The 1,153,433-nt window shown below is 46.8% G+C and overlaps 2 protein-coding genes, 1 long non-coding RNA gene, 2 other non-coding genes and 1 pseudogene across 6 annotated transcripts; 4 read left to right on the plus strand and 2 right to left on the minus strand.

The window, feature by feature from the left end:
* Positions 1-47,267: 47,267 nt before the first annotated feature.
* Positions 47,268-49,734, plus strand: LOC119979254. Its single transcript, XR_005463688.1, has 2 exons — positions 47,268-48,619; positions 48,891-49,734. It is a non-coding gene; the product is annotated as an uncharacterized LOC119979254 (long non-coding RNA).
* Positions 49,735-199,898: 150,164 nt separating this feature from the next.
* Positions 199,899-859,283, plus strand: LOC119950798 (inositol polyphosphate-5-phosphatase A). Of its 2 annotated transcripts, none has more exons than XM_038773583.1 (16): positions 199,899-200,525; positions 416,112-416,153; positions 513,103-513,203; positions 516,308-516,395; positions 611,265-611,328; positions 613,915-614,018; positions 634,880-634,932; positions 650,153-650,272; positions 702,569-702,653; positions 739,305-739,400; positions 739,492-739,566; positions 780,767-780,840; positions 814,071-814,182; positions 825,651-825,719; positions 857,444-857,480; positions 857,696-859,283. In XM_038773583.1, the coding sequence occupies exons 1-16, from the start codon at positions 200,448-200,450 to the stop codon at positions 857,743-857,745; spliced, it is 1,248 nt and encodes a 415-aa protein (XP_038629511.1). In that variant the 5' UTR covers positions 199,899-200,447; the 3' UTR covers positions 857,746-859,283. The 2 variants fall into 2 exon arrangements, with proteins under 2 accessions (XP_038629511.1, XP_038629512.1); XM_038773584.1 differs by having other exon boundaries at positions 199,900-200,525; positions 857,444-857,531.
* On the minus strand, positions 670,998-671,079 carry trnas-gcu. The gene has a single exon. It is a non-coding gene; the product is annotated as a tRNA-Ser (tRNA).
* Positions 859,284-862,176: 2,893 nt separating the features above from the next.
* nkx6.2 (NK6 homeobox 2) lies at positions 862,177-865,249 on the minus strand. Its single transcript, XM_038773770.1, has 3 exons — positions 864,637-865,249; positions 863,931-864,103; positions 862,177-863,075 (listed from the first exon to the last, which is right to left on the minus strand). The coding sequence occupies exons 1-3, from the start codon at positions 865,052-865,054 to the stop codon at positions 862,821-862,823; spliced, it is 846 nt and encodes a 281-aa protein (XP_038629698.1). The 5' UTR covers positions 865,055-865,249; the 3' UTR covers positions 862,177-862,820.
* Positions 865,250-1,028,006: 162,757 nt separating this feature from the next.
* trnat-ugu lies at positions 1,028,007-1,028,079 on the plus strand. Its single transcript has one exon. It is a non-coding gene; the product is annotated as a tRNA-Thr (tRNA).
* A 70,068-nt stretch (positions 1,028,080-1,098,147) lies between these two features.
* Positions 1,098,148-1,137,750, plus strand: LOC119950983 (annotated as a pseudogene).
* The last annotated feature ends 15,683 nt before the right edge of the window (positions 1,137,751-1,153,433 follow it).

The following is a 1,153,433-nucleotide window of genomic DNA, read 5'->3' on the forward strand; positions in this document are numbered from 1 at the left end:
AATGTTGACTGGTGCATTCAGTCCCCATACTTTCTCACACTTATTCTGGTATCAGCATCCCCCGGGGGCAGGGGAATGGCGGTGGTGGGAATTGTGTTGCGCCAGTCGGGGGCCGTTGGCAGGGCCCTCTCACCACCCTCTCCCCCCAGCGCTTCTCCGCGAAGGGCCGGGCGGCCGGCTGTTTTAGGCCTGTCCCGCCAGCGTAAATTGCACAAGGTTCTTACTGACGGGACCTGGCTCTGCAGGTGGCCTGAGGAGTCCTCGGGGGGGGGGGGGGGGGGGGGGCACAGGGGGATCTGGCCCGGGGGGGGGGGCCTACGGTGGCCTGGCCCACGATTGGGGCCCACCGATCTGCGGATGGGCCTGTGCCATGGGGGCACTCTTTCCCTCCGCGCCGGCCTCTTTTAGTCTGGATTCCGCAACTTCCGGGTGGCCCGATGCCGGAGTGGCGCCGGTACGTCCCGCCCGCCGGATACCGGAGAATCCCGTGGTATCCCAGGCAGGCTGAGCAGACAGTCACGGTGAAAAATTATCACAAAGAGCAAACCAGGACTCTGATCCTGCTTTTATTTACTAAAGTATGGAATCACACCATTATTTTAAAAAAAAACAGGTGCAATTCAATCCAATCTTGCAGAACCAGCATTAGAAGTAAAACAAAATATACGCTACTTCAGGGTTCTGAGTGATTACTGGTGAGGATCTTGCTGAAAACATCGAAGCCACCAATGTTGTGTTTCAGTGAGACTTCTGCCTTCTTTCCCATTTGCCACTACCAATCGTGTCTTGAAGGTTCAGATCATCCATTGATTCCTATCAAATGCCCATAGATCAAGCTCCTCTTAAGTAACTATGACATTTCTGTGACTTGGCTCTATTGGATAGTGAGCAGGGATTGTGGATTAGTTGTGGCATATTAAATCTGCTTGAAGTTGAATAACTTCTGCATGTACTGCGAAGGGTGCAGCAATAAATGACCTGAAAACATCGATCAGGATGAACATTCAGCATCTCACATCAATGCTCACTCCGAAAAAATTGTAAACCTCACTGCTTGGGCTGTGCTTTTGGAACTAGCTTTAAAATTATTTGAAATTTAGTATCCTTTTAATCGTCATGACTGTTCATCCTGCTCAATACAACATTGAAAAGGATTGCAACCGAACAAAAAGTTTAATTGTGATAAAAATGCCAAGGGACTATTGAGTGACCGGCTATGCATTCTGCAACTGTGCACGGCACCAGATAACATCAGCTCAGCTCGTCCTCTGCCTCTTCTGGGTCATGCAGATGCCAGGCCGGGCCCTGGGGCTGACACCTACTTGATCGGGGCACTTGGAAAGCTGGTCCTCCTGCTGCCTGCAGGTACACCTGGACTGGCTTTGACACAATGCATACGGACTGGAATTACCTGCAATCGAGTACGGGGACATTGCACGTCCTGGCAGTCGGCTTTACGCCCAGAGGCAGGAGTCGCAGTGGGAGCCTGTCCGGGCTGTGGGGGTACCATGTGAGGGGCGACTCCCCAAGACGTTCACCTCCATCCCTTGTTCTCTTGGATGCCATGTTCTGCACTTTCCTGACAACAGGAAGGTCTGTAGCACCTGCTGAAAAGTTAGAGAGACTTCGCCCGAAAGCTTTTTCTGAGTGTCCATATTATTATTATTTTTTTCCTAAATTTAGAGTACCCAATTCAGGGGAAATTTAGCGTGGCCAATCCACCTAGCCTGCATATCTTTGGGTTGTGGATGCAAAACCCACGCAAACACGGGAGAATGTGCAAACTCCACACGGACAGTGACCCAAAGCCGGGATCGAACCTGGGAACTCGGCGCTGTGGGGCTGCAGGGCTAACCCACTGCCCCACCGTGCTGAGTCTCCATATTATTAGTACTGCCGACCAAATGATCGTGGGTTATATCGGCCACACTAGTTTCATACTCACAAAACCAGGCTATCTTCCGAAGCTGAGATACGAACTCGGTGACAGACTCCTGGTGGACCTCTCCACTGTATTAAACCGATATCTTAGAACGATTATCGCCGGGATTGGGTTAAAGTGTTATGCCACCAGTGTTACGAGCTGGTCGAATGATTGTGTATGCGGTCGCCGGGTACGTGAGACTCTGGATCACCCTGAACGTATGCGGTCCACAGGCCGTCAACAGTATGAGCGTCTGCCGCTCGTTCTCTGTGATATTGTTGGCCTGAAAGAAATAACATATTGGTCCAGTCCTCAACATCGGCATCAAATGCATCTAACCGGCCAAACAGAGGCACGGCGAATCAAAGAAATCCAAACAAGGTCCAGAAAATCAGGGAGGTGGCTCAGCTGAGTCGGTCACAGCGTCGACAGCAAACCAGTGTACTCCTCATCGCCAGTTTAATAAGGACAGGGGGAGTAAAATAAGAAACAAAAGGACGCAATCTAACGGAAAATTCTAAGTGTAATTTGTGACGGGTTTTGCTTGGATTTTCACCCAGCTCTGTCGGTGAGTTCCCCACCACTATCTAATCATACTTAGTCACTTTTAAGGGCCCTGAAGGAGTTTATCCACGCCAAGCCCACACTTAGAATTATTTTGTTTACTGGGGAGCTGAACCCGCCCGCCTGATCGGCTCCTCTGGGATCGAGCTACCATTTTGAAAGGGTGCCATGATCTCCAAGTGTGCTTGTAGGTCCCCCACACCTTTCACCCCTGGGCCATGTCAACCCCCACACACTTGATCATCACTCCCCGCCCCCAATATGATGACATCTGCTATAGGGCCGCTGAGGGCCCCCCATTTTCATGCCTTCCCAAGCCCCATTTCAGGTCCCTCCCACTTCCAGACCCCCACCCTTCATTCCCCCAATATTCTAGAGGGCCCTTCATGCCCACCCTGCAGTCCCCCTCACCATAACCCTCCCACTCTCCTTCATGGGTTTGGCCCCCTTCAGCCCTGATCCTTGGAAGGGCCACCCTGGCACCCGGGCACCTTGGCACTACCGCCCCAGCAGTGCTTCTGCTGGTTTTGCAGTAAAGTACTAGGGTGGCAGTGGCAAGGTGCCATCTTCCAGGGAAAGGGCCAGGGAGCCATCCTGCTCTGTCCCTAACCATCCGGGGCCACCGATAGCCCGGAAGACCTCTGGGTGCTGTTCCGCCTGGCCCACGCTTGTGTAGACCAGCAGTGATGTACTGTTCTATGTTCTATGTTCCATGAATGGGGGCTGGGAGACGCCAGCAGTCCAGCTGGCGTATCCCTATGGTGGCCAGTAGAAGCTGGGAACCCCATAGATCATGGGTCAGCTCGCCTTAGCAGGTTTTAAACCGACTGAGGCAAGTGAGGCTTGGTCCCGCCCATTGTGGCTGGGATCCTGATCGCAGCATCGTGCGAGATCTGGGTAGATCTCACGAGACATACTGACCATCAGGAAGCCCAAGGGAGGCCCCTGCTGGCATTTACCCGCCACATTGCAGTCCCATTCGGGCCAGATGATCACACCCAAAGTTTTATTTACACAAATGATATATACACTACTGGGGTTTCTGTCGAGGTCGGTGTCTTCCTATCTTATATACATGGGTTAATTGAGATATCCCGCCCCTAGCTCATACTCTGCTGGAATCGGGACGTGATGTGGCCAGGAGATCCTGTGAGTGGCTGCTTCCAGGATTCTGATGGTCGTTAAGCCTCAGAAGATCTAACAAGATCTCTTGGGATGTTGCGATCTGGATCCTGCCCACAATGGACGGGACCCAGACTTGCAGAGTTTTTTTTTCACAGTTTAAAAAAATTAGAGTACCTAATTATATATATATTTTTCCAATTAAGGGGCAAAATAGCATGACCAATCCGCCTAACCTGCACATCTTTGGGTTGTGGGGGTGAAACCCACGCAGACATGGGAAAAATGTGAAAGCTCCACACAGAGCGAACCCGGGCCCTCAGCGTTATCGACAGCAATGCCAACCACTGCACCACCGTGCCACCCTCCAGACTTGCAGAGTTAAGGGAGTTTAAATCTCATTTAACTCTGCCTTCGCCAGATTAAACCACCTTACTGCTTACTGGCCTCGCCGAGGAGACCCCAGCTGGGTGGCGTTTACCACTGATCCCCACCCTGGCAGTGCCACTCACATGCCAGCCTGGCACTGCCATGGTGCCCAGTTGACACTGCCAGGGCACAAGACTGGCAATGCCAAGGTGCCCAGGTAGCATTTTTCCCATGCCGGGGTGCCCTGCCCTTATGAAGTAGTGTGTGGGGGGCTCTAGGAATTCCCAACAGGTGAGTTGGGGTGTTGATGGGTCCACGGGTCACGTCGGGGGGAGGGGGGGTAAGGAGATCGAGGCATCATTTACCCGTCAGTGCCGGAAATTCAACTGAGCGCAGGCTCGGCGGGGCATTCCTCGCTGAGGCCCCAAAAAACTCCAGGGTGCCGTTAGATTGTGGAGTTACTCCCGTTCTACAAGGATTGGGAATGAGCCCTCCAATCCCACCCAGAAAGGAATCTGTTTTTTCGTTAGATTGCGCCCGTTCAATGACTGGCCAATAGATCTTTCAAATCTATTTGGTACGTCTCTGTTTCTCATGTTCTGAAGTGATTGGATTGAATAATTTCATCACTTGCTCATTATTTGGCTTGGCATAAACCTCAGATTTCACGTTGCAGCGGGTGGCCAAGAAAAACATGAGAAAACAGTTGTGGACACCAAAAGGAAAGGGGCCTTCATTGTCTGATTGTGAATCACAGTGAAATATTATCACCAATGCCCAACTTTTTTTTATTGGCTTTGGTCCTTCGGAAAATCTCGGGCCAAAGTGTTCTCTTCCCTTAATCTCCAGGGAGCTGTTAACCGAGCTGAGCCACTTGGAAACTCGGTCAGTTCTTTGTTTATCTGAATCCTGCCACTACATGTATGTGTGCAATCGATAGTGGGAACTTCAGTCTGCTTCCTTTCCTCACTCATTCCCGGACTGCAGAGGCCAATTGCTCCAAGCTGACATTAGCTGGTTGAATAGAATCCAATTGAACCTGGAGCCATAACCGCATCACTCAGAGTTGCAGCATTTAGCCAATGGGGAGAGGCCTGTTTCTAATATCTGTAATGAATAAACATTTAAAAAATATTTTGACAAGTTCCTATTTTGACTGTAGTATAAGGACATTCTTTGGGCTGGTCAGAATGCTAATGTCATTCAACAATTGGGATCATTTTGAAATATAGTATAAACCACAGGGAAGATTTATCTCTGTGTAAAGTTGATGGAGGGAAGTGATCCATTTTTGATGATTAATTGTTTTGCTTTGGAAGCACTCCAGGTTCCACATTATAATTTATCTCCGCCCACCTAATCAGTAAATGTTGGCTGATACAATTTCCTGGAAAATGGTTTGAGTTATATTATTAAAGCATAGGATGTGCTGTTGATTCTCATTTGCCTTCAGGTCTTTATGTGACCTTTTAAAATTCCTGTTCAGCAAGACACACATACACACAAGTGCAGGGTTCATGACTTAACATTCGACAATTATATATTTTCAGTTCCAGTGTCCCTGAGAAAATTGTGGGTACAATAGCTTTAAACCTGAATGTTGTAGTATACGGGCAGAAGGATTGATCACCCGCTCAATGTAATGTGTGTGCCTCTCACTGCATTATTCCCATTCTTGCTTCATTAAGGTTTGGCCTTGGTGAGTTAGCAGTCCAGTTTTCAGTGATATGGATAGTTTGCACACCGCTATTTAGCAATCATAGAATCCCTGCAGTGCAGAAGAAGGCATTCGGCCCATCGAGTGTGCACTGGCACTTGGAAAGACCACTCTACTTAAGCCCATGCCTCCTCCCTATCTCCATAACCCAGTAACCCCCACCTAACCTTTTGGACACTGAGGGGCAATTTAGGATGTCCAATCCACCTAAGTGAAATCTCCAAGCAGACAGTCACCCGAGGCTGGAATTGAACCCGGGTCCCTGGAGCTGTGAGGCAGTAGTGCTAACCGCCATGCCACCATGCCGCCCTGAAAATGACAGATTTGCTGGTGCAAGCCATCGGAGAGAATGTCATTTGTCGACAGTTGTTCCAAATGGAGTCGAGTTAGACTGTCGGGATTGTCACTTAATCTGCAAGTTGTCGTCATTTTATTCAGTGACGGAATAATTCTGAGCCATTCAGGGATAAACACAAAGTGCTTTTCCAGCTGGACCGTGTTTTGTTCTGTCACTCCATTTTGGCAGCAAAGTCCAGTACTTTGGAACGGCAACAAATGTAGGAAGTTACAATGTTCGTGACTGGAATGAATTGACCAGGTGGTTTTTCTAATATGGGTGGTTCATCTCTGTGGCTTTGTGAATGTGGGGGGGGGGGGGAGAGTGTCTATTTCAAAGTTGACCCTTACTGTAAGTGTTCGAGGAAGGTCTCGGTTTATAGTATGGCCTGTGGGGCATTGAACTTTCCCCCCCCCCCCCCCCCCCCGGTAGTTTGAAGTGCTGTGCAAGGTTTCCATGGTGAGGCGGATGGTTCTGGGAAGTAGGTTTCAGCCTCAGGAATGCTTTCTCTGTCGGCCTTTTATTTATCAAGCTTCGTCCCTGAATCAGACCGTTCAAACTCCACTTGATTTGTAATCCAGGCTGACACTTCAAGGCAGAACCGAGGAAATGTTGCATTTCCCTACATTACAACACTTCAAAAAGATTTAATTGGCAGTGAAGTGCTTTAAATATTCTGGAAGTTTTCTGTTCTCCTCTTCTTCATGTTGGAACTGGAACAGTATCCAAAGCCTGGGATTTATTTATTTACCAAAAATGCCCTGTCGACTCTTTATTTTAATGTATGAAATGACTCATCCATCAATTGCAGCATAATGTCCTTGTGGTGAATGTATTCACCATAATATAAGTTGTCTGTATAGTACTGTGGCCTATGGCCAGGGAATGGTAATATGATCTCCTTCCATGCATTGTACTGGAACCCTGGTGGGCTCCGCCTCTGGCTTCGCCCCCCCCCCCCCCTCCCCCCGGGCGGTATATAGACCTGCGCCCATTGTTACAGCAGTCACAGGCAGGCAAGTTCTTGGATAATAAAGCCTATGTTCCCTCGTTCTCATCGTCTTGTAGTGAATTGATGGTACAACAATTTATTATCCAAAGACATCACTATTGAAGCCGCTTTGAAGCCTGATAAACTGGAACTCGACGCACGAGCAGCAGAAGCTAAGGAAATCTTCTCCTACTGGCTCCGCTGTTTTGAGGCCTACCTCGACCCCTTTGAAATGTCTACCTCCGACGCCCTCAAGCTGCACCTCCTCTATGTCCGGGTGAGCCACAGAATCTTGGGTATGATTGAGGATGCAGTCACGTATGAAGCGGCGGTCGCGATTCTAAAGAGACAGTTCGTGAAGCCCGTGAACGAAGTGTTCGCGTGGCACCTCCTCACTACCCGCCGTCAACATACCGGGCGGGGAATTGCTGGACGAGTATCTGGAGAACCTGACACTACTCGCCCGCAACTGCAACTACAGGGATGTGAAGGCCGATGAGCACAAGAAGCTGATGATCCAGGACACCTACGTGGCTGGGGTCTGGTCTAACTATGTCCGGCAGCGACTGCTGGAAAACGGGGCCACTGATCTACAGGACACGGAAAACTAGCCACCTTGTGAGAGGTGGCCTACCAGAGCCTCAGCGTGTTGCCGGCAGACCCAGTGAACCCCTCGTGGGCACCACAGACGCGGCCTTCACCAGACCCGATTACGTCCCAGGCCTGTGCCGCATGGCTGCCCATTCAGCCCGGAGGACCGTCTTGCTACTTCTGCGGTGAGGGCCAACACCCCCGGCAGCGTTGCCCAGCCCGCACCGCGACATGGAGCGATTGCAGCAAAAAGGGACATTTTGTCAGAGTCTGTCTGGCCCGATCCAAAGCCCCGAAGTCAAAAGTGTTTTTGTTTTTGTTTATAAATTTAGAGTACCCAATTACTTTTTCCAATTAAGGGGCAATTTAGCGTGGCCAATCCACCTAACCTGCACATCTTTGGGTTGTGGGGGTGAAACCCACGCAGACACGGGGAGAATGTGCAAACTCCTCACAGACAGTGACCCAGGGCCAGGATTCGAACCCGGGTCCTCAGCGCCGTAGGCGGCAATGCTAACCACTGTGCCACCGTGCTGCCCCCCGAAGTCAAAAGTTAACAGGCCTGTTCCATTGGACTCACAGGCCCACAGACCCTACAATGTGGCTGCGTGCCTACCGGTACTGCCCCTTCAGACACGTCATCCGCGGCGTGCAGCTTGTGGGGGGGCGCCATCTTTAATTCAGACCAACACGTGCGACCCACGGGGGCGGCCATATTGGCAGCCATCTTTAACACCAACCGACATGTGCGACCGATGGGGGTAGCCATCTTGTGACCCCGAAACCTCCGACCACGCAGAGTACCCGTAGCTCGGCACAGTCACCCTCGACCAGTCGCGGCCAAAACATCTGAAGGATTCAATGATGGCCGTCCGAGTCAATGGACGCGAGACACCCTGTCTTTTTGACTCTGGGAGCACAGAGAGCTTCGTCCATCCCGACACATCAAGGCGCAGCTCCCTCTACATCTACCCCGCGTCCAGACAATCTCCCTTGCCTCCGGATCCCATTCGGTGCAGATCCGGGGGTACTGTGTCGCGAAACTCGCGATACAGGGCGCTGAGTAGGCCCATTTTAAACTATATGTCCTCCCTCACCTCTGCGCCCCCCTACTGCTTGGACTCGACTTCCAATGCAGTCACCGAAGCCTGACTATAAAGTTCGGCGGACCCCTACCCCCTCTCACGGTATGTCGCCTCGCGACCCTTAAGGTCGTCCCCCCCTTCGCTCTTTGTGAACCTCACCCCCGACTGTAAGCCCGTCGACACCAGGAGCAGATGGTACAGTGCACAAGACATGATTTTTATCAAGTCAGATGTCCAGCGACTCTTGAGGGCGGGGATCATCGAGGTCATCAACAGCCCCTGGAGAGCACAAGTGGTGGTTATCAGGACCGGGGAAAAGAATCGGATAATTGTGGACTACAGCCAGACCATAAACAGGTTCACGCAACCTGATGCGTACCCCCTTCCCCGCATAGCGGAGATGGTCAACCAGATCGCATAGTACCAGGTGTTCTCCATGGTAGATCTGAAGCCTGCCTGCCACCAGCTCCCAATCCGTCCAGAAGATCGCCACTACAGTGCTTTTGAAACAGCCAGCCGACTTTTCCACTTCCTCAGGGTCCCTTTAGGCGTCACTAATGGGATCTCGGTCTTCCAGAGAACAATGGACCGAATGGTGGACCAGTACGGGCTGCGGGCCACATACCCGTACTTGGACAATGTTACCATCTGCGGCCATGATCAGCAGGACCACGATGCTAACCTTCAGAGGTTCCTCCTGACTGCCCAATCCCTCAGCCACACATATAACAAGGAGAAGTGCGTTTTCCGCACAATCCGGCTAGCCATCCTCGGCTATGTCGTGGAAAATGGGATCCTAGGGCCCGACTTCGACTGCATGCTCCCCCTCATGGAACTTCCCCTTCCCCACTGCCTCAAGGCTCTCAAACGCTGCTTGGAGCTATTCTCCTATTATGCCCAATGGGTCCCCAACTATACGGACAAAGACCGCCCACTTATCAAAGCCACTATATTCCCCCTGACGGCTGAGGCCCGCTCGGCCTTCAGCCGCATCAAGGCCGATATCACTAAGGCCGTGATGCATGCATTGGATGAGTCCGTCCCCTTTCAGGTAGAGAGCGATGCTTCAGACGTCGCCCTGGCCGCCACCCTCAACCAGGCGGGCAGGCCAGTAGCCTTCTTTTCTAGAACCCTCCACGCCTCCGAGATTCGACACTCCTCTGTCGAGAAAGAAGCGCAAGCCATTGTGGAAGCTGTGTGGCATTGGAGGCACTATCTAGCCGGTAGGAGGTTCACCCTCGTCACCTACCAACGGTTGGTAGCCTTTATATTCAACAACGCACAACGGACAAAATTAAAAGCAACAAAACCTTGAGGTGGAGGATCAAACTCTCCACGTATACTTACGATATCAAGTATCATCCTGGGGAGCTCAACGAGCCCTCAGATGCACTGTCCCGTGGCATATGCGCCAGCGCACAAGATGACCGACTTCGGGCTATCCACAATGACCTCTGTCACCCAGGGGTCACTCGGCTTATCCACTTTATTACGGCCCACAATCTGCCATACTCCATCGAGGAGGTCAGGGCCATGAACGAGGATTGCCAAGTCTGTGCAGAGTGCAAACTGCACTTCTACCGGCCAGACAAAGCCCACCTGGTAAAGGCCTCCCGGCCCTTTGAGCGCCTCAGTATCGACTTCAAAGGGCCCCTCCCTTCCACCAACCGCAATTTCTACACCTGACCGTCATTGATGAGTACTCCCGCTTCCCCTATACCATGTCCCAACATGACCTCGGCCACTGTTATAAAGGCATTGCACAGCATTTTCACCCTGTTCGGTTTCCCAGCATACATCCACAGTGACCAGGGCACCTCTTTCATGAGCAATGAGCTGCGTCAGTACCTGCTCAGTAAGGGCTCAGCAGTACTACGAGCTACAACCCACAGGGAAACGGTAGGTGGAGAGGGAGAACGCAATGGTATGGAAGGCCGTCCTTCTGGCCCTTCGGTCTAGAGGTCTCCTGGCAGGAGGTCCTCCCTGACGCGCTCTACTCCATTAGATCGTTCCTCTGCACAGCCATGAACGAGACCCCTTACAACCATTTGTTTGTCTTCCCCAGGAAGCCTATCTCCGGGGTCTCGCTTCCATCCTGGCTGACAACTCCGGGACCTGTCCTTCTCTGGAAGCATACGAGGAGCCATAAGACTGACCCCCGGTCGTGAGGGTCCAGCTGCTGCATGCCAACCCTCAATATGCCTACGTCGCGTACCAAGACGGACGGCAAGATACGGCTCCCTCCGGGACCTAGCGCCCGCTGGTTCCCATGTCAGCGTGCCCCCCTCCCCACCGCTTACCGCCTCTCCCCGAATCCCTAACGCCCCTCCTGGGGCTCCTGTACTGTCCCGCGCCTACACTGCCGCCATCCACCACCCCCTGCCTACACCCATCCCTCAACTGTCGTCGACACGCCGGACCGAAGCTCCAGACATGTTCTCGGAGTCAACAACTGCAACACCGGTACCCACCGCACCACCAGAGCTGAGGAGGTCCAAAAGAACAATCCGGCCTCCAGACAGACTGAACGTATGATGACCCCACTTCACCCCCGCTGGACTCCATTTTTAACAGAGGGTGAATGTGGGGAATGTATTCCCCATAATATAAGTTGTCTTATAAGTTGTATAGTACCGTGGCCTATGGCCAGGGAATGGTAATATGATCTCCTTCCATGTATTGTACTGAAACCCTAGTGGGCTCCGCCTCCGGCTTCGCGCCCCCCCTCCCCCCCCCAGGGCGGTATATAGACCTGCCGCCTGTGGGCGGCGCTCATTGTTACAGCAGTCACAGGCAGGCAAGTTCTTGGATATTAAAGCCTATGTTCACTCGTTCTCATCGTCTTGTCGTGAATTAATGGTACACCAGTCCTCCAACAAAGTCCCCAGAAAATGTAATGAAATGGGGGAGCACGTTGGAAAAGCTGATTTCCTGTCCTTTCCCATCCCTTGAAAAGTTGACAAGAACACCCTGGGCAGAATTCTTCCATCCCACCTGCAGCGTGTTTGGTGGGGTGGGCGGGGGCAGAGTGTTCAGCACGAGCTGAAAAGTCGGAAACCCACCGGCGTAAGATCACGTTGCAGTCCTTCCAATGGCAGGTTGGTCTTTCTGCTGGCTGACGGCACAAATGCCATTCGCATCCCATGAATGCTCTCAGCTGCCCACCGCCATCCCATCAGGCCTTTCAATCTTGCGTCACGCCAATGTGAAATTCAAACCCGATTGATAAAGAATGGCGTGCACAAGGCAGTCCTCAGTTAGCAAGAGACTTTGAGAGGTGAGTTCCAGAACCTTTCTGCCTCGGTGGCCGTTGGCCTGCTTTGTTCTAGTCTCCTCTGGTGCCGGGGTGTCTGCTTTAGTATCGTTTACTTAAATGTTACTCTTTTGTCCCCAGAGATGGCTTATTAGTATGGTAATGGCTTTGCAGTATCGGTCTTGTCTGCTTGCTTTCTCGGTATTGTCCATTTTCCCTGCATTCTTTGCAAAGTGTCCATTTTATAATCGGGACGTGGCCATCCCAGATGGCTACACCATCCCCATAAACATTAGAAAGAACAAATAGTTGCAAGTGTGTTTAATTTAATGTTTCAGCTCCTGGAAGGGCATGAATCATGCTGACAAAGGTGTTTATATGTGTGGGGTTTGGTTAAGTTCCAGCTGTATTGATATTGTGCTTAGAGTGGGCTCAGCATGAAGAATAAATAAACCAGAAGTTGTTGCTGAGCAACAGGAGACCACTTTCCAGAGGCAAGGGCTTTCCTTTGTTCTTAGTTTTAACTAGAAGTCAGCGATGTTGAAGACAGGATCTTGGGGAGTTAACATCTCTCAACTATACTAGATGAAAGACTGGACAGGACAGGAGCTGCAAGGAGGCAGGTTTCCTCAAGCACAAGTTACAGTCCAGATAACCAGGAAATTGGACAGAAAGAATGTTTAAGACACCAAAAGTTAAGAGAACAAGAGACCAAGGTGTTGTTCAGAAGAATTAAAGAGTGAACAAAGTTTTCTGGGTAAAGAGACAATTGCATTACCTAAATTTAAAGTGAAACACCAGACTTCAGAGGTAGATGATACGTTTTATGTCATTTTAATACAGTCTTAGAATCGAGAGTTAAAGCAACTGTGAACAGCTTGTGCAGCAATCAAGACAAAAAAATTATACAGGGGTTGGTGTGAAATCTGGACTGGAATCACTGTCAGAAGTGGAGAAGAAGCTTTGTTTAAAATGTAATTTGGAAAACCTGGTCTGGATTTTGGAATGTGAACTGCTGAGAGAAAGCATGCGTTTGAGAGAAGATTTTAAAGTGTGTTTTTGTGAGTGGAGTTTAGAAACTCACATGTGACAATCATCTGGTGAGGATTCCAAGGAGAAATCCACAAACATTCACTTTTCCCACAGTCATCTTGTGTGCTTAAAAGGGTCTTTGTGTTAATGAGACAGTTGCAGATTAAGATACTTTGTAATTGTAAGGAGTATTGTATTATAATCCAATTCTTTCATGTTCAATCAATGCTTTTGCTCTGTTGTTAAAACTAATTAGTGGTCCCGTGATGGTGCTCCTCCAAGTTTTATTTAAAACAAAGTAAAAGTTACTGTCTTTTGAGCCAGGGTTCCATTCTGGGATCTTTTATCTCATTATATTATCAGCTGCGATCATAATAGTCTTAAGACACAAGTGTACTTTTCAATGAAAGAATTCTCTCGCTACCTAATTGTATGAACTTTTGGAACAAAACATAACATTAATATACCATCAAACCTAAAACCAAATCATGTATCTTGTTCAACAAAGGTTGTAATGATAAACCCAGCAATTACAGGCCAGTCAGTTTAATGACGGTGGTCAGCAAGCTTCTGGAAACAATTACTCGGGATAAAATTAGTCACATGGAAAAATGTACATTGATTGGGAAGAGCCAGCATGGATTTCTAAAGGGGAAATCAAGTTTAACTAACCTGCTGGAGTTTATTGAGGAGATACCAGAAAAGCTTGATGAGGATATTGCTGCTGATGTGGTATACATTTCAGAATGCATTTGGTACAGTGCCACACAACAGACTTAAAAAATATATATATCGCTCATAGTCACCATTAACACGCAAAGTCCCCCTCCCCTCAACCCTCCCAACCACCCCCAACTAATGTTCGATGTTATCCAGTTCTTGAACGTGCATAATGAATAATGCCCATGAATTGTGGAACCCCTCCATCCTTCCCCTCAGTTGAAACTTAACCTTCTCAAGAGTAAAGAATTCCAACAGATCCCCCCGCCATGCCAGGGCACAGGTTGGAGAGATTGCTCTCCACCCCATCAGGATCCATCTTCGGACGATCAACGAGGCGAAGGCTACAACATCTGCCTCTGCACCCGTTTCCAACCCCGGCTAGTCCGACACCCCGATTATGGCCTCCCGAGGGCCCGGAACCAGTTTCACTTGCACCACTTTACAGATTAACCTATAAACCTCCTACCAGTAATCCTCCAGCTTCGGACAGGACCAAAACATATGAACGTGATTAGCGGGTATATTCCCCCCACAACATTCACACACATCTTCTACCCCTTTAAAGAATGGGCTCATCCTCGCCCTTGTGAGGTGTGCTCTATATATCACCTTCAGCTGTATCAGCCCCAACCTTGCGCACGAGGTGGAGGCGTTTACTCTCCCGAGCAATGCACACCAGAACCCCTCCTCCATACCCTCTCCCAACTATTCCTCCCACTTTGCTTTGATCCCTTCCAGTGGTGCCTTCTCCTCTTCCAAAATGGCTCCGTGAACCGCCGACACTACCCCCTTCTCCAGTCCCCTTGTCGTCAGCACCTCCTCCAGCAATGTGGAGGCCGGCTCCACCGGGAAGCTCTGTATCTCCTTTCTGGCAAAATCTCGAACCTACATGTATCTAAACATTTCCCCCTGCTCCAGCCCATATTTCGCTTCCAGCTCCTTCAATCCTGCAAACCGACCCCCAAGAAACAAATCTTTTAGTGTCTTAATCCCCTTCTCTTCCCATTTCCAAAAATTTCCATCCCACCTCCCTGGCTCAAATCTGTGGTTCCCCCAAATCGACATTTCCCTTAACCCTGCCCCCAACCCAAAGTGTTAGCGAAACTGCCTCCAAATTCTCAATGAAGCTATTATTACCGGACTCCCTTAGTATTTCCCTGGGGCCATCGGGAGCGGCGCTGTTGCTAGCGCCTTCAATCCTGACCCCCTGTACAAACTCTCCTCCATTCTGACCCACTGGGAATCAACCCCTCTGACCCAGCTCTGCACCTTCTCCACATTCGCCGCCCAGTATTAATACATCAGGTTCGGGAGACCCAAACACCCTGCCTGCCTTCCCCTCTGTAGCAGCACCTTTCTAACTCTGGCCACCTTCCCTCCCCATATGAACGATGTAATCCTTCCCTCAATCTCTCTGAAAAAAACCTTTGGCAGGAAAATCGGCAGGCATTGAAAAATAAACAGAAACGGCGGCAACACGTTCATTTTAACCGCCTGTACCCAACCTGCCAGTGACAGAGGGAGACCATCCCACCTTGCCAGATCAGCTTTCACTCTCCCCACCAAACGAGAAATGTTGTATCTGCGGAGCACCCCCCCCCCCCCCCCCCCCAATCCCGAGCAACCTGCACCCCCGGGTATCTGAAGTGAGTCCCTGCCTTATGGAATGGCAGCACCCCCACCCCTGCCCCCACCCCCGGCAGAGATACCACAAAATACTCACTCTTGTCTAGATTTAATTTGTACCCCGAGAAAGACCCAAACACCTGAAGCAGCTCCAATATTTTCACACAACAGACTTAAGAAAAGTTATAGCTTATGGAATACTTCGGGCTGGACGAAGGCTTGTAGTCGTGTTCCCCAAGGGTTGGCATTGGGACCCTTGCTGTTCCTGATATATATTAATGATCTAGATTTTGGTGCGCAAGGGACAATTTTTTTTTATAAATGTTTTTTATAAAGTTTTCATATTTTATATATGACAAGTTACTAGAGAGAGAGAAAAAAAAGGAAAACACAAAAATTTAACATGAATATTTACAGGTAAGCATCTTCATAACAACAATTGTGGCCGCCCCCTTTAGCCAGCATACATATTTTACATTCCCCAATATGGCCGAGGCACATGTTTATAGGCATTTATTTATAGTTTGGTTTTGGGCCTTAGCTTGCCATCAAACCCCCATAACGAGCCCGTAACCCCCCCCCCCCCCCCCCCCCCCCGGCTACCTTCCCCCGATTCCCGTCCATTTTCCCCTGGTTCTTGGCCACCCGACTATTGGGGCCTCACGGTAGCATGGTGGTTAGCATCAATGCTTCACAGCTCCAGGGTCCCAGGTTCAATTCCCGGCTGGGTCACTGTCTGTGTGGAGTCTGCACGTCCTCCCCGTGTGCGCGTGGGTTTCCTCCGGGTGCTCTGGTTTCCTCCCACAGTCCAAAGATGTGCGGGTTAGGTGGATTGGCCATGCTAAATTGCCCGTAGTGTAAGGTTAATGGGGGGATTGTTGGGTTATGGGTATACGGGTTACGTGGGTTTAAGTGGGGTGATCATTGTTCGGCACAACATCGAGGGCCGAAGGGCCTGTTCTGTGCTGTACTGTTCTATGTTCTATTCTTCCTCATGTACGTTGGCCACAAACAGATCCCGGAACAGTTGCATGAATGGCTCCCACGTTCTGTGGAAGCCGTCGTCCGACCCTCGGATGGCGAATTTGATTTTCTCCATTTGGAGAGATTCCGAGAGGTCGGACAGCCAGTCTGCAGCTCTGGGTGGTGCTGCTGACCGCCAGCCAAACAGGATTCTACGGCGGGCAATCAGGGAGGCAAAGGCAAGGGCGTCCGCCCTCCTCCCCAGGAATAGATCTGGCTGGTCTGAAACCCCAAAGACCGCCACTATCGGGCATGGCTCCACCCTCACCCCCACCACTTTGGACATAGCCTCGAAGAAGGCTGTCCAGTGCTCCACAAGTCTGGGGCAAGACCAGAACATGTGGGCGTGGTTGGCCGGGCCTCTTTGGCACCGCTCACACCTGTCCTCCACCTCCGGGAAGAACCTACTCATACGGTTTCTTGTTAAGTGGGCTCTATGTACCACTTTTAGTTGCGTCAGGCTGAGCCTTGCGCACGTGGAGGTGGAGTTGACCCTATGCAGTGCCTCGCTCCAGAGTCCCCACCCTATCTCCATCCCCAGGTCGTCCTCCCATTTCCTTCTTGTTGCGTCCAGTACGGTGTCGTCCCTATCTACCAGTCGGTCATACATGTCACTACAGTTCCCTTTCTCTAGGATACTTGCGTCCAGTAGGTCTTCCAGTAGTGTCTGTCGTGGCGGTTGTGGGTACGTCCTTGTCTCCTTTCGTAGGAAGTTTTTGAGCTGCAGGTACCGTAGCTCGTTCCCCCCAGCTAGCTGAAATTTCTCTGTCAGTTCGTCCAGTGTTGCGATCCTGTCGTCCGTGTATAGGTCCCTGACTGTCAGTGTCCCCCCGTCCTGCCTCCACCTTTTGAAGGTGGCGTCAGTCAGTGCTGGTTTGAACCTATGGTTGTTGCAGATGGGAGCCTTGTCCGACATTTTGTACAGGCCAAATTGCTGCCGCAGTTGGTTCCAGGATTGGAGGGTGGCTGTCACCACTGGGCTGGTGGAGTGTTTTTTGGGTGGGGATGGGAGTGCTGCTGTGGCGAGGGCCCGGAGGGAGGTTCCCATGCAGGAGGCCTCCTCCGCACGCACCCACTCGGCTTCTGGCTCCTGGATCCACCCCTTACTCGCTCGGCTGTTGCCGCCCAGTGGTAGAATTGTAGATTCGGGAGGGCTAGCCCCCCCCCTGGATTTTGTTTTTTGTATGACCTTCTTTGGGATCCTAGCATTTTTACCCCCCCCCCCATACGAACGCCATGATATGTTTGTCCAGCGCTTTGAAAAAGGCCTTGGGGATGTAGATCGGAATGGATCTAAACAGGAAGAGGAACCTGGGCAGTACGTTCATTTTGATCGTCTGGACTCTCCCCGCGAGGGAGAGCGGGAGTGTGTTCCATCTTTGCAGGTCCTTTTTAACTTCCTCCGTCAGGCTGGTGAGGTTCCATTTGTGGATCCTTTTCCAGTCATGGGCTATTTGGATCCCCAGGTAGCGGAATTTATTTCGGGCTTGTTTGAACGGCAGCCCCTTTAGTGCTGCCCCCCCCCCCCCCCCCCCCCCTTGCGGGTGTACTGGGAAGATCTCACTTTTGCTCATGTTGAGTTTGTAGCCCGAGAAGGCTCCAAACTCTTTCAGGAGCGCGATGATTCCGTCCATGCTGCTTTGTGGGTCCGAGATATAGAGGAGCAGATCATCTGCATAGAGTGAGACTCTGTGCTCTCTACCTCCCCTTCGGATCCCCCTCCAATTTTTTGCTGCCCTGAGCGCGATTGCTAGCGGTTCGATTGCTAGTGCGAACAGCAGCGGGGACAGCGGGCATCCTTGTCTGGTGCCCCTGTGCAGCTGGAAGTATTGGGAGTTGGTATTGTTGGTCCGTAGCAAGGGACAATTTCAAAGTTTGCGGATGACACAAACCTGGAAGTATTGCAAATTGTGAAGAGGGAAGTAGAACTGCAAAAGGACATAGACAGGCTGGTGGAGTGGGCAAACAGGTCTGAGATGAAGTTCAATGTGGAGAAGTGGGAGGTGATGTACCAGGGTCAAATGGCCTCCTTTTGTGCTGTCACGTTCTGTGATCTTATAAAGAAAATTTAAAGAAAAATAAACATTAGAATACACCTTTTAATGTTTGGACTAGATTTCAATTACATTACTTGAACAGTTCAGTGTATTACAGTTCACACATGGAGTCCACATTTCTGGTAACATTCAATTTTTAAAAATAAATTCAGAGTACCCAATTATTTCTTTTCCAATTAAGGGGCAATTTAGCGTGACACATCCATATAACCTGCACATCTTTGGGTTGTGGGGTAGAAACCCATGCAGAAATGTGGAGAATGTGCAAACTCCACACAGACAGTGACCCAGGGCCAGGATTCGAACCCAGGTCCTCAGTGCTGCAGTCCCAGTGCTAACCAGTGTGCCACATGCCGCCTCCACTTATTATATTTGTGTTGTCGTCTGGATCTATGGATAGTGATGGCAGAATCTCCAATGTTCTTTCCATCACATGGTTGACCAGGAATTTCTCTCACGTTTACTGGCTGCCATTGGTGTGTGATGAAAGGATTTGCAGATTGATACTCAACCTGTTTGGCCGCATTATGAATGTACATTTCTTAAGAACCCGAGAATTCCTAAACCGACACTGCATCGAGGAAAAGTCAAAGGGGGCTTGGCTTTACTGAACCTACAATACTACCACTGGGCAGCAACGGCAGAAAGAGTGAGAGGATGGGGAAAAGAACCCGACACAGATTGGGTACAAATGGAGGAGTCATCCTCTAAAGGAACGACCCTCGGGGCCCTGGCTACAGCAGCACTCCCGACCCCTCAACAAGATAGACAACAAGCCCAGTGGTAGCGGCCACGCTGAGAACGTGGACCCAGTTGAGACAGCACTTCGGGATAACCAAAATGTCACCCATGGCCCCATTTGCGGCAATCACAGATTTCCCCCCAGCCATGCTAGATACCACCTTAAAAAAATGGAGGCGGGACGGGGGCACATTGACGGTCGGGGACTTTTACTTAGGCGCAGACTGGCGACACTGGACGATCTGACGAGGAAGTGCAAACTAGCAAGGGGACAGGAATTGAGACACCTTCAAATACAACACTTCCTCCGCAAAGAGACAGTAGGGTACCCTGGGGCCCCAGAAAACACACCACTAGAGGACCTGATAGGCACAAGCAGCGAGAAGGGGGGGGCTATGCGGAAAAATATATGGACAGCTACTGGATAGAGCCCGAACACCACTTGACGAGACCAGACAAAAATGAGAGGACAAACTGGGGACAGAGGTGGGATGGGGACTCTGGAGCGAAGCTCTGAGCAGGGCGAACTCCACTTCCTCCTGCGTAAGGCTAAGCCTAATGCAGCTCAAAGTGGTGCACAGAGCATACCTGACCAGAACCCGAATGAGCAGGTTCTTCCCTGAGGTGGAGGACGAACGTGACGGTGCCAGAGGGGCCCGGCCAACCACACCCACATGTTTTGGGCTTGCCACAAGCTTGCTGGGTTCTGGACAGCCTTCTCCGAAGCAATGTCCAAGGTTGTGGGGGTGAGGATGAAGCCATGCCCAATAGTGGCAATCTTTGGGGTATCAGAGCAGCCAGAGTTACAACTGGGGAAGGGGGCCAACGTCCTTGCTTTCGCTTCCCTAATCACACGCCGGAGAATCCTGCTCAGCTGGCAATCGGCAGCACCACCCAAAGCTGCAGACTGGCTCGCTGACCTCTCGGAATTTCTCCACCTGGAGAAGATTAAGTACGCCATCCGAAGGTCAGCGGAAGGCTTCCTGGATACTCAGGGGCAGTTTGTCGGCCTGTTCCGAAACCTGTTCGAGGCCAGCACCGAGGAGTAAGATAGATGGGGAACCAAAGGACGACGCAACCCGAGGGAGGAGGGGGTGCAGGAGGAGGGGGTGAAAACCACAAGAGAAGTGGAAGGGTGCTGAAGCCAATGGTGGGGGGGGGGGGGGGGGGGGGGGGGGGAGAGAGGGAGGGGGGGGGGGGGGAGAGGAGGAAGGGTGGGGGGATTCATAGACCGATCCAGCGGGCAACTACATGTACATAGAATTAGTTAAATGAAGGACAAAACAAACCTCTGTAAAATAAAGTAAATTAGCATGGGCAAGAAAAATGTAAATGTATATACACAGCAACTGTTTATAAATATGAGAAAAGCCAATAAAAAGAATTTAAACAAAAACGAATGTACATTTCTTAGCCATCAAGTCCACAGGTGGGATTTGAACCTGGACTTGTTGGCTCAAGAGACAGGGATGCCCTGCACTGCGCCACAAGACTTCCTTAACATAGCAGCGAACATAGTAAATTGGGCGGAATTTTCCATTCCAGATACTCGGGTGCGGTGGAAGGCGGGATTAGCAGCGAGTTTCCCACTAATTGATGGGTTGAGTTCTCGCACCCAATCTTCCTCCTGAAACCTCATTAATTTTGCATAGGCTCACTGCTCGCAGAATTAGGTGGCGAGGCAGACACTGATTCGTCCACCCGCCGTAACCTCATAGGGGTCAAAGTTCCAAACGCACACATTAATGTCTGAAGCCAGCTGTGTGGTTGAAAATTCCAGAGACGGCCCCAGAGAACAAGAAGAGTCTGCCAGGGTTTTGCCATGGCTCCCAAGAGACTTTTACCAGAGGTGTCCACCACCAACAGATTTGTTTTCCCAGGGATGGATCCAGGAGAATCTCTTCTCCTTGCAGTTAGAGACGGAATGATCTCATCAACCCTCAGCTCTCCCAAACTCACATGCTCATCATAGCATCATGCACAGTGTTTGTGGGAGAGATATCGACATTGGAAGCATATCTAATTTATCAACCTTCCCAAGGAGCACCTTCAGCCCTGATTGAGGGGAATTCAGCACACACGCAGTAGGCATGCATGTTTCCCAACCCCTGCTTAATCTCTTCTCATCTTATCTTCCTGCAGGCCAAGCTTCCGCAGAACAAAGAAGATCCCGGACTAGAGGAAGGGCGGACGGCATCCAGGAGCTCTACAAATACGAGGAGGATGCTGCCAAGTCACCAGGGGAGGACAGGGATCATTGATATGGTGCTATGATCCCAGCAAGCCAGTACAGACGAGTCCTCCATCAGTTGATTACATCCTGACATTCACAGCTTGTTCATGAACTAAGTCTATCTGCTCTCTCTGACAGTATCTAGCAGGCCCAGACAAATCAGAACATCCAACTTAAGGCCCAGTCCCCAGACCACCTCGGACGAGGATGGTGGTCAATTTGAAGAAGATTCATCACTGTATCCACCTGCAGCCTCCACCAGCGCACTACTTTAGATGGATCCTGGTCCTAGGATTAGGCTCGGGGTCACATAGAATTATCATAGAATTTACAGTGCAGAAGGAGGCCATTCGGCCCATCGAGTCTGCACCGGCTCCTGGAAAGAGCACCCTACCCAAGGTTAACACCTCCACCCTATCCCCATAACCCAGTAACCCCACCCAACACTAAGGGCAATTTATCATGGCCAATCCACCTAACCCTGCACATCTTTGGACTGTGGGAGGAAACCGGAGCACCCGGAGGAAACCCACGCACACACGGGGAGGATGTGCAGGCTCCGCACAGACAGTGACCCAAGCCAGAATCGAACCTGGGACCCTGGAGCTGTGAAACGATTGTGCTATCCACAATGCTACCGTGCTGCCCTTCTGGGGAATACTTCACTGACACGTCCCCACAGCAACTGTAATCAGTGACAACCAAAGTCTTTAACACTGAGGGGATTCCTAGAGATTAGGCACCCGCTGAATTCGATTCCAGTGATGAGCCTCTTGAAATGGCCATCGCAAATATAGTAGAGATTCAAAGACAGGTGGTGGGACAGCAGGCAGAGATGTGAAAGGCCGTCAACAAACTAGAGTGAAGGATGGAGGAATCCGCCTGTGTTCTGTCTGAAGTTGCGGATCCGACATGCAAATGCCTTGAGGTCTGAATGAGAAGGGTGGCAGCTGCCTTGTTGACCCTGGTCCAGCAGGTTGTGTCAGCTTTGCACTTGGACCAACACACCATCACTCTAGGTATAGGTGAGATTCATCAGTGACTAGGGGAGAGGAGAGCAGGGCACCTTAAACTCATTCTAGGCGTGTCCTCTCCTCAAGGAGGCAGACAGTGGCCCACAGGCACACACAGGGAGGAGGACAAAAGCTGGACACCTCAGATCTATCCACCCAGGTGACTTTGATCAGTACCCAGCAGATCCCTCTGCCTGTTACCTCATCAACACCAGATACACAGGCTGAGGAAGATGCATCTGTCCAGCAGCAGGAGGCCCAAAGCAAGTTGTGGCCCTCTAGGTCATGGCTCTCCAGTAGACACCTGCCAAGTTAATCACAGACAAAAGGATGCCAAAGTCAGAAGGCTTCCTCCATCTCTGCTTTCATGTTGTGGTGCACATGGATGTAGCAGTAGGGTTGGAAAATTCAGGAACGTTGATCTCATTATATGGGCACAGCGGTTCACTCACTGTATGTATAATGCATCTTTGTAAATATGTTTGCTGCTTACGCCAATGGTCTCATCATCTGAATGCGTTGTGCATATCCCCCTATGTGTCCTCTTAATGTGAGCATTATGCAAAATGGCTACATGTGTCTCAGATTCATGTAGTGCATAATGGGCTAGCGTTAGTTACTTGCCCCTTGTGTAATATCAGTGAGACGTGTCCAGCTAATGGAAAGTGTCTGATCTTTGAAAGTGTAACTTTTATTCCTTACAAGATACCACAGGGTTATGCATACATGTGATTGGAAGGTTAATAATAGTATATCATCGACCATGAGCTTTCATAATTGTTTCTGCCAAAGCACAAGACCTCCAGCCATGATAGCATCTCCAACCATGTGTGCATCTCTATCACCACAATTCAGGTGACCATGAAGTCCAGTAGATGCAGGGTTTGTGCCACAGAACTGGCTTCCACTTCCCAGAATGATTACATGCAACTTTGTCTGCTGATATTTCTAAAGAGTAGGACTTGGCGGTACAAGAGGGTTGCAAGCCCAAGGCCCCATGCAGACCTTGCCCTTGACGCCATTGCGTGTAAAATCCTTTCTGTGCACTGGTATTTATTTATTTATTTATTTTTAAAAATAAATTTAGAGTACCCAATTAATTTTTTCCAATTAAGGGGTAATTTAGCGTGGCCAATCCACCTAGCCTGCACAACTTTGGGTTGTGGGGGCGAAACCCACGCAAACATGGGGAGAACGTGCAAACTCCACACCGACACTGACCCAGAGCCGGGATCGAACCTGGGACCTCGGCACCGTGAGGCAGCAGGGCTAACCCACTGCCCCACCATGCTGCCCACCTGGCATGGTATTTACTTCTTCTGGAAGCTTGTGGCTATCAGTAGTCATGGGTATGTCTTCCATGCCATGCCAATTTAAGGGCAATATCGCATGGAAGGTGATCCTCATTGGCTTCTTCAGGTTCCTGTTCTTCCAGGTCCTCATCATCTGAGGAGCTCTCAATTTCTTCCATGTCTCTGTTTGGCAAGTGATCTCCTGTTTGAAGCACCGTTGTGCAGGGTGCAACATACCACCAATGATGTGTGACACCCTCTGTACTGCAGAGTCCCATCTGAGAAGTCCAAACATTGGAAGTTATATTAGGATGCTGATGGTCTGTTCTACAATAGACCTTCTCGCACAGTGCGCTGATCTGTACCTTTCCTCCAAGGTACTTTGAGGGAAATGTACAGTTGTCACGAGCTATCTTTTCAGCAGGTACCGTCTATTACCCAGCAGCCAACCCTATATACGTGCTGCGACTAATCGAATATCTGAGGCACCTGGAAGTAATTCAAGATACAGGAGTCACTGGAACTCCCAGGATATCTGGTACATATGTGCACAATGTGTGTCTGAACGTTCACACCAGCTGAACGTTGAGGGAGTTTCTTCCTGTTAATGAACATGTTGGCCACTGCCAGTAAGCTCACCAAGCCACAGTTGTTCAATTGATTGCACCCTGCACTCTAGGGAAGCCTGAAATAGCCACAAATCCCAAGAAATCTAGCAGCCTGGTTAGCGTCATCCATTGTGAGCTTGACAGAATGATGAGCTTTACTGTCGGGGGCATCTGTCTCCTCCTTGATATGTTTATGTGTTTAGGGCTGAGATGTCACCTAGGTCCCTGTGGAACCCTAGGACGAGCCATTTGCAAAGAAAATTGAGCGCAATTTTCAGGGCACTGACGAGGATGGCCTCCCACTCCATGCGGCATCAGATCAACCCATAGAACATAGCAGATATAAGCCACCGAATCTCTTGCCAGGCGTAGAAATGTGCAGCACTGTCTCTCGATCATCTCCCTATAGAAAAGGTATCTTTGGTAGACCCTTAGTCGTGTGTGTCTCCTTTGTAGCGTGCATCTGAACTCTTCATCCTTAGGTTCACCTTGGAGCTTTATGGGCCCGAGGATATCAGGCCGGGCCTCCTTACAAAGATGAGCCAGACCGCGCCAGGCCCTTCTCCTCCTCCTAAATCAGAGCACTGCCATTAGGAATGCAGCATTGCCTGCAGCCTCTCCATCTTGTAATCCTCCGTCCTCTGTATAGACATCCAACTGATTAATGAAGAATGCCCAACCATGGTAGGTTTCCCACTTTCAACCAGAGAGCTGCTGTGATGCCTGAATGGTGAGTCTGCGCCCTTCGCCTTTCCCTGTTCCAGCCTTGTAGCTGAGGCCTCACCCCACAGAGCTAGGCGTTTAAGAAGTCACTCCAGCAACTACACATCTCAATGCCAGTGAGGGAAATGTTTGAGCACAGCCATGCTCTGTTCACCCTCGCTGAAAGCACTCACATGATCGGTGGAATGTTGATGCCAAACTTGCACTTTTGGAATGAGTTGTCGTTGCGGATAATCCCACCCTTCCCACTGAACCTATTACTGTGAATGCCCCCTTGGCCAATGAGTACTTTACCCCTCCCCATCTTGAGGTTGTGTGCATGGTAACATACAGAGGCAACCCTCGCAGCAGCATTCCCCAACCCATCAGAGCTTCGAGGACCCCTTCCCCTTTATTTCCTTTTCCCCATTTTACAGGCTACAGATGTGACTGCTGACCATGACCATCCCTCCTGCACAGCAAGCTGTGCCTGATCCCTGTTGAGAACACTCGTCTTATCCCTCCTTGGATCAGGACTAGAATGTGCATGCCATGCATAGCCCTGTGGCATGGCCTGCAAAGCTCCAGGACTACTGCTACACTCTCAACCCCACTGTGTGGTGCAGAGAGCCCTGGACTTGCCTTTAAACTCGCGACCTGACCTCTGTTGCTGGATTATAACTGTCTGTCACTCAGCTCCACGGTTCCTTCAAGACTGACAACACCGTCTCCCTCCCCGCTCATTGTGGAGTGGGGGAGGTGGAGGGCAGGGGGGAGGGGAGGATTTTTTGCTCGTGTTAGCCATCAGCGAGAACAGCTACGCGGGTGGAAAATTCAGCAAGAAACTAAAAAGTGATTCTCTCCGGTGTGACCATCCAAGCCCCTTGCCGGTGGCATAATGAAAAATGCCACAGATGGCCTGTACCCTAGTTTTAATACATTATAAACTCAGTGATGCACAATCAATGACTACTGGCGGGTGAAAGCAGAACTAGGGGGCATAGCTTCAAAATAAGGGGAAGTAGATTTCGGACTGAGTTTAGGAGGAACTTCTTCACCCAAAGGGTTGTGAATCTATGGAATTCCTTGCCCAGTGAAGCAGTTGAGGCTCTTTCATTAAATGTTTCTAAGGTAAAGATAGATAGTTTTTTGAAGAATAAAGGGATTAAGGGTTATGTTGTTCAGGCCGGAAAGTGGAGCTGAGTCCACAAAAGATCAGCCATGATCTCATTCAATGGTGGAGCAGGCTCGAGGGGCCAGGTGGCCTACTCCTGCTCCTAGTTCTTATGTTCTTATGTTTACTAAAGCGAGGTTGTAGTACAACTGAAGGTTTTTGTAAGCTAGATGTTTCCCCCAGCAGCTCAGGTACAAAATGGAAGCTGCTGGGGCAGCACGGGCTCTTCTACCCCGCCTTGCAGGGCGGAGCTACCATACAGGCTCGACCAATGGAAAGCATACATTATCTACCAATGGTGTTTCAGCATTACTAGGTACCGTAATACCTCTACACAGACTACCACACTCAGTAACTAACCCTACCACCGGGACCTCATCCTCAATGAATATTCATCAGTCACCGATGTGACATCACACCGGCTTGATTTACAACCGCTGTATAACAACGAGAACATGGCGACCACACCTCTGAAGAGGATATTGGAGGTGAGCACTCAGGTCGCCAGGGTGTCAGTCGCAGAGGGTGCAGCTAGAGAGAACGCGGAGGGACTCAGATAAGGGCAACTGGGGTGGGAGTGTGTGATTCAGTCTCAACAACTGAGGGGTGGAGTGTGTGATTCAGTCTCAACAACTGAGGGGGTGGGGTCGATCTTTCATGGCTGTGAGACTCCAGGTTTAAAGTGTTCTGGGGGCTGGTTTGCCGATATCGCTTCCAGTGCCCTCCTTGCTGGGCATGTGGTGATATCACTGCTGAGGGATTGCCTTTCCAGAGTGGCAGCTGGAAAGTGGGAGGGAGCAGGTGAATTGACAGTGTGAGCACAGAGGGTGGCTGTGGTCACTGGGTAATGTCCCATGAGAACCAGGCTGCATGGGCAGAGTGGGGGACTCTAGATAGGGGTGATTTCCAGCCTCATCAGGCCAGAAGACCCTCACATGAGGAGGGGCGAGTGCAGTCAGAATTAACCTCCACACTCAGACTTTGAAGCCAGACGGCATGAGATGTTTCGAAGTTCAAGTCCACTGGTTCTGGAGGCCAGGCTTTTCGGGATTAGTGTGTGGGTGGCTGGATGTTCAGGTTGGAAGGTTCATTTAATCCCCAGGTCATAAGAGCTGGGGGGAATGAGGGTGCCCCAATTTCAAACCTTTGGAAGCCAAGCCCCAAGCACTGAACTCCAAGGATAATACTCACCTCTCCATAACAGAGAGGTGACATATATGTGACCCCCAAAGCAAGGCGTTGGGATGCAGTTGTTCATCAGTCACCCCATTCAGGGGATGACGGGTAGCAGCGTCTCGTTCCCCCGTGAGGTCAGAACGTAGGTTCATTGAATGCATTCAACCACCCTCACTCATCACCCTTAAGTGAGTCACATGGTCCACTGAGGCTCTCGAGTCAGAGGTTCATTCAAATGGAGCTGAGAGAGACAACAATGGTGAAGAGAAAATTGTATGACGGGGAGGGAACGAGGCTCAATGGAAAGGCGCTCGCTTAGAGGGATGCACATGGGTGCATGCCTCAGATCTTGAGAGGCTGTGGGTCAGGACATTGTCAGGACTTGGCATCGCTGACTTTGATATTCTCTTCCTTTCAGTTTTCAAATCACGAAAATCATGGAACCAGTCGAGCTGGCAATTATTTTGATAGCGAATGAGCAGCAGCAGCGACATCGATGTGCCGCTGACGTGGCCAGGGCCAGCATCCTGCAAAGAAGGGGCAGGCTGGGCCCGCTGATCTACTGAGTGCAGCGTGACAGATGGCAGAGCTGAGGAGGAGACACTGCCGACCATGGGTATTCCACCTTAGAACCTCCTGCCTCTGAATGTCAGAGGTCCACTGCCAGGGAATGCAAGAGTTTGTACCACATGGACTGGGAGTTCACCCATTGCCTGTGACTCTGAGAATTACTGCTGCTCTGAAACTCTCTTCAGCAGCTCATTTCAGACCTGCACTGAGGACCTGTGTGCTGCACACAAGTACATAAGGGAGGTCACAGATGTGCTATTTCCGAGGGCACACATGTACAGCAACTTGGGAAGGGAACAGAGGCAGCAGGGTGGTGCAGTGGTTAGCAATTCCTCTGTGAAATGTCTGACTCCTGCATGACAGGAAGCGGTCCGTGACCTGCCACTGAATGAGCTTATCTGGGGTCCAGAGAGGCTGAAAGACATAGCTCAGCTGCTACTGCCTCCCTCGAGGTCAGAGTTCCTGGTGTTTTTCTCCACCTACTGATGTAGTGTATGTAATCTGATGTGGGTAGAACCCATTCCGTTCTGCGCTCGAGTGAGGGCCACGTACTGGCACTTTAACAACTTGCTGCTGGAGGACGAGGTTCCCGGACTTGTTTCTTTGCTTCTGGGCTGGCTGGAGAAGGAAGGCAGGAGGGTTAGCAATGAGGATACCATCATCTTTGATAATTTCAGTCTGTTCACTGGCAATGGCCTCAGCAATGAATAATGGCTGGCATCCTGCAAGCCACTTACCATCCTGACTTGAAAATACATCACCGTTCCTTCACTGTCGCTGGGTCAAAACCCTGGAACTCCCTCCCTCCCCTGACAGTACTGTTGAGGCAAAAGAAGGCAGCTCAGCACTACCCTCTCGAAGGAAATTAGGTATAGGCAATAAATGCTGGTCTGGCTGGCAATGTCCATGTCCCAGGAACAAATAAATTAAAGAATCAACAGTCTGCTCCATGGCAGTTAGGAAATGCAGATGGTTCTCTTCCTCACCTGCTGGCGCCTGCTGCCTCTGGATGCTGCACCAACTCCCCCAGTAAGAGAGAGACATCTGTGTGTCAGTGAGTGTCATGCATTCTGCTTAGGAGGTGTGGCTATCATTTTGAAAGGACTGAGACGTTGGCATTGAGGCTTGCAGGAGTGTTAAGTGTTTATAGACGCAGTGCATCATACGAATGTCAGCTATGAATCTTGATCGTTAGAGATTGTTGGTAGGTGATTGGTGGGGTGTAGTGATTGGTGCGATATAGATGGTGATGTTGAGCACATGCATGAAGTCAACAAACTCCGTGCCACTACATCTAGATCATTGGGGCTTGACTCCTGACATTGACTTCCTCTGCTTTCTGCTCTTACTGTCTTTGGAGCATGTCTCTGGAAGGCACAAAAGGCCCCATACAGACACAGGACCTCTCTCCTTCTTTCCGCCTCTTCCAGCAAGGCTTCCAGTGAAGCATCTGAAAATCTTAACCAATCTTTACCACGCTGTGCTTCACTGGTCAGATTTATCTATGCCTTTCAGCACTTGCTCCAGCCACAAAGACCCCTCTTTTTAAAACTTTAACTGGTGCTAGCCACTCACAATATTGTCCCACCTCTCCACCCACCCCAACCCCACCCGTGCAGATATCTAGCCAATCAAAGACGCTGTTCGTGGTGTTTCAACTTTTTCAAAATTCCTTTCTCAAGAGTTAATAAATCAATGTGTGGAGTGGGTGGGGCAAGTCCCTAATCCATCTCCTTGTGTGCTCCAATTCAATTCATGGTCGCCAGACAAGAGACATACACATCTCACACTTGACCTGAGCCAAAAGGTCGAGTTTCAGTCATTGAATCACTGAGATCTGCAAAGAACGAAGTTAGCGTGCTGCAATCAACAGGCGCTGGTTAACCACACATCACAGTCCCAAGCCTTTTGGGGTCTGGCGGAGGTTATTGAATTTAGCTCCAATCAATGGTTCAGGGAACTGGGTATTTTAAAATATCATTAATAGCTTTGGAGGATTACTGTAGATTGGATGGTCACCTGGATCCTGGGATGACCCTGGGTACAAAAAGGTTCACTGTTGCTGGGTCAGACTCCTGGAACTCCCTCTCTAACAGCATTGTGGTGTACCTACACCACATGGACTGTAACGATTCAAGGATGCTGCTCGCCACCATCTCCTCAAGGGCAATTAGGGATGGGCAACAAATGCTGACCTAGGCAGCAAAGCCCTCGTGCGGTAAAAATGAATCTTTTTTAACAGTGTCAGAACGTGGGAGTTCTCCCCAGCAGGCATACAGCATGTAAGAGCTGCTCAGTATTATCAATAAACCGCTATTGTTCTCACTCACTGATGGCCAGTTGTTTCAGCCCAACACTTCTACAATATTACCAGCAATATTCGTATACTATTTCTGTGTTCCTTTTTGAAGATTTAAAGCGGTAAATCTCCAATCTTCCTCTAAACTGCACTTTTTCCTGGAACAACATGGGAGCAGTCTGTAATCAGGATCATGAAAGGGGCAGCAGAACGATGTTAGAAGAATTCAGACATATCACCAATTTATTAGAACAAAGCCTATACCATTCCTGAAGTGAGCCCGGCAGATTAACATTGTTGCGGTGTGTGTGTGTGTGTGGGGAGGAGGGGGGGGGGGGGGGGGGGGGGGGGGGGTGGAATAAAGCGACAATGCACATTTGCAGAACACCATCATTTTTGGTGACACTAATAGAGATTATTATTACAGTGCCGTACCATTTTGAAAAAGAATTCAAATGATCCAAAATGAGTTTGGGTTTTAACACTTTTTTACACTCTGGCTAAAGACACCAACTGAACAAAGTGGGTTTGATATCTTTGTTTTAAGAGTTGTGTGTGCTCAGGAATTGGAGGTATTGGGGCCTTTAATCTTCAGGACTGCTTGCAGCCGTGTCCTTGAAAGTTCCCACAGTTAATGGCAAGCAGTAAACTGCTAGATATTTGAATATTCAGATGGAGGTGTATAATTCCACAGTGCTCCACAATACAAAATATTTTTCTCGCACTGCGATGGTAGAAACTGTGCTAAGTGGAATTAACATTGAAGCATCAGTAAAATCTGGCACTTGATCTGAGGCCCATGCTGTTATGCGAAAGAACATTTCTGATCCGTTTTTTTTTTTGATGCCCATCAGAAATGTTTTGGAATCAGAGGTTGTTTCATCAACTGTGGTGACGTCAATGCTGATGTCAAGCGAATGCTGCATTACTTTTTTTGGAAGAAAAGTGGATGACCTTGGATTGTCAGCACTAAGTATTGACATAAATCCCTCCTCTCTGGGAGACAGGCCGTTCTTATTATTTACTCGGGTATCATTTCTGCATTAGTGTGGCGATTTCTCCAGTGCAATTCTCCCAACACCAGCCAAACCAGTTCAAAAAGGAATTGCAGACCCAAAAACGCACCCAGCTCTCCTTGAGTTTTGTGTTCCCACAGAACTGGCCACACTTCCTCCTGGATCAAATTAATCAGCAGGCGGGTTTCTGTTAATTGCAGCAATTTGCAGACTGTTGAAGAGTCTCTTTAAACTAAGCTTTTCTCTGAAGGACCAGGGGTATTATAGGAACATTTTAAAATCTTAAATATATTTGTTTCCCTTAATTAATTAAGACATTGACTACGGTAAACAAAATAAACTAGCAAATGCTTCAATATAGATTTTAAAGTAATTTTTAGTCATCTAAAATCAGGTGATGGACTAGGTGCTCACTAAAATACATACAAACACAGGGAGTAAGCGTAGGCCACTCGGCCAATCCTGCCTGCTCTGCTATTCAATAAAACCATGACTGATCCGATTTTGTGACAGGCCTGTTTTGAACTGAATTAGTCAAACTACATGAGGCTACCATTCTTAATTATACTGGGTGAGCTTCTCCGTTCCTGCGGCTCCACACTGGAGGATAATCTATGATTAGAACATAGAACATGGGGGCAGCATGATGGGGCAGTGCGTTAGCCCTGTTGCCTCACGGCGCCGAGGTCCCAGGTTTGCTCCCGGCTCTGGGTCACTGTCTGTGTGGAGTTTGCACATTCTCCCCGCGTTCACGTGGGTTTCGCCCCCACAACCCAAAGATGTGCAGGGTAGGTGGATTGGCCACGCTAAATTGCCCCTTAATTGGAAAAAAATGAATTGGGTACTCTAAAATTAAAAAAAAGAACATGGAACATACAGTGCAGAAGGAGGCCATTCGGCCCATCGAGTCTGCACCGATCCACTTAAGCCCTCAATTCCACTCTATCCCCGTAACCCAATAACCCCATCTAACCTTTTTGGTAACTAAGGGCAATTTATCATGGCCAATCCACCTAGCCTGCACGTTTTTGGACTGTGGGAGGAAACCAGAGCACCCGGAGGAAACCCACGCACACACGGGGAGAATGTGCAGACTCCGCACAGACAGTGACCCAGCGGGGAATCAAACCTGGGACCCTGGCGCTGTGAAGCCACAGTGCTATCCATTTGTGCTACCGTGCTGCCCTAGTTAAGTATTAACTAATGAAGTACAGGTGCTAATTCTCTCCAACCTAACTACTCCTTGAGTTGTGATCTATCTCTCTCCTCTGCTAACACTACCCAAGATTCCCTGAGTGTTGATATTTATACTGGTACTGGTGGTGACCTCCAGAGTTTACATTTCACTGAGATGTAATAATCAACCCTTTAGTGTTGTGCCTATATACATATCATTACAGACGCGTTGTTCACTTGGTGGCGGGAATCTCTCTTCCTGCCGCTGGTCAATGAGATTTCCCATTGAAGCAGCCCCACACTGCCCGGAAACCTCGACAGGGGTGCGCTGCCAGTGGGAAAAGAGAATGTTCATAGAACATAGAACATTACAGCACAGAACAGGCCCTTCGGCCCTCGATGTTGTGCCGAGCATTGTCCGAAACCAAGATCAAGCTATCCCACTCCCTGTCATTCTGGTGTGCTCCATGTGCCTATCCAATAACCGCTTGAAAGTTCCTAAAGTGTCCGACTCCACTATCACAGCAGGCAGTCCATTCCACACCCGAACCACTCTCTGTGTAAAGAACGTACCCCGGACATCCCTCATGTGCCTGCTTCCAAGAGAGGGTGTGACTTGGGTGCATCTGTTGTGACTTTTCAGGAGTCAAGGTGGCCCTCGGGGTCCCGGCAGCCTCCTGAGGATGGCACATCTGAGGGAGGAAGATGATACATCAGTGTTATCAATCATCACATAGTCAATATGCGTGCAAGGTGGCTGGTGAGCCAATGGACAACTGCATCATGCTGGCATCATGATTGGAGGATCACTGAGGACTCTTGCTAAGGACTTCTCTTTTGGGAAGAGATTTTATGACTTTCTGGTTCACAGGAGTCAAGGGCTCAGCACCTGGTGAACACACTGGTAAGGTCGGTGCGCACGTTGCCACTCGTTTTCTGATGAGTGCTTTGGCATTCTGATGGAGGCAGTAAGTGCTGGATGGGATATTTTCATGCTGCAGGATGGGAAGAGGAGGTCACCACATGTCACCAAGACGACTTGGTCAAAGGTGGCAGCCCAGGTCAGTGGGCATGACGTGGTGCGCTGCATATGGGTTCATAGTTCAACGAAAGATTTAACAAACTTCTGAACTCAGCAAGGGTGAGTACCGAGTTGTCAAGATACTTCATGGAGATGTGCTAGCAAGGAATTGTGTGGAGATGTGTTGTATGGTACTGTGTGGAGATGTATTTGCATGGAACTGTGGTGAGATGTCTTGGCATAGTACTGCATGGAGATGTGTTAGCATGGTATGCATGGAGATGTGTAAGCATTATACTGTGTGGCAATGTGTTGGTATGGTACTGTGTGGAGATGTGTTTGCATGGTATGCATGGAGATGTGTAAGCATTATACTGTGTGGCAATGTGTTGGTATGGTACTGCGTGGAGATGTGTTTGCATGGTATGCATGGAGATGTGTAAGCATTATACTGTGTGGCAATGTGTTGGTATGGTACTGCGTGGAGATGTGTTTGCATGATACTGCATGTAGATGTGTAAACATTATATTGTGTGGCGATGTGTTGGTATGGTATTGTGTGGAGACATGTTGGCATGGTACTGCATGGCAATGTGTTAGCATGGCACTGCACGAAGATGTGTTGGCAAGATACAGTGTGGAGATGTCTTGGCATGGTACTGTGTGGAGATGCATTGGCATGGTACTGTGTGGTGATGTAGTGGCATGGTACTGTGTGGAGATGTATTGGCATGGTACTGTGTGGAGATGCATTGGCATGGTACTGTGTGGTGATGTATTGGCATGGTACTGTGTGGAGATGCATTGGCATGGTACTGTGTGGTGATGTAGTGGCATGGTACTGTGTGGAGATGTGTTGGCATGGTACTGTGTGGAGATGTGTTGACATGGTACTGGGAGATGTGTTAGCATGGTACCGCATGGAGATGTCTCGGCATGGTACTGCACGGAGATGTATAGGGATGATACTGTGTGAAGATGTGTTGGCATGGTACTGTGCGGAGATGTATTGGCATGGTAATGTGTGGAGATGTGTTGGCATGGTACTGTGTGGAGATGTATTGGCATGGTACTGTGTGGAGATGCATTGGCATGGTACTGTGTGGTGATGTAGTGGCATGGTACTGTGTGGAGATGTGTTGGCGTGGTACTGCGTGGTGATGTAGTGGCATGGTACTGTGTGGAGATGTGTTGGCATGGTACTGCGTGGAGATGTATTGGCATGGTACTGCATGGAAATGTGTTGGCATGGTACTGCGCGGAGATGTGTTGGCATGGTACTGCGTGGAGATGTGTCGGCATGGTACTGTGTGGAGATGTCTTGGGATGATTCTGCATGGAGATGCATTCGCATGGTACTGTGTGGAGCTGTGTTGGCATGGTACTGCGTGGAGATGTGTTGGCATGGTACTGCGTAGATATGTCTTGGTATGGTGCTGTGGAAATATGTAAGCATTATACTGTATGGAAATGTCTTGATATGGTACTGTGTGGAGATGTCTTGGTATTGTACTGTGTGGAGAAGTGTTAGTAAGGTATAGTATGGAGGTGTCTTGGCATGGTCCCATGTGGAGATGTCTTGGTATGGTACTGTGGAAATATGTAAGCATTATACTGTGTGGAGATGTCTTGATATGGTACTGTGTGGAGATGTCTTGGCATGGTACTATGTGGAGATGTGTTGGTAAGGTATAGTATGGAGATGTCTTGGAATGGTACCGTGTGGAGATGTGCTGGCATGGTACTGTGTGGAGATGTGTTGGCATGGCACCATGTGGAGATATGTTGAGGGGGGCCCTTCCTCATGATGCTCAGTGGTGTGAGAGGCTGTGTTTGAACTGGCACTGAAACATGTCCTGGCCAAGGCTAGGAGACAGGCCCGCTTGTTATGAATGCATTGAAGGGTGAGGTTTGCAGTGAAATCAAACACTTGTGTGAATGGAATGCACTTAGTGCTTGGAATGCACTTACCTCTCTTTGCTGTGGTCAGTATATACGAACATTGTGGTTAGCACTGCTGCCTCACGGTGCCGAGGTCCCAGATTCGATCCCGGCTGTGGGTCACTGTCCATGAAGAGTTTGCATATTCTCCCCCGTGTTTGCGTGGGTTTCGCCCCCACAACCCGCAGGTGTGCAGGGTCGGTGGATTGGCCACGCTAAATTGCCCCTTAATTGGAAAAATGAATTAGGTGTAAACTTTTTTAAAGCATATACGAACATTAGGGTTTCATCACTTAGGCCACTGATCCGTGAAGGGAGATGAATGAATCTTAGCTGCAGATGATTTGTAGAAGCTGTCAATCGCAGACCATTACGAGAAAGCTATGAATGGCTTGCAGCTAATGGATCTATGGAAGACAAAGGTCACAGCTGCTCTCCATCCAGGAATGGTCACATGGAGCTTCAAGTAAGTGTTAGATCTGTAATTCTTCTCACGGCCCCTGTCTGGACTGTTCTCTAGCTTCCAGACAGGCTTGTCTTTTCTGGGGGAGGGCCTGTGTTTCAAGGGTGAGTCAGTGGGGAAGGGGAATCCTGTACCTGGGGTCTCTGTGGGGGGTACCTTTGGTCAAGGGATCCATGGCGGGGTTCCACCTAATAAAGGGGTCGCTGTGGCAGGTCTTCCTGTTACAGGGGTCCCTGTGGGGGAGTCTCCCTATTACCAGGGCCCCTGTGGGGGGTCTCCCTATTACTGGGGTACCTGGGGGCATATCCCCAATACAGGAATCCCTGGGGGGGTCTCACTATTATAAGGATCCCTGGGAGTCTCCCTATTACAGGGGGTTCCTGTGGGGATCTCCCTATTGCCGGCGGAGCTGTGGGGATCTCCCTATTACCAGGGTCCCTGTGGGGGTCTCCCTATTGCCGGGACAGCGGAATTCCCTTGGTAATCCCTCATATTCCGCGGCTTGCATAAATTTGAGGAATACTGAATGGCTTCCCACTTTACGACCCCAACGGGATCATAAAACTGGTGCAATCCAGCTCTGGCGGGAGGAAAATCTCTCAAGCGGGGAATCCTGCCAAAGTTTCAAAGTGGAATATGGCTCCTCTTTGGAACTACTTTCCTAGTTATTCCAAGTTTCCTGGTCAATATTTATTCTTCAAACAACATCACAGTAACACATGATTTGGTCATTGTCGCAGTATTGTTAATGGGAGTACTGAGCACAACTTGACACCTCTCTTTCTACATTACAGCAGTGACTAGAATTCAAAAGTGTACCATTGGCTGTGAAGCACTTTAGGATGTCTTCACATTGTGAAAGGCACTATATAACTCTAAGTCTATTTTCATATCAAGCTTTGGTTGCCAGGAATCTGTTCCTTTTTTCTGAGAACTCCACATAGATTTCGACCCTTTCATGCCTTTCCTTTGCATCTCATGCCAGCTCTCTCAGCATTTTCCTTCTTATTTAGTTTTACCATAATGTTGATAAAGGTTGTACTTTAGTACAAATATTATGTCTTCAATTGTTATTGTTACTAGGTAGGAGACATCTGCTTGACTGCACAATTGCTGGAGGTGGTCTTACCCATTGAACATACAAAAAACAGAAGCAGAAATTTATGCTTGGACAATATTCCTCTCCTGGAATCTTTCTCCTGGTTTTCAAACTCTAAGCTACAATCAGTTAATATAATCTAAGGTCACCATGTCCAGGGTGAACTGTAGTAGCAAGGGTTTGAAATGGAACGACTCCGAGGTTTGATTTTCATGTATTCATTTTTTCCAAGAATTTGAAACGAATATTACCTCGCAATGTTACTGGTGCCAATTGTTTCTGTTGTTTGTTTAACTTTTGTTAAATGTTTTGTTCAAAAAGAGGTGACAAGCCAGTTGAAGTAAACAAAATAATACCCAACTCAAAGAGAAAGAATAAAGAATTCAACCTGAGCAGTTGTATGTCAACATTCCCACAGCATAATTTATCGACAGCTCGAGAACAGTGAAATTGCTTGAGCCTTACATAATAAGCCAGAATTTATGAATTTAGCACTTCACAAGCTTTGTGCCCTGGGAATCTACAATGAGGATTTTGGTACAAGAGGTCATGAGCCCCAATGCAATTTTTCATCCGAAATTTAATAATTTGTAAAAATTAAAATTAAACTCCATCTTTTGTATTTGAACTTTCCATTCGAATTTGTGTCTTCTGCCGACTAAACATTAAAACTACACTAGAGGGCTGATTTAAATGTTCCTCGTGCAAAGCCCTGGCTTGCACCTGCACACAAATGAGCTGGCCTAGGCCATCACCAGTTTGTGGCAGTCCCAGGCATGTCATTCATATTTGCACCATGAGTGCCAGGTCTGTGGTCTCCCAACACCAGCCGGTACTGAGAGGCAAGGGTGCTGGAACACCAGGAAATCTGACGTAGGAAATGCCTTTGGTCCCAGGTACAATTTCTCCTCTAGCTCCTGTTCAAATGTATGCCCATTGCCTGGAGAATGACACAGCTTGTGTACAGTCTATCTGTTCCCTCTGTGCTTGCTGCCCACATTGGACTAAACTGGATGCAGTGCCTGCTTTCCAAAAGTGTCAGCACCTGATTTGATTGAGCTTCAGCATGTTTTATAGCTGTCACATTACCAACATTGATTTCATTAATGAGAATGTTATATGCATCAATTTTAGCCAATCTAATAAATTACTTTTGCTCACCTCATTAACTTGATCAAATAACAGGAGCACAGTATGAGGGAATTTCGCAATTGATTTGATCAATTTGCTAACATAGAGTCTCACACTGAAATATACAACAAGATTGCCCCCCCCCCCCCCCCCCCCCCTAACTGTTGCTCATTGGTTTGAGTGCAGTTATCATCCAGGAAGAAAAGAATGGGTGCAAACTCGTTTTGGGGCCGATGCATTCTTGGCAGCACTTGCTCCATGTGTCAGAAGCCACAATTAAGGCTTTGGGCCTGCACCACAATTACACAGAATAGCTAAAACCCAACTGCATAACCATCACGTCCTTTCTGTTTTTCTAGCCTCTGCTTACTTATATATGATCAACTACTCCTTATCGTAGCAAGTTCCACACTCTAAACATTCTCTATTAGAGAACTATGTCCTCTAGTTTTGATCTCCCCAAAAAATCTTCCCAACAAATGCTTTTATAATCTTAAATGTAATTATTCCGCCAATCTTCTCTTTTGTAGGCTATAAAATCTCTGTCCATTTCATTTTTCCTGCTAACATCTTCTGCAGTTTGATCTTTTTCATAATATGGATGCCAGAACTGTGTGCAGACTTCCAAATGTGATCTAATCAAGGTTCAATACAAGATTAGCAGAACTTCTCTGCCTTCCATGCCTGTCCCATTAGAAATGAATTTTGACACTTAGTTCACTTTTAAGGCCTTAATTCACCTGCATTGTTACTTTTGGTGATTTGTGTACTTGTAATGCCAGATCCCTTTGCTCCTTCACCTTATTTAAGAGTCTTATTTTCAGAGGGTAGGTTTGGTGGGCTGTTGACTGCAGCCATTTTAACGTTTGGATGTGGGGCTGCTTGCCTCACTGGAGCAGGCTCAAAAGTGAGGCCCAATGGTGGTACGGAGGCATCCGATCATCATATTGTGGAGTGTGGACGGAGGGGGGTGGTGGGGTCATGGGGAAGCTCTCCTCCTCCTAGCTCTACAGGAACAAGTTCTAACATTTTCATTATTTAAATGAAAGCCACCTTTTTTTCCCAATCTGCAATGGCTGCTGGAGAATCTTTAAGAATCCCGGTCTGCACATGAATCACAGAATGTACAGCACAGAAGGAGCCAAACGGCCCATCGAGTCTGCACCGGCCCTTGGAAAGAGCACCCAATTTAAGCCCAGGCTTCCACCCTATCCCTGTAACCCAACCTAACCTTTTTGGACACTAAGGGGCAATTTAGCATGGCAAATCCACCTACACATCTTTGCACTGTGGGAAGAAACCAGAGCACCCAAAGGAAACCCACGCAGACACGGGGAGAAAGTGCAAACTCCACACAGTCACCAAGGCCAGAATTGAACCTGGGACCCTGGAATTGTGAGGCAGCAGTGATAACCACTGTGCCACCATGCCGCCCCTCAATATTTACTGCCGACAAGGCTAAAATAGGTATTAGGCCCTTTGTTCACTTTTGTGAGGGCACTTGGCCTGTAAATTGTTCAATCCAACATTGGGCTGCATGTCCCAGCAAACTGCGGGCGTGGGAGTTTGGTCCTCAAAATTGGAAATGATGGCCCATTGTACTCCTGTAAGCAAGCATAATAAGGTGTAAATTTCCACTCCCCAAGTTATATTTTTCTTTTCAATTCTCTATCATTTTCCCCACAGTTTGAACCTCCAAAATGGTGCATGTTCACACTGGTTATTTGTAATAACTTGGTGGTTTACTTGTGTGTTTTAGTGCCAGCCTAACTGTTGACCACTGTGGCCTTTGTACAGCAGTTTTACAAATCCACGCAGGGAACTGTTTGTGGAGGCTGGCACGGCTTAAAAGAGATGGCACCGATTTGCCTTAATTCAATTTAGAAGCCCCGCCCAGCTAATTCATCAAACAACAAAATGGTCCTTTCAGTTCTACTTCTTGCTGTTTGTTTATACAACATGATGGATGTCGGCCTATGGAATCAGTGAGGCGACAATTCCACCAAAAAAACAGCTTTGAGAATGATGAGACCATCAATTCACGCGACACGTGGTTAGAAGCGAACAGTGGTTTTAATCGTCTTACAACAGAGCCTGCCTGTGACGAGATGAACTCTAGATGAACTGGCAGGCAGGCTCACAACAGCAACCTTTATACTTCCAGTTAGGGGGAGGAGCCATGCGCGGAGTCATTGGCAGAGCCAAGGGTGGAGCCCAGTACAAGCTCCTCATCTCCCCCTATGGGTAGAGCCGCGCAACTACACATGATCTAGTACAAGGTACAGGCTCAACACATGTTGTACAATATAGTGTGGATTATTAGTATTTATAATTCACCACAGAGAAGTTAGTCTATTTACAGTCCACACCTTCCAACTGTAATCAGCTAGCCAAAAAAAAAATCACAGTTGTTTATCAGTAGCAAAGCTGCTCCAGCTTGTTTCCTGACCCAGTGCAGGCAGACAATGCTAAACTTTTGTCATTGAAATCTTGGACAATCTTTGTAGAAGCATTTAATATTGACAGAAAATAGAAGTTAGACATTGCCTAAATTGTGGAATTATTGATTCAGAATCTGCAGATATTGGGAATGCCATTGACCAGTCACCAGATGGGGTGTTGCTGATTGATTGACCAGAGAAGAAGCAGCTGTGACTTTGGGCCTTGGCCCCATTTGAATGAGCTAAGGAGGGCCAAGCAGAAGTCTCTGGTCAGCCCTCCTATCTTCAGCCTCAGAAACATCGGGTGGAATTTTATGATCTGTGACTAAGTCCTGCAGCGGGGGCAGGAATGGTGAGTGTCGCCCGCTACGGAGGCTAGTGGGAAACCACATCATATCTTCCGGCCCTGACCTAGTTAATTATTCACCTGGAGGTTTAGCGCTATATTACGTAGCGGGGCAGCCTTGATAGTGTGTCTGCCATCATATATGGGTGCCATAGGGGCTGGTTTAGCACAGTGGGCTAAATAGCTAGCTTGTCGCAGAGCAAGGCCAGCAGCGAGGGTTCAGTTCCCAAACCAGCCTCCCCGAACAGTTGCCGGAATGTGGTGACTAGGGGCTTTTCACAGTAACTTCATTGAAGCCTACTTCTGACAATAAGCGATTATTATTATTATTATTATTATTATTATTATTATTATTATCATATTGAAAAGGCTGCTATTGTATATTTTGGACCCACTAGAGGGGTTGGGGGAGGTCATGCGGATCCTGGGGGACTTTGGGAGCTTCTCGGGTACAAGTTGAACGTGGGAAAAAGTGAGCTGTTTGTAATCCATGCTAGGCATCAGGAGGAGAGACTGGGGGAGCTCCCGCTCAAGATAGTGGAGAGGAGCTTTCGATATTTAGGTATACAGGTGGCTAGGAACTGGGATGCCCTACACAGGCTCAACTTATCTCGGCTTGTAGAGCAGATGGAGACTTTAAAGGGTGGGACATGCTCCCGCTTTCCCTGGCGGGAAGAGTGCAGACTGTGAAGATTTAAAAAATTTTTATTTTTATAAATTTAGATTACCCAATTATATTTCCAATTTAAGGGGCAATTTAGCGTGGCCAATCCACCTAACCTGCACATTTTTGGGTTGTGGGGGCGAAACCCACGCAGACACGGGGAGAATGTTCAAACTCCACACGGACAGTGACCCAGAGCCGGGATCGAACCTGGGACCTCAGCGCCGTGAGGCGGTTGTGCTAACCACTAGGCCACCGTGCTGCCCCAGACTGTGAAGATGACGGTTCTTCCCAGATTCCTGTTCGTCTTTCAGTGCCTCCCCATTTTCATCCCCGAATCCTTTTTCAAGCGGGTGAACAGGATTATCAGGGTTTGTGTGGGCAAATAAAACCCCGCGAGTCAAAAGACTATTCTTGGAGCGTAGCCGGGGGATGGGGGGCTTGGGGGGGGGGGGGGGGGGCAGGGTTGGCACTGCCTAACTTCTGTAGCTACTACTGGGCGGCTAATGTAGCCATGATTAGGAAATGGGTAATGGAGGAGGGGGCGGCGTGGGGTCGGCTAGAGGCGGCGTCATGCAAAGGCACCAGTCTAAGGGCACTTGTTACGGCACCATTGCCGTTCTCGCCAGCACGATACACCACAAACCTGGTGGTGACGGCGGCACTGAGGGTCTGGGGTCAGTAGAGAAGACACAGGAAGGAGGAGGGGGCCTCAGCTTGGACCCCGATACGGAACAACCATAGATTTGCCCCGGGCACGATAGACGGGGGGTTTCAAGGCTGGTATAGGGCAGGCATTAGAAGGATGGGGACCTGTTTATAGATGAGACTTTCCCCAGCGTGCAGGCGCTGGAGGCAAAGTTCGGCCTGCCCCCGGGAAATGCTTTCAGATACCTCCAGGTTCGGGACTTTCTCAAAAAACAGGTGGGGACATTTCCGCGGCTACCCCTCGAAGGATACAGGACAGGATTGTGTCTGGCATCTGGGGAGGAGAGGGGAAGGTGTCGGACATATATCAGGAGCTGCAGGAGGCGGAGGAAGCCTCAGTGGAGGAGCTGAAGGGCAGCTGGGAGGAGGAGCAAGGCGAGGTGCTAGAAGAGGGCCTGTGGGCTGATGCCCTGGGCAGGGTGAATTCGTCTGCATCATGTGCCAGGCTCAGTTTAATTCAGTTTAAGGTGGTGCAGTGGGCTCACATGACGACGGCGAGAATGAGCAAGTTTTTTTGGGTAGAGGACAGGTGCGTGAGATGTGCAGGGAGGCCAACGAACCATGTCCATATGTTTTGGGCATGCCCAGAGCTGAAAGAATTCTGGCAGGGCTGTGCGAGGGCTATGTCCAGGATTTTGGACATGCGGGTGAAGCCGTGTCCAACAATAGCGATCTTTGGGGTGTCAGAAAATCCAGGAGTGCAGGAAACGAAAGGGGCCGAAGTGTTGGCCTTTGCCTCCCTGGTAGCCCGGAGACAGATCTTGTTCATGTGGAGGGACTCGAAACCCCCGAGTGTGGAGACCTGGGGTAGTGATATGGCTGGGTTCCTCAGCCTGGAGCGGATAAAGTTCGCCTTGAGAGGGTCCTTGATGGGGTTCTCTCGGTGGTGGCAACCTTTCCTTGACTTTCTAGGGGAGCAGTAAAGTGTCAGCAGCAGCAGCAACGAGAGGGGAGAGCGGAGGGGGGGTAGGGGGGGTTGTGGGGGGGGAAGGGGGGCTCAGGTGAGGGGAACTGTTGATATAATATGTATTTTTGTTTTGTATAATGAATGCAGCCACCTTTTATTGTTCAATATTTTTTGTTTATTTTCTTTGTTATGTAAAACTACTGGTTGAAAAAAGCTTTAATACAAACAATTAAAAAAAAAGAAATACTTGCTGTATAGAGATGTCTTTTGAGACTATCTGAAAAGACAGACCTGAACCCTCTCATAACAATGCAGAATCTCTGGCTGAATTCCTTCAGAAACTGCTTCTCAGCTTATCTTCCACTCACAAACCAACGCTGAACTTCAATACCTGACTGCTTCAAACCCTGGCTCCTCCCATTAACTACATCATCTTAGGAAACTGAACACAATGGGCAGGATTCTCCGTTCTGGAGACTAAGTGCTGACGCCAGCATAGAATGTGTGTCGACTTTCACAGCTGGAAATTCGATGCCGACCCCTCAATGATTCCAGAATCGTGAAGGGCTAGCACCAGTGTCGACTGAAACCACCACTGCCCATGCCGAAAATAGCTGGAGAATGGCTGGCTCCCGGGCCGCGCATGCGCACGGCTGACGACCTGCAACGTTCGTGCCGTACAACACTGCCCGGCCATGTGTGTAATCTAACCCGCAAACTGTGACACCACAGCCTGCCCCTTGGCCACCCCCTGGCCACCAGTCCCCCCCCCCCCCCAACCAGCCCTAGCAGACCCTCCCCCCCTCACCCCCAGCCAGCATCACGGATCCCAGCCAAGTGTGGCGATGCTGGACACGTCGGCTCAGACTACACGTGTCCCACGGGAACTTGGTCCATCGGAGGCAGAGCATCGCAGGTGGGCTGACCGATGATGCGCCAACGGTGCTGAAATGGCGCGCGCCACGTGTCACGATGATGCCATTTTGGAGGGGGCGGAGCATGGCGGAACAGCATCAAACCGGCTCCAGCCCCGATTTCGGCATCGGAGCCCATTCTCTGCCCGATCGGCGAGCAAGATTTCGGTGTCAGGCTATGGATAATCCCGCCCAATGTCTCGAATTAATGATTCCGCAGGGAATCCTCATAATCTCAATAAAAGTCCATGAACCCAAACTTTTATGATACTTTAATTGTACCACTGGCTCCAAACCTGGTCTTGCAAACCAGGATTTTTAAAAACACTACTGCAGCAGTCATACATACACCAACCCAAATTTTAACCCTTACTACACCAAATACGTATTGATCACAATATGCCACAGATACTTATCATATTGGACTCCCAATCACAAAATGGGAAATATGTAAATTATGTAATTGTGGGCAGCATGGTAGCACTAGTGGCTAGCACTGTGGTTTCACAGTGCCAGGACTCAGTTTCGATCCCCCGCTGGGTCACTGTCTGTGCGGAGTCTGCACGTTCCCCACATGTCTGCGTGGGTTTCCTCCGGGTGCTCCGGTTACCTCCCACAGTCCAAAGACATGCAGGTTAGGTGGATTGGCCATGCTAAATTGCTCTTAGTGGCCAAAAATGTTAGGAGGGATTATTGGGTTATGGAGATAGCGTGGAAGTGAGGGCTTAAGTGGTGCAGACTTGATGGGCCGAATGACTTTCTTCGGCACTGTATGTTCTATGTTCTATGTGGGATATGATTGCCCCCAGGTTCTGAGGTCCATGCTGCAGTGCTGGAAGTAAGCAACACGAAAACAGCTGATGGACAGCACAGAGCATCGGTGACCCTGCCCAAATTACGGGGGTGAAGCCAGGTGAGCGGGTGACTTATTTTACCCTGAATTTGGGGGTGGATTTTACATAAGTGGCAATACTGCAGGCCTTTTTTCTGATGGGAGCGTGTTGGTTATAGATAGTAAGTAGTAAATAAGTCTCCATAGTCTTCTGTTTATTATCTACTAGAACTATTTATGCATGTACAGTAAAGAGTACAAGCTAGGGGCTGTTTCCATGCTTAGGTCTATGCATATCTGACCCTGACGCTGGATCATGTGCTGCCTTCCAGCACTGTGTGGGCGGAATTGGATTCCGTCCCACATGTGCCAGACCCTTTTACTTCAGATTCCACCCCAAAATCTTTCCCATATTTCAGTTATCTGCTTGCGTTATTTATGCCCTCTCTGTTCCCAGCACTTCGGCATATTTGTATATAAGAGAAATCACGGAAGAAGCACTCCATCAGAATTAAGACAAACTGTGGAAAATACTTGATTCTTATTTCTTCATTATCTTGCTCATGTGGTTGTTTTGTATGTAATGCTTTGGAATTTGAACCCAGGTGCATTGCACTATGTACATGTGACCTGCCTTCCCACAAAAGGTCTACTTAATTGGCTGCTTTAGTTTGAAAAGATATCTTATAGAAATGTTAAAACTGATAGTTTTGGACCACAGTAAGAGACAATGCAGCTTGAGATATTATTGGATAATCTCACGATATATTTAGAATTGCTGCTTGGTTGCAACATTCTTTCCATTGAAAGTGATTTACAGCTTTAAAATTACATGGCCTCCTAAATTGGATTAAAAATGATAAAGCTCAGATTTATGTCAGCTGACGGATTGATTTACTTTACAGCCATTGTGTGAGATTGCTGGGCCTTCCTTGTTCATGGGTGTATGTTTACCCAGAGAATATAAATGGCATTCTATGAAGTGATCATTGGCAAGCAGTGCTTCCGAAAGAAGGCTTTTGGCATTACAGCAAATCTAGCAACAAGCTCTTTCTTTGTGTTTCTGAAACATTTTAAAAGATGAGTACTTCCTTGTGTTTTCCACCACGATTCTCAGCGAAGGAAGCAAACATGGACAAACTTTTGGTGATGTATTGTGCATTACAACGTTTCTCTCTGAGAGAAGACAGTCCTGTGTACTTGCTGCTGTTTATCTTGAACTGTATCAGCTTCCTACTCTTACCTGGTGTTATACTTTACCTGTTACTCACGAGCAGATCCTTTGTTTCAATGCTTAACATTTTGATGGGATTTGGTCGCAAGACTTGAGGGTTGCTAAATGCACCAGTCCCCAAAATGAGACGTGGCTAACCTGCGCCCAGCCAACAGCAATGCAGGCAGCATGCCAACTTTGTGCTGCCAGATGCTTTAAGCTATTGCTGCATTCGGCCTGCATTGTTGTTGGCTAAACGTTATTTCAGGGGGCAATATAATGAGTTGATTGCACCAGTGTAAGCTAACCTGTATTGCTTGAAGCTAGCCTGCAGCCCTTAAAGGTGAAAGTGCTGAGAGGCCTTTGTAAAATAAATCTCACCTGAGTAACATTGAAGAGTGGTACAACTTGGGAGAGAGACCATTTCAAAATTCTTGGATGCTGTGTTGGAGGCCTTGGCGGAGGGAGTGGAAGGAATAAGGCTGTCCAGTATCTGCAGGGGGCCAGTCACACAGTTGGAAGCTCAGGGGAGCAGGTAACTGTGGAAGTCGAAGTGCAGCTTCATGGATCTTGATGCAGTGCTGCAAGTTCAATGATCTCACTTGAGTGGCAAATTTGAGTGAATGCAACCTCAAATACCATTTCCTGCTGACGTCAGCCTCGAACACTGCTCGTGGGCAAAAGCTTAGGTAGGATGCTCTTTCTAAGGGCCGGTGCAGACTCAATAGGCCAAATGGCCTCCTTCTGCACTGTAAATTCCCTGATTCCATAATTCATCACGCCCCCATCATTCAGATGCCAACAAACTCGATCAACTGCGCCCAACACCTGTCATTCATATGTTCCGCTGCGCCCTCACCTGCTTAGCACTGCAGCAAATCTCACCGCTACATCTCACAGCTTGCGCACTCGGCCAGCTATTGAAATGGGGCAGCCACATCATCCAACCAGGATGCACCACACTTACTGACACGCTGCCGCCCCTCCGGCAGGACAGGATGACATGCAGCTGGAGGGAGCACGAGCTAACCAGAGAGGAAGAGGGGCAACGTGACGTCAACATTGACAGATGACAGCTTCCTCATTTGCAATTTTCATTCGCACACGCTTCCTCCCACCGTTCCACCCCCCCCCCCCCCCCCCCCCCCCCCCCCCCCCCCCCCCCCCGTCACTGTGCACTCTCTTCTGATTTACAAGCTGCAGGTGTAAGTATGCAACTCTTACTTTGCCCCATCCCCACAGCACAACTCTACCCTTCAGATATGTACTGTGTGGTATGACACAGAGCAGCATTAGGACAGACAAAGGCAGGGTAACGACATGTACTAAGGGAATACACAAGGTTCATTCATTGACTTTTGTATGAAATAGAACATCGTTTCATTAATTTGGGTTGAAATGTTTGTTTTTGCTGGCTTTCATTATTGTGTCATTGTGACAAGTAGTGACAGAGGGAGGGGAAGGTTGGTCATCTGAGGTTAGAGTTCCTGGTATCACACTCAGATCTTCAAGAACAGGCTGAGCAGACAGGGCCTGTACGAAGAAAAAGCCATATTCTGCGGATGCTGGAAATCTGACATACAGAAAAGCCCAGCTGGTCTAGCAGCATCTTCCAGTCCCACCGGTGGTGACTCCCTGGCATGGATTCCCCGATGGTGGTGGGTGCGAACAACGGCAAACCCCATTGACAGCAGTGGGACCGATGGCGGGCACCCCCGCCACCTCAAACATGCTGCGGGGGTTGTGGACTCAAATCATTAACTCCCTCTCTTTCTCTCTCTCTCTTTCTCTCTCTCTCTCGCCACAGATACTTCCAGGACTGCTGACTTTTTCATACACTTTGTTTTTATCGAAGGTTCTGTCTAGGTTGCCTCTTCCTTTCTCCTCCTACACGTGACCCAAGTTGGGTCAAAATCCTGGAATTCCCTCCCTAACTGCACTTTGGGTGTGCCTACACCTTAGGGACAGCAGTGGTTCAAGAAGGCGGCTCAGCACCGCCGTACGCTGGGCAACTAGGGATGTGCAATAAATGCTGGCCTAGCATGCGACACCCACATCCTGTAGAAAAGAACTTTAAAAAGTCAACATGGTGTGAAAGAGGATTAAGTATAAATGTGACCTGAATATGTAGTAGAAATTAAAGTGTTTGAATGTTACGGTACCAAACTTCAACCTGAGATTTCTTTCTGAAAATCCAAACTTAAAATTTTTGATGAGAAAAAAAAAATTCTTGACGAGGTGGGAAAGGCGGTAACTCTTACAAAACATTTCAAAATGAGGAGAATGGCAAAAGATATTTGGAGTAATCTCCTGAATGAAGTGAAAGTGATGTTTGGAGCTTCCAGGCTTGAATGAAATTTTGTTTTGCATTTTCCTCTCCACCCTTGTTTTGGTAGCCATGATGTGGAGATGCCAGCGTTGGACTGGGGTGGGCACAATAAGAAGTTTTACAACACCAGGTGAAGGAAGGAGTTGCGCTCCGAAAGCTAGTGATTTGAAACAAACCTGTTGGACTTTAACCTGGTGTAAGTCTTCTTACTTGTTTGGTAGTGAGTGATTCAAGTGTGAAACACAAACCAATTTATATTTCTCCTCTATGCCAGGATCCAAGCTTCTTTGGCGCCTGTGTGTAAATGGGATATTGAGCTGAAACCACAATTTTGGATTCATTGAGAAATTGTTTGCAATAATTTTGTGTTTATTTTATATTGGCCAATTTAGTCCGCTCAGAGCCCCTGAGGAAAGCTACCATTTCTTTGAAGTTGCTGGACATAATTACAGTGATTTTCTTTTCAGCCAGCAACAAATCGTGGGCGTCCCAGTTGAATCTGGGCCCATCCACAGGCAGCGTCTCATTGCTGTGGCAGACATTTGAAACCCAATTGCATGGCGCTGGTTGCGCAATACCTCAACCCATGCCAGGAGTGGGAGGCACAGTGGTGGCCCTGACATTTGCTGCTACACTGCTACACATTGAAGTATGGAGTCTGCCAGCATCTACACTCACTTGAATTCTGCCAAGTTTAAGATTGCTGTGTTTATAGTAGCAATTGGAAACTTGAATTCTTACCACCCGCAATGTTTTGATTCTGGTTTGCTATCCTAAACAGGATCATCTGTGACAAGGATGTTGTTGCCCAAACACTGAAAATTATCTTGGCCGCCATTGAAAACAAACAACATTGGGAAATGTATCTTCTCATTTATATTATATACTTTAGTTACTTATTGTGTTTGTGGCTCTTTCTTACTAAAGTCATGAATCGGATGAGGGAAAACAGATGTCAAAATTATAGACAATCCATTCAGCAGTTGTTCCCGCTGACCAGTGCACTGGTTGTAGAAATGTTGTACTGCTTTAGGCAAATTGACCTTAAGCATACTCAAGGGTCCATTATGATCAGATTGTTCAGCTAATAATCAAATTGCTTATATACAAGCGGGTACACTGGGGAAAAAGTAAGGACACTGGTATTTGTTCCCTCTTGGTTGTATGTTTGCAACACTCTGTCCATGATCATTATATTTTACTTCAGTAATTCATGCTTCTTCTTTTGTGTGTTTTATTTCCCTATGTGGAAGAATGATGTTAGTTATTGGGACAAAAATGGTGATCATTATCATCTTGTAACAAAGAAAAGGGAGAAATCTAATAAACGTTTTTTTGGATATTTGACCTGCGAGGTGGGGAGGAAAAGAGGAAGCTTTTTTACATTAGTTTGATTCCTGAATTACATTTTCCACAAAACGTACACCATCTTAAATTTATCTGAACCAAATTGTTCGCAACTTTGGTGAACCATTTGTCTGGCATGAGCTTCCAACCACATATTCTTTCTATCCCAAAGGCCACCTGCTTCCAGCTCAGAAGAATTGCCCATCACTGCCACTGCCTCAGCTCATCTACTGCTGTAACCCTCATTCTTGTTTTTATCTCCAGACTAGACTATTCCAATGAGTTAATGCCAGCCTTCTCCCATTTTATATTCGCCTTAAACCTGAGTACGTGCAAAATTCCGCTACCAGTATACTAATCCATAGGGTGAATTTAAAATTCAAATCCTAGTGCTCAACATCCCCCTCCTTCCACCCCCGCCACCTCTGTAAATGATCCCCAACCTCTATAAATCACAGAATTGTTAAGGCACAGAAGGAGGCCAATTGATCCATCATGCAAGCATCAGCTGTCTAAACGAGCAGTATGGCTTAGTGCCAATTCCCTGCCTATTCCCCCTATCCCTGGATATTGATTCTATTCAAATAATCATCTAATGCCCTCTTGAATGCCTTCATTGAACCTGCCTCCACCACCACTTCCAGGCTGTGCATTCCAGACATATCGTAATTATAGGTGAAGAGTTCGATCCTCCACCTCAAGATCTTATCGTTCTTGATTTTGCCCCGCTGCATATTATCGATCATTAGTCGGTGACGAGGGTAAACTTCCTACCAGCGAGGTAGTGCCTCCAGTGCCGCACGGCTTCCATGATGGCTTGGACTCTTATTTCGACCGAGGAGTGTCGAATTTCACAGGCGGTGAGGGTGCGTGAAAAAAATGCTACTGGCCTGCCTGTCTGATTGAGGGTAGTGGCGAGGGTGACCTCTGGCGCATCCCTCTCCACCTGGAAGGGGACGGACTCGTCCACTGCGCGCATTGCGGCTTTGGCGATGTCCGCCTTGATGCAGCTGAAGGCCTGGTGGGCCTCGGCCGCCAGTGGGAAGGTGGTGGCCTTGATGCGGGCTTTGTCCGCATAGTTGGGCATAATAGGAAAAGAACCCGAGGCACCTTTTCAGAGCTTTAGGGCAGTGGGGAAGGGGTAGTTGCAGGAGGGGGCGCATACGGTCAGGGTCGGGTCCTAGAACCCCGTTTTCCACGACGTAGCCGAGGATGGCTAGCCTGGTTGTGCGGAAAATGCATTTCTCCTTGTTGTCAGTGAAGTTAAGGGTTTGGGCAGTCTTGAGAAATTTCTGGAGGTTGGCATTGTGGTCCTGCTGATCATGGCTGCAGATGGTGACGTTGTCCAAGTACGGAAACATGGCCCGCAGCCCGTACTTGTCCATCATTCGGTCCATGGTTCTTTGAAAGACCGAGACCCCATTTGTGACGCTGAAGGGGACCCGGAGGAAGTGGAAGAGGCGGCCGTCTGCCTCAAAGGTAACACCTGGTAGTGTGTGATCTGGTTAACCATGTCTGCGATCTGGGGAAGGGGGTACGCATCAAGGTGCGTGTAGCAGTTTATGGTTAGGCTGTAATTTACAACCATCTGGTTCTTTTTCCCGGTCCCGACGAGCTCTCCAGGAGCTATTGCTGGCCTCGATGATCCCCTCCCGCAAGTCGCTGGACCTCGGACCTGATAAAAGTCCTGTCCTGAATGCTATACCACCGGCGGTGAGATTTGCGAAGAGCGGGGGAGGGTCGGCTTCTAGTGTCGCGAGGCTACATACGGTGAGTGGGGGTAGGGGCCCGCCGAATTTCAGAGTTAGGCTCTTGAGGTTACACTGGAAATCCAGTCCCAACAGGAGAGGAGCGCTGAGGTCGGGGTGAACATATAGCTTAAAATTGGCTTACGCGGCGCCCTATATTGCTAGGGTTGCGGTAGTGCATCCCCAGATCTGCACTGAGTGCGACCCAGAAGTGAGGTAGATGGTTTGGTGCCCCGGGAAAATTGGGAGCAAGCAGCGTCTTACCGTGTCTGGATGAATGAAGCTCTCTGTGCTCCCAGAGTTGAAGAGGCAAGGTGTTTCGTGTCCATTTACCCGGACGGTCATCATGGAGCTCCAGATGTGTTTGGGTCGTGACTGGTCCAGGGTGACTGCGCTGAGTTGCAGGTAGCCGGCGTGGACGGAGGTGCTGGGGTGGTCCCAAGATGGCTTCCCCCATCGGTCGCACATGGTGGTCCGTGTGGGCGAGGATAGCCAAGATGGTGGCTCCCGTGAGTCGCATCTGTTGTGCGGGCTTGGAGATGGCTGCCCCCTGGACAGCACGAGGCCGATGACGCGTCCGGGGGCGGAGCCGGCAGGCAAGCTGCTACACTGCAGGATCTGTGGGCCTGTGAGTCTGAGGGTCGGGCCTGAAATTTTGAGGGTTTGGACCTGGCCAGGCAAACCTTAGCAAAATGTCCTTCTTTTCCCGCAGTCGCTGCTGTTTATGTTCCAGGCCGGGCAGCGCTGCCTGGGGTGCTGATGCTGGCCGCAGAAAGAGCAGTGTAGCCCCCCGTGTTAGGCGGACAACCGCGCGGCACAGGCCTGGGGTACTCTTTGGTCGGGGGTCCACGAAGGGGTCGCGTGATCCGCCGGGAACGCGTTGAGGCTTTGGAACGCTACTTATAGGGAGGAGCCTAGCTTTATCGTCTCTTCCAGGTTCAGGGCACCCTTCTCGAGTAGGCGCTGTCTCACGTAGTTGGACCTGACTCCAGCCACGTAGGCTTCCCGGACTGCGAGGTCCATATGTTGAGTGGCCGTAACGGCCTGCTAGTTGCAACTTTGCGCAAGGGCTTTGAGGTCGCGTAGGTACTCCTCCAGCGATTCCCCAGGGCGTTGGCAATGAGTAGTGAGGAGATGCCGCGCATACACCTCATTCATGGGCCTTACATATAGGCGCTTCAGCATCGCGAGGGCGCCTACGTAGGTGGAAGCTTCCTCGAGTCGTACATAGATTTGATGGCTCAACCGGGCGTGGAGGAGACTCAGCTTCTGATTGTCGGAGACGGAAGGCGAGGAGGAGGTGGCGAGGTAGGCCTCAAAACAGTGGAGCCAATGTGAAAAAATCCCTTTGGCCTCCGTGGCCTGTGGGTCGAGTTCCAGTTGGTCAGGTTTGAGGGCAGATTCCATAGTGGTATTGTAGTCGATTAAATTGATGCGACCATCAATTCACGCGAAACAGAGTGCAGATGTAAAATGTGGCTTTAATTGACTAGAACAGTGCCTGCCTAAGACTGCTCTGCTACTGAGAGCCGCCTACAGGGCAGCTGCTCTTTATACCTCCCCTCAAGGGGAGGAGCCAGGGGCGGAGCCCACAAAGGCACCAATATGATACATCACAGGTAATACCTTACAATGGTCCGTAGGTGGAGCCCTCATGGGCAACTGCGTGGTACAGTTATATATATGGTGAATGGTTACTGCAGTACGTTCACCACACACATCACATCCGCTTCTTTTGTAAATCACTTTAAATCTGTGCCCTCTCGTTCTTGATCCTTTTACAAGGGGAAACGGTTTCTCCCTATCTAATCTGTCCAGCCGTTTCATGATTTTGAACATCTCTATCAAATCTCCTCTTGAGCATCTTCTCTCCAACAACTCCAATCTATCCTTAGAACTGAAGTTGCTCATGCATCAAACTATTCTTATAAACCTCTTCGGAACTATCTCCAAAGTGTTCACATCCTTCCAATAATGCAGTGCCCAGAACTGTACACAATATTCCAGTTACAACCTGTGCTTTCTCCAGCTCAGGCCTCTTGTGTTCCTTTGCTCCACAATAGGTGGCTTTGTTGTCGCAAAGAGAAAAGGAATAGGAGTTCCCATACTCTGGATTCTTGTAATGAGAGGTTTATTAAGTGTGTTGCTCATACAATCAAGGTGGTGATCTGCTCAAAGCCTGTGCAGACATTCTGCCAATGTCACTACACATTACATGACACAGAACCAGCATGACTGTATTCCCAGATTCATAACACAATGCCTTCAACTGTATGGGCTTGAAAGTCCAGAATGATGGGCGGAATTCTCCGACCCCCCGCAGGGTTGGGGAATCGCCCGGGGCCGGCGTAAATTCCGCCCCCGCCGTGGCCGGAATTCTCCGCCCCCCCGAGAATCTCCAGGAGCGGGAATCACGCCCCGCCAATCGGCGTGCTCCCTGCGGAGATTCTCCGGCCCGCGATGGGCCGAAGTCATGCCGCTGACAGGCCTCTCCCGCCGGCGGGAATTGGAGCACCTCTGGTGCCGGCGGGATTGGCGGTGTGAGCGGGCCCCCGGGGTCCTGGGGGGGCGTCGTGGGCCGATCGGACCCCGGGGGGGGGGGGGGGGGTGCCCCCACGGTGGCCTGGCCCGTGATCGGGGCCCACCAATCGGCAGGCGGGCCTGTGCCGTGGGGAAACTCTTTTTCTTCCGCCGCCGCCACGGCCTCCACCATGGCGGAGGCGGAAGAGACACCTTCCCACTGTGCATGCGCCGGTGGTGACGTCAGCGGCCGCTGACGCACCGGCGCATGCGCGGACCGGCGAAGGCCTTTCGGCCAGCCCCGATGCCGGGCGGCAGGCGCCAAAGGCCGTTGCCGCCGGTTTTGGCACCACTCCGCGTGGCGGAAACCACTCCGGCGCGGGCCTAGCCCCTAAAGGTGCGGAGAATTCAGGTCCGGGAAGTTGACGATGAGTGGAGTGGATGTGACTGGCGTAGAGCATGTTAGTCCGCTGAGCGTAGTTTTACTTCAGTAGCGCCATGGCGTCAGCGTAGGTCGGCGCATCCTGGATAAGTGGAAAGACGTTGGAGCTCAGCTGTGTGTAGAGAATCTGAATCTTCTGAGCTTCAGGAATTGGGTCTGGCGCAGGCCCGATGTATGCTTCGAAACAGGCTAGCCAATGTTGAAAGTCCTTTTTGGCGTTGTCTGATTGCGGATCCAGCTGGAGGCGATCCGGCTTGATGTGGAGGTCCATCTTCTGAAAACTTAGTGTAATAAATTGATGCACGATCAATTACACAAAGACGAGAATTGGATACAATCGAGGCTTTATTACATTAAGATGTGTGGCCTCCTACAGCAGCTGGGAAATGGCTGCTATACGGGGAGTACACATATTTATACTCCGCCTACTGGGCGGAGCCAGCAGGCAGGGAACTACCTCCGTACCTGTAGTACAGAGCCTTAACACAAAACACCTACACCGACATCCTCTACATACAATATATACATCAGTGGTGACGGCCACAACTGGATCTAAATGTTCTGCTCCAGATTGGGAAGCACTATGCCAATGAAGGATTTGCTGCAGAGGGGTGCCTTCCTCGCCCCACCCACTAACCTCAGCCCTCCAATTATAGCACAACCTCCGTCCCCCACTCACTGATCTCCCAATCACTGTGGGGTGGATTTGAACCTGGGGTGAATGGTCGGCGAAACAATCCAGTTTATACAAAAGCACATCTCCTCTGTGTTGCACTTGGCAAATATTTAGTTAATGTGAAGGTGCAGATCAAGCAATAGGAGAGGCCCCATTATTTTTTATGCTGCTGGTCTTTCAAAGTCTTCTTTAAGGCAGCACCAATTATGGCATAAAGCCAACATTACAATGCCACTCATCCATGCTAATGTGGTAACTTCTTGCTTGTGTACTGTTCCTGCCATAGTATCCTTACATTTGCCTGATTTACAACCAGATATGCCATTATGCTATTTTTTCTCATGTTTTAACTATCGATTTGCATAAATCAGAAGTAAATAGAGTGACTGGCAGCATCCATTGAAAACTCTAGTCTGCAAGGATTTTGGCAGGTCTTGAATGCGGTGATTGGTACAAATATAGCCCACCTCAGTACACCTTTAGATGTAATGATGAGGATCAGTGCTGAGCCAGTGCCTCAATATTATGGATAAGGTTCAGGGTCAGGCCCATTGATAGTTCAAGTTTAAAGTAAAATATATAAAAAGATAGGAAGATTAAGTCAATGGCCCAGAATTCTGTCCCTGTAGTATCTATTTACTGGCCACTAGGTAGCTTCCTAATGCCAAACCTGCTGGGCTGATGTGCGCACATTGCAAGCCAGCTATATACTGATTGCCACTTTGGATAAGGTAGATAGATGTGTGGTGGCAGAAGCACACCTTTGACAACATTTAAAATCAAGAATAATTTATTCAAGTCAGGATTCTGTGTTTTGCGCAGGACCACTTCCCATTTTCAAATGTCTCAGAGCTTCACTCACTGTGCTGAACTCATACAGCAGGAGGGGCTGTGCGCTAACTGGCAGCAAGGTTTTAAACAAAATGCATTTACGGGATGTGGATGCCGCTGGGTCAACCAGCGTTTATTACCCATCCCTAGTTTCCCTTCAGAAGGTGGTGGTGAGTTGCCTTCTTGAACCACTGCAGTCCTTGAGGTGTAGGTCCACCCACTGTGCTGTCAGGGAGCGCGTTCCAGGATTTAGCCCCAGCGACAGCGAAGGAGCGGCGATTTACTTCCACGTCAGAGTAGTGAGTGACTTGGAGGGGAACCTCCAGGTGGTGGGGTTCCCAGGTATTTGCTGCTCTTGTCCTTCTAGGTGGTAGCGGTTGTGGGTTTGGAAGGTGCTGTCTCAGGAACCTTGGTGAGTTACTGCAGTGCATCCTGTTGATGGTACACAAGGCTGCCACTGTTCATTGGTGCTGGGGGGGTTTGAATGTAGGTGGAAGGGGAAGCAATCACGCGGGCTGCTTTGTTCTGGCAATTTAGTATGGCCAATCCACCCAACCTGCACATCTTTGGACTGTGGGAGGAAGCCAGAGCACCCGGAGGAAACCCACGCACACACGGGGAGAATGTGCAGACTCCAAACAGGCAGTGACCCAAGCCGGGAATCAAACCTGGGACCCTGGAGCTGTGAAGCAATTGTGCGAACCACTATGCTACCGTGCTGCCCTAACATTAGTTCCGCCTCCTTTTTCTAACTTAAGCAGAAGACTTGGCCACTACTGCCAGACAAGACAAGGAAAATATTGGGCAGAATCTTGTGGAGGTTTTGGGGCTCATCAGGTAGCTGGTGAGAGACTTGTGAGAAGGACACCCAGACCACATGCCAATCAGAAAGTGGCGTGGGCAGCAACGGGCCTTCCCTTTGAATCATGAACCTTGGGGCCAAAATCTCCCGATTAAGAGCTACTGGCCAATCAGAGGCAGCAGCTCTTTTGTTCAGCAGTACCACTGGGGAGGCCATAATTGCTGCTAGAAGGACAGGCATTGGATAGCGGAGATATCCAAGCCACGTGTAAGGAATTCCTGGGGGGGGGGGGGGTGGATTTGTTGGCTGGGGATTATGGGGAGGGGGTGCAGGGGATTGGCAGCAAGGGCAGTGTGGTGGCTCTTAACAGGCCCCCACCTTTGCAATGTCTCATCACTCGATCAGACCAGTGACTTTGCCGGTCACCCCAACTACCCATGGTCCTTTAATGGCCACTTAAGGGGCAACAGTGCTGTCTCACTGGGTTTTGCCAGAGACTAGTAGAGAAATCTCTACTGGGACAGCACGGTAGCACATGTGGCTAGCACAGTTGCTTCACAGCTCCAGGGTCCCAGGTTCGATCCCCCGCTGGGTCACTGACTGTGCGGAGTCTGCACATTCTCCCCGTGTGTGCGTAGGTTTGCTCCGGGTTCCTTCCACAGTCCAAAGACGTGCAGGTTAGGTGGATTGGCCATGCTAAATTGCCCTTAGTGTCCACAAAAGGTTAGGAGGTGTTATTAGGTTAGGGGGATAGGGTGGAAGTGAGGGCTTAAATGGTTTGGTGCAGACTCGATGGGCTGAATGGCCTCTTTCTGCACTGTACGTTCTATGTATCTATGTAAATCAGTATGCTGTTAGACGTGAGTTATTTAGAGAGGATAGCACTGTGGTTTAGCTACCACTGTCTTTTCTCATATTGGCAGAAGACTGATATTAGCCTGTGACACCAACATAACTAAAACAGGAGCAGAAAGCATTCATGGGAACGAGTGAGCAGGAGGTAGTGGAGATGGCAAGACCAAGCTAATCAAAGGAACAGCTGAAAGATTCACTCTATTGAAGAGGATCAGGAAGCAGAGTTCAAGAATCTCACAAAAAGATTTTTCCTGTGATTCAACAATTGCTGAAGCCGTGTGCCTGGAAGCTCCACAACATGTCACCTCATACAGGTGGAGTCCACTACCCACCAGTGAGAGACTCTCACGCATGGAATTAACAATGCCATTAATTCTGGAGCATTACACTTTTATGAATGTTCCAATAGAGCATCTTCTATAGGGGTGTGCATGACACCATTAATAGTGTCTTGGGCGTCCACGTTCAGGGACAACGCAGGCTCTCGAACCATTGATCCTTCGGGGTCTGCCTTACCCCCCCAAAAATCAGTAGGAATGTTGAATCACGGTCTCAGAGCAAGGGCTGTTCGTGCAATGGGAATGCTCATGATTTCATTTTTCAGAGTGACTACACTGCTGGATCCCCCTTGGCCCTTGAACCAATGCCTGCCTTGGCGACAGAAAGTGAACTGGGGTCAGAAATCCCCAACACACCCTCAGCTGCTGCAGTCGACATCTGGGTCACCTCGGACCAAAGGTCACTGACCATATAGCTGCTCATGAACACGTGAATGAGCTTGTCTCCGGCCATGTTTCAGGGGGTGGGGCAGGAGGGGGTTGGTGGTCTTGGAAGGTAAATGAGCAGGATGAAAAATAATTGCTGGGTCTTCCTGTAAGCCAATAAATCCTTGGGCCTCAGAGAGAGATTAGTGTGGCTATTGCCTCCAGCTTCAGGCTGACTGACTCATTTAAATCTCTGGGATGAATGGGTGAGACAGGATGAGACTTGGATTAAGCAGCGTCAGCCCTGATGCATGCTCAGGACAAACAAATTAATTTCTGGGCTGTGTCCTAACAGAGGAGCAAGGCTCCTTATTAATGTATTCAAGGGGCCAAACATCCATGAGGACGGCTGTCAGGCATGCCTCCAAGCCTCACCCTATACTAATCTGACGCTGTACGGGTGCAGGATGTTGGGATGCCCCTGTTTTTTACTCTGACAATAGCCAGAGACTAGTGGTTCCCTGTAGTGGCTGTTAGACTTTGACATCTGCAATGCTGCTAAAAGCTACTTCAATACGTTCAGATGCTGCTGATAGTTGATTGAAAGAAGGGACACCTGACGGTTCACATTGGTGAATGTGGATCATTCAGCTGAACTTCTCTTCAGTGAACTATTGCTGAATAGCTTGGGCTGCAGGCAGCAGTCAGACCCCAGAGCCCCACTCTGTTGCTTCTGGATGCTGATCGAGGAAGTGGCGAATGTGTTTGTTCCAGTGAACTAGGCATCGGTCATCAGTTTAAAACCTAGATGGGCTGCAGGCTGACTAATGTTGCTGATACGTGCCGTGGCAGCCAGGAAGGAGCCAGAGACAAAGATGTTTTGGAATACAGTGACCTTGATTGCAGCAAGGGCCGTGCTAATGGTCGCAGTTAGCTGAGGTTCCTATGCAGAACGTGACGTAACATTGTCATTGTTTTCTTTGAGAACGGAAGCTGTCTTTTTCACTGGCCTTCAGAGAACAACAGCATGTTGTTCCAGGCTAATAAACATGGTTGGATGCAGGGGGTGGGAGAGGTAGTGGGGGGGGGGGGGGGGGGGGTGAGCTGTGGTACAGGTTCCACAAACTCACAGCTCTTCCTATTTGCTTTCTCTCCTGTTCCGACCTACTGCTCCACGTCTCCCTCCCATTCCCAAGGTGGAATTCTGAGAAGGCTCAACTTCATGGAAAAACTGCAATGTCCATTAACAGTTGAGGTCAATAATGACTACAAGCACTCACAAGTCATTCACAGTTAAAAACACATCACTGTTGCTCCAAGAAAAATGTGTCCATCTGAGAGTCATTTGGCTCTTTGAGTCTTGATTCGAAGAGATATCCAATTCGTCCCACTCCTGTGCTCTTTCCCCAAACCCCTGTAATTGTTCCTCCTTCAAGGAATTTACCCCTTTCTTTTCTAAGGCTACAATTGAATGTGCATCCACTCTCCATCAGGCAGCGCACCCAAATCCTCATCTCAGAGATTCTCCCAAAAACTATAGTTTGAGTGTCAAGCGATGTTCCCTCTAAGCAGGCCCCCCACACAGGACTTGTATCGTCGGCCTTGATTGTCGTGTCAGAGCAGGACAGATTAGGTAGGCTGCAAGGGCAATGAAATGAATGATGTAATAGCAATATAACAGAGTTGATAATTGGGTCTGAGGAACAGCCGGTTTATTTCGTGCCCACTGCTGCCACTTATATTCTGAGCAGGACTTTAAGGAACTGGAATTTGCCTCATCCTGTTTCCTTTGTTTAAAGATATCCACTGCCCTTAAGTTAAAATTAAATGTATATGATAGAAAAATATTCCATGATATGTAAGTGCTTTGGAGCTGAAAACAACAATATTCTTGAAGGCCTGGTGGGAATACTATACGGCAGAGTTGAAGCTCAGGGTTTCGTTTGGACGCAGCTAACAATCTGAACACCAGATGGCACCAGAATGACAGGAACGTCCCTGAAGTGTAAACCGAGAAGAATGTCCTCAAAAGCTCAGACTTCTATCTCTGTGAACAGTGAAGTGAGAGAACAAGTGGTCTGCTATCCATGTACTTCACTTACTGTGCCATTGTCTGCATTATATTTGTGTATTGCGCAGCTAGCCACAGTTTACTTATGTGGTAGTAATCACTGCTGCATATATTAGGGTATGTATGGTAAGGCCCTGTACTACAGGTATGGGGGTAGTCCCTGCCTGCTGGCTCCGCCCAGTGGACAGAGTATAAATATGTGTGCTCCCCGTACAGCAGCCATTTCGCCAGCTGCTGTAGGAGGCCACACAACTTAGTGTAATAAAGCCTCAGTTGTATTCAACTCTCGTCTTTGTGCAATTGATCGTGCATCAGCTTATCACAAATTATTAGAGAGAAATGGAAATAAATAACTTGTATGAGAAGTTTTACAGTGGCTTTTGTGCAGTGCGTCCAAAATGCTTCAGAGTCCACAAAGCACTTTTCAAGCAGAGGGCAGGACCCAGACTTTGAGGTGAAATGCGGGTCAGAAGCTTGCACTGTGTGGAACAGGCACCCGGTGCTGATCTTTCCCAAATTGGTCAATGAGCAAAGGGGGCGGACCCGGTCAAAGACCATGGACGGGCCTTCGAGGTTGGAGGGCCAAGGGGAGGCCTTCCAGCACCGAAGGAGCAGCAGGCTGCATATTCAGGTAAGTAAGTGAGAGGGCACCACCATTTTCAGGTGCCCTCATTTCAACATTTTATAAAATTTTAAAAATAAAAAGTGGAATCAGCAACCGGGCCACCACTGTGAAGGGGAATGCTCCCCCCCCCCACATCAACCCCTTGGGGTCTGTCACAGGGAGACTGCACCGTTCCCCAACACATTTTAAATGCCTGGAGGATAACAGGAAAGTTAGTCAGCCTCTGACAATAGGCCGTAAGCTGGCCTTTAAACATTTGCTGCACTGCTAGAGGATGGGTAACCCTACCACTCCCTATCCTGACTCCGGGAAAATGGCTCAGGTTGGGATGGACTGGGGAACCGGCTCACTCTCACTGGTGCAAAAATCCCTAGCTTTCCTGAAGCAGGGTTTCTTCAGTAACTTGAGGAAGCCAGCGGTAGTGGAACAAGGATTTATTGAGCTATGTACAATACTCTGTCTATGGCAGTGACTCTGTCCCAATCCAGTCCTTGTTTGGACAACCAACAATTCCGGGTCGGCTTTTATGTGTAGGTCTTTAACAAGCTCCAGCTGGGTGGCCTCCGTCCCCTATCTGGGAAACTCGTACTCCACGAGTTCTGGGAAACTCGTACTCCACGAGTTCCGGGGGGGGGGGGCGCTCAATGGAAGTCGTTGCTATTTTTCAATTTTGTGAATTCTTAAGAGTTTAATTGTAAAGCCACCAATATTTTCAGATATTGGAATTAAAGATGCAATTGGACTCAACATGGACCCTGACACCCAATTTAGGTTCTCCAACATGGTTCTTGGTGCCTCCAAGTGAGTGTTTTGCTTATTCAGTATCCTTTTCAAAGCAGGAACCCAGAGATCAGAATAGCTACATTTCCCCAGCCCAGCACCCCCCCCCCCCCCCCCCCCCCCCCCCGGCCACTCACCCACCCCACCCAATCAGAAAGACCATCAAAGTAGTCAGTGAATGCTTTGACTGCTGGCCTTAAGGCCTTCAAGGATCATTTGGTCAGGAGGAAGGGACTGAGTCTTATTATTTATTTAATGTACTTTTGGGACAAGGAACATATTTTCATGTTCCTCAGTGTGAGGCCTATCGGTGGTATGGGAGAGCACACTTTTTTACTTTCGCCTGAGTGTGAATATTGAGCCCTCTCAGGTCAGGTAAAGTAAGATCAGAAGTGGGATGAAGTGCACATTAATACCCCCATCTAATTAGCATTGGGGCCACTTGGCACCTGTCAGCACTTGCTGATTCAGCTCCTGGTCAGGTCTGGCCGGTGATGTAGCATTGCCAGAGGACTCAACCTCAGAAAATCCTTAAAGCTGGTCAGATTCAGCGTCTTGTGTGCCAATCAGGAACCTTTTACACCCCTATTAAGGGGTGACACGGTGGCACAGTGGTTAGCACTGCTGCCTCACAGCTTCAGGAACATAGGATCAATTCCGGCCGCGGGTTACTGTCTATGTGGAGTCTGCGTGGGTTTCCTCCGAGTGCTCCGGTTTCCTCCCACTGGTTAGGTGGATTAGCCATGCTAAATTGCCCCTTAGTGTCCAAAAGGTTGGGTGGGGTTACTGGGTTACGGGGATTGGGTGGAGGTGTGGCCTTAAGTAGAGTGCTCTTTCCAAAGACAGGTGCACACCCAATGGGCCAAATGGCCTCCTTCTGCTCAGCACATTCTATGATTACATCAATGACTGGAACTTTCCATTCATTCAAGCAGGCCGGATCTTCCGGCCCCACTAATGGTGCACTCCCGCCGCGGGTTTCCCAGCAGTGAGGGTTGCATTCAATGGGAAACCCCATTGACAAAGGCGGGAGAAAAAGGTCCCGTCCCAATGGCAGGTCACTGCCACCATTAATATGCCGCGCGCAGGTTGCGCGGAAAATCCCACCTGTATTCTCAGATAGGGAATAGCTTCCTCTTTGGGCATTATGTACCATTTGACCTGCTCCTATTGTCTATTTCATGGGTGGAATTTTCCTAATATCTGGTGGAGTGTCAGATTCAGACTGAAAACTGGCGTATGTCACACCAGGTTCTCTGGTATTCAGTACACTGAGAATCTGGGGCCATGGTTTGTGCCGTCACTCTGGCAGGGCCGGAACCTGATAGAACCAGCAAGGCACAGAGATCGGGCTATCATCTTTAAACTCCGCCCTGAACTTGGCTAAAAATAAACTTCCCCTCACCATCCCCCACGGACAAGGAGGAACCCCCGCCCCCCATAAGCATGATGATATCCCTCAATTTCCCCAACCCCCTCCACCAAGCACTCGGGACATTCACCTCAAACCACCCCCCCACCTCACTACCAGTATCTCCCACCTCAAAGGTATCATCCACCCCACCCAAACCGGGCTCAGACGCATTGGCTCATGCCTTCACAGACATCAGCCTCCCCATCACATACATTGACCCTTCATCTGCCTCCAGGCATCGCGCCCAACCCCCATACCACATATCCCCCCATTGGGGATCGCCAGGGGTCCCACCCCGGCAGTGCCAACCTGGCACAGCCAAGGTGGCTCCATCAGGTTGGCACTACCAGGGGCAAAGTCAGAGTGGCGGGACAGTGCGTGGGCGCTGCCCGGCCATTTCCCTCATCAGATGGGGGCTATACTTAAAAGTGCGTCCCTGGCATCGTCACCACAACCCGGTAGTGAATCATGCCGACATGACGACTTGCCAGCTGGGTGGACAATATGGTACGGATGGAAGTGGTAGCGTCAAGCCCTATAATTAGATGCAAATTTATTTTAAAATATCCTAATCAGACTCATGCCCTTCCTGGCTGTGACCTGATCTCGTCATCAGAGGGGGGCGGAAATGATATTAAACCTAGACCATTATGGGATTTGCGGCAGTACTATGTCTGTCTTAGAGCTATGCAGAGGTCCTATTCCAGTGCTGTAAAATTTCTGCACCGTGCTTATGGCGCTTTGCTCCCAACAACTTCTATCTTTCCTCAAATTGTGAGGATCTGAGGACTATGCCAGATCCTCACAATTTGAGGTGTGCTTCGATGTGGTGAAGGAGCAAAATCACAGTTGCTCATCAGAAATGTACCCTCATAATCACTGGCCTTGAAGTATTGTGGGTCCCTATCCTATGCGGTTTCCTCCCACAAGTCCCAAAAGACGTGCTGTTCGGTAATTTAGACATTCTGAATTCTCCCTCCATGTACCCGAACAGACGCCGGAATGTGGCGACTAGGGGCTTTTCACGGTAACTTCATTGCAGTGTTAATGTAAGCCTACTTGCGACAATAAAGATTATTATTATTATCTCTACATACTTCAGAGCAAATTTGTGATGAATGGTGGTAGTACTGAGGAACGGTGCTAATTTTTTCACATTTGATGGGATCAGAAGCATAAGAATTGCTTTGACATTGTTGTCTGTAAGATTTATCCCAGTTTGTACCCTATAAAGACAACCTTGGCTGCTGCAAATGTATATTTGTACTTTTTGAAAGCAACATGTTGTGGACTGTCTGGGTGGATGGCTTTCTCCAAGGTTAAATCATCATCTTCCATGAGGTACCATTTGCTAATTTGTGGAATTGAAGTCTTTTCAATTAATTGGCCACTAATTAGTTAATTGGTTAGTAGGCAAAGTTAATTGTCGTGATGCTGCCATGCATTTTGTTTATGGGCTCACTATTTCCGTGGCATCCCTGGTGGAATGTATATCATTTGATCATCATATTCTTCTTTGGCCCAAGTATTTTTATGGACTGCTGACCTCCGAATCAAATGCAGGTATGTCTTTTGTGAGCTACTTGACTATTTGCTGCTCTTCTGCTCCAGGACAGCGGATGAATATTTAGGACTTTCTGGAGGATTGCTGCTACGTCCAGCAAGCAAGGAAGTCCTGAAATCCCCAATCCATTGAAGAAAGAAATGGGGTGGGATTCTCCCTTCTGGGGACTAAGTCCCCACGCCGGCGGGAAAACCGGCGCCAACCGATCCGGCGTCACAGCCCCCAAAAGTGAGGCATTCTCCAAATTTTTGGGGGCTAGTTTGACGGTGGAGTAGTTGGCGCTGCTCCAGCCAGTGCCGAAGGGCCGGCACGTGTTTGCTCACGCGCGGACTGGCCGGCATATTTCTGCGCATGCGCAGACCAGCAGGCGTATTTCCGCGCATGCGCGGGGGTTCTCTTCTCTGTGTCAGCCCCTAAGCAATATGGTGGAGCCCTACAGGGTCCTGGAGCGGAGGAAAGGAGGCCCCCACAGAAACAACCCGCCCGCAGGATCGGTAGGCCCCGATCGTTGGCCAGGCCACTGTGGGGGCCCCCTGGGGTCAGATCACCCCGCGCCATCTCCCCCCCAGGACCGCCCCCGCACACTTACCTGCCAGGTCCCGCCGTGCATGAGGTGAGTAATTCACGTCAGTAGGTTTGTCCAAAACTCGTCGCCCACTCGGCCCATTGAGTCGGGGGGGGGGAGCCGCTGTCAACGGCCCCCGCCTGGCATGGCGGGATCCCGCCACCACCCGAGAAACAGCACCAGAGAATAGGGCAGCTGGTGTTGGGGCGGCGGGGTGGCGGGGTGGGATTCACGCCCCCCCCCCCCCCCCTCCGGGGTTTCTCTGACCCAGGGGGGCTCGGAGAATCCGGCCATTGTGCTGGAGATGGTAAAGTTTAACTTTCTCCATTGTTTTGTTCTTATTTTATGTCTGCGTGCTTTGCAGAGATGACATGAGTTTATATGGCCCGTAAATTCTTATCTCCCAGATGTTGTACCTGGGAGGTACCCTGGAGATGTGCTGGGAGACAATCACCACTAGTCCCCACCAACCGCTGCCCAAGAGGTCCCTTTGTAGAGATTGCACCCCTGGAAGTTCAAACTTCTGTTGGGCAATTACTTGCACTGGGAACCATCTGATTGTCCAATTTAAATCTTACAGGAATAGGTACCCAGGAAAAGTTAGAATTAAAACCATTTCTAACCCTTGGGTTATATAGAATGGATGCCGACCACAACACCCATCCTCCCACTGGACACTCCCAACTCCTTCACCACTCCTCCCCTACATACCCTCCGTCTGGACCCCCATGATCCCCAACAATTCCCCCCCCACCTCCAATTGATTACCCAAACCCCCTTTACTGACCACCTGAAGGACTGCCCATTGACCACCCAACTCCCGACTGAATGATCACACCCACGCTGATCATCTGACCCCCCTCCTGACTGACCGTCCAAACAAACCCTCCTCCCCACCACACTGACCACTCGACTCCACCCCGCCTCCACTTCCATACTACCAACTTACCTTACATACCTTCTTCCTGGCTTCTCAAAGTGGCTGGACCTTAAAGCAGGTGTCTAATGGCAGCTATTGCCTTAAAAAAGTGGGCATAACTTCACCTAACCGCTGATGCTGCTGCATTCGACAGAAGGACCCGAGAACCCACTGAGCTGCATTATTCTCACCTGGCCCAAGTCGAAAAGTCGGTGAGAAAGCTACGGCTCCATTTCAGTATAAGTAAATACGAGCAGACTAGCAATCCAACTATGGTGACACTCAATGGAAGTTCTGGTCCAATGTGTGTAACTGTTTTGGTTGCAGTGCTTTAAAATATCTGCTACATGCTTACAGCTTGCGCTTCCAGTAACTTGTACAGTTTGCTTACTTTTCTCTGAGTCCACATCAAGGCTCAACCAATCAAGCACAGTGAGCATCAATAGTAAACACACTCACATAATCAAACACAGAACAATTGAGCAAGTAAACACTATACCTGCAACCCTGTTGCATATCTTTCCTTTGTTATACCAACTTTCAGTGATTTGGACTTCAGCATTTATTTAGCACACGTCTTCGGAATGATTATTCCTTAAGTGGCAGAAGAGAGCACCAGTAAATTTCCTCAGAGTGGATCAGTAATTAAATAAATGGCACTGAGGAAAGGCAGTGTTGGTAGGGGAGGAAGTCTGTTTGACACTTCAATCATTCCTGAGGAAGGATATAATTTTTTGCAGCAATAAATATTCTGCTTTGCAAAGGCCTCTCACTGTCACTGTTTCTCTCTTTTCACATGTACAAAAATAAACATTTGTCTTCGCAAACTAGATCTGGAAATGTGTTGGCACTGTTTTATAAAAAGCCTGAAATCTAAACATGTGAATAACACCACAAGCTCTGCTCTCTAAAAAGAAAAATAAAGCTAAAATCTTTCTTAAGTTCTTGAAACAAAACAAGTGCCTACAGTCAGGGAAATAATAAAAACGCCTTTGACTAAAGCTCCATTGTCCTCAGAATATTAAAATGCACAATTAAGAATAGACACTGAAGTAAAATCTCAAGCCTCTTGAACAAACAGAACAGAGAGAGTGGGAAAGGCACAAGGACTGGATTTTCATGTTGGGCTCGGAAGCGGTGAGTTGGGCCAATTCCCCAGTCTGCGAAGAACAACCTCTGCTCATACCTCCATATTTTTATCTTCTGGACATGCAGGCGGGCAAAGTTTGGGTTTCCCAAGTCTCACGGCAGCACTGTTGGAGTAGGGTGGGTGCCAGGCAGTCTGGTTTGAACGCCCACCTTGATTCACTGGGTCTTCGGCCCAGTTCTCCAACATATTTCTTAGCTCCCTAATCCTCACCCTGTCACCTCCGCACCCACCTCCATGCCCCCTTCACACCCAGAGAATGATAGAATTCCTACAGTGTAGAAGGAGGCCATTTGGCCCAGCGGCTGTACTGACCCTCTGAAAGAGGGTCCCACTCCCCTGCCCTATCTCCGTAACCCCGTAAGCCCACCTAACCTGCACATCTTTGGACACTAAGGGGCAATTTAGCATGGCCAATCCACCTAATCTGCATACCTTTGGACTGTGGGAGGAAACCGGAGCACCCGGAGGAAACCCACGCACACACGGGGAGAATGTGCAAACACTGTCATCCGAATCTGGAATTGAACCCAGGTCCCTGGCACTGTGAGGCAGCAGTGTTAACCACTGTGCCACCTTGCCCTCACAACTGCCCACAGCCCCAGAACTGCAGCAAACTATTGTACTCACACCAAGGAGATAAAAGTTTGAAAAGCCAAAGGAAAAAGCGAATAAATTTGAAAAACTACCAACCTTTCTGACTGCCCAATGTTTATTCACAAATATTCCTGAGTGAGCACAACATGTTCCTTTAGGCCTAATTCTATTTTCCCTCATCCTATTTCCTGATTCTCCCATAGAAAATAAATTTATGGGAATAAATATTAAGCTTAGAAAAAAGTGACCCTTTGTACTGCAGCTCTGACATACGGTAGCATCATACTTGGCTGCACTTATCTTTGCTTCCCTCCTCTTTACAATCTCAATAAGCCAACGATAGGAGACACCATGGTCAAACTATCACACTTCAAACATGTTTCAAAATACACCAGGAACATTGAATTGCTTTGAACTTTAAAGGCTGTGAAGGTAAACACAGGGGCCATTGTATGCACAGTCAGTTAATCTGTTTTTAGTTGCGGGAATAATATTGGCTGGCAGAACTCCTTGTGGTTCTTCAAATAGCATCATGTCTCTTTAGTGTCCAGTTGAATAATTAGAACAGGCACATGTAGCCACAGGCCCTCTTGAGATAAGTCACTCAGTGCTGCTTTGGTGTTAGCCTAAATGACAGACTTAAGCCTGAGAGTGTGACTTGACTGTGCAATACTTTGACTTGGGAAATGAAAGCTTCCAGCTGAGCTTATGTAACTCCCAAAGGGAAGGAAGGAAAATTTGTCAATTGTAAAAATGGGATTTTTAAAAAATCTGTATTCTCTTCCCAAAGCTTTTCCTGCTGCACACTCATCCATTTATGTCTCCCCATGGTTAACTCACTGGACTTCTGTCGACTCATAGACAGGACTATAGTAGGATACTGTAAGGACAAAAATAGCAGCGACTTGGGAACATAATCAACTGCAATACCCCACTCCAAGTCACACACCATCCTGACTTGAAAATATATCGTCAACCCTTCATCGTTTTGGGGTCAAAATCCTTGAAATCCCTCCCCAACAGCACTATGAAAGCACCTTTCCCAGGGGGGACTGAAGTGGCTCAAGAGGGTAGCTCATGAATGTTACTTGCCATTTGTCAGCCCGAGCCTAGATGTTGTCTTCCCAAGGGCAACTGTTAACGGGCATCACACGTTGACTTGCTAATGATGCCCATATCAGTAGAATTATTATTATTTTTAAATCAGAACTCTTCCTGTGGTTCAATACTACGCCACTGAGAGAATGTTTCCACCGAGGAAGCTGGATAATCTCATTTTTAAACAGAAGGAGAGGAATAACAACAGGTATGTAACACTGTTTACAATTAAGAAGGTAAAAAATATACAACGGGAACTGAAAGCCATTCTGCAATGCCCACTTCTGGCTTTTGCTGTTGGCATGATCCAACTCCCTGTATAAATGGCCATGTCCAAATGTAGCAAGACCTGAACAATATCCAGGCTTGGGCTGACAGGTGGCTAACATACGTGCTGCACAAGTGAAAAATGAAATGAAATGAAAATCGCTTATTGTCACAAGTATGCTTCAAATGAAGTTACTGTGAAAAGCCCCTAGTCGCCACATTCCGGCGCCTGTTCGGGGAGGCTGGTACGGGAGTGCCAGGCAATTACCATCTCCAACATGAGAGAATATCACCATTGACATTCAATGGCATTACCATCGTTGAACCCCCTCCATTGTTGACACCCTGTAGGTTACCATTGCCCAGAAGCTGAACTGGACTTGCCATGTTAATACTGTAGCTACAAGAGGAGGTCAGAGACTAAGAATCTTGTGGCTAACAATTAGTCTCCTGACTCCCCAAAACCTGTCCACCATTTACAAGGCACAAGTCAGAAGTGTAATGGAATACTCTCCACTTGGCTGGATGAGTGCAGCTCCAACAACACTCAAGACGCTCGACACCATCCAGGACAGATCAGTATGCTTGATTGGCACCCCATCAATAACCATTCATCCCCTCCCACCTCCAACAAACAGTAGCAGCCATGTGTACCATCTGCAAGATGCACAGCAAGAACCCACCAAGCCTTCTGAGACAGACCTTCGAAACACATGATCATTACCATCTATAAGGACAAGGGCAGCAGACACATGGGAAAACCACCATCGTGACTTGGAAATATATCTCTGTCCTTCACTGTCACTGGACCAAAATTCTGGAACAACACCCCTAATAGGATGTACCTATACCCCATGGATTGCAGCAGTTCAAGAAGGCAGCTCACCACAGCCTTCTCAAGGACAGTTAGGGAAGGGCAATACATGCTGGCCTAGGCAAAGACCCCCACATCCTATGAATAGATTAAAAAAAAAGACTTTTACACACTTATTCGAGACCAAGCTTTTTGGTCCAAGAGTATTGTGATAAATTTTTACACGGGTAATGTTTTCAAGTTGTTGACTTGCATATTTGATTTGGACCCAAAAAAAGACCACGGCAGAGGAATGAAAATCCGTAGTAAAGAATTCATATCAGTTATTGTTCATAATTTGATCTCTATGATAATTTGAATAAATAAAATTGAAACTTAAACATAGAAATGTTTAAGCATTTTTTTCACGGCATTCATTTTCATTAATGTCATTATCCAATTACAATTAAATCAAATCATTAATAGCTGCAGGATTGCACAATTCTGAAATTTCTAGGCTTTCACTAAGATTCGCTCTGGACAGTTAAGTTTACCATACAACAGCTAATGCTGTAGAAAGTATGCATATATTGTCTTCCCACTGACCCCAACCATCCAGCCAGCCATCCCTTGCCTTCCAGACCTTACTCTGCTGCAATGGAGTTCTCCAATTGATTCTGCGTTCTGCATTTTTGGAGAAGCCGGGCCCCAAAGGTCTGGCAAGAAATGGGGAGCAAGATTCAGATGTCAAATAGCTTGACAATCCAATGGTGATGGTTGCTCCATGGAAGACTGGTGATAACATAAATAGGTTGAGCTCTGCTGTGCAAAATAAAAGGTGCATTTCTCTTAACTTCTGAAACCATGGACTGAATTTCTGGGCTGCACCGACGTCAGGAAGAAATTGGCGGACAGGACCCCAAATAAAATTTCCAGCCACCATGTTGGTCTCCCTGATGCCATTGCCAGCTTGAGCATTTAGGCGATGGTGGGTTCAGGGCCAGAAGATCTACCCATTGCCACACGAGGCGAGCAACCAAATATGCTCTTTAAGAGCCTGGTTAAACACAATCAAAGGAGGCCAACTGGGATTTTCCACTTTGCTTCAGTTTTCCAAAGCGATTGGAGGCAGTGTAGCTGCCCGGCAGTCCAGTGCTCAAAGTCGGCCTAGAGGCCCTCACAGCCTGCCTAGGTGTGCGGTGCAGCAAAAGGCTACCATGTAGTGGGATTCCCCCAACTCTGACACAAAGTGGTAGTTCATCTATATTTTCCATTTTATATTTAAACATTTTAAAATGTGGCGAGATGGGCGTCCAGCTTGAAGCACCTTCTCAGTTACTTGCCATCCATTGCAGCCTTCCACTCCTTTCGAGCTGAAAGGTCCCTGATTGACCTCCGAGCTTTGAAAGACTGCCTGTCACCTTTAATTGGACAGGAAGTCTGCCTCCACGTCAATTAAACAAAACTCCCAAATAAGTGGCTGCTTCCCTGGGACAGTTTGGGGACCTGAAACAGCCCTAACTCCTGTTTCCCCGGTCCCAATGAGAAAATCCAGCCTCATATGTTGTTTTATTACAGTCCAAAAGTTAGCGTTCATTTGCCCATCTACCAGTATAAAATGAGAGGCAAATTAGAGCTGATAAAGCTAGGTAAAAAATGACACCTGGGACAGTAATGTCTTATCACTCCAGTCCACAAAGAGCATAACTTCTTCATTTTCTCTAGGGGCTTTTTCTGTAGAATTGCAGTACCTAGGCAGGAAATTATGCTTCATGTAGTCAGAGGCGAAATTCTTATGAAATATCACAGGATGTTCGCACCAAGTGTATTACTGTAACAATAGCTCAAACTGCAGCGTTTACCGGGCAATTGGAGGAGCATCATAGAAGTCTTGAAAATCAGGCCAGACTCTTTGAACTCTGAAGGCTGGCAGAAGCTGAGTGAGGATCCATTGGCCTGATGAATTTCATTTCACAGTTCACGGGCTGTATTCTCCAATTCTCAGGCTGTGTCCTGATGCTAGTGTGGGAACGGTGGCCTTTTTACAATCGAAATTTCAGCGTAAAATGGCCACCGATCCTCAGTTTGGCTCTGGGATAGCAAGAAGGCAGCATAGAGCACCCGGCTCCAGCTGTTGATATGGCCCGGAGAATTGCCGGGTCCGTGGTCGTGCATGCGCACGGTGGCGGCGTGCAGTGGCCAGGCCATGCAACATGGTGTCGGTCACGCCTGGACCCAGCGTGCAAAATAGAGCCCTCCCTTTGGCCGGCTCACGAGCCCCAGACCACCCCCCAACAGTGACCCCAGCCCCTGCCAAAGTGCCGCTGCCTGTGAATCGGCCCTCGCCTGACTGTGACGGTGCCGGACACAGTGCTGAGCCGCCATGCCGTGTTCCCGACAGGTAAGACCATGAGAGACCCACGCCGTCGGGAACTCGGGCAGTCGGGGGCGGAGCATCGGGGGGGGGGGGGGGGGGGGGCAGGCCTCAGGCAACGTTCTCAGGCTGTCGATACGGCATGCGGTGCTTTGGAGGGCGCGGAGCATCGCGAAAGTGGCATCGCACTCGATTTGGTCGGAAACGGGAATTCTACAGCCGACCGCCGAACGCGATTTCAGCGACCGGAGAATCCCGCCCACATCTCTATTTGCAGCACGTTGATGTTATGTCGATGTGTTTTATCCCTCATTCTGGCTTTCCCTTTTCTTAAGGTGGTCTCACCTCTTTTCACAATTAGCAAAAATATTGGGAGGCTATGGGTTTGATTCAGTGACCTTGTCGCGCCCAACCTGGTGCTGGGACTAGTCCAATTAATCCAAGGCCGCTTGCGAAGTTCATGGCGTTCAAAATGTCTCGCTCGAATCAGTGGAATCTTGCGAGAGGTCACGACCTTGATCTCGCTCTCGCAGGGCGAGATCCAGATATGCATATTTAAATGATCCATTAGGCTAATTTAAATATGTGTTTGATGGATTCACCCAGGACCCGGAATTCACCGGCCGGTCCTGGGAGAACTCGCCAGGGCACTGTTTATTACAGGTCCACACAAATGTGGAGAATCGTAACGGCACCTGGGAGGGTCTCCCAGGCCATTGGACACCCCTGGATGTTTGGGCATTGGGCAAGATGGCACCCTGATACTCCTGCTGGCACCTGGGCACCTTGGTACTGCAAGCCTGGCATCTTGGCACCACGATCATGACACCCTGAAATTGCCACTATAGCAGTGCCAGGGTGCCTGTGTGACACTGTTAGGGTGCCAGGCTGGCAGTACCACGGTGTTTGTGTCAGGGGTTGGGCCCGGGAGTACCTTGCCGATAGGAGCTGGGATGAGGGGCGGTCCTCGAGGATCCCTGTAGAGGTAAGTTGGGTGAAGTGGGGGAGTTCCTGAGGGGGCAGTGGGTTTGCTGAGGCTGGCCGAAAGATTGGGTCTGCCTATAAAAATGGCACCCATCCACGAGTGGTCTCCACTGCAGGAAATGTCTGAAGTGCCGCCTCAACGGGGAATTCTTAGCTGAGGCAAAAAAAAAATGGTAAAGTGCCGTTGAATAGCAGGGTCTTTCTCAGCACTGCAGGTGCTGAGCAACATCTCGCAAAACTGTACATAGAAATGTTTTGGTAGAATCATGCCCTATGTTCTCCATCCGGAACTGAATCGCCACTGGTTTGTGCTGGCATTAGATGCAAAGCCCAGAGGCGATTCCCTCTGCCTTGCCCTGCAAATATTTGCGTGGCGGGGTCTCAAGGAATTCCATTCAGAATCCCACTAATGGGCTGGCATTTTGAATGCTCTGTCGTAGAACGAGGTCTGGTGGTTGACCCCCTCCCCCCACAATGCAAATCCTGCCCCCTCCTTCCTGACAGGTAGGGCATCCTCCCCCTCACCACAGGAATTGCTGGGTCCCCCCCCCCCTGCACCCCCCAACGGCACGTATGCATAAGTGTGACCCAACTGCCCCCAACACCGACTCCACCACCAGATTCCTATCAGGGACCCCCATCAGAATCTCCCACCAGACCCCACCCCCATCACAGCCCTCATCAGAGATCCCCATCACAGGCTCCCATCAGATCACTGCATCAGTCCACCCCATCAGAGATCTACACCAGAGACCGTCATCATACACATTTAACTTCCGCCTCATCCAACAAGATGGCACTGGCTGGAGTGTGCCCATACAGCTGATGGGTCGGCTAGAGCCAGAGGGCTGTTAGCGGTGTGCACTGCTGCATGGCTGTCTTGCCAGCTGTAGAAATGTTGTTCTGTGCCCATCCACCCCAACCCCACAGCCTACTCCTAGCCACCCCCACTACTCCCGTCGGCCCTGGCAGAAGCCCCCCGGCCAGTGGCAAAACTGTCAGCAAACCATGGCAATGTTGGACACTTTCTGTACGCCCTCTCTCTCCCTCAGCAGCCGCCAAGCCTGGTTCACGATTTTTAAAAGCAGAAGTGAACCACCCCGTCGTGAAGTCGGCCCATCGGAGGCGGAGAATCATGGAGGCCCCAGAGAATACCGGGTCAGGCCCGCTAATGATATGCAAATGGTGTCTATTGTACGTGCGTCCAGAATGCATTGATGGCTCTGTCGAGGTGCTCGAGCATTGTGATTTGGCATCAAATCGGTGCCTGCCACGATTTTGGCGTCGGAACCCATTCTTCGCTCAATCGCTTTTCCCAATTTCAGCGTCGGCTAACGGAGAATCCCGCACAATATATTTACAGTAATTATCCTGTACTATACTCCCCAAAATTTCAATTCAACAAAGGTGTTTCCCCCATGCTAATCTTCACCATGATGTGGAGATGCCGGCGTTGGACTGGGGTGAGCACAGTAAGAAGTCTTACAACACCAGGTTAAAGTCCAACAGGTTTGTTTCAAACACGAGCTTTCGGAGCACGGCTCCTTCACCTGAAGAAGGAGCCGTGCTCCGAAAGCTCGTGTTTGAAACAAACCTGTTGGACTTTAACCTGGTGTTGTAAGACTTCTTACAATCTTCACCATAACATTGATCCTTGAAACACGAATGCCGCAACTCTGCCTCTGTTTATCCTTGTTCCTATGCTGGATGCCGATTGCCTGGGAAGATTCCAACTTCTTCGAAGACGGAGCAAAGGATATTCAAAACTGAATTCATCTTACCCACATGAAATGGACACTATTTCACAGGTTGGCAATTACATAGAATAGAAAAGAATCATTGACACATTGATTTACATCAATCACCTTGAATGACGATCCCCATCGGAGTATGATGACAGCAATTATACCATGTGACCTTACAGGAATTGTGGGGATTGTGATGTTGCAATTTGCAGGATCAGCTCTCATTAATTGACTTAAACCTCATGTGTAATGTGATGAGCAAGGAAAGAACTCGAGAAATATTCCTTGTAGACATATTCTTTATCAGGTATAGGTCTAGTTGGAGGAGGTCTTGTGCCACAGCAGTATCATTCCTATCTGTGTACCTCAAGTCCCACTCTGAGACTAGATAGCCAAGGAAGGTGCATTCATCACATGGCCATGCAAGTAGATTACCAACCTGTAAATCCTTCCAACATGTCTGATGGCAGGAGAGGACAGCAGGAGAATTTCCTGGCCAACCCTACTGCAGAAGGCAACAGCAAACCACCACAGTACTTTGCCAAGCATAATCATGGAGTAATTAAATGGAATTCCATGGTCACCAATTCCCACCTAGGGAGTCGTACCTGAAGGAGGAGCTCTAGTTGTAATAAGAGAGAACTGAATAGGAACACTGAAAATCCCTACTGCATTCAACCATGAGACAAACAAGGGGAAAATGTCACAACTCCATTTTTTTCCCACACGACTTATATTTTTGGACAAAATACTAGAGTCTATCCCATTATGGAAACACTCACCCTAGAAAATAAACTTCAGCAAATAACTAAATGTATCGTCACGTTGCACAAAATGTAGCAGCCCGTTTAAGGCAGGTAAAATTTTCTAGGTCATTTTGATCATAAAGTATTCAGGCTCTGCTTTGATGAGTTATAATGTTCTTCAAATTCATTGAGGGTTGCTACTCTGTAATTTACTTTCAGATATCTTACACTATGAACTGCCTCTGGTAAATACCAAAAATAAACCATTTGCAAATGCTTAGTGCATCTTTTCTAATCCTACAAGGCATAATATCTTCCGCAGCGTAATTACATATCAAGCAGGAACATGACTCACTGGAACCAAAACCCTACACATGTAACTTGCCTTTTAATTAAACTGCAGTCGGATGAGTTTAAGGCTGCATTTAAATAATGGTTTAACTGGAATTTATAAACCACGGATACTTTGCTCTTAATGCTTGTGATACTATATGAGTCCACAAAATGTTCAAAAACACTTCCATTTATACAGCATTTTAACATGAAAAATAATGTCCCAGTGTGCTTCACAGATTGTCATTGAGAGAACTGGAATTGAGGCCAGAAAGGTAAGATTGGGCTGCATCACAGCCTGATATGGCAACTGATCGGCCCAGGACCGCAAGAAACTTCAGAGAATCGTGAACACCGCCCAGTCCATCACACGAACCTGCCTCCCATCCATTGACTCCATCTATACCTCCCGCTGCCTGGGGAAAGCGGGCAGCATAATCAAAGATCCCTCCCACCCGGCTTACTCACTCTTCCAACTTCTTCCATCGGGCAGGAGATACAGAAGTCTGAGAACACGCACAAACAGACTCAAAAAAAGCTTCTTCCCCACTGTCACCAGACTCCTAAATGACCCTCTTATGGACTGACCTCATTAACACTACACCCTGTATGCTTCATCTGATGCCAGTGCTTATGCAGTTACATTGTATATGTTGTGTTGCCCTATTATGTATTTTCTTTTATTCCCTTTTCTTCCCATGTACTTAATGATCTACTGAGCTGCTCGCAGAAAAATACTTTTCACTGTACCTCGGTACACGTGACAATAAACAAATCCATCCAAATCCAAAATCCGAAACATTAAGTGGGGGGACCAATAGCTTGGGTTAAGAGAAGAATTTTGCACAGGTTTATATCAAGGACTGAGAGAGAGAGATGGAAAGCTTAATAGAAGGGATTCTCAAAAGTGGAACCCAGGCAGCTGAAGGAACTCTTGGGCAAAGTGAAGGAATGTACAAGAGACTAAAATCAGAGGATTGGAATGTACTTTAAGGCGATGAAAGGAGGATTATAGACTTGAAATTTGCAGAAATAGATTGCAGCGAGAACACAAAGGAATTCAAATAATAGAATGAGGATTAAGTTTCGAGAATGGCGTGATAGGCAGACAGATTTTATGGGAAACAGGATGCATCCATATTTTGGAACCCAGGAATGTCGGACATAGGACCATGAGTAGGCCATACAGCTCTTGGAGCCTACTCCATCATTTGAAAAGATCATGGCAGATCTGGTTGTGGTCCCATTTGCACTTTCCTGCCTGCCCCCCAGAACTCTTGATTCCCTTGTCAATCTGAAAGCTGGCTAACTCAGCCTTGAACAAATTCAATGGCTGAGGCACCCTCCACTGTTTTCTGAGGAAGAGAATTCCATCGACCTCCATCTTAAAAGGGAGAGCTCAGGGCGGCATGGCAGTGCAGTGGTTAGCACTGCTGCCTCACGTTGCCGAAGACCCGACTTCGATCCCGGCCCTGGGTCACTGTCCGTATGGAGTTTGCAAATAAAGAGAACTGGGTTCGATTCCGATCTCGGGCGACTGTTTGTGTGAAGCTCTCTCCGTGTCTGCGCGGGTTTCCTCCGGGTGCTCCGGTTTCGTCCCGCAGTCCAAAGATGTGCAGGTTAGGTGGATTGGCCATGCTAAATTGCCCTTAGTGTCCAAAAAGGTGGGATTGGGTTACGAGGATAGGGTGGAGGTGTGGGCTTGGGAAGAGTGCTCTTTCCAAGGGCTGGGGCAGACTTGATGGGCTGAATGGGCCTCTTTCTGCACTGTAAATTCTACGATTCTATTTGTAAATAGTTGAGGCCACAGCACTGATCCCTGTGGCACTCCACTAGTAACAACTTGCCAACCTGGAAATGCCCCATTTATTCCTACTCTCTGCTTCCTGTTAACTAACCTTTATCTGTGCTACTCCATGAGTTCTTAATTTTTAGTAACTTTGGATGTGGCACCTCATCAAAAGCCTTTTGGAAATCCAAATATACCACACCTACAGGTTCCTCTTCACCCACCTTGCTTGTTGCTCCCTATTTAAACATGATTTCCCTTTCACAAAGCCCTGTTGACTTTGCCAGATTTAATTATGATTTACTAAGTATCATGCTGTAACCTCCTTAATAATGGTCTCTAGCAATTTCAGTATGACAGAGATTAGGCTAACATTTCCAAACTGTTTGGACTCTTCCAGATTCTAAGGAATTTTGTTAGATTTATAACCAATGCCTCGTGTACCTGAAGAGGTGCTGGAATGTGGCGACTAGGGGATTTTCACAGTAACTTCATTGCAGTGTTAATGTAGGCCTACCTGTGACAATAAAGATTATTATTACTATTATTACAATCTCTGCAGCCACGACTTTTCAGACCCTAGGATATGCATCATCAGGTCCGAGGGATGTATCAGCCTTTAGGTCTAATGATTTTCTCAGCGAGTTTTCTCTGATGATGGTTGTTATTTTAAATTTCTCCCTCCCTTTCAGCTCTTGATTTTCAAGTATCTGTGGGAAGTTTACTAAGTCATTTACAGAAATCACAGACACAAAATACTTGTTTAGAGCTTCTGCCAGTTCCTTGTCCATTATCAATTCCCAAGATGCGCTTTATAGAGCATCAACACTCACTTTAGTTACTCCCTTCCTTTCTCAATACTTGTAGAAACTCTCCTACAACCTGTTTTTGTGTTTCTAGTTTGCTTTCCCTCATACTCTAATTTCTCCCTCTTTAGTACTTTTAAATCATTCTTTGCTGATTTTAAAAATCTGTCCAAACATCCATCTACAGTGACCTTCGCAGAAATGTACATTGTTTCTTTCAATTCGGTACTATCCTTAACTTCCTTATGTAGCTGTGGATGATGCTTTCTCATCGAGTCTTTCTTTCTCACTGGGGTAAATCTTTGCTGAGTTCATTAAAAGCCTTCCACTCCATCTTGCCTAGTTTCCTACTTCACTTTAGCCAACTCTGCCTTATGCCGTTAGAATTACATTTGTTTTGCTTTGAAACACTAGTCTTAATGCTACACTTCTTGGGCGCGATTCTCACCCCCACGCCAGGTGGGAGAATCGCGGGAGTGCCGGGCCATTCACGCTACGCCGCCCTGGCACCCGCACGCGATTCTCCCAGCCCCTCCCCCCCCCAAAACGGCGTGTCGCGTTTTACGACAGGCCGCTCGGAGAATCGCCGCTCGACCGTTAGAAACGCCGAATGGGCCGAGCGGCCTGCCCAATCTGACTGGTTCACGCCGGCACCAACCACACCTGGTCACTGCCGGCGTGAACAGCGCGCGACCGCTGCGTGTGGGGCTTGTGGGGGGGGGGGGGAGGGAGGATCGAGCACCACAGGGGTGCTCAGGAGGGGTCTGGCCCGCGATCGGTGCCCACTGATCGTCGGGCCGGCGTCTCTGAAAGACGCACTCTTTTCCCTCCGCCGCCCCGCAAGATCAATCCTCCATGTCTTGCGGGGCAGCGGAGGGGAGGCCGGCAACCGCGCATACCCTTTGTCATGCACTGAAAGTTCCATTTGCTCAGTTTTATCTTGGTTGCCCGGAAGAGCAAGTTAGCACAGCGGTTAGCACCGTTGCTTCACAGCTCCAGGGTCCCAGGTTCCCTTCCTGGCTTGGTTCATTGTCTGTGCGGAATCTGCATGTTCTCCCCGTGTCCGGGTGCTCTGGTTTCCTCCCACAGTCCAAAGATGTGCAGGTTAGGTGGATTGGCCTTACTAAATTGCCCTTAGTATCCCAAAATCTTAGATGGGGTTACTGGGTTACGGGGATAGGGTAGTGGTGTGGGCTTAGGTAAGGTGCTCTTTCCAAGGGCCGGCGCATGATGGGCCAAATGGCCTCCTTCTGCACTGTAAATTCTATGATTCTATGAATGGGGAATTTGAGAAAAAACATTATTATATTGGCTATTTCTTCATAGACCATGCTTTGAAACTTACTAGCTTTTAGACAAAAGATCCATAATTTCTTCTAGGTCAAAGTTTCTCCTCCGAATCCTAGATGTATGGTAAGTAATGTGACTGCAAAATGATTTGGTTGATGAGCCACCAGATTATCTAACAATTTGATTTTTTTTTGCCAAGATGATGTTCTCTGTTTCTTCACAAGGTGCCCATTGAGCACTGAGATTTGCTTGCTGTGATAAATGCTGCTTAAAAAACACAAAATGTGATTGCCTGGAACACAAAAATAGCAATTGCTGTTGAAATCAACCTGAAGTGCATCTTCACTCCAGGGGATTGTTTATCCGTGATGGTCATTTAACCTAGGATAGTTTCGGAGAACAACAAGGAGAAATGCATTTCCATGGTAACTGATGTAACATAACACTGCTGTTAACATGCGCTGTCAACATGCCAGGTGCCTGGATTTCCCTCCTGCTGTTGAACGTGTGGTGGAACAAGCAACTATCCATTCATGTGACCTTTCTATAACCCCCATCCAAATTTCGCCGCCATGCGGCTAATCTGTGATACGTGGCAGATTTGGGCCTGCATCCCCATTCTTGACTGGCTCACTGAAAGCTGGAGGGAGCAAAATGGCCAGGGTTTTACAGCCCTGCTACAGCATGTCACCCCCTGGTGGATGTAGTGGGCATTTAAATTACCATGTACTTTGGCCAGACCGTAACATTCCACCGGATGGGAGGGACCATAAATCCTGGCCAATCTATTGGAAGAAGGAGGAACTTTGGATGCTTCAGCTCTCGTTAGATTGCTATTTGCAGAAATTTGAGCAAGAATGGAGGGTAGAGGTCAGAAAGCCATAGGTGAAGATAATGCAGGCATTATTATGTAATAGCCGAGGTAGACAGGGCCTTCTTCACTGTCTCGCGCAGTGCTGGAAAAGATTTAATGACATTACAAACGTGGATGACATAAGGGCCCAGACGTATTCTGAAACAATTTTTTGAGGTGGCTCACTTCCATAGCCGCTAGGTCCATATTGCGTAAATGACAGAATTGAAAAAGATTACTGTTAACATTCACATAACACCACAGGACTTACACCATTCCTTTCCTATCATTGTGCCTTCCCCCAGTGTCTGAAATGTAGAACATTAAAATGACTGGTGATTGTGGCTGGCCATCACCTGAAAATATTCTCATTACAGAATGGATTCTTGACACCTCAGTGAATGGCAATCATTTGCCAATCAGTCATCTTTTGGAATTCACTTTCTGAAGGTAAAGGTTGTCCATAATCAACAGTAAAGAACAGACATGGCTTAATGCATGATGCACTTAAGACAATAAGACCACAGGACATAGGAGCAGAATTAGATGATTCGGCCCATCGAGTCTGCTCCGCCATTCAATCATGGCTTATATGTTTCTCATCCCCATTCTCCTGCCACTCCCTCCCCCTATAACCCCGATCCCCTTATTAATCAAGAACCTATCTATCTCTGCCTTAAAGACACTCATTGATTTGGCCTCCACAGCCTTCTGCGGCAAAAGGTTACACAGATTCATCACCCTCTGGCTGAAGAAATTCCTCCACAACTCTGTTTTAAAGGATCAGTCTGAGGTTGTGCCCTCTGGTTCTAGTTTTTCCTGCTAGCGGAAACATCCTCTCCACGTCTATTCTATCCAGACCTCACAGTATCCTGTAAGTTTCAATAAGATTACCCCCTCTTCCTTCTAAACTCCAACGAGTACGGACCCAGGGTCCTCAACCACTCCTCATTTGAGAAACTCTTCATTCGGGGATCATTCTCGTGAACCTCTTCTGGACCCTTTTCAAGGCCAGCACATCTTTCCTTCGAGACAGGCCTAAAACTGTTCACAATATTCCAAATTGGGTCTGACCAGAACCATATACAGCCTCAGAAGTACTTCGATGGTCTTGTATTCTAGCCCTCTTGACATGAATGCTAACATTTCATTTGCCTTCCTAACTGCCGGCTGAATCTGCACGTTAACTTTAAGAGAATCTTGAACAAGGACTCCTTTTGTGCTTCTGATTTCCTGAGCATTCCATCCAAAGTTTACAACCTCACACTTTTCCACATTGTATTCCATCTGCCACATCTCGGCCTACTCTCCTAGCCTGCCCAAGTCCTTCTTGCAGTTCGCCTGCTTCTTCAATACTACCTGTCCCTATGCATATGTTTGTATCACCTGCAAACTTAGCAACAGTGCCCTCAGTTACTTCTTGCAGATCGTTAATGTATGTTGTGAAAAGTTGTGGTGCCAGCACATGTGCCCTGAGGCACATCACTAGTCACCGGCTGCCATCCTGAAAAAGACCCCTTTATCCCCACTCTGCCTTCTGCCAGCCAATCCTCTATCTATGCCAGTATCCTACTCTTAAACCATGGATTCTTAATGTAATTAACAGCTCTTATTTGGTACCTTGTCGAAGGACTTCTGGAAATCTAAATAAATCTTATTTTATCATGCACTTCCAAGTAGTCTGTAATCTCATCTTTAATAATGGACCCCAGTCAAGCTAACCGACCTATAATTTTCCGTTTTCTGCCACCCTCCCTTCTTAAACAGGGGTGTTAAATTCACCATTTTCCAGTCCTCTGGGACCTTCCCTGCCTCTGGGACCCTGCCACCCAAGATCACCACCAATGTCTCTACATTCTCATCAGCTGTCTCTTTTAGAACATTGGGGTGTAGTCCATCCAGTCCAGTTGATTTAGCCACCTTCAGACCTTTCAGTTTCCCCAGACCCTTCTCTTTAGTGATGGCCACGACACTGACCTCTGCCTCCTGATTCTCCTGGAGTTCTGGTTTCCAACTGGTGTCTTCCACCATGAAGACTGATGCAAAATAACTATTCAGTTCATCTGCAATTTATTTGTTTCCTATTACTACTTCTCCAGTCTCATTTTAATGTAAGCTTTGCGTTCAATGATCAAATTAAAAAGCAATTTCAAATGTCCTTGTCAGCCAAATAATCATCTTGCCATATTTTGGCCACCAGAATTTGTCCATTAAAGCTTGACAACTGGATCAGTGGAATATTCAGTCTTTTACACATTGTATTGTGATATGTCAGATCTGTTATCCTTATGGTCATTCTAATGATGACATCTCTGCCATTATATCAATGGTATTTTAATTCTACTCTTCTACTAATGGAGTTCTGAACCTAAGAGGGGACGTTCAAATTAGTCACCCATTTTGTGCCAGAGAAATAAGTTCCAGCAGGCTAAAATCATTCAATGGCATTTTCCATTGCTGAATCCCTGACTATCAACATCCTGGCGGTTACTATTGACCAAAATCTGAACTGGACTAGCCATTTAAATACTGGGGTTACCAGAGCAGGTCAAAGGCTAGGAATCCTGCGGCAAGTAACGCACCTCTTGACTCCCTAAAGCCTGTCCATCATCTAAAAGGAACAGGTCAGGAGTGTGATGGAATACTCCCCACTTGCTTGGATCAATGCAGCACATGAATGCTGCTGCTTTTATGCCATTATAACACATATGGTGTTCAGTGATAGTTCCTTCTAGATTAAATAGTCTTCAGTCTGGCAGCAAGATTAGATACAGGTGCATCGTTTTAGATCATGCTACATGGCAGGAAATGACCTTCGACATCCTGGTCAGACCGCAACAGAGTCGCAGCCAGATGGACGTCTAGGTCACCTGATATTGGACTGTCCGGAGTTAGTGAGCTGTTTGTTTGGAACCTGCAGTTAGCTGGCATCACGGTAATATGGCCAGAATCTAAATTTGGCTTGGGTCTCACGCCAAAACAAATGGATACAGGGAGCAGCTGCAACACCAAATTGGGCTCACTTGTTTTGGAGGTCCAATTTCTCCCACGATACTGGTGTTTGTCACCTGTCAATGCCAAGGTAAATAGATCTTATATTGATGTCATTGACGAATCAATTTTCCTTCCACAAACTGCGCAACCCAAGTAGATGAGATATAGAAAGGACAAGACAATTGTTCTGTCAGGAAATAAAAGCAAAAAACACTCAAAGCACTCAGCAGCTCATTACAATTAACATTTCAGGTTGATAACCTTCAATAAGAACAGCCGGAAAACTGGGACAGTTTTTTTTCCATTTTCTCTATACTAAATGCAACTGCATATCAATAGGATGGAAGCATTTCTTGACAATGAAATCCTTGCAATTTCCGAAGTTAGATTTATGTATAAATGTGCAAATATCTATTGTTACGAATGTAAGACGTATATACAACGTTTATGTTTTAAACAATCTCTTATAACTTAAGGCAAAACAGAATGTCCAGGAATGGGGCTGGTGATCATTCTGAATTCTGCCTGGAGATAGGCCCATGTGATTTGGTTGTCAGACCCAGGTTGAATCCATGGAAGGTCAAGTGGCAGTTTTTGCACCTTGATATTAAAGAGAGGCAGCTGGTCTTGTTGGACACAGATGCTCAAACTCAGAGATCCGGTGAAGGAGATAAACAGCTGCTGCTGTGCTGAGCAGAAGAAGTTCACCAAGCCGAACGCTGGTGGGAATGGATTCTTTGTTTGAAGAGATAGGGCCAAGTGGTCACCAGAGGGTGAAAATGAAAAAAATGAAAATCGCTTATTGTCACACGTAGGCTTCAAATGAAGTTACTGTGACAAGCCCCTAGGCGCTACATTCCGGCGCCTGTCCGGGGAGGCTGGTACGGGAATTGAACCATTTTTGAAGACTTGAAGTTAAGGGTCTTTTCCCACCCGGCCTCATTTTTAGCCTGACGGGTGCCCGGTAACTGAGGGTGTGAAACTGAAAACTTTCTCAACTTTAATCTTAGATCAGTAAGTGGGGGGAGAGGGATCGCATTGGAAGGCTCCTTCAGACTGGGGCAACCTCCCGTCAGGGGGCTCTGGTCCTCCCTCCCCTCATCAGCCTACCCCCAAGATCAAGATTGCCCTACCTGACCTCCCCAGGGCATCCCACCCCCCTTCCATGTACCACCCCCACCCTACCCCCAAAAACCCCAAGTAATATAATAATAATCTTTATTAGTGTCACAAGTAGGCTTACATTAACACCGCAATGAAGTAACTGTGAAAATCCCCTAGTCGCCACACTCCAGTGCCTGTTTGGGTACACAGAGGGAGAATTCAGAATGTCCAATTCACCTACAAGCATGGGCGGGATTCTCCGAGGCCCGCTCCGGGCCGGAGAATCGCCACAACCGCGCCACGCTGCCCCGATGCCGGCACGCGGTACTCTGAGGAGTGGAGAATCGGCGCCATTTGCGCCGGCACGTTTGGCGTGGCACCAGTCGCGGGCCGCTGTCTGGAAATGGCAGAGTCCCGCTGGCGCCGTTCACACCTGCTCGCAGCCGGTGGGAACTCTGCGCGTAGGGTCAGGGGGCAGCCTGTGGGGGGGGGGGTGCTCCTTCTCCGGTGGGGGGCTTCCGATGGGGTCTGGCCGCGATTGGGGCCCACCAATCAGCGGGCTGGCCTCTCCAGCCCCAGCCCTATTTTATTACGCGGCCGGCCCCTGAACCCCCACGCCATGTTGCGTTGAGGAAGTCCCCCCCCCGCATTTGCGGGTTGGCGCAGCGCCAGTTGCCATCGGGAAGTGAGGCTGGGGTGGCGTGAACTGCTGCAGAGCCGTGCTGGCCCCCTGTGGGGGCCAGAATCGGTAGTGCCCGTGCCCGTGCCCGTTTCGCGCCGTCCATTTCGGAGAATCCTACCCCATATCTTTCGGGACTTGTGGGAGGAAACCGGAGCACCCAGAAGAATCTCACGGAGTCATAGGGAGAACATGCAGACTCTGCACAGACAATGACTCAAACCAGGAATCAAACCCAGGTCTCTGCCGCTGTAAAGAAACAGTGATAACCACTGTGCTACTGTGCCAGCCGATGTTTACCTGGAGTGTGGTCTGAGGACTTAGGCTCAAGAATGGCACCACAATACCTCCTCAGGTCACTTCATTACTATGCCTGGAGGAGCTGGAGAGCTGTCAGTCAATCAGATTGGCCAACAGCTCTCCAAGGTAGGACATCCATCCAACTGCGGACAAAAGTCCCACCTGCATGCCCAATTGAGCATGAAATGGCAGCAGGCCTGTCAGACTCAACGTGATGTAGGGGGCAGCACAGTGGTTAGCACTATTGCTTCGCAGTGCCAGGGTCCCAGGTTCGATTCCTGGCTTGGGTCAATGTCTGTACAGAGTCTGCACGTTCTCCCCATGTCTGCGCGGGTTTCCTCCGGGAGCTCCGGTTTCCTCCCACAAGTCCCGAAAGACGTGCTGGTAGGTAATTTGGACATTCTGAATTCTCCCTTCGTGTACCCGAAAAGGTGCTGGTATGTGGCGACTAGGGTCTTTTCACAGTAACTTCATTGCAGTGTTAGTATAAGCCTACTTGTGACAATAAAGATTATTATTATATATTCCCCGCCAACTCGCAGCATGATGTGGGCCGAGTACATGCCATCCTGAAAATTCAGTCCTTATAAACGTGGCGTGGGGTTTCCAGCTTGTGTTAACGAGTTCATGGGGTAAGTACCTTTTCTGCAATTTATTGTATTGGTTGCCTTAAAGTAATGTTGAGCCAATGTTGACTGATGTTTAGGACGTTAAAAATCCTAAAAAGTGAAATCTTGTGTGATTCATTCCATCGGTCACTGGGATATGCATATCTCTTCTGAAAATTGTCGGCCTCTACCGGGGTTGTTACGGTATATGTGCAGATATATATATTGATATGACCACAGCAGAAGTTAATCGCTGAACAAACCCAATCTCAGTGAGAAACTAGGTGTCTGGGCCAACCCCCTTTTTTTCTTGTAGTCTGAAAATGGGAAGGAAACATGTTGATTTCAGCAGCAGGGTGGCATGGTGGCGCAGTGGTTAGCACTGCTGCCACACAGCGCTGAGGACCTGGATTCTATCAGCCCTGGGTCACTGTCCGCGTGGAGTTTGCACGTTCCCCCCACAACCCAAAGGTGTGCAGGTTGGGTGAATTGGCCACGCTAAATTGCCCCTTAATTGGGAAAAATAATAATTGGGTACTCGAAATTTAATTTAAAAAATTGATTTCAGCAGTAACAAATTCAGCAATAAATTTTGGGGATTTAAAAAATCAGGATGAAAAGGTTTATTAACAAGAAGAATAGAAAACTTAAGCACACAAGATTAAAGTTACACAGTTAAAATTAGTCTTCCAAAACATTCCCCCCTAAGGACTTGCTAATTGATCAGACCCACAAGTAAATCCTTCCCAGGCAGCATTCACTTATAGATATCTAACTATAGAAATCCAGTAATATTATCCAGGTTAAAGCTACTATCATTTTAATAAAGTCTCTCAATCTCTCAAATTAACTTTTAGTCTGCGGTGCAAATCCAAAAAAACCTTCAGACACAAAGCTGTTTTTCACAGCTCAAGAGATTCTCTTAGCCCAGAGATGTTCCGAGGAGATCTTCCTCACATAGCCAATCCCTAAGCTCCCCACAGTAACTACAGAATTCATTCCCCCTCCCCACCGCCCCCACTCTTTCATCTCAGGTTTCATTGTTCTCACACCTCTTTGAAACTCAAATGTTTCCAAATATAAAATCTTTCATTGCCTCTGCTTTTGGATGAGTAAAATATAATATGCCTTCCTCGATTTACTCATGGAACTTGTTCAAAATGCAAAATGTTTCTTGTTGGCCTCTGACTTTCCTTTGATATTCAAACTGTCAACTTTTCTAAAAATGTAAATGTTAAATCCAACCTTTTCACTTGTAATTCAAACCTATCTTAATATCTCATTACAAATGCACAACCTTACTATCTCATTACAAATGCACATACCTAACACCTGTAGCCTTTTGGAGAGTTGGTGCAAACTCAATGGGCCGAATGGTCTCCTTCTGCACTGTCGGCATTCTATGATTCGTATCTTAAACCTCCCAATCTGTCTCTGGTAACCTTTCCCCAGCTTACTTAAATTGTTCACACACAGACACACATGAATAACATAATATTCCCCAAGAATATTTTTAAAAATAACATCCAGTCTCATAATCTGTGTAAAAACAGGGCTAATGATCTTTAGCATATGTCTTTGCAGCCTACGCACTGCCAATTCTGACTCAATTGTATTACTAAGTTTGAATGCAGTTTTTGGCAAAGCTGGATAATTAATAAAAGTTTACAGAGACATTGGACAACAGCAAAGTGTGCCAGCAGTCTTCTCCACTTGGCTGAAGGCTGACTTTTAAATGCATGTAAATCAAAGCAATCTTATCAGCCTCCACTTTCTGTACAATTGGGCAGTGTAATGTGTATGTAATTAGAATTTGAATGGAATTGAACCCAAATAACAGAAGAATTACACTTGATGACATTCTCAATTGCAGACAACCGGTCATGTGAGCACTGAATATGCAAGGTTTTATTCTCAGCAGGTTTGGACACAACCCCTTCCCTCTTTGTCACATTTTGATGGATTTTCCAATATTTGGCCATTCTCGTTCAGCCATTTCAAGCTAAACAAATGTGTTCTGGAAGGATTGGATAGTTTTAATTTTAAAGGTGTTCCAGTTTATATTTTGTTTTTTGCACCATCGGAATACCATTCACAATAATACCCTGGGAGTGCTGGTAAAGGTGATTATCCCACAGTGACAGTTCCAAAATTTTCAACTGATTCCCCAAATCAGTGGCTCTTGTGGGGAAGAGGGAATTCCTGAATTCTGTCTGAAGAAGTGCTTCCTCCCATCACCCTTAAACAGTCCAGCTCTAATTTTAACCTTATGCTTCCTTGTTTTGGGCTTCCCTCACTAGAGTTTTGCTCCATCTGCCCGAGCAAACCTCTTATTCACAGGGCCTGCGCCACAGGGAGGGCCGACATATTGGCCTTGATGGGGGTCATCTCAATCAGATCACTTCAATACTCACAGGAAGACAAGCTGAGGCTATGTAACCAGTCCTCATAGTTGCCACTTTAAATTCTCTGTCATTCTGGCGAGTCTGCACCACACCCCCATCAAGGCCAATATGTCGGCCCTCCCTGAGGCGCAGGCCCTGGATTGAATGCAATGCCCCAGGCGTGATCTAAGTTTCTTGGAATGGAATTGGCTTCACGAGTCGAGGTTGAAGGTCCTGCCCGTTGATGGGATCCTCCTGTCCCGTGTAAATCATGGGCTTTCAAACGGCCTTGCCCCCGCCACGATGTAACCGTAACATTCCACCACGCATTGCATAAGATGAAACGCAGTGTGGAAAAATTAAAAGGTATTTTCACCCATTTTGCAGGTGGGGGAGTTTTTTTCCCCTTTTTACCATGAACACCAGTAGATTCAAAAGGCAGGATTGGCTCATAATGTTTGTTTGCTTCAGGCGGTTTTATAATTTCCATGAAGTTTTTGTGATAACCCCCACAAGGAGTACGGGGATCAAAAGTAGATCTCCCTATCGGACTCGTGGAGGCCCACCCGACTCTGACTCAGCATTTTTCTACTGGACCTGCGACATACCAAAGCCAGGTGGCCACATACACAAGGGAGCCATCGTAGGAACCACTGTAACACCAGTCACCCATGGGCAGCTGATGGTCCAACTCCCCTGAAAAGTAAAACAAGGCCCAGGACCCAGCTTCCGGAATGAGACTGGCTGCAAAACAACTGGCTGGATTGGCAACAGATTTTTAAGACGGGCACTGACAATTTATATGAAATAATTGGGAAATATCCTGAGGTATTCCAGGAAAGCCTCGGAAAAATCAGAGGCGCTAGGGCGAAAACTTATGTAGACCCGGAGACCCTACCTAAATACTTCATGACTGGTCCCCTGCAAACTACAGGCGACTGGAGAACCATGGCATCATACGCCCGGTACAATACGCAGAATGGGCTGCGCCAGTGGTCCCAGGATTGAGCAATCCGCCTTTATGGTGAATTTAAGATGAATGTCAAAGAGTCTCCCGCCTAGACTGATACTTCATACTTCACATTGAAGCCCTGTATGTGAAACTGGCTGAAGGCCACACATTTACAAAATTGGGTATGAGCCATACATACCTCCAACTAGAGGTTGATGACCATCTAGAAAATACTTTACCATTAATACCCACAAAGGGGTAATACGAATATACTTGCCTATCTTTTGGAGTATCATCGGAATGTACTATTTTCCAGAGGGCAATGGAATACATCCTTCAAGGATTTTTCAGAATGGCAGATTACCTGGACTACGTATTAATCTCAGGAGCCACCGAGAAGGAACACCTGGATAAATTGGAGGCCGACGGTGATTTTCCAACACAGGTGTCCACCTTAAAAAGAGGGAAATGTGCGTTTTACGCAAGTGAGGTAATGTACCTCAGGTACCGTGTCGACAAGGATGGCCTACATCCTGTAGAAGACAAGGTAAAGGCCATAAAAGGAGCCCGGATACCATGAAACAAAACAGAACTAAACCCATTCCTAAGGCTCATAAGTTATTAAGGAAAATTTATACTAAACTAGCCACCTTGCGGGCACCCCTGTATGCACTGTTAAAAAAAGTCAGAAATGGTCGTGGCCTGCACGACAAGATGAAGCTTTTGTGACGGGGAAGAAACAACTGCTTTCATCAAACATATTGGCACATTGTGGCCCCACAAGACCATTCATATTAACATGTGACAACGCTGCTTAGGGTGTAGGAGCGGTACGATCTCACTGATGGGATAATGGTACCACGTGGCCAATTGTGTATGCATCCAGGGCTCTGGCAGATGCAGAGAGGGGATACACACAGATTGAAAAAGAGGGGGGCTGTGATATTTGCAGTAAGGAAGTTTCACCAATACATCTACGGATGATGCTTCACCTTCATCAAGGACCACAAAACTCTTTAATGAGGACAAGGTGATTCCTCCCATCGCCTCGGCCCGGATCCAAAGCTGGGCATTATACTTGGTGGAATACGGGTACACTTTTTGAGCATCGCCCAGGAATGTCAATAGCAAAGGCTATAGGCCTGAGTCGCCCACCAGGGGCATCACAGTAGCGCAGTGGTTAGCATTATGGCTTCACAGCGCCAGGGTCCCATGTTCGAACCCCGGCTTGGGTCACTGTCTGTGTGGAGTCCGCACGTTCTCCCCATGTCTGCATGGGTTTTCTCCGGGTGCTTCGGTTTCCTCCCAAAATCCCGAAAGACATGCTTGTTAGGTAACTTGGACATTCTGAATTCTGAATTTTCACTGTCCCCCTCCCAATGGATGAAGCCATTATGAGTCTAAATTTCATGGATACCGGCGGCACGGTGGCACAGTTGTTAGCACTGCTGCCTCACGGTACCGACGACCCGGGTCACTGCCCATCTGGAGTTTGCACATTCTGCCCGTATCTGCGTGGGTCTCGCCCCCACAACCCAAAGATATGCAGGGGAGGTGGATTGGCCATGCTAACTTGCCCCTTAATTGGCAAAAAATTAATTGGGTACTCTAAATTTTTTTTACATTTATGGATGCCCTGCCTGTAACTGCCAAACAGATCTAGACATGGCTTCAAAAGGACCCATAGCTGTCAAAGCTATGCCACATCATCCTAATTGGCAGAGTATGAGAACATCTCACAGAGGAGTTCAGCCATTCCTCACAAAACACCAGGAACTAAATGTAGAAGACAGCGTTACTGTGAAAAACCCCAAGTTGCCACATTCTGGCGCCTGTTCGGGTACACAGAGGGAGAATGTAGAATGCCCAAGTTACCTAACAGCACATCTTTCGAGACTTGTGGAGAGAAACCGGAGCACCCGGAGGAAACCCACGCAGACATAGGGAGAGCGTGCAGACTCCACTCAGACAGTGACCCAAGCTGGGAATCGAACCTAGGACCCTGTAGCTGTGAAACAACAGTGCTACACACTGTACTACCATCCTGCCCCTGTCTATAGGGATATTTCAATTGATGATAAAACCAGCTGCCACCTGAGTCAGTAGAATCTTAGAATCCCTACAATGCAGAAGGAGGCCATTCAGCCATTAAGTCTGTACCAGCCCTCCAAAAGAGCACTCTACCTAGGCCCACGCCCCCACCCCACAACCCCACCTAACCTTTTGGATTCTAAGGGGCAATTTAGCATGGCTAATCCACCTAACCTGCAGATTTTTGGACTGTGGGTGGAAAACGGAGCACCCGGAGGAAACCCACGCAGTCACGGGGAGAAAGTGCGAACTCCACACAGTCACCCAAGGCTGAAATTGAACCCGGGGCCCTGGTGCTGTGTGGAAGGAGTGCTAACCAGTGTGCCACCCCTAAAGTAGGTAAATAATTAATTTTTTTATTATAGTAATTCATAAAATAATACAATGAAAGTGTTGTTAAGAAAGACACAATCAGCACTCAAGCTAGGTTGCTGCACAATGCTTCTTCTGAAATACTTTGAACAAGATGAGACTTGCCTTTCCGGAAGGACAGGTTGGGCAACAATAAGATATACCCAAATCATAGTCTAACCGTCAGATTTGATCAATAGATAAATCAATTTATGGGCCACAAACCATTCCTAATTATCCATTTCATGAAATAATAAGAATTTCTTTTCAACGCCCCTAAATAATAAATGACATGAAAGAGCAAAATGTAATTAAAGTTTGAAATATATAGGATTGAGAATTAAGCACAGCCTGCAGTGATAATGGACGTAGTCCATGGTTTTAGCATTCTCAGCATAGACGGTTACTTGACAGGAGTCCACTCCGGGAATTGGGATGTCAGGGTCAGGAGACGCACACAATCTTCTCTCCCATAACATTCGTGGGTGGAAGACATTATGGGACAAGCTGGGGCGGGATTCTCCGACCCCCCGCCGGGTTGGAGAATTGCTGGGGGTTGGCGTGAATCCTGCTCCCGCCAGCCTCCGAATTCTCCCACCCCGCAAAAGTCACCGCAGCGTGAATCGCACTGCCTGCCTCGGAGAATGGCAGGCACCGGCGTGACTCAATGGGTCCTGGGGTCGCCCGAATTCTCTGGCCCGCGACGGGCCGAGTTCCTGCCTGTTTTTGCCAGATCCCGCCGGCGTAAATCAAGGTAGGTCCCTACCGGCAGGACCCAGCTCTGTGGGCGGCCTCTGGGCCCCTGGGGGGGGGGGGGGGGGGTTGCAGGGCGATCTGGCCCCAGAGGGTGCCCCCACGGTGGCCTGGCCCGTGGTCGGTGCCCACCGATCTGTGCCGTGGGGGCACTCTATTCCTACGTGCTGGCCGTGCAGGCCTCCGGAATGGCCGGCGCGAAGGTGAACACCCCTACGCATGCATGGGGATGACGTCAACAGCCGCTGACGCTCCCGTGCATGCACAGACCCGCGCCGGCCAGCGGTGTCCCTACGGCCCCGGCTGGCGCGGCGCCAAAGGCCTTCCACGCCAGCTGGCAGGGCGCAATCCACTTCAGCGCTGTCCTAGCCCATGAAGGTGCGGAGGATTCCGCACCTTTGGGGTGGCCCGATGCCAGAGAGGTTCCCGCCACTCCACTGCACCGTTTCTGCCTGCCCCGCCAATTCCCAGAGAATCCCACCCCTGATCTCAACACCCCAAATCCTAAATGATTTCCTGCTGTGTGGAGCTCCCTGCATGGAACATTAAATTGTGTAATCTACTTATAGTATACACACAACATTTAATTGAACACAAAATAAAACTAGTACCTGGCACTAGGATGCATTTATATGTGTATCTACTAATTAGAATTGAAGAGAGCACTCAACAAATTAATTAAAGCCTGTTTATAATTGTCTTTTGATAATCTATTTTGGAACTTTATGAGGCTCTAAAAACTTATTCTAAGCAAACCACTTTGAGTATTCTTTCATTAAACCAGTTTGGCAAAGGCAGTCACAACACCACAATTATATGTTTTAAAATTAGCTCTCTATATTGTGGAACTATAATTGCATTAATTGCAAAGCACACTGGTTTTAGCTTCCTATTCATGTGCCAAGCATAAAGGTTAGCCTGCTCACAGGGAAAAAGAGACTTTTGAAGTGGAGTAGACATTCATATTGTTTCATCAATCACTTTTAAAATGAAAGACTGAAATCAGACTAGCAAACTTCTCAATATTAATTAATACTTTTGTCCGTTCAGATGACATGTTCTGCTTCATCCCCTAGCCAAGCCAAGATTTAATGCACTGCTTCCGCACTCTTACTTTTTCCTGTTCCTCACACAATTACAATTAAAATTTAGGGTGCCGGTGACATTCACGGGAGACACATGCAATTCCGAGCCGAGAATGCTTTTCCGTGGTGAAGCCCGTCATCAGCTGACAATGTTGCAGCTACCTGTCTTTGTCACCAGCTAGGTTAAAGCTCTGCTGGGGTGCTCTTCAGCAGATTGTTTGGAAACGCATTAAAGATGACCCACTGATGAAACTTGTGAATGAGACTGTCCTCTGTCTCCACAGGAAGATTCTACAGCCTCTGCTGCCATCTCCTGCTTATGACAGCTCACAACCAATGTCAACTGGGACAGGTGACTGAATGTGTTGCCTCCCATTCTTTAGTGGTGCACATTAGTGACTCAACAGGGCAGCTATTGTTATTGCAGTGCACAGTTATCAAACTGCACCGATTTATTTTCAAAGAGATGAGACACAAACTCTTTCCACATTTTGTGAATAGCGCAACTGGGTGAACTGGCTGTTGCAGATTAGATTAGAAAAGCTAGTCGCAACACAGCTCTACATCTGTGTGCTCCGGGATGAGGTACATTTTGAAGATTTCAGAAACTCAGTGGAACTTTATCAGTGGCACATTATTCCCGATGGGGGAACTGGAAGTGTGTGCTACTGTGCGCATGGGAGACATGTGGAGGGCAAAGATTTTCATTTTTGAAAATGCGACAGCTACAGGGGGGCAATAAAAGAGCCTCCTGGTCAAACAGCCAAACATCCCCGCCCAACTCCCTTTCATTAACATAAGACTAATTGAGAGCACAAAGGAAACAGCATGTTTCACAATCTCCAATTTCACTTGGACGTATTTCACATTACATTGGTGTTGCTTTATTCATTTGTCATCATAGTTATTTGAGACGAGCTTAGCCAGAGAGCTAATTGTGTTGGCACGCCTCATGGTTGACCGGCATTGATAGTTACAGGAAAGTCAGGGATATTTCCTTTATTAAGGAAGAAACAATGTTTTGTTTTTTGTTCACTCTTTAACAAATGTTCATGGCCATGTCCAGTGTTGCACTCACCGCTCTATAGGACATGACTGAGCTTGCAGGTTCAGCTGGCCCTCCCTTTCATGCATTGTAAAGGACATTGTTTGAGAGCAGAAATTATTGAAGTGTTGTAGGTGAACTCAAAGCCCTGTAAGGACTCTGCCAGTCAGCACCCTGAAATGGACACACATTGCAAAGTATTGGCACTGGCCTGAAGGTCTTGATTTTATTACCTTGACCACTGTTTCCATCAGACCCCCTCTCCACCACCCCTTCCCCCATAGTCTGGATGCCAGGCCCCGTCCTACATCACTCCTTTATGCCCCTGACTCTACTCTCTGTCTACCTTGGATCACTCCTCCATTCGCCGACCTCACTCGATGTCACCACCACCCACACCATTGAGTCACCATTGCTGCTCCTGGAATCTCTAAGCAAGCTGCCATTCTCCTTCTCTCCACCCTTGGACTTCAGAGTTAAATGAGGAAATCCACTGACCTTACACACAACTGCACAAAGCTCTCCGGTGTGCTTAAAACAAAATGTGAAGTGGGTGCCAACAGATTTCTGCACGCTGTTGATTTTACCTTGAAAGTCAGACGTAGTTACAAAAACATTTTGTGCTAATGAGTATACAGATTGTGGTAGCACGCCCCCTTTACGTGGGTGGGCTTTACAGTCCGTGTGATCGGCTTCGGTCTAATCATGTGGGAGCACACAATCCTCGACCAATAGAGAGAAAGTGCGGGGTTCTGGTAGCAGAGGCTTGGGGAGGTGTGGACCCCAGAACTGGTGAGTCAAGACTTAATTATTTCTCTTTGCCTATTGTTGATAAGCCTCCTTTGTTATCACTGGGAGCCTCCAGTGCATTGTCCCAAGCCACCACATTGGCGACGAGGCCAATGGTTTGATAATTAAACTTTAGCGATTTTGGGATTTCAGGGGGAAAAGAAGAAGCTTCCAAAGACAGATGATAGCACGCAATGAGTGAGTGAAAATACCAATGATTGGAAAGTTAGATGTTCACCCATGGGGCCAAAGTCTATAGCCAGTGCTCCACCATTTCTTCATAGTGAATGAAATAGCAGAGGAAGACAAGCAGAAGCTGACACTTTTGACATTTTGTGGGCCCCAAACATACAACCTGATAAGAAATCTTACGTCCCCAGAGGCTTCCAACTCAAAACCTTCGACAATTTAGTCACGTTGGCCAAGGAACATTTTAACCCCACGCTTTTGATCATCCTACAGAGGTACAAATTCAATTCTGTCGTTGGAGTCCCAGAAAAGTCCATTTTCGTCTTCATTATCAGGCTCCGCCAAATGGCCGAGCATTGCAAGTTCGGTGCAGCACTCAACGATATGCTGCACGACTGCCTAGTGTGCAGAATTAACAACTTTAGCATCCAGAAAAAACTCCTCGATGAAACTAAAATTATGTTTGACAAAGCGATTAAGATAGCGCAGGCGACGGACTGCGCAGAAATGCGCATCTGAGCTCCAAATCAAGTCGGAAACGGAGGTGAATCAGTTGTGTGGTGATGTGGGGGCGAGGCGAGATCAACAGGTACAATACAGAACCAGACTAGGCCCTCAGCACTGGATCAAAGTCAGAGAACCGGGAAAAGAATGGGTCATCAGTCTGAGACAGAGGTGAAGTGTTATCGATGTGGAGGAGACCACCCCCATGAAGCTTGCCATTGTTGCGGGTTTGACTGTTTTTGTTGCAATTGAAGAGGCCATGTCCAGGCCTATTGCCGCATGAGGCAGAGCATGCCAATGCAAAAAAAAGCAGCAGCAGCAGTCTACGATACCACTGAACAATTGGAGAAGAGCTCTGAGGAGGAGCATGGAATATACCATCTGAATGTCATCATAAGACAGCCCCAATCAAAATAATTCTGCAAGTAAATGGAAGACCTTGAAGATGGAGGTCAATACCGGGACATTGGTTACGGTTATGGAAGAGCAGACATTAGATTACATTGGAGAAGAAAGGCTCAGACACTGCATTTTGGTAGCTCGATGGCCAAGCTGTAGACCTACAGGGGAGAAACCCTGAAAATTTGTGGAACCACCAGTGCGCTAGTAGCTTACAAAGAACAAGAGGCCCAGCTGCCTTTGATTATCGTAGAGCGGCACAGACCAAGCCTCATGGGACAGGATTGGTAACATCGAATTAAACTAAATTGGCTGGAAATCTTTAAAAACAACGTTTTCGAAGCTGTCCTGAGGAGATATGAGGGTATGCTCCACAATGAGTTAGGCTGGATCAAGCGCATGAAGGTCAAAATTTATGTAAATCCAGACTCAACAACTATTTGTGGTGATACGCATGTACACATTAATGTATATAGTTGTCCATCAGTGCACACAGTTGTCCATCAGCGCACACAGTGCACATGTCCATCAGTCCACATCCATGCCCTCCAGCAGCCCCATGATTTGTAGGTTTTGCCGGCGTGATCTATCCTCCTGGTCGTTGACCTCTTCTCTCAGACCTTCCTGAGTCCTGACCAACCTCGTTACCTTGGCTTTGAGTGCCGCAATCCGGTCCTCCAAACCTCCAAAATTCGGAAGTGTGTTATTTGCATGTGTACCAACAGGGATATAAGGTAAACCGGAGAGATTTTGTTGCGTCAAACTGTCGGGAGTTTTGTAGGCTGGAAAATAGCGTAAGCCGTACCCGTGTTTACATTACCACTTTATTCCCCCCCTGTTCTAAATTCGGTAGAAACCCCGGAGATAGAGATGGAAATGGCAATGAAGGCAATTAGACGCCTTATGAACCCCCAGGAATTTGAGACCGCAGCGACCAGTAGAATAGGACAGTGTCCCGTATGGGAAGAGGAAATTACAAAATATCTCAAAGGGAAAGGATGGCCCCTTTGGAGTGAATTTTGTGCGAATGGTGAAACAGGTCCCGGACGTATAGGACATCCTTGGTGGGTGAACCTGACAGAGATCCATAAGAAGAGCTGAGGGAGAGCTCGTAAGCCGATGGCAATCGTGTCCTGCTTGGCATAATTGCGAGGCACAGAGAAGGTCGTGAGGACGCTCCGCAGAGAGATTGAAGAGAGAGATAAGAATTGCGAAGGAGACGTGATTTAGTATGAGAAAGAAAACAGGGAACTGAGAGAGCGGTGAAGGACAAGGAGATGGAAGATGTCAAACGGGCACACCAATCTTGTCTTTCAGTCTTTCAGTCGCAATATGACAAGGCCTACCAAGACATGCAACGCGCGGTGTTGGTAAGAGAGGAAACGGAACACCAAGTTGAGCAGTTACAGAAACAATGTAACGATTTAAAAGCAGCCCTACGCGCACTCCACAGTTCCACGATGGAACAAAGGCAGAGTTCTACGCTAAATGCCGAAAGCAAATTGCAGACCTGCAATCTCTGCTTTCTGTGCAAAATGGATTCCAGAACACGTTTGGATCCCATTTAGACCAAGAAAACGGCCCCGATTGGCAGGGGTTAAATGAGACTGCCCATAGATATGGACATGACACATGTACACAGGACAACCCACAGAAAAGAAAAGCACCCCACCCCCGACTGCACAGGCAGAACACAATCTGGTGAACCCTGTCACCACACAGTGCAGGGCCACAACAGACGGAGACCCCGATCTTCTGTACACCACCCCATCACTCAATTAAGGGACACGTGTGATAAGATAACACAGTTCCTACCCACAGCAGACTCACACCATTATTTCGCAAGAGTCAAACAGCAGGCGACCATACACGGCCTGGATGAAAAAGAGCAAGTGAAGCTCACAGTTTTGAGCCTCGACCCCTCAGTCGTGGCAGCCCTTCCTGACCCACAAAATGTAGGAGGCACCCTCCAAGAAATGCATGCAGCGATCCTAGACGCGATCGGCTACAACAAAGGAGACCCCATAGAAGGCCTAAACAAATGTAGGCAGAAAACGACAGAGCACCCCACAGCGTTTGCTGGACGCTTGTGAATTAATTTCACAGCGGTGTTCGGAGAGTTAGCCCGCGCCCATTTGACCCCAGACAATATGGCCAAATAGACTCGAATCCTAGTCTCTCACGCGACTGAAGCAGCACAGGGGTCTTGCACAAATTACCACCCCTCAGACGAGACCCACAATGAGAAATAGGTACTAAAAAGATTGTCCCGAGCTTGAGAACAGTCCATGCAGGGAAAATCAGCTTACAGTAAAGCAGAGGAACAGCAAGCAGATGCTAACATGCATCCAGTTAGGGCGCACCAGAACCCCGCATGGGTAAATGAGGGAAGAAACGTCCCACAGCAGCCTAAATCCCACGAATGTTACAATTGCGGACAATTAGGACACTACGCACGAGAGTGCAATGGCCCCCAGAAACAGCAACGAAACCAGCAGGCAAATATCCTGAATAAGAATACAGCCAAGCCAATCCATAATTCTGATAACGAAGACATGAACGGCACCGATTGACGGTGTTCAGACTCCCCAACTTGGGTCTACGGCACGCTTTGGGACAAATCTGGCAGATCTGTAGTGGCAGGCACAGTCCGAGGACACCCCGTAGAATTTCTTTGGGACACAGGAGGATCCCGCACCACGCTCAACTCCTCCACAATGTTTCAGTGAGACACATGGCCCACCACAGACACCATTAGTCTCAACAGTTTTACAGGGCACTTACAGCAGGGACATATCACAGCTCCTGTAGCAATTCAGATAGGGAACATTAAAACCAAACACCGTGTAGTTCTAGTCGATCTACCCCAGTCAGCCGAACACAGTTTAGGTATAGACTTTATGAGCTCCCACAGTCTATCATTCGACCCTGTGAACAAATGTGTGTGGAGAATGGCAAAGGCAGCATGAGCCCCCACCACGCTTGGATGGTACACTCACTGCATCGATCACACAGGCTGTGAGACTGCTCGCGCTGTGACAGCATTTTCTTCTCGGATGTCTTGTCCCCAAAATATTTGGTTAAAAAAAAATGAGGGAATCACATATGGTGACCAATTATAATGGGTAATTGGTAATAAAAGGACAGACAGACAGACATACGAGATCTTAAACAAGATAATAACAGAAATTATGCTTGTGTCCACAGGAAATTCAGAACCACAGAAGCCACAGGAAGACCACGGAAGGAAGAAGAGAACATGAAGACAGACATCATGGTCTACATTTGGATCCTTGCGGGATCCCTACAGTTGCGCACGGACGCAACCCCTCTGACCCCTACCCCAAAGGCCGTGAATGTTTCCCATCCCTGCCACACACCACACCCAGAGACAGCAACTGATACACCAACCTGGTGTGACAAGTTCATCACCTGGTATTCCCTGTCCGACATTGTAGAAGCACTGCTAGTCATTGCGATACTCTGCAGTGTCATTTAGACACTGAGACTTAGGAAATGGCAGAGGTAAGCCTCCCGCATTCCGGTATATACCTTCAGACCCCCTATTTCCGGACTTCAGCAAACCCCCCACTCTCTTTAAGTGAATTAAAGTGCATCAACTTTTTTTTTGTTTGTTCTAATAAAAAAATGTAAAACTCTGTGCTTGTCTGCCAAGCCAAAGAAACATGTATTGCTGCTACTGTATAGTTTATAATGTTGTACATGCTTTTCATTGATTAAGGATAGTTTAGATAAGAATAGTTAGAGGCTCCCGTGTTTTTATTTGTAATGCATGAATGTCATAGCGCCCCGTAGAATTTTATAATAATGTGTGTATATAAAACAATTTAGGTAAAAGTTCCAATCCATAGGACAGAGTAGAGTAGAGCCTGTCCTTGATTGCAGGTGCTCGACTTAGGCAGAGAACAAAGAAGATGCAGTAATATGATCCTTCACGCTTCGCGTTGAGGATCACAAAGTGGGAGAGTAGCCATCTGGGATGGCCACTTTCAGAACACAAAATGGACGCTCACAGAGAATGTAGGGAAATGTGGACAATGCTAGACAGCAAGCAGGCACAGAGCCTGAATGTATATTTGGGAAACAGCTCCCAGATGGAATTGAAACTATGGGTCGATTAGCATATTGATGGCCCATCTCCAAGGAACAAAGGACTAACACTCAGGTAGTTGATACTGTGACAGACATCCCGGCACCAGAAAGACACAAACAAAGCAAGGCCAATGGCCACCTAAGACACGCCCAGCCATCAGGGCACCCACCCCTTTATTGGTTAAGATCGATAACAATGATCGAGAAGGTGCCCAATTACTTGGGACCAAGCTTAAGGCCTGCCTAAAAGCACGCAAAACCCCTCCAAGTATAAGAAGGAACCCCCCACGAGAGATTCGCTCTCTTTGGACTTGGCTCTCAGGCGGAGACCAGTCTACCAGCAGCACCAGAAGCAAGTAAGTTCAAGGTCAACGCTCGCTACCAGACGGACCACCTTAGCTGTTCTCCTGTTACCTCTTCGAACCCCACAGCCTCAGATCCGAACAACGGCCATTGTTCCTCTGACTAAGAGGGCACCCAAAGTTAAGTATAGGCGTTAGCGTTAGAGATAGTTTAGTTTGTAGTACTGTTGTGCATGAGTAGATTTTACTGTGTGTATAAATAAATAGTATTGACTTTGAACTAACTAAGTGGTGTATTGGCTCTTTGATCAGTATTCGGGTTGAACCTTGTGGCGCTATCGAGAGATACCTGGCGACTCTGAAAGTAAACATAATTAGGATTAAGGAAGACGACCATATTGGCCTCCATATTTATAACCAAATAAACAGAGCAACAGGCCTCAAGCCTCTGCTCCATTTGTCCATAGCCTCCTTCATGGGGGCCACAGCTGCCTTGGCTGTTGCTCCCACAGCCGCCATGAGGTCCTCCTTCATTGCCTTCCTGTGTTTCTGGAGCTCGGAGGTGATGAAACCCATCCCTTGGGTGACTGTCTGTGTGAAGTTTGCACATTCTGCCCGCATCTGCGTGGGTTTTCTCTGGATGCTCCGGTTTCGTCCCACAGTCCAAAGATGTGCAGTTAGGTGGATTGGCCAGGCTAAATTTCCCCTAGGTGATGTTACGGGGATAGAGTAGGCGATTGAGCCAAGGTAGGGTGCTCTTTCGGAGGACTGGCATAGGCTCGATGGGCTGAATGGCCTCCTGCTACACTGTAGGTATTTAAGTCTATTCCATTCTATGAATCACTTTCTCCATCAGCGCCTGGGTCTGCGCTGGGGTTTCTGTGGCTGTTCCAGACTGGAGAAAGCCAGGAATTGCAGTCAGCCCAGGCAGCAGTCCACATGGGAGCTGGCGAGGGAGCAGACCTACAGAAGAGGTGGAGTCTCCTGAACCAACATCTTCTGCATAAAACAAGACTACCCTGGAGATGGTGGAGCTGGCTGGGGGACTAAGGAGGTACCTGAGGACTCGAAGGCCCCTGGACAGACTGACACTGTGATGAACTTTTCTCCTTTATGTCTCTTGACCTTGCATATAGCACTTGTATATAGCTTTCGTTGTGAAATGTAATGAGGGTGTGTGTGTGTGTGGTAGCGCGGTCCCTTTAAGGGGAATGGCTTTGCAATCCACATGGCCAGCTGGGGACCAATCATACGAGAGCGTACGAACCCCGACCAATAGAGAGAAAGCATGGGGCCCTGGGAGCATGGTCCTGGGGAGTTTGGACGCTGGAACTGGAGAGCCAAGGCCTAAACAGTGTTGCTCTGTGTCTGTATATAATTGCCTTTGCCTATTGTTAATAAATCCTTTTTTTGTTACTGGAAGTCTCCGGTGTATTGTCTCGAGCACCATGCGGATATATTACAAGTGTAAATCTGCCACAGGGTGGTGTGAGCCCTGACATGCTACAAACAAGCCACGGACTATCTTTGCATATCAATCCACTGTCCGAAAATCGAGATTTTGCATTCCACCGAGTTCTATTATCTTACAGTCGCATTGTTCACTCTTGCAGGCTTCATAATATTCCTCCCTCCATGTGCAATTATCTATAAAAGGAGTTCTGGTGGGGTAAAGTAATGAAGTTAACATTTCCTGGTGCCCATACGCAGAGGTGCACAAAGGTTGATCCAATTGTCACCATTGTTCTTCTCCAAGTTAAGGTGCTGGAAAATGGTGTCACATGGTATTACGTCACTACTGTGTCTCTGCTTCACCTCACTTATTCTTTGCTTTATTACCTTCATTACATAAAGGCCAGCTTACACTGTATTAACAAATCAATATTTAATACTTGGAGTCATGACAATTCAACATATATTCTACATCATATTCGATCATTGGAATCAATTGAAAGGGAATTTGAGAAAGTATTTGAAACAAAAACAAAGAAAAACCTTACAATGATAACGTGGCTTTCATGTCCCAAAGCATTTTGAATCCAATTAAGTCATTGTAAAGTGTAGTCACTTTTGTGATGAATAGAGGCACTACAGCCTATTTTCACATGACCTCCATGCTAAATGGGATAGATCTCAAACAAAACCAGCAGCTCAAGACTGGGCATTCATGAGGCACTGTGGGCCAGCAGCAGCGGCAAAATTGTATTCAACCATAATTTGTAACCTGGCATATCCCCCACTCTACCATTACCACCAATCCGGGGGATCAGCCCTGGTTCAATAAAGAGCGCAGGAGAACATTCCAAAAACAACAACCAACGGATCAGATCTAAACTCTGCAATCCAGCCAAGTATTGTGGTGGATAACTTAAAGACTCATTGGAGGAGGAGGTTCCACAAATATCCCCATCTTCATTGATGGAGGAGCCTGCACACCAGTGAAAAAGATATTGTTGAAGCATTCGCAACAATCTTCAGCCAGAGGGGATGAGTGGATAACCCATCTCAGCCTCCTCTGGTGGTCCCCAGCATCACAGATGCCAGTCTTCAGCCAATTCAATTAACTCCATGTGACATGAAGAAACAGCTGAAGGCACTGGATACATGGCTATGGGCCATGACAATATTACGGCAATAGTCCTGAAGTCTTGTGCTCCAGAATTTGCTGCGCCCCTAGCTAAGCTGCTCCAATACAGCTACAACACTGGCATCTATGCAGCAATGTAAAACTTTCTCAGGTATGTTTGTATGCAAAAAGCAGAACAAATCGAATCAGGCTGATTATTGCCCCATCAGTCTACTTTTGATCACCAATAAAGTGATAGAAGAGGTAATCAATAGCGCTATCAAGTGGCAGTTGCTTAGCAATAACCTGCTCACTGATTTTCAGTTTGAGTTCTGCCAAGATCATTCAGCTCCTGACCTCATTACAGCCTTGGTTCATGTTGGAACCAACAATTCTACGGACACGTGCTTGTAGGATTAGAATAGCGGTTTTAATATACTCACAACAGAGCCAGCCTATTAGCCATTGAACTTTCGGTGAACTGGCCGGATGACCATGTGGCCTGATCTTTATACAGCAGCTCCCGGGGGAGGAGTTCTGGGCAGAGCCAAGGGAGAAGCCCCGTACAACTCGAGCATTCCCAGAGCTACTCCCCCTGGAGGACAGGTAGTGCAACTGCACTTACAATATAGGCAGCACGGTAGCATGGTGGTTAGCATAAATGCTTCACAGCTCCAGGGTCCCAGGTTCGATTCCCGGCTGGGTCACTGTCTGTGTGGAGTCTGCACGTCCTCCCCCTGTGTGCGTGGGTTTCCTCCGGGTGCTCCGGTTTCCTCCCACAGTCCAAAGATGTGCGGGTTAGGTGGATTGGCCATGCTAAATTGCCCGTAGTGTCCTAAAAAGTAAGGTTAAGGGGGGGGTTGTTGGGGGTATAGGGTGGATACGTGGGTTTGAGTCGGGTGATCATGGCTCGGCACAACATCGAGGGCCGAAGGGCCTGTTCTGTGCTGTACTGTTCTATGTTCTAAGTTCTATGTATATACAGATTATAATCCGGTGTGAATCACATTCACCACAGTTCAAACATGGACAAAACAGCTGAACGTCAGGGGTGAAGCGAGAGTGACTGCCCTTGGCATCAAGACAGCATTTGACTGAGAAGGCCATCAAGGAGACCTAGCAAAATTGGAGTCAATGTGAATCAGAGGGAAACCATTCAACTGGTTGAAATCATACTTAGCTCAAAGGAAGATAATTTTTGTGATTGTAGTTCAATCATCTCAGCTCCAGGACACCACTGCAGGAGTTTCTCAGAGTACTGCACGAGGCCCAACCATCATCAGCTGCTTCAGCAATGACCTTCCAGCCATCAAAAAGTCAGCAGTGCGGATGGTCGCAGATGGCTTCACAATGTTGAGCATCATTCACGACTCATCATATACTGCAGTCCGTGTCCAAATGCAGCAAGATCTGGACAATATCCAGGCTTGGGCTGACAGGTGACAATTAACATTCACGCCACACAAGTATCAGGCAATGACCATCTACAACAAGAGAGAGTTTAACCATTGCCCCTTGACATTTAATGGCATGATCCTCACTGAATCCCCCACAATCAAAATCCTGGCAGCTGCCATTCAACTGGAACTGAACTGGACCAGCCATATAAATGCTGTGGCTACAAGAGCAGGTCAGAGGTTTGGAATCCTTCAGCGAGTAACACTTCCCGACTTCCCCAAAGCCTGCCCACCATCTCTAAGTTACAAGTCAGGAGTGTGAGAGAATACCATCCCATTGCCTGAATGAGTACCACTCCATCAATACTTAAGAAGCTCGGCACTATCCAGGATAAAGCAACCCTATTAATTGGCACACCTACCACTACAAGGTGCACTGCAGGATCTCACCAAGGCTCCAGAGACAGCACCTTCCAAACCCACAGCCACTACCATCTAAAGGATAAGGGTGGCAGACACATGGGACACCACCACCTGGAAGTTCCTCTCCAAGTCACCAAGGAAATATATTCCTTCCCTGTTGCTGAGTCACAATCTTAGAACTCCCTCCTTAATAGCTCAGTGAGTGTACTTACACCCTGGGACTGCAGTGGTTCAAGAAGGCAGTTCACCACCACATTCTCAAGGGCAATTAGTGATGGACAACAAATGCTGGCCTAGCCAGCGACGCCGCAACCTATAAATGAATTAACAAACAGCAAGATCCCACGAACCAGATATTCTATTTTTGTGGTGTTAGTTGAGGAGTAAAGATTGTTTTGTGCAACAGGAGAATACTCCTACTCTTTATCGAACAGTTAAATGGGATTTTTTAATGCATATCTGAGAGGGCAGTCTGGTCTTTATTTTAATACCTTGTCTAAAAATGACACCTCCGACAGTGCCAGCATCTCCTCAGCACAGCAATGGAGAACCAGTCTAGATAATATGCTCAATCCCTCTGGAGTGGGACTTGATTCCAATGAACGTCTGACTCAGATGTGAGTGTTACTGCTGAGCCAAGGCTGACACAGAGGAAGACAAAAAAGGATGCAGGGAAAGGACAAGGAAATGAGGAAGTAAGCATTTTCAGTGGAAGAGCTAGCAACAAGAATCCTGATTCTGTTACGATCCCACTTGATGTTACAACTGGATGGGAAGATCCCAGATTGGAACTTTGGCTCAAAAGACTTTGGGTGCAATTCAGCAACCGCATGGATCGCCTGTGAAATCAACCTCTGATAGTCAACTGTGGAAGCCAGCACAGCTGAGGAGACAATGCTACAATTTGAAAACTTTAACTTCAGACAACACAACATCTTGACTTCAAAAACAATAGCCCTGTGCCGAAACAACAGACACTGAGCTTAATTCAATTTTTGAAGTATTGTTTTACCTACACCGGTCTTTGTGCATGTAAGTGGTATCATTTTCTGGACAATTGCAGATTTGAATCGCTAGGTTTGGATGGTTCTGATGGTTACTCTCAAAGAGTTGGAGGGAAAAAAATCACTACTAACTGCAGAGTAACTAATTAAAAAGCCCAGTCCCAACCTTGCGCAGGGCCCCTTCCCCCCTTCCCCCCCCCCCCCAACGCAGCACACCCCCCCACCCCCCCACACACACACACACGATCCCCAAGGGGCCACACTGCATCACCTTTCCCCACCCCACCACCCCGCCACCGGCTCTGCCCCCTTCCATCCCCCCCCCCTCCCCGGCCACTGGTGCAACCCCTTCTCCTGGTGCAGTCTGGTACGAACCTGCCACCCGCGTCCCCCAATCTAAACCCCCTCCTGCTGCGATCTGGACTGATGCCTCCCTCCTGGACTGATCCCTGACCTCCCTGGCTGGACCCCCCCCCACCCTCAGGAATGATCCACTTCTCCTGGACTGAACCCTCCTTCCCCCACTTTCCTCCTGGAACAACCCCTCTTTTCCTGGATTGACCCCCCTCTTCCCAGACTGACCCCCGCACCATCTCTGTCTTACCACACCACCTCCCCTCAGTTCCAACCCCCGCACCCCCCCCCCCCCCCCCCCACCCCCGGCCAGTCTGACCTCCAGCACCCAATTTTTCCCCAAATGTCTAAACTTTGAAACTTAACTGCTCTCTTTATATTGTCCCTTTAAACTCCCCTTCACAGCTTTGACCAGTTTCACCCCCAGTGGCCTCTGGTCAGCGATGACATCGCCATTAACCTCGGTGAAAGCTTTGCTGAGAGATCAAGACATCTGTGTGACAAGAATTATTAATCTCTCACTGTGTAGTTGACTGTCACCTTTCTAGTGATGATTACAAGTGGTGAGCAGCCAATCACATCAAAGAAGTCTCACAGACACTCGGGATATGGAAAGGCCTAAAATCAAATCACTTTAGAAACATTTTACAGGACGTGGGACATACTCTTGTGATAAGGGGAGAAGCTTAAAGATTATTAAATAATTTTTAAAAAATGTAATTATTGGAAGAAATGTATCAAAAACAAACTTGATATCAAGAAGATGCCAATACACCAGCTGGAAAACCCGAAATTAACCTTTAAAGCAGACTTAGAGATGGACTTAAACTTTTAGGGGCCCTGCGCCCTCCATCCTTGCAGGGGCCTCACAGTAGCACAGTGGTTAGCGCTGTTGCTTCATAGCGCCAGGCACATGGGTTCAATTCCCGGCTTGGGTCACTGTATGCTCTGACTCTGCATGTTCTCCCCGTGTCGGTGTGGGTTTCCTCCATGCTCCGGTTTCCTCCCACAAGTCCCGAAAGACGTGGGGCGGGATTCTCTGATCCTGAGGCTAGGTGTTGACACCATCGTAAACGGCCGCTCCAGTTGACGATACTGGCGTCAAATAGGTGCCGCGGGTCCGCGCATGCGCACTGTGACCACCTCGATTTAAATTTCTCGGGATATTCTCGGGAGCTATTCAACCCTTGGGTTAAATTTTCACCAGGAGGCGGGAATTGGGAATCGAGTCTATATTTGGGTCAGAAACTCTCCCCTGGAGGAAACCTGACTAAAGTTGAGATTTGGGCCTTTAATTGATATGGAGACAGTTTCCTGTCCACTTAGAGCCAATGGGAGGAATGTAGGTGGGTCAGATGACGTGTGGGATTCATTTAGTCTCCACACAGCAGTAATCTCTGAGGCTGGTGATTGTCTTGAAAGGGAGATCTACACCTTGTGTTAAATCCATCTTACTGCCCCAGAAGGGAGAGAGATGTTGCAGGAAATCTGGAGGCCTAGTACCCAAAGCAAGGCAGAGTCTTACTTCATTGATGCTGACCCAAACCTAATTCTGGAGGCCGTGAGGGAGGGAGGTTCTCTTCCCGAAGGGTGGCAGACGGAGGCCATAGGGGCACCACTCTGTCGAGTGTAATCTTCTTCTCCCTCCAATTCACCCTCCTGCTCCTGTTCCTCCCTGATGAGCTGTCTTAGTCCAGGGCCTCACCATTCTCAAGATCCACATCTCTCTGGAGAGCCATGTTATAGAGAGCTGAGGAGATTACCATAATTACTGAGACCCTTGCAGGTGGATATTGGAGGGCACCAATTGATTGGTCTAGGAACTGGAGTTGCATCCTGTGCTGTAACCATTCTGAGTTTTCACGGAATTTTCCTGACAATTAATGTCAGGATAACTATCCTTTGGTTCCCGGTTCAGTCTCTTCCTTCTTTCTCAAACAGAAGCGTTACGCCAGCTAACTATCAATCTGCTATGACGGTTCAATAACCTCGGGAAATTTGGAAAATCATAACACATGCAACCAATACCTCTGCAGCTATCTGTTTTATAACTTAGGATGTAGGCCATCAGGCCACAGAGAATTTGCCAGCTTTTAGTCTCTTAAGTTTCTCCAACACGTTTTCTTTGCTGATATTAGGCACGTTAATGTATTGGCCTCTGATTAGGTTTTGGGTAGCCACTATTTCTGGTATGTAATTTGAATCTTCTTCTCTGAAGGCAACCACAAAATATTTGTTCAATGCCTCTGCCATTGCCTCTGTAATGAACTCCAATTGGCTTTATTGGTTGGCCAATTGGAGTATGAGCTCCCTCAATGATAGCTCATTGAGGGGGCCCATATAATCACCTGTGTAGGCTTTGTGAGTCAGTCTTAAGTTGACTGGACTGCTAGCAGCACTGTCTGTAGCTGCTCCTGTAATATCGTTATTGTAAATAAATATTGGTGTGGTGACGGAACTCCTGCTCCCGTGGATTACTACAGCCTCATTCCCCATGATAATTTCTCCTGTCTCTGCCTCTAAGAGGCCAATGTTTAGATTAAGCACTCTCCTCCTTTTTATATACATGTGAAAGCTCTTAAAATCTGTTAACATTCTTGGTTATTTTACATGTTTTTTTTTTCACCTTTCAATCAAATTTTTGGTGACCCTTTTTGGTATTGTCTAAAACATCTCCCAATCCTCAAGTTGACTGCTATTCGTAGCAACATTATAAGCCTTTTCTTTTCGCCCAATCCTTTCCTCAACCTCTGTGGTAAGCCACGGATATATCTTTCTTGCCCTCCTTTTCTTGGGATTTGCTCTTGACTTTTATTTTCCCCTCCAATCTTCCTCTTAAAAATATCTCACCGTTGTCGATACTTCCCCTGTGTAATAGGGCAGGTAGATAACCTGTCACAGGAACATGGCTTGCCGCTTTGTAATTAGGTATAGGAAGATGGATGAGATTGTCCTGAACTGATTTGCCCAACAGATTTCCTGCTTACTCTATGGGTATTTCCTCATCTCCACAGGTGCTCACTTACTTACTTTGAGTCACCGGAACAATTAATTCTTTAGTAAATGCTTTACACGCTCTTTTTAACTCTATTCCCCACAGACCACATCTCGCCACCAAACCTCTGCCTATTGAGAGAACTGAATTGGACAGGCTGGAGGTGAGGGTTTTACAAGTCTCCACAACAACAGACTTACACAGTTTGAACCCTTGTCAGCATTATTTCCATGCCAGTTATGGAAAGCACAAATTAAATATACAATTTTTGCTTTGATCAGAAAACCCATCTGCTAAGATGGAAGTATTTATTTCCATGAATGGTTTGACTGATGTTTATTAAAATTTGCAGAGCCAAAGTGGTTTAAAAAAAAAATAAAGGCAGATGTCACTGGGTGTTGAATATATGGCTCAATAATTGGGACTTCCAATAATATATATTTTTTAAAATTTAGAATATCCAATTCATTTTTTCCAATTAAGGGGCAATTTAATGTGGCCAATCCACCTAACCTACACATCTTTAGGTTGTGGGGGTGAAACCCACGCAGACACGGGGGGAATGTGCAAACTCCTCACAGACAGTGACCCAGGGCCAGGATTCGAACCCGGGTCCTCAGCGCCGTAGGCAGCAATGAAAACCACTGTGCCATCGTGCCGCCCGACTTCCAATAATATTTAAGAGCAAATTTCCGTCATGCTCTCTTTCCCTTAAACACTGCCCGCCAATTATTTTTCCCTGTCGCACATTACTTTCCCGGATGGAACTAATATGGAGGTGCAGGCTGTATCTTTTCATAAGTAATGACTGACTAGAGGTGTAAAAGGTTTGACAATATCTTGGGGTTATGAAATGAAAATTGCTTATTGTCGCAAGTAGGCTTCAAATGAAGTTACTGTGAAAAGCCCCTAGTCGCCACATTCCGGCGCCTGTTCGGGGAGGCCGGTGCGGGAATTGAACCGTGCTGCTGGCCTGCCTTGGTCTGCTTCCAAGGCCAGCGATTTAGCCCTGTGCTTAGCCTTGTATTTAGGTGATATAGATTGGGTAAAATAAGATCATCTGCCCCAGGCTGCAAATGCCAAAGGAAAAACAGGATTGTCCTGCCGGCAATCGTCATTGGCGGGACAGAAATCTGGCGGACCAGCAGGGGTCTGTTGACTTTGGGCAGGATATATCTGATTGATTATTTGCAAAAAGACATTTTGACAGTCCCCAAAATATGTTTTTCCCCACAAAGTCTGTGCTAATGATTATTCTGCAAGTGGACTTTTGTATCTGAATAAATTGGGCTCTTCCATTATATGATTATATACCATGAGTAATTATATTGTTGTCCAGTATAATAATAATAATCTTTTTATTGTCACAAGTAGGCTTACATTAACACTGCAATTAAGCTACTGTGAAAAGCCCCTAGTCGCCACATTCCGGCGCCTGTTCGAGTACACAGAGAGAGGGTGTCCATGGATTTACGTTGCTGTGAATTTCCATAGCAGCATTGCAAGAATGTGGAGCTAGGACCAGCTGTGGTGGTATATTTGAAGAATATCCATAAATTGTAATTGGCTTCATTTCCGGATCCTGCTCAACAAATACCATGACCAAAGAATTGGAATTGCACAATAGATGTAAGGAAGGGACTGTCAAAATGCGTTGCTGCTTGTGCTACCAGGTTTGGCCAAGTCCTGACCATTAGCTGCCACTGCACTTTGTCCTGTTGGGTAGTGCATCTATCACAGCTGAAATGCTGGCTGCTTTTTGTCTAGTTATTAATTGGACTTTGGGAACAGATCAGATAAAATTCACAAATTTTAATCAACTGTGAGCACTCCTGCTTTTGTTACTGGTGACGCTGGCCACAGAAACCAGTGAAGAAAAATGAAACATTCACTGCAATCTCTCCAAAGTATAGACAGTGGTTGGACACAAATCCCATTCCAGGTACTACAATAATGGGGGAATTTCCGTTTGCCAAATCCTGCAGAGTGAAAGCTCTTTGCCGAAACATGCCCAGTTCAGTAATGACATGTGGAGGTCATGCTGGACAAAGTGAAGTTGTGCATGATCTGAAAGGAGCCTTTCATAGAAAAATCAGTGAAACAAACTTGGCTAGGGATAGCTGACAAATCACATCACTGACCCAGGTAGATTTGTCATTGAGAAAGAGAAGCTGGTGGCTATTCTGGATAGGGTACCCCTCCATTCAGTTCTGCAATTATGCAGCAAGCTTAGAAACGTCAACCACAATCTCAAGTTCCAAAGGTGCAAGAAGAAAGGAGACTTGAGCAAAGCTGCGATGGAAGTGTAGTATTTTGCCACATGCGATGGTTGCCTCAAGGTCGCATGCCACAAAGTTTTCTTCAGAACCTGTTATTATTTCAGTACTTCCCAATTTAAAGGACTCAGACACTTTACCGCCTGTTTAATGCTGTCCATGTGTGGCTGCATGCTGCAACAATAGCATAGCATAGCATAGGGCAGCACGGTAGCATAGTGGTTAGCATAAATGCTTCACAGCTCCAGGGTCCCAGGTTCGATTCCCGGCTGGGTCACTGTCTGTGCGGAGTCTGCACGTCCTCCCCGTGTGTGCGTGGGTTTCCTCCGGGTGCTCCGGTTTCCTCCCACAGTCCAAAGATGTACGGGTTAGGTGGATTGGCCATGCTAAATTGCCCGTAGTGTCCTAAAAAGTAAGGTTAAGGGGGGGTTGTTGGGTTACGGGTATAGGGTGGATACGTCGGTTTGAGTAGGGTGATCATTGCTCGGCACAACATCGAGGGCCGGAGGGCCTGTTCTGTGCTGTACTGTTCTATGTTCTATGTTCTAATCCAATATACAAGCTGCAACTTACAACTGAAACAGATCTCAATCTCCAACCTTAAACTCCGCTCTGGATAGTCAAGTAGACTGTAGCCTGGGAAGGATGGAGCGATGATACTGCATCGTCAGGGGTATCTGAGATGTCTTCTTCCACAGAAACCTGCTGCTGCTATGAAGGATTGAGAAGAAAGTGGGAAAGAGGCAAATTCGAATGGAAAATAGAAGCTGGACTTGGGCAGGTGATGATCTTGAGATTGTGGTTGACGTTTCTAAGGTTGCTGCATAATTGCAGAACTGAATAAAGGGGTACCCTATCCAGAATAGCCACCAGCCTCTCTTTCCCAATAACAACTCTACCTGAGTCAGTGATGCATAGGGCTTCTTGCACTGCCTAAAAGAAGGCAATAATGTTGGGGGCTCCGCCACCTATTTTTAGTTAATTCCCAGGAATTGCCTTGTGAACATGAACAATTGGGGCAGCACAGTAGCATTGTGGATAGCACAATCGCTTAACAGCTCCAGGGTCCCAGGTTCGATTCCGGCTTGGGTCACTGTCTGTGCGGAGTCTGCACATCCTCCCCGTGTGTGCGTGGGTTTCCTCCGGGTGCTCCGGTTTCCTCCCACAGTCCAAAGATGTGCAGGTTAGGTGGATTGGCCATGATAAATTGCCCTTAGTGTCCGAAATTGCTCTTAGTGTTGGGTGGGGTTACTGGGTTATGGGGATAGGGTGGAGGTGTTAACCTTGGGTAGGGTGCTCTTTCCAAGAGCCGGTGCAGACTCAATGGGCCGAAGGCCTCTTTCTGCACTGTAAATTCTATAAAATTGGTGGATACTCCCATTCGAGGGTCAGGATGTGACCAGATCTGAGGGCGGAGATTTGTTCAGGAACAGGGTTTAATGCATGATGTAATAGATAAATGGGGTGGGTTTCTCCGTCCTGCCGTACCAGACCTTTGGTGCGGCACGCCGTTGGGATTCTCCGTTTCGCCAGCTGGTACATGGGGTTTCCCATTGTGGGGCAGCCCCGCGCCTTCAAGAAACTCCTGGGCTGTCGGCAAAAAGGAGAATCCCGACGGCGGAAATTTTGAGCCCCATCTTTCGGCGAATTACAATGACATGTTTAAATCTGCTTATAGTGTCCCAATCCTTTAAGGCATGTCGCTGGGTTAAGCTTGTATTATCCCAGTCTCTGAGTATCAATGCAAAGGAAACTGCTGATCCATCTGTGGAATGTGAAACTAGGACAATTACACAGAACAACTATTTTGCACTAGACAGAAATGTGCAATGCAACCCTTGAACATTCTGTGTGAGACAGGGATTCCAGTCACAGATGTGATTCAGAGCAAGTGGAAGGGAAGTGTGTGGATGAACTGGTTTCTATATGCACTATTCTGGTTACCAAAAACACATTCAGTCACAGGAATATCCAGAGTATAATCTCAATAATGCAGAGTATGCAGTAATCTGACTCCAGCGGCATTGGTTTAGACGTATTTGGATTTTGCCCTTCTGCCTTACAACCGGCATAACAATAAGTTAAAGGCGGTTTACTCGATTGATACCTGGAATGAGCGGGTTGTCTGATGAGGATACGGTGGACAGGCTGGGTTTGTTTCCACTGGAGTTTAGAGAGTGAGGGTGACTTCATTGAAGTATACAAGGTCCTGACGGTCTTGAAAAGGAGGACGTGGAACAGATGTTCCCTCTTGTGGGGTGAGTGCAACAAGAGTTTTAGAATTAGGGCTTTCCCTAAGAGGACAGAAAAGAGGAATTATTTTTTCTCACAGACATTATGTGGCTTTGGGTCACTGAATATTTTTAAGGGGAGGGAGATAGATACTTGTCAGGCAAGGAAATCAAAGGCTATCAGGCGGGGGGGAGGGCGGGGTAGATGGGAATGTGGAATTCAAACACAAACAGACGAGTCATGATCTTGTTGAATGGCGGCACATCAGGCTCGAGGGGCCGAATGGCCTATTTCTCTTCCTGTTTGTAGGTTTTGTCATTTAGATAATTCAGAAATGCAGATGACCAAGAAACCTTGCTCTCAAACTTAAAATAGACTTAACTCTCCCCAAAATGCTTTTGTTTTCTGTATGGTTATAGCTGTCACCAGGCAGTTTGAAAGTTTGAGCTAGTGACCTGTTCCTGCATCAAACAGTCTGGTTACTTCAACCTCGAGAATAAATCGAGATGAATTTAAAATCAAAGAGCAGAAACAATACAAAAGCCAGCCATTTTTTGAAATCAATTAACTTGTAGAGGGAAAAATCAACAGTTGTCTCAGAGGACGATTATTTTGATCGTACAATAATTCACAATTGTTTGATAACCCAAAGAAAGCAACTTAAATCTAGGCATTACTCATTGTATTTACAGAGCTCCCAGCAATTCCATCAGGAACATAGGGAGCGGGATTCTCTGATCCTGAGGCTAAGTGTTGGCGCCGTCGGTCGCGTTTTACGGCGGCGTCAACAGGTCCCCAGGAGCAGCGATCCTGAGACCTACAGGACACTGGAACGTCTCACGCAGCTCCAACTGCCGATACTGGCATCAAACAGGTGGCACGGGTCTGCGCATGCGTGCTGCGGCTGGCGCAAATTCGGGCGTGTGTGCTGCAACTGGCGCAAACTCGCACAAGCGCGCTAGTTTCCTTTTCCGTGCTGGCCCCGGCGCAACATGGCATAAAGCTACAGGGGCCCGCCGGGGAGTAAAAGAGGCCCCCACCAGGAGAAGCCAACCCACCGAAGGCCACGATTGTGGGCCAGGCCACGGTGGAGCCCCCCCCCCCCCCCCCCCTCCCCGGGATTGGACCCTCCCTCTCGCCCACCAGGCCGCCTCCCGCAGGATGGACGCCGAGGTCCTGCCGGGTAAGACCACATGTGAACGCTGTGGAATACTGATCATCAGCGTGAAAGGCCTGCCAATTGATATGTGCGCTTTATAAATCCTGGGCAGGATTCTCTGACCCCAGGCTGGAGAATAGCCAAACCGGCAGCAATTCACGCGACGCTGCCCCGACGCCGATCCACCGATTCTCCGGTGACCGGGACGCTGGCGGGACTCAGTCTATCGTGGCTCATCCCATATGGAGAATAGCCGAGGGGGCTGCATAGAGCGGCCCCCGACTGACGCCGCGCCTACCGCGCCGGCCCCAATGGTGCCGATTCTCTGGTCACCGGAGAATCGGTGGACCGGCTTCGAGGCGGCGTCGCGTCAATCGCTGCCAGTCTGGCTATTCTCCGGCCTGGGGTCAGAGAATCCTGCCCAGGATTTATAAAGCGCACATATCAATTGGCAGGCCTTTCACGCTGATGATCAGTATTCCACAGACTGTGACTGCACATCAGCATTTGCTGCCATAAATTAGCACTGGATTTTCAATTCCCACATTGCCACACCACTTCCCTGAGACGGCCAGAGAATGCTCCAGGGTAAAATACCGTCCATATATGCTTAGAATGCAAGCACCTGTGTGACTGTGTGATTAAGTGGCCCGCACTGACCCATGATGAAATGGCATCTGGCAGGACCTCTGTCAAATTTTCGGAGGCATTCTGCAGAGATTAATATGTAACTTGTATTAGAGACTCCAGGCAACCTAAAAATATTTGGTTGCAGTAGAAATTGACATAAAATGTATGTATGTAGAGTGCCTGCCATCAGGGAAGCACTAATTTGTGAGCCAGCTGTCAGCATTTGCTCGAAGTAAAGGAAAAAGGTGTGTTGAACAAGTGCTCCTGACTCATCCTGGAACGAAGGCTGGTGAATACCTTTTGCTTCAGGTAGCGTATCATACTCTGGAGTACCATAGTGGTTTTCAGCTTACTGGACTGTCATAACCCACAGGACAGAACTGATTGTCTTCCCCGTGTCCTTTGCGGAGTACAGGCATTAGGGGACTGGGGAAACTCTGGACACAATCCAAAGGCCTCGCTGAGCCCAATAAGCAGCTCGCCACGGCGCAACTTGGCCGATAATAGCCGGGAGACCCCGTTACGAGGATCTACCTGGCTCGCAATGCCTCATGAAATCTAACGCGATCTCGTGGAATGGAATGAAATGAAATGAAAATCGCTTATTGTCACAGGTAGGCTTTAAATGAAGTTATAGTGAAAAGCCCCTAGTCGCCACATTCCGGCGCCTGTTTGGGGTGGCTAGTACGGGAATTGAACCGTGTTGCTGGCCTGTGAGATGTTGTGATGTAGATCCTGCCTATTGTGGGCGGGATCACTTTTGAGCAAATCTGCATATTGGGGCGAGACAGCTAGTCTCACTTTAATATGCAGATTCCCAAGTTACCCGAAACATTGGTATCCAATCCCTTCTCCTCAGAGACCTTGGGAGAGCTCTGTTTAGTATTGGTTCCTACAAATAGGGATCAGGTGGAACGGCACTCATGTGGGGGTCTCCCACCTACCATCTATGTTGAAAATAATGTTGGCCATTTTCGGACCGACCTGTTAAGACCCGGTTGGGAAATATTGGGAGCTGTGTATGATAGCCTTGTGAATAAACCTACGTTTTTTTCGGTACAACTCAGTGTGGACTCTCCGTACCTTAGTAAAACTGGACAATGCACCAAAAAGGTGCAAACCCTGCACCCTGACATCTCCTGAGGGAACATATCTCCACACCCACAAATAAATCCCGTGTCTTCAGTGCCCTCCCTCAGAAATAAATGCTTTAGAAAACACGTTGGTTGCATGATTCAGTTATTTTCTGCAAATTGGATTTCAAATTGTAGATTATTTGGAGTAACAAGCACAAGTCATCTCTTCCACAGGAGTGTGTATTGAAAACGTGGGTACGTGATGTTTAATTTTCAGATTAATGGTTGGAAATTTTCATTATATTCCACCTTGAAGCTAGGATGGGTCTGGGAGTATAACGGAATTTTTCCAATGCAGAAAGGGGCCATTTGGCCCATCATTTCTGCACCAGTTCCCCGTATGACCAATTCACTTAGTGCTATTCTCCCACCTTCTCCCCCAGATCCCTGCACATCCTTCCTTTTCAAGTCAAATTCCCTTTTGAATGGATAGAAGGAGATGTTTTAATTAAGCAAACACTCCAAGAATTGTGGAGGGTTGTGGGGTGAGGGTGCTGCAGGTTCATAGAGGTTGGGAAGGGATGGGAACAGAGGTAACCAGTTTTCTTGGTGCGCTTGCTGTTAGGGAAGGTATCAGAAAGACAGCTGTCCCACCTGGTGGGAACACAGAGGGAATGGAACATCAGATATGGTGAGTCAGCCAAATAAATCTGGGAAAGCAGCCTGGTTTAGCAAGGGAATCCTTGCTCTTTTCAAGTTTGAAGCTATTCAGGGTCAGAAGGCTGGCAGGAAGAGTTAAATGAGCCAGCTAATAAGAAAAACATGGTACATGTTTATTAGTTATTTTGTTGTGTTATGTATTGCGGCACACTTCTGCCGTTGTTGGGTTACGGGTATAGGGTGGATACGTGGGTTTGAGTAGGGTGATCATTGCTCTGCACAACATCGAGGGCCAAAGGGCCTGTTCTGTGCTGTACTGTTCTATGTTCTAAATCAATATTTGATTATTAAAGAAAAGCAAAATACCACAGATGCTGGAATCTAAAGCAAAAACGAGAATGCTCGAAAATCACAGCAGGTCTGACAGCATCTATAGGGAGAAAAAACAGAGTTACTGTTTCGACACCGTCTGACTGTTCAGAGCTGAAGAGAGGGAGAAATGTGTTGGATTCTATTCTGTGCAAAAGGGGATGCAACAGCTGGAACAGTACAGAAAGTCAGTGATCAGTGGTAACTAGGAGAGATTGTGACAAAGGTGCAGCAAAACGTAAGAACAAGTGACAGATGGCCCGGGGGGGGGGGGGGATTTTTGCATTGGGACAAGAAATGTTTGGGTTATATTTTTAAAAAATGATTACACCTGTTATTCTATAGGTTAGCAATAACTTTAAAATTATGTTTATTAAACATTTTGTCACAATAAACAAAACCATACAAAACAATTAATCAAAATTACACATTAGGAGAAAGAAACTAACAATTAAAAGCATGTATTAATTTTAACACCCAAAACTAAACCCCTTAACAGCTCACGATGGCTAGTTCCTGAAAAAATGAAATGAATGGCTGCCATCTTTGGTAGAACCCTTCTACCGACCCTCTAATGGTGTACTTGACCTTCTCCAAATGTAACAATGACATGAGGTCATCCAACCAAGCCGAGGTACTAGGCGGTGTAGGAGACCTCCACCCAAATATAACTCATTTCCGGGTTATCAATGAGGCGAAGGTGAGGACATCCACCTTCACCTTTGACTGAATCACTGGTGAGTCTGATACCCAAAATATGGCCACCAGCGGACATGGGTCCAAATCAACATTGAGTTTCTCCGACATGGTGTTGAAGAAAGAGGCCCAGAAGCTTACCAACTTGGGACAAGACCAGAACATATGAATGTGGTGAACTGGCCCCTGAGAGCGGCACTCTCACTTGTCCCCAGAGAAAAACCAACTCATCCTCACTTTAGTCAGAAGCGCCCTATGTAACATCTTGAATTGAATCAAATTTAAACAAGCACATGAAGACATGTGATTGACTCTGCAAAGGGCCTCACTTCACACCTCACCATCCAGAATGGGACTCAATTTACCCTCACATTTCATCCTCACCTCACTCACCTGAGAGGATCTGGCCATATATGCCCGAAATAATCCCCCCACCAAACCTGGCCAAAGCCAAAATCCTCATCAACAGGGAAGAGAGTGGTGCCAAGGGAAAGGCGGGAAAGCCTTGTGTGAAAAATCACAAATCTGAAAGCACCTGAAACCTGGAACCAGGCTGTTGGAATTTCTCTGCCAGCTCCTGAAAACTGACAAACCTCCCCTCCGCAAACAGGTCTCCAAATCCTTCCCCTCCCTTGAATTGAATGCCAAGTCCAAACACGCTGGCAGAAAAAGGTGGTTGTTGCAAATGGGGGCTAGCGAAGACAGGGCACAGAACTTAAAATGCTGCCTGAACTGCTTCCAAATTCTCAGGGGTGGACACCACCACTGGATTCAGGGAAAGTTTTATGGAGAGAAAGGCAAGAGTGCAGTAACCACTACTCTAAGAGTTGAAACAGTGCAGGAACTCGCTTCCAATTGTCCCCAATTGAACCGGGATCACTGAACCACAGCTATATCTTCTGAATATTGGCTGCCCAATAGTAAAACAACAAATTGGGTAGAGCCAAGCCCCCTGACTGTCTGTCTCTTTGGAGCAAAGCCCTAAGGATCCTTAGAGTCTTGCCCGCTGAAATAAAGCATGACATTAATTTGTTGATTTTAACAAAACAGGTTTTGGGGAGAAAAATGGAGCGACATTGAAAAGGAAATAAAAATCTCAGGCGTACACTCATCACTGTAGTCTGAACACTGCCCGCCAAGGACAGTGGGAGGTTATACCACCTCTGTAAATCTGACTTGATACTATCCACCAGATTAGTATAATTTAATTCATGAAGTGAGGACCAATTGCGGGCCACCAGATAATGAAAACTAGTCTTGGCAAGTCAAAAAGGTAGTGTCCCCAGTTAGGCTCTCCTTCCCGAGGGTTGGCTGGGACACATTCACTCTTGTCCAAGTTCAACCTGCACCCAGAGAGGGAGCCAAAACTCCTAACCAGCTTCATTATCTCGTCAGTAGAAGGTACTGGGTGCGGAATATAGAGAAGTAGGTCATTTGTTTCATTATGACTTAAAGGCACCAACTTATGCGCAGTCTACGTGGCATGTCTGAGTGCAGTTAATGGAGGTGAAAACAGGCACTGTATATCACCCATTGTGCAGCAGCATCCGAAACAAGTTTCTATTCCCTGATTTTGTCTCACTGAAGTAAATCAGTCTGCCTTTGGAAGGATTAGAGAAATGCACGTAAGAAAACCAATTCAGATTTCCAAGGGCCCCAGTTCTTCGAAGTCAGCTACCGAGCAGGTGAACATAAAATGCCAGACCACTAACTGTACCTGAAAGAACAAATCTTAAGAACTGTTGCCTTGGGGTAATGAGCTAACGAGACTTTATAAATTAATGTTTACCAGTGTTGGTCCATGGAGGCCCTATGAAGGGTGAGCAAATGGCACCCATTTTCAAACTTAGCTATTAGAGCCATCCATCTCAGATAGAACAAATAGATCACAAAACTTAGAACCTGTATCCTGTAAGTCACATAATGAAACAGGTTTCCCACTGCTTGCTGCAAGCTCATGCTTGATACCACAAAAAAACTGTACATGTGATTTGGAGAACTATTAATGGTCTTATGAAACCAGCAGAGATTGAGAGAAGCCCCAAGGCAGTGGGCGAAAATTTAGAAGAACTTAGATTGAACATTAAACTCCATTGCTTGAGCACAATCAGAACATTGCAAAACTTGTCAAATAAAAAAAATCTACTGACACAATTGAAGCAAACCCCAATTTATTTCTGCCTTGTTACTATTATAGAGGTATTCCAACTCATATGTCTCCTTTACTCCAACTTACAGGACTGAAGCAATTTGAAATGTTTATTATCCTAGAAACATTTGTGTGTTTATATTTTAGAATCCAGGTTGCATTATTTTTCTATTTGCATTCCCATTTGTATCGAATAAACTTCAGGTTTCTTCAAATAATGTATCAACAATGCCCGACTCCGGGTGCTTTGAAAATCAGGGCTGCAGTCCTCAAACATTGTATGGCAAAAAGCATTTCTGCATTTTGAAAGTTGCAAGGGGCGCACGGGGTGGAATATTCCTTTCAGAGTGTCAGTCCTGACGAGAAAACCGGGGAAAGTCCCATCGACACCTGGGAGGAAACTGACCGAATATTCACTATAACGCATCATTGGGGGCTACGTCTGTGTTACCTCACTGTTATGGGGACATGAGTAATTGCCTTGGAGCTCAATACTTGGGGGCAAGGCTTCCAATGGGTTACAAATTGGGTGCCATTCAGCAGCACACTCATGCATTACAATCCTGAATAAATTGGCACAATTGACTTGTCAAGGAAGGGTCAGTGACTTGATTAGGCAACAGGCTTCCCCTTGCGGCAAGCTAGGCACACCTGGGGCATGTGAAGACTGACATTAGCATGTCAACTTCACCCTTAGTGGGCACTCTTATTACCTAGGCTCTCAGGGCTTCGGATTAAATTGGCCTTCCAAGTTGAACAGCCAGCCATCCATACATTGACAGCCTGGCCTCCATTAAGGACGTAAACCTCCATACACCTCATGCCCTTGGGCTTCAAAGTGCTGCCTAAGTGTGGGGGTTCATTATCATTGCACTTGTCCTCCCCACTGTGTGAGCACCCTCTGGCCTCATGAGGCTGGAAAACACCACTTTTCTATGCCGCCCCGCACGCCGCTCTGCCTGTGTAGCCTGGCATCTAATGAGATCCCATCCAGGGACTTCACAGTCACCCCCTGTGGTTTCACCTACTGCCACCCACTTTCCAGCTGTCACTCTGGAAGGACAATCCTTAAGCAGTGATATATCCACATGCCTGAAAACGAGCTGCCCAACCCCTTTAAATCTAGAGGCTCAGAGCCATGAAAGGCCGCTAAGGACTCCCAGAGACCCCACCTCCCAAGATGCTGAAATTGTACCCCTCCCCCCCCCCCACCCCCCGCATCCCACCAACTACCTCAAGTTGTACTTATTAGGTCCCCATGTCCTCTTCAATGCCCACTCTGCAACTGTCACCTTGGAAGGTGATGCTGACCTGAGCGTTCATCTCAGATATCCCCTTCAGCAATGATGTCACCAGGTTCCCGTTTTTATACAGCTGTTGTAGCGTGGCACAGTGGCGCAGTGGTTAGCACTGCTGCCTATGGCGCTGAGGCCCCGGGTCACTGTTTGTGTGGAGTTTGCACATCCTCCCTGTGCCTTTATGGGTTTCGCCCCCACAACCCAAAGATGTGCTGGTTTGGTGGATTGGTCACGCTAAATTGTCCCTTAATTGGAAAAAAATAATTGGGTACTCTAAATTTTAAAAAAATTATTCAGCTGTTGTAAACACTGCCGGTGTAACTTCACCCTGGATATTCAGTGAGGAGGGGAGGTCTCACGAATGAATTAAAGTCAGGTTCCTCACCTCCTGTTGTGGATTTCTCATTCCGCCACCTTCGAGGGGCCTGGAAAATCGGAAAACGTGATCTTGTGTTTCTTGGTCCTCGCCATTATTCCCGCCCCTGTCGGCTTTCTCTCTGAGCTAAAACTTCTGCCCACAGTTTTTACAGGGTTAATTTAGCTGATAATTCACTATTCCTGCGGTGGAAAACATTAGCTCAATGGCAAATAGCCAAACTCTGGTATGCTTATAAACTCTTGACATTTTAAGAGAAAGCAAAATGGTGTTAATCATTCCTGATAAGAGCTTTGTTTTTTTTTAAAAAGCTATCTGGTCATGTATTAACCGAGGTGGCAAACCTAACACAGAAGGATCCAAAGGCATGCTGTCAAAATATTATTTACCTTTCCCATTATCAAAAGTAGTCCAATTTAAGCGTGAAATCATTTCAATTTGCATTAATTAGCTGGAGCTTATTAAAGGAGGGTTCCCATGTCATTTATTTTTGTTAATTCCTCCAGGGACTGTTCCATGGATCTCAGCTGGGATCAGGAGGATCCAGGATTAGATTTTGTGGGTCAGTAATTTCCACAGGAGAGAAGTGGCCTAATTTATAAAAATAAATAAATCAGGAACATCTTCTGGCTCCACATTAGCAAAATGATTCAACTATAATCTGGTGGACATTTGCTGAAGTCCAAATAACTTGCACACACACAGCTCCTCTAAAGCCTGGCCCCGACTTGAATTCAGTGATGTAAATCTGGCTGCCTACTATAATTAGGACAACTGTGAGAAAATCGAAAACATATGTCGTCAATGGAAGCACTCTTTCCATCATCATTCAGCTCGGAAATGTTCCACAGAATTTAACAATGATCGGTTTATAGCTCAGTTTACTTTTGATAGCAAAAGTATAATGCGTAAATACAGAGCACATAACTTTTAGGTCTTAACATTTGAGTGAGTTTGGAAACAAAAGAACAGAGGTCACATAGTGCATATTTGCTGACATACTGAAATTCCTACATCACTTTTTCCATTACCCACTGTGGAGGGAGGGACTTCCATCAGTTACTACTTTTATCAACCAATGGGAAGTTCCTCTAAGCCTGGCAAATAAGTTTCCCAATGTGATTTCTGCAGAAAATTGGACTCAAGATATCACTGCTTCTGAAGTGTCACGGACAGCTTGTTCATCTGTAATGTAGAGCTGAGTGAAGAGGCTTTTCAGTGCAACTTCCCATTTTCACATCAAGTGATTTTAAAAAATCATTCTCTGCTTTCTGAATGCCACAATGATTGAGTGTTTCTGTCCAGGATATTTATGATATGATATAATAAGGACACTTTCAAATGTTAGAAGGAGTATTTATTTTACTGACATACATTTCTTCACAAAAATCAAACGACCATCAGAAAGAATCTGCTTAGATATTGCAATGTTTTAGCGTTCTGATTCAGTTCTATTTCAGAGTAGCGGCAATCACTGCAGTTTCTTGGGGATGTTTGGCACGTATCTATTAAAATGTCCTCACCCTACACCTGCAATGGTAAACATGCACTTTTGCCTCCCGGTCAGGAGGTTGTGGCTTTAAGCCCCCCTCAGAGGTCTGAGCACAAAACCTCAGCTTGGCCAGGATTTTCCACGTTTGCCCCGACATGGGAGTTCTGCCGATGCCCTGGCCAACCTTTATCGTTCACCCAATATCATTGAAAAAAAACAGATTATTTTATTGTTAATATAATTGCTGTTGTGGGATCTTACTATGCAGGGCTTGGGTCACTGTCTGTGTGGAGTCTGCATGTTCTTCCCGAGTCTGTACGGGTTTCCTCCGGATTTTTCAGTTTCCTCCCACAAGTCCCGAAAGTCTTTGGATGAATTGGACATTCTGAATTCTCTCTCCGTGTGCCAAAATGGGTGCCGGAATGTGACGACTAGGGGCTTTTCACAGTAACTTCATTGCAGTGTTAATATAAGCCTACTTGTGACAATAATAAAGATTATTATTATCATAAAATTAGTCAATGCGTTTGCCCAGATTACAACAGTAGATGTACTTTGAAAGTATTCCGTTTTCTGTGAAAGGCTGTATACAAATTGACGTAATTTCTCTTTACAAATTGTTCTTTGCAGGAGAAAAATAAACATTTTAGTAATCCTTCAACCTGTTGAGTGCTGTGAAGAAGTTATAACACCTTCAATCCAATGTTGTTAATGTTATGGTCTAAACCAAGGCCTTTCAAACTCAGGGTCGCGACCTGCGGGTGTGTCACCGACGGGTGTCGGGAGGGTCATGGAGCAATCGGTTGTGCCGTTCCCAATCGCGGGAAGAAATCCCCAATGGCCATGAATAGTTGTTAAGATTGCCGACCGTTGGTGTGGCATTTGAGGGGCGGGTGGCGTGAGTCTGGGCTGTGCGCTGGTCACTGCGCATGGGCATCCATGTGGACGCGCAATGCTAATGGTGATGGCCCCAGCTTGGAGCGCCACTGTGGTGCTCGTCCCCTACTATCAATCAGCAGTATGCATCCTGCGGCTCATTGGTCAAGCTGTTCAATGGCTGGCACAACGTCTGCTTGCACTCCCACAATGTGAAGTACTGGTCAGGAAGTGGTCAGCAGTCTGTGACTGGGGTGAATGCAGCTACTGGACAGTGAGAGGGAAGCCAGGCCAGGTTTGTCTGCCAGGAATGATGCCAGATGATACTGGAAGAAGCCTTCACAGTCATCACTTTGTTTAGCTACTCTCTGGAAACCAGGTAGTAAGTGTTTTTGGTTAGAATGGAGAAGAAGATGACTTGGATCTTTGAATAGTGCAATGCAGTGGAACCAATAAGAAATACTGTGACATTGTGTGTGTTTGACAATACTTCATCTCGTCTGAAGTCATATTTGTAAAGTAAAAACAAGTTGGACTTTTTACTATACTTGTTTAAATTTCTAAAGAAATGAGTATATGTTTAAAACAAAATTTGTGTTTTAATGTGAGGTTGCACATGCTCAACTGAAATTGTTTAATTTTCAGTAGTAAAAAGCCATGAACTTGGAAAAATCAGATATTGTGAATAAAGTTTCAAAGTAAAAAAAAAAGAATGCCGCCCATGACCGGCCATTAAATATGAACGATGGAGTCACCAAGGCAGCGGCAGAGAGACGGTGTACGCGCCCGGCACATACACTGATCCCACGTGCCCTGTATGTCCGTGATGTGAGTGCAAACCCGTGGAGGAAAGATTCCTCCATTTTGTAGCTGCCAGCAAGCAAGCAACAGGACTGTGTGATGAAATCAAGGTGGATTATTTTGTAATGAAGAAGAGACACAAACAGGCCAGGATCTCACAACTGAATCTGCTTGAGAGAGCTTCTTAGGAGAGTCTAAGGCAAGACAAAGCAATGCTGGTGTGAACTGTGTCCTGAGCTCCAGGGCATCTGGTGAACAACTCATTAAGAAGAAACTGAAATCGGGGACAAAGTTGTATAATTTCTTGAAGTATGGGTTTATTGTGCCAATGCAAATCAGGATGCAAAACCCATGTGTGTTATGTGCTGGGAACTACTGGAAAATGAAAGTTTAAAACCCTCAAATCGTCAAAGGAGTTTTCAGACTAAGTATGGCAACTTCAAAGACAAACCTCTTGATTTTTTTTCAAAGGATGCAGTGAGAGTTTAAGTCGTCAGCTTGTGGTAGTCACCACTGTTGTATTATATTGTATATAGGTGCTTTACGGTAAGGTCCCTGTACTACAGGTACGGGGGTAGATCCCTGCCTGCTGGCTCCGCCCAGGAGGCGGAGTATAAATGTGTGTGCTCTCTGAACAGCAGCCATTTCGTCAGCTGCTGTAGGAGGCCACACATCTCTGTGTAATAAAGCCTCGATTACTCTCTACTCTCGTCTTGTCGGAATTGATAGTGCATCAATTTATTACACAGAGATATTTCAGAGATTGACCTCCGCATTCAGCCGGATCGCCTGCAGCTGCATCCTCAAGCAGACAAACCAAAAAGGACTTCGCACATTGGCTAGCTTGCTTTGAAGCGTACATCGGGTCTGCGTCAGACCCAATCCCAGAAGCACAGAAGCTCCAGATTCTGTACACGCGGCTGAGCTCCAACGTCTTTCCCCTCGTCCAGGATGCGCCTACTACCTACGCAGAGGCCATGGCGCTACTGAAGGAGAATTACGCTCAGCAGATCAACAAGATCTACGCCAGGCACATCCTGTCCACGCAGCACCAACTTCCCGGTGAGTCTGTGGAAGATTTCTGGCGTGCCCTGCTCGCCCGAGTTAGAGACTGTGACTGCCAGGCCATTTCGGCCACTGAACATTCGAACCTGCTGATGAGAGACACGTTCATTACGGGCAAAGGGTCTGACTACATCTGCCAGCGCCTCTTAGAAAGGGCCACGCTTGACCTTGCGGCGACCAAAAAACTAGCGCTCTCACTTACGGTCGCCTCACGCAACGTACAGACTTATGCCCCCCGACGCACGGCCCACCCCCCTGTGCATCATGGACTCCACCAGCAGCCACCCTATCGTGGACCCCATCAGCGACCGTCCCCAGCCAACTCCACACCAGTGCCGCGCGGCAGCCAACCAACCCCGGGGGACCCAAATGCTACTTCTGCGGACAGACAAATCACCCCCGACAGTGCTGCCCGGCACGGAGTGCGCTCTGCAAGGCCTGTGGCAAGAAGGGATATTTCGCTGCAGTGTACCAGGCCTGCTCAATCGCCGCTATTGTCCCTACACCCCCCACGTGCGGCTAGTGGGCACCGCCATCTTCCTCTCCTCAGACCACGTGCGGCCCATAGGTGCCGCCATCTTGCTCCGCCCATGACACGTGTGGCCTGTGGGCACCGCCATCTTGCTTGCCTCAGAACCAATGGTCGCCGCCATCTTGCCTGTCCCAGGACATGTGTGGCCCCTGGGCGGCGCCATCTTACCCACCTCAGGACCCCTGTTCGTCGGCCACCTCATTGGGCCGCTCATCGCCAACCGGCGATGACCAGCCACATCTCGCCTCAGTCACGATCAACCAGTCTCGACCGCACAACCTCGCGACTGCGTCGACAAAGGTGAAGATCGATGGGCGCGAGATAGCCTGCCTTCTGGACTCCGGGAGCACTGAGAGCTTCATCAACCCTGATACGGTAAGACACTGCTCCCTTGCGGTACACCCCACTAACCAAAGAATTTCCCTGGCCTCTGGATCCCACTCCGTGGAGATCGGGGGTTCTGCATCACCACCCTCACAATCCAGGGCGTCTAGTTCAGCGGCTTCCAGCTCTACATCCTCCCCAACCTCTGCGCTGCCTTGCTACTCGGCCTGGACTTCCAGTGCAACCTCCAGAGCCTAACCCTGAAATTTGGCGGGCCCCTACCACCCCTTACTGTTTGCGGCCTCACGCCCCCTAAGATCGACCCGTCTTCCCTGTTTGCAAACCTCACCCCGGATTGCAAACCCGTCGCCACCAGGAGCAGACGGTACAAAGCCCAGAACAGAACCATCATCAGGTCTGAGGTCCAGCAGCTGCTGCGGGAAGGTATTATCGAGGCCAGCAACAGCCCCTGGAGAGCCCAAGTGGTAGTGGTGAAAGCCGGGGAGAAAAACAGGATGGTTGTTGACTACAGCCAGACCATCAACAGGTACACGCAGCTCAACGCGTAACCCCACCCACGCATATCTGATATGGTCAATCAGATTGCACAGTACCGGGTCTTCTCGACAGTGGACCTGAAATCTGCCTACCACCAGCTCCCCATCCATAAGGCGGACCGCCCATACACTGCGTTCGAAGCAGACGGTCGCCTTTACCATTCCCTTAGTGTTCCCTTTGGCGTCACCAACTAGGGCTTCCAACGGGAGATGGACCGAATGGTTGACCGGTACGGGCTACGGGCCACTTTCCCATACCTAGACAACGTCACCATCTGCAGGAGCACAACGCTAACCTTTCCAAATTTCTCCACACCGCCAAACTCCTCAACCTAACTTACAGCACAGTGTTCAGCACGAACCGATTAGTCATCCTCGGCTATGTGGTTCAGAACGGAGTTCTGGGGCCCGATCCCGACCGTATGCGCCCCCTCATGGAACTCCCCCTCCCTCACTGCCCCGAGGCCCTCAAACGATGCTTGGAGTTCTTTTCGTACTATGCCCAGTGAGTCCCAAACTATGCGGACAAGTCCCGCCCACTCATTCAATCGACCGCTTTCCCACTGACGGCTGAAGCTCACCAGGCATTCAACCGTATCAAGGCCGACATCGCCAAGGCCACGATGCACGCGGTCGATGAGACACTCCCCTTCCAAGTCGAGAGCAATGCATAAGACGTCGCACTGGCCGCCACCCTCAACCAGGCAGGCAGGCCCGTGGCATTCTTCTCCCGCATCCTCCATGCCTCAAAACTTCCGCACTCCTCCGTTGAAAAGGAGGGCCAAGCAATCATTGAAGCTGTGCGACATTGGAGTCATTACCTCCAATGGCAGGAGATTCACTCTCCTCACTGTCCAACAGTCAGTTGCCTTCATGTTTAACAACACACAGCTGGGTAAGATCAAAAATGATAAAATCTTGAGGTGGAGGATCGAGCTCTCCACCTACAATTACAAGATTTTGTATCGCTCCGGTAAGCTCAACAAGCCCCCCAATTCCCATGTGCCAGCGCACAAGTGGACCGACTCCGGACCCTGCACGACGATCTCTGTCACCCAGGAGTCACCCGCTTTTTCCACTTCATCAAGGCCCGCACTCTGCCCTACTCCATCGAGAAAGTCAGGGCTATCACCAGAGACTGCAAGGTCTGCGCGGAGTGTAAACCGCACTTCTACCAGCCAGACCGTGTGCGCCTGGTGAAGGCCTCCCACCCCTTTGAATGCCTCAGCATGAACTTCAAAGGGCCCCTCTCCTTCACCGACCGCAACACGTACTTTCTTAACGCGGTCGACGAATACTCCAGATTCCCCTTCGTTGTCCCATGCCCTGATATGACATCTGCCACCATCACCAAAGCCCTCAACACCATCTTCGCTCTGTTCGGTTTCCCCACCTACGTCCACAGCGACCGGGGATCCTCATTCATGAGCGATGAGCTGCGCCAGTACCTGCTCAACAGGGGCATTGCCTCGAGCTGGACGACCAGATGCAACCCCCAGGGAAACAGGCAGGTGGAGCGGGAGAATGGGGCGGTCTGGAGGGCTGTCCAGCTGGCCCTATGGTCCAGAAATCTCCCAGCCTCCCGCTGGCAGGAGGTCCTCCCCAATGCACTTCACTCCATTCGGCCGCTCCTGTGCACCGCGACTAACAAAACCCCCCATGAACATCTCTTTGCCTTCCCCAGGAAGTCCACCTCCGGGGTTTCGCTCCCAACGTGGCTGGCAGCTCCAGGACCCATTCTCCTCCGCAAACACGTGTGGCTCCACAGGGCGGACCATTGGTTGAGGGGGTACAGCTACTTCACACCAACCTGCAGTACGTCTACGTAGCGTAGCCCAACGGCCACCAAGACACAGTCTCCCTCAGGGACCTGGCACCAGCTGGGTCCCCACACACCTCCCCTTCTGCCCCAGCGCCACCCTCCCTCCCCCGAGCACACCCCACCGCAGCCCCCGCTGCAGGACAATCCGTCCTCCCCTTGCTACCACTCGGGGATGAAGAGGATTTCGACACGCTCCCGGAGTCACTGAAGATCAAGCCGACGCCTGAGTCACCACCAGCACTGCGGCGCTCTCAACGACAGATCAAGGCGCCTGATCATCTAAATTTGTAACCTTCTCTGTAATTTAAAAACCAATCTGTATGTCTATAGTTTTCCACCACCCCTGCTGGACTCATTTTTAACAGCGGGTGATGTGGTAGTCACCACTGATGTATTATATTGTATATATGGGTATTATGGTAAGGTACAGGGGTAGATCCCTGTCTGCTGGCTCCACCCAGTAGGCGGAGTATAAATGTGTGGGCTCTCCAAACAGCAGCCATTTCGCCAACTGCTGTAGGAGGCCACACATCTCTGTGTAATAAAGCCTCGATTACTCTCTACTCTCGTCTTGTCATAATTGATAGTGCATCACAGCTGAAGGCCTGAGCAGAAATGTAGCATTGAATGACAAAGTGAGTTCATGAGGACCAAGCAAGTGAGAGTGTAAGGACCAAGCAGGCTCACCTGTCGCATTAAAGGTAAGTGGTGTGTCGCGAAGGTTGGCTGACGTGGGTCACTAACGTCAGCCAGCATAGGTCGCGAACGTCGGCTGGCATGGGTCCTGAAGTTCCGCTGGTTGGTAAAAGTGGGTCACGGAAAACAAAGTTTGAAAATCACATATTCTAGCTAGTAAGTGTATTTATTTTTATTCGCTCATGGAATGTGGGCGTCGCTGACTACTGATCCCTAATTGCTCTTGAGGGGCAGTTAAGAGTCATAGAATCATAGAATTTACAGTGCAGAAGGAGGCCGTTCAGCCCATCGAGTCTGCACCGGCCCTTGGCACCCACCCTATCCCCGTAACCAAGTACCCTTACCTAGCATTTTTTGGTCAATCCACCTAACCTACATATCTTTGGACTGTGGAAGGAAATCGGAGCACCTGGAGGAAACCACGCACACGGATTACTAGTCCAGTGACAATACCACCACGCCACTGCCTCTCCCTTAATGCTGTAAATCTGAAATAAAGAGAGAGAATGCGGAAAGTACTCAGCAGGTGAGTGAGCATGTGTAAAGAGGGAAACAAAGTCATCATTTCAGGTCAATGGTCTTTCAGCAGAGCTGGTCTCACAAACAAATTCATTATTTATTTAAACTCGGTGGAGTCTGAATAGTTACAACCCCAATTCGCACATAATGTTGCTCTTTATTATAACAAGCCTGTAAAATGTATTTTCTTGCCTTTTCCTGCAGGACAGATCCTCCTATTGGTATCGGGCTGTCCGCTTAAGATGGTGGCCTGATAGTGACATTTCCTAGGAATCTCTCGTATTCCATTCCATGCATAAATTTGAATGGCGTGGAACACTTAATTGCATCCTGCTTTATGACTGCAAGGGGATCAGAAAACTGGTGAAATTTGCTCCGGTGGCAAAAGTCTCCCGAATGGAGAATCCAGTCCAATGGTAGGTAGAACTTGCACACTTTAACACCTCAGTGTTGAATTGCTGTAAAGATGTATATTTTGAACTTAACTGAACAGCAATTCCCTTTAGGGAAATCCTACGATCTATTAGAAAATAATTGTTTCTCGAGCAAAATCCTAGCTCTTCCTGCAGTCAGAAATAGCAATGTGGCCCGGTGGTGGTGTGGCCCGGTGGTGGCGGCTACCCTCAAAATTTGGGGGCAATGGAGACGGTATAGGGGAGAAATGGGGGGCTCGATGGAGGCCCCGATACGGGGGAACCATCGGTTTGTCCCAGGGAGCATTGATGGCGGATTTCTGGGCTGGCACAGGGCAGGGGTAAGGAGGTTGAGGGACCTGTTTGTGGAGGGGAGGTTCGCGAGCTTGGGGGAGTTAGAGGGGAAGTTTGGGCTCCCCCCGGGGAACATGTTTCGGTACATGCAGGTTAGGGCGTTTGCCAGGCGGCAGATGGAGGGGTTCCCCTTGTTGCCCCCACGTGGGGTACGGGACAGGGTGCTCTCGGGGGTGTGGGTTGGAGGAGGGAGGATTTCGGACATATACCGGGTAATGCAGGAGGTAGACGAGGCCTTGGTGGAGGAACTGAAGGGTAAATGGGAAGAGGAGCTGGGTGAGGAGATTGAGGAGGGGACGTGGGCGGATGCCCTGGAGAGAGTGAATTCCTCCTCTTCCTGTGCGAAGCTTAGCCTCATACAGTTCAAGGTGCTGCATAGGACCCACATGACTGGGTCGAGGATGAGTAGGTTTTTCGGGGGCGAGGACAGGTGTGCTAGGTGCTCGGGGAGCCCAGCGAACCACGGCCATATGTTTTGGGCGTGCCCAGCGTTGGGGGAGTTTTGGAAGGAGGTAGCAAGGACGGTGTCGAGGGTGGTGTGATCCAGGGTCACGCCAGGCTAGGGACTCGCAATTTTTGGGGTGGCAGTGGAGCCGGGAGTGCAGGAGGCGATAGAGGCCGGTGTTCTGGCCTTTGCGTCCCTAGTAGTCCGGCGGAGGATCTTGCTTCAATGGAAAGGTGCGAGGCCCCCAAGCATGGAGGCCTGGATCAATGATATGGCGGGGTTCATTAAATTGGAGAGGGTGAAATTTGCCCTGAGGGGATCAGTACAGGGGTTTTTCAGGCGGTGGCAGCCTTTCCTGGACTTCCTGGTGGAACGGTAGGGAAATAGGCCGACAGCAGCAGCAACCCGGGGGGGTTTGGATTGGGGGAAGGGAGAACTATGTACATGGGTCTGTGGGGTGTGGCGGGTGCTATCTCTTTCCCTTTTGTTGTTTGGGTGATCTTTTGTTTTGTTTTTCTTTTTCCTTTTGTTTGAAGCTGCTCCTGAAGCTGGGGGGGGGGGGGGGGGGGGTGTTGTTCTTGGGGTGTTATCGCGGTTGTTTGTTAATAGAGTTAAGATATTTATATTTTGTAAAAATTTCAATAAAAATTATTTTTAAAAAAAAGAAATAGCAATGTGAAATGGTCTCTTTTAGAAGATTATTTTGCAGGCACAACAATGCGTGGCCCACTGAATTGTGTCATTTGACATGTGATGGACTCAAAACTTCAGTATATGTATATGGAGAAGCAGCTGGCCATTGCTTGGCACTTCAACATGCTCGGAAACAAATTATATGAACTGAAGGCATTTTATGGTATAATGCATTGGAGCTCCAAGGCTGCAAAGCACTACCTTGTACTGAAAAACTATTGAAAACATACTTTTAATTGCACCAGTGATCTTCTAAAACCCCGTCTGAAAGCCTTTCTCCCCCTCCTCCTCCATCTGTGATCAGCTTGTTTTCTGTGCAGCCGATTCTCAATCTCTCTGTCATGCCGCAGGCCGGGGTGGGGGGGTGGGGGGGTGGGGAGGGGTTGATAACTGCAGCATCCATGACTGGGAGAAAGTGGGCTGATCAGAACCCCTGTGTTTAAAACCAATGCCTTCTTCATATACAACACTAGTCCTTGTTGACCTCACCAGCATTGACCAACTCTGCAAATCTCCAGGCATTCTGAAAACTGAAACAGCTCATGAAAATTAATCAACAAGTAACCTAATTGTGGCTTATGGTCCATTTAAATAGTGCTGGTGGAAGGCCCTTCCTGCTGCCGAACACACGTTCAGCTGGTGGCTTTGAGGTAGGGAGTTACCTGAGGTAGCAAAGTCAAAAATAACAGTGCTGGCTTCAAATCAGAGTTATGCACTAACTGATGTCATGATCAGCATACTTCTAATGGCTGTGCGAACACCCTCTCCACGGTGGTATCTTGCATGGGCTGTGCCAGAAGCGTGTATCGTGGCGTGGACACCATTTTGGCACTAAAATGGCATCCATAGTGAAGACGTTAATGGCCCAATTTAGCCCCACCTTGTTTATGTGCAATGATATTGTCAAATTTCCATTTTACCAACATTTTTTTGAAAGAAAAAGCTGAGATACTAACATGACCATTTGAAGAGTGTTTTAAGGCTGGGGAATAGGATAGGATTCCATTGGTCTTGCATCATCTGTATTTGCAAACTCTTAAATAAATTATTATCAATTAATTCAGCTCAAACTAATTGAATATTTATTAGTGTTAAAATGTTCTGACAGGACGTCACTACACAAGAGGGGGCAGCACGGTAGCATGGTGGTTAGCATAAATGCTTCACAGCTCCAGGGTCCCAGGTTCGATTACCGGCTGGGTCACTGTCTGTGTGGAGTCTGCACGTCCTCCCCGTGTGTGCGTGGGTTTCCTCCGGGTGCTCCGGTTTCCTCCCACAGTCCAAAGATGTGCGGGTTAGGTGGATTGGCCGTGCTAAATTGCCCGTAGTGTCCTTAAAAAGTAAGGTTAAGGGGAGGGGGGGGGGGGTTGTTGGGTTATGGGTATAGGGTGGATACGTGGGTTTGAGTAGGGTGATCATTTCTCGGCACAACATCGAGGGCCGAAGGGCCTGTTCTGTGCTGTACTGTTCTATGTTCTATGTCTATGTCTAAGAACTGTGCATTGTTCAGGTTTCACTGTACTGTTGCAGCCCACAATAACTCTTGAATCTATGTCATTTTGAATTCCCTTATCAAACGCTCTCATGAAACTTGATAGAAATTCCAAGATAGAAACTGTGACCATGGATTTCCAGACTACTTAATCAATGGAATTTCTACCCTATTGCTATATTTGTGTTCGTTGGAAGTCAATGGATGAAAGATATGAAAATGCACGATAAGATAATTGCTGGAATAAAAATAAAGTTACAATGCAATCAGCAGTTACGTGGGGTTTCCCACATTGTATACAGAGTGTGTGTCACAAACATGTTGGCAGAAGCTCCTGTGACACTTTGACCTACCTCTGTGTGATTCCTGTTAATTTAACTCTCAGTACAATGGCTTATCAGGCAATCAGATTCTAAGTTCTCCCCATCAAGATGTTCACAACACAAAATGATGATTTACATGGTGGCTGGGACATTACACCATCAGTCAGGGTCTCCCAGATTTTTATTGATCGCACCAACGGCTGAGTTGGTTGCTCATGTACTGTTGCTGCACTTTAATTAAATTTGAATCATAGAATCATAGAATTTATAGTGCAGAAGGAGGCCATTCGACCCATCGAGTCTGCACCAGCCCTTGGAAAGAACACCCTACTTAAGCCCACCTCACCCTATCCCAGTAACCCAGTGACCCACCTAACCTTTTTAAGACACTAAGGACAATTTAGCACGGCCAATCCACCTAACCTGCACATCTTTGGAGTGTGGGAGGAAACCGGAGCACCAGGAGGAAACCCACGCAGACACGGGGAGAACATACAGACTCCGCACAAACAGTGATCCAAGCCGAGAATCGAACCTGGGATGCTGGCGCTGTGGAGCAACAGTGCTAACCCCTGTGCTACCGTGCCGCCCATAGCGCTACCGTGCTGCCCATTTGGACCCATGGGTTTTAAGTGGCTGTGACAGAATGGCCATTTTGAAATATTAAACCACCTGGTGATCACGTATTTCAAGGACTCTGGAGTTATTAGGAAAAAGGTTCCAAGGCTCAGTGCCCGTTATGTGGAATTTTAGTAATAATAATAATCGCTTATTGTCACAAGGAGGCTTCAATAAAGTTATTGTGAAAAGCCCTAGTCACCACATTCCGGCGCCTGTTCGGGGAGGCAGGTACAGGAATTGAACCGGCGCTGCTAGCCTTGTTCTGCATTATAAGCCAGCTGTTTAGAATGGTGTTCATGCGTTAAGTGCACAATTCTGATTTGAGTGCTGCTGGGCGTCTTATTGGAATATGTGTTAGCGCCCAGTGAGCACCCAACAGAAAGAAGGACACAGAGATGGAACGGGGAAGATCATGAGGTAATATAGCCTCCCATGCTGCTTAGATGCCAGTGCTGCATCAAAGTTTGGAACTCAATTCTCTCGTCGATGATATATTTTAAGCACACACAACAGAACATGTGTTAAGCAGCAGGGAGGACACCATCCCCCACCAATGCTGTTCAACATAATCATCAACCACTTAATTAGGTTAGTTGCTGGCTATTTCTACTGGCTATTGCTCCAATTATACAAATAATTGGTGCTTTCTTCTTTTCAGTTGCTGAATTTTACGGGGAGTTTTGTCAAAGCTACCATTTGACTTGCTCATGACTTCTATTCTTTTTCACAAACCAGTTGCTCCTGTACATGTACTGCTCAGAATACAGCGTGACAGAGAGCACGGGGAGAGCACATGGAGAGCAAGACAAGCTGCTGGAACATGGAAAAGCAGCAGAGCCAAGAGAGCTCTCAGAAACAGGAAATGTCCGTTCAAGGTGCGCAGAGAGAAATTCTCCCATCTGAACCTTGGTGTCGGACAACGTTTGAAATGCCCATGCTTCAATAAATCATAGAATCATAGAATTTACAATGCAGAAGGAGGCCATTCGGCCCATCAAGTCTGCACCAGCCCTTGGAAAGAGCACCCTATCAAAGCCCACACCCCCACCCCATCCCTGTAACCCCACCCTTTTGGACACTAAGGGCAATTTAGCATGGACAATCCACCTAACCTGCATATTTTCTGGACTGTGTGAGGAAACCGGAGCACCCGGAGGAAACCTACGCAGACACGGGGAGAAAGTGCAAACTCCGCACAGACAGTGACCCAAGCCGGGAATTGAACCTGGGGCCCTGGAGCTGTGAAACAACTGTGCTAACCACTATGCTACCGTGCGCCCCCGGATGATCTACCTGAAATCTGCCATCTTCCACTGTCACTACTCTAGTCTCAGAGCAGGGCAAGATGTCTGTGAAGGTGTGTGTGGCCATGAACACTTACACATTTGGCTCTCCAGGCTGAAACAGGCAGCACTTGCAAAATTTTGCAGTTTATCATCCACTGTTACATAACGGAGGTCACCTGAGACTCTGTCATCAAGAGCGATGATTATATTTAATTCTCTCTTGCTAGAGAGCAGATGGAAGATCGAGCACAGAACTGCAGGTTTCCCTTTGGTCCAGAGTACCACTGATTACATCAGTGTTTTTCAAACTTTTTGTCAGGGGACCCACTTTTGCCAACTGGCTGACCTTCGGAACCCACTTGATGGCCGGCACAGACATGATTGTCCGGAGGGCATATTTCTGTGTTGTAAAACTATATGGGCGGGATTCTCTGACCCCCGCTGGGTCGGAGAATCAACGGGGGGTGGCGGCGTGAGTCCCGCCCCTGCCGGCTGCCGAATTCTCCGGCACCCGGGATTTGGCGGGGGTGGGAATCGCGGTCGGCAGCCGTTGGCAGCGGCCCCCGGCGATTCTCCAGCCCACAATGGGCCGAGTGGCCGCCTGTTATCGGCCGGTCCCGCCGGTGTAAATTAGAGTTGGTGCTTACCGGCGGGACCTGGCTCTGCGGGCAGCCTCCAGGGTCCTCGGGGGCTGTGGGGGGATCTGGCTCCGGTGGGTGCCCCCACGGTGGCCTGGCCCGCGGTCGGGGCCCACCGATCCTCGGGCGGGCCTATGCCATGGGGGCACTCCATTCCTCTGCGTCGGCTGCTGTGGACCTCCGCGATAGCCAACGCGGAGATGAAATCTCCCTGCGCATGCGCTGGGATGACACCAGCATCCACTGGCGCTCCCGTGCATGCACCAACTTGCGCTGGCCGGCGGAAGCCCTTCCGCGCCGGCCGACGCGGCGCAAATCACTCTGGCGCTGGCCTAGCCCCTGAAAGTCCGCACCTTTGGGGCGGCCCGACGCCGGAGTGGTTCACGCCACTCCTTCGTGCCAGAGTTGCCTGCCCCCCCCCCCCCCTCCCCCTGGTTCACGGTGAATCCCGCCCATTGACTATGAAAGTAAAGATATATTCAAAGTGCAGAGGAGAGCCACAAGGTTGATGTCAATGTTTGAATTATGGGAAAAAAGCAAGATTACATTTACATTTTTCTAGCTTCACAACTACATGAGTATAAAGTAGTTTGCAACCAATGAAGTACAGTCACTGCTCAATGCCATTTTATGCACAGCAGGATCCCACAAACAGCAATGTGAAAAAGATCAGATAATCTGTTTTTGTGATGTTGATTGAGGCCTAAATGTTCGTTAGGACATCAGGAATAAATCCCTGCATCTATTCAATGTAGTCCCATGGAATATTTTCCATCCACAGGAGAGGCAGAACCTCCATGTAATATGGTACATGGAAAATAGCATTTCTAGCAGGAGAGCATCCCTGCAGGACTGCACTGTGGTGTTAGCCTAGATATGGAGGTGACCCCACAACCATCTGATGTAGATACAAAAGCATTACCCACTGAGCTACGACTAACACTACAGAAATTTAGGCTTAATAGCTCTTAATCTTCAAGATAATCTTGCAGGGGAAGATGCAGTATACTAATGAATGGTTGGGGAAGATGAATCCAGAACATTACTGTAAATTAAACTGTGAGAGTAAGACAAAAGGATACAGGTTTAAACTCGGAAACGCTGCTTTTGGAATCGATATCAGTATTATTTTCACTTACGTTGAAAAATAATTTTTGGGTGGGGTGGAGGGTGGGGTGCAGACAAAGGCAGCAAGTTTCTATAACATTCTGAGGAGTTTTCTTCAGTAGCTGTTGTGAAAGAATCTGAGTGTGATTGTTCTGTGCCAAGTTTAATCTGATAAATGCAGTGAGTTTTGCTGCAGGTGAGGATCGACACCCAGACCTAGAAAGAAAGGAGTATTCTCCAAACTTATTGTCCCTCACACATTTTGAATGGATGTGTAAACACTCCAACCCAGGTGTTCGGCTTCCCAAAAGCTCCTTCCAATGAGGGAATGGAGAGAGAGAGAGCGTGTGTAAGCGGAGGGCTTGCAGGGTGGGGGGTCTGTGCTAGCTTCTCTACAGAAATAGGGACTGTCTCTTGGTGGGTGAACCTGAAAAGCTACTCAATTTAACTTTAGTTGATTGAAAGACTTCAGTTCAATGAACAGTCGGATTGATTGGTGACAACCCGATGTCCCGTTACGAGGCATCAGTCTTGTCCGTGTGATTACAGCTAACCATCTGGCTTGCTGTTGGGATGTCTGTCAGCCTGCAAGTCTACTCTGCTTCTCACTCCTGGGCCATGAAATCTCTCATATCTCCCCTCACAAAAGCCATTTTGGTGGAGCTTTTTCTGTTTGTCATCCTGCTGATCTTACCCAGTAATTGGGATGCCTATGTTAATTTCAGGGTATGCCGCGACCCTTTTTACATCTGCCCGTGATGTACCCCACTGAAAAAGCCTGGAGTACACACATCACTTCATTGTTTTTTATATAGAATTTACAGTGCAGAAGGAGGCCATTCGGCCCATCGAGTCTGCACCGGCTCTTGGAGAGAGCACCATACCCAAGGTCAACACCTCCACCCTATTCCCATAACCCAATAACCCCACCCAATACTAAAGGCAATTTTGGACACTAAGGGCAATTTATCATGGCCAATCCACCTAACCTGCACATCTTTGGACTGTGGGAGGAAACCGGAGGACCCGGAGGAAACCCACGCACACACGGGGAGGATGTGCAGACTCCGCACAGACAGTGACCCAAGCCGGAATCGAACCTGGGACCCTGGAGCTGTGAAGCATTTGTGCTATCCACAAGGCTACCGTGTTGCCACATGCCAACTCTGATCTTTACAGCATGGGGCGGCACAGTGGCACAACGGTTAGCACTGCTGCCTCACAGTGCCAAGGACCCAGGTTCGATTCCCACCTTGGGTGACTGTGTGTGGAGTTTGCATTTCTCCTTGTGTTTGCGTGTGGTTCTTCCGGGAGCTCCGGTTTCCTCCCACAGTCCAAAGATGTGTAGGTTAGGTAGATTGGACATGCTAAATTGCCCCTCAGGGTGAGGTTACAGGGCAGGTGATGGGGCCTAGGTAGGGAGTTCTTTCAAAGGGTTGGTGCAGGCTTGATTGGCCGAATGCCCTCTTTCTGTACTGTAGGGATTCTATGATTCTATGGTACTACATTCAAGAAGAATTACTCTGCTAATCTGGTATGAGACCATAAGCAAAAATATCAAGCAGGTCAATGCTCAATATCCTGGCCATGATGCCTTTATTCTGCAACAGTCCACTCTGCCAGCTATATCTGAGCCACCACAGCAAACCCAAATGTGACTACTGAGTGACAAAAGATATCTGCTGATGACATGGCCCATAATGCACACACAAACACACACTTGGGCAATATGCATAATAGGAAAACCACGCTACTTTATATGATGGAGCAGATACTTGCTGTACTGAAAGAACATTTCCACTGCTTGGACCTCCCTGATTTATTTCAGTACTCAGCAGCGCAAGTATCAAAACTCTGTGGTGCTTGTGTCATGTGAGAGTACCTTTAAGAAATGGGTGTTTATAAATGGGTGTGTATATAAATATCTGTAGTGAGAGTACCTTTAAGAAATGGGTGTTTATTACTGCAGTGATGTCAGATAGTGGGTGGAGCTGGGCTGTCTGTCAGCTTTTTACTTTTGTTTTAGGCTGTTTGCTGCAGGGTGTGTTTTAGTTTCGTTTTCAGAGCTGGATAGCTGCAGTCACAGCCAGAAGGTGTATGAGTCTCTCTTTCTGTAATCTATAAACTGTAAATCACTCCTTTGGTGATTTAAAACTAATAACTGGTCTCAGTAGTGACTTTAACCTGATGTGCTTCTGTTAAAAGTTCTTTTTTTAAGTCTTATGGATGTTAAAAGGAAAGCTTAAAGGATTACTTAGTGTTGTAGTCGTTGGGGGCTGTATTTGAATTAATGGTTGCTAACATGTTCACTGTATGTTTTAAAAAGGTTAACTTGAGTTCATCGAATAAACGTTGTTTTGCTTTAATAAATACTTTTCCATTTCTGCTGTACCACACCTGTAGCGTGGGTCGTGTGCTCCCCATACCACAATCTACTAAAAGTTGTGGGACAGGTGAACTCCATGATACACTCTAAACCCTGGCCCATAACAGTTGGCTGCACAATCAAACCCTTATCACCAGCTGTACAGCAAGCAACTGAGGAGCAGGAGGAGGAGGAAAAGGAATGGTTGAGGCAACCTGGAAAGCCCCTTACTGGCGAGGTTGTCTGTGAACAACTCATCCAACCATGATACCAATGAATTTCTGGCCCTTCCCGCTAATGGGTGACACCATGTGGCTCGTTCCCTGGCGGCAGGACAGGTAAGCCACGCAAAATGCCATTGACATCAGCAGGTCCAGCAGATCCTGCCAGCAACCAATGGCAAGCTGCCTCCACCTTCAGAAAATACACTGCAGGGGGAGTGGAGAATCCCATGGGATAATACCCTGCCCACCTACAGTTCAAAAAAATAAAATTCCAAACCAATGTACAAATGCCATATTCCTTAAGAAATTTAAACTAATCACTGCTGGGTATTTCCTTAGCTCCCATCTTCTGTGCCGTTGCTTGCCCTCATGATCCCACGCTTTTCTACCCCAGTGGCTGTGGTATGGCAGGTGAAAGGCTGCTGATTTTCATTGTAGGAGATCACGGGTGGCTTTGGAGGACGAGTTCGAGCAGCTCCGGGTCTCGAAGGTCTGGCTTCCGAATGCACCATCTGGGCCTGGGAGCCAGAAGTCTGGACTGGTTGACTGACAGGGTAGCTGCAGGGGCACTAACAGAGGGTTTTGGTGTTCCGAAGATGAATGCATTCATGCTGTGAGATAACAATGGGCTTATTCTCCATGGATCCACTGTCACCCCTTCAGGCCACCACCTGAGCAATTTTCATAATCTGTTGGAGGACCGTTGTGATTTCCTGCAAAACTCTTTGAAAACTGGTGCCTGCAGCTATGATGACATAAGCATGAGCCTGCATGGCAGCAGTCTGAGCTTCCACAACAGCACCCAGGCATTGAGTACTTTCTGCTTATGCTGCAATGGAAGCTGAGACACTTTCCATTGGAAGCTACATAATGGTTAGGTCCACAAGCACACTTACCGAGTTGGCCACCACCTCTGAGCCGAAAATGTTGGGCTCCAAACTCTGCAAATTCTTGTCCCGCTTTGGTGCCAGACTCCTCCATGCTCCTTGATGTTGCATTCTGGCAGATTTCCCAAAGCACGAAGCATTTCATTATGTACACTTGTCGGCCCACTTTTGTGTCCTATCCCATCAAAGTCTTCATCCCAAATCCTCTGCAGCAGAACTCTTGTGCAACCTTGCCCATCAGGAAGCTGGTGCTACCACTGTCCTCTGGTCTGGCTGCAGGCCATTTTTGGCTGCAAGTATGAGAGCAAATGACGGTGTCTCTTCAACACCATTGTCTATTTCACCACTACCTGGCCTAGTTGCACTCTTTTGGTTATTAGAAGAGAGAGAAAGACACATACTAAGGTTGTGGTGAGGGGATGGGATGAAAACAAGATTTGCATATTTTCTGCATCTGCAACTTGTAAATCAGAAGCGAATGAGGTGAAAGTGGGCTGTGCAAAGAGGATTAGGAACAAGGATATCATCAGGAGGGCCACCTGACTCTCTGCAGATGGAGCACTACTCTCCTCCTCTGCAGCCGCTTGACAATGTCTCTTGTGCAGCATCAGAAATCTTGGTGCCTGCTTTCTCTAACGTTGTGCCATTCCTCTGTCCATCCCAGGTCAGGATTAGTTTACAATAACTTTCAATAGCTGCTCCAACCACAATGCACTCACCCTTCCGAAGTGCAGGCTAACAGAAAAAAAGTTATTCACTATCATATTAATAGATTTAGTTGCAAGATCATTCCACACATCATTTGAAAGGTTTGGGATATATCACAATATCAATCGTCCATAACTTCTATTGAATCTTCTGGCACATGAAAATCGTACGTTGGGTCTATGCAGAAGTCCTGACGCATGCTGAAATGCCAATTCCAACTACTAATCCTGTGTTTTTTAAATCCTTTGCTGCAAGCTAAAGCAGCTGAACATGAAATCCTGGAACAGTGCTAACTTGGCCTGCTTGCCCCATCGTTTGGTAAGTATTTTTGCTTATTTATTTGCACTTTTTTTTACTGCTCCACAATCTGTGAGCAGAGGCAGGAGATATCAGAGAGGATTTTTATAATAGTGTTTATAAAGATGTTTAAAATAAACATAAACTGAAAGAAAGATATATATATTTTTAACTTTGAATTGGCATAAGGCTGTCGATTGCATTAAAGAACACTTTAATATGAAGCAAGTCTGGAGTTACAGAAATTTTACAGAAAGAGATTTTTTTCAAACTTTGGTTTATCATGAGGATATTAATTCAATTAAAGGAATTATGATGGATAAAATGGGCCTGGGTGTATGCAATCTTCAATGATGACTTGCTAACGTGTATGATTGCCCACCTAATAAACTCCATGTCACTGGTCATGGATGTCTCTGTTGCATTTCTTAAGGTAAGTCTTCAGAGTGTCTTTGAAGCATTTCCTCCTCTTGTTCAGGAGCCTTCCTTGAGTTGGGCGAAGAGGACTTGTTTTGGCAGTCGGGACTCTGGCATTCTAAGCACATGGCTAGCCCAGCGGAGTTTGGTTCAGATGATCATGGCCTCAATGCTGGTGCTCTTGGCTCCTTCAAGGATGCTGTCCTCCCAGCTGATGCGGAGCTAAAGTACATTTGGATTTTGCAATGCATTTTAACTTGTGTTGTTTGAGATGATGTAATGTTGATCCTTACAAACCTCAGTGATTACTTCAAATGCTTTAGCAAATTTTAATGCCTTAGTTGACGTATGCAAACCTCCTGTAAACTAATGTGAACTATCTCTCTGACAGGTATTGCAGAATCCAGTGCAGATTCAAAATCTGCAGTAAGGCTACATGATTACTTGCCACCATTAATGGAGGAACTGGAGGAGGGCAACATGTAACTTCATGCAGAGATACCTCCTGGTGCAGGTGAGGAAGCCTCGGCTCCAGGTGACATAGGGCAATTTGAGATTGCCTGGCAGCTGCTGCTTTCAGTCATAAAACCCTCCCTTCCCCCTCCCTCCCTGCCCTCCCTTGTTTCCCTTCCCTGCCCTATTTACAAAAAAGACAAGGAAGTGTTGTGCTAAAGTGAAAAAATATATTTTATTGTAAGAAATTTGGAAAAGTTGAAATAGTTATAAAACTAAATGTCATTCTGCACCTGAAATGTTAATCTGGTAACCTGGTATCAATGTTTTGTATTTATAACATTATATTTGTTAATAAATGCCCTGCTGCCTCACATGCTGAGGACCCGGGTTCGATCCCGGCCCCGGGTCACTCTTCATGTGAAGTTTGCACATTCTCCACATGTCTGTGTGTGTCTCATCCCCACAACCCAAATAAGCGCAGTAGGTGAATTGGTCACGGTAAATTTTCCCTTAATTGGAAAAAAGAATTGGGTACCCTAAATTTTTTTAAAAATTGTTCATAAATATTTTTCAATAACCTTTAAAACCGTCTGGAAATGCCTTATTCAAACATAAAACACAACATTTAAATATGAGATAATAATAATCGAATAACATATTGAAGTAAACAAGGCAGAAAATTATTAATGATAAACACAAAAAGGTCACAGATGTTGGTTAAGAGTATTCCTGATGGAACGTTGATCCTGCACAGTACAATTAAAAAAGGAGTATGCACAAGAAACGGAGGTGATACGCCAGTCCCTCTCCAGTGAGTGAATGCTCTTGGACATTTTAGGCCTCTTTTGCCTGCAGAAATAAATGGAAATGTCAATCACAGAGACAGATGAAAGTTTGTGCCCAAGCAGACTTTTTATTTGTTCATGGGTTGTGGGCATCGCTGGGTGGGCTAGCATTTATTGCCTATCCCTGAGGGTACTTAATAGTCAACCACATTGCTGTTGTTCTGGAATCACATGTAGGCCAGACTAGGTAAGAGTGACAGTTTCCTTCCCTAAAGTACACGAGTCAACCAGATGGGTTTTTAGGACACTCGACAATGGTTTCATGGTCACCTTTTAGACTTTTAATTCCAGAATTTATTGAATTTAAATTTATGCCATGGCGGATTCAAAGACGCGTCCCCAGAGCATGACCCTGGGCCTCTGGCTTGCTAGTCCAGTGATAATATCACTATGCCATTGCCTCCCCATATCTCTACGGTAACAGCAGGTGAAATTCTCCATTTGGGAAACTAAGTTTTCTCACCGGAGCTGAATTGCATCTGATTTGTTGTATGGATCACACGCCCAACAACCCAAAGATGTGCAGGGTAGGTGGATTGGCCATGCTAAATTGCCCCTTAATTGGAAAATAAAAAGAATTGGGTACTCTAAATTTATTTGAAAATAATGGACTGCATGTGATTTGCACTCCCGCTGGGAGCTGAATCACTGAGGATTCAGTATTCCTCGCCAAATTTATGCGTGGTTAGGAATATGAGGAATTCTCAGGGGAATCCTGCTATCTGGCCGCCATTTTGAGCGGGTGGCCTATTAGCGAAGTCCTGCAGCCAACCACGCCCCCATTCAATTTCCAGCTCCGCACCTCAATATCACTCAAACATGAAGGGGTGTGATTGGAATGCGCTTAACTCCCTTTGATGTGGCGGACGGGTATAAACATTATGGTTTCAGCACTTACTCATCCATGAAGATGATGAATGGAAAAAGCCTCACATCTGTTTTGTGGAAGCTGTCATACCTAGCCCACTACCAGAAATGACTGAATAGCTTGCAGCTAATGGATCTGAGGGGTTTAAACACAGGTCACAGCTTTTCTCTTTCCAGGAATGGACACATGGTGCTTCCAGGTAAGTGTTATAACTGTAATTATTTTCACTGCCCCTGTCTGGACTGCTCTCTAGCTTCCAGTCAGGGGTCCCTCTATTCAGGGGGTTCCTGTGGAGGTTCCTTTATTTACGGGGTCTCTGTGGGGGCTCAATCTAGTTAGTGGGGTGGGTTAGGTGGGTCTCTGTGGGGTGTCCATCCGGTTAAGAGGTCTCTCGGGGGGGGGGGTTCCTTTTGGTTACGAGGTCTCTATGGGGGTTCCTCTAGTTAGGGAGTCTCTACAAGGGGTTACTTTAGTTAGGGGCTACCTGCACGGGGCCCCTTTAATTAGGGGGTCCCTGTGGAGCTCTCCCTATTAAGGGGGTCCCTTTGGCAGTCTCCCTATTAAAGGGATCCTGGGGGGAGGGGGGGGGGGGGGGGGGGTGTTCCCTAGTTTGGGGTCTCTAGGAGTCTCCCTATTAAGGTGTTCCCTGAGAGACTTCTTCCATTTTAGGGGGTATCTGGTGGGTGGGGAGGAGGGGGTGGGGGGTGGGGGGTCTGTTAGCAGAGGCGTAAACAGGGTGTGCATTGTGGGGAGGAAGGTGGCCCTCAGGTGGACTTTTGTAGCAACCTCCTTCAGGAGTTATCCCTCTGGTACACTGTGAGGTCTATCACGGCAGGCTCATGTTTGGTGAGACCTATTGTAAATCCCGCTCACGTGGTTCCGGTCTTTGCAGGGCTGGAGAATATGCTGCGCGGCCCGGCCTGCCAACTGGGCACCCTTCCGCTGGCACACGGGCACGTCCCCGATTTTGGCCGGATGCCCGATTCTCCGCCCGATCATGATTCGCGGTCCTGCCACTGAGGGCTGGAGAATTTAGCCCTTAGCAAGGAGTCAGTCTTATTTTTTTTTTTTTTTTTTTAAATTTAGATTACCCAATTATTTTTTCTATTAAGGGGCAATTTAGCGTGGCCAATCCACCTACTCTGCACATTTTTGGGTTGTGGGGGCGAAACCCACGCAGACACGGGGAGAATGTGCAAACTCCACACAGACAGTGACCCAGAGCCGGGATCGAACCTGGGACCTCAGCGCCGTGAGGCGGTTATGCTAACCACTAGGCCACCGTGCTGCCCCAGTCAGTCTTATTTATACTGCATGGGCTCATTCATAGCATAACCAATATCATTGTATTTCTGGCACCCTCAGAAAGTTAGCAAACATACATCATTGTGTGTTATCAAGATTGTATTTGATATATCAAAAGCTGAGTCAGCAGAACAACCATCATTCCCTTTCTTAATGTTTGCAGGAAGGAATTCCAAGGTTTTGGGTGTGTAAGCCTGTGACAGCCATTGTTTCATTATCTAGTAGCTTGCATTTTTAATGTCTCTTCCTTAAACAGTTCTGAATTTCAATGGGTGCCTAGGTTATAGGAATTGCCTCACTCTGCACACTCTGCTGGGAGTGATCAATTCATTTTTCACCTCCACCTTGGATGTGGCCTTGCATTTTTAAGCACCTATCTCTGTTTCAGTTCAAATTTCTAAATTTCTAGTCAGCTGAGAGTCCGAAAATCATATTTTAAATAAAACAAAGGTGTGACAAACCGTGCTAGATGTTAACAGGATTGGTTGAGGCATCTGCATTGCTTTTTCTGTAGTCTTTGCGGAAACAATCAAAAGCTTGTCTGAGGTTATGAAACCAAAGGTAGTTTCTTTAAACATACTGCTCACTAGAACAAACAATTAACATTCCAACAACTGAAGAAATCCATTTGTCCAAACTCAGAACTTAATATAAACATTATTTCTAGTGAACAAAAACAACAGCTGACCTTCATCCAATCTATGAGGCAATGGATTTGGCCAGTTACATGAGGGGAGTTGGATTCTGAAGATTTTATTCTGTACTTGGAACCAAAGATGAATAAATGAACTGATCTGAGGGAGTCAATAAAGAAAACAAACTCTAAAGAAGCAATTAAAATATAAATAGAGAAATCACAGACACTCTAGACCAGTGAGATGTTTATTATGAATACAGTATTAGCTGCAAAAACTAAAAATCGAATGCACTTTGATGAAGCTTCATTGCAACACCACAGGCCATGCTCCCTTAAGTGTTTTCTGTTCCAGTGGTTTTCTGGATGTTTGGATTCCTTCATGGTAACAAAGCAGTGACCTGAATTTTTACCTCGTTGGACAATCAGCAGGACTGGAAGCTGATGTGAACTCCGCTCCCTTCCTCCACCGACTCCTGACAGCGATTTCATGCTGGCTGGCCAATTAACTGGCAGCCAGTGTTAAATATGCACTGAGAGAGGCTCAGCACTGTCGGGGAGGGAGTGGGGTCATGACAAGGCAAGGGCGGGCATGAAGTTTCACATGAGTTCCCTGAAGGCTGACAACTGATGTGGAGAAGCCTCAGGAAGCTGCAGTATTGTTACCAGATATTTGCACATGAAGAATGCCACAAACTATCTCTAATTCAGCAGCAAACAACGGGCAGTAGTACTGCTGATGCCCTGACCTTCAAACATCGGTCCTTTCTTCTGCCCTGGATCAAAAATGGTGCAAAAACGTGAATGCTGCCTGGCCAATCAACTCGTACACTAAGCATAAAAGTGCACGGGCCACTAAAAATTCCAGTCACTTGGGGCCTTAACTGGTTTAGTTGAAACTTAAACTGTCAGCTGGGCCATTTCCAACCCCAGAGTGTGCCCACCGACCATGACATGGCGCAATGATGTCGGGACACCTGCCCGATGCTTTCTTGCACAATTTCACGCTAGGTTTGGTCAGCCGTGTATCCAATTATGACACGTAAAATTTTGGCCATGTTACTTATATCCCAAAAGCATTCCAAAATATATTATTGAAATCTCGCTTTCAAATGAGCCAGGAAATAAGAAAACCAGTAAAGAGTGTCATGTGACCTCAGGGGCTGGATGCTCAGAAAATAAATAGGATGAAGTCCACTTTGCTCAGTGGAGGTCCTCTAGATCTCAGTCTTGTGCTTCAAATATTCTTCCTCACCTTATAGCCAGGCTCTCCAGATACATATTTGTGAGACCTGTATTCACTGATTGGATGCCATTTATTACCAACTATCTGTGCGGTTCTACTTCTAGAGCTGTCCTTTTATTCAATTAACATGCTACCATTCGTTTCCCTTCTTTCTCGCTCTTCACTTTATTTTTCCCTTCAACTCCTTCTCACTTTAGCTTCTTCCATTAGTTTCCTCTTCTATTATTTTCCCTTCGTTTAACTTTCCTTTTCTTTGTTAATTATTGTCTTTTCTCGCTAATTCATTGGACCACCTGAAAATTGCATCAGGCAGGCCTTGGTAATTAATGTGGTAGCCGCGTGGAGTCCCGGAATCTGAACTGCTGACCGCTTGTTTCTCAGCTGAAAAATGGGATGCCAGCCCAGACACAGAGAAGCAGCACATTGTAATCTGTGCAATTCGGCAAGAAAATTGGAATCATGACTTCCAGTGATCCTCGTCATTACCTGGATAACTGGTGTACGTTACAGCCTGAGACACAGTAAGGGTATTGAATGCTGCTTACTGTGCTACGGTGCTGTTATAAAATTCCCCTCTCTATGATTTCAACTGAGGTGCAACCGACTCAAAATAAATGGGTTATCAAAGCAGCTAAAATAGTCGAGAAATGATTTATTCGCGCAATATCGGCAACAGTAATTTCTACTTTACTGATCGAAAAGAAAGCGGAAAGAATTAAGTTCAGTATCTAGGTTTCATGTCCTCTAGTTCTCTTTGATACTAATACTTCCGACCCCAATTATGTTTTATAAATACGTTTTCTGGTTAAGTAATAAGTCAAGTTCATACTAATGAAGATAGAGAATTCCCCCATGACCTGTACATCGCTTTCCTTCAGTCTGCAATTGTAAAGGAAGACCTGGGTGAAATTTAAAAAAACAGACCTAGAAGATAAGCCTCTGAATTAAACTGTGACACTGTGAATAAAGCATCATTGTAACTTTATAGGTTATGTGCAAAGTTTGGAAGCTTTCTTTTTCTTGCATTAACTCAAATCACAACTAAAATGCAAAAACGAACTGCACACAGGGGGCCTATTGAATGATGCTGCCAGGTACTTTGACTTATATCATCGATGCTGGTGTGTCCCACTTTTGTTTTCAGCATTTTCTCTCAAGTATCACAAATTGCTTGCACAACCCCAAATTTACCGAAGCTCATTTGTTAAATATTGCGAAGGAAAAGCCTATTTAAATACACAACGCTGAGGAAACAAACAAAAACTCACATTTTAAATTATGCTTGTGATGCTTTCTGGAGCAGACATAATGTGCTGTACAAGTTCCATTAGTCCACACAGCAAGCAATCATCTCAGATACACGGAGAACTGGGTTGCATTGTAGCTGGTACTGGAAGGAAAAGGGCCAAAGTGCGGCTCGCATTTGAAACAGGACCAAAATTGAAAGGATTGCTTTTTAACGAGATTTTTGAAAATGACACCTGAGAAAAAACCTTGAGATGGATATCAAATTAAAAGGACTTGCATTTTAATGATAAAAAAATAGTAAATAATCATATAATAAAGGAGAATAGGAAAAATGTGTCTATTACTGATTCATTCCTCATTCCATGTAATTATTAATATATTTCAACATCTTCTTCCTGACACCTTCTATATAATTACATTATTTGATTATTAATGTTTCAATTGTAAACCACTTTGTCCTGCATAAGAGTGAAAATTATCAGTGAATGTGCTGCAATGCGGTTGGATGATGTGCCTGTCAAAATCAAATAGGGGACAATGTGTGCAAACTGAGTGGGTGTGAGGTTTGCAGCCGTGCTAAAAATAGAGGTATAGAAAATAGGAACAGACGGAGGCCATTCGGCCATTTGAACCTGTTCCGCCATTCATCATGATCATGGTTGATCATCCAATTCAATAGCCTGTTTCTGCCTTCCCCCCATATCCTTTGATGCCTTTTGCCTCAACAGCATTATCTAACTCCTTTTTGAAAACATACAGGGCGGAATTCTCCGTCCCGCCAGACCCAATTTCTGGTGCCCCCCCCACCCCGCCAGCAGGGAGATCCTCCGTCCCAGCAGCCGTCCAATGGGGTTTCCCATCGTGGCCACTTCTACGCTGTTGGGAAATCCGAGGGCACGAGTGCCCGGCTGGTGAAGCGGAGGATCCCACTGACGGAGAATCCTGCAACCAATGTTTTAGTCTCAACTACTCCCTGTGGTAGCAATTTCCACAGGTTCACCACTCTCTGTGAAGAAATTTCTCCCCATCACAGTCCTAAATGGCCTACTCAGACTGGGACCCATGATGCTGGACTCCTTCACTATCAGGAACATCCCTGTCCGGCCCTGTTAGAATTTATAGATTTCCAGGAGATTCCCCTTCAGTCTTCTGAACTCCAGGGAATATAATCCCAACCAACTCAATCTCAACAAATATGTCAGTCCCGCCATCCCAGGAATCAGTCTGAAAAACCTTTGCTGCCCTCTCTCTGTAGCAATAATATCCTTACTCAGATAAGGAGACCAAAATTGCACACAATATTCCAGGTATGGCCTTACCAAGGCTCTGTATAATTGTATCAAGATGTCCCGGCTCCTGTATTTGAATCCTCTCAGCATGAAGGCCAACATAGCATTTGCCTTCTTTACAACCTGCATGCTTACATTCAGCGACTGGTGTACGAAGACACCTAGATCACGTTGCACATGACCCTTTCTTAATTCATAGCCATTCAGATTATATATATGTCTTTCTGTTTTTGCTACCAAAGTGGATAATCTCACATTTATCCAGATTATACTGAATCTGCCATGCATTTTCCCAGTCACTAAGCTTGTCCAAATCACACTGAAGCATCTCTGCATCTTTCTCACAGCTCACCCTCCCACCGACTTTCATGTCATCTACAAATTTAAAGATATTACATTTAGTCCCCTCAACTAAATCATGAATATATAGTGTGAATATCTGGAGTCCCAGCACCAGTCCCTGCTGTACCCCACTAGTCATTGCCTGCCATTCAGAAAAAGACCCGTTTATTCCTACTCTTTGTTTCCTCTCTGCCAACCAGTTTTCAATCAATCTCAGTACACTACCCCCAATCCCACACACTTTAATTTTACATGCTAATCTCTTAGGTGTGTGAGTGAGGTGAATCTATGAATCTGTGACTCTATGAAGGTGAGGTAGGAATCATGGTTGATGGAATCAAACGTGGATAAAAGAACTGCATTCCAGAGATGAATTGAGAGTGATTGTCCTTGATATCAAGGCAGCATTTGACCAAGTGTGACATCAAGGAGCCCTAGTGAAACTGGAGTCGATGGAAATCGGGGGGGGGGTAAAACTATCCGCAGGTTGGAGCCACAAAAGAAGATGGGTGTGGCGATTGGAGGTCAATCATCTCAGCTCAAGGCCATCGCTTCAGGAGTTCCTCAAGGTAGTGTCCTAGACCCAACCATCTTCAGCTGCGTCCTCAACCATCTTGAGACTGAACTGGACTAGCCATATTAATACTGTGGCTACATGAGCAGTGCAAAGGCTAGGAATCCTGTTGTGAGTAACTCACCTCCTGACTCCCCAAAGCCTGTCCATCACCAACAAGGCACAAGTCAGGAATGTGAAGGAATAATCTCCACTTGCCTGGATGAATGCAGCTTCAGTAACATCAAGAAGTTTGGCGCTGATGACCCGGGTTCGATCCTGGCCCTGGGTCACTGTCCATGAGGGGTTTGCACATAATCTGAGTGAGTTTCACCCCCAAAGCCCAAAGGTGTGCAGGTTAGGTAGATTGGCCACGCTAAATTGTCCTTTAATTAGAAAAAAATAATTGGGTACTCTAATTTTATTTTTAAAAACTCAAGGCACCCATCCACAAACATTCACTCCCTCCACCACCGATGTATAGTGGCAGCCTTGTTTACCATCTACAAGATGCACTGCTGAAATTCACCAAGGCTCCTTAGACAGCATCTTCCAAACCCGTGACTACTACCATCTGGAAGGACAAGAGGAGCAGGCACATGGGAACACCACCACCTGGAAGTTCCTCTCCAAGCCACTCACCATCCTGATTTGGAAATATATCATTGCTCCTTCACTGTCGCTGGGTCAAAATCTGGACAGCATTGTTGTTACCTCTACCACATGGACTGCAGTGATTCAAGAAGGCTGCTCACCACCACCCTCCGAGGGGCAATTATGGATGGGCAATAAATCCTGGCCTAGCCCATGAATGAATAAAAAAGGAAGTATAATAATCAGACAGAGACCCCTGATAAGAAGCCTTTTCTCAATCTGGACTTTCTTGTGCAGTCATCATTGGTATATACAGGGAAAGCTTCCAATCTCACACTGCCAGCAGGAACCTGACCTGCTTGGACGCACCTATCAGAAATTAGGATGCACAAATCGTAAGTATAGTCTTCCAATTAATGTAAACAAAGCCTTGTTTTCTAATATGGACAACAGGTGAGTCAAGCTCCCTTTCAGCACGGAGTTGGAAAATAACTACAATTGTTTGAAGTGTTATTGAAATAATGGAAACAAATGGATGGGACTGAGCTCACTAAAAGTGTGCATGGAAATAATTTTGCTGTTTAATTCTAGTTTATGTTCATAAACAATGCTGCCTCAACTTTACTTTGTGTGTGTTTGAATTTGTTCCTCCATTATGCACAGCAATTTACTTTTACTTACAAACCCTGACTTGAAATCACCTTTTCAAGAACACTTACACAGTATCATTAACATATCATCACAAACACATGTTGAGATGACTGCAAACCCACCTGGTAATGCTATCATTAGTTTTTTCAGTACGGAACTGGCACCTTTTCAGCTGTGTCTTGTTTTAGCCCCACATAGTTTAACCATCTGCTTGATTTAAATATTCCTGTGCCAGCTCATCGACACTAATCAGGATAATTACTTGTATTTCACTCGAATTCTCAACTGTGGTGGCAAAAAATGCAGATTGTCATCAGTTTTGGAAAGGAAAGGAGATGGACTTAAGCAAACAAAAACTTGCATTCCTAATGGCACATTCTTCAGAAATGTGGCAGAACGCAACCACTTTGAAATATTGTCATAGGTTCATTGGCCTGAGGTAGAACGGACTTTGTTATATCTGTACGTCAGTCCAAGTCGTATGTTGTTTTAATAACCATATGTGAGACAGGATTAACAAGAATTAACTATACTAAAAATGGTGAGTTTTCCTTCCATCGCATTTCCTCGCTAATTTAATGAGGTAATTTAACCAGGTAGAATGATGAAAGCTGCTGAACACAACGGACGAACATTTTAAAATATGAAAAATTAATGGATCTAAAATGGTAAGATTCTCACTGGGCTTCCTCCCCATCCTTTCTCTTCAGATGTTCTGACTGTTGCAGTTTCTAGGTCAGTCGCTCTCCAGAGTCTTGCCTGTGAGACACCCTGATTTAATATTGATAGGTTATATAACTTCAGGGGCTTTACTGCTGCGCATAATCCTAGCCTTATGCAATGTTCACATTGGACTTCTCAGCTGGGTTGACTAACAGGTGGGTACTGGAAACCAGGGCAATTCAATGTACTCGCTGCTCCGCTCCCCACTTACTAAATCAGGAGCACTAGGATAGACGGAGCAGAATGGACTCCGAGCAGGCTTCAAGGCAGAAGGTAGAGAGTGGGAGGAAAGGGTAGTTATTCAGAGTGGCGGGGCAGCACAGTAGTTAGCACTGCTGCCTCACAGCGACGAGGACCTGGGTTCGATCCCGGCCCTGGGTCACTTGTGTGTGGAGTTCGCACATTCTCCCCATGTCTGCGTGGGTGGGTCTCAACCCGCAACCCAAAGATGTGCAGGGTAGGTGAATTGCCCACACTAAGTTGCCCCTTAATTGGGAAAAAAAAAATCGGGCACTTTAAATTTGTGAAAAAAATAAAGAAATATTCGGAGTGACAGAAACTGGGAGCTGGCCATAAGGATCTGTGCTGGGACAGCGGCTGTGTCACAATGACATTAGTGAGTTTGGATTTTGGGATCAAAACACAATTTCAAAATTTGCATCCGACACCAAATTGTGCGACGTGGATAAGCAATGCTCAGGAGGACTGCAACAAGTTACAAGAGGCTATTACGAAACCTACAGAATGGGTAGATAATTGGCAAATGAAGTTCAACACATACAAATGTGAGAATTTGGATGGAATTTTCCCACATTTTGTCAGAGTGTCAGTCTGTGACTGAAACCCAGTATATACCTAGCCAACTGCACAGCTGACTTTTTAGTCCAGATCGTGAGTCTCTCTGAAAGAAAAACTCAGTGGGTGTGGAATGGCAGGTTATGATGGTAGATTTACATGAGGAAATATGTGAGGAGGCTCAAGTGGAGCATAAACGCATGGCCTAGATTGGATGAGACAAATGGCCTCTTCCTGTGCCTTTTTTTTATTCTTCAAAGGGATGTGGGCATTGCTGGCAAGACCAGTATTTGATTCAGTGATGGCAATATATAGTTACATATATCCTATGTAACTCCTATGCAAACTGTAGCATTCCTTTAGAGTTCAGCTAACTCAGCAAGGATACAAGTTTAAACACAGGACTCTCCCATTCTATGCAAATTGGCTATTTCATTGGAAAAATTCATTATCTTGAACCACTGGGGAACCCATGCCTTTATTTCCAAATGTCAGGTACTCTTGTCCCACCTTTGATAATCTCCTGGGCTGGCACATGGCCATGCTCTTCATATTATCTCCTCACCTCCTCACATTGCCCGTGTTACTTTTATGAGAAGCTGCATTTTAATGTAGTTCGCAAACTGTCTTTAGAATTGAAAAGCAAATCACATTTTCAAATGACTGTTTTCAGACATAATTGCTGAATATCACATTTTTTGTATTTACTGCAGAAAAAATAAAGTTCCAAACCAAACTAATAAAGGCGGGGTGACAGTTTAAGAGCGATGTTTAATTGTCAGGGGGAATAGAAATATTCATTAAATTTGGTCTATGTCTGTCAAAAAACACACAGCAGAAAAACAAGTGATGTCTCAGGCTGGAATTCTAGAGCCCGGTGAGGTGGATGTGGAAGTCGTGGCCCTAAAAAGTAGCACCATCTCGAGCAAGCTTGTTTCCTGGCTCCCTGCTGTCCTGAGCCATTTTATTTTCCTGAAGGCAGCATGGGGGTTGTAGACAGTAAAGCCACATACTCACAAGTGGCAGGTGGCCAATTGAGCCGCTGAAGGATCTATTAAGGCTGGTGTCAGAGGCTGACTGGGATTTTCCAGTCAATCTCTAGGGGCTGAATTTTACAAGGGAATCAAGGCCCTGACAGTGGGGTCATGAGACTACACTTACTGGCAGCGGGACCTGCTCAGTAATCATTCCACTGGCAGTCTCCTAAATGGCCACCTGTGGGGGCATTGTACAATTCAGGACAGCAAGAAGACTTCAAATGCTGCAAACGCCAATCACAGGACAGACAGTTTGGAATCCTTAGCAACCCCCCTGGATAAGTGGTCAGCGCCAAGATACATAGAAAACCTCAGGTTCTGGACCAGGTTAGTGAAAAATTATTTTTTTAAATTACTGTGCCAAGTGGCAGAGGGTAAGCCCACCGGGGAGGTCTTTCTGGTTACAGGTGCTGCCTTCCCTTCCAGGAACCTATCCATTGTTCCATCAAATCATCTTCCCTGATCTGTCACTGCCTCCATTTAGCTGACAGCATCCCAAGGTGCACAACTATAATCCCGATGAATACTGTGGTGGTCAATGTACTGTTAAGGGAAAATAAACTATAGACAGGATTTTCCTCCCCCTCCACGGCATGTTCTGCTGCTGTGGAGACTAGGTGGTTAGAGGCCAGTGGCGGGACCTTCCGGTCCTGAGATTGTCAACAGGGTTTCCCGTTGAATGCATCCTTCACCGCTGTGAAACCCACGACGGGACCATAAGATCAGGCAAGCATGAACAGTCAGAAAATCCAGTCCAATGTTTAATTTTGGGATGATGGTTCTGTCATAATATACACACAAGTATATGATGGTGCACAGACAGGCATTGATTGACACACAGGATGACCAATGAACACACAGAACACAGCAGCCAATCACCAGACAGTACACGGCCACTATAAAGCCAGAGGGCACTAGCTTTCCCGCTCTCTTGGGATGCAGCCTCTGAGATAGTCAGAGCCCGTGAGCGACAACTAGAACATACACCATGTGGTAGTAAGATAGTCTGGTCAGGTTAGCCTCAGGTGTCCAGTCAACTCAGCATAGTGTCAACCCACAGTTAAAGTATGTATGATAGTTAAGAGTTCAATAAAATAGAGTTGCATTTCTTCAAGTGTTGGAAGCCTGTCTCTCTCACTGCTGCAGTAAACGTAGTCCTCGCAGACCCAGCTTACCCAACACATCAGGTTCCTTTCCGGACTAGGTTTCTCTGAGAGATCATTTCTGACAATGCACCTGGCTTCCAAGAAATGATCATATGACCAAGCTGCCTGGGCAACAAATGATCGGGGAAAAAAGGACAACCACAAGTTAATTATAGGGGTAAGTGGGTCCTTGGCTGTGATTCTGCATTCAAATTGTTTTGGCTTTAGTTTAGAGCAATTCAACTGCTGATAAGGAACATCTCTTTCCAGTAGAGTTCACTTGAAAATCAATGTGCTGGCTAAAAGTGTTTAAAACCTTTGTTAATTGAATGTCTCATAAAAGTGAGTTGAACCACTAAAGATAGTCAAGCTGTGAAGAGAGATAGGGAGAGTTTTAGATGCAAGACAACAGAATGAAGGACACTAGAACCAGAAGAGTTCTGACCAGAGGCGGCTAGCAACACATGTGTTGAATGGCGAATCTACATCCATTATTGTAGGTTGGAGGAGATTTGAAATGGTAACCTTGCCAAAAGTAAACAGAAGGCCCAAGAAATTGCAGACCCGATAAAAATCTTTGAAACAGTGCCCAGGCTAAATGGTAAATCTTCCAATTTCAGATGGGTATCTGATATGACGTTTTTGAGAGTCTAAGGCAAATGAGTGCAGAAAGCAAGTTGAGTTAAGAACTTCATTTAAAGTGCAAGTAACTGTGTTCACTTTGTTGTTAAATAGTCAGTTACATTATACATGTTAAAATCAGGGCAGCACGGTGGCCTAGTGGTTAGCACAACCGCCTCACGGCGCCGAGGTCCCAGGTTCGATCCCGGCCCTGTGTCACTGTCCGTGTGGAGTTTGCACGTTCTCCCCGTGTCTGCGTGGGTTTCGCCCCCACAACCCAAAAATGTGCAGAGTAGGTGGATTGGCCACGCTAAATTGCCCCTTAATTGGAAAAAATAATTGGCTAATCTAAATTTTAAAAAAAATACATGTTAAAATAGATTGTACATAGAATATAGAACATACAGTGCAGAAGGAGGCCATTCGGCCCATCAAGTCTGCACCGACCCATTTAAGCCCTCACTTCCACCCTATCCCCGTAACCCAATGACCCTTCCTAACCTTTATTGGTTGCAATTTATCATGGCCAATCCACCTAACCTGCACGTCTTTGGACTGTGGGAGGAAACCGGAGCACCCGGAGGAAACCCACTATGGTGAATGTACATCGTGTAATTCACACTGTATAGTATTGTGTCCTTGTGGGCTCTGTCTGTGAGCCATTGCGCGGCTCTGCCCACAGGGGGAGATGAGGAGCTTGTACAGGGCTCCACCCTTGGCTCCACCCATGGCTCTGCCCATGGCCCCTCCCACTACCGGAAGTATAAAATGCTGCAGCCTTGTGAGTCTGCCCTCAGTTCTTCTGGTCGCAGGCAGGCTCAGTTGTAAGTCTATTAAAGCCACAGTTTACTTCCGATCGTGTCTCGAGTGAATTGATGGTCACATCACCCATGCAGACTCCGCACAGACAGTAACCCAGCAGGGAATCGAACCTGGGACCCTGGCGCTGTGACACCACAGTGCTAGTCACTTGTGCTGCCGTGCTGTCCACCAATAAAGTATTAATATTAATAATGTAGTTATGAGTATTCATGTACTTTGATTTTTGTGTAGTCAATGTTTTTGATTTAAGCTGTAAACCTGTGGTGTCATGTTTTAAGTGAGTACCTGCGCCTTTATATTCTAAAATATTTTTTAAAAACTTTACTGGTTTCTACTGAGGTCACAGTCAGATCAATAGCTTGAAAGGAATCCAGAAACAACTTGGACGAAATAAATTAATGACAACATTTCATTGTTTTAAACTTTTACTTTAACAGTCAAACCCCAAATCAACATAGTTAAACATGCAATGAGGCACAAATGGTATTTCACTTGAAAATATAAATTTCACTTTAAATAGGGGATATAACAAAGCTAAGTCCTATGAAACTGCAAGCACTCACATCATTCCCCATGCAACTGTAATCACTTGCAATCTCAAAGTTCTTTAATTCAGCTTCCGGTATGTTGGATCTCTCATACTTTTCACACTCACTGGGTTTCCCTCTCGGGTTGATTTCACCTCTCCGTGTACATGTCTAACAAGGTACATGTCTAAATACACTCTCATCGTCTTGCTATCCTTTTGCTTTTAAATTTCAGAGTACCCAATTCATTTTTCTAATTAAGTGGCAATTTAGTATGGCCAATCCACTGAGTCTGCACATTTTTGGGTTGTGGGGAGAAACGGACGCAAATACGTGGATCTTGCCATCCTGATGGTGTAGCTTTAAGAGCCCCTTCTCAATGGATCAACGAGCAACATTCAGTTCACAATATGCTTCTCTGATGCAGACACTGAGCTCTTTAGCATGTCTGAGCTAGTCACATTGCTTTTAACATTCAATCCCATTTAGCTCGCTTGCACACTGCTTTACCAAGAGCTTCTATCTTCTAGCTGTCAAAGAGAAAATTAACATTTTTGTAACGAGCTTTGCTTGCTTCTCCTCACATGAATTCTGTGTTCCACTGCAGCACAACAGGTTGAAACATAATACTGACCATGTTGCTTTAATTATTCTTTTATTTTAGCTCTCATCCCCATTGTTACCTCCACCAGACTCTAACTTTTCGGAAGTCTCATGAACTCTTAATTGAGGTTTCTACTTACACTCCCTTCCATAATTCTCTCGAGTTTCACTTTGGATTTAAAGGGCTATCTCACCCACACAATCTTTTTCAAAATGTTGATGGCAATGTAAAAGGACCTCTAACTGGGTCTTTATTATGGCAATTGGCAGTCTATATCCTTGGAACAGCTTGGAGAGAAACTTGGAATGGGAGAGGAAGGAGCCATTGTCATGGTGCATGTGGTTACAAACACCATAGGTAGGACTAAGATAGAGATTCTTCTGAGGAAGTATGAGCAGATGGGAGCTCATACATGTGGTCTGGCCCGCGATCGGGGCCCACCGATCTGCGGGCCGGCCTGTTTGGCTGGGGGCCTCGTTTCTTCCACTCTGGCCCCTTTCGCCCTACGCCATGTTGCATCGAGGCTGGTGCATTGAAGGAATCCACTGCGCGTGCGCATGTTGGCGCCGGTGCTACTGCGCATGTGCGCTTTGGCGCCAGCGCCGCTGCGCATGCGCGGATCTCGCGGTGCCCAGTTCGCGCCGGGATCAGCAGCTGGAGCGGCGTGAATCACTCCAGTGCCGTGCTGGCTCCTTTTGCGGGCCAGAATTAGTCGTTGGGTTGGCCCGTTCACGCTGTTGTAAAACGCGATGGCGTTTACGACAGCGTGGACACTCTGCCACAGGATTAGAGAATCCCGCCCTCAATCGCTGGATTACTAAAGTGCACCAGCAAATATGATCAGAGTAGCAAAAGTGGATTTAAACTCACAGAGGAGAATGAGGATTCAGATGAAGGGAGATTTAGAAATCCAGCGATAAAATGTTGAGGCAATAGAAATATATATCAATGTGAGTAAAGACAAGGGGCAGGATTCTCCCTTTTGAAGACTAAGTCAAAACGCCCGCCGGAAAATGGGCGAGACTCACTCGGGACTTTTGCCTTGAAAGTTCGGGGTGATTCCCCATTTTCCAGGGGGCTAACTGGGCCCTGGCGTGCGTCCCACAGCACTGGCTGCCAGCAGGGCCCTGCTGTCCAGACCGTGTGGTCGCGCAAACGCATGGCGGCCCACTTCAGCGTGGGTGCCGCTGACATGGCGGAGCCACACAGCGGGCCCGTGTGGAGTAAGGTAGGTCCCCCCCAGATCGCGATGGCCCGCCGATCAGTGGCCCCCGATCACAGGCCTTGCCCCCGCTGAGGGCCCCCCTGAGTCAGATTCCCCCCGCCCCCCACCAGGACAGCCACCATGGCCACGGATCCGAGCTCCTGCCGGGTGGTACCAGATGTGAACCACGCTGGCGGGAACTCGGCCCATCGACCACGGAGGATCGCCACGGGCGCCTGTTCGAACGGCATCTGACTGGCGGGTCCGCGGAGAATCGCGGAAGCGCCGTCGCGCCGGATTTCCAGCGTGAACGGCTATTCTCCGCCCACACAGTGGGCGCAATTCTGGTGCGGAGGGTTGGAGAATCCCGCCCCATCTTAATGGAACAGGAAGGGACAAAGAATTCAAAGGCTATAGTGCATCACTGACTATGATCCATACAGCAATAGTAGTGAAAAATAAATTTGAAGTCACTATCTGAATCCATCTGCATTAACATAGACGAACTAATGACACATATAGAGATCAATGATAAGTGCCATTACAGAGAAATGGTTGCAAGTTGACCAAGGTTGGGAAATAAACATTCCAGGGTACGCAACATTTAAAAAAATAGGCAAAATAAGAAATTAAAAAATTGCATAAAGGCATTAGTGAGAAAGGATCTTGGCTCAGAAACTCAGGAAATAGAATCAATATTTGCAGAGATTAGCAATAGAAAGGGTCAGAAAACATTGGTGGGAACATGTTATAGGCCCCGAAGAGTAGTTGTACATTTGGGCAGAGCACTAAATAAGAAAGTATAGGAGTTTGTAATCAAGGCAATATAATAGTTGTGGAGGGTTTTACCTTCATCGAGAAAGGACCAATCAAGTTAGCAAAGGTGGTGTGGAAGATGAGATGGTTGACATTTTTCTGGATCAATATGTTGTGGAACCAATCAGGTTTCAGATTTAAAATTGTGCAACGAGGCAGGGTGAATTAGATGTCACAATAAAAGATCCACTGATAAATGGTGATTGAATTGAATAGAATAGAATTCTACTTGAAGTTTACAAGGAGATTGGAGTACATGAATAAAGAGGACTTACTACAATTGTACGGTACCTTAATGAGACCCCATCTGGAATATTGAGTGAATTTTATCGGCCCCAGTGCATTTGAAGGTGTGGGGAGGGGGATGGGGGACATGGAAAATAAAACACGTACCCATCACCTGCCTTCCCACCCATCCCTGAGCCATCCCCATATTATGGTGGCTAGCTAAAGCATCAGACAGCCTGCCCACCCCTAGGCCTATTGGGGCCCTTAACTAGCCAATTAGTGGCCAGTTAGGGGCTTCATTCTGCCTGCATTGCAGGAATACACATGGTTGGACAAGGCAGAATAAAAGGCCAACTATCTACCTTCACAGCATGGGATAAAAGTTGGGAAGGAATGGAGTTACCTCCTTTAATGGGTACCCTGCACCCATCGGGGGCACTCTGTTAAAATAACACTCCCTCGGACATCTGGTGGCGGTCAGTGGCTGCGCGGGCGCACGAACGGTCACTTCCACCTGGAAACTTCTTTTTGGACCTTTTTGACCTGAGGAACAGGCCCCAAACCTGTAAAAAACCAAACCAATCAGACACCCATCAACAACTGTCCCATAAGTACTCTTTCAGGGGGTCGGTGCAGACTCAAAGGGCCGAATGGCCTCCTTCTGCACTGTAGGGATTCTATGATTTAGGATGCCGGCGAACCACCAGACAGGTTGCAAGGGGAGCAAAAGCAGGTAGACAAAGACTACAACATTGGACCCAGATGGCCACGCAAATGCAGCATGGCGGACCCAGCAGAGTCAACAAAGCCATCCCAGTCATTGACGGAGAGGCTGATGGAGTTCATCTCGAGAGAACTCCAAAAGCAGAGGGGTGCAGTCAAGGAGGACCTAATGATGGTGATGAAGACGGCAATCAAGACCTCACTGGCCTCCATGCCTGGGTCGATGGACAGGGTGGAGCGACAATCTGGGAAGTGGAGAAGGCGGTCACCGAGCAAGATGAATGAATCGCTTTTTCTTGAGGTCGAATAACGGGGTTGGCAGCAGCCCAAACAACACTAAAGGCCAAGATAGACGAACCTCTGGATCGCTGGGCTAACAAGGGGCACAGAAGGTAGGAGCCTAACCATGTTCATTTCAAGGAAGTTTGGGAAGCTGGTCGGGAAGGAGGGCCCAGAGGTAGTCCGGGCCTACAGGTCACTCTGATAGAATTCACGACCGGGATACCACCACAGTGGAACAAAAACCATGGTAGAATGTTCATCTTAGTCGACTGGACCCTGCCCGCCAGGAACAGGGGAATGTTAGCTCACCTTTGCAGGCGGGTCTTGACTTTACTGACCAGACTAATATAATTCAGTTTACGAAGTATGATCCAATCCCAAGCCAGCCCGCAGTCCCAAATACCTGAGGCTAGATCTGGCTAGGCCAAAAGGAAGCACTCCCAGTTTGGCTCCCCTCCCTGGGGCACTTACTGGAAAATACTCACTCTTTTCCAGATTTAATTTATATCTTGGAAAAGAGCCAAGGCTCTTCAGTAGCTCCATTATATCGCCTGTAGTGGGGATCGGGTCCGTCACGTAAAGCAAAAGATTGTCAGCATACAGGGACAACTTATGCTCCAGCAACCCCCCGCCCCCCCAATCATCTCCTTTCACTTACCTGAAACCCTCAATGCGATGGTCAAAGGCTCAAGCACCAATGCAAACAGGAGGGGGACATCGGACAACCCTGTCTCCTTCCCCTGTTTAACTAAAAGTACTTTGAGCTCATGGTGATGGTACAAACATGAGCAGAAGGAGCCTTATATAACAAATGTACCCACGACGCAAGCTTTGATCCCAACCTGAATCTCTCCAAAACCATAAAGAAGTACCTCCATTCTGCTTTGACAAATGTCGTTTCGGCGTCTAAGGGTACGATCATCTCTGGATTGGGCCAGGAAGGGGGGTAAGAACTATATATAATAATCGCCGCACATTAGAGCACCCTTAACAAATCCTGTCTGATCTTCGCCTATCACCTCAGCGCCAACACCTTAGCCAATAACTTCGCTCCAACTTAAAGCAATGAGATAGGATTGTGTTGGAGCCAACAATTCTACGGACACGTGCTTGTAGGATTAGAATAGCGGTTTTAATATACTTACAACAGAGCCAGCCTGTTAGCCGTTGAACTTTCGGTGAACTGGCCGGCTGACCCTGTGGCACTGATCTTTATACAGCAGCTCCCGGGGGAGGAGTCCTGGGCGGAGCCAAGGGAGAAGCCCCGTACAACTCTCAAGCATTCCCAGAGCTACTCCCCCTGGAGCTCAGATAGTGCAACTGCATTTACAATATAGACACATGTATATACAGGTTATAATCCGGTGTGAATCACATTCGCCACAGATGGTATAACAAACACTCCACAGGATCCTTATCCTTTTTCAGTAGAAGGGAAATCAATGCTTGCCCAAGCATTGCGGGAAGGGAGCCCTGGACCAGAGTCCTTATACATCTCTACTAGTAACAGAATCAACTGCCCAGCAAAGCTCTTTTAAAACTCCACCTGGAAACAATCAGGCCCAGGGGCCTTAATTTTTTGCATCCACTCTATCACTACAAGGACCTCCTCAGGAACCAAGGGCGCCTCCACTCTTTGCGCCTTTCCTCCCCCACCATGGGGAACTCTAAACCCTCTAAGGACTCCAACATATCTGACCCCCATTCGGTGGCTCCAACCTATAAAGCTTCTTATAGAAAGTTTCAACTGCATTGCCATCTTTCTCGGGCGTGGGTACCAGCCCATCACTCGAGTCCCTAACCCGGATAATCTGCCGAGAGACCGCTCGCCGTCTCAGCTGGGTAGCTAAAAGACTGCTGGCTTTCTCCCCACGTTCGTAAATAACCCTCCTCGAATGTTGCAGCTGGCGCACTGCCTTTCCCATTGACACGAGATCAAACTGCAATGGCAGCTTCTTCCTACTTGCCAGAAGCTCCGGGATTGAGTCTTTCGAGTACCTACAGTCCACCTCCATAATTCTGTCCACTAGCTTCTGGTACTCCTCTCGAGACTCACTATCCACATATGCTTTTTGCAATATAATCTCTCCTCTAATCACCGCCTTCAGGGCCTTCCACACAATGGAGGGCGAGACCGACCCATTCCCATTAAATCCTATGTCCTCATCTATAGTTTTCACCCACAGACCCCCATATCCGCCAATAATCCCACATCCAGCCTCTACACTGGGCGCTGAACCGGGCCTACCTCCAATACCAAGTCCACCGAATGTGGGGCATTTCTGAAATGACAATGGCCAAGTGCTCTACTTTCCTCACCCTGGGAAGAAGGGACCTTCCCACCACAAAAAGTCTATCCAAGAATGTACCTATGGTCTGTGGAAAAGAATGAGAATTCTGTACCCCAGGGTGTGTGAACTGCCACGGATCTGCCTCCTGTCTACTCCATAAACACCAACCGCACCTTCGCCCTGCCCAAAGGGGCCAACGACTTTGGTTTAGACTGGTCAAGTTTTGGGTCTGACTCAAAATTTTAATCTCCCCCAAAATCAGCTGTTGAGTGTCCAAGTCCGGTATTGAAGCCAACAGCTTCCTTACAAATGCTGTATCATCCCAATTCGGGTCATATACATTTACCAGTATCACTAGTTTACCTGCTAGTGACACAATGACTATCACATACCTACCACCCTGATCCGCTGCTACCTTGTCTGCCAGAAAACTGACCTTTTCGTTAACTAAAATCGCCACCCCTCCCAGCCCTTCTATTGAAGCCTGAATGAAATACTTGGCTCACCGACCCGTTCCGGAGCCTGATCTAGTCTCTCATTCGCAAGTGAATCTCCTGCAAAAGTACCTCATCAGCCCAGAAATTCTTCAGATGAGAGAAAACTCTCAATATTTTCACTGGACCACCCAACCCCTCGCGTTCTAAGTGACAAGTCTAATTAAAGGCTTTCAGCAACCCCCCCCCCCCCTCCCCCGCCACCAACCCCAAGTGAGCCATTTTCACTGTGAAGGAATATCCAGTTCTTATGCCAAATACCTAGGCCCAAGGCCCAACCAAGATGGCCACCAGCCCCACGCATAATGCAAGACCAAGTTAACCCCTGGTCACTGTCAGATCTCTACCCATTCCCCCTTCCCCTGCCCCTTCCCCTGCCCCCTCCCCGCACCCCCCCCCCCCCCCCCAGCACAAACCTGAAAATTGCCTACCAGAGCACAATATTCTCTCCTCCCCAACCCCCTTCCCCCACTAAACTAACAAACTAGACACATGAACCCTGTCCAAACAGGTCCAACAGGTTGCAACCCCTTCCCTCCCTCACTCCTGTTCACTAACTGAACCTTTGCTCCTTGTGAGGCAACCCTCAGCCAGGGTATATGCTCCCTAGCCCACCCCCGTTGCAAGTGAATAACAAAATTCAACACTCTTGCAATGCTTAACTTCCCTTCGGGGGCCATGTATTCTCCATACTGTTACCTTAACCACTAGCCGCAACAATATTAACCCCCTCATCTCCCTCCATACTATATATACAAAATACAAAAGATCTGCAACAAACCCTTTCCATCCACCCCCATTAAAGTTCCAATCAAACCTTTTTAATAAATCCAGGTCCTGCTCCTTGACGAAAGCCTCCGCCTCCTCCGATGTATTGAAAAATGGTCTTTTGACCCAAAAGTAAACCACTCCAAATCTTACTTCACTCTTATATAGCGCTGACTTCACCTTATTAAAGGCAGCTCGCTGCCTCGTCTACATAGCTCTGACATACGAACAAAGATTGTGGGGGAGGAGGTTGGGCCCTATGGTGGTGATCTTTGGGATATCGGAGAAGCCGGAGCTAATGAAAAGGAGGAAGGCCGATGTCGTGGCCTTCACCTCTCTGATTGCCCGGTGGAAAATGTTATTAGAAGGGAGGTCCACAATGGAATCTGTATGATTTCCTCCGGTTGGTGAAAATCAAGTATGAACTCAGGGGCTCAGCGGAGGGCTTTGAGATATGGTGGATATGCTCGTGGCCATGTTTGAGGAGCTGTTCATCACAGAAGGGAGAGGGATGTGGTGGGGGGGGGGGGGGGGGGGGGGGGGGGGGGGGGAGGGGGGCGAGGGGTGAAAAAGGGTGAAAATCTTGTCAAGACTGTAAAACTGTGAATTGGGGAGCATGTTCCCCGCATTATTTATGTGTTGTAACTGTTTGAATAACTTTAGAAAAAAATACATTAAAAAAGATTCTGCTCCGACATCCTGGTATATCCGGATGGTGCTTCCTTCCCACCCCGAGTCCCGATTCACTTTGGTCCATTGCAGAACCCGTTCCTTCTCCTGGAAGCTGTGGAATCTAAGAATCACTTCCCGCAGAGGCTCCTTTGCCCGAGGCAACTGCTGGTGTATTCAGTGGGCCGATCCAACTCTGGAGGGGACATTAACCCCCCCCGACGACCAACTTGGTGTACATCTGAAAAAAGTCCTCAGTCTGCCTTGGGCCCTCCACCCCCTCCGGCAAGCCCACAATTCTGAGGTTCTGTCTCCGCGACCTGTTCTCCAGGTCATCTACCGTTGCCTTCAGGTTCTTGTTCCTCTCCTCCACAAGCAGTATCTCAGCTTCCAATGAGGTGATTTGACCGCTATGCTGTGACAAGGCCGCCTCTACATCTTTCAGCACCTCTCCATGTTCCTTCACAGCCTCCATGGTTTCTCCCAGCTTCCCGCAAATCAGGCCAAGTGCCTCCTCGATTTACTTTTTGGAGGTTTCCATTATCACGTTTCCTTGCTTATCAAAATTTTTCTTGAATTGCTTTTCAAACTCTTGCGCCAGCACTCTGTCAGTGTTCCCACCGTAATAGGAGTGGTCACACCCGCCGAGTCTGTCTCCGTGAGGCTGACTCCTCCATCTTCGCTTCAAATGAACCTCGTGAACCTTCTGGTTCTGTCAAAGGATTGCCAACCGTACTTGTTTTTGAAAGGATTTTATTCCAAACACATGTAACATCAGCAAAATCAAAATACGCAGTCCATAAAATTACAGCCCACAATCTGTACAATTTCCCCCCTTTTATCCCCCACCCAACTCCCCGTGATGAGCAACTCCTGAAATAGCATCATGACAGCCCCCACCGCAGCTCAAAGCCCTCTTCTGACCCCTCAACTCAGATTTAATCTTCTCCAACCGGAGAAAGTCGGACAAATCCCCCAGTGAATCGGTTGCCCCCCCGCCTCGTGATGTGTCTGACCTCGAAATTAACATGATCCTCCACCGGGCAATTAGAGAGACAAAGGCCACAACATCGGCCCTTTCCCCTCTACAAACTCTAGCACCTCAGGTGCCCCAAAAATCACCACAATAGGGCCTGGCTTGCCCTCCACCCCCACTATCTTGGAATAGCGTTCCAAACATCGCCCCCCCCCCCCCCCCCCCCCCCCCCCCAGTAGCTCTCCAGCTTCTTGCAGCCGGAAATATTTCTTTTTTTTTAAAGAAAATATTTTATCGAGGCATTTATAATTTAAAAACTTTTCAACAATAACATCCAACAGAACCCACAACAAAATAACCACCATTCCCCCCAAACACAAACCCCAACTAACATGGCGGATAAAACCACACCGCTGGCACTTCCCGACCCTCCCGTCATTGGTTTTCCTACCCTTATTCGTCACTTCCAAGTCTCCCCTTTCTCCCCCCCACCTCATCCGCCCCCCCCCCCCAACCCCCCCCCCCCCCCGCCCTGCTGACAGTCTAATTTTTCTTGAAGAAGTTGATGAAAGGCTTCCACCTCAGAGCGAACCCCTGTATCGAACCCCTCATGGCGAATTTTATTTTCTCCAGCCTGAGAAACCCCGCCATGTCGCTAACCCAAACCCCTGACTTTGGGCGCTCCATCCTTCCATCCCAGGGAAGCAAAGGCCAAATCATTGGCCTCACTCCCCTGCCTCGGCTCCCGGGTCTTCCGACATTCCAAAGATCGTCTTCACTGGATTGGAAGCCAACCTCATTTGTCGGACCTCCGGCATGACGTCCACAAATCCCTGCCAAAAGCCCCTCAGCCTCGGACATGCCCAGAACATGTGCACATAATTTGCAGGATTTCCCCCACATCGCCCGCACCTGTCCTCAACCTCCTCAAAGAACCTGCTCTTCCAGGCCACAGTCATATGAGCCCTGTGGATCACCTTGAATTGGATAAGGCTGAGCCTGACACACGACGAGGAGGCGTTAACTCTCCGCAGGGCCTCCTCCCATAACCCAGCCTCCAACTCCCCCACCCCCCCAACTCTTCTTCCCACTTTCTCTTCACCTCCCTTATTGGGCTCCCTCCCACTCCATCAGCTCCTTATAGATCTCCGAGATCTTCCCCACCCCAACTCCTGTTCTCGACATCACTTTATCCTGTAATCCCCTTTGCGGGATATGTGCATAATTTGACAGCATTCAACAGTCCTTGTGCACACTTCTCACAAACATCAGCCACTCCCTAGAAGAACCCCCTCATCTTCCTCCATGTCATGCACTACCTTGAACTCAATCAAGCTCATCCTTGTGCAGGAGGAGGTTGAACTCACCTACCGCATTGCCTCACACCTTAGCTCACAACCGACTTCTCTCCCCAACTCCTCCTCCTATTTAATTTTGATCCTCTCCACTGCTCCCCCAACCACCCATATATGTCTCAATACTGCCCTCCCCCAAGTCATCAGAAAGCAGCAGTTGCTCCAACAGTGTGCTCTCTGGAGGCTTGGGGAACACCCTCCGCTCCTTTCGCACAAAGTCCCACTCCTGTATATCCCTAAACTCACTGCCCCTCGACAGCTCAAACTTCTCCCTCAGCTCATCCAGTCATGTAACCTTCGCTTCCGAGAAAGTTGCTAACTTACTCCAGCCCCGCCTCCCTCAACTTCACATACAGTGCATCCATCTCCCCTGCCTTGAACCTATGGTTCCCACACAATGGCATGAACACCGACATTCTTTCCAACTTAAAAATTCCTCCTCAACTGGTTCCATATCCTGACTGTCGATTGCACCACCGGGCTCCGCGTATTCTTCCCTGGAGCTAACAGCAGCGGGGCCATTACCATGGCCCTCAGACTGCATCCCATGCAGGACTCCTCTTCGAACATGACCCACTCCACCCCCCTCCCACCCCACCATCGCCTCACCTTCACCACATTCACCGGCAATTGGTAATGCAGCAGCTTTGAGAGCGCCAATCCCTCTTTCTGTCTCTGCCTATGCAACAGAGCCCTCCTCACCCTCGGTACCTTCCCCACCCCCACATGAACTCTGAGATCAATGCCTCCACCCTCCGGAAGAAGGCCTCAGGGAGAAAGATCGGGAGGATCTGAAAGATAAACAGGACCCTTGGATGCAGGGCCGGCCCAAGGTACCGGCAACTCGGGCAGTCGCCCGGGGCGCCATGTGCTCGGGGGCGCAGAGAGACTCGGGTCCCGCGCATGCGCAGTTGGGCCGGTGCCAACCAGCGCATGCGCGGTGGCCGCCCTCTCCGCGCGGTGGCCGCCCTCCCATTGGGCGGCCCCCCCCCCTCCGGCCGCCCCCTCCCCCCCCCGGCTCCCCCGCCCCCCCCCGCCCCCCCTCGGCCCAGCCCCGCCCCCCCCGCCCCCCTCCTCGGCCCCCCCCTCGGCCCAGCCCCGCCCCCACCCCTCGGCCCAGCCCCCCCCCCTCAGCCCCGCCACCCCCCCTCGGCCCCCCCCTCGGCCCCGCCCCCCGGTCCCGGCCCCCCGAAGGGCGCTGAAGTTCAGCTTGCCCGGGGCGCCAGCAACCCTAGGGCCGGCGCTGCTTGGATGCACATTCATCTTTACCTCCTGTGCCCTCTCTACCAGTGGCAGCCGCACACTGGAGGGCTTCCGCTTGGGAATTGACATTTGGGGGGTTTTAATGCCCGGTCCCGGGGGCAACGGAGGCTGAAAAAGCTGTAAGAAGGGACAGGGAGGAGAAATGTCCAAGTTTGGGGAAAAAACGGTCGTGAAAAAGGGGGTGAATGAAAGTCCGCCAGTGAGTGGAACTGTAACGGAAAGCGGAGGCTGGAGCACCAGGGGAGGCCACATTGCTCATAGCAGAAGAAATGACCAAGGTGATGGCTGTGGAACTTGAGAAACAGTTCACAAAACATATGGAAGCGATGAAGAAATGAAATGAAAATAAAATGAAAATCGCTTATTATCATGAGTAGGCTTCAATGAAGTTACTGTGAAAAGCCCCTAGTCGCCACATTCCGGCGCCTGTCCGGGGAGGCTGGTGCGGGAATCGAACCGTGCTGCTGGCCTGCTTGGTCTGCTTTAAAAGCCAGCGATTTAGCCCAGTGAGCTAAACCAGCCCCTGGTTGAGATGGGGGCGGTATTGAAAGAGCCCCGGTGAGGGCGGCCCAGGCGGCGGAATCTGAGGATTGTGGGTCTGCCCGAAGAGGTGCAAAGCCCGTGGCCGACGGAGTATTTTGCCACAATGTTGGGGAAGCTATTGGGGGAGGGGGATGATCCCTCTTGATATGAACTGGATCGGGCTCATCGGTCGTGGGGGTCTATACCAAAGGCGAGTGAGCCACCAAGAGTAGTAACTGTGTGTTCGATTCTGAAATACACCTAATATATGGGCAGGAAGAAGGAGTACTCCCTCCCTGCCAGCTTCCTGAGCCCCCATAGATCCACCATCCCCATATGCTCCATAAACCCTACCAGATCATTCGCCATCTTGACCTTTCCATCGACTTGGGGCTTTGCCTGTCCACATTCGGCTCTATTACACAATGAAAATTTCCATCCATAATCAGTTGGTGCATGTCCAAGTCCGGGATATCTCCCAATAACCCCTGTACAAACCCAGCATCATCCCAGTTAGGTGCAGCCACCAAATGTTTTTGCAACTTTCAACATACCTTCGTTGACAGATCCCTAATATAATTAGATGGGCTGAGTTTGATCACCGAAATCCCCTGGGAATTTCGACATGCTCCTACATGCTGCCACCAGAAGTCCTTCGTAGTCTGACACAGGTTCACAGTATGTATTTATTAACTACAAGAACCATATTCAGGTATAAAAAGTTCAAGCTATGAGTTGTCTCCATGCTTACTTCTGCACACAGCTCAGTCCAACATTAGACTAAACCAGGAGTGGGCAAACTTTTCCGTGCAAGGGCCACATTCAGAAATTCACAATTTTAAAGGGCCGCATAGTATATTAAGTAACATAATTACTTCACCCGGTTATGATTCTGGGCGCCTCATATAGAACATAGAACAGTACAGCACAGAACAGGCCCTTCGGCCCTTGACGTTGTGCCGAGCAATGATCACCCTACTCAAGTCAACGTATCCACCCTATACCAGTAAGTAACCCAACAGCCCCCCCCCCCCATTAACCTTAAAAAAAAATAAAAAATTGAAAAAAAAATAATTTTCTTTTTAAAAACAATTTTTTTTTTTTTTTAATGACTTGGTGGGCCGCATAAAGACCTTTGGCGGGCCGCATGCGGCCTGCGGGCCGTAGTTTGCCCACCCCTGGACTAAACCCTCGGTGTGGGACACATGTTCTCCTCCAGCATTGGGCGCGCAATGCAGTTCTCAGCTCCACATTAACCCTATATATGCCAGCCAGATCTTATATTACAGTATTAATATGATTCACAGGAACTTGGGCCTTACTACTCATAGTGGCCAGTTAATAGCGATGTAATAGCATGCCACATTATGTACGTGATATGGGGATATCAGGAGATGTGTTTCTACAAAGGCTGGGATTCTCCAGCCGTTGACCGGCGGTGGAGATCTCAGTTGGCCCCAGCAGTGAATCCGCACCTGTGGGTTTCCCGGCAGTTTGGAGTGGCATCAATAGGGAATCCCACTGACAGCGATGGGAACAGAGAATCCCGCTGACAGCGAATGGCACGCCACTTCCCGCCACATCTGGGGGGCTGGAAACTCCCGCCCAGAGGGTTTTTCCAGTTTATGAATGAAAGGATGGCCTGGATTTTGCAGACTTTTTTGACAATGAACACTGAGAATGTTTGCTGTCGTTGCCCTGCTGTAACTGACAGCAAGTAGAGAATTTAATGCATGAGCAGATTAACACAGGCATCCTGAGGTTGTGGTCTGTTAGTTACGGCTCTGCCACAGGTTGTGCTGTGGATCCGCTGACCACCCCCCAACTCTCCAACCCCACTCCACTCCCAATAATCCTTCATGATATATCAGTTTTTACCTTCAGCCCATGTGTATTTCCCAAACTATCCTCAATGTAATTCATTTAAAAGTGAATTGCTTTTAGTGCTTTTCATTTCCTGTTTGACGGCCTGTGAGAATTCTTTCATGTGATTGGCTGCTGGGATAGCTTGATGGTATCACTGGAGCTCGACATTAAAAATGCAATAATCCACTGGAGAGCGCGGGTGTTCAAGTTAACACTTGATCTCTCGGTGGAGCTTTCTTCAAAACCAGCATTGCTTCACAACTGACTGCAAAATCCAAGCCTTTTCTTGAGCATTATGACACGAGTCCTGGGGTCATGACACAACGGAATGAAAAAAAGGAAATGTGTTTACATGGACGCCTACAGGATCCACAAAATAACATAATTTTACCCTTTCCAGTAAAAGTTCTAAACTTTATTTATTAACCAACTATAATATATATAAACTGATGAACCCTGGCCTAATATTTCCCCAAGTAAATCTTGAAATAAATTCTGTGTAAGTATTCATCACTCCCAGCTAACCACTCAATGCAATTCCTGAAACTTTAAGTGGATTTAAATTACATTTGCTTGTCCTTACACAACAGATCCTTTAGATTTAAATGGAAATCCTACCTGTTTCAAACACAATTTTGTAAGAGTGGATATGGCATGACCCAGGCGGGATTCTCCGACCCCCAGCCGGGTCGGAGAATGTCCGGGGGGCAGTGTGAATCCCACCCCGCCGTTCCGACGCTCGCCGCCATATTCTCCGGCAGTCAAAAAATCGCGCCGACGGGAATCATTCTCCGCGCCTCGCAGAATGGCAAGGATCAGCGCGACGCCATGGGCCCCGGGGCTGCTCCAAATCTCCAGGGAGGGGGAGGGCATGCCAGGGATGGGAGTGCCGGGGGTGGGAGTGCCGGGGGGGCGGGTGCGCCGGGGTGGGGGGATGCCGGAGAGGGGGGGCCGCAGAGGGGGCTGCCGGGGATGGGAATGCCAGGGATGGGAGTACTGGGGATGGGAGTGCCGGGGAGGGGGGTGCCGGGGATGAGGTGCCGGGAATGGGGGGGAGGGTTTTCCTGGCTAGGTGCCAGCTGGCAATAAGTGGCGACTTTGCAGCCTATGGCACCAGGCTGCAGAGGGGGCTCTGGGCAATGATGACATGTCGTCTATCCCACCCTCACCCTCTGCAGACCGTTATGTTTGGGCATCACCCAGCGATGTTGGCCGCTCTGGCTGGAGCTGCTCTTCCACATCTTTCCCAGTGGGAGCTGGAGCAGGAGCTTGCCAGGGATGTGGCTGAGGCTGCCGCAGAGGAGCGTGCCGCAGAGAGGCTGGTGGTAGCCACCCAGGAAGAGGAGGAGGAGATGATGGAGCCACGGTGACGGAGGCGTCCGATGAGGCCCCATGTGTACCGGTGCCGCTCAACGTAACAGGACCTCACGGACCGGGCATGCAGGAGGAGACTCAGGATGAGCCGGGAAACCGTTGCCATATCTGCCACCTGATGGCACATCTAGCACCGTGTGGGACTGGGGGTGGACACCCTTTCCCAGTGGCCGTCAAGGTTATGGTGGCCCTGAACCTCTATGCCACGGGGTCGTTCCAGTTCCCAGGGGGGTTGTATGCCTGACGCTCAGGAACTATCCCTGGCTCATGGGTGCCCTGGCACTGGGTGGGGGCGTCATATGTCTGACGGTCCGGGTCTATTCCTGGCTTGTGGACGCCCTGGCACTGGGTGCGGGCATCGTATGCCTGATGGGCCGGGTCTATCCCTGTCTTGTGGGTGCCCTGGCACGTCCTGGGGGCAGTCGGCATCCGCAAGGACGGGTGGGTCAACGTTTGGTCCTGCAATACACAATACAACATGCATGGTTAGACACGCAGATGGGGATGGGGGATGGGGGAGGGGGGAAGGGGGGATGGGGGAAGGGGGATGGGGGAAGGGGGATGTGGAATAGGGTAAGGGGGAAGGGGGATGGGGAAAGGGGGAAGGGGAGGGAGAAGGGGAGGGGGTAAGGAGGAGGGGGGATGGGGGACGGTGGGATGGGGATTGGGGGGAAGGAGGGAAGGGGGACAAGCAGTGGGGATTCTCACTTGGTGCTGCGCCCCCGTACTCTGCATCCACAACCACCCTGTCCTCTGGTCCGCCTGCAAGGTCCAGGGCCCTCTCTTCATTAACGGTGAGGGGGCTCAATTCAGGTAGACCCCCTCCGGTCCTCTCAAGCTCCCAGTTGTTATGAGCGTGCTTCTCCTGTGGTGGGGGGGGGAGGGTGACAGAGAAAAAGGGCAACAGTGTTAGGCAGACATGTACGTCATATACTTGCGGACCAGCGGTTGTGTGTATGTTGGCAGAGGTTCACACCCCATCCTGCCAATGCAGCCTGCATGGGTGGGTGCAGCCATATCTGTTGCAGCTAGGGCTGTGCGGCCCATCCTGGGGCCCGGGGGGTGGGGGGGGGGGGGGAATGGCGGGAGGGAATTGGGGGGGGGGGGATAGGGGGTACCCACCCTGGCTGCCCAGCCTAGGTCATTGACCTTCTTGTGGCACTGGATGCCTGTCCTGGCTGTTACGGCCATGGCGCTGACGGCCTCTGCCACCTCCCTCCACAGGCGCGGGCTGAGGCATGGAGTGACTCTGCAGCCATGTCCGGGGTACAGGGCCTCCCTCCTCTGCTCCACTGCGTCCGGGGCGCCTCAATGTCGTGCTCCTGGAATCTTGGCGCTGCGCGGCGGGCGTCCATTTTGCCGGGTCTCCGGCGGTGGCGTCTTTTGTGCTGTGACGCCACGCGCGTCTGTAACAGGTGACGCCGTTGCGATTGGCGTCACGCCGCTGCGAGCCCCTTCTGGGTCGTTGGTTTCCTGACGTTCTGGGTGGTCCAACGCAAAGTGGTTCGTGCTGTTCTTGGCGCCGGCGTCGGGCCATCCTGCCGAATGCGGGAGAATCCCGTCCGAGAATCTTGCACTATTAGTTCTTGCTGACTGCTTATATCATTCTTCTTTGCTCATAGCTGAACAGAAACAACACCAACAACAATTTGTGTTTATACAACATATTTAATCGAATAAAAGTTTACAGAACATTGATTGCTATTTAATCCAAGTGACAGAGGCCTTACTCATTAGCTAGATAGGTGGTGAGAGACCTGCTAGGCCTCCTTTTGGAAAGGCCCAGCATGTTTAGTGCTACACAGGCAGTTAAGTGGGCAGCAGCAAACCTTTCCTAGGCAATAACCCCAGGGGTGGAGGTCCCACGCCTTGAGAGTTGCTGGCCAATCAAAGGTCTTCAGCAGTCCATTGCAGGCAGCAGCAGTGGGAGCAGTGGCTGCTACAACCAATGTACCCACCAGAGGCACAGGATGAGGGACCCCCACCACAGGTGAGTGAGGACAGGATGGGAGTCACCGGGTGGGCGTTGCAGGAAGGGGAGGGGGGTTGGTTGGTAGCAAGGGCAGGAGGTTGTGGCACTACCAGGCCCTCCCTTCCCAATGCGAAATCCCTCAATCAGGCACTGAGAGCTTTTGAAAGAGTGGTTTTTGGGCTCCCTGTTTGGAGAGCCCACGGCTGGACTAAATACGAACGGCAGTGAATGAGGCCCTTAAGTGGCATAGAACTGCCAACTTAAAGGCCTCAATTGGCAGGGAGGAAGAAGGCTGCCCACAAGCCTTCTGATCTACCATCAATTGGACTCGAGTCGTGAAGAAGTTCCAAATATCAGGCTTTAATCAACTAGTTATGTGCCCAGCAGTCGACTTACAGAGAAAGGCCAACTGCCGGGTCTACGGGTTCTTGTACCTCGCCTCGTAGGCGGGACTACTTGCCTCTCGGCCAATGGGTGAGCAATCACATGACTAGTCTCAACCAATCAGCAGAGAGGCACATGACCGACCTGAGCCAATGGGCAGCGAGTGCTCTGAACCAATGGCAGATAGGTACCATAAACCTCCTAGTCATACCACCACACCTTCTTTCCCCAGACTTATTCAGGGTAGTGGTACAGGATCCCCACCCGGCATCCTCCGCCCAATTCAATGTCACCCTTCCTCCAATTTCACCTCAGGGGAGGGCATTAAAATCCACCCATCATCAAACAAAATATGACACTGAGTAACACGAGGAGATATTTGAACAGATGACCAAAACATGGTCAAGGTGGTAGATTCTTAAACAGTCTTAAAGGGGGAAAAGTGAAATCATGAGGCAAAGAGGTTTAGGGAGTTAAGAGCTGCCTTTTGACCTGGATTTTTGACAGCACCAGTGGAAGTGAGAGTAAATCTGCGGATGTTCAAGAGGCCAAAATTAGAGGAGTGTAGATATCTCGGAGGTTTGTAGGGCTACAAGAGATTACAGAGGCAGGGAAAGGTGAGACCATGGTAGGATTTGAAAATAAGAACGACAACTTTAAAATCGAGGCATTGAGGTTTAATTTCATTTTTAACACATCCACATAAATCAACTAAAGCTTTCCCATTTGTATTATCTGCACTGGCACAGCCAGAATTGAATTATCGAACATTATCCCATGAATGAAATGAACCTATTACTTAAAACAGAATGTGTGTGCTCTGGGATGTTGAAAATCCATTTTAATCGAGGCCATTGGAGCAAATGCTAAAAATGTGGCTTTGCCATTGAGATGTTCTGCAGTGTCAATGTGGCATTGAAGTAATGAATTTCCAGCATTGGAATATACAGGATTTATTTGCTCTTGATCTATGTTGAATGTTTTTACTGTTTTCAAAGCACCACAGATATTCACAGAGAAAAATAAATGGTATTTCAACACTCTTACAGCACATCATCGACACATCAAAAAAGTATTATAACAGTGAGTCACTGGCGGCAAAAATATCCCAAACCTCTGCCACCCATCTGTTGTCTTATTTATGACATGAAAATGAGCTTAATTGTCTTATCGATTTAAATGAATTGATGTTATCACTTCAGTGCAGGCAAAATGGCACCTGATGTGATGAGTCATATTTGTCTGTTGCTTGGTCCCACTTGACATCCCACCTGTCATTTGTTGCGTTAAGATTGTTCACGAAAGAGAAGAATTATGAATAGTCTATATTATTCACACCTTCCCCATTATTCATTTCCCATACTTTCTTTGAATCGCTCCTTCAGATTACATCCGACCGGTTTAATCATTTAATTACAGCCTTCAACAAAGTAACTCCTGGTCAGCTTTGCAGATGCTTAAGGGAAGCTGGGTGAAATCACATGGTGTAATGCAGAAGGGAGGGTTTCCCCACTGGAAAGCCAACCTTATCCAGGTCTTTGAACAGGTGGTCATTTCTATTTGCTGGAACTGGGTGACTGCTAACTACAGTCATGTCCTGGAAATTGTCCCCACTGTGCCCATTTACCAGGCTTTAGTTGGACAACCAAAGCCGCAGTATGGCAGGCTGGAAGTGACTGCACATTTCTGGATGCAAGTGCAACACCCGCTATATTGGATAAAGGCAAACAAGAGGTGTCATCTCCCACACTTGAATCATGCATTAGGTTCTTTATATAATTGAAGTAGGTAGAAATGATACTCAGGTGGTGTATAAAGCAGGCTGTCAGTGCACTCAATTTGTGCTAACATCTTCGTCCTCTTAACATCTTAAGGATTGGTTGAATTTTTCCAGTATTTTGTATTTGTATAATTTGTTTCTTGTATTATTCTACCTTCAATTAAATAAAATGATCTGAACACATGGTGCGTGCCTCTTGGAGTGAACAGAAGATCAGGGTGGACAATCCTTACAATCTACAGTGAAAGGTAGTTGCTAATCACATAGCTCATTCGTTCCTATTCACACCACAGATGAAGGTTCCAGGTAAAAACGGGGGCAGTGAGGGCTCTTTATGGGAACGGTGTTGCTGTGAATGTCCAGTTAATTTCACTAACAAATACTGGTGTCTATGTCACTTCCTTCCACTAACAACAATTAAAAATAAGCGTCAAGTACAGAAAGTATAAAAAGGTAATAATTCCTCACTTCCACTGTGTGGTTTGGGTTTTATGTCCAGCCTAAGATTATAACCTGTATAGGTTCTGGCAGAGATATTCAACCAGGAAACCATGAATTTGAGTCTCAGGACCCCCTGTCTACTCAAATTTCTTCGTCTCCGTGGAAAGCTTAGTTCAGTTATTCGGCACTCCTCTCAGATATAGTGCCATATGGGAGTGACACAAGCCGTAAGGGGAACATAGAAACTGTCAGCATCTGACCTCCCAAACTTTGATCATTTCAATTTCAAAAGTGGCATTGGCAGCGTTCATGGCACCAGACTGACTCTCTTCTCTCTCCCTGGCAGGTCTGCAAAGGAAGAAAATTAACAGAATCTCACAGTTGGACATAGAAATATAAAATAAGTTTTGTTAACTCAGCATTATGTACTGTCAGGGAGAAGGGCAAAAAATTTAAATATAAATGAAATTGAATTGCCATTGTATTCCTGAACTCTTCACTAAGGGTATGTTGAGGAAAGTTTACAAACCTGAAAGATGTGCAGATTGGGTCACTGGATAAATTAAAATGTGATTTTCTTAGTTCTGGAATCCAATTTTGATTCCAAGTGGACAGGAAAACAAAAATCAGCTTTCTCTAATGGTTTCAGTAAAATTAATTTGGGCAGTTTTGACCTCTCCACAATTCAGCACTAATTAGTTTATCCCCCCATAGAATTGCTCAAATAATCAGAGGCCACCTCCCTAGAAAAGGGGAACGAAAGTCAATGGTTGACGATCTCTGATTGCTATCAAATGCGTACCAGAGACCAACTCAACTGAATAGTTTTTTTTTGCACAGCCAGGGGTCTAAGATTCAAAGAAATCTAGAAGAGTGCCTCAGAATCCTGAGAAATCCGCAGGTAGAATTTCTGCCCATTGAAAATATAGAGAACATACTCTCCCTCCCAAGAGGGACAGCCCATTTATCCAAGGACAGGAAGTGCCAGAATTTGCAGGGAACCAGATTTAGAAACATGAAAGAATGCTCACTGGTACAATTAGAGTCTAATCAATGGAGCCAGAGACCTGGAAAGTGGTCGGCAGTCCATCCGCTTTGCTGCAATTTGGTCCTTGGTGTGTTAGGAGAAAACCAACTTTAAATGGAAAGGTAAAATAAAACGAAAACAGGAAAAGAACCATTTTACAAGAGTGAATTTTATGTTTACTTTTAAAATATTCAAGAGTCGATATTGTGCAACGTTGTTCCGCAGTCATAGTTGTTAAAGTATCTCATTAAAATGGTGATAACGTGGCATTTTCTTTTCTTTTTTTAACAATTTCAGTAACATCCAAGATAATTAAAAACACAGCACATTTTCCTGGGGGCTTCATCCAGGGACTGATCTGCTGGATTCGGAGCCGTGTCCATAAAGTAATTTCTGCACAGAACGAGGCCATTCAATCCATTTGGAACAGCAGTGTTTGGAAAGAACTAATCAAGGATAGTGCTTAGGTTATGTTGTAAAAGGTTTATGAACCTGAAAGATGAGCACCGTTTTTGCAACAGCATCCTGAACACAATCGCCATTCCATTTTGTAGCATTTCTCTTTGTTTTAGTTAATTTCCTTCCCTCATGTATACTGGTTCCCCTTTGCTTATAGACAAGGATCCGACTTGGTTTCTTCTGCAATAATACTCACCCAAAAGCATTAGTACGTTAAAAATGCTGTTCATTTATTGATTTTAGTCAAAAAGCTGATAATGGATTGAATCTAGGTGGGAAGGCCAGCTTTGCTAAAGGTGCATTGAAAATGAACATTAGTAGATTAATGAACAAGGAATGATGTTCGATAACATATTTCGGGGCATATTTTACTGTCTTGATGTCAAAGTTACTTTGCACTCAGCCAAATCACACATAACTGACCTTGCATTATTTCCCGATAGTTTAATTACATATTCATAAGAAATCCCCATTTAGACTGCAGGTCTCCTGGTGGGTGGCCACTCTTGGATGAAAAATTATTGCAACCACAGCTGTTATTCAAAGCAAGAGTATTTTTATTGTAGGCCAATGAGGGGATGAATTTTCAGAGAATTTGGCTGCAGATTGGCTGCTCAAAACAGGTGAAGTTCTGAAACTATGGAACGGAAAACTTTTCTGAAGGGCTGCTCTGTGCAGATTGTGGCATGTCTTGAAAGCCAAAGAACTATGCTTGGAATTAAAGGTGTTACTTAATTTTTCTTTGGCATGTCACCATTAGCGACTATTAATATTCTGGTTTGGACGCATTGCTGAATTTCTTACAACAGTTGGTTTTCATTTGATTACAAATCTTGTTATAAGATCCCACAAGGCTTTTATAACATTTATAAAGCAATGCATTTTCACTGCCTGACATCATTTTGACAGAGCCAGTAATTCTATATAACGTTTCTTGTAATATCAACAAATATAAGATTTCAGTTGGCAGTCAAATAAACAGAACTTCTCACATACTTGCCAACACATTGCTTGGTTTGCAAGTCAAAGATGTTAACACTTACAGCTATTGGACACTGTTAGTGCTTCAGATTTTTAATCTTGTATCCAATTGCAGTTAATTGTTTTTGAAAAAGTATTTCCCCAACCCTTCTTTTTTTGCTGTCTTTTCCTCAACTGTTTTTATCTCTTCACTTCCTCCTCATGCGATACATCAGTTCCGGTCAACTGAGACAGTAGTCGATATTATGCAAGCCTTGAGCTCTTGAAACCAGACACAATGAGATATGCTATGCTGATCCAGAATGAATGGTCCATGGATTATCATCTAGTGGGAATCTATTCCGGACTCAGCTCTACAACTCTGCGCAGATGAGATTCAGAGCACACAACATAGTTTGTTCACCTATCACTCCCAGAGCAAAGGGTGTCAGAGCGACAAGTCATTTTGCCATCATGTTACTACTTTTAGAAAAAAAGTTTGTAGCTCAAACATACTCAGTGTTCTCAGAGAGGACCTGTTGTAATTGTAGGAGGGAAACGTATTATTGAGAATGTAGAGGTTCTATTCAAAGTAAGCGATTTGTGTGTTAATCCTTCATCTCCCACCAACAAGTTGATCAGAATCACAAATTAACTGTCACAGTAAAGCCGTGTCAATTTTATAATATATTGCCCCGACATGGAATTATCAAATTTACTCCAGAGATTAATATGCTTGTGTGTTTTGTGCATTTTAACTGGAATAGTTTGGAACCCTTTTCATTATTCCATTATCCCACGCTCTCTTCTAATTTTCGAGTCTACATGTGATGCAAGCATTCACCTTTAACCTGTCCTACTTCCCTCCCCACAGCTTTACCCTTATGTCCTTTAAGGTATCCAAGAAGTGCAACCTGGCCAGGCAGTGGGGGAACAACAAGAAGTCACACTGTCACTCGACACCAGCTCAGATATGACTCAGTGCATATCTGATGACAAAGATGTGGGATCTGTACCTGGTGAGACTTGAGGAAGGGGAAGGGTGGCCCAAGTGCCAGCTCATCAGATATGCACTTCCAATACGGTATCCATCGGACGAACACTGAAGGGTAAGCACATCAAAATGCTTGGTATAATGGCTGGCCTGCCACAGAGCCGCCTGTCATTGTCAAGGAATATAGAGGAGTCTGGCACCAACTTGATACAGGACTTTATATAGAAATTGGAATATATCCTTTTCAGCACGGCGGAACTCTAGTACGGCAGCATTTGGAGTATTGCGTACAGTTCTGGTCGCCTCATTATAGGAAGGACGTGGAAGCTTTGGAACGGGTGCAGAGGAGATTTACCAGGATGTTGCCTGGTATGGAGGGAAAATCTTATGAGGAAAGGCTGATGGACTTGAGGTTGTTTTCGTTAGAGAGAAGAAGGTTAAGAGGTGACTTAATAGAGGCATACAAAATGATCAGAGGGTTAGATAGGGTGGACAGCGAGAGCCTTCTCCCGCGGATGGAGGTGGCTAGCATGAGGGGACATAGCCTTAAATTGAGGGGTAATAGATATAGGACAGAGGTCAGAGGTGGGTTTTTTACGCAAAGAGTGGTGAGGCCGTGGAATGCCCTACCTGCAACAGTAGTGAACTCGCCAACATTGAGGGCATTTAAAAGTTTATTGGATAAGCATATGGATGACAAGGGCACAGTGTAGGTTAGATGGCCTTTAGTTTTTTTCCATGTCGGTGCAACATCAAGGGCCGAAGGGCCTGTACTGCGCTGTATCATTCTATGTTCTAAGTGGTGGCCAACTCTGTTTACACACTTGCAAACCCAAGTCACGCGCAATGTTTGATGAACAATGTCGGAGCTTCCATTGCAACACAGGCAGGAACCACCCATTGCGGACTGAGTGCTGCAGTTCAAGCTCAGAGCGTTGAAATCATGGCTGTAGGATGCAGTGTGCAAAGGGACTTGCAGGCTCACACAGCATGTGTGGAGTTTGCACATTCTCCCCATGCATACGTGGGGTTCCTCCAGGTGCTCCAGTTTCCTCCCACAGTCTAAAGATGTGGAGGCTAGGTGGATTGACCATGCTAAATTGTCCCTTAATTGCGAGGATAAGGTGGGGTCACGAGGATAGGATGGGTGGCGAGGGGGAATACATTCAGCACTGTCGGGGTTCTTTGAAAGCATTCCAGTAATCTTTCACCCAAAAGATTACGAGGTCAGTTGAGACACCATCCCTGATAAGTGGCAGTGGTCCTGTTGGACCTGCTGTCCCCCAGCAGAATGACAGCATTCATCCTCCCTTCACTGCCCCTCCCCCTCCTTTTTAGAGTGCCCAATTCTTTTTTCCAGTTGAGGCGCAATTTATCGTGGCCAATCCACCTAACCTGCATATCTTTGGGTTGTGGGGGTGAAACCCACGCAGACATGGGGAGAACGTGCAAACTCCACACGGACAGTGACCCAGAGCCGGGATCGAACCCGGGACCTCGGCGTTGTGCGGCAGCAGTGCTAATCACTACGCCCATGTGCTGTCCCGCCGCACTCCTTCCTATTGCCTGTTATCCATCCAGATTGTTTGTATGATGGAAATGAGCTCCATCCTGTGTCACTAAAGTGCCACCCATGCCAAAATGTAGTCTATGGCCGATTACTCTAGGCCGAGAGCTGCTCAAGGGCATCCTCCAAGGTCACCTTCAATCTAACCTACTGAAAGTCAGCAGCCTTTCACCAGTTATGCTGCAACCATTCAGGCAGAACTGCATCGAAACACCAGGACAGATTATAGACTAGGAAAACAGGCACTAAGGTAATGCACAAATTGATTTTTCTGAGCAATATGACATGATTTCATATGTGAATTTGGTTTAAAATGTTTCTTTTGTGGTGACTTTTATTTTTGCATTGTGCTCAAAGAGACCCAAAATAAGTCAGTAACACAAGGAATGTAAGGTGGGCATTTACGTTGAACAAGGTATTGGATTTGTGGTTGCTGGGATTACATTTTGAATGAGTTCTTCAGGCACAGCCTGGCTGGAAAGGGTTGCCCAGGCTACTTCCTCCCTTCCTGCTCCTCAGGTTTCTTCTCATCATTTTCATCATGTTCCCATTCCTCAGCCAGTCACTACATAGTTGGTGTCAAAAGCTATGCCCTTAAAACGGCATGAATCAGACCATGATGAATCTTGTCATCTGATAGTATGCAGAACTATTTCAGTTCACATAGCAGGACTATTGTTTTATGCTCTATCAAATTTTGCGTGGGAGTTTGGTTTTTACCATATGCCTAATGCTCTGGTATGTTGGGTTAGACACCGGAGTCATGACTATGTCATCAGCGGATAGCTCTTGTTGCCCGACAGCCATTGTTTGTTTTGCCGGGGTAGATCAACTGAAGTTGGCACAGCAGGCTGCCACAAAATGAAGGCAGAATGACTGCTGCTAGGATACTGGGTGTTGACCTGTATGATTCATTGTCAATGGTCACACACAAGCTGGATGCTGGGGGAGTAGAGTCCCTGTCGGTTGTGTAATATGGGAAAGTTGATATGTTTGTGGTCAATGGCATCGTGCATTATGAGGAAACCTGTGTTTCCAATGAACCTGTGTGTTCTCTCTACCTGCTGAACTCTGGCAAGAGAGAATGTAAGTCATGCCTTGCAGAATATAGAGCCTTCCTAAACACCCAGGTTAAAAATGGCCTCTTCTCAGGTATTCTCCCTCCTGCTCTTTCAGCATCATTTCCTGCTTTGCAGCCATCCACACATCTTCTAAGTTACTCTGTATTCCAGGCGTAATACCTACCAGTTGGTCCGTGTCTGGCTGAAGCCAGCAAAAAGCCTTCAACCCTTGCTACAGCACTCCCGCTACACTCTTGTGTTGGTTGTTTCAAAGTCGCTAGTTATAGTGTGACTATCATTTTGTAGCTCGAATTAATAAGTTCTGAAGCACTTTCTGCCAAAATTGATGGAAGCCATTTTAATAAAAACTGAACTAGTTTTATTGGAAAGCAGTCAAATTAGTTAAGTAGATATCCTTAATTGTGAGACAATTTAAGGGAAAGTAATTTATTAATAGATACGTTAAAAAGGCTGGAACCAATGGCTGATGGCAAGCTGCCTCTGCCGTAGGAAATGGAGCCATGGGAGAGGGAATGGGGGGCTGGAAAACTCCAGCATGTGTCTTTAGCTGTTGCTGAGGGGCAGCATGTAGATGGGAAATATGAGGTGGCTCAGGGATCACCAGAGTAATGGTCCAGGTGATGAAGAGAAGCCATTGTAAGTGATTCTCTAATGAGAGAGATAAGAATAGTGAGAGTATCCCACCCAACTGGTTAACAGCGAGAAAACGTCAATTGGAGGAGTATGGTAAAGGCTGCCGACAGGTTGAGAGGTTGAGGAAGGAAAGTTTACCTTCCTATGTCTTGGTCGCATTGGATGTTTTTCTTGACTTTTTAAAGAGCTGTTTCTGGACTATGTCATGGGTGGAAACGTGAGAGCAGAGTCAAACATGGAGTTGCGGGAAAGAGGGGAACAGATTTGGGATGCGACAACATATTCATGCACATTACAGGGAAAAGGATAGGATAGTAGTTTGCAAGGGCAGTGGGTTTAAGGGTTTTTTTGGGGGGAAAGAGCAGATTTTTTTTTGTAAATCTTTCTATTGGCTTTTCTCATATTTATAAACAGTTATTGTGTATATACATTGCATTTTTATTGCCTGCGCTAATTTACTTTATTTTACAGAGAGGTTTGTTTTGTCCTTCATTTAACTAATTCTATGTACATTTTGTTGCCCTCTTGGATCGGTCTATGATTCCCCCACCCCACCCCCTATTGGCTTCCCCACCTTCTCCCCCCCGGCAGTCCTTTGGTTCCTCTTTTTTTGTTCCTGGCTTACTCCTCGCTGCTGGCCTCGAACAGGTTTTGGAACAGGCCGACGAACTGCCCCCAAAAGGTCAGCGAGCCATCTGCAGCTTTGGGTGGTGCTGCCGATTGCCAGCCGAGCAGGATTCTCCGGCGTGCGATTAGGGAAGCGAAAGCAAGGGCGTTGGCCCCCTTCCCCATGTATAACTCTGGCTACTCCGATACCCCAAAGATTGCCACTATTGGGCATGGCTTCACCCTCACCCCCACAACCTTGGACATTGCCTCGGAGAAGGCTGTCCAGAACCCAGTAAGCTTGGGATAAGCCCAAAACATATGGGTGTGGTTGGCTGGGCCCCTCTGGCACCGCTCACATTCATCCTCCACCTCAGGGTAGAACCTGCTCATTCGGGTTCTGGTCAGGTGCGATCTGTGCACCATTTTGAGCTGCATTAGGCTTAGCCTTGAGCAGGAGGAGGTGGAGTTCGCTCTGCTCAGTGCTCATCCATTGGTGTTCGGACTCTATCCAGTAGCTGTTCATATATTTTCCCTCATAGCCCCCCCCCCCCCTTCTCGCTGCTTGTGCCTACCAGGTCCTCTAGTACCTACTGTCTCTTTGCGGAAGAAGTGTTTTATTTAGAGGTGTCTCAATTCCCGTCCTTTTGCTAGTTTCCACTTCCTCGTCAGTTCGTCCAGTGTCACCAATCTGCGCCCTACATAGAAGTCCCCGACCGTCAATGTGCCCCCGTCCCGCCTCCAACGTTTGAAGGTGGTATCCAGCATGGCTGGGGGGGGGAATCTGTGATTGCCGCTGGTGGGAGCAATGGGTGACATTTTGGTTACCCCGAAGTGTTGTCTCAACTGGGTCCACATTCTCAGCGTGGCCGCTACCACTGGGCCTGTTGTGTACCTTGTTGAGGAGGATGGGAGTGCTGCTGTAGCCAGGGCCCGGAGGGTTGTTCCTTTACAGGATGCCTCCTCCATTTGTACCCAATCTGTGTCATGCTCTTGTACCCATCCCCTCACTTTTGGAAATGGCAGATTTAAAGGAGAGAGGGCAACACCTGAAGAGTGAGAATCATTTGCAAATATTGGCCAACATAGAGGGCAGGACAGGAAATCAAGTGACCAGCAGTTTAATGCGAATAGGATCAAGGGAATAGGTGGTCCTGTCTCATGCACAGGATGAGCTTGGAGAAGGCACGAGGGGAGATAGGAGAGAAACTAGCGAAAGGTTCGACTTCAGAACTAGCGCAGCATTAAAGGAAGTTCAGCCAGCTGGGCTAGGAAGGGAAGCAGCCAAATGGGGCGGCTGATCAAATTGTCCCAATCTTAGTGACAAAGAGATTCATGAGGATAGAGGTGAGGGTGGAGGACAGGGGGGAAAGGGGATTGCAAAAACTGTTTGCAAGAGAGAAAATAAGCCAAGGGTAATCTTTACATCCCAGGATCATCCTGGACAGTGAACTGTTATTGCAGTTTTAGCAGATGAGACCAAAAACTGATCATGTTGTAAGTGATCAAGTCAGATTTGGCAGTGGATGACGAAACCACTTCTCTGCCATATCCCTGGGACTTAAGGGAGTGGAGGTGAGGGCTGTACCACGAGGAATGGTCAGGGTAAGAGAGAGTAATAGCTTTATCAGGGGGCTAGGACAGTGATTTTCAAACTTTTTTTCCAGGGTCTCATTTGTACCAGTCGGCAAACCTTTGGGACCCACGCCGGCCGACCTTCACGGCCCACGCCGGCCAACATTCACAACCCACTATTTTCTCTTACCTTTAATGCGAGTGGTGAGCCTGCTTGGTCCTCACAATCTCACTGAAATCAGGTTCACATGAGGAGAGGGCTGTGCGCGTATCAGCAGGTACCTTTGTGCCGTCTTCATCTATGCGAGGCTGGAAAATCTAACCTTGCACATGTAGGTCGTTGTGAAGGGCAAAAGCAACAAAATGCTTGTTTTACTCAGCTCCAGATACTCCTCAGAGACACTACTCCAGAATGCTGATAGCCTCTTTGACTTGTGCCGTGTTTTTAATATGCTGTCACAGCTGAGGCGCAGAAGCTCAGTTTCTTCATTTGGAATCAGCTATAAGTTAAGAACTGATTCTGGGTCTCAAACTCTAAGGGATCTTTCACCCACCAATTCTCACTCAAAATCTTAAAATTCTCCTCTGGAAAGTAGCAACCAAAATTGTTGATCAACCAGATATAACTGAATGAGGCTTACCAGTCTATTTACAGTTTCCTAATGCTGTTTTCTTTGATGTGTCGAAGCAGTGGGAAACATGTAGTCATTTTGGCTTTGCACTCGCAATTGGGAAACTTTCAATGTCTTTTGGAAAGCTTCAATTTCTTCACAGTGCCGAAAGCAATCATCATCCTTCCTTCCAATTTGAGGTTCAGTTCATTTAGAATTGAAAAGGTGTCTGCAAGGTAAGACATTGTTAGCATCCAAGTTTCATCAGCAAACGAATCAGCCAGAGGGAATGATTTCTCGAGGAGGAAAGTGTGGATTTCGTACCTCAGTTCGTAAAATCTGAATAGCCCCCGACGTACTTCCAACGTACTTCTGTGTGGAACAACAAATGGGTGTGCTCAGCCCCCATATCGGAACACAGTGTCAAAATCTCTGGTATTGAGTGGGCTGCGTTTAATGAAATTCACAACATTCACAATTCCTTTCAATACCACTTCAAGATCGGATGGAATTCCTTTCGATGCCAGTGCCTCACAGTGAATAAAACAATGATTCAAAACAATGTCCTGACCAGCTGCCTCCTTAATCCTTACTATAATTCCGCTGTTTTTCCCAGTCATGTTGGCTGCTCTATCACTTGTGATTTCTCTGCAACGAACCCAGTCGAGTCCGCACTTTCCAACCACAAAACCATTCAATGTTTCAAAAATCTCTGCGCCAGTCATGTGGGTTGGTAAAGTCAGGTAGAACTGCAAATCTTCAACAAATGCATTGCGCCAAACATACCGAACAAGGTTGCACAATCTGAAACATCTGTACTTTCATGCAGTTGTATTGAGAACTTCTGCGCTGATTTTAAACGAGAAATAGGCTGGGCGTCTAAATTCTCAGCAATGTCACAAATTCGGCGAGCCACTGTGTTATCACTGAGTGAAATGCTTTTCACTTTTTCAACGAACCTCTCATCTATGACTGTATGAAGTATATTTAATGCTGCAGGGAGAATTAATCTCTCTGCTACAGTGTGGGGCATTTTCTCTTTAGGTACACAGTAAGCTCCCATGTAAGAGGCTAATTGTATTTTGTGGTTCATTGTAACATTTCTGCTGAGGACTTCAGCTGACTTCAACTTAAGTTCTCGTTGCATCCTTGAAAAAAACCCAGAGGTTTGTCCTCAAAATCTCAATGCTTAGTCTTCAAATGCCTTTGAATTTTTGAGGGTCTTAAACTTTCATTTGCCAGCACTTCCCTGCAGATAACACACATGGGCTTGGTATCCTGATTTGCATTGGCACAATTAATAAATCCACACCTTAAAAAAATTGTCTTTATACTGCTTTGTGCCTGATTTCAGCTTCTTCTTTAAGGGATGTTCAGCAGAGGCCCTGGAGCTCACACCAGCACTGCTTTGTCCTGCTGTGGATTCTCCTGAGCCACTCTCTCCAGCAGGTTTATTGTGAGAATCTGGCCTGTTTATGCGTCTGGCCCTCTCTCTCTTATAACAAAATGATCCATTTTAAATTTTACTTGTTTGCTGCTGACAAAATGGAGGAATCGTAATCGCGCCCAAAGCATGTGATGTCAGCGTTCGGGGCTTGTGACCTGCTCTCTGCCTCGCTTCAGGCAGGAAGATTACAATGAATTTAAAACTAAATCTTCTCCTGCGCGCTGACATCAGCAGGAGGCGGTGCTTCTCGTTGGATTCTGCACATGTGCCGTGTGCCCGCATTTGTTTATCTGATCGCGGCCGCCATTTTTAAAGCTGTTAGCAGCTGGCATTGTTAAAAGCTGGCTCCTGTGGCTGTTGTGCATGAATTCGAACAATCGGGAAGGCCACGATGGATGGCTCCGTGACCCTCCCAACACCCACCCGTGACCTAACCGCGGGTTGCGACCCCCACTTTGAAAATGCCTGGGCTAGGACATCAAAAGTAGCGGTGAGGGTGTTGTCAGATAAATCAGTGACTGCAGTTGTAGCAAATGTAGGGCCAAAGGCTAGACAGATGGGATTTTGAAAGTGCAGTTGTAAATGGGGGGGTGTTTTTTTCCAGGAACAGATAAAGAAGGAGGTAAGGTTGAGATGTGGAAAGGCCAGGGATGTGGGTGGTGAACGCTACAAGGAAGCGATCAGAGATAGCCTTATCTGTGATTGAACTATGGGGATAGCAAGACCATGAGGTCAAAGGGTGGGATGTGAATATTTGTTGGGGAGTTTACATGGAGGAGAGACGTAGGGAGGGTAAGAGAGCAGTGAACTCAAGAGGAGAGAGAACATAATGAGTTGAAATGAAGGTTGGAATCACCGAAGATGAACAGTTGTTTGGTGCAGGGGGTGAGAGAAGAAGGCCGTGAAGGAAAATATATCGCTCTGGTGTCCACACTGCCTGGGCCCCTGCTTACAGGGCCCCGAGCATTCGCTCTATTCGTCGGGGTTTGCGCGCTCTTGCTCGGTTGGTACCAAGTTGTTGACGTGAAACACAGCCAGCGCATTAAAGGGTCCATCCTACCACATCCCTCCCCACTTAAGTCCATCATTGTATTTTACAACATAAGCTATATACAAGGTTAAGAGACATAAGAGTTACGAGTTCATCACTGATAGAGTCAGTCTGTCAGGGAATCTTCGAGTCCTAGCAGACCTCCTTAGTTCTCCAAACAGTTTACCATCTCCAGTGTAGTCTTATTGTCGGCAGAAGATGACGGTTCAGGAGACTCCACCTCTTCTGAAAGGCTGCGCACCTTGCCAGCTCCCACCAGGACTGCTGGCAGGACGGACTCTGAAATTCCTGGCTTTGGAACAGCCTCAGGACTGCTGGTGGCATTAATTGGGCCCATCTGTATTAGAAGGGGGGTTACCGTCCCCCGGCTCCTCAAATGGATCGATATGCTTCCACACAATCCTCCCATTGACATTTAGCTCATATAATACAGGTCCAGATTGAGACACAATCCGACCGGCTAACCAGAGTGGACCCGAGGTGAAATTTCAAACTAGACCCAGGTCACTCACTGAAATTATCTGTCATCCTTTTGTGAAGTATGTTGCTTTTTCTGGAAGGCCTGATGTGTCTCCACCCTCCCTGCAAAGTTTGAGAAAATAAAGTCCAAACTAGTTCTGAGGTGATGACCCATTAGCAATTCAGTCGGTTTGATCCCTGTGATGGAATGGAGGGTCGTGTTGTAGGACAACAGAAAATTGGCCAGCCGATGGCACAATAACTGGTCTGATTGTTTTCTCAAAACATTTTTAAAAATCTGTATGGCCCTTTCCACCAACCCGTTAGATCCAGGGAACGTCCTGCCAAATTCCGTTTGTCTGAACAAAGTATTGGAAATCAGCCCCAGTAAAACGGATGCAATTATTGGACACAATGGTTTCTGACAGGCTGTTTGTGGTGAAAGCCTTGCGTTAGGCATCCACAGTAACCGTCAAGGTTGTAGTTCTCATCTCTTGTATGGATCGCCATTTAGAGTGAGTGTCCACCAAGAAAAGAAACATCCTGCCCAAGAAAGGGCCTGTAGTGGCCGTGCAGTCTGGTCCATGGGCGACCCAGTGACTCGCAGGGGTGGAGATTGACCGAAGGAGGTAATGATTGTTGATTCTGATGCATTGGCGTATCACTTCCCAGCCACCAGATATAACTGAGAGCCAGTGTCTTCATTTTTGATTGGCCCGGATAGGCTCTGTTTACTTCTTGTAAGAAAGGTTCCCTCGCTGGGGGTGGAATGATGACTTGAGAGCCCCACAGTATTATTCCATCCTTGCAGGTTGAGTTGGGCCTCAACTATTGAGACCTCTTGTAGTGCTAAACTGTTTGTGTCATCTGTTTTGCATTGGATAATACTGGATTTTGCTGAGTCAAATTTTATATGTGCCTGGAAGACATCGGCAAGGTGTCCATAAAGTTCAGCGGCAAGATAATTTCCGTCTTGGCTGAAGACACCGGGGCCCGTCCTACTCCGCAAAGACGTATGGTCGAGAGGGTCCAGCTCCTTCACACCAACCCCCAGTACGCATACATAAAACACCCCGACAGCCAACAGGATACGTTTTCCCTCCTGGACCTGGCATACGCAGGCTCCCCTACCACCACCCCAACTTACTCCCCCCCCACCTACACCGACCAGCGCCCCCGCCCCTACATGGCCTCCACACCCCCTCCTAGACTCCCTCCCCCCTTCGCCGACCCACAGGAATGAAGCTCCTGAAGACACGCTGCCGGAGTCCATGCCTGTGCCTGCATTGATGAGTTCACCACCCATGCCCGCACCGATGGGTCCGCTGCGGTACCAGAGCTCTGGCGATCACAGCGCACGATCAGGGCGCCGGACAGACTGAACCTGTGAGCCCTTCACCCTGCTGGACTTCAATTTTTTAACAGGGGGTGAATGTGGTGAACGTAATGTACCAACCATTCACCACTGTATCACATTGTATCACGCTGTTGCCCAAATGGGCTCCACCTATTGACCATTGTACTGTACTACACGGAATCACGCTGTTGTCCATATGGGCTCCACCTATTGACCATTGTACTGTACTGCACGGTTTGTATCATGTTGGTGTCCTTGTGGGCTCTGCCCATGGCTCCTCCCCTTGAGGGGAGGTATAAAGAGCAGCGGCTCTCACTAGCAGAACAGTCGCAGGCAGGCACTTTTCTAGTCGATTAAAGCCACTGTTCACTTCAACTCCCTGTCTCGCATGAATTGATGGTCGCATCACCGAGAGGATGTGACTGTGATCCATTACTGAGAGGAAGTGACTGTGATCCATTACTGAGAGGATGTGACTGTTATCCATTACTGAGACAATGTGACTGTGATCCATTACTGAGACAATGTGACTGTGATCCATTACTGAGAGGATGTGACTGTGATCCATTACTGAGACAATGTGACTGTGATCCATTACTGAGAGGATGTGACTGTGATCCATTACTGAGACAATGTGACTGTGATCCATTACTGAGACAATGTGACTGTGATCCATTACTGAGAGGAAGTGACTGTGATCCGTTACCGAGACAATGTGACTGTGATCCATTACTGAGAAGATGTGACTGTGATCCACTACTGACAGAATGTGGCTGTGATCCATTACTGAGAGGAAGTGACTGTGATCCGTTACCGAGACAATGTGACTGTGATCCATTACTGAGAAGATGTGACTGTGATCCATTACTGAGAAGATGTGACTGTGATCCACTACTGACAGAATGTGGCTGTGATCCATTACTGAGAGGATGTGACTGTGATCCATTACTGAGAAGATGTGACTGTGATCCACTACTGACAGAATGTGGCTGTGATCCATTACTGAGAAGATGTGACTGTGATCCATTACTGAGACAATGTGACTGTTATCCATTACTGAGAGGATGTGACTGTGATCCATTACTGAGAGGATGTGACTGTGATCCATTACTGAGAGGATGTGACTGTGATCCATTACTGAGACAATGTGACTGTGATCCATTACTGAGACAATGTGACTGTGATCCACTACTGAGAGGATGTGACTGTGATCCATTACTGAGAGGAAGTGACTGTGATCCGTTACCGAGACAATGTGACTGTGATCCATTACTGAGACAATGTGACTGTGATCCATTACTGAGACAATGTGACTGTGATCCATTACTGAGAAGATGTGACTGTGATCCATTACTGAGAGGATGTGACTGTGATCCATTACTGAGAGGAAGTGACTGTGATCCGTTACCGAGACAATGTGACTGTTATCCATTACTGAGAGGACGTGACTGTGATCCATTACTGAGACAATGTGACTGTGATCCATTACTGAGAGGATGTGACTGTGATCCATTACTGAGAGGATGTGACTGTGATCCATTACTGAGAGAATGTGACTGTGATCCATTACTGAGAGGATGTGACTGTGATCCATTACTGAGACAATGTGACTGTGATCCATTACTGAGAGGATGTGACTGTGATCCATTACTGAGACAATGTGACTGTGATCCATTACTGAGACAATGTGACTGTGATCCATTACTGAGAGGATGTGACTGTGATCCATTACTGAGACAATGTGACTGTGATCCATTACTGAGAGGAAGTGACTGTGATCCATTACTGAGACAATGTGACTGTGATCCATTACTGAGACAATGTGACTGTTATCCATTACTGAGAGGATGTGACTGTGATCCACTACTGACAGAATGTGGCTGTGATCCATTACTGAGAGGATGTGACTGTGATCTATTACTGAGAGGATGTGACTGTGATCCATTACTGAGACAATGTGACTGTTATCCATTACTGAGAAGATGTGACTGTGATCCACTACTGAGAGGATGTGACTGTGATCCATTACTGAGAGGATGTGACTGTGATCCATTACTGAGAGGATGTGACTGTGATCCACTACTGAGAGGATGTGACTGTGATCCATTACTGAGAGGATGTGACTGTGATCCATTACTGAGAGGATGTGACTGTGATCCATTACTGAGAGGATGTGACTGCGATCCATTACTGAGAGGATGTGACTGTGATCCAATACTGAGACAATGTGACTGTTATCCATTACTGAGGGGATGTGACTGTGATCTATCACGAGCAGGCAGGGACTGTGATCCAGTATTGAAAATATGTGACTGTGATCGCTTACGAGGAGGAAGTGACTGTGATCTCTTATGAGCAGGAAGGGACTGTGATCTATTACTGTGAGGAAATGTCTATGATCTAATATGGAGATGAAACAACTCTGATCTCTTACTAGCAGGTAGGGACTGTGATCTATTATTCGGAAGCAGTGACTGTCATCCATTATTCGGAAGTAGTGACTGTGATCCAATATAAGGAAGATGTGACTGTGATCCATTATTAGGAGGAAGTGACTGTGATCTATTGACTGTGATCTATTACTCGCAGGAAGGGACTGTGATCTAGTACTAGCAGGCAGGGACTGTGATCGCTTACTAGGAAGTGACTCTGATTTGTCACTGGGTAGACGTGCCTCTGATCTATGACTGGGAGGAATTGACTGTTATCTGTTTTTGGGAGGAAGTGATGATTCCTGTACACCCATTTGAACCCAGCCGTATATGATTTAATCGGTGATCCTTTACAGGATTGTTGGAGCATGTCTAAAAAAAAACAACCAGTGAAATGTAAATTTTTTATTTTTGTGGCTTTGGGTGATGCAGGAGTGCTGAAACCACAATAAAACTCTCTGACCTACAGTTCGGTACAAACTCCCACTCCTGGAATAATATCCCTGTCTCCAGATTCAGCTTATCACCTGGTTCAATATGTAAACCGTCTGCTTTGCCACCGTCCCGTAATCAGTAAGCTGCAGTGTTCAGCATCCATCGATCGTCAGGAGCATTTAAACGTCCCCCAAACCAGAAGGTGATCGGTCCCTCTTACCTTGGCTTACATTTGGACTTTGCCAACTTCTCATCTGTTGCAGGTGGAAGATGAAGATCATCCCCATGCCCCTTCAAAGTAAAATCCGGAGTGGGAAATAGTGCAGCTTCACTAGTAACTTTGAAAAGGGAACTGGACACATACCTAAAGGTGAAAAGCATTATTGGACTCTGCCAAAAAAGCAGTGGAGTGGGTTGAATTGGATAACTCTTTCTAAGAACTGGTACAGTCATGCTGAGGCAAAAGAGTTGCTTCTGTATTGTATCATTCTTTCTAACACACACTTATTCTCATCCTATTGCCCTCCTGTACCTTCCACAATTACTGTCCTTCTCTCCTCTCTGCACAAGCTATTTTTTTCTTTTTTCAAAAATAAATTTTAGAGTAGCCAATTCATTTTTTCCAATTAAGGGGCAATTTAGCGCGGGCAATATACCTACCCTGCACATCTTTAGGTTGTGGGGGCCAAACTCATGCAAACATGGGGAGAATGTGCAAACTCCACACCTCCAGGGCCGGGATCGAACTTGGGAACTCAGCGTCGTGAGGCAGAAGTGCTAACCACTGTGCCACCGTGCTGCCCTGCACAAGCCGTTTCTAACTCTTTTATATCCATTACTTTATTTTATACAACATCAGGGAGAGACAAAGATTCAGAAGTGGGAGTGCATTGATGGACGTGCTCCTCCAGTGACCTTAACGGATATTAGCAATGTGTAGCCACTAGGAAGAAGGTTTGTTCCAGGTAGCTGCAGATGTCAGTGATAAGCTGCCATGACAGTCCGAGCCACCTGAGGCACTGGTATTCAGACTTGCGGAAAGAGCTGATCCTCTCTGCCTGTGGACCCTGCATGGGGAACCTCTGTATCCTTCCTATCAGCCCTGTAGCGATGCATGTGGCTGAGGTGAAGGTAATTGCTGCTGGCGGTATTGCTCTTGGTGTTGCTGCTCCACTTGTGCCTCATCAGAGGTACAAACTAGAGCTGCGTAAACTGCTCCCATGCCCCGGTGAAGGCTGACAGCGGAGAGGAGCAGCTGAAGGTGGGTGGTGAAAGGCAGGTGAAGCGACTTCTGAGAGGTTAGCAATCACCTGTTAAGCAGTGCCAGCACAATCTGAGAAGGAATGCTGTAAGCAGCAGCCGGAGTTCTTCAGGGTCACTGATCAGAACCTTCCAAGCTTGCCAGTTTCACTGAAGAAGCTCGTCCACTGTGTGCTCATTGGCTGACCTCATGAGTTACTGACAGCTCTGGAAATAGATATCACTGCTTTTTAAAGCCAGGATCATTGGTTATGTTAATACTTACTTACTTTCAGAATAACATATTTTAATAGGTAATTCAGTTTTAATTTAGCCAATGATTCTGGCTTTAGCAGGGCATTGGTTAACCCAGTTGGCTGGGTGCTAGTTGGCGATGCCAACAGCATGGGTTCAATTCCCAGACTGGATGAGGTTATTCATGAAGGCCCTGTCTTCCCATCCTTGCCCCTCACCTGTGGTGTGGTGACCCTCAGGTTAATTAACCACCAGTCAGCTCTCAAAGGAGAGAGTGGCCTGTGAGACTGTGGTGACATTTACATATAGAATATTTGATTGCCTTTCCAACAGCTAAATGGGGTTCCCCTCTTGCTTTTGAACATGCCTGGGTAAGACCCACAAGAGAGCAGGACGATAGTGGCATGTCAACCCGATACCACTTTTAGGGGATTAAATTCCCCCAACACACGCAAACCCCTTCCTCCCCTCGCCTACCAAAATGCCCCTAAGTGTGTTCAGCTTGATGGGCACAGTAAGAAGTCTTACAACACCAGGTTAATGTCCAACAGGTTTGTTTTGAATCACTAGCTTTCAGAGCGCAGCTCCTGCCTCAGGTGAATGAGGAGGTGGGTTCCAGAAACACACATATGAACAAAGTCAAAGATGCAAGACGATACTTTGAATGCGAGTCTTTGCAGGTAATTAAGTCTTTACAGGTCCAGATGGAGCGTCTGGGGAGAGGGATAATCACAGGGTAAAGAGATGGGAATTATCTCAAGCCAGGACAGTTGGTTGGATTTTGCAAGGTTGATGGCTTTTCGTTAGAACCTTTGGCTAAGAAGTTAAGGTTGGTCCAGTTGCTGAGGTGTTTTAATGTTACACCTACAAAATGCTTCACCTGATAACAAGGGTTGTGTGTTCCAAGAAAGGATGGTTTGAAACTGAACGAAAGTATGTTGATATCGTGCCTGTCACAGCCTCAGAGCATTCCAAAGCATTTCACAGATAGTGAGGTGCGTTTCGAAGCGTGGTGGCTTTTGCGATGCAGGGAATTGCTACGTCCATGTCAGTTGCACAGCGATTTAATTTCACCTTCCAAAAGTTTGGAGAAACTCGCAATCGCTTTGTCATTATGTGAAGCACAGCTACTTAAAAATAAATTGGCGTTGACATAACACAAAGGATTCAGCTCACGGGGCTTCATTTGACAGCTGAAGCCCCCTCGGCCCCCTGAATGCATAGAGGGTTCAGACCTGGCTGAAAGCTGGGGGTGGCGGGGGGGGGGGGGGGGGGGGGGGGGGGGGAAGAGGGAATCCCTGTTTTCCTCGGTAGCTTGTGTTGCATTCACAAACTTATCCAGCAAGTCAAGCGTTCAGACTTCCCGCTTTGCTGCATGTAGCAGTAAATGTTTCCTTGTCGGAAGGAACGCCTTCAATACTGCAGGGGAGGGAGGGGGTGGGGGAAGGGGAAGAGAACTTGGAATAGAATAACCCAATTGCTCAACGATACAAGGCAGCGGACAAACATCTGTTGCTGCGATGCTTTCATTTTCTCTTCTGTGTCGATTGTAAATCCCTCCCCAGTTCAGCTGGCTGGAGGCGGACCCCACTCCCAGCAGAGGCATTGCCCTTTTAAAAGGCGCCAGATCTTTTTCGTCTGGTGGCTGACGTCAAGACAGTTTTGTGGAGAGAGAGAGAAAAAAATTCATGCCGTACCAAGTCAATTTCACGCAATGTTTCCTGGGCGACAGATTGCCCGAGAGAGAGAGAAAAAGCCGAGGCAAAGCTTGCAAGGAAGAGTGAGTGAAATGTTCGGGGGCAGAGCGATCGCCTTGTGTTAAGAGTAGACGAGAAGGGGGGAGGCCCCCCCGCTGCTAAAGGGAAGGGAGAAAGTTTTCTTGTTGTTGGTGAGGCTGTGGAGGGGAGAAGCTGATAATGAAGCGAGTGCAGAGGCAGAGGCAGCCTGAGTGAAGACTCACAGCCAGACAGACAGAGAGAGAGAGAGAGAGGAGTGGGGAAGCTGTGAATGAATGAAGGAGAGATCGCAGTGTGCAGAGCCACGGGATAGAGAGAGAGAGAGAGAGAGTGCAGAGGCACAGAGAACAGCAGCAGCAGTTTGTGAGAGTGTCTCTCTCTCTCTGACACACTGAGCCCCTCGCTCCTTTGCTCAGAAACAAAAGGTGTGCTCAGAAATCTGCAGATGATGGCGGTGAAGACGCCTGCACAGGGCACCGGAGTGCTGCTGACAACAGCGAATGTCGGATCCCTCTTTGAAGATGTAAGTCTGCCTCTTGTTTTGCTTTTTAAAATTATTTCCTCCCCTCCGCTCCGCAGTTTAGGTCGGGGCATGTTTTATGCCCCCCCTCCCCCCCCCCCCCCCCCCCCCGCTTCTCACCCACAGGCTGTGTTCCCTGGTTGTGTTCACTACAAACTAAACAGGCCTATGGAGGTTTTGTTTTCTTTTTGTTTGGGGATCGCAAGCTGGCTTGTCTTGTGTCCCGGAATCAGGAGCTGGGGGTCGGTCACCCCTGTCCCCTCTTCTGTCCCTCTTTATTCCTGTGTCTGTCCCTCTCTACCACCCTCTCTGTCTCTCTCTACCCTCCTCTCTCCCTCTCTATCCTTCTCTCTCCCTCTCTATCATTCTCTCCCCCTCTCTATTCTTCTCTCTCCCTCTCTATCCTCCTCTGTCTCTCTCTGTCCCTCTCTATCCTCCTCTCTGTCCCACTCTCTGTGCCTCTCTACCCTCCTCGCTGTCCCTCTCTCCGTCCCTCTCTACCCTCCTCTCTGTTCCTCTTTATCCCTACCCCTGTCCCTCTCTATCCTCCTCTCTGTCCCTCTCTATCCTCCTCTCTGTCCCTCTCTATCCTCTCTGTCCCTCTCTGTCCTCCTCTCTGTCCCTCTCTATCCCCCTCTCTGTCCCTCTCTATCTCCTTCGCTGTCCGTCTTTCTGTCTCTGTGTCCCCTTCTTTCTCTCCCCCTCCTCCTCTCTGTCTCTCCCCATCCGGAGGCTTTCAGTAAGACACAGTGAACTCATTGCCCGCCCTTTTCACCAGCACCGGCCTGTTTGTGAAGTCCAGGGGCTGCCAGTCAGACGCAGACTTTAGTTTAAAGCTGCACTGAACGCAAAAGAGATGGAGCGTTTTCACCGTGCCCCAACTTTAGACATGGCACTTGTTCAGTTCTTGGTCAGAGATCTCCACACAGGTCAGGTCAGAGCTGGAAGCGGGAGAGTCTCCCACTCCAACTCCTCCTGATGGCTGTCACATCAGCTGAGTGCAAACCCTTGGCTGACAGTCTGAGACTCTTCTGGATTCTCGCCGGGGGCAAGAGTCATTGACCAACTCTCATCGCTCAGAAACAGTGCAGAGAGAGCAGCAAGCAGTTTGAGAGTCTGTCGATCTCTCTCCCCCCCCCCCCCCCCCCCCCCGCAAAGCACTGTGAGCGTATGAATATTGTAGGGAGATTTAATGCAGTCAGCAAAATCTCCTTGAAACCCTCTGAAAGTTACAGCCAAATCTGAAGTGCAATGTTTATTTGGGTGAAAAACTAGAATGTGTCTGTATCTTTCTGTCGTTCTGTCTTGTATTGATAACATGCACATTGCGTGATCTGTGGAAACTCTTGTATGAGGCAAAAGTGTAGTTTGAGAAATTCCCAGCACACAATAGGATTTTTCCAAAATCAAAACTACCAGATTCTGGAAAATTAAAGTTAAATTAAAATACTGGAAACACTCAGCAAGTCAGTCAGCAGCTGTGGAGAGAGGAATGTGGGGTTAAACTGGTCAGCTCAATGAACTTCGGGGTTCTGATAAAAGGTCTCGACAGAAGCTGCCTTTCTGGCTGAGAATTTACAGAATTTACGTTTTAAAAAAAATTAATCCTATTTATCCAGAGTTAGAAGATCCCCACATGAAATGTGCCTGCTAATTGGGCCCAAACTATGTGTTTTTCGAGTAATATGATGCTCACCCTCTGGAGGAGCGAATGCTTCACCTTGTCCTGATAATCTGCATTCAGAGCTGAGAAGCGGGACCAAATCAGCTATATAATTGCTGGTTAACTTTGGGTTGCTGTGTCTACTTCTGTGCTCTTCCTCTGAGCTTCCAGATGGTTTGTTTGAAGCCCTTACATAATCAGGGTTGACATTCCACTGCAGCTGAGAGAGCGAGAGAAAGAGAGTGTGTGCCCCAGAGGTACTTTTCCTGTTACTGTTTCTTTTACCCTGAGGTCCTATCAGTCTGTTCAAGTGAAGGATGAAATCTTTGGTGAAGAACAAGTAATTCTGGTGGGCAACATTCTTGTCTTAACCAACAGCACTACAAATAGGTTAATTGGTCTTTGCTACCAGTGTGGAATCCTGATGTGTGCAAGAATGGCTGCTTGCTGATGCTACCAAGAGGAATTAATTGTGTGTGGAACCTGTTAAAGATTCTATAAAACTGCAAATCTTCTTTCTGGTGGCATGATCCAGAATTCTATACCCTTTTAAATGCAAGATTACCCAGCGAGGAACTGTTTTAACTTTAAGTAATATTCAATCTTTGCACAAACATTATTAATGTTGATTGTTTATCAATTATGTGCCTTATTAATTGGGTACTGATAAACTCTCTTAATAGTTGGCTGAATTAGACCTGAAAAAAAGAGGCAGACGTTTGTACACTCACACCTTATTATCATAGATAATGTCATAAAAACCTCAGGAAATGTTCCAGGGACCGAAACAAACTCTGAGCTGCCCAAATTGCTGAATTTTGGAGGATTTAGATCATCGAGCCCTTACTAAATGTAATAATGGAAGCGAGGTCTTCAGAACAGTTTACTGCTCTTCAAGCTCATCCAATCGGATCCCCTCCAGGTTCCCTATGTTATATTTTCTGTTATCCAGAATAAATCTTTAGACTTCTGGTGCTCTGTACATGCCCTGTGAAAACACCATACTATTTTATAATATCAAAACCTGACAATGTTGTCAATTAATGCACCCAGGTAATGGAATAGAATTAAAATGGTATGAAATGGTATTAAAATACTACCCTTAGTAATATCTGAAGTAATCCCACAGTTAGTAAACTATTTCCTTCATGTTATAGTGACCTGAATATTCAAAATAAAGAATGGGCATTCTGATGCTTTACCCTGTGAGACTGTTACAGTTCTGAGTGAGATTGGTCCGAGAGCAATGATTTTGAAGTAGATTATCCACGGCATTTGTGACAAATGACACATGATTTAGTTTCCTTATCCAACTGCAAGGTTGTCACTGAATCTATCTGAGTGTAAATGCCAGTAAGATGAAATAACTCTGCCAAGTTGCAGATGTCCAAATCGCAAATGGACCTGATGCTTGTCTTCGCCCTAAAATGTAGAACGTAGCTAGAAAACCTTTGGTAAATAAATCAATTACCTAAATACCTAAAGCAGAGCATAGGAGCTAAGTCAAAGGGACAATATGTGTTAAGTCTGACTATTTGAACATAACAAAATAATTTGAAAGATTTTATAAAAATAATTTTTGAAAGGATCTGTAAAAATGTTAGGGCGATAATTTTCCTTGCTACATTTTTTTTAAATTTAGAGTACCCAATTAATTTTTTCCAATTGAGAGGCAATGTAGCTTGGCCAATCCACCTAGCCTGCACATCTTTGGGTTGTGGGGGCGAGACCCATGCAAACACGGGGAGAATGTGCAAATTCTATATGAACAGTGACCCAAAGCCGGGATCGAACATGGGACCTCGGCGTCGTGAGGCAGCAGGGCTAACCCACTGCACCACCGTGCTGCCCCTCCTTGCTACACTTGTGATATGAACCTCGTCTGCTTGAGATGACTAATTCATTTTGGTCTTTAACTGTACGGTGGAGGAGAGAATTTCTTTGATACACTGTAATAAGAAAGCATCATTGCATACCATTCTAATCAAGTTGTGGTGTATCAGAGAGCTACAGTTCACTGCTGATTATTTCAAAACTTTGAAAAGTTTTTGTTACGATCCAGTCACATCTGCGTCAGTGATGCTCTGTGCTTGATACAAATATCCTGCAGTATAATTGGGATTAACTATTACATCAAGACAATTAATGCCTTTGTTTTTTTGAGGTTAGTCAAGACATGTTTGACCGTGACGCAGCAGGATACCAATTTCGTAAATCAGATTTCACTTTTTTTTGTCTGTTTCTAAATATGTATTCATTAACCTGGGTTCAGTGGTAGCACTGTTGTCTCTGTTTCAGAAGCTTTGTGGTTGACGTCCCACTGCAGATACTTGAGCACATATTCTAGGCCCACACTTAAGTGTAGCACTGTTGGAGGTGGTGTCTTTTGGGTGTGCTGTTAAACTTTGGCCTCCCTCTACCTTCTCTGGTAGAAATAAAAATTCCCAAGCACTATATTCAAGGAAGAGTAAGGAATTCTGGCTAACACTTAACCCTCAATCGACCTCACCAAGACAGATAATTTGATAATGTTCTCATTGCTGTCCGTGGAATCTTGTTGTGTGCAAATTTTCTACCAGGTTATCGCTGTTACAACAGTGACTATGTTTCATAAAATATTGAATTGGATGGAAAACATTTTGGAATGCCCTGTGGTCATGAACGGTGTTATATAAAAGAAAGTTCTACCACACTGTCTTTCTTCATTGCGTCTGTTATTCACGGCTCAATTCAAATCCTGAGGCCTCTGCTCCAGTTTGCCTCTGGGACCTGAACCTATCAGGTGAAACCCCTGTCTTTTTGTGGAAGCACTGTTGAGAATACAATTCATGTTTTTGTTTTTGCGGCCAAACGTGACTTCATTGAGCAACGGTTGGATTTGAGTCATGGGCTGGACCTGTAACTCTGGCCTGATTTTTTAAAACCTGCGATCTAGTGATGAGCACAGCAAGAAAAGACATTTGAAATTCTTCTGAATGAATGCGCAACATTAAAACGCTTTTGAAAGTAAAACAAAACGCTGCTCTACATCTGAACTATACCTAGAAAAATCTAATGACAATTACATTGCTATGTTTCCATTGTATGAACAAAATACCACTTGTTGCTCTTTTGCGCCTATTCATTTCCAAAGCACCGATCCCTCCTACTGCACACTTTTGTAATATGCAATAATCCGTTATGTGCAACATGTGGCTTATTTCTTCTTTTTTAAAAATAGAAAAACCATACAAACTTACTTTCAATATTCTTCTCCACTCCATAGAAACTGCTACTGAAGAGATCTAGAATTAGATTACTTAGATCCTGCTGTATTTGTAATGGCTTCTTGCACTGCTATATACAGCTCATCAATGTAAATACAACCACTGAACATCGGATCAGTATTGAAACATTGCACACATATCGAGAACGTTGCAACATCTTGATTCCCAACAGTGATATTGGTCAAATATGCCGACTGGAGCATAGGTTGCAGTATGAGTTGTACTCAGTTGTGTAATATCTGAGTTGAAATATACTCAAATTTTTAAAGAAAATCCTCTGGATATGACTGTGTACTTGTTGGATATAGCATTGGACCATACCTACATAATTACATACAGGAAAAATGTCAATACATTGCACATTACTGGATGCGCAGCAAGAAAATAAAGTTTGTTAGTTATTCATGAAGTTTTCTATCCGGATGCTACATATCAGATCAGGATAATTGCTGGGTCCTAAAACGGTAACAAATGTAATGTGGCAAACTGGTGGAGACAATGATGTTTCAACGTTATAATAATAATCTTTATTGTCACAAGTAGGCTCACATTAACATTGCAATGAAGTTACTGTGAAAATCCCCTAGTCGCCTCACTCCGGCGCCTGTTCAGGTACACTGAGGGAGAATTCAGAATGTCCAATTCACCTAGCAGCACGTCTTGAGGAACTTGTATTATAGTATGACGAGCATTATGAAAGGAAATCGGTTACTGCAGTAATGGTCTCTCTTTGGAAGGACTAGCACCAAGTGCAGTTTCAATATTCCCTTTGTTTTCTAAGTAGCCTTAAGACAATCATATAAGTCTTATTGTGTTAATGCAGTTGTGCTGAACAGAGTTGGGATGTATGTTTATAAAAAAAAAATGTACCAATCGAAAACTTCCAAAGATGAAAGAGATTGATTTTCCAAATGTGTTAGTGACTTTAAACATATTTGGTCAATTGAGTGTAATAATGGGCAGCACGGTGGCGAAGTGGTTAGCATTGCGCCGAGGTCCCAGGTTCGATTCTGACTCTGGGTCACTGTCCGTGTGGAGTTTGCACATCCTCCCTGTTTTTGTGTGTGTTTTGCCTCCACAACCCAAAGATGTGCAGGGTAGGTGGATTGGCCACGCTAAATTGTCCCTTAATTGGAAAAAATGAATTGGGTATTCTAAATTTTTTTCAAAATGAGATGTATTAATTATGCTGCTACCTGAATGGACTCAGCAATAGGTTCAGTGCAGTCGTCTAAATGCACCATTTTAAATGATTATTGCAGTGGACCAGAGTAACCCAAGTTATGATATAGTTAGCCGTGGCTCCAATGTAACAATGATGCATCTAAGTTGAAGTTCCAAACCTCACTCCAGGCACTTGTGAACACAAAATAAGAAAATACTGGAAACACACAACAGGCTTGGCAGCATCTATGGAGATGCTGCAGGAGTTACTGCGCTGAATTTACCGGCTGTTCACGTTGGTGGGGTATTCTGGTTCCACCGAAGGTGCACAGGATTCCTTGCCATGAGGGGTGCAGTCAATGGGAAATCCCCATGACAATGACGGGACTAGAAAATCCCGCTGGTGGGTCGCATCCGCCACTGAAAAACCAGACGGTGGCTTGGTCGGTAAATCCTGCCCATTGTTTCAGGTTAATGACCCAGCATCACAGTTGGCGAAAGTTAGAATTGTCACAGGTTCTAACTAAGTAAGGGGGCAGCATGGGGGAAAGAACAAAAGGGAAGGTCTGTGATATGGTGGGAGGCAGGAAAGATTAAATAACAAAGGGGCTGATAGAGTAAGGCTAAAGAGAGTGACAAAGGGGCACGGAAAGAAACAGATGTGTCTAAAGATGTGACTGGGAGAATCGTGAACGGCTGCCACCTGAAAGCCGAAAAAGGGAGCGAAAAACCAAAACCAGCAAAGAAAAAGGAAACAAAATCCTTTTGGTCTGATGAAAGGTCAGTAACTTGAAACTTTGTTTCTCTCTGCACAGGTGCAGTCAGAGCTGCTGACTATTTCCAGCATCCGTGATACTTTTGCACTAAGAACATGATCTGAGCTCATTCTTTGATGCAGTACTGAGGGAGCCCTGCAATGTCAAAGGTGCTGTGTTTTGGTTGAGATATTGAAGAACAGCGCTGTCTGTACTATTGGGTGGATGTAAATATGTCACAATTTGTGAAAGAGCAGGGTCGTTCTCTTGGTGTCTTGGCGAAGGTTAAATTACACCACTAAATCAGATGATTTGGTTAAATATTTCATTGTTGTTTGCGGGGGATGTTGCTGTGCACAAATGGGCTGCTTTGTTTATCTACATTGCAAAAATAACTACGCTTCAATGGTGTGGGATAACCTGCGGGCATGAACGGCAATGTAAATGCAAGTTCTGCCATTCCTCCCTAGTTCAGTCAGAAGGTGGCACAGTACATTGGCACTTCGGCATGCACATATAGGGTCATGATTCATGGCTGTGCCTGCACAGCAAGCTCGCATTCTGAACCCTACTGTCATTGGTAGTGCAGAGCTCAGGACAAGTGATTCCCATGGTGGGGGAAGGAAATTAGAGGACACATTACATTTCATAATAGTCAGATTGTAATAGGAGTGCCCTAGAAGCCTTCTCACTCAGGGAATGGTGTAGGAAGAGCTAAGGAAAGATCAGTCAATTCCTAAGGACAGGGCAAAAGACATTAAAATGATAGAAGATGTGGATGTCACCTCCTGTACCAGCCTCCCTGAACAGGCGCCGGAATATGGTGACTAGGGGCTTTTCACAGTAACTTCATTTGAAGCCTACTTGTGACGATAAGCGATTTTCATTTTTCATTTCATCCACCAGCATCTGCAACAAGAAGTGGTAGGCCAGCAAACCTTCATCAGAACTGGCCAAAAAAATGAGCTATATTTCAACTATATGATAGATTCAGAGATATATCGTTGTCAAAACATTAAACAGAGTTGTACATGACAAGTTGGAATGTAAAATCGCTGAAAGAATGCACTGATCATTACACCATATGCTGCTGCATGAGCTCACCCTGGCACTATGGAAGTGAATTGAGGAAATGCTGTCTGCTCCTGTGGATTGATGTTCAAAAAAAATCTTCCTGTATTGATGATTGTATGCAGTGATCCTCAGAGGCCTATTCAAATCTCTATATGGTAGAGCAGGAAGTGACAATAAGTGCCAAGTGACACCAACAACAGTCTGACTTCGATCAGACAGTGGTTCATTGGAAATATGTTCGATATGAGACTTTTCATGCCAAGTGGAAAAGTATGACACTTTCTACCGTAACCAATACAATAGCAGTTTGTATTAAACATGGGTCAGTTGGTAGCAGCCTTGCCTCTGTGTCAGAAGTTTGAGGGGTCCAGGGACTTGAGCACGAAACCTAGACTGCTGGTGACTTTGATCCTCTGTTCCTTCACGCCAGCGGGATTCTCCGTTCCTGCTGCGGTGAATGGAGATTTGGCTGTGTGCCAAATTCTCTGTCTTCGTTGGCAACGGTAGCGAGGTAGCAACGGAGAATCCCGCCCACTATCAAGGGAGTGCTGCACTGCTGGAGGTACCATCTTTTAGATATGATATTAAACCAAGCCCCATCTGCCATTACAGGTAGCACGAGAAGAACATAAGGAATTTTCCCTCGTATCCTGGCCAATATTTAATCTATCAAACAACATCTAAAAAGCAGATGATTTGGTCACTTATTTTGAAGGCATTTGCGGGATCTTACTTGCTCCAGTTGAGTTCATGTTTCCTACAATATAACAGGGACTACAATTTAAAATTACTTAATTGGCTGGAACATACTTTGGGATGACCTTATGTCATGGAAGGCCCTTTCTACATATAAGTCAACCTTCCTTTGTTGGGTTGCATTTTCACAAATGCCCTGAGCAGAAAGGGGGCGCAAGGGCAGGGTCGATAGTGGGTGGGATTGAAAAAGGGAAACCAAAAAAATGGTGCATGATAGTATGGGGTAATGTCTAATGCTGCTGATATGGGTCAGGCATCACCAACGACTTACTCTGAAATCATGCCTTTAAAATTGAACATTGCGTTGAACAAGGTAATGATGGGAGAGTAGCCGAAAGCTTAGGCAAAGAGGTGATTTTAAAGAGGAGCTTAGAGAAGGGTAAGCTGGAGAGACAAAGAACTTTAGGGAAGAAATTGCCCAACATATGGCTTCTGAAGTCATGGCTACCTATGGTGGGATGAAGGAAGGGGGGAACACACAAGACAGGAGTCAGAAGAGTTTAATGGGAGGGATAGTAGTGCTGGAGAAGTTAACAGAGAGAGGGAGGCAAGAGACAATGAGTTGGTTGAATCACAAGGATAAGAATTTACATTTTTTGGTGTTGGGGGACCTGGTGACAGTATAGATCAGCAAAATTAAATTAAACTTGTTGTGGGATATAGCATACAGTCAGCAGAGTTTCTGAAGGTTAGTGGATCAGCTGGAAAATTGGAAATATTAAATCCCAGGTGATTTAAGGTATGGATAATTTTCATGATATATGGCCTCAGGTAGGTGTGTAGGGGGCGATGCTAAGGAGGTAGGTGTGGTTTTTAAAAAGATCCATTTACGGGTTGTGGCCATTGCTGGTTCGCGTTTACTGTCCATCCCCAGCTGCCCTTCAGAAGGAGGTGGTGAGCTACCTTCTTGAACCGCTGCAGGTTTAAAGGTGGTATCTGAGGTGACACTAATAGAAACATTCTTCAAAGACCTTGAGAAAGATAAATGACGGTTACAAAGCACAGAGCAGAAACTTTTTCCAATAAACTGTACTCTTCACCTGCAGTCAGCAGAAAGAAATAACGTCCCTTCATTACAACATTGCATACGTAACAAACTAATCTTGACTGAGCTTCTAGTATGGTCAAGGCAGGAAATCATGAGGTGAACCCCTGATGAGAACCACATTACTGCTCCTGCTGACCTCTAATACCAAAGCTGAGTTGTATATGGAATCTGATGCACATGTTTCATGAAGAGTAACGCAGAGCAATGAATCTCAGCAGGTTTTTTAAGGGATTTGAATGCTGTGTGCTCATATGGTGCATCTTTAGTGAAGATGTGGAATGTGTGATTAATTTAAGTCATAACATTTGGCTGAGGGAACCCATTTTTGCGCATGTGTTGGTTAAATCTAACAACCTAACATGAGGGCGAGAGAGCAGTGCCAAATGTGCTAGAGAGAGGCTGTTAACATCTAAGGATGTAAGCGATTGTGTGACTGATTTTTGGAACGTATGAAATGATATTAAATTAAAGCTGTGAAAGTGCCTTATTTGTGCACGGAGCATGGCAGTGACAACTGGCGGAACATTTCTCCATACGAAAATAAACTAAGGAGGCAGAAATGCAAAATTGGGTTTGTCTGAATTGATCATGGCTGATCATCCAACTCAAGAGCCGATCCCGCCTTCCCTCCCATATCCTTTGATCCCCTTTGCACTAAATGCCATATTTAACTGCTTCATGCCTCAACTGCTTTCTGCTGTGGCTAATTTCACAGACTCAGCACTCTCTGCGTGAAGAAATTTCTCCTCATCTTAGTCCTCAGACTGCGACCCCTGGGTCTGGCCACCCCTACCATCAGGAGTATCCTTCTTCCATCTGCCCTGTCTAGTCCTGTTTGGATTTTATAAATCTCTATAAGACCCCTTTCTCAGTCTTCTGAACTCCAGCTAATACAATCCTAACTGACTCAACGTTCCTCATATGCCAGCTCTGCTATCCCAGGAATCAGTCTAGTAAGCCTTCACTGCACTCCCTCTAGAGCATGAACATCCTCCCTCAGATAAGGCGAACAAAGCTGCACACATTATTCCAGGTATGACCTCACCAAGGCCCTGTATAATTGCAGAAAGATATCCCTGCCCCTGTGCTCGAATTCTCTCCTATGAAGGCATACTTACCATTTGCCTTCTTTGCTGCCTGCTGCACCTGCATGCTTACCTTCAGCGCCTGGTGTATGAGGACATGCAGGTCTCATTGTACATTCCCCTCTTTTAATTTATGGCCATTCAGATAATAATCTGCCTTCCTATTTTTGCTGCCGGAGTGGATAACCTCAATTTATCCAAATTATACTGCACCTGCAATTCATTTGCCCACTCACTCAACTTGTAAAAATCAAACTGAAGGATCTCTGTATCCTCCTCACAGCTCATCCTCCCACCCAGCTGTGTCTTATTTTACCTTGCATGTAAACAACTGTATTGTTTAAACTGAAGTAGTAAGTTAGCGAACCAAGTAGCCTGGTGGACGCACAAGTCAGTATTCACATCTGTCCTGCATGCAAAAAGTGACCTGTTTTTATTTTAAGCCCTTAGAATGGAGTCTCTGGTTCCAATTCTTAATTGGGGTTAGAGTTTGAGACAAAGTCCTGCCGCTTTGGTCTCTTTTTAAGATGAACCTAATGATATTCGCTGTTACTTATCCACAAATTAGACAGTGACTTCTGGTGGGTGGACGTGGGCTGTTCAGTGTGAAAATCCAGGTGATGCACAGTTCCTCCTTTAAATTAACAAAACCAGCATCCCGTCATCTGCTTCATAGTGAAATGCACTGAACACCATGAAGTTCCTGTACTGAGGACCTAAATACAAACTAAAAACGTTGGGGTTTGCCTATTCCGGTCAAAGTACCTATTAATTGTGTAAAAAGCCTTAATTATTACCGAAGAATCTCTCTGAAAACTGACTTACAATTGTGGGGTGTCATTGTTTCAACTTTCAATTGTTGTTGGAGATTTGAAAAATTAAATACACTTTCCCTTTCTGCCTCTTTTTTATCTTCTGTCTCTCTTAATCCGATCTGGTTTACTGTTTAATTTGCTTTCTGTATCTGTTTTACATCACTATTCTAACTGATACATCCTAGTCCAGCCTCTGTGCTTCTCACAAACCATTTTCCGATCTGATTTGTTAAGGAGGTGCACAGTTGCTTGCCTTGTTCATACCAGTCCTGGATGCTCTGTAGTGTTTCGATGTGCTGACAGCAAATGTGCCTCGTAATGCGACATCCACTCCATTGTTTCAAATGAGTTATGTGAGCTTGTTTTTTCAGACACAATTAAGGTACTCATTTTGTTGAAGATTTGTTCAACATGCTGTCAAAGTTAATGAATGGGCAGTTAGTATATTCCAATAAGGTACCCTTGCTTGCAAGCGTGAACTTGTTTGATTGAAATGGGTTAAAGCCTCTGTGAAAATAGTAGACAAAGGGATGATCATCCACGGCTATCACTAACAGTCGTTTCTGGATAATTTCCAAATTCTGTCCATGGAGTAAAAATAGGTACATTTCATGTTCAGTGTAATTACATTTTACTCGCATTTACTTGGCATGACAAGACATTTCCTCCCAACAGAAATAACATCCCTGTGTGAAAAATATAATATCGATCTCTCATAATAGCTGAACGTTCCTTGTCCCAACCCCCCTGCTTTTCTCCAATCAAGTAAGTTGGGGTCAATTTGTGAGTATTTAGCATGTTTAATTTAGTTGATACTTTTCCATTATTGATGGACAGCGATTTTCTTAATGTGTACTGTCCATATTTCTGTCAGAAAACATCTGAAGCACAGAGGTATGGACGGAATCATAGCAAAAGAGTGATTCCAACCTGGGTAGAATGTCTGTTTATGCTGCGCCATGCCACAAAGCTGGTGTGGCGTTGGTATAAGGCAACACTGTTACAATCTCGCATATATCTTCGCATTTTCCTCTTATTTAATTAGAAGCAGGATCTCACACTCACAGCCAGGGATCCTGTAATGAACCTAATGGGGACCTACGCAGCCATCTACAACTGCACATTGCTGAGTACCTGAAGTTTGATTTCATTACATGGCCAGTTGTACAGCAGTGACAGGCCTGGCCCTTATAAGGTTGTTTACTGTGGGCATATATATGTATATAGATATGTAACATATATGTTTGCGTATCGTGCTTGTATAAAGCATATGTAGCTTTTGTTTACTGATTTCACAGTTTAGAAGATGACGTATTTGTAACACTTGTGTAAAAATAAAATTCTATCAGCAATGCCTCTCCTCGTAACAGACTGAAAAAAAGGGCAGATTAAGTTACAAAATAATAAATATATTGTTTTCCTTCCTGTATGCATGATGGAAAGAATGGGATGGGAGGAAAGATAAGTCTAATTCCACGAAAGAGCTGACTGCACTGTCAAAGGGCTAGAGCTTAATAAAATGTTATCTCCGTTGATTAGGATAATTGTGCCCTGGCGGTTCCCAATGAGTCAGTCTGGATCTATGAATGGAAATATTCTGGACATTCTCCTATTTAGAACTCCAGGGTGTATTGTAATATAGTGACAGGAATTGGATGCTGCCCCACCTCCATACCTCACCAATGTGTGTCTCAATGTTACAGAACATGCTTCTCAAACTGATATTCCTGATCTCAGCCCCCCCCCCCCCCCCCCCCCCCCCCCTCATGGTTCTATGAAATAAAGTGGAAATGCTCAGTAAGCAGGGCTGGCCTTCCGGGTGGACAATGTGGGCTAGTAGCCGGCGTGCCATGGTCTGTGCTTGGATTTCATTTTCTAATGAGTAGTCACTCAGAAGTGTCTGCTGCTGCTTAAGACACAAAGTCTTTTGGTTCAAAAACCCTGGATGTTCTCATGCACCCTACCCTGTGACAAATGTGGTGACAGGGTGCATTTGATCAGGCAAGAGGGGACCCCACCACCTTCTTGCCTCCAGTCTGATCAATTCCATGGTGGGAAGGCCCAAGGATGACCTTCCCATCCCACTGTTCAGGTCCTTAAGTGAGCGATTAATACGCACTTAAGGGTCTCATGTCGATTCCGTTGCGTTTAATCCAGTGGTGGGCAAGGGGACTGCACCACAACATGCAAACCCTGACATGTTTATTTGGACTCTCCCAGGGAGTTGTGTGGGTCCCAAGTTCAAAGCCACTCAGTGCCTGATCAAGGGACCTGGCAGTAGGAAGAGATGGACCAGCTGAAAACCACTCCATTCCCTTGCTGTCGCCCTCGGCAGACGGCTCCCCCACGTCCTTGACCCTGGAAGAAGGCCCACTGCTGGCATCTTAAATGCCCGTGTACTACAAGCAGTGTGGGCCTTCTTGAAAAGAGGAGATGCCAGCCTCTGGCTGGCACTCCAGATGGTGGCTGGGATCCCCGTCACCTCCGCCAGAATTTACCCACCCTGTGGTGATACGCCGAAAAACAGCAGAGACTACAGCCTTTTGCCTTTGTGCACTGTCTCTCAAGGAGATATACAAAGCTGCCAAACTAATCTCAGACCATCATTCTTCAGCCCATCTGCCAATGCTCTGAAAGGCTACTGCTTTATCAGACTGAGTAAATTAAATTCTAATTTTAAATGCAATGGTTTTTTATGTGTGTGTTGAGGATCACATTCTACAATTCCATCCACCTTTCACTGAAAATCCAGACATGTTGGTTTTTATACAGAATGATTTATGAGTATCATTGTCAAATATCACACCGGGTAGACCGATTCGCTAGTCAGAAGCAGCAATATCCGTCTCCCTGAGACCTATAGGTAAATATGTTTTTTCTTAAAACATTATTAAAGCACTCTTTATATGCAGAACTTGCATATGATGATTGTCGTATGCTATTATCATTCAAATAGGAGCTCATGATAGCTAATCGATTTGAAGAAATGGTTCTTCAACCAAGAAAATTTAAGAATCACTGTTATAGATGATGCTCTGTTTTGGAAAAATGGATATTCATTAAGAGTAAAGTAGCAGAAATTCTTCAGAGTCATTGCTACTTTCAGAGGTTGTGGATAATGACAGGCGTTCGTCTGCTATAGTTACATAGAACATAGAACAGTGCAGCACAGGGCTGTCGTTCTCTATAGTTCTACTATTAACAGCATAATCTGATATAAAGGAAGCAGCCTGGAGAATTCCAACATTATCAACCTTAAAAGATTTTCTCGAATGTTACCATTGGATGAAGGACTTTCAATTTATGCACAACTATTACTGTGGATTGATGTCCTTGTGCAGAACAAAATAACACAGTAACAGAGAACTGACGCCTTGTTCACTCCCAGGTCCCACTGCAACACTTAAAATCCTCATGTATCATTTTGCAAACGCATCATATTCAGTTTGATTTTTTAAAATTTGATTTATTATTGTCACATGTATTAGTATACAGTGAAAAGTATTGTTTCTTGCCTGCTGTACAAATAATGCAAACCGTACATAGGGAAGGAAGGAGAGACTGCAGAATATAATGTAAAAGAGTTAGAATGAAGTTTTAGAAGCATAGAACGAGAGTAAAAGATAGAATTAGAGGGTATACTGGGCACAGCTTGCAAGAAATCGCCTTGCTCCGACGCCATCTTCGAAAAAAAAAGTTTCCTCTTCATTGAGAAGATTAAATGCATATTAGGTGACTGCCTTGCCCAAATATGAGCAGGAATTTTCAGTCTCCATCGAGGTCTGAAACAGAGACGAGCAGGCCCTGGAAATCCTGGCACTGGACAGCATGCCAGTTTCTTGACACCTTCCCTGTGGGTTCGAGGCTCAGAAAGGCTAATTAAAAACCTTGTTAAGGGCACCGATAGGAAGCTGACGGGGGTTTTCCAGATGGCTTCTGGTTTCGCCATGCAAGGGAGCAGTTCGGCTGTCTGGAGTTGGGTATTGGGTGACAGGCCTGGTGCCAACATTCCTGGCAGGTTGTTAGCCCTTCCCCATGCCTGCCTGAGTGTGGGTGCAGCCAAAAACCTCCCAAAGGGCGCCCCTCCCTTCCCCCCATCATGCCTCACATGGGTCACCTGCTTTCTTTTTCTGTCTTTATTTACGTTTTTTGAAGAAGTTACTAACTTCATGAAGATACCGTCATGTTGAAGCGCCCATTTAGTTTCTTACCCTTTCCTGCGGCCTGTTGCTGCTCTCAAACTGATTGAGCCCTCCAGCCTTCAGAGGTGCTTGGCATTCTTAATTGGACTGGGTATCTGTCTTCATGCCAGTTAAGGGAGCAGGACCTTCAGATACGTCCCAGGTCAGTGACTGTTTCAACCCCCCATCCTCACCCCCACCAGATCCCAAAACAATTCCAGCTCCTGTTTCCCACCCAAATGAAATTTCACTCCATGGCTGTGTCTACAGGTACAAACCAATTTCTAATCTGCCCTCTGTGTCATTGGCCCCATACACTATCAGGCCTTAGAAATAACACTCCATCTGCAACTTGCCGCTATGGGGCATTTAGTTCAGTTACCTCAGTATTTTTGCTCATTTTCAGACCGATTTCGATGACACATCTGCTTATTTTTAATGATATGACATAAATGCCTTCCCCTTTTCCCGATTCTTTCAACGTGCCTGCCCAGTGCCCATCAGTCATTTTTCAGCTTTGAAGAAAGTGTCCACACCTGAAATGTTAACTTGTCTCCACACTGACTGACATGCCGTGTGTTTTCTGCACTTTTTACGCTTCTTTGACCAACCTCAATCAGGGTTTGTCTCTCCTGGTTACGTGTAAAGTGTATAAAGGCGTGAGGAGGAGGGTGCCATTGTCCATGGGTTTTCTCCACTGGGCTGTAGCAGAACGATGGAAACCCCAAGACAAACAGCGAGTGGCGTTCATGGACGTTTTTCATGCTTCCTGAAACATTTGCACTGAAGTTATTGGGGCCAAGGGGGAGAATTCTTTCTACCTCCTCCCTGAATGATGGTTCCGAGATTACTTTAACCACTTGACAAATAACAACAAGGACCATGGAAATTTCCGATACAGAAGGAGGTCATTCAGCCAGCCCGTGTCTGTGTCAGCTGAATGTCACTTTCTAGTATTTGGTCCAAAGTTCTGTAGGTTCCTGCACCTCAAATGCATATCCAAGTAATGTTTAATGAACAAGTTCTGGATTCTGGCAGGAGGTTTGTAAATTGCCAGTGAAATTGGTGGGTAGTTTGTAAATTGCCAGAGAATCTGGCCTGCAGTGTGTAAATTGCCAGTGAATCTGGTGTGTAGTTTGTAAATTGATAGAGAAATTGGTGGGCAGTTTGTAAATTGCCAGTGAAATTGGTGGGCAGTTTGTAAATTGCCAGTGAAATTGGTGGGCAATGTGTCATGATGTTAGATTTTATTTTATTGCAGATTACAGGGGGAAAATGGAACATTTGCTGTTAGATACATCTTTCCAATTTAGGATTGCATTTAAAGGAGATCCTTGAAGCAGCCAGTGTAGCAGCCTGGTATATATTCTCTGTAATGATGAGTCCCACTAGGGAAGAAAATATAAAAAGATCCAAAAACAATGCATTTATTACAGTATTCTAGGAGCAAAACATGGCACTGCATTGTCTGGCTGAAAGCAGAGCTAATATCTGGAAGCATTTTCTCTGTGGTTTGCAGCAATATTCAACCTGTTTGAAAAATCTTTTCAGTTTCCAAGCAGTAAGAAGGTTGAGGGGTTGGAATCTTATCTGTGCTACTTATTGAATTGACCCCTATACTTTATGCCCGTATTTGTTCTTTGAAAACTTTTCTCCCCAACCATGCTCAAATTCGTATTTTCCAGACATTAGACAGAGACAGGCAAGGCAAGCATTCCAAGCTACTAGTACTCCAGCTTCCAGGGGCTTCCCCAAGTGCTTGCTTGCACTGCAGCCTCGGCAGGAGCATTAAAATAGTGATGCAACTAAAATTGTCGGGACGTCTCAGTGTCTCCTGCTTCATTTTCCGAGGACTCTCTTGGACAAGGCCCAAAACAGAGAGGTGCCAACCGTCAGGGTGACTTGTCACTTGCGAGAGCCTTGCTCTGACTCCAGCGTCTGACAAGGGATGGCAGGGAAGAAAATGTAAGGTGGAACTGGAACAATTAGTACCTTTATTCCAGGCGCGCAGGATGATCGTGGGGCTGAAAGCCCCTAGGCTGCTGTTCTTGGCCCCACAGGCCCACAACAGTCATTTACTTTGGGCGGATTCTCCGGTGTCCCAACAGCGTGTTTCTCGGCAACGCACCGTTCGCTGGCGGCCAGATTCTATCCTCTTGCCGCTTGTCACTGCGATTTCTCATTGAAACCACCCCACGCTGCCGCAAAACCTACTGGCGGGGTTGCGTTGCCAGCAGGAAAAGAAAATCCCGACGAACGGAGAATTTCGGCCTCCAGCATTACTCCTCCACTTTGGAGTTCAAATCCTGTCAGTGCTGTGACCTCGATCCAGAAATCGAGATCGGCTCAGGTTAGATGGGGTGCAGATCGGACGTGCTCCACTTTACTTGCGCTTAGACTCGGTGGGGGTGGGGGAATGTGTTGAGGGTGGCAGGGGGAGGCTATATGGGAGAAACAATTGGCCCAAAGGCTTGGGCACTTTTCTGTGCGTTGCTTTTTTCTTGTGACTGGTAAGAGGCAAACAGACTGGCTTACTGTGTGTTAGAACAGCCAGTGCAAGGTGAGAAATATGGCACAGCTTCACAAATCCCAGCAGTAAAGAAAACCCCATTTTGTCCAAGTGAAATTGAAAGTAACTGCAAGTAACCACGGAAACTCTGAGAGTGACGAACAGTGGCAAATCTTTGGCTTGTTGTTCAGCCCTGTCAGCTTCAGTGCACTGCACCATGTGTAAACGTTCTGCAGATCCCAACACTTGCTCATTCATAATTTTTAAAACCATGTTAATTCAAACCAAGCTGCTGTGAATGTTGTTCAGTTCTGGAGTATTGTCCCACAAAATACGTAGCAAACATTCTAACAGCCTTGCGACTCTGGGTTGTGTCAAAAGTTGAAGGCAGTACTTGAAAGCCAATGGTAGTCAGACACATCCCCAATCATTGGAATTATGAAATGTCCCTGTGTGCTTTTCAACTTCCAAATTTTCCCTTTGCCTTTCCTGATCATTTTTTTATTCTCATGGGCATTGGCAATCTTTGACTGTCGTGCTCGATGATCATCCTTTGACAAGTCAGCAGTTACCAGTGCAAACCGAACAATGGATTTGCGTCCCACACCTGCATTATTATTCCAGAAACTTCCAAGGATCTAAGCTGGGTCTTCTTCATCCTTATCTACACGCTGCTTCTTCATCACATCATCCTCAGGCATAGATCACCTTCGAATTGTCTGCTTGTGTGACCTCCTATATCTCTCTTCTACCTCTGTTGACCGCTCCACTGTCTCCGTATTGTTCAGCATCCAGTCTTGAATTAACTGCAATTTCCTCTTGTTAAATATTGGGAACACCGAACCCATTACTTTGGCCTCTGTGACAATCTCTGTATCTTGTCATTGATTCCATTTTGCCCCAGTTGCCATCTCGGATGGAACCGGGCATTTTGAAATCTCAAAATCCTATTTAAGCCTTGTCAACGGCTCTCCAAATTTTTCCGTACCGTCCATGACGATACCCGCTGTTGTAAGGGCAGGAAAATACTATCCAGAGAGTTTTTATCTTTATTTTGTTTTGTCACAAGTAGGCTTACATTAACAGTCCCCTAGTTGCCATACTATGGCTCCTGTTCGGGTACACTGAGAGTGAATTCAGAATGTCCAAATTATTAGATAAATGGGTCATTTTAAGTTATCAAACTGTAACTATTGGGGTGCTACAGAGGTCAGTGTTGAGGCCTGAACTATTTATGGTCTATATTAATAGGTGGATGAAGACACCAACTGTATTGTGCCAAATTTGCTGATGATGCAAAGATAGGGAGGAAAGCAAATTGTGGAAATTGTGCAAATTCTGGAAACAAAGGCTGGAATCTTCCTTTTTTTGTATAAGTGTGGTGGTGGGTGGTTCAGATGGTGGCGGGCAGTCCTGGTGGTGGCAGGGGTATTCTGATGGTGCCGTTCCTGCTGGTGGGAATGGCAGGAACCTTGCTCAATTCTCTGCTTGGAACCTCATTAATTATGTGCAGGTGAGTATCTCGCTGGATGGCCTGGTGGGTTGGGAGCTGGTTCATCTATCCGTTGTCAGCTGTCAGGATTGATGGTCATAGCACCATATATACATGCCAGTACAACACAGTCCTCCCACTCTCTTCAGCCCACCTGTTTTCAAGAGACTGTTAAAGATGTCATCCAGCCTGAAGCAGAAGGCCGGTAGCCTGAAGAAGGAAACAGCAGCCTGCTTCAGCGGGATAACCGACCCGCCATTAACCCGCCATTGTGAGAATTGCAACCTGATTTTACACCAGGAGATTTCCCATTTTTTTGTGGCTCCCACTAGATTCTCTGCTCCCCACCTGCCACAAAACCTGCTGTAGCTGGGATGTGAGAATTCCGCCCAAAGAGTCTGCAAAGAGATAGCAATAGGTTAAATAAGTGAGCAAATATTTGGCAGATGGTGGGAAAATGGAAAGTTGTACATTTTGGTAGGAAGAATAGAAAAATGTAATTTGAATGGTGAGATAGTGTTGAATGCTACGGTAGAGAAGGATCTGGGCGTCCTTGTACATAAATCACAAAGAGTAAAGCACGGAATTAGGAAGGCAAATGGAGTGTTGAGTTTTATTGCAAGGAGGATGGGAGTATAAAAATAAAGAGGCTTTTCTACAGGGCGTTGGTGAGACCACATAAAGAATACTGTGTACTCTTTTTGATATCCTATTTAAGCAAGACATATTTACATTGGACGCAGTCCAGAGAAGGTTCACTAGACTGATTCCTTGGGTGAAAGGGTTGTTTGTGTGGAAAAGTTGAGCAGGTTGGGCCATACTGATTGCAAAGAATGTAGAAAAACCTGTAGAAAAACCTCTCTATTATTATATTCCACCTTGCAATAAAACTTGTCAATCCATTTGCCTTCCTGATTACATCAAATCGGCCTTCCTGAAAGTGAACCCACGGAAGGCGACGGCCCCGATCGGGATCCCTAATTGTGCACTCAGAGCCTGCCTGGAGCAGCTGGCAGAGGTGTTTGCGGACATCTTTAACCTGCCCCTACTCCATTCCGACGTCCCCACCTGCTTCAAGAAGACCACTATCATACCGGTGCCAAAGAAGAACCAGGCAACGTGCCTCAATGACTACCGTCCGGTGGCCCTGACTTCAGTCGTAATGAAGTGCTTTGAGAGGTTGGTCATGAAGCGCATCACCTCCATACTCCCAGAACGCCTTGATCCCCTGCATTTCGCATACTGCCGCAACCGGTCCACATCAGACGGCATTTCCCTGGCCCTACACTCATCCCGAGAGCATCTCAACAACAAGGACTCTTATATCAGACTCCTATTTATTGACTTCAGCTCCGCCTTCAACACCATAATCCCAGCCAAGCTCATATTAAAGCTCCAAAACCTAGGACTTGGCTCCCCACTCTGCAACAGGATCCTTGACTTTCTGACCCACAAACCACAATCAGTAAGAATGAACACCAACACCTCCTCCACAATAGTCCTCAATACCGGTGCCCCGCAAGGCTGCGTACTTAGCCCCCTACACTACTCCCTGTACACACACGACTACGTGGCAAAATTTGGTTCCAACTCCATTTACAAGTTTGCTGACGATGGGACCATAGTGGGCCGTATCTCGAATAACGACGAGTGCGAATACAGGAGGGAGATAGAGAACCTAGTGGAGTGGTGCAGCGACAACAATCTCTCCCTCAATGCCAGCAAAACTAAAGTGCTCGTCATTGACTTCAGGAAGCAAAGTACTGTACACACCCCTGTCAGCATCAATGGGGCCGAGGTGGAGATGGTTAGCAGTTTCAAATTCTTAGGGGAGGACATCGCCAAAAATCTGTCCTGGTCCACCCATGTCAACGCTATCACCAAGAAAGCACAACAGCACCTATATTTCCTGAGGAAACTAAGGAAATTTGGCATGTCCACGTTAACTCTTACCAACTTTTACAGATGCACCATAGAAAGCATCCTTTCTAGCTCATCACAGCCTGGTATGGCAACTACTCGGCCCAGGACAGCAAGAAACTTCAGAGAGTCGTGAGCACAGCCCAGTTCGTCACACAAACCTGCCTCCCATCCATTGATTCCATCTACACCTCCTGCTGCCTAGGGAAAGCGGGCAGCATAATCAAAGACCCCTCCCACCCGGCTTACTCACTCTTCCAACTTCTTCCATTGGGCAGGAGATACAGAAGTCTGAGAACATGCACCAACAGATTCAAAAACAGCTTCTTCCCCACTGTCACCGGACTCCTAAATGACCCTCTTATGGACTGACCTCATTAACACTACACCCCTATCTGCTTCATCTGATGCCGGTGCTAATGTAGTGACATTGTATACCATGTGCTGCCCTATCATGTATTTTCTTTTATTCCCCTTTCTTCCCATATACTTAATGATCTGTTGAGATGCTCGCAGAAAAATACTTTTCACTGTACCTCTGTACACGTGACAATAAACAAATCCAATCCAATCCAATCCAACCCAATCCAAGAATGAGAGGTGATTGTATGGGAACATCTAGGATTCTGAGGGCGATTGACAGGGTAGAACCAGAGAGGGTGCTTCACCTTGTAGGGGAATTCAGAACTAGGGCGAATAGTTGAAAAAATAAGGGATCTGCCAATTAAGATGGAGAGGGTCATTAATCATTTTTAAAAAAAAATTTAGAATACACAATTATGTTTTCCCAATTTTGGGGCAATATTTGCGTGGCCAATCCACCTACCCTGCACATATTTTGGGCTGTGGGGGGTGAGATCCATGCAGACACAGGGAGAATGTGCAAACTCCACAGGGACAGTGAGCCGGGGCCGGAATCGAACCCGGTCTACGCCGCCATGAGGCAGCAGTGTTGACCACTGCGCCACTGTGCCGCCTGAGGGTCATTGGTCATTAGAATGATTAATCATTAGAATTCTCTATTCCAGAGGGCAGTGGAGGCTGGGGAATTGAAGACTAAGTTAGATTTTTGATTAAGAAGGGAAACAGGGGTGATGAGGATTAGGTGGGAGCTGCCGGTGGGAAAATGGAGTGAAGGCCACAATCAGACCAGCCGCAATCGTATGATGGAGCAGGCTCAAAGGGCTGAATGGTCTATTCCTGCTCTTTCTTCTAGTGTTCATATGAAGCAAGTAGGATGTTTTACCACATCAAAGGTGCTAAGTGCAATAGTTGTTGATAATGGGAAGGAAATGGATGATAAAATATTGATAAAAATTTAAGTCACTGGATGAGTTTATTCTCCATCATTCTTTTCCCATGGAATCCAGTTATAGTACATCATTCATTAGTCTAGACCAGTTAAAAAGATTTCCTGTCACTCCATTCTCCTCCATTTGTGGTGTTTTACCTCAGGCATGCTTCATAATTCAATTTTTCGTGTGTAGCAGAAATTAAAACAACAACTGTGAAACATTTATGTTCATCACTTGATCCATGTAGAAGACATTCAACTTATGCAGTGGGAACTGAAGTTTCAATTTGCAGTCACTGCACTTGCACTGTTGACCTCGGTTATTCATCCCACTACCTGGCTATGCGATAAACTAGAATCATGGTTAAAGAGGCGAGGCAGGCATCATAATTCCATAAACCATGGGTTACGAACATCAAATCAACTCCAAAAATAGCTTCAAATCGTAAGGGATTGGACTGCAGAAGTAATGGTTCCCTGGTTAATTCCAGCTTCTGTGATTTTAAAAGCAGCAATGGTTTACTTGAAATAGTAAGTAGTGTTTCCTCCAAGGTGGGCAGCTACGCAGCTATATGGAACAGGGGTTGGCAACCTTGTATATCTGAAGAGCCTTTTAACAATCGATAGCTTAAAACCTATTAGGAGCCGCAAGTTGAAAATTGAGCATTTCCAAATCAGGAAATGCCCTTTGGGCAGGGTGGTACCCTAGCACTACTGGTGCTAGCCTGGCACCAGGGCAGTGCCAGCCAGGAACCCTGGCAGTGCCACCAAGGTGGCTAGGTTGTACTGGCAGGGGCACAGCCCGGTTATCACTGCCAAGAGGGCATTTTCTATGCTGTTGTGATTGGGCCAGGGTGCCCTGTGTGGGAGACCGTCCCATAGTGCTTTGGGGGAATTGGGGGTCACTTCGGGGACCTCAGAGATCGGGAGGCCATTTAAAAATGGCGTCCCTATCTCTCGCTCTACTGAGGAGATTCAGCGAGCAGAGATCCTCAGTGTATAAAACAGGGCTGTGTGCGGCCTCGGCCACATGTTCCTCGGTGAGGCCTCCTATCAAATGCGAGTCGTGTTTTATAGCCTTGTGTTTCTCGGTGCTGCAAGCGCCGGGAAATATGCGACTAAACGCGCTTGCTATGGGACTTTATTCCCATTTAGTAAAATTGTGCCCCTCATGATTAGAAACAAAAGAAACCACTGAATTGTTGCATTTAAAAAATAAATTTTAACTATCATTTTGTCATTCAGGTTATGTTCACACTAAACTCTAACTTTTGATGAGTGGAATGAAGATAATTTTCTTGGCTATTGATTGTTAAGATTAAAAAGAAACTTCTAATAGCACATTCAAAATATTTATCAGCTGTATTAAAAATTATAATGGTCACAACCCCATCCACCACCTTGAACATTCATCCCCTCCACCACCAATGCACAGTGGCAGCAGTGTCTACCATCTACAAGATACACGGCAGCAGCTCACCAAGGCTCCTTCGAGGGCACCTTCAAAACTCACGATCTCTACCAGCTAAAAGGACGAGGACAGCAGATGCATGGAATTGCCACCACCTGTAGGTTCCCCTCCAAATCACTCACTATCCTGACTTGGAACTACATTGCCGTCCCTTCATTGTCGCTGGATCATAGTCCTGGAACTCCACCCCTTTTCTAAAAGCGCAGTGGGTGTACCTGCACCTCAGGGACTGTAGCGGTTCAAGAAGGCAGCTCACCACTAGCTTCTCAAGGGCAATTAGAAATAGGTAATAAATGGTGCCCTAGCCAACAATACCCACATTCCATGAATGAATAAAAAAATCTCATTAAACCTGTTCCTCAACCAAAGGCATTATCCATAACCCAATGTGTATCTGTACCACTCAACCATGCTTATTTAGAACACAATGATGTTTTTTGTTAAAATGACTGAAACCATGAGCGGGATTCCCCCGTACCCAGCGGGGCAGGGGATCCCAGTGGAACGGAGTGGTGTGAACCACTCCGGCATCGGCCCGCCCCAAAGGTGAGGAATCCTCTGCACCTTCAGGGGCTAGGCTGCCGTCGGAGTGGTTTGCGCCGCGCCGGCTGGCGTGGAAGGCTTTTGGCGCCACGCCAGCCGGGGCCGAAGGGACTCCGCCGGCCGGCGCAAGTCCGCGCATCCGCGGGGGCGCCAGCGGCTGCTGACGTCATCCCCGCACATGCGCCGGCCATTGCGGAGGCTGACACGGTCGACGCGTAGGAAAAGAGTGCCACTATGGCACAGGCCCGCCTGCTGATCGGTGGGCCCCGATCGCGGGCCAGGCCACCATGGGGGCACCCCCCGGGGTCAGATCGCCCCACACCACCCCCCAGGAACCTGGATCCTGCCAGTAAGGGACCTAGTCTGATCCACGCCAGGAGGACCGGCAAAAAACCAGAGGGACTTCGGCCAGCCCCGGGGCCCATTGAGTCGCGCCGGTCCCCGTCATTCTCCAAGGCGGGCGGCGCGACACACGCATCGCCGACTTTTGGAGGGCCGCAGAAATTCGGCGGCCGGCGGGGGCGGGATTCACGCTGACCCCAGGCGATTCTTCGACCCATGAGCTCCAACTGAAAAAGATTTGAAGATCCAAATCAGATGTTGAAGAGCCACATGCAGCTCTGGAATTCAAGGCCCCCTAATAAGAGCGTCTCCTGCATTTTAATTAATGGGGGGCGGGGGGGTGGGGGTGCGGTTGACAGGCTGGAAGAGGAGCTCAATTTCAAATGTGTGAGTGGCTGGAGAAAGTGTGGGGAAAACTGAATCTGTGATTGGAGGAGCTTCCATCATGCAAGAGAGGGAATTTGTGATTGGAGGAGAAGTACGAGTGCAAAAAGGTGCAGCTTTGATTGGAGGAGCAGTGAGTACAAACAGACGGGAGGCCCTGAAGTGCACAGTATGCCAGGGCCGTGACTGAAACTGGTGCCAACCAGTGTCAAAAGGCACACAGCAACTATAGGAAACAAACATTGTGGACATGCCCCATTGTTACCAGATAAACATACAGAGCCTGGGATGAATGTGATCAATTGATTTAGTCTCAATGAGGGCCTTATGCTTTTTGCTGGACATCTATATGATGCACATTGAGTTATTAATCATGTCCAAGGAATGGCAGCATGGTGGTGCAGTGATTAGCGCTGGGACTACCGCGCTGAGGACGAGGGTTCGAATCCCGGCCACGGGTCATTGTTCGTGTGGAGTTTGCACATTCTCCCCGTGTCTGTGTTGGTTTCACCCCCACAACCCAAAGATGTGCAGGTTACATGAATTGACCACGCTAAATTGTCCCTGAATTGGAAAGAAAATAATTAGGTACTCTAAATTTAAAAAAAAAATCATGTCCAAGGAACATGGCCAATTGGCTGAGCCACATATACACCAGCTTGGAAAACACAGGTTAATTCAAGCTGTGGAGGTTAATGGATTATTAATAGGAGAACAGATTATGAGTGTTAGTTCACTGTTTGGCATGCTGAATAGACTTTTATGGTTCTTTATAATCTAAGCCCAAACTTCAAAGCTGCATCCTTCCCACACCTTTTCCATTTCATCTGCTCTCCTGAGAGTGCAAGCTTTTGTGTTGGGAAATGTGTGAGATGAGCGAAGGATGGTAAGGATAAGGTGAGGGGGTAAAATGCGATGTATGAGGAGAGGGAGAATGCGACCAGTGAGCGCAGAGTGAGAATGGGAGATGTGAGAATTGAGATGGAATGGGATGCGAGAGGTAAAATAGGGTGCACGAGAGAAAAGAGAGAGAGTAGGATGTTTGAGGGGAGAGGAGAAATGAGGCCAGTGGGAGGATAGACACAGAATAAGAATATGTGGGAATGAGGTAGAATGTGAGGAGAGGTGGAATTGAACGTTTGAGGACAGAGAGATAATGGGACCAGTGGGAAGAGAGTAACGTTTCCTCAAATATGCACAGGCTGTGCAGCAATCTACAATGTAACTTGTAGTGAAATAAACTGGCTGCTCCTAACTTGGTCAAAATCCAAAGGCATTTCCTCACCACTGACAGTATAGTAATGCTCAGAGCAGTTTATAGCTAGCGTGATCCAAAATAAAATTGGAGGGAATATCGGGTGGAATTTTCCGGCCCATCCACCATGGGACCTTCTGGTCCTGCCAAAGTGAATCAACTTTTGAATGGCTTGCTGCATTTTCCGGCCCTTCTCCTGCTACACTGGGAAAGGATAATTCCGCCCATTGTCCATAGGCATCACCAGTGAACCATGGGTGTGCAGCATACAGCGATTCAGAAATGACACACACAAACCAGGCTGACAATACAGAGCAATTGAGTGCATATACGCCAAATTTTAAAATATTGTTTTTGGATTTGGATTTGAAGAGGAACATGGATGTGCTAATGGTGTTTTGGCCTGGGTGTCTGCTTCAATAAGTCACTGAAGGCTAACATTGAGGTGCAGCAATCAATTAGGAAGGCTAATGGCATATTGACCTTTATTGCAAGAGGGTTTGGGTACAGGAGAAGTGATGTCTTGCGTCAATTGTACAGAACCTTGCTTACTTTACACCTGGGTAGAATTTTAAGGATGGCGAGTGATTGGTGCTCACCATCCTGAGAGTTGGCGTTGAACACGCAGCCTCCAACTCTCTAAGTCCCACTACTATTTAACACTGACCTGGGTGTTGATTGGCAGTGGGCAGGACTTCCATCCACCTTTGGAAGAAAGTCCCTCCATGAGAGCTATCGCCAATCTGATTGGCTAACAGCTCTCCAACCCGGCCAGGCACAAATCTGTAGTGACCAGAAGTGATACAGCAGTGCTCTGCATGGGACTAATTAAAAGGTCTCAGGTTTGATTCCCGGCTTGGGCCACTGTCTATGCAGAATCTGCACTTTCTCCCTCCCTGCGTGGTTTCCTCCGGGTGCTCCAGTTTCCTCCCACAAGTCATAAAGATGTGCTGTTAGGTAATTTGGACATTTTGAATTCTCCCTCCATGTACCCGAATAGGCGCCGGAATGTGACGAAGAGGAGCTTTTCACAGTAACCTCATTGCAGTGTTAATGTAAGCCTACTTGTGACAATAAAGATTATTGTTATAATTATCAGTCCCGGGAACTTTGAAATGGTGAGCCCTGTGGGTCCCAGGAACAGGAGGATAGGGGGACACATGGTTGGGAGGGGTGGGGCGTGAGGTGATATTGGGGGGTGGGGAATGTAGGCCAGGGGGGAGGGGGTCCCAAAACTGAAGGGAACTTCAGAGTGAGGTGCCCATCCCCCACCCCGTTCCTGCCCGAGATGGGGAAATGTGCAAATGTCATCCACCAGCATGAAGCTGAGCAGGATAATGCCCTTAAGTGGCCATTAAGTTAAATGAAGTGGAATTCTCTACCCCAGAGACATGTGGAAGCTCAGTTATCGAGTATATTTAAAGTAGAGATTGACAGATTTCTAAATACCAATGACATAAAGGATTGTGGGGATACTGTGACGAGAAAAAGCATTGAAGCCATGGTTGTATTGATTGGTGGATAAGGCTTGATGGACTGAATGGCCTACATCTGTTCCTATGTCCCTCACACTGGTGTCTTATCCAATGTCAGCAAAGTAAGTTATCTAATTGCTTCTTGTGGGGTAATATGTTATGCAGATTGATTGTCAACAAACTGTGACGATGCTCCAAAATTCATTAATTTAACTGCAAAGTACTTTGGGTTGTTCTGAGACAGTGGAAGGAGTTGTATAGATAAAAGTTTTGGTCCAATTCCTTGAGACCAGCACTGTGTAAATTTCTTCCTTGGAACTAATGGGAATATAATATTTAGCAATAAAGTTAGCGACCTTGAAAGTTTGGGGCTGTAATAATTCTGCTTTGTGCTGAGAGACACTCCGGGCTGCAGTTGTTCCGACTAATTGATACAGAGAAATATTTATTGCATGGGTTATCACCTTAGTGCTGACATTGCCTGGGGCATTTTGAAGTTAACAGCAATTGGGGTTGTATATCCTGCACTGTTTGTCTCGATGGATCGCTGCAAATTATTCTGAATCAAAAATGTATCTGCTGCAAGACCTCATTGAAGTCTGTTGGGAGAAGAGACTTTGTTTGACGTGTGTTCGGGTAAGAGTACGTCAGTATTCACATAGCTCTCTGAATGTATATCTGTGTTTGTAAGGAATCCTTGGGAGTATGTCAGTATTTGTAGGGAGTCCCTGGGAATATATGAAGGCTTGCACGAGGTTCTTGGGAATGTGCCAGTATTTGGAGGCAATACTTAGAAATATGCCAGTATGTTGCAGGGGTTCCCCGTAAGTGTGGTGCATGGAAATGTGTCAGTGGTTTGCAAGGAACCCTGGGGCATGTATCAATATTTGCATAAGGTCGGCCACACCAAAAACATTTAAAAGCACGGATATCTTGGATGACACTTTCTGGGAGTCCCACGTTTATTACTATGGGTTGGAATTTCCTTTGATCCAACTCATACTGAAATTATATTGATATTGCTCATGGCAACTGACATTGATATTTCCTGACAATCTTATTGGCATCTGCTGGAAAGTAAAAATGATTGGAAAAACAAGATGCAATTAACATAGATAATCTAGGCCAAAGAAATTGTGGAGCATATGACATAGAACATAGAAAAATACAGCACAGAACAGGCCCTTCGGCCCACGATGTTGTGCCGAATTTTTGTCCTAGATTAAGAACAAATCAACCCCAGCATTCTACCGTAATCCATGTACTTATCCAATAGCCGCTTGAAGATTCCTAATGTTTCCAACTCAACTACTTCCACAGGCAGTGCATTCCATGCCCCCACGACACTCTGGGTAAAGAACCTGCCTCTGACATCCCCCCTATATCTTCCACCATTCACCTTAAATTTATGTCCCCTTGTAATGGTTTGTTCCACCTGGGGAAAAAGTCTCTGACTGTCTACTCTATCTATTCCCCTGATCATCTTATAAACCAGTATCAAGTCGCCCCTCATCCTTCTCCGTTCTAATGAGAAAAGGCCGAGCACCTTCAACCTTGACATCTTCATGGGCAGCACGGTGGCACAGTGGTTAGCATTGCTGCCTACGGCGCTGAGGACCCGGGTTCGAATCCCGGCCCTAGGTCACTGTCCGTGTGGAGTTTGTACATTTTCCCCGTGTCTGCGTGGGTTTCGCCCCCACAACCCAAAAGATGTGCAGGATAGGTGGATTGGCCATGCTAAATTGCCCCTTAATTGGAAAAGGTAATTGGGTACCCTAAATTTATAAAAAAAAACCTTGACATCTTCATTCTTTAAGCCTCCCCATAAAACATGTGTTAAAATACAGAAGAAAATGCGCTGCGGGTCTCAGTGAGGAGAAATAAAGAATAAGTGGGCCTTTGGGACGTGTAACTTGGTAGTGGTGCAGATGATTGAGGAAATTTGTCTGAAGTTCGGTTCTAGTGCAATGGTTCTCAAAGTGTGATGTGTGGTTTGCAAGGGTACTCTCAGTGGTCGGTGCCAAAGTGCAAGGCACTGATGCGAACTGACCCCTCATCGTCAACACTCATGTGATGTCAGAAAGCAGGCCTTGTACGCAGTTTGAGTTGTCATAAGCAAGGGCCAATGTTGTTTTACCTGCAAGATTATCGTGAATATTACAAATGACACAAGTGATTTTTGACTTCCAACAGCTGCTGGGTTGAAAGTGGAGAAGAAGAACCAGCTGGATGTGAACACCATGCTTCCTAACACTGAGATTTTTTTACCGTGGGTAGCAAAATAACAATAATCTTTATTGTCACAAGTAGGCTTACATTAACACTGCAATGAAGTTACTGTGAAAATCCCATAGTCGCCATATTCCGGCGCCTGTTTGGTACACAGAGGGAGAATTCAGAATGTCTAATTCACCAAAGAAGCACGTCTTTCGGGACTTGTGGGAGGAAACCGGAGCACCCGGAGGAAACCCATGCAGACACAGGGAGAGCGTGCAGACTCCCACAGACAGTGACCCAAGCAGGATTCCAACCTGGGACCCAGCGCTGTGCAGCAACAGTGCTAACCACCGTGACATCGAAAAGCAGGTGGGGTGGGAGCAGTAAACAGGCATCCTGTGAGTCTTTAGTCCTGCCGAAGTGGCCCAAGGACGCAAATGTTTGCAAATCATTGCTCTCATGTAAAACCAGCTTAAATCAATGACGTGCTAGCTTCCTCGGAAAGAATCCAATACACCACTGCTCTTACATCACTGCCGCACTGAAAATTACAAAGACATTCTAGAATATCGTTCCCACTGTCATTTCAATTTTAAATATTAGGAACATTGGGAACATGGGGAGGCCACTGAGTTTCTTCAGCTTGTTACACCATTCAGTTAGATCATGGGTAATCTGTACCCCCACTCCTTTGACACTTACTAAATAGAAATCTGTGCATCTCGGAAATAATCTTTTGGCGACTGCAAATAACTTTCTAATTTTGTCACACTTAATTAGTGAAGTCAAAAAGGTTAAATTAATTCTCACTACCAATTGCTTGAGCTACATACATACACATCTGGTCTAATTTTCCTCTAGTGAAGTGAGCTTGCCCCCACTCTGAGCTTTTGTATCTAAACATGATAAGCTCATATATATTGGTTAAACTGCACCTGTAGTTCTTTCATTCCAAAGACTACAGGGCAATATTTACCTAAAGCCTCCAGGCCATGAGCTAGCATGAGAAAGTCAGGGAAAGAATCATTCTCGCTGCGTTTCCTTGGCTGTTTATACAGCTTAAGTACTGTCTTTCTCAATTAATTTCAGATTGCATCTTGCAGGACATATTGAAATTTAACAGAAAATCTCTCAATATCTCATGATCTCCACTGTGGCCTAATTGCAGACATTTATCCATCAATCCATGTGCCTTCATGTGGGATGTGTTGGATGCATAGTGTAAGTTGTCAACTCGATCATTGGCGTCACTTTGCCAGCCAAATGGAGTGACTGTGCCAAGACTGTTCAACTTTGATCAATTGAATCAGTATTATTGTGCGTGGAACACCAACATGTAAATTCTTTCCTTAGTAAGAAGTCTTACAACACCAGGTTAAAGTCCAACAGGTTTGACGCCGGCATCTCCACATCATGGCTATCATTTTCCTTAGGAAGAGAAATAAAAAAACACCCTGGGTACATTTCAGTCAATTAAATGGTAGGGAACATTTAACTGTACACCTAAAAGCAATTCAATGTGTTCATTAAATAGGAATCTATTAAAACAGGAAAAAACTTCCATTGCTAACTATGTCCAGAGTCTCATTATCCTAAGTTACCTTTGGATTGAATCTGGTTGTACTCGCCTCCCATTTGTGGTGAATCAAGCCACATCTGTTCTATCACGTCCGCACTGTAGCAAAGCTCTGAAACAGCTTTCCCTCTACCCAACCTGTGCCTGGTACTAATTACAATCGTCCTTTTGGTACTGAAACCCATTGGAGCCTTTACTCTGCAATCAGTTTATATACCTGTTAAAATAGCAAAGCAGAAACAATGTATTCCTTTTAACATGAACTCTGTTTGTAAACTAGTCTGTTTTAAAATCTAAACATTAAAAGCAATTATGATCTGAGCGAATCTCTGTTAATAAAGCATATTATTATTACCTGGCTTTATTAGTAGGGACATAGAGTACAAGAACAAGGAGGTTATGCTGAACTTATACAAGAGACTTGCTAGAACTCAGTCGGAATAATGTGTACAGTTCTGGACTAGGTATATATATTGGGCGGCACAGTAACACAGTGGTTAGCACTGTTACTTCACAGCGCCAGGGTCCCAGGTTCGATTCCCATTTGGGTCACTGCCTGTGAGGAGTCTGTACATTCTCTCGGTGTCTGTGTGGGTTTCCTCCGGGTGCTCTAGTTTCCTCCCACAAGTCCCGAAAGACGTGTTTGATAGGTGAATTGGACACTCTGAATTCTCCCTCTGTGTACTCGAAAAGGAGTGTGGCGACTAAGAGATTTTCACAGTAACTTCATTACGGTATTAATATAAGCCTACTTGTGACAATAAAGATTGTAAAGGTTATTAAAGGATGTGAATGTATTGGAGGGAGTGCAGAAGAGGTTTACAAGAATGGTTCCAGGGTTGAGAACCTTCTGTTGTGACAATAGATTGGAGAGGTTAGGGGCGGGATTCTCCAACTCCTCCCCACCGGGTTGGAGAATCGCTGGGGGGCAGCGTTAATCCCGCCCCCGCCGGCTGCCGAATTCTCCAGCGCGGAGATTTGGCGGGGGCGGGAATCGCGCCGCGCTGGTTGGCGGCTGCTTGCAGCGGATCCCCCCCGGCAATTCTCCGGCATGCGATGGGCCGAAGTCCCGCCCGTTCTATGCAGGTCCCGCCGGCGTAGATTGGAATAGGTCCCTTACCAGCGGGACCTGGCGGCGCGGGTGAGCTCCGGGGTCCTTTGGGGGGGGGGGGGGGGGGGGGGGGTGCCCCCATGGTGGCCTAGCCGATCGGGGCCCACCGATCCGTGGGCAGGCCTGTCCCGTGGGGGCACTCTATTCTTCCGCGCCGGCCGTGTAAGCCTCCGCGATGGCCAGCATGAAGGTGAACCCCCCCTGTGCAAGAGCGGGCATGACGTCAGCAGCCGCTGACCCTCCCACGCATGCGCGGACCCACGCCGGCCGGCGGAGTCCCTTCGTCCCCGGCTGGCGCAGCGCCGAGGCCTTCCATGCCAGCCGGTGGGGCGAAAAACCACTCTGGCGCCGGCCTAGCCCCTGAAAGTGCAAAGGGTTCCGCACCTTTGGGGCGGACCGACGCCGGAGGGGTTCCCGCCACTCCACTGTGCCGTTTCTGCCCGCCCCGCTGATTCCCGGAGAATCCCGCCCCACGACTTTTCTCCTTGGAGTGAAGATAGTTAAAAGGAGATTTGATAGAGATGTTCAAAATCATGAGGCGACTGGACAGAGCAGATAGGGAGAAACTGCCCCTGCTCGTAAAAGGATCAAGAACAAGAAAGCACAGATTTAAAGTGATTTGCAACAGAAGCAAGTGTGATGTTGGAAGTGTGGTGGAGGCAGATTTGATCGAGGCATTCAAGAGGGCATTAGATGATTGTTTGAATAGGGGAATGGGGAAAACGGGAGGGGATTGGTGCTAAGCCATGATGCTCGTTTGGAGACTCGGTGCAGACACGATGGGACATTCGGCCTCCTTCTGCACCGTGAAAATTCTGTAATTCTGTCAGGACTTGTGTCCCTATCTTTTAGAAGAAGGGATGAGGAAAATATATCTGTGGCCAAAAGAATATTAATATTTCTCAGATGCCACAAATATGCTGCACCGTCTGGATACTCACCACTTGAAATACATTGCATATAGAATAAGAACAAAATAATATTTAAGTTATTAACTGTCTTTGTTCTGCATAATGAATCAAATAATGTTGTAATGATATTGAAATAATACATAAATAGCTGTATTGCAAAGCAATGAGTATCAGGAACAAACAAAACATAAGCAAAAAATAATTTTCCATCTGGCTTCCGGAGATTGCTCTCAGGCACACCTGAGGGCTGAGAAGTCCACACTGTGTGGGGCACAGTTACTCACCTGTTATTTTACTGTGCAGCACAGTGGCACAGTGGGTAGCACTGTTGCTTCACAGCTCCAGGGTCATAGATACATAGAATTTACAGTGCAGAAGGAGGCCATTCGGCCCATCGAGCCTGCACCGGCTCTTGGAAAGAGCATCCTACCCAAGGTCAACAACTCCACCCTATCTCCATAACCCAGTAACCCCACCCAACACTAAGGGCAATTTTGGACACTAAGGGCAATTTAGCATGGCCAATCCACCTAACCTGCACATCTTTGGACTGTGGGAGGAAACCGGAGCACCCGGATGAAACCCACGCACACACGGGGAGGATGTGCAGACTCCACACAGACAGTGACCCAAGCCGGAATCGAACCTGGGACCCTGGAGCTGTGAAGTGATTGTGCTATCCACAATGCTACCGTGCTGCCCTTAATGCATAGGTTCGATTCCGGCTTGGGTCACTGTCTGTGTGGAGTCTGCATGTTCTTCCCGTGTCTGTGTGGGTTCCCTCCGGAAGCTCCGGTTTCCTCCCACATGTCCCGAAAGGCGAGCTGTTAGGTAAATTGGACATTCTGAATTCTCCCTCTGTGCACCTGAACAGGTGGCGACGAGGGGCTTTTCACAGTAACTGCATTGTAAGCCTACTAGTGACAATAAAGATTATTATTATTATTAGTGCTGAATTGATTAAAGAAGTCTTTAATCTCTGCAAGACATGCCAGATCATCGACATGGACACCACCATTACACGTGGAAACACCACCCACCAGGTACGCGACGCATACTCGTGCGACTCGACCAATGTAGTCTACCTCATACGCTGCAGGAAAGGATGTCCCGAAGCGTGGTACATTGGCGAGACCATGCAGACACTGCGACAACGAATAAACGGGCATCGTGCGACTATCAACAGGCAGGACTGTTCCCTTCCAGTTGGGGAACACTTCAGCAGTCAAGGACATTCAGCCTCTGATCTCCGGGTCAGTATTCTACAAGGAGGCCTTCAGGAGACGCGACAACGCAAAATTGCTGAGCAAAAACTTATAGCTAAGTTCCGCACGCATGAATGCGGACTCAACCGGGATCTGGGATTCATGTCGCATTACATTCGGCCCCCACCAACAAGCCTGGACTTGCAGAGGCCTACCGACTGAACTGGCTTGGGACAATTCACACCTCTTTAACCTGGAGTTACCTCTCTCTCTGCATCTTTGATGATTTGATTGCCTGCAGGTGCTCGCATTCCGGGGCATCTCTGACTGTGTCTATATAAACATTTCTGGAACAAGCCTTTCCATTCACCTGAAGAAGGAGCCGTGCTCCGAAAGCTCGTGTTTGAAACAAACCTGTTGGACTTTAACCTGGTGTTGTAAGACTTCTTACTGAATTGATTAAATTAATGGCCAGAAGGCAGGCTTGTTGTGCATTTTGGAATGATAGGTCCAAAGCTGGAGGATGCTATGGCCCTCCAGCTTTCTCAAACATAAAATTTTTAAAAAGCCTTTGCAATTGGTCCACCAGAGTGGTAGAGATTGGGGGAGAGCAACCCCTCTACAGGAGGGCCTCTAAGCTTGCCAGGGGCGCAGGCCATGTAATTTGCTGCTGGGAGGCTGGTTACAGACAGCTAAACCCTCTCACGCCACTTGCAAAAACATGGAGGCTGACTGGGAAATCTCAGTTAACCTTTGACAAGAGACTTCAATGGTCTTTAATTTGTTAAATTGGCGGTGTGCTGTTTGCAGGCAGATGTCTCTGTGGTTAACTACCAACCCCCCCCCCCCCCCCCCCCCCCCCCACCCCCCCCCCCCCCCCCCCCTTCGTCCTTTTTCACCTCCATGTCTCACTCACTGCGTGGCCCAGAGAAAAATCCTGCCTGCAGTTATTAGCTCCTACACAACTAGATATATAATTTTAAGACACACCTGTTTCAGGGTTTTAACAGTGACCAAGTTGGTATTTAATGGAGGTGATGGGAGTTTCACCCCCTAGCTTAAGAGCTATGGAGACCTCTATGTGTCCTCTTCCATCAGGAAGGCCTGCTGAATTCAGTGCCATTCAAGCTCTTTCCCAGACTCGAGACTGCGGGGTGGAAGTCTCGACCTGTGAAAGCTGTCAACCAATTAGAGGCTTTGCTACACCACCAAGGGTAATGCCTGCTGCTGGTACTGCTCAGCAGTTTGAGAAGGCCGTCCATGGTCTTAATTGGGTCAATGACTTGAAGACAGCAGGGGTCCCATGTACCACCCCATGCACCAGCTAATTGAATGCCCCCTCCACATGACAAAATGTACCAAGAGAGAGGGCATTAAATTCTGACCATTAAATGTAATCTTGTAGTTATGAAACTTTCAGACTCAGTGGTTCATTCATTGATTTTGCTATGGAACTTGGATGATTTTTCTTCTTATATTGAATGCAAATGCATGTTGCATTCCTCTTATCCAATTGGTAATGCTATTTATTTTGACAATACTTAACCATAACAATGAAAGTCACTTATAGTTGCTGGCTTTGGGTTTCAAGTCCACTCAGGTGGCACGGTTTCATTTTGAGGATTTTATCAGCAACTCTTGAGAATAAATACCATTGTCTGTGCAAGGTAATCCTAAAATAACATATGCAAAATATATATATCGTCATAATATATTTTTTATAAAATGTGAAGTCACCTGTGAAACCAGTGTGTGGGTCTCCACTGGGATTGGAACATGTACAAGTGTTATACAATAATCAGCCGGATGTACATAACAACCAGTTAATTCACCGATAAACAACCTTTTAGCTTTCATGGAACCTACTCACAATGTGACGTACAAAGCTGGTGACACACCATACAATCTTACGCGTTTTACCAGTATGGAAACTTTATGCCCCACCTACTTGGCAACTTGCATAGTTGTTCAAACAAAGCCAACAGCCTGGAAAGCATGTACTATCTTGTGCATGTACAGTCATTACGCAGCCTGGCTGAGGACCAATGTAAGGAGTGGATGTGCACAGACCAGTGACAGGATAGTTACTGCAGCAAGTGACATCGGCAGCAGGGAAATGAAATAGCCTTCTGATGTGATGTTCCGCCTCTGGAGAGTGTATGCTGCCTTGCGTGCATCACCAACCCTCTGCTAGGACGGGGTATTGCATTGAACCACTAAATGTAAAAACAAGATATAACCTTACAGCAAAAGGGAGGCCGCTATCCCCAATGCACTGCAAATATTACTCTTTTCAAGTATTTACCCAACTCCCTTTAGGAATCAGCTGTTCAATCTTTCAGGCAACGCTTATAGCAAGTCCCCTTATCACCTCCCTGGTTTTCTTTGCTTATTTAAAAATCTGTGCCCTGTAGTTGTCAACCTTTCTGTCAGTGATTTATTAAAGAATACGCTACCTGTTAAGATTTGAATTCAAATCATTTGTGTTATTATAGTGGAAAGTGAAATAGGCTTTTGTATGATATATTGATGTTTTTAAGTACGGATCTTTGTTTTATATTATATTGAATAGCGCTGAACACAAGAATCTCCCAAACTCAGTCACGTATTTTGCTCACTGTGCACTGTATGGCAGGTTGGTTTAGTATTTTATTGAACACATTTTCAGTGTCACATAATGCAGTTCTGTGCCTGAGAAGAATTGCTTTGCTCCATGTTAATAGTGCAGAAACACGTACTTCAGAATCTCGTAGCTGGAGTTGATTACCACCTTCCCTCCAGCTCCCACTATATGCATGCTTCCCGATGACAAGTGGGAGAGAAAACATTGGTGGGGGAAGGTGGGACATTTGTGAGCTCAGAATAGCAGCAACAAAAGTTGTGTCATGTTTCCCACATTTGGCGAATTCATTAAAATTATATGCAAACAGATGAAGCTGAGACTCTGGGCACTTGGAACCTTGCCAAAGCATGTAGAGCTCTCCAACATCGCCATATTTGTACATTTTAATTTAAGTGGGGCATTGTAGCCTCACTAGCACTGGAGCATTTTTAACTTTTGAAGTATATGGGGAATCATCAGGTTAAATAAGCTTTCTTGACAAGGACCTTTGACGCATCCTATTAGAAAACTAATTGGCATTTAACATTTGAAATAAATTAGGAGTAGCTGGGTTCTGAATGTAAGGCCGTTTTTGGATTTCGCTGTTTGTAATATCCTGCACATTGTCTTGCACTGCATTCTACCGAATCAACCCTTTTACCTTCGCTTTCAGGATAAAATTGTTAAAAATTAGTTCTCGGGATGTCGGCATTGATGGGAAGGTCAATATTTATTGCTCACTCTTGGTTCTCCTGAAAAGGCAGCAGTGGGTCTTTTCTTTGACTTGCTATGGCAGTTTGATAGTGCTGTTAGGATAGGATTTCCAGGATTGGGACTCAAGGATGATGAAGGAACAGCATTTTATGTCCAAATCAGGATGCTGTGCGATTGTAAGGGAATTTTGATCTATGGTGTTCTTACGTACCTGCTGCATTTGTCCTTTTAGGTGCTGGAGCTCATGGGCATGGAAAGTGCTATTGATAAAGGCTGAACATATTGCTGCAGTGCATTCTTTGGATGAGTCAAACTGCAGCTAGTGTGCGCCAGTGGCGGAGAAAGTGAACGTTTACGTCAGGGAATGGAGTGCTGATCAAGCAGACTGCTGTGCCTTGGCCAAATTCTGATCAGGATACACACCTCAACCACTAGTATGTAAATGATGCAGATCCCACACAAAATCTCACCATTCAGGAACTGGCAATGAATTGCCTTTGCAGAATGTTCCAAAAATATCCTCTGGATTATCTAAAGCAAAATCCGCGAGTGATAGAGAGTTGCTAGATTGTAATGTAGCAATGGATGTTAAGCCATCAGTCACAGAAATGAAGATTGAGCGGCTTTAGGGTTATCAGGATTTCAAGATTATGATGAATCATTTGGATCATTTTTACAGAGGCATGGTTTGAAGATGACCAAGGTTGGGAAATAAACATTTCAGGGCACAAAACATTTCAAACGGCCAGGCAGAATTGAAAAGGAGGAGGGGGATCCATGATAATAAAGGATGATGCAAGGACATTGCTGAGAAAGGACCTTGGCTCAGAAGAACAGGAAGCAGAATCCATGTGGGTGGGGATTAGGAATAGTAAGGGTCAGAAAATGCTGGTGGGGGTAGTTTACAGCCCCATTAACAGTAGTTATGCAATTGGATAGAGCATTAATTGGCTATGTATTTCAAAAGCTCCATGGATTCTAGAAAATTATAAGTAAATTGGAAGTTAGAAAATGTAACACCAGTATTCAGGGGAGGAGGGAGAGAAAAACAGGGAATTGCAGATCAGCTAGTCAGACATCAGTCATTGGGAAAATCATAGAATCATGGAATCCCGACAATGCAGAAGGAGGCCATTTGTCTCATCGAGTCTACACAAACGCTCTGCAAAATCACCCTACCTAGGCCCACTCCCCCGTCCTCTCCTTGCCCTCTCCCCGTAACCCCATAACCCCACTTAAACCTTCGGACACTAAGGGGCAATTCAGCATGGCAAATCTCCCTAACCTGGAAGCTATTATTTACGAAGTAGAAATTCTGATTCACACACTTATTAGAGACTTTTGAGGATGTAACTAGCAGGGTAGATTAAGGGGAACCAGTAAATGTAGTGTACTTGGATTTGCAAAAATTATTCAATAATGTGCCACACAAAATTTTAATACACAAGATAAGGGCTCATGGAGTTGGGGGTGACATGCATAAGCAAATGGCACAAAAACATAAGAAATAGGAGAAAGATTGAGCCACTTGGTCCCTCGAGCTTGCCCTGTCAGTCAATAAGATCATGGCTGATCTGATATGGCCTTAAATCACTTTCCTGGCAGTCCCCCATTACCCTTAACTCTCTTGTAAACCAAAAGACCTGTTGGTCTTTATTGCAAGGGAATTAGAGAACAAGAATAAATAAGTCTCGTGACAACTGTATGGGGCTTTGTTGAGACTACATTTGAAATACTAAGCATTGTTTTGCTCTCCATATTGAAGGAAGGATATACTTGGATTGAAGGCAGTCCAGTGAATGTTCACAGATTGGTCCCAGGAATGGGAGGGCTCAGTTGTGATGAGAGGCTGAGTAAATTAGGCCTATATACCAGGGGCTAGTTTAGCTCACTGAGCTAAATCGCTGGCTTTTAAAGCATACCAAGCAGGCCAGCAGCACGGTTCGATTCCCGTACCAAGCCTCCCCGGACAGGTGGTGGAATGTGGCGACTAGGGGCTTTTCACAGTAGCTTCATTGAAGCCTACTCGTGACAATAAGCGAATTTCATATATTTCCTGGAGTTTAGAAGAAGTGATGCCATTGCAACATTCAAGATTATGAAGGGGGTTGACAGGGCAGACTCTGAGAAATTGTTTCCCCTGGCTGGGCAATCCTTTTTTAAAATAAATTTGGAGTACCCAATTAATTTTTTCCAATTAAGGGGCAATTTAGAAAGGCCAATTCACCTTCCCTGCACATCTTTCGGGTTGTGGGGGCGAAACCCATGCAAACACGGGGAGAATGTGCAAGCTCCACACGGACAGTGACCCAGGGCTGGAATCGAACCTGGGACCTCGGCGCCCTCAGGCAGGAATGCTATCCACTGCATCACCGTGTTCTCCCAATCCTGAGCAAGAAGGCACCATTTCAGGATATGAGGCTGATCATGAAGGACTGAGATGAGGAGAAATTTCTTCAATCAAAGCATTGTGAATCTTTTCAAGTTCTTTAGCCAGAGGTTTGTGGATGCGCCATCATTGAAGACATTTAAGATTAAAACTGACAGATGTTTGAGTCTCTTAGGGAATCATGGGATATGGGGAGTGGTGGGAAAATGGAATTAAAATCCAAGAACAACCGTGGTCATATTGAATGGCACAGCAGGCTTGGTGGGCTGTATGGTGCTCTCCTGCTCCGGTCTCTTATGTTCTAATGTAACATTCCTATTTTTTGATATACTTGGTGATGTTTTGCTGCAAGATCCATTCATTGAGATGTTTGCCAGGAGGCATGTGGCATTGAGCAGCACACTGATTGAATTATCTGCCTGTTTCCGGTGCATTCAGCCTGTAGAAAGCTGTCGATCTAAGCTTGCATTTTAGTGTACTGTCATCCAGCAATGTCCCATACGGAAGACGTTTGATAAGGTACTGCACAGAAGGTTAATATACAAGGTCAGATCACATGGCGTTTGGGGTAATTTCTTAGCTTGGATAGAAGACTGGCTGACGGACAGAAGTCAGAGAGTTGAGATAAATGGGTCTTTTTCTGGATGGCAAGATGTCACTAGTCGGGTGCCACAAGGTTCGAAGATTGGCACTATTTACAATCTAAATTGATGACTTGGATACAGGGATATTAGGTTCTACAGCCAAATTTGCAGATGACTCAAAAATAGGTTGGACGGTAAGTTGCAATGAGGCGTTAGACAGATTATTATTAGTAAAGGGTTGAAGCCTATGGAGAATGGGCAGAACGGTGGAGCTGAGCCCATGATGAGATCAGCTATGAACGGTGGAGCAGGCTCGAGAGGCTAAATTTCCTGCTCTTGCTCCTAGTTCTTATGTTCTAAGAAAGAACTATTCTGCCTAATTCCACCTTCCAGCTCTTGGTCTGTAGCCCTGTAGGTAACTGCACCTCAAGCACAAATCTGGTGTTCTTGATTAATAAGGGGATTTCTTGATTAATAAGGAGATCAGGGGTTATGCGGATGAGGCAGTAGAATGGGTATGAGGAATATATCAGCCGTGATCGAATGACAGAGCAGGCTGGGCCGAATGGCCTAATTCTGCTCCTATATCTTTTGGTCTTATACAATGTCAAAAATCCATGTATGAACCAGAGGCAACAGGTGCATAACCAGCAAATTCCCTCCAAGCCACATACCATTCTGACTTGGAACTATATCAGCATTTCTTCACTGTCAAAGGTCAAAGTTCTGGAACTACCTCTTAACACCCCCAACACCACCACGACTGCAGTGGTTCAAGAAGGGGGAGCAGAACAACCTTCTAAAGGACAATTAGGAAAGAGCAATAAATGTTGACCTAGCCAGCAATGGCCTTATCCTATGAATGAATTTTTTAAAATGGGGAAGTACACTTTTTTACAGGAAAATATCATGTCGGCATGTATTTATATTTCAATGGCAACATTATAATGTGTTAAACGATACTTTCCTTGGCTGCTAATGTGTATTGAGCATGATACTGGATTGGACAATATTTGCTTTGAGCACACAATATCACAAAGGTTGTCCTAAAATGATTGCAGAAATATCCATAATCATTATGAGGTCAGTTGGAAAGGTCTGCTGCCACATATTGACATAAAACGGCAAATAATCAAGATCTTGATATCATTAGGGCAGCACGGTAGCATTGTGGATAGCACAATTGCTTCACTGCTCCAGGGTCCCAGGTTCGATTCCGGCTTTGGTCACTGTCTGTGCGGAGTCTGCACATCCTCCCCTTTTGTGCGTGGGTTTCCTCTGGGTGCTCCGGTTTCCTCCCACAGTCCAAAGATGTGCAGGTTAGGTGGATTGGCCATGATAAATTGCCCGTAGTGTCCAAAATTGCCCTCAGTGTTGGGTGGGATTACTGGGTTATGGGGATAGGGTGGAGGTGTGGACCTTGGTTAGGGTGCTCTTTCCAAGAGCCGGTGCAGACTCGATGGGCCGAATGGCCTCCTTCTGCACTGTATAATTCTATGATAAGTAGGCTTGCATTATGGGGCAATCCCTCTGAAATCAATCTGAGGAAGATCTGAATACTCTGAAATTCACCAGTCTGCTGATTTTTGGTTCATGAGTGATGTTTTGTATCATGAATAGGTTATGGGATGGATGGTGAAGTGCCTTGTACTGTTGTGGATTGGACCATTGTAAATTCAAACACTCTCCTATCTATCAATCAGAAGAAGTTCTATTTGACATCATTTTGGTCATGCTTTTAAATTGAATGGTATCCTCAAAAGCTGCCCGTCAGAAAGCATTAGAACCTAACTCTCAGTGACATTTTGCACTTTAATTATTGAGACGGTATTTTACAACTTTACTTTTGTTTTTTATTCAAGGCTCTGTTTTCCTAAGTAATACTATCAATATTAAGAACAGTTTATGTTTACATATGGGTTATGGACACAGGTTCACATTCATGTCTTTATATACTTTGTATTCTTTATCTCAGTTATGCTCCTGTGGAAAGTTATTGATCAGTGAGACAAAAATTCAGAGGCAGACACTGTATTAATGGAAGACTATAGATGACACATGGTGCAAGGAGGCAATTAGAAAGGGGAGAAAATGTGCCTTGTAGTCTGACCCTCATTGTGACTGTGTACATATTAAACAGTAATGAATCTTGTGTTTCAGTCTTAAAACTTAATTGATGTGACCCAGTGCAGCCCAGAAAAATTGGCATACTGGCTAAGGTTGAAGGAAACTAAAAATGTCGTCATGGAAATGAGATTGAAATAAATCAAAAGTAGCCTGGATCAAATTTATTAACATTATTTAAAGCTGAATTTTCACCTCTGAGGCTAAGTAGAACGAGGTGCAGGAATATGCCTTTATTGGTTGTATTTAAGGAGAAAAGAGAAGGAAATTGTGGCACAGAAACCTGCCTCATTTTGATCAGTGCTTTATTTTCATTTTGACAATTTTCTCAGGTATAACATAGGTGTTAAAGTAGCTAGGCTCAATCTGACATCTGCAATTCACACCCAATAACAAGTGGCAGTGACTACAATACCTTACCCATCTTTGGCCGCATGAACCTCCCTGCAGCGTTCAGCAGCTTTGACCACACTATCCTCTTCCACTATCTCTAATATAATTATGTCCTCATGTGCATCTGTTCCTGTGTGTCCCAATACCGCCCAGTGCATCTTCTGCAGTGGCATCATCTCCCATACACTTCTATCCACATCTAGTCCTATTTTGGGCTATTCCCTATTTCTGAGTGCTGTACTGCTGGGCATGTCAGTATAACTGAGGTACTTGCCTTCTCAGATCCCATGACACCATAGAGAACAGAGGATTTCTGGCTAATATTTATCCCTCAATTAATGCCACTAAACCAAATCAGGGTCTAAATTCAACTTTGCCTTGGCCATTTTGTGGATGTTAGAATGAGTAAAACAATGACATATTTAACAGAAGTTAGACCTGCAGCTAGTTTGTATAAATTTGTCAGCACCTTTTCATGGTGGGTGTCTAAAATAAGCTCCGATCTAATTTTTCAATCAAGCTCCTGTACTCATATTTAGGTACATTTAAGAAATTTGTTGAAAGTAGTTCACACCTAAACCACTTGCAAGTAGTTGAAACTACGACTCCAATTAGTAGATGTTTTTCTCTTCACCTTAATGTCAAGCTAGAAGTTGCAGGAATTCTGTCTGTATTCGGCCCCCGCCAATGACTTCCTGCTCCCCTGTACGTTCTGGTGTACCTTTGCCTCCCGACCACTACTGAATGGCCATTGATTTAATTATCATTTACCCAAATGAGAAAACAGACGTGTGGGAGTTGAATGGCCTGCTCTTATGTTCCATGTATAATTAGACAGTTGTTCAGATCAGTTTGGCCAGTGTATTAATATGATACTAACACTTTCCAAATTTAATTTAAATCGCTTGAAAGAAGCCGAGGAAAATGTGTTTTGGTGCAAAATGTTAGGTACCACAGAGCAGCAGTTGTAAAAGTGCAGCCTCAATCTGATTTGGTGTACAGGTAGGTGGATTGGTCTTGCTAAACAATTGGCCCTTGGTGTCCAAAGATATGAGGGTTAGGTGAAGTTATGGTGAAAGGGCGGTGGAGTGGACCTAGGTGGGGTGCTCTTTCAGAGGGTCAGTGCAGACTCAATGGGCTGAGTTACCTCCTTTTGCACTCTAGAGGTTCTGTGGATAAATATCAACAAATATTTAGTCTGGCTAAAGAAACTGCCAGTTTGAATGAGTGAAAATGGCACAAAACTGTGAGAAGAAAATATTGAAGCACTTGCAAAATTTAAGACATTTTGAATACTTTGCTTTGTCTTTACTCTATTTGCGTACATACAAAACTATAACTGTTATCATGGTACTTTTATCAGCCTGAAGACTGTGTTGCACTGTGACTTGCATCGAAAAATTCATATATAGACTAAGTATTCAGGTTAAAAACATGCAAACGTAACAATCATGTATCAACAAAAATGTACAAAAAATTCAGCAGGTAACAGGAAAGTGGTGGATGAGATAACAAATGGAGACCTGTTAGATTAAAATTAAATGAAAATTACAAGCCAGTACATCATTCCTATATTACACCAAAGTGCATATGAATTTCATAATTTAAGTACCTCATTGAGAACCCGAACCATGTGAGGAATCTGCAGCCTTCTTTTTTTGGTTCACATTGAGTGAACTATTTTTATTCTGTATTTCATCCATTACCTTAGTCAGAGAGTGTAAAAGCTTTCCAAATAAACCATCTTCGTTCTTCATTCAACTCCTCCAGAGGGGTGCAGATTATTAGCTTTATCAGTGCTGGAGAGTCTTTGTTCAGATGCTTGCATCTTTTCTCTTGACTTTACATATGGACCAGACCATACATGGTTACCCACAACTGTATTGTATAAAGTCCCAGGATCCGTCAGTGTATCTGATCATTTTTGCCAGTTAAAGGTTTGCTGCTGTGTTTGCTGAGCTCTTGCTATCAGAAGTTTAAGCCAAAATCTCTACCTTCCAACAAAAGGAGATTTCTGTTAACTAATCATTCAGTGTGCTTTCTTCCTCTTGTGTTTCTCATTCCTGTTTTACCAGAAGCCTGAGTTGCTTACTCTGATGAGCATCTCATAACACCTATCATCTCTATACTCTTCCCCATGTCAGGGAGGCACCTCAGAACAATTTACATTGAGGGGCACAGCAGTGGCCACATCTTAGGAAAGTGAAACAGTTACATTAAGAGGATCAAAGACATTGTTTAAGTGAAATATTTTGTGGAGGTTTCTAAAAATGGAGGGAAATGCTAAGATGGAAGTAGTGTTAAAAGAGAGTTACAGAGAGCAGGAACATAAAGGCTAAATGAGGAGGTAGGAAGCCAGGGAGGGCCTGCTGTGGCGAGAAGCATAGTTAAGCCATTGAGCTAGGAGGGTTGACTGGGAAGAACGGAGTTGTTTGGTTGGGTGGGGAAAGGGAGTACGTGCATCTTGAAGAAGACAGGCTGAGGGTAATCAAGACTCAGTATATGTGATGACATCAGAGGTTGAAATTGATCAATTCGGTAGTGCATAATGGACAGATAAAGCATCAGCAGCCTATTATTCATAATACTTGATTCTCTAACCCATTGACCAATTCACAGACAGACTATTTGGTGCTACTATCATTAATCAGTTACACTTCCAGGACATGGCAATTTGGATGAGTTGGAGCTTGTAGAGTGCTGAGGTTAAACATCAGTTAGAAGAGCACTGAAGAACTTGAACCTTGAGATGGTGAAAGCAGGGACTAGAAAGTTAAATGACAAACCTCCGGAAAGTGTTAGACCAGGTGGTCCTTCTCAGGACAAGAATACAAAAGAAAAGAAAACCTGCAAAGCCTCTATGGTAACAGCAGCAACCAATCCTATTCATTCCTGCTTGGCTACATAGAGAATAAATAAAGCAGGAAAGAACAAACAAACAAGGCCTACAGAATCGAAAAGGCTCAGGTCCAAATTGGAATTTTACAGTTAGCATAGAGAACATGCTCGAGCTAGATTACAATTGTACAGTATAGCCTTTGGCACTAACCCATAGCATGCATTTCTTGCATTGAAACTGTTGTGCGTTTTCTCTACTACTTGATCTTTTCTGTGGCTCTGTTCCAATCGGGGCAATCAGTGGATTTGCCTTCTTTCTATATTGTTAATGTCCGAATGCTTAGAGTCGCCAGGTATCGAATGATATCACCACAAGTTTCAACCGGCTATCGATCAAAGAGCCAAACACCAGTTAGTTAGTTCAAGGTCAAGGGTACTTTATTACACACAATAAATCATGCAACATAAACACTACTAGTTAACTACATCTATTACTAAGACAACCTGTACTTAACTTTGGGCACCCGGTTTAGGTCAGGGAACAGTGGCCGCTGTTCAATTCTGGATCTCTTGGGTTTGAAGTGGTAACTGCTGCTCAGCTGGGCTCAGACGTCTGGTAGTGGGCGTTGAACTCGAACTTGCTTCTGGTGTTGCTGCAGTTGGCGATGGCCGTGACCGGGGTACCAAGGCCAAAAGAGAGCAAACATATGGTGAACTCTTCCTTTATACTCGGGGGGGGGGGGGGGGGGGGGGGGGGGGGGGCTTTTGCACTCTTTTAGGCAGTCCTTCGATTTGGGCCTTACTAATTGGGTGATCCCTGATCACTCCATTCGATTCCTTAACCAATAATTGGGTGGGGATATGGATGGCTGGGCGTGTCCCAAGCGGTCATTGACCCCATTGTTTGCATTTCCCTCGGACAGGGAGTGGTGCCGAAATATTTGGGACTGCCCCGCTTGCTGGAGTACCTGTCCTTTGTGTTGGGGGAGATGGGCCATCACCTGCTAATCGGCCTGATTAACATGCTAATGGGACGGGGTTTCGATGCCGTCTGGACTTTGCTGACAAATATGCATTTCAGGCCCTGAGCCTGTCTGAATCTTGGCTTGTCCATTTTACGCATCAGTGTTTGCGAGTTGCTCTGTACCTAGTTCGAAGTGGCCATCCCAGATGGCTACAAAACAAACTTAGGTTAGTTTGTCTGAATGAACTTCTATTTTAGAAGTGCAAGTATAAGAACAAGCTGAACTTCATACTCCCTGTCTCCACGCCCTGTCAAATGCAAACACAGACTCCTCCCTACATTGGAGGATTTCAGAGAGTGAAGAATCCTGTTGTGTTCCCCAGCCATGCGGCGAAACTGGAGATGACATTGTGAGGCAGAATATCAACAACTGGATGGATTCATGATTCAACCACAGTGGAGCAGATCATAGCCCCAGAAGTAGTGGAGACCCGAGGGCACTTGCGGTTCAGGGACGTTAGTCTCTGGCACACAAATCAAAAGGGATAATTTCAGATATGGGTAGCATTGGAACATTTTCAGACCAAAGAATGGGGCAAATTGGTATGTACAAGGTTGGACAACACTTGAAGTTGGCTCATTTGTGCTACCTTTGCTGGGTTGCAATTCTGCAAGTGTATTAATGTTGGGTTCTCAAACTTCCTCTCTTGACATAGCGTAACCCATGTGCAGATTGTACCATGAGTGGGAAATCCACTCAGAGGTTGTTCAGGGATGACTTGGAGATAGATGTGTATTAGTTAGAGACAGAAGTCATGCTGCACTGGAGCTTGGAACCGTGCTTCTTTCTGGATGTGAGCAAGCCTGATGTTTCTAGGAATTAGAAATCAAAGACAGAAAGGCAGCTGGCACGGCCCAAACGACTCTGCTTTGGTTCTTATCCCACAACGAAGGTAAATGAGCGGTCCTTTTGTTATGATCTCAGTTGATGTTATAACTGGACAGGAAGATTCGAGAATAGAACCCTGGCTCAAAAGACCACACAACTTTTACTTGTTTTTCTAAAACACAGAGGAACAAAGTCACAGGACCGCTAATTTGTTTTAACAAGGGGGAAAGTAAATTAAACATAGAAAAATTGGATTATGATACAATATTTCTTTACTCACCCATAGTTTAATCACTACACATAAATGTTAAGATTAACACAGATTAGTAAGCATATTTTAAGCTACAATATAGAATATAGAACAGTACAGCACAGAACAGGCCCTTCAGCCCTCGATGTTGTGCCGAGCAATGATCACCCTACTTAAACCCACGTAACCCGTATACCCGTAACCCAACAATCCCCCATTAACCTTACACTACGGGCAATTTAGCATGGCCAATCCACCTAACCCGCACATCTTTGGACTGTGGGAGGGAACCGGAGCACCCGGAGGAAACCCACGCACACACGGGGAGGACGTGCAGACTCCACACAGACAGTGACCCAGCCGGGAATCGAACCTGGGACCCTGGAGCTGTGAAGCATTGATGCTAACCACCATGCTACCGTGAGGCCCTAATGGTCTCAATAACACAACATACTTTTAAACATACAAGATGGCTGTGGTCAAATACACTCTCCACTCTGAACCTCAGGTGGATGTCTGTGTATTTCTCAGAATCCCCCCCAGATAATTGTTTTATGAGATTTTCCAAACACCATTCCCAAAAATAAACACCCGTTAAAATCTTCTTTCCGAATAATGCTTTCCTTTAGCAGTTTGCATTCCGTACTCCAGTCCAGGTTTTCTACATGACACTTTTACACAAAGCTTCCACTCCACTTTCACAATAAATCCGGTAGCCAGATTTTGCTGGAATTTATGTCTTGATTGTTGTACAAAATGTTCACACTTGTTTTAACTATCGATTCCCAGACTGTATTAAGATGGAATAAAACTTTTGATTTACCTCTAAAGTCTGCTTTCCCACTTTAACTCTGATTACTGTGACTGTCTCTTTAACTCGGAACACTTTGTTTACTCTTCCTTGAATTTTTCTGGACAATATCTTGGTCTCTGTTCTCTTAACTTCAGTCTCTTAAGACATTCTTTCTGTCCCAATTCCCTGGTTATCTGGACATTAACTGGTTCTTTTGGAAGCCTGCCTCTTTACAGCTCCCGTCCTGTACAGTCTTTCTCCTGGCATAATTGAGTGATGTTCACTCCTTGGTGTCTTTCTTCAACTTCCCACAAATTCAGCTTAAACTAAGGACAAAAAAGCTCTTTTCCCTTCAAAGGGCTTCCAGTTGCTAAGCAATGCCCATATACTTCTGCTGGATGATTTACTCTTCACCCCATAGCCCTCTCTAATCACAATGAAAGATTCGTTTGACCTTAACCAACTCCTACACATACAAACCTTTGTCTAGCTTGAATTTAACAATAAGCTTTGTCCTTCTTTCCATTGAAATAATAATAATAATCTTCATTGTCACAAGTAGGCTTACATTAACACTGCAATGAAGTTACTGTGAAAATCCTCCAGTTGCCAGACTTCAGCACCTGCTCGGGTACACTGAGGGTGAATTCAAAATGTCCAGTTCACCTAATAGCGTTCTGTCAGGTCTTGTGGGAGGAAACTGGCGCACCCAGAAGAAACCCACGTAGACACGGGGAGATCGTGCAGACTCCCCACAGACAGTGACCCAGGCCGAGAATCGAACCTGGGACCCTGGCGCTGTGGAGAAAATTAAATTAAATCCACTTAAACTATACTTTTTTTCTAATGTTTACCAATACAAATATAAATCCCTTAAAACTGCCTTTATTTTCCTACCAATACAGCTAGTGAGGGAGACTTGCTTTAAGAACTGCTGGAAGAGGTTTTCTAGAAATGCGTATATGCAGGCTTTGCAACTGTCATTATTGAGGTGTATGCAGAAAGGCCGGAGCTCCACATTACCTGGAAATGGATGGGAAATGATAAATATGCATTCTGTGGTTGGGAGAATTCTGGCACTAAGACGCACATTTGATGATACATTGGGCTGCATGGCTGGGAGTTCTCACCACCTGGAAAGAGTTTAAATCGTCCCTTTCAACTGTATAATGACCAATTTCTGACTTGCTTCATGTGGAAAATTGAGTGGAATTTCTGTCATGCCTCGTGATGGAAGATGGAGAACTGTCAAAGCCTCACAGGCAGATTTGATAATCTTGGACGCATCTGCCTCGAATTGGTCATCTCTTATTGTCCCCACAAGCGCCTGAGCTTGGAACTCACTGACTTGAGGCAGGAATTTCTTTTCGGATCTGGAGCATCAAATATTACATCCAAACCCCGGGTGATGTTTGTGGCTTAGTTCTGTATTTGCCAATCAGGCCCTGGCACGTAGATACTTTCGGGTAAAACATCTTTTGACTTTCCTGGTCTCCCACTGGAACTTTGTCAAGGGCAGAAACCCTGGCATGACATTGGTCCAGAAATTTCTATTGGCTATCAGCACCAGGCAAGCTGTATTGCATTACTGTTAGTCGGTCAACAGTCACAAACTCAGTTCAATTGACTCCCATGGACCTGAATATGGGACAAGTTATAGCGCAGACCACTGACACCCTACTGCTTGTTTTATGCTACCATCCATGGTGAATTTTGACTCCAGTGTAATGACAGGTTACACAATTTCTTCAGCATTTCTGCAGATGTGATCAGATACTCTTGTGAAAATTCACCCTCCTGATTACTTCCGACCATGTATCCAATAAAGGAGCTTACGTTATAAGATAGAAAATGTCTTGGTGCAGTGCTGTTCTACTATGCTGGTTCATCCTATTATCTCATGATTCACAAATATTCTGGAGCTCAGTGTTAGTTTCAAATCTATTTGGGTTTGTGGTATGAATATTTTAGCCTTTCGTGATCCATTTGTTTGGTTTGTGAGGTAATCTGCTCCATTCAAGCTCTTTGGAAATTATGCCCCATTAGGCTTTCAGGAGGTAGCAAAAGGGTATTTTAATTTTGTTCATCAAAAGTTCATCTAGCCACCAGTCCAACATCTTTGAATCTGTGACTTTAAGCTTCCTCACCATTGTTCACATAATTCTGACTGGCAAAAACAAATGAAACTTGAAGCCCTTTCTTTACATTCAGCATTCTGACAGGAAGAACCTCAAGATTCACCCAAGACTTATCTGGTTCAAGGAATTGCTGTCTTCTGATTTTAATTGCCCCAGGGCAGCCAGAAGTAGGGCACCATTTTAACAATATAGACCCTTGCAGAGCTCCAATTTATTATGGTACTCACGCAACAGTTTAGATGTCTTGAGACCAGGGTAACCTGGTAATTGAGCAGCAGACAGCAAAGTGGATGGCCGAGATTCCCTTCCAGGCTATCAGGCTACTGGGGATCTCTCAGTGAGGTGAAGCCATCCTCACACGCTCACAAAACATCATTACTGTCTAAATTTAACTGCTGTTGGCAGGTTGGTACCGACAATTGTTTTATAGTTCCCATACAGAGTACCACACTGCTTACATTTCTGCCACTTTGTTAGCAGCATGTAGTGCTTATTCTTGGCCGGAATAGGAGCGATGGGCTATTTTTCCCCATCAGCCATCAGAAGTGACCGGAATTAATTTTACATGCACAATTTGGGTTATGCAACTATCTTCTGTTCACTGTATTTTTCTGGGGAAAGAACTGTGCTTTTACCAGGAAGATTTGCTGCATTTTCGGTCATGGGTTCTATTTGCTGCAGCTCGTAGAGAATCTAGTCTCTGAAAATAGTTGCTCCTTTAAGTGTTTGCGTCGCTGGTTGGAGTTGCTTGCTGCAAATAAATTGCTGCAAATTCTGGCGTCAGACCCTTTTACGTCTCCAACACATTGGTTGACACAGTGGCATCAACAGCATTCTAGAAGGGGGCTGAAGGGTGAAAAGAAAGATGAACTCAGTTTATTTGGGGGTATTCTTTATTATTTAGAATTAAACATACTCTAATCAACTTTATCCACCCTGGCTCACTGGTTCCATGCAGAGATTTAGTTGGAGTAGTTTGTGTTAAGTGATCAGTAAGAATTTAGCTTCAGTTCAAGATAAAATTGTGCAGTTGCACAAATCACAGGCCTCAGTGTGAGTGAAGAAGAGACCCTGGGGCAGGTTCTGTGAGGTTAATAGCAAGTCAACAGCCCATCTTCAATGGAAATTAAAATGGGAAGATTTATAAAATTGGTCACTAACACATTACCATTTATTTTACATTTTGCACAAAGAAAAAGGGCACGATTCACCCGAACACCTTCTATGTCTGGGTTAAGACACATTTAGCAGGGTGTTTCTTGGTAGCTGCCATGCCAAGAAACATCTTGCTATTCAACGGCACTTTGATGTTTGTTTTGGCCTTGGGGTGTTTATCTTCGCTGAGGCTGCACTCAGAGGGATTTTCTGCTGGCAAGCTACAGCCCTCCAGCAGGAGAGGCTTCCTCACAGATCGGGGCAACATTTTGTCCAGCTGCCCTGATCTCCCCTCCCCCTCTTTCAATCCTTCACCCCATTTTTGGAACCCCCCCCCCCCCCCCCCCCAACCTTGCCCCCGGGAAGCCCTCCGCCCCTCCCTCCAGCTGGTAAGGCTGCCCCCCTCACCCTGGGCCTGATCCCTGGCAGTGCCAGCATGGTACCCGGACACCCTGGAACTGCCAGCCTGGAACCCTGGCAGTGCGACCTTGGCACCCTGGCAACGAGGCTGCTGTATCGTGCCCAAGATCTATCCCCATGTGTGTCACTGTATATCTGCATTGCTACAATGACATTTTAGGGGCATGCTCAACATGTAGATTCCTCTCCCACTCTCTCCATCCCAATCAAGTACAACCTAGCAAGCTAGGCTATAATCCTATGGTGTACGAGGATACATACACATTTGAAAGACAAAGAAAATTCTGCCAGGCAGGCAATCGATCATTCTTCGAACTGCTATTACTGCCTCACCGTTTCTGATTTATTTGATACTAATTGGAGTTAAACAAAACCTTGGCAGAGTACAATGCTGTCTTCGCCTTTTGACTTGTTGTTTTTCATGGCACAGTGTCTGGAACCAGATTAATGTAAGGGCCTATATTTTGGACTGCAGGATGTAGAAGAGAACTACAGATATTTTTCAGTGACAGAGGGGGCGGCGCAATGGTTAGCACTACTGCCTCATGGCGCAGGGGACCTGGGTTAGAACCCGGGCCCGGGTCACTGTCCGTGTGGAGTTTGCACATTCTGCCCGTGTCTGCGTGGGTCTCACCCCCATAACCCAAAAGCTGTGCAGGTTAGGTGGATTGGCCACGCTAAATTGCCTCTTAATTGGAAAAAAAAGAATTGGGTACTCTAAATTAATTTTTTGAAAACCCAACCACAATGCTAAGGAAGTTGAATTATCAAGTTATTAAGAAGGAAAACTAAGTGGTATTAGAGAAAATCTTGTTCATATGTACTTGCGTGCATGACATAAATGCATGATTTATTCATCAACTTGTAGCATTGGGGACTAAAAACATTCATATGGAGGAATTATTGGCAGCTACGTAAAAAAACTGTTAATCCAAACTTCATGTCAGAAGCTCAAATGTATGATCAAATAGGTAATAGTGTAGATGAATAAAATATATGCAAAGCTCTGATTATTAAATATGCTCCTTTCCCTTTTTTCGTTTTTTTCTTCTATAACAATAACTTGACTATATTTTTAAATATACATTGATGCAGATTTTGTGGTCGCAATGACAAATGTGTCAGTGTACACCATCATTAAAACTGACACAGCTTCTGTAATCTGTACTTGCGCAAAATAATGTGGAAACCCAGAGGTTGCTGTCAGTGATTTTACATTTCCCATTGGATGCACCCATCCACCTATTCCCTACCCCCCAACCTCTCTGCCTCACTCATGTCCTTGCTTTGCTGCTGCCTGGAAAATCCAGAATGATGCATATATGGGTGTGTACATGTGTATGCGCATTTGTACAGAGAGTGGTGTGTGTGAAGTTTATATATGCTATGGTGACAGAGCATTAGGTAAACACTTGGCTTGGCTGCTTCATATCTTTCCTTTGTGGTTGTAGCTTGAATTTCTGATCCAGATCCCAGAACATAAATTACTTTGTAAGGTAATGGATAAGATCTCCCGTTTCTGTGACTGTCACAAGATTGTAACTGCCATCCACCATTGCAAACAGGAGCTGTTCGTCAAATGATCTAGTTATTGATCTGAAAATCCAATGCATAAAATGTTACAGAAGCAGATTGTAGGCAGCCACAGGGCCAGGTGAGAGTCGAGGTGGGCAGGTTAGAAGGATCCTCTTGATTCTCTGGGTCTTTGTCCCAGTTATATCAAAAGAAGTTAGGCCCTCTGAACCTCGCCCCATACACACTCTCACTGCAACCCCACCCCAACCCCCACAAACTCCCTATGCCCCTTCCATGCTCCTTCCATGCCCCCCGTGACCACCTCTCTGCTCTCCCCATTATCTCCCTGCCTGGCCAATACCCCCTCCAAGCCTCCTTTCCTCCTCTATTCCCATTCAACCCGGTATGAACTATGGACAGAACCAATAAGCCATGTAATAACAATGGAAAGCACAGAATTGTTGATGGAAAAACACCCGCTAAGAAATCTGCTTTGAAGAAACTGCCAAAAAGTGTCAATTAGACAGAGCCGTTGTAGTGTCAGGAACAGAACCTGAGCCATTTCACACCTCTTAACCTTGTCCAAATAAATGTACAGGTGGAGGAGAGAGGGGGGGGGGGTGATTAGAGTAGAGTAGGAGGGATAAATAGGCGGGTAGTGTCTATGGGAGTGGAGCGGGTATGTGCATTATGGTTTGACTGAAGTATTGGTTTTCCGTTGATGTTTGCATATTTCTGTTATCTGTAACTGTTTACAATGCCAAAAAATACCTCAATAAAATTGTTTATTAAAAAATAACTCATACACATACTCACTCACTCACACACGCACACTCAAAATCATTCATGCTCACCCATACACTCACTCACACACGCTAAAGCATACACACTCACACTCACGCATATACTCACACACACATACTCGCACGGAAACACATGCATACTCACGCACTTGTGGTATTATCATAACTGCAAGCACTGCAAGGGTGAATGAAATATCTAAACTAGCCACTAGAGGGAGCTACAGATACAAGTATATAAGGTATTGATGCTGAGCCTAGTGGGTGAGGGTGGTCAGGAGTTCACTAGAGACAGTCAGAGTGAGAGCAGATCATAGTTTATGCCTGTATTAAGATTAGTTGTAGATGAGTGTAGTTTATATGTTAACAATCAACTGTGTATTATTTAGAAGTATGTGTCGAAACCAAATTTGGAGTGTGAATAAATTTATAGCTTTGTTTGAGTTCAAAAAAAAAAAAATAAATAAATGTACAGGCATTGACACAACAGATCGCTGAAATAATAACTTATAACCTCAGACAAATGTCAATCAAGTAAAGAAAATACAACTTCAGTTTCTCCAAAAGACCTCTGCTGAGCTAATACATTTGAGCCTTGAAGCTCAGCCAAGAATTCCTAACAAACCCAGGTGGAGAACGAGGGGCGGGTTTCTCCAATAATGGGGCTATGTCCCCACGCTGGCGTGAAAAGCGGCGCCAACCACTCCGGCGTCAATGGTCCCGATAATGGGGAATGCTCCCCTTCCTAGGGGGCTAGGGTGACGCTTTAGTGGTTCCCGTAGCTCCAGCCGGCGCAGAATGGCCCGCGCGAGTTCGCGCATGCGTGGAACGACTGGCGTGATTCCGTGCATGCGCGGGGATTCCCTTCTCCGTGCCGGTCCCCGGGCCATATGGTGGAGCCCTACAGGGGCCCGGCGCGGAGGAACATAGGCCCCCACAGAATCAGCCCGCGTGGCGATCGGTAGGCTCCGATCGTGGGCCAGGCCACCGTTGGGGCCCCGCCCCTCCTTCCAGGACGGCCCCAGCAGACTCACCTTCCAGGTCCCGCCGTGTGGGACCTGAGTAACCCACACCGGCGGGACTCGGCCAAACTCGTCGGCCACTCAGCCCATTGGGGCCTGGAGAATCGCCGGGGGGCCGCTGTCAACGGCCCCGGGGATTCTCCGACCCGGCGCCGGAACGGAGAATCACGGCCCAGGTGTCTGCCCATCTGTCTCTGCTGATACAGTTCCCAGATGCATTCATTATGAATACTTAGCCGAGTTACAAGACTTTCTACATTACAACAATGCCAAATCTTCAAAAGTACTTCATTAGTACTCAGCTACTTTGGTATATCATGAGCTCATGAAAGGCAATATATAAATGCAAATTTTTCTTTTCTCAGCTGTTCTAACAGTAGATGGGTTTCAGATTTTCCGAGCAGTCCAGAGGCCACCCGAGCAATTATACTTTGCAGCAAGCCTAAGAAGTCTCTGCCGCTCAATCTGGCCCTCGTTTTAGTCAGGTTTCCCAGTGGGGATCAGACAGCTCACCAAAGGTATGTTAATGGCCCAGAGGCCAGGAGATAGGCTGAGGTCTATTATTGGCCCCAGCTCCCTGAAGATGCACTCAGTCCTGCAAAAGCTGAAAACTTGGCCAAACCTCGAGAATATTTTTAAAGGCGGAGAGAAATTGGAGAGATGGGCAGTGGGAAGGATTAGAGGGGGCATCCTTGAAAGTGGGAACATGGCAGCTGAAGTGAGAGCTATTAGTAATCGAGCAAGATGAAACAAAATGTGGCGGGGATCTTTTGCAGGGAAAACTGAGAATGTTACCAAGGGAATTTGGAATATATGTCATTCTGCTTTAAAAAAGTAAGAAGTAAAATGTGAAGAGACTTAGGGACTAAGCAGAAGAGCACTGGAGGGATCACAACATTCAGCCCTCATTTGTGTGCAGACCCTCGGTAAAGGCAGGAACCAGTTCCCATGTGACCAATATGGAAGCAAATAGAACAGAGTTATTCAAAGGCATAGAATCAATCATAGAATAATAAAATCTCTACATTGCAGAATGAGGCCATTCAGCCCATTGAGTCTGCACCGACCCTCTGAAGGACCACCCCATCCAAGTCCACTCCCCCACCCCATCCCTGTAAGCCTGTGAAACTAAGGGCCAATTTAACATGGCCAATTCCACCTAACCTGCACATCTTTGGGCTGTGAAAGGAAACAAAAGGAAACCCACGTAGACACAGGAGAAAAAGTCAGCCAAGGTTGGATTTGAACCCTGGTGCTGTGAGACACTGTGCTACCTTTCCATTAGCAATCTCTGAGCATGGCGACTCTCAGAGTTGACTACTCTACACATCTGAGGGAAAAACAATGGGCTTGATTCAGTGGACTCAAGTTAAACTCCACTTACGGCTGCAATGCCAAGAACACCCCACTATCCAATGACACTTTGCCATTTTGTTTGGTTGTTGTAAGGCTCGTATCAATATGTTGATCTAGATCATGCTCAGCAAGGGCAAGATCCAGATTGTGGTGGGTGGAGTGAGTCGGGTGATTCGCACAAAGCTTTGTGCTTGGGGCAGGGCCCGATTTAGGGCTTGCATGTGATTCACCCATTGCACCCGGATCTGCGGCCAACAAAATATTATAGGTCCAACAGGTTTATATCTATTCCAATAACTCCCCAATTGTTTCCTGGATTTGAAAGATTATTGGTTAATATTAGTTAACATTTTAAGAATTACTGCATCTTGTGTACTGAATTCATTAAAAAAAAAATTTCCCTTGTATTTTCAGATTCTGACTCTCCTCCGCCCCTACTTCCCCAGAGCAAAGGTTGTGCGTAACGGAGGCCCTTTAAGCTGAGACAGCTCAGTCGAGTAGGGCTGACAGTGGCCTTTTGTTATTATCACATTTGGACTGTGCCACAGCTTATAGTAACAAGTGAGGCTAAAGCCATGTCAGATGGCACTGTATTTTCAAATCCACGAAAAGGACGGAATCCATTAGTTGTTTTTTTTTCACAATTGCTAGCTTTTTATTAGAGAGTGAGAATGAAATCCATGCATTTTTTTACTCCTGCTTGCTGTTGCGAACAGTCTTCCAGAGAGTTAAATTTAGTCAGGCATTAAATAGGTTTTCCTTCCTGTCCCTGCTAAAAATACACAGAAAATAAATAAATGTAGTGAGAGAGGTTCCTCACTTATCAGACTCTGCGAATGGCCTTGAATGGAGAGCTACATTTCTTGAAAGTTAAACGATAACTAGCACACAATGGCAGGATGTACTAATGACAGATCCTGCTGTTGACAATTTAATGAAAAGGTCACCGGACCACATGATAACTTGTAGGTATGGAGTGGGTGTATCTGGTGCGGTGCCCAAAATGGGCTTTCCACAGGCCCTGTCATGTTTAATCTGGCAGGGGCAGGGCACCATTTTGTTTCTCTTTTTCCTGGCTGCAGGCAGCCGGATTGAGCAGCTGGATGATGGGGCAAAATATCCAAGTCCAGAGCAGTGGAAATCAAGGAGGCTGAGGGCGGGGATGTGGGGAGGACAATTGTTGTCCGTCACTGAGCAGATCAGGGAAGCTGATGGCAGGGAGACTGGCATGAAGATTAGCCTGCAATGCTGTGGTGCAATGGGGAAGCCGGGGTGAGGTGAGTCAGGAGAAAGAGCCAGGAGTGGAGAGAATGATTGGAGCAATGATCCGGGGAAGATCAGATAGGGAGGAAGATCGGAATCTGTACCTGGGGAAGAATCTTGGATCAGGGAGGATCAGAGGCCTCTTGGAGAGGATTGGAAGTGTTTGGGTGGAGGAGGGGTGATGGGAGGGGGGGCATTCAATTGTGGGAATTGTAAGGGTCCTCCCTGTTTGTCTCTATTGATTTCTTTTTTAGTAAGGATACGGGGTGTCTATGAGTAAAATAAAGAAACATAGTTTTACTTACAGCAGAGCCCGGTAGATCCCTTCCAGGTTCCTGTTCTGGTTTTTGCCTTATTGGCCGAACCTTTATACAAAGGTTAATAGAGATCCCCAACATCGAGCAGGGCAGCTCGTACATGGCAAGGACCATGGGGAAGATAATCATTCCCACCCTGTGACCTATAACTTTAAGGCAAAGCAGCCTGGAAGCAGCTTGTACTTTTAGTGAAACAGAAGGATCCAAAAGGATCAGCACGGTAGCATTGTGGATAGCACAATCGCTTTACAGCTCCAGGGTCCCAGGTTCGATTCTGGTTTGGGTCACTGTCTGTGCGGAGTCTGCACATCCTCCCCGTGTGTGCGTGGGTTTACTCTGGGTGCTCCGGTTTCCTCCCACAGTCCAAAGATGTGCAGGTTAGGTGGATTGGCCATGATAAATTGCCCTTAGTGTTCAAGATTGCCCTTAGTGTTGGGTGGGGATACTGGGTTATGGGGATAGGGTGGAGGTGTTGACCTTGGGTAGGGTGCTCGTTCCAAGAGCCAGTGCAGACTTGATGGGCCGAATGGCCTCCTTCTGCACTGTAAATTCTATGATAAAAAAGGCTGTGCTGTTTCAGACTGGCTGACATCGGTGATGAATTGGTTTCATTTATTTGGCTGGTGGCCAATGAATGGGCCCAAAGGGCTGCGCTCTGCCTGGTAACGAGTGATGATTGAATCATATCCCACCGAAATGGTTCCAAGACCAAAGGAGCTTTCAGCTTTTATTTGGCAACGGGGAGGTGAGCGATCCAGCAAAATCCTCTCCAGAAAACTGTTGCTAATTCCCTCCCAAACGATCCAGCTAAACTTTCACAGAAGGCCAGTGTGAGGGCTGATTCTCTTATTGAAAGTTAGGTCCATGTTGTCTGAAGGCTACAGAGGCCTGGGGCGGGATTCTTCGGAAACCGGCGGGGCGGGCAACTCCGGCGCAAAGAAGTGGCGTGAACCACTCCGGCATCGGGCCGCCCCGAAGGTGCGGAATCCTCCACACCTTCAGGGGCTAGGCCGGTGCTGGAGTGGTTTGCGCCACGCCGGCTGCCGCTGAAGGGGATTGGTGCCATGCCAACCGGCGCCGAAGGGCCTCCGCTGGCCGGTGCGTGTTGGCGCATGCGTGGGTGTGCCAGCGTGTGCTGGCATCATCCCAGTGAATGCGCGGGGGTGTGGTTAATCTCCACACCGGCCATCGCGGACCGATACACCAGCCGGCATGGAGGAATAGAGTGCCCCCATGGCACAGGCCCGCCCGCGGATCGGTGGGCTCTGATCGCAGGCCAGGCCACCAGGGGGGAACCCCCGGGGCCAGAATCCCCTGCGCCCCCCGGAGGTCGCCCCTGGAGCCAGGTCCCACCGGTAAGCACCTGTCGAAACATACGCCGGCAGGACCCGAAGAATACGGGGCCCATTGCAGGCCGGAGAATAGCCGGCCGGGGGAGGGGGAGGGGGGGGGGGGGGGGGGGGGGGGGGGGGCTGCCAGCTGCTGTAGACCGGCAGGCACGTTCCACCAAATCCCTGGCACTGGAGAATTCGGCAGCCTGCGGGGGCGGGATTCGCGCCCCCCCCCCCCCCCCCCCCCCCCCGGGCGTTTCTCCGACCCAGCAGAGGATCGGAGAATCCCAACCCTGAAGTCAAAGGCGCCTGCAAAACGGTGCCGGAGAATAGGGCAGCCGGCAGCGGGATTCGGGGATTCCTGCTCGCACGCTCTCCTCCAACTGAGAATGTCATAGGCTCCCGGAGGAGCGAGAAAGTGCTAGAATGTTGGAGTTGCTGTCAGTTGGATGGGACATTAAACTCAGACCCCTTCATCATGTTCAGTTGGCTGAAAATGATCCCGTGACAGCATTCAAAGAAGAGAAGTGTTCTCCTCACTTGACTGATATTTATCTCATGACCACCTCCACCAAAACTAACTGGTTGTTTATCCCAATATTGGCCAGTATTATCCCAATATTTATCTCATGACCACCTCCACCAAAGCAGGCTATCTGGTTGTTTATCCCAATTTATATTTGTTGGAATCTTGCTATGCATACATTGGATGTTGCATTTGTCTCAATAAAAGTAACAAATTTACGATGCAGCTGTTGGCTCGTGGATACCTTTAAGGTGGCTGGACAATGTGTAGGTTCTACTGAATTGTAAGTTTGATTTTTTTAAATTCACTTTTGAATATTCTTTATTGTTTCAGTTGACTGGTTGAATGGGCTGTGGACCAGTGGCATTGCAAATTTGCCAATTCTCCAGTAATTGTGATCCTCAGAGTACAGGACATGCTCGACCAGTTTTACGGCTAGCGGAACTGAACTCTAAACAAAATTACTTGACAAAATGAGTACGTTGTCTTTGGCATGAGCCAGTGAAAGGGAGATGCTGCTAAGCTGTTCCTTCACACAAACCAACCTGTCAAATTACACTCCTCGCTTGGCAAGAAATTCTGCTGTGTGACACTGTCAGAGTTTAATGAGTAATTCAGCAGATTTGGTACAGAAATTAGGGACTTTAATTAGTTTAAGGCCATAAATCGCGGCATCTCCTGGAATATTTAGAATAACCATCAATACTTGTCTTCAGATGAACCTTTTCTGTTCTGCTTTTGCCGATTGCCCGTTAAAGATTTGCAGTGATTTTTTGTGGTGGTAGCTTTTCTCTTCTTGTGACTGTGGATTCCTTGGGCTCCATTTGCATGGTCTACTTTAATTTGAATTTTACTTTATGTGCGGTTTAAAAAAGCCTCTCTCTATATTGTTTATATAGCATGCGTTTGGTGCAGATGGACCTCTCACTTGTGTTCCTTTCTGACCTCTCCACACTATTTGCATAGCCTTTTGTCCTTTCTCTATCGCAGCAATGATCTTTTGTAACTTATTTTTCTATTTAGGAAGTTTGCAGGTCATTTAACCCAATCACTCTCTGGTTGTGGTTGGTGTGCCTGTTGGTTTCTCTCCACCTCTCCTTTCCCACACGTTCTCTCCAGTTTTCCATCTTTACCAAAGCATCTCTTTATCTCAGCCTTCAGTCGAATAATGGATTCACATCAAAAGTGATGGTTCTAGGGCAGCACGGTGGCGCAATGGGTCCCAGGTTTGATCCCAGCTCTGGATCACTGACCATGTGGAGTTTGCACATTCTCCCTGTGTGTTTGCGTGGGTTTCGACCCCACAACCCAAAAGATGTGCAGACGAGGTGGATTGGCCACGCTAAATTGCCCCTTAATTGGAAAAAATGAATTGGGTACTCTAAATTTAAAAAAAAAGTGATGGTTCTATTGTGAGATGATTGACGAGACAGTGCTGAAGCATGAACGAGGTTTACTGAATTAAGGTGGGCTAAATACACTGGACAGCACAACTAATACACAGGCCATGCTCCCATGACTCCCGGGCTAACTCGAGCCGAGCTCCAATGACCAGAACCACACTTAAACCTCTGATAGGTTTATGTTTGCATGCTGTGCCCCCATAGGCTCTAGACCTGTCACATGGCCTTTGAAGTATCAGCCCTTAAAGGGGTCACGCTACCACATTCCTCCACCAGATCCCTGTCGTACAGAAGTAGGAACATTCTTCCATACAATTATATACATACAAAAGAGTTACAGTAAAGGAGCTTTAAACAAAGTTCATAAGGTAAGTCTATCTTCCTAACCTTGCCGAACGCCTCACCTTGACCACTAACTCTTCCAGATTAGGAGCATCTGAGTCTCCAGCAAAGGCAGGCGGATCTGTAGAGTTCAATGGAGGGGTTGTGCTGACTCCCTCAGGGCCCCTTGAGGACTTCCCTTGAGAAAGTCGTGGTTCTAATACCACCGTCTCGGCAAGTGGTATATTGGTAACTGGGATTGGGTGCACTTGCCCCTTTTCGGAGATGTCAGATTCTCTCCTCCTCAGATGGTCAACATGCTGTATGACATAGGATACCGGCTCAGTCATTTTAACAACTCTTCCAGGCAGCCATTCCTGTCTCCACCAAGGTTTAGCCCATAGACTAAATTGTTTACTTGAAACAACCTGTCCTTCTTGTCTGTATCGTGGTGTCTTTTCTGTGAGGCTTGCTTAGCCTCCACCTGACAAATCTGGACAAATAAGGTCGAGCCAGGTCTTGAGACGCAGTCCCATTAACTACTCAGTCGAGGTGACCCACTGGTGGTATACGGGGTGGAATTGTACAAGAGCGAGAGGTCCACCAAGTGAAACAGAGTGAGCTTGTTCCTTCAGCGATGCTTTGAAAGTTTGGACAGCTCTTTCAGCCAGCCCCTTTATGTGAGGTGATAGGGGGCTGTCCTTATGCGTTGTTAAACATTGGACTTCAAGAAGAGTTCAAACTCTGTGGCTGTCAAGGAGGTACCGTTGTCTGAGACAATCATCACAGGCAGGCCATAAATGGCAAAACTTTGGCATAACCGGTCCACTGTGGCTGCTGCGGTTGTCAAACACACGGGCTGGACATCTAGCCACTTCAAATGTGTATTAAAAATGTTAGCATGAACACTCCTGGTTTATGCTGAAAATGAGATCAAGGATCAGGGGCGAAATTCTCCAACCCCACGCAGGGTCGGAGAATCGGCCGGCGGCGCCGATATTGCCGCTCACGCCATGTTAAAGATTCACCCACCCGCCATAAAACGGCGTTCTTCAAATCCCGCCGGCCGCCTCGGAAAACGGCTGGCGCCGGCTGGGTGCCATTGTTTTTTTAAGCTTTTTTATTCACCGGCCCAGATGGCCACGTCGGCGAAAATCAAAGTAGGTTTATAACGGCGTCAACCATTGATGATGGTTGACGCCGTTCAGTTACCTACATCGAGTGTGGGGAGGGGGGTAGAGGGGTGGGTGGGGGGGGGGGGTAGAGGGGGGTGGGGGGGTAGAGGGGTGGGTGGGGGGGGGTAGAGGGGGGTGGGGGGGTAGAGGGGGGGGTGAGGGGGGTAGGGGGTAGAGTAGTGGTGGGGGGTAGGGGTGGGGGGGTGGGGTAGGGGTAGAGGTTGGGGGGGGTAGGGGTAGGGGTGGGGGGTAGGGGTGGGGGGGTAGGGGTGGGGGGGTGGGGGTAGTGGTGGGGGTAGAGGTGGGGGGTGGGGTAGGGGTAGGGGGTAGGGGTCGGGGTAGGGGTAGAGGTAGGGGGGTAGGGGTAGGGGGGTAGGGGTAGGGGGCAGCGACATGCAGGGGGGGCGACGGTGCGTTGGCCCCGGGCATCCATTGGATGGGGGCATCAACAGATCTTCCTCAAGGCTCCCCTTCCCCCCAGCTGCCTTGTCTTTGTTTGAGAGAGAGAGAGGGAGATTGTGGGGACAGACAGAGAGAGAGAGACAGAGAGAGGGAGTCCCGTCCGTCCTCTGGCTGAGAGCAGGGCTTTGGTGAGTATGTTGCAATCTGCCTAAACCCAGGAATATTGCCTGGTTAGAATGCAGAGGGAAATGCTGGGATCCCGGGGTGGGAGATGTGTCTGGATTTGTCTATTTCTGCTTCAGCCTCTGCGATTTCAGGTTACAACAACAGGAAAAACTCGCGGAGAGAGAGGGAAAAACTTTTGGCAAAGTTTCTGGGTTCTGCCTTTATAATTCACAGCGCAGAATCCTTTGGCATTTGTATGTCCAGTTATACATTTATTGAGTTATTTGTTGCTCGCATTATGCATGGATGGATACGGCTATCATGTCATATTAATTAGCCTATTCGAAACACAACGACAAATCACCCTCATGTAGTTTGTAAGAGCAGAATTATTAATAGCCAACAATAAATTAATGAAATAAAATGAGTAGAATAGTACCAACAAGCAGACCCCGCTTGGTGACTTGACTGCTTTGCAATGTGGAAAATACTGGAGGGATTATGTTTGGAAACTGTGTCTCAAGATTTAGTGTGTCAAATTTAACACCACTCCTTTCTGTTCATGACACCAAGGAGCTGAGCAATCACCCTCAACTGAAGCAAGGTAAATTTGATTTAAAGAGATCGTCTGTGCAAAACGAATCTAATCCCGTGAATAAGTTCAGAGGAACTGAAGAGGGAGAATGGTAAAATATTTCTAATAAGAGGGAGCCAATCAAAGAGTAATGGTACAATTTGTCAGTTTGAGCTCATTATGATAAAATAGCTCCTTCCAATATTGCCATCGTGACTCAATTTCCCACTTTATTGTTGCTGATTTATTTTTAAAATACATTCGCCCCTTTGATATTTTATTTGAGATGAGTGTTTAATGTAGGTTATTCAATTTGGGTGGAGAGAGTAACCCGGGAGAGCCTTGCGTTATTTTGGGGCGGTATTTTTTACATCCCTTATATCCCACGGCATATTTTCCACAGCAGATTGGCGAAGCGACATTGGCTGGCAGTGGGATCTTCCGGAGCCGACAGTGTCTATGGGGACTTGTATGCCCTGCATTCTCCACTGCCGGGGAACACACTGTGGGGGAGGGGGGTCACCATTGGCGAGACCGGAAGATCCCACCAGCGAGAACTTCCGGAAAACTTGTTCTCGATGAAGCCACAGGCGACGATGCATTTTAATGTTTTAATCATACCACTGTTATAAGTTTGGAACCCAAAACCCCAAAGCACTTTCACAAAGACAACATCACTTCAAGCAATTGATTTACGATATAATTAGCTTGTGGTTTTTTTCACTTATTTGACCATTAGTTTCTTATTTTGTACATTCTGTGCAGAAATAGCACCGATAACCCTGTTCTTATCGGGAAGATGGTGGTGGTAGTGGCACTGGCGAGTAATCCAGAGGCCCAAGCTTTGGTCTGGGGACATGGGTTCAAATCCTAGTACAGCAGCTGGTGGAATTTAAAATCAGTTAACTTATTAATCTGAAATTTAAAGCTAGCCTCATTAATGGTGACCATGAAACCTGTAACCTGTAGTCCTCAATTCTTGATAGCCATGTGGGTTGAAAAATAGAGGGAAGTATTTTAAAATTTCGAACACGAGGAACTCTGAACTAAAACCAGAAACAATTGCAATTCCTGCCGGCAGCCAACAGGAAAAGGAAATCGATGCAGAACCCATATGGTTCACTAAGTTCCTCTGGGGAAGGAAATCTGCCATGTTTACCCGATCTGGCCCCACAAGTGACACCAGACACACAGCAATGTGGTTGACCCTTAACTGCCCTTCGAAATGGCCCAGAGAGCCACTCAGTTCAAGGGCAATTAAGAATGGGCAACAGATGTTGGGCTTGCATGCCATGAAAGAATTCAGGAACAAAAAATAATTTTCGTGCTATTTGAAGAGGAAGAAATATTTTGGAATGTGGTGCCACCGGCAAAAGTGCCAGCTATCAATCCGATGTGTCTTTCAGTCAAATTTTTAAAAATAAAGACATTTGACATGTCCTCCCTTCCAACTTTGTTGGAGTGAAACCTAGTGCTATCTGTACAATAGTTAGAAATAATGTGAGGTATGCATTCTGAGTGGAAGTCCACTCTGTTGTCGATCATCCAGCCTGACTAGCTGAGGCGCACTCGGATGCTGGTGCCACACCAACCTTCAGTTGCATCTGTGATGTTTGAAAAAAAATCGCCTTGTGCCAGTCCAATGAAAATTGGCATGTTTTCTTTCAGTACCAGTGGGCCCAATGTCTGTTTACCTGAGGAAATCTTAATATTTATTTTGACTGGCAGGACTATGATTTGAAATAACAGGCCAGCCTTTTCCATCAATCTTCTTTTTCCATTTGAAGTTCACAAAACATTTATGTCAAATGCTGACATGATTATTTTGGAAATCAGCCTGACTGGTTTCGGGCCATTTCCACTGCCTTTAATGGAAATTGCTGAAATTAAGACAAATTAAAAGAGCTGTGTTTATTTTCCCAGATAGTTTGTAAATGGTCGGTAATACCTTTGATGCTCCTCTGTGATTGCTACTCAAACCACATTGTGGAATTATATAGGAACAGAGTTCAAAGAATCATCATACTTTAATGTGAAACAAACCAAAGTGAAACAAATGATGGTACAGCATAAACAAATGCTTATATTTCTTAAAATGGATTGAAACTCCTTTGAATCCAGAAAATAACTACACATAAAAGAATCTCACAGTTTTCTATTATCATTGCTCAAAGTGTTTCAGTCTCTTACACTGTAATCTTTATTCCAGAGTCCTGTTAATTTACCACATTTGACGTTCCACCTCTCTGTTTGCTCATTTCCTTCAAGTTGATGCTATTTTTGTCCTTCCGTTCTTTGGCAGTGTAGCTTGCTCCATGTTAATACATGAGACTGACCCAGTCCAACCAGTTCTGTGCTTAGCCCCCCCCCCCCACCCCCCCTCCCCGAGAACTGTAAGTGGTGGAACACTTACAGAAAATGTTTCCATCTCTTCAGAGTACAATGTCACATAAATTTTAGTAGTTTCAGTATCGCTGGAATAAGAAGCACAATGAAATGAAATGAAAATCGCTTATTGTCACGAGTAGGCTTCAATGAAGTTACTGTGAAAAGCCCCTAGTCGCCACATTCCGGCGCCTGTTCGGGGAGGCTGGTATAGGAATTGAACGGTGCTGCTGGCCTGCTTTAAAAGCCAGTGATTTAGCCCAGTGTGCTAAACCAGCCCATGAAGGGAATGAAGGGAATGAACTTAGATGGAGGATGTTTTGTTATGCTCTTGATGTAGCATAAGCTGCTTCCTTGATGTATACTCTGACAAAGGAAGGTTCAGACTTGGAAATAGCTTTAACACATTTATTAAACTGTTAACAATTCTCCTACTTGGATTCGACTCTCCTGTTAATCCTGCTGCAGCTACTCAGACTGATGAACCAGTCTGCTACAATCCACGTGGTGGGTGTGATGTGTTCAATCAACCCTGTGTACTCACTAAGTGTCTCCACTGGAAAGAGGAAGATCATGTGTGCTGTGTCCTTATATATGGGTTGGTGTAATACCCTCCTGTGGTAGTGTCACCTCTGTGTGTGTCCTGAATGCCCATTGGTCGTGTCCTATCTTACTGACCTATTGGTTGACTGTCTATGTGTCATGATGTTTCTGGTGCTCCCTCTAGTGTCTAGCTAGGTGTAGTGTGTTCACATTAACCCCTTGTGTATTTACAGTGATGCATATCACCACAGAGGAACATAAATCTGTCTTTTTTTTTATTTAAGAACACATGGCGTTAGAAATGTGCACAGAAGGTAATCATTATGGACAGTGGGTTAACAGGGGCTGGTTTAGCTCACAAGGCTAAATCGCTGGCTTTTAAAGCCGACCAAGCAGGCCAGCAGCACGGTTCGATTCCCGTACCAGCCTCCCCGGACAGGTGCCGGAATGTGGCGACTAGGGGCTTTTCACAGTAACTTCATTGAAGCCTACTCGTGACAATAAGCGATTTTCATTTCATTTTCATTCATATTGCCTGGAGATTCTGCTGTGCAGCATCTATTTTGCGGCTGTGGAAGAGCCTCTTCAACCTTGCATATGATGGGCAGGAAGCGCAGTCTCATTCTGAGCCATCCATCATGTTGGTAAAGGCTGTAAAATTCAGCGTGCAGTACCCAATGCTTAAAGTGGACATTAATCCTTTTAAGTTCAGAAATAAAGAGCATAATTTCTGTTTTAGGTCCCCTTTTTATTATCCTGGGGCTGCTCGTACCAATTGGGTCTATCACTTTTCCAAAGACAAGCTTCTATTCCAATATTCCTCACCTGTCCAACTCTAACCCTAAAAGTCAGTGAATCAATTTGTGGAATTTGAATGATGCTAAGTTCTCAACGTGAAAATATTTACTCTGATTTTCTGCTCCAGTTGCTTTGTCTTCCTTTGGGATTTCCTTCTGGCTGCAATTAGCGGCATACAATACAATCTATCTGTATAGTTTATATGGATTCTCGAGAGTAGATCATTTGAGACAAGGCTTAGGTAAGCAGGCAATGGCGTCTGAGTGGGATAGAGATGATGTAATTAATGGGAGGAGCCATGACTGTAGCAAGCAAATCTGGCTGTAGGATATTTTAGTCTGACAAAGACAGAAGAATCTACAGGCTGCTCCTCAAAGGGTTTCCCTCTCTCTCTCTCCAAGGAGATTTTTTTTAGAGAATCTCCAACAATCATGATAAAGTTCCATTCGGCATCTCTTTGCAAATAAGTAAATGTTTGAAATTAATCAAGATCTCACCATTTACGCCCTCTTAATTGCAGCTTTAGCAGACACAGTATGGACACCTTAATCTAGATTCTTTATATAAACATACATTTATGGATGACACATTATGGACACCTCATTTCATCCAAAAAGATTCTGATCGACCTCTATCTCTCCGGCATTGGAATGTAATATTTATTCCTTTCTGCAACCCCGCACCCCCCGAAACCTTTCCTTCCTTTCTTTTCTTTCCTAGCAGCCAGACCATGTCTATTCTGAGAGAGGTCTCTATTACAGCCACATGGCACCTGCACCCAGCTGATCTTCTGTATCACATTCTGCACATTCACAATCCCCCAAATTTAGACTTTATTACTTATTCACGAACACTCCGAACCTAGCTTACCATTTCATCTTTCTCTAGTCCTATTTATTATGGAACTACTACTTTCTCAAACACTGCCAGGCTTTCTAACTTGTACACTGTACACTGATGTGGATCTTTTTCCCCCAAACCTTTCCTGTCTGACTGCCTCAGAGTGTGCGAAAGTCTTCAAGTAGCGAGAACATGTGCCTTACACCTCGCTTTCAATAGGTTTTGACCTGAGCCCCTGACCCCATGGCAACTGGACCACATGGGTTTGTCTCCAGGTAAACTGTGTATGATGTCACATGACCCTCACCATTTCTCCATTTTATCTTGAATTCAAAGAGGCAGTTTAAAACATAACTATTTTATAACATCCAGGGCTCATAGCAGTGGTGCGAAAAGCATTGATAAAAAAAATTAATATAAAGCAAACTTCTCATTTATTCCATCAGCATCAAGTAGCTTCCATCAACTCTTTATAGCTGTAACATGTCACAGTTTATTGGCCTTGTTGCTGATACTTTATGCATTCACAATATCTTGCATAATTCAGGGACTTCTCCCACAATTATTTTGAGACAACATGAATGACAATTACTCATAGCAATTTGTTTGTTGAACACATTCCAGAAATGAAGCTTCCCCATGATTTTGCATACGATGAAGCTTACCCATGCAATTGACTGTTGAATGATTGTTTGCATAGGATTGGCATTGAATTTTTAAAAAATTATTGCTGATGATACACTTTGGAGACCTATCTTGTCGAAGCCATTCTCCAGTCCTGTTGCAAGTGGAGATTTAGGGGTTGGCACCCCCAGATTCCTGAGGCTCGATAGCCATTTAAGACCATGGCATACTTTTGTGAAATGCATATTTTATATGCACATCTTCTATATTGTATTATGCATTTGAGCAATGTAGGAAAACTGTCCTAACGAAGTTGCAGTTCCAGTAACACGGCAAATCTTGATTACATTCCATGTCTGCCAAGACATATCGATGCTAACTGCCTTTAAATCTCCAATATTGATGTTTTCCTTCCTTTCGGGTGAATGGACATTGATATGTGTTGTCTGTCAAAATGTGATCATCTGATGTGTAGTCCATGTGACACAATGCGGTTTGGCTTAGGTTGTTTCTATAGTGTAAAAAGCTGTTGGGGGGATGCAAGATTTTCAGCATGCCGGGAGTAGTTTTTCCATCAGCTCAACATATATCTTCGACTGTCACAAAGCCTTGAGGGTTGGGAGCATTGTTTACTTTAGTAATTTGAATCTGCATGGAAAATTACAATGTCGTCATCTTCAAATGAAACTTAGCCTATTTTCAATATATTCCAGCACATGACAGCAGACAGTCAACAAGTCAGGACTTGTTTGGGTTGGAAGTGGCAGGATTCGGTGGCAGAACCAAAAATCGTTTTACACCGGCGCCAGTTTCCAGCAGGGTCTTCTGCTGGTGCGCGCCATGGAGGATCAGGAACCCTCCTGGAGGTCGGCATGAAACTGATTTTTATCTTGCTAATGGGATGCAGATGAGGGCTCAACCACCCACAACGCGGTGCCAGGGAGAAAACATGCCACTGCAAAACATGTTTGGAGCAACATTCTGTGTAGATCCCGGAACTCACCTGGACAATACTTGGGGCTGTCTCCGGAGTTCAGGATGGATGCTGCCAGCAACCCTGGGATGCTACTGCTGAGGGTGGGGAGTGGGTGGACTTTCCATATTCAATGCCCATAGAATCCATTGAGTCCCTACAGTGCGGAAGGACGCCATTTGACCCATCAAGTCTGTACTGACCCCCTGAAAGAGTACCCCACCTAGGTCCACCCCCCTGTCCACCCATCCCTATCCCCTTAACTTAACCTGCACATCCTGGACACTAAGGAGCAATTTAGCATGGCCAATCTACTTAATCTGCACATCTTTGGACTGGAGAAGTTCCATCTTCCAGCTTCAGAATGTTCCTGTAGACCCATCCTCTTTTTCAGGAGGTTCAGCTTCCAGTCTCAGAGTGTTCCTGGAGATCCATCTTAATTTTCAGGAGGCGCCGTTCGCTGGCGCTGGGATCCTCTGTTCCTGCCGCTGTCAATGGGAATTCGCATTGAAGTTACCCCATGCCAATGGGAAACCCGCTGCCAGCGGGAACAGGGAATCCTGCCACCAGCCATTGGCTGGAGAATTCTGACCCATATCTAATTTCCAACCTATTATCGTTTGAATTTGTTCAATGATTGTCAAATGTTTTGTTTTGGTCTGTTACATTTAATGTAAGCTCTTGTGTGGTTCTATTGAAGAGAAATACATCTAGTCCTAGATTTTCACCGAGTTTCAAAAAACATTTCGAGTACCCAATTCTTTTTTTCCAATTAAGGGGCAATTTAGCATGGTCAATCCACCTACCCTGCACATCTTTGGGTTGTGGGGGTGAGACCCACGCACACAGGAAGAATATGCAAACTCCACATGGACAGATACCCAGGGCTGGGATCGAACCCGGGTTCTCGGTGCTGTGAGGCACCGAGTTCGACTGACTCAGAAGTTTAAAAAAAAATTGTTGATGGGTTACATTCCTGGGAATCCACTCCCCCCAATAACTGTTTCCACTGTTTTTTCTGGCGCACTCCCACCCTTGGTAGCTCCATTGTAGGGATAGGTCTTCCAACTCCCTTCCGCCTTGCTTTTGTGTTGTTCATGGATGTGATCACTGCAGCTTAAGAGGATGCAGGGAGCGAGGGGCCACTAGGCAGTCAAAAAGAAAGAGGCAGATAATGTAGGCGAACCTGAGTGCATCTCACTCCCTAAGAAATTTAAAATTCTGAATACTGATTGAAATGGCAGTTCTCCTGGGGAATGCAGCCAGAGCCGTTTCTTTGGCACCATAGCTGGCTACGCAGGGAGCGGGGGAGGGAGTGGCTCTAGATGAATTGTTCTTCAGAGGGCTAGCATAGACAGGATGGCTGAAAGGCCTCCTTCTGTGCGGTAACCATTCTTTACCTGCTTTTGTGATAAGAGCATAACTAGCAAAGCCAGCATTTGTTGCCGATCCTCAGTTATCTTTGAGAAGGTGGAGATGCTAGGACAGCCAGTGGGGAGGTAATAATGGATGGAGTTGCACTTCCATACTTAACACCTCTCAAATCCATTACCATGGTTGTATGTTTGTTTTTGACACCTTGGCTCCTTTCAGTCATTTCTAATTTGTACAGAGACAGTTCCCCATAGTATTACTTCAGCATTCTGTTGTATGACATGCGCTGGGTAATTCAATTACATACTTTTTTTGTTCTGTTCCATTTTATTTCTGTTTCTATACCCAAGGGATCATGGAATTAACTGACATTTTAGGCTGTCCTATTTTTGTTTTCAAATGTATTATCAGCTGGGCCCCCGAGTGATTTTTTTTTTCCTTTGACCTATTCCAGATGCAGCGCAATAAATGAAATGGAATTGTTCTGTCGAAAAAGGAATATATCTGTTAAAATAACAACCATTCCATGACCCTATCTGAATTAAAATTCATCAGACCCCAGGAATTTTCAAACCAATTGTGTCAAACAGTTGAACCTTTGCAATATTGTGATTAGGTCACTCCTGGAAAAAAAATGCTTCTTTGGAGGTAAGCCAAGTCATTTGAAATTAAATTATCAATGGCGAACACGAAAACAAGGGCAAGCCTCTTCCAGAATTTCAGAAGCTGTGATAGATTAGTGGTTTCTGGCATTCGGGCTCAAAAGCTATTTAAGCTCACAGGCTCCTTGTGTACCAGGCCCTGGACAACCTGTAGAATGCACAAGCCTTGTTTTCGAACAAAACAAAACAGGTTTTGATTGGTCTAAAATAAATGTTTTCTCACAAAACCTGTCCCTTTAATAAAAAAAGGATCAAATTCCCTGGGTGCGATTCAGCGGACTCAAGTTAAAGACTGCCGAGTGGCATGTTTAGCGGGGTGTTTCTTGGCACTGTAGCACTGATAAAGACCCCGCTATTTTTTGGCCACTGGGCGGAACTCCCCATTGAGGCAACTCTTTAAGTCATTTCCTGCACTGACGAGCTCAGCTTGCCAGTGCAAGAAGACGACTTGTGATCGTGGCGCCATTTTTAAAGGAACCTCTGAGGTGGAATTGTCCATCGGCGGGATCCTTCTCTCTGCCGGCAGTACACCCAATTCTGCGGGTTTCCCGATGGCGTGAGGTGGCCACAATGGGAAACCCCATTGGCCGGCTGCAGGAATGGAGAATCCCGCTGCCGGTGGGGGCATGCTGGCCGGAAAATGCAGCCAGCGGACCGCAGAATCCCACCCTTGATCTTTCGATCCAAGACCACTCCCCACTTCACACAACTTGCCTCTTCTGGGGTCCTCAACCCCCACCCCCGCTCCCCCATCCATCTCTTATGGGCAAGCTCCCCCCGGCCCGACTCCTGGCACCATGTCCCGCTGAAAAATGTAATTGGTTTGAAAAATCACAGCCCTTCCAAATGCTTTCCGTTACCCAACAGAAAAAGGACCTTGCAACAGATTTTCTTCATGAAAGCAATGCCCCTTTAAACCCGATTTCAGATTGGGATGGTAAGAAAAGAGAATGTACTTTTGATTTGAATGAGGTTTACTCTGTCCCATGCAATTTTGCATTTCGGTCTCTCACTAAAAATGATGAAGGTGGACTGGGACATTGATTAAAACTGAGGATTTCATACTAAAGAGCGTGTGGTTTTGCTTGGATTTTAGTAGGTTCTTCGGTGTAATAATGGGGAGTTAGCTGATTGATAAAACAAGTCACAACTGAACTCTTTAATCAGCTTGTGGTTCTTGTTTCAGATTGCGCTGTGTTCCCTCATTAATTTGGATTGTTTGTTTGCATTTCATTTACATTCTGTGAAAGGCTGGTTTAAAGACCGCTTGGATCACTGGTTCATTCTAATTCTCGTTGAATTGGAAGAGTTCCCTGAAGTAAGACAAGGAGTTGAGGACCTGCTTTCAGAAGGCAGAGCACACATGACGTTACTGACCTAGAGAACGATTTGATGAAAGGGTGGGGTTTGACTGAGTTCACATTCTGACAATGACCTGTTCCGTATGAACTCTCTCTGCCTTCACACATTGCTGCTATTTCATACCCTTTGTCATATTTTTAAACTTATCATGAAGTTGCCCTTTTTATATAAAGGTTTCAGCTAATGGGATTTGGGAATAAAAGGAGATGTATTTTGGTCTGTAATTTTATGTAAATGGAAGGCTTTTTGTATTTATATAGTTTGAATTTATTCTCTGGTGTACCGGCAAGGATTACTTTAATGGAAAGCAGGGAGTAAAACTCTGCAGAATTTGCTTGTAACCTTCACCAGTGGATGTTTTCTGTCCTTGCAATTGAAACACTACTTTGTATTTTATTTATTGCTGGCAGTTCAGGGGTGATATGTTTGCTGGAGACTTCAAGGTCCTGCTTTGTCATGACACATGGGAAAAATGATCAGGTTAGTTGGAGGAAAATATATCACAACCTGACTGTTCACTGGGGAAAGATTGTTCCATGTATTGTGCGCAGCACTCTCTATATACGTTAAAGTCTATTCTGTCACACCTGCCAATGGTACTGCACTGGAACTGTGACTGTTAAGGTATTGCAGTTCCAATGTTGCACACCTCAGGGCATTGGCATACATATTAAAAGTCTACAGCGGGATCTTTTGGCCACGCCCTCCTAGCGACTGGAAATTCCCTCCCGAGGTCAGCGGGCCTTTACATGGTCCCCATTATGCCCGTGGCGATCTTGCGGCGGGCTCGGCCGAAGAATCCAGCCCAGGTTTCACATGGGCAGTTAATGTTCGGAAAAAGGTAAAGTCACCATAGTCCCAGATGACAAGGCTGCTCTCCCCTCTGAGGGGGGAGAGCTGACTGGTGGTGATTTAACCTGATGATCACCACACCTCAGGCAGGGGGCAAGGTTGAGAAGGCGAGGCCTTCATGAATAACTTCAGCTGGTACGGGGATTGAACCGGCGCTGTTGGCTTCGCTCTGCATCATGAACTCGCTGTCCAGCCAACTGTCCAAACCCATGGACAAAAATCAGCACCATCTCTTGTTCTGCATCACCCCCTGTCTGGTGCAGGAGGGCAGTAAGGGCAAGAGGCAGTTCCTGATCTTGAAATTGATTGCAGCAGTGTTTCAATCCCCAGAATTACACCTTCTGGTAGGAGTGTAGGGGAAATGAGTAAAGAACAGGGCCCGTGTTAGTTGGTGGACAGAGAAATCAGGGAAGTGGCACGGTGGTACAGTGGTTAGCAGTGCTGCCTCATAGTGCCAGGGGCCCGGGTTCAATTCCGGCCTCGGATTATTGTTTGTGTGCGGTTTGCACTTTCTCCCTGTGTCTGCGTGGGTTTCCTCCAGGTGCTCCCGTTTCCTCCCACTGTCCAAAGAAGTGCAGGTTAGGTGGATTGGCCATGATCAATTGCTCCTTAGTGTCTAAAGGTTAGGTGGGATTATGGGGATAGGGTGGTGGTGTAGCCTTAAATAGGGTGCTCTTTCCAAGGGCTGGTACAGACTTGATGGGCCGAAAGGCCTCCTACTTCACCGTCAATTCTATGATTCTATGAAGTGTGCCAACATAAACTGGCATGGGAGGTGAAGGGTGGCCCTGGTTTGAATGAGTGGGGGAGGGAGTGGAATATTTCCATGCCACTGTGATGATCTTAAAAACAATTGGAAAAAAAAAGTCAGATTTATCAAGAGTAAGCACATTTTCACAATGGCGCACAGTTTCTCTGCAGGAAATGAGGAAATATCCTCAAGCCATTCACAACAATTTTCCACTACACAAGTGATGGAATGCTACAAAACAAAACAGCTTATGTCTGTGTCTGACTTCACTTTCAATGGAACTACATTCTGAGCTGCTATTGGGCTGTCAACTTCCCTGAACCTGTGAGCATTTTGAGGCCTGTGCCAATCTTGCTGTTGGGCAATTTTTCTCAGTTTTGCAAGTCAACGCTACACATCTCTATTGTAAAACATTGATAACTCAAACAAATATCTCTCAGAATTGCCCTAAAGTGCTTTAATAATTAATTACACTGAAATGCAGGACCATATGTATGCAAATTTGGCAGGCGATGCAAGTCAAGTGAATAATCAGTTAATCTCTTTTTGATGATGCTAATGGAGTGAGAAATATTAGTCAAGGCACCAGGAAAATGCCCTGTTTGATTTGAATTGCAGTAAAGCATCTTTAACGTCAGTTTTGAAAAGCAGAGTGAGCGTGAGATCTCAGGTTAAAGCATGAACCGGAGGATGACACCTATGACATGGGACTTCCTCACTACCAAACTGGCGAGTCAAACTGCATTATGTGCTGAGTAAGACTTTGACCATATGACTCCGGGGTCTTTGGAATTCGAATACCCAGTTAGCACCATGACAGCCTGCATCACAAGCTAACCAGGTTGTAAGCTACAAAAACATACAGGCCCCTCACTCCATCCAGAGAGAGTGAGGCGTCAAAGGATTTGTTCTCACCATGTTCCCATCGAATTCCAATACCCTGAATGTACTTTGGCAACAAAGCGAAGTGTGCTGGCATCGAGAGAAATCAAAAGCAACATTTCATTTTACACAACAGGTTAAGTCATGAACTAAAATTTGTTGTTTAGGGTGAGGTATTTTTTGTATTACTGAGGAGAAGTTATATTTATGCTGGAGTCAGAAAGGGTGACAGTGCTCTAGAGCTTGGCCCAGTCACTAAGGGTCATGGCTGAGGGCATCAAGAGCATTGGCTGGGCACTTACTGATCTGAGCCAGAGGGACATGACCAAGGTGTAGAGGGTCATGACCTAGGTGCAGAGGGACATGACTCACTCGCTGAGTGACATGGCCCAGTCTCTGTGCTCCATGGTTAAGGTCATCAAGACCCAGGTTGAGACGAGAGTGGGCCTCCAGGATTGGTGGTGCCAGGTGATGGTGGAACCTCCGGAGCTCACTCCTGCCTCACCTCCATCCCATGGAGTGGCCCGGGGCCATCAAGCACCCCCAGGGAGGAGGAAGTGATGGGGCCCACGCTGGTGCCTCCTGCAGGGCAGGTGCTGGAACACCTCAGCGCTTCTGAATCCCCTCCCCACCTGACACTGCTGCACCTGATGGGCAGTGGGCAATACAGGGTGGCACCTCATCACCTGTGACACGTGAAAGTCGACAGCGCTTATCAAGGTCTAGACACCCCCAGAGGACAGTTACCAAAGGCATCTCAGGTCAGAGGGCATGATATGCAGCAGGCTGCCTCCATGTCTGATGTGCTATCTGGGGTCACACCTAGAAGGAGTGGTAGGCCACATAAAATCAGTAATGTTGGCATGGGTGCAGCACATAGGTTAGAGGTAAGGGTCAGGGCCCAATAATGTATATAGATACTATTAAGCACCATTACACCAAAATTCCGACCTGCCTCAATCCTCTGTTTGAAGGGTATGAGGGATGGGATGGACTGGGTGTAGACGGTGTTCCTGGTTGGGGTGTGTCAGAGGTTCCTGGTGTGGGGTAGGATGGAACGGGGCAGGGAACCCAGGACAATTGAACGTTCCACCTGGGGCACCCTCAAAGATAACAGGAAATGGGGCCAGAAGTGTAAGGCCACCTTGGAGGTCAGCATACCTAGTGAGTATCAGATCACCACTCACCATCTCCAAAAGATGGAATAGCCAGCATACATGCAGGGATCACCCGGGCAGACGGTGCAAGGTGATCCTGAAGGCAGGAGTCGGACTTTGTTAAATGATGAGGAGCACCAGAGCTCATCTCACAGTGAGTCATCATCATCCTCCATTCCCCTGAAGAAGACCCACTGATCTTGCCAACCCAAGGCCAACATCCTGTAGTGATGTTGGTATGACCCTCGGAGAGAGTGGGGGAGGGGAGCGAAGGTGGTGGAATAGAGTGAAGAGAGAAGGGACAGAGGAGGATGTGAGCAGCTGTGGGGATGGGAGCACAACTTGGAAAGAGCTGGGGGAGGAGAGCATGGAGAGGTGGGACAGGTTGGCGAAGCTGCTGGTGGCCAGGCATCTTAGTTGGCAAATCTGGAGATGTTGAGGTTGTCCCATGTGCGGCAGCCAGGGAGCACAAGTTGGGTGGCCTGCCATGGCAGCCCGGGCTCCATGCCTGGTTCATCCTGTCCATCCTCCTCGTCAGATGAGGCATGGCGTTCTTCCTCCTCCTCCAGTATGTCCTTCCTCCCCTGAGTGATGTGCAGGATGCAGTAGGCTAGCATGATGATTGAGACCCTCCTGGAGCTATATTGGAGGACCCCACCAGAGCAGTCCAGGCATCAGATGTGCATCGTTTGGACATTGATGCACTGCTTAATGACATTCCTGGTTGTTGCATGGGCGTCATTTTAGTGATTCCCTGTGTCGGTCTGGGGCCTCCGGCAGGCATCATTAGCCATGACCCCAGTGGGTAACCATTGTCACCCAAGAGCCAACGCCTCGCCTGAGGTAATGCCTCAAAGTGCACGACGTCTGGATGTTGGGCGCAGATGTGCATGATATGCAGCTGGCGCTCACAGACCATCTGCACACTCAGGGACTGGAAGCCCTTCCTATTGATGAAGGGCACCGCCTGATGAGCAGTGCTCGTTGGGAGACATGTGTTCCATCGATCACCCTCGATTTTGTCCAGAATCCTGATTCTCCGCTTGATCGTGGTGTGCAGCGTCGCGAGGCGGAGAATTTCCCCCATTGTCTCACCATATCTTTGGATGCTGCCCTATTGAAACTTAACAATATGAAGAATGTCCTCAGCAATGAAGTATTTCAGTAATGGATAAACTGCAGCCACATATAGTGAGACTATAGGAAAGATCAAAGAACATACTCCCAGTCAACCTGGAAACAACACAAATCTGCTCTTCAAAACTACTTGAAAAGACAGTTTCTTCAGGCTGTAAATTCATGTATTTTTGATTCTGGTGTAGTTGATTCAATCAATATAAATTTATGCCAAACACATTGAAGTCCCAAAATGTTCAGTACCTCTGATGATCATTTACCTAATTTCCTTATCTGGTCATTTTAAACTTCATGACATTTACCAAGTTATATAATTCATTTGCTGTTCAAACAGCACTTTTTGAGCTGAATTTTCTTCCACAATCCTGCCTAAAATTAAGTAGGATAACAGTGAGCAACAAGGCAAAATGATGTGACCATCCGACAGTCATATTCGCAATCTCATCCTTGGCCCAGGACTATCCTATCCAATGATATAAATCCTGGCAGGGAGGCAGAGCTACAAGTCATCACATTTCCCTGTCTACTGCTTATTCTGTCTGGAGAGGGCTGATGTTCGTCTGTGGTACAGAGGTGGAAGGTTTCCGGTTCCACTTTTGAGGGAGGGGACCCACTATTGTGCAGACTTCTTATCAAACCTCAGCCCTATGCATTATTTAGGGCTTTGGCCTAATTCATGGGTTGAAAGAAAAAACTGCAAGCTTCTCCTCGATCTTCGGACTGCCCCATCCCTTTTAAATACTCCCCACCTCCTGGTTTGAGGTGAGACTGTGAATCGACATTGGAGCAATGCCAACATTTCTGTGGACTCCATCCTGATGGAAGGCATGTTGCCGGATGCTCACTTTCCAGAGCTACTGACGTCTGGCCCAGGAAGGCAGACCAGGATCACAATGACGGTGAGTGGAAATCCTGCCCTGACCACCAAGGGGCACTAAGGAAAATCCAGCCCTCAATATCTTCTCATGTTCAGCAAATTAAAATTTCAGCAGCATGAAGTTTGCAATTTTAGCTAAATATCCTATTACAGTTAGGCATACAAAAATGACTGATATTTATGCTAGATTTCTGGTCAGATAAAAAACACGGGGGACAAGTTGAAAAGTCCTATCAGTGACTATCAGCATATCCCTGATGCCATTTTTAACCTGCGCATTTAGCTGCTCTTCGGGTTTCTCTTTGTGTCACCAGATAATGGAGGATTCAGGCTGAGACTTGTGCATGATTCTTAACTCCCAAAAACAGATCGGCTCAGGTCATGTCAAAATGTGACAAATACGAAAAAACAAACCGCCCACTTCCAGTTTTAATATTGGGAGGTGGGGGGGGGGGGGGGGGGGGGGGGGGGGGATGGGCATGTGGGGATGAAAGATGCAGAGCAAATCTGCCTGCAGGAAATGGATGGTTGTTCAAATATTATGATGAGGCTGCCAATCTTCATTTAATAATAATTGGGAAAGCCTATTGACCGCTTGCTGGGGCAGAAAGTCCTGCTGCTGGTGGAGGGGGGGGGGGGGCGTGCCGCACCAGTAAACGGGTGCTGCGGGACAGAGAATCCCACCCGAGGCCTTTGGTGGCTTACATTTTGAAAAGTGAAAGCAGGCAAGCAACTGACCATCCCAAAGTTGTGACTCACTGCTCGTTCATTTTCCAGTAAACACTCCACCTTCAGCAGTAGTGAGGGTTGATTCGTGGGATTGTGTAGGCTATGGAAAAATACAATCGCTTGAAGCAGTGCTCTCCGAACAAGCGCAGAATGTCCCGGCGTGATCGACAGGGAATGAGTGTCCGTGGGTGGGCAGGGGAAGGGAGCTGCGTAGCGAGAATCCAGGAAGCAGAGTTTTGGGAGCAATAAGCGTCAGGCAGGATGAAAGAGATGACAAATGCAGAGGAAGAGAAATTACTAACTGAACAAGGTGGTTACAAAGGGGTGGAGGTTACTTAAATTCAACACTCAGAAGTATTTTTAATTGGGAAGATATTAATGCTCTTTATTTGACTGTGATCAGGGAAATTATAGGGATTGCCGGTTGTTCTCTGGTAACTGTTTCACATTAATTACTGTTAACACAGCTTCTGTCACTCACTGGCTATCTTTGATCCCCACACTTAAAGCAGCTGTTCAGGGCTGACTTTGGGCCCTGTCCTCTCATCCTGCCAGCTCTATTTGTCTAAACCTCCGCCTGCATGCCACTGCTGGCCTTCATGTTGCTACTAGTTCAGCATTAACTCCCAACATCCTGAACTGGTCATATCTCTCAGGGTATCAAATGCAGAATTGACCTCTGCCATCCCGCATAGATAATCATAGAATTTACAGTGCAGAAGGAGGCCATTGGGCCCATCAAGTCTGCACCAGCTCTTGGAAAGAGGACCCTACCCAAGGTCCACACCACCCTGTCCCCATAACCCAGTAACCCAACCCAACAATAAGGGCAATTTTGGACACTAAGGGCAATTTAGCATGGCCAATTCACCTACCCATCTTTGGACTGTGGGAGGAAAATGGAGCACCCGGAGGAAACCCACGCACACATGGGGAGAATGTGCAGACTCCGCACAGACAGTGACCCAAGCCGGGAATCGAACCTGGGACCCTGGAACTGTGAAACAATTGTGCTAACCACAATGCTACCGTGCTGCCCATGCATCCCAGCGCCTTCGCTGCTGCAACCTGTTCACAATATCAACAACTAGCATTCAAAACTGAATTCATTCATTTTCTCCCACGTGAAAAAAACGATTCGTCACTGCACGGAAAAGTAGAGTTGTGTGGAGTGGAGCAGCTGTATCATCACTTGTCCCTCTAATAGAGAGAGATGCCTGTGGGCCCTCCACAGCTCCAAACAAAATCTCACAGCAACCTTGCTCTCAGCAAAATCTCACAGCAATCTTGCTCCAAACAAAATCTCACAGCACTTACTACATTCAGTTCAAAACTCTAAAGCTTTAGTGCAGCTGTTTTATTTGAGCAGCTGGTCACTTTATCTTAACGCTTTAAAAAATAACATTTGAAAAGGAATCAATGCTTTTATCAGCATGATGAGCTTTTGAGTGTAGGGAACAAGGGCTATGCTTATACCAGAAAGTAACACTATTCTTGGCTGGTTGTGTGTGAGGTTTCTATTCTCTGCCAACACTGCCAGTCGTGATGATTCATGTCTGTACCATAAATATTTGGAACTTGGGTATAAAGTTACACTCCAAAATCTTCCTGCGATTTTATTCCACTTGTTCCTCACCCCTCATTGGCAGATGAAAAGGTGCTCTACTTTGCTGTGTTAGACTGGATTGAGGATTCATCCTCCACAAAGTTGAAGATATTTTGTTCCCCAGAGACTGTTGGTCAGAAATGTAGAAAGAAATGTATTTCAGCAAAGGCCCTGCACCGCACAAAAAAATAAAATAATTTCACTTTATCCCGTGAGTGCCTTCACTGTGCCAAGCACGTTACAGTCTTCTTGCATTGTGTGTTGGGCCCTTTCTATACCTGTGAAGCCTGCTAATGGAATAAGGCTAAAATCCATTTCATTATTCCATCAATGCTCGTCTCCATGAAGTTTTTCTTAAACAGTGGTAAACCTTGCCTGACTTCAGCCTTTCAGATTTGTCACCAATTAGGAATCTTCACTGAAGTACTATGTTGGAGCAAATCTGGAGAAAAAAAATTGAAATTTTAATTGTTTGTTGTTACATTTTGTTCCCCAGAATGCATTATGTATCACAGTAGAGTTATCACTGAAGCACTATCCACAGCGTGGCATTCCAACACTTTGAGTCTTCTCGGAGTCTTTAGGAATGAATGACTTTCAAACAACTCTGGACCTAAGTCATAAGCTTTTCAAAAAATGTTCTACAAACACTTCCGGAAATTAGTTACTAAATTATTGAAGATGGGGGGGGGAAATAGGTTGTTTTGAGTAAGAATTGGCCTGGGTAGGTGGTGCGTTGAGGATGAACGTGTTGGGTGGCCAACGGCAGGACTGTGGTGAGGCAGTTGCAGGCAGGAGGGCCTGCGAAGAAACCGCCAGGAAAACATACAACCCAAGTTGGCAACACAGTGCTGGTATTGACCGCAACTCTGACTCCGGTGACAAATCTGTCAAATAAACGAGGAGCTGCTGTTATATGGGTTAAGACTCCCTTTCAGAAAAATTTCTCATGGCTCCTCAGATAGAAGAGGCTGTCTGGCTATTGGTGACCCGCGTGCTCGGGCAGTTTACCTAAGTTTCTAACATGCTGCCATCTGTGGACCATCTCTTTCTACATCTCATGTGTGTGGAGTGGGATGCTCCTGTACATTTGACATTGGAAACACAAACAGAGTAATGGGTGGCAGTTATTCTTGCGTCACAACTATGGTTTAATTGTGATGCTTTCCTTTCACTTTTATCATGGAGCTAGCACTAAAACAATTGATTGTAGCTTAACCAGATTTTCCTGTTGATGCTCAAACTCAAACTATTCTCACACATCTTCGCCAGGATGGTCATGAGGGGTTTGGCTGGGGGGTGGGGGGGGGGGGGGGGGGGGGGTGGAGAGCTGAACCTCCTCAGGCTTTCTGCTGCTGTGCCACAGTAATTTAGTCAGAAGTGTGGTGAAAGTCCTATTTATATGGGGTTGTGGCACTTCAGACAAAATTAGGCTGTACCAGGAGACAGTCAAAGGAAACTTGAGAGAGGGGGATTCTCCGGACTGCCTACTGGGAGCGGAATTCCCGATCGGCTATCGAGGCAATATCAAACTGGCCACGAGTCGCCGCGCCTGCCCGAGGCCATAGCCAGTTTCCCCACATCCCAGACTGGCTTTCCACCCCGACTCGGCAGGACCGTGCAAATTGCATACTAATGGTGGGCAGGACACGCCATTCATTAGCCAGGTGGGATGCTCCATACCCTCCCAGGAATTGCTGCCAGGGTGCGGGGAGGGGTGGGGTGTGGGTCCATCATGAGAGGTGGGGGTCAGGGGGCTTTTGCTGGGCTGGAGAGGCTCAGATCAGGGGTTTTCCCTGGGATGGGCGAAAGTGACCCCATCTGTACCCCTGAATCCATTAAAAAGTCTGTCAGTTGGCCATGTTTAAAGGTCTGCCCTTTTGTTCTCATGTGCTTCCTAGAAAGTGACGGGGCAGCCTCCGTGGCTGTTTTTTCCAGGAAGCCTGAGGAAAAGAGGTGCAGGATCTGTCCGAGAGATTAGGTCCTGCCCCCCACAAAGACTTGTGATTGCCAGTGCAACAAAATTCCAGCAGATGCACATATTTTTTTTGTGATAAGAAACAGTTCTATTTTTGTGGTGTTGTTTTGACCAGATGCTCGTTTTAATATCAGCCCGGCGCTCTTGCTGAAATAGGTGATGTAATCACTGCACTGTGAGATCCAAGTTGCAGTAAAATACCAAATTGGTACAATTACTATGTGTCGCCAGTTTTCAGCAAACAGATTAATAACACGTTGGTATATTGTGGAGGAGGCTTGCAAAATGTAAATGCTTATTACAGCCGTCTCACCCCTTTGCAAGGCCCATTTTTACAGTCTGGTTTTCATTTCGGATATTCCTGGCAGCCCAGTTGGAATTAAAAATTGTGACAGTTGTTCAATCTCCACATTGTTTTGCCAGTTTGAAGATATAAGTGCGCCCTTTTAAGGGATTTCCTACACCAGGCCTCAAAGACAAACGGAAGTTTTAACGGAGTCGTATTTTGATATGTTTGTAATGGCATAGGACTCGGACTAGTATGGCAAATGGCGGGACAAGAAACAAGCAGTGAATCTGGACAGCTCAATTACAGGGGGATTGTCATTCTGTCAGAGTGGTGCTAAGGCAGTGTAATTATGGCAATGGCGTACAGATGTTACCATGGTAATGGGTTGGCTGCGCATTATCCAAAGTGGTCGTGGATTGTGATTCTACTCCAATCTTTATATTAGTTGGCATTTTTGAAGTGTTTCAGGTATGGTGTGATCTTCCTGAAAACACTAGCTTATGCAGACTCCACCTTGGGATCTCTTCCAAAACAAAGTTCTTGCTAAGATTGTAAATGTGTAATCTACTGCTTCCCCATAGAAATAGCACTGGGCAACTTTGGAAAGATGCAGGAATTTCTGCCTTGCAAGCCTGAAATTTAGTGTTAATAGAATGTAAGAGATGCACTCAAATAGGTGCAGAGTAAAAATACACTGTTCCTCTCTAGTCATGTTCCCACTTAGCCTGGGGTGGTCTTCTTTCTCGATTTAAATCCAAGGAACATTTGAAATGAAAAATGAAATGAAAATCGCTTATTGTCACGAGTAGGCTTCAATGAAGTTACTGTGAAAAGCCCCTTGTATTCCAACAGGATAAGTCTGGTTTAACAATCCATTCTAAAGCTGCTGCTTCTACTGCTTTTACATCACTGCCTTCTCCCCACAGAACTTTGCAGAGATGCACAAAGGAAATTTGTCTTGCGACTTTAAAGTAATTCCTGTGGTCTTGCAGATAGTGTAGACAAGATTGAGCCAAACATCACAGTGGTGTGAACTACTGTGTGACCTGGAACGCAAGCTCTTGAAACGCGGAGAGGCTAAAGTCATATTCATGTCGATATTTGTAGATTACATTCCAGTGGTTTTAATGTCCGACAGCACATGGATAAGCACCACTGTAATATGATGCAGTGACTTGTATTACGGGAGAATAAAGGAGTTTTAGTTCTTATCCTGGCAGTTGGACATGGGGGAAAGCAATGTCTGAGCCTTAGTGTTCTGATTTAAAGGAATTTAAAAACTGATTCCAAAGTATAATTCCGTTTTAACATTATTTTGAATAATCTGCAGGAAAATCCTCACACACATTCTCCTGAATTGCCTACTTCCTGTGGCTGAGGAAATCCTCCCAGACACACAGTGTGGCTTTAGACCTTCCAGAGGAACCTCTGATATAGGTCTTTGCTGCCAGACAAATCCACGAAAAATGCCAAGCACAGCACCTGGAATCTTCATTGCATTCACCAACTTGACTATAGGATTTGATACAGTAAATTCCGAAGACTTGTAGATTGCGTTCCGAAGGTTTGGATGTCCAAGAAATGTTATCACAATCCTGCAATTGCTTCATGATGATATGACTGCAGTAGTCTTGAGTGGGAGATCTGAAACAGATACCCTCAAAATCAAGACCATGTGATAGCTCCCATATGAATTACAATCTACCTGACAATGGCTATTCACCTCATCAAAGATCAACTGTCCTCTATTGTCAGTACTAAATATTACTTAGATACAAATCTCTTTAACTTCACATGGGCAGCCTGATAGCATAGTGGGTAGCACTGTTGCTTCACAGCTTCAGGGTCCCTGGTTTGATTCCCGACTTGGGAATCTGTGTGGAGTCTGCACGTTCTCCCTGTGTCTGTGTGGGTGTCCTCCAATTTCCTCCGACAAGTCTCGAAAGACGTGCGTTAGGTAATTTGGACATTAATTCTCCCTCTGTGTACCTGAACAGGTACTGGAATGTGGTGACTAGGGGCTTTTCACAGTAACTTCATTGCAGTGCTAATGTAAGCCTAATTGTGACAATAAAGATTATTGTTATTAACATCAGTAATCTCTGTATCTATGGTAAACTGAGAACCAGAGACGTGAATGATCTACAGTTTGTGGATGGCTGCAATGTCATTGCCCAATCTGCACCAGATTTTAAAGTCATTCTCGATCCCTTCAATTCTACATACAAGGAACTTGGCCTGTCCTTGAATAAGGTTCATATATCAACCCACACCTGGTCAGTCAGATATGTTGAAGGAGAATCTCTGGGATATATTGAGCACTTCCCATATCTGGCAGCCACCTCTCTCAAAAGGCCAAAAACGATGAGGAGATCCAAGACCGCATCAGCTACAACAACCCAGCCTTCTACAAACTACAGCAGTGTGTTTGACAACTAAGACCTTCGCAAGTCAACTAAAGTCCTAAAGTACTGAGCAGCTATTGGCGTCAGAATCTCATATTGCAGGGAGACCTGGATTGTGTATAAGGAACACAAAGAGTGTAGAAAAATTCCATCAGCAATTCTTCCTCCACTACTTCCAGATTCAGTGGGAGGTGTGTTGAATACACACTAGTGTTCTTTTTGAAGCCTGCTCCTCAGACATTCAAATAAATTGCAATGGACTGGTCAGTACTCAGATGGCCGGAAAGCATCCGTCAGGTTATGTTTTGTCAAACCTCAAATGGCCAAGGGTAGGACAAAGAAAACTCTTCAAAGTTTCTCTGGAGCACCCCTTAAAGCACACAGACTTTAATGACTGGGAGGAGCTTGCCAGAATCATTTAAAATGGTGTCAACTTGTCCATTAAGCTCTATCTAGCCCAGTATTTATCAAACTTATTTTCCCGGGATCCACTTTTGCCAACCGGCTGACCTTTGGGACCTAAGCCAGCCATCTTTCGCAACCCACACCAGACGGCCGTCGCTAAACATCACGTTCGCTTACTTTAATACAGAAGAGGAGCCTGCTTGGTCCTCACGATCTCACTTGAATGAGGCGCTGGAGCTCTGAACAGAGCTAACACTAGCACTGCTCTGTCCTGCACTGGACTCTCCTGAGCCTTCAGCAGATTCTGTTATGCGATCCTGTCCAGTTGGTACACTGCCTAGTTCTGTCTCTGGCCGTCTCTTACTTGTAAGACAGTGATTCATCTTCACAGTTCACTTGCTTTTCTAGCCAGCAGCTGGAAAATGCAAGCAGCTCTCCTCCGTGATATGGTGCCAAAAGCACGTACATAGAGGGTGCTTGACATCAAGTGTACATGCAGGCCGTGTGACCTGATCACTGCTGCCATTTCTGTCTGGAAGACTGCACACAGCCTCACTTCTTTTCATTTAAAAGGCGGCGGCAGCCACCATTTTCAGTGTGAGAGCCGGTAGCGGCCATTGGATGCTTCTCCAGCGATCGGGACCACTGTGGGATGGTGCGACCGATCGCTCCGTGACCCTCCCGACACCTATCTGCGACCCACCTGCGGGTCACGACCAGCACTTTGAAAAACCCAGCTCTAGTCAACAGGGAGGTGGGAGAGAATGTGGAGACTTGCACAGTCCAATAAATCAGTTGCCCTGCTGGCTAGCAGATGTTCTACTACAATGCTTAATCATATGTTATTTTTTCAGTGCTCTCTTCTTCCAATTCTGAAGGCACTCTTGCTTGAGTCCACTGGCTGTCCTCTAGTACACTGCTTTTATTGTCATTTTTTGTATATCGGACTGGATTAGTCCATCCAACTGCCCGATTTGCCGCTACAACAACTGCATCACATTGGCTATCCAATGTGACAGTAAAAATGTTGTATAAGTCACTGGCAAGTTGAATTCTATAGTATGGTGAACAGCTGTGGGCTGCCAATATCACAAAAGGATATCGATCCATTACCAACCGCTCCAGGAAGAGTGACTAGGATGATTCCAGATCTTGGGAAACTGGGCTCAGAAAAGACTCAAGCATTGGAATTATTTTCATTGAAGCAAAGTAGACTAAAATTAGATAGGGTGCCGACCTTTAGAATAATGAAAGATATAGGGCTGGATTTTCTGTCGGCTGATGCCGGAATGGGTAAATGCGATTGGGTAGAGAATCGGTTCTGATGCCGCAATCTCAACGGGTGCTGATTTCCCACAAAATCGCAATTCTCCATCGCCTCAATAGCAGCACCAATGCGTTCCAGAACGCACGTACAGTAAACACCTTGGCATCTCATTAGCGAGCCTGACTCGGTATCCTCCAGGGCCTCCTCGATTCTCCGCCTTCAATGGGCCGAGTTCCCGAAGACAAGGTTCACTTGTGCGTTTAAAAATTGTGAAAAAGGCACCGTGGCTGCTGAGGGAGAGAGAGGGGGGGAACGGAAAGTGCCCAACATCGCCGTTGTGCTGCTGGCTGGAGAGCTTCTGCCAGAGCTAAGGGGGAGTAGCATGGGGTGGCCAGGAGGTGGGCTGTGGGGTTGGGATGAGTGGGCACGGAACGCCCTTGCCACAGCCTGCAAGGCAGCCATGCAGCTGCGCACGCCGTTGACTGACCATTGTGAACTTTAGGCCACAGGTCATATGGGTACCCACAGGGCACAGACTCATCAGCCTTATGGTCGTGCTCCAGCATAATGAGTGCCATTTTGTTAGCTGCGATGGCATGTGTGGGGAGTGAAATGTGTATGTGCGGCTGCAGCTTGTGAGCCTGTTGAGCGTCATTGCAAATTGGAGAATCCGGCATCCTTTTATCATTGGAATCGATTGTGTTCCATGTGCAGCTGGTGCTGGTCCCTGAACAGTAACAGAATCAGTCCAGGTGCAGCGCCAATTTTGCTGTCGTGGAAGTCCACGAATTCTGCCCCAGCATCAACACTTAGGGCGGGATTCTCCCCTACCCAGCAAGGCGGGCCATACCAGCGCCAAGGAGTGGTGTGAACCACTCTGGCGTCAGGCCGCCCGGAAGGTGCGGAATCCTCTGCACATTCAGGGGCTAGGCCAGCGCCGGTGTGGTTGGCCCCGCGCCAACCAGCACCGAAAGGCCTCCGCTGGCCGGCGCGAGTTGGCGCATGCACGGGAGCACCAGCGTGTGCTGGCATCATCCCAGCGCATGCGCAGGGGAGTTCTTCTCTGCACCGACCTTGGCATAGGTTGATAGCAGCCGCCGCGGAGGGAAAGAGTGCCCCATGGCACAGGCTCGCCCGTGGATTGGTGGGCTCCGATCATGGGCCAGACCACTGTGGGGGCACCCCACGAGGCCCAGATCCCCCTGCGTCCCTCTGAGGACTCTGCAGGCCGCCCATCGAGCCAGATCCTGCCAGTACGGACCTGGCTTGATTTACGCCGGCGGGACTGGCCGAAAACAGGCGGCCACTCGGCCCATCGCGGGCCGGAGAATCGCCGGGGGGGGGGGGGGGCGCTACCCGCGGTCGCCGACCGGTGAGGCGCGATTCCCGCCCCCGTCAAAACCCCGGCGCCGGAGGATTCGGCAGCCGGTGTTGAGGCGGCAGGGCGGGATTCACGACGCCCCCCGGCGAATCTCCGGCCCGGCGGGGGGTCGGAGAATCCCGCCCTTAGTCTCAGGAACGGAGAATCCGGCCAATAAAGTTGAAGGACGTGGATGCAGAGTTTAATGATATGTTTAGAAATTTTGCCAAATTTGAATGGAGGAAACCAGCCAGCATTGGAGTACTTGGATCCAGAGGTAGCAAAGACATGAATGAGGGTTTTCTGAAGCAGACGAGCTGAGACGGGGTAATGTTGGCAAAAGCTTATCCGTAAATAATGTCAAAAGAATACAAGAGAACTATACTTAAAGTTAAGCTGCAGTCCCTGGAATGAGATCAGGGCCTAGTAAAGAGTGGAAAAATTAGTTTGTAAAGATGTGTCACCTACCCAGAAAAATACTGGTTAGTTTATTGCAGGCTCCAGGGGAGCTAATACTGGCAACTGTCCATTGATTGTTTCCAAATAGCTAATAAAATGAGTTTTGCTGATCACCTACTTATTTATTTGTAGTCTCTTCATGTTCTTTGTCTTACTGGAGCATCTAAAATCCTTTAATGATCGGGGAGTGATGGCTTTGGCCCTCATTCATGTGACTGTGAGAATATACTAAAGAACGAACTGAAATTTGCAAAAGGGCTAAAGAATGTGCATTTGAACGAAAAGATTTTGCAGATTATGACTGTGAAGCTTCTGATGTGCAGCATGTAGTGACAAGCAAAATGGATCTGTCTCCTTTAATGAATAGTATGTGTCATCTTGTGGTTACTGAAAGGGAATAATAAAACTGTGGCTGGAAAGTGGGGCAGTGCCAATTTTGGTCTCAGCCTCTAAAGCAGTCTTACAGTTGATGACAGTTAAAGAGGAAATAGCGTCTATTCAGTTTGCAAAATCATAAATGTTATAACAGGAGTCACTTTCACTGCATTATTGTATGCTTCAAAATTATAAGTGGAGGGTAACCTATAAGCAGACAATTTGGGTGACTGGTGCACTGCACGTAGCTCACTGATTTCCTGTTTCGGGAAAATTGCCCACCCTGAGGCTTTAGTGTTGAACTAATTACTAGGGGGCATAGGTTTAAGGTGTGAGGGTCAGGGTTTAGAGGGGATGTACAAGGCAAGTTTTTTTACGCAGAGGGTAGTCGGTGCCTGGAACTCGCTGCCGGAGGAGGTGGTGAAAGCAGGGGCGATAGTGACATTTAAGGGGCAGCTTGACAAGTATATGGGATGGGAATAGAGGGATACGGACCCAGGAAGTGCAGAAGATTGTACTTTACTCAGGCAGCATGGTCGGCACGGGCATGGAAGGCCGAAGGGCCTGTTCTTGTGCTGTACTTTTCTTTGTTCTTTGTGTGTTATTGTCGAGTCTGCAGCTCATCTAGAGGCAGTGCATTGTGACAAAGACTCTATCTTCCTAACATCATTTTGCGGGGACTTCATATCGGATAATGGGGCGTCCCACGGCTAATTCTAACCAGCGGTTACAAGTCATAAAATACTGCAACAATGATTGACAAGGAAACAATGGGAAGTGGTCAGGCATCTCCCTAATAACAATTTACAACAGGAAGACAGTTCAGTGGTATACACTTCCCTTTTTTGTGGCATGCATTATTACCAAGACGGTTCCTTTATCAGAAATCTCTTATGTGAGGGCAGCACGGTGGCACAATGGTTAGCATTGCTGCCTACGGCGCTGAGGACCCGGGTTCGAATCCCGGCCCTGGGTCACTGTACGTGTGGAGTTTGCACATTCTCCCCGTGTCTGCGTGGGTTTCACCCCCACAACTGAAAGATGTGTAGGATAGGTGGATTGGCCACACTAAATTGCCCCTTAATTGGAAAAAATAATTGAGTACTCTAAGTTTATAAATTTAAGAAAAAGAAATCTCTTATGTGCCTGTTGAATGCTTTAAGATACCCCTTTCATTTCATAAGTTACTTTTCTCCCCTTTGTTATACATCACCATGACTTTGCACCAGCGACAAACTGAAAAGGCACCAAACTATCTCCCAGTGCATTTCACTTTGTAGCCAACTGCTTCGAGGGGCATCGGAGAATCTTGAGACCATATTGATTTCCAAACCCCCTTTCCCTATGTCGACAGCAGCTGGACTCAACTCACCACCCCCATGTTACCGGTACCTGTAGCAGCTTTAAGGATACGTTTAGTGGCCAGAGAGGAGTCCAAACGAGAGGTGTAAAGAAAAATGGTTTATTGCAAAGTAAACTATCTACACATTGCACTTCAGGTCCCAGCTGGAACTGCCTATACTCGGCTCTCATCTGGGATGGCTTTTATGTAAGAGCCCATTAACTCCACTGATACAGGGAAGCTCGCATTCCACAAGGCTCACAGTAAGGCTAACTGGTTAGTCCCATAGGCATCGTGCGAGTTGTTACAGTCAGGTATTGTCAGTGAACTTGTTCTTTGAAATCAGTGTTGCGAATCATTTTAGTGTATACAGCTTTTCACTTGAGAAATGTGCTCCAAAGTGAAAGGTCTGCTATAAGACACAGAGGCCCCAAGTTTTCAGAGGCAGCACTGTTGGCCCAAGTACGATGGAGAAGAGGGATGCCACCTGGGTTGGAGAGGAAGAAGTTCCGATGGGCTGAGGTCTAAGGCAGAGTCTTGCTGCCTGTTGTCCCTCATGGGTCTGGGGCAACTAAGTCTAAGTCCGAGTAAGTGTTGAGGGAGTGTGGAACTCTTGGAGGTGAGGCCTTTCAGATGCAACATCAAATTGAGGTTTCATCTGACCTGACAGCTGTATGTAAAAGATCTCATTGCACCTTTTGAAGAAAAGTGAGGTAGTTCTCCCGAGCCAACATTTATCCCTCAACCAATATAAAAAGAACAGTGGAATGCCAGCAATATTCTTGGAGATCACTAGGCCTTGACTCTTGACAATGCATGTTGTTTTCTAGGCTTAGGGCTGTTGCTCGATCAACTTTGACCTTGATCAACCACAAGCCTTTCCCTTATATCGATCAAATGACCACACAACCAGTTAGTTAGTTCAAAAGATGGTTTATTTACATACACAAGAGTTATCTCAACATGCAAACACAATATCTACTACGAGTTAAACTACACCTATCAGCTACAATAACCTATACTTAACTTCAGGGCGACTGGCACTGTGCAAATGTATAAAGGCCTTTATCTGGATTTCACTTGGCTGGTTCGAAGAAAGTGGCTCTGTCTCTGCTGGGCTCATCCGTCAGGCAGCGATCGTTGGTCTTGAACTTAACTGGCTGAGTTCCTGCTGCAATTGGGTTGGCACAGGCCGGATCCAAGAGGGACAGAATACATGACTCTGCTCTCTTTTATCCCTCTAGGATTTCGCGCTCTTTGGGGCGGTCCTTAACCTTGGACCCAATAGTTCGACAGGGCTCTTATCACTCTCTTCGCTTTTGGCCAATAAAGGGACGGGTGCCTTGGTAACTGGGTGGGTCCTTAGCGGTCATTGACCTTGGCAGTTGTGCTTTCTGAGTAAGGGGAGTGGCGCCGATCAGTCTGTGGCTGTTCCGGTTGCTTGATTGGAGTTCTATTGTCCTCGGAAAATGGGCCATTAAAATGTAAATGAGCGGGGGTTTTGGTCAGGTATGGTTACGTGTGTTTTTGATCCACATAGGCTATGTATCTGTCTGAGTCCTGGGTTGGCCATAATTCCCGTGGCCCTTTGCAGGTAGCCATCTTAGATGGATACAGGGCTCACATGTGGCCATACAGAGAGTGAACTTGCAATCCATTGCAGCAAACAAATTTCATTTATAGAACAGCAGTTGGCCATTCAGCACTTTGAGTCTATTCTGCCACTCAATGTGAACACCTCTGTTTATCCATCCTTGCCTTAATCCTTAATATCTTCTGTTAACATACATTTTAAATCAATCTTTGATTTTAAAATTAATAATTGATCAAGCAAGGAATTTAATGTAAGCAAGTGTAAGGTTATCCATTTTGGACCAAAAAAGGATAGAGCGGAGTACTTTCGAAATGGAAAGGGGTTAAGTTCAGTGGATGCCCAAAGAGACTTGGGGTTCAGATGCATAGATCCTTAAAATGCCAGGAGCAAGTGCAGAAAATAATCAAAATGGCTAATGGAATGCTACCCTTGCTACCTAGAGGATTGGAATATAAAGAAACACACGTCATGCTGCAGCTATACAAAACCCTGGTTCGACCCCAGTTGGAGTAGTGTGAGGAGTTCATAGAATCATAGAATTTACAGTGCAGAAGGAGGCCATTCGGCCCATCGAGTCTGCACCAGCTCTTGGAAAGAACACCCTACCCAAGTTCAACACCTCCACCCTATCCCAATAACCCAGTAACCCCACCCAACACTAAGGGCAATTTTGGACACTAAGGGCAATTTATCATGGCCAATCCACCTAACCTGCACTTCTTTGGACTGTGGGAGGAAACCGGAGCACCCGGAGGAAACCCACGCACACACGGGGAGGATGTGCAGACTCCGCACAGACAGTGACCCAAGCCGGAATCGAACCTGGGACCCTGGAGCTGTGAAGCCATTGTGCTATCCACAATGCTACTGTGCTTCCCCACACCGTTCTGGGCACCACACCTTAGGAAGGATATTTTGGCCTTGGAGGGAGTGCAGTGTAGGTTTGCAAAAATGATACCTGGATTACAGGGATTGAGTTACAAGGTAAGATTACTCGAATGAAACATGATTTTGCAAGAGTTTAGAAGGTTAAGGGGCGATCTGATCGAAGTATTCAAGATATTGTCAGGGAAATACAGGGTAGATAAAGATAAACTATTTCCACTGGTTGAAGATTCTAAAACCAGGGGCTTAGTCTAAAAATTAGGGTTCCACCTTTCAGGAGAGATGTTAGGAAGCAGTTCTTCGCTCAAAGGGTGGTAGAGATTTGGAATTCTCTCCCACAAACAGCAGTTGAAGCTAGATCAGTTGTTAATTTTAAATCTGAGATAGATAGATTTGTATTAAGCAAAGATATGAAGCAAAAATATTAAGGGCTATGGCCCAAAGGCAGGTATATGGAGAAGTATATCACCCATGATCCCGCTGAATGGTAGGACAGTCTTGAGGGGCTGAATGGTCTACTCCTGTTCCTATGTTCCCAGCATCAACTGCTCTATGTTGAAAGGGGTTCCAAACTCCTATCACCCTTTGTGTGTCGAAGTGTTTCGTAATTTCACTCTGAAATGCTTGGTTCTGATTTTTAGGCTGTGTCCCTAGTCATAGATTCCCCACCCAGTGGATGTCTCATCCCCGAAATATCTTGAAAACTTTGATCAAATCACTGATTAATTGTTTGAATTCTTGGAATGAAACCCCAGTTTGTAAAATATCTCATCGTAATTTAACCCTTGAGTTGAGATTGTCTGGCCCCATCCACACCGGCTTTTCAATCGGTGGAGGCGGCCCGATACTGGCCCAAGATGTTTCGGTCCCGTTGAGGTCAATGGTCATATGTGTTCCTTGCCAGCCTTGCCACCAGGAAACCCGCTGCGGTGTGTTGGGGGGTGGGGCTGCCACCTATGGCAGGACCAGAAGATCCCGTAGAACCGGAAGATACTGCTGGCGGGAAGGACTGAAAAAGTCAGCCTGGAGTCCAGTTATCATGGTAATTCCCCCCATTATCACTCAGCATTTCCTTCCCAAGGCGCCTTGAACAGAACAGAGTTCTCTTGGTGTGGTCTCAGTAGGCTTTATAATAGAACTCATCATACTATGTTCTTATAACTTTTAACCCCTTGTATTCCTGGTCCTCTAGAAATGAGGGTCATTACTCCATCACCTTTTTGATTTTTTTGTTGTGTCACTACGTACATGGACCACTTAGTGGGGGGGAAGCAAAGTAATGCACTGAAGATACTGGAAATCTCAAATGAAAGCAGAAGGTTCTGAAAGCATTCAAACAGGTCTGGCAACAGTTTGGGGGAGTGCTTCAGATTAAGAACCTTTTGTCAAAACTTGATCATTCACCTGAACTATTCACCTTGTGGGCAGACGTTAAAGTCCTTCGGTCAGAGGTGAGTTTGGAGATGAGTGGGAGCAATGGGGACCGATGCTGCTGCCTTCCCACCTCCACCTGATTCCATTGTGGAAAGGCCTGTGGACGGCCTTCCCATCCGGAATCCAACTGAGATCCTTAATGATAATTAATGCCTATTTAAGGGCCTCATCCCATCTCCACTGGTATTAGTCCAGCAGTGGGCAGAAGGCTCACCGTGGAAGGAGAATGGCAAGCAATCACATGGGTGGATGTTTGTGGCCTCTCGGGGGTAGGGAGGGAAGGAATAAGATGGGGGTAGGGGACAGGGGCTGCTGGGTGGTGGTGAGGAGGTGGCTCCCTTATTCAAAGGCGTTTCATGAATAATCAAAGGATGCAGCATTGCAAAGAGGGGGTGGGGATGTGTGGCCCTACTGTGACCCCCATCCCTATGACCCCCCCATTCCACCCTCACTAACCTTTGGCCTGGGATCCCTTATTGGTATTCGCCCTGTCGGCAGTTGCCACCACTCTCAGCGGCACAGATGGCAATAATGTGTTGCCGGCCTCTGATTGGTTGGCAGCTCAGGGTGGAGGGCTTTTTGTCTCCGGGGTCCTCAATCCCAGGGAAGGCTCGCACTGGCCACTGAAGGACCTGATTTGGGTTCTCCAGCTGGTAGGTGAGACCCATGTTACAAACATTAAATGTTGCCCTATGTTTCTCTTTCAACTGACACTGGCTGATCTACTTATAGGGGTGCATTAGTAGTTTTATTTGGAGGCTTGTTTTCCACGTAAGTTGGACACTGAACTGACTAAAAGGCAAAAATAAATTATTGGAGCATCAGTTCTATATCAATCCAGCTGGGAGACTTCAGTTGGTTTTGTGATGGATTTCCTCAATGCCAATTGACTAACCTTATTCGGTTTACTTATATGCTTTGTTGGTGAACCATGTGTTGTGTTTTATTGTCTGATTAGGATTGCCTGACCTTCCATAACGGGATTATAGCTAAAAGACTGATAAGAGCTGAGTCCTTTATCACAAGTTTGAATTATTGAGTTTTCCTTATCACAACTCTCTATCACATCGGCAGAAATCCTATTAACTCCTCTCTTGAAACAAAGGAACCTCCTGCACACAAAAAATGTGACCATGTTTGCAACTTATGTCTCAACAGTGACTACAGATATCTTTTGTGTATCAGGCATATCTCTGATATACATTCTAGATTCAGCAGAAGTCATTAGTGCGATTACCGGTATTCAGGTACTTTGCTGCAGACCCTAGGAGAAATGCCAGAGTGGCATTGTACGTGTGTGTGTGTTTTTTTCATTTTTTTGAACACTTGTATTCGTTAGTTCGAACATTGTTGGCAATGGGGGAAAGGCTGTTTGAGACAGGGTGGTTGGGTGTGAGAAGTCATGTGATAAAACCAGGATTACGTCCAATCACAGTTGCCGACTAAATATGACCCACAGTTTTCTGACAGCAGTGGTTGTTTTTGTTTTCTAAGCAGATGAGTGCCTTGGTTTGAGTTATCACTTAGTTATATTGGCGGGTGTGACAACATTCATAATTTCTGCGGTGCGCTAAAACCATCATTCAAACATTTATTGTGTTCTGTATCAATTTAGTTTGGTTTGGCTTGTTTCCCTTACTTGTGTTGTCTTCTAGCTGGATGAGGTTTCTCTTACTACGAGTGAATTGGGCATAGTCTGTATGAGGTTTTTCTTAAAGTATTTAATTACAACTATCTACATGCAAGTGTGGTAAGTACATTATTCTCTGGGCACAGAGTGTTCTATACCTTGACCCACATGGTCACCTGACCCTGATGTTATGCTTACCTCATCATTGTCTAACCGGGGGCCTGTTTGGCTCAGTTGGCTGCATGGCTGATTCGTGATGCGGAGCAAGGCCATCAGCGTAAGTTCAATTCCCGTCCTGGCTGAGGTTATTCATGAAGGCGCAACCTTCTCAACCTTGCCTCTCGCCTGAGGCTTGGTGATCCTCAGGTTAATTCACCCCCTCTGGGGGCGGCGTTGTGCACAGTGGTTAGCACTGCTGCCTCATGGTGCCAAGGACCTGGGTTCGGTCCCGGTTCACTGTCTGTGTGGAATTTGCACATTCTCCCCATGTCTGCGTGGGTCTCACCCCAACAACCCAAAGATGTGCAGGTTGGGTGAATTGGCCACGCTAAATTGGCCCTCAATTGAAAAAAAGAATTGGGTACTCTAAATTTGTAAAACTAAAAGGTTAATTCACCCCCTCAAAGGGGAAAGCAGCCTATTGTCATCTGGGACATGGTGACTTTTGCTTTACTAATTAATATAACTCGACATAATGTACATGCAGATTCTCAATTGGTTTAGTTGCATAACCTTTTCTGATACGGAGAGTAAGCATTTTACCTGGTTTTTGCTTATTAGGTGGTTTACACAGCCCTGTTGAAGTTCATTGATTTTGTTTTTCTCTCCATTACAACCAAAAGCCTCCCTGGTGGCGCTGCTGACACCAAAAGAGCTGCTGTCCCCAATTAACTGGCAGCTCTCTGTGGGTAAGCTTTCCAACCCAAGGTCCTTGATCCTGCCACTGGCATGTTAAATGCCTGACTGGCACAAGATGCGACAGGTCTTCCTGGAGAGGTGAGGTGTGGGTCTCCCTGGCTCTCCAGCTAGTGGCCGAGTTCCCAATCGCCCCCACAAGATCTCACCCATAATCTCCTGAAACTCGGTGTAAATTCAGAGAACGTGACAGAATACTTCTTACTTTGCTTTGTTCATGATGAAAATCGATTGTTGAGCCTTAATACCCAGTGATGCCACGTCATAAGACACAGGAATAAATGGAACAATAAACTCTTATAGAAGCTGGACTTTTTTCAGGTAGCATTAACATTAATGAGTGGGTGAGAATTGGTTTGGAGGGAAAATCTGAACTAAAAACAGAAAATGTTGGAAATTCCAAGCAGGCCAGGCAGCAACTGTGGAAAGAGAAACAGATTTAACAGATCTTCTTGACTCTGGATTGTAGGAAACTGGATGCGCGTTGGGACCCTGCGGACGCCCTAACACATTGATGCTTGCCGGATTTACCCGGAGGATTGTACTTTGGTGGGAAATGCCCTGCTTCATGGGACACTCTGCAATGCTCAGTTAGATTCAATGACATTGGGGGACTTCCTTGGAAAGTTACCTGACTAGCCCCCATCCTGATTACCCTTCACAAACCAACTAACCCTCGACCAGACCTGACGACCGAACCCCCTACTACCTGAGTACCTCTCTCTGATCGACCTAACAGGCCCCTGACCGGGCTACCCCTCCCAACCTGACCTGACTACCCCTGACCCACCTGCCCAGTCCCCCACCTACACACCTCACATAGCAGGTGCGCTGTCCATTTACCAACTGACCTCGCTCATCTATCCGCCCTACCGCCCTGCCCATTCACTCATTCATTCCCTCATCTATTCACCTTAAATGTCTAGTGTGACTGTTACTCACCCTTCCGCAGTGAGTGCCATATAACATGGGTGTGGCTTGTGGTATTCACTACCCCTCACAACGCGATGCGATGGAGTTCTTCATGGGACTGTGCGTCCTGCATTTCTGACGAAGGCAGGCTCAGAAGGCCTGGCTAGGAACGCATTGAAAGGTTTGAGCGATGTGGCAATTTGACGATTACATCCCCTTCATGGAAGATCAGGGCCAATGTTTTGGGTTGATTACTTTTCTTCAGAACAGGGAAATTTAGAAATGTAATCAGTTTGATGCAAAAGAAAGAAGGGAGTCTGGTCAAAGAGCAAAATGGAAGATCAGTGATAGGATGGAAGAGAGGGGCGATTCAATTACAAAAGAGTTGGTGGTGCTGGGCCTCTACGTTCTGAAGAAATATTATATTTGACTCAAAATGTTAACTATGTGTCTCTTTCCCGAAATGCTGCCAGACATGGTGCATATTTCCAGCACTTTCTGTTATTATTTCACATAACCAGCATCTGCTTTTGTACTTTGCTTTTACTGAAACACAACCAGTTGTGCAGGTTTAACAGGAAACTCAACAGTTCCCAGCAGTTCCATCGAGGCGAGAGCAGCCCTTGGGGGGAAAGGAAGTGTCTCAAAAAGCGCTCCTTTCAGCCAGGAAGAGCAAGAGCTCTTTCTTCTGAACCTGCTGAGCTCTTAACACCATCAGGAACCTTCCACCACCACCCCTTCAACCTGGCCCCAGCCCATTAGGCTTCAGATCAGAGCGGCATTGCAGGACTTGTTCACCAACTGAGATGAGGGATCAGATTTGCCTTGCGATCAAGCATTTGACGCCCTTTCACCTCCTGTTCCCGAGCCCCCCACTCAATGTAGTGCCAAGCCCATCAATCAGATCGACACCTTGGCAGAGAAATTGTCAATCTCAGAGGACTTTTGGGGCAACGCCAACTTTCACATTTCCCTGCGCACTTCCAGACTTCCCTGCTCCCAGTGTGCCGGTATGTAAATTTTCCGCCTTCAACTCCAGTTTAATTTGAGAAATTTCCACAAACCTCACGCACAATACAGTGGTTTAAAAATGGACAACTGACAATACTAAAATGGACCATACTGCAGAATCTTTGTTTCAGAATGAATTCTACTAAAGAAAGATCAAGTAAGATAACAATACACCTTTTGCCCGACTTATTCACTTGAATTAACAGGAATTACATCTGACTCATGTGATCACTGGCACTTGAAGGGTTAGTTGGCAGAACAGGCAGAGAAAATGTTTCCACTTATGGGGAAGGTCAAAGCTAGTCATAAATATAAATAGTCACTAATAAATCCAATAAGCAATTCAGGACTTTTTCCTCGGGGAGTGGTTAGAATATAGAGCTGGTTACCATACAGAGTAGTTGAAGTGAATAGCATGGATTCATTTAGGGGGAATCTTAATAAATATGAGAGAGAAAGGGATGGAATGATATACTGATAAGGTTCGATGAAATAGAGTGTGAGGGGGCTTGCATAGAGTATAAACACCGGGCCAAATGGCCTGTTTCTTTACTGTTATTTGTCTGCAGCATTCTTGCCATTGTGATTGATATGACAAAATTTGCATCCCTCAGAGATAATTTCAAGTACTTAGTATATTACCCTGAAGTGTTTCCTCAGAAGCTCTTCCTGTTCATTGTAACTGGTGGAATAGTAAGGAATACAGTGTGTGGAAATGAAACTTTCACCGATCTCCCACAAAAGTAATGTGAGATGATCAGGGGAACTCCAAGAAAGTTTCATGGCAAATGAAGTGTATTGATTGCTGTTGGATTTGATACTGAAAATTTTCCATTACTTATGGCACCCATCCATGCCTCTGCAGGCATCAAGATAGGCAGGACTGGCAGAATAACGTCCTCTGTCCAAATTCTCAGCAAGCAGGACATAGTATACACCGACTGCGTATTCATTTACTGGAACCTAAGTGTGGCCAAAATGGGCCTCACAACAGTTTTGAAAGGCTGCAAAAGAATGGTTTTATGTGGAAACACTCCAATTTGTTTAATTTTTATGGAGTCTTTAACACTGTGAAAGGACTTTGCAGCCTGTCTCCTCCCCAATTCTCATAGGCAACCACCTTCGCTGCAAATCAAAGTGCATAGGGCCCATCCAATGTGACCAATCTTGGATAACACCAGGGTACAATTTGCCAGCTACCAGAATTCATGCTCTGCCACTATTTGGATAATGTATAGAGACATGCGAATGCATCATCAGAACAGCACAATAATGCAACACTCCTCTAATGGTGCAGTATGAGGTTCAGCCAGATTATGTACCTGAGTTCTGAGTGAGTACCTGAAGTTTCATAAACCTTCTCTGCAGAGGTAAGAGCTGTCTGGAGTGAGTCAAACTGACTGAGTGCCAATTGTCAACCACTGAAAGGGTAATTGGGGTTACAATTTCCATTCTTGCACTCTGTGATAAACATTGATTACCAGTAGGGAAAGCAATTATACTCAGATGTACTTCCTGAAATGTTGAACCCCACTCCTGGTGCTGTGAGAAACCACATCGTTTATATTGTGGTACAGTTTGTACGGCTGCCTTTTAAGCTTTGGACAGTTGTTTCTGTCAGTTATTGGCAGAACTGTGGAATGCCCCCATGACCCTTCACTTTGGCATTGCATTGTTGTTGATTCACATCTACTGAGCATCTGATACGAGTCTTCAAGTGGGAGGACAGTCCTATTCAAGCAAGACACTGTTGACTGCAGTCAGGCCACCATAGGTTGTCATTTGCTGATGCAGGAGCTATTGCTGCTTCCTCCAATGGCAATTTTCTGTGGCAAACTGAAGATGTGGCATATCAAATTTCAGTGCTACAGTGTGGACACTTTTGTGCCAAGTGATTTGGTCATGCGTCAACTGTTCCTGGTTAGTGAAGTCAATCTGACATGAAATTATGTTTCACGTGCATGAATCGTACTGCCTTAGTTTCGTCCACCTGACAAGTCTACTGGCACCATCAAGCTCTCCATTCGGTACATCTTTTGGTAGGTGACCATCATTCATTTTAAAGGCCTGGCCTAGCCATCGTAATTGATGTTGCTTGAGCATTGTCATAATACTTACTGCTGCAACTACTTTAATAGAAACAGGAAGCGCTTGAAAAACTGAGCAGGTCTGTTAGCATCTGAGGAGAGAGGAACAGAGTTAACGTTTCGGGTCTGTGTGATGTAGACTTCCCCTCCATCTCCCCTTTTCAGCAGCATGAAACCTGTCACATTTCTACCTCTCCAGCTCTGAAGGTGATGAGTTTTTCCAGCATTTTCTGATTTTATTTCAGATTTCCAGCATCCACGGTATTTTGCTTTTATTTTGTGCAGTATTGCTACGTTGGGCACTCCACTCAATGCTGGCAATGGATCCCAAGGGATCTTTCTTAAGCAACACATATGAAGTGAGTTCAATCTGCATTCCTACTTCTCATATGCAGTTCAAATTTCAGCACCATACAATAGTCTACTTAATACACCGACATAATAGATTTGTAGTCCATTTGGAGGAGCTGGTTCGCTCAGATGGCTGAGGTAGAGTTGGGACTGGAGTCCTCGACCTGCTTTGAGAGTGGAAACCAAACCGCCACTGACAAAAACTGCGAAGAAAGCAACTCAGGATGAAGCATCGGCAGACGGTGAGCCAAGGAGCTGCATGGGGCAGAACATTCCTGTAGTGTAATGGAGTCCATTTGAGTCAACGATTCTATAACTACTACACTGACCTGCACAGCCAAACATGTAAGCCGTTCAAGAGACACAGTCACCGTTAATGTTGCTTTACATGGGTGTGCCTTCTGTCCTGGCTCTGTAAGCTAGGAATTTGGGAAGTATTTTTTCCACAAACGTGTCTGAAGAAAACTGCTCGGTACCGGCAGACCTTAGGTTTCTATAAACTTCCTCTCTGACTGGACAGATGAACAAAGTGTTTTCGAGCATCACTTTCCCTCCAGCTTTAAAGTGGCTCATGCTTCTTTCATCTAAATGTTTCCGTTCTATTTTGCAGTGCGCCAGCCGACAAAGTTGCTGTGATTTGCTGCTTTTTGAACTTTGTCTCAGTTCTTTCACTGCGCTGACAGAGCACATTGAGAAAGAACGCACTGACCAACTCAGACAGACAATGTATTTGCTGTTGATCGTTCAAAATGTTGCACTCTCCAGAGGAGTGGAATCCCATCTCTCTGCATTTGCTCAGTGCTTTCCTTTTTCTTTTTATTCCTTGAGCCAGTTTGGAGTGATGTTATTTATACTTTATAATCACCACAGTCAATAATCACGGTGCCTATTTTTGTAAGAGTTCTGTTGTGAAGACCATTCATGTCTGTAAAGGAAATTTGACGTTTCCCCTATCCCAGCAAGGCACATGCTTCAGATCATATTTTAATTGCTCTTTTGAAGGACAAAATGAGCGCTAATCGCAAAACGTTGAACTGAAGTAGTTATTGTTCTGAGCAAAGAAAAGTTGCTCCGGCCATGGATATTTGTTAATGGAAAAGGCAGCAGTGAAAAGCAGGATTTCCTGTGGATACGGCTTTGATAAGCTGCCAAGCAGTGGGTTCAGCAGAGGTCTGACCAATGCAGGCAATTCTGAAGGGGCTCACTGTGCTGCTTGAAATATTTCATTGGTCCGCAAGAGAAATTGTCACAACATTCCGCTGGCTGCTGTGAAATTTGTGCCGATTTTTTTTGTACCCTCTCCTGTTACACGGTTTAACATTGCTCTTGTGCTATCATTTTTTTTTAATGCCCATTCATTTTCTCCCAAGTTATTTTCTTCATTAAAGCTGGGTTCCCCTGAGTCAGGCGATATCCCTCGAGGTTGAGGGAACCAATGGCCTCTCCCCTGGCACGTACTGATGTTTCCAGTATTGATGGCAAAGAGATCCATGATAATTGAGCTGAGGAAAATTAACCCAAATAATTCTTACTTTGACTTAACTTTCATTTATTATTTTCAGCAATGCCCTGGGACTTTTTTCTATGCTAAATACATGACATAAATGAAGGATGTTGTTGCTGTCACATCCCTTATTACAGGCAGTATGCTCTCTGTCTTTTTGTTCCTGGCTCTAGGTGATCCCTAAACACAAGCAGGCAGCGGTATTCATCTCAAATTCTTGATCAACATAGATTTTATGATTAGCCGTTCCATTGGTAGATGTTTGGAATACTGATCTTGCAAGAGAAAATAGAGATGTACTGGGGAAGGGAGGAGCTGTATCACTGGAGCGGCTTTCACCTGAACTGCACAGGGACCAGTGTCCTGTCGAATTGCGTAACCAGGGCTGTAGAGAGGCCTTTAAACTAAATGGTTGCAGGGTCGGTGGGAGGGTGGGTGGCTGGGGAGTATGGTGTGTGGGGTCCACAGGAGGGGGGACTTGGAAAGTTAAAGAGAAAGGAGAAGGCCATAGTACAGGGTAGCGATAGTTAATAATAGCCAGAGTGTGACAGGAAGGGACAAAGCATACAAACATAACAGTGCACCAGTGAATAAGGTCAGAGTAAGGAAATGCAGTAACAAGACAGAATTAAAGGTTCTTTATCTGAATGCACACAACAGTCGCAGCAAAATAAATGGATTGATTGCAGGAATAATCATTTAGTAGAAATAAATGAGTGTGATATGAAAGCCACTACAAAGACATGCAGGTTGCAAAGGGACCTTAATTTGACCTGAATGTTAAAATGTGTTTTTGACATTACACAAGGACAGGCAGAAATGAAAAGGAGGTGGGGGTAACTCTGTTCATAAATGATGAGATCAATACACAGTAATGAGAAATAGTCTTGTTTCGGAGGAGCCAATGAAATAGCCAAGGAAATAACTCATTGTGGGAGGAGCCAATGAAATAGCCAAGGAAATAACTCATTGTGGGAGTGGTTTGTAGGCCCCTGACAGTAGCTGCACTTTAGGACAGAGTATAAATCAAGAAATAATAGGAGCGTGTAAGAAAAGTACAGCAATAATCATGGGAGATTTGAATATCCATGTAGATTGGATGAATCAAATTGTTAAAGGTAGCTTGGAGCATGAATTAATAGAGGGTATTCAGGACAGAATATGTTCTGGAACCAGGGAATAAGTTGCTTTAGATCTGGTAATGTGTAATAATACCAGATACATTAAAGACCTCATAGTAAAGGATCCTCGAGGTAAGAAGGTAAGAATGATCATAACGTGATAGAATTTTACATTCAGTTTGAGGGTGAGGAAACTGGGTCAGAAATTAATATCATAAACTGAAACGGAGGCAATTTCATGTGTATGAAGAAAGAGTTGGATAAAATGGAGTGGGAAAATAGGTTAAAACGGAAGACCATCGAGAAGCAGTGGCAGACAATTAAGGAAATAGTTCATAACTCTCAACCAAGATATATTCCATTGAGACAGAAAGATTCTGTGGCCAAGTGTTTATGGCCCCTCCTTCCCTGGTGGGATATTGCTGTCCCGCTGACGTAAACGGCCATTCAAGTAGACTGCTGCATCTGCCGGGGGCTGGGGGGCAACGCACCCTGGTGGGGATGTAAAATCCTGGCCAACGAGAAGGATGGTCCTACATCCGTGGTTACTAAGGAAGCTGAGGATTGTATCAACTTAAAAGAAAATACGTTCAATGCTGCAAAGGTTAATGGCAGGCCAGAAGGTTGGGCAAATTTTAGAAACCAGCAAAGGGTGATGAAAAGGGAAAGAGGGAGAAATTGGAGTATGAGTGAAAACTAGCCAAAAAAAAATAAAATCATAGAGCAAAAACTTCTACACGTGAAAAAAAGAAAAGCATTACTAAAACGAGCACTGGTCCATTAGAGGGAGAGACTGGGGAATTAATAACGGGAGACAAGTCAGTGGCAGAAACGTTGAACACATATTTTGTATCTGTTTTCAAGGTAGAAGACACAAAAAGCATTCTGGGAAAATCAAGATGACAAAGAGAGGGAGCAATAATCACTAGAGAAACTAATGGAATTAAAGGCTAACAAGTCACCTGGACCTGATGGCCTGTATCCTAGGATCGACAAGAGATGGTTGCAGAGATAGTGGATACATTAAATGTAGCCTTTTGCAGAGGTCCCCGTAGATTGGAAAACTGCAAATGTAACACCACTATTCAAGAAAGGAGGGAGATAGAAAGTAGGAACTGCCAGTTAGCCTAAGATCTGTCATTGGGAAAATGCTCAAATCCATTATTGAGGAGACAGTAGAAGGATGCTTTGAGCATTGTAATACTATCAGACAGAGCTATGGTTTTGTGAAAGGGAGATGGTGTTTTTCAGGTTTATTAGAGCTCTTTGGAGATGTAACAAGCAGGGTGGATGAAAGGCAACAAGCATCATAGTGTGTTTGGATTTCCAAAAGGCATTCAAGAAGGTGCCGCATAGGATGACACTGCTCGCGATGAGAGCTCATGTTGGGGATTGATATTAGCATAGATAGGGGATTGGCTAACCAACAGGAAGCAGAGGGGAGGATTTTCTGCTCCTGTCTTCGGTGGGCAGGAGCATCAGCGGGAGCGGCAAAATCCTGTGAGAGGCCCAAAACATAATGTGCACCATTATGATTTCCCGTAGCGATTGTCCCCAGCCTGCACCAGTGACATAACTGGAATCCTGATATTCAAAAGTCAGTAAGTCCATTACACAATAAAGTTATATCTCATTATCAAGCCTCAACGCCTGATAGTTCTCCCACCCCTCCCCCCCCCCACTGTTGCATAATCCATTTGCGTCAGCTTGCTGGCCTGCCTTTAAAAAAGGTGTCCCGATCTTTCAAAATGTAAGTTGCTGGTGGGACGGGCTCAATCAGAGCACGCCTGCCAGCATTATGTTGTGGGACCCACCACTTCGCATTTTTTCAACTATCAGCTGAACAATATGGTAGAGAAAGCCGTCGTTGGGGCCGGCCGTTCTCACGCCGTTTTTCCCGCCCACAGCACCACTGCCAAAAAATTGGGAAAATTCTGCTGACACAGTTGGAATAAATGGGTAATTTTCAGGTTAGCAATTTGTAACTAGAGGGGATCCACAGGGATCAGTGCTGGAGTCTCTACGATCTACATTAATGATTTAGCTGAAGGGAACTACTATATTGGAGCCAAATTTGCTGATGATGCGAAGATAGGTGGGAAAGGTTGCCAGGAAGATACAGAGTCTGCAGAGGGCTGGTAGTACGTTAAGCAAATAGGGAAAAGGTTGGCAGATGGAGTATAATGTGGGAAAATGTGAGGTTGTCCACTTTGGCAGGAAGAATAGAAAAGCAGAACATTATTTAAATGTGGAGAGATGAAGATGCTCTTTGGTCCGATTGTTGCAGATTGGCATATTCCAAAGACCAGGACTAAGTGTTGAGGGAAGCACTAAAGCTTGGGTCAGCCACCGCAGAGGCACAATGGGGGTAGGTTGCTGTCTAAGATCTCTCAGCCATAGTGCACTGAGGAGCTGGGAATTGTGCAGAACCCCCTCGGGCTGTATGACTTACGTTGAATGTGAACAGTGAATATTACATGTGTCACATTGTATTAAAGCAACTCAGAGTGCAACCTGATCTAAATACCTTTGCACCATTTATAATGACCATTTTAAAGTATCTATAATGTTTCTTTGACTACTGAAGCACCACTGCGTGAAATATGATGTGTGCAGCAAACCTGAATATTATTGCGCTTTGAGTGATGGTCATTTTGAAATGTTTGTAATGTTCTTTCAGATGCTTTGCGAATAAAGTACATTTTTGCAAAAGTAAAACAGATACCCTTCTTTATTTCCTGAGTACTTGCACATTAGTTCACGCTACAAGTATTGTGCTGTATTCCACTGATAAATGGAACTATTTGCTAATCAGCAGTTTTGGTTAACCCATTCCCCGCGCATGCTGGATATTGAAGATTTTAATGTAATTGGAAAGCCAGTGGAATAATAGTAAGGAGGTATAGGGCATTGCACCTGGAGTACACTGTACAGTTCTAATCTCCTGACTTAAGGAAGGATATACTTGCATTGGAGCCAGTTCAGAGGTTCTCCAGGCTGATTCCTGTGATGGAGGGGTTGTCTTATGTGGAAAGGTTGAGCAGATTGGGCCTCTACTGATTGAAGTTTAGAAGAATGAGAGGTGATCTTGTTGAAAGATGTACGATTCTGTGGGCACTTGACATGGTGACGGAGAGGATGTTTCCTCTCAAGCGGGTATCTAGAATGAGGAATCACAGTTTTAAAATAGGGGGCTTGCCATTTAAGACTGAGATGAGTTGAAAGTTCTTCAATCTGAGTTGTTCGTCTTTGGAATACTCTTCCACAGTGAGCAGTGGGTGCTGAGATATAAATTCAAGGCTGAGCCAGATTTTTATCAACAAGGGATTTGAGGGTTATGGTGTGTAGGAAGGAAAGTAGCAGTGAGGCTACAATCAGATCAGCTACTAACTTATTGAATGATGGAGCAGACTCAATGGGCCACATGGCTTACTCCAGCTCTTATTTTCTTATTTCTTATGATCGTATGAGTGTTTAAACAGCTGTGTTCTTGATGCAGGATTTGATAAGAGGGCGACCATAATTGCACACTATTATAGTTCTGAGCAGCTTAGAGTATGATTTCATTGCCATTTATCTCCGCCCCTGTGAGAGATTTGCTGTATTTTCCTTTCCTAATGAGCCCCTTGACAAATTCTTATGGCAATTTGACAACTGTAGTGCCCTCTTGAATGAACTGCGGAGCAAGGGAATGTCAGCTGTCACCAGATTCCTCAGCACTCAGGGCTGGTGCATGATTTTTGTGCTGTTGGGAAGAACATGAAGCTCAGGCTTGAACGCTCCCTGACCACTAAACGGTTGAAGACACTGTAGCCGCTAAGCTCAGCCCTGGGTGTAATAATGCTACTGTTGCAAATGCAGTGTGAACTGTTCACGAAAAATGCGGTGTACTCGTGACCCGGCTTAGCTCTTGTTTCAGGAAAAAATAGCGCCATGTCACTGATCACTCTGCGATTGTTGTGCTTGGAGTCCGGGACTCCTCCATGTTTAAATTCTTTGTTTTATATTGGTAGCTAATCTGTTTATATCATCAGGGAATAGGACTGCAGTTTTATCTACTTGTTTATCAAACTAAATGTCCCTGCTAATGGAAGCTGCACGATGCTGCAAAGTACAATGTCTCCTTCAGAGAGCTGTCTGTTGAGTTTGAGGGCACGTGCTGGGCTAGTGGCTAACTGACACAGACCCCAGCCTGAGGTCTGTAGAACCACCGGGTCTATTGGATGTGGCAGCTCAAACGACCATTTATAATCTCAAGATTTTTCAAAACGAGTATAAAGATCACAGTATGGCGAAAGAGATTTCTTGTGTCAACGGTTTATAGCCTTGTGTGTGACACGGATGTGCCTGTAGCACAAAGGGAGTGGTGCTCCAAATGCAGTGATTCAAGTCTCTGTCGCTATTCCTAATCAGCTACAGTTACAGTGCAAACTAACCCCCAGAGATTGATGATTAAATCCAGATTGCACTTTGTCATTAAAAAGGGAAACAGTGGTGTTGGCAGAAAGTTGTCTGTTCATTACAACATAGCAGATACATGTAGGTTGAACTCTGCTTTGACGTCAAAGGTTTCATAGCCCTTTTGCAGGAAATGCAGCAGAGAAGGGCAGCCCTAAATACGGCCTCAAACAGTCTTTAATAAAAGCACAGATGCCACCTGTATAGGAGGAGATTATCGGCTGAACTAATCCTTCACCTTTGTACCTGGCTTCAAATAAGTTTTTATCAGGATAAAGATAAAAGCAAATGTGCCACTGTGCTGGGAACTCCTGATCCCTTTGGAAGGTATCATTTCAAAGATAGGGTGGGATTCTTCCATTGTCCCACTGATGGGCTTAATGGTGGGTGGGGAAGTATTTGGTGGGAGTCCAAAAATTGTTTCTATGCTGGTGAGATTTCCTGCGGGGTTTTCTGCTCGTGCCTGCCTTGACAGATCGGGAAACCCACTAGAGGCCGGCACGAAACTCATTGGCATCCCGCCAATGGAAGGCAGATGAAGGCCTGACTGGATTCTTCCACAACCCCCATTCTGATTCTCCGCGATGCCAACAGAAAAACGTGCCAGTCCAGAACATGTGGAGTGCAGAAGTCAGGTCTCACCAGAACAATGCCTGGGGCTGCCTCCGGAGTTCGGGATGGAGGTCACCAGCAACCCTGAATCTCGGAATACAACATCAGTGGGTGGCGGGAGCATCCACTGGTGGATCTTCCAGATTCAGTGTCATCGAGGAGGTCCATCTTCCAACCACACTGTGTTCCAGGAGCCCCATCTTTTCTCTTCAATGGTGAGTGAGTGATGTTGGGCGCCTTTCAATGTGGCACCCAGGTATGCGTGCGCCATCAAGCCCTCCCCACCAGGGAATATGACGCTAAATCCCCGGGTGCGTTATTAATGAGATCGGAGCCAGAGATCTGCTATGTTTTTCCGCCAGCCTCTGCAGAGGGAAACACTCCCTGTTCCTACCCCATGCCGCACAACTCAGTCGCAGTTGGGAGAATTCCGTCCATTACTCCTGAACCATGGCATTCTTTTCTTGAGTTTTGCGGTTCCAGATTTGGGCATGCATTGTCTGCAGGTAATAATCCACCTCTGTCCTATCAAGTCAGGCACAGAATCAGAGGTTGCATGCTCGGAATTCCTGAAAACTGCACACCGTTCAGTTGTAAATTTTGATTGTAAATTTGGAAATTCCACAAACTACCTTTATGAATGTATACAGTTGGAAACGCTCTCAAATGTTTGTTATATAAAATTACCCAGCCAAAACCTACATTTTATTCAAGTAAAAGCTTAAGGAAGACATTAAATGACAACCATTGGGGAAATTTAATCATGCAATTGGAAATAAGTGTTCATTGAAGGAAAAACAAATTAAACCTGAATTAGAACATTACTGACAGAAACATTTTGAGTGGTATTACTGATTAATCCACAAAACATGATTGTATTAAATACGGTATCTCTGTGATAAACATACCTTCATTATCAATGTTTCAATGTAGATTTTTTTTGCTGTTAAATGCTGACTCAGAATGTAACCCTAAAATATGGTACAGTAAATAATGTGAGTGAACAAGTGTGCCCATCTGACAAGTTTGAAAAGAATAATTTAGTGTCCATACAGCTGCTTGGTAGTGCATAATTTAGTTATTGCTGAAATGGGAGATGTGTTGTCGAAGCTTTATATCTTGCAGTCATCAGGACAAAACCAAGAATGCCAAATTTCAAATGATCACAATGATTTATATCACAGGAGAAAAGGGCCGGGTGCCTATTGGTTAGCAAATTGACTCTGATTGGCTGAGACATTGCGATGGAGAAAGCAATAGGGAGTCAACTGGCCAATCAGAGTCAACTTGCCAACCAATCAGCAAGCTTTTCTCCTGTGGTACAAATTGTCACAGTCATTTAAAATTTGGCATTCTTTCATCTTTCCCGACGAGTGCAAGATGAAAAGCTTCAGCAACATGTCTCCCATTTCAGCAAACCTCAAATGGATCCTTAAACCGTGTGTTATTTTAAAATTAATTTTAAACTAAATTAAGTTAAATTATTGGTCATTGCAGCTTTCTTAATTCTCTTTTAAGAGATCAGTTTTTCATCATTTAACTCCTAAGATGAGGTCTCAGCCCTCTTTAATTTTATTTTTCATGTAATTTTGTTACTGTAGTGTATGTGAGTTTACAATTTTTTAAAGGGTGTGACAGAATATCGAACAAATACCTCAGCTCAGAATACCTAACAAATACCGCAAGGGTCAATTACTAGGGGGCATAGGTTTAAGATGCGAGGGACAAGGTTTAGAGGTGATGTATAAGGCAAGTGTTTACACAGAGGGTAGTGGGTACCTGGAACTCGCTGCCGGAGGAGGTGGTGGAAGCAGGGACGATAGTGATGTTTAAGGGGCATCTTGACAAATACATGAATAGGATGGGACTAGAGGGATATGGACCCGGAAGTGCAGAAGATTTTAGTTTAGACGGGCAGCATGGTCGGCACAGGCTTGGAGAGCCGAAGGGCCTGTTCCTGTGCTGTACTTTTCTTTTGTTCTTTATTCTTTGTTCTCTTGTTACTTTGCAGCTTGATATATTGAGAGTCCTCTGTATCAGTACAATCATTCACATGTGTGGGGTTATTGGTTAACAAGGTGAGAGACTAAATGGCCACTGTGTTAACATGTCAGGGTGCTGCTGTTTCTCTAGCCCCAGTTGCAATTCGTGGTGGCCTCAATGTCCCGGGGGTTACCATTGACCCGAAACTGAACTGGACTAACTATATAAATACTGTGGCTACGATAGCAGGTCTGAGGCTGGAATCTTGTAGTGAGTAACTTATCTCCTGACCCCCCAAAGTCTGTCCACCATCTACAAGGAAAGAGTAAGGAATGTAATGAAATATTCTGCACTTGCCTGGATGAGTGCAGCTCCAAGGACCTCAACACCATCCAGAACAAAGCAGCCCACTTGATTGGTACCACTCCCACAGCATTCACTCTCTCCACCATGGCTGCACAGTGGCAGCTTAGTGTACCATCTACAAGATGCTCTGCAGGAATTAACCAAGGCTCCTTAGGCAACACCATCACCATAACCATCTGGAAGGACAAGGGCAGCAGACACATGGAAACAGCACCACCTAGACGTTCCCACCAAACCACTCACTATCCCGACTTGGAAATATATCATTGTTCTTTATTGTTGCTGCGTCAATATGGAAACCCCCCCAACAGCACTGTGGGTGTACCTACACCACATGGACTGCCGCAGTTCAAGAAGGCAACTCTCTACCACCTTCTCAATTAGGATGGGCAATAAATGGGCGATTAGGATGGGCAATAAATGTTGAACTAGTGAGACCCATATCCCGTGAACAAATTTTAAAAAGCACAACCACAAACCAACTTATCCTAATTCACTCCAGGCGTGAAATCTTCTGATATCTACTGCTGGCTCTGGCAAGAAACTCGGCATGCAGCTCTCCAACTACACAGCTGGCTTGTCTTGCTAGATAAAGTAGCACTTAGAGTTTAAAATGCTGCAGGCATCTCAGACACTGTAACGCTGGTTGGCCAAGACCTTGGAGAGCCGTCAATGCCCGCACCACAGAGATCGGGGCGCAAAAGAAAAATATCCTCTCCCCCACAAGCACTGGGGCAACCCCTACCCCCCACACAAAAGGGGAACCCCAACCCCCCCCCAATGGAGCTCCTCAGAGGGGACTATTGATTGATGCATTCCTAATGAGGAGGCAGTGGCATAGTGGTAAGGGTTAGTGCCAGAAAGGGTTAGTAACAAAACAATATTAACAAAACAACCATGGTAAAAACCCAAGAACAACACCCACCCAACTACAAAAACAACTACAAAAACAAAAAAAAAGCAAACAACAAAAGGAAAGAGATCACACCCGCCACATCCAACAAACCCATGTACACAGTTCTCCCTCCCACCGAACCAAACCCCCCCCGGGGTTGCTGCTGCTGCCGGCCTATTTCCCTACCGTTCCGCCAGGAACTCCAGGAAAGGCTGCCACCGCCTAAAGAACCCTTGTAATGATCCCCTCAGGGCAAATTTCACTTTCTCCAATTTGATGAACCCCGCCGTATCACTGATCCAGGCCTCCACGCTTGGGGGCCTCGCATCCTTCCACTGAAGAAGAATCCTCCGCTGGGCTACTAGGGACGCAAAGGCCAGGACACCGGCCTCTTTTGCCTCCTGCACTCCCGGCTCCACTGCAACCCCAAAAATTGCGAGTCCCCAGCCTGGCTTGACCCTGGATCCCACCACCCTCGACACCATCCTTGCTACCCCCTATCAAAACTCCCCCAGCGCTGGGCACGCCCAAAACATATGGGCCTGGTTCGCTGGGCTCCCCGAGCACCTAGCACACCTGTCTTCGCCCCCGAAAAACCTACTCATCCTCGTCCCAGTCATGTGGGCCCTATGCAGCACCTTGAACTGTATGAGGCTAAGCCTCGCACAGGAAGAGGAGGAATTCACTCTCTCCAGGGCATCCGCCCAAGTCCCCTCCTCAATCACCTCACCCATCTCCTCTTCCCATTTACCCTTCAGTTCCTCCACCGAGGCCTCGTCTACCTCCTACATTACCCTGTATATGTCCGAAATCCTCCCTCCTCCAACCCACACCCCCGAGAGCACCCTGTCCCGTACCCCACGTGGGGGCAACAAGGGGAACCCCTCCACCTGCCGCCTGGGAAACGCCCTAACCTGCATGTACCGAAACATGTTCCCCGGGGGGGGGCCCAAACTTCCCCTCTAACTCCCCAAGCTCGCGACCCTCCCCTCCACAAACAGGTCCCTCAACCTCCAAACCCCTACCCTGTGCCAGCCCAGAAACCCGCCATCAATGCTCCCTGGAACAAACCGATGGTTCCCCCGTATCGGGGCCTCCATCGAGCCCCCCACTTCTCCCCTATGCCGTCTCCATTGCCCCCAAATTTTGGGGGTAGCCGCCACCACCGGGCTCGTGGTACACCTCGTTGGAGGGAGCGGCAACGGCGCCGTTACCAGCGCCTCCAGACTCGTGCCCACACAGGACGCCACCTCCATCCTCTTCCATGCTGCCCATTCCCCGTCCATTACCCACTTACGCACCATCGCTGCGTTGGCAGCCCAATAGTACCCACATAGGTTGGGCAGCGCCAGCCCCCCCCATCCCTGCCCCATTCCAAGAACACTCTTCTCACCCTCGGAGTCCCATGCGCCCACACAAATCCCGTAATACTCCTGTTGACCCTCCTAAAAATGGCCTTCGGGATAAGGATGGGGAGGCACTGGAACAGGAACACCGTCATCTTAACGGACTGCACCCTCCCCGCCAGTGACAGCGGTAACATATCCCACCTTTTGAACTCCTCCATCTGCTCCACCAACCTTGTGAGGTTGAGCTTGTGCAGGGCCCCCCAGCTCCCAGCCACCTGGATCCTAGGTACCTTAGCTCTTCCCTGCCTGCTTTAGTGGGAGCCTACCAATCCCCTCCTCCTGATCCCCCGGGTGCACCACGAACAACTCGCTCTTGCCCAGGTTCAGCTTATACCCAGAGAAGCCCCCAAATTCACTAAGAATCCTCATCACCTCCGGCATCCCCCCCCACCGGGTCCGCCACATACAGCAACAGGTCGTCCGCATAAAGCGACACTCGATGCTCCTCCCCACCCCGCACCAGGCCCCTCCAGTTCCCTGACTCCCTCAACACCATGGCCAGGGGCTCAATTGCCAACGCAAAGAGCAAGGGGGACAGGGGACATCCCTGTCTCGTCCCCCGGTACAACCAAAAGTACTCCGACCTCCTCCTATTCATGGCTACACTCGCCATCGGGGCCTCATAGAGCAACCTCACCCAACGGACAAACCCCTCCCCAAACCCAAACCTTTCCAACACCTCCCACAGATACCCCCACTCAATCCTATCAAAGGCCTTCTCCGCATCTAATTCCACCACTATCTCTGCCTCCCCTTCCACAGCCGGCATCATAATAATGTTGAGGAGCCTTTGTACGTTTGTATTCAACTGCCTTCCCTTCACAAACCCCGTCTGGTCCTCGTGAATGACCCCCGGCACACAATCCTCTATTCTTGTGGCTAAGATCTTTGCCAGCAGCTTGGCGTCTACATTTAGCAGCGAGATCGGCCTATATGACCCACACTGCAGAGGGTCCTTGTCCCGCTTCAGGATCAAGGAAATCAGCGCCCGTGACATAGTTGGGGGCAAAGCCCCCCCTCCCTTGCCTCGTTAAAGGTCAGGACCAACAGGGGGCCCAACAGGTCCGCATACCTTTTATAAAATTCGGCCGGAAACCCGTCCGGTCCCGGCGCCTTCCCCGACTGCATGCTCCCTATCCCTTTAACCAACTCCTCCAGCTCAATCGGCGCCCCCAGTCCCTCCACCTGCCCCTCCTCCACCCTCGGAAATCGCAGCTTGTCCAAGAAGCACCCCATTCCACCCCACTCCACCGGGGGTTCAGACCGGTACAGATCCCCATAAAAGTCCCTAAAGACCCCATTAACGTCTACCCTCCTCCGCACCACCTTCCCACCTCTACCCGTCACTCTCCCAATCTCCCTTGCCGCGTCCCGCTTTCGGAGCTGGTGTGTCAGCATCCTGCTTGCCTTCTCCCCACCCCCTGCACCTTTCATTGCACTCACTAAAATTGCATCCTTTAATAAAAAATTCTATTTCATGATGCTTATTGAATTTGTTTTCTCAACATTGCTGCTACCTACCTCAGTCATACTATAAGCTGAGCATTCACCCACAACTCTGTGCAAAATCAGTTTTTGATATTATGCACTAAACAGTTTTGGGAAATGAGTTTGTCTGATTCCCTGCTCAATCTGTCAGACACATTCCTCTTCCAGACAGAATTCTCATTTGCTACAATTCAGACAATGTCAGCTGGTGTCTGACCATGGGCTGGAAAATAACTAATGTAATCAGCTCTGTGAATGCACCGTTAAATGAGTTTAAATCATTGTTTGAACTGTTAAAATACAATAATGTGCAATAAAAATTAAAAATAAAACCTGTATCTTTGAGCATGTTCTGTTGTCCATGATAACAAGGAGGCACAAGGTCTATTCTTGTGTCTCTGTTTTTGCCTCAATGGTGATATGCGACATGTTTAAATGCAAGAAATACAATTATGATATTTTTCAGCTCTATAATTTGCCTGAAGCAAAAACGAGTTCCAGCAATGGTCTCATAATAATTGTCAACAGCAGCAAACCGCACCAAAGTGAAAAAAAAAACCTTTTTCTTTCTGAATGTGGATTTATTTTTTTAGTTCATGAATGGGATGTGGCCAGCTTTTATTACCCATCCCCAAGTGCCAATTAACCTAGTGGCTTGTTAGGCCATTTTAGAGGGCATTTGAGAGTTAACTACATTGCTGCGGATCTGGAGTCACATGTAGGCCAGACCAGGCAAGGATGAGTTTCTACGACAATGGTTTTATGGTCATCATTGAACCCTTAATTCCAGATTTTTTATTGAATTCAAATTTCACCATCGAGTGATCATGGGTCCCCAGAGCATTTTCCTGGCTCTCTGGATTACTCCTCCAGTGACAATACCACTAGGCCACTGTCTCTCCATAAGGAATTTATCAACCAATTGTCAAACACACTTTTCCTTTTGGAATACACATACATTTCCCTAAGAAAAATTAGGAGTGAGAGGACATTTTCCACTGAGGGCTTTCCACCCAACCTTAGTTTTTAAATGCAGATCATCGGAGACATCTTCAATGTGGAAAGCATCTTGCAGCAAACCAGTCTATTAAATGCAAACAGTGACGGTCTAAAAGACTAATTTGGTGAGGCAGATCATTCCATACAGTGTTACTTTGTGACTTGTATATTCCAAGGTGAACTTGCTGGGCATTACAGGTGACAAGACGTCTTTCTCATGAATACAATTGGGCCCACGTCCTCAAAACGACTATAGGAAAACATAAAAGCAAAATACTGTGGGTGGTGCAAACCTGAAACTAAAAATGCAAGAAATGTCAGAAGGCCTGGCGGTATCTGTGAAGAGAGAAAGAGAGCTAATGCTTCAGGTCAGATGAATAGCAGGAGAGAACGAGGCTGAGGTGATGTCGGGCAGGGTTTGTGCCGAAGATTCGTGTGGAGTATAGAAACTGGCATTGACAAGTTGGACTGAATGGCCTATTCTGTGCTGTGTATTCCATATGACCCTCAAGTCCTAATGTCTACTCTTTGGCTCATGCCACTCCTATGAAATGCTTGGGAAGGTTCTAGTTTGTTAAAGGTACTATTTAAATGCAAGGTGGTTTTGTTGGTTCTGACAATTGGTGCAACTTAACCATCTGGTTCTAATCTGTACCCTTATGCGAACAAAACCTACAGAAATTTAGGAGTTCTCTGCCATTCGCTCTTGTTCAGATATTTTAAATTATGCGGACAGGAATTTGGCAGATTAATTGCAGGAATGGCCGGATCATAGAGTACATAGAATTTACAGAGCAGAAGGAGGCCATTCGGCCCATCGAGTCTGCACCAGCTCTTGGAAAGAGCATCCTACCCAAGGTCAACACCTCCACCCTATCCCCACAACCTAGTAACCGTACCCAACACTAAGGGCAATTTTGGACACTAAGGGCAATTTATCATGGCCAATCCACCTAACCTGCACATCTTTGGACTGTGGGAGGAAACCGGAGCACCCGGAGGAAACCCACGCACACACAGGGAGGATGTGCAGACTCCGCACAGACAGTGACCCAAGCCAGAATCGAACCTGGGACCCTGGAGCTGTGAAGCGATTGTGCTATCTACAGTGCTACCGTGCTGCCCACCATGTGGGACATGTGGATCATGTGGGACATCAACATGGTTCAGAACATCAACGTTTGGATAATAAACTCATGTCAAATGGTTCCTCACCTCACTTGAGGGCAGGCGAAAAAAAATAGAAACCCTCCATTTTGGCCACAGAAGCATCAAAAAGACCACACGATATGGGAGCCAGTATTGCTCAATCACATTGCGGTAAAAACTATTTTCAAGGTATGCATTTATTTTGCTTCACTTACTCTTCACATTTTCTTTTTCAATTTGCCCATAATTTGCTTTGTGCAAACAGCCTCGAGAACACACGGAACAAGTGTCTGCTCTCACCCGGACTTCTTCCCGGAGATGTTTGAGATCACAAAGCCAATTGCAACACCATTCAAAACTCAATTTGTAAATGTAATGCTCGGGATATTATCCTGAAAGCCATATATTTTCTGATATGGTGCAAAATGTAGATATTTTTGGGGAATTCTCCTCGAAATGGTGAACTTCAGATGGGCATTCATATTTGCCCTAAATAACTTGTTCTCTCAGGTTCAGGGTCATTAAGGGTGCACAGCAAGTTCCTTATGGGATCCCGACCACCAAATCCACAGACAGCAGTGTTCCAGCACCAGAAGATCTGGAGAAGGAACATTAAAGGACAGATGTGACATCGACCTAAAATGGAGATCCACTGAAGGCCTTAGCAGAAACAAATTGGAGGGAGAGTAGACCACTGCAAGGCCTTCTTCCTCCACTTAATGAGCTGAAGATTATTCTGCCCAGATGGCTCAATTACAGATGGGAAGCATAGAGATTTGTGGCCCCATCTCACTACAATGATTGTAGGAGGGAGGTCCTCACTTTGAGCTGCTGGCTGCCTCTGCATTCACCAGGAGGGTGATTAACTTAGTGCTATCAGCATGTGATGCAGCTAGCCTACTCTTTCAAGTCAGTCTGTTCCCCTTAAAGGAAAACTGCACTGAATAAAGCTGCTGGAATTTCACAAATGAAAAATGGAACACAAGAGTAGAGACAGAGTTCCAAGTTGATGGATGCAGTGCCGGAGGAATAAATGATGGAGATCGAGAGTAGGAGAGAGGCCATGGTTCCACTTGGAGCCAGGAGTTCCTCATGGACCACCCTTGAAAGGGAGTGGGAGCAGACAATCCATGAGGTGAACTCTTGGGATCTGGACCTGAAAACCAGGCAGCTGTGTCAAAATGTCGAATGACTTCACATGGCGTGGTCAAGTTCAGTGAACGTTGTTGCACCCTTTCAATAAAGCTGATCTAATATAGGGTGAAGAACTCAAAAAATATTTTTCAGAACATTGAGAAACATTTTGCAAAATTTACATTATTTTTGAGGGTTACAAACTGTATTATTCATCTGCCAAGAACATTATTTTGCAATATGATGTAATCTGACAAAATACCGTGTTGTGGTTTTGCTAAAGGCCAGCAACTGGACAACTTGATGAACAGTCATGTAGTTCATCTGCATCACTGGCATCTATCATAAAATTGATTTATCGAATCTGAGAAGTTATTGTCTTAAGAGAGGCACTTTGCCTGATTGTGATATATTTATATAGCCTGGAGTTTCCAATCCTTACTGTCCATTCGACGAACATAATTTAAATGGTCTGGAACATGCACGGTTAGCTTATGGTTTGCAGGAACTCTGCTCACTTTGTATCAAGTGTTGGCTCTAGAATGTGGGATTGGGATGGCATGGTAGCACAGGGGTTAGCACTTATGCTTCACAGCACCAGAGACCCAGGTTTGATTCCCAGCTTGGGTTACTCTATGCGGAGTCTGCGCATTCTTCCCATGTCTGCATGGGTTTCCTCCAGGTACTCCGGTTTCCTCCCACAAGTGCCGAAAGACCTGCTTGTTAGGTGAATTGGACATTCTGAATTCTCCCAGTGTACCCGAACAGGCTCCGGAGTGTGGCAACTCAGAGATTTTAGAACATAGAACATAGATCATAGAAGATACAGTGCAGAAGGAGGCCATTTGGCCCATCGAGTCTGCACCAACCCACTTAAGCCCTCACTTCCAGTGACACAATAACCCTTCCTAACCTCTTTGGTCACTAAGGGCAATTTATCATGGCCAATCCACTTAACCTACACGTCTTTGGACTGTGGGAGGAAACTGGAGCACCTGGAGGAAACCGTCGTGAATGCCGTCGCGATTTTGGCCACCATAGGGGGCTAGCATGGCACTGGAGTGGTTCACGCCACTCTAGCCTCACTTCCTGGCATGCACGGGGGGCGGCGCCAACCCGCGCATGCGCAGTGGTGACGCGCCAACCCGCGCATGCGCGTAGCTTTACGGAATGCTCCGGCCCCGACGCAACATGGCGTGGGGGTTCTGGGGCCGGACGTGCAATAAAGTAGGCCTGGGGGGGAGTGGGGGGAGGCCGGCCTGCCGATCGGTGGGCTCCGATCGTGGGCCAGACCCCATCGGAGACCCCCTGGGACGGAGCCCCCCTCCACCCTCCAGCCCCCACAGGCCGCCCCCTCCTACCCTTCGCGCAGATTCCCACCGGCAGTGACCAGGTGTGGATGGCGCCGGTGGGACTCTGCTTCATCCGCGTGGCCGCTCGCCCCATTCGGACTGGAAAATCAGTGGCCCAGCCTCGTACAGCGGCCTGGTACAGATGGGAGAATCGCGCCCTCTATTTCCTGCCATTATGTGGTGCAGGACACTAGATATAAATTGGATCATGTGAAAGCTGGAGTAAGTGTATGGAAGGCCACGGAATCGGATAATGTTAAGGTAAGTGCACACTAGTAATTTCTTAACAGTATTTCTTTATGTTTTCCCATTTTGCAGAGGCTTTAGCCTCTGTGTCAATTGTTGCAGTAGATCTATTTTCTCCCGGGGCCATTACTGGCACTAATGCATCTCTCAGTGGGAAACTTGCAGGCTGAGGTGTTTGAAAGAAAGAAGAAATACAAAGAGATACCAGAAACCTTGTGTCAAAAACATGGTGCATTTGCAGTCCAAAGTGAGATGCACATCACCAAAATCTCGAACACACAATTTGTGTAATTCCTATATTCGACACTTGGCACTGTCGAGAAGGAAACAAAAATCGCTGGAAAAAAAGTTACTTCCTGGCAGATTTTAGCATTTGCTTTCTCTTCTACCTAGTTAGCTTGGCTAAGGTTAAGCCAATTTACGCTGGCTCTTTAAATGGCAGAATACATGGGTGATTGATCAGCATTTCACTTGCCACGTGGCTCTTCGCAATGCAGCCCTCTTCCCCCTTTTCATTGTGTTTGGCTAAAGTGTGGTTCTTCGTTTTAGGTCTTCAGTCATTGGCTGGCTGTGGCAGAACATTAGTCACATGTTCTACTCAGAGGCTGGTGTCCAGACCAAAGCTGAAAATATAGAGAGAGGAATAATAATCAGACCGATGAGCCCAACATAATTGAAGTTTAGGTTGAAGGTTTAATTGGTCGACATTTCCAAATGACCAGTTCAGTTGCTGCCATATGTTTTCATTTGAAGAGGCCATTCTCTGTTTCAATAAAAGTGCCCTTATTCATGGAGAGTAGTCATGTTTGTAATTGCTCCAATTTTAACTTATTTAGTTGGAACAAGAGTGAATATTTTGAGTAATACCTACATATATCACTCAAATGTTTTATGTCTTGCCAATTCAGACTCAAGGCTTGATGATTTGATCTCGCAGACTGTTGATATTTGCTACCAGTGCGAGAATAACTTTGTTCCTGAACTTGCTGCAATGTTAGTGATTTCCAGACTCTTGTTCCTCTCAAGTGTTTGTTGAGTTCCTCACCCAGTCTCGAGGTTATAAAGCTTTGGTCTCTCAATCTCATTATTCCCATCCTAAATCTTTGTGAGATCAAGTGGCATGATGGCACAGAGGCTAGCACTGCTGCCTCACAGCTCGAGGGACCTGGGTTTGATTCTGACCTTGGGTGACTGTGTGGAGTTTGTACTTTCTCCCTGTGTTTGCATGGGTTTCTTTCCAATGGGTTTTCTCACCCAGTCCAAAGATGTGTAGGTTAGGTGGGGTTGCGGGGATAGGGTGGGCAGATTGGGTGCTTTTTCAGAGCTTTGGTGCAGATTCAACGGGCTGAATGGCTTCCTTCTGCACTGTGGGAATTCTATAGTTCTAAGTATCATATGATCAAACACCACGTGATCAAACTTCCAGGGCTGGGCCCAACCGAAGTTGGTATTCCTAGCGTGAGGGCAGCATTTCCTCTTTTACTGTGCTATGAAAATCCACATTCATCAAGTGCAGTGAAAAATGGCTGGGACTCATTTTATCAGGTCTCTGTCTTTGATTGCCTGGGGCTTTTCCTCATGACCTAAGTGGTCATGGGTTATGCGCAGTGTGGTCCCAGCATTCCCAATAAATTAAAGGCCATTTCCATTGTGCACCGGCACCTAAAGGAACTACAGCTAGAGGCTTCAATATCGGGTGTACACAGACAATGTAAATAGTCCAGGACAGGAAAATTCCACATTCCTCTGTAGTAACAGATTCCCAGTGGACATCCATCCTATACACAGTAAAATTACTCTGTAATCTTTTAGTTCGGATGTTCAACCATGGCTTTGTTTTCCTGGATATTCAGCTGGATATAAACTGTATCCCCTGCAGCGAGTAACTCACCCCCTGACTCAGTGGTGGCATGGTGGCTCGGTGGTTAACACTGCTACCTCATGGCCCTCAACGACCCAGGTTCGATGCTGGCCCCGGGTCACTGTCCGTGTGGAGTTTGGACATTCCCTCCGTGTCTGCGTGGGCCTCAGCCCTACAACACAAAAAGATATGCTGGGTAGATGGATTGGCCACACTAAATTGCCCCTTAATTGGAAAATAAAATAATTGGGTTCTCTAAATTTATTGAAAAAGCACCCTCTGACTCCCCAAAGCCCGTCCACCACCTACAGGGTACAAGTCAGGAGTGTAATGGAATACTCACCACTTGGCTGGATGAGTGCAGTTCCAAGAACACTTAAGAAGCTTGACGCGATCTCAAGAACAATTAGGGATGGGCAACAAATTCTGGCCTAGCCAGCGATACCCACATCCCGTGAAAGCTAATTTTTAAAAAGTTGGGCGGAAGGCATTTGTTAAGTGTCCAACTGCAGTTTATACACCCACCTCCCGCTTCCCTATCCCCTGCTCTTCCCACGGACATTCCCTTCCCTCCTTAACTGTTCTCTTGTGAAAGTGACCATTCATGATGAATAGTGGGGTTCCCCAGATATCTAACATCTAATGATTGGGAATATAAGGGTTGTTGAATCATGAGTGTTTGCAGCTGTGCCTTATTTTGCCTCCTACTGGCTATATAAATGCATAAGACAAGTAGGACAAAGATTCAGAACTCTGATTGAATTTTGTTTCCCCCCCTTCAGCCGACACATGATGAGTCCAACAGTTACTTTCTTATCTAGGATTGCTGAGCTGAACAGTGTCCATGAAATTAACCTAGATCTTCATGAACTACATTCAGAATGGCATTTGTTCACTGAGATTTGAGAAGATAGATTTTTGCAGATTGTAGATGTTCATGAATATTTCTGTGTTTTAAATATCTATTGCACCATATTTGTGACATATTTCATACTTTGAAATGTCTCTGCACAACTCTCCTCCCATTAGTTCAAGGACGTATGGACCCTGAAGGTCAAACTGCTTCAGAGCTTTAATTTCTACTTTAGATCCTTGGTTGACTTCCCTTTGCTTGATTGGCTGTGTTGAAATGAGTTTTGAATGCTCATCTTTTAGCCTCTGGGAGTTTTCATCGCAAGTGAATTCCTGGCAGTCTGTATGATTACATACAGAGATCAAAATAGAAGCAAGGATGCAATTTAAAAAGGGAAGTTGGAGAGTTCATTCTTCAAGACTTGGAGAGGATTCTAGAGAATTGTTTTAATCTCTAAGTACTGGTATTTCCAACTCTTTTTAGGGCCTGTGGAATTCTAGTCCTTCGCTATTCTGTGTAGATGTGGGAGCAGTAACCATGTCATATACAGACAGACTGAACATCAGGAGCTTAGAGCAAGACACAAAATAATCTGGATTCCTGAAATTTAAATAGACGTTTTGAAATGGCTGATTGGGGTGTTGGGGGGCGAGGGGGGGGGGGGGGGGGGGATTTCAGTGGGAGGCCCAAAAATTGGTTTCATGCCAGTGTGAAATTACAATGGATCTTCCAATGTCTCCTGCAATGGCAAGTTGGGAATCCCATTGGAGGCCGGCTAATGGGGAGATATAGGCCCGAATGGAATCTTTCCCACACACCCACCCATCAGATGAGCGTTTCACACTCCTGTCCGACCAAACTTCCATCTCAGTGGAGGGAGCTGATGATAGAAATGGCCGGCTGCCTCTGTAAAGCACCCGAATCACAGCCCGACTCCATTCCTGCCCCTGAAAAGATTGGAAATCCCCCGTTCCTTGGCGGGATTTCCGATTTCCAGGCTTATCCACTATTTTCACCTTGTTGGATAGACTCCCTGGAACTCCAGGCCTGGGTGTTCTTTCCCCTACCTTTGACTTATCAAGGCAATTACATGACTATGGAAGAGAGTAGAGGAGGGATGGTGGGTTGGAATTGGGATTGTCACAATTCTCAAGGCATGATGACTGTACGGCAGGTTTGATGGGCGAGCTGGTCTTTTGCTGCCCACCATTTTTGTTTTTTCTGGATTTTTTTGTCACATTGACATGAACATCATAATCTTCAAACAGCAATTTATCACAACTAAAGGGGTAAGAACAGCAAACCATGGATATCAATGAAAACTACCCAACAAAGCTAGAAATCAGAAATGGGCAATCATCAAGAAGAAAAGGTGCGAATCAACCACATTGCTCAAAAAATGTTTTGACAGACTTTACAGCCACCTTTGGACAGCTTTGAGAATTTATTCCTGAAAAGAAAGTTTGTGAATAGTAAAAGCAGATGAAATTGCAACATTTCTAGTATGAATCCTGCACACTTTTGAGGCACCTTATTGTAGAAACAAAGGGGGCTAGTTATTTGCTGGTTTAAAGATAAATCGTTTTGATGTGAAGCCAGAAATTTACCAACATTTATAATTGCCCGATGATATTATCAGCAGCTACAATCGCTTGGATTTTCCAATCTCTAACAATTTCCCATGGGAGGTGCCGGTGTAGCCATTATCTTTTTTTACATAATGCAATTTAATAAGACAGTCTCTCAGGTGGCTATCTATTTCTTTTGGGTTGTACTCGCTGTTCTAGAAGTTGGCTATCCAAGACCTTTCAAGTGTCTTCTTTATCTTTGTGGCTAATATCCCCGTGAACTTACTTCAGTGTCTGTCTCGATTGGTGTTGAGGATTCTTCAGAAAGAGAATCTAAATTTGTCTGCATTTGGTCTCTGTTCAGAAGTATCACTGCTTAGATTTTCCGATGGAAATACTTCCTGGGACGTGTCAGTGAATTCACTTCATGAAGCTAGTAGTTGATCAGTATGAGGCCACCAAACTCTCTCATCATTCGTCTGTATAATGCATGATATTGGACTTGTTTTTGTAAAGATAACTGTAGGTATCCATTTATCATTTGTAGTGTAACTTCTTCCTGGCACTCACTGCTGGTGAACTGTATGTTGTTGCATGTGCGATGATTCGGTATAACATCAAGAAGTTATTTATTCGTTTTGACAATAGAGAACCTAGTGGTGTGGTGTAACAAAAGCAATCCTCTCCCTCAAAGTCAACAACTAAGGAGCTGATCTTGACTTCAGGAAGCAAAATATCGTACACACCCCTGTCAGCATCAATGATGCTGAGGTGGAGATGGTTGACAGCTTCAGATTTCTAGGTGTACACATCACCTGGTCCTGGTCCACGTCAACAACAACAAACAAGAAAACACAAGTGCCTATACTTCCTCAGGAAACTAAGGAATTTGGCAGGTCCACAATGACTCTTACCAATTTTTACAGATGCACCATTGAAAGCACCCTATACAATAATAATAATAATAATCGCTTATTGTCACAAGTAGGCTTCAATGAAGTTACTGTGAAAAGCCCCTAGTCGACACATTTCGGCACCTTTTCGGGGAGGCCGGTACTGGAATTGAATCCACGCTGCTGGCCTTGTTCCGCATTACAAGCCAGCTATTTAGCCCATGGCTGCATCACAGCCTGGTATGGCAACTGCTTGGCCCAACACTGTAAGAAACTACAGAGAGTCATGAACACAGCCCAGTCGATCACGCAAAAATGCCTCCCATCCATTGACTCTGTCTACATCTCTCGCTGCCTTGGAGAACTAAAGCCCGCCTAAACACTCTGCTGACATCACTACAGATCATGTGAAGTTCCACCAGCAGGGATGCGTTGCTTAAATACATAATACTTTGAAAGATAGTGCAAAGTATAACTGTAAATGGATGCTAATGTTCGGGACTAGCATAAAACTCAACTAAATAAACTACAATTCATAACATGAATATATTTTGATGTGGTCCATGTTATTTGAGCTACAGTTCATCATTGTTAATAGCTTTCAATCATGAAAGAAGGATATTTTAATATTGATATCCATTTGTAATAAAAAAAAAGTTAGTGTTTTCAGTTTCAACATCTTTTTAGTTTGGTCTTCCTGGGTTCTTTTTACTGAGACTATTTTTGTTTGATTTGTAAACACTGATGTCCTCGCAACATAAGTGACTTGGAAAGATTACAAAGTCTCAAATTAACAATCAATTAAAATGGAAAGAACCTGGTTTAATAGTAAAATGTCCGACCAGGTTGACTGTATTTGTCACAAAGCCTTGGCGTTGCACCGTCTCTTTTGCTGCTAATCAATTCAACTGCTTGATTTCACAGTTGCATTCAGCTCATCACGTATACATTCCTACCAACTCAACTTTGACCTTCCACACAATGTTCCCACTGCTGTGATCTATTCTCAGAATGTTGGTCATCTGCGTTTCTGACTGATCGGCAGTAGGTTTTAGATGTGCTCAGCTTTTGCTTTACTGCCTCCATTACTTGTGACAATAAGCGATTATTATATATTATTATTAGGATAAACGTCTGAATCGTTAATGATTTTATGTCAGCTCCCACCTTTCCTGGTGACCTCACAACCGGTTATCCTGCAAAAGAAATGTTTTTGCACAAGTAAAAGGCAAACCCTGGTTCCTTGTGATCCATACTCTTTCAGAACAAGTTATGTTTCACAATGATTGCTTTTAACATGAATCCCCATTTGTATAACTTGCAAAGTGTAGAACAGCAAATTCCCAGCCATAAGGATCAAAGACAATGGTAAATGTGGAATCCTGAAGACAAGGAGAAGTATTCTTAGAGGAAGTGAGTGTGAGAGAAAGAGACCTTTACCTTATTAATAGTGTCTAATATTTTACTGACAGTTGGCATTGCTCATGTGTGTCGAGAGTGTGGCTCTAGATCCGTCCTTTTTGAAGTTCTGGGGTCTGGTTGGTCCCTGTTATGCATGTGACGATTAATACTATGTGCTGAGCAAGGAGCAATTAGAAATCTCAACAGCAATTCATTCATCAGTCAGAAAACATTTTGTTCGGGTGATATTGGCCTGGTGCTCATGGACAAACGTAAAACTCTTCTTTCGAGAGATTAACTTCCTCTCTAAATTTTGGGCCCACCTTAGCCGTCCGTGGGATCGCCGACATGGGCGAAAAATCCAGAGAGAATCGCGTATCCCGATTTTCCATGTCCCTTGCTGGTGATGTCATGAGTTTCACACCCACAAAAGGCGAGAACCTGATTTTAATGCTTATGACTACATTTGAATGTAAATACCCAGCCCGCCCCCTCCCCCGCCACATGAGGCACGGTGGCACCTGGGTTCGATTCCGACCTCGGGCGACTGTCTGTGTGGAGATTGCACTTTCTCCCCATATCTGCGTGGGTTTCCTCCCGGTGCTCCAGTTTCCTCCCACAGTCCAAAGATATGCAAATAAGGTGGATTGGAGATGCAACATTATCCCTAGGTGGGGTTTCAAGGAGGGGGGGGGGGTGCTTTGGGCCTAAGTTGGGGTGCCCTTTCAGAGGGATGGTGCAGACTCAATGGGCCGAATGGCCTCCTTCTGCACTGTAGGGATTCTAATTCTCAAAAATGACCCCCCGTCATTGAACATTCCAAACCCGCCGATGTGACGTCACATCGGTGAGGTATACAACAGCTGTTTGAAATCAATCCAGGGGATTCCCCTGGGGGCTCAAAGGTAAGTATAGGCCCCGGGAGAAGAAGTACATGCCTGGACAGTTATATTGTGCAAGATTGCTTTGGGCATGATTTCCCTTTTGTAAAACTTGCATTGTTTCAAAGTGTAGAACGGTAAATTCCCAGCCATGAGGATCAAAGACAATGGTAAATGTGGAGTGTTGGTGACAAGGAGAAGTATCAGAGAAACTGCCCCCTGGCACTGCCGTTTGGCACAGTTTGGCACTGTCAGGCTGGCAGTGGCAATGCAAACTGGCAGTGTCAACCTGTGCCAAGGGGCAGTGCTGGGTAGGTGCCGGGGGTAGACCCTCTGGGGAACCTCGTGGGGAGGGTTTCCCATTGTGTGGTGGGGGGAGAGCGCTGAGGCCATTGATGGCATGAGGGGAGGGAGCGAGCAGTGAGGGGAAGGAATGCTGGCAATACTTCCACAGTAGGGGGTGGGAGAGCCTCCGATGATTGTGGGGGGATGGGGAAAGCTGGTGATACTTCCACATGCGGTAGGTTGGGGGGAAAGCCCTCGATGATTGTTCAAGGGGTAGAGCAGAGAACACCATCGATATCTCCACGGTGGTTGTTGGGATAGTTGATCTTCAGTTCTGATTGCAGTGCCCTTTAAAGATGGTGCCCCGATCTGTGTTGAGCCGGGCATCTTTGTGTTACCTCTCTGCACTTTACATTCTGAGGTCCCCAAATTGCTCGCAGGAACTGCCTCCAGCATTGTGATTTGTATGTCTTACTTTCAGTTTCCCTTTCTCTGTAACCACAGCCTCAGGCTTGACTAACAGTAGATGGCAGAGAGAGCAGTCAACAAACACATGTAAGTAAACACTGAACAATCGAACACAACATCCAGAATTGGAAAATCAGGCCTCCGAATCCTGAGGCGATCTAAACATGGGGATGCATTCTCCGTTTCTGCGTCTAAGTGCCGAATCGAATGGAGAATCCGCAGGAGGTTTACGTGAAACAAATCGGTGCAAACCCCTCACCAATTCAGGAACCGGTGATGGGGCGAGCACAGGCGCAGGCCAAAAATGGCTGGAGAATGGCTGGGTCCCGGGCCGCGCATGCGCATGGCTGATGACCTGCAGCAGTCGTGCCGCACAACATGGCGCCGACCGTGCGCGGACCCAACCTGCCATCCGCGACTCCATACCTCACCCCTGGCTACCCCCCACCAGCCCCCCAGTCCTCGCAGAACCCCCCCCCCCCCCCCCCCCCCCCCCCCCCCCTGGCCAGTGGCATGGATCCTAGCCGAATGTGGCAGTGCTGGGCACAGTCCGCAGCCACCAGGCCAGGTTTACAATTTGTGCGAGCACACTTATCCCGCGCAGTCGGGAACTCGGACCACTGGGGGCGGAGCATCGCGAGTGGGCTGGCCGATGAGGTGCCAACAGCACTGCAGCTGCGCGCGTCACAATGACGCCATTTTGGAGGGGCGGAGCACGGTTGACTATCTCAAACCGGCGCCGCCCCCCCCCCATTTTGGCGTGGGAGCCCGTTCTCCACCTGATGGCTGAAGACAATTTCGGGTAACGGAGGATTGCACTCAAGTTTTCCTGAGCGACTTTTAAGACAATTTAAAGCAATTTTATTTTAATTAGATTATTATACTCACAGGAGGAGGAATTTACAATGGTGAATAAAGTGATCTGCCATGCCCCTAAAAAGTGGGCCTCGTATAGATGATTAGGCCACAACTTAATTTAACAAAAATCAAAGTCTGTGGGCGGGATTAGTGGGGTTGTTCCTGGCTCCTGTAGATGTAACCAGATATCGTGAGGGGTAATGACCGTCGGGAATTCAGGAAGAGGCCTCTCTGGGGATATACCGACCCAATTCTGATGGGAAGCGGCTGGTAAATCGCTCCTGAAGTATCCTTTTCAATTTTTGCTTTTTTTTTTACATTTTAATGTTCCTTCATCCAGGGTTTATTTTGTGCCTTTAGGATTTTGATTTTCTTTCCCTTCGAATACTTTTTATTTTTGAATTCTATCTGCATTGATGTAGTGTGGTGTGAAGAAAGAGGATGGGTATAGCTTGGGAGGAGGGGGATGCATGTTCTGGAATGTGCTATACAATCATAAGAAGAGTTACTGAGGGCAAACAATTCCAGGATAATGATCCCTGAGGAATTCCAAGAATACTCGTCGTTATTCTGGGACCTGCTCTTGGGAAGTCAGTGTAGTTCTGTTTTTCTTCTCCCCCCTCCACTTTGTAATACGGGATACCACAGGATGCCACATGCTGCCCATATGATTGGCATAAAGCATTTGGATTCGTTCTGTAAAAGTCACTGTCGGCCAATCCAGGATTCAGATAGTGTGCTGCGCACATCTGTGTCAAGAAAGTGAACACTACCATGTCTGCATGTTTTACATAGTTTTTTCCACGGGATCAGGAGTTTGCAAACTGGGCCAGCACTATTTGTCCATGAATCTGCTGGGCCATTACCGGCCTTTTCTTTTTAAGTGAACATTTCTTTTTAAAGAGTCAACCACATTGCTGCGGGTCTGGAGTCACATGTAGGCCAGACAGGGTAAGGACAGCAAGTTTCCTTCCCAAAAGGACATTAGTTTTTATGACAATCGACAGTGGTTCCATGCTCACCATTGGACTTTTAATTCCAGATTTTTATTTAATTCAAATTTCACCATGATGAGATTTGAACTCGAGTCTCCAGAGACCCTGGATCTCTGGATTATTGGTCCAGTGACAATACCACTCTGCCACTGCCTCCCCCGTCATCAGTTTTCCAGACGTAGGAAGCATCAGTCAGAGTAGGTATTCAACTTTCACTGGATGGCAAGGTCCATGGAAAAGAAATCTCACACAGAACCCATGGAGGACACTTCATCAGAGAATGGCTTCCTGCTCTGGTAACGTCAGCTGGCACCAGACCGTAGAACATCATTGTGTGCTAATGGCCATTAATCAGGAAATGGCACCCTAGAGACCAATCAGTATAAAATGTCGGGAAACTAGCCTCTGTGTCCTTGGTTGCTAACTCCACTGGGACTGAAGCTGCACGTATGGATTGGGTGGGATAGGATTAGCTGGAAAGCAGGCTGCTGCTTTCAGTGTTAAATAGGCAAAAAGTGGTCTTTTTCATACAAGGCTGAGCCCTACAGGGGATTAACATCAATCCAGACAGTAAGATAAACCGATTGAGCTTGAAGCTGGCTGCAGCTGTCAGCTAGCATCACAGTGTCAGCTGGCTGCTATACTCTGAACTGAGTCAGGGAGCAAGCTGACTGCTGCATTCAGGTCAGATAAGGCAGGAAGTTGGTTGACTGCTGGGCTGGATGCTGAATTCAGGGTGTTGGTCTTTGGCTTGTGTCTGGAGGGAATCTGACAGCAGTGTGGGATAAGGCTGGAGGAGGGGTGGGGGAGGGCGGGGTGGGGGGGGGTGGCATTGCAGTAAGCTAAGTGGGAGGGAGGGTGTGCAAACTTGAAGTATTCGGTTAGAATTGTTTTTCCAATGATCTAAGCCATCTATGGTATCATGTGGTTGAAATGGTCTGATAAGCAATGCTAATGGCTCATTCCACCTTTGAGAAATAAGGGCCTAGAATCTTTGCTGCATGGTCCTCCGACTGACGGGTGAAAATTGGTGGAGATCCTGGACAAAGGGTGCAAATATGAAAATTATTGATGAAGGTGTTCAGAAAGGTAAATAGACACACAAGACGGACAGATTTTGATGAGTCACTTGCATTCATCATCAGTGTATTTGGTGTTTGTGAGGTGCGACTTCTGCAACAGGAAAAAGGCATCAGAAATTGAGACGGTTATTGTAATAAGAAGGCTTTGCATTTTAAGGATTACGCTGGAGGCTGACAGACTCCTTTGTTCTTTGGCTGGTCTCATACTAAAAATTAATCTGTCTTGGGCAAGGTGAGAGTGGAGAACTTTGGATTTGGTACATTAACGCAGCTTCCATTTCGAATCAGGCCCAGATTTTGTGGTATGAGAAACAGTGAGGCGATCAGTGCTCGGTATTATTAAAGAGTAAATTGGACAACAATCTCTGGTGTCCACACATGCATAGTGAAATACAGAAATCAGGAATTTTCTGTCCTCGTTCTCTGCTATTCCACGTGCTTTGCTATACAGTTTGAGTATCCTTTATCCAAAATCCCTGGGGCCAATTGCTTTTCAGTATTCAGATGTTTTTGGTTTTCGGATGTGATACAGCTATCTTATATATAGGCCCAGGCCCATTTATGTTACAATACCCTCAGCCTAGGTCAGCTACAGTCTACAAATATTAGTTTGTTACTCCATTTGCTGACTCTCACGCAGTCTACTTCTTACCTGGTAACACTTATAATATTGCATTGCTGCATTAACATACAAGTAGTGCTTGGGGCGCGATTCTCCGGTTTGTTGGTGGCAGGATTCGCCAGCAGTGCACCCCCGCCCACGGATTTCCTGACGCGTGGGGTGTCTTCAATGGGAAATCCCATTGACAAACAATGGGAGTTGAGAATCCCGCCACCAGAGAATGGCGCATCAAAATTCTCCATCCTCCCTAGCAGCAGTAGCGGGGGGGACTCTCAATGGAGAATCTCGGCCCTGGTTTTTGGATATGTTCGGTTTTCAGATGTATGGATAAAGGATATTCAATTGTACCATCATCGTTCTATTCAAACACATTCACCAGTGCAAAGTTGTGGTATTTACCAAATAGGCTAAACAAATGAGGAAAATGTCAAGCTTGCCCATTTAAGTCCAAGCATTCCTATATTTGTAGGTGAAATTATAATTCCATGGTAAGTTTTAATTACTTTTCATTTTAATTGAACCACTACTTTGGCACTGCAAATTTAAGTTTTGAACTGCAAAGTCTCATTCCTAAAGGTTTTATTATGAATCACATGGGTCCCAAGTACTCTGTAGAGAGCAACCCTCTGATTCTGACAAGTTGCAGTCCAAAAACCCATAGAAAACCTGTGGGCAAGTGTATTTTAATGAGTGACACTGAGCCAAGGAAAGAAACATTACAATAGGGCGAGTGTCTGTGTGGAGTTTGCACTTTCTCCCCGTGTATGCGGGGGTTTCCTCCGGGTGCTCCGGTTTCCTCCCGCAGTCCAAAGGTGTGCAGGTTAGGTGGATTGGCCATACTAAAATTTCTCCTTAGTGTCCAGGGACATACAGGTTAGGCTGGGGGGGGGGGTTGGTGAGGTGGAATGCTCTTTCAGAGGTCAATGCAGACTCGACATGCCAAATGGCCTACTGAAATGTCAGAATTCTCTGATTCTATATGACCAAAAGCTTGATCAAGGTGTTTAGTCTTTAGGGGTGTGTTAAAGGAGCGCGGAGAGGTGGAACGGCAGGGATGTTTAGGGAAGGAGTTCAAAAGCTTACCCCGTACATGACCAATTGTGAGAAAAGGTATGAGAGATGCACAAAAGATTTGAATTGGCACAACACATATACCTCAGACAGTTGTAAGGCTGGGGGAGGATACAGAAATAGGGAGGGGCAAGGACATGGCAAATTGCCTTTGTGGCAATTTAAAAAAATGATAGCCGGAATGTTCTGTTCCCGCCCATGGAAAATTTGGAGATGCAGCCAAAAGTCCATTGACTTGCGCGGAACCAGAAAAATCCCGGCCAATATATTCATTTAGGATATGGAAGTAGTGATAATTCCTATTCCCACATCATCTCCATTTAGTTGTTTGTGTGTTTTTGACCCATGTTTCACTGCTGCAGAAAGAAACAACTTAAAAAAAAATGTGATGTTGTGGGAACCAGCAAAAATTATGAGCACTTAGCAATTTTTTTTAAAAGTCAGAACTGTTGCTTGAGAAAATATTGACCTTTCTCTTTGGGAGTGTATTTGTTTTTTGGCTTGTTTCAACTGTCTGGATCATCAGAACTCTCCGAAGCATTTTATCCTTAACCTTTCAAATTCAAATTTTAGTTTTCTTTATTTAGCAATTGTACTCGTTCTGAAATACAACTGTTGCTTAACTTGACCAGTGTGATGGACCCCAAATGGATGACTCCTGACCTTCGCTAAAAATAGCTTGTGCTCAGCCTATGACCGTAATAAGGACTGAAAGGTTTTCCCAGTGTGCCAATAGATTGATAGGATTAGACAAATGTTTCATGTCTTTATTTTACATGAAAACTCATGTCTGCGCTGGAGTCATGGGTTTAAATTGTAATGCTAAGGAAAATAAATGAACAAGGGCAAGTGACATCATGTTTTTATTTGGAAAAAAGGCAAGGTTATTTTCATTACTGCTGTCCTGTCTATAAATCTCTGTATTCTTTTTAATGGAAACCTGTTGATAAGCACAGGTCGCTAGGAGGAGAGATAACTACGGGGCTGCAAGAAGAGAGAGCAGCACAGGGATGAAAGAGTAAAGAGTAACAGGGCTGTCAGAGGAGAGAGGAACACAGAGCTGTAAGAGGAGAGAGTAACACAGAGCTGTAAGAGGAGAGAGTAACACAGGGCTGTAAGAGGAGAGAGTTACACAGAGATGTAAGAGGAGAGAGTAACACAGGGCTGTAAGAGGAGAGAGTAACACATGGCTGTAAGAGGAGAGAGTAACACTTGGCTGTAAGAGGAGAGAGTAACACAGAGCTGTAAGAGAGGAGAGTAACACAGGGCTGTAAGAGGAGAGAGTAACACAGGGCTGTAAGAGGAGAGAGTTACACAGAGCTGTAAGAGGAGAGAGTAACACATGGCTGTCAGAGGAGAGAGGAACACAGAGCTGTAAGAGGAGAGAGTAACACAGGGCTGTAAGAGGAGAGAGTAACACTTGGCTGTAAGAGGAGAGAGTAACACAGGGCTGTAAGAGGAGAGAGTAACACATGGCTGTAAGAGGAGAGGGTAACACAGAGTTGTAAGAGGAGAGAGTAACACAGGGCTGTAAGAGGAAAGAGTAACAGCTGTAAGAGGAGAGAGTAACGCAGGGCTGTAAGAGGAGAGAGTAACACAGGGCTGTAAGAGGAGAGAGTTACACAGAGCTGTAAGAGGAGAGAGTAACATAGGGCTGTAAGAGGAGAGAGTAACACATGGCTGTAAGAGGAGAGATTACACAGGGCTGTAAGAGGAGAAAGTAACACAGGGCTGTAAGAGGAGAGAGCAACACAGCTGTAAGAGGAGAGAGAAACACAGAGCAGTAAGAGGAGAGAGTAACACAGAGCTGGGAGGAGAGAGTAACACATGGCTGTAAGAGGAGAGAGTAACACAGAGCTGGAAGAGGAGAGAGTAACACATGGCTGTAAGAGGAGAGAGTAACACAGGGCTGTAAGAGGAGAGAGTAACACATGGCTGTAAGAGGAGAGAGGAACACAGAGCTGTAAGAGGAGAGAATTACACAAGGCTGTAAGAGGAGAAAGTAACACAGAGCTGTAAGAGGAGTGATTACCCAGGGCTGTAAGAGGAGAAAGTAACACAGGGCTGTAAGAGGAGAGAGCAACACAGAGCTGTAAGGGAGAGAGTAACACAGGGCTGTAAGAGGAGAGAGTAACACATGGCTGTAAGAGGAGAGAGTAACACAGAGCTGGAAGAGGAGAGAGCAACACAGGGCTGTAAGAGGAGAGAGTAACACAGGGCTGTAAGAGGAGAGAGTAACACAGGGCTGTAAGGGGAGAGAGTAACACATGGCTGTAAGAGGAGAGAGTAACACAGAGCTGTAAGAGGAGAGAGTAACACAGAGCTGTAAGAGGAGAGAGTTACACAGAGCTGTAAGAGGAGAGAGTAACACAGGGCTGTAAGAGGAGAGAGTAACACATGGCTGTAAGAGGAGAGAGTAACACAGGGCTGTAAGAGGAGAGAGGAACACAGAGCTGTAAGAGGAGAGAATTACACAAGGCTGTAAGAGGAGAAAGTAACACAGGGCTGTAAGAGGAGTGATTACACAGGGCTGTAAGAGGAGAGAGTTACACAGAGCTGTAAGAGGAGAGAGTTACACAGAGCTGTAAGATAAGATAGTAACACAGGGCTGTAAGAGGAGAGAGTAACACATGGCTAAGAGGAGAGGGTAACACAGAGTTGTAAGAGGAGAGAGTAACACAGAGCTGTAAGAGGAGAGAGTTACACAGAGCTGTAAGAGGAGAGAATTACACAAGGCTGTAAGAGGAGAAAGTAACACAGAGCTGTAAGAGGAGAGATTACACAGGGCTGTAAGAGGAGAAAGTATCACAGGGCTGTAAGAGGAGAGAGCAACACAGCTGTAAGAGGAGAGAGAAACACAGAGCAGTAAGAGGAGAGAGTAACACAGAGCTGGAAGAGGAGAGAGTAACACATGGCTGTAAGAGGAGAGAGTAACACAGAGCTGGAAGAGGAGAGAGTAACACATGGCTGTAAGAGGAGAGAGTAACACAGGGCTGTAAGAGGAGAGAGTAACACATGGCTGTAAGAGGAGAGAGGAACACAGAGCTGTAAGAGGAGAGAATTACACAAGGCTGTAAGAGGAGAAAGTAACACAGAGCTGTTAAAGGAGTGATTACCCAGGGCTGTAAGAGGAGAAAGTAACACAGGGCTGTAAGAGGAGAGAGCAACACAGAGCTGTAAGGGAGAGAGTAACACAGGGCTGTAAGAGGAGAGAGTAACACAGAGCTGGAAGAGGAGAGAGTAACACAGGGCTGTAAGAGGAGAGAGTAACACAGGGCTGTAAGGGGAGAGAGTAACACATGGCTGTAAGAGGAGAGAGTAACACAGAGCTGTAAGAGGAGAGAGTAACACAGAGCTGGAAGAGGAGAGAGTAACACATGGCTGTAAGAGGAGAGAGTAACACAGAGCTGGAAGAGGAGAGAGTAACACATGGCTGTAAGAGGAGAGAGTTACACAGAGCTGTAAGAGGAGAGAGTAACACAGGGCTGTAAGAGGAGAGAGTAACACATGGCTGTAAGAGGAGAGAGTAACACAGGGCTGTAAGAGGAGAGAGTAACACAGGGCTGTAAGAGGAGAGAGGAACACAGAGCTGTAAGAGGAGAGAATTACACAAGGCTGTAAGAGGAGAAAGTAACACAGGGCTGTAAGAGGAGTGATTACACAGGGCTGTAAGAGGAGAGAGTTACACAGAGCTGTAAGAGGAGAGAGTTACACAGAGCTGTAAGATAAGATAGTAACACAGGGCTGTAAGAGGAGAGAGTAACACATGGCTAAGAGGAGAGGGTAACACAGAGTTGTAAGAGGAGAGAGTAACACGGGGCTGTAAGAGGAGAGAATTACACAGGGCTGTAAGAGGAGAAAGTAACACAGAGCTGTAAGAGGAGAGATTACACAGGGCTGTAAGAGGAGAAAGTAACACAGGGCTGTAAGAGGAGATGCAACACAGAGCTGTAAGAGGAGAGATTACACAGGGCTGTAAGAGGAGAGAGTAACACAGGGCTGTAAGAGGAGAGAGTAACACAGGGCTGTAAGAGGAGAGAGTAACACAGGGCTGTAAGAGGAGAGAGTAACACAGAGCTGTAAGAGGAGAGAGTAACACATAGCTGTCAGAGGAGAGAGTAACACGTGGCTGTAAGAGGAGAGAGTAACACAGGGCTGTAAGAGGAGAGAGCAACACAGAGCTGTAAGAGGAGAGAGTAACGCAGGGCTGTAAGAGGAGAGAGAAACACAGGGCTGTAAGAGGAGAGAGGAACACAGAGCTGTAAGAGGAGAGAGTAACACATGGCTGTAAGAGGAGAGAGTAACACAGGGCTGTAAGAGGAGAGAGTTACACAGGGCTGTAAGATAAGATAGTAACACAGGGCTGTAAGAGGAGAGAGTAACACATGGCTGTAAGAGGAGAGAGTAACACGGGGCTGTAAGAGGAGAGAGTTACACAGAGCTGTAAGAGGAGAGATTACACAGGGCTGTAAGAGGAAAAAGTAACACAGGGCTGTAAGAGGAGATGCAACACAGAGCTGTAAGAGGAGAGATTACACAGGGCTGTAAGAGGAGAGAGTAACACAGGGCTGTAAGAGGAGAGAGTAACACAGGGCTGTAAGAGGAGAGAGTAACACAGGGCAGTAAGAGAAGAGAGTAACACAGAGCTGTAAGAGGAGAGAGTAACACATAGCTGTCAGAGGAGAGAGTAACACGTGGCTGTAAGAGGAGAGAGTAACACAGGGCTGTAAGAGGAGAGAGCAACACAGAGCTGTAAGAGGAGAGAGTAACGCAGGGCTGTAAGAGGAGAGAGAAACACAGGGCTGTAAGAGGAGAGAGGAACACAGAGCTGTAAGAGGAGAGAGTAACACATGGCTGTAAGAGGAGAGAGTAACACAGGGCTGTAAGAGGAGAGAGTTACACAGGGCTGTAAGATAAGATAGTAACACAGGGCTGTAAGAGGAGAGAGTAACACATGGCTGTAAGAGGAGAGAGTAACACGGGGCTGTAAGAGGAGAGAGTTACACAGAGCTGTAAGAGGAGAGAGTAACACAGGGTTGTAAGAGGAGTGAGTAACACATGGCTGTAAGAGGAGAGAGTAACACAGGGCTGTAAGAGGAGAGAGGAACACAGAGCTGTAAGAGGAGAGAATTACACAAGGCTGTAAGAGGAGAAAGTAACACAGAGCTGTTAGAGGAGAGATTACACAGGGCTGTAAGAGGAGAGAGCAACACAGAGCTGTAAGAGGAGAGAGTAACACAGGGCTGTAAGAGGAGAGAGTAACACAGAGCTGGAAGAGGAGAGAGTAACACATGGCTGTAAGAGGAGAGAGAAACACATGGCTGTAAGAGGAGAGAGTAACACATGGCTGTAAGAGGAGAGAGTAACACAGGGCTGTAAGAGGAGAGAGTAACACATGGCTGTAAGAGGAGAGAGGAACACAGAGCTGTAAGAGGAGAGAATTACACAAGGCTGTAAGAGGAGAAAGTAACACAGAGCTGTTAAAGGAGTGATTACCCAGGGCTGTAAGAGGAGAAAGTAACACAGGGCTGTAAGAGGAGAGAGCAACACAGAGCTGTAAGGGAGAGAGTAACACAGGGCTGTAAGAGGAGAGAGTAACACAGAGCTGGAAGAGGAGAGAGTAACACAGGGCTGTAAGAGGAGAGAGTAACACAGGGCTGTAAGGGGAGAGAGTAACACATGGCTGTAAGAGGAGAGAGTAACACAGAGCTGTAAGAGGAGAGAGTAACACAGAGCTGGAAGAGGAGAGAGTAACACATGGCTGTAAGAGGAGAGAGTAACACAGAGCTGGAAGAGGAGAGAGTAACACATGGCTGTAAGAGGAGAGAGTTACACAGAGCTGTAAGAGGAGAGAGTAACACAGGGCTGTAAGAGGAGAGAGTAACACATGGCTGTAAGAGGAGAGAGTAACACAGGGCTGTAAGAGGAGAGAGTAACACAGGGCTGTAAGAGGAGAGAGGAACACAGAGCTGTAAGAGGAGAGAATTACACAAGGCTGTAAGAGGAGAAAGTAACACAGGGCTGTAAGAGGAGTGATTACACAGGGCTGTAAGAGGAGAGAGTTACACAGAGCTGTAAGAGGAGAGAGTTACACAGCGCTGTAAGATAAGATAGTAACACAGGGCTGTAAGAGGAGAGAGTAACACATGGCTAAGAGGAGAGGGTAACACAGAGTTGTAAGAGGAGAGAGTAACACGGGGCTGTAAGAGGAGAGAATTACACAGGGCTGTAAGAGGAGAAAGTAACACAGAGCTGTAAGAGGAGAGATTACACAGGGCTGTAAGAGGAGAAAGTAACACAGGGCTGTAAGAGGAGATGCAACACAGAGCTGTAAGAGGAGAGATTACACAGGGCTGTAAGAGGAGAGAGTAACACAGGGCTGTAAGAGGAGAGAGTAACACAGGGCTGTAAGAGGAGAGAGTAACACAGGGCTGTAAGAGGAGAGAGTAACACAGAGCTGTAAGAGGAGAGAGTAACACATAGCTGTCAGAGGAGAGAGTAACACGTGGCTGTAAGAGGAGAGAGTAACACAGGGCTGTAAGAGGAGAGAGCAACACAGAGCTGTAAGAGGAGAGAGTAACGCAGGGCTGTAAGAGGAGAGAGAAACACAGGGCTGTAAGAGGAGAGAGGAACACAGAGCTGTAAGAGGAGAGAGTAACACATGGCTGTAAGAGGAGAGAGTAACACAGGGCTGTAAGAGGAGAGAGTTACACAGGGCTGTAAGATAAGATAGTAACACAGGGCTGTAAGAGGAGAGAGTAACACATGGCTGTAAGAGGAGAGAGTAACACGGGGCTGTAAGAGGAGAGAGTTACACAGAGCTGTAAGAGGAGAGATTACACAGGGCTGTAAGAGGAGAAAGTAACACAGGGCTGTAAGAGGAGATGCAACACAGAGCTGTAAGAGGAGAGATTACACAGGGCTGTAAGAGGAGAGGGTAACACAGGGCTGTAAGAGGAGAGAGTAACACAGGGCTGTAAGAGGAGAGAGTAACACAGGGCTGTAAGAGGAGAGAGTAACACAGAGCTGTAAGAGGAGAGAGTAACACATAGCTGTCAGAGGAGAGAGTAACACGTGGCTGTAAGAGGAGAGAGTAACACAGGGCTGTAAGAGGAGAGAGCAACACAGAGCTGTAAGAGGAGAGAGTAACGCAGGGCTGTAAGAGGAGAGAGAAACACAGGGCTGTAAGAGGAGAGAGGAACACAGAGCTGTAAGAGGAGAGAGTAACACATGGCTGTAAGAGGAGAGAGTAACACAGGGCTGTAAGAGGAGAGAGTTACACAGGGCTGTAAGATAAGATAGTAACACAGGGCTGTAAGAGGAGAGAGTAACACATGGCTGTAAGAGGAGAGAGTAACACGGGGCTGTAAGAGGAGAGAGTTACACAGAGCTGTAAGAGGAGAGAGTAACACAGGGTTGTAAGAGGAGTGAGTAACACATGGCTGTAAGAGGAGAGAGTAACACAGGGCTGTAAGAGGAGAGAGGAACACAGAGCTGTAAGAGGAGAGAATTACACAAGGCTGTAAGAGGAGAAAGTAACACAGAGCTGTTAGAGGAGAGATTACACAGGGCTGTAAGAGGAGAGAGCAACACAGAGCTGTAAGAGGAGAGAGTAACACAGGGCTGTAAGAGGAGAGAGTAACACAGAGCTGGAAGAGGAGAGAGTAACACATGGCTGTAAGAGGAGAGAGAAACACATGGCTGTAAGAGGAGAGAGTAACACAGAGCTGTAAGAGGAGAGAGTAACACAGGGCTGTAAGAGGAGAGAGTTACACAGAGCTGTAAGAGGAGAGAGTTACACAGAGCTGTAAGATAAGATAGTAACACAGGGCTGTAAGAGGAGAGAGTAACACAGGGCTGTAAGAGGAGAGAGTAACACATGGCTGTAAGAGGAGAGAGAACACAGGGCTGTAAGAGGAGAGAGGAACACAGAGCTGTAAGAGGAGAGAATTACACAAGGCTGTAAGAGGAGAAAGTAACACAGAGCTGTAAGAGGAGAGATTACACAGGGCTGTAAGAGGAGAAAGTAACACAGAGCTGTAAGAGGAGAGAGTAACACATGGCTGTAAGAGGAGAGAGTAACACAGGGCTGTAAGAGGAGAGAGTAACACAGGGCTGTAAGAGGAGAGAGTAACACAGGGCTGTAAGAGGAGAGAGTAACACAGGGCTGTAAGAGGAGAGAGCAACACAGAGCTGTAAGAGGAGAGAGTAACACATGGCTGTAAGAGGAGAGAGTAACACAGGGCTGTAAGAGGAGAAAGTAATACAGGGCTGTAAGAGGAGAGAGTAACACATGGCTGTAAGAGGAGAGAGTGACACAGAGCTGTAAGAGGAGAGAGTAACGCAGGGCTGTAAGAGGAGAGAGAAACACAGGGCTGTAAGAGGAGAGAGGAACACAGAGCTGTAAGAGGAGAGAGTAACACATGGCTGTAAGAGGAGAGAGTAACACAGGGCTGTAAGAGGAGAGAGTAACACAGAGCTATAAGAGGAGAGAGTTACACAGAGCTGGAAGAGGAGAGAGTAACAGAGCTGTAAGAGGAGTGATTACACAGGGCTGTAAGAGGAGAGAATAACACATGGCTGTAAGAGGAGAAAGTAACACAGGGCTGTAAGAGGAGAGAGCAACACAGAGCTGTAAGAGGAGAGAGTAACACAGGGCTGTAAGAGGAGAGAGAAACACAGGGCTGTAAGAGGAGAGAGTAACACATGGCTGTAAGAGGAGAGAGTAACACAGAGCTGGAAGAGGAGAGAGTAACACATGGCTGTAAGAGGAGAGAGTAACACATGGCTGTAAGAGGAGAGAGTAACACAGGGCTGTAAGAGGAGAGAGGAACACAGAGCTGTAAGAGGAGAGAGTAACACAGCTGTAAGAGGAGTGATTACACAGGGCTGTAAGGGGAGAGAGTAACACAGGGCTGTAAGAGGAGAGAGTAACACAGGGCTGTAAGAGGAGAGAGTAACACATGACTGTAAGAGGAGAGAGTAACACAGAGCTGGAAGAGGAGAGAGTAACACAGGGCTGTAAGAGGAGAGAGTAACACAGGGCTGTAAGAGGAGAGAGTAACACAGGGCTGTAAGAGGAGAGAGGAACACAGAGCTGTAAGAGGAGAGAATTACACAGAGCTGTAAGATAAGATAGTAACACAGGGCTGTAAAAGGAGTGATTACACAGGGCTGTAAGAGGAGAGAGTAACACAGGGCTGTAAGAGGAGATAGTTACACAGAACTGTAAGAGGAGAGAGTTACACAGAGCTGTAAGATAAGATAGTAACACAGGGCTGTAAGAGGAGAGAGTAACACATGGCTAAGAGGAGAGGGTAACACAGAGTTGTAAGAGGAGAGAGTAACACGGGGCTGTAAGAGGAGAGAGTTACACAGAGCTGTAAGAGGAGAGAATTACACAAGGCTGTAAGAGGAGAAAGTAACACAGAGCTGTAAGAGGAGAGATTACACAGGGCTGTGAGGAGAAAGTAACACAGGGCTGTAAGAGGAGATGCAACACAGAGCTGTAAGAGGAGAGATTACACAGGGCTGTAAGAGGAGAGAGTAACACAGGGCTGTAAGAGGAGAGAGTAACACAGGGCTGTAAGAGGAGAGAGTAACACAGGGCTGTAAGAGGAGAGAGTAACACAGAGCTGTAAGAGGAGAGAGTAACACATAGCTGTCAGAGGAGAGAGTAACACGTGGCTGTAAGAGGAGAGAGTAACACAGGGCTGTAAGAGGAGAGAGCAACACAGAGCTGTAAGAGGAGAGAGTAACGCAGGGCTGTAAGAGGAGAGAGAAACACAGGGCTGTAAGAGGAGAGAGGAACACAGAACTGTAAGAGGAGAGAGTAACACATGGCTGTAAGAGGAGAGAGTAACACAGGGCTGTAAGAGGAGAGAGTTACACAGGGCTGTAAGATAAGATAGTAACACAGGGCTGTAAGAGGAGAGAGTAACACATGGCTGTAAGAGGAGAGAGTAACACGGGGCTGTAAGAGGAGAGAGTTACACAGAGCTGTAAGAGGAGAGAGTAACACAGGGTTGTAAGAGGAGTGAGTAACACATGGCTGTAAGAGGAGAGAGTAACACAGAGCTGTAAGAGGAGAGAATTACACAAGGCTGTAAGAGGAGAAAGTAACACAGAGCTGTTAGAGGAGAGATTACACAGGGCTGTAAGAGGAGAGAGCAACACAGAGCTGTAAGAGGACAGAGTAACACAGGGCTGTAAGAGGAGAGAGTAACACAGAGCTGGAAGAGGAGAGAGTAACACATGGCTGTAAGAGGAGAGAGAAACACATGGCTGTAAGAGGAGAGAGTAACACAGAGCTGTAAGAGGAGAGAGTAACACAGGGCTGTAAGAGGAGAGAGAAACACATGGCTGTAAGAGGAGAGAGTAACACAGAGCTGTAAGAGGAGAGAGTAACACAGGGCTGTAAGAGGAGAGAGTTACACAGAGCTGTAAGAGGAGAGAGTTACACAGAGCTGTAAGATAAGATAGTAACACAGGGCTGTAAGAGGAGAGAGTAACACAGGGCTGTAAGAGGAGAGAGTAACACATGGCTGTAAGAGGAGAGAGAACACAGGGCTGTAAGAGGAGAGAGGAACACAGAGCTGTAAGAGGAGAGAATTACACAAGGCTGTAAGAGGAGAAAGTAACACAGAGCTGTAAGAGGAGAGATTACACAGGGCTGTAAGAGGAGAAAGTAACACAGAGCTGTAAGAGGAGAGAGTAACACATGGCTGTAAGAGGAGAGAGTAACACAGGGCTGTAAGAGGAGAGAGTAACACAGGGCTGTAAGAGGAGAGAGTAACACAGGGCTGTAAGAGGAGAGAGTAACACAGGGCTGTAAGAGGAGAGAGCAACACAGAGCTGTAAGAGGAGAGAGTAACACATGGCTGTAAGAGGAGAGAGTAACACAGGGCTGTAAGAGGAGAAAGTAATACAGGGCTGTAAGAGGAGAGAGTAACACATGGCTGTAAGAGGAGAGAGTGACACAGAGCTGTAAGAGGAGAGAGTAACGCAGGGCTGTAAGAGGAGAGAGAAACACAGGGCTGTAAGAGGAGAGAGGAACACAGAGCTGTAAGAGGAGAGAGTAACACATGGCTGTAAGAGGAGAGAGTAACACAGGGCTGTAAGAGGAGAGAGTAACACAGAGCTATAAGAGGAGAGAGTTACACAGAGCTGGAAGAGGAGAGAGTAACAGAGCTGTAAGAGGGGTGATTACACAGGGCTGTAAGAGGAGAGAATAACACATGGCTGTAAGAGGAGAAAGTAACACAGGGCTGTAAGAGGAGAGAGCAACACAGAGCTGTAAGAGGAGAGAGTAACACAGGGCTGTAAGAGGAGAGAGAAACACAGGGCTGTAAGAGGAGAGAGTAACACATGGCTGTAAGCGGAGAGTGTAACACAGAGCTGGAAGAGGAGAGAGTAACACATGGCTGTAAGAGGACAGAGTAACACAGGGCTGTAAGAGGAGAGAGGAACACATTGCTGTAAGAGGAGAGAGTAACACAGAGCTGTAAGAGGAGTGATTACACAGGGCTGTAAGGGGAGAAAGTAACACAGGGCTGTAAGAGGAGAGAGCAACACAGAGCTGTAAGAGGAGAGAGTAACACAGGGCTGTAAGAGGAGAGAGTAACACAGGGCTGTAAGAGGAGAGAGTAACACATGACTGTAAGAGGAGAGAGTAACACAGAGCTGGAAGAGGAGAGAGTAACACAGGGCTGTAAGAGGAGAGAGTAACACATGGCTGTAAGAGGAGAGAGTAACACATGGCTGTAAGAGGAGAGAGCAACACAGGGCTGTAAGAGGAGAGAGTAACACAGAGCTGGAAGAGGAGAGAGTAATACATGGCTGTAAGAGGAAAGAGTAACACAGGGCTGTAAGAGGAGAGAGTAACACAGGGCTGTAAGAGGAGAGAGTAACACATGGCTGTAAGAGGAAAGAGTAACAGAGCTGTAAGAGGAGAGAGTAACGCAGGGCTGTAAGAGGAGAGAATAACACAGGGCTGTAAGAGGAGAGAGTAACACAGAGCTGTAAGAGAAAGAGTAACACAGGGCTGTAAGAGGAGAGAGTAACACAGGGCTGCAAAAGGAGAGAGTAACACATGGCTGAAGCGGAAAGAGTAACACAGGGCTGTAAGAGGGACCAACACACCAGATGGCTGCGCTATCTTTACAAATGACCATCTCACTTCAGCCAAAGCTTTTTAAAGCAATATTCCCAACACTTCCGATGATAACACCAGAACGGTCAAGGAGAATAACATCTATTTCTACATTAGGGACTGGAGTCAGCCATTTGACTCTTTTAGCCTCTCTTGCCATTCAATTAAATCATGGCTGACCTATATCTTAATGCCATCCAACCACCTTGGTTTCATAACCTTTATTACCCTTACCGATCAAAAAATCTAAATCTCAGTTTGGAGATTTTCAATTAGCATCAACAGTTTTTTTTGGGGAGAGAATTCCACCCTTTTTCTGAGGAAATATTTTTCTGACTTAACTCCTGATTGATGTAACCCTAATTTTAAAGCCATGATCCCTTGTTCTAAACTTCCACACCATGATGTTCATAATGTAACCCTAATAGCTGCCTTTCCGATCTGAAACCCAAGGACGGGTTGTTTTCTATTTTCTTTGTGATGTTCCTCCCTCTTTGTTGTAAAAAGAGCGACTGTTGCATTTAGCAGCATAGTCATTTTATCCTGGTTATGTCCCATCAGGCCCCTGTGTGCATGGTGTGGGGTCAGGGAGCCAGGTTCGGCTGCTTGGTTGATGCTGCCTCATTTATCTATCTGCTCTCATTCACACCAGCCTCCTTTGACTGAACTCACTACTCCAGGCCTATCCTTCTCCTTCATTTTGATATTGTTTCTTTCTTCAGATTCTCATCTTGAATCTCACTTTGATGCACTGAAGATTACAGAATATTGTTTGTGACTTCAGTACCTGCCACTCAGTGATTGCTCCAATCTGCACACAGGTCGAAGTGCTTGGTTTTGCCCAGTACATTAGCGTGCTGCCCTATCACCTCTGTCGAAATTGACAGGTTGAAAGTCTCCTCTCTTTTACTGACACTCTCCCTGGCTTTCCATTTACCATTATAGTACCTGGCCTGACAGCATTGGACAAATTTAAAGTCTGAGATTATCAATCATAAATTGTACACCTGAGGCATCAATTCACAACAAAAATCTAATCAAAATTAAGTGCATCAAATTGCATCCCTCAGAAGATGAAAATGGTCAAGTGAAAGCAGTAGATCTTTCTGGCCTGTTTTATCTTCTTTCTCTTGTGGCTTTCTTCTTCCCCTCGCTTTCTTTCCCTCTGTCTCTCTATTCTGCATTTCTCTTTTTCTCTTCACGGTCTGTTGGCTGTAAGATGTAAAGGTTCTTGCCCTGTGTCGCCTCACTGGACAGGGTGGGAGACTGAAAAACCTAATGACAACAAATCTAGCTCAACATCCACAGCAGTAATGGAAGCCCTTTATTACACTTGAAGGCTCCAAGGTTTTCTTATGGGGCTCTTGGCAATATTATGTTTTCTTCGATAGGCCTACCTTCCAAGCTGTCTCTTGTGCTCTCCTCTTCTCCAGTGCAAATCAGCAAGAGAAATGCCAAAACATATTGGTACCATCCTCCGAGTAAATCTCCAAAGGTAGTTCTATACACTTACCATCATATACACGGCACCTCATAATCTAGAGTATAAGGACAGGAGGCTGGGAGAAGGAGGTGGGGTAGCTCTGTTAATTTAGGATGGCATTAGTACGATACTGAGAGAGGACCTTGGTTCTAAAGATCATTATGTAGGCCCCCGAGAAGTAGGATCAGAGGTAGGCCCAACTTGTCTGTTTTACAGGACAAATAGAAAAGCAGAATCTTATTTAAATGGAGACCTCAGAACTCTACACTACAGAAGGATCTGGGTGTCCTGGTACATGAATCACAAAAAGTTAGCATGTACGTCGAACGAGTGATTGGGAAACAAATGAGAATGTTATCATTTCTTGTAAGCAACAAGGAATATGAAAGTAATGACGTTTTGCTACAGTTCTAAGGGAGTTGGTGAGACCTCATCTGGTTTTAGTCTCCTTATTTAAGTGAATATAATTGCATTGGAAGCTACAGAAAAGATTCACTCACTTGATTCCTGGGATGAAGGGGTTGTTTTGTGAGGAAAGGTTGCACAGGCTGGGCCTGTATCCAGTTGAGTTTAGAAGGATGAGGGGCGGTCTCACTGAAAGATCCTGAGGGCACTTGACAAGGTAGATGCTGAAAGTCTTGTGGAAGAGACTAGGGCAAGGGGACACAGTTTAAAAATAATGTGCCTCCCATTTAATATGGAGATGAGGATATTTTGTTCTCTCAGAGGGTTATTAGTCCATGGAATTCACTTCTGGGAATAGTGGAGGTAGGGTCATTGAATATTTTTAAGGCTGAGTTAGATAGATTCTTGACTGACAAAGGGGTAGACAGGAAAGTGAGGGCCACAATCAGACCAGGCATGATCTTATCAAAGGGCTGAACAGGCTCGAGGGCTGGAATACTCCTGCTCATAATTCTTATGTTCCTGTGTTCTTAATATGTTGCAAAACAAGAGCCATTGCAAAACAAAGACATGCATGAGCGCAGTCATGTGGCACATAAGTGATTGATAAAGGGACAACAAGAAAAAGGGGAAGGAAATTCTACTTCCACCAAAATAGGCACAAAGTTGGCAGAGCAACCACATCACCTGGCCAAAAGCAGCATGGTAATCCCGAGCCATTGCCAGCTTCAGGCCTTATTTAAATGTTGCCAGAGTGCTGTAAGCCCCCAAAAGCTGGGTGGTCAGGAGGGCAAGAAATCTTCCAGCTCCCATGCAGTGCTGCTCAATGGGTGGCATTCAGATGGGCTGGCAGTAGACCTCTCTTGCCTGTACAAAAGTAAAAGTTAACGATTGCAATGGCAGTCCTTTTAAGAACTATTGGGGATAAGCTGCTCACTGCCGGATAAAAATGGGCAGGACATGCCCTTTGTGTCTGAGAATCACAATCCAACAGTGTATGATCAGATTTACTTTTCAGCAGTCAAACATTTTACAGGTGGGTGAGCTGCTTGTTCATCTTCAGGTCCACCTGAAAATTGCATCAGGTGAGTCTTACGCATCAATAGGGTGGGATAGATGCCTCTCCACTTGATCTTTGATTGACAGTTGCCTATTTACTAGGTGAAAAATGGGTGACTCAATAGTGGAAAATAATCTGAGAAACACACAAGTGAGGTAAATTAATTGAAAGAAAATGGCACATAAAGGCTGCGATCTACCAGCCTCTTCGGTGCCAATTTTAGATGCGAAGAGACGGTTTAATCTCGTGAGAGGCCCCTCACAAGGTTCAACGGCCTTGTGAGGCCTCGCGAGATCTCATTAGGACCTTTCAGTGAGACCACCCCTCATCTGGATCACAATCTGGATCCCGCCCATTGAGCTCGGGACTCAGATTTGCATATTCAAGTGCGCAGTTAGACTCACTTGTATATGCTGGAATTAACCCTGTGCCTTGGAGACCCTAAGTGAGCACTGTTTAGCACTGGTCTCCACCAATGGGGTTGCTCCTAGGCGATTGGGGGCCCTTGGGTGGTCTTGCTCTGGGCAGGGTGGTACCCTGGCAGCCCCGATGCCACCTGGACACTCTGGCAGTGCCACCTGGGGACTTCCAGGCGGCAGTGCCAGGATGCCAGGTTGGCAGTGCCAAGGTGCTTGGGTGGCATCTTGCCCACACTGGGGATTGGTCCTGGGTGCCCTGCCCTTATAGGTTTGGATGCAGGGTGCTCAAGGACCCCTCATTAGTAAGTTGGGGCATTGGAGGGGTCCAAGGCCATGGTGAGAGGATCGAGAGCGTTCAGAGATCAGGATGCCATTTAAAAATGGGACTAAGTGTGGCAACGGCAGGGTGACTTTTCCTGAGGCTCTGAAATGAAGCAGAGTCCCATTTAATAGCAAGGTCGTTCAAGGCACTGTCAGCGCCAGGAAACACCTGGCTAAACACGCCCATCATGACAATTAAATGACTGTCAACAATCAGTCTTAAGGCCGAGTAAATTGAAAGATTTTATAATAGCAAAGAAAATCCCCATATCTATAACATCATTAACTTGTGGATAATTCTTTTCCCAATTATTTCATCTGTGGGTTCTTAATCGCACCCTCAAAATCTTCAGAAAATCCAGAGGTCTTGCATCATAAGTAGTTCCACACACCCATCCGTTCCAATCCCGCTTATTCCTTGCACTACACTTAATCAATGTCTGGACCCCCCCCCCCCCCCCCCCATGTTTGAATCCCTTGAGTGTATGGTGACCAATCATTTAGTCATTATGCAAAGCCCAGGAGGGAGAAAACAGAAGGAAATGTGAGGAATTACTGGAACAGCACAACGCTTTGGGAGAGCATGATCACGAAACAAGGGGGCTGAGGATTGTGATCCTGATAAATGTGGGATAGAAAGGAGATCCTTACTAATCCCGTTATTGATGGACATCTTCACATCATGTTGATGAAGCGATGAGTAGATCATTGCTGCCAAGAAGTTTGAGTGAAAGGTCAGATTACTAAACTATCCCAAAAACCATTACTGTCACCTTGTTTGTGGTATTTAGTTGGAGCCATATGTGATCTACTGGTATCTGCCAATATGTATGGGTGTGTGTAATTTTTTAATTGCTGGCATATATTAATTACATTAAGGTATCACAGTTCAATTAATCAAAAGCACTTAAAAACAAAATGCAGTAACTTCGGACGTGTTTCTTCCGACTTGAAGACTGGAATTTACAATCTTCAGACCTCCCTCACGAATAACAACACAACTCAAATAGGCCTCAGGCAGCTCCTTCCTTCTCCAGAAAGTAGACTTTGTGCTCTTAGAAGGATTTGGGGCAATGCTCGTGTCATGATAAAACTCTGCATCACCTGACTGAACAAGAAGAATTCCATGGGACATCTCTTGGAATACTGAATGAAAGTTTGTTCCCAAGGGGCTGGGATGTTATTCTCAATTCTGCCAGCTGTAGTTTCCTGAAATTCCAGCAGATTGAATTACGCCAGTTTCCAAAGGCTGAAGAAGGATATGGCCCAAACAGTTATTACTTTAATATTGACAACAGCTCTTCTTTCACAAACGAAGCCTTTCAACTGGTTGTGAAGAATCCGTTGCTTCTTGGACATTTGTGGTAGTTCTTTCCACTTCAGGTTGTGTGAGGTAGTTGAACTCATTCAGTGAGGCTGGCACAGTTGATCCCAGCGCTGTCACTACCGATACAATGGATCTGCTTTCACTTTTCAGGCACCTTTGCTGCCTAAAATTTTAACCTTGTCACTTTTCGGTGGTCTGAACTGAGATGTGTTATTTTAGGAGTTGAATATTGAATAAATGTTGGCTGATCCATTTCCTGCACTTCTCATCTTCAGGTTATTGTCAGAGTGAAACATTGTGGTTGACTGTGAAGCGTGTGACATTTTATACAAAAGTGTGGTTAGAGTGGTTTGCTGAACATGTCAGATGCATGGATAGTCTCACTTTAATCTCCTTCACATATGCAGACACAGACACACACAGCATTGGAACTTGAGAGGCCACAAAGGGCAGCAATACTCGAGGTTTAATGACAATCTGTGGTGATGTTTTTTTTTTGGTATTGCTGTTTCGGGAAAGTGGGAATGTCTGGGTGTGGATGAAGGTAGGAGGGGAATGACGCTACATTTGCAGTGTAATGTTCGAAGGAGAGGTGTACGGAGAAGCGAGAGTGGGCAGTCATTCTGCAGTGAACTCAGCACTTTAGATAAAGTAGAGTCACCATAGTTATAGATGGCCAGAGGCTGCTTTCCTCTTCGAGGGGGCAGAGCAGACTGGTGGTGATTTAACCTGAGGATCACCACACCTCAGGCGAGGGGCAATTTTGAGAAGGCAGGGCCTTCATGAGCAACCTCAGACAGTACAGGAATTGAACCCACGCTATTGGCCTTGCTCTGTATCACAAACCAGCTGTCCAGCCAATAATAATAATAATAATAATTGGTTATTGTCACATGTAGGCTTCAATTAAGTTACTGTGAAAAGGCAACTGAGCGAAACAGGAATGTCACCCTATTTTCCTTTCTACAATAATGCAGCATCCTTACCACTATACCCATCCTTACAGGTGTACCCTGATCTTGCACAAATTGGGAATCAAACAGGACCCACTTTCCTTTTTATTTGGGTTTTCGGAGATGCTTGCAAGACAGCTATTATTACTCATCCCTCTTTGCCCTCTGCAGTATCTCTAATTTCCGCCCCGACTTCACAATCAACATCCAATGTAAGCTTCATGTACAGTGGGCTAAACAGCTGGCTTGTAATGAAGAACAAGGTCAGCAGTGCGGGTTCAATTCTCGTATCGGCCTCCCCGAACTGGCGCTGGAATGTGGTGACTAGGGGCTTTTCACAGTAACTTCATTGAAGCCTACTCCTGACAATAAGTGATCATTATTATGTCCAAATCTCTGATTTCTCTGATCTATGATTTCCGATTCACAAGTTGCAATTGTCTATCGCACTGTCATTGTTGACCACCATTGACTCCCATTCCCCCAGTTGTTCAAATTCAAAATTCTCATCCTAGCGTTTAGATACTTTCAGGGTCAATGAAGTACAAAGTGGATGTAGTGCAAAGCATGCCGATGATTCATTATCACTCCTTTTCCACTACCATCAGAGGACTAGCTCTCTATTGTGTTTCATGCCTTGGAACTAAGGAGCGATAACACTCTCACCAGGTTCTCTATGTGAACAGGAGTCTTATGAAAAATGCTTTTAAGATGTCTGTAACTGCAAGCTTACTGCTTGTTTCACTGTCTTTGTAACCACACCCACATGCTTGATTCACAGCATACAGGACAGAAAGCAGTCAACTGAAACGCACAAACAATAAACAATTGAACACTTTTTAAAATTAGTATTCTTTTATGGGATTTGGGCATCACTAGCTAGGCCAGCATTCCTTGCTCACTTTTGGGAAGGTGGCGGTGAGCAGCCTTTTCCAACTGCTGCAGGTCCGTGTGGCGCAGGTACATCACAGTGCAGTTAGGGAAGGAGTTCCAGGATTTTGATACAGCAAGTGAAGGAATGCAGATATTTTTCTAAGACAGGACGTTGCGTGGTTTGGAAGGGAACGTGCAGGTGGTGGTGTTCATATGTGTCTGCTGCCCTTGTCCTTCCAAATGAGAGGAAGAGGCTGCAGGTTTGGGATTGAACACAACACTCACTCTCACTGTGTTCAAGTGTAATCTCAGCACTGAAGGCGGTATGTAATGGTGGTAAAATAGATTTAGTATACCTGTTGAAAACTAGTCCAAGTTTAGACCATTGATCTATGAAGAGAAGAATAGGAAGCTAAATCAAATATCATCAGGAAAAGGATTAAGGGTGATGGTTGAAACTTCAAAAATAATGAAGGAATTGTACGAAGGCGCCAAAGTAGAACAAAAGAACTTCATTGTAAAGCTAAATTCAACAAAATAAATAACTTTGTGCTTGGCTAGTGACTTATGGAATAGACTGGGCACAAAACGCAGCCCACAGATGAGAGTTAGACCTTTTTACAATTCTGCAATCAATGCAGTAATATGGATTTTGAGTAAGGAATTATTTTTGCAGAACATTTGTCAGACTATAAAACTGAATGATGGAGTGAGCTGGTTCAGCTGAATGCTCTTTCCTCTTTGACATAGTAATTTATTTTCTGGCCACGGGTGCCGTGAATTGTAGTTGGAAATTCTCCTGATTGATCAGAGTAACGTTGGTAGAAGAGACGTGGAAACTGTAGAGAACGTACATCAATGCTGCTCATGCCATTTCTCCTGGGATTCCGCGGTTTTCCACTGAAGTTGTGGCAGACATTAGGGAGAGCTCCTGCAGACGATTAACTCTTGGGCCAATCAATAGGTTCCCTCATTAAAGCTGTAAATTTAAATCCCTCAATAGCCACAATTGAGGATAACGCTCCCAAACACTTAGAGAAATGAATTAATCAGAAGTCAGCATGGGTTTCTAAAAGGTTCGACCAACTTTATTGCATTCTTTCAAGGAATAATGGAATAGATAAAGGAAATGGAAAGGTTGTGAGTTTAGATATTTAGAAATCATAGTATCCCTACAGTGTAGAAGGAGGCCATTTGGCCCATCGAGTCTTCACCGATTCTCTAAAAGAGAAAAGTACCTGGGCCCACTCCCCACCCCTGTAACCACACCTATCCTAAGGGGCTGGTTTAGCACAGTAGGCTAAACAGCTGGCTTGTAATGCATGCAGCGCGGGTTCAATTCCTGTACCTTCCTCCCTGAACAGGAGCCGGAAAGTGGCAACTAGGGGCTTTTCACAGTAACTTCATTTGACGCCTACTTGTGACAATAAGCGATTTTCATTCATTTCATTTCAAATATACCAAAGGGTTTAGCGGGACCAGAAATGAGGATTCTTAATTTGGGAAGCAGCTTCAATTATAAAGAGACATAGAAATTAAGAAATTAAAGATGCAGGAAAAAGCGAGGAAGAGAGCGTTTCAACAGGAACGAACAGAGAGTTGATTTAAAAGGGATATGCAGAAACTCACACGACAGAAAGAGAGAGAGAGACTTCCAACTTTGCACACAGGCAACAGCCACCAAAAAGTTAGAGCAGACAAAGGAGGAAGGTAATTATAGATGGGAACTGAGTGGGGCGATTTACTGATATTTACAAGCTCTACAAAATCCAATGAGAGAGATGGCAAAACTATTTTTTGTGCTTTTGAGAAAATAGCTAAACAGCTAAGATTGCCACAAGATTGTTGGGCTCGACTCTTACTGGCTAAACTTGTTGGTAGGGCTAGTGAAGTCTACACATCCTTTTCAGAGGAAACGTATGAAGACTATGAGACCGTGAAGTAAGCTATATTCGTGGCATATGAATTAGTACTGGCAGCGTACAGACAGAAGTTCAGAGTTGTAAGAAAACAGGCTGAACAGACTTACCTTGAATTTGACACGGTTAAGCAGTCATTTTGATAGGTTGGTCAGGGCTTTGAAGCCCTTAGAGAGATCATTCTGCTGATGAAATTTAAAGATTCTTTGCCTACCATGATTAAAACTCATACAGCACAGAACAGGCCCTTCGGCCCTCAATGTTGTGCCGAGCCATGATCACCCTACTCAAACCCACATATCCACCCTACTCAAACCCACGTAACCCAACAACCCCCCCATTAACCTTACTTTTTTGGGACACTACGGGCAATTTAGCATGGCCAATCCACCTAACCCGCACATCTTTGGACTGTGGGAGGAAACCGGAGCACCCGGAGGAAACCCACGCACACAGGGGGAGGACGTGCAGACTCCACACAGACAGTGACCCAGCCGGGAATCGAACCTGGGACCCTGAAGCTGTGAAGCATTTATGCTAACCACCATGCTACCCTGCTGCCCCAGCATGCTGAGGAGCAGAACATTAGAACTGCTGGCCAAGCTGCAGAGCTTGCGGCCGATTATGAGCTGGTTCATAGACTAATTAAGGATCCTTTATGCTGCATAAAATAAACTTTTGGGAACAGTGCAAATTTTTCTGGGGCTTTTTCCAAGTTAATACATGCTTTTGAATTTTGTAATATTTGATGAGATGGAACCAGAAAGAAAAGGGTTGAGAAAGTAAATGTCATTCAAATCGAGACCGTTCAGTTTTAAAAAGGGGAATGAAATCTCCGTCACAAAGCACACTGATGTTATCTGTGTGGGTATCCCAACTTTGAACACCGGTTCGTGAGGGTGTATAATTTTGTTTCAGTATGAGGAGACAAGTGAAAGCCCCACAGTGAGAGTAACCAGCCCAGTCATCATGTGACAATTATTCAAGACTATTTATTACAGTAAAGAAATGACAAATACACACCAACAGGACTACTATACGCTCAGGCAATTAAGATGTATGAATTACTAAACACCCACGGTTTATATCAAACATACCCCTTGTTACACAATATCTACGATACCTGAACTCAGTAGGAGTTCCCCTATTCTCCAAAAAATATCCAAATTGAATAACCAGCTATAGTTACCACACAATACATGGATGATACTCAGCTGGGAATTGCGTTTGTCCCGGTCCAGTGAAGATATTTTAAAACTGCTGTTACAAAGGTTTTCTGCACTGCCTTGGCTCTAAGACCTAGAAGCTTGTTTGCTGTAAACTTGGCCTTCAAGCTTCGTGGCTAGGAAGTGGCCTGTCCGCTTTCTAAAACAGCTAGATGGTAACTTCTTCCTTTCCGTCTGAGGGTCTGGTCAATTATACCATTGTTGTTCTTTGATTATGCCTTCTGTCTATTAGGCTGTCTGTCCCCATCACCCTCCATGACTAGACATTAACATATGTATATCTCGGGGACCTTCCCGATCACCGATAGTCTGTTTCTCGTCTGTAAGCTAGTCACACTTGATTATTATCTAAACTACCATTCTAAACTCTTTATCGGGAGAGACGCATACCAATTGAGGCCCTTTGAATACTGTCTAGCGGTGTCTCCCGGCAAATTTATGGCAAAGGCCATTAAAAAACTAGTTGAATTCTTTGATCTTTATCTCAAGGAATAGAAAACAAAAGCAGGGAGATAATGTTTTTTTTTAATAAACATTTTATTGAGTTATTTTTGGTATTATAGCAACAACAAAATAAACAATGTACATGAAACTATAAACATCGTGCAAAAGCCGTCTCCCTCCCTTACAGGTCCCACCTTTATTAACCCCCTACTCTAAGCTAAACTAACCCACCCCCCTTCTGCTGACGATTACATTTCCGCGAAGAAGTCGACGAATGGTTGCCACCTCCGAGTGAACCCTAACATGACCCTCTCAAGGCAAACTTGATTTTCTCCAAACAGAAAGCTAGCCATGTCCGACGTCTCTGACTTTGGGGTCCGACTTTGAGTCTCCACAAGCTAATAGTATCCGTCTCTGGGCTATCAGGGAAGCAAAGGCCAGAACGTCTGCCCCTTTCTCCTCCTGGATTCCCGGGTCTTCCGACACCCTGAAAATCTCCACCTCTGGACTCAGTGCCACCCTTGTTTTTAACACCGTGGACATAATATCTGCAAACCCCTCCCAAAATCCCCGAAGCTTTGGACATGCCCAGAACATGTGGACATGGTTCGCTGGTCCTCCCGCACATTTTGCAGACCTGTCTTCCACCCCAAAGAGTTTGCTCATCTGGGCCACTGTCATGTGAGCCTGGTGAACGACCTTGAATTGTATCAGGCTGAGCCTGGCACATGTTGCGGACGCGTTGACTCTACTCAACGCATCCGCCTATAGACCATCCTCTATCTCTCCTCCCAGCTCCACCTCCCACTTGCGCTTCAGCTCCTCGGTCTGCATCTCCTCTGACCCCATAAGTTCCTTGTAAAGGTCAGAGATGTTCTCTTCTCCTACCCACCCTCTGGAAACTATGCTGTCCTGAATCCCCCTTAGTGGTAGGAGCGGGAAGGTTGACTCCTGTTTATGTAGGATGTCCCGCACCTGCAGATACCTGAATTTTTTTCCTCTCGCCAACTCAAACTTCTCCTCCATACTCGGAAAGCTTCCCTCTATAAACATATCCCCCATCCTCTCAATCCCTGCTCTCTGCCATATCCGGAACCCCCCCATCCATATTTCCTGGGGCAAACCATGGGGACCAGACCGATGCTCCCTCTGCTCCCACATGTCTCCACCATTGCCCCCAGACTCTCAGGAACGCCACCACCATGGGGCTGGTGGAGTACCGTGCCGGTGGGAACGGCAGAGGCGCAGTTACCAACACCCCCAGACTGGTGCCTTTGCATGAAGCCGTCTCCATACGCTCCCATGTCGACCCCTCCCCCACCACCCACTTTCTGATCATGGCTATATTCGCCGCCCAGAAATAGTTACTAAAATTTGGCAGCGCCACTCCGCCCTCTCCCCGACTCTGCTCAAGCATTACCTTCCTTACTCGCGGGGTCTTGCTCGCCCAAACGAAGCCAGTGATCATTTTATTGACTCGTTTATAAAAGGACCACGGAATAAAGATGGGGAGACATTGAAACACGAACAGGAATCTCGGGAGGACCGTCATCTTCACCGTCTGCACCCTCCCAGCCAGTGACAATAGAAGCGAAAATCGTCCTTCAGTTGGTCCACTAGTCGGGCCAGATTTAATTTATGCAGCCGGTCCCATTCCCGCGCCACTTGAATGCCTAGGTACCTAATGCTTCCCCCTACTAATCTAAATGGCAGCTCCCCCAATCACCTCCTGTCCCCTTGCCTGGACTGCCAACATCTCACTTTTCCCCATATTTAGCTTATACCCTGAAAACTAGCCAAATTCCCCTAGAATCCTCATGATTTCTTCCATCCCCTCTATTGGGTCCAATACATACAAAAGCAGGTCATCTGCACAGAGCAAGACTCTGTGCTCCACCCCCCTCAGACCAGCCCCTTCCAGCCCTTGGGGCTCTCAGAGCAATTGCCAGCGGCTCTACAGCTAGCTCGAACAACAATGGGGAGAGGGGCATCCCTGTCTCGTCCCCCGGTGCAGCCTAAAATAGTCCGATGTTGTCCTATTCATCCGTACACTTGCCACAGGAGCCTGATACAGCAACATGACCCAGTCAATAAAGCCCCACCCAAATCCGAACCGTCCCAGCACTTTCCACAGATAATTCCATTCTACCCGATCAAAAGCCTTTTCTGTATCCATTGCGATCACTACCTCCACCTCCCTACCTTCCGGGGGCATCATGATCACGTTTAACAACCTTCTTATATTGGCCACCAACTGCCTACCCTTAACAAACCCCGTCTGGTCCTCCCCAATAACGTCTGGAACACAATCCTCAATCCTGGAGGACAACATTTTGGCCAGCAATTTGGCATCCACATTCAACAGGGATATCGGTCTTTAGGACCCACATAGCTCTGGGTTCTTGTCCCGCTTCAAAATCAGCAAAATTGTGGCCTGTGACATCGTCGGGGCAGCACCCCTCTTTCCCTTGCCTCATAAAACTCCACTGGGTACCCATCCCTTCCCGGGGCTTTACCCGACTGCATGGCCTTCAGACCCTCCACTATCTCTTCCAACCCGATCGGGGCCCCCAGCCCTTCTACTAACTCCCCGTCCACCTTTTGGAAATTCAGCCCCTCCAAGAAGTGCCTCACCCCTCCGGCCCCGTTGGGGGTTCCGACCTATACAGCCTACTGTAGAAATCCCTAAACGACTTATTCACTCCTGCTGAATCTCCAACCAGGTTCCCATCTCCGCCATTTGCTTTCCCTATCTCCCCGGCTGCCTCCCTCTTTCTAAGCTGCTGAGCAAGCATTCTGCTGGCCTTCTCTCCATACTCATAGATCGCCGCCTCGCCTTTCTCAGCTGCTCCACCGCCCTCCCTGTGGTTGACAAGCCGAACACCGCCTGTAGCCTCCGCCGTTCCCCCGAGTCGTTGACCTGCAGGTAGTTCTGAATACATTTCCTCAACCGCTCGCACACCCCTTTGACAGCCAAAAGTCCCACATCTAACCTCCATTGCGGGCACTGGTTACTGTCTTTACTAACCTGCAGGTCAACCCAGTGCAATCTCATGGTCTGAGATTGTGATCGCCAAGTACCCCGTGTCCACCACCCCTGCCAGTAAGGCCCTGCTCAAAATAAAGAAATCAATCTGAGAGTACACTTTATGCATGTGAGAGTAGAAGGAGAACTCCTTCACCTTCGGCTGCCCAAGTCTCCATGGATCCAAACCCCCCATCTGCTCCATGAACCCTTTTAGTTCCTTTACCATTGCTGGCACCCTGCCTGTTTTCGAGCTTGACCGGTCCAAGCCAGGGTCAATAACTTGTGTTGAAGTCCCCTCCCATGACCAACCTGTGCGAATCCAGGTCCAGTATCTTCCCCACATCAACTCCACATCATCCCAATCTTGCGCATACACAATTACTAATACCACCTGCACCCCCTCCAGTTTCCCACTGACCATAATGTATCGACCTCCCACACCCGAGACTATTCTACCCGCCTCAAACACCACCCGCTTATTGATCAGGATCGCGACCCTTCTAGTCTTTGAATCCAGTCCTGAGTGAAAGACCTGACTGACCCAGCCTTTCCTCAAACTAATCTGGTCAGTTACTCTAAGGTGTGTCTCCTGCAACATTACCACGTCCGCCTTCAGTCCCCTGAGATGCGTGAACTCACGTGCCCTCTTGACCGGCCCATTTAACCCTCGAACATTCCAGGTGATCAACCGAGTTGGGAGGCTCATTGCCCCCCCCCCCTTCACCGATCAGCCATCCCCTTTATTGGGCCCGCCTCCAGCCCATGCTCGATGCCTCCACCGGCCCGCCCCTGGGCAGCCTCCGCCCCCAACCTCCTCTCAGTCGCTTAACCTAAGCCCCTCCCTCGTCAGCAGAACATTTACCTCCTTCCCTCCTCGTAACAACACTCTGTAATCCAACCCCTTTACTAAGCCATGCAAATGCACCCCCCCCCCCCCCACTGCGCTTCCGTGAGCTAGCCCGCCCAGCTAGCTTGGTGGCCCCCATCCCTGGCGCCGGATAGTCTCCCACCTATTGTTCCCCCCCCCCACCCCGCTCATACAAATATACTCCAACACCAAACAATCCCCACACAATTGCCCGACAGAAAAACACCAAGATCTAAACAAGCACACTTCCATCCCCCAACAGTACAAATTAAAACCTTAACTCACGCAGCTCTACCGCTGGTTCAAAATCAATGCAAAAGGCATTACAAACAGCTTCCACAAAACGAAAAACAAGAAACTTTTTTTAAAAGAACAGAAAAACAAAAAAAAAGCATGAACGTTGCAGCAAAGTTCAAAAGTTCTCAGTCCACCACCAGTTCTTTCCTTTTCGCGAAGTCCAGCGCGTCCTCAGGCGTCTCAAAATAAAAGTGCTGTTCCTCGTGCATGCGCTAGAGACGGGCCGGATACAACAGTCCGAACTTCACCTTTTTCTGAAAAAAGATCGACCTAATCTGTTTGAAGCCTGCTCTTCTCCTGGCCACTTCCACACTCAGGTCTTGGTAAAACCCGCAGGATACTGTTGTCCCATTTACAGCTCCGTGTCTGCTTGGCCCACTGTAGAATGTGCCCCTTTTTCCAAGTACCTGTGGAATCTTCACCATTGCCCTCGGGTGGGGGGGGGGGGGGGGGGGAGGGGTCTCCCATTCGCGGCTTCCTCGCATGTGCTCTGTGAGCTCTGTCCACCTCCAAGGGTCGGGAGAATGCCCCATCCCCCAGCAGCTTCTCAAACATGTCTGCGATGTATGCCCTAGCGTCCGCTCCTTCGGACCCTACTGGGAACCCAACGATTCTCAAGTTCTGCCTGAGGGACCTATTCTCTAGGTCCTCCACCTTCTCCATGAGCTTCTTCTGCTGGTCTCTCAGCATCCCCACCTCCAACTGCACCACAGTTTGATGTTCCTCCTGCTCAGCCAGCGCCTTCTCCACCTTCTGGATCGCCCGATCTTGGGCGTCCAATCTAAGCTCCAGCCGTTCAATTGACTCTTTTATTGGGTCCAAGCAGTTCCATTTCTGCTCATCAAAGCTTTCCTGAATAACTTGCATCAGCTGCTTCATTGACCGCTGGGTCGACAAAACAGAGATCTGGTCCTCCGCAATGCTGTCTCCCGCTGCAGCTTCAGCCCAAGTCTTCTCTGTCTTTCTGTTTCTGCCTTTACGACCACTTTTAGTCCTTCTCTCCATGCACCGATGTGGGAATTCAGTACACAATTGATCTGTCTTCAGTTTTACAGTTCAAGTCCGGTAGAAAATCGGGGAAAAGGTCCAAAAGTTCGACCCGAGCGGGAGCCACCAAATGTGCGACTTACTCCTTCATAGCTGCCACCGGAAGACCAGGGAGACAATGTTGAGCTTGTACAGAACTCCAGTTAGTCTTGGGGTATGATGCACAGATTTGCACAGCTCCATATAAAAGCAACAATAAGTCATTGCATTGTTGGACTAGGATGTTAACAAGAATAAAGAATAAATCGTGAGATATAGATATAGAGAAATACAGCACAGAACAGGCCCTTCGGCCCACGATGTTGTGCCGAACTTTTGTCCTAGGTTAATCATAGAATTTTAGACACTAAGGGCTATTTATCATGGCCAATCCACCCAACCTGCACATCTTTGGACTGTGGGAGGAAACCGGAGCACCCGGAGGAAACCCACGTACACACGGGGAGGATGTGCAGACTCCACACAGCCAGTGACCCAAGTCGAAATCGAACTTGGGACCCTGGAGCTGTGAAGCAATTGTGCTATCCACAATGCTACTGTGCTGCCCTTAAGAAGAAATTAATCTACACTCCATTATTCTACCCTAATCCATGTACCTATCCAATAGCCGCTTGAAGGTCCCTAACGTTTCCGACTCAACTACTTCCACAGGCAATGCATTCCATGTCCCCACTACTCTCTGGGTAAAGAACCTACCTCTGACATCCCCCCTATATCTTCCACCATTTACCTTAAATTTATGTCCCCTTGTATTGGTTTGTTCCACCCGGGGAAAAAGTCTCTGACTGTCTATTCTATCTATTCCCCTGATCATCTTATAAACCTCTATCAAGTCGCCCCTCATCCTTCTCCGTTCTAATGAGAAAAGACCTAGCACCCTCAACCTTTCCTCGTAAGACCTACTCTCCATTCCAGGTAACATCTTGGTAAATCTCCTTTGCACCTTTTCCAAAGCTTCCACATCCTTCCTAAAATGAGGTGACCAGAACTGTACACAGTACTCCAAATGTGGCCTGACCAAGGTTTTGTACAGCTGCATCATCACCTCACGGCTCTTAAATTCAATCCCTCTGCTAATGAACGCTCGCACACCATAGGCCTTCTTCACAGCTCTATCCACTTTCAAAGATCTATGAACATAGACCCTAAGATCTCTCTGCTCCTCAACATTGCCAAGTACCCTACCGTTAACCCTGTATTCCGCATTCATATTTGTCCTTCCAAAATGGACAACCTCACATTTGTCAGGGTTAAACTCCATCTGCCACTTCTCAGCCCAGCTCTGTATCCTATCTATGTCTCTTTGAAGCCGACAACAGCCCTCCTCACTATCCACAACTCCACCAATCTTCGTATCATCTGCAAATTTACTGACCCACCCTTCAACTCCCTCATCCAAGTCGTTAATGAAAATCACAAACGGCAGAGGACCCAGAACTGATCCCTGCGGTACGCCACTGGTAACTGGGCTCCAGGCTGAATATTTGCCATCCACCACCACTCTCTGTCTTCTATCGGTTAGCTAGTTCGTTATCCAACTGGCCAAATTTCCCACTATCCCATGCCTCCTTACTTTCTGCATACGCCTACCATGGGAACCTTATCAAATGCCTTACTAAAATCCATGTACACTACATCTACTGCTTTACCTTCATCCACATGCTTGGTCACCTCCTCAAAGAAGTCAATAAGACTTGTAAGGCAAGACCTACCCCTCACAAATCCGAGCTGACTATCCCTAATCAAGCAGTGTCTTTCCAGATGCTCAGAAATCCTATCCCTCAGTACCCTTTCCATTACTTTGCCTACCACCAAAGTAAGACTAACTGGCCTGTAATTCACAGGGTTGTCCTTTTTTGAACAGGGGCTAGGACATTTTGCATTAAACTTGAGATGGTTCAGGTGTGATCTGATAAAACCTTCAGTATTATTAAAGGCTATGCAAAATGACTTGTAGTTGTTTCCATTGATAGCTGAGATACTAGATAGGACACAAAGGGACGGCTTTGTGGCACAGTGGTTAGCACTGCCGCCGCACAGCGCCAGGGACCCGGGCTCGATTCCGACCTCATGTGACCTGTGTGGTTTGAACATTCTTCCCATGAGTTTCCTCCGAGTGCTCCGGTTTCCTCTCACAGTCCACAGATGTGCAGGTTTGCTGGATTGGCTATGCTAAATTGCCCCATCGGTGGGGTGCTCTTTCGGAGGGTCAGTGCAGACCTGATGGGCCAAATGGCCTCCTTTTGCACTGTAGGGATTCTATGAAAAAAGACACAGTTTTAAGATGATCGCCAAAATGATAAAAGGGTACAGAGTCCCCAGGGAAATTTTGTTGCTGCCCCTTGGGTTGCCAACTCTGATTCGACATATTCCTAAAATTGCCATAAAATGATACGCAACCACCCCATCTCCTCCTACCATTGATCATGATATGCATGGTACACTACAACAATTGGAAAGCAATTTGTTACCTGATTGGATGTTTTGTGGCTTTTAGTTAGGCAGCCTTTTCCCCTCATGCCCAATGCAAATATTACTGAGAAGCAAAAGTGTTCAAAGAAAAGGTAAACAAAAAACAATTTTTTCATGCTCATGATTTTTCTCCTGGGTTGCTTGCAGCTCCTGGAGATCAGTCTTTAATTCATGGAGACTGCAGGGGAATCCAGGAAGATTGTCAACTCTACTGGCCTCTTCCACTGCCACCCCCAACTTGAAGTACATTCCCCCTGCCCAAGGCAGTAAGCACTGGGATTTTATTTCCCCAGCCCTGTTAATGACCTGGCAGGTACTCTGGCATAGGCCTGGCTCCTAGTGGTGCCTACCATCGGCAGGAAGAGGAGGAAATGTAAACACCTACATCGGCTTCAGGACCTCAACTGTGTGCTGAGCCTTTAAAATTAGATCAAAACCTTTTGGCTTCCAGTAGAGAACCATAGCATCATGTTTCACTGGTTGTGTTAGAATACCCAGAGCATGCCTGCAGGAAAATGCTCCCTCATCAGTATAGCTGCAATAGCCTGTGCTTGCTTACTTGGGGAAACCCCAGAAATCATGGAATAATATAAAAGGGGCGAAGGCTCAGAGAAATTGTTGCTCATTTTGTTGGTGGCTCATTTTGTTGACCCTATGCACAGCAAATAGGCACTCTCTATGGGTAAAGATCAGAAAATGACCCTCATTAATTGTTTTAACAGTGAATTTGTTGCTTGAAAAAGATAAATGACTTCCGGTTGCGGCTATGACTAGCTAAGCCGCACATTTGGAAGCTCCTGCAACAAAGGTGTTTTTGGGCCAATTGGAGGGCCCCAACGGCGCTGAAAAAACGAATCCCGGTGGGGGAAGGTCCCCTGAGGAGAACTAGACCGATTTTATGGTCGGTACCCGGAGTGGAGCGGCAAGAAAAACGGCAGCAGCTCCCCAAAAAAAGCGGGGGAAGAAAATCAAAATGGCGGCCGGCGGTGCACCGGAGGAGTGGAAGAAATGGGCGGAGGAGCAGCAGGCCGCTCTCCTCCGTTTTTTCACGGAGATGAAAGTGGAACTCTTAGAGTCCATGAACGCGACGGCCACCAGGTTGGTGGGAGCCCAGGCGATCCAAGAGGCGTCGATTAAAGATCTGCAGCAGGAGATGGCCGCGAGGGAGGAGGAGGCCACAGTCATCGGGGCAAAGGTGGAGGCGCACGAGGCACTCCACATGAAGTGGCAGAGCCGCTTCGAGGAGCTGGACACTCGGATGAGGAGGAAAAATTTGAGGATCCTGGGCCTGGAAGAAGGCCTGGAGGGGTCGGATCTCCCGGGATATGTGGCGGAGATGTTGAGCTCCCTGATGGGGGAAGGGGCCGGTCCGGCGCCCCTGGAATTGGAAGAGGCATACCGGGTCATGGCCAGGAGGCCTAGGGCAAACGAGCCCCCGAGGGTGGTGCTGGTGCGGTTCCAGCGGCTAAGTGATCGAGAGAAAGTCCTGAGGTGGGCTAAAAGGGAGAAAAGCAGCAAGTGGCAGAACTCGACGGTAAGGGTGTACCAGGACTGGAGTGCGGAGGTGGCAAAGCGGCGGGCCCGGTACAACCGGACAAAGGCGGTGCTGCACGCGAAAAAGATCAAATTTGGAATGTTGCAACCGGCGCGCTTGTGGGTCACCTACAAGGACCAACATCATTATTTCGAGTCCCCAGAGGAGGCCTGGACCTTTGTACAAGAGGAAAAGTTGGACACGAACTAAAACCTGGGAGCACCGGCGGTCGTAGCCGCCGGGGGACTCTTGATTGTGCAAGTGGCCCTTTTCTTTTTCAGGCCAGGTCGGAACTGGGTAACAGTTTCGTGGAGTGTTTGGGGTGTTTTTTCTCGAACGGTTGACTTTTCTGAATATTTTGAAGGTTTCGAGTTGTTGGGTGTTTCTGTATATTTGTACTGTTGAAATCTCTATTGTGGGTCGTTGGCTTCTTATGGGGTGTTTTTTCCCGTTTCCAATTTCCCTTAGTTATTTACCTCTCTTACCCTTTTTCTTTGGGTGCTTGGGGGGGTTTTTTGGTTCTTTTTTTTTCTTTTCGGGTTATGGTTATCTGCGGTTATGTATACTGTTTGATGGAGGGTGATGGTTGGGCACGCGGTTAGTTGATAGTTAGTTAATTATTTTGTTATTTAAGTATGTAGTTAAGTATTTATGTATTTAGTTGCCATTGGGTATTTGTATTTATATCGTTAAGTTGGGGAGACGGGACGGGGGGGAGCGGGTTGATTATGCGGGTCTTTCTCGGGGGTTTTAAGGGGATCTTTCACGGGCGCAGATGGGGTGAACCGGGAGGAGTCGGAATGTGGCAGGAGCAGCCGGGTCAGCGGAGACCAGCTGACTCTCGGGAGTACGATGTGGGGTACATCGCGGCTAGGAGGGGTCCTAGCCAGGGGGGGGGGGGGGGGGGGGGGAAGGGGGGGGGGACTGGGGGGGGACACCGGGTTGCTGCTAGAAAGACCAGGGACGAGAAGGGGAGAGCCGGGGGGGGGGTGGGGGGGGGGGGCCATCGCTATGGGAAGCGGGTCAGAAAAGAAGGGATGACCCGGGGCGAGCAAGGGACAAGACATGGCTAATCGACAGGGAGTAGGGACGGGTCGCTCTGCGACCCGATTGATCACGTGGAACGTAAGGGGGCTGAATGGGCCGGTCAAAAGATCAAGGGTCTTCTCACACCTGAAGGGACTGAAGGCTGATGTAGCAATGCTGCAGGAGACTCATTTGAGGGTAGCAGATCAGGTCCGCCTGAGAAGGGGGTGGGTGGGACAGGTGTTCCACTCAGGCTTGGATATCAAGAACCGGGGGGTGGCGATTTTGGTGGGAAAGAGAGTGTCGTTTGTGGCGGCAGAGGTGGTGGCAGACAAGGAGGGCAGGTACGTGATGGTGAGGGGTAGGCTGCAGGGAGAGAGTGTGGTACTGGTAAATGTGTATGCCCCGAACTGGGACGACGCGGGTTTTATGAGGCGCCTGCTGGGCCTCATCCCGGGACTGGAGGCAGGGGGCCTGATCATGGGAGGGGACTTTAATACGGTGTTAGACCCTGGGCTGGATAGATCGAGTTCCAGGACGAATAGGAGGCCGGCAGCGGCAGAGGTGTTAAGGGGGTTCATGGAGCAGATGGGAGGGGTAGACCCATGGAGATTTGGTAGGCCTAGGGCGAGGGAGTATTCTTTTTTCTCCCACGTCCACAGAGTGTACTCTAGGATCGATTTTTTCGTATTGAACAGGGGGCTGATACCGAGAGTGCAGGACACGGAGTACTCGGCCATTGCGATATCGGACCATGCACCACATTGGGTGGACGTGGACATGGGGGAGGCGCGGGACCAACGCCCGTTGTGGCGCCTGGATGTAGGGCTGTTGGCGGACGAAGAGGTGTGCAGAAGGGTGAGAACGGGCATTGAGAACTATCTGGGTACGAATGACACAGGTGAGGTGCAGGTGGGGACGGTCTGGGAGGCCTTGAAAGCAGTGATTAGAGGAGAGCTGATCTCCATAAGGGCGCACAGAGAGAGGAAGGAGAGGCAGGAAAGGGAGAGGCTGGTGGGGGAGCTCCTAGAAGTAGATAGGAAATATGCGGCGGCGCCAGAGGAGGGGCTATTAAGGGAGCGGCGTAGCTTGCAGGCCAGGTTCGACCTACTGACCACTAGGAAGGCGGAAATGCAGTGGAGAAGGGCGCAGGGTGCGGCGTATGAGTACGGGGAAAAGGCGAGCAGGATGCTGGCACACCAGCTTCGTAAGCGAGATGCAGCCAGAGAGATTGGGGGAGTGAGAGAGAGGGGTGGGGATGTAGTGCAGAAGGGGCAAGAGGTGAATAGGGTCTTTAGGGACTTCTATAGGGAATTGTATAGGTCTGAACCGCCGAAGAGGAGAGGGGGAATGAAGAACTTTCTCGACAAATTGGGGTTCCCAAAGGTACAGGAGGAGCTGGTGGAAGGGTTGGGGGCGCCGATAGAGCTGCAGGAGCTAATTAAAGGGATAGGCCAGATGCAGGCGGGGAAGGCGCCGGGGCCGGATGGGTTCCCGGTGGAGTTTTACAGGAAATTTGTGGACTTGGTGGGTCCAGTGCTGGTGCGAGCCTTCAATGAGGCGCGCGAGGGGGGGGCTCTGCCTCCAACAATGTCGCAGGCCCTGATCTCCTTGATTTTGAAGCGGGACAAGGACCCGGTCCAGTGCGGGTCCTACAGGCCTATCTCCCTCTTAAATGTAGATGCCAAGCTGTTAGCAAAGGTCCTGGCAACCAGGATAGAGGACTGTGTGCCAGGGGTAGTCCATGAAGACCAGACGGGGTTCGTGAAGGGACGCCAACTTAACACAAATGTTCGGAGATTGTTAAATGTGATTATGATGCCAGCAGTGGAAGGGGAGGCGGAGATAGTGGTAGCGCTGGACGCGGAGAAGGCATTTGACAGGGTGGAGTGGGAATACTTGTGGGAGACGTTGGAAAGGTTTGGGTTTGGGGAGGGATTTATCAAGTGGGTAAAACTGCTCTATTCAGCTCCGATGGCAAGTGTGGTAACAAACGGGAGGAGGTCAGAATATTTTGGGCTGCATCGAGGTACTAGGCAGGGATGTCCCCTATCTCCCTTACTCTTTGCATTAGCGATTGAGCCATTGGCGATGGCACTGAGGGGTTCAGGGGGGTGGAGAGGACTGACAAGGGGAGGGGAGGAACATCGGGTCTCGCTCTATGCGGATGATTTGTTGTTGTATGTGGCAGACCCGGAGGGGGGAATGCCGGAGGTAATGGGGATACTAGCGGAGTTCGGGGACTTTTCGGGATATAAATTAAATCTGGGGAAAAGTGAGGTCTTTGTAATACACCCGGGAGACCAAGGGGAGGGAATTGGGAGGCTCCCCTTCAAAAGAGCAGTTAAAAGTTTTAGGTATTTGGGGGTGCAGGTGGCAAAGAACTGGGGGACCCTACACAAGTTGAACTTTTCCAGACTGGTGGAGCAGATGGAGGAGGAGTTTAAGAGGTGGGACATGGTGCCGCTGTCGCTAGCAGGGAGGGTGCAGTCAGTTAAAATGACGGTCCTCCCGAGGTTCTTGTTTTTGTTCCAGTGTCTGCCCATCTTCCTCCCCAGGGCCTTTTTCAAGAAGGTAACGAGTAGTATCATGGGGTATGTGTGGGCACATGGCACCCCGAGAGTTAGAAGGGTCTTTTTGGAGCGGAGTAGGGATAGTGGAGGGCTGGCGTTACCCAACCTTTCCGGATATTACTGGGCGGCAAATGCATCGATGGTACGAAAGTGGATGATGGAAGGGGAGGGGGCAGCCTGGAAGCGCATGGAGAGGGCGTCCTGCGGCAACATAAGCTTAGGGGCACTGGTAACGGCACCATGGCCGCTCCCTCCCACGAGGTATACCACGAGCCCGGTGGTGGCGGCCACCCTCAAGATCTGGGGGCAGTGGAGGCGACACAGGGGGGAAGTGGGAGGTCTGATAGGGGCACCACTAAGAGGGAACCACAGATTTGCGCCGGGAAACACAGGAGGGGGATTCCAGAGCTGGCAGAGGGCGGGTATTAGACAACTGAGGGACTTGTTTATAGAGGGGAGGTTTGCGAGCCTGGGAGAGCTGGAGGAGAAATTTGGGCTCCCCCCGGGGAACACGTTCAGGTACCTCCAAGTGAAGGCATTTGCCAGACGACAGGTAGCGGGGTTCCCCGCGCTCCCCGACAGGGGGGTGAGTGATAGGGTGCTATCAGGGGTCTGGGTCGGGGAGGGGAAGATCTCGGACATCTATAAGATTATGCAGGAGGTGGAGGAGGTACCAGTAGAGGAGCTGAAAGATAAGTGGGAGTTAGAGCTGGGGGAACAGATAGAGGACGGGACATGGGCAGACGCCCTAGAGAGGGTCAACTCGTCGTCGTCATGTGCGAGACTGAGTCTCATTCAATTTAAGGTACTGCATAGAGCCCACATGACGGGGACAAGGATGAGTCGGTTTTTCGGGGGTGAAGACAGGTGTATTAGATGTTCGGGAAGCCCTGCGAATCATGCACATATGTTTTGGGCATGTCCGGCACTGGAGGAGTTCTGGAAGGGGGTGGCAGGGACGGTGTCGAGAGTGGTGGGGTCCAGGGTCAAGCCAGGATGGGGACTTGCGATCTTCGGGGTTGGGGTGGAACCGGGGGTACAGGAGGCGAGGGAGGCTGGAATATTAGCCTTTGCGTCCTTGGTGGCTCGGAGGAGGATCCTGATTCAGTGGAGGGACGAAAGGCCTCCGAGTGTTAACACCTGGTTAAACGACATGGCAAACTTCATCCAATTGGAAAGGATCAAATTCGCCCTGAGAGGGTCGGTGCAGGGGTTTTCCAGGCGATGGCAACCCTTCCTAGACCTCTTGGATCAGAGATAGAAACTGAGGCCATGACAGCAGCAACCCGGGAGGGGAGGGGAGGGCGGGAGGGAGGGAGGGGGGGGGGAGGGGGGAAAACGACGAAGGAAGTACGGTAGCGGCGGTGGCACGGGCAAGGCCTGCCCGAGGACGCTGCTAGAAATGATAAGTTGGTCTGACTGTCGGTTCGCCGGCGGGGGGGGGGGGGGGGATGCGCGGGTAGGGGGGGGGGGGGGGATTCTTTTTCTTTTTCTTGTTAAGTAGGGGGTTTGACTTTGTTTTGTTATAATTTAAATGTAAATGTAGGGGGGGTTAAAATGTTTGTATTTTGAAAAATTCAATAAAAATTATTTAAAAAAAAAAAAAAAAGAAAAAGATAAATATTACTAAGTATGGACAGTGAGCAGGATAGCAGGGTTAGACTGGGTACCCCTGCCAGAAAGACCGTGGCACGGTCTTTTCTTTTATGAATTTAGAATGCCCAATTCCTATTTTCTAATTAAGGGGCAATTTAGCGGGACCAATCCACCTACCCAGCGCATCTAAATAAAAGCAAATTGCTGCGGATGCTGGAATCTGAAACCAAAAAGAAAATGCTGGAAAATCTCAGCAGGGTCATCTGGACTCAAACGTTAGCTCTTTTCTCTCCCTACAGATGCTGCCAGACATGCTGAGATTTTCCAGCTTTTTCTTTTTGGTTATCCTACATGATCTTTTTCGGTTGTGCGGGGTGAGACCCATGAAGACAGGGGGAGAATGTGCACACGCCACATGGACAGTGACCTGGGGCCCAGATCGCACCCGGGACCTTGGCACCATGTGGTAGCAATGCTAACCACTGCGCCACCATGCTGCCCAATGTGGCACTGCCTTAGTTTCTTTCTATGTTGCAACATTCCATGGGAATTGATAATATCAATTTATTTGCCAACTTGTTGAATTTAGTTGACTGAACATTGATGTTATCTGTTTGCACCTAGACAATGTTTTGTTAAGATTTGGCAAATAGGGAGTAGTCTGGAATTTTTCAAGAGCTGGTGTGTACATGAAAGGAGGAAATGCTAATGATCATGGAGTCCCACAGAAGAAATCGATGATTACTTTAAAACTATAGTTTTGTTGATCTTATGATACCTTGTAAAACACAAGCAGGTATTTTTACTCAACCAATGCAAACACATGTGGATTGACAAATATTGATCTGGTGTAAGTGATGAATAAGTCACCTATTGCTATGGTCTAATAGCCACTAAAACGGCAAACTAAATTTTCGATTGCCCAAAGCTAATCAGCAGCACATTTGTCACTCAACAATGGCTCCCAAGTAAATACGGCAGATTTTTGAACATAATTGTACATGACTCTATTTGAGAGTATGATTCAGTAAATGAACAGCAATGAATCAGAGTTTAGTCATAGAGTGCAGCTCTTATCATCAGGAAGAATAAAGCTGCAGCAATAATCCCCACTTGTGGCTCACACTCTTGTTCAACAGAGTATAAATGTGCAGTTGAATGTTTCCAGGGCTCTGTCGATGTAGTCCTCAGTCTACCTTTGCTCCTGAGCTGAGCGCTCTGGAAATAAAGGCTCTGTTCAACTTTGTAATTCACGACCTATTAATATGTATGACAGCTATACCACTTGCCAGGATAATAGTGTCATCTCTCACCCTGTTACTTGTGCAAGTAACAGCTCAGCAGGTGCCTTGGCTGCATGTTCGCGCGTCAGTGCTCAAAATTACACTTATCCCAGCAAGAAGCACAATTTCAACATGGGTAAAATTGGTAACAGAGGATGCAAATAATTTAGTTGTTTGCTTTGTGCATCAGCAAACCGAGCAGTGCGAATACACAGGAGGGTGGGAGACAACTCTATAATCAATGTGACGTTTAAACTTTCACGTGTAACGTTCCAATAATTCTTTTCCCCCTTTTGATTATCGCTGTGGCTGGGTCCATAAAAATAATCACACTGAGTCCTGAATGTGGACGGTGGAGACTCACTGACATTATAAACTAATTCTCCAACCTGCCTGTTTGTATTTTTTAAACTCATTCTGATACCTGCAATAAAATATTTTTCATTTCCATTTTGCACTTGTTTGAACTGTATCCGCTATATCCATCCAGCAGTGCACATTTCAGTGAATAATTAATTTTGTTTTTTTTATTTAAAGCAATAGAATTGTCAGGCAGTGAAATGGGCGGGAGATGTAGGAGATATCAGCAGAATGGCACAAATGAAGCAAACCACATGTTTTGTGGGTATTGGATGAGTTATTCTCTAGTTTGATCCTGGCCTGATAACCGTTTTAGGGATGGGTTTTGGTAAAGATAAAATAGATATTGAGCAAAGATTTAACAGTGGTTGTTTGAGTTGAGATTTTACCTCTGTTCGATCCTGATTGAAACACCAAATGTGAATGGATGTTGCTCCTGTGTCGTGGGTGGTTTGAATATCTGTGTTTTAGCAAAGAAACAAAAATACTTTTAGAAATAAACCAAAACCACAACAGACAATTTTTAGAAATTACCAACTCTACAGAAACTGTGGTAAATGATTCTATTTCACAAACAGTATCAAGTTTCACTTGGCTTTTAAATGCAGTTAAATTGGATGGAGACCTATGATCATCAGTAAAGATTTAGAGATAATGTCTAGTGCTGGAAACCATCGATGGTACAATAGGCAGGCAGGACTGCAGGGCTGCTTGAAGCTAATGACCACTTATTCATGAGGGGAAGCTAAAATGCAAATGCTTGGTGTTCAATGAGCTTTACAAATTTCAATGTTTTATTCACCATTTCTCAGTCCATCTGAACTCTTGCTGAGAATTCTGGCGTATAAGCATTTCAAGTTGGCTGTAATGCTTTGTGGAATGGCAAAACTTCAAAGTTGGCAGGCAAAATTATCCTGGCTGTGAAGTGTTAGTGAGAGATTTATATGATCAAAGAGACTCGGTTCTGATGGCAAACTCACTTAAACATGGAGCCAATCTCATTTGGGAAAGTAAGGTGCCGAAAACCGGTCACATTTTAAAATAAAACGAGCAAGTCTTACTCTGAATCAGTGTTTTTCAAACGTTTTTTTTCCCAGGCTCCACTTGTGCCAACAGGCCAACCTTTGAGACCCACGCCGGCCGACCTTCGAAATCCACGTCCCGTTCGCTTCCGCAGTCTTCCCCGAGTCGAGGCAATAGTTGGGACAATAAAGCTTCCTTGCCCAGACAAGGGAGAGAAAGAAAATCATCTAGTTTTCCTGTTCTTAATCACTATCTAGTAGCCCCTGGTGCGTTGAACTTATGTCAACATTGAGTGAGGACAGGCTAATTGAGCTAACCGACCCCCAGAATTTAAAACAGACAATATTGGAAATACTCAGCAGATCAGGCAACACTTGATGGGCTGTGATCGAAGGCCATAAATCTGAAAAATGTTGCTATTTATTTTTTATTCCTGAAGTTTGAAACGCTGCTCATAGCTAAAATAAAGAGTAAGAGAAATTAAAGGCATATCCTTATTCAGCCATCCTGTCTCCCCTTTCTCAGTCACATGGTGTCTTCCATATTCAAAGTGTTGAAACCGCTGAGAGTTATGTGAGCTGGCTGAGTTTGTGATTGAATACATCCGCCATCACAGATACGTGATATTAGCACAAGTGGGCAGGTATTTAATTAAAGTAGAGAGAGAAGGGACTGACAGATTTTGTGGTCAGTGGTGTGAAGGGGTTTAAAATATGTGCAGAGTCACAAAACAGTCTGAATCCCATTCACAGATCGTTCTAAACAGTTCCAATGCTCAATTGTATTCAGCAATTTGAACAGAATTTCAGATAGGACCATATAAATGTGCCTCCACGCCAATGTGGAATTTCACCTAGATCATTTAATGAGAGTTGGTGACTCCCCCCTTTGTCAATAGACAAATAAATCCATTAAATACGATATTTATGATCTTGCTAATCCTGCTCTTCAACACAGAAGTTGCCTCCCGTGCTTTAACCAGGTTAATCAAATGCCACCTTAAACACCCTTCACTCATCCGCGCCTGGCTTTATCACATTTCCTGACAGAAATGCTGAGCACAAATCAGGAACGGATTTGAAGATATGAAACTCCGTTCTGTTCTGACCTACAGTGGTTGACACACGGTCACTTCCCTTGAGTTGCATTCACTCGAGCGTAATCTTGATTGATTGATTGATCTGATTTATTGTCACATGTACCGAAGTACAGTGAAAAGTATTTTTCGCTGATAAATATTCGCTGATAAATGTACGTCCATCACCTTCTATGTCCCCAAAACCAATTACAGGGCACTGAAATTACTTTTTCAAAATTATTAAAGGAGCAAAATTGATCAACATGAATCTGGTGCAATAAGCCAGAATTCCTAACTGTCGAATCTGTCCTCATTGTCATTGTTTAAGGAGATGACTGAATTGACATTTTAGGATTTTCCCTGCAGGCTTCTGAATGCTGCTGTTGGGAAACTCTGCGATAGCAGCTGATAGGCGTAACGAGCAGCAATTTGATCATGCCTCCGCCACCCTTCTGACACTCACCCACGACCCAGCGTGGGTCGCGACCCCCCACTTCGAAAACTCCCGCTGTAAATGAGTAAAGTGCAGCTGATCTGCATTATATCTGTTCATTCACTGATACTTCATAGAATCCCTACAGTACAGAAGGATTCCCTTCGGCCCATCGAGTCTTCACTTGTCCGAGGAAAGAGTACCTTATATAGGCCCACATCCTTTCCCCATAACCCAATAACCCCACCTAATCTTTTGGGCACTAAGGAGAAATTTAGCATGGCTAATCCACCTAACCTGCGCATCTTTGGTCTGTGGTTGGAACCCGGAGACCCAGAGGAAACCTATGCAGACACCGGAAGAATGTGCAAATTCCACAGTCACCTGAGGCCGGAATTGAACTCGGGTCCCAGGCGCTGTGAGGCAGCAGTACTAACCACTGTGCCACTGTGCCGCCTGATACTTGATAGGAGTCAGGTTGTTTGAAATCTAGCTCTCCCTTGTTAGCCAAGACCTGGTTGTCTCCCTCTGAAGTACAAAAAGCAGAGTTTACTACCAGGTTCTGCATTCTTTGTCCATCAGTGATGTTTTGGCACAGATTTCCTGGATCTATTCTTGGAAATATTACCGCCATTGAAACCTGGAAAATCTCTGAATGTTTGAAAAGTCTAGTTGTGAAGCACACTTCCCTGAAGATAAATATGTTGGAGCTCTGCAAAGAATAATCTGTGAAACACAATCTCTGTCACTGGGAGATTATTGGACAACTAGTGCATAATGGAATTATGAGCGCCTCTATTCTAGCAAACCATCTATTTACATTTAACACCTTTTCTTCTTACAGTATTTGATCCAAGAGAATCTGGATTAAGAAGGATGCATCTGTATGCTACCGAAGATTTTGTAATGGTGTTTTGATTTGCTCGTTTATACTGAGTTACGAGCAGTTTTATTCCAACGATTGCCCAGATGGTGTTGATATTGTGCAAAAGAGTCACGCCTGTAGCTGCACTGAACTTGAACTAATCCATAAAGACTGTGAAAATAACCATTTGAAAAAAAAATCTTACATGCTAGAATTATCTTACTGCAGAATTTGCTCTATGAGTAAATTCCACCATCCAAATAGTCTGCTATATTTTTAAAAGCAAATTTCTCTCGTTGCATAGAAATTTAGGAAAAGAGGAACTCAGTTGAAATAATTGCTTTGGAGAATGGGCATATTGCTTGATCATTCAAGACGAACAGGAGGAGTTGGTGATTTACTTCTCCGGTTCCCAGGACAGAATACCAGGCCCTGCAGTGCCTCTTCAGGCCTACAGTACTGTGCATGGAGGGACTGGAGAGTTGCCAACCAAACGATTGGGCAGTGAGTCATTTGTACCAATCAACCTCATTAGAGCGTACTATGGCATCAGGGCTGCTGGAGTCAGTGGGAATGTGCTGTATCCAAGCTCCCCCGCCACCCGAAGAATTCAGGCCTATGCTTGTGAAGTAGATTTGTTTGAATGCAATCATAGAACATACAGTACATTCGGCTCATCACGTCTGCACCGACCCACTTAAGCCCTCACTTCCACCCTATCCCCGTAATCCAATAACCCTTCCAAACCGTTTTGGACATGAAGGGCAATTTAGCATGGCCAATCCACCTGACCTGCACGTCTTTGGATTGTGGGAGGAAACCGGAGCACCCGGAGGAAACCCACGCAGACACGGGGAGAATGTGCAGACTCCGCACAGACAGTGGCTCAGCGGGGAATCGAACCTGGGAAGCCACAGTGCTAACCACTGTGACACCGTGCTGCCCCCAAAATACAGGAAAATCTGGTCAATATTTGGAATTCTTAATCCCAAACCAAGAAAGTGCTTGCGTCAAGTGGAGCAAAATGGTCACTGTAGCTGATCAGTAGACGCAAACTAGCTTCAAAAGGTAAAATACAAACTGGATAATTATGCTGATTGTTTATTCACACCATTTTCCTGATGTAAGTATACCAGAATGTGGAATGGATTGTTTGACCATTTAGAAATTTGTGATGAGCGAGTGAACCTTTAATGTTTGACATTTTCACTTTAAAATAGCACGTGGGATGGTGGATGACCCCCACTGTGCCTCTTCCAGCAGCTCGAGTGTTTGAGAAGAAATGCTTGTTAATATTCCTATGATGGTGTTAAGGTCAGCCATATCCCAAATATATTTGGAAATGTGAGCACTCTGTGGAAGACAAGCGCATATTAAAAATAGCACAACCCAAATAGAGTGTTTAATTTGCTCTCTTTTCTCACCTGAATTTGTAACCCAAATCAGCAATTGAAAAGGAGCTTGATCACACCAGCCACTGTGCTCTCACGTGGTGCCTGTACAGTGGATCTGCCGCTGCTCCAGATATTAGTGACCCAGCGCACAGCATAGTTTGGCAGATGCTTCACCTGCGCCGGCAAATTCAAAGAACAAGCAATTGATGCAATACTTGAGCTGGTAGGGAATAGCCATTTCATTAAAAAAAAACATTTTGGTACAATAGATGAACACTGTAATAAGGTCTACTTGGAATGTGACCAGTCTCTGGTGGTTACTGAAATTGTTTAACCGTGGAATAGATCACTGAACAGAGCTGAAATTAAGTAGGTATTTATAGATGAATGATTAGATGGTTCTGTTAATTGCAATTTGAGTAGCAGTGCAGGAGTTGACAAATAGAGCATAGAAGATGAAAGGTGAGATGGTTGGTGTTGGAGTTTCTATTATATTTATGCTGTTATCCTCCAGCTAAATTTGTTTCAATCAATATAAAGGCAATGCTTTGATCTCTGAAAGAGAATTATTCTCAGCAACACAATCGTCTACACAGCTGTAAGCAGTGCACATCTTTCTGTCACCATCTGCGTACTTACTGCCACTTTGGCATTCTTCAGAAAAGCTTTCTTCAATGGGGTGACTGTGGACCAACTGCAGCACCTTATGTTAGCAGGATAGGAAACCTCTTGCATTATGTTCAAGTCCAAAGATTTGCAGGTTAGGTGGATGAGTCGTGCTAGACATTGCCCCTCGGTGATCAAAGATGTGCGGGTTAGGTAGGGTTACAGGGATAGGGCGGGGGAGTGGCCTAGGTATGGTGCTCTTTCAGAGGGTAGGTCTAGATTTGATGGACTGAATGGCCTCCTTCTGCACTGTAGGGATTCTATGGATACAGGACGGAACTTCCCGCCTCAGAGATTTTAAAAATAAATTTAGAGTACCCAATTCTTTTTTTTTTCCAATTAAGGGGCAATTTATCGTGGCCAATCCACCTACCCTGCACATCTATGGGTTGTGGAGGTGAGACCCATGCAGGGGAGAAGGTGCAAATTCCGCACGGTTTTCACCTCAGAGTTTTCTCTCTCTTAGGTCGGTGGCAGAGAAGATGATTGGAGGGTTTCTGTCTACCCGCAACCCCCATCCTCCCACCACCCTCACACAGCTTCCTGCTCAGTTAGATGGTTAAATCGACCCTCCCAAAGATCCGAGACCCAACCACCCTCAATTTTCATTTAGGCTTCTGGATGGGCAACTAAGATAGATGGTCAAACTTTAAATGCACAATGAGTATAAATCCATCATTGGGCCTTAGCTGTAGCTCTTCTTCTGGGCTGAGCAAGGACTTTGCTGTGGATTTTCTGCCAGGTGAGGGTCAGTCAGCATGAAGAAGACCCCATAAAAGATAAGTTTGACACTTTCCTTTATGGAGCCAGAAGAAGCAGGAATGCTCAATGTCACTACAGTGGCAATGGATGGAGTTTTACAGCCCCCTCCCTCAGAGCCAGTTGGCACATGGCCAGAGGGATAGTAGAATCAGGTGCAATGGTGTTGGTGCCATGCCTGTTGTCTGCCTGGCTCTGGTGGTATCTTACCCACCCTCCCTTGGATAATTGAGGCTTTTCTACAAAAGGGCCTCCTCCCACCACTGCCGGAATTTTACCAGCAGTGGGAGGTGACCACCTGGCTTCCTTCTTGTGGGCTGAGGGCATAGGAGCGATCGCTCCTGTAGGGTCAGCCTGTGTCTAACGATATTCCCATCCCCGTTGTGTGCGTGAGTGTGTGTCCCAAACTGGTTCCCACAAACCCCTTGCCAGTCATTCCAGACTAGCCCAGGCAGAAAATCCAAGTTACTTTTTAATCCAGTTCCATCAGTAATTATTGTCGGGGACTGCCTGCAGTCCCAACAGTGGCCACCGCTCCCGGTGGCACGAGTAGGATAGAGAGCTGCCAGCTAACCTATTGGTCATCAACTTTCAGGCGCGGGCTTTCTTCCCAGATGTGGGGGCCTTGTCCTGAGTCAATTAGTGGCCTGACGGACATTAAATAATTGTGGTGTGGCCTGATTGAGTGGAGGTGGGCTTGTCCCTCCTTTTCAGCCAGGTGATGGGGCCCCGATACACAAGATTTCAGCCCAAATTTCAATTTTTAAAATTGATTCTAAAATGTCTTGAGATTGTGAAAATAAAGTCTTTACTTTTCCTTTAAGTTTTGCTCTGAGATCCACAAAGGATGGTTAGGCTTCCCCTGCCCACAGACTCACCTCCCTTACCAAGGGAATCATCCCCTCAGAACCCCACACTTCACCAAACAGCCAACAGGCAGCCTGGTGACCCAATTTACTAAAGGCTAGCCGATGCTTGCAAAGAATGGTTGGGAAAGGGAGCCCAAGAATACAATGACAGAAGACCGTGGGAAAACTAATGCATAAAGTGAAAGGCAATCATAGAATCCCTACATTGCAGATGGAGGCCGTTCAACCTATTGAGTCTAACCTGATCTTCTGAAGGAGCACCCCACCCTTGCCCTATCCCAGAACCCCACCTAACCTTTTTTCTTTTGGACACTAAGGGTCAATTTATCATGGCTCAATCCACCTAACCTGTGCATCTCTGTACTGTGGAAGGAATCCGGAGCACCCAGAGGAAATCCATGCAGACACGGGGAGAAAATGCAAACTCCACACAGTCATCCGAGGTTGGAATTGAACCCTGGTCCCATGCGCTGTGAGGCATCAGTGCTAACCACTGTGCCACCGTGCAATGCATGATGCATGATTCCATCATCAAAAAAACTAACCCAAAGAAATATAAGTATATTTCATCTTCCTAGCTTTTAATTGGTGGACTTTTGGCCGGAAAACATTCTTGAGGACCCTTCTCAGTAACATTTTAAATATTACGATGAGGCTGCATGTGCTGGTAATATAATTTCATTATTTGCCCTCAAGTTGCTTATTGGAAAATCAAAGTAATTACAAACATAGGGCGCGATTCTCCGATCGCGGGACAGGGTGTCCGCGCCATCGTGAACAATGGCTTCCTCACTCTCACTGGGGGCGGCGGTGACCTGTGCATGCGCAGTGGTGATGAGCCAACCCGCGCATGCGCGGTGGCCTTACTGAACGCCCCGGCCCCGATGCAACATGGCCCGGGGAGGAGAGGCCGGCCCGCCGATTGGTGGGCCCCGATCGTGGGCCAGACCCCATCGGAGGACCCCCTGGGGATGGAGCCCCCCTCACCCCCCCACAGGCTGCTCCCCGACCCTTCGCGCAGAGTTCCCGCTGGCAGCGACCAGGTGTGGACGGTGCCGGCGGGACTCTGCTTTTTCTGCGTGGCCGCTCGGCCCATCTGGGCCGGAGAATTGGCATCCCCACCGCGTACAGCGGCCTGTGACCGCCACCACGCCAAATGGCGCCGATTCTCCGCACCTCGGAGAATCGCGTGCCGGCGTCGGGGCGGCATGGCGCAGTTGCGGCGATTCTCCGGTCCGGTGCGGGCCTGGGAGAATCGCGCCCACAGTATTCATGCTCTGCTTTCTGTAAATTGTCACAGAATCAGCGCGATCTCTTGTACATTTCACATTACAGGAGAAGAAATGGCATTTTAATCCGCTGAGACATTTTCTTTGGTCCATATCTGTATGTTGAGTTAGAACAAAGAACAAAGAAAAGTACAGCACAGGAACAGGCCCTTCGACCCTCCAAGCCTGTGCCAACCATGTTGCTAATCTAAACTAAAATCTTCTGCACTTCCGGGGTCCGTATCCCTCTATTTTTATCCTATTCATGTATTTGTCAAGATGCCCCTTAAACGTCACTATCGTCCCTGCTTCCACCACCTCCTCCAGCAGTGAGTTCCAGGCACCCGCTACCCTTTGTGTAAAAAATTGCCTCGTACATCTCCTCTAAACCTGGCCCCTCGCACCTTAAACCTATGCCCCCTAGTAATTGACCCCTCTACCCTGGGAAAAAGTCTCTGACTATCCACCCTGTCTATGCCCCTTATAATTTTGGAGACCTCTATCAAGTCGCCCCTCAACCTCTGTCATTCCAGTGAGAACAAACCAAGTTTATTCAATCTCTCCTCATAGCTAATGCCCTCCATACAGGCAACATCCTGGTAAATCTCTTCTGCACCCTCTCTAAAGCCTCCACATCCTTCTGGTAGTGTGGTAACCAGAATTGAGCACTATACTCCAAGTCTGGCCTAACTAAGGTTCTATACAGCTGCAACATGACTTGCCAATTTTTATACTCAATGCCCATGCCAATGAAGGCAAGCATGCCGTATGCCTTCTTGACTACCTTCTCCACCTGTGTTGCCCCTTTTCAGTGACCTGTGGACCTGTACACCTAGATCATTCTGACTGTCAATACTCTTGAGGGTTATACCATTAATTGTATATTCCCGACCTGCATTAGATCTTCCAAAATGCATTACCTCACATTTGTCAGGATTAAACTCCATCTGCCATCTCTCTGCTCAAGTCTTCAAACAATCGAAATCCTGCTGTATCCTCTGACAGTCCTCATCGCTATCCACAATTTCGCCAACCTATGTGTCGTCTGCAAACTTACTAATCACGTTATCCTCACGTAGCTTGCCCAGCATTGCTGGAAATATATTTTCTATTGGATGCTAAGCCTCTGCTAAGGTTGTCGCACAGTCACCTCGCAACAATACCTTGTTGCACGTTAGCAATTACAACTGATTTGATAACTTGACAGGTGACTGGAAAATGCATTTCTGTGTCACATGAAAATGGAAATAATTACTGCATTTAATTGCAGATTTCACTTTGAGAAAAACTACCAGAAAATTACAGTGGAAATGTTCTTCCATCATCTGTTTATAATTGCATCCATCATGAATAGGCACTTGAAACTTTAGCTATGATTGTTGACACAAACTGACTCATCTAATTTAGTAGTTCAAACATGCTATTCCATAGATTCTCAATATTACAGACTTTGAGGAGTTCTAATGTTCATTTTTGCTCGTTTCACTAGAATAACCTTTATTGTCACAAGTAGGCTTACATTAACATTGCAATGAAGTTACTGTGAAAAGCCCCCGGTCGCCACATTCCGGCGCCTCTTCTGGTACACAGAGGGAGAATTCAGAATGTCCAAATTACCTAACAGCACGTCTTTCGGGACTTGTGGGAGGAAACCGGAGCAAGCGGAGGAAACCCACGCAGACACAGGGAGAACGTACTGACTCCTCACAGACAGTGACGCAAGCTGGGAATCGAACCTGGGACCCTGGAGCTGTGAAGCAACAGTGCCACCCACTGTGCTACTGTGCCGCAATAAGGCAAATTCAACACTCCTGGTCGTCTCCGAGACGTGATTTTCTTGCCTCTAAAGCCTGCCATTGGAAGTATAGCAAAGCTAGGTCTCTACCTTTTTTCCTCCAGTGGAAGCCTAATGGAGACCAGTAACGTGCAGCGAAAGACAAATGAATGGAGGCGAGTTTGCAGTTTTCAGCCGAGCAAATCTCTTCCAGCATTAGTCAGAAGCAGAAGCATTGTCCATAATGGCAGTTTGTTGTGACAAAACTTTGTTATAAGTAATAATTATGCCAAGATACTGTATTCCTTCATGTTTCAGTATATCAGTGACTGGGGATAGAAAGAATATTTCACAAGATGCAGTAAAAACTATAATTTTAGTTGCATGACTAGTATTTTAATTATTGAAATGATGAGTGTTATGTCACTGTAATGTTAAATACCTCATTTAAATTGAGAGCTATATGGAATGTGGAGTAACAGAAGGCAGGAAAGGATTTGGATTTTATATCGTGGACGGAATTCTCTGTTTCTGAGCCTAAGTGTTAACTCCAACGCAGATCCGTGGACCTTTACGACAGAAAAACCAGCGCCGCGCCTGGACCGATTCTGCTACCCTTGCCGTTGAGGGGCTAGCACCGGTGCCGCATGGAACACAATCGATTCCAATGAAAAACGGTGCGGGATTCGGCGGGTCCGTGATCGACATTCGGGAGGCTGACAAGCTGCAGCCGCACATACACATTACACTCTCTCCCCCCCCCCCCCCCCCCCCCCCCCCCCCCCCACACCCCAGCCAGAGAGATGGCACTAGTTGTGCTGGAGCGTGCCCATACAGCTGATGGGTCGGCTGGGGCCAGAGGGCAACCAAAGGTGTGCCCTGGGGGGGACACCCATATGACCCGTGGCACTAGATTCAAAATGGGCTATTAGCGGTGTGTGCAGCTGCATGAATGCCTTGCCAGCTGCGGCAATGGTGTTCAGTGCCCGCCCACCCTGACCCCACAGCCCACCTCCTGACCAACCCCCGCTACTTCCCCCGGCCCTGGCCAGCCTCCAGCCAGCGGCATAACTGTCAGCAAACTATGGCGATGTTAGAGCACCTTTGGTACCCCACCCCCCCTCTCCCTCAGCAACCGTCACGCCGGTTTCACGATTTAAAAGCACAATTGAACCATGCCTTTGGTAATTCGGCCCATCAGAGGGAGAGAATCGCAGAGTGAATACCAGGTTGGGCCGCTAATGATATGCAAACGGTGTCTACTTTAAGTAAGAGTGAAATGCATTGATGCTGTTTTCGAGGGGACGGAGAATAGCGATTTGGCTTCAAATCGGCGCCTTCCGCAATTTTGGCATCGGAAGCTATTCTCTGCCCAATTACATTTCACGATTTTGGCATCGGCTTACGGAGAATCCCGCCCAGTGTCTTTCAGGACCTCAGGATGTCCCAATGCACCTTCGAGCCAATGATGTACTTTGGAAGTTGTAATATGTAGGGACATATAGTAGAAAACTTTTACACAGCAAGGCTGCAAGAACAGCAATGAAACTGTTGACCGGATAATCTGCTTTAGCTTTGTTGGTTGAGGGATCAATAGTGGCTGGACGCCCACGTGAACTCTCTTGCCCTACTTCAGTTAGTGCTGTGGAAACTGTCACATTAACCTGAGAGAACAGGCAGGGTCTCACTTTAACGTCTCTTTCAAAAGAAGTGTCAAACTGGTGTATGTTATCGAGTCTCTATACTTGAATCCACAACCTTCTGACACCGAGGCAAGAGAGTTACCATTGAGCAAGTTTCTCACCTAATGAATGAATAGTTTGTAACGACAGAAAGCTTTGTGAAAGTCAATAAAACATAATGTAAGGACTGGCCTTGTATTCAAGAGGTAAACTTTCACCAGGTGCTGAAATGGACACATGAATATGTTTCTGATGAAGAATGAGATTCTGTGATCATGTGCAAACTGTTTCTCAGAGAGGAAAGTTTGTAATGTATTAAGTGCTGTTTTTGAAATACTTTTGGAGCTCAGTAACTGTCACTGTTGCGTAAGTATGAAGTTATCTGACATGTTCCATGGTAAGCACATTTTAAAAGATGATAAAGCTATCCGTCACTCAGTCATCGCTTCATCTGTGCTCCTCTACCACTAGATGGAGCTTCATAAGCTCTGGAAACTGTGGATCCTCAAACCGATACCTACATTATTTCAAGTATTGTGACCTGGCTCAACGCCTTCAGCAATAACTTTTCCTCTGTCCCTTGCAGTTTCACATGCTCTATTCCAAGGCATCATCCTTTACCCTGTCCTCTTCTTTATCCACATTCTACCTCTCAGTATACATAGAAATCAGCTTCCACATACGTTCTGATGATACCTCGCTCTGCCGCCACACCAGTTCTCTCGACTCCTTGACCAGCTTTGTGTTCATCCTATTGTCTTGCCTCACATGAAGCCATGGATAGGCGAGAATTCCCTCGAGTTGAGCAAGAGGAAAACCCAAGACATCATATTCAATTTCTGGCAAGAAATTGGCAGGGGGAAGAAGACAATCGAGGTAAGCATTCACGGTGACGTAAAGCATGAGTTTCCACTTCTCGTGATAATTTCTGCTCCTATCGCGAATGGGAGCGGAAATCATAGCCTCTGCCTTGGCAGTGAATGCGGTACCTGTGTACCGAAACACTCCAAACACAATTACAGAGCAATTGCAACTCATTGTGTTTGAAATAAAATGGTCTTCGGACCTGACGATTCATGATTTCTGTTTTCAAGAGAAGTGTATGTAAAACTGCTTTGGAAAGAACAAACATCTGCACATTTCACACCTTGGAATGGATAGAAATATTCAATTGAGACTTTAGTCCCAGGTCAGTTACAATCGGGGAGAAACATGCAGGAGAGATTGTTGGGCAAACAAGGTTCGGCGGAACCAAGTTTATTGTGATCAGATAGAAAGTGATGCTTGAAAACCTAATGAGCTGTGAATCATGTGCCTTGCACAAACAGACGTTTCCATGGTTTTGGAAGCAGCCACAAAATCACATAGATTACAGCATGCGCAAAAGATTATGAATGTGTAGAAGTGTTAGTATTTTCTATTAGTGAGCACTATTCTATGGTTAAATACTGAACATGTTTCTATGCTGTCAAATGTAGGGGGTAATTTTGTCCCTTAGTGCTTACTGTTCTCAGAATGCAAATAGAAACTGTGTTTAATGTGCTAATAGAAGGAACATGCCCCAGCATAAGTGCTTTCATGTGAGCTTGTCTTTGTGTACTGTGCATCTGATGTACCATCATTATTGGACCATCTGGAGTTCTCAAACCTTGAGCACATTTTGCCGGGCAACCCTCTAGTTTTCAACATGACATGTGTGAAAGATTTATTTGCAAACATATTTTAAATATAAATTAGTTAAATAAAGTAATCTTTGTGATGGACAAAGTCTGCCAAAAATAAACAGAAGCTTTCACTTAGCAAGTAATATTTTTGTCTAATAGCTGGAAGTATTTGTCCTGATAGTTGCGGTCAGTTCATTATTATTCTTTGTTTCTTTCTGCAATTTTTTGTGGGTTTTTCTGCCCACAACAGCTTTCCCCTGTCCACCTCCATACTTTTGGTTCCCGAATCCCAGTTGAGAAGTTAGCCTGCTGCCCCTTCCTGGGCCTCAACGTAGACCTAGAGTCTACTTCTCGATTTATGCCATCCTCAAGCTGTCTCCTGCAACTCCATGACATGCTTCTTTGAGCTCCAACATTATAATTCCTGTCATCAGCCCTTGTTGAAACACTTCCCATAGCCGCAGGCCTCACTTAGATGTCCAAATGTCAGTCGCTCAAAGCTTCACAGTGTGGCATCTTAGTTGGGGTGGTGGGTAGTCAATGGGGTGACGGGGTGCTGGGTAGTTAGGGGAGGATGTGGGTGGTCAGGGGTGAGTTGGGGAGGCGCATTTGGATTAAGGACTAGTTAGGTCAGGGCAGGAGATGAGTAGAGTGTGTGGGTGCATAGGAGGGTGGGGATTGAGCTAGGTTGGGGGTGGGGTTTGGAGTGGGTTGGGCTCCTCAGTTAATCAATAACTACTCCAGAAATGAACAGAGGGACAATTTTCAGGTGAGTAAGTGTATCATGTCCAAGTTTCCAACACTGAGAGGGTCCAGGCTGGGTACATCTGCCCATTCGAAGTTTAAAATTCCTACACAATTACCACATAAGTACGTGGTTAGGACTTCCAAAAGCTCGCAATTTGCAACAGCATCAAACATCTCCATGTTCACCGCGATTGGCCCAGTATATCAATATAAATGTTTCCTCTCATTTCTTAGTTGCATAGGAAGTAATGTTGCTCGTTCTGGGTGAGTGTGCTTAACACTCGATTTGGCTCTGTTTCGTTACTTAGCTCTGGAGTCGCCAGGTATCGTTAAGATACCGCCACAAGTTTCAAGGTCAAGTTCAAAGAAATAAAACCATACACCAATTAGTAAGTTCAAACAAATGAGTTTATTATAATACAATTATAAACTACTCATGCACACGCTAAGATGATTAAACTATTCCTACCACTAGATAAACCAATACTTATCTTAAAGGAACTGCCGGATCAGGGGACAAGGCCTCTTGCTCTGCACTGGTCCGCAGACCTCAGGTTGGTACTGGTTAAAAAGGGGTCAGGAGTGTCTATCTCTGGTAGCGATTGTTGTGAGACACTTACTTGCTGGCGGCTGCTGTCCTAAACCTCTCCTCCCTCTCGGTCAAGGTCTTCTTCGGTAAAAGGTTGGTCGAGAGGGCTGGTCCAGAGAGGAGGGCTGGTCAAGAAGAACAAACTAAGTGTGGGACCTGTCTTTTATAGGTCCTAGAGCTTTGCGCCCTTTTGGGTGGTCCCTCTACCTGCTGGGAATCGATTGGGTCTCTTCCCAATCGATTTGTTTGAATCCACCCAATATTGAGGCTATCTCTCGGCTACTGGGCGGGCCTTCAGGTGCTTTGTTTTCGAACCCCGCTGGTGCCGGGGTGTCTGGTTTCCCATACACTGTTGCAATCACTTCTCTATTTGTGTCCATTGTCCCTGGGATCGTTCCATTGCTATGTTAACTATCCCGGAGATTGCCTCATTAGTATGCGGAATGTTCGTTTCGGTGCTGCCTGCTCTCTTAGCAGACAGAATACACATTGGCTTGGTGCAGCCTGCTTGTGCTGCAAACTTTGTCCATTTTAACCTGCAAGCTTTGCGTTCCTCCATTTTGTATTGAGGGAATGGCCAACTTCGGTGGCTGCAGTAAATAAACCACAGTGAACTACAGATAGGATATTAGTTCCCAATATCTGCAGATTGGTGCTTTGATGAGATTTTTGAGTATCTGTTGTTATAATGAACGACTCTCTTTATGCCTCAGGCAACGATTATATTCCACTTCTGTCTGTTTTATTAACATCTCTCACGATAGCTTTCTCCTGTATACCCTAATTATGCCTCCCTTACTATTATTTGCTGTATCACTGGGAGTATTTTGATCACTTTTTATCTTATATCTTGTGGGGGAGTTGAAACGTTGTCTTTACAATCAGAACAAGGTATAAATTACCTGTATTTTATTGGGGGAGGGGGGCAGGGGGTGGGATTGGGAGGGGAAGGAGGTGAGTGAGCATGTGAAATATGTCAGGCAGCTAACCCTTTCCATCCAACCCCAATCCAGTTCCCATAATACAGGGAGAGGGTAAGGCGTCCCGAGTCCGCCAGCCCTTAGGCCTATTGAGGCCAATAATTGGCCACCTAAGGCCATCAATCTGCCTCTGCTGTAATATTCTGCTGATTTTCACCGGCTTTAATGAAAGAGTGGGAGGACGGGCACAGGGTTACCTCTTTCGGGTGGGGTGGGAGGGGGCTGCCCTGTCTGTAGCCGGGACAGCCCACTTGCGATCTTACTCCCTCTTTGTACCTTCAAAAGCCACGCAACCAATAGCCCTTGAAACGCTTCCTAGGCTCCCTGATCCCTTCTCACGTAAACCCTGTACTTTTCTGTGTCTCTGGTCGTGTCCTGCTCTTCCCTCATCCTCCTTGCAGTTCCAGCAGTGCCCACCACTGAGCTCTGGTGCTACTGGAACTGCTCGAGTTGCCAGCCAATCAAATTGGCCTGCAATACTTGAGGGCGGGTCTTCCTCCGAATGTAAAGGTGGACTTAGAGCAGAAATCTTCATTTCAAGCATTTTCGTATTCCAGTACTAAAACTTCTAGCTGCTGGTGTCATAATGCCATGACGTGAATTGATGTCCCACCATGTTCTGCAGCTTTTTCTTTCTTCTTCTGCAAAGGTCACATAACCGGAGTAAATCTTCCTGGTCTGTGTGGAAGGGGTGATATGCGGACTGAAATTAAATTAATTCACCGGTGTCATTTATCGACTGTGGACCTTTTGCGTTTGCTCTGAGATTGTGGGTGTTGGGGAGAGGGGGGGGGGGTGTAACCAGTGAATTCTGTTGGCAAAGTGGCTAGCCTGCAGGCCAAGAGCATGGGGTTCAATCTCTCTTCTGGGGCCTGCCTCTGTCTGCTACCTGCAGTAAAAATTCACAGCCTTCTGTCACGATTGAGCAAATAATCACTAAGGAATTGTCTTCAGGCAGACAACTCAAGAAGACTGAGCTGCCACCTATCTTTTAGACTTAAAAATTTGACCCTTGATATGTTTTTAATGCTTCCTTGATTCCCATTGAGTGTACATCAACAATACGGGCTCTGCTGGGAGTGTTGGCTGTCATAGTGGGTATTGTACACGTGCACGCTTTGGGGGTATTGGACATGTGGCACATTCCCACAATGCAGTTGGGGTTCACACTACTGAGGTTCCAGCCCATAACATTTTAAAAAAGACCTTCAAAAAGACATTAGAGTGGAATCCAGAGAGCATGAAGTTGGGTTGCATGCCTCAAAACTGTGTACCTTTAAGATGCTTTTGGGATGTCTGACTGCAGGATCTCCATCCCAGAATGGCTTATTCTGTTTTCTTATTGATTCTTTTTCGGACCACTGGAGCAGATCCTTAAACAATATTGTTTTTATTTACTGGCCTCATTGTTTTCTCAGGAGAGCGACGGTCAATGGAAACCTTTAAAGTTTGCTGAAATATTATTTGTTTTCAATATAAAGTGATAACTTGATTCCACATTGTGATAGCGCGTCATTGAATAAATTCTGATGAATTCTGTTGGCTTTTCGAAGAACTCTGGCAACAATCATAGTCAACACCAAGGCTTCAGAGTCATGCTGGAAAAATTAATTCCAAAAACAAGGCTTTTTATGACACCAGTAGTTCAGTGCAAGGCTCAACTTGTTTTTAACTTCAGGCCAAGCGATTGGTACAGATGAGAAAATGATTGAAAATGCAAAGTGCAATGAAGGGTATCTGTTCATGCAAGACAAAACATAATTTGTTGTGGTTGGAACTTATTAAAGATAAAATTGTAACATGAAACAAAGCAAGGATAGAATAGTTATTGGTAGTGGTGGAATTTAGACTCGCCAGTGTGTGAGAGGTCAGAATCCCCATTAATAAGGTACTCGTTCATAATAGTGTTCTAGATCTCCTGTAAATTATAGTTTTGAGATAGCCCAAGATGTAATCTGGGATAGATGCGTGGCTTGGCCAAGCAGGCCAATTGCCAACCTGTAAGGATAGGCAACAGCACATCCTCCACGATCATCCTCAACACCGGTGCCCCACAAGACTCTGTCCTCAGCCCCCTACTATACTCCTTGTACACCTATGACTGTGTGGCCAAATTCCCCTCCAACTCGATTTTCAAATTTGCTCATGACACCACAGTAGTGGGTCGGATTTCAAACAATGACGATACAGAGTACATGAATGAGATAGAGAATCTGGTGAACTGGTGCGACGACAATAATCTCTCCCTCAATGTCAACAAAACGAAGGAGATTGTCATCGACTTCAGGAAGCGTAGTGGAGAACATGCCCCTGTCTACATCAATGGGAACGAATAGAAAGAGTCAAGAGCTTCAAGTTTTTAGGTGTTCAGATCACCAACAACCTGTCCTGGTCCCCCCCATGCCAACCCTATAGTTAAGAAAGCCCACCAACGACTCTACTTTCTCAGAAGACTAAGGAAATTTGGCACGTCACCTATGACTCCGGTTGTATCACAGCTTGGTATGGATCCTGCTCTGCCCAAGACCGCAGGAAATTACAAAAGGCCATGAATGTAGCCCAATTCATCATGCAAACCAGCCTCCCATCCATCGACTCTGTCTACAATTCTCGCTGCCTCAGAAAAACAGCATGCATAATTAAGGATCCCACGCACCCCGGACATACTCACTTCCACCTTCTTCCGTCAGGAAAAAGATATCAAAGTTTGAGGTCACGTACCAACCGACTCAAGAACAGCTTCTTCCCGACTGCCATCAGACTTTTGAATGGACCTACCTCGTATTAAGTTGATCTTTTCTCTACACCTTGCTATAACTGTAACATTATATATCAGCAGTCTCTCCTTCCTTCCTTATGTACGGTATGCATTGTTTGTACAGCATGCAAGAAACAATAATTTTGACTGTCTACTAATACGTGTGACAATAATAAATCAAATTAAATTAAATTAAGACCTGTAAATCCTTCTGACACACCTAGCTCAGGTGGTTTGAGTGGGAGAAGGTTCACCAGTTTGATTACTGGGATGAAAGGGTTGTCTTATGTGGAGAGATTGAATAGGTTGGGCCTATACACATTAGAATTTATAAGAATAAGAGGTGATCTTATTGAAACATGTACAATTCTGAGGGGGCTCCACAAGGTAGGTGTTCAACCAAAGGTTCCTTTCATGGGGAAATCTAGAACTAGGAGTCACAGTTTAGACATAAAGGGATCTTCCATTGAAGACTGAGATGAGCAGAAAATTCTTCTCTCTGTGAATTATAGGCCTTTGGAATTCTCTTCCACAGAGAGCAGTGGAGGCTGGAAGATTAAATATGTTGAAGGCTGAGTTAGATTTTTATTGACAAGGGGGGTCAGGGGCTGGTGGGGGGAGGCACTCAGTAAAGTGGAGGAAAGGCCACAATCAGATCAGCCATGATATTATTGAATGGTGGTCATCCAGAATAGGCCCCGTTGCAAGCATCCTCCGCACTTCGAGGAATTGCCAGAGACGGAGAATCCGGGACAAAACAATAACATTTTACAGTAAAATACATTTGTGGACTTCCGTGGATGATTCCTCAAGTGCTTGGCCGAGAAATGGCTAAACAAGCACAGGTATCCTGTTCAGTTCAATGTTGTTACAATGACAATTAGACTGCTTTAAGCCTTTTTTTTTGTGTGTCTGTTATATTTTACCTACCTTTATTTTGAATTAATTCATGGGATGTGTGCACCGCCGGTCAGGTCAGCATTTACTGCCCACTCCTAATAGCCTTTGAGAAGGTGGTGATGAGCTGTCTTCCTGAACCGCTGCTGACAATGTGGTGTAGGTGCACCCACAGTGCTGTTAGGGAGGGAGTTCCAGAATTTTGACCCAACAGCAGCTGAGGAGCAGCAATACATTTGAAAGTCCGGATGGTGTGTAGCTTGCAGGGGAACTTCGAGGTGTCGTGTTCCCCTTCTTCTGCTGTCCTTGTTCTTCTAGATGGTAGCAGTTGTGGGTTTAGAAGGTGCTGCCTATGGAGCCTTGATGTGCATTTTAAGCCTGCAGTGCATTTTGTAGATAGTACACACTGCTGCCAGTGTATGTAATTGGTGGAGGGTGTGAATGTTTGTGGATGGGGTGTTAATCAAGCAGACTGCTTTGTCCTTGATGGTGTCAAGCTTCTTGGGTGTTGTTGGAGATGCACTCATCCAGGCAAGTGAAGAGTATTCCATACACTGCCTTGTGGACAGACTTTGAGGAGTCAGGAGGTGAGTTATTTACTACAGGATTTATAGCCTCTGAGCTGCAGTATAGCCACAGTATTTATACGGTTAGTCTATTGAATGCCAAGGGGTGACAGTTAGATTCTTTCATGTTGGAGATGGTCATTGCCTGGCATTTGTGTGGCACAAATGTAACTTGCCACTTGTCAGCCCAAGCCTGGCTATTTCCCATGTCTTGCTGCATTTGGACATGGACTGCTTCAGTACCTGAAGAGTCACGAATGGCGCTGAACATCGTGCAGTCATCAACGAACATCCCCATTTCTGACCTTACGATGGAAGGAAGGTCATTGTTGAGGCAGCTGAAGGTGCCTCGGACACAGCCCTGAGGAGCTCCTGCAGTGACGTCCTGGGACTGAGATGATTAACATCCAACAACCACAACCAATTGTAATTGAGAAATATAGATAGCCTTCTCACAGTCCAACAGCATTGTTGTTATGAGCTGGTTGGTTTCTTGGTGATCTGGTGAAGGCTGTAATGTCCCCAAACGATCTAGAATTAGTAAGTGGCTACTGCCGCATGTCTCCCCAGAATAGCAATGCTGAAACTGGGAAGTTGGAAGCATTTGGAATTTGACACTTGAGTATCATCTGTTTTGCAGTCCAATAAGCTGTGCTTCCATTTTAACATAGGAACACTGTTGGGCCTGAACCCAGCAGAAGTCACTTATGCTTTTACAGAAGTCATGGATAAACATTTCTGTTTGCTCTCCATGAAGAACTTAAAACACCTGTTAAACTCAACCATGCCAATAAAACACGTCACCTTTCATGGAGGTTTTATTCACATAAAAAACACATGTAATGACACCAATAAACTGAAGTACGTTTATGGTTTGGCTGAACAATCCCTTCAGCTGAATACACTACCGCTTAATGAAATGCACAGGAATGTTGAGACCAGTTTGTATCCTATCTCTACGAGATGTTGTCTGGACAGTGACAGGAATCAGTTCATATCATTTAAAGGCCCTCACAAAAATTGTTCAGCCTACGAATGGAGTCAGGAATTTTGGGGGTGGAGAACTCCACCCCCCTCATTTCTAAAAGGCTCCTGAGTCAACCCAACTCAGTGAAAATCCAGTCACAAGCAGGGCATGGTGGCACAGTGGGTAGCACAGTTGCCTTACGGCAGCAGGGACCCGGGTTCAATTCCAGCCTTGGGTCGCTGTCTGTGTGGAGTTTGAACTTTCTCCCCGTGCCTGCGTGAGTTTCCTCTTGGTGCTCGGGTTTCCTTCCACAGTTCAAAGAGGTGCAGGTTAGGTGGATTAGCCATGCTAATTTCCCCTTAGTGTCCAAAGATCTGCAAGTTCGGAGGGGTTATGGGGATAGGGTGGGAGAGTGGGTCTAGATGGGTGCTCTTTCAGAGGGTCGGGGCAGACCCGATGGGATGAATGGCCTCCTGCTGCACTATAGGAATTCTATGGTTCTAGGAGTGGCACTTGAACCCCAAACCCTTCTGACTCTGCTGCTAATGTGACGAACTGAGACAACAATAACTTGCCTTGAGAGAGTACCTTTAACAGAGTGAAACATTCCAAGAGCATTATCAAATAAATTTTGATACTGAGCCATAAAACAAGATAATGCAGGTGACCAAAAGTGATGAAACACGTGAATTTTAAAGACTAGCTTAGAGGGGGATAGAGGAGGACAGAGAGACAAAGAGTTGAGGGAGGGAATTACAGAGCTTCAGGAGTCTCCCGTGTCTGCGTGGGTTTCCCCCTTGCAGTTTCCTCCCACAGTCCAAAAATGTGCAGGTTAGGTGGGGTTAAGGGGATAGGGTGGGGGCGTGGGCTTAGGTAGGGTGCTCTTTCAGAGGGTCAGTGCAGACTCGATGGGCTGAATGGCCACCTCCTGCACTGTAGAGTTTCTACGGGTTCTGATAACTGCAGGCAAACAAAACAGAACAAAGTAAATTGAGGATATATTAGCAGCCGTTATTGTAGGAGTGCAGGGATTGAGGGATGCGGGTTTTTCATTGAATTTATGTTTTTCGTGATCATTGCAAACCAAGTACTTGCTGGCCATTAAAGCTGACCTGAATCTGACAGTTGCTGCTGTTGTTTGTTGTTGCTGTTTGCACAAAGCAGGCTTTCATCTGTTCCCATAGTAAGGTTTTTCCTGGAACATGTCGCTCCCCTGTCAACAGAATCTTATAGCTTGGGGGGCATCTAGCATCAAGGGTGGCTAACCAGGTGACTCTCCTGTTCTTACCATCTTCCATTGGTTTGTGTTGCAAAATACTCAACCTGTTGGCCACATTATGAATGCAGCTTCTTTAGCCATCAAGCCCTGGGGTGAGACTTGAACCTGGAGTTTCTGGGTCAGAGGCAGGGAGGTTACCCACTGAGATATATGACCTCATCTTTTTGATGATGTTAGCGGATGAAATGTATGGGAAATATTCTTTCTCTTAGTTCCCATCTCTATGGAATTGTGACCTGCCGAAGGATAAGCCTCTGCTAATTTTTCCACAGCTTGCAGTCTTCAGCTTATCTCCTCAGTTGCATGTAAGAGTCTCCCATTTTGAATTTTCCGAAGTAATAGGTAATATAACAAGGGAAAAGTGTAAGTTCCCTTCCTTCTGTGGCCTTATGTGGATCCATCTGTAAGCACTCATTCTTCCTTAAGGTTTAAGCTCTTAACCATTATCCGTGAAAGTTCACTGGGTCTGCCGTTGGCCATGGCTGGCCATGGGATCCTTACCTTGGCCTGCAGGGATAAGAGGGCAGGGATGACCACTCCCAGTGGTCTCAAATGACCCTGCAACCCGACCCACATCTCTGTCGGCACAATAATTCACCTGAAACACTTAAACAGAAAACTGAAAGGGAATTGTACTGCCATTCAAGAATCTTGGCGAGCTTTTGTTGTGCTCCAATTTTATCGAATAAAGGAGAAGTCTTGCAGTGCAGTGGGTAATGCCCCTGCATCTGAGCCAGAAGCTCTGGGTTCAAGTCCTGCTCCAGGACTCGATGGGCCTGGAAGGTGAGTTCATAATGTGGCCAAACAGGTTGAGCATTAACTTGTAAAATTCCTAACATGTCACACAAGAAAAGAGTGGGAGATATTCTTGAACAGCCATGTGAGGGAAAGGAGTTGGAGCCCTCACCATAGTTCCAAGCTACAACATCTAAAAGTGTATGTTGCCATAGCAACTTAGACTCCTTTTGCAGGGGAGGGAGGGGGGAATGTTTGCCTCAGTTGAAGAAGGCAAATTTTATCCAGTCATACAGATAGAATACAAAGCTGCCCAAAGGGAGACAGTGGGTGTTCCCCGTTCATGTTCTAGATCCAATTTTAAATAACAATGGCGAGATGAGCTGGTCGTTTTTATTTATTATTAAGAATTTTTCAATTCAGCCTTAGTAATCAGGAAACCCAGTTGGAAATAGTAGCGACCTAAAGCCTCGCCATTTCTTTTTGTCTGATCCGATAAAGTCTCCATGCAGCTACCCGACTCCTGCTGGAAGAAAGTTATTTCACAATCTCCGAAGGATCATTTGATAATGTATAAAATTGTTTTGGAGCTTGACGCCAGTCCACATATTTTTTCTATAGAGCAATGGTTGCTGCAGGCTTTTGTGAGCTCCACTACAATTATCCCTCCAAGATAAATCAGACCCTTACTATTCAAGGTGAAGGCTCAGTCACTTTACAATTGGTAGCCCTGATTAATCAGTCACATATAGTGATCCGAGACCTGATGCCTCATAGAACATAGAACATAGAACAGTACAGCACAGGCCCTTCGGCCCTCAATGTTGTGCCGAGCCATGATCACCCTACTCAAACCCACGTATCCACCCTATACCCGTAACCCAACAACCCCCCCTTAACCTTACTTTTATTAGGACACTATGGGCAATTTAGCATGGCCAATCCACCTAACCCGCACATCTTTGGACTGTGGGAGGAAACCGGAGCACCCGGAGGAAACCCACGCACACAGGGGGAGGACGTGCAGACTCCACACAGACAGTGACCCAGCCGGGAATCGAACCTGGGACCCTGGAGCTGTGAAGCATTTATGCTAACCACCATGCTACCCTGCTGCCCCTTAAGGATAACGGCAGTTGTTCTAAACCCAATACCTGTAAATCAGTATTCAATGTATTTGAACTCACATGTAGTCATTAGTCCAATATTATCTCTATTTTAATAAGGACACAGGAAGTCCACACACAGTAAGAATAACAAACTTTGGTTTATCTACAATTATGTTATATACAACTCCCAGTCTCGCCTCAGTCGGTGCCTTACCGGCCAACCTTTTATACATAGTTGAATGGAGTTCCCCTGCCCCTCAGTAGTGGAGCTGGTACTCTATGAGAACCACGGGGAAGATAATCGTTCTGACCCTGGAAGTCCGGTGAGGGATATTATACATTTATTAACCACAAGCCATCCATTGATAATTGTAAATCCAAAAGGAGCTAATAATCGTTGAATCAATGAATAAACCACATATAATTGATGTAATTACATTCACATGAAAGAGGCCCTCTATATTTTTTTTAATTGTTGTATGTGCTATACTTCCTTTGTTACTGTCTCTTAGTTATCGGCTAAAAGTGTGGAGGACAAGCGAAACATTAAACTTCAGCACCATGGAAATAAAGCGACATTATTACGTTAACATGAAAAGTAGGAGCAGGCTTACACTGACAGCTCCGTGAAACTGCTCTGCCCTTCCTTAAGATCGTGGGGGAACTTCTAAATTAACTCCACTTTCTTGTCCTGATCGATATCCCTTAATTAACTCAGTGCCTCAGAATCTATCAGTCTCTGTTTTGAATATGCTCATCAACTGTGAGCATCCGCAGCCCTCTGGAGTGGAGTGTTCCAAAGTTTCACAGCCTTCTGATTGAAGATCTTTTCCTTCTTCTCAGCCCTCAGTGGCAAACTCCTCCTAATACTATAATCGCTAGTTTTAGAATCTCCACCGAGGGGAACCAACCTGTCAGAATCTGTTGAGTCCCATTAGAATGTTATATTTCAACAAAATCACCTCATTCTTCCAACCTCGAGAGAATATACTAGTCAATATAGCCTGATACAACAACCTTCTCATCCCAGGAATTCATCTAGAGAACTTCCATTGCAGCCTTTTCACAGTAACTAATTTCTTCTGTAGGTGAGGAGACCAAAACTGTACATTGTACACACGTGTGGCCTGAGCAAAGGCTTATTTAATTATATAACTGCTGCAAGAATTCCTTACTCTTGAACTCCATTCACTTTGCAATAAAGTTTAATATAACATTTGCCTTCATAATAACTTGCTGTACATTTTTTATTCACTCAAGAGATGTGGGCTTCATTGGTTAGGCAAGAATCTATTGTCCATCTCTAATACTGTGAGCAGTGTTTCAGGACCCCTAAATCCCTCTGAACACCAACATTTAATAATTTCTCAATATTTTATGTAATTTCTACTTTTCCATTCTTCCGATCAAAATGGATAAATCCACCCCCCCCCCCCCACACACACACACACACCATTACACTACTTCATTTAACCTACCTGTATTCCACTGCAACCTCTTTGCACCCTCCCCATTGCTTACTTTCTTACCTAACTTTGTATCATGAACAGACTTAGATATATTGGATAGAAGCTGCGTCGTTAGATAGTTTATGGCTGAGATAGACAGATTTTTAATCAAGAATCAAGGGTTATGGGGGAAAGGCAGGAAAGTGGAGTTAAGGATTATCATTTCAGATCAGTCACAATCTCATTCAATGGCGGCGAATACTCGATGGACCGAATGGCCTCCTTCTGCTCGTTGGTCTTATGGTCCTATGGTCTTGTTACACTTAATCCCTTGATTGAAGTTGCTGATATAATTTGTAAATAGCTGAGGCAGAAGCAGAGGTACTTGTCCACTCGTTATAGTCTGCAATCCCCAAAATGACCCATTTATTATTATTCTCGCCTTTCTATTTGCTAAGTAATCCATAATATTAAAAGATCTGCGCAGTTTTTATTTGGAAAGTAGTTTTGCAGTTTAATTCCATGAGTCTATTAAACCAAGTAATTATATGTGTCTGAACAGGCATTGTCATAACTTGCCTGCCTCTTGAAGGAAATTAACCTAAGGGTGACAGGGGGCCCAGCATCTTCCTTCATCAGAATGCTGAGCTACATTCTGCCAGACCTATTAGGGAAATTTCTTTCAGAAAAACAAAGCTTACATTTTGTTTCAAAGTTCAGTAACTTTTAATCATTTTTAAACCTCAGGATAACAATGTTATTCTAACATTTGTATGTGTGCCAGTATAGTTTCACAGAAGGATATCCGTTTTGCGACTTGTTTTAATTGAACCATTATGGCAATTTGCCATTGTAGCACATCATCAAAATGAAGAGAAGAAAAATCTGCTCCAAACAGATGTCACAATTGGGGGGTGGTATCCTGTGATTTCCAAAATTTAAAGCTTGTAGGTGGAGGGAAAGATTGAGAGAGGTCAAGATGGCCACATTTTGAGGTCATGGGCTAACTTGTGCCATTAGTGTCAGCTGTTGCTCAGTTGGCAGCACTTTCACCTCTGTCTTGCAACTTTCTGGATTAAAACTCACTCCAGGACTTGAGCACAAAAATCAAGGCTACAACCCCAGTGTTGGTAGCAAAGAAGTGCTGCACTGTCAGAGGTACTGGCCGAGATGGTTCTCCGTTATGCCGGTACCCGGGGGCTTCCCGACGGTGTGGGGCTGCCCCACAATGGGAAACTCCATTGACCGGCCGGCGTAATGGAGAATCCCGTCAGCCGGTCGGGGCAGAAATGTGGCGTGATGGGGCGGAGAATCCCGCCCACCGTCTTCAAATGAGACCTTAAACTGCGACCTCGTCTGCCCTCTTCGCTGACATAAAAGATTCAAATGGTATTATTTTAATTGAAGAGCAGGGGCGTTATGCTCAGTGTCTGGCCCAATATTTAATATCTAAACCAACATCACAACAGATTATCTGTCATTACCACATTGTTGTTCATGGGAGTTTGCTGTGTTTCCAACATTACAACAGCATTTGGTGAGGGCCACAAAGAATCCAACATGAGTTTGTAGAGTCAAACAGAAAGTAACCTTATTTACAACCATATGTACAAAGTACCAACAGTTCACAACTGGTTCCCTCTCTAGCCGGTACCACACAGGCCAGCTTTATTTAGACAACTGCACTGCTAATGATTGTCCCCCCCTCATTGGGGGAGGTCATATTCCTAAAATACAACATCATGGGGTAACCAATTGTTCCCAGCCAATAGGATCCGGGAAGGTTATAACACACTATAATGTGCTTTATGATGTCCAGTGTTCATAAAAAGGGCTATACACATACAGATCTTTCTGGAAATTGTGGGTAAAATGGTGGCACAGTGGTTAGCACTACTGCTTCACAGCGCCAGGGACCTAGGTTCGATTCCAGTCTTGGGTGTTTGTCTGACTAGAGTTTGCACTTTCTTCCCATGTCTGTGTGGGCTTCCTCCAGGTGCTCTGGTTTCCTCCCACACTCCAAAGATGTACAAATTAGGCCGATTGGCCACTCTTTTGAGGTCCACCAACAAAACAGAAGAACGGAAACAAACTGAGGGAAAAAGCAAAAAAGGACTGCTCCTGTTAGGGGCACTTCCCGAACATAACAAAGGTCAACAGAAACTTAAAAACAACAAATAAGAGTGCAATTAAAGGGGTCAATAAAGAACCCCAACCCCTGCGGTGCCCACTGGGCATGGAAGGGAGGATTGGCCATGCTAAATTGCCCCGTAGTGTCCAAAACGTTAAGTGGGATTACGGTGGGGGCGTGGGCCTAGGCATGGAGCTCTCTCAGAGAATGGTGCAGGCTCATTGGGCTGAATGGCCTCTTTCTGCACTGCCGGGGTTGTATGAAATAGACCGTGCAGTGATCTGTACAGAATGGTGATACAGGGAGGAACAAAGGGATAAAGGAGATTGAAATTGGAATTCACAATAAAGGGCTTATATTTCTACAATGCCTTTAATGTAAGAACATTCCAAATGGCTGTATTTTATAGAAATTTGGAAAAGGAAATCCGAGGCTAGAGATGGAGAAATTAAAGGATGTTGAAAAGTTGCTGGAGCAGATGTTCAAGTCTACTTGTCTTTGTATGTGGCAACCAGTACAATGTGGGTGCATTGATAAAATTAGCAATCAATTGTTAATATAAAAAATATTTGCCCAGTATATTCCCTCTTGGATTGATAGGATTCTGATATTGTGTTGTACTGTGTTTCTCAATGGCAATTCTTAACCTGCCTTCGACATGCCATTGACCACAAGAAAGCCAATTGCTATTTTCCAGGGCTTTAGCAGTGAGATTTCTGCAGAAGGTGCTTAAACTGCATTTCATTCAAACCGTATCTTTACGTAAATGCATTCAAAGAAAGAAGATTTGCCACTGCATTTATAGGGCGCTTTGTCATATTATCAGAATGTCTCAAAGTATTTCATGCAGTGCATTTGCTTAAGTATGGATTCAGATCCAGACTATTTCAGAAGACATGGAAGCCGAATGGAAGTGAATTCGGCCCCTATGCGTCTAAATGCAGTGGGAACCAATGAGTAAACACAGCAGTATCTGCCAGAAATGCAGTAACTGACAGCTTTGAAGCTGTTGGACTGGAAATTGATCATTGTCAGCACTATTTGGCTAATATAAACAATGTTCCATTTTATATGTGGACAAATAAAGAGGTGGGGACTGTCATGTAGGTGCATCAGGAAAGAATGTGTAGATCTACCCTTTTCTGCCACTAATTTTACTGCCGTGCAAAGTGGAGCACCTTTTCTAGCCTAGCCTTTAAATATGAACATATAAAGATTTAATATTTTGTCGGAGGACTCAGCACGTTTCAAATCCAGCTTCAAGCTGGGTTAATGTTCAATTGCAGCCTGTATGAGCTCTAACTGTGGTAAGGTGCCACAGCTACTCCCACTTACCTCGAGGTCACCTCACATTGTACAACCTTAGTTTGTCTGAGCAACAGGCATCGATATGCAGCTGACTTTGATAAAAATTTCACAGCTGGAACTGCTTTGTACTTGTGTGAAAGTGACAATCTAAATGCTTTTGAAGCATACTGGAAGTGAGGGAGCTCCCTTAGAATTGCCAGATGTAATTAAATGTATTCCTGGAGGTTTCATCCCATGAATTGTCCCCACGCTCGAGCCATTAGTCAGTGAACAGATCCACCTTTGCGATGCACTCTCTTCCCACCCCAACTGGAAAGCAAAATGATTCATTACCCAATTGAGTGATATTTGATTGTTGGTCAACCAGCCTATTTCCCCCCCCCTCTATTTTCAATAGTTTTAGACCTGGTAAGTGTTCAAAGAAAATGCCAAAAAAGGACAATCCTTTCTCATGCCCTGATAATTGTTCTCCAGGGTTGCGCACAACAGTCTCCTGGAGATTGTCCTTCAAATCCTGGAAACGCTAGTCCAATCCTGGAGGGTTACACCTGTGAACATACAAAAAACACAAATTAGGAGCAGAGTTGATCACTCAGACCCTCGAGCCAGCTGTGCCATTCAATAAGATCATGGCTGATCTGATTAAAACCTCAACGTCACATTCCTGCCTACCCCAATAACCTTTCTCCATCCCCATCCCCCTTCGTCATATTCAAAGAATCTGCTCCGATCAGCTTTTGAGGAAGACAATTCCAAAGTCTCACAACGCTTCTGAGAGAAAGAAATCCCCATGTCTGGATGCGATTCAGCCGATCGAGTTTAAGTCTGCTGAATTGTGCATGTAGCGCCAAGAAACACCCCGTTATTCAACGCCACTGCCATTTTTGTTGACCTCAGTGAGGAACTCCTCGTCAAGGCCACTCTTTAAGTCATTTCCTGGGAGATGAGATCCAGATCATGACGCCTCGCGAGAGTTTGTTGAATCCCATGTGACACAGTGGATATCACTGCTGCCTCACAGCCCCAAGAACCCGGGTTCAATTCCAACTTTGGGTAACTGTGCGGAGTTTGGACATTTTCCCCGTGTCTGTGTGGGGTTTCCTCTGAGTGCTCCAGTTTTCTCCTGCAGTCCAAACATGTGCAGGCTAGGTGGATTGGTCATGCTAAATGGTCCCTTAGGGTGGGTTTGCAGGAATAGGACGGGGGAATTAGGCCTAGGTAGTGTGGTCGTTCGAAGGGACGGTGCAGACTCGGTGGGTCAAATGCCTCCTTCTGCACTGTAGGGATTGTATTTTATGAAATTTCACACGTGCGATTCCTGATGGAGGCGTCTCTTGAGATTCAATGGCCTCGTCGCATCACCGAGTCGGGATCGACGAGGCTGCTGAATTGTGCCTAGTTTGAATGGGTGACTCTTTTACTTTTAAACAGTGACCCCTAGTTGTAGTTTCCCCCATAGAAGGAAACATCCTCTCCACATCCACCCTGTCTCGTCCCCTCAGGCTCATATGTTTGAATCAAGGCAGCTCCTACTCGTCTAAAGTCCAGTGTATCCAAGCCTCGCTTGCCCAGCCTTTCCTCATAAAACAACCTGCCCATTCCAGGTATTAATGCAGTAAACCTCCTCTGAACTGCTTCCAACTCATTTACAGCTTTCCTTAAATCAGGAGACCTGAGATCCTTCGATCTCTCCCATCTAAACTAATTTGAGTATTCTGCTATTTTTAAACACACAAGATTCTTCACATCAGTCTCCACCTGTTACTGTACTGCCTAATGATACCATGTGGCTTTGTCACTATAGCAGTAACATAAACATCATCTTTTATGTAAGTACATTTGGTCAAAGCAGCTGCCTACCTTAATATTATTTGGTTACTACTGACAACAAAAACAGACCACACATCTGGCAAATTTTGTAGAAATAATGATGCGACTGCTCAATTGTAGTTTTTGTCCAAAATAAAGTAGAATATTATTTAGATTATGTACAAATTATAAATGAAATAACCTCGTGCATTTCATGCCATTGTAACAATCCAGTTGGAGGGTAAAATATGCTCTGAATCAGTTTTTCCATGTACACAAGGATTAATGTAGACAGTCAGTGAACCCACTAGGTAAGCCAGAGCGTGATTGACGTGAAAATTGTCACATCTCATTGTAGAGCTGGCACTGGTTTTAATGTGCTTCCTGTGAGCCAGAATTGAATCCTTCTGATAACTGCATTAAGCTGTAAACTACAATTCATAGTTGAGGATATTCATTCTGAGGCATGGGTATGTGTGAGTGTGTACAGACAGCGGGAATCTGATAGAAGTATTTTATGCCATTTGCAATGGAAAACAATAATAACCTAGCTTGTCATTGAACTTTATGAGTTGGTTAATGACAAAAAATATGATTGTTTGGAGCTTTGTAAGTTTGACATGACTTTGAGGCATGGCGTGCAACTTTGTAATTCTCCTCACACACCCACCCCTCCACCACTCCAGCCCTGTCAAGCGAACAAAAACAACTTGCATTTTCTGGCACCTTTAATGTGGTAAAGTGTTCCAAGGTGCTTCACAGGCATTTATCAAACAACATTTGACACTGAACCTTGAAAGGAATTATTCAGGCAGGTGACCAAATGTTCAGCCAGAGATAGGTTTTAAAAGGTATCGCAAAGGAGGAAAGGGAGGTTTGAGAAGGACATTCCCAAGCCAAAGGCCCAGGCTTCTGAAGGAACAGGTGCTGAAGGAGCAGGTGCCAATGGTGGAATGAGTAAAGTCAGAGCAGTGCAAACGATCCTAATTGGAAGAGCGAAGATGCCTCTGAATGTAGGACTGGGAGGAGGTTACAGAGATGGAGGGGAGTGATGCCATGGAGGGATTGGTGAATGAAGCTTGGTTTGATTTAGGATACAGGCAGCACAGTTTTGAGGAAGGTGCAAGATTGGAGGCCAGCCAGGAGAGCATTAGAATAATTGTCTGGAGGTGACAAAGAGGTGAATGAGCGATTCAGCGCCACGTGAGATGAGGGACGGCTGGAGGCTGGTGATGCTGGGGAGGTTGGAAGGAGGCTATCTTGCTAATGGAGTGGATACGGATCAGAAGGTCAGCTGAGAGTAATAAGACAGCAAGGTTCGAAAAGGTTTGATTCAATCTCAGACGGTGACCAAGGAGACGGATGGAGCAAGTGCCGAGGGAATGGAGTCTGTTGCTGGATCAAAGACGTAAGTCCCAATGTCGGCCGAAGTTCCAGGTTGGGAGCCTGGAAGTGGCTGTGGCTATGGCAAAACATCACCTGCGTTATTCTTTGAGAAGGCCAAGTGAGAAGCCACTTTTGGGAGCCCATCCAATTAACAAAAATGGTCAGACCATGGAGGTCCTTTCAGAGGGCCCATTGCGATGTCCAGCCAGCAGCCCCAAATGAGGGAGGGGCACTGCTAAGGCAGGCTGGAGACTGTGAAGGCACTTCAAGGTGGAGACACTAAGAAAAATTTTAAAATAGACATGGCCACAACTGTCAGGCCATCATTGTAGGGAGGGAGACCCCTTCAAAGGCTGGTTTGTGGCTGAGGTTGTTGTATCCCAATAGGTGTGTGCTTGGATGGTGAGGAAGCATCAGTGGCCCACTGGCAAGCTGCCACAAGGCCCCCTCCAGTTCAAATCCAAGATTTTACCTCGGGGAGGGCCCTGTCCACCAACGGCAAAATCAGCAACACTTTCTCCAATGGGCCTAATGGGCTACGTACCACTGTGGGGCAGGTAGCCTCTGCCACGTCGACTTCACTTCCTGAAATAATGCTCAGAGATCATGTTGGATAGGTAACCAAATGATCTAGACTTGGTCTGATTGCATGCTGGTCTATTACCATGCTCCGAATCATCCTTAACTCCACCCCATCAGGCCAGTCCAAACTGCCCTTGGCTGACCCGAATTCTGGCAGGATCTGAAATCTGGCATGGCCTTCATCCCTGGATTGCTGGTTTTGAGACGCTGGTCAGGATTTTTAGGAAGGCGGGGATTCGCCTCCCACCACCTTAAACGTCATCAGATAACAGATCCCCACCAATACTGCCGTCCTGTAGCCTTTTCACGCTCCAATAAATATTATTTTTAGAAAATATTTAAAAATTTTTTTAGAGTATCTAATTAATTTTTTCAAATTAAGGGCAATTTAGCTTGGCCAATCCACCTTTCCTGCACATCTTTGGGTTGTGGGGGTGAAACCCATGCAAACACGGGGAGAATGTGCAAACTCCACACGGACAGTGACCCAGAGCCGGGATCGAACCTGGGACCTCGGCGCCGTGAGGCAACCGTGCTAACCACTTGCACCACCGTGCTGCCCTAGAAAATATTTTATTGAGGCATTTATAATTTTAACACTTTTCAACAATAACATCCAACAGAACACACGATGAAATAACTATCATACCCCCCAAACACAAACCACAACTAACATGGCTTATAAAAACACACCGCCAGCCCTTCGTGGCCCTCCTGCCATTGGTTTTTTTCTACCTTTATTCGTTACTTCCGTGCCTCCCCTTTTTCCCCCATCCCCTGCTGACAGTCTAATTTTCCTTGAAGAAGTCAATGAACGACTGCCACCACCGAGCGAACTCCTATAATGAACCCCTCAAGGCAAATTTAATTTTCTCCAGCCTAAGCAACCCCGCCATGTCACTAACCCAAACCCCCGATTTCCAGGGCTCCGAGTCCCTCCATCCCAGTAAAATCCATCTCCGGGCCACCAGGGAAGCAAAGGCCAAAACGTCGGCCTCTCTTCCCCCCCCCCCCCCCCCCCCCCCCACTGGGCTCCCGGGTCTTTCGACACTCCAAAGATCGCCACCTCTGAATTCGGAGCCACCCTCCCTTACAGGACATCTGACATGACGTCCGCAAATCACCGCCAAAAGCCGCTCAGCCGTGGACATGCCCAGAACATGTGTACATGATTCACAGGACTTCCCCTACATTGCCTAAACCTGTCCCCCACCACCTCAAAGTACCTGCTCATCCGGGCCACAGTCATATGAGACCTGTGGATCACCTTGATTGGATCAGGCTGAGCCTGGCACACGATGAGGATGCGTTAACTCTCCGAGAGCCTCCTCCCTTAACCCAGCCTCCAACTCCCCCCCCCCCCCCCCAAACTCGTCTTCCCACTTTCTCCTCACCTCCCTTATTGGGGCTCCCTCCCACTCTATCAGCTCCTTATTAACCTCTGAGACCTTCCCCTCCCCAACTCCTGTTCTCGACATCATCTTATCCCGTAGCCCCCTTTGCATGTGGCGTGGAAAGCTCGAGACCTGTCTCTGTACAAAATCCCTCACTTGCAGGTACTGGAACCCGTTCCCACCTGGCAACTCAAACTCCTCCTCCAGCTCCTCCAAACTCGGAAAACCCTCATCATTAAATAGATCCCCAAATCTCTCGATCCCTGCCCGCTGCCAGCTCTGAAACTCTCCTTCCATCCTCCTCAGAGCGAACCGATGGTTATCGCATATCGGTGGCCATACTGACACCCCCTCCAAACCTCTGTGCTGCCGCAACTGTCCCCACACCCTCAGGGCTGCCACTACTACCGGGCTTGTGGAGTACGGAGCCAGTGATAATGGCAGAGGTGCCGTTACCCATACCCTCAAACTTGTGCCCTTCCAAGATGCCGCCTCCACTCGCTCCCACACCAACCCCTCCCCCACTACCCACTTCCTGACCATCGGTATATACGCCGCCCAGTAATAGTTAATAAAGTTCAGAAGAGCCAGCCCTCCTCCCCTTGCTCTCACTCCAGCAGCACCTTCCTCCCCCGCAGGGTTTTACCCGCCCAAATAAATCGCAAAATTACCCCATTCATCCTCCTAAAAATCACCTTGGGGATAAAAATTAGGAGACACTGAAAAACAAACAGCACCCTCGGGAGGACTGTCCTTTTCGCAGTCTGTACCCTCTCCGCCAGAGACAGTGGGAGCGCATCCCACTTCCGGAAATCCCCTTCATCTGCTCTACTTTCCTACCCAGATTAAATTTGTGGACTGTCCCCATTCCCGTGCCACCTGGATCTAAGTATCGAAAGCTCTCTCCCACCACCTTGAATGGCATCTCCCCCAATCTCCTCTCCTGCCCCCCTTGCCTGGATCGCAAAAATCTCACTTTTGCCCATGTTCAGTTTATACTCCGAGAACCGGCCAAATTCCTCTAAAAACCTCACTTTTGCCCATGTTCAGTTTATACTCCGAGAACCGGCCAAATTCCTCTAGTATCCCCATGATCCCTCCAATCCCCCCCAAAGGGTCTGATATATATAAGAGCAAATCGTCCGCATAAAGCAAGACCCAATGCTCCACCTCCCTCGTATTATCCTCTGCCAGACCTTCGAAGCTCGCAGTGTCATTGCCAAAGGCTCTATGGCCAGAGCAAACAGCAGTGGGGAGAGTGGACATCCCTGCCTCGTCCCCCGGTGCAGCCTAAAATACTCTGACCCCACCCGACTCGTGCACACGTTTGCCACCGGCGCCTGATAAAGCAACTTGACCCAACCCACAAATCCCTGCCCAAACCTGAACGGTCCCAGGACCTCCCAGTACCCCCCCCACTCCACCCAATCAAAGGCCTTCTCTGCGTCCATAGCCACCACCACCTCAACCTTGTGCCCCTCTGTCGGCACCATGATAACGTTCAAGAGCCTCCTCCGAATATTGGTCGCCAAGTGCTGCCCCTTAACAAACCTCGTCTGATCATCCCCTATTAGCCCTTGGACACAGTCCTTGACCGTGTGGCCAGGATCTTTGCCAGTAGTTTGGCATCCACATTCACTTGAGAGATTGGTCTATATGACCTGCAATTTTCCAGGTCTTTGTCCTGCTTCAAAATGAGAGAGATGGACGCCTGCGACAACGTCGGGGGGAGCACTCCCAACTCCTTTGCTTTGTTGAAGGCCCTTACCAACAATGGTCCCAATACCCCTGAAAACTGCTTATAAAATGCCACCGTGTATCCATCCGGTCCCGGTGTCCAAATTGATTCCACCGCCTCCAGCCCCTCTATTACCTCCCCACGCCCAGTTACCAGCTCCCCATCCACCTTTCGGAACTCCAGCCCTCATCCCCTCTTCTCCGGCTGGGGGTTCCGATATATACAGCTTGCTGTAGAAATCTCGAAACGTTCCATTCACCCCCGCTGGATCCAAGGCCACCTTCCTTCCTGTGTCTCTTACTTTCCCGATCTCTCTCGCCGCCTCCTGCTTCCTCAACTGATGTGCCAGCATCCTGCTCGCTTTTTCCCCATACTCATACACCGTCCCTCTCACCCTCCTCAGCTGTCCCACCGCCTTGCCGATGGATAGGAGACCAAATTCCAATTTTAGCCTCTGGCATTCCTTCAAAAGCCCTTCCTCTGGGGTCTCTATGTACCTCCTGTCCACTTGTAGGATTTCTCCCACCAGCCTCTCTATCTCCACCCGCTCCATCTTCTCCTTGTGTGCCCAAAAAGAAATAAATCCCCCCCCAAAACTGCCTTTGGTGCCTCCCAGAACTTACCTGGCGACACCTCCCCCTTATTATTGATCTCTATGTACCCCACGATGGCTTCGCTCACCCGCTCACACACCTCCTCTTCCACTAACAGCCCCACATCCAGCCTCCATTGTGGGTGCTGGGCCCATCCTTTGCTCACTCGCAGGTCCAGCCAATGCGGGGCGTGGTTCAACACCACTGTTGCTGGATATTCAGCATCTATCACCTCTGCCAGAAGCATTTTATCCAGCACAAAGAAATCTATTCAGGAGTACACCTTGTGTACATGGGAGTAGAACGAAAATTCTTTCCCCCCGGCCTCCCACATCACCACGGATTGATCCCCCCACCCCATGTGCTCCATGAACCCCCGAAGTTCCTTGGCAGATACCTTCCCCGACCTAGGACTCGACCGGTCCAGTCTTGGATCCACGGAGCTGGTAATAAAGACGGCAAATGGAATGCTGTCCTTTATTTTAAAGGGAATGGCATACAAAAATAGGGAAGTCTCGCTAAAACTATACAAGGCACTAGTTAGACGACACCTGGAATATTGCGAAAGGTTTTGATTCCCTGATCGAAGACGTCACGGTGGCGTGGGCCCTGGTAGGGTGTGCTTTCGGAGGATTGGTGCAGACTCCATGGTCCGATTGGCCTCCTTCTGCACTGTAAGGATTCTATGATTCTATGAAAGATATACAGGCATAGGAGGCTGTCTAGTGAAGATTCACTCGGTTGATCCCAGGTCTGGAGGGATTTTCTTATGAGGTGAAGTTGAGTAGGTTGGGCCTGTACTCTTTGGCGCTGAGAAAAATGAGATGCGACCTAATTGAGACATTTAGAGTCTCAGGGGCGTGATAGGGTAGATTCTGAGAGGCTGTTTCCTCTTTGGGCAGGTCTAGGACCAGAGGGAATAATCATAGGGATCGAGGAGGAATTTCTTCTCTCAGAGGGTAGTGAATCTGTGGAATTCTTTACTACAGAGGCTGTAGAGGCCGGGATGTTAAGTATGTTTAAGGCTGAGATAAACATATTTTTAATCAGTAAGGGAATCAATGGGTATGAGGATAATATAGAAAAGTGGAGCTGAGGATTATCTGGCGTGATTTAATGGCTACGCTGCGCCCAAAAAGCAGCTCGACATGGCGCAGTGTGGCTGATAAAAGCCGGGAGGCCCTGCTCCCGTGATTGACCCGGCTTGCAACACCTCACGAGATCCAATGCAATCTCGCAAGAGGTTGCGATGTGAATCCCACTCATTGTGGGCGGGATTACAGTTCAGAAAAGGTGCATAATAAAGCGAGACAGCTGGCCTCATTATAATGAGTTGCCCGAGGCGTCAAAGCAATCGGGGACCAGAAACGGGGACCAGACGGAACGGCACTTATGGGGGTCAGAGGCCCTTTGGGTAGGGTGGTAGTCTGGCATGGCTGGTGCCACATTGGCACTGCCAGCCTGGCCCTCTGGCATTGCCACCTGTCTGCCAGTCTGGCACTGCCAAGGTGCCCATGGGACACAGCCAGTGTGTCGAACCGGTGGTGTCCTGTCAGGTGTTCGGCGGTGCAGGAGGGCTAAGGATCCTCCCATAGTGCGTTGAGTCTTGGGGGTTGGGCGTCCCGATCTCTTGCTACACTGAGGGGTTCCAGCGAGCAGTGCACAAAAAGGGGCCAAATGCGGCCTCGGCCACACATTCCCCGTTGAGACCCCCTATCAAATGCGAGTCACGTTATATATAGCTTTGTGTTTCTTAGCACTGTGAGTGCCAGAAAACATGCGGCTAAACGTGTTTACTATGGGACCTTGTTCCCATTTAGCTAAATTGCGCCCATCATATCAGATCAATCACGATCTTATTGAATGGCGGAGCAGGCCGATGGTCCGAATGTCCCATGTCTTCTGGTGTTAAAGTGACTGGATCATTGTTTGGTCTCCACTGGAACCCTGTCAATAAGATCAGTCAGTTTGCCACATGCATACTCTGTGTGGGGATTAAGAAGATGCAATATGCAAGTACTTTCCAAAATATACTATTATTGCAAGGCTTGGCTGGTGTATTGATGACAAGCAGAGCAAGTTTATACTCTCCAGAGTATTTGGAGAGACAACGTTAGGCAGTGATGGGAGTCGAACCAAGAACAAGCGAATTCCCAAATCACATCGCTTAACTGTTTGCTGGCAATTACTGTTTAGAATGACCTAATTAAATATACAATGATTTTAATGTGGATAAACTGCATGTTCTGCACGTTCTCAATGACTCCAGTCATGTTCATTCCAACTTACATGACTGACTTAAAGCTAGCATATAAAGTGACATTGATGAAACTTATGTGTTCAGAACACTATTCTTCTCTGCAGAATATAGATTGATAACATTCATTTTCATGAGACAAATGCTAAAAGTGATAGCAAGAACAATGAGTTAATGACAGTTACTCAGATGGCTGCCAAAAGCAGCTTACGCTTTAATCAGCAAAAAAACGACACCTTGGGTGGGTGTTTTCAAAAGGAGACATTCAAAACCTCATAGCCTGACTCTTTCGAATCCTGACTAAATTCTGCATACTTCCAACATTTCATGTTTTATTTTTGGATATCCAGTACTTGCAGGACTCCCCTGCTATTTCTTGACTCCAGAGGCACTGATAGTCCTCTAGCTGATGCTATTACACAGCTAATCCAGTCACACTTCTGCAGCACATATATCATTCTGAAGATGCAAATTTTACATTACTTTAGTTTCCAGAATATTAGTTACGGCACTAATACAGAAAAGCTTTCGCAAAGTAACTTGCCATTTATATATTTTAATTTTCTGACTGCCACCCCTAACTCTCCTGTACGGAATAACACAGACGACACTCAGAATCTATGTGAAAAGTGGATCAACTCTGTAATGTCTGTGGATCTCAGCGTGAGCCACTGCCTTCAGCAGAAATTAAGCTAATGATAAACTGAAATGCGAACAGAAAGTTTTTATATTACACAACAAACCCATAGCCTCTGAAAAGAAAGGGGACAGGTTTTGGGCGCAATTCTCCGCAAATGCGGCGAGTCGTAAAGGCTGCCGTGAAACTGGCCGTGTTTCACGGCAGCCTCCCGCCCCCTCCCGGGACCCAATTCTCCCCCCTGGGCGGGGCTAGCAACGGGGCCCCGTGAAGCACGGCATCGCGGGCTTAGCGACCGTCGCTAAGTCCGCGCGCCAAGCGTCACGCCGGCTGACGCGCACGATGACGTCAACCGCGCATGCGTGGGTTGGAAGGCTCCAACCCGCGCATGCACGGATGACGTCATCACGCAGACGCGTCAAACCCGTGCATGCGCGGGCCGTCATGCCCCTCAGCCGCCCCGCGGACTGATCCTGCGGGGCGGTGGAAGAACAAATAGTGCGCGGGTATCGGACCCGCTGCCCGCGATCGGTGGCCACCGATCGCAGGCCCATGCCACCCTTGACATGGCCGTGGTAGCGGCCGTGCCAATCGGTGCCATGGTTGTCCGGGACGGCACTTTGCGGCCGTTTTCACGAACGGTGAGAGCAGGTGTGATTGCATTCGTGAAAACGGCCGTAAAGGCCTAGGAACTCGGCCCATCGGCCTGGGGAGAATCGCTGTTCGCCGTAAAAAACGGCGAGCAGCGATTCGTGTCGTGAGGTGGCCGTTTGGGGAGGGGGGGGCAGAGAATAGTGGGAGGGAGTGAAAATTGTCGGGAAGACCCTCCCGCTATTCTCCGACCCATCGTGGGCAGCGGAGAATCGCGCCCATGTTTCAGACAAACAAATATTTTCTGATAGAATATCTAAACTTGAAATGTTATCCTACCTTTTCCTCTTTTCCGAAATTGGTGGGACTGCTGCCTATTTTTGGTATTTTCAGTTCTTATTTCAGATTTCCAATGTTTAGAAACATGGGAATTGCTCGACAGGAAAAGCCCAAGCTCCATCTTGTTCACCATCCACCACCTTGGTAGGCACATGATGCAATCATACTGGAGTTGTTAATTAATTGTGTCAGTCAATCTTTTACAATTTGTCTTTGACAGACCTATTTTTGTTTTATTTTTAATCTCTCAAGAAAAATTAAGAGGTCAGAAGAAAGATGAAATTATTTCAATAGGGCACTCTCACCCTCAACCTAGAATCACTAGAAGGAGGCCATTCGGCCCATCAAGTATGCACTGACCCTCCGAAAGAGCTCTCTACCCAGGTCCATTCCCCCAATCACCGTGCACTATCCCCAAAACCCCATAACCTGCACATCCCAGGACACTAAAGGGCAATTTAGCATGACCAATCCACCTGATGCACACATCTTTGGATTGTGGGGGGGAGATGGGGGAGGGGACTGGAGCTCCAGGAGGAAGCCCATGTAGAGACGGGGAGAACGTGCAAACAGACAGTCACCCAAAGCCGCAATTGAACCTGGGTCCCTGGCACTGTGAGGCAATAGCGCTAACCACTGTGCAATCGTTCCAACCCTGAAATTCCAGAGGTAAGTTGAAGCAAAATGGTTTTGGGTACAGGACCTAATGATGTATTTGTTCCATTTGGTTTAAGTAATCGCCATTTCTGTTTCAGTTACTGTGCCCAAAAATTAAATAAACTGCTTCATAGGAAGAGGAATAATTCCGTTGTACAACAGGTGAATGTTCCAAACAGCATATTTACTTAATTCTACCTTGTGTTTTGCAGCCTGAAAGTCTACAAAAGAACTGGCTTCGAGAGTTTTATCAGGTAGGAATGTTTGCAAAGGGTATTGAAGTGTCCTCCTGTGTGGTGTTGCAGCAGTCACTGAAAGCACATAGGATGAAATTAGAATTCACAACTGAAAAATGTTCGATACATTGAGGGAAAATGTAGTCTTTTGGCAACATATTTGAAAGTGATACTTTTTCAGTGGAGGATAGTTAAGTGCAGATTAATTGATAACATAATGCTCTATTATTCTGTAGCCTGCTAATGTTATTTTCTTTTGACAGTATTAGAGTCCAAAATTAGAACTGATCAACAGCTTATCCTGTTGGAGCAGGCTCCTAAAGAGGAGTGTTATTGCTCACATTGGAAATGTTGCTCTGAAGATGACCTCTTCCTAATTGGACTTTTTCCATTCTTTCTCTAAAAATGCACTGACTCAGCTAAGCTTACTCTGTTTTGCAACTGAGCTCAGCACTATTGCTGTGTTTATGAAATCTTACTGGTGGGGATTGACGTGCTTGAAAAGACCTTCCCACTGTTATCGAGGCCTATATTAGGTTTGATTTTTAAAAAGGCTTGCTTCACAATGCACTAGCCAGCGTCAGTATTCGTTTTCTAGTCATCTGTGGCATGTGTTGAATGTATCATTTCCTGTCACCCCACATTTGTGATGCAGTTTAATGATGAATGGATGTTGTGTATCAATACATTTTGCGGGGGGGGGGGGGGGGGGGGTGTCCTGGTGGTTACTGCATTTTCCATGCAGGAATGTCCTAAACCTGATCAGAGCATCCGGGTAAAACTGGAATAGTCACAAATTTGAAACACTGAATTCACACGAACAGTCAGATTATATTTACAATCTCTTAGAGTTTTAAACATGGATTGGGACACTGCCTGAACCTCTCAGACAGCGCATCTGTGACTCTTGAGAGATCTATTATTTTCGTTTGATACCACTTGCTCTCCCATTTTATTTTGTTCCACCCTATTAGATTGAGTGCAGGAGTGGTGTGGAATTTAGAGACAGATCTCTACCACTTCTACTGCTGACAGCGCTGCACTTAGCTGTAATGGTCTCAGAAAACCAAATGTAATTTGAATTAACATATTATTGTTAGAACTTGACAACTTTGAAGCATTTGTGTGAGTGTGTGGTTGTAATCGGGAAGTGCAGATTATGTCAATAGATGAGGCACATTAAACAACTGCGGTTTACCTGATGTGTCCAACAGGCAAAGCTGACTCATTGCACTCCCATTATGCGCAGACAGTAGAAGATTTAATTTACCCCACAAAAGGCAGAATATATTAAATATGACAAACTTACTAATGATCTAAAACAATGTATTATGGGCCAGAGTTTCGAGAACACCAAAGTATATCGTGGAGTTCACCTGACCCACAACTTTTAATAGATTTTGGTTATGGGGAGCACAAGGGCCCACTTTACAGGTGTGAAGCAACAGAGATCTAAAGTATGTTTAAACAAAAACAATGTTTATTCTATGAATCCAGTTAACATTTTATAAACCCACAGTAAACATCTTACCAACTACCAACACTGATAACCCCACAAAAAGATAAGGTACTCTATAGGTAACCCTTAGTAACTTTCCTCACAACATCCATGGATTTTTTCACCTCCTCATACGTCCCAGATACCTCCTCCGGTAGTGATGCAAACACTTCACTAGCCCTACCTACCAGCATTGTTTGAATCAGTAAACCCACATGTCCTGTGCCCATTTCATTTGTTTAGCCACCTTCTGAAATGAAATGGAAAACACTTCTACCTCCTTCTCATCAAACCTTGGCAATGCTTGGACATATTTAAATAGGTCCTCACCAAGCCTTTGACTATGATGCTCTTTCTCTTTATCCTCATCACTATCCTCAAACTGTACCTTTCCCTTAACCTCTGCCAATTTTAACTGACTGCCATGTTTCATGGCCATTTTCTGAAGTTCAAACTATCTCTCTTTTTCCCTTTCCTCTCTCTTTTTTTCCCTATCCTCTCTCTTTTTCCCTCATTTCATATTCAAGCTGCTTTAATTCTTTTTCATGTTCAAATTGTTTAATCTGTAACTCAATTTTTGCCATTTCTAATGAGTCAGACTGTATCTCAGGCAGTTTTAAATGCTTAGCTACTGCCGTAATTACCTCTTCTTTTCGTATGCTGTCAGGTAATGTTAACTGCAATGTTTTTCGCCAAATCCGAAGGCTTTTCTTTAGTCTCTGTTTGCAAGATACTTTGTGTGACCTTCTCCACTCCCAAAAACTTCCGAGCCTCTAAAAGAGCCATTGTCCACAACACACTCCCTACTTAAACTGGAATACCACATCTCAAAAGCAAACACAAATATGCTCATCGCTCACTGTCTTTAAGTTCACGAAGCCAACCCAATCACGAAAGATAGACTTTTATCCCACGAGCCCTCAATCTATTATGGGCCAGGGTTTAGAGAACACCAAAATATCTCGTGGAGTTCACCTGACCCACAATTTTGAATAGATTTTGGTTATGGGGAGCACAAGGGCCCATTTTACAATTGTGATGAAACAGAGATCTAAAGTTTTTTTGCACAAAAACAATGTTTATTATATGAATTCAGTTAACATTTTATAAACCCACAGTAAACATCTTACCAACTACCAGCATTGATAACCCCCCAAAAAGATAAAGTACTCTATAGGTAACCCTTAGTAACTTTCCTGACAACATCCATGAGCCAAAACATTTTTAAACACAGACAGTAGGCTTGAATTCTCTACAGAGAACCATTATCACTTTTAAATGATCAAGTGATCCGAACACCTTTTTTTTACCATACAGAGAGACACCAGTATACATCTGCTTGGTTTGAATGCACCTCGCCAACTGAAAGCAAAACTAAAACACAGAGCCAAAGAGATTTCAGCTCAAAACGAAAGTAAAAAGCAGAATAACATTCCAGCTGCACCCACACAATGACATCAGTGCAGCCATTTGATAAAACACACTTTTCTTAAAGGGACTCTCACATGACACAGTGCAAGGTTAAATGGCATCTTGGAGGACGGGACACCATTACATTAATCCATGAAAATCCTTCTGTGGTTGTGGGTCTGTCCTGTGCTTTGTTTTTTCTGTTGCCCTTGGCAGCAATATCAACACGAGTTAGAGTTCAAATCACGAGCACGATCTGTCATGCTCCATTCTTGGTATTAAAGTCATTGCCTGCATAATTCTGTATGATGAATGTTATCTCTTGGACTGGTAAATGTGTCCAACAATGTTTGGAAGCCTCTGATACCGTATAGCTGATGTACTAGTGGATCGGTTCGGCCTGACACTGTTTCAATGATAAATGGCTTGCCCTGCATGTTTTAAATCAATTGTCTTTAAAAAAGCATGGTGTGAAAATAGATACTTTATTGTAAAATTTAAAATGTGTTGTTAAAGAAGTTAAAAAGTGCAGTCAGATTAGGGCATCCTTTGAATTACCCTTAGCGCTATCTACTGCCTGTATCCTCCAGCAAAATCATCCCATGATGCCAGGCTCTTTGCTGGCATTTCAAATGTTAGCTGTGGCTAACTAACTGGAGAAGAGACTACAGGTTTGGACATAATTGTGAAACGTTATGGGTGACAGACCAAGTTAGAGAGCCTCCAGGTATTTAAAGGTGCAGAGCGACTGGTGGCTGATTCCAGTCAGAGGCACAAAGACACTGGGAGGTCAGGAACTTGCAGGTTCAATAAATAATGCCTCAGCAAAATAAAATTGCAGACAGGCCTGATATACTGGAATAGATACGCAGTAAGACCACAGAGCTATATATTTGTATTGCCACCTCACAAGATCATGTTATCCAATATGACGGATCCCGCAGTTTCAGCTATGATTGGAGGACTGAATAGCAGGCGTTATTGCCTACTATTACTTATTAAAATAAACCCAGATTTTTCCTCTAGAAGACGATATAGAGAACTTGGACTTATCTGGAGGCTTTAAGATATTAAAATATCCCGAGCAGGTGCCACAGAAACAGCATCAAATAAAATTCAAGCTTCTTGAAGAGATATTAAGACTGATAAACAAAGGCTTGTTCAAAAGATAGGTTTTAAAGAGGGTCATCAAGGAGGAAAGAGCACTGGGACCATACAACTGGGGGTTGACAATAATGGAGTGATTAAAATTGAGAATTCTTAAGAGTCCAGATATCTCTGAGGGTTTTACTGTTGGAGGCAATTACAGAGTTAGGGAGGGACAAGACCACAAAGAGATTTAAAAATAAAGCTGAGAATTTAAAAATCGAAACTTTGCATAACTGGAACCAATGAAGGCCAATGAGCAAAACGGTCTGTGATAGATCAATGGAACTTAGAGTAAGCCAGTACACAGGCAGGAGTTTTGGATGAGCGCACATTTACAGAGGGGAGAACATGGGGCTCGCGAGGGGTAAATTTGAATCGTCAAGCCTAGAGGTTACAGTGACATGCATGAGGGTTTCAGCAGCAAATATGCCGAGACAGGGGCAGAGTTGGGTGATGTTGTAGAGGTGAAAATAAGTTTTTTAGGAATGGCGCAGATATCTTTAATCTTTATTTATTAGTGCCACAAGAAGGCTTTCATTAACACTGCAATGAAGTTACTGTGAAAATCCCACACTAAGGCGCCTGTTCGGGTACACGGAGGGAGAATTCAGAATATCCAATCCACCTAACAAGCACATCTTTTGGGACTTGTGGGAGGTAACCGGAGTACCCGGAGGAAATTTTCTCAGGGAGAATATGTGCAGACTCCGCACAGACAGTGACCCAAACCGGGAATCGAACCCGGGTCCCTAATACGTGTTTGCATGTCTGGCAATTGCATGATTCTCGAAGGAGGAGGACCGTCACAGTACAACCTTTTGCTCTGGGAAAGATACAGTGACAAATGTGTTTAAATAAAATGTTTTAAATTGTGGTAGCTTGGTTCGGCTGGCAGTTCTCTAATCTCTGTGGAAAAGGTTATGGTTTTTGAACACTCTTTCATGTCTTGAGCATGTAATGTGGGCTGAAAGTTTAGTGTGGTGCAGAGGGAGGTCTGCTGGCTATGTTTTCCTGCAGATTAAAGATATGAAATTTAGGCTTGTCACCCTGCTTTGGTGAATGCACGTTAACCTTGTGGCACTATACGAAGGAGAGAGAACATGTCTTCCAGTGTGCTACCAATGTTTCTTTTTCAAGCAACAGCAGCAAAGGGGAAGGATGAGCTGGCCATTCTTTTTGTTGCTGTTTATGGGATGAGCTGTTTGAAAACTGGCTGTTGGCTTGTCTGGCTATAAGTAGTCACAGTACACTGCAAAATTAGCATATTCGAGGAGAAGCAGTTTGTGACATGTGTGAGAATTTGCTGTCAAAATCATGTTGAGACAAACATCACGGCAAATTCAGCAAAGGGCAGATGTGCTTTTAATGCAAAAATCCAACAAACGCAGTTTCAAAGTTACCTTTGTAAACGTATCGCACTTGCGCACAATTCTGGGTTGCCACTCTACCAGAAAGATGAGGAGGCTTTGGAAAGGGTGCAGAGGAAGTTTACCAGGATGTTGCCTGGTCTGGAGGGTGTTAGCTATGAGGAGAGGCTGAATAGACCCGGACTGTTTTCGTCAGAAAGACGGAGGTTGAGGGGTGATCTGAAAGACAAGATTATGAGGGGCATGGATAGAGTGGATGGGCAGGCATTCTTTCCCAGGGTGGAGGGGGTCAGTCACCAGGGGGCATAGGTTTAAGGTCCGTGGGACAAAGGTTAGAGGAGATATGCGAGGCAGGTATATTTACACAGAGGGTGGTGAGTGCCTGGAATGCATTGCCAGGGAGGTTGTGGAAACTGATACATTAACGGCATTCAAAAGGCAGCTTGACAAACACATGGATAGGATGGGTATAGAGGTATACGGCACAAGGAAATGCTGAGGGTTTTGGCAAAGGTTGGTATCATGACCGGTACAGGCTTGGAGGGCCGAAGGGCCTATTCCTGTGCTGTATTGTTCTTTGTTCTTTACTTTGAATGGTGTGAAGTTGCTGTAATTACATGATGATCCAACTTTACCTCAGCAAATTAGAGTTGGTGTGAAATGACACAGGGTGGTTGTTTGAAGTCATTATAAAGTCTGTGCACATCAACTGCCCTGGGATTAGCTGCCAGAGATTCTTTGACATAGAATCATAAAATCCCTACAGTGTAGAAGAAGGCCATTCGGCCCATCGGGTCTGAAATGACCCTCAGAAAGAACACCCTACCTCGGCCCAATCCCCCACCCTATCCCTATAACTCCACCTAGGGGCAATTTAGCATGGACAGTCCACCTAACCTGCACATCTTTGGACTGTGGGAGGAAATCGGAGCACCCAGAGGAAACGGAGAGAAGGTGCAAACTCCACACAGACAGTCACCCGAGGTTGGAATTAAACCTGGGCCCCTGGCTCCGTGAGGCTGCTAACCACAGTCAGAGACTGGTTTAGCATGGGGCTAAATTTCTGGCTTTGAAAGCAGACCAAGGCAGGCCAGCAGCACGGTTCAATTCCCGTACTAGCCTCCCCGAACAGGCGCCACAATGTGAAGACGAGGGGCTTTTCACAGTAACTTCATTTGAAGCCTACTTGTGACAATAAGCAATTTTCATTTCATTTCACTGTGCCACCGTGCCGTCCATCATGCTCATCGTTATTAAATTGTTCACTCAATTGTTCTGACACAGAAAATTAGCCATTGCAAATGTGGAGTCTCATTCCTTTAATTGTTGCTGATATTTAAATTAAATTTTAATAAGGCTTTTCTGCCTCTAACTTACACTTCCTGCTCAGTGCTTGCACTGTTAATTTCACTGACCTTCAGTCTGATTAGTAAAGGGGACACACTGTTGCTCGCCTTGTTTATTTAAGTTTTAAATGTTCTGTTCCTCTCACTGTGACAGTGTCAGTTCGTACTCTGAGCAATGGGTGATGTTTTCTGGCAGTTCCCGCCCTGGGTGTGAACAACGGGAAATCCTGTTGACAGCAGCAGGCTGGAAGATTCTGCTACAGTGATGGGCTACCCCCACCACTGCAAAACATGCAGCGGGGGCGGGGGGGGGGGGGGGGGGGGGGGGGGGCGGGAACCCTGCTCAATAGGATTAAACAGGCATGGGAAAGAGGCTGTTTGTTGCTCTATTACAGTAAATTATGGCCCATTGTCATGGAAAATCTTCTCTTCCTTTGACACACAAGCAAGAATTTGTGTAAACATTGAAAGAATGTTTAAGTGGAATACTAGTTGGTGTACAAATACGACCAGAGGCTGTAACATGAACTAATCATCAGATGCGGTATTCATGGCAGTTCCACGTTGTCACAACTTCTTCCTGAGGGTTAATTGCTTGTTTCATATTGCCTGTAACATTGGCTTTCCCTTCCCTTCTTTGTTCTGTGTTAAGGCTACCCAGCTCTGGTTGGACCTATTCCTGCCTTTCAAATTGAACTTCCTCAACCAGTCACAGAGACGTCCCCCCCCAACCCCCCTACCCCTCACCCCACCCCCATCTCCAATATTATTGTTACCTAGAATTATCTGAGGTGGCACAGCGGTTAGCACTGCTGCCTCAGAGCATCAGGGACCCGAGTTCAATTCCAGCCTTGAGTGACTGACTGTGTGGAGTTTATACGTTCTCCCTGTGTCTTTGTGGGTTTCCTGTGGGTGCTCCAGTTTCCTCCCACAGTCCAAAGACATGCAGGTTAGATGGGGTTACAGGGAGTGGGTCTAGGTGAGGGTGCTACTTCGGAGGGCTGGTGCAGAATTGTTGGACCAAATGGCCTCCGTCTGCACTGTAGGGGTTTCCATTATTTTATACGTCATCCATCAGCATCCCATCTATTCCCTTCTCCTCACCGTACCTCCTCTTAAACATTAAGCTAATCACCTCTCGCCACTACAATCACTCTTGGATTAAAGAAACATCTTGGAGGGCAGCACGGTGGCCTAGTGGTTAGCACAACCGCCTCATGGCGCTGAGGTCCCAGGTTCGATCCCGGCTCTGGGTCACTGTCCGTGTGGAGTTTGCACGTTCTCCCTGTGTCTGCGTGGGTTTCGCCCCCACAACCCAAAAATGTGCAGAGTAGGTGGATTGGCCACGCTAAATTGCCCCTTAATTGGAAAAAATAATTGGCTAATCTAAATTTAAAAAAAAAAAAAAGAAACATCTTGTGAATTGCCTATCTGGTTCACTGGTAATTATTTCATATCAAAGGCCTCTATATTCCCTTTCCCATAAGTGAAAATTAGTAAAGAAAAACAATTGAATGAAGGGAGAAAATAAATCCCACTTGTTTTGTTAACTTTCTTATGATTTTTATCCTTGGGCTGCTCAAGGAAACATCCGGCCGATTAATCTTAATTCCTGGATGCTCCAGGACAACCCTGGAAAGTTGGCAACCCTATCCAGTGAGCTCACTCATTGACCCACCTGAAAAGGCAGAATCCCTCCAATTTTAATCTATTATTCCACATAACTTTTCTGTTTGTTTTGTTGATAACTGCATTGTTGATTTTGTGGTAATTTCTGTATTTGGGGTTTTGATATTTTAATTGTCTCAGTTTACCGTTACCTGACATAAAAGTTTAAAGAATTAATGTAAATTCTATCAGGCTGGCTGGTTGGCAATTTCTCCACCCCCTGGTTGAAAGCTGGCAATGGTGGCCATTTAGTGGACATTGACTGCTCATTTAAGGACATAATTTGTGCCAGAGTGAGAAGGCTGGTGATGAGCCTTCCCTCCCCAGATTGAACCGGGTGGAGACAGCAAGGTGATGGGTTTCCTACCCCACACTCCCCTGCCTGATTAAATGGCCCACCCACTTCCAAACACTCCTTAGGCGGTCATTAAATTCCCCTAGAGTGAGGAGAATATATTAATGCGCCCCTGGCCCTCTGCAGCCCTTATAATGGACGAAACATGTTCACATTAACCACGTTCATATTTGTGATGCGAGTTCATGGGCAAGGTGATCCATTCCCGAGATGAAGTGTTGACGCCGGGGCAGAATTCGTGGAGTTTCATGACAGCAAAACTGGTGCGGAACCTGGACCGATTCAGCAACTGTGGAGGGGCTAGCACCGGCACAATGTGGAACACAATCGATTCCAATGAAAAACGGTGCAGAATTTGACACTTGGGAGTCTGCCAAGCTGTAGCCGCATATAAACTTCACTCCCTGCACACAGCGTCCCAGCCAACAAGATGGCACTGGTTGTGCTGGAGTGCGCCGATACAGCTGATGGGTCGTCTGAGGCTAGAGGGCACCTATGGGGTGGTATCGGGAGATACCTATACGATCTGTGGCCCTAAGATCACAGTGGGTTGTCAGCGGCGTGCGCTGCTGCATGGCTGCCTTTCTGGCAGCGGCAATGGTGTTCCATGCCCATCCACCCTGACCCCACTGCCCACCTCCTAGCCACCCCCCAATACTCCCCCGATCCGGATTTGATTTATTATTGTCACATGCATTAGTATAGAGTGAAAAATATTGTTTCTTGTATGCTATGCAGACAACGCATACCGTATATAGGGAAGGAAGGATAGGCTGCAGAATGTAATGTTACAGTCATAGCTAGGGTGTAGAGAAAAGATCAACTTAACATGAGGTAGGTCCATTCAAATGTCCGATGGCAGCAGGAAAGAAGCTGTTCTTGAATTGGTTGGTACGTGACCTCAAATTTTTGTATCTTTTTCCTGATGGAAGAAGGTGGAAGAGAGTACGTCCGAGGTGCGTGGGGTCCTTCATTATGCTGGTTGCCTTTCTGAGGCAGCAGGAATTATTGACAGAGTCAATGGATGGGAATCTGGTCTGCGTGATGACTGGGCTACATTCATGACCTTTTGTAGTTTCCTGCGGTCTTGGGCAGAGTAGGCTCCATACCAAGCTGTGATACAACTAGAAAGAATGCTTTCTACGGTGCATCTGTAAAAGTTGGTGAGAGTCGTAGCTGACATGCCAAATTTGGTTAGACCAGGGGACCAGGACAGGTTGTTGGTAATCTGGACAACTAAAAACCTGAAGCTCTCGGCCCTTTCTTCTTCGTTCCCATTGATGTAGACAGGGGCATGTCTCCTCTACGCTTCCTGAAGTCGATCACAATCTCCTTCATTTTGTTGACATTGAGGGAGAGATTATTGTCATCGCACCAGATTCTTTGCGTTTCACAACGGCGCGAACAGGGCCCGGGTACAACCGATTCTGGCCAGGGGGCCAGCATGGCGCTGGAGCGGTCCATGCCGCTCCAGCCTCCTTTCGCGGCACGAAATGGGCGCCACGCCAACCCACGGGTGCGCAGTTGGACCGCGCCATCCTGCGCATGCGCAGTTGGGCCATGCCATCCTGCGCATGTGCGGGGTCTTCTTTAGCGCGCCGGCCCTGACTCAAAATGAAGTCGGTGTTCAGGGACGGCCGCGCCAGAAAGTAGGCCCGGGGGGGGGAGAGGCTGGCCTGCCGACCGGTGGGCTCCAATCGCGGGCCAGACCCCCATCAGAGGCCCCTCCCCCGGTGAAGGAGCCCCCCTCCCCCCCCCCCCACACACAGGCCGCCCTCCGACCGTTTGCGCAAAGTTCCCGCCGGCAGTCACCAGGGGTGAACAGCGCCGGCAGGACTCTGTCGTATCGGCGCGGCCGCTCGGCCCATCCGGCCGCGGAATCAGTGGCCCCACCGATTCCAGCAGTCCGCGGCCGTGCCGCACCAAACGCGCCACCGCAAATGGCACCTATTCTCCGCACCTCGGAGAATTGCGCGCCGGCGTCGTGGCGCGGTCGCGGCGATTCTCCAGCCCAGCTCGGGGAATCGTCCCCCTCATTCCTGTACTCCTGTCTCGTCATTGTTTGAAATCCAACCCACTACGGTGGTGTCATCAGCAAATTTGAAAATTGAGTTGGAGGGGAATTTAGCCACACATTCTGGGGCCAGCGGAAGCACCCCATCCAGCAACACAACTCTCAGCAAACTATGGCGATGATCCCCTCTCTCTCCCTCAGCAGCCACAATGTCGTTTTCAAAATTTTTATAAGCAGAAGTGAACCAATCCGTTGGGAACACGGCTCATCCAAGGTGGTGCATCGTGGAGACCATGAAGCATACCAGATTGGGCCCGCTAATGACATGCAAACAGTGTTTACAATACATGCGTTCCGGACTGCATTGACGCCGCTGTCGAGGTGACAAGAATTGCGATTTGATAATAATAATCGCTTATTGTCACGCGTAGGCTTCAATGAAGTTACTGTGAAAAGCCCCTAGTCACCAAATTCCAGCGCCTGTTCGGGGAGGCTGGTACGGGAATTGAACCCGCGCCACTGCATTGTTCTATATTACAAGACAGCAATTTAGCCCACTGTGCTAAACCAGCTTCACATCAAATCGGTGCCCACCACGATTTTTGGCATCGTACCCTATTATCTACCCAATCATGTTTCGCGATTTCAGCGTGAGCCAACGGAGAATCCCGCCCCCACGTGTATGGGTTATGCCTGAAATCTTCACAGCTGGATTTATTCTAGAATTACACCTAATTGTTACTAAATTAGTTGAGTTTGGTGAACAAAATTGGGAGGGGGTAAATTACTTTTGTGGAGTATTCTGTGGAATGTCTTTTACCCATTTGTTTGGAGCGGTTTTGAATGTGTAATTTTTGACAGATTTAGAAGTTATGAAGAGTCCTACAAAAGGACGTGTTATTGCAATGGGACAAGGTGCAGGATAGAGCACTGACAGTTGAAATGGCTGATGGAAATTGAAGTGAATTGAAAACGTTACCCATCAGACACAGGATGGTGATTTGGTTCAATCATTAGCTGGGCTGAATCCAATACTCTTCATCAACTCCTGAAAGAGTGGTGATGGAAAATGTGTTTTGACATTTGCCACAACCTGTCCATCATCCCTTCCAACTCCACTTAGAAATCCAGGTTATTCATTTGGATATTATTGTAGAAAAGGGAACACTCATCCATTTTAAACAGGAATTACAAAATTGGAGATGTAATATCATCCTGCAAGAATAGAATCCAAGAATGTGTGTCTATCAGAAAACTGCCACAGGTCAATGATCCTGATGGAAAACAAGCTTATATAAACACATTACCTTTGTTTATGCAACGTTGACATTGGCCAAATTCAAAGTGTGAGATTTTCAGGTCTGAGCTCTATGCCCAAGGCATCGGCTAATGGCAAAAGCAAACATGGTTAAAGCACTAAACCTATGTCATATGGGCTACAGGAAGCAGCTAAATTGGACCAATGTTTCCCCCCTCATCTACTCTCAGTTTATCGCTTTCGCAGCCATTATTTTCTGCTTTTTGAATCATGATACACCTCCACGTGTTTTATTAGTTTTCTCCAATTGGAATATGAAAGAGAAAGTTACCGAAGTAGAGCTATCGGGAAAGGTCTTTATCAAAACTGTTGTCCCTAGCTACATGGTGTCCTAGGTGTTGCTATTGATTCTAAGATAACAACATGTTCTTGCTTTTACCCAGTTACTGCAGTGCATATTGTGGATAGTACACATGGCTGCCACTGATTATTGGTGGTGGAGGGTTTCAATATTTGTGTAAGGAGGAGCAATCAAGCGGGCTGCTTTGTCCTGGATGGCGTCAAGCTTCTTGAGTGTTGTTGGAGGTGTACTCATCCAGGCAAGATTCCATTACACTCCTTACTTGTGCCTTGTAGATAATGGACAGACTTTGGGGGGTCAGGAGGTGAGTTTCTTGGTGTAGGATTCCTAACCTTTGACCTGCCCTGGTAGCCACAGCATTAATGTAGCTAGTCCAGTTCAGTTGGTGATCAATGGTAACCCCCAGATGTTGATTGTGGGGGGATTCAGTGGCGGTAATGCCATTGAATGTTATGGGGCGATAGTTAGATCCTCTCTTGTAGGAGATGGACATTGCCTGGCATGAATGTAACTTAGCACTTGTCAGTCCAAACCTGGATATTGTCCAGGTCTTGCTGCATTTTGACATGGACTGCTTCATTATCTGAGGAGTCATGAATTGTGCTGAACATTGTGCAGTCATACACGAACATCCCCACTTCTGACCTGATGATGGAAGGGAGGTCATTGATGAAGCAGCTGAAGATGGCTGGGCCGAGGACACTACCCTGAGAAACTCCGGCAGTGATGCCTTGGAGCTAAGATGATTGACCTCCAATCACCACAACCATCTTCCTTTGTGCCAGATATGACTCCAACCAGCGGAGATTTATCCCCCGATTCGAATTAACTCCAGTTTAGCTAGGGCTCCTTGATGCCATACTCAGTCAACTGCTGCCTTGATGTCAAGGGCAGCCACTCTCATCTCACCTCTGGCATTCAGCTCTTTTGCCCATGTATGAACCAAGGCTGTAGTGAGTTTAGGAGGTGAGTGACCCTGGCGTAACCCAAACTGAGCGTCCGTGAGCATGTTATTGGTGTGTAAGTGCCGCTTGATAGCACTGTTGATGACTCCTTCCGTCACTTTGCTGATGATAGGACGATAATTGACTGGGTTGGATTTGTCCTGTTTCTTGTGTACAGGTCACACCTGGGCAATTTTCCACATTGCCGGGTAGATACCAGTGTTGTAGCTGTACTGGAACAGCTTGGCTAGGGAATCAGCAAGTTCTGGAGCACAAGTCTTCAGTACTATTACCAGAACATTACCAGGGTTAGACTAGCTGGTGATGCTTTCCAAAGTCTACTAACACTGCATATCCATGCCACATAGATGTAGCACAAAAGTCCACCGACAGCTGCGAAATTGTACTGACAACACCTTTAAGAAAAAATGGGAGAACGATGTACATGTTTTAAAAAATTAGTCATAGCTTGCTGAGTAGATACGTCAAAGTTTATAGGTGGTTTCAGAGAGGGGAACTGACAATATTGAAACTTTTAATGTCACTAACTAGTAGGAATAGTACGGCAGGACTTTTTCACAAAAAACACATGAGACAATGTAGATAAATCCTAAACTTGTTGGTGAAAGAAACCGGGGTGAAGCATGAGTCAAGAAGGAATTGTTGAAATGAAGGATAGTAATAAAGTTAACCACAGAATTATCTACGCAGAATAAAGTATTTAGTAGGAATCGCAGAGCCACTTGTTTTTGATAGGATTGCTCTGCAGTCTAAATGTTCAAATGATCTTACCTCTGACACTTCTCCAGTGTATTTGAAAGATCCAAAGCCACAGAAAAGAAACCTGGATCAAGCTCTCCATTTACCTTTAACCAACTGCAGTATATATTTTTGAGAACTTTAGGATTTACTTATTTACCCGCATCTGACATTTCTTTGCAACTTTCCACTGAACAAAATGCCTGGAAACATTCAAATAAAATGCATGCTTATAGAGAATGAGGGAGAAACTTGAATCTTGGAAGGAAATGGATTTGTGCAAAGTTTATTTTTTGTATCATGTCCACGTCCTTAGGCTTTCAGCTTTTGGGCATCAATTACTGCATGTTAGGTGTTCTTCAGATGCAAGTAGAGCAGCAGGCAGACTTGTTGAGAAGGCTTGTACTGTCGCCTCACGACATGAAAACAACTGCATTATATCAAACAGGCAGGCAGCCAAGTCTATGGCCTTTCTTGTGACGTAATGGAAAGTTGTGGCGTTCTGATTGTTTTATTATGTGTTCTGACAGAATCTCTTGCCCACAAATATGGTCAAGGCTTCTAACATGTAGCACAGAGACGAGAGCAGTGGGTGAAAATCCAGGTGCTATAAGCAAAGGCACAAAAGAATGGGGAGAACATCCACTTGATCGTATAATTGCTTGTTAGCACAGTGATCAGCGTTTGATTTTTGAATGAATTTATTTAAACTAATATAGGCTTCTATGGACTTGCTCTTCTTTCATCCATATTTACAAGTTAATGCTCACCACTGGTTTGTTTAAGAATATTTTGAGACAAAGGGCAGGATTTACCGACCACCCCACCGCATATTTTTCAGCGACAGAAACAGCCCCCCAGCGGGGACATACCGGAATTTCCCACTGGCATGAACTGCCGGTAAATCCTGCTCGAAGTAAATTTGAAGTTCTATTTTTTATTTGCCGATTCTCAAGAAATGTCTATAGATGTTTCTCCTTCCAAATGACTGATCTCGTCATTAGGTGTTTTGCCTTTTGCAAGTCACTGTCCAGATAATTCCGCAAGATTCTTTCCTCATCCTGGTAAGTGGGCGAAGATGTAATAAATTGTAAGATAGGTTAAAAATATTTTGTCATTTGATGGCTGCCATATAAAAGCTGCGTAAAAGTTGGTAACATTGTTTTAAATGAAAGAACAACGTTAAATAGTTGGTCTGAACACTTTGCTTTTGCATCAACTTGAAATCCTTTTTAAAAAAAATAATTTTTATTCAAGTTTTTTTAATAACAATAACAAATTTTCTCCCCGCAATTTAAAACAAACAAGGCGTGTTTCCACACCAAAACAAGAAAAGAACTCTCCCCCCCCAAAATAAATAATAACAAATAGCAATACAAGAAAGAAGAAAATAACATAACAAACCCACCGCCGCAAAAACACCCCCCAACCATCACCAACCCCCTCCCCCCCCCACCCACCCACCCCCCGGTTGCTGCGGAGACCGACCACTCTCTACCCCTTCGCCAGGAAATCGAGAAAGGGCTGCCACCGCCGAAAGAACCCCTGTACCGACCCCCTCAGGGCAAATTTCATTCTCTCCAACTTGATGAACCCAGCCATGTCGTTGACTCAGGTCTCCGAACTCAGGGGCCGCGTATCCCTCCACAGAATCCTGCGCTGGGCTACTAGAGACACAAAGGCCAGAATGCCGGCCTCTCTCGCCTCCTGCACGCCCGGCTCCGAAGCTACCCCAAAGATCGCGAGCCCCCAGCCCGGCCTGACCCTAGACCCAACCACTTCCGACAAAATCCCTGCCACCCCCTTCCAAAACCCCTCCAGAGTCGGACATGCCCAAAACATATGGGTGTAGTTTGCCGGGCCACCTGAACACCTCCCACACCTGTCTTCCCCTCCGAAAAACCGACTCATCCTTGCCCCCGTCATGTGAGCCGTGTGCAGCACCTTCAGCTGAATTATGCTGAGCCGTGCGCAAGAGGAGGAAGAATTCACCCTCTCCAGGGCGTCCGACCACGTCCTATCCTCAATCTCTTTCCCTAGCTCTTCCTCCCATTTCGCTTTGAGCCCATCTACTGAGGCCTCCTCCTCCTCCTGCATCAGTTGGTAAATAGCCGAGATCTTCCCCTCCCCGACCCACATCCCCGAAAGCACCCTGTCCTGCACCCCCCTTGGCGGCAGCCGCGGAAACTCCTCCACCTGCCTCTTAACAAAGTCCCTGACCTGCATATACCTAAAAGCGTTCCCGGGGGGTGGTTCCACTTCCCCACCAGCTCCTCCAGAGTCGCGAACTTCCCATCCACGAAGAGGTCCCCCAAACTGTCTGATGCCTGCCTTGTGCCAGCTCCCAAATCCCCCACCCGTTCTCCCTGGCGCAAAATGGTGATTGCCCCGTATCGGGGCCCAAACTGAGGCCTTCACTTCCCACCTATGATGCCTCCACTGTCCCCAGATTTTGAGAGGCGCAACCACCACCGGACCCGTGGAATACTTTGCCGGGGGGAGTGGAAGTGGGGCCTTCACCAAGGCCTCCAGACTCATACCCGCACAGGACGCTACCTCCAGTCTCTTCCATGCGTCACCCTCCCCTTTCGTCACCCACCTGCGAATCATCTCCACGTTCGCCGCCCAATAATATCCACACAGGTTGGGCAGCGCCAGGCTCCCTACCTCCCTTCTTCGCTCCAAAAATACCCTCCTTACTCTCGGGGCCTTCCTAGCCCACACAAACCCCAGAATCGACTTATTCACCCTTCTGAAAAAAGCCTTCGTGATCAACATGGGGAGGCACTGGAAAAGAAACAAAAACCTCGGGAGCCCGTCATTTTAACCGACTGGACCCTGCCCGCCAACGAGAGCGGCAGCGCATCCCACCTCCTGAACTCCTCCTCCATCTGCCCCACCAGCCTCGAAAAGTTAAGCCTATGCATTGCCCACCAGGTCCTAGCCATGTGGACCCCAAGATACCTAAAGCTCCCCTCAGTCCTCCTCAACGGGAGTTCCCCTATCTCCCTCTCCTGGTGCAGGACAAACAGCTCGCTTTTCCCCACATTCAGCTTATATCCCGAAAAGTCCCCAAACTCCTCAAGTATCCTCAGCACCTCTGGCATCCCCTCAGCCGGGTCCGCGACATACAGCAGCAGATCATCGGCATACAGCGACAAGCGGTGCTCCCCCCCCCGCCCCCCAACCCGCACAATCCCCCTCCAACCCTTTGAGTCCCTCAGCGCCATGGCCAGGGGCTCAATTGCTAATGTGAAGAGCAGGGGAGACAAGGGGCACCCCTGCCTCGTCCCTCTGGAAAGCCGAAAGTCCTCTGACCTCCCCCCATTCGTCACCACACTCGCCACCGGGGAGCTGTACAGCAACCTCACCCAGCTAATGAACCCTTCACCAAACCCAAACCTCCGCAACACCTCCCACAGTTAACTCCACTCCACCCTATCAAAAGCTTTCTCCGCATCCATGGACGCCACTATTTCTGACTCCCCAGCCACCGGCGCCATCATCATAACATTCAGGAGCCTCCGCACGTTGGCATTCAATTGTCTCCCCTTTACAAACCCCATTTGGTCCTCATGAATCACCGTCGGGACCACATCCTCCACCCTCCTGGACAGCACCTTTGCCAACAACTTGACATCTACGTTAAGGAGCGAGATCGGCCTATAAGACCCACACTGAAGGGGGTCCTTGTCCCGCTTCAGGAGCAAAGAGATAATTGCCCTGGACATCGTCGGGGGCAGAGCCCCCCCCCCCCCCCCCCCCCCCCCCCCAAGCCTCATTCAGGGTTCTCACCAGCAGCGGGCCCAGCAAATCTGAAAATTTCTTATAAAATTCCACTGGGAACCCGTCAGGCCCCGGCGCTTTCCCTGTCTGCATGCTTCCCAGCGCCTCCACCAGCTCCTCCAACTCAATTGGGGCCCCCAAACCCTCCACCTGCTCGTCCCCTACTCTTGGGAACTCCAGCTTATCCAAAAAGCGGTCCATCCTGCCTGGTTCTCCGGGGGGTACCGCCCGGTACAGCCCCTCATAAAAGGATCTGAACACCCCATTGATGTCCTTTCCACCCTGCACTAAGTTCCCACCTGCATCCGTGGCTCCCCCAATTTCTCTAGCTGCCACCCGCTTCCGGAGCTGGTGAGCCAACATCCGACTTGCCTTCTCCCCGTACTCATACACCGCCCCCTGTGCCCTCCTCCACTGCGCCTCCGCCTTACGGGTGGTTAAAATGTCAAACTCCGCCTGGAGACTGCGCCGCTCCCTCAGAAGCCCCTCCTCTGGGGTGTCTGCATATCTCCTATCCACCCTGACCATCTCCTCCACCAGCCTCTCCCTCTCGACCCTCTCCCCCCTCTCCCTGTGCGCCCGAGTAGATATCAGCTCCCCTCTAACTACTGCCTTTAGTGCTTCCCAAACCATCCCAACCTGCACCTCCCCGTTGTCATTGGTTTCCAGATACCCCTCTATACCCCTACGGATCCGCCCGCACACTCCCTCCTCTGCCAAAAGCCCCACATCCAACCTCCACAGCGGGCGTTGATCCTTCCCATCCCCCAGCTCCAGGTCCACCAAATGTGGAGCATGATCAGAAATGGCTATCGCCGAATACTCCGCCCCCACCACTCTCGGGATCAGCGCCCTGCTAAGCACGAAAAAGTCAATCTGGGAGTACGCCTTATGAACATGAGAGAAAAAGGAGAACCCCCTACCCGCCGGCTTCAAAAACCTCCAAGGGTCCACCCCTTCTGCTGAATTCTGCTGACCCTGGCTACTCCCGCCATAACTACGACCCACCCCCCCGGATGCAACACAGCCGGCAATCCCTCCCTCCCAGCGCCGGCCCCGCCCCCCCCATTCCTCCGGCGCGGGAAGAAAGCCCGTGCTTCCAACCCGAGCCCCGCCCCTCGACCCAACACACGGGAAAAAGATGGACACATGACCCATCGGGACCCCAAACTACTCCCCAACCCGCCAGTGGAAAAAACAAAGAAAAAACCCACCACAATAAATAACCAACAGCCCCAAAGAAACCCCGAAAGAACCCAAATAACCATAACTAAAATAGCGAAAATGGCGAAAACAAATGGGAAACAACCATCAGCAAACACAGCCACTATGGGCGAAAGGATACCTAAGAGGGCAAAGCCTCCAAGCAAAGTACATTTCCCCCCCAGCCCCCAGTCCTCAGTCCGAATCCAAGTTCTCAGCCTGGACAAAAGCCCAGGCCTCCTCCGGAGAGTCAAAGTAGAGCTGGTGGTCCTTGTACGTGACCCAGAGGCGAGCCGGCTGTAGAAGGCCAAACTTCACCCCTTTCCTGTGGAGCACTCCCTTCGCTCGATTGAAGCCAGCCCTTCTCCTCACCACCTCCGCGCTCCAGTCCTGAAAAATCCGAACGTCCATGTTCTCCCATCTGCTGCTCCTTTCCTTCTTCGCCCACCTCAACACGCACTCCAGGTCAACCAAGCGGTGAAAACGGACCAGCACCACCCTAGGCGGTTCGTTCGGCCTGGGCTTCCGCTGCAGCACTCGATGGGCGCCTTACAGCTCCAGGGGACCACGAAACGACCCCGCACCCATCAGCGAGTTTAACATTAGGACCACAGGGGCTGCCAAATCCGAACCTACCAGCCCCTCCGAGAGGCCCAAAATCCGCAGATTCTTCCGGCGGTAGCGGTTCTCCAGCTCCTCCATCCTCACCTGCCATTTCTTGTGCAGTACCTCGTGCGACTCCACTTTCACTGCCAGGCCCAAAAGCTCATCCTCGTTCTCCGAAGCCTTGTGCCACAGCTCCCGAATCTCCCCAGCCTGAGCCGTCTGAGTCGCCACCAGTTTGTCCAGCGAGGCTTTAAACGGCTCCAAAATCTCGGCTTTGAGCTCCTTGAAGGAGCGCTGAAGCAGCTCCTGCGCCCACAGCTGCCACGCCGCAGCTGCTTCCCCACCGCCTGCCGCCATCTTGTATTTTCTGCCTCTCGCCTTTCTCTGTGGTAATACCGACTTCTGGATCGCTCCACTGCGAGTCCAGTCCATCCACCGACTGCTGGGCACACTGGCTGTGTTTCCCCCGGGGGAAAAGTCGAAACAGCGCCGTTGCGGGCTCTTAAAAGAGCCCGAATGTCCGGAAAAAGCGGGAGCTGCCGAACGTGCGGCTTAGCTCCGCATTGCCGCCACCAGAAGTCTTGAAGTCCCTTTTTGACTGACAATGTTAAAGCTGAGTTCAATTGGACATCAGTGTGTGCTGCTTCCCTGATTCCTTACAAACTGAGAAATACCATTTGCTCTGGCGATCGATTTTATTGTTGATGCAACAGTATCTTTGGAATCATCTTCAGGGCCATAATCTGATTTAAATGGGTTGTGCATTGTCTTCAAATAATTGTCTTCACATTATTTTCCGACTTCCTCTGGCTTATTCTTCAGCATTGCTCAACAGTCAGCCAATCCACTACAGATAGCTCAGCTCAAAGTCATCCTGAATTAGTTCAGTTTCATTTCCAATTCGTTCGTTCTACGCTTTCCCTGTAGGTAACCGCTCCTAAAGTGGTGGAAGGTTTTTGCTTGCTTTTCACTCTTGCATTCGTTTTCATCAGTTGCACAGCAAAAGTGTTTCTTTACATCGGCATTTGCAGTGACATTCTTTGATTTGCCGAACAAGAAAACCGCTAACAATTGGAGCTGGATTTTCCGCTCCCCGATGATGACAGCTGGAATCACAATCAGGCAGACAATGTCGACTAATCCAAAAATCGCGAATTGTGCCTGCCGCCGATTGTGATGCTCCGGTCTCCACTGACGGCATGAGTGAGGTTCCCGCGCCGGTGGGCACAGGCAAAACCATCACCCAGTGAGGGTGAGATCCAGATTGCACCGGCCAATGCAAGTCGGGTGACCCGTGATTGGCATGGCCCCCGGCGCGGAGACTGATTTGGGGTTCTTGCGCAATTCACCTATTGCGTCCAGATCTGGCGGGCACAACATGTCGATAAATCGTGCCCTTCGTCTCCCAAATGGCAAATCCAGTCCCTATAGCATGGGAATTTCCGGCTCTTCCCGCCGAAGGGATCTTCCGATCTCATTAATGTGACCTCACGCCGCGGATTCCTCAGTGGCAGAAGGTCTGAGTTATAGAGAACGTCGTTGACAGCGGTTTGACAGGAAGGTCTCACCACCAATCAATGAAGGGTAGCCTCCGCCGCCCCAAAACATGCTGCCTGGGGCTTGGGACATCCCATCCATTATATATGTATCACATTTAATGTAATGATATACCCAAGGCGCTTCACAGGGCATTATAAAACAAACACCGAGTTAGATAAGGAGACCTGGATGTGAGATTTCGGCCCCACCGCCAGGAGGTCCGGTCCCGCTGAAAGCCAGCGGACCTTTGTCTGGCTGCCAAATAACCAGCTGTGGGTCCTGCCATGACAGGGCCGGAGATTCCTGACCACTAGGCAGATGACCAAAAGCTTGGTCAAATAAAAAGAAGAAAGAGAGACTGGGATAGTAAAGAGTTGATTGAAATTGTAAATCATTCCCAGCAGTTAGATAATTGCTGTGGCGAGAATGTCAACATGGTCTAGTGCTGGCACTTTGGAGTTGAGTCAGAAGTTGTGAATTCAAACACCATTCTAGAGCTTAAACACATAGGCTTGTTATTTTTTATAGTATTGGAGGAGTTGTTGTTCATCCAGAATTGAAGTAGATGCTGTCATTTGAATACAGTGTTAAACTGAGTGTCCTGTAATTTTTAAATTGAATATAAAATCTCCCAATGTCCTTAACATTCATCCCTCAACAAACACCATTAAATCTGATTAATTTGGTACTTATTTCATCTGAATGTGGGACATTGCTGTGTGTAAATTCAGTGCTGTGCTTTTCTGCATAAGGACAGGTGGATACCCTTTTTAAAAATAGATTTAGAGTATTTAATTCTTTTTTTCAATTAAGGGGCAGTTTAGCAAAGCCAAGCCACCTACCCTGCACATCGTTGGGTGGTGGAGGGTGAAACCCACGCAGACACAGGGAGAATGTGCAAACTCCACACAGACAGTGACCCGGGGCCAGGATCAAACCCTGGTCCTCGGTGCCGTGGTGCTAACCATCGCGCCACTGTGCCGCCCCTTAGTCAATACACTTGAAACAAAAATTGGTTGTGACCAGTTGAAGCATTCCTTCTTTCCTTCCTGCCTCCATACTTTTCTTCATACTTTGTGACAGAGACATCAGCTGTAGATAGAAACCCTCATCCTTTCAAAGAGAAACAGAAATATGACCAACATGCAGAGCAAAAATTATCCCGGTATTTTATTAAACCGTCCAGTAAACATGTTCTCCGTCATCAAAGGTAGCATAGCCGTTAGCACTATTACTTCACAGCACCAGGGTCCCAGGTTCCAGTCCCGCTTGGGTCACTGTCTGTGTGGAGTCTGCATGTTCTCCCCGTGTCTGCGTGGGTTTCCTCCAGGTGGTCCGGTTTCCTCCCACAGTCCAATGACGTGCAGGTTAGGTGGATTGGCCATGCTAAATTGCCCTTAGGTTAGATGGGTTTGCTGGGTTACAGGGATCGGGTCGAGGTGTGGGCTTAAGTAGAGTGCTCTTTCCAACAGCCAGTGCAGACCCGATGGGCCGAATGACCTCCTTCTGCACTGTAAATTCTATGAATCTATGAAAGGTGACCCATGGTTGTTGCAACTAACAGGGAATGTGTAATTGCATGGAAATGCCAAACTGCAATTTAAAACATTTTATGTTCTCTTTTGCACATTATGGTAGTCTAAAAAATATGTTTTTTTTGCCTTTTTAACAGTTTGGCTTCTAAAAGAGGATGATGGAGGGTATCTTGTTGATTCGGACTGGTTTATCTGAAAGTGTTGAAAAGCTGTCCAGCACTGATTCTTGCCCTGCCAATTCAATTCAGTGCTGAATTTAGTGTTGGTTTTAAAATATTTGAACGTATTATTTATTGGATGGAATGGCTTGAAGCTGATGAGCTGTAATCCTGTAATGGAAAGTTCTGCAGCCGTTAATTTGCTCAACTACTCCCTCCTTTCCTTGTGCTCCCTTATCCCCACAAAGGCCACTTATGCTCCTGTCATTCTCCTGGCTGATACATCGACCAATGCCGTATTGAGGCGGTGCTGTGCTATTGGATGTGCCATCTGTCCATAACCCATAGCATTCCTACAGTTCAGAAGGAGACCATTCGGCTCATTGAGTTTGCACCCTCTGAAAGAACAGCCTTCCTAGGCCCACTCCACCACCCTAACCCCATAACCTCACCTAATCTGCACATCTTTGGACACTAAGGGGCAAATGTAGCACGGCCAAGCCACCTGACCTGCACTTCTTTGGACTGTGGGAGCACCCGGAGGAAACCCACGGGGACACAGGAAGAATGTGCAAACTCCGCACCCTGTCGCCGTAATCCCACCTAACCTGCATATTTTTGGACATTATGGGTCATTTTAGCATGGTCAATCCACCTTCTGCAATTCTTGAGCGATTACTATCTATAGTTGTAAAACTCCTTTTTCTACTCCGTGTGTGTGTGTGTGTGTGTGTGCGCGTGTGTGTTGGAGTGGGACGTTGCAACCACTCCTCCCCTCCAGCTTTTGAATATGAAATAATCTAACCTTCTGAATTGATCATAGTAAATTGGATCATACATACCAAGAAAAACATGCTACTTTATCTTTATACTTTAAAAGTAACTCAAAATACCTCTCGCTTACAGTGGTGAGAGGCAATAGGCACAGGTTGACTGTCTCTCTCCCATCTGTAACAGTTGAGAGCATGCTTGCCTTTGCAAGAATGCTGCGAACTATATAAAAACAAATCTTTGTGAAGAATGGGAAAAATCTCAGGCTGATTTTGATGTTTTTTTCTGCCTGGACCATGGTCTCCAATATCAAAATTTTTCAATGTTGTCACAAGATTTTAAGCATTGTCATCTAAAAAAATCCTTGTTTTGTCTTCACCGCTAATAGTTCAGATCAGGGTGACGTTGTGCACGAGCCATTTTAATCTCCCTGACTAGTTGCAGTACTGGTTACATGTTCTTCTTGCATTGAACTGTTGGACATTTTTTCCATGGTATATTCAATTAGTTATTCTACTTGTTTTTTTTCCTTCAAGTTAAAAAAGTTAATGTTCTGAATAGTTCAATAAAATAATTTTTGGGCTGGAGACAAAAAAATAGCATCAAAGATTGAAACATCACAGAATTTTGAAGCATGAAGGAAGATTGGAATGGGAGTGATTTTTAGAGCAAGAAAAAATTGAGCAAAAATAAAAACTATCAAATTCGAGACTAAAAGTTGGCGAAATAGAAACCACCAATTTAAGTTTCAGGGGAGAGCTGCAAATCGCCTCTTAATAAAAAAGAACAATTAATAAAATGAAATGAACATAAAATGGAACAACAATTCTACTCAGTGTATTTTAAACATGTTTTTATGACGCTACATGCTGAGGATCATTGAGCCAAAATACAAACACTTCAATTAAACTGAAGTGTTGTAAAACAATTGACAGACATACTGCTTGCTATTGGATCTGAAGTGCTTTTTCAACACTTGTACCATCCGAGTCTGGAAAAATATAGTGAGCAACACATAAAGTGGCAAGTTACTTATTGACAATATTGATGAACCCAGTGTACATCCTGAATGTGCGGTTGCAGTAAACCCTCCAGACAATATTTACTATGTACAGCCCAAGATTTTGCAAACTGTTAAGCCATGCTCTGGTAATTCTTTCACACCCTTTCTCCGCATTGATATTAATTTTCATTCATCGTTATTAGAAAGGTCGCCATTTTAGGGGAAAAAAGTGTACATTAACTGTGAGCGCATATTTTCAAGCCAGCAAAAGAGCAAAATGAGTACTCGATTAGTTGAGACGGATCAAAAACCGTTGCAGGAAGAGTGAGATCCAAAATCAAAACCTTCCTGGCTCAATATTCAGCAGAGAATGTGTTAAGTGACCAATGTTTCGCTTCTATTATTGGTCAGCGACATATTGATACCAATGCTGCATTAACTTGGTGTTAATGCTACGGAAATCACCTCACTTTATGTGCGACGGTAGATTATCTGTGACAAGTAAACGTAAAAACATTGAAATAATTTGTTAAATACCAGAGCTTTTAATTTCCACCTATCAGGCCTTTCTCAATGGCTGGGACAGCCAGCCTGTGTGATTTAGCAATGGAGAGAGCCCTTTCCTGACTTGTATGGACCCAAGTAACAATGTACTCACCAGTAAAATAGAAACTAGGAGCAGAAGTAGGCCTTCGGCTCTTGGAGCCTAAATATTCTTATTTCCACTGCTGGTTTCCATTTCAATTTCATCTCTATATCGTTGTTGCTTCAAGAGCTGCCAGACGAAAATCTCGGTGTATCTAGGCCCTGATATCGGGTGGATAGCAACAAGGGCCGAGATTCTCCCCTACCCGGCGGGGCGGGGGGGTCCCGGCGTGTTGGAGTGGCGTGAACCACTCCGGCGTCGGGCCGCCCCAAAGCCCTCACATTGAGGGGCTAGGCCCGCGCCGGAGTAGTTACCGCTCCGTCGGCTGGCATGAATGGCCTTTGGCTCCATGCCAGCCGGGGCCGAAAGGACTTTGTCTGCCGGCGCAAGTCCGCGCATGCGCCGGAGTGTCAGCATCAGAGGTGAAGACCATGGCGAAGGCAGAAGAAAAAGAGTGCCCCCACGGCACAGGCCCGCCGGCCGATCGGTGGGCCCCGATCGTGGGCCAGGCCAACATGGGGGCAACCCCTGGGGTCAGATCGTCCCGGGCTCCCCCCCCCCCCCCCCTCCCCCCCCCCCAGGACCCCGGCGCCCACCCGCGCCGCCAATCCTGCCGGTAAGAGAGGTGGTTTAATCCACGGCGGCGGGAGAGGCTGGTCAGCGGCGGGACTTGGGCACATTGCGGGCCGGAGAATCGCCGTGGGGGCCCCGCCGACCGGTGCGGCGCGATTCCCGCCCCCGCCGAATCTCGGGTGGCGGAGAATTTGGGACACGGTGGGGGCGGAATTGACGCCGGCCACGGAAGAGTCTCCGACCCGGCGGGGATCGGAGAATCCCGCCCAGGCTTTTTCCATGAGTGGGGGTGTCAATTACAACGGGTCACGATTTCAAGATGAGAGGGGGAAAGTTTAAGGGAGATGTGCATGGAAAGTTTTTTACGCAGAGGGTGGTGGGTGCCTGGAACGCTTTGCCAGCGGAGGTGGTAGAGGCGGGCACGATAGCATCATTTAAGATGCATCTAGACAGATATATGAACGGGCAGGGAACAGGGAAGTAGATCCTTGGAAAATAGGCAACAGGTTTAGATAAAGGATCTGGATCGGCGGAGGCTGGGAGGGCCGAAGGGCCTGTTCCTGTGCTGTAATTTTCTCTGTTTGTTCTTTGTTTGATTGATTTACATTACATTTCTGTTGCCAGTGTTGGGGCTGCAGGCAGCAACGATGCAGGAAGGTAAATGCGGCACTCACTGGAAATGGACAGCATTTGCAGGCCGAATGGGATCTCAATATGATCATGTCCTCTTCCAGCTTTCTCCAGGGTAGCATTGAAAACTAGCAGAAAACTCCTTTGGATCTGGCAGGTAATAGTTAATAGATTGCTTGGAGGTGTTATATGGCCAGTTATGAGCTGTTTTAGCCTCGAGTACTGGATTTCTCAGCCATGGAAACTGTTTCTTATCTGTCAACAACTTGTCAGGGCCCGGGAGGTGATTGCAGAGCGGGAAGAACTTTACAATGAAATTGACAGACTGGGATATCTTTGATCAGTTACACTGAAGAGCACTAACCTTAGCCATTGAGAGATTGATGGTCAAAACAATTCTTCTCTGAGTGTGCTTGACATGTGATTGCCAACTCCTTGGACGGCACTTCAGTTAACTCAACTCCAGCTGCATTTCCTGCTGTCAGCCTTCGCCGTGGCGTGGGAACAGTTTACACAGCTCCACCTTGCACCTCTGCTGAGGGCCAAGAGAAGAGGCAACACCAGTGTCAACTGCTCCAGTAGCAGAGGGAACAACACCAGCAGCCGCACCAACAACCTTCTCTTCTTAAGGGATGGATGGAGAGATCTGGCTGGAAGGAGATACGATCCCCATCACCGAGTCCCAAGGCTGAGGATCAGGAGGCTCAGCTTTGTCATGGCAGCTCACTGCTGCTATCTGTAGCAGCCTAATACAAGATCTCCTACCCAGTGGAGCCTTTGAGCAAGAATTGATTGTCAATGAAGGACCATATTCTCTGCCTCTTGCCAGGTGGTGAACATGAAGAGAAAGTGGAGAGGTGTGAGAAATCGTAATGGCTTATTTGCAAAGGAGGAACAGCATTTGTGGAGGGTAACTGTGCAGCATGGTTGTGAAAGGGCAGTGAGCTGAGGTTGAGTGTGTATGTTGGCTGTTCAGATGGACATGTGAGATGCCAGGTGTGTAAGGACAGAGTCAAGTGTGTGCTGTGCAGATGAATGTCAGAGTATGGAGCTTGACACCTGAAAGTATTTCACCACTGTTATGTATTGTAACCGATAATCCTCTGTACAGTATGTCTCATGATACGTGGTGACATCACCAGAGGCACTTGGGAGATTTCCCTCTCTTTCACCTTGGGCAACACCTCTGCAATAAAGTCTGACAGCTGGTTAAGGAACCGATAGCGTGGCAACCTCGTTATCCTTTATCTCGACTGAGGTGAAAGCAAAACCTCTTAAAACAGAACAGTAAAAGATAAAGCTGGTGACGAGGATGTTTTACAGTAAAACAGGCAGAAGAGGCTACTCAGACTTGGAACTCAAGTCAAGGATTGATTTTGAGGAGACCACTCTACCTTTGGTTGAAGTGCGGTAAATCTGGCTGTTGGAAATAAGCCAGGAAGGCCTTCAATCTCGGCCACTTCTTTTAGGACGAGGCTTTGTCCATCTGGTCACCCTTTCCTCCCCAGCCCCTAACTCCCCAAGTTACCCCCTTCCCTCATTGAGCATCCTTCACTCCCATCCCCCCTTCCCGACTACCCTGTTCCACCCTCCCAGGGTCTGTGTGGCATTACCCCAGGAAAATGGGCCTGTGTTGGCACTGTCAGGGGTCAACATACAAGGCAGGACACTGATGATACCGCACTGTGAGATAAGCTCTGGTGCTCCTCAGTTTATGCCAAAGTCTGACTCCTGCCTTTCTGCTAACATCACGCTCACAGTCACCACCTGCACGGGGTCTGCAATGGAGGCTTGTGCTGTAGGATCACTGTGCCTGGAATGGGGCAGGGCTGCTGTGGAGAATAACATGACAGAGGCTTCACATGTATCAGGTGTAACATGTTTTAATAGTGATCACTCAAAACCTCCATTGTCCCTAGGTACAGATGGTGCCCCCACCCCACCCCAGAGATGGTCGCTGACAGAAAGATCTCCAACACTCAAACCTGCTGTTGAAATAGCAGTGTCTATTGCATTGGCAGCAAAACAAAATTGCCAAATTGGAGCTGGCGCTAAAATAAACAAGATAAATTCTTGCCCGTTCTGGTGGGGGTGCAGGGGGATCAGACTCCGGTGGGGGGGGGGGGGGGGGGTCCTCCCTTCTTCCACGCTGGCCCGTTGTGTGGCTCTGCCATGTTGCGGGGGCCCGGCACGGAAGCGGCTGTCGCACACATGTGTGGACACAAGGCCAGCACCGCGCTCCCTCCGAGTGGAACCATGTTAGAACCATGATGGCAGGAACTCAGCCGATCGACCACGGAGAATCACCGCGGGGGCCTCTTTCAATGGCCCCCGACCAGCGCCCCATCGACTGGGCGCACGCGGCTGACAGCGATTCTCCGGTCACCGGAGAATCGCGCCCCGGTGTTGGACCAGCGTCGTGGGTCGTCTCGCCATCAACTCCGAATCTCCGAGCCGGCGCGGGCTCGGAGAATCCCAGCCCAGATTCCTTAATTAATGTATGTTGTAGATTTATGGATTATTACATTTAGAAATTCCACTTAAAATGCAAACAATTCTTAATAGCGTGGATTTACTTAATTAACTTTGACTGCAACTTTGGCAAGTTTCCATTTTCTAGTATTCGTGCGACAAAAATAATTTGCAAAAGCTTTTGTTGAACTTGACTGCTTTCTCCACACAAAACCTGACAGATGTGACAATGTAATTACCGTGAAAGAAAGGTATCAGTGCAGGTCCCTGGCAGAGGCTGTCACCACCCTGGAAGTGTTTTGTTCCAAGCTCTGTTGTCCAGTTAAGAGATTAATTTCCTGCAATTTTCTATTTCATTTTATTTTGTGACCGAGTTCCTTTTTACCTGTTTATTTTTCCGATTGTAATTTTACTCCATCTCAAGCTCCCCCTACTTTCCCATCCTGAAGAACAGATTTATTATTCATACCTAATTTATTTCTTGTCCGTAACAGTGAAAGTTGGTAAGTTTAGTGCATTGATCTGTCAAAAATCTGCACCATTTCAGCACTACCTGAAGCAGGTGTTTTGGCCAAGCCCTCAACACTCCTATTCTAACAGCACTGTGGGCGTACCTGCACCAGATGGACTGCACCAGTTCACCACCACTTTCTCAAGTGCAATTCGGCCACATCCCCTGAAAAAATCAAATAGAAACACTGCGCAGCTTTAGCTAAACAACCGATATCCTTTTTACTCACCCGGAGGCCAGCCTGGTTGGCAGGCTTGGCTCTCTTTTTGGACAGGGAACACTTGGGAGTTGACCAAAGACCAAGAGCAAGTAGAAAGTTTGCAGCTGGGTTAATGGTATTGCAAAATGGGATGGTGCAGCTCTTGAAGGCAAGAGTCCTCTGGATGTGAGTCCCATTTTGGGATTTGAAGGGTGGTGATTATCAATGAGGGGGCTGATGAGGTCCTAATTGCTTGAGGATTGCAAGGAGTTGGGTTGATGAAGAGGTGGAGAAGCAGCTAACCTTGGGAGGTCTGGGGGAAGCACTCTTGCACTGCCTGGCCCATAAGCAGTGCTTCAAAGCCACGTATTTGACTGTTCCCTTCCTTTAGCTGTCTGGCTTCCTGAAGCACGGGTAGCCAGGACACTTAGGGCTAAATCTGAGACACATTGCCTCCTGTTATTGGTCTGTTTAAATTGGAAGTGGGTGAGTTGGTGGGTGATTGGGTTGCTTTTGAAAATGTTAACATTTCAATAACTCACCCAGTTCCACCTATTTCTATTGAGGTTAAAATTACCCCCAGTGTCTCAGATCTGTCCTGATCATCACAGACCTCTGATGCCTATTATGTTTATAAGTTCAATAATACCTTGTCTGTACCACATATTCACTGGAGTATTAAATATACAACACAACATGAAAATAAATTGCCGACATTTAAATCTACCCCTTCCTCTGAAGTGTGGCATCCTACTTCAATGGTTGTGGGTTTGGTGGAGGTATAAGTAATGAGGAGGCAGAAATCCAGCCTTGGTTGGAAGAAGCTCATTGATTTTCGCAGCTTTGTAACTCAGACAATGAAGCGATGCCGTTGAAGTTATTGTGTCAGTGTTCCCCAAACATGGCGAATCTGAAGTGAAGAATCCATGAGGCCAGTTTAACTCTGCCAACAATAAATTTACCTGGAATGAAGTCACCAAAATTATCTGGGTACCATTATAAAACAGACTGATATTAGCTTAGGCAACCTGAAGGCCAGCCTGATTGACTGACGCAATGGAAGCTAGAATTCAGTTGTTGTGTATTTATTATGGATGCTACACATTAGCTGCAGCTGTGTGAATATGACAACTTGATCTTACTGAAACCTTACAGACCAGCAGTTACTGTGAGTGCCATCCTGTCCTGTTGTAGTTCCCCCGCCTCTGTGTTGTGGGTTCAAGCCACACTCCCGCAGAGCATATATAATTTAGTCACCTTCCCTTCAGGACAATGCCGATGGATTGCTGCAAAGTTGGAATTGGCTTCATCTGATTCAGTGTTAAACTGAAGTCCTCCTATCCTGTTCAGGTGCATGTAAAATATCCCATTATACTGAAGATCAAAAGAGTTTTTCCAGCATCCTCATGAACACACTAACAGTTGTGTCGTAAACAACACCATTAAATGTAGCGCGTCTGATTCAGCAAATTTGCGGATGATACTAAGATTGCAGGAGTTGTGGATAGTGATGAAGATTGTCAGAGAGTACAACAGGATTATAGATAGGCTGCAAAATTGGGCAGAGAAATGGCAGATGGAATTTAATCCGGACAAATGCGAGGTGATACATTTGGTCTATCCAATTCAGATGGGAGCTATAAAATAAATGGCAGAACCATCAGGAGCATAGAGACACAGAGAGATCTGGGCGTGCAGGTCCACAGATCCTTAAAAATGCCAGCACAGGTGGAAATGGTGGTGAAGAAAGCATATGGCATGCTTGCTTTCATAGGACAGGGTATCGAGTATAAAATCTCGAGAATTATGTTACAGTTGTATAGAATGTTGGTTAGGTTACATTTAGAATACTGTGTCCAATTCTGGTCACTGCACTACCAGAAGGACGTGGAGGCTTTGGCGAGAGTACAGAAAAGGTTTACCAGCATGTTCCCTGGTATGGAGGCTATTAGCTATGAGGAGAGATTGAATAAGCTGTGATTGTTCTCCCTAGAGAGACAGAGGCTGAGGGGCGACCTGATAGAAGTTTATAAAATTATTCAGGGTATAGATAAGGTGAACAGTTGGAGGCTTTTTCCCAGGGTGGAAATAACAATTACAAAAGGGCATAAGTTCAAGTTGCGGGAGGAAAGGTTCAGTGGAGATGTGCGGGGAACGTGTTTTACACAGAGGGCGGTGATGTCCTGGAATGCACTGCCAAGTGAGGTGGTTGACCAGGTACGTTCGCGACCTTTAAGACTTTTCTGGATAGGCACATGAACAGACGGGGTATAGAAGGATACAGGCGGTTGGTCTAGATAGGACTCGTGATCGGCGCAGGCTTGGAGGGCCGAAGGGCATATTCTGTGCTGTATTGTTCTTTGTACTTGTTGTTCTTTGTTCTTGTTCTAAATTCCGGTTATTTTATTCGTCTCTTGCTGTTTGAGTGAGGCTGCTGGTGCACATCAGTTGACTGGAGCATTTCCTTGCAATGCGACAATGGCAACACTTCGAAGATCATTCATTGATGGTGAGGCACATTGGAACATGCTAAGGATGTGAAAGGAATGGTGTAGATGTATAATCCTTCCGATCCGATTTAGTGCGATGATGGGGCCACTGGGTCTTTCCAATTGCCAGGCAAAATGATTCTGGCCACTTTGCACTTGGCAGCCAATGGTTTGTTGAGAAGATTGCACGAGGAGCTGGGAACAGCACTTCAACTAATGCAGAATTAAAGCAACGGGGGTACCTCTGTTCAGGCAGCCTGTTCAAAATTAATCTCCGAAGAGCTGAATCAGATCAGAACTGAAGTTCCAATGGTGTAGAATGTTTCGGTATTCTTTCCGTCCATATAGAACATCTGCTATATAGTTATGTGACGAAGGCTTCCAAATTAAATAATAAGATTATTTACAATCCATTAAATGTAGAGCTACTTGCCTTGGAATTACATTATCCAATTTTAGAAGCAAACTTCTACCATATTCATGTAAACTCTCTTCATTTAACAGACATTAGCCCATTCAAAATAAAATAAATGAGTCGATGGGTCTTTGTTAAAATAACAAAATGGGGATTTCAGATGGAGACATGAACATGTTCATTGTCTTTCCTGTGCAGCACAGTTTCTTTTAAATTAAGAGGCAATTTAATGTTGCCAATTCACCCACCCTGCACATCTTTGGGTTGTGGGGGTGAGACCCACGCAGACATGGGGAGAATGTGCAAACTCCACATGGAAGTGACTCGGGGCCGGGATCGAACCGTTGTCATCGGTGCCTATGAGGCAGCAGTGCTAACCACTGGGCCACTGTGCCGCCCGTGTGCAGCACATTTTTAACCTAACTATGTGTTACTTACTGAATATCTTTGTGCAAAGTTCTGCCACTTCAGCACATGGGGCTGGATTCTCCGGAATCGGGAAACACGATTGGGCGGAGAATCGCGCATCAGCTGAAAATCGCGGCCGGCGCCAGGCGCCTGTCAGATTGCCATCCTCTGGTGTCACACTGCTCGCCGCCGTGCGCATGCAAATTATACAGTAAATGCCATTGGCATATCATTAACGGGCCCGACTCAGCAATCCCCAGGTTCCCCGCCATGCTCCATCTCCACCAGGAGGAATTACGAACGTCAAGGTTCACTTGTGGTATTTAAAATTGGGAAACAGGTTCGGTGGCGGCTGAGGAACAGAGATGGGGTACGAAAAGTGTCCAACATCGCAGGCTGGCAATTGTGCTGCTGGCCAGTGGGCCGGGGGGAGAAGTGGGGTGCGGCCAGGAGGTGTGTCGTGGGGTTGGGACGGATGGGCATGAACCATAATTTCCGCAGCCTGCAAGGCAGCCGTGCGGCTGCGCATGCCGCTGACTGACCACTGTGAAGTTAGTACCACGGGCCGTATGTATGCCTCCTCCCTCCCCCTAGTACTCTCTCATCCCAGGCCACCCATCAGCAGGATGGGCATGCTCCAGCGCAACCAGTGGCATCTTCTTGGCTGGGATGAGGGTGTGTGGGGTCCTATACGCAACTCCTGTTTCTCAGGCTCTCGAGTGCCAATCGAACCCCAGTGAGTCATTGGAGTTGCATTCGTTCCACCTGGCGCCGGTGCAAGCCCACGAGGATGTCCTGAATTGCTCCGGGACCGGCGGCACTTTCGGGCCATAGATCTCACATGATTCAGTTCTGGCGTCAACACTTGGTACATGTATAAGTAATGAGGAGGCAGAAATATGGCCTTGGTTGGAAGAAGCTCATTGATTTTTGCAGCTTTGTAACTGTGATGATCGGAATACCTTGCCCCTTTAAGAGGCTTGTGATGATCGGAATACATTGCCCCTAAGAGGCTTGGAACCCTGGGGGACTCCGCCTCTGGCTACGCCCCCCTGGGAAACAGTACTTAAGATGAGACTCCATTTTGCGAGCACACTTCTCATGGAGGCTGCCATTGTTCACTGCTTATTAAAGCCTTTGATTACTGACCTAACTTTCGTGTCGTAATTGAGAGTGCCTCAGTAACTCAGACAAAGAAGCGATGCCGTTGAAGTCGATGTGTCGGTGTTCCCCAAACCTGGATTATCTGAAGTGGAGAATCCAGCCCATGAAGTTTTCTTTAAGTGAGTTTCCTGACGGGTTTTCTTTGACTGACCTGGAAAGCTGATTCTTCTGCTGATTTTGTTCTGTGTGTTAGTACCAAACGTTAGAACAATTCACAATTTCCATCCAGTCGTTCTTTCGCACCTGATCGCATTGTAACTCGCAGCAGGAGAGAATCAATGGGCGGGTTTTCTGGCTGTTCAGACTGGTATGATCCTACAGTCCCACTGATAGCGCACCCCCACTGCGCCGTGTCAGTGGTAAATCCCATTGACAGCAGGGAGACCAGAAGAACCTGCCGCGGCCAACTGTGGGCCGTCTCCGCTGCCGGGAAATGCGCAGCGGGAGGCCAGATTATCTATCCCTACATTTCATAAACTCAAGCACACAAACACCAGACAGAAATCAGCAAGTGTAGAGTTCATCCTAAACTTTCATGGAATATGGATCTGTGGCAATGTAATTAGCTATTGGGTGTCAATAGCCACCACATTATAAAGTACAAAGAACATACAGTGCAGAAGGAGGCCATTCGGCCCATCGAGTCTGCACTGACCCACTGAAGCCCTCACTTCCTCCCTACCCCTGTAACCCAATAACCCCTCCTAACCTTTTTGGTCACTACGGACAATTTATCATGGCCAATCCACCTAACCTGCAGGTCTTTGGACTGTGGGACGAAACCAAAGTACATGGAGGAAACCCACACAGATGCAGGGAAAATGTGCAGACTCCGCATACACAGTGACCCAGTGGGGAATCGAACCTGGGACCCTAGCGCTGTGAAGCCACAGTGTGAGCCACTTGTGCTACAGTGCTGCCTGGTAGTTAGCTTTATTTGAATCTGAGGGTGCCACTTATTCAAAGAAATGCAGACTACAAATATAGCAAGAAATTTAACAGTTTGTGCTGGGACTTTCAGGGTAAATTTTGTTTATTATTGCAGTAGAGCTGTGATTCATATGTTTTGCAAGTTCAAGACTAAACTATTTTAAGCCTGTGAATGACAATCACATTTTAACCCTTAATAAAAACTGAAAATGCTGCAAACATTTTTTATATTCATTCAAGGGATGTGGGCCAGACCAGCATTTATTGCCCATCCCTAATTGCCCCTGAGAAGGTGGTGTTGAGCTGCCTTCTTAAACCGTTGCAGTCTCTGCGGAGTTGATACACCCACAGTGCTGTTAGGGAGAGAGTGCCAGGATTTTGACCCAGCGACAGTGAAGGAATGGCGATATATTTCCAAGTCAGGATGGCGAGTGATTTGGGGAGGAACATCCAGGCAGTGGTGTTCCTGTGTGTCTGGATGGTAATGTTCTGCAATAGGGACTCTGTGAACTGCCTGATGTTGTGATGAGCTGCTGACTGTGAGCTGTCATCCAGATGTGTGACTGATCCTTGGAACAAACTGAAAGCATAAATATTTAGCGCTACAATGACCTGGACGGCTGCGGATTGTGTGTCTGCCATAGAAGTAAATCTCCCTCCCGAGCAGCACTATGGGTGCACCTATATCACATGGACCAGGGATTCTTGAAGGCACCTCAGTACCTCCTACTCAAGGGCGATTAGGGAAGGGCAATAAATGCTGGCCTAGCCAGCGATGCCCACATCCCATGAATAATTTAAAAAAGGTTTTGGAGATCTATGGGCACTCAATCTGCTTAGATTGTCTTCATGTTGCTGCGTACATTTTTTTTTTTTTTTTTTTTTAAATAATTTTTATTGAATTTTTCAAAATACAAACATTTTAACCCCCCCTACATTTACATTTAAATTATAACAAAACAAAGTCAAACCCCCCTACTTAACAAGAAAAAGAAAAAGAATCCCCCCCCCCCCTACCCGCGCATCCCCCCCCCCCCCCCCCCCCCCCGCCGGCGAACCGACAGTCAGACCAACTTATCATTTCTAGCAGCGTCCTCGGGCAGGCCTTGCCCGTGCCACCGCCGCTACCGTACTTCCTTCGTCGTTTTCCCCCCTCCCCCCCCCCCCCCCCCTCCCCCCCCTCCCGCCCTCCCCTCCCCTCCCGGGTTGCTGCTGTCATGGCCTCAGTTTCTATCTCTGATCCAAGAGGTCTAGGAAGGGTTGCCATCGCCTGGAAAACCCCTGCACCGACCCTCTCAGGGCGAATTTGATCCTTTCCAATTGGATAAAGTTTGCCATGTCGTTTAACCAGGTGTTAACACTCGGAGGCCTTTCGTCCCTCCACTGAATCAGGATCCTCCTCCGAGCCACCAAGGACGCAAAGGCTAATATTCCAGCCTCCCTCGCCTCCTGTACCCCCGGTTCCACCCCAACCCCGAAGATCGCAAGTCCCCATCCTGGCTTGACCCTGGACCCCACCACTCTCGACACCGTCCCTGCCACCCCCTTCCAGAACTCCTCCAGTGCCGGACATGCCCAAAACATATGTGCATGATTCGCAGGGCTTCCCGAACATCTAATACACCTGTCTTCACCCCCGAAAAACCGACTCATCCTTGTCCCCGTCATGTGGGCTCTATGCAGTACCTTAAATTGAATGAGACTTAGTCGCGCACATGACGACGACGAGTTAACCCTCTCCAGGGCGTCTGCCCATGTCCCGTCCTCTATCTGTTCCCCCAGCTCTAACTCCCACTTATCTTTCAGCTCCTCTACTGGTACCTCCTCCACCTCCTGCATAATCTTATAGATGTCCGAGATCTTCCCCTCCCCGACCCAGACCCCTGATAGCACCCTATCACTCACCCCCCTGTCGGGGAGCGCGGGGAACCCCGCTACCTGTCGTCTGGCAAATGCCTTCACTTGGAGGTACCTGAACGTGTTCCCCGGGGGGAGCCCAAATTTCTCCTCCAGCTCTCCCAGGCTCGCAAACCTCCCCTCTATAAACAAGTCCCTCAGTTGTCTAATACCCGCCCTCTGCCAGCTCTGGAATCCCCCTCCTGTGTTTCCCGGCGCAAATCTGTGGTTCCCTCTTAGTGGTGCCCCTATCAGACCTCCCACTTCCCCCCTGTGTCGCCTCCACTGCCCCCAGATCTTGAGGGTGGCCGCCACCACCGGGCTCGTGGTATACCTCGTGGGAGGGAGCGGCCATGGTGCCGTTACCAGTGCCCCTAAGCTTATGTTGCCGCAGGACGCCCTCTCCATGCGCTTCCAGGCTGCCCCCTCCCCTTCCATCATCCACTTTCGTACCATCGATGTATTTGCCGCCCAGTAATATCCGGAAAGGTTGGGTAACGCCAGCCCTCCACTATCCCTACTCCGCTCCAAAAAGACCCTTCTAACTCTCGGGGTGCCATGTGCCCACACATACCCCATGATACTACTCGTTACCTTCTTGAAAAAGGCCCTGGGGAGGAAGATGGGCAGACACTGGAACAAAAACAAGAACCTCGGGAGGACCGTCATTTTAACTGACTGCACCCTCCCTGCTAGCGACAGCGGCACCATGTCCCACCTCTTAAACTCCTCCTCCATCTGCTCCACCAGTCTGGAAAAGTTCAACTTGTGTAGGGTCCCCCAGTTCTTTGCCACCTGCACCCCCAAATACCTAAAACTTTTAACTGCTCTTTTGAAGGGGAGCCTCCCAATTCCCTCCCCTTGGTCTCCCGGGTGTATTACAAAGACCTCACTTTTCCCCAGATTTAATTTATATCCCGAAAAGTCCCCGAACTCCGCTAGTATCCCCATTACCTCCGGCATTCCCCCCTCCGGGTCTGCCACATACAACAACAAATCATCCGCATAGAGCGAGACCCGATGTTCCTCCCCTCCCCTTGTCAGTCCTCTCCACCCCCCTGAACCCCTCAGTGCCATCGCCAACGGCTCAATCGCTAATGCAAAGAGTAAGGGAGATAGGGGACATCCCTGCCTAGTACCTCGATGGAGCCCAAAATATTCTGACCCTCCTCCCGTTTGTTACCACACTTGCCATCGGAGCTGAATAGAGCAGTTTTACCCACTTGATAAATCCCTCCCCAAACCCAAACCTTTCCAACGTCTCCCACAAGTATTCCCACTCCACCCTGTCAAATGCCTTCTCCGCGTCCAGCGCTACCACTATCTCCGCCTCCCCTTCCACTGCTGGCATCATAATCACATTTAACAATCTCCGAACATTTGTGTTAAGTTGGCGTCCCTTCACGAACCCCGTCTGGTCTTCATGGACTACCCCTGGCACACAGTCCTCTATCCTGGTTGCCAGGACCTTTGCTAACAGCTTGGCATCTACATTTAAGAGGGAGATAGGCCTGTAGGACCCGCACTGGACCGGGTCCTTGTCCCGCTTCAAAATCAAGGAGATCAGGGCCTGCGACATTGTTGGAGGCAGAACCCCCCCCTCGCGCGCCTCATTGAAGGCTCGCACCAGCACTGGACCCACCAAGTCCACAAATTTCCTGTAAAACTCCACCGGGAACCCATCCGGCCCCGGCGCCTTCCCCGCCTGCATCTGGCCTATCCCTTTAATTAGCTCCTGCAGCTCTATCGGCGCCCCCAACCCTTCCACCAGCTCCTCCTGTACCTTGGGAACCCCAATTTGTCGAGAAAGTTCTTCATTCCCCCTCTCCTCTTCGGCGGTTCAGACCTATACAATTCCCTATAGAAGTCCCTAAAGACCCTATTCACCTCTTGCCCCTTCTGCACTACATCCCCACCCCTCTCTCTCACTCCCCCAATCTCTCTGGCTGCATCTCGCTTACGAAGCTGGTGTGCCAGCATCCTGCTCGCCTTTTCCCCGTACTCATACGCCGCACCCTGCGCCCTTCTCCACTGCATTTCCGCCTTCCTAGTGGTCAGTAGGTCGAACCTGGCCTGCAAGCTACGCCGCTCCCTTAATAGCCCCTCCTCTGGCGCCGCCGCATATTTCCTATCTACTTCTAGGAGCTCCCCCACCAGCCTCTCCCTTTCCTGCCTCTCCTTCCTCTCTCTGTGTGCCCTTATGGAGATCAGCTCTCCTCTAATCACTGCTTTCAAGGCCTCCCAGACCGTCCCCACCTGCACCTCACCTGTGTCATTCGTACCCAGATAGTTCTCAATGCCCGTTCTCACCCTTCTGCACACCTCTTCGTCCGCCAACAGCCCTACATCCAGGCGCCACAACGGGCGTTGGTCCCGCGCCTCCCCCATGTCCACGTCCACCCAATGTGGTGCATGGTCCGATATCGCAATGGCCGAGTACTCCGTGTCCTGCACTCTCGGTATCAGCCCCCTGTTCAATACGAAAAAATCGATCCTAGAGTACACTCTGTGGACGTGGGAGAAAAAAGAATACTCCCTCGCCCTAGGCCTACCAAATCTCCATGGGTCTACCCCTCCCATCTGCTCCATGAACCCCCTTAACACCTCTGCCGCTGCCGGCCTCCTATTCGTCCTGGAACTCGATCTATCCAGCCCAGGGTCTAACACCGTATTAAAGTCCCCTCCCATGATCAGGCCCCCTGCCTCCAGTCCCGGGATGAGGCCCAGCAGGCGCCTCATAAAACCCGCGTCGTCCCAGTTCGGGGCATACACATTTACCAGTACCACACTCTCTCCCTGCAGCCTACCCCTCACCATCACGTACCTGCCCTCCTTGTCTGCCACCACCTCTGCCGCCACAAACGACACTCTCTTTCCCACCAAAATCGCCACCCCCCGGTTCTTGATATCCAAGCCTGAGTGGAACACCTGTCCCACCCACCCCCTTCTCAGGCGGACCTGATCTGCTACCCTCAAATGAGTCTCCTGCAGCATTGCTACATCAGCCTTCAGTCCCTTCAGGTGTGAGAAGACCCTTGATCTTTTGACCGGCCCATTCAGCCCCCTTACGTTCCACGTGATCAATCGGGTCGCAGAGCGACCCGTCCCTACTCCCTGTCGATTAGCCATGTCTTGTCCCTTGCTCGCCCCGGGTCATCCCTTCTTTTCTGACCCGCTTCCCATAGCGATGGCCCCCCCCCCCCCCCCCCCCCCCCCCCCGGCCCTCCCCTTCTCGTCCCTGGCCTTTCTAGCCGCAACCCGGTGTCCCCCCCCAGTCCCCCCCCCTTCCCCCCCCCCCCCCCCCCCCCCCCCCTGGCTAGGACCCCTCCTAGCCGCGATGTACCCCACATCGTACTCCCGAGAGTCAGCTGGTCTCCGCTGACCCGGCTGCTCCTGCCACATTCCGACTCCTCCCGGTTCACCCCATCTGCGCCCGTGAAAGATCCCCTTAAAACCCCCGAGAAAGACCCGCATAATCAACCCGCTCCCCCCCGTCCCGTCTCCCCAACTTAACGATATAAATACAAATACCCAATGGCAACTAAATACATAAATACTTAACTACATACTTAAATAACAAAATAATTAACTAACTATCAACTAACCGCGTGCCCAACCATCACCCTCCATCAAACAGTATAAATAACCGCAGATAACCATAACCCGAAAAGAAAAAAAAGAACCAAAAAACCCCCCCAAGCACCCAAAGAAAAAGGGTAAGAGGGGTAAATAACTAAGGGAAATTGGAAACGGGAAAAAAACACCCCATAAGAAGCCAACGACCCACAATAGAGATTTCAACAGTACAAATATACAGAAACACCCAACAACTCGAAACCTTCAAAATATTCAGAAAAGTCAACCGTTCGAGAAAAAACACCCCAAACACTCCACGAAACTGTTACCCAGTTCCGACCTGGCCTGAAAAAGAAAAGGGCCACTTGCACAATCAAGAGTCCCCCGGCGGCTACGACCGCCGGTGCTCCCAGGTTTTAGTTCGTGTCCAACTTTTCCTCTTGTACAAAGGTCCAGGCCTCCTCTGGGGACTCGAAATAATGATGTTGGTCCTTGTAGGTGACCCACAAGCGCGCCGGTTGCAACATTCCAAATTTGATCTTTTTCGCGTGTAGCACCGCCTTTGTCCGGTTGTACCGGGCCCGCCGCTTTGCCACCTCCGCACTCCAGTCCTGGTACACCCTTACCGTCGAGTTCTGCCACTTGCTGCTTTTCTCCCTTTTAGCCCACCTCAGGACTTTCTCTCGATCACTTAGCCGCTGGAACCGCACCAGCACCGCCCTCGGGGGCTCGTTTGCCCTAGGCCTCCTGGCCATGACCCGGTATGCCTCTTCCAATTCCAGGGGCGCCGGACCGGCCCCTTCCCCCATCAGGGAGCTCAACATCCCCGCCACATATCCGGGAGATCCGACCCCTCCAGGCCTTCTTCCAGGCCCAGGATCCTCAAATTTTTCCTCCTCATCCGAGTGTCCAGCTCCTCGAAGCGGCTCTGCCACTTCGTGTGGAGTGCCTCGTGCACCTCCACCTTTGCCCCGATGACTGTGGCCTCCTCCTCCCTCGCGGCCATCTCCTGCTGCAGATCTTTAATCGACGCCTCTTGGATCGCCTGGGCTCCCACCAACCTGGTGGCCGTCGCGTTCATGGACTCTAAGAGTTCCACTTTCATCTCCGTGAAAAAACGGAGGAGAGCGGCCTGCTGCTCCTCCGCCCATTTCTTCCACTCCTCCGGTGCACCGCCGGCCGCCATTTTGATTTTCTTCCCCCGCTTTTTTTGGGGAGCTGCTGCCGTTTTTCTTGCCGCTCCACTCCGGGTACCGACCATAAAATCGGTCTAGTTCTCCTCAGGGGACCTTCCCCCACCGGGATTCGTTTTTTCAGCGCCGTTGGGGCCCTCCAATTGGCCCAAAAACACCTTTGTTGCAGGAGCTTCCAAATGTGCGGCTTAGCTAGTCATAGCCGCAACCGGAAGTCTGCTGCGTACATTTTAACAGGTGTCTGTGTCACTCAGTTTTCCAGACCCTCATTAAATTTTTTATGACATTGGATCCTCATCCTTCTGGTCCCTCCCTGGCTGCTGAGCTCCTCACCATCTCCATCTGGGACATCTTTATGTCTCTGGGCACAAAGTACACCGCCTTGTTGAAAGCCTCGGGTGAAGCATCTGGGAATCTGGTGCCACCCGTGGATGCCTACTCATAAAGACTCTGCTGCTCCATCTCCTCAGTGAGTGACACGGCCAGTCAAAGCTGTTGTTCCCCCTTTCAAAGCTGGGCCCTGGATTACTGTGTGCTGCCTGCAGGCCACTCTTTGCTTTGCTTCACCCAGCCAATTCTTCACCTCTGTACGATGTTTATTCAAGATATTGAGAACAGCCTCTTGGATTTGGATTTTGTTTATTGTCACGTGTACCGAGGTACAGTGAAAAGTATTTTTCTGCGAGCAGCTTAACAGATCACCAAGTACATGAAAAAAAAGGAAATGAAAGAAAATACATAATAGGGCAACACAAGGTACACAATGCAACTATATAACACCGGCATTGGGTGAAGCATACAGTGTTAATGAGGTCAGTCCCTAAGGTCTGGTATGTTATAGGAGAGGTGTTTTCAGAAATCGAAAATGTATCATGGAGTTCAACCAACCCCCACCTTTAATGGATTGTTGCTTTTGAAGCACACAGCTTGTTCCCCAGGTGTAGTATTACAATTATGGACACGTGGTTTTTAAAACAAAATAATGTTTATTCCATGAACTCAAATTAACCTTTTAAATAAACATTGGATCTCTTAACATCCCTTACTTCAAAGATAACCCCGAAAATAATACACCACCCAATCCTGCAAACTGTTCCTTTACACATCCAAAAGACTTAACAAATCCTTCAAACAGAAGCACATTAGATTTATATTCAATACTGAGACCTTTTTACAATTCCGATTTCACCAAAGGATTAAGAGATAGTCCTTCATGGCAGAGATCACCAGCAATGCAGCTCACAGCCACACCCAAGCTTTCTTCAAACTGAAACTAAAAAGTCCCAAAAAGCAGAGGTGAGCTCAGCTCCACCCACTCTCTGACATCACTATTTTCTTAAAGGTACATTGCTTAAACATCCATTTCTTAAAGATACGCTCACATCACAGATAACAGCGGTGAAGAAGCTGTTTTTGAGTCTGTTTGTGCGTGTTCCCAGACTTCTGTATCTCCTGCCCAATGGAAGAAGTTGGAAGAGTGAGTAAGCCGGGTGGGAGGGGTCCTTGATTATGCTGACCATTTTCCCCAAGTGGGTAGTGTAGATGGAGGTGTAGATGGAGCGGTGGGTTTAGATGGAGTCAATGGATGGGTGGCAGGTTAGTGATGGACTGGGCTGTGTTCACGACTCTCTGAAGTTTCTTGCCGTCTTGGCATATCCTGTCAACAGAACAAAAGCAACATGGGGAAACACACAGCTCAAAAAAACCTGTGCGCAGTGATGGAAAATCTGACGACATTAATGAATTGAGCAGTTACACCACTTGCATTTAACAAGTCCACATTAGCGATGCTCGACTAATCATTTTTAAATGATTGTAACTTTTAGCTACAAATCAGCACTCTCTTCTCATACAGTATAAATTGTTGTTTTACCCTTATATTAGGATTCTTGCAAATATACTGATGAGTGCAAAAAGAAAAGCATCGACATGTCTCTTTTTTTGAGCAACACTCAACTCCTGTACGACCAAATGACTATCTATTACATAATCTTCAATTCTACCTTACCGGTCAATTATTATTTGGTTTATCTCTCTCTCTCCCTTCATGAACAGCCTGAGTGATTATTTACAAGCCCTCACTCCCCCTCACATCATAAAGATGACGTACTTTGTTCTATGCTTGAGCGGGTAGCTATTTTTAATATTTGTTTAACAAAAACATTTTACTTGCCAAATATGTAAGCGAATTCACCTCTAATCTAAACAATACAAGCTTGAAGAAAGATTAAGCAGATGGCTGTATTTGCGGAATAGAAAGACTCATGAAGCACTTAAAGTTTAATTCAGGGATGTTGCTCTTGTCATCAAGGCACATCAATCCAAAACCAAGTTGTATGGATTGAATAATATTTCTCTCTATTTCTCCAGTGCTTTGAGGTGCCTGTTGTAGGTTGTCCAAGTCTGCAAAGCATATAAGAGTGCAGGGATATGTACAAATGAACATGAATGATGTTGCATCCGTCTGCCTGCATCAAGAATAGTTGGAAATTACATGGAAAACGGTCCATATTTCCATTATCTTGCCATTCATTTTCATTGATGGGACGGCAGATGTTGTGCTGTGGATGTGGTTGGAAGAGGACCTTAGCTTTCTGGGTGTTTCATGAACAGTCTTAGTGAAAGGTCTTTGCAAGACTGTCCAATTCTGGTGGCAGGCATGGCACTCTAACAGCAGCCCCCTCTCTCAAACCAACCACTCTGCTGGGCAGGAGGTGTCATTCGTATGCATGTCACCAGCCTCTCGGAGCAACTGCTCTGCTCGGAACTCAGTCACGGCAGGAGACTGCCTGGAGGACATCGGAAACATTTTAGGGGTGTCCTCAAATCCCTGAAGAGATCAAACACCCTCCACTGACACATGACCCTGGCTTGTGACCAATCAAATATGGTGTAGGTTCATTTGAGTAGACGCCAAATATGTCTAGGGAATACATCGGGAATGTGCAGAGACAAAGTAGGAGTGTCAGAGAGAGAAAGAGAGAGAGCACAAACCTTCAAACAACTAATCTACCTGAACCTTTAAGCACCAGCTTCACAGGTGGAGAGTCTGTAGATTGCACACTGGAACTGTCTCAGAACCTATCAAATTGGAGTGGAAGCAAGTAATTCATGATTCCAAGGGACTGCCTCAGAGCGAGGAAACAGGGGCGGAATTCTCCGACCCCCCAGGGGTCCCCAGGGGGTCGGAGAATCGCCCGGGGCCAGCGTCAATCCCACCCCCGCCGTGTCCCAAATTCTCCGCCCACCGAGATTCAGCGGGGGCGGCAATCGCGCCTCGCCGGTCGGCGGGCCCCCCGCGGCGATTCTCCGGCCCGCGATGGGCCGAAGTCCCGCCGCTGACAGGCCTTTCCCTCCGGCGTGGTTTAAACCACCTCTGGTACCGGCGGGATTGGCGGCGCGGGCGGGCTCCGGGGGGTGCCCCCACGGTGGCCTGGCCCGCGATCGGGGCCCACCGATCGGTGGTTGGGCCTGTGCCATGGGGCACTCTTTTTCTTCCGCACCTTTTGGGAGGCCCGATGACGGAATGGTTCATGCCACTCCATCCCGCCAGGACCCCTTGCCCCGCCGGGTAGGGGAGAATCCCGGCCCAGATTTCTCATTAACATTAAGGGCACCTTTATAATCAGGAGACACACAGAGGAGTGAAAAGGTTGCACATTTTCTGAACTTCAAGGCCAGCCCACAGTAAAGATGGAGTTGAAAATTCTTGTTATTATAGTACATTCTATAAGGAACTTTCAAATATAAAAGATGCGTGGATCATGCATAGCACAAAGGTCTGTCACAGCTTTTATGGCAGTTGGCAGTGTTAGGATTGTCTTGGTGCAAAGGTTGAATTGCAAATGTACTGGTAGTAAAACCCTGCCTGGTAGTGTGACATGTACAATGAATACTGTTTGCACTTTTAAGCAAGGGTTTAAGTGGGCAGCGGGTAGGCAGACTCATTGAAAGTAACATTTTTTTTTCAGAAAATATATGTGGAAAGCCTAATTAAGTTTGTTTATTTTGACCTTAGCATTGTGGGAAACATCATTTCAAAATGTATTGTCAACTCTCTTGTCTGTGATTTAATCATGAGGAGGTTAAGGTCAGACAAATGAAACACACTTTTCATAAGGATGAAGGGAATCAAAATTGGCTTTCGCACATCTGAGGTTCCAGAGTGTTTGTGCAACTGAAATACGCTTTGAAGCCCATAGTAATTCTACACAACTTTTCAAATTGCCTCCCACTAAGATCAATAATCTTCCAGCAAGTTAGTTTGGACTATGAGTGAAAATTTGACTTATTCTTTCAAGCACTAATCGCTCAGAAAGCTCTGGTGATAGGTTTCGGTGCGTAATAAAGATCACCGCAAAATAAAGGCACGAACTGAAAAATAAAACATCCCATTGTTTGAATTCTTCTGCTCTGAAATTTAAATGAGGATGAATTTATTCGTAACAACTGGTGGATGCGCTTCATTTGAAGTAACTGACTGGTGAACTGTCATTTACTTTGTGGGACTGGAAGATCCCGCTGGCGCAAAGGTCCAGAAAATTCGGCCTGACGTTTTTTAAATTTTCTCCGTCAGGGTTTAACAAACACTGCCAGTTAACGTGGACTTTAAAAAAGATGGGCCAGGTTCAACACCACTCCATTTTAACAATACTGGGATACCGGATGAGAATCCAAACAGTTTTTTTTAGCTTGTAAAACTGTGAGGAAAGGATACTTCACCACAGGAGTGATGACTGGCCAGTAGCATCTTTTATGTTTCAACAAACTTTGATTGAAGCACAGAAGTAACCGCATTAACATTAAATAAAAAGCAATTATTAGTTAAGCAGTTATTAAATAAAAGGAAAAAACGTGATCTTCCTATCTACACCTGCCATTAATTCCAATTAAACAACCCGATACAGTTCAAATGCCACTTCGTTAACGAAACAGGCTACTTTCTTAGCTCTGTAGAGATTTTAGAGAGAGCTCCTTTCATTAGCAGATCCAGTACATATCTGCTCAACCTAACAACATTTGGCAAAGCTGCTGTTCAACTTAAAATATTCTAGTAGATTGCAAAACTACAGACAGACCTGGCTCCTTCCATTAATTACATAATCCACTGCTATTACATGACCCGCTTAGCTAGGACTAAATGGAACTCCCCCATAAATAACCTGCACTTCAGGGAATCTCCAGCAATCAAAACACAATTCTGTTAGCACTTTATCTGTAACCAAGTAAGTGGTTGGAATGAATTATTGTCTCACTATTTACAATGTCTTAATTACAGCTTTCGTAGACACACTGCCTGTATGTTTTTTAGAGCAGGGATTTGAATAACGTGGCTGCCACAAATATGAAATATAACATAAAACAATTGCTACATTCATCTTAAAGCTAAACATCACACTAGGCTCCAGGCTGAAGACTCCCCAAGGGAGATCAGTTTTTGGTTTGTTTTTCGATGGGTGTTGCTACTTTACTCCTGTAGTAAAGATAGCGACTAATGATGCGGCACCATTCCATAGGCATCACCCACCCTCCCCTCACGGCCTTAATATGTGAATCTTCATTATAATTCTTGACTGATTCATTTCAGAAACCTGATTTCATCATCTCCAAAATGTTCGCATTTGTGCAGCCTCAGCAAGAACCAGTCATGGTTGGTAAGCCTGTGCTGACACCAGGGTCAGTAGTAGCACTCTGGCTTTACCTAGGTCAATCAACTCAGCACTATTTAGAACGGAAAAGGTTCCTTTTCATAAAACCAATCACTCAGTTGTGTTACAGTTAAGAAACATTAAATCTCATGCATCCTCAATGACTACTGAATATCAGCACTGGAAAGAGGACAACTGATTTTATATGGATCACAGCCTGGCATGGCAACTGCTCGACTCAGGACCGCTAGAAACTTCAGAGAGTCGTGAACACAGCCCAGTCCATCACACAAAACTGCCTCCCATCCATTGACTCCATCTACACCTACAGCTGCCTGGGGAAAGTGGGCAACATAATCAAAGACCCCTCCCACCCGGCTTACTCACTTTTCCAACTTCTCCCATCGGGCAGGAGATACAGAAGTCTGAGAGCATGCACAATCAGACTCAAAAACAGCTTCTTCCCCTCTGTTACCAGACAGCGAAACAAACTTCTTATGGACTGACCTCATTAACACTACACCCCTATCTGCTTCATCCGGTGCCGGTGCTTACGTAGTTACTTTGTATTCCTTGTGTTCCCCTATTATGTATTTTCTTTTATTTCCTTTCTTTTCATGTACAATAATCTGTTGAGCTGCTCGCAGAAAAATACTTTTTACTGTACCTCGGTACACGGGACAATAAACAAATCCAATCCAATCCAATCCATAAATGTAATCACTTATGGACATAAGTAAGCTTCAATGAAGTTACTGTGAAAAGCCCCTTGTCGCCACATTCTGGCACCTGTTCGGGGAGGCCAGTACTGGAATTGAACCCACACTGCTGGTGTTGTTTTGCATTACAAGCCAGCTGTTTAGCCCACTGTGCTAAAGCAGCTGGGTGGAAGCTGCCTTTTTCAGGACCTAATTTCAAACAGTGTGAGTCCCGTACCAGCCTCCCCGGACAGGCGCCGTAATGTGGCAACTAGGGGCTTTTCACAGTAACTTCATTGAAGCCTACTCGTGACAATAAGCGATTTTCATTTCATTTCATTTTTCATTTAGGAGGCTGCTGCATGCTGCACTCTTGTGATCTGATCAAAAACAAGAAGCAGTGGGCGAGTTTCTTCACATAAAGTAGAATCTTAATTAAAGGGTGCATGTGGGATGTTCTTTGGGGACTAGTCAGATCCTATTAGCTTGTGTTTTGTCCCAATTTAGGCATTGGGAAAATGGAGTCCTATTATGATGCAACACCTTGCATCTACCTGGAGAGTGCAATTAAACAGAGCAGTTTTGCTGCTTCCGTGTATTATTAAAAAAACAGTGGCTGTAAACCTGGTAAATAATTTGAATTAGAGCAACTGGGCATTACAGATTCAGCAACCAGAGTTCTGATAACTCCTTTTAAGGTGCTAAAGTGCCCAATGTGTGCTAGCACAACAGTGTTATAAGAGCCCTTCGAGAAATTCATACATCGCTAGAAGTATTATAGACAGTCCTTCAACATCCTGCCTGCAATGGTGTTAAAGTGCAGTGTTGTTAGTCTGAAGTGTTTATCCATATCGTTTCCGTCACTTCCCGATGATGGAACATCTGCTCAGTTAAATCAATGACTGCCTTCTAAAAACAAGCAACAGCTGTTCATTTCAAGATGGAAATATTTTAGAGCTTAGTAAATGATGCAGATAATTGATTTTTACCAGTTGAAGATACTGGACAGTGCATTTTACGTGTCTGATATTTTTAAAAAGTGATTCTATAAATTCAGATTACTTTCCCACTGGTGGAGGATGGATGGATTTATTAGTCTCTCACAAAGCACAGAGATTTTGCAACAACAGGCAGCAGAGGATTATTCTGAATTGCTTTGTGAGAAATATGACTATTTGAAAATACAATCCGTGGTGTAACACAGTTGATATCAATAAACAGATGCTGTTATACCACGTTGGCAAAGGTCACTGGCCTAATTTGTCAGAAATGACCTTGTTCCTTTCCAACCCCCTTCGTTCCAAAGAGATGAAAGGGTTCAGCTGAAGCAAGCCACTTCTATCTATTTCAATCTACATCTAGTTGACCTGCGCTATTACATGGTTCACAGAAGCCAGCTGTTTGCCGTGCAGTGTGCAGGCTGTGGATGGAGTGCAAAGGAGTTTGGATAATGAGGGCTGGTGTTTAGGAACCAAAAAGGCAGGAGAGTCAAAACTTGCATTGAGGAGATGGTGGTTCAAGAAGTTGATTGACGCAGGAAGAAACGTTTGGCGGGCCAGTCCATTTGGACAGGGACAGGTAGAACAGATTTCAACAAGGCAGAGCCGAAGTCCGACGTCAGGCCGTCAGGGTGTTCGAGGTGCAGCAAAGAGGTTGAACAGCCAAGAGTGGCAGCTGCTATCCTGCCTGCTGGCAGCATGTGGGATAGCTGCAGTGACAATCGTGCTCATCCTAATCTAGATGTGTCGATGACATTGAAAATCAAGCTGAGGTATGGTCCCAGGTTTGTGAAAGAGGAAACATTGGCTGGAGAGAAAAGGACAGAGCCAGAAAATTGGATTGGACATGAGAGGGTCACATTTAAAGAGCCCTGCAGAAGAGTGAAGTCAGAAACCAAGGGAGATAACTGAGATAAGACTGATGCTTGATGGAGGGAGGGGAGGGGGGGGGATGTCAAATGTATATTAAATATAGCTTTTTATGTTTTGTTACTCAGGTTCGTGCTATTTATTCTCATAATCGGAGAGAGACAGTGGCCAGCTCCAACCTGTTCACAATTTTACACCAAGGTGGACAGGGCCTTTGATGGGAAGCCCTTCTTTGCCCCAATAAAGGCCCTTAATAGCCGGAAACTCTCCAAGGCAGGACTTCCTCTCTGTCAGTGGGCCAAAATCCCACTGTCTGCTAATCTACACTTGTTTGAGCGGGAAATGGCATAAAGCCTGTTGGAGTTGGAGAGTTTTGTTCCCTGCCGATTCTTAGGATAGAATGCGCCATCTTGAAAATTCAGGCCGTGAAATTTAAATTCAACTTTTGAATTTGCAATTAAAATCTAGTCTCAGGAATGATGACCGTGAAATCATTGGCGATTGATGTAGAAATATCATGGTTCACATGCCCTTTAGGGAAGTAAATCTGCTCACCTGATCTGGGCTACATGTGACTCTAGCCACACAACAATTTAATGGCCTGTTAAATAATGGCCCAGTAAGCTACTTAGTTGTGTTAAAAAGGTGTGAAACTGAACGGACCATCCGGCATTGTCCTCGGGACCAGAAACAACAATGGCACATCGAGCTCTGCCCTGCAAAGTCATAGCCATCTCTTGAGGTTCCCAGCATCACAGATGCCAGTCTTCAGCCAATCCATTCATTCCACCACGGAGGTCAATCAGCTCAGTCCCAGGACATGACTTAAGGGGTTCCTCCGGGTAGTGTTCTAGACCCAACCATCTTCAGCTGCTTCATGAATGACCTTCCTTCCATCATATTGTCAAAAGTGGGATTTTCACTGAATGTTGCACAATGTTTAGCACCATTCAGTATCACAGATACTGAAGCAGTCCGATATATAGCAAGATTTGGAAACATTCAGGTATGAGCTAATAGGTATCAATTAACACTTGTGCCACACAAAAGCCAGGCAATGACCACTAGAAATAAGAGATAATCTAACCATCTCTCCTTAACATACAGTGGCATTACATTAGCTGAATTCCCCTCTATTAACATCCTGGGGTTACCATTGACTAGAGGCTGTACTGGACCAGCCATATGAATACTGTGACTACAAAAGCAGGTCAGGGGCTGGAAATCTGATGGAGGGTAACTCACCTCCTGACTCCCCAAAGCCTGTGCATCATCTCCAAGGCACAAGTCAGGAGTGTGGTGGAATATTCACGACTTGCCTGGACGAGTGCAGCTTCAACAACACTCAAGAATCTCAACAACATCCAGGGCATAGCAGCCCACCTGATTGGCAACCCATCCACCACAATAACATTCACTCCTACAACCACTGACGCACAGTTGAGCAGTGTGTACCATCTCCAAGACGCACTTGAGCAACTTAACAAGGCTCCTTTTACAGCACCTTCCAAATCCACAACCTCTACCGCCTACAAGGAGAAGGGAAACAGATATGTGGCACAGCACACCTGCAGGTCCCCCTCCAAACCACACACTGTCCTGACTTGGAACTACATCTTCACTGTTGATGGATCAAATCCTGACAATATCGTCCTAACACCACTGTGGGTGTACCTGTACCACATGGACTGCCGTGGTTCAAGAAGGCAGCTTACCATCACCTTCAAGAAAGTTAGGGATAGGCAATAAATGTTGGCCTGGCCAGCAATGCCCATATCCTGTGAAAGAAGAAAATAATAATTACAATTGTTCTCCTTAATTTACCTTAAATTTTCTCTTTCTTCGTAGGTTTCTGCTGCCTGACTCTTGACTGTGGTTTGCTTCCAGACCTTTGTTGATAATCCATCAGGCGGTAGCACAAAATAGGCAATGACAAATCAGCCCCAATCCGGTTTTAGCGGATGGTTTGTGTAAAAGCTCGACAGAGAGTGAGATGGCCATGAGTATACTGCAGGCAATTCAGTTGAACACTGTGATAGGGAAGCATACAGGAGAAGAATGATGAGGCTGCACCCTGAGGTACTGAGTGCATTGACTGGCCTGCTAAACAACCTCCAGTCAAGGAACATGGAGTAGCCTGGCTCCAACTTGACAGAGGGCACCCCACAAAACTTATCCACTCTGCAGTCTCTCCACATTACCTGGTCGAGCTGCAGACCTCGGCACTTTTTCACTGCAGCTCCCATTACTGTTGAAACCATAGTGGGCTGGGGTCACCAAATCCTCTGCCTTCCCTGTGAGGATGTCTACTCTCTGGCAAATCCAGCAACTCGCTGCAAGCCTGTAAGAACCCTCCACACTGCTTCCAGAACCTTTGGGTCACTGACAAATGTTTATGTTTTCTGCCTGTATGTGATCAATATGTTTTGGTGTTTGAGGTATGTGTATTTTCTTACCCTCAGAGTGATTACCACAATTTTTAAAAATCCAGCAGCAAGCTTTTTGGTGAGATTAAAAATTAAGAAGGTTATTTATTATCCCATATTTTCCCCCAAAGATTTGAAATACAACATCTAAATAATTCACCTCACAGACAAAGATTAGAAACAGAAGAAGAAAAAGGACATATAATTATGAAGTATTTTTGTCTCAGTTTCTCTTTCATTGCAGGCCTGTAGTTTCTTGGATAATTTGATGCTTTTAGTTAAAATGGAAGTCTTGTGAGCAGAACATTCTCAGTATGTTGTAAGACTTTGCGTTGCTGAATTTGCAGGAGGTTGGATCTTAGTTGAACCGGAAGTTGGAACAGGAATCAGGGAGAGCCATTCTTCCCCTTTCAAGAACTGTTGTTTGGCGGCTTAGTTGACTTTCGGCTGGTTCTCTGCAAGATATGGATGGAATTCTGTCTCCGTAAGCAGCTTTTGCTGTTTTAAAAGCAGACAGAAGAATGGGCCTGCTCTTATCATATAACTTGAGCAAGTTCAAAATGACCTTTGTTCAAAGAAAGGTGTGTTAATTCCACATCTGTATTGTCATTTGATACTTTGAAATTAATCCTGCCTCGTTTGGATGAGAAACCATTATAATCCCATGCAAAGTCGATGGGATCCCTTGCACATTTGTCTAACACACATTGAGTTTCGCTGTTTCCTTTTGTCCATGGTGAAAGACAAAGATGTGCTAGCTGCGATGCTGTTATTTTGTTGTTGATCCATCCTTAAACAAAGAGATGTGTACATTTACCAGCTGGCTGTGAATGGCTATACTTAATTAGGTATTTGCTTGAAACTCAGGACTGTCTGGCGCCCAAAATGCCAAAGGTGAAAGGATTTTCAATTTCAATTTTAATGGACTGTGTCCAAGGTATTGTCTCATAATTTGTATTATACTGGAGCACGACATTTGCAATTGCATAAGTTAGTCTAAATCAATTCACCAGTAAGTTGGTGCCTGGCTCGTTAAATAATGCTAGTGTTGGGTCCCTCATGCAGCTCCATAGGTGTTCTTTGTTAAGTAAGTGAACACATCGATGGACCCGTGTGGTCCAAGTTTATAAATCATGCATCTAATCAGCCAGAACAGCTGTTTGACATTGGAATCTGGTCATGTGGGAAGCTTCTGGTGCACAAACACGGCACGTTCACATGAACACCCTTCCCTGCCTGTGGTACCATACCAATCCCACTCAACCTGACACTGTGGGGCCAAATCTCTTTGCCTCTGTCTTTCAATTTTATCTTAGATTACTTACATTTCTCAATTTCATACACTGCAGATGAATTGCAACACAAGCACTATCCCAGTGATAGACATTGGAATTCCATTAACAATCCTCAAATTCTACAACTGCTCTTGTGAATTCCGTAGAATTCCATTGAATTTTACAGACCATGATGTCAGCATTTATGGTCCAAACAAACCTCCTCCAAATTTACAATATCGGAAACTACCAGCATATTCTTCACACGTTTCCATGTTAATTGCTTCAAACACTCCATGTGGGCATGGATTCCACATTGTTTCGATTCTTTAGGTAAAGAACTTGGATTAGATAGTACTCAGTATGCAGATGCTGAGTAGATCCATGCGGAATGGTTGTTGTTCCCACTTAGTTAGGCCTAGGAGTTCTGGTTTTGTTCTACCTTTATAACGGGGCTTGTTCAGGGAGCTTAAGGAAATATTCAACCCAACGAGGAGTTGAATACAGTAAAGCACTGATGAGTGATCCAGTGGAAACATTGCCCTATTTGTGGTACATGTTTAACAGTCTAGATGAATGTTTGAAATGATGTGTCAGTGGCACTTGTTTATTAGCAATGAAACACTGTGGTTCTGTACATTACGTGTAAACATCTGTCAGCAGTCACTGCAGAAGAAGCTGGGATTGCTTTCAGCAATTCCATTCTGTATTGACTGGTTTAGTATTGCACAAATGTGTTCAATAGACTCAGCAAAAATATCTGTGTTTTCAAACATAATTCTGTTTTAAAGATTGTAAATGTGTGTAACATCGTCAAAATTGTTATATTTTAGAAAACCAGCTGATGAATGATAGAACTGGAGCCAATATTTACAGAAACATACATTACAAGAATGCATCTACTAACCTAACCACCAAAGTTTTAATCTCTTCCTATTTATAGAAGATGTGGAGATGCCGACGTTGGACTGGGGTGAGCACAGTAAGAAGTCTTACAACACCAGGTTAAAGTCCAACAGGTTTGTTTCAAACACTAGCTTTCGGAGCATTGCTCCTTCCTCAGGTGAATGAAGAGGAAGCAGTGCTCCGATAGCTAGTGTTTGAAACAAACATGTTGGACTTTAACCTGTGTTGTAAGACTTCTTACTGTGTTTATAGAAGCATAGTGAATCCCCATTAAATGCCCACTAGCTGTACAGACTGAAAAACAATTAATATCCAATTAACAGTAATGTGAAACGTACAATTTGTGCTGGTTTAGCACAGGGCTAAATCGCTGGCTTTGAAAGCAGACCAAGGCAGGCCAGCAGCACGGTTCAATTCTCGTACCAGCCTCCCCGAACAGGCGCCGGATTGTGGCGACGAGGGGCTTTTCATAGTAACTTCATTTGAAGCCTACTTGTGACAATAAGCGATTTCATTTCATTTCATTTCATTTCATTTCAATACAAATGATTTAACTCATCTTCGTTGGGGTTAATCTTTATAATGGTACATGCTGCAGATGTAGGATTGCCTTGTAAACTAAACACATTGTGGAATCTGTGTATAATGATCGTTTGGGCAGGTGTCCAACGGATCACAAGGATTGGGAGACACTAAGTCCAGGGCTAACAATCTTAAGATCGCCTGCAGGGCAGCTATTGAATGAATTTTCAATGCTTGGAGCAGAAAATTGTATAGCTTCTCCTCCAAGTATTTCGGAATTTTGACCAGAAATGTGTGCGTATACTTGAAGGAAAGGGGAAGCTTATTGCCGCATCAGAGATGGGTTGTTTAAGTTCCCAACTGGTTCAGAGAGTTTTACAAAAGAACCATCATATTTAATGTTCATGAGTGTGACAAGTACAGCAGGAGATACAGGTCCTGCAAGAGCAACGGAGATGTGGGCAGAAGATCTTGTCGGTGTGGTTGTGTTTTCTAAATATCTCCCCACCCCCCTACCTCCCCCCGAGGGAACCCGCTGGGGTGCACTGATACGTATATGCCCCGAGGGGAGAGGAACAAGCCAGGACCCTGGCACCGCCCCCTGCCACTTCCCCAGCCCCGCCCCTTCCACCCTGGAACTTTCCCTGGCAGTGTCGGCGGGGGGGGGGGGTCCCAGAGGACAATGCCAGGACGCCCTCTGGGGAACTCCATGATGGGGGATTCCCCTTATTGTGTTGACGGTGTGGTGGGGTTCCCCGTGTCCATGGGGGAGGTCTCTGTGTGCGTGTGGAGCTCCATACCCATCTGGTTCGACTGGGGACTGAGGGCGCTGGGGGTTAGCCGGTGCGGGCGCGTGGAACAGGTGGAGCGAACTAGTGGGCTCTGTGGGCTCGGGAGCGCGAGGGGGCGGCCGGATGGGGTGTAGGGTGAGGGGTGCATCTGTAGTGATACAGGGGATGCTGGACCCGGCGGGTGCAAGGTCCCGGAGGGATACGGTGTCCTGACGGCCGTCGGGGAACTCGACGAAGGCGTACTGGGGGTTGGAGTGAAGCAGGCGCACCTTCTCAACAAGGGAGTCGGTTTTGTGCGCCCTGACGTGCTTCCTCAGGAGTACAGGGCCCGGTATCTTCAGCCATGCCGGGAGTGACACCCCCATGGTAGTGCCCCTGTAAAAAATGAAGAGCCTCTCGTGAGGGGTCTGATTGGTCGCTGTGCATAAGAGGGACCTAATAGCGTGGAGCGCGTCTGGGAGGACATCCTGCCAATGGGAGACTTGGAGATTCCTGGACCGGAGGGTCAGTAGGACGGTCTTCCAGACCGTCGCATTCTCCCTCTCCACCTCCCCGTTCCCCCTGGGGTTGTAGCTGGTAGTCCTGCTCGAGGCGATGCCCTTGTCGAGCAGGTACTGACGCAGCTTGTCGCTCATGAAGAACGAACCCCGGTTGCTGTGCACGTAGCTGGGGAAACCAAACAGGGCGAAGATACTATGCAGGGCCCTAATGACTGTGTGGGAGGTCATATCGGGGCACGGGATAGCAAATGGGAAGCGGGAGAACTCATCTATGACGTTTAAGAAGTAAACGTTCCTGTTAGTTGAGGGGAGTGGCCCTTTGAAATCGATTGCGAGGTGTTCAAAGGGGCTAGAAGCCTTGACCAGGTGGGCCCTGTCTGGTCTATAGAAGTGCGGTTTGCACTCTGCACAGATCGGGCAATCTCTGGTGACTGCTTTTACCTCCTCAGTGGAGAAAGGCAGATTTCGGGCTTTGATGTAGTGTGCGAGCCGGGTGACCCCCAGGTGGCAGAGGTCGTTGTGGATGACTTTGAGGCGGTCGATCTGCACGCTGGCGCATGTCCCGTGGGATAGGGCATCTGGGGGCTCGTTGAGCTTCCCCGGTCGATACTTAATATCGTAGCTATAGGTGGAGAGTTTGATCCTCCACCGCAGGATTTTATCGTTTTTAATTTTGCCCCTTTGCGAGTTGTCAAACATAAAGGCAACCGATCGTTGGTCGGTGATGAGGGTGAACCTCCTACCTGCGAGGTAGTGCCTCCAGTGACGAATAGCCTCCACAATGGCTTGTGCTTCTTTTTCGACTGCTGAGTGTCGGAGTTCCAAAACGGAGAGGGTACGGGAGAAAAATGCAACTGGTCTTCCTGCCTGATTTAAGGTGGCTGCTAGAGCTACCTCTGAGGCGTCGCTCTCAACCTGAAATGGAGTGGATTCATCCACCGCCCGCATGGCCGCCTTGGCGATGTCCTCCTAGATGCAGTTGAAGGTCTGGCGCGCCTCAGCAGACAGGGGAAATCGTGTGGCCTTAAAGAGTGGGTGGGCTTTGTCTGCACATTGAGGGACCCACTGGGCGTAGTAGGAAAAGAAACCCAAGCACCGTTTGAGGGCCTTGGGACAATGAGGGAGGGGGAGTTCTAAGAGGGGGCGCATACGGTCCGGGTCTGGGCCCAGGACTCCGTTTTCCACGACATAGCCGAGGATGGCTAGTCTGGTTGTGCGGAAAACGCATTTCTCCTTGTTATATGTGAGGTTTCATTTCTGAGCCGTCTGGAGGAAACGGTAGAGGTTGGCGTTGTGGTCCTGCTGGTCATAGCCGCAGATGGTGACATTGTCCAAGTGCGGAAACGTGGCCCGCAGCCCGTACTGGTCCACCATTCGGTCCATTGCTCGTTGGAACACCGAAACCCCGTTAGTGACGCCGAAGGGGACCCGGAGGAAATGAAAGAGCGGACATCGGCCTCGAATGCCGTGTAGTGGCGGTCCTCCAGGCGGATTGGGAGCTGGTGGTATGCAGACTTCAGATCCACCATGGAAAAGAGCCGATACTGGGCGATCTGGTTTACCATGTCTGCAATCCTGGGGAGGGGATACGCATCAAGGAGTGTAAATCTATTTATGGTCTGACTATAGTCGACAACCATACGGAATTTTTCCACGGTCTTCACGACCACCACCTGAGCTCTCCAGGGACTGTTGCTGGCCTCAATGATCCCCTCACTGAGAAGCCTTCGGACCTCCGATCTGATGAACACCCTATCCTGCAGGCTATACCGCCTGCTGCGAGTGGCTACAGGTCTACAGCCCTGTGTGAGATTGGCAAAGAGGGGAGGGGGGGAGATTATCAGCGTGGTGAGGCTGCAGATAGTGAGTGGGGACAGGGGCCTGCCGAAGCTGAGGGTGAGGCTCTTAAGGTTACATTGAAAATCTAGGCCTAATAAGAGTGGCGCGCAGAGTTCGGGCAAGACGTAGAGTTGAAATTTTGCTTAGCTAGCGCCTTGGATTGTGAGTGTTGCGGTGGTGCGCCCCTGGATCTGGACAGATTGGGAGCCTGAAGCGAGAGAGATAGTTTGCTGCACGGGGAAAACGGGGAGCGAACAGCGTCTTACCAGATCTGGGTGTGTGAAGCACTCAGTACTCCTGGAGTCGAAAAGGCATGGCGTGCTGTACCCGTTATTTTGGACCTCTGTCATCGAGTTTCGCAGATGCTTCGGGCACGATTGGTCCAGAGTGACTGCGCTGAGTTGTGGGTAGTCAGCGGCTCGATCAGCTGTGCTGGAGTGACCCCGTGATGACTGCCCTCTGAGTTCGTAGTCGTCGAGGTGAGTTTCAGAGTTTGAAGTGGATGGATCCCAAGATGGCCGCCCCCATGAGTCGCACATGGCCGGCCGCATGGAGGAGGATTGCCAAGATGGCCGCCCCCATGAGTCGCACATGTCGGGTGGGGGCGGAGTCGGTATACAGGCTGCAGTATTTCGGAGCCTGCGGGCCTGTGAATTCAGGGAACGAGTGCTTTGAGCCGTGGGATGGTTAGAGGCTGGGGCTTTCTTCGCCAGACACACTCTGGCATAGTGTCCTTTTCGCCCGCAGCTGCTGCAGGTCGCGTTGCGGGCCGGGCAGGGCTGCCGCGAGTGCTGTTTCTGGCCGCAAAAGTAGCAGGCTGGGGCAGCATTGTGGCTGGGCAGCCGTACGGCGCAGGCCTGGGGGAGTCGCTGGTTGGGGGCCCATGACAGGGTCGCGGGGTCCGCGGGGAACGAGGTGAGGCTGCGGAAGGAGACCTCCATAGTGGTAGCAAGTTCAACAGTCGCTTCAATATTTAGGGCCCCCTTTTCCAGCAGTCGCTGGCGCACGTAATTTGACCTAAGGCCTGCAACAAAGGCATCGCGTACAGCAAGTTCTCTATGTTCTGCCGCGGTAACCGCCTGGTAATTACAGTCACTAGATAAAGTTTTAAGCTCTCTCAGGAATTCTGCGAGCGATTCCGTAGGCCGCTGGCAGCGAGTAGTGAACACGTGTCGTGCATAGACTTCATTAACAGGCCTCACATACATTTTGTCGAGTAGCGCTAGGGCTTCAGTATACGAACCGGCACAGTTTAGTTGAGTAGAGATTCTGTGGCTCACCCTCGCATGCAGTAGGCTCATTTTCTGCTCCTCCGTTGTTTCGGCTGTGCTTGCTGCCGCCAGGTAGGCTTTAAAACATCGCAGCCAATAAGAAAACATTTATGCGGGTCGTGTTCCAGTCACTCAGCCTTGAGGCCTGATTCCATGATTGATCCTGACTGTTTCTTAAGTAGATTAAATTGATGGAACCATCAATTCACTAGATACGTGCTTTAAGATATGAACAGTGGTTTTAATCTACTTACAACAGAGCCAGCCTGTTCCGCGTTGAACTCTTGATGAACTGAACGACTGGCTCTGAGCATTGGTATTTATACAGCAGTCCAGGGGGAGGAGTTGTGGGCGGAGCCAAGGGTGGAGCCCTGTACAAACTCCTAAGCATTCCCAGCACTACTCCCCCTAGTGGTCGGGCAACACAACTGCGCTTACAAATGCATGGTCTCATTTTTATACAATACAGTGTGAATTACAGAGTTACATTCCCCACAGACAGTTTTTTTTCCTCAGCCAGCACTCTGCAGAGAATGGAAAATTCTGCCCAGCATCTTCTTGGGTGCTGATGACACGTTGAACTCTAAATATGAATGGCACTTTAACATAAGTGACTGCACAGCAGCAAATTCAAAGTCAGGCAGTTCTCTCATCAAAGTAATGGATTTTGGCTTGACACTTGTCCCACAATGTTATCTTAAAACTACAGTATAGGATTCTCTGTTTGAGACGCGGGGACTGAATGGGGGGGGTGTTCCATGGTCCCGATGGCTGCTCCAGTTCCGGAGCAATTCAGGATATGCAAATGAGCCAGCACTGCACAGGTGGTGTCTGCGGTGGAGGACTTGGGTGCGAAGGTTTCGGCCATGGTCAGAATGTCCAAGGCCTGTGGCACTCTGTGCGTCGGTGACTGAGCCACAGAATAGGGTGGCCATGTCACAGGCAGCCATGTACCATGGCCACAAGGACATTGCTGCAGCGCTCCAGAAGGTGGTCCAATCACAACGGGCACTGGCTGACCTAAGCCAGTCCTAGAGGGACTTGGTGTAGTCCCTGAGAGACGTGGCACAGCCCCAGAGTGACGTGGCACAGTCCCAGAGTCACCCCGAGCGAGGACGAGTGATGGGGCCCATACCGGTGACACCTGCAAGGGGGGTGCCGGAATACCACGCAGCATCTCGGAAACCATCCCGCCCCCAACAGTCCTTGGCGTATCCGATGAGCAGCGAACAGAACAGGGTGGCACCATGCCACTTGTGACACCTGGAAGGCAAGGTCACTGCGGAGTTCGATAGCGAAAGGGGATCCAGGTCACAGGGTGGGATTTGCAGCAGGCTGCCTCCACTTCTGATGTAACGCCTGGGGGACCACCTAGAAATAGCCTTCGGACACGTAATGTTACAGCATTAGAGTTCAGATACGTTGGCAAGGGTGCAGCACATAGGATAGCATTAGGGACTAGGGCACAGTTGTTGTACATAGCACTGGCACAAATAAACACCCATTCCGACCTACCTAGGCCCTCTGTCCCTGTGTGAGGAATGAGTTGGGCTGGGTGCAGAGGGTGTGCCAGTTGTGTGTGGGTATGGGGGTGCGGGACATGTGGGGGGAGTGTTGGGGGATGGGGGAATGTGAGTGCCGAATGATAGGGCTTACCTGCTGCGTGACCGATCACCGCTTGCCACCCCCCACACCTGGCCACGAAAACCAGCCCCTGGTCTCACCATGCATGGTGGCATGATTATGGGCAGGGACCGTGAACAAGGTTGGGCACCCATTGGAACAATAGCTGTAGTGTGCCATCAGTAATCTGTGTGATGCATGGGTTGTGCCTACCTCTCCGGGGCAGGATGGATGGGTTCTGGGGTGCAGTGGGCAGGTGGTGTTTGGTGCCGGTCGGAGTTTCTGAGGGGTAGGCTGGCTGATGGTGTTACTGGTGGGGCATCCGCGCTGGGGGGGTGGGCTGGTAGTGTGCCAGGGAAGGTGGCAACGGCCACAGTACATGCGTCCACTGTTTGGGGTGCGCTCTGCACCTCTCCCCGTACAGTGGGGCAGCGCCTCGGGTGGGTGCACTGAGGGGTGCCAACACCTGGTGGGTCAGTGGCTGGGCTGGGCCATGCACATCCTGTTGATGGATCGGCTGGGGTCTGGGGGTTCCTGGGGGATGATAGGGACCCCCGTATGGCTGATGGTGCTCTGCACATTTATAGGTCACAGTGGGGGGGACAGCAGAGTGCACAGCCAGATCTTTGCCTCTCGGGCAGTGGCAGTGGCGGCCTGTGCCACCCCGGTCCCGAGGGGGATATCACAAACCCACGGCCCCCCACCCTCCGCTCCCACCCTCCGCCCCCAGCCTGCAGCACTGGCAGCCCACAGTTATGCTTTTGGAAGCATGCCTCACCTCACCTCTCTCTCCCTCAACAGCCACCGAGCCTGGTTCCTATTTTGAAATGCCAGAATTGAATTGCGCCAGCATACTACCATGCCGGGCCCATTAATGATATGCTAACGGCCGTTACTATACAATTTGCATGCCCACGCCGGAGAGGGACGTGGAACGCCTGCTTCTCCGCCGGATCGCAGTTCACGATTCTGCCGCAGCTGGATGGAGAATCCCACCCACTCTTTCTTTTTCCTGAGATGGTAAATGCTGATTTGGATTTCAAAAGCTTATAATAATCAGACCAAGACAGCTGCACAGGATAGTACAGCTAATGGTTTATTTTAAATAGCAGTAACGCTACATTTGTTAAAGATATTGGTTTGGTGACAGACGCACTGTGTACAATGGCACAGAAAACAAACATACTGGAACTCCTCAGCAGTAAGTCGCTGTAAATGAGTTTGGTATCTTTTTATATTTCAAAGGAAAGCCTATGCCATGTAGGTCATCTAAATATCTCTGGCAATGCCTAATTGATCACACTTTGCTTTGTGCTCCAATTTTCCTCCTTGCTCTCACAAGGCACCATCTCATGTGTGATATGTGATGGCACAGTTATTAGCCAGGCCCCGCCCCCAGTGACCAACTGTTCTAGATATTCTGGGAAGATATTTAAACACTTGGGACTACTGTATATGCACTGATTGGGCTGGTTGCTTTTCATTTAAACATTCTTATGCTCAATAAATTTGTCTGGTGGTTGCCTAGCCTGAGCAGCAGTCCTGAGAGAATGTATTTTTCTGCCTTCCAAGGTCAAGGACAATATGTGGTCGTACGTGATTTATTCCAGTGAACTAAAATACATTGACAAGTGTCCTCTGCTCGACCACAGGATCTCAAATCACTTAGCTTAATGTTGTGTCGGCAAACACTCTCCAGTTCACAGGTCATGCAGATTCCGCTTATGGGAATGACACCAAATGCAAGGAGAATATCTGGCATAAGCTCCACTGGGCAGGAAATATCAGCATAGAATCGTTATGGTGCAGAAGTGGGCCATTTGGACCATCATGTCCGCACCAGCTCTCCAAATGAGCATCTGCTTGACACCACGTTCCCGCAGCAACTGCTTTACTCAGTTTTGGCAGCAGACTCCCAGGAGGACAATGGAAACGCTTAATGCTGCCCTCAAAGCATCCCTGAAGAGCTCAGACACCCCCATCAACACATGGAAGTCCCCTGCTTATGACCGACCAAAATGGAGAATGTTCATTCAGGACTTTGTCAGCACATGTTTAGAGTTGGAGAACACACACGTACCTCCCAACAGCTCATATACCCGACCATTCAAGCACCATCTCCCTGGCCTGTGGCAAAGTCTACAGATCGCGCATTGATCACCCTCCATCTCAGAACCCATCGCACTGAAGTGGAAGTAAGTCATCTTTGACCCTGAGGGGCTACCGAGGAAGAAGGTTATGAGAATGGCACAAAATGTAAGGAAAATAGCTCGCATTAAAACCCAAAATCATAACAAACAGTTAACATTCATTTCAGGTCATCTGAGCAAGCCTGTTGAAAGCAGCCAGCATACATGTCAGCATCTTGAAGTTATTGCCTAATTAAAAAAAAATGTTCATATGACTTCTGTTTAATATTCAACATAAAATATTACATTTAGTTTATACAAAAGTTATTTAGAGCCTTCTTTTTACTCATGATGGATATTGTTAGAACATATACAAATGTGGTCCACGTCAGATGGAATGTAACGCTTACACTTGTATTTCACAATTGCCTTCATTAGACCTGAGGAAGTACTGATTTTTCTGTAGACTCAGGCTGAGGGAAAGACTCTGAAAGGTGGTACTGAACCACCACAGGACATCCTTTGTCGTTTTCTTTTCCACACACGATTCATTGCTAATAAAATTCAAAGGCTTGGAGGCGATGAAATTGTCGAGCGATGCAAACATGTTTTTTCATCCAAATCTAACGCTTGTTAATTTTAAAGGGGATTTACGCAAAGAGAGGTCCTGTGGTTTTTAAAAATAATCTTTTTAAAGACATCACCAATGTGAAGCATTTACCACTGACAATCAATTTAAAATAGTAATTTCTGGAGCATATTTTGACGAGCATAGGTGTACAAACACAAGCAGTATTTCCTGTCTATCACAGGTCAGATCTAAGTAAGTCGCAGTTTCCCGGAATCACACATCAGCGTGTATCAGTAGCATTGTGACTTATGCTATGATAAGAAAACTGGCAATGTCTGATTTAGTCCTGCTGGTCAATTTTGCTGTGCAATTGAATCCTTTTATGGTGAGCGCCGTTACGAAGTGTTGCCCTGTCAGAGATGTTCCTGATCAGCAGCTTGCTGGAGACTGAAGCAAGCTAGGGTTCAATTACTGAATTAATTGTGTCTTCGCTGTACCCTTGCCTTGGTTTGAAATGGTTCCACGCTCAGCGCTGTATTCACTGACTCTTCAGGTTATGAGCACGATCTAAAACTTAATGTATACAGTAAAAAGATTATTTGTGAACCTGCGATTAGGGTCTTCATACATGAACTTAAATGAACCTGAATTTATGCCAATTAGGAAAATGTGCCCTAATTTTAACCACTACCCATGCAGCAGGAATGATTGAGGTGTGTGAGAGGGGATGTTTGAAGTAGCATTCGGCTTTTTCTCACTGCATTCCTGCATCTTGTAAAGTTATAATGTATAGGCTTGACATTACATCAGCTGAACCCTGCTTCTATTTTAACTCTGAAATGTGTGAATCACAGAGTCCCAGGGCTACCAGGGATCCTTGCAAAAGCAGGCTCAGGGCAAGAAGGCCAAGAAAATCTTTTTTTAGGTTAGCTTGTGGACCACAGGAAGGGGAGCAGGGGTGTGCCAGGCAAAGTGGTCCCTGGGAGGAGAGGATGCATCCTAATGAGGAGTGGGGGTGCAGCAGAAGGGGCAAGGAGTGCCCAAGGAAGAGCACAGTCAACCTGCAAGCAAGGCAGAGACCTGGCAGAAGCAGGGCTAAGGTAGGAACAACCTAGGTAGAGCAGGGAGAGACTCGGAGGGAGCAGGGAAGTGCAGGAGAGATCATAACGTGCCACGAAGAGCCGGGGAAATCCAGGAGAAACAGAGCATGCTGGGATGATCTGGGATGGGGCTACCCAGGAGCAGCAGAGGGCACAGTGAGAGGAGCCATGTGTGATACGGCCGGAGCTGGGGGTGTCCTGGGAAGAGAAAGGAGTGTTTCTCCTGACTCCGCAAGGAAACATGAGCTCTCAGTGTCCCAGGCTTCATCCCCTCACCCTGACTGCAGTCACCACAAACTCCTTTTACTCACCACACAGAAGACCTTTTCCCAGCATTAGTGTCCAACCTGTTGCTTACCCACCCACCCCCACAGCACCCTCACTGCTTTCAGACGTGAGTTCCATCAGGACATTTCATTAAGGCTTAATAATTGACCAGGCTTAATGTTGGCTCCATTATGGCCCTTTCCCACTTGTGCTCTATTGTCCTGCCCCAGGGTATATCCAGGCTTAAATACTTTGTTACTGGCTGTACCAGCTTCTATCCAAAGTAAGGCACGTTCCATCCGCCTTTACGGACCAAATGGAGACCAATTCGCACTCAGATTTTTACTCTAAAACAGTGCAATATAAAATTAAAAGGGAAAGTTTTGATTCTTTAGGAATATTTCAGGAAGTGCTAGTTCCTGTACTGCTTGTAATCCAAGCTCAGCGAGCTGTTAGCTGCAGAGGTTAAGTCTGTACCACAATGGACATATTGCCAACCAGAGTAGAAATCTATTTAACACGTCCTTTAAATCATACACAACAACAACTTGCATTTATGTAGCGGCTCTAATATGATAATATGTCCCAAAGTCCTTGTGACAGAATATGTTAATGATACAACAGTTTTTCCAGATGAAGTGCAATGCATCCCTTTGTTTAAATATAGTAAAGTGCACTGTGCTAACCTTCACATTTCTCATTCCATAAGTTTGAATACGAGGCTGCTGTTGTACAAGAAAGATATTTTGAAAGTATGTATATTCCTCGGTGCTCTTTGTCTTTTCAAATCTCCAAATACAGCAAGGTAACTCTGCCATCATTTGGGAGAAAATTAACTTGCCAAATTAGTTTCATCTAGGCAACTAGCCTTTTATAAAAGGGCTTTGTCCTGAACCGCACCGAGGATTGAGGATCGTCGGAAACATCCGGCCGTAGAAATTTATCTACCTTCAATTTTGACATGTATGCAGTTTGAACAATTTGATTAAGTTATAAATAAAACAACCCTTACAAGTACAATGAGGAACAGGGCAGCTATAATATTACCAGAGATTACGCACCATAGTCATATTTTATAATATGGCACCGACTTTTAACAATATATTGTGCAAGCTGAGAAGATTATCATAGATTATCATAGAATTTACAGTGCAGAAGGAGGCCATTCGGCCCATCGAGTCTGCACCGGCTCTTGGAAAGAGCACCCTACCCAAGGTCAACACCTCCACCCTATCCCCATAACCCCACCCAACACTAAGGGCAATTTTGGACACTTAGGGCAATTTACATGGCCAATCCACCTAACCTGCACATCTTTGGACTGTGGGAGGAAACCGGAGCACCCGGAGGAAACCCACGCACACACGGGGAGGATGTGCAGACTCCGCACAGACAGTGACCTAAGCTGGAATTGAACCTGGGACCCTGGAGCTGTGAAGCAATTATGCTATCCACAGTGCTACCATGCTGCCCTCTAGATGTGTGTTATAACTCCCACGGACCCATGGCGACGGCCCAATTGATCTCCCCATGGGACTCGTGGAGCATGCGCTCCCCTGCTGAAGGACAGAGGCCCAACTGTGGGCTTGTTACTTCCCTAAGATAAAAGCCGGCTCAGGAAGGAGCTGACATCTCCCGGGACGGTCCCGGCTGGGACACGGACAGTTGCTTAGTAGCTGCATTTCTCAGCTGTGAGTAGGAAATAAACTACTTTTGACTCATCTTTACAGGAATCCTCATTGCCTAGAATAATATCCAGTTGTATCCAATTGATTTTTGTTGTGTACATCCACTGCCATTCAATCCTTTTGTGTTGCTCAGTGTCACTGATGTGGGTAGATAATGCATTTCAGATTCAGCGAATATTAGGCTGACAGCCACAGGGTTTGAATTAGGCCGTGAAAGATGGGAATCCTACATTTCTAATTTCATCGGCCAGTTTTTGTTTGGCTTGCCTTCAAAAATCAATCAGCATTGCACTCTCATAGGACTCGCTAGATGGACAATGACCATCTAGCCAGTTTGCTTTCTGCAATGCTGGTATTGACAAGATACAATGATAGTGGAATTGTTGAACGATCAAAGTACTCAATCTCTATTAATGAACCTACAAAAGATCCAGACATGAGGTGACAATATCCGGTGATGGGAAGCTTTTAGAACCTTAAATCAAAAGACACCTGTTCTGCCCAAGCAGGATATAGGTAACAATACATTAGATTGGTAAGACCTCCACGAGTCCCATGGGGAGGTCAATTGGGCCATCCCCATGGGTCCGTGGGAGTTATAACAGACATCTTCTCGGCTTGCACAATATATTAAGTCGGTGCCATATTATAAAATATGACTCCGCGTAATCTCTGGTAATATTATAGCTGCCCTGTTCCTCATTGTACCTGTAAGGGTTGTTTTATTTATAAATTGTTTAAACTGCATACATGCCTCATCGGACTTTATGAACCCATACTGGAGGGCAGCACGGTGGCCTAGTGGTTAGCACAACCGCCTCACGGCGCTGAGTCCCAGGTTCGATCCCGGCTCTGGGTCACTGTCCGTGTGGAGTTTGCATATTCTCCCCGTGTCTGCGTGGGCTTCGCCCCCACAATCCAAAAATGTGTAGAGTAGGTGGATTGGCCATGCTAAATTGCCCCTTAATTGGAAAAAATAATTGGGTAATCTAAATTTAAAAAAAAAAATGAACCCATACTGGCAATCTTTTATGATTTTGTTTCTATTCAGCTGTTCCGATATCTTTAAGAAGGGTGTTATAGTAACTGTACCCACAATGGACATCAAACTCTCTGGCCTGTAGTTTCCTGAATCTGTTTTGCTCCCTTTTAAAAACAGGAGTGACATTTACCTGTCTGCAGTCCTGTTTTCTTTTCTGGAAGATTTGTGCCAGAGTTTCTGCACATTCCTCCTTTTTTTAACAGACAATTTTATTGAGGTATTTTTGGCTTATAAACAGTAACAATATACATTAGTGTGCAGATACCAATTACAAAAACATAGTACAAATAACAGTACCACTCTCGCAGATAGACCTGCCTATTCTTCCCCCCTACTCTATACTATTCTACCCGCCTCCCCGCTGACGATTAGTTCCCCGCAAAGAAGTCGATGAATGGTTGCCACCTCCGGGCGAACCCCGATAATGATCCTCGTAAGGCGAACTTGATTCTTTCCAAGCCAAGAAAGCTTGCCATGTCCGACAGCCATACTTTGGTCCTTAGGGGCTTTGAGTCCTTCCAGGCCAACAGTATTCGTCGCCGGGCTATCAGGGAAGCAAAGGCCACAACGTTGGCCTCTGTCCCCTCCTGTACTCCCGGGTCTTCCAACACCCCAAAAATCGCCACCTCTGGACTCATCGCCACCCTTGTTTTCAGTACCCGGGACATGACGTCCGCAAATCCCTGCCAGCAACCCCTGAGTTTTGGACACGCCCAGAACATGTGGACATGGTTCGCTGGTCCTCCCCCATATCTAGCACACTTATCCTCCAGCCCAAAGAATTTGCTCATCAGGGCCACCGTCATGCGGGCCCGGTGAACTACCTTGAACTGAATCAGGCCGAGCCTGGCACATGTTGCGGTTGCATTCACCCTCCTCAGAGCGTCTGCCCATACTTCTCCCTCGAACTTCCCACCAAGCTCCTCCTCCCACTTAAGTTTCAGTTCCTCGGTCCCTGTGTCCTCCACTCCCATAAGCTCTTTGTAAATATCCGAGACTCTCCCCTCTCCTACCTCACCCCTGGAAACTACCCTGTCCTGGATCCCCCTTGGTGGAAGGCGTGGAAAGGACGGGACCTGTCTACGTACAAAATCCCGCACCTGCAAGTACCGAAAGTCATTTCCCCTCGCCAGCCCGAACTTCCCCTCCAGCGCCCTCATGTTCGCGAAGCTCCCTTCCAGGAACATGTCGCCCATCCTTCCCACCCCCGCCCTCAGCCACGCTCGAAACCCGCCATCCATCTTCCCCTGGACAAATCGTTGGTTGTCACATATTTGGAACCAGACCTACGCTCCCACTTCCCCCGCATGCTTACTCCATTGGCCCCAAGTCCGCAGAGCCGCCCCCACTATCGGGCTGGTGGAGTACCTGGACGGCGGGAGCAGCAGAGGAGCCGTGACCAGGGCTGCCAAGCTGGTGCCAAGCATGAAGCAGCCTCCACCCGCTCCCAAACCAACTCCGTACCCACCATCCATTTCCTTATCATGGCTATGTTAGCCGCCCAGTAGTAGTTGCTGAGGTTCGGCAACGCCAGTCCCCCCTCGCTATGGTTCCGTTCCAGCATCCCCCTCTTTACCCGCGGGGACTTCCCCGCCCAAACAAATCCCAGGATGATTTTATTGATTCTTTTAAAGAAGGACCGCGGAATGAAAATAGGGAGATACTGAAAAATAAACAGGAATCTTGGGAGGATCGTCATCTTCACCGTCTGTACTCCCCCAGCTAGTGACAGCGGGAGTGCATCCCACCTCCGAAACTCGCTCCTCATTTGCTCCACCAGCCTAGACAAGTTCAACTTATGCATCTTACCCTAGTCGCGTGCCACTTGTATCCCTAGATACCTAAACCTCTCCCCAACCAGCCTAAATGGTAGCTCCCTCAGCCTATTCTCCTGACCCCTCGCCTGTACCACAAACATCTCACTTTTTGCCATGTTCAACTTGTAGCTCGAAAAACGGCCAAACTCCCCTAGGATTTCCATAATCCCGTCCATCCCTGCCGCTGGATCTGACACATACAAAAGCAGGTCTTCCGCATAGAGCGAGACCTTGTGTTCTATCCCCCCCCCGACCATTCCCTTCCATCCTCTCAGAGCAATTGCCAGCGGTTCTATGGCCAACGCAAACAGCAGTGGAGAGAGGGGACATCCCTGTCTTGTCCCGCAGCGTAGTCTAAAATACTCAGATGTCGTCCTGTTCGTCCTTACACTAGCCTCCGGGGCCTGATATAGCACTGCACATTCCTCCTTAACTGAATTAAGGAACCCCGGAAGCATCTTATCTGGCTGCTGATATTTATCTACCTTATGTTCCCACTGTATTTGGCAGTCAAGCTGGCAGTAATGCAAATAACTTACCTCTGGTTCCTTTACTGGATCAAATATCTCACCTTCTTGGTAAAAAGGAGGCAAAACAAGTTACTGCGCACCCTTGCCGTCTGCATAATGTCAGTTGACATGCCCTTACCTGATCCTATTTCAATGGCCCCACTCCAACCCTTTTTCTCCTTTCATCATATTCAATTTGATATTTTTCTTCAGCATTCTGAAGCTTTTCTACACTTTTGGCAGATCTTTTGGTATTACATTCGCCCATTCTCTGAGTTGCTGTAGTACTGTTCCAGGTTTGAGTGTGCTCAAGCTTGGTATCTTTAATATATATTGATCCTTTATATTCAAAATTGCCTCTGTGTTGGCCGTGGCTCAGTTGGGTAAATTCTTGCTTCTAAGTCAGAAGTTTATCGGGCCGAGTCCTGTTCCAGAGACTTGAGAACCAAACACAGCATGCCAATCCAGTGCAGGAAGTGCCACATTGTCTGTCCCGTCTGCCTCCTCTGGTGGATAGGAGAGAGCTCATGGCATGGTTTTCAAGAAGGGTGGAACAGTTGCTCCCCATTGTCCTGCCAATATTAATCCCTCAACCACCACAACTAAAGCAGAGTATCTGGTCATCACATTGTTGTTTATGGGATCCTCCTGTGCACAAATTAGCCCCCACTTCTCCTAAATAACAACAGCGACCACACTTCAAATAAATTCTTCATGGCCTGCAAAGCTTTGGGATGTCCTCATTTTGTGGAAGGGGCTAAATAAATGGACATCTGTCTGCCTTTCTTTGAAAGAACGCCTCCACTTCCCAAGCCAAATATATTTAAACTTGCCAAGTCCACGTTGACAAGACTTCTCAAGCACATAGTTTGCTCCTCTTAAAATTTGACATTTTTATTTGTGTCTTTGTAATGTTTCCAATCCTTGTAATGTCAATTGTGACTAACCTATGAATGCAGCTTTAGTGATTTTTCAGATAATGAAGCACTCCATGTGCAAATGCAACAAGTCCTGGACAACATACAGTCTTGGGCTGAGAAGTGGCAAGTTACATTCGTGCCACACAAGTGCCAGGCAAATGACCATCTCCAGCAAGAGAGGACCTAACCTTCGCCCCTTAACATTCAATGGCATTCCCATCGCAGAATCCCCCACAATCAACATCCTGGGGGTTACCATTGATCAGAAATTGAACTGAACCAGCCATATTAAAACTGTGGCTACCAGAGTAGGTCAAAGACTAGGAATCCTACAGCAAGTAATTCACCTCCTGACCTCGCAAAGCTTGTCTACCATCTACAAAGCTCAAGTCAGGAGTGTAATGGATACTCTCCACTTGCCTGGATGAGTACAGCTCCAACAATACTCAAGAAGTTCAACAACATCTAGCACAAAGGAGCCCACTTGATTGCTCCCCCTTCCACAAACATTCAAACCCTCCATCACCGATGGAGTGGCAGCCATGTGTACCATCTACAAGACGCACTGCAGTAACTCGCCAAGATTCCTGAGGGAGCACCTTCCAAACCTACGCCCGCTACCATCTAGAAGGACAAGAGCCACAGATACCTGGGCACCCCACCACCTCCAAGTCATTCACTATACCGATTTGGAAATATATCGCCATTCCTTCACTGTCGCTGGGGCAAAGCTGTAGAATAATAGAAACTATGATTTTATCCCCCCTGGAACCCTCACCCTAACATCACTATGGATGTACCTACTGTGGTAATACCACTGTATATATATGTGTGTGCCTCTATTAGGGGATGTACAATAGTACCTGCTATTACAGGTTTGTCGGTAAGCCCCTACATAGTTTGTCGGTAAGCCCCTGCCGGCTAAATCCGCCCACAGGGAGCAGTATAAATATCCATGAGGTCTCCTGAGCTGCCATTTTACAGCTCCACTTGAGGGAATAACATCTCACGGTAATAAAGCCTCTTTTGTACCGTTTCGCGTTTCTGTGTGCAATTGTTAGCGTATCAATTTATTACCGTGAGATTTCCCTAATCATGGACATCAGAATAAAACCCGACCGCCTGCAGCTCGATCCGCAATCGGCGAACGCCAGGAAAGACTTTAACCACTGGCTGGCTTGCTTCGAGGCCTACATCACCTCCGCGGACCCTGCACCATCGGAAGCTCAGAAAATTCAACTACTTTACTCAAGGTTGAGCTCCAGCGTGTTCCCGCTGATACAGGACGCGCCTACTTACGCCCGGGCCATGGAACTGCTCAAAGAAAATTATGTCCAGTCGCCGAACACTCAGTTTGCGAGGCACGTACTCTCCACTCGCGTCCAGCAACCGGGTGAGTCAATTGAGGACTTCTGGCGGGCCCTTATCCCTCTAGTACGGGACTGCGAGTGCCAGGCCGTCACGGCTATGGAACATTCGAATCTCCTCATGCGAGATGCTTTTGTGACGGTGATTGCATCGGACCCCATCCGGCAACGACTGCTGGAAGGGGCCGTGCTCGATCTAGCAGTGACAAAGAGTTTAGCGCTCTCTATGACGGCCGCTTCCCGTAACGTGCAGTCCTACCCCGCCCGCCGCGCGGCCCACCCATCCTACCCCTCGTGGACCCCGCTACCGACCCCCCCGACTGGGGCCGCTCCCGCGCAGTATGCCTGCGCTACACGCCATACCACGCACCCTGGGGGTCCCCGCTGCTATTTCTGCATCCAACAGAAGCACCCCCGCCAGCGCTGCCCGGCCCGCGCCGCCACCTGTAAATCTTGTGGCAAGAAAGGCCACTTTGCAGCGGTGTGTCAGGCCCGCGCTGTTGCCTCTATCGCGCCCGACCTCTCCCCCTCTCCCCAGCCGATCGCACAATGGGCCCCGCCGTCCGCAGCTCCCGGGGCCACGTGCGATCAGTGGGTGCCGCCAACTTTCACCGCCCCCTCAACGTGCGCTCCATGGTTGCCGTCATCTGGCCCCGCCCCCACAATGTGCGCTGCATGGGTGCCGCCATTTTCTTCCCCGCAGCTACTCCGGACGCTGCCATTTTGTCCTCCCCTCGGGACTGGATCACAGGACCTGGGTTGCTGCCGCTATGCATTGGAATCTTCGGACTCTTCGGACGATCGCCCGCTACTTGCCTCCATGACGCTCGACCAATCCTGTCCTCGTAACCTGGCCACCGCTTCAACGACGGTGCTCATCAACGGCCACGCGACCTACTGCCTAATAGACTCCGGGAGCACCGATACCTTCATTCATCCGGGACACAGTAAGGCGCTGATCCCTCGTGGTCCATCCCGCCAACCAGCGGATCTCCCTGGCCTCCGGATCCCTCTCTGTCCCGATCCGGGGCTTCTGTCTGGTCAAACTCACCGTACAAGGCTTTGAATTCAGCCGTTTCCGCCTGTACGTTCTTCCCAACCTCTGTGCGACACTTTTACTGGGCCTGGACTTCCAATGTAACCTCCAGAGCCTCACCCACAAATTTGGCGGACCCTTACCCCCACTCACCATTTGCGGCCTCACGACCCTCAAGGCTGACCCTCCCTCTCTCTTTGCCAACCCGTCGCCACACGGAGCAGATGGTACAGCACCCGGGACAAGACCTTCATCAGGTCCGAAGTCCAGCGGCTGCTTAGGGAGGGTATTATCGAGGCCAGCAACAGTCCCTGGAGAGCCCAAGTGGTGGTGGTTAAAACTGGGGAGAAACACAGGATGGTCATGGACTACAGCCAAACCATCAACCGGTACACGCAGCTCGACGTGTACCCCCTCCCTCGCATATCGGATATGGTCAATCAGATTGCACAGTTCCGGGTCTTCTCAACAATTGACCTGAAATCCGCCTACCACCAGCTCCCCATTCGTAAATCGGACCGTCCCTACACTGCCTTCGAGGCGGACGGTCGCCTCTATCAATTCCTTAGGGTTCCCTTCGGCATCAGTAACGGGGTCTCGGTCTTTCAACGAGAAATGGACCAAATGGTTGACCGGTATGGACTGCGGGCCACGTTTCCGTACTTAGATAATGTCACCATCTGCGGCCACGACCAGCAGGACCATGACGCCAACCTTGCCAAATTTCTCCACACCGCATCTCTCCTCAATCTAACTTATAACAAGGAGAAGTGCGTACTCAGCACAGACTGCTTAGCCATCCTCGGCTACGTAGTCCAAAACAGACTACTGGGGCCCGATCCCGACCGCATGCGCCCCCTCATGGAGCTTCCCCTCCCCCACTGCCCCAAGGCTCTCAAACGATGCCTAGGGTTCTTTTGTTACTACGCCCAGTGGGTCCCACAATACGCGGACAAGGCCCGCCCACTGATCCAGTCCACGCAATTTCCCCTCGCGGCCGAGGCACAACAGGCCTTCGCCCGTATTCGCTCAGACATAGCCAAGGCCGGTATGCACGTAGTAGATGAGACACTGCCCTTCCAAGTAGAGAGCGACGCTTCAGATGTCGCCCTTGCCGCCACTTTAAACCAGGCAGGCAGACCCGTGGCATTCTTTTCCCGCACCCTCCATGCCTCCGAAATCCGACATTCCTCAGTTGAAAAGGAGGCCCAGGCTATCGTTGAGGTGGTGCGGCACTGGAGGCATTACCTGGCCGGCAGGAGGTTCACCCTCCTCACTGACCAATGGTCGGTTGGCTTCATGTTCAACAACACGCAACGGGGCAAGATGAAAAACGATAAAATCTTGCGGTGGAGAATCGAGCTCTCCACCTATAATTATGAGATCTTGTATCGCCCCGGCAAGCTCAACGAGCCCCCAGACGCCCTCTCCCAAAGTACATGTGCCAGCTTACAAGTGAACCAGCTCCGTGCCTTGCACGAAAGCCTTTGCCATCCGGGGGTCACTCGTTTGTACCACCTAATCAAAGTCCGCAATCTGCCCTACTCCGTCGAGGAAGTACGGGCAGTCACCAGAGACTGCCAGGTCTGTGCGGAGTGAAAGCCACACTTCTACCGGCCAGACCACGCGCGCCTGGTGAAAGCGTCCCGCCCCTTTGAACGCCTCAGCGTGGATTTCAAAGGGCCCCTCCCCTCCACCGACCGCAACACCTACATCCTTAGTGTGGTCGATGAATTCTCTAGATTCCCCTTTGCCATCCCATGCCCGGATATGACGTCTGCCACCGTCATCAAGGCCCTCGATTCCATATTCGCTCTGTTCAGTTTCCCCGACTACATCCACAGTGACAGGGGATCCTCATTCATGAGCGATGAGCTACGTCAGTTCCTGCTCAGCAGGGGTATCGCCTCCAGCTGGACGAGCAGCTACAACCCCCGGGGAAACGGGCAGGTAGAAAGGGAGAACGGGACAGTATGGAGGGCCGTCCAGCTGGCCCTACAGTCCAGGAACCTCCCAGCCGCTCGCTGGCAGCAGGTCCTCCCTGATGCGCTCCACTCCATTCGGTCACTGCTGTGCACCGCTACTAACAACACACCCCATGAACGTGTTTTTACCTTCCCCAGGAAGTCTACATCTGGGGTGTCGCTCCCGACGTGGCTCGCAGCTCCAGGGCCCGTCCTACTTCGTAGGCATGTCAGACTCTACAAGGCGGACCCTCTGGTGGACAGGGTACGCCTGCTCCACGCGAACCCCCAGTATGCCTACGTAGAGTTCCCCGACAGCCGCCAGGATACTGTCTCGCTTAGGGACCTGGCTCCCTCGGGTGTCGATCCCACGCCCACACACCTCCCCACCCACGCGCCACCCTCCTTTTCCCCGGCGCCCCCAACATCAGCCCCACCAGGTCCATCCCTCATTCCCCATGCCCACACTAGAGGACATGGAAGATTTTGGCACGCTCCTGGAGTCATCCAGCCACTGGCCAGCACCAACACCGCCACCACCGATGCCGTTGACGCCGACACCACCTGTGCAGACGTCGCCACCGCTGCTGCGTCGCTCTCAACGAACCGTCAGACCACCGGACATACTCAACCTATGACGGGCACCGGGTTGCAAGATGGACACCTGATTTTTTTTTTCCCCCCCCCTCTGTAAATAAATCGCTGCTTATGTATAATAGTTTCACGTCACCCCGCCGGACTCATTCTTAACAGGGGGTGAATGTGGCAATACCACTGTATATATATGTGTGTGCCTCTATTAGGGAATGTACAATAGTACCTGCTATTACAGGTTTGTCGGTAAGCCCCTGCATAGTTTGTCGGTAAGCCCCTGCTGGCTAGCTCCGCCCACAGGGAGCAGTATAAATATCCATGAGGTTTCCTGAGCTGCCATTTTACAGCTCCACTTGAGGGAATAACATCTCACGGTAATAAAGCCTCTTTTGTACTGTTTCGTGTTTCTGTGTGCAATTGTTAGCGCATCACCTACACCTCAGGGATTGCAGCGATTCAAGAGGGCAGCTGACCACCACCTTCTGATGGGCAATAAACGCTGGCCGAACCAGCAACGCCCACATCCCATAAATGAATATTTTAAAAATGCCTCACCTATCATTCTGTTGGAGGTTTGTATACTCCTATTCCTCATAATCGAACCAAGGGTGTTTTGTCCTTTTGCTGTCACTTTGGCAAATGGAGTCACAGAACAACCTTTTCATAACTCTAGAAATCCCTTCATTCCCTTATAGTTCCAGTCAATATTACATAGAATTACATAGAACATATACACAGGATCATTTGGCCCAGCCAAGCCATGCCAATGTTTCATGCTGCACCCCTGAGCATCCCATCCTTCTTCACGTAACTTAGTCAGCATAATCTTCCATTCCTTTCTTTGCCAATTAACCTCTCTCAACCTATCTATTTAATTTACTTCAGCAACTCCCTGTCGTAGTGAGTTCCATGTTCTCACCACTCTGTGGGTAAAGAAGTTCCTTCGGAGTTTCCTGTTCACTATCTTATGGTGACTGCCTCATGTTGATGGCCTCGAGCTTCTCTCAGCCTCTTAAATCAAAACGTATCCTCTATTTGGAGTTTTCCCTCCCAGGACGAAAAACAGAAGTTGGGACTGTTTCTAGGTCCCGAACCCTCTCCCCCTGGTGGAAACAGTTGCTCTTTTGGATTTCCTTAGGGAAACTCCTTAATGGACACAGAGACAGCTCATCCACCCAATTAAGAACAGTGATCATGGGCTGTCCATGGATGGAGCGCCAATTAACTTGAGAGGAGCAGGGCGCTGCAATGGAAGGTAATAAAAGAAGGGCATTTCAATATGGATTGCTTCATTATTTGAGGAGTCACGAAAGCTGTATTCATAGGATAGTAGGATAGACAAATGTTTAGCATTTACATAACGTAACATTGAAGGACAAAACAGTCATAGAAGTTTTATTACACGTAGTTAGTCAGCTTTCTGGACAGGGGGTTCATATCCATCAGCTCGATCGGCTTTAGCACCAGTCTCTTCATTTGATGTTTGCTTGAGCCACTACCTCCTTCACCATGCAGTTCCATCAGTTTTCATAGACTAGCCAGATTAATACTGTGGCTACCTCTCTCCAACTCTTTAAAATCATTAATTAAAAAAGAGATTCAGTCTCCAGGTCACTCATGTGAAGTTGATTGTTGTGGGGGTATTGCGGGATTGCTGGTGGGAATCCCTCTGCAGGATGGCTTCTGGCTGCTATCATTCAGGTGGCAGGGAGGTCCTCTAGGCACCTAAACTGGCCCTTGCCAGGATGGTAAATTTAATTAGACTTAGTCAGGCCTTTATCATCCTAATTGGCTATCTGTTGCATATGGGCAGCTATCCCTGCTGATCCCAATCCTGCTTTCCCAAAATGGCTTAGCGACAGGTTGGAGCCGGCTGACAGGCTCCAGTCCCGAGCTGAAAATTTAGTTCCTTGTGCATAATCTATCAGAATCTTTCATAATTTTAAAGACCCATTCGGTCACCACTTTGCCTTCTCTTTTCAGGGGAAAAGAGGCGCACACACAGCCTATCCATCCTTTCCTGATGTGTAAAACCTCACATTCTGTTGTCATCCTTTTAAATCTATTTTTGCACCCTTTTGAGTACCTCCGTTTACTAATATGGCAATCAGAACTGCACACAGTAGTCCAAGTGTAGTCCAAACAAGGATCGATGCAAGGGTAGCATAACCCCTCCTTTTTCAATCCTTTCCCTCCAGAAATAAAGCAAAGTGCTTGGTTTGCTTTTTCAAATAAATGGACCTATTGAGCTGTGTTGCAACATTTAGTGATTTGTCTATTTGTACTCGGAATCAGAGAATCGTTACAGCACAGAAGGAAGTCATTCAGCCCATCATAGTTGCACCAGCTCACTGAACGAGCATTTCACTTAGTCACATTCTCTTGCCATCTTGTGGCACGGTGGCACAGTGATTAGCACTGCTGCCTCACAGTTCCAGGTACCAGGTTCAATTTCGGCCTCGGGTGACTGCCTGTGTGGAGTTTGCACTTTCTCCCCGTGTCTGAGTGAGTTTCCTCCGGGTGCTCCGGTTTCCTCCCACTGTCCAAAGATGTGCAGATTAGGTGGATGGACCATGCTAAATTACCCCATAGTGTTCAAAAGATTAGGTGGGGTCAATGGGTTAGGGAATAGGATGGAGGCGTGGGCTTAAATAGGGTGCTCTTTCCAAGGGCTGGTGCAGACTTGATGGGCTGAATGGCCTCCTTCTGCAATGTAAATTCTATGATTCTATGATTCTATCTCCCCAAAACCTTACACATTCTCCGTTTCCAAATAATGTGAATGTGTCAATTGAACCTGCCTCCACCACACTCAGGCAGTGCATTACAGACCCTAACTACTCGCTGTGTGAAAAAGTTCTTTCTCAGTTCACTGTTGCCTCTTTTGCCAATTGCTTTAAATCTGTGCTCTCTCATTCTTGATTCTTTCACATTTTAAAAAAATCCTCCCCGGTCCCGTTGGTCTCTAACCTACTTAGATTCCTATTTTCTAAGTTTTCTAAGTGACCTCATTACACAAAGTAATATCATATATTTAAGTTTGCTAATTAAATGCCCATTCTGCAGGTTTATTAATGGATTGTAATTAGTTCCAGTCCTCTTCAGTATTGATTGTTCTCCAATCCACCCCAGATTCTGTGCCATCCATAATGTAGATATGGGGCAGCATTCTCCGTTGGCTAACACCGGAGAATAGTTCCTACACTAAAATCGCGGCGGGCGCCGATTTGAAGCCAAATTGCTGTTCTCCGTCACCTCGACAGCGGCATCAATGCAGTTCAGAATGCACAGCATTTGCACGTCATTAGCAGGCCTGACCTGGTATTCTCTGGGGCTTCCACGATGCTCCGCCACTGATGGGCCGAGTTCCCGACTGCGCAGTTCACTTCTGCTTTTAAAAATCACGAAACTGGCATCGTTTCTGCTGAGGGAGAGAGAGTGGGTACAGAAAGTGTCCAACATTGACATAGTTTGCTGACAGTTGTGCCGCTGGCCAGGGCCGGGGCGGGGCAGGGGGGGGGGGAGTAGTGGGGGGTGGCCAGGAGGTAGGCTGTGGGGTTGGATAGAGGGATATGGGACACTATTAGAACATAGAACATAGAACACTACAGCACAGAACAGGCCCTTCGGCCCTCGATGTTGTGCCGAGCAATGATCACCCTACTCAAACCCACGTGTCCACCCTATACCCGTAACCCAACAACCCCCCCCCCCCTGCTCTTCTCTGCCTTCTCCAAATGCAGTAATGATATAAGGTCACCCAGCCAAGGTGATCATAGAATTTACAGTGCAGAAGGAGGCCATTTAGCCCATCGAGTCTGCACCGGCTCTTTGAAAGAGCGCCCTACCCAAGCCCACATCTTCACCCTATCCCCATAATCCAGTAACCCCACCCAACACTAAGGGCAATTTTGAACACTATGGGCAATTTAGCATGGCCAATCCACCTAACCTGCACATCTTTGGACTGTGGGAGGAAACCGGAGCACCCGGAGGAAACCCACGCACACACGGGGAGGACGTGCAGACTCCGCACAGACAGTGACCCAGCCGGGAATTGAACCTGGGACCCTGGAGCTGTTAAGCATTTATGCTAACCACCATGCTACCGTGCTGCCCCCAATTGCTGTAGCCGGAAAGGCAGTCATGCAGTTGCGCACGCCACTGACAGCCCACTGTGAAGTTAGTGCCACAGGTCATAAAGGTGTCTTCCCAGGTCACCCCGCCTTGGTGCGCACTGGCGTCAGCTGACCTATCAGCGGTATGGGCATGCTCCAGCAGAACCAGTGCCATCTTGTTGGCTGGGATAAGTGTGTGTGGGGAGTGTAATGTGTATATGCGTCAATCATGGACCCGCCGAATCTCGTACCGTTTTTCATTGGAATCGATTGTGTTCCATGTGGTGCCCATGTTAGCCCCTTCACAGTCGCTGAATTGATCCAGGTTCAGCGCCAGTTGAAAGTCCACAAATTCTGCGTGAGATATCTGGTGAGTTAAAATTTCTAGCTCGTGTAGTTAGTGGCTTACAAGTCACTTTCTCTCTGCCATCCTATAGTTCCAAATAAAGGCTAAAATTTTCCAACTGTTCCCACTGATGGCAACCCCGTGCCATGGGATCCCTGGCGGCAAAGCGTTCAAACGGGAAAACCCGTTGACAGCAGTGGGACTGGAAGGTCTTCTGCCCGCCAGTGTTGGGCTTACTCCACTGCAAATCTCAGCATGGTTGGGGGGTTGGGGGGGGCACTCTCACTCTTCCCTCGGGACTATATCATTTCCCCCAGTAATTGTACATTTCTCTTAGCATTTGATAATTCTGCCTTTGAGGAAACCCTCTCCCAAGTAGCTCATGACTGCAGTTTATGTACAGTCACATCAACTTTTTTCCTGATAAGGTCTCTTTCAAACAATTTATATCACCACCCCTCAGGCGAGGGACAAGGTTGAGGAGGCAGGGCCTTCATGAACAACCTCAACCGGTACGGCAGTTGAATCCGTGTTTTTGGCCTCGCTCTGCATCACGAACCAACTGTCCAGCCAACTGAGCTAAACCGGCCCCAGAATGGGGCGGGAGAAACTGTTCCCACTCGTGAAAGGTTTGAGTATGAGACGGTACAGGTTAAAAGTACTTGCCAAAAGAAGCAAAGGCAATGCGAGAAAAAGCTTTCTCACACAGCGCGTGGTTGAGAGCTGGAATTCCTGAGAATGTGGTGTCTGCAGGTTCAAAGAAAGCATTCAAAAGGGAATTTGACTGTCATACAAAAAGGAAGAATGTGAGGGAAATAGGTAGAAGGTGGGAGAATGGAACTAAATGTTTTGCTCATTCAGAGAGCTGGTGAAGTGTTGATGAGCTGCTAGACCTCCTTCTGCAGTGTAACAATTCTGTGATTCAATGTGGGATGCCAGCATGACATCATCAACAAACAACAACTCATGAACGAGGACATTGCTCACTTTGGCCTTGGTACACAGACCTGCTAAATAGAGCAGCTTGTCGCCGGCTCTGGCATGCAGGTAGATACCCTCATTTGAGTCATCAAATGCATACACTAGCAACATGGAGAAAAATATGCCAAAGTGCCAGGAGGCAGCCCTGCTTTACCCAGCCTCTGATCTTCAAAGCCTCTGATGATGCTCCATTAATGATGAAACTATGCATGTTCCTGTGGAAAGAAGAAGCCAGGAGTCTGGCTGGGCAGCTGCAGCAACGTAAAGAGTTTGTCTCTGCTGACAAAGTCAAAGGCCTTGGTGAGGTATTTGAAGGCAGTGCAGGGTCGTCTGTGCGGTTTGCGACACTACTCCTGTAATCGGCGAAGTAAGACAGTCAGTCTGCCAGCTCTGAGCTGGCATGGCTCAGGCTAGCTGCGTAATGTCAGCGTCTGCAATCTGATCAGACAGATACGGGCAAAGACCGCCCCCACACTACTGAACCAGGAGTTGCCTCGGTGACTAAAATTAACTTACTGCAGATGCTGGCAATCGGGGATAAAAATGGAAAGTGCCGGAATAAAGCTCAGCAGGTGTGCAGCATTCGCAATGAGGGAAACAGAGTTAACGTTTCAAATCTAAAATGACCCTTCTTCAGAACTGCCTCATTAATTGCTGCAGTTAGTGTGATCCCCTTTATTCGAGGCACAAACCTTTCCTTCCAGCAGAGATACAAAGGTTCATGGAGATGCTGCAGCTGTGCTGGTTTTCCACTTTTTAAAAAAAGTATTTTTATTGAAATGAAAATCGCTTATTGTCACGAGTAGGCTTCAATGAAGTTACTGTGAAAAGCCCCTAGTCGCCACATTCCGGCGCCTGTCCGGGGAGGCTGGTACGGGAATCGAACCGTGCTGCTAGCCTGCTTGGTCTGCTTTAAAAGCCAGCGATTTAGCCTTGTGAGCTAAACCAGCCCCCCTAAACCAGCTCAGGTTTTGCAGAATTTTTCACAAAAGAACAGTAATAACAATAATACCAAAACTAACTAGAGTGAATATTAACATAGTGTAAAAAGAGAATATAGAATAACAATTAAATAGACATTACCCCACGCGATCCAGTCTTCCCACACCATCCCAATGAAGCACTTACCCCTACGCCGCCCCCCCCCCCCCCCCCCCCCCCCCCCCCCCCCCCCCGAGGGTGTACTGGGAAGATCTTGCTTTTGCTCATGTTGAGTTTGTAGCCCGAGAAGGCTCCAAACTCTTTCAGGAGCTCAATGATTCCGTCTATGCTGCTCTGTGGGTCCGAGATGTAGAGGAGCAGGTCATCTGCATAGAGTGAGACTCTGTGCTCTCTGCCTCCCCTTCGGATCCCCCTCCAATTTTTTGCTGCCCTGAGTGCGATTGCTAGCGGTTCGATTGCTAATGCAAACAGCAGCGGGGACAGTAGGCATCCTTGTCTGGTGCCCCTGTGCAGCTGGAAGTATTGGGAGTTGGTATTGTTGGTCCGTACGCTCGCCATGGGAGCGCTGTATAGGAGCTTTACCCAAGCGGTGAACCCTGTTCCAAGCCCGAAACGCTCCAGTACCTCTATGAGGTATTTCCATTCGACTCTGTCGAAGGCCTTTTCTGCATCCAGGGAGACGATCACCTCTTGTGTTCTCTCCCCGGAGGGGGTCATTATCATGTTCAGCAGGCACCTGATGTTCAAGGTATGTTGTCTACCTTTGACGAAGCCCGTCTGGTCCTCTGCAACCACTTCGGGTACACAGCCTTCTAGCCTTTTGGCTAGGATTTTGGCCAGTATTTTGGCGTCTGCGTTCAGCAGGGATATGGGTCTGTATGACCCACATTCCGTTGGGTCTTTGTCTTTCTTAGGTATCAGCGAGATTGAGGCCTGTGCTAACGTGGGTGGCAGTGTGCCTCTAGCTAGCGAGTCTGTGAACATCTCCCGCAGGTGCGGGGCCAGCGCTGTTGCAAATTTTTTGTAGAAGTCTGCCGGGAATCCGTCCGGTCCCGGCACCTTCCCCGTCTGCATGGAGCTAATGCTGTCCATGATCTCTCCCAGTGCTAGTGGTGCTTCCAGGTCCCGTTTTCTGCACTCTCCCACGACTGGTATGTCCAGTCCATCAAGGAACCGGTTCATCCCAGCCTTCCCCGTTGGGGGCTCTGAGGTGTACAGCTCTTGGTAGAAGGCCTTGAAGGTTTTGTTAATCCTCTCTGGTTCTGTTTCCAAGGTGCCTCCGGTACCCCTGATTTGCGCAATTTCTCTGGTGGCTGCCTGCTTTCTTAGCTGGTGTGCCAACAGGCGGCTGGCTTTGTCTCCGTGTTTGTACAGGGTCCCGCGCGCCTGGCGGAGTTGGTGCACTGCTTTCCTGGTGGAGAGCAGGTCAAAATTCCTTTGTAGTACTTTCCTCTCCGTCAGGAGCTCTACGGTCGGGGCCTCGGAGTATTTACGGTTTACCTCCAGTATGGAGTCGACCAGCTTCTGCCTAGCCACTCTTTCCTCCCTATCTCTTTGCGCTTTGAAGGCAATGATTTCCCCTCTTAGTACGGCCTTAAGTGCTTCCCAGAACGTGGAGGGTGAGACCTCCCCGTTTTGGTTGTTCTCCTTGTACTCTGCTATGGCCTGCACTATCCTTTCGCTGAAGGCCTTGTCAGCTAGTAAGGCACCATCCAACCTCCATGTAGGGCGCTGGGCCCTTCCCGTCTCTAGCCGCACGTCCATGTAGTGTGGAGCGTGGTCTGATATCACAATTGCGGAGTATTCCACTTTGTCTATCCCTGGAAGCACTGTTTTCCCCACCACAAAGAAGTCAATTCTGGTGTACACGTTGTGTACTGGGGAGAAGAAGGAGAATTCTTTCTCCCCCGGGTGGGCGAACCTCCAGGGGGCCACTGCTCCCATCTGCTCCATAAAGTGACTGAGTTCCCTTGCCATGCTTGAGGTTTTCCCCGTTTTGGGGTTTGATCTGTCCGTCTTTGGATCCTGTACACAGTTGAAGTCCCCCCCCCTCCATGATTAGTCGATGCATCGCTATGTCCGGGATTTCTGCCATGGTCGTTTTGATGAAACTCGTGTCGTCCCAGTTGGGCGCGTACACGTTGACTAGAAGTACCGGTGCCCCATCCAGGGCCCCGCTGACCATGACATACCGCCCCCCTGGGTTTGTAACCGTCTTTGTCACCCTAAACATCGTCCTCTTGCCGATCAGGATCGCTACCCCCTGGCCCTTGTCCCATAGCAGGAATGGTAGGTTTGTCCCACCCAACCCTTTCTTACCCGCAGTTGGTCCTGCTCCCTCAGGTGCGTCTCTTGGAGGAAGACTATGGTCGGCCCTCATGTTTTTCGAGGTCGGTGAGGATTCTGGATCTCTTCACTGGGCCGTTAAGTCCCCTTACGTTCCAGGTGATTATCCTGGTGGGGGGGCTTCTGCCCCCTCGTTCCTGTGGGATTAACCATACTTATCTGGTGGACGCGCCCCTGCGCTCCGTGGTTTCCCTTTGTTAGGGGGCCGTCCAGGATGGCCGCTGTGACTGCTCTCCCCGTGCGGTTGGGTCTCTGCGCTCTGGGGTTTCCCCTTGTCCCGGGGGCACCCGCCATGGCCGTCCACTGTGTGTCCGCCACGCGGGTAGTCCCCTGCACTCTGGGGGCTCCCTTCACCCACAGACCGTACTGGGTGGGTGCTTGCACCGGTTCCTTGTTTCGAGCCCTTGGTTGTGGCACTTTGTAGGCCTGAACCTTTTCTGGCCTCTTTTGTCCCTCCGTCCCTGCATCTCCCCTCCCCGGTCTCTCGCTCCCTGTGTGCCCCCCCCCCTCCCCCCCGGTCTCTCCCTTTTCCTTCCTCCCCCGTATACCCCTCCTTTGCCCCTCTATCCCCTATTCCTATCCCTGTTTGCTCTCCCGCCTTTGACAGGTGTTCCCCCCCTCCCCTGCCTGGCGCCTTCTCCCCTGTTGGGGGTGTGCTGCGGCCCTGCTTTGTTGCGTGACCCCGGCGCAAGCTTTCCTGCTAGTACGGTGGCTCCCCTCTCGGGAGTTATTGTCTCGCTTCTCCCCTGCCTGGCCTCTCCGGTTTTCTGCTCGCTCTTCCCCCATCCTACCCTGCACCCCCCTCGCCTGGTATCCCTTCTCCATTACTCTGGTTTTCCACTTTTGATGATTTCAGGAGGAATGCCATCATTTCCTGAGGCTTTGCTGCCAGCAGGCTGGTTAACGGCCTTGTTGAGCTCGCTGTCCAGCTCCTCCACGACATGAAAGTGTGGAACGGCGCTGAGGGCTTCTTCATCGTTTGAGATGGTACTCCACCACCTTTCTGGATTCAGTGATGATCAGCTCTCTTTTTAATTTCAAGACAGCTTATTTGGTTGCTGCTGGGCCTGTAGCTTTCATGGTTCCTTCATGCATCCCTCGAACATCCCCAGATTCAGAATAGATTGTATGATATTGCATAGTTTCAACTGGTATTGAATGGTGCAGTCCTGGGTCGTCTGCTGGCTCTTGATCTGGCAGTTCTGAGAGTATCCAGATTTAATTTGCTGGGGATATGAATGTATTGCTGAAAAAAGAAATATACTGTCAAAGCTTTTCATCTTGCACTCATCAGGACAGATCACAAGGATACTATTAGTAAAGGGTACAACAGTTAATACTGCATGAGAATAGAGTGCTGATTGGTTGGTAGTGGACTCTGATTGGTAGGAGTGATGAGGACATTGTTGAGGGTGGTAGTTCTGGTGATGATGAGATGCAGCTTGTGCCAGTGGCATGATCTCAGATGTCTCCAGGACATCTTATGGTATGGCTTGGTTTGGAAGTACATGCTCATCGTACAGAAATAAGTCTGCAAATACTATCTGGAAAGATTCTCTTTATTTGCAGAGGTAATTAATTTTCAGGAATATATCTTAGATTGTAAAGCAACTGTGAATAGTGTAGCAGGATTTTATACTTGTTGTTGAATGTACAGAAATAATTCAAAAATTTGCGTTTCCAAAGTACCTTTAACCTAGAAAAACATCTCTGGCAACTTTATAGCTGTGGACCAGCTATAAAGTGTGTGTGTGTGTGTGTGTGTGTGTGTGTGTGTGTGGGTGTGTGGGAGGGGGGTACGGGGGGAGGTGGAGAGACAGGCTGATTTAGAAATTTCCAGGGAATGGCTGAAGACATGGCCGTCAATGGTGACAGGGCTAGACAGATGCATAGGAGACCAGAGTTGGAAGAATGCAGAGTTTGCAGGGGAGAGGCGATTCCTGGGAAAATCCAGAAATACATTTAAAAGCAAAAGGAGAATTTTCAATTTGATGCGTCTGGCGTGTGCAGGAGCCCATGTGTCAAAGCACAGAAGAGGTGATAAGGGACCAGGACGTGGGTGGCGTGGGGGGAGGGCGTGATAGGATTCAGACAGGAAACGTTTGGATAAACTGAGGTCTATGAAGGGCAGACTAGCATAGCCACATTCTTTATTCTGAAGGTATGATTGCATTACAAGCATGGGACCACCGATTGACATTATAAATGACTTTGCACCTTATGTATAATATAACAAGTTCCATTTCATTCCCTCCCACACAGCGCTGTGGAAAGTGAACATTGATAAATTTAGATGTCACCTCAGATTCCGTTCGTATCACCCTCCCCCACCCTGATATAATCAGATGTTTACTACACAAGGGTATTTACCAAATTATTTGCTGCTGCTGGCCGTTTCACTTTTGAGGGCGCAACCTTCCCTTGCAGTCAAACTAAAACTTATTTTTTACCGAAGCAAAATACTACAGGCATGCTGGAATCTGAAATGAACAGAGCAGGAACAACTGGAAATATTCAGCAGGTCAGGCAGTATCTCTGGAGAGAGAGAAACAGAGTCAACAGCCCAAATCTTCCGTTTTGGAGTCTCAGTTCAGTGTTGGGCATGGAAGCAAGAGTGATTACTACTGGGGGGAGGGAGGGCATCTGTAAATTGAGGGACCTGTTTATTGGCGGGAGGTTTGCGGGCCTGGGGGAACTGGAAGATAAATTTGGCCTTCCCCAGGGGAACATGTTCAGATACTTGCAGGTAAAGGTGTTTGCTAGGCGACAGGTAGAGGGATTCCCTTTGCTGCCCTCGCGGGGGACGATGGACAGAATGCTTTCAGTGGTGTGGGTCGGAGAGGGGAAGGTGTCTGACATCTATAAGGTAATGCAGGAGGTGGAGGAGTCGTCAGTGGAGGAGCTGAAGGCTAAATGGGAGGAGTAACTCGGGGAGCAGATAGAGGACGGAACTTGGGCGGATGCCTTGGAGAGAGTCAACTCTTCCTCCTCATGTGCGAGGCTTAGTCTCATCCAATTTAAGGTGCTGCACCGGGCCCACGTGTCCGGGACTAGGATGAGTAGGTTCTTTGGGGGTGAGGACAGGTGCACCAGATGTTCGGGGAGTCCAGCGAACCACGCCCATATGTTCTGGGCATGCCCAGCACTGGAAGAATTCTGGAAGGGGGTGGCGGGGACGGTGTCGAGGGTGGTTGGATCCAGGGTCAAACCAGGGTGGGGACTCGCGATTTTTGGAGTTGCGGTAGAGCCGGGAGTGCAGGAGGCGAAAGAGGCCGGTATCCTGGCCTTTGCGTCCCTAGTAGCCCGACAAAGGATCTTGCTACAGTGGAAGGATGCGAGGCCACCAAGTGTGGAGACCTGGATCAGTGACATGGCGGGATTTATAAAATTGGAAAGGGTCAAATTTGCCCTGAGAGGATCAATATGAGGGTTCTATAAACGGTGGCAGCCTTTTCTGGACTTCCTGGCTCAAAGATAGGTATCTTGGTCAATAGCAGCAGCAACCCGGGGGGGGGGGGGGGGTTTAAGGGGGGGGTGTTCCTTATTGTAGTTTCTATTATGTAACTTAAGATTGTGTTAATTTGCGTTGTTGTTAAAATGCTGTGTTGTTCATGGAGGTGGGGCGAATGTTTATGATTGCTAATATGATTGTTATTTTTGGTATTTTATTATGGTTCGTTGTTGTTGTATAAATTCAAAATTTTTCAATAAAAATTATTTTAAAAAAAAACAACTACCGGGGGGAGGGTGTGGGACAGGGAGGGTGGGGTGCTCACCACCCGTTATTTTGTGTTGTTCAACTAATTAAAAATGCATCTGCGAGGGGCTCGCCGATTCTTATGGCGGGGCAGGGAAGCCCCCACCATTATCTCATGTGGTCGAAGATCTGGGTACCTTATTTCAAAGGACACCCGGGACAGCCTGCACTATCTCTTCCCAGGCCACTGCTCCACAGTTCAGCCGCAAACCCTTCCCTCGGTCACCTTCCACACAAGCTGCACTGTCGCAAGGATAGGCTGACATTAATGGACGCTCCTCAAAGAAGGCAAGGGCAGCTCACCGTTCATCATGAAAGAAGTCGACCTCGCCGGGTATTTGTTGCTTATGTGCAGCTGCAAAAGTGAAGATTCTAATTTCTCATCGGTGGGGAACTTAATTTGGAGGGGGAGCTTAATTCCAGCCGTTCAATGAGCATGCTTGACTTGCTAATACCTTGCAAAAAGGGCTTCACAATATTGTCCTTGGGGGAGTTTGACGGACCATTAGTCTGAAGAATTTAACTCCGAAAATTCGTGCCGCCACCGGGAAACTGATTTTTAGCCTCCCTCCAAATGAAGATCCCCTGCCCGCCAAGTTGGACTGGAAGATTTCATCAGAAGTGGGAAAAGATAGAAATGTAATAAGTTTTCGGCAAGTGAAAGGGAGGAGGGATGGAAGAAGAGAAAGGAAGGTCTGTGATAGGGTGGAAGGTTGGGAGAGATTAAATAATGAAACAGTTCATGGTGCAAGATCGAAGGGCGTGGCAATGGAACAAGTGAAGAAACAAAAGATGTGGTCTAATGAACACACCCCTCTTTTCTCACCGACGTCTGTGATTCCTCTGCTGCACTCCTCTCCATTTCCTCTTCACCATGCACATCCAATCCCTCTACATCACCATCCCCCACCAGGATGGCCTGTGACTTCTCCACTTCTTTCCACAATGGAGACCCAGTCAATTGTCCACCACTATCTTCCTTTGCCTGGCTGAACTTGTCCTCACATCGAAGGATTCCTTTAACTCAACTCATTTATTTCAACTAAAAGGTGTTGTTGTGGGTTCCTTCATTGAATCATAGATGCCTTGAATTCAGAAGGAGGCCATTCGGCCCATTGGGTCTCCACCAACCCTCTGAAAGCACACCCTGCCTAGGCCCACACCACCACCCTATTCCTGTAACCCCATAAACCCACCTAGACATTGGACACTAAGGGACAATTTACAATGGCCAATCCACCGAACCTGGACATCTTTGGACTGTGGAAGGAAACTGGAGCACCCAGAGGAAACCCACACAGACACTGGGAGAATGAGCAAACTTCACACAGACAATGACCCAAGTTCGGAATTGAACCCAGATCCTTGTCACTGTGAGGCAGCAGTGTTAACCACTGCGCCACTGTGCCATCCCTGGTTCCAGCAATGCATGCTGTTTGCAAGATTGTGGAATATTCTTTGTTCCAGTCCTACACAGGCCCACTCCCTCAGCTCTTTTCTGTTATGTTGATAACTATATTGGCACTGTGTCCTGCTCTTGCCCTGAACAGAAAATAAAATGAATTTTGCTTCCAAGTTTTACACGCCTTTGCAGGGTGTGAAATAAAAACCAAAATGTTGGAAAAACTCCACAAGATTGGCAGCATCTGTGGAGAGAGAAACTGAGTTAATATTTCAAATCCGTATGACTCTTCTTTAGCTCTGTTTTTTTAGAAGGACTTGGTGCATGACTGACTTTAGAAGGACTTGGTATTCTTGTACATGAATCATAGAAAGGTACATGTATTCATGTAGGTGCAGCAAATGCCAGGAAGGCAAAAGATATCTCAGCCTTTACTGTAAACGGCTTGGAGTATACAAGTGAATGAACATATTTTACTGCAACTGTATAGGGTCTTGGTGAAATCAACCTGGAGTATTATGTGTAGATTGGGCCTTTTTACCTTATCAATAGCATACTAGCCTTAGAGGGAGTGCAGCAAAGATTCACGAGACTAAGATCTGGAATGAGGCGATTAGCCTATGAACAGAAATGGAGTGGGCTGGGCCAATATTCTCTGGAATTCTGAAATGGGGGTGGTCTTATTGTAACATTGACAATTCGTGCGGGACTTTACAAGGTCGGTGTTCGGAGGGTATCTCTCTTGGCTGCAGTGTCGAGCTGTGGAGGGTGTTCGAAGTTTCAAAGTAAGAGATCAGCTACTTAGGACTTGAGATGAGGAGAAATTCATTTACTCGAAGGGTTGAGACTCTTTGGTACGGTCTACTGCTACTTCTGATCTCATTTTATGTTCTTATGTTCTTAAAATATTCTTTGGTCCCAATCGGGATTCTCCGACCCCCCGCCGGGTCGGAGAATCCCCAGGGGTGGGGCGGTGTGAATCCCGCCCCGCCGTTCCGACGCCGGCTGCAGTATTCTCCGGCGCCGGTTTTCAGGCAGGATGGGACAGCATGATGCTGGTCGGGGGCCGTTATCAGCGTCACCCCCCCCCCCGGAAATTCTCCTAGCCCCAATGGGCCGAGCGGCTGTCGGTTTCTGGCCAGTCCCACCGGCGTGAAATTGACATGGTCCCACACGGTGGGACCTGGCTGTTAGGCCGGCTGGTGCGGTTCTCGGGGGGGGCCCGGGGGGATCCAGCCCCGCGGGGTGCCCCCACAGTGGCCTGGCCCGCGATGGGGGCCCACCGATCTGCGGGAGGGCCTGTGCCGTGGGGGCACTCCTTCCTTCTGCGCCGGCCCCTGTAGGGCTCCGCCATGGTCGGAGAGGAGAAGACACCCCCCCTGCGCAAGCGCAGGAATACACCGCCCAGTCTGCGCATGCGCGGAACCATGCCGGTGGTTCTGCGCATGCACAAACACGTGCCGGTTTTCGCCGCCGGTTGGTGCGACGCCAACCCCTCCGGCGCCAGCCTAGCCTCCGGAAGAGCGGAGGATTCAGCAACCTCCGGTTGGCCCGACGCTGGAGAGGTTCACGCCATTTGTTTACGCCGGCGTTGGGCCATCGGGGGATTCGGAAGAATCCCAAACTTTCCACATGGTATTTTGTCAATGCCATTGCCATGGAACTTCCCACATGGTATTTTGTCAATGCCATTGCCATGGAACTTCCCACATGGTATTTTGTCAATGCCATTGCCATGGAATTTTCTGGGTGGCAATTTTATTCTGTGGCATGACGCATTAGCCAAACCCATTTTGCTTTCAGCAAGAGAAAAGTCTGCGACCCATCAGCTTGCATTTGAAGCTGTTTCAATACTGAAAGAGCAATGGCCCATGTTATTGTCCAAGCTGGATCTTAGGCATCATTGGGATCTCAAAATCCCATCGTTCATTTTCTATAATTGGGATTATATCTCAGAAAAATCTAATAAAATTGATTATTGGTTTTATATTTTGTATGCAAAGTCCACTTACTTAGACGCCTGGTGTAGTCCTATCTTAGAAACCTTCCAAACTATTTGTTAAAATCTCTTCATCATTACGCTTATGCAGAACTTGACAGAAATTTTATTCAGGCTCGATTTAACTCGGTTTAACAAGACTGCAGACTTGGCACTTTCCTGATTTCTAGGAACATTTCACTATTTGTGTTATTTGCTAATGCCAGGAGTCAAACCAGATATTATTGTCTCGACGCTCAGTGACCAATGCAATTTTTAACCAACTCAACCTTATTCCCTCCTTTGCCATTAGAAATTCCCGGGTTGGATTTTAGCTTAAATGCTTTTACTCTTATGCTCCTCGATTTCATGTTATAGTTAATCACAAGAGGTCACATTTGAACCCAACTATGCCTTAACTACTTTTAAATTGTACAGCTTGGAAATCCTGATGGCACAGTGTGCAATGCACTGTGTGGTACATTACTGAGCCATACAGAATGGGTGCTCCCAATGTTTGATTTTAGCCAGTATATTATCTGTGTTTGTGCAGTTTGTGTCTCGGCCTTGTATGAAGGGGGTGTTATTGGCTACAACCATCACAGATGAAGGAGGGAAAAATAGCATGGGGTTTTAGTCTTGACTAATTGGCCAGTGATTTTGACTGAAAGTGTTTGTGTGTGTATGTTTGGGTGAATTATCAGAGCTAGGTTTGGCTGTGATATCTCTATCCATTATCAGCTGGTTAACACGCTTGCCAGACTCTTGGGTGAGGTGGCTACCGATATCAAAGTATCATCTCAATGTAAGTTGTTGACCTGAGAAAAGGAGAGTTAGGCAGAAAACTAAAGGAAAAATTAGAATTTAAAGGAAAAAACTGAGAAAACTACTGCTTCATGCAACTGAACATTCTGCCAATAATTCAATTAATAAATGGAAGGCATGGACCAGGTTTGACTCTGGTCTGTGCTAAGATATCTGGCTTCAGTTGCAGGACGATAAAATTGGCTTTCATGTCCCTGCGTTTAAGAGGAGTAAGCTTAGCCAAGATTCCTGCCCCTGATCATGACCCATGACTTACTGGAAAGTGCATGTGCGTTGACGTTAGAAATGTGTTTTGCTGAAATGTTCTCCCATTTTGACTTGCCCGCTGAAGCCAATGATGCATGGTCTGGGATACCTTCCTCCCTTGTTTCTCATTCATGAGCTTCCTGTCAGCAACATTATTTAGAAGTTTCGGGTTAGTTTCCAATAACACCCAGTTATCCTTTGTATCATTACCTCTAATTCATGTTGTACCATTACCTGCCCAGCATTACGTTGAATGAATTCCTGTCCTTCTAAGTCGTTCGAAGCTGTTGCATCTAAGTCCGATTTCCTCCCTTTTATTTGTTCATCCGTAACTAATAAACTATACATTTAGTATTGGGGATTTGTCCTGAGCTGAATCCTGCACCCGATCTTTTATCAAGGTCACTTACCATCATACTATCCCTCACCTCTACCTCATCCCACAACTGACAAATCCACATTCTACACCTTTATCTCCTCCTGCCTCCTCCATCCCTATCAGTTCCCCAGAACGCCACTGACAACAAACTCTATCCTGGCCTCTGCAGCTTGAATTCCATGCTCCACCATGTTGCATTCACTTATTGCTTCCCACACTCACCAACCTCCACTGGCATCTCTTCCCCGCAGGGATGATTTCAAAATCCTCATCCTTGTTTTCATTCCCACTTTCGCCTACAATTCTTCCAGGCCTAAGCCTGTTCTTCTAGCTGTAGTTTGGTGTGCGCTCCATCGTTCTCTTACAAGCAGTAACCAAGTCTTCAGATATCTTTCTCTTTAACTGTTCCATTTTGTCACATTGCCCCTGACTTTCAAATGCTTTTCCCAAAACTCGTTTCCCCCACTGAGGATCATCTTCACCTGTGCCCTTCTCAAACTCCTACTCAATGGCTATTTCCTCTTTGTAAAACTCTTTTGAGTCATTTCACTATGTTTGGAACTACAAATGAGAATAGATTCTTTTGCATTGCTACACTTTCGGGTGAGGAGGGGAATCGTTGTTGGGACAGATCAACTCTGCATACCTCTTGGAATTAAATTGGGTCATTATTTCTGATGCGGTGACGATGAAGTCAGGATTTTCATCAAGTGCATTTAAAAAGAAAGTTCCAAATTCATTGTAAAATTTTTAATAGCTGCTGCTAAGTAACTGATCTAAAGTTTGCACAGTTTGTGTGAAATTTGTTATGATTCCTGTCGAGATTAATAACTTTTAAAGAGATATGAGTTGCATGAAAATGACAGAAAGAATCACACAATAGTTCAAGTTTTAAGACTTTTACTATCACAAACAAGACCAAATATTTCTTAATCGGCAGTAAATATACCAGAATATTGAAAAGCGCTGGGCCACACAAAGGCCTCTGGGTGGTTGGGCTCTGGGCAGGCTGATACCCTGGCACTCTTGCTGGGGCCTGGGCACACTGACAGTGCCACCCAGACAACTTGGCACTGCCAGGATGACCAAATGGTACTGCAAGGCTGGCAGGGACACTTCCAGCATGCCAGGCTGGCAGTGCCAATGTGCCCAGTTACCAGGTTGCCCGTGCCAGAGTTGGGCCCGGGGGTGTCCTGCCCTTAGGATGTGGGGTGAGGGGAGGCTCGAGGACCCCTCAGAGGTAATTTTGAGGGGGTCTGGAGGCCATGGTGGGGAGTAAGAGGGCAAGGGATTGGGACGCCATTTAAACTGAATGAGGTAAATGCACCCTCGGCGGGGCGTTCCTCACCAAGGCCAAAAAAAAACAGAGTCCTGTTTGATATCGGGTTGCGGCGCCGAGAAACACCCCACTATTCGTGCCCAAAATAAGACTCTGTTTTTTGGGTTTTAAATCGTGCCCAAGTCTCACATTTGTGACCCCAGTTGTCAAGACATGCTACTCAGAGCTGTTTTTGATGGGATTGGACTCTGAGGGCTGCCACCTACATTCCTTAAAATAAGATGAAAGCAGTTTCCTCTTGGACAGTATACTAAAACAACCTTTGCAATAGAATAATGCCCGGTAATATCCAGTGGAAAAATATATTGTGATTCAAACAAATTCTCATTAAGGAGCTGTGCAATTTTAGTTTTACTGAACTCCAGAGGTACTCTTCAAAACTAATCATCATGATTTAAATGATTGCTCTCATTAATAATAATAAAAATATTCGTTGCTTGTCCTTTAGGAATAACGGAAGCCTTGAAATTATTTTGACAATATTAGACACATGCTTAATGCACTTGTGTGGCATTCCCCAGTATGCTATTTCAGTGGAATTGGTAACATATTTAAAATAAACAGTTATACCTGTGTACTTAGAACATAATAAGGGCATAATAAACATCAGCATCACCAATGGTAATTTCTACATTGTAGTAAAAAAGAGAAACTTTCATTTGGATAATGTGTTTTTCGAAATGTCTTCACCTCTCTTTCACACTTTCCTACTTTGCGACATTCCTTACAATTAATTTCTTTGACAAAGCCTATGGTCACGACCTAATATCCTCTTATGTAGCTCAGTGTTATATTTTGTTTTATACTGCTCCTGTGAAGCGCCTTGGGACAGTTCATGAAAGGAGATATATAAATGTAAATTGTTGTTGTTGTTCATGCAAGATGCTTTGAAGCAAAATAAATATGTTCATAATGGAGTCACTGTTGTAAATAGAAATGTAGCAACCAGTATGTACACAGTAAGATCCCACAAGCAGCAACATGAAAATGGGCAGAGAATCATTTTTAGTGATGTTGGAGGAGGGATAAATATTGGCCAGGATACAGGTGAAACAAAATACAGAAATCCGCAAAAACATCGCAAAATAATATATTTAACACAGTCCTTAACCAAGGTAGAAATAAAATCGGCACTCATAAAATTAATACAGCCTTCTCAGTTGTTCTCAATGTTGGCATTGACCTCTTTTGTACAGATTATATTCCTCCCTTTGGTGAGGGGAGGACGGCCCTCATTTAAGTGCAGTTACTTTGTTTTTAATATATAAACTAAAAATAGGCGTTTCCCTATTTGTCCCAGCATCTTGATTGGAGTTATACTGCAGTACATAAGTTTTTTAAAATTTAATGTACCCAATTCATTTTTTTTCCAATTAAGGGGCAATTTAGATGACCAATCCACCTGCAAGTATTTAGGTTGTGTGGGTGAGGCCCATGCAGACATGGGGAGAATGTGCAAACTCCACATGAACAGTGGCCGGGATCGAATACGGGTCCTTGGCAACCACTGCCCCCTACTGCAGTACATAATTGACGTGTTGTCCTTCATCTTGTGCGGTGAATAATCCCATTCCAGGGACGGCAGTAAATCTTAGCTCCAACTTCCTCCCTCAGCTAACCTGGTTGGACTGCTGAAAACAGAGGGGACAGCAAGTCTGCTGAGGGCCTGGAACAAGGCACAGCCAGTCATTCCTAGCCCAGCTGACAACCTGAAGCTGAACCTACAGTTTAAGGAGTTCTGCTGCCATAACTAAGCTGTGACTCAAGTCACGTCGCGCTGCCATAACTAAGCTGTAACTCACGTCAACTTGAATCAACTGCAAGACCTAAAACGGGAAAACAGAGCCCTTTCACAGTCATCCATATCATCATATATGGTCTTCACTCTGCTTTCCAAAACTTGCTCTGGTCAATTTTATGTCTATAAATGCAGAAAGGAAATTTTCTTGTGAAGCACAGCAAAATATTTTATGCTTGTCTCTCACTTACATGAGACCACACAGGCCTGTATCTAAAGTATTTTGTCAGCTAACGACTGTTCTACTTCATGTAAATTGTACAGGTTGTTCTGTTGTGGCACTGATGATGCATTCTTCTTCCTTGCAGACTGTGCACACACACAAGCCTCATTTTATTGCATTGCATTGCCAAGAAGTTGGCGGGAAGAACTATGAAGCCTCAATGTCTCATGTTGACAAGTTTGTGAAGTAAGTACAATGTATAGTCGACTAAGTGAAATGGAAGCCTCCAGTTGCCCTCTAGGGTTTCTGTTACGATGAGCATGAAATCTTAAGGGATCTGAAACTGATATTAGGTTATTGAGGTGCAAAGTGAAGTTGTATTGCTTGGAGACATTTAGCTATCAGCCAGCAGAGGTTAATATAATTCACTTTCCCAGTCTGCATAACACAAAGTTGACAACAAAAAACCTGAACGCTCGACTTTAACAGACTATTGTGGTAATTGCCACAGCCTATCTTATGCACACTCGTACATGCACACTGGTATATGCACACTGGTTTATGTACACTGCCAAACTTTGGCTTTGAGCATTAAACCAGCCAAAAATTACTGTAACAAAAAGTTTATTTTCCATGAGGGATAAATTAAAAAGAAAGAACCATTCACCAGAGCTTTAAGTCATTGTGAAACTATCATTCTCACCACTGTTTCAATATGACAGCAAGGCCATTTCCAGCCAGTGATGTGCCAAGTACTAATGAGGGAGCTTCGAACTGTGCTGTAACATACTGGTTCATATCAGGGCCAATAGTCTGATCTCTTTCTTCATTAATAAGAATTTGCACCCGTGTGGAGTTTGCACATTCTCCCCGTGTTGGCGTGGGTTTCGCCCCCACAACCCAAAAGATGCGCAGGGTAGGTGGATTGGCCACGCTAAATTGCCCCTTAATTGGAAAAAAATGAATTGGGTTCTCTAAATTTATTTTTAAAAATAAGAATTTGCGCAACTAATTGCAACATTGGGGGTGGGATTCTCTGATCCCCCAGCAGCATGTTTCTCGGTGGCACGCCATTCGCTGGTGGTGGGATTCTATCCTCCCGTCACTTGTCAATGGGACTGTCCATTCAGGCCACCCCATTGCACCGGAAAACCCGCAGGCAAGGATTTCCAGCCTAAATCTTTCAGCTTATCCTGGCTTCTGATCAACTGCACGAACTTAAATCTTATTTTGGAGAAGTTTGATTTAATTTTTAAAAATCTAGTCCTATTAGGTGTCACTGAGAGATACTTGTCAGCACTGAATACATTTTCTAAAATACATTTATATTGTCTTTTTAGAAATAAAGGTAACACTGCTATTGATTTCCAGCAACAATCTTCTCATCCAAATAAAAATATTAATGATTGGAGTTTGCTAATGAAATAAACTAGCTCATCTCTAGCCGTTTGGCAGTTATAAACATTTTCTTAAAAATCTGCAGCGTATTATCATTATGGCAAGCTCATCTCCGACGGATCAACATGTAAAGTTGTTGAAGGAAAGATTATATTGCAGACAAGGGGAGGTTTCCCTCTGCTGGTGCAGACGGTGTGTACAGTTTGCCAGTGTAACTCAATCTTTCCTGGAATGTGTCTCCCCCTGTTGGCACAGGTCAAGATGTGCATGCATTAACCACGTTCATCTTCAGTCTTTACAGTAAAGCACTCCAGTCTCTTGAGAATTTATTATTAATAATAATAATAATAATAATAATGATAATCACACATAATAATGATAATCACACAGTAACAATGAAGTTACTGTGAAAAGCCCCCAGTCACCACATTCCGGCACCTGTTTGGGGAGGCCGGTACGGGAATTGAACCTGCGCTGCTGGTCTTGTTCTGAGTTATGTGATGGAAAGCAATGAGATGATGCCATTTGTGAACAGCTTAATCCTGTGTTTCTAATACTTTACTCAGTTCAAGATGGAGGACCAGCAGAAGTACCATTGCCTGTATGAATTTGTCAAGATTTATAATTCTGACTAAAGATGCAATAGTCGGTTTAGTGAAAATCACAATGGATAGAATGCTAGTTTTCTTTGATTCAGAAAAACACTTTAAGGTTAAAAATTAAGACATTTATTTTTGAGAAAATATATTTGTATCAATGTCTAAAATCTGTTTTGTTAACTTTTCTTATATCAGATACAACCTCTCATTAAATATCTCTTAATGATTCTCCTCACTGTATTTTTTTATGAAAGATAATTTTCTCCTGGATTTTTCATTAATTTGCCAGATATTGCTAACGGTTTTAAAAACAACTTTTCCGTTCCCTTCTTTGAGAATCAGTTTAAATTTAAGATGCTGAAGTATCACACATTGACTAAGAATACCAGATAATTGATAGCGAATTGAAACCATGGTTTCCATGACATGATTCAGCTAAATGCTCTTTCATCTGTTCATCATTTTTACTTCGATGTTTTTAAATGTAGTTTTGAGTTAATTTTCAACCAGGGAATATCATATGATATATGATATCATAGAATTCCTACAGCTCAGAAGGAGGCCTTTTGGCCCATTGAATCTACACCGACCCTGTGAAATAGCACCCTATCAATGCCCATTCACCTGCCCTTTCCCCATAACCCCACCTAACTTGCACTACACTGGAAACTAAGGAATAATTTAGAATGGCTAATCCACCTAACCTGCACATCTTTGGACCATGGGAGGAAACCAGAGCACCCGGAGGATACCCACACAGACACGGGAAGAACGTGCAAACTCCACACACAGACAGTCATCCACAGCTGGAATCGAACCCGGTCTCCTGGCTCTGTGATGCAGCAGTGCTAATCATTGTGCCACCGTGCCACCTTCAATATCCCTATTATCATAATAGGTATATTATACTGAGGGAAATCAAAATGAAGGGAACTCTAATGAGTGATATTATAAAAGGAACTTTGGGCACCTGTTGGCAGCACCAAGTTAAAATGCATTACAAAACTTTCCTTATTTCTTCCATAACTAATATGCCTTATCTTCAAGCTCAGGACAGCCCCGGTACACCACTATAAATTTGTTGTATTTCCTATATCATCTACCTAAGTGAGACTGTTAGTTTGTGCAGAATTTTGGGAAAGTTTGCACTTCAGGTTATTGCCAGCAAGTTACCTCACAGCAGTAAGAGAAAGGATTCTGTTCCATCAGACGAGGTTGCATTTGATCCTGAGGTAAACATTTTAAACTATTGCATCACTAAACAGTTTAAATGTTTGAACGGCAGGCTTAGAAAGCATTGCTTACTTGAGAAATCATCTGAGAAATATTTGAATTTTCCTTCTTTTACTACAGAGATTTGCTATCGAGTGATGAAATGAAAGAGTATAATCGAGCGCGAGTATACTTGGATGAAAATTACAAATCACAAGAACATTTTACGGTAAGATGGAGCTCCTTCAGTTAGTGTGGCACAAGGGGACAAAGGTTGTGCTATCATTGTGATTCAAGGATGTTAAGCTTTACAAAAGGTTCAGATGTATACGTATGTCTATATGTACACCAAGACAACAAAAATATGACAGTTTCTCTTTTACGTTACTTAATTACTAAAACGAAAATCGATGTTTCTGGGGGCAGGGCTGAATATTAATTCTATCCCCGCCCCAGCAAAATAAGTACAAATTTGCAACTTCCAAGTCCACTTACAGTGGGGTCTGATCAACAGCTTGAAGCTTCAAGGCGCACAGAAGCACACTCATCTGTTCTCATTTATTGAACTTGTATTTCATAGTATGCTGTATGTTTTGTTTAAAATTGCTTTGTGTTTGCTAGAAATAGATTTGCAAATAATTTATCTGTAAAATCTGACACGGTTGTTGAAATCCTTTCTGCGTGAAGAGATACAGACAAAAAGGAAAATAATCTGAACAAGATGGCTTTCTACAATGATCATTGAATTACAGTTAAAATAATAAAAAAGCAATTCAGATACAAGCTGGCATTAAGAGACCCCACCCATCAGTGGCAGTGACTCCTATACGACACTTCACTGCAGATGCTGAGGCAGGTGTGTAAACTCACCTTGCCGTGGCGCCGTTTAGCACTGGCGTGGACCAAGGCATAACGGCACCTGAGGTGTCTAAAACCAGCATGAAACTGCTCCCAGTGTGTGGTAACTCTTCGTTGCGCGTGATCATGTCACTTGTTAATTTTATTCTTAGCTGTAATTAGTACAAACCCATAGCATCAGTCGCTATTCAGGTGAGTGAGCCATTCTGAAATAATGAAACATGGCATGCCACCTAGGTGGTACACTACGAGGGCCATCAAAGGTGGCATATTCAGGAACATGGGCCTGGAAATTCCGTGACACTTTACAATGTTCAGTGAGGTGGGTGATGTGCAAGCACATTATGAACAAGAGTTACCCTGTCAACCTTATTGGTACAGGCATTAAAAGTGGGGTACAGGCCAAGCACCTTATACGAGCATTTGGCCTTCTTTATATATATGAATAATGGACATAATGAACCTGTTAGTGCCACCGTTACAAAATTGGTTTGGCCTGAAACCAGGCAGCAACGATCTAGACGGTCCCCCTCCCACTTGCCACTTCAACATTGTGATTGAAGTATTTGCATATTATACGATAGAATGTTCATAAATTGCAGTGAATAATTACGCAAATAATCTCATGCGATAAATGTTCGCATTCATTTTAGAGAGGCAATTCTTCGGACACCCCCCCCATCCAGACGTTCTGGCCCCACCTTGTGAGTTTTCCACTGGCGATTGGGCGATCCATTTAAATTCCCATTGACTTCAGCGGGACCGGAAGATCCTGCCGCTCAGCTTTTGAGGCTGGACAATTCCCCCCCCTCTACCCCCACCCGCCCTGTCTGTGCTAATTTTCTGGGAATGATGTTTATTCTACAAATCAAACGACTTACTATTACCAAACTGTTACACTAGATGGCATCCAACAGCAGGAATTTTTTTGGAGCAGGAATATATCAGTTGCAATTCAGACCATGAGAAAAGTAGGAAGTGCATTCAGATAGATGAGGAAAGAAGACAGTTAATTGTGTCAAATATCAAAATTTCTTCAAGTCAGTCAGGAAGCATCCTTACAATTCGTTAGAAAAATTAGGAAAAGGCCACTATACTGCATCAAGATAAAATGCAGTCAGGCTTGCTGTCCAGTAACTGAATCAGTTACATTCCTGTTTTTCACATGAGAATGTTTGTAACACTAAATATTTAATGATCAATTTTTATGGTGGCATGGCTGTTCAGAGAGTTGAACTTCAACTCAGCAATGTGTTTGTTAGAGGATGTAGGAGCTGGGTGACTTAATGGGTTGAACGTTGGGCCTTCATCATTAGGCCTGAGTGGAATCCAACCCAAACTGTTTTTTGAAAGGTGACAAATGAAATGAGCTTGTCAATGCAGGAAGGAACCAGGCACCATTTTTAACTGGTGTCCCAATCTCTCGATCTCACCTCGGACATGCCACTGGGGTCTCCAGACCCCACCCCTCACACTAGTGCCCCAAATGACCTCTCAGAGGGTCCTCGAGCCCCCCCCCCCCCCTCGCATTACCTTTTAAGGGCAGAGAACCTGCGAGCTGATTCCTGGCACGGGCAATCTGACACATGGCAGTGCCTCTGCCAACCTGGCAGTGCCAAAGTGCTCAGGTGTCAAGCGGGAGTGCTAGAGGACCACCCTGCCCAGAGCCTGACCACCCAGGTGCCTCCGATGGTGTGGGAGAGTCCCTCAGGTGCCGTTATGCCTTGGTCCACGCCAGTGCTAAACGGCGCCATGGGAAGGTCTCCCTAGTGCGGCTGTTAGTTTTTGGGCCATGAGAGAATCGGGCGCAGCCTAATAGATCTTTTAAATGTTAATCTGGAACTCACCTAGGTCCAGATCGAGAGGTCACGCGGGATCTCGTTAGATCTCACGAGGAGTTCCAAGGATCACAAATCACGCAAGAGGCCTGCCACGAAATTTAATGGCCCTGTCGGGTTTCCCAGTTGGGCATGATCATGCCATTCAATTGCGCCCTTTATCTGCTGTCACTTTAAGTGGGATATCTTCATGTTAATTTGTCACTTGTGCTCCTGTGAAGAAAACCTTGTCCTTCAATAATTTACAGGTTTATTTGATTTTACTTAATTTCAAAACCTTGCAGTTGGAAAAGAAAAATTGCAACAATTTATGTTTCCGTGTATTTACTGTCCATTTACACTCAGATTCCCCATTCCCCCCTCTTTTTAAAAAATAAATTTAGAGTACCCAATTCATTGCACATCTTTGGGTTGTGGGGGTGAAACCCACGCAGACACGGGGAGAATGTGCAAACTCCACACGGACAGTGATCCAAAGCCGGGATCGAACCTGCGACCTCGGCGCCGTGAGGCAGCAGTGCTACTCACTCTGCTACCGTGCTGTCCTCCATTCCCCCCTCTTACTATCTTCCCCCAATCATCCCACCAGCCTCCCAGAATTTCCTAATCCCCACTAAATGTCCATATCCCCAAATAAACCCGAATGCAACGTTATGTCATACATATAAAAAATGTAATATATAGAAGGGCAACATGTTACATAAGTGTGGAGCAAATTACGAATTAACTGCAGGGCGTTGTGAGATTAAGCTATTAAAAGATCATTTGTTAAACAAGATCTGCCATAAAAATAACTGCAAATTGTTTGCTGATAGCAACTAATTAATTTATTAGTATTTGCTGGTTATGTAATCATGTGGTATTGATTAGACCATCGTGTAGTTTTACACAAACATTTATTTGTCTGACATTTCCATAAAGGTCAACGACAAGTAACAGCAATAAAAATATCTGAACTGCCTGTAGGTGAGGAGTGATGATTGGACGATCTCAATATCTCTAAAGTCTCAATAGTCTGAAGTTAGTCAGACTGCAATTTTGTAATTGCCTGAAAACTGGCTAAAACTGTCATAAATCTACTGGCATTTTGAATTGAAGGGGAACTCTAGTTTATTTCAAATCAGTAAATAAACACCCTAAACTCCTGTATTGTGGAGTCCAGCAGAGCAGCCACTAGGAGGAATACACCACTAACAAAAAGCAAACCGCCTTGTTGAAACTAATCCCTTCCCTGCAGCCACCATTAATCGACACCAAGTAATTTGAAGACGGTCATCAAATTGAATCAGTAAGGCAAGCAGTCCCATGACGCACTTACTCCCGAAAGGCTTCTAATGAACCATGGAACTGGTAAACGTAACAATCTCCCAATGTCTCTTGTTTAAATGAAGCTTTAATTTGGTGAAGTTCAGCACTGTAACAACCTAAAATAGGAATGAGTTTTTTTTGTCCTCTACGTGTTGTTCAGTAGCGGCTGGGTGATCCTTTCAGAACCCCCCCCCCCCCCCCCAGAAAGGTTACGTCACTATGATTGCAGGGAGTAAAATGTAGCTCCGGGTAATCGATCGCAGGACAATGTTTCTCAAGCAAAATTAGAATATTTTAAGGCATTTGGGTTTTACAGCAGGATAAAAAAATATAGCATTGTAAATTGCTGCAGCTGATTGTCAGGTGTCCAGGTTCCCTGAGATCTGAACAAATGATGGTTGATGTTAGTGCCCTGCACCTGAAATACATTTCAAACAATAAAGTTCTCTGCCACCCAGAGCCTGCAATGTTAAATAAATAGTATCAAAGTCAACTGTTGAGTAAAAATATAGAATGATACTAATGGAAGTATAGGTATGCGAGACAGACACACGATCTACCGGAAGGAGAACAGAATCAAAATGCGACCGAGTTTAGCCGGGTGTTTCCGGCGATCGGAGCGTCAAGAAACTGATGGCTATTAAACGTGGCTCGCATTGAATAAGGGGCCTGAATGGGGAACGCATGGCCGAAGCTGGACATAGCCCCATTTTCGGAACTCCCCATTGTAGTGAGAGTCCCCAGAAACAATCCTTGACTTACTCTCCCAACTGACCTAATGCATTATGGGAGGATCCACAACCCCGGCCTTGGCAGTGCCTGGCTCGCACACAGATGGCACTGCTAATGTGCCCAGGTGGCACTGCCTGGGTGGCACCAGCAGTCCTGTCCAAAGAGCATGCAGCTGGGGGTCTCCGATCCCTTGAGAGACCCCTACCAGTACCGTTCAGTGCTGAATGGCGCTTACCCAAGGTCTTTGAGGTGAAGGGGTTGAATCCCACAGGAATCTGCACATTAAACTGAGGCTTACTGCCTCTCTCTAATAAGCAGATTTGCCAGAAAGTGATCCCACCCATTGTAAGTGGGATTCACGAGGGCAATTCCAAAGCGATCTCGCGAGGCATGGCGAGCCAGGTATATCCCGGGAGCGGGGTCTTCCGGGTTTTCAGCAGCCGTGCTGCACCGTGGCAAGCTGCTTTTTAGGCATAGTGTAGAATTCTGCCCAATTCATTAAAGATAATTGGCAGGCTAGAAAATTAGACAGAATGTAAAAAACAGCAAAGAATAACTTAAAGATCAAGAAGAAGGGAGAAATTAAAGTGCGAGAGAAAGCTAGATAGAAATATAGAAACAGATACAGTAGTAGGAGTTTCTGCAGCAATTTTAAAAGGAAAAGAGTAAGCAAAGTGAGTGTTCGCCCTCCAGAGAGTGAGTCTTGGGTATTAAGAATTGAAATCAAGGAAATTACAGATGAATTGAACAAATGTTTTGCACCTGGCTTCCATGTCGAAATAATTGTGAATCCCAAAATTAGTTATGAATGATGAGGTGAAAGGGAGAGAGAAACTAAAGGCAATTACAATCACCAGGGAAAGGGTATTGAAAAAATATTAGAACTAAAGGCTGACAAGTCTGTAGGTCCTGATTGACTCCATCCTCGTGTCTTAAAAGAAGGGACTACTGAGATAGTAAATGCATTGGTTTTAACTTTACAAAATTCCCTAGATTCTGGAGACCTTCCATTGGATTGGAAAATAGCGAATGTGACTCCCCTATTCAAGAACACTAGAAACTACTGGCCAGTTAGCTTAACATCTGTCATACACAGAACATAGAACATTACAGCGCAGTACAGGCCCTTCGGCCCTCGATGTTTGCACCGTCCTGTGAAACCCCTCTAAAGTCCCTCTACACTATTCCCTTATCGTCCATATGCCTATCCAATGACCATTTGAATGCGTTTAGTGTTGGCGAGTCCACTACTGTTGCAGGCAGGGCATTCCACGCCCTTACTACTCTCTGAGTAAAGAACCTACCTCTGACATCTGTCCTATATCTATCTCCCCTCAATTTAAAGCTATGTCCCCTCGTGCTGGACATCACCATCCGAGGAAAAAGGCTCTCAATGTCCACTCTATCTAATCCTCTGATCATCTTGTATGCCTCAATTAAGTCCCCTCTTAACCTTCTTCTCTCTAACGAAAACAGCCTCAAGTCCTTCAGCCTTTCCTCATATGATCTTCCCTCCATACCAGGCAACATTCTTGTAAATCTCTCTGTATCCTTTCCAATGCTTCCACATCCTTCCTATAATGTGGCGACCAGAACTGCACACAGTACTCCAAATGCGGCCGCACCAGAGTTTTGTACAACTGCAACATGACCTCATGGCTCCGAAACTCAATTCCTCTACCAATAAAAGCTAACACACCGTACGCCTTCTTAACAACCCTCTCAACCTGGGTGGCAACTTTCAGGGATCTATGGACATGGACACCGAGATCTCTCTGCTCGTCCACACTACCAAGAATCTTACCATTAGCCCAGTACTCTGCCTTCCTGTTATTCCTTCCAAAATGAATCACCTCACACTTTTCTGCATTAAACTCCATTTGCCACCTGTCAGCCCAGCTCTGCAGCTTATCTATGTCCCTCTGTAACTTGTAACATCCTTCTGCACTGTCCACAACTCCAGTGACTTTAGTGTCATCTGCAAATTTACTCACCCATCCTTCTACGCCCTCCTCCAGGTCATTTATAAAAATGACAAACAGCAACGGCCCCAAAACAGATCCTTGTGGCACACCACTAGTAACTGGACACCAGTCAGAGCATTTCCCATCTACCACCACTCTTTGTCTTCTATCAGCTAGCCAATTTCTGATCCAAACTGCTAAATCACCCTGAATCCCATTCCTCTGTATTTTCTGCAATAGCCTACCGTGGGGAACCTTATCAAACGCTTTACTGAAATCCATATACACCACATCAACTGCTTTACCCTCATCCACCTGTTTGGTCACCTTCTCGAAGAACTCAATGAGGTTTGTGAGGCACGACCTACCCTTCACAAAACCATGTTGACCATCTCTAATCAAATTATTCCTTTGCAGATGATTATACATCCTATCTCTTATAAACCTTTCCAAGACTTTTCCCACAACAGAAGTAAGGCTCACTGGTCTATAGTTACCGGGGTTATCTCTACCTCCCTTCTTGTACAGGGGGACAACATTTGCTATCCTCCAGTCCTCTGGCACTATTCCTGTAGACAAAGATGACTTAAAGATCAAAGCCAAAGGCTCAGCAATCTCCTCCCTAGCTTCCCAGAGAATCCTAGGATAAATCCCATCCGGCCCAGGGGACTTACCTATTTTCACACTTTCCAGAATTGCTAACACCTCCTCCTTATGAACCTCAAGCCCTTCTAGTCTAGTAGCCTGTATCTCAGTATTCTCCTCGACAACTTTGTCTTTTTCCTGTGTGAATACAGACGAAAAATACTCATTTAGCACCTCTCCTATCTCCTCGGGCTCTACGCACAACTTCCTACTACTGTCCTCGACTGGCCCTACTCTTACCTTAGTCATTCTTTTATTCCTGACATACCTATAGAAAGCTTTAGGGTTATCCTTGATCCTACCTGCCAAAGACTTCTCATGTCCTCGCTTGGCTCTTCTTAGCTCTCTCTTTAGAGCCTTCCTAGCTAACTTGTAACTCTCAAGCGACCCAACTGAACCATCACGTCTCATCTTCACATAAGCCTCCTTCTTCCTCTTGACAAGTGTTTCAACTGCTTTAGTAACCCATGGTTCCCCCACTCGACCACTTCCTCCCTGTCTAACAGGTACATACTTATCAAGGACACGCAGTAGCTGTTCCTTGAATATGCTCCACATTTCCGTTGTGTCCATCCCCTGCAGTTTTCCTCTCCAGGCAATGCATCCTAAGTCTTGCCTCATCGCATCATAATTGCCTTTCCCCCAGCAATAACTCTTGCCCTGCGGTTTATACCTATCCCTTTCCATCGCTAAAGTAAACGTAATCGAATTGTGGTCACTATCACCAAAATGCTCACCACCTCCAAATCTAACACCTGTCCTGGTTCATTACTCAGTACCAAATCCAATACGGCCTCGCCTTTTGTTGACCTATCTACATACTGCATCAGGAAACCCTCCTGCACACATTGGACAAAAACGGATCCATCTAAAGTACTCAAACTAGTGTTTCCAGTCAATATTTGGAAAGTTAAAGTCCCCCATAACAACTACCCTGTTATTTTCGCTCCTATCCAGAATCATCTTTGCAATCCTTTCCTCTACATCTCTGGAACTTTTCGGAGGCCTATAGGAAAGCCCTAACAGGGTGACCTCTCCTTTCCTGTTTCTTAACTCAGCCCATACTACCTCAGTATTCGAGTCCGAAAGTATTCTGCCAAGCTTCATTATTTATTCTTGGCTGAGAGCCAAGACTGTCATTAGAATACGAGAACTGCTGCTCCCCAGAGGAAATATTGTTTGATTGACAGCCCAGGCTCTTCTCTTTATGACCAATTTCACAATGTTTGTTTACACAAGTTAAGTCGTTTTAAAGGATTATGGTTTTGTGATTATTGAGACTTTAAAGAGTCTGCGTGATTCTTTTATTTGATTGCATTTAAGAATTTTTGCAATAGGAAAACTTTTCAACTAATTATTTTTTTGTATGCTTTTCTTTCTCATACCATTTTACACTGTAGGGGTTATTGGTTTTTGAAACTCTACAGTTGGTCATTGGGGATAAAGGTGCATGGCTCAGCAGAGGAGTCATGAGGAGCCACGGGGATGGGTAGATGGGCAGAGGAACTATAGCTGGCAGAGCTTGGCATTGAGGCATGAGGGAACATAAGTGGGTAGAGGGGCATAGGGGACATGAAGGGTTGTAGGGAATGGTTGCAAGGACAGAGTTTGGCATAGGGGGCATGAGGAGCCACGGGGGGGCGGATGTGGAGCACAACCTGGTCGAGGGGAGTAAAAGGGACCTTTTCAACTTGTCTTTTAAAAGATTCCTTTGTGCAGGCAAGGTTCACAATGCCTCTAAGGGGCCATGAACCATGAATCTTTAAAAATCTGGATTGACTCCATGAGAATTGCAGAGGTGTAGGAGATGCCTTTGCGCGTAATGGAGTTAGCCAGGTTGGGCTCTTGGTAGGAACCAGGCTGCACCGTTTAAAGGCACTCCCAAAAATTGCACAGCCCGGAGACGGCCTGGAATCTAGGAATTTGGACCTGCCTGCCTTTTTGAAGGGCTCCTGAGTCAACCTGACTCGGTGAAAATCCAGGCCATAGACTTTGGGGCTTGTGCATCAATTGTTGCTCACCAGGTCAACACCCAATCATCCACAAATGCTCCTCCATAACACACAAGCGCAAGCGTGGAAACAAAGTAACATATGTACACACTCCAGAAGCTGGGTACAATGTAATCCAATTGATTTATCATTGATATGTTTTGTTGTCTTGTATTTTCTCATGTGTGGAGAAGAAGTGGCTGTTGTCTGACTGAGATCAAGAAAGTGGCTGATTCCTGCCACCAGAGTAGATTTTCAACTTGCCAACCATGGCTTTGATGAAAATGAAAACTGTGTGGTTTCTGTAACAGGAGACTGTTCTGCATTGACAGTATTTTGCATGGTTAGCAAGTTGAAAAGTTGCCCTATTGTGTGTTGGTCATGGAGATCACTGTGGTATATTGGATGTGGTGGATAGTTGACTGCGTACCTGCAGGACCTTTTAGAATGTGTGCTATACTTCAAACACCCATGGTGAGCCTCAGCCTTCCCCAGAGTGCCCTGATGGCTAACTATGCTGAAGTACTCTGTGTCTTCCGGTAATATCTACCATTGCTCTTGAACCCTCTGTGCCTTCTGCATTCTTGGGTTGCCTCTCTTCCTCTTCGGCAAGGATATTCCAGCTAATGACAACTGTCCTCATTTACCCAGGCTGCAAACTCTCACACTTCTTTCACTGCCATGGTCATATTTTCAAATTTTCTCAAATTTGTATGGCCCAACCAGGAATATATCCCTGCTTCAGGGATTTGGGGGGTGCAGAGGGGTAGGGTTCTGGTAAGGGGTAGAAGAAATTGGGCCTCAAAGCTGTTTTACAATTAATTGCAAATATCCAAACTGCAGGGGCCAACATCTTGTGCCCCAACAATGTCTGAATCGCATTGGTCCATTTTTCACTTCAGATTTCAAACACTTGTTTTGCACCTACCATGCTAAATTGGTCTGAAATGAGAAGAAAAGCATTGGTCCGGTCTCAATTAGGAACCTTAAATAGATGCTGTGGCCTAAGCAGTGATCTCCGACAAAGGCTCAGGCCAGGGGTTTATAGCGCCACCATAGTGTCTAATCCCGCACTGCCTGTTGGATGTGGCAGGCTATTTAAATCGCCATTTATTTAGGTAGGACCGTAATACCCCGCCAGACGCAAAGGGGCTGTAAAATCCTGGCCTAAGTTTTTTTTAAAAATGATTTTAAAATACGTTCCAGGAATAGCCTCTTCCGATTCCACAGCTCACCTGCTGCCAGCTTGCATTAGGTTCCTCTTGTGTTCATCCCACTATCATCCCCAACACCAGGAGTTCCCTGAAGGTCACTGCTGGCATGGCAGGCAGTCTGCAATTTATTGTTCCAGCCGGGCAACTTGCCTGCTAGGGTGCGAGAGGTGAACAGCTAGCTGACATTACATACTCACCTATTACCTCCTTACAATAAAACAGTTGACCTTACCTGACCACTCTCTTACCTTACATGCAGCTGATTTAGACTCCGATACGGAATTGTTTTGCAATGTTTTTTTTTACATGGGTAAACTTTTATTATTTTTAAATGGAAGTCTTGCATTGTATTGAATGTGTCTAGAATTGCTTAATTTGCATTTTAGAAAAGATGCGGTTAGTGCTGGAGGAAGTAATTTAGGGAAATTAGCTGGTCAGTCTTCAAATTCACCAGGAGTCACATGGTGCTAGTGCATCTCCAGATGAATTGCAGTCATGTTTAATTTATATTTATTATAGACTGTGAACTTCCTGTACCTTTGGATCATTTGATATTCACATCGGCCACCGTACCTGTAACACATTTAACCTTTGATGCATCATTTTGCTAAGTCTTTTTCAATTAACTTTCCTACTTTCTCTACCTTCCCACCTCATGACAATCAACACATATTAATCTTCACCAAAAAATGGTGCGTGTGGCCTTGTAAGTGTATCACTTGAGAAACCCGCTGAGGCAATTATCAAGGATAATTAACTCCTCTTTAATAAGCTGCAAAGGACTTGACTGTATGCATGGTTTCCCTATCAACCTTTGGCTTATTAAAGCAAATCATTTCATGCAAACTCTTTAACAGAGAAACCACTATAAAAGAAGCCAGTTTCTTCGAACTGAGAAGCATGATCCTGTGAACAGGGGATAAATTTTTGATTGAGAATTGTGTCTTGAATTTATGTCAAACATAAACTGTGAGTGCATTTCCAACTTCGACAAAATGCGACTGAGATAGAATAAGCCATGCAGCCACCTTTCATTTTGACTAAGGAAAGGCAGACCAGTCCCAAATCATTTAAATGAAGTAGATGTCACTGAAGTAATGCGCTGTGGCTGTAATTCTTCTTCCTGTACGCACAGACATACTGAATGACGATCAATGAATCTACCGTAGTAAATGAATTATAACTGTGTATTTCAGGGCATGGTTTCAGGTTTGAATAATTTTGTTTGGAAATTTATGGAAAATTAATTATAGTTTACAGATGTTCCTTGGCTCAGCAAAAATTGGATGCATTTATGATGAGGGACGTAATCTGCTTTATGAAACTGTCCGTCCTTTGCTCAATAAAAGACAGGTCTGATAAACTGTATGAGCTGAGATTGGTTTACTAAGGGCATCAGGCGCTTCATGATGGGCTAAATCATTCCTGTCTGGCTCCATGTCTGGATAATGATGTGATTCCAGAGCGACTGCACCTACATCACCTACTGTACATTATGATGTGCTGCAGCCAACTGGCAGGGTCTGTAGTGAAGGTGAAACTGTCATATCGATCTTTTTAGCGCTAAAATATGAGCCACTTTACTTTGCTCCTGAAGCTGTGATGTGAAAAATAATAACTTGAACCCAAATTAAAAATATTGATCATTTGATGTGTTGAGAGTAAATAAACACCTACAGAAGTTTCAGGTCATTGCAGCAATGTTGTTTAGCAATAAATAAAGAAGCATGTCAGGATTTGGGGGAGGGAGGTGCATCTGTTCTTTTCCTTTGCAAATTGATTTCTCATCATTTACATCCCATAATGTTGCAGACAACATTTTTAGTCCTTAATTGCACAATCTTCTTGATATTTCGGCAAATCATCTCTCCCGAGTCGATGAGTTGTTGTTAATCCACTTGTGCATTGATTGATTGATTCTGTGCTCAATAAACTTGCATTACTTCACTTTATTTAGAGCTTCCGTCATAATTTTTTGTACATTTAAGCTTGACTTTTTTATTTCCCATGTAACAGATGAGATGACATTACTCTATTAAATGCAGGACAAACAATTGCCACACAAATTGCTGTACTCTTGATTCTGTGAATTTTAAATGGGTGAAGACATATGCCAAATTTGTTTGACAAAATGTTTCAACTCAAGGTTGAATAGGCAACAGTGGTTAAACAGGAAATCAGACGGGAATATTGGGAGGGACACTTAAGGACTAGCTCTTTGGGTTATGCATTGCAAGTATATTAGCTTATTTGGCAGCTTGTGGTTTTTCAATTTCACTGGGCGTAATTTTTGATTTTTGTTGTTGCAGAGTGGGGAAGCAGGTGGGGGAAATGCGGAGGGGGAGAGATGGGGTGATGCTGCAAGCACCAATAATGCTTTACCCAGCCTACTCTTAGCCACTCAGCGCAAAGAATAATTAAGGACGGGTCTCACAGCGGGCAGTGCCCGGAAATGCCAGGGTACTGCCTGGGCATGACCGCCTCCCCTGTACTCATCTGTGTGCCTCTGGTGGGTTCTGATCGGCAGGTGCTTGTCATGGGGGACTTGGCATGATTCACAGCACATTGACATGAATGGCCAACCCAACGGTGGGATGGGGGAAAGTATTGTATTTAATTTCTATGCAAATTGGAATCCCGACTTTAATATAACCTGCTCACGGGTGCTGGGTTTGGGGCCCGTCATGATCACTCAGCTCCTGACCTCATTACAGCCTTGGTTCAAACATAGACATTAGAGCTGAGTGCCAAAATGTAAGGGGAAAGTAACTGCCCCTTGACATCAAGGCAGCATTTGATCGAGTATAACATCAAGGAGCCCTAGCAAAACTGAAATCAATGGGAATCGGAGGGAAAGCCCTCCGCTGGTTGGAGGCATAACTTTTGCACAAAGGAAGATTGTTGTGGTGGTTGGAGGTCAATCATCGCAGCTCCAGGACATCACTGCAGGAGTTCCTGAGGGTAGTGCCCAGCCATCTTCAGCTATTTTCTTCCATCATAAGGTCAGAAGTGATGAATGCACAACGTTCGGTATAATTTGCAACTCCTCGGATACTGAAGCAATCCATGTCCAAATGCAGCAAGACTTGAATAATATCCAAACTTCGACCGACAAGTGGTAAGTAACATCGTGGCACACAAGTGCCAGACAATGGCCATCTCCTACAAGAGAGAATCAAACCATCGCCCCTTGACATTCAATGGCACTACCATTGCTGAATCCCCCATTATCAACAGCCTGGGGGTTACCATTGACCAGAAACTGAACTGGACTAGGCGTATAAATACCGTGGCAGAACATGTCAATGGCTAGGAATCCTGTGGTAAGTAACTCACTTGCTGATTCCCAAAGCCTGTCCAGCATCTACAAGGCACAGGTCAAGAGTCTAATGGAATACTCTCCACTTGCCCGGATGAGTGCAGCTCCAACAACATTCAAGAAGCTCAGCACCATCCAGGACAAAGCAGCTTGCTTGATTTCTACAACTTCTACAAACATCCTACACCAACGAACAGTGGCAGCCGTGTGTACCATCTGCAAGATGCACTGCAGGAACTCACCAAGGATTCTTAGGCAGCATCTTCCAAACCCACGGCCACTACCATCCAGAAGGACAAGGCAGCAGATACCTGGGGACACCACCACCGGGAGGTTCCCCTCCAAGTCACTCACCATCCTGACTTGGAAATATATTGCTGTCCCTTCACCGTTGCTGGGTTAAAATCCTGAAACTCCCTTCCTAACAGCATCATGGATATACATACACCTCAGGCTCTGCAGCGGTTCAAGAAGGCAGCTCAACAACAACGTCTCAAGAGTATCCAGGGATGGGCAATAAATGCTGGTCTAGCCAGTGATGCCCACATCCCAATAATGAATAAATCGGTTGGGGAAATCGCGCTGACGTAAAAGCCATTTTGGGATTTTCTGCCCCTGGCCCCTGGTGCTATTTCCCTCCAAAAGTGAGAGTGGAAACCACCCCACCACCCCCAAAAGCACTATGATTAATGAGCTATGTGCACTCTAATGAAATGCGACATTTAGTTACTAAAAGTTCAGACACAAGGAGGTGGCTGAGGGTAATACATACTTTACTTCTTTCACCTATATCATCTCAGTTGAATTAGAATGTAGTTAAGAAGTTAGAGGCAGATACTCGAGCTCCGCTGTCACCAGACTCCATAATCAATTCAATTGCTACATTGGTACCGATGGACTTAAAGCTGTAGTTATGGGTCATTTGGGTCACAAATGTTCTTGGATATTGCCATTTATTTGTGAATTGTCAGTCAGAACGGAACATCAACTAAATTCAGAGCTGTGTCCTGGTATCTTTAAACTGTCATTATGAGAGCACACAATCTCCTGCTCAAAGGGAAACACAGCAACTTCCAACTCCTGTAGAGTGAATATAATGTATCTACACTGATGTTTTTAGTGGTCATAGATCTGAAAGCCAAATTTATAAAATCACCCATTTTGTGTTTGAAGCCTTTTGTTATTCCTCCCCTGCCCACCAATCCCAATCGCTTTGCACCACCAGTGTAAATGGAAAAGCTCTGCTTTGTTGTCAAATTTTTAATTTCCATTCTCTTGTCGCAAAGCCCCACAAAATTGTGCATCAATCTTCCCCTCTGCATTACAGCATTTTAAGCTACAGTAATCTGACTTTGCAAACTGCCTAAAAATAAACGGAACCCTTAGAATTAAATGCTTTTGCTCAACTAACGATGGATAAGAAAACTGAAAATTAATGTAGCTTGTCGGGATAACAAAGAGCTAAACCCATAAACTAAGCCCAAGAGGAGATGAGGAATGATAATAAGCCAATTAATCGGATTTGTTTCCTTCAGTCATCAGCAACAGTGCCAAGTATTTCCCATGCCTGATTCCTAACTGAGAATCATCCATGGTGTGCAGAAACCCATATGATTTCATATATCAAAACTTCCAGTTTGAAGACAACAATTAGCTTTGTAATGGTACTGGTGACTATTCAAAATGTTAACAGCTGTGTGTATGAATTTGCCCTCCTTCACGTGGTAGGTTTTTAATAGTTAACAATTAATAGATAACTGGTGTAAGCCACCCTTAACTTAGTCAGCTGGAAAGTTGATTTTTCACTTTTATTCTTCTGTGCTGCTTTTGGGCACAGTTGAAGGAAAAACAATGGCTAAAATTTTATTTAGCTTTAATTGGGTGCTTTTGCTTCTTCAAGAAGCCTGAAGGATCAAGGATGGGGAAGATGGAGCGTGAGCTAGTTCATTGGAGAAATGGTTCATGGGACGTACAAAAAAGTTAGGATTTAATGAAACGAAGGGTGCCAAACTAACCTGGGCGGAAGCCAGCCCAGGGACGATGGGCCAAATGACCTTCTTCTGTGCTCCAATGTTCTACGATAGGGTATGTGACACTTGGGACTGAAAGAGTGAACTAAATAAAAACTGAGAATGCGGAACACTAGGGCCCAGAGGCGGGATTCTCTGATCCTGAGGCTAAGTGTTGAGGCCGTTGTAAATGCCGTCGCATTTCCCAGAGGCGTCAACATGGCCTCAGGATCAGCAATTCTGGCTCCTACAGGGGGGCAGCATGGCACTGGAGTGACCCAAGCCATTCTAGCTGCCGATCCCGCAGATGCAGTTAGATGGGCGCCGCCGGTCCGCGCATGCGCAGTAGGACTGGCGTGATGTTCCGCGCATGCGCGGTGTCTCTCTTCTCCGCGTCGGCCCTGACGCAACATGGTGTAGGGCTACAGGGGCTGGCATGGAAAAAGGAGGCCCCCAGCCCGAGAGGTCGGCCGCCAATTGGTGGGCCCCGATCACGGGACAGCCCCCCCCCCCCCGGGGTCTGACCTCCTTCCCCCCCCAACAGCCGCCCCCGGATCCTTCCACGTTGAGATCCCGCCGTGTAAGACCAGGTTGGAACAGCGCCGGTGGGACTCGGGTTTTTTGGCACAGCCGCTCGGCCCATCCCGGCCGGAGAATTGCCGGGGGGGGGCATAGAGCGGCCCCCAATTGGCGCCGTGCCGGCCGTGCTGGTGCCAATTCTCCACTCTCCAGATAATTGCCTCCCGGTGTCTGGGCGGCGTGGCGCGATTCGCACCGGAAGCAGCGATTTTCCAGCCTGGCCCCGGGGTGAGAGAATCCCGCCCCATATTGTTGCTACAATAGAGAGAGGCCTTCCATCATGGCGAAGATCCCAAAAGTGGCTGAAAATTCCACGCCCTGCCCCCAAACACGGCACACTCCATTTACCAGGGGGCGCGGGGGAGGGGGAGTGGAGTTGGACTGGGATTCAGGCATGCACAGTTTACAGAGGCGGAGGGCTACTTAAATCACTTGCTACCTCCACTGAAGTGAGATTTTGGAGTGTGACGGTCAAAGTGTGCAGGTTAGTCCAACAAATTCTCCCAGCTCTGCGCACCTAAGCAAAAGATCTGCGCCCATCACTGTATAAACATTGCTAGGATCAGGCAGTTCAACTCAACTGAATTTATTTGATGGTATCTGTATATGGAAGACACAATTTGTTTTAACTTGATTATCTCATTGTGGAAGAGGCAGGCGAGAAGAGAAAATTAAGGGGGATATTGAGGAAGAGTGAAATGTCATTTTAGTTTCTTGGAAAATCAGTTATTCAGAACTCTCACTGGGGAGAGTGAGGAAATCCAGACAGTCTATGTTATGTATTCAAGTAACACATCCCTGCTGGTGGAACATCACATGATCTGTAATGATGTCAGCAGAGTGTTTATGCGAGCTTATGGTTTTCCGTCTTGGACTTGGTATGAGCAACATCTCCCTCATAAACCTTGCATCGTGTTTTTTTGAAGAAACCCAGTGCGTGGCATCTCTCCACTGTTCTATTTTCTGCACTTAAGGAACATAACAAGAGAGAAAATGGCGATGAGGATTGAGGCAAGAGAAATTTGTTGCACTTAAATAGTCGATGCGTAAAGCAAAAATGGGTGTTGGCAGCATTGAGGAGCTTCTCGGGACTGGGTTCAAACCTCAACTGAGGAAAAGCCGCCGATGCAAAGGTATTTTGAAAAAAGAAATGAGGTACAAGCGTGAATAAGATGGAACACAGGTTTCAAGACTTGTATTGGAAGCGTAGATTCTGAGCTGCAGAGATTGTTGAAGCGGCTGTGGGAACAGTGATTCTAAATTTTGTCCAATTCCGGCAACACAGATTGCGATCGGGCGGAGAATCGGGCGTTCGGCTGAAATTCAGCAGGTGCTCAACCTACCGTTATGCTCTGACCCCCGCTGGCAGTGGGATCAGGGTTCGCGCCCACGTGCCAGCAGGAGGATGCTAATGAATGTAAATGGGTCATTAGAACCACTTAGTGGGCTGGGCACCATATTCTCCGGTTCTCTGGGCTTGGAATCACATGGCAGGGATCACTATTGGTGTTTGAAAGCATGGTCCTGGCGTGGTGGGCCTTGCTGGGGGCCAAGGGGGTAACCCATTAAGGTTGTTCTTAAAGTCCACCCGAGTGCCACCCCCCCCAGAATGCACGACCTGCGCACCCCTCCCCTAACCGAATCCCCCGCATTCCCCCCCAGAAACCTCCCAGATGGAGAGACCCCCTAGAAGGGCGACCCCCCACAGATACCCTCTAGATAGTAAGACTCCCCATAAAGACCCCCGGATACGGAATTCCCACCCGTGACTTGCTAGAGAGGGAGATGGCCGACAGAGACCCCCTGGATAGAGGGACTCCCATCGCGAGACCCCACTAGATAGGGAGACCCCTCACAGAGACCCTCGCGACAGGGAGACCCACCACAAAGACCGTCAAAGAACAAAGAATAAAGAAAAGTACAGCACAGGAACAGGCCCTTCGGCCCGTGCCGACCATGCTGCCCGACTAAACTAAAGTCTTCTACACTTCCTAGGTCCGTATCCCTCTATTCCCATCCTATTCATGTATTTGTCAAGATGCCCCTTAAATGTCACTACCGTCCCTGCTTCCACGACCTCCTCCGGCAGCGAGTTCCAGGCACCCACTACCCTCTGTGTAAAAAGCTTGCCTCGTACATCTCCTCTAAACCTTGCCCCTCGCACCTTAAACCTATGCCCCCGAGTAATTGACCCCTCTACCTTGGGGAAAAGCCTCTGACGATCCACTCTTTCTATGCCCCTCATAATTTTGTAGACCTCTATCAGGTCGCCCCTCAACCTTCGTCGTTCCAGTGAGAACAAACTGAGTTTATTCAATCGCTCCTCATAGCTAATGTCCTCCATACCAGGCAACTTCCCGGTAAATCTCTTCTGCACCCTCTCTAAAGCCTCCACATCCCTCTGGTAGTGTGGTGACCAGAATTAAACACTGTACTCCAAGTGTGGCCTAACTAAGCTTCTATACAGCTGCAACATGACTTGCCAATTCTTATACTCAATGCCCCGGCCAATGAAGGCAAGCATGCCGTATGCCTTCTTGACTACCTTCTCCACCTGTGTTGTCCCTTTCAGTGACCTGTGGACCTGTACACCTCGATCTCTCTGACTTTCAATACTTTTGAGGGTTCTACCATTCACTGTATATTCCCTACCTGCGTTACACCTTCCAAAATGCATTACCTCACATTTGTCCAGATTAAACTCCATCTGCCATCTCTCCGCCCAAGTCTCCAAACAATCTAAATCCTGCTGTATCCTCTGACAGTCCTCATCGCTATCCATAATTCCACCAACCTTTGTGTCGTCTGCAAACTTACTGATTAGACCAGTTACATTTTCCTCCAAATCATTTATATATACTACGAACAGCAAAGGTCCCAGCACTGATCCCTGCGGAACACGACTAGTCACAGCCCTCCAATTAGAAAAGCACCCTTCCATTGCTACTCTCTGCCTTCTATGATCTAGCCAGTTCTGTATCCACCGTGCCAGCTCACCCCGATCCCGTGTGACTTCACCTTTTGTACCAGTCTACCATGAGGGACCTTGTCAAAGGCCTTACTGAAGTCCATACAGACAACATCCACTGCCTTACCTGCATCAATCATCTTTGAGACCGCTTCGAAAAACTCTATCAAGTTAGTGAGACACGACCTCCCCTTCACAAAAACATGCTGCCTCTCTCTAATACGTCCATTTGCTTCCAAATGGGAGTAGATCCTGTCTCAAAGAATTCTCTCCAGTAATTTCCCTACCACTGACGTAAGGCTCATCGACCTGTAGTTCCCTTGATTATCCTTGCTACCCTTCTTAAACAAAGGAACAACATTGGCTATTCTCCAGTCCTCTGGGACATCACCTGAAGACAGCGAGGATCCAAAGATAGGGGGACTCCCACCCAGAGTTCCCCTGGAGAGGAATACCCCACAGAGACCCCTTGGTAGAGCAATTCCCACCCCGATAGCCCCTAGATAGGGAGACCCGCCCACAGAGATTCCCTAGATAGGGAGACCCACCCCCACCTTCCCACAGAGACCTCCTAGATAGGGAGACTCCCTACAGATGACGTGGATAGCCCCCCCCCCCCACCCCCCCCCCCACCCCCCCAGAGATCCCCTGACACAAGGGACCCACTCCCCACAGACCCACCAGAAAGGAGAGACCAGTCGAGGCAGGGGCAGTGAAAAAAATTATTAGTGAAACACTCACCTGGGCATACACCTGCAGACTCAAACAGAGGAAGCACCACAGGTCCATTACTGGAAAGGGAAAAGCAGTAACCTGTGTTCAACCCCTCAGAATCTTTAGCTGCAAGCCATTCATTCATTTCTCTTAGTGAGCTATGATTGACAGCTTCCACAAACACAGCTATTAATCTTGTTTTATTCATCTCCCTTCATGAATGAGTTATTCTGAAGTGCTGTAACCACAGTGTTTACAAACATCAACCACTTCAAAGAGACGCAGGTACATTCTACTGACCCCCATTCACACTTGACTGATTTTGAAGTGCTGAGCTGGAAATTGATAGCACTTAACTCTGAAAGGGTTCCCTATTCATAGAACATAGAACAGTACAGCACAGAACAGGCCCTTCGGCCCTCAATGTTGTGCCGAGCCATGATCACCCTACTCAAACCCACGTATCCACCCTATACCCGTAACCCAACAACCTCCCCCATTAACCTTACTTTTTTTATAGGACACTACGGGCAATTTAGCATGGCCAATCCACCTAACCCGCACATCTTTGGACTGTGGGAGGAAACCGGAGCACCCGGAGGAAACCCACGCACACAGGGGGAGGACGTGCAGACTCCACACAGACAGTGACCCAGCCGGGAATCGAACCTGGGACCCTGGGTCCCTGTGGGATTCAGGGGGTCCCTGTGGGAAACCACCCATATTGAGGGGTCTCTGTGGGAGGGTCGCCTACTCATAGAACATAGAACGATACAGCACAGTACAGGCCCTTTGGCCCTCAATGTTGCACCGACATGGAAAAAACTAAAGGCCATCTAACCTACACTATGCCCTTATCATCCATATGCTTATCCAATACACTTTTAAATGCCCTCAATGTTGGCGAGTTCACTACTGTTGCAGGTAGGGCATTCCACGGCCTCACCACTCTTTGCGTAAAAAACCCACCTCTGACCTCTGTCCTATATCTATTACCCCTCAATTTAAGGCTATGTCCCCTCGTGATAGCCACCCCCATCCGCGGGAGAAGGCTCTCGCTGTCCACCCTAACTAACCCTCTGATCATTTTGTATGCCTCTATTAGGTCACCTCTTAACCTTCTTCTCTCTAACGAAAACAACCTCAAGTCCATCAGCCTTTCCTCATAAGATTTTCCCTCCATACCAGGCAACATCCTCAGGTGGGCTTTGTGGGACATTCCCCTTTTCTACGAGTCCCGGGGATACATTGCAGTATAAGTGGAAATTAATGGACAAGCAGTAGATTTTGCCTCTCCATGTTGTTCATGGAAACTTTCCTGCTTTAATTGGTGGAGCATGATTGAGTCAAAATAAACTCAACTGAAGAGCGGTGGGAGAATGGCCTGCAGCAACTTCTGGAAAAGTATAAAAAGGTGTTTGAAGACTCACTGGGCTCAATAACAGGAGTTGATCTGTAGTGATGTCAGCGGGCTTTAGTTCTCCATCTTACACTTTGTATAAGCAACATCTCCCCAATAAAGCCTGCACCGTGTTTTGGAAGAGACCCAATGCGTGGCACCTCTCCACTCTTCTCTTTGAAGGAATTGAAGAATATAACAGTATATAAGTGAAACGTAAGCTTATGACTAAATCTATTCATCTTCTGATTATAAATTGTTGCCATACATTCTCCCAGATCCGTTAGCAACAGTGATATATCTGAGATTCGTTTTTCGGTATTAGTCACATAACTCAACAACTTATTGTACTATCCCAAAATATGTATGAATGTGTAAAATAATAGATATGAGCTGAGAGTTTAGTGGTTGTATTATAGATCACTGTTAACCATTAACATGTGTGGAACTTTTATACCACACAGCTATTGACATTTTTAGAAGATGTTTTTTAAAAATATGTCTTTTTAAAAATTCATAATAATCAAACAACCCGAAACAATCAAACAGAAATACACAGTAGAAGGGAAAAACAAAAAAAGGCTAAACATACACAATATCTAATTAACTTTAACACAAAAACTAACCCCAAACCCCCTTATAGCTGATGGTGACTAACTCCAGAAAGGAGGTAAATAGTTGCCATCTTAGGTAGAACCTCTCCGCCGGCCCCCGGATGATGTATTTGGCCTTCTCCAAATGCAGTAATGATATAAGGTCACCCAGCCAAGCTGATCATAGAATTTACAGTGCAGAAGGAGGCCATTTAGCCCATCGAGACTGCACCGGCTCTTTGAAAGAGCACCCTACCCAAGCCCACATCTTCACCCTATCCCCATAACCCAGTAACCCCACCCAACACTAAGGGCAATTTTGAACACTAAGGGCAATTTAGCATGGCCAATCCAACTAACCTGCACATCTTTGGACTGTTGGAGGAAACCGGAGCACCCGGAGGAAAGCCACGCACACACGGGGAGAAAGTGCAGACTCCGCATAGACAGTGAACCATGCCGGGAACGCTGGAGCTGTGAAGCAATTGTGCTAACCACCACGCTACCGTGCTGCCCTGATGTACTGGGCAGACTAGGAGATCTCCACCCAAGCAGAATCCGCCTCCGGGCTATCAACGAGACAAAGGCAAGGACATCTGCCTTCACCCCAGTGTGTATTATGACAGAATCTGACCACTTGAATATAGCCACCAGCGGGCATGGGTCTAACTCTACACAGAGTATCTCCAATATGGTGTTAAAGAAAGAATCCTATCAACTTGGGACAGGAAGAGAACATATGTGTATGGTTAGCAGACCCACGAGAATAGCACACTTATACTCAACCCCAGGGTAGAATCCACTCATCCTCACCCTGGCTAAGTGCGTCCCATGCACCATGAACTGAACCAGATTAAGCCAAGCACACAAAGGCGTTGAGTTGACCCTAGGAATGGCCTCACTCTATCCCTCACCATTAAGAAACCTCCCAATTCACTCTCCCAGTTCATCCACATACCACTCACCGGAGCAAAGTGCGTTGAATGGATATGGCATATATGTCCGAAATAGATCCCCGGCTGGCCTAGCCAAAGACAGAGGGCTGGATTCTCCCAAAATGGGACGATGTCCCCATGCCGGCTTAAAAATGCTGGCGTTTCACACCGGTGTTTTCTCAAACAAAGATAGGCAACTTCACTCACCTGCAGGGGGCTAGCAGGGATCCGGAATGATTCATGCACTTCCATTTTCGAGTCTGCGCATGTGCACGGCGGTGGCCTCCAGCAGCCGTGCCGAGCACCATGGCGGACTGGGATCGCGAATGCAGCTGCAAAATGTAGGCCCTGATCGGCTGCGTGCTCGAAGATCTGACCGACCCGATCTGTCCCCCGGCCGCCCATAAGGCCCCCCCAGTTCCCAATCCCTCTGCCCCCCCAGTTGGGCAGCCGCGGACTGAGTTCGTAGCTGTCATGCAAGCTCACTGAATGGCGATAGGTGGTTAGAACCACGCCATAGGGAACTCGGCCGGCCGAGAGCAGAGAATCGCTGGGTAGGTCTCTGGCAATGGCCCCACAGCCGTGCGGAGTACTCCACGAACACTCTGATTCTTGAATCACCGGACCGGCACTGGGCCCGATTTCGGCGTGAAAGTTGATTCTCTGCCCCTGCGCCAATTAGGATTTTGGCGTGGGCTGCAGAGAATCCAGCCCAGAATTTTCTTCACCAGGGAAGAGGGTGACGCAAAATGAAAGGAGGGAAAGGCTTTGCGTGAAAAATGGCAAATTTGGAAATATCTAAAAAGACTGGAACTGGGTAGCTGGAATTTCTCAGCTAACTCAGCAAAACTAGCAGACCTCCCCTCCACGAATAGATCCCCAAGCCTCTCCAGACCCTTCCCTCACAAGACATAAATGTCGAGTCCAAACCCGCTGGTCAGAAAAGGTGATTACTGCAAATGGGGTCAGTGAAGACAGGAGCTTGAAATATTGCCTAAACAGCTTCCAAATTGTCAGACAGGAGGCCACCACTGGATTCGAGGAAAATCTAACAGGAAAAAAGAAACAATAAAAATATATCTATTGCATGAAAACTAGAGGTAGTATCAGTTTTGGGTTGTGGGGGTGAAACTCACGCAGACATGGGGCGGGATTCTCCCATTCGGCAGCCAGCACGGCACTGGAGCGGTTCACGCCACTCCAGCCTCACTTCCTGGGGGCAGCGCCAACCCGCGCATGTGCAGTTGGGCCGCGCCAACCCGTGCCGGCCCCAACACAACATGGCGTGGGGGTTCAGGAGCCGGCTTCGTAATAAAATAGGCCCAGCGCTGGAGAGGCCGGCCCACTGATCGGTGGGCCCCGATCATGGGCCAGACCCCATCGAAGGCCCCCCCGGTGAAGGAGTGCCTCTTCTCCCCCCCCCCCCCCCCCCCACCCTATGCGCAGAGTATATGCCAGCTGCGAGCAGGTGTTAACGGCGCCGGCGGGACTCTGCTGTTTCCACGCGGCCGCTCGGCCATCAAGGCCAGAGAATCGGCGGCCCGGCTGCGGACAGCAGCCTGCGACCGGCGCGATGCCAAACCCGCCGGCGCAAATTCCGCTGATTCTCCGCTCCTCGGAGAATCGCCTGCCGGCGTTGGACCGGCATCACGGGAAAAAATGGCGCGAACAGCGATTCTCCCATACGGCGCGGCATGGGAGAATGCCGCCCATGGTGAGAATGCGCAAACTCCACACAAACAGTGACCCAGGGCCGGAATTCAAACCCGGGTCCTCAGTGCCGCAGTTCCAGTGCTAACCACTGTGTCACATGCCGCCTGTGTAATTTAATTTATGAAGCGAGACCCAGTTGTGTGCCACCTAGATCCCCAGATAACAAAAGCTTGTCCTGGCTAGGCAAAAAGGTAACATCCCCCATTGGGCGCTCCTTCCAGGGGGGTGGACCGAGAAACATTCACTCGACACCCGAGTGACACCCGATGCTCCCTCCCTCCATGATTGATCCCTCTCCACTTAACAGAGGGCCTCAGCACTATTGCGAGCGGCTGTATTGCCAAAGCAGACGAGCGGAGACAATGGACAGCCCTTCTCCGTGTCCCTGTTCAATGGAAAATAACGAGAGTTCAGGACATTCATATGAACAAGGGTAGTTGGGGCCTTATACAGTAGACGAATCCAGGAAATAAATTTGTGGCTAAAAGCAAACCTCCCAATCATCTCAAATAATTATTCCCATTCCACTCTATTAAATGCCTTTTCAGCATCAAGAGATACAATCACCTCCGGTTCCGGCACCGAGGAGGGAGAAAGGATAATATTTAACAGGGACATATATTGCTGACAATTGTTGGCTCTTCACAAAGCCAGCCTGATCCTCCGAGATTATATTTGGGAGGCAAGGCTCCTGCCGAAGTGCCAGTACCTTGGCAAGACCGCATTTAAAAGTGAAATAGGATGGTACAAACCACAGTCGGATCTTTATCCTTCTTAAGAATCAAAGAGACAGAGACAGAGCTCGAAGGCAACAAAGTCCAGAATAGGGGCTTAAACATATCCAGAATTAAAGACACCAGCTGCTCTGCTTGTAGAATTCAATCTGAAAGTCATCTTGACCAGGGGCTTTGCCAGATTGTATCAAACCAATATATTTTAAAATTTCATAAGGTTGTAACGGGAATTCCAACTCATTGCTCCTCTCCACCTCAACAGTTGGGTTGGTTTGGCCGTCCAAAAAGTCAGACATGTCTGATTCATCCACGGGAGGCTCTGATCTATAAAGACAATAGTAAAACTATTCAAAAGCTGCATTAACATGAGGAATTGCGTATCTGTGTGACCTCACAGGAGGTCGTCTGCCGTTTAAGCCGGTGAAACAAAAGATGACTGGCCTTCTTCCCGTATTCATAAAATGTGCCCTTTAAGTGTCGTAACTGGCTTACCGCCCTGCTCGTCGACAATAGTTCGAACTGTGTTTGCAGTTTTTTCCTATTTGCCAGTAACTCTGGAGTAGGATCAAGCGAGTACTGATTATCCACCTCAGCCTCTGCTGCTCCACCACATGCGCTTTGTCGGTGACAGTTTCCCACCTAAAGACCGCCTTAACGGCTTCCCACAGTGTGGAAACTGAGATTGACTCGGTTTTGTTAAATTTTATATAGGGACCCATCGACAGCAAATAAATCAAATCGTAAATATACCCGATGAACAAGCGAAAAAAACAAAAAATCTTTCTCGGCTGGGTGCAAGAAGTGCCGAGGATCTACCTCCCCCCCCATCTGTGTCATAAAATATGACAAAGCCATGGCCACCCTAGGAGCAAGAGATTTAGGCTTGGAACAATCCAATCAAGGGTCCAAGACACAATTCTGGTCCCCATCTAAAATAAGATGATGTGAGTCAAAATTAGTGAATGAAGCCAGCAGGGTATCAATAAACTTTGTACAACCAGTTTGGGGTGTAAATATTCACCATAACAACCAGGGTGCTCACCAGGGAGTCACAGACAATAACGTTTCTGGGGTCGGCCGCACTCTTAGAGGCAGAAAACTGAACCCTTTTATTAATTAAAATCACTGCACACCTGGCCCTACCATTGAAACCCGAATGGAAGACCTGTCCTACCCGCACCTTGTGCAGCCTAGTTTGGTCTCTGACCCACAAATAGGTCTCTTACAAAAACATCACATTGGAGTTTAAACTCGTAAGGTGAGAAAATGCCCTTGATCTTTTCACTGGGCCATTCAAACCCGTAACTTTCCAGATGACCAAGCGAATAGGGGATCTCCCACCCCCCACTCAATTTGGAGTCCGCCATTTCCACCAAGAGAGATTACCCAAAGGATACATAAAAGGTACAGTGAACAGATCCACACAAGATGGCCACCAAACTAAGTCAAAAGACTGGACAAAGAAAAATCTACAGACACGTCAGCAAACTACCCTCAACCCCCTCCCCCAATGCCATCTCCCTTGAATACAACCACACCCAAGTACAAAAGCAAGCAGAAGTGAGGCAAATAGAAACTATGTCGAACAAATCCAGACAAAACAAGAACTCTGAGCTCATTATCGACCAAACGAATATAATGAGCTGCAACAATACCTTCAAAACCGCTCCTGTTAGCTTACTTTAAGTTAACACGGAGGCTCCCAGCTGGATAAACATAAATATAAATAACAAAATACCAAAACCCCACATACATTACGCACCATCAGGAAGTTATATATTATAATGAACAGAACCCCACATAGTGTAAAACCCCAACTCTAAGCAAGAACAATAAGAACTCAACCCCAACAATAACAAGAACAAACATGAAATCCCAACAATGTAACAATTCAACATGTCCGTCGACAGAACCAAAACCCAATTACAACGCGCCCAACTCGTGCCTTTTAACGAAAGAGTCTGCCTTTCCTGACCCGTCGAAAAAGGTTAGATCAAACTGAACCGGACTCCCCTTTTATTCAGGTGGCCTTGACTCCATTGTACACAGCTCTCGTCTTTGCTAGATCCGCAACCATGTCCTGATGGAACCTGATGGAGTGGCCTTCCCACTTATGTTACGGTGTTCCTTTTTCCATCTCAATACCCTTTCCTTTTCCTTGAAGCTGTAGAACCTCACCAACACCACACGCAGTGCATCTTCAGGATGAGGCCTCGGCCCAGTGTATGATGGGCTCGATCCAATTCAGGCGGGGATGGAAATCCACCCTCGCCTACCATTTGCCGAACAAGCTTGAGAAGTACTCGGTGGGTGTTGGACATTCCATCAACTCCAACCCCACAATATTCTGCCTCCTCGGCCTGTTTTCTAGGTCATTCATCTTGTCCCTCAATGGTTTAATCGTTTTGATCACCGAAGACTGTTCCGATTCCAGCAAGGCAATTTGATCGTTATGGCCTGACAAGGCCAGCTCCATATCTTTGATTGTAGCTCCCTGGGCTTCAACAGTCTGGTTATTTTTCCTCAGAGCCACTCGAATGGGGACCAAGATCTCTTCCATTGATTTCTTGAGGTCCTCTGACACAATTTGTCGGTGCGTTTCGAATTCTTTTGCCAAGGTATTAGAAAGCACATCGGCTGTTTGTGGAATGGACAGAGCACCAGAAACTGGCTCCGCCATTTTACCTGCCGGTGAGCACCAAGAGGCCTCAGACTCTGTCAATCAGTTTCTGCTCCCAGCCTTCTTTTCCTTGATATTTGTGGTAATTTCAGTCATACAATATCTCTATTTGCAATAATTCTGAAAGTAAAAAATTCGTGGTCCTAAGAAAAGAGGCAAAAAGTGCAGTTACTCAGCGGAAGCCACTTTGTGCACATGTTCTCCTGACATAATGACAGTGGAAGTCCCCTAGGATTGTTTATTTAAGCATGCTTAAAAGTGATCTCCATGCAAGGTGACTTCAAACATCTTTCTCTCTTACTCATAGTGAAACGAAGCAATATCGGCCCAGTGAAGTGAATCTTGCATTTTAGTTCTGTCCACCTAAAGTTTATCAATGTGTGGCTACCTGTCCTGCTTTTCTGCCTGTGGTTCTGTCTTTCACCTCCTCTCCTCCTTCCCCTCATGGATCTGTCGTTCATGTTGGGATATGATGCTTTCAGTCGAGCCACTAGTCTCTCTCCCAATTGGCCTCTTCTTGTGGCTGAGCTTTGGTAAGTATGAGCAGCTAGTTCAACTGGACATCACTGCTGAAGCTGATTCTGTCCTCAGTCTGTGTATCTCCCCATCAGGAGGCACTGGATCATGATGAGAGTGAGAATCTAAGCTGATATTTCTCTTCCCTGGCGCAGGGGTACTGTGGTTGTAATGCTCCACCAAAACCCTGCACAGTTTGGGAATGCAATCTAGCAACTTTGTAGGGCTAATTATTCAGCACAGACTGTAGGTTACATTTTCCATCAGGTTATTGAATGAGTCTTGTGGTCCATCTGTTTAAATCCTAATTAATGGTGCCTCATGGCGCAGCGGTTAGCACTGCTGCCTGCGGCATTGAGGACCTGGGTTCGATCCCGGCCCTGGGTCACTGTCCGTGCGGAGTTTGCACATTCTCCCCATGTCTGTGTGGGCTTTACCCCTACAACCCAAAGATGTGCAGTTTAGGTGGATTGGCCACGCTTAATTGTCCCTTAATTTTAAAAAAACCGAATTAAATTTTGCAGCTAAATTAATAGTACATTTTTCCATAACCGTGCAGCAGAACTTTGAGGCAGAATTTACTGTTGACAATGGCATGGGGTCTTGCCTGGCGGCTGGAGAACCGGCGGGACACCTGCAGTGCCTCCTTTTTTGAGGAAGGCCCACTAATATTGTGCCAGTGAGACAATTCAGGGTCCTGCTGAGAGCTGCCAACAAATCAAAGGCCACTGGCTTTCCATTGCCCGTCAGCGCTACTGCGGGCAGCGCCTGCTGCTGGTAACGTACCAGAGGCCTCGGATTGATAAGGGACCCAGGCCACAGGTGGGTGAGGGCAGGATGGGGTTGTGCAGAGAGGCTCCCTGGCTCAGGAGGAGAAGGGGTTCAAAGGAAAGGACAGCTTGGGCTTTTAGAGCCCCCCCCCACATCAACCCCCCCCCCCCCCCCCCCCCCCCCCCCCCCCCCCCCCATCTCTCCTGATGTTGGGTCCTTCAATTAGGCATTGAGTGAATAAGGGCAGGATTTTCCTACAAGCTCTGGAACCCTGTCATCATGACCAAATGAAGGAGCCGACCTGTACATGCCAGGGGGCCAGGCTGAGAGAGTCATTTTCCCAAGGGTGGCCTCCTAATTGGCTGTTTCAGTACTGACCATCCTATTAAGAGCAGGTGGTCTTGTGCTACCACCCCAATCACAGGGCCAGCAATTCTAGATCCTGGGTGTCCCACGAGGTATGGTGGGTGTTTTTAAGAATATGAGGGCCCTTCAAAATGGATGCACCCTCAAAGGCGTCAGATTGAATGAATAAATCCGAGATACCAAACAGTTAGGCACCTTGAGGCAGGGTAGTAGGAGTGACAGCGGACAAGGGGGAGGGGAGACCCTCTTCAGTTAGCTTTTGACCTCTTCAGCAGTTAGCTTATGACCTACTAGATTCTTAAAGTATCATGAAGATCATGAGATCCATAGTCATCAGACAGTACATTGGTTTAGTCGCTACTTAGTGATTTGTAGAATAAAAGTATTTTATTTATGTCCTGTTGTTGATCTCTTTTTTCTTTCTGGCAATAACTAACCAATACTTTGATGTTCGTGTCTTGCCCACAAATCTCTGAGTCTGCTGCTTTACAGTGACCACATGATGTTGCACATTTAAAACAATCCAATGGAAGATGCATGTCAAGAAGACACAACATAACATAGCATTGAAAAAAATGAGGAACCTTCTATTTTCAGTATCAGTTAATTATCAATTAATGATATGGCGTGATCCATGACAGAAATAGGTCACCATTGCAAACCTAAGGCTGAACAGAATCAAAAATTTGCTCTGAAGTATTTTGAATGGTATTGAGCATTTTATGAGATCAAGTCTAATGTATGTTGCCAAATGTAAGTAAGACTGAACATTTGCACTGTGAACAGCACTTTTTTAAAATTAACAACTGTATTCAATTGAGAGCACTGTGTATAAATGAATGTTGGCTATTCTTGGTATTACAATTATTTAAAGGTTTTTAGAAAGGTTTAAGGAAATTAAATAATACAATTACTTCAGGATTTTGTTCCGCAGTTAAGTGCATTTTCATTGTGTCATTTTTGGAGTCTGCCCAGTTTTCTTTTAATATTAAAAATAATTGAGTTTGGTCCATAAATTAAATTTATCAAATTGTGTTATGCCCTTTGAAATTGGATAGGTATCCTGGCAGCCTGAGCAAGAAGTTAATCTGCTTTCCTTAAGCCTTCAGTGTCTACAACTGCAACAGGATTGCAATGATAGAACATCTGCCTGTCACCCTAGACACTGTGTAATTTTTCCCATATCCCTTTTACAAATAATGATATTTGGATCGAGCATTAACAGGCTTAATTACTTTAAAATTGTCATTTTAATTTACACTGATATAGTATTGATCATACAAGCAGAGATTAAACTGTTCACTGAAGCAGATGATGGGGAATTAAACATTAAAGGGTCCTCATGGGGCTGAGAGGGTAGTCCAGAATGTGCCATGAGAGGAATGATATTTCTCCGTAATGAACTGACAGGATGCAGGGACATGAATCTTTGGCCTGAAAAAAAAAGGAAATAATGGGGTTTGGGAACCATTTGCAGGTTATTCATTCACTGCCATGCACCAATTCTCCTGTGATTCATCTACTTTACTTGCATTTATTTATCCAGTGAATTCAGGTTACTGTATATGACCTTTTAACTGAGCAGATTTTATATGAGGGTTCAGGGTGGATTTGCAGGTGAAAAAAATCTGCTGTCGACAACAGTCTTTGAGTACCAATAAGCAACATTATTAGTTTTTTAAAAATCCCTCGTTTACTTTTGGCTTCTGTGCATTGCTCTACAGTCCTTACGCTTTCATGTATTGGCAATAAGTTGTTTTACATACACAAATAAAGCACATAATAGTTACCAAGCATGCCTGTAATAGAAGCAACAGTTGAAAACCAGCATTTCAACCCATTCTGATTTGACAAGAATAATCAGAGTTTGCATTTTCCTGAACATTACGTTCATATTAAAAGTTTTCTGTTTTATTATCCCCTTCGCAGGGCACTTTATTTGCTATGCTTCTTACCGGGTAGTATCTGCATGAAACGCCGCAGAATTGCAGCCACAGATTGACCAAATCTGGCAAGCAGGTTCAGCAGTTGATGATATCCAGGAACACGGCTCCAAAGATATCAAATTAATTAAGATAATCCCTATTCATTTCCGAAAATTGAGAACCCCTCGTTGCCAAACTCCTAGCTGAATATAGGGAATAAAAACGTTGTTTAGGCTATTTAGGAAATGGTTTCTCGCACTTTGGCTTTAGGTACATCCAGTCGACTGGGCTTTCACCAGTTTCAAACATGTCCTACCACATGCCATCGATGGGCGGAACGAGTCTGCTGTGACGAGCACTGGACACAATATTAGTGAAGGTGAGGCGTGCCTGCAGCTAACATTCGCTGCAAATATGTGGAGCGGGTGGGATGTTAATCAGCATGAAACACTGAATTGATGCCAACGCTGCATTTGAATTTCGACTCTCCAGCCATTGGTTAACCTCACACAGCTGAATGTGTGGTAACGGGCATGGAGGGTCCACCAGCACTATTTGAAACGGTGATCAGTTGATTACAGATTGGTTCCTTGGTGATTTCTTGGTGATTCATTCTGACTGTTGGCACATTTCTGGAAGTGTTTGGTGCTTTCCATTCTTGTTTCAAGTTGAAAATCTTTAGTGAGTTGATTGACAGGTGTTGAAAGGCGATTGCTGATGCCAAGGATTCTACACAAACCAGAACCAAACGGCTGCCAGAAATGGGTGACCCAGTGAGCCATCCTCTTGGCTTTGCACATGACTTGAGGTGGCACAGTGGTTAGCACAGTGCCAGGGACCCACATTCGATTCCGACTTTGGGTGCCTACCAGTGTGGAGTTTGTACATTCTTCCCGTGTCTGTGTGGGTTTCCTCCGGGTGCTCCGGTTTGCTCCCACAGTCCAAAAGTGTGCGTGTAATAATAATAATAATAAGCCCTTATTGTCACAAGTAGGCTTCAATGAAGTTACTGTGAAAAGTCCCTAGCGCCAAACCCTCCACTGCCGGCCTAGCCCCTGGAAGTGCGGAGGATTCCACAAGTTCCGGGCGGCCCGACACCGGAGTGGTTCACGCCGCTCTTGGAGCTGGCATCGGCCCATCCGGCCAGTTTCGGGAGAATCCCGCCCCTGGTTCTGAGACTGAAACGCTGAATTCTAGATTCCCTAGTCAGGGGAAACATTTTTGCAGCACTCCCCTGTCAAACTCCTTCGGAATTTTATATGTTACAATTGGGTCACCTCTCATTCTTCTAAACGCGATGAAATATCAGTCCAGTCTTCTCTATCTCTCCTCAGAGGACACTCCCCTCATTTCAGAGTGCAGGCTGGAATAATCAGAGGTCACAGAAAGTGCAGCAGGGTGCTGGAAGAGTGAGGAGGCAGAAGTGGAAAGGAGCTCTTGGCAGGAGTACTTATCTGCAGAGGGTCTTTAGGAAACAGCTCTGTTTGGGTGGATACTGCTTGTGCTGCAATGAAACATGTGACCTCAGTTATCACACGCCGCATCATGGTTAGATCAGTAAGTATGCTCATAGAGTTGGCCACTACTCACATGTTGGAAAAGATGAACTCCAGGTTCTGCACAAAGCCCTGTGTCAAGTTGGTATTGAATGAATCAAGGCTGCAGGTGGATTGTAGAAGCTGTCAATCACAGTCCACTACCAGAAAGTTATGAATGGCTTGCAGCTAATGGATCTGCGGGATTGATACACAGACCATAACTGTTTTCCTCCCAGGAATGGACAGGCAGAGCCTCCAGTTAAGTATTACAACTATTATTTTTGGACTGCCCCTGTCTTGACTACTCTCTAGGTTCCAAACAGGAGTCTGTTTTCTCGGGGTGGGGATAGGTCAGATGACATCCTTACTTGGGGATAGGGTGGGCCACCAGACAATCCGGGGGGGGGGGGGGACTGCTGTGAGTTGTGGGTGTGTGAAAGGGGGTTCGGGCTGGTTAGCGGTGCGGGGTTGGGTGGCTACCGCGGTACCTCGCTATCAGGTCATCCGTACAAAATGGCGGCCCAAAAGTGGGAGTCCCTTAAGAATCTCTTGTATTCCACACCATGCATAAATTTGCATGGCGGGGAATACTGAATTGCTTCGATTTGTGCTCCCAGGAGGATCATAAACAGGTTGAAATTCATCTCCGGCAGGAGAACATGGCGAGATTCTCCGCTTCTGAGACGAGCTATTGATGCCAACGCAGAATCCATGGACTTTTACGACTGAAAAACTGGTGCCGCACATGGACTTATTCCGCTACCATTGAGGGGCTAGCACTGGTGCCGCGTGGAACACAATCGATTCCAATGAAAAATGATGTGGGATTCGCCGGGTCCATAATCGACATGCGGGAGGCTGACAAGCTGCAGCAGCATACACATTACAATCCCCGCACACACTCATCCCAGCCAAGAAGATGACACTAGTTGCGCTGGAGCGTGCCCATACAGCTGATGGATCGGCTGGGGCCAGTGGGCACCTCTACGACCCATGGCACTAAGTTCAAAGTGGGTTGTTAGCGGTGTGCGCAGCTGCCTTTTGGGTTGCGGCAATGGCGTTCCATGTCCATCCACCCCGACCACACAGCCCACCTCCTGGACAAAACCCACTACCCTCTGTGGCCCTGCCAGAAGCCCCCACTCCCCCCAATCCCGCCCTCAGCCAGGTGCACAACTGGCAGCAAACTATGGCGATGTTGGACACCTTCTTTCCTTCTTTCCCTCAGCAGCCGCAAGGCCGGTTTCACAATTTTGGAAAGCACAATTGAACCGTGCCATCAGGAACTCGGCCCATTGGAGGCGGAGAATCGCGGAGGCCCCGGAGAATATTGGGTCAATCCCGCTAATGATATGCAAATGGTCTCTACTGTTTGTGCGTTCCGGAATGCATTGATGCTGCTGTCGAGGTGCTGGAGCATTGCGATTTGGTGTCAAATCGGCTCCTGTTGCGATTTCAGCGTCGGAACCAATTCTCTGTCCAATCCCTTTTCCCGATTTTGGCGACGGCTAACAGAGAATTCCGCCCATAGTCTCCCAAATGGAGAATCCAGCCCTATCTTATTTTTTAATGGAACCTACAATTTTTAAAGTATACAAAGTGCTTGAAGATATAGCCATAGTACAACCTTATCTTCCAATATGCCTTTCAAATGTATTTAAAAATATAAGAGTGAGTATAAATCAACTGCACAAGTGTTTCTTTATGCAGAATGCATTCTGTCACCATTTGTTCAGAGGGCTGGGTGCATGCCTGGCTTTTCAAGTCCCTGTGGTCTTCCATTTACACCCCTGATCTCCTACCACTCAAGGAGCTGTATTCCGAAGAAAGATTTTGTGAGCAATTTCAGGACCATGGAGAGCTTATTGATAGCTTTGTTTCAGAAAAGCCACATTGGCTGCTGCTGAAGAATATTTTTTTTTACCTCTCCCATTCATCTGAACGGTTAATTAGTAACGGCTTACATTATCATAATTGCACAGTAGTAATTGTACCATTGAGACCTCAACTGTGTATAACCACTGTAAAATTTATTCGAAGCCTATTTACCCTTTTATCTAATTCTGTGTCAGCCATTTTATAGTCACTTCTTGAGACATTTATTGATAGTCAATAGACAATGAGGTGTACTGACCTTTTTTAATGTCTTGGAAAACTGACAACATACAGGTTCTGTTCCCTGATGAGGAACACCATGAAGAGATCAGCGAGTTATGCTATAAACCCTTCAGAATCACAACATTGTATCTGGAGAACTCTGTTTACAACTATGATCACTATAATTCCTTTCTGTAAACATCACAAGACATGGTTTAATTTTGATATCAGAACTGGGCAGGAGTTATATGAAGGGGAAATAAGTGTGCATTCTTAGTGCCTTAATTTGGATGACCCAGTGCTGTTCACAGTCAATCAGATTCTTTTCATTTGTCCTTTCAACTTTATGCTGTAATGTAGGGTCACTTGAACAGACTCCTCGAATGACACAGCACTCCCTCGGTATTTATGTGGCAACTTATTCTACATGCTCAACGGGAAATCCCGTTGACAACGGTGGAACTGGGAGTCTGGCGGTCTGCCTCTGTCGCTGGAAACCACGTGGTGGGATGGTCGCTAAATCAAGCCCACAGTCTCCTCAGTCATGTTCAAAGGTTCCATATTGGACAAACGAATGGATGGAGTCAGCATTGGTCGACCTTGAGAATCTCTTTTCTGTCCAAACTGTATTTTCCTTCTTGTGAACCTCTTGTACAACTTGTTTCTGGGGTCCTGTGTCACTTACTCTTGCAACTTTCGGATGGACAGATGTTCAGGACAATTCCTCCCAAAAGAACCCAATTTAGAATAAGAACAGGCACTCTATGAATGTGCTCACTCTCCTCTTCGCTTTGTTAATGATAACATTCTCTAACCATCCACAATGCATAGGCCAAAATCAAGTGATCAAGCTTTTCTGTTGGCTTTCAGAATTCAACTTCTTTGCTTCTTGAAAATGAGTTCAAATTAGTTTAGGAATGATGGAAAGGGATAGGTATAAACCACAGGGCAAGAGTTATTGCTGGGGGAAAGGCAATTTTGATGCGATGAGGCAAGACTTAGGATGCATCGCCTGGAGAGGAAAACTGCAGGGGATGGACACAATGGAAATGTGGACCATGTTCAAGGAACAGCTACTACGTGTCCTTGATAAGTATGTACCTGTTAGGCAGTGAGGAAGTGGTCGAGTGAGGGAACCATGGGTTCCTAAAGCAGTTGAATCACTTGTCAAGAGGAAGAAGGAGGCTTATGTGAAGATGAGACGTGATGGTTCAGTTGGGTCGCTTGAGAGTTACAAGTTAGCTAGGAAGGCTCTAAAGAGAGAGCTAAGAAGTGCCAAGCAAGGACATGAGAAGTCTTTGGCAGATAGGATCAAGGATAACCCTAAAGCTTTCTATAGGTATGTCAGGAATAAAAGAATGACTAAGGTAAGAGTAGGGCCAGTCAAGGACAGTAGTGGGAAGTTGTGCGTAGTGTCCGAGGAGTTAGGAGAGGTGCTAAATGAGTATTTTTCGTCAGTATTCACACAGGAAAAAGACAAAGTTGTCGAGGAGAATACTGAGATACAGGCTACTAGACTAGAAGGGCTTGAGGTTCATAAGGAGGAGGTGTTAGCGATTCTGGAAAGTGTGAAAATAGATAAGTCCCCTGGGCCGGATGGGATTTATCCTAGGATTCTCTGGGAAGCTAGGGAGGAGATTGCTGAGCCTTTGGCTTTGATCTTTAAGTCATCTTTGTCTACAGGAATAGTGCCAGAGGACTGGAGGATAGCAAATGTTGTCCCCTTGTACAAGAAGGGGAGTAGAGATAACCCCGGTAACTATAGACCAGTGAGCCTTACTTCTGTTGTAGGAAAAGTCTTGGAAAGGTTTATAAGAGATAGGATGTATAATCATCTGCAAAGGAATAATTTGATTAGAGATGGTCAACATGGTTTTGTGAAGGGTAGGTCGTGCCTCACAAACCTCATTGAGTTCTTCGAGAAGGTGACCAAACAGGTGGATGAGGGTAAAGCAGTTGATGTGGTGAATATGGATTTCAGTAAAGCGTTTGATAAGGTTCCCTACAGTAGGCTATTGCAGAAAATACAGAGGCATGGGATTCAGGGTGATTTAGCAGTTTGGATCAGAAATTGGCTAGCTGATAGAAGACAAAGAGTGGTGGTTGATGGGAAATGCTTTGACTGGTGTCCAGTTACTAGTGGTGTGCCACACGGATCTGTTTTGGGGCCGTTGCTGTTTGTCATTTTTATAAATGACCTGGAGGAGGGCATAGAAGGATGGGTGAGTAAATTTGCAGATGACACTAAAGTCGGTGGAGTTGTGGACAGTGCAGAAGGATTTTACAAGTTACAGAGGGACATAGATAAGCTGCAGAGCTGGGCTGACAGGTGGCAAATGGAGTTTAATGCAGAAAAGTGTGAGGTGATTCATTTTGGAAGGAATAATAGAAAGGCAGAGTACTGGGCTAATGGTAAGATTCTTGGTAGTGTGGACGAGCAGAGAGATCTCGGTGTCCATGTCCATAGATCCCTGAAAGTTGCCACCCAGGTTGAGAGGGTTGTTAAGAAGGCGTACGGTGTGTTAGCTTTTATTGGTAGAGGAATTGAGTTTCGGAGCCATGAGGTCATGTTGCAGTTGTACAAAACTCTGGTGCGGCCGCATTTGGAATATTGTGTGCAGTTCTGGTCGCCACATTATAGGAAGGATGTGGAAGCATTGGAAAGGGTACAGAGGAGATTTACAAGAATGTTGCCTGGTATGGAGGGAAGATCATATGAGGAAAGGCTGAAGGACTTGAGGCTGTTTTCATTAGAGAGAAGAAGGTTAAGAGGTGACTTAATTGAGGCATACAAGATGATCAGAGGATTAGATAGGATGGACAGTGAGAGCCTTTTTCCTCGGATGGTGATGTCCAGCATGAGGGGACATAGCTTTAAATTGAGGGGAGATAGATATAGGACAGATGTCAGAGGTAGGTTCTTTACTCAGAGAGTAGTAAGGGCGTGGAATGCCCTGCCTGCAACAGTAGTGGACTCACCAACACTAAACGCATTCAAATGGTCATTGGATAGGCATATGGACGATAAGGGAATAGTGTAGAGGGACTTTAGAGGGGTTTCACAGTACGGCGCAACATCGTGGGCCGAAGGGCCTGTACTGCGCTGTAATGTTCTATGTTCTATGATATTGACGTGGAAATTCAATGGCGCCTCTCCCAATCTGGCAGGCAACGCTCATACGCTGATTCCACACTCGGAGACACCACTAACCAGATTGATAAAGGTCCCTGGATAGATGTTCGGGGCCCCCGCGTGAAGACCCTTTGCATGTGAAAATTCCGAGCCTAAAGCCTTTGAGAATTTTGAAAATCCCTTCCTAGCTTTTCTGCAAATAATTTTGAAAAATAGCCAAATAGATTTTCCTACTGACTGAAAGAGAAGCACTCTATCATTTGTCTAGCTTAAATGCGATGGATGAATCCTGGGAAATGGCACGTGCTTTGACTGCACAATCGTCCTTCAGTTAACAGCATCATTGATCTGCACAAAAATATCCAGCCTGAAACCAGGCTGTTGGAAGGCCTTCAAATAAAAACTTTAATGAAGATAATGAAAGACATAGGCATCAATGTAGCAGACAAATTTGAATACGTTCTTGTGAAATATATAATTTATTGTCTGTTTCTTTTATTGAGCGTCCTCATTCTAATTGACAATTGTTTGGAAGAAGAACAACGAATGAGTTGAATTATGAAAACAAACCAAGTTTCACTACAACATGAGTTTTGTGTCCATAAATATAAATCATTCTACTTATAGATTCCTGTTACTGTGTAAAAATTGTTGGAGAATATTATTTTCAGAAAGCATTGTGAATAATTCGATATTTTCATCAATGGATCGTATTGCTGAAATATCCCCATCAGGCTTTGCCTTTCTAAATGTTTACTATTGAGTGTTGGTATCAAATTGTGACCCAAAATCATCATAATGAAGTGAGGTTTTTTAACAAGGGAAGCAACTGACAAAGATAGCTTAAAAAGAATGCTTTGTGGCTGTTAATCAAAGAAATTGTGAACTTTTGCTAAATCAGGAATATGTACAATTCCACATGGATACAACAAATAAATTTTTGATTGTATTCTATCGCTGTAATTATTTTTCTTATGTTCTCCCCCTTTGTCATCCCTGTACGCATGCAACAGTGGTTTCCAATTTTACCGGTATGTTTGATTGGAGGGCTCCAAGTAACCACTGCAACTGAACAATGGGCTATCTTCAAAAATGAATTGGTTTGGGCACAGTCAAGGTATATTTCTTCAAAAGAGAAAGGGAGGACAAATACACCTCGAGCTCCCTGCATGAGAAGATGAGATACAAATTGAGATAAAGAAGAAAAAGTGTGCTTATGGCAGGTGTCAGTTAGGAAATGCTATTGACAACCTAGCTGAATACAGGTGATTCAGTGGGGAGGGGGTAAAGCATTTTAGAGAAGCGATGGGGGGGGGGGGTTATGAGAAAAGACTGGCAGCTAACATTAAGGAGAATCCAAGAGTCTTCTATGGGCATATAAATAGTAGAAGGGTTCAGTAAAGCCAATTGGAGGCCTAAAATGGATTTTACACATGGAGGTGGGAGAAAAGGCTGAGATATTTAATGAATACTTTGCATCTGTCTTTACGAAGAAGGCCATGGTAGCAGAGGAGGAAACTCTATCACTAGAAGGGTTAAACATTGAGAAAGAGGAAGTATTGGATCAATGGGGGGCCTCACGGTAGCATGGGGGCCTCACGGTAGCATGGTGGTTAGCATCAATGCTTCACAGCTCCAGGGTCCCAGGTTCGATTCCCGGCTGGGTCACTGTCTGTGTGGAGTCTGCACGTCCTCCCCATGTGTGCGTGGGTTTGCTCCGGGTGCTCCGGTTTCCTCCCACAGTCCAAAGATGTGCGGGTTAGGTGGATTGGCCATGCTAAATTGCCCGTAGTGTAAGGTTAATGGGGGGATTGTTTGGTTACGGGTATACGGGTTACGTGGGTTTAAAGTAGGTTGATCATTGTTCGGCACAACATCGAGGGCCGAAGGGCCTGTTCTGTGCTGTACTGTTCTATGTTCTATGTTCTATGTAATGGTCTGTACTTAAAGTTGATCAGGACCAGATGAGATGCATCCAAGGATATTGAAAGATGTGCGAGTGAAAATTGAAAGGACACTGGCTATAATCTTTCAGTCCTTCAGAGGTGAAGGGAGGTGCCAGAGGACTACAGAATTGAAAACATTACGCCCTTGTTCAAAAAGCATTGTCAGGCTTGCAGACCAGTCAATTTAACTTCAGTGGTGGGGACGTTTCTAGAAACAATTATTCGGGATAGAATTAATAGTCACATGGAAAAATGTGGGTTGATAGGAAGATTTTTACAGTAACTTCATTGCAGTGTTCATTTAAGCCTACGTGTGAAAATAATAAAGATTATTATTATTATTTATTATTATTATTATTATTTTCTGATTTGATGGAAAAGTGCTTTCTTTGCTGTGTACTATTTTTGGGTGGCCTGAGGTCATGAAAGGCACAAGGCAAATATAAATTCCTCTTTCTTTGTACCGACCTGAAATGATCTGAGAATAGCTACCAGACGTGGTCTGACATCTTTTGGAAAAGTGGTGGAAAGTGTTGTGAACAATGTTAAAGCAATAGTCTAGTTGTATTGTCAACAGCTAAATGTCAGATAACTCCAATTAACAATGCAATTTCCACTGATGCATCGTAATGTAAAACGCCTTGGAGTGCTTACAAAAGATGGGGTTGGAAAGAAAGTAAAGGGAAATGGAGCAGGTTAAACAGAGTTTTCAAAGTGGATTTTGGAAGTGGTCGAGGTAGCAGTGTACAGTCGATTTGGGGAAGTTTAAATATGCGAAAGGGTAGAAAGAGCTGCCTCTGATGGTAGTGCAGAGTAAATGGGCAGTAAGGATGAGAGCGAGAATTTACGGTTGGAAAAAATTGCTGAGTCAAATGGAAAGATTTTGACAATGAAGAAGGGGACCTTCAAACTGACGTGCTCGGATACCAGAGACTCATTGAGGCTTGATAGCTACAGCCTTGAGTGCACATGGAGTACTTTCAATAAGAGGAGGTGGGTTTGCAAAGTTCAGAACTCTGTGAAATTTGTGAAGGATGGAAAGGGGGAGAAAAGCATTTGAGAAGTTTAAGGCAATGAAAGCATTGATTTGGGTTATATTTGTGGGGATTGTAATGGTGGGTGGTGAGTGACAATGAGATGACTAAAAACATTTCGGAAATGCAAACGTGAAACTGATTAAAGGACATTTAACTGCAATCTCCTGACATAACATTAGGAAAAGAATGGCAGGACCCTTGGACAAATAATGTTAATGTTAGAAATCGCTTCAGCCATTTCCCTAGGGTCTCGGAGAACCTTGTGTCGAATTGCATCAGGCGATTATACTAGTGGAATTGATATGGATTGGGTTTAAGGGTGTCGCCGCCAATTTAAAGTTTCTACTGATAGCAGTTAATCTGCTCCGTTTCCCTGATTGAATCCTAACCACATTCAGCTCAGGCAGTTTGTAATTATAGATATTGTTCAAAATTTAACTGGTGATAATGAATAAACAAGTGAATAATAAATGAAGAATTGCATTTTCCCATTGCAAACTCAGCCATGATTGGCACCCTGAGTATACTAAAACGATCTGTTATCTGGTGCTAGTGAAATGAAGAAGGAAGCTAATGATGATGATGTTTGAGATCTGCACTGAATTCTTGTATAAGTCCACTCTTCACGATAGACCACCATTTGAGCCAGTGATGTAGGGCTTTGGTAAGAAAAGTCATTCCAATTCTGGCTACTTGGAGATGTATTCACTAGTGCCTGCTATATTCATGACTTAGATGAGGAGACGAGGAATTTGCTGATGATACAAAGGTATGCTGTGGGGAGGATAGAAAGAGGCTGCAAAGAGATAGAGACAGGTTATGTGAGCAGGCAACAAGTTTGCAGGTGGAGTATAATGTGGCAAGTTTGGTCATAAGAACAGAAAGCAGAATAGTTTTTAGAAGTTGTGACTAGCAAACGTTGATGTTCAAAGAGAATTGGATGTGCTCGTACATGGGGAACGCAGAACGTTAGCATGTTGCACAGCAAGCAATTAGAAAAGCAAATGGCATGTTAACCTATATTACAAGGAGTATTGGAACGCAGGAATAAAGAGGTCTTGCTACAATTGTAGATGTGAGACCACATTTGGAATACTGTGTGAAGTTTTGGCCTCCATATTTAAGGAAGGATGTGCTTGCACTGGTGTCAATACAATGAAGGTTCACAAAATTTGTCCCTGAGATGAGAGGGTTGTCCTATGATGTGAAGTGAGTAAACTGGGCCTATATTCTCTGAAGAATGAGAGGTGAACTCAATGAAGCATACAAGATTCTGAAGGGGATTGTTTCCATTGGTGACAGAATCTAAAACATGGGTACTTAAGTCGAAGGGTAGTGAGTCTTTGGAATTTATTTTACCTCAGAGGGCTGTGGACACTCCATTGTTGAATACATTTAAGGGTGCAATCGACAGATTTTTATCTCTCTCAGGAAATCAAGGGATATGGGGATCAGGCGGAAAAGTAGAGTTGAAGCTCAAGATCAGCATGACCATATTGAATGGCAGAGCAGGCTCCACAGGCTATCAGGTCTACTCCTGCTCCTCTTTCCTTGCACTCTTGTACTTGTTTGCCATCTAGCTGAAAACACGCCGTTTGTACACACACTAACCCAAGACCTATTCCCAACTCATACAGGCTCAGGTAGATAACCTGGGCAACTCGGTGGCATTGAGTGACTGAGTTTTATCCTTATTGAGGAATACATCAAATCTTCCAAAGATGTTACTTTACGAAGGATAATTGGTGCTCCAGAAACTGTAAAAGAAATCAATTAAATGCTAATAAAATATGAGCTCACAAAATGTAATTGATTTGCATTTGAAGGAATGATCACATTGCAAACTGATTTGTATTCATGGATTACATGTCAGGATTGAAAAGTTGCAGTTTACACAGCAGGAGCACTGGAGAGAGATGACATTTAGAGCATCTCTGTCAGCTTAAGGTTGTACTTGTCTTCACCATCCCTGTTCAAATCTTCAGTTTGCCACCAGAGAATAATGCTTACAGCTTCATCAACTTGAATTTATGTTTGGAAAAACAAAAGTACTGTGAATGCTAGAAATCTGACCTATGAAGCAAAGAATGCTGGAAATACTCTGATAGGTATTTATGCATATTCTGGTTGGGTTTAGGATGAGGCACCCACAAATGGGCCAGTCCAAATATACAATATCAACATTGGTCAAAACTGAATTCTGGAGCTTAACTGTAAGGTTAGGAGTGCCTAGCATGAAGAAAATACGACACTGAGCGAGAGTCTCTGTTTGGGAGACAGTTCTCCCGCTGGTGGCAAATTGCTACCAATTCATGCATGGCGAGAAACACAAGGGAATCCTACTATCTGGTCGCCATTTTGAGTGAACGGCCCGATAGCGAAGACCCGTAGCCAGCACCCCCCCCCCCCCCCCACCCCACCTGACCGCAAATCAGGCCCTCACCCCCCTCACCGCACCGCAAAGCAGCTCACACCCATATATTGCCTAGGTCCCCCCCCCCAATTACCGGGTGACCTGACCTACACCCCCCCCCCCCCCCAAGAACACCCCCCCAAAGGCCCCCTTAATAGGGCAACCCCCCTTTCCCTCAGGGATTCCCTTAATCGGGCGACCAACCCCAGGGAACCCTTTAATATGGAGTCGCCCCCACGGACCCCCTTAATAACGAGAGCCCCAGGGACACCCCTCAAGACAGGGCAATGAAAATATTACAATTGTAACGTTACCTGGAAGTTCCCTGTGTCTATTCCTGGAAGGGGACCACCTGTGATCTATGTTCAAACACCTCAGATCCATTAGCTGCAAGCCATTCATTCATTTCTGGTAGTGGGCTGTAATTGACAGCTTCCACAAAACAGCTGTGGTTGGTTCATTCATGTCCCTTCAACGATGAGTCACTGGAAGTGCTGAAACCCAATGTTTACAAACATCAGCCACATCAAAGGAGATGTAAGTGCATTCCAATCACTCAAGCATGTGATGTAGGGAAGTCGGGAGGCACAAAGGACTTCATAAACTCAAAGTGAAAGCAAATTAATATCAGCAGCAACATGGCATTAGTTTCAAGTGCTTTGCAATCATGTCAGTTGGTTTTCCTACAGCTTCTATTCACTGAACGTAGGCATTCTGATTTGAATTAAAGTTCCGATTTGTTTTGCGGTTACCGGGTCTGTGGTACTCTGCCTGTGTTAGGTGGGATTTTACAATGATCCGCAAAGTATGCTAATGTCCTACCAGAACTAGTGCTGAGAAACTGGATGTTGTCTCATTGTGTGTCAGGATGCCGGCAGTAATGGAGAGGGGCGGCGGGGGGGGGGGGGGGGAATAGGCATTCACTGCAAAGACAATACAGAGGAAGGATGAACGAGGGGATTAACATTAAGGGCAGGAGTTCTGCTCTCAGGGGTCACTCCCGGGTCCCTGGATCAGCGCCTGAGTGCCTTTACACTAGGGACCCTCCCTGGAATCCCACATGTTTGCGTGCTGTGTTTCCTGCATGGAAAGCTACCTGCCTGCTGTTGGTTAACATCAGCTTCGGTGGGATGAGGCTCTGAAGTGGGAATTAATTGCTCACTTGAAGGCCTCAGTTGGCGGTGCGATAGGAAGACCACCATGATCTTAATTAGGCTGGAGGCTGGAAGATGGTGGGGTTCCCAGCCACCAGCTTCCTGAAGCCTGATTAAATACCCGTCGCCGCCATGGATGGGGCAGAAGAATCCGCCCTTGATGTCCACTCTCTGCCATATTGTGCCATTCTTGTGTCTTTTCCAGATGAAACTCTATCTAACAATGACTTGCTGCACCCACTGCGACCACATCTCCCATTTAAGAGATGTATGCTGGTTTTAAGCAGTGCGGGTAACTTGACCTCCCGTTGATGTTTCACAATGTTGTGCACCCTGCTCAGGCTTACAGCCACTCGACAACATGGCATTGTTTAAACGAGCAGGCCACATAAAGTATGCACTGGCAGTAAGGGGCATATGTTAATCACAGATCATGGCCAGGATTCACCGAGCCGCCACTCCGAAATGGCATTCGTCGCAGGGGGCGGAGAATGGGGCCTCAGATTCGCGTTCAGGTCCGATGCTGGGATGCGAACCTCCGGCAACCAGAGAATCGGCGCCATTCGCGCGCATGCAGTCGACGCGGCGCTGGTCGAGGGCTGTTGAAAGAGGCCACCACGGCGATTCTCCGCGGTCGACCGGCCAAGTTCCCGCTGGCGTGGTTCATGTATGGTTCCATCCAGCAGGAGCTCGGGGTCGCAGCTGCGGTGGCTGTCCTGGTGGGGGGCGGTGGGATCAGTCTCCGGCGCGGGGGGGGGGCCTCCATGATGGCCAGGCCCACGATTGGGGGCACCAATCGGTGGGCACGTGCGATATGGGGGGGGGGGGGAGGGGCTACCTTCTTCCACGCCGGCCCGCTGTGTGGGTTCGCCCTGTTACGCTGCGCGGAAGGGGCCGCCACATACATGCGCGGACCCGCGGCCAGCAGTGCAGGGCTGCGTATGGCAAATGGAGAAGCACGGAGTACTCCGGCGCCGTGCTGGCCCCCTGTGGGCCACGGAATCACTGGGCCAAGAGGCCTGTTGACTCCGGCGTAATACACTCCGGTGTTTACGCCGGCGTCAACACTTAGCCGCGTTTTTGGAGAATCCCGGCCCATGATCCTCAGCCTGTTTTCACGGTATATGCCATGTGGTAGCCAGGATATTTGAATTGTGATCGTTTAGAAGTGTTATTCAATTACAAGAAATGTGTTGGAACATCCTGATATTTTAAACCTGCTTTTGGAAAGTAGATTTCTTTGTGCCTTGATGCCTTTTCTCCTGGACTAAAATCAACCCATGCATCGCGAAGACACTTGACTTTTGGCTGTCCTCTTGTAACTGTGGTTTCAACCAGGCTTTCGCACTTTGTAAATCAAAACCTTCTTTCAGGATGGACGTATATTTGTGTTGACAATATCCCCAGTGATAATGAATGGAGCATAAATATTCACTGCCAGTAGTTTAACTTAAACATCTCTAAATCTATGGCCACGGCAAGCCTGTACATGCAACTTCCTTATTCCTAGCACACATTTACGTTTTCCATTCATGGTTATGACAAACCACAGTTAGTTCAGACCTCTCCAACCAAGGGATGAGGACATTTAAGAATCCAAAAGATCAGAAGAAAGGCTTTAAACTTATGACTGCACGTCAGCATTCCGTGTGCAGGTTGCAGGATTATTGTTGTTTGCAATGAACATTAAGCTCTCAATGGGAATTAAAAAGCAGGAGAATAATGCTTATGTTTGCTGCAATATGTTAGGTCATTTATCACCCTGGAGATTGAAGGTCATCCTTACTGGAGTGACATCATTTTAAACAGATTCTCATAAATTAAATAATTTTTCAGCTGTGCCATTGTTATGATTAGTACATTCCTTGCTCGTAATTTGTCTACATACAATATTTATTTTCCATTCATTGGGACTATGAATCACAGAATAATTAATAAAATACCGCTAGCCACAGATATTAAAGATAATTGTAATGAACAATGTATGTTTGATAAAATCTGTTGATTGCCAAATTCTGCCTCACCATCTGATTCCTTTTCAGTGCCAATTGGAGCAGAATTGGCATATCTGCTATGCTGGCCGAACATAACATAATCTGCTAGCAGGCTGGCTGACCAAATTAAATCAGAACCAACCAAATAGGAATATGCTGGAAGATCTGTGGACATTGAGGGTCAGAATCTTTTTTTTTAAGGGGCACTTTATAGTGACCAAGCCACCTACCTTGTTCATCGTTTGGGTTGCAGGTGTGGGGAGAATGTGCAAACTCCACCCGGACAGTGACCCGGGGCTAGGATCGAGCGTGGGACCTTGGCGCTGTGAGGCAGCGAACGACTGCGCCACCGTGCCGTCCAAAGTCAGAATCTTATAAAAGCTATGTTTCATTCATCAGATACACGTAAGGCGTGAATTCTCTGCTGGCGGGATTCTCCGTTATGCCAGCAGCGCACTCCCGTCTGTGGGTATCCTGGCAGCGTGGGGTGGGTACAATGGGAAATCCAATTGGCCAGCAGCGGGAATGGAAAATCCTGCTGCTGGTGACGGCTCTCCGCCGAGGACCTCGCAACTGGGGAGGCACAGAATTGACCCCAATATAGTTGCTTTTATCTGTGGCTGCTCACAGGAAATGGATGATGGTGGATCTTTTTCCCATAATACACCCCACCTAATTATAATCAATGGAAATGAAAATCAGGCCATTCATATAAACGAATCTTTGTCACCTCTATGCCCAGTCAGCAAGTTGAAATTCTACCCTAAAGTGTGGTTGGGTTTTCCACAGTCCACGCAATTGATGAAACTTTGTTTTTCCTCTTCAGATATGTGTTTAAGAGGTCCATTTCTACAGAGAATTTGAGTTGCTATTATTTTTGCCACTCATTTTCATAAATATACAACTGTGGCATGGTTGAACAGTGGTTAGCATTGCTGCCTCACAGCGCCCGGGACCTGGGTTCGATTCCAGCCTTGGATGACTGTGTGTGGAGTTTGCACGCTTTCCCCACGTCTGCGTGAATGTCCTCCGGGATCTCCGGTTTCCTTCCACAGTCCAAAGATGTGCAGGTTAGGTGGATTGGCCATGATCAATGCGGGGAGGTTATGGGGATAGGGTGGGGTGTGGGCCTAGGTTGAGTGCTTATTCGGAGGGTTAGCGCAAATCGATGGGTGGAATAGCCTGCTTCTGCACTGTAGGGATTCTATGACTATAGATACTTATAAAACTGTGAACGACAAATACACCATTTTTACTTGTTGTATGTGGAAAAATATATGAGAACAACCTCTGTGCGTCTCAGTAAAGAGTAAGCACGAAGAAATGCTCGAATGATAATCAACCTTTTAATGTATCCAGCATCCAGTTAGAGTGAAATTGTGTATTGATCCTCATTTTAGGCTTGGCGAGATGCATAAAGAAGCTCTGATTTCGGGGAGCCCACTAAATTGCAGATGGTGAAAAGGCACTTGGTGTGTAGGATTTTTGGTGTGCAGGATCTGTCCAGGTGGTCATGGCCACGTCAATGGATTACAGACCTTCAGAGCATTGTTCCGTCTGCAAGTTGACAGAAAAGCCACTCTCGAGGGTTTATTCCTGAAGTATATTTCTCACATAGTGCTTTCGTTTAACTGTCTTCAGTTCCTTAAAATGTCATCTGACAATATTTTTCTGATAATCTGTTTTTCATTGCGTTTCCATCTTATGGATGTAATCAAACATCTTGTATTTTTCATTAAACGCTTTTTTTTATGTCTGAATGCAAAGTATAAAAAGCCCATTATAAAATCTGGGCAATCACATGCTGGAAGTATCAGTCATATGTCTAATTCTTAACTGGACTTATTCCCATTCTGAATGCAGCAAGTGTCAAACACATCAATACTACTCTTTATAAACAAATGAATAGCCTCATATGGCTTAACCTTGTGCTTTCTGAACAAAGTAACAAGTATATTGGCACCCTTGTTTTCTCTCGTAATACTTCATTGATTTTCACAGATTTAAAGCAAGCTTAAAACATTTATCTATTCCATTCGCCAAAGTTCTTTAATGTAGTTAGAAATGAGTTTGGAATATAGTTGACACACACAATGATGGACTGTTTCATCCTGAATAAGAGATTCTGAGCAACCATTTTTAGAATGTTCCCTTTTTAATAAATCTTTGTACAAAGTAGAAAATAAGTTATAAATTGAACTACAGATTAGAGTTTCTGATACAAATTGAGCCGAATCAAATGATCTACTAAGGAAGAATCTAATTACAATAAAAAGGAAAACGAAGGATATTAATATTATTTGAAATGCTACATTAAATGATGCGATTAGCTCTGTGAATGGAGTCATTCATTTGCGCTTCAGTTCAGAATGACGGTAGCAGTTCAAGAACTGCTGCAGTATATAGTTTCTTGCCCTCTCCTCCTCACACAAAACTCCTCCAACAAGTACCTGCTGCTTTCTATCCTTCAGCAATTTCCTACTGTTATGCAAAAAAAATAGTTTCAAGGGATTTCTTTGTGTGTTGGTAAACATAAAAAATAATGTTTAGTTTTAAGTAGGTTTCATTTAATGTTTCCGTGGAAGGAAGAACAAAACCTCTAGTTTACAAAAACAGTCATGATGACCATTACGGGTGGGTGTAGCCTCCAGGTGATGAAGGACATGGCCTGGCACCCTGGCGCTGCCCACCCTGCAGTGTCAGGTGGGCATTCCCAGGTGGGTGGGACCAGGTGGGGGGGGTCAGGGGAGAGATCAGGAGTGGGGCCTCCAGAGAACCCCATTGGGGGCTTCCATTATGTGGGAGTGGTTGGGGTGACAATGGTGGGGGAATGTCTGCATTGGTGCGAGTGGGTAGGGGTGGGGAATGCCCACATTTATGGAGGGGATTGGGCTCTAAAGCCCGATGTTGGCGATGATGGAGGAGGGAGACCTACCTTCAATTTGCGCTCAGGGCCTGCTGTCGTCTTTAGGCCGTGCCCCTCAAGAATGGTGATGCAATTCATGCACCCCGCATGCGCCTCCCCTGCGTATCTCTGACAAATGTCAGAAGATCTGAAGAGAAAACCTGCCTCTTTTTCTGGGGAGAAACGGTTGTCAGTCAGAACCTGACACTTTTTGGGAAAATTATGCCCATATGCTATAACAGATCTGCTGCAGAAAATAGTGTGCCACTGCCAAATGGCTAATACCCAACAGGCTTGTTCATGACAGACAATTGGTAACTACTGGGGCAATGATGCCACCAAATCTCTCTTTGGTAATCGTGCAAGGGAGAGGAGGAAGCGGACAAATTTCAGCAACTGGAAGTGAATGATTTTCCACCCTTACTGGATGTTTAAGAATATGACTCAATTTTGACAGCAGGCAAAAATACCAAAAGAGTCAAATAAGAAGCCTCAGCATCTTGACCGTATGTTATCCGAACAACTGTTGAAACTAGCATCACCTTCTCCGTACCACCATGGCAATGGGAAAACAGGGACCCAAAAGCTGTCAGTATCGGAAGGAGTGGGAACGGTTGGGAAGCAGTGGTTGAGGAGAGACAACACGTAATCAAAGAGAATTAAAGCTCTAGAACTGGGTCAACAACTATTCTGGCAATCTGAGGTACATGATAGCTGAGGTCCTGGGAAATGGCGCAGATGTGTAGTCCTCCAAAAGTCCACAGTCCTGGAAGAGGGAACATTTATTTGAACACTTGAGCAAGAAATCTAAGGATGCCTTGTTTTGATATGAAATTTGTTAAGTATTATATGTGCAGTAAGTAAAGACCAGAAGGGGGAGTGATGAGTAAGTGCAAATAGAGGGAGTGCCAGTGCAAACCAGCAAGGACTGGTAACAAGAAGAACATGGCTGTGGGGACAGGTAGAATTTGTAAGATAAGATATATAAAATGTTGCTATTGGTGTTGTGTCTGAGTCAATTTCAGTAGGATCTTAATGGAACAAGGTAAGAAGTCTTACAACACCAGGTTAAAGTCCAACAGGTTTGCTTCAAACACGAGCTTTCGGAGCGCAGCTCCTTCCTCAGGTGAATGGAGAGATATGTACCAGAAACATTTATATTGACAAAGTCAGAGATGCTGGACAATGCTTGGAATTTGCAGGTAATCCAATCATTACAGATCCAGAGATAGGGGGTGATCACAGGTTAAAGAGGTGTGAATTGTCTCAAGCCAGAACAGTTGGTGGAATTTTGCAAGTCCAGGCCAGATGGTGGGGGGTGGATGTAATGCGACATGAATCCAAGATCCCTGTTGAGGCCGCACTCATGCGTGCGGAACTTAGCTATAAGTTTTTGCTCGGCAATTCTGCGTTGTCGCGTGCCCTGAAAACCGCCTTGGAGAACACTTACCCGGAGATCAGAGGCTGAATGCCCTTGACTGCTGAAGTGTTCCCCGACTGGAAGGGAACATTCCTGCCTGGTGATTGTCGCACGATGCCCGTTCATTCGTTGTCGCAGTCTACCTCTTACGCTGCAGGAAAGAATGTCCCGAAGCGTGGTACATTGGCGAGACCATGCAGATACTGCGACAACGAATGAACGGGCATCGTGCGACAATCACCAGGCAGGAATGTTCCCTTCCCGTCGGGGAACAGTTCAGCAGTCAAGGGCATTCAGCCTCTGATCTCCGGGTAAGTGTTCTCCAAGGCGGTCTTCAGGACACGCAACAACGCAGAATTGCCGAGCAAAAACTTATAGCTAAGTTCCTCACGCATGAGTGCGGCCTCAACCGGGATCTTGGATTCATGTCACATTACATCCACCCCCCACCATCTGGCCTGGACTTGCAAAATCCTACCAACTGTTCTGGCTTGAGACAATTCACACCTCTTTAACCTGTGATCACCCCCTATCTCTGGATCTGTAATGATTTGATTACCTGCAAATGCTCTCATTCCAAGCATTGTCCAGCATCTCTGACTTTGTCTATATTAATGTTTCTGGAACGTACCTCTCCATTCACCTGAGGAAGGAGCTGCACTCCGAAAGCTCGTGTTTGAAACAAACATGTTGGACTTTAACCTGGTGTTGTAAGACTTCTTACTGTGCTCACCCCAGTCCAATGCCGGCATCTCCACATTAATGGAACAAGACATTGATTCTGCACTTCATTCCAATCACCATTGACTTTGAGAATTTCCTTTTAAACAATAGAAAATCAAACCCCTGCTCTTCAAAGTCCGAATACAAGATTAGTTTGCTATACTGTACATGTCACAATTTTTAAGCTGTTATTAAAAAATCTTACAAAACGCCTCACAAAAACTTATCAATGTACAGTGAAGGTGTAGGATTTAACCTCTGTACACTTTACCACTTCAGTTCAGCTAGGGCTGCACATGATATATTTTAGCCAAACTTCCTTTTGCTATTGTCCTTTTCTTTAGTTTACTATTACGTTGGAGAGTGATAATAATTCTGGTTGTTTGCGGAATGTATGCTGCAGCGTCATTAACTTGACAAAATTAACAAAATGTCTAAAGTTACATGTTATGATAGAAATGAAGCAATTAGCTTTCTGTGTTGGAGCGATATAAATATCATTGTAAAATTCATTATGGTAACCAATTTGAGGCAGGACAATCTATTTTTCTTTTGTATTTGTAATAAGTATTCCAATACTAGTCAGTGTAGAATAGATGCAGATATGTCCAATCATGCTTGCAAGCAAAACGTTGGCTTCACTAATAATTATTTTTTTATTTATTAACTATAAACCTTCTAATGTATTTCAAGATAATCAGATGATGGTATTGGTTACTTAATAATTTCAGAGGATAGAATGAATAACAAAAATATAAGCTTAATTGCTATGAGAAATCCCTAAGGGCTCTGATTTGGATATTTGGCCTTTGCATTATGGTAAGTGGTGAACTTTGATGTAATTAGTGATGAAGATAATAGATTTAATATAAAAGCTTTATGATCCACTTAAAGGTTGAAGTAATTTACTGCGTCTCATTTCAATGCAGTAATGTTTTCCTGATTTAATTCTCTTTTTCTTTGGTTATATTTCTACCTTTCTCATGAAGGCGTTGATTACCCAAACCATAAGCCATTATTATTCCTGTGTAAGAGTACACTTTTAACTTTGGGACAATTGGTACACCAAAAGGATTCATGTAAAACACAGGCACACCATCTTCACAAGTGAAGGTGTGCCCCATCGATTATTTGTTTAAAGGTTTTAATATAGAAAAGCTGGATTGCCTTTGAACTGAGAGTGTGCTTGAGCACTGTGTAGCAGCTGACAAGCGACATTGCTGCAGTATTACACAATAATAAATGTATTTATGGTTAGCATTGCTGCCTCACGACGCTGAGGACCCAAATTCGATCCCGGCCCCGGGTCACTGTTTGTGTGGAGTTTTCGCATTCCCATCGTGTCTGCGTGGAACTCACTGCCACAACCCAAAAAAGATGTTCGGGGTACTGAAATGGTCAAGCTAAATTGCCCCTTAATTGGAAAAAAAAAGAATTGGATACTCTTAAAAAAAAAAAATTCTAACACAAATGTATTTTGGCCTTTAGTGTACCAGCTAGAACAAAAGCAAATTCTTGTAGCTATTGGTGATTTACTAATCGTTTTAAATATCTTTGAAGCTTGTGTGGAACATTGTTAGCTCCTGGCACATTGTGCAATAAACGGAGTTCATGTTTATCTCGGGCATGGTACTATTTGTGTAAAGGTTTGATTAAATGTCTTAGTAATTGATAGGCTGTTTGATTTCTAAAATAATTGGTTGGCACAATTCTATTTAGACTCAATAATGTAAGATAATTTAACCAAGATGAGTAACTTAAAGTACTTTCTTGTAAAATGACTCAGATAGTTCAAGTGAATTATGACAGAAACCCTTGTGTTTGTAGAGGGACAATATTGTACAGATTATATGGATACAGTATTATGCAATTCACAGGGCCACGCTATTTAATACTACTTATTTCCCATTAATGTATAGCCAGTAGAGAGTTGTGCAAATACTAAGCCAAATATATTAAACATCATAAATAAAATCGTCCTGAATAAGCAAATGTAAATTTTGAAAGCAGCGTGCCACATTGATATACTTTAGTATTGTGTCTGTTCTAATTCTTTGAGTGTTAACTCCTCTTTGATGGGAATCAGTTTAACCAAGTTTAACTGGTATCTCCTAAATACATTGTTAATAAAAGGTTTTGGTCTGACAATTGAAAACCTTCAAAGTGAGACCATGATCAAAAGACTTATCAGCATGTATGCAATTATTTTTGTTAAGGACACATAAATTGCCTAGTTACTCCATGTTTTCAACAATTCCAGAAATTACCTATACTTCTGTGGGGAAGGGTGGGCAAAGAGCTCCCATTTCCCTGGTTAGGAGCCTGATGACGACATTCACATTGGGGGTTGTGCTATGCCAATAAGGTGGTGCACATTCCCCAAAATCACTTCCTGGTCCAGCCAACAATCCAGGAGTCAGGAAAGATGTTAGGAAGCTATTTCAAAAACGATTTAAAAGGATGCTCCACTCTGTGCTAAATCGATATTGAGCTTTCAGATTCATTTTCTGCAGAAAAATGTCGATGTATTTTGTCACACTAGTTTATGTCACATACAAAACTCCACACAGGTGGATGGCATGAAAATATTTTGGAATATCCCTGCTGATGGTTTCTTTAGGTGGTCTGATTAGCAAGTTTGTAGATGATACTAAGATTAGTGGAGTTGCAGATAGTGAAGGGGTTTGTCAGAGAATACAGCAAAATATAGATAGATTGGAGAGTTGGGCAGAGAAATGGCAGATGGAGTTCAATCCAGGCAAATGCGAGGTGATACATTTTGGAAGATCCAATTCAAGAGCGGACTATATGGTCAATGGAAGAGTCCTAGGGAAAATTGATGTACAGAGAGATCTGGGAGTTCAGATCCATTGTACCCTGAAGGTGGCAACGCAGGTCGATAGAGTGGTTAAGAAGGCATACAGCATGCTTGCCTTCATCGGACTGGGTATTGAGTACAAGAGTTGGCAGGTCATGTTATCATAGAATTTACAGTGCAGAAGGAGGCCAATCGGCCCATCGAGTCTGCACCGGCTCTTGGAAAGAGCACCCTACCCAAGGTCAACACCTCCACCATATTCCCATAACCCAGTAACCCCACCCAACATTCAGGGCAACTTTGGACACTGAGGGCAATTTATCATGGCCAATCCACCTAACCTGCACATATTTGGACTGTGGGAGGAAACCAGAGCACCCGGAGGAAACCGGCGCACACACGGGGAGGATGTGCAGACTCCGCACAGACAGTGACCCAAGCCAGAATCGAACCTGGGACCCTGGAGCTGTGAAGCAATTGTGAAATCCACAGTTGTATAGGATTTTGGTTAGGCCAGATTTGGAATACTGCGTGCAGTTCTGGTCGCCACATTGCCAGAAGGATGTGGATGCTTTAGAGAGGGTGCAGAGGAGGTTCACCAGGATGTTGCCTGGTATGGAGGGTGCTAGCTATGAAGAAAGGTTGAGTAGATTAGGATTGTTTTCGTTGGAAAGATGGAGGTTGAGGGGCGACCTGATTGAGGTCTACAAAATTATGAGAGGTATGAACAGGGTGGATAGCAACAAGCTTTTTCCAAGAGCGGGGGTGTCAATTACAAGGGGTCACAATTTCAAGGTGAGAGGGGGAAAGTTTAAGGGAGATGTGCGTGGAAAGTTTTTTATGCAGAGGGTGGTGGGTGCCTGGAACTCTTTGCCAGCGGAGGTGGTAGAGGCGGGCACAATAGCATCATTTAAGATGCATCTAGACAGATATATGAACGGGTGGGGAACAGAGGGAAGTAGATCCTTGGAAAATAGGCGACAGGTTTAGATAAAGGATCTGGATTGGCACAGGCTGGGAGGGCCGAAGGGCCTGTTCCTCTGCTGTAATTTTCTTTGGTCTTTGTTGTTGTTCATAAATTGCTAGTTCAGCGGAACCATGTTTTGTTTAACCCTGGACCACGAGGGATGAACTATTAATCAGGGTCAGGAACCAGATATGGGGATTGATTCCAGATCCGGACCCTGCATGACGCGATTTATGTACATCCAGCAGAATTTCAATTCTGCAACTAATTAAAGACCAGAGAGCGGGCTCACCGTCCAATAAGGGACATGGTAGGTTCCCTCCATTTGAGGGCCATGGGAGTCCATTCAGCACTCCGAGATCGGTAACCCCACAGGCTGAGGTGGGAACAACTGATCTGAACATGAAGACAATGATGGATGTCAAGGGGAGCTGCTTGATCACGATACTGGATTGATAACACGTCTAGGGGATGGCCATCAGCTGCAACTTTGGAACTGCAGCCATTATGAGTCTGGAGTGGGTGGACCTCTATGTGATCCATCATGCCCCTGCTCCACGCCTGCCCTGAGCCCATCATGTCCAATCAGGTCTGCCCACGTTGTTACCTAGAAATTCCGATCGATGCAGGAGTGGGGCCTTAATAGGCCTCTTAAATGAATCTAATTGGCTCCAATTGCTAGCAGCTGCCCATCCAACTGCAAACCACTCTCTTTCATGGTTATTGGGATCAGTGGTGTCAAATTGCGTGCTTGTCTACCTCCAATCTGGACCTGAACCATTTTAAAAATTCAGCCTCTGGAGCCTGCAATTCATTAGTCTTGAGCAGAGTTGGGTGGTGATCTGATTATCCACTGAGCTTTTCCTTTGATCTTCCTTGTCACTTTCACCTTTTCCTATTTACGTGCGCCGTGACTTCCCGGGTGCACTTCCTTTAAGTTCACTCATTAGGTCACGTGATGTTACTTAACAAGTGAGTGCCAATGTATAATTATCAAGGCTTTTGTCTTCACTCTTCCTGATATTAGCCTTTGAGGCATCTAATGACCTAAGAATAAATGAGGAGATGGGGAGGATCAGGATGTACTATCAATGGGGAGCAAATGCCATACCCAAGTTCAGGAGGTGCATGAGGAAAGATGAAAAAGTGCAGAAGAGGTAAAGACAAATGTCTATAATCTCAACCATGAGACCATGCTCACTTTTTTCAAACCACAAACCTTTCAAGGCAAAGAATACCTTCCATCTCCCTCAAACTTGCTGTACCATCATGTGCACATCTGAATCGGAAAATCTCAGAGCCCTGCTGACTTACTCCCAGACACTTTCCCACAGCTCATTAATGTTTACTACCTGTTTGGCCAAACGGATGTACCTCCATTTTAAACTACTTCTTTTTTTAAGGATCTGCAGCAACTCATTTCGTACCTATTAATTTGCAAACAGCTTTTGCTGAACGCATTTTTCACAGGTCACTCATCTAAATTGTGCTGATGTGGGTGACCCCAAATCCAGGGCCCTCCACTGCCCAACTCCGGTGATTGGCATTAACTTTGCCCACCAGCCACCAAGATGAAATGCTCCAGTAGGTAGGCAGAAATTGTTTTTCTTGTTGAGTTTGCTGCATCGTAATGGATCATGGGTTTCAAATGACCCATGTATTGCAATTTGGATACTTGCATATTTGCATCGGTGGTTCCTGGACTGACTGCCCTGGCTTGTTGGAATTGCATTAACAATTTTGGGATCGTTAGCATGAGAAGCTTTGTGTCATGGTATTGTACTTGCTGTGAACTATTTTGAGGCTGTCTGATCTCATTTTACATTAAACCCAATGAGTCAGCAGGGCAATTCTTTTATCTCCTGCATTGAGGCAGATGCATGGCCTGTGTGTTCATCCACTGCATACCTCAACCCCATGGTATGATGAATGTGATCTGACACAGTGCACCAAGGAAAATAGGACCTCTGAGGCAACCAACTGTGTCTCTGGCTAACCAGCGAGATTTAGGGTTGCAAAATATGGAAGACTGAGGAGGAGGGTAAATTAGAATGAGTGAATTCAATGTCAAATCGGGTACAGCAAGAAACATCAAGAGTGGACAAGAAAAAATGATTACGAGGGAGGGAAAAACAATGTAAGAAAATAAATGTTAAAACTTAAAATTTGACATTTCTGAAAATTCCCTGAAAAGCGCCAGGCCGATAAGAATGAGACGTCAAACTTAATTGACTTTTTGTGCCAAAGAGATTGATTGCCCTTAATTAAGAATGATCACCTTGTTAAATGGGTACTTGCGCTACTAATTATTAGCTCTAAATACTTGCAACGAGTTTAGTTTCCGCCAGTCGTGTAAACACAGCAACCTGTCACCATTCAGTTATTCAGTGGTGAACCTGGTGGCGAGATGTTGTTTTTGGAGCAGCGCAATGTGGAGTACAAGTTTTGGATATTTTAGTTTAACTGCACGTCTGTCCCTAACCTGAAGTTTTTGAACAACTTTCTGGCAGTGTTTTGTGCAGATTTTAGAAATTTCACAGAAGTTAGTTGTGTGACTTGTCCCCTGCAAGGATGCTTTAATAGACTTTGGAAGCTTTATGGTTTTGTACTGAAGCTATGCTGTCCACGTTTACTGTAATGTATAGAAGGGATGGCCCACCAGATTTTGGTTTAAACATTGAGGAGCACCCTAACAAGAAAGAAACTAATTGTTAAAATGTTTTTTTATTTAATTTTGTGGTGGAAAATAATTGATATAGTGCAGTACTTAACCCTTTTAACCTTAAGATAATGTGATATAGTGCATTAGTCTGTATTCTAAATGATAAAATCAAAATTGTGCTTCTAAATTAAAGCAATTATTTGATTGACTCTGTGGAGTTAATGATGTCATGTGCTGTCGCAGAATCATTATGACACACCAGTAAAGATTTGATGGGTCAAATGGCTGTTTGCATGCTGTAGCATTTTGTTACTTTGTGCGCACATTTTGGCAATATTTTTTGATCAGTTACCAGATAAGATTGAGAAAACAATCTAATTTAAATTTTCTTTCAAGAGTAGCAATATGTAATTTTCCTGTGTTGTCCTTTGGTCTAATTTATAGGTTTTATAACCCGCATAAGACCTATGAGCTTTGGAGCAATCAGTATCCCTGTGAGTCTCACTGAATACGAGCTCTCCCGCTAAGGGGGGGAGGGGGGGGGGGGGGGGGGGGGGGGGGGGGTGCGAGATCATTCATAATTGAGATTTGTATAAAGTTGGCCATGTATGTAACCGACAGAGCGGACCCAACAGGGATCTGCTGTATATTATAAATATAATTTATTTGCAATAAACCAAATTCATTTTACAAACTTAGTGGCCTACTAAGCTGATGATGAGGGTGGGATTATAAATAGACGGCCAACATGTCTTCCGGCTGGATCATTACCCGATGCCTCACATCAAGGACCTATACGCAAAACTGGCTGGTGGACACTCATTTACGAAGCTCGATATGAACCATGCATACTTGCAATTAGAATTGCACTCTGCCTCTTATAAATACATCACTATACCCATAGAGGCCTATATGAGTACACCAGACTACCCATTGGAGTATTGTCGGCCGGTGCCATATTCCAGATGGAAAACCGACAGAGGTTTGCTGTGAGTGGCAGTGTATCTGGACAACGTGTTGGTCACAGGGGCAGCTGAACAGGGACATTCAAATAATTTGGGCGAGGTGCTCCGTTGATGGGATTCTCAGAGATGGGAATTCACCTGTGGAGAGAAAGATACGTGTTCCACATGAGGGAAGTGGTGTACCTGGGCTACCGAGTGGACCATGAGGGGTTATACCCAGTCGCTGAGAGGGTGCGGGCAATTCATCAAGCTCCTATACCTGAAAAAATGTTGCGGTCTATATTGGGATTGGTGAATTATTACGGAAAGTTCATCCCCAGCCTTGCAACCATGTTAGCCCCCCCATACCTCCTTTTGAAAAAGAAACAGGAATGGGCATGGAAAAAGCAGCACGCAAATACAAAGAACAGTTGACTTCCTCAGGCTTGTTAACAGATTATGATCCTGCCAAACAACTAATTGTCACATGTGACGCATCATCATACGCTATTGGCGCTGTTTTATCACATCTCAGAGAGAGGCCGATCACTTCCACCTCCATGGGGGGGGGGGGGGGAGGAGGGAGGAGGAGAGGGGGGGAGAGGAGGAGAGGGGGGGGAGAGGAGGAGAGGGGGAGAGGGGAGGAGAGGGGAGAGAGGAGGGGGGGAGGGGAGGGGAGGAGATGGGGGAGAGGGAGAGGGGGAGGGGAGGAGAGGGGGGAGAGGAGGAGAGGGGGGAGAGGAGGAGAGAGGGGGAGGGGGGAGGAGGAGAGAGGGAGAGGGGGAGGGGGGAGAGAGGGGGGGGGAGGAGGGAGGTTGTCTCTTTGTTTTTGTTTTTGGTTGAATATCTGTTTTTTGCCAATGACGGGCGTTAATTTATTGTTTCTCTTTTGTATTTACGGCGGGGGTTTGTCACATAGTCCTGTATGGGTGTCAGTATGGAAGACTGCCAAATGAATTTTGGGCATTCTCAACGAAAATGTCTGAGTTTAGTGGAGAATACGGCATCCTTTTGTATGCTTTGTGTGGGTGGATGTCGTCATCCCGGGTAAAAGCCGGGACCTGCACAACGGGCACCCCGGGGTGTCCAAAATGAAAATGCTCACCCACAGCTATGTTTGGTGGCTGGGCCTGGACACAGATATAGAAAGGGTAGCCCAGCAGTGCGGCAGATGTCTGGAACACCAGAAGCTTCCATCAGCCGCGCCACCTTCACCGATGGGAATAACCGGGGCGACTTAAGTGCCTCTTTCAAGGCACAATGTTCTTATCCTTATAGATGCCGACTCTAAGTGGTTGGATATCCAAGCATGTCATCGACCACCTCTAGAGCAATCATTGAGAAATATGCACAGTGTCCCAGAGGTGTTGGTTACTGACAATGGAATGCATTTCATAAGTGAGGAATTCTTGGGTTTCCTGAAGGCAAACAGGGTATAGCACATCCATACTGCTTCGTATCAACTGGCTTCAAACAGGCTGGCAGAAAGGTTGGTACAGACAATCAAATGAAGACTGAAAAAGTAGACCTCGGGTCGATGGACACAAGTCTCGCATAAGCCCACGGGGCCAGATTCTTGTTCTGCACTCTCGCGTATCGTGACTGGGGTAGCAGCGGATGAATTGCTAATGGGCCAGAGGCTTCAAACCCATTTTAACCTGGCTTTCCCTGATATTGGTGGGAAAATACTGGGAGCAGCAAGGGCATTAAGCCGCCCAGAATATTTGTATCAGGTGTTGCAGTCTATGTTCGCAACTTTTCTGACGGAGTTCAGTGGATTTCAGGGACAGTCATCCACCAGGCAAGGCCGTTTAGGCACAAGGTCGCATAAAGAAAAAGCACCTCGATCACATAAGGTCCAGAAGACCAGTCTTACGAAAAAATCTTCAGGATAGGGAAGTTACAGTGAAACCAAATCCTATGCTCATAGAGGCTAGAACAGCACCCCAAGTGGGCCAGATTGCTGAAATGAGAGAGGTCGTAGATACAGATTCTGAAATAGAGACTCAGGCCTCCGAAGACTCCGGAGAACAAGCAATGCAGCTGCCTCACACAGTGCATCCACCACGGCATTCCGAACAGAAGCGGCATTCGCCATCCAGATATACACCGCCAGATCCAGCCCCGCAAATGCAGGAAGCAAAGCCATGGGCGAACATGTCCGGTGCCCTCCTACTCCGCAGTCGCTGGAAGAGTCTTTGGACTTTGCGGATATTACAAGGGATATTATAACCTGCACAAGATCCACGGAGTTGGAGCAATCAGACACCCCATGAGCCTCGCCGAATACGCGTTCCCCCTCGCTAAGGGAGCGGGAGCCCGAGATCATTCATGACTGAGATCTGTATAAAGTCAGCCATGTGTGGACCTAGCAGAGCAGACCCTGCTGGGATCTGATGTATATTGTAAATGTAATTCGCATAGAATTTACAGTGCAGAAGGAGGCCATTCGGCCCATCGAGTCTGCACCGGCTCTTGGAAAGAGCACCCTACCCAAGGTCAACACCTCCACCCTATCCCCATAACCCAGTAACCCCACCCAACACTAAGGGCAATTTTGGACACTAAGGGCAATTTACCATGGCCAATCCACCTAACCTGCACATCTTTGGACTGTGGGAGGAAACCAGAGCACCTGGAGGAAACCAACGCACACACGGGGAGGATGTGCAGACTCCGCACGGACAGTGACCCAAGCCAGAATCGAACCTGGGACCCTGGAGCTGTGAAGCAATTGTGCTATCCATAATGCTACCGTGCTGCCCTTACAATAAACCAAGTTCACTTTTTACTAACACAATTCGGACACGTTTGTGGCCTACTAAAGTAAGTTAGATAATATTTTAGAAATTAACAATCATTGCTTCAAAATTAGACCAAGTAAGCACAATGTTTACCAGGGAGAAAAAATGAAACTGGCTCAGCTATAAAAAATAGGAATTGAAGCCTTGTCATTCCTGCCAGCAATAACCTGTACTTTCCAGCTTCTCATACCACCTGATGGGAGCACTGTAAGGAAACCGTTTCTAATGGTGTCAGACAACAATACATAAATCATCAACAAATCAGAGATTCACAGATTCCAACTGGGTGCAGTATTGTTTGATTTGATTCATATGACGTTCTTCTAGGTTAGCGTTTATCCACCCCTTTTTATCCTGAGCGACCATCAATGCCTAATAGTTGTGGAACAGAGGTTGGGTAATTCACTAATTCACCAAAACATCAATGTACTACAGCATGCTGTGGAAGTACTTTAATGTAAATGGCAGAAGGATGTTGTCTGGGTTTAAATAATGTTGATGCCTGTCGAGCGATATCAAAGACGATGTTAGATCAATGTCAGCAGCAAGTTATTCAAATCTCTGACAGAATTGGAAGCTGCACAGTGACAATTTTATCTTTTATAAATCATTTCTGTTGTGATATATATGGCTGGTAAAGCAAGAGTAATCAAACACGGGGAACAATTCATGTTCCTCGAATAACAAACAGTGAAATACATAGCAGCACCTGTTGGCTGTACAGAATTCAATTAGTTGAGTGTGTGTGTATCACAATCTAACTAGTCAATGAAGCCGCAGATGTCGTCCTTGCAACATATGCCAATAAATGAACTTTATTTGTCATGTTTCTCTTTTAGTCATGGTGAACCTAAATAAAATAAACACACTGCACTATTTTCAGTGATGATGATCACACAGGGCAGAATTAGGTGCCTCCCTGGGGTGCATTTGAAGGCAGGGAGGTATTTAATCGGACAGGAGGGTGCCAGGTGGCAAGCCTGCCAGGTCCCTGCTCCTGCCTAATTATGTCCAGGGTGGGAAGGCTCATAATGCCTACTTAAGGGCCCCATTCATCCAGCTGCAGGTCAGCACCACGCCCCCCCCCCCGTCCTCCCGCCCTCCACACACCCTCACCCTCCCATCCGGCACTCCATGTATAAAAATAAAACACCCTCTTGCCCATGCTGTAGAACCTCTTCCTGCAGTCCCACCCTGTGACCCTCATCCCACCTTGTGGCCTGGGATCCCTTACTCAGCCAGGTCCTCTGGCAGATTTGGCAATATCGCCAGCAACTGACACCACTCCCACTGCCACTGTTTGGCAGTGGACAGTTTCTAATCAACCGACAAGGTGTGGGATTTCTGCCCCTGGGATTCTTGATCTAGGGAAGGGTCGCCTCTGGCCAGTTAAGTACCTGACGCTGAATACCGTGGTCCCTTCTTTCTCAAGAGGAGGCGATGCAGGCCTCTAACCTGTAGTTACTGCACTTTACATTGGCTTCACTTTATTCATTTCCGCATCATCAACACTTGTTAGAACTGTGAGACTAGCTTAGTCACAGAGCTGAATGTACTAGGACTGTCGAGGCGCCACTGTCTGGCTGACGAGGCACTGCCAGGGTGGCATCTTGCCCATGATGGGGATGAGGCCTGGGGTGCCCCCCGTTTATGAGGTGGGGTGCAGACGGCTTAAGGACCCCCTAATTGGTAATTTGGGGGGGCAGCAGAGACCTCAATGGGGGGTTGAGTGATAGCTGAGCTCATTAGTCCAGGAAATGAGCCTAAGTGCGGCCTCAGCATGGCATTCCTCGCCAAGACCTGGAAATGAAGCAGAGTCCCATTTAATAGCGGGGTCGTTCTCGACATTGCAACTGCCAGAAATACCCGGATAAATGCATCCAAAATAGGACTCTGTTTAATTTCCATTAAATTGTGCCAGTTGTCTTTTCGTGTTCACTCTTTATCAAATACTTATGTTAGTGTGCAGCGTTGGTCTCACCACTCTTAAGACAAGGCTGAACCTGCAGTCTCAGCTGGTCCTCTCTTCTATGCATTGTAAAGGGTATTTTCTGTGATCCAGAACTTGCCGCATCCCTAACCAAGCTGCTCCAGTACAGCTACAACACTGGCATCTACCCAGCAATGTGATAAGTTGCCCAGGTGCCGCCTGTACACAAGAAACAGGACAAATCCAACCCAGCCAACTACCTTCTTATCTGTCTACTCTCCATCATCAGCAAAGTGATGGAAGGAGTCATCAACAGTGCTATCAAGTGGCACATGCTCAGCAATAACCTGCTCACGGGCACTCAGTTTGGGTTCTGCCAGGGTCACTCAGCTTCTGACCTCATTACAGCCTTGGTTCATACATGGGCAAAAGAGCTCAATGCCAGGGGTGAGGTGAGAGTGACTGCACTTGATATCAAGGCAGCATTTGACTGAGTATGACATCAATGAGCCCTCACTAAACTGGAGTCAATGGGAATGAGGGGGCAAACGTTCCGCTGGTTGGAGTCATACATGGCACAATGGAAGATGATTGTGGTGGTTTGAGGTCAATCATTTCAGACTCAGGACATCACTGTTGGAGTTTCTTAAGCTTTGCCCTTGGCCCAAACATCTTCAACTGCTTCATCAATGACCTCCCTTCCATCATAAGGTCAGAAGTAGCTATGTTTGCGGATGACTGCACAATTCGTGACTCCTCAAGTAATAAAACAGTCCATGTCCAAAAGCAGCGAGACGTGAACAGTACCCAGGCTTGGGCTGAGAAGTGGCAAGTTACATTTGCGTCACACAAGTAGCAGGCAATGACCATCTCCGACAAGAGAGGATCTAACCACCGTCCCTTGACATTAAAAGGCATTACCATCACTGAATCCCCCACAATCAACATCCTGGGGGTTGCCATTGATCAGAAACTGAACTGAACTAGTCATATTAATACAGTGGTTACCAGGGCAGGTAAAAGGCTAGGAATCCTGTGGTGAGTAACTCACCACCTGACCCCCCAAAGCTTGTCCACCATCTACAAGGCACAAGTCAGGAGTGTAATGGAATACTCTCCACTTGCCTGAATGAGTGAAGCTCCAATAACACTCAAGAAACTTAACATCATCCAGGACAAAGCAACCCGCCTGATTGCTCCCCCTTCCACAAACATTCAGTCCCTCCACCACCGACTAACAGTGGCAGCCGTGTGCATCATCTACAAGGTGCATTTCAGTAACTCATCAAGGTTTCTCAGACAACACCTTCCACATCCATCCAGAAGGAGAAGAGCAGCAGTTACCTGGGAACCCCATCACCTGGAGGTTCCCCTCCAAGTCACTCACCAGCCTTACTTGGAAATATATCGCCGTTCCTTCACTGTCACTGGGGTGACACCTACAACTCAAGGACTGCTGTGGTTCAAGAGGGAAACTCACCACCACCTTCTAAAGGGCAATTAGGAATGGACAATAAATGCCCACATCCCGAAAATGAATTTAAAAAAAAAATTTAAATCACTCTGACTGGGGCTAGTCAAAATGTTGTAGGTAAAGTCAAAAACTCTGCATAATGGCAGGGTCAGAATTCTGGATCATGGTAGGCTGATTGATGACATAGGTACTTCATACTTGTGACAATAAAAGATTATTATTATCAGAGCTAGTATTCATGAGCGAGTGAATGTGGCGAAAAGCTCCTCTCCCTTTGCTCTTCTAGGCGGCAGAGGAGGCAGCTTCAGTGAGGCTGACAGGTCTACATTTCAGGTTACTGGACTTCTGGTGTTAAGACCATGGTTATGTAGGTGCCTTACTCTAGTCCGAATCAGATGTGTATTCGGTTGTCTTCCAAGATGCCTTGCCTGGGTGGCTGCCACTTGGTTAGCCTGCTCTCTGGTGCTGCCTGCTGCTGGTTTTGTGGTCTCAGTTGTTGATGGTTGGAGACTCTCCTTTGTTGTATCATCTCGTACTGACAAGGTTGTTGGGATATTGGGTATATGCGGTGCATTAGCATTCCAGCAATTTAACTGTGGGAAAGGCAGACAGTGAGATGAAAACATGTGTGTCCATGGATTGCACCCATTGAAGTGATGAGCGCTGAGATTTTTAACTTCCATTGCCCCCCCCCCCCCCCCCCCCCCCCCCACCCCCAATCCCACATTGGACTCCTCCCACTTAGAACTCCAATCCTGGCAGCGCATGTGCTTTTGGAAACATTTTGACAAAATTAAATGTGTCATGTTTGTGCGAGAACCCATTACCCTCCTCCCTGCTGTCACATTCATTATTGTCCCCATCACCCTTGACCCTCCCAGCATCATGTTGCGCATTCCCTTGATAATCTTTCACTCCCTGACGCTTACTCTGAACCCTGTCACCCTCCAATGACATTCCATCTCCCCCCATTGAGCCTACACCTCTCCTCCCATTGAGCCTACACCTCTCCCCCCATTGAGCCTACACCTCTTCCCATCAAAATTCTCTCTCTGATCCTATCGTACCTTACCTAACTGTCCCCAACTCTCCCCAGGGCTCCTGGCTCTCCACCCCCTCCCTTCATGCCATACCCCCACCCACTTTCCTCCCTTGAATCCGTCTTCCACTCCTCCATGTCTCCAACCTCACTCTACACTCACCAGCAGTCCCCACTCACCTTACACTCCCTGGCCTGTTCATCCCTGACGTGCCCTTGCCAGTCTCTACCTTCCGTCCTAGCTGCCATTCTCCTGCTCCCCTCCTTTTTGCTGAAGTTAATTAAAAAGCAACCACCTGCCTCAGACACTACAGTGCAAAGTCCACTGGTGTAACCCATGTTAAATGAACATGAACAGGGTGCCACAAGATTCCCGTAGCCACTGGTTTAATATTGACAGCGGGACATAACAAAATTTTTATATGGTGTGTATTCATGGTATGCAAATGTATAACAGATGGGAATCCAGCATGGAATCGTGTGAGATCCGTTCTGCCATTGCCACACTGCAAATAACCCATCATCGGGAATCCAAACTTTAATCTCACCATGCTTCCTGCTGTAATGGGCCCCATAAAGGTAACACCCAATTTGGGCATTTAAGTCTGTTACTGCTCAGTGCAAAAGCAAGTCAAAATGGCGGACCAACGTTACTGTGTCTTTTCCTTACCTCCAGTATACTTACTACTGTCCAGTAGATCTGGTCACCACTTTCAAATGGGAGTTGCCATTCTACCATTCTGCACGTTAGAATGATGGGCAGTATTCCCTGGCCCAGATGGGTGTTTAACTGAAGCTACTGATTGTTTGAGGCGCGATTTCACAACCACTATTTGTACCCACTGGCAAATGCGTGAGTGCATCAAATGGGTAGAGTCCTGGAAGGGTAACACCAGCTCTCAATATCTCCACCATCTTAAGGTCTGGAACCCGACTGCCTGAGATCTTCAATGGCGCTCTTGTCTCCCTCAGCAGAGGAGGGAGTGGCTACGCTGTTCCCGTGCCATGTTAAAGGCTGGCAGCAGGGAATTGCAGCTAAAGGTGAGTGAAGTGCTCGACAGGTGAAGTGTCTTTCGAAAATTTGGCAATCACCTGTCAGGCAGTGAATGCCCCGTCAGAGGGAAGAGGTGCTTTGAACAGCGGTCTCTCAATAGCCACAGCTGGAACTTCCCAGACTAATCGGTGAAAGATTGTCAATTTCCTTGAAGAAACTCTTCTTCACACTCATCTCAGTGATCCTGGTGAGCTGCTGACAGCTCAGGAAACATGTTCCATGGCTGGGAAATCCAGGATTCAATGCCAAAGCAGCTCATAATTTAGTTCTTAACAGAGCAGGCTGCAGATCCAAAGAGATTTCCCAGTTGTCTTCAAAGCCACATGTGGTGCATGTGGACTTCGCTGTCCCGATTGAATTCCTTATCATGGTCGTGTCATGTGAGAGTACCTTTAAGAAATGGATATTTAAGCAATGTACCTTTAAGAAATGGAGCAGCTCATATTACTGAAGTGATGTCAGAGGGTGGGTGGGTTGGGGGCGGGGGGGGGGGGGGGGGGAGCTGACCTGAGCTCACTTCTATTTTTGGTTTCAATTTTGAGAAAAAGAGCTTGGGTAGATCTGTGTTTGCAGTGAGCTGGATCTGCAGTGATCTCTGCCATGAAAGACTATCTCTGAATCATTTGGGTGATTTAAACTCATAATAGTAATGTCTTTAATCTGATGTGTTTCTGTTTAAATATATTAAGTCTTTTGGATGTTTAAAGGAACAACTGAAGGATTATTTAGTGTTGTATTATATTCAGGGTTATCTTTGAAGTAAGGGATGTTGACTGATCCAATATTTATTTAAAAGGTTAAGTTGAATTCATGGAATAAACATTGTTTTGTGTTTAAAAACCCACGTGTCCATAATTGTAATACCACACCTGGAGAACAAGCCATTTGCTTCAAAAGCAACAATACATTAAAGGGGGAGGTTGGTTGAACCCCATGATACATTTTGGGGTTCTGAAAACGCCTCTCCCATAACAGTCGACACCCACTCAACGGTTATAAGTACATTGTATGTCTTCCACAACCTCTCATGCAACAATATGAAAACTCTGGCAAAGTTTCTGTACCCACTGCATACCAGAGGTTCTCACATCCGATAATGGTACCCCCATTACCAGTGGAGAATTTCAGGCATTCTTGATGTTGAACGGTATTAAACACATCCAAATGACACTGTACAATCCATCATCTAATGGCCTTGCCAATCGGGCAGTTCAAACATTCAAAACCAGAATGAAGAAACAGCCTGCTGGTTGCCTGGATACAAAATTGGCCCGATTCCTATTTGATTATAGAACCACATCACACATGACAATGTGAGTTGCACCAGCAGAATTGTTAATGGAACGATGACTCTGCATCAAGCTCAGTCTGCTGTTTCCCATCTAGGGAAGGAAGGTGGAGTCAAAGCGTAGACTAAAAAAGGAACAATGACACCAGAAGACACAAAAAGACCGACAGAACAGGAGATGCCATCTATGCGTGTAACTTTGGAGATGGCTTCTAATGGATCCCAGGATCCATTGTGCTGGAAAAGTCTGGTCTGATTGCTTACAAAGTCCAAGCCCAAAGGGAAGGCCGTGAAAAATTACCTGGACCATCTGAGAATGTTGTGCTTTCTTTTGCTCTGTCTTTTTGTGGCTCTGTTCCAATTATGATAATCAGTGAGTTTGCCCTTCTTTTTATGTCATCAATTTCCGAATGCTTAGAGTCACCAGGTATCAAATGATACCACCACAAGTTTCAACTGGCTATCAATTAAAAAGCCAAACACCAGTTAGTTAGTTCAAGGTCAAGGGTACTTTATTTACACACAATTAGTCATGCAACATAAACACTACTAGTTAACTACTCCTATCAAGGGGCAGCACGATGGCACAGTGGTTAGCATTGCTGCCTACGACGCTGAGGACCTGGGTTCGAATCCCAGCCCTGGGTCACTGTCCGTGTGGAGTTTGCACATTCTCCCCGTGTCTGCGTGGGTTTCACCCCCACAACCCAAAGATGTGCAGGGTAGGCGGATTGGCCATGTTAAATTGCCCTTTAATTGGAAAAAATAATTGGGTACTCTAAATTTATATTAAAAAAAACAAACAAACAAAAAACTACACCTATCAACTAAGACAACATGTACTTAACTTCGGGCACCTGGCTTAGGCCAGAAAACAGTGGAGATTGTTCAATTCTGGATCTCTCAGGTACGAAAGAGTAACTGCTGCTCAGCTTAGCTTATCTGTCTGGTCGCGGGTGTTGAACTTGGACTTGCTTCTGGTGTTGCTGCAGTTGGCGATGACCGTGACTGGGGTACCAGGGCCAAGAGAGAGCGAACATATGGTGAACTCTTCCTTTATACTCAGGGGGGGGGGCTTTCGCGCTCTTTTGGGCGGTCCTTCGATTTGGGCCTTACTAATTGGGTGATCCCTGATCACTCCGTTCGATTCCTTAGCCAATAAGTGGGCGGGGATCCGGATGGCTGGGCGATTCCCAAGAGGTCACTGACCCCGTCGTTTGCGTTTCCCTTGAACAGGGAGTGGCGCCGAAATGTCTGGGACTGTTCCGGTTGCTTGAGTACCAGTCCTTTGTTTTGGTGAAGATGGGCCATCAAATGTTAATCGGCTCCATTAAAATGCTAATTGGACAGAGTTTCGATACCGTCTGGACTTTTTGCTGACAAATATTCGATTCAGGCTCTGAGCTTGCCTGAGTCTTGGCTTGTCCATTTTACCCGCCAGGCTTTGCGAGTTTCTCTGCACCTAGTTGGAAGTGGCCATCCCAGATGGCTCCAACAAGAAACAGGGAACCTACTCCAGGGAGACGATTGCAGCAGAGACGACATCTTTGATGCCGGTTGCGACTACTCCTGGTTAGGGGAATCAGCCTAAGGGGGCCTGAGAGTCATTCCCCCCAATGATGAAGATCCAGAGACCGAAATGGAGACAGGAGATTGATCCCCCGCAGGTGGACAGCACCAAAGACAAGCCTCCGTCTGTGACCCTCTGCCACTCAGCAATGAAGCGATGATCCCCAGTCCGCTTCATACCCACCTTATCTGTCTCCACCTGCCACCGACTCGAGGCATAGTGCCAAGTGACAAAAGAGGCCTCATTCCTTCAGGAGTGAGGTGGTATTTTGAACTTGAGCGGGGAGGGATGTGATAACCCTCATGAGGACCATAGGGATCGGTGGTTGGTTCCCCCCCTGTGCCTTTGTGGAATATGAGTTCCCGTGGTGAGGGGGTGGATGCCCACCTAGTTGGGCCTCGTTAGCGAGACCTTTAAATGTCGTTCCCAGACCCGGACCGCCAGTCCCGGAAAATTCTGGGCTCAGACTTTTTTTTGTGTGCCATGCTCGCAGCTTTATTTTCAGTTTACAATAAATCAGTTTGACCTTTCACTCTGCACCTCCTGGAATAATTCTAATTTCTATTGTTGCATTAGACTTTAAGAGAATAGGATAGTGGAGGAAAATGTGCCAGTCATGGTGTACGCTGTGGAATATTTACTGTCTAACATACAATACTCTAAATTCATGAGGGAGTGGTTTAACAACACATCTCACAATTCTGAGGCGAGGCCTGTAGAAAAAGATGATTCAAAATTTACAAAGCATGCAATAGATCAGAGTCCCGAAGGACAGATGAAACAATTGAGATAAGCAGCGTTTGTAATAGATAACTTTACTTCAATGATATATTCATCTTAATGATGCTCACTTCCCTAATCCAAGAGGCAGATAATATGTTCCACTAGACCAGGCTGGTTTAATCTGTTTGATAAATACACTGAGCAATTTTAATGGTGACACATTTGCCCTCTCTACATCAGGCACTTTGCAGAAAATCTCAAAATGCCATCATCTATTGACTTATTTGTGATCTTAAAGCTTTGATGCATGTAAACTATAAGTGAATAATCCTGCTGACTGATCAGTATTAACACTGACGTCTACCAAAAACATTGCAGATAGCTGATAGCCTGGGCTGGAGTTTGTCCCTGTCGGTTCAATCTTTATTGTAGCCTTATTCACAATCAGAAATGACATACTGCTCAAAATTTGAAATCACTGTGTGCATTGTGATATGATTTGCCTCAGTAAATCAGCAAAAATGTTTCTTTAATCTAGCACGCTGTTGGAGTTTGCTATTATCTGTCACCAACTGATGTAACAATATGTCATATAGTCATGGCATTTACTTCTTAAAATGTCTCCAGGGTTCTTCATTTAGCTTTCAGCCGCAGAGTCTTTTAAAAAAATTTTATTTTATAAATTTACAGCACCCAATTCATTTTTTATTTCCAATTAAGGGGCAATTTAGCATGGCCAGTCCAACTACCCTGCACACCTTTGGATTGTGGGGGCGAAACCCACGCAGACACAGAGAGAATGTGCAAACTCCACACAGACAGTAACCCGGAGCTGGGATTGAACTCGGATCCTCGATGCCGTGAGGCAGCAGTGCTAACCACTGCATCACCGTGCAAATTCTTACGAATCTAGTGTCTGTGATCAGATTTTGATCAGGATATTCCTTGTTAAACTCCATTACAAAAACAGTTCATATGCAAAATATAAATATCCATGACTTATATTCAGAATTAAGGGTTAATAGGCAATGGACAAAAACATTTTTATTTGCCTTGGTAATAACATTTTCCCAGACATAATCATAAATTTATATACTGCTGCCTGCTAGCAGCTTGGAACAGACATAACTCATTTCGGAGCCACAAACGAAAAAGCATCCGAATAAAACCTGCAATCAGTTCTGAGTGGGGTGATTGTAAATGAGACATAAACACTTTCAATGTAGAACATGGGTCTTGAAAATACGATATTATTATTATCATATTTTATCCTCGCATTCTTCTTGTTCAACTTTTGTTCCTTTTGGTAGGTTTTCACACCTAATGGTTAATTAAAAGGTTGAGGATTGTAGAATCCTTCATTGCTTCTTAATCAATAGGAAGTGTTCATCTCCAAATAGGCAGACTGTCATTTTAAGTCAGGCTGGGACCATTTGGTATCCAATTCAAAACTCATATGCCGCACGTACTGAAGCACAAAATGAGTGGCTATAATGAGTGAAACATTTTGAAAAAGGTACATTCTCTCAAATGTACTGCAGCAAATCCTGTTCATTCTGGTGGTTCCCATTTCTGCTGAGGTAGCAGCCCGTTGATTATCATAGAATCTTACAGCACCGAAGGAGGCTATTTAGCCCATTGCTCACATGTTTTTTGATTGAACTACCCAATCAATCTCACTGCCCCAGTCCTTACCCACTCCCTTCCTCGCACTTCCTTTTTAAGCATTGGGGAGGCACGGTGGCACAATTTTTAGCACTGCTGCCTCACAGCGCCAGGGACCCAGGTTCAATTCTGGCCTTGGGTGACAGAGTGGAATTTGTATGTTCTCCCTGTGTCTGCGTGGGTTTTCTCTGGGTGCTCCGGTTTTCTCCCACAGTCCAAAGATGCATAAGCTAAGTAGATTGGCCATGCTAAATTGCCTCTTAGAGTCCAAAGATACAGGTTAGGTGGGGTTACGGATATGGGAGGCAGGGGAGTAGGCCAAGGCAGGCTGCTGTTTCAGAGGGTTGATGCAGACTTGATGGACTGAATGGCCTCCTTCTGCACTGAAGGGATTCTATGGATTCCATTACATTTCCTAATTTAATACTTCAAAGGCTGTAGCACTCTTTCGGATGTGAAAGACACTATATGAAGGCGGGTCTTTCTCTGGCTGTCTATTAACAGTTAGATGTGAAGTGGAGCCATTTTCAAGCTGAATTTGCCGCAGTGAGTTCACATGGCCTTTCTGAAAGCATTGGAAGCACAATGCCTTTCTTCCCAAGTTTTCTATTCTGTATTTTGAATTTCCAGCCTCTGCTGGGATCTAAGTTGTGAATCTGTGACTCGCAATATCCAGGGACAGCAGCCAATATGTATCTTTCAAAATACAGAATAAGCTTGTTCCTCACTGGGGGAAAAAAAGTTAATCCTTTCTCCTTATTTTATGTTGTTACAAAATCAATTCAGTCCTCTGCATAAAAATATGGCAATGAGCACTGCAAAAGCAGCATATTAAAATAAGCTTAGCACATGCCCCTGCATCTCAGAGTGACTTGTTACGTTCTGAATTGTCAAACAAAAAACCATTCATTTCTGCCCTAATTAGGAGGTCTGTAATTGGGGAATATGACAGAGTTCAACTGCACTATGTACTGTCTGCCAGGTCCCATAGTGTATGCTTTATAAAATGCTCTTCAATTCAGGAGCAGAATATCATTAACTTTGTAAGTGGATGAACACAATGGACATGCAATTTAATTAACTTCTAACATTGTATGTTGGAAGGTAGACAAAATGAAATTATGCACATATTTCTCAATAATGCAGGCAACTTTGAAAGGGCTTTATTGTGGCAGGTCAGACTGGGGGTTCTGCTTTGTCCAATTATTTCATATTTACTTGAACTCTAATTTTTTTTAAAGTTCTGTAGTTTATAAATCAATCATGTTTAAATGTATGACATTGACAAAGATTCTCTGAAACTCAGAACAGTTTAATATGAGCTCTGATACGCATCCTGTTACCATCTAATGCCTTTTAGTATGAGAATGACCCCAGTAATACGAAATGAGACGGGCAATAAAATTAACTTTATACTTGATGTCTGCAATGTTTTAAAAGCTACTTCAGATTTTTTATATTCTTTGATAACATTAGTTTTTCTTTCGAATAGAACTGCACATACCAGACTCTGTGCAGTGCAGTTCAATAGCATTTTAAGGCATGTACCTTGCCAAATAAATTCAATCCAACATATGAGAAATAGCTTCTATCGTTTTCCAAATGAAAAGCGATGGATTTACAGAAATGTGAGTTACATCGGTTGCTAGTCACAGCTTTTGTTGTTAATATGTAATAAATTCCACAGCTCAATATTTAGGCTGTAATTAAGGAAGCAGTTTCTCATATGAACTATTCACACTATTGACAAAACAGCTATCAATAAGCTGTTACTGATATTAGAAATTTTCACATGGATTAAAAAAAATATATATAAGTTATTCCAAACACATGCGAAGAACGTCCACATGGTACCAATAAAATATAGTTTGTTCAATTTTCCCCTTCGAATCCCCAACCTCCCCCCCCCCCCCCCCCCCCCCCCCCCGCGACAAACAGATCACCAAACATGGACAGAAACAGCCTCCACCCTACTACAAACCCCTCCTTCGATCCCCTGAGAGCAGACTTAATCTTCTCCAACCTGAGGAATTCATATAAGTCCCCCACACCATGCTGCAACCTGCCCCCACCCTTTCCTGGTGCAGCCAACCTCCAATTTAAGAGAATCCATTGTCGGAAGATCAAAGAGGTGCAGGCCAGGACATCAGCCCCCTGCACCACCGACACCCCACAAATTGCCACCATGGGGCCAGAGGTCAACCATACCCCTACAATTCCTGACAGACACTCGAACATCGCCTCCCAGAAACTTCTCGAACACCGTCTCCCAGAAGCTGTCCAAGTTTGTACACCCCCAAAACATGTGGGAATGGTTCGCCGACCCGTTCCCTCACCTCTTGCACACATCTGCCACACCCGGGAAGAACTCACTCATCTGGGCTCGAGTGTTATCGGACCTATGTACCACCTTAAACTCTATAAGTTTCACGTGGATTTTTGAAGCCTTTTGATCAAAATCCACAGAAGCTGAAAATTATCTCAGCTGTTCATTAATGCAATTCTCCTCATCAATGTCATATAGAAATATTTTGTTTAAAATTAGAGCAACATTGAATCTAGTCTTTGTCATTTGTTTCCATTTTCTGTTCCGTGGAAGAGTCATATCGATTCAAAACATTAACTATTTATCTTTCCACAAATGCTGCCAGATCTGCTGAGTTTATCCAGCGTTTTCTGTTTTTGTTTCCAAATTTTTTCCTGTATTTCCTTCACCCTTTTTCAACTGTTGGTTGAGCAGACAAATAAAACCCTGCGACCGAAGCTGGAACCAACGGCCGTCAAGTCCATGAGTTCAGTTTGAGATCTCAGTCCCTCTTCAAGTGGGAATCACTTCACCTGTCTCTAAATCCCCCTTGGGATAGTGCAGCTGAGATCCGGAAGGGAGCATCTGGAATATTGCAAATTCCACATCCTGTCACTGGCGGTTTTATTGGGTGACTTTTTCTGAAAATGGGAATGCCACATGGACGCAGTAATCCTGATTTAGTTTGGCTTGTTTATTAATTGGTGAACATTTTGATCAGCTTGCATTGTTTCCCTTTGAACTTCAAACAAAGAAATACTGGTGGTAAGTGTTTCGAATTCTGAGTGACTGAGTTGCTGGATTCAGTAGATTCAGTAAAATTCTACCTGTGCAGCAGTTTTGCCAATATTCATGCTGACTAATGCAGTGTGGAGCAGCAGTGAAGCACTCACTCCAGTTTGGACAATAGGATTAGCCTCCTACCTCAGAATTTCCCCCAAATGAGTGGCACATATAGATTTTCGATATCTGCTAACTACCCAGCTGGTCCCATATCCTGACCAAGATAACATAAGGGAGCCAAATAAAATGAGGAGAAAAGGCTCATTGAAATCTAAAGTGAGTTCAGGTAACCTAATTGCAAGAGGCTCCCCCATCTTCGGCTGGGTGTGATTGCTTAGCATCAAGACCAAGTGAATGAATTCCAGATAAGATATACTTTTCCATAATGCCTCAGAAAACATCGCTTTTATGATATGATTATTGTGTTTATTTCTGTCTACAATTAATATAATTACTCATTTGCTCCTTTCGGTCCAACGCAGAAGTTAATAGATGCACTTTACTAATGGAAAATTAAGTAGAGCTACTGACAGTGAGGTTTATAAATATGTAAAATGTAGTTTTAATTAAAATGGCAGGAAATCAATAAAATGAGACGTAACAAAGATACAGTTAACATATGCTATTGTTAGGAGATCAAGACTTTCTGTCAGCAGATTATTTTCCAATTAATATTCTTTGATCATGATTACTAATCCATTGATCATTAGTAATGACACACAAGGTATAAAAAAATTCATTGCTCAATTTTGTTCTGAACTCTGACATTTAAATATTTATACAGCTACGTGCATATTTGGCCCTTATCTATTGAGAGTTACATGGTTATTTATAGACTTTATATGAGTTCAAACTAATAATGCACAACTTTATTCAAGAATTAGCCTCTTGTATAATGTCTCCATTATGGCAGTAAATTCTGTGTCCTCTTTAATTCACTACCTTCATATGGTAAATGGAAATAAGTCGAGTTACAAATATTAGTTTGGCTCAATAGGCAGTACTGTCAATGCTGAGTCAAAAGGTTGTGGATGCTTCACTCCAGACTTGGACAATTCCATGTGGTACAGAGAAGGAGCTGCTTTGTTGGAAATTCCTGCCTTGTGGCAGCCTAATGGCTATAGCAAAGGTCAGGAAATCAAGTTATGAAATTGAACCATAACATCCATAGCTTAGTGGCAAGAAACATAACTGGGCCACTTATGCCTTCAGAGAAGGAAGCCTGATCTAGTGTACACGTGACTTGTATTTACACAATACTATTCATAACCAGCAAATGTCCCAAACTATTTTACAATCCCCAAAGTACATTTGAAGTGTCGAAATGTGACAACTAATTTGGGCACAGCAAACTCCCACAAATAGAAATATTAACCAAATCACAGGGATAACTCCCCTGATCTTCAAAGTAGTGTCATGCAAGCAGATAAGGGCTCTGTTTAATTGCCTCTTCCGATAAGCAGCACCTTTGACCGCTCCACGTTTCCTCAGTTCTGTAATGGTGCGTCAACCTTGATTTCTCTGCTCTGGAGTGGAGCTTGAACCCAGAACCACATGACTCAGAAGTGAGAGTGCTAGCAACTGGGCCACAGCTGAAACCACGTCGTGGATTCTTAATACCCTCAGTATAACTGGTATGTGGACAATAAATGCTGCCTGAAACATATTGACCACATCCATAAACAATTCAATAATTCTCTGTCAGTTCAATTTTCAGTTACATTGAAATTATTCAGCGGCACCTTTACCCCTTTTGCTCAAAGAGGTCAAAATACTAATAAGAGTGAAGAAACCAATAAAACACACAGAAAAGAAATTCAAACGACATGTCAAATAGAACTTTGCCTTTATTTGTTCACATTGGCGTATAGATAGGGCTTCTGAGGCAAGAAGACAATCCAAGGGTTATAAGTAGGGATTTAGGAGTAGGATGCCTGTGCAAGTCCCGAATATCTCGGGAAAATATTGATCAAGAAACAATTTGCAATATACAGGAAACTCTCATGGAGCAGAAAACACCCAGGCTCAATTTCTATCTACTCTTAATTGATCTTCCCACAAACAAAGGCAGGATTCCATCACCAGCCCAAAGTGCAATTATCCTTTCAATGAACTCACCTTGTGTTTACTTAACATGAGTTACAATTTGTCACAAAAAAAGATGGGCACCTACACCTTAACTGCACAATTATGAACTCATTGTGATATTCCTGATTAACTGTCATGGAGATGTGTGCAGTGGACTTTCCACTTATCTTCCCGTGGCGTCTGGTCAAGAGAACCTTGGAAGAAATTCTGTGTTTCTCATAGGATAATGTTCCAATCTTAAAAACAATACTTCACTGACTTACTGAATGTGGGACCAAACGGGATTTATTTTTAGTGCAATGGTAATTGTAAATTGGGCATGCAGTCGGGTACCACACAACTTTACATTAGTAGCAGGAGAATACACTGTGCATTGCCAGAGTGTAATGCTTCAGTCTTAATGAGTGCCCTAGTTGACCCAGAGTGCCTTTTTTCTGTCCCATGCCTGGCCATTTTCTCATACTTGCAGTCATGCCAGATCCCGAGCTAAAATAACTGGTCCCTAACCAAAATGCCTGTGTGCTTAGAATAACTTAGCTTGTTGTAGTTGTGCTCTTTATTATTGGTGGGACTGTTGTGTATCCCTTGGTCTCTCAGCTGCCCAAGGATCTAAAGATGGCCCAACCTGACAGAATTTTCACTGTATTCCTGCAACTCATTCTCCAGCCTGTAGTCTACTCCAATTTTCCAATCTTGTCCTTGGCATTTTCTTTTGCTTTTGGAGAACATCTTCTTCTTGCTCAATAACTTAAGGCCAATTTGATTCTATCAATTTGATTCTTTGGCTGCCAGTTGTATCTTACAGTACGGACACTTCCATTCTTGTAACCGTATTTGGTCCATATGGAATGCATATTTGTCTTCATTATTCCACTGCTCAGGCATAGTGTGGGGCCACAGGTCTGGAGGTCCCTCTGGCCTTCTCCCACTCCCAGCGGTTGTGTGCAGCCTTCTCCTGGGAGGGTGTGGGGTAGTGTTACTGGTATGTGGGACGGGTGTGTGCCATCTCACCCTGGCCGCCCTGAGGGGGTCGTGGAGTCTCTTCTGGTATGCTGGCCAGCCCCGACAGTGTTGTCCACGGCGCTGACCTAGTCTGCCACCTACACCCAGCACAGCGAACGGAGGCGCCTGGCAGCCTTTCTCCCGGGCCGGGTACAGGATCAGCCTTCTCACCTCCACGTGTCCATGTGGGTGTCCAACTTGGCATTACTGAACAATGGCGCTGCTCTCCTTCCGGCCTCTTGTTGACTGGGATGGTGTATGAAGGGGGATAGGTCGTTTAAGTGTGGCTACGGCGTGTGAACCTCATGTGTGCCAATTTTGGATCCAGCAAATATGGCACTGTTTCGCATGGAACCGGTTGAGTTCCATGTGGTGATGGTGCTAGCCCATTCAGAGTTGCTGAATCGGTGCAACTTTTCCACTGTTTTTCCTGTTGTAAAACACCACTGTTCCCACAGCCGATATCAGCACAGTCAGAAAATCAGAGAATCCAGCTCAAGGATTGCAGGGTGATATATACATCATGGAAAGGAGTAAAAGAACAGGATAGATGGGAAAGATGGACAAAGAGGCAGACTGATCATGGCAACGTTGTTGGAATCACAGTCAACCCTGGCAAAGTCACCAGAAGGATAGAACATTTGCAACTTTTATAAAAATCATCCACTCACCAATGTTAAGGCCAAATCTTTTCTTTCACTTTTTCAGTCTTGTAATCAAAACAGGAAGAATCTCAAAAAAAAAACACACTGTCCCGAGTGAAGAGTACACTCAGTGATGGGTAAACACAGTGATGGGTGGACTCAGTGAAGGGTGAACTCAGTGAAGAGTACAGTCAGTGAAGAGTACACTCAGTGAAGGGTGCACTCAGAGAAGAGTACACTCAGTAAAGTGTAGGCTCAGTGAACAGTACACTAGGTTTAGGGTGCACTCAGTGTATAGAACACTCAGTGAAAGATGCACTCAGTAAAGGATAGGTTCAGTGATGGGTACACTCAGCGAAGGGTGCACTCAGTGAAGTGTGCACTCAGTGAAGTGTGCACTCAGTGAAGAGTACACTCAATGAAGAGTACACTCAGTGAAGGGTGCACTCAGTGAAGGATACACTCAGTGATGGGTACACTCAGCGAAGGGTGCACTCAGTGAAGAGTACACTCAGTGAAGGGTGCACTCAGTGAAGGATACACTCAGCGAAGGGTGCACTCAGTGAAGTGTGCACTCAGTGAAGTGTGCACTCAGTGAAGAGTACACTCAGTGAAGGGTGCACTCAGTGAAGGATACACTCAGTGATGGGTACACTCAGCGAAGGGTGCACTCAGTGAAGTGTGCACTCAGTGAAGTGTGCACTCAGTGAAGTGTGCACTCAGTGAAGTGTGCACTCAGTGAAGAGTACACTCAGTGAAGGGTGCATTTAGTGAAGGATACACTCAGTGATGGTACACTCAGTGAAAGGGATAGTCAGTGAAGAGTACACTCAGTGAAAGGTACACTCAATGAAGAGTACACTCAGTGAAAGGTACACTCAGTGAAGGGTGCACTCTGAACGGTTCACTCAATGATGGGTACACTCAGTGAAAGGGATAGTCAGTGAGGAGTGCTCTCGGTGAAGGGTGGGCTCAATGAAGAGTAGGCTCAGTGAAAGGTGCACTCAGAGAAGGGGGCATTTAATAAAGAGGATGCTCAATGAACGATACACTCAGTGAAGGGTTCACTCAGTGAGGAGTACTCAGTGGTGTAAACTCAGTGATGGGTACACTTAGTGAAGGGTACACTAAGGGAAGGGTACACCCTGTAACGGATATGTTCAGTGATGGGTACACTCAGTTTAGGGTGCACTCAGTGAAGGGTGCACTCAGTCGAGTACGCTCAGTGATGGGTACACTCAGTGAAGGGTACAGTCAGTGAAGGGTATGCACAGTAAATGATACGTTCAGTGATGGGTAAACTCAGTGAAAAGTGAACTCAGTGAAGGGTGCACTCAGTGAAGGATACATTCAGTGATGTGTGCACTCGGTGAAGAGTATGCTCAGTGAAGAGTACGCTCAATGAAGGGTGCACTCAGTGAAGGGTACGCACAGTAAATGATATGCTCAGTGATGGGTACACTCAGTAAAGGATACACTCAGTGTATGGTATGTTCACTGACTGGTACACTCAGTGAAGAGTGAACTCAGTGAAGGGTGCACTCAGTGAAGGTTACACAGTGAAGAGTATGCTCAATGCGGGGCACACTTAGTGAAGGATACGCACAGTAAATGATATGCTCAGTGATGGATACAGTCATTGAAGGATACAGTCAGTAAAGAATACACACAGTGAAGGCTACAGTAAGTGAAGGGTACGCTCAGTAAAGGATACGCTCAGCGCAGGATGCAGTCAGTGAAGAGTACACTCAGTGAAAGGTGCACTCAGTAAAGGATACGTTCAGTAATGGGTGCACTCAGTGAATGGTGCACTCAAGGAAGAGTATCTCAGTGATGGGAACACTCAGTGAAAGGTACAGTCAGTGAAGGATACACTGTGAGCGAAAGGTATAGTCTGAGAAGAGCGCACTCAGTGAAGGATGCACTCAATGAAGCCTAGGCTCAGTGAAGCATACGCTCATGAAGAGTGCACTCAATAAAGAGTACACTCAGTGAAAGGTACACTCAATGAAGAGTACACTCAGTGAAGAGTACACTCAGTGAAGGGTGCACTCAGTGAATGGTACATGCTGTGATGGGTACATTCAGTGAAAGGCACAGTCAGTGAGGGATAGGTTCAGTGAAAGATTTTGTCAGTGAAGGGTACAATCAGTGATAGGTACACTCAGTGAAAGGTAGTCAGTGAAGAGTGCATTCAGTGAAGGGAGCACTGAGTGAAGAGTGCACTCAATGAAGAGTACACACAGTGAAGAGTACGCACTGCAAAGGATACGTTTAGTGAGGGGTACACTCAGTGAAGAGTGCACTCAGTGAAGGTGCACTCAGTCGAGTACGCTTAGTGATGGGTACACTCAGTGAAAGGTACACTCAGTGAAGGGTTCACTCTGTAAAGAGTACACTCAGTGATGGGTAAACTCAGTGATGGGTATTCTTAGTGAAGAGTGCACTCAGCGAAGGATGCACTCAGTGAAGCGTACACTCAGCGAAGAGTACGCTCAATAAAGGGTACACTCAGTGAAGGATACGTCCAGTAAAGGATAAGTTCAGTGATGGGTACACTCAGTGAAGAGTGAGCCCAATGAAGGGTGCACTCTGTGAAGGATGTACTCAGTGAAGAGTGCACTCAGTGAAGAGTGAACTCAGTGAAGAGTGAACTCAGTGAAGAGTGAACTCAGTGAAGAGTGAACTCAGTGAAGAATTCACTCAGTGAATTCTACACTCAGTGAAGGATACACTCAGTCAATGGTACAGTCAGTGATGGATACAGTCAGTGAAGAGTACACTCAGTGAAGGGTGCACTCAGAGAAGAGTACACTCAGTAAAATGTAGGCTCAGTGAACAGTACACTAGGTTTAGGGTGCACTCAGTGTATAGAACACTCAGTGAAAGATGCACTCAGTAAAGGATAGGTTCAGTGATGGGTACACTCAGCGAAGGGTGCACTCAGTGAAGGATGTACTCAGTGAAGAGTGCACTCAGTGAAGAGTGAACTCAGTGAAGAGTGAACTCAGTGAAGAGTGAACTTGGTAATAAATCACTTGCCCTGGTTTATTACCAAGTACCAAATCCAATACGGCCTCCCCTCTGGTTGGACAATCTACATACTGTGTTCCTGGAACACAAAAGCTTCCTGGACACACTGCACAAACACCACCCCATCCAAACTATTTGATCTGAAGAGTTTCCACTCAATATTTGGGAAGTCGGAGTCACCCATGACTACTACCCTGTGACTTCTGCACCTTTCCAAAATCTGTTTCCCAATCCGTTCCTCCACATCTCTGCTGCTATTGAGGGCCCTATAGAAAACTCCCAACAAGGTGACTGCTCCTTTCCTATTTCTGACTTCAGCCCATACTATCTCAGTAGGCAGATTCTCCTCGAACTGCGTTTCTGCAGTTGTTATACTATCTCTAATTAACAATGCCACCCCCACCTATTTTACCACCCTCCCTAATCTTATTGAAACATCTATAACCAGGAACCTCCAACAACCATTTCTGCCCCTCTTCTATCCACGTTTCCGTGATGGCCACCACATCGTAGTCCCAAGTACCGATCCATGCCTTTCCCATGAATTGTACAGTCAGTAAAGGGTACAGTCAGTGAAGGATACACTCAGTAAAGAGGGTTACTCGACGATGGGTGAAGTCAATGAAGTGTGCACTTAGTTGAGGATAAACCCAGTGTGGAGTGGACTCAGCCAAGAGTGCACCCAGTGAATGGTACACAATGATGAGTGCACTCAGTGAAGGGTACCTCCAGTGAAGAATGGACTCATTGAGCTGTACACTCAGTGAAGGGTACACGCAATGAAGAGTGCATTCAGTAAAGAGTGGACTCGGAAGGTCATCCACAGTGAAGGGTACCCTTAATCTGGACCTAAGCTATGATGCGGCAATCATATTAAAAAAAATAATCAAAATCAATCTGAGATTAAGCAAGGTCTCATTCTACACTGTTTTAGAAAACAAGGTTGAGTTCTTCACCCTGAATTTTATATTTTCTTTCTTTGAAGTGTATGTTATTCCAAACTTATAGAATAGGTTTCAAAACATAAAACTTTTGGGGAGCAAACTCCCCACCACACGACTGTACAGCTTATCAAATGTTTTTCCTTTTTCATCCCCCCCTTCTCCCCCCCCCCTCCCCTACCACGAGGGATAACTCCTCAAACACGGCCACAGACATTCCCCCATCGTGCCTCCTGAATTTTATATCTGGTGGTATTTCCTTCACATTTGATTTTTAAATGTTGCAGTTGATATTGAATTTTGAAGGTAGGGGAATGCTTCAGAACATAAACGCTGACATGAAATGTTTGGCTGTTCAGATCGGGGTATATTCCCCAGGAAACAAGAATGGAACAGTCTTGTTTCCATTTAGCTCATCCAACTGGCTGTGGTGTCATTTCCGGTCTTTATTGTTTTTTTTGTGTTTTATATATAAATTTCGAGTACCCAATTAATTTTTTCCAATTAAGGAGCAATTTAGTGTGTTCAATCTACCTACCCTGCACATCTTTGGGTTGTGGGGGCGAAACCCGCGCAAACACGGGGAGAATGTGCAAACTCCACACGGACAGTGACCCAGAGCCGGGATCGAACCTGGGACCTCAGCTCCATGACCCTAACCCTAACTGCGCCACCGTGCTGCCCTCAGTCTTTATTGTTAACGAGAAGGCACTAGTGGAAGTACATGTAAGAGAATCTGAGCTTCATTCAAGCAGCAAAAGGACAAGGTCATGAATATTGTGGTCACTGTCATCTTTCGGTTAAATTATTTTCATTCTAAACTTGAAATGATGATAACAGTTAATCAGATGGAGTTGCTATAAGAAACTGCTTTCACAATATTGAGACTGGAACACTCTCTCCAATTGGACAGTTGATGCCTGTAAATTCTGATTTGCTGACTGGACAATTCAGATTTAAATAACCAGTTGTACAAGACAAGAAATATAATTTTATGATTGCACAGCCAGATATAAAGCAGCTTCTTCATTACCGAGGAAGTTATGACAGGGTGGAATAATAATACTTCATGCCGAGAATGCAAGGGCTGTGTCTTGCAGTGAATTAAGAGACTAAATTCTCAAGGAATAATGCTCATGGCAATGGCTTAAATTAGCATCACAAGCACATAGCAGCGGCCTTGTGTCACTGTGTAAAGCACAAATGAATTGCAATAAATGATGAAGCTGATATATTTTCTATCCCATGTCAGGCTGCCTTTTATTTTGGATCTCTATAAAATAAATTTGTGCAGTTAATATAAGGGTTCAGTGATTAGAACAATGTAGTCATGGTGAATAATGTAAATGTACCAACCAAAACAAGCAGCATCTCACCAATAGCTTTGACAAAGGTGCTCCTGAAGAACTATGGGCCGGATGCTCTGTTTCTGAGGCTAAGTTTCAGGGGCTGTTTAGCACACTGGGCTAAATCACTGGCTTTGAAAGCAGACCAAGGCAGCCCAGCAGCATGGTTCGATTCCCATCACAGCCTCCCCGAACAGGCGCCGGAATGTGGCGATGAGGGGCTTTTCACAGTAACTTCATTGAAGCCTACTCGTGACAATAAGCGATTTTCATTTCATTTCATTTCTAAGTGCCAACGCCAACGGAGGATCCGTGGTGTTTCACAACAGAAAAATCGGCGCGAAACCCTCACCGATTCCGGTACTGTGAGGGGCGAGCACCGGCGCCGCGTGAAAAACCCGCAGAACGCGCAGAAAGTGGTCGGAGAATCACCGGGTCCCAGGCCACACATGCACAGGGCTGACAAGCTTCAGCCACTCACCCCTACAACCCCCACACACACGCACTGATCGTGCCGTAAAACATGGCGCCGGCCATGCTGGGCTACATACCCGCCCACCTCCTGGCCACCCCCACCACTACCCCAGCCCTAGAAGAAGCCCCCCCCTGGCCAGCGGCATGGATCTCGGCCGAATGTGGCGGCGCTGGCCACTGTCCGTAGCCGGCACGCCAGGCTGCCAACCGCTGGGACCATACATGGCGGGCACCATTGAGAACTCAGCCCATCAGAGTGTGTCACGTTAATATGCTCAAAAGGTATTTTGATAGCGATGGAAAGCATGAGGATGTGTTCGTAGCTATAACTCAGGGACGAGAGATAAATCTAGAGGATTCTGGATTTTACATTCCTCAAATTAGATTGGACAATGAGGAAGGAATAAGAAATTGGAATAAATTACTGAGTTGCCTTGCATAGGAAAATTAGAGGGACCTGTGGATCTTTTACAATCACATGGAGCTATATGTGGGACCAAACAAGGAAATACAAGGGTGGTTATACATGATGTAGATGTAGGAAGTTCTATTCCAATTAAGCAACATGCATAGAATCTGAATCCACTCAAGTTGGCACAGGTCCAAAAGGAGATTGAAAACATGCTTAAGAATTATATCATTGTAGTAAGTTGCAGTGATTGGAACTTATTTATTGTAATGGTTCCAAAACCAAATGGAATGCAACTATTTTGTGTAGATTATTGGAAAGTCAATAGAGTAATAAAGTCAGATTTGTAAGTAGGTTAGGTTAGCGTAGGGGGTCAATAAGGGTGAGACCTGTACGAAAGGTAAACGGTTTTTGCACTATGTTTATGGTTTCATGTATCTTGTCTATTTTGTTGTTGTTTCTGGAACAAAAATACCTCAATAAAATGTTTATTTTTTTTAAAAGTCAGATTTGTATCCTATTCCTTGTTTGGAAACTGTATTGAAAAGATGGGAGAAGCAAATTTCATTATCACAATTGACCTACCAAAAGAATACCTTTATCGGAAAGGGCAAAGGACGTTTTGGCTTTTATAATGGCAGATGATCTGTATTAGGTTAAAGTCATGCCAGTTGGAATTAAAAATGCACCAGCAGCATTCCATTCCAACATACTTATCAACCAGCAAGATCATTTCTGGACCAAATAGTTGTGCAGTGTATGTAGAAGTTCTGGTGGTGTTCAGTCAAACGTGGAAGGAGCATTTGGGACGTTTGAAGGAATTGTTCAATCAAGTGCAGGAGGCTGGCTTGCTGGTAAAATTGCCTAAAAGTGAGTTTGCCAAAACGCACTTCACATTCTTAGGCCATACAGTTGGGCATGGTCAGATGTCCCCATTAAATAGGAAAACAAAAGCTATTGGGTCGTCCCCCATATAGTGAATGAGAAGCGATGTTTTGAGATTTCTAGGCATGAGTTGTTTTCACAGAAAATTTGTGCCAAATTTTAGCCGTGTGGTTGTTCCACCGACTGAACTTTTGAAAAAGGACAGGAAATTTCAGTGGATGTCATAATGGCAGAAGGCATTTGATGCTTTGCAAATGGCATTGACCACAACACCAGTTTTGGCGACACCAAATTATGACAAGTAATTTAAGGTGGCCATTGATGTGAGTGGTGTGGGTGTTGGTGCTGTATTACTACAAGAGGATCATGAAGGAATATAAAGGCCTGTTAGTTATTTTTCAAGGAAACGGAATACACATCAAAAGAAAAATTCAACAATGGAAAAAGAAATGTTGGGTTTGGGATTGGCGTTGCAGCAATTTAACATTTATGTTTCTAATAATTAATTAGAGAGAATTATTTAGACTGACCATAATCCCTTAAAGTTTCCAGAGAAGTTTAAAGATTGGAATGCAAGACTGTTTAGATGGAGCTTATTGCTAAAACTATTTAATTTAAACATTATACATGTAGCAGGAGCAGATGATTTATCATGACTTTGAAATGGGAGAAGAATGGAGTATCTAACATTGATAAGGCTTTGGGAAATGAAGCCATGATTCCATATTGCTGGTTAATTTCTTTTAAGGACGGAGGTGCGATGAATGCAGGAAATTGTTATTATTTCTGGTTTGTCTTTTTGCAGTGCCCTTGTTAGGACCTAAGGTGGAATGCATACAGGCAGTTTGTCTGCTAGTGCTGTGGTTAGAAGTGAGGTAATCACCAATTTTTGCAGTGCAAGTGTTTGGCTAAGAGATAATAAAGGCCAATTTACTTGTTTTTGATAGGAAGCTAATGTAATGTTGTAACTGAGTCTGGCAGAACAAATCAGGGCACATCTTGTAACAAGAGACAAAAGAATGCTGTGTGCTTTGAGTATAGCTGGTGTAGCTAACGGGAGGGGTCAGGTCTGACTGGAAAAGGGAGTTGCTTCCATGTGATTGTAAGCTGAACAGAAGGTTTTCTGTTTGTAACGAAAAAGGTTTATTTCGCCAAGAATTCTGCACCAAGATAAGCAAGTAAAACATAGATACATAGATACATAGAAGATAGGAGCAGGAGGAGGTCTTTCAGCCCTTCGAGCCTGCTCCACCATTTATCACGATCATGGCTGATCATCCAACTCAATAGCCTAATCCTGCTTTCTCCCCATAACCTTTGATCCCATTCGCCCCAAGTGCTATATCTAGCTGTCTCTTGAATATATTCAATGTTTTAGCAAGAACTACTTCCTAGTTCTTGGAATGAATTCCACAGTCTCACCACTCTTTGGGTGAAGAAATGTCTCTTCTTCTCTGTAAAACCTGCTTCTTAACTTTATACATACGTGCAATTTGAAATACATGGGTTGCTTGATTGGAATGCAGAGACCGGTTTCAGGAAGCAAGTTAAGATGTTGCACCTGTTAACGGTAAAGCTATTTCTTTGTTGCAAATGTGCTCAATTCTGTGTTCAAATGAAAGTTTATTTTTTAACATAAAAGCTGGTCAGTGTTAACACACCTGTGGTGCTCAAACATTTTGTCAGAGTTTTAGCAAATGCAAATAGGCGGGTTCCAATCTTGGATCTGAACCAAAATTGGGATTCTGGTCCGGATCGACAACCCACTCTTGCCCTTCCTCTTTTCATTGCCATGCATCTTCTCCACATTGCCATTCATTTTACCCCAAACTCCCCGGTCCCCAAAATTCTAGCTCTGCCATTTTTGTTAAATGAAGCCCCATACTGAGCTGATAAAGATTGTGGTTCTACGTCACTGCGATGAGTTTGGTCATGTCAAGTGCAAACAGCCGGCTATAAATGGTTGTCAAGAGACAACTAAGAAATTTCCACACATGCAGAGTGCCACTGTTGAGAGGTGGTTGGGACCCCCCGCTCTCTCAAAACATTTAAAAAAAACTATGGTTACGTTTAACAAGTCCAACTTGGAACCTTTTATACAATGCTGTTATTCACCAGACGACCAGTGAGAAACTTCTAAATATTTTAAATATTTATTTTGGAAAACCCTTTCTTTCTTTTGTGCGTTGGGATTCTGAGGGAAGAGAATTGATTTTGGTGAAGTGCAGTGGCCCCTCTTCGCAAATGGTCATTTTAAAGCAGTGAAGCAACAAAAGGTGGAAAATGCAGAATAGTTCTGGCAAATACCAGAGTGGGTGTACCCACACCACATGGACTGCAGTGGTTCAAGACGGCAGCTCACCACCACCTTCTCGAGGGCAATTGGTAATGGGCAACAAATGCTGGCCAAGCCAGCAAAGCCCGCATCCTGTTTACATAATTAAAAAATCCTATTCCATTTGTTCCCTAATGCCATAATCCAAATTTGTTAACATTTTACCATGAAGCCTGCTTCGATTGTCGAGCAACATTTGACGCCCTGTTTTTTTAAAAAAAAAAACCCCAAAAAACCAGATGATTTGTGGCATGGCCGAATCGATTTGTCTTTGTGGGCAGAAATTTTCCGTTTGAAGTCATTGAGAATGTGAGCTGTTAAATCCACAGTGAGGGCAACAGGAGTTCGGTTGAGCAATGAGACGGAAGGATTGTGAATTATGCAGGAAGGAGTGAATGATAAATTTTTAAGTCAAATCCAGCCAGAGGAGAGGGAAGATTGAATTAAGGAGATTAGAAGGCAGGAAGCTAGATAAAACAATTGAATTTGGGGCTGCAGGGTAGCATGGTGGTTAGCATAAATGCTTCACAGCTCCAGGGTCCCAGGTTCGATTCCCGGCTGGGTCACTGTCTGTGTGGAGTCTGCACGTCCTCCCCCTGTGTGCGTGGGTTTCCTCCGGGTGCTCCGGTTTCCTCCCACAGTCACAAAGATGTGCGGGTTAGGTGGATTGGCCATGCTAAATTGCCCGTAGTGTCCTAATAAAAAAAAAAGTAAGGTTAAGGGTTACGGGTATAGGGTAGATACGTGGATTTGAGTAGGGTGATCATGGCTCGGCACAACATTGAGGGCCGAAGGGCCTGTTCTGTGCTGTACTGTTCTATGTTCTATGACCTTAAGTGTTAGACAGATAACCCTGACGGTGTCGCAAAATACTGCATTCTGCAATCCACTCAGGACCGACTTCAGGGACTTAGCTCAATTATTTGTCATTCAGAAGCAGAAACTCCTGTTGTGATAGCACACCGACCCTCCAAACTGTAACGTGATTAGTGAGGGAAGAGAATGGATCAGACCTTCCGATGGTTGATTTGCCTAGCGTAGCTTTGTAGGACCTCCTCTCCCCATCGTTATTAGTAGCAGGGTCTTGATGGCTGTTCATTTTACATCAGATGCCTTGAAGCTCATTTCACAATACTATTCTGTTATGTGTATCAATTGATACCAAATCTATCCCATTAATACTGTACTCCTTCCGCCACTAAAATAGCTTCCTATCAGCATCGAAAAGTGCTTTCCCATACCTGGGAGGACTGTCCTTGCCTCCAAAGCAGTTCACCTTGAGTTATCTGACACACCGTCACTTGCTGGCTTTCCGCATTTGCCACCTTCAGAGAGCCTGGTGCTGTGTGTTTGGGTCACCGGAAGGTGTACCCATCAATTAAATGTATGACGGTATTTTGCGTTGGATGGACTAATATGTCAAGGAGATGGGCAGGACCTCATGTTTGGGCTTTTGACAAATCAGCAAATGTTTAATCTCAAGATGTGCAGGTTCTCATAAATAATGCAGTGATTACTGAGACAGAACTCTGATTGTGTGAATGTTTTCCTAGTGCATACGTTCAAAAAGAAAATAGCTAAATCACTTCCTTTAAGGTTGCTTCCTTGAGAGACCAATTCTCCGTCATGTGGTTTTATATTCTCAAAAAAACTAACAAAGGACCCCTTGATGCGATCATTCTTTGTAAAGAAAATCATATTTTGACCTGATAATAATTTGTCACAGTTGCAGTGATAATGGCTGTCATTTTACTCCGCTTTACCAATTGTTCTGTTGCACTTTATTGCTTGGTTGCTCAATGCAACAATTTGTTATTCATGAAGATACATCAATGAAGTTTCTTTTTGTACAATCAATTGCATTTTCTGAATCCAAGACACTGCATGATGAAATAATAGAAAACTCTTGAAGTCAGCGATACTGTTGCTTCACAGAATCCTTCAGCCCAGACTCAGTGAGAGCAGGTCTTGTATGTGGAACATGGAATTTGTGGACTGGGAACGGTGAAGAAATCACAGCCATATGTGTGCATCTGTAATATGTAAATGCATCTGCTACTCAAGGTGCAGGCTTTCTCCCCATCACTCAAATGGCGAGAGCGAGAGCTGAAGGCTGGATCATAGTTGTTTTTAGGCAGTCGACCGTATCGCAATCATGAGTGGAAGTGTCAACAAGGTCAATGGAATGTCCCAGTGAAATAGTGAGGTGGCACTTCGGTTAGCATTACATAAATGAAAGTCCATTTGACCCCTGATTCTAAAATAAGGAGTCACTCAAAAGATGAAGAAGGTGGATGCCGGACTTGAGTTTCCATCCTATGCTATCTTACACTGCCCCGTTGTACAGTATCCACAAAAATATGTAATACACCATGTTTGCAATGATATGTCTAAAATTAGCTGACTGGGTGAAGCATAATAAAAAAATCTTAATCATCACCATGCAAATTGGAGGCTTGGGATGAATACCACGGAAACTGTGTTGTCCAACCTTCTGAACAATGCATATCTGTTAAATCCCAAGACATCTGGAGATTTAAGTTTAGGGTTCCTGTGCGGTACTTTTCTTTGTTCTTTGTAATACTGTAACCATTAACACATATGGTTGAAAATCACTACAATTTTAAATTCTTAAACCTGGGACTTACGTTCTGATATTGTGCAGCACGATAGCATTGTGGGGCAGCACGGTAGCATTGTGGATAGCACAATCGCTTCACAGCTCCAGGGTCCCAGGTTCGATTCCGGCTTGGGTCACAGTCTGTGCGGAGTCGGCACATCCTCCCCGTGTGTGCGTGGGTTTCCTCCGGGTACTCCGGTTTCCTCCCACAGTCCAAAGATGTGCAGGTTAGGTGGATTGGCCATGCTAAATTGCCGTTAGTGTCCACAATTGCCCTTAGTGTTGGGTGGGGTTACTGGGTTATGGGGATAGGGTGGAGGTGTTGACCTTGGGTAGGATGCTCTTTCCAAGAGCCGGTGCAGACTCGATGGGTCGAATGGCCTCCTTCTGCACTGTAAATTCTATGTAATTCTATGTAATCACAATGATACAGAATGTCTCCATTTTCTGCTATTTCACAAAAGACCTGGGTCAAATACGTGGGACTTGATTTTGAGCCTATAATGGAGTTGGAATCAGAGGAGGATGGATGCTAAATGTAGTGGAATGTGCTGGTTCCCTGGTGGGGAGGTTGCCTTATTTAGGGGGTCTCTGTGGGAGGTGTCTTTATTTTGAGGGTCCCTTTGGGGTCTCTTTATTTAGGCCGTGTCTGGAAGGGGTATTTTTAGGGAGTCATTCGCGGGGGGATTCCTTATTTGTGGTCTGTGGGGAATTCCTTAATTAGAGAGTCTCTTTATTTAGGGGGTTCTCTGGTGGGGGAGGATAATGTGGTGTGGGGTCTGCATATCTTGCATTGTTTGGGGGGGGGGGAGGGAGGATGGTTCTCGCAGGTTCTTTGAGGGAAACTCCCCACCTCGTCAGGGCCACATTTGCCAGGACCAATAGTGATTCTCACCCGCATGATTCGGTGCAAAACGGTCATCAATCCTCCGTTTGGTGGGTGAGCTAGGAGGCAGGCTGCTGATACGGTCGGAGAATTGTCGGGTCAGTGGCCATGCATTCGCACGGCGACGGCCTGCAGCGGCCGCACCATGCAACATGACACTGGTCCCGCGCAGACTTGGCATGCCAAATAGTGTCCCCCTCTGGCTAGCTTGCGACCCCTGGACCACACCCCAGCAGTGCCACCAGCCCTTGCCAAAGTACCCCCTGCCCATGGATCAGCTCTTCCCTGACTGTGGCGGTGATGGACTGAGTGAGTTGGAGAATTCATGGTGGAGGGGTGAGGGCTGTGTTAAGGGGTGCTGAGGGAGAGATGAGGAGGTGGAGTTACCCTAACTTTACGAAGAAGGTCATTCAACTTCTTATGACACTGCAGCCCTGTCCTCTTATAGAGTGAGCTGATGCTCACAAGTGCAGCCACTGCCTCCCAGGCGTGGTTGATCACTTTGCAGACAGAGGGCAGGATTCTGCGGTCACCGACCCTAAAATCACGTTTGCCGATTGGCCGGGGAATACTCATTTCTGACAAAATTGGGAATGGTGCCACTTTTGTGAGGCTCCGCCCCCTCCAAAGCAGCGTACTCTAGGAGTACACCACTCGCCATATCGACGGTTTCGGGGCGTTGCCTGCGGCCCCGACCGGTCGAGTTCCTGATGGCATTGGTCGCATGTGCTATTAATTGTCGGGAACTCGCCGTCGGGGGAGGGCAAGGGGAATTTAGCAGGGGCTGGGGGCACTGTTGGGGAGTGGTCTGGTAGTCACGAGTCGGCTAAAGTGGAGGCACTATTTTGCAGGCTGGCTCCGCTCGCGGCCAGCACCGTGTTGCACGGCGCAGCCGCTGCAGGCCACTGCCCTGCGCATGCACCGTATCGACAGCTGGCGCCAGGTGCTCTACGCTGCCTTCCTGCTAGCCCCCAGCGAAGTGATCAGTGGCCATTTTGCGCAGAATGTTCGGTCGTAAAACGCCACCATTCCCACGCCAGCGTTGGGACATAGACTGAAAAACGGAGAATCCAGCCCAGGATGTTTGCCCGATCATGGGGAGGGGGTTTCCTGCCTCTGCCCGACCCCATCAAGAAGTTTGCTGAGGGCTCCCTCTGTAAAACATGGTTCTGTCTTTCTGTCAGCCATTGCCCAATTGGACTTGGAACAATTGCTGGGGAGGCATTCAGAAGGATTATATTTCCCAGGGCGGACATATCAGAGGCAAGTCACCACAGGCGCAGGGGGTATCACATGGAGAAAAAATATTTGTTAAAGAGGCTGATTATACGGTGCGTTTTCCTGCCATTGGCACCGGCAGGATTCTCCCCAGGGGCTATGTTCCCACGCCAGCGTAAAAACACTAGTGTTTCACTCTTGACTTTCCTTAAAAAAGTCAGGAGCGATTCTCTAACCTGCAGGGATCTGGCAAGGCCCCGGAGTGCTTCTTGCAGCTCTGGCTTCGGATGCAGGCCCCCTCACATCCAGTCGGGAGTCCGCGCATGCGCACAGCGGTGGCCTGCAGCAGCCGCGTCGTGTGCGATGGGGGACTCGGATCGCGGACCGACATTGACAATATAGGCCCCCCCGAGATGGCACGGGCCTGCGGATCTGAGCCACCCGATCGCTGCCATGGCCGCCCATGAGTCCCCCCCCCCCCCCCCCCCCCCCCCCCCCCCCCCCCCCCGGTGTTCGATCCCCGTGCCCCCCCACCAGGGCGGCCGCGGACCAATCGAGGTTCCCGACGGCCAATACGTGGTTAGAATCACACCGTCGGGAATTTGGCCCGTTTTGCCCGGAGAATAGCTGGGCCCCCCCAGCGGCCTGAGCTGCGGGACACATGCCGGGGCTCTGCTAGCCCCTGGAAAACGGACAATGACCCCGGACCTTCGAGGAAAGAGTACGGAGTGATTCTCGCCCGTTTTCCGGCGGGAACCTCGGTTGGTCCGCCTCCCACCCTTAATCCCCCTTAGTCCCCGAGACTTCGTTCTCAGAAGGCAGAATCCCGCCCATGGAATATGACCAGTCAGGTGTAAGTGTGACAGAAAAATTGATGTGTGACCCAAGGTATGATGCTTGAGGTATGGTGAAAATAGGAATGCACTGAAGGAACAGCTGAGTTAAATGTTTCTATCTTTGCAACTTGCTTTTGGTTTTAGGAAAGTAGCATTTATCATATTCTTTTGCAAATATATTGCATAAATCAGTGTTGAATAAAACTTTTTTGTTTCTCTTGCAGGCATTAGGAAATCTTTACTTTCTTCACGAGTCTTTGAAAAATACCTATCAGTTTGATTTTAAAGGTAACCTTTATGTGATTATTTATTATGAGATTACAAATAGTGGACCCAATTCTATATTCACCATTAAAGTTAATGCAGCTGGTAACTTTTGTGATGTTCTTGGCATCAAATTAAGTGCATTAGTGCTTTTAAACCTCTATTTACTTCTGACACATTTGGCTCATTGCTTAACATCATGAGACAATAATAGCTGTTTAAAGCGCAAAGAAATTACATTACTCACGGACATTCATGAACATTAAGAAAAATACATGTAAGGTTGTGGATATCACTGGCAAGGCCAGCATTTATTACCCATCCCTAATTGCCCTTGAAAGGCCAGCAGTGAACCACCTCCTGGAATACAACTGCATAGTTTGCTATGCCATTTCAGAGGGCAGTAAACATCATAGATCATAGAATTTACAGTGCAGAAGGAGACCGTTCGGCCCATCGGGTCTGCACCGGCTCTTGGAAAGAGCACCCTACTTAAGGCCATGCCTCCACCCTATCCCCGTAACCCAATAACCCCACCTCACCTTTTTGGACACTAAGGGCAATTTATCATGGCCAATCCACCTAACCTGCACATCTTTGAAACCCGTGCAGACTCTGCAAGGACAGTGGCCCAAGCCGGGAATCGAACCTGGGACCCTGGAGCTGTGAAGCAACTATGCTAACCACTGCACGACCGTGCTGCCCATCGACCACATTGGTGTGGAGCTGCAGCAAATATAGGCCAGGAGGGTTGAGACAGCAGGGGCGGGATTCTCCGACCCCCCGTTGGGTCGGAGAATCACTGGGGAGGCGGCGTGAATCCCGCCCTGCTGCTCTGACTCTGGGTTTTGGGCGGGGGCGGGGATCGCGCCACGCCGGTCGGGAGCCATCAGCAGTGGGCCCCCCGGCGATTCTCCGGGCCCCGATGGACCGAGCGGCCGCCCATTTTCGGTCAGTCCCGCCGGCGTGGATTAGACAAGGTCCATACCGGCGGGACCTGACTGTGAGGGCGGCCTGCGGAGTCCTCGGGAGGCCGCGAGGGGATATGACCCCGGGGGGGCCCTCACATTACAAAAATAATTTGTTTACACAGGTATACTGGGGACTTGCCTCTCATTTTAAAGTATTACATGCCCTGCCGTTCAAAGAAATCATAGAATGTCGACAGTGTAGAAGTCTGAAAGAGCACCCTAACCAGGCTGCCACCCCGTGCAACCTTGCAGCCCACTTAACCCGCATATCCCTGGAAACTAAGGGGCAATTTAGCATGGCCAGTCCACCTAACCTGTACATCTTTAGACTGTGAGAGGAAACCGGAGCACCTGGAGGAAACCCACGCAGACACGGGAAGCAAGTGCAAATTACAAACAGACAGTGACCCAAGGTTGGAATTGAACCTGGATCCCTAGCGCTGTGAGGCAGCAGTGTTAGCCACTATGGCACCATACCACACATTGTTCCAATTTTCATGACTATAAAATTAAGTTATAAAGTATTAGTTTCATTTGTTTGTCCCTGAAATATATTTATGCTCCTGAACGCAGTACAGATTCAAATTTACTCCATTGCCACTTCTATATTAAATGACCGTATTTAGGCAAATATAGATATTTACTTTTATTGCTCTATTGATTTAGGAATAATCTACAAACAGATTATTGATACAGACAGAATTGACTTCTCATTCATTCCCAGCAGATAGAACCGCAGATCAAGACCCAATATTTGACTGTATAGTTGTGTTGCAAACCGAACAAATTCTCCAGTTCATTGTTGGTGGAGAGAATCAAATCAATACTGAATGTTTGTTACGTCCAATTCACTGCTGTCACTTACTTGAGGTGACATTTTGTGTGATTAAGTATTTACCCCACTGTAATCCTGCATATTCCTGCAACACTAAAGAAGCTTGACACCATCCAGGAGAAATCAGCCGACTTGATTGCTACTTCTTCCACAAACATTCAATCCCTCAACTGAGGTCCCTCAGCGGTAGCATTGCGTACCATCTACAAGATGCACTGCAGGAGCACACCAAACCTCCTGAGACAGTACCTTCCAAATCCACAATCACTACCATCTAGAAATACAAGGGCAGAAGACACTTGGAAACACCATCACTTGGATGTATCTCTCCAAGCCACTCACCATATTGACTTGGAAATATGTCACCATTCCTTCAAAATCATGGATTTCCCTGCCTAACAGTACTATGGGTGTACCTACTTGGACCGATATTTTATTTGCGCATGTCTGCCAACTTTCTGCCAAAATTAGAGTCGAGGAACGGAAAAGCCTTGGAGGGATTTCTCAGGGATTGTGGAGTGGAAATTCCTCCTCCAACTCTGCAGTTTCAGAGAATTTCCTTTTAATAGTAATAACAGTTATATCAAGAGTGTTGACATTTGTTAAAGCCAGGATCTTCTAAGCGAACGTGTGGAGCTGATTCAAACTAAGCATGCAGAATGATACTTACAAACATTTTTGTGCCTTACAAAAGGTTCTATGGCACCTTAAGCAAGTCACAGAATCAGTGTTAAGAATAATCAGTCATACCGTTCTTTAAAAACAATAGCTATTTGTCAGACAAAGTTATTTTTTTTCTTTCAGCGAAAAAGTACAAAAAAGTAACAGGTAAAGAAATCTACTCAGAAACGTTAGAAAGCACACCAATGCTGGAAAAGGAGAAATTTCCACAAGATTACTTCCCTGAGGTAAGCTGTACAGTCTTTTGCAACATATAATGTACAAAGTCAAATTGTAAATGTCTAAAGGTTTATTATTACCAGGGGCTTTTCACAGTAACTTCATTGAAGCCTATTTGTGACAATAAGCGATTATTGATATTGTTGTTGTTATTGTATTGTTATTGTTCCTGTACCATTGCGAAATTACGTTATTCAACAGCCTGCCAACATGCATAAAAATGATTTGCTGAGCAAGTTAGGGAAGAGGTTAGGGGTGGATCATTGATGTTCCTCCTGCCATTGTTCAGTGACTTGTTTTCAATCTTACAATTATGATGTTTAGCTTTAAATTTAGGGTAAATGAAGGGTGTCCAATGACCTGTACCTGACATTAAGCATTGGGTGCTTTGATTATTAGAGATTAAAGGAAGGATTAGACTAGTTGACTGAGAAGAAGGTGCAAGATGTTTGTGATTGGAAACAATGGCAACAACCTCTGGTTTTACGATAAGTGGACTCTGAGGGCACAATCCTCTCGAACTGCAACAAAGTGCTCCTGCCTGCAGGAAACCCAGAGTGATTCCCGCTGGCCCTAGGAATAACCCTGATGTGCCATGTTATGGCACTTGGAAATTGTTTTTTTGCAGAATCGACTTTTCCTTGCCATTCCATTACCTTTTGGAAGGGTATGCGCTGATTTCAAATTGCTGCTGCAGTGCCTCATCCCACAGTCCCTCCTCAGTGTACCGCCCGCAGAACCACCCTTCAGACCCTGTCGTTTGGCAGTGCCAGCCTGGCACCTTACAATCTGAAGGATGGCACGGCGGTAAGTACCCTCCCAACAATTACCGTCAGGATGCCAAGGGTGGTCCTTCATGGGAGGTGGGGGTCAGGGGGGTCTTATGCTGGGCTGGAGCGGCTCAGATCAGGTCCTCTCAGGAATAGGGCTCATTTGGCTGCTCTCCCCATCTGTGTCTTTAAACCCATCAAACAGTCAGTCAGTATAAAAATGAAAATGTTCTCATAATAAGTGCAATTGCCATCTGTACCCCTCGACCAGTTACTCAGTATCTCAAAAATTTATATCCCTCATAATAAAGTGCAAGTGTTCTCACCTGTACCCATAAACCCTTTTAAAAGGATGTTGGTATGTAAAGTTTAAATGTCTGTGTGATGAAGGTAAAAGTTCTCCCTTTAAAGTGGTGGAAAATTTTGAAGTAGTTTTCATACAGATAATTTAATTGCCCATTAAAGTATAGAGGCCTGTGTGTATGGCTATAAGGTTAAAAGCTTTGAATGGATTGCTTACATTCAATTTCACACTGCATCACCTACTGGAAGCTTCTTGATTGACAGGTCGAGGCAGTTTCAAAGGGGGAATCAGATCATTTATTTTTAGGACACTTCAGCGATCCATTATCTCAGGACCAGGGTGGCATGGTGGCACAGTGGTTAGCACTGTTGCCTACGGCGCTGAGGACCCAGGTTCAATCTTGGCCCTGGGTCACTGTCCGTGTGGAGTTTGCACATTTTCCCCCTGTCTGCGTGGGTTTCACCCCCACAACCCAAAGATGTGCAGGTTAGGTGGATTGGCCATGCGAAATTGCCCCTTAATTGGAAAAAAATAATTGGATACTCTAAATTTTAAAAAATTTAAAAAAAGAAAAAAAACTCAGGGGAGCAGGGGTTTTCAAAGCTGCAGTTTTTTTTTAAACAAGGCTGCCCCTTTGTTCTCAAGTTCTTCCCAGAAAGTTCAGCTATGGGGGAATGCCATGCTCCGGTGCCTCAACACCCTGCTCACTGGCATGGGCTGCCAAATGGGCCCTCCGCAATGTTCCGCCTCTGCTGGGTCAAATTATCGATGACAAGGCTCACTTGTGGTATTTAAAATTAGGAAATAGACGCCATGGCTGCTCAGGGAGAGAGGGGGTACAAAAAGTGTCAGACATCGCTGGCTGGGGGGCATCAGCCAGGACTGGGGGGAGTAGGGGGTGTGGGAAGAAGGTGGGCCGTGGGATCAGTGTGGGTGGGCACGGGCCCCCATTGCTGCAGACTGCAAGGCAGCTATGCGGCTGTGCACACTGCTGACTGCCCACTGCGAACTCAGCTCCGCTGGTCCTGTGGGTGCCTCCTCAAGCCACTCCTCGAGGTAGCCTCTGGCCCCAGCTGACCCATCAATGGTGACATCTGCTTGGCTAGTTGAGGGTGTGTGAGAGTGGAGTACCTGTCTGCAGCTCCTGCTTGTCAGGCTCTCGAGTGCCAATCATGACCCCAGTGAATCACATGCCAGCGTTCATTGGAATTGCGCTAGTTCCATGTGGCGCCAGTGCTAGCCAATTAGGATGCCCTGAATCGCTCCGGGACCGGCATTGCTTTCAAGGCCATGGAACACATGTGATTCAGTCTCGGTGTCAGCACTAAGGGCTGACTTCTCCACCATCGGGATGCTCCATTTTGCCGACAGCCTGTGGGCGGGTTGGGGGTTCCGTCAGCATGAGATAGCCCCACAATGGGAAACCCCATTGACCAGTTGACGAAACGGAGAATCCTGACGGCGTGCCGCACCAGAAATCTGGAATGGCGGGACGGAGTGGCGTGAACCACTCTAGCGTCGGCCCGCACCAATGGTGTGGACTCCTCCTCACCTTCAGGGGCTAGGCCGGTGCTGGAGTGGTTTGCGCCCTGCCAGCCACGTGGAAGGCCTTTGGTGCCACGCCAGCCGGGGCTGAAGGGACTCCGCCGGCCATCGCGGGTCCGCGCATGCGCAGGAGCATCAGCGGCTGCTGACGTCATCCTCGCACATGCGCGGGAGGGGGGGGGGGGTTCACCTATGCGTCGGCCATCGCGGAGGACCACACGGCCGGTGCGTAGGAAAAGAGTGTCCCCACGACGCAGGCCCGCCCGCGGATCGGTGGGCCCCGATCGCAGGCCAGGCCACCGTGGGGGCACCCCCAGGGGCCAGATCACCCCGCGCCCACCCCCAGGACCCCGGAGCTCCGCCAGGTCCCGCCGGTAATTGACCTAGTCTAATTTACGCTGGCGAGACTGGCAAAGAACGGGCGGGACTTCGGCCCATCGCGTGTCGGAGAATCGCCGGGGGGGGGGGGCGCTGCGAGTGGCCGGCGCCGCGATTCACGCCCCCACCGAATCTGCGGTACCGGAGAATTCGGCGGCTGGCGGGGGCGGGATTCAAGCCACCCCCCCGGCGATTCTCCGACCCAGCAGGGGTCAGAGAATCCCACGCTTAGTCTCTGAAACGGAGAATTCTGGCAATTATTCAGTGAAATCCAGATGCAGGAACCCATTGGAAGATGGGAGCGACTGTGGTCTGTTTGCTAAAAGCACTGCAATTCCGTAGAGTGTGATGTGTGCTCAGTATAAATATATAAAATGGGAATGTTCCTTTCTGCAGTCTAAAGTGTAAGTTACCTGCAAACTGAAAATAGTAGTGAGCCTATTGTGTTTTTGTTTAGTCATTTGTTACCGTTTAAAAATGTGAAATCTTGTCCCATCATTCAGCTAGCGACTGGAAGTTTGAACCTTTTTAAAAAGTTATTGTTCTCGAAGGAGATTGTGGCATAATTTATCTCTCAGCTCCAAATTCTGTTGTGTTAGCTTGGACACTGAAGAACAGTAACAGGAAAAATGTTTTTAAAAAATTGATAACACTTGAGGCCTCAGTGAACTGAGGTCATGTGACATAATTAACATTACTTCTGGGTCATGACATAACTCAACTCATAACAGCATAACTCGAGAGACCACACGTGTGATAGCATGTGTACATAGTGAATATAAAGACAGTATTTCTTTCTATGCTAATATCTTTGCTCCTGCTCTGGCTAATTGAAATCTGGATTGAAAATGCTTCAATAATTTAGGCTCACTATCGTTTGCTTGCCAATTAGGTTTTTGCAAATCTTCCCCATTATGCTTTTTAAAATTGTTCCCAAATCTCTTGCATCATCTTAAAGTATGATATAAATCAAAACCTGTCCTTATTATGTTGTTAATCTAATATTGCTCTCAGTGATGTAAATAAGACAGAATAATTGTAACTGGTAAATATATCAGACAGCGAACGCCACTCTCCATCTTCGTAATAACCTGTTCCATTCTGTAACTGACATATATGCAAACGACCCTCTCAATTGGTTTCAGACTGATTTCTTTCTCTTTATTACTGCCGCTTAAAGATGATCTAAAAGTAATTACATTGATTGAGGTATAATGCAATCCAAAATAATTACAATTCACTGCATATAAAACTAACAAAACTTTTCATGGTGATTTATTGTTCCTCTTGGCTGTATATGAATCTCAAATGATGCCTTTGGGACCAGCACTTGAGATAATGTTAGGCTATTTAAAAAGAACAGATTTGTGTAGTCTATCAGACCTGAATAATTTTTGCCAGTAGTGAGAAATTGGTTGTTATCATACATCATAGATACTGCTCAAAGCTCTTATGAAAGATGAATTAATTTCACTAATGCTTTAATGTGAACCTTTCATGAACAAAGCTGTACAGAGATAACCTTGTAGGGGTCTCGAGTTTCTCAATAGTGATTTATGTCATCTTTTAATAAAGGAAACAGCCTGTATATAATCCATCTGCTGTGCAAAGAAGGGATACTGACTGGCAATACATAGGATTTTCACTTCCATTTTTATTTAACACTGCAGACTGATGAAAGACTTCAAGGAAGACTAATATAAGCCCAGTTTACACTCAGTGTTGCTAAATTGATTGGTAATTCCAGCTTCAAATTATACCGAACCCCCTCCCCACCCCGCTCAGCAATTGCTCTCAAAAAGATGGATTATATGAAGAGCTACTGAAAATACTGAGAAATGTGTGGGACCATTTCTCTATAAACTTTGAATGGTTTGTGAAATTGAGGAATAAGTGAAAAGACTACTCTAGATCTCAGATTTATCAGTTCAGTTGTAATTCTGTAACAGGCATGGACAAAGTTCAGATCCAGAAGGATTTATTTTCTGTGACTTGCCTTTTGGTTACCACAATGTGCATTGTTTCATGGTCCGGACAGCCAAAACGCTTTGATTTCAGGCTCCTGCAGCTATCTAACTAACCACTAAGAGATGCATGAGTAAAGCCTGGCCTGTCTTGCTTTTACATTTGCTTTTTCTTATTATTTTGTTACTACACAGAAGTATTTACACATTGCTCAATATGATTGCCTGGTCAAAAGTAGCTGGTGTGGAAACGGCTGCTGAGAACATTGTCCTGTTGTTCCTTTCACAATGCAATGCTGCATCTTCTGTTCTACTGATTGGATAGTCAGCTCTATGATTTACCATATTGTTTTTATGTATATACAGTTTGAGCATCGCATATCCGAATTTCAGAAAACTGAAAAATTCCAAACACCACACTTGTTTTTCAAGCGCACCACAAATGCACAGTTCCCAACATGCGGCGCACATGCGCAGTTCCCAACATTCTGCACATACACTTCCCAACGTTCTACACATGCACAGTTCCCAACGTTCCGCACATGCACTGTTCCCAACTTTCCGCACATGCGCAGTTCCCAACATTCCGCACATGCACTGTTCCCAACTTTCCGCACATGCGCAGTTCCCAACATTCCGCACATGCACTGTTCCCAACTTTCCGCACATGCGCAGTTCCCAATGTGCACCGCACATGCACAGTTCCCAACATTATGCACAGTTCCCAACATTCTGCACATGCACAGTTCCCAACGTGCACCACATATGCACAGTTCCCAACATTCTGCACATGCACAGTTCCCAACGTGCACCACATATGCACAGATCCCAACATTCCGTAAATGCGCAGTTCCCAACATGCACCACACATGCACAGATCCCAACATTCCGCTCATGCGCAGTTCCCAATGTGCACCTCACAAGCACAGTTCCCAACATTCCGCACATGCACAGTTCCCAACGTGCACCACACATGCACAGATACCAAAATTCCACACATGCGCAGTTTCCAACGTGCACCACACCTGCGCAGTATATTTAGAAATCCCAAAAATTCTGAAATCAGATACATACTCTGCCCCAAGCATTTTGGATAAGGGATTTTCAACCTGTATGTGTATATGTATGTATGTGTATATGTACGTATGGGAGGTAAATAGGCTAGGGTCTTAATTAACTCCAGCTCGCCTGTTTGAGTTTCCATCCTCCATCTTGGCTTATGATATTTATGGACAGACGCATGTAAATCAGGAAATAATTACATGGCGATACCAACCTCCCATTTTGCCTTATTTCCACTATTCTTAATTTAATTTAATTTGCCTTAATTTAGCAAATAAAACTGCTACCCAGGGTGGCTCAGTGCTACCTTGAAAGTGGAAGTATTTTAAAGGGATGATATTGTTGTTGAAATTTTATTGTAAATTGTTTTTCCTGCTATTGCCATGTACTTTGTTATCTGTCTTTCTGTTATTTGGTTGCCATTTATTCCACACATCCCCCAACTCAAACCTCCCCCCAGCCCCCACCCAACCTGCACAGGGCATGCTGGACTCCATATTGGAGATTTGAATCTTTCTTTGCTTATTTGATAAAAGAGACACCTGCCAGTGTTTCCCAAGAAGGGTCTATAACTGTATTTACTGAACAGCAATCTCTGTGGAAGCTTCATTTTATGAAGGAGTAGTGCCATATGCTACAAGATGATCTGACGTCCTTCTCTAATATATGCACATTCTGCTCATGGCTTTTGCAAAACCTGGGACAACTATTGGGTTCACCTGTAACACGAACCAAATGGCTGCACACAGATGCTTCAAGCATGCTATGGCTAACAATTTCATCAGCTTCCCTATGGAAGACCATTGGTGATGATACAGAATACTGCACCTTTACATCATACCTTGAAATACCGTGGTAGAAGAAAGTCACCCATATGGCTGTACACCTTTTATCACTGCCCCAATGTATGACAATAGCAAATGGCACCAACTGTTTGTCCTACATGTGAATGCTCACTTTCCTGGGAGCTGACACACTGCCTTTGTGATTAGAACGGACCATGGCAGCATGTGCCAGGGCATGACCATTTCCAAAAAGGAAGAATCCAACCATTACCCCTGCACATTCAATAGCATTGCTGAATCCGCCACCATCAACATTCGGGGAGTTACCATTGACCAGATATTTAACTGGTCCAATCATGTAAATACTGTGGCTACAAGAGCAGGCTTGAGACTGGGGATTCTGCTGCAAGAAACTCACCTCCTGATTCTTTATCTATAAGGCACATGTTAGAAATGTGATGGAATATTGTCCACTTGCCTGAGTGCAACTCTGACAAATACTCAAATAGCTCAACACCATCCAAGATAGAGCAGCCCACTTAATTGGCACCACATTAAACATTTGCTCCTTCCAAGGCAGTGCAGAGTATCTGCAATGTACACTGATTCAGCAAGATGCACTGCAACAACTTGATACATCTCCTCTGATAACTATTCCATACCTATAATGTCTAGGGCAGCATATACATAGGAACACCACCACCTTCAAATTCACTAAAAGCCACTCACCATCCTGATTTGGAACGATATTGCGCTTCTTTCACTGATGCTGGTTCAAAATCCTGGAACTTCCACCCTAACAGCACTGTGAGAGTACCTACACCAGGCAGACTGCAATAGTTCAAGAAGGCAGCTAACTACCACCTTCTCAAGCGCAAGTGGGGATGGTCAATAAATACTGATTTATTGAAATACTGGTTCATTGGTGCAGAAACAGTGGGTCGAATGGTCTCTGTCGGTGCTGTAACAATTCCCTAATTTTGTGAAACATTATTGAACATGGATTGAGCTAGCATTGCTACATGTTGAGGGGCCTGCTTGTTTTACCCGCAGTTCAGAGGAGGAAAAGATGAATAGAGGGATTGTTTCCCAAGGATCAAAGCTCACGCATGTTTTAATTCGGCATTTTCAATATGTCATTTTTGACATTGATCACATTTGTAGGCATATCAGGTTACATAGAGATATGTTCATGTGAGAATGGGGCTTCGCTGGCCATCATGAAGCTCCATTTAACATGAATTTGCGGTTGGATTCCCTCAGATTTTACAGTATATTCTCCAGCACTGCATCCCATGGAGGAGGGCAGTTTGTAGTGTGACGTTCTATACAGAGCATAGTGTGGGATGAATGCAGGAAGGCTGTGAGTAAAGCCTCAATGAAGGCTTGGGCTCTATAGGACAGTGATGATAACTATTGAAGTATTAAAATTACTGAGCATTGTGCACTAAGATTTCATGAGTGGAATGGTGTCTCCACTGTCCACCTTTCTCCACTGGCCCAAGCTGTCATGGGTCTTCCTTCCCAAAAGTACATCCTTCATGCAGGGAAATATCCATAAATGCTTCAGCAGATGCTCCAGAAAATGGATTTTAATGAACTGACCTGCTGGTTGGAGGAAAAACAATTGCCCCCTTGAGTTTGGACATTACAATATTTTATGGGGTCCTCAATTTCAGTTCGCAGTGGAAGCAACAAGCAACTTCTTGGGGGCCAAGACTAAGCACAAAATAATCTTACATTTAGTTAGAGCCTTTATGACCTCAAAATGCCCCTTGTAGCAAAGTGTGGAAGGGCAAGCAGCAGAACTGGATAACAGGGCAATGTTGATGGAGGAGTGATCAATCATGTCAAATTCTGCACCAAAAATAACAGAGTTATGAAATGTCATGGACACAATTGCAGAGGTTGTAACTTGTTATTTTCTCTAGGACGGCCTCAGTGAATGGCAAAAGGCAGACCAGAGGGATTTGAATAGAAACCTTTGGACAGATGACCATGGAGCTAGGAAACAATAGCACACTCGAGGGCCTTAGAAAGAAAAGGGAGGTGGTATATCAGCTGGAGAGGACAGATAGGCCTTGGATCAGGTTCTTTATGGAGGTGATGATAACATCAGTTTTGAAAGGGACACTTCTCGACGACAGAGAACCATTAACACTCTCAGCAAACACGGTTAGCTGAGTGGTCTAGAGTTGATTGAAAAGAGAACGGAGGAATCAGGAGCAAGGTCTCATGGAAGAAATAAGCTTGGCTATTGGGAAAGAAATTGCAGATGAGCGGGAAGTGGGTAGCTTTCATAAGCAGAGCAGAATAAAGAGAGGTTGCTAGAAAGGCAAGTGTGCGGATGAATTTGATCTTGAAGAGATAAAAATCCATGAGCTTTTCACAATCAATGCTGAAAAGGGAATGGAAGATGTGAGAGGAGAAGAGAACACGCTGTACAAATTCACGAATACTCAGACTTTCATTTTAATTGAAATTAGTTTGTAAAATAGAGCATACCAAGGACTTGTTTAACTTTGTTTAAATAATTCTTATTCTACAGCATTGATACTCTTCCCAATGGAACTGATAAAAGGAGAGGATTAATTGTTAAATAGTGCGAGCTGTCATCCATTCTTCATGCACCACAGTTGCACGCCTGAAAATACTAATTCAACTCGATTTAGAAATTTGTGCTATGAAATGACAAATATGAGAAAGATTGAAAGGAACTCTGTTTATAAATAATCAAATTTGTGCACATAACAATTTGTCTACAGTTAAAAATATCGTACGTTTCTATTTTATTTTAAAATCTTGAACATTTATAAACTGAGATCTATCATTCCTGCTGTAATGTTAACGCAATAATGAGCTTGCAGTTCATTGTTGGTAAAGAACCTCGCTTGAAATTAATTCAGGCAACCAGCTTTGTCTCGTGCTCCTACCAATCTGATGTGAATCATTGTTCATTAATGCTCACAGATTGCCCTGGTAATTTTAACATTAAAATGGGTCACCATTAACTGTGTTCAGTATTACTGTATTTGCATTAAGCTGAAAATGTAGGAAGTAACGGAAAGATATGAAGCTAATTAGAGCAAGAAATTGTGCTATTTATAATCTGTGCAAGTATTTTACTCTTCATACGGTATTTAGTTACAGATTAGGCAACAAAACTGTAACATAATGTTCAGATGTTTAAACCTTGAACTTTGCCTGGACAGAAAGCATGATTTCATTCTGCATGGCGTTTTCAGTTTTTGAACTGTATCTAATCAACAATTTGTGTGGCTGCATGAATCTGTTGCTATTAATTATATCCACTGATGTAACCAGCGTCACCTGATGTATTCCACGTTATTAATTTAATGCATAATCAGATTAAGAAATTGAAGTTAATTGCTTAATACTTCTTGGCAATGTTTACTCATCTTGTTCACTTTTCTTTTCTTCACCCTCATTTGGCTGTTGATTGTTTCCTTCTGAAATATTGCAGGCAGGCGTGATCCCGCGGCATATTTTACTTTGGCGACGGAGGTGGCACGCCATTGACTGGCGGTGGGACCTTCCAGTCCTGCTGCTGTCTGGATATTGCGTGCACCACACCCTCCACCACCGGCAAACGCACCACAGGGGTCACCATCGGTGAGACTGGAAGATCCCGCCGGCGGGGTGGGTTGGAAAGTTTCAGCCTGTATGTTTCCTATTCTTATTCTAGAGAGCATTAAAATTGCTCAAAGTTAAATTCTGGTAGACTTGGTACGACTTTCTTATTATCATGGAATGGCTACAGCACAGAAACAGGCTATTTGGCCTAATTAGCGCGTGCCAGCAGAATCAACCATCAATGCCCCTTGAATTAAAAAAGGTATTTGAATACCGAAAAATGGCATTATTGTTCCTTATAGTTGTCTGTCTATATCCTCTCAATGATTTAACCAAAGTGAATTGCTCAGATTTTTACCTTGCTCTGAGCTTTACTGTCAGGTATTAGTTTGATTTATATTTTGTGACATATTACTATTTATGTCAGTGAATAATTCCCAGACTTATCCAACACTGGTGCAGAAGTGACAATATAGGGTGCAATTTTGTACACAGATATGGTCGAGTGGGAGGTCACAAAACAAGGCTAAACATGGATCCACCATTCCCACGAAATTGGCAATTTGCAACGTGACTTGACGTTGTTGGGTTTGGGTTTGTGGTGGGTCTTCTATCTCTCGGGAAACAGTTTGAGGATCTGCCTGATTGTGTTTCCAAGCACCTGTAGGCATTTTGACAGGTATATCCCTGGAAAGTCTCAGGTGAACAGGTTCTGCTTTCGGCCTATTGCAAGCTGTGGTACTAAGGACGTGGACAGTTGTCAATCACACAGGAATTGATTGTCAGTCTAATAAGGGCACAGGGAGTCCACACCTAGTAGCATCAAGAACTTTGATTTACTTACAGTTATGTTATATACAACTCACAGAAGATCCCTACCAAATCTCTTCACGGTGGGTGCCTAACTGGCCGACCTTTTAGACATAGCTGAATCCGCGAAAACCATGGGGAAGATAATCATTCCCACCCCGGAGGTCCTGTGTGGGATATGCCAGTCACTGCACAAGGTGGTTTGCTAAAAATAGAAAAAAAGATATCCACAATTGTTACTTGGCCTGGTTTTGGCCTCTGGCTCCCCCTTTTGGAACAGTAGGGTGCCACTCGTGATATCAGCACCCTGTTGGGTTGCTACAGGCATGAATTCCTTCACCTATTATTTAAATGACCCATCGACAGGATTTGGAATGGAGTCACTGCCAAGTCAAGGTATATTTTTCTCATACCATTAAATTTATTTAACTGTTACTCTCTGAAAGAGCTGAGTGTTATTTAGTGAACTGCGGATCAACAGTGCTCATTTCATCCACATAGATACCATCTAGGAATTTGCAAATATCCTTCTTTCTCACTGTGCTTGCCTGCTGAATCAAAAGATCTCGAATTCATTATTTCTGGTCTCATTAACTGCAATCTTCCCAGAGACGTAAACGCTGTCCTAGACATTTTGGCTAACATTGTTTCTGTCTGATGGATCAGGGCAGCAGTGTTAGACAAGGGTTCAATGTAATTTCTCTCAAGGACAAGTTCATCCTACTGGGAAGGTATCCATGAATCATCCAGCTCCACACAAACTCTAAGAGTATGCTTTTCTCCCAAGACATTACCAACGATCTAGCCTCCTGAACAACCACATTAATGGGGAAATTAGCATATGTTGATCTCATCCTGCAACAGAAACCTATAGTAATGCCCTTGATCATGTTCTTTATATGACTGCAGATTGTCCACACTGTACCCAGCTCTTTCCTGTTACCCAACTATTTGCCAACTCTTTTTTTTAAACTTAGAGTACCTAATTCATTTTTTCCAATGAAGGGGCAATTTAGCGTGGCCAAACCACCTACCCTGCGCATAGAACATAGAACATAGAACAGTACAGCACAGAACAGGCCCTTCGGCCCTCAATGTTGTGCCGAGCAATGATCACCCTACTCAAACCCACATTTCCACCATGTACCCGTCAACCTTACCTTTTAGGACACTAAGGGCAATTTATCATGGCCAATCCACCTAACCCGCACATCTTTGGACTGTGGGAGGAAACCGGAGCACCTGGAGGAAACCCACGCACACACGGGGAGGACGTGCAGACTCCGCACAGACAGTGACCCAGCCGGGAATCGAACCTGGGACCCTGGAGCTGTGAAGCATTTATGCTAACCACCATGCTACCGTGCTGCCCACGGTAGCATGGTGGTTAGCATAAATGCTTCACATTTCTCCCAAGACATTACCCTGCTGCATCTTTGGGTTGTGGGAGTGAAACCCACGCAAACACGGGGAGAATGTGCAAACTCCACACGGACAGTGAGCCAGAGCCGGGATAGAACCTGGGACGTTGGCACCCTCAGGCAGCAGTGCTAACCACTGCACCACAATGCTGCCTTCTGCTATTTGTCAACTCTAAGGGTGAATTTCGCCCATCCCAGCCATGGCTGGTTTGGTGGCGAATGGGAAAGGAGAATCTAGCAGGAGCCAAAATGTTGGAAACCCTTCGGCATAAAGACAGCATTATAATTCTCCCAAAGGTGGGTCGGCCTTCCTGCTGGCTGGCGAATGCCCATTTAAAAAACTGCATGCTGGCATCCCATCAGGCTTTCCAATCTTGCGACATGCCAGCATGAAATTACATCCTCTAAAACCTGATTGATAAAGAGTGCCGCACAGAAAGTGGTCCACGGTTCGCAAGAGACTTTGAGGTCAGTTCAACAACTTTTCTGCCATAGTGCTGTACTGCTCTTGATGCACTCGCCAATCGTCTGCTGGGGCAGACCAGTTCCTGCCTCCATCTCCATGCCAATTTGGTCTTCATGGACAGCATGGTGCTGTTCGATCCATGAACCCATGTGTCACCAACCCTGGTCAGTAAAGGAGACACGCCAGATCTCATGCAGCCATCATAACAACGGTCTGAAGTTCGACCAGGGCTGGAGTGCTAGCTGAGGCTGGTTGGGGGGGATGAAGGGGGGAGGTGCAGGTGGGTGGTGGCCTGATAAAGACAAGGGGGGCAATGTAGAAGGAGGGCTGTGCAGTGAGGGGGTGGGGGAAATGTTGATGCTCACGCTGACAGGCAGAGGGACAAGGCTGTGGATGAAGAACCCAAACAATGGAAGGCAAAGAGAAGCTGGATCCCAACAAAGCTGCACAATAAGGGGGTCAAAGGGAGACCACATCATTTACTGGAAGGAGGTACACAAAGACTCCACATGCTGTGGGTAGAGGTCCAAGTGGGGCATGGGCACCTCGTAGGTGATGGACTCGGGAAAGGGTGATTGAATTGAGGAACTAACTTCTTGAAGGTGCTAGCTTTTTCCTCTGGGTTGCTGACATCCTGCAGGTGAAGACAATGGGCTGGAGAGAGTGATATGAGTTCACTGGACCGGTGTCTAAATATGCAGCTGGGACATTTAAACCCGTCAGCTAATGGCAGGCAGACCAATCAGCCACCAGCCTATCAGGTGACTCCGAGGGGAACTCGTCTGTGTATAATTAATGAGGTTCCAATCACAGAATCTGATGCTGGTTCCCGCCATTCTGCCCAGTAAGAAAGTCATCAACAGAGTCTTAAAAATGCAGAATTCCACCCTAAACCTGTTATTTCTTAATGCCAGGGAGGCTGAGCTCCAGATTGATGTGAGCAGATTTTCTTTGCACTGTTCCTGCAGCCCTATTTACTATGACAGTAGTGGGTCTTTCAAAGTTACAACACTGTTCGGAATGTCAATATCTGTTTGCGAAAATGGTCCTCATTCTCACTGAAGATTAAAATATTGGATGGAAAGTTCTACCTTGCCACCTCAATGGTGGCACAGAAGCATTCTGCATTTTTTTAAACATGACGTTTCTTTCTCTGAAGCATTATTTATGATAGCTCAGATTGATAAAGTTTTATTTGCCGAGAGCACCAGGATGTACTCCGACAACTGACACTGCTATCGCAATCTTTCTTCCTGCTTCTCTCAAGTGGGTGTTCTTTTTAAAGGTGTGATGCAAAGTTTATGCACAGCTCATTAAACCCTGTCCTTTTATTGCACATTTAAATCATTCTATCCTCTTTCAGTGCCTCCCCAATCTCCCTCACAGTCATGCTGTTTCTTAATAATAGGTATGAACTCTTGACAGAGCTGTTGACACTTCCTCCAATGTCTCCTCCCCTCTTTGCTTTATTCAGTGGAACCAATCCTGCTGTGTTGCTGTTTAATTTGATATGGTTTCCCTCAGCAAAATGATAGAAAAGATGAATTGAGACATTGCATGGGACATTATCAATCAAAGTTGTGAGCATTAGTTATTACTCACAGTGCATTCTGACATTAGCCCTCTGTAACCTTTGTCTCCTTGTTGATGTTCCATAGAGGTTTTACCCCATGTAGCTGATGTATTTATGTAGGTGATGTTTATGGAGGTTCTTTAAAAGGTCAGTAAGAGCTTTTTTTTGGCCTGAGGCTTATTTTAACATGACGTTGCACGTGGTATGTCTAAAACCACTGTATCATCTCGTGCTTACCTAAAGATTAATGAGACACTAATTAAACAGTCTTTACATTTACATGTATTTCTCACTCAGATCCTGCTGGATGAGTAAAAATAGTAGTTTTTGGAAACTCTGTAAGGTGTGATTTGACGCAGTTGCGCAGTGGTTAGCACTGCTGCCTCACAACGCTGAGGTCCCAGGTTCGAACCCAGCCCCGGGTCACTGTCCGTGTGGAGTTTGCACATTCTCCCTGTGTTTCCGTGGGTCTCACCCTCACAACCCAAAGATGTGCAGGTTAGGTTGATTTGCCATGCTAAATTGCCCTTTAATTGGAAAAAATTATAATTGGGTACTCTAAATTTATGAAAACGTTAATTAAAAAAAGGTATTATTTGACAAGAGATACAACCCCTGTAGTATGTAATCCACAATTTAACATGCATTAATTTCCAATAAAGATTCATTTATGGTGAAATGGCTAAGAACATGACAGAACTCAAAGATTATTCATTTGTGAATTCCAGTAGTGTTGGTGACCAACATTTGGCTCAAAGGAAATAACCAAAATGTGCTTTTGCTGTTTAAAAATTAAGAATATTATAGGGAAGCCTCAAAATTGATATCTTTGCAAGATTTACAGAAATGTATTACAACTCATGGTATATGCAGAGAGTATTGGATAACTCAATTGATAGAGCATCAGGGCCGGGATTCTTCCCTACCCGGCGGAGCGGGGGTCCCGACGGGATGGGGTGGCGTAAACCAATCCGGCGTCGGGCCGCCCCAAAGGTGCGGATTTCTCAGCACCTTTAGGGGCCAAGCCCTAACCTTGAGGGGCTAGCCCCCCCCCCCCCTCCCCCCCCGAGGACCCCAGAACCCGCCCGCGCCGCCAGTCCCGCTGGTAAGGGAGGTGTTTTGATTCACGCCGGTGGGAGAGGCATTACAGCAGCGGGACTTCGGCCCATCGCGGGCCGGAGAATTGCCGGGGGTGGCCCGCCGACAGGCGCGGCGCGATTCACGCCCCCAGCGTATCTCTGGTGCCGGAGACTTCGGGAGACGCAGGGGGCGGGATTCACGCCGCCCCCCTGACGATTCTCCGAGCCGGCGGGGGGTCAGAGAATCCAGCCCCATATTTCTAATCTGAGAGTGTATGTTCGATTACCTGCCCGGGCGCTGCATTACGAGGGCGGAATGTTGACACAGTGGTAAGTACTGCTGCCTCACAGCGCCAGGGACCCGGGTTTGATTGCGGCCTTAGGTTACTATCTGAGTGGAGTTTGTATGTCCTCCTGTATCTGCGTGGGTTTCCTCCGGGTTCTCTGGTTTCCTCCCACAGTCCAAAGATGTGCAGGTTAGGTAGAGTTAGAACAGAGAACATACAGTGCAGAAGGAGGCCATTCGGCCCATCGAGTTACGGGGATTGAGCGGGGGAGTGGACTTAGATAGGGTGCTTTTTGGGGGGTCGGTGCAGATTTGATGGGCCGAATGGCCTCCTTCTGCACTGTAGGGATTCTATGTTATATTTGATGCGACATGCATAAGTAATAGTACTATTTTGTAATTATGTTCACTGATGATATTTAATTCCATTAAGTTACTTTGAAAAAGCTGGAACATGTCCTTTTGTGGCCATTCTTCTGTTTATATCAACAGAAAAAGCTTTGGTAGAATGTGAAGACCTGAAGGTGATGCAACCTGTTAGTCAATCACATCTTTGATATCCTTAAGCATTGATTGCCAGTGCAGACTTGATGGGCAGAATGGCCTCCTTCTGCACTGTAAATTCTATGATTACGTTGCCTGGGCATTCCAATTGGATTGTTATAGCAAAGCCTGCAGTGGTCCGCACAACTTGGCTCTACCTAGCCAAAGGACTGCAGAGCAAGACGTTGAGCATGATCATGAAATAGAACACTTGCCTGAACAAAAAAACTGTTCAAACGACAATGAAAATTTTTTAACTCAACCCCCCCCCCCCCCCCCCCCCCCCCCCGAAAAGCTTTTAAGGTGATACTAAGTAAACATTTCAAGACTGAATGGCGGATTGTTGTTAGACAAGGATATTTTTTTAAAATATAAATTTAGAGTACCCAATTACTTTTTTTCCAATTAAGGGACAATTTAGTATGGCCAATCCACCTAACCTATACATCTTTGGGTTGTGGGGGCTTTAACATTAATCCAAGAGAAATTATACTCTTACTTCCTGCTCCTGGGTAATCTCGCAGCACAGGTATAAATTTGGGTGTGGATAGATTGCTGGTCAGCAATGAGTGGCTGGATTCTCCGCTGTCGGGATTCCCCATTTTGCCATCAGCACACCCAAGCCTGGTGATTTCCCGATGCCGTTGGGCTGCCCACAATGGGTAACCCTATTGGCAGGCTGACGGGATGGAGAATCCCACCGGCAGCCGGAGCGCACCGCACCACAGGATGGAGAATCCCACCCGAGGATTTTGAATCGTGCATTATCGCTGTCTCTGTCTGATTCCTAAATATGGCACATCCAGCAAAGGATGTTGGTTATGCTCTGCAGAGCTTCAGTCATGGTTGCAGCTATGCCTGAACTTTGATCTTCACGATAGAAGGCTCTGAAGCTGCAACATTCTCCACGGTGGTCTCTATAGGCCACTCCAACGATGGCCCCAGACTGCACATGCTGCATCAGGCTTTCAAACACCACCATGAAATGCTGTTGTTGAACTGCAAGTATGTTATTTGTTGGCAGATTCTCTGCGGTTCAAGTCTGTGAATTCAGCAGCTTTTTAAAATTAATTTGCAGGATGTGGGTGTCACTGGTTAAGCCAGCTTTTACTGCCCAACGCTAGTTGCTCTTCAGAAGGTGGTGGAGAGCTGCCTGCTTGGACCGTTTCAGTCCCTGAGATGCAGGTACACATAGTGCTGTTAGGGAGGGAATCTCAGGATTTTGACCCAGCGACAGTGAAGGAACGGCGATACAGTTCCGTGACAGGATGGTGATTGACTTGGAGGGGTTCTCGGGTATCTGCTGTTCTTGTTCTTTGTAGATGGTAACGGTCATGGGTTTGGAAGGTGCTGCCTAAGGAACCTTGGTGAGTTGAAAAAGGTCTGAAGAGTGACCATTGAGAATGTCCATTGTGTTCTGTTAGTTTTTCATCTTGAGCAACTAAGGAGACAAAGGATGATTAAAAGAATTCATGCAGTTCAGTTTTGATCTATTGCTTGATGTGTCAAGATAGATCAGCATGAAGTGCTGCTGTATTTATTTGTGGGGAATTCGAGAAATGAGCAAATTGGGACATCTGAACAGAAGAGCAAAGAAATGAGTACTAGCCGTGAATTTCAGTTATCAATCTCCGTACCCTTTCCGACTGTTGTCTTCAATGTTCCATGGCTGCTTATTCATTAAGATAAAGGGTCCCTTTTAGTGTGCCCCTTCTGTTAGAAATTTAAATTATTAATCCTCATGATATGGGCCGGAATTCTCCGGTTGTTGTTATTCCCTGTTCCTGCGGGTAGCACACCCCCACCCATGAGTTTCCCGGCGGTGTGGGGTGGCTTCAATGGGAAATCCTATTGACAAACTGCAGGAGGAAAGAATCATAGAACCATAGAATCTCTACAGTGCAGAGGAAGCCTTTCAGCCCATCTGCACCAACCCTCTGAAAGAGCACACTACCCAGGGCCACTCCCCCGCCCCATCCCCGTAACCCCACCTCATCGTTTTGGACATTATTGGGCAATTTAGCAACGTTAATCCACCTAATATGCCCATCTTTAGAATGAGGGTGGAAACCGGAGCACCCGGAGGAAACCCACGCAGGCAAGGGGAGAAAGTGCAAAGTCCACACAGACTGTTAACTGAGGTCGCAATTGAACCTGGGCCCTGAAGCTGTGAGGCAGCAGTGCTAACCACCGTGCCACCATACCGCCCAGCGACTGGCGCAATGTTGAGCAACACATGACGCCGGAATGTGGCGACTCGGGGCTTTTCACAGTAACTTCATTTGAAGCCTACTTGTCACAATAAGCGATTTTCATTTTATTTCATTTCATTTCATGGCTGGGGGACTGGACAATGGTAATTAAGGCCAGCATTATTTTCCCAGCCGTAATTGCCCTTGACAAGGTGGTGTGGACCTTGAGCTGCTGTATTTTGTGTGGTGACATAAACCCACAATGCTGTCAGACAGAGAGTTTCAGAATATTGACCCAGCACAATGAACAAATGGAAATATAGCTCCACGTTGGGCGACTTGGAGATGTGCAGTTCTCGTGATCCCTCTGCCCATGCCTTTATAGCTGTTTACGATTGCAGGTTTGGGAGGTGCTTTTGTTGAAGGCATGGTGAGTTGCTGCAGGGCTTCTTGTGGACCATTCACACCACAGCCAAGGTGATCCTTTAGTATTTAGAGGTGTGCAGATAGCTTGGAGGGTTGTGACGCTGCAGGAGATTACACAAATTAGGGAGTTGAGAGCTGGCCAGGGAAGGCTTTGAAAGGAAGTTAAAAATCAGAAGCCAATATAGGGAGGAGAGCAGAGGGTGATGGGTGAACGAGACTTGATACAACGCTGCTGTCTACTCATCGGCACTTTAAACAGCTGGACAGCATTCCACTCCTAAATATCAGTTTTGAGTTGAGGGCAAAACCAGGGTAGGACAGTGGAGTTGAGGCCAGGATGGGATCAGCCATGATCACATTGAGGGTGTTCGGCCTGGGAGGCTAAATGTCCTACTCCTGCTCCTAGGTTATGTGTTCCAGGGAGGAGAAGCTCTGGTTGATTTCACAATCCAGCTCTTGGCCTGTAACATTGTAGGTAGCAGATGAGGAACATATCAGCCATGATAGAATGGCGGAGTAGACTCGATGGGCTGAATGGCCTGATTCTGCTCCTATATCTTATGAACCTATAGGAAAAGTACAAATACGAGCCACCTTTAAACAGCACTAACATTCCCACCAGCACCAGTGTGGGAGGCTTAGCAGCTATTTCATCAATTGTTAAAAGTGTCAGTGATTGCCAAGCACCACTGCTTAGCAGTATGGCTCATGCTATGGATCACAGGATTACTAGTACACGTCAAGGATTGCTATCTCCTGATATACTGCTCAGTCAGTTATACTAATATTTTGGGGCTACCGGCCAGTTGATCTTTTTCAACAGACTTCCACTATGCACTAACTATACTTTAGCCATATGTGCGCATGAGTCATTTCGGGACAGACTTAGTGTCTATACCTGGTCCATTCCTGGAATCGATTGCTGACAAGCTGGTGGTCCAAAAATAAGCTCATACAAAGAGCATGGCTTTAAGAAAGGGAAAGGCTTGCACCGCCCAATTGATGGAACTAAATGACTGTCACTGTACAGATTTTTTCTTCAGCTCTGAGCTGCTGGTTACAAATCATCTCAGGTCTCTCACCTTCACTGTGTGTTCCTCTCAAATGATGCAAATAGTTTGAATGTTGACCTTTCACAGCTACAAGCTGTGCGGCAGGTGCCAAGTGGCCTGTGAATTTCGTGGTTATGCTAAACTACGGTCCTGCAGAGTTGTGGAGTAATGCACAATATTCTGACAGTACAAAATGAGTCTCCCATTCCTCTTGTCAGTTCTGTGTGAACGTTTGTGTTGAGGTATGTTGCAGTTGCATCTTCTCTTAAGTGTGGCGAGCATGGGGTGATTAATTTCTTTGCCGAGCTGTTACTTTCCTTCCATCTAGTGGAATGAATTGAGCATGATTACAGTGATTTATAACCAAAGATAAATTATTGCCAAACAAATAAATCAAATGCCTTTTCTTTTCTGGTTCAGTAATTTTCTGCTGCATTTTGATAATCTTCCAGTGTGTGTTATAAATGACGTGTACAATATCTGTGATAGCTTAGGGTTTGTTCGGGAAGACAAACAAGCTTGTGTCTAATGCTCAGACTCCATTGTCAAACTGTGATGGTTGTACAATTGTTCTTCTTTACAATGTAATATTAACATCTTCCTTTTTTTTTATTAATAGTGTAAGTGGTCCAGAAAAGGCTTCATCAGAACACGATGGAGTGTCACTGATTGGTATGTTTTAGTCCTTTAATTTTTGACTTTACCACTAATTTGCAATTAATTTAATGCTAGTAGAAGTACAGATTGCGTAGAGTCATGATTTGACAGCGAGACCTTTGTCAGTCATTCCACTGTCATTTGCCACACTGCACGTCCTTGAAACTGCATTTATGATTGAAAGAGTTAATCCATCAGCCTTGACAATATTTTGCATAATGCTCCTGCATTTTCGCCCTACACTTTCCATGCTTGGATTTACCCAAATTCAATGACCCAAAATAGGCATGGAATTATCAAACAAGGACTCTTTGCATAACTTCTTTTCTGAATTTACCCATGAAAAGTCCTTCCACTGGAAGCCAGAAAAATTATCTACAGCAAAACTTCTCTTTATTAACAATACTGCAGCATCTGAAATCTCTAAACTGCTTTTCACTTGTGGTATTCATCCATAAGATGGGAAACATTCTGATATTAACTGCTCTTTAAAAGGGAGATACTTAGTTGAAAAGCAAAGGTACTAAAAGATGCAAAAATAAGGTGGAGAATTTGGATTGAAAACATAAAGTTGCCGTGGCTAACAATAATAGTGATGGTAAGCCATGTGGGTGGTCCAGCTAACCACATTGGCTGACAACAACTGGTTTGCCTCAACTCCCAAACCCTCAGCCCCCAAAATGTAGAGTGTATTGCAATTATGATGTGGTGTAAGTATGGAGGGTAGTTGCGTAGTGGTATTATCACTGGAAGAATAGTGCAGACAGGGCAAGATCTGGGGATCTTGGTTCAAATCCCACCATGGCATATGGTGAAACTTAAATTCAGTATAAATCTGGAGTTAAAAGTCTAATGAAAGCATTGTCGTAAATCCCCATCTCATTCACTAATGTCCTTCAGGGAAGGAAATCTGCCATCCTTACCTGATCTGGCTTACATGTGACTCCAGGTCCACAGCAGTGTGGTTGACTCTCAAAAGTCCTCTGAAATGGCGAGACAGTCAATGAAAAGCAACAGATTTTAAACACACACCCTAAGAGGGCCATTAGATTTCCAAAAGCCATCTCATCTGTGACTGACTCTTTAAGTCCCTGATAGTCCAGTGGATAGGACTGACAACTCGGCGTGGCTAATAAGGTAACAATACCAAAAAGGTTAAAAAAGAAAGACTATGAGGGAAATCATGCAGCAGTGCCCTGTCAGCGATTTGTGCTTCTGGTGTTGAGTCACAGTGTGACTTTCAGGCCTGTCTGTAGTGTTGAAGTTCAGTGAAATCAATAGAGACTCAGGTCCAGGTTGTAGGCGCCCCCTTCCCATTACTAGGGTCATTAAGGTGAATGAAGAAATGGTTTCCCCAAATTCAATGATGCAAGATGATATTTTGAATGCAAATCTTTGCAGGTAATTAAGTCTTTACAGGTCCAGACGGTGCGGCTGGAGAGGGGGATAGTCACAGGTTAAAGAGGTGTGAATTGTCGCAAGCCAGGACAGTGGGTAGGATTTTGCAAGCCCAGGTCAGTTGGTGGGGGGTAAATGTAATGTGACATGAGGCCACTTCCACTGAAAATTAGATGTGTTACACTAGCCCTGCTGCAACCACTGGGAGAGTAGCACTATGTTGAAGAACTAGGACAAAGAAAGGCACATGGAAGACAAGTACAAGGGGGACTAGTTGACTTTTGTATGTAATATGGAATGAGTTAATTTAGAAATTTGGTTTGGAATGGTTATTTTGTGGTAGATTTTCTTATACATTGCAACAAAGCAGAACAGTGATGGTCAGGGGTAGTTCGGAGATAAGGGGTGGGTTTCTCTGTCCCGCCACACCAGATTTCTGAGAATTCTGATGGTGGAGCATTCAGCTCAAAATGTGGAAATGGTGGTGAATGGTGAACTAGTGGTGCAGTAATTGATATCCCATTCAAACTAATATTCCTGATGGCCGAAGCAGAAAGGGGCAGTTTAACACTTCTTCCCTTGCGCCTCCTTCTTCTCTTCTTTCTACTTTTCCTACTCATTCCCATATCCTTGCTCTTCAGCTGCTCAATATTTAGCTGTGGGAAATGGCTGTCCCCTCTTGATAACAAGGATACAAAGCATGCATCAGGTCACCATGAGTCTTGACACCTGCTCTGCCAACTGCTGCAGAGCTTCTCCAGGATGAGCCAGTCAGCAGAAATGTTCCAGCACCCCAGTGGTCTTCTCCATTGGATTTTGTGTCGCAGCATAGCTTTCATTGTATGCTGCACAGATGGGCATGTGTTGCATACCAGGATCTTCAGCCATGTGGTCAGCCGGTAACCCTTGTTGCCCAATCGCTGGCCTTTGGTTTGATTTGGTGGCTGAAATGTAGATAAGCTGTTACAGCATTGAGCTGCTACAGAATGAAGGCATCCTGACTGCTGCCGGGATACTGGATATTGGCCTGCACAGTTTGCAGCTTGTCGTTGCATACCTGCTGGATAACGAGGGAGAAGAATCCTTTTTGGTTCTATTGTGGGGAATATTTGGCATGTGGCACCAACAAGTGTTATGCATGCAGCTGATGGACCCCTACACAATGAAAAAGTGCAATCTTTGCAAATCGGTGTTTTCCCTCTGCTTGCATCTCTTTGGCAAAAAAGAATGAACTAGAGGGTCGCAATGAGCGTCTCACAAACTGAGGTATCCCACACATGTGAGATATCGCACAAACTGTGAGATATTGCACAAACTGAGATATCGCACAAACTGATACATTGCACAAACTGAGATATCGCACAAACTGAAATATCGCACAAACTGAGATATCGCACAAACTGTGAGATATTGCACAAACTGAGATATCGCAAAAACTGAGACAACGCACAAACTGAGATATCGCACAAATTGATACATCGCACAAACTGATACATCGCACAAACAGATATCGCACAAATTGATACATCGCACAAACTGATACATTGCACAAACTGAGATATCGCACAAACTGATACATTGCACAAACTGAGATATCGCACAAACTGAGATATCGCACAAACTGATACATCGCACAAATTGATACATCGCACAAACTGATACATTGCACAAACTGAGATATCGCACATACTGAGATATCGCACAAACTGGTACATTGCACAAACCGATACATCGCACAAACTGAGATATTGCACAAACCGAGATATCGCACAAACTGAGATATCGCAAAAACTGAGATATCGCCCAAACTGATACATCGCACAAACTGATACATTGCACAAGCTGAGATATTGCGCAAACTGAGATATCGCACAAACTGTGAGATATTGCACAAACTGAGATATCGCACAAACTATGAGATATTGCACAAACTGAGATATCGCAGAAACTGATACATTGCACAAACTGAGATATCGCACAAACTGAGATATCGCACAAACCGAGATATCGCACAAACTGAGATATCACACAAACTGATACATCGCACACATGTGAGATATCGCACAAACTGATACATTGCACAAACTGATACATCGCACAAACTGAGATATCGCACAATCTGAGATATCGCACAAACTGAGATATCGCACAAACTGATACATCGCACAAACTGAGATATTGCACAAACTGAGATATCGCACAAACTGATACATTGCACAAACTGAGATATCGCACAAACTGAGATATCGCACAAACTGAGATATCGCACAAACCGAGATATCGCACAAACCGAGATATCGCACAAACCGAGATATCGCACAAACCGAGATATCGCACAAACTGATACATCGCACAAACTGAGATATCGCACAAACTGAGATATCGCACAAACTGATACATCGCACAAACTGATAAATCGCACAAACTGATACAGTACATCGCACAAACTGAGATATCGCACAAACTGATACATCGCACAAAATGAGATATCGCACAAACTGAGATAACACACAAACTGTGAAATATCGCACAAACTGAGATATTACACAAACTGAGACATCTCACAAACTGAGATATCGCACACACGTTAAATATCGCACAAACTATGAGGTGTTGCATAAACTCTGAGATATTGCACAAATTGTGAGATGTTGCACAATTGAGATAGCACACAAACTGTGAGATTTCGCACAAACTGAGATATCGCACACACGTGAGATATCGCACAAACTGAGATATCGCACAAACTGTGAGATATTGCACAAACTGAGATATCGCACAAACTATGAGATATTGCACAAACTGAGATATCGCAGAAACTGATACATTGCACAAACTGAGATATCGCACAAACTGAGATATCGCACAAACCGAGATATCGCACAAACTGAGATATCACACAAACTGATACATCGCACACATGTGAGATATCGCACAAACTGTGAGATATTGCACAAACTGAGATATCGCACAAACTGATACATTGCACAAACTGAGATATCGCACAAACTGATACATTGCACAAACTGATACATCGCACAAACTGAGATATCGCACAATCTGAGATATCGCACAAACTGAGATATCGCACAAACTGATACATCGCACAAACTGAGATATTGCACAAACTGAGATATCGCACAAACTGATACATTGCACAAAATGAGATATCGCACAAACTGAGATATCGCACAAACTGAGATATCGCACAAACCGAGATATCGCACAAACCGAGATATCGCACAAACCGAGATATCGCACAAACCGAGATATCGCACAAACTGAGATATCGCACAAACTGATACATCGCACAAACTGAGATATCGCACAAACTGAGATATCGCACAAACTGATACATCGCACAAACTGATAAATCGCACAAACTGATACAGTACATCGCACAAACTGAGATATCGCACAAACTGATACATCGCACAAAATGAGATATCGCACAAACTGAGATAACACACAAACTGTGAAATATCGCACAAACTGAGATATTACACAAACTGAGACATCTCACAAACTGAGATATCGCACACACGTTAAATATCGCACAAACTATGAGGTGTTGCATAAACTCTGAGATATTGCACAAATTGTGAGATGTTGCACAACTGAGATAGCACACAAACTGTGAGATTTCGCACAAACTGAGATATCGCACACACGTGAGATATCGCACAAACTGAGATATCGCACAAACTGAGATATCGCACAAAATGAGATATCGCACAAACTGAAATATCGCACAAACTGAGATATCGCCCACACATGAGATATCGCACAAACTGAGATATCGCACAAACTGAGATATCGCACACACGTGTGATATTGCACAAACTGAGATATCGCACACATGTGAGATATCGCACAAACTGAGATATTGCACAAACTGAGATATTGCACAAACTGAGATATCGCACAAACTGAGATATTGCACAAACTGAGATATTGCACAAACTGAGATATCGCACAAACTGTGATATCGCACAAACCGAGATATTGCACAAACTGAGATATTGCACAAACTGATACATCGCACAAACTGAGATATCGCACAAACTGAGATATCGCACAAACTGAGATATTGCACAAACTGAGATATCGCACAAACTGTGATATCGCACAAACTGAGATATTGCACAAACTGAGATATCGCACAAACTGAGATATCGCACAAACTGAGATATTGCACAAACTGAGATATCGCACAAACTGAGATATCGCACAACCTGATACATTACACAAACTGAGATATCGCACAAACTGAGATATTGCACAAACTGAGATATCGCACAAACTGTGATATCGCACAAACCGAGATATTGCACAAACTGAGATATCGCACAAACTGATACATCGCACAAACTGAGATATCGCACAAACTGAAATATCGCACAAACTGAGATATCGCCCACACATGAGATATCGCACAAACTGAGATATCGCACAAACTGAGATATCGCACACACGTGTGATATTGCACAAACTGAGATATCGCACACATGTGAGATATCGCACAAACTGAGATATTGCACAAACTGAGATATTGCACAAACTGATACATCGCACAAACTGAGATATCGCACACATGTGAGATATCGCACAAACTGAGATATTGCACAAACTGAGATATTGCACAAACTGAGATATCGCACAAACTGAGATATTGCACAAACTGAGATATCGCACAAACTGAGATATTGCACAAACTGAGATATTGCACAAACTGAGATATTGCACAAACTGAGATATCGCACAAACTGATACATCGCACAAACTGAGATATCGCACAAACTGATACATCGCACACATGTGAGATATCGCACAAACTGTGAGATATTGCACAAATTGAGATATCGCACAAACTGATACATTGCACAAACTGAGATATCGCACAAACTGAGATATCGCACAAACCGATACATCTCACAAACCGAGATATCGCACAAACCGAGATATCGCACAACCTGATACATTACACAAACTGAGATATCGCACAAACTGAGATATTGCACAAACTGAGATATCGCACAAACTGTGATATCGCACAAACCGAGATATTGCACAAACTGAGATATCGCACAAACTGATACATCGCACAAACTGAGATATCGCACAAACTGAGATATCGCACAAACTGAGATATCGCACAAACTGAGATATTGCACAAACTGAGATATCGCACAAACTGTGATATCGCACAAACTGAGATATCGCACAAACTGAGATATCGCACAAACTGAGATATCGCACAAACTGAGATATCGCACAAACTGATACATCGCACAAACTGATACATCGCTCAAACTGAGATATCGCATAAACTGATACATCGCACACACTGAGATATCGCACAAACTGAGATAACACGCAAACTGTGAGACATCACACAAACTGAGATATCGCACACACGTGAAATATCGCACAAACTATGAGGTGTTGCATAAACTCTGAGATATTGCACAAATTGTGAGATGTTGCACAACTGAGATAACACACAAACTGTGAGATATCGCACAAACTGAGATATCGCACACACGTGAGATATCGCACAAACTGAGATATCGCACAAACTGAGATATCGCACATACTGAAATATCGCACAAACTGAGATATCACACACACGTGAGATATCGCACAAACTGAGATATCGCACACACGTGAGATATCGCACAAACTGAGATATCGCACAAACTGAGAGATATTGCACAAACTGTGATATTGCATAAACTGTGCGATATCGCACATACTAAGATATTGCACATATCTCCAACTCCTGCCTGGAAGGAGTGGACATGTAAAAGTTAATCTTTATGGTCACATTCCCAGCCACTGGCAATGCGGTCCTTGCACTGCTCTGAAGTTGCCATCGTAGTTGCAACAGGTGGCAGATTCCTGCGGGATGCCCTGACTGAAGTACGGACGTCTTACACCTTGACCTTCACTCTGAACAAACCTGGCCTTCTGCTGAGTCTTTTTCGCCTCCTCCCTCTTTCAGCAGCCTATCTTGCTCTGTATGTCTCTGTGGATGCTCCCAGCCACACTGTATCCCAAGGGAAAGGATGACTATTGCGCCCATGCTTGTAAAGAATTTGTTTGTGCAGATGCCTTGATGTCAGCAAAAAAGAGTCTTTCATCTGCCACAGGGCTCCCTGATGACCTTTGCAGCATGGACCAACTGTAGAAAACACAAAACGTTTCTAGAATTGTAACAACAGCCGGAAAAAGTAGAGCAGCACTTAACCCAAAAGTAGTTGACTATTTCTATGCATAGCATTTCTGGGATGTCATTCCCACTGCTGAGTATGTCCTCAGCTGCAAAATGGCCACACTATCATCAAAATCAACATTCCACGCTAATTGACATCTGCCTGCTGGACATACGTTCTGTGAACATTGACTGTGCACATACACTAATGCTTCCACCAATATAGTGTACAACATGATTCGCCCCAAAAGTGTGTGCACATGCACAGAATACATTTTGAAGTTTTAAGGGATGTTATAATGTACTGCTCATTCGCTGCGCAAAGGAGGAATCGGGAACTAGTCGTTCATTTATTCACAAAACCTAAAGAACACAGGCACAGACTCCCTTTTCCCTCCCCACACAGGTAGAAACCAACTCTTATATGATCTTAAGAATGATGCCATTACCTTTTCCAAATTAATGACAACTGCTGTCACTTAAACTAGAGCATGCGTTTCATTGTGACAGGATTGCAATATTAACAAGGATGCAGGGTAGGACAGTGGTTAGCACTGTTGCTTCACAACGCCAGGGACCCGGGTTTGACGCTTTTAATTATAAAATAATAAATAAAACATGATAAACTTTATTTCTAATCACTTAATTCTTAGTTAACAATTTTCTGATCCGACCTACAGAATTAAGCTCAACTAACTCAGGTTGAAGAAATTAGTTGTTTTTTAATTCAACATACAAACGTACGAGTTAGGAGCAGGAGTAGATCACTGGGCCCCTCGAGCCTTCTCCGCCATTCAATAAGACCATGGCTGATCTGATTGTAACCTCAACTCCACATTCCCACCTATCCCCTCCGATAACCTTTCACTAGTTAGCTTATCAAAAATATGCCTTGAAGGTATTCAAGACTGCTTCCACTGCCTTTTGTGGAAGAGAGTTGTAAAGACTCACAACTCTGAGAGGAAAGAAATTCTCCTCCGGGACCTGGCCATGTGTTGACGCCGGAGTCAAAACAGACACGAGCGACGCTGGCGTCAACGGGCCTAGGCATTCACCCCTTCTTTGGGGGCTAGTGCGGTGCCAGAGTGCTGTGCGCTCGAAAGCCGGCGTGCCACAGCCGGCACGGGTCCGCGCATGCACGCCACAGCCGGCGCGGGTCAGCGCATGTGCGTGGGTTGCCGTCCCTGCGCCGGCCCATGGGCAATATGGCTGAGCCCTACAGGGGCCCGGCGTGGAGGAACATAGGACCCCAGCAGGATTAGCCCACCCGCCAAACGGTAGGCCCCGATCGCGGGTCTGGCCACCGTGGAGGCCCCCTGTCCCCCTCCCCCCCCCCCCCCCCCCCCCCCCCGGGTCGGATCCCCCCAGCACCCACCAGGATGGCCCCCGGAGCCAGAACTCCGAGTTCCCGCCGGGTAGGACCATACGTAACCCACGCCGGCAGGACTCGGCGGGCACAAGGCCCGACGAACGTGGAGAATCGTCGCAGGGGCCGCTTCAACGGCCCCTGACCGGCACGGCGGCAACCGCGGGGCACGATTGTCGGCGAATAATTAGCAGCCCTGCATCGGAGCGGTGTGGCGCGATTCTGGTGCCCCCCGGCGATTATCCGACCCGCCGCGGGATCGGAGAATCCCGGCCAATGTCCCCACGCCGGCATAAAAACGATGGAGTCTTACTCCCAAAATTCCGATAAAAAATTGAACTAATTCAACGCCCTGCAGGGGGCTAGCAGGGACACGAAGTAAATATCGCAGCTTTAGCTGCGGATACGGGCCCCCCACTTCCGGTTTGGAGGCCGCGCATGTGCATGGCGACGGCTTCCAGCGGCTGCGCGAACTCCATGGCGGACTCAGACAATGGATGCATGCAGAGAAAGGAGACCCCCCTTATCGGCTGTGCGTCAGGCCTGAAACCGCGGTGATCTAATCCTCTGCCGCCTATAAGGCCTCCCCTGGTCTCCGATCCCCCCGCCCCCGACCAGAGCGGCCGGGGACAGTCTGCAGCCACCACGCCAGCATCCCGACCAGCAATAGCTCGTTAATTCCACACCGTTGGGAACTCGGTCGCGAGTGGAGGATTGCTGGGCAGGCCTCTGGCAATGGGCCTCCAGCTGCACGGTGTACTCCGCGGTCACGCCGATTTTCGGGGCCCAGAGCATCGCCAGACTGGCGCCAGGCCAGTTATGGTGTGAAAGTGGATTCTCCGCCCCCGTGCCGGCCATGATTTTGGCGCGGGGCTGCGGAGAATCCAGCCCCTTATTTTTAAACAGTGACCCTTCGCTCAAGCTTCTCCCACAATAATAATCTTTATTATTGTCACAAGTAGGCTTACATTACATTACTATGAAGGTCCTGTAAAAATCCCCTAGTCGCCACACTCCGGCACATTCTGTACTGTTCGGGTACACAGTGCTCACCACAGTGCTACCGTGCCGCCCATACAGAGGAAATATTGGCCGGAATTCTCCGGTATTTGCGATTCACATTTCCCGTCGGCAGCAGACTCCCATCCCAGGGTTTCCCGGAACGAGGGGTGGCTGCAATGGCAAATGCCATTGACAAGCGGTGGGAAGATAGAATCCTGCTGTCAGCTAATGGTGCATGGCCGAGAAGCAAGTGTCTGGTGGAACGGAGAATCTAACTGAGTGTCTCCACAAGACAGGATCAGGATCTTATGTCTGGGATTCTCTGATCTTGAGACTAAGTGTTGACGTTGTTGGAAACGCCGTTGCGTTTCTCGACGGCGTCAACAAGGCCGCAGGATCAGCAATTCTGGCCCCGACAGGGGGCCAGCACAGCACTGGAGTGGCCCACACCGCTCCAGCTGCTGATCCCGGCGTCAACTGGGCATCACGGGGTCCATGCATGCGCAGTGGCACTGGCGCCAACGCGCGCATGCGTAGTGGCTCCCTTCCCCAGCCCCGATGCAACATGCTGTAGGGCTAAAGGGGCCGGCACGGAAGAAAGGAAGCCCCCAGTCCGAGAGGCCGGCCCACCTATTGGTGGGCCCCGATTGTGGGCCAGGCTACGACGGAGTCCCCCCGGGGTCGATCCCCCCCTTCCTCCCCACATCCGCCCCCGGACACTTCCATGCCGAGGTCCTGCAGGGTGAGAACAGATTAGAACAGCGCCGGCGGGACTCGCGTTTTTTATAATGGCCGCTCAGCCCATCCTGGACCGAGAATCGGCAGGGTTGCCGCGTCGAGCGGCCCCCAACTAGCGCCACGCAAACCACGGCGGCGCCAATGGCGCTGATGCTCCGCTCTGCTGAGAATCGCAACCTGCCGTCAGGACGGCGTGGCGCAATTCGCGCCGATCGCAGGGATTCTCCGACCCGGCCCCGGGCTGAGAGAATCCCGCCCTATATGTTTCAACTCGCCTCTTACATGACAGATGTTGAGGCTAGGGATGGATGTTTAAATACTCTAGGTCATGTCGGCATAAGGAAGGGGGAGGTTTTGGGTATTATAAAAGGCATTAAGGTGGACAAGTCCCCAGGACCGGATGGGATCTATCCCAGGTTACTGAGGGAAATGAGGGACGAAATAGCTGGGGCCTTAACAGATATCTTTGCAGCATCCTTGAGCACGGGTGAGGTCCCGGAGGACTGCAGAATTGCTAATGTTGTCCCTTTGTTTAAGAAGGGTAGCAGGGATAATCCAGGGAATTATAGACCTGTGAGCTTGACGTCAGTGGTAGGCAAACTGTTGGAGAAGATACTGAGGGATAGGATCTATTCACATTTGGAAGAAAATAGACTTATCAGTGATAGGCAGCATGGTTTTGTGCAGGGAAGGTCATATCTTACAAACCTAATAGGATTCTTTGAGGAAGTGACAGTTAATTGATGAGGGAAGGGCTCTAGATGTCATATACATGGACTTCAGTAAGGCCTTTGATAAAGTTTCCCATGGCAGGTTGATGGAAAAAGTGAAGTTGAATGGGGTTCAGGGTGTACTAGCTAGATGGATAAAGAACTGGCTGGGCAACAGGAGACAGAGAGTAGTGGTGGAAGGGAGTGTCTCAAAATGGAGAAAGGTGACTAGTGGCGTTCCACAGGCTCAGACCACTGTTGTTTGTGATATACATAAATGATCTGGACGAAGGTATAGGTGGTCTGATGAGCAAGTTTGCAGATGATACAAAGATTGGTGGAGTTGCAGATAGCGAGGAGGACTGTCAGAGAATACAGCTAAATATAGATAGATTGGAGAGTTGGGCAGAGAAATGGCAGATGGAGTTCAGTCCAGACAAATGCGAGGCAATGCATTTTGGAAGATCTAATTCAAGAGCGGACTATATGGTCAATAGAAGAGTCCTGGGGAAAAATGATGTACAGAGAGATCTGGGAGTTCAGGTCCATTGTACCCTGAAGGTGGCAACGCAGGTCGATAGAGGGGTGAAGAAGGCATACAGCATGCTTGCCTTCATCGGACGGCGTATTGAGTACAAAGGTCGGCAGGTCATGTTACAGTTGTATAGGACTTTGGTTAGGCCACATTTGGAATACTGCATGCAGTTCTGGTCGCCCCATTACCAAAAGGATGTGGATGCTTTAGAGAGGGTGCAAAGGAGGTTCACCAGGATGTTGCCTGGTATGGAGGGTGCTAGCCATGAAGAAAGGTTGAGTAGATTAGGATTGTTTTCGTTGGAAAGACTGAGGTTGAGGGGGGACCTGATTGAGGTCTACAAAATTATGAGAGGTATGGACAGGGTGGATAGCAACAAGCTTTTTCCAAGAGTGGGGGTGTCAATTACAAGGGGTCACGGTTTCAAGGTGAGAGGGGGAAAGTTTAAGGGAGATGTGCGTGGAAAGTTTTTTACACAGAGGGTGGTGGGTGCCTGGAACGCTTTGCCAGCGGAGGTGGTAGAAGCGGGCATGATAACATCATTTAAGATGCATCTGGACAGATATATGAACGGGCGGGAAACAGAGAGAAGTAGATTCTTGGAAAATAGGCAGCAGGTTTAGATAAAGGATCTGGATTGGCGCAGGCTGGGAGGGCCGAAGGGCCTGTTCCTGTGCTGTAATTTTCTTTGTTCTTGGTTCTGCTCTTCAAAACTCCAGCAGATACAAGCATAGCCTGTCTAACCTTTCCAGTCAACCCACCCATTCCAGGTATTATTCTGGTGAACCTTCTCTGAACTGCTTCCAACGCATTTATATCTGTCCTTAAACAAGGGCTGATCACTTAACCTTGTGAAGAAGGTGCAATTTTCATAGTGTTGATCTCTTTTTTCCTTGCCTGAAGATAATAACCCTGAATTTCTAGGGACTGGTCTCAATACCAGTTTGTTACAACAGCAGGAGATTGGAGTAAACAGCTGAAAATGGCCAAGTGACTTTCCTCTCGGAATTCCACTGATCTCCCACCGAAATTAGGGCAGGACTTCTAGACAATCCCCGGTGAACATTCCAGTAGATGTGCATTTATGGATGCAGCCTAGCAGCCTGAGCTCACGAGTTCAACCTTAACCTGAGAAAGTTGTGTAAATTAAGTCAGTAAATCTGGGAATTTGTTAGAAAGCATCAGATGGAAAAAAACATCACATTGTTGTGACGACCCAATTAGTTTACTACTGTGTTTCAGGGAAGGGATCATACCACCTTACCAGGCATGGTCTTTATGTTAGTTAGCTGACTCATTGTGCTTTTGAAAAAACGTATTAATTCATGGGACATGAGTGCCGCAGGCTGTGCCTGCATTTATTACCCAGCCCTAATTGCCCTTGAGGGGGCCAGTTCATAAACCACATTGCTGTGGGTCTTGAATCACATGTTGGCCAGAACCTGAAGGACATTAGTGAACCAAATGGGTTTTTACGACAATTGGCAATGGCTTCATGGTCATCATTCGACTTGTAATTCCAGATTTTTACTGAATTGAAATTTCACCATCTGCAGTGGGGGGATTTGAAGCTGGATCCTCAGAGCATTGCTACGTCTCTGGTTTACTAGTCCAGTGACAATACCACAATGCCACTACCTCCCCACGTCTTTCTGAAGTGGCCTAGCAAACCACCCAATGACCAAATGGATGGACAATAATTTGCAAACTTGGTGATGAACTTGCTCTGCCACAGTGCTTCCTAGTTTTAACAAAACATGGGGAGAATAGCCCAGGTTCCTAAAAGTGTAATTTCATGACATTACCCTTGTGACGGGTACATATATAATAGTACAGCAACCGGGCAGCTTGCTATGGGGCAGTTTCTCATTTGTCAGCCCAAGCAGTAATTATCAGTAAATATTTGACCACAGGTGGACAGCACTGTGGACTATGCCGGACCTTGCCTACTTCCATGAGAAAGACAATTAGATAGCCACCAGGCCCTAGAATCGGCTTTATTTCCTTCCCTTTGCAGTACAAATGCCACTGAAATCAAGGCCGACTGTAATCCCTGAACTTTTACCTCGGTTGAGATGGATTAACTCCAAAGAGTCGAGAACTTTGTATCTTCTTTGTCTAAGTGGCTGAGCAGCACGCAATGAGATTCAAGCAGCCAGTGTGTCTTCATGCCATTATTGTTTACCTAATTTCAATTTGCTGGTTGAAGTTGGAGGATATTTCCCACACAGAGAAGCCCACCACATAGTTATATTGACTTGATCACTCTGTAGTCCCTGATTCCAAATTACAATTCAGTAATCAATTCTGAATGGGTGCAATGGGCATCATTTCTGTGTTACTTTATTTAAGCATTCAAAATGTAAAAGCTCATTTTTGGATCTCAATACTGAATACATCTGCGTGTGGTAAAAGTCTGATCTGACTCAGTATTATTTTTAGTGAGGATCTTCACTTGTAAGAAGAGGGAAGCATCTGCGCTCCCTATCATGTGTCTTTGGTCTCCAGTTAATATTTTTCTGATCCGGAGCTCCTGTTAATCATCTGTCTTCTTCGTGATCATTAAAAAGCTGAATTAAAGAAATTCTGTCAGCGAGGGGCCATTTCTTAATGAATGACATTTTCTGCATAAGGCGAAAATGATTTTTGTTCCTACATTTTACTTTTTGCATAAAAATTCTGTCTCGGTCCCCTCATAAATCCTTTGTCTGTGAGTGCTTCTGAATACTGGCTGTTGAACACTTAAAATAATGAAGCTCGGTTTTACAGATTTTTAATAACACTTAATAAATTAATGAACGAAATGGCACATTTTTATGATTGTGTCATTCTAAGTGTGAAGCTACTCTCCAAAGTATGTACATGGGGGTGCATTATTTACTTTTCATGGATTAGATGACAATAACATTCAATATATAAGGTGTGAGCTGACAGGTATAATGAGGTTCCATCTGTGTTGTGATAGATATGAGGGCTTACTTACAATGTATTGTTTAAAAGCAATTCTCCATTAAAATGACAGTGCCAGAATGCTTAGTAAGCAAATATGATTATCGTCCAGAAAATTGGATGAATATCATTTTTTAAAGAATTTTATTAACTAGAATAATTAATCCCAGCATGTGCAAAGGGCATAGACCAAAATACAAATGTCTTTGTAAGGCTTCTATTATGGCAGTTTGATATGCAACAGTACCATTTTCTAAATTCTGTCATGATTGTAAGAGCGCCTGCATGATGATTCACTTGTGTGATGGTTATTTTCTTGACAGTGCCTTTGACTTGGTGAACATTCATCTTTTCCATGATGCTTCCAATTTAATTGCTTGGGAAACAAGCCCATCTGTCTACTCAGGAACCCGACAGAAAGCTCTCACTTATGTGCTGGATAGGTAAGCAGGATATCTACTTTATATTTTATACAGTGAAACCAAGAGGCCTCTTAATTTCGTAAATTGTTCGGTTGGATTTGATGGTGAGATTCTGAAAGTCTTTATTTGATGTGGTTAGCACTGCTGACTGGATTGTGTGCTGGGAATTAGTATTAAAGGATTTCATCTTCCTGATCAGCATTTGGCATATATTTCTTCATTTGATTGCAGGCACGTGGCAAAATGATGTAAATTGCATTGAAATTCATCAATGTCCTGCTCGTGTGTGATGTCTTAATATATGCCCCCTCCTCTCCCTAAAATAGAAAGCAAAATTATCCAATCATTTTTCATGTGGACAATGTCCCGTTAACGGGATTTGATTTTTAACATACCAGAAAAATATAATTAGTAAATTGCAATTGAAAGACCACAGGGGCGGATGGTTCAACATCAGGGTTGGTTTTGGACTGTCTGCCTATCATGCATCCAGCCAATTGAATAGATGGAAAAATCAGGCATGGTGTATTACGGGCTGACCTGCTTCGGCCTGTTTAACGCCCCCCCACTGCAATTGCAAGTTCCACCTAAGGTCTTAAAGCTTTGTGGGCAAACGTTGTCCTGAGCCGTATGGTATTATCACTGAGTAAAATCTTAAGCATTGTTTCAAGGAGCAAGAAGTGCAAGTTACTCTATTAATCTGCAATTTGTGTCTGGCGAACAATTATGCTCAATCATTTCTTAATCTGGAAGTGAATCAGTGAAGAGCTGAAATTTGTTGGGAGGTATTCAATTTTAACAGAGAAAAAATGACTGCAGACATAAACCAAATATGAGTCACGGACTGTATTAAAACTAATAACATCATGTACATTAAAACCTGGAAGCCTGACCAGAGCTACATTTTGCCAAGTGTAGCGTTAAAAAGTCTCAACTATAAAAAGGAGCAAAGTTGTATACACCAGACTGCAATTTACAAGAAGTTTTCTTTGCCGAGATTTCAATGGCCTAAGTCCAGTAAAGGCTTGTTAAGATCAACTTTCTCTGTGCCACATGTTAACATTTTCTAAATTAATTCTCCTTTATCTCATATCCACCTTATTCATTTTGCTGTGGAGGTTATAGAGCATCCCTGGTGATCTTATTGTCAGGATATTTACTGCACTTGTGCTAAATTATTATTTTCGCTATTTTAATCGAGGCATGTTTCCTACTTAATTTTTAATGCCTCAATTAAAACAAAGTAATTTCTAGCTTTTGGTTGCCTCTGTGTCGAAGATGCTGAGTGCTTGTTATTTCCTTTTGATTCGCAACCCCGAGAAGAATGAAGCAAGATTAACACTGTCTATGCCTGGCTTTCTGTGCATTGTGGTGTATGAGACTATGGCCGGGATTCCTTTAGTTTTATAAGTTTAGAGTACTCAATTACTTATTTTCCAATTAAGGGGCACTTTAGCGTGGCCAATCCACCAACCCCCTACCCAGCACATATTTGGATTGTGGAGGTGAGAACCATGCAGACAACTCCGCACGAACAGTGACCCGGGACCGGGTTTGAACCCAAGTTCTCAGTGGAATGAGGCAGCAGTGCTAACCACTGCACCATTCTAATCGGGATTCCTGATCAGGCAGAGGATGTAGCGTCAGGGGGGAAAGGCGCCAAATCCGCTGCGATGCTCTGACCCTTGCCGGTGGCCTCAGCGTGTTACCTGCCCCATGCCAATGGGAGTATGCCAAGCAAGCATTTACATAAATGTTAATGTCATTAACGGGCTTGAAACCCGAGTCGAGGGCGGGATTCTCCCGCAACTGGCCGGATGGCCTGACGCCGGCGCCAAGAGCGGCGCGAACCACTCTGCCGTCGGGCCGACCGGAAGGTGCGAAATCCACCGTACTTCCGGGGGCTAGGCCGATGCTGGAGGGGTTGGCGCCGCGACAACCGGCGCCGAAGGGGTGCGCATGCGCAGATCCGCCGGCGTGTTTCCTGCGCATGCACAGGGGGGTTCTTCTCCAAACCCGGCCATGGCAGATCCCTACAGAGGCTGGAAGGAAAGAGTGCCCCCATGGCGCAGGCCCGCCCACAGATCGGTGGACCCCCGGGGCTGGATTCCCCCGCCCACCCCAGCCCTCCGAGGACACAGCTAGCTGGCCTACAAGCCAGGTCCCGCCATGATGGACCATATCCATTTCACGCCGGCGGGACTGGCCAGGAAACGATGGCTACTCGACCCATCGGGGCCCAGACTAGCGCGGCGTAAACCCCACCCCCGCCTGTAAACCAGCGATGGAGAATATGGCAGCCGCGTCCGAGCAACAGGGCGGCAGGGGGTCGGAGAATCCCGCCCTCCATCTCCCCGTTGACCCCCACAACGGGAAATCCATCAGGCAGGCTTTGGTGCAAGTTCGCACAGGTTTGCTGAGAAAAAGAGGAAGTGATAGGTCTTATCTGCTTTTCATGTGGTGAAGAGCTGTCATTCATAAGAGTATATATAAACATTGTGGCTAGCATCAATGGAGGGTACTTGTGATACTTTCAAGCGTGAAGGGAAATATAAATAATTAAACCCCCTAAGCAGGTGTGTCTGGACCAATAAAACAGTCAATGACTGGCTGGTGAAGTGTATTGTTCTGTTAAATTGAATAGAAGATTTGCATTTCAAAGGCTGTCAAAGAATTTGAAACCGTTTGAGGTAGTTGCCTTTTGAGGAAGCTGCTGACACTTGTAACAGTTGCTGCTGTTACTTTTATCTGAGGGATCAGATGTTAGGGAAGGGTAAGGGAAAATGCAGCGATCATTCACTCCACTGTCTGGACTGCGCTTCAACTTTCAGGCATAGGTGACTGAAGGGGGTCTTTGTTAGGGGTTCTGATGGAGGTAGTCTGCTGGGGGATCTGATGGGAGGGTTCTGATGGGGTCTGATAGCTGAGGATGGGAATAAGTGGGATGGGTTCAGTCATCCTCATGCGTGCATACTGTAGGGGTGGGGTGACCCATTATTCCTGTGGTGGGGGGGGGGGTAGGAAAGTGTGCCCCTACTTATTAGCAGAGGGGTTGTGGGATAGGACGTTCATTGTGGGGCGGAAGGGGGACCCACTGGAGGACCCCGGTCTTCGGCCGCCCACTCAAAATGGCAGCACGTTACCAGGATTCCAACGGAATCTGGCGAGCTCTCCCTCATGCATAAATTAGAATGTTAAACAGAGAGCCTCACATACCGGTTCCCGTTCCTGGTGCCAGCGGAAACCAATAGTGATTGACCGCTGCTGGGAGCTCGTAGTCTCCAGAAAGAGAATCAGGTATATGACCTATGATACCCCCTTCTATCAAAACTGGTCAGTTTTCTCCTCCAAGTTGTTCTCATCACTACTGAATCTTTCAAAGTCATATTCTTCAGAAGTGCAGGTTTTGATATTAACCGTACCATGGTTAGGGATGTTGGGGTTAACCCTGGAAAACATGTAATGCAACCCCAACCCAATAGCTATGCACCTCCAACTATTTTTGTGCCGGTGGTTAGCAAAGTCTGTGAGTGCCCCCTTTTAGAGAGGCAGCGTCATTAACATAATTAAATTTATCTCCCACCAAGCAATTGGGAGCCTGAATGGAATTTAATTGCTACTGCCCCGGTTTTCCAATGCTTAGCGGTAAAATTGAGATGAAAGCTGGCAGCTGAAGAAACAAAGTGCTTTTTCGACACATCTTGTAGGCCAAGAGGAGCATGTGTGCTCTCATGGAACCATGGGGCTTCCTTTCTGCTGATCTTAGCTTCTTTATCTCTGTGGTCAGCCCGTACCCGTCCTGTAGCATTTTACTCCTGGGGCTCGGCGAGCTTATCGACTGGGCAACCTGTTGAATGAGAATTGGTATTCAAAAAAGTATGGGATACTGCCACTAAATTTGGCGTTACTGGCCTTGCCACATTCCTTGACAGTTTTTAGTCTCCTACACTCCAGCCCATTTCTCCCCATAAATACCAGGGCATCAGTCCTTGATGTGTTAATGTCCTGCAAGTACTTGCAGTATTTCCGTGTGCTCAATATAGTTTGTTCATATTAAGTATCCCGGGCGGGATTCTCCCAGCCCTGGGCCAGGCTGAAGAATCCCCGCGACCAGGCCACGCCGCCCCAACACCGGGCCATAGGCGCCGGCGTTGTTGGCCAGGTGCCAGTAAGGGGCCGCTCTACGCGACCGGCCCGCCGATTCTCCTGCCCGGATGGGCCGAGTGACCGCAGTTAAAACACTGAGTCCCGCTGGCGCCATCCACACCTGGTCGCAGCCGCCGGGAACTCTGTGTGCAAGGGTCGGGTGACAGCCTGTGGGGGGGGGGCGGGGGGGCCTGGCCCGCGATCGGGGCCCACCGATCGGCGGGCCGAGCTCTTTGTCCCCCAGCCTTTTTTCCTACGCGCAGCCCCTGTAGTCCTGCGTCATGTTGCGTTGAGGCCGGTGTGTTGAAGGAGGCCACCGTGTGTGCACGCGTTGGCGCCGGCGCATGTGCGGATCCCGCAGTGCGCAGTTTGCGCCAGTATCGGCAGCTGGAGTGGTGTGAACTGCTCCAGCGCCGTCCTGGCCCCCGGTAGGGGCCAGAATGACTCCTGGCAGCGACCCGTTTACGCCGGCGTAAAATGCGACGGCGTTTACGATGGCGTGGACACTCTGCCGGGAGATGGGAGAATCCCCCCCCCACCCCCCCTTATTTATTTCTTAAGCAGTATTAAGAGGGATTACCTCCCTCTACCTTATTTCCACATTGTGCAGCATTGACTGGGGTGATTTCTGTACTCCTGTGATTAATCTGCAGCACTTAATTTCAAACAGTTCAATTGTTCTCTAAAGAACCAATCTTAGTCGCCAAGTTTCAGCAACAGACACATTTGAATTATGTTGCCATTGAGAAAACATAATCAAGACTCAAACTAATATTTGTTCATTTCAGCATTTCATCAGATTTGCCACTTAAGATTTCCAAAAATGTGGACATCATTCCCCTGACAGGGATCGCACGGGCATTTCTTACTGCTCTTACTTCTTTGTTCCACGCCTTTAGTTTTTTTTTGTTCTTGATTTTGTTTATCTTGTCTATCAGCCATAACTCAGTTGGTAGCCGACCCGCCTCTGAATCACAGGGTACCGGGTTTAAGGGTAACACCAGATTTGAACTCAAAAATTAGGCTTGACACTCAAGTGCAGTAGTGCGCTGTCCTTTGGGTGAATTGTTAAACCAAGGCCCTCTTCGAAGGAAAAACAAAATCAAATGAGGAAATAAGAATACTGGTCTAAGCTGGTCTTGTGTACTTTAAAATGGAATACCATTTAGATGAGGAAATAAGAATACTTGTCCGAACCATGTCCTGGACAATATTTATCCCCCAATCAAGATCGCAGAAAACAGATTATCTGGTCATTATCACATCTCTGTTTGTGGGAGATTGCTGAGCTCAATTATTTGGTGCATTTCCTACATAACAACAGTGATGATATTTCAAAAACTTTACTTCATTGGCTGCAAAGTGCACTGAGGTGGCCAGTGGTCATGAGAAGCTCTGTATCAATGAAAGTCTTCCGAACTGCCTCTCTTGCTCCCACTATCTGCTTGTAAAAGACTGAATTCCATGTCCATGCCAATTGAGAGTCCCCAAACAATGAAGCAAGACTGAAACTGTTCTCCAGACCACCGTTGCTGTGCAGAATGGATATGTTTTGACTGCATTTGTATGAAACGACAGTGATTGAACCATTGTTGAAGCATAACAAGCCATGTGCAATGTTGGGCCTGATTCCCAGCCTCGTGACAACTGTACTTACCAAAAAATGTTCATGCGGCAGATGGTAAATGATCATTTGGATCCACTCAGGACCAGGGACTGGATTCTCCGACCCCCCCGCCGGGTCAGAGAATCGCCGGGGGAGCGGCGTGAATCCCACCCCTGCCGTCTCCCGAAGTCTCCAGCGTCAGAGATTCGCGATGGGCCGAAGTCCCGCTGCTGTAATGCCGGTTCCGCCGGCGTGAATCAAAACACCTCCCTTACCGGCGGGTCTGGTGGCGCGGACAGGCTCTGGCGTACGGGGGAGGGGGGGCGATCTGGCCCCAGGGGGTATCTCCATGGCGGCCTGGCCCACGATCGGAGCCCACCGATCGGCGGGCAGACCTGTGCCGTGGGGGCACTCTTTTTCTTCCGTGTTGGCCATAGTCTTCACGATGGCCGACGCGGAAGTGACCCCCTCCCCAACGCATGCGCGGGGATGACATCAGCAGCCGCTGACGCTCCGGCGCATGCGCGGACTTTCGGCCGGTGAAATCCCTTCGGCCCCGGCTGGCGTGGCGCCAAAGGCCTTTCCCGCCGACCGGCGGGGCGCCAACCACTCCGACGTGGGCCTAGCCCCTCAAGGTTAGGGCTTGGCCCCTAAAGGTGCGGAGAAATCCGCACCTTTGGGGCGGCCCGACGCCGGAGTGGTTCACGCCACTCCATCCCGCCGGGACCTCCCGCCCCGCCGGGTGGGGGAGAATCCAGCCCCAGGTTCCTCAACTCTTTTGTGTTTTTTTTTAAGTAAAATGGCAATGTTTGGACAACATATATGCTATGTATGCTAAATAGCATGAATTTTAACCTCCACAAACAGGTGGGTTAGGATTGGGTGAGACGCCAACACTTTTAAAATCTCAATTCCCACCCTAATTTGCCCCAACCTGTCCACTTCTTGGTTTAACAGGAGGAGGGGTTGGCAATTTAAATATTTTATGAAGCTGGCGGCCTTAGATTTATCCTGCTTGGTAGGTTTAACGCAGGAAGGCTAAGTTTCCCAGGCTTGAGGAAACACAGTACCTTTAGGGAAACTAGGACAACTTTGGTGAGAAGTAAGTGACTTTCCAGCACTACTTGTTGACCAGGAGGGTTTCTGCTCAACCACGTTCCAATTTACTTTCCCTTGCATCAGAGTTCAAAAGGACACACACATATGCGCGCGCGCACACACAAGCCAACCTCCACCAGGGCAGGACATGTGACCCGGTCCAGGGTCCATCCCATTCAACTGGAAGCCAAGCCTGTCAATCAGACAATTGCCCGGTGAAGAACCTACTGTAAATATCCATTCTGTATTGTTGATCAATTATTTTCGCGTGTAGTTAGAGTGGGAGTCCGGAACCAGGGGTATAATCTTCAAATTAGAGCTAGACCGTGCAAGGGTGAAGTCAGAAGGCACTTCTTCACAGAAAGGGTTATAGAAATCTAGAACTCTCTCCCCGTAAGCCTGTTAAGGCTATAGAGCCAGAGATCAATACTTTCCAACTTGATGAATAGCTGAATATATGACTTGTCATGTTTCAGGATTCTTGATCATTTTTTCTGTTCACAAGAAGGATTTTGCGATTGAGCTATGTTAAAGGGTTGGGTTTTAATGTAAGGCGAATTAACACTGTTTTGAAAGCTGCAGGGCTGGAAGAAATGCATTCAAGTCAAATGGACCGGTTTCTTGACTGCCACTGCTGATGTAGTTGGGGATCATTCTCTCATAGAATCCCTACAGTGCAGGAGGCCATTCGGCCCATCAAGTCGGCCTCAACGCTTTCCCCATAACCTCACCTAACCTTTGGACACCAAGGGGCAATTTACCTAACCTGCACATTTTTGGACTGTGGGAGGAAACCGGAGCACCCGGAGAAAACGTACACAGATTCTGGGAGCGAGTGCAAATTCTACACAGACAACCACCTGAGGCTGGAATTGAACCTGGGAGCTGTGAAGCAGCAGTGCTAACTATCTCACCTTTAATAGCTTAGAATGGCCCCCTTTCAGGAATGAAAAATATTTCCTTTACACCCACCCTCCAAAACAGTGGGATGGCAGGGGTTGAGGGTGGGTAGGGAGAGGCGGAAAGCAGGTTTTAACGACAGGCCTGCTTGCAAATCATTACTAAGGAGAACATTTTACCCAGCGAGTTGGGTAGAATGTGGAACTGTCTACCATGAGGAATAGCTGAGGCGACTTGCATAGGTCCATTTAAGGGAAGCTTGATAAACACACGAGTGTGATGGGGTCAGGAGGCAATATTAAGTGAAGAAAGATAGGAGGAGGCTCATGTAAAGAATAAGTACCTGTTTCTGAGCTATAATTTCTATAAATATGAAGTTAGCATGACCCACCACTGTTTGGGAATACAGGGGAAAAGAATGAACCATGAGTCAGTTCTAAACAATACTCTGCAAGGTGTAGACATCTGGTCCAGATCTAGAAGATAAAAAAAGCCACAGGTCAGTTTTTGCAATTAGAAATTGTCCAGAAAGAGAAGCAACAGCTAAAACAAGTAACCCAACCCACAAAAAGGACAGGCTTCGTGATTTATTACTTTTTCCTATTTTTCTAGCAGGGTAGTGAGACAGACTGAAGTAATTTGGAATTTATGTTGGCTGTTTTTCCTCACATTCAGGCTGTCTGTAAAATAAATGATTTCATCTCACTAAGTGTTTCTCAGACCACCTTTGGAAAGATTGGAGAAGCGCGTGTGAGAACATGTGCAAAAGACACAATATCCAGTACAATTCGCAAGGAGGTTCTATCGTTACACCCACGGTTATGCATCAGGTAACCAGTTTGGACCACATGCAAACACCTGAGTGTATGATGCTTGTATAGGAGTGGCCAGCGTTGCGGTACATGTGGGACTAGCTAAGGTAAACCTAAAAAGTGGAATAATGGTAGCCATGATATGGAGATGCCGGCGTTGGACTGGGGTGAGCACAGTAAGAAGTCTTACAATACCAGGTTAAAGTCCAACATATTTGTTACAAACACATTGTTTGTAACAAACATGTTGGACTTTAACCTGGTGTTGTAAGACTTCTTACTGTGAAATAATGGCTAAAGGACTGAATAAACAGTCAGTATAATTTTTTGCACTTATAAACAAGGTGGAGAATTGTTTTTTTTTCAATATTTCCATAGATAAAAGCACTTAATGTGATTGATATAATTGTCTAAAACATCATGAAAGGCCTATTTCTGAATGAAAATTGAAATAAGGGGCGGGATTTTCCGGCCGTGTTGACCCGGCAACCGGAGAATCCCACAGAGGTCAATGGAGTGCACGGGCGGGATTCTCCGACCCCCCGCCGGGCCGGAGAATTGCCAGGGGGCGGCGTGAATCCCGCACCCGCCGGCTGCCGAATTCTCCGGCGCCAGGGTTTTGGCGGGGGCGGGAATTGCGCCGCGCCGGTCTGTGGTCGCTGGCAGCGGGTCCCTCCGGCGATTCTCCGGCCTGCGATAGTCCGAGCGGCCGCCCGTTTTCGGCCGGTCCCGCTGGCCAAAATTAAACGTGGTACTTACCGTTGGGACGTGGCTCTACAGGCTGGGTCCTCGGTCCTCGGGGGCGCACGGGGGGATCTGGCGCCGGGGGGGTGCCCCCACAGTGGCCTGGCCTGCGATCGGGGCCCACCGATCCCCGGGCGGGCCTGTGCAATTGGTGCACTCTTTCCCTCCGCACCGGCTGCTGTGGATCTCTGCCATGGCCGGTGCGGAGATGAACACCTTGCGCCGCGATGACGCCAGCACACGCTGGCACTCCCACGCATGCGCCAACTCGCGCCGGCCGGCGGAGACCCTTCGGCGGCGGTTGGCGCCAAGCCCCTTCCGCGCCGGTTCGCATGGAGCCATCCCCGCCGGCGCCGGCCTAGCCCCTGAAGGTGCAGAGGATTCCGTACCTTCCGTGCGGCCCGATGCGGACTGGTTCACGCCACTCCTCGGCGCCGGGACTGCCCGCCCCGCCGGGTAGGGGAGAATCCCGCCCACCATGCTACACGGCTCTCCCGTCTCATTCTTGTGGCAGGTGAGGTGGGAGAATCCAGCCCTTGATCATGCTTAAGTTTAACAAAGGGTTCCTGGTGGCATCCTTGGCACTGATGTCTCCATCTTCTGTCTCATATTTACAACAGCCAAGAAAGTAGCAGAAGGGGACCATCTATATTTCAGATGGCTGCATTGAATAGGAGTTCATGACCATTAGTCACTTCTGGTTTCAAAAGACTTGAGCAGTGAAAATTACCAGTATTTCTTTGCATCAGAAGTATCTTAATACTTGTTATCCTTATTGAGAACTTTTCTGCCACATTATCCACTTTATTAACAGACAGTGTGACACTTGTTACTCAGTTTCATTTAATCATAAGAGAAATATTCCGCCTCTCACGGACAACATTGTCATAATTTCCAATGACCAAAATCTGAATCAATTCCTGAACCAATAACCTTAAAGATATTGTCATAAATCAAACAGAGAACAGGACATGAATAAACTGTAGTAATGCGCTCAAGTCACAGTCACTCACCTACGGGCAATGGGCAGCCCATTTGGACAATTGAATTGTGGGAGGTTGTGGTGCAGTAATATTGTCACCGTAGTAGCAATCCAGAGACCCACAGTAAAGCTCTGTTGACTCCGATTCTATTCTCACCACGGCAAATAGTGAACATAGAACATAGAACAGTACAGCACAGAATAGGCCCTTCGCCCTCGATGTTGTGCCGAGCATTGTCCGAAACCAAGATCAAGCTATCCCACTCCCTGTCATTCTAGTGTGCTCCATGTGCCTATCCAATAAATTCAAATTAAATAAAAATCTGGAATTAAGTGATGAGCGGTTGTCGTTAAAACCCTTCCGGTTCACTAATATCCTTCAGAGAAGGAAATCTGTCATCTTTACCTGGTCTGACCTAAGTGACTGGAAGTCCACAACAATTTGGTTGACTCTTAAATGTCCCCTGAAATGGCCTAGGAACCCACTCGATTCAGAGGTAATTAGGGACAGGCATAAACGTTGGGCCAGCCAGCAACACCATCCCATAAATTATTTAAAAAATCAAGTAAGACTACTCACCAGACACTGACTAGAATTTTCACAGTCCATTGAGACCGAATGTGGCTGGGGTTGGAGGCGGCCTCGTGGACCGGGGTGGGGGGAGAGACGGTGGGTCACAGCTGCAGCCTCCGGTGGTCCATTGGAGGGGTTGTCCCTTTACGATGGCGACCTTTTTAATGACCCAGAAATTTTACCCTGTCTCTCGAACTAGCACTAGCAGCCTCTGGGATGGATCTCCATCCGTTCACGGTAGTGGGATTCTCTACTCCCGCTGCAGTGAATGGGAGATTTGGCACAGCACCGAATTCTCCGTCCTCGCTATCGGCGGTAGCGGGGTGGACCCACAACAGATAATCGCGGCCTCTGTCTCAGGAGCCCACTAACCTCCTTTAATTGTGCATCCGAACCACTAATTAGGCAAGTAGTCAAAGATCAGGTCAGGCATCAGACACCAATATGAAGAAATTCACCTGATGTCGGTGGCTTAATCCCAGAACAAAATATTACAGCACAATGTGTCAGAGGGTTAAACTGATTCGCCTGCTCTTTTTCTCTCAGTATTCTGCTGACCTCTGTCGATCAACATTCAAAGGTAATGGAATTTTAATCCAGAAGGTGGCCATTTGGCCCTTGGTGCCAATGCTACCTCTTCAACTGGAGCCATCTAATCGCATAACAATTTTCAAAATATCTTTCCACAGTCTTTCTTTTTCAATTATTTATCCTATTCAATTTAAATGACCCTTTATTCCCTACCTCAGTGGATGCTTGTGGGTGAATCATTCCATTCCCAAATAACTCTCTGCAATAGCATTTCTGATCATTTTACCATCATTCTTCAATTGATAACCCTCGCCCTATGTACCACCACTGTCACCCCCCCCCCAATGAAAAAGCATCATTTATTACGTACCTTCTCAGAACATTTGAAGGGCTCTTTCACCTTCCCTGTTCCAATGGCAGCACAGCCAAACTTTGTAGCCTTTTTTCTGACTGAAACTTTCTATCCTTGACATAATTCTTTTATGCATCATTTTATTCTTTCAGAAGGTTGGTTCTGCACACTCTTGTTTCTAATGGGCAGAGGACATGCATAGCAGAAAATTGGTAGAGCAGTGCTGTATGTGTCCTGTCAAGACTATCTATCCTCTGTGAGAAGTTCTGACTTAGTCAATACATTGAAAAATTGAAGATCACTTTCTTGTTTTTATTTTTAACGCTCCTTGTATAAAACCAGCATCCTATTTGCCTTCTTGTCTGCTTTTCTATGGGGTCTTGTGACGCACTGGGTAGTGTCCCTGCCCTGAGCCAGAAGCTCCGTGTTCAAGTCCCTCTCCAGAACTTGATGTCGAATGAAGATAGATTCATGACGTGGCCAAACAGGTTGAGTGGTCACCTGTAAATCTTTCCAACTTTCCAACAGGTGGTCAGAGCTGTAGAAATTCCCAATCAACCAAGCGATGGAAAGAAAATAAAGCCTCTCATATCATTATCCTAGGTTACAACATTCATGTAAAAGTGTATGTTGCCACAGCAGCTCAAGTGCCTTGGGACTCAGTTGGCTGAGCGGCCATTATGAATCAGCTGGGTACCAACAGCATAGAGTTCGATTCTCCATTCCGGTTGAGATGAATTCAGGATTTATCTCCTTGCTCTTATCTGTGGTGGAGATCTGTGGATCAGACCTGCCTCCGGGCAAAGAATTGAAGATTCTATCTGCTCTCACATCTCCATTCTCGCTGGCGAACCCAGGTCAAAAAATCCCAGCCAAAATCTTGTTTTGTTGATTTTTAAAACTTAAAAAACCATTAGTTTTCCACACAACCACTAATATTTATTTTGTTATTATAGTGACACAGAGTGGAAGGCAGGCATTCCATTCAGAAATGATCATAGTTACACAAATGACATCAAAACTATTCCTCAAATGTAACTGCTGTAGCTCAGTCCAGCCTTTGTTCAGAATTAGGTGTTGGATTATCAGGATTGTTATTTATTGAACATTGTACAAGGTGTCCTTCAGTCAGGAGGGTGCTTAATTAGTATCTCATTTGCATCTAGTTGTTGGTAGTTGTGTTTAGCCCGTGACTTTGAGTCACAGTAGATCTGACATACCTATTGGCTGAAGTAATGCAACCCAGTGATTCTTTAGCAGCACACTGTAATAGTATTGGCAACAAGGACTCAGATACATGGATCTGTTGCAGGCACAAAATCTACACTGCAAACATAGATCAAGTGATGTGATGTGTAAATGCTAGAAACCTCAATGGACTTATGAATTGAAGTTGATTGTCACACCATTGCTATTAATAATATATACATTGAATTGCCTCTACCTTCCTCTTGTTTCTGGGTTCACCTTTATTTTTTGTTGATGAAATATGTTTGATTCAAATAACACAAAGAAAGAATGACTTGCATTTATATAACACATTTCACAACCATTGAACATCTCCAAGTGCTAAAGAAGCAACTCTGAAGTACATTCATTGTTGTGGTGGAGGAAATGTGACGGCTAACACGAGCACAGGAAGCTGCCAAAAACAACAGTGCAATAACAGACAAATAATCTGTTCCAGGAATAAATGTTGTTCCCTACACCAGGGATAACTGGCCTGTTCTTCTCCGGAATAGTGCCCTGCAATCTCTTACAACCCCCAGAGGGCATAGACACGGCCTCAGCTTGAAGATCACATCTAAAAGACAGCACCTCTGACAGTGCAGCACTCCTTCAATAGTTCACTCGAGTGTCAGCATTGACCTTTGTGCCCTAGTCCTGGAGTGTGATTTGAACCCAGAACCTTATGACAGATATGCAAAAGTGCAGCCAACTGAGCCATGGCTGATACTTCAAAAAGGTAAAGAGGGTGGATTTTCATTAGACATAGGCTTTGGTTAGGTGGAGGTGGGAGAGAGTTGAAAGTTGATAGGGGCACAGGTGAAGTTCAAAACAACTCACTGGCATGAATTTCATGCTGGAGTATTTAACTCTGCTGTCTTTTATCCCCGTGACTATGGCTGGGATTTGATAAAGGTATTCAAAATCATGAGGGGTCTGAACAGACTAGATATGGAAGAACTGTTTCCACTGGTGGAAGGATCAAGAATAAGAGAGCACAGATTTAAGGTTATTGGCAAAAGAAGCAATGGAGACATGAGAAGCTTTTTCACGCAGAGTGGTTAAAATCTGGAGTGGTTGCCTGAGAATGTGGTGGAGGCAGGTTCAATCGAGGCATTCAAAAGCGACTTGCATTGTTATCTGAAAAAGAAGAGTGTACAGGGCTACGAGGAGAATGTGGAGAGAGCAGCACGGTGGCACAGTGGTTAGCACTGCTACTTCACAGCACCAGGGACCTGGGTTCAGCCTTGGGTGACTGTTGAGTTGGCACGTTTTTCCCGTGTCTGTGTGGGTTTCCTTCTTGTGCTCCAGTTTCCTCCCACAGTCCAAAGATATGCGGGTTAGGTGGATTGGCCATGCTAAATTGCTCCCAATGTCCAAAGATGGGCAGGTTCGGTGGGGTTACGGGGATAGGGCAGGGAAGTGGACCTAGGTAGAGTGCTCTTTTGGAGGGTCACTGCAGACCAGATGGGCCTTCTGCACTGTAGGGATTCTAAGGAGAAGGGGGGGGGGAGGGGGGGAATTGGCACAAGGGGCCTAGCTCATTTGGAGAGCAGGCACAGACATAATGGGCACAATGGCTTCCCTCTGTGCTGTAACAATTCTGTAATTCATCTACAGGCCCAGTACAGATGTAGATGGAACAGCTAACCTTTGAGCCAAAGATGAGCCAGAGACTATCCGCTGAAACGATGGAGAAAAACGCACAGTGAGGTCACTGAAGTGGATTGTCTCCCGAGTGGGGCAGGGGCCTGGAGTTGAAGGGGCCCATACTTTTCTTGTACAGCTTACAAGAACAATTATGTACCTTGGCATGCCTCGCCTCTATTGCCATCAGACTGTCTTTGGGGGTCCTATTGATGATATAGGACTTTGATTAGTATTTACACATAAGCCTGGGTCTGGGTGTATCCTCCATCACCCAAAATAGCAATGATAACTTAGCAAGAACAGAAATGGACCCACTCCATTTTAATTGCTTCGCTGCTCTGTAAATGTCAAATGGGGAAAATTGAAAACTTTCCAACAATGTAATGAACAGTAATAGTTGCGTAGCAAAAAAGTTGTTAGATGTGGTCAAATATGCATTTTTCTTTCTTAGTGAGATTAGTTTTTTTATAAAACTTTAAGCCAGATTCTCCTGTAAAAACAGTATTGCAACCACTGGAATAGTTCAGAAAATGTATTGTGGGCCTCGGAATGTTGCACATATGCAGTGCCTACATTAGGAGAAGCAGGCATCCGTGGAAATGTTGAGCTTGCAACTCTGCAGTCCTGCTTCTGACTCTGAAATTTTCTCCGAAAGGAATGAGTTGACCAGCAGATAACCATCTCTTTTCCATCAATGGGAATTTAAAGCCAGTTTAAAAGACACTCGGTTTAAAAAGTCAGCTGTATATTATCTACCATCAATGTACAGAGTGCAGGAGCATCACTTCAGGATGCTCTGATGCTAAATTCTGAAATCGTAACTTTTTGGCTTTTGTGCTGTGCAAAATGTCAAATTTACCACACAAAACTGTGGTATCAGCCACACAAAAATCTCCATTAATCAAGTAATAACCAAGAAAGAGGGATAACCCCCTCCTGCTCCTTCGGAGTAAAAAGTAGCAATACCGGAGCTGCGCTTGGAAGTATTTCTGAGCGCCTCACCAAAATTGTTAAAGAATTGTAAAAGTTTAATTGACAGACTAAAGAGCTGTTGGCATTTTCGATGACAGCGCTGTCTCCTTGTAACAAATGGCTCCCCATTTAGGACCTCCCACAATGTACTCGGAGGATTGTCGTTTTTTTTCTCTCACTTTTGGGTCAGAAGTTTTATAATGTATATCATTAGAATGTGACAGCTCCAGATCTGGCAAAATCATTTGTCTTTGAGGAAAGTGGATTTTATGTTGCGCTACTATTGTGGGCTTCATTTGCACAAATCAATTATTCTGACTGATCATCCAGCCACGGATCCGGACCTCCATCATGAACGGTGGCAGGGAGGCATAATAGGAAAGCTCTGTAGAGCAGTGAATAATGGGAAACTCCTTTCATCAGTGCAGCTAACCTTTTGGCAGCCACCAGCAAACTCTATTCTGATCCACTGATAGAGGGGACAATACACTGGGCTCAGTTTGAATGAATGCTGCCACCAACAGTGTAGCCATTCAGGAGGTTTTGGGAACCATCTTTGACCATTGTTTATTATTACTCCTGCCGACAGTAGGAAAGAGAAAGTGAGAGCATCTATGGTGTAAACCTCTTTTTCAGCTTTAATCTCTCTTAAAAGCTATGTAGATCCAGATTTCCAGCTGAGCTACAGTAGCTATGTGATGTCAGATAATCACACAAGAGAAGTTTCAAGCTGGGCTTTTGAATTGCTTATCTGCATGAACTATGGCAGCTTTAACCCCATTCAGAAAGGGACGATTGTCTTTTCTCAAGCCTTTCAACTTACGTGAAACAGTGTTTTAGCACCCAAAGTGCTTCTCGCTCCTGGTGTATACACAAGCAGTTTTAGAAGAGGCAATTTAAGCAGATCTCTATCCTTTCGGCTCCAGCAAAACAGTTTAAAGCCGAGACAACAGAGGAACCAAAAATATTTTATGTCTCGCCTTTGAGTTCCTGCACATGGGTTCCACTGAGCCTTTCGAACATTTTAAAGCCATTTAAAATGCATGAATAATGGTACCGCTGAAGCAAGAGATTATGAACTTGAGATTTCGGAATCACCTGTATATTTGCTCTGCACTTGTTTCATTCTGCATCATAATTCTAGTCGCAGGGTGACCCAGGATACTTGCTTGCTTCGATGTGCCAACCATTGAAACTTCCTGAAATTGTCCTGTGTATTCAGGTCTGTGTAGCTAGATTTCTATAAAGTGACAATACGCTTCTGTTTGCCTTTTGAATGTTCTCTGGCCTAGTTCAACTGCAACATTTTTACATTACAACTGTGAAATCTTGGCATAAAGCAGCTCTTTGTTCCTGCCATTATTGTCTCACAAATATAGTCCATTGTCACATAGCTGAAGTTAATTTGATCAACATTGGGACATTTAACTTTTATGTCTAGTCAAAAGAGCTGTTTCATGCTCATTTTGCGTATTCTAAAGAAATGATTGCCAGAAAAATAATGTTACCATTAACAATTCAAAGCAATTAGTTTCCCAGGGAGAGGCTATGTGATGCACAGGCTGCACACAACAATTCTTTGTCATTTTACGGCTGCTCATCAGTCACCTGTCACCACATTTCAAAGACCCTCCAATCTAAATGTTTCCCTTTTGGCTTTTCCCAGAACTGGTAGCTGAATACGGGAAGAAAAGCTAGTCAGTTTCTAGGCAAAGACACAGGCTGCCTTAAAGATCTAGCTTTCCACCGGCGGTTTTGGGTTGACCATCTAGCCTTGCCACATTCTTAAACCCCCTCCCCCCCACCCCAGCCAGGCTGCCTCCACCACCCAGTAGCTTCAGTGGTTTCGAAAAATGCGAACCCCCTCTTTCTACGTGATAATTAAAGGATTGATTTCAATAATCTATAAATATATAATGGAGAACATTCTGAACATCCAGATTTATTTGCTGAGACAGCGCCGTCATCTAAAATGCCAAAAGAAAGACTTCCTTATGACACAAATTGATGCATCCAAAGGAAGCAGTGGTGTGTGGCAACCATCATGTTGAAGTAAGATTGCATTGAGTAGCTGAGAAAAACTGCAAGCATAATAATAACTTATTGTCACAAGTAGGCTTCAATGAAGTTACTATGAAAAGCCCCCAGATACCACATTCCAGCGCCTGCTCAGGGAAGCTGGTACAGGAATTGAACCCACACTGCTGGCCTTATTCTGCATTACAAGACAACTCTTTAGCCCACTGTGCTAAACAAGCCACTTCAATAAATCATACAAATTTTACACTCCAAGGCCTGTATTTCCAGATGCCAGTCCCACCATTTCACTTACATTGTTTATACTTTTAATAGCGGCTTGGATATCGAGGATATGTTATAGAACATAGAACCTTACAGCGAAGTACAGGCCCTTCGGCCCTCGATGTATGATACTCATCTGCAAGATACTTGTTTCACGTTCACAAACTTTGGAGTTAATTGTCTGTCCCTGTTAGATGCTTTATTTGGTGAAGAAAACAAATTTGAAATGTCAGAATAAAATCAAATCAATTTGCTTAAAATGCTGTGATGTTAGTGAAGGTAGAGGGTTGATTTGACTCAGTTGACTGGATAGCTGGTGTGTGATGCAAAGCGAGGCCAACAGTGCAGGTTCAATTCCCAAACAGGCTTAGGTTATTCATGAAGACCCCGCCTTCTCAACCTCACCCCTCGCCTGAGATGTGGTGATCCTCTGGTTCAATCACCACCAGCCAGCTCTTCCCTCAAAGGGGAAAGCTATCTATGGTCACCTGGGAGTATGGCAATTTTAAACTGGTGGTGACTTTGGACAAAACAGGATTTGAAATTCTGGTTTTGTCAAGTATGGCATAATGGGTGAGAGCGATTTGATCTGGTCAGAACCGGATTCACAGGGTTTTCACTCCTCGGAATAAATTGCGACATGTATGATGTGGAGATAGACTTTTTAGGCCCACTGCTGATCGACTCTGGGGGCATGTCAGGGGGAGTTCCCAGGTTATCCTAGGAGTTCTGCCCATTTTGGGCATTTTAGGCTCAGCAGTCTATGTGAGGCTCCACACAACTTGAATCACACAATTACTTCTCTGAGCAGCTGCTCCATATTTCTGACGGAAAGTACTAAACACAACATAGAACATAGAACAGTACAGCACAGAACAGGCCCTTCGGCCCTCAATGTTGTGCCGAGCCATGATCACCCTACTCAAACCCACGTATCCACCCTATACCCGTAACCCAACAACCCCCCCCCCCCCTTAACCTTACTTTTATTAGGACACTACGGGCAATTTAGCATGGCCAATCCACCTAATCCACCTAACCCGCACATCTTTGGACTGTGGGAGGAAACCGGAGCACCCGGAGGAAACCCACGCACACAGGGGGAGGACGTGCAGACTCCACACAGACAGTGACCCAGCCGGGAATCGAACCTGGGACCCTGGAGCTGTGAAGCATTGATGCTAACCACCATGCTACCCTGCTGCCCCATCAAAGCCACATCATGTTTTTCTTTGGGCAGTTCTCAGCCTAGGCTTCCACTTTCAGTGTTCTCTGAGCAGGATAAGTGATTCTATTGCACTGCTACACCCACCACCCCATCCCTTGACCAATGACACAGCAAAGAGGTGGGCAGAAATCCTTACCCACCAAGTTCCTTCCCCCCCCCCTCCTCAAAACGTGGAGTGGAAATGTTTAGCCTAATGTGCTTGCTGAGGGTTACTTTGGGTTATTGGGATATTATCACTGCCCAATGGAGGGTTGTTAGGTTGAGGGGGGGGGTGTAAAATTCCCCGGATGGGATTCTCACTGGAATCCCGCCTGGCCTGACCTCTCAGTAATTTTACGCCGCTGTGAGCAAGGCTTTGGCCTGCCGACCTGCCCTGGCCCAGTTAAAACCCATAAATGGCCAATTATTCACCACTTAAGGGCTGTCCACCATCCTCGTCCCTATTTAACATCAGACAACTGCATCCACCCCCTCTTACCCCTCTTCCCCAGCCTCTCCCCCACTTTCGGGTCTGGTAGCCATAGACCTCCTACCCCCCACTGCTTCCTTGCAAAACCCCAATTACACTGTCCATCGACCCACAAATTCTCTCCTACCCTCTCCGTCCTGCCTACCCTCCCCGCCCTGAAACCAAAACTTTGGAGGTTTGTGGATTCCCAGAACTTAGGCTCTGGGGATTGATTACCCATTGCAGTGTATGCCGCCGCATGGCTCTCTTAAGACGGGATGTCCTCCTGAACGAGGAACAGAAGTCCCAGCTCCAGCCAATTAACGCTCGTTGGAACATATCCCTGCCGACTCTTCGAATGGCAGCAAGGGGAATCTCGCCATCCTCACAAATTCTAAAAGCCCACATCTTTGGTATGCACGAAACTTGAATTAATGGTGGTAACTATGAAATGGTGAAATATTTTGAGATGGATAACCAAACGGCTACCACAATCAGACAGTTGTTGCTGAATGTTACCATAATCTGAACACAGCCTCCAAGCTGAACACTTACAGAATTCACGGAGGTGGGGCAATGGAAGGACAGCAAACTGGCTCGCGGGACGGCGCTAATTTCTATATTTTGATTAGGCTGGCAGCCTCAGATTTAACCCTTTTTCATCGGTTTTACATTGGGAGGCTGGGCATTCCGAGCATCAGGAAAACCGACAGCAGATGTGAGGCAAGGTCAGCTTCAGGGGAAAGGTAAGAGCCTTCACAAAAGGGCAAATGATTCAGTAGAGTGGAATTGCTACATCCTGTTCATCGAACATCCTCCTCCCAAATCAGACCTCCTCCTCACCCCCAACCATATAAAGGCACAATGGGGTGACAGGATTCAGACCACCCCAGGTCAGAAATCATTCCCGCTTTGGCCTTTGGCCTGCTACAGATTGCTCCTACGCACGTGGAAACCAAACCTATCAATCTAGCTAACTTTCAAGTGGCGATCCTATCAAGGACAAAAGATGCACACTGAGGTGTTAAAATTCCACAGCATCTGGGGAAACCAGAAGTCCAAGTTTCTTATCCAAAACTCCCTTCACCCTCTTCTCTCTCTGACATCCCCTAACTAAATAACCAGACCAGTTAATCTTTAGACTAAGGCTTTTATATTCAGAATGGATGAAAGATCGACGAGGATGGTATTCGAACGCACGCATGCAGAGCACAACGGATTAGCAGTCCATCGCCTTAACCACTCGGCCACCTCATCGCTAGGCTTCTACATTCAGCACCTGAGCTCTGAAACCTGCCTAACAGAATAAGGTACACACAATGGACCCATCCATAATATGATGTGGATGGAAATCTAAACTGAGCGTCAGTGGGTTTCAAGTAGGTGGGATCAATGGGGAGCATCAAACTCTGCTCCATCAATGCCCCACCTCCCGCCCTCAATGTCATCAAATTGAGGCCGGGTTATTTTAATCTCCTGACCTCATTTGCGTTCCATTAAGCAATCGCCCACTCAAAATGCTTTGGTTGAGCCATAATTGAAGTATGTTTTTGTTTCATATTAATAATAAATGCAGAATTTTAATAATTCTCTAATAGCTGTCAAACACAGTCATACTCACTTAAAGGCTATGACTGTTTACGAGTTCTCAGCACTCATAAGCTGCTAACCCTTAATTGTGAATATTATCAATATTGTAGCTGCGTTATTGAAGAGATAGTTCTTTATATAATTACAGCTATGCGTTACAACATTAAAACAGTTGGTCTATTGTGAAAAAAGTGTTCACCTCACAGTCCTGGCTCGGCAACAACTTGGGTGCTATAGTTGACTTTGGTCCCCCTGAATTAAGGAGGGGATGAGTCAGGGTTTCCACGAGATTGACAAATAATCTTCACTAAGACGAGGGGGGAATTAGACTGGATAGTGCCAGTTTGGATGCTACAGGTGCTGCTGAGGCATCGACAAGCATACTGATTGACAAGGGCCACCTGCTGAACATGTGGCTGTAGATTGTGGTGTGGAGCTCACGCAAATGTCCGCAGCATACATGCACTGAACGTCATGTTGCTACTCAAAATGTGACAACACTGCCTGTCCTGGTGTGGAGGAGCACTGTAGCACTTGGCAGAACAAGTGTCAAGAGTTGTGGTGGTCTGCTGCGTTTTGCTCAATCTGACTGTTGTGTGGCGATAGTCCTTGCTATATAGTGAGCAGCTGAGGAACGAAGAGAGGAGTTGTCAACCTAAACGGCGCCGTTCTCCCTGGGCTGTCTGTGAAGAACTAACTTGAGCATAATACCAGTAACTGCGATCTCAACTTCCATTCACCAACAGTCTCAACCCTTACCTTCCATGAGAGTCATTGACAATGCAGTACGGAGTCCCCCCCCCCCCCCCCCCCCCCCCCGGCCCATCCACCCGCACTGGCGAGTTCTTTCAATCCCACCAGATCAATGGCAATTTTGAATGTCTCACTGGCCTTGCTGCTGGGGAACCCAATGCAGGAGGTCAACTTTGGCCTCAAACAGGTGTGATCCAGATCCCACTGGGTGCAGCGGGTCGTGTGCATTGCCCGCGGCTCTTCGCCTGACGTGAAACTCGTTTTGGACCTCTCCTAGTATATACCTGGGCCGGCGTAGTGGGATCGCTGCCGGGCGTTGCGTTGCGCAGTGGAACAATCACGCCCAAAGGCTGTTTTTCGAACAGTCAAGCATCATCCAGTTGGGTAATGAGTCTTTCTGCTTTCCAATTGGCATGGAGAGGCAGTACATCACAAGGATGGATGTGGTGTGGGGGTAAGTCATGTGATGAAACCTACAAGAATAGATTTTTAAAAAAAATATTTTTATTCTCCTTTTTCACAATATTTCTCCTGAATTTACACCCAACAATAATCAATAACCAACAACAAATATCTCAAACCCCATAACAGTAACAATGATCCCATCCTCCCACCATGCCCAGACATCAGCCCGCATGTTAACATAAACAAATGACAAAGAAAAAAAAGGAATCAGGGATTACCCAAAGCCATCTTCAACATACACAGCCCCCCTCCTCCCGCACCCCACCCACCCTTCCCACACCCCCAACTAATGTTCGATGTTATCCAGTTCTTGAAAGTGCATAATAAATAGTGCCCATAACTTGTAGAATCTACAAGAATAGATTTAATCACGGATGGCAACCCTAGCTGCAATCGAAGTTGTGATAACAGTTATCAGATGCTGTCTCATGGTGGGGTCCACAAGGATATGGATGGAGTTGGCCACCTGTTCTGTGCCGGAAAGGGTTGGTTCCAAGCTCTGGGAAAACACTGTGCCGGTTGGTGCTGGACTCCACAGTGTTCCTCAGCATTAACTGCAGACTTCCTAATGTTACGAGCCTTTTGTACATGCCCATCACTGTTCACCTGTGGGCTTCTCCATCTAAGTCGCCATCTTGAATCCTCTGCGTCAAACCCCATATGTAACCTGGCCCTCTGGTGAGCTGGTACCTGTACTTCCTTTAGCCCTGTTCTGGCTGCAATGCTTCTGCCCATCCTCGCCACATACAGATCCCACCTCTAATCTAGCTTCTACAATATAGTCAGTATCTGAGCTGATAGCTGCGAGTGTGAAACCTGACTGTGGGCTCATCATCACCTTCTTCTTGGTGTTCCGCCGCTGCCTGACAAGGTTGTACCCAAAAAGCGAAATGGACAAAAGTAAGGCTGGTGTGTGAGAGAGTAGGGGTGGAGGGGTGGGGGGAGTGAGGGGTGGGAATTAAGAGCTGCATGCTTATACTACCTACATATTGTAAATCCCAAGACAACGTTGAATAAACGGAAAGTGGATGTGGGATGGTGAAATAATGATACTATCAGCTATGATCAGTGCAGTGATGACCAGTACCATCTCTTCCATGAGGGTCAGTATATGGAGATGCTCCTAGCCCCTTAGCGCAAACTTGAGGCCTCTAGTTGTGTACCACATTGTCCTGAAAAGGAGAGGGAAATGCGTCAGTGAGCATGTTTTGGATGATTTATGGTTCATAGTTGAACGCGCTGCGAGATGTTGGTGTATGTCTTGCAGTATTGTGAAGATTGTGAGGGTCCCAGGAGCACATGAATGGGACATGTGAGTCCTGATTGATCGAGGTTGTTGGTAGATGAGTGATGAGAGTGTGGTGATTTGAGCAGTGACTGAGGGTACTGCAGCAGTGGGTAGTTTATGGCATTTGAAGATGCATTCACTGACATTGAGCTCTCATGTGAGGTTATTGAACTTTTGGTGTCACTGCATCCAAATCCTCGAGGCTTGACTCCTGGTCTTGATCTCCATGGCTATTTGCTCCCATTGCCTTTGACCTTTTTTCTGAAGAGTCTCCTTCCCTCTTTCAGCTGCAGGACAGGACATTTCTCCGGTACACTGCGATAAGGGGCCAGTCATTTTTGTTTAACTTGGACAAAGTTTGAGATTTACGACACTTGATAAGCAAATAAAGCATCAAGATTCCACAGGTTTTGAAAAAACAAAAATAAATGTTACTGTACATGGTCAGAAATATCAACAAATTTACAATATCTATCTCATACCCTTAACATTCAGGGTTAATATGAGTCAGATCTGAATTAATAGGCAAACTGTTGAACACACCACACTGCACAATAAATGGCACATGCAAGTCAAGATATATTCCACGGATTTCTCAACCAACCTAATGTCAATAAATAATAATAATCACTTATTGTCACAAGTAGGCTTCAATAAAGTTACTGTGAAAAGCCCCTAGTCACCACATTCTGACACCCGTTCGGGGAGGCTGGTTCGGGAATTGAACCCGCACTGCTGCCTTGTTCTTCAATACAAGTCAGCTATTTAGCCCAATGTGCTAAACTAGCCCCTCAAGTCAACCAATATCATTGCAACTCTGTGTCCCTCACAAGGGATTCCAGTCTTCACCCTTCAAAATCACACCTTGTAATTCTCTCCAAAGGTTGCTCCAACTCGGAAGGCATCAACGTCCGCCCACCTCACAGGGACTCAATCCTGTCTCCCAAAACTCTGGTCCCCTGGATTCCCGAGACTGTATTCCAGGACTAACTCACAAGCACGTCTGCTTTCCAGGACTAACTCACAAGCACGTCTGCTTTCCAGGACTAACTCACAAGCACGTCTGCTTTCCAGGACTAACTCACAAGCACGTCTGCTTTCCAGGACTAACTCACTACGTCTGCATTCCAGGACTAACTCACAAGCACGTCTGCATTCCAAGACTAACTCACAAGCACGTCTGCATTCCAGGACTAACTCACAAGCACGTCTGCTTTCCAAGACTAACTCACAAGCACGTCCACTTTCCAGGACTAACTCACAAGCACGTCTGCATTCCAGGACTAACTCACAAGCACGTCTGCTTTCCAAGACTAACTCACAAGCACGTCTGCTTTCCAAGACTAACTCACAAGCACGTCTGCTTTCCAAGACTAACTCACAAGCACGTCTGCTTTCCAAGACTAACTCACAAGCACGTCCGCTTTCCAAGACTAACTCACAAGCACGTCCACTTTCCAGGACTAACTCACAAGCACGTCTGCATTCCAGGACTAACTCACAAGCACGTCTGCATTCCAGGACTAACTCACAAGCACGTCTGCTTTCCAAGACTAACTCACAAGCACGTCTGCTTTCCAAGACTAACTCACAAGCACGTCTGCATTCCAAGACTAACTCACAAGCACGTCTGCTTTCCAAGACTAACTCACAAGCACGGCTATATTCCAGGACTAACTCACAAGCACGGCTATATTCCAGGACTAACTCACAAGCACGTCTGCATTCCAGGACTAACTCACAAGCACGTCTGCATTCCAGGACTAACTCACAAGCAGCTTTAACTCTTTGTTCGCTCAGAGCAAAGCATTGCTGCTCCAAAGGCTTCACCCCAATGACCGATAGTATGGTGTCAGTAAACTTCTGCTGCCTCTTTAGATCTTCAGGGCTTCTCCCAAAGCCCCATTACTTGAAGTCTGCCAGCAGTTGATCATTTTATTCTTGCAGCCTCTTTCTCTGATTCTCTCTCTTCATAACTTGGACCTTTCCCTGGCTCCTCTCTCTGCCCAGAATTCTTCTTCAATAATGATGCACCATATCTCAGTCACACGATTGGGGTTTTTGCAATGCTTTCTTTTCACATGAGCCCACTGCACCCATTTTCAGTCCGACAAGACTCCCAAATACCCGTGCACTACCTGCCCCCGGTCCCTGCATGAGCAGAAATTCCCAAGGCCTGTCGGGACTTGAGGTTCCTGGTGCCTAGCTCACCGATAAGGTAAGATGAGGTCTCGTAACGTTCTTTCTCCACCAACACTGCAGTGCCCAAACAACGTATTCTCCCATTTTGCCCAAGTCCCATGCCGATTTTTGGGGATTGTCCAATTTAGTTTCCACTTCTCAAAATGTGGGTGGACCCCACTAAAGTGGGTGGACTGAGAGAATCACACAGGGGATTGTGCATCCAACCCGCAGTGCTGGGATATGTGTTGCACTTTTATTTTAGGACAAGAAGGGCCTGACAGTGGAAATGCATCTGCTGGTGGCAGGAAGGATGATTAATGGGCCACTTTAGAACAATTTTCTGAGAGATACCAGGATTTAATGGTGACCCAGGGATTTAACCTGACTCACATGGGATCACCGCTGCCCACAGATACCGCCTAGTATACCTTCCGGTCTATGGGATAGGAAGGGGATGTGAGAGGAATTCCCTTATTTGCAGATACTCAGTGCCTGAAGACAGGGAAGAGGAGGAGCTGTTGATGCCGCCCCCCTCGCTCCCCTTCCCTGGCATCAAACTGCCTTCCTTCCACAGCCAGCGAACCCACGCTGCAACCCCCACCCCGCCCTACTTATCACTCTCTGGAGGTCCAGTAATGACCCTTGCTGATGGCATCAGTGTTTTATTCGCAGCAGCCACCTCTCACGGTGGTGCTGCCAGCAATGAAGAGCTGGGATTTCTCCCCTAATTCCAGGCTCAACACTGTCCAGGTGAATGACTGGCTGCATAGAAATAGTCTTGGCCCTTCGGTGGAAAGGCCTTCCACTGGTTCTCCAACTAGTGTTCCAAGGCCCCCGTCACGCAATTAAATTCCACCCTATGGGGACACGGGCATTTTAATCATGACTGTTCTGACACTGAGTACAGCCACACAGCACCAATGGCTGCTTGGGTGTGGTACCAGAGGGACACCAGTCATTGTGAACCCAATCTTCTGCGCAAGTGCTTTCATGTGAGAAGGAGGGAGAAAAAAAGAAAACTGGAGGGAAGAATGTTTATTTCATACCTGGGCTGCTTGAAGAAGTTCCTTAAATGTCAAAATCGAACAGTCAGACAGGGTGTGATAACCGGAAGCAAACATCCTATTTGCTGTGGTTATCTGAGATATCTGCATGGTGGTTCAATAGAGTAAATAATTCCGTGGGTCTATGTGGGTAACCTGCTATCCCATCACTGTAGCAAGGCCGGGCTCATGCTTAAAATGCAGATTATTTAATTTCGGAAGGTCAACCACACTATTTTCTCTGATAGTTTTTTGTGCTTATCAGGGTGATGTGGGTTAACCTCAGGAAATTAAGCATTTCTCTATTTCAGATGATAGACGTGAGGGTCAGGCCTACCAGGTCAGAGCTACCTCAGCCAGCTGAAAATTAAACTTCTCTCTCTGTTCTTCCTGCTGCAATAAGTTCAAGTCCAAAGAAGCTTCCCTGCGTGCACCAGTGCGAAATCTCCCATTTCCTTTTACATCAGTTAAAGTTGTGGCTTCTTCAAGTGAGATTGCAAACTTATTGCTGATTAGCGGTAACCCGTTGACAGATTGCCTTGTGCGCAGTATGAATTGGGTTGTGACTGCCCAAGCTCATCTTTTCTTGGACCTTCCCCCCGTGAGCAGATCTTCGTCCCTTCATTCCATGGGTAGATTGGGAATATTTGGAAAATCTCTCAGAAGCTTTGTTTTGTTAGTTGCCCTTCACCAACCCCCCACCCCTCCCGCCCCCATCCCATTAGTTAGCCTTCCTAAGTTGCTTAAGGTTTTTATTGTCCATTTACTTCTGCAAACTCCGTGCTTGCCACTGGCATTGCAATCATCAAGTTTTTCCATTACCCTTTGCAACCTGTGACAGGAAGGGATGTATTTCTAAAAAATGAGATTGACACTGGACCAGCCGTGAAAGTGCTTTCTTAAACTGGAAAATAAAATCTCGTCATTTTATGTGACCCAAAGGAAGTGATTTACTGACAAAATAATTTTCCCTTTTACAGCTATAATACTTCTGTGTATAATTAGAAAGTTTTTATAAGCCATTAATTCACTCTGCGGGAGGAGGAAATCTCTCAGGAGCCAACAGGTTAAACTTTTATATGTAAACTTGTAACCATTAGATCTTGAAAAGATCCCTCTTTGCCAAGTGGATTGCTCCAGTTGACAGTTGCTGTGAGATTATGCAGCCCACAGCTGCTTGATGGTCCGATCAACTGGCAGCTATCAACAATTAAATATTGTCTTTCTGTGCAAGTAAACATCACACTTGATTGGCCAGGAGTGACGCGATGTTATTTGGTTTTATTTATTTGAAAACCTCTTAAAACAAGCTTGGCCCTATTTAGTCTCAATGGCCAATTTACAAAGGTCCCTGGCAGCCACACAAATGACACTGAGAACACCACAGAAAATGCATTCTTTGTTAGTGCATTTTTAGTTATTTAAAAGATAACGGTGAATGGCTCTATTAAAAGACGAAACTGAAGGCAGAGATTTTCCCTCAAAAGGGACAGAATTGCAAAGCTGAGAATCTCGAAAGAATCTTGAAACTTTGCAGCGATTGTATTCAGCAACTTCATCTGCATTCGTTTTCAACAGAAGTTTAGTTTTCTTGTTCTGGCAAATGATCATTGAGGTTTACGTTCACTCCGTTAATGCCCACATTGTGATTATATTTATCGCTGTTGATTAAGATGTTAGAAGTTGTTCAGGTCCTCTTGGGTTACCTTCTATCATAGAAATAGATAGCAATTGAGCATTTTGTTTTTGAAAATAATTATATGGAGAAATGATGAGTTATGTTTTGTTTCATATTGGATCATGGTCTTAGTTGCTTGATGTTCCATTATATAATGCATGGCTGAAGTCCTGAGATGTTACACACCATACAGTGTGAAAAATTATAAATACTTTGGAAAGCAAGAGATAAAACATACACATTATCTTACTAATGATTAAATAATTGTTGCAATTTATCACATGAGTCAGCACATGTTACACCCTTACTGCATTTACAACTAGAATCACTTACTTGGGAAGTCGGGAAAAAATCCATGTATAGATTATAAATTCACTTCCTTTCTGGGTGAGATGTGTAAAGTATTTGGATAGGATTTTCAATGTTCTCCAGATTTTCTCCTCCATTCATCATTTAAATTATACTCCCACTTTGCTTCACAATCTGGCAAAATCTGAAGAAATATATATCCCACCTCCCCCAATCCCATTTTCTGAGCTGTGTTGCTCTTGTGTTTACTGTGCCAGTTGGAAGTGTGTGCGAATGCCTGGCTTTCAAGGTTTTGCCAAGGGTGGGGGGGGGGGATGGTGGTGGAGAGGAATCTCACCAGCAGCCAAGTGTTTTCGTTATTGCACAATATCATTGACCTTCAAATGGAGGAGAGAAAAAGGACATTTTACCCTTATAGAGTGGCTACAAAAGCTTTTCCAAATAACATTTGTCAGGCTAAACAACCTGGGCAAAGTGATTGAAAAATACAATCTGAGCAGCACTTCGCAGTCTGTAACTCATGTGAAATTAGGCATATTAATTTTGCTATGGAAGTGTGACAAAAACTTGACCTTCACCTGAATTTTGTAATGATTGTATTGACTGGGGGGAAAATGCGTAAATGTACCCTAAATTAATACTCTGGGGCACTCACACAAAATCAAGCTCTTTCTGGGTTAACAGATTTCCAGAAGAGTTTTAACGTGGAATACGTCAGTTTGACTAGATCGAAAAAGGCAGGAGACAAACTGATATGTTTCAAATATTTAAACAGATGGGAGCCCAGAGGACAAAATTTAATTTAGTTGAACCTCAGGGCGGAGAATGGGGTCCCGGTTGTTTGTTGAGATTTGTTCCCCTAATCACTTCACTTCAATAAAATGCATAAGGCTCCTTTTCGATATTAATTATCTGAATTTTTTACAAGTGTAATAGAGTTTATTACAAGATTTATAAATCTTCAAAATGCTAAATAGGAATACTTTAGTCTGATTTTGATGCACTACAAAAAAATGACAAACTGATTCTAATGAATAGCTTTTATTTCCACCTATGTTTAGATGAACCCTGTGATTTATGGCATGAAAGCACAGTAAAACTGTACTGGCCTCAGTGCATGGTGGATTTATATCTGAAGTAATAATTGAAGTCATGGCTTGTTAATATAGTGGCACAAAAACCACTGGCATCAAACACTGTTTTAGTCTAATTTCATATGGCAAATACGAGCAGAAGTCTAGGGTTAATAGTTTCATGTTCAATCATAGCTTGTAAGATTCAAGGTGAAAAGTTGAGGATGTGGTGGTGAATCTGGCCTTTGCTTCAGCATCTGGAATGGTAATGTAGCAACAGCCGAGCTGTTCCTATGACTGTAATCCAAATACTGCATAATACGCAATTGGTTAGAAGCACAAAAGATGCACTACCCCACAAAATGCATGTCCCCGAATTTAATCATTCTTGTAAAATAAAGAAGGAAGTTGTGTTGTGGATTGTGAGATGAGACTAAAATTCAATAACTGTGATATCAATTAAAGCTGGACAGGCCCAAACAATTAATTTTTGTGCTAATCGTATTTGTCAAACTGGTGCTGGGAAAACAAAGATTGATGATTAGCTGTGTGCTAGTACACTGCTGCCTGTCAATCACGATTTAACTTGTACAGCATGTGCTGAGACTGAAGCCAAGCACTCATTATACAACCAAGATTTCTTTTGTAATTTGTGCTGGCGGGAAAGGTGCCGAAGAAACCTCAGTTTTTAATGCAAAACTGAAGTACAACTTGCAATGTCATTTGAAAGCCTTGAAGGAATATTTAAGGGGTTTTTAATTTAGTGATTGCTTATTTTAAGATAGTGACCTCATTATTTAATAATGATTGTAACAGAAGCCATGTCACAGCTATGTTGTCATTTCACCATATCGATGTGAGAAAGACATTAAGGCATTTCAGTTCTGACTGCATGATTGCAGCTTAATTTATCATGAATTCTAGATTAAGTGAAAGCCTTAGTTATATTTCAGCAAAATAACATTTCTTTAAGGTTTTAATGCAGCGATATAGTAACCCCCTCCCCAAACTCCTTTTGGTCTTGAAGAATTTCCTGTTTGATGTGGAGTTGAATAACTGGATGTGATTACAAAGCAATAGGTCTAATCAAGGGATTAACATGATGTTGTAAAATGCAAAAGTGGTTTTACAATCACCTTCTAAACCCTGTGCTGAGATTACAGCCTTGAAATTCAACCCAGGAATTACTTAATGCTTATAACGTAGGTGCACAGTTACCATTTCCAATGAATGCTTTATTGAGTTTTGTGTCTGTTTAAAGTAGGAAATGAATTAGCTCTCGGTGCTGATAGCAAGTCAATGTACTCCATGTTGTTGAAGCACAATTATGTTAATGCAAGGAAATGAATAATTGTTCAATCATTACAGCAAGTTCTCTAATCTACATAGGTAGCTGTGGCTGGGTAAGCAGCACTCTTGTCTCCGAGTCAAGCACCAGAGTAGAGTCGCTATCCTGGTCTTAATCAACTTCACTGAAGGAGATCACCTGATCATTGTCACATTGCTGTTTGTGGGAGCTTGCTATGCACAAGTTGGCTGCCACTCTTCTTACATTACAGCAGTGACTACATCTCAAAAGTACTTCCCTGTTAAGCCTGTTTACAATAGACTGCTGGTAAATAAACTATGCTTGATGTGATTGATCAAAGTATATGCAATTGAAAGCTTTGTAAGTGTCTGGCACCTCCAGGGGACATGGAAAAGTGTTCAAGGAGAGCTAATTGAATCAAAGAAAATTAACTTTAATTTCACTAACTGGAAGAAAACACAATTCTCATTCAGTAAAATACAAGCAAAAGGATATTTTGTTTTGGAGATGTTGGGCAGGATTTTCTTGGAGTCAGGGAGACTCGGCAGATCTTTAAAAATGGCTGATGTGACCCGATTCCAGGATTCCTGCCCTCATTCCCGTACCCCCAGTTTTCATCAGCATGGGAGATGGGTGCGGACATCCAGCCTGAAATGTGTATTCACGACTTTGTTGGTTCCATTGCAGGAGTGGGCATCTCCCAGCCCCCGGCAAATTTCATAGAGTTGGGCCAGCTTTTCAAGGATCCGTGGTGCATGGCTTCTCAAGCTGTCATGACCCATAGTCTGGATGAAGGAAACCTTTTGAAAGATAATTTGAGATGTTCTTATATGCTTCACCTTATTGTCACCCTTCATTGGGCATGGTTGGTGAGAGCCCAAAGTTCCGTACGTTAGATGAAACGTCTGCACAGAAGGAAAAACATTATTTGATGGGCAGCCTTTTCTTCATGTCTATTTTGTCAGTGGCTCAATGCTTACCTACACAAGATAAACAGTTGTCACGTGTTATGGTTTATGCTATTGTTAATTGTGGTGCCTCGAGACATACAGTGGAGTGTATTGATGAAAAGCAAAGGCTGTTAGATAACAAGCTTAGATTACTATGGAACATTATGTAACTGGTCTTTACACTTCAGCCTCCTAGTTCACATGGCCCAGGATCCTCCTCCCAGGGCACCGCACTAACTCCCCATTCTCCAGGATTTGCACGATCTTGTGTGATTGGCCCCAAGCCGAGCACATGGTCTGTGGAGCTCACTCTTTAAAGGGGCCATGCTACCCCCAACTCACACTTTGGTGGGATTCTCCGACCCCCCGCCAGGCCGGAGAATCGCTGGGGAGGGGGGGGCGGGGGCGTGAATACCGCCCTGACGCCGGCTGCCGGATTCTCCTGCGCCGGTTTTTCGGCGGGGGTGGGAATTGCGTTGTGCCGGTTGGGGGCCACTGGCAGCGCCCCCCCCCCCTCCCTTCCGGCGCTTCTCCACCCCACGATGGGCCAAGTGGCCGCCGTTTTCGGCCGGTCCCACCAGCGTAAATTACACCAGGTCCGTACCGGTGGGACCTGGCTCTGCAGGCAGCCTGCAGAGTCCTCGGGGGGCGGGGGGGGGGATCTAGCCCTGGGGCGGGCCCCCACGGTGGCCTGGCACGCGATCAGGGCTCACCAATCTGTGGGCGGGCCTGTGCTGTGAGGGCATTCTCTCCCTCTGTGCCGGCCAGTGTAATGGTCCGCCATGGCCGGCGCGGAGAAGAACCCTGCTGCGCATGCGCTGGAATGACGCCAGTACACACTGGTGCTCCTGCGCATGCGGCAACTCGTGCCAGGTGGCACAGCGCCAACCCCGTTGCCGTCGGCCTAGCCCCTGAAGTTGTGGAGGATTCCACACCTTTCGGGCGGCCCGACGCCGGAGTGGTTCACGCCACTTCTCGGCGCCTGTATGGCTGCCCTGGGGGTTAGTGGAGAATCCCGCCCTTTAAGTCCCTTAACACACTGCCCCAAAGCTATGCACAAAAGATACAATGGCTAGCAGGGACAACCAAGGAAAGAGAGTCCATCGTGAAGTCAATCAGTCCAGAGACCTCCGGGTCTTCCCAGATCTCCATAGCCCAGCCACAGGCTCGGCACTCTATTGGACAAGCGAGTAGTCCACAGTCGATGCCACCTCAGGAGGGGCCACTTTGATGACAGACGACCTAATCTCACTAGCCTCGACAGACGCAGCAGGTTGAACAGATATGGGAGTCCCTGTCTCCCTTTGGCTGGACCGATTTACAGAAGTATTCACGATGCTCGCTGGGCTAGTCGACTCTGCGTCAGGGTCAACACCCCTAGAATCCTCAGCTGGTCAACATGCTTTTTGACTGTCTTCCTGTTAACATTGACCACATAAAACACCAGCCCTGACTAGTCCACAATCCCTCCTTCTAATCAAGGCAAACTGGCAGGAAAATTTCGGACCAATACTGAGTCTCCCACTCTGAACGACCTGTCACCTCTCTGCTCTGACCGCTGACTGTTCTGGGAGACCTGACGAGCCTCAAACCTCTCCACAAAATTGGGAAATACTAGATCCAATTGGGTTCTTAAACAATGTCCCATGAGCAGCTCAGCTGGTGTGAACACCATGGTCACAGTAAAAAAAAATAAGCGAACCTCTGGCAAAGTGGTTTATCACGTTACTTTCTCATGGCATTCTTGAAAGTTTGAATGGCCAGACCATTTGATACTAGGTGTCTTCGTATTAAATATGCTATTTGAGAATTATTACCAGTGAAGGGGGTGTCGTTGTCCAAAACAATTGACTTGGGAAGCCCATGAATTGCAAGCACTCGGCACAAAGTATCTATTGTGGCCGCCAAGGTAGTGGTCCCCATCACTTGGAGTGAGCATCAAACACCTTGCCAGGAATAATCCTGCATAATCAATGTGTAATCTGGCCCATGGATGACCTGACTATTCCCAGCCAGACTGTGTTATCCATTTGACCTTTGAAAGAATAGGGTCTCTTTGAGTCCAGCTGGGGATGTGCGCTGCAGACCCTGGCAGGGTGTCTAGGGGGTTTAGGGCTAGAATAATCTCCTGGGGTACTGGTGGTGGCGGAAGCTTTTGTAAAGGGGCAGGTAAGTTAGCAATTTGCGTCCCAGGCCGGTGCTGAAAAGTATAGTTGCAAGCCTCCAACAACAGTGCCCAATGCTGCATCCTCACTCAGGCTATGGGAGTATGGGCTTATCTGGGTGTCAAACGTACATTTACCGGTGGAATTTCTTCACACCGGATATAACCACTAAGCCTTCCTTCTCAATCTGGGCATGATTTCACTCTGATTCAGAAAGGGTCCTTAAGGCAAATTCGAGAAGGTGTTCTGAAGCATCTACCATTTTGTGCCCCTATACCAGAAGAGGACTTATCAAATGTCAGCGCAATTGGTTACCCCAGATCAAAATGCACCAAGGGGTTTGATAACTGTCAGGCTTGCTTCACAACTTGGAAGGTTTCCTTTTCAGGCTCCCTCCATTGCCATCGCTGATTCTTCCTCAATAGTGGTGTAATGGTACCAATGTTGTGGCTAGATTCTGAATAAACCTTCCATAGTAATTGACCATATCAAGAAGGACTTCATTCACTGACATTTTTGGGTGCAGGGTTGTCTCATGTGGCCTTGACATTTTCTTCCAATGGGCGCATCCCTATCGCATCAATGCAAAATACTAGATATGCCACCTCTGAGGCCTGAAAAGTACTTTTGTCGCTTTTTAATCGGACCCCAGCTTCACAAAACCTTTTAATACTTCTGCCAAGCTGGCCATGTGTTCTCCTGGTGTAGTGACGGTGGCGAGCATATCATCAAGATAAGCCATCACCTTGGGAATTCCCTGTAGGGGATTTTCTATTATGCGCTGGAATGAAGCAATGCCGACCATCAGTCTGGTATATTGGAAGAGGTTTTTGTGGCTGTGGATTTTAGCAAACCTCTGAGACTCCTCTTCCAACTTTAGTTGTGGGTAGGAATGCCTGAGGTCCAATTTTGAGCAGGTGAGGCCCCCTGTCAGCTTAGAGTAGAGGTCTTCAGTTTGGGAAATTGGATACTGATCAGCCTGGGCAGCTTGATTTGTGGTTAGCTTATAGTCCCCACAAATCCTTATCGACCGATCAGGTTTAAGGACAGGGACTATTGGTGCCGCCCACTCTGAAAGCTGAACTGGTTTGATTATACCCAGCTCTTCCAATCTCCTTATCTCTGCTTCAAACTTCTGATGCAATGGGTATAGCGCTGGTCTGAAGAACCGTCAAATCCGGATTGACATACCTGTCTTTTTGCCCTTAATTCAGCCCAATTCTTTGTGGAAGGCATCTTCATACCTCCTTAGGCATCTGGGAGGATGCTGTCAGATATTTTGGGGATTTCTAGCCAGTTGAGCCGAATCTTCTGTAACCAGTCTCCTTCCAACAGACTGGGTCTATGTCCTTCCATGGCAACCAAAGGTAGATTGGCCGCCTCCACAGGTCACTGGAGTCCTGATTGTCCTCAGGATATTCAAAATCTCCCTGGTGTGTGTGCAAAGCTTGGCTGTAGCAAGCTTAAAGACTGTGTTCCTGCACACAGATATTGGGAAGTCTCCTCACCCACAGCAGTCATCGCAGCCCTGGTGTCGACTTCCATTTTAAGAGGTCTACCTTTGACCCTTCTGAGTCATCTTATTCAACTGACGTATTGCATTCTCTTATTCAGAGTTCTTCTCCATTATCTTCAGTGGTGCCATGGACTGCTGCTGCGTTTTTTTTGTAGTGGTGTCCTTTGCCTTGCACGGCAACATGCTTGAATGTGCTGCCTTCAGTTGTAAAGGAAGTGCACAAACTCTTGATCATGGCAGGCCTCCTGGATATGGTACGACCGGCAACCACCTTGGATATGGTTTAACGCCCCAATTCCTTCTCACCCCAGCCCTGTTCCGAAGACCATGTATGGTTCTGAGTTGTGCCTGTTAAACCTGCCGCAGACCTCACAGCTGTATCGCCCCGTACTTGTTTACCATCCTCTTCAGTCACTCTTTGAAGCTCAGTAGCACATTCACCATCTGAGCTAGCTCAGTCACTTTTCCCAATGTAATTATGGTCTCCACCAGAAGCCTGTTCTGGATATTCAAGTTATGGATCCCACAAACCAGCCAGTCGTGCAACATGTTGCTAAGTGCAGCCCCAAACTCAGTGCTCAGCAAACTGGAGAAGCCTGGCTATGAAGACTGAGACAGACTCTTCATGGTCCCTCACTGCAGAGTTCAACTTATAATGCTGAAGGATAATCGAGGGCCTTGAATTGCAATGTTCTTTCACCAATTTCACTGGTCAAAGGTCTTTGAGTTGGGTGCCTCTGGAGATGTAATGTTGCTCACTAAATTAAACATTTGGAGCCCACGAACTGTCAGAAGTATCACCTGCTGCTTGTAATCACCTGTGATCACCTGCGGTAAAGGAGAAACTGAGCCGTTCGATGTACAAATTCCATGATTCAAACCCTTGGCCAAATAGGTTTAGGTTCCCAATGATCGGCATTTCCACTCATGGTTTAAATGATTCCAACTCCTGCTGGAGCAGCTTCTCTGTTTTCTCAACTGTTCCTTCCTTCCCCCCCCTCGATTCACGATGACTGTCGGCTGCGATCAAAAACTTTTACCTCGTCGCCAATTTGGTGGCTCGAGACATACACTGGAAACGTCCAGTAGTAAACAAAAGAGTTTATTGATGAAAGGCAAAGGCAGTTATATAACAGGTGTAGAACACTATACAACAGGGGCAGGATTCTCAAACCCCCTGCCAGGTCGGAGAATTGCGGGGGGTGGCTTGACTCCCCCCCGCCGCTCCATCGCCAGCTGCCAAATTCTCAGGCGGTGGTTTTCAGGCGGGGGCGGGGTTCACACCATGCCGGTCGGGGGCCGTTGGCAGCGGCCTCCCCCGGCAATTCTTCGGGCCCCGATGGGCTGAGCGGCCGCCTGTTTCCAACCAGTCCCATCAGCGTGAAATGGACAGGGTCCATCATGGCGGGACCTGGCTTGTAGGCTGTCTACTGAAGTCCTCGGGAAGGTGCGGGAGGATCAAGCCCCAGGGAGGGGTCCCCATGGTGGCCTGGCCCGCGATCGGGGCCCACCGATCTGTAGGCGCCTGTGCCGTGGGGGCATTCTTTCCCTCTGCACCGGCCTCTGTAGGGCTTCGCCATGACCGGCGCGGAGAAGAAACCCCCTGCGCATGCGCAAGAACATGCCGGCAGTTCTGCACATGCGCGGGACCACGGCGCACCTTCGGCAGCGGTTAGCCCGGCGCCAACCCCTCTGGCGCTGACCTAGCCCCCAGAAGTGCAGAGGATTCCGCAACTTCCGGGTGGCTCGACACCAGAGTGGTTCGCGCCGTTCTTGGCGGCGGCGTCGGGCCATCCCGCCGATTGCGGGAGAATCCTGCCCCAGATCTTTACTCTTCAGCTCACTGGTCCACACTGCCCAGGGTCCTCCTCCTAGGGCCCAGCGCAAACTCCCATTGGCTGGCATCTGTTCACTCCCACGCAATTAGCCCCAAAATGACCACATGATCCGTGGAGTCCGCCCCATTAAAGGGGCCGCACTACCATAATAATTTAACGGTCTAGTTGATTGATTTTTTTAGCGAGTCTCTTGTGATCCCTGACCAGACTCCAACAGTGAGGAGGATACTGGACCGAAACCCTAATATTTTAGTTTGTTTTGTAAGATGTGGAGAAAGAATACTTTGCTCCAGAAATTATTGCACGAAAAAGTAGGGATTTGGTATTTTAAAAACAAAACTTTATTATTAACTGTGACAACTGGAAGACTTTAGGAATATTTGAGTCTAAGTATTGGGCAATGTCAAGGTCAAAAGCCTAGAGTTAGAGTGTGCTTGGCTGCAATGGCCATGTTTTTTTAAAAAAGGGCCTGCGTATTTTTAGCAACTAGAAGGTGAAACTGAAGAAGGGATGTGTTTTTCAGTATAGGCTAATGGATTGTGGTTTGACTGGGAATGTCCCTGGAGAGTTCATGTGCTTCGCAGCCTGCAGAGATAAATGTTTTTTTTAGCTTGGGGAGATGTGGTTATTGCTGGGTGGAGCCAAGTTGTGGAGAGAGGCAATTTTGAAGAAAGCTGTGCAGAGAGACAGAGTTTGGGAGAAAGGCTTTTGGAAGTGACGTTCGATCTGGTCACCTTTGATTTTGTAAGAACACAAGTAAAGGCAGTTTTCTTTCCCAACAGGAGTGTTAAAGAAAAATAGTAATAATATTTTAAAAGCAGAGCAGTCTTGTCTGAAGGCCAGGGAGATGTTGAAGCAGCTATTTGAAGATATTCAGCCAGAGTCTGAAGGGTTCCAACCAGAGCCAGAATCTGTTCTGCACTGCAAGATTTACTCTACACCATGCTGATTATTAAGCTGGATTGAGAGCTGTATTTTTCTTGTTGTTTAATGAGAAATTGAATAGTAGTGTTAAGGGGCAATTGTAAGGTATTCTTTTTCAAGTGTGAGGTTAAAAAGTCAAACAGTGTATTTATAAAAATTTTGTTTTGTTTTAGAAATACCAAAACCCTATTTTTTATACACTCACTCCTGGAGCAAATTATTCTTTCCACACAGTCTTAAAATAAGCTAAAATATCGGGGTTTTGGTCCAGTATCTCAGCTACTGTTGGGGTCTGGTCTGGAATTGTAATATAAAGCAGTATTAAAAACTTGAGCCTCACACCAAAAAATAGCTTACAATTGCCTCTTAAACAATACTACTAAATACAGTAGAATACCCTTAATAATCTCTATTCCCAATTAAAGAACAAGAAAAGAAAAACATAAAGTTCTCAATCCATCCGACATCCTTCATTCCAATGCCACAGAGTAATACTTGCTTTCTAAAATAGATATGGCTCCTGTTAGAACCCTGAAGACTCTGGCCTTCAAAAAGCTGTTTCGGATTCCCCCTTGTCCTCAAACAGGTCTGTACTGCTTTAAATACTGTTAACCTTTTTTAACTGTCCTACTGTGAAAGCAAAGTACCTTACTCTTGGACTCAGTGTTTGCTCAGACCTCCAGCCCAAAGCTTTTTCACAATATCTGAATACCTTAGCTCCACCCAGCAATGACATCATCTCCTCAAACTGAAACCAATTAATTCCCCCGGCTGAAGACACATTAACGTCCCAGGAACTCACCCTGGTCAAACAACAGTGCATTAGCCCAGGCATTTACAATGGTCAATTTCACCTCTAAAAGCTTTCTGGTCTTGCAAAACAAGACTATTTTAAAAACATGACTACTGTAGTCGAACACACTCATACCCAGGCTTGTAATAGGCGAATTGCTAAATGTTCAAAATCTAATATATCTGAAATCCTGCATTCGTTACAGATTATAGTAACTCGTTTTATTTTGAGGAACGTTATGAATGACTGTTTTTTTAAAAAGTGTTTCCATACATGCCATTATTACAATAGAAAATTTAAAAACTCCTACTATGCACGTCAAAATCCCATCATTTGATTCCCCTCTCCTGATCCTTTCATTGGAGATTTCTATGAGCCCTGTCATCCTAAATTTGCCTTTCTCTCAGCCTTTCATGTTCAGTTACAATTTGTCACTCTGAGTGGCTGCAAGTTGGACCCTGCTTGGATATTTTACCTCAGGTTTCCCTCATTGAGCTTTTGGGAGTTTGGGTTCTCCTTTATAATCTTCCCATGCCTGTGCTGGATTTTTGAGCATCTGGGCGCATCCAATTCTTTGCCCTCTTGGCGGCGGTTTTTATGCCATTGGCATCGTACCCCAGCCCCAGATGAATCATTTGTTTCCTTGCAGCTAGTCCCACCACTATCACTCATTGGCCCATGCTTACAACTTGCCCAATGTATACGATTCAGGGTGTGATAGTACCTCATAGTTACACTGCACAAGAGAAACCTAAAATTGCAGTGACCACAGAAAAGCACATACTTTGGCCAGCTCTGCGCTTTGATTGCACATTGTAACAACAGTTCAGCTTGGATCTTATTCAGTAAGGCACTTATTACATGATGGTCAAAGGAAATAAAGATCACGCATAATAGACAGCTCATTTGATATCTGTTTCACAATTTCATCCAAAATAAAAACAATTCCCCTCAATTTACAATAAAATCACAAGCTGGCGTAAACTGAACCCAGACATCTTCCTTTCAAGGGTTTGAGTCAGTCTAACATTATCTGTAGGTTATGGGATAATGTTTAAGCCATAAGGTTTAAAATGTGTGAAGTGACTCAAGCTTTCTCCATATTAAAAACTTACACCAAAAAATACAAATGCAGTCAATAAAACCTTGTAAAACAAAGATCATATTTTGAAACTTGCTCTAACTGTCTTGATCGTTTTGCATCCACCCTGCCATAAATATTTCTAAAAATAAAGTTGCTGGAAGAAAGACTCTTTTATTTGTGGGAAACACCATAAGAGTCAGCTGCTCGATAATATTGCAATGTATTTCCAAATCCATTTGGCTTTATAATTATGGAAAAGGAGCCTTCCTCCTTTTTTATCCAGGTGACTCGATTTTTCTTGAATAGGGGAATTAACCGTTATAAGGTTTGAATGTGAGACAGTGTCTATATAATTCATGTGTTGCTGAAAAAAGAGGCGTGCTGAAGCAATTCATCTTGCACTCTTCATGACTCTTCGCAAGAATACCGACATAAGGGGAAAATAACAATTTATACTGTCTGAGGTAAAAGGACTCTTTGGTTAGTAAGTAGACTCTGATTGGTAGAGGCATTGCCGTGGCGAGTGACCACCAGATGACTGACAATTAACTGCCGAGCATTGTTTTACATTCAAACCAGGTAGTTTGACTCCAAGTGGGCAAGTCACCTGGCGGTCATTCTCCATGGCAACGCCTCTATCAATCAGTTTTCTTCTCGTACAGTATAAGTTGTTGTTTTTCTCCAATACTGGTATTCTTGTAAAGTGCCCTGATGAGTGCAAAATTAAAATCTTTAATACATTTTTTTTGGCAATACTCAAGTTGTATAGCACCAACTATAGTTCATGTATATGGAAATAATCCGACATAGTTCTTGAAAATGGGAATAAGCCTACATAGTTCCAATATATCACTAACATCAAGTCGCTGATGCATGAAATTATTATTGGAGCATTAATTGTATTGACGGTAATTTGATTCATTTCACCTTCAGATTCTCATTTTCCTCAGAATCAATACAATCAATTGTTTTTAGCACTTCGGGAATTGTGCCAGTTTCTTCAAAAACTTTGATATGTTTTTACAGCTTCAAGTGGGATCTTGGACCTGACTTAATAATCTAATGATTGCCTTTAGAAATGTTCCTGCATTGAATTTGATGCAGTTCAGCTACTTTCAGGATGTCAAATTACTGACCCAGCCTTCCACATGATCCCCAAGTTAGCCTCTGATGATGTTTTGTAATTCGTGGTGAACAAATATGGAAATATTAATCATTTAATTTATTTACATTGATCATGCATTATGTTATATTAGTTTTGCTGTACTGCAAGGTCATCTCCTGTTGGAAAGAAAGGTGCTACAATATCAGAAGCAAAATGCTGTTCATCATTAGTTAATCCAACACTCCGGTCTCTGTTAACCTTTCACCTACATCAAATTGGCTGCACAAGATACTGGGTGGAATCTTCTTTTTTTAATATAAATTTAGAGTACCCAATTATTTTTTCCAGTTAAGGCGCAATTTAGTGTGGAAAATCCACCTATCCTGCACATCTTTGGGTTGTGGGGGTGAAACCCACGCAGACATGGGGAGAATGTGCAAACTCCACACGGACAGTGACCCAGAGCTGGGATCGAACCTGGGATCTTGGCGCCGTGAGGCAGCAGGGATAACCCACTGCACCACCATGCTGCCAGTGGGTGGGATTTTCTGGCCTTCCTACTGTCGGGATCTTCTGCTGCCACCGAAGGTGAACTCCCTCCCCCCCCAACCCCCTCCTCTCTTGGCGAGTTCCCCTGCAGCACGGCTGGCGAGTAATGGAAATAGCCATTGACGTCGGTGGGCCCGACGATCCTGCCGGCATCCAATGGCGAGCCACATTCGCTGCGAGAACCCCCTCCTGCTGCGGGAATCCCCTCCCCCACAGGGGGCCGGAAAATCCCAACCACCATCTCCCAGTTAGAAACTATTCAAACAAAACTATAAATGTTAGGCAATTATCTGGAACTGCTATTGATAGGGTGTGTTCTATATAGAGGGGGGCCGGTTTAGCCCAGTTGGCTGGACAGCTGGTTCATAATGCAGAGCAGGGCGAACAGTGTGACTTCAATTCCTATGCCGGCTGAGGTTATTCTTGAAGGCCCCGCCTTCTCAACTTTGCCCCATGCCTGAGGTATGGTGGCCATGATGTGGAGATGCCGGCGTTGGACTGGGGTGAGCACAGTAAGAAGTCCTACAACAGCAGGTTAAAGTCCAACAGGTTTGTTTCAAGTCACGAGCTTTCGGAGCACTGCTCCATCGAAGTAAATACTGTATAATATTATGTATGGTTAGATGATGTATGTTGGAAGGAGTGTCATATTGATAAGCACTGGCACAGGTCTGTTGATCTGAATGATATGGTTCTGTGCTGTAATATTCTTTGTAGCATATAAACTAAAGTCACCATAGTGCCAGATGACCATAAGCTACTTTCCCCTTTGAGGGGGGAAGCTGAGTGATGGGGATTTAATCTGAGGGTCACCACACCTCAAGCAAGTTTGAGAAGTTTATGAATTGAACCTGCACTGTTGGCCTCGCTCATCATCACAAACAAGCCTCCCAATCAACAGCTAAAGCTAACAGACAATCAAACAAATCACTGTTTTTGTTGAAATAAATTACACATGAAGGGTTAGCAGCTACCATTAACATTAATAGCAGACAAGTTTTAATAGATTCATCTGACTTTTCTTTGGCACCTTCATGGATATATTAACCTTTTAAATAGTAAACAGAGGAATTTCATATAAATGCTTTTATCACTAATAGTATTTTTGCATTCATTTGTTGGATCTGAGTGTCAGTAGCATGGCCAACATTTATTGCCATTCCTAATTGCCCTGAGAAAGTGGTGATATGCTGCTGCCTTGAACCTCTGCAGTCCCTGATGTAGGCACACCCACACTGCTGTTAGGGCAGGATTTTAAAAAACATTTTGAGTACCCAATTCATTTTTCCAATTAAGGGGCAATCTATCGTGGGTAATCCACCTACCCTGCACATCTTTGGGTTGTGGGGGCGAAACCCACGCAAACACGGGGAGAATGTGCAAACTCCACACAGACAGTGACCCAGAGCCGGATCGAACCTGGGACCTCGGCACCGTGAGCTGCAGTGCTAACCACTGCTGCCCGAGCTTCAAGATTTTAACCCAGTGACATTTCCGGAATTTCCAAGTCAGAATGGTGTGTGGCTTGGAGGGGAACTTCACGTGGCATTGTTCCCATGTGCCTGCCACCCTTGTCCTTCAAAGTGGTAGAGGTCATGGGTTTGGATGCTGCTGTCAAGGAAGGCTTGGTAAATAGCTGAAGTGCACGTTATAGATGGTGCATACTGCTCCCACTGTGCATCAATTGTGCAGGAAGTAAATGTTTAATGTGTGGACATGGTGTTGATCAAGTGGGCTTTGACTTGGATGGTGTCGAATTTCTTGAGTGTTGTTGGAACTGCACTTATCCAGGCAAGTGGAAAGTATTCCACTGCATTCCCCACTTGTGCCTTGTAGGTGGGGACAGGCTTTGGGGAGTCAAGAGGTGAGTTACTCGCTGCAGAATTCCCAGTCTCTGACCTCCTCTTGTAGCCACAGTATTTAAATAGCAGGTCCAGTTCAGTTTCTAGTCAATGGTAACCTCCAGGATATTGATGGTTGATATTGATTTTGATATCAAAACACTTGAGCACCAAGCATCTATGATTGTGCTCTGCCACTGTAACAATGGCACAACAAAGTTTCCTCAGTATTTGACATCAATGCATCCAAATCCATGGGACAGTCACTGAACCAAGTGAGCACCCACTAGAGAAAATTGATGGCAGGTTTGGCTGAAAAGGTACAACAAATCACCTATTTTACAGTGATGTTGATTTTCTCACAGCAATTTTGCATTTTCCTCGTGGCACTATCACTTTTATTGTAGCATGCATTCATTTGATGTTCCTCAACAATTGGTAATATCAGCAATGAAAGTAAACTTAGGGCGCGATTCACCCAAATAATTTCTTGGTGCCCTTTTGGGCGAATTTGGCAGGGTGTTTCCCCCTGGCTTTTTGGGTGAGATCCAGACCGGTATTCACCCACACTTGGGGCGCGATTTAACACAAAAAAAGTCCCATTTTGGGCATGTATAGCAGTGTGTTTCTCAGTGTCTACGGTGTCGAGAAAGACCCCGCATTTAATGACACTTTGCGGAGGTTTCTTTGGGCCTCGGTGGAGAATGCCCCACCGCAGCCGCACTTACATAATTTCCTGCACTGACGAGCACAGCCCCACCACCGCACCCAACGTACCTCTTACGGGGTCCTCGAGCCCCCTCCCCCCGCCTTAACCCGCCTCTTATGGGCAAGGCACCCTCCAGCTCAATGCCTGGTACATGCACCCTGACACCCGGGCATCTTGTCACTGTCAGCTTGGCACCCTGGCAGTGCTCCTGTCAGCCTGGCAGTGCCACCCGGGTATCCTGGCAAAAGCAACCAAGGTTGTGGGGGGATCTCAGAGATTGACTGAAGTCCGACTCGCTGGACATGGCCCTCAGTCAACATACCTCAGCTATTAAATTGGTGATGATGGGAAGTATTCATCAGGCAAAACAATAGCTCATCTTACTCAAAGGTCCCAGGACTGAAAAACATTCACTTAAAAATAAAAAAGAATTTAGCTTGTCTTACCTTAGATTACAGCACTCATATGTTGTGTGAATTATAATGAATAACAGTAATAGAGAAACATGCTAAATGGTTTGAATATGGCTGTTTCAATGCCAGGAGTCCAGACATCTAGCTTGGTTGTCATAAAATCCCACCACTTGAGATCATTGACAGAGTAGGAGCCATTTGTGTGACTGTATCTGTCATTCTCTGCTGTGTTCAGTAACCTTTCTGTGACCTTTATTGCTAGTTTGCATTGCTCCTGGTGACTCCTATTCTGGGTTCTGTGCTTGGGGAGGTCACAAAGACTTTTATTTCATATGGAAAGTATGTAAATTTCCCTTTTGTTCAAACATTCCATGATGCAAGTGCTTTATAAAAATTAGTGACAGTTCTGACAAAAACCCCTCTTTTTGTTTTTAACAGCTTCATATTGCATTTGTAAGATCTCTAGTGGCAGTTTGCCTAATATCATTGCAGAGTGAGAATAGCTGGAAGAACAAACTCTTCTCATCAGTGATAAATTATGTGCTGACCCTCAGAACATCTCTTCTCAGGGAGCTGGAGGAATCGTCACCTCATTCAGTCTGCTTGACGGAGCTTATTTTTAAAATCTTTTGACTGATGTCAGCCGGGGATGAATTGGCCAGGAGAAGCATGTTTATAGACTGTGTGAAGAACTTTGTCTTTGTGTGGGAATGTTGGTGACACTGTTATGGTTTGCTTGAATGAATTGTGATGACGCAGCTAATAAGGCATCCTGCTGGGTGTCATGGCAGGCAGATTTCAGACCTCCCACCTCAACTCATTCAACTCCAGCCACTGTGGATAATTTTCTATTCCCAATTCTTCCTCCACAAAAAGCAAAGTCAACTTTCACAGGGAATGTGAGATAAGTACTTTAGGAAATAATCTTGTAAACAAAATGTTACCTTCTGACCTGCAGCTGATACCTTGACTTAGAACAATTGAATGATACAGGCTATCGTATTAGGCATGGCAATTAACTGAAAGGGAAACTGATCCTCCTCATAGAATGGCTACCAAATGTTATAGCAAATCAGGGGACTGCTGGCCTCTTTGTCGTTTTACCATTGCAATGTCTGACATGGCTATTTTTGTGCTTTTTGTCCTGTTTTTGACTTCTCAAAAGCTTATGGTATATGGGATTATTGAATTAGAAGAAAAACATAAGGCTCTAAGCTCCCCCATTATCCCAGCAGCACCGCCTGACCTTTCAAAGACCACTCTGGAAGAATTATTTCAAAACGATGTGGAGTTTTTTTTTAGGAAGGCCAGGACTGAACATCAAACTAGTTTATCTGTTGAACCAGAAAGGTTATCTCAAATTATTATCTTTCGGTAACATTTTATTTGCAGTTTAGGACTCGAGTACCAGTTTTATTATTTTTCTTTATTTGTGGGTAACAATTTATGTTATGGAGAGGGGTGTATCAATGATAGTCAATGCACGCAGCATCAATTTTTTCCAATTGTGCTTGAGACAGATGCCAAATTGAAACCAAATTATTGTTTTATGCACTTTTTAAAAAGTTTGTGCAGTTGCATTTTAATTAATATAAAACAGGAAAGAAAAAACAGGCAAAATACAAAAGGTCACCTCACACTACATATATATATAGAGAGAGAGAGGACCAGCAATAGTGCAATAATAATGAGCTTAATAAACTTACACAGTCAAACGTCTCAAGCGGATTCGAGGCAGCGGACAAGATGTCAAACTATCATATAAACTAAGAACAAGAGGTCTTATAGTGAGAGTTGGTGACTAAAATCATGCCAAGGATGGTGCTTTTACACTGGCATATGTTTAGTCTGGATTCCAGGAGGTTAGTGTCTGTGTGCCAGGGTTCCCAATGTTTACAATGCCAAATCTAACTATTTAACATGGTGGCAGAATGGATCATAGACCCAGTTTTCTGTGTCTAATATTTTGCCGCTGGGATAAAGAAACTGGACTTATTACTTTGAAGGTTTGGCAGCAAACCCTGTCTCTGAAATCCAAATGAAACCAACAGTAGAGTAAAAGTCAGTGTGGGCCCACTATTACTGGGGCCAGGGCAGCAAACCTTGGACTTTACAGTTGAAAAAGGCTGTCATGACTTCCAGGTTAACAGAAGAAATTAGGATTTGAGTCAAACAAGAATCAACCACCCTTCTTAGAAACTAAAAAGTAGCATAAAACCAGCAAATAATAACATAGCAGGAGGATGGCAGTATTTAGAAAGCCATATCATACACTGCATGCAGCTGTTTGAGTTGGGAAATGCATGGCTGTAAATATTCTATGGGTGGGATGTTTCAGTCCCACCGCAGGATCAGATATTCCCACCTGCAGCCAATGGACCTTATATTGATCCGTCAAATCTTTTGTCATGTTGCTCGTTGTGTTCTCTCCTTAATTGGCTCTGTTTATGGCGGTTAATATGGTAGCCGTCCTTAATTCTAATTATGTTTGCTCAAGAGTCGCCAGGTATCTTTTCGATACCGCCACAAGGTTCAAAACCGAATACTGATCAAAGACTCGATACATCAGTTAGTAAGTTTGAAATCAGTACTCATTTATTTACACACACACTCATGCACAAACTCTACTAACTAAACTATCACTACTACTAAAGCCCATACTTAGCTTTGGGTGCCCACTCAGTCAGAGGAACAATGGCCGTTGTCCGGTTCTGAGGCTGTTGGGATCGAACTTGTATGGAATAGTAGCTAGGAGCGTCTATCTCGTAGCATGCGTTGACTTTGGACTTATTTGTTCTGGTGCAGCTGCTAGGCAGGCCTCTCGTCGCTGAGAGCCAAGGCCAAGAAGAATGATTTTCTCTTGGGGGCTTCTTCTTATACCCAAAGGGGGCTTCGCACGCTTTTCGACAGTCCTTGAACTTGGTCCCAATTAATTGGACTATATCCTGATCATTGGTATCGATTTCCTCCAATAAAGGGGTGGCTGCCCTGATTGCTGGGCGGGCCCTAGGTGGCCGTTGGCCTGCTTTGTTCTAGTCTCCTCTGGCGCCGGGGTGTCTGCTTTGGTATCGTTTACCTAAATGTTTCCCTTTTGTCCCCGGAGATGGCTCATTAGTATGCTAATGGTTTTGCAGTATCGGTCTTGTCTGGGAGCTGCAAACTCCAATCAACAGACAAACCTTGCACCTGCTTGCTTTCTCAGCATTGTCCATTTTTTCCGTCATTCTCTGCAAGTGTCCATTTTATAATCGGGACGCGCTTAATTGACAGTTATGGCACTCTGATCTCTTCGGCATTTTCACAGTATTTATCTTTCAACAGTTTGTACAATTTCAATGGGCCAAATGGCCTCCTTCTGGACAATAGGGATTCTGCAATTAAGAGATTTCAAATGCATACAGTTTCTGCCATTGATACTTTAAAACGCCCAAATGATTTATCAGGCTGCAAAAAATGAATTTTAAGTTTAGCAAGTGGAATGTAACAAATGAATAATGTTTTATAAAGCTTTGTTAACATCCTTTTAATTCATTTTTATGCAATCTGGGCTTCACTGGCTTGGCCAGCATTTGTTGGCCATCTCTAATTGCCTGTTAGAAGGTGGTGGTGAGCTGCCTCTTGAACCGCTGCAGTGCATGTGGTATAGGTACACCTACTGTGTTATAGGTAATTTGGACATTCTGAATTCTCCCTATATGTACCTAAACAGGCGCCGGAATATGGCGACTAGGGGCCTTTTTAAGTAACTTTATTGCAGTGTTAATGTAAGCCTACTTGTGACAATAAAGATGACTTTAAAAATCATTAATTATTAGGGAGGAAGTTCCAGGATTTTGATCCACTGACAAGGAATTGTGATATATTTCCAAGTCAGGATTGTAAGTGGCTTGGAGGGGAACATCCAAGTGGTGGTGTCCCCATGTATCTGCTGCCCTTGTCCTTCGAGATGGAGTGGTCATGGGTTTGGAAGGTGCTGCCTCAGGAGCCTTGGTGAGTTCTTGCAGCACACCTTGTAGATGGTGTACACTGTTGCCATTGTGCATCAGTGGTGGAGGGAGTGAATGTTTGTGGAAAGGATGCCAATCAAGTGGATTTCTTTGTCCTCGATGGTGTCGAGCTTCTTGAGGTTGTTGGAGCTCCACTCATCCAGGCAAAAGGGGAGTATTCCATTACATTCCTGACGTGTACCTTGTAGATATTGGACAGGCTTTGAGGAGTCAGGAGATGAGTTCCTCACCACAGAATTCCTCGCCTCTGACCTACTCTTGTAGCCACAGTATTTATATGTCTAGTCCAGTCTGTTTCTGGTCAATGGTAAGCTCCAGCATGTTGACAGTGATGGTAATGCCATTGAATATGAAGGAACATGAGTTTGATTCACTCTGATTGAAGATGGTCATTTCCAGGCACTTGTATGGTGCATTAGTTACTTGCCACTTGTCAGCTCAAACCTGAATATTGTCCAGGTCTTGCTGCATTTGCACATGGACTGCTTCAGTATTTGCACGGTCGTGAATAGTGGTGAATATTGTGCAGTCATCAGCGATCATCCCCACTTCTGACCTTATATTGGAAGGAAAGTCATTGATGAAGCAGCTGAAGCTGGTTGGGTCTAGAACACTGCCTGAGGAACTGACATCCCAGGACTGAGATGACTGACCTCCAAAAACACAACAATCTTCCTTTGTGCGAGGTATCACCCCGACCAGTGGAGAGTTTCCCCCTGATTCCCATTGACTCCAGTTCAGCTAGGGCTCTCTGATGCCATATTCAATCAAATGCTGCCTTGATATCCAGGGCAGTCGCTCTTACCTCTCCTCTGGAGTTCAGCTCTTTTGTCCATGTTTGAACCAAAGGTTGTAATGTGATCAGGAGATGAGTGACCCTGGCGGAACCCAAACTGAGTGTCAGTGGGCAGGTTATTGCCTATTGTCAAAATAGGATTCATTGGTTCTATCTTATACAGTGTATAGTGGGTGAATAGGCGTGGAAGGAGGGGGATGCAGTGTGAGGAGGTATGGGGTGGGTAGAGCACCATACCTTGACAAAGCAAGTACGTGCAGACACGGGCAGTTACTGGGTGGCACAGACTTGGGCACATAGGGGTGAATCACTGGGCATAGGTTGGTATAGGGGACATACGGAGGACCATTTGAACTTACCTGTCGAATGGTTCGCTCATCCATACTGTAGGTCCATGACATCTCTTAGGTGCTGTGAACCACAAGTCTTTGAAAAGCTGGCCTGACTCCATGAAATTTGCTGAAGTCTAGGATATACCTATTCCCGAAATGGAGCCAGCCAGTTCAGGAGTGCAGGTTGTGGGCTCCTGACCAGAACCAGCCAGCAACCTTAAAAGGCAAGCCTGAATATTGGAAACCCTGGGAATGGGGTTGGGAATCCTGGATTTGAGACTTGTCTACCAGTATTAAAGGACTCTTAACCCATTGAAAACGCAGGCCGAAGAATCTCTTGCAGACTTTATTTTTAAAAAGTACACATACTGATTGAAAAACTCATTCACTATTTTTACTTTCCTTCAACTGCATAATTCCTTATTAAAATATTTATTCGTGCTTAATCCCTTATGAAACCAAAAATTTGTTTCAAGCACTTAATCCTTTAAAAATTAATATTTCATTCAAGTGCTTAATTCCTTTATAAAAACTATCCTTGGTATCCATAGTTCCACTTTAAAGTGTCTATAACTACTTCGAGCCATCAATCAAATTGTGAAATGGCAAGCACCGCATTGTGATAATAGAAAGTTGTGAAGTCAGCCACGTAGCACTAATCCTGTCATGGAAACCCTCAGGCTGATGTCAATAGACAGGTTTAAATAGCACGCAATGTTTTTTTTTATTGGGTGGGATCTACTTTTTTTAATATAAATTTAGAGTACCCAATTATTTTTTCCAATTAAGGGGCAATTTAGCATGGCCAATCCACCTATCCTGCACATCTTTTGGGTTGTGGGGGTGAAACCCATGCAAACACGGGGAGAATGTGCAAACTCCACACAGACAGTGACCCAGGGCCGGCATTCGAACCCGGGTCCTCAGCGCCGTAGGCAGCAATGCTAACCACTGTGCCACCGTGCTACCCTCAGCAATGTTTTTTTTTAACAGTCCACACAGCTTTTTCTTCAAATATTTAAAGCGCAGGAGTTTCAAATATCTTGATAGCCAGGCAGTTGCTTTTGGCAGCTCCCTGGAGAGCTCCAATGAGTTTGTACGCTTTGTATGCACATTCATGTCTACTTTTAACAATCCCAAAAGCCAGATTGACTCTCCCAAAGAACAGCTCACCTCTTCCAAATACACCTGACTTTCCCCAGTGGTATGCTCGGACCACATCGAGAACAATACTCTGCCACTCCAAAAGAGCACACTACCTCTCCAGAGGACCACACAAAATTTTAATTTTTTATGAGACATGAGCATCACTGGCTGGGCCAATATGTATTGCCATTCTTAATTCTTAATACCACTCTTGAGATGGTGGCACTAAGGCTGCCTTCCTTAAAGAGCATTTATGATAATCGCCAATGGTTTCATGGTCATCATTAGACTTTAAATTCCAGGTTTTTATTAAATTTAAATTTCACCATCTGTGGTGATTGGATTTGAACCTGGTCTCCCAGATCTTGCTCAGTTTCTAGATTATTAGTCCAGTGATAATACCACTGCACCATATCTCAGCTTTAAATATGATAACGAAAAGGATGAATACAAGAGAAGAGCTAAAATAAAGGGCCCTCAGAATAATAAAGTTCCAGTATTCAATCACCCAAGCACTTGGTAAAACTGCAGAATGTCATGTAAAAAAATGTATATTGAGTTATTTGCTTTAAGTCAATGGTTCTGATAACACGGATATCATCCGTCAAGACACCCAACTGTTCGAAAACATTTTACCACCCAAATTCCTCTGAGCAATATCATGAGGATCTGTCAATTTATAATGTAAATTTTTATATTTAGTGTAATTTTATCCAAAATGGTCCAATTTCCAAAGTTAAGTTTACCGATCTCATGCTTCTGGCAGGGAGTCACTAGAGACTTACTTTTGTTTCCGTGGCTTGGCACTGTTCTTCTATTTGAAATGAATAAAACTGAGCTGAAAGTGCATGGAAAATATGAATAAATTTCTCATTCCTCACTCTAGGATTACAGACCAACGATATGAGAAGGTGCCCCACTTCCTGTTTGGTGACTTCAACTTCAGGTTGGATTCTAAAGGTGTGATAGAGGTAGGTGTTACCAGGCAAAAATCGAACCAGCTCCAGTTCTGCCACCATTAAAGTTTTCCACTTTCTAGTTTAACAGTATAATCAAGAATTGGATTGAGTTTTCAAAGAGGGAAAGATTCTTGGTAAAGTTGAAGGTAGAATGTCAGAAAGTATTGTATAAAAATTATTGAGGAAAAGAGAGTTGGATTTAGAACTCTACACCAGAGTATGTATAGCCCAATTAGCCACAATATGCAGATCTCATAGAACTAAATGATATATCCACATGGCTGTCCATTCATGCATGGCAAGTAAAAAGTAAAGTCATCATCGAGAGGTGACTGGTGGTGATTTAACCTGAGGATCACCACATCTCAGGCGAGGGGCAAGGTTGAGAAGGCGGGTCAGGCCTTCTGGAATAATCTCAGCTAGTAGGAGAATTGAACCCACGTTATTGGCCTCACTCTGCATCACAAACCAGCTGTCCAGCCAACTGACCTAAAGCAGGCCACCATAAATATAGTATATTTAAGTAGAATGACCATTAGCACTGGCACTCTAACTCTTGTTTTTTCTTAGAAACAGAGAAACAGATTTCATAATTTTTCTAATTTTAACGAATTGTGAACCAACAGGTTCTCTAATTCCAGACCCATTTTGTTCTGGTTGGTAGACTTTGGAGTAATGTCACTGGTTGAGTTGTAACACTGGTTAGTCCAGTGATAAGAGTGTAGTGGGATTAGAACATTTACAACTGATTTGGATGAAAGGGAAGATAAATCAAAGAAGAAGAATTAGGATTAAATAAAGGAGGAATGAGGGGCAGCACGGTGGCACGGTGGGTTAGCCCTGATGCCTCACGGCGCCAAGGTTCCAGGTTCGATCCCGGCTCTGGGTCACTGTCCGTGTGGAGTTTGCACATTCTCCCCGTGCTTGTTTGGGTTTCACCCCCACAACCTAAAGATGTGCAGGTTAGGTGGATTGGCCACACTAAATTGCCCCTTAATTGGAAAAAATGAATTGGGTGCTGCAAATTTATTTTTTTTAAAAAGGAGAAATTAAGGACAAAATAATTAACAGAAAATGTTAAAAAGTACAAATATTGACAAATGTTGTGGAAGAAATAAGGCAAGTATAAATTTGTGGAAGTATTTATATACAGTTAAATAACTGATTAGCTTGATAGAATGAATATTTCCAGCATTCATATCAAATTTATCAAATTGTTTCAGTAACTTTCCTGCCACGTTTCCAAAGGTTCACGAAAGACATCTTATCAATTTGTTCACTCATTTCTTGTATATAGGTGAGGAGTGGATTTTATTCAGTGCAGGTGGTTTCACCAATTGTCTGAAATGCTGGGTGTTAGGAACGCATGAGGACTGGGCTGCATTATTTAAATGTTAGCAGAGTGCTGCAATACAAATCACAATCTGTCATCATAGATGTAAAAGGGCAACACGGTGGCGGAGTGAGTAGCACTGCTGCCTCACGGCGCCGAGGTCCCAGGTTCGATCCCGGCTCTGGGTCACTGTCCGTGTGGAGTTTGCACATTCTCCCCGTGTTTGCGTGAGTTTTGCCCCCACAACCTAAAAATGCGCAGGCTAGGTGGATTGGCCACGCTAAATTGCCCCTTCATTGGAAAAAATTAATTTGGTATGCAAAATTTATATTGAAAAAAATCATAGAACAAAGCATTCTCTTCTTCGTAGTGTCTATCTGCTGTTCAAAATGAGACAAGTGAACTTGTTAGAAATGGGAGCGTGCCAAGGACCCGGGTTTGGTCCCGGGTCACTGTCCGTGTGGAGTTTGCACATTCCCCTTGTGTCTGCGTGGGTCTCACCCTCCCCCAAAACCCAAAGATGTGCAGGGTAGGTGGATTGACCACACTAAATTGGCCCTTAATTGGAAAAAAAGAAAAAGAAATAAGGGCGATGATTCTGAATGTGCCATTTATTGAACAGTTATTGGCAATTACTTTGTATTTTGAGGGGGATTCCACTCCCACTTAAGTCTTTTACTGGCAGGTTTAAGTTCAGATTCAGTTTAAATTAACCTTGTTTTAATTCATTATTGGGCTTTCGATGCCGTGGGCTAAGCCAGGCTTCATTGCTGCCGTTGCTGCTGCAGTAGATTACAGAGCGAGGGGGAGGCTCGACCATGGAGGGATTTGAAAACAAGGGTAGGATTTTATGGCCTTTCTTGCAGGTGGAATCATCCGGCCGAAAGCGACCCCTGGGTGTGGCGGGTTCCCCAATGGCGGGACAGGCGAGCTATGCAAAACGCCGTAGACATTGGCAGGACTGGAAGATCCCACCACCGTCTAATGGTGAACCGTCTCCACCACATGAAAACATGCCAGGGAAGGGGACCATTTCATTTCATTTTTTCAGAAGGGGACCCGAGGATAAAAAGTGAAGCATTGCTTCACTGGGAACTGCGAGTTGCGGCATGGGCAGTAGAGTTTTGGATTACTGAAGGTTTACAGAGGGTAGAATGTGGGAGACCAGCCAAGAGTACATTGAAGTAGAATCTGGAGGTCATAAGGACATGAGTGCTGGTTCTTCATTTGAACAAAAATCGGACCAATGGGGTCATCCTTTCCCCTTTAAATACTTCCTCAGCTCTTCTTCCCATATGGGGCACTGTTCTGCTCTGTTGGTCGCTGCGACCTCGGGTTCCTGTGGGTTCATTAAATGTCCAATCGCTTTTGTGGCCATTGCTTCTAATCTCTCTTGCTCTACTTTTAATCTCTGTTTCCTACCGTTAATCTCTGTTTCCTATCGTTAATTTGGGACAGGGGGATAAGGCGGCGATTTGAACAGCGGGTATGGCCTAAGCTATTTTCCGGTTCACAATTCCGTTGATAGTTTTGACACAATCTAACGAGTTTACCTTATATCCCTGTTAGTATGCATGCAGGGATACACACTTCCGAAATTTGGTGATTTGGTCGATATGGGCTTGCACTTGTGGTTCTTTCGCTTTCACGCAATTGAATTTCAAAGTTTGTGGGTTCTCTCGGAGTGACAAAATCACTTCTAATTCACGTCCCGTCAGATGTCGCCAATAATGTTGCCAATTGGCACTGGAGTAATGTCGCCAATTAGTAATGATGCTCTTTAGAGACGCCATGTATCAAATGATATCACCACAAGCCTTCACTGGATATCGATCAAAGGGCCACACAACTAGTTAGTCAGTTCAAGTTCAAAGATTATTTATTTATACACAAGGATTACTTTGACATGCAACACAAAACATTACAAGTTAACTACACCTAACAACTACAATAACCTATACTTAACCAGGGCAACCGGCTCTATCCAGATGGACAAGGCCTTTGTCCGGATCTTGCGTGGCTGGGTGGAAGAAGTGGCTCTGTTTCTGCTGGGCTCATCCGTCTGGTAGCGATTGTTGGTCTTGAACTTGTCTGTCTGGTCATTATGCTGCACTTAGGGTGGCATAGGCCGGATCCAAGAGAGACAGAAATCATGGTTGCATTGTCTTTTAAGTGGCTTGAGTTTTCCCCACCCCTTTGTGTGGGCAGTTTCTGGGTCACTGTCAATCAATTCCTCAGGGCTCCACCCTCTGTTTGGTCACATCCAATCAGGGGCTGCCACATCATTTTTGGGTGGGCATCAATGGCCAATCCAGGGAGGGCACCGAGCAGGACCTCGGTGCCGCCCAGTCTGGAAGATGATGCGGTGGATCTGATGGTCCCATTGTTATTTTAATCGCCTTGTAAGGCCCATTTGCAGGTGTGAATTCCTCCATAAAGGTAATCGCGTCTGCGGCTAATGGGCCCAGAATATTTTGCCCTTAATCTCTCCAAAGTGAATCGGGGTGAGAATACCTTCTCTAGGCCATCTCAATCTGCTTTAGTGCCAGGGCAAGCTTTGGTATCAGATGCAAACTGAATCTTAACTGCAGTGAAAGTGCTTCACACCCACGCTACAGATTTTTTTTATTCGTCCACGGAACATGGGTGTCACAGGCTTGCCCATTATCATTGCCCATCCCTAATTGCCCTGGAGGGGGCAGTTAAGAGTCAAGCATGTTGCTGGGGATCTGGAGGCACATGTCGGCCAGACCAGGTAAGGATGGCAGATTTCCTTCCCTAAAGGGCATTAGTGAATCAGGAGTTTTTTTTTACAATAATCGACAATTCGATTAGCAAATGCTCATCATTTGATTTTTAATTCCTGTGATTTATTTTTTAAAATTCAAATTTCACCGTCTGCAGTGGTGAGATTCGAACCAGGAATATCAGAGCATTACTCTGGGTTCCTGGTTTACTGGTACAGTGACAATACCACTTTGCCACTGCCTCCCACGTAAATTCATAGTGTAAATCTACCCTACCTGTAAACAGACACGTGGGCAATATAATGCCCAGTATCTTATAAAATTCATATTATAAAAGGATGAATCAAATGCTAGCCTTTATCTTATTCAGGTTTATTTTCAAGCCTGTTGAACAGAGAGACAAACTCTCCAGCACTTTCCCCTCCAACATACCAGTCAGCCAGTGCTTGCTGACTCTTCTTTACTGGGTTCTGGGTGTTTAACATTCATTAAATAGAACCAAAGATATTAAGATTGTCTGGACATGCCAGTCCAGATTATAATGTTGCCATACTGCCTGGTTGTGCTTTATGTCTGAATATCGGCTATTCTGTCATTGATTGGCTGAAATGAACTAATGCACAACGAAGATCTGTGGATAAAAGTTAATAGACATGGTGAACAACACTTACCCTGGGAGTAAGAGTAAATGCCTTTGAAATTTTGAGAAGATCTTTCAGATTGGGGAGGTGATGTCTTCCATTATTCCTTGTCTGCACAAGAATTCTACAGCTGGGGAGCTCGCCCCTTCTTTTCTGTGGATGTCATTGAGGTAAAACTGACTTTAGGATGATAACCATCACAGAGATTGGCATGGGTAATGTTTTTGCCCCAATTTGTTAACATGTTTGTCAGTATTTCTTGTACCTCAAAAACTAATGGGTGTATTACACTGAAACCTGGTACACAGATAGGGTATGGCACAAAGAAAAAATGATTTGTTTTTTGGCGAAGATGCAGATCCGGATTCAGATCCTGGAATATTTTAACGGACCCATTAACATTGGGATAAAGGGCAAATAGATTTATTAAAAAGAATGTTTTTTTTGAGGGGGAGGGGTTATGTAGACTGCAGTTAATTATTTTAGAATGTTGTGGATTGCTTCAGCTGACGTGCAATTTTTCCACAGTTGTCAAAATGTGAGCAGGGTTTTCAGAGCAGGTTGTTGGATGTGGACTGGCTTAAAGCCTCCTTAGCGTGATGGAAGCTCTTAATGAAATTATTTTTTTTTCCAGCTTTGTAGAAACAAAGCATGGACCAGGCAGGGAAATACGTGAAGGAAATACTGTGTAATTGTAACAATGTTGAGTTAACACAGCACACAACACTCTAATGAATACCCTCTTCACTTGTTTTACTTTGATTTGGAGTATCAACCACAGTCAGTTGGGAATCAGGATTCACATTGATCCCAATCGTTATCTTTAATCCCTTCTTACATTTTCCTTTCCTTATGCCCATTGAATTATCATACAAATGCAGGACTGCACCCCAAGAGAGCTCATCGTTTCTGCTCAGATTTAATATTTGTTTCAGCCTCTTTGGATAGCAGTGCACAGCTTCTACTTAAATCAGGAAATTCCAAATAATTAGAAATTGTGAAAATCAAAAATAAGAAAAAGCCATTTGGTTCATCAAAGCTCATGCAAAACTGAATAAAGCAAGCCAGCACCTGCCAGAAGTGTGGCCTAAAGATCTCTGGAAAACCACTTGGAATGTAAGAAAAGTTTGTAGGCCTGCACTACTTGTAAGTAAACAAGGCCTTCAGGGTGCTTTGGGATTTCAGTTGGTCTCCTAATGCCAGCCGAGTTCAAGTTTAACTATAAAAGAACTATCTTTTATTTCCTTTTGGCATTTAATAGCAACACGCGCATGGTGAGCTTAATATTCTAAATAACTAGTTCTTCAGAATAGATTTGAAAGGCTTTCTGTTGTGAGTGTGGCTTTAGCCTGTATTTCTCATTTTGGAGCTCATTTTGAGACGAGCAGAACGTGTATTTTACCGATACCTTTTCGTAGTCTTTTTGTTCTCAGATACATGTGGCCCTTTTTTAGAAGATGCTTTCATATTGGTCAAGCTGTGGAAGGACATTTCTCCCATTAATTACTCCCTGAGGCTACTTAATTAGTTGTCAATGATGCTGTCATATGCTGCCCTTTACTGTAATTTTAAAGATCCTTACAGAATGCATTGCCGTGGCTGATGTTAAAGCACCTTTTGCACATTGTAATTTAATATACCGCTGAATCATTGTTATGATTTTAAGACTTTTACCACAGCCATGTAATATTGACTGAATATCCAGATGTTTTTAGATTTATTCCGTTTGATAAATATTGTATTTGTTCTCATAAATCCATTTTGGTATCAGGATTTCCACTTGGAGCTAAGGGGAAATAGTCCTTGTGCTCCATTCTAATTGGTAGAACATTTCAGCGGCAGAAACTGTAGGTAGGATGTCTGGACTGTGGGGGTGAGCAGAGATATGGAGCAGCACATTTCTGTGGAATATCTTTTAAAAGAGACCACGGAAACAAGACAAGTACAAAGACCATTGTGCCTTTGCTTTATGCCCAGCACAGTTTTCTGAGATTAAATCGATACACTTTGTCATTATGCCTCCCTTGGACTTGGGATTGTTTCCCAACAAGCAAAGGTCCGAACAATCCATGGGGTACAATCCCAGCATAATCAGCAGAATTGGATGTGTTAGCGACCCCCTAGAGTTTACAGGGCCAGTGGGAGGATACCTGATTGATATGTGTCAGACAAATAGTAGCACAACTAAGGGTGCCTCTCTGGCAACAACCTGCTCTGGGCAGCTGGAAAGCCCATTACCCACCCACCAATACCTTCAACTCCCTTTGTAAATGATTGATCAAGATATTTTAAATAACTGTTTCCCATTATTCACGGGTTCAGGCAAGGCCCACTTACGTCCTTTGAGAGACTGGTACAATTCAATTCACTTGTCATATTGGCTGCCAGGATTATAACATCCTATCTAATCTCAGGAAGTCAGAACTCCTGACATTGGGAGACCCTTGTCCCAACTTTGACACATACCGTATTTCTCCCCCCTGTTCAACCTCCTCCCACCGGTACCAGTTGTCCGTTGTCTCAAAAGAAAGCTTTAAAGGCAACCGAGAAAGTCACCAAAATGGCCGAGTCACAGTGCAACCTGGTTGCTGGCGAGTCCATCAGTTCCCTCACGCCGAGTTCACAAATCTGGCTGGAGGTATTCTTGGAGGTTTCGTCGCATGGCTATTGGCCTCCGAACACCACCAGGCACCTGAGTTGTTCGTCCTCATAATGTCTAACCGTCCCACACCAACTGGAAAGTGAGAAAACTCTTCACTGTAATGATTGGATGAGCCTTGACCGTCAGTCCCATTGGCAGCATTTTTATGATAAATAAATGAAGGAATTCAGAGAAAACGAAAAAATAATAGAATTGTAATGCTCCACTCATTTGTTTTCTGTCTGGATTGCTTTGATTCTTGGTGACTGCGGGATACTCCTGCTGGGTTGGATTGTATTCCTTCTTAGAGCAGGTGGGGGTCAGAAGCTGCATAGATGTCTGGGGTCAGGATGTACAAATGGTTCTTTGTGGGGTACTCAAACTGTTTTTATTACTTATTATTTATTACTTCTGAGCAAATCTGTTCAAGCTTTTTAAAGGGCCAGGTTTTGCCTCCTTTGTTTCATTGCTGCTTTAAAGAACTGAAGAGCAAACATCACTTCAATGCCTTGTTGCCCCAAACACCTAATCAGCATCAATTGCTGGAGCCACTGTACTACTTGTAATTGGTGCTTCTTTGTCACCACTGAGATAATGCAGATTTCAAGCTCATTATTCATGTAATCACAGCCATCACAGCTGTGTTTATTCTGAAAGTGCATTGTTACCACTGCTGTTTATGCCCATTATAGTGGAGGCTAGAATGGGGATACAATTCATTTAAAAAGTCAGAAGGAGAAAATGCCGTCCTGAAAGAAGCCACATCTTACGCTGGGAACAAAAGGGAAATGCAGCACAATTCAGTCATAAAAAAGAGGAAATTTTCTAATGAGCGTGGGAGGGTGTGCACGTCAGCTGGCAAGAAGAATTTGAGAAGTTCTTCAGCATCTCTGTTTAAAGTCACACGCAGTTTGGAGGGTAAATGGAAAGGCTGCTTATGAATTGGAACCCTATTGAAACAGAGTTTGGGAATGTTTAAACCTCATACATTGGAACCCTTACCATTTGGATTGAATACCAGGAAACCGTGATGCACAATGGCGATTACTGGCATATTTACAAGCAGCTGGGGTAAATGTTCAAAATCTGACGAGACGTAATAAATATTCAAACATTTTGAGCCTCGCCAGTTTACAGCTAGACCATTAGATGGAGCTCTCATGGTGACAGAGCAGATTACTTTGGAGAGGAGGAGTTGAAGAAGTGAAATAATGAACAATCCTTTTCCACGAAGCAGTCCTGCAGTTGGCTGGTGAAGATTGGCTTCATAGTGGCCAGGGAGAGCTAGGGTTCCTGGACCATTCTGCTTTTCTGACTAAATCAGGGCAATCTAAAGAAAAATGCATTTATATGGCACCTTTAACATTCTCTGGATTTCCCAAAGTGCTTTACAGTGAAGAGCTTTGAAATGCAGTCACTGTTATAATGCACTGAGCATGGCAGCTATTTTGCACTCAGCAAGCTTCCAACAAGAGCACTGTGCTAATGACTAAATAAACCATTTTCGTGCTGTTAATTGAGAGGTCTCTATTGGCAAGGATACCCGGGGTAACTCTCCTGCTCTTCTTTGGAAGAGTTTCAGCCTAAATCTCTGTTCTCAAATTGCTGTTGTGAGCCTTGAACTTATCGCCTTCTGACTCAGAGACAACAGCGTCACCAACTGAACTGTAGCTGGAGGGAAAGAGGGAGGGAAACAACAACAGAAGCTTAATTCTTGTAAAATAGTCATAATGCAGGGCACAGTAAACTAGCAGTTTGATCCTGAACCATTAGCCTACAGGTTAAATGTTCAAATCCCACCATGTCAAGTTGTGAAATTGAATTCACAACTGTAAGCTGGCACCAAATAATGACGATGAAAACCTTTCAACTGTCATAACTAGTGGGGGCAGAGAATAGTTCATGCCGGAAATCCGGCGTGCTGGCGCTTCCGCGATTCTCCGCGGACCCGCCAGCCCCGCGCACGTGCGGTCGGCGTGGCGCCGGTCGGGGGTCATTGTAACAGGCCCCCAAGGCGATTCTCCGCAGTTGACCGGCCGAACTCCCGCTGGCGTGGTTTACATCTGGTACCACCCAGCAGAGCTCAGACCCACGGCCGCGGTAGCAGTCCTGGTAGGGGGGCTGGGAGTATCTGACTCCGGGGTGGGGTGGGGGGGGAGGCCTCAGCGGTGGCCAGGCCACCGATCAGTGGGCCATCGCGATCTGTAGGGGACCTACCTTACCTTACTCCACACGAGCCCGCTGTGTGGCTCCACCATGCCAGAGGCATCCGCCGCTCGCATGCGCAGACCCACTTGTCACCGCCGTGCGCGTGCGCGACCACGCGGTCTGGACAGCTGGGCCCCGCCGGCAGCCAGAGCTGCGGGACGGACGCCGGGACCCTGCTAGCTCCCTGGAAAACGGAGAATCACTTCGGATTTTTGAGGAAAAAGTCCGGAGTGATTCTCGCCCGTTTTCCGGCGGGCGTGGGGACTTAGTCCCCAAAAGGGAGAATCCCAGGCAGTGTCTTTCAGGGAACTTCCCACCCCTAACTGGTTTGTCCTATATGCGACTCCTGTGCCACAACATCTGGTTGACTCTTAACTGTCCTCGGGGCTACTAGGGCTGAACAGTGAATGCTACTTTGACAGTGTTGCTTAAAGAAAAAGCAAGTTCTGGAACAGAAATATTACAGGAAAAAGAGGGCAGAATTTAACATGGGTGACGGGGATTCCAACCTCCAAAATAAAAACTGGTGGCACCCCTGCTGACCCAATCTCTGCAAGCCCCAATAAAATGAAATGCCTAATTAGTGCAGGAACCCTGCCGCTGGAGCCACATAATCGCCATATCATCTAGTGTGAGGCAGATAGTCTGTCCCCAAGAACTGCCGATCAATCAAAGGCCATCAGATCTCCCATACCGGCATTGGGAGCGGTAGCTACTTCCAATATTACAGTAGCCTAGGCAGCGATAGTGACCCAGAGGTATTTACCCATGAGTAGCTCATGCCTCCAATGGGTATCCCCTGGTGGGCTTCCCACGTGGCTTGACCTCCATACTGGTGGTGGGATGAGGCTCTTCTTAATTGACCTCTTTAGGTCCTCCATTCGCTTCCAGACAGGAAGGAGCCATCAAGCCTTCCCAACATAGAGTTAATTTGAGGGAAATCAGAAGGTAACTAGATCTTTACCTTTTCATCTGATTAAATTTTTGTTTTTAAATTTAGAGCACCCAATTCATTTTTTCCAATTAAGGGGCAATTTAGCGTGATCAATCCACCTAGCCTGCACATGTTTTGGGTTGTGGGGACAAAACCCACACAGACATGGGGAGAATGTGCAAAGTCCACACGGACAGTGACCCAGAGCCAGGATCGAACCTGGGACCTCAGCGCCTTGAGGCAGCAATGCTAACACTGCGCCACTGTGCTGCCCTTCATCTGATTAAATGGCCACTCCGCTGCCACCCAGTGCACCATTGGGAGTGGGTGGAGAATAAAATTCTGCCGGGTGACTCCGCAGGAGATTATAGCTAACATGGAATTGGAATTTTTTTATATCAGGTGAAATGTAGACAATTGAATATCCAAAGAAACCTTGGAATTCCCACTGTGCAGAAGGAGGCCATTAGGCCCATTGAGTCTTCACCGACCCTCCAAAAAAACACCATACCTATGTCCAATGACCCGCCCTATCCTTGTAACCCCACCTAACATGCACATCTTTGGACACAAAGGGGCAATTTAACACGCCCAATCCACCTAAATCTGCACACCTTTGAACTGTGGGAGGAAACTGGAGCACGCAGAGGAAACCCACGCCAACACAGGGGTAATAGTCTTCCAAGGCCGGAATTGAACCCGAGTCCCTGGTGCTGTGAGGCACCAGTGCTAACCACTGTGCAACCGTGATGCCCCCCCCCTGCTGCAAAATGAATATTGTGACAAATGCCTACGAGCAGAGTCTCTGAAGCAGCCAGTATTTCCTGTTAGCAGGTGGAAATAGGGCTGCTCCATTAGGCTTGCAAGAAAACCTTCTATGAAAAATGTAAATTCCTGAGCCTCTTGTGTATCTCAGTGCAGATCCCAGGTGATTTGCTATTATGGGGAATCTATCACAGCTCTCTCTGCTCAGCCTTGGGTTAATATTTGCAGTCCGGCTCCAGTGATGTTATCAGATCCCAATCTCCATCTTTAAAGAAGGAAGCCGCTGGTTCCAGAAAGGCTGCTTACGTACTCGAAAACTTCAACCCGATCAGGTTGGGGAGCCCCGGTTAGTAACTCTCCCTCCTTTTTAACTGTTCTAACAATCTGGGGGGTACTGTAAACCAGGGGCAGGATCTTCCTGCCCCACCTGCCACCAGGATCATCCATCCCCATATGAACTCAACGGAATTTTGGCTGGGCCTCCAGATGCCCCGCGGAGGATCACGCTGCAGCGTGGCGATAATATCCCAGCCCAAAATAACCAGATGTTTTTAATGATCCTCAAATGAAGAGATTATCAGCAACATTTCACTTTTTGTCGCTATTACTTCAACAAAAAGCAGAACCAATGCTGATTAAACATGAATTAACAGGCTTTCAAACCCTTCAATAATCGGGTAAATTTCACTTTAAATCATCAATTCAACAAAGCTGCATCTTACACCTCAAGCACCCTGATGACTCCGTGAAGACATGTTGGCACTATGTAGTTCCACAATATGCTATTCTTTATTCACACAGGATAGGTCAAAAGTCCTGTCTGACAATATTTGTCACTTTCAAGTATCATGGATACAATTATCATATGCAAGACACACAACTGTCCTGATGGTGTACCTTTCCAGAGTTGCATTTTAACCAATCAACCAACAAAACCCGGTTCATGGTTTGGCCACTTCTGGGAAAACACTCAGTTCTTTAGTGACATCAAGCGATTCACACAACGTTTCAGGTTTTAGACCTTTCCTTCCTGTACTGCTTTTCGGTCAAATATTGTCCCACCAATAGTAGAGGAAAAATCAGATGCACCAAGACTTGGACAGGACAATTCCCCTCATTGCGCAAAAGATTCTTCCCTTGTGATAGATCATTCAAATAATTTCTCATAAAACTCATTGTATTGATTATCTTGATTGATAGGGGATCAGGGGTTATGGGGAGAAGGCAGGAGAATGGGGATGAGAAACATATCAGCCATGATTGAATGGCGGCACTGACTCGATGGACTGAATAGCTTAATTCTGCCCCTTTGTCTTGTGGTCTTTTATGGACAACTGAATTTTAATGGTTAGAAATTCAGTGATTGCACTCAATGTGACTGGCTTGCCAATCGTTCAATAGTGTAAGTTACGATGAAATGACCATGATAGAGTTCACAACCAAATTTCCCAGGTGTGAACTCTGTATTGTTCTTGGATAGATTATTCCTGTCCTTGCTTATGACAAATAATCTTGACCACAACGTGCACATATCAATGTCTGAACTACCTATGATTTCCTGCTTCATGCTTTCAATGAGCAAGGTATTGTGCTGTGGGTGAGGGTCAAATTCCATTGGTCCCACTCTGCCAGTAGTGTGTTAACCAAGTGCACTCGCTGTGAAAGTTTGAGCAGGTTCACTATGGATAGAACAGGAAATAGGATGGTGAGGCCTGTCAGTGACTCATTGCCCAAACTTCAGTTTCAGTTACTCTCCCAACTGTCAGGGTCAGTGGTGGTCACCCGTTCTCTGTCTATTGCTAGTGGGGAGAGGAGGTTTGGCCTCCTATTCAATTTCTCTCCCTTTCCCCCAGTTACTAACACTTCCCTGGGACTGCCTGGTGGAAAATGGTTTCAGATCCAACATAGCACTGGAAAGCTCCACAATGCTGTAAAACAGACCTAGTAGAGCCATCTCTCTCGCGAATTCAACTTCAGAATTTCACCCATTTATGTGACAGTCCAAAGGATTTTTTCAAGCATTTCAGTGCCATTTGGGTCCCTTGTGACTGCGAAAGGAAACATTTCTTCTGTCCCGCTACTGAACTTTTACCACTTTAAACTGACTTGCTCGATCATGTGTATGAAATTTCCCTTGACCATGGGCTGTGGTTGGGGTGGATTCAGAATGGAGGGCTGAAGCCCTACCCTGCCAGATGTCTGCACTGAAGAGGGCAACCTAGCCCTTTACGTTTCTGTCATGTAATCCATGGTAAAGCTGTCTCAATTGTTACATGTGATGTGACAATATTGGAAATCCTGTTAATTTGTCTGTCTCATCCACCAGTTTCCTTTTCATCTCCAATTGTCCCTGGCTACTTTCTTTCAGCAACTAATTGTAATCGTTACTATGACTATCTCCCAATCAGAATCTGCCTACATCAGAGTCAAGTATTTGCAGGGTTTGGCTCTGTACAGTTGAACCTCTCCATACCGATGCACCATTCTCAGAAGCATACCCTGCCATACATTTCAGTTTGGCTGAGTAGTAGCCCTCTCATGTGTGAATCCGAGGTTTCTTTTGTTTCAAGTCCCACTACAGGCCTTTGAACATGTATCCTAGGCTTGTACTATCGAGGGGTATTGTATTGTCAGAGGGGCCATCCTTTGAATTAAATGTTAGACCAAGGCACCCTCTGCCCGTACAGATGGATATGAAAGATCTCATCGCTTTGATTCAGAGAAGGTTTTCTTGTGGCTTAGTCCAACACTCAAAATTCAGCCACCACTAACCACTACCAAAACAACTTAACGTATGTTTGTGGAACCTTGCAGTGTACGAGTTAATGTTTTGTCCATGAAGCAGCAGTGACCATACTTTGAAAATAATTCCTTGGCTCTGGCTTTACTTTGGAATGTCTTGCAGATGTATAAATACAAGTCTCCTTAATTTTATTCCCTTCTATCTCTTCTGCATTTTTTTTTCCTTGTCCAGTCTCAGTTTTCTTTAAAGTTTATTTATTCCTCTTTTAAAGGGCACCCATGTTATTACACCAGTTTGCCGAGCGAGGTCCAGGACACGTTATCTGCCGTGAATCCTCGGTAATGCGGCTCATGTGCCTGCTACCAGGAGGCCAATGTGTATCACCCAGGGTGACGTGGCCTTTGATTGCTCCTGTTTCCTTGTGGAGGAGTACCTAGCCTGCACTCTAACCCTCTTGCTGATTGTACAGCTGAGATCAGAGTCTGGCTGGGTGTTGATGAACTGCTGTTCCTTTTGTCAAATTGAAAGCACGGCCACTCTACTCAATATTCTAGTCTGATGAACAGTTATTATCCTCACTCTTATTTAAGCAAAAAAAAAATCATTTCTGTGTCATAGGACATGAAAATGCATTTAATGAAGTGTTGCAATTTTTCTGGTGATTTTATTCTATTGTTTTTATGCATCTGTGTATGTGTTACAGCTGAGGCCAGGTCATGACCTTTTTTCATAAATTTGAAAGCAGCTCGCAGATCAGTGTTTGCTTCTTCCTGTCATTTTGTTCTTTTAACATGTAGCTGTGCCCTTTCCCCTGTGCTGTCCAGGCAGATGTTGTTACTTGTTGATTGATTTATTTGGCATAAAGGAGGAGCCTCCCCTGGGGGAGGGGGGACAAGGGTGGAAGGGAAGGATCTATCCAACAGCTCATGTGGATTTGAAGTGGGAAGAATAAGTGCCCTTCGCAAATCCTAGAGAGTACAAGGTAACGATAACTCGAGGACTGTGCGCAAACTCAATCCACAACCTAATGTCTCCCAAAAAGTTTGTAACCTCAGTAACTTCTTAATGGCACAGCTCGAGTGCTCTCACTGTTCTCCTTCCAAACAATAGTCAAACGTGGAGTGCATAAGTAATGCAAAACAGACTAAAGTGGACCATTTTCTCAGTGCTGATGTGACTTGTCTATTTCTTCTCCCAAAGGAGAAATAATTGAGAGCTACGGAGAAAAGGCGGGGTAGAGGGATAAATAGGATAGCTCTTTCAAACACCTGGCCCATTTTACACTCCTTATCATCCCTCTAACATTGATCATCACATCATTCTTTTGGCCACAATACAGAAATAGCAATCAACACAAAATACATATTGCAAAGCCAATTTTAAATTAAATCATGCTATATATATCCCGAACCTGACTCACATGTTCCGCACCAATTACTGAGGTGAGTACAGCTATCAATGCGGCCTGACTCCTACCCAACTCAAGGCAATGACTACCACAAAGCACCATCCCAGAGTGAAGAAGCACCTTAAGCTCTCCCTGCAAGAAAATGTCTCCACATACCACTTTTTTGACAGCTTACACCACTGAATGGGTGGACACCGTGCTGACAGCCACCAAGTGTTGGATCACTCACATATAATGAGTCTTCATGAAGAGCCAGAGCCCAAATGGATGGATGTGGCTTATCAAACTAACTTCTAATACCCTTGTCGGTAGGATTACCTCTGGAATCTGGTGTCATTGCCCCACTGTCTACTGTTGACAAGGTGGTCAAACAGCCCAGCCTGAAATCTCCCCAATTGAACAGGCAGGCTTCAGAGAAGGAAGAAGCTGCTCTAATCAGGTCCTTGCACCCACTACCAACATTGAGGCAAAGTTCCTGAATTAGCTGACGACTGGAGCTGCCATCATAGACTTCTCATTGACATATGATACTGACTGGTGTGAAGATCTGCTGCAGTAGGTTTCAACAATCAGTCAATGCCACTAAACTCTTAAGCTTGTCAGCACCCTCTGGGAGCAAACATAAGCTCCTCATTTATCTTGGTGACCAAGACCAGTTGAACATGGATGCTCAGCAATCGTCTGCTATTGGAGTGGGTTCCATTTTTAGCACCTAGACCATGGCCCCTCTACACCAAATTCCAGAAGGTTGTCCATGCCAATGATATAGTGCTGTTGACGCAGGATTCAGTGCTGGAGAAGGCAGGTACGATAATGAATAGCAACATTTTCTTTACTTTCTCAATGGCAGGAGTAAGATGATTTGCTGTTCTGTATTGCTGGGAGAATCTTGAGTCCCACCACTGTTTTAGATTGAGCAATGAAGTGACCCTGAAACCAGTTCTGTCTTTTCATTAAGAGAGGAGACCAGAGGGCTTGATATGCCATCTCCCTGAAAGGGAATAGATTCACCAACACTCTCTCCAGCTACTGCACGTCCTCAGAATGTACACCATCTGCATTAGAATAGGCCTTTGGTGAGTGATGAAGACAGAAACATCCTGCAGAATATTTCCCGCAATCAGATTCCCTAGAATGCTGAAACCGGGTGATGAAGTCTTATAATTTGGAAGCTAAAATTTGCAACCTGGGCTCAACAGCAGAGATGGCCCTGGAGGTGGAAAATGGTCTGTGACAGATCACAGTGCAGAAAAGTATTTATTGTACAACTACACTAATGCAACTAAAAGAATCCTCCACGCTTATTATCAGATCTTGCAGCATACTTATCACAACCTCTTGTAAATGCTCATCTTGTTGGTGTCGTTTTAAGTGCAGGTGCCATAAGATCTGCACCTTCAGAAGAAGGGTGCAAGTCCACCTTCCAGATAGAAGGTCCTTTCTCTTCCATTGTCACTGCCATTTGTTCTTCCAAGCTCATATTCAGTACTTCACCCGATGCTATTTTGTAAAACGCACTGTGATTTGACCCGGATAAATGTATCTGTGTTGGCATTTCTACCACAAAGATTGAGTGAAGCAACATTTTGTAAAGTGCTGACTTCTTCCATGACAGTGGGAGCTGGTACTACTTCTTGTTATATATCTATAGAACAATCGGAACATGCAAGATAAAGCTGACTACATGACAATCCCTTCAAATATCGATTGCACTCTGCCATGTGGCAGTACATTTGAGTGGATACCCCTGGAGAAGATTGAGAAGGGGCGAGGAGAAAGAAAACTGGAAGGATGTAAATAGTCCTGAGCTTCAATGAAGGGCTCCCCTCTTCCCACTCTGGAACCTATTGCAAGTTATTTATAATGTGGCATCTTTGAAGAAATTCAATTTTACGAAACCCAGCTTCCACCAATGTCTGTTTCCTGTGTTTTGTGTCATTGTGCCATGCAAGCAAAGAAGAAGGTTGGAGGTGTGAGGAGCACACTTAATGATACCAACTGCCCATTATGGGAGTGAATATTTGTACATGCATCAGGCAGCTTTAATCTGTTTGAAATTTTTTTCGAAGCAGATGTCAGTATGGCAAGATTCACGGATGCAAACCTGCTGCTGCAAAGTACAATTCTGTGGAAAGGGCATGTATGGGGACCATTTAACCAGCCGTAGGGCATTTGAAAGGGAGACTAAGCTTTGTGGCAAACACTTTACTAATCCATTTGCTGTAAGGTGATAGTGGGCTATCGTTTCTTAGCTAATTTACTACGGTCTCTAAATTTCTTTTGTATGTGTCAGAAACAGCATTAACGTGGAGTGATAATTGTTCCTGTGCTGTCGGTTTAGCTCAGCTTCATGCATGCAGCACTTCAACTCTTCCAGCACTACTCCTATTGAGGCATTAACAAATGAAATGGCTCGTGGATGCCTCTGCTCAATTGTGGGGATAATCAGGACAGCATGATGGCGTAGTAGTTAGCACTGCTGCCTCACAGCACCGAGGACGCCGAAGATTTGGCGGGTTATAGGTGCAAACTCTATTGACTTACTTGCTTCCAGTTTGAGTGTTAATTGCACAAAATATTTTTCTACTTTATACCATTGGTCAGAAGAAGCATCATTCATTTTAGACCTCACGTGCTGCTTGCAACTTCAAAAACATATGAAATGTGAGCACTGGGTCGAGTTTTCAAATGCTATAACATGCAACTCTGTGGATCCTATATATGCTTACCTATTCAGTAAGTTATTCAGAGTTTAACTGAGAATTACTGAAAATGTTTGATTTTACCTTGGCAATAAACTTCCAATATCTCTGTGTTGGGTGCCATAATATCTAACTTAGATTTCAACCTGTTAACCATTATAAAAGTGTCTAAATTTTGGCTGGAATAATTTATGCAAAATGAAGTCATGCTTGAAAGGGTTATAAGAAAGTTTCTGTATTTGGAGGGTGTCCACTTTCTATATTTGTGTAGCCCAGAAATTTGTGCTCAAGGTTTCAACACAATATAGGCAAGCAAAGTGTGCAAGAGAACATGGATCCTTTAACCTTGGGGCTTGCCCCACAAGGTATCATTCTATGCTTCTCACTCTATGCATCTCAAAAAGTTCCCAGTACTTTTTGCATGTATAAATCTGGGGAAAATATTTAGGGGGGACGTTTTCGGGCTATAAATTGAATTTGGGGAAAGGTGAGTATTTTGTGGTGTCTTTGTGGTGTGGCTTGGAGTGGGGGGGTTGTTGTTTTGGGTGGCTACAACCCCCATTTCATGAAATTTGGGAATGCAGGTGCCTCGGCATTGGGTGTGGCTTTGCAAGCTGAACTTCACGTGTCTGGTTGGGAGGGTGAAAACAGATTTATTAAGGTGGGACAGTCTTCCCCTGTTGCCGGCAGTTAAGGTGAATATTTTGCCATGGTTTCTATTCTTCTTTCAGTGGCTGCCGGTCTTTTGCCATATTTAAGGTGGGGAGGGCTTTTGGTACGTGCAGCTGCGGGACTTTGCTCGCAAGGTTGATCTGACCATTCTGATAGTGTCTTCCTCCTCATTGTTGAAGAATGTGCTGTTGGTAATAGGGTTGGAGGGTGAGGTCATCTCGCCGATTTATGGGAGGATTTTGGAGGAGGATAAGGTGCCCATGGAGGGGATTAAGGTCAAGAGCGACGAGGAGTTGGGGGTGGCGCTGGAGGATGGACTTTGGTGTGACATGCTACGGAGGGTGAATGCCTCGATGTCATGCGCGAGGCTGGGGTTGATACAGTTGAAGGTGGCGCACAGGGTGCATGTGACGAAGTCAAGGATGAGCTGGCTGTTTAAAGGGGTAGAGGATACTTGCCGACGACGTGAGAGGGGCCTGGCTAATCATGTGCACATGTTCTGATCCTGCCCGAAGTTGGGGAAATTTTGGGGGTTGATTTTAAGCGCCATGTCGATGATCTTGCATGTGGAGTGGGAGCCGGGTCCCCTGGGGACCATATTCGGGTTTCGGGCCTGCTAGGGTTCCAGCCGGGAGTGTGGACCGACGTTTTGGCCTTTGCCTAACAGGTGGGTTCTGTTGGGATGGAAGTCAGCTTCTCCTCCCTGTGCCTTGGCATGGCTGGAGGATTTAATGGAGTTTCTGCATTTAGAGAAGGTGAAATATGCCCTAAGGTGGGCAAATGAGGGGTTCCATAAGAAATGGAGTTTGTTCATTTTGCATTTTGGAGAGCTAGTTACTGTCAACTGTTGGGGGTTTGGGGGGCAGGGGAGGGGGAGTTGGTGCAAGGTTGATTGAATTTAGGGGTGTCATGTTTTTGTCCCAGACGGACCTGCAATTGTCCCCGTCAAGCACATCTTACTGTATGGAGCCCAACATTGTGCGCTGCCATGGGATTTGAAGGTGTACACTTCCAAAATACAGCAGTTGAGCATCAAGGACAGCATCATCTTGTGGGGAACACATGTGGTGATTCTGGAACAAGGACATGGTCTGCTCTTATAAGATCTCCACAACGGACACCCTCGGGTGTCATAGATGAAGATGCTGGTCTGCAGATATGTTTGGTGGCCAGATATCGACGCAGAATTAGAAAGGTTGGCCCAATGTTGCACACCATGCCAGGAGTACCAAACTCTCCCTCCTGGCGACGTCATTCTACCCATGGGACTGGCCAGGTCGACCGTGGTCCCACCTTCATATCAACTTCATGGGACCTTTCCAGGGAGCAATGTTTCTTCTCATCATAGACACTCACTCTAAGTGGATGGAGGTCCACAGAGAGCAGGCGACAGCTGCTCCGGCCACTGTCAAAAGGTTGCGTCAAACGTACAGCACACTCAGGATTGCTAGTTTCTGACAACGGGACAGAATTTGCAAGTACGGAATTTGTGTCATTCATGTCCACGACCGGCACTTGCCACGTACTCGCCACCCCGTACCACCCGGTGTCAAATGAACTAGGGGAGTAGGCGGTTCAAACATTTAAACTAGGGATGAAGAAAAAGACCTCGGGTTCCTGCTGGGAGACTCGACTGAAACGCTTCGTAATTTGTTCACGCACGACACGGCATGCCACGATGGGATTCACACCAGCCGTGTTTGTTGATGCATCGCCGCCTCTACACCAGTCTGAGTTAGGTCATCCCAGGCAATGTCGGAAGATCCGCCATGGGCTAGACAAAACCAGTGTGCGCCGTAGCGCACGATCTCCCCCCGGTGATCTTGTGCATGTCCGGAATTTTGGTGAAGGGGACACATGGATCCCGGCCGTCATGTTGGCGGAGACTGGATCGGTTTTGTATTGGGTACGGGTACAGGGCCATGAATCCAATCGGCACATGGACCATCTACGCAGTGTACTGCCGACATCCCAGATCCAGAAGTCCCAGTGTGGAACCTTCTCCCGCCTTTGTTGCCGCTACTTCCTCCGCTGCTCCCGCTGGTGCTGGCGGTCGAGAGTCAACATTTCGAGATCGATAATATTTAGCTTCAATAACAATCTGAATTTGACACAAATTGAATTGTTTATTCTGCAAAAGATGGCCTCTTTTTGCTCATTTAATTTTTTCACTGTACCAGAATACCCAGATACTACAATTACCAGAAAGGGTGAAATAGTTCATATTGCAACATAAAATAATTTCTAATCAATTTCGTGTGATGTGAGTTTGAATAAATGTTTTCTAACCTATCTGTTATTAGCTGGGCTAAAATGCATTGAAAGTGGCATAATTATGGCAGAAAATTTGAATGGGATTTTCATCCATGTCAATTCCTCCCTTTCCAAAAGGGATTAATGGATATACGGATGCAGAGTTATAATTTTTCAAGGTTTTATAAGAAAATAGTAGAAGGAAAGTCATGTCATATTCTGCACCTTTGGAGACTCTTTGGAAGCAGCAGTATTCATCTTCCAGTAAGGATAGCAAATGGAAATCATCCTAATCTAAGGTTGAGGCATAAATGCAGCTCACAGATTCAATCTATTATCCAAAAGTGAGTATGTCACAAGTGAGGGAAACAGGAGAAAAATATTGTTATTTTATGAATATGATACTTGAGTCAATCAGGTACATGTGTGACCCTTTGAAGTATGACAGATATGCCTGATGCAATGCTTTTATAATCTTCATATAGATTTTTAAAACTCTGGCAAGACTACCAGTCCTGTGTGTAATTTTCGTCATTTTAATAGGGTCAGATGTTTATTGCTTTACGCATTTCCCCCTTCTAACACTTGACAAAATGGTAAAAACATAAAATTTGCTCTTTTGGACCACAAATGACACTGTAATCATTTAAATAAGTTAAATGATACACCTATACTGGGTGATTGGAGCTGTCAGTGTTGGAGGCTGTTCGATTCACAGCATGCGCTGAGATCGATTAATCTTTATCCGGTCACCCTGACGAAAGCATTTTTCACTCTGGTGTCTTTCCTTATGATACTTCTAGTGTCTTCCATAAAGCTACAAACTCGGGTCTTACAGAACATTTCAAACACCATCGCTCCAGTGTTAACTAACGGATCTGAATTCTGTTCAGTATAGTCCTAACAAAATCATTAAATAATTGTAGTCCATATAAATGATCCATTCTCTTGGTACTGCACTTTTAAGAAGTGCCCCTAATGTCTCCTGCTCCAGTCCGAAGGCTCGCCTTCATTTTCTGTAAGGGAAAACTGTCATACCTCACAGGGTGGCACATAACCATCTGCAGAGAACCCACGCCGATGGTGACCCCGTCAACATGTATACCTTAGCTGTTACGAGGAGCTAGATGTTGATTTTGCCAAAGCAGCACACGTGAAACAGCAGATAGAAAACGATGAACAAGGTTTATTAATAACACAATAATAACATTTATGGCGGAGACGGTGGCATAGTGGTATTGTCACTGGACTATAATCCAGAAGCCCAGGATAATGATCTGGGGACCCGTGTTCGAATCCCACCATGGCAGCTGATACTCAACCACTAAATAGAATATCGAGAGTTAAAAGTCTAATCATGACTGTGAAGCCATTGTCGATTGTCGGAAAAACCCACCTGATTCACTAATGTCCTTTAGGGAAGGAAATCTGCCATCCTTGCCTGGCCTGGCCTCCATGTGACTCCAGGTCCACAGCAATGTGGTTGACTCTTAACTGTCCTCAAGGGCAATTAGGGATGGGCAATAAACGCTGGCACAGCCTGCGACACATCCCATGAACGAATAAAAAACACAATCACAAAATCCACTCCCCGAAGGGTCTCTCCCCCCAACTTGCAGCCAGGAATATTATCAATATGCCATAGGAAATATAACTTTTGGCCTTTGTGGGACTTCATGAATTTTAAGCTTCATCCTAAACAGTGATTCAAGATGGCCACAGTCAGATTCAGAGGGAGGCTCATGTCCTGATAGGACGTATCAAAAGGTTTTCTGCCCTTATATTAATCTTCTTTAAAATAATACACAAAATATAGAAAACAAATTCTCAAACTTTCAAATTAATGGTGCTATCATGCAAGTAGCAAATTTATGTGCTTCTGACATGCTTCTAACACCATTAATATACTGTCAGCCTTCTCAAATCCATAAACCATGATCCTAAAACAGTAGGAAAGTAAACATTAAGCAAGCTTTATTGAACAGCCAGGTTACACAGAAAGAAAAAGAAAAACCCTATCGGAATGGGTGCTATCTACCTGCTTCACAAGATTTACAACCCTTGTTATGTCTCGCAGGATCTAACGAGATCTCGTGAAGCATCGCGTACTGGAACTCGCCCTCAGTGGGCGTGATCCAGATTTGTATATTCAAGTGTGTAGTTAGTCTCACTTGAATATGTCTGCCCCAGAATTACCCAAGACGTGGGATCGAATGACTTTGTCTTGGAGATTCTGCCATGGCTCCGTTTAGTACTGGTTTCCACAATCAGAGACCAGGTATTACAGCACCTGGGGGAGGCGTGTCTTCCAGGCGATTGGAGGCTCCCGGGTGGTCGAGCTCTAGACAGGGTGGCACCTTTGCACAGCCAGCCTGGCACCCTCGCAGTGCCACATGGGCACTTTGGTAGTGCCACTTGGGTGTTAGGCTGGCAGTGCCAATGTATCCAGGTGACATTTTGCCCATGCCGGGGATCGAGCCCAGGGTGCCCTGCTCTTATGAGGTGGGGTGCGGAGGGCACGAGGACTCACTAATTAATAAACTGGGGTGTTGGAATGGGTGTCCGGAGGAGGGGATGAACAGATCAGTGGCCATTTTAAAATGCTGTCTCAATCTATTCCTGTACTGGCGAGCTAAGCTCGTTGTGCAGGAAATGAGTCGACATGTGGCCTCCGGGGAGTTCCTGACTCTTGCAGCGCCGGGAAACACCCCACTAAACATGCCCAAAACGGGACTGTTGTTTTTCCATTAAATCGTACCTAATGTCTGAAAGCAGATTCCAGTGCTTTATAACTTTCTCCAAATGGGATTTGAATGCCGCATAAACAAACTGGAGGAAAGCCATAGTTAGAACAAAGTCTCTTCCAGGACTCCTTGATCCTCTCAAACTACATTAAGCGGTGTTGTATGCATTGACAGTGATTACTGTCTAACAGTAGACATCTTTTAGATTTTAATTGATGAAATGATGGCAACAAGTCAGTGTTGCTCACCTGTTACTGAAAGGAGTCTCTTGCCCGTTTAGGTGAAGATCAAATTGGATACATCAAATTACCCTGTTATCAATTAATATTTGAAGTAACAAGCGTAACCTTTTTGGTCGTCAGTCTCGGTTTATATAACCTAATTTACTGGTATATCTATTCTATATGCTGATTATTTTACCTCTTACAGAATCAGTAATCATTGCTCTGCCAAAAGTAACTTGCAAATTCTTCCTTCCCTTTAATTGAACCTGTGCTGTATATGTACATGTTGAATTTTAAAGGGGAAGCTTTATCTGTGGAGGGGAGTCATTACAGTATAAAACACGTTTAACCTTGATGCAACTGGAGTTTTCACACACCACTCAGTTCTCTAATAAATTTGAAAACCACATATGTGGAAAGGTACATACATGAGATTGAAAGGGAAAGATGACATCTGGTGGGAGGGGAAAGAGACATTGATGTTAAGGCTGTCTGTCAGGTAATCTTGCATTGTATGTATTCCATGTCGATTGGGACTTCCATTTCACATTGTAAAGCAATAACAGCTGAAGGGTTTCCTGTCTGGAATGACCATGACGTCCACTATTTCCATCTCCCCATCACTGCTACCAAATATTTGAACGGAAAAAAATGTTTAAAAAGAGAAAAAAGCGATTTTGGAGTGCAAGTGAATTATTCATTTTGACAATTAATATGAACAATAATCTATTAACATTCTTCTTTGAGTGATATTTTTAATGTTATCCTCCAAAAATGACATGCTGTGAGTTAAAATGGTACTTAAGCTAGTCTGCATTGATGAGGCACAGTGACGTTGTGGTTAGTACTGCTGCCTCACAACGCTAATGGTTCGATCCCGACCCCGGGTCACTGTGCGGAGTTTGCACATTCTTCCCGTGCTTGCATGGGTCTCACCCCCACAACCCAAAGATGTGCAGGTGAGGTGGATTGACCACGCTAAATTGCCCCTTAATTGGAAAAAACGAATTGTGTATTGTAAATTTATAAAAACAAAAAAAAAGCTGGTCTGCATAGCATTGCAAAGCCTGTTACGATTTCAGATATTAGGTAACTCCAGTCAACGGGAATAGATTACCTTACTCTCCAGCTAATATTCTGATTTCCTTTGAATTGTATCAAAAACTGTAATGTTTACAGGTGCAGATTCACTCTATGGGGGAGATCAGTAACTGAACACTGCAGCACCATCACATTAGCAGAATAATTAATTGGATTAGACATAAAGAATTGACTTCAATTGACCTTTATTCACTGTTCTCCTTTGAAAGTGTACAAAAGGCACAGCCACGTGGATACTAATGATGTCACTATGCTCTCTGGAGGTGGTCTGCATTCCCGCCGAAACAGCAAGCTAATAAAGGCTTGACTAGACCTCGTGATTGACCAAGCCAATCAGTCATATTGCACTAAGTCAGTATCCAGAAAACATCTTCTCATGAACAGTTTTTTTAAAAGGAAAAAAGTGCTGTTTCCTAATGTGCAATCTTTCTACTTTTTCTAAATAATGGCAACGCAACACGAGCATTTCACACAAGCTTCAGCCAATAGTTAAACGCATTTGCACAATGACTTAATTTCTGCAGTCAGTGCTCCCTCCTGACTGATTTGAGAATGGTGAGTGTATTTTATGTATTGCTTTTAGTTAAGGAATTAGTTGAAGAATTAAAGTCCTACGTACATCATCTTTGCCAATGGAAGGCAAAGCTAACAGTTGAATTTCAAATTCTTTTGGATAAGATATCCATCTTTCAGGCTGTGTCTGCCCTCCTAGTTGCATGTGAAAGATTCCATGGCACATTTCCAAAACGAGCAGACAATCTCCCTCAGTGTCTGTCTTAACCAATAGTTGTCCGTCAACCTGTATAATTAAAACTGCTTAATTGGTCATTTGTCGTCTTGCTGTTTGTGAGGCCTTGCTATGTGCAAATTGATTCCTGTGTTTCCTACATTGTAACAGTGATTGCATTTCAAAACTATTTTAAATGGTCTTGAAGCACTTGGGGCCTCCTAACGCTGGGGAGGTGCAATATAAATGCACATTCTTGAAGCTAAATACAACAACCATATTCGATTAAAAAGAGAATTTCTACAGTCCTGATATTTTCTGTCTTCAAAAAGTTAAATAAATTACATGATACCAAATCTCATTTATTGGATTGTGTGCTGAAGTTACAGTAAATACATCTTCAATCGTTCTCTTTGCGCACTATCTTTTTTTGTAACTTTATTTATGATAAAAAGTTTTAACAATGTGCTACAGAGGAAACCTTAGCTCGAAGCTAAAATTAGCACGTTTTTAAGCAAAGCAAACACAGTTTGGACTGAGTTCAAGTTCTATCAGAATGTTAAATAGGCTGTTACGTTTTGGATGCTATGATTAATACATGATTAAACAAACATCCAACAGCTTTTCCAACAGCATATCACTTATTTCCATTCATTTCATTGGAATTTTTGACACTTGCAATTCCTCCCTGCCACTAACCTTGCTACTGGAAAGATTTATTGGAGGTTAATTAAATCCATCATCAAAACAACGAGAAGCCAATGAGGCATATAATCACTGAAATAGTAAATTAAATGATGCAATTGTTTTGCCTTCCATCATTCAACGGGAGGGCAGGGGCTATGTTATCAATGCAGCTGACTGTATTGTTTCACAACTGGCGTGAGGAGCTTCCAGCCCCCAGAGAATCTGGATGCATGTGGTCATAAACCAGATTTTAATTTGCACAAACAGAGGGGATTAAACTGTATCAGCTCCAGGGTCCTACAAAGCTTCATTATCTGGGAAGATGACACTGTTAAAGAATAAAAGAGAGGTTATTCCCAGCTGGAATTAACAGCTCCACCTATTTGAGATGTAAATTAATACAAACAGGGTAACTGAGTGGAACAGAAAAGCCAGGACTTTGATCTAATTTGCCAAAGCACTGAGCATAATTAAAACATACGCAGACTGAATGCAGTTATCTTGCATTTTTAATAGGCTGTAGCATCATTAATGTAATTAATAATAACATGTTTAAAAGTAGCTGCTGCTGTCAGTGCGAGCATGTGCCTGAATAGCAGCAACTGGCAGCTGTGGGTTTCAGCTGGCATGGCTTGACATGGAGAGACACTGGTACCAGTAGCGCTCGTCACTGATCGGGGAGCCTGGCGCTAGATGCTGCCACACCTGCCATTCATCACAGAGTCGACACTGATGATGATTGATGGGGGTTTGGAAGCTCAGAGCTTTTCTTGCCAGGGACTGGCTGTTACTCTTGCAGAGTCACCAGCTGTGCCTTGTTGCCAGGCGTTTTGGAGATGAGACTCATTTCTCCCGAGCTTTATCTTAATCAGGCTGTCATATTCTCAAATTTAATTAAGACTTTGTAAAAGGAGTCACTGAGCCAGCTCTATTTTGAATGTTCATCATGATAAAAAAGGCAGGAAAGGCAATTTAAGTATAAGTCGTGGCATTGTCAATGACAATGCTGGTTTGGATAGCACACTGCAAAGATCACTTTTCTTTCTGATGAGTCACAAGTACTAATTATGAAAAGTCAGTTTTTCTTTTTTTTTATAAACCCTTTTAGTCCCCGAACTGAAACGTGACCATGCAGTCTGGCACTTTAACACTGTATTACTAACTCAATGCATTTCTATTATCGTGAGTAGATCATGTAATGAAATCCTTCTGAAATCGCAAGAGACAAGTGTTGCAGATATGTTATGCAGTGCAGTGAGAGTACGCTAACAGCCTGCTGACTTACTGGCCACTCGATTGATATTTTTTAAAGACCAAAGCAAATAACTTCTCCAAAAGAAAACGCTGCAAAATAAACATTGGGCCACATATTCCCAAGGTTTGTCCAGGCATTGTATTTTAGCCAGAGGTGAAAGAGGTAAAATTAATCAAGACCTCAAACAGTTCAATCTTTGTCCAGCAAGCAGGTATTAATTATAGTATGGTGTCAATCTATTACTGGTCAAGTGCAGCTTATTGCTGTGCTAATTGATCCTTTTTAAAGAATAATGGTTATTCAAAAGTCCTATGTTGTGCTAATTGATTCTTCTGACAATAACTGCAGTTCTGTGGAAATACATGACCCCAGTTCAGTTTGCTTATCCTCCTCAGATTTATCTCTGACAAGACTTTTTTTTTTGTTTGTTTGTCTTTTAAGAGTAAGCACTGGAATTTTATTCCTTCCAAAATCTCAAAGTGCGCTGCTTCTTTTTGCTTGTCCGCAAGTTGGTTTAACTAACATCTGTTTCCAGATGAAATCGGGTGGGCTCCGGCTGTATCCATCCTCGGAGCCCTCATCTTATCCCACACCATTGTTCCCAATTTCATGCTATCAGAGAGGCCGCATGTTTTCCTCCGCCAAGTTGACAGAGGCATAAAAGCCGAGGAGCAGGGTCACATTTAGAGGGATGGGCATGAAAAATTGGTAAAATGTATCAGAAGCCCACCCACTGGATGGTTGCTCAGAGCAGCTCGGGTTTAGATTGAACAATCCCAGTTTTTAAAATTCATTTCTGGGTGCACGCAGCGAATTCACACTGTCAGCCTTCTTGCTTAAAAATAATGGCTGACAGAACAGTTTTCCTTTTGAAATGTTTGATTGAAATGTTGCAACAAAATAAAAGAGCCCAGGCAATTGAATGAATCTGCGCAGTTCACCACATGCCTTTCTCTTTTCAAATTTCAATGTTCTTCACAGTTATGACCCAAATTCAATTGGTTGTGAGTAAATTGTTGATGTGATATTTTAAAGGGTCGAATTGAGCTTATGTTGCTGCTCCTTTCAGCTAAGTTTAAAAAAAAACCAGTTTTTGGAGATCTTTATTCCTGTTCCCAATATCAGACGTTGGCACTTAAAAAAAATAAAATACTGAATTATTGGACGCAATGTCACCTCCAAAACACCGTGCTCCAGTTTGACAAACATTCTCGTGCATTGCTAAATATACCTGACCATTGAACATCCAAATTCATGCATTGCTGAAAACTTTTTTGACAAGTGCCATCGCCGTCATTAGAATTTATTTTTTAAGGCAAAACTGGGAGAACAGCTCTGCTGAAGAAATGGAGTGCTTTATCCTTCACTTCATAGACGTGTCATGCATTTTGTATGTTAAACAGTCTCATGGACATCTGTCATGATTGGTTTTAATCTGCTAGCTAAAAGTCTGGATTTAATCTTGCATTACACCTCTTTGTACTGCAGTCAGTAAGTGACAGTACTGCCTTGAAACAATGACTGTACTCATTCCATCCAATATGCCATGTGGTAAACCCTTTTTCTAGACCAGTTCTTTAGAAAAGAATACAAGACAATGAAGCATCTGGTGGGCTTTTCCTGTTTCTAAGTTTTTTTGTTCGTAATTCTACTCAGCCAGGCCGCACATTTCTCCCTTGATGCTACTCACCGAGACAGGGTGTGTCAACCTAGTGGTGAGGGGTCAACAGGCCAAAGTGATGAATTTTTATGCTGCTGTTTCTTGTGTTTCTGCTCAGTCACAATTTTCTGCTCGCTGTGCTCATGCTGAAAGGAATCACAGTGAGCAATTTGTCCTTCTGAGCAGGGAATTGGATGGCAGATGAGTTAAAAAGTGGAAATCACATTGAGCAGAAGAATACACAAATGTCTTCCTGTGGAGAAACAGAATACTGCTGTCAGTGCTTAACACAAGAAGTACATTGGAGATTTGTGGCCCTCAATCATACTGGATTGACAAATGAATTTATTGGCACTTTTTAAATATTGAAAAGGAAATAGCACTTTAACAGACGTCGAGCAGTTTTGGAGATGAGCTCCAGATGTTTGACTGAAGGAAAGCATCACCATATTAGTGCCTCAACTATAGAACATCGCTCATTTGTTCAAATCATTGCGCCTTAGTAACGTGGACCCGTAGAAATCTAATAGTTAATCATTTATTTCAGATTTTCTTTGCTGAAGCAATCTTCTACAGGCTAGGTTGTAGTGAATTTGCAGAGAGGTGCTGCAGTCTCTGATCTATCTTTCTGTGCAACCAGCCATTTGCCTTTGATCTCATATGGGTTTTTAAGTTTTCAAGTGGTCATTCTTCAGTCTCTTTGCATTTCAATGCCTCCTTGAATGTTCTTGATTAAACATATTATTCTTGAAATAAATTAAGTCACTGGTATGGCTCCATGCACTGTTCATTTTTTCTGGTTAATCTGGACCCCTTATTCATCTCCTAAAGGTTGTAGGTTCATAATGCACTTTAATGATGGCAAAATATATTTTCGCTGGAGAAATTCTCCCTTCATCGACTCTATAACAATTTTAAACCCAAAGTGCAGCTATTTTAAATCGATTTTATTTGCTGAAACATTGTTTTGGTAACAAATTTTGTGAGCCTCTCCAGACAATTATTGATGCACTCTCCCGCCGCGATCCACTGGCCTCGCTGTATCCCAACTTGGGATGGAACGGGATCCAGATTTGCATCTATTCAAGTGTGCAGTCAGGCTCATTTGAATATGCTCATGTGGGAGTTACCCAAGGTGTGGGATTTAATGCCCTGGGAGACCTGAGCGAGTGCCGTTTAGCACTGGTCTCCACCAAAGTGGACCAGGTGTACCAGCACATGCGGGTGGGTCTCCCAGGCGATCGGGGGCCTTGGATGGTCAGGCTCTGGGAATGGTGGTAACCTAGCACCCTTGATGCCACCTGGGCTCTATGGTACTGGCATCCTGGCACTACCAGGTTGGCAGTGCCCAGGTGCCATTGGGCCAGGGATCAGGCCTGGTGGTGCCCTGCGCGTATGAGGTGGGGCAATGGCTCAAGGACCCCCTCATTAATAATTTGGAGGGTCATGAGGTCATGATGATGATGGGGGGGGGGGGGGGTGGTTCAGAGGTAGGGGCGTGAGCTCTTCCTTCACTGGAGAGCGGAGATTGTTACTGCAGGAAAGGGCTAAATGCAGTCTCAGCAGGGCGATCCTCGCTGAGGCCCAGAAATGAAGCAGAGATCCATTTCATAGCAAGGTCATTCTCAGCGCTACCAGTGCCGTGAAACACCCGGCTAAACACACCCTACACGGTGCTCTGTTTCATTTCCCTTAAACCGTGCCCTATATTTCTAAATGTAGTTATGCAGCTTTGAAATTTTTAATTGATCTACGTAAATATGTTCATTCGAATTGGAAGTACGTTGACAATAACACAATGTAATTTTTAAATATAGGGAAAAACACAAGCTAACATCTTATGCATTGCTGTTGTATATTATCCAAAAGGTTCACGTTTATACCAGCACCTTTGGGACAAACTTGTTTTATTAGCCCCTTTAGAAAATCACCCCTAAATGAAATGAGTACATAAACATCCTGTGTAATTACCAGCCACAATCTCTTTTAGTACGAATGCCATAAAAACACTTGATAAAACCAGTGGTGCAGAGAGTTACCCCAGTTGTGATTAAGTCAGAGACTAACACGAAAATCTTTTGTGGGTCTGATCTCTGCTGTATAATCCAATATTTGAAAGGCAGCTAATGCAGATTTGGAGAAGGGAAACAGGCTGTAAAAGGAAATGAAGCTAACCTGAGATCGGTTTTGAATTTAGTTAGTTTAGAAGGCATGAGAGGAATGGATTCTTTATTTTGATCAGCAGATTTTTGTTAATCAGAGAAGCGTTAAATCAGTTTGATAGCGTGGCACTCCAGGTTCTCAGGAGATGCTTTAAAATCATGACTTTGTTGAATTGTGCCCGCGTAGAGGTTGGTACAATGACTTTTGACAGTGACAGTAACTCTGCCTTGTCCTTTGCAATGTGTTTTACCCATTCACTTTGGAAAGCAGCTTAAGCGCACTTAAGTGCATTAGCATTTGGATGCTTGGACCATATTGACCCTTGATTGGAAAGTTTAAATGACTGAAAGATGGACCGATTTGTTAGGGCTTTAGAAAGCTGGAGGTTTCTGCTTTGGTTTGTTCTGGTACTTGTTCTAATGTGGTGCAGTATTTAAAGACGACCAGGCTGATTTGTGACATACGAGTCTAAAGGGTTCTTTGCCTTGATGTGATTAACTAATCTGTGCTTTGAATTTAAAACTCTGAGCCAGTTGTGTTCAGTATGGGAACCAGCTCTGCTGTGGATTATGTCATTCAAACACAGATGGTAAACTGTTCCCTGACCAAAAGGGGAGAAAAAAAGGGCAGCGAGGAATGATTTGGTTCGAGTAGTCAGTGGTGTGTGGCCGGATCATTTTTGCATGCTAGGATTTTGAAAAACATTTTACAGCCCATTGATTAGATATTGATGTATTTTAATGGCTTCAGCACACATTGGCTGTATTTGATTTTTGTTCATATTTTAGTGGTTTATCAACTTGACAGTGCAATGAACAAGTAGTCTCGCTGCAATTTAGGTGACAGGAAATTGTTCATTATTCATCCTGTTGCTTGGCCATAATTGAGCCAGTAGGTAGCCATTAGTATTTACTGTACTCAATTATTACCACGTTCTGTCGTTCACCATAGCTTTTGGTATAACTGATTCCTATAGTTTCATCGGGAATGAAGCTTCCTATTAAACCTCCCCTTATGTACCCATCAATTACATATTTTCAGATCTAGAAGCGTATTAAAAAGAAACCCAATGTTTTATTGCATTGCAAGGCACTTATTCACACCTGATCTGTTGTTCTAAAAAGGTGGAAAAAGATCACAGACTTCAGCACCTCTCTGCAAATTCACTACAACCTAGCCTGGATGTCATTAAAAATTACTTCCGAACAGCACGGTGGTGCAGTTGTTAGCATTGCTGCCTCACGGCGCCGAGATCCAGTGTTCGAACCCGGCCCTGGGTCACTGTCAGTGTGGAGTTTGCACATTCTCCCCGTGACTGTGAGGGTCACACCCCCACAACCCAAAGATGTACAGGATAGGTCGATTGGTCACGCTAAATTGCCCCTTAATTAGGAAAAAAATAATTGGGTACTCTAAATTTTAATAAAAATTGCTTTAGGAAAGAAGATCCTAAATAAGATATTAACTATTAGATTTCTACTGGTCCACTTTATGAAGGAACAGTTATTTGAATGAATGAACTATGCGCTATGTTCTAACTATGGTCAATATTGTGATGAAAATGCTGCCATTATTTATTTAAAAAACATTAAATATAAACAGGAAATAGTAGGGATTTATGAACATGCCATTATTTATTTAAATAATCGATTATCCAGACAGTCAAGTCTTCTCACATTATTATTTCCCCAGACAGGAGGTAAGAAACTAAATCATCCCAGTCACCCGTTGACACAGGCTGGCCAATCTCAATGGCAGCCACAGAGGAGAGTTCAGTCTTCCCAGACACAGCAAGAGGACTGTCAATCCTCTGGGACAGCCAGACTCTTTCAAATTCCACCTAAGTAAGACCTTGGTCTTTCGATGGCAAGATTTCTCCACTTATCCAACTTTGTTACGGTGATGTTGACATTTCTTGTCATAACAAATATGTTTTAGAAACATTTCCTTTGAGCATGGCAGCGCACCAGAAGACAGCGTTGTTACGGATGGAATTTGATATACAGTTCTTTTGTAGGATTTCTGCATGCAACAATAAGGAAAGTGACATAATGCAAACCTGTCACCAAGTGAGCTGGTCTATCAGCAGTAATAACCTCTGTGGTTATGGGCGATCAGTACCTTTGGTCATTTGATTCCACCGTGTGTATAGATCAAGGATCTGGCAACAGTTTGTGGCAATGAAATTGTTTGACTGTTTCAGAAACAGCCCCACAACAGCTGTGCCAAGTTTGTAATAGAACCCAGACACCCTTGGGGTGGAGTGCCCGGTGAACTTGTCAGAGGTGATACTTCCACTTGTTTTATTACTAGATTACTAGCAAGCTAAGAAAGGAGTGGGGGGGGGGGGGAGGGGTTTTGTGTGTGTGTGTGTGTGTGTGTCTGTGGGGGGTGGGTGTTCCGGCTCAAAGATGATGTCTCAAAGGAATAACTGTGGAGATCAGTACATGCAGTTAGATGAGGTGTAATAGCATCATGATTGGTGGAACCAGTCCTCTCAGGTATCCCTGGAAGCTATCGAAAATAGGTATCAGGCCATTAATTTGCTTATGTAGAGAACCAAATTTAGTCACATTAGGCAGAACTGCAACAGGGTTCTGAAGCAGCTGCTAACAATGGGGCTGGATTCTCCGCAGCCTCGCATTGAAATTGCGTTTTGCGCAGGGGCAGAGAATTTATGTTTACCCGGGAATCGTGCCCGGAGCCGCTCCTGTGATTCTGCGGTCCCCGCAGAATCACTCACGCGCGGATTACGCTGCGCGGCTGGAGGACCATTGACAGAGGCACCCCCCCAGCGATTCTCCGTGCAAAACTGCCCGTGTTCCCGACGCCGTTGTTCTAACCACGTATCGCTGGTCGGGAACCTCGGGTGGCGGCTGCGGACTCGGTCCGCGGTCCAAGTCCGCCATGGCGTATGGGGCGGCCACTGCAGGCTGCCGCCTTGCGCAAGCACGGACTCCCAACCAGAAGTGCAGGGGCCCGTATCCACGGCCAGGGCTGTGAGAAGCACTCTGGGGCCCTGCCAGCCTCCTGGAGGTAGGAGAATTGCTCTTGACTTTTTTAAGGAAAGTCAAGAGTGAAACGCCAGCGTTCTACGCCGGCGTGGGCACATAGCCCCATTTTTGGAGAATCCAGCCCAGGTTTCTTTTTCATATTTGTTCCCTCGGATCCATAGGGAGTGTTAGTTCTCTCCCAATTCTTCAATACATTGATTAATCTACCCCTGAAGCTGTTCCATCTCGCCTGCCAACACTTACTTATCACTTCTGTCAAATCAAGTGGCCTGAAAATTTGTCTTGTACAAATGGATAAGTGTCCTATGGCGAGAGTACAGTTTAGCTGCTTGCTGGGATCATGTAGCTGCACATTCCTGGGTCTCAGTTGGAGCATGTGCTACTTGTTTAGCACCAATTTCTGCACTGGAGATGGGACCAGGTGACTTTCTTCCCCATTATGTACAAAGACAGTAACTTGTACCCTTGCACTAAACACAGCGGAAGTCCCAGAGCGTTGCCATAATCTTGGTAGAGACCAGTAATGTGTCTTATTTTTGTAGAATCTGAAAACTTAGATATTTACTGAAAGAATGAAGCCACAAGGTTTGTGGTTTAAAGAATTTTACAAAAAGACTGCAGAACATGTATTTTCATAATGACATTATCAATATCTTCAATGGCTGGCGACATTAAAGATTTTTAAAGTACAGTAAACATTTATTTTCTAAAATGAACGTCTTATCACCAATTCCCTTCTACATCCTTTTGACCTACACACAAAATTCTGAACAGACACTTATCAAAATTCAGAGAATGGCTTTGAAGATTTGTCTCAGTGTTGAGATTTCTTTGACATTTTGCTTGCTTCTGCCAAAGTCTTCCTGTCAAATTTGCTCCAGCTGTCCCATAGCTGTCAAATCCCAGTTCAACACAAGCCTAGCTAGCTTCTTAAGTGTAGCCATCTCGGGTCAGAACTGGTTCTAATATTTCTTGATGTGGAGATGCCGGCGTTGGACTAGGGTGAGCACGGTAGGAAGTCTTACAACACCAGGTTAAAGTCCAACAGGTTTGTTTCAAATCACTAGCCTCATTCACCTGAGGAAGTAGCTGTGCTCCGAAAGCTCGTGATTCAAAATAAACCTGTTGGACTTTAACCTGGTGTTGTAAGACTTCTTACCAATATTTCTTAACTCTGGAGTCTTGTATCTAGAACTCGCGCGCTCTGTCTCTCACACACACACTCTCTCTCACTTGCTTTCTCCATTCGTCCCAGCTCGGTGATCCCACTGCTAGGAATCCTTCAGTTAATGGATGTTTAAACAATTTTAGCACACTGCACTTCAAATGCGCTCTGCTGGAAAAAGATTTTCCAAGTTATGCAACCAGATTGTCCCAAAACCAAAAACCTTACTGGAGATCCCACCACACCCACAATCTACTCAACCAGATAATTAACTTTATATTGACCCTTTTTCATTCTATTGCTTATCTTCCATATAAGCAGGAAGCTGGTCACATGATCATTAATGTGAAGCCAAGTACTTTACTGGGAATCAGATCCTAGAGAAACCTAAATAAAAGAAAAATACTGCAGATGCTGGAAACTTGAAATAAAAACAGAAACCAGCAGAGAACGTAAAATATATCCCCCCCCCCCCCCCCCCCCCCCCCCACCACCACCACCAGAGGAGCATGGGCAATTACAGCATATCAAATAATTTATATTCTGGCTCACCAAACTGAAGTAAAAATGTTCTTAAACCTTTGTTGGGTGATTGTAACTGAAGTGTTTCCAGCTGAATCGACAAATGCACTTTTGCGACTGAACTTAAACACAAGAATTCCACGTGGAACAGTCACTTCTATAATTTACATTTAAAACCGATCAGTTGACGGTGTTGTGAAATTAAAAGCATGTGAGATCAATGCTTAATTAATGTTTTATTACGTTGCTTTTGGTCATTCCGTGACAAATATTGAAAATGTAGCAGGAAGACCAAACCTGCTTGATATTTATTTGTTGCACATTCTTTAACAACTCTTGTTTTACTGTGTTTAGTCACTGTGTGCATCAGCAACAATGCAAACTATCCGAGCAGCAGACACCAATCAAATTAACAAGCTAATTTTCCGTGAATCGAAGAATGATCGGAAGGTACGTCTTACCTGCAGTGGGAATATTTGTTCTGTGCCCTCGTCTGTGTGATGTGGAAATTGAATTTCCGTGTTTTTCATCTTTACAAAAGGTGGTGCTTCAACTAGAAAAGAAACTTTTCGATTACTTTAACCAAGATGTGTTTCGGCAAAACAATGGGGTTGAGGTGAGTATTACCTCTTACAGTGTGTGTTCCACAAACACCCATAAAGTCTCCAAACTTGAAAGCAGGAAAACAAAGCTTGTGTTAGCTTTTTGAAATTTGATTGGCTCGTTGTTAGCCTTCCTGACTCTATCTGTCTGACCATCCAAACTATTGACACCAGACAGGTTTATTGATGTTATGTTTGTTGTTACACAACTTTAGATAATCCAGCACCATGAAACTGCTTCTTGCAGCTTGCTTATTTAGTACATCTCTTTACCACGCTGACTTCAATAGAAACGGAAGTCAAGAAAGATGTCTCACGGCTGGCTAAATCAATATTCTCTGTTTAACACTTCATCCAAACTCACATTTGCTCCAGTCAGTCCACTGAACCTTGAGCTCAGAAAAATAACATATTTGGGACAAACAGCTCTATCCACAAACTTTCAAAATGTCACCGTCACATAATCTTCCTTATATTCTGAGGTTGTTGCCCATTGTTAACACCTTTGTGAACCTGTTCGGGGTGACAGATGTTCGGGACTTAACCTCCAAAACCTGTATTAAATCAGAATGTTTGGTCCAGGCTTCCATTCTGTAGCTGCACAACTGAGACCTCAGGAACCCTAAGAAATGCTCTGATATTCACAGAGGGGATAAGCAATGTTGAAACAGAAAATTCTGCCTTTCTTTTCAATCCCCTCAGTGAATTGAAGACCAAGTTTATTGAGGTATTCAATCCTTCAAATCAGTTCCCTTGGTGCCATTTGGAGGTGAACATTCTTTTTTTCACATCGGGATGAAAAACCAAAGTGTTCTCTGTTTCTTCGGAGACTTTTAGACTCAGTGCCTGGCTTTGAGATGCATTCTGTCAGATAGCTGGCCTCATATTCTTGTCCAAAAAATATATTCACTCCACCCCCACCCAACCCTTTGCCATTAATTCTCCTTCTTTCAGTCACAATCTGGCCGGAGACCTGTCTACCTACTTTTTTGTAAATGCTTTTATATTTTGAACACTACATTTGGTAAGGATAAATGCTTTGGTTATAATGTACAAGTCATGTTCCTCTCTGCCGATCCCACCCCCTTCATTCGTTGTTTCATGGTCCTTTCCTGGGCCCTTCACTATACAATAGGCAATTATCTGCTATTACATGTGGGCGGTGCCTCTTTTGTCATTTGGCCTCCCCCTTTTCTTCTCCCCTCTCCCTATCCTGTTTTAGGCATTTCTTTGGCGGTTCCTTTTCTCTGACGGCTGCCTCTGTATCGGCCATTTTCTTCCCCCCTCACCCTTTCCTGTCTGTTCCCTGTGGTCCTGTCAGCTCCCATACGTCCATCTATTTCCCCCCCCCCCATCCCTCGCCATCTCGCTGCTCTATTGGTTGTTGGTTTTGAACAGGCCCTAGAACAAGCTGGTGAATGGCCTCCATGCATTGTGGAAGCCATCCTCTGACCCTCGGGTGGTGAACGTGATCCTCTCCAAGTGGAGAAATTCCGATAGGTATGCCAGCCAGTCTGAAGCTGTGGGCGATGCTGATGATCGCCAGCCAAGCTAGGTTCTCCAGCGGGCGATTAGAGAAGCAAAGGCAAGGTCGTTGGCCATCTTCCCCATGAATAGTTCTGGCTGGCTCGATACCCCAAAGACTGCCCCTCATAGGGCACGGCTCCACCCTCGCTCCCACAACCTTGGACATTGCGTTGAAGAAGACTGACTAGAACCCGGAAATCTGGGGCATGCCCAGAGCATGTGGGTGTGGTTGGCTGGGTCTCCCCGGCACCATTCACATTTGTCCTCCACCCCTGGGAAGAACCTGCTCATTCAAGTTCTTGTCAGGTTTGCACTGTGCACCACTTTCAGCTGCCTGAAGAGGTGGAGTTGGCCATGCACAGTGCTTCACTTCAGAGTCCCCACTCTATTTCCTGTCCCGAGCTTTTCCTCCCGTTTTTCCCTTGTCTCATCAAGTGGGGAGCGCGTTATTCCTTATAGAGTCTTCCTTATAGGTCCAGCAGTTTCCCTTCCCCAGAGTGTCCAGTAACTCCTCTAGCATTGCGCTTTGGTGTTCATGGGTATGTTGGCGTCTCCTTGCGGAGAAGGTTTTTTTGACCTGCATATGTTGGAGTTCCTTCCCGTTTGGTAGTTCCAGTCTCTCCGTGAGTTCTTCTGAGGTCGCAACGACTTCCGCGAAAAAGTCCTGAACCGTCAGTGTCACCCCCTGTCCCGTCTCCACCTCTTAAAGGTGGCATCGAACATGGCTGGTGCAAACCTATGGTTGCTGCAGATGGAGGCCGTGATGCACACTTCTGTCAAACCGAAATGCTGATTCATCTGTTTCCACGTTCTAAGGGTAGCTTCCACCACTGGGCTTGTTGAATATTTTGCTGGTGGGGATGGGAGCGCTGCCACGGCGAGGGCCCGGAGGGTCGTTCCTGTACAGGAGGACTTCATCATCACCCATTTCGTGACTGGGTCCTTCACCCATCCCCTCACTCTTTCTGCCGTGGGTGCCCAGTGGTAGTATTGCAAGTTCGGAAGGGCCAGGATTCTTGGATTCTTCCTCCCTCCCACACAAACGTCATAATCATCTTCTGTATTGAATGGAAAAAGGCCTTGGGGAATTCGCTTTGGGCTATTTTAAATGGTAGTTCTGCCTCACCCCCCCCCCCCCCCCCCCCCCTCCTAATAACAGAATGCTCTCCCAATCCTAGTGGTGCTTCCAGCTCCCTTCATCTATCATCCCCCATGACTGGAATGTCCAGTCAATCAAGGAACCACTTCATCTCTGAGTCCACATCGGGATTTCGGAGGTTTATTATCTCCGGTAGGAGGCCTCAAATGCTTTGTTGACCATTTTTGGTTGGGCTACCAGTCAGCCTCTGCTGTCCTTCACCTGGGCTTTTTCCCTCGTGGCTGCCTGCTTTCTCAGCTGATGAGCCAGCAGGCAGCTAGCCACGTATCCATGCTCATAAAATATCCCCTGTATCTGGCAGAGTTGGTACATTGCCTTCCTGGTGGATAGCAGGTTAAAGTCCATTTGTAGCTTTTCCCCTCCGCCAGAAGCTTTACGGTAGGGGCCTGTCGACCACGCCGATGGAGTCGATCAGTTGTAGCTTAGCCGCCCTCTCCTCCCTGTCTCTACAAGCCTTATAGGCGATAATTTCTCCCCTAATCACAGCCTTCAGTGCCTCCCAGAACGTGGAAGATGAGACTTCCCCGTTCCGGTTGTTCATAATGTACTCACCTGTGGCCTGTGACATTTTCTAACAGAAGACCTTGTCGGCCAAGAGGGCCGTGTCCAACCTCCATGTGGGGGCGTTGTGCACGGCCCGTCTCCAACCTCACATCCATCGAGTGTGGGAGCCTGGTGGGAGATTACAATCGTGGAGTGTTCCGCTCTTGCTGTTTCTGGAAGCACCGATTTACCCACAATAGAGAAGTCGATGTGGGTATAAAACTTGTGTACTGGCAAGAAAAACGAGAATTCCTTCTCACTGGGTGCATGAACCGCCATGGGTCCACCACCGTCATCTGCTCCATAAACGTTCCCAGTTTCCCTAGTCATGCCTGTCATTTTGCCCGTTCTGGGGTTTGATCTGTCCATCAGTGGGTCCTGTACACAGTTAAAATCCCCCCCCCCATGATCAGTTGGTGCGTATTTATTTTGGGGATTTCTGCCATAGTCTTCTTTATAAATTCAGTGTCGTTCCAGTGAGCGCATACACATTCACCATGGCTACCGGTCCCCCATCTAGGACACTGCTGACCATGATGTATTGTCCTCCTTGGTCCATAGCCGTCCTCGCCCCAGTAAGCAGCGTCCTCTTACTTATCAGTCTGACTACCCACCCCTCACTCTACCCACCCCTCACTAGCCCTCGTCCCGTAGCAGGAATGGTTGGTCTGTCCCACCCAGCCCTTCCTTACCCGCAGTCATTCCTTCTCCTTCAGTCACACCTATGTGAACTTTTATACCTTTCAGGTGGGCAAAGGCTCTGGACATTTTCTTTTTTTTTTTAAATAATTTTTATTGAAACATTTTGAATTTATATAACAATAACACACCTTAGTAAAATACCAAAAATAACAATAATATTAACAATCATAAACATTCACCCCACCTCCATGAACAACACAGCATTTTAACAACAACGCAAATTAACACAATATAAAGTTACAGAATAGACACTACAATAAGCACCTTAAATTGGATGAGACTAAGCCTCGCACATGAGGAGGAAGAGTTGACTCTCTCCAAGGCATCCGCCCAAGTTCCGTCCTCTATCTGCTCCCCGAGTTCCTCCTCCCATTTAGCCTTCAGCTCCTCCACTGACGACTCCTCCACCTCCTGCATTACCTTATAGATGTAATCCTTCCCCTCTCCGACCCACACCCCTGAAAGCACTCTGTCCATCGTCCCCCGCGAGGGCAGCAAAGGGAACCCCTCTACCTGTCGCCTAGCAAACGCCTTTACCTGCAAGTATCTGAACATGTTCCCTTGGGGAAGGCCAAATTTATCTTACAGTTCCCCCAGGCCTGCAAACCTCCCGCCAATAAACAGGCCCCTGAATTTGATGATGCCCGCCCTTTCCCACCCCCTAAATCCCCCATCCTTGTTCCCCAGGATGAACCGATGGTTGCCACCCAATGTAGCCTCCATCGAGCCCCCTGTTTCCCCCCTATGCCGCCTCCACTGTCCCCAGATTCTTAGGGTCGCCGCCACAACCGGGCTCGTGGTAAACCTCTTAGGGGAGAGCGGCAACGGCGCCATTACCATGGCACCCAGGCTCGTACCTCTACATGACGCCATCTCCATTCTTTTCCACACCGCCCCTCCCCCCTCCATCACCCATTTATGCACCATTGACACATTGGCCGCCCAATAGTACCCCAGAAGGTTGGGCAGCGCCAGACCGCCTCTATCCCTCCCTTGCTCCAGGAACACCCTCTTCACTCTCGGAGTCCCATGCGCCCACACAAAGTTCAAAATACTGCTAGTCACTCTCCTAAAGAAGGCCCTGGGGATAAAGATGGGCAGGCACTGAAAGAGGAACAAGAACCTCGGAAGCACCGTCATTTTGATGGACTGTACCCTCCCTGCCAACGATAATGGCAGCATGTCCCACCTCTTGAACTCCTCCTCCATCTGATAAGAACATAAGAACTAGGAGCAGGAGTAGGCCATCTGGCCCCTCGAGCCTGCTCCGCCATTCAATGAGATCATGGCTGATCTTTTGTGGACTCAGCTCCACTTTCCGGCCCGAACACCATAACCCTTAATCCCTTTATTCTTCAAAAAACTATCTATCTTTACCTTAAAAACATGTAATGAAGGAGCCTCAATTGCTTCACTGGGCAAGGAATTCCATAGATTCACAACCCTTTGGGTGAAGAAGTTCCTCCTAAACTCAGTTCTAAATCTACTTCCCCTTATTTTGAGGCTATGCCCCCTAGTTCTGCTGTCACCCGCCAGTGGAAACAACCTGCCCGCATCTATCCTATCTATTCCCTTCATAATTTTAAATGTTTCTATAAGATCCCCCCTCATCCTTAAGTAGATCCTTGATCTACAAGTCTGGTGAAATTATGCTTGTGAAGAGTCCCCCAGTCCCTGGCCACCTGCACCCCCAGGTACCTAAAGCTCTCCTCTGCCCGCCGAAGCGGGAGCCTACCAATTCCTTCCTTCTGGTCTCCAGGGTGCACCACAAACACCTCACTCTTGCCTAAATTTAATTTATAACCTGAAAAGGTCCCGAACTCAGCTAGCAACTCCATCACCCCCGGCATCCCTCCCACCGGGTCCGCCACATACTGTAACAGGTCATCGGCATACAACGACACCCTATGTTCCTCTCCACCTCGCACCAAGCCTCTCCACCTCTCTGAATCCCTCAACGCCATCGCCAGCGGCTCGATTGCCAGTGCAAACAACAAGGGGGACAGGGGGCAACCCTGCCTGGTCCCTCGGTAAAGCCGGAAGTACTCCGACCTCCTCCTATTCGTGGCCACGCACGCCATCGGGGCCTCATATAGCAGCCTTACCTATCTAATGAACCCTTCACCAAATCCAAACCTCCCCAACACCTCCCATAGGTACCCCCACTCCACTCTATCAAAGACCTTCTCCGCATCCAGCGCCACCACTATCTCTGTCTCCCCCTCAATCGCCGGCATCATGATGACATTCAACAATCTCCGCACATTCGTGTTCAGCTGCCTTCCCTTCACAAAACCTGTCTGGTCCTCGTGCACAACCCCTAGCACACAGTCCTCTATCCTGGTGGCCAGGATTTTTGCCAGCACCTTAGCATCCACGTTGAGGAGAGATATGGGCCTGTATGAACCACACTGCTGGGGATCCTTGTCCCTCTTTAAAATTAACGAGATCAGCGCCCGCGACATCGTCGGGGGCAAAGTCCCCCCTTCCCACGCTTCGTTGAGTGTCCGCACCAGCAAGGGGCCCACTAGGTCCACAAACTTTTTATAAAATTCCACCGGGAAGCCATCCGGCCCCGGTGCCTTCCCTGACTGCATCTGCCCGATCCCCTTAACTAGTTCCTCCAGCTCAATCGGCGCACCCAACCCCTCCACCTTCTCCTCCTGCACCTTCGGGAAAGAAAGCCCATCAAGGAACCTCTCCATTCCCCTCCTCTCCCCCGTTGGCTCCGACCGGTACAGTTCCCCGTAAAAGTCCTTGAAGATCTCATTCATCTCTACCCCCTTCCGCACCACATTCCCACTCTTATCTCTCACTCCAGCAATTTCCTTAGCCGAATCCCGCTTGCGGAGCTGATGAGCCAGCATCCTACTCACCTTTTCACCATGTTCGTACACTGCCGCTTGTGCCTTCCTCCACTGTGCCTCCGCCTTTCTAGTGGTCAGCAAATCAAATTTAGCCTGCAGGCTGCGCCTCTCCCCCAACAGTCCCTCCTCTGGTGCCTCTGCATACCTCCTGTCCACCTCCAGCATCTTTCCCACCAGTCTATCCCTCTCACTCCTCTCGCTCCTCTCCCTGTGTGCCCGGATGGATATCAGCTCCCCACGAATCACTGCCTTCAGGGCTTCCCAGACCATCCCCACCTGAACCTCCCCCGTATCATTCACCTCGAGGTACCCCTCAATACTTGCCCGGACCCTCCTACACACCTCCTCCTCCGCCAACAACCCCACATCCAACCGCCACAACGGGCGCTGGTCCCGCACCTCCCCCATCTCCAACTCTATCCAATGCGGAGCGTGGTCAGAGATTGCAATGGCCGAATACTCGGCCTCCTCCACTCTCGGAATCAGTCCCCTACTCACCACGAAGAAATCTATCCGAGAGTAGACCCTATATACGTGGGAGAAGAAAGAGTACTCGCGTGCCCTCGGCCTCACAAACCTCCATGGATCCACCCCACCCATCTGGTCCATAAACCCTCTCAGTACCTTGGCCGCCGCCGGCCTCCTACCCGTCCTAGAGCTGGACCGATCCAGTGAAGGATCCAACACCGTATTAAAGTCCCCCCACCATGATCAGACCTCCCGCCTCCAGATCCGGGACCCGTCCCAACATGCGCCTCATAAAGCTCGCGTCGTCCCAATTTGGGGCATACACACTAGCCAGTACCACCTTCTCTCCTTGTAGCCTGCCCCTAACCATAACATACCTACCCCCTTTATCCGCCACCACCTCCGATGCCTCAAACAACACATTTTTCCCCACCAGAATCGCCACTCCCCGGTTCTTCACATCCAACCCAGAGTGGAAAACCTGCCCCACCCATCCCTTCCTCAGGCGGACCTGGTCCGCCACCTTCAGGTGGGTCTCCTGAAGCATTGCCACATCTGCCTTTAGCCCCTTCTGATGAGCCAGTACCCTTGACCGCTTCACCGGCCCATTCAACCCTCGCGCATTCCAGGTGACCAACCGGATCAGAGTACGTCCCGCCCCCCTCCCCCGTCGACTAGCCATAGCCCGTCGACTGCCCGCCCCAGGCCAGCACCCCCTGCCCGACCCAGTCCCCACAGCGACAACACCTCACCTCTGTCCCCCCAGCCCCCACCAGCTCCTTCTTGACCCTACCAGCAGCAACCCGGTATTCCCCTTCCCCCCCCTCCCTTCCCCCCCCCGGCTAGGAACCCTCCCAGCCGCGAACCGTCCTCCATTGTACTTCCGTGGGTCAGCTAACTTCTGCTGACCCCGGAAACTCCCGGCAATAACCCGGCCCCTCCCAAAGTGGGATCATCCCCCAATCTATCCCTCCTCCAGGCACCGCTCCAGCACGGGGAAGAACCAGTTAAGGCCCCGCCTCCCCCGTCACCGTCTCCGCCCCCCCAGCCCCACAGCGCGGGAAACCAGAGGAAAGCCCGCGCTTTCGCACTGCCCCACCACACCCTTCTGACGCAGCTCCCAAATACCAGCCCCACTCCATACCCCCAACCCAACATAGAATACAACAAACCCCCCCGACCCTCCCCGCAAGATACACAACTCAAACAATGCCCCACAGCAAAAAAAAACATAGCAGAACAACACCCCCGTAAATAACCATATCAAAATTGCAAAAGTGCACAGCAACAACAGAATCCAGCACTAAAATATTACAACCGACCCCGCAACCCCCAACCCCTAGTTCAAGTCCAGTTTCTCCGTCCGCACGAAGGCCCACACCTCCTCCGGGGAATCAAAATAGTAATGCCGGTCCGAATAAGTTACCCACAGGCGCGCGGGCTGCAACATTCCGAACTTTATCTTTTGCCTGTAAAGTACCTCTTTCGTCCGATTAAATCCGGACCGCCGCTTAGCCACCTCCGCACTCCAATCCTGGTAGATCCGTACTAACCAATTCTCCCACTTGCTGCTCTTCACCTTCTTGGCCCAGCGCAGCACACACTCCCGATCACTGAACCGGTGGAACCTCACCAGCACCGCACGCAGGGGTTCATTTTCCTGGCCAGCACCCTGTGCGCTCCTTCCAGCTCCAAGGGCAGCATTATAGCCACGTAGGTTGTCAGGTCCGACCCCTCCAGCCTCTCCGCAAGGCCCAAGATCCGCAGGTTTTTCCGCCTCATGCGGTGATCAAGCTCCTCGAAGCGTTCCTGCCACTTCTTGTGGAGTGCCTCGTGCCCCTCCACCTTTCTCACGAGGACCACGGCCTCCTCCTCTCGTTCAGTGGCCTGCGTCTGCAACTCCTTGATGGCAGCACCCTGGGTGGTCTGAATCTCCGACAGCCTTCTGTTTGTTTCCTGCAGAGAGCTCAGTACCTCAGCCTTGAAGTCTGTGAAGCAGCGCAGGAGAGCAGCTTGTTGCTCCTGGGCCCACAGCCTCCACTCCTCTGGAGCTCCTCCGGCTGCCATCTTGGATTCCTTCCCCCGTTTTTTCTGCGGAGCTGCTGCCGTTTTTTCCCCCTTTCCATTCCGAGTTTGAGTCATGGACTGCGGGGAAAGTCGTTCAGCACATCTTCCCCCACCGGGAGACGTTGAAAAATTTCCGTTTTGGGCTCTAAAAAGAGCCGAAAAGTCCGTTTAAAACGGGAGCTCCCAAATGTGTGGCTTCCTACGTCATCGTAGCCACCGGAAGTCGGCTCTGGACATTTTCAGACCTTTCGGTCCCCTGACATTCCAGGTGACTATGAATATTCTGGTAGAGGCTTTCTGTCCCCCCTGCCTGCGGAATCAGCCATACTTACCTTGCGGATGCGCCCCTGCACTCCCGGGATTCCCTTTGTTAGGGGGCCATCTAAAATAGCCACGGTCACCATTGTCACCATGAGGCCGGGCCCCTGCGTTCCGGGTTTTCCCTTTATTCATTTCATTTCATTTTCATTTCATTCAACCTCTGGGCCAATGAAGAAATGACTCTCAGTATTTTAAACTGTCTTGAGTAAAAAGGGAATGATTGGACCCAGAGCAATATTTTTGTGTAAAAATAGCCCTTTTGACCATGTGACACTTAGATTGTATCATTAGCATTTTAAAACTAAAAAGGATGTGTATTATATAATTATGGAGCGAGTCCGCGAAAATAATACCTTTGCAACATGAAGTACTAGTTTATTGTGAATGTTTCTGTCGCAGGGAGAATGGTTAAGTCGGGCGGTATGATGGCACAATGGTTAGCACTGCTGCCTCACCGCACTGAGGACCTGGGTTTGATTCCAGCCCTGGGTCACTGTCCGTGTGGAGTTTGCACATTCTCCCCATTCATCTCACCCCCAGAACCCAAAGATGTGCAGAGTAGTTGAATTGGCCACGCTAAATTGCCCCTTAATTGGGTGGGGGTGGGGGGGGGGGAAGAGAATTGGGCACTTAAATTTACTTTAAAAAAGAATGGTTAAGTGGCCTAAAGGCAGTTATATACTGGGCAAATTCCTAGCAAATCAGAGTTGATCCAACCTGAATGTGATAGTTCAGCATTTACACTCACCTCTGCCCTGAAGCAATTCACATGCCAGATGACATCAAACATCAGCCCTTAACTCATGTGCTGAGGGTTTCCTCAGGGGCAGCAGGTAGCAGGGATTTGAAGGTGATTGTTTACATCAGCCTGAATCTAATCAAAGTGAATCCTGACTGGCTTTAACCCAGCATCAGGAGGTGGGAGTTTTTATCTGAACAAAGATCTGAGTAAATAAGCCTGCACCATTTTCCTAGGAGGTTAGAATGTGAAACATTTCCAAATTGAGAACAAATACAAATTGCACTGTTGTATAAATGGGGTTAAAGTGCATGAGCGTCTGCTCTTTCAATCAGTAAAAATTTCCTGGCAGTGATTAAATCACAGATACATTAGAGGGAACCACAGAATGCCCAATTTATTCCATGAATGGGAAAGATCTGCCTGAGATATTGTTCGCTTGTGGAATAAATCAAGTTTAGAGCATTCTGTTGTTTGGATAATGCTGGATAATGTTTTTATTTGATATTGGATTGATTTTCTGAAATAATACTATTTAAACCATGTGAAATATTATCTTCATTTTAGATACTTGGAGGGTATTTCTTATTTCCCCAGAATTTCATATACCCTGGTACAAAATTACTTCTTGGCTAGCCCTGTGGTTACACGCATCGCCCTTAGCTACCTTGAACCACAAATGCCCAGATGATTTCCTTTTAATTTTGAGGGCGCAATCTCCCAGAATGGGAACAGAGCCCCATAATAGGTGCGATTAGCTGAGTGTTTCCCAACCACGGAGAGCTGAGAAACAACACGTTATCGAACGGCCATTCGGGTAGATTGGGGGTCTCAACAGAGAACGTGCGGCCAAGGACACACTTAGTCCCGTTTTTCTGCACTGAGGAGCAAATGGCATCCCGATCTCTCGACCCTGATGTGACCCCCGAGCCCCCTCCCCAAAGCTGCAACTCACCTATAAGGGGGGCGTCCGCCCCTTCACCTACCCTGCACAGGGCACCCCAGGGCCCGATCTCCATCACACAAAAAATGCCAGCTCGGTACCTTCGCAATAAAAGCCTGGCAGTGCCCCTGCCAGTTGGCAGTGCCAGGCTGGCACCCAGCTGGTGTTGTCAGTGTGCCAGGCTGGCTGTGCCAATGTGCCTGAATGACCCAAGAAGTGTCAGGGTGCCATCCAGCCCAGAGGGCAACCGCTTTGGGGCCTCAAATTGCCTGGGAAATCCCCACGAGTGCCTTCTATCTGGCCACCATTTGTGGAGACCAGCACTGAATGGCGCTCCCCAAGGACTCCACGGTGAGGGGGTTACATCCCACACCTTGGTTAGATCTCGAGAACACATACTAGCTGTCTCATTCTAATATGCAGATTTACCAGAAAGTGATCCAGCCCAAACCGCGACTTCTTGTGTTAGATCTCGCGAGGCGTGGCGATCTGGATAGATCCCGGAAGGGGGCTCTCCCGACATCCACCAACAGCGCTGCTTCTCGGTCAGCAGTAGATCTCACCCCTAATCTCTGCAGAGTGCCCCAGTCTCTCTGGACCAGGGATGCAAATATTTATGCAGGGTTCTGGACTGTGACTCTTGTTGGGACATCTATATGTAAATACATAACGTTGAAAATACTTGCTGCATTTTCTGTTTCTATTTTAGATTTCCAGCATCTGCAGTATTTTGCTTTTTAATTCTATTAATATAGATATTGGATATGAACAGAGATTAGGTTCACAATGGGCGAGGGTGCCACAAATCATAACCAAGTTTTGTAGTCACCTTTGACCTGAAGAATGGGAGCTTGGGTGGGAGACTAAATGGCTGCTGGAAGCAGTGGGTTCCACCCTGAGCATGTGACATCGGGAGAAGAGGAGTAACCCTAATGCAGAGAAAAACTGTGGAGACTGATTCCTTAAGGGACGATTAAGTGCTCCTTTAATTCATCCTGAGATATCGTTAGTGAATTGGGAAAGTTATATGTCAATATTACTCTGTGACTTGAGGCAGCTGTTAGAAAGGTAGCGTTCTGCAGATTTGCTCTTGAATAATGACAAGCAAGGAAGCCTGTCATTACACTTTAAATCATAAATTAAATAAACAAACAGCAGTGGTGGGAGGAGAGAGAACTAACAATTATGATATTACCAAACACTTGTGTGTGATGTTTTTCACAACACACGTGTGATCATGTGAGATTAATTACATTCAGAATAACAAAACTTCTGTTATTTATGAAGAATGGCAACCAGTCTACTGCTCAAATATTGACCATGTGACTACTAAATAACTTTATTGTTCAGTGTAATAACTATGAATGAAGCGTGGGATTATAATAACCGACACGAACCATTACATTCCTTGCTTGTGATAATGTTTTGGTGCTTGACGCTCAATTTCCAGTTGCATGCTGGGACAGTTTCTGAGGCACATTGTCACAAAGTGATTGCATCACTGTCATTAGGCAATCCTAGAATTAGGGCAGCTGGTCCTATATTCTTCCGGAGTGCAATTCTGCAGGACACAGCATTTTATTGACAGTGCATGGCCCATTTCATGTCTTGGCTTCACTTGAAAAACTTGTAAAACTATTTAAATAATCCACCGAGCACAAGTCTGTGAGATTTACCTCATTGCGCTTGCTCATTGTGCTTCAGTGTCTACCTGGAATAGAAGCAACATTCGTTGCCCAAGTTTGCGTGGAAGGTGGAAACTTTGAAGGAGGCCAGGAACTGTTCTGTTGTTTTCACTGTTGCTTTAGTGCTGTGTTTGTTCTTAGCTATTTTTACACTTTTTCTGAAATAACTTTTTTTCTTTGAGATATTTAATGAGTTTTTAAAGAACTTTTGAAGTTAAATTAATGATTGTGATGGCTGTTCACAGTATTCTTGGTTGAGATGGTACAAGGCGAAAGAAGGCATGAGCCAGGAGTACAATAAGCACCAGAGCGTATTTGCAAACGTGAGGTGGCTATAACGGAAGATAATTCCCTTATAACTAGCTGGGGGTTAACAGCAAACCAGCTGTTTGCCATAATAAAAACAGGAAAAGCTGGAAATGCTCATCAGGTCAGGCAGCGTCTGCGGAGAGACAATGTTTGAGGTCGATGGCACATCATCAGATTTTTGTCATACGCCAGTTGGCGTGAAGAGTATTTTTATTTCCTTTCCTATTGGAAAGCATGAAACCACCACCAAATGCAACTGCAAAGGTGCATTTCCAAATTACAGGATTTACTGATGACCATGTGATTTACCTGAACCCTACCTTGGGTGTCAGTAAGTAACTATGTTACGTCATATTTCTGATTTGTCGACCGATTAGAAATCGTAAGAGTGGGCAAGCTTTTTAAGTTGCAGATGGAATAGTCTTTCTTGGCTAAAATATGGGCCTGCATGAGATGTGTTAAAAAAAGCTGCAAGCTTGAGAGAGAGTTTGACAAAGCAAAGTTGTGCTTGGGTAATAGATTGATGTGAGAGAGTGTTTCATTGTATTAGAGGTACCATATCAGTACAAGTTGTTGTTGCTTTTGACCCCCACGGCTCCATGAGACTCATGACCCTTTGTTTAAGTCTTGGCAGTAACCAGCATGCAACACTCATGAGTGCCTCTGCTCCAATAATGACACACACAGGCGAGGTCAAAGAAACATTCTACGATTACCTCAACAAGATAATTGGAGGAGTGACCCACCAGGACAAATTCATTATTCTTGCCGATTTCAGAGCCCAAGTGGGAACAGGCTCTAATACATGGAGATCAGTACTAGGACACCACGATATCAGCAGAGGAAACTCCAATGGTCAGCTCCTTCGCTCTAATTTTGTTGAACTCCTTTATCAGAGTTGCAAAGCCAAAGCTCAGAGTGGACAGCGGCAAACCTATAATCCATCTCCTCGAGTGCTCCAAAAAATAATTGAAATTGAATCCAATTCATGATCCCCACAAGGGAGACATACTAGATCCAGGCATTACACCTGACCTCAAACTCAATCGTAGATAAAGGCCTAGAAGCGATCCTTTTCCCTAATTGCAGAAAATTTGAGCTAACCATCACAAACATTGGGCAGGATTCTCCGACACCCCCCGCCCACCCCCTCCCCCCCGGGGCCGGGTCAGAGAATCTCCGGGGGGGGCGGCGTAAATCCCGCCCCGCCGCTCCGACACCAGCTGCCGAATTCTCCGACGCCGGTTTTTGGGTGGGGTCAGGGATCACGCCGCGCCAGACGGGGGCCGTTGGCAGCAGTCCCCCGGCAATTCTCCGGGCCCCGAGGCCGAGCGGCCACCCATTTTTGGCCAGTCCCGCCATAGTGAAATGGACATGGTCCGTTCCGACGGGATCTGGCTTGGAGGGCGGTAGCGGGCGGATCCAGCCCCGGGCGGGGGCCCAAACAGTGGCCTGGCCCACAATCAGGGCAACCGATCTGCAGGCGGGCCTGTGCCATGGGGGCACTCTTTCCGTCCGCGACGGCCTCTGTCGAAGAAACCCCCTGCGTGTGCGCAGGAAACGTAATCGCTGGTTCTGCGCATGTGCCAGAACACGCCCGCGGTTCTGCGCATGCACAGGCCCATGGCGGCCCTTCAGCACCGGTTGGCGCGGCGCCGCCCTAGCCCCCGGACAGGCAGAGGATTCCGCAACTTCCGGAAGGCCCAACGCCGGAGTGGTTCGCGCCGTTCTTGGCGCCGGCGTCGGGCCATCGCTCCAAATGCGGGAGAATCTCGCCCATAGTATTCCAGACAATATACAAGTTGAAAACAACATGGATGCACCCCAGATCCAAACGCTGGCACATGTTGCACAATCTTATTGCACAACAGAGAGATCTCCAGAACTTGCCCTCTGCTCGCTCCCTTAGAGATGCAAAATGCTGGCCTGACTACTGGCTTGTTAGGAATATTGTGTCCTTGAGGATAAAATCTAAGGTGCTTTGGCACAGAGTCAAGCTATGAAGGGAGCTTGGTGTGACCATTCTCAAAGATGTGGCCAGAATGCAAGGACTGGAACATATTCTAGTCACGGAAATTGCAGATATTGTGGAGAACAATGGGCTGGATTCTCAGAACCTCCACACCAAAATCGCGATCGGCGCGGGAGCGGAGAATGGACATCACCGACGAAATCCAGTCTGACGCCACCCTCATGATTCTCCTGTCCCCAGAGAATCACCTGGAATTACGCACGCGCAGTCTACACGGTGCGGGTAGGGGGCCATCGACAGAGGCCCCCACAGCGATTCGCCTTGGAAAACTGGCTAAGTTCCCAACGGCGTGGTTCTAACCACGTTTTGCTTGTCGGGCATGGCCGGTGGCGATTGCCCTGTTGAGGAGCAGGGGGATCCTTCACCAGGGTGGGGCCTCTGATCAGTCTATGTTACCAAAATCAATCATATGACAAGCACCTTCTCAGCAGATGGCAATCAGCTCCCAACAAATAGAGCTCTTCAGCAATCTTCTAAAACAACAATCCATTTGGTGCAATGATATCATTAAATCACTTCCACAGCACCACACTCTGGTACAGCTTCCTCTCGATCTTTCTCAAGTGGAAGTCACAAAGATCATAAAGTGGTTTTCAATGGGCAAGTCACTGAGACCTGATGGTATCCCACCTGCAGTATTCAAGGGTACCACCTGCAGGACAGAGGGTCTCACGTGGTTAGGAAGCTCAATAATCTCTTCTGGGATTCTACCCAAGGATGCCTCCATGAAGTCACCTCTACAAACAGGTAATCCAACAAAATGACAATTATCATGAAATATCACAGGCGGCATTCTCCCTCTTGCCGCACCCATTTTCTGATGCGGGGCACCCCAGTTGGCAGCGGGATCCTCCTTCCTGGCATCCGGCCAATGGGGTTTCCCATTGTGGGCACCCCCAACACCGTCGGGAAATCCGCGGGTGTGAGTGCGCTGCTGGCTTTCAACAACAGGAAATATTCTTGCAAGGCTTATTCTTACATAGATTGTTGTTCACCTATTGACTCAGTGGACCCAGAATCATAATGGTGCTTCCATGCAATCCGGGGAAAAGTAGACACCTTTGCAGCACAGCAAATTCAAGACAAGCTCCGCGAACAGAATAACGACCTGTAATAGTGTTTGTTGACCTCACCTGACCAAGGCTTTTGACGCAATAAACTGCAAAGTCCTGTGGAACATTCTGTACTGATATGGCTGCCCTGAAAAGATGATTTGTGTAATTTTCTCATTTATTGCCAGCATACTGCAAAGTGGACATCATCAAGCACCATCCCTGTCACCAATGACACCAAACAAGACTGTGTATTGGCTGCAGCTCTGTTTGCCATATACTTCTTGGCCATGCTCCAGTCCACACTCAAAGAATTTGACACGGGAGTGCACATTCAATTCAGGAAGATGGCATCCTCTTCAATGTACGACGGCTCAAGGCTTGCACAAACACCATTGAACAGCTTCTGAGTGAATTCTTGTTCGTGCACAACTGCACTTTCACAGCACATATTCTGGAGGGATTTCAGCTGCTTGTTGACTGCTTTGCCCTTGCCCATTGACCTGATAATAAGAAAACAGAGATCTTGTGTCACCCGCATAGTCCAAGACCCCACAGTCGCTATCAACAAGACACCCCTACGTTCATTAGAGGCTTTGCTATCTTGGGAGTATCCTCTCCAATAACACAATGCCAGATGATAAAAGCTACCATTGGCAGCCTAGCCCATAGAATTTGGAAAGTTCAGGGAATTTGTCTCAGTACAACGATTGAAGTTTACCCGGCAGTGGTTATCACATTACTTTATGGGTGTGAGGCCCACTGGTATCACATAGGCACCGGATATGGAATGTTTCTCTTTGTTTTGAGATCTATTTGCAAAATCAGGTGGCAGGACAACATCCCAACACTGAGGTTCCTGCAAATTTCTGCATACATGGCATTGATTGGATGCTCCATTGGAGCCTCGTTTCGCTGAGTCAGCTATGTGATTTCTGGCATACCAAAAGCACTACTGTACAGCCACTGAACACAGAAACCCAGAACTCAGGACGACTCAAACTTGGATATGGAGACAATCTGAAAGCCAACTTCAGAGCTTGCAAGCTGGATGCCAATACATGGGGAGGGGGACAAAAAGCAATCTTTGACAGATCCAAATGGAAAAATCTTTGTTGTTGGGTGATCTCAACACTCGAGGAGAAGAACAAAGTGCCTTGAGGACAAATGAACGAGACGCAGACAATGCCTCCATCCATCCCTCCAACACTCACTTCATATGAGGGAGTTTCAATTGGTTATGCAAATCAAGACTTGGTCTAATGGCACACATGAGGCAAGATCAAAGACTACTGTGAAACTTTTCTCTTTCGCTGTACATTCACCCGTGAAAGCAACTGGAGAATCTGTCATCATCACACTGCCCCAATTGCGAGAATGCCAATATCTTGCTGGCCTCCAGTTTGGATGATGTGTGAGCAGTGGGAATTCAGCCAAATGATGGATCCCAGTAGCTGTTCCAAATTCCTAACTGTCATGTGAGAGTTCCTTTCAGAAATGGGTGTTTATAAATCGTGTGTATATAAATATCTGTAGTGAGAGTACCTTTAAGAAATGGGTGTTTATCATTGCAGTGATGTCCGAGAGTGGGTGGAGCTGGGCTGTCTGTCAGCGTTTTACTTTAGTTTTGAGCAGGCTGCAGGGTGTGTTTTAGTTTCATTTTCAGTGTTGGAGCTGAAGCCAGACCAAGCAGGTGTACTGATGTTCTCTCTGCCATCAAAAGACTATCTCTTGATCATTTGGTGAATTCAGAATTATAAATGTTTTCAGTAGTGACTTTAACCTGATGTGCTTCTGATAAAAGTTTTGTTTTTAAGTTGTCTGGATGTTAAAAAGGAAAGCTTAAAGGTTTACTTAGTGTTGTAGTCTTTGGGGTTTGTATTTAATTAATGGTTGCTATGTTCACTGTATGTTTTAAAAAGGTAAACTTGAGTTCATAGAATAAACATTGTTTTGCTTTAAGAAATACTTTTCAATTTCTGCTGTACCACCCCTGTAGAGTGGGCCGTGTGCTCCCCATACCACAATCTATTAAAGGTTGTGGGTCAGGTGAACTCCATGATACACTTTGGCATTCTCTAAACTCTGGCCCGCAACAAATTAGGGACTTGTCCAGGATACAAGTCTATCTATTGGATTGGCTTAGTGAACTTAAAGACAGTGAGGGGTGAGCATATTGTGGTTGCGTTTCAGGTGTGGTATTCTAGTTCAAGTAGGGAGTGTGTTGTGGACAATGGCTCTTTCAGAGGCTCTGAAGTTTTTCGGGGTGGAGACATTCACACGCAGTACCTTACGGGCAGTGACTAAAAGCAAACTGTTAGATTTGGCAAAAACATTGCAGTTAAATATTACCTGAAAAAATGCAAAAAGATGAGATAATTATGGCGGTGGCTAAGATTTTAAAGTTGCTTGAGATACAGTTTGACTCATTGGAAATGGCAAAAAAATTCAGTTGCAAATTAAACAAATGGAACATGAGAAAGAATTAAAGCAGCTTGAATATGAAAGAGAGGAAAAAGAAAGAGAGAGAGTGGAAAAGGAAAGAGAAAGAGATAGAGCAGAAAGAGAGAGAGAGAGGAAAAAGAAAAGGAGAGAGAAGAAAGGAGAAAAGAAAGAATAGCCCTAGCAGAACAAAAAGAAAGAGAAAGGGAGATACGGATCAGGGAAAAAGATGAAGAGAGAGAGTTTGAACTTCAGAAAATGGCCATGAAACATGACAGTCAGCTAAAATTGGCAGACGTCAAGGGAAACGTACAGTTGGATGATAGTGATGAGGATAGTGCGAAAGAGCGTCAAAGTCGAAGGCTTGGTGGGAATCTATTTAAATATGTCCAAGCACTGCCAAGGTTTGACGAGAAGGAGGTAGAAGCCTTTTTCATTTCATTTGAGAAGGTGCTAAACAAATGAAATGGCCACAGGACATGTGGGTATTACTGATTCAAACAAAGCTGGTAGGTAGGGCTAGTGAAGTGTTTGCATCACTACCGGAGGAGGTATCTGGGACATATGAGGAGGTGACAAAATCCATCTTAGGTGCATATGACTAGTGCCTGAAGCCTACAGACAAAGGTCCAGAAATTTAAGGAAATAATTTGGTCAAATATACATGGATTTGAAAGGATCGAACAGAGTAATTTTAATAGATGGATAAGGACATTGAAAATAGACCAAACGTATGAAGCTCTCAGAGCAATTAAACTTTTGGAGGAGTTTAAAATTTCAATTCCTGATGTAGTGAGAACTCATGTGGAAGAACAGAGGGTTAAAACTGTGAGATTGCCAGCAGAAATGGTCGATAATTATGAATTAGTTCATAAATCAAAGCTTGGTTTCTGAAATCAATTTCAGCCTGTGAGGCATAGAAACTGGGGACATGAGAAATACTCAAGTGGTAAAGGTAAAGGTGATCTGATGGGTGATATTAAGGATAATGTACCACAGATTAAAAAAGAATTCCAGGACGGTGGAAAAGAAATGAAAAGTTTCAAATGTTTTCACTGTAATAAACTAGGCCATGTAAAGTCACAGTTTTGGTGGTTGAAGAAAAGCACTGGGAAGGCTGATGTGGTAAAATAGGATACAACAGTGGGGTTTGTTAAAGTGGTAAAGGAAAGCCTAAGTGAAGTGAAGGAGGTGCAAAAGATTGTACAGCCTAATCAAGAGGTGATTGATAAGAAGGTGCCAGATGTCTTCAAAGAATTTACTTGTGTTTACTCATGTGTATCAGGAGGAGCAAATAGAGAAGTCACAATTTTAAGAGATACGGGAGCTAGTCAACCTTTAATGGTAAGAGATGAGAGGTTATGTAGTTTGGGAAGAATGTTGCCAGAAAAGGTGGTAATATGTGGAATTCAGGGTGAGAGGAGTAGTGTTCAATTATATAAGGTAAGATTGGAATGTCCAGTGAAGAGTGGTGAAGTGGTAGTAGGTAATAGAGAAACTATCTTGTCCAAGAATATAGTTTATCTTGGGTAATGATATAGCTAGATCGCAGGTGGGAATGATGTCTACTTTGGTTGATAAGCCACTGGAAAATCAGACAACTGAAGTGTTGAAGGACGAATATCGTAGGATTTTTCCAGATTGCGTAGTAACAAGATTCCAAAGTCACAGGTTAAGACAAGAGGAGAAATCAAAGAGTGAAGATGAAGTTGAAGTGCAATTATCAGAAACGATTTTTGATCAGATGGTTGAAAAAGAACAAGAACAGGTGGAGGATGAGGCGGATATTTTTAGTTCATGAAAATTGGCGGAGTTACAACAGAAAGATGTAGAAATAAAATGGAAGTCTAAGAAAGCATACACGGAAGAGGAATCTGAGTGTATACCAGATTGTTATTACCGTAAAAGTAATGTTGATGAGAAAATGCACACCTTTACATATGCTGGCAGATGAAAAGTGGGCAGAGGTTCATCAAGTAGTATAGCTAGTAGGGTATAGAAAGGAGGTGTTGCGAGTTGCACATGAGGTACCAGTTGGAGGTCATTTGGGAATAAAGAAAACTCATGCTAAAATACAAAAATATTTTTATTGGCCTGGACAACAGAAAGATGTAGTTAAATTTTGTCAATCATGTCACGCATGTCAAGTGATAGGGAAACCCCAATCAGTGATAAAACCAGCACCCTTAATACCCATTCCAGCATTTGAGGAACCTTTTACAAGGGTCCTGATTGATTGTGTAGGACCGCTGCCTAAAACAAAAAGTGGGAATCAATATCTTTTGACTATAATGGATGTGTCTACTAGGTTTCAGGAGGCTATTCCAGTATGTAATATTACAGCCAAAAAGATTGTGGAGGAGTTACTTAAATAGTTACTTAGATATGGACTACCCACAGAAATACAATCGTATCAAGGATCAAATTTTACCTCAAGGTTATTCAAAGAAGTTATGGATAGCTTAGGAATAAAACAATTTAAATCAACTGCGTTCCATCCAGAATCACAGGGAGCGTTAGAAAGGTGGCATCAGACATTAAAGACAGTGTTGAAGGCTTATTGTCACGATTATCCAGAGGATTGGGATAAAGGAATTAAATTTGTACTGTTTGCAATTAGGGATGCACCTAATGAGTCAACCAAATTCAGTCCTAATTTTTAGTCATGAGGTAAGAGGACCACTTAAATTGATTAAGGAACAATTGGAGAGTGAATAATCGGAAATTACATTATTGGATTACGTGTCAGATTTTAGGGAACGATTAAATAGAGCAGGTGAATTGGCAAAACAACATTAAATTTGCACAATATGTGATGAAACGGGTAGTGGACAAGAAATCAAAAGTTTGTAGTTTTGCCTGTGGAGATAAAGTTTTCGTGTTGTTACCAGTGGTAGGTGGACCTTTAAAAGCTAGGTTTTGTGGACCATATCAGATTGAAAGGAAATTAAGTGACGTGAATTATGTGGTAACAACTCCAGATAGAAGACTCACCAAGTGTGTCATGTGAATATGCTTAAAAGGTACTTTGAAAGGGAAGGAGAGAAAAAGGAGGAGGTTTTAATGATTCTAACTCAAAATGACGAACCAAATCCAAATGACTGTGAATTTGACATATCTCAAATTAAATTGGAAAACGAGGATGTTCTTAAGAATTGGGATAAATTGTTGAGTTACCTTCTAGATGAAAAATGGACTGACCTGAAAGAATTATTGATATATGGGCAAGTTTGTGCAGATAAATTGGGAAGTACTAAAATGGTTATACATGATGTAGTTGTGGGAAATGCTGTTCCAATCAAACAACATCCATACAGACTTAATCCTTTAAGTTAACCAAGGTACAGGTTAACCAAGACATTGAGAGTATGCTTTAAAATGGCATAATTGAAGTGGGTTGCAGCCAATGGAGCTCACCCATAGTGATGGTACCAAAACCAGACAGGACCTAATGGTTGTGTGTGGACTATAGAAAGGTTAATCCAATTACAAGAATGAACTCTTATCCTATCCCACATTTGGAGGATTGCATTCAGAAAGTGGGACAATCAGCTTTTATTTCCAAATTGGATTTACTTAAAGGTTACTAGCAGGTACCTTTATCTGAAAAGGCAAAGGATATTTCAGCTTTTGTGACTCCAGATGGTATATACCAATTCAAAGTTATGCCATTTGGCATGAAAAACGCCCCAGCCACATTTCAACAGTTAACTAACAAAGTTGTTTCAGAATTACCCAATTGTGCGGTACACATCGACGATGTGGTAATTTTCAGTCAGACATGGACAGAACATTTAAAACATCTGATGGAGTTATTCGATCGACTTCAGGAGGCGGGTTTGGTGATAAACCTCGCCAAAAGGGAATTTTGAAAAGCCCAAGTCACTTTTCTTGAGGAGTTTCCAATACCCTCAAAACGAAGGGAAATAATGTGATTTCTTGGCATGAGTGTATTTGTTCGAACATTTGTGTATACGTTTTGTAGCGTGATTGCTCCACTGATGGACTTTCTGAAGAAACTTCAAAAATGTCAATGGACAGCGGGGTTTCAACAGGCATTTGACTGCCTGAAAGCTGTGATAACCAATGCTCATGTGTTGGAGAATTACAAGGGACTCTGTGGTCAAATTGAACTAAAGTATTTGACTTTAAAGAGACATGACGAGGCAAAGAGAAATGGATGGATTGTGTAGAGACCTTCTTGTTCAAAGAGACTGTCAATCGGCATATTTCTTAAACACCCATTTCTTGAAGGTACTCTCACATGACAGATTGCTCTCACCTGGTTTCATTCTTATCTGCATAATTGTAGCCAGAGAATCACTTGCAATGGCTTTTCTTCCTTCACCCCAAAATTAGCTTCGACCCTCAAGATTCTATTCCCGTCCCCCATCCTATTTTTCATCGACATGCTGCTCCTCGCCGCATCATTCAAAAGCACTGTGTCACTTTTCACATTTACCCTGACGACACCCAATTTTACCTCACCACCATCCCTCTTGACTCCACCACTGTTGCTTGCTTCAGGAAGACTGATGCCAAGGAAGAACTATGCAACGACTGCCATCCAGTGGCCTTAACATCTATCATTCTGAAATGCTTTACGAGGTTGGTCATGAGACACATCAGCTCCATACTTCCAGAGCTCCTTAATCCACTGCAATTCACATACCACCACAACCGGACCACAGCAGACGCTGCCTCCTTGGTCCTACACTCATCCCTGGAGCATCCCAACAACAACGACTCCTATGTCAGACTACATTGACTACAGCTCGCCTTCAACACCATAATCCCACCAAGTTCATATCCAAACTCCAAAACCTAGGACTTGGCTGCTCCCCCTGCAACTGAATCCTCAATTTCCTGATCCATAGACCACAATCAGGAAGGATAAACAGCAACACCTCTTCCACGATAGGCCTCAATGCCGGGACTCCGTAAGGCTGCGTACGTAGCCCCCTTATACTCCTTATACACACATGATTGTGTGGCAAAATTCAGCTCCAAGTCTATCTACAAGATTTCTGATGAAACCACCATAATGGGTTGGATCTCAAACAACGATGAGTCAGACTGCAGGAGGGATATATAACCTATTGGCATGGTGCAATGTCTCCCTCAATGTCAGCAAAACTAAGGAGCTGGTCATCGACTTCAGGAAGCTAAGCGCTGAGGTCGGCAAGGTGGCGCAGTGGTTAACACTGCTGCCTATGGCGCTGAGGGCCCTGGTTCAAACGCATCCCTGGGTCACTGACAATGTGGAGTTTGCACATTCTCCCTGGATTTCACCCCCACAACCCAAAGATGTGCAGGCTAGGTGGATTGGCCACGCTAAATTGCACCTTAATTGGAAAAAGATAATTGGGCACTCTAAATTTATTTAAAAAAAGAAAGCTAAGTGTTGTACATACCCCTGTCTGCACCAATGGTGCCGAGGTGGAGACGGTTGACAGCTTCAAATTCCTAGGTGTACACATCACCAACAATTTGTCCTGGTCCACCCAGGTCGATGCTGCAACCAAGAAAGCACAACAGCGCCTATATGTCTTCAAGAAACTAAGGAAATTCAGCATGTCCAAACTGACTCTTACCAACTTTTACAGACGCATCGTAGAAAGCACCCTTCTTGCTGCATCACCGCCAGATGATATGGCAATTGCTCGACCCTAGACCGGAGGAAACTACAGTCGTGGACACAGCCCAGTTCATCGCGCAAACCCGCCTCCCATCTATTGACTCTTCACCTCCCGCTGCCTTGGGAAAACGGGCAGCATAATCAAAGATCCCTCCCACCCTGGTTATTCTCTCTTCCAACCTCTTCCATCGGGCAGAAGATATAAAAGTATGAGAACACGCACTAACAGATTCAAAAACATCTTCTTCACCGCTGCTACCAGACTCCTAAATGACCCTCATATGAACAGAAGTCAGACTGATATCCCTCAATCACTGCTGGCGCAGAAGTTTCCTTGGGCTACATATTGGGAAGGCTAAAACGATTACCTCTGGTCTCTGCTTCAAACTCGGTTCCTAACTACCAACTTCATTCTTCTGCCTGGCATCAATCTGAAATTATGCCAGTCTGTTTGTAACCTTGGTGTCACATTCAACCCCGAGGTGAACTTCCGACCTTGCATTCCTGCCGTCTCTATCACTGCCTTTTTCCACCCCTGTCATTCTCATCTGCTGCTGAAACCTCTATCCATGCCTTCATTACCTCTAGACTCCGCTAGTCCAGTTCATTCTTGCTTGATCACCCATATTCTACCTTCCATAAATTTGAGGTAATCAAAACCTTCACGGCAAATGTCATTCCCCTCTCACCCATGTGTTTGCTGTCCTTCATTGACTCCCAGTTGAGCAATGCCTTGATTTTACAATTCTCATCCTTTTCAAAACCTTCGATGGCTTCAGCCATCTCTATGTCTGTAATTTCCTCCAGAACCCCTGTTCCTCTGAGATATCTGCACTGCTCGAATTCTGGCCTCTTAAGATATCCTGATTTTAGGCAGTCTACAATAGGTGACAGCAGTTTCAGTTGACTTGGCCTCAAGCTCCAGAACACCTTCCCTCAACCTCCCCAGCTCTCTACCTCACTCCCCTCCTTTAAAACACTCATTTGAATCTACCTCTTTGACAAGTGTTTAGCCATCTGATCGAGGATCTCATATGGCTTGGTGTCATTTTTTTTGCATAATGTGCTTGTGGAGCACCTTGGGACATTTCATTATATTAAAGTGCTGCATAAATAGAAGTCGTTTCTACTGAGCAGCTGAGGAGAAGGAGAAAGTCACCAACACATCTCCTTTTTGGACAGATTCTCGTCAATCAGTTCATCTGACTGTAGTACGAATGAAGACAACACCAATTCTACATTCTCCAAAGGTCCAGAAAGTACATTCCCTCAGAGTGTTCTGGTTAGGGGCGGCACAGTGGTGCAGTGGTTAGCGCTGCTGCCTCACGGTGCCGAGGACCCGGGTTCGATCCTGGCCCCGGATCACTGTCCGTGCGGAGTTTGCACATCCTCCCCATGTCTGCGTGGGTCTCACTCCCACAACCCAAAGAAGTGCAGGTAGGTAGATTGGTCATGCTAAATTGCACCTTAATTGGAAAAAACAAATTGGGCACTTTATATATTGAAAACAAATTAAATGTAAAATAAGTGTGTTCTCTGTTGATTGCACTGCTGAATTGAAAACTACCATAAAACATTCCAAACCAATTGTTTTAATCAAACCATCCACTGATCCTGACAAACATTAACTGATCACCCATTCGACTTTCCGTTAGAACCTATTTTCCATGTGCCTCTGCCTGTTCTCATCGATCTATCCAATGCTAGAATTAGAAAGGCTGGTGCAAGGCTGCTGGCTGTCGCTGGGGATAACTGCAGATGACCACGCAGGAGGATCTTGTGCAGCTCCGGACCTCGAAAGTATGCCTTCAGACTGCACCACCTTGGCACTGGTGGCAGCAGTCTGGCCTAGCTGGCTGCCAGAGGACAGCAAGGGCACTGGCAGAGTGGCATTGGTGGCAGCACAATGCAGTCATCCTTGGAGATGGCAGCAGGTTCATGTTCCACGCCACCACTGCCACTTCCTCCAGACGAAGCCAAAGGAATCCAGGCAATGTATTTGTTTATTCATTCACGAGATGAGAGCGTCACTAGCTAGGCCAGCATTTATTGCCCATCCCTAATTGACCTTGAGAAAGTAGTGGTGAGCTGCCTTCTTGGATTGCTGCAGTCTCTGTAGGAACATCCACAGTGCTGTTAGGAAGGAATAACCATTTTTAGTGGTTATTGAATTTTGCTCCCAAAATTAAACATGGCAATTCATGTATTTATGGATAGGTTTCAAAGACACATTTACAATGTAATGTGACAACTGTAATGCATAAAACATAGCAGTGTATCCATGGTAAAGATTGCTGATGGGAAACCTTTTTGAGCACTGAGGTGTGATGGAATGAGATCCAAGGGATCTTCATCTTCATCGGAAAAGCAGCAGCAAGTGGCATGTGCTGCTTCATCTTGTTCACTCTTATTTACGTTCTTCCTGACATTTGCAACAGTTATGGAAGAACAGCCATAGCCCAGAAATTGCAACAGGAGGGAGCACTTTGGGATTTAGATATTGAAGGGCAGGGTAGCCAAATATCTTTCACACTCCCACCCCCTGCCATTGTTTCCACCAGCGGCAACGGAGGAGTTAGAGAACCGATCTCCCTTCCCTAACTCGTGTAAAATTAGAGGAAATGGTTAAGCACCTATGATTGGGGGAGATCGGCCTTCTGTTTAAAATGCTGTCTCTCCCCTCAAGCTGAAGATTTTCAGAAGGCTGACGATAAGGCAGCTCATTCCACTTGCTGCTGCTTTTCCGACTGTGAATGTACCACTTCATTTCCTCCACGTCTACTGTGTTGCAGCAGAATTCATTACGTTTGATTTCATTGCAATGCAAGAAGGCGAGCAGCTTCTCTGGATCAACTTCATGGGAAAGATAAATGATTTAATGAGCCATTTGAGATAATCTAATCTTCATGGTCTGGTTATACACAGAGTGGTGTGATCACTAAAAACAAACTGCCCTTCTTCAGGATGAATGTTCCTACACCAAATTCCCCCCAAAAAAATCTATTGCATCCTTCATCAACCACTAGTCTTGTACCAGGTTGACAGAAATTTAATTCAAGTCAGCTCTTGAAAATAATTATTGTATTTTGAGAGCAGTAATCATTGGTTTGGACATGATTGAATGTGTCCATGCCTATTGACTTTTTCTATGATTTATAGGTTTGTTTAGTCGATATTCCCATCTAAATTGTATAATTAATTATAAGTGTAGCTGTCAGGTCAGAGGATGGAATGCACTGATGAGTATTTGGGAAGATTAAATTTTCCTTTGCCATACAGATGTAGAATTGGGAATTTCACGGCCCTGCTGCCGGAGAGAGTTGTTCTTGGTGTCTGCTTATTTAGTCTCTGACTTGCTGCATGCTGAAGTGTCATTGATTTTTGGGCTTTATCTGTGTGATGTCTCTCCAGTAACACTGGAATCTATTTAAATTGAACAATCACTGACAAACTTTCTTGTCAGTAAACTGCTTTGTCACTGTCCTCTTAGTCTCTACCACACACAGTCCACCAAAGCGCAATCTTATCCTTGCAATACGTTTGATGCCTTTTTTTAAAGTGCACAATACTCAAAAAAAAAACTCTCCTGCAAATGTTCAGCTATTGGAGAAGTCCTTCACAATTAATTAAATTTAATATTGCCTTTGAATCATTTGATTCTGTCATCACGATGTTTTTGTCATTAAGATCTAAGAATGGCAATCCAGGAAGAAGTATTCTCACATGAATTAACCTTTAAAGTGCCTTACATTGTAGTTGTTGTGCCATCTCTCTGTAGTGCTCTTTATTCGGCATTAGAAAGGGAGAAAGTAAGATGTCAAAAGCCCACCTTTAATTTTTTTATAATCCAGCAGCATCATAAATAGATCTTTACAAGCCTATTACAAGCTTTACGATAGAGTATAGTTACTACAGAATGCTGTATAATTGTGTAGTTTTGACATGTTGGAAGATAAAGACTATTAAACTAAACTTGGGTGGCTTTTATGTTGATCTTCTTAAAATTAGTCACATTGAACCATTTCCTCGCATTTTATGTTTTTATATCCTTGTTTAATGCTGTTAATTAACAGGGTTTTACAATTTGACCTAATGTTCCTGAAGAGCTGACCCATCGTTGATACACCTTAGATAAGCACAATTATTGGAGAAGAGCTATTACACTTCAAGAACCAGATTGCCGTGAAGCCCAGGGTGAACGGGGCCGACTGAATAACTTTTAAATTGCGCGCGATCCACTCTAGAGTGGATGGATTCCTGAAGTGTGGGTTTTGTACACTCAGTTATAAGCCAAACATAAAACTGCTGGGACTTGCTGAGATAGGTAACTGGAAAGATCTGCAGACAAAGTTTAAAGGCATAGTACCTGGTTTGTAGGTGCTATAAGTGGTCTTGGAGATCCAGAATGGCTTCCAGGTGCCCAGCCATACATGAGATGTGGTAAATGCTATATTAGTGAGGGTGTTAGCACGCATGCGGTAGAGTGGACCGATAATAATGTCCATCAGTGTCTAATGCTATCCTGACAATAGCAATGCCATTTTTGAGCTCAACATTCTATCTACCAGCTTCTTAATCACGTATGACTGAACATGTATTCACCAACAGAAAATACCCCCCGAAACACAGTGTAGCATTATGTGAAAGGATCATCAGCAACTCAGAGGTTAGTTGCTAATTCATTTTAAGTTACTAAAATGTGCAGGGAGTGGTGTGGCAGCTGTTGAAGGACATAGTCCTTATTTCAAGATTTCTGTACGAAACAGTTTCTCCCAGACTTAAGTGTAGGAGTTCTCCATGAAATCCAGCATTACTTGGAGAATTAACAGAGACCATGCAAAGCAGGACAAACAGAGAAACAAGGGGGAGAAGGCGGATGAGGAAAGCACGCTCAGCATAACATAATGTAACAGAGTCATAGAATTTACAGTGCAGAAGGAGGCCATTCGGCCAATTAAGTCTACACTGGCCTCTGAAAGAGCACCTTACCCAAGCCCACACCTCCACCCCATCCCCGTAACCTAGCAACCCCGCCTAACGTTTGGGCACTATGGGGCAATTTAACATGACCAATCCACCTAACCTGCACATCTTTGGACTATGGGAGGAAACCGGAGCACCCGGAGGAAACCCAGGCAGACACGGGGAGAACACGCAGATTCCGCACAGACAGTGACCCAAGCCGGCAATCGAACCTGGGACCCTGGTTCAGTGAAGCAACGTCTGCCAGTTATGTTCAAGAAGCAATTCTCTGACCTAAACCTCAGTGAGGAACAATGTGCGAAAGGGAGATCCTCAATGAAATCAATCTTCCAGATTGATGTGACCATCAATTCACTAGAGACACGATTGGAAGTAAACTGTGGTTTTAATAGTCTTACAACTGAGCCAGCCTGCGACCAGAGGAACTGAGAGCAGGGCTTACGGCAGCAGCACTTTATATTTCCGTTAGTGGGAGGGGCCATGGGCGGAGCCAAGGGTGGAGCCCTGTACAAGCTCCTCATCTCCCCTTATGGGCAGAGCCACGCAACGGCTCACATACAGAGCCCACAAGGACATAATACAGTGCAATGCAATACAGTGTGAATTACAATGCAGTATAATTCACCACACTGTTGCAGCCACAACAACCTCAGAGCAGGGTTAGGATGGCATTGCCAATGGCTGTGACGGTGACCGAGTCTACCTTACAATATCATGCAGTCTGCTGTCCGCTGTTGTCTTAACAGAGATCACTGAGACTCTCTAGTCAAAGAGAGCTAACCACATTTCATTCTTTCTTGCTAGAGGAAAAACAGGCAGATCTGCATGGGTTACAGGCTTCCTTGAGGTACAGGGTGCCATTGACTGCGCACATATGGCTTTTCTGGCACCACTTGTCAACTATGTGATGGAGTCCATTCCCTCAGTGTCCAGATGGTGTGTAATCATGCACAGAGAATCACGCAGGCTAACACCTGCTATCCTGGCAGTGGTCCTGATGCCTTAATTCTGTGGCCGGCCTCTACCAGCTGCATGTGAACCACTGTACAAGCCAAAGATGGCGACTGGCTACAAAGGCTATCTGCTGACATGTGGCTCATGACTCTGGTTAGCAACCCAGTTGGCCAGTGTGCGCACAGTGAAAGCCATACCAACACACAAAATTCACGAGAGCACACTGCAGTAATGTTTAGGTGCCTTGACCACACGGAGGAGTCCTGTGGTACTCAACGGACCGGTTGTCAAGTTTTGTGGTGGCTTTCTTCATTCTGGACAACCTTGAGGGCACAGATTTTGCCACCAGCTATACAGCGAGTAGCTCAGAAGCAAGAAGAAGAAGCGAGGAGGCAACTAACATGGCCCTTTTCTGCCAGAGTATCATTAGGGTTATCGCCTCATCTGACTGGGATACTTGTGAATAGAATCCCAATTTCCCATCCACCAACAGTCCCACATTATCTTCCTTCTGTTACTGAACACCATAACGTCCATTTGGCCACTTGGAAAAATAAAGACAAAATAAAATAACCATTCCAAATTAAACATGCACGTGAATGCATGCCATACTGCATACAAACATCAACTAATCATCTGTGTATATTCCCTTAGCACCAATCTTCCATGCAATGCCAGTCCAGTGACTGCAGCATGACTGGTGGAAGGCTACTGACTTTCACTAAGTGTGTCTACAGATTGCCTTGAAGGGCAACCTTCAGCAGATTTAGGCCTAGAAGGCCTGGCTTCGGGTTGTACCACCTTGGCATGGGAAGCAGCAATCTGGCCTGGCTGGTTGACAGGCAACAGCAAGGGCACTAGCAGAGTAGCCACGATGGCGACAGTCTGAGTTGGCATGACAAAGGTCTGCAGGATCCTGACATTCAGTAGCTCCTGCCTATGCTGCAATAGAAACTGAGATATCAGCCTTCAGACACCGCATGATTGGATCAACGCATGTGCCAATGTAGTTGGCCATCCGTTCCACTTTGGGCTCCAAACTCTGCACAAGGCCCCTGATAAAGTTATTGTTGAGCTCTTCCTTGCTTCTTTTACATGCAGGGCCCTTTCAGACAGGCCTGTCACTTCACCAAGAATTTCATTCTGCATGCCCAACAACTTTCTTCTGTAACTTGCCCCATGGAGGAGCTCATCTGAATCCTCTGCAAGGAGCTTACACATGTGCACCTCTTACTGTGTCTGGGCTACAGGCGACCCATTGTCTCTCTACTTGCAGATTCCAACTCTTATTCTATTTTATTACATTTTATTCTCTAAAATTCTTCCAATCACTACTTTTTCATCCCCTCCTAGCCAAGTTGCAGTTCCTTAGTTTGCTGAAAGGAGAAAGGGTAAAGTTGTGGTTAGGGGAGCTCGGGGGATGCTTACGCCATCAAATCCAAAGAGGTTATGGGATACGGGGAAGTGAGATCTGAGCATTAGTCGTTCCTGCCCCTGCCGGTTCGCACCTCCTGCCTTCAAGTATGACCATCTGAAGAGAAGGAATGTGTCAGTGAGTTTAGTGCAATCTGTTTGGATGATGTAGCTTTCATGATCTAACAGCTGGCAGTGTCTGCACACTGTGAGTTGTAGGGGTGAAGCTTGCATCAGTGCTAAGAGTGTGATGGTGGGATGAAAGCACAAATGTGATGGATGAGTCATAGTTGATAGAGTTTGTTGATCAGCAATTGATGGGGGTGTGGTGCATAGAGCAGTGTGCGTGGCTCATGGTGCAGCTGGTGGGAGACAGCATTTGAAGATAGATTTCCTAACCTTGACTGCTCATATGAGATCATGAACTTTATACAGCACTGCATTCAAGATCTTGTATCTTGTCCACAGGTATTAGCCACCACAGCAAAATGGTCCCACTGTTTTCTACGGGTTTGTCAGGAGGGCTTCCTGAGGCACCTCTGAACCTCCCTGACCAAGGCCTCCTGTGCAGTATTGGAAAATCTTCGAACCTGCTCTTTCTGGTGTTTCTCTATTGTTATGTCTTTTTTCACATGTTCCACAATGTAAGTTCCACAATGATGTGCAGAGCCTGTTCCAGCCAGGATGCACCTTCCCTTCAGTCTGCCTTTAAGTAGTGTAGGCTAACTTTAACTGGTGCAGCCCTCTCTTGATCTTGGGCCTCCTGATGAGGGCGTGCAACCATTCTCAGGTAACATTGACTGTACGGTGCAATCATACTAATTCACAGTCAGTGTGAATTTGGTGTGCAGCCTATATCAGAAGCAATGGACGTGGGCTAATCCCACATTGTGATTCCCACACCAATTTACGGGGACTATTGCATTTAGACTGCCTGGTTTTAATTATTTCTGGCAAATTACATTAGTTTTGTAGCCAACTGCACAAGACCTGCAACTGGGGAATGCAGTGGATGTAATGTAATGTAAAATCACCTCAGATCTCATGCCAGCTTACAGACACAAGAATTAACAGCGCAAATGTTGAAGTACAGCTCCTAGAATCTGAATCAAAGGTGAATATTAAATTGCTGAAATGAGCTGTATTTAATCACAGGAACCAAACTATCTATTATTATCAGCAAAGGTTTAAAGGAGCATGTAGATTCTTTACAATCAGCATCTTATTAGTACAGATATAATTAGCGCTTAGATTTCAAGCAGACACAACAGAGAAATTGGGATGTTTTCAACTGATAAACTTGTATTATCAGATGGTTCCTTCGAACCATTTCCAAAATGCTAGTCACATTTTCCCCTTCTTCCAAACATCATTTAATGTTTGCATCTGCAGAGCCTCTAGTGAACGCTGCTGATGAGTTTGACAAATGTAAGTAGCATCACCTCTTGATCTGACTCACTGCAGGTTTGGGCTTTGGGTCCTGAAGAGTAATAGCTGCTGTTCAGCTGACTGTGCTTATCCAGAATGTGGCAAAGTGGAATTAGCAATTCAAGAACAGTGGCAAAGTTTGTAAAATCCTATCTGCCAACCACAATGAGCATTTCTACACTTGTATTAATAGTATGACTCATTGCTAACGTCTCGCTTCGTCGTTCTTCAAACTTAGAATAAAACATTAGCCTTACTTTTAAACCTATTCATTGGATGGTTACTGATGTTTAAAACGTTCCTAATAGCAAGCCTGTGATAGTCTTAGGTCCATTCACCACTATATAAAATTGCCACCCGCCCTTCATAAAGAATCTTTCTGATTTTAGTGTCTCGTTTATGGTTATGAATAAATAAAAAAATTGATAAATGAGGGACATGGCTAAATCTGTAACATTGCCTTCAGTGATTTCAACGAAACACAATGGCAAAGATATTTTTGAGCTCATGTGTGTGATGTGAATTAATCCTTATATATTGCCCTGTTCCTACTTTGGTTGCTAACACAGATTGAAGGAAGTTTAGGGTCAGTCACGGCTGATTCAGCAAAACAACAACAATTTGCATTATTGCAATTGTTGTAAAATATCTTAAGCTGATTCATAAGGGCATTACCAACCAAATTTTGATACTGAGTCACATCAGGTATTAAGATAAGTAACAAAAAATGGGTTGGGTTTAAGATGGAGAAAGATCGACGCAGAAAGGCAAAACGAGCAAATTCTAGTGCTTGGGACCTGGGCAGCTGAAGCCAATGTTGGGGTGATGGAATTTAAGATGTAATAGGGGCTATAATTGAGGAACTCAGTTTCTTTGGAGGGTTGCAGGGCTGCAGGAAATTGCAGAGGTAGGATTGGGCGAGGGATTTGAACATGAGGGTGAGAATTTTAAATTTGAGGCGATGCTGGGCACTGAAACAATGTAGGGACACATGGGTGATGGAAGAACGAGACTTGATGCATTTTGGAATATAGATAGCAGAGTTTAGAATGAGGTCCAGTTTAAGGAGGGTGAAGGACAGCAGGCAAACCATGAGGTCATGGATTAATCCAGTCTGGAGGTCATAAAGACATGAGGATTTCAGCAGCAGATGGGCTTGAGAGGTGGGTGAAGACCAGCATTATTACAGAGTATAAGCAGGCAGTCTTGTTGGGGAAGAGTATGTGAGTTTGAAAACTCAGTTCAGGATCAAATAGGATGCTTTGTTTACAATCAGTCTGATTCTGGCTCAGACAATGGAAGGGGATAAATCAGACAATAGCGAGGGACTGAGGTTTCTGGCGGGCACTGAAGAAAATGGCTTTGGCCTTACCAATAGTTAATTGAAGAAAATTTCTGCCCATCCAATACTTAATGGCAGGTAACATTCAAATCTGGTCACACGTCACTTTTCTTATGGAGTGTATGATAATATCAGTGTGGTACCATTCATTTTTGTTTTTGGTAAATCAGATATATGGGCTTTGATTTAAACTGGGGTTGCGTTCAGGATACGTGGGGTGTGTGCTGGATATAAACTACCATAGAAATCATCAACTTGAGAATGGAGCCAGTGAAGTCCTAGGCTTTCTTGAAATAATGCAAGACTGTCTGCCTCCAGCACCAGAAACTGACGGTGCCATTAGGCATGAATGGACAATGAGATCAGTAGCTGTAAAATGCTGGGATCTCCAAGGCACAAAATAGTGCCCACGGCCCATTTGAATACAGTTGGCTCTGGCCAAGGGTTTTGGCAGCCAATGTCAGCATGGGAGGCTAGCATTGAAGAGGTCCAAGGCCCCCATGAGGAGCCTGAGGAGTGTGAGCCTGGGGAGTGTATGTCTCTTCCTGGCCCATAAGGATTCCACAGCAATTTTCTAACACTTACATTGCCCTTTGCTGACCATTTGGTGGCTCTTGACATCCTTCTCTCCTGGGTTAGACATCAGACAGGCCTCTCTCTCTCTCTCTCTCTCTCTCTCCCCCCCCCCCCCCCCCCCCCCCCCAATCCAGTTTATCATGAAAATCATGTTGCAGCACTGCTTAGGTCATCAAGTGTGGCATTTGAATTGGAATTAGGTCACTTACCTGCAGCGGGAATCTCAACTGACTTTAAAGTGGGTGAAAGTACGATGTTGCCTGATGCAAGGTGTGACCTCAAGCCAGTCAGCGTACTCGGGCTGAATTTAACTCTTTCCGAGCACCAGTCTCACTGGGGTTAAAATCGGGGCAGTGGACTGTCTGAATTTAAATATAACCGAGAGGAGACTGCACTTGGCCATATTTTCATGCTGTCATAAATTTTGAAAAAGACGGCTGTTCAATGAAGTGCCTTGGATGACGTGCTTGGGGCCACATTTGATAAAGCAGCAAAAATGTTCGAACAATATGGTCGTGTTACAATAGAAAGACCTTTGGTTTCTGCCTCGAAATGGAAAGGTGGGAGAACTGGTCAGCCTTGCAGGTGGTTCAAGTGACTGCTTTCGTACAGATAATTAATGTGTACAAGTAGCTGCTAATTTTGCATTTCAGGAATGATTTATGAGGTGGCATGGGATAGAGGGACATAATCTAATTTAGATCAGAACCTCTGCCACCCATACAATGGTATCAGCACAGCTGTGAGATGAGAGATGATTAATAGGCAGTAGCGTAAACACACTGTAGTCATAAAAGGTGTTATTTTGATGACATACTTGTCAGAATAGGAAATGGCACTTACAAAGAGTGATGGTCAGTAGCAGAACAGATTATTATGAGCATTCAGTCACTTACTCACTTACAATCCAGGTTAAGAATAAATATTGATGGAAAGATAATGCTGTTTGTAACAATTTGAATGGCTGTTTGTTCAAAACCGACGTATAGCTCTGTGATCTAACCTTCGGTTTTAGTAAAAGTTAAGGAAATACATTTGTACTCTTTAAATGGGAAAATGATGCACAAATGATGTTCTGTATATAAACTGAATGCCCTCATCCCTATTTATAGTTTCAGACTCAAAATTATGTTCAGGTCTTCATAAACCAAAATGAATGTTACCCTCCAATTCCCCTCAGGTTTATAATGAGAACCACCCCTCCCCCAGGAATTTTGTGTTCTGCCAGGTCTTAAATTGAATAAAGCCAAATGCAGGTGTGGATTAATTTACTGTTTAAAGCTGAGGTTTTTGCCTGCCCCTGTACACTGACTATGAACAAGAACCCCTTGCATTTTAGGAAGTTTGGTATTTTTCAGTCACCTGATTTAATTTTTGTTGCATCCATTTTGAATCCACTCTCACGCTGGTGAAGAACTGACTGGTGGGAACAGGGTCGACTCATCTACAACACTGAGTGTGCAACTTCCAGTTAGGCAAGGCAAGATTACAAAAGAAAGTGGGAGAATAGTGAAAAGAAGCAATGGTCTCCTTACCTCAGAAAGGAGATTGTAGCCAAAGAGGATGCAGTGGAGGTTCACTGGACTTGTTGCGGGGGTGATGGGACTGTCTTATGAAGAGAGATTGGACAAATCGAGCCTGTATTCTTGATTAGGCAAACCGATCATGCATTCTCTAAAGTTTCGAAGAATAAGAGGTGATCTTATTGAACCCTATAAAATACTGAAAGGAATAGATAGGCTAGGTGCAGATATGGGGCGGGATTCTCCGACCCCCCTGCGGGCCGGAGAACCCCCGGAGGGGGGGAGGAGGGGGGTGGCATGAATCCCGCCCCAACGCCGTATTCTCCGGCGCTGGTTTTTCGGTGGGGGCGGTGGCCGTCCCGGCAAACCAAATAAGGTCCTTACCAGCGGGACCTGGCTCTGCCGGTGGCCTGAGGAATCCTCAGGGAGGCGGGGGGGGTGGGGAAATCTGGCCCGGGGGGGGGGGGGGGGGGGGCACGGTGGCCGGGCCTGCGATCGATTTGTGGACGGGCCTGTGCCGTAGGGACACTTTTCACTCCGCGCCAGCCGCTGTAACGGTCCGCCAAAACCGGCATGGAGAAGATCCCCCTGCGCATGCGCTGGGATCACGCCAGAACACGCTGCCGCTCCTGTGCATGTGCCAACTCGCGCCGGCCGGCAGAGGCCCTTTGGCACCAGTTGGCGCGGCGCCGAAGCTGGCGCGGCACCAACCCCGGCCCTGAAGGTGTGGAGGATTCCGCACCTTCTGGGGAGCCCGACGCCGGAGTGGTTCACGCCACTCCTCGGCGCCGGTACGGCCCACCCCGCCGAATAGCGGAGAATCCCGGTCAAGATGTTTACTATGTTGGGGAATCCAGAACTAAGAAGCCCAATTTCAAAATAAGGGGAATGAGGAGAAATTTATTTTCACAAAGGGCTGTGAATCGTTGGAATTCTCTATCCCAGAGGGCTGTGGAAGTTCAATCATGGGGTATGTTTAAGGCAGAGATAGACTTGTGATTAACAATAATGTGAAGAGCTGTGGGGATAGTAGGTATAAAAGGCATTGAAATGTCTGGTCAGCCAGGATCATATTGAAGGGCGGAGCAGGCTCAATGGGATGAATGGCCTACTGTTCCTCTATAAATAAAAATTTGGAAAGAAAAGAGGCGGGTTTCTCTGTTTTGCTGGCTGGTCAATGGGGTTTCCCATTGTGGGGCAGCCCCACACCGTCGGGAAACCTCCGGACTGCCGGCAAACCGGAGAATCCCTAGGGCATCACGGTGGCACAGTGGTTAGCACTGTTGTCTCACGGCGCTGAGGTCCCAGGTTCGATCCCGGCTCTGGGTCACTGTCCGTGTAGAGTTTGCACATTCTCCCCGTGTTTGCGTGGGCTTGGCCAGCACAACACTAAGATGTGCAGGGTAGATGGATTGGCCACACTAAATTACCCCTTAATTGGAAAAAATGAATTGGGTCCTCTAAATTTATAAAATAAAACGGAGAATCCCGCCCGCAGAGAATTCAGCCCAAGGTTTCTTTTCAATTGTGTTGAATTGCCAACAAAGTATTACCTAATAAATTCCTCAACTGGCTCAATGGCTTGTTCAGTGAGGAATCAGAGACATCAGGAGGTCTCAGGTTTGATCCTTGTCTGAACTGTTAGATGGTTCCAGCCAACAATATAATTGACCCACCACAGTTGCTCTCTGTATTTGTTGGTTGCCAAAGGGGAAATTAGACAGAGTTCTTCCTGATTGCTTTACCTTTTATAAGGATATTAGAAGGAGATGGGATTGGAGTTTGCTGTGGAGTCCTCTTTATTCCAAAAGCCTGCGAACACTTACTGGGTGATCTATGTTGCCAGAAGCAAAGATTTTCTGGCAAAACAAGTGACAAATGTCGGAAATGTTTCCATATATTGTATTATTATATGTAATAATAGTAATAGGAGGCCGATCTGGCACGGTGGGATGGTCTCCCTCTGTCACTGGCGGGTCAGGTACAGGCGGTTAAAATGAATGTGTTGCCACGATTTCTGTTTATTTTTCAATGCCTACCGATTTTCTTGCCAAAGGCTTTTTTCAGGGAGATTGAGGGAAGGATTACATCGTTCATATGGGGAGGGAAGGTGGCCAGAGTGAGGAAGGTGCTGCTACAGAGGGGAAGGCAGGCAGGGGGTTTGGGTCTCCCGAACCTGATGTACTACTACTGGGCGGCGAATGTGGAGAAGGTGCGGAGCTGGCCAGAGGGGTTGATTCCCAGTGGGTCAGAATGGAGGAGAGTTTGTGCAGGGGGTCGGGATTGAAAGGACTAGCAACAACACCGCTCCCGATAGCCCCGGGGAAATACTCAGGGAGTCTGGTAATAATAGTTTCATTGAGAATTTGGAGGCAGTTTCGCCAACACTTCGGGTTGGGGGCAGGGTCAAGGGAAATGCCGATTCAGGGGAACCACAGATTTGAGCCAGGGAGGTGGGATGGAAATTTTCGGAAATGGGAAGGGAAGGGGATTAAGACGCTAAAATATTTGTTTCTCAAGGGTCAGTTTGCAGGATTGAAGGAGCTGGAAGTGAAGTATGGGCTGGAGCAGGGAGAAATGTTTAGATGCATGCAGGTTCGAGATTTTGCCTGAAAGGAGTTACAAAGCTTCCCGGAGGAACTGGCCTCCACATTGCTGGAGGAGGTGCTGACGACGGGGGTCTGGAGGAGTGGGTAGTGTCAGCCGTGTACGGAGCTATTCTGGAAGAGGATAAAGCACCACTGGAAGGGATCAAAGCAAAGTTGTGGGGAAGAGTTGGGAGAGGTTATACAGGAGAGAGTCTGGTGTGAGGTGCTCCGGAGAGTAAATGCCTCCACCTCATGTGTGTGGTTGGGGCTGATACAGCTGAAGGTGGTATACAGAGCACATCTCACGAGGGCGAGGATAAGCCGATTCTTTGAAGGAGTAGAAGATGTATGTGAGCGTTGCGGGGGAGGGGGGGGGGGGGGGGGGGGGGCGCTAATCACGTTCATATGTTTTGGTCCTGTCCAAAGCTAGAGGACTACTGGAAGGAGGTTTTTAGGGTAATTTCCAAGGTGGTGCACGTGAAACTGGACCCGGGTCCCCGGGAGGCCATATTCAGGGTGTTGGACCAGCCGGGGTTGGAAACGGGTGCGGAGGCAGATATCGTAGCTTTTACCTCGTTGATCGCCCATAGGCGGATCCTGTTGGGATGGAGAGCAGCCTCTCCACCCCCTGTCCTGGCATGGCGGGGGGACCTGTTGGAATTCCTGACTCTTGAGAAGGTTAAGTTTGAACTGAGAGGAAGGACGGAGGGGTTCTACAATTCATGGGCATTATTCATTCTGTACTTTCAAGAACTGGGTAACATCAAACATTAGTTGGGGGGGGAGGCGGTGAGAGGGTTGGGGGAGGGGGCTGTGTGTATTAAGGGTGACTATGGGTGATCCCTGATTCTTTTTTGTCATTTGTTTATGTAAACATGCGGGCTGATGTTTGGGGTTTGGTGGGAGGATGGGATCGTTGTTATTGTTATGGGGATTGACATATTTGTTGCTGATTATTGTTTATTGTTGGTGGGTGTAAATTTGGGAGAAAAAGGAGGCGAATAAAAATATTTTAAAAAATAATAGTAATATGATTAAAAGGACTTAGGTTAGGGTATCCAGATTATATGAGCGGGTTTCTCCGGTCGCGCCTGCCTGGCGGCCGGAGAATCCCGTCCAAGGTCAGTGGACTTTTCCATTGCCCGTGTCTCGCCCGTGGCGACCTTGCGGCGGGCGAGGCGGACTAATCTAGCCCTTTGTCTGCTAAAGCTGTGACTATGGGGTTAACAGCTCGGCCGGCTGTGATATCGCACATGGTTGGGGGGCGGGGGGGGGGGGGGGGCGGGGGGGGGGGGGGGGGGGGTGAGTCTGCTTGTAGTTTTATTTTTCAGCCCTGCTCTGTGTCTGTTTTTAGTTTCATTTTTAGAGTTCTGCTCTGGATCCTGAGGAAACAGATTGTTTCTCACATTGGCTTCTAAAAGCTTCTCTCTCAGGACTGCGTGAATAAATCTGTAAGGCACCAAGTGTTAACTTTATTAATAAGTGGCATTTGGCCTATATGTGGATTTTGCGTAATTGAAATTTTAGAAGTAGTTGGAAAAGTAATCTCGAAGATCTTTCTTTATTTTTTAAAGAACTATTTAACTATTAATTGAAAAGCTATTTCTTCCTTGGATGTTAATGGGGTGAATCCTGTGTTAATAATAAAGTTTGTCTCAATACAAAAATCCTGATTTGTCAGTGGAATCACTCCTGGAGGTGAAGTATTCTTTCCAAACAGTTTACAAATTTAAAAAGTTGTTGGGGTTTCTCATCCGGCTTTCGAATATAAATTGGCGGTCTGGTCCGGGACAGTAACACACGATAGGGAAGATACATCCTGAGAAGAAAAAGTGTTCACACAAGGCTGGTCAGTAGATCAATGAAATGCGATAATTATAATGATAACCTTTTTGTTATCAATTTCTTTTCAGCTTTTAGAATTTGATAGGGAGCTGTCCGTATTTAAAGACAAGTTGGGTGAACAAGAGATATCGTTTCCACCAAGGTACAAAATTTATATTTTCATTGTCTTACTGCAAAAACTTAGCTGAAAACAAAGCCAAACATTGTATCTCGGTACTATATTTTTTGGGGGGAAATTTCACAATTTAAAGTGTTTTGTTTTCTTTTCACTTATCCCAGTACAGTGGTGTGAGGTGAGACTGCAGTTATCAGCATCCTTTGCAAAAGATTTGTTGGATCAGCGATGATTAACAGGGCCTCTGCCGCTTTCAGTAAATGGGGGAAAAAGGACTCTAATTTTCATTCAGGTTATGACTTGACCTTTGACTGCTCATACCATTGAAAACCCTGCGCACTATTGACACTGAATGTTTACCTTCTCCTCGTGTTATGGGATCTCGCAAAATATCTCTTGGAATGTATTTCAGTAGCTATTACCTTTAAAGATTAGCACTACATTGGGGTATGTTTCAGGAAATGAGGTTTTCCTCCCATCCCAAGTTGAAAATAACCTGCAAGTTCTGCCATGTGATCCAATATTTTCAAGCCTATTGTATATTGTACATCATAAAGTAGCTGATTTTCTTTGTCAGTCTATTATCTTGACACACCTCTGAAGAGCTTACACATCAGACAAACAGATCATTGCATTTAACCAGTAAAACAAATTTAAAGTGCATAAGCACCATTCAGAATATATCACCAATTTCCACAAAGCGAATTTAAAGTGCCTATCCAGTTCATGTAGAATTTCAGAAGCCAGTCAAACTTTGCTCTTGTGCTTGATTATTATCCAAAGCAGTAGATTGGGATCTTTGTTTGTAAGACAGTTTGCTATGTTAGCTATGGGATTGCTGGCATGGTGATTGCCTAACCAAGTGATTTTGTTACTAATTTTTTAAGGATACAGCTTTAGTAGTAAAATTGCATTAAAATTGAAAACTGCATTAAAAAGATAAGAATATATAGAAAGACCATAAATCCTATCCAGCCCAATCTATTGAGCCTATGCCTGATTTTGTACTACATTCTAACACCACCTATTGATCCCCTATATCAGGAGCACTGGTTTCCTTCCTGAACTTCCCCTGAAAATAATTCTCCTTCTGAATAGTAGCAATTCAAACATTTTTAATGGTACCATTGGCCCCAAATCAGTGACCTTCAGTTCATTGCACAATTGTGGGGAAAGGCTTCGCTAATCGCGAACCTTGCCTAAGACCTTTACAGATGTTTTCTCTACAGATGTTGTCCAGGCTAAATAGCTTGCTTATTTCCACCTCGCATACATGAGCCTTCCCCACAAGTCTGATTTAAAGGAAGGAATATGAGAGACACTCAGTATTTTCTTTAAAAATTTGCCCTCTGTTTTGTGGTCAGAAAGGCAAAAGATTGGGCTCCAAAGTCTGAAATTAAAAAAGGACAAGGGGTAGAGTTGTGGAATGAGTGGAAAAATGGAGAGATGCATGCTTACACCATCTACAGCTTGATATCAGAAGAGATTAGATGAAAGGAAAGTGTAAGAGCCAATGGATAGATGTGGTAGGAGAGGTAGATCTATTACCGCTGATTTAGAGTAAAGAGCACATGCGAGTCAAGTGCTCTACGTCAAGTTCAATAAAACTCACCAGCAAGAATGTTTACTTGTCAGAAGAAGAGATAGTCTCCAACTAGGAGATAACAGCCAAGCTTTAATTGAAAGCTTTAATAATACAAGATTGAAATTAAACAATGTTCTGTGTACTGACTAACTGTATAAGCAGTCTGTATTTGTGACTTGGTGGAGAGAGTCGTATTAGAATGTTGTCCCTGTCAGAGCTGTATTAGAGCTGAGAGTTGTATTGGAGGGGAGAGAGTGTTGCTTTAGAGGTTTCTCACGGATAAGCTACTGTAACCTGTCCCTGATTCTCCTGTGGTTAGTTGGAAGAAGTGCACCACAACTGGAAGTAAGAAGGTGGATCAAGTATGAAGATATGCTCAACCTCCGTTGCTTGAACCCCATTGGTGACCCTGGCTTCAGCACTGTCCCTTTCCATAATGGCCAGCACTGTCTCCTCCATAAAAGTTGAAACATGCATGGGCGTCTCATCCATTTCCATTAATGTCCCACTGCCGCTGGTCATGCACCACCTTCTCCAGTGTCAGTGAGTGTCATGCATTCTGTTTGACTGATGAAATTGTCAGGGCTAGGGGGAAGGATTAGCACAGGTGCAAGCTGTGAGAAGAGGGTGCGAGGCTTGCCAGAGTGCTAAATATGTGAGGATGAAGTGAAGCATATGAATGTTAGGTATCAATCCTGTTTGAGGGATTACAGAAGATATTTATTAGGGTGTAATGAATTGAGCAGTGGTTAAGACCAATAGTGCAGTTCATCGAATACGGCATTTGAAGATGCATTCATTGACCTTGAAAACTGTTTTTGAGATCATTAAACCTCTTCCTGTGCTAAATCCAGGTCCTTGGGGCTAAGCCCCTTGCGTTAACCTCGTCTGCTATTACCCATCACTGCTTTCTGAGCATGAATCCAGAGGAACACTTCTTCCTATGAGTTAGGTCATTTTCCTTTCTTTCTACTTCTTCCGCTAACATCTACTGTGCAGCACCTGAAAGCATTGGAGTCTACGCTGTTGCATGGTCAGTCATTCTTGATTCTTCTATAGCATGATATTCAAAGTGATCTCAGCACCACCAGCAGTGAGTGCACATCTCCTTAAAGAGCTGCAGTCTAGCTTTAAATAGTGCCAAGCAACAGTGATATTTGGTCTCCTACTAATGAATGCAGCTAGTGAAATCAGTGGGGAGAGCTGGCTACATACAAAATTCATGGAAATGCGCGTATGAACTTGACACCTTGCCTACATTGCAATCAAGGGTGCAAGTTAATCGTACTTTGTAGACACTGCACTGTACACCCCCTCTGCTTTTTGTCAGGGTTTAAGCAAAATTTATGGGCATGGTTGTTATTCAGTAACTTCTATCTGACCTGATTAAGTATATTTTTAACTAATTAGCTCTGTTTCAAGCATGACATAATCATATGCTGTTTCCTATTCGAGAATCTTTTGTTGGCTCTCTGTGCCGAGAATCCCAAAGTGCTATGCATATGAAATGTGTCAGATGAAATGTCATTTTGTTACATTACCTTCAATCATAAAAAATTATTGCAAGAATATAAAACTATTCTCTTTCTTCTTCACAATCTTGGAGTCCTAGTTCTGCAAAGAAAGGAAAGAACTTCCATTGTCATCGTTCCTTTACGTTTACAAGGCACCCTAAAGTGTTCTACCATCAGTTAACTATTTTTGAATATAGTCACTGTCACAACGTAACAAGAACAGGAAATGACATTCACTTTATATGTTCTATATTAAGTGGGCAGTTGTTAGCAGTCCTGCCTCACGGCGCCGAGGGCCCGGGTTGGATCCCGGCCCCGGAACACTGCCCGTGTGGAGTTTGTACATTCTCCCCATGTCTGGGTGGGTCTCACCCCCACAACCCAAAACGATGTGTAGGCTAGGGAAATTGGTCACGCTAAATTGGCCATTAATTGGAAAAAAAACAATTGGGTACTCTAAATTTATTTTTAAAATAAGAAAAAATATATATATATTGCGTATTAACTGAGGCATAAGTGTCGTACAGAAGATTAGGAGAACTCCATTGCTCCTCTTTAGATAGTTATAGAATCATAGAATCCCTACAGTGCAGAAGGAGGCCATTCGGCTCATTGAGTCACTGTCGGCCCTTTGGAAGAGCACCCTACCAAAGCCCAATCCCTGCTCTAGCCCTGTATCCCTACCCAACCTTTGGACACTAAGGGGCAATTTATCATGGCCAATCCACCTAAAATGCACATCTTTGGATTGTGGGAGGAAACCGGAGCACCCGGAGGAAACCCACACAGACACAAGGAGGAAGTGCAAACTCCACACAGTTACCCGAAGTCAGAATCAAACCCAGGTCCCTGTGAGGCAGCAGTGCTAAGAACTATTCCACCGTGTCGTCCCAGGACTGTAGACTTGTTACCGTCAACCTGCGAGAGCATATTGGTTCACAGTTTAACATCACATCGTGAGACTTCTGACAGTGCAGCTCGACCTTTATTCTGCACTGAATGTCCTGGCAAAATTATATCTGTTCAAGTCCCTAGAGTGGGCATTGAACACATGGGCCAAGAAATAGGCCAATGTTCTATCTTCGTAAGGCATAAATTGGAACCCATTCTGTCAATATAGTGGATGCTTTGTGCATGCTGTGTCTGCCCTGCCCACCAAAGTTGGAAAAATATGTTGAGAAACACTTTACTGGATGTGAAGCTGGGACATGCAGTCCTGCTCATCCTGGTTCCTCTGAAATGCCGAAGACTATTGCCAATATGGGGGTGGCAGTGACGCAGTGGTAGTTTTGCTGGATGAGTAATCCAGAGACCCAGAGTCATACTCTGGAGACTCGGGTTTGAATTCCACCATGTCAGATGGCGAAATTTGAATTCAATTAAATGTCTAATGATGACCATGAAACCATTGTCGATTGTTGTAAAAACCCACCTGGTTCACTAATGCTCTTTAACGGGGCACGGGCGCCATGACTGTTGAGGGGGAGCAAGGAAGGTAAGCAAACCATTGAAACTTTTCAGGTTTGCTGGGGGCTGTACGCCTGGACCTCCAGGGAGTAGCGGGGAATGACTGGGTGGCAAGTGCAAGGATTTGGTGTCCTCCTCGGGATTGGGGTTCCCTGGCTGAGACCCCCATTGCAGCATGAATTCATTTGGACCCATAACCAACCTGCAATTACAGGCTCCTGGCTGTTGAGACTGCTGACTGGTCACAGAGCCTCGCAAATGCTGTGAGGGCATGTGGCAACCCACCTATCTGCAAACCCTTATATCATAGCAGTGTCATCAAGGGCTTGGATGTGACCAAGCTCAGTCACCAGCCCACCAGGTGCTGGCACTCCTCAGACGTGCAGCCCCACATCAGAGGAAACTGGAGATTAGCAGAGGTCAACTTAAACAAAGGACACATTAACCAGTATTGCAAGAACCCTTCCTGGCACATCGCCCCTCTAAGAGTAATAGCCTTGCCAGTAACACTCTCAACTAGCCCATCCCTGAGGATCACAAGATGTCTGCAAGCCCTGTCTGTCCACCAAACTCCTGATCCCATCCATCTTCTCCTCGGCCAGGAATCGTGACCAGCTCCCTGTCACAACATGTGTTTAGAACCCAGGCTCCATATCACACTGCAGCTAAGGTCCCAGCAAACACAAACATCCCTCACTCATCGCCATCTGTCGGATCTTCCCGCACACCAGTCTCTTAGCTTAGAGCCACATACCTGCACAGCATGAACATCTCCACCATACAACCAATTGCCACCTTTCTGGCAAGAGAGCACAAGGCTCACCCAGTGAGGAGACCCACATTAGACTGCACTGGGATAAACAGAACAGGGGCCACAGAGCCAATTGCTAACACCGGTACTCCTGTTGACAGGGACAGCTGGTGAGGATAGAGGCTCCCCACATCACAGGCTGGGTAGCAGCCATTGATTTCTTTTGATTTTTTAAAATGTATTTTATTACAAACATATATAAAAATAAGTTACAGCAAATAAACAACTCGGGAAACATACTTCCCAACAACCCGGATGCCAGCCACTGATGAGGACAGGGGTGTAGTGCAGACTACATCACCATGAAGGAAGTGAGTGAGAGGGGAGTGTCTGGACACATGGTGAGGATTGCACAGCAGTACTCCTCTGGGTGACTTTGCAACCTGGTGGCATTGGATGGTCAAGGGACTCCTCATCCTGCTACCGTTCTCTGTCTCTTCCCCCTCCACCCTTAGAGACATGGATTTCAAGCTACAGCAAGCAATGCCCCTCTGTGACTGGCTAAGATCAGTCAGAGCCTGACCAATGCTCTTGACACCCTCAGCCATGACCCTTTGTGAATGGGACAAGCTCTGGAGCGCAATAGCAATGTCCATCTCCACCCAGGACATGTCTGCCTGTGACTGGCCTCTCCTGTTCTGCGTACTTAAGGTGCAGAACCAGGTACTGTTTAAAAGAGTTTAGGGACTCTGTGCCCATTACCAACTCGGGCAGCGAATTCCAGACTCCCACTAACCTCTGTATAAAAAAGGTATTTCACATGTCCCCTCTACACCTTCTGCCACTTATCTTTGTCCCCGGTTCTAGAATTCTCCACCAAGGAAAACAATTTTATTCTGTCCACCACATCTCTTCCCGTCATAATTTTGTCCACCCTAATTAAGTCACCCTTCAGCCTTCTTTGTTCCAAGAAAAATAACTCCAATCTCTCCTCGAAACTACACTTTTCTAGCCCTGGCAATATTCTTGTAAACCTCCTCTGCACTCTCCCCAGAGCAATAATGTCCTTCCTGTAATTTGGTGACCAGGACTGCACACAATACTCCAGTTGTGGCCTCACAGTGTTTTATACAATTCCAACATTATATCCTTACTTTTATATTCTATACCTCTGCCAATGAAGGAGAGCATTCAATATGCTTTCTTTACAACCTTGTGTAACCTTGTGTACTTGAACTGCTGCCTGTGGGGACCTGTATACTTGTACACCAAGATCTCTCACTTCATCTACCCCTCTTAATATATTCCCATTTATTGTGTACTTCCTACAACTGTTTGACTTCCTTAAAGGCATAACCTCACACTTCTCTCAGTTAAATTCCATCTGCCACTTTATCGTCCACTCCATCAACCCATCTGTATAATTTCGGAGATTAAAGCTATCCTCCACACTGTCCACAACTCGGTCAATCTTTGTGTCATCTGCAAATTTGCCAATCGTGCCCCCAAAGTTTACGTCCAAACCGTTAATATAGAACATAAACAGTAAGAGTCCCAACACTGAGCCCTGTGGAACACCACATGAAACAACTTTCCATTACCCTTTGTTTCCTGTTGCTAACCTTATTGTGGTTTTGGGAGGGAGAAGAAGGGGTGAGAGCAGAAGTGCGGGAAATGTGGTGCATACTGCTGAAGGCATCAACTACAGTTGGGGAGAATCCTTGGGTGAGGAAAAAGGACATCTCAGAAATGCTGGCGTGGCAGGATGCATCACTGGAACAGATGCAATGGAGTCGAAGCAACTGAGAGAATGGAGTCTTTGTCAAGTATATGTGAAGAAGTACAGTCACAGCAGCTGTGGGAATCTGGGCTTGTAATGAATATTAGTTAATAATCAATTATTCTTGGATCTTTAGCGGTTAAAGTGTTAAAGGACAGTCAGCCAAATCACCTCCGATATTCAAGTTTATAGAAATGGCTTTATCGGTTGCATTTTTCTGTGAAAACCCATATCACTTGTAAAGCCTAATGCGCCTTTCGAACTGCCGATTTATTCTCCAGTTCGACAGCAGTGTTGGAATTGGTGCAACACAAAAAACATTTCTATTTTAATCAAACTTGGTGTTCAGTAATGCTTTGCAATAGCTGGAATCTGCATTTGTTTGAACATTCATTCATATTTCTTGGGCCTTGTTTTTGGAGTTTCAGAGGTGTGTAGGATTAATTTGAGTAGGCCCACTCTATCCTATCGAACCTGAGCTGGACTTTGAACCCATTTTCATCAGTTAGGCCACTTATCTCCACCTCTGAGCCATCAACAATTTTGATCCTTACCTCACCTCTTCAGCGACTGAAGCCCACTTCAATGCTACACAAACACCAATTCCACCTACAGCCATCTGGTGGCCCATGTCTTATGTCAATCACATCTCCATTCAATTAATCCCCTGTCTTCACCAAGGTCTAATAATTTCCTCTCCCTTACTGAATTGCCTTTGTAATCCTCATTCTTGTTTTCAAACTCTTCCATGGTCTTGCAATCTTCTTTAGCCTAACTATGCACGCATTGCTTTTCTAACTCTGTCTATTGTGCAGATTGCCGCATTTCCACTCCACTAATGATGGTGGCTGTAGTAATCCACGGGAGGCAGGAGTTCTGTCACCACACCAATATTTATTTACAATAACGATATTACAGGAGCAGCTACAAACAGTGCTGCTAGCAGTCCAGTCAACTTAAAACTGGCTCACAAAGCCTACACAGGTGCTTATAAGGGCCCCCTCAATGAGCTATCATTGAGGGAGCTCATACTCCAATTGGCCAACCAATAAAGCCAATTGGAGTTCATTACACCCCCCCTCCCAAAAGGTCCGAGGAATTCCTGCAAGCTGGCATTCCTCTGAGCTTCTTCCTGCTCCTCAGGCCTGGGTCTGTCACCTCTGTGTCGTCCGCCGGGTCGTTCTTCGAAGTGGGCGGGGTGTACCTTATAGGTGCCCGTCTTTTCCTTGACGACCTCCTTGGAAGTTGTTCTTCCTTCTCCTTGGGGAGAGGTGTCGCGGCGGCCTCGTCGAACGTGTCCATCTCCGACTCTGACGACTGGATGACGGGGTCTGGAGAAATTGCTCGGGGCTGGGGTGTGGGTATCCTTTCCGTCTGGGCTATCCCAGCTTGAGGTGGTCCTGCTTTGCCTGCTTCCAGGTGTGGTTCCGCTGCCCTTATTTGGTCTAGGTGTTTCTTCAGCAACTTACCTCCTATCGAAACCTCATAGGATATAGGCCCTGTTTGGGACTCTACCATGCCTTTGACCAACATTGGTCCATTCCTATAATTCTTGACCCAAACCGGTGCCCCCACCTGGAAATGTCTCTGGTGCCAACTATTATCATGCCCCCTGCATTGGGCCTCCTGTTGTTTCTCCACTTTCCCCGTTAAATTTGGGAAAAGGAGACTCAGCCTCGTTCGCAGCCGCCTTCCCATTAAGAGTTCAGCTGGCGGTATGCCCGTTGTGGAATGCGGTGTGGTCCTGTAATCAAACAGCCAGCGGGAGAGCTTTGTGTCCATTGACGCTGCCGGCTGCTTCTTGAGTCGGCAAGTCGCTTTAAGTGTCTGGACCGCTCTCTCTGCCAGGCCGTTGGCGCTGGATGGTAGGGGCCGTTTTGATGTGACGGACTCCGTTTTCCTTCAGGAATTTTCCAAATTCCCCACTTGTGAATGCCGTTCCATTGTCCGACACCAATACCTCCAGAAGTTCATGTGTTGCAAACAAGGCCCAGAGCTTTTCAATTGTCGATGCTGTGCTTGCTGCGTTTACCCGGTGGACGTCCAACCATTTGGAGTGGGCGTCCACTATCACCAAAAACATTCAGCCCATGAAAGGGCCGGCGTGGTCAATATGCAGGTGGGTCCACGGTCCGCCTGGGCATTCCCACGGGTGCAATGGCGCCGCTGGTGGCACTCTTTGCCCTTGTTGGCACTCCTGGCACCGACGTACCAAGGCTGCTAGGTCTGTGTCCAAACCTGGCCACCAAACGTAGCTTCGAGCTAGCATCTTCATTTTAGACACCCCTGGGTGTCCGTGATGTAACTCGGTTAAGATTGCCTGACGGCCCTGAGCTGGGACTATTACCCGGTCTCCCCATAATAGGATACCGTCTTCTACGGTTATTTGGTCCCTTCTGCTCCAGTATGGGTGCATCTGGGGCTCCACTGGTCTTTCCAGTTCCCCTGTTAGCAGTAAATGCTTCATCTTGGCTAAAACTGGGTCTTTTTGCGTCCACAACCGAATATGTTGTGCGTCCACTGGTAGGGTGTCAAAAAAATTTAGAGTCATTACTGTCTCCTCTACTTTTGGTATTTGCGGCGGAGTGTCCGGGAGGGGAAGTCTGCTCAAAGTATCTGCATTTGCTACTCGCGTTCCCGGCCTGTGCTCCAGAATGTATCTATATGCCGCCAGTAACAACGCCCAGCGTTGGAATCTAGCTGATGCAATCAGGGGTATTGACTTGTCTTCTTTTAATAACCCTAATAATGGCTTATGGTCCGTCACTATGGTGAATTTGCACCCGTACAGGTACAGATACTGGTGAAATTTTTTTACTGCGAATATCACTGGCAGTCCTTCCTTCTCGATTTGGGCGTACTTCCTCTCAGCCATCGCCAAGGTCCTCGAAGCATAGGCTATTAGCCGTTCTTCCCCATTCCTTCCTCTATGGGCTAAGACGGTTCCTACCCCGTAGAGGGATGCATCACAAGTGACCACCAACTCCTTCCTTGGGTTATAATGCTCTAGGATATTTTCAGATGACAGCTGTTCCTTAATGTCCCTAAATGCTCGGTTTTGGCGGTCGGACCATTTCCATTCTTGCCCCTTTTTTAGTAGCTGGTGGAGGGGTTCTAGGATGGATGCCCTATTTTCAATAAATTTTCCATAATAGGTTACCAACCCTAGAAATGATCGTAACTCCTGGACCGTGGTGGGAGCTGGGGCTTCTTTTATTGCCCTTACTCTGTCTTCTAATGGGTGTAAGCCTGACTCATCTACTTTATATCCCAGGTACGTCACTTGTGGGGCCAGAAAAACGCATTTTTCCCTTTTTAGCCATACGCCTGCCTTTGCGAAATGCCTGAGCACTTCCTCCAGGTTCCTTAAGTCTTCCCTGTTTGTCCTACCTGTGATTAAGACATCGTCCAAATAAATCGCCACCTGCGGTAGTCCCTGCAGAATATTTTCCATCGTACGCTGGAATATAGCGCAGGCTGATGACACTCCGAAAGGTAGTCTAGTATAACGAAAAAGGCCCTTCAGGGTGTTGATCGTAGCGAACTTCTGGGAGTCCTTGTCCAGTCTTAACTGCAGGTAGGCGTGGCTCATGTCCAGTTTCGTGAACAAAGGCCGACCTGCCAATTTGGCATATAGGTCGTCTATTTTCGGGATTGGGTATTTGTCCAGCAGTGCGTATTTGTTTACTGTCTGTTTGAAATCTCCAGAGACGTATCGAGCCGTCTGGCTTCAAAATTGGTACCACCGGCGCTGCCCATTCCGAGAATTGTACTGGTCTGATAATGCCGTCGCGCCGTAACCTTTCTATTTCGTCATCTACTTTCTTCCTTAATGCAAAAGGTACCGGCCTGACGTTACAAAATTTTGAAAGGGCTTCTGGGTCCACGTGCAAAGTTGCTTTGGCGCCTATGATTTCCCCCAAACCTTCCTGGAAGACCTCCGGGTATTTTTGGAGTACTCCACTCAGCTGCCCGCTTCCACTCTGGAAAATGTTCATCCAATCTAATTTTAGGTCTTTCAGCCAGTTTCGTCCAATTAAGCTCGGCCTGGAGCCCTCTACTATCGTCACCGGTAATCTGAGCAATTGTTTCTCATATTCCCCGGGTACATGAGTCGTGCCTAGAACTTCCAGGGGTTCCCCCGTGTAGGTTTTAAGTTTCGTCGATGTTTTTGTTAGGGTTAGTGGCTGGAGTCCATCTTTGATTTTTCTAAATGCTGCCACTCCCATTACTGATACGCCGCACCCGTGTCTATTTCCATTATTGTCGGCCGCCCGTTCACCCGTGGGGTAATCTTAATGGGTTCTGCTTTCTTCGTTGCAATATTATATAATTGTTCCCCTTCGGAGGAGGATGGGGTGTCTAGGTTGTGTACTTCCCTGCGTCCCCACCTGCTAATCCATTGTGCTTTGCACGCGTGGGTTCAAATCCCATCCTCGTCGCCACTGTAGTAATCCACGGGAGGCAGGAGTTCCGTCACCACACCAATATTTATTTACAATAACGATATTACAGGAGCAGCTACAAACAGTGCTGCTAGCAGTCCAGTCAACTTAAGACTGGCTCACAAAGCCTACACAGGTGATTATATGGGCCCCCTAAATGAGCTATCATTGAGGGAGTTCATACTCCAATTGGCCAACCAATAAAGCCAATTGGAGTTCATTACAGTGGCACAACCTTTATCCCGGCCCTCTGAAATCTCTTTATCTTGCTACGTTTCATTCCATAAGACCATAAGACATAGGAGCAAAATTAGGCCATTCGGCCCATCAGGTCTGCTCTGCCATTCAATCATGGCTGATATGTTTCTCATCCCCATCCGCCTGCCTCCTCTACATAACCCATTCCCCTTATTAATCAAATTAATTCTTCCACATTCCGAAACCTCAAATTATACCACGAGAAATGTTTTGTTAGGTGAGAGAAAATGTAGGTTCCTTTGTGATCTCACCAGAATTAGTTCTTGGTTGGCACAAAATGAATGAATGTAGCCTACAAAATTTTCCACAACATTCAAGGCAATCCACCTTGCAGAACGGAGTGTTGACTTGCTGCCCAACATAGCTGTAAATCTTCAAGATGTTATACACAAAATGAAGACCAAGGTTTGGGACCGTCGATTACCGTCTTTTTTTCCCAAAATATAATTTTTGGACCGTTGCACATTAGAGCAGTCTAATTTTACCAGTAAAAGTTGAGTCCTCGTGCCTTGTGTTTAGAATTAAAGAATGGGATACAACGTGTAAAATCATATTGCTTATGCTCAAGAAGTCATCCATCAGGTCAGCCGTGACAAGTCTGAACACTACACACATTTGTGCTGAATTTGGCTTTCGCATGTTAGTGGGTGTCCTGGAGCCAGGGAGGCGTGACATGGAAATGATGAAGTGCTGTGTTCTGACTGACTACTTCAAACCTCTTACGGTAAACTCATACACAAAAGGAGCATGTATAAACTCCCTTGTGCATACTTTACCTGGCCAAGAGCCTTTAATTGTTGAATGGAGTTTTAGTGATGTAATAAAATTGTGTGGCGCAGATTATTGTTGAGTTATTATTAAGTATCTAGTTAGTTGGCTGTATCAAGTAAAGTTTAACAACATTTTAAACGTGAGGAAGAACTGTAAAAATAGCTTTGAGATGGAAAAACTCATCAGACCCGGCAGCATCTGTAAGGAGAGAAAACAGAGTTAATATTTTGAGTCCTTTTGGCTCTTCGTCAAAACTATAAAATAGAAGATACAGTGCAGAAGGAGGCCATTCGGTCCATCGAGTCTGCACCGACCCACTTAAGCCCTCACTTCCACCCTATCCCACTAACACAATAACCCCTCCTAACCTTTTTGGTCACTAAGGGCAATTTATCATGGCCAATCCACCTAACCTCGTCTTTGGACTGTGGGAGGAAACCGGCGCACATGGAGGAAACCAACGTAGACATGGGGAGAACATGCAGACTCCGCACAGACAGTGACCTAGCAGGGAATCGAACCTGGGACCCTGACGCTGTGAAGCCACAGTGCTATCCACTTGTGCTACCATGCTGCCCGTGCACAGTAGCTTGGTGTGTATGTTATAACTATATAGTTAAATAGTAAGGGTCTGTAATATGCTGTACAAGTTGTTACTTCTTTCCATGAGAACATGTCTATCCGAATATTTGACTATTCCAAAATAACATCATGATTCCAGTTTAACTATTTTGATTTTAAAAAGAACATTTAATCATGGCTTTCCTGATCTTAATTTCAAGCCATTATTCAATAAAGCTTTTGCAATTTGTATAGTGGTTGTGTGCAATCTTAGTCGAGGAGAAGGAGCCAGGACTGGCATTAAACATTACTTAATGAAGAAATGGTCTGGCATTAAACATTATTTAATGAAGAAATGGTCTTATACAGTTCATAAAATTAAATGATAATTTGTTAAGAGTCTCAGTTGTAATATTTATGAAGCCATTAGGCATTGATTATGTTTGAAACTGCTAACGTGCACAGCGGGGAATACCTTGTCATTGCAGCCATAGTGATTAAATGAATGGCTCCTTTCCTACAGCAGGGTGTTTGCCAAGTCTAGACAGCAGCGAAGGGAGCAAGGAATGATATACAGTTGTCTCTTCACCGTTTGGTGTTTAATAGTAAACTGAAACTCGTTGAAGTCGAGCTTGGCAAGTTAGCAGACAACCTAGAAACCCAGCAGGTCTATGAGGATGGGTCAAAAAAGCAACTTGGGATGCAACTTTTGAAAGAAAGAATGGTAATGTTTGTCTTCTGTGATAGATGGGAACTAACTGAATCAAGGGTAAACTAATTATGCACATGATTCTTGTAGTAATAAAATAGCAAAGCTTGTAGCATTTGTTTCTCCATCAGAAGTGTACATTTAAATAATGAACTCACAAGAATTAGCTTAAAATGTTCTTAAATTTATAAACTAGATAAATAAATTAAATGGTATTTTGTCCAGAAGAATTGGGCACAATAAATCAATTGGATTGATTATGTCTGTACCAATCCAAACCTGATTCTGCTCAATAACCGCACGATAGCTACAATCACTTGTGACTGATAAAAAATGGCTTGAACTTGGAGAGACTAATTGTATTTAAGTCATCTTGCCGAAATGCAGTGGCGTTTTAAAAACAAATCTTCAAAGGGTCAATGTGTTAATGTTACAAAATGCAAATTGTGAAAGAATTCACAGTGAAACATTTGAAATCAATTCATATGAATGTGTGGTCTATAAATCCTAGATATATATAATTTTTTTCTTTTTGTTTAAATATGTCAATGTGGAAATTGATTTACATTCAGATGGTTGCCTCTTATAATGTTAGCAGAACTTGTACTAATCAGGGGCTGGATTCTCCGAACGTCCACGGCAAAATCGCGAAACGCAATCGACCAGAGAATCGGCTCTGATGCCGGAATCGGCTCTGACGCTGGTTTGATGCCAGTTTCGGGGGAGTGCCAGGGTCCGGGGGGGAACAGGCTGAGCGGCCGGGAACCTCTGCCATGACAGGGCGATGCCAACGCAACGGATGCCATGACGGCAGCTATGTTGATGGGCATCCACCAGGTGCTTGCTCAGTGCAGGCCTCATGGCCATTTGGGTGGGTGCTAACCCACCCAACCAGCGGCACCCACCGGGGGGGGGAGGACCCAGGGCCACACTCACGGAAGCCCCCATTGAGGGCTGTGCCATTAAATGGTGCACCTGGCAGCAGGGATGGGTGCCTGGAGCAGAGGCACCGACAGGGTGGGGTGGGGGACATGCGTGGCTGGGGCGCGCGCTGCCAGCCGGGGCAACCATGTAGCCCATGGCACCTGGTTGTGGATGGGTGTATGCGCCTTGAGAACATTTTGTGTCCTCTCACCCCCAGCAGATCATAATGTTTGGGCACCACCCAGCGATGTTGGCCGCCGTAGCGGGGGCCGCTGTCCTACATGCAGCCCTGTGGGAGCGTGAACGTAGGCGGCTCAGACAGGAGGCGGAGGCTGCAGCAGAGAAGTGGGCCGCAGAGGGGCAGGTGCCAGCTGCTCAGGCTGGAGGGCCGCCTGCCCGACAGGCGGAGGAAGAGGAGGAGGAGGAGGGACAAGATGAGGGGAAGCCACAGGACGAGGATGCTGATGAGGAGGAGGAGGAGGGTAAGTGGGAAGAGTTGGTGGTGCCACGGAGGCGCCTGATGAGGCCCCGCGTGTACCGGCGCAGCATGAGCTTTCAGGAACTCCCGGCCGGGCATGCAGGAGGAGACTGCGGATGATCCGGGAAACCGCCGCTCATATCTGCTACATGATGGCACACCTGGCACCGCGTGGGACTGGGGGGGGGGGGACACCAGTTACCGGTGGCCGTCAAGGTGACGGTCGCCCTGAAACTCTATGTGACGGGGTTGTTCCAGTCGCCGAGTGGGGACATGTCCGGCATCTCATAGGCATCGGTGCACAGGTGCATCCGCACCATCACACATGCCCTGTATGCCCTTGCGGACCGGTACATATAGTTTCCTGTGGACCACACCCACAAGGATGCCCAGGCAGCGGGGTTCGCTGCCATCACCAGGATACCCATGGTACAGGGAGTAAGCAATAGAGTGCATGATGCCCTGCGGCCACCAGGAGATAATAGGCTGATGATTACGAACAGGAAGGGTTACCATTCCATGAACGTTCAGGTGGCCTGGGACAATCGGTACCCGGGCAGTGTGCATGACTCATTTATCCTGGCCCAATCAATCATCCCTAGCATGTTCGAGGGACACCCCCTTCCCTCCCCCACCAGCTGCAGGGCTGGTTGCTGGGCGACAGGGGTTACCCGTTGTGGTCGTGGCTGATGACGCCTGTACGGAGGCCACAGACCGACGCGGAGTCCCGCTACAATGAGGCCCATTGTGCGACCGGGGTGTGATCGAGATGCGCTTCAGGTGCCTGGGCCTCTCTAGAAGGGCCCTCCAGTACGAGTCAAGGAGGGTCGGCCGCATCATCATGGCCTGCTGCGTCCGCCACAATATAACCCAGCAGAGGGGCGATGTGCTGGAGGAGGAGGGTGAGGAGCCTCTCCAGATGAGGAGGAGGAGGAGGGGGAGAGGGACAATGGGTGGGATATGGGGGCTGGACATGGACAGGAGACTGCACTACGCCACCAGCAGGGCCGGCGAGCACGGGACGCTTTGATCGCCGCACGTTTCACCAACTAAGTGGGGGGGGGGGGGGTTTGCTGAGCAGGGGCACGGACACCACAATACAGCACACCTCACCACCGATCACCCTCACCTCCTGCAGCACCAAAGAGACTCACGTCCTCCACCACCGAACACACTCACCTCCTCCACCACCGACCAACCTCACCTCCCCCACCACCGCAACACCCGCATGCACACTACTCCTCCATGACACATCCACCTGCGGGACAACGAGCTGGGGACACTGGGTTGCCAGAGACAGCGGGCCTGGTCCACGGCATGGAGGATGATGACAGCCCACTCTGCAATGAGCTCTGTGCTCCATACCGTTAGACAATGTCTGACGCCGGAGCACCCACTGGGGCTCAATGTTCCAAATGTTCCATCACCCCTCACCCACAGTGGCACTCACTTCCACCCCACCCCCGCACACATCAGACAGAGCACAGAGGCAGCTTTCATCAGTGATAGAATGTGTTTAATGTGAACAGTTACATACATGTGCCCTAGCCCCTATAACTGAACTGTGCCATGCACCCATGACAACTTACTAAGTGTCTATCTTTCTGGCCTTACGGGCCCTATCACTACGCCTAGGAGTAGAGGTGGACTGCTGAGACTCCTGCCCTGCGATAAGGCACCCCATTGGCGCACGTTTCCTGGGGCAGCCCAGCCTGGATGGGCTTGGCTGCACCTCAGGCACCCTGCTGGCGTGGTGCTGCCCTGCTCTGCCCACTGCCCACCAGATGCACCAGGGATGGTAGGGGGGAAGTCCAAGGTGATGGGGTGTTCCGGGACCTCCCCTGCAGGTGCCCAAGCACCTAGTCCTTTCCCGGAGTGCCCAATGGCCCCTGGGGTTCTCCATGGGACGGGGGTGCGACGGAACCATCCCCCGAGGCCACTCCGAAACCTGGCACTGCCAGTCCTGGAGGCCCTCTCTGGTATCAACCAGGATTTGAACGTTAGCGGCCATAGAGTTCAGGAAGTGGGCCATCCCTGACTGGGATTGTGACACCTCCCTCTGGGATTGTGAGGCCTCCCTCTGGGACTGCGCCATCTCTCTCTGGTTCTGTGCGATGCTGGCCAGCACTTGGGCAAATGCGCAGATGCTCTCAGCCATAGCCTGCTGAGACGGGGCCGTGGCCTGCTGAGACGGGGCCGTGGCCTGCTGAGACCGGGCCGTGGCCTGCTGAGACCGGGCCCTGGCCTGCTGAGACCGGGCCGTAGCCTGCTGAGACCGGGCCGTGGCCTGCTGAGACCGGGCCGTGGCCTGCTGAGACCGGGCCGTGGCCTGCTGAGACCGGGCCGTGGCCTGCTGAGTCTGGGCCGTGGCCTGCTGAGACTGGGCCGTGGCCTGCTGAGACCGGGCCTTGGCCTGCTGAGACTGGGCCGTGGCCTGCTGAGACTGGGCCTTGGCCTGCTGAGACCGGGCCCTGGCCTGCTGAGACCGGGCCGTGGCCTGCTGAGACCGGGCCGTGGCCTGCTGAGACCGGGCCGTGGCCTGCTGAGACCGGGCCGTGGCCTGCTGAGACTGGGCCGTGGCCTGCTGAGACTGGGCCGTGGCCTGCTGAGACTGGGCCGTGGCCTGCTGAGACCGGGCCGTGGCCTGCTGAGACTGGGCCGTGGCCTGCTGAGACTGGGCCGTGGCCTGCTGAGACTGGGCATTGGCCTGCTGAGACTGGGCCGTGGCCTGCTGAGACTGGGCCTTGGCCTGCTGAGACTGGGCCACACTTAGGAGCGCTGCCGCAATCTGCAGCTGACTCTGGCAAATGGTTGCCTGTGACAGGGTAGCCATGTCCTGGGCCATGGCCCCCACCTGCACAGATAGCTCCAGGCTTTGCGTAACTTGACCCATGTCCGACACCTTCGCCCCCATTGCCTCCACCGCGGACGCCACCGGTTTCGGCCTGAGTGGCAAGCATGGCCGGCACCACTCCCTACTCCTGCACGTTGTTGGACTCTTCCACCCGTGCCTGCAGGTGCTGGAAGCCGGCCGTCATCCCCTTGTCTGGTCCTTGGGTTGCTGACTGCATAGGATCTATGCGTGGACGTGGATATTCCAGGAACGTACTGGTGGTGCGCACCAGTAAGTGTCCCAGAAGCCTCCTCACTAAAGAGCCCAGCTGAGGTGATAGTCTCTGTGATGGTGGATGGTGTAGGAGAAAGCAGTTACGGAAAGTCTATGTCATGATCGGACCCTAACTCCAGGGTCTCCTGTGTCGTGTTGTGCTGCTTGTTGGATTCCCATGTGTCCGTCACCTGTGTGTCCGTCCCTGTGTGTCCGTCTCCTGTGTGTCCGTCTCCTGTTTCATTGTGTGCTGTATGTCCGTCCCCTGTGTGTCCGTCCCCCGTGTGTCCGTCCCCCGTGTGCCCGTCCCCCGTGTGCCCGTCCCCCGTGTGCCCGTCCCCCGTGTGTCCGTCCCCCGTGTGTCCGTCCCCCGTGTGTCCGTCCCCCGTGTGTCCGTCCCTGTGTGTCCGTCCCGTGTGTCCATCCCGTGTGTCCGTCCCCCGTGTGTCCATCCCCCGTGTGTCCGTCCCCTGTGTGTCCGTCCCGTGTGTCCGTCCCCCGTGTGTCCGTCCCCCGTGTGTCCGTCCCCTGTGTGTCCGTCCCGTGTGTCCGTCCCCCGTGTGTCCGTCCCCCGTGTGTCCGTCCCCTGTGTGTCCATCCCTGTGTGTCTGTCCCCTGTGTTTCTGTCCTGTGTTGTTGTGTCCTGGCTCGTGTCGGGCGCAGGGCTGTTGAGACGGCTGGCCTCCCCTTCGGTGCTTGCGTTCTTGGGGGGCACCGGCCCTGGAACTGGCTGGGGGTGCCGGGTGGCCCGGGCCCATCGCCAGCTGGTCCTGCAAGACACAAGACAGCATGTATAGTAAGACAGATGGGTGGGGTGAGGGGGTGGGGTGAAGGGTGGGGGTTGGCACACATGTGTTGTGAGGGGCCGCAGCCAGGCAGGGGGTCTCACTTGGTGGCACGCCTCTGACCTCGGCATCGGCCACCACCCGCTCTTCGAGTCGGCCAATGATGTTCAGTGCCATCTGCTCGGGCACGGTGAGTGGACACAATTCAGGTGCTCCCCACACCCGGTCTTCTCCTGCTCCCTGCGGTTATGCGTAGACTTCTCCTGGGCGGGGCTCGGTGTCTGGGTACTCACTCTGGCTGGCCTGAATAGGTCATGCAGCTTCTTCCTGCACTGATCAGCTATCCTAGCTACCGGCCCGACGGCACTGATGGCAGCTACCACATCCCCCCCCCCCCCCACACACGCCAAACGATGGCGCCTGTTCTTCTGCGGCGGGGCCCAGGGTACAGAACCCTCCTCTCCTCCACGGCGTCCAGGAGAGTGTCCAATTCGTGGTCTCTAAATCTGGGGGCTGCATGTCGGACGGCTATTATGCCTGCGACGGCTGTGTGTTGGGGGTGAATCTTTTTCAGCTGCCGCAGCGTCACGTCACTGATGCAACCTGCGTATTAGCGGCCAATCAGCGGCTGCTCCCTCGGGCGCTTCCTGTGGCGCCCGTGCTGGCTCCTTGAGGGCCGCTGAATTGATGCACCTTGGGGCCCGTTTTGACGCCGTCATGAAACACAACGGTATTTACGATGGTGTCAACACTTAACCCCATTATCGGAGAATCTAGCCCCAGATTCTTCTTCTGATATTAGGAATTATTTAACCTATGGGGTCGGACATATTAGCCTCCCCCTCGTTAACCCCACTGAGGGGCAGGAGCACCATCAACAGAGTAATGGACTGGGCGGCGCAGTAGCACAGTGGTTAGCATTGTTGCTTCACAGCGCTAGGGACCCGGGTTTGATTCCCGGCTTTGGTCACTAACTGTGCAGAGTCTGCGCGTTCTTCACGTGTCTGCGTGGGTTTCCTCCGGGTGCGCTGGTTTCCTCCCACAAGTCCTGAAAGACGTGCTTGTTAGGTGAATTGGACGTTCTGAATTCTCCCTCAGACCCGACGATTAGGGGATTTTCACAGTAACTTCATTGCGGTGTTAATGTAAGCCAACTTGTGACAATAATAAAAAGATTATTATAAAGGTTCGGCCCAAATGACAGCCAAGACTAGTCCTGGCTGTATTGTGTAAATTGTTATTTTATAATAAAAGTCAGTTTCTTTACGCCTCTCATATGGAATCCTCTGTGGCCACTAAATTAACAACTTCAAATTCCTTAAAGATGAAGTCCAATAAATTGGGTGTTACAAGAGCAGACTCTTTGTATTAACAAAACTGTTAAATAAGTCATTGGAAAATGCATTTCAGCGATTTTGAAGTGTCACATAAATAGTCATACATTGTGAAGATAATGTTAAGGTATTTTTCAAGTAATGCTGTAATGTACCACGATTTAGTCATTATAAAGTGTGTTTTGGAATGGACCATTTGCACTGTAAATCACTGTACAAAATTATTGATTATATATACAGTATGGACTGGATTATTTTCTCAATAATGAATTGCAGATAATTTTTCATTCACCCTCCATATGTCAGCCTTAACTCATTGGTAGTATTATCACTTCAGAGTCAGAAAAGATAGGTTCAAGCCCTACCCCAAGACTACTAAAACATCAAGCACTATTAAAGGCATGCTGCATAATCACTGGCACAGTCTTTCAGGTCAGGCACTAAAAACAAGGCCCAATTTTCCTCTCCAGTGGCTGAAATAGAACCCACGGCTCTAGGCAAAGAGAGCAATGGAGCCCTCTTGTTTCATGGCCAACCTTGATCCCTCAACCAGCAACACCAGAACCAGGTTACTTGGCCAAATAAGCTAATGCAGTTTAGAATCATAGAATCCCTCCAGTGCAGAAGGAGGCCATTCTCACCATCGTGTCTGCTCTGACCCTCCAAAAGAGCACCCTACCTAGGCCCATGCCCCCACCCTTTCCCCACCTAACCTTCTGGACATTAAGTGGCAATTTAGCTTGGCCAATCCACCTAGCCTGCACATGTCAGGACTGGGAGAAAACCGGAGCAACAGGAGAAATCCCGAGCAACAGGAGAAAACCCACACAGACACAGGGAGAATGTGCAAACTCCACAGTCACCCAAGGCCAGAATTGAACCCAGCTCCCTGGCATTGTGATCAGGCCGAGAATGGAGCATTGAGAGAAATGTGCTGTGGGGGAGGGGGGGGGGGTCTGTTATTCCCATGGCGGAGAATGCCCCTACTTGTCAGCATGGGGGAGGGCAGGATTTGCATTATGTTGTGGAGAGGGCCCACCATCGACCTCTGTATCGAGTCACCCAGGCAAAATGGCGGACCAATGCCAGGATACCAGTGGAATCCAATGAGCTCTCCCCCATGCATTAATTAGCATGGTTAAGGGAGAGAGACCCGCGCCTGGGAGCCACTGCCAAGTGCCAGCTGAGATCAGCAATTCTCTGCTGGCGGGAGCACTTATTCTCCAGAACGGAGAATCCTATTTTAGTAGATTGCATCTCAAAATGCAATTTTAATGGGAACCATCTGGCTTATTAATATCTTTTAGGAAAATAAATCTGCCTTCCTTACCTGGTCCGGCCTACATGTGACTCCAGATCCACATCAATGCAGTTGACTCTTAAGTACCCTCTAAAATGACCTGGCAAACCATTCAGTAATACAAAGCCTCTACAAAAAAGTCAACCCAGATTGACTGCGGGCTATTCAAGAAGATGGTTTGCCACTGTCACAAGAGCAATTAGGGATAGGCAACAAATTCTGGCCTTACCTGCAGCATCCACACCCCTTGAAATGTTTTTTTAAAAGAGACTTGTGGATTTGCGTACAGTCTTTGAATGGTGGGTTATGAAGGCTATTAAAAAGGCACAGGGAACCGATGATTCATAAATAGAGGGAGAGATCACAAAAACAAGATCATCTTTATAAAGCACAAGTTAGGCCCTAGTTTGAGTATTGAGGCCAATTCTGGAGACCACACTTTAGGATGGATGTCAAGTCCCTTGAGGTGATGTACAGGAGATTTGCTGGACTAGTACCAGGGCTGAAATACTTCAGTTACATGAAGAGGCTGCAGAAACATTGGCCCGGATTCTCCACTACCGCTGGTCACAAGAACAGACAATTTGGCACTCTTCCAAATCTCCCATTCCCTACAGCAGGACCAGAGAATCCCGCCGGCATGAACGGATGGAGAATCCCGCCCTTTGTCTTTCCTCCTTAGATCAGAGAAGGTCACGGGGAGATTTGATAGAAGCATTCAAAATCTTGAAGGGTTTGATGGAGTAATTTTCCAGATCATAGAAGAGTTAGTAACTAAAAGTCATAGATATGAATGGAACTAAGATGCACGGCCAGCGCGGGTCCGTGCATGCGCGCCACGGCCGTCTCGCACCCCCCTCCCTCCCCCCCACCGGGTAATATGGCGGAGGCCTACTGGGGCCCTGCCGAAGGAAATCAGCCCCCTCCCGGAATGAACGCACCCGCTGATTGGTTGCCCCTGATCACGGGCCTGGCCACCGTGGAGACCCCCTCCTGAGTCGGCTCCCCTGCCGCCCACCAGGACGGCCCCCGCAGCCAGAACGCCAAGGTCACGCCGGTAGGACCATACGCGAACGACATCGGCAAGACTTGGTGGAAAACGGCAGGCACTCGGGCCGTCGAGCGCGGAGAATCTCCGCGGGGTCTGCTTTCAACGGCACCCCCCAACCAGCGCCATGGTGACCCGGCCCAGTGTCGGAGCCACGTGGGGGGTTTCGCGCTCCACCCAGGCGATTATCCAATCCGGCGTGGGCTCGGAGGACCTACCCCATATTCCAAACATTTACTTGTTGTTAAAAAAGATTCTACTTAATTCCGTATTGAATTTACTAGTGACTGTCTAATATTGCCACATGTCTTGTGGTGCAGTGGCTATCAACCTACCATAGGGCCAGAAGGTCTGTGTTCTGAGTTAATATGCCAGACTGACAGGTTAAGTACAACTTGCAATTTCTTCCAACATGCGTCAATAGCAGGCGGTAAAAGCAGGAAAGTTTCCTGGTCAGCCATGTGATGGAAAAAAAGTTGGAGCCTCCACCATTACTATCCATAGCTCCAGATAGCTGTATGCATGTTGCCATAGCAACCTGGACTCCCTGAGTGTACAATAACACACATCATCTTATATTTGTGGCTCCAAGTCCCTCAAGTGGAAGCATCTTTACTATGTCTACTTTATGCAACTTCTTAGTAATTCTAAACACCTCCATTAGGTGACCCATCAGTCTTCTCTTCACAAGAGAAATTAGCTCTGATTGTGTTTTGTTTTTCCAAACTTTTTTTGTTTGTTTTTAAATTATGTTGTCCAACAATTTAAAGAAATCTACTCAATCAGTATATATCTCCCTGAGCAGCACTATCTGCAGAATATGTTGCTTAGATGTGACCCTTGGCCACGTTGAATGTAACCCATAATGAAATTTTTACCGGTCACCAGTGAAACCTCAGACAATAGATAATGCGATGTACGTCTGTCCTGCTTTAACTTCTTACTATATGTGTGGGGCGGAATGGTGGCACAGTGGTTAGCACTGCCGCTTCACAGCTCCGGGGTCCAGGTTCGATTCCCGGCTTGGGTCACCATCTGTGTGGATTCTGCATGTTCTCTTCGTGTCTGTGTGGGTTTCTTCCGGGTTCTCGGGTTTCCGCCCACAGCCCAAAGATGTGCAGGTTCGGTGGAGTGGCCATACTTAAATTGCCCTTCGTGTCCAAAAAGGTTAGTTGGGGTTACAGAGTTATGGGGATAGGGTGGAGGTGTGGGCTTAAGTAGTGTTCTCTTTCCAAGGGCCAGTGCAGATTCTGTGGACCCAATGTCCTCCTTCTGCACTGTAAATTCTATGATTCCACATTGATGGCATTATAATTTAGCAGAAATAAATGTAGGTTAAAAGAATCAGATCAATTTGTATTTTATTTGCAATGTTCCACCACCATCTTCAGAATACGTTGCTAGATGTGACACCTTGGCCACTTTTAATGTAACCTATCATGCAATTGTCACCGGTCACCGGTCAAACTTCAGACAATAGAACTTTGTCAGGATGAATCATGTCCGTAATTCATGCTGAAAGGGTGCAGAAGAGTATGCTTAACTTGGCCTGGGAATTTTCTGTGAGTCTTGTTTACTTTCAAATTTCACTCTCCCACCTGATCACTTCGACCTGAAAGTAAGAGTCAGTCACATTAAATACAGCTCCTTGACAGCCTCAATGATTAGCAGTAAAACAGGGCCCCAGCTTTTAATCCAGCAATATCAGTAAATAACCAATCAATGAGCAGAAAGCGGTTGTGAATGAAGACTCCTTGAGGAAGGCCAAACATGTAAGTAATTGTTACATTATCAAGCAATTCATTAATTACAGTATTGACTCTGGAAGGTTGTAAAGTGACATTGTTTAAAAGTGTTTTTTTCCATTGTACACACCCTTTAGTGAAGTTTGCATTCTGATAAGCGTGCAGGAATACTAATCTAGAGAAATTAATCAGCAGTGACTGGCTGATGTTTGGCATTGTATTAGGTTGCCATGTAATCTGCTGGGACGTACAAGATGTTCACATATAGCAGGACATCGCAGGGTAGTTTACATTGTGGTCAATCAAGTCTTGTTTGGGGATTCTCATTTGTAACCTTGCGTTTATTCTGTTGTCGCCTTAGCAAATTTGTGGAGGTAGTGTTACTGTTCAGAGAGGATCATTGAAAGTTGTTCATTAGAAATTAGTATTTATTTAACGCCTCTTTGCACAAATCAAAATTTGTGGCATGGTGTCAACCTTTGAGAATTAAATTCAGCTTTTTCGGGTGCTCGATTGTGATTTTCAAAAACAAAAAGGCATGTTTTCAGTTCCTGTCGAGAGAAGGATCGGAGATTCCGATTGCTCAGGAGCTAAACCTTCCATGTGATTGTGATCTGATATGCAGCACTATGACTCAAGTAATATTTGCACTTCTTGTCCTTTGCTACCTCAGCCCATGGATTGCCTGATTGACCCCATTTTCCTCAGGAACCTTTGACCCCATTGTTAGCTTGGTCACCATGGTGTTATTGTAACATTTGCAAGTAGCAGCTGTTTAACACATTGTATTTTAACTGCACTGTTTGCAGTTCGCTGTTTACCATACTGATTTTTCCCCCCCAAATGAGCTACATAACATTTCCTAGTTTATTCAGTAAAAGAGGCTGGCTGGCCTAAGAGCCTGGATATGTTTTTATCCAAGAAATTTTTGAGGCAGAATTATCAAGAGGTAACTTGAAAAGAAAATCAGTTTTATTAACGCCAGATAAAATGAATTGACATTTAATATTCCACCTCAAGATTCAAAGGATCTTTCCACCCGCCTCTTGAGTATTATTTATTTTGGTGCAGTGTGAGCTTTGAAATGAGCTTTGTCTTTCACTTTCTTACAACCAAATTAGGAGCTGGCTATTTGACTCAAATAATTTTTCACATTTTTACAATGACTTAATGAATCAGTGAAGACTTAATAAAGCTGTTGTTCAGTTCACATGGAGATGTCATCTTACAGTGCATTCACACACAAACTTTAGCATTGTAGCTAAGCAGTTTCTGATTCACCGTAACGTGAATACTGGTTAGAGGCTTTCACACCAATGATTTAGCGACTGATCCCATTAGATCATTTGGAACGAATCTCTCAGGAACTGGATTTTCACACTCAAATTGCAGATCACAAACTGCAAGGTAAGAATGGTGTTCTGCAGTTTAGAAAGAAAAGACAGATGTTGTGTCTTCTAATGCCCATAAGTTAATCACACTTTAGACTCATAAATACTGGAGCTTCATCCAGTGCATTTCTTTCAGCTCTGTATGTGGATAGTGGACTGATACTGGCACATGACTCTAGTCGGCAATGAATGTGGCACCCTCGGATATATATTCAAATAACATTTAGTTCCTAGTTCTTTATGAATAATATAACAACATACCTTCATTTGCATAGCATCTTTTTTTTTAAATTTAGGGTATCCAATTAATTTTTTCCAATTAAGGGGTAATTTAACATAGCCAATCCACCTACCCTGCACATCCTTTGGGTTGTGGGGGCGAAACGAATGTGCAAACTCCAAACGGACATTGACCCAGAGCTGGGATCGAACCTGGGACCTTGGCGCCGTGAGGCACTCGTGCTAACCACTTGCGCCACCGTGTTGCCCTTGCATAGCATCTTTGACAACTTGATAATGTCACAAAGCATATTACAGCCAATGAAATACTTATCAAGTGCATAGTCACTGTTACAACTTGGGAAACACGAGCGGCACGGTGGCACAGTGGTTAGCACTGCTACCTCACGCAGAGGACCCGCGTTCAGTCCCGGCCCTGGGTCACTGTCCATGTGGAGTTTGCACATTCCCGCCGTGCCTACGTGGGTCTCCCCCCCACAACTTAAAGATGTGTAGGATAGGTGGATTGGCCATGCTAAATTGCCCCTTAATTGGAAAAAAATAATTGGGTACTTGAAATCTAAAAAAAAAATTAAATTAAGTTTTAAAAAATAACTTTGGAAACGCAACACCCAACTTGTGGCAATTAGGTTCAGCAATGTAATAATGAGCGGCATGCCTGCATGCTTATCTGAATGCATCAATCTTTTAGTGATGTTGATTGAAGGATAAATATTATCAAGGACACGGAGATGAAATTCCCTGTTCCTCTTCTAAATGTAGCATTGAATCCTATATATCACCTGAGAGCTCAACTGAACATCTCATCTGAAAGACAGTTCCTGTGACAGTGGAGCACTCTTTCAGTACTGCACTGGAGTATCAGCCTAGATTTTGTGCTCAAATTGATCTTGAGCTAATTCTGACCCAATGGTGAGAGTGCTACCCCTGAGTACCTAGCTGATGGTTAAATGTTAACAGTGCTCCCTCGGACCTCCATAAACTGCGATGATTGCAAAACATCAACAAAACTAGGATTATTATTGAGTTGGGAGAGCTGTATTGTAAATTAACCTTCTAATCCGCAACAGAATTTGAGAGCAATTCACTCTCAGTTTATTTGAGGAAGTGTAGCTTTGTTTGTGACTAATGTACTGCATTTTGATTGGTTTTAGTGCTATCACATCTAAATGCTCAAACCTTGTTTTGTGATTATGAAAACTGTTTTATTTGAAACTAGTCCCTTGAATCATAGCTTTATTCACATAGATTAATGCACAGCTAGATAGCACACCTGCTGACAGTATGATAAATATATACAATAGACATGGATCATCTCAGTGTGCATGTTATTTATGTTTGGGAGCAGCAAACCAAATTAAGTGCCGGAATTAAGCAAACCAAATTAAGTGCAGGAATTTATATAATGGCAACATTGGGTTGACCTGTTTCCCAAGTGGAGTTGTTACTGCTTCCCTCGGGCTTCATGTGTATCCTTGAAGTTGCTGCAATTCCTAAGAGGTTGATAGTCATCCTCACAAATCTTCACTCACCACTGTCATGGAAAGACTTGCATTTTTACCGCACCTTTCACAACTTCACCAAATTGCACAGCGGCACGGTGGCACAGTGGTTGACATTGCTGCCTCACAGTGCCAGGGACCGGGTTCAGTTCCAGCCTTGGGTGACTGTGTGTTCTCCCGTGTCTGTGTGGGTTTCCTCCGGGTTCTCTAGTTTCCTCCCACAGTCCAAAGATGGCCATGTTAAATTGCCCCTTCGTGTCCAAAGCAGGTGAGGTTACGGGGATAGGGTGGGAGAGTGGGCCTAAGTAGGGTGCTCTTTCGGAAAGTCAGTGTACACTCAATGGGCCAAATGGACTCCTTCTGTATTGTCTAGATTCTATGATTCCTCTATCTGCCTCCCTTTTCCTTTCCTCCCTTCCTTTCAGTTTCTTGTTTTGCTCAGCTATTGGCTAAGAATTTAAATATGTGTAAACAGACTGTTGAAGTAAATTCCACTACTGTTGTCCAAGCCACACCAGCTGACGCCTTTGCTGGTCAGTTAGGGCACTGCTTTACATTTGATCAAAGCAGCTTTGGACCTGGATTGAAGCAAAATACAATTCGGGAGTCAGAATTGCTGACATTTTGTGTGAAGGCATGTTTAAGAGACTTCCAAGAAGTCCAACAAATGTGCTAAAAATCACTTTGAATAATTTTCATTCTCGAAGAGAGGCCACACTCCTGTCAACTTTTTTGCAACATGAAAATGTTAAGTAGCATCTGGAAACCAGTGGGTGGAGCTCTTGAACATACACACAGACACATATGTACCGAACTCCATTGTCAGTGAACAGAGAGCAACAAAGGGGTTGAAGTAACTCCACTCTGCTGGTCCAGAGGTTGTTATCTATGGCTCAGTTGGCCCCACGTTAGGATATGTCAAGCTTCTTTGTTCTTTATTCCATTTTTTATGCAAGGTGGAATATAAAGACCAATGTTTTTGCCTTTAAGAATGTGAACGCATTGTTTGGTATTCCTCAGCAATTGTAATACAATTAATGATAGTTCCGTTTTCACTGCCACGGTGTCAGTAGCACAGTTACACAGCCAGTGTAATGTCCTATTTCGTAGATCAGGGAGGTAGTAGTTTGAATTTTCTTTAAACTTTGCACCCAAGGCCCACCCAATGCAATGTTTGAGCTGGCACCAACTTAGACAGTGTTCCTATCAGAAACAAGCGGGAGCTGAATAATTATGAGAGCCCTATTCTAGTTTTAGAATCTTGCAAAGAATTTTGTTGCCACATAACATTGCCGTCACCAGTTTCTCATTCTGCTTTAAAAACTGAATGGCGCGAGTCTGCAGGTTGCTATTTTCAGCAATATTTAACTTCTGTTCTCAGTACAACAAACTACAAAGCTTTTGGGAGAGGCCGTTTGCTCCTTTCAGATAGTGCTTTTTGACTACTTCGACCGTATCAGTGTTTGTTCCACCCTTACAGAATTATCAACTTGCAATGTACTTCAAGCAACGCATTTATTTATCGTAACAGGAGACCCCAGCAATTCCACTCTAGCTTGAAGAAGAGGAGACGGCTCAGGGGCGTGGAAACTCTGCTGGTGTAGGGAGAGCAAATACGAGAGAAATACACCAGAAGCCTAGCCTTCCTCTCCCCAAAGAGTGTATTGGCCCATCGTAACTTCCCTGGGCAGCAATACCTCTGGTGGCAGCAGAGCTGCGGGGAAGAAGCTGTCGCAGAATGGTGCCACTTCTAGCAACAAGATCAGCAAGTAGTATTGCCTGTTGCAGCTAAGATCATTGCAGCTTCTCCTTTTTCAAAGATCGGCATCATTGGCTGTTGCCTGTGAGCTGTCGGGGCTGCATGCTGACTGGTAGTCTATGCCCATTACCCTGGCTGTTGTAATGATGTAGTTATCGATCCTCAATTCCCCCCCCCCCCCCGTCCCCACCCCACTCTTTGACTGTGTATAGCTAGTGAAGAATCGGCTGCTGGAGGACAAGGGCTGTCCTCTTATGTACACTTGACTCATGACTCCTCACAGCATCAGTTTCCCCAATGTCTGATGAACTCAGAGAGTGGGAAGAGGGATAAATATTAGCAAATGATTGGCAGCGCTGTGCCGTTCATGTGTGAGCGAGCGAGTTAAATAGAAAGACCAAAGGAAAGGAAGATACCCAAACACCCTTGTATGTGTGTGTGTGTGTGTGACCTCCAGCCTAGCCAATGGAAATGTTGCCTTCCCACCATCTGTCAATGATGTTAATCGTAGCACTTTGTCAATCCAGGTCCTCCACCTGATCTTGTTTTTATCTTCCTCCTGCTGGGTGCAAAGCTACCCTGCAAGCATAGTGGAAATTAGTTCATGATGATAGGCTTTGACGATATATGAGGCAGCTTAGCTAGTGTGTCTGCCTAGAAGAAGCACTTGGTGTGTGCAAGAGGAGAAAGTAGTTGTGAGGTAAGCAGCTGGCCCTGAGTGTGCAGATGCAAACAACAGTTGTAACAAAATGGTCTGTTATTCTTGCACATCAGGTACGAGAAGCAGGGGATTGGGGGGGGGGGGGGGGGGGGGGGGAGGAGGGAGGAGGAAGGACCAGTAATACTAAGGTGACCCAGGCTGGTGCGGAGAGTGAGAGATGTGAACAGGAGCCTTACCCAACAGCTCTGGTGAGGCCATTAATGTTTTTTTCTGGCATTGCTGTCAGGCCCTGGGAACAATGTTTGTGTTCTTTACATATTCAAGTATCTCTGCTGAGAGATTTTGCCTGGTCATCCACTGCCCATCACTGGTGAAGAGTGCCTCCTTCCTGCTGCTAGCACACCTCCACAACACACAAACCTGAAGGCCCAGGCAGAAATACAGCTTATCAGTGAAAACGACATTTCCCCTTCAAAACTGAATGCTGTCTTTAAATACAGGTCATGGAGACAGCTTTTATGCCCTCCAAATGGGTGAGCTTCCTATACAGAGGACAATAAATGCGGGCAGCCTGGGCTAAATATTAAAATGAGGTCTGATCACAAAAATGGATTGAGTGTCACAATTCTGCGATAATCTAAATTCATACCCATAATGTCAGCTGTGGTTGGTTTTGTAATATGATGTTATAGGTATGTTCTTGTGAGTTGAATTAAAATGACTCTTAAAAATTGCCATTTGGAAATTGGTCCAAATTTTGCTGGTTAGGGGCAACTCTCTGTATGTATGTTAGTTATAATTGTTCGTTCACATTAAATTTGCAAATCTATATTTTTTGCAAAGCTAGAAAGTGTCAAAATTGTTGACTACATTGCAGTGCTTTACCGATACTGATCACAAAGGTAGATATTATGGGGCGCAATTTGCCAGCCTCGTCACGCCCGACTTGGTGACGCGACGAGGTCATCTCGCACAAGATTCGCGAACCTCAAAACATAGAACATAGAACAGTACAGGACAGAACAGGCCCTTCGGCCCTCAATGTTGTGCCGAGCCTTGTCCGAAACCAAGATCAAGCTATCCCACTCCCTGCCATTCTGGTGTGCTCCAACATCATGCAAGATTCTACAGAATTCTGTGAGACGTCACAATCTAGATCTCACCCACACTGGGCATGATCCAGATTAGCATATTTAAATGAGAATTTGGTAATTTAAGTATGTCTGCGCCAGAATTCCCCTGGTGCCCAGGACCTAATTCTCACGCCTAGGAAACCTCGCCAGGTCGCAGTTTAGTCCTGGTCCACACTGGACCAATCATACTGGCACCTGGGTGGCACTGCCAGGATGCCCAGGTGGCACCACCAGGCTGATAGGGGCACTGCCAAGGCACCAGGTTGGCAGCGCAAAGGTGCCCAGGTGCTAGGTTGCCCATGCCAGGATTGGGCCTGGGGTGCCTTGCCCATTAAAGGTGGGAGGAGGTGGGGCTGGAGGAGCTGGAACAGGTAGGTTGGGTGCAGTTGGGGGGGGGGGGGGGGGATCCTGAGGTTATGGTGGGGTCACTGAGAGGCTCAAAAGATCTGGGCTGCCTTTAAAACTGGTGCCCTGATCCGTGAGTCATGTTTCTGAACTGGAAAGCTGAACTCACCAGCGCAGGAAATATAAGTGAGGCCTCACGAGGGCGCCCCCTGCCAAGGCCAAAAAAATGGCAACGTTCCATTGAAAATCCCGCTAAACATGCTCAAAGTGGAACTCTGTTTTTATCCCATTTAATCGCGCCCATAGTTAATTGGTCAGAAAACTGCAAATGTTATTGCCCCTGAACTGGTCAATCGTTGCCATGTGCTCCAGGGTTGGAAGCAGAGACTAATCCCGCTTCGGTGGGCAGTGGGACCTGGGACCACATTTTTCTGACAGCAGTCAATAAAGTGGCTGCTGCTGGATCTGCTGCTCCTATTAAGGAGGGTGGCCTTCTTCCAAGTGTTGCCACTCAATTACTGCGCTGGCGGTGGCCATTACTGAAACTGCACCTGGAGACCGAGGGCGTATTGTTCCTCAGAGTCAGATAAATTGTGTCTGGGACTTCCAGGTCCAGTCAGGCAGGTCTAATGAGGTGATGGGTGGTGGAGGGATGGGGTGGGGGGGAGGTTGGTGGCATGGATTGAGGATCAATAAATGTAGCAGCGGACTCCTCAGCCACAGGTAAAGCCAGCATACATGTGCCGAGGCCCTTTTAATTGGTCACTTAAATGGCTCAATTAGGCTCCGTTCAGATGGCCCATATTCCAATTATCCCGTCACTTGCAAAATGACGTGACAGCAGGAAAACTGCAAGCACACTGCCCAACATCTTCCTTTGCGATTTTGGCAGCTTTTGCCCCCTCCCAGACATCAAGGGTTAGAAAAATTCAGCCCACTGTGTGGAACCAGTGGAAGTTATGTGGCATTGCTCATGGGAAGTTACAACAACAACTTGCACTTACATTGTGGCTTCATTGCAGTAAAATACACCAAGGTGTTTCATGGAAACATTGTCAAATGAAATGACCAGCTATTTAGGGCCAATTGCAAAGAGGTAGGTTCCAAGGAGCGCCTGAGAGGAGGGAAAGAAAGGAGAGAGGCACAGAGGTTGAGGAAGGGAATTCCGGAACTGAGGGTCTTGTCCGCTAAAGGCATGGATGGCAGTGGAAGAGTTACAATCAGGAATGCCGCTTTTTTGGAGGGTTGAGCGGCTGGAGGAGGATCACAGTGGGTGAGAACATTGTGAGGTTTGAAAACAGTGTGCAAATTTTAAAATGGAGGTAAAAACAGAAAATGCTGGATGAACTAAGCAGGCCTGGCAGTCTCTGTGGAGAGCGAAGCACCCAGTCAATGTTTCAAGTCCATTGACCCTTCTACAGAAAATTAAAATTGAAGGGTTTCTTAGCTGCAAGACTGTGCACGTCAGCGAGCATAGGGGTGATGGGTGAATGGGACTCGGTGCACGTTAAGACAAGAGCAGCAGAGTTCAGGGCAACCTCAAGTTTACAAAGGGTCAGAAATGTGTTAGAATAGTCAAGTCCAGAGGTAACAATGGCATGGATGAGGCTTTATGATTTACTCTGCCCAGTTAAAGAGTCACTCATTCGGATTTCTCTTTTCCAGCTATCCATACAGTGAGGACTCAAATCAGGGAAAGCAGTACATGAATACAAGGTGTCCCTCATGGTGTGATCGAATCCTTTTGTCTCATTCAGCACGGGATCTTATTCATAAGGTAAGTAGTTAACCCAAAGTTTTGTTCCTCTAACCTTGAGCAAACGTAAGAATGAATGTTTAGTTAGAAACCGTTGCAGGTTTCATGTGCCACACTGCCCTACACGTAAAGCTTACAGATTAAATTTGAATTTCTATGTAGGTCTTTATCCTGCCTTAGTGGCTACATTGTGCGATGCACATCGCAGGATCTCTGGAGAACTGATATGGTAATTGTTTAATCCTCAAAGTTAAAGTTTCAAGTTAAAGTTAATCAACCAAGAAGTAACAGTTTGAATGGGAATTGGGAGTAGCTTATTTAAAACAATGTGTAACACAGTCTGCTGCACTGGCCTGAGGTGAAAAAGCCACCGTGCAGCATTCATCAGGTATCGACTACCCTCCCAACCTTGTAAATTCAGGACAATCATTTAACTGGCTCTGTATGGTTGAAGCAGGAAACCAGGTGACCCTTTTTTACCGACTGTATATACAGTGAATATGAAAATAAGACTTTTTCTTGTCAATAGTGGGGTGACTGGATCCAGAAGTGGTATTCAGCTTTGGGTTTCTTTTCATTGTCCCAGCACCTTTCGCTTTCCTTGTTGAGTTTTGCCTACTGCAACGTGCTTGGGTGGGATGGTCTTTTCAAGGGCCGGTGCAGACTCGATGGGCCGAATGGCCTCCTTCTGCACTGTAGGGATTCTATTTTTCTTTCAATTAAGTGAGGATGTTTAGCCGTCCCATTAGGCAGAGCTCCTCATGATAAACAACCCCTCTAAGACTGATTAAAAGGTGCACTCAGTGCAGAGATAAGTACAAGATGGCCAGGGAGACAATTTGTTAAAAAAATAATAATTTGCAATTTATGTTACTGCCCATTCACAAGACATCATCATTGTTGGGAGCACTGTGGCTCTATTATAGCCCATCACTATATGATGGGGAGGTGCGTGATTTGGCACTACATGTCGTCCACAACAAATTCTGTGAATTTCTGCACCTTACAAGCAATCTGATTTACCGCCGAATGCTGTCATTTTACTTTAAAAGTGTCTGTCTCTGATTGAAACTGAGTTCTAAACAAATTGGGCGGGATTCTCCGACCCCCCGCCGGGTCGGAGAATCGCCGGGGGCCGGCGTCAATCCCGCCCCCACCGTGTCCCGAATTCTCCGGCACCGGAGATTCGGTGGGGGCGGGAATCGCTCCGCGCCAGTCGTCGTGCCTCCTCCCGCCGATTCTCCGGCCCGTGATGGGCCGAAGTCCCGCTGCTGTCATGCCTCTCCCGCCGGCGTGGATCAAACCACCTACCTTACCAGCGTGGGGGGAGCGCGGGGCGATCTGGCCCCGGGGGGTGCCCCCACGGTGGCCTGGCCCGCGATCGGGGCCCTCCGATCGGCCGGCCGGCCTATGCTGTGGGGGCACTCTTTTTCTTTCGCCTTCGCCATGGTCTTCACCATGGCGGAGGCGGAAGTGACCCCCTCCCCTGCGCATGCGCGGGGATGACATCAGCAGCCGCTGATGCTTCAGCATAGGCGCGGACTTCCGCCGGCTGGCGAAGTCCCTTCGGCCCCGGCTGGTGTGGCACCAAAGGCCGTTCCCGCCAGCAGGTGGAGTGCCAACTACTCCGGCGTGGGCCTAGCCCTTCAATGTTAGGGCCTGGCCCCTAACCGTCTCCGCACCTTTGGGGCGGCCCGACGCCGGAGTGGTTCACTCCAGTCCATCACGCTGGACCCCCCGCCCTGCCGGGTGGGGGAGAATCCCGCCCATTATCTCCAGCAACCTTATGGTCTGAGCCAGCATGGGCCGCCGCACAACAAGCTCAAAATCCCACCACACTACTCTGGGGATGAAGAGAAAATTAGAGCTGCTGATCTTTGAGTACCATTTTCTAACACAAACATAACTATGAGCAGAAAATGATATTCGTCATGTCATTGAACATCTAAAAGGCAAAAGTTTTGTTGACAGTATCATGACCCTATTTTTAAAATAAAAATATTTCATTCCAAAGCTATTTAATTACCTTCACATCCTTACTATAGGCATTGACGAGAACTGTGGTTTGTTTTCCTAAGCCTGAATGAAACAGTGGCCATCAAATAAAATAATCTTGACAACAAAATTTCCTCTAGATCCAATTCTCTCTCTTTCGTTCTGTGCATATATCTCTGTCTGTCTGCTTCTGTCTCTCTTTTCCTCATGTCTCTCTCTCCCTGGCGATAGTACCATGTTCTTACTTCCTTAACCAGCAACCTCAGTCAGAAGCCTTATCACTGTCCTGCTATGCGGCAAAAATAAACCACCCACCTGATGCAAATCAGGCCACGAGCACAGGCTCATGTACATTAACTGTATTACTATCTATACTGTCAAGCAACATTAACAACTGTCTTTACCATAATCACGGTATCGCTTTACACAGCATGAAAGCTTTATTCATCTTCATTCATCTAACCGGGAACATAACATTTATTTGATTTTAGTCGCACAAGGGTGAATTTTCATGACAATTTTATATTTTATATTGCCCTTCTTAAGGTGCCAGTAGTTCAGTTCTGGATCTTTTCAGTCCTCATTAAAATTATTAACATTGATTTTCTCTCCTTGCCGTCTTGTAAGGGCTTTCACTGCTTCTGACAGAGTCAAAGCCCATGGCCTTCAACACTCTTCCTCAGTGCGTGCTGGGAGCATTAAATGGACACATATATAGTACCTAACAGATTCGCAAATAATTCATTGAATGATGATTTTTTTTTAAAGTTTGAAGCCCAAACATTTTTGTCATCTGAAAATGGCATTGTGTCAATTTTAAATGTTGGATATTACAAATGCTGAATGGCTTGGTCTATTTTATTGTTCGATGGCGTGATTTTGATAGTGTAGCCTTTAGGGTTTATGCAAGTTTGACTTCCAAACTCTATTAGTGCTTGAAATGTTGGATTATCCAATTAGCACCTCACTCAGTTGCAAACAAGAGCACAGTTTATGTAGACATCAAGCTGATAATTGAATTGTTAAAAGATTAACAATTGTGAGTTTGCTGTTAATATGTTTTTTGTGGTTCAACAAATATTACTTTTAGTTTGTGTAGCTTTTAGCCAATTGGACCTTTATGCCTTTTGACTGGTTTATGCTGTTCATTGTCATCAGTGCGATATTGCTCCTGTAGCAATCTGTCTCCCCTCTCTCTCTCTCTCTCTCTCTGTCTGTCTCTCTCTTCATTGATCTTCCTCAATTCGGAATAAAAAGTAAAGCATCTGACCCGTAAAATGCCTTTTGCATTATAATTAGATTGTATCACTTTCCACATTTATTTTATTGCCTCCCGTGATTACCCAGGTACATAATAGTACAGATAGAGAGCTCACTTTGGAATACTGCAGATAGGGGCCTAGCCTAATGTGTGAATCGTCTCGTATTAGCAAACGGCACGTTGAGCACAATGCACTAGGCGTTACAGATTGTACAGACATGGAGCTGTAAACAGCCACTGTGCAACATCATCTATCATGCCATGGTCCGTTAACTCACCATCATGTTATTTTATGCTTTCTGAGCCCTAACACACCAAAGGTTGGCCACTGCTTCGGAGCTGCGTAACTGCTTGATAGCATGTGATAATGAATGCTCACTGAAGTGTAGTTTTGTTTCTGCTTGTGTGCTGCTGTAATTTGTTTATCCTGTCTTAAGATTATGCAGCTGAAAATCTACAATTTTAAGCTGCTTTTGAAAATTATCATCTTGAAATTGATGAATGCACTTGAACTTCCTGCTTTGACTACATGATGATTCCAGCATATTGAAAGTAACCATGCATATATATAAAAGGTTACATTTTGATTGCAGGCAACAGTGCTTTATAATAATGTGTCTGACCTTAAAACAGCTCATTGCATTCAAAGCTAATTAGAAGATTGTTGATTTTTTTTGTGTTTTATGTTATGGCTTTATTTAATTTTTTGTGATGTCCATTTGACTGCACTTCGCAAGCATGAAGTGAGACAATGGCAAGAACCTTCCTAATAAATCCTTCCATAAATGAGATTTTATTCAAACCCAGCTTTTCTACTTGAATCCATTACTTCCATGTTGCTGCACATTCCCTATTGGTGGCGGGTTAATGAATGAATTGCAGGTTCCCCTACTAATGCTGTATGCACAGCCCCAGTTTGCAGTGCAGGCGAAAAATGGGTGAGGTGCCAGTGGCATTTTATAAGGTACATTACACAAATAAAATTTGATCCTGAGAGTTTTACACAATTTGAATTGATGTTAAGATGATCCTCCACTCTTTACTTCATTTACAATCGAAGGACAGGCACTATAATGAGAGCAGGTGGCTGAATCGAAGTTGGAAGCTGTGGATTTGTAGGGCATGAGTGAGCATTAACGCTGGCTGCACTAACTGCAAACTTGGATGAGATTTAATTGAAGTGTGATGCACAAAGCCTATACTTGCTATTTACTGTCATATTCTATTTACACAGCTTCAAGCGTCACAAAATATCATGGGTGATTCCTGTGTTTCCATTGCTGCACAGAATATTGATTTGTCTAACTTGTTTATACGTGACAGGCCAGTCTTATGTTTGATCCTGACCTTTCTGCAGTGGACCTAACCAAATATGTATTTATGGCTCTCTACACTAAAATGAGGCTATGAGCCATTGGAATCAAGGCCGAATGATAATAAATTAATGCTTTAATCCCAACAATCTTTGCAGCTTTAATCCCAACAATCCAACTTACATTCAATGAATATTTTATTGATACATAGACTATTTTCCTCTTAAATACTGTGATGCTAATTTCAGCATGGAGTATAGTCCAGATTTATATTCCAAGGTGTGACAATGCAATCATAAATTGTGAATGTGTGCGATGTTTGGAAGTGAAACATGACTTTGCTGTGCTTGCTTGAGCACTAGGTGGGGTTAGCACGATATGTCGATGAAGATCTTCCCAATATTATTCCTTTGCTATGATTGCTGAAATGGATAAAATACATAACTTTATGTTGTCCCGTTCAAGAAATCGGCAGCACTGAGCAGAAGGTGGCAGGGCCTGCACTTCTCAACTTTAAAGTTTGTTACAACATAACCGAGTAACCAGTTTACTTCTTTTTTAAATTGTAACTTCATATGAGGCGATTAGGAGAAAGTCCTTCTCCCAGCTCCACAGCACTTTGCCTATGCTGACTGTCCCCTCTATGATCCCTATGACCCCACAATGACCTACGCGAGGTCCAATGTCACAAATAGCCAATGGAAGTTGGAAACTTTCAGCCCAATGAGCTGCCTCTGGTAGTTTGTCAGGTGCTGGCAATAACCAACTGTGCACATTGCAGAGTGCCGCCCGATTTAAGAATTCCCCAGAGTGGAAATGGCCATCACGAGGGGATATAATTTTAAGGTGATTGGAGGTAGGTATCAGGGAGATGTCAGAGGTAGATTCTTTACACAGAGATTGGTGGAATGCACTGCCAGCGGAGGTTTTGGAGTCAGAGTCATTAGGGACATTTAAGCGACTTTTGGACAGGCACATGGACAGCAGTAAGTTGAAGGAGTCTAGGTTAGGTTGATAACATAGAACATAGAACAGTACAGCACAGAACAGGCCCTTCGGCCCTCAATGTTGTGCCGAGCCATGATCACCCTACTCAAACCCACGTATCCACCCTATACCCATAACCCATAACCCAACAACCCCCCCCCCCCCCCCCTAACCTTACTTTTATTAGGACACTACGGGCAATTTAGCATGGCCAATCTACCTAACCCGCACATCTTTGGACTGTGGGAGGAAACCGGAGCACCCGGAGGAAACCCACGCACACAGGGGGAGGACGTGCAGACTCCACACAGACAGTGACCCAGCCGGGAATCGAACCTGGGACCCTGGAGCTGTGAAGCATTTATGCTAACCACCATGCTACCCTGCTGCCCCTTAGATTAGATTAGATTAGATTAGGTTCTTAGATTAGGATAAATGGTCGGCACACCATCATAGGCCGAAGAGCCTGCACTGTGCTGTACTGTTCTATGTTCTATGTATCTTTAAAAACGCATTTCTAAAATGAATTTAGAGTACCCAATTAATTTTTTCCAATTAAGGGACAATTTAGCATGGCCAATCCACCTACCTTGCACATCTTTGGGTTGTGGGCGAAACCCACTCAAACACGGGGAGAATGTGCAAACTCCACATGGACAGTGACCTAGAGCCAGGATTGAACCTGGGACCTTGGCGCCGTGAGACAGCAGGGCTAACCCACTGTGCAACCGTGCTGCCCTTAAACACGCTTTTAACAGATACTTCAATAAAAATGAATGAACAAAGGCACCTACTTGTGAAGGAGATGAGTTGTTTATTTATTTTTGGCTCTGTGCTGTGTGGCTGACCGTGCAAACCCTGTTGACGTAATATCATAATGTGATATCCAAACAGCAAGACAAACCGACTGCCCTTTACATTCAGTTATCTGTGGTTCAGCACTCTGAAATTGCTCCTAAATAAAGGGAAGATAAACATGAATGCTCTCAGCGAAAATCACTTCCCAAAAAGTATAATATTAATAAGGTTGGGTTACATTCCTGACCTGTAATTTTTATGAGAAACCTATTGGCTACCTTGACCCTAACTAGCCGATAAATGCAAATTCTTCCTAACTTGGCACCTCTTAAAAACTCTAAAACTCTGAATAACGTATTAGCTCTTTATACTTACCTCCTGCTCACCAATTTCTGCGTCACCAGCTGTCACTTCCCTCCCCCTCATCACTCCCCTTCGACTCTTCCCTCCTCAACACTCCTCGATGTCTATTGACTCCTCCGATTCTCCCACTCCACTTCTGTCCCAGACCTCCCACTCGTCACTTCCCTCCCCCTCATCACTTCCCACTCCCTCGTCGCTTCCCTCTCCCTCATCACTTCCCTCCCCTTCGCCACTTCCCTCTCCCTCATCACTTCCCTCCCCCTCGACACCTCCCTCTCCCTCATCACTTCCCTCCCCTTCGCCACTTCCCTCTCCCTCATCACTTCCCTCCCCCTCGACACTTCCCTCTCCCTCATCACTTTCCTCCCCTTCGCCACTTCCCTCCCCCTCATCACTTCCCACTCCCTCGTCGCTTCCCACTCCCTCGTCGCTTCCCTCTCCCTCGTCACTTCCCTCCCCTTCGCCACTTCCCTCTCCCTCATCACTTCCCTCCCCCTCGACACTTCCCTCTCCCTCATCACTTCCCACTCCCTCGTCACTTCCCACTCCCTCATCACTTCCCACCCTGACCCTCCCCCTCAACACTTCCCTCCCCCTCGTCACTTCCCACCCTGATCCTCCCCCTCGACACTTCCCTCCCCCTCGTCACTTCCCACCCTGACCCTCCCCCTCGACACTTCCCTCCCCCTCGTCACTTCCCACCCTGACCCTCCACCTCGACACTTCCCACTCCCTCGTCGCTTCCCTCCCCCTCGTCACTTCCCACCCTGATCCTCCCCCTCGACACTTCCCTCCCCCTCGTCACTTCCCACCCTGACCCTCCCCCTCGACACTTCCCTCCCCCTCGTCACTTCCCACCCTGATCCTCCCCCTCGACACTTCCCTCCCCCTCGTCACTTCCCACCCTGACCCTCCCCCTCTTCACTTCCCTCCCCCTCGTTGTTTCCCTCCCTGACCTTCCACTTCATCACTTCCCATCCGACCCTCCCCCTTGTCATTTCCCGTCCTGACCCCCTCATCACTTTCCTCCCCTTCGTCACTTCCCATCCTGATCCTCCCCTTCGTCACTTCCCTCCCTGACCCTCCTCCTGATCACTTTCCTTCCCCTCTTCACTTCCCATCCTGATCTCCCGTCTCGTCACTTCTCTCCCCCTCGTCACTACCCTCACCCTTGTCATTTCCCACCCTGACCCTCCCCTTGTCATTTCCAACCCTGACCCTCCCCTCGTCACTTCCCTCCCCTTCGTCATTTTCCGACCTGACCCTCCCCCTTCCCCTTATCACTTCCCACCATGACCCTCCCACTCGTCACTTCCCTCTTTCACCCTCCCCTCGTCACTTACCACCCTGATCCTCCCCTCGTCATTTTCCACCCTTACCCTCCCCCTTGTCACTTTCTTCCCTGACCCTCCCCTCGTCACTTACCACCGTGATCCTCCCCTCATCATTTCCCACCCTGACCCTCCCCCTTGTCACTTCCTTCCCTGACCCTTCCCACATTGCTTTACTCCCCGAAGTTCCACTCGTCACTTTCCTCCCTTCATCACTCAGCTCCCCCTAGTCATTTTGTTCCCTGATCCAACCTGTCGTCACTGCCTTCCCTGAACCTCCCCCTTGTCATTTCCTTCCCTGACCCTCCCCTCGTCACTTACCACCGTGATCCTCCCCTCATCATTTCCCACCCTGACCCTCCCCCTTGTCACTTCCTTCCCTGACCCTTCCCACATTGCTTTCCTCCCCAAAGTTCCACTCGTCACTTTCCTCCCTTCATCACTCAGCTCCCCCTAGTCATTTTGTTCCCTGATCCAACCTGTCGTCACTGCCTTCCCTGAACCTCCCCCTTGTCATTTCCTTCCCTGACCCTCCCCTCGTCACTTACCACCGTGATCCTCCCCTCATCATTTCCCACCCTGACCCTCCCCCTTGTCACTTCCTTCCCTGACCCTTCCCACATTGCTTTCCTCCCCAAAGTTCCACTCGTCACTTTCCTCCCTTCATCACTCAGCTCCCCCTAGTCATTTTGTTCCCTGATCCAACCTGTCGTCACTGCCTTCCCTGACCCACCCCCTTGTCACTTCCCTCTCCCTTATCGCTTCCCCCCTGACTTCCCCCTCACTACTTCTCTCCCTTATCCTCCACATCAATTTCCTCCCCTTCGCCACTTCCCTCTCCAGTCTTCCCATTCACCGCCTCCTTCACCAGACCCTTCAACCCGCCACTTCGTGCTCACTCCCTCCCATTCGCCGATCCTCTTCCAAACCCTTGGCTTGGGTGAGGAAAGTGGCGAGCCTGTGATACTTTGCATTCTAGACTTTGCCGGTAATTAAGTCTTTGCAGACCCAGACGATGCAACTGGAGAGAGGACGCGTGACAACGCAGAATCACCGAGCAGAAACTGATAGCCAAGTTGCACACGCATGATTATGGCCTCAACCAGGACCTTGGATTCATGTTGCATTACATTCACTCACCCACCATCCGGCCTGGGCTTGCGAAATCCTACCAACTTTCCTGGCTTGAGACAATTCACACCTCTTTAACCTGTGATTATCTCTCTCTCCAGTCACACCGTCTGGACCTGTAAATACTACTTAATTACGTGCAAAGACACGCATTCAAGTATCATTTTACATCATTGAATTTGTCTATATATATGTTTGTGGAACCCACCTCTTCATTCACCTGATGAAGGAGCTGCGCTCCGAAAGCTAGTGAGTTGAAACAAACCTGTTGAACTTTAACCTGGTGTTGTAAGCCTTCTTACTATGCCCACTCCAGTCCAACGCCGGCATCTCCATATCATAGTCCACTAAGTCAGTTAGAAGTGGCCTCTAAAACCTTATATCTCACTTATTCATGGAATGTTTTGGCACTCCACTGTTGGTTTCGTGAACATTTAATCACTTTTGTCTTTAGCTGCTTGAGAAGTTTTCAAGAATCATTAGCAGTTTGATCATAATTAACTGATGCATTTTGCTTCGAATTGTTTTGCTTGTGATTGTCCTTACAAAGCAGCCGATGTTACAGATTATAAACTTTTAAAAGACTTATTCACATTTTAAAACAAAAAATATACCCTGCAGAGAAACCTGATAGTAAAGAAGGCGAGTAGTTTTATTGCATGAAGTACTGACCTTAATAGGAATGTGGTCCATCTTCATCAAAAACTGCTCAATTAACCACCACAATAGTATTACAGAGCAGCAGACCAATTCCCATTCAAATATCCTTCCAGAAACCTTCTGTTCCTCTCCCCATTCTAGGCTAAAAACACCAGCGAATATTTCTTGCATACCTTTAAAACTAACCTTTCAAGTCTCGTTAATATTGGTTCAAAAATGCAAATTATTTCAGAGTGTCCCACTCTGAAGAGTAAACTCTATTCCTAATATTAAGATACATTTGCAATTTGTCTCATTTGCTTTCTTTTTGTCTGTTCATACATTTCTCTGGCATTCATAGGTCTGTTAAAAGATTTGTCCACCCAATCCCCAAACATGTCTCCTGACAAAGCAATTCTTTAAATGCCACACAGAACTTGGCTTTGTCAGAAACAGGAGAATTACACAGTAAAACTTTTTTTTCTTCAACTTTTTTTAAAATGATGGTGAGGATCCTCCACTGGGCCCTATTCAGGGGTTACCATAGTAACCCCACCAGGTTGACGTTCACGCAACAAGGAAGATGATGCAGAGTGTCGATGGCAGTCCCGGAGACACCGCATAAATGTGTATTTAACCCGGACCCACTCTATTGCCCTTTCACACGGAATAGCATAAAACAGAAATGCTGTTCTGCTATTAATTGGAAACAATAGAATTATGTGAATTAGACTATCAAATAATTGTGATGTAAAGTGCAGCCATTAATAAGACATCGCGGAATGAAGAACAGGAAAATCATTGACCTCAGAAATAGATACCGCCAGATATCCACAACGGAGAGAGTTTCACATTGAAATGCAGACCTCTGTATATGGGGGAAGAAGTTCATTATGAATAGGATTCGTTCTTAGCAGATCAGATCTTAAAAAGGGCTTCTTTTGAAATGCTCAAATGGTTATTACCTACAATAAAGACTGGCTCTGCAGCACAAAGCTTGTGCCTTAGCATCTCTGTCGCTAAACTACTTGAAGACATAAATAGTCTTAAAAACCAATATTTATTATTCAGAATAAGCAATCATCTGCCTATTCTCTGTGACTTCATGTACCGATTAATACAAAGCCTTTAATGATTATGTGTTAATGGCCTCTAACAGAGTTCTTCAACAACTGTGCACAACTGCCCTTAGTACTTGAGCCCAATGCATAATAATCACTGTTACAGAGAAGGTGCAATTTGCCATGAATGAAAGTGTCAGTAATAACAAAATCATCAATACTAGAAACTGCCACATAGTAATAGCACAAACGGCATTAATGAAACAGCTTATTGCCCACCAACATTATTCACCCACTTAGTGATGGTCTTCTTCCCCACTCCACTGCACCCAACCCCCTCCCCCACCTTTAGCACTCCCTTCCAACCCCACACAGAACATTGGTTTCAATTTGTAACTGCTGGAACAAATGGTTTTCTGACATTCAGAAGAGCTGTTTTTTTGACAGATCCATGCAGGGGTGGCCTTCCAACTCTGCTTGTTTGTTAAAACTCTTGTAGAATGCTTTCTCACTCCCTCTAAATATTTGCCTTTGCAACTGAGCAATTGTGAAAAGACCTTTGCCGTGAATGGCCACTCTGTCTCTAAAGAAAGTGATCTCTGTTTTACAGGCAGAAAATGATGAGAAGTCAGTTATCTATGACAACATTGGACCAAATGTTTGCATGGGGGACCACAAGGTAAAGAGTACTTTGTTGCTAAATTCAACAGTTTTGTTGAATGCAATGAATGCTATTGTCACCTCGGCCGGTAACATTACAGTATGGCATGTAGCATGCTAATTATTTTTATTTCTCTTTTACTCATGGTTTATTCCCCAAAAGGTAAATACCTATTGACGTCCAATATATAATGAGTGACTACTGAATTATAATATAGTCAGAAGAACTACTGTGGTCAGAGATTGCAACTGTTGGGAAAGTACATGACCTGAACAGCATATGTACCAATCCTTTTGTTGGCCTGCTTTGGGCGGATTTAGAACTTTAATAATGCAGTGATCTATTTCCTTGCCTGGCATTTTACAATCTATGAATTGCGCAGCCCAAGAAGAATGAGAAATGGTTTGATCCCTTTTTTCTGGTAAACCCAGTTTTTCTCCTTAGCAAATCCCTGTGTGTCAGTTCCAAAAATAGCGACTACGTGAATTCAGTCCACAATGTCCGTAGCTGTTACATCAAATATATAAATGCTGGTATGCTGATATAAGACATAGAACTTTCAAACCATGTTTCTTATATTTCTTGAACTGATCCCCAAATAAAAGTGTTAGGCAAAGTAAGTGACAAAGGCTGCTGGAAATCATTGAGGTGTGCAGTGTTCCATCAAGGTAGCACCATCGAACCTTTCATTTCCATGTTCTTTTCTCCAGGTTAATGCAGATTTAACAATCTATTAAATTCACACTGGGTGGCTGGTGATTCTTTTCACAGGTCAGGCAAACCTACACATGCCTAACCTAATAAAGCTTATTACCATGGCAACAGGTCTTTGGCGCATGATGCATTTCACTGACTCCCCACTCACGTGTGCAGAGACACAATTCTGGGTGAAGCAGTGTCTCACTTGACAAGCCAACTCTGCCAATGGGGAATCTCAGGTCACACCGTCTATCGCTGTTGATAAGTGCAGGGACCATGCTGGACTTTTTCATGAAAATATATTCAATAGATAAATAAATAAAAATTGATGAAGTCTGCTTCAAGAATGTGATACCAATGTTGTGTTTATATTCCAGAATGATTTTCTTATTTAGTTCTCCAGTGTCTGTTCCAATGTCAATTCCTAATTTTGCATGGCCAGTTTCACATTTTGCCCCTTATACGGTTTAGCAGAGTAGAAAGTATACATAAACTAATTTGGCATCCAAACCTAAAGCTGAGCGCGTGGCCATTCATTCGATCTGACTTGAATTCTGAATATGGCACTATCACATATTTTCTTTTGGATGCTGAAGAAGCTGATTTGTATTTCTGGTCATTGTTCATTTTTGTTTACGTGCCCGTCGGACTCTTTGCCTGACCCCCGACTCCACTCTCAGTTTCCACCCTTCTTTACCCTCGGACACATCATCCTGTTACTGACATCCCAGCACTCTGATTTGGCCCCTGGCCTCGCCCTTCTCTGACTCCATCCCAACTGCACATCTCTTTCTCTCCACGCCGTCCCACACCCCACTGACTCCACCAATCTCACACCTCACTGACTCCACTCAGACCCCACACGCTATCTAACTCCACCCCGACCACACAGCTCACTGACTCCAACCTGACCAAAGCTGACTGACTCCACCCAGACCCCACCTCTCTGTCTGCAACCTGGCCCCGCATCTCTCTGACTCCACCATGACTGTACACCTTTCTGTCTCCAACCGACCCTACACCTCTCTGTCTCCAACCTGACCCTACACCTCTCTGTCTCCAACCTGGCCCCCCCACCTCTCTGACTCCACCCAGACCCCCACCTCTGTCTGTAACCTGGCCCCGCACCTCTCTGACCCCGGACCCTACACCTCTCTGTCTCCACCATGACTGTACACCTTTCTGTCTCCAACCTGACCCTACACCTCTCTGTCTCCAACCTGACCCTACACCTCTCTGTCTCCAAACTGACCCTACACCTCTCTGTCTCCAACCTGACCCTACACCTCTCTGTCTCCAACCTGACCCTACACCTCTCTGTCTCAACCTGACCCTACACCTCTCTGCCTGCAATCTGGCCCCACACCTCTGACTCCACCATGACCCTACACCTCTCTGTCTCCAACCTGACCCTACACCTCTCTGTCTCCAACCTGGCCCCCCCACCTCTCTGACTCCACCCGGACCCCCATCTCTCTGTCTGTAACCTGGCCCCGCACCTCTCTGACTCCGGACCCTACACCTCTCTGTCTCCAACCTGACCCTACACCTCTCTGTCTCCAACCTGACCCTACACCTCTCTGTCTCCAACCTGGCCCCCACACCTCTCTGATTCCACCCGGACCCCCATCTCTCTGTCTGTAACCTGGCCCCGCACCTCTCTGACTCCGGACCCTACACCTCTCTGTCTCCACCATGACTGTACACCTCTCTGTCTCCAACCTGACCCTACACCTCTCTGTCTCCAACCTGACCCTACACCTCTCTGTCTCCAACCTGACCCTACACCTCTCTGTCTGTAACCTGGCCCCGCACCTCTCTGACTCCGGACCCTACACCTCTCTGTCTCCAACCTGACCCTACACCTCTCTGTCTGCAACCTGACCCTACACCTCTCTGTCTCCAACCTGACCCTACACCTCTCTGTCTGCAACCTGGCCCCACACCTCTGACTCCTCCATGACCCTAAACCTCTCTACCTGCAACCTGGGCCCCCACCTCTCTGACTCCACCATGACCCTACACCTCTCTACCTGCAACCTGGGCCCCCATCTATCTTACTCCACAATGTCCCTACACCTCTCTACCTGCAACCTGGATCCCCACCTCTCTGACTCCACCATGTCCCTACACCTCTCTACCTGCAACCTGGATCCCCACCTCTCTGACTCCACCATGACCCTACACCTCTCTACCTGCAACCTGGGCCCCCATCTATCTTACTCCACCATGTCCCTACACCTCTCTACCTGCAACCTGGATCCCCACCTCTCTGACTCCACCATGATCCTACACCTCTCTACCTGCAACCTGGGCCCCCATCTATCTTACTCCACCATGTCCCTACACCTCTCTACCTGCAACCTGGATCCCCACCTCTCTGACTCCACCATGTCCCTACACCTCTCTACCTGCAACCTGGGCCCCCATCTATCTTACTCCACCATGTGCCTACACCTCTCTACCTGCAACCTGGATCTCCACCTCTCCGACTCCACCATGATCCTACACCTCTCTACCTGCAACCTGGGCCCCCATCTCTCTGACTCCACCATGACCCTACACCTCTCTACCTGCAGGCTGGGCCCCCACCTCTCTGACTCCACCATGACCCTGCACCTCTCTGTCTCCACCATGACCCTACACCTCTCTGTCACCAACCTGACCCTACACCTCTCTGTCACCAACCTGACCCTACACCTCTCTGTCTCCAACCTGACCCTGCACCTCTACCTCTCTATCTCCAACCTGACCCTACATCTCTCTGTCTCCAACCTGACCCCGAACTTCTCTGACTCCACCATGACCCTACACCTCTCTGACTCCACCATGACCCTACACCTCTCTGACTCCACCATGACACTACACCTCTCTGACTCCACCATGACCCTACACCTCTCTGACACCACCATGACCCTACACCTCTCTGACTCCACCATGACCCTACACCTCTCTGTCTCCAACCTGACCCTACACCTCTCTGTCTCCAACCTGACCCCGAACTTCTCTGACTCCACCATGACCCTACACCTCTCTGACTCCACCATGACCCTACACCTCTCTGACTCCACCATGACCCTACACCTCTCTGACTCCACCATGACACTACACCTCTCTGACTCCACCATGACCCTACACCTCTCTGACACCACCATGACCCTACACCTCTCTGACTCCACCATGACCCTACACCTCTCTGACTCCACCATGACCCTACACCTCTCTGACTCCACCATGACCCTACACCTCTCTGTCACCAACCTGACCCTACACATCTCTGTCACCAACCTGACCCTACACCTCTCTGTCTCCAACCTGGCTCCACACCTCTCTGACTCCACCATGACCCTACACCTCTCTACCTGCAACCTGTCCCCCCCGCCACCTCTCTGACTCCACCATGACCCTGCACCTCTCTGTCTCCAACCTGGCCCCGCACCTCTCTGACTCCATCATGACCCTACACCTCTCTGTCTCCAACCTGACCCTGCACCTCTACCTCTCTATCTCCAACCTGACCCTGCACCTCTCTGTCTCCAACCTGGCCCCACACCTCTCTGACTCCATCATGACCCTACACATCTCTGTCTCCAACCTGACCCTGCACCTCTACCTCTCTATCTCCACCATGACCCTACACCTCTCTGACTCCACCATGACCCTACATCTCTCTGACTCCACCATGACCCTACACCTCTCTGACTCCACCATAACCCTACACCTCTCTGACTCCACCATGACCCTACACCTCTATGACTCCACCATGACCCTACACCTCTCTGACTCCACCATGACCCTACACCTCTCTGACTCCACCATGACCCTACACCTCTCTGACTCCACCATGACCCTACACCTCTCCGTCTCCAACCTGACCCTACACCTCTCTGTCACCAACCTGACCCTACACCTCTCTGTCTCCAACCTGACTCTGCACCTCTCTGTCTCCAACCTGGCCCCGCACCTCTCTGACTCCATCATGACCCTACACCTCTCTGTCTCCAACCTGACCCTGCACCTCTACCTCTCTATCTCCAACCTGACCCTACACCTCTCTGTCTCCAACCTGACCCTACACCTCTCTGACTCCACCATGACCCTACACCTCTCTGACTCCACCATGACCCTACACCTCACTGACTCCATCATGACCCTACACCTCTCTGTCTCCACCATGACCCTACACCTCTCTGACTCCACCATGACCCTACACCTCTCTGACTCCACCATGACCCTACACCTCTCTGACTCCACCATGACCCTACACCTCTCTGACTCCACCATGACCCTACACCTCTCTGACTCCACCATGACCCTACACTCTGACTCCACCATGACCCTACACCTCTCTGACTCCACCATGACCCTACACCTCTCTGACTCCACCATGACCGTACACCTGTCTGTCTCCAACCTGACACTACACCTCTTTTTTTTATTTTTTAAAATAATTTTTATTGAAATTTTTTCAAAATATAAACATCTCAACTCTATTAACAGAACAACCGCGGTAACACCCCAAGAACAATACTCACCCAAATTCAAAAGCAACTACAAACAAAAGAAGAAAACAAAAGAACTCCCAAACAGCGAAAAGGAAAGAAATAACACCCGCCACATACCACAATCCCATGTACACAGTTCTCCCTCCCCCCGATCCAAACCCCCCCTCCTCCTCCCTCCCCCCCCCCCCCCCCCCCCCCCCCCCCCCCCCGGTTGCTGCTTCTGCCGGCCTATTTCCCTACCATTCCGCCAGGAAGTCCAGGAAAGGCTGTCACCGCCTAAAGAACCCTCATACTGATCCCCTCAGGGCAAACTTCACCTTCTCCAATTTAATCAACCCCGCCATATCATTGATCCAGGCGTCCACACTTGGGGGCCTCGCATCCTTCCATTGGAGCAAGATCCTCCGCCGGGCTACTAGGGACGCAAAGGCTAGAACACCGGCCTCTTTCGCCTCCTGCACTCCCAGCTCCACTGCAACCCCAAAAATTGCAAGTCCCCAGCCTGGCTTGACCCTGGATCCCACCACCCTCGACACCGTCCTTGCTACCCCCTTCCAAAACTCCCCCAGCGCTGGGCACGCCCAAAACATATGGGCGTGGTTCGCTGGGCTCTCCGAGCACCTAGCACACCTGTCCTCGCCCCTGAAAAACCTACTCATCCTCGTCCCAGTCATGTGGGCCCTATGCAGCACCTTGAACTGTATGAGGCTAAGCCTCGCACAGGAAGAGGAGGAATTCACTCTCTCCAGGACATCCGTTCACGTCCCCTCCTCAATCTCCTCACCCAGCTCCTCTTCCCATTTACCCTTCAGTTCCTCCACTGAGGCCTCGTCTACCTCCTGCATTACCCGGTATATGTCCGAAATCCTCCCTCCTCCAACACACATCCCCGAGAGCAACCGATCCCGCACCCCTCGTGGGGGCAGCAAGGGGAACCCTTCCACCTGCTGCCTGGCAAACGCCCTCACCTGCATGTACCTAAACATATTCCCCGGGGGAGCCCAAACTTCCCCTCTAACTCCCCTAAGCTTGCGAATTCCCCTCCACAAACAGGTCCCTCAACCTCCTAACCCCTGCCCTGTGCCAGCCCAGAAATCCGCCTTCAATGCTCCCTGGGACAAACCGATGGTTCCCCCGTATCGGGGCCTCCATCGAGCCCCCCACTTCTCCCCTATGTCGTCTCCATTGCCCCCAAATTTTGAGGGTAGCCGCCACCACCAGGCTCGTGGTATTAAGGTAAAGATAGATAGTTTTTTGAAGAATAAAGGGATTAAGGGTTATGGTGTTCGGGCCGGAAAGTGGAGCTGAGTCCACAAAAGATCAGCCATGATCTAATTGAATGGCGGAGCAGGCTCGAGGGGCCAGATGGCCTACTCCTGCTCCTAGTTCTTATGTTCTTATGTTCTTATGTTCTTATACCTCATTGGAGGGAGCGGCAACGGCGCCGTTACCAGTGCCTCCAGGCTCGTGCCCACACAGGACGCCACCTCCATCCTCTTCCATGCTGCCCCTCCCCCGTCCATTACCCACTTACGCACGATCGCTGCATTGGCAGCCCAATAGTACCCACAGAGGTTGGGCAACGCCAGCCCCCCCCCTATCCCTGCCCCGTTCCAGGAACACTCTTTTCACCCTCGGAGTCCCATGCGCCCACACAAACCACGTGATACTCCTGTTGACCCTCCTAAAAAAGGCCTTCGGGATAAGGATGGGGAGGCACTGGAACAGGAACAAAAACCTCGGGAGCACCGTCATCTTAACGGACTGCACCCTCTCCGCCAGTGACAGCGGTAACATATCCCACCTCTTAAACTCCTCCTCCATCTGCTCCACCAACCTTGTGAGGTTGAGCTTGTGCAGGGCCCCCCAACTCCCAGCCACCTGGACTCCTAGGTACCTGAAGCTCTTCCCTGCCTGCTTCAGTGGGAGCCTACCAATCCCCTCCTCTTGATCCCCCGGATGCACCACAAACAACTCACTCTTGCCCAGGTTCAACTTATACCCAGAGAAACCCCTGAATTCACTAAGAATCCTCATCACCTCCGGCATCCCCGCCCCACCGGGTCCGCCACATACAGCAACAGGTCGTCCGCGTACAGTGACACTCGATGCTCCTTCCCACCCCGCACCAGGCCCATCCAGTTCCCTGACTCCCTCAATGCCATGGCCAGGGGCTCAATCGCCAACACGAAGAGCAAGGGGGACAGGGGGCACCCCTGTCTCGTCCCCCGGTACAGCCGAAAGTACTCCGACCTCCTCCTATTTGTGGCTTACACTCGCCATCGGGGCCTCGTAGAGCAGCCTCACCCACCGGATAAACCCCTCCCCAAACCCAAACCTCTTAAACACCTCCCACAAATACTCCCACTCAACCCTATCAAAGGCCTTCTCCGCATCCAATGCCACCACTATCTCCGCCTCCCCTTCCATGGCCGGCATCATAATGACATTGAGGAGCCTTCGCACGTTCGTATTCAACTGCCTTCCCTTCACAAACCCCGTCTGGTCCTCATGAATGACCCTGGGCACGCAATCCTCTATTCTAGTGGCCAGGATCTTTGCCAGCAGCTTAGCGTCGGCGTTTAGCAGCGAAATGAGGTTGAGCTTGTGCAGGGCCCCCCATATGACCGATGGCCTATGTGACCCGCACTGCAGAGGGTCCTTGTCCCGCTTCAGGATCAAGGAAATCAGCGCCCGTGACATAGTTGGGGGCATAGCCCCCCCCCTCCCTTGCCTCGTTAAAGGTCCGGACCAACAGGGGGCCCAACAGGTCCAAATACCTTTTATAAAATTCCGCCGGAAGCCCGTCCGGCCCCGGCGCCTTCCCCGACTGCATGTTCCCTATCCCTTTGACCACCTTCTCCAGCTCGATCGGCGCCCCCAGTCCCTCCACCTGCTCCTCCTCCACCCTCGGGAATCGCAGCTTGTCCAAGAAGCGCCCCATTCCACCCCCCTCCACCGGGGGTTCTGACCGGTACAGTTCCCCATAGAAGTCTCTGAAGACCCCATTAACATCTACTCCCCTCCGCACCACCTTCCCAGCCTTATTCGTCACTCCCCCAATCTCCCTGGCCGCGTCCTGCTTTCGGAGCTGGTGTGCCAGCATCCTGCTCGCCTTCTCCCCGTGTTCATACACCGCCCCCTGTGCTTTCCTCCACTGAGCTTCCGCCTTTCTGGTAGTCAATAGGTTGAATCTGGCCTGAAGGCTACGCCTCTCCCCCAGCAATCCCTCCTCCGGGGTCTCCGCATATCTCCTATCCACCCGCACCATCTCCCCTATCAGTCTCTCCCTCTCCCTCTGCTCCCCCCTCTCCCTATGGGCTCGGATGGAGATCAATTCCCCCCTCATCACCGCCTTCAGTGCCTCCCGGACCGTCCCCACTCAGACCTCTCCGTTGTCATTGGCCTCGAGGTACCTCTCGATACACCCCCGAACCCTCTCGGCCACCTCCTCATCTGCCAGCAGACCCACGTCCAAGCGCCAGAGCGGACGTTGGTCCCTCTCTTCCCCCAGCCCGAGGTCCACCCAGTGCGGGGCATGATCTGAAATGGCAATGGCGGAGTATTCCACATCCTCCACCCTCGAAACCAACCCCCTGCTCAGGACAAAAAAATTAATCCTCGAGTAGGCCTTATGTACGTGGGAGAAAAACGAGTATTCCCTGGCCCTTGGCCTCGCAAACCTCCAGGGATCAACCCCCCCCCCATCTGGTCCATAAATCCCCTCAACACCTTAGCCGCCGCCGGCCTCCTATCCGTCCGGGACTTGGATCGATCCAATGGGGGATCCAGTACCGTGTTGAAGTCCTCCCCCCATGATCAGGCCCCCCACCTCCAGGTCCGGAATGCGGCCCAACATCCGCCGCATAAACCCCGCATCGTCCCAATTTGGGGCGTAAACATTCACCAACACCACCCGCTCCTCCTGCAGCTTACCACTCACCATCACATATCTCCCGCCACTGTCAGCCACCACATTTAACGCCTCAAATGACACCTTCTTCCCCACCAGGATCGCCACACCCCCTACTCTTCTCATCCAGCCCTGAGTGAAATACTTGGCCCACCCATCCCTTACTCAGCCGAACCTGGTCCACCACTCTCAGGTGTGTCTCCTGGAGCATGGCCACATCCGCCTTCAGCCTCTTCAGGTGCGCAAATACCCGGGCCCGTTTGACCGGCCCATTCAGCCCCCTCACATTCCAGGTTATCAGCCGGATCAGAGGGCTCCCCACCCCCCCTCCCCTGCCGATTAGCCATACCCCATCCCTTGCCCACCACCGGCCAGCGTTCCCCGCTCTGCCAGTTTCCCAACGGCGGCAACTCCCCCCCTCCAGCACCCCCTGCGTCCTCCAGCTCCTTCCTGACCGTTTCAGCAGCAACCCGGTACCCCCCCCCCAAGGCTAGGACCCCTCCTAGCCGCGCCCCCCCCTCCATAGCACTCCCATGAGCCAGCTAACTTCTGCTGACCCCGGCGACTCCGGCCCTACCTCCGACTCCTCCCCACGTGGGACTACCCCTCCTCCATCGTGCCCGTCAATGGGTCTTCCTCCCCCCCCCCGCTCTCGTGCTGGAAAAGAAAACAGCCAGCAACAACCCACGCTTCTCAGCCCCGACCCCGCCCCCGCCATCTCCCAGCGCGGGAAACCCACAGAAAGCCCGCGCTTTAGCCCTGTCCGGCCCCGCCTCCACCAGGGATACTCCCATTGTCAGTCCCCCCCACCAGCTCCCCGAACTCCCCGTTTATCCCCCTGCCCGAACCCTTCCACCAGACCCCTACAGAAAAACCCATATAGAAAAGACAAATCGACATCACCCCACCCACCCTAAGGCCAACCCACATCTTACAATAAACCAAGCAAATACAAATACAGTATTATACAGCATCCCCCATCTTAGACCCTCAGTTTGAGTCCAATTTCTCGGCCTGCACAAAGGCCCACGCCTCCTCCGGGGACTCAAAATAATGGTGCCGATCCTTATAGGTGACCCACAGACGCGCCGGCTGTAACATGCCGAACTTCACACTCCGTCTATGGAGCACCGCCTTTGTCCGGTTAAACCCGGCCCTCCGCCTCGCCACCTCCGCACTCCAGTCCTGGAAGATCCGCACCTCCGTGTTCTCCCACTTGCTCCTCCGCTCCTTCTTGGCCCACCGGAGCACACACTCACGATCCACGAACCGATGAAACCGCACCAACACCGCCCGCGGCGGCTTGTTCGGCTTGGGCCTCCTAGCCAGAATTCTGTGGGCCCCCTCTAACTCCAGGGGCCCCTGGAAGGACCCAGCCCCCATCAGCGAGTTTAACATAACCACCACATAGGCCGCTAGGTCCGACCCCTCCAGCCCCTCCGTGAGGCCCAGGATCCGCACATTCTTCCTCCTCAACCGGTTATCCAGCTCCTCGAACCGCTCCTGCCATCTTTTATGCAACGCCTCGTGCATCTCCACCTTCCCCGCCACGGCCACGACCTCATCCTCCCTTTCGGCGGCCTGCTGCTGCAGCTCCCGGATTGCAGCCCCCTGGGCTGTCTGGGTCTCCATCAGCTCCCTGTTGGTTACCTTCAGCGACTCCAGCAGCTCAAACTTAAGCTCCTGGAAGCAGCGCAGCAGAGTCGCCTGCTGCTCCTGAGCCCACTGCCTCAGCTCCTCAAGGCCTCCGCCGGCCGCCATTTTGTCTTCCTTCCCCCGCTTTTTCAGGGGTGCTTTCTCCGGTTTTCTCCTTACCCCACTCCTGGTCTGGACCATAGGACCGTTGGGGTCGACTCCTGTCCTCTTCCCACGTCGGGATTTGCCGACACAGCTCCGTTGGGGGCCTTGAAAAGAGCCCCAAAGTTCGTTTTCAGCGGGAGCTGCCGAATGTGCGGCTTAGCTCCTCATTGCCGCCACTGGAAGTCCGACCCTACACCTCTTTATCTCCAACCCCGACCCCAAACCCCACTGACTCCATCCCGGCCCCACACCTCTCTGACTCCACCATCTGACTCCACTCTTTCACTGACACCCCAGTGCTCTGACTGCTTACTGTCTGGGTCCTTGGCCCCATCCCTAGCTCCACACACCACCCCCTCCCCCCAGCTGTACCCCAACCCTACCCTCTAATGCGGCCCTCTCATACCCCAGCACATTGGCTGCACCGCGACTCCACTCCTGACTCCTGACCCCATACGTGGCTCCAGCCCCTAATTACACACTGATGACCACACCCCTCTGACTTCCTTATCCTCTGACATGCTCCGTGTGACTCATAACCATTCCTTGCCACCCGACCCCATCTTAACTCCTTGTTCCCATTTTGACACCTAGTGCCAACACTGATTCCCTGCCTCCTCTGTCACTTTTCAACCTCTCTGCAAATGACTGTTCTACTTCTGACACCTCAGTCCCTCTCTGACCCCCTCACTGACTCTCTACCCCCTCTCTGACTCACCACCTCCTCTGTTGTTCCCCATCCCGACTCTGACTCCCCATGCCGAATGTCACAGACCACTCCATCTGTAACTTATCCCACCCCTCTCGGAGTCCCCACCCCCTCCCAGACACCCTACCTACTCCCACACTCCCTGTCCCCCTTTGACACCCCACCCACTTCTTGACACGCAGCCTATGAGGAGACAGTGGATTCCTGTGGATACTGAGATCAGATTTTGAATTTCTATCATTTAGAAGTTGAATTGAAGCACTAAAAATGTTTTTAAATGAACTATAATGCCTGGTAATCTGCTAATGCTGGGGGGGAAACCTTATTTGTAAAAAAGGTAAATAGTACTTGAACTCTTGCATGCCCGACACAAGGTTTCAAATCTTGCTATCTCCTACTAAAGGATTTCTTTTCACTTCTTTAAATTCACTCTTCCAACTTCTTCCATCGGGGAGAAGATACAAAAGTCTGAGAACGCGCACGAACAGACTCAAAAACAGCTTTTTCCCCGCTGTTACCAGACTCCTCAAAGACCCTCTTATGGACTGACCTCATTAACACTACACCCCTGTATGCTTCACCCGATGCTGGTGTTTATGTAGTTACATTGTGTACCTTGCCCTATTATATATTTTCTTTTTAGTTTCATATACTTAATGATTCGTTGAGCTGCTCGCAGAAAATTACTTTTCACTACACACGTGTCAATAAATAAATCTAAATCCAAATAGATATAAAGTATAATTTTAAAATTCATTCTCTGGTATTAACAGATAATGTTTAAGAAAGTAGGAGTATGGGGCAGCACGGTGGCACAGTGGATAGCATTGCTGCCTACGGCGCTGAGGACACGGTTTCGAATCCCGGCCCTGGGTCACTGTCCGTGTGGAGTTTGCACATTCACTCCGCGTCTGCGTGGGTTTCACCCCCACAACCCAAAGATGTGCAGGGTATGTGGACTGGCCATGCTAAATTGCCCCTTAATTGGAAAAAACAATAATTGGGTACTCTAAATTTAAAACAAAATACAAAAAAAAAGTAGGAGTGGAATTGTCACAAGCCCCTGCGGTCAGAGTCAACCGAACCGGGGCGGGAGGTGGAGTTTGGGAGTGTGAATCTACAACGGGCTTTCCCACTGGCTGATCGGGAAACCAGTTGGAAGTTGGCGTGTAACTCGCTTGCACTCCACTACTGGGATGCAGCTGATGGCCCAACCGCCCACACCCAATTCTCTGCAGCTCCAGCAGGGAATCCCGCTGGTGCAAAACACATCTGCAACAAAGTGGTGTGCGGACCTCGGGGACTCACCTGAACAATGCCTGGGGCTGCCTCTGGAGTTTGAGATGGTGGCCGCCACAGCAGTGGGCCGGGCGGGTACATCACCAGATTTGGTGTCCTGGAGGGAGTCCATCTTCCAGCCTGAGAAATTTCCCAGAGATCCATCTTTATTTTTAATCGCGGATAAGTGCTGTTGGGCGTCTTTTCAATATGGCACCCAGAAAGGGCTTCAGACTGCTCACCTTCTGACCTGCTCCACCATGGAATATAGCACAAAACACCCGGTTATATAACTAATGAGGTTAGGGCTGAAAGATTTGACGTGTTTTCCTGCCAACCTCCACGGTGGGAAACACTCCACGTTCCCGCTCCCGCCAAGGGACCCCATGTTTCAAGGCTGATCTGTTGATTTATTTAATCATGAAAGCTTTTTTTAAATAAATTTAGAGTGCCCAATTAATTTTTTCCAATTAAGGGGCAATTTAGCGTGGCCAATCCACCGAGCCTGCACATCTTTGGGTTGTGGGGGCGAAACCCACGCAGACACGGGGAGAATGTGCAAACTCCACACGGACAGTGACCCAGAGCCGGGATCGAACCTGGGACCTCAGGTCCGTGAGGCAACAGGGCTAACCCACTGCGCCACCGTGCTGCCCATCATGAAAGCTTTTTAATGGCATACTAGATTTATAACATCAGCAGTAAATACCCATGAGGCTGGGGACTGCTCTTTGTGACCACTATCGGGAGGAATGAGTGGGACTATTTTAACGACAAGATATCAGCCATGCTGTCCTTTGTCAACCTTGCTCTCTGTCTTGCTGAGCAAGGTTTGGTGTCAAAGTGATGGGCTGGATTCTCCAATAATGGGGCAATGTCCACATGCTAGCGTAAAAACGTTGGTGTTTCACTCTGGACTTTCCTTGAGAAAGACCTGAATGATTCTTCCATCTGCAGGGGGCTTGTAGGGCCCTGGAGTGCTTCTCGCAGCTCTGGCTGCGGATACGGGGCCCGCAATTCCGGTCGGGAGTCCGCACATGCACACACCGGCAGCCACTCCGTGCGACATCGGTGGACACGCACCACGAAGCGGCATCAGAAATGTAGAACCCCCCCCCCCCACCTGCGTGCACCCGCTGGTCCGTAATGCCCGATCGCTCCCCCAGCCGACCGTGAGGCCCCCCATCCCCAGTGAACAATCCCATCATGGTGGCCTCAGACTAAGTCCGCAACAGCCACTCGACGTTCCCGACGGCTGCTAGGTGATTGGAGCCTACGCCGTCGGGGACTCGACCGGTTTCGCGCAGAGAATTGCGGGGGGGGGGGGGGCCTCTGTCTATGGTCCGCTATCCGCGCTGCATTGTTCACGCGTGAGAAACTCCCGAGCGATTCTCTGGGGACTGGAGAATCGTGGGAAGGCGCCTGTCCGAGTTTCCACTTTGACGCCCATTCTCCGCCCCCCGTGCTGAACGTGATTTCGGCACGGAGGCTCGGAGAATCCAGCCCGATATCTTTATGCATAAATGCTCCAGTGACTTCAACTGAGGGTCAAATGCATGGTTACAGACTGATATCCCATAGTGGCTGTCCAGGTTTTGCCACTCTGCTATTAGCGTTGCAAAAATAGACTTTTTTCTCACCATTAAATGTTGCGTCCAATCCTTCAGTCTGATTGGCTCAGGAAATACCCTACTGTGTGCTCTCCTTGCTTGGGTCGCAGATACCCCGGTTCCTTCACACGTTCAGTAAATTCGTGGGCAGATATTTGTTGAGCTGAAGGTTATATCTAACAGTGTTCGATACCCTATTGCAGCAAAGTCTGGCCCAGCAGAATGGAAGGAAGACAAGAAGAACTTACTTTTTAGATCTTTGTGATGTCTCCATATGCGTCACAGTAAACTCTTTACAGTAGAATTACTGTTGTAGTGCAAGCAAACATGACAGCTAATTTGGTCACAGAAAGCTCCCATAGACAGCAATGACTTCATGACCAATTCATTAGTTTTAGCAGTGTTGGTTTAGGAGTGAGTGCTTCTCTTCTTCAAATTGTGCCACTGGATCTGTTATGTTCAAAGGAAAACACAGATGAGGCCTTGTTTTGAAGTCATCCAAAAGATTTTTGGGTAGCTATTCACCACGTACAGGGCACAAAACGGGTGTTATTTTGTCAGCAGCGCCTGATATTTCAATGTATTAACTACAATAGAACTATCAGGTGCTGCATGTAACGAGTGGCTGATCCAATAACTGGCAGAGGAAAGACAATGATCAGAAAGGTTGATCTTGCTAAGATCAAGCATCGTCAGATCAAGCCCAAGATCAGGTGGAATGCCCGCTCTTGTCAGCTTGGATCTAGTATATCTCTCTTGTGGGGTCCATGAATTGGATTAAATTTAAATTTGAATTGGTTTTTGGAGCAAGCCAGGAGATGGATTAGGGGCTGGTCCTGCCCACTCTGCGCATTGACTTTGTAACTCGAAAAAAGGAATATCGTCTGTTTCTGTGCCACTGCTCGAGATGAACCCCACAAGCACCAACAGAGATCCACTCCTTCAGTAATGCACTGAAATTAAGTTCTGTCTGTCACTCTCTTTCACCCTTTGCCACCGGTCAACTCCATTGTAGTTCTCTGAAACTTGTCTCTTCACTATGTCATTCTGACCAACACATCACTGCAGCCATGAACAAAATTTGGTGAAGATATCTTGAAAAAAAGACAATGCTTCAAGATATCTGGTTGTGAATCAAAAGCAGCATTAGTGAAATGGCATGTGTTTAAAAACTTCAAAAATGTTCATATTCTGGACGTCGATAACGCCAGATGTGTTCTATTGACATGGGGATAAAAATATATATTTTAAAACTCTATTTACATGGAGATGTAAGAGCATTTTCAGAAACTTATGTTTGTATACAGAGCACCTGGGAGCATTTTTGCAGTAGTTATAGTCATTACCCCCGGATAATCAGAATAACTCTCTTTCTGCAGTCTCTTTTTACATTTATTAACAGTTCAGATGATACATAAAGCTTCCAGTTATGGAGGATTTTTGTGAACACAAATTCCCATTTACTTGGACAGAATCTATTCTGAATCCAGCTTTAAATCCAATATATGAGTTTCCATTTAATTAGCACCCTTTTCATCAAATTGATTTGCCCCAGGGTAACGCTGTGTCCCGGCTTTGTTCATCTGGCTGCAGTGAGTTGTTCAGTCCAGTAATAGTGTGACCATGGTTCACGTTTTAGTTCCTATGAACCCAGATAATGGGCGGATTCTCCGTTCCCCGATGCCGATTTCAATTTTGACACCAAAATCGGGGGCGGCGCCTGTTTGACGCAGGTTATGCATGCTCTGCCCTCTCCGAAACCCCGTCGTCGCGTCACGTGCCGCACGCCATTGGGACGGCCTCAATGCCTCACCTGAAGGCCCTCCCTGATGCTCCGCCCCCAATGGGCCGAGTTCCCAACAGGGTGGGGGACAAGTGGTCTCATCGGTCGGGGGGGCTAGCAGGCACGCAGCGTAGAGCACCTGGCTCTAGCTGCCGATATGGCTGGAGAATTGCCGGGGACCTGCAGCAGCCATGCTGTGCACATGGACCCAGCCTGCCAAATAGTGTCCCCTTTGGCCCACCTCTGGACCACGCCCCACCAGTTCCCCCAGTGCCTGCCAAAATCCCCCCTGCTTGCGGATCAGCTTTCCCCCGACTCTGGCGGTGCTGGACTCAGTCTGCAGCTGCCAGGCCAAGTACCCAACAAAAAATAGCATGAGAGACCCATGTCATCGGGAACTCGGCTTGACGGGGGTGGAGAATCGGGGCGGAACGCACAATGCTAGACTAATTAATTACTCAGTGGTAGTTTCCCGTCATCTTGCGCTGGGGCTGTCTGGATGACGCTCATATGGTTGTCAAATTTAACAGACACCCAGACATCAGTTTCTGATATTGAGGCACAACGAGAGAGAGAGAGAGAGGGAGCTAAGACAGAAGGGGCTGGCATAATGTCAAGAATTCCTGAGTTCGACAAGCGGGCAGCCCAGCTAGCAGGGGAGAAACCAGACCAAGCCTGTTCAGATGCTGAGATCGGCAGGCAGCCCCCATCCAGTAAGGATCTTTGCATAATGTAGTCACATGGAAGCCAAAGGGTCATGTGTTCCTCCATGTTGGAGGCAGCTCATGGTGTCACTCACTCTCTCCTCTCTCACTTACATGTGCCTGGTTAAAGTCCAACATGTTTGTTTCAAACACGAGCTTTCGGAGCACTGCTCCTTCCTCAGGTGAGGAACCTAGTGTTTGAAACAATCATATTGGACTTTAACCTGGTGTTGTAAGACTTCTTATTGTGCTCACCCCAGTCCAACGCCGGCATCTCCACATCATTACATGTACCTGGAGGAAGAGGCCAGAAGAGGAAACACTGTCCAGAAGTTCCGTCAGCTCACAGAGGCCTGGAGGCATTGGGTAGGAGGAAGAATCAAAGCAGTCAACCCCACCTTCCATCAGTGCAGACACACACCTCACTGGTTGCTAGATCTAATTCAGGCACAGACACATGCCCACAGCAGGAAGAGGCAGGGTCTGCCAAGCTCACCAGGTGACTGGGAAGAGATATCTGCAACATCAAAATCATGTGCTGTGCTTCCGGAATCAGCCCTGCGTGAAATACTGGGGCTACTGTGAGAGGCTGGGGAACAAACATCAGGCAGAGGTGTCGGAGGCTGTTAACAGAGTGGCATGTGAGGCAGAGGATTTTGCGCACTAATTGGCTGATGAAGTGGTGCCCACATGAACACGCATTGAGGTCTGTGGATGCCATGGTGAACCTGGTCCAGCAGACCACCTATCCGTCAGGAATACACACAGACCTGCATTCCATCGCTGAAGCCATGGGTGAGCTTTTGCAGTGGCTCGACAAGGGATATTCCTTCCAGGTGCCCTTTCTCCTCAAGGAGTCAGGCAGGTTCCTTCAGGCACCCAAAGGGAGAAAGAACGGCTGTTTGGTACCTCTGGGGCCTCCACTCATGCCTCTCTGAAAGTGTCCAGCCCTTCAGAATCTCCTATGCCTGCGACCCCATGTGGATGGCCGTTGCCTGGCACTTTTGTGGCACGAATGTTACTTGCCACTTGCCTGCCCAAGCCTGGGCAATGTCCAAGTCTTATTGCATTTGCATGTGCACTGCACATCTGAGGAGGCGCGAATGGTGCTGAATATTGTGCAATCATCAGCGAACATCCCCACATCTAACCTTATGTTGGAAGGAGGTCATGGATGAAGAAATTGAAGGTGACTGGGCCTAAGACACGACTGAGGAATGCCTGCAGTAATGTCTCAAGACTAAGAGGATGGACCTCCAACAGCCACAACCTTTGTGCTAGGTATGACTCTAACCAGTGGAGAGGTTTCCCCCTGATTTCCATTGACTCAAATTTTGCTAAGATTCCTTGATGCCATACTCTATCAAATGCTGCCTTGATGTCAAGTGCGGTCACCCACACCTCACCATTTCATCCAAGACATGCTTCTCTCGGAACCAACATAGATTTTTGCAAGAGCTGAGCTTACAGGGGATTCCATGGCAACACCATTTATTTATCATACATGGAGCACGATTCCGCGGACTCGTCCACTGAATGGCACATTTAATGGGGTGTTTCTCAGCAGCTTCAGTGCCGAGCAGCACTCCGCTAACCAATAGCACTTTGCTAGGTTTTCTTTTGGCCTCGGGGAGATTCCCTTCGCTGAGGCAGCACCTATGAGGGATTTCCTGCTTCAGTTCGCCAGCAGGAAAGGCTACCCCGATGTTTACCCCTAGAAAAATAAGCAGGTCATCTGTGGAAGCTTAGAGAGACATGGGGGACGATAGGCGTGGTATGGGAAAGAGAGTGATGATGCAGGGGTTGTGGAATGGGTGAGGTAGTATGAAGGTTGGTTGGGGCTGTGGTGAAGTGCGAGCAAGGGATTGTGTGCAGGTGTGAACAGTCATGAACTCGGCATTTTAAAAATTAACATTCAAAGAACACAGATGAAGGCCCAACCTGAATTGTGCAGGAGCGAATTGGCATGTGGGGCTGTGCAGGTTTGAATCATTATCAGGGGTGGTGGTGTGCAGGAGCGAACTGGCATGTGGGGCTGTGCAGGTTTGAATGGATATCGGGGGTGGTGGTGTGCAGTTGTGAACGGACATAGGGGAGCAAGAGGGGAAAGGTGTTCAGAGAAAAGGGGCCTGTGGTACCAACTGATAAGTCTTGGGGGAATTGATGATAAGAGATGGTGAGGGTTAAAGCTGGCAGCGGGAGCTGGGAGGATGGGGAGGTGAGGACACAATGATGATGGGTGAGGGGACGCTGAAGGTTGTTGGAGGAAATTCAGATGGCGAAACGGATTTGTGGGTCGGCAGAATAATGGGGGGCACAGATATACTGCAATAGGGGTGGGCTCCTCGGGAAGTTGGGGACATGGACATTCACCTGCACAGGATGGAGACTGATGGGGCAGGTTGAAGGGAAACTATGGGAAGGACAAATGTTACACCTGGAAAGTGGTCAATGGTTATGGGGGGAGGTTGTACATAACGGGGTTGGGGTAAGATTGGACAGTGAACATTATACGAACCACAGCTGCTCACAACCGCACATTACCTCATTGTGGAGATCTCAAGATGCTGGATGGGGTTTGGGTTGGCGGGGATGGACAGAGCAGCAGCTCATCTCAACTGGACAACTGAAGGGAAACACCAGAGGTATCATTTACACTGTTAGGGCATTGGTACAGAGCAGTGTGTGAAGGGGAAAGGCTCAGCGTGCATGGGAGACTTCTTGCACATGGCTCACAAGGGCCCTGGCAAATCCTTTGCCCTGCGCAGGTCAGAGGCTCGGACTCCTGCAGAAACTCGGTTAGGGCAGCACGGTAGCATTGTGGATAGCACACTTGCTTCACAGCTCCATGGTCCCAGGTTCGATTCCACCTTGGGTCACTATCTGTGCGGAGTCTGCACATCCTCCCCATGTGTGCATGGGTTTCGTCCGGGTGCTCCGGTTTCCTCCCATTGTCCAAAGATGTGCAGGTTAGGTGGATTGGCCATGATAAATTGCCCTTAGTGTCCAAAATTGCCCTTAGTGTTGGGTGGGGTTACTGGGTTATGGGGATAGGGTGGAGATGTTGACCTTGGGTAGTGCGTTCTTTCCAAGAGCCGGTGCAGACTCGATGGGCCGAATGGCCTCCTTCTGCCCTGCAAATTCTATGATTAAAAAAAAACTTACCTCCTGACTCCCATAAACCTGTCCACACCTACAAGGCTCAAGTCAAAGGTATGATGGAATACTCTTCACTTGCCTGGTTGAGTGCAGCTCCAACAACACTCACGAAGCTTGACACCATCCAGGACAAAGCAGTCTGCTTGATTTGCACCCCTTCCACAAACGTTCTTTTCCTCCACCACCAATGCACAGTAGCAGCAGTGTGTACCATCTACAAGATACACTGCGGGAACTCAGTAAGGCTCTTTAGACAGCACCTTCCAACGCCACGACTGTTACCATCTAGAAGGACAAGAGCAGCAGATACATGAGAACACCACCACAATCTACAAGTTCCTCTTCAAGTCACTCACCATCCTGACTTGGAAATATATTGGCATTCTTTCACTGTCGCTGGGTTAAAATCCTGGAACTCCCTCCCTAATAGCACTCTGGGTGCACTTACACCACAGGGATGATAGTGGTTCAAGGAGGCAGCTCACCCCCACATCCTCAAGAACAATTAGAGATGGGCAACAAATGCTGGCCTAGCCAGCGCAGCCCACATCCCATAAAAATTGATTTTTAAAAACTATAACCCCCTACCCCTTGCATATTTCCAATATGTGGATAATACCTTTGCTATATTTAAATCTGCAGCTGTTGTAATAATTTATTTACATATCTTAATGGACTCCACCCAGTGATCAAATTCACAGTTGAAATTGAACAATCAAATGAACTCACTTTCCTTAACATACTAGTTAATGTATTACTGATTAACATTTGTATTGGAGCTCTTGCAGTTCCCTGTGCTATACGATTGGTCTTTTCGGCAACCTTGTAAATAGGGCCCATGTCAGTTGTTCGCCATGGCAAGCTTGATGCTGAAATAGAACACATCTGCGGGATAATGACAACCCTGATCAGATCCTTTCATATTGTATATCACAGAAACTCTTACTTCAGCTCTGAAAAGTGCACAGCATACCTCAGATTACCATGGGAGGGCAAGATATCTCAAATATTTTTGCGACAGGTGCAGCTAGCTGTTTCACAGTGCTACTGTTAGCAACACGAGTGGCATTCAGCACTAACAGGATGCTGCCATCAAACCTCTTTACTACCAAAAGAATATTAATATTTATTTCCTCTGATCCAGTGCCCAGAATTGAACACTGTACTTCTGGCCATAAAATGGAAGCATTAATTCCTCGCTTGTTCCCTTGAAAGTCCAACATCCTATGAGACTATGTGGTCACTTCTTGTACCTCTATGGCCACTTTTTGTGAATTCTGTACATGGATAGCTAAGTCTCTTTGCCCCTCAATAGGCTTGATATCTCACCATTCATTTTCATTTTCAGATTCAGAGTAGATGACCCTGCATTTCCCTGCATTGAGCTTCATCATCCATCATTTTGCCCACTAACTAAATCTGCTTTTTTCTTTGTAACTTCCAGTTCTCACATGCACAGCACATTGTGCCTTCCAACAGCATAATTTGCAACCTTGGATATACAACTCTCTATTCCTTCATTCAAGTCATTAATATATATGGTGACAGATTTATGCCCCAGCACGGAACTTTTTTATGGAAGACCAATTGTTATACTCTTTTAATCAGAATCTGGTTCCTTTATTTCTGTTCTCCGTCTCTCGTCTCCCAACCAATTAAGAACAGATGTCACAAGGTTACCTCCACTTGCTTATTCTTCTATTTTTGCAGCTAATTATGTGATATCTTCTCAGATGTATTCTGAAAGTCCAAATTGATAACATCTATAGACCATCCCCTATACAATAGTCAACTCCTCAACTTAAACACTATTAATTGGACATTATCTAATCTTCTTAAATCCACTCTGAGTTTCTCTGATCAGCTTCTAGAACATAGAACAGCACAGCACAGAACAGGCCCTTCGGCCCTCGATGTTGTGCCGAGCAATGATCACCCCACTCAAACCCACGCATCCACCCTATACCCGTAACCCAACAACCCCCCCCCCTTTAACCTTACTTTTTAGGACACTACGGGTATCTTCCAAGAGCTCTGACATGTGTCTCTGCTGGTAGATACCAGCAGGTTCAACGCAGCTGATATTAAATAGATGAGTCTGTAATTAGCTGATTGCTTCCTTCTTCAACAATGAAAATGAAATGAAAATCGCTTATTGTCACGAGTAGGCTTCAATTAAGTTACTGTGAAAAGCCCCTAGTCGCCACATTCCGGCGCCTGTCCGGGGAGGCTGGCACGGGAATGGAATGACATTTACAGTTTTCCAGTGCACAAGCACAATTCCTGGATCTGGAATGCTTTGTAAAATATGGTTAATGCACCTGCAATTTCTTTCCTTTTTTTTGTGAAGTACTCTGGAATAGAAACGGTCAGGTGCTGGAGCTTTGTCCACCATGACCAATTATACCTCTCTTACAATGCTGAGATGTTTTACATGGTAAAGCCACTGACTTTCACCCTTTAATTGATTTTTACATTCCTGACTCGGCTACTTTTGTGTCCTTTTTCTCCACTGTGAAAATTGATATAAAGTACTCTTTGAATAAGTTTTACATTTCCTTATTGTCCATTACAATTTTGCTAGCTTTAATCTTTAATGATCCCCCATTTCCCTTCACACATTAATTCATTCAATGTATTTTGAAAAACTTTGCAATTCACTTTTATTTCATTTCTACACTTCATATTACTTTGTTTTTTCATGTTTTCCCTTTTCTAGATCTCCCAGCCCATTGGATTTCCACATTTCCTTGCATTTCATGTCACGTTGTGTCATACCTCACTTGTCAATCATGGTTACTGAACTTTACAAATGACACTTATTCCTATTGGGACTATGTACTTGTTCTGTGTCCTATTAAATACCACTTTGCCTACTTACCACTGTTTATAGGTTTACAGTTCAGCCCAGTTTGTTGTGGTAAATTGATTTCTCATTCCTTTACTTAAATGTAAAATCTTGGTTTTTGCCTTTCCGTTCTTCCTCTTGATCCTGACATCGAATTCAGTCATAATATGATTCCTATTTTCAAGATGGCATCAAAATTGTCAACTAAGTCTTGTTTGCTGCTGCTCACTAAAAGCAATATGGCCTAGTGCCTTGGCAGTCCCAAAGTTGACCAGAATACATACCTTTACCACTTCCACTGTTCTGCTTTACCCAAGACTCTGGCAAACTTATCATAGTAAGTGGCTGCACCCGGACTCTACAGAAAGCTGTTGAAGTAAAATTATTTACTGGCCTTTTATAATCTGTTCTCCTATTTTACGAAATGATGGCACTGTCTACTCACATACACATGCTCGGAGGGAGAACTCAAATTAACCTTGTTATATGTGGCCAGTTAAATGATGTTATGCAGATGGCAGCCAGAACCACCCAGTATAAATGGCACTTAACAGCAAATAAAGCTCCACAATCGTCTTGTTCCTGGTTTGCATCTCAATCAACATTGACAACTAGGTTACGAGTATACCGACATATACACTCATTTCAATGATGTGGAGATGCCGGCATTGGACTGTACTCATTTCAATGTAATTGGATTATTTTAGTGGTGCCCCTTGCACTTAGTTTGGTTAATGATTTAATTATGACATATTTAAATGCACTACATTTTATTTTACTCACAATGCCATCATTAACATTTTTGAAACCCAATGCAATATGTCCCACAAGACATTAGTGCATGAAATATTGCTCGACTCAACACCCTTGAAACTGGAAGGGACTTTGAAATCAAACCTATATTGGACAAACTAGAGCTACAAAATTTGAAAATAAATCACGGTTTTACAAGATCTGCATCCCTGCTAATAAATTTGTCTTCAAATTTGTACTGATTCCCCATTGCTGCCAAATGAGCAAGCTCCTCCCAAGTACAAATGAAAACTTTCTGCTTCAGACAAGATTGTAACCACGTGTTATCTGTTTTAATATTTTGTGCTGAAGTATGTCATTGCAGGCTTATTTACACCGGTGGCCTCTTCATTTTGTCCTTGGGTCCTGTGTTGCTTGAAGAAACCTGCAAGTCAAAAATGAAAATTAACAGCATGGTTTCACAAATACACATATGTGAGAATAAGAAAGAGAAATGTTTATTTTCTGCCGAAATGTGAGAAAGGTTTGATCCATAGGATAGCTGGAGGGACTGCTTCCTTAAAAATTAAGTCATTTGGCACAAGGCTATTTTGTCCTAATAGCATAGTCATTTAAGTAAAGTAATGATACCATGCATGTTAATAAATGAGGAACTTAAATTATGTTAAGCCATAATTAGAACCAGTCTGTTTGCTTAGTTGGAGGCTGTTATTGATACAAGGGGCAGGGTGGCTCGCTCCATGGTCAATTGTTAAGAACAAACTCAGGTTCCAAAGTAAAATTGCACTCTGGTTTTCTGGGATCAGAGCAGACCTTCTGCCCACGCCATGAATGTGCCCTTCAGCTATTCCAGATCCAAACTTCAGACAGCTGTGAATTGTATGTATGGCACAATTACAGTGCTTGCTTCAGCTGAGATGGCGGTATCTTACCCGAGTATAAAAGAGCCTGTGGTGCCCACCATAAATATTTGCAAATCTTTGCAGAAGTGATGTTACAAAACTGTCAGCATTCGTCATCATCACTCCAGTGAAACGTACGGCAACTTATGGCATCTATCTGTGTGCAGATAAACATGGAACTTCAGAGGTTGCTGTCAGTGCTTCTACAGTCCTTCACTTGGTGCACTGTTGGAAGTATAGACTGCAAGCAATTAAAAATTTGCCCTTTTATGCGTTAATATCAGTGTTTTGAAAAAAAAAACAAAAGGTTGCACATTTTTAATGAATAATGACTGGATTTTAATTAAATTCTAAGCTCCAAGTTAAGTTTAAACTAAGTTCATAATTACTTCTGAACAACCAGATTGGCCCTGAAATATATATTTACAGATTGTCACATTTCTCGATAATGATAATAACGTTCCAAATTTCTTTGAAGTTTATATTTCAGTTTCTACCTTAATTCTGCGTATATGGCCCTATTTATTTCACTCTATGTAAAATAATTAAGAAATGAAAGATAATTAGCAAATTTTAATTCCTGGTTTGCTCTGTGAGAATACTTCAAAGTGAGTGGCTGCTAACTCTGCTTGATGACATCCCTCTTCTGGATTCCTGGAGATCCACTTAAGTTGCCACCAAATTGAATCCAATAATGGGATAAGGGAAACCCAGGACGTAGATATTGTTAGAGTGCAATGGGAGGCTTTCCTTGAGGTCAGCATCATCACTTCACTGCTGACCCCATGATCCACCTCCAAAGAACAAATTGAGACTCAATCTTTGTGTTGTACTGCTACTTTGGCTCTACAGTCCAAAGATGTGCGTGTTAGGTGGATTGGCCGTGATAAAGTTCCCTTAGTGTCCAAAATTGCCCTTAGTGTTGGTTGAGTGGGGTTACTGGGTTATGGGGATAGGGTGGTGTGGGCTTGGGTAGGGTGCTCTTTCCAAGAGCCGGTGCAGACTCGATGGGCCGAATGGCCTCCTTTTGCACTGTAAATTCTATGATAACTGCAGATGACTGTCAAAGATTTCATTTCACTTCCCAGAAATCCTTCCTTCCGGCCCATTGAGACTGCATATCTGTCCTAAATTTCCAGAGTTTAGAATTAAGGATTCTTATTTAAGATTATCCATGCTCCAACTCAGGACTAATATGTGCGAATAAGCACATGATTTGAAATGGAGAATTCAAAGCAGAGCAAAGTAGCTGATTGGGAAGCACATTTTAGACAGTTAGCAATTAGACTGCAGTTATACTGCCAAATGCACAGCTAATGCAAAAGGCTGGACATGATCTGTCCATAGAAATGTTAGTCTGTTACAAGTGTAGATTGCTCTGTAGCCTGGAGAGCTAATGTTGCTAGCTCCAACTTGATTTTTGTAGCCATTTATTTTCAAGGTGCTATAATCACAGTATTAGATATGTCACTTAGACAGCAAAGCTTGTATACCAACCTAACTTCAATTTAGAACTGATGGATTAACTTGCTTACAAAAGAAGCAGCTAAACCTTGTCATCAATTTACTGCTACTAATAAATTCGAAGAATGCACTCTGTGGATGGTGTTGAATGGCTTAGTGAGATCCATGGAGTAACGAATTGGGGTACACCTTGTTCCCTACACCTCTTGTAGCTGACGTATGGAGAGGATCATGTTCGCAGTAGATCTTCTGGCATGGATACTGCAGTGTGCTTCCAAGTACACTTGGTCTGCAAGTAGATGGAATGTCTTAATTATGAGCCTAACAAAGGCCTTCCCTATGGCACTAAGGATTGAGATGCTTTCTCTTGTTACCATCTGCTCTGCCACCTTGGTTTTTGTAACATGTAATGATTTTTGCATCATGTATCAACCTTGGAATGAAGCCTACTTTCCAGCAGGCCTCACTTCTGACAATACAGTATCAGAGTGAAGAATGATGCTGCTCCAATCACCCACACAGAAACTTAGCTACAAAGGCCCCTAGGCTGTCTCTCCCATGCCTGTAACTTGTTCTCCCTGACTATAAGTATCAAGAAAGCCAAGGTCAGGGGACAAGGTGTTCATCGTCCTAATCACATTGAAAAACACACCACAGGGGCCTCACGGTAGCATGGTGGTTAGCATCAATGCTTCACAGCTCCAGGGTCCCAGGTTCGATTCCCGGCTGGGTCACTGTCTGTTTGGAGTCTGCACGTCCTCCCCGTGTGTGCGTGGGTTTCCTCCGGGTGCTCCGGTTTCCTCCCACAGTCCAAAGATGTGCGGGTTAGGTGGATTGGCCATGCTAAATTGCCCGTAGTGTAAGGTTAATGGGGGGATTGTTGGGTTACGGGTATGTGGGTTTAAGTAGGGTGATCATTGCTCGGCACAACATCGAGGGCCGAAGGGCCTGTTCTGTGCTGTACTGTTCTATGTTCTATGTTCTATGGAAGTGATTAGAAATTTCTACCACCTCAGATCCTCAGTGGCAAGCAATCTGCTCTTGATGTGGAACTTTCTGCTTGCATGGGGAAAGTAGCTACTTCCTTTGGCCAACTCATGCTCGGAATAACATCAGGCTTACACTTAGGTCCGAGTTGATGATTTCCAACGCCAGCCTTCTCAGATCCTTTTTGTATGTCTGTGAAACGTGGACGACTCACAGCTATCAAGAAAAGAATTTCAACAATTTCCATCTTTGCTACCTGTGGTGCATTATGGTATGGTATATCCTAGCGAGATCACAAATGTGGCACTTCCCTCAAAGGCAAAGCCCATGTTTGTTGGCACTAATCAAACAGAGGAGGCTTTAATGGATCAGGCACGTCTATGGTGGAACACAATTGTATTCCCTTGGACTTTCTGGATGGCGAGGTAGCCAGAGTCAGATGACCAGTAGTATGCCCAAATCTTCACTTCAAGGAAGTGTGCAACAGCATCCTACAGACCCGAAACATAGACTACCACACCTGCAACTCACCAGCTGAAAAACAGAGGAAAATGGCAACACCTCCTGTGGGCTGACATGCACCACCACAATGAACACTCGGCAACAAATGATAACACCAAACACAACAACCCACAAGGGCAGCTTGTAGCTTCATGCACTGTACTTGTGGCAAAACCTGCCTCGCAGGCATTGGCCTATTCAGCCATCAGCAAAGCTAACCCATCTGAAATGGATTGTTTGCCATGTGTCCATCATCTGTCGTAGCTGAAACGATGCGAACCATGAATAAATTAGAAAATATGGAACATAGCTGCTTTTAAACAAAGTTGACTCGTGATTAGTGGAGCAGCTTGTTGATATCTTCTGAAAAGCATTATTCTCCTCTAAAAATTAAATATATGTAATAATTGAATGGTAATGTGTTGTCTTAGCTATAATTTATACTGAGAGAATTTTCAAATATTTGAAGTGTTCAAAGATGTATTGAGCTGAGCCATGTTGGTACATAGGGTATGGAAGTAAGTTATCCATGGTAGGATGGCAAGAGAAACTGCAGTTCAAATATTGTTAGTTGGTTAAGGTGCTGGTCATAGAGGAATCTGCAAACCAAGGGGAGAAAATTGGCATACATTTATTAAGAGGTGTGCTCTTAAACTGCCCTCTGAAATGACCTACTAAGCCACTCAGTTGTATTCATTAAGGTGGTGCACCAGCTTGTTAACTGCAATTAGGGATGGGCATTAAATACTGGCCTTGCCAGTGATGCCAGCATCCTGAGAATGAATGAAGCAAAACACAGTAAAATATCCAGCTGTCATTCAAAACCAACCCAGCTGATGGAAACTTGTGACATATAATTAAAATATTCATTGCAAGAGTAGTTTCAGTGTTATTTCTGCAGTGAAAAGGGGGATGCGCATTATAACTCAGTCAGCAATCTGATTTTTTTAATAACGAGAAGCCAAGAATAGGCCCAACCTCCAGCAAAGTCTTTCCCGGGATATGTGAAAGCTGCCCACACCCACATGTCTTTTAGGAAGGCTCATCTCAAACCAATTGCCATTCTTCACAATACAGCATTCTGGAGTTTTCTGCGCCAGTGGTTTTCAAACTTATCTCCGGTTAGGCTGCAATAACACAACTGTTATCCCTCAGACCCCCTCTGGTGAAGGATACTGGGAATGATAAACCTTCAAAAAAGTCCTTGCTGATCCCATTGCCTTTTTTTCCAATTCAGATCTCATTCTCAACTCCCACTTACATTGTTCCTCCTCTCAGTTCTTTCTCTACTCCTGTATCTCTTCCTCTTCACCCAGTTTTTTCTCACCGTCTTCATTTCTGTATTTCTCATCCCCCTTCTATGTTTTCTCAATTCACCCTTTGCTTTTGTTTTCTGCATTCTCTCAATTTCATGTTTGTTTCATCTCTCTGTCCTCTCACACATTCAGCTCTCTCTCTCTCTCTGTGACCTCTTTTTCTTCTCTTCACTTTGCTCTTGTCTTTATTAGCCCTTACCTCTTTTCTTTTTTTGTCCCTATAGAGCAGTTTGTTCTTCTGTCGACTTTCTGCAGCAATGTAGGTGCTCTTTCAGGGGCACATGAGAGAGAAGAGGAGGGAGCCACATGGATCCGTCAGGCTGTGAACAAGCAGGACTTTATAAAGAGCAAGGGAGGAGGGCAAACTTTGAATAGATTATGTGCAGTTGCTACAATGTTAATATATGTTTAATTGAGTGCTGGGATAAAGCATGCCTGCAGAAAATTACATTTTACCCATAATCAAACCTGTTGCAGTGCCTCCTACATCTTTGTTAGGATACCGGACCAGACCCCAACATTTGTTAGGATACCAGACAAGAACCTTAAACATTGTTTTTTTATTTATAAAACTGTGAGGAAAGGATGTTTCACCCAAGTAATGACTCTGACCAATAGGTATCTTTTATGTTAAAACAAACTTTAATTTAAACACAGAATTAACCACACCAACAGCACGGTAGCACAGTCGCATAGTGGTTAGCACAATTGCTTCACAGCTCCAGGGTCCCAGGTTCGATTCCCGGCTTGGGTCACTGTCTGTGCGGAGTCTGCACGTTCTCTCCGTGTGTGCGTGGGTTTCCTCCGGGTGCTCCGGTTTCCTCCCACAGTCCAAAGATGTGCAGGTTAGGTGGATTGGCCATGCTAAATTGCCCTTAGTGTCCAAAATTGCCCTTAGTGTTGGGTGAGATTACTGGGTTACGGGGATAGGGTGTGGGTATGGGCTTGGGTAGGGTGCTCTTTGCAAAAGCCAGTGCAGACTCGATGGACCGAATGGCACTGTAAATTCTATGAAAAAAAATCAAATAAATAGTTTTTAAATTATCAGTTAAAAGTTATTTGGCACAAGGAAACACTTGAACTTACTATCTATACATGCTGTTAACTCCAATTAAGCAACCCAATATAGTTCAAATGCCACTGATAAATAACGTCAGCAAAACAGGTGTACTTGCTTAGCTGTGTAGATACTTTTGGAGAGAGTTCCTTCCAAGAGCAGGTCCAGGACATTTCTGTCTTGTCATACTCAAATCCTATGCCACACTGCAAAATTGCAAACTGACCTGGCTCCTCCCATTAATTACGACATCTGTATCACACTAAGTTCCATCACCTGCTTAGCTATGACTAAACACTACTCCATCATGAATTATCTATACTCCAGGGAATCTCCTGCAATCAAAATACAATTCCATTAAAATCAATAATTACACCACTTTTATGACTCCTTAATTACAGCTGTAGCAGACACAGTCTCGGTGCCTTAACCTAGGTTCCTTAGTAATGTTACCACAACAGATATATACTGCTTTTAAAAACATTACTACAATAGATATAACATATAATATGTAAAGTTTCTACATTCATCTCAAGCTTGACTTGGTTTGAGCTTTTTTGCTATTTCATAATATGATTCCAAAGTCGGTGGAAGGAACCCTTTCATCATCAATGCACCTCTGGCTCAACCCCGGCTGAGAGATACCTGCTGAGTAGTGTATGTAGGATCAAGCACCAAGAGGCACTCCTGCCCATGTTGGCCCTGTCTGCTCTTCAGGCCCCAACAGCTAGCTGATAACGCACCCGCTCACTCACTGAACCCAGTGCTAGCATTCGAATGAGCAACTCTGCCCGGGCATTTGTAATTACCTGGACAGCAAGGGCAAGTAGGGCAAAGGCCAGTGGGTGAGTCAGTGCAGGACCCAACACCAATCCAGTTTATCAGCGAAGAGCTCAAATCATTGAATTGGTGGTGTTCTCTGTGATGACGAACCAGCCAGGGAAATAAGACGTTAAAATTAGGATGGGCATTAGAATTACTTGGAGGTTGAGAAGCGGGCTGGCGCTGCTAAACGTGGGCCTGGACTGAGGGGACGCGGTGGCTGTGTCAGTGAGTGGCACCTTCACACTGTCCGGTTAGACTTCAAGTGACGATCGGGTCCAAATTGGAGCAGAGGGGAGACTTGCTGCATTTAATTGTCAGCCTGTTTATCAGAGTCCAACCCGCAGGCTCCTTCACCGCCATGTATCTGTGCTGGGAGATGGGGCAGGGGTGCTGCTAATATTCCCGTTCTGTTTGTTACTGAAATTGAGTGCCCCAGAGCTGGATTTCCCTTGATAGCACACCGATCTGCTTTACTGCGAGTCAGATTCGGCAGACACCGGCCTAACTTTCTGGCAGTGGGCGTGGTGACGCTGCTTTGGCTAACGCAATCTTGTTTTCTGTTGGCCGGAGTGAGTGGATGGGAGAAATGAGCGGATAGTGAGCTTCAATGAAGCCCCCGGTTCTTCCTCAGCATGACAACACCAAAGCAAGGCTGGATTTGCCCCTGAGGACGGTGTGATCTAAGGAAGGACAAATGAACACAGCACTTTAAGGCGGGGGGGCGGTCAGAGGAAATTTCACTGATCCCAAATTAAGCAATCCGAACTCACCTCCAAAATGATTAATTTAATAAGAAAACACATAGGGATGAAAACAAATCTGAGTAATTAGGTAGTCTTGGCTCATAAATACCTTCCTGAATTAGGCACCATGTTTGAAAATATCACACTGATCCAGTGATGTGTGTGTCTGTGTTTTTTTTTTCACAGCCTGTCTTCCTGTTCTTTCGAATAGCTGCTGGGGCAGGTAAACCTAATAGACATATGCGCAACTGTTGTGTGGTGCAGTGATGTGGTGGTAAATATTAATGTTTTACTTTTATTTTTTTACTATTCATCCATTTTCCTCTTGGGTACTGAACTGACATGCTTGTACTTTAAATACTTTGGTCAATCTCTGTTGTCCGCTTGTGACGGTGATGATGTTTGTCGTTCTGTTTTTCCCGCTCCCCGACACTGCAGCTAAAAGGTATCAGCGAAATGAGAAAATCTTTCGAGAAACTGCCCTCTAGTCTGTTTGCCAAAGCAGCAAATACGAAGTGGAGGAACAGGGACAGCAGAACATCGGCCAAACATCTTTGTCATTCGACTCATGTTGATACTGTATTTCTTCGGGCCACCCCCCCCCCCCCCCCCCAACCACCCCACTCTCCGTCAGACCGCTCATCATCCATTTTGCTTTGACGTCGGAAGTCTGCACAAGAAGGCCACACATACCTCGCCATTTCATACATTTCCTGTGACACTTGAATTCAATGTGGGACAGTTCCGAAACGGTGTCACAGATCTGTTGCCAAACACTAACAAGTAGAGTTGACTACATCTTTTAAATATCTCACATTTATAATGTTTAGCTGAAAACATTATTGTCTTTTAAAAGGAGAAGCGGCATCCTTCTGTAAAGTTTTATGAAGTGCAATGCGAAAATTGTATATCTATACTGTACTAGAGAGGTTTTTTTTTGTACATTGGATTGTATAGACCGTGGTATCCCTTTACGTGATGGCGTTATTGATATTTCCCTTCACCCCTTTTTATGCCCGTGGTAGGTTAGTTAGGTATTTTTCATTTTGGTGATTCCTTATATTAGATACTACATTTTGCATATCTGGTTTTGAATCACAATTCAACTCCTCCTCATTTTTATATCCATTTTTAAAAGAAAACTAATTTATAATATAACCTTTCCAGCAATCCTAGGTGAACCTATTTTCGTGAAGACTGGCTGCTCGTGGGTCTGACGTTTATACTATTAGGTAGTACGGTAGCAGATTGAACACATAAAAGTACAAGTTCTCGACCAAACTATACTTTAGATAGCTTATACCGAAATAATCTTACTTTACTATAAACACCACGCCGAATAACAGCCTGTTTGTGTTAAGTACTTCTATAGTAACTTATTCCTCAATAATGCCAAGTTTTCAGAATGTGAAATTTAATAGGATGGGTATCATAAGATTTTTTTGTAAACTATTTCTGTCTATTTTTGTTACTGCATATGGTGCCAAGTATCTATGGACAGAGTTTAATGGGAATCTCTCCTTCTGATAGTAGCTTGCTCGATGTGCTTCAATGGACTGTATATAAAGACCTGGAACCTAAAGTTGCAAATTTCGTATTGTACCGCCTATATTTAATCTCCAGCGCTAATGTTGCGAATTTTACACGCTGCCTTCTTTACAGCATTAAAAGATGATTAGGTCGGAAAATGGGAAACACAGCCAATGCCGATTCGTTTCCTCTATCGATTTAATTTACTACACTACAAAGTTCACTAGCTACTTGATAGCAGTGGATTGATGCGTGTTCTCGTATAAATCACTATGATTGGAAATGATTTTGTGTCCGCCGCCAGAATTTATGTGGCCGTGACCGTGAGATCATTCTCGCCTGTAGACCGAGTGTAAAAAAAAGTGTGCAGACAAACTGTACCAATGTGCCCATGTATCAATAGCCACACACACTGTAAACTATTTTATTAAATCAAGGATTCAACTTAAGTGACGTTTATGGGCTATAAAAATAAAATTCTTTGTTTCTCAAACAATTCAAGTGTCACGATTCGTCTTTTGTGTCACCAACTGGTCTTTTCTGATAACTGGGAGCAGTTAGATTTGTTAGACGACGTTTCCAGGACTCACTTCTTGCTCTAACTTTTCATGGCGGTGCGCGGCACGGCGCCCATTCATTCTCCTCTCCCAGAGTGTGGGCTTCGATGGCAAGGAGGGGGTCGTAGAAAGTAGGAGGTCCTTGAAAAGTCTGAGGCCAAAGAAGCGCAGCCACTGGGGTCACACATCACCCACCAAGCAGACGTGGATAGCGGTTGCATTTCGGAGGTGAAGGGAACTCTCTTGAGTGTCGCGTAAACGAAACGAGTACTTAGGGGGAATTTATCCAAGTATTCGATTAAATCGATTCCCAATTCTCCGATTATCACACGGGCGAGTTGGGGGAGTGGGGGTCCTGCTCTCTCGTGGCCTGTTAAGGTCCCTTCGCTCAAGTGCCCTGCTAACGCGCGAAAACAGCAACCGCAGCACACGCAGACCTTACGTTCCATCCTTGTGGGGAAAGAGGGAAGTCAAAACATTTCAGCGCAGCCTTCCTCGGAGAAGCATCATCAAAAATAGAAATTGACGGGAGAGCTGATCCGATTGACAGTTTGTGAGAAGCCCCCCTGCTCAGCGCCACCAGTAACCCAGTGATGACTCCATCCTGGGCGTGCTGCAGATCTGTGTACCTGCTGTCCAGTGCAACTTAAAATAAACCGAACAATTAAAACTTTCTACCGCCCTCTAAAGTGAAGTACACGCTGCTGTATGCCATCCAATTCAGCTTTGTAAAGATAAAATCTATCATAGATAGATATTAAAATCTCAACTGTGCTTGGAAAATTGATTTAAAGCGATTCTAATTCATTTTTAGAGATCTGAAAGTCAGATAGATTCAATTGACCAAAACTGCACAAAATCTAGGACCAAGTGACATACATGTATTTTAAAACGTTATTCGTGGACGAAATGTTTAAGCAAAACATGTAAAATATTTTGATGCAGCAGACTGGATTGTAAGTTCACGTGGACACAGCAAAAAGGCCAAAGGATCACACGTAGTATTGATCCGCTTCACACACCCCTGAAATAGACCCCCCCCCCCCCCCCCCCCCTCTCTTTTTTTGGTTTTCTTCAATCCCTAGAATTATCGCCAAATTCTCAGCGGGCCGTTTCATTTCTCTTCTCAATGGACATTACGGCCTGCGAGCCGAATGGGAAGGTTTGTGTTTCTGACTAGACATTAAAACATCTTTCCGGATTTGGAAGTTTGGAAAAAGTGGAGATGTCTCTGGGATTCCAGCTTCCAGAGCCTCGTTTACTCTCCCAGGTCGCTTTAACTTGTCCACTGGGTCGCCCTTCTGTTTGTGACTGTCCTGTTGCAGACTGTACCATCACAGCGTGACGAACCCCACCCGACCCAACCTCCAACATCCCGCTCTCCCCTGGCAATCTGCCCTCATTTCAGAACAGGTTTCACCCACCATTAAACAACAAAGTATTCGAGGCACCTCACTGTTGTGAGCCTTCAAAGTTTCCAAGGCCGAGCCTTATTTTCGGAACGAGCGATTGAAAATGTGTACGCAATTAAGATTCAGTGCTTCGATGTTTTACTTTATATAGACTAGAACTAGGTAGAGAGAAAGGAAGATTTTGTCTCTTCATCATTAAGGCACTTTCAGATGTGATATCTGATCTCCATTCACAAGGCTCAGTGGCCTCCAGGCTTTCCCCATACCTATTGGAAATTCGACAGCTTTACAATTAGTTGAAAGAATTATTACAATTGTATCAACGCGCAGGAATTTTTTGATAGACATTTGAAAAACTCACTGTAATTATCCCCCCCCCCCCCCCCCCCCCCCCCCCATTTGATATTGTCGATGTTTTAAAAAAAAATATTATTTCTAAAAACAAGACACACGAGGGTGTTTTTTGACCTTCGGGTGACGAGAGTCTGTTTCACTTTTCATTCGTTATTCGTTGCAAATGATCAGCATTTTCGGAGCTTTCGTCAAACTGCGAGCGAGCCTAGAAACTAAACGGGGTTCCACCATTCCCCGATCTTATTTGTTAGGTAGACTGGAGCAGACTCGGAGCAGCGGGGGATGATAACCAGGCTCCAAACCCCGGGCATCCCCTTTGCATTTTGCCCAACTGATGCCCTCATTTAATGAAACTCGATCCGTTTGATTTCTGGAATGATAACGGGATTTTATCCAATGCAAGATGAGCTACAGGACCCATATAATCATTAGATGATGTTAGAATTAGGAGTAATATATGTCATTTCAATATAAAATAAATGAAATTAGTCAAAACCGCGGTTTCGCACTGAGAAACAAAAGGTGTTTAAGTTCTGCTCACGATATCACTGTTTATGATGAAGAGACAAAATTTTCCTTTCTCTGAGCATTGTTTTAATTAGGCTAGCGTCGAGAACTTTGGTTGAGTTTATTGTTGCGGTAGGGATTCACACGGGCTTCAGGTATTTTAACTGGGATCATATAGAGTCATTGTGGATTGTTAGTGATTCTGCATTAAACCGTTCCAACAGACCTGTTGACTGCAATCAACCCCCCACCCTCCTCCCTTTCAAAACAAAGTAATCGACTACCTCTGCGCCAAAACAAAAACAGGAATTTTACAAAACGGGGTTTGTGACTTGGGCCTGATTCTCTTGCTCAAATGGTATCGGGTCAGCGGGACCATCATGACTTTTTACCCTGTGCACTTCAAATACATTTGAATGTGTTCGTATCAGTCCATTCACAGCCCTGGCTGGAGAACCCATCGATTGGTCAATTTACAGGTAGCTCGATAACGTGCCGCCCTTGCAACCACCCGAATACTCAGCTCACTCCAAAAAGCAGCCGGATTTCGACCACCGGGTTTCGTATTGTTAAATAATTTATTGGCAATACAAATGATCCTCCCACACACGCACCCCAACTATTGCGGACGCAATAATAATTAATAATTCTTTCAAACCACCTCCGACAGAGTGTCCAGAAGTTCCTTCGGATTTAATGGAGCAATAAACAAAACTCTCCTCCGAAGGAAAGTTCAGCCTCGTAGGCGAGAACAAAATATTAGCCTTTTGAATGTAAATACACAAAAAAAAGAACTTTACATTTAATGTATATTTTACAACACAAACGTGCATCTTAATATGTACAGCTACAGTTTTAATCTGTATTTTATACAAAAAAGGATGAGCTCTGATTGTTAATCCTCAACACGGAAATGCTAAGAAAGAAGTCTGGTTTCATGGACATTTGAGAAAATCCCACTTCATCTTTCAAACCTGCCTCAGCTCCAGTCCAAGTTATTTATATAATCCAGCTGCAAGATAATTCCATAACTTATTCTGTAAAAAATATATACATCTCACATACATTAGGCTGTACAACACATATCACTTAAATCTGTGGAACATGGGATTTATTTTAAACGTTTTTTTTAATACCCTGGTTAATTCAGCCGCTCGAGCTGCTCCGATGATTTTTTTTTGTTTGTTTAGTTTTGAAAGTTTGTCACAAGATCTCTGGGCTGTTGCTGTGTGGGTCCAGGATGGTGAGGGAGCTGGCGCTTTTGTGCTTTTTAAGTAATCGTGTAATTTTTTCATCATCCGAGTTGGGATCCAGGGGTCTGTTGTATTCGTCCTCGTCCTCCTCGTTTTCCGAAGTTCCTTTGAGTTTCTCAGTCTCTGAATCGTGCTTTTTCTTGGCGGTGGCCATTTCGGCCGCGTGCTTCTTCCTCCACTTGGTCCGCCTGTTCTGGAACCACACCTGTTGCCAAGAGAAAATGAAATGTATAAACTCTTGTGTTTATTAGAAAACACCCACACACACCGCCGCCCAACAGCTGCCAGCCTGGTTATTTTCGACTATCGTGTTTTGATTTAAGCAACAAAGTTAAAAACTGCAGACACAATAATCAAACCACGTTCTTAAATAGTGCGAATGGAAGGGGGTGGGATGGAGAGGGGGGGGGGGGGGGGGGTGGAAGGTTGAGAATTTTCCCATTCCTCAGTAGTTTAGTTGAGGCTTTAACTTAAATACAGCACCACAGGCAACGGGGAAATGGTGAAATGTGTTATGTCTCAATCCATGGGACGAGATCATGGTCTGCACCGTTCCTTACACTTACTTTCGGGGGAAATTACATCATATTTCAATATAGTGTGTGTTTCTGACACTCAAAATGGAACATAGCTGGATTTAGCAAGGGGCCTAGAAAATGGACAATCCAGTGGTACACGCACCCCCAATTATTGTTGTATATACAACATGGTTCACGTATTTCCTCAACACAGACATTATTAAAACCATGGTTAGGCGGAATCCTTTTAGTGTTAATCGGCTTGGCAGCACTTCCCAGTCACTTGAGTATCAAATACAAGCCTCTGTTTAACAGCTCGGCCTCGTAGAAGTACTTAGATCGAGTTTGGTGAACTCTGAATAAATACATCTACAACCCTTAACAGCATTTGAATGTCCAGTTCTGCCCTGTGTTAAACGAGGCTGTTGTGTGATAGGGCATCTGAAGATAATATTATCCCGCCTGTTTCCTGTCTGTAAAAAGGCCACATTCAGTATATGTTATGGATGGATTTAATGCGATAAAGATGTGAAATGTTTTACCTTTACTTGGCTTTCTGTCATTCCCAGAGAATAGGCTAACCGGGCTCTCTCTGGTCCAGCTAAATATTTGGTCTGTTCAAACGTTTTTTCCAGAGCAAAGATCTGTTGACCTGAAAATGTTGGCCTGGAATGTTTCTTCTTCCCGTCCTTGTCAAGGACTAAACTGCCTTGCGCTGCGGGAGGGGGGGAGAGAACAGGGGGAAAGAAAAAAAAACTTAAAACAGCGAAATATTGTTTGTATAATTTGTAGACGGCGGCACAGAAAGCACGCGATGTCGTTCAAACCAGTTCACTGTGTCTTTGAGAATGCAAAGTATACAAATCAGCAAGTGGAATTGGACCCCTGTTGTCTTTTCGAGGGAGGGGGTCTCACAGAATAAAATAAAAAGAGTGAATTATTTTATGGTCATTATTTCCTCCACAAGAGAGGAGCAACAAATTGCTGTTTCGATGAGCCAGTTGAATAGTTGAATCAATGGCTGTTACATATATACTGTTGAGCATGACCACTCTATAATTCAGGAAAAGTTTATTTTATAGGCTTGAGTGAAAGCATTCATACAAAACCCACTACACAACGCAATATATATATTTTTTGAAAAAAGCTAGTGTTTCAGCCAGTAATGTCAAACGGCGGATTTGAAAGTACATTACACATATTTAACCCCAAAAAGAAACCATAGCAATGTGCTTGGACAGTACGTACTTGGACAGATTACCCGAGGATCTCTCCACGGGGAACCCTGCATCATTCCCGGCCAGAAGATGGGGGGTCTCCCCGGCAATTCCGCAAGGGGCTTGGGGTACCTGGAGACGGCGGCCGATGTCGGGTTAAAATACATCCCCGCCGTGGTGGCAAGCCCGTTGAGCCGAGGGAGTCCAGAGAGCAGGTTGGTGGCCGCGGTCACAGGTCGGCCTAAAATGTCGCTAATCCCGTGCGGTGTCCCCAGCGGGAACTGTGCGTTCAAACTCGCCAGAGTCGGGGCTTTGAAGGTCGGGGGATTCTGCAAGGAGTACGGAAATATAGACGCCTTCATCTCAGTCATATTGTGCAGCGCAGCCAGCGGCGTGCTGCTCAGGACGAATGCACTCTGGCGATTATCCATCTGCCCGACGGCTAACATTTGATCAGATCATAGATTTGACAGGACCCACTCGTAAAAGCTGCGAGATCTTGGATCGTGGTGGGTGTTTTTTTTTAAAAGAAGAGAAATCTGGAGCGGAGGTGAATGTGCCTCCACTAATGGCAAGTGTGAATGGTTGTGATTATCCAGACGAGCGTATCCAGTCCGAGGAATCTCCAAAGAAGTCTAGCAGGCGGGGTGTGGGGGAGGGGGGGTGGGATGGTGGGGGTGAAAAATGCCTGCTCTTTCCCTTCCTTCCTGCCTTCCTTCCTTCCTTCCCGCTTTCCCGGGGTTTAAGGTGAAGTTTGACTGGAGCCAGTCGCCAGGGCGCGGGAGATGCGCTGATAAACCACCCCGGCACCTGCCAAAGTCCCATTCCCATTGGTCAAGGGCGGCCAGGCTGGCTCTGCGATTGGCCCAACGCCTGCAGTTCCCGCTGCCTCCTCTAGTTGGCCGGAATCGGAGCGAAGAGGGTTTGGCTCAGAGGCAGCAACCTCGCTGCAAACCTCAGGCCAGATTGCGTTCAGTTTCAGGTTGATTTGTTTTCTTATTAAATACAAAATCAGATGTCTAAGAAATAAACCAAAACTCAGCAACCCTCCTCCCGCCGCCCCCCCCCCCCCGCAACCCGCACACACTTTTGTTGTTATGATGTGTCCAGGCGAGTAATCCCACCATTTAACTTTTATTTTGCAATACTTGGAGAAAACAAATCATTTTAAAAGTAATAACTCAGTTAGAGCCATTTGATTCCAAGAAAGGAGAGTCGGCCGCGTTATCCCGAAGTTCAAGAAGAAGAAAAAATACCCTGCGATTTGACACATTTCAAAGAACTGCAATGTGTGGAATGATCAGCAACAAACAAGAAACAGACTAAAGGCTGCAAATCAGTGCCCCCCTCCCCGGGCTGTGTAACCGCACATGATGTGTGTGTGTGGCAGTGGGATTGCCCCTGAACTCCTAACGAAATGATCCTCTTTAATTAGAATCTCTAGTTTAAAAATATGAAGGCAGCACTATGTAGGAATGATGCAAACCCCTCTTGATCCAGGCCGTTCCCATAATGTTTGTGCACGATAATGGTGAGACGAGCACAAGTAATGTGCGAAAAACGAGTGCTGTCTATTTATAAAGACATGGACATCTCAATTACATAAACACCTGAGCTGTTTGATTTGAAGTCTTTTCAATATGTATCATTTAAGTAGCTCTGACACGCAGATGTGCTACAATATTGCTTGTCGTCGCCAATTAACTGCACATGGAGGCCATCGTCCACTTTATCGACTTCTCGCTGCGATTGAGGATGTTAGAACTCGCATTATTTCGGTCGGTCTGGAATCAGACGAACCGGTTTAAAACAGATGTTGGCAAATGTGTGTGTGTGTGTGGGGTGGGGGGGGGGGGGGGGGGGGGGGAGGTAGTTTTACAATGGCAAACTCCAAACGACTGAATTCCCATTCCCATTCTTTAATGTATCTTACAATTCTCCGCTGCAATCAGTTCACAATCAGTGGTTTGTTTCACTCTCCCATCGTCTATAATCACACTATTTATTCTTTTTTAAATATAGTTTGTGCAATGGTAGAGGAGCGATTCCATTTCCTGTTTACGAAGACAATTGTTTAAAGGAATATGGATCTTCTAAACGAGTTCAGAACTTAATCATTAGAAAATGACCGACCCAGCAATGGGACAAATAATAACAAACGGACTTCAAAACGTGAAACGATCTTCAGATATGTGGACAATGTCTAACACTTGTTTTGAGTAAATATGGAGCAGCGTGACATAGACTTGAATAAAGTCGGCATTTGCGAATGACGCTAAACCGAACCATTTGCGTTTAAATTAAGTTCAAGTATCTGAGGTATTTTTGTGTCAGCGGTTTTGTTTAAGGTATATTGGTGCAGGATATTGCATGGGGAAAATGTCAGCTTTCTTTCTCCTTTAATGCTAGATATAATTCAAACTTCACAGTACCAATGCAACAGGTTGCATACATTTTGGAGTTATATTAAATGTCCAAATACGCCATCTATTGCGGTCGCGTAAGATCATTAAAAACGGTATGTGCCTTTCAGAGTTCTATTAATTAAAAACAAATATACACATATAACTTTTGGAGAACCAGCCACTTGCAAACACTCCACCGACTACAGGTTCGAGCACAGAACAGACCTTGCCTGGGCATGGAGATGCAAATCTTAACGAAGCTTTAAACAATGCAAATCGGGTTTAATAAAGCTCAAAAGTAGTTTCTCTCCAATGAGTGAAAAGTTTTCGGTCCCGATGAATAATTGTAAACAGATAACCTGTGTGTGGGGGACACTCGAGAACGCAGCGTGAGACCTCTAGCGAGCACATCGGGTGACAGCAGGGGAGCCCAGACCAGCAGGTTTCACTGATAGTCACCACCAACACGATTTTCACTGGAAACTTCAAGTGGCCCACGGCAATTTTACTGAGTAAAAACCGACTCGCGAAGTTTGGAGATCTCCGAGCTATTTGTAATAGACACGGGGTGAACAATGTGACGGGATTTACAGCGGTTTAATCGGAAGCAGACTGACCGTTTAGCTCAAGAGCAATATTTTCAAATGAAGTAAAATCGAGCAGGGCTTTTTGACGCCCCCAACCTAAAATACTGAGCAAAGTAACTTCATGTGAAATCGAAAGAAAGGCACAGATTAATGTTGCATAACAGGGAGGTGATTAATGGGGACTTGCATTCCCCCAGCACCTATCGATCCACCCCCGAACAGCATATTTAAATGAGGACTTAATGAATTTTCCTTAATGAGGACAAACTGAGACATTAGAATACCACAATGATTGCTCCTATTTAAAAACAATTGTTCACGGGATATGGGCATCGCTGGCTAGGCCAGCATTTATTGCCCATCCCTAATTGCCCCTGAGAAGACGGTGGATTGCCCCTGTGGTGTAGGAATACCCAGAGGTTCCTCCTCCAGGTTGAAATTGGAGTTTGCCACTTCAACATTTTCTTTCAAGAAGCCTCTTGTTTCCGCTGTGTCTTTCACCCCACACTGGCGTATGCCCTGTATTGTTTCTGTGGTCTTTTTATTTCCCCATAAAACAACCCGAGCGCATTCAGATGGTCACCCTATCCCTGATTGTGTAAGTTTTGCAATTGCAACAGGCGCTATTCCTCCGCCTCTTCCTTGCTGAGCTGAAGTTCTGAATAAATAACGTTTAGATTTGGGAATTGGCAGAGGCCGCCCTGGTGAACGATCGGCACAGCCTGCAAAATTGGCAAATCCCATCCTCGCTGGCCTGTTACCTCTTCTTACATTCGCTGCGACCAATCCAACCCCCTTGGCAAGAGCCGCGAATCGGTCATATTCCCCACTTTTAATGCAGGGTCGCCTTGTCGAGATACGCTGTAACCTCCACTGTAACGACAATATCTTTCAGATATATATATATATATAAATAAAACATTGTTTTAGCTTTGACGTTGCTGTACAGTTGATGCCACTATGTTACATTATTCGGGTATCGAATGTTCTGAACTGGACGAGTAACCCATCACCCAAGAAGTTTAAGGGCAAGTTAGAATGCTAACTGATACAGACACTGCACGTTGTACTTGTGAGCTGCTGGTGTAGCTGAAACGAAACATGAGTGAACAATGGCTGGGTTTAAAAACATGGAAACGGATTTATTTATTGTTTCTCATTCTATTATTGTCAAGGGAAATTTAACGACCACTTCTGGAGTTTTCGAGAAAGAACAGTTAGCTCTTCTTTATCTGACCCCCTCCCCCACAAAGTAGAATTCGAAACAGCGTGATCTTAGCATGATTCTGAGGGAGTTGACATTAAGCAGTCTTCGTTTTAATGGTTTCGACACGGCAGTAAATGGTTGCTGTCTCTTTAAAAGCAAGTTACATAAATTTCGGAGCAGACAGCACACCATCGGTCCGCGAATCGATTCGATTCTCACAGGTAAAAAGCAAGCCATCAGGTCCTCCAAATGGGTTGAGGTTAACTCGTCCGTCGCAGAGTGCCCCCCGGCCCCCCCCCCCCCCCCCCCCCCCCACACACACACACACACAATTGGGCAGGTTGCAGTTATTTCAGGAAAATAAGCCGCCATTCCCACTTTCAGCACTAAACATGTTGATAAAAAAATGGGGAATAGATTAACAGAATGCCGCTCATTTAAACATGTCGCTGCAAATTGTTGGCCTGCAGATAAGTTTGAAAACATCAAGGCACCTCAAAAAGACATGGACCGTGTCAAACATTCCGAGGGGGTGAACCGGCTGACTGTCAAAGCCGCTCAAAATATTGATATTTGCCAAGGTAATGTCATTTCCTATCAGAGGTTTCAGAAATTGACGAGAACGGGCTTCTATATAATTGATATGAAACCCGAGAAATGTTGGAGAAGCTCAGCGGGTCTGGCAGCATCTGTGGAGAGAGAAAAACAGGGTTAACGCCAATACGACTTATTCAGAACGAGATAGTCGAATAAGATTAAGTGTTAACACTTGGCTATTCAAGCTAGAGGGACATGTACATCATTAAGCCACACTTCATAATTTGTGTAGAAATTCTGGATTGATTTTGTGCAGTCGGTTAAGCAGGACAACAACAAAATCATATGAAAACAAACTGCTTGCCTTTTTGCTGGTTTATGTGTTTCGGGGCTCTCAGGTGTGACAATAGTTAATACCCTTCTGGTGGCAACATGCTGAGTTACGGGAAGCGAATGTATAGAACAATCCTGATGCTCCCAATATATTTGATCTCATTTGCCTCGATTTCTCTGGGGGCGGGCAATATATTGAGTTACACTAATGATAGCTCACTCAAAAAATGTATAGCTTCGGGAGTCCTTCGATCCGAGTCAACTTCAATCTTCAGCTCAAAAAGTCAGCATCCCACATTACCAAATGATAAGACCTGTGCAACCTCCAATGCTTCAACCGAGTCAGTCTAGCAATTCTCAGCAAAAAATAAATTGTCTGCTAGTGGTTGTTCCATGAGTCCCCCGCGAGTCTTGGGGTTCAAATGTTTGGGTCTTACAAGGTCCTCCCAACAGTAGAACGACGCGTTTAAAAGCTCCTGACCCGCATTCAATTAAGATTTTATCCGGAGTTAAATTGACACTTTCACACCATTTCATTTAATATTTAAACATATATATTATGCATCCCCAAACGGAAGGAGCCATTTTCCGCAGAATCCTCACAGGATAATACATGGCTTGGCCAAGCTCAGTGTTTTCTTATCTGGCTCAAATTCTTGTGAGGGTTTTCAAAACCCCCGCAGATAGGAAAGGCGCGCACCACAATTTGCCACATTACAAATACGTGGCTCGAACGCAGCTTTGGAAAATGCATAAATTCCAGTTATTTAAAATGCTTTCCCCAGATCTGAAGGGGAGGAAAGTCAGATGGGGGGGAAAAAAGCAAAGGCTAAATATTTCATGTTGATTTAAAATGCTACAGAAATCGCCCAGTATCATTTTGAAAACATACTTGAATGACCTGGTATTAAAAGGGCCGCGTTCTGTTGATCACTGATTTATGTTTGGAATGGTTGGGGCAATTTCTTACTTCCACTCTATCTAAAACACGAATTAATTTTGTCAAGGTTTGTCAGCGCATGAATGGAAACCCCTGAAAAAAAATGAACCGTGGAATCTATTTGGAATTCTGCTCGGAATCCTTGTAATCAAAATATTAATTAGTTACAGAGTAAAGTTATCTTTAGTGATGATCAGGTAGAAGCGAGCTCTTTTTAAAAATTAAAGCGACCAGGCAGACATTTTGCAAAGGAACAATAAACTCGGCTGTCACAGGTCTGCCTTTTTGCTGTTAGTTCTACAATTGGACATTGGGCTACTGGAGAACTACAAGTGGCATTTTATATTTTGAAATGTATAACAATAATCTGAACGATTAATTATTGCTAGTCGTTGAGCAGATCGTGTATAAATTACGTTTTAATGATAACATATTTGCAAAGATTTCAATTGTAGGATATAAAAATAATTTGTCGAGTTTACTTCTCAATCTCCCAATCAAATAAAACTATAAAGATTTGCCAAAGATGCACAGACCTTGGAAAAATCAAGACGTAGAAAATATGCTTATAATGCACATACATATTTCACGTTAAAATCTTATTTCAACGGTTAGTTTTATTTTAGAACCACCACAGTTGTTATCATTTTCACAATAATTCAAATAAACGAAAATATTGAAATCGGACTCTACACAAATATTGTATCCAGTGTTTGTTAAACATCAGTGTGCAAAAAGCATGGTAAGCAACTGTCATTTCACGACGTTTTCAGACCTGGTACGAGAAAGCTACAAGCAACGCCAATCTGTATTCATGAAAAGCAGCTAACCTTCAATTGAACTCAGGAGTTGCAACAATTAGACTTTGTTGCCTTATATGAGCAAGCTGACGCAAAGCGCTTAACTTCAGTAAATGGGCTGGAGTTTTAATCAGAGGGAGAGGGGGAACAGGGGATGTGGCTGCGTGCTGGGGCTGGTGGGGTGTCGGGGAGCAGTCTGAGTCCTTGGCAGAGCAGATTTGCTCCTGGCCTTGCCCCATTTAACAACAGGACCTGATTAGCTTCCCTCGTAAAGTACAACTCGAGGTGTGGAAGGTGGATAAAAGCTCTGAACTGAAAACAGTCACCGAAGAATGGGCAGTGAAAGAAACGTACCCACGTATAGATGAACAATTAAATTGATCAAGTCCTTTTCTGAAGATGTGAGCCTCCATTTTCTTCTGTAAATGTAGCAATATTTTCTGTCAGATTCCTGTGATTTAGGGGCAGCACGGTAACATAGTGGTTAGCACGGTGGCTTCACAGCACCAGGGTCCCAAGTTAGATTCCCTGCTGGGTCGCTGTGTCCAGAGTCTGCATGTTCTCCACATGTCTGCATGGGTTTCCTCCCGGTGCTCCGGTTTCCTCCCTCAGTCCAAAGACGTGCAGGTTAGGTGGATTGACCATGCTAAATTGCCCTCAGTGTCCAAAAAGATTAGGAGGGGTTATTGTGTTAGTGGGATAGGGGGAAGTGAGGGCTTAAGTGGGTTGGTGCAGACTCGATGGGCCAAATGGCCCCCTTCTGCACTGTATATTCTATGTTCTATGTACCAGTAAAAGTAACATTTACAACACATGAATCTATAAAAAGACAAATCTGAGCAGAATATTTATTAAAACTCTGAAAGGTGCCTGCATTACACTGCCAATTCCTGCAAAGCACTTTCTGAGGAAGGCTTAATTTGGATCATAGATGTAAAACTGCCTCTCGTAGCAGCAGCCCTCTCACTTGCTCCCAATCTGAGTACTCATCACCACTTTCCCTATTTCCTGTTTTTTGAAAAATATTTTTATTGGCATTTAATATCCAAAGTTTGTAGAACAATACAGAAACAATAATGATCAACACAGTATCAACATGAACACAGATACCACAGGCTGTCCCCACGTCTGTGACAGTGGTCCCAGTTCTAACTTTTCGCAGTATTCCCATTTTCACAGTAACTTCATTGCAGTGTTAATGTAAACCTACTTTTGACAATAAAGATTATTATTATTCCCTACTTTATTTACATTAGTGTGTATCTTATTGTTTTTTTAGAAGTGTTCTTATTGGCAGCACGGTGGCACAGTGGTTAGCATTGCTGCCTACGGCGCTGAGGACCCGGGTTCGAATCCCGGCCCTGGGTCACTGTCCGTGTGGAGTTTGCACATTCTCCCCGTGTCTGCGTGGGTTTCGCCCCCACAACCCAAAAGATGTGCAGGTTAGGTGAATTGGCCATGCTAAATTGCCCCTTAATTGAAAAAAAATGAATTGGGTAATCTAAATTAAAAAAAAAAGAAGTGTTCTTATTGGGACTCTTAACGTTTAGTGATACGAGTTAGACACAACTTTACATATGTATTTACAGCTATTGCCAGGACTCTTTACATCATTCATAATTTATAATTATAATTACATTTGTTTTGCTGGGGAAGGAAGTCCTGTCCCCCCTCTATTTCTCGGGGCAGGTTAGACAGGTCGTTCTCCCGGTTTTGCCCATGTGGGAGGGATCTATGTCCACTCCTGCGAATGGCCTCCCTCCCAATTCCTTCGCTGCTATATGTGGGCTCCCTTTCATTCAGGCGATGTTCCCTGTACCCCCCTTTCAACCCCAGTCAACCCTTGCCGCCTATCTTCCACAACCACCTACCTTCCACAAGGGCTGATGTCTCCCATCGGATCCCAGGATCATCCAGCATCAGCCGCCGACCGAGGAAGCGAGGGAAATGCAGCGGTCTGCAGGTTAGACTGAAGGAACGCGGTTTCAAGACCCCTCTCCCCAGCATACACCTGGCAAACGTCCAAGCGATTGAAAACAAGCTGGATGAACTTAACGCCAGACTTACCTCTCAGAGGGAAGTAAGAAACTGCTGTGTGCTCTGTTTCACAGAGACATGGCTCACCCCCGCCTCACCGGACTGTGCCATACAACCTGAAGGCTTCTGTATTCACCGGGCGGACCGCACGGCATCTTCAGGCAAAGCGAAGGGTGGAGGGGTTTGCCTCCTCATCAACTCCTCCTGGTGCTTGGATATGGTGACCCTGGCGACCTACTGCTCCCCAGACCTGGAATACTTGACCGTAAAGTGCCGCCCATACTATCTTCCAGGTGAGTTCACTTCAGTCATTATCACAGCGGTCTACATCCCACCCCAGGCAGAAGTGAGGAAGGCGCTGGATGAACTGTACACAGTCATAAACAACTATGAAACAGAACACCCGGAGGCCTTGTTCATTGTGGCCGGAGACTTCAACAAAGCCAACCTCAAGAGTGTACTGCCAAAATTCCACCAGCACATCTCCTGTCCCACCAGGGGCGACAACACTCTTGACCACTGCTACTCAAAAATCAAGGGCGCCTACCGTTCCATCCGCTGACCGCACTTTGGGAAATCAGACCATAAGACTGTGCTCCTTCTCCCGGCTTACAAGCAGAAACTCAAGCGGGAGAATCCAGCTAAGAAGGTTGTGCAGTGCTGGTCCGAGGAGACAGAAGAGCTCTTACGTGACTGCTTAGAGACAGTGGATTGGTCCATATTTAAGAACTCAGCGACTAACTTAAATGAGTATGCCACCACCGCCACAGACTTCATCAGCAAATGTGTGGACGACTGCGTGCCAAAGAAAGCAGTACGTACGTTCCCCAACTGGAAACCATGGCTCAACCGCGAGATTGACTCCCTACTGAAGGACAGATCTGAGGCGTTCAAGGCAGACGACCCTGTCCTATACAAGAAATCCAGGTACGACCTCAGCAAAGCCATCCGAGATGCCAAGAGCGAATATCAAACTAAGCTAAAGTCACAGACAGACTCTCGGCAGTTGTGGCAAGGACTAAACAACATAACGGGCTACAAAGCGAAGCCGAGCAGTATCTCTGGCAGCAGCGCACCCCTCCCCGATGAACTTAATGCATTCTATGCTCAGTTTGAGCAGGTAACCAACAATCCGCTGTCGAGTGCCCCAGCAGCCCATAATTGACCCATACCCACCATCACAGTTTCCGAAGTCAGATCGGCCTTCCTGAAAGTGAACCCACGGAAGGCGATGGGCCCGGACGGGATCCCTGGTCGTGCACTCAGAGCCTGCGCATAACAGTTGGCAGAGGTATTCACAGACATCTTTAACCTATCCCGACTCCACTCCGAGGTCCCCACCTGCTTCAAGAAGACCACCATCATACCGGTACCAAAGAAGAACCAGGCAACATGCCTCAATGACTACCGCCCGGTGGCCCTGACGTCAGTTGTAATGAAGTGCTTCGAGAGGCTGATCATGAAGCGCATCACCTCCATACTCATGGAACGCCTTGACCCACTTCAATTCGCATACCGTCGCAACCGGTCCACATCAGACGCCATTTCCCTGGCCCTACACTCATCCCTAGAGCATCTCGAAAACAAGGACTCCTACATCAGACTCCTATTTATTGACTACAGCTCTGCCTTCAACACCATAATCCCAGCCAAGCTCATATCAAAGCTCCAAAACCTAGGACTTGGCTCTCCACTCTGCAACTGAACCCTTGACTTTCTGACCAACAGACCACAATCAGAAAGAATGAACACCAACACCTCCTCCACAATAGTCCTCAATACCGGTGCCCCGCAAGGCTGCGTACTTAGCCCCCTACTCTACTCCCTGTACACACACGACTGCATGGCAAAACTTGGTTCCATCTCCATCTACAAGTTTGCTGACGATACGACCATAGTGGGCCGGATCTCGAATAATGACGAGTCAGAATACAAGAGGGAGATAGAGAACCTAGTGGAGTGGTGTAACGACAACAATCTCTCCCTCAATGCCAGCAAAACTAAAGAGCTGGTCATCGACTTCAGGAAGCAAAGTACTGTACACACCCCTGTCAGCAGCAACAGGGCCGAGGTGGAGATGGTTAGCAGTTTCAAATTCCTAGGAGTGCACATCACCAAAAATCTGTCCTGGTCCACTCACATCGACGCTATCACCAAGAAAGCACAACAGCGCCTATACTTCCTCAGGAAACTATGAAATCCGGCATGTCCACATTAACCCTTACCAACTTTTACAGATGCACTATAGAAAGCATCCTATCGGGCTGCATCACAGCCTGGAATGGCAACTGCTCGGCCCAGGACCGCAAGGAACTTCAGAGAGTCGTGAATACTGCCCAGTCCATCACACAAACCTGCCTCCCATCCATGGACTCCATCTACACCTCCCGCTGCCGGGGGAAAGCGGGCAGCATAATCAAGGATCCCTCCCACCCGGCTTACTCACTTTTCCAACTTCTTCCATCAGGCAGGAGATTCAGAAGTCTGAGAACACGCATGAACAGACTCAAAAACAGCTTCTTCCCCACTGTCACCAGGCTCCTAAATGACCCTCTTATTGACTAACTTCATTAACACTACACCCTGTATGCTTCAACCGATGCCAATGCTTATGTAGTTACATTGTATATCTTGTGTTGCCCTATTATGTATTTTCTTGAATTTTATTTAATTCCCTTTTCTTCCATGTACTGAATGACCTGTGGAGCTGCTTGCAGAAAAATACTTTTCACTGTACCTCGGTACACGTGACAATAAACAAATCCAATCCTATCCAATCTCTCCACATCCCTTTCCAACTGACATCTTGCTTTTGAGCTTGGAATTTACAAAAGATCAGAAATAAAACTACTTTATATTGAACTGAACATTCCACTTCAAAATATGGTGAAATATACAATGTCACGCTATTTCTTTTCTTTTTATAAATTTAGAGCACCCAATTCATTTTTTCCAATTAAGGAGCAATTTAGCGTGATCAATCCACCTAACCTGCGCATCTTTGGGTTGTGGGGGCGAACCACACGCAAACACAGGGAGAATGTGCAAACTCCACACGGATAGTGACCCAGAGCCAGGATTGAACCTGGGACTTCGGTGCCATGAGGCTGCAGGGCTAACCCACTGTGCCACCATGCTGCCCATGTCATGCTATCTCAATGGGATAGTCCATTATAAAAAGGTTTACCTGAAGCTCTCTATGCCTGCAAGGGGCACTGTAATATTAGAAGCCATTAGCTGCTAAAACACAACATTACCTCATGTGTCAACGCATAAATGTCATTGCAATTTCCAGCCACTGAGTGGCACCATAGTATAGTATAAGATTTTGAGCCTCTGAGCTGGTCAAGAAAGCTGAATTTATACAGCACCTTCCATGAGTTCAGGGCATTCTAAAGTGCTTCACAGTCAATGAGGTACTTTTGAAGTGTTGTCACTGTTGTAATATAAAAAGTGCAGCAGCCAGTTTGTGCACAGCAAGCTCCAACAATCTGAAAAGCTCCAACAATACCAAATGGCAAGATCATGGAAAAGTAATTTAGGACCAAAATAAAAACAAAATACCGTGAATGCTGGAATCTGAAGCAAAAACGGAGAATTCTGGAAAACCCAGAAGGTGTGGCAGCATCCGGAGGAAGAGAAAACAGAGTTAAATTTCAATTTGGCATGATTTCTTCAGAGCTGAAGAGAGGGTGACGTGTTGGATTATATACTGCATAGGAGGGAGTGGCATAGCTGGAACACAGTAGAAGGTCAGTGATTCGTGGGATCTAGCCGCGATTGTAACAAAAATGTAACAAACATAAGAATCAGTGACAGATGGCCCAATGGGGGAGCGAGGATCTTTGCATTGAGACAATGGGATACATAAAATAAGGTTAAAATGGAAGAGAAAGGTCACAATCTAAAGTTGTTGACCTCGATGTTGAGTCCTGGGGACTGTAACATGACAGTAATGTAGATGTTGGTTGAGCAATAAAGGTCAGTCAGTGAGAATTCTATTTCCCCTTTATAAGGGGCTGGTTTAGCTCACTTGGCTAAATCGCTGGCTTTTACAGCAGATCAAGCAGGCCAGCAGCACAGTTCAATTCCCGTACCAGCCTCCCCGGATAGGCGCCGGAATGTGGCGACTAGGGGCTTTTCACAGTAACTTCATTGTAGCCTACAATAAGCGATTTTTATTTCATTTCATTTCATTTTCATAAGTAAGTAAATTAGGTAAGCATCAAGTTTTATATGCGGAATTATTTTTTTGTCTCCCTATCTCTTTTCTGCACTGTCTCTCACCTGACCCCAATATCTGATGTGCCTTTGCTCAAAGATATCTGACCTTCAGCTCCTCCAGTTGCATATAGTTCTCCATTGTCCCATTCATTCCTCACCCCATTACCTCCACTTGTACTTTTCCCAGGACAAAGTTGTTCACAGATCATAGAATTTACAGTGCAGAAGGAGGCCATTCGGCCCATCGAGTCTGCACCGGTCCTTACAAAGAGCGCCCTATTGAAGCCCATGTATCTACCCTATCCCCGTAACCCAGTAACCCCCACTTAAACTTTTGTGGACACTAAGGGCAATTTAGCATGGCTAATCCACCTAACCCGCACATCTTTCGACTGTGGGAGGAAACCGAAACACCCGGAGGAAACCTCCGCAGACACGGCGAGAACATGCAGACTCCGCACAGCCAATGACCCAACCGGCAATCGAACCTGGGACCCTGGAGCTGTGAAGCAACTGTAATAACCACTACGCTGCCGTGCTGCCCAAGGTGCATGCCAAAACCCACCTGTTTCCAGCTCCTTCACTTTTGGGCCTCAGCACCGGTCTCTTCGACTTGCTGTCCTGTCAGCAGACTCAGCAACATAACGGAGTGTTCCTGTTTGATGACCCATACATTTCCCTGATCTTCTGCATCACAACCAGAACCATACTTTGTGAAAATAACACCCTGGACCAAACTCGTATTTTACCAGCCTTTCTTTGAATTTAAGTCCTGGAACATTAGAGGAAATTCAGTGGTTTCAAAAAATTGGCGCAAATTCTTTTTACACAGATCATTAGTGGTAATTTGAGCAGCAAATTGCTCTGTGACTAGATTGAATAGAACCTCCCTTGCAATCCTTCCCCAAACCATTCAATAGGCCCATTGTGAGCTGCCAGTTTGTTTGATTGACAATCATGGGGATGGAACAGTCAGCTCTTGGTTTGGAAATATGATTCAGATCAATAAGCGTAGTAGCAATAGCTTTTGTGGGAGGTGGGTGCAGAGTGTGGCCACCACCTGCGTAGAGCAGAGTGGGCTGGCTGGCATCCATAGGAGGGGAGCAGATGGAGTGAAACATTGAGAATGGCACCTCGTAGAGTCACGGTTACAAAGGCTGGTGGATTGCAAGTATCAGAGAAAAGAAACTCCACTTTTAAATGTTTAAACCTTCTCGCCTTCTGCCCATTCTCCAGGTAAATTTCACCTACAGTTAACAGTGACTCAGAGTGACTCACTATGAACTGGGACATAAATAATATTAAAATAGCTCCCCTAACAAGATTAATGCTCAGTAAAAGTCTGTACGTTAAACCCTGAGGTACTTTTGTTCAAGGTAAAGATTTATTTATTTATTTAGAACCTGCTGCAACTCACCTGGTGCTACCACCAGCCTTGGTAACCATGACTCCACGAGGTGCCATTCTCAATGTTTCTCTCCACCTGCTCTCCTCCTATGGATGCCAGCCAGCCCACTCTGCTCTACGCAGGTGGTGGCCACACTCTGCACCCACCTCCCACAAAAGCTATTGCTACTACGCTTATTGATCTGAATCATATTTCCAAACCAAGAGCTGACTGTTCCATCCCCATGATTGTCAATCAAACAAACTGGCAGCTCACAATGGGCCTACTGAATGGTTTGGGGAAGGATTGCAAGGGAGGTTCTATTCAATCTAGTCACAGTGCAATTTGCTGCTCAAATTACCACTAATGATCTGTGTAAAAAGAATTTGCGCCAATTTTTTGAAACCACTGAATTTCCTATAATGATCCAGGATTTTTTTTCCATTCATTGGGAGTGTCACTGGCAAGACCATTGCCCATCTCTAATTGCCCTGATCAATAATACACTTGGATGACAATGAGTTAAGTTTAAAAATTGTGAATTCTATGCATTTGGAAGGAGACTGAGATGTGAGGTCAGGTTTCTCTGACCATTGTGAATGACCCCTCAGTAAACTAACAATATACTGTGGACTGATTTTTCAATGATATGTAAGTGTTTTATTTGTTGTCACATGACCACATTAAACTGATATTATTGCCCTAAGAATGCTTTTGTAACAACATTTCTCTGCATTTTCTAAAACTGTTTAACCAATGATTCTGTCCAGACAAAAAAATGAATGCCCAATGTTTCTGAAGGTTTTAAACTAGAATTTACTCATTAAAATCTAAGTGCACTATTGCAAAGTATCCTAAATCACTGAAGAAAATTCAGTAGCGTTTAGTTTTATTTGTATGTGAAGGACAATTAAACATAATGTAAAATTTGATTTGTATAGATTTCAACAAAAAATTCATTGTTTCGAAAGCTTTTGTAAGGCTATGTCATTGCATTTTAGACTGTGCTTAATCACGTGCATTTGTTGGAGGTGATTTAAAAAAAAACATTGTTTGTGGGATGTTAGTGTTGTTAGCAAGGCCAGCATTTATTGCCCATCTTTAATTTTTCTTAAGAAGGGAGTGGTGTTACGCCTTCTTTGGCCTTTGCAGTCCATGTCGTGTGGGAACATCCACAATTCTCTTCGGTCGGAAGTCTTGGAAATGGCCCAGCAACAATGGTGATGGACAGGCGTTGTATCTCCAAGACAGTATGGTGTGTAACTTGGAGAGGAACATGACAATAATTGTGCGCAGATGCGCCTGCTGCCATTGTTCTTTTACGCGGTAGAGGCCATGGGTTTCGGATGTTCTGTCAAAGGGGCCTTGGACGTTATCACGTAGATGGCACACACTGCTGTCACTATGTATCACTGATGGAGGATGTTGATGTTTATGGTGGTGTATGAGGTGCTGATCAAATGGGCTCCTTTGTCCTGGATAACACTGAGTACCTTGAGTGTTATTGAAACTGCACTCAACCAAGCATGTGGGGAGTATTCCATCACATTCCTAACTTCTGCCTTGTAGGTGGCAGACAGTGGAGTTTAGTTTCTTGCTGCAGTAAACCAAATGAGCTGCCTTCAGAGCCAACGTATTTATATGGCTGGTCCATTTTCACTTCTGATATTGCTGGTAGTGGTTTCAACAATGGTAATGCTGTTGAAGGTCAGGGCACAGTAAAAAGTCTTAAAACACCAGGTTAAAGTCCAACAGGTTTATTTGGAATCACAAGCTTTCGGAGCGCAGCTCCTTCATCAGGTGAGTGAAGAGATAAGTTACACAAACACAACATATATAGACAAGAAGGTCAGGGGGAGGTGCTTACACTCTTTCCTGTTGGGGATGGTCTTGCCTGACACTGTGTGGCACTTGCCCCTTATCAGCCCAATTAGAAGGTTTTCCATGACATTTTGGATACAGAAATGGATTGCTTCAGCATCGAACAAAAGGAGGATATTATGGTGGAATATTCTTTATGGAGAGTATTAGGAAGAGATAATTTTCTATCATAAGTCTGAGTACAGTGGCCTTTCATTCTCCAAGTACAAACAATTTAGACATTCAATGATCTACTAAAGCATATAGGCAATAATTTGAGCATGTACAGCTTTACCATAAATTCACATTTTCCAGAAATGTATCTTTCAATGTGTGGAGCTACTAAATCTAATCAGATAAAACAATCCTGCTTTAAACTGCCTCCCTGTATTAGTAAATTATACTGAAAACTCTCTGTTGTGCACGTTGATGACCCTCAAGCTTGTCATATGAAGTGAACACTGAATGACAGTGGACGCTTTATAGTGGGGGTGGCTACCAGTTGTTGCTGGCAGTTTGTTCGATCGGGAAATCAGGCTAAACATTGTGCACAGGTTATGAGACACACCAGCATGAACCTCTCCCAAGGTTTCATTAATTCTGTTCAAAGGAGATGCTGGCACATTTAGCTCTGTCTGGTAGATCAACTGGGAGACACCACTTTGTACCTTAACGTGATAAAACTTACTATTAAATTAAGCAGTAATTGTTGTTATCATGGCAAAGTGCCTTACATGAATAGAGTTTGTTTTTATTGTCCACTAACTTTCTCACAGGTTATGTCAGAAAGTGCATAGAAAGGTGTGGCAGTTATTTTAGATTCATTCCTTCACGGTTTAATTTGAATGGAATCTATGATGTATAAAAATACATCATGAGTTCCTTGTGTAGCAGATTGATTTCCACTGTTTGAACTCCCCACTCCCCTTTCTGATTAGTCATGATACAATAACTACCCAGGAAGAAAGGCTTGCAATTATGCAATGTCTTTCACAACCCCAGAATGTTACATAGACTTCACAACCAAACAAATTGCTTATCGAGGAACAGTCTTTGTTCAAATACAAGCAAGCAGAGCAGCACATTGGAAGGTCCAGGTAATGAAGCAAAGAGATTCTGGGCTTTATATATATAGCGACACAATGTACAAAAGCATGGAAGTTATGATGAACCTCTATAGAACACAGGTTTGTCATCAACTGGGGTTTGGTGTCCAATTCGGGGCGCCACACGTTTGGAAGGATGTGAAAGCTTCAGAGAGGGCAGAAAGAATTTATGAGAAGGACTCCAAGGAGGAGGAACTTTACTTTTGTGAATAGATTGGAGAAGCTGGGATTGTTCCCCTTCGAGAGGAGAAATTTGAGAGAAGGGCTGATCGAGATGTGCAAAATCGTTACAGTTCTAGACAAACTATATGTCGCCAGAAGGGTTGAAAAACAAAGAAAACAGGTTTAAATGACTGGCAAAGAACCATAGGCAACGTGTGGAAAAATATTTCCGACACAGCGAGTGGTTGGGATCTGAAATGCACTGCTTGAGAATGTGATAAAGGCATTTTCAATCATGGCTTTCAAATGGGAATACGATAAGCACTTGAGGGGTAAATAATTTGCAGGGCCGGTGACTGGGCCTAACAAAATTGCTCTTGCAGAGGGCCAGCATGAACTCAATGGCTTGAGTGGCCTCTTTCTGCACTGTGATTTCTAGCGCACCTGCAGCCGCATCAGAATGTTGCGGGTGACAGTCACCCGAGGCCGGAATGAGAGGGAACTAGCGAATTGTCTCAGAAATTACCAGCTATGGAAACAGACAAGGTCTGCCTTAGTGCACCACTCGGCGTTTGGAATTGTCAGAGAGACTGCCCTTGAGATGGGACATTAAACCAAGGCTCTGTCTGTCTTATAGAATTTACAGTGCAGAATGAGGCCATTCGGCCCATCGAGTCTTCACCGGCTCTTGGAAAGAGCACCCTACCCAAGGTCAACACCGCCACCCTAGCCCCATAACCCAGTAACCCCACCCAACACTAATGGCAACTTTGGACACTAAGGGCAATTTATCAGGGCCAATCCACCTAACCTGCACATCTTTGGACTGTGGGAGGAAACCGGAGCACCCGGAGGAAACCCACGCACACACGGGGAGGATGGCGCACAGACAGTGACCCAAGCCAGAATTGAACCTGGGACCCTGGAGCTGTGAAGCAGTTGTGCTATCCACACTGCTACCGTCTTCTCAGGTGGATGTAAAATATCCCATGGCACTACTTTGAAGAAAAGCGAGAGGGTTAATCCCAGTATCCTATCCAATATTTATCCTTTAATCAACATCACTAAAAACAGATCAGCTGGTCATTATCATAATAATGTTAATGTGAGCTCACTATGTGCAGATTGACTGCTCTAATATGGACAACATTTCGGAAATACTTAATTGGCTGTAAAGTGCTTTGAGAACTGCTGGTTGTGAAAGTTGTTGAATGAAAGCAATTCTTTTGTTTTTAATTATGATTTCATTCTATGCAACACGTGTCCAGTTAATCTATTTCAGTGATACATGCTAGTTGACGGTAACTCCAGACATTTCACCTTGGTATAACATTTCATCCAAAGAGATAGAACCTCTGATATTGCAGTATTCCCTCTGAACAGCACTACAGTGACAGCTGAGATTATGTGCTTAAGCCTTGTAGTGAAATTGATAGCTCTCATGACTTAGTGTTGAGGTGGCTACTTCCTAGTTAAGCTGACAAAAGTTGTATTGCTTTGTGTCAGGGATTGGATGATACAAATGTTAAAAGAGTTATGAACAACTATACAATAAGGAACATTATAGAAAGAGACTCCTGTCTTATTAATAGTATTGTTTATGATTAACCAGTTATGAGGAAATGCTCAATAATATCTTACTTTATGTAATGAACATACTGTGGAATATTCTTCTTGCTGCACCTTTCTAATATCACACCATTGGCTTATTACTGTATCGCTTGTTATTGCAGTACCTAATTATTCTTAATTTAAAAATTATGCAACACTAATATACTTTAAAGTTATGAGTTTCTTTTGACTGTTATCTCCAAAACTTGAAGCTGTAATTACATCTAGAAACTCCATTGTTCTGAGCTTAGTTTGAAATGAGTGAAATTTACAATGTAGTAGTTCCGGATTGTGATACACCTAAGCTATTGGTAACTGTGGCTTCGATTTTATTTTAGACCTTGATACGTCTATCCCCAGTTTTAATATTTGGCCTCCTCCATGTTGTCACTGTGATATGGACCATTCTTTGGTCACAGTATGAACATGTGATGTGAACCTCTTTCAGAATGGGCTGTTGGAAGATTGACTCCTAGTCTCTGTTCCTCAGAGTGGAGGAACATTCCGTCCATTCTGGGCGCCAAATACGTACCTGACATATGATTTTTTTTCCCCTATGACTGGGAATTTACGTCCATGACACTATACTGATCACCCTTAATGGTTTTGGCGTTGAAGCTTAATCATATGGGATGTTCCTTCATTTTGGAATATTTCAATGTTCTATTTTTCAAGTTAATTACATTCCGCTTTTTTCCTTATCAATCATTCTATTTACCTTGGCTATTTCCTCAAATACTAGAAATGAAAATTTAGGAATGGATTTTATTAATGTTTAATAATAATAATCTTTATTCTCACAAGTAGGCTTACATTAACACTGCAATGAAGTTACTGTGAAAAGCCCTGAGTGGCCACATTCCACCGCCTGTTCAGGTACACGGAGGGAGAATTCAGAATGTCCAAATTACCTAACAGCACGTCTTTCGGGACTTGTGGGAGAAAACCGGAGAAAATCCACGCAGATACAGGAAGAATGTGCCGACTCTGCACAGACAGTGACCCAAGCCGAAATCGAACCTGGGACCCTGATGCTGTAAAGCAATAGTGCTACCCTCTGTGCTAGCGTGCCGCCCATAGTGTGCTAAATTAAACAGGTGACATTAAATTGATATAAGGCAATGACTCGGCCAGGGTTATAGAATATGTGCAGTTTTGGGTTCCCAATAGGAGAACATAGTAAATCCATTGTTGAGATATAGCATAATTTAGTCAGATGGTACCCCAAGGCAAAACTTTAATTTAGTAATAATAATAATCACTTATTGTCACAAGTAGGCTTCAGTGAAGTTACTGTGAAAAGCCCCTAGTCGCCACATTCTGTCACCTGGTCGGGGAGGCCGGTACGGGAATTGAACCCACCCTTGATCAACAGCAGGAAGACCAGTTTTGTCATCACTAGTGTGAGCAACCCTTGATTTTATGAGAATCTCCCTCATCCCAAGTATTCAGATGTCCCAGGAGCTCAGAAGGCAAGTGGGCAATCTCTAACTCTGCTGTGATTATGGGGATGAGTGAGGGCCCATGGGCCAATGGGCCTCTGTTTCTAAACAAAGAGTCATCAACCTGAAATATTGGCGCTGTCTTTGTCGGCAGATGCTGCTGAGTATTTTAAACATTTTCTGTTTTGTCCTCTGTTTCTGATGTTATTTTGTGGGGTTATTTCCTGCTCGGAAAGGGAACCATGATCTGAATCTGAAACCCAAGACCAACGAAGGGGAGCCATTTCTCTATTTCCACAAGGTTTTTAGGAAGTAAGTATTTTTCTGTCACTGAATCTGCTAGTTGCATCTTTGTCATTATACTGGCCAGATATACATCCTTTTTCAATGTTTATTTTACTGTTGCTGGCTCATCACCCTCAGAGAAATAGGATATAAGTGGGGGAGCTAAACGGGTGGAATCGAATTTGCCCCCCCATTGTACAACATGCCTGATATTCAGTTTGACTGAAGTCAATTGAACATTGCAGTGTGCATAACAGGTGGCAAACACAGTACCGCCTGTTTTGTGTCACTGCCAATATCAAATGACATCCTCTTTACCTTTTCACCACAGTGAGACAATTCAATTTAATCTATTTCAAACTCACGCTGCTGCAAAACACATCAAAATAGTCTATTTGCAATGTTGCACTTTTACACGATGCTTTGGATTTCTGCACCAGTTATGTTAATCTTTTGAAATTGTTGAATTTGTACGCAACCAAATGTTGTCGCTGTGCACAAGCAGTTGATATTGGAGGAAACAAGAAACTTTGAACTGAATGTTAGCACCCTCTTCTGGAAAGTTGTTGTAAGAACATTGGCAATTCTGGCTGAGTTGAATGTGTTTTATTTTTGGTACAAACCTTGGCCCAGGTTAATAATAGAGACATTTATCAGCGCTCACCTGTTATGGAATAAACTAAACAGCAATTTGCAGCACCTACACATATGCAGTTTAACTTGGAAATCTGCAAGTTGCTGTAGTAGTTTCTTTGATTCTTTAGAACCTTTTCCACAATACTATCTGACTTAGAGATACATGAAGAACTTGCAGTTTCCCACTAAACATGATAGAAAATGTTAGGGCCGGTGCTTTCAATTATATGACCAGTCTTAATTACTGCCGAACAGCCACTTTGGCACTCAGTTAAATATTACAAGTGGGAAGAATCATGCTGTCAGAATTTAATTGTTGGAGTTTTAAAAAAGGATTAACATTTGAAAAAAAAATATTGTCTTTCCCTTTCCCTTTGTGTTTTTAAAAATCTTTTCCTTTTCTTACTTTACTTTGCTTTTTATACATGATTTGGCCTTGAATTGAATGCTCCAAATTTTGTGCGTCTCAGTAACGATTCTTCAGTGTGATTGGCTAAGGAGATAAATATGACAAAAATGAGTGGCTTTTGAAGTCCAAAATGTCATTGCATGTGTGTGCATGCATCTGGTGGGCGTCATTCAGAACATTATGTTGCTGAGGACATGAGTGTCTGCGCATTGGGTACCTTGGATGTCAATCAATGAGTAATGCTAATTCAACATCTGCGATCCCATATTTGAGCCCAACACTCTCACTAACATTGTGTCTTAATCACATACAACTGACAATATGTTCCGCAGAAGGAAGGACTCCCTCACCATACTATGGAAAGAGATCATCAACTATTTTCACATTAGTTGCTAATTAAATTCCACTGGCTGTTGCTGCAAATGTACATGTGTTTGGTGGTCCCTAAAGTTATTTAACATTGGTAAATTCTACAGGGATTGGTCTGTCATGCGATGAACGACTTGGCCATGATTTTGGGGCTTTGGCAGAGATAGGTTTCTCCCAGACATGGGTGCAGTAGAATGCGTTCCCCTTTGAAGACAGGGTGGGGGATTGGTTAGTTCAGTTGGTTCAATGGCTGGAATGTAGTGCAGGATGATACAAGTAGCATGAGTTAAATTCCTGTACCAGCTGTGGTAGTACATGGAAGCTTACCTCCTTGCCTTGCCCCACACTCCATGTGGCGTGGTGTTCCTCAAAGCATATTACCACTTCGTAGAATCATAGAATCCCTACAGTGCAGAAGGAGGCCATTGAGCTCATTGGGACCACATCGACCCCATGAAAAACACCCGAACTAGGCCCAGCCCCCTGCAACCTCATAACCCCACCTAAACTTTGGACACTAAGGGGCAATTTAGCATGGCTAATCCATGTAACCTGCACATCTTTGGACTGTGGTAGAAACCTTGAGAACGCTGAGGAAACTCACGCAGACACGGGGCCAACGTGCAAGCTCCTCACAGACAGTCACCTGAGGCCAGAATTGAACCCCAGTCCCTGATGCTGTGAGGCAGCACTGCCAACCACTGTGCCACCACGCCGTCCCACATGTCTCTTTTTAATGGAGAGAGAGGAGCGGCATGGTGGCGCAGTGGTTAGCACTGCTTCCTCACAGTGCCGCAGACCTGGGTTTGATCCTGACCCCGGGTCTGTATCCATGTGGAGTTTGCACATTCTCCTCATGTCTGTGTGGGTCTCACCCCCACAAACCTAAAGATGTACTGGGTTGATAGATTGGACACAGGAATTAGCCCCTTAATTGGAAAAAAGAATTGGGCACTCTAAATTTATTAAAATAAATAATGGAGAGAGATGGCTATTCATGGACTACAGCTAGTTAAATGACCATACCAAGAATACACCATAATAAGGAGCTGAGCAGATTGCATACAGAGGATAACAAGCTTCTAGAAGAGGGAGGAGGAATAAGGGGAGGACATGCTATCTGTGCAGGAAACCAAGACTGTCGGGTAGTCACGGAGTAATTCTCCTGTTTCAACCTCAGTGAGGAACAGTGCATGAGATTTCTGTGCTTAATTAAGGACATCTTCACTTTCTCAAATCACAACTGCAACCTCAGAGCATCATCTGGTGTGTAAGGGAGGTCACTGAGACGCTCTACTCAATGAGAGCGAACAACATTTCATTGAATGTGACGCTGCATCATTCTGGTGGAGTCCAGCTGTGCTCAGCAGAGTGGGTGTCAAGATTTGTACCCCCCACACGCCCTCTCCAATAACACCACTCCCACACTACCCCGCCACCACCAACCCCACACCACCTCTGATGCACGATCAATTGCACAAAGACTTGAATTGGTTACAATTCAGGCTTTATTGCTCTAAGATGTGTGGCCTCCCACAGAAGCTGGTGAAATGCCTGCAGCATGGGGGACACACATATTTATACTCCGCCTACTGGGCAGAGCCAGCAGGCAGGGACTACCAATGTACCTGTAGTACAGGTCCTACCATACATCACCTAATAGAGGTGCAACAGTGGTTTACCACAACCTCCACACCGTGCCCACCACCACCCACCACCCCAACCCATAATGCATCATGTCTTGTGCCTTGCAGGATCGCCTGACGATGAGATGGTCCCCTGATCCCAACACCAACCCCAAGTGGAAAACAGCAAGGAATAGGACACGAACAGTTGTGGGAGCCTTCGAACTGCAGCCCGAGACATCTGGGATGACACTGACTTCCTGACATGGCTGTCTCCAACACCCTCCACCATCCCAGAGACACTCACCTCGGTTGGGCACTTTATCGAATAGTCTCCTGGGACACTCTCTGGTGCACTTCACACCCTGAGCGGGCTGACAGTCAGAGGGTGGCCCAACTCCAGGGACTACCTGCCATCTGGATGGGTTTTGGGAGGCGTAGTCACAGAGCCAGAGACTGTGTGAGGAGTTATCAGCAACCATCCAGAACCTGCAGGTGCAGTTGGAGGAGGCCAACCACCTGCAAGGGCAGGAGGTGGTGCCAACCATGCGTGTCACCCAGGCCAATATCGCACTTCTGGCATCCATGGTGGAGGCCTTGGGGGCGAAGGTACGGCCATGGGTCAGGATGTCAAAGGCCTGTGGCACTCTGTGCTGGCAGTGGCTGAAGCACAGGACAGAGCTGTTCTGTTACAGGCAACCATGTATCAGGGCCACCTGGACTTTGCAGCGGCGCCCCAGAGCTTCTCCCAGTCACACCGGGTCACGGCTGAGGGTGTCGGCAGCATTGCCCGGGTGCTGGCTGAACTGAACCAGGCACAGAGGGAGGTGGTATGGTCACTGGCTGATGTGGCACAGTCCCAGAGGGGGGGGGGTTCCACACTCACTGGCTGATGTGGCACAGTCCCAGAGGGGGGGGGGGGGGTTCCACACTCACTGGCTGATGTGGCACATTCCTAGCGGGGGGTTTGCACACTCACTGGCTGATGTGGCACAGTCCCAGAGGGGGGGGGGGGGGGGGGGTTCCACACTCACTGGCTGATGTGGCACATTCCTAGAGGGGGGGTTATACACTCACTGGCTGATGTGGCACATTCCTAGAGGGGGGGGTTATACACTCACTGGCTGATGTGGCACATTCCTAGAGGGGGGGTTATACACTCACTGGCTGATGTGGCACATTCCTAGAGGGGGGGTTATACACTCACTGGCTGATGTGGCACAGTCCTAGAGGGGGGGTTATACACTCACTGGCTGATGTGGCACATTCCTAGAGGGGGGGTTATACACTCACTGGCTGATGTGGCACAGTCCTAGAGGGGGGTTTGCACACTCACTGGCTGATGTAGCACAGTCCAAGAGGGGGGGGTTGCACACTCACTGGCTGATGTGGCACAGTCCTAGAGGGGGGGTTATACACTCACTGGCTGATGTAGCACAGTCCCAGAGGGGGGGGGGGTTGCACACTCACTGGCTGATGTGGCACAGTCCTAGGGGGGGGTTGCACACAGCGCCGGCCCTAGGGTTGCTGGCGCCCCGGGCAAGCTGAACTTCAGCGCCCTTCGGGGGGGGCGGGGCCGAGGCGGGGGGGGGGGGGGCGAGGTGGGGGGGGGAGGGGGCGAGGTGGGGGGGGCGGGGCCGAGGCGGGGGGGGGGCCGAGGTGGGGGGGGAGGGGCGAGGTGGGGGGGTGGGGCCGAGTCGGGGGGGGGGGCGAGGCGGGGGGGCGGGGCCGAGGCGGGGGGGGGGGGCGAGGCGGGGGGGGGGGGGGGTGGGGGCGAGGTGGGGGGGGCGGGGCCGAGGCGGGGGGGGCCGAGGCGGGGGGGCGGGGCCGAGGCGGGGGGGCGGAGGGGGCCCTAGAGGGGGTTTTGCACACTCACTGGCTGATGTAGCACAGTCCCAGAGGGGGGTTGCACACTCACAGTCCCAGACGGTCCACTCCCTGTGCTCCATGGCCGTGAGCATTGAGACCTTGGTTAAGACAGGAGTGAACCTACAGGACTGGCAGTATCAGGTGGCGGAGGAGCTTCAAGGTTAGCTCCGCTCATACCCCCGTCCAAGGAGTAGCCTGGGGGCCAATGGGCACCCCGAGGGAGGAGGAGGTGATGGGGCCCATGCCAGTGGCCCCTTCAGGGGTGGTGCCAGAACACCTCAGGGCCTCGGACTCCTCTCAGCCCTCCTGTCCCTGGCACATCTGATGGGCAGCGGGCAGAACAGGGCAGCACCATGCCACCTTGTACACTTAAGCAGCAGGCAGGCCCACTCAGGCCCGGTCACCCCAGAAGGCAACCGCCAAAGGGGACCCAGGTCACAGGCTGGAGATCGTAGCAGGCCGCCTCTACTCCTGATGTACCTCCTGGGGATCCACCTAGGCATAGCATGAGGGCCTGTAAGGACAGAAAGGTATACAGCAGGTAAGATGTCACGCGTGCAACACACAGTATAGTGGGCTAGAGCACAAACCTATACATATATGTTCACTGTTTTGCAATAACACCTATTCACATTTCAGCCTTCCTTGGTGCTCGGTCAGAAGGGTGTGATGGATGGATGGGCTGGGCTGGCTGTGGAGGGGCGCTGGTTATGGGGGTGAGATGGGCAGACATGGGTGACGAGCTTGGGCCAGAGACCCCAGTTCAGCCAGTACTCGGTGCTCCGGTGCCCCACCCCCATCCTTCTCCACCCCTGTCCCCACCCCCGCAACCCCAAGGGTAAGTGGGACCGTGTGAAGGAATGGGCATCTCCCAAGCAGCGATCACCCAGGTAGGCAGTGGAAAGTGCTACCGTGGGCAGGAGTCAGACGTTGTCAAACCTTGCAGAGAACTACAGCTCATCGCAGAGCGGGTCACCATCATTCTGCCAACCCAGGGCTCGCAGCTCGTAGTGAGATAGGTAGGAATCACAGATGGGGTTGCGGGGAGGAGAGGGGGTTGTGGAGCAGGGAGGGTGTTCATCGGTGACGGTGGTCGACTGGGGGGGAGGTGTGTGAGTGGGATGGGATGTCTGTGCCTCTGGCCATGACCCCGAACCAGTGAACCTGGAGGTGATTAGAGCGTCACGTGCGCGCTGGCCCATGTGCACACGTTGTGTGGCCTACTGTACCAGACCAGGTCCCAAGTCATACCCATCCTCGCCCTCCCCTGGATCCTCCTCAAGGCCTGGAATTCATCCTCCTCCTCCAACATGTCACCCCTCTGCTGCACAATGCTGTGGAGGAAGCAGCAGGCTACCATGATGTGGGAGACTCTTCTAGCACTATACTAGAGGGCCCTCCAGGAACCTGAATCCTATCTTCAGGATGCCAAAGCACCACTCGATCATGCCCCTGCTCGCAGCATGGGCGCCTTTGTAGCAGATCCCCTTGTCAGTCTTTATACTCTGGATAGACATCATCAGCCACAACTGCAGCGGATAACCCCTGCCACCCAGGAGCCAGCTCCTCACTTTGGGTGCGCCTGGAAGAGGTCAGGAACCGTTGACTGTGGCCAGGGTGAAGGTGTCATGAACACTGCCCAGGTATTGGCTGCAGACGTGCATGATGTGCAGCTCATGGTCACACACCAACTGCACGTTTATCGAATGAAACCCCTTATGGTTTGTGAAGACCAGCACGTCATGGGCCGGTGCTCATAAGCTAACATGCATCCCGTCAATTACCGCTGGACCCAAGGCAGCTTGGCGAGGACAGCGAACCACACTCCCCGGACATATAGGGCCTCCATTACGGCACGGATGCTCTTGTGTACCGACGTCTGTGAGATCCCTCACAGGTCCCCACGCAGCGCCCCGTGGCATAAACGTTCAGGCCAACTGTCACTTTGATGGCCACTGGAAGGGGGAGTCCTCCCCCATAACCCTGCGGTGCCAGGTGTGCAATGATCTGTCAGATATGCTGTACGGTCCCTTTGCTCAGCCAGAATCTTCGACAGCATGTCCGGAACACAGATCCTCCAACGACAGGTGCTGCCGGTACACACGAGGCCTGATGCGGCGCCTCCTTTCACCTTTTCCTTGGCCTGTTGGGCAGCCAGCTCACCATCTTCACCAGCTGCCTCCTGTTCCTCTGGGGCAGCCTCCGCTGCGTTAGGGTCCTCCCTGAGCTGATCCTCAGTGCATCCCCAAGGGCTGCGGCGGGCAGATGAAGGCCCCCATTCCTGGTTGGAATCCGATAGCCATCTTATGCAGGGGATGAAAGGCATACATGTTAGCATGGTGCATACCTCCCGTGCCCAACCCAGTCCACAGGGTACAGTGTGGGCCCAGTCTGCACTGCATGTCCCCCTCTCCCACTCCACCATTCTACACAGTCACTCCTGGCCGTTCCTCCTGGTGCTCTGTCTCCGCACCCCGTCAGTGCCCGGCATTCTGGGGACCTTCAACCCTGGCGCCTGTCCCTGCTGCCAGGTTGGCTGGCACCCATGCAAGGGGAACACTCCACGGTCGCCATCTGACACCCTACCGCAGGGGCTACTGTGGACATTGTGCTTGCGTCGACCACGTCCTGCACCAGCGGCGGGCGATGGCCGATTGGGGAGGGTGGGTATTCGGTGGGGTGGGACATGGCTAGTGGGGGTAGTGGGTGGAGGATGGGGGCTGGGGTGTGGTGTTGTTGGGGTAGAGGGAGCTGGGGTGCAGAGGATAGTTCATTGTAGGCCGTGGCAATGGCAGTCCTTGCCTGGATGCCCCGGTCCTGTCCCCTCGTCAATCCCAGTCACCCACATAGCTTCCCCCTGGACCTGGCGGAGCCCCCCCCCCCCCCCCCCCCCCCCCCCCCCCACCCCCACTCCACCCTGCAGCCAGGTCACATCTCTGCATGTCAACCTCCTCACCCTCCTTCGTCAGCCATGGTGCCTGTTTCCCGATTCTCCGCCCAAACGCCTTTCCTAATTCCGGTGTCGGCCGACGGAAAATCCAGCCCATGGAATTTCTGCTGACTTTATAATAATAATTTATAATAATAGTACAGTAATCTTTATTAGTGTCACAAGTGGACTTACTGTGATGAAGTTACTGTGAAAAGCCCCTAGTCACCACACTACGGTGCCTGATCGGGTACACAGAGGGAGAATTCAGAATGTCCAATTCACCTAACAAGCACGTCTTCCGGGACTTGTGGAAGGAAGCCGGAGCACCCGGAAGTAACTCATGAAGACACGGGAAGAATGTACAGACTCCACACAGTGACCCAAGCCAGGAATATCAAACCCTGGTCCCTGGTGCTGTGAAGCAACAGTGCTCACCACTGTGTTACTGTGCAGTCCCTATAGATTTGTACCAGACCTTGTTATACCAAGTGCTTCAGAAATCCTGACCGTGGCCAGTGAACCCCATGTATCAACTTGAACATCCTTCATATGTCTAAAATGGAGTGAAAACAATTCTCAATAGAGATGGGATCAGAAATCAAAATCACCATGAAGTGGTATGGAGAACTAACTTCCATCAAGGCAGTTGTACCTTCTAACAAGACATGTAGATGTTTCATTTGTTCAGTATTAGACAGTGCAGATATATGAGGCCCCCTCAGTGACAAATGGATTTTATTGGACTCCAGCCAATGTTTTAGAATTTAGGGAGGTCCGTCTCACAATAGCATCAGCACTCTTATGGCTATATTTATGTGGAGGTGGGGGGACAGTTTGGAACAACAAATATGAGCCTGTTACCAATGTGGGGTAATGGCAAAGTGATGCATTAGTCACTTGCTTCATAATTTCTTCTTTTGCAACCTTCAAGGCCCCAAATATAGCAGAGCTATTATAAGGCCAAAGATTTCCTGGAAAATCTATATTAGTGAGCTAGTGTATGCCACGGCACTATAAACAAGTAATATTCATGTGTACGGCAGCATGCTTGTCCTGTTTCTGGACTAGTAATATGAAAATATGAATTTGAATCTTGGGGAGTTTTAGTTCAGTTACTTAAATAAATCTGGAATAAAAGAACTGGTAATTGTAGCCATAATAATACTGATGTGGAGATGCTGGCGTTGGACTGGGGTGAGCACAGTAAGAAGTCTTACAATGTGACGTGACCATCACATAGCTGCCGTACGGGTCCTCCAGGTCCATACTCTCCTGCGATCTAACCGGAAAGCAGGGATCCGCGCTGGGCTCAATGCGGCCATTAAATCGCTCTCCTTGTTTTCATTTAGATTTTATAACAAAGGAGTCTTCCATAGATGAATAACCGCACTTCATCTTTGAGAACACCAGGTGAAAGTCCAACAGGTTTGTTTCGAATCACTAGCTTTTGGAGCGCAGCTCCTTCATCAGGTAAATGCTAATGAAGGAGCTGCGCTCTGAAAGCTAGTGATTCAAAACAAACCTGTTGTACTTTAACCTGATGTTGTAAGCCTTCTTACTATAATAATACTGGCTTTTGTAAAAACCCTACAGGTTCACTAATATCGATAAGGAAAATAAATCAGCTGTTGTTACCTGTTCTGACCTGTATGTGGCCCCAGACCCATAGCAACGTGGTTGATTCTTAAATGCCCTCCTCTGAAATTCAGTCATTCAGTTGTATCAAAAAACTTCGACAAAACAATTCATAAGGTAAAGTCGCTGATGTCCCAGAGGTGATTTAACCTGAGGATCACCACACCTCAGGGGAGGGTCAAGATTGAGAGGGAGGAGAAGTTTCAGCTAGCTGGGGGGAATGAGCTACGGTACCTGCAGCTCAAAAACTTCCTACGAAAGGAGACAAGGACGTACCCACAACCGCCACGACAGACACTACTGGAAGACCTACTGGACGCAAGTATCCTAGAGAAAGGGAACTGTAGTGACATGTATGACCGACTGGTAGATAGGGACGACACCGTACTGGACGCAACAAGAAGGAAATGGGAGGACGACCTGGGGATGGAGATAGGGTGGGGACTCTGGAGCGAAGCACTGCATAGGGTCAACTCCACCTCCACGTGCGCAAGGCTCAGCCTGACGCAACTAAAAGTGGTACATAGAGCCCACTTAACAAGAACCCGTATGAGTAGGTTCTTCCCGGAGGTGGAAGACAGATGTGAACGGTGCCAAAGAGGCCCGGCCAACCACGCCCACATGTTCTGGTCTTGCCCCAGACTCGTGGAGTACTGGACAGCCTTCTTCGAGGTTATGTCCAAAGTGGTGGGAGTGAGGGTGGAGCCATGCCCGATAGTGGCGGTCTTCGGGGTTTCAGAACAGCCAGATCTATTCCTGGGGAGGAGGGCGGACGCCCTTGCCTTTGCCTCCCTGATCGCCCGCCGTAGAATCCTGTTTGGCTGGCGGTCAGCAGCACCGCCCAGAGCTGCGGACTGGCTGTCCGACCTCTCGGAATCTCTCCAAATGGAGAAAATCAAATTTGCCATCCGAGGGTCGGACGACGGCTTCCACAGAACGTGGGAGCCATTCATGCAACTGTTCCGGGACCTATTTGTGGCCAATGTACAAGAGGAAGAATAGTCGGGGGAAGGTAGCGGGAGGGGCTACAGGTTCGGTACGGGGGTTCGATGGCTAGCTAAGGCCCAAAACCAAACTAAATAAACATGTTGGGGGGGGGGGGGGGGGGGGGGGTGGGCGCAGTTACTACTACGAAGATGCTTACCTGTAAATATGTATGTTAATTTTTGCGTGTTTGTTTGTTGTTTTTTTTTTGTTCTTTTTCTCTCCTAACAATTTGTAATTTGTTCAATATAAAATATGAAAACTGAATAAAAACATTTATAAAAAAAGATTGAGAGGGAGACCCTTTATGAATAACCTCAGCGCGTACAGGAATTGAACCAATGTTGTTAGCCTCACTTTGCATCATGAACCAGCTGTCCAGCTGATTGAGCTAAACAACTATAGCCCACTTGGGCAGCTGTGGTTCAAGAAGGTGCCACATGACAACCTCCCAAAAGGCAAGTAGGAATGACCAATATAAGGGGTTCCACATCCCATGGATAAGTAAATACAATATTGGACATTCTGGCCAAAAACATTACAACAAATAAATATTTTTTAAAAATTTATCATACTCAATTCTTTTTTTCCAAATTAAGGGGCAATTTAGCATGGCCAATCCCACTACCCTGCACATCTTTGGGTTGTGGGGTTAGACCCACGCAGACACGGGAAAATGTGCAAACTCCACACGGACAGTGACCCGGGGTCGGGATCGAATGCGGGTCCTCAGCACCGTGAGGCAGCAGTGATAACCACTGTGCCACGTGCTGCCCTCTTAGGCCACAGTGCTAACCAGTGCGCCACTATGCTGCCCTCACAACAAATAAATAGTCTTGAAACATTTTTAAAAAGCCGATATTCATTAAAGATTGATACTATTTGGAATTTTTCAGTTCTTAAAAGGAGTTGTGGTACTGTATATTTAAAGGCATTAAGCATTCATTATTTTCCATCAGCATTCAGCATAACTTGTGTTATAGTCTATCGGCAAAGGCACTAAATTAACTTGACAGCCAAATTGCTTTGTTCATTTATATTATATCAGTAATAATGGAGCTTGGCAGATTAGTATATGTCTGTTGATTATTTCCACGTTAAATGTATCCACTCTTACGATTTTCCCTTTGACATTTGTCTGTACTATTAAGCTACAAAGCCATAACCTTGACTAATGTCAGTTTTAAAGAGGTTTTGCTGAACTTCAGAAAATGTAGGATTATTCATGATAGATTTGTCAATGGATGCAGGATTTTGGCACAATTGCCGAAGTGATAATGTTGTTCAGGGTAATACATATGAGCTGGTTTGTTTTGTGTGTGACTACATTGTTCTCCAACCAAAAACAAGGGGCTGGATTCTCTGTCGGCAGGATCCTCCGTTTCACCGGGAGTGCACTCACGGCCGGAGATTTCCCGACAGCATGAGGGAACCCACAATGGGAAACCCCACTGGCCGTCTAGCGGGATGGAGAATCCCACTGTGGGGGAGGGGGGGGGGGGGGGGGGGGGGGCGCCCCACCCCACCCCACCGGAACTGGGTGTGGTGGGGGGGCGCCCCACCGGAACTGGGTGTGGTGGGACAGAGAATCCCGCCCAAGTTATTGAATGGCTCAGTAATATAAATTACCCTGTGATAACAGTGGAATGACTTTAGGTTAATTATATTTTGTAGCTACCAGATTTTACAATAACTATTATATTTATTATTATTTATTTTACTATGAATGTTAAATGGCTGCAAACAGCATTTACTCAGCAATACCCTGATCACTGATGTTCAGTTTGGGTTCTGTCAGGGTGACCTAGCTCCTGACCTCATTACAGCCTTGATCCAGACATGGACAAAGAAGCTTAATTCAAGAGGTCAGGTGAGAGTGACTGCCCTTGACAGCAAGGCAGCATTTAACCAAATGTGGCGTCAAGGTGCCCTACCAAGATTGAAGTCAATAGGAATCAGGGGGAAACTCTCCACTGGTTGGAGTCATACTTAGCACAAAGGAAGATGGTTGTGATTGTTGGAGGTCAATCATTTCAGTCCCTGGACACTCCTGCAGTGGTTCAAGAAAACCACCATTCCACCACCTTTCAAGGGAAGTTAGAGATGCGCAATAAATGCTGTCATAGCCAGCAACGTCCCCATCCCATAACAAACAAATAAAAAACATCACAGGGTGTGTGTTGATACCATTGCAAAAGCATTGCAAATCATTGGCAGCATTTACTAACAGCTAGTACAGCTGTACTTTGATTGGTATTTCAAAACCAACTTATTCTGCACTTGTAAAATGAATGTCTTCTCCTTCTCAAAAATGCAGTGCGGTTATTCAACTATGGAAGACTCCATAGTTAAATAGCGCGGATCCCTGAGTGCCGGTTAGATCGCGGGAGAGTATGGACCTGGCATTCCGTACGGCAGCTATCTGATGGTCACAGGGTCTTTGACAGGTACATTAGTGGTATTGGCTAATATATATTCCGAATTGGGACAATACAACATATATTAGGAAGTTGTTGGCTTCCATTCCAGATTTGGATACACACCAACTAAATTTTGGGGGTGAGATAAATTACGTACTTGATCCGAAGTTGGAGCATTCTAGGCCAAAGTCAGAGGCTCCTTCGGGGGTGGCGAAGACGCCGTTCACGTTTATGGCACAGATGAGGGGGCAGCTCCGTGGTGGTTTATGGACCCGGGACGCAAAGATTTTTAAAAATCTTCTCCAATCCACAAGGTGTATTCCAGGATTGACGTTTTTCAGGTGAGTAGGCCTCTTCTGTCTTGAATGAAGAGGGCAGATTGTTTGGCCATCATCATTTCGGATCATGCCCTGCATTTGGTGGATTTGGTTTTGAAGAGGGGCCTGCTCAGTGCCCAGCATGGAGGTTAGATGTAGGGTTATTGGTGGACATGGGGTTCTGTGGGCACATGTCTAAGGCCATTGATGAGTATGTAGAATTTCCCTGTACACTTGAGGAAGCCTTGCAGATGGTTATAAAATTGAGATCATTTTGTATAAGGTGAATATGAATAGGCAGATAAGGGTGGAATTGCAAAGGTTGATGGAGGATATCTTGGAGGTGGACTGCAGGTATTCGTGTGACCCTACCCCGGAGCTCCTGGCAAGCAGGAAGAAGCTGCAGATGCAGTTCGATCTGTTGTCCACGGGGAAGGTGGTGAGCCAGCTACGGCATTTGGGGAGAGGCTTGGTGGGGGGGGGGGGGGGGTGCATGGTCAGGTCTTGTGTGAGCATGGAGAGAAGGCCAGCCTTCTGTTAGATCAGCTAAGGTGGCAGGCGTCCTCTTGGGAGATTATCCAGGTTTGGGACCTGAGTTGTAGCTTGGTTTCCACCCCATAAAGTTAACGCAATGTTCGAGGCTTTTTACAAGACTCTTTATGGGTCGGAGCCCCTCTGTGGAGGGGTCGGACTTTTCAACATTTTTAGATGGATTGGCTTCTGGTCGTGTGGGGATAAGAGACAGAAAAAGTTGGAGGCGCTGTTCGCCCCTGAGGAGGTTTTGATAGTTATTGGCGGATGCAAACAGGTAACATTCCTGGGGTTGCTGGGTATCCTGTGGAATTCTATAAGTCATTTGTAGATCATTGGTCCCGTTGCTGGTAGATATATTTACTGATTCTTTGTCCGGAGATCCCTGCTTGCAACGCTTGCAGGCTTCTAGTTCCCTACTGTTGAAGAAGGATAAGTGCCCCACAGAGTGTGGGTTATACTGACCAATTTCGCTGTTGAACGTGGATGCCAAGATACTGGCTAAGTATTGGCGGTAAGGCTGGACCTCTGTCTCCCTGAGGTGATCGCAGAGGATCAGACAAGTGCTGTTAAGGGCCAACATTTTTCAGCCAATATCGGTGGCTATTGAATGTTGTTTTTTTCCCGTCCAATGGGCCTGAGCCAGAGATGATTGTGACTTTAGATGCCAAGAAGGCATTTTAAAGGGTGGAGATACCGTTTTGAAGTTCTGGAGAGGTTCAGTCTGGGGCCAAATTGATTTTGTGGGGACAGTTATTGTATAAAGTCCCCTCAGCTAGTGTTTGTACCAATGCTTTGAGCTTGAGGTAATTCAAACTGAATAGGGGGCAACACAGGGGATCTGACATACTCCTCTATTTGTGTTGACGATTGAACCCTTAGCTATGACTTTGAGGGTTTTGGCTAAGTGGAAGGGAGTAAAGGGGGCAGGGGTGGATATAGTGTCCTTACATACTGGTGATTTGCTACTTTATGTTATGGACCCAGTCTCCACTATGGGTGAAATAATGAGGCGCTTTGGTTCTTTTCCGGGATACAAGTTGAATTTAGAAAATTCATGATGACCGGTTTGGGATGTAGGTGGGGGACGGATGTTTTGGGGGTTTGTTTCTGTTTTGTTTCTCTTTTCTCTTTTGGATGATTTGTTTGCGGTTGATTGGGTTTTTCTTATGTAGATTTTGTGTAACATCTGCTGTGGGTAATGTGGGTTCGGTTATAAAATTTACTGTAAAAACGGAAAATCTTTCATAAAAATTCCAGAAAAAGATTGTGGGAGAGGCAGAAATTGGGATCCGCGCTGGGCACTGTCCGGTTTGGGATCTAATTGGCCCGCTCCCGTTGGCGGATTCTGGATCCCGTCTGGATGAGGCGAGATGGCAAATATCACCAATTAAGGGCAACCTCCATCTCATTAATGAGTCGGACATCCTATCTAACGGCCCCCTTGGAACTAACCGGCACATCAACAAGAGGCAATGTGCGTGCTGTTTAGTACTGGTCCACACAAACGTATACAAGGCGTAATGGCACCTGAGGTGGGGGGGGGGAGTCTCCCAGGCCATTGGAGACCCCTGGGTGGTCAGTGACAGGGCAGGGTGGCAGTCTGACTCACTCCCCCTCTGGAACTCGGGCAGTTTGGCACTGCGAGGTTGATATTACCAAGGTCTAGGGCCTGAGGGGGACCATGCCCATGAAAGGGGGGGTGAATGAGGAAGGGGTATGATGGGTGGGGGAAGGGGGATGGTGCTGTTGAAGGGCAGGTATGAAAGGGCTTCCTAAAGATTGGGTTTGGGTCCTGAAAAGGGGGGAATGTTGAAAAGGGGGGTGGGAAGGCTTGAAAAGGGGGGATAGATGCCCTCAGCAACCCTACAGCAGGGTATCCTCACTTGAGCAGATGTGGGGTAATGCCCATGTGTGTCGGGTGACATTGCACAAGGGTGGGAGGAGGGGGGGGGGTGTGGGGCACCCTCAAGCATTCTCAGAGATTGGGCCACCCGTTCAAAATGACAGCCTGATCTCTGGGGAGCCGTTCTCATCTGCGGGTTCAGCGGCTGAAACATTTTCTAACTGTGAGTTGGACCATGGAGAAACTCGCCAAGGCCCAAAACATTGACCAAGGGCACGATTAAACAAATGGGAACAAAGCCCCACAGTGAGTGCGTTTAGACCCGTGTTTCCTGGCCCTGGATATGGGGTGGCTCTCATTAATTGTATGGAAATGGGGCTTAAGTGGTGATAATTGGTTTATTGCGATGCTACGGCGAGATCTTGATTTTGTCTATGGGAGCGGGCCGACTGCATTGAAAATTGTTTGGTGCCTGGCACAAATCTAGTGTCTGGCCTCTCCCGCTGTTCACCGGCCTTGTTACACTTGAGCGAGATCGTAACGAGGCAGGAGAAGTGCATTCATAGTCTCCCAAACGGAGACTCCTGTCCTAAGCATGGGTAAATGCTGGTGTGAATCTCACCGAGGAAGTTGGCGGGAAACAACCCCAAACTCACCCAAAATGACAGTTAGAAATGTTTCCGTTGAATCGCGCCTGAAATGTTTTGAACTCGGACCTTTAACATACGGTTTAGGGTAGCTCAGTTGAAAATTTGAAAACTGAGATTTATGGATTATCGTTAAGCAAGGGAATTCATGGATATTAACCTGTGGTGGACAAATAGAGTTAAGGTACTGATTAGCCATGACTATAATTGAATATGATGTGGAGATGCCGGCGTTGGTCTGCGGTGAGCACAGTAAGAAGTCTTACAACACCAGGTTAAAGTCCAACAGGTTTGTTACAAACACTAACTTTCGGAGCACTGCTTCTTCCTCAGGTGAATTCACCTGATTCGGAGCAGCGCTCCGAAAGCTAGTGTTTGTAACAAACCTGTTGGACTTTAACCTGTTGTGTAAGACTTCTTACTATAATTGAATAGAGGAATAGGCTTGACTGGCCTTCCTCTCTTCTCTGTGTAGGACCAATACCATTTCCTTTAATTTATGAAATAATTCTGCATCCTTGTCAACAGATTCATCCTTTTTGGCTAAATGACACTGCACACATTCATAATGCTCACTTCAATCCATAGCTGAGCTTCAAGCCCAGTATCCTATCAATATAAAGGCTGCTTATCTCTACAATAAAACACTGGCCATTCTCCATCTTACTTTACTCTTGCTGAATTCCCAACCTTAACGCGCCATAATGTTGATATCATCGAAAACCATACTGCCTCTATCCTGTCCTGTACTAAGTGCTGCTTACATATCAGCCCCATCCTGTCCTCCGAATGGCCATACTTTCTCCTGAAATCAATGCACCTTTCTAAACTGTCTCAGAACTCAGTTTTTCATCCAAGCTTTTGGAAATTTCTCCTCATCCTCCTGCAAAAACTTGGCATTGATTCAATTCTTTCTTTCGGCAAGTGCCTGAATGCAAATTGTCACTGCTATTATCGAACAGTTCATCCACAAAATAATCCAGCTGATAATTAATCTAATATTGACGTGGCTGGCTAATTGATTGCTAGTAAGTATTGCTCTTGCCATTTAATGCTTTTATTATTTAAAATAGTCATTTTATAGCACAGAACTTGGGTATTGCTGAAAAAAAGACATGCTGTCAAAGCTTTTTTGTCTTCACTCATCAGGACAATTAGGCAAGATAAACCAACAGTAATGGGAACAATAATTTATACTGCATGAGAAGATAGTGCTGATTGGTTGACAAGTGTAATCTGATTGGAAGCGGTGTTACCATGGGAAATGCAGCAGAGAACAGTCAACTGTTAACTGCCTAGCTTTGATTTCAAATTCAATTCAGGTAGGTTGACTCTGATTGGTCAAGACGTTGCCATGGGGAATAAACCAGGCAATGGCTGTGTCACAGGCTTTTGTTTAGTTGGAAAAGGTGTAATGCATGATAATGCTGATCCTGTCTGCAAAGGACAGGGCCCAGAGTGTAAATGTATGTGGCTTTTTATATTGCTCTGCAAGTTGCTGCAACTACAAGATGGAAATGGAATGGTGCTGGCCACAGATCACCTGAGTGAACAGGACTAATAACCAATCAGATTAAAGAATTCTTGAGTGAACAGCAGAGGAACTGAACAAAGACGTATATGTAGCTAGAATGGTGCAGTCAATGTTGAATCAGATAGGGAAAGAGAGACAGGATTCCAGTTAAAGGAATAAAAACAGAGGGTGTAATTTTGTGGGGGAGACCGAAGTCCCAATGTTGGGACCAAAAGCGGGAGGTGACCAGCTGCAGTGGGCAGTGTGTCCGAGGGTAGTATTTTGCCTCTGGCGACTTGCCAATGAACAGGCTACTGCCGTGGCTGCGATCAATTGAGGGTGGCGGCACCCCATGAGCTGCTGACCCAATCAGAAGGTTGCCAACGTAACACTCAGAAGCATTACTGTGAGCAGTGGCTAATGTTGAGGCTGCAAAACTAGGGAGTAGGTAGCTCCATGGTGAGGTGACCTCGAGGAGTTGGGGCTGAATTCTCCAGCTGTTGGCGGGATCTTCCGGTCCGGCTGAAGCCGTGGATTTCCGAGTGCAGCATGGGCGAGGAATGTAAATCACCATTGACTGTGGCAGGACCAGAAGATCATGCTGAGTGGGGAGGTAGAAGCCTTGACTTGGCGTTTATGACGGAGGCAGGACGGGGCAACCAGGTCCAATGGAAATTGCGATTAATTGTATTCAATTGGCCACCAACAGCCAATTGGATGTCGGTGTTAGGGCATCAGTCTTCCCTCCTGATGTCTTCTCAGCCTTCTGCCTCCCAACCTGACCCCAAGTGGGCCAGGATGATTCGGCCTTGGAAATAAAGCAAAAATCTTAAACAAATCTCCGACAATTATAACCTTAAAGATTGAGACTTCACGCCAGTAGCAGTCAGATGTTCATTACCAGGAAGGTTTATTGGCATTAAGTAATCAATACCTTTATTTTTGCAAAAATATCCTTTATTCGTAAAATATCTGAAAGAACATAACAAACACTTCAAAATGGCCATCACACAAAGTGTAATAATCAGGTTCTCTACATACATCATGCTCCATTCTTGAGGTGCTTCAATACAGTCAAAGGAACATTACGGATATTTCAAAATTATCATTTCAAATGGCGCAAAGGTATTTATAGATCAAGTTACACTCTAAAGTTCTTCAATACAATTGTGCTATATGTACTTTTCTCTGTATACATTCTATGAGAGTCATATAGCCCGAGGGGTTCTGTACAATTCCAAGCTGCACAGTGCACCCTGGCTGAAAGATCTTAGACAGCAAACTTCCCCCATTGTGCCTCTGCAGCGGTTGCCTCAAGTGTTAATGCCTCCCTCAGCATGTAGTCCTGATCTTTGGAATGTGGCAATCTGCAGCACTCAGTCGGGGACAACTCTTTGTACTGGTCGACCAACAAATAGACCAAGGAGCGTCTTTCACTAAGTTAATGAGCCTCCAGAAACAGCTGATGTTTGTCTCTGTGTTTATCTCGAGAACAGCCCGAAGACTCAGAACCGAGAGTCACAAAGCTGCTCGGGATGAACCTCGACAAAAAACACCTCATCTCTCTCCAGACCTTCTTTGCAAAGGCACATTCCACCAGGAAGTGGACAATGGCGTCTTCCCAACCACAATCATCTTGAGGGCAACACACAGATGGGGTGAGACTCTGGGAGTGTTGGAAGGATCTAACTGGGAGGGCCTTTCTCACCACCAGTCAAGTTAGTTTAGTGCTTGTTTAAAAGTTCTTGACCTTGTCAATCTGCTCAGGGATCCACCGAATCCCACAGAATCCACCGTCTCCTTTTTCCGAAGGGTCATCAAGTTGTTACGTGCAGACCACTGCCTGATGGACTTGTGGTCGAAGTTGTTACCCCGCATACATTTTTCCAAGGCGGACAGGTGGTACGGCACGGTCCAACTGCTTGGAGCATTCTGCAGCAGCAAGGCCAGACCCATCCTTGGCAACACTGAGTAGGTAAAACTTTATCACATAGTGACACTTGTGTTTGCGTACCGTGGGACTATACACAGCTTGATGCAGCCACAGACAAAAGTGGCCATCAGGATTAGAGTGATGTTGGGCACATTTTCCCCCCTCTTACCTCGCGATTTGTACATCACGCCCCTTCGAATGTGGCCCATTTTTTGACACCCACATGAAATGGAAAATAGCTCTGGTAACCGCCATCGCGCGGAGTGAGGAATGGGCTAGCCCTGCAGTACCGGGTAGGCTACCTTGCAACTGATGACCAGGTTCTTACCCGCAATGAAGTGGGAGCGTCACCCCCACATACCCTGTTAATGGAATCTCTGACAGCTAATCCAGACTTAATTAAATATTCAACAACTGTATGGCACCAGTACAGGCTCCTTGTGTCACTTCAGAGGAATTCTACCTTTTTGTGGCAAGTTTAATTTTTATCCAACACATCATCAATAATAACGTCATGGCATTCAATCCAGTTGATTGTGTGTGTGGGGTGGGGGGGGGGGGGGGGGGAGTCAGACAGTGAGATGCCGTTTTTGTGAAACTAATGGGCTAATGATACATCTTTTCAATTTCTGTATTTATTCGCAAATCTGTCTTCACCCGAAGCTGCTGTGGCGTTTGCACATAAATAACAGTGAATGCTATTATCCTTGCAGTTATTCTGACAGCTGTTTTTGAGTCATTATTTTACCATTGATTGATAATTATACTTTCTTTGTATGTTTCAACCCAAAGTCACAAGTAGTGAGAACGCAGTAACATAATTCTACCTATGCTATCAGTACGAACCTCTGACGAATATGAAACGTACACCTTGATATTAGTTTCTTTCTCTGTAGATGAGAGAAATCAATTGCATAAAATATTGATTTGTATTCTGTGCACTAAATGGAGGTCTTTAAAGTTTCACTATAAACCGTGTTTTGAAAAACATTTATGCAGGAAAATCAATTTTAAAGCTTTTAGCGTGTTTTCAAAGGTTCATATTCTTCTGTAAAAATTGGATTGAAAAGGTACTGTGTTCAATTGGAATGTGCTTATATTATGCATAGATCTTTTGATATTCAGTTGGAGCAAGTTGAATAAAAATAACACTATTTATGGACATTCAAGAATAATTGCACGCACAAACACACAGGCAATGTACTGTCCTGGGAACTTCTCAAACCTCACCTGGGAGAAAGCAACCATGGACCTGGTTACTTTGGGTTTTATTTTATAGTCGTGATTTGCAGCAAAAATCATTGGCTGGGGGACAATTCATTGCTTGATTTGTTTGATTACTTGATGGTTGCTGTCATTTTATTTTTCATAACATACTTATTTGCTCATTATTAACTTCAACACATGAACCCATTACCATCACTGCATTTAACTTTGTGAGAAAGCTTCAGTCACAATTAATGACTACACCTCCTGACTCACTGCTTCCTGGAAGGACTCCATTCCATTCTCCAAGTGTCTCAATTTTTGTCACGTATGTTCAGCGATGCTGCCTTCCACATCAGCGCTTGTGACATGTCTTCCTTTTTTCCTCAACTGAGGAGTCCCTCAAACCCGCCCCCACCTCTCAACTGAGCTTGACAGGGTCCGGCGAGGGGAGGAGCTGTGGTGCTTAAATCTGTTTGGGTGACTTTCCCATTAGCTACCCAACTGCCCACGACCTGTCTGCAATTTCCAGGGGGTATAGTTGAGGTCTAGAAGAGCCTTCCCCTTCTCACCAGCCCCTTAAGTGGCAAATTAATGGCCATTTATGGGTTATATTCTGATCAGCAAGTGATTGGGGGGGGGGGGGGTGGGGGTGGGGGGGGGGGGGGGGCGAGCCTGGCAGATGGGCCTTGGATGGGTAAGGGAGGCTTGCCTCCATTACTGGCCCTTCTTTCAGACCGGGTGCCCACCCCCCTGACAAGGACTGCCCCCTCAGGTGCACAAAATGGCTGCAGGGCCACCGTGATTGGAGGGGATGTGCCTTTGTGTCGGTCTTTAAAATAGATTGTAGATAGCTGAAGCCCAGCAATGATCCCTGCGGCTCTCCACTTGTCACAGCCTGCCAACTTGTCCAAGCTTTAATGTTTATCAAGTTTTCCTGCATGTGACCACAGGCAGCATCATTATCTGAAGAGTTGCCTATGGTGCTGAACATTGCGCAATCATCAATGTAAATCCCACTTGAGACATTATAAGAAAATAAGACCATAAGACATAGGAGCAGAATTAGGCCATTGAGTCTGTTCCGCCATTCAGTCATGGCTGATATTTTTCTCATCACCATTCTCCTGCATTTTCCACATAACCCCTGATCCCCTTATTAATCAGGAACCTATCTATCTCTGTCTTAAAGACACTCAATGATTTGGGGTCCACAGCCTTCTACGGCAAAGAGTTCTACAGATTCACCACCCTCTGGCTGAAGAAATTTCTCCTCATCTCTATTTTAAAGGATCGCGTTTAGTCTCAGATTGTGTCCTCTGCTTCTAGTTTTTCCTACAAGTGGAAACATCCTCTCCACGTCTACTCTATCCAGGCCTCACAGTATCCTGTAAGTTTCAATAAGATCCCCCCTCATCCTTCTAAACTCCAAAGAGTTTACCAGAGTCCTCAACCATCCTTCATACAACAAGCTCTTCATTCCAGGGATCATTCTTGTGAACCTCCTCTGGACCCTTTCCAAGGCCAGTACATCCTTCCTTAGATACAGGGCCCAGAACTGCTCACAATACTCCAAATGGGGTCTGAATAGAGCCTTATATAGGCTCAGAAGTACATCCCACATTCTAGTCCTCTCGACAAGAGTGCTAACATTGCATTTGCCTTCCTAACTTCCTACTGAACCTACACGTTAACCTAAAGAGAATCGTGAACAAGAACTCCCAAGTCCCTTTGTGCTTCTGGTTTCCTAAGCATTTCCCCATTTAGGAAATAGTCTGTGCCTCCATTTCTCCTTCTAAAGTGCATAACCTCATACTTTTCCACATTATTTTCCATCTGCCACTTCTTTGCCCACTCTCCTAGGCTGTTCATGTCCTTCTGCAGCCTACCTGCTTCCTCAATACTACCTGACCCTCTACAGTTCTTTGTATCATCTGTAAATGTAGGATCGGTCCTTCAGTTCCTTCTTTGAGATAATTAATGTATATTGTGAAAAGTTGTGGCCCCAGCACATACCCTTGAGGCACACCTCTAGTCACCGGCTGCCATCGTGAAAATAGACCTTTATCCTCACTCTTTGCCAGATCCTCTATCCATGCCAGGATCTTACCCTTAACGTCATGGGTTCTTGACTTATTTCACAGTCTCCTATGTGGCACCTTGTGAAAGGCCTTCCGGAAATCTAAATAAATCACATATACTGGCTTTCCTTTGCCCAATGTCCTTGTTACTTCCTCAAATAACTCTAACAGATTTGTCAGACATGACCTCCTCTTGACAAAGCCACACTGATTCAGTCCTATTTTATTATGCTCTTTCATAGAATTTACAGTGCAGAAGGAGGCCATTCAGCCCATCGAGTCTGCACCGGCTCTTGGAAAGAGCACCCTATCCCCATAACCCAGTAACCCCACCCAACACTAAGGGCAATTTTGGACACTAAGGGCAATTTTCATTGGCCAATCCACCTAACCTGCACATCTTTGGACTGTGGGAGGAAACCGGAGCACCCGGAGGAAACCCACGCATACACGGGGAGGATGTGCAGACTCCGCACAGACAGTGACCCAAGCCGAAATTGAACCTGGGACCCTGGAGCTGTGAAGCAATTGTGCTATCCACAATGCTACTGTGCTGCCCTCTTCCAAGTACTCCGCAATTTCATCTTTAATAATGGACTCTAAAACCTTACCAATGACTGAAGTCAGGCTAACCGGCCTATAACTTCCAGTCTTCTGCCTCCCTCCCTTCTTTTAAAAAAAAATAATTTTTATTCAAATTTAAAAAAAATATTAATAACAAATTATATATTGACAACTGAGAAAAACCAAAGAGAACAAACCCCCCCCGTAAATACAAAACAGAAAAATAGATTAACGCCCGTCGTAAACAAAGAACATATGTACACGTCCCTTCAACCCCAACCACCGAGACGACCCCCCCCCCCCCCCCCCCCCCCCCCCCACACCCCGGGCTGCTGCCGCTGCTGGCCTCTTTCCCTATCGTTCTGCTAGGAAATCTAGAAAAGGCTGCCACCGCCTGAAAAACCCCTGAATTGATCCCCTTAGGGCAAATTTCATCCTTTCCATTGATAAACCCCACCATATCATTGATCCAGGCCTCCACGCTTGGGGGCCTTGCATCCTTCCACTGAAGAAGAATCCTCCGCCGGGCTACTAGGGACGCAAAGGCCAGAATACCGGCCTCTTTCGCCTCCTGCACTCCCGGCTCCACCGCAATCCCAAAAATTGCGAGTCCCCAGCCTGGCTCCTACCACCCTCGACACCGTGCTCGCTACTCCCTTCCAAAATTTCCTCAGCGCTGGGCATGCCCAGAACATATGGGTATGATTTGCTGGGCTCCCTGAGCACCTATTGCACCTGTCCACGCCCCCAAAGAACCAACTTATCCTCGTCCCAGTCATATGAGCCCTATGCAGCACCTTAAACTGTATGAGGCTGAGCCTCGCACAAGAAGAGGAGTTCACCCTTCCTAGAGCATCCGCCCACGCCCCCTCCTCAATCGCCTCACCCAGCTCCTCTCCCCATTTATCCTTTAGCTCCTCCACCGAGGCCTCGTCCAACTCCTGCATCACTTAGTATATTTCCGAAATCTTCCCCTCTCCAACCCACACCCCCGAGAGCACCCTGTCCTAGACCCCACACAGGGGCAACAGCGGGAACCCCGTCACCTGCCGCCTGGCAAACGCCCTTACCTGCATGTATCTGAAGATGTTCCCCGGGGGGGGAGCCCGAACTTCCCCTCTAGCTCACCCAGGCTAGCAAACCTCCCATCTAAAAACAGGTCTCCCAACCTGTTTTGGGGTTGTGCCAACCCAGGAACCCACCGTCAATATTCCCCGGGACAAACCGATAGTTCCCCCGTATCGGGGACCTCATCGAGGCCTCCACCTCCCCCCTGTGTCGCCTCCACTGCCCCCACATTTTGAGGGTAGCCGCCACCACCGGGCTCGTGGTATACCTCGTAGGAGGGAGCGGCAGCAGCGCTGTCACCAGCGCCTCCAGGCTCGTGCCCACACAGGACGTCATCTCCATCCTCTTCCATTCTGTCCCCTCCCCGTCCATCACCCACTTAAGCACCATCGCTGCGTTAGCAGCCCAATAGTACCCACAGAGGTTGGGCAGCGCCAGCCCCACCCTATCCCTGCCCCGCTCCAAGATCACCCTGCCTCCCTCCCTTCTTAAACAGCGGTATTACATTAGCCACTTTCCAGTCCTCTAGGACTTTTTGTGTCTCCAGCGATTTCTGAAAGATCGCCACTAATGCCTCCACAATCTCCTCAGCTATCTCCATTAGAACCCTTGGGTGTAGTTCATCTGGTCCAGGTGATTTATCCACCTTCAGACCTTTCAGTTTCCCCAGAACCTTCTCCTTAGTGATGGCCACTGCATTTGCCTATGCCCCCTGATTCTTCTGGAACACGGCCATCCACTGGTGTCTTCCACTGTGAAAACTGATGCAAAGTAACTATTCAGTTCCTCTGCCATTTCTTTGTTTCCTATTATTAATTCTCCAACCACATTTTCCAGTGGTTCAATGTCTATTTTTGCCTCTCTCTTACCTTTTATATATTGAAGAAAAATCTTCCTATCTTATTTTATATTACTAGCTAGCTTGCACTCATATTTCATCTTCTCCCCGCCTTATTGCTTTTTTAGTTGCTCTCTGCTTGCTCTTAAAGGCTTCCCAATTTTCTGGCTTTCCACTAATCTTCGCCACTGTGAATGTTTTTTCTCTTGCTTTTATGCTGTACTTGACTTCCCTCATCAGCCATGGATGCCTTGCCCTCCCCTTAACATGATTCCTCCTCCTTGGGATGAATTTCTGTTGTGCTTCCCAAATAACCCCCCAAAACCCCTGCCATTGCTGTTCCACTGTCTTCTCTGCAAGGCTCTTTTTCCAATCAACTCTGGACAGCTCCTACCTCATGTCTTTGTAGTTACCCTTATTTAATTGGGCTGGTTTAGCACAGTGGGTTAAACAGATGGCTTGTAATGCAGAACAATGCCAGCAGGGTTCAATTCCCGTACCAGCCTCCCTGAAGAGGTGCCAGAATGTGGTGACCAGGGGCTTTTCAAAGTAACTTCATTGACGCCTATTTGGGACACTAAGCGATTATTATTATTATAGCAATACTGTTACATCTGATTGCAGCTTCTCCCTCTCAAACTGCAGGGTAAATTCTATCATATTGTGGTCATTGCTCCCTAAGGGTTCCTTCACCTTACGTTCCCTAATCAAGGCTGTCTCATTACACATCACCAAATCCAAAATTGCCTGTACCCTAGTAGGCTTGGGAAGGAAGATCATTGAGGAAGCAGCTGAAATGTATGGACCTTTGGTGCATGAGGAGTTCCTGCATTGATATCCTGGGGCTGAGGTGATTAGCTTCCAACAATCACAACCATCTTCCTTTGTGCTATTTGACTCCATTCAGTGGAGAGTTTTTTCTTGCTACCCACTGAATGCAATTTTATGTGGGCTCCTGTTACCATTCTGGGTTAAATGCTGGACTGAAGTAAATGGCAGTCACTCTTACCTCACCTCCTTGTCCATATTTAGATCAAGGCTGCAATGAGGTCTGGAGCTGAATGATTCTGGTGAAACCAAACTGGGTGTTGCTGAGCAGGTTATTGCTGAGTAAGTGCCACTTGATGACACTGTTGATGACACTGATGGCACTTTGCTGATGATCGAGGACAGAATGATGGGGCAGTAATTGATTTGTCCCGCTTTTTGTGGACAGGACATATTTGGGCAAAAGTTGGGTAGATGCCAGTATTGTAACTGAACTGGGCCAGCCTGGCTAGGGGAACAGCAGGTCATGACCATGTGTCTTCAGTCCTCCGTCCTGCCAGGTGCTGTCAGGGCACATAGTCTTTACTGGATCCAATATATTCTGCTGTTTCTTGATGTCACATGGAGTAAATTGAATTGGCTGGTGACTGGCATCTATGATATTAGGGACTTCAGGAGGAGGCCAAGATGTATCAGCGAGTTGACAAATCCTGCTGAAGATGGTTGCAAGCACATCAGCCTTGTCTTTTGCAGTCATTTGCTGGGCTCCCCCATTGTGGAATAGGGGGTGTTCATAAAGCCTCCTCTTCTCATTGTGGCAGTAAACATGCACAGTTTAGAGAGCTAAAGCAAAGTCAGTGTATTCTGTGGTGTAAGAAGGAGGTTTTGAGAAATAATCGAATAAACTAACTTTGCTTTCAAATGCAATAAGGATGTCCAAATAAAATCTGGGCAGAAATCCAAAGGCAAATAAAATAGAAAGTTGCTTGTAGGTCGGTAAGTGAAGAGTACCCTAATCGATTAATTTGGTTAATTGGCAACTTTGTTCAATTCAAAATAATTTCAGGCATCTTCTCTTACACTGGTTTTATTCTAATATCAGCAAAAAGCTGATTTTGAGCTGGGTTAAAGATTTGCCTCCCATGCACCATACTTAAATTCTCTCACATTTCATAATCACCTGTGATAAAATGTTAACAATTTGTCAATTGATTTATTTAATCTGGCCCCAGTAAGTACACAAAGTTAATACTGGTTCTGTTGCCAGTTGCCATATCTAAAACATAAAGGACTAAAATTTTCTCTGGAAGATATAGGACCGCACATTTTCTCTGTAAGATACAGGGCTATACATTTTCTCTGAAAGATACAGGACTACACATTTTCTCTGAAAGATACAGGACTGCACATTTTCTCTGAAAGGTACAGGACTACACATTTACTCAGATACAGGACTGCACATTTTCTCTGAAAGATACAGGACTGCACATTTACTCAGATACAAGACTGCACATTTTCTCTGTAAGATACAGGACTATACATTTTCTCTGTAAGATACAGGACTATACATTTTCTCTGTAAGATACAGGACTATACATTTTCTCTGTAAGATACAGGACTATACATTTTCTCTGTAAGATACAGGACTATACATTTTCTCTGTAAGATACAGGACTGCACATTTTCTCTGAAAGATACAGAACTGTACATTTTCTCAGAAAGATACAGGACTGCACATTTTCTCTGAAAGATACAGGACTACACATTTTCTCTGAAAGATACAGGACTACACATTTTCTCAGATACAGGCTATACATTTTCTCAGAAAGATACAGGCTATACATTTTCTCTGAAAGGTACAGGTTATACATTTTCTCAGATACAGGGCTATACATTTTCTCTGAAAGATACAGGCTATACATTTTCTCTGAAAGATACAGGCTATACATTTTCTCTGAAAGATACAGGCTAGACATTTTCTCTGAAATATACAGGCTATACATTTTCTCTGAAAGATACAGGCTATACATTTTCTCTGAAAGGTACAGGCTATACATTTTCTCTGAAAGATACAGGCTATACATTTTCTCTGAAAGGTACAGGCTATACAGTTTCTGTGAAACATACAGGCTATACAGTTTCTCTGAAAGATACAGGCTATACATGTTCTCTGAAAGATACAGGCTATACATGTTCTCTGAAAGATACAGGCTATACATTTTCTCTGAAAGATGCAGGCTAGACATTTTCTCTGAAAGATACAGGCTATACATTTTCTCTGAAAGATACAGGCTATACATTTTCTCTGAAAGATACAGGCTACACATTTTCTCTGAAAGATACAGGCTATACATTTTCTCAGATACAGGGCTACACGTTTTCTCAGAAAATATTCTCAGAAAGATACAGGACTACACATTTTCTCTGAAAGGTACAGGACTATACATTTGCTCAGATACAGGAAAACACACATTTCTCTGAAAGATACAGGCTATACATTTTCTCTGAAAGATACAGGCTATACATTTTCTCTGAAAGATACAGGCTACACATTTTCTCTGAAAGATACAGGCTATACATTTTCTCAGATACAGGGCTACACGTTTTCTCAGAAAATATTCTCAGAAAGATACAGGACTACACATTTTCTCTGAAAGGTACAGGACTATACATTTGCTCAGATACAGGAAAACACACATTTCTCTGAAAGATACAGGCTATACATTTTCTCTGAAAGATACAGGACTACACATTTTCTCTGAAAGATACAGGACTGCACATTTTCTCTGAAAGATACAGAACTGCACATTTTCTCAGAAAGATACAGGACTGCACATTTTCTCTGAAAGATACAGGACTACACATTTTCTCTGAAAGATACAGAACTGCACATTTTCTCAGAAAGATACAGGACTGCACATTTTCTCAGATACAGGCTATACATTTTCTCAGAAAGATACAGGCTACACATTTTCTCTGAAAGGTACAGGCTATACATTTTCTCTGAAAGATACAGGCTATACATTTTCTCTGAAAGATACAGGCTATACATTTTCTCTGAAAGATACAGGCTATACATTTTCTCTGAAAGATACAGGCTATACATTTTCTCTGAAAGATACAGGCTATACATTTTCTCTGAAAGATACAGGCTATACATTTTCTCTGAAAGATACAGGCTATACATTTTCTCTGAAAGATACAGGCTAGACATTTTCTCTGAAAGATACAGGCTATACATTTTCTCTGAAAGATACAGGCTATACATTTTCTCTGAAAGATACAGGCTATACATTTTCTCTGAAAGATACAGGCTATGCATTTTCTCTGAAAGGTACAGGCTATACAGTTTCTCTGAAACATACAGGCTATACAGTTTCTCTGAAAGATACAGGCTATACATTTTCTCTGAAAGATACAGGCTATACATGTTCTCTGAAAGATACAGGCTATACATTTTCTCTGAAAGATACAGGCTATACATTTTCTCAGATACAGGGCTAAACATTTTCTCAGAAAATCTTCTCAGAAAGATACAGGACTACACATTTTCTCTGAAAGGTACAGGACTATACATTTGCTCAGATACAGGAATACACACATTTCTCTGAAAGATACAGGCTATACATTTTCTCTGAAAGATACAGGACTACACATTTTCTCTGAAAGATACAGGACTGCACATTTTCTCTGAAAGATACAGGCTATACAGTTTCTCTGAAAGATACAGGCTATACATTTTCACTGAAAGATACAGGACTACACATTTTTTTTGCAATATACAGGACTACACAGTTTCTCTGAAAGACACCGGATTACACATTTTCTCTGAAAGATTTGGAATACACATTTTCTGTGAAAGATACAGGACTACATAGTTTCTCTGAAAGATATAGGACTAAATATTATTGTCTGGCAGGCTGACGTTAATTAGTATTTTGACAGGATTTTGACCCAGTTATGGAGAAGTAACGACAATATAGTTCCAAGTCAGGATAGTGTCTGGCTTGGAGGGAAACCTGCAGGTGCTGGTGTTACCCATGCATCTGCCACCTTTATTTTCCTGGATGGTAGAAGTTGCGGATATGACAGGTGTTGAGGAAGCCTTGGTGAGTTGCAGCACTGTGTCTTGGAGGTGATATGCATTGTAGTTGGCACAACAGTGGTGGATGGAGCGAAACGTTAAGGTGGTGGGCGAGGTGCCGATCGAGCAGGCTGTTTTGTCCTGGATGGTGTAAAACTTCTATTATTGGTATTGCACTTCTCGGCATATGGAGAACATTCCATCACATTTCTGTTTAATGCCTTGTCATGGGAGACAGGCTTTGGGGACTGGAGAGGTGAGTTGCCCACTGCAGGATTCCCAGCATCCAACATGTTCTTGAAGCTGGTTGGCTGACTCAGTTATGTTTCTGGACAATAGTGACCCCCTCCCCCCCCCCCCGGTTTTAGATTATTTCTTGGTGGAGATGATCATTGTCTGGCACCTATGTGGTGTGAATGTTACTTGCCAGTCATCAGTTGCGGCATGGTGGCACAGTCGTTAGCACTGCTGCCTCACAGCGCAAGGGACCCGGGTGGGCCTGGGTAGGGTGCTCTCTCGGAGGGTCAGTGTGGACTTGATGGGCCAAATGACCTCCTTCTGCACTGTAGGGACTCTGTGAATTTTAAAGCTTAAACCTGAACATTGCACCCTGTCTTTCTACTTTTGATAAACTTCATTGGACATGACAAAAACATTTAAGCATCTCACCAGCCATTTAGATAGCAATTCGACCTCAAGATAATACCCCTGAATTCTCACTGTGCCCATTATTATAGTAAAGAATATTCAAAATTGGGGCTGCGAGGGAGGAAGGTGAAAATAAAGAGGCAGTCACTTTCATCGGGCAAATTGATAACAGCGGTATCTGGAACATTTTCCACTGCCAAATGTGGACACACAAGCCAAATAAAGAAAAATCTGTGTAATTTGTCCCACCATATACCGCAAGGCTTGTATCTTGTATTTCCTGCATTTCTTTGCTCCTTAAGAATGGCTTTCCCAGTTGTTTCCACAATATATTTCTACAGTAAACTGTCTGGAAAGCATTAGAAACCCAATTTCGAGAACACCTTTTCCAATTTCAGTGGCCTAGTCTATAGGAAGGTTAAAGCCCCCACAACTATTACATTGCCATTGCTACAAGTTCCAATAATTTTTTGTTGAATGTCTATCCAAGATATGTTTTGTGGCCCATAGATTACTCCCACAAGTGTTTTGTGACCATTGCTATTCCTAATCTCCACCCATATGGATTCAACACCCTGATTTCCTGAGCCAAGATCCTTTCTCACGACTGTCCTTAGGTCATTCTGCATTATCAAACTATCTCCCGCTTTTCATTCTACCTTCCTTTTTGAAATATTATGTATCGTGGAATATTCATTTCACAATCTTGGTCACCTTGTAACCATGTCTGTAATGGTGATTAGATGTAAACATTTATCTCTATTTGCACCTCTAGTTAATTTATCCTATTGTGCATGCTCCACTCATTCAAATAAAATGCATTCATTTTGTTTTACTATTTTCTTTGCATAAACCTTGGGCGAAATTCTCCGCCCCCCACGACGGGTGGGAGAATAGCGGGAGGGCCTTCCCGACATTTTTCCCGCCCTCCCGCTATTCTCCCACCCCCCCCCCGCCGAAGTCCCGACACGAATCGCTGCCGCCGTTTTTTTACGGCCGGCAGCGATTCTCAGCTGTTAGACGGGCCGAAGTCCCAGCCCTTTCCGCCGTTTTCACGAACGGCAAACACACCTGGTCCTGCCGTTCGTAAAAACGTCGTGACAAACTCGCAAAAAATAACCATGGCACCGATTGGCACGGCAGTACCACGGCCGTGCTAAGGGTGCCATGGGCCCGCGATCGGTGGGCACCGATCGCGGGCAGCGGGCCCGATGCCCGCGCACTATTTGTCCTTCCGCCGCCCCGCAGTATCAATACGCGGGGTGGCTGAGGGGCAACCCGGCCCGCGCATGCGCGGGTTTCGTGCAAAAACGCGATGACGTCACCCGCGCATGCGCGGGTGGAGTCTTCCCACCTGCGCATGCGCGGCTGACGTCATATGACGCGTCAGCCGGCGCTAACTCCGGCAAGCGGGCTTAACGATTTTCATTAAGCCCGACTTGTCGGAGCCTCCGACGTCGGGCTGCTAGCCCCGACGGGGGACCAGAATTTCGCCCCTTATTCTTTGACAGAACATAGAACAGAGAACATTACAGCGCAGTACAGGCCCTTCGGCCCTCGATGTTGCGCCGACCTTTGAAACCCCTCTAAAGCCCATCTACACTATTCCCTTATCGTCCATATGCCTATCCAATGACCATTTGAATGCGTTTAGTGTTGGCGAGTCCACTACTGTTGCAGGCAGGGCATTCCATGCCCTTACTACTCTCTGAGTAAAGAACCTACCTCTGACATCTGTTCTATATCTATCCCCCCTCAATTTAAAGCTATGTCCCCTCGTGCTGGACATCACCATCTGAGGAAAAAGGCTCTCAATGTCCACCCTATCTAATCCTCTGATCATCTTGTATGCCTCAATTAAGTCCCCTCTCAACCTTCTTCTCTCTAACGAAAACAGCCTCAAGTCCCTCAGCCTTTCCTCATAAGATCTTCCCTCCATACCAGGCAACATCCTTGTAAATCTCCTCTGTACCCTTTCCAATGCTTCCACATCCTTCCTATAATGTGGCGACCAGGACTGCAAGCAATACTCCAAATGCGGCCGCACCAGAGTTTTGTACAACTGCAACATGACCTCATGGCTCCGAAACTCAATTCCTCTACCAGGAACAACCCTCTTAACAACCCTCTCAACCTGGGTGGCACCTTTCAGGGATCTATGGACATGGACACCGAGATCTCTCTGCTCGTCCACACTACCAAGAATCTTACCATTAGCCCAGTACTCTGTCTTCCTGATATTCCTTCCAAAATGAATCACCTCACGCTTTTCTGCATTAAACTCCATTTGCCACCTGTCAGCCCAGCTCTGCAGCTTATCTCTGTCCCTCTGTAACTTGTAACATCCTTCTGCACTGTCCACAACTCCACCGACTTTAGTGTCATCTGCAAATTTACTCACCCATCCTTCTACGCCCTCCTCCAGGTCATTTATAAAAATGACAAACAGCAGCGGCCCCAAAACAGATCCTTGTGGTACACCACTAGTAACTGGACACCAGTCTGAACATTTTCCATCAACCACCACCCTTTGTCTTCTATCAGCTAGCCAATTTCTGATCCAAACTGCTAAATCACCCTGAATCCCATGCCTCTGTATTTTCTGCAATAGCCTACAGTGGGGAACCTTATCAAATGCTTCACTGAAATCCATATACACCACATCAACTGCTTTACCCTCATCCACCTGTTTGGTCACCTTCTCAAAGAACTCAATAAGGTTTGTGAGGCACGACCTACCCTTCACAAAACCATCTGGAAAGCATTTGAAACCCAATTTCGAGAACACCTTTTCCAATTCCAGGGTGATAGGCAACAAAGCATGTTGCCTATCTCTAATCAAATTATTCCTTTCCAGATGATTATACATCCTATCTCTTATAAACCTTTCCAAGACTTTTCCCACAATAGAAGTAAGGCTCACTGGTCTATAGTTACCGGGGTTATCTCTACTCCCCTTCTTGAACAAGGGGACAACATTTGCTATCCTCCAGTCTTCTGGCACTATTCCTGCAGATAAAGATGACTTAAAGGTCAAAGCCAAAGGCTGAGCAATCTCCTCCCTAGCTTCCCAGAGAATCCTAGGATAAATCCCATCCGGCCCAGGGGACATCTATTTTCACACTTTCCAGAATCGCTAACACCTCCTCCGTATGAACCTCAAGCCCTTCTAGTCTAGTAGCATGTATCTCAGTATTCTCCTCGACAACATTGTCTTTTTCCTGTGTGAATACTGACGAAAAATGGGCGCGATTCTCCACAAATGCGGCGAGTCGTAAAGGCTGCTGTGAAACTGGCAGTGTTTTACGGCAGCCTCCACGCCCCCTCCCGGGACCCGATTCTCCCCCCAGGCGGGGCTAGCAGCGCGGCCCCGTGAAGCATGGCATCGCGGGCTTAGCAACCGTCGCTAAGCCCGCGCGCCAAGCGTTACGGCGGCTGACGCGCACGATGACGTCAGCTGCGCATGCGCGTGTTGGATGGCTCCAACCCGCGCGTGCACGGATGACATCATCACGCAGATGCGTCAAACCCGCGCATGCGCGGGCCGTCATGCCCCTCAGCTGCCCCGCGGACTGATCCTGCGGGGTGGCGGAGGAACAAATAGTGCACGGGTATCGGACCCGCTGCCCACGATCGCTGCCCACCGATCACAGGCCCATGCCACCCTTGGCACGGCATGGTGCGGCCGTGCCAATCGGTGCCATGGTTGTCCGGGACGGCACTTTGCGGCCATTTTCACGAACGGTGCGAGCAGGTGTGTTTGCGTTCGTGAAAACGGCCGTAAAGGCCTGGGAACTCGGCCCATCGGCCTGGGGAGAATCGCTGTTCGCCGTAAAAAACAGCAAGCAGCGATTCATGTCGTGGGGCGGCCGTGGGTGGGTGGGGGGGGGGATAGCGGGAGGGCGGGAAAAATGTCAGGAAGGCCCTCCCGCTATTCTCCGACCCGTCGTGGGCAGTGGAGAATCGCGCCCACTCATTTAGCACCCCTCCTATCTCCTCGGACTCCACGCATAACTTCCCACTACTGTCCTTGACTGGCCCTACTCTTACCCTAGTCATTCTTTTATTCATGACATATCTACAGAAATCCTTAGGGTTATCCTTGATCCTACCTGCCAAAGACTTCTCATGTCCTCTCCTGGCTCTTCTTAGCTCTCTCTTTAGAGCCTTCCTAGCTAACTTGTAACTCTCAAGCGCCCTAACTGAACCATCATGTCTCATCTTTACGTAAGCCTCCTTCTTCCTCTTGACAAGTGTTTCAACTGCTTTAGTAAACCATGGTTCCCTCGCTCAACCACTGCCTCCCTGCCTAACAGGTACATACTTATCAAGGACACGCAGTAGCTGTTCCTTGAACATGCTCCACATTTCCATTGTGTCCATCCCCTGCAGTTTTCCTCTCCAGGCGATGCATCCTAAGTCTTGCCTCATCGCATTATAATTGCCTTTCCCCCAGATATGACTCTTGCCTTGCGGTATATACCTATCCCTTTCTATCTCTAAAGTAAACGTAATCGAATTGTGGTCACTATCACCAAAGTGCTCACCTACCTCCAAATCTGACACCTGTCCTGGTTCATTACCCAGTACCAAATCCAATGCAGCCTCATCTTTCGTTGGCCTATCTACATACTGTGTCAGGAAACCCTCCTGCACACATTGGACAAAAATGGACCCATCTAAAGTACTCGAACTATAGTGTTTCCAGTCAATATTTGGAAAGTTAAAGTCCCCCTTAACAACTACCCTGTTACTTTCGCTCCTATCCGGAATCATCTTTGCAATCCTTTCCTCTACATCTCTGGAACTTTTCGGAGGCCATTAGAAAACCCCTAACAGGGTGACCTCTCCTTTCCTGTTTCTTAACTCAGCCCATACTACCTCAGTATTCGAGTCCTTATCCAATGTCCTCTCAGCCACCGTAATACTGTCCTTGACTAACAATGCCACCCCTCCCCCTCTCTTACCACCTTCCCTGAGCTTACTGAAATATCTAAACCCCGGCACCTGCAACAACCATTCCTCGCCCTGCTCTATCCATGTCTCCAAAATGGCCACAACATCGAAGTCCCAGGTACCAACCCATGCCGCAAGCTCACCCACCTTATTCCGGATGCTCCTGGCATTGAAGTAGACGCACTTTAAACCACCTTCCTTCCTGCCGGTACACTCCTGGAACTTTGAAACCTTACTCATGACCTCACTACTCTCAGCTTCTTGTGTACTGGAGCTACAATTCAGGTTCCCAATCCCCTGCTGAACTAGTTTAAACCCTCCCGAAGAGCATTAACAAACCTCCCCCCCAGGATATTAGTACCCCTCTGGTCCAGGTGTAGACCATCCCGTTTGTCGAGGTCCCACCTACCCCAGAATGAGCCCTAATTGTCCAGGAATCTGAAACCCTCCCTCCTGCACCATCCCTGCAGCCACGTGTTCAACTGCTCTCTCTCCCTACTATTGTACTATTACTGTTAAAACACGTTGCTTTCTTGACACTTAGCCTGTCTTTATCCACACTGATATATTTTCCAATTGCCACATTTTTTATCTTTGGATTTCTAAATCTCCCTTCACCCTCTTTTCCCTTCTGTTAGTTAATAGTCATCTTTTCTACTCTGACCATGTTTTCTGCTGTACCCTTATTTTTGTCCCTTCCTGTCACACTCCGGTTGCCATTACCCACATTGCTAGCCTGCACAATTGCTTGTCCTTTCACTTTAACTTTCCAAATCTCCCCTCATGTGAACCATGCCCCCCCCTCTCTCTCTCTCTCCCCCCCCCCCCCCCCCCCCCCCCTCCCCACCACATCCCCACAGGCCTCCAAACTATTTAGTTTAAAGTCCACTCTATAGCCAATAGCGAGTGGGGGGGGAAGGGGGAAGGATCCGAATTTTGCCCATCAGCTGCCATGCTGGATGCCAGCAATATCCCACCCGAAGGTGGGTTGGGCATTGTGGCAGATTGTCAGTTGAGGTAATTAAGTGACTTATCAAATCATGTCTCTCATGTTGACTGGAATTTTTCATTGGTAGGTGGGCAGCAGTTAGAGGAAGTGGAACTTGGGAATGTTTCATTCTATAAGGGAGTGGCCCCATCCCCCACCACCACCACTGCCCCACCACACCCACCATTGCCATTAGGCCAGAGGTGCAGCTGTTGGCTAACCAGTGGCGAAAGATTTCCCTTCGAAGGTCACGGCCAGGCAGAATATTTGGCAATTTCTTTGGCTTGGGGTGAACTTTTTCCACCTCACCCAGCAGCGGGATTTTCCAGTCCTGCGGCAATCAGTTGACTTTTGAACACGTTACTGCATTTTATGGTCCAGCATCAGACACAATGGTTCTCTAAAATTCTTTCTTGCAGTTTCACTTGCTCTTGTTCTGTCTATATTTGCAGCTCGATTCTCAGATGATGAGGCTGCCAATGTGTCATTGAAGTGAAATGTCTTTTAAATGTTGAAAAATAATTTCTGCAGAACTATCATTTTTGGTTTTTGCGTTATAGCAATGAGTATTGTAAATATTGTAACTACTGCAAAATGCAGTACTTTGCAATGAGTACAGTTCTATTTAACTACCTTGTTAATGTTCAATTTACATTTCTAGAGAGTCATAGAGTTTACAGTGCAGAAGGAGGCCATTTGGCCCATCGAGTCTGCAACGGCCCTTGGAAAGAGCACCCTACTTCAGCCCACGCCTCCACACTATCCCCGTAACCCAGTAACCCCACCTAACCTTTTTGGACACTAAGGGCAATTTAGCATGGCCAATCCATCTAATCTGTACATCTTTGGACTATGGGAGGAAACCGGAGCACCCAGAGGAAACCTACGCTTACGTGGGGAGAACGTGCAGACTCCGCATAGACAGTGACCCAAGCGGGAATTGGAGCTGGGACCCTGGCGCTGTGAAGCAACAGTACTAACCACTGTGCTACCGTGCTGCCCTTGTGCTGCCGTGCTGCCCTATGTGGAGATTTAGGATATGCTCTGGTTTGATGAAGTATAGTAGTATGAATTTTCTGTTTCAGTGATGGATCTCACTGTTGCTTACCTAGAAACAAGGCAGGTGATGATATATCTGTCGGTGCTGTGCAGCCTATATATGGAAGTGGACAGGGTTGCTGCATCTGAGTAGAACACCGAGCATAAAATTTCAAATGTAAAATTGCTCACTTGTGATGGAAAGTCTTCTTCTCCTTAGGCAGTCTCTCAGGGTCGTGGATGACTTGCTGAGTTGTCCAATGTGCACCTACATTTGCTGTCACAGGTGGGGCAGACGGTAGTTGGAGCAGCAGGTGGGTGAGGTGCCTGAGTTGCCAGAAGTTCCTTTCACTGTCAATGCTTGGCTTCAGTTTGCCTTCGGTGATGAAACACAAGGTGAAACTCCTTCCTGGATGCCTTTTTTCCACTTTGGGCTGTCTTGGCCCAGGGATTCCCAGGTGTCAGTTGGTATGTTGCTCTTTTTCCAAGGAGGTTTCAAAGGTGCCCTTGAAACATTTCATCTGCCTTCCCAAGGCTTGTCTGGTGTGTTGAAGCTCCGAGTAGGGCGATTGTTTCAGGGGGCTTAGATTTAGATTTATTGTCACATGTACCGAGGTGTAGTGCAATGTATTGTTCTGCGTACAGTCCAGGCAAATCGTTCCATGCATGAAACAACATAGGATATACGATAAATACATTATGTAAATACATAGACATAGACATCAGGTGAAGCATACAGAGTATAGTGCTATCAACAGCAGAGAAGATGTGTGAAGAGATCAGTTCAGTCTATAAGAGGGTCATTCAGGAGCCTGGTAACAATGGGAACGAAGCTGTTTTTGAACCTGTTAGTGCGCGTTCTCAGTCTTTCGTATCTCCTGCCTGATGGAAGAGGTTGGAAGAGAGAATAACCTGGTTGGGAGGGGTCTTCAATTATGCTGCCCGCTTTCCCAAGGCAGCGGGAAGTGTAGAGAGTTAATGGATGGGAGGTGGTTTCATGTGATGGACTGGGCTGTGTTCATGACTCTCTGTATTTCTTACGGTCTTGGGCCAAGCAGTTGCCATACCATGCTGTGATGTAGCAACATCGGATGCTTTCTATGGTGCATCTGCAAAAAGTGTTAAGAGTCAATGGAGACATGCCAAATTTCCTTAGTTTCTTGAGGAAGTGTAGGCGCTGTAGTGCTTTCTTGGATGTAGCGTCAAAGTGGGTGGACCAGAACAGATTGTTGGTGATGTGTACACTTAGGAATTTGAAGCTGTTAACCATTTGGAAAATTGTACATAATTCTGGTCGGCATAATACCAGAAGTTTATGGAGGCTTTGGAGAGGGTGCAGGGGAGTTTTACCAGGATGTTGCCTGGTCTGGAGGTTGTTAGCTATGTAGAGAGGTTGGATAGACTTGGACTGTTTTCATTGGAAAGACGGAGGTTGAGGGGTGACCTGAGAGAGAGCTACAAGATTCTGAGGGGCATGGATAGAGTGGATGGGCAGGCACTCTTTCCCAGGGTGAAGGGGTCAGTCACCAGGGGGCATAGGTTTAAGGTCCGTGGGGCAAAGTTTAGAGATGTACGAGGCAGGGTTTTTACGCAGAGGCTGGTGAGTGCCTGGAACACGTTGCCGGGGAGGTTGTGGAAGCAGATACATTAACAGCGTTCAAAAGGCATCTTGACAAACACATGGATAGGATGGGTACAGAGGGATATGGCACAAGGAAATGCTGAGGGATTTGGCAAAGGTTGGGATCATGACCAGTACATGTTTGGAGGGCCGAAGGGCCTATTCCTATGCTGTATTGTTCTTTGTTCTTTGTTCATATGTCAGGCATGTGGCCTGCCCAGTGGAGCTGATTGAGTGTGGCCAATGCAAACCCTGGAGTAGCACCACCAGTGGAGGACAGGAACTCCAACGTCAATGTTTACGCTCAGGCAAACATCCCCAGCATCAAAGCATTGATGACAAGTACAAGACCTCCAAACTGGTATTTGGAAGAGTCTGCACCTTGTCGCAGATGAGGGGTCTCAAGTTTCCTTTCTTTGCACCACTGAGGATTGTCTTGTTGATCAAGCACAGGCTTCTCCTAAAAAGAGAGTCTTTCAGGATAAGGAGGCAGCAGGACAGAACCCAATATGAAGTTTCTATCACAAATGATGCAAAAGAATGAATGGATAATATGCAATTAAGTTGGTGAACGATACAGCGGTTTGGTCACAAAACATGGCAGGATTATGTGAGTGAAAGGAAGCTATATTTTTGGCAGAGTTGTGGCTGCAGGTCCAGGTCATCAGCAGGTTGAAGAGAGGTAGGACCTGGAGCCCCCAGGCTGAATTCCAAATATGATACTATGCTGTGGGCTAAGTAGTAAATGGATACAGTCCATTGACTTGCTTGGGATGTGCACCTATTAACCTTCCCTACCTTGGCACTCTTAGAATCTCTACAGTGCAGAAGGAGGCCATTTGGCCCATCGAGTCTGCACCGACCCTTGGAAAGAGTGCCCTATCTAGACCCATGTCCCGACCTTATCCCCATAACCCAGTAACCCCACCTAACCTATTGGACACTAAGGGGCAATTTAACATGTCCAATTCACCCTCACCTGCACACCTTTGGATTGTGGCAGGAAACCGGAGCACCCGGAGGAAACCCATGCAGGCACGGGGAGAAAGTGCAACCTCCACATAGTCACTGGAGGCCAGAATTGAATCCAAATCCCTGGCACTGGGAGGCAGCAATGCTAACCACTGTGTCACCATGCCACCCCTCAGCCTGGAGAATATTTTTCTCATGTTCACCCATGAGTGATGCACCAGGAAACAGCATGGCTCACTATGTTGGTTAGGTGGATTTACCATGTTAAATTTCCCCTTAGTGCTCAAAAGATGGGCAGGTTAGGTGGGGTTAAGGGGTTACACAGATAGGGTGGGGCAGTGGGACAAGTTAGAGTGCTCTTTCGGGAGGGTCAGCACTGACTTGATGGGCGGAATGGTCTCCTCATCTGCATTGTAGGGATTCTGTGATACCTCTTCCCATATTTCTTGTATTTAGACATGGTGGTTGAAACTGACTTTGAATTATACCGGCAATATTAGTAATCGTTAACTATCAGTTTATGCTGGATATCCAGATCCAAAAGTGTAAATTCTGGAAAAGAAAATGTTGAATCCAAGATGGTCCTTGTAGCATTGGCCAAACTAAAACAGCTTGCTCAACTATTCAAACTAACTGTTCAAACTATACGACTTAGCAATGTTGCCAAACCATTGAACAGTGCTGAGAGAGTCTTCAGCATAATACAGCATCTAAAACTTGAGCAATCACTTGCTGAAGTTCTCAAATAATCATGCATACCCATGGGGAGGGGAATTTGAGAAGTGCAAACCAAACATTTACTAAGCTGTTATTGGTAAAGAGACGACAAACAAGGAGCCACTGGATTTAATGGAGAAAGTAAGAATGGAGCAATTGTAAACCTTACCCTCTTCTGGATGTCAGTGATGCCACAAGATTTGAAAAGTTAATTTTGTCAGGATCCTTCCTGTTTCCGCCCTTATTTCCCCTATATTTTATTGATTGATTGATAGTTATTGTCACACATACCGAAGTACAGTGAAAAGTATTTTTCTGCAGCCAAGGGAACGTACACAGTACATACATATTAGACAAAAGAATAATTAACAGAGGACATTGACAGTGGTGCATCAACAAATAGTGATTGGTTACAGTGTGGAACAAGGCCAAACAAGAGCAGCATAGGGTGTAGTGTTCTTATAGGGAACAGATCAATCCAAGGGAGAGTTGTTGAGAAGTCTAGTAGCTGTAGGGAAGAAGCTGCTTCTATGTCTGGATGTGCAGGTCTTCAGACTTCTGTATCTTCTGCCTGATAGAAGGGTCTGGAAGAGGGCAAAGCTTGGGGTCTCTGACAGTGCTGTCTGCCTTTCTGAAGCAGCAGAATCAATGGGAGGGAGGCAAGCTTGTGTAATGCGTTGGACTGAGTTCATCACATTCTGCAGTTTCTTGCGATCTTGGGCTGAGCAGTTGCCATACCAGGCTGTGATGCAGCCAGATAGGATGCTCTCTATGGCACATCTGTAGAAGTTTGTGAGAGTTGATGCAGACATGCCGAATTTCTTTAGCTTCCGTAGTAAGTAGAGACGTTGTTGGGCTTTCTTGACTGTTCAATATAAGTGGACCAGGACAGACTGTTGGAGATGGTGAACTTAAAGCTATCGACCATCTCTATGTTGGAGCCACTGATGTAGATGGCGGGGGGCCGGGTCGTGCTATGCTTCCCGAAGTCGATGATCAGTTCCTTGGTCTTATTTTTATTTTGTTTTTATTTTGCCGTTATCAACTTTCATCCACGGGGGAGGGAATAGAGAGGCACAGAATCCAACTAACCACAGGGGTAGGGGTGGTGGGGGAGCGGGGTTGTTGTGTATAAAAAGAAAAAACTCTAATTAAAACATTTAAAATGAAAGGATGTAGATAATAGGTAACAAGTTGTATTTGCTACACATTCCATTACAGTTCTTGTTATTCACCAGAAGTAACTGTGTTTACATTTACAAACCATGTGACTGTAATTATTGGGCAGCCAAGGGCCAAATACTTTGGGTATTTGTCTAAGAGTTAGTATTTAATTCACTTGTGTTGTGACTATTGACTGCACTAGCCCAGCTGCTGAAACAATTAATCGTTTAATAGCCATGCCTATCCTTGGCACTGCCCAATTTCTCAAAAACACAGCTCACTTTTAAAAGCTTGCCAGCACTTTGCACCCAGTAGCAATTTTGGGTTGAGAGCTAAAACAAAGAAGAGTGTGTGATTAGCAGCTTCAGCCCTATGTGTTTGGGGACCAGTCCAATTTGATTTTGTATAAATGATGGCCAATGGGGCTTTGAAATGCCAAATACAGACAGCGCAATAGGAAAAGCAAAGGGAGGACACATGCATGCAAATCTCAATGTCAGGGGAAACAAAAAATTGACATTGGGCCACATTTAAGAAACATTCCCACAGGACATAGTGACACAGGACAATTTCAGCACACGGGCACATATTTGTTTTGTAATTCTATCACGACCGCCCCCGCCAATGATACTCCACTGGTGGGCTCTCATTTGTGATGTTTACGGAGGTACATTGTTGATTTTACACAAAATTGAAAAACGCCTTTGGCACAAAACAGACTGAAGACTATTGCCTTCACTTTTTGTTCTATCCTGTACTTTCATTGTAAATTAACCCAAGCTAATACCCAGCATCTGCTTCAAAATACAAAGCACAAGTTGTATGGCAAATGTGGAGCACAATCTAATCACTATTAGAATTTGGTTTTCATGAAAGAATACTTATAATACCTACACACTCAAGATAATTATTATTGCACAAAATTGGGATTGAGCGCTACTTATTCAATACTAAAAGTATCATTATTATTTTTGAATGGTCAGTAACAGCCTATTTGATTGCCTGAGGGAACTGTAGTTCTTTTATGTGCAGCCAGTTGATGCATTACCATTACGGCACAAATAGATAATTGATTTTAGTTTTCTCACAACACCCACAGGACAATTGAAAGCATTGTAAAGTTCATTGGTTTTATGTAATGGTAACTGTGCATGCGTCGATAAGTTTGATATTTTGTGGAGTGCTTTGAATGCGTCAAAGGCAACTTGCATGTTCTGTGTTCTCTTGACTGAAGAATCTGGAAGTAGCTGGGAACCTATCTATATGTTAGTGTGCCTGCGCGCCTTTCCATTCATGACAACCAGTTCATGTATTTTTTTGTGAAAACCTTTTCCATTATACACTTCTGCATCCAGATTTATAATGGAAATCGTTGCAAACTGGTAAGTGCGAAGCTTGACCAGCAGGTGGCATCACCCCACAGATGGGAATTAAGATTCCGAACAACACGGAAAATTAAACAAATGCATTTTGTTTACAATGACATGATCACATTTTATTTTAAATAGTCTTGTGTGTGTATTAATGTTTTTTTTTTAATGGTGTCAGTTGATTCCGGAAACCTGGGTTTGGATTTGAAATATTTGCATTTTGTTATTTTGTAATTGAAGTCAGAAGCTTAGAAAGGGGACTAAACAATGCCTGATATTCGGGTGAAAAACAGGTAGTGAAGGCTCCAATATCGAAAGTAACATCTGCAAACCTATTTCGCCTGGGAGAGTGTCTTTTACTAACTGCGTTACGGCATTCCTAAGACATCTTGCAAGGCTTCCTGAAGTTAGTTTTAGGCCGATTGCCCATTAAACCCAGAGCCTCAAGCCTTGGCCCCATATTTAGTTATATCTGATGCTGTCTGTTTTGTGAGACTTGCAGCAGCCAAGCCAGAAGTAATTAAAGGTGCTGTTGGAGGCTATCACCAAAAAAGATAAGTTAAAAAGATTTAGGCACTTCCGGTGGCAGCCATGGTGTGAGAGGTCGCACACAGGGCAGTTCATGCTTGAAGGTGTAGAAAAGAGACCTTTTTACCCAAATTCGGGTGCAACTTCGACGGAAAAATGTAACTGAAGGTCGGAGGAGAATATACCCCACCCGGGTGTATGTCTGCTGGTTCTATAAACCGGCAGAAGAAGGTGAAGGACTTGGCCAAGGAGTTAGACGGGACCTCTGGCAAACAGCCAGTGGAAGGGTGGCAGAGGGGGAAGGGCCAGTGCAAGACGCAAAGACACAGATGGAACAGGTGATGGCCTTCATCAAGGAAGAGTTCCGCCAGCAGAGGAAGGAGATGCAGGAGGATCAATCAAAGGCTCAAAGGGGTTGTGGCCCCCCTGAAGGGATCGATGGAGAGTGTGGAGAAATGCTTGGAGGCACAGGGATCGCAGGTCCGAGAGATTGAGAGGATGTTGTCGGACAACAGTGATTGGCATTGGAGGCAGAGGTGGGGCTCTTAACAGACCGTTGCAAGATGTTGAGAGCAAAGGTGGAGGAGCAGGAAAATAGGTCGAGAAGGCAGAAACTGTGGATACTGGGCCTGCCGGAAGGAATAGAAGGTGCGAGTGCCACGAGGTACGTTTCGAGGATACTGGTGGGGCTGGTGGCGGAGGAGGTACTAGATGAAGCCCCTGAGGTGGACAGAGCGCACAGGTCTCTGTGGCAGAAGCCTAGAGCAGGGGAGCCGCCATGGGCAGTGATCATGAGGCTCCACAAGTTCGGGAGAAGGAGAAGATTCTGTAGTGGGCCAGGGAGAAGCACAACTGTGAATGGGAGAGGAACAAGGTCCGAATATATCAGGACATTGGAGCTGAGCTGGCAAAACGGCATGTGGGGTTCAACAGGGCGAAGGCGGTGCTATAGCGGCAGCAAATCAGGTTTAGGGTGCTCTACCCGGTGAAACTATGGGTGACCTATGAAGGCCGGGAATATTATTTTGAGACCCCAGAAGCAGCGAATTACTTTATCAAGGGGGGGAGAACTGAACTGAACCATTTTGGGAGATGGAGGTGCTGGCCCTTTGAAGAATTGAGAACATGGGTAGAGTGGGGGTTGAGGGAGGTTTTTATTTCCTCCGATATGGAGGTTTTTTTTCTTCTTTTTACTGTTGGGTCGACAAAGGGTAGCAGGGGTGAAGAGTTGGTCAGGGAATGGCTGTCCCCACCCCCTCCTGCTGCCTAGGCCCGTTTTGTTCCTTTTGTTTGCCTTTGGGGAAGGTGACCTGTGGTTCGAGTTGAGTCTTTGTTTGGGTGGGGAGGGGGAGGTCAGCGGGGAGCCTTCTTCACAGAACAGAGAGGTGAGGGCGGGAGAGGGATGGGGGGGGGGGGGGGGGGGTCAGCAGGAGGAGCCGTTGGGCAGGATATGCCATGCTGGCGGGTAATGCTGGTGAATGAAAGTGAAGTGGGGAGGGGCTAGGGGAGGGAGGGGGCAAGGGAGGGTGATGTGACGAGGTGAGATTGAAGAAGAAACATGGTTGGGGCGGAGAAAGGAGCCACCTTGGATGGGCCAGGTACAGGGTGACATTAACAGGGGTAGAGCTGAAAGGTGAGGATGGTGGACAGTAGAGGGGAATGGAGGCGTAAGCCCCTGATTTGGCTGATAACATGGAACGTGCGAGGGCTCAACGGACCGGTGAAGAGATCGTGGGTCTTTGCGCACCTAAGGAGTTTAAAAGCGGAAGTGATCTTTCTGCGTGGAGGACCTGGTTAGGCTGAGGAAGGGATGGGTGGGTCAGGTTTTCCACTCGGAGTTTGATTCAAAGTGGCAGGGGTGGCAATTTTGATGAGTAAGAAAACAGGGTTTGTGAGTGCGAAGGAAGTGAGGGACCCGGTGGGAGATACATGACGGTGAGCGGGGTATTAGAAGGACACCGGTGGTATTGGTTAATGTGTATGCACCGAATTGGGACGATATAGGTTTTATGAGGGGGTTGCAGCAATCCCGAATTTGGCTACGCGTCAATTGATTATGGGAGGAGATTTTAATTGTGTCCTAAATTCGAGGATAGATAGATCGAGCCCCAGGTCAATGGGTAGGATACGAATGGCAAAAGAGTTGGGTGGGTTTATGGAAAAGATAGGTATGGTGGATCCGTGGTGCTTCAAGAACCCAGGGGGAAGGGAATTCCTTTTTCTCACAAGTGTATAGGGTGTATTCAAGAATCAACTTTTTTGTGGTGAGGCGGGAGGTTTTGGCTAGGTTGGAGGGGACAGAATACGCGGGGATAGTAATCTTGGAACATACGCCCCACTGGCTGGAGATTCGGCTTAGATTGGGACGGGAGCAGATGCAGGGTGGAGGCTAGATTTGGGGTTGTTGGCAGATGGAGGGTTTTGTGATAAACTGCGGTCTGTGATTAAAGATTATGTAGAATTGAACAAAAACAGGGAGGGAGGAGTTGGCGGCCACATGTTGGGCAGCGCTAAAAGTAGTGGTCCGAGGGATTGGCGAGGAGGAAAAAAATTACAGGGGCAATTTGATAGGTTGACAACGGGGAGGGCGGGAGGACATCTGCGTCGGGCAAGAGGGGTGCAGTACAAATATAGGGAGAAGGCGAGTTGAATGTTAGTGCATCAGCCAAGGAGGCAGGCCACGTCCAGGGAAATATTGAAGATATGGGCTGGGGCAGGGGATGTGGTGTCGGAGCCTGGGAAGATAGATGGGGTGTTTAGGGATTACCATAAGCATCTATAAGCTGACCCAGGGTAGGGGAGGGGGTGGGGGGAAGAGGGGGACATGGGACTGTTCTTAGATGAATTGGAGTTTCCACAGTTGGGGGAAGAGAAGAGGCACGTGCTAGAGGAGCCCTTGGGCCTGAGATAAGTATTTGATAGTATGCGGGAAATTAAGTCAGGGAAGGCCGTTGGACCCGTTGGTTACCCGACGTAATTCTATAAGGAGTTCACGACGGATATGGCACCACATCTCTTGAGGGCATTTAATGAGGCGTTGGAGAAGGGGGAGCTGCCAGAGACGATGACGCGGGCAATAATCACATTAATACCCAAAAAGAGGAAGAACCCATTGGACTGTGGATCGTATAGGCCCATATCATTGTTAAATATGGAAGTACTGGCTAGGTTGTGGCGGGAAGGATGGAAGGTGAGAGAATGGTGGGAAGGAGAATGGGTAGAATGGATTAGGATGGAGGAAGAATCCTGTAAGGGGTCCAGCTTGAGGACTATGGTGATGATGCCATTGCTAATGGCACAAAGGAAACATTCGGACCGTCCTGTAGTGCAGTCCATGGTGTAGGTCTGGAACCAGCTGAGGAGGCACTTCAGGATAGAGGAGATGTCAGTGTTCACGCCGTTGTGCGAAAACCAAGGTTTTGAACCGGGGGACAGATGGCACATATAGGAAGTGGAGAGAGGAGGGGCTGGTTAAGGTGAGGGATTTGTACCTGGAAGAAAGGTTTGCAAGTATAGAGGAACTGAAGCAGGGGGTAGAGCTCCCGAGAAGAAGTAAGTTTAGGTACCTGCAGGTAAGGGACTTCACGCGGGAGGTTTGGAAGGAGTTCCCCAGTTTGCCGATGTACACCCTGTTGGAGCAATTGCTGCTTCCAGATGTGGAAGGGGAGGGCAGGATCAGAAAAATATCCGGGAGGTGAGCAGGTGATGAAGATTAAGGTGAAATGGGAGGGGGAGCTGGGAGGGGAGATAAACTGGGAGGGGAGCGATGCACTATCAATTACGAGAAGACAAGAGTAGGATGTAATCAAGGATTTATTACACTGAGATGCGTGGTCTCCTACAACAGCTGACAAAGTGGCTGCTGTACGGGGAGCACACATATTTATACTCTGCCTACTGGGCGGAGCCAGCAGGCAGGGATCTACCCCCATACCTGTAGTACAGGGGCCTTACCGTAAAACACATATATATGCAGTATATACATCAGTGCTCACGACCACAGGGAGATAAACTGAGGAGTATGGAGTAAGATGCTACGAAGGGTAAATGCAACCTCCTCGTATGCAAGGATGAGCCTGATAGAGTTCAACGTGGTACAGCGAATCATGTTCATATATTCTAGGGCTACGAAAGGTTGGAGAGATTCTGAGCGGGAGTGTTCATGGCGTTAACAAGGATAGTGGGGGAGGATGGGGAGCCGGACCCATTTGTGGCGATATTTGGGATATCGGAGAAGCCGGAGCTGATGGAGGGGAGGAAGGCCGATGCTGTGGCCTTCGCCTCTCTGATTGCCCGATGAAGAATTCTGCTGGAGTGGCAACTTGGCTGAGGGACTTGCAGGACTTTCTTTGGTTGGAAAAGGTTAAGTACGAATTAAGGCATTCGTTCAGTGGAGGGCTTCGCAGCAAGCTGGTGGATGTTTGTGGCCGTGTTTGAGGAGCTGTTTGTTATGGGGAGTGAGGGGGGAGGGAGGAGGAGGGTGAAAAAGGGGAAAATTCATACAAACTAGAAAGTTGCGAATTGGGGAGTTTGCTCCCCAAATTGTTAATATATAACATTTATATAACATTTATATATGTTTGGAATAAAATACATTATTTAAAAAATTTACTTGTCTAAATGTGGGGACATAAAGGGCAAGACCTCCAATTAAGTCCTGCTATTGCAAAGAGACCGAGTTTGTGTGATGGTGCTTGTGCTTCAGTTTCTGCAGTGCAGCCTCTAGGTTCGAGACTCCGATTTGGATATGATCAGATTCTCGGCTATTATCAGGCTTGAGATTTGGGTGATTTTTAGGTCAATAATAGAAACAGGAACTGCTGGGCAAGCTCAGCACGTCCGGCACCATTTCCAGTCCGTATGACCCTTCTTCAGAGCCCTGCAGAAGAGTCATGTGGATTTGATACATTAGCTCTGTTACGCTCTCCACAGATGCTGCCGGAACTTCTGCGTTTTTGGAGCATTTTCCGCTTTTATTTCAGATGTCCAGCATCCGCTTTTAATTTAGTGTTTTGGGTCAAGCCCAGTTCTTGCAATGGAATGATTCAAATATGCCTGATTTGTGCTGCAGCACAGCTTATATAATACATTTATCACACTTTAAAATCATTCAACCGGAAAATGAAGATGTTAAAAGACAAATGCAATCAGTGAATCCTCTGTGCATAAATATTGTGAAACGAAATGCAATTTATCTTACTATCATGGTAAGACTCCTTTAAATGTGACTGATTTGCAGATATTGTACCAATCTGAACATGGCCTAGTATTCTGGCTACCTAATCCATTTGAAAGAGGTTCCTGTTGATTGGTTTACAATTCACTTGTAAAGCACTTGAAGATATAGATGATACACATAATTCTATTCATTGTTTTGGAGTGATGTTAAGCCGCGTATAAGATTTGATGTTTTGCACATCAATATTTGTAGATGGGCATTACATTAGAAGCACAACACATTCCAAAAACCACTTTCTGCTCCAATATGGCTAATGCAGATGATTTTGGCATTCCTGATTATTGGAGTTGGAGACTGAGGGGGTCTCGCAACCACCTGGTACCAATATTAAATACTACATAGTCAACTGGCATACACACTCATTCATATTGATGTTGTCGACAGACAATTTAGAAAATACATCTGCACAATGATAACTTAGGACCATCTCTCCTGGGTAGTTTTATTTCATGTCATTCATTTCCACAGGTCCATCTGAGGAGGTGGATGAAGACTCCTCAGAGGAACTCGCTCAGTCTGAGGACGCATCAACACAGGACTCAAGTGCCCTGTCCACCAGTAGATTTACGCACACCATGGTAGGACTGACAGGGTGGGTCTTTGGATTGTCCTATGGTGTCTTACACATCTCAAGTGAATGGGAGCTGGTTCTGGAGAAAGGTATAGCAGTCGACGATTCTGTCAGAGGCTGCAGGATCCTTGAAGTTCTGTTCAGCCAGGCACAGTCATCGACAAAGAGGACATTTCCCGAACGATAGCAGAAAGCATGGGAGGTTTTGCTGGCCTTTCCTATCAAATGATGTCTGATTGGATGGAGTTTGAAGGAGTCCCTCACGAGCATGAATACTGTGGTGTATCAAACCTTCACTCTGTTGTATATCCAGGCAAAGAGGTATCATTGGTAAGGTGCATCAGAATGCTTGCTGGCCCTCTCCAATGGCCTGCAGAACCAAACTGTCAGCTAAAGCAGAATTGAGGAAAGCCTTGACTTGACCATTCAGTGACTCCATGAAGTACACTAAAGTGCTCTCCAATTCTTGGTTAGCATGGAAGTGCAGGTGGGTCATGAGAGGACAAATGGGAAAGAGGACATGCAAGTGGGTACTTTGCCCAATGCCCTTGCCACAGTCAGGGTCCCACATGCTACCTCCTGTCTTGGTGAGTGAGTCTGTCCTTGCACAGGTGCACAGTGAGAAATCTATGGGTACGGTTCTCTTGGCCTCCAAAACCCAGAAGACATCAGCATCTGACAGTCAGAGCAGGAATACAAGCAGCCTGCGTCTAGCTCCGCTAAAACCACAGGGGTAGCGTCTTGTGGGAGTAGTAGGAACAGGAAGATAAGGAATTCGTAGTTACATGAGGGTATTCACTGGGGTGTCCAACACAGTGTTATTGGATGACATTTCTCTCATATTGTGCGTCATAAAATTCATTTCACTGAGATGAGTGTTGGAACCATCAATTCAGCGAACACGTGTAGTTGGATCTGAACAGAGGCTTTAATACACTTACAATAGAACCAGCCTATTCGTCGTTGAACTTCAGGTGAACTGGCAGGCTGGCTCTAAGGCACTGATCTTTATACATCGGTCCCAGGGGGTGGAGTCCTGGGCGGAGCCAAGGGAGGGGCCCAGTACAAACTCTCGCGTACTCCCAGAGCGACTCCCCCTGGTGGTCGGATAGTGCAACTGCACTTACAATGGGTGGATAACGAACATATATACATGGAGTGATATTGACAACTATATATAGTGTGAATCACATTCACCACAATGAGCACCTGAAATGCAAGGCTGCAGACCAAGTGTTGGAAAATGGAATTGGAATAGATTGGTGTTTGATGGCCAGTGCGCTAAAACTCTATGACTCTATGCTCCATTATCCTATTTTACCCATTTTTACCTCACACCTGCCAAGTAGACTCCTTCCTTGCGACGAATGGCATGACAAGAGTTAAAGGTGAGTAATGGGTTTTGTTAGTGCCCGCAGTGCTGGTGTAATCCATTGCTTCAGTTTAACTGAGAAATGCTTGAATCAGTGCTACCCCTCGCATTGCTTAAAGCTATGCATGTGGCTGCTAATGCCTTTGCCACTTTGTGTTCTCCTGCTGCTCCTCTTCCATCATCCAAAGGGCCAGAGCGAGCATTCACCACTTTCCTCCTGCCGGAGCTCCAGCCCTAGCTGCTGTACAATATTGTGCAAGGTACAGAAGACCACTATCAGTCTGAAAAACTAACTGTTCCGTACTGAATGGTCCTCTTTGAACTGTCCAGCCACCTATTGCAGCTCATGCTCAACAATAGGGCAGTAATCATTGGGGATATCAACTACGCTAAAATAAATTGGGATATGAATAGTGTGAAGGGCACAGAGGGTGCAAAATCATTGAACTGCATTCAAGAGATCTTTTTCAGCCAGCACGTAACAAGCCCAATGAGTAAATCTGCCATTCCAGATTTACTCTTAGGAAATGAAGCTGCACAAATGGATGGAGTCGCAGTGAGGGATCATTTTGGAGATGGTGACCATAATATAGCATAATTATGGAAAAGGACAAAGATGGAACAGGAGTAAAAGTTCAAAATTGGGGGAAGGCACATTTTAAGGTAAGAGATGAGAATGGACTGATACAGCTATTAGAAGGGAAAACTGTGTCATAGCAGTTGGACGCATTCAAAGGCAGATTCTACAGGCATAGTATAAACTTGTCCCCACCAAGAAAGAGGGTGATACTACCAAACCTAGAGCCCCCGGGTTCTCCAAATGTATACAGACCAAGATAAAAGAGAAAAAGAACGCTTATGGGCAGTCACAAAATACTTATTGTTGTAGAAAGCTGAAAGGAGAATAGAAAGTACAGGGGGTGAAGTAAAAATTAGGAAAGCAAAGAGAGGATAGTGGAAATATCGGCAGGTAAAATCAAAGAAAATCCTAAGATGTTTCACCAAAGCATTAAGAGAAAGACGATAGCTAAAGAGAAGGTGGGGCCTATCAGAGGTACACATGGTGACTTGTGGCTTGATTCAGTAGATGTGGGCAGAGTTCTCAGTGAGTATTTTGTTTCTGTATTAATGAATGAGAGGGATGATGCAGACATTCTAGATAAAGAAGAGGAGTGTGAAATATTAGATACAACAAGTATAGTGTAAGAGGAAGGAAGTGCTGGAAGGACTGGAGTCCTTGAAGGTGGATAAATAACCAGGGCCAGATGATTGTATCCCAGGCTGTTGAAGGAAGACAGGGAGGAAATCATAGAATTTACAGTGCAGAAGGAAGCCATTCAGCCCATTGAGTCTGCACCAGCTCTTGGAAAGAGCACCAAATTTAAACCCACGCTTCTAACCTATCCCCGTAATCCCACCTAACCTTTTTGGACTCCTAAGGGCAATTTTAGCATGGCCAATCCACCTAACCTGCACATCTTTGGATTGTGGGAGGAAACCGCAGCACCCGGAGGAAACCCACGCAGACACAGGGAGAACGTGCAGACTCTGCACAGACAGTGACCCAAGCCGGGAATCGGACCTGGAATCCTGAAGCAACTGTGCTAACCACTGTGCTACCATGCTGCCCCAATTGTTCCCACCAGCCTATTCTAGCAGTTTCTCTCCATCACCACTATTCCAGCATGACTACGCCAAACAGAACCCCAATTGATTGGGCAAGGTATTGAATACAAAAGCAGAGATATAATGTATAAAACAGCTGGAATTGTGTGTGCTGTTCTGGTCTCCACATGAAATGAAATGAAATGAAAATGAAATGAGATGAAATGAAAATTGCTTATTGTCACGAGTAGGCTTCAATGAAGTTACTGTGAAAAGTCCCTAGTCGCCACATTCCGGCGCCTGTCCGGGGAGGCTGGTACGGGAATCGAACCATGCTGCTGGCCTGCTTGGTCTGCTTTAAAAGCCAGCGATTTAGCCTGGTGAGCTAAACCAGCCCCTGTAAACCATCACATGAAAGACAGAATTGCTCTGGAAAGAGTGCAGAGGAGATTTATAAGAATGTTGCCAAGGCTTGAAAATTGCAGCTATAAGGAGAGATTGAAAAGCCTCAGGTGGTTTTCCATTTGAGCAGAGGAGGATAAGGGGTGACCTAATTGAGGTGTATAAAATTATGAGGAGCCGAGACAGGGTAGGCAGGAAAGATTTGTTTCCCCTAGCTGAGGCATCAAATACAATTTAAAGTGATTGGTAGAAGGATTAGAGGGTACATGACCGAAAACAGTTGTCCTGGAGTGTGCTGCCTGTGTTGATGTTGTGTTGAGGCTGAATCGCTCAACGTACTTAAAAGGTACCTGGATCTGCATCTGAAGAGCTGTAACCTGCAAGGCTAATTACCAGAGGCTGGAAAATGGGTTGAAAATAAGGGGTAGGTTTCTTTTTTCTCTTATCTCGGCCAACACAGACAAAATGGGCTGAATGGCCACTTTACACACTGTATCCATTCTATGGTTCTATCTAGTTTCTGTTGTAATTTTCCTGGACATCAGTATGCGGACTTCTGTCATCAGCCTTCAGTTTCTGGAGGGTATTCCTCGTCTTCAAGGGGCCATCCACTAACTCTGCTTCGTGGACTGAATACCTTGGGCGAGTTGATGCAAGCTGAAGGCTTGGAAGCTCTCGCAATCTTGTAAATACATGCACAACGGTTGCAGACCAGCTGCCCATTGCTGGAATGGGATTCCTTTTTGCTTCTTCACTGGTTCAAGATCCGAGAACATCATAGAATACCTACAATGCAGAAGGAGGACATTCGGCCCATCAAGTCTTCACCGACCCTCTGAAAGACCACTCTACCTAGGCCTACTCCCCACCCTGCCCTATCCCAGTAACTTAACCTGCATGTCCCTGGACACTAAGGGGTAGTTTCATTGGAGCCAATCCACCTAACTTGCGCACCTTTGGACAATGGGAGGAAACGGGTGCACCCGGAGAAAACATATGCAGATATAGGGAGAACACAGACAATCACCTAAGGCTGGAGTTGAACCCGGGTCTCTGGCGCTGGGAGGAAGCTATGCTAGCCACTGTGCCACCGTGCCGCCCTAACATCCTTCAGCATCTAGCAGCATTTAGTTTGCACTCAAAGTTACTCAAAGGATTAATTTGGAAACATATTAGTGCTCCTTTATCCTTCGTTTTGGGACAATCCTGTATAATATCTTGATAATATATGATTCAGGTTCTGTTTGAAATCAGTTGGTATCAGCTTACTTTAGCTGTGTTCATTGACATGGAATATTATCATGATAATTAGTTTAAATAGGTGATTATGCCCGAGACCTTTCATGTGCTGCCTAATTTAACAGTAAATCTGTGTAGTACTGTTTATACATGTTCATACTGGCGGTAACAATTTATTTGAGGGAACTGGTTTATGCAGCATGAATGCTGAGACCGACAGCCTCATGTAAAAAACCTGGAGAGAAATAATAAATCCCAATTTGACTCACATGGAGTTTTCAATACTTCCTGCACTTTCTTTATCCCTCCCTTGTGTTGGTGTGGTACTGTACACAATGAGACAACTTTGGCTTTCAGCTTTATAGGGTTCTAGCCCAGTCATGTGTAATTTTGGTTCGGGGTAATTGAATTGAACAGGTGATACCAGACCAGCAACTAGTTCTACATCTGTCCCAACTTTTATTTTCATTTGACACTATTGCCTAAAGTTAGAATTACCCCCATAGAGTACACATGGCTTCTGTTTTTACCCCCATTTTCCAGTATCTTGTACCTATAAAGTTATTGAATTATACAGTTAACACAGTACAGGAGACCGCTATTTGCCCCATTGAGCCCATGAGGGCTGTAATCGAGGAAACTAATTAATCCCACTCAATGGGCGGAATTCTCCCAATCTGCCCACTACGACAGGTTTAGTGACAGTGGACACGGTGCATGTGGTGGGAGCCAGCGTAAAATCATGTTGCAATTCTTCCAGTGGTGAACTGGTCTTCCACTGGATAAAAGCAAATTACTGCGGATGCTGGAATCTGAAACGAAAGAGAAAATGCTGGAAAATCTCAGCAGGTCTGGCAGCATCTGTAGGGAGAGAAAAGAGCTAACGTTTCAAGTCTGATGAGCTTTGACAACGATTCGTCGGACGCGAAATGTTAGCTCTTTTCTCTCCCCACAGATGCTGCCAGACCTTCTGAGATTTTCCAGCATTTTCTCTTTTGTGAATTGGCCTTCCGGCTGGCTGCTGACATGAATGCAATTGGCATTAATTTGCATGTCATGAATGCTCAGTAAAGCAGCTGCTCACCAGCAGCCGTCAAGCCTTCCAATCTTGTGTCATGCCAGTGTGAAATTAATTTGCCGTCAAACCCGATTGGCAAAGGTGGCATGCGCAAGACGATCCTCAGTTCACTTGAGACTTCAGGGTGAGTACGGCGGCCTTTTGCCATGATGCTGCACTGCTCCCGATGTGCTGTTCACCACTCCTTCGGGTCCGACCCACTCCTGCCCTCCATCTCCATGCTGAGCTGATCTTCATGGACAGCATCGTGCTGCTGGACCCATGGGCACTCCCGTGCTACTGTCCTGGTTCAGTACTGCACCTGGGGTTGGGGAATACAGGGGTTGCCTTCCGCTCAGTGCCACACATCAGTGTTTATCTGGGCAGCACTGTGCTGTGGGACTCATGCAGACATCGCAAAAAAGGTCCAAAGTTCGAACCGGGGTAGGGTGCGAGGTGGGGCCGAGGTGATGGAGCCTAATGAAGACAAGGGGGAAATGCTGAAGGAGAGCTACACAACTGGGAGGGGGTGAGGGCGAGTCCACGATGGCAAGCAGAGGAGCAAGGAGCTGGATGAAAAAGATGAACAATGGAAGGCAGTGGGAAGACTAAGGAGAGAGAAGCTGTATCCTGTCAGGGCTGCATGAAAAGCTTACAAACAAGGGAATCAAAGGAATACCACATTGTTTACTGGAAGGGGATGCACAAAGACTCCAGATGCAGTAGGTGGATGTCCAAGGGGTAATGAATACCTTGCAGATGATGGATTCAGGGTTAGGGTGGTTGAATTAAAGAACAGACTTTCTCTTGAGGCCGCTAGCCTTTTCTGTTTGGGTTTCTGGCATCCTGCACAGTGTGGCGAAGATAGGTGGGCTGGAGAGTGTGAAATGAGTGGGCTGGACTAGTATTTAAATATGGCGCCTGGACCTTAGAACCTGTCAGCTGACAGCAGGCAGATAAATCAGCTGCCAGCCCTCAGGTGACTTGGCAGGATCCCACCTGCGCCTTATTAAGTATCTGTGGTGGGATTTTCGATGGGCGCTACCCACCACTGCACGTTGTCCCAAAATGGGAGAATTTGCCCAATGTCTAAAGAGGTTATTCCCTATTCTCCCTGCATCTGTAGCCCTAATCTTTAAACATGTGTGCCCTGGGCCTGTATTGAATTTCATTTGTTGCTAATCTGTTCAAGCGTATACCTTACTAGGGCAGCACTGTGGTACAGTGGTTAGCATTGCTGCCTCAGGGTGCCAAGGTCCCAGGTTCGATCTCTCCCTGGGTCACTCTCCGTGTGGAGTTTGCACAATCTTCCCGTGTTTGCGAGGGTTTCGCCCCACAACCTAAAGATGTGGAGGACAGGTGGATTGACGACACTAAATGGCCACTCAATTGGAAAAAGTGAATTGGGTACTCTAAATTTATTTTTAAAAAGTGTACACCTTGCTAAAGTGCCTTTGTCATAATTTAACACTGTCCTCTGAGTTCTCAGTTTCCCTCATTGCCACCGTTGGGATAAATGCATACTTAACTATCTTCTGCTGATATTTCAGATTGAAATCATTTATGTAAGCTAGAACCGGCAGGGGCACGAGAAGGAATCTTTCCCTCATGTGAATTACAAAACCAGATTCATATTTTATATTTAATGATGTGGAGACGCCGGCGTTCGATTGGGGTGTGCACAGTAAGAAGTCCTACAACACCAGGTTAAAGTCCAATTGGTTTGTTTCGAATGACTAGCTTTCGGAGCACTGCTCCTTCCTCAGGTGAATGCACACCGAACTTAGCTTGTAAAGATGTCTACTGCACAACATTGCAGGATGTCCTTGTGTCCTGTCAGTGATTTGGTTTAGCAATCCCAATATAACCAAGGCTTTATTGGAAAATTAGCAGAGTCAATCATACACATACTCTTCAAACAACAATTAACAGAATCAATATGGACATTACGGATATCCAATATGGATTGAAGCCGCTGAACAGGAATACAATGTGAAATATCTTATGCCAATATCTGCTGTCCATTGTTCACTTGCATTCATATTCCTTTCCTTATGATTATCTGGGAATGCATATTATTACTTCAATCAAAACCTATTGGCTCCATTCTGCCTACTTTCAGCCACTTTCTTGCACAAATTACTGTGACCTTATACTGAAATTTGATGTGATTTTCCTCTGATCAAATGTCAAAGCATTCAAATAATAATTGCAACATCTGCCCTCCTACCTCATTTTCCTCACCATCCAAGGCTCTAAACATCCATTCCAGATGAAGGAAAGACTTGCTTGTATTTCAAGGACTTTAATATACTGTATTCACTGCTCAGAATGCAGTTATCCCGATGCTGGGGAGAGCTAAAGCAATTTGGGTGACTGCGTTGCAGAACACCTCTGTTCAGTTTGCAAGCCTGCCCTCTGAATGCCCAGCCACCTCTATTATAATTTTCCATCCCAGTCTCACACTGACACCTCTGCCCTTAGCCTCCGACATTGCTCCTGCGAAGTTCAAAGAAAGTTTGAGGAACAGCACGTAACCTTAACACAGTTTTGACTCGATGAAATGCCTGAGTTAATTTTAGAAAAGTTTTACCCCATTGGAAGATGTGTTGGTTGGCATTTTGCAGGATTTCTTTACTGAGGTATTTTTCCATTTGGTTTTAAAATATGGATTCAATTATTTATCTTTCAGATTAGGGTAATGTATGTGAAGCTGTCAGATGATATTGATTGCAAGGGAAATTGAATACAAAAGTAGGGAGGTTGAGCTTCAGTTAAACAGGACGCTAGTGATACCACATTTGGAGTAGTGTACAGTATCAGTCATCTTATTTAAGGAAGGATGTATATGCATTGGAAGCAGTTCAAAGAAGGTTTACCAGATTAATGGCTGGAACGGGCAGGTTGTCTTATGAGGCCGGTTGGACAGACTAGGCTTGTAGTCACTGGAGTTCAGAAGAATAAGAGGTGACTTGATTTAACCATATATAATTCTGAGGAGTCTTGACAGGGTAATATGGAGTGGATGTTTCCTCGTGTGAGAGAGTTTAGAATGAGGGGTTACTATTTTAAAAATAAGAGTTTGTTGTAATAGCCTGAATGTGACATGTATGCGGTTCATCCAGCTGGGAATGATTGTTCCCTTGTCCTGATTGGACAGAGAATTAACCCGCGTTTCTATAAAAGGTCAGCCTCAGTAGTAGCTGAGCGAAAGGAGTAAGGACCCGTTATGTGTAACCGGGCCCTATGCACGTGCCGCTGTAAAGCTGAATAAACATCTCCCTGTGAGCTTGCCGGACTCCCCTTGTCGTTACTGCCTATTTCATAGATTATCATAGATTATCATAGAATTTACAGTGCAGAAGGAGGCCATTCGGCCCATCGAGTCTGCACCGGCTCTTGGAAAGAGCACCCTACCTAAGGTCAACACCTCCACCCTATCCCCATAACCCAGTAACCCCACCCAACACTAAGGGCAATTTTGGACACTAAGGGCAATTTATCATGGCCAATCCACCTAACCTGCACGTCTTTGTGACTGTGAGAGGAAACCGGAGCACCCGGAGCAAACCCACGCACACACGGGGAGGATGTGCAGACTCCACACAGACAGTGACCCAAGCCGGAATCGAACCTGGGACCCTGGAGCTGTGAAGCTATTGTGCTATCCACAATGCTACCGTGCTGCCCTATTTAAAATGGAAATGAAGAGAAATGTTTTCTCTGAGGGTTGTGAGTCTTTAGAACTCTCTTCCTCAAAAGGTGGTGGAAGCAGTGGTCTTTGAATTGTTTTAAGGCAGTGGTGGATAGGTTCTTGGGAAGCAAGAGGGTGATAGGCTATCCGCGATAGGTGGGATACAGATTTGAGGTTACTATTAGATCAGCCACGATCTTAATAAACGACAGAGCAGGCTAATCCTTGTTCATGTGAATATTCAAACTATACTTATTAGTTTTCAGTTTCCAAACCGTACATAAGCTTATAAAATTTCTTGAGAAGGTAGTTACAAATCCACCTAACCCGCACATCTTTGGACTGTGGGAGGAAACCGGAGCACCCGGAGGAAACCCACGCACACAGGGGGAGGACGGGCAGACTCCACACAGACAGTGACCCAGCCGGGAATCGAACCTGGGACCCTGGAGCTGTGAAGCATTTATGCTAACCACCATGCTACCCTGCTGCCCCAATGGGCAGAAATTAAGGAAGAAAATCTTCCCCACTGAATGCAGGCCCCACTGAGGGGCTGATTTAGCTCAGGGGCTGATTTAGCTCACTGGGCTAAATCGCTGGCTTTTAGAGCAGACCAAGCAGGCCAGCGGCACGGTTCGATTCCTGTACCAGCCTCCCCAGACAGGCGCCAGAATGTGGCGACTAGGGGCTTTTCACAGTAACTTCATTGAAGCCTACTTGTGACAATAAGCGATTTTCATTTCATTTCATTTCATGTCCCGTGGATCAATGTTTATTTTCTTCGGTGTTCTCTGTTGTAAGAATGAATCACCCATTTATTGCCCATCCTAATTATGCAAGATGTAGGCCAGCTGCTTTCCTGTACTGCTATAGTCTATGTGGTGAAAATCTCTCTGGCAGTTCCAGGATTTTGACCCAACAACAAAGAAGAGATAGCGCTATAAATCCATGTCAGGCTTTGGAGAAGCATGTGGTTGCTGAACTTGTTCTTCTAGGTGGAGAGGCTCAGGTTCTGGAGGAGCTGTTGCAGGAAACTTGGAGTTGCTGCGGTAATTTTTATAGTTGCTGCACACAATGCTGCACAATAGGCAGAGAGCATAAATGTTTAAGGTGGTGCTTTGGGTGGCAATAAGTTGTGTACTTTCACCATCTGGATCATTTCAAACGTCTTATTGTTGCCGAACCCACCCAGAGAAACTTGAAGTTGGTGGACAGTTGGTAGAGTCAAGAGACAAGTTTTTTTTTAGTTGTTGCAGAATTTACAGCCTCTCATCGGCTCTTGTATTCAATTGGCTGTTCCAGTTATGCTTCAAGTCACTGGTGACCGCTACAATGTTAATAGCATGGAATTTGATGATGGTAACGACTAGTGAATGTCAAGGCAGGGGCGGTCACGGGAATGGGTGGGCACGGTTTAGGCCATCTGCCTGGCAAGGTGGGACCTGACCGGCTCCACAGAGATCTGGGCGGCATCATTTAAAAAAAAAGTTTTCGAAACTAAATTTACATCTGTACACGATCAAATAGGTGAGCAAGACGGTTTGTATGTACAATTTACATGTTCCCCTTTCATCGGCCTTCCTCTCCCCCCCACCCCCCTTTTTGCTGTTCAGGCTCCAGCTTGGGCCTTTTCTTCTGTCGTAGATGCAGTAGGCTCGCTTTTGTTATGTATTTGTCGCTGTTGCCCCTATGGCTTTGTGTGTGAGTGGGGGGGGGGCGCCTCTGGCCCCTTCGTTGGTCTTTTTCTGTGTCCCCTCCTGATGTATCCCTGGGTTCCTTCCGTGATGGCCCCCTTAATCCCCCCTTTGTTCCTAACTGCTCTGTGTGGTCCTGTCTGCCCTCATTGGCCCCACCCTCGCCCCCCTCCCTTCCTATCCGCTGTTGGCCTCGAACTGTTCTTGGAACATGCTGATGAATAGCCCCCACACTTTGTGGAAGCCCTCGTCCGACCCTTGGATGGTGTATTTGATCTTCTCCAAATGGAGAAATTCCGACAGGTCTGCCAGCCAGTCTGCAGCTGTGGGTGGTGCTGCTGATCGCCGGCCGAGCAGGATTCTCCAGCGTGGGTCAACATCGCCGTTCGCACTGACGGCAAACCTTGGTGCAAAGTCTCTCCTTCAGTGTCTGTACAAAGCTGTGTCATTTCACATTGATGCGACACTCTCTATAGTGTCGAGCAACCTATTAAAATCAATTGAAATAAATCCCTCAAGGTTGGCTAGCTTCATGATGATTATACCTTTTAACGATTCACAGCTTGAGACTGAGAATTGGTGACCCAGAGTAAACCTAATTTATAATGGGATAACATAATTTACTATAACAGAGCTGTGAATGGAAAACATAGAGCACCGCATAAGTAGATAGAAAGCATGAGGCCATCAAATACAACATTATTGCTTGCCTGTGATCTGGAAATCAAAAACCAATTTTCTAAGACATGTTACCTTGTTATCCAAGTTTTAGATTGTGTATTGGTGGCAGCTATATTTTTTAAGTTAGAATTTCTGTATTTATTCACAGGGCATACTTTCCAAGTATGTGTGACTGAGAAAATATTGAGAAGATTGCAATGTGCCTGCAATCTACAGTGTGCAACACTTTCAGGAGACCATTGTAACCACGAGGCACAACGCCCATTACTCCACCCAAACTTTGCCCTCTGTGTTATCACTGCGAAGCTGCCCAAAACATATCAGCTGGCAATTAGTCCCAGTCATCTGTGATGTGTTGCAAAAAGAAAAATCCACTGATGTGAATCCTATTCCCATGCTAACAAAACGTGTGCACATTCCCCTATTTCCCCCCACTTATTTGAATTAAAAAGTGCTCTCATTTGAACAAAGTCCAGTCCCTTTATTAATTGAAATAACTCAATCAAATCTCCCTGAAGTCTACCCTTTTCCAGAGCAAAAGAACCCATCTCTCGGAGGCAACCATGATAACCGATGTTGCCTGTAAGCTATGTGACTATGCAGCTGCCAAAAATTCCTGCACTGGCTACATGTTATGTTTGCCCTTCCACTCGTGCATGATTGTATTTGAATAAATCACCCCTGCATCACCAAAAAGAATCAGAGGGGTTTCCAAATTAGGCTTAATCAGTAAATCTTCTCTGAACCTTTTTTGAGCACATCTATGTCTGCCATCATGTGAAATAGACCAAAACTGTACACAAGCGAAATCTATGTTGGTATTTGTAGTATAAATATCTGACACACATAGGGTTAGTGTAGGACTGAGTACAGTAAGTCCCCACACAGTGATGTGAGAGAATTCATGACCCTCACCGAAGGACCGGTCTCGTGTTGGCCAGAGCTGTGTGTACAAACAAGCATGGAGCCAGATCCTTGCTCAAACTCTTAATTGTATAAATATGCAGCAACTCCATACAATTCAGCTGATGAAGACTTAATTGAGATCTACTGGATGGTATTCCACACCCTACCACAGTTTTGATGCTGAGTTTGTTGATGGCAATTAACACTGAATTTCCTGAGACTTTCATGAGCATATACCAAAATCTACAAACTGGCTAACTGCAAACCCAAATGAGCATAAGCAATCAGGGGCTGAGATAATGTGCAAACAAAGGCCACTTTCCTCTTCACCTTGTTGATGTTATGAAAATTGAAGTTTGAATTCACGCAGCATGTTAAAGAAAATGCAATTGTGAAATCTTTTATCTTTTAAGTTTAACACATTCCAATGTCATATGAAAACATTTAAAGATTGTAAAAATGCAGTTCAGGCCACAGTGAGGAGAAATAAAAAGAATAATTGGTTATTAAACAGAGTAAGTGTCCCTCAGAATGGCAAAAGGAGGCTTTATAAGGACACGGGGAGTCCACACTGAGTAAAATAAAGAACATTGATTTAGTTACAATGATGGTATACACACTTCCTGGCAGATCTCGACTGGTCACTATCTGGTTGCTGCCTTACTGGTCAACCTTTTATACAGTGCTAAATGGAGCCCTCCCCCCCCTCCCCCGGGAGAACTCGTACTCTTTCCAAAGGCTGGTGCAGACTCGATGGGCTGAATGGCCTCCTTCTGTACTGTAAATTATATGATTCTAAGCAAGGATGTGTCATCTCCCCCACCCTTTTCTCCATCTTCATTGCCACTATCCTTCACATCCTCATGATCAAGCTTCCTGACTTCCGGTGGTGACCATGAAGTGACTGGCCGCACATATGGTGGCTCCTGCCTGAGGACTTGTTTTTTGGCCCTTTCTGCCTACTTTGCGAGTGCTGTCAGGTGAAAAATGATATTGTGAAAAAAATTAGGGTTTCACCTCTGATGTGGGATGTCTTAATGTTATCAAATGAGGAGTGTGTCAAGTAAAGGGTTCTCTCTGGATTCAGAGGGCATGGGTGGCACAGGAGGGGAAAACATGGCAGGGGAACTTGTGGCGTTGTTGCCCGCTCAGTGGGCGACTGGGAAGTTGGTGGAGTTCCTGTTGACAGAAGCAAGGGCAGGCGTTCACAGATGATCTGGTAAAAGTGAGAGAACCAATTCTGGCAGCTCCAGAAAGGATGGAACAGCGGTTGGAGGAGTGGAATTCGTCAATCCAGAAGGTGGTGGGGACGGTCCCAGATCACGAGGATCAGATTGCCTCCTTGGAGGCAGAGGTGATGATGGTGGAGGGGCAAAAAGTGATGAAGGCCAAGAACAATGACTTGGAGAACTGCTCCAGATGCCATATCTGAGGATTGTCGGGCTGCCAGAGGGTATAGAAGGAGCAAAGGCCACAGATAATGTGGCAAAAATGTTCGGGCAGCAGGTGTGGAGGGGGGTCTTTGCACACCCTCCTGAAGTGGATCGGGCCCATCGGTTGCTGAGGAAGAAGCCTAGAGCCTGGAAGGTGCCACAGGCAAACATAGTCCAACTCCACACGTACTTAGACAAAGAAAAGGTTCTCAGGTGAGCAAAGGTAGCACAAGAGTTCAGTTACGAAGGTCACACCGTTAGAATATACTAAGACTTTGGAGTGGAACTGGAAAAAAGGAGGGCCCGGTTTAATAAGGCTAAGTCGGCGCTTCTCAGGAGCAAGGTGAAGTTTGGAATGATGGACCCGGCTCACCTGTCACGGATGGAGACAGAGACCATTATTTCGACACGCCAGAGGAGATGAGCAACTTTATCAAGGAAGGTGGACCAGGGGACATTTGAATGTCTTGGGTAGATTCAGCTTCATGGCCAAGTTTTGGGAGTGTGTTTAGTGCTGTTTTCATTTGATTTTCCTGTTACATTTTGTATAATTTTGTAATATCTGTTAACCAGCATTTCCGTACCAGCCTCCCCGGACAGGCGCCGGAATGTGGCGACTAGGGGCTTTTCACAGTAACTTCATTGAAGCCTACTCGTGATAATAAGCGATTTTCATTTCATTCATTTGGAGTATGGGTTATTGATAGTTTAAAGCAATTGTCAGGAACAGTTGGGAATGTGGAGGTACAGGAGAGTCGGTGAAGGGGCGGATGGATATGAGATACAAGTTTATAGTCAGGAGCGGTGCAAGAGTGATTGATCGGAGGACCGGGGGAGGTGGAGGAGGAAGAGGGGCAGGGGCTGGGATGGGGGGAGGGGTGGGCTGCTGACAGTGAAGGTCTCTTTATTGAGCTTCTGGGTGGAGGGAGGTGGTGACGGCCATCTTGGGTGGGCCTGGACTCTGGGTGAAACAGGTCCCTGTTGAATTCCTTTATGACTGGGTATGGCTGACCAGGGTGGGTGGGTGGAAGGGCATGAGGCCCCTGACCGTACTGGTCACATGGAAATTGAGGTGATTGAATGGGTCGATTAAAAGATCGTGGGTGTTCACCCATTTAAAGAGCTTGAAGGCAGATGTGGGTTTTTTTTGCAGGAAACTCACCTGATGATTAGGGATCAAACAAGGTTGAGGAAAGGGTGGGTGCGACAAGTGTTCCATTCTAGTTTTGACGCGAAGGCGAGGTGAACCGTGGTGTTTATTAATAAGCGGGCAGCCTTTTCGGTGGAGAACATAGTGGTGGATTCAGGAGGAAGATATGTGATGGTGAGTGGAAGATAGAAGAGGACCCTGTGGTGTTAGTGAATGTGTACATACCGAATTGGGAAGATACAGTTTATTAAGAGGGTGCTGGCGGCCGTCCCTGACTTGGATATTTCTTTCCCCCCTTTTGCACTGCTGCTCCCCATTTTTACCAGCTGGGTTTTGGTACCTCACCTTCCCCACCCCCCCCCCCCCCCCCCCCCCAACCCGGTCCTCCCTCGCTTTCCTCTTTCTGTCTTGTCCTGGTTATTTCCCCCTGGCTACAGGCTATTTATTTATTTATGTGTTGGCCACAAACAGGTCACGGAACAGTCGGGTTAATGGCTCCCATGTTTTGTGGAAGCCCTCTTCCGACCCACGGATGGTGAATTTGGAGAAATTCTGATAGGTCGGACAGCCAGTCTGTAGCTTTAGGTGGTGCTGCTGATTGCCAACCAAGCAGGATTCTACGGCGGGCCATCAGGGAGGCAAAGGCAAGGGCGTCCGCCCTCCTCCCCATGAAGAGATCTGGCTGGTCTGCTACCCCGAAGACCAGCACTTTCAGGCAGGCTCCACCCTCATCCCCACCACTTTGGATATTGCCTCGAAGAAGGCTGTCCAATACCCCGCATATCTGGTGGGTGTGGTTGGCCGGGCCTCCTTGGCACCATTCACATCTATCCTCAACCTCTGGAAAGAACCTGATTATTCGATTCTGGTCAAGTGGGCTCTATGTACCAATTGATCTGTGGAAGGTTGAACCTTGCGCATGTGAAGGTAGATTTGTCCCTGGGCGGTGCTTCGCTCCAGAATCCCCATCCTATTTTGAACCCCAAGTCTTCCTCCCATTTCCTCTTTGTTGTGTCCAGTTCGGTGTCGGCCCTCTCTAGCATCATTCATACATGTTACTACAGTTCCCTCTGCCTAGGATGTCTGCGTCCAGTAGCTCTTCTAATAGTGTCTGTCGCGGTGGTCGCAGGTATGTCCTTGTATCCTTCTGAATGAAGTTTTTAAGCTGCGGGTATCTGAATTTGTTGCCTTTAGCTCGTTGGAATCTCTGGTCAGTTCTTCCAGTGTTGTGACCCTACCGTCAGTGTATAGGTCTCTGACTGTCAATGTTCCCCCGTCCTGTCTCCACCTTTTGAAGGTGGCGTCGGTGAGTGCTGATGTGAATCTGTGGTTGTTGCAGATGGGGGCTTTGCCAGTCATTTCAGTCAGTCCGAATTGTTGCCGTAGTTGGTTCCAGGTCTGGAGGGTGTCTATCTCGACTGCGCTGCTGGCGTGTTTCTTGGGTGGGGATGGGAGTGCCTCAGTGGCGAGGGCCCGGAGAGAGGTCCCTTTGCAGGTGGCCTCCTCCACACGCACCCACTCGGCCTTTATCCATCACATCACTCTTTCTGCTGTCGTTGCCCAGTGGTAGCATTGTAGGTTTGGGAGGGCCAGCCCTCCCCTGGACTTTTGTTTTCTGTTGGACTTTCTTTGTGATCCCAGCTTTCTTGCCCCCATACAAATGCCATGATTAATTTGTCCAGTGCATTGAAAAAGGCCTTGGGGATTTAGATCAGAATGGATCTTAGTAGGAAGAGGTATCTGGGCAATATGTTCATTTTGATCGCTTGCACTCTCCCCGCCAGGGAGAGTGGGAGTGTGTTCCACCTCTGCAGGTCCTTTTTGACTTCCTCTGTCAGACTGGTTGAGGTGAACACCACTAGTGGTATATTATATGTATTACGGCACTGCCCGTATATTAGAGGTGCGATGGTAAATCCCTGCCTGCTGGCTCTGCCCAGTAGGCAGCATACAAATGTGTGTGCTCTCTTGTGCTGCAGCCATTCTGGTTCCAGCTACAGGAGGCACAACATCTCACAGCGCCGGCCCTAGCGTTGCTGGCGCCCCGGGCAAGCTGAACTTCAGCGCCCTTCGGGGGGGGTCGGGTCGGGTCGGGGGGGGGGGGGGGGGGCGGAGTGACCTGTATATGATCGGGACTCACTGATCGGCGGGCCGGTCTCTCTGTCGGCAGGTCTCTGACGCCGGTCACGCACTCGTTGATGGCGCCCCCTAGCACATGGCGCCCCGGGCGACTGCCAGAGTTGCCGGTACCTTGAGCCGGCCCTGACATCTCATTCAATAAATCCTCGATTGTTCCACTATTCTCGTCTTGTGGTAATTGACGGTACATCAAATTATTGAACGAGATTTTTTAAACGATTGATCTCCGCATCAAGCCTGATCACCTGCAGCTGAGCCCTCAAGCAGCCAAGGCCACGTCCACCTTTGACCACTGGCTAGCCTGCTTCGAAGGCTACCTCAGAGCAGCCGCTGAAGAACCCTCTGACTCGCAGAAGCTCCAAGTCCTCTATTCACGGGTGAGCCCTGACATTTTTCCACGCATCCGGGATGCGCCCACCTACTCCGAAGCGATGACGCTCCTGAAGGGACATTACGTTCGACCTGTGAACCAAGTGTACTCCAGGCAGCTCCTGGCCACGAGACAGCAACTCCCCAGGGAGACTCTGGGCGATTTCCTGCGTGCCCTGCAGATCCTAGGTAGGAACTGTGACTGCCAGGCAGTTTCGCCAGTCCAACACATCGAATGTTTAATGAGAGACGCTTAAGTCACGGGCATGAAGTCTACGCACATCCGCCAGCGGCTCCTGGAAGGGGGTATTCTCGATTTTGCGGGGACTAGGCAGCTCGCTAATTCGTTAGAAGTGGCCTCCTGTAACGTTCAGTCCTACGCCCCCGACCACGCGGTACCCTCGTAGGCATCGTGGGCCCCACTAGCTGCAGACTCCAGCTCACTGCAAGCCCACGCCGCGTGGCAGCCAGCCAACTCTGGGGGGCCCTAGTGTTATTTTTGCGGACAAAACAAATACCCCAGGCAGCGCTGCGCGGTGCGGAGCGCAACCTGCAATGGGTGTGGGAAGAAAGGACACTTTGTTTCTGTTTGCCAGGCCCGGTCGGTCGCCGCTGTTTCCAGGCCGGGCATTTCTACACCCCCCACGTGCGACCCGGGGTGCCGCCATCTTCCCCGTCGCAAGCTACGTGTGCCCTGTGGGCGTCGTCATCTTCCTCACCGCCAGCCACGTGCTCAGGACCTCTGCTCGTCTGGCCATTCATCGCCTACCGCTACCTCCGCCATCACTGACCAGCCCGGGACCTCCCAGCATCTACCGCAGCTCGCCTCTATCACCCTGGATCAGTCCCAGCCCCGCAACCTCGCAACTGCGACGATGACGGTGAAGATCAATGGGCACGAGACGACCTGCCTCTTTGACTCCGGGAGCACAGAGAGCTTCATCCACCCCACTAAGATAAGGCGCTGCTCCCTCTCGGTACACCCCGTCACCCAGAAAATCTCCCCGGCCTCTGGATTCCATTCCGTTGAAATCCGGGGGTACTGTATCGCGACCCTCACCGTCCAAGGTGTAGAGATCAGCAACTTCCGGCTCGATGTCCTCCCCCACCTCTGCACTGCCCTGTTACTCGGCCTGGATTTTCAGTGCCATCTCCAAAGCCTGACTTTAAAATTTGCCGGGCCCCTACCCATCCTCACCGTCTGCGGCCTCACGACCCTTAAGGTTGATCCACCTTCCCTGTTTTCGAACCTCACCCCAGACTGCAAACCCAACGCCACTAGGGGCAGACTGTACAGTGCCCAGGACAGGACCTTCGTCAGGCCAGAGGTCCAACGGTTTCAGCGGGTGAGGGTCACTGAGGCCAGCAACAGCCCCTGGAGAGCTCAAGTAATGGTAGTGAAGACTGGGGAGAAGCACAGGAAGGTCATTGACTACAGTCAGAACATCAATCGGTACACGTAGCTCGACGCGTACCCCCTCCCACGCATATCTGACATGGTCAATCAGATTGCGCAGTATTGAGTCTTTTCCACAGTAGACTTGAAGTCCGCCTATCACAAGCTCCCCATCCGCCCACAGGACCACCAATACACTGCGTTCGAAGCAGATAGCCGCCTCTATCACTTCCTTAGGGTTTCCTTTGGCGTCACCAATGGGGTCTCGGTCTTCCAGCGAGAGGTGGACCGAATGGTTGTCCGGGCCACCTTCCCGTACCTAGATAACGTCACCATCTGCGTCCATGATCAGCAGGACCACGACACTAACCTCCAGAAAGTCCTCCATACGGCCAAACTCCTTAACCTCACATACAACAAGGAGAAATGCGTTTTCTGCACCAACCGCTTAGCCATCCTTGGCTACGTAGTGGAAAATGGAGTCCGAGGGCCCGACCCCGACTGCATGCGCCCCCTCCTGGAACTCCCTCTCCCCCACTGCCCCAACACCCTGAAACGATGCCTGGGGTTTTTCTCCTATTACGCCCAGTGGGTCCCTAATTATGCGTACAAGGCCCGCCCTCTCATTCAGTCCACAGTCTTTCCCCTGACGGCTGAGGCCCGCCAAGCCTTCAACCGCATCAAGGCAGACATCGCCAAGGCCACGATGCACGGGGTCGATGAATCCCTCCCCTTTCAGGTGGAGAGCGATGCATCGGAAGTAGCTCTGGCCGCCACCCTCAACCAAGCGGGCAGGCCCGTGGCCTTCTTTCCCCGCACCCTCCATGCCTCCGAAATTCGGCACTCTGTCGAAAAGGAGGCCCAAGTCATTGTGGAAGCTGTGCGGCATTGGAGGCATTACCTGGCCAGCAGGAGATTCACTCTCCTCACTGACCAATGGTTGGTTGCCTTTATGTTTAATAATACACAGCAGGGCAAGATCAAAAATTACAAGATCGTGAGGTGGAGGATCGAACTCTCCACCTATTATTATGAGATCTTGTAGTGCCCGGGGAAGCTCAACGAGCCCCCGATGTCCTATCCCGCAGTACATGTGCCAGCGCACGAGTGGACCGACTCCGGGCTCTCCACTATGACCTCTGCCACCCTGGGGTCACCCGGTTCTTCCATTTTATCAAGGCCCGCAACCTGCCCTATTCCATTGAGGAGGTCAGGACCTTCACCAGAGACTGCCAAGTCTGCGCAGAGTACAAGCCGCACTTCTAGTGGCCAGATCGTGCACACCTGGTGAAGGCCTGCCGTTCCTTTGAGTGCCTCAGCATGGACAGGTGGAGAGGGAGAATGGGATGGTCTGGAAGGCCATCCTGCTGGCCCTGCGGTCTAAAAATCTCCCGGTCTCCCGCTGGCAGGAGGTTTTCCTCGACGCGCTCTACTCCATCTGATCGCTCCTCTGCACCACAACTAATGGGACCTCTCACGAACGTTTGTTTGCCTTCCCCAGGAAGTCCACCTCTGGGGTCTCGCTCTCAACATGGCTGACAGTTCCTGGACCCGTCCTCCTCCGGAAGCATGTGCGGACCCATAAGTCGGACCCCTTGGTCGAAAAAGTCCACCTCTTACATGCAAACCCGCAGTACGCCTACGTGGCACACCCCAACGGGCGCTAAGACACAGTCTCCCTCCGGGACCTGGCATACGCTGGATCCCCACCCACGACCCCCAACCAGACAGCGCCCCCCCCACCCGGTTGCCTCATTCATCCCTGAGCCACTCACCCTCCCTCCAGCGAACCTCACCGCAGCCCCCACCCCAGCAGGATCAGTCCTCCCACTGGATCCACTCAGGGGTGACGAAGACGAGCACAGCATGCTCCCAGAGTCGCAGGTGACCAAGTCGCCACTCACATCACCACCAGGACTGAGGCAATCGTGGAGGAGGGTCAAGGCTCCGACAGACTTAATTTGTAATGTTTCCACCACCCCCGCTGGACTCTTTTTTAAACAGGTGGTGAATGTGGTGAACATCACTAGTGGTATATTATATGTATTACGGCGCTGCCCATATATTAGAGGTACGATGGTAAAAGCCAGCAGGCTGCGTATAAATGTGTGTGCTCTCCTGTGCTGCAGGCATTCTGGTTCCAGCTACAGGAGGCACAACATCTCATTCAATAAAGCCTCGATTGTTCCACCATTCTCGTCTTGTGGTAATTGATGGTACATCACTGGTCGTGTTCCATTTGTGGATCCCCGTCCAGTCATGAGCGATTTGGATCCCCAGGTATTAAAATTTGTGCTGGGCCTGTTTAAACGGCAGTCCCACCAGTGCTGTCCCTCCACCTTGCGGGTTCACCGGGAAAATCTCACTTTTGCTCATGTTGCGTTTGTAGCCCAAGAAGGCACCGAACTCTTTGGTTTGTTTGGAGTTGTTAAGGACAAGACAGGGTTTGTGAAGGGCTGACAATTGTCAACCAATATAAGGAGGCTTTTGAATGTGGTGATGTTGCCTCCATAGGATCCGGAGCCAGAGATAATTTATATGGACGCTGGGAAAGGGTGCAACTGGATAGGATGTGAATTGAGATGCTGGGGCATTTCGGGTTTGGACCTAGGTTCATTTCGTGGATCAGACTGTTGCGTAGGGCCCCCACTGCGAGCGTTCATACTAAAGCACTAAGCTCAGAGTATTTTTGACTGTATAGGGGAATGAGGCAAGGGTGTCCACATTCCCCGTTACTTTTTGAATTGGCAATTGAACCGCTGGCTTTAGCAGAGGTCACCGATGAGTGGAAGGTTATAGAGAGGGGAGGTATGGAGCACTGTGTGTCCCTGTAGTGCACAATTTTCTGTTATACATAACAGACCCTCTCCTCAGTGTGGGAAGTATTATGGAGGTCTTGAGTAAATTTGGCTCCTTTTCGGGGTATACTCTCAATATGGGGGAGTGTGAGGTGTTTTCAGTTCAGCCCTCAGGGACAAGGTTGGGGCCTGGAGAAATTGCCATTTCTGCTGGCCGGAACGAGCTTCAGATATTTGGGAATACAGTTGGCTTACGACTGGGCATTGTTGCATAAGGTAAGTTTGGCTGATCTGGTAGTAGGTGTGAAAAGGTGGGATGCTATTTCGCTATCATTGGCAGGGCGGGTTCAAACATTGAAAATGACGGCCCTTCCAAAATTCTTATTTATATTCCCGAGTCTCCTGATCTTTCTACGTAAATCCTTCTTTGAGAGATTAATAAACTGATTTTGGCCTTTGTTTAGACAGGGAAGACACCTCGGTAGCGGAGAACAGTTTTGCAGTGAGATAGGGTGTCGGGGGGTTGGCGTTGCTGATTTTGATGAACAGCAACTGGACAGCGAATATCGAGAAGATTCGGAATTGGGTCACAGTGAAGCGTCGGTGTGGGGGTGGATGGCGGAAGCTTCCTGAACAGGTTAGTGTTTGAGGGCATTGGTGATGGCTCCTCTTCCTTTGTCACCAACCAGGTACTCTACGAGTCAGAGTTCAGAATCTGTTTAGGCAACATTTTAAGCTAGTGTCAATGTCGTTAAGGTTGCCGATATGTGGGAATCATAGATTGGGCTCGATGTACAAAGTCTGGGAATGGGAGAGGATAGAGAAGTTGAGGGATTTATTTGTGGAGGTAAAAATGTGTGGCTGGAGGAACTGCTGAAAAAGTTTCAACTCTCGGTGGGGGGGGGGGGGGGGGGGGGGGGGGGGGGGGATGAGTCAGGTATCTACAGGTACCTTCCGAAATTGGGGAAGGTTCTGGGAGTAATTGTTCGAGACTATGTCAGAGAATTTGGGATTAAAAGTGGTGCCGGGCCCGTGGGTGGCGATCTTCAGGGAATCGGATGAGCCAGGAGGGGGGGAAAGGCTGTTGTATTGGCCTTTGCCTCTCTGATAGTCCCGAGGAGGATTCTGCTAGGTTGGCGGGCTCTGGGGCCGCCAAGAGCGATGGCGTGGGTGGATGATCTGTCAGAGATTCTGCATCTGGAGAAAAGTAAGTACGCCATTCGGGAGTCGAAGGAGCGGTTCTGTTCGAGGTGAAGGCTGTTGATCTCCTTCTTCAAGAATTAGCAATAGTCAGAAAATGGGGAGTTAGATAGGTGGAGATGGGAGGGTTTGCAAAAAATAAAAAGGGACATGTGGGGTTGTATGGAGGGTTGATTGTTTCTTATAAAAATTGTATAAAGTTGAATGAATGTTTTGTATATTGTAAAATGGAAAATGTCCTGAATAAAATTTAAAAAAAGAACAAGGATCCCAGTGGAGGGGACATCATCTACAGGATGGATTGAAAACTTTTCAACCTCAACCGTTCGAAATCGAAGAAGTAGATGATATTCATGTCGCATATTCATGTCGCCATCTCCACTGTCTCAGAAAATAATCTCCAAGCCATGCCTGACGCCTTCATGGAACAATACCAACGAATTGGTCTCAACCTCAACTTTAACCTCAATAGGTTCAAGTCCTTTACCAACCCACCCCAGGGCAAGATCTGGTCTCTCCCTCCATCAAGATCAGCGGAGAAACGCTCCAAAATGTGGAAAATTTCTCCTGCCTGGGAGCCACCTCTCATCTAAGGCTGACGTCAATGTGGAGATCCAACAATGTATCTAAACCTTGAGCGCCACCCTTGGGCACCTAAGGCTGAGAGACTTCAAAGATCACAACATCTGGTTTTCCTGTTTGTTCTCTTTTTCTTGGTTTTGGTTGTGTTTTATGTATATATTTATAAATGCCTCAATAAAATTTCTTTTTATAAAAGGTCACGCCATCTATGCTGATTCCAAGATCCTCGTGTACAAGGCTGTTATCCTCCCAACTCTTCTATGTGGCTCAGAAACGTGGGGCGCGATTCTCCCAAAACGGGAGAAATCGTAAAGCTGGCGTAAAACCCGGGCGGGTTTGACGCCAGCGCGCCCCTTCCCGACCGGGAACCGATTCTGGTCCCCGGTCGGGGCTAGCAGCCCGACGCCGTAGGCTCCGGCAAGACGGGCTTAACGAAAATCGTTAAGCCCGCTTGCCGGAGTTAGCGCCGGCTGACGCGTCATATGACGTCAGCCGCGCATGCGCAGTTTGGAAGACTCCAACCCGCGCATGCGCGGGTGACGTCATCGCGTTTTTGCGCGAAACCCGCGCATGCGCGGGCCGGGTTGCCCCTCAGCCGCCCCGCGAATGGATACTGCGGGGCGGCGGAAGGACAAGTAGTGCGCGGGCATCGGGCCCGCTGCCCGCGATCGGTGCCCACCGATCGCAGGCCCATGGCACCCTTGGCACGGCCGTGGTATGGCCGTGCCAATCGGTGCCATGGTTATTAATAGCGAGTTAGTCACGCCGTTTTTACGAACGGCAAGACCAGGTGTGTTTGCCGTTCGTAAATACGGCGGAAAGGGCTGGGACTTCGGCCCATCTAACAGCTGAGAATCGCTGCCGGCCGTAAAAAAAAGGCGGCAGCGATTCGGGTCGGGACTTCGGCGGGTGGGGGGGAGAATAGCGGGAGGGCGGCAAAAATGTCGGGAAGGCCCTCCCGCTATTCTCCCACCCGTCGTGGGGGGCGGAGAATTTTGCCCCTGGACTCTGTACAGATGCCACCTCAAGGCCTTGGGGAGGTACCATCAATACTGTCTTAGATGGATTCTCAGCGTACTGACATCAGTATCCTTGGAGGAGCCAAGAGCACCAGCATTGAGGCCATGATCATCCAAAACCAACTCTGCTGGGCCAGCCACGTGCTTAAGATGTCAGAGTACTGACTGCCAAAGCAAATCTTCTTTCCCCAGCTCAAGGAATGCTCCCATATAAGAGGAGGACAAAGGAAGTGCTTCAAAGACCCCTGAAGGCATACATCAAGAAATGCAACACAGACATCAATGCCTGGGAGACTTACTTGGAAGAACCTCCTGATTGAAGGACACAATTCTTCGAGGACACCCAATGGCAAGAGGAGGTCTGTAAAAAGAACCTGAGAAAGGAATACCAGTGTTCTTGAGTCTAAGGACTGATCCATAAGACCATCAGACATAGGAGCAGAATGAGGCCACTTGGCCCATCGATTCTGCTCCGCCATTCAATCATGGCTGATATTTTTCTCATCCCCATTCTTCTGCCTTTTCCCCAAAGCCCCTGATTCCCTTTTAATCATGAACCAATCTATCTCTATCTTAAAGACACTCAATGATTTGGCAACCACAGTCTTCTGCGGCAAAGAGTTTCACAGATTCACCACCCTCTGGCTGAAGAAATTCCTCCTCATCTCAGTTTTAAAGGATCATCCCTTCAGTCTGAGTTTGTGCCTTCTGGTTCTCGATTTTCCTGCTAGTGGAAACATCCTCTCCATGTCCGACCTCCTGAAAACAGCTACAAAGTGTGTGGTCGAAGATGCGGCTCCAGGATTGGGCTCATCAGCCACACAAGGACCCACAGGACCCATGACCAGTGACACGGAGTTTCTTAGATAGACAATCAAACTCGTTAGCAAGCAATTGACAAAGATTTCCAATATTTTAGTTATTTCCGATTTCCAGCATAAGTAAATACAATTGCTTATGTATTTATCCTGAAAGCTAACATTACTCCTTCAAATGTTTTTCACCTGTCTTGCCAATCAATCTGCTTTGGCACAATCTCCTTTGCTGCATATGCTAACATAATATTTTTCCCATGCATGTCTTGAATGAGTTGATATAACTTTGATAACGCTCAACATCTTTTGTCAGTCCCAAAATTTAAAATGTAACAAGATCGTACGGTACTATAAATTCACAGTTAATATAAGATAGCTTGATTGCTTTAATAAATCTCTTTCCACTTAGATGGGGTTAGATTAATTGAACCTTAATGAAATATACTCTCTGAACAGGGAGTGCATAAATTAATCCAGCACAAATTAAAGGAGGTTGAAGTATGCAAGATAATTGTATTTTAAAGAGGTGTGAGCAACTGTGTGAACCCTGATTCTGACTGAAATAGAGAGTGTGCTCAACAAACAGTAAGAAACAACTTTGTAATTGAAAGTATTTAATAGTGGTTTGCACTATTTCTTGAAATTGAGCTTGAATGGTTTAAATGATGAGGATCGTACCTCTGAATTCTCAATTATACCGAGCATGCCTGTTCTCCGGCCTAGGTTCTCCAGGTATATGATCACTTCTGTTTCCTGGTCCAATTTTATTCACCTGCATTTCTTCCAGCGCTGCGCCATAATTGTACTCGACGGTACTCCGAAAGGGACCCGGAGGAAATGGAAGAGGCAGCCATCGGCCTCGAATGCCGTGTAGTGGCGGTCCCCCGGGCGGATTGGGAGCTGGTGGTATGCAGACTTCAGATCCACCGTGGAAAAGAGCCGGTACTGGGCGATCTGGTTTACCATGTCTGCAATCCTGGGGAGGGGATACGCCGATCTTTGGTCGGTGATGAGGGTGAACCTCCTACCTGCGAGGTAGCGCCTCCAGTGACGGATAGCCTCCACAATGGCTTGTGCTTCTTTCTCGACTGAAGAGTGTCGGAGTTCTGAAGCGGAGAGGGTACGGGAGAAAAATGCAACTGGTCCCCCTGCCTGATTTAACGTGGCCGCAAGAGCTACCTCTGAGGCGTCGCTCTCTACCTGAAATGGAGTGGATTCATCCACCGCCCGCATGACCGCTTTGCCGATGTCCTCCTTGATGCCGTCGAAGGCCTGGCGTGCCTCGGCTGACAAGGGAAATCGTGTGGTCCTAAAGAGTGGGCGGGCTTTGTCCGCATATTGAGGGACCCACTGGGCGTAGGAAAAGAAGCCCAAGCACCGTTTGAGGGCCTTGGGGCAATGGGGGAGGGGGAGTTCTAAGGGGGGCGCATACGGTCCGGGTCTGGGCCCAGGACTCCGTTTTCCAAGACATAGCCGAGGATGGCTGGTCTGGTTGTGCGGAAAACGCATTTATCCTTGTACGTGAGATTCAGTTTCTGTGCCGTCTGGAGAAAACGGTGGAGGTTGGCATCGTGGTCCTGCTGGTCATAGCCGCAGATGGTGACATTGTCCAAGTACGGAAACGTGGCCCGCAGCCTGTACTGGTCCACCAATCGATCCATTGCTCGTTGGAACACCGAGACCCCATTAGTGACGCCGAAAGGGACCCGGAGGAAATGGAAGAGGCAGCCATCGGCCTCGACTGCCATGTAGTGGCGGTCCTCCGGGCGGATTGGGAGCTGGTGGTATGCAGACTTCAGATCCACCGTGGAAAAGAGCCGGTACTGGGCGATCTGGTTTACCATGTCTGCAATCCTGGGGAGGGGATACGCGTGGAGGAGCGTAAATCTATTTATGACTGTAGTCGACCACCATACGGAATTTTTCCCCGGTCTTAACGACCACCACCTGAGCTCTCCAGGGACTATTGCTGGCCTCTATAACACCCTCACTGAGTAGCCTTCGGACCTCTGCTCTGACAAATACCCTATCCTGCAGGCTATACCGCCTGCTACGAGTGGCTACGGGTTTACAGTCCTTTGTGAGATTGGCGAAGAGAGGAGGGGGGGAGATTCGCAGCGTAGTGAGGCTGCAGATAGTGAGTGGGGGCGGGGCCCTCCGAAGCTGAGGGTGAGGCTCTTGAGGTTACATTGAAAGTCTAGTCCTAATAAGAGTGGCGCGCAGAGTTCGGGCAAAACGTAGAGTTTGAATTTCGAGTAGCTAGCGCCTCGGATTGTGAGTGTCGCAGCGGTGCGCCCCTGGATCTGGACCGAATGGGAGCCTGAAGTGAGCGAGATAGTTTGCTGTACGGGGAAAATGGGGAGCGAACAGCTGGATGTATGAAGCCCTCTGTGCGCCCGGAGTCGAAGAGGCATGGCGTTCTGTACCCGTTGATATGGACCTCTGCCATCGAGTTTCGTAAATTCTTTGATCGTGATTGGTCCAGGGTGAACGTGCTGAGTTGCGGGTAGTCGGCAGCTCGATCAGCTGTGCTGGAGTGGCCTCGTGATGACTGCCCTCTGAGTTCATAGTTAAATTTGAATTCTTCCGCAGAGTTGTCCGAGCGCGGAGATGCCTATCGGGCCCGTGGATCGCACGCGGCGGGCGGCAAGGAAGATGGCGTCCAAGGTGGCGGCCCCCATGAGTCGCACGTGGCTGGCCGCGTGGTGGAGGTTTTCCAAGATGGCGGCCCCATGGATCGCACGTGGCTGGAGGGTGCGGAGTCGGGGCATAGGCCGCAGCGTTTTGGGCCCCGCGGGCCTGCGAGTGAGGGGAGCGATTACTTCGAGTCGCTGGGGAGTTGGAAGCTGGGGCCCTTTTAGCAAGGCACACTCTTGCGTAATGGCCTTTTCGCCCGCAGCTGCTGCAGGTCGCATTGCGGGCCGGGCAGTGCTGCCGCGGGTGCTGGTTCTGGCCGCAGAAATGGCAGGCTGGAGCAGCGTAGTGGCTGGCTGGAGCAGCATTGTGGCTGGCTGGGGCAGCATGGTGGCTGGGCGGCTGCGTAGCACAAGCCTGGGGGAGTCGCTGGTCGGGGGCCCATGATTGGGTCACGGGGTCTGCAGGGAACGAGTTAAGGCTGCGGAAGGAGACCTCCATCGTAGTAGCAGCTTCCACTGTCGTTTCTAAGTCCTGGCGAGCGTAAACATCATTAATAGGCCTTACATAAATTTTATCGAAAACTGCTAGCGCCACAGTATATGAACTGGCCGAGTTTAGTTGCATAGAGATTCTGTGGCTCACCCTCGCGTGCAGTAGACTTAGCTTCTGATCCTCTGTCGTTTCGGCTGTGCTTGCTTCTGCCAGGTAGGCCTTGAAGCACCGGATCCAGTGGGAGAAGATTTCTTTAGCCTCTGCATCCTGCGGGTCGCGTTCCAGGCGTCCAGGCTTGAGGGCTGATTCCATAATCGATCTTTACTGTTCTTAAGTCAACGGTTGCTGAATCGGTCCAGATGCGGCGCCAATTTTGCTGTTGCGGAAGTCCACGAATCCTGCTCGCCGTCAACAAATGTAAGAACGGAAAATCCCGCCTCCATTATAGCTGCGCCACACAGCCATTATTCCTTATAAATTCCTGGGCATCACGGTAGCACAAGTGGATAGCACTGTGGCTACACAGCGCCAGGGTCCCAGGTTCCTCTCTGTGTGGAGTTTGCATGTTCTACTCGTGTATACGTGGGTTTCCTCCGGGTGCTCCGGTTTCCTTCCACAGTCCAAAGACCTGCAGGTTAGGTGGATTGGCCATGATAAATTGCTCTTAGTGACCAAAAGGTTTATTAGGTTACGGGGATAGGGTGGAAGTGAGGGCTTAAGTGGGTCGGTGCAGATTTGATGGGTCAAATGGCCTCTTTCTGCACTGTATGTTCTATATTCTATGTTTTAAATCTGCTTCGGGTACAATGGTGTCCCACTATTTACAAAAGTCACAACAAACTCCTTGTGTATCTTCACACAAACGCTAAAGTGTTCTGGTGAAGAAAATTCGCAAAAAGTGGGCCATTCACCTGTGCGTTCAAATCAGTCCATTGTTTTCTGTGCTAATTCCAATAAAACATCGGCGACTCCATCAGCGAAGGGTAGAATCACAGACAGCAACTTCTGGGGAGGAATTCTCCGCTCCCGGGAAAAATCGAGAAGGCCGTCATGAACTCGGCCGAGTTTCACAACGGCCTCGGAGGCCGCTCCTCGCCGCCTATTCTCCCCTCCCGGCGGGGCTAGGAGCGGCGCTCCGTAACTCTCGGCCGCGGGGGCGTCGCACCAAGAATGACGCGGCCGGCACGCCTAATGTCGTCAGCCGCGCATGCGCAGGTTGGCCGGCTCCAACCTGCGCATGCGCGGCTGACCTCATGACGCTCACGGCACGAACTCGCGCATGCGCGGTGGCCATCTTTCCCCTCAGCTGCCCCGCAAGACGTGGCGGCTTGATCTTGCAGGGTGGTGGAGGGGAAATAGTGCGTCCGATTTGGACGCCGGCCCGACGATCGGTGGGCACCGATCGCGGGCCTGTCCCCTTCTGAGCACAGTCATGGTGCTCTTTCCTTTCTAGGCCACCTACAAGCCCCAAACGGGCTTCTCACTCCCGTTTCATGACAGCAGCGACCAGGTGTGTTTGCCGCCGTCGTGAAACGGCCGCGAACGGCAGGCCGCTCAGCCCATCCGGGTCGGAGAATCGCCGTTCTCCGTGAAAAACGGCGAGCGGCGATTCTTCCGAGCCGGGGGGTGGGGGGGGGGGGGGGGGGGGGAGAATCGCAGGGGGCACCAGGGGGGCGTGAAATTTGTCGGGGGGCCCTCCCGCGATTCTCCCACCCGACGTGGGGAGAGGAGAATCATGCCCCTGATGTCTCTGCGTCATTCTGTGCATGGATGGACTCCAGAAAAGCATAAGTTGCAAAGGTATAACGGCAGTGATTGCTGTCAATTTCATAGTCACGACTACTGCAACATCCAGGCCTGGTGTCTGCGATCATTCTTTGGCTACGGCAATGCGTAATTGATCCCATTACCGTGATCTCGCTCTCCCTCCCTGTATCCCCATATTTATCCAAATATTTAACCTTTATTTCTAATATTAAATGCAATGGTCACTGCCTCAACAATGCTAAAAGCATTCCATTTTACAGGTAGTCTCTGTGCATGATAGAGAAACATTCATCTCGGCAGCACGGTGGTGCAGTGGTAGCACAGCTGCCTCACGGCGCCGAGGTCCCAGGTTCAATCTCGGCCCTGGGTCACTTCCGTGTGGAGTTTGCACGTTCTCCCCGTGTTTGCGTGGGTTTCGCTTCCACAACCCAAAGATGTGCAAGCTAGGTGGATTGAACATGCTAAATTGCCCCTTAATTGGAGAAAAAATGAATTCGGTACTCTAAATTTTTTTTAAAAAGAGAAACATTCTTCTAAGCTTTCCCCTCATTCATTTAGTGAGAATTTTTAAAGACAAGGGGCTGGATTCACCGTTTTTGCGGCTAAGGGCCGACGCCGGCTTGGGAACCGTTTTACAACACCAAAATTGGAACCGAACCCTCACCGTTCCTGAGACCGATGAGGCGCTAGCAGCCATTCCGGATAAAACCCCTGCCTCCCGGGCAGCACGATGGCACAGTGGTTAGCATTGCTGCATCACGGTGCCGAGGTCCCAGGTTCGATCCCGACTCTGGGTCACTGTCTGTGTGGAGTTTGCACATTATCCCCGTGTTTGTGTGGGTTTCACCACAAACCCAAAGATGTGCAGGGTAGGCGGATTGGCCATGCTAAATTGCCCCTTAATTGGAAAAAAATGAATTGGGTACTCTAAATTTATTTTTAAAAACTCCCAACCCCCACGATATAAACGGCCGGAGAATGGCTGGGTCCGTGGCCACGCATGCTCACAGCGGTGACCTGCAGTGGTCGCGCTGTAAAACATGGCGCTGGCTGTGCGCGGACCTGACCTGACCTGACAAATACTACCTCCCTGGCCACTCCCTGGCGACCCCCTACCAGTCCCCACAGCCCTCGCGGAAGCCTTCCTGGCCAGTAGCACGGCTTCTGCCTGACTGTGGTGGCGTTGGACACAGTCCGCAGCCGCCACACAAATTCCCGACCGCTGAGACCACACGTCTCCTGCATGGTCAGGAACCCGGCCTATTGGGGGCGGAGCATCAGGGGAGGGCCTTCAGGTGATGCATCAATGCCATTCCAACGGCGTGCTGTGTTTGACATGGTGATACCATTTTGGAGGGGGCGGAGGATAGAAAACCGGCATCAAGTCGGCGCCGCCTCCAATTTGGGATACTCCGCCCAATTGCCGATTACCATATTGGCGCCAGGCAACCGTGAATCCTGCCCAAGAAATTAATTTTTGTCTATTTTCCAGCAGAGGTCATTGTATAGGGATCAAGGATCAAAGGTAGAAACCTGGGAACTGAACTCAGTTGTAGCTATCCAGCTGTTGCCCTGGCTGGTATCAGCGAACTTGGCACAGACAGTGAATCGAATAAGAAAACTCGGTATAAAATATTTTAAAATGATGATCCATTATTATTAAAGGGTAATAAATCATTTCATCTCCAGGAATGTTAGGTTCATTAATACTTCTTTTGTTCTCAATAGGGCAGATGTGACTCAATAACATGCTGGGAGCTGGAGGTGTTATAGAAGAGATAAAGATGAAGGCATCCAGCTTAAATTGATAAAATTTTACTGACTCAGAAGAACAAATTCCTGCACATCAAACTGGCCTGGAAATAATACTATGTCATGAAAGAGATTTAAAACTGCAAGAGCACTTTGAAGTGAAAAGATTGCCAGAAATAGTGTTCACCGGGCATTTTCTGACCGATGATCCAATTACGAAACAGAAATGATTTCAGCGTATGAACGCTAAATTGTCAACATAAAGAGCAAGTAGTAGTAAAGGAAACAGACTCATCTTTGTAGTGGCTAATTGAATCTGGATTCATAATGACAAACTATTGTTCCTTTTAACTATTTTTATTGCTTGGTCTTGAGGCAACTTATGCCTCCAGAAATACTTTGAAACTGACACGTTAGTTAAGAAATTAAATAATCCCTTTCCTCAATCCAATCTGACTCTTGTTAAAAGTTTGGAGTCTGGCAAATGTCTGATGTGCTGGTAAGGCCTGAGCAAACAAAGATCAGAATTCATTGTGAAAATGTTTCTCTTCATGCAGTCATAGAATAATATAAGACAGAAGAAGGCCATTTGCCCCATTGGGCCCACATTGGCTTTGGGACAATCACCACCCAGTTCGTCCCATTCCCATCCCTTTCCCCCAAGTTTTCCACCTTCCAGGAATTATGCAGTTCCCTTATCAGTGCAATAACCCTGCTTCTAATGCCCTTTACGCAGATCATAATAATTCATTATTAAAAATGAACCTATTCATCTCACTTCTGATTCTATTGCCAATCACCAAAAAGCATGTCCTTATTTACTCTCTCATGATTTTGATCATGTTATGGGCCAGGGTTTAGAGAACCCCAAAGTGTATCATGGAGTTCACCTGACCCACAACTTTTACTAGATTGTGATATGGGGAGCACCACTCTACAGGTGTGGTACAGCAGAAATGGGAAAGTATTTTTTAAAGCAAAGTAATGATTATTCTATGAACTCAAGTTAACCTTTTTAAAACATACAGTGAACATCTTAGCAAGCATTAATTCAAATACAACCCCCAAAGAATACAACACTAAGTAATCCTTATTTTCCTTTTAACATCCATAAGACTTAAAAAACATCTATTAACAGAAAGACATCAGGCTTAACTTCACTACTGAGAACAGTTACCACGTTGAAATCAGCAAATGGACATTCATAAACTTGCAGAGATTCACACACATCCTGCTGTGATTGCAGCTTCTCCAAAACTAAAGTGAAACCAAACCCACCATGCAGCAAAAAGCCTAAAGTGAAAGTAAAAAGCTGACAGACAGCCCAGCTCCACCCACTCTCTGACATCACTGCAATAATAAACACCCATTTCTTGAAAGTACTCTCACTACAGATATTTATATACACACTCATTTCTTAAAGGTACTCTCACACGACAATCATTTCTACATTTCCTTTTCACCTTTTCTGCTCGAATGAAAATCCCAGATTCTACAGTCTCTACATATAACTCCTCCCTTCAGATAATTTGTCCTGAGATGGTATTGGCGACTGTGGTAGTGCGCCCCTTTAAGGGGTGAGTACTCAGAGTGTCGTTTGACCCGTTTGGCCAATCTAGCCGGAGCACGCGAATCCTGGGGCTGAGCATGGGTTTTCCATGCAGTTTTGGAGTCTGGAGTCGTGGAATGCGGTCATCTTTATCACACTCTCTGTACTGGTTACTTACCTGAATAAATTTGTGATCTACTTGGTGATCGCCAGTCTTGCATGATACAGCACCAATCATGGACATCCATTGGATTGGTCCACGATTACGCTTGGCAAAGTACTGCAGGCTGTTGCCTTTGCAGTAGGGGTGACCAGGAAACTCTCCTTCTCTCACTGTCTGCCATCAGGCAGATTGGAAGGATTTACAGGCTGATATTCGACCTGTTGGGCTGCATCATGAACTCATAACTCAAATCCCATATTACTGGATCCATCCCAGAAAATCTGCTTTGTACTCCTTCCATGGCCCCGACATTCTTCTGAAAGTGTAGTGCCAGGATTAAACACAGTTATCCAGCTGAAAAGCAACTAGTGATTTACAAAGAATTGAAATCACTTCTCTGCCTCTGTTTACAATATCAAACATCCCATATGCTTTTTCAACAAGCTTCTCAATTTGTCCTGCCATTTAAAAAAACTGTGAACGTACGCCCCTGATCTCTGTTCCTGCACTCCTTTTAAAATTGTCCCTCGACATTCTTCCCACCAAAATGCATCCCCTCACACATATCTGCATTATGTTGTATCTGCCACCTGTCTGCCCATTTTAGTAGCCTATTTATATTCTCCTAAAGTCTGTTACTACTCACTTCATTGGTTGTTACATTTCTGACTTCTGTGTCCAATTTTATTCTGATGACTTTGAAATGATGCTGTCTGTACTCAAGCCCTAATCTTCAATATATATCAAAAACAGCAATGGTCCTAATGTCAAACTCTGGGAGCCACAATTCATCGAATCATAGAATCTACAGTGCAGAAGGGGCCATTTGGCCCATTGAGTCTGCACTGACCCTCTGAAAGAGCCCCCACCTAGGCCCACTCCCCCACATTATCCGTGTAACCCTATACTCCACATAACCTGCACACCTTTGGACACTAAGGGGCAATGTAGCATGGCCAATCCACCTAACCGACACATCTTTGGACAGTGGGAGGAAACCGGAGCACCCGGAGGAAGCCCACGCAAACATGTCGAGGAAGTGCAAACTCCACACAGGCAGTCATCCAAGGCCAGAATTGAGTGCTAACCATTGTGCCTCATGCTGCCCATGCCACCCAATCGGCTGCTTCCCTCCATGTTAAAGAAACAACTGTTCACCACTACTTTCTGCTTTCAGTCTATTAACCGGTTTTGTACCCAGGGTACCTTGCTCTTTTAAATCTTTCAACTTCACTTTTGATAACAAGTTCATTTGGTGGTATTTCACCAAACACCTTTAGAAAGGTATGTATTTGATATGTATGTGGACTTTCTAAAGTTTGCAAATTAAGCTTACTTTTATGCTAGCCACTGTCATGACGATACATTATAGCCACAAATTAAGTATGGACAACCTTTAAATTAGACTTGTTTTTTTTACAAAAAGGACATGCAAGCAAAAACTAGCTGACACTGCAATGTAACCACTTACTGGAATTCCTGTGTGGATTCTAGCCATTCCGAGAGTGTGGTGATATAACCACTGTAGCGATGTGTACTTGCAGTAGGGGGATGTATGGCTGTACCTGTAATACAGGTTCCTCCGGTAAGCCCCTGCCGGCTAGCTCCGCCCACAGGGAGCTTGTGTATAAAAATGCGTGTGAGTCACTGAGATCCTATTCTATAGCTGCCGCAGGAGGAATAGCATCTCACAGCAATAAAGCCTCGATTGTACATGTCTCGAGTCTTTGTGTGCAATTGTTAGCGCCACAATTTATTGCTGTGTGATTTTCCTTACACCATGGACATCAGGATCAAGCCTGACCATCTGCAGCTGGATCCGCAGTCGCCTCACGCCAGGAAAGACTTTGTTCACTGACTTGCAGTGTTCGAAGCACTACATCTCTTCAGCGGACCCTCCCCGATGGAGGCTCAAAAAAGACAACTCCTGTACTCAAGACTTAGCTCCAGTGTCTTTCCGCTAATTCGAGATGTGCCTGACTACGCCAGAGCGATGGAACTGCTCAAGGAGAACTATGCACAGTCGACGAACACCCTGTTTGCGAGACATCTACTCTCTACTCGCGTCCAGCAGCCGGGTGAGTCAATTGAGGACTTCTGGAGGGCTCTTATACCTCTGGTACGAGACTGTGAATGCTGGGCCCTCACAGAACACTCTGATTTACTCATGCGTGATGCCTTTGTTACAGGCATTGCATCGGACCCCATCCGGCAATGACTGCTGGAAGGGGCCGCCCTCGACCTTGCGGCCACAAAGACTCTGGCGCTTTCAATAACGGGCGCCTCCCGTAGTGCGCGATCTTACTCCGCTAGCCACTCGGCCCACCCGTCCTACCCCTCGTGGACCACGCAACCGCCCCCCCCAGCAGGTGCCCCCGCGCATTACGCCTGCACTGCTCGTCGCACCGCACTCCCTGAGGGTCCCCGCTGTTACTTCTGCGGTCAGCAGAAGCACTCCCGCCAACGCTGCCCGGCCCGCATCGCGACCTGCAAAGCTTGTGGCAAGAAAGGCCACTTTGCAGCGGTGTGTCAGTCCCGGACGATTGCCGCTATCGCGCCACTATTCCCCCCCTCACCTCAGCCGATCGCACAATGGGCCCTGCCGTCCGCTTCCCCCGACCCCACGTGCGATCAGTGGGCGCCGCCATCTTTCGCCGCCCCTGCCATATGCGCTCCATGGGCGCCGCCATCTTCATCCCCCACCGCCATGTGCGTTCCATGGGCGCCGCCATCTTGTCCCGACCCCACAACGTGCGCTCCATGGGCTCCGCCATTTTGTCCTCCCCGGGACAGGGACACGGGTCGCTACCGCTACTCGTCGGACTCATCAGACTCGACTGCCGATCACCCGCTACTCGTCTCAGTTACACTCGACCAGTCGCGTCCTCACAACCTGGCACCCTCTTCCACAACGGTGCTGGTCAACGGCCACGTGACCTCCTGCCTCATTGACTCCGGGAAAACCAAGAGCTTCGTCCAGCCGGACACGGTAAGGTGCTATTCCCTTGCGGTCCATCCCGGCAACAGGCAGATCTCTCTCGCTTCCGGTTCCCACTCTGTCCCGATCCGGGGTTTCTGCCTGGTTAAACTTACTGTACCGGGCGTGGAATTCGACCGTTTCCGTCTGTACATTCTCCCCGACCTCTGCACGTCACTCTTACTAGGCCTGGATTTCCAATGCAATCTCCAGAGCCTCACCCTCAAATTCGGCGGACCCCTACCTCCACTCACCATTTGCGGCCTCGCGACCCTCAAGGTCGAGCCTCCCTCCCTCTTTGCCAATCTGACCGCAGATTGCAAGCCCGTCGCCACCAGGAGCAGACGGTACAGCACCCAGGACAGGGCCTTCATCAGGTCCGAAGTCCAGCGGCTGCTTCGGAAGGGTATCATCGAGGCCAGCAACAGTCCTTGGAGAGCCCAGGTGGTAGTGGTTAAGACCGGGGAGAAGCACAGGATGGTCGTGGACTACAGCCAGACCATCAACTGGTACACACAGCTCGACGCGTACCCCCTCCCTCGCATATCTGATATGGTCAATCAGATTGCACAGTACCGGGTCTTCTCTACTATTGACCTGAAATCCGCCTACCACCAGCTCCCCATCCGTAAATCGGACCGTCCCTACACTGCCTTCGAGGCAGACGGTCGTCTGTACCAATTTCTTAGGGTTCCCTTTGGCGTCTCAAATGGAGTCTCGGTATTTCAACGAGAAATGGACCGAATGGTTGACCGGTACGGACTGCAGACCACCTTCCCGTTCCTCGACAATGTCACCATCTGCGGCCATGACCAGCAGGACCATGACGCCAACCTTTCTAAATTCCTCCACACCGCATCTCTCCTTAATCTCACGTACAACAAGGAGAAGGGCGTGTTCTACACAGACCGCCTAGCCATCCTCGGCTAAGTAGTCCAAAACGGACTACTGGGGCCCGGCCCCAACCGCATGCGCCCCCTCATGGAGCTTCCACTCCCCCACTGCCCCAAGGCCCTCAAACGCTGCCTGGGGTTCTTTTCTTATTACGCCCAGTGGGTCCCACAATACGCAGACAAGGCCCGCCCACTTATCCAGTCCACACATTTTACCCTCACGGCCGAGGCACAACAGGCCTTCGCCCGCATTCGATCTGACATAGCCAGGGCCGGGATGCACGCAGTAGATGAGACACTGCCTTTTCAAGTAGAAAGCGACACTTCAGATGTCGCCCTTGCCGCCACGCTGAATCAGGCAGGCAGACCCGTGGCATTCTTTTTACGCACACTCCATGCCTCCGAAATTCGACATTCCTCTGTTGAAAAGGAGGCCCAGGCAATCGTTGAAGCAGTGCGGCACTGGAGGCATTACCTGACCGGCAGGAGATTCACTCTCCTCACTGACCAACGGTCGTTAGCCTTCATGTTCAACAACACGCAGCGGGGCAAGATCAAGAATGACAAAATCTTGCTATGGAGAATCGAGCTCTCCACCTTTAACTACGAGATCTTGTATTGCCCCGGCAAGCTCAACGAGCCCCCAGACGCCCTCTCCCGAGGTACATGTGCCAGCACACAAGTGAACCAGCTCCGTGCCTTGCACGAGAGCCTTTGTCATCCGGGGTCACTCGCTTGTACCATCTAATCAAAGCCCGCAATCTGCCCTACTCCATCGAGGAAGTACGGACAGTCACCAGAGACTGCCAGGTCTGTGCCGAGTGCAAGCCACACTTCTACCGGCCAGATCGCGCGTGCCTGGTGAAAGCGTCCCGCCCCTTTGAACACCTCAGCGTGGATTTCATAGGGCCCCTCCCCTCCACCGACCGCAACACCTACATCCTTAGTGTGGTCAATGAATTTTCTAGGTTCCCCTTCGCCATCCCATGCCCGGATATGACGTCTGCCACCGTCATCAAGGCCCTGGATTCCATTTTTGCTCTGTTCGGTTTCCCCGACTACTTCCACAGTGACAGGGGATCCTCGTTCATGAGTGATGAGCTGCATCAGTTCCTGCTCAGCAGGGGTATCGCCTCCAGCAGGACGACCAGCTACAACCCCCGGGGAAACGGGCAGGTAGAGAGGGAGAACAGGCGGTATGGAGGGCCGTCCAGCTGGCCCTACGGTCCAAGAACCTCGCAGCTGCTCGCTGGCAGCAGGTCCTCCCTGACGCGCACCATTCCATTCGGTCACTACTGTGCACCGCAACTAACAGTACACACCATGAACGTGTTTTTGCTTTCCCTAGGAAGTCTACATCCGGGGTGTTGCTCCCGACTTGGCTCACGACTCCGGGCCCAGTCCTTCTCCGTAGGCATGTCCGGCACCACAAGGCGGAACCCCTCTCAAACAGATATACCATTTTGGATACTGGTGGGGGTGGATAGCCTCTCAGGGGAAGATACCAGCAGCAGCCAGACCTGTGGCACCAAAACTAGTTCTGCTGTAGAGCAGTGCCGAGCTACTTCCAAGTGAGTGATAATAGTAGGAGACTCAATAGTCAGGGCCACAGGTCTTTCTTTGGCTGAAAACAGGACTCTAGGATGGTGTGTTGCCTTCCTGGTGCCAGGGTCCTAGATGTCTTTAAATGGCATTATGAGAAGGACGTGGAAGCTTTGGAGAGAGTGCAAAGAAGGTTTACCAGGATGTTGCCTGGTCTTGAGGGTGTTGGCTATGAGGAAAGGTGGAATAAACTAGGGCTGTTTTTACTGGAAAGACGGAGGCCTGATAGAGGTGCATAGACAGGGTGGACAGTTAGAGGCTTTTTCCTAGGGTGGAAGTTTCAATTACAAGGTGAAAGGGGGAAAGTTTAAAGAGATGTGTAGGGTACGTTTTTCACGCAGAGCGTGGTGGCCAGAGGATGTGGTGGAAGCGGGCACATTAGCAACATTTCAGAGGCATCTGGATGGGAGGAAATAGGAACATGTAAGGGCAGGTGGTTTTTAAAAATTAGGGCATCATGATCGGCACAGGTGGAGGACCGAAGGGCCTGTTCCTATGCTATATTTTTCTTTCTTTGTTCTTGCTCTCACTCCCACTTCTCTGTCTCCCCCTCCCCTCCCTCTCACTATTTCCCCTCTCTCTCTCGCTTCTGTGTCTCTCTCACACCTCCTCCATTTCTCTCCTCTCTGTCTCTCCCACTCTCCTCTCTTTCTCCCCCTCTTGCTGTCCCCTCCTCTCTCTCCCTGCCCCTCGTTCTCCACTCCCTCTTTCTCTCTTTCTCCCTGTCCCCTCACTCTTTCTCTCCTCTCTCTTCTTGTCTTTCTCCCGGCTCTCTCTCCCTCTCTCTCCCCTCTCTCTCGAACCTTTCTCTCTCCCCCACACTCTCTCATCCCTCTATCTCTTTCACATCTCTCTCCCTCTCATCCCTCTCTCTCTCATCCCTCTCTCTCTCTTTCTCTCTCTCATCATTCCTCCCACTCTCTCCCCCCTTCTCTCTCCCTCTCTCTCATTCCCCCTCTCCCTCTCTCTCTCTTACGTTTTATTATTTTCTTCTTGCGTTTTAGAATCTAATAAACTCACTCGATCTTTAAATCAAGAAAGCCTGGTTAAATCGGCTCCTTTTAAAACATGAATACATTTGTGCTGGGAAAAGGTATCACCAAGGTGATGAACCCTTTTGAATTAACCTAATTGAATAAAGAAAGGGAGCCAGTTCAGCTCTCCTCAGCCGGGAGCAAAATACTTTGGGATGCCCCATCCAGAATCATAATAAATTGGGGGTCCTCATCTGGGGACTGGTCACAACACCCCTAACCTACTTTCAACAGACTTAGACCATAAGACCATAAGACATAGGAGCAGAATTCGGCCACTTGGCCCATCGAGTCTGCTCCGCCATTCAATCATGGCTGATAATTTTCTCATCCCGATTCTCCTGCCTTCACCCATAACCCCTGATCCCCTTATTAATCAAAAACCTATCTATCTCTGTCTTAAAGACACTGAGTGAATTGGCCTCCACAGCCTTCTGCAGCAAAGAGTTCCACAGATTCACCACCCTCTGGCTGAAGAAACTCCTCATCATTTCTGTTTTAAAGGATCGTCCCTTTAGTCTGAGATTGTGTCCTCTAGTTCTCGTTTTTCCTGCAAGTGGGAACATCCTCCACGCCCACTCTATCCAGACCTCACAGTATCCTGTAAGTTTCAATAAGATCCCCTCTCATCCTTTTAAACTCCAACTAGTACAGACCCAGAGTCCTCAAAAGTTCCTCATATGACAGGCTCTTTATTCCAGGGATCATTCTTGTGAACCTCCTCTGGACCCTTTCCAAGGCCAGCACATCCTTCCTTAGATAAGGGGCCCAAAACTGTGCACAATACTCCCAATGGGGTCTGACCAGAGCCTTATAGAGCCTCAGAAGTACATCCCTGGCCTTGTATTCTAGCCCTCTTGACATGAATGCTTACATTGCATTTGCCTTCTTCACTGCCGACTGAACCTGCACATTAATCTTAAGAGAATCGTGAACAAGGACTCCCAAGTCCCTTTGTGCTTCTGCTTTCTGAAGCATTTCCCCATTTAGAAAATAGTCTATGCCTAGAGTACTCCTTCCAAAGTGCATAACCTCACATTTTTCCACATTGTATTTAATTTGCCACTTCATTGCCCACTCTCCTAGCTTGTCCAAGTCCTTCTGCAGCCTCCTTGCTTTCTCAATACTACCTGTCCCTTTACAGATCTTTGTATCATTTGCAAACTTAGTAACAGTGCCTTCAGTTCCTTCTTCCAGATCATTAATGTAGATTGTGAAAAGTTGTGGTCCCGGCAAAGACCCCTGAGGCACAACACCAGTCACCGGCTGCCATCCTGAAAAAGATCCCTTTATCCCCACTCTTTGCCTTCTGCCAGTCAGCCAATCCTCTATCCATGCCAGGATCTTATCCTGAACATCATGAGCTCTTAACTTATTTAACAGTCTCCTATACGGCGCCTTGTCAATGGCCTTCTGGAAATCTAAATAAATCACGTTCACTGGCTCTCCTTTGTCTAACTTGCTTGTTACCTCCTCAAATAACTCTAACAGATTTGTCAGACACGACCTCCCTTTGACAAAGCCGTGCTGACTCAGTCCTATTTTATCATGCACTTCCAAGTACTTTGCGATCTCATCTTTAATAATAGACTCTAAAATCTGACCAATGACCAAAGTCAGGCTAACCTGCCTATAATTTCCCGTCTTCTGTCTCCCTCCCTTCTTAAACAGTGATGTTACATTCACCACCTTCCAGTCCTCTGGGACCCTTCCTGCCTCCAGTGATTCCTGAAAGATCATTACTAATGCCTCCACAATTTCCTCAGCTATCTCATTTAGGACTCTGGGGTGTAGTCCATCCGGTCCAGGTGACTTATCCACCTTCAGACCTTTCAGTTTCCCCAGAAGCTTCTCCTTAGTAATGGTCACTGCACTCACCTCTGCCCGCTGGTTCTCCTGGAGCTCTGGCATCCAACTGGTGTCTTCCACTGTGAAGACTGATGCAAAGTAACTATTCAGTTCATCTCCATTTCTTTGTTTCCTATTACTACTTCTCCAGCCATATTTTCTAGTGGTCCAATGTCTATTTTTGCCTCTCTCTTACCTTTTATCTATTGAAAAAAATCTCTTCCTATCTTCCTTTATACTACTAGCTAACTCACACCGTACTTCATCTTCTCCCCCTTTGTTGCTTTTTTAGTTGTCCTCTTCTCACTTTTAAAGGCTTCCCAGTCCTCTGGTTTCCCACTAATCCTCGCCACTTTGTATGCTTTTTCTTTTGCCTTTACGCTGTCCTTGATATCCCTCGTCAGCCTTGAATGCCTTGTCCTCCCCTTAGCATGTTTCCTCCTCCTTGGGATGAATTTCTGTTGTGCCTCCCTAATAACCCCCAAAAACTCCTACCATTGCTGTTCCACTGTCTTCCCTGCTAGGCTCCTTCTCCAATCAACTCTGGCCAGCTCCTCCCTCATGTCTTTGTAGTTACCCTTGTTTAATTGTAATACCGTTGCATCTGATTGCAGCTTCTCCCTCAAACTGCAGGGTAAATTCTGTCATGTTGTGGTCACACCCTAGAACATCGGTTCCAGTCTTGCTCAGGTGCAGACCGTCCGGTTTGTACTGGTCCCACCTCCCCCAGAACCGGTTCCAATCCCCCAGGAATTTGAATCCCTCCCTCTTGCACCATCTCTTGAGCCACGCATTCATCCTATCTATCCTGACATTCCTATTCTGACTAGCTCATGGCATTGGTAGCAATCCTGAGATTGCTATCTTTGAGGTCCTACTTTTTAGTTTAACTCCTAACTCCCTGAATTCAGCTTGTAGGATGTCATCCCACTTTTTACCTATATCGTTGGTGCCTATGTGCACCACGACAGCTGGCTGTCCACCCCCCCCCCCCCCCCCCCCCCCCCGGGAATGTCTGTAGCCGCTCCGAGACATCCTTGACCCTTGAAATGAAAAAATGAAATGAAAATCGCATATTGTCACGAGTAGGCTTCAATGAAGTTACTGTGAAAAGCCCCTAGGGAGGCAACCAGGGAGGCAACATACCATCCTGGAGTCTTGATTGCGTCTGGAGAACCGCAAGTCTATTCCACTTACGATTGAGTCCCCTATCACTATAGCCCTACCATTCTTTTTCCTGCCCTCCCACGCAGCAGAGCCAGCCACGGCGCCATGAACCTGGCTGCTACTGCGTTCCCCTGGTGAGCCATCTCCCTCAACAGAATCCAAAGCGGTATATTGTTTTGCAGGGAGATGACCGCAGGGGACACCAGCACCGCCTTCCTATTCTTGCTCTGTCTTTTGGTCACCCATTTTCCAGCTCCCTCAGTAACTTTCACCTGCTGTGTGACCAACTCGCTAAATGTGCTATCCACGACGTCCTCAGCATCGCGGATGCTGCAAAGTGAGTCCATTGCAGCTACAGAGCCATCAAGCGGTCTAACAGGATCTGCAACTGGACACACATCTTACACGTGAAGGAGCCAGGGACAGTGGATGTGTCCCTGAGCTTCCACATCGCACACGAGGCGCATGACACAGGTCTGGGATCTCCTGCCATATCTTAAACCTTAGGTAAACTTTTACAACTACAATTCCAAAAAAAACACGAAAGAATAAATAAATAAATAAATAAATAAATAGACAAAGGAACAGAAAAAGTACTTACAAGGCACTTACCGAGGATAAAAAGCACCTCCTCCCAACCCAGCTTCGAATTCCGACCGAGCTTCAAATTCCCAGACTCACCCTTTGCTGTGCCTCACTCTGGCTTTTCCGCTTCCATTCTCAGATTTCCTCCACTTAGCTCGTATCTCTACTGAGGGCGGCACGGTAGCACAGTGTTGCACTGTTGCTCCACCACGCCAGGGACCCAGGTTCGATTCCCGGCATGGGTCACTGTCTCTGCGAAATATGAACTTTCTCCCTGTGTCTGTGTGAGTTTCCTCCGGGTGCTCCAGTTTCCTCCCACAGTCCAAAAATGTGCGGGTTAGGTGGATTGGTCACGCTAAATTGCCCTGTAGTGTCCAAAAGTTAGGTGGGGTTGCTGGGTTACGGGGATAGGGTGGAGGCGTGGACTTAGGAAGGGTGTTCTTTCAGGGGCCAGTGTAGACTCGATTGGCCGAATGGCCTCCTTCTGCACTGTAAATACTCTGATTCTATGATTATGCATTTGCAGTTTTCCTTGCCAATTTGTGATTCCAGTTTACCTGGACTGGTTTCCCCTTCCACTCATTGAACTTAACCAGCCTCGAGCTGAATATTTTCACTTTGATTTCCTCTTGCCCCTTTTTGTGTCTCCTCTAAACCTAATAATATTGGGCTGGATTATTGTGGAGCCGGGGAGACGCCATAGACCTTTAACAATGGCGGCTGGGTTCTTCTGGTGGTGACTATGGAGGACTAGGTCGCACATTTGGTGGCTGCCGCTCTGGTTGGGCTTTTGGTCCTGTACCCCGGACTTTTCTTTGATTTTAATTGGAAGATTTGTTGGCTGAGGCAGCTGGGCACGGTTCATGCATTGGTTTGGTTTATGGAAGAAAGGATTAGAAGCGTGCGAAAGGGCAGGAACAAGAAGCCAGTAGTGAGTGGTGTGGAAGCTGGAATGGGAGTCAGTATGGCCGAGGTGCGGACCCCTGGGGTGGCAGTGCAGAGTGCAGCGGACTCAGTGATGCAGGCCATCCAGGATGGTTTCGCCAGACAGAAGCGAGAATGTCTGGACCCGATCAAGGAGTCAATTGATCGCCTGGAAAGCAGACTGGACGCCCAGGACCGGCGATTCAGAAGGTGGAGAAGGTGCTGCTGGAACAATAGGAGCACCAAACAGCGGTGGAGCTGGAGATGGGGTTACTTCGAGAGCAGCAGAAAAGACTCTTGGAAAAGGTGGAAGACCATGAGAACCAGTCCCGCCGACAGAATCTAAGAATCATCGGGCTTCCTGAGGGAGCTGAGGGAGCAGATGCAGGAGCATACGTGGCGGGTATGTTCGAAAAGCTGCTTGGCGAAGGGGCATTCCCCCGACCGCTGGAGGTGGACAGGGTGTATTGAGCACCTGCCAGGAAGCTGCGGGTGGGACCCTCCGAGGGCGATGGTGGTGAGATTCCACAGGTTCCTGGATAAGGAATGTATTCTGCGGTGGGCCAAGCACACGTGAAGTTGCAATTGGGGGAATAGCATCCTGCAGGTATACCAAGACCTGAGCGTGGAGCTGGCGAGGAAGAGGGCAAGCTTCAACCAGGTAAAGGCGATCTTCTTCAAGAAGCAGGTGAAGTTCGTCCTGCTGTACCCGGCACGCTTGTGGGTCACACATGAAGACCAACATCATTATTTTGAGTCGCCCGATGAGGTGCTGGACTATGCAAAAAGAAAAGGACTGGTGGGAGCTTGAGAACGTTTGGACTCAGTGACAATATATTGGCCTAAATTGGGCCCTTTTTCTTTGTCTGTTCTTTTTCTGGGTTTTTAAAAATTTGTTCCTTCATCTCTCCCCCCTCTGATTGTCGGTGGGGCTGAGGTTGGGGGGGAGGGGGAGTGGGGGCTGTGCGTTTTTTTTTCCTCGCTTACTGTTATTAAAGTTGTTTTTTTGCATTGCTTTGTAAACATCTTCTCTTTCAAGTTCTGTTAAGGGGAGAGGGGGGTGGAGGGGGAGGTTAATCGATTTTTCGTTTTGTTTTGGTTCTTTTCTGTTTGTGGGGTAGATGTTGGTAATTGTTCTTCTTGTGTTGTAGTTTGGGTAATTATACTCTTGTGCACTATGGTGGGATGGAGACGTGCCTGTCTGGGTTTCAGTTGGGCGTGTCTTTGATCTTTGTTTTAGCTTGCTGCTGGGTGTTTGTTGGGGAATGACTGGATGAGGAAACTTGTTTGCAAGAGCGGGGAAGGGGAGTGAGGGAACGAAGGGTGGGAGACTTCTTGGGGCCAGAGTCAGGGGGTCACCAAGCTAGCTAGAGTGAGCTAGCTCACGGAAGTACAGTGGGGGGGGGGGGGTATAAGATTAGTTTATTAGCTGAGTTGGGATTCAGAGTAGTGTTGCCGGGGGGGGAGGGGGGGATGGGTTCTGCTGACATGGGAGGGACTTTGATGGAAGGTCACTGAGGGGGTCGGGGGTGGGGGCCGCCCTGTGGCGGGCCGGAGGATGTGCGGCGCACGGGCTAGAGGCGGGCCCAAGAAGGGTGATGGCTGACCGGTGGGGTGGGGGGGCAATTTGCCCCCCAACTAGGCTGGTCACTTGGAATGTCCGGGGGCTCAATGGGCAGGTGAAGAGGGCTCGTGTGTTTGCACACCTTAGAAGTTTGAAGGCGGATGTGGTGCTGCTGCAGGAGACACATCTTAAGGTGGTGGATCAGGTCAGGCTGAGGAAAGGCCTGGGTTGGACAGGTTTTCCACTCGGGGCTGGACTCTAAGACAAGGGGTGCTGCGATTTTGATCAATAAGCGGGTGATGTTTGAGGCGGGGAGGATAGTCTCGGATGTAGGAGGGAGATTTATCATGGTTAGTGGTAGGCTGCAGGGGATGAAGGTAGTGTTGGTCAACGTCTACGTACCAAATTGGGACGATGTGGATTTTATAAAGCGGGTGCTGGGGAAGATTCCGGATCTGGATTCACACAGGCTGATTATGGGTGAGGATTTCAACACGGTTATTGATCCAGGCCTGGACCGGTCATGTTTGAGAACGGGTAGGGTGCCGGCAATGGCAAAGGAGCTGAAAGGGTTCATGGAGCAGATGGGGGGAGTGGATCCATGGAGATTTAGGCAGCCGAGAGCCAGGGAATTTTCTTTCTTCTCCCACGTTCATAAGGTGTATTCCCGGATAGATTTCTTTGATGTGGGAAGGGCCCTGTTGGTGAGGGTGTTGGACATGGGCTATTCGGCAATTACAATCTCGGACCATGTTCCGCACTGGGTGGACCTGCAGGTCAGTATGGATAGCAAGCAGCGCCCGCAATGGAGATTGAATGTGGGGCTGTTGGCGGACAAAGCGGTGTGTGAGAGATTGAGGAAGTGCATGCTGAACTACCTGCAGATAAATGACACGGGGGAGGTCTCAGCAGCGGTGGTCTGGGAAACGCTGAAGGCGGTGGTGAGAGGGGAACTGATCTCGATACGGGCTCACAGGGACAGGACGGATAGGGCAGAAACGGACTGACTGCTAAGAGAGATCCTACGAGTGGATAAGAATTATTCTGAGGCACCAGAGGCAGGGCTTTTGAGGGAACGCCGAAGGCTGCAGGTGGAACTCAGTTTGTTAACTACAGGTAGGGCAGTGGAGCAGCTGAGGAAGGTGAAGGGAGAGGTGTACGAGCACGGGGAAAAGGCCAGTAGGATGCTTGTACTGCAGCTCAGAAAGAAGGAGGCAGCTAGGGGAACAGGGAAAGTGGTTGACGGAGATGGGAACTTAGCTGGGGACTCAGAGGAGGTGAGCAAGACCTTTCAGGACATATAGTAGGTTGTATAGATCGGAACCCCCTGGGGGGCCAGAGGTGAGGCACTTTTTGGATGGGCTGACTTTCCCGAAGGTGGACGGGGAGCTGGTAGAAGAGCTGGCGGCCCCCTTCAGGCTGGAGGAGGTAATGGAGGGCGTGAAGGCCATGCAGTTGGGGAAGGCCCCGGGACCGGACGGGTACCCAGTCGCGTTCTATAAAAGGTTCTCCGGGATATTGGGGCCAGTGGTGTTGAAAGTCTTTAACGAGGCCAAGGAAAGAGTTCTACCCCAGACAATGTCACAGGCCATGATTTTGCTCATTTTGAAAAGGGACAAGGACCTGCAGCTGTGTGGTTCTTACAGGCCAATATCCTTGTTAAATGTGGATGCCAAGCTCCTGGCCAAGATTCTGGCCTCAAGGTTTGAGGCCTATGCACCAGACGTTATAGCAGAAGACCAGACAGGGTTTGTCAAGGGCAGGCAGCTGGGGGCCAATGTTAGAAGGCTGCTCAATGTGATTATGATGCCCCCGGAAGGTAGGGAAGTTGAAGTGGTGGTTGCGATGGACGCGGAAAAAGCATTCGACCGGGTCGAGTGGGATTACTTACGAGAGGTGTGAGAGCAGTTCGGGTTTGGGAGGGGCTTTGTTGACTGGGTTAGGCTGCTGTACCGGGCTCCGGTAGCTAGTGTACAGACAAATAGGACGACGTTGGAATATTTCAGATTACACCGGGGGACGAGACACGGAGATCCCCTCTCCCCACTGCTGTTTGCGCTGGCGATGGAGCCGCTGGCGATTGTTCTGAGGGCCTCAAAGGCCTGGAAGGGGTTGGTCCGGGGGAGGGGAGGGGTTGGTGGGGGGGGGGGGGGGTGGAATGCAGAGTCTCGTTGTATGCTGATGACTTGCTGCTGGATGTCTCTGACTCAAAGGAGAGGATGGGGGAAATTTTGAGAATCCTAGGGGAATTCAGCTGGTTTTCGGGTTACAAGCTCAATATGGGGAAGAGCGAGCTGTTTGTGGTGCAGGCAAAGGGTCAGGAGAGGCGATTGGGGGAACTGCTGTTTAGAGTGGTGGAGGACAGTTTTAAATACTTGGGTATTCAGGTGGCGAGGGATTGGGATAGGCTACACAAATTGATCCTGGCCCGGTTGGTGGACCACATGAAGGAGGATTCCCAGAGAAGGGACGCGCTCCCACTGTCTTTGGCGCGTAGGGTGCAGTCATTAAAAATGACGGTCCTCCCGAGGTTTCTCTTCGTTTTCCAGTGCCTCCCCATTTTCATCCCACGTTCCTTTTTCAAGCGGATTAATAAGATTCTTGTGGGCTTTCTGTGGGGGGGGGGGGGGGGGGGGGGAGCCCCTGCGGGTGAAGAGGGCAATGCTGGAATGGAACCGGGCGGATGGCGGGCTGGCGCTGCCGAATTTTAGTAATTACTACTGGGCGGCCAACATAGCCATGGTGAGGAGGTGGCTGGTTAGGGGTGGGGGGGGGGGGGGGGTCGGCGTGGGTGTGCATGGAGGTGGCCTTGTGTAAGGCCACAAGTTTAGGGGCACTGGTGACAGCGCCCCTGCCGTTCCCGCCGGTGCGTTACTCCACCAGTCCCGGGGAGGATGGATGGGGGAGGTTCTGTATTTGGCGGAGAGCGGGAATAGAGAGGCTGGGGGACTTGTTCATAGAAGGCAGCTTCCCGAGTATGAGGGCGCTGGAGGAGAAGTTTGCATTGACTGGAGGGAATGATCTCTGGTATTTACAGGTGCGGCACTTTATGCGGAGGCAGGTGCCAACCTTCCCACTCCTGCCATTAAGGGGCTTCAGGATAGGGTGGTTTCTTGAGGATGGATAGGGGAGGAGAGGGTCTCGGATATATACAAACAGCTTATGGGGTCGGAGGAGACGCAGACCGAGGAGCTGAAGCTTAAGTGGGAGGAGGAACTGGGGGGTGAGATGGAGGAGGGTCTGTGGGCGGACGCTCTAGGAAGGGTCAATGCCACTACAACATGTACCAGGCTCAGCCTGATCCAGTTTAAGGTTGTTCACCGGTCTCACGTGACGATGGACCGGATGAGCAGATTCTTTGGGGTGGAGGACAGATATGCGAAATGTGCTTGGCGGGGGGGCAGCAAACCATGTCCACATGTTTTGGGCATGTCCAAAACTGAGCAGATTTTGGCAGGGGTTTGCCGGCACCAGGTCCATGGTATTAAATACAAGGGTGGCAATGAGCCCGGAAGTGGTGATTTTTGGGGTATCGCAAGACCCGGGAATCCAGGAGGAGAAAGAGGCAGATGTTCTGGCCTTTGCTTCCCTGGTAGCCCAGAGGCGCATATTGCTGGCATGGAGGGACTCAAAGCCCCCGAATCGGAGACCTGGCTATCGGACATGGCAGGCTTCCTCTGTCTGGAAAAAATTAAGTTTGCAATGAGAGGGTCTCTGTTAGGGTTCGCCCAGAGGTGGCAACCATTCGTCGACTTCCTCGCAGAGAATCAAACGTCAGCAGAAGCGGGGTATGCTAGGTTAGTGTAGCATAGGGGGGTAAGTAATGGCAGGACTTGCGGGAGAGAGTGGCGGAATTTGCACTATGTATATATATTCTTTTTCTTTTCTTGTTATTTATATTGTGGATTTTGTTGCTGTTAAACTGCCAAAGAAAATACCTCAATAAAACATTTATTAAAAAAAGCTAATGGCGGTTGGAAACTGCTTCCAGGTTCCTCGACCTATTCCCAGATTCTCCAATTTTAGCAAGGGTTGAGGGTACATGTGACATGCCTGCATCCTGCACTCTCGACCTGGCAGGTCCCAGTACTGATCCCTGCTGCAGATCTCCATCCTGAAAGACACCCTTCCACCGCTACTCTCTGTCTTCAATAGGAATAGGCATCGCCGAGTCCATTGGCATTTTCGTGCAGTTGGGCCAGCTTTGCAAGGAGTCATGGTTCACAATGGCTCAGTGGTGTCATGATCCATTGTCTGGATGAGGGAACCTTTTGAAAGGTAAGATCAAAAGGTCTTACCCATGCACACTTGCCAACCTATGCCTCTCCACCCATTCACCCATGGCTCTTCATAACCTATGACCCTCCACCCTTCCCTGTTGTCTTCTGTCAATTGTACAATATTTACTTCCACAAGATATAGAGTTGTAAAGTGCTTGCAATTTCTGCTATTGATACTTTAAAGGTCTGCGTGATTGACATATTGATAGGGCTGTAGTAAAAGCATATTTATAAGAATGTAGAAAGTTATGGATGAATGACATCACTAAAGCTTTTCCACACATACTGGGTAAATGGGCATGGGAAGTGTCAGAGGTCAGCATGAAAGGCCCTGGGGAAGGTTGGTGAGTGGCATAGGTTGGGACAGAGTGTATGAGGGACCATGGGGAGTGTTTGGGGTCATTGAGAGGTTGTGAATGATGAGGGTGAGAGGACTGTTACTTTGTTCATTTGTTCTTACTACAATTGGGTCAAAGTATCCTGACAGAGAGGTGGGTCTCATAAGCATCCAGCAGCCCTTGTTGCTGCTTCCAAACTCTTTCTGGAGGTGATAAACCCAACTCCAATTATCACCACCACCTCCACCTCCACCTCCACAATATCCCCAGACTGAAAATCTCACCTTTGCAACCATTTTCTCTCAAGCAGGCAAGTCGAGCCTGAAAATGACCTGACTCCCAGGACCTACCTCTCGGCTGAAAACCCAGATCATTGCAATGACAGTTTCTTAAATGCTCCCCTGGTGAAACAGGTCCAATTATTCTACTTCATGTTCCTCTGTTCGGGAGGGATTTTCAGGCTTTTGACCCAAAGGCAGCGAAGAAATATATTTCATCAGGATGATGTGTGACCCGGAGAGTGAGTTGAGATGGTTGTGTTCTCTTGTGCCTATGGCCCTGGTTGTTTTAGATCAAATTTAAAGCTACTCAAAGAAGTTGATTAAAAAATTGCTGAGAGTGGAAAACTATTGGGGACAGCAGGGCAAAAAGAAAAATGGAGAAAATGAATAAGAATCGTAAAGAGGAAAAATTGTTCACTAAGAATCTAAGGAACAAGTGTACGGATGAATGATATGAATTAGGCGTACTTTCCACTATTTCGGGGAACGAGGCAGGGGTGCTCCAAGTCCCCCCTTTGTTTGCACTGCCGATTGAGCCCTTAGCCGCTGGAGCTTTGGATTTATGGAATGGAAAAGTGGGGGGGGGTTGGGGGTTGGGGTGGTGTGGGGGGGCGGGATAGTGGGTGGAGCATGGGATGTCCCTGCATGCGGACCAGAGCTCATCGGTGTGGGATATAATGGGGTTGCTAAGGAAATTTGGGACGTTTTTGAGGTACAAGTTGAATTTAGGGAAAAACGATTATTTTGTGGTGTCTCCAGGTGCAGGGGTGGCAGTGGGAGGGTTGCCATTCTGGGTAGCAACAACTCATTTCAGGTATTTGTGGTGCAGGTGGCGCAGGATTGGGCACAACCTCGTAAGCCCAAGTTCACAAGTTTGGTGGGGAGGGTGAAGGAGGACTTGTTGCGGTGGGATAGATTTCCCTTGTCATTGGCAAGTCGGGTGCAGGCAGTGAAGATGAACATTCTGACATTGTTCCTATTTCTGTTCCAGTGCCTGCCGGTCTTTTTACCAAAGTCATTTTTTAATCGGGTGGATGGGCTGGTCTCGCCATTTGTGTGGGTAGGGAAAGTGTCTAGGATAAAGGACATGGTGCTCCAAAAGGGGGCGGCAGTCAGGGGGAGTTGGCCCTTCCAAACTTGTTATACTATTACTTGGCGGCAAATGCGGAGCAGATGCGAAGCTGGAGTAGGGAGACGGAGGCTTTATGGGTGTGGATGGGGGCAGGGTTGGGGTTGCTGGCAATAACGTCGCTACCATTCACCCTGGGGAAGTACTCGGGTAGTCCTGTGGTGGCAGCCATGCTGAAGATTTGGAGGCAATTCCGCCAGCACTTTAAGTTGAGGGCAGGCTCGAGGGTGATGCCGTTTAGAGGGAACCGTAGGTTTGAGCCAGGGAGGATGGATTCAAGGTTCTGGGGATGGGAGGAGAGAGGGGTGAAGGAGGTGAAGGATTGGTGTTTGGAAGGGCGGTTCACAAGCTTGGAGGAGTTCGGGGGTGAAGATTGGGCTCCAGCGGGAGGAGGGCTTCAGATATTTGAAGGTGCGGAATTTCGCAAGAAAGGTCTTCCCGATGTTTCCAGTGGCGCTGTCCTCTTTGTTGCTGGAGGAGGTGCTGTTGGCAGGGAGGCTGGAGGATGGGTTCGTTTCGGCGACTTACAGTAGGATCACAGAGGAGGATAACGGTGTCCGTGGAGGGGATTAAGGCCAAGTGGGAGGAGGAGCTAGGGATGGCATTGGAGCAGGGATTATGGTACGAGGTGCTGCAGAAGGTTAATGCCTCCACCTTGTACGCGAGGCTGGGGTTCACTCAATTAAAAGTAGTGTACAGGGCGCACTTAACGAATGCGAGGATGAAGCGATTGTTTGAGGGGGTGGAGGAAAGCTGCAAACAGTGTGGAAGGGGCCCAGCCAATTATGTCCATGTGTTCTGGCCCTGCCCAAAGTTGGGAAAATATTGGGGGTTGTTTTTCAGTACTGAGGTTTGACATGTGGATTTGAGCCTGTGCTATATTACTGGGATTAAGTAATATGTCATTACTAACTGTAGATGATGTTGAAGAACACTTGAGTCTTCGAAGTAAACTGAAAAAATTCATTAAGTAACAATAAAACTAATAAATGAGTTTGACACTCCACTGAACTAACTCTCACAACAAAGTAAGGATAAATAACTGTACAAACTGTATCTGAGTTTCGAAGTAAACGGAAAGAATTTATTGAGTAACGATAAAACTAATAAATCAGTTTAACACTCCACTGAACTAACTCTCGCAACAAATTAAGGATAAATAACTGTACAAACTGTATGTGAGTTACACGTGGTGTCTAAGCTGTGATCTTACTCTGCTACACTGCTGCTATCTGGTAACTCCTGCATGGTAAAGCGAGCTAGAGCTTCTGGAAGCTCAGTTATATAGTGGGTTTTTAAAGCCCCCTGGTGGTAGTGTCACAGCTAGGTCTTGTGATTAACCCTTTAGTTACGTTACACCCTGGAGGCCATATTCGGAGTGTCAGACCTGCCGGATTTGCAGTCTTAGCCTTCACCTCGTTGATCGCTCACAGTCGGGTCCTGTTGAGGTGGAGGTCAGCTTCTCCCCCCCTGTACCTTGGTGTGGCTGAGGAATCGAATGGAGTTCCTGTATGTGGCAAAGGTGAAATTTGCTCTGAAAGGGGCAGATGAGCGGTTCCACAAGAGATGGAGTTTGGGGATCTGGTTTCCATCAAGGGGTGGGGAGGGCGGGGTGGGAGTAGGGGGTTGTGTTTATGTGTTGTAAAAATGTTTATGTTGAAAATTTTAATAAAAATATTCTTTAAAAAACTCAATCTGAGGAACATCATGCACTTATTTATGCTTTAAAAGGTCATTTAGTTTAATAATAATAATAATCTTTATTAGTGTCACAAATAGGCTTACATTAACACTGCACAGTTACTGTGAAAATTCCCTAGTCGCCACACTCTGGCCCCTGCTTGGGTACACAGAGGAAGAATTCAGAATGTCCAATTCACCAACAAACACGTCACTCGGGACTTGTGGGAGGAAACCGGAGCACCCGGAGGAAACCCGCGTAGACACGGGGAGAACATGCAGGCTCCGCACAGGCAGTGATCCAAGCTGGGAATCGAATCCGGGTCCCTGGCTCTGTGAAGCAACAGTGCTAACCACTGTTTTCTTTCTGACACTTATAAGAATGACTGCAGTTACTAGTGAGTTTCATCTCACTTTAATCTTTAGGCCGGGAACAAAATCCAGGTTCTATCCATCTCGGAATAGGTAAAAACTATTATTTTTGTTTCCAAAGATGAATCTTGATAGCTACCCAAATCTTAAATTTGTCTTCAGTTTTGACAAATTTATACTGGAGAATTCCTGGATCATTCGTTCAGCCCTCTGGATTTCAAGTCTTATTACATGGCCATTGCGTGCCTATGACATCTGGTGGCTGAAGGATTTTGTCATGATGGTCAAATTCTGATTTAAGTGTACTATTCAAGGCTACTTGTGTGTTGTCCTAAATGAGAAAAAAATATTGTTTGTGTTTTTAGCAGCAAAATCAGGCAAACTTTAAATGAATTACAATAGTGATTGTCAATTTTGACAGGTAATGCATCATTCTGGAATGAGGTGAGGTGTATAGCCTTGTTGATTATCCCTCATTTATTTGTGCTAGCTTGGAAGGAGATTCAAAGGTTTGTATTTGCAAACTCCCGGGTGGCAAGGCCGGATGCGCTTTGTAAATAGAGCTCTCCTCTGGAACACGCTGCAATTTTCAAAAAAGAGCGGTGGGGGGGGGGGGGGGGGGGGGGGGGTTGGGGGGGGTGGGGGGGGTGGGGGTTGGGGGGGGGGTTGAACCTCTAATTAATTGGTCGAAACCCATTGAAGAGATACGTCACATCAACAACTTCCAGTTCCCGACCCTAACCGCCTGCTCTTTACCATGGATGTCCATTCCCTCTATACCTCCATTCTCCACCAGGATGGTCAGGGGTCTCTGCTTCTTCCTCGAACAGGGGCCTGAAAAATCCCCATCCACCGCCACTCTCCTCTGGCAGAACTTGTCCTTTCAATCAACAGTTTCTCCATTGACTTAGCTCACACCCTCCAAACAAAAGGTGTGGCTATGGGTACTCGTATGGGGCCCAGTTTTGCTTGTCTCTTTATGGGATATGGGGAAAAGTCCTACTCCGGCCCCACCCCACAACTCTTTTATCGGTACATTGATAACCATTTTGGTGATGAGCTGTTCAGTGCTGCTTCATGTTCCGGACGTCTGGACCTGGAAAAATTCATCAATTTTGGTTCCAAATCCACTCATCTATCATCACACGGTCCATCTCTGACATTTCCCTTCCTTTCCTTGATTCTATTAACACACACTGATCTCTTAATGTGCCACTATCTGCACCCTTCTTAGTCATCATCACCATCATTTAGATTCCTTTTGTCTTTTTGTCCACAACATCTTTGTTCATCTCCACCTATCACTGACCCTCTATCCAGCCCCACTGCTCCACGCTCTACACAACTGTATAAATCTCATCCGATTTCTAGATCGCTCTAACTTTGACAAAATGTCATCCAGACTCGAAACGTTAGCTGCATTCTCTCTCCACAAATGGGGTCAGACCTGTTGATTGTCCAGAATTTTCTGTTTTTGTCTTATTGAAGAGCTTGTTTGTTGATGGCCTGGAGAAAGCCAAAACGAGGTTTTGAAAGTGGCGAATGGGAAGAGCAAATGGCCTGAGGCATGTTAATGCACACCTGTTGGGATTACTGTGCGGATCCAGAATAATCAGACCCAAGGTGTTGCAGGGAGAATTTGCCCTGAAGTTACGTGAAGAGCACATGGGAATGGAAAAGCGTAAACACAGGCGCAGTCAGCTGTGTACTGGATAGGCACCTGCAAAAAGATGGAAAGAATGGTGTATGTCTGTGCTATATGCCTGAAGTACAGCAGTAAGAGGAAGTGATAGCTACTGAAGTACCACCCAGGCCTTGGCATACTGTGGGAGCCTATTTATTCATACACAATCAAGAATGGTATCTCATAGTTGCGGGCTACTACACAAAGTTCCCTTTTAACTGGAAGATGAAAGATTTGAGATCTACAACAATGCCATCACTGGATTATTTATCAAGAAGCCAAGATTAATGATCTGGGTTTAAATACCACCACAGCTGCTGGTGGAATTCAAGTTCAGTTGAGAAAATCTGGAATTAAAAGCTAGTCTCAGTAATAGTGCCCATGAAACCATTGTCAATTGTTGTAAAATCCCGTCTGGTTTATGAATGCCCTTTAAGGAAGGACATCTACCATCGTTATCCAGCCTGATCGACATGTGACTCCAGACCCATAGCAATATAGATGACTTTTAACTGCTCTCGGCAAAGGCCTAGCAAGCCACTCAATTCATGCACAGCTGGGGGTGGCTAACAAATGTTGGCCTTGCCAGCAACATGCACATCCCATGAAAGAACAAATTTGAAAAAAATCAACTCACCAGAATGGGTTTTGTCAGTGAGGATGGCATTCCTGAAAGAGTAAAATGTGACAGTAGAACCCAATTTACCTCCAGTGAATTAAAGGAATTTACAGAATAGTACATTACCCAAGGGCCACAAATTTATAGAAAGACATATTCAGACAATCAAGAGAACCCACATAAAATGTTGGAGCTGCACAGAACATTGGTTAGACCACAGCTGGAGTACTGTGTTCACTTCTGGTCACCGGACTATCGGAAGGATGTGATTGCATTGGAGAGGGTGCAGACGAGATTCATGAGGACATTGCCAGGGATGAAGGATTTTAACTATGAAGAGAGGCTGGAGAAGTTTGGGTTATTTTCTTTGGAGAAGAGAAGACTGAGAGGGGACCTGATTGCAGTGCATAAGATGATGAGGGGCACGGACAGGGTGGATAGAAAGCAGCTGTTCCCCTTAGTTGAAGGGTCAATAACAAGGGGGCATAATTTTAAGATGAAAGGCAGGGGGCGTGATTCTCCCTTTTGGGGACTAAGTTCCCACGCCCGCTGGAAAACTGGCGAAAATCACTCCGGACCCTTTTCTCAAAAGTCCGGGGTGATTCCCCAGTTCTCAGGGGGCTAGCAATCCCGCAGCTCTGACTGCTGGTGGGGCTGTGCTGTGCAGACCATGCATGCGCATGCCAGCCGCAAGCGGGTCCATGCATGCGCGCGGTGGCCCACTTCGGCGCGGGCGCCGCCAACATGGCGGACCCACACAGCGGGCCTGCATGGAGGAAGGTAGGTCCCCCCCAGATCGCGATGGCACGCCGATTGGTGGCCCCCGATCGTGGACCTGGCCACCGCTGAGGCCCCCCGGAGTCACATACCCTCCGCCCCCCCCCATCAGGACCGCCACCGTGGCCGCAGGTCCAAGCACCCGCCAGGTGGTACCAGATGTGAACCACGCCGGCAGGAACTCGGCCGGTCGACCGCGGAGAATAGCCGCTGAGGCCTCTTCCAACGGTTCGCGACTGGTGCTGCATCAACCACGCGCACGCGACTGGCAGGTCTGCAGAGAATCGTGGATGTGCCGACGCGTCAGATTTCTGGAATGAACCACTGTTCTCCGCCCCCGCACCAGGCACGATTCCTCCACGGAGGGTCGGAGAATCCCGCCCAGGAGGTTTAGAGGGGATTTGAGGAAAGTTTTTCTCACCCAAAAGGTGATGGGAATCTGAGGCAGGATTCTCGATTGGCCGACTCCGAAATCGGGTAACATGATTGGGCGGAGAATCGGTTTTGATGCCGAAATCTTGGCTGGAGCCGGTTTCACAATAGCAATTCTCCATTACCTCAACAGCGGCGTCAATGCATTCCTCTCCACACATACAGTAAAAGCCGTGGGCATATCATTAGGTGGGGCTGACCCAGTATTCTCCAGGGCCTCCACGATTCTCCGCCTCCATCGGGTAAATTCCCAATGGCGAGGTTCATTTGTGCTTTTAAATTTGTGAAGCAGGTACCGTGGCTGATGGGAGAAGAGGTAGGACACAGTGGGGTGCGACCGTGGGCTGCAGGTCCTGACACTGCCAGACTGACTGGGGGAGGGTTCCGGTACTGGGGAAGGGGTTGGGGTCGGTGGGGGTGATTGCCGGGGTGACCCTTCATGGGGCCGGAGTGTCCAGGCATGAACCGCCATTGCTGCAGCCTGCAAGGCAATCGTTTTGCTGCGCACCCCACTGACCACCCAGCCTAGCCCTGGTTCTGCAGAGTGACACTGGCTGTATGGGTGCCCCCATCCCACCACCTCCGCATTCCACCCTCCGCTCCACCAGCCACGCATCCCACCCTCCGTCTTACAACACCCCACTACCACTCCCACCCAACCGGCTGGCACCCAACAGTGGGGCATCATGCGGCCCACCCAAGGGCTATGCCCATAGTAGCCCTACAGGGGGCACCGGACGGGGGCCACAGAACGTACCACTGGCAAGGGCTGTGGCAACCGATGGTACCCCCAGGCAGCAGGAACAGGTGCCAGGGCCAGAGGCCCCAACATGCCGGGCACCGACAGGGCCAGGGGTGCAGGGTTTGGGGTAGTGACATGTGGGGGTAGGGCCCACAGTGGGAACCGGGGGCCACCGTGCAGCCCAGTGGACCTGGTTGGGCACAGGGGTCTGCACCATACTAACATGTCAGCCTGTCACCCCCTGCAGACAATGGATATTGGAATACAACCAGCAATGGTGGCCTTCCTGCTCGTCATCGCAGCTCTGGGGGATGAACTATGGCTGTACGAGCAGGAGCTGCTCGAGGAGGAGGAAGCTGCAGCAGCGGAGCATGTCCCAGAGGAACAGGAGGCAGTCACTGAGGATGGAGAGCAGGCCGTACAACAGGCCATGGAGGAGGAGGAGGTGCAAAGGAGCCGCCTCATGAGGTCTCGTGTGTACCGGCACCACCTGTCATTCGAAAATCTGATGACTGGGCATGTCGTCGAGGACTCCAGCTGAGCAGGAGGACAGTGTGACATATCTGACAGATGGCGCACCTGGAACCACGGGGGAATGGGGGAGGACTCCCACTCCCGGTGGCCGTCAAGGTGACGATCATCCTAAACATTTACGCCATGGGGTCCTTCCAGGCGCCAAGTGGCGAGCTGTCTGCAATCTCACAGCAGACAGGTGCATCAGTGCCGTCACAGAGGCCCTATATGTCCAGTTGACACAATATATCCAATTCAATGTGGATCGAGCCAACCAGCATGCCCGGGCAGTGGAGTTCGCCACCATCAACGAGATGCCCCGTGTCGAGGGGGTGATCGACTGGATGCATGTCATCCTACGGGCAACTGAGGATAACCGGCCGCTCTACACAAACCAAATGAATGTGCAGCTGATATCTGACCATCAGTTGTGCATTATCACATCTGCACCTGGATCTCCTTTGGCCTCCTTCTGGGGCAACGGAGCCTGGATGGGCCTAGTTGCTGCTCAGGTGTCCCAGGTGGCATGGTGCCACCCTATTCTGCCCACTGCCCACGAGATGCACCAGGGACGGATCCGCAAGTGGAATCTGACCAGTCTGGTGGAGGAAGTTAAGAAAGACCTACAGAGATGGGATGCATTCCTGCTTTCCCTGGCGGGGAGGGTGCAGGATATCAATATGAACGTACTGCCCAGGTTCCTCTTCTTGTTCAGATCCATACCGATCTTCATCCCCAAGGCTTTTTGGCCAAACAATAGACAAAATAATGTGCCATTTGTGTGTGGGGTCGTTGGGGGGGGGGGGGGGGGGGGGGGGGGGGGGGTCGGGGGGGGTGGTGGTGGTGGAAGAATCCAAGAATCCTTTAATCAACACTGCAAAGGAGAAGAAGCATGGGCAACCTGGCGCCCCCAACTTGCAATACTCCCACTGGGCAGCCACAGCCAAGAGAATGAGGGGATGGGTGAAGGAACCAAACATAGAATGGGTGAGGATGGAGAAGTCCTCCTGAACAGGAAAGACCCTCAGGGCTCTCGCCATGACAGTACTCCCATTCCCGCCAGCAAAATACTCAATGAGCCCAGTGGCAGTAGCAACCCCGAGAACCCGGAACCAGGTGAGGCAGCATTTTATGATTAGACCACGGGATGAGTGGAGGTGGAAGGGGTGAGGATGGTGTGAGGGTGAGGGTGGTGTGGGAGTGGCGTGAGGATGGTGTGAAAGGGTGTGGGGGGGAGGGTAGTCTGGGGGTGGTGTGAGGGGGGAGCGTATGTGAGGATGAGGGGGTGTGGGGGTGAGGGTGGGGTGGAGGTGAGGGTGGGGTGGAGGTGAGGGTGGCGTGAGGATAGTGTGAAGGGTTGTGGGGGGGAGGGTGGTGTGGGGGTGGTGTGAGGGGGAGGATGGTGTGAGGATGAGGGTGGGCTGGGGGTGAGGGTGGTGTGGGGGTAGTGTGAGGGTGGTGTGAAGGGGTGTGGGGGGAGGGTTCTGTGAGGATGAGGGTGGTGTGAGGGGGTGTGGGGGTGGTGTGAGAGGGAGGATGGTGTGAGAGTGTGGGGGTGAGGGTGGTATGAGGATGGTGTGAGGGAGTGTGGGGGTGAGGGTGCTGTGGGAGTGGTGTGATGATGAGGGTGCTGTGAGGGGGTGAGGGTGGGGTGGGGGTGAGGGTAGTGTGAGGGGTTGTGGGGGGAAGATGCTGTGAGGATGAGGGTGGTGTGAGGGGGTGTGGGTGTGAGGGTGGTGTGAGGGGGTGAGGGTGGGGTGGAGGTGAGGGTGGGGTGGAGGTGAGGGTGGCGTGAGGATAGTGTGAAGGGGTGTGGGGGGAGGGTGGTGTGAGCGGGTGAGGGTGTGAGGGTGGTGAGGGGGTGAGGGTGGGGTGGAGGTGAGGGGGTGAGGGTGGGGTGGAGGTGAGGGTGGCATGAGGATAGTGTGAAGGGGTGTGGGGGGAGGGTGGTGTGAGGGGGTGAGGGTGTGAGGGTGGTGTGAGGGGGTGAGGGTGGGGTGGAGGTGAGGGTGGCGTGAGGATAGTGTGAAGGGTTGTGGGGGGTAGGGTGGTGTGTGGGTGGTGTGAGAGGGAGGATGGTGTGAGAGTGTGGGGGTGAGGGTCGTATGAGGATGGTATGAGGGAGTGTGGGGGTGAGTGTGGTGGGAGTGGTGTGAGGATGAGGGTGGTGTGAGGGGGTGAGGGTGGGGTGGGGGCGAGGGTGAGGATGGTGTGAGGGAGTGTGGGGGTGAGGGTGGTGTGAGGATGAAGGTGGTGTGAAGGGCTGAGGGTGGGGTGGGGGTGAGTGTGGTGTGAGGATGAGGGTGGTGTGAGGGGGTGAGGGTGGGGTGGGGGTGAGGGTGAGGATGGTGTGAGGGAGTGTGGGGGTGAGGGTGGTATGAGGATGGTATGAGGGAGTGTGGGGGTGAGTGTGGTGGGAGTGGTGTGAGGATGAGGGTGGTGTGAGGGGGTGAGGGTGGGGTGGGGGCGAGGGTGAGGATGGTGTGAGGGAGTGTGGGGGTGAGTGTGGTGGGAGTGGTATGAGGATGAAGGTGGTGTGAAGGGGTGGGGGTGAGGGTGGTGTGGGGGTGAGTGTGATGTGGGAATGGTGTGAGGATGAAGGTGCTGTGAGGGGGGTGGGGGTGAGGGTGGTGTGAGGATGAAGGTGCTGTGAGGGGGGTGGGGGTGAGGGTGGTGTGAGGATGAGTGAGGTGTGAGGGGCTGTGGGGGTGAGGGTGGTGTGGGGGTGAGTGTGGTGTGGGAATGGTGTGAGGATGAAGGTGCTGTGAGGGGCTGTGGGGGTGAGGGTGGTGTGAGGGAGTGTGGGGGTGAGGGTGGTGTTGGGGTGAGTGTGGTGTTGGTGGGGAAGGCATTGACACGTGTCTCGGGGAAGCGCAACTCAGCAGGGTCTCACTTCCTCGCCCGAGGCCGCTTTCCACCCTGGTGACTGCCCTTTCCTTGAGCTCGCCAACCAGGTCCAGAGCCCGCTGCTCTGCCACGGTGCGGGGCCGCAGGTTTGGCGGTAGCCCTTCCAGTCTTCTACCGCTCCCTGCGGTTATGAGTGGCCTTCTCCTGGATGGGGGTGCGGGGAACATGTATAGTGTCAGACAGTCCAATGCATGCAGCCCAGGGGGTGGGTAGCTGATGGTTTCAGTGGCCAGGGCACCTGGCCATGGCAGCCGGTATGGATGCCGGTATGGTGTGCAGGATGGGTGTTCGGTTGTCCTCCGGGTTGAGGGGGGGTGGTCACGGGTATGTGGGATGGGGTTTAGTGCAGGGGCACAGTGCTGCCTACTCACCCTGGCTGCCCTGAGGAGCTTGTGCAGTTTATTACAACACTGCTGGCCGGTCCAGATGGTGTTACTCTTGGCGCTTACAGCCTCTGCCACCTACACAGCAAATGGTAGCGGCTGGCAGCCTCCTTCCTGGGCTGAGGTAGAGGGTGGCCTGCCTCTCTTCCACTGCGTCCAGGATTGGTGAATCTTGGGGCCGCTTTCCTTGCTGCTATTTTGTCAGCTGGGATGGTGAGTGTGGGGAGTGTAGTGTGTATATGTGACTGTGGCTTGTCAGCCTCCTGAGTGTCAATCGCGAATCCGGTGAATCCAGCACCATTTCTCATTGAAATTGATTATGTTCCATGTGGCTCCAGTGCTAACCCCTCAACGTTGAATCGGTCCAGGTGCGGTGCCAATTTTGCTGCCGTAAAAGTCCACAAACCCTGCCCCTGTGTCGTCAACACTTAGTCTCAGGAACGGAGAATCTGGCCCCTGGAATGCACTGCCTGGGAGGGTAGTTGTGGCAGAAAACCTCACAATCTTTAAAAAGTATATGGATGGGCACTTGAATGTCATTACATTCAAGGCAATGGGCCAAGTGGGATTAGTGTAGGTTAGAGTAGTTTTTTGACAATGCAGGCTTGATGGACTGAGGGCCTCTTATGTACTGTATGATTTTATGATATGCGAAGAAATTAAGAACGACCAAACCCAAACCCTTACCTGATTGTTACCTGAATCTACACCTCTCAAGGTTGACATGAAATTGCTTGCAGAGCTGTTGAATGGAAGGAAATGACAAGCAAGATAGTCTCTCCAAGTGATGAACAGGAGGTAAGATTATCAACAGAAAAGATTATCAACACCAGCAACATCAGGAGCCAGTGAGACAATGTCACAGCATCACCAACAAGCAGCCCAACGTCAACAAAGTCATCAGCAAATGACACAGCATTAGCAACATCAAGCACAGGAAACACAATGGACAAAATTCTCAGTTTGGGAAACTAAGGGTGCGAACTACTGGCCATGCTGCACGTGAAAATCAGCGTGCCGCTGTGCAACGTGGCCGGTAAATTTCGGGATACCCCGCTCCCAAGATCTACCCAGCTCGCCATGGCTCGTGAGATCTAATGTGATCTCGCGAGATGTTGTAATGTGAAGCCCACCCTTTGTGGGTGGGATCACATTTTGACAAATGTGTATATTAGTGCGAGACAGCTAATCTCACTCTGATATTCAGTTCCCTGAGTAACCGAGGCGTTGGTATCTATCGCTTTCGCCGTTGTCATGTGAGAGTACCTTTAAGAAATGGATGTTTAAGCAATGTACCTTTAAGAAATGAGGCAGTTTATATTACTGAAGTGATGTCAGAGCTTGGGGGGAGCTGAGTTGAGCTCACTTCTGCTTTTAGTTTCAGTTTGAGAGAGCAGCTGAAAAGTGCCTGGCTGGTTTGCTGAGAGCTGCATGAAGAAAAAGAGCTTGGGTGTGTCTGTGTTTGCAGTGAGCTGGATTCTGCTGTGATCTCTGCCATAAAAGATATCTCTGAATCATTTGGGTGATTTAAACTCATAATAGTAATGTCTTTAACCTGATGTGTTTCTGTTTAAAGGTGTTAAGTCTTTTGGAGGTTTGAAAGAGCATTTTGAGGGATTATTTAGTGTTGTATTATTTTCCGGGTTATCTTTGAAGTAAGGGGTGAATGAAATGAAAATTGCTTATTGTCACGAGTAGGCTTCAATGAAGTTACTGTGAAAAGCCCCTAGTCGCCACATTCCGGCGCCTGTCCGGGGAGGCTGGTACGGGCTAGTAAGTGATCCAATGTTTATTTAAAAAGGTTAAGTTGAATTCATGGAATAAACATTGTTTTGTGTTTAAAAAACCCACGTGTCCATAATTGTAATACCACACCTGGAGACCAAGCTGTGTGCTTCAAAAGCAACAATACATTAAAGGGAGAGGTTGGTTGAACTCCATGATACATTTTGGGGTTCTGAAAATGCTGCTCCCATAACACCTTGGGGATCCTGGGCGAGCGCCTTTCAGTACTGGTTTCTACAAATGGGGACCAGACGGAGTAGCATTTGTGGGAATTGGAGACCCCCAGGTGCATGCCCTCTGGGCAGAGTGGAACCCTGGCACTGCTGGTGTCAGCCTGGCACCCTGGCAGTGCCAGCCTGGCACTTCAGCTGACACTTTCACTCCTACTGTTCATGCTGCTCGCAAAATAACACACAGCGTTCAAGAGAGTCAAGCCACCAATGGGAGGAACAATAGACTTAGGTAAGCTTCCCAGACAATTGTGCAGGGAATGCAGGACTCTGCTGTCTTGAGACAAAGACCATCTAACCCCAAAAGCACTTGTACCAGATTTGCTGTTCTGTAAATACGCTGTCAGGATGTGTATTCTAGACACCCATGACGATAGTGATGGGCTGTTTGAGCACTTGCTGTACAATAAATACCATTTTGTATTTGTTTGGTTATTCGCATAGTTCATGGGGTCTCTCAAGGTTAATGAGGATCAGAAAGATGGATGTTGATGCATGGACTGGAACTAGCATGAATGTTGAAGAGATGATGGAATGTTAAGAGTATCACCTTAACTCAGAGAGAATTTTGTATTAATAACATCTCAATATGCCACCCAACATGGTACAGCCTTCCTGGTCATTAGCCTTCTGAGTTTGAGCTCCAGCTTTCACCCCAAATGTCCTTGGCTGAGGTGGCTTACCTTGAATTCTCTCTTTGCCTCAAGCACTCAGGTTACCAATCTGGTCCGAAGTCTGGTGGATCCTGTAGAGACTCATCAAATTGAATCCTTGCCACTGTGTCCCTGATCTTGCTGGATTTGGTGTTCACTAGTGAGCTCCCTTGTACCCTTCTTGTTGCCACCCAGTCATGAAATCTGGTCCGTGTATCTGTCTGAATGTATTTACTGTAACTGACAGCTATCATTAACTAAAATGGTTCCAGTTTTCACTCACTGGCAAAGGAACGGATCAAAACTCTTTTTTGTTCACTTGATTTGTTTTCAAATTTTAATTTATTTTCAATTTATTTTTGAAAGCTGTAAAAACTAAAATGAGGCCGAGGAAGGATGTTCCTGTCTCTTTTTCCCTGACTCTTATTCACCAGGTATTTCCTCATGGATTCTCCAGAATGACTGCCACAAGTTTGGGGAACGATTGTCAAAAGTCCTGGAAGAACTTTAATGGCCAATCTCAGAAAAAATTGAGATGGTGAAAATGGAAAAAAGAAAATCTGGGAAAGACGAGTGCAGGGAAAAAGACAGCAGACAAGTACCAAAGTGCACCAGCAACTTCAGTAATATTATTGGATGAGCTTCTTTTCATTGGCCTGAAGTTTCAGGATGACGAGCACTCGAGCACTTGGAACCCATCCCCACCAACACCCAGCATCTTATGCTCGATTGAGCGTTGATTGGCAGCAAGCAGAACTTCCAGTATGTCCTTGGATGGAGATTATGTCGAGGAGAACTTTGACCAACAGATCTCTAGCCCTTCCAGGAACAGTGCTGCAGTGGCCAGAAGAGGCACTACAGGACCGTGTCTCAGCTTAAGTTCCAGGTCCCAGTTCAGGTAAGTTCTGAATCCCGGGGACAGGAGAGTAGGGTGTCCTGGGGATTGGGAAGGGGAGGTGGGGGGGGGATGGGAGAGTACTTGGTGGTGGGGGGACCGGGGGATGGGAGAGGCCTGTGGAGGGAGGACCAGAGCTCCCAGATCCCAGAGAGGAGGGTTCCACAAACCTGAAGGGGCTACCAGATTGAGGCCCTGTCCCCCTTCCTACCTAAGATGGAGATTTTTAAAAATCTTTTTCAATTTCCCACCCTGCTCCAACCCAGTGCCCGCCAACCTAAAAATTGAGGCTGTGTTGGAAAAGGCCCTTAAGTGTTCGAAAAGTGGTCACTTAAGGGCCTTAATTGGGACAGGGGCAGGCTTTTAATCCAAGGCCCGAACGCCTGGGTTGGGGGTAGGTGGGATTGCAGAGGGAAAATTCTCCCCCCAGCCCCACTCCCCGCCACCAAGGGGAAGGCATAACATTGTGATTGTAATGAGATTCTCTTTACTCACCCACAACACCAAACATTGGACTGTTTCCACCTCAATCCATTTGAATCTGTGACAGAGTTTCAATGATGTTGAAACCCTATTATTAAAATATCCCTTCTTGCCTTACACTGACCATGAATGTGCCTCCAATGCTTGTTGCCAGTATTATAAAAATCGAAACCGCAAATTCTGAGTTGTGGGAATAAATGGTTTGTTTTGCAACTCAACAATGGCTCTTTTCACTGCTAAATTCCATGGGGGTGTTTCTTTCCATTTAATTACAACATAAGTGGAATCTGAGGAACTGTTAAAATTGCTGTTGTGGAGCAACACTTATGTTGTGTCTGCTGAATGTGCATTGACCTATAACATTTTGACAAAGTTATTAAATAATTGGTTTGTAGAAAACTATTATTGTGTTGCATTAAAGATATTGACCTGAATTTTGCAGTGATAATGACATCAAACCGTCAGCATTTGTTATTCCATCAAACTGCAATCAATGAAATTGACAATAATTTCCACTCTTACAGAGTTAGTCTCACTTGAAAATGCTTGAAAAGATGGATGTTGTGGATGCTCACTGCATACTAACTTCAGAATTGCTGCTAAATACCCTCACCAGCACTGAAAATCTAATTTTATATCTGGGTAATGTTAAATTATTGCATAATCACATGAACATTTCCACAAATTTTAAAAGAAATATTAACTCCAAAAAACTTTTAAGAAAGGGAAATAAAAGGGGTGATTCACCCAAAAAATGTCAAAGTGCCATTTTGGGTGAGTTTGGTGGGTGTTTCACGTCAGCTGCAATGGTGAGATCACGGCCTGTATTCGCTAGCACTTAGTTCCAAAAAGGAGCCCCCGCATGAACCTGACTCCCTCGCCAAATGATTTGTCCGTCTCGCGCCTCAGCTGCTCGTCGCTAATTAAGGGGAAACTGCTTTTAAACGCTCCCTCAGTACTCACTTCCAGTCAAGAAATTAGCATGGCAGTGTGGAGACCTGCTCCACTTTTTGGGGATGCCGACCTGCTCAGGCTTCTTGATGTTGTGGTTGAGATGCGGGGCACCCTGTTCCCCCAAGGGAGTAGATGAAACAGCAGCAGGGTCAGCAATGCTGCCTGGGAGGCAGTGGCAGCTTCAATAAGTGCGGGCAGCGTGACCAGGAAGACCGCCATCCAAAATTGGAAGACAAACAACCTCCAACGAGCTGCAAGGGTAAGTTACTTCCTCTCTCTCTCATGGCGTCAATCCCACCTGCCACCTCTCAATTTCCCAACCACCCCCACAATCCACTGAGTGACATCTCGCACCCTCCCAACATCCGACCTTCAAGCTTGTTCCTCCTGGCACCCACCAGCACCAAACCTTCATTTCTAAGTGCGTGGCCCACACATACCACCTTCTATAGAGCCCCCTGACCCATCACGCTTGAGGCTCTCAATGTTCTCTCTTTGTCCCCACAGAGGATAACCATAATAAGAGGGAAAGGCAAGGGGAGGAGTCCCACAGATCTGTGACCACACCTCCTATGAGGAACGGGCTCTGGAGATTATGGGGTTGCCCGAGGAGAGAGCAGTGACTAAAATTGAGGTCGGCCTGCGTCAGAGAGGTGAGGATTCACTGCCCCTTCATGCAAATGACCTGTCTCAAGAGAGTTGTTGATGTCCCACCAAATGATCCTTCCCTCTCACTGACCACATGTCCATTTTCTTGCAGGGTTTCCATTTGATTAGGCCAGGCTGTCCGGAGTCATATCATCCAAGAGAGCACCTTTGAGGTGAGCTCTGTGGAGAACACTGGCGATGAGTCACAGCTTTCACCCGCACCTTCAACCAGCAGAGAGACACACACACATGGGTGGGAAGCATGAGTGACAGGCTTTGGGGGTACTATCCGATGAGCACCACACTGTTACTGCTGCACATCAGGTGGAGGGAGGAACATCCAAGGGAGGCAGCAGTTGGCGGTCTGCTGGATCCCAGGACTCAGCTTAATCCCAGTCCGATGCCGAGCCTCTGGATAATGTTCTCCAAGAGCTGATGCAGATGATAAGACATGGCCGTGAGATTCAGGAGGAGGTGTCAGGGACATTCCACTGACTGCAAGGTCAGTTGGAGGAGTCCCAAAGCCTTCAGGCTCAGGAGTTGGCACCGGCAATGTATAGCACCAAGGTCAACACTGCTAGGGTGGCGATCTCAGTGCAAAACGTAGAGCATGGCGTCCACGTCTTGAGTGGTGGTGTCCAAGGCATGGCTCAGTTTGTGATGTCCATGGTGATGGCCTCAACATCATGTAGTCGATGAGGGTAGACACAGGTGGGGATTGCCAGGGCACTCCACCATGGCCCAGTCACAGAGGAGCATCGCTGAGGGCTTTGATACCATAGTGCAGACAATTGGGAGCAGCCCGGACTGGCGGTGCAAGATGAAGCAGAGGGTTCTGGAGCTCACTCTAGCTTCCCCTCCATTCCTTGGAGTCACCCAGGGCCCTATGAGCACCCTCAGGGAGGAGGAGGCACTGGAGGCCAACCTGGAGCCTTCCATCAAGGGCATTATGGCAGTCTTCAGTTATCCTGAATCCCCCCTCTCTTGACACCAGCGCATTTCAAAGGCAGTGGGCAGAACAGGGTGGCACCAATGCCTTTGGCATCGGTAAATTGACTGGATTAAAGGCCACAGGCTGCCTCCATCTCTGGTGTGCATCCAGGGGACATGCCTCAACATAGCCACAAGACCACAGAAGATCAAGAAGAGTGAGGAGCACTGAGTGGGCACTGGTAGGTGCCACTATCCATAGCTAGGGAAAGTGAAAATCTGTCACAGTAAAACATTCACCATTAAAAAATATCTCACCTGTGGGGCTAGACTCTCCGTTTCAGAGATTAAGCGCTGACGCCAGGACTGAATCGGTGATGTTCTATGACCACGGAAGTGGTGCCGGACCCGGACCAATTCAGGATCCGTTAATGGGCTAGCACCGGTGCCATGTGGAACTAGTGCAATTCCAATGCATAATGGTGCCAATTCTCCAGGGTTGGGATTGGCACTGAAGGGGCTGACCAGCTGCAGTCGCAGATAAGCAGCCCGAAGAATGGCACCCCGGTTTGCAGGTGTGGAGCTCAAGACCCTGCGGAATGACATGGAGGAGAGGAGCAGCACCCTGTTCCCCGGAGGTTGCCACCCGGTGCCGTACCTGGGCCTGGCTACAGGTAGCAGAGGTCGTGAGCGCCATGGGCACCACTGTCAGGACCGCCCAGTAGTGCCGGATAAAGCTGCTCGACCTCCTCAGGGTGACCAGGGTGAGTAGCCAGCACCATGCCCTGACCCACACTCCCATAACTGCCCCCCCCCCCCCCACCTCCTTCCACCCCCAAAGGGTGTCAGAGCTCCACCCGCCAGCAGTCTGCTCGCACCTCACCCTGCACCACATGCCAGCACCCATAGCGCCCGGATGGCCGACAGCTGCCCATCCCCTGTATTGCGCATTTTCTGTTTCCTCACCCCTCCCAGGGGAAGGCGGTGGACAACTGCATGGAGAGAGAAGACTGGAGGGGACCCGCCGGGCCTGCGGCCCTTAACCATCACGGAGCGGTGGACACTGGATTTGGTCGGTGGGCCTGTGGAGAGGGTAGTCGCCAAAGCGGAGTTCAGCACCGGGGAACAAAATGAGCCTCTACTGAGTTACGGTGTCCCTATGGCACATGTGGCACAACCCCCACACTACTCCACACCAACCCACCCCCCCCAATCCTAGCACCCCATATCCCCCACACTACTCCACACCAACCCACCCCCCCCCAATCCTAGCACCCCATATCCCCCACACTACTCCACACCAACCCACCCCCCCCCAATCCCAGCACCCCATATACCCCACACTACTCCACACCAACCCACCCCCAAGCCCCAGCACCCCATATCCCCCACACTACTCCACACCAAACCACCCCCAAACCCCAGCACCCCATATCCCCCACACTACTACACCCCATATCCCCCACACTACTCCACACCAACACCCCCCCCCAATCCTAGCACCCAATATCCCCCACACTACTCCACACCAACCCACCCCCAAACCCCAGCACCCCATATCCCCCACACTACTACACCCCATATCCCCCACACTACTCCATACCAACCCACCCCCCAATCCTAGCACCCAATATCCCCCACACTACTCCATACCAACCCAACCCCATCTCCCCCACACCACCCCAACCCCAGCACCCCATCTCCCCCACACCACCCCAACCCCAGCACCGTACTTCACACCACCCCAGCCCCAGCACCCCATCTCCCCCACACCACCCCAACCCCAGCACCCTACTTCACACCACCCCAACCCCATCTCCCCCACACCACCCCAATCCCAGCACCCTACTTCACACCACCCCAATCCCAGCACAAACTGGGCACAAACCTGTAATCATAATAATCTTTATTAGTGTCACAAGTAGGCTTACATTAACACTGAAATGAAGTTACTGTGAAAAGCCCCTCGTCACCACACTCCGGCGCCTGTTTGGGTACACTGAGGGAGAATTCAGAATGTCCAGTTCACCTAACAAGCATGTCTTTCGGGACTTGTGGGAGGAAACCGGAGCACCCGGCGGAAACCCACACAAACACATGGAGAACGTGCAGACTCCATACACAGTGACCCAATTTGGGAATCAAACCCGTGTCCCTGACACTGTGAAGCAACAGTGTTAACAACTGCGCTACCGTGCCAGATACATGTTCATCTGTTCACACTAAACACATGTTCACAAACATTTCAACCTGCCTCGGTGCTCTGTCAGTAAAGTGTGAGGGATGGGCTGGGCAGGGCTGGTTGCACAGGAAGTGCTGGGGGAGTGGGAGGGGGGATGGGCAGCTGTTGGAGGCGGGCATTGGCCAGTACCCCCAGGGCAGCCACTGCGCACTGCCCCTGTACTCGGCCACACCCCCATCACTCTCCAAACCAACTCCTCCCACATCCCTGCCTCCCTTCCTCACATCTGCCAGTCTAAGGGTTGGGTGGGACCTTGTGGTGGAATGACCAGCACCCGATACTTGCAGAGATCACCCTGGTAGACAGTGAAAAGCACCAGAACTCATCGCAGAGCAGGTTGTCATCATCCTCCATTCCATGGACAAGACCCACTGTTACTGCCAACCCAGGGCACTTAGTGAGGCTGGTAGGAATCGCAGAGGGGTTGCAGGTGCGGGGGGATGTGGGGGTGGGGGTGGGGGGGGGGGGTGTGGTTGCAGGGAGGAGGCTGTGGGAAGGGGTGGTTGGCAGAGCGGGGCAGGGGGGAGCGGGGGTAATGTGGTTGTGGGTTGTTTGTGCTGCCATTGGCCAGGCCCGCTAGTCGCTGAGCCTGATGGCAATTTGAGCCCTGTGACTTGGGTCCCCTTTGGCGCCCATCCCGTGCATGCCGGACCTGATGCACACATTGTGCAGCCTCATGCCCTGCCCATTCTGGCTCTCCCTCACATCCTCGTCTCCCGTTCATCCCCCTGCTCCAGCATGTTGCCCCTCGGCTGCATAATGTTGTGGAGGTCACAGCAGACCACCACGATGTGGGAGAGTCTCCGAACACTATACTGGAGTCTCCCTCCAGAGCAATCCAGATACCTGAACCGTATCTTCAGGACGCCAATACACTCCTCGATCATGGCCCTGGTCGCGGCATAGATGTCATTTTCACGGGTATCCGCATTGGTCTGTGGCCTGCAGATAGGCATCATTAGCCATGACCACAGCAGGTAACCCCTGTCGCCCAAGAGCCAACTCCTTACCCGGGGAGGAGTTGACCATCCTTGAAGATGTCAGAAAAAGTCGAGTGTACCAGGATGTAGGCATCATGCATACTGCCCAGGCATCGGATGGAGACGTGCATAATGCACAGATCATGGTCACACACCAACTGCACGTTCATCGAGTGGAACCCCTTTCGGTTTGTGAAGGCCACCCAGGTCAGTGCCCATAGGGGGACATTCTTACCATTGATAATCTCCTGAATCTGGGTATCCTGGTGATGAAGACGAACCCTGCTGCCCGGGCATCTTGGAGGGGCTTGGTCCACAATGAAGCTGATATATTGTGCCAAGCGGGCATACAGGACCTCCATGATGGCTCGGATGCACCTATGCACTGAGGTCTGTGAGAACCCAGACGGGTCCCCACTCGGAGCCAGGAAGGACCCTGTGGCAAAAAGTTCCAGAGTGACCATCACCTTGACAGCTACCGGGAGCGGATGTCCTCTTCCATACCCCTAAAGTTCCAGATGTGCCATAATCTGGCAGATATGCCGTATGCTCCCACTGCTTACCTGGAGTTTTCGACGGCGTGCCTGGTCCTTGAAGGACAGGCTCTACTAGTACACACAAGGTCCACCTCCTCCTTGGCCTGCTGGGTGGTCGGCTCTCCACCCTTACCAGCTGACTCCTGTTCCCCTGGGGTAGACTCCGCTGGTGCAGGTTCCTCCACTAGCTGCTCCTGCTTGTACAACCTCATGCAACCCCAGGGCTGTGGCAGCTAGGATGATGGCAACCATACCCGGTTTGATTCCAAATCCATTGTCTGTAGAGTGTGAAAGGCAGACATGTTAACATAGTGCGTACCCCCATGCCCAGCCAGGTCCAACAGGCTACAAGGTGGCCCTGGCCTGCACTGCAGCACCTGCCCCCTGCATGTCCTATTGGGGATTCAGGGGTTGCGGCGGATCTACCGTTGTGGCCGCTGTCACTCTATGCAACCACAGTGGGCGGTCTGTGGGGTCCGCAGCAGGATGGCTACCTTACAGACCATCGGGCAGCACGGTAGCATTGTGGATAGCACAATTGCTTCACAGCTCCAGGTTCCAAGGTTCGATTCCAGCTTGGGTCACTGTCTGTGTGGAGTCTGTACATCCTCCCCATGTGTGTGTGGGTTTCCCCCGGGTGCTCCGGTTTCCTCCCACTGTCCAAAGATGTGCAGGTTAGGTGGATTGGCCATGATAAATTGCCCTTAGTGTCCAAAATTGCCCTTAGTGTTGGGTGGGCTACTGGGTTATGGGGATAGGGTGGAGGTGTTGACCTTGGGTAGGGTGCTCTTCCCAAGAGCCGGTGCAGACTCGATGGGCCGAATGGCCTCCTTCTGCACTGTAAATTCTATGATAATCATAATGGCACTCAGTCCCTGGGCACCCGAGTCTCGGGGGTCACCCCGACACAACGGCCTATACCCAGGTCACCCCCACCACTCACCCGGCGCTGGCTGATCGTATTTCCCAATTTCGGTGTCGGCTGACAGAGAATCCTGCCCTTGAAGCTTCTGTCACTTTAATCTTCACAGTGAGTCTGCCCGCACCCCCAACCCCTGTTCTGCCCGCCTCGAACTGCACTCCCCATCCACCACCCCACCACCCTAGGCACAATGGTCCAAGATCAAAAGCCTCCGTGCAGACGTAGCTCAGAGGATGGGTGTGAGCATGTTGTCAGCAGAAATACATGAATCAGACTTTGGCATAAACTGAGGAGTACCCATGCTTTCCTCACAGCGAGTTGTCTTGTATAGGGTGCTGCAGACAATGCAATCACCCTGGAATGATGTTACATAGACCCTTGGAGGGTGCCAGCAGAGGTGATGGTGTGATGGGGAATGGGGTTTTTTTGTGTGGGAGGGAATGGGGATAGGGAGGAAAAGGCTGGGGGGATGGTGTGGGGATTCGGGACAAGGGGAATGGGGCAGAACACGGGGAATGGAGGGGAAGGTGGCGAGATTGAGGGAAAGGAGCAAAAGGGGGGTAGGGGTGACGTTGAGCTGAAGGACAAATCGTCTTCCTAGGAGAGTCCGGAAACAATGAGGGCCTCCCTGGTCCATCTGGCATGTCGGATCCTTGCTGCCGCTGCCTGTCCTCCATCCTCCAGATCCTCCTTGGACTTGTCCTCCAGCTCCTCTTGGACCGCCTCATCCTCCTCAGTCTCCTCCTCGGATGAGGCTACATATCTCTCTACCTTCTCCTGCTCCTCCTCCTCCAGTATATCATCCCGCTGCTGTGAGGGTGTCCAGATTGTGGCGGGCACAGTGGGCCACACAAAATGGGAGACCCTCTTGGTCAGGGGTGGGCAAACTTTTCCGTGCAAGGGCCACATTCAGAAATTCACAATTTTAAAGGGGCGCATAGTATATTAAGTAAAATAATTAATATTTAAAATAGCCAAAATAAAAGGTTTTTAAAGAAAAAAAAGCAATTAATTTTTATTAATTAATATTTTAAAGTAGAAACGTCACATGAAACACATGTTGTGCCGAGCAATGATCACCCTACTCAAGTCAACGTATCCACCCTATACCAGTAACACAACATCCCCCCATTAACCTTATAAAAAATAAAATTAAAATAAAAAAAAAATGTTTAAAAAAAATATTTTTTTTTTTAAATGACTTGATCATGGTGGGCCGCATAAAGACCTTTGGCGGGCTGCATGCGGCCCGCGGGCCGTAGTTTGCCCACCCCTGCTCTTGGTGCTATACTGTAGGGCATTGCCAGAATAGACATAGACATAGAACATAGGGAATGATCAAGACCTCGGGACAGCATTTTCAGCAGCCAAATGCACTGCTCAACAACAACATGAGTGCAACCTGGGCCTCATTGTAACGGGTCTCCACCTCGACCACAGACCTCCGCACCAGCGTAATCAGCCAGGACCTCAGCGGATCCCTTGCACCCCATGAGCCAATCAGTCATCCTCGAAGAAAACTGGGACTCACCAAGTGCCCCAGAATGGAGCTGTCATATGCGCTCCCAGGGTAGCAGGCGCACATGTGCGTGTTTAAGAGGCTGTGGTCACACATGATCTGAACATTCAGGGAGTAGAACCCCTTCCTGTTAATATAGGGCACCTTGATGCCCCAGTGCAAAATACGCGCCATCGATATGCTCCTGGACCTGGGGCATCCCAGTGATGGTGGAAATCCATGCAACCTGGTGGGTCTGGTCCAGGTTGAAGGTGATATAACATCCGTCACCCCCCCGGGTGGAGCTGTGAGCGGATGACTGTGACATGTCTCATAGGTCTCCACCCGAGCCCTGGAATGACCTGGTGGCATAAATGTTTAGGGCTGCAGTTACCTTCACGGCCACCGGGAGCAGGTGTCCTCCTCCGCCACAAGGTGCCACGCCCATGAGGATGTGGCACATGTGCCGCCCTGCCTCTTTGCTGAAATAGAGTCTTCTGAGGCACATTATTCCTGGACTAAATATGAGGAAAGGTTAAGCATGTTGGACCTATACTCATTGGAGTTTTGAAGAAATGGAGGTGATCTTTTTGAAACATAGAAGATTCTGAGAGGGTTTAACAAGGAAATGCTGAGAGGATGTTTCTCCTCGTGAGGAATCTAGAACGAGGGGTACAGTTTCAAATAAAGGTGTCATGTGAGAGTACCTTTAAGAAATGGGTGCTTAAGTTATGTACCTTTAAGAAATGCATATTTATCAGTGATGTCAGAGTGTGGGTGGAGTTGGGCTTTTTACTTTCGTTTTAGGCTGTTTGCTGCAGGGTGTGTTTTAATTTCATTTTCAGTGTTGGAGCTGAAGCCAGACAGAGCAGGTGCACTATTGATCTCTCAGCCATGAAAAGACTATCTCTTAATCATTTGGTGAATTCAGAATTATAAATGTTTTCAGTAGCGACTTTAACCTGATGTGCTTCTGTTAAAAGGTCTTTCTTTTGTAAGTCTTCTGGATGTTAAAAGGACAGCGTAAGCATTACTTAGTGTTGTATTCTTTGGGGGCTGTATTTGAATTAATGGTTGCTAAGATGTTCACTGTCTGTTTTAAAAAGGTTAACTTGAATTCATAGAATAAACATTGTTTTGCTTTTAAAACTTTTGTGAGGGCCACGAAGAATCCAGCACGAGTTGAAGGATAGAAAATAACATTTATTTACAATAACATACATATACAACAGCAGCAACAACTCCCTTGCTGCTCACTCTCCTCTAGCCAGTTCCAAACTGTCCAGCTTTATTTATTCAGGGACTCTCCTCATTGGGGAAGCTCATACTCCCAAAGGATTGTGGGATTGACATTAGTCCCCAGTCAATGGTAAGCAGGCAGGTTATAACATCCCTTCCCCCCAAGTCCAAGGAATCCACTGAAGACCCTGGCGGAGGAGGGCATCGGACTCGTTTTGCCGCAGACCGGACACCATTTGCATAAGGCGCTGGATCAGGCGGCGTGTAGCGAGATGGAGAACGGCGCTTCCGTGATGAACGCTGTAACGGTTGTGCATCCACTGCCCGTGGGCCCGAGGATTCTCCCTCTGAGGCGTCCTGTGTCTCAATCTTGGAGTCGGAGTCCGCTGCCTCCGTCATCTCGGCGTCTCTATCTCCACGCGTTTCTGCAACGACCTGCGCAGGCTTTGAGTGCGTCACCAGAGGAACATTGTGAGGAATATTTTCCACTGTGGCTGGTCTCTGTGGCTGTAGAAATTAGCTCTGGGGGCGGGGAATCTTTGTAAGGGATGGTCTTCTAGACCGAACGTGGTCTACATGCTTGCGCTGGAGACGGCCCTGGTCTTGCACCTGGTAAGAGATAGGGCACGTTTGGAGAAAGATTACGCCAGGGACCCACTGGGCACCACCAGCAAAATTCTGAACAAACACTGGGTCACCGGGTGCAAACTGCCGAATCGGCCGATGCTGCGAAAAACCATGTCCCTGCCGTTCTTGTGTGCAGCGTACTTTTGCGCTAATGTCCGGGAAAACCATGCTAAGGTGGGTGCGAAGTCTCCGGCCCATTAGGAATTCCTCGGGAGCTACCCCAGTCACCGCAGGTGGGGTGGTCCTACATGAAAACAAAAAATGAGCCAGTCTCATGTCCATCGAACCGGAAGACTGCTTCTTTAGTCCTCGTTTGAAAGCCTGCACTGCGTGCTCTCGGGACAATACTATTTGAATGGCCTGTTGAAAAGTCAATGTTGGCTCAGCTAACAACTTTCTCTAGGTGGCCACATTGTTAATACCGCAAACCAAACGGTCGCGTAACATTTCTGATAAGGTCTCACCATAGTCACAGTACTCCACAATCCTGCGTAGCCTGGATAGAAAGTCGGCAAGGGATTCTCCTGGGGTCCTCTCAGCGGTATTAAACCGGTAACACTGGACTATCGTGGACGGGGTTGGGTTAAAATGTTGCCCCACTAAGTTCACAAGTTCATCAAACGTTTTGGTGTCTGGCGCAACTGGGTACGTCAGGCTCCTAATCACCCCAAATGCGGGCCGCAGGTGGTGAGCAATATGACCACCTGGCGCTCGTTTTCGGTGATGTTGTTTGCCCGGAAATAGTAACGCATCCGTTGTGCGTACTGGTTCTAAATTTCCAGTGCAGCGCCAAAAACATCCAAACGTCCATACAGAGGCATGGTGTAATAGAAAACAACTTCCAATCTGTATCCAACAAAAATCCAGGGAGGTGGCTTCAGCAGTGTAGACAGTTATTCACTTTAACCCTCATCACCAGTTTTGTGCGGGCCACGAAGAATCCAGCACGAGTTGAAGGATCGAAAGAAATAACATTTATTTACAATAACATATATATACAACAGTAGCAACAACACCCTTGCTGCTCACTCCTCTCTAGCTGGTTCCAAACTGGCCAGCTTTATTTATGCAGGGAATCTGCCAATGATTTCTCCGCCGCCTCCTCATTGGGGAAGCTCATACTCCCAAAGAATTGTGGGATTGCCATTAGTCCCCAGCCAATGGTAAGCAGGCAGGTTATAACAAAAACATACTTTTCCATTTCTGCTGTACCACATCTGTAGAGTGGGTCGTGTGGTCCCCATACCACAATCTATTAAAAGTTGTGGGTTAGGTGACCTCCATGATACACTTTGGGGTTCTCTAAACCATGGCCCATAACAAAGGTCTCTGTCAATTAAGATGGAGATTAGAAGAAATTTCTTCTCTCAGAGGACCATTAATCTTTGGAATTCTCTGCCACAAGGAGCAATAGGTCATTGAATATATTCAAGGCTGTTAGACAGTTTTTTTTTTAATCTACAAAGGGGTTAAAGGTTATGGGGCAGACAGAAAATTGGAGTTGAGGCCATGAGTTGATTTGCCATGATCTTATTTAATGGTGTAACTGGCTGTCGGGGCCGAAAGGCCTATTCCTGCTTTTATTCCTTATTCTAGAGAAAATGTTTGATGTGTTTCCAACATTACCCCAACAACTCTGCCCTTTGTGAGGTTCACTGGCCTCAGTGGCAAGCACTGCTGCCTCACAGTGCCAGGGATCCCGCTTCAATTCCAACCTTGGGCAACTGTGTGGAGTTTTCCCATTCTCCCTATGTCTGTGTATGTTTCCTCCGGGAGCTCTGGTTTCTTCCCACAGTCCAACAATGTGCGGGTTCGATGAATTGGTCATGCTAAATTGCCCCATAGCGGCTAAAGGTTGCCTAAATTGCCCAAAGGGTTTGTAGGATTATGGGCTTATAGGGATAGGGTGGGGGAGTAGGGTGCTGTTTCAGAGGGTCAGTGTCGACCCGATGGGCTGAATGATCTCCTGCATTGTAGAGATTCTATGATTCTACTAGACCTCAGGCCCAAAGTCGCTGCAGGATGGGATTGTTTACTTTCTCAAAGAGATCCCCCTGTTCCTTTGAGGAGGTAGGTCCAGGAGCAGTGCCTTGCCAGAAGCTTGTTTCCATGCTTGGAATGAGATGACCACTGTCACATGCTCCTTTTTGGTTCAGAGCAGATGCCACTAATGCAGTTAAACATGCAAATTGTCCCATCCCCAGAATTTGAGTCAGGGGTAAGTGGGGGTTCAACTTTGCTACACTTGTGTCAGGATAGCATTCAGCCAAGATATTTGAAGCCAGAGTACTTGACAGGTGCGCCAGGTAATAGTGAGCAGAAAAAATACTTTACCATTTCCCCTCATTACTGTAATGTAGGCAAGAAATGATGATGGGATGCATTTCCCAAGTGACTATTCTTACAGTGTGGAATTAGACAGTGATTATCAATACTATATTTCCATTTCTGATCTTCACACTGCAAGTACTGTGACCTTCCTTCAGTATTCAACAGCAACTCATTTCTCTGCTGAATTGTTGATTTGCTGGGATGGTTGATTGTATGAATATACTGCTAGTGCAATTCTGAGTCCACAGACCAACACGGTTGCAGACCGAACCACTGGTCTGTACTGAGCTAGGCAGCCTCAGCCGGGGCTGTGATAGTTACGTTCCTCTATTTGTCACAAATGTATCACTCATATGACAAGGATTGGTAGAACAATAATTTGGATTCTATATTTGAAGATGAGATTACGTAGATGCAGTGTTAATTGGGGGGACGAATAGGCACATCTTCTTGGTGTGCTGCGACTATACTCTGAGTACCAAGTCATGGGACTACTACATCACATCCTGTCTTCGTGGGAGCAATTGATAGCTGTTTAAGATATACACCCTTAAAGGTACATGCACATCACACCACAGTACGATGCAGCATTCCTGGGCTAGTGATGGAAGTGAGGCCTTCCCATGCTTCTTGCTTTCGATTGTATTCAGTCTTTCCATTCAATCTCTAGCTGGGACGAGGCACTGCTTTTACAAGGAGCTAAGAAAGTTAGGTGATAAATAATATACAGATATACATATTGAATTAATGAATGTGCTCTAACAGGATCATTATTTTTGTGAAGGAATGTTCCTTGTTTTTTTTTGATGCTTAACGGATACTTTGACCTTCAGAATCTCCACAGGATTGCAGTGATTTTTTTTTTTTGGAAAGTGACATAGAAAGTTCGCAGGGAAGGCAGCACAAATCACCTGCATGGTAAAAGACAGTAGATGAGGCTACTGACAAATGTCACAACAGTATTAAGAATCTCCCTAAACTCTCATTAAAATTTTAATCTACTTGCACTGCGACAGCGTGAATACATTCCTTCTGGGTAATCAGATGGAAATTGCGGTACTTAAACTGTAATAGTAAAGATGTAAAGAAGAGGGAATGAAGCTGTATCAGTTATTTTCATGCTCACTTCATTTCTGCTCACTCAGAAGACCTTGGGTGATGTGAGTATAAAGTGAGCTTTAAAAACAGCAAATGCTGTCGGCACAGATAAGGGAAGGTAATTAGCATCAGTCCACGAAAGGCAGGCTTCTCTCCATCAGAGAGAGACAGTTGGTGATATATACTTGGAGGGCACCACTCCGCAAGCATTGAGCAAGGCGAGGTGGCAGGTCTCCATGAAGTACCACAGCCGTACATGGATTCAACCCAGAGCTTTGGCATTCTTTGCACCATTGTCTAGCCACCTAACCAATTACCATACAGAGAAAGATACAATGCAAAACGACAAATTGCAGATGCTGGAAATAGAAATGATAAAAAGAGAGCGGATTTACTGGATATACTCAGCAGGTCTGGCAGCACCTGTAGAAAGAGAGAAAAAAAATGCCAGCATTAACCTTCCAGGCCTGAGATCATGTATTACGTTACAGGAATAGCCTGGGCAGCCTCCATCCCAGGTTGCCCACCCTATGCAATCTCAATTCATCTCAAGCGACTTGATTTCCGGGTGGCAGCTCCACCCTGCTTTCTTTTGTTGAATAGGCTAAGTCACATGGGGATGCCCATTCGATGCTGTTACTTGCCTTCTGAAGGTGAATTGCCCCGGGGCCTGAAATTCACTGGGGCAACTTTACCGCCAGAATTGGCGGTGGCCAATGCTCGCCAGTGGTAGGCTAGCCAATAGTCAAAATAGACCCACATGATTTGTGCCGTTGAATTGCAAAGAAAATTAGCATTTTTTGAACAGCTTAAAATAAAACCGATTTTAATTCTGATATTCAGGATCATTTGCTGCCTTGCCACTCTGAACAAGTGAGCCTTGCATTGAAGGGTAAAGGTTGGTGAATCATAGACACCAGTGCTGCATTTCCTGGAGAAGTGCCAGCCCGTTCAATTCCCCACAGGAAAAGCAGAATTGGAAAATTATTTAGATATGTGTTCGTGGATTCACAGCAGACTAATTTTAATTATTATTCTGATATTGAACTTAATAATAAAATTAAACTGTTATCTACTCCACATGCCATCTGAAGCTGAGACGCAGCACAATGTGGGCAGAGTGTCAACAGAACAGAAGACCGATCGCTTGGTTTGCATTGATAGATTGGGTAACCAGGAGTGGAAAATCCAAGCGAAAGTATTGATGGCCGGGGCGTGAATATACCAGTCAGGCAGTCAACTCTTACTGAGAATGTTGCAATTTATTCAAATTTTTAATGCACAGCCAGTTCTGAATGTCGAGCAACAGCAATGTGCTTCTCCTATCGTCTTATTAAGAGGTTCTTAAAAGTAATACTGTACTGGTGAATGACCACTGATCCCTCTACTCTCTGTCTGCTTGATGGGTTGTCAGCAGGAAGGTATTCCCCTTTTTCAGCGCCTGTTTAAATTCAGTGCTCTCTGCAGTGAGTTGCTCCTGTTTGGAACAGAAAAAGCGGCAGGGAGGCTTATCAGATTGAAGAATCCTCACAAATGGCAAAGCAGGAAGTTTAAAACAGGAAATTCAAATTACATTTAAATCATTGTATGGAAAGCACAATACAGATTATAATGTATACATGGAATTAAGGAAAAAAATTCACCGGAAACCCCCCCCCCCCCAAAAAAAATTACATAAAAAAAACAGCTACATTAATTTTCTTTGAAGGGAATGAATCTCCACACTTCTATCAATAATTTCCAGGACCAAGGGAGGAAATGCAACAGTAATTATGACTTACTGCACCATTAAAAACTTAATTCTCCCTGATTAAGCAAGGCTTAAGCTCCGAATTGGTCTTTACAGTGAACAGCATGGCTATTAGACTAGATTCACAACATGACAATGATTTATGAGCCAAGTCCATTGGTGAAGGCTGCAAAAACGCACCATGTTTAGGAAAAATGTATCTCTTGCTGCAACTTCCAGATTTCTTTGTTTAACTGCGCTGCATAAATGCCAGAAGTTGCTGTCAGTTTTGCCTATTAATAATGGTGTTATTAGCATTAATCTGGGCCAGTTACCTGCACTCAGTCTTATAGATAGACAAGATAGTTCCTTTTATTCTCTCCGCTTACACTTGTTGCAGGGCATGAGACCATAGAAAATTTCTCAATAATTGTGCATTTTTCCAGAAAAATAGTGACAAGCTTGTGCCTCCTGACTGGAAATATGAAATGGAGCAATAATACGGCCGTGAACCAAAGGTTGTCTTTTGAACCAAAGAGCAATTGACTTGTGGCCCATTTTCACAAACCAGGTAGCCTGCATTAAATAGACAGTCAAAACCTGCATGAATATGCTGCTAGTATCCAGAAGATGCTCCATTCTAAAGTAATAGGCCAGAATTCTCCAGCCGTTGGGATTCCCTTTTCCTGCTGGCAGTGCACACCCCCCCCCCCCCCCCCCCCCCCCCCTGTGGATTTTGTGACGGCATGGTGTGGCTACAATGGGAAATCCCATTGACAAGCTGCGGGAAGGGAGAATCCTGTCGCCAGCGAACGGCACGCCAAGAAACATGCGGCTGGGTCTGAGTTGGTTTTGTGCTTTTGCAGAACAGCTGCATTCATATTGGACCTCACTGGACAAAGTGTTTAAAAAAGCGTAATGAAGCATGAGGCATGAATTCCCAGTTCACTTGCTCATTAATTAATATGGAGAGTTGTTTTACATTCTGATTACCAAGTGGCCACATACAACACAGAGATATAGATTTAAAAGATCTTCTAAGTACAGAGCAAATCAGTCATGTTTTCATGTTTACTTCAAATTATATTTTCCGTGTATATTTTTCTACCCTACAGTTAACCTTCTAGCAATAAAGCTACTCCTGACATTTGATTACTTTAAATTTGGGTGCGCATTTGCTGCAAAAGCATAAAGCTTACCCATATCCATGGCTTTAAAGTGATTCTTGTGATGCCATCAGATAATCCTGACATTTGCATCTCTTTGTTATTGTAATAGCAATTGGATCAGTGTTAAAAGTGCCGGAGCAGGAAACGTCAGATCCCATTAGCCCAAGTAGATGGCTGGCATTTGAAGCTTAAAATATTGATGAATTATTTGCTTGTGTTAAATGACAGGTTCTCTCTGTCTTGTCAACCGACCCTTAGAGAGAAGATCGTTTCATATGATGCTCATCAGAGCAAGTGCCCCAATGCATGCTGGTCAGCCATATCCTCCATGACACCACAGCCCTTGCGACTAGGGATATGGCAAACACTTGAGGTGGAGGAAGGTAGGAGGCAACCATCATGTACTCATTCTAGCCAGGCTGTTTGTGATCTCATTCAATGACCTGTTTCCATTTACAAAAAGCCAAATCATGTGCAACCGTCCCACACCTTAGCCCATCTGTCAGGGATCATTATTCAGCCTTCTTAGCCACAAGGCTGTAATAAAAACCATCACGGAACAAACATTCCACGCTAATGTATGCAACAAAACATCCAATATTCCAAATAAATTCAAATATGTGCATTTCCCTAGTGCCTTGCAAGTGACTTTGCCATGCAGTGCTGTCCCAGAGGCTGCATCATAGTTGGTACAGCATTGCAGACTGCATTTAGACATATATGCATAGATGCCCTCGAAGAGGTCTGAGCACAGAAGCTCTGGATCTCCTCAGCATGGGCGACAGCCATCTTTACTGGTTGGGTGGTAACAACAAAAGCGTTGTCAAAGTGGGTGGTAGAAGGACCAAATTTATCATCCTGAGGGAGGACAGCAAAATCATGCTGCATGGAACATTGCCAATCTCTTGGGACGGTGCTTCAGAAACCCTTATAATCTTCAACAGATTGCTGGACTGCAGTGAGACTCTGCAAGTGTCTTTGAGTGCTCGTATCTGTAGTCATGATGACACACAGCAATCTGAACTTGCATTGCCACAAGCTGGGATTATATGATATCAATCTGAACTTCCACTTCAGCACATTGGTTGTTTTTATTTGTGCTGCAATGGAAGTTAAGAAATTGGCCACCAGAGACAGCATCATGGCTGAGTTTGTAACTGTTCTCATGGAGTCCTTCACTGCTTCCATGCTGGAAAGGATGGTTTACAAGCCCTGTGTGAAGTCCGATGCCAAGTTGGACTCCTCCATGCTCATTGACAGAGACAGCAGGTTTACTGGCAGACGTACCAAATCAACAAGCATTTCTCTGTCCATACTCATCAGTCTTTTTCCTGTATGCCACCTCTTCAAAGTCTTCAGGATAGATTCTCCAATCGCTGACGTCGAACTCGTGTTTGGCCATCGACCAGAGAATCCATTTTTACGCTGGACTCCAATGCTCCACCGCCTCAAAAACGGCGTACTCGAGGAGTATGCCGCATGCCGTTGGGATGTCACATGAGGCCCGCCCCAATGCTCCACCCCCGATGGGCCGAGTCCCTAACGGTGTGGGACACATGTCCTAACAACTTTCAGGGACCTCGCGTGGCGGCTGCAGACTGTGTCCAGCGCCGCCACAGTCGGTGGGGGGGAGGGGGGGGGGGGAGGAGAGGAGCCACTCCACTGGCAGGAGGGGCTCTCGGCGGGGGCTTGGAAGGACTGGTGGGGGGGCGGTCCGGGGTGGCAAGGCTAGTTCAAGGGTGCAGTTTTTGGCAGGCCAGATCCGCGTGTGGCCGTGCCATGCTGTACGGGCGCGGCTGTTGCAGGCCGCTGCTGTGTGCATGCGCAGCCACGGACCTGGCCATTCTCTGGTCGTATCCACAAGTCACGCTGGGGGATTTACGCGGGGCAGCTACTAGCCCCCCAACGGGCGGAGGATCGTTATGGGGGCAGCGGCGACTTTCTGGTTGTAACACCAGACGGATCCTGTGGACCGCTGCAGGATCGGAGAATCCAGCCCCTCATCTGAGCAGAATTCATCTGCAACTTCATAGTCTGAGGAGCTGGCACCCACGCTATCCTTTCCCTCCAAAAGAAAATCCCAGCAGCTCTGGCAGCATCTGTAGGGAAGAGGAGCTCATGTTTTGAGTCTTGGTTACCCTTTGTCAAAGCTATCCTCTGAGGTTCATGCAGCACCAGTATCTGAGCGTATGGTCGCGGATGTAAGATCTAGGTATTTGTCTCTTCTTCCTTTTGGACTGCAGGCTGCTGCACCAGCTGTTGACCAGTTGGCAATTCTCTTGAAAAAGACAAAGGCAAGTTTGGAATAAAGAAAAGCAGGGAATGGGTGGTGGAGGTTAGTGCTGGGGAGGGAAGGAAAGAAGTGACAATTGCACATCTGCAGCCTGTATGAGAGAATAAATTGCAACATGAAAAGGAACTGGAATGCGGATTTGGCGGTCCTGTGGTGCCGTGGGTGCTGTCCCTGCCTCTGAACCAGAAGCTCCATGTTCAAGTCCCACTCCAGGACCTGATGACCAAGAAAGATGAGTTCATAACATGGCCAAATAGGTTGAGAATCAACGAGTAAATCAATGAGTAAATCATTATCAATGAGTAAATGTCACTGGCATTCTGTGAGAAGGGGGAGAGATTCCTGGTCAACTATGCGATGGAAAGAAAGTTGGAGACTTGACCACCACCATCCATAACTCTGGACTAAACACATGTGTAAAAATGTATGAAGCCACTGCAACCCTGGCTCCTTCAGGGACTGGTTGGCGTAGTTGGCTGGATGGCCATCATTGACCAGATTAGTGGCAACAGCGGGGAGATCAATCCCATTCCATGTGGGGTGGATTCAGGACCTGTTTCCTTTTGCTACCCTTTATGGAGGTCATGGTTTTGAGAGGTGGATGTGCCTTTGGGAAGAGAACATCCTGGGATTTACCATTGACCCAAAACTGAACTGGACTAGCCATATAAATATTATGGCTACAGAAGCAGATCAGAGGCTAGGAATCCTGGGGCAAGTAACTCACCTCTTGACCCCCCCTGAAGCCTGTTCCATCATCTACAAGACACACGTCAGGAGTGTGATGGAATACTCTGCCTGGATGAGTGAAGCTCCAACAATACCCAAGAAGCTCGACACCGGCCAGGACAAAATAGCCCGCTTGATTGACACCCCTTCTACAAACATTCACTCCCTCCACCATTGGCGCACAGTGACAGTCGTGTTTGTTCTCCAAGGTTCCTTAGGCAACACCTTCAAAACGATGGCTAGAAGGACAGTGGCAGCAGATACATGGGAACACAACCACCTGGAAGTTCCCCTCCAAGCCTCACACAATCCTTACTTGGAAATATATCTCCATTGTTTCACTGTTGCTGGGTCAAAATCCTGGAACTTCCTCCCTAACAGCAATGTGGATGTACCTACACCACATGGACTGCAGCAGTTCAAGAAAGCATCCCACTACCACCTTCCTAAGGGCAAATAGGGACGGGCAATAAATAGCCAGCAATGACCACATCCCATAAATGAATAGAAAACAAATATCATCCTCTAAGAATTCAGCCCTGTTACTGGCTACAGCCTAAGTTGTGGCTATTCCAATAATTGCCAGCACTTTGTCCCCAAAGGGGTGAGGGTTGCAGCCAGCTTTTAGGATCTTTTAAGTGTCTACAGGTGTCTACAAGCATGTATGACTGTTTACAAATGCTTTAAAGTGCTTGCAGGTGTTTTTGAGTGCCAAGATATTTTTACAAGTTCCTTCTTTAAACTTTTAATTGTAATCCCCCCACCCCCCTCCAGCTTGATAATTGATTCTAGAATGTTCCCCACTACAGGCATCGGGCTTACTGGTCTATAATTCAAAGTTTTCTCTCTGCATCCCTTTTAAAATAATGGGCAGTTACATTAGCTGCCCTCCAATTTACAAGAACTATTCCAGAGTCTATAGAATCCTGGAAGATGACCACCAATGCATCCACTATTAATAGAGCCACTTCCTTAAGTACTCTGTGATGTAGATTCTCAGGCCCTGGGGATTTATCAGCCTTCAATCCCGTCAATTTCCACAACACCATTTCTCTACTAACATTGGTCTTCTTCAGTTCCTCCCTCTCACTAAACCTGTATTCCCCAACGTTTTTGGTGTCTGATTTGTGTTTCCTTTGTGAAGACAGAACCAAAGTATGTGTTTAGCTGCCCAGCCATTTCTTTGTCCCCGATTACACAGTCCCCTGTTTCTGACTGTAAGGGGCCTACATTTGTCTTCACCAATCATTTTCTCTTCACGTACCTATTAGAAACATTTACAGACAGTTTTTATGTTCCTTGCAAGCTTACTCTCATACTTCGTTGTTTTTCTTGGCCAATTTGTATGCTTCTTCCATGGATCGAATACTATCTCTAATTTCTCTTGTAAGCTATGGTTTGGCCATTTGTCCAATTTTACTTTTGTGCGAGACAGGAATAAACAATTGATGCAGTTCCCCCAGTGTTTGCCATTGCCTATCCACTGTCATCCCTTTAACTAACGTTTCTCCGTTGATCAAAGCCTCATTTTCACAGTAACTTCATTGAAGCCTACTCGTGACAATAAGCGATTTTCATTTTCATTTCCTTGTAGTTTTCTTTATTAAGATTCAGGTCCGAGTCTCAGGATCAACTACTTCTCTCTCCAGCTTGATGAAAAGTTTTTATCATATCAGGGGTGCTTGTTGGATTCAACAATTGTAGAGAGGGGTCCTTTAAAATATTAGCTAAAATATTCTGGAAATAGAATGATTCTTGAAAATTATTGAATTTTAAATATGAGTAAGTTATAAAATTGGCTAATCTTTCGAATACTGTCCATGACTGTCTCAAATGTTATGAATAATGTACTGCAAGTACACTTACTGATATGAAGGTACATTCAACAAGTTTGAAACAATCTCGTACCTGAGACCAGACGTGACGTAGGGAGTTTGAACATGGGACACGAGTTGTGGAAAGATAATTAATTTGGAGTAATTGATTAATGTCTAATTAACCTGTTAAGTGACTGACACTTTCCTGAATGAATCAAGGGGGTCTCAGCTGGGAATTAGAACCAATGAAACTAAGTAAGGGGCTAAACCCAGATAAGGATTCCCTTAAGAATCTGATCTGTTTGATTGATTAAAGAGAGGAACTTTAGCCGTCGGAGAATCCGTGAAACATTGGTAAAAATCACTTTTAAGGCCTTTTGTTGAAATTAATTTTAATTTTGTAAATCTGAAGTCACTTTTAGCTTCCACTCATTGGTATGTCAAGGACATTTCGAGGTATGCAGGAAAAAATCTTTCAAGTTAATTTTGTGTGAATGTACCAAAATGTGTTCTTAAAGAAATAATAATTGCTTTACATTCATTCAACCAGACTGAACCCCTATCTACGTGCGAGAGATAAGGGGAATCCTACAGCGCTCATCACAAGGGGTCTCACAAAACTTGCCAATGATTCTGTTCTCATTGCACAGTACCCAGTCTAGGATGGCCTGCTCTCTAGTTGGTTCCTCAACGTATTGGTCCAGAAATTCATCCCATATGCACTCCAGGAATTCTTTCTCTATGGTACTGTGGCTAATTTGATTTAGCCAATCTATAAGCAGATTTAAATCATCCATAATTACAGATGTTCCTTTATCGCATGCGTCTCTTATTTCCTGTTCAATGCCATTCCCAACATCACTACTGCAGTTTAGGGGTCTTTATACGGCACCCATTAATCCCTTTTTGCTCTTGGTGTTTCTCAGTTCTACCTATACAGATAATAAAATTGAAAGTATTGGCAAATTGATGTGGAGAAGTGTTTATAGAACATAGAACATAGAACAGTACAGCACAGAACAGGCCCTTCGGCCCTCAATGTTGTGCCGAGCCATGATCACCCTACTCAAACCCACGTATCCACCCTATACCCGTAACCCAACAACCCCCCCTTAACCTTACTTTTATTAGGACACTACGGGCAATTTAGCATGGCCAATCCACCTAACCTTGTGGAGTGGAGAAGGACATTTGTGAGAATTGTTGATTTATCATCTAAAATATTGGGCGGCCCAATAGCAGCAGTGGCACGGTAGTACAGTGGGTAGCACTGTTGCTTCACAACACCAGGGTCCCAGGTTCGATTCCCGGCTTGGGTCACTGTCTGTGCCGAATCTGCACTTTCTCTCCGTCTCTGTGTGTGTTTCCTCCCGCAAGTCCCAAAAGATGTGCTTGTTAGGTAATTTGGACATTTTGAATTCTCCCTCGGTGTACCTGAACAGGCACTGGAATGTGGCGACTAGGGGCTTTTTGCAGCAACTTCATTGCAGTGTTACTGTAAGCCTACTTGTGACAACAAAGATTTTTTATTTTTATTGCACAATACATAGTTTTTCCATTTTAAAGGGAAGGTTAAGTAACATTCTGATGATCCTAATGATTGATAAGTCTGGATGTGTAGATACTGAAGCAAGAAAAGTCAATGAATAGTAGTCACAGAACAGTTGCAGTATGATTTGTTCCAATCAAGATGCTTCAGTACAGAACAAATGGCAATCAAAATCATATGTTAATTCAAATTTGCAAGTGAAAGCATTAAATGGCTTTTGACCCCTTAAACAGTACACATTAGTTCAGGGTTTTTCAAAGTGTGGGTCGCCACCCGCAGATGGGTTGTGGGTGGGTGTCAGAAGGGTCGCGGAGTCCATGGCCAGTAGCAATTCTGTATTTTACAGGGACAAGCCACTCTCCTGTATGAACAACAATTTAACAAGCCATTGACTCAATATGAAGCTCAGAGGTAACACCACTAAAGGGTAACACTCCCGCGCATGCACCCTTGCATCAAGCTACCCAACAAACTCCAGACGTTTGCTCAGTGACCGCTGAGCTGCAGCTGCCACATGAGTGTTGCATTCAAAATCTGTTCTTGTCCCTCTCAATTAGCATAGCAACAATCCCCAGGTGTTAGCATTTTTGCTGGAGGCACAAAGGAATCTTTGATTAAAAGCCAGGTAGAAAGATCTTTCATTTCTTTCTTGCTGGATTTTGGGACCGAATATCAAATTCAATGGACGCGCATGATTTTTCACTCAATCACTGGTCACGGGTTTGCCTGACGGTCAGCAATTTATTCCGTCAATGGCAGTTTTTCTTTGAACGTGCTTCACTTGCAACACGTTGGAACAAAGCAACATTGCCACAGCATGTTTCCTTTTCGGTGCTTTGAGCTTTGTTCTATATAATTGGAAAGTCTTTTGAAAAGCAATTCCTAGTGAGCAATATAGACTGGTCATGCCGTGAGGGCACGGTGCGAACTCGGTGCATATTACTTCTCTTCATATTACTGGTGGGAAATGATGCAGATAGTGGTTTGTATTGGACAGATTGTTTTCAACAAGAAGGAGTGTGAAGCTGTTGTTGAGCCGCTTTGTGAAAACCGGAACATTGTAAAACTTAGACAGGTGCCTGATCCTGTCCTCACTCAATGCTGACATAAATTCAATGCACCAGGAGCTACTTCATCGTAATTATGAACAGGAAATCTAGATGATTTTCCTTCCCACCCTTTCCTGGGGCAAGAAAGCTTTAGTGTCCAAAACACTGACTTGACTCGGTCCATAGACTGGGAAAGCGAATGTGGCGTGGGTCCTGAAGGTTGGCCATTGTGAGTAATGCTGGTCGGCCAGTTAGCCAAAGTGCGTCCCGGGAAAAAAAGTTTGAAAAACACTGTATTTGGTATCGCCAACCTAAGCAAACCTTTTCGCCCAGGACCCATGCTTACCAACCTTTGGGACCCACACCAGCCAAACTTTGCGACCCACAACACCCGAACTTCGCGACCCACACCATCCGAACTTCATGACCCACCATTTTCACTGACCTTTAATGATATAGGTGAGTCTACTTGGTCCTCATGATCTCACTTGCTCAGTTATTCAATGTTATATTTCTGCAAGGACTTCAGCTGATGATTTAAGATCTCACTGCATCCATTGAAAAAAATCAAGAGGTTTGTCCGCGAACTCGCCATGCTTAATCTCACAATGGCTTTGATGTTTTGAGGGTTTTAATTTTTAATTTGCATATAACACACATAAACTTTGCATCCTGATTTGCATTGGCACAATTAATAAACCCATAACTCAAGAAATCATCTTTATTCTGTTTTGTTCCTGATTTCAGCTTCTTCTTCATGGATTGTTTACCAGAGACCCTGGAGCTCACACCAGCACTGCTGGCAGCTACAAAATGCAGGAATCTCTTTCACACCCAGAGCATGTGATGTCAGTGTACTGGACGGGTGACTTGCTCTCTGCTGCCAGTCTGCAGCGAAGACTCCATCGACTTTTAAAAAAGAATCTGCTCCTGGGTCAGCGCGCTGATGTCGGAGAAGGTGGTCTGCCCCACTGGGCTCTGGGCCTGCGCACTGCTGAGGGGGCACACATGGGCAGGACGGCCTGCATTCTGAAAGGTGGTCATGACTGGCATTTTTAAAAGCTGGTTGCGGCTGTTGGGCATTTCTTCCTGTGATCCGGAACGCTGCGACCGATGGCCTCACGATCTTCCAGACACATACCTACAACCCACCTGCGGGTCACGACCCTGACTTTGATGATGACTGAGTAAGTTTTCTGAGATTTAAATGAAAGATGGAATTTTTCTGTTCAAAATAGATAAAACAGAATCCTGATCCTCAAATTCTTTTGGGGTTCAAAGATATTGAGACAGTATAAAAAGTCTAAAACAAAATAGTAGGGATATCATTAAATGATCTTCATTTGAAGACACTCATGTAGTTGGCTCCATAGCTCAGTGGTTAGAGTGCTGGTCTTGTAAGCCAGTGGTTGTAAGTTCAATTCTCACTGAAGCCTGTTGTTAAAATTTAGCTGATGGTCGCAAGTTAGATGATGAAGTGGGGGAGGGTGAAGAGAGACTGGTAAGGGATACAGACAGGTTAGAAAAGTGAGCAACAAGATGGTTGTAAAGCAAAAAGATATTTTAGGGAGGTTTTGTGGCACAGTGATTATCACTGCTGCCTCACAGTGCCAGGGACCCAGGTTCAACTCTGGCTTTGGGGTCTCTGTATGGAGTTTGCATGTTCTCCTTGTGGCTTGTTTTTTCCGGGTGTTCCAGTTTCCTCCCACAGTCCAAAAATGTGCGGATCTGATGGATTTGTCATGCTAAATTTCCCCTTGGAGTCCAAAGATGTGCATGTTAAGCGGTGTTACAGGGATAGGGTGGGGGAGTGGCCCTGTGGTCTTTCACAGGGTCAGTGCAGACTTGATAGGCTGAATGGCCTCCTTCTGCACTGGAGAGATTCTATGGTTCCATGTCCTGTTTGAACAAACGTTAAAAGCGTCATTGCATAATGATGTAGCAGATGTTAAGTCGAACAGTCACAGGGGTCCAATCAATTTTTATGTCTTAAAACCAATATTGGTTCAGATGAAACAACGGGAGTGACGAATTTAATTAAGAATATGACATATGAGATAATTAACAACCAAAATATCATATTGTCTAATGGTTCAGCTTTGGTACCGCACTCAGAATAAGTGACGAGGAATTGTAAAGTGCTAAGGGCACCGGAACTTGCAAACTATTAAAAGTTGCTGAGGGATGAAACTGTTTCTTGACTGAAAATAAATGACTGAAAGGGAATATGATTCAAATTTTAAATTCATCAATGGAATTAAGGGTGGCTAGATTTGGAGATGCTTTATTCTCAAGCGTGAAGAAGAGTATTTTAGCTCATGGTGGCACATTCTGTTCCTAAGACGATGCTAAAGTGCAATGCAGTTGACCTCTCCCTTTGTCACACTGGGGACCTCACAGCTGATCAAGTCAGATTCCATACAGAATATCTATTAGTCATTCACCAATCATTGCTTCTCAGTAGATACATACAAACTGCCGGTGGCTCTCTAAAGAAAACCATAAGAGAATATGATATGTTGGTTGTTAATTATCTAATTTGTCATATTCTTAATTAAATTCATCACCCCCATTGTTTCTTTAAATGATAAGATGTTCTCCACGTCTCCATTTATCAGGACCTTTCCTCTTTGTTTCATTTACTGATCAGTTTCTACAATGGTGTTATTTGTTTGGTCTGATCATGGTATTAGTTTTCCCTCTCTTATGTGCTAAATCTCGGCCCCTGTGGCTACTCATTACTTTTCATTTCCTTCGCTCCAGTGGCCCCCTCCCACATATAAATCCAAGGTACACGCTTTGTGATCTAACACCATTTGGGACATTCTTTACAGCACCCAATTCATGAGTTGCCATTTACAGCCCCATTGTGATGGGGGCAGGGCTGTAAAATGCAGCGAGATGTTCAAAATGCCATTGACTTCGGAGGGAATGAAGGATTTGTCAGAGAGAAGGGACCATAAAATTCTGTGTATAGTCTTTTTTGGCAATGTTACCAACCATCAATGTCATATCTAGTACAATTGTTTCATTTTACATCACACTTCAGGATATCCCAACTGGTACGTCGGCTGGGCGACCAAGCCCTTTGTTGCTGCCATTGTTAGCTTGGGGCAGGTGCATCTTTCCACTCAACGGGTTGGGTTGGGTTGTGCAACTATCATCATTACTATGGGCAGCATAGTGGCTCAGTGGTTAGCACAGATGCCTCCACCAGGGGCCTGGGTTCAATTTTGGCCTTGGGTGACTGTCTGTGTGGAGTTTGCACATTCTCCCCGTGTCTGGGTGGGTTTCCTCTGGGTGCTCCGGTTTCCTCCCACAATCCAACGATGTTACGGGGATGGGACGGGGAAGTGGGACTATGTCGGGTACTCTTTCAGAGGGTCAGTACAGGCTCAATTGCCCGAATAGCCTCCTTCTGTACAGTAGAAATTTTATTATAGCCATTACTGTGACAGCTATCATCTCCAGGTCATTCCCTTTTCTATCCTGCCTTACCCTGAAATCAAGAGAGCACTTTTACCTATCAGTTACATTTCTGGTACAATGTACAATCCAAAGTACTGGTTGGTTGATAGGGTGCCACCTTGTAACCTTCATGGATACCGGATTGGTATATGATTGTACTTTGAATGGATATCAGAATACTTTTGCAACAAAATCAGAATGATAATGTGATTTGTAACAAAGTCAGAATGGTAATGTAAGAGAATAAGTTTGAACGAGTTCTCAATGGGCAGATTTCTCCTTCCCGTCGTGCCAGAATTCTGGTTCAGCATGCCATCGGGATGGTCCGTTTTGCCGGCTGGTTAATGGGGTTTCCCATTGTGGGGCAGCCCCACTGTGTCAGGAAACCACTGGGCTGTTGACAAAACGGAGCATTCCCGAAGGCGGAGAATTCAGCCCAATGTCTTTTCCCCACAGTGATGCTAACAACAATGGAGAAGGAAACATTTCAGGACCGAGAACATTGTGCAGTGAAGATAGTGTCATGTGAGAGTACCTTTAAGAAGTGGGTATTTTTTATAGAATAGCTGTAGTGGGTGTACCTTTAAGAAATGGGTGTTTATTACTGCAGTGATGTCAGAGTGTGGGTGGAACTGGGCTGTCTGTCTGCTTTTACTTTCACTTTGGGCTTGCAGCAACAGGGTATGTTTAGTTTAGTTTTAGTTTTGGAGAAACTGCAGTCACAGCAAGATATGTATGAACCTCTGCAAGCTTATGAATGTCCATTTGGTGATTTCAAAGTGGTAACTGTTCTCAGTAGTGAAGTTAAACCTGATGTCTTTCTGTACAAAGGTTTCTTTTTGTCTTATGGATGTTGCAAGGAAAGATTAAGAGTTACTTATAGCGTACTGCGGGCGCGATTCTCCGCCAATACGGAGAGTCGTAAAGGCAGCCGTGAAACTGGCCGTGTTTCACGGCAGACTCCACGCCCCTCCCGGGACCCGATTCTCCCCCCCGGGCGGGGCTAGCAGCGCGGCCCCGTGAAGCACGGCATCGCGGGCTTAGCGACCGTTGCTAAGCCCGTGCGCCAAGCATCACGGCAGCAGATGCGCACGATGACGTCAGCTGCGCATGCGCGGGTTGGACGGCTCCAACCCACGCATGCGCAGATGACGTCATCACGCAGATGCGTCAAATCCGCGCATGCGCGGGCCGTCATGCCCCTCAGCCGCACCACGGACTGATCCTGCGGGGCGGCGGAGGAACAAATAGTGCGCGGGTATCGGACCCGCTGCCCGCGATCGGTGCCCACTGATCACAGGCCCATGCCACCCTTGGCACGGCCGTGGTGCGGCCGTGCCAATCGGTGCCATGGTTGTCCGGGACGGCACTTTGCGGCTGTTATCACGAACGGTGAGAGCAGGTGTGTTTGCGATCGTGAAAACGGCCGTAAAGGCCTGGGAACTCTGCCCATCGGCCTGGGGAGAATCGCTGTTCGCCGTAAAAAACGGCGAACAGCGATTCGTGTCGTGGGGCGGCCGTGGGGGGGGGGGGGGGGGGGGGGGAGGGGGGGGGAGAATAGCGGGAGGGCGGGAAAAATGTCGGGAAGGCCCTCCCGCTATTCTCCGACCCATCGTGGGCAGCGGAGAATCGCGCCCTGTATTCTTTGGGGGATTTATTGGTGTTGATAGTTATTAAGATGTTTACTGTGGGTTTATAAAGTGTTAACTGATTTCAGAAATAAATATTGTTTTAACTTAAAAGTACTTTGGCTCTCTGGTGCACCACACCTGTACAGTAGGCCCATGTTATCCCCATTACCACAATCTATTAAATGTTGTGGGTCAGGTGAACTCCATGATACACTTTGGGGTTCGCTAAACCCTGGCCCATCACAATAGAACCATATAGATTATTACATAAATAAGCAAGCAAATGTTAAGCTTGAAGAACTGTTAAGATTGTTTGGCTTTTGAAACTGTTGTAGGGAAAATCCCTTGTGCCAGTGCATTCAAGAGGTCGAGTCTCAAGGCAAGGTTCAAAGCGTTTTTACTGTATTGTACAAGTTCTGAAGTCCTTCAGGGAGACCCACGCAGCCAGTTCCTAACAGTAGCTTGACCACGGTGATCTCCCCGATATGCAGACGAGGTTCAATATTTATAGAGAGTACAAGCATTTGCAAGGTTTTGGCGGGCTTTTGCCGTTTTACATTTGAATAGTACAGATAAATAGTACAGATACATGATTTCTCGGGCTTCCTGACTCTGACGTCAATGTCTAGTAATCTGCTTGGTTTTAATAGGTGTTCCCTTGACTTACAATGGGGTCCCATTATCTCAATGCTGTACCTTGATTAGGTGTTTAGTGTGGTTCCTGGGTTAACCTGGGAATCTATTGTGTCAGCCTTCTCTTTGATAGGATTTGTGTCTGTGTGTAAAACTAATCTAATCAATATATTTAATCCTTAGGTTTCTTTTGCCTGCCTGAGTCATTTTGGTTTTACAACATTTCATTTCATAACATTTCATTTTATAAGTCTTAGTTTTAATCAAAATATATACATATCTGCCCCACTGTCAGGGTCTTGACTCGCAGATATCCCGATCTTCTGGCCATGGTGCCGTTTTAAGATGCAGCTTCGTGCTGTTGCTAGGCAGATTATAGATTCTCCATTTCGTTCGAAAAAGGTTTCTCAGCTGTGCAAAAATGGGATTCAAATGAATACCCATCCCTTTACATCATAAATAGTGCCAATCAGTCCAATAAATGAAAAATGCTTTAATGATGTAAATATTAATACGAATCCAATATAGCCTTAAAAAATGTCCTACTTCAGTCCCTCCTCTCGTCCAGGGGGTCCCATTCATGGCTGACCCCCCATGGATGATGTTCAGAGGTAAAGGGACCTGTATAGATGTCGTCCTTGCTGTTGTTCCTCTTCTCCCATGGTGTGGTATAGTTCTTGCATCTGGATGCTGGCAGTGGCTTTTAAAGCAGACCAAGCAGGCCAGCAGCACGGTTCGATTCCCGTACCAGCCTCCCCGGACAGGCGCCGGAATGTGGCGACTAGGGGCTTTTCACAGTAACTTCATTGAAGCCTACTCGTGACAATAAGCGATTTTCATTTCATTCATTTTCACATGGGTGGAATCCATGTGGAGGCCTTCGTGGTGAGAGTTTCGGCCGTGGATCAGCATATCCAAGACTTGGGGCACTCTGTACAGGCAGTGGCCAAGGCCCAGAACATGGCTGCCCTCTCACAGTGGAGGGTGAGGGTGGCGTGGGGGTGGTGTGCTTTATTCACGCTCAACTATTTTTTTTTGTCAACCATCCTGCTGGTCCCTGTATTTTGAGGATTGTAAATATTTATGGTACTAACAGGTATCTTGGAGTCCTCATTAATCATTTTGTCATTTCTTAATAAGTGCTGTGTGGTGTTGTATTAATTGCCATTAAGCACGTACGCAACATAGTTAAATTAGCTGGGATTCCTGAACAAACATTTTTGGTATTATTTTCAAAGTCTGGTTCTCTTTACATAGAACATAGAACAGTACAGCACAGAACAGGCCCTTCGGCCCTCGATATTGTGCCGAACAATGATCACCCTACTTAAACCCACGTAACCCGTATACCCATAACCCAACAATCCCCCCATTAACCTTACACTACGGGAAATTTAGCATGGCCAATCCACCTAACCCGCACATCTTTGGACTGTGGGAGGAAACCGGAGCACCCGGAGGAAACCCACGCACACACGGGGAGGACGTGCAGACTCCACACAGACAGTGACCCAGCTGGGAATCGAACCTGGGACCCTGGAGCTGTGAAGCATTGATGCTAACCACCATGCTACCGTGAGGCCCCATTTCTTTCTCCACTAATCCTAAAGATTGCGATTGATGGGTCCTGTGTAATTTTTGAATTACATGGATTTCTGTACATTTTTATAGGAGTGCCCAGTAAAATATTTCCTGTCGTCATGCCGATATTACTTTTAAAATAAGCAAGCCTCCATCAGTATTGTAAAATTGTCAATGTTATCTAAACAGTACTGATACCCTGCCCCAGATTTAGGAAAGGGGCCAATAAAGTTAACTTGGATCCGTGCACAGAGACAGTGGCAGTGCAGATTTCAGAAAAGCTGTTTTTTAATATGTGTAAAAGAGTAATTTTGCAAACATGCTTGGAAAGGGGAGCAATATCCATATCAGTTTCCCAAGTACATGGGTAATCTTATCAAGGGCAGCAGAGACAGAGCAATGCCTCCTATATAGTGAGAGTGGAAGAGGTGGAAAATTTCACTCATCCATTCTGGTGTGACAGAGACCAGGGCCTGGATTTTCCATTGTGAGTCCGCCCTGCTCCCACTGTTATTGAGGACGGAGAACTTGGTGCTCAGCCAAATGTCCCATTCATTGCAGTGGGACTGGAGAATCCCGCTGCCATGAACGGATGGAGAATCCCACCCTGGAAGGAGATTTTTCTCACCATTAAACCTCCAAACAGGTGGACTGGTTTGGGTTGAAGAGATTCCTTCTGTCTCCTTGGTTGGGGCTGGAAGGTGGAAACTTTTTTCATGCCATGCCTTGTCTATTTCATATGGGTTCCCATCGCTGAGGATAATTTACGATTAATTGGTTGGTGGCGGTGGGCACAATACTCATTGTTGTGTTGGCAAGTATCTCCCGAAGGACATCATCCGGTGCTGCAGTCTTCACTTGTCTTATCATTGAGTGGGTTTTCTTTGGATTAGGGAATGCTCTTTGGGCATGGGATAATGCAATGATCAAGAGCCAAGAATATGTACTGCATTAGGCTGGCATGCTCTAACACTTCGTCATACATAGAAGAAAACTTGTACAAAGAGTATAAAGGCAGCATTATTACCATGTTGACTGTATACACACTGCTGACCAGGCATTCCAAGTGTTCTTATTTATTTCTACTATCTTAACATGTAGTGTTTCCAATTATGTATATTTAGCTGTGTGAGGCATTGACGTAAAGGAAACAATCCTGTGCAGAAGTGAATCATAAACCCTGTGTGAAATTGGATGTTAATATATGATAAGTTGTCAATGTAAATATTCATTGCCCTGTGTGTTTCTATAAAATAAACTATGTGTAGGATGTGAAATTGGGGTATCAGGTAGTGGTTATGTGTATCGCTCCCTAATTACAGCTGCTAGGCTGGTAACAAGGTTGTCCTTTTTTGGGGTGATGTCAAAATATTAACCTTCCAATAACCAAGTCCAGTGGCTGTGTCTTGCTGCTGAGGCTCCCCTGCCCACCACAGCTCTGCCAGTTGCATTAACATTTCGAAGGGGTAAGTGGTGAGGGGAAGACTGTCTCCTGAAGCCCAATGATAAGGTTGAAGCACTTTCATGCTTAGAATGTGGATAGTCAACGATACTCACATGCATTGTGCATTTTCTCCGTGTTTGTGAGGGTATGTGAAGCAAAAGCAATTGGTCCGGCATAGGGCAGAAGCATTTTGGCTCCAGTCATAAGGTGCAAATATTCTGAGGATTCAGAGGAAATGAAGCAGTTAACCTGCCCAACTGCCACTTTCATTTTTGCATTGCCCTGCTCTGATTTTTAAATCTTTTTCTTTCTTCATCTGATCATTGGGGCCTCTCTGCCTTTAGGAGATCATATTGTGCTTTTGCAGCTTTCACAAACTTTGGGTCATATGATATTTGATCGCCTGCGAAAGAGGTTTCAAAGAGGTTTGTGTGATGTTAGCCAAGGAGGTTTACGGATGGGGTCCGTGTTATAAGGTTTATGGATGGCGTCCGTAAATATTAACGCTGCCTGTAGGAGCTGGGCCTCTTCTGGATCAACTTCTAGTCCTGCTGGATGCAGCAGATTCTCAAAAATTAACAGTCAACCTCGCACAGGGGCTTCTGGTTAACTTCTGCACAGCAACAGTTTCAGCAGCCATTTCTGTGGCTAAAGATTAATCATCCTCATATGAGGGCACTGGGATACTCCAATACCAGCTTGACATACTCAAGTGGTGAATGACTCATTGTGCAGCGTGATTCGTGACAACAGAGCAGGTGCCCCACAGACAAGGGGTGGGATTTCCCAACCCTTCCTGCTGGTGGGATCTTATCGACCCGTACCCCCCCCCCCCTCCCCCTGACTCCCAGCAGGTTCCCCAGTGGTGGGCGTGGCAAGCCATGTGAAATACTGTAGACGTTGGCGGGATCAGAAAGTCCTGCTGCCGGCCAGTGGTGAGCTGCCTTCACCATCGATAAATACGCTGAAGGGGATACAGAAAATCTGGCCCTCGAGGCGAGCACAACTTCTGATAGCCAATGGTCAGAGGCCATTGTGCCCCAGGTTTGACCACAAGCCAAATTGGTGAATTTGTGGTAAATGTTCCTTTCCTTGTTGGAGCCCCACCAGAGGATATCCGCCAAAGTCATCTCCGGCAACTCGGAGTCAGACTCAGCAGTCTGTCTCCAGCTTGGCTGTGGATGCCAAGTCTACATCAAGGCATGGTGGGTAAAAAGAAAACTTAATAATTTATTGAGGTACAATAGTTATTCTGGTGTTTAACCACTTTACCGTTCTTCATGGGTGTTTTTCACATTATCTTTGTATCACTTCATTCATGTGTGAACAATGTTCATTTATTGGGACTGACTTACTCAGAGGACACCGTGTGTTGGTCACGGTTGTCAATCACTGCAGCCTGAAGCGGATGGAGGGATATCTTGTGCAGACAATTGTGGGTTGTTTGTGTTCAGTCTTTATTGGATGTTCATACGAGTGGCAAGATTTGTACTCTCCACGTTGTGGAACATTGCTGAAAATGCAGCATCTGGTGGCCATCCCATGTCTGCCATGACAAGGGGAGTGAGTGGCCAAGGGTGCCATGACAGTTGAACTGTTGTAGGTTTCTTGATAGCTGTCATGGTGGCACAGGCCCAGAAACATTGGTCATGTAACTTCTATGACTTATGTTCAAGTGTGGGGCTCCCTTCTTGCTGGCAAAGGACATGCGTTTGGAGATAGGCTGAGGTGAATGACCGGCTTTAACAGGCGATGTCATGCTCGTTATGGTGGGTGCCTCATTCCTGCGCAAATCAATTAAAGATGTTGCCGGGGAAGCCCTGGCACATCTCTCCATGGCACTGGCATCTCAGAAAGGTGCCGTGACATTACTGGCCTTTTTGTTAGATTCAGTGCCTTCTCCCACTGTGGTGGCATGTAGCTCCTCCATGACATCACTTGCCAAATCCTCTCCTTACTGTAGTGAAACATTGCGCAGATCATGATAATCCTGGATACCCTTTGTAATGATCCAGTTTCAGGCAGCACAAACTCACTTTTGGCAAGCTAATGATCTTCTCGAGGTAGCCCTGGTTGAACCATTGTATCACTCTTCGTGAGGCTATGGAAAAAGTACATTGGTGTTCGGAGCCACATGCTCAAGAGATAGCCTTTGTGACCTAGCATCCAACCTTGCACTTGGGCAGGGTCCTCAGATAGCTCTGTGTACTGAGCATGGTGTAAGATATAGGAGCCTTGAGAGGTTCTTAGGAAACAAGCTCACACCTGGTTGATATTTGTTCTGTGCTTGCAGACTAGTTAAACGTTAAGATAATGAAACTCCTTGTGAAATAGATCTGGCATTTCCAGGTTGGTCATAGAGGCCACATGAATGGAGTCAATGACCTTTTGCAGTTGTGGGAACTGTGATGGCCCCAAACCTACTGTTCTTGCTCCCTGACTATCAGCATTAGTGGTAAACTCAATAAAATAGTTTGCTTTTCTGAACAAGGTATGAGTCACATTCCTGATGTATCAGTGTGTTGCAGCCTGGGTTATGCCACATTTGTCCTGTGTGGATCACTGAATGAGTCAGTGGCATGGAAAGTCCGTGTCACAATCAGCGTGAGGACAACTGGCGTCGGGTTCCTTTCCACTCCACAAAGTTACAGGTCTTGTTGAAGGCGTGGACACAGGATGTTGGTTGCGTCCTTGGGTAACTCAACCTTTCCTTGCATTGGCTGTTGGACATTTGAAGATAGTTGGTTTGCATTCTGAATATATGCTGACACCCCAATGCCAGTTAACAATGCCAAAGCTCCTAGTTCCCTGTTTACCCACCAGCCTCCCCTTCTGATTGGAAGATTGAAAATGAAATGAAAATTGCCTATTGTCACAAGTAGGCTTCAAATGAAGTTACTGTGAAAAGCCCCTGGTCACCACATTCCAGTGCCTGTTCGGGGAGGCTGGGACAGGAATTGAACTTGCGCTGCTGGCTTGCCTTGGTCTGCTTTAAAAGCCAGCTATTTAGCCCTGCACTAAACCAGCCCCTGATTTAGGGTTCTGAAGTATAAAACCTTTCTACTTTAAAATACTCTAAGGTCCGAAATTTTAATTTCTAACACTAGGGTTCTCAGTTGTGCTTGACCTACGAGGTATGAATATTTATGACAGCTTTGTCAAAGGATCATCTGGACTCGAAATGTTAGCTCTATTCTCTTCCTACAGATGCTGTCAGACATGCTGATATTTTCCAGCATTTTCTCATTGGTGACGAATATTTATAAGTCAAGTCAAATGAATTAAGCAGGATTTTAGAAATACTAAACAAGAAGCGGTGAAGACAACATAGAAGTGCCTCATCTCTCACTCATGGTGTTATTAGCACAGCCAATGCCTCGCTCTCTCTCTTCTTTGTCTTTGAAGTGATATTGAACTGTGTCCAGAAGAGTCATACTCCAGACATCGTGGCAACACCGTGCCAGAGAGAATTACAATTTCTCAACTTTTATTCCCGTCCATCATTCCTCCCTCCTTTTTTGTAGATGATCCAAATTCATTCCTCCTATTGGGCCCAAGGATGAAAATACTCTTGTGTCACCCCACCTTTGCTTTATGGGTCATAAACTCCAGGAATTTACATTCTATCACAAACCAACACACATCTTCTTCCAGATATAGATAAGCCATAAATAAAGTCACATTCTCTTGTCAACACAGCTTAACCCAAGCCCCACACTAACGCTTTTAATATAAACAGTTAAGACTGCTTCCTATCATGATATCAGAGAATAAGGCTTCCCCACTGCTACAGATCAATTACAGTAATGCATGGTTTGTTTAATGGTTCCGTTAATGGCTAATGAGCATTTTTTGGGCTGGAGGCAGGTTTGTAGTGGTGTTCCCCTGGAGTCAGTATTGGGACCCTTGCTTTGCCTGATATACATTAATGATCGAGATCCTGGTGTGCAGGGGATAATTTCAAAGTGTGCAGATTGCACAAACCTTGTCAATATTGTAAACTGTGAAGTAGACAATATAGAACTTTAAAAGTTGGTGGAGTGGGCAGATAGGGGACAGATGAAGTTGAATGCGGAGAAGTATGAGGCGATGCATTTTGTTAGGAAGAACATGGAGAGGCAATATAAAATAAAGGGTAAGATTCTCAAAGGGTTCCAGGAACAGAGAGACCTGAGTGTATATATGCATAGATCATTGAAGGTGGTAGGATAGGTGGAGAGAGCAGTTTTATTTTATTTTAGAAATTTAGAGGACCTAATAATTTTTTTCCAATTAAACGGCAATTTAGCATGGCCAGTCCACCTACCATGCACATCTTTGGGTTGTGAGGGTGAAACACTCACAGACATGAGGAGAATGTGCAAACTCCAGACGGACAGTGACTCAGGGCAGGGATCGAACCTGGGTCCTCAGCACCATAGGCAACAGTGCTAACCACTGTGCCACCGTGCCGCCCAGGAGAGGGCAGTTAATGAAGCATATAGTATCCTGGGCTTTATTTATAGGGGCATAGAGTGCAAGTTATGTTGATCCTCCACAAGACGTTAGTTCGAGCTCAACTTGAATACTTTGTGCAGATCTGGGCGGCACACAATAGAAAGGATGTGAACGAATTGGAGAGAGAGCAGAAGAGGTTTATGAGAATGATTCCAGGGATGAGAAACTTCAGTTATGAGAATAGATTCGAGCGGTTAGGACTGTTTTCCTTGGAGAGAAAAAAGGCTAAGAGGAGATTTGATACCGATGTTCAAAATCATGAGGGGGCTGGACAGAGTAGATAGGGAGAAACTGTTCTCGCTCCTAAAAGAATCAAAAATGAGAAAGCACAGGTTTAAAGTGATTTACAAAAGAAGCATTTACTCAGCAATAACCTGCTCACAGGTGCTTAGTTTGGTATCCGCCAAGCGGTCCCCCTCTAAGTCACTCACCACCTGACTTGGAAATATATCGCTGTTCCTTCACTGACCCTGGACAACATCCTGGAACTCCCTGCCTAACAGCACTGTGGGTGTACTGGGATACAGCGTTTCAAAAAAGCAGATCACCAGCACCTTCTGAAGGGCAACTAGGGATGGGAAATAAATGCTGGCCTCACCAGCAATGTCCACATCCCATAAATTAATTCAAATATGTATCTTTATATATATATATATATATATATCAGGCCTTGGTGAGACCACATCTGGAATATTGTGTGCAATTTTGGTCGCTTTATCTGAGGGATGTTCTCACTATGGAGGGGAGTAAGAGAAGCTTTACCAGACTAATTCCTGGGATGGCAGGACTGGCGTATGAGGAGATACTGAATTGGTTAGGATTGTATTTGCTGGAGTTCAGAAGGAAGTGCTGAGGGTTTTGATCAAGGCTGGTATAATCGGTACAGGCTTGGACGGCTGTAGGGCCTGTTCCTGCGCTGTATTGTTCTTTGTTCTTTGAATGAGGGGGGAATCTCATAGAAACCTATAAAGTTTTGACAGCACTAGACAGGGGAGATGCAGGAAGGCTGTTCCAAGTGGTGGGGGTGTCGAGAACCAGGGCTCACAGTCTGAGGATATGGGACAGACCATTTAGGGTAGAGATGAGGAGAAATGTCTGCATGCAGGAGGGGTCAGCCTGTGAAATTCATTAATCCAAAAAGTAGATTGAGGTCAAAACATTTTTCATGAAGCAGTCATATATCACACTTGGGTTGAAGGGGATCAAAGGATATGGGGAGAAGGCGGGATCAAGCTACTGAGTTGGACGATTAGTGATGATCATAATGAATTGCAGAGCAGGCTCTAAGTGACAAAGGCCTCCTTCTGCTCCTGTGTGAAACATCCAGATTGTTTCCTGTTCCCCATTCCCAGCGCCCCCCATTAAATTCTACTCATTGTTCATCCTCACAATTCCCTGACCTATTTGCCGTCACCTAGATTTCGATTTTCTGCATTTGAGGACAGCTTTTGTGAAGTGTCTGTCAACGTGACCTGCCAATCTTTCAAACCGTCCTGTTTACTGGCTAGTTCTTCTCCCAGACCATTATTTCTTGTCCATTGACTGCAGCTCTAACGAACCGAGTGGCCATCATTTCTCACTGGCACTATTTAATCCATTAATTTAGCTTGAAAAATATCATATATGATTTCTCAATCTTTGTCCTAGCACAACTGTTTATTCTTCCCTGACCTTTGTCCATTCTGGTTCCCTAATCTATTGTCATGTGAGAGTACCTTTAAGAAATGGGTGCTTTTTATGGAATAACTATGGTGGGTTTACCTTTAAGAAATGTGTGTTTATTACTGCAGTGATGTCCGAGTGTGGGTGGAGCTGGGCTGTCTGCCAGCTTTTAGTTTCACTTTGAGAAAAGCTTGGGTGTATCTGTTTTTTCAGTTTCGTTTTCAGAGAGAAGAGCTGCAGTGAAAGCCAGCAGCTGAGCATGGATCTCTATACACGCACGGATCCGACTTGCCAAATACTGCCCCCCTGGCCAACCCCCACCAGTCCCCACAGCCCTCACGGAAGCCCCCTGGCCAGCAGCATGGCTCCCGGCTGACTTTGGCGGTGCTGGACACAGAACACGGCGGCCAAGCCGGGTTCCCGACCACTCACATCACACGTTCCCCTCGCGGTCGGGAACATAGTCCATCGATGGCGGAGCATGTCGGGAGGGTCCTCAGGTGACGCACCAATGCCGTTCCAACGGCGTGTGGAACGCAATCCGATGAAGCCATTTTAGAGTGGGGGAGAATTGAAAACCGTGTGGCCCCCCTCCCTTCCCCACCCCCAGTTTTGGACATTGGGAGGGATTCTCTGCCCAAACGCCAATTACGATATCGGTATTGGGCAACGGAGAATCCAGCCCTAAGTGTTGAAGGCGACGCCGAATTTGTGGACTTTGACGACAGCAAAAGTGGCGCCAAACCTGGACTGATTCAGCAACTGTGGAGGGGTTAGCACTGGTGTCATGCGGAACACAATCGATTCCACTGAAAAACGGTACAGGCTTCGCCGAGTGTGTGAGTGACACTCGGGAGGCTGACAAGATGCTGCCGCATACACATATCACAATTCCGACACACACTCATCCCAGCCAACAAGGTGGCACTGGTTGCACTGGAGCATGCCCATGTTGCTGATGGGTTGGCTGGGGCCAGAGGGCACCTAGAGGGGTGGCCTGGGGGACACCTATATGACCCGTGTTCACAGTGGTCTGTTAGCAGCCTGTACAGCTATGTGGCTGCCTTGCCGGCTGCGGCAATGGTGTTCCATGCCCGTCCATCGCGACCCCACAGCCCACCCCCATTACTCCCCCCAGCCCTGGCAGAAACCCCTCTGGACAGCGGAGCAACTGTCAGCAAACTATGGCCATGTTGGATGCTTTCCCTAACCCCCTCTCTCCCTCTGCAGCCATGACGGCGGTTGCACGATTTTTAAAAGCACAAGTGAACTGCGTCGTCAGGAACACGGCCCTTCAGAGGCGGCGTATCAAGGAGACGCTGGAGAATATCGGGCCTGCTAATGGCATGTAAATGGTGCTTACTATACGTGTGTTTCAGACTGCATTGATACCACTGTCAAGGTGACGAAGAATAGCGATTTGGCGTCAAATCAGCACCGGCCATGATTTTAGCGTTGGACCCTGTTCTTAGCCCAATCGCGTTTCGCGATCTCGGCGCCAGCCAATGGAGAATCCATAGTTTTAACTGGTCATTTTCTGAGTCAATAGATTGATTGGCAGTCATTAATAATTACCGTGTGGGTAAAACTGTACTTGTGTTATGAATTATATCCCTCTCTGTGGTGAGTTTAATAAGTAATTAATATGTAAATGTAGCGCTTCATGACACTCATGAGTATGAAATGTTGTTTTTGCAAAGGTAACAGTATAGTGACACAAATCAGCCAAAGATTTGCAATTCATGATGTAGATCTTCCTGAGCACAGCCTTTCTTTGCAAAGACTGGGGAAATATTATTTTTCATTAAGTGTGCTCCACGCATTACAGGAGTGCAGGCTGTGTTCTCGGGAAACTAGGATCCAAGATTGAATTTAACTGGGTCGAGGGAATGTGCACATAAAATTGTTAAATTATTTTGGATTTCCACCTTCAGGTAGTATCCTTCTCTTTCTGCCACTTTTGGTTTTGCACTGCATCTGTTGTTGAAATTATTAGAGAAAAAAAGAGAATAAATACAAAGAGCGTGGGCTGGATTCTCCATCCCGGGATGGCCGGATTGTGTTCCCCGATGGATGAAGAATCGGGCGTCAAGGCTCCGGCCATCCAAGCGCAACTGGAAGCCACCCCCCCTCAACCTCCCCACAATTTACTGCCTGCCCAAACTCCCCCCCGTACCAAATCCACCCTCCTCCCCAGGGAACCCTGTAATAGGGAGACCCTGCCACAGGGACCCCTGTAATAGGGAGACTCCCAATATTTAATTCAAATGTGTCGCCAAGGACCTCTTGTAAAATATACACTCCACTGGCTGAAGCCAAGTCTAGCAGAAAGGAAGATGGTCACGTTTGTTGGAAGCCAATCGCCTCAGCCTCAGAACATTTCTACAGGAGACACTCAAAGCATTTTCCTAGGCTTAATCATCTTCAGTTGCTTCATCTCCACAATGAGCTTAAAAGTAGCTATGTTTGTTAATGATTACACATTGTTCAACCCCATCTGCAACCCCTCCGTTTATGAAGCAGTCTGTGCCCACGTATAGCCACATATTGATAACACTGATAAGTGGCAAGTCATGTTTTTGCCATTTATGTGCCAGGCAGAAGTAATCTCCAACAAGTGAGTCTAACCAAGGCCCCTTGATATTAAATGGCATTCCAATTGCTGAATTCCACCACCATCAACATTGGCCATTAATTGAAACAGCCACAAAAATCACATGATGACAAAAACAGGCCAGTGTTGGGCATTTTGTAGTATGTGACTCGCCATTTGACGTCCTAAACCTTTTTCGCCATCTACAAGACACAAGTTCGGAGTGTAATATATTGCTGTTCATTTGGCTAGACAAGTGCCACTCCAACAACATTTCAGCTCAAGACCATGCCTGACAAAGCAACCAAGAAAATTCACTGTCTTAAACATCCACCATTTACTCCCTGTAGAGCCAGCGCACATTGGTAGCACTTTATCAAGGCTTTCTCCTCCCAACCGCCAAAACTTCCAACACATGGAAGAGCAAAGGCAACAGGTGCTTGGGAACACTCCCAAGTTCGCCATCAGGTCACAAGCCATTCTAACTTGGAAATATGTTCCCATTTCTTTATTGTCACTCGAAACAAATCCTGGCTCTCTCTGCCTACCTACTTTGCGTGTACCTTTGTACCTGCCTACCTTTTAATTTTTTTTTAAGAGTACCCAATTATTTTTTTTTCCAATTAAGAGGCAATTTAGCGTGACCAATCCACCTACCCTGCACATCTTTTGGGTTGTGGGGGTGAATCCCACGCAGACACGGGGAGAATGTGCAAACTCCACACGTGCAGTGACTCAGGGCCGGGATTCGAACCCAGGTCGTCAGCGCCGTGAGGCAGCAATGCTAACCACTGCGCCGCCGTGCTGCCCGTACCTGCCTACCTGAGAGTAGGGCCACACTGGTAGCGACCACTAGAGATCTGCACCCACGTGATTCCTAGCCACGGGGACTGGAGAATCACGGAGGGCCGGAGCCCTGATGCCCGATTCACCATTCCATAGGGGATCGTGATCTGGGCGTCGCAGAATGGAGAAACCAGCCAACAGTCTTAGTACTTATTCTCTTTTTTCTGCAATATTTTCAACAACAGATACAGTGCAAAACCAAAAGTGGGTGTACCTTTGTATCTGTCTACCTGAGAGTACTGTGGGTGTACATTTGTATCTGTCTACAAGAGATAATGTGGGTGCAGATTTGTACCTGCCTACCTGAGAGTACTGTGGGTGCAGATTTGTACCTGCCTCCCTGAGAGTACCGTGTGTGTACCTTTGTACCTGCCTCCCTGAGAGTACTGTGCCTGTACCTTTGTACCAGCCTCCCTGAGAGTACTGTGTGTGTACCTTTGTACCTGCCTCCCTGAGAGTACTGTGCGTGTACCTTTGTACCTGCCTCCCTGAGAGTACTGTGTGTGTACCTTTGTACCTGCCTACCTGAGAGTACTGTGTGTGTACCTTTGTACCTGCCTCCCTGAGAGTACTGTGCCTGTACCTTTGTACCTGCCTCCCTGAGAGTACTGTGTGTGTACCTTTGTACCTGCCTCCCTGAGAGTACCGTGTGTGTACCTTTGTACCTGCCTCCCTGAGAGTACTGTGCGTGTACCTTTGTACCTGCCTCCCTGAGAGTACCGTGTGTGTACCTTTGTACCTGCCTCCCTGAGAGTACTGTGTGTGTACCTTTGTACCTGCCTCCCTGAGAGTACTGTGCGTGTACCTTTGTACCAGCCTCCCTGAGAGTACTGTGTGTACCTTTGTACCTGCCTCCCTGAGAGTACTGTGCCTGTACCTTTGTACCTTCCTACCTGAGAGTACTGTGTGTGTACATTTGTACCTGCCTACCTGAGAGTACTGTGCCTGTACCTTTGTACCTGCCTCCCTGAGAGTACTGTGTGTACCTTTGTACCTGCCTCCCTGAGAGTACTGTGTGTACCTTTGTACCTGCCTCCCTGAGAGTACTGTGTGTGTACCTTTGTACCTGCCTCCCTGAGAGTACTGTGTGTGTACCTTTGTACCTGTCTACCTGAGAGTACTGTGCCTGTACCTTTGTACCTGCCTACCTGAGAGTACTGTGTGTGTACATTTGTACCTGCCTCCCTGAGAGTACTGTGTGTGTACCTTTGTACCTGTCTACCTGAGAGTACTGTGCCTGTACCTTTGTACCTGCCTACCTGAGAGTACTGTGTGTGTACATTTGTACCTGCCTCCCTGAGAGTAATGTGCCTGTACCTTTGTACCTGCCTCCCTGAGAGTACTGTGTGTGTACATTTGTACCTGCCTACCTGAGAGTACTGTGCGTGTACATTTGTACCTGCCTCCCTGAGAGTACTGTGCCTGTACCTTTGTACCTGCTTCCCTGAGAGTACTGTGCGTGTACATTTGTACCTGCCTCCCTGAGAGTACTGTGTGTGTACCTTTGTACCTGCCTCCCTGAGAGTACTGTGTGTGTACCTTTGTACCTGCCTACCTGAGAGTACTGTGTGTGTACCTTTGTACCTGCCTCCCTGAGAGTACTGTGTGTGTACCTTTGTACCTGCCTACCTGAGAGTACTGTGTGTGTACCTTGGTACCATCCTACCTGAGAGTACTGTGTGTGTACCTTTGTACCTGCCTCCCTGAGAGTACCGTGTGTGTACCTTTGTACCTGCCTACCTGAGTACTGTGCCTGTACCTTTGTACCTGCCTCCCTGAGAGTACTGTGCATGTACCTTTGTACCTGCCTACCTGAGAGTACTGTGGGTGCAGATTTGTACCTGCCTCCCTGAGAGTACTGTGTGTGTACCTTTGTACCTGCCTCCATGAGAGTACTGTGTGTGTACCTTTGTACCTGCCTCCCTGAGAGTACTGTGTGTGTACCTTTGTACCTGCCTCCCTGAGAGTACTGTGCGTGTACATTTGTACCTGCCTCCCTGAGAGTACAGTGTGTGTACCTTTGTACCTGCCTCCCTGAGAGTACTGTGCCTGTACCTTTGTACCTGCTTCCCTGAGAGTACTGTGTGTGTACCTTTGTACCTGCCTCCCTGAGAGTACTGTGTGTGTACCTTTGTACCTGCCTCCCTGAGAGTACTGTGTGTGTACCTTTGTACCTGCCTCCCTGAGAGTACTGTGGGTGCACCTTTGTACCTGCCTACCTGAGAGTACTGTGTGTGTACCTTTGTACCTGCCTACCTGAGAGTACTGTGTGTGTACCTTTGTACCTGCCTACCTGAGAGTACTGTGTGTGTACCTTTGTACCTGCCTACCTGAGAGTACTGTGTGTGTACCTTTGTACCTGCCTACCTGAGAGCACTGTGTGTACCTTTGTACCTGCCTCCCTGAGAGTACTGTGGGTGCACCTTTGTACCTGCCTCCCTGAGAGTACTGTGTGTACCTTTGTACCTGCCTCCCTGAGAGTACTGTGTGTGTACCTTTATATCTGCTTCCCTGAGAGTACCGTGTGTGTACCTTTGTACCTGCCTCCCTGAGAGTACTGTGCCTGTACCTTTGTACCTGCCTCCCTGAGAGTACTGTGCCTGTACCTTTGTACCTGCCTCCCTGAGAGTACTGTGCCTGTACCTTTGTACCTGCCTCCCTGAGAGTATTGTGCCTGTACCTTTGTACCTGCCTCCCTGAGAGTACTGTGCATGTACCTTTGTACCTGCCTACCTGAGAGTACTGTGGGTGCAGATTTGTACCTGCCTCCCTGAGAGTACTGTGTGTGTACCTTTGTACCTGCCTCCATGAGAGTACTGTGTGTGTACCTTTGTACCTGCCTCCCTGAGAGTACTGTGTGTGTACCTTTGTACCTGCCTCCCTGAGAGTACTGTGCGTGTACATTTGTACCTGCCTCCCTGAGAGTACAGTGTGTGTACCTTTGTACCTGCCTCCCTGAGAGTACTGTGCCTGTACCTTTGTACCTGCTTCCCTGAGAGTACTGTGTGTGTACCTTTGTACCTGCCTCCCTGAGAGTACTGTGTGTGTACCTTTGTACCTGCCTCCTTGAGAGTACTGTGTGTGTACCTTTGTACCTGCCTCCCTGAGAGTACTGTGGGTGCACCTTTGTACCTGCCTACATGAGAGTACTGTGTGTGTACCTTTGTACCTGCCTACCTGAGAGTACTGTGTGTGTACCTTTGTACCTGCCTACCTGAGAGTACTGTGTGTGTACCTTTGTACCTGCCTACCTGAGAGTACTGTGTGTGTACCTTTGTACCTGCCTACCTGAGAGCACTGTGTGTACCTTTGTACCTGCCTCCCTGAGAGTACTGTGGGTGCACCTTTGTACCTGCCTCCCTGGGAGTACTGTGTGTACCTTTGTACCTGCCTCCCTGAGAGTACTGTGTGTGTACCTTTATATCTGCTTCCCTGAGAGTACCGTGTGTGTACCTTTGTACCTGCCTCCCTGAGAGTACTGTGCCTGTACCTTTGTACCTGCCTACCTGAGAGTACTGTGTGTGTACGTTTGTACCTGCCTCCCTGAGAGTACTGTGCGTGTACCTTTGTACCTGCCTCCCTGAGAGTACTGTGTGTGTACCTTTGTACCAGCCTCCCTGAGAGTACTGTGCGTGTACCTTTGTACCTGCCTCCCTGAGAGTACTGTGCCTGTACCTTTGTACCTGTCTCCCAGAGAGTACTGTGCGTGTACCTTTGTACCTGCCTCCCTGAGAGTACTGTGGGTGCACCTTTGTACCTGCCTCCCTGAGAGTACTGTGTGTACCTTTGTACCTGCCTCCCTGAGAGTACTGTGTGTGTACCTTTATATCTGCTTCCCTGAGAGTACCGTGTGTGTACCTTTGTACCTGCCTCCCTGAGAGTACTGTGCCTGTACCTTTGTACCTGCCTACCTGAGAGTACTGTGTGTGTACGTTTGTACCTGCCTCCCTGAGAGTACTGTGCGTGTACCTTTGTACCTGCCTCCCTGAGAGTACTGTGTGTGTACCTTTGTACCAGCCTCCCTGAGAGTACTGTGCGTGTACCTTTGTACCTGCCTCCCTGAGAGTACTGTGCCTGTACCTTTGTACCTGTCTCCCAGAGAGTACTGTGCGTGTACCTTTGTACCTGCCTACCTGAGAGTACTGTGTGTGTACCTTTGTACCTGCCTCCCTGAGAGTACTGTGCCTGTACCTTTGTACCTGCCTCCCTGATTGACACACAGGGTGACCAATGAACACACAGAACACAGCAGCCAATCACCAGACAGGACACGACCACTATAAAGCCAGAGGGCACTAGTTTTCCCGCTCTCTTGGAATCCAGCCTCTGAGACAGTCAGAGTCCGTGAGCAACAGCTAAAACATACACCATGCGGTCGTAGGATAGTCTGGTCAGGTTAGCCTCAGGTCTCCAGTCAACTCAGCATAGTGTCAACCCACAGTTTAAGTATGTATGATAGTTAAGAATTCAATAAAATAGAGTTGCATTTCTTCAAGTGTTGGAAGCCTGTCTCTCTCACTGCTACAGTAAATGCAGTCCTCGCAGATCCAGCTTACCCAACACATCACTGACCACCTCAACTATCTCGTCCTATAACTGCCGGTGCTTCTCCCTCCTCATCCTATCCCTGTGGGTTTGAACAGAATAATAATTACCCCCCCACTGGGTATGAAATCACTATTACTGCATACTCCGTCCATCCCAACCCCATCAGAACCGCCCAGCTCATTCCTCTCTCCTCCCCCTCAACCCGCCCACCCTCACACACTAGCTAACCGTCGCAGCCTCCCTGCCCACTTCACTTCCATTCACTCGCATTTCTTGCTAGCATAGCGACTCCTACCCGAGGCCCCCTCCAATGACCCCTCACCCCCCCCCCCCACACCCCATGATTAAATTTCTGTACACAAATACCAAATTGCAAAAAGCACAAAACTACAGTAATAAATACCAAAAATACCAACCAGTGCAGAAAAAATCCAAAAAGTGCAAAAATGACAAAAAACACAGCCCCATCCCAAAAACGTGGGTGGGGTGATGCTCCTTGATAAAGCCATTTGTCTCCTCTGGCATCCCAAAATAATATTTCCAATCCTTATACATTGCCCAGTCTGGCCGGGTACACCACCCCAAACCGGATCTTGAGCTGATGCAATGCATAGGCCTTGTTGAACCCCACCCGTTTCCTGGCCAGCTCCGCTCCAATGTCCAGGTAAACCTTAATTCTTCCCATTCACAGACCTGCCATGCTCTGGCCCATCTCAAGATCGTTTCCTTGTCCTGGAACTTATGCATCCGCACAATCACTGCCTGTGGCGGCTCCCCCACCCTCGGCTTCTGCCTCAGGGACCTATGGGCCCTGAAAGATCTTATCTCTTCTCAGGATAAGGCACTCAGTCTGGTTGATTTTTTTAGAATCAACTTAATACATTTGCACAAATCTAATTCAAAACTTAGATCAAAATAATACATAAACTGGTCAGAACTTAGCAGAAAGAGTTAAATATAAAAGCATAGAGAAACTACATTAAACACAAACAGATAGATGATTCAAGAACTCAGGAAGGCAGGAATTCAACAAAAACGCCTTTCCCATGAAGTCTCACTTTTAAGGGAATCCAGGGTTTAACCCCTTATATACTCTCATTGGTTCTAATTCTCAGCTGAGGCTTTCTGATTCATTCAAATAATTGTCTGTCACTTAGAATATGGTTTCTTAACCAGGCATTGGTCATTACTTAAAATTCTCTAATGTCTGTCAAATAAACTAAATGTCTATGTGTATCGGCCAAGTATGCAGGGCGGGATTCTCCGACCCTCCACGCTGGAACCACAGAGCCGCGAGTCGCGCGCAGGCCTATGTTCCCCCGCAGCGGATCTCTGTAGAGCTCCACCAGGTTGTGCGGGAGCTGGCGCGAAGCCGGCCATGGCATGCATGCTAGGATCCGCGGCCAGCCGGCGCACGCATGTGCAGCCGCGCGGGCTTAACTGCAGAGCCCCGCTGGCAGCCAGAGCTGCGGGACACATGATGGGGCCTTGCTAGCCCCCTTGAAAATGGAGAATCACCCCAGAATTTCTCAGAAAAAGTCTGGAGTGATTCTCGCCCGTTTTCCGGCAGGCGTGGGAACTTAGTCCCCAGACGGGAGAATCCCACCCGCCATTTCTACAAAGTTAAGGGACTGGATTCTCCAGTCTGGAGACTAAGGGCGCCATTCTCCGCACTCACGACGGGGCGGAGAATAGCGGGCGGCGCAAATTTTACGGCGACGCTGGTCCGACACCCTCCCGCTATTCTCCCCCCCCCCCCCCACGCCCGCCCCCGACACGAATCGCTGCTCGCCGTTTTTTTACGGCGAGCAGCGATTCTCCCCTGGCCGATGGGCCGATTTCCCAGGCCTTTACGGCCGTTTTCACGATTTTTAATACACCTGCTATACCAGTTCGTGAAAACGGCCGCAAAGTGCTGTTCTGCACAACCGTGCCACCGCGGCCGTGCCAAGGGTGGCATGGGCCCGTGATCGGTGGGCACCGATCGCGGGCAGCGGGTCCGATTCCCGCGCACTCTTTCTCCCTCCGCCGCCCCGCAGGATAAGTCCGCGGGGCGGCTGAGGGGCATTACGGACTGCGCATGCGCGGGTCTGACGCATATGCGCGGATGACATCATCCGCGCATGCGCGGGTTGGAGTCGTCCAATCTGCGCATGCGCGGCTGACGTCATCATATGCGTCAGCCGTCGCTAACTTTGGCGCGCGGGCTTAGCAAAATTCATTAAGCAGAAGTTCACGGGGCCGCGATTCTAGCCCCGACCGGGGAGCAGAATCGGGTCCCGGGCGGGGGCATGGAGGCTGCCGTGAAACACGGCCGGTTTCGTGGCAGCCTTCACGACTCTCCGCTGATGCCAGGGTAGAATGTGTTGACATTCATGACAGGAAATTCAGCGACGACCCCTCACCGATTCCGATACTGGTGAGGGACTAGCATCAGCTAGAGAACTGAAATACCCCCCACCCATGCCAGAAACAGGCAGAGAATGGTCGGGTCCCAGCCGCGCATGAACACGGCTGACGACCTGCACTGCTCGTGCCATACAACATGGCGCCAGCCATGTGCTAAATCTAACCTGCTGACCGTGACCCACAGCCCAACCCTCTGGCCACCTCCCGGCCACCCCCAGCAGTCCCATCAGCACTGACAGATGCCCCACTGGCAAGCAGCATGGATCCCGGAAGGGTGTGGCAGCACTGAGACACTGTCCACAGTTGGCACGCCATCTCAGACCACATAGGCGGGAGTCTCCATAATGGGACTATGTCCGCTCACCTGCGGGAAAATGAGCGCAATCACTCCAGACTTTTTTCGAGAAAGTCCGGGGTAATTCTCCGTTCTTAAGGGGGCTTGCAGGGCTCCACGCACCTCTGGCTCCTGACACGGGTTCCTGCACTCCCTTGCGTGTGGCAAATGACTGCGGTGGACTCACACAGCGGACCTGTGCCGAAGAAGTAGGTCCACCCCCAGATCGCACACGCCCGCCGATCGGTGGCCCCCGATCGCGGGCCTAGCCGTCGCGGAAGCCCCCCCTGGTGGCAAATCCCCTCGCCCTCCCCCAACCAGGACGGCCACTGCAGCCGCGACTCCGAGCTGCCGCCAGGTGGAACCACAGGTGAACTACACCGGCGGGAACTCGGCCGGTCGTCCGCGGAGAATCGGCCCCTGACCGGCACCACGTTGACCGCATGCGCGGGACTGGCGGCGATTCTCCGGTGACCGGAGTGGGCTGGCCGATGAGGCGCCACCAGCATTGCGACTGCACGGGTTAAAATGACGGAGGTTTGGAAGGGGCCGAGAATCACAAACTAGCGTCAAACAGACGATCATTTGTCCGATCATTGTTTATGATTTGAGCGTCAGGCAAAATCCCATGCCTAATGTGGTTGCACTAACCTTGTTTTTGATACATTTTTATTACTAAATGTATCGTGGACCAATAGTCTATTCATTACAAGTGCCTTTGTGCAACTACTCTTGAACAGTATTAACTTTGTACTATAATTCTCATATTTTTATATGAAACCATGGGCTGTATTCTCCGATTGCAGAAGCCAAAATTGCATTCGGCGATTGGCCAGAGAATCCATGTTGCTTTAATGTTTTGCATTTACTGCAGTAAACCTGCATTATCCTCCTTCTTTTCCAAGTATGGAAGTATGGTATGTGACCTTCTATTCATGAGTAACTCTGCTGACAATCAACCATGTGACAATGGTAACGCTTTGTAATATGATTTTGCTAGATATGGATAGACTGGTTCTCCACTGCTTTCTGTAATGATTGTTTTACAATATGTACAATTATTTTATTAAGATCTTTGGGATCCATGCCTATAAGAGTATCACCATTTTGTTTTGTTTCACATATACCATGGAATTTACCCCATTAGCAAGTTCTTCTATCTTCTTGATAACTTGTGGTTTTGTATCTGATATGGGTGGTAGGATAGAAATGAGATTGACAAGCAGATCTACATCTTCAACAATTTCACCACTCTAGTTGTATTAGTGCTTTAGATAATGCATCTTCTTCAAATTGTATATCATTGGTAAATGGCAGTGCACTAAAATCAGTGAACACATCACTGAGTTTGCTGATCATGTTCTCAGAATTGTTGGAGTGTCATCCAATCCATTCTGGATAGTATATACCAACAGCACTCAACCTAATTCTTCACAGGTCTGATCACCTAATAATAAATTGAAGCCCTCAGATAAAATACAGAATGGGACAGAATAAACTGTATTCTTCACCACAACACTCGGGTCACAAGGCATAACCTTTAATGCTTGAACCATTATAATCTCAGAGATAGTTTGTGATTTCTTCTAATCGACTGGATTTTTAGATTTTGTAAAGCAGTTATGCTGATGAAACTGGCACGCGTGTCTAACGTCAATCAAACCACTGTACATATCACTTCAAGTGGTAGCAGCCATTTTTCCTCATCAACCGTATTTATTTTAAATGGAACATCAGTTTGCATATTTTTAAGTGCTCGAGAATTTTCTGAAGTCTCCAAAAAAGTCGTCTTCTCCATTATTGCTCCAACAAACAATATTGTTTATCACTGGAGACTCAATGTTGTTAATTCTTGCAGTCTGCAAAATCTTCAAATCTCTGTGGATCTCGTGGCAGGTTGATCGTTTTTTTTCCACAGTGTTTTTTAAGACCATCCAACCCTGGTACCGTGTAATGTTCTTGTCAGGTGGCCTGATTTATATTACAAGAACACTTGTAGCTAAAGCAAGAAACAATTTAGAAACATTAAAACAGTATTAACATTCATGCGCAGCCTCTCTTCCAGCTCCCTAGTCAGTCTGAGTTCACCTGATTCTAACACACTTTCTAGGGTCCTCGTGGTCAGTCGGTGAATTACAACACAACCATGATATTACTACCATTTGCAAACAAACATTGAAACATAACTGTTCCTACAAATTACAAACAATGCACTAAAATTTAATTGTGTCTGGTTCACAAAGGGTGATCAGTTCTTCCTTCTATCAATAGCATCAATGGCAACAACATCGCAAACACTTTATAAGACTTTATAACACTTTATGGGCAGCACGGTAGCATTGTGGATAGCACAATCGCTTCAGGGTCCCAGGTTTGATTCCGGCTTGGGTCACTGTCTGTGCGGAGTCTGCACATCCTCCCCGTGTGTGCATGGGTTTCCTTCGGGTGCTCCGGTTTCCTCCCACAGTCCAAAGATGTGCAGGTTAGGAGGATTGGCCATGATAAATTGCCCTTAGAGTCCAAAATTGCCCTTAGTGTTCGGTGAGGTTACTGGGTTATGGGGATAGGGTGGAGTTGTTGACCTAGGGTGCTCTTTCCAATATCTGGTGCAGACTCGATGGGCTGAATGGCCTCCTTCTGCACTGTAAATTCTATGATTCTATGAAGTCATTAACAGCACCATTCGCTGTTGAGTAGATGTTTGTCCAGTTCTTATCTTACTTTGAACATTCTGCATACAGAGTCTGGGTGTAGGATAATCTCAGCCGCTGATACAGGGGATGCCAGGAGTTCCAAGGCCTTCAAAATATGTTATCTTACTGAGCAGCCCTTGAAACAGATTGTACACTCAGGATACGATTTAACCAAAGCGTTTCTGAGTGTGGTAGCGAGCAGGAACTGCAGTGGGCTTCCCGATGCTCGGCCCGCTATAAAACATTTATTGGTCCACTACAAGTAGCACAGTGGCGCAATGGTTAGCTCTGCTACCTCACGGCACTGAGGACCCGGGATCGATCCTGACCCCGGGTCACTGTCTGTAAGGAGTTTGCACATTCTCCCTGTGTTTGTGTGGGTCTTAGCCCCACAACCAGAAAGTGTGCAGGGTAGGTGGATTGGCCACGCTAAATGGCCCCTGAATTGGGAAAATGAATTGGGTGCTCTAAAATTAATTTAAAAAAAAATAATTGGTCCACTTAACGAGGCCCCACAGGCTTCCCACCGCAAACATGGTCCCGCCAGCTGATTCTCCAGGACTGTGCTCGCCAGCCACCTGCTAACAAGGGAGAGCAGCGTTTAAACCCATCCCGCACAGCCAACCCCACTCAGCTCAGTCATGCCTCTGAGACGACCTGCACCACGATTCAGCGATGCTGACCTGAGCAGACTACTGGAGGTGGTAGAGTCCAGACGGGATGCCCTGTTCCTCCGAGGATCATGGAGGGTCATCCACAGGGCGGCCACTACTGCCAGGGAGGAAGTAGCAATGGCTGTCAGCTCGTGAAGTGTGACCAGGAGGACTGACACCCAGTGCCACAAGAATATCAATGACCTCCACCGAGCTGCTCGGGTGAGTTTGCACCGGACAGTCAACCCCACATATTCTCCCTGCTGCCATACTCTCTCCTCCCCCATACTCATATCGTCCCCCAGACGGCCCATCTCCCCAAGCCCTGAGCACACCGCCTTCCGCAATGGACCAGGCATGTGGCTACTGATTCTGTCAAACCTTAGTTGTTAATGTCATACAGACTGGCCCTCCAACTGGCTTCATGTCCATTCTTCCGCAGGTTCTGCGTTGGCCCATCCAGGGTGCCCCCTCCCGTCCCCCGTCTCCCAAGAGAACACCTCAGAGGAGAGCTCCAAGGATGCCACCGATATTGCGGCATAGCTGTCATTCCTACCCTCCACCAATGTAGAGACGCAAACTTGGTGGGTGACCGTGATGTTCAGGTTTCTGGGGAACATTCTGGTGAGCACCACACAGCTGCTGATGCAGATCAGGTGAAGGGGCAGTAACATCCAGGTGACACAACAGCCAGAGATCTGCTAGATCCCAGGACCCAACTGGGTCCCAGTCAGATGTTGAGCCTCTGGAACAGGTTTAGCCGGAGCTGATGCAGACGATAGGCTGCGGCCTTAAGATTCCGAGGGGGATGTCAGTGACACTGCAGCTTCCATAGCTGATTGGAGGGGTCACAGAGGCTACGGACGCAGGCGATGGTGCCAGCAATGTGTGGCATCGAGGCCAACACTGCTGTAGCAATTGCAGTGGAGGGCCAGGTTCACCCTTTGGCAGCATGAGTGGATTTGTTCAAGCTATGGCCCAGTCAGTGACGGCCATCGATGAGCGCCTCAACAGCATGTCCCAGTCACTGGGATATAACACCCAGTACCAGGTGGACTTGGATGAGGAATTTTGGAGCATTTCCCAATCTCAGGTGGGCATAGCTGAGGCACTCCGGATCATGTCCTGGTTGCTGGGGGAGGTGTCCCAGTCTCAGGTGGGCATTGCCAAGATGTTCCAGAGCATGTTCCAGTCACTGATGAGCATTGCCGAGAGCGTCGACACAATGCTGCAGATATTGGGGAGCCGCCAGGGCTGGCAGAGCCAGGTGATGCAGGGGTAGCCAAGGCTCGATCCAGCTACCCCTCCTTCCTGAGGTGAACCCCAGGGCCCTATGGGCACCGACTGGGAAGAGAGGTCATTGGATGTCAACCTGGAGCCAACCTAGCGATGGTGATGGTGACCATCAGTTCCCTGTAGTTCCACCGCCCTGACAATGGTGCATCTCTGGCCCAGAACCCCCAGAGGATACCCACCAGGGGCATTGAAGGCACGGGATATGGGGAACAGCAGGCTGCCTGCACCTCTGATGTGTATCCTGGGGCCACCCATAGGTACAACAGCAGAGCACAGAAGGCTAAGCATGTCAAAGATCGCTGAGAGGGCACTGGGGTGTGGGGGTAAGGGTGGGAGGAGGACCTGGGAGGGGTGGGGAGAATGGGGCGGTACCTTCTGGAGAATGGAACAGTTGGGAACATTTATCTACATCATTAAAATCTTTTGACTTTTGACCAATATGCTGCCTCTGGCACTTCCTTCCGCAATGTAGGCCAAGCATCAATCCCATGACCCATCTTCCAAGTCAAGGAGGTCCTGGATTCCTCTTCCCCCACCCCTCCACCGCAGCACACCACATGCATGTGATGGGTGTGAGCGAGCACTCAGCAGACAGTCAGTGGTCAGACTATGGCATTGAGTGAGGAACACCAGCACTCAGCAGGTCTGCGGGTTATCATCACCCCCTGCCCTCGACAGTGACCTGCTGACAGTGCCAACACAGTTCCATCACTCTGGAGTGATGTTACACAGACCTGGGGAGGGTGGTAATGGGGGCGGGGAGGTTAATGGGAGTGGGGAGGATGGTAAGGCGGACAGAGCGATGGGAGGGGCAGGAAACTGAGGGGGAGAGTGGGAATGACAGAAGAGGCCATGTCCTGTGTGAAGTGAGCGAGGATGAGGGCATCCCTGGCCCTCCGGGCTTGCCGGGCCCTCATGAGTGCTGCCTCTCGTACATCTTCCGAGTCCTCCAGATCCTCTGTGGGCTTGTCCTGCAGTCCTTTCTGGTCCGACATCTTCTCATCCTTCTTCTTCTCCTTCGAGTTGGCCACATATTCCTCCCTCTCCGCCTTCAGCACACGATCCCCATGTTGTGCCAGGTTGTGGAGGACACAGCAGATCACCACAAAGGAGCTGACATTCTGGACGAGGCATTGGAACCGCATTTTGAGGACTCCAATGCGCCGCTCAATGACAGCGGCTTCATGATCCTCGTTGTATTGGGTTTCAGCAGTGGTCACCGGGCTCCATGCTGGCGTCATTAGCCAGGTCCTCAGCAGTTACCCCTTATCCCTGAGGTGGTCATCGAAGAGGTTGGGATTGTCTGACTGCCCCAGGATGTAGTTGTCATGCACGCTCCCTAGTAAGCATTCACACACGTGCATGATCGTCATGTGGTGATCGCACACGAGCTGGACGTTCAGGGAAAGGAATCTATTATTATTCCTGCTTATTGCAGGCACTCCCAGACGATCTGGTGCGTGAAAGACATGCCATACATAGCCCCCTGGATCTCAGGCATCCCAGCGATAGTGGAGAATCCTGCTGCCTGGGCATCTTGTTGGCCTGCAGTGGCATACCCTATCCGTCAACTGCTCGAAGGACCAGCAATGCTTGTACACCTTGGGCCATCGCGGCCTCCCCCTCTGGGTCCCACCCCGGCTGGGTCCTCAGGGTGTAGGGCGGGGTCTTGTGCCTCTGGCGATGCTGCTGCCGCTGCCTCCTTCGGCGCCTGGCCTGCCAGCAGCACCATTAGGGCAGGTTCTGAAGGGTCCAAGATATCGTCCATCCCGTGTGATATGTATAAGAATAAACTGAACCTGAAACTTCCATGTTGGATGACACTGCTGCACCAAAGTTACTGGAAATTGAGGGAAAGTAGGATGTTTAACAAATGTCTACACAATTATTTCTAGACTGATTAGAATCAGTCCAGGATTACCCAAGATTACACAAGAAAGGGACTGCAAGAAGTCACACCCCAGAAGTCCAGAAAGGTGGACAAAACTGTCAAAAAGAACCAGGGTCAACTCAACAGACTGGTTAGGGGATGTATAAAATGCAAAGGGAGGGGTAAATGCCAAAAACTCAATCATGAGAGAGAAAGATAGGGCAGCACGGTGGTGAAGTGGTTTGCACTCTGTCTCACGGTGGCAAGGTCCCAGGTTTGATCCTGGCTCTGGTCACTGTCCATGTGGAGTTTATGGATTGGCCATGCTAAAATTTCCCCTTAATTGGAAAAAATGAATTAGGTACTCTAAATTTATTTTAGAAAAATGAGAGAGAAAGATCAGATTAAGAGAGATATAAGTACAAGGGGCGGCAAAAGAGGATTGAGTCAAGACTTGGATAAGAGAACCTTTCATTAGACATTTGTAAGAACCAGATGTTGATAGTCAAACTAACAATGTGCCAGTACTGCAAATCTTACCAATGAAATCCGAAGGGATAATACCAATCTTCTAACTCTGACGAAGAACATGATCCGGGAGAGTCGTGAATAATAGAGCCTAAGCTGTCAATTAAACACTGTTTCCTCTCAAGAGTCCAGACAAATATTATGATAACCAAACACTATTGTTTGATTGATAACTCTGGTTCTCTGATCCCTGGGTCACTTTCAAACTGTTTGTTTACATAAGTCAAGTGGTTTCAAGTGTTTGTGGTTTATTAGAAATTTGATGAACAATTTTATTAACTTGCCCAGACTTTGTTTTCAAGAATAAGGAAAATTATGAAAGGATTCGATTTTATTCAAAGCTTTTAAAAATACCAGTATACACTGTGGTTTTCAATGGTTCTAGAAAGTGTACAGTGGTCAATGAGCATGGAAGTGCCAGAGCTTGGCATAGGGAAGATACGGAGCTTGAGCTACCTGAGGAGATGAGTGGAAGGGCAGAGTTTGGCAGGGGGTCATGAAGGGCCTGAATGGGTGAGTGGAAGGGTAGAGCTTGGTATTAAGGGTCTGAGGGGTTGGATTCTTGAATATGAGGTGGCATGAATGGGGAATGATGAGTGTTTAGAGAGGTGTGAAGGATGAGGGTAGGAGGGGCCCCACGGCACTGAGGTGAGCCTTTTAAACAGCCAGCCTTCACACCCAGTAGCCCCTGTTGCTGCCTCTGCACGGCATCCCGGGTCAGCGGGCCTGACTCCAGCCCACACCCAGCCCAAGCAATAAAGATACTGCCTTGGCAGGCACTTTCTCTCTAGGCAGTCAGGCTGAGCTGGAAAATTTCCCAACCCTCTTGTTATGGGAGCGGCATTTTCAGAACCCCAAAATGTATCATGGAGTTCAACCAGCCTCTCCCTTTAATGTATTGTTGCTTTTGAAGCACACGGCTTAGTCTCCAGGTGTGGTATTACAATTATGGACATGTGGGTTTTTAAACACAAAACAATGTTTATTCCATGAATTCAACTTAACCTTTTTAAATAAACATTGGATCGCTTAACACTCCTTACTTCAAAGATAACCCCGAAAATAATACAACACTAAATAATCCCTCAAAATGTTCCTTCAAACCTCCAAAAGACTTAACACCTTTAAACAGAAACACGTCAGGTTAAAGACATTACTATGATGAGTTTAAATCACCCAAATGATTCAGAGATAGTCTTTCCTGGCAGAGATCATTGCAGATCCAGCTCACTGAAAACACAGACACACCCAAGCTCTTTTTCTCAAAACTGAAACTAAAACTCCCAAAAAGCAGAAGTGAGTTCAGAACAGCTCCCCCCACCCTCTGACATCACTTCAGTAATATGAGCTGCTTCATTTCTTAAAGGTACATTGCTTAAACATCCATTTCTTAAAGGTACTCTCACATGACACCCTATTCACCACAGGAAGAAAATCCGGCCCACAGCTTATGCTTCCCTCTTTTGGCTATCTGACTCTTGAGGTTTATTTTCTCACAACTTCATTTCATAAATCATCACCTTTCTTATCATACCCTATCAAGCTATTTTGGGGAAAAGCCAGCTGTGATTCTACAAATGCTATTTAATATAACTGCTGTAATATCCCGCACAGGTTCCACGGGGTGGAAAAGCTAGTCTCCCCAGTACAAACTCCCCCACAAGGGGTGGGGTATCTCAGTTACTCAATGAATAAAAAGTTGGGCAGTAAGGCACCGACCAGAATAGGAATCTAGTAGGAATCTACCGGGTAGTGTACACATTATTTGTGTAAATAAAACTTGGTTTCTTATTTCACTCGGTGTGAATTCCCCCTATCCTTATTAAAACTGCAATGCAATCCAACATTAGTAATGAATAATCCAATTTTGCTAATCTCTTAATCCCTTTGGACAAATCACATGTGTCCATTTATGAATAATAGTGAGATTAACTTTCAGACCCTCTGTGAGCACTCATTATAGCAGTTTAAGAATTGACAAGAACAAATTGCACAAAGTATATTTGATTTCCAGCTAACGACAGAACATTTTAGTAAAGGTTTCTCTCAGACTGTTATCCTAAACAAATGTTTAATTTTCACGAGTCCAAGAGCTTTCTCATCTGTAATAATTGGTAGGCAGCATCCATTACACAAAGTTAGCAACAGTGAACTTAACTCCCTGATTCAATGACTTAATAGACTATTGCAACTGGAATTTTAATAACATTTTGCCACTGAGGTCTGGACATCAGTGACGCATGCAATTTAGTAAGAAGTCTTACAACACCAGGTTAAAGTCCAACATGTTTGTTTCAAACACTTGCTTTCGGAGCACTGCTCCTTCCTCAGGTGAATGAAGAGGTTTGTTTCAGAAACAGAGATATAGACAAATTCAAAGATGCCAGACAATGCTTGGAATGCGAGCATTTGCAGGTAATTGAATCTTTACAGCTCCAGAGATAGGGGTAACCCCAGATTCAAGAGGTGTGAATTGTCTCAAGCCAGGACAGTTGGTAGGATTTTGCAAGCCCAGGCCAGATGGTGGGGGATGAATGTAATGAACATGAATCCCAGGTCCCGGTTGAGGCCGCACTCATGTGTGCGGAACTTGGCTATAAGTTTCTGCTCAGCGATTCTGCGTTGTCACGCGTCCTGAAGGCCACCTTGGTAAACGCTTACCCGGAGATCAGAGGCTGAATGCCCTTGACTGCTGAAGTGTTCCCCGAGTGGAAGGGAACATTCCTGCCTGGTGATTGTCGCGCGATGTCCGTTCATTGTCGCAGCGTCTGCATGGGCTCGCCAATGTACCACGTTTCGGGACATCCTTTCCTGCAGCGTATGAGGTAGACAACATTGGCCGAGTCGCACGAGTATGTACCGCGTACCTGATGGGTTGTGTTCTTACGTGTAATGGTGATATCCGTGTCAATGATCTGGCACGTCTTGCAGAGATTTCCATGGCAGGGTTCTGTGGTGTCGTGGTTGCTGTTTTGTAGTCTGGGTAGTTTGCTACAAACAATGGTTTGTTTGAGGTTGCGCGGTTGTTTGAAGGCAAGTAGTGGGGGTGTGGGGATGACCTTGTCAAGATGTTCATCTTCATCGATGAGACGTTGGAGGCTGCAAAAAAGATGTCGTAGTTTCTCCCCTCCGGGAAAGTGCTGGACGACGAAGGGTACTCTGTCGGTTGTGTCCTGTGTTTGCCTTCTGAGGAGGTCTGTGCGGTTTTCTGCTGTGGCGCGTTGGAACTGTCGATCGATGAGTCGAGCGTCATATCCCGTTCGTACAAGGGCATCTTTCAGCGTCTGTAGATGTCTGTTATGCTCCTCCTTGTCTGAGAAAATCCTGTGTATATGCAGGGCTTGTCCATAGGGCATAGCTTCTTTAATATGTTTAGGGTGGAAGCTGGAGAAGTGGAGCATCATGAGGTTATCCGTGGGCTTGCGGTAAAGCGAAGTGCTGAGGTGACCGTCCTTAATGGAGACATTTGTTCAAGAATGCAACTGATTTTGGAGAGTAGTCCATGGTGAGTCTGATGGTGGGATGGAACTTATTGTTGTCATCATGTAGTCATTTCAGTGATTCTTCGCCATGGGTCCAAAGGAAATAATGTCATCGATGTATCTGGTGTATAACGTCGGTTGAAGGTCCTATGCGGTGAGGAGGTCTTGTTCAAACTTGTGCATGAGGATGTTGGCATATTGAGGTGCGAATTTGGTCTTGTGTGAATCTGTTCCGTGCGTCTGGATGAAGAACTTGTTGTCGAAGGTGAAGGCGTTGTGATCCAGAATGAAGCGGATGAGTTGCAGAATTGTGTCTGGAGATTGGCAGTTGTCGGTGTTGAGGACTGAGGCTGTTGCAGCAATGCCGTCCTCATGGGGGATGCTGGTGTAGAGTGCCGAGATGTCCAATGTGATGAGTAATGTTCCTGGTTCAACTGGTCCATGGGTGCTGAGTTTCTGTAGGACGTCCGTCGTGTTGCGACAGAAGCTGGGCGTTCCTTGTACTATGGGTTTTAAGATGCCCTCGATGTAGCCATAGAGGTTCTCACACAGGGTCCCATTGCCTGATACGATAGGCCTGCCTGGTGTGTTGGCCATGTGTATTTTCGGGAGGCAGTAGAGATCGCCAATGCGGGGAGTACATGGGATGAGAGCACGTAGGGTGCTCTGAAGGTCTGAATCCAAGGTCTTGATCAGTCTGTTGAGATGGCAGATTTGTTCCTTGGTCGGGTCTGCGGGTAACTGTCTGTACTGTTCCTGGTTGTTGAGCTGGCAGTATACTTCTTTGCAGTAGTCCATTCTGTTCAGTATGATGGTGGCCCCTCCTTGTCTACTGGTTTGATGACGATGTTGCGGTTGGTATTGAGAGCGCGGATGGCATTGCGTTGTGCTTGGGTGACGTTCGTGGCTGTCTTGTGAATGTGACTGATGAATCTGGCATTGACACGACTCCTGACGGCTTGAGCATACATGTCGAGTCTAGGGCAGCGGCCTTCCAGAGGGGTCCAATTCGATTCTTTCCTCTTCGGTTGCTGCACTGCAGATCTCTCGGTCTGCTGTTCTGGTTCATTGGTTAACTCATTGGGTTCGCTGTCGGCCTCTTGAGGTCTGTGGAAGAATTCCCGGAGCCTCATTCGCCTGATGAATTCCTCCGTGTCTGCCGCGAGACTGACGGGTCCATCTTGGTGCTGGTGCAGAAATTGAGCCCTCTGCTGAGGACTTCGATTTTGTCTGGTTGAAGGGTTTAGTCCGACAAGTTGATAATAGATTTCCCTGTATTGTTTTCTACTGTGGTACCGGAGGAGGCTTGTTTGCTGCTGGTGGTGATGCCGAGTTTCTCAAGCTTCCTGTTCTTGGTGTGTATGTAGGTGGTATAGTATCGTTGTCTCATCTGTTTGGCGGTGTTCCGCAGCTGGTCTGCTGCATCCTGAGTGCAAGTTGAGAATATGGACTCCAGCTTGGTTTCCAGGTTGCGGTATCTGCTGTAGAGCTGGCGTACGAAGCGTTTGAGGAGTGTGAGAGAGGTGCGACGACAGAGTCTCTCAGCGTAGTCTGTGTTGTAGGTCGACTTGAGTGGGTTTGTGATCTGTAGCCCTTTTCGGGATCTTGTCTGCTTTCTTGCATCTTTGTAGAAACTTAATATCCGTGTCTATTTGCGCGATCTTCCTGGAGATCCTCTCCACTTTGAGCCGGCAGTTTGCGGTGTCGATGGTAGCCATGATGTGGAGATGCCGGCGTTGGACTGGGGTGAGCACAGTAAGAAGTCTTACAGGTTAAAGTCCAACATGTTTGTTTCAAACACTAGCTTTCGGAGCACTGCTCCTTCCTCAGGTGAATGAAGAGGTTTGTTCCAGAAACATATATATAGACAAATTCAAAGATGCCAGACAATGCTTTGAATGCAAGCATTTGCAGGTAATTGCATCTTTACAGATCCAGAGATAGGGGCAACCCCAGGTTAAAGAGGTGTGAATTGTCTTAAGCCAGGACAGTTGGTAGGATTTTGCAAGCCCAGGCCAGATGGTAGGGGATAAATGTAATGCGACATGAATCCCAGGTCCTGGTTGAGGCTGTACTCATGTGTGCGGAACTTGGCTGTACGTTTCTGCTCGTTGTCGCGTGTCCTGAAAGCCGCCTTGGAGAACGCTTACCCGGAGATCAGAGGATGAATGCCCTTGACTGCTGAAGTGTTCCCCAACTGGAAGGGAACATTCCTGCCTGGCGATTGTCGCGCGATGTCCGTTCATTCATTGTCACAGCGTCTGCATGGTCTCGCCAATGTACCACGCTTCGGGACATCCTTTCCTGCAGCGTATGAGGTAGACAACATTGGCCGAGTCGCACGAGTATGTACCGCGTACCTGGTGGGTTGTGTTCTCACGTGTAATGGTGGTACCCTTGTCGATGATCTGGCTGGTCTTGCAGAGATTTTCATGGCAGGGTTCTGTGGTGTCGTGGTCGCTGTTCGGAAGGCTGGGTAGTTTGCTGCAAACAATGGTTTGTTTGAGGTTGCGCGGTTGTTTGAAGGCAAGTAGTGGGGGTGTGGGGATGACCTTGGCATGTTCATCTTCACCAATGACACGTTGGAGGCTGCGAAGAAGATGTCGTAGTTTCTCCGCTGTGGAAAGTACTGGACGACGAAGGGTACTCTGTCGGTTGTGTCCTGTGTTTGCCTTCTGAGGAGGTCGGTGTGGTTTTTTGCTGTGGCGCGTTGGAACTGTCGATCGATGGGTCGAGCGTCATATCCCGTTTGTACTGTAGCCACCTAAAATGGATGCTGAGCTACAAAATTAGGTCAAGCGCTAAGACTGCTGGGAAACAGACAGTTTAGCCAGAACAGCAGTCTGCAAAGAGCATTTTGCATTCTGCAGCAGCAGAAACCAGTTTGGGCTCAGGTGAGAAGACCTTAGCTAGGTGCAAATGGCAAAACGCTTTGCATGCTAATGAGGCCATCAGACTTGAACACCCACACAATAGATACATTTGGTTCTGAATGGACACATTCTAATCAAGGCCCAGACATCGAGGCACCAGAAACCTCCAAACAAAAGGACATAAGAAACGCCCCCTCCATCACGGAGACCCCCTCGCATTGGGGAATTAATCCAGTATCGATAAGAAATTGATCCAATAGGTAGAGCCCGCCCGAGAAGAGGGAAGGACAATGGAACCCCTATAAAAGATAGGGACCTCGTGTTGTCCGGTCTGTTTTTCCGTGCTCCGGCTCTGACCACGACTTAGAAGATCCACTCTGACTCCAGCCGTTGAGCACCAGCCGCCGAACCGTAAGTGCCAGTACGACGCTCGCTACGCGAACTAAGCCCGCTAGAACCCCCAGTGACCAGAACGCTTGCTGAAGGTTGCAGCCCAAGACCAGGACAAAGGCCTCGCTCCCTGACCTTGCCTGTTCCTGTTAGATAAGTATTCTGATTACTTTAGTTTAGTCATAGCTTAGTCTCTTAGTGTGTGCATGAATATTTATTATTACTGTAGAATACATATTATCGTTTGGACCTTACTAATCAGTGTATCGTCTTTATTACTTTGAACTTGACCTTGGAATACTAGTGACGTTGTCTATACGGCAACTGGCGACTCCTAAAGCTGAATAAATACATACAACAGAGCCTAGCGGTGTTAAGCACTTGGAAGTTAATACACCCCAATAAACGCGTTTTACGCCCATAGTAAAACGTGCAACATTTAGTGGCGACTCCGCCGGGACACGGTTGTAAGTGGAAACCCCACACCGTCCAGGACCCTGAAATTTGAATTGGAACTCCAAATTACAGAGAAAGTAAGAAAGTAAAGAAAATCACAAGTATTCAAGGTGTTCAAACTAATAAGCGTAATTCGGAAGTGTGTTTTAGTGCATGCGTACTAACAGGGCTGTAAGGTAAAACTGAAAGCATTTTGTTGCGACAAACTTTCGGCAGTTTTTGAACGGAACATAGCGTAAGCCGTACCCGTTTCTTGAAACACAACCCCAGCAACCCCCTGTTCCAAATTAATAAAAGAGAGTCAGAGAAAATGGCCATGCAGGCAATGGAACGTCTGATGGATCCAGAAAAGTTTGTGGTCGCAGCGACCAGCAACAGTAGCAGGGTAGGCCAGTGTCCCACGTGGGAGCTGGAACTCCGCAAATATTTACAAGGAAAGGGATGGCCCCTTTGGAAAGAGTTTTGTTTGAATGAGGAGACAGGTCCCGGAAGTATAGGACATACTTGGTGGGAGAACCTCTCTCAAATTCACAAAAAGAACCTCAGTAAAGCACGCAAGCCGATGGCGATTGTGTCCTGTTTGGCACAATTGCGAGGCACAGAGGAGGTCGTCAGGACGCTCCGGGCAGAATTAGAGGAAAGGAACCGAATGATTAAGGTCGATGTCAGGGACATTGAGAAGGAAAATCTGGATCTAAGAGGGAAGTTGATAGAGAAAGGTAAAGAGGTGGATGATGCCAAGAGGGCACATCAGTCTTGTCTAGCCCATCTCAGCAGTTCCCAGACCCAGTACGAAAAGGCTTATCAGGACGTGCAACGTGCCGTTCTGATAAGAGAGGAATCAGAGAAGCAGGTGGAGGCATTGCAGAGGCAATGTTCTGATCTCAAAGCAGCTTTGAGAGCACTCCACGCTGCAACCACAGAGCAAAGGCAAAGTACTGTGGATCACGCGAAATGCAGGAAACAGATTGCAGAGCTGCAATCGCTGCTTTCGGTGCAAAATGGGTTCCAAAGCACCTTTGGAACCCAGTTAGATGGAGAAAATGCCCCAGATTGGCAAGAATTAAGTGAAACAGCGCAGCGATATGTTCAGGGAACATGTGCGCCAGCAGCGCAACAGAAAAGGTAAGCACCCCCACCCCCCACAGATCAGATCATATCCGCACCCATGAACCCAGTAAACACGCAGAGAAAAGCCATAACAGAAGGCGCACCAGATATAACCTACACCACCCCCTTAACTGTAACCCAGCTCAGGGACGCATGTGAGAAGATCACTCCATTCCTCCCCACCGCAGACCCCCACCAGTTCTTTGCTAAAGTAAAACAGCAGGCTACCATGTACGGCCTGGATGAGAGAGAGCAGGTTAAGCTCACAGTGCTGAGCTTAGACCAGTCAGTAGTAGCAGCCCTCCCCGACCCACAGAACGTTGCAGGAGGCACCCTAGAAGAGATGCACACCTCCATTTTAGATGCCATCGGGTATAATCGAGGTGACCCCGTAGAAGGTCTTAATAAGTGCAGGCAGAAAAGATCCGAACACCCCACAGCATTCGCAGGAAGGCTGTGGATTCATTTCAACGCAGTTTTCGGCGAGTTAAACAGAGCGCATTTGAACCGGGAAAATATGGTCAAATGGACGCGAACCATAATCTCACACGCGACAGAGGCAGGACAGAGCGCTTGCAACAGTTATGACCCCTCAGAAGAGGCCCATAATGAGAAATGGGTCCTGAAAAGGTTGTCCCGCGCTTGGGAGCAATCAATTCAGGCAAAAAGTAAGGTTCAATCCCCAGAAGAGGCTCAGGCTGCCGCAGATATTCAGGCAGTGAGAGAGCATCAGAAACCCGCATGGGTCAATGAAGGGAAGAACAGCCCACAACAGAAAGGCCAGGAATGCTATAACTGTGGACAGTTAGGGCATTGGGCAAAAGAATGCAATGCACCCCAGCGATCTCAGAGAGGCCAGCAGACAGGCACTCTGAACCGCAGTAAGGCAAAACCCATCCACAATGTAGCAGTACAGTCAGGACCCACCAATGTGGACGAGACGAACTGACGGTGTTCGGGCTCCCCCACTTGGGTCTGTGACACACTATGGGATTCATCAGGGAGACCCGTAGTCACAGCAAGAGTAAAAGGGAAGCCCATAGAGTTACTGTGGGACACAGGAGGCTCCCGCACCACCATTAACTCTACGATCACGGCACACGCAGACACGTGGCCGACCACCTCCACCATTACACTTAGCGGGTTCACCGGACACTCGCAGCAGGGACATATCACAGCACCCGTAGCGATCCAGCTAGGGAACATCTCAACCAAACATCCCGTAGTTCTAGTAAATCTTCCCCGGACAGCAGAGCACATCCTGGGGATAGATTTTATGAACGCTCATAGCTTGTCGTTCGACCCAGTGAACCAGTGTGTCTGGCGAATGGCTAGATCAGACAGAGCACCAGCCACCCTCACAGTAGGAGACTACGCTAATCGGATTAGCGCAGTGGGAGAGTACTCATTCGACCTGACTACACTCCACACCGACAGACAAATAAAAGCCCTACTGAACAAACACAGGACAGCATTTGCAAATCACCGTCATGACTGTGGCAGAATGACTGGACCAGTTCACGTTACCGGACAGGACCCCCGACCACAGAAACAGTATAGATTTCCCCTGGAAGCAGAGGTGGAAATAGAAAAGGTGATAGGAAGCTTATTGGAGCAAGGTGTGCTCAGATCGGTAGCCTCGACCAATAATGCCCCTATTTGGCCAGTGAGGAAGCCCGATGGATCATGGCGTCTGACCATCGATTATCGGGAACTCAACAAAGTCACCCCCGCAGTAGCCCCAACGGTAGCTACTAGTCCCGAGACCATGCTCAAGCAGGGACTCAACTCCAAATACTTCACGGTATTGGACATCAGTAACGGATTCTGGTCAATACCATTGGCAAAGGCGTGCCAGTACAAATTTGCCTTCACTTTTAAAACACAGCAGTATACGTGGACATGCCTTCCACAAGGATTCCACAATTCCCCCTCCATTTTCCACCGACAGTTGGCAAGTGGTTTAGAGAAATTCTCCCGCCCCGAATGTCTGGTACAGTATGTAGACGACCTACTACTGCAGACAGACACAAAGGCAGAGCACATTACGCTTCTGGCCGAACTCCTGGAACTGTTGACTTCAATTGGATGTAAAGTTAACCCAAGAAAGGCCCAGATTTTGGAAACTAAAGTGATGTACTTGGGAACAATCATCACACACGGCAAACGCGAGATCGAATTCAAAAGAATTGATTCGATTGTCAAATTGCCCCTTCCCCAGAATGTATCAGCCCTCCGGTCGTTTTTAGGACTGGTTGGCTATTGTCGGAACCACATCGACGGATTCGCGACAAAAGCCGCCCCACTCTCAGACCTCCTTAAGAAAGGAGCCCCCTGGGAATGGCTTCCGCAGCATACAGAGGCTGTGGAAGAGTTAAAACGAGCCCTTAGTGCAGCACCCGCGCTGCTAGTCCCAGACCAACTTTCACCCTACGCAATAGAGGTAGCGAGCACCGATCTGACCCTCTCGGCCGTGTTGCTTCAGGAACGACACAAGCAGCTAAGACCAGTGGCTTATGCCTCCCGACTGTTAGACCCGGTAGAACAAGGATTCTCTGCCTGTGAGAGGCACCTCCTTGCTGTCTTCTGGGCAGTGCAGTATTTCTCATACATCACCGGACTCAACCCCATTACTATTCTGACCGAACACACACCCACACAGCTACTCCTAGACGGTCGACTGAAGGACGGTTCAGTTAGCCAGATTAGGGCAGCTAGATGGACACTACTTCTACAAGGACGGGACATTACAGTAAAACGGACCCGCACACACACATATTTAGCAGACAACCTCCAATACCCAGGACAGCCCCATGACTGTGAAATTGTAGCTCCCCTGCATAACACAGGACCCTTTATCGCAAAACCACCCCCCAGGAAGATAGGGAACCCAAAACAAAGCCCCCAGCCCACAGACACGTGTGGACCCCTGAGGATTTATGTAGACGGTTCCTCCACAGTTTTAAATGGTGAGCGTATCACAGGATGCGGCATCTATGTAGAGGACGCGCAGGGGCGCGCTCTCGAAGAGATAGCTCTTAAGTTACCAGGTCACTTAGGCGCGCAGGCAGCAGAGCTCGCGGCCATAGCGTATATAGTGGACCACCCCGCTTCTTTCCCCAGCCCAGCAGACATATATTCAGACAGCTTATACGTCTGTAACAGTTTGACCGATTTTCTGCCCCTGTGGAGGACACGAGGTTTTGTCTCCGCAGACGGGAAACCCCTTCCATCAGCCCCTCTACTCCAGCATATTTTAGCAAAAGCAAAGGACAGGACCTTCGGAATAATAAAAGTGAGAAGTCACCATAGGTCATCACCCCCTGGGAATGTAAAAGCCGACGCACTGGCTAAGGCAGGTTCCAGGCGAGGACACTTATGGACCCCCCCAGCTAGCGCACCAGCTAGCGCCCCTGTGAGCGCAGTCCAAATCTCACAGACAGATATTAAAGATCTTGTAGCAGCACAAAAACAGGATAAGGACCTCAGGGAGGTTTTTAAAGGCAATTTTGTGCCAGAGTACGAGAGATTTCAACACGCACTGACCACACATGAGGGTGTGATCATTAAGGAACAACTTTATGTGGTCCCGCAGCAGGACAGGAATGCAATGATTGCTTTATTCCATGATAACCACGGGCATCAGGGAATTGATGCAACAACGAGGCACCTCAGGCAACTCTGTTGGTGGCCTAATCTCAGGACTGATGTCACACATTATATTGAGAATTGCCTTATTTGTGCTCAGAATAACCCGGAGCGGTATTCTAAGAAGGCACAACTTCGGCATACTCGCCCAGTTAACGGCCCCTGGACAAACCTCCAGATCGATTTTATAGGACCATTGCCCCCTTGTAGGAATGGCTATAAATACGTTCTGGTGGTCATCGACACCTTTACCAAATGGGTAGAGGCATTCCCCTCTAGAACAAATACAGCAAAGACAGCTGCAAAGATCCTGACCCACCACATCTTCACGAGATGGGGTTTACCCCGAAGTATCGATTCGGACCAGGGATCTCACTTTACAGGACGGGTCATGAGGAACGTCCTGACAATATTTGGAATAAAACAAAATTTTCATATTGCGTATCATCCACAGTCCAGCGGGATTGTGGAGCGCATGAATCGGACTCTAAAAACTACCCTTAGGAAAATGGTTCAGGAGAATAACTCCACATGGGATTCAGTGCTCCCATTTGCACTCATGTTCATAAGGAACACTGTTTCCACTTCCACAGGCTACACACCACACACACTCATGACCGGACGCCCTATGAAAGGGACAGAATTCCTTTTAGGACTGGACATGACCAGCCCCGAGGTGACAGCCCTCACACACGAAAAGACGGTTAAAGACTTGGTTGAGACTGTGAGGTCTGCACAGCTTGCAGCCGCAGTTCAGCTTGGAAAACGCCGTCAACAACGCACCGCTTGTTTTAATAAGACCGTACACCCCACAGAATTCCAGGTTGGGCAACAGGTAATGTTATCTGTTTACAACCCCAGCAGTTTTTTGGCTCCAAAATATTCCGGTCCCTACTCAATTTCGGATAAAATTAGCCCCTCAGTCTACAGGGTGAAATATCCTAATGGGAAGACCGCGTGGTTCCATATTAACCAGCTTAAAGCATATGGGACACAGTCCAACCATGCTCATCATGTACTGCTAGATGCAGCAGAACACTTCACCCCGCCCACTAGAGACACTTTTCCACCATCCCCCTCACAGACCAGTTCATCAACGGACTCGCCCACGACTCCGCCCACAGACCACGACAGACCACGCCCCGAAACGCCCACAAGCTGCCACAGCAGAGACAGCAGGACAGACACTGACTCTGAAGACAGCGACAGCACACAGCCATACAGCCCACACTACACCAACTACGACCCCGACTCCAGTGACCCCATGGAAGTCACTTACCTTAAAAACCCAGAACCACCACCCGACCCCGACTACCCCGACAACACACTTGACACAACACTATGGCACAGGGACAACTCATACAGACTTGTCCGCAATGACGAAAGTGACCCCCGGTCACACAATTCCAAAATAGCATGCCTGATCCACACAAGGGTGTGGGATCCGGGAGAGCAGGACGACACGGTGTCTGAATCCCGACACGGCAACCCCTTTGTGACCCTGTTCACAGAGACAGAGGAAAAGTGAGGTGTCCAGATGATGTAAAATAGGAATCGTTTGAGGGAAACAATGTCCTTTCTGATGGAACCTGCACGTATGTTTGTCTTCGTTTTATGTTTGTTTTGTTTCAGGAATGTAAATGGTTCAGCTGGAGGATGAACATCTTCTTTTCAGCTGAAAAGATTGTGACCACCTCACATACACGTTAGCTTGTCCGCAGATACCTTTGAGAACTTCGGTTCCAACACACCCAATAGTTTCTCTGCCGAAACCTCTGAGAACTTCAGTTGTATCCTCTGGTGAACCGACACGGTTCACGACTTGTTCCCTGTTTTCAGAACGGAGCATCTTGGCTCCATTGTTTTAGGTGCCCCTCTATTCGGCGAATAGAGGCTGCAAGTCACGGTAACCACATTCGTACCCGTTTTAATCCAGGTTACTCAGGCAGTGGACAAACGGCACTGAGGACCCGCCCTGTCGGAGAACCAACCTTGGTCAGCCAAGCTCGGGTATGGCACAGCACGCCCTACCCGGGGATCCCATCCAACTCGTACCCGTAGCGGCCCATACGCAACTCATTCGGACGTTTCTTTCAAAATTTTGTTTTCATTTTTCGTTAGGCAGCCCTTCGGCCGCCATCCCACATGCTATTTACATCCAGGAACATTCGGATGGTAAATGAGCAAAGCCTGCGAGACGGCTCGCAGGAGAAGGATTGTTAGGTGTATTCTGGTCTTCAAATTCGCTTTTGAAAAAGAAAAAATGAGGGGAGTCACAGGGTGTGACTTGGCCAGTCATTTTTAAAGGGTCAATCGGAATATAAAAGACAGATGCACTAACAGGTAAAGATCTTAAACTGTGTATTGACAGATACTGTGCTTGATCCCATAGCTTTCGAAGGACGAGACAGGGGTCGAAGCAAGGATTGTCCATACAGGAGGAAGAAAGAAGAAAACCAAGATAAAGATGATGGAAGCTCACCTACTGTTGTTAACTGTTTGTGTGGAAACAAGACACGTTTCCCCCACAACCCCCACCGTAAATGTTTCCCTTACAACCACTCCCCAGTGCTCAGCTCTGATCAGTGAGGTTCAGACCTGGTGCACTAAATTTATGACATGGTACTCCATGTCATACGTAATCTAATCACTACTGGTGATTGCGATCCTCATTATCCTTGTACAGACCCTCAGGTTGAGGAAGTGGAAGAGGAGAGCCTCCCGTTCTTGCCCTTCCGTCTATGGAGTTCGATCTCCGATTTTCCGATTTCATCAATCCCCTCTGCCCCATGATGAATAAAGCACTGTGTAAAGAATGAATAAAAATTCGACCCTGTATTGTATTGTCCTATACTCGACTGCCGAGTTAGGAAATGTGATGTTGTGGTGTGAATGGTTAAGGTTTTAGAGTGTGAGGAAATGTTTAAGTAAAGTTAGGGATAATTGTGATAGGTAGAGGTTCCCAGTTTATGGTAATGCATGTCCCCTTTGACATAGCGCCAAGTAGAATGTTAGGTAAAAAAAATTTTCTTCCCATAGTTTAAGATAGAGTAGCCCAGGAACTGGCAAGAGGTCAGGGGACACAAAGAAGGCAACCCAGATGCACTCAAGGTGACGTACATTGTGATCCTTCACAATATTTTGATTGTGAGGATCACAAGGAGGGAATGTAGCCACCTAAAATGGATGCTGAGCTACAAAATTAGGTCAAGCGCTAAGACTGCTGGGAAACAGACAGTTTAGCCAGAACAGCAGTCTGCAAAGAGCATTTTGCATTCTGCAGCAGCAGAAACCAGTTTGGGCTCAGGTGAGAAGACCTTAGCTAGGTGCAAATGGCAAAACGCTTTGCATGCTAATGAGGCCATCAGACTTGAACACCCACACAATAGATACATTTGGTTCTGAATGGACACATTCTAATCAAGGCCCAGACATCGAGGCACCAGAAACCTCCAAACAAAAGGACATAAGAAACGCCCCCTCCATCACGGAGACCCCCTCGCATTGGGGAATTAATCCAGTATCGATAAGAAATTGATCCAATAGGTAGAGCCCGCCCGAGAAGAGGGAAGGACAATGGAACCCCTATAAAAGATAGGGACCTCGTGTTGTCCGGTCTGTTTTTCCGTGCTCCGGCTCTGACCACGACTTAGAAGATCCACTCTGACTCCAGCCGTTGAGCACCAGCCGCCGAACCGTAAGTGCCAGTACGACGCTCGCTACGCGAACTAAGCCCGCTAGAACCCCCAGTGACCAGAACGCTTGCTGAAGGTTGCAGCCCAAGACCAGGACGAAGGCCTCGCTCCCTGACCTTGCCTGTTCCTGTTAGATAAGTATTCTGATTACTTTAGTTTAGTCATAGCTTAGTCTCTTAGTGTGTGCATGAATATTTATTATTACTGTATAATAAATATTATCGTTTGGACCTTACTAATCGGTGTATCGTCTTTATTACTTTGAACTTGACCTTGGAATACTAGTGACGTTGTCTATACGGCAACTGGCGACTCCTAAAGCTGAATAAATACATACAACAGAGCCTAGCGGTGTTAAGCACTTGGAAGTTAATACACCCCAATAAACGCGTTTTACGCCCATAGTAAAACGTGCAACAGTACGAGGGCATCTTTCAGCATCTGTAGATATCTGTTACACTCCTCCTCGCCTGAGCAGATCCTGTGTATACAGAGGGCTTGTCCATAGGGGATGGCTTCTTTAATGTGTTTAGGGTGAAACCTGGAGTAGTGGAGCATCGTGAGCATTGTTAAAACTTGTGCATGAAGATGTTGACATATTGAGGTGCGAATTTGGTCCCCATGGCTGTTCCGTGCATCTGGATGAAGAACTTGTTGTCGAAGGTGAAGACGTTGCGATCCAGGATGAAGCAGATGAGTTGCAAAATTGCGCCTGGAGATTGGCAGTTGTCGGTGTTGAGGACTGAGGCTGTTGCAGCAATGCCGTCGTCATGGGGGATGCTGGTGTAGAGTGCAGAGACATCTATTGTGACGAGTAATATTCCTGGTTCAACTGTTCCATGGGTGCTGGGTTTCTGTCGGACGTCCGTCGTGTCACGACAGAAGCAGAGAAAATGTATTGCTTAACACATGAGGGAACAGAGAAATATGTGGGATATTCCCATATTTTTTCAGTGTCAGGCTCTGACTGAACACTGGCGTGTAGCCTTCCAGCGACAGGCACAGCCAAGTTTTTAGGCAAGATATTCTGGCATTCTGGGGGATAGAAACTGTGGGTGCTTTACTCCATCAGTCTGGCAGGGCGGGGCCTGGTATAACTGGCAAGGCCGGCTCCACTGAGGTCGGTCAGCCATCTTTAAAGGGTACCCCAATCAGTACAGAAAGTGAACGACTCCCAGCATGACCATTGAGGACACCCTCTCAAGTACCGGGGGCTCTTCCCGCTGCTACATAACAAGAAACAGGGCTTTCACCAAACATACCTCACTCCAATAATGCCAATGTCGGGCCCTTCACACTGCAACAAAAAGAAGGAAATTGTGCGTCCCCTTCTTCGCAGGCATCGGAGTTCTTCCGTCTTCCCCCAGTCATTGCAGCAGGCATCGGGACTCTTCCCCAGCCCCCAGTCATTGCAGCAGGCATCGGGACTCTTCCCCCTTCCCCAGCCCCCAGTCATTGCAGCAGGCATCGGGACTCTCCCCCAGCCCCCAGTCATTGCAGCAGGCATCGGGACTCTTCCCCAGCCCCCAGTCATTGCAGCAGGCATCGGGACTCTTCCCCAGCCCCCAGTCATTGCAGCAGGCATCGGGACTCTTCCCCCTTCCCCAGCCCCCAGTCACTGCAGCAGGCATCGGGACTGTTCCCCAGCCCCCAGTCATTGCAGCAGGCATCGGGACCCTTCCCCCTTCCCCAGCCCCCAGTCATTGCAGTAGGCATCGGGACTCTTCCCCAGCCCCCATCCCCCAGTCATTGCAGCAGGCATCGGGACTCTCCCCCAGCGCCCAGTCATTGCAGCAGGCATCGGGACTCTTCCCCCTTCTCCAGCCCCCAGTCATTGCAGCAGGCATCGGGACTGTTCCCCAGCCCCCAGTCATTGCAGCAGGCATCGGGACTGTTCCCCAGCCCCCAGTCATTGCAGCAGGCATCGGGACTCTTCCCCCTTCTCCAGCCCCCAGTCATTGCAGCAGGCATCGGGACTCTCCCCCAGCCCCCAGTCATTGCAGCAGGCATCGGGGCTCTCCCCCAGCCCCCAGTCATTGCAGCAGGCATCGGGGCTCTTCCCCAGCCCCCAGTCATTGCAGCAGGCATCGGGACTCTTCCCCCTTCCCCAGCCCCCAGCCCCAGTCATTGCAGCAGGCATTGGGACTCTCCCCCAGCGCCCAGTCATTGCAGCAGGCATCGGGACTCTTCCCTCTTCCCCAGCCCCCAGCCCCAGTCATTGCAGCAGGCATCGGGACTCTTCCCCCTTCCCCAGCCCCCAGTCATTGCAGCAGGCATTGGGAATCTTCCCCAGCCCCCAGCCCCCAGTCATTGCAGCAGGCATCGGGACTCTTCCCCCTTCCCCAGCCCCCAGCCCCAGTCATTGCAGCTGGCATCGGGACTCTTCCCCCTTCCCCAGCCCCCAGCCCCAGTCATTGCAGCAGGCATCGGGACTCTTCCCCCTTCCCCAGCCTCCAGTCATTGCAGCAGGCATCGGGACTCTTCCCCAGCCCCCAGCCCCCAGTCATTGCAGCAGGCATCGGAACTCTTCCCCCTTCCCCAGCCCCCAGTCATTGCAGCAGGCATCGGGACTCTTCCCCCTTCCCCAGTCCCCAGTCATTGCAGCAGACATCGGGACTCTTCCCCCTTCCCCAGCCCCCAGCCCCAGTCATTGCAGCAGGCATCGGGACTCTTCCCCCTTCCCCAGTCCCCAGTCATTGCAGCAGGCATCGGGACTCTTCCCCCTTCCCCAGCCCCCAGCCCCAGTCATTGCAGCAGGCATCGGGACTCTCCCCCATCCCCCAGTCATTGCAGCAGGCATCGGGACTCTTCCCCCTTCCCCAGCCCCCAGCCCCAGTCATTGCAGCAGGCATCGGGACTCTCCCCCAGCCCCCAGTCATTGCAGCAGGCATTGGGACTCTCCCCCAGCCCCCAGTCATTGCAGCAGGCATCGGGACTCTTCCCCAGCCCCCAGTCATTGCAGGAGGCATCGGGGCTCTTCCCTCTTCCCCAGCCCCCGCTCTGCATTGACATTTTCCGACCCCAACGTGACCCTCATGATTCTGCCCGAGCACCATAGCTCGTATGTTTTGAGGAATGACGATCCTGTGCAGATTAAGATGGATTCTCTCAATGACCGTTAACTCGTCCTTAACATTAAAGAACTGGGGACACTGCCCCTTTTGCCAGCCATGGGTAAGGTGTTGGCATCATGCGCTGCAGTAAAGGATCCTTGGCAGTTTCTTCACATATTTGGACCACACATAAGAACATAAGAACTAGGAGCAGGAGTAGGCCATCTGGCCCCTCGAGCCTGCTCCGCCATTCAATGAGATCATGGCTGATCTTTTGTGGACTCAGCTCCACTTTCCGGCCCGAACACCATAACCCTTAATCCCTTTATTCTTCAAAAAACTATCTATCTTTACCTTAAAATCATTTAATGAAGGAGCCTCAACTGCTTCACTGGGCAAGGAATTCCATAGATTCACAACCCTTTTGGTGAACAAGTTCCTCCTAAACTCAATCCTAAATCTACTTCCCTTTATTTTGAGGCTATGCCCCCTACTTCTGATTTCACCCGCCAGTGGAAACAACCTGCCCGTATCTATCCTATCTATTCCCTTCATAATTTTATATGTTTCTATAAGATCCCTCCTCATCCTTCTAAATTCCAACGAGTACAGTCCCAGTCTACTCAACCTCTCCTCGTAATTCAACCCCTTCAGCTGGGATTAACCTAGTGAATCTCCTCTGCACACCCTCCAGCGCCAGTACATCCTTTCTCAAGTAAGGAGACCAAAACTGAACACAATACTCCAGGTGTGGCCTCACTAACACCTTATACAATTGCGGCATAACCTTCCTAGTCTTAAACTCCATCCCTCTAGCAATGAAGGAAAAAATTCCATTCGCCTTCTTAATCATCTGTTGCACCTGTAAACCAACTTTTTGCTACTCATGCACTAGCACAACCAGGTCTCTCTTCACAGCGGCATGCTTTAATATTTTATCAGTTAAATAATAATCCCTTTTGCTGTTATTCATACCAAAATGGATAACCTCACATTTGTCAACATTGTATGCCATCTGCCAGACCTTAGCCCATTCACTTAATCTATCCAAATCCCTCTGCAGACTTCCAGTATCCTCTGCAGTTTTTGCTTTAGCACTCATCTTAGTATTGTCTGCAAACTTGGACACATTCCCCTTGGTCCCCAACTCCAAATCATCTGTGTAAATTGTGAACAATTGGGGCCCAACACTGATCCCTGAGGGACACCACTAGCTACTGATTGCCAACCAGAGAAACACCCATTAATTCCCACTCTTTGCTTTCTATTAATTAACCAATTCTCTATCCATGCTACTACTTTACCCTTAATGCCATGCATCGTTATCTTATGCAGCAACCTTTTGTGTGGCACCTTGTCAAAGGCTTTCTGGAAATCCAGATATACCACATCCATTGGCTCCCCGTTATCTACCGCGTTGGTAATGTCCTCAAAAAATTCCACTAAATTAGTTAGGCACGACCTGCCCTTTATGAACCCATGCTGCATCTGCCCAATGGGACAATTTCTATCCAGGTGCCTCGCTATTTCTTCCTTGATGATAGATCCCAGCATCTTCCCTACTACTGAAGTTAAGTTCACTGGCCTATAATTACCCGCTCTCTGCCTTCCTCCTTTTTTTAACAGTGGTGTCACGTTTGCTAATTTCCAATCCGCCGGGACCACCCCAGAGTCTAGTGAATTTTGGTATTTCAATTGGCAATTTTGCAATTTCCCTAGCCAACTCTTTTAGCATTCTGGGATGCATTCCATCGGGGCCAGGAGACTTGTTTACCTTTAGCCCCATTAGCTTGCCCATCACTACCTCCTTAGTGACAACAATCCTCTCAAGGTCCTCACCTGTCATAGCCTCATTTCTATCAGTCACTGGCATGTTATTTGTGTCTTCCACTGTGAAGACTGACCCAAAAAACCTGTTCAGTTCCTCAGCCATTTCCTCATCTCCCATTATTAAAACTCCCTTCTCATCCTCTCTAAAGGACCAATATTTACCTTAGCCACTCTTTTTTGTTTTATATATTTGTAGAAACTTTTGCTATCTGTTTTTATATTCTGAGCAAGTTTACTCTCATAATCTATCTTACTCTTTTTTACAGCTTGTTTAGTAGCTTTCTGTTGCCCCCTAAAGATTTCAAGTCCTCTCGTCTCCCACTAATCAATGCCGCTTTGTATGCTTTTTCCTTCAATTTGATACTCTCCCTTATTTTCTTAGATATCCACGGTCGATTTTCCCTCTTTCTACTGTCCTTCCTTTTTGTTGGTATAAACCTTTGCTGAGCACTGTGAAAAATTGCTTGGAAGGTTCTCCACTGTTCCTCAACTATCCCACCATAAAGTATTTGCTCTCAGTCTACCTTAGCTAGTTCTTCTCTCATCCCATTATAACCTCCTTTGTTTAAACACAAAACACTAGTATTTGATTTTACCTTCTCACCCTCCATCTGTATTTTAAATTCCACCATATTGTGATCGCTGCTTCCGAGAGGATCCCTAACTATGAGATCATTAATCAATCCTGCGTGATTACACAGGACAAGATCTAGGACCGCTTGTTCCCTCGTAGGTTCCATTACATACTGTTCTTGGAAACTATCGCGGATACATTCTATAAACTCCTCCTCAAGGCTGCCTTGACCGACCTGGTTAAACCAATCGACATGTAGATTAAAATCCCCCATGATAACTGCTGTACCATTTCTACATGCATCAGTTATTTCTTTGTTTATTGCCTGCCCCACCATAATGTTACTATTTGGTGGCCTATAGACTACTCCTATCATTGACTTTTTCGCCTTACTATTCCTGATTTCCACCCAAATGGATTCAACCTTATCCTCCATAGCACCGATGTCATCCCTTACTATTGCCCGGATGTCATCCTTAAATAACAGAGCAACACCACCTCCCTTACCATCCACTCTGTCCTTCCGAATAGTTTGATACCCTCGGATATTTAACTCCCAGTTGTGACCATCCTTTAACCATGTTTCAGTAATGGCCACTAAATCATAGTCATTCATGATGATTTGCGCCATCAACTCATTTACCTTATTCCGAATACTACGAGCATTCAGGTAATGTACACCTATGTTGGCTTTTTTACCTCTGTTTTGAATCTTAACACCTCGATCAGTAACCACTCCTAAGTTATATTTCCTCTTAACTTTTCTCCTAATTTTCCTTGTCGTTGGACCCATAGCTTCATGTAACAACCTGCCGCCTCGCTTACCATTAATGTTTTTACTTCCCGTTTTATTCCTGTTAATATTACTGAGCTCCCTTCAGTCACTGTACCTTGTACTGTCACCCTTTTTGATTTTTCACTATGACTTCTCTGCCTTACACTTTCCCCCTTACTTCGTTTTACTGTTTTACTACCTCCCAACTTCCTGCATCGGTTCCCACCCCCCCGCCACATTAGTTCAAACCCGTTCATCAATGGCTGGTAGGTTGCTGGCACACAACTGCACCTGTGCCTCTATGTGGCAGATGAAGTCACCCTGTTCACACGGCGTGGTGATGGACCTGGATAGAGCATCCGTGATGATTAGCTCCTTACCCGGTGTGTAGACGAGTTCAAAGTCATATCGGCGGAGACGAAGAAGAATGCGCTGTAGCCGAGGCGTCATGTCATTTAAATCCTTCTGGATTATGTGGACTAAAGGCCTATGGTCTGTTTCCACCGTGTACTTCGGCAGGCCATATATGTAGTCATGAAACTTGACTATTCCTGTCAGGAGACCCAAGAACTCCTTCTCGATCTGGGCATACCGTTGCTCGGTCGGCGTCATGGCCCTGGAGGCATATGCCACTGGAGCCCAGGATGTGGAGTCATCTTGCTGGAGGGGCACCGCCCCAATGTCATCCTGGCTAGCGTTGGTAGATAGCTTGGTGTCCCTGGTTGGGTCAAAGAATGCCAGTACTGGGGCTGTGATGAGCTTTGCCTTTAGCTTGAGCCACTCCTTTTCATGTGCGGGCAGCCACTAGAACACTGTTGACTTCTTTACGAGATGCCGGAGGGCCGTGGTGTGGGCTGCCGAATTGGAAATGAATTTCCTGAGAAAATTTACCATCCCGAGGAATCGGAGTACGCCTTCTGAACCTCCGGGGTCTTCATGGCGTTGATCGCCAGCACCTTGTCGGTGTCAGGTTGCACACCGTGCTGTGAAATGTGGTCACCCAGGAACTTGATAGTGGATTGACCAAATGAGCATTTGGCCCTGTTGAGCTGGAGGCCATTTTCATGAATCCGCTGGAAGACCTGTCTGAGGCGGGCAATGTGATCCTCGGGCATTGTGGACCAGATGATTACGTTGTCCACATATACTCACACCCCCTCGATGCCCTCCATCATTTGCTCCATGATGCAAAATACTTCGGAAGCTGATATGACACCGAAGGGCATGCGGTTGTAGCAATAGCGGCCGAACGGAGTGTTGAACGTGCACAGCTTCCGACTGGACGTGTCCAGCTGTATTAGCCAGAAACCCCAGGAGGCGTCCAGCTTGGTGAAGAATCTGGCATGAGCCATCTCACTGGTCAACTCTTCACGCTTCGGGATCAGGTAGTGCTCTCGCATGATGTTGCGGTTCAGGTCTTTGGGATCAATGCAAATGTGGAGTTCACCAGAGGGTTTTTTGACGCATACCATGGAGCTAACCCAGTCTGTTGGTTCCATGACCTTTGAGATGATGCCCTAGTCTTGGAGGTCTTGTTGCTTTTTCAGGCGATTCTTGGAGGAGCCGGCATCCGGCGTGGTGCATGGATCACTGGGGCGGTGTTCGGCTTTAGCAGAATTTTGTAGCAATATGGGAGCGTGCCTGTTCCATCAGACACGTTGTGGTATTGTGTGAGAATATTGTCTATCTCGGCCTGGAGATTCACATCGGGCGAGGCAGTCGCTAGTGTCGAGGACACGGTGTGGACTCGCTGGACCAGATTCAGGAGCTTGCAGGCGCGAGCAGCGAGCAGGGTCGCCCTGTCAGGTCGAACGATCTCGAATCGTAAAGTTGCCTTGAATTCCTTGTGAGATACCCCAGCCAACACAATCCAGTGGCAGCTATGGCATTGCCATTGTAGTCAAGGAGTTGGCATGTTGGTGGAAGAATGCTGGGTCGGTCACGGATGTTGTCGAGATCTGGCTGCGATATGAGGTTCGCAGTCGTGTCTGTGTACAGTTTAAATCGGATGCAAGCCTGTTTGACTGTGAGGATAGCACACTACTCATCGTCGGGATCCACACTGAGGATCTGGCACCGCTGGCTGATAATCGGTGGAGCGGACCTGCAGGAGGCCGCGTAATGGCCAGGCTTCCCACACTGTCCTTTGGCTGGACATTGCCGCTTTAAATGGGCGGAGCCACAATTCGGACACGTCATAAAGCTGATGTCAGTACGTTCCGTGCGCCAACGTGCATGCGCAATGCGGTCGGCCGACGTACGCACCTGCGCATTAGGGTTTTCGGCCTCGTCGTCCACCCGGTCGTGGTGCGCATGCGTAGGGACCCAGGAAAAGCGCGTGAAATGGCCACTCTCCTCAATACTTAGGCCTTGCGTTTTTTCAATGGCCTGCACTCGTTCTGCCTCGTGGAAAGCTAGTTTTGCAGTTTCTGCTGCCCTGATGTGGGAGTAACGATTCCTGGCATGCTCACGGACTGTGCACGTCTCAATAGTCACGGAGAGGGTTAGCTGTTTGATTTTGAGGAGCTGCTGCTGCAGGGAATCAGAGTGGACCCCGAAAACGATCTGATCCCGGATCATGGAATCAGCCATAGAGCCATAATTACATGACTACGCCAGGATGCGGGGCTGGGTCAGGAAGGACTGAAAAGGTTCATCCTTACCCTGAAGTCTCTGTTGGAATATGTACCGTTCAAAGCTCTCATTCACTTCAATGTCACAGTGGAAGTCGAATTTTAGCAGGGCTGTTTTGAACTTCGTCTTGTCTTCGCCATCGGCAAATGTAAGTGAGTTGTAGATGTGGATGGCGTGATCCCCTGCGGTCGAGAGAAATAGCGCGATCTTCCTTTAATCCGATGCTGCCTCAAGGTCTGAGGCCTCGATAGACAGGAGGAACTTTTGCTTGAAGATCTTCCAATTGGTGGCGAGGTTGCCGGAGATGCGGAGCTGCGGAGGAGGCTGGATGTTTTCCAGGTCGCTGGATGGCCGCTTACTGGTCGTTGCGGATTCACTCGAAGTAGGTTTGGCAGGATTAATGGCACTCTGGTACCATGATGTGTTAGGCAGGTTGATTCGACGTTGACTGCAACTGGATGCAGGGAAGCTAGAAATAAATATCTGACACCGGAGATGATCCAACATGGTTTTATTTAACTATGAACAGGTTCAGCTGACGACTTCTTACTGGTTCGACCAGACCTACTAGCTACCACATGGCAATAATGTCCACTGACTTGTGCTCTCTGACTGTCTCAGTATCTGGGTCCCGAAAAGAGCGGGATTCTTAATGCCCTGTGGGCTTTATAGTGGTGGTATCTTGTCTGGTGATTGGTTGTTTTGTGTTGTGTGTTCATTGGTCATCCCATGTGTCAATCACTGCCTGTGTGCATCTCATTATATACATGAATGGATACTATGACAGATCCTGTCTCAAAGAATTCTCTCCAGTAATTTCCCTACCACTAACGTAAGGCTCACCAGCCTGTAGTTCCCTGGATTATCCTTGCTAACCTTCTTAAACAAAGGAACAACATTGGCTATTCTCCACTCCTCCGGGATATCACCTTAAGATAAGTGAGGATCCAAAGATTTCCGTCAAGGCCTCAGCAATTTCCTCTCTAGCCTCCTTCAGTATTCTGGGGTAGATCTCATCAGGCCCTGGGCACTTATCTACCTTAATATTTTTCAAAACACCCAACACCTTGTCTTTTTGGATTTCAATGTGACCCAGGCTATCTACACACTCTTTCCACACTCAACATCCACCAATTCCTTCTCTGGTGAATACTGATGCAAAGTATTAATTTAGTGTCCCACTCATTTCCTCTGGCTCCACACATAGATTCCCTTGCCTATCCTTCAGTGGGCCAACCCTTTCACTGGCTCCCCTATTGCTTTTTATGTACATGTAGAAAGCCTTGGGATTTTCCTTCACCCTATTTGCCAATGACTTTTCGTGACCCCATCTAGCCCTCCTGACTCCTTGCTTAAGTTCCTTCCTACGCAAGTAGGGGCTGGAATACTCCAGTCGTTACAATTCACTTTTCCCACCCGCAGTACACTCACACCCCTGGGGTTCCCGGCAGAGTATGGTGGTTACAATGGGAAATTCCATCAATATGCAGTGGGAAAATAGAATCCTGCCACCTGAGAATGGTGCGGCGGTTTCCTCCCACAGTCCAAAGGTGTGCAGGTTAGGTGCATTGGCCATGCTAAATTGCCCTAAGTGTCTAAAAAGGTTAGGAGGGGTTATTGGAAGTGAGGGCTTAAGTGGGTTGGTGCAGACTCGATGGGCCGAATGGCCTCCTTCTGCACTGTATGTTCTATGTTCTATGAAACTCACGCAGACATAGGGAGAACATGCAGACTCTGCACAGACAGTGACCCAAGCCTGGAATTGAACCTGGGACCCTGGAGCTGTGAAGCAACTGTGCTAACCACTGTGCTACCATGCTGCCCATGCTGGCATATATAAATGATTGGTTAGCTAACAGGAAGCAGTGAGTAGCGTTAAGGGGGTCTTAATCAGTTTGGTGGGCAGTAACCTGTGGAGTGCCACTGGGATCAGTGCTGGGACTGCAGTTCTTCACAATATATAATAATGATTTGGAGGAAGGAACAGAGTGTAGGGGATAGTTGCAGAATAAGGGTGTACTCATGTAAGATCGATTTGAGGAAGAATTTCTTCTCTCGGTGAATCTTTGGAGTTCTTTACCCCAGGAAGCTATGGAGGCCGAGTCCTTGAACATTGTCAAGGCTGAGACCGTTGGGATTTTAATCAGTAGGGGAATTAAGGGTTATGGAGAGAAGTCAGGAAAATTGACTTAGTGAGTGTCAGATCAGCCATGTCGGAGCAGGGAGGAAAAGTTGAATGGTCTATTCCTGTTCCCGTGTCTGATGGTCTTAATTATGATATTGCTGATTGCTGAAGGAGGCACTTTGTTTCGAGCCTGCATTGCAAATTTAGACTTGCGTTTTGCATAGCTTTACATTCAGGAGAGGATATTTCAATTCCTGACCTGTTCTCCTGGTGGACAAGGTTCCATATTTGGAACCCGGTTTGATAAAACGGTCTTCTACGACTCACATGTGTGGATTTACTCAAATGGAAACAGAAATGTATGCCTGACTTTCCTGCAAAACTGCATTCCGAAACATGGATAATATGGGTGCAAATCAATAAACAATCTAAAATATTGGAGAATTGTGGGCCTGTTAGGTTAATCACCTTGATCATTTATGATTATGTATTGAACCTCTCCTTGCATAATAATTGTTCTGCCTCCATAATCCAGAGCCTTCTAAATGAGTTTACTGAAACTTCACATGTTCTGAGATTTTCTTCAAATTACCACACAATTTTTGGGCATTTAATTATCTTTTAGCATATCTTCACAAACACACATTTTGTCCTTTGGGGAATAGTGGGGGTAGTGGTGGAAAGATTCCCGAGCTGATTATTGGCCTGTTGAACCAAGTTATGAGCACTCCTTCCAAGGCCAAGAAATTCTGACGTTGAACCTGAAGTGTTGGCTAGTGTAGACTTGAGAGATGAACAGACACTTCCAACACTGATGAAGGTTCAACTCAATTTTATTAACTATTTCTAACTAACTAACACATGATGACTGTGGGTCTAAATGATGCTTAAACTAGAGACCTAAGCCTTGTCCGAACCAGTTGATTCTCTCAGCCCGTGTTGTAAGTCTGTGCTGGGCTGAATGAGTTCCTGTTACACTCAGAGGCAGCACCCAGAATAAGTGAGAACCATGGTGCCCTCTGCCTTAATAGTGTGTGTATTCTAACTGGTGATTGGCTGCGTTGTTTGTAAATGTGATTGGTCCCTGTGTGTGTCCATCAGTGTGTGTCTGCACCATGATATATTGGTGTATATTATGACATCCTCCTTTTAGAACAAAAATGTTGATATAGGCATGTGATAATAAATAGTGTGGGTTTGTGGAGAATGTACCTAGCTACATGTGAGATGCGAAGACAGATGTACAAAGCTATATACAGGGAACAAGACTATTTACAGATGAAGGTGCCTGGTGCAGATGGCTACTATGAACTGCAACAACCAACAAATCTATTTACAAATCACTGGATAACGAATGCAACAATAAAGGATATAGGAAAAAAAAACATTTCAGAGAGTCCACATGTGCACAGAGTTCATAAGTTCAGTCTCTGAGGTGGGCGACGAACTCTGGTTGACCTCCTCAAGGGTGGGGCAATGGCTGGCGGCTCAGGAGCCGGGAGGGCTGCAGCACTGTCAGGGGCAGGCAGAGTAACCGGAGGCGCCACACAGTCCACGGCGGGATAAGTAGAAGAGCTGATCGGAGGATCCCGTGACGACCCTGGAACCAGGCGAAGAGCACGCCTGTTGCGGCGCCGAATGGATCCATCCGGGAAGCGGACCAGGAAGGAGTGGGGGGGCCACCTGCCTTAGAACGACAGCAGGAGCAGACCAGCCACCATCCGGGAGGTGGATGCGAACCTTGTCGTGTGGATGGATGCCGGGAAGGTCAGCAGCCCGTGAGTCGTAGCTAGATTTCTGCTGCAGTTGAGACATGTGCATGGGGTGGAGCACGTGGACATAATCGGGTTTGGGAGTGAGAATTGATGGCACCGTCGTTCTGAGGGTGCGGTTCATTAGCAGCTGAGCCTCCGACAGGCCGGTGGAGAGCGGGGCGGAGCAATAGGCTAGCAGAGCAAGATGGAAATCTGAGCCGGCATCGGCGGCCTTGCTGAGGAGCCGCTTAACGATGTGGACTCCCTTTTCCGCCTTCCCATTGGATTCGGGGTAAAGGGGACTGGACATAACGTGCTCGAAGTTGTAGTGTCGGGCGAAACCAGCTCATTCCTGGCTCACAAAACAGGAGCCATTGTCTGACATGATCGTCAGCGGAATGCCATGTCGGGCAAATGTCTCTTTACACTCCCTGATCACAGCCGAGGATGTGAGATCGTGCAGCCTGATGACCACCGGGTAACTGGAGAAGTAGTCGATGCTGATGACGTAGTCCCTGCCCGATGCATGGAACAAGTCGATGTCCACTTTGACAGCAATATGCGGCACATATACATGCATCATCCAAAGAATGGTTCCATTTTTCTGGACAAGAGACCATCACCGAGATACAAACTCACTTAAAACCCATCACGTAAACAGAGTTAGAATTAGGCCTCACATTGCTGGCCCTCTGCTATGAGATGAAATCCCATGTTCCAGATGCTCTAAAATATTACTGATATATGAATAAAGAGCAGGACTAGGTAATTCAGAGCCTCAAGTCCTGATCTGCCATTTAATCAGATCTGATAGTAACCACAAATCTGCATCTCACCTACTCCCGATAACATGAATTCACTCAGCTTTGCCTTAAAAATATTCAAAGACTCTGCTTCCACCAACTTTTCAGGAAGAGCGTTCCAAAGACCCACGACCCTCAGGGGCAAAAAAAATCACCTCATCTCCATTGTAAATGAGCGATCCCTTATTCTTAAACAGTGGCCCCTAGTTCTGAATTCTCTCGCAGAAGGAAATATCGGCTGGAGTTCTTTGGCCGTCGGGATTATCTTTTCCCGCTGGCACCACAACCCTTCCGCGGGTTTGCCAGTGGCATGGGGTGGCCTCAATGGAAAATCCCATTGACAAACGGTGGGAAGAGAGAATCCCGCCAACAGCGAATGGCACAGCCTGAGAAGCACTCGTCTGGGGGGGAGGCAGGAAAATCCCACCCATCCTCCCTATATCCACCCTCTCAAAACCCCTCAGAACTCCTGTGTTTCAATCAAGTCGCTTCTTACACTTCAAAACTCTAAATTCCAGTGGATATAAGCCTAACCTTTAGAGCTGCTTCTAGGGTGTCACTTGCATCCTCCATTGTGAAGACAGATGCAAAATACCTGTCCAATTCATCTGTCATCTCCTTGTTTTTCATTATCAGTTCTCCAGATTCATTTGGGCCAACGCTCACTTGGTTAACTCTTCTTTTTTTCAATATTTGTAAAACTCTCCTATCTGCTTTTATATTTCTGGCTAGCTTTCTGTCAGACTCTAATTTTTCCCTCTTTATTAATCTTTTCACCATCCTTTGTTGTTCCTTATATTCTGTCCGAACTGCCGTGACACCTATCTTTGCCTATTATATACTATTTCTTTAAGTTTGATATTATCTTTAATCTTTCTGGTTAACCATCGACGGTGGGTCCATCCATTGGACTTTTTGTTACTCGTTGGAATTTATCTATTGTGTGCATTCTGAAACATTCCCTTCAACGTTTACCACTGCATCTCTATGGACCCATCCCTTAACTGAATTTGACAATTCATTTAAGCCAGGTCAGCTTTCATGCCCTCATAATTGCCCTTATTTATGTTCAAAAGCATAGTCTCAGGCCCACTCCTCGTTCCATAGAATCCCTACAGTACAGAAGGAGGCCATTCAGCCCATTGTGTCTACACTGACCCTCTGAAAGAGCATCCTACCTCAGCCCACTCACCCACTGTTTCCCTGTAACACCATCTAACCTTTGGACATGGAGAGACAATTTAGAATGGCCAATCCACTTAGCCTGCACATCTTTGGACTGTGAGAGGAAACTGGAGCACCCGGAGGAATCCCAAGCAGACACAGGGAGAATGTGCAAACTTGACACCGATAGCGACCCAAGGTTGGAATTGAAACCGTGTCCCTGGCGCTGTCGGGCAGCAATGCTAACCACTGTGTCATCATGCCACTCTCCCTCAAACTGAATGTAAAATTCAATCCTATATTTGTTGCTACCTGGGGGTTCCTTCACTGTGAAATCATGAATTACTCTCATCTTGTTGCACAATATCAGGTCGAGAATAGCCTGCACACTGGTTAACTCCAGAACATGCTGTTCTGGGGAACTATCCCAAAAATATTCAATTAACTCCTCATCTAACCTATTTTTACCCATCTGAATTTTCCAGTCTATGCGTAGATTAAAATCTCCCACAAATATCGCCGTGCCGTTCTGACAAGCTCCAATTATTTCTTCCATTATGTTCCACCCGACCATACAATTACTGTTACTAACATAACTCTCATAAGTGACTTCTTGTCTTTACCATTTCTCATCTCAACGCAAACTGTTTACGCATCCTTGTTTCCTGAACTTTGGTCATCCCTCTCTATTGTTCTAATACCATCACTAATAAACAGAACCAGCCCATCTTTTCCTTGTTGCCTGTCCTTCCTCAATATCCTGTCCCCTTCAATATTCAGGTCCCAATCCATCTCCTCCTGCAGACATGTCTCTATAATGGCTATCAAATGGTACTTACTTATGTAACAGGACATCGACATGTGCTTATCGCAGTTGTGCTTCTTTTTAATGATTTTTTAAAAATGACACTGTCCTGTTTGCTTGCTGCTTTTATCTCTGCAATCACATTAATGTAAATCTTTATTGCGATGCTTGTTTTAGCTATGTGTTCAGATTTAGTTTTTAGATTAAATAGCGAGAGGTTGAACCACTGTTGGGAATATCCTGCAATGCTGCTCTCAGTTCATCTGTTTTGTTTCAAAAACTATGTGCATTCTGATACAGAGCTTTTGGTTTCAGTCTTTGATTCATTTATAACCTCTAGTATCACCGGTTGATTTACTATTAGGTTTGTACTTTTCTTGTATATATAGATACTTATTATATATATGTACTCTTATATATGTAGCATTTATTCTATATATATATATGAATATTAGATTCATATAAAACAGATTATATAGATGGATAATGGAAACTGCAGAGTTATATCTTGGAACAGTTCTATATATTATTCTTTTATGGGCAGCACGGTAGCACAGTGGGTAGCACTGTTGCTTCACAGCACCAGGGTCCCAGGTTCGATTTGCGTCTTGGGTCACTGTCTGTGCGGAGTCTGCACATTCTCCCCGTGTGTGCGTGGGTTTCCTCCATGTTCTCCAGTTTCCTCACACAAGTCCCGAATGACGTGCTTGTTAGGTGAATTGGACATTCTGAATTCCCCCTTAGTGTACTCGAACAGGCACCGGAATGTGGCGGCTCGGGGCTTTTCACAGTAACTTCATTGCGGTGTTAATGTAAGCCTACTTGTGTCAATGAATATTATTATTATTTTCCTTGACATTTTAGAGTTAGGTTTTCCATGGCCCCATTATCTGTTATTTTGTAGATCAATATTCAAATATTAAGTGGCATGAAATCATTAAACAAAGACATTTTAAATGGAACACACAAAATGGTGTTCTGGGGGGGGGGTTTACTTCAAATGTAATCTGCTTATTATTGTCATTGCTCACAGGATCAATTTAAGCATAATGTGTAGCAATAGGACATTGACGTGTGCTTATCTCAAATGTGTTTATTTTTAATGATTTTTTAAAAATGCGCTGTGGTTCTTGATTACTGTTTGCAGCTGCATTTATCTCTGCAATCATATTACTGTAAATCTCTAGCGCAATGCATTTTTAGTTGCGTGCTCAGATTTAATTTTTAGAATAATTTCAATTTACAATTCAACTTGCACATTGGATTCACAGATTTTGCGCATGATTAGCAGATTCACGGCAAATGTTTTTGGCAGTTTTATTTTGAACACGTGTGCATTTGATTTAAAGAATAAATAATGTGATCTTGTTAGTGACTTAGCCGTTTCCTTATTGTTGAGAGTGAGCACGAGTAATTATGCAGCATGTTTATTCTCAATTCTGTGTGGATTTTAGGGTTACCTGCAAATCAGGTTGTGGAGAGATTGACCCTCTGTTGGGGATCTTCTGCACTGCCACTCTAATGTGAGTGAAAGAGTCACTTTTTTTAGTGGTTCTTCCTCAAAGGTACAGCAGGAAGCAGAAACCCTTCCTACAAATGTGGTACCATTCCTGATCCTAGTAGCATTAGTCAGTTTGTCAACATTTTACTTTTGCCACTAAACTATGTACCTGTGGTGCAGAAATAAAGTGCTTAAGGCCAAGGAATAAATCATCAAGGAGATATTGTGAACTGTGGGAAGTTATATAACAGGAGGATTGACCTCTGCTCTTCCCTTCAATCCTTGATTTTGTTCTGATATATAATGAAACCGTGGTGGATTGAACCACATGTCCATTGTCTTGCAGTATCCTCTGATGGGGCTGGGCCAACGAGGATTGTACCCTCACCGCCGCACCCCCCCCCCCCCCCCCCCGCCCCTCTGCCATTCGCCACCCAAGAGAACACCTCGGAGGACAGCTCCGAGGAGAACAGCAGCAATGCGTCAAAGCTATCTTTTGTACCTTTCACCAGCGCAGAGACACACAGCCGGCTTCGGTGCACTATTCGGTAAGCAGTCTGGACAATGTTCTCCCTGAGCTGATGCAGATGATAGGACATAGCCGTACGATTCAGGGTGGCAACTGCAAGGCCGACTGGAGGCGTCCAAAGCCTTCGGTGCAGGAGATGGCACCGGCATTTCGTGGCACCCTGACCAACACTGCTAGCGTGGCGATCACTGGAAAGTCTGGAGCGTGACAACCACGCCTTAAGTGGTGGTGTCAAAGTTTACGTTCAGTCCATGATGACCATAGCTGAGGGTCTCAACATCATGTCCCTGTCATTGAGGAACGTAACCCAGATGCAGGTGGGCCTTCCTAAGGCACTCCACAATATGACCGAGTCACTGAGGATCATCACTAAGGGCATTGACAGCATGGTGCAGACCATGGGGAGCCTCCAGGACTGGGAGAGCCTGATGACTCAGAAGCTTTTGGAGCTCACATCAGCTGCCTCTCCATCCCATGTAGTCACCCAGGGCCGAATGGACACCCTCAGGGGGCAGATGTGCTGGAGCCCATCCCAGGTTGCCTTCTCCAAGAAGACTAAGGTGGCCTCAAGTTCCATCCTGCTCCCCCACCCAACAGCAAAGAATCTCAAGGGCAGTGGGCGGAACAGGATGGTGACACCTGTAACTCGGAAGGGCTCTATGGCTGCAGGCCCTTCAGAGGGTGTCCGCCAAGGGCATCAAGGCCATCGGGAATGGAAAGCAGCAGACTTCCTCCACCTCTGATATGCATCCTGGGGACACACCTAGATGTAGCTCTGGACCGCGGAGGATCAAGAAGATTGAGGAACACTGAGTGGGATAGATGAGTTCACTCTCTGTAGTTAGAGGGAATAGAAATCTGTTACATTCAAATTAAAGAATTTCACACCTGATACATGTAAAACCTCTCTCACTTTAGATTTTACCGCAGGCATGCCCCTGCTCCCCCTCCACCCCTGCGCCCCCTCGGCACAGTGGTCCAAGATCAAAAGCTCTCGATGCAGCCACCATCCTGAGAATGGATACGAGCAAGCATGCTGTCAGCAGAACAACAGGAGTCAGACTTAATCAAAACCTGAGGAACTCCAGCGCTTCCCTCATAGCAAGTGACCATCACTCTCCTGCCTTGTAGGGATCTGCTGACAGTGCCAGCCCAGGTCCATTGCCATGGAGTGATGTTGCATAGACCTTTGGAGGGGGGAACAGGGTTGTCGGGGTAGGTACGACAGGGTGGGTATTGAGTTGACTGACACAGCCTCGTCTCACGAGAATCTGAGGGCCTCCCTGGTCATCCCTGCAAGTTGGACCTCTGCCGCCACCTGTCCTCCACCATTCGGCTCCTCTTCCAGCTTGTTCTCCAGTGGCTCCTGGTTATCCTACCCCTGCTCAGACAAGGCTATGCCATTGCTATGCCAGATTATGGAGGGCACAGCAGGAGACTCTCTGGGGTGTGTACTATAGATCCTCGTCAATGTGCCAGGTGCGGAACCAAATTTTGATCAGCCTGATGCTTCGCTGATTGACAGCACGGGTGGCAACGTCGTCCTCATTTAATTGGCCTCCGCCTTTGTCTTAGGCCTCCACATTGGCCTCATCAGCCATGACCTCAGCTGGTAACCCTTGTCCCTCACCAGCGAACCCATCATTCTGGGGTGGTCCACAGATTCACCGGGGTTCTCTGACTACAGGATGTAGCTGTCATTCACACTGCCAGGATAGCGGGCAAACACATGCATGATCCTCAAGTGGTGGTCTCACACGATCTGAACATTCAGGAACTGGAACCCCTTCCTGCTAATATAGAGCATTCCCTGGTGCTCTGGTACTCACAGGGCAACATGCGTGCCATCAGCAGTCCCTTGGAGCTGCAGCTTCCCGCGATAGCGGAGAATCCTGTACCCTGGCATCTTGGTGGATCTGTTCCAGGTTGAAGGTGATATAGTCTGATGCCTGGACATACAGAGCATCTGTCACGTCCTGGATACACTTGTGAGCTGATGACTGCGATATGTCACACAGGACTTTGCTCAAGCCCTGGAGTAACCCGATGGTGGAGAAATCGAGCTGCAGCGACCTTCACAGCCACCAGGAGTGGGTGTATTCTTCCTGCACAGGTGTTGCACTGTCCCCTTGTTGAGACGAAGGGCTGTGCAGTAGCACAGTGGTTAGTACTGTTGCTTCACAGCGCCAGCGACCCTTTTCGATTGCTGGCTTGGGGTAACTGCCTGTGCGGAGTTTGCACTTTCTCCTTGTGTCTGCGTGGGTTTCCTCCGGGTGCTCTGTTTTACTCCCAAAGTCCAAAGATGTGCAGGGTAGGTGGACTGTCACGCTAAATTGATATGTAGTGTCCAAAAGGTTAGGTGGGGTTGCTGGGTTATGGGGATAGGGTGGAGGTGTCGGTTTAGGTAGGGTGCTATGTTGCTAGTTTAGGCTCAATGGGCCGAATGGCCTTCTTCTGCTCTGTAAATTCTATGAAATCTAAACATAGAATTTACAGTGCAGAAGGAGGCTATTCGGCCCATCGACTCTGCACCGGCTCTTGGAAACTGCATCCTACCCAAGTTCAACATCTCCACCCTATCCCCATAACCCAGTAACCCCACCCAACACTAAGGGTAATTTTGGACACTAAGGGCAATTTATCATGGCCAATCCACCTAACCTGCACATCTTTGAACTGTGGGAGGAAACCGGAGCACCCGGAGGAAACCCACGCACCCACGGGGAGGATGTACAGACTCCGCACAGACAGTGACCCTAGCCGGAATCGAACCTGGGACCCTGGAGCTGTGAAGCCATTGTGCTATCCACAATGTTACTGTGCTGCCCTTGGCAGCATATGCTGTCCATCAGCTCATTGGAGCACTAACAACTCCTGTACACCCTGGAATGTTGCTAGCCTCCACTTCTGGCCCCCTCCTCAGCCTGATCGGCAGCAGGGTCTTGAGGATATGCGGTGGCCCCCTGTACATGTAGTGCTGCTGCCAGCCTGCAGTTGATCTTGCCGTCTTCTTCGTTGTCTGCCAGCCTCGGCTGCGACAAGCCCAGTGAGGGCAGCCTGCGTGGGATTGACTCCAGCAATAGGTGCGGGGGCGTGGGGCGCGACGAGTTGGGTGGCGTGTAGTGTGAGGGGTACCACGGCGGTGGTAGTGGTGGGATTCGATCCTGCCGGCACTAGGTCCCGGAGGGATACAGTGTCCTGACGGCCGTCAGGGTACTTTATGAAGGCGTATTGGGGGTTTGAGTGTAGTAGAAGCACTTTCTCTATGAGTGGGTCAGTTTTGTGTGCCCTGACGTGCTTCCGGAGGAGTACCGGGCCCGGTTTCTTCAACCATGCTTGGAGCGAAGCCCCCGTGGTAGTGCCCCTGGAAAAAACGTAGCGAACATCTGGGAGCCCTTGTCCAGTTTTAACTGCAGGTAGGCGTGGCTCATGTCTAGTTTTGTGAACAAAAGCCCACCTGCCAATTTGGCATATAGGTCGTCTATTTTCGGGATTGGGTATTTGTCCAGCAGTGCGTATTTGTTTACCATCTGTTTGAAATCTCCACAGAGATGTATCGAGCCGTCTGGCTTCAAAATTGGTACCACCGGCGCTGCCCATTCCGAGAATTGTACTGGTCTGATAATGCCGTCGCGCCGTAACCTTTCTATTTCGTCATCTACTTTCTTCCTTAATGCAAAAGGTACCGGCCTGGCCTTACAAAATTTCGGAAGGGCTTCTGGGTCCACAAGCAAAGTTGCTTTGGCGCCTATGATTTCCCCCAAACCTTCCTGGAAGACCTCCGGTATTTTTGGAGTACTCCACTCAACTGCCCGCTTCCACTCTGGAAAGTTTTCATCCAATCTAATTTTAGGTCTTTCAGCCAGTTCCGTCCAATTAAGCTCGGTCCGGAGCCCTCTACTATCATCAATGGTAATCTGAGCAATTGGTTCTCATATTCCACAGGTACATGAGTCGTGCCTAGAACTTCCAGTGGTTCCCCTGTGTAGGTTTTAAGTTTTGTCGATGTTTTTGTTAGTGTTAGTGGCTGGAGACCATCTTTGATTTTTCTAAATGCTGCCACTCCCAATACTGATACGGCCGCACCCGTGTCTATTTCCATTATTGTCGGCCACCCGTTCACCCGTGGGGTAATCCTAATGGGTTCTGCTTTCTTCGTTGTAATATTATATAATTGTTCCCCTTCGGAGGAGGATGGGGCGTCTAGGTTGTGTACTTCCCTGCGTCCCCACCTGCTATTCCTCTTTTGCCACCTCCTTCTAGGGTTTCAGTCGTTGTTACCCCACTTTGTCTGGTGCCAGAAACGGTCCTTCTCTGTTGGGGGAGCCTCAGCTGGTACTTCCCTCTGTCTCCAGTTAGTCCTGGCAGACCTGGGGGCAGTTCTGGGGTTTTCCTTTTTCCCTCTATTCCTCAGGTTTTTCCTGAGAGCGGCTATCTGGTAGCAGGACCCATTGTGGTAGTCCCTCTCACAGGTATCTACCTCCATTGGCGTGCCCTGTAGTTACTGCGCCCCACTTGCTGCCTTTTCTAGGGACAGTGCGAGCTGTAACGCCTACCTGCAGTCTAGCTCCGTTTCCGACAACAGGCGTTTCTGTATTGTGAGGTCGTTTATACCACACACTAACTGGTCCCGAAGCATTTCATTTAGCGTCAGGCCGAACTCACATTTTTCCGCCAGCCTTCTCAGGCGGGTCAAGAAATTCGTGACTGACTCCCTGTCTTCCCACTTCGCTGTGTAGAATCTGTACCTACGCAAAATGAGTGGTGATTTTGGGTCGTAGTGCTCTTTCACCAATTCCGTTACTTCTTGGAAAGTTTTTGTGTCCGGCGCATCGGGATAAGTCAGACTACGTATAATGGCGAAAGCGAAGGGTCCGCACGCCAACAGCAGGATAAGCCATCTCCTTTCGTCTGTCAGTATATAAATTTGCCCGGAAGAAGTAACACATTCTCTCCACATACTGGGACCAGTCCTCAATAGCCGGGTCGAATGCCTCTAACCTTCCAAAAAACGGCATTTTTAAAATGCCAAGGCTTACCCTCCGAGTGCGGCAGCTGGTCTCCGCAAAATTCGTAGTTTACCTCGTCGCCACTGTAGTAATCCACAAGAGGCAGGAGTTCCGTCACCACACCAATATTTATTTACAATAACGATATTACAGGAGCAGCTACAAACAGTGCTGCTAGCAGTCCAGTCAACTTAAGACTGGCTCACAAATCCTACACAGGTGATTATATGGGCCCCCTCAATGAGTATCATTGAGGGAGCTCATACTCCAATTGGCCAACCAATAAAGCCAATTGGAGTTCATTACAGCAGGGGAGCGGGGGAAGTGAGAGCACCCCCAGGGTAAGGAACAGCAGCGGGGAAAGAAAGAGAGACAGACAGATGGCTGGAGGAAAGAAAAACACCAAGGTGAAGGGACAGCGGGACACAAGCAGCAGCAGCCGCGAGGGTAAGGTGCATGAGCGCCGGACGCGCAGGCAGGCGGCCCCACAAGACGTTACGGAGGTACAGGCGAGCCTGAAAGGGAAAGCGATGGTGGACCAATTAGCAAAGCGTGAGCAGGACGCAGCGACCAGCATAAAGGAGGCGCTCTGATCGGTACTCGAAGCAATGGTGAAGGAGACAATGCACAAAATGCAGCAGACCATCGAAGGCCTGGAAAGGAAAGTGAAGGCGCAGAGAAAAATGATTCTGGAGTTGGAGAGAGCCACCTCGGACCAGAGCGACAGGGTGATAACCCTAGAAGCCGAGGTTAGTAACGGCCCAGGGGAGCCTAAGAAGGAAAGCGGAGGACCAGGAAAATAGGTCCAGACGGCAGAACATTGAAATAGTGGCTCTGCCAGAGGGGATAGAGGACAGAGACCCAACAGGCTACATCACCTAAATGATGGGCAAGCTAGTGGGAAAGGAGGTATTCCCAAACCCACCGCAAATAAACACGGTGCACAGGTCACTCCAACACAAGCCCAAAGCCGGGGACCAGCCCAGAGCAATTATTGTGAAGCTGCACCGGTTCGAAGATCGGGAGAGATTCCTAAAGTGGGCCTGGCAAACCAAACAGAGCCTGTGAGAAGGGAAGACCATCAGGGTGTATCAGGACAGTGGGGCAGACCGAGCCAAAAAACGGGCTGAATTCAACAAGGCGAAATCAGCACTGCAGAAAAGCAAGGCAAAATTTGGGATGTTATTCCCGGCCAAACTCTGGGTAACATTTGAGGGGAAAGAGCTATATTTTACCAGCCCAACGGCGGCTGATGAGTTTGTTAGAGCGAACAAGCTGGGGGAGGAGCACACACAGCCGCAATGAAACACATGGGGATGGAAAAGGAAGGGAAAACCCGAACAAAGAGCGGAGGACAGACTGCAAACAAGGACAAGGGACCCATGAACTGTGCACATGTACGTTACACCTTGCACAGGAATGTGCTGCCTTGTCTCAGAGCTTGTCTCCTCTCTCAATGCAATGGGGGGGGGGGAGTGGAGCGAGGGAAATGAAGGTGAGGAAAGCAAACAGGAAGACCAGACAAGGGCCAGTAGGAGAAAGATTAAACAGGGCCAGAACTGGGCGAATACTGGGAGGAGGGCCGCCGTGCTAGCGAGGTGGGCTAGCACTGGATATCAGGAAGGAAGGAGGGCCGCGGCGCCCCTCTTGGGGAGTGGGGGGGGAGGTGGGGGGTTGGGGAGCGCCTGGCACAAGGGGGGGGGGGGCAGAAGGGGGGGAGAACGCGGGGGGGCTGATAAAGGGACAGGGGCTGGGGGGAGAGGAGTTTGGAGGAGAACGCAGAACTAAAGCAAAGCAAAGAGAAGGGTGAGATAGCGAAGCAGTACAGACATAGGCCCGGCGGGCAGGGAGCAGGGCGAGGAACCAAGAGGGCGCCGCAAACAGCCACTCAAGAGGGCGTCAGGGTGGAGGGAGATCCCGAAGCACAGGGGCACACCCGTGTGGTGTGCACACAGCTGGTGGCCACATTGGGTGCCCCCTGGGCAAAGGGAAACCCCTGTGTGCTGGGGCCCGACCCCATGGTGAGAGCGGTGACCCTGGTCATTTTGGAAGGCCCCCTAGCAAAGGGAAACATTGGAGTGCAGGGGTGCGTCCATCAGGTAACTATGGATGATCCCACAGGACTGGGGGGGTCAGAAACCCCCCTCCAGGATTGTTACCTGGAATGTAAGGGGACTCAACGGCCCAGTGAAATGATCCAGAGTGTTCGCCCACCTAAGAAGCCTAAAAGCAGACGTAATCTACCTACAGAAGACGCACCTGAGGGAGATACAAGAGACGCACCTGAAGGAAAAGGACCGACTGCTGGTAAGGAAGGGTTGGGTTGGACAGATGTACCGTGTGGTAGTCACCACTGATTGTATAGTAGTTGTAATGATGATTAGTAGATGTAATAATGTCAGACTCCTGTACTAGAGATACGGGGGTAAATCCCTGCCTGCTGGTTCCGCCCAGTAGGTGGAGTATAAATGTATTTGCACACCCGAGCTGCTCCCATTCTGGTAGCAGCTGCAGGAGGCCACACGTCTCTGCTTAATAAAGCCTTGATATTTCTCTACTCTCGTCTCGTAGTAATTGATAGTGCATCATACCACTCATGCTACGGGACGAGGGCTGAGGGGGTAGCAATCTTAATTAGCAAACGGACAAGGTTTATGGGAACCAAGACAGTTATGGACCCAGGGGGAAGGTACATCATGGTCAGCGGTGTCCTGGAAGGGGCACTTGTCGTACTGGTAAATGTGTACGCTCCCAACTGGGATGACTCAGAATTCATAAAGAAGAACATGGTAGAAATTCCTGACCTTGACACACACTGACTGATTATGGGGGGGGCAACTTTAACTGCGTGCTGGACCCACTGACTGACCGATCAAACCCAAGAACTGGGAAAACGTCTGGCATAGCCAGGGAGCTAGGAGCCTTCATGGAACATGTCATAATATACACCAGTATATCATAGTGCAGACACACACTGATGGACACACACAGGGACCAATCAACATGTACAAACACCGCAGCCAATCACCAGTTAGAATACACATACTATAAAGGCAGAGGACACGACAGTTCCCGTTCATTCTGGGTGCTGCCTCTGAGTGTCTACCCAACAAAAGAGACCAAACTCTCGACTGATGCCAGTCAGTAGGGCATTAGTGCCATGCTCCTGCAATGAAACGAGGCCTCGTCATGGGTCCTCGTTGCGTATTCGTGGGCGATGACTCCAATAGAACAGCGCTATGCGCAAATCGAGAAAGAGTGTCTCGGCCTTCTCCCCGGAGTCGTATACCCCGGGCAAAGACCTTGCCGTTGCCGATGCTCTCTCAAGGTCAGTCACAACTCCATGTGATAATGACGGCTTCATTTGCCAAATAGACGCTCACGTCCAGTTTGCAGCCTCTCATTTGCCAGCTATGGATGCACTACTGATGTAAATTCGCCGCGAGACAGCGGCTGATCCACTTCTGCAGCGGGTGATGCGCTTAATGTCGGATGGGTGGCTCAAGGGCCAATGCCCGCAATTTTACAGCGTCCGCGATGACCTGGCAGTTGTCGACTGAAATTGGATCGCATCGTCGTCCCACAAAGCATGCGCCAGCTGGTGTTGGAGCAGCTCCATGAAGGGCACTTAGAGATCGTGAAGTGCCGCCGCAGGGCCAGAGAGGCCGTCAACTGGCCAGGCATCAATGATAACATCGCCAATGTGGTGCTCAACTGCTCTACCTGCCAGCGCTTTCAGCCTGCCCAACCACGGGAGACCCTGATGCCCCGTGAGCTCGTCACATCGCCTTGGACCAAAGTGGGCATCGACTTGTTCCATGCATTCGGCAGGGACTATGTCATCATCATCGATTACTTCTCCAGTAACCCGGAGGTCATCAGGATGCACGACCTCACATCCTCGGCTGTGATCAGGGAGTGTAAGGAGACATTTGCCCAACATGGCATTCTGCTGACGGTCATGTCAGACAATGGCCCCTGTTTTGTGAGCCAGGAATGGGCTGGCTTCGCCCGACACTACAACTTCGAGCACGTTACGTCCAGTCCCCTATACCCCCAATCCAATGGGAAGGCGGAAAAGGGGGTCCACATCGTTAAGCAGCTCCTCAGCAAGGCCGCCGACGCCGGCTCAGATTTCCATCTTGCTCTACCGATGTATCGCTCTGACCCGCTCTCCACCGGCCTGTCGACTGCTCAGTTGCTAATGAACCGCACCCTCAGAACGACGGTGCCATCAATTCTCGCTCCCAACCTCGATTATATCCCCGCGCTCCACTGCATGAACATGTCTCAACTGCAGCAGAAATCTTCCTACGAATCACGGGCTGCTGACCTTCCCGACATCCATCCACGCGACAAAGTTCACATCCACCTCCCGGATGGTGGCTGGTCTGCTCCTGCTGTCGTTCTAAGGCAGGTGGCCCCCCCGCTCCTTCCTGGTCCGCTTCCCGGATAGATCCATTCGGCACCGCAACAGGTGTGCTCTTCGCCTGGTTCCAGGGTCGTCACGGGATCCTCCGATCAGCTCTTCTACTGATCCCACCATGGACTGTGTGGCGCCTCCGCATCAGCAAATGTGTGGACGACTGCGTGCCAAAGAAAGCAGTACGTATGTTCCCCAACCGGAAACCATGGCTCAACCGCAAGATTGACTCCCTACTGAAGGACAGATCTGAGGCGTTCAAGGCAGACGACCCTGTCCTACACAAGAAATCCAGGTACGACCTCCGTAAAGCCATCCGAGATGCCAAGAGAGAATATCAAACTAAGCTAGAGTCACAGACAGACTCTCGGCGGTTGTGGCAAGGCCTAAACAACATAACGGGCTACAAAGCGAAGCCAAGCAGTATCTCTGGCAGCAGCGCACCCCTCCCCGATGAACTTAATGCATTCTATGCTCGGTTTGAGCAGGTAACCAACAATCCGCTATCGATTGCCCCAGCAACCCATAATTCACCCATACCCACCATCACAGTTTCCGAAGTCAGATCGGCCTTGCTGAAAGTGAACCCACGGAAGGCGATGGGCCCGGACGGGATCCCTGGTCGTGCACTCAGAGCCTGCGCATACCAGCTGGCAGAGGTATTCACAGACATCTTTAACCTATCCCTAATCCACTCCGAGGTCCCCACCTGCTTCAAGAAGACCACCATCATACCGGTATCAAAGAAGAACCAGGCAACGTGCCTCAATGACTACCGCCCGGTGGCCCTGACGTCAGTTGTAATTAAGTGCTTCGAGAGGCTGATCATGAAGCGCATCACCTCCATACTCCCGGAATGCCTTGACCCACTTCAATTCGCATACCATTGCAACCGGTCCACATCAGACGCCATTTCCCTGGCCCTACACTCATCCCTAGAGCATCTCGAAAACAAGGACTCCTACATCAGACTCCTATTTATTGATTACAGCTCCGCCTTCAACACCATAATCCCAGCCAAGCTCATATCAAAGCTCCAAAACCTAGGACTTGGCTCTCCACTCTGCAACTGGACCCTTGACTTACTGACCAACAGACCACAATCAGTAAGAATGAACACCAACAACTCCTCCACAATAGTCCTCAATACTGGTGCCCCGCAAGGCTGCGTACTTAGCCCCTACTCTACTCCCTGTACACACACGACTGCATGGCAAAACTTGGTTCCAACTCCATCTACAAGTTTGCTGACGATACGACCATAGTGGGCCGGATCTCGAATAACGATGAGTCCGAATACAGGAGGGAGATAGAGAACCTAGCGGAGTGGTGTAACGACAACAATCTCTCCTTCAATGCCAGCAAAACTAAAGAGCTGGTCATCGACTTCAGGAAGCAAAGTACTGTACACACCCCTGTCAGTATCAACGGAGCCGAGGTAGAGATGGTGAGCAGTTTCAAATTCCTAGGGGTGCACATCACCAAAAATCTATCCTGGTCCACTCACGTCGACGCTGTCACCAAGAAAGCACAACAGCGCCTATACTTCCTCAGGAAACTAAGGAAATTCGGCATGTCCACATTAACCCTTATCAACTTTTACAGATGCACTATGGAGAGCATCCTATCGGGCTGCATCACAGCCTGGTATGGCAACTGCTCGACCCAGGACCGCAAGGAACTTCAGAGAGTCGTGAATACCGCCCAGTCCATCACACGAACCTGCCTCCCATCCATTGATTCCATCTACACCTCCCGCTGCCGGGGGAAAGCGGGCAGCATAATCAAGGATCCCTCCCACCCGGCTTATTCACTTTTCCAACTTCTTCCATCGGGCAGGAGATTCAGAAGTCTGCGAACACGCACGAACAGACGCAAAAACACCTTCTTCCCCACTGTCACCAGACTCCTAAATGACCCTCTTATGGACTGACCTCATTAACATTACACCCATGTATGCTTCATCCGATGCCAATTCTTATGTAGTTACATTGTATATATTGTGTTGCCCTATTATGTATTCTCATGTATTTTCTTGAATTCTGTTTAATTCCCTTTTCTTCCCATGTACTGAATGATCTGTTGAGCTGCTTGCAGAAAAATACTTTTCACTGTACCTCGGTACACGTGACAATAAACAAATCCAATCCAATCCAATCCAATCCGGTTACTCTGCCTGCCCCTGACAGTGCTGCAGCCCTCCCGGCTCCTGAGCCGCCAGCCATTGCCCCACCCTGGAGGCGGTCAACCAGAGTTCGTCGCCCACCTCAGAGACTGAACTTATGAACTCTGTACACATGTGGACTCTCTGAATTTTTTTTTTCCCTATATCCTTTATTGTTGCATTCGTTATCCAGTGATTTGTAAATAGGTTTGTTGGTTGTTGCAGTTCATAGTAGCCATCTGCACCAGGCACCTACCCCTGTAAATAGTCTTGTTCCCTGTGTATAGCTTTGTACATCTGTCTTCGCATCTCACATGTAGCAAGCTACATTCTCCACACACCCACACTATTTATTATCACATGCCTATATCAACATTTTTTTATAAAAGGGGGATGTCATAATATACACCAATATATCATGGTGCAGACACACACTGATGGACACACATAGGGACCAATCACATTTACAAACAACGCAGCCAATCACCAGTTAGAATACCCACACTATAAAGGCAGAGGGCACCATGGTTCCCGCTCATTCTGGGTGCTGCCTCTGAGTGTAACAAGAACTCATCCAGCCCAGCACAGACTTACAACACGGGCTGAGAGAATCAACTGGTTCGTACAAGGCTTAGGTCTCTAGTTTAAGTTATCATCATTTAGACCCACAGTCATCGTGTGTTAGTCAGTTAGAAGTAGTTAATAAAATTGAGTTGAACCTTCATCAGTGTTGGAAGTGTCTGTTTATCTCTCAAGTCTACACTAACCAACACTTCAGAACAGATGGGGCCGGTGGACCCATGGAGTTTCCTGCACCCAGAAGAAAAGGAGTTCTCGTTCTTTTCGTAGGTGCACAAGGTATACACCCGTATCGACTTCTTTGCAGTGGGGAAATCGGTGCTTCCAGGGATCACGGGAATGGACTACTCCGCGATCGTTATCTCCGATCACGCTCCACATTATACGGATGTGAGGTTGGAGACAGGCCGGGCCCAGCGCCCACATGGGGGCTGGACACGGACCTCCTGGCCGACAAGGCTTTCTGCCAAAAAATATCGCAGGCCATAGGCGATTACGTTAGTAACAACCAAAACGGGGAGGTCTCATCTTCCCCGTTTTGGGAGGCACTGAAGGCCGTGATCAGAGGAGAGATCATAGCCTACATGGGAAGTAGAGGTAGGGAGGAGAGGGTGGCCAGGCAACAGCTGGTGGACTCCAGTCTGGAAGTCGATAGAAAGTACTCCGAGACCCTGACCTTAGAGCTGCTGGCGGAGAGGAAAAAGCTGCAAATGGACTTTAACCTGCTATCCACTAGGAAAGCAGTGTACCAACTCCGCCAGACACCGGGGACCTTCCACGAACACAGAGACAAGGCTGACTGCCTATTGGCTCACCAGCTGAGAAAGCAGGCAGCCACGAGGGAAATAGCGCAGGTTAAGGACAGCAAATGGCAGACTGGTAACAGAGCCAAAGGAGGTCAATTGGACATTCGAGACCTTCTACCAGAGATTGTACACCTCCGAGCCCCCCGACAGGGACACGGAAATGAAACAGACAGACTGGAACTACCAGCGGTGGGGGAAGGCAGACGGGGGGGAGCTGGAAGCACCAATAGACCTGGGAGAAATCGTGGAGAGCATCAGCTCCATGCAGACGAGGAAGGCACCGGGACCCGGCGGACTTCTACAAGACATTCGCACCAGTCCTGGCCCCACACCTAAGGAAAATGTTTGCAGACTCACTGGCATGGGGCACCCTGCCCCCAACACTAGCGCAGGCCACAATCTCACTAATATCCAAAAAAGATAAAGACCTGACGGAATGTGGATCATACAGACCCATTTCACTGCTGAACGTGGATGCGTAAATACTCGCAAAGGTACTGGCCAAAAACTGGAGGGCTGCACACCAGAGGTGGTCGCAGAGGACCAAACGGGCTTTGTCAAGGGTAGGCAGCTCACAGCAAACATCAGGCAGCTGCTGAATGTGATAATGACCCCCCTCCCCCGGGGACAGAACACCTGAGCTACAGAGAGGAACAAGACAGGGCTGCCCCCATCCCCACTCTTGTTCGCGTTAGCGATCGAACCCCTGGCGATAGCCCTGTGGGACGCAAAAAGCTGGAAGAGAATCTGGAGAGGAGACAGAGAGCACAGAGTCTCAGTCTATGCAGATGACCTGCTCCTCTATGTCTCAAAGCCACAGGAGGGACTGAAGGCAATACTGCAAATACTGAAGGAGTTTGGAACCTTCTCGGGCTACAAACGTAATCTGGGCAAAAGCGAGACATTCCCAGTGAACCCTAAAGGGGGAAGCAAAGAGCTGAAGGGGCTCCCGTTCAAAATGACCCAGAACAGATTCCGTTACCTGGGGATCCAAATAGCCAGAGACTGGACACAGATCCACAAGTGGAACTTGACCAGCCTGGTGGAGGAAGTAAGAAGAGACCTTCAACGGTGGGACTCACTCCCACTCTCCCTGGTGGGAAGAGTGCAGATGATCAAGATGAAGGTACTGCCAAGGTTCCTCTTCCTCTTTAGATCCATCCCGATCTTCATCCCCATGGCCTTTTTCCAAAACATAGACAGGCTAATCATGGCGTTTGTGTGGCGGGGGCAAGAACCTGAGAATTCCCAAACCGACACTGCAAAGAGGGAAAGTCAGAGGGAGCCTGGCTCTACCGAACCTACAATACTACCACGGGGCAACAACGGCAGAAAAAGTGAGGAGATGGGTACAGGAACCCGACACAGATTGGGTACAAATGGAGGAGGCATTCTGTAAAGGAACAACCCTCCGGGCCCTGGCCACAGCAGCACTCCCATCTTCCTCAACAAGGTACACAACAAGCCCAGTGGTAGCGGCCACGCTGAGAACATGGACCCAGTTGAGACAGCACTTTGGGATAACCATACTGGTTATCCCCCATCTTCGGCAATCACAGATTCCCCCCAGCCATGCTGGATACCACCTTCAAAAAATGGAGGCGGGACGGGGGCACACTGACGGTCGGGGACTTCTAAGTAGGGCGCAGACTGGTGACACTGGACGAACTGACGAGGAAGTGCAAACTAGCAAGGGGACAGGAATTGAAACACCTTCAAATACAACACTTCCTCCGCAAAGAGACAGTAGGGTACCCTGGGTCCCCAGAAAGAACACTACCAGAGGACCTAATAGGCACAAGCAGCAAGAAAGGGAGGCTATGTGGGAAAATATACGGACAGCTACTGGGCAGAGCCCGGACTCCACTGAATGGGACCAGACAAAAATGGGAGGACGAACAGAGGACAGAGGTAGAGTGGGGATTGTGGAGCAAAGCACTGAGCAGGGTGAGCTCCACCTCCTCCTGCGCAAAGCTAAGCCGAATGCAGCTCAAAGTGGTGCACAGAGCGTACCTGACCAGAACTCAAATGAGCAGGTTCTTCCCGGAGGTGGAGGACAAATGTGAACGGTGCCAGAGGGTCCTGGCCAACCACACCCACATGTTCTGGGCTTGCCACAAGCTTGCTGGGTTCTGCACAGCCTTCTCCAAGGTTGTGGGGGTGAGGGTGAAGCCATGCCCAATAGTGGCAATCTTTGGGGTATCAGAGCAGCCAGAGTTACAACTGGGGAAGGGGGCCAACGTCCTTGCTTTCGCTTCCCTAATCACACGCCGGAGAATCCTGCTCAGCTGGCGATCAGCAGCACCACCCAAAGCTGCAGACTGGCTCCCCGACCTCTCGGAATTTCTCCACCTGGAGAAGATTAAGTACGCCATCCGAGGGCCAGCGGAAGGCTTCCTGGATACTTGGGGGCAGTTCGTCGGCCTGTTCCAAAACCTGTTCGAGGCCAGCAACGAAGAGTAAGCCAAGGGGAAAAAAAAGCTGAAGAACCAAAGGACTGCGCGACCGGGGGAGGGGGGGGGGGGGGGGGGGGGATAAAAATGGGGACATGAAAATGACATAAAAATGAAAATCACTTATTGTCACGAGTAGGCTTCGATTAAGTTACTGTGAAAAGCCCCTAGTAGCCACATTCCGGCCACTGTTCGGGGAGGCTGTTACGGGAATCAAACCGTGCTGCTGGCCTGCCTTGGTCTGCTTTCAAAGCCAGCGATTTAGCCCAGTGTGCTAAACAGGAAACCACAAGAGAAGAGGAAGGGTGCTGAAACCAATATTGTGGGGGCGGGGGGGGGGGGGGGGGGGGGGGGGGGGGGGGGCGGCTGTGAGGGAGAAGGGGGGATTCTTGAAGGGACAAGGGAGGCCAAAACTCACACTCATGCCTGAGGTAACTGCCTTTCGTCTATCTTGTAGTGCTCTGATTTTTAGTATTTCAATGTCCAACTGAGAATAATTTACCGATGTTTTCAACTCTCCTTTTATTACTGCATAATTTCTTCATTTAAATGCACTGCCATTGATTCAAGGAGGTGGACCAAAATGATCACACTGAGGCGAGATATACTAATTAGTGTGACATTAGGATGGGATGCATTCATTTCTTCAAGAATATTTCGAATGGTACTTCTCCATACATAATAAGCTGGATTTTACATCTTGACCGGGTCTCTCACCCCTCATCCTTCCACACCCTTCACCCCCGCACCCCACTCCCCTCCCCGCCCAAGAACCAACTGAATCAATTGGGATTGAGGAAGGCAGAGTGTAGCTAACGAGCACATCAGACAAAAATAACAAATTAGATCACCTAGGGCAGCATGGCAGCACAAGTGGATAGAACTGTGGCTTCACAGCAGCAGGGTCCCAGGTTCGATTCCCTGCTGGGCCACTGTCTGTGTGGAGTCTGCACGTTCTCCCCGTGTCTGCGTCGGTTTCCTCCGGGTGCTCCGGTTTCCTCCCACAGTCCAAAGATGTGCAGGGTAGGTTAATTGGCTATGATAAATTGGCCTTGGTGGCCAAAAAAAGGTTAGGAGGGGTTATTGGGTTACGGGGATCAGGTGGAAGTGAGGGCTTAAGTGGGTCGGTGCAGACTCGATGGGCCGAATTGCCTGCTTCTGCACCGTATGATCTATGTATAACCGAGTTCACACTGGTTTTGGCGAAATGCCAAGTAATAGTTGTGGGTTCAGAGCATTCCAACTGTCCCCATCAAAGAGATTCAAACAGATATCCTGTATAATGATAAATTGTTTTCAGTGTTGAATCAAACATAAGCAACAAGATCACAAATGTTCTGACAAGCAACATACTAATGATTACAGAGTAGCAGTGCCAACTTTATCAGATGACTGAAACCCTCACCAAGTGGAAAGTCAGCATTGGGTTCTGCCATTGACTGTTGGCTCTTTAATTCAGATGCATGTTAATGAACAACGTGAACATCAACCCCTTCAGAAGATTGCTTTCTTGATCATGGATTTATTAAATATTTTATTTCTGATTAATCTCTGTTCCTGCTCTACCAGTGACCTTGTTCTGCTCCACGATTTCTTACCAAATCCTTGTTTTTTTAAATCTTTCTCATATTCAGCGTTAGAACAAAGAATAAAAATAGGTACAGCAGAGGAACAGGCCCATCTGCCCTCAATGCCTGTGCCGACCATACTGCCCGTCAAACCTGAAACCTTTTATACTTCTGTATCCCTTTATTCCCAGCCTATTCATGTATTTGTCAAGACGCCCCATAAACATCACTATTGTACCTGTTCCACCACCTCCTTTGGCAGTGAGTTCCAGGCACCCACTACCCTCTGTGCAAAAAAACTGCCCTCGCACATCTTCCCTAAACGTTGCCCCTCGCACCTTCAAACTATGTCCCCGAGTAATTGATTCTTCCACCCTGGGAAAAAGCTTCTAACCATCTACTCTGGCAATGCCCCTCATAATTTTGTAGACCTGTTATCTCTCGTTTTCCTGCAACTCCTGAATTGCTTTCTTTCCACTGAAATGATCAGTTCTCCTTCAAATTCCCAGGACAGGAACTTAACAAAAATGGTAAAGTGTCCGTTCTGGTGTGATAAACGGTGCAAAACCCACCAACACCATTGCTGGGAAATCTCATGGAATATAAGCCTCTGCACAAAAGTTTTTTTCTTCACGTGGCTCACGCCATGCTCTTGGCAGCCTCTTGAGCCCTTCAGCTGGCCAGGGAGGAGCAGGACCGCCCCTATGCTGATGGTGAAGCGGGGGTTGTGAGCAAAAGTGAGAACCCGAAGGACAAACTAGGTCATTCCTCAAATCTCATGTGAGGTAATATCTCGCTTCATTTGCCCCTGTGCTGGACTAATTCATGGACTAATGCCATCTCCCTTCCCTTGCGGGGCAACCAGATGAGCAGCCCGGACCATCCTCATGTTCTCTGGGTACCGCAGATCTGAGCAGCTCAGAGGGTGAATTGTCAGACGTCATCATAGAAGTGGTGCCACGTCTCTCATCCATCCCCTCTACCAGCACAGATGCTCGCACCTCGGTGGGGTTGAGTAGTAGACAGACTTTCTGGGTCACACACTGGTGAGAACTTCATGAGATGATCTACAGTAAAGGAGACAGGGATGTCCCAGGGATCCAGCACTCGGATGGATGGCAGAGCCCTGGACATTGCTGAGCCCCTCGTTAATGACCTGCCCTGGGTCCAGTCGTCGCAGAGCTGATGGAACAGCAAAGGCAGAGTCATGAGAATCAGGAAGGGATGACAGCATCCCTCCATGGACTGCAAGGCTGATTGGAGGAGGTCAATGCACAAGGCAAGGGTGATGTCCACAGTGGAGGTCTTGGTGCAGGATAAAATGGGGGATGATCGCTCCGGTTTCTTCAACCATGCTGGGAGCGAAGCCCCCGTGCTAGTGCCCCTGGAAAAAACGTAGCGAACTTCTGGGAGCCCTTGCCCAGTTTTAACTGCAGGTGGGCGTGGCTCATGTCTAGTTTCGTGAACAAAAGCCCACCTGCCAATTTGGCGTATAGGTCGTCTATTTTAGGGATTGGGTATTTGTCCAGCAGTGCGTATTTGTTACTGTCTGTTTGAAATCTCCACAGAGACGTATCGAGCCGGCTGACTTCAAAATTGGTACCACCGGCGCTGCCCATTCCGAAAACTGTACTGGTCTGATAATGCCGTCGCGCCGTAACCTTTCTATTTCGTCATCTACTTTCTTCCTTAATGCAAAAGGTACCGGCCTGGCCTTACAAAATTTCGGAAGGGCTTCTGGGTCCACGAGCAAAGTTGCTTTGGCGCCTATGATTTCCCCCAAACCTTCCTGGAAGACCTCCGGTATTTTTGGAGTACTCCACTCAACTGCCCGCTTCCACTCTGGAAAGTTTTCATCCAATCTAATTTGAGGTCTTTCAGCCAGTTCCGTCCAATTAAGCTCGGTCCGGAGCCCTCTACTATCATCAATGGTAATCTGAGCAATTGTTTCTCATATTCCACAGGTGCATGAGTCGTGCCTAGAACTTCCAGGGGTTCCCCCGTGTAGGTTTTAAGTTTTGTCGATATTTTTATTAGGGTTAGTGGCTGGAGTCCATCTTTGATTTTTCTAAATGCTGCCACTCCCAATACTGATACGGCCACACCCGTGTCTATTTCCATTATTGCCGGCCACCCGTTCACCCGTGGGGTAATCCTAATGGGTTCTGCTTTCTTCGTTGTAATATTATATAATTGTTCCCCTTCGGAGGAGGATGGGGCGTCTAGGTTGTGTACTTCCCTGCGTCCCCACCTGCTATTCCTCTTTTGCCACCTCCTTCTAGGGTTTCAGTCGTTGTTACCCCACTTTGTCTGGTGCCAGAAACGGTCCTTCTCTGTTGAAAATGAAATGAAATGAAATGAAAATCGCTTATTGTCACGAGTAGGCTTCAATGAAGTTACTGTGAAAAGCCCCTAGTCGCCACATTCCGGCGCCTGTCCGGGGAGGCTGGTACGGGAATCGAACCGTGCTGCTGGCCTGCCTTGGTCTGCTTTCAAAGCCAGCGATTTAGCCCAGTGAGCTAAACAGCCCCGTCGGGGCTGTTTGTTGGGGGAGCCTCAGCCGGTACTTCCCTCTGTCTCCAGTTAGTCCTGGCAGACCTGGGGGCAGTTCTGGGGTTTTCCTTTTTCCCTCTATTCCTCAGGTTTTTCCTGAGAGCGGCTATCTGGTAGCAGGACCCGTTGTGGTAGTCCCTCTCACAGGTATCTACCTCCATTGTCGTGCCCTGTAGTTCCTGCGCCCCACTTGCTGCCTTTTCTAGGGACAGTGCGAGCTGTAACGCCTGCCTGCAGTCTAGCTCCATTTCCGCCAACAGGCGTTTCTGTATTGTGAGGTTGTTTATACCACACACTAACTGGTCCCGAAGCATTTAATTTAGCGTCAGGCCGAACTCACATTTTTCCGCCAGACTTCTCAGGCGGGTCAAGAAATTCGTGACTGACTCCCTGTCTTTCCGCTTCGCTGTGAAGAATCTGTACCTACGCAAAATGAGGGGTGGTTTTGGGTCGTAGTGCTCTTTCACCAATTCCGTTACTTCTTGGAAAATTTTCGTGTCCGGCGCATCGGGATAAGTCAGACTACGTATAATGGCGAAAGCTGAGGGTCCGCACGCCGACAGCAGGATAAGCCGTCTCCTTTCGTCTGTCAGTATATCATTTGCCCGGAAGAAGTAACACATTCTCTCCACATACTGGGACCAGTCCATTTGTTGCCTCTTTCCTTCCAAAAAACGGCATTTTTTAAATGCCAAGGCTTACCCTTCGAGTGCGGCAGCTGGTCTCCGCAAAATTCGTAGTTTACCTCGTCGCCACTGTAGTAATCCACGGGAGGCAGGAGTTCCGTCACCACACCAATATTTATTTACAATAACGATATTACAGGAGCAGCTACAAACAGTGCTGCTAGCAGTCCAGTCAACTTAAAACTGGCTCACAAATCCTACACAGGTGCTTATATGGGCCCCCTCAATGAGCTATCATTGAGGGAGCTCATACTCCAATTGGCCAAAGCCAATTGGAGTTCATTACAGCAGGGGAGCGGGGGAAGTGAGAGCACCCCCAGGGTAAGGAACAGGAGCGGGGAAAGAAAGAGAGACAGACAGATGGCTGGAGGAAAGAAAAACACCAAGGTGAAGGGACAGCGGGACACAAGCAGCAGCAGCCGCGAGGGTAAGGTGCATGAGCGCCGGACGCGCAGGCAGGCGGCCCCACAAGACGTGACGGAGGTACAGGCGAGCCTGAAAGGGAAAGCAATGGTGGACCAATCAGCAAAGCGTGAGCAGGACGCAGCGACCAGCATAAGGAGGCGCTCTGATCGGAGCTCGAAGCAATGGTGAAGGAGACGATGCACAAAATGCAGCAGACCATCGAAGGCCTGGAAAGGAAAGTGAAGGCGCAGAAAAAAATGATTCTGGAGTTGGAGAGAGCCACCTCGGACCAGAGCGACAGGGTGATAACCCTAGAAGCCTAGTAACGGCCCAGGGGAGCCTAAGAAGGAAAGTGGAGGACCAGGAAAATAGGTCCAGACGGCAGAACATTGAAATAATGGCTCTGCCAGAGGGGATAGAGGACAGAGACCCAACAGGCTACATCACCTAAATGATGGGCAAGCTAGTGGGAAAGGAGGTATTCCCAAACCCACCACAAATAGACACGATGCACAGGTCACTCCAACACAAGCCCAAAGCCGGGGACCAGCCCAGAGCAATTATTGTGAAGCTGCACCGGTTCGAAGATCGGGAGAGAATCCTAAAGTGGGCCCGGCAAACCAAACAGAGCCTGTGAGAAGGGAAGACCATCAGGGTGTATCAGGACAGTGGGGCAGACCGAGCCAAAAAACGGGCTGAATTCAACAAGGCGAAATCAGCACTGCAGAAAAGCAAGGCAAAATTTGGGATGTTATTCCCGGCCAAACTCTGGGTAACATTTGAGGGGAAAGAGCTATATTTTACCAGCCCAGCGGCGGCTGATGAGTTTGTTAGAGCGAACAAGCTGGGGGAGGAGCACACACAGCCGCAATGAAACACATGGGGATGGAAAAGGAAGGGAAAACCCGAACAAAGAGCGGAGGACAGACTGCAAACAAGGACAAGGGACCCATGAACTGTGCACATGTACGTTACACCTTGCACAGGACTGTGCTGCCTTGTCTCAGAGCTTGTCTCCTCTCTCAATGCAATGGGGGGTGGGGGGGGGGGGGGGGGGGAGTGGAGCGAGGGAAATGAAGGTGAGGAAAGCAAACAGGAAGACCAGACAAGGGCCAGTAGGAGAAAGGTTAAACAGGGCCAGAACTGGGCGAATACTGGGAGGAGGGCCGCCGTACTAGCGAGGTGGGCTAGCACTGGATATCAGGAAGGAAGGAGGGCCGCGGCGCCCCTCTTGGGGGGTGGGGGGGAGGTGGGGGGTTGGGGAGCGCCTGGCACAAGGAGGGGAGGGGGCTGAAGTGGGGGAGAACGCGGGGGGGGGGGCTGACAAAGGGACAGGGGCTGGGGGGAGAGGAGTCTGGAGGAGAACGCAGAACAAAAGCAAAGCAAAGAGAAGGGTGAGATAGCGAAGCAGTACAGACATAGGCCCGGCGGGCAGGGAGCAGGGCGAGGAACCAAAAGGGCGCCGCAAACAGCCACTCAAGAGGGCGTCAGGGTGGAGGGAGATCCCGAAGCACAGGGGCACACCCGTGTGGCGTGCACACAGCTGGTGGCACATTGGGTGCCCCTTGGGCAAAGGGAAACCCCTGTGCGCTGGGGCCCGACCCCATGGTGAGAGCGGTGACCCTGGTCATTTTGGAAGGCCCCCTAGCAAAGGGAAACATCGGAGTGCAGGGCTGCGTCCATCAGGTAACTGGATGATCCCACAGGACTGGGGGGTCAGAAACCCCCCTCCGGGATTGTTACCTGGAATGTAAGGGGACTCAACGGCCCAGTGAAAAGATCCAGAGTGTTTGCCCACCTAAGAAGTCTAAAAGCAGACGTAATCTACCTACAGAAGACGCACCTGAGGGAGATACAAGAGACGCACCTGAAGGAAAAGGACCGACTGCTGGTAAGGAAGGGCTAGGTGGGACAGATGTACCATGTGGTAGTCACCACTGATTGTATAATAGTAGATGTAATAATGTCAGACTCCTGTACTAGAGGTACGGGGGTAAATCCCTGCCTGCTGGTTCCGCCCAGTAGGTGAAGTATAAATGTATTTGCACACCCGAGCTGCTCCCATTCTGGTAGCAGCTGCAGGAGGCCACACATCTCTGCTTAATAAAGCCTTGATTATTCTCTACTCTCGTCTCGTAGTAATTGATAGAGCATCATACCACTCATGCTACGGGACGAGGGGTAGCAATCTTAATTAGCAAACGGACAAGGTTTATGGGAACCAAGACAGTTACGGACCCAGGGGGAAGGTACATCATGGTCAGCGGTGTCCTGGAAGGGGCACTTGTCGTACTGGTAAATGTGTACGCTCCCAACTGGGATGACTCAGAATTCATAAAGAAGAACATGGTAGAAATTCCTGACCTTGACACACACTGACTGATTATGGGGGGGGCAACTTTAACTGCGTGCTGGACCCACTGACCGACCGATCAAACCCAAGAACTGGGAAAACTTCTGGCATAGCCAGGGAGCTAGGAGCCTTCATGGAACATGTCATAATATACACCAGTATATCATAGTGCAGACACACACTGATGGACACACACAGGGACCAATCAATATGTACAAACACCGCAGCCAATCACCAGTTAGAATACACACACTATAAAGGCAGAGGGCACGACGGTTCCCGTTCATTCTGGGTGCTGCCTCTGAGTGTCTACCCGACAAAAGAGACTGATGCCAGTCAGTAGGGCATTAGTGCCATGGTCCTGCAACGAAACGAGGCCTCGTCATGGGTCCCCGTTGCGTATTCATGGGCGATGACTCCAATAGAACAGCGCTATGTGCAAATCGAGAAAGAGTGTCTCGGCCTTCTCCCCGGAGTCGTATACCCCGGGCAAAGACCTTGCCGTTGCCGATGCTCTCTCAAGGTCAGTCACAACTCCATGTGATAATGACGGCTTCATTTGCCAAATAGACGCTCATGTCCAGTTTGCAGCCTCTCATTTGCCAGCTATGGATGCACGACTGATGTAAATTCGCCGCGAGACAGCGGCTGATCCACTTCTGCAGCGGGTGATGCGCTTAATGTCGGACGGGTGGCTCAAGGGCCAATGCCCGCAATTTTACAGCGTCCGCGATGACCTGGCGGTTGTCGACTGAAATCGCATCGTCGTCCCACAAAGCATGCGCCAGCTGGTGTTGGAGCAGCTCCATGAAGGGCACTTAGAGATCGTGAAGTGCCGCCGCAGGGCCAGAGAGGCCGTCAACTGGCCGGGCATCAATGATGACATCGCCAATGTGGTGCTCAACTGCTCTACCTGCCAGCGTTTTCAGCCTGCCCAACCACGGGAGACCCTGATGCCCCATGAGCTCGTCACATCGCCTTGGACCAAAGTGGGCATCGACTTGTTCCATGCATTCGGCAGGGACTACGTCATCAGCATCGATTACTTCTCCAGTAACCCGGAGGTCATCAGGGTGCACGATCTCACATCCTCGGCTGTGATCAGGGAGTGTAAGGAGACATTTGCCCAACATGGCGTTCTGCTGACGGTCATGTCAGACAATGGCCCCTGTTCTGGAAAATACAGAATGTGTCATTTGAAACATAGAAGTCTGCCAATATCTGGCCTGGGAGAGTGCAGGGAAAGATCCCACAAGAGGTTGGTGGCAGCTGAAAAGAGCAGAAACTGGCCAGCTCTTCTGTCAAAAATGCAGTCAATTTCAGTCTGCCAGAATTGTTATTACAACCTGCAGCAGGAGAAAGGGAAAAAGAAAAAGAGAGTTTGCATAGATTTCTTTGTGCTGTGTTGAAGCACTGTGATGTACTGAATAGAGGGGGACCCATTGGCCTGGTTGTGTCCCACCATGCCCCTTTAAGCCCCGTAGCCCATCCCCAATCGGAGGTCCCGATCTCTCCCGCCAAAAAGCACTAAGCGCGGGCTCCCCTCGCCCCTCCCCCCACGCGCGAGGCAGGACAGAGAGCAGCAGAACGCGAAGCAGCAACAGCTGACGGCTGGAGCACGGCCCGGGGGAGCTCCGCTCCCCTCAAGGAGGTGGAAGGCTCAAAGAAACGGCAGCAAGAATGAGGAGGATGAGAAGGAAGATGTTCGTTGGTGGACTCAGCTGGGAAACAAGTAAGAAAGATTTAAGGGACTGCTTTTCTGGATGTGGAGAGATTGTAGACTGCTTAATTAAAATGGATCCTGTGACTGGGCGTTCGCGGGGATTTGGATTTATCCTCTTCAAGGATCCTGAAAGAGTAGACAGGGTATTGAATGGGGAGCACAAACTTGATGGGAGAGTTATTGATCCCAAGAAAGCTCGGGCTATGAAGGGCAAGGTTGAAATAAAATTGGCCCAACCTAAGGAAGTGTACCAGCAGCAGCAATGGGGAGGACAGAACACAGAGAAGAGAGAAAACAGAGAAACAGCAACAGGAGAGAAGGGGAGGAGAACTAAAAGAGAGAGAGAGAGTCTGAAGGTCCCTACAACAAACCAGCAGCAATGGGGAGGACAGAAGACAGAGAACAGAGAAAACAGAGAAACAGCAACAGGAGAGAAGGGGAGGAGAACTACAAGAGAGAGAGAGAGAGTCTGAAGGTCCCTACAACAAACCAGCAGCATCCAGAATCACTAATCGTTTTTCCTTTCTATAAAGAAAGTGTTTGCAACTTAAAGAAAAAAAAAGTATAATAATAAAATAACTTAACCTGAAAAAGTGGTTATTAGCTTACTTCACTTCCTTAATAACGCAGGACCCAGGACATCGATGCTATTAAGGGGTAAGTAGGTAAAATTCTTCGGTGAAGGTATGGGTTATACCGGGGAATAACTTGGAAATATAGTTTGACCTGAATAGCACCCACAGAAGCCTGCATCGGAGTCAGGGAGTGAGAATCCCTGTTCACCATTTGGAATATCGGCCCTTTTTGGTATAGGGGGAATTCTAAGACAGATTGGTGAATTTACAAAAACATGGCGCCCAACGTGGGGCAGAAGCCCATAATTACGCCCAGCCTGTTTTTTTGCTTTCTCCATGGCATCCAGCGTGGAGGCCTAGAATATTAGAAGTTTCTAGGTAAAGCGAGGCTGGAATATTAGAAGTTTCTAGCTGAGCAGAATGGGGGCTAGAGTAGGGGCTAGAATATTAGAAGTTTCTAGTTCCCAAGAAACGGTTGGAATATTAGAAGTTTCTAACCGGCACAAAGACTAGAATATTAGAAGTTTCTGGTCTATGTGTGAGTCAGACTTTACCTGCCGAGTTTAGTCTGGAAAGGATATTCTGTGGATCGAGGGGACTGAAACTCAGGTTGGGGCCTCACGGTAGCATGGTGGTTAGCATCAATGCTTCACAGCTCCAGGGTCCCAGGTTCGATTCCCGGCTGGGTCACTGTCTGTGTGGAGTCTGCACGTCCTCCCCGTGTGTGCGTGGGTTTCCTCCGGGTGCTCCGGTTTCCTCCCACAGTCCAAAGATGTGCGGGTTAGGTGGATTGGCCATGCTAAATTGCCCGTAGTGTAAGGTTAATTGTTGGGTTATGGGTATGTGGGTTTAAGTAGGGTGATCATTGTTCGGCACAACATCGAGGGCCGAAGGGCCTGTTCTGTGCTGTACTGTTCTAGAAGGGTGTGAATCAGCAGACTAGAAGATGCTGACCCTGAGTGAAAGTCTGCAAGACATCTTGGTGACAGCACTAAAAATCTTGCATCCATTACTGGTAAAAGGAGGCCAAAAAATAAATCATCCTTAGAGTAAGGCAGATTGTGTGGAAAATTTTCTGGAAAATGGGGACGCCTAGAATTCAGAGACCAATAACCAATCGACCCTTAACTAAAACAGGAAGATAGTGCCTTAGTCAGCCTTGGATAGGGCCCAGAAAGGGTACTTATCCTTAATTTCAGATTGCAACTGAAAGGGACAACCAGGAACAGAACTTGAATTCCGAAAAATGGCAATGAGAATAATCCTCTTGCTCTGAAACATGGTCAAGAGAGTTGAAACAATGAAACAAGAGTAGAAAAGCTTAACAGAGGCAAAAAAAACTCCTGCAGAAGTGAAACTTAACCGCATGGAGGGGTCTCAAAATTTTGTTAAGAATAACTAAAACCCTACAGAATAGAGGTCCAAGATCTCAGTGGATAAATGTGTATGTGTGTGTTTAATAAGGATTTGTGAAATCCTACAGAGTAGAGATCCAAGATCTGAGTGGATGAATGTGTGTGTGTATGTCTAATAAGGAATTGTGAATTTCCTTTAATGTTTGTATTTAAAAAAAAATGTATTTTGTAAAGCCGATTTTCACATAAATTGGAAGTTATAAATAGCAGGTAGAAATGTGATCAGTATTATGGGATAGTGAATCGGTATGTTCAGAACTAAATTGGTCTCAGAATAAACAGATAAAGAGTTTGTGTTGGGCAGCAGGCAGCAGTCAGCTGCTTTGCAGACTTTGAAATTGCTGCGTTGAAATTGAAACTGCATGGCTCCGCAGGGTCCTAGTGCCTGGGGATCACACAATGTCATATGCAGAAATAATGATGTTTAGAATGTTAAATACCTTGAAGAAGGAGCTTTAGAAAGTAAAGATATTAAAACCAATTGATAATACAGAGGAAATTTGGGTGAAGCTACCCATTGAGACTGCAGGGAAAATAATCTGTGAAGCTGTAAAGTGTAAAGACAAGATTGTTCAGATTCTGGGTACACATACAGTTGAATTAGAGAAGCATGGTATCTGGAGCAAAAGAAATTGTATCACAATTTCTCACTCAGGGGTGCAATGACAGAAGGAGGAGGCTTAACAGGCCTTAATTGTATGATGTACATCAATGATAAGGAAAATAAACCAGTTCAAAAAGAAATGGTGGCAAAAGAAATCCGGAAGTCCTGGAGAGGGCATTTCTGGGTTAACCAAATGAAAACAGAAGGTACAAATTAAAGAATAGGGCCCTCTCCACCCTTGATCTGTTCATTTGATTTTCAGATGGAAAAAATAAATAACGAACCAGTTCACAAGAAGGAAGAGAACTACACTCCAGAGAGGAATCCTTTAGACAGGATTGGGGGGGAAACTAATGATAAAATTGGCTACATATTTGAGGGAATTAAATGACAGAACCTGGAGGAAAACTTTACGGGTTAGAAACAAATTAAAATATCAAACTATAACTGGACAGTGAAACCTCCGGTCAGACATCTCTAACTGGACATTAGCTGATGGGTGATCTGCGGTCTCCATGGAGTATGTACTACGCGGTGGAATTATTAAGGGTCTCGGCAGATAGCAGCGACTGACGAGGAACCCCAATATGATAAATGACAATAATAAGAATTTTTGTAGCTTGATACCACGGTGGGAAAATTGTTACCAATGCAGCAAAACAATATTGCATTGAAGAGCTGAAATCGTTATTAAAAAAAAAATTCATGTAAATTGATAGGGACTGATATATATATATGATAAGGGGGGTATGTGTGTCGTTAAAGAACTTGATCCGCATTTCTAAACTGTGTGAATGTTTTAATAGAGGGGTAGTTTAGTGTGTTTTCTTGATTTAACTATATAGTACATTACAAATAATATTGATGTTGTTTATATGCCATATTTAGTATGTAATAATTATTGTTCCCAAAGCCAAGAAGGAATGTTTCGATATTGATATTAAATGTTGTTAACAGTTGAAAATATGTAAAGTTGTAGCACACAGTCTATTTGTGTGGTTAGGTAATGAATAATGTGTTAAGATAAGATTTTTTTTACTATGTATATAATAGGGAGAATTTGTTTGAAAAAGAGACGGTTCAATGTGGTTTTGCAAATGCTGTAATGGAAAATATACACTTTGTCAGAAAGATATTCTCTCATGTAAACCAGAGGTTGGCAGACTTACATGATTCACGACAATGTTAGACATTAATGGAGAAGTTAGGAATACAAGCAGGATCAATTGAACATTTTAAATTAATAAAACAAGGGGATCAGTGGGTGGTACATGATATTATAATTACCCCATTCCAATCAGAAATGGAAAACAATTTGGACGACGGGAAAATGGGACACGTAACAGCCAGTGATGGACAAAAGATCTGTTTGGTTACTGATGAACTGAGTTGTGTGCTGGTTCTAAGGGACATGAGGCAGCTTCTACGGTGCTGCTATCCCAAGGAAGTAAAATGCTTTGGAGGTAGTGGAACACACGGAAAGCTATTGTGTTACCTTCCTGAGCGGCTATGGCTATGGTTCACGGTAATTGGACTGGAACAGAAAACAAGACTCTTATTGACACTGGTCTGTGATATGCATACAAATGACCAAGATCGGGGATGTATGTTAGTACAATTGGATGGGGGGAAAATAAACCAAATTATAGTAATGTTTCAAATGTCAAGACGGGGTGTTCTGGAAAATACAGAATGTGTCATTTGAAACATAGAAGTCTGCCAATATCTGGCCTGGGAGAGTGCAGGGAAAGATCCCACAAGAGGTTGGTGGCAGCTGAAAAGAGCAGAAACTGGCCAGCAGTTCTGTCAAAAATGCAGTCAATTTCAGTCTGCCAGAATTGTTATTACAACCTGCAGCAGGAGAAAGGGAAAAAGAAAAAGAGAGTTTGCATAGATTTCTTTGTGCTGTGTTGAAGCACTGTGATGTACTGAATAGAGGGGGACCCATTGGCCTGGTTGTGTCCCACCATGCCCCTTTAAGCCCCGTAGCCCATCCCCTATCGGAGGTCCCGATCTCTCCCGCCAAAAAGTACTAAGCGCGGGCTCCCCTCGCCCCTCCCCCCACGCGCGAGGCAGGACAGAGAGCAGCAGAACGCGAAGCAGCAACAGCTGATGGCCGGAGCACGGCCCGGGGGAGCTCCGCTCCCCTCAAGGAGGTGGAAGGCTCAAAGAAACGGCAGCAAGAATGAGGAGGATGAGAAGGAAGATGTTTGTTGGTGGACTCAGCTGGGAAACAAGTAAGAAAGATTTAAGGGACTGATTTTCTGGATGTGGAGAGATTGTAGACTGCTTAATTAAAATGGATCCTGTGACTGGGCGTTCGCGGGGATTTGGGTTTATCCTCTTCAAGGATCCTGAAAGAGTAGACAGGGTATTGAATGGGGAGCACAAACTTGATGGGAGAGTTATTGATCCCAAGAAAGCTCGGGCTATGAAGGGCAAGGTTGAAATAAAATTGGCCCAACCTAAGGAAGTGTACCAGCAGCAGCAATGGGGAGGACAGAACACAGAGAACAGAGAAAACAGAGAAACAGCAACAGGAGAGAAGGGGAGGAGAACTAAAAGAGAGAGAGAGAGTCTGAAGGTCCCTACAACAAACCAGCAGCAATGGGGAGGACAGAAGACAGAGAACAGAGAAAACAGAGAAACAGCAACAGGAGAGAAGGGGAGGAGAACTACAAGAGAGAGAGAGAGAGTCTGAAGGTCTCTACAACAAACCAGCAGCATCCAGAATCACTAATCGTTTTTCCTTTCTGTAAAGAAAGTGTTTGCAACTTAAAGAAAAAAAAAGTATAATAATAAAATAACTTAACCTGAAAAAGTGGTTATTAGCTTACTTCACTTCCTTAATAACGCAGGACCCAGGACATCGATGCTATTAAGGGGTAAGTAGGTAAAATTCTTCGGTGAAGGTATGGGTTATACCGGGGAATAACTTGGAAATATAGTTTGACCTGAATAGCACCCACAGAAGCCTGCATCGGAGTCAGGGAGTGAGAATCCCTGTTCACCATTTGGAATATCGGCCCTTTTTGGTATAGGGGGAATTCTAAGACAGAGTGGTGAATTTACAAAAACAGCCCCTGTTTCGCGAGCCAGGAATGGGCTGGCTTCGCCCGACACTACAATTTCCAGCACGTGACGTCCAGTCCCCTGTACCCCCAATCCAATGGGAAGGCGGAAAAGGGGGTCCACATCGTTAAGCGGCTCCTCAGCAAGGCCCCGGACGCCGGCTCAAATTTCCATCTTGCTCTGCTAGCCTATTACTCCGCCCTGCTCTCCACCGGCCTGTCGACTGCTCAGTTGCTAATGAACCGCACCCTCAGAACGACGGTGCCGTCAATTCTCGCTCCCAACCTCGATTATTTCCCCGTGCTCCACTGCATGAACATGTCTCAACTGCAGCAGAAAACTTCCTACGAATCACGGGCTGCTTCCCGACGTCCATCCACGCGACAAGGTTCGCATCCACCTCCCGGATGGTGGCTGGTCTGCGCCTGCTGTCGTTCTAAGGCAGGTGGCCTCCCGCTCCTTCCTGGTCCGCTTACCAGATGGATCCATTCGGCGCCGCAACAGGCGTGCTCTTCGCCTGGTTCCAGGGTCGTCACGGGATCCTCCGATCAGCTCTTCTACTGATCCCACCATGGACTGTGTGGCGCCTCCGCATCAGCAAATGTGTGGACGACTGCGTGCCAAAGAAAGCAGTACGTATGTTCCCCAACCGGAAACCATGGCTCAACCGCAAGATTGACTCCCTACTGAAGGACAGATCTGAGGCGTTCAAGGCAGACGACCCTGTCCTACACAAGAAATCCAGGTACGACCTCCGCAAAGCCATCCGAGATACCAAGAGAGAATATCAAACTAAGCTAGAGTCACAGACAGACTCTCGGCGGTTGTGGCAAGGCCTAAACAACATAACGGGCTACAAAGCGAAGCCGAGCAGTATCTCTGGCAGCAGCGCACCCCTCCCCGATGAACTTAATGCATTCTATGCTCGGTTTGAGCAGGTAACCAACAATCCGCTATCGATTGCCCCAGCAACCCATAATTCACCCATACCCACCATCACAGTTTCCGAAGTCAGATCGGCCTTCCTGAAAGTGAACCCACGGAAGGCGATGGGCCCGGACGGGATCCCTGGTCGTGCACTCAGAGCCTGCGCATACCAGCTGGTCTTTAACCTATCCCGACTCCACTCTGAGGTCCCCACCTGCTTCAAGAAGACCACCATCATACCGGTACCAAAGAAGAACCAGGCAACGTGCCTCAATGACTACCGCCCGGTGGCCCTGACGTCAGTTGTAATAAAGTGCTTCGAGAGGCTGATCATGAAGCGCATCACCTCAATACTCCCGGAATGCCTTGACCCACTTCAATTCGTTTACCGTCGCATCCGGTCCACATCAGACGCCATTTCCCTGGCCCTACACTCATCCCTAAAGCATCTCGAAAACAAGGACTCCTACATCAGACTCCTATTTATTGACTACAGCTCCGCCTTCAACACCATAATCCCAGCCAAGCTCGTATCAAAGCTCCAAAACCTAGGACTTGGCTCTCCACTCTGCAACTGGATCCTTGACTTTCTGACCAATAGACCACAGTCAGTAAGAATGAACACCAACACCTCCTCCACAATAGTCCTCAATACTGGTGCCCCGCAAGGCTGCGTACTTAGCCACTACTCTACTCACTGTACACACACGACTGCATGGCAAAACTTGGTTCCAACTCCACCTACAGGTTTGCTGACGATACGACCATAGTGGGCCGGATCTCGAATAACGACGAGTGCGAATACAGGAGGGAGATAGAGGACCTAGCGGAGTGGTGTAACGACAACAATCTCTCCCTCAATGCCAGCAAAACTAAAAAGCTGGTCATCGACTTCAGGAAGCAAAGTACTGTACACACCCCTGTCAGCATCAACGGAGCCGAGATAGAGATGGTGAGCAGTTTCAAATTCCTAGGGGTACACATCATCAAAAATCTATCCTGGTCCACTCACGTCGACGCTATCACCAAGAAAGCACAACAGCGCCTATACTTCCTCAGGAAACTAAGGAAATTCGGCATGTCCACATTAACCCTTACCAACTTTTACAGATGCACTAAAGAGAGCATCCTATCTGGCTGCATCACAGCTTGGTATGGCAACTGCTCGGCCCAGGACCGCAAGAAACTTCAGAGAGTCGTGAATACTGCCCAGTCCATCACACAAACCTGCCTCCCATCCATTAATTCCATCTACACCTCCCGCTGCCGGGGGAAAGCAGGCAGCATAATCAAGGATCCCTCCCACCCGGCTTACTCACTTTTCCAACTTCTTCCATCGGGCAGGAGATTCAGAAGTCTGAGAACACGCACGAACAGACTCAAAAACAGCTTCTTCCCTGCTGTTACCAGACTCCTAAATGACCCTCTTATGGACTGACCTCATTGACACTACACCCATGTCTGCTTCATCCGATGCCAATGCTTATGTAGTTACATTGTATATCTTGTGTTGCCCTCTTATGTATTCTTATTTATTTTCTTGAATTCTGTTTCATTCCCTTTTCTTCCCATGTACTGAATGATCTGTTGAGCTGCTTGCAGAAAAATACTTTTCACTGTACGTCGGTACACGTGACAATAAACAAATCCAATCCAATCCAACCCAATCCAATCCGGTTACTCTGCCTGCCCCTGACGGCTCCTGAGCCGGCAGCCATTGCCCCACCCTTGAGGCGGTCAACCAGAGTTCGTCGCCCACCTCAGAGACTGAACTTATGAACTCTGTACACATGTGGACTCTCTGAAATGTTTTTTTCCCTATATCCTTTATTGTTGCATTCGTTATCCAGTGATTTGTAAATAGATTTGTTGGTTGTTGCAGTTCATAGTAGCCATCTGCACCAGGCACCTACCTCTGTAAATAGTCTTGTTCCCTGTATATAGCTTTGTACATATGTCTTCGCACCTCACATGTAGCTAGCTACATTCTCCACACACCCACACTATTTATTATCACATGCCTATATCAACATTTTTGTTCTAAAAGGAGGATGTCATAATATACACCAATATATCATGGTGCAGACACACACTGATGGACACACACAGGGACCAATCAACATGTACAAACACCGCAGCCAATCACCAGTTAGAATACACACACTATAAAGGCAGAGGGCACCATGGTTCCCGCTCATTCTGGGTGCTGCCTCTCAGTGTAACAGGAACTCATCCAGCCCAGCACAGACTTACAACACGGGCTGAGAGAATCAACTGGGTCGGACAAGGCTTAGGTCTCTAGTTTAAGTTAGCATCATTTGGACCCACAGTCATCGTGTGTTAGTTAGAAGTAGTTAATAAAATTGAGTTGAACCTTCATCAGTGTTGGAAGTGTCTGTTTATCTCTCAAGTCTACACGAGCCAACACTTCAGAACAGATGGGGCGGTGGACCCATGGAGTTTCCTGCACCCGGAAGAAAAGGAGTTCTCGTTCTTTTCGTAGGTACACAAGGTATACACCCGTATCGACTTCTTTGCAGTGGGGAAATCGGTGCTTCCAGGGATCACGGGAATGGACTACTCCGCGATCGTTATTTCCGACCACGCTCAACATTATATTGATGTGAGGTTGGAGACAGGCCGGGCCCAGCGCCCACATGGAGGCTGGACACGGTCCTCCTGGCCGACAAGGCTTTCTGCCAAAAAATATCGCAGGCCATAGGCGATTACGTTAGTAACAACCAAAACGGGGAGGTCTCATCTTCCCCGTTTTGGGAGGCACTGAAGGCCGTGATCAGAGGAGAGATCATAGCCTACATGGGAAGTAGAGGTAGGGAGGAGAGGATGGCCAGGCAACAGCTGGTGGACTCCAGTCTGGAAGTCGATAGAAAGTACTCCGAGACCCTGACCTTAGAGCTGCTGGCGGAGAGGAAAAAGCTGCAAATGGACTTTAACCTGCTATCCACTAGGAAAGCAGTGTACCAACTCCGCCAGACACCGGGGACCTTCTACGAACACAGAGACAAGGCTGGCTGCCTATTGGCTCACCAGCTGAGAAAGCAGGCAGCCACGAGGGAAATAGCGCAGGTTAAGGACAGCAAATGGCAGACTGGTAACAGAGCCAAAGGAGGTCAATTGGACATTCGAGACCTTCTACCAGAGATTGTACACCTCCGAGCCCCCCGACAGGGACACGGAAATGAAACAGACAGACTGTAACTACCAGCGGTGGGGGAAGGCAGACGGGGGGGAGCTGGAAGCACCAATAGACCTGGGAGAAATCGTGGAGAGCATCAGCTCCATGCAGACGAGGAAGGCACCGGGACCCGACAGGTTCCCGGCTGACTTCTACAAGACATTCGCACCAGTCCTGGCCCCACACCTAAGGGAAATGTTCGCGGACTCACTGGCATGGGGCACCCTGCCCCCAACACTAGCGCAGGCCACAATCTCACTAATATCCAAAAAAGATAAAGACCTGACGGAATGTGGATCATACAGACCCATTTCACTGCCGAACGTGGATGCGGAAATACTCGAAAAGGTACTGGCCAAAAACTGGAGGGCTGCGCACCAGAGGTGGTCGCAGAGGACCAAACGGGCTTTGTCAAGGGTAGGCAGCTCACAGCAAACATCAGGCAGCTGCTGAATGTGATAATGACCCCCCTCCCCCGGGGACAGAACACCAGAGCTACAGAGAGGAACAAGACAGGGCTGCCCCCTGTCCCCACTCTTGTTCGCGTTATCGATCGAACCCCTGGCGATAGCCCTGTGGGACGCAAAAAGCTGGAAGAGAATCTGGAGAGGAGACAGAGAGCACAGAGTCTCACTCTATGCAGATGACCTGCTCCTCTATGTCTCAAAGCCACAGGAGGGACTGAAGGCAATACTGCAAATACTGAAGGAGTTTGGAACCTTCTCGGGCTACAAACGTAATCTGGGCAAAAGCGAGACATTCCCAGTGAACCCTAAAGGGGGAAGCAAAGAGCTGAAGGGGCTCCCGTTCAAAATGACCCAGAACAGATTCCGTTACCTGGGGATCCAAATAGCCAGAGACTGGACACAGATCCACAAGTGGAACTTGACCAGCCTGGTGGAGGAAGTAAGAAGAGACCTTCAATGGTGGGGCTCACTCCCACTCTCCCTGGCGGGAAGAGTGCAGACGATCAAGATGAAGGTACTGCCAAGGTTCTTCTTCCTCTTTAGATCCATTCCGATCTTCATCCCCATGGCCTTTTTCCAAAACATAGACAGGCTAATCATGGCGTTTGTGTGGCGGGGGCAAGAACCTGAGAATTCTCAAACCGACACTGCAAAGAGGGAAAGTCAGAGGGAGCCTGGCTCTACCGAACCTACAATACAACCACGGGGCAACAACGGCAGAAAAAGTGAGGGGATGGGTACAGGAACCCGACACAGATTGGGTACAAATGGAGGAGGCATTCTGTAAAGGAACAACCCTCCGGGCCCTGGCCACAGCAGCACTCCCATCTTCCTCAACAAGGTACACAACAAGCCCAGTGGTAGCGGCCACGCTGAGAACATGGACCCAGTTGAGACAGCACTTTGGGATAACCATACTGGTTATCCCCCATCTTCGGCAATCACAGATTCCCCCCAGCCATGCTGGATACCACCTTCAAAAAATGGAGGCGGGACGGGGGCACACTGACGGTCGGGGACTTCTAAGTAGGGCGCAGACTGGTGACACTGGACGAACTGACGAGGAAGTGCAAACTAGCAAGGGGACAGGAATTGAAACACCTTCAAATACAACACTTCCTCCGCAAAGAGACAGTAGGGTACCCCGGGTCCCCAGAAAGCACACTACCAGAGGACCTAATAGGCACAAGCAGCAAGAAAGGGAGGCTATGTGGGAAAATATACGGACAGCTACTGGGCAGAGCCCGGACTCCACTGAATGGGACCAGACAAAAATGGGAGGACGAACAGGGGACAGAGGTAGGGTGGGGATTGTGGAGCGAAGCACTGAGCAGGGTGAGCTTCACCTCCTCCTGCGCAAAGCTAAGCCGAATGCAGCTCAAATTGGTGCACAGAGCGCACCTGACCAAAACCCGAATGAGCAGGTTCTTCCCGGAGGTGGAGGACAAATGTGAACGCTGCCAAAGGGGCCCGGCCAACCACACCCACATGGTTTGGGCTTGCCACAAGCTTGCTGGGTTCTGTACAGCCTTCTCCGAGGCAATGCCCAAGGTTGTGGGGGTGAGGGTGAAGCCATGCCCAATAGTGGCAATCTTTGGGGTATCAGAGCAGCCAGAGTTACAACTGGGGAAGGAGGCCAACGCCCTTGCTTTCGCTTCCCTAATCACACGCCGGAGAATCCTGCTCAGCTGGCGATCAGCAGCACCACCCAAAGCTGCAGACTGGCTCACCGACCTCTCAGAATTTCTCCACATGGAGAAGATTAAGTACGCCATCCGAGGGTCAGAGGAAGGCTTCCTGGATACTTGGGGGCAGTTTGTCGGCCTGTGCCAAAACCTGTTCGAGGCCAGCAGCGAGGAGTAAGCCAAGGGAAAAAAAAGATGAAGAACCAAAGGACTGCGCGACCCGGGGGGGGGGGGGGGGGGGGGGGGGGGGGGAGAAAAATGGGTAAATGAAATGAAAATTACTTATTGTCACGAGTAGGCTTCAATGAAGTTACTGTGAAAAGCCCCTAGTCGCCACATTCCGGCGCCTGTCCGGGGAGGCTGGTATGGGAATCGAACCGTGCTGCTGGCCTGCTTGGTCTGCTTTCAAAGCCAGCGATTTAGCCCAGTGTGCTAAACAGGAAACCGCAAGAGAAGAGGAAGGGAGGAAGGGTGCTGAAACCAATATGGTGGGGGGGGGGGGGGGGGGGGGGGGGAGGGGGCCCGGGGGGGGGGGGGGGGCTGTGAGGGGGAAGGGGGGATTCTTGAAGGGACAAGGGAGGCCAAAACTCACATTCATGCCTGAGGTAACTGCCTTTCGTCTATCTTGTAGTGCTCTGATTTTTAGTATTTCAATGTCCAACTGAGAATAATTTACCGATGTTTTCAACTCCCCCTTTATTACTGCATAATTTCTTCATTTAAATGCACTGACATTGATTCAAGGAGGTGGACCAAAATGATCACACTGAGGCGAGATATACTAATTAGTGTGACATTAGGATGGGATGCATTCATTTCTTCAAGAATAAGCTGGATTTTTCATCTTGAGGTAAACAGTGAGAGTTGGGAAATTTCCGCCTCATGAGAAAGTTTTCATTCCGGGCAGGGCAGGTGCATGCTGGAATCATATCCTCTATCTCCGGAAAGAGCTCAGAAACAACAACCAAAGCCGTTGGGTGCCGAGGCAGGCTGTTTATAAAATGTGCCTTGGTGCTTTGGGACCCATCCCAGTTATGATAGGAATAGTGAGACCCTCCGGGTCTCTCACCCCTCATCCTTCCACACCCTTCACCCCCGCACCCCACTCCCCTCCCCGCCCAAGAACCAACTGAAACAACTGGGATTGAGGAAGGCAGAGTGTAGCTAACGAGCACATCAGACAAAAATAACAAATTAGATCACCTAGGGCAGCATGGCAGCACAAGTGGATAGCACTGTGGCTTCACAGCAGCAGGGACCCAGGTTCGATTCCCTGCTGGGCCACTGTCTGTGTGGAGTCTGCACGTTCTCCCCGTGTCTGCGTCGGTTTCCTCCGGGTGCTCCGGTTTCCTCCCACAGTCCAAAGATGTGCAGGGTAGGTTAATTGGCTATGATAAATTGGCCTTGGTGGCCAAAAAAAGGTTAGGAGGGGTTATTGGGTTACGGGGATCAGGTGGAAGTGAGGGCTTAAGTGGGTCGGTGCACACTCGATGAGCCGAATTGCCTGCTTCTGCACCGTATGATCTATGTATAACCAAGTTCACACTGGTTTTGGCGAAATGCCAAGTAATAGTTGTGGGTTCCAACTGTCCCCATCAAAGAGATTCAAACAGATGTCAGTGTTTTCAGTGTTGAATCAAACATAAGCAACAAGATCACAAATGTTCTGACAAGCAACATACTGGTGATTACAGAGTAGCAGTGCCAACTTTATCAGATGACTGAAACCCTCACCAAGTGGAAAGTCAGCATTGGGTTCTGCCATTGACTGTTGGCTCTTTAATTCAGATGCATGTTAATGAACAACGTGAACATCAACCACTTCAGAAGATTGCTTTCTTGATCATGGATTTATTAAATATTTTATTTCTGATTAATCTCTGTTCCTGCTCTACCAGTGACCTTGTTCTGCTCCACGATTTCTTACCAAATCCTTGTTTTTTTTTATCTTTCTCATATTCAGCGTTAGAACAAAGAATAAAAATAGGTACAGCAGAGGAACAGGCCCATCTGCCCTCAATGCCTGTGCCGACCATGCTGCCGGTCAAACCTGAAACCTTTTATACTTCTGTATCCCTTTATTCCCAGCCTATTCATGTATTTGTCAAGACGCCCCGTAAACATCACTATTGTACCTGTTCAACCACCTCCTTTGGCAGCGAGTTCCAGGCACCCACTACCCTCTGTGCAAAAAAACTGCCCTCGCACATCTTCCCTAAACGTTGCCCCTCGCACCTTCAAACTATGTCCCCGAGTAATTGATTCTTCCACCCTGGGAAAAAGCTTCTAACCATCTACTCTGGCAATGCCCCTCATAATTTTGTAGATCTGTTATCTCTCGTTTTCCTGCAACTCCTAAATTGCTTTCTTTCCACTGAAATGATCAGTTCTCCTTCAAATTCCCAGGACAGGAACTTAACAAAAAATGGCCAAGTGTCCGTTCTGGTGAGATAAACGGTGCGAAACCCACCAACACCATTGCCGGGAAATCTCATGGAATATAAGCCTCTGCACAAAAGTTTTTTTCTTCACGTGGCTCACGCCATGCTCTTGGCAGCCTCTTGAGCCCTTCAGCTGGCCAGGGAGGAGCAGGACCGCCCCTATGCTGATGGTGAAGTGGGGGTTGTGAGCAAAAGTGAGAACCCGAAGGACAAACTAGGTCATTCCTCAAATCTCATGTGAGGTAATATCTCGCTTCATTTGCCCCTGTGCTGGACTAATTCATGGACTAATGCCATCTCCCTTCCCTTGCGGGGCAACCAGATGAGCAGCCCGGACCATCCTCATGTTCTCTGGGTACCGCAGATCTGAGCAGCTCAGAGGGTGAATTGTCAGACGTCACCATAGAAGTGGTGCCACGTCTCTCATCCATCCCCTCCACCAGCACAGATGCTCGCACCTCGGTGGGGTTGAGTAGTAGACAGACTTTCTGGGTCACTCACTGGTGAGAACCTCATGAGATGATCTACAGTAATGGAGACAGGGATGTCCCAGGGATCCAGCACTCGGATGGATGGCAGAGCCCTGGACATTGCTGAGCCCCTCGTTAATGACCTGCCCTGGGTCCAGTCGTCGCAGAGCTGATGGAACAGCAAAGGCAGAGTCATGAGAATCAGGAAGGGATGACAGCATCCCTCCATGGACTGCAAGGCTGATTGGAGGAGGTCAATGCACAAGGCAAGGGTGATGTCCACAGTGGAGGTCTTGGTGCAGGATAAAATGGGGGATGATCGCTCCATGGCTTAGCTCATGACCTCCGTGGCTGAGGCATTAGCTTCATGGTGCAGGGTTTCAACTGCACGTTGCAGGCACTGGTGGGAATCCACACGTGTGCGTGCCAGGGGATGGTGGAGCTTCTGGATCTCACTCCAGCTTCCCTTTTATTCCCTATAACATTGTTTTTAGAACTTTTTCCCCAGGACCTACTTTTGCCAACCGACTGACCTTCATGACACACGCCACGTTCGCTAACCTATAATGTGAAAGGGAAGCCTGCTTGTTCCTCACAATCTGACTTGAATCAGGTTCACGGGAGGAGAGGGCAATGCGCATATGAAGTACAGAGTTCAGCCAGTTCCTTTATGCCATTTACATCTTTGTGAGAATGAAAAATCCAATCTTGCACATGTAGATCAACATGAAGGGCAATAGCAACAAATACTTGTTTTACTCAGCACTAGATACTCCTGGGAGCTGCTACTCCAGAATGCTGACAACCTCATGGACTTCTGGCGTGCTTATAATGTGCTGTCACAGGTCAGGTACTGCAGCTTAGTCTTTTCATTTGGAGTCAGCTGTAAGTAAATAACTCACTCTGGCATCTTAACTTCAAAAGGAATTATTCACTCATCACTTCTTTCAAAATCTGCAACTTCTCTTCTCAATTACCAGTTCTTCCCTGCATGTAAAACACATGGGCTTTGCATCCTTATTTGCATTGGTACAATTGACAAAACCATCCCTCAAGAAATCACCTTGATACTGATTTGTTCCCGAGTTAAATTTCTTCTTTGTAGGCTGTTCACCAGAGGCCCTGGAACTCTGTACAGCACCAACACTATCACTGCTCTGTCTTGCAATGGATTTTCCTGAGCAGATTCAGATGTGAGATCCTGGCCAATAGGCATACTTCCTATTTGTGTCTCTGGCCATCTCTTCCTTGTAACAAACTGATCGATCTTCACAGCCCTCTTGCCTTGCTTGCTAGTAGCTATAAAATGGCAGATGCTCTCCTCCGCGATTTGGGGCCAAAAGCATCTACATACAGGGCACTTGACATGAAGTGTACATGCAGGGTGCGAGAACCCCACACCTCTGTAGCTAATGGTCAGAAGACTGCACACAGCCTCATTTTGTTCTCAGTTAATAGCTGGTAGTGGACGCAATTTTCAATTTAAATGCCGGTAGCGGCCATTGGACACTTCTCCCGCGATCGAGACCACCGCAGAAATGCTGCGTCCCTTCTGACACCCCAAAAGAGAAGAGCACCAAAATGAGCGATGACGGTTCCTTGTTAGAGCCCAGTCTCTCAGCCCCGCACTCCTCTGGAACCTCCACCCATATGCTTCCACATCAGAGAGTGCCTCTCTGCTAGGACACTCACACTGGCAAACCCCCACAGCTGTCCCTCTAAACTCCCAACAGGATTAGGCGCCTGGACCCTCGAGAGTCTCAGTAACCTTTCTCCTGATCTTTCCCCAATCCCTCCTCCACCTCTCCACACCTTACAGTAGGTAACAGGGCTATTGAGTGAATGGAAGGGACCAGCATTTGCCACCCCACAAGGCACCTCAAAGAAGCCCCCCATCAGGGTGAGTGATGGTACACTTAACCATGAAGCCTTGCATTGTGGTACACATCAGTGTGATCTGTGTGAGGTTAATTCTTGTGTGAGCATTGGAGTTCAATACTTGGGACACCACTATGTTGCGTGAAACCAAATAAACTAAATTAAAATATCTGAAGGACAAAGTAAACCTGGGAAGCCCCTTACAGGGATACAGCCTTAAACCAAAACATATCACAAATTAAACTGAAAACATCAAACTAAACTGTGATTTAAAGGGTCAATAAAGCATTTCAGACCCTGAAGTGCTCACCTGGCATGGAAAGCCTCGATAGTGCCCGTGGACACTGCATGCTCCATCTTCAGGGGCACCCGGTTGTGTATGTAGCTGCAGTAGAGGGGCAGACAGTCGTGGCAGACAACCCCTCGATTTCCCGCTGCCCCTCTCCGCACTGCAAGTGTCTCCGACTCCAACTAGTTTGATTGAACCAAATAAACGAAATTAAGCCATCTGATGGACCAATTAAATGTTTGGTCAGATCCAGGAACAGGTTGTATTTTAGAGCCCAATCAACTCAACAGAAGAACAGAAATTAACTGAGGGATAAATTAAAAAGGGCCACCCCTGAAAGACAAACAGAGCACAGCACAGAAAGAACAAAGAGGAATGGAAACTTAAAAACATTAAATCATAATGTGAAAACTGGGGTCGATGAAACAGTCCAACCCCTGCAGTGCCCACCGAGCACGGAAGGCCTCAAGTGTGCCCATGGACACCGCATGCTCCCTCTCCAAGGATATCCGGCAACGAATAAACCCACGGGGCCTCACGGTAGCATGGTGGTTAGCATCAATGCTTCACAGCTCCAGGGTCCCAGGTTCGATTCCCGGCTGGGTCACTGTCTGTGTGGAGTCTTCACGTCCTCCCCGTGTGTGCGTGGGTTTCCTCCGGGTGCTCCGGTTTCCTCCCACAGCCCAAAGATGTGCGGGTTAGGTAGATTGGCCATGCTAAATTGCCCGTAGTGTAAGGTTAATGGGGGGATTGTTGGGTTACGGGTTACGTGGGTTTGAGTAGGGTGATCATTACTCGGCACAACATCGAGGGCTGAAGGGCCTGTTCTGTGCTGTACTGTTCTAAGTTCTAAGGAAGAGGGACAGACAATCCGATCGGATGGCCTCCTCAGTCGCCCGCTGCCTGGACCTGTTTATGGCAAGCTTTGCCAGGCCCAGGAACAGGTTCACGAGGAGGTCCTCCGCTTTCCCAGCCCGTCGCCGCACCGCACGTGTCTGGGACTCCAACTATTTTGATTGAACCAAATAAACTAAATGAAACAATCTGAGGGAACAATTAAAAGTTTGGTCAGGCCCAGCAACAGGTTCATGAGGAGATCCTCCTCCCTTACAGCCCCTTTCTGCACTAGGTGTGCCTGTGTCTGCAAGTGAGTACTTGGTGATGGATTAAAATGAGGTTCCTGGGCTCCTGTGGCATGATTTGCACTACTCCACCAGAGAGAGAGAAGGGCAGGGGTGAAAATTGCAAATCCCAATCATGCTGAACAGAATCACGTTTTTTGATTCACTCCGGATGTTGAACCTGCACCGCGTTTCTCACTGATGGCTAGTGCAGACTCACAATCGCCCGCCTATTGTTTTGCCCTTTTATCTCCAACCTGCACAAATATTAAGAAAAAAGAAATGTAATGTTGGCTGTTGTTATGTAAGCTTTATGAATGTATAATTGTATGGGAGACAATCCTCAATGGAACTGGAAGAAATGAATTATGTTCAATTTTGCAGAAGTATTTTTAAATGTTGACAAACTTATTTGTTGTTTTACCCACCCAAGGACTCATGGAAGGTGGGAATTAATCAGAATAAACAAATGGAGATGTTAATGTACTTTGGGATATGATATTCTTCAAATGCATTAAAATAAATCCGACTGATAATATTATCCCTATCTTTGCTAATTATAATGCTGCACTTAATAATAATATTTTTTCTTGTCACAAGTAGGCCTTCAATAACATTGCAATGAAGTTACTGTGAAAATTCCCTAGTCGCCGCATTCCGGCACCTCTTCAGGAACATGGAGGGAGAATTCAGAATGTCAAAATTACAAACAGCACGGGTGGGATTATCCAACCCCCACCGAGGGGTTGGAGAATCACCCCTGGCCGGCGTCAATCGCGCCCCTACCGTGTCCCAAATTCTCCGACCCCCCGAGATTCGGCGGTGGCGGGAATCGCGCCGCGCAGGTCGGCGGGCCCCCCGTGGCGATTCTCTGGCCCGCAATGGGCCGAAGTCCCTCCGCTGACAAGCCTCTCCCGCCGGCGTAGTTTAAACCACCTACCTGACCGGCGGGATTGGTGGTTCAGGCGGGATCCGGGGTCCTGGGGTGGGGGGGGGGCAATCTGACCCCTAGGGGTGCCCCCACGCTGGCCTGGCCCGCGATCGGGGCCCACCGATCAGTAGGCGGGCCTGTGCCATGGGGGCACTCTTTTCCTTCCGCTTTCGCCATGGTCTTCACCATGGCGGAGGCGGAAGAGAGCCCCTCCCCTGCGCATGCGCCGGTATGGCGTCAGCAGCCACTGCCACTCCGGCGCATGCGTGGACATACGCCGCCCAGAGAAGTCCTTTCGGCCCCTGCTGGCGTGGCGCCAAAGGCCGTCCACGCCAGCTGGCGGAGTGGGAACCACTCCGGCGCAGGCCTAGCCCCTCAATGTGAGGGTTTGGCCCCTAAAAGTGCGGAGAATTCCGCACCTTTGGGGCGGACCGACGCCAGAGTGGTTCACGCCACTCCGACACACCATTGGCGTGTAAAACAGGCAGCCAATCAGATCACATTGATGCCAACAGATGGATTAGGTTAGAAATGTCCCCAATGCTTTTGTTATATTCAGTCCCAGTCTCATAAATGAACATAAATCTCTAAATTTGCTGACCAAACAGTGACCAAACAATGCTCATTTCGGGGAATGCACGGTGCTCTTGTGACTGTGTTCAGAGGATGCATTGTTCTGACACAGCTGGCTTCAGAGAATTCACTGCACTAACACTGCCATGATCAGGATCAACATTGAGCCACTTCAAGAGCTGAGCATGCTCACAACCTTCCACCAATGCTTTCACCAAAATCTTCAAAGCCTTCATTCGAATGGAGTGATGTAAAACTGAAAAGAGCTGAAGACCGCAATCATCTCAAGCTGTGAAGGAGCTATTAGCTGCAAGACTGGTTCAAGCCGAACGACCACGCCATCCAAGATCTCATTGACAAGAAGGGGAAAGCTCTCTGCATCTGGCGAAATGACATCGCCAGCAAGGCAAAGAGGAGAGCTCATCAATCAGCAAAGACACAGGTACCAGGAAAAATTAGGGATTTCAAGAACCAATGGTGAACTGAGAAAGCTAAGGAGATGCAATCCTCGCCAACAAGCATGACAGTTAGGACTTCTTCAGTGCCACCATATATGGACCCAACACCCGAAGCCTCAAACCAGTGCAGAGTAAGGACAGAATCCTTTTGTGAGACAGAGAATTCTTCAATGGAGATAACACTTCAAAGGGCTCCCAAACCATGATACAATCATAGATGAAGATATGTTCAAGGAATTCTCCCAACTCTACAGCAAAGAGGATTATCGACTCCCACCAAGAGTGGATGAAATTGAAGCTGCCATTAAACCAGTGAAGAATCAAAAAGCCGTGGACGGAATTCCAGTGGATATTTTCAAACATGGAGGAGAAGAACTCACTCGTCGTCTCCATTAGATGTTCCTGAAAATCTGGAATTGAGAATTCACTGTCGACCTCAGGAATGGCATCATCGCCACCGTCTTCAAGAAAGGATTGTGGGAACTACCGAGTACTTTTCCTACTCTCCATCGCGGGAAGATCATAGCCGCCTTCTCCCACTCTCAGATGAAAATCTTCCAGAAAGCCAATGTGACTTTCAATCAAACCATAGAACAGCTGATTTGATTTTCACTGCTCGACACCTTCAAGAGAAATTCCAGGAGCAACGTCAGCTACTCTACATTGGCCTTCACCGATCTGACCAAGATCGACTTTTTCAATAGGGAAGTGTTATGGAAGACCTTGTCAAAGGACGGCTGTTGAGAGAAAAAAATGAAATGAAAATCATTTATTGTCACGAGTAGACGTTAAATTAAGTTACTGTGAAAAGCCCCTCGTCGCCACATTCCGGCGCCTGTTCAGGGAGGCCGGTACGAGAATTGAACCGTGCTGCTGGCCTGCCTTGGTCTGCTTTAAATGCCAGCTCTTTAGCCCTGTGCTAAACCAGCCCCGTGGAGTGTAGATGAAAGTCATCTACATCTTCCGACTCCTCCATGACAAGTTGTTAGCGACATTCCACATCGATGGAAATAAGACATAAACTTCTGAGGTCAAGTCTGGAGTCAAGCAGGGATGTGTCATCTGCCCCCCCCCCCCCACCCTTTCCCCATCATCATCGTCACCATCCTTCACCTTGTCAAGAACAAGTTTCCCGGTGGCGTAGACATGGTTTACAGAATGGATGGAAAACGTTTCAACCTCAACCAGTTGAAATCCAAGAAGAAAACAACACCGACTTCGCTAATGGAACTTCAGTATGTGGAGGGAATCGCCATTTCCATTCTCTAAGGTAAGAACCTCCGAGCCATGGTTGACACATTCGCGGAAGCATATCAAAGAATGGGTATCGGGCTCAACCTTAAGAAGACGCGAGTCCTTTACCAACCCACCCCAGGGCAAGATCCGGTCTCTCCCTCCATAAGGATGAATGGAGAAACCCTCCAAAATGTGGAACATTTCTACACCCAACTCCCTCTGTTCCTGATGCCCTTTAAAATTGTACCATTTAGTTGATTTGCCTCTCCCTACTTTTATGATCAAAAATAATTATGTTCCATTTCTCAGCATTAAAGTTCATCTACTTTGAGTCTGTTCATTTAATCAGCCTGTTTATGTCCTCCTCACTGTTTACCATATTTCTCATCAGCACACTTTAAAACTGGAATCCGTTTACAATTGACTGTGACTGCTGAAACCAATCTGGCACGATGGTTTGAAAACCAGCTGTCCCTTCCAGCAAAATAGCTTAATAGTAATAAATCATATATATACCAAAATAAACAGTGTTACAGACAGCAGTTCTCAGGGGAATACTGTGGATTTGCTAATGACCTCATAAAAAGAGCGATCTTGATGGTGTGGATTTCACCTTTTCTGGGTTGGTTGGAAACTGAAACCAAGTAAAGGGGATCTCGTGGTTGGATTTTGTCATTCTGATTCAGGCTCAAAATCATGAGCCGTCAGGGTAGAGTAAATCGGAAAAAACTTCCTCTTGTCAGAAGATCAAGAACCCTAAAGGTGAATAACAAAGGATCCATAGAGGAAATACATCTTTACACAACAAGTTTTTTTGATTTGGAATGTACTGAGAGTGTGGTGGAGACAGATTCAATTGCAGTTATCAGGCAAGGAATTAACATTAAGTTGACAAACTATCAGTGGGATACTGATGTTGCTTTAGATCTTGGCAGCCTTGAGATTCAAAGAGGTGAAATGCCTGTTTATGAGAATTCTGTGTACAGGGAGTGGTAAGGTCTGTATATGTTTACAGTCAGGGAGCTGTACAGGAGGGTTACTGCTTGCTGCACATTAAAACCTGGGCCCAGTGTTCCCTCCTCCACCTCTTAACCTTCCGGAGCACCGGATTCACAGCCACTCTATGAGCTCCAGACTTTCCGGTCATCTCTTAACATCCAGTCTCAACTCAAACACTCGGAACTCATGGCCATACCTGCTCTTGTGCCCCACATAGTAACGCAGTAGAAATCACTCAACATTGTCCTTGTGGCGGCCACCTCTGCATCACACGTCAGGCAGTCCCATATGGTTGCGAGAGGACTTCCCTCCAGTACCAGTTGTCGCATCAATAAGCCAAATTCCCCTGCAGGTGTTACTTGTGGAAAAATGTAGCTTCAATATTGGAGGCAGTGAGGACGAAAATCAACACCAATCTCACTGATTGAAAACACAAGCTGACAGGCTGAGATCAGTGGAAAGAAAAGACAAGTGGGGCAAAATATGAGAGGATTGAGAAATGGCTGACTCCATACCTGACCAACTACAGCATGGATGGTCCCAGTATTCCGCTGAGCCAAGAGATCATTATCCATCACCTGTACCTTGTGAAAAGCAGATTTTGGGTTTATGCCATGCACTTTTTTTATTCAGGTGGGTGTCGCTGGTTAGGCCAGCATTTATTGCCCATCCAGAGTAGCTTTTCAGAAGATGGTAGTGAGTTGCATTCTTGAATCATTGCAGTCCTTGAGGTGTAGGTACACAAACTGAGCTGTTAGGGAGCGATTTCCAGGATGTTGCCCAGTGACAGTGAAGGAACGGCAATATATTTCCAAGTCAGGGTGGTGAGTGACTTGGAGGGACAGCCAGTTCCAGATTCTCACCCAGGTGGTGGAGTTCTGCAACTCTTCTCCTTCTCGATGGTAGTGGTCATCGGTTTGGAAGGTGCTTGGTGAGTTACTGCAGTGTATCATGTAGATGGTATACACAGTTGCCACTGTTCATCGGTGGTGGAGGGTTTGAATGTTTGTGGAAAGGGGAGCAATCAAGCGGGCTGCTTTGTCCTGGATGGTGTTGAGCTTCATGAGTGTTGTTCATCAATACTTGCCATCAAAGTCTGGTCAGTGCTCCTCAGTGCAGGAAACAACGTGAAGTGTAGCTTTGGGGTTTGGTGTGACGGTGGAGGGGCGTCCCCACCGGGGACACGAAAACACAACAGAGTGCCATTACTTAGAGAAGGCCGTTCCCAGAACTTGACCCCTCTAAACCCCAGACATCTGTTTTTGTTGGTAAGATTGCACCCATAGAGTATTACAGTGCAGAAAGAGGCCCTTTGGCCCATCGTGTCTGCGCTGACCATCAAGTACAATCTATTCTAATCCCATTTTCCAGCACTTGGTCCATTACCTTGTATGCTATGGCGTTTCAAGTGCTCATCTAAATACTTCTTAAATGTCGTGAGGGTTCCCGCTTATACCACTCTTTGAGGCAGTCAGTTCCAGATTCTCACCACCATCTGGGTGAAAAATATTTTTCTTCAGATTCCGCCTAAATCTTCTGTATCTCACCTTAAATCTATGCCAGCTGGTTATTGGCGCCTCTCAGAACAGTTGACGGTGAACCTCTGGTATCTTCTTCTACCGGTGGTTGCCTCTGCCATTTCCGTCTTTGCACTAATGTCATCGCTGCTTGGTTCAACCAGCGTTGATGTAGGAGCTAGAGGTTGTCCCCATGTCTGATTAGAATGTGATGTGTTACTTTTATCAACAGTGTTTGTTAGTATCCGGGTTGTAGAAAAGGTCAAGCCATGACTTTGTAGGGTTGAACCCCTGAATTTTCCGCAGGCCCCAATTCCATTCTTCCAAGCAGAAAATGGTCTGCATGTCTCTTCCCGATAATGTCATCTCTGGAACGGACAGTGTATGAGATTGATACCGTCTGTGCAAGGATTGTGGCAGGAACGCATTTCCCCTCCATGGAGTAATTTCCAGCCATATCCCCTTGTCCTTGGCGGAAAACTCTGGGCGCAATTCTCCCAAAACGGGAGAAATCGTAAAGCTGGCGTCAAACCCGGGCGGGTTTGACGCCAGCGCGCCCCTTCCCGACCGGGAACCGATTCTGGTCCCCGTTCGGGGCTAGCAGCCCGACGCCGTAGGCTCCGGCATGACGGGCTTAACGAATATCGTTAAGCCCGCTTGCCGGAGTTAGCGCCGGCTGACGCGTCATATGACGTCAGCCGCGCATGCGCGGATTGGAAGACTCCAACCCGTGCATGCGCGGATGACGTCATCACGTTTTTGCGCGAAACCCGCGCATGCGCGGGCCGGGTTGCCCCTCAGCCGCCCCGCGAATGGATACTGCGGGGCGGTGGAAGGAGAAAGAGTGCGCGGGCATCGGGCCCGCTGCCCGCGATCGGTGCCCACCGATCGCGGGCCCATGGCACCCTTGGCGCGGCCGTGGTACTGCCGTGCCAATCGGTGCCATGGTTATGAAAAGCGAGTTTGTGACGCCGTTTTTACGAACGGCCAGACCAGGTGTGTTTGCCGTTCGTAAAAACGGCGTAAAGGGCTGGGACTTCGGCCCATCGAACAGCTGTGAATCGCTGCCAGCCGTAAAAAAACGGCGGCAGCGATTCGGGTCGGGAGTTGGGCGGGGGGTGGGGGAGAATAGCGGGAGGGCGGGAAAAATGTCGGGAAGGCCCTCCCGCTATTCTCCGACCCGTCGTGGGGGTCGGAGAATTTCGCCCTCTATGCTTCACTTTGCTTTCCCGCTGTTCCATTTGTACTTGCTGTTGTACAATCTCTTTTATTTTCGGAGGTTTCAACAGATCAAACGCATAGTGTAGTTGTCTTTGAACATTCGTAATGTAGGAGATGCTTTGGTCGTGGCTCATGCAATATTCCTATACACATGTAGGAACTTGTTAAGACGTTTGATCAACGAACTTGTTCCCTGGTTGCTCTCAAGATATGTTTCATAGATTGGATGACACGTTCTGTTCGTCTATTAGTGGCAGGGTGGTATGGTGTGGACTTAATATGTTGAATACCATTCTCTTGTAAGAAACTTTATAATTCTTGTGTCTGAGACAAATTGATGTCCATTGTCAATTACCAGTTGTTCAGGGAATCCAAAACAACTAAACACTTCTCCTAGTTTCTCAATGGTCTTCACCAATTGCCATAATATACACCAGTATATCATGGTGCAGACACACACACTGATGGACATACAGTAGGACCAATCAACATGCATAACACCGCAGCCAATCACCAGTTAGAGCACACTCACCAGAATCAGTTTTCCCGCACATTCGGGATGCAGCCTTTCAGAAGTACAGAGCTTACAGCTTACAGCACAGATCCTCACCATGTGCTGAGTGATTAGACTGGTTAGGATAGGCACATGTCTTTAGTTAATCTAACATCGTGTTAACCCACAGTAAGAGTATGTTCAACAGTTTATAGTTTAATAAAATAGTGTTGTACTATTTTAAGTGTTGGTGGCCTGTATGTGTTTCACGGATCCAGAGCACCCAACACATCACCAATGAGGTGGATTTCATCAAACCGACCTCTGGCCACTTGGTGTGGGCATCAACTCAGAATATATTGAGGTCCATTGACGGGTCGGGGGCCTCACGGTAGCATGGTGGTTAGCATCAATGCTTCACAGCTCCAGGGTCCCAGGTTCGATTCCCGGCTGGGTCACTGTCTGTGTGGAGTCTGCACATCCTCCCTGTGTGTGCGTGGGTTTCCTCCGGGTGCTCCGGTTTCCTCCCACAGTCCAAAGATGTGCGGGTTAGGTGGATTGGCCATGCTAAATTGCACGTAGTGTAAGGTTAATGGGGGGATTGTTGGGTTACGGGTATACGGGTTACGTGGGTTTAAAGTAGGGTGATCATTGTTCGGCACAACATTGAGGGCCGAAGGGCCTGTTCTGTGCTGTACTGTTCTATGTTCTATGTTCTATATGTCCTTCAAAAGGTCCTGCAAAATCCACATGTATGCACTGCCAAGCTTTTTCAAGGCACACCCTTGGATGCAGTGGTGCTAAGGGTGGCAGGTTTCTTACCTTCACACAGGATGAACATTTTCTAGCTTTCTCTTCAGTTTCATCATCCAGTCCAGGCCGCCAGAAATAACGGGCGAGATTCTCCCAAAACGGGAGAAATCGTAAAGCTGCCGTAAAACCCGGGCGGGTTATACGGCAGCGCGCCCCTTCCCGACGGGGGACCGATTCTGGTCCCCGGTCGGGGCTAGCAGCCCGACGCCGTAGGCTCCGGCAAGACGGGCTTAACGAAAATCGTTAAGCCCGCTTACCGGAGTTAGCGCCGGCTGACGCGTCATATGACGTCAGCCGCGCATGCGCAGTTTGGAAGACTCCAACCCGCGCATGCGCGGGTGACGTCATCGCGTTTTGCGCGAAACCCGCGCATGCGCGGGCCGGGTTGCCCCTCAGCCGCCCCGCGAATGGATACTGCGGGGCGGTGGAAGGAGAAAGAGTGCGCGGGCATCGGGCCCGCTGCCCGCGATCGGTGCCCACCGATCGCGGGCCCATGGCACCCTTGGCACGGCCGTGGTACTGCCGTGCCAATCGGTGCCATGGTTATAAAAAGCGAGTTAGTGACGCCGTTTTTACGAACGGCAAGACCAGGTGTGTTTGCCGTTCGTGAAAACGGCGGAAAGGGCTGGGACTTCGGCCCATCTAACAGCTGAGAATCGCTGCCGGCCGTAAAAAAACGGCGGCAGCGATTCGGGTCGGGACTTCGGCGGGGGGGTGGGAGAATAGCGGGAGGGCGCCAAAAATGTCGGGAAGGCCCTCCCGCTATTCTCCCACCCGTCGTGGGGGGCGGAGAATTTCGCCCAACTTCTCTCTATTTCCTTCATGCATACAACTCCACAATGGCCTTCAAGTAGCTTCTCTAACACACATTTCCTCAATGGTGGCAAAATAATAACTTTGAGCTCACATAGAAGACATACCGACTGTACTGACAGCTCCAATCTTCTCGAGCAATAGGGTTTCAGGTTAAGTGCTAGTTCCGAAGTGCTCCCTTGTAACATCATATATATCACTTCCTTGTGTGTTTCCTAATATGTTTTGAAGTGTATGGTGTGTTGTCTTCTTGTACAAAGTAGAAGATATTCCCATTTTGAGCAAGTTTTAAAAAAAAAATTTTTTATTGAAAAATTTTGAATTTACACAACAACATCAAACCATACTAAAATACCAACGATAACAGTAATAACAATCATAAACCTTCGCCCCTCCTCAATGAACAACCCAACATATTAACAACAACTTAAGTTAACTCAGTGTTAAGTTACATAACCGTAGCAAAACAAAAATAGAAACTATAGTTAGGAACACCCCCCCCCCCCCCCCCCCCCCCCCCCCCCCCCCCCCCCCCCCCCCCCCCCCCCCCCGGGTTGCTGCTGCTATTGACCAAGATCTTCGAGCCAGGAAGTCCAGAAAAGGCTGCCACCGTTTATAGAACCCTTGTACTGATCCTCTCAGGGCAAATTTAACCCTTTCCAACTTTATACATCCCGCCATGTCATTGACCCAGGTCTCCACACTTGGGGTCCTCGTATCCTTCCACTGTAGCAAGATCCTCCGCTGGGCTACTAGGGACGCAAAGGCTAGAACACCGGCCCCTTTCGCCTCCTGCACTCCCGGCTCCACCGCAACTCCAAAAATCGCGAGTCCCACCGCAACTCCAAAAATCGCGAGTCACCACCGCAACTCCAAAAATTGCGAGTCTCATTTTGAGCAAGGTGACAAACAACTTGGCAATGGTAATCTTGAAAGCCCATCTGCATCACCATGTAGACTTAATTGTCGGTACTTAACGGCATAATTATTTTTATGACACCCTTGGCTAGTGAACGGTCGATTCCAGCTCGACAGGCCCCAGATAAACAACACAAGTGAATTAACCAATAACACGTGTAAAGTTTTGAGATCTTTGGACCTTTGACTGCTCCATTGACTTACAGGCACCAGATTGTTAAGTGAAACACAACTGTTTCTTCATAACAACAATAAAGACAAGACGTGCAATTATTATACTAGAATAATGGTCAGCTATCAATTACCCCCACCCCTTTTACTATCCTACCCTCCACCTAAACACACACACAAGACATACATGTGCAGAGGGAGAGGGAGGGAAACATAAAAGAGGAGTGATATGAGTTGGAAGGTGAGTGCCCTTGCCCTGGGTGTTGAAGTTTTTTTTTTCAGCTGACTGCCCTTCCAGGAGGCGGAGTGACTGACATACACCAGTTGGATGGCTAACAAGGACCTTCTGGCTGGAACATTCAGTCGCAATTCCCTCTGAGGAGTCACTTTCATTTTTATTAACCTGGGCCTTCACTCAAAAGAGCCACCTTAGGCCTGTGTAATTATTATTTGTTCCCAACTCCACCAGAATGCCCCTTAGCTTTACTGAGGAAAAACAGAGCTCCCGTCATGAGATTTTACAGAGGGTTCTTTAAACAATAGGCCCTGCCTGCAACTGTTGCTGGACTGAATTTCCTTGCAGGTCAGTCTGACTGAGGGAAAAGTCTTTACTTTGAACCTTTACACTAGAGTCCATCAGGTAAAAGGAAGATCAGGGCTTTGACCTCCAGTTTCTTGTCAGCACATCTAGCTGGATTCCTTTTTAAAAAAAATGAGAGGTGAAGTCCATCTTTAAAGCATAGGTGAATTTTTGTCCTGGTACAAAAATGATAAAAGTCAAAGTAACAGAAAATAAAGGGAACACACTGGGAAAACAAAGTTTAAACAGGAGGATCCTTACAGTATATGCAAACAAAAGCAATGCCTATCTTTGCATTCTACTTGCAGCAAGTGACAGAATTCCTGTGCGTGGTCCAAAAATAGGAGTTAATGGACAATGGTCTGTCAGTAATGTGAACTTTCTCCTGTACAAGAATTGTTGGAATTTCTTTACTTCAAAAATAATCCCTTCTGTTTCCCTTTTAATCTGGACATAGTTACTTTCAGTTTTGCACAAGGGTTGAGAAGCAAAGGCAATGGGTCTTCCCTCACCCAGTGGCATGATGTGGAGACCACAGCTCCTAAACCATAAGGAGAGGCATTACAAGCTAACTGTAAGAGTAACGTAGGATCAAAGTGCGTGAGAAGTTCAGATTTAAGTGATACATCTTTGACTTGTACGAAAGCGTTATTGGATTGATCCGACCACCACTTCCACTCTTGTTCTAGCAGAGGAAGTTATGTAATAATTTCAGAATGTTTGCCAAGTTTGGGACAAATCTTTCCCAGTAGTTCAACAATCCCAGGAAGGAATGTAACTGGTTAATATTCTGAGGTGCAGGTGTCTTAATCATGGCCTTAACCTTTGAAGGAGATTTGTGAAGGCTAGTGAAGGCATCAATCACATGTTCCAAACACTCAATGGAGGATTGGAAGAACTCACACTAGTCCCTGTGGACTTTCAGACCACAGTCTCCCAATCTCTGGAGAGAGCCATCCAGATTTCAAAGAAGCTCCCCTTCATTATTTGCGGTGACTAAGATGTCATTGAGATAGGAATGAATTCCGATCAGTCCACAGCATCTGATCCATTGCTCTTTCAAACAATGCAGGAGCTGATGTGATTGATGGCAACCTTCGGAACCAGAACAAGCCTTCATGTGTCACAATTGTCAGAATTTCCTCTGACTTCTTGTCCACATTCATCTGTCAGCAAGCTTGGCTAACATCAATTTTGATGAAAGCTGGATGTGCTGACATCGGTGATGACTGATTTAGATTGACTTGTCTGTCGGCCAATGAGCTGCTTACTTTGTTGGGCTCTCAGCTGGTCATCTATACTGATTGGTGGTGACTCTTTTGGAATGTTATTTTTGCCAATCCCGCAAACAAATCTACCAATGCGTGGTCATGGGTACTGTTCAGCACATAAGACTGGATTTATGGTGACCTTGAAGTCCATGCAAACACTATAACTGGTTTAGCTCAGTGGGCCAGACAGCTGGTTTGGGATGCAGAACAAGGCCAGCAGCACGGGTTCAATTCCTGTACCAGCTGAGAATTCTGAATTCTCCCTCTGTACCCAAACAGGTGCCAGATTGTGGGGACTAGGGGCTTTTCACAGTAACTTCATTGCAGTGTTAATGTATGCCTACTTGTGACAATGAAGATTATGATTAATTACAGATCCATCTTTCTCAATGACTGAAACTATTGGCATGGCCCATTTGCTGATGCTGACAAGCTCCAAGACCCTACACTCACAAGTTGCTCTAAGTTAGCCTCCACCTTCTATATGCCAAGTAGCATATGGTACAGGTCATAATTTATACCAGTATATCATTTTTTTTAATAAATGTTTTTTATTGAGTTTTCATAGTTTATATATGACAAATTACAAATTATTAGAGAGAAAAAAAGAAAACACAAAAATTTAACATGAATATTTACAGGTAAGCATCTTCATAACAACAATTGTGGCCGCCCCCTTTAGCCAGCATACATATTTTACATTCCCCAATATGGCCGAGGCACATGTTTATAGGCATTTATTTATAGTTTGGTTTTGGGCCTTGGCTTGCCATCAAACCCCCATAACAAGCCCGTAAACCCCCTCCCTATCTACCAGTCGGTCATACATGTCACTACAGTTCCCTTTCTCTAGGATACTTGCGTCCAGTAGGTCTTCCAGTAGTGTCTGTCGTGGCGGTTGTGGGTACGTCCTTGTCTCCTTTCGTAGGAAGTTTTTGAGCTGCAGGTACCGTAGCTCGTTCCCCCAGCTAGCTGAAATTTCTCTGTCAGTTCGTCCAGTGTTGCGATCCTGTCGTCCGTGTATAGTTCCCTGACTGTCAGTGTCCCCCCGTCCTGCCTCCACCTTTTGAAGGTGGCGTCAGTCAGTGCTGGTTTGAACCTATGGTTGTTGCAGATGAGAGCCTTGTCCGACATTTTGGTCAGGCCAAATTGCTGCCGCAGTTGGTTCCAGGATTGGAGGGTGGCTGTCACCACTGGGCTGCAGGAGTGTTTTTTGGGTGGGGATGGGAGTGCTGCCGTGGCGAGGGCCCGGAGGGAGGTTCCCATGCAGGAGGCCTCCTCCGCACGCACCCACTCGGCTTCTGGATCCTGGATCCTTCCCCTTACTCGCTCGGCTGTTGCTGCCCAGTGGTAGAATTGTAGATTCGGGAGGGCTAGCCCCCCCCTGGATTTTGGTTTTTGTAGGACCTTCTTTGGGATCCTAGCATTTTTACCCCCCCCATACGAACGCCATGATATGTTTGTCCAGCGCTTTGAAAAAGGCCTTGGGGATGTAGATCGGAATATACCAGTATATCATGGTGCAGACACACACTGATGGACACACACTGGGACCAATCAACATGTACAAACACCGCAGCCAATCACCAGTTAGAATACACACACTATAAAGGCAGAGGGCACCATGGTTCCCGCTCATTCTGGGTGCTGCCTCTGAGTGTAACAGGAACTTATTCAGCCCAGCACAGACTTACAACACGGGCTGAGAGAATCAACTGGTTCGGACAAGGCTTAGGTCTCTAGTTCAAGTTAGCATTATTTAGACCCACAGTCATCGTGTGTTAGTTAGAAGTAGTTAATAAAATTGAGTTGATCCTTCATCTGTGGTGGAAGTGTCTGTTCATCGCTCAAGCCTACACAAGCCAACACAACAGTACAGACCGTGCCCTCGAGCATTTTGCTTGGCTTCCTTCTTTTATTTTCTATTTAACTGCAAGTTGTTTCACCGCTGAACAAAATAGTGTGCTTTTTAAAAGTTTTCTTGAGGCCGAGTTCTCCATTAGCCATCATGTTGTAGGCACAAGAATGTGGAGACGAGGGGCTTTTCACGGTAACTTCATTTGACACCTACTTGTGACAGTAAGCGATTTTCATTCATTTCATGTTGACTTTTGTCAGTCAAATCTTCTCCAGCCATGTTTGATGCATCAATACTGGATAGTTTTTTTTAACTTAATGTCGAGATAAATCTGCTGTTTGTCGATTATGTTGCAAAGCTACTTCAATGCAGCCAGTCAGCAGAACCACTTCTGTGTTTGTCATCAGCATTACCCTTGATGGCCTCAAGGGAATATGCGTACGTTTCTCCTTGTAGATAGTCTCTGGCACCAATGAGACTGATGCCCCATTGTCAACTTCCATCCCTTTTGGTTATGTATCCAGCAGTTGAGTGACCCATTATCTGTGTGTAGTGCCAGAAATGGCAAGCACATTTAGGATTATTCCTCTCTTGCTGAATTGAAATTATCATTTAGGTTAATCCTAAATGTGAAACATTCCAGTGTCCAGCAAGGTCAGACACCATAAAAGTTTATTTCTCTAATTGAAAATAAAATTCCAGCAGCAGGCTTTTTAGTGCTTTTAAAAATAAAGGTTATTTATTATCAGATATTTATACACAGTTGAAAATAACAAAGTGAGTCACTTTGGGCGAGATTCTCCGCAAATGCGGAGAATTGTAAAGGCTGCCGTGGGACAGGCCGTGACCCACGGCAGCCTTCACGCCCACTTCCGGGGCCGATTCTCCCCCCGGGCGGGGCTAGGAGTGCGGCCCCGTGCGTCACGGCGGCGCGGCCTTGACGACGGTCGTCAAGGCCGCACGTCAAGCGTCACGCCGGCTGACGCGGCCGATGATGTTGGCCGCACATGCGCAGGTTGGACAATGCCAACACGCGCATGCGCAGTTGCCGTCTTTTCCCTCAGCCGCCCCGCAAGACGTGGCGGCTCGATCTTGCGGGGCGGCGGAGGGAAAGGAGTGCGTTCGTTAGGAGATTCTGTGGGAATGAGAGAGACTCGTGGTTGGTGTGTTGCCTCCCAGGTGCCAGGGTCCGCGATGTCTCAGATCGTGTTTTCGGGATCCTTAAGGGGGAGGGGGAGCAGCCCCAAGTCATGATCCACATAGGTACCAACGACATAGGTAGGAAAAGGGATAGGGATGTAAGGCAGGAATTCAGGGAGCTAGGGTGGAAACTTAGAGCTAGAACAAACAGAGTTATTATCTCTGGGTTGTTACCCGTGCCACGTGCTAGCGAGTCGAGGAATAGGGAGAGAGAGCAATTGAACACATGGCTGCAGGGATGGTGCAGGAGGGAGGGTTTCAGATTCCTCGACAATTGGGGCTCATTCTGGGGTAGGTGGGACCTCTACAAATGGGATGGTCTACACCTGGACCAGAGTGGTACTAATATCCTCGAGGGGAGGTTTGCTAATGCTCTTCGGGAGGGTTTAAACTAGTTCAGCAGGGGATTGGGAACCTGAATTGTAGCTCCAGTACACAAGAAGCTGAGAGTAGTGAGGTCATGAGTAAGGTTTCAAAGTTGCAGGAGTGTGCCGGCAGGAAGAAAGGTGGTCTAAAGTGCGTCTTCATCAATGCCAGGAGCATCCGGAATAAGGTGGGTGAGCTTGCGGCATGGGTTAGTACCTGGGACTTCGATGTTGTGGCCATTTCGGAGACATGGATAGAGCAGGGCGAGGAATGGTTGTTGCAGGTGCCGGGGTTTAGATATTTCAGTAAGTTCAGGGAAGGTGGTAAGAGAGGGGGAGGGGTGGCATTGTTAGTCAAGGACAGTATTACGGTGGCTGAGAGGACATTTGATGAGGACTCGAATACTGAGGTAGTATGGGCTGAGTTAAGAAACAGGAAAGGAGAGGTCACTCTGTTAGGGCTTTTCTATAGGCCCCTGAAAAGTTCCAGAGATAGAACATAGGACATAGAACATAGACCGATACAGCGCAGTACAGGCCCTTCGGCCCACGATGTTGCACCGACATGGAAAAAACTAAAGGCCATCTAACCGACACTATGCCCTTATCATCCATATGCTTATCCAATAAACTTTTAAATGCCCTCAATGTTGGCGAGTTCACTACTGTTGCAGGTAGGGCATTCCACAGCCTCACCACTCTTTGCGTAAAAAACCCACCTCTGACCTCTGTCCTATATCTATTACCCCTCAATTTAAGGCTATGTCCCCTTGTGCTAGCCACCTCCATCCGCGGGAGAAGGCTCTCGCTGTCCACCCTATCTAACCCTCTGATCATTTTGTATGCCTCTATTAAGTCACCTCTTAACCTTCTTCTCTCTAACGAAAACAACCTCAAGTCCATCAGCCTTTCCTCATAAGATTTTCCCTCCATACCAGGCAACATCCTGCTAAATCTCCTCTGCACCCGTTCCAAAGCTTCCACGTCCTTCCTATAATGAGGCGACCAGAACTGTACGCAATACTCCAAATGCGGCCGTACTAGAGTTTTTTACAACTGCAACATGACCTCATGGCTCCGGAACTCAATCCCTCTACCAATAAAGGCCAACACACCATAGGCCTTCTTCACAACCCTATCAACCTGGGTGGCAACTTTCAGGGATCTATGTACATGGACACCAAGATCCCTCTGCTCATCCACACTACCAAGAATTTTACCATTAGCCAAATATTCCGCATTCCTGTTATTCTTCCCAAAGTGAATCACCTCACACTTCTCCACATTAAACTCCATTTGCCACCTCTCAGCCCAGCTCTGCAGCTTATCTATGTCCCTCTGTAACCTGCAACATCCTTCCGCACTGTCTACAACTCCACCGACTTTAGTGTCGTCTGCAAATTTACTCACCCATCCTTCTGCGCCCTCCTCTAGGTCATTTATAAAAATGACAAACAGCAACGGCCCCAGAACAGATCCTTGTGGTATGCCACTCGTAACTCAACTCCATTCTGAACATTTCCCATCAACCACCACTCTCTGTCTTCTTTCAACTAGCCAATTTCTGATCCACATCTCTAAATCACCCTCAATCCCCAGCCTCCGTATTTTCTGCAATAGCCGACCATGGGGAACCTTATCAAACGCTTTACTGAAATCCATATACACCACATCAATTGCTCGACACAATGTAGAGGAAAGGATTGCAAAGATGATTCTGGATAGGAGCGAAAATAACAGGGTAGTTGTTTTGGGGGACTTTAACTTTCCAAATATTGACTGGAAACACTATAGTTCGAGTACTTTAGATGGATCCGTTTTTGTCCAATGTGTGCAGGAGGGTTTCCTGATGCAGTATGTAGATAGGCCAACAAGAGGCGAGGCCGTATTGGATTTGGTACTGGGTAATGAACCAGGACAGGTGTTAGATTTGGAGGTAGGTGAGCATTTTGGTGATAGTGACCACAATTCGATTATGTTTACTTTAGCGATGGAAAGGGATAGGTATAAACCGCAGGGCAAGAGTTATTGCTGGGGGAAAGGCAATTATGATGCGATGAGGCAAGACTTAGGATGCATCGCATGGAGAGGAAAACTGCAGGGGATGGACACAATGGAAATGTGGAGCATGTTCAAGGAACAGCTACTGCGTGTCCTTGATAAGTATGTACCTGTTAGGCAGGGAGGAAGTGGTCAAGTGAGGGAACCATGGGTTACTAAAGCAGTTGAAACACTTGTCAAGCGGAAGAAGGAGGCTTATGTGAAGATGAGACGTGATGGTTCAGTTGGGTCGCTTGAGAGATACAAGTTAGCTAGGAAGGCTCTAAAGAGAGATCTAAGAAGAGCCAAGCGAGGACATGAGAAGTCTTTGGCAGGTAGGATCAAGGATAACCCTAAAGCTTTCTATAGGAATGTCAGGAATAAAAGAATGACTAAGGTAAGAGAAGGGCCAGTCAAGGACAGTAGTGCGAAGTTGTGCGTAGAGTCCGAGGAGATAGGAGAGGTGCTAAATGAGTATTTTTCGTCAGTATTCGCACAGGAAAAAGACAAAGTTGTCGAGGAGAATACTGAGATACAGGCTACCAGACTAGAAGGGCTTGAGGTTCATAAGGAGGAGGTTTTAG

The sequence above is a fragment of the Scyliorhinus canicula genome, chromosome 16 (genome assembly GCF_902713615.1).
Source record: "Scyliorhinus canicula chromosome 16, sScyCan1.1, whole genome shotgun sequence".
NCBI lineage: Eukaryota > Metazoa > Chordata > Chondrichthyes > Carcharhiniformes > Scyliorhinidae > Scyliorhinus > Scyliorhinus canicula.

Bases quoted from the DNA above. Each gene is read 5' to 3' on its own strand.
- LOC119950798 (XM_038773583.1), top strand. From the start codon at position 200,448: ATGATGGCGGTGAAGACGCCTGCACAGGGCACCGGAGTGCTGCTGACA. The intron at 614,019-634,879 runs GTAAGCTGTACA...TTTTATTAATAG, and splicing joins CACAAGATTACTTCCCTGAG to TGTAAGTGGTCCAGAAAAGG. The intron at 739,401-739,491 runs GTACGTCTTACC...TCTTTACAAAAG, and splicing joins AATCGAAGAATGATCGGAAG to GTGGTGCTTCAACTAGAAAA.
- nkx6.2 (XM_038773770.1), bottom strand. From the start codon at position 865,054: ATGTTAGCCGTCGGGCAGATGGATAATCGCCAGAGTGCATTCGTCCTG. The intron at 864,104-864,636 runs GTACGTACTGTC...CCCCTCCCGCAG, and splicing joins TCCTCGGGTAATCTGTCCAA to CGCAAGGCAGTTTAGTCCTT. The intron at 863,076-863,930 runs GTAAAACATTTC...TCTTGGCAACAG, and splicing joins TGACAGAAAGCCAAGTAAAG to GTGTGGTTCCAGAACAGGCG.